Here is a 1153433-nt window from a genome sequence, read left to right as displayed (position 1 = left end):
ATTTTCCCGCCCGACCATTTCACGAGTGTACCGTGAATATCTGGAAGCCGGTAAAACATGAATCTCCGACATCACTGCGGCCGGAAAAAGATCCTGCAAGAACGGGACCAACAAAGACTCAAGAGGATCGTTCAACGTGACAGATGTGCAGCCTTTCCGGAAACTACTGCAGATTTCAGTGCTGGGCCATCAACAAATCTCAGCTTGCGAACCGTTCAACGAAACATCATCAACATGGCCTTCGAAGCCGTAGGTCCATTCTTGTGCCCTTGGTAGCTGGACGACACAAAGCTTTACGCCACACCTGGGTCCGTCAGCACCGACACTGGACTGTTGAAGGCTGAAAACATGTTGCCTGGTCGGACGAGCCTCTTTTCAAATTGTATCGAGTGGATGGACGTGTACCGGTATGGAGACAACCTCATGAATCCTTGGACTCTGCATGTCAGCAGAGGACGGCTGAAGCTAATGGAGGCTCTTTAATAGCGTGGGGCGTGTGCAGTTGGAGTGATATGGGACCCCCTATACGTCAAGATACTACTGTGACAGGTGACATGTACGTAAGCATCTTGTCTCATCACTTGCATCCATTCATGTCCATTGTGCATTCCGACACACATGGGCAATTCCAGCAGGACAATGCGGCACCCCACACGTCAAGAATTGCAACAGAGTGGCTCCAGGAACACTCTTCTGACTTTAAACACTTCCGCTGGCCACCAAACTATCCAGACATGAACATTATTGAGCACATCTGGGATGCCTTGCAACGTGTTCAGAAGAGATTTTCAACCCTCGTGCGCTTACGGATTTATGGACAGCTCTGTAGGATTTATTGTGTCAGTTCCCTACAGCACCACTGCAGACGTTAGTCGAGTCCATGTCACGTTGTGCTGCGGCATTTCTGCGTGCTCGCGGGGGCCCTACACGATATTAGGCGGGTCTGTCAGTTTCTTTCGCTCTTCAGTGTATTTGCACAAAATTACTTTCAGTAATTCTCCATTGCCGCTCTAAACTACCATTTAAAGTATTGTTTTCTCAAAAATAAATTTTTATCCAAGCACCTGGGGTACAGCCCCCTGTCATATACGGAATCTGAAATGAATGTAGAAAATGATCGGGCTGGTAGAGTAGGTCATAACAAGTATATTTCAGACTGCAACCCATGTCAGCATCCCTTAGCCTATGGCGCAAGGCGTCGTTGAACAGCGTTGAGATGTAAATAAGTGTGTATTTATTGTGGTTAAAATATTGGAGTACGGAGTGGAATATGGAGACAACATTAAGCTGACAGAGTTTTATCGTGAACAGCAAAGTTAATCAGACCCTACGAATTGGGTTGTAAAAGCAAATTGAAAGAATATGCGGTTGGAGAGAAATAAGCGAACTGTTAGAAAATAATGTGCACCACATTAAAAGTAAACTGAGTATTTATTGACATCTTTCTGCTGCATGTGCAGCTCTCCTAACAAAAGTGTCATCGTCGGAAATTTTAGGGCCTACACAAAATAGTTCAAATGGCTCTGAGCACTATGGGACTTAACACCTGAAGTCATCAGTCCCCTAGAACTTAGAACTACTTAAACCTAAGGACATTACACACATCCATGTCCGAGACAGGATTCAAACCTGTGACCGTAGCGGTCGCGCTGTTCCGGACTGAAGTGCACAGAACCGCTCGGTCACAGCGGCCGGCTACACAATTCAATAACAGCTCCAAATCTGTAGCTTTAATTGCTAAAAAATTATGAACTATCCCATATACCAGTCAGTTTACATGTCAGATATTGATTTTGTTCCACCACACTGCCCCCTACTATTTTTAAAACAGAGTTCGTCCACCTTCGTCGTTTCTTCTTTCTCTTTGCTTATGATTAGCTTCTTGCGTAAAATAAATGCTGCACATGTGACGAGCACTAAAAGCCTCTTCTTCCCTCATAATACCGGCCTGTAAAACTGTAATTAAAGCACTACTTCACAACAGTAACAAAATGGGAGCAATCTCGACAAGTTATAACAACCAATTGCGATTCCACATGGCTTAATCTCTTGGACTCAAACCTTTGATTTGGTGAATATGACAGGCCGAACGCCAATGCGTTGGCGACCAACGTTCGGCCCAGTCGTACTGTATGCCTCTTTACCATCTTGTACGGACTCCCTAACTAGACTGTGACACTTTGAATGATACCTGCTCGTGCTTCAACTACACATCCATTTCGAATGGCCATCTTGAAAGGATGCCTAATTCTCATTTTCACGAAGTAAGTCTCAGTCAATTAATTTAAGAAGTGAATAACAGTTAAATCAGTGATGTTTACACCGAAGTACTGGGATGTTGTCACCCTGACTAGTATTAGATTTACCAGTAAAATTCTCGTATGTATATCAATTAACATCCGAAAAATCAATTAATAATACCAGCGATTCTGAGGGAGCCACACTAAAAGTCGGACGGGTTGCACAGGTAACGTTACAGACACAATTTGGTATCCAGTTAACATCTGTTTGGCGAATCAAATCGTAGTTGTTGTTGTGGTCTTCAGTCCTGAGACTTGTTTCATGCAGTTCTCCATGCTACTCTATCCTGTGAAAGCTTCTTCATCTCCCAGTACCTACTGCAACCTACATCCTTCTCAATCTGCTTAGTGTATTCATTTCTTGGTCTCCTTCTACGATTTTTACCCTCCACGCTGCCCTCCAGTACTAAATTGGTGATCCCTTGATGCCTCAGAACATGTTCTACCAACCGATCCCTTCTTCTAGTCAGGTTGTGCCACAAACTCCTCTTCTCCCCAATCCTGTTCAATAATTCCTCATTAATTATGTGATCTACGCATCTAATCTTCAGCATTCTTCTGTAACACCACATTTCAAAAGCTTCTATTCTCTTCTTGTCCAAGCTATTTATAGTCCATGTTTCACTTCCATACATGGCTACACTCCATACAAATACTTTCAGAAACGACTTTCTGACACTTAAATCTATACTCGATGTTAACAAACTCCTCTTCTTCAGAAACGCTTTCCTTTCCATTGCCAGTCTACATTTTATATCCTCTCTACTTCGATCATCATCAGTTATTTTGCTCCCCAAATAACAAAACTCCTTTTCTACTTTAAGTGTCTCATTTCCTAATCTTATTCCCTCAGCATCACCAGACTTAATTCGGTTACATTCCATTATCATCGTTTTGCTTTTGTTGATGTTCATCTTATATCCTCCTTTCAAGACACTGTCCATTCCGTTCAACTGCTCTTCCATGTCCTTTGCTGTCAATGACAGAATTACAATGTCATCGGCGAACCTTAAAGTTTTATTTCTTCTCCATGGATTTTAATACCTACTCTGAATTTTTCTTTTGTTTCCTTTACTGCTTGCTCAGCATACAGATTGAATAACATCGGGGAGAGGCTACAACCCTGTCTCACTTCCTTCCCAACCACTACTTCCCTTTCATGCCCCTCGACTCTTATAACTGCCATCTGGTTTCTGTACAAATTGTAAATATCCTTTCGCTCCCTGTATTTTACCCCTGCCACCTTTAGAATTTGAAAGAGTGTATTCCAGTCAAATCGTAGGAACAGCAAATTAAAACAATAAAGCTCACTATGGAAATGCATGGAAGAGTAGCTGCCATATGACTGTTTCTGAAGACATAGGAAAGGCTTCAGTTAGGTATCAGGAAGGATTCGTGTGGCCTGCATGGGTAGGAACAGTCATCTCCCAGTACATAGAGAAAGAAAAGAACAAAAATATCAAGTCGTGTACCAAACCTGAACACGCTGCGCCAGAGAAACGTTATCTCTATTGATCAAACACGTAGGCATAGAATGCCTCCATCTCGGAGGCACAAAACATGCAGAAATCTATAGAATGAAATCAGATTCTCATTCGATTCTAACTCAATTGAAGCAGCTCGCTTGACTGAATAATAACTATGAGCTGAAGGCTTTTCACGTGGCGGAAGGTCGCATGGCCCAGTTTGTTTAGCCAACACAAAGAGAAAACCCGAACCTCACGAAATAAATTGAAAATTAAATACACAGAAAAGGGATTCTAACATGGCAAAGGGATAACACGCGCACAGTTCATTCACACTTTGAGATTCACACTAACTGAAACAAGACATGGGTTGCACAGAGCGCTCTTCCATCATTAACTAGTGGTGGCATAAGGAATTGCGTTGACTAACTGAAATATCAATATGCATCGCCGTATTAGCTAACTAAATAGTTACTCCGGTGTAATTCATCATTACTCCAAAGAAACGTATTAGGATCTCAAGTTCAACAAAATCCTTACAAATTCCAAATACCAAACTTACAACATAGGCGATGACTAGAGTAGGAACCTCATCTTCCGATGTTCCAGCGACTAGTGCTGTTCAATGCTACCATACGAGGACCCCAGGAAGTAGCGGAAATAGACAGAGACATCATGTTCTAGCTACCTGTACCAACTGTACAATAGCTGCTGATCAGTCCCCCCTAATGCTTCTTTACCCCAGTAGAAGCTACTGCGTCTCTATAAAGAAGAAGAGCGATGCGCGAAGCAATCAGCCACTACCACCGTCATACCTTAGCAAAAGATCTTGCTGAAAACCCAAGGAAATTCTGGTCTTACGTAAAATCGGTAAGCGGGTCGAAGGCTTCCATCCAGTCACTCACTGATCAGTCTGGCCTAGCAACGGTAGACAGCAAAACGAAAGCTGAAATTTTAAATTTAGCATTTGAGAAATCTTTCATGCAGGAGGATCGTACAAACATACTGCCGTTTGAGTCTCGTACAGATTCCCGTATGGAGGACATAGTGATAGACATCCCTGGGGTTGTGAAGCAGCTGAATGGGTTGAAAATAAATAAATCGCCAGGACCTGATTGGATTCCAATTCGGTTTTACAGAGAGTACTCTACTGCATTGGTTCCTCACTAAGCTTGCATTTATCGCGAATCTCTTGCCCAACGTAAAGTCCCGAGCGTCTGGAAAAAAGCGCAGGTGACGCCTGTATATAAGAAGGGTAGAAGGAAGGACCCTCAAAATTACAGACCAATATCCTTAACATAGATTTGTTGCAGGATTCTCGAACATATTCTCAGTTCGAATATAATGAATTTCCTTGAGACAGAGAAGTTGCCGTCCATGCATCGGCACGGCTTTAGAAAGCATCGCTCCTGCGAAACGCAACTCGCCCTTTTTTCACATGATATCTTACGAACCACGGATGAAGGGTATCAGACGGATGCCATATTCCTTGACTTCCGGAAAGCGTTTGACTCTGTGCCCCACTGCAGACTCCTAACTAAGGTACGAGCATATGGGACTGGTTCCCCAATATGTGAGTTGCTCGAAGACTTCTTAAGTAATAGAACCCAGTACGTTGTCCTCGATGGTGAGTGTTCATCGGAGGTGAGGGTATCATCTGGAGTGCCCCAGGGAAGTGTGGTAGGTCCGCTGTTGTTTTCTATCTACATAAATGAACTTTTGGATAGGATGGATAGCAATGTGCGGCATTTTGCTGATGATGCTGTGGTGTACGACAAGGTGTCGTCGTTGAGTGACTGTAGGAGGATACAAGATGACTTGGACAGGATTTGTGATTGGTGTAAAGTATGGCAGCTAACTCTAAATATAGATAAATGTAAATTAATGCAGATGAATAGGAAAAAGAATCCTGTAATGTTTGAATACTCCAGTAGTAGTGTAGCACTTGACACAGTCACGTCGATTAAATATTTGGGCGTAACATTGCAGAGCGATATGAAGTGGGTCAAGCATGTAATGGCAGTTGTGGGGAAGGCAGATAGTCGTCTTCGGTTCATTGGTAGAATTTTGGGAAGATGTGGTTCATCTGTAAGGGAGACCGCTTATAAATCACTAATACGACCTATTCTTGAGCACCGCTTGAGCGTTTGGGATCCCTATCAGGTCGGATTGAGGGAGGACATAGAAGCAATTCAGAGGCGGGCTGCTAGATTTGTTACTGTTAGGTTTGATCATCACGCGAGTGTTACGGAAATGCTTCAGGAACTCGGGAGGGAGTCTTTAGAGGAAAGGAGGCGTTCTTTTCGTGAATCGCTACTGAGGAAATTTAGAGAACCAGCAATTGAGGCTGACTGCAGTACAATTTTACTGCTGCCAACTTACATTTCGCAGAAAGACCACAAAGTTAAGATAAGAGAGATTAAGGCTCGTACAGAGGCATATAGGCAGTCATTTTTCCCTCGGACTGTTTGGGAGTGGAACAGGGAGAGAAGATGCTAGTTGTGGAACGAGGTACCCTCCACCACGCACCGCATGGTGGATTGCGGAGTATGTATGTTGATGTAGATGTAGATGCAGAAGTTGGCTAAACTGTCTCTGTCGTTCAGAGAATCCCCGTCCAAGAACCAAAGTACATGGAAGCAACACACACAGATATTCCCAGACATTCTCTAGCAGACGAGACGAGGAATGATAAATGTAAACACAGAAATACAACATGGAAACGTAATAGACGAAATAGAAAAGAAATCATAGGACACTTAGTATATCTATAGAGATACGAAATGCATAGCGTAAATTGCCCCCCCACGAACCATGGACCTTGCCGTTGGTGGGGAGGCTTGCGTGCCTCAGCGATACAGATAGCCGTACCGTAGGTGCAACCACAACGGAGGGGTATCTGTTGAGAGGCCAGACAAACGTGTGGTTCCTGAAGAGGGGCAGCAGCCTTTTCAGTAGTTGCAAGGGCAACAGTCTGGATGATTGACTGATCTGGCCTTGTAACAATAACCAAAACGGCCTTGCTGTGCTGGTACTGCGAACGGCTGAAAGCAAGGGGAAACTACAGCCGTAATTTTTCCCGAGGGCATGCAGCTTTACTGTATGATTACATGATGATGGCGTCCTCTTGGGTAAAATATTCCGGAGGTAAAATAGTCCCCCATTCGGATCTCCGGGCGGGGACTACTCAAGAGGATGTCGTTATCAGGAGAAAGAAAACTGGCGTTCTACGGATCGGAGCGTGGAATGTCAGATCCCTTAATCGGGCAGGTAGGTTAGAAAATTTAAAAAGGGAAATGGATAGATTGAAGTTAGATATAGTGGGAATTAGTGAAGTTCGGTGGCATGAGGAACAAGACTTCTGGTCAGGTGACTACAGGGTTATAAACACAAAATCAAATAGGGGTAATGCAGGAGTAGGTTTAATAATAAATAGGAAAATAGGAATGCGGGTAAGCTACTACAAACAGCATAGTGAACGCATTATTGTGGCCAAGATAGACACGAAGCCCACACCTACTACAGTAGTACAAGTTTATATGCCAACTAGCTCTGCAGATGACGAAGAAATCGAAGAAATGTATGATGAAATAAAAGAAATTATTCAGATTGTGAAGGGAGACGAAAATTTAATAGTCATGGGTGACTGGAATTCGAGTGTAGGAAAAGGGAGAGAAGGAAACATAGTAGGTGAATATGGATTGGGGGACAGAAATGAAAGAGGAAGCCGCCTGGTAGAATTTTGCACAGAGCACAACATAATCATAACTAACACTTGGTTTAAGAATCATGAAAGAAGGTTGTATACATGGAAGAACCCTGGAGATACTAAAAGGTATCAGATAGATTATATAATGGTAAGACAGAGATTTAGGAACCAGGTTTTAAATTGTAAGACATTTCCAGGGGCAGATGTGGACTCTGACCACAATCTATTGGTTATGACCTGTAGATTAAAACTGAAGAAGCTGCAAAAAGGTGGGAATTTAAGGAGATGGGACCTGGATAAACTAAAAGAACCAGAGGTTGTACAGAGATTCAGGGAGAGCATAAGGGAGCAATTGACAGGAATGGGGGAAATAAATACAGTAGAAGAAGAATGGGTAGCTTTGAGGGATGAAGTAGTGAAGGCAGCAGAGGATCAAGTAGGTAAAAAGACGAGGGCTAGTAGAAATCCTTGGGTAACAGAAGAGATATTGAATTTAATTGATGAAAGGAGAAAATATAAAAATGCAGTAAGTGAAACAGGCAAAAAGGAATACAAACGTCTCAAAAATGAGATCGACAGGAAGTGCAAAATGGCTAAGCAGGGATGGCTAGAGGACAAATGTAAGGATGTAGAGGCCTATCTCACTAGGGGTAAGATAGATACCGCCTACAGGAAAATTAAAGAGACCTTTGGAGATAAGAGAACGACTTGTATGAATATCAAGAGCTCAGATGGAAACCCAGTTCTAAGCAAAGAAGGGAAAGCAGAAAGGTGGAAGGAGTATATAGAGGGTCTATACAAGGGCGATGTACTTGAGGACAATATTATGGAAATGGAAGAGGATGTAGATGAAGATGAAATGGGAGATACGATACTGCGTGAAGAGTTTGACAGAGCACTGAAAGACCTGAGTCGAAACAAGGCCCCCGGAGTAGACAATATTCCATTGGAACTACTGACGGCCGTGGGAGAGCCAGTCCTGACAAAACTCTACCATCTGGTGAGCAAGATGTATGAAACAGGCGAAATACCCTCAGACTTCAAGAAGAATATAATAATTCCAATCCCAAAGAAAGCAGGTGTTGACAGATGTGAAAATTACCGAACTATCAGCTTAATAAGTCACAGCTGCAAAATACTAACACGAATTCTTTACAGACGAATGGAAAAACTAGTAGAAGCCAACCTCGGGGAAGATCAGTTCGGATTCCGTAGAAACACTGGAACACGTGAGGCAATACTGACCTTACGACTTATCTTAGAAGAAAGATTAAGGAAAGGCAAACCTACGTTTCTAGCATTTGTAGACTTAGAGAAAGCTTTTGACAATGTTGACTGGAATACTCTCTTTCAAATTCTAAAGGTGGCAGGGGTAAAATACAGGGAGCGAAAGGGTATTTACAATTTGTACAGAAAGCAGATGGCAGTTATAAGAGTCGAGGGACATGAAAGGGAAGCAGTGGTTGGGAAGGGAGTAAGACAGGGTTGTAGCCTCTCCCCGATGTTGTTCAATCTGTATATTGAGCAAGCAGTAAAGGAAACAAAAGAAAAATTCGGGGTAGGTATTAAAATTCATGGAGAAGAAATAAAAACTTTGAGGTTCGCCGATGACATTGTAATTCTGTCAGAGACAGCAAAGGACTTGGAAGAGCAGTTGAATGGAATGGACAGTGTCTTGAAAGGAGGATATAAGATGAACATCAACAAAAGCAAAACAAGGATAATGGAATGTAGTCTAATTAAGTCGGGTGATGCTGAGGGAATTAGATTAGGAAATGAGACACTTAAAGTAGTAAAGGAGTTTTGCTATTTGGGGAGCAAAATAACTGATGATGGTCGAAGTAGAGAGGATATAAAATGTAGGCTGGCAATGGCAAGGAAAGCGTTTCTGAAGAAGAGAAATCTGTTAACATCCAGTATTGATTTAAGTGTCAGGAAGTCATTTCTGAAAGTATTCGTATGGATTGTAGCCATGTATGGAAGTGAAACATGGACGATAAATAGTTTGGACAAGAAGAGAATAGAAGCTTTCGAAATGTGGTGCTACAGAAGAATGCTGAAGATTAGATGGATAGATCACATAACTAATGAGGAGGTATTGAATAGGATTGGGGAGAAGAGAAGTTTGTGGCACAACTTGACCAGAAGAAGGGATCGGTTGGTAGGACATGTTCTGAGGCATCAAGGGATCACCAATTTAGTATTGGAGGGCAGCGTGGAGGGTAAAAATCGTAGAGGGAGACCAAGAGATGAATACGCTAAGCAGATTCAGAAGGATGTAGGTTGCAGTAGGTACTGGGAGATGAAAAAGCTTGCACAGGATAGAGTAGCATGGAGAGCTGCATCAAACCAGTCTCAGGACTGAAGACCACAACAACAACAAACAACAACAGCGTAAATTGATAAATGCTAGTATTACTGCGATTACTACTGTCTAACAAAACGCTCTGCTGCTCATCCTCCTCCCCAGGTTTTACGACCAACAGAGGTACAAAGAAGTATACAAAGGCTGAAGGCAGCTCAATAGAGCCAGTGAAACTGCTCGAATTGAGATGTTTCAACTTCAGGAGGTTTAGTAAAGTGAGTGGATCTTGCAGATTTTACACTCAAATCTTGCTAAAAAGATCATTACGTTTCGTGATATTAGTTCTGGTTTCAAACAGTCTCTCTGCATTGGCCAGCAGCGACCGCAACGTACCGTGTCTGGTGACGCAGGCGTTTTTTCGGAAAGGATAGTCCGTAACTTGTGAGGGAAGCAACGAACATCCTCACACCAGGGAAGCGCCGGTGGGCGGCCTCCTCTTTGATGTGCGAACAGAAAGGCAAATTTCACACCCAAGCACCCTCACGGGAAAGCTGCGGCGACGGGCGGCATCCGTGCCTGTGGCAAGCGGATTAGAGCCGGGAAGTGGCCACAAATTCGGGAAGCAGGGAGCATTTCCGCGAAAACTGGCTGCCGCCCAGGAGGTGCTCGTCCCCTGCTATTGAGACACTCTGAAGAGCCTTCCTGCGACTGAAAAATGGCTCTGAGCACTATGGGACTTAACATCTGTGGTCATCAGTCCCCTAGAACTTGGAACTACTTAAACCTAACTAACCTAAGGACATCACACACATCCATGCCCGAGGCAGGATTCGAACCTGCGACCGTAGCAGTCGCGCGGTTCCGGACTGAGCGCCTGAACCGCTAGACCACCGCGGCCGGCCCTGCGACTGAAACCTGGTGGTACTCAAGCGAAGGTAGGATTCGGTAATGATTGTGGACGGAGCCGTGATCAGTTACTATGGTTGCCCTTTACAATTACACAAAATTTATTTTAAACCAGTAATTCCAGATTCAACAATAAATAAAAAATACCACACGTTATTAATGAAGGAATAAACAACAGTGAAAATAACAGTGTTTTTAGTGAGTTACAATTTAGCAAATCACTATTAATTACAGATACAACAGATATTATAAAAGCAAGCCACTGTGATCTGGGCAGAAGGCCTTACACGCCAGGAATGGCAATAATTTAAGAATTGTTTAAAACTCGCTGCAACTTACAAATTACAGGTATTGAAATATTCAAGGCAAGTCGCCTCAAACACAACAGACGGCATCAGACGCCAGGAATGGCAGTAAATAAGGTTTCAAAGGCTTACTGCGTAAATACAAATACCAAATAAGAATTTTAAGGCAAGCGACCACAATCACAGCTGAAGGCCTTACACGCCAAGAATGGCAATAAATTAAGAATTGTTTAAGAACTCGCTGCAATTTGCAACTTACAGGTACTCAAATATTAAGGTAAGTCGCCACAAACACAGCAGAAGTCATCGGATGAGAGGAATGGCAGTAAATAAGGTTTTAAGGTTTACTGCTAAAACACAAATACCAAATTAGAATTTTAAGGCAAATGACCGCAATCATGGCTGAAGGGCCTTACACGCCAGGAACGGCAATAATATTAATAATTTTTGAAACCTGCTGTAAAACAGCAAATAGAATAGCAGCAGTTAATTAAAAAAAAAAAAAAAAAAAAGCAACTGATCCAGACAGTGCTCCAGGAATCGACCTCTGAGAACACTTTCGCGAGCGATGAGATAGGCAGCCAAGAGCTGCATTCACTTCACAAGATGGTAACTCAGACTAGTGGCAGTCTAACGAATGACTAATGGTAATCTTGCTGAAGCTACCTGAAGTCCGATAAACCAAATGCGACGATGGAACAATACTCCAAAGCCGGAACCGGCGGTCCGCACTACGTCCCCAGAATACTGTGTTTAGAGCGCACGGAACGAGAAAGGAACCACTACCACCAGAGTAGAAAGCATTCCACTCAGTGCTCTTCGCCTCGGCGACACTACCAGCAGCAACACGAACCCAAGTCACTGGAGAATCACGAGATATCACAATGGTGGAGATTTCTCTACTTGGACTGAAATGCACTCATCTTAAGGCTTGCTGGATCCGGTTTACGACGAGGTCGTGCACCCTCGTGACCACAGCCCTTCCATCCGGCAGTCCATGCGTGCTGCCAACGGTCCCGGCGTGTTCCGGCACTGCGCGAACCTGGCTCCTCCTGAGTCCCCAACCGAACTGGCCTATTCACACGACCCGGAAAAGCAACAACGTCATCCCAAAGATAGGGATACAGTTACTACACATCGATAACCACCGCTGCTGCCACTAGCGGACAGGCAACGCTTGCGAAACCGAGTGGCGCCAGTCAATACGGGAAGAAGACAAACAACCGCAGCCATGCCATCTAAACGATACCGTCTGGTCTTCAACGGAGGGTGGAAACCTACAAACAGCACCAATGCGAGCTGCACCACGGCTCAGTGACCTTGCCGAGTACTCCGGACAACCTCCCTTCTGGAGAGAAATCTAACACTTGCCACTCCCAGCAAAAACATACTAAGCGCACACAATTAATTACGGCGAAATCGTGACTGAGCTGAAATGTTGAGTGGTACTTAAGAAAATAAATGAGTGAAATCAAAGTGAAGTAGAAATTAGAATATAAATGAAAAACTTGGTTTAGTTTAGAAAGTCACATACTGGCAAACAGCGGGCAGAACAGCAGAGCAGAAGAGACAGTGACCGTGAAGTCAGAAAGTTCCACATAAGCGGACGCTGTCGATTCAGCCGTCAGGGCATCGCCCGACCGGCTCACGTGTTTCTCAGTTGTCACATGTGAACAAAGGCCCTCGTCTGCATTCCAAGAGCCAATGACCGTCGTTAAGAAGATTCTTCGAGAAGCTTTTCAACGTGACAGAAGAGCCAATGACAGGCTCACGTGTTTCTCAGTCGTCACATGTGATCAAAGGCCCTCGCCTACATTCCAAGAGCCAATGACCATCGTTAAGAAGATTCTTCGAGAAGCTTTTCAACTTGACAGACGAGGCAATGACCGTGAAGTCGTTCACCTCCAACAAACTGAAGTGAATAAATACGCGAGACGCAGTGAGCCTGAGAGACCAGAGACGAAAGACGAAGGAAAAGAGAAGAGTAGCAGTAGTTTTCAGCCAGTTTCGGTGCTGAAGACCGTCATGCAAGAAGAGACTACATCATGCATAGACGCACCAAGTCCGCCGCCGTAATCGAATAGCAAGCAGCAGCCTCGGCGCCAGAAGACAGAAGTTAAAAGGTATTTGAAGTCTGATTTTTACGTACCCGGGTGACTCGTGAGGACGGGAAGGAGACGGCCTCACATCAGCAGTCACCTGTGAGCTGGGATGAAGATCGGACAGCCGAAGACTGGCAAGCTGGAGTCCGTTGTTCTTAAGTCCGGGACACTGGCCTTCCCCCGCCGCGCTGCACCGCTGTCCGACGCACACCACTGACACACGCGGCCGCTTAGAGAAGAGAAACACTGGGACGCCACATCCAAGGTACCACCATCCGATGCACGACTTCGCTCTCAATTATTAAACCGGCCACCGCACGAGGCACCTCTCCAGTCAACTGGGCGAGACGGCGACGCGAGATACACACCGCCAGGCGTAATCAGACGCCGCCGCTGCCGCAGCAGAGGCTTCACAAACGACACAGCTGCCGCTCTCTCAGCCAGAACAATCGAGTAAGGGAACAGTTGCCCAAATCTTCAATAAAAGTTATCTTATGTAAAAATGCTGTTTCATTCTACCTCATACCCGAGCCAAGGAAGAACCCACCCTGCCCACATGTTGTTAAGAAAGAAAAAGTAATTTATTTTGTGTTTTTCATCCTGACATAAAGCTTTAGAATCAAATGCCCTTTGCAATAATGCTCATCCTGACAATTGACTACCATCAAAAGAGAAAACCCAGTTACATTTAGGGACAGAAGTGTTACATTTGGTGTCAGAGAAAAAACCGTTGGCTCAATATGAGGTGTGAATGACAGTCACTAAAGGTCCACAGTTCGTATTGTTTAATGTGTGAAAGGATAGAGGTTTGCATAGCAGTCGTAATTTTTCTTTATTTAGAAGTGTATTTTCTCTCATAATTTTAAGAGTTTGCCGCAAATATTTAAACATCTTTTTAATTCAGTGTAGTAAGATTGTGTAACTAATAGTTTCAAAAATGATGACAAGAAACCGTACAAAGTCAGAGTCAGCACCACAAGCGGTTTCTACTGAGGAAGCTATTCAGAGCTTAGTTAATGCAAAAAAATGGCTCTGAGCACTATGGGACTCAACTGCTGAGGTCATTAGTCCCCTAGAACTTAGAACTAGTTAAACCTAACTAACCTAAGGACATCACAAACATCCATGCCCGAGGCAGGATTCGAACCTGCGACCGTAGCGGTCTTGCGGTTCCAGACTGTAGCGCCTTTAACCGCACGGCCACTTCGGCCGGCTTAGTTAATCCAATAGCATAGCTTAAAAATGCATTATTTAAACAGTTGTGTGAGGTTAGGCAAACCGGTTCAATCTTTCCCACCCTAGATTCCTCAGCAGCAGCCTTAGTAACTCCTTTTTCAGGTAAACCTGGCGAAGAAATAAGACATTTTTGATGATTTAGTAGCAGCTGCAAAGTTAGGACCATGGTCAGATGAACAGCTCTTACAAATGACAAAGTTAAGATTGATAGGAGAGGCTAAAGCACACGTATTATACCACGAAGAATTACGGAATGCTCCAACATTTGAGAAACTGAAGAAAGGATTACTTAAACGTTTTCAAAATCTGAACAGTTGTAGATTTTATAGGGAGAGGTTAAACACTATCACTCAGAGGCAAAACGAGTCGTTAGAAAGCTTTGTAGACAGGATTAGAAAAGTTAATATTAACACTTATCAGTTGACAACTAGTGATGAAGCAAATAAAGTTATTTTACAAGAGGCAGAAGATAGAACTCTGGATACATTTTTACGTGGGTTACCTCCTGAAACGTCCCGTCATGTCAGGGCAGAGTTTCCTAAAAATTTAGCAGAAGCTGTATCTGTGGCGACGGCTTTCGAAGAAATAGACATTGCCACCAGATACAAGGAGAAGCGAAAAGTATTTTCAGCAGGAGTACAATGTTTTAGGTGCGATCGACAGGGACATAAAGCAAAAAACTGCAGACAACCTCAATGCACAAATTGTCAGAGAATAGGTCACACATTCAAGGAATGCAGGTCTAAGAAAGTTTTTGGAAATAGAAATCAATTAAACTCAAACGGGAATGTCGGAGCCGCTGCCAGGCGTTCCCAATAAAATTTCATGCCATTAAGGCTAATGTCCATTATAATTATCCGGGCTGTTATGCCGTGGTCGGTTGATGAATTCTGAGGTGATTCCCAACGTTGGGAATCACCTCAGAATTCATCAACCGACCACGGCATAACAGCCCGGATAATTACACTCCTGGAAATTGAAATAAGAACACCGTGAATTCATTGTCCCAGGAAGTGGAAACTTTATTGACACATTCCTGGGGTCAGATACATCACATGATCACACTGACAGAACCACAGACACATAGACACAGGCAACAGAGCATGCACAATGTCGGCACTAGTACAGTGTATATCCACCTTTCGCAGCAATGCAGGCTGCTATTCTCCCATGGAGACGATCGTAGAGATGCTGGATGTAGTCCTGTGGAACGGCTTGCCATGCCATTTCCACCTGGCGCCTCAGTTGCACCAGCGTTCGTGCTGGACGTGCAGACCGCGTGAGACGACGCTTCATCCAGTCCCAAACATGCTCAATGGGGGACAGATCCGGAGATCTTGCTGGCCAGGGTAGTTGACTTACACCTTCTAGAGCACGTTGGGTGGCACGGGATACATGCGGACGTGCATTGTCCTGTTGGAACAGCAAGTTCCCTTGCCGGTCTAGGAATGGTAGAACGATGGGTTCGATGACGGTTTGGATGTACCGTGCACTATTCAGTGTCCCCTCGACGGTCACCAGTGGTGTACGGCCAGTGTAGGAGATCGCTCCCCACACCATGATGCCGGGTGTTGGCCCTGTGTGCCTCGGTCGTATGCAGTCCTGATTGTGGCGCTCACCTGCACGGCGCCAAACACGCATACTACCATCATTGGCACCAAGGCAGAAGCGACTCTCATCGCTGAAGACGACACGTCTCCATTCGTCCCTCCATTCACGCCTGTCGCGACACCACTGGAGGCGGGCTGCACGATGTTGGGGCGTGAGAGGAAGACGGCCCAACGGTGTGCGGGACCGTAGCCCAGCTTCATGGAGACGGTTGCGAATGGTCCTCGCCGATACCCCAGGAGCAACAGTGTCCCTAATTTGCTGGGAAGTGGCGGTGCGGTCCCCTACGGCACTGCGTAGGATCCTACGGTCTTGGCGTGCATCCGTGCGTCGCTGCGGTCCGGTCCCAGGTCGACGGGCACGTGCACCTTCCGCCGACCACTGGCGACAACATCGATGTACTGTGGAGACCTCACGCCCCACGTGTTGAGCAATTCGGCGGTACGTCCACCCGGCCTCCCGCATGCCCACTATACGCCCTCGCTCAAAGTCCGTCAACTGCACATACGGTTCACGTCCACGCTGTCGCGGCATGCTACCAGCGTTAAAGACTGCGATGGAGCTCCGTATGCCACGGCAAACTGGCTGACACTGACGGCGGCGGTGCACAAATGCTGCGCAGCTAGCGCCATTCGACGGCCAACACCGCGGTTCCTGGTGTGTCCGCTGTGCCGTGCGTGTGATCATTGCTTGTACAGCCCTCTCGCAGTGTCCGGAGCAAGTATGGTGGGTCTGACACACCGGTGTCAATGTGTTCTTTTTTCCATTTCCAGGAGTGTATAATGGACATGATATTTCCGGCCGTGAAAGTTTACATTTTAGTATTAAGGCTAATGTGAAGGCGGAATGCTGGTTATCTGGTACCATACGGGATAAAGAGGCAAGGATACTGGTGGATACAGGCGCAAACGTATCAATAGTGAGTAATGAATGCATTGGAGAAAACAAATATGACCCTCCAAGGTATAGATTGAGTGGAGTAGGAGGAGGTACAGTGAAGTCGTTAGGACGTACATCACTGATTTTCTATATTCACGGTGTACAATTTCAAGAAGATGTAGAAGTGGTAACAAAGGTAGCTGCCGGGTACGACGCGATCCTAGGACTGGATTTCCTGAATAAACATCACGCTAAAATCGACCTCAGACAGCAAACTGTAGAACTTAGCGGAATAGTGTTTCAGCTAGGTGACACCGCTGCAAAGGGCCCGCTGCCGCAAGATTTCCCCAACCGGAAGGTGAAATCAACTACACTGCGTGCAACGTCCTTGAAGGTTGATTCGCGGGACAAGATACCATTTGGCTCAGGAAAACTTTTCTGGATGACCGTTAACCCCGAGGTACCTACAGATACAGTGTGTCTCATAGAGCCATTAGAGGAAAATGAGGAATTAGATGCATCACACTTTTGTTCGTAGAAGTGTTGTACAGGTTCAAGACATTGAAGGAAAATGAAAAGTACCAGTACATATTGACAATTTCGGAGTGGACGACAAAGAGTTGCATAAGGGAATATTAGTAGCTACAGTCAGTACTTTTGAAGAAGAACATTTCATTTGGTCAGATATTAATGATGGTCAGAAACCAGACGCCTATAAAATCGCATTACGCCAGAAGATTGAGCATTTGAAAGGAAAGGAAAGGATAGAGACACGATAGAAGCAGTTTTAGTTGAGTTCCAAGATTTATTTAATGCAGAAGGTCCACTGCCAGCAACAGATATCACACAGCATAGGATCCCAACAGGAAATAGCACCCCAGTTTATAGAAAGCCTTATAGAGTTCCGCATCACTTACAGCCAGTACTGGATGAATTTTTAGAACAGCATCTAAAAGATGGAATTATAGAATATTCTGATTCGCCTTATAATTCAAATATTGTAATTATTCCAAAGAAGTCTCCCGACGGTACGAAACGATATAGATTCTGTTATGACTACAGACACCTTAACAAACAAACTATCCCAGATGTTTATCCTCTTCCAAACATTACAGATATCATTGACAGTTTGGGTGACAGTAAATACTTTTCAACAATCGATTTACGTAGCGGATATCATCAATTGGAAGTTGCACCTGAAGATAGGCATAAAACAGGATTTTCTACCCCTGGAGGCCACTGGCAATTTAAAAGAATGCCTTTCGGTTTGAAAAATGCAGCAGCAACTTTTCAGAGACTACTCGATGGAGTATTGCGAGGACTCAAAACTCAGCAATGTTGTGTATATCTAGACGATATTATTGTATTCTCCAAAGACATTAATGAACATGCTGTGCGTCTGCGTAATATTTTTTAGAGACTTAGAAAAGCTAAATTAACATTAAATATGGAAAAATGTAGTTTTGCATTGACAGAGGTTACATACCTGGGGCATGTCATTAGTGAAAAAGGAATTAAAACAAATCCTCGATTAATTTCGGCAGTTAAGGACTTCCCATCACCACGACGCGTTAAGGAGGTACAAAGTTTCATTGGTCTCGCATCGTATTACCGAAAATATGTTCAAAATTTGGTTGACATTGCCCGACCCTTAACCCAATTATTGAAAAAGGGTGCAAAATTTCATTGGTCTGAAGATTGTGAATCAGCATTTCAAACCCTTGAAGATAAGTTAACACACAGTCCAGTATTAGCCTACCCAGATTATAATAAAGAATTTATTTTATCCTGTGACGCAAGTGGTCATTCCGTAGGAGTTATTTTGAGTCAGAATATTAATGGCGCGGAACACCCCATAGCTTACACTTCGAGACAACTAACAATGGCAGAAAGAAAATATTCCACAACGGAGAAAGAATTGTTAAGTGTTATTTATGGCATCAAATACTTAAAATGCTACTTGTATGGTAGGAAATTCAAGGTTATTACAGACCACACAGCTTTAAAATGGTTGCTTGGGTTAAAGGATCCATCTAGTCTTACCCGTTGGGCCCTACATCTTTCCGAAATGGATTTCGAAGTTATCCATAAGCCAGGCAAAAAACACACGAATGCAGATTGCCTAAGTCAGAAAATAGCACTTTTGGAAGCAACAGGCCGAGATACTGAGGACTGGAGAAAGGCACAAGATGAGGATACAGAATGCAAAAAATACGCAACTCAAAAACAATTTTGCTTTGAAGATGGTGTATTGTGCCGTAAAACAAAACTTGGACCGCGAATTGTTGTTCCCCAACACCTTAGACAAGAAATAATGGCAGAGGCCTGCGATCATATCCTTGCAGGACACGGTGGACAGCGGACAACCGAAAGACGTGTAGCAGAGCGATTTTGGTGGCAAACCAGAAAGCAGGATGTTGCGCAGTACGTTCGTAATTGCATTGCGTGCGCACAACGAGCTGAACTTTCTCGTTTAAAAATACCCTTACAGAGGCTCCCCGAGGCTTCATGTCAATTTCAAATCTGTGGACTGGATCTCTACGGGCCATTTCATAAAACACCTGCTGGTAATAAGTATGTTATTACAATTATAGATCACTTTTCACGCTATCTAGCTATGGCGAGTCTCCCAGATCAGCAAGCAAATACAGTTGCCCAAGCTTTAGTTAACGACTGGATACTTAAATTTGGCGTACCTGAAGCTATTATCACAGATCAGGGATCTAATTTTATGTCTGAATTAATGAAACAGCTATGCCACTTACTAAAAATACGTAAATTACGCACAACTCCGTTACACCCTCAGTGCAACGGACGCACAGAAAGAGTTCATCGGACAATTGGCAAGGTGCTTATTTGATATATTAATGAACAACATTCTAATTGGGATACGTATTTACCAATAATCGTGTCGGTATACAACGCCAAAACGCATGAAGCAACTGGCATGTCACTTTATGAAGTGGTCTATTGGAGAAAAATGCCGTCCCCTTTTGATTTAATCAGGCAGAAAAACGGAAAAGTCGGAGAAACAGTAAGAGATTTCAGTCGAATGATGAAGGATGTATGGAAAAAGGTTCAAAAATCTAATACAAAGGCTTTGGAACGACAGGAAAGATTAGGTAATGCCCAAGCTAAATATCCAAATTACAAAATCGGTCAGTGGGTGATGCTGTCAACCCCATACATTGCGAAAGGGAAAACGAAAAATTTTGTAACAAACTACAGAGGTCCTTATCACTTTATTGAGATCACGTCACCAGTCAACGTTAAATTGCAACTGCCCACCCGAACTACTATTGTCCATGCAAGTCGTTTAAAACCGTTTAAGGGCGCTCCAGATGTAATTCCTTCAACAATAGTGTCTGCTTTTCCGAAGGGTGGAGGAAGTACCCGAAAAGGAAAAAGAGTGGCCACGCCAGCACAACATACAGACATGGCATCATACAATCTTCGACCAAGGGTGCGAATGTCGCAGTTGAATCATAATAGACTGTGGATAGTATACAAATGTAAATAATTAATAACTGATAATGGTTTATTTTTAAAAAAAGTGAACGTAGAAACATGTTGATCTTGTAGTTAACAATGTATTCCTTCTTTCCTTTGTTTTTGTTTTTACTAGGTTGGTAGGCCCATAACCATGTTGTTTGCTTTTTTCAGAAAACGCCATGCAAGCATTTCCTACACAAAACCTATCCTATCCTACCTCAATTACTCCCTTGACAGTTCCCTTCTGAAGTCATTAGATATGTTCATAAACTCGCAGCAAGGCAAAATTGATACCAATGTTATGATGCAACATGTCTTAAAATTAAAAGGTGAACACGAAACTAAAATTATAATGCTAGGAACGGGTATATCTCGAACCTTTGTGTTGGTGTTTCTGCTTTGTACAGTTTTCTTTTATTTAAGACAAAAAATAAGCCAAATCATAATATGACACTTCATCAAATCCCTGTTAACTGGATACCACACTCTTAACTAGTGTACTTCAATGGTTACTTTTGAGCATTAGTGTATCAATTTTGTTTATTGTACTTCAATCTTTATTAAACAGTCTCATGTTAAAATAAACAATACTGTAGAATAGTTATTCTTTCATTAATATAGGGTAGATTAAACAGGTGTAGCTACGTAATTTTCTAAGTGAAAAATGTATTTTTCATTTATTCATTGTCATCAAGATTTGTTACACTTATTATAACCATTTATGTGTGAAATACGTGATTCATGAGCGTACAGTGCTTTTGTAAAGTGATAAAGTATTTTCAACATACTTAATGTGAAGCGTGTGTAATCTTCTAAGTCGAGAGTTTTCATTGCTTGTGCTAGTGGTTTTGCTGTGTAAAGAGTGGAGGAATGTTGAGTGGTACTTAAGTAAATAAATTAGTGAAATCAAAGTGAAGTAAAAATTAGAATATAAATGAAAAACTTGGTTTAGTTTAGAGAGTTACATACTGGCAAACAGCGGGCAGAACAGCAGAGCAGAAGAGACAGTGACCGTGAAGTCATCAAGTCCCACATAAGTGGACGCTGTCGATTCAGCCGTCAGGGCATCGCACGACCGGCTCACGTGTTTCTCAGTTGTCACATGTGAGCAAAGGCCCTCGTCTACATTCCAAGAGCCAATGACCATCGTTAAGAAGATTCTTCGAGAAGCTTTTCAACGTGACAGACGAAGCAATGACCGTGAAGTCGTTCACCTACAGTAAACTGAAGTGAGTAAATACGCGAGACGCAGTGAGCCTGAGAGACAAGAGACGAAAGACGAAGGAAAAGAGAAGAGTAGCAGTAGTTTTCAGCCAGTTTCGGTGCTGAAGACCGTCATGCAAGAAGAGACTACATCATGCATAGACGCACCAAGTCCGCCGCCGTAATCGAATAGCAAGCAGCAGCCTCGGCGCCAGAAGACAGAAGTTAAAAGGTATTTGAAGTCTGATTTTTACGTACCCGGGTGACTCGTGAGGACGGGAAGGAGACGGCCTCACATCAGCAGTCACCTGTGAGCTGGGATGAAGATCGGACAGCCGAAGACTGGCAAGCTGGAGTCCGTTGTTCTTAAGTCCGGGACACTGGCCTTCCCCCGCCGCGCCGCACTGCTGTCCGACGCACACCACTGACACACGCGGCCGCTTAGAGAAGAGAAACACTGGGACGCCACATCCAAGGTACCACCATCCGATGCACGACTTCGCTCTCAATAATTAAACCGGCCACCGCACGAGGCACCTCTCCAGTCAACTGGGCGAGACGGCGACGCGAGATACACACCGCCAGGCGTAATCAGACGCCGCCGCTGCCGCAGCAGAGGCTTCACAAACGACACAGCTGCCGCTCTCTCAGCCAGAACAATCGAGTAAGGGAACAGTTGCCCAAATCTTCAATAAAAGTTATCTTATGTAAAAATGCTGTTTCATTCTACCTCATACCCGAGCCAAGGAAGAACCCACCCTGCCCACATGTTGTTAAGAAAGAAAAAGTAATTTATTTTGTGTTTTTCATCCTGACATAAAGCTTTAGAATCAAATGCCCTTTGCAATAATGCTCATCCTGACAATTGACTACCATCAAAAGAGAAAACCCAGTTACATTTGGGGACAGAAGTGTTACAGAAACAGAATGGTGACGGTCATGTCACAACATGCAATCGTATAAACAAAATCTGAATTACGTAGCTTTAGTTTTTTTAAATGACAATTAGAACTTCGGTTACCCCATGTATACAGTTGCAGGTACTCCTTGTCGTCAGACGTTGACGTGCATGCAGACAGGATATCCCATGTCACGAGACACAGCGCTGTCAGCACAAAAGTCGAGCTAGTTAACGTGATTTTGCACTCTCAGCGCTCTACAGCGGCATATGTCAGCTTTATTTAGTTCACAAATCATAGAGCTTGCTCACGAAAATGGACGGGCGTAAAATTTCTACTTTAGCTCTGTTAAAATGCACGTTACCTCCCTTGTCCAACAGCTACTCATATTATTCTGTCTGTGGTACACATAAACAAAGACTCCTTTATTTGTGAACATGTAACAAGACAAAAAGGACAGATATATTTGCAGACAGTCCACTGCTTAATTTCTTAAATTTTGAGTGTCGGAACGCACCTCTTCAATCAAACAACGCCGGAACACCTCCATGCACGCCCCCACTCCCCACCCACCAAGCCATAAAAATCACTTTTCGATTTTTGAAAACTTGTAATAAAACTTACAACGAGATCTCATTTTTAAAAAATATTGTTCCGAAATTCAGATTTTTTAAAAATAATTTATATAATGACAACAATTAAACCGCAAGATTTAATACTAACATGTGCTGTCACCATTGCAGTGTCATTTTGCTCCCTAGTTCGGCTCGATGCGAAATGGCACAGGCCTGTAGTTCGGTAGTCTTTGTCTATTTTCACGCTGCCAGCCGCAACATTCAAAGATTTGCACTGTAACTGCTCAGTGAACTGTACACACACAACACACACACACGCACACACACACACACACACACACACACACACACACACACACAGACACGCGCGCGCGCGCACACGCATACACAGTACCTCTCCCCATGCCCTTGCCTATCGCTTCATGTCGGTCACCCATTGTCAAAATGGTTCAAATGGCTTTGAGCACTATGGGACTTAACATCGGAGGTCATCAGTACCCTAGAACTTAGAACTACTTAAACCTAACCAACCTAAGGACATCACACACACCCATGCCCGAGGCAGGATTCGAACCTGCGACCGTAGCGGTCGCGCGGTTCCAGACTGTAGCGCCTAGAACCACTCGGCTTCCTCGGCCGGCACCCATTGCCACGTTTATTGGTACCGGCGCAGCGGCAAATTTTACTTACGTTGCCATTTAGTACACGTGCACTGTTTTAAATTCCACTGAGTTCAAAAAACATTCTCCAGTGGGTGCCGGAACGTCGTTCATCGGATTGCCGCCGAAATTAAGCCCTGAGTTACTAAGGACATCAGCTTATAAAAGTATCAATGCGCCATGTCTGTTGTTTCGGAACAGTCACCACGCATTCATACAACTGATCGATAGGTAATGGATCCACCACCTTCAGTGCGGATGCACATTTACGTCCGAACCTCCTGCGGGAATTTAAAATTAGCGAGCACGGAGGAATTGGGCAGGGACTGCATATACACTCCTGGAAATTGAAATAAGAACACCGTGAATTCATTGTCCCAGGAAGGGGTAACTTTATTGACACATTCCTGGGGTCAGATACATCACATGATCACACTGACAGAACCACAGGCACATAGACACAGGCAACAGAGCATACACAATGTCGGCACTAGTACAGTGTATATCCACCTTTCACAGCAATGCAGGCTGCTATTCTCCCATGGAGACGATCGTAGAGATGCTGGATGTAGTCCTGTGGAACGGCTTGCCATGCCATTTCCACCTGGCGCCTCAGTTGGACCAGCGTTCGTGCTGGACGTGCAGACCGCGTGATACGACGCTTCATCCAGTCCCAAACATGCTCAATGGCGGACAGATCCGGAGATCTTGCTGGCCAGGGTAGTTGACTTACACCTTCTAGAGCACGTTGGGTGGCACGGGATACATGCGGACGTGCATTGTCCTGTTGGAACAGCAAGTTCCCTTGCCGGTCTAGGAATGTTAGAACGATGGGTTCGATGACGGTTTGGATGTACCGTGCACTATTCAGTGTCCCCTCGACGATCACCAGTGGTGTACGGCCAGTGTAGGAGATCGCTCCCCACACCATGATGCCGGGTGTTGGCCCTGTGTGCCTCGGTCGTATGCAGTCCTGATTGTGGCGCTCACCTGCACGGCGCCAAACACGCATACGACCATCATTGGCACCAAGGCAGAAGCGACTCTCATCGCTGAAGACGACACGTCTCCATTCGTCCCTCCATTCACGCCTGTCGCGACACCACTCGAGGTGGGCTGCACGATGTTGGGGCGTGAGCGGAAGACGGCCCAACGGTGTGCGGGACCGTAGCCCAGCTTCATGGAGACGGTTGCGAATGGTCCTCGCCGATACCCCAGGAGCAACAGTGTCCCTAATTTGCTGGGAAGTGGCGGTGCGGTCCCCTACGGCACTGCGTAGGATCCTACGGTCTTGGCGTGCATCCGTGCGTCGCTGCGGTCCGGTCCCAGGTCAACGGGCACGTGCACCTTCCGCCGACCACTGGCGACAACATCGATGTACTGTGGAGACCTCACGCCCCACGTGTTGAGCAATTCGGCGGTACGTCCACCCGGCCTCCCGCATGCCCACTATACGCCCTCGCTCAAAGTCCGTCAACTGCACATACGGTTCACGTCCACGCTGTCGCGGCATGCTACCAGTGTTAAAGACTGCGATGGAGCTCCGTATGCCACGGCAAACTGGCTGACACTGACGGCGGCGGTGCACAAATGCTGCGCAGCTAGCGCCATTCGACGGCCAACACCGCGGTTCCTGGTGTGTCCGCTGTGCCGTGCGTGTGATCATTGCTTGTACAGCCCTCTCGCAGTGTCCGGAGCAAGTATGGTGGGTCTGACACACCGGTGTCAATGTGTTCTTTTTTCCATTTCCAGGAGTGTATGTGGTACTGGGTGCGAATGTGAGTCGGCCGGGCAGAGTACCGGGGATACACAGCGCGTTAGCGATAAACGATGTGTCCGGATGGCGTAGCGGTTAACGCAACTGCGTAGTATGTAGAAGATCCCGGTTTCGAGTACCGGTCAAGTATACATTTCCACGCGTCGCTGCTGATTCAGCATAGAGTCTCGATGTAGCTGATATCTTCAACTTCCCATTCCTTTCTCCTCCGTCGACCTTCAATTTACATCAGGTTATAATAGTTCGGCAACGACTTTGCCGCAGTGGATACACCGTTTCCCCATCAGATCACAAAAGTAAAGCGCTGTCGGGCGTGGCCGGCGCTTGGATGGGTGACCAACCGGGCCATCATGCGCTGTTGCTATTTTTCGGGATGCACTTAGCCTGTGATGCCAATTGAGGAGCTACCCGACCGAATAGTAGCGGCTCGGGTCACAGAAAACCATCATAACGACCAGGAGAGCGGTGTGCTGACCACACGCCCCTCCTATCCGCATCCTCACGGAGGATGACACGGCGGTCGGATGGTCCCGATGGGCCACTTGTGGTCTGAAGACGGGGTGCTTTATTTATAAAAGTTCCCTACATCGAACAAACTCACATGAGACAGAGCACACTTATATTTCCGTAATATCGAATATTACAGAAATGTCCTTCTAGAAGACACGAAAAAAAAAAAAAAAAAAAAAAAAAAGATACCAGGGAGAGATGTGAAACCCACGCCGTTTACCCTCAGTTCCGTAACACGTTGCATCTGCTGACTACGCTACACTGAAAAATTATAATTAGCGACCTTGTGTCTTATGTTATGTCTTCAAAAGGTACTAATCGCCGAAATGTTTTTGACGTTTAATTATAACAAATCCTAACAAGAACGACAGGTTTCCCACGAATATTCAATGTACCGTTGGTCTTAAACGGCTTAATTTCATAGCACGCTAATTCTAACGCGAAAAATAAGTAAATACGAAAATTCTTTAGCTAGCAAAAAATGGCTCTAAGCATCATGGGACTTACAAAATTGTTAAGGCTTTTGTGGCCACTTGTTGACAAACTGCCTATTGGCTTCTGTCTCGAGTTCTTCGGCCGACGTTCATCTAATGATTTTTCTGACGTTTCGCCAGCACGAGTGGCTGGCATTGTCAAAGCTTCACCCTCCACTGCCGGTGGTGAACTGGAGGCGAGCTCGCGGCCGCAGACTATATTTGTTGCCACGGTATCCTCTCACGAAATTCCAATCACCAACTTTCTACTCCAAATGCGAAAATATTTTGTTGACACCGACTTATATAGGGAGGAACGATCAGAAAGGTAAAAGAAGGGAAATCAGAGCTCGTACGGAAATATATAGGTGTTCATTCTTTCCGCGCCCTATACGAGATTGGAATAACAGAGAATTGTGAAGGTGGTTCGATGAACCCTCTGCCAGGCACTTAAGTGTGATTTGCAGAGTATCCATGTAGAGGCAGATGGCTCAGTACTTCTGCAGGAGACTTCCAGCGACTTGCATCCCTGCCACGTCGAGCTGCTGGTCCGACACGATATTAAGAGGTATCCATGACTTCTGTAACCTCATTCTATGCAATATGGCTTCTCGGTTTCCGCTTGTGACATAGGTCTGCCTCCTTGCTTCCTATCGATTCTGCTTTACTTGGCATGCTGCTGAAAGATCGTAAAGCTCATTTTGTCTTTCATGATTGCAAATATCATAAGAGAAGATGGCGCTAAAAACATATTTTGTACGTTATTTTGAAGCCGGATCCGCCATATTAGATGGCCCAAAACATTAGCTGAAAACTGTTTACCATTGCTTCTTGTTCTTAATTTCTGTGATATGCTCACAACAGTTATTTAAATTAGTAAATGTTACAGTCTTTTCGTGCATAACAGCTTCGGGAAGGAATTTTCAAACTCCCTTCTGCTCTGAAATACATGTTTGATCCAATAATACGATCCATTTGGTCTCATATATGTAACTTTGTTTTTGTTGTACGTTTATAATAGCTAAGAAGATGGGTATTTGATGTAAAAAGGCTGCTCACGTAATTCGGCAGTTTTTAATAACGACTGACGAAACTGAAGTTCGGTCTGTGTTCTCTTCGGAAAATTCTGAGAACACTTCCTTTTAAGTTTGGTGAGTTTCCAAATTTTTTTCTTCACACGCACAGAGCTTTTCAAGTTGGACTAATAGGAAATTTAAAGTCAGATGACAGAAATAAAACGACTGCAATAAAAGAAATTAGCGGAACCAAACTTCTTGTACGTAGAAAAAATATTGCTTGAACAAGTCCACCTTTTTTGAAATATGATTCCTTTAAAATTTGACTATATTCAGAATGATAAGTTCTCCCGTAAATGACGCAAGCTGGCTTTTTTTTATCGAAACACTTCCGCCAGGAGCTGACGTTTGGAGCAACTAACTTGCCAGGCGGTCGGCGCAAATCTCCATTACTTGATGTAGAAATACTTCCATGGCAGAGGCACGCCACGATTCAGATTTGACACAACTTTGAAATGTAGAAAGGACTTGATGGCACAGTTGTTTCTTAAGCGCTACGAGTTTCAAAATTTAATCATCACACTGAAGCTGTGGAATGAAGTGTACAAGAAATTAATGATGTATAAATAAGTGTCCGTCTAAGTATTCCAATACACAGAAATTTCAAATAGTGTACTTACATAAAAATCAAACTTTAGTACAAAGCTCACGAAAGTGAGAATATAAAATGAATAGAATACAAATCTCATCTCGTGTAGGTGTATTTGACAGTACCGTCGTCTGTTTAAATAGAACCAGCGCCAAATTGAGGGTGACAATTGAAGTATCAAAGAGGTAAACGAAGCCAGTAGGTGCCACTACCATTGAACATAGAGAGAAAATGAAAGTGTAACTACATACACTGCGATAAAGTACATGTCAGCACCTCGTGAACAAATTTGAGCCGGCCGCGATGGCCGAGCGGTTCTAGGCGCTTCAATCCGGAACCGCGTGGCTGCTACCGTCGTAGGTTCGAATCCTGCCTCGGGCATGGATGTGTGTGATATCCTTAGGTTAGTTAGGTTTAAGTAGTTCTAGGCGACTGATGACCTCCGATGTTAAGTCCCATAGCGCTTAGAGCCATTTGAACCATTTGAACAAATTTGGCAAAATCATTTATGCTAGTTTTATGGAAGAGAAACTCATACTAACAGCATGAAAATGCGTCATTTGGTAACATCGTAAAGAACTTTACAGAGGTAGTCTTTAGTCCATAATCAAAACAGAAAACAATTGCAACTAATAACTGGCGTGGTACAGTATAAACAAAAACCTATATGAATAATAAGTAAAATACGACCATCAGAAAATAAAACGTACTTAAGTATCAGAATACGTATCCAGATTGCAATAGGAGAGCATGTAATGACAGAACAGAGTCATTTAGATGAGCCCAGATTGGTGGTAACAACTTTAAATGAAAGAACTATTATACGATAAAACTGGCGCGGTTCCGGACTGAAGCGCCTAGAACCGCTCGGCCATCGCAGCCGGCTCAAATTTGTTCACGAGGTGCTGAATGTACTTTATCGCAGTGTATGAAGTTACACTTTCAGTTTCTCTCTATGTTCAATACATATGCCAGTTTTGTCGTATAAATATATATACTAATTGCTAGATCGTGTAACTGTGCAGCTGTAATCAACTTGCCACCCTTGTAATGTTGATGCATTAATTTGTTCTGAAAGCGGTGCTGATATTCACGACAATAAAAGCGGGTTAAAAGCTGTGAGCTATCTGGGGAAGTTAACCTTGCATTACTGAGCAACTGTTTCACCAGGTATCCAGTCCAGCTTACCAAATTCCCAACCAGACTAACATTAATTATAATCTTTTAGTAGTCATCTTACAATAACCGGTGATTATATATATATATATATATATATATATATATATATATATATATATATATATATAAAGACTGTTTAAATGAAAAGAAATAAATCAGTTTATATTTGGACATTTATTTTAACATTGATCAATGTTCCGTTAAAATTTCAGCATATTAAACTTGATTCATAACCAAACTGGTGCCTTATTTAGGATTGTGAAAATGTGAGTTTGTAATCTTACGGAACACATCAAATATGGAGCCAAGATTGGGAGACTGCATACAACACTGCATTCATAAAATAACACACGAAGAACGTTGAAATATATGCAAGAGTAAATTAACCACAACCAACCGATTCAATTTTCACCTAAAGAAGTTACGTTCGTAGCGCAATCCTGTCCGTCATGAAATTACCACACACTGGTATACTAAATTCATACTAACTCTCTGTGAAATCTTCCCGAAAAGAACAGCTGAGGGTTACTTTGATTATTACACTACATGCATCATGTGGCCAACTTGGTTTACACGAAGAGTGTAACTTCACAATAATTTTGATAATTAAAATAAATTGCATTGAAACACAAATTACAAAAGAAAAACCTTGAACTGGTTACTATCGTCTTACTATTAACCTGATGGGTCAAACAATTGTATAAGCACGTGGTACTGGTCTCACAAAGTACACCCCACGTTGGTTGAACATAAAGAAAAGTTGCTATATTGAAAAATATTGTCAAGACGAGACGTTATAATCTCACGCACATTCGCATTTAAGATTGATGATCTTAGTTAGAGTTACTGATCAACACGTGGTTCCACTTTACTCGCAAAGTAGTGACAAAGCAAGTACTGGAAGATATTCTGAACTTCACACTCGAATTACACTGCATTGCAATTTAAGATAACATTAGATATTTTAGATCTAAACCTGAAATGATGGTGAGTACATTTTCAGTTAGGCTGAACTTAAGAAATCCATTGTCCTACGGACTTAGCAGAGACGTGCTTAGCCGGAGATCTTACCACTTCAGACGCTCGCCGCGGACAGACTGCCTGGGCCCCTACTGAGCGTGCTTAACAGATAGAAACGGAAGTGACCAGAGAGGCAGCTTCCCATACCAACATGGCAAGGGACGGACAGGACCATACTAAGAATAGAAACCTCTCTGCTTTTAGAAAGCGTAGCTATCTGTTCCGACGTTGGTCCTACTGTTATCTAGCAGACAGGCTTGTCTGCTACCATCAAGCATGCAACTAGAAATATATTTGCTCATTCATCCTCTCACACAGAAGGGAAGGGGGATGACAGTATCTTATCATATACAGTATATAAAAGAAAGCGGGTGTAGGTTCCGTATGAGATTGTGTGACATGAATTACATATAAACTGTGTTTTAAAGTGTAGTAGTGTGACAGATCGTTCTTGTTTATGCGTAAAAGTAACACGTTCCACTGCTCAGTCTCCTCCCAGGTAGTCAGAAACACCACAGTAAATTTAGAAGAGGAATTTATGCCGAAAATGACAACAGATTGAAGAAATTAACATGAAAGGAATCCAACAGACACCTTTCACCCTCACAAAAAGAAATGTTAAATGAGTATGACCAACTGTAATCATTACACTAGTTGGACAAACAATGGATGAGATACAGTATAACCGTTTAGATAAGCCTAAATGAGAGTCAATAAAATAAAACATTACAATTTTTCTTAATTTGGTATTAAAAACGTAAAGGTATAAAGGACTACTTGACAGTTCTGTATATTGGAATACTTAGATGCACACTTAGGTATATTTCTATCACTAATTTCTTCTACACTTCATTCCATAGCTTCAGTCTTATGATACAATTTTGAAACACGTAACGCTTAGTAAAGGCTTCAAATCTGTGACGTTTTGACAACTCCTCTTATTATATCTCCGTGGTTTCATATAACGAAATGACTCCTAGAAGAGAGACAGCAGGAAGTGACGTCACAAAACTCGTAGAGCGCCACGTGCACGTTGGCTAACTTGTGCCGCGTGACGGCGGTTTAACTGTGCTTTCCTCATTTAAAGTTCGCATCTTCAAGTATGGGGTCGGAGTGCCTTGTGGGGTTGTGTTGTTGGTGGTGCGTGCGGCGGGGCCTCCCCGGTGCGTGGTGTGCGTGGCGTGCGGCGGGCGGCGCGGGGGCGTCGCCCGCAATGCGGCACCGCCGCACGGCTCGACCACTGCGGACCCCCGGCTGCCGCGTTACGATCAAACTTCCGCCGCTGCCGCCGCCGCCGCCGCCGCCGTTCCGCCGTTTATACGCTGCTGCCGGTGCCTCTTATTGCCGACTCGCGCAGATACGGAACCCACTTCAATCTCCAGCGGCCACCGCTCAAGCCACATCGTTTCTTGGGCTGCAGAAGTTACACTCATTGTTTCTAAAGCCTACGGCGCTGCCTCCCCCTCTTTAAACACTTTCCAGCAGTGGACGTCGGGGCAGTGTGTGTTCTCGAGCGGAAACTTTGGTCCGATCTCCGTCTTACGAGCGACCACTCACGCGTGTAGAACTTCACTGCACTGTGGAACGAATAAGTCTTACGAGCGACCACTCACACGTGTAGAATTTCACTGTATTGTGGAACAAATAACAGTTGCAAAACACTGACTGGTTTCAGTTTTCTGTATTTATACTGAATATACAGCCACGAGTTCTTAAACATCCGTAATGGTTAAGCTTCATTTAAAGTAAAATTTGGGGAACTTAACGGATATATCCGTCTGCTGTTCATATAGTATTTTTACTACTTTATAAGCTTCATCATCAGGGCTTCTGTTGTTGTATAAGGGCCTTCATGGCAGTGTCAACACGCCAGAAACGCCTATCAGTCAATTACTTTTGAATACATTATGGGAGTGGCAGTGATCAATGTGTTACAAGTATTTACTATTAAAAACAGTCTCGATGACGATTTATTTATCAAGGTGACCGGTTTCGACCACTGCTGTGGTCATCTTCAGACCATTGAGTAGGAACCTCTTTCTGTTGGAGTATCACTAGTGATTCTCCAACAGAAAGAGGATCCTGCTCAATGGTCTAAGGATGACCACAGCAGTGGTCGAAACCGGTCACCTTGATAAATAAATCGTCATCGAGACTGTTTTTAATAGTAAATGCTTATCAGTCAGTTTTGTTTACTTGTTTTGCACCAGTGCATATTGTCCCCATCACGGTTTTTTAACGCCTTGAGTCTCAAGAATACAAAAAAATAAACAGTTTTAAAATTTTTCACAAAATTAACCTTTATTACCTTTTAAGCAACGAATACAGCAACCGATTGTTCACTCTGGAACCACTGGGACATACAGTTATCAACCTCCTATCATTTCCTATAGAAACAAGCTCACATACATTTCCACGGGATATTTACAGCTTGCACCAGCATTTTGTCCAACCTCTTCAGAGAAGTCATGCATAGATGCCAATTTGTACGATATAAACAATGTGATCTGTGACTTTATCATAGCAGACTCAGTTTCACTCTCGTCATCAGCATCGTCGTGAACTGCAAGCGGGTTGAAGTTCCGGATGTCCCTGCCTGATGGAGAGTACTCGCAGAAGCGTACTGATTAGATCAGATGGCTCTAAGCACTATGGGACTTAACCTAACTAACCTAAGGACACCACACACATCCATGCCCGAGGCAGGATTCGAAGCTGCGAACGTAGCACCAGCGCGGTTCCGGATAGAAGTGCCTAGAAGCGTACTCAGGTCACTTCATGCGTCAGATGTCTCTCAGACGTTTAGATCATGGGTGACCTCTCGAAACTTCCATGACCTCATAGCGCTTAAAACAAATTCTAGACCTAAATAAAAAGCTAAAAACGAGCCCAAAATTTAATAAACTTAGGTCCAGTTACAAAATTAATTAGAAAACTACGTAAACTACGTACTGCTCTAGTAGTTTTATGTCGAAAGTAGTCATACAAGCTGTGATACAAATTCCTATTTATGTTACAGGAAACTTTAGATCTGTCAATGATCTCCTCAAAAATGGTTCAAATGGCTTTGAGCACTATGGGACTTAACTTCTGAGGTCATCAGTCCCCTACAACTTGGAACTACTTAAACCTAACTGACCTAAGGACATCACACACATCCATGCCCGAGGCAGGATTCGAACCTGCGACTGTAGCGCCTAGAACCGCTCGACCACACCGGCCGGCTTGCTAGAGTAATAAGCTATTTAGGCACTGTGGTGGCTTTAATAAGTGTTGGAAAAATACAGGCCCAATTAGCTTTTTTCCAACTTGTGGACACTTTTCTGCGCTTTACTCGAAATTATGTAAAGACGAGTTATACGGTTACTGCACCAATGCCTTCAGTTACAGGGATTGGACAAAAATATGAAAACATCACGAGAAATGTATGTTTGAACTTAAATGCAGATCCTAGCCAAGCCTGCTGTGGCGCTGTTGATTTGACCACGAACGGCAGCTGTGTAATATCCTCAAAACTTTGCGAGTGTAAGTTGTGGTCAAAACAATGTTCTGTGTAGTAGTGGTTCAAAATGGTTCAAATGGCTCTGAGCACTATGGGACTTAACTTCTGAGGTCGTCAGTCCCCTAGAACTTAGAACTACTTAACCTAACTGACTTAAGGAGAACACACACATCCATGCGCGAGGCAGGATTCGAACCTGCGACCGTAGTGGTCGCGCGGTTCCAGACTGTAGCGCCTAGAACCTCTCGGTCACCAAGGCCGGCTGTGTAGCAGTGAGTGCACTGTGTTGGAGCTGTGGACAGATTGTTTGTGCTCGTGTGGTGTGTGCTCCCATAACAGAGGTAGTCGAAGCGACTGGTGTTTCAAAGGTACCGTATCGAAAATTTATACCGCTTACAAGAAAAGCGGAAAAACATCCTGCCCTAAGTCATAAGCAGACGAAATTCTCTGTTGATTGAGGCCATATCTGATATTCGCTTACACAGTTGTTTTCAGATAATGCTGTCATTTACAGTCTAGTAAATTCATAAGAAGATCAAAACAAATTGTAAAATTATTTAGACAAGATATCTGTATGGAGAAAAAAGTGAGGTTATCAACAGAAGCATTAAAAGAAATCCGTTAAATTTCGGTTATGCTATAAGTCAAACAAATTTAATGGCTGTCAGTTCAACTAAGTGTATAGGGATTACAAATACGAACAACTTTAAAGCTAATGACTGTTCTTTCACGGACCAGGAGATTTAGGTTAGGTGTCTACTGACAGTTTTCGTCTTCGTGGTGCTTAATGGGGCTTCTGAGGCCTCCTTGTTTCCAGATTTCTCCAACGAAATATTTCACGCAGCGTTAGAGTGACTACAGTCACTTTATGCTGTAAAATTACGCGCCTCAGCCTGCACGAAAGCTGCCGTCTTTCTGGGCTGTTGCGTAAACAGTACTTCCAAAAGAGCTGGTTTTTCACTGACGAGCCTCTCAACAAAAGCGGGAAAAGCAGCGTATCCATTGTTATAATTAGCGACGACGAGTTTTGCTATACACTCGCTTATTTCACAGTGTAAGTAATCTGCAGGCAGCTGGCTTTGCGAGAGGCACCCACGATCATTATTCCCCATCCAAACCACGACAGTGTAGCCGACGGCAAATATATCTCGCATGCAGTGTGCGGCTGGGCTGTCACGAGCTTTCTACGCAGTCTGGCTGCGCCCTTGTGTATCTCGCAACACCTAGTTCCAGACGTGCAGAAGAAAGAGTTATTTTCTCCACATTCTACAACGCGCGACGATGTAACAAGAGCGTTCACAATTCAGAGCACAGGAAAATTTACAACAGTATGTAACCATTTTACAGCCCTTTGCTTGGTAGAAAGCGAGAGGATGGAAGTGTGTCCTATTCGCAGGAAATTTAATTATGATTTCAGGTCTCAGTCGCGGCCGCGTCACGTAATCAAGTTTGTCGCTGCTTGCAAGGGGTTTTTAAACTGAATAAATGAGAGACTGAGGTGGACAAGGATTACAATACGCAAAGAAAAGAGTTATCATTAAAATATTCATACATTAGGAACATCACCTCTCACAATGTCGACTACAGCCTTTACAGAAGTACAGTTACACCCAAAAATTCACTGGAGACACCATTAAGTGACATGCGCAGTCCACTAACATTAACACGACGTCCGCCTGAAACGCCCTACTAAACCCGCAGGACATGACAGGTAGTTTAAGTTGTGGAAAGGGGCCAAATTTGCGGCTGTCAGTTACACTCGAATATACAACCTTTAATTTGATCAAATATTACAAGAACTAAGAAAAAATTAAAAAAAAATACAGCTTTAGTTTTGGAAATTAATTAGCGGCTGAATGCGCCGTACAATCTCATGCCTTAAGGGCAAGATCACTTTAATTTAAAAACAACTGAAAGCCAATAGCTTAAAGCTCAACCAAAATCAGAAATTTAAAAGCCAAAGCCTTATCTTAAAACAATTCCTTAATTAGGCTGAAGGCCCAAAGAATCTGACACTTTAAGAGCAAACAACTTAAATTCAACTGAAGACCCAACTCTTAAGACCCGATAACTTAATTTTAAAAATGCCAAAAGCTTTACGTAGAACAGTTCTTAAATTAGGCTGAAAACCCAAACCATCTACAGCTACATACATCTACATATATACTCCGCTAGCCACCAAGCGGGCACAATTCGCGCCTAAGTCATATCATATTCCTCCCCCCCCCCCCCCCCCCCCCCCCTCTGTCCCACTCGTGGATCACGCGAGGAAAAAACGACTGTCTGAACGCCTCAGTACGAGCTCTTATTTCCCTTATCTTCGAATGATGATCATTACGCGACGATTTGAAAGTTGGTGGTAATGATATGTGCTCTACATCCTCGGTGAGTGAGCAGCCCCTTCTGTATAGCGCGTCGTCTATCTGCAAGTGTGACCTACTTTAAACTGTCTATGAGATTTGTAACGCTCTCGCGATGGCTAAATGTACAAGTCACGAATCTTGCCGCTGTCCTTTGGACCTTCTCAATCTCTTGAATCAGACCTAACTGGTAAGGGTCCCATACAGACGAACAATACGACTGGACGAACTAACGTATTGTAAGCTATTTCCTTTGTTGAAGGACTTCATCGCTTCAGGATTCTACCAATAAACCGCAATCTAGAGTTCGGCTTACCCGTTACTTGTGTAATCTGATCATTCCATTTGAGATCATTTCGAATAGTCACACCCAGATACTTGACGGACGTTAGCTCTTCCAAAGACTGGGCATTTATTTTGTACTGATACATTAATGGGGATTTCTGCCTTGTTATACGCAGTAGGTTACACTTACTAATATTGAGAGACAACTGCCAGTCATTACAGCACGCATTTATTTTCTGCAAATCCTCATTGATTTGTTCACAACTTTCGTGTGATACTACTTTCCTGTAGACTACAGCATCATCGGCAAACAGTCTAAGGCCGCTGTCAATGACATCAACTAGATCGTTTATGTAAATCGTAAAAAGCAGAGGACCAATTACGCTGCCCTGGGGCACACCTGAAGTTACTCTTGTTTCTGTTGAAGTTATGCCTTAAGGGCAAAACAACCTTAATCCAAAAATCGGCTAGAAGCCATACAAGTACAAACAAGAAAAGGCAGTACACCCAAGGGCGCTCAGAAGTTCCGAGGGTCGGCCTGGAATTCAAACACTAACGCTCTCTTAACTGAGACAAGCACTCGGTCCAACCATTGTCAATCCGAAGACAACCCAACCGACAGACAGTCAACGGACCTACCGACAAGATAACCTCCGCTTCACCCGACCAGCACACAACAAGGAGTTCAATGGAACAACGTAGAAGGTGTCGACGCCCACAACGAATTACAAGCGTCACAATGTGAACAGTTGGGGCTGGCTGGTAGATTAAGTAAAGACTCAACTTTCGTGTGCTGGACCGGTGAGCCACGGACCTCTTGGCAACGGGAACAGCCCCTCACACTCCGTCCGCGCGTGGACGCCACCAGGCCCCGGCCAGACATGCGCCACGGAGACTTCCTCGCTGCTCCACGCCAACCGACCAACTGCCCAGGCCCGGAAACGGTGAAAAGACCAAATATACGTCGGCCGATGAGACGACCAACAGAACGACCAACCAACGGTCGTCCCGCTCCAGTCTCCCTCCGCCGGACAGTTCATGTGTGTCGCCAGCGGTCGGTGAGCACTGGCTGTTGGCGCCTCACCGGCGCTCCGTCCCCGACTTCTGCTGCTGCGTCCCGACTGCACTGCTGGTGCGTCTCCTACTAACTGCCAGACACAGGACGACCCGGAATTACTATCGGTCGCTCCAGCGATGGTACGACAGTGCACTTATTGATACGCGCTGCTGCTGCCGCTCATGGGCAACTAAGGCAGGAAGTTAGTGACGCCAGTAAATGGAATAAGATAACGAGGCGGCAGTACCGTAATAGAAGATGACAAACAATAAATGGCATGAACACGAGCCGTGCACGGTTCACCGCCCATGTTCGACGTCAAAGTGCAACGGTCACTCACAGACAGCAGGTGTCGGCATTGGCAGTGCAAAATATGTAAAACTTATAATGGATGGGGGCAGGGTGGTGAGGGGGGAAGCGGAAAATACCAGTACAGTCGTCATGCGGAAACAAGAGTGATATGTCTTAAGTCCAAAAAGGTATGTTCATTTGCCTCGCTGCTAGGGTGGAAGCATTTCCGAAGCGCCGCCATGGTTCAAGTTTACTGAGCATGGGAAAAAGGCGCTATGCAAAATCGACGCCGAGGAAACTGTGGTGCACCACAGGCCATCGATGACAGGGGTGAACAACGGCTGTGGAGATATGTATGGGCGAAAAGACGTGCAACTGTGCAGCAGCTGACAGCCAGATGAACCAAGGGCCTACCAACAGTGTCACCTTGTAAGACGTCGTGGTCCCCTGACCTTCATTGCTTACATATTCCGCCCTCACAATCATATTCCGCACATCAAGACGCTTCATTCGAATCCAAACTCGATAAGATAAAGTCAGTGTGGTATGAATTCATGCAAACCATATACAAACAACTAGTAAATCGCCAATGCGCATCGTGGTTGAAATACTCGAGGCTGGCGTACACACATACATTCCAGACACGTCGGTCTCAGGAGCTTCGAGAGAGGCAATCGCACGCCAGGAGGCCAGTCCCAACCCCTCTATGTTGGTCGGTGGCCGCCCGTGGAGCGGACAGCGTTCGCCCGAGGGAAAAGAGGAACGACCCTGTGTTCGGCTTAAAAGCAAATTCCGCTACATGGTGTGGGAGCGGCCAGCCTAAGCATTCTTTACACATAGCACGCAATTTCAGAGATTTTCACAGGGAGACAGCAAACGCCAAATGCCGATTCTAGAGGTTTCTGGATTGGTCGCCTTAAACGAAACGTCATTCTCCCGTTTTAGAAGAGCAATGCTGATTGGCAGACGATATTTCTGACGCCTCGAGCTGAAGGAGTAATGGAAGGGACCAAAAGATATACCCCTTCATGTCTGGCGTGGAGAGATGCCGTTCCGTTGTCGCTCTTGGAGCGAGGAACAAGTCTCTCCTCAGTACTTCACTGGGAGAGCACCTCTGTCAAGAGCGACCCTCTATATTGAGTCCTTGCAATTAAGCATTGTTCACTGTGTTGGCCGACACACTTATTGTGCGGCGTCCACGGACAGAGTTATAGTTAAACGCCTGCGAGCGAACTTTTGAGTGGTATCGTGGTGGACTGGTTATCTTACCGGTGTACCACACCAATAGTTAGACTAGGGGTGAGTAGGAGTCCTTGACTTCATCAAGGCATAGGGAGAGTTTGATTGGCGAAGGTCAGTCCAGATAGAACGAGAGTTATCTTATTTGTCAGCAGCGAGCGCCGCAGACAGCAGTCATCGCAGCTTATGGTATTGTGCGCTACAGCTCTTGCGAGCCCCATATTTCCTCCACAACAGTACGCTTGACTGCATTTCACATGCGACAGGCTCGACTGTACCTAGCAACATTCTTACGGATAATTATTCAAGTTGAGTAGACGCGGCTCTCACCCATTCTGCAAAGTCAATAATAATCTTAAACTTTGTATAGAAATTTAATGAGCGAATCCTATCCTTGAGAGGTAACTTCACATTCCGAAAAGAACCAGGATATTACTTGTTCAATTCATAACTAAAAGTGCCATTGTGATTTCTCAGAATTTTTGCGAAATAAATAATAATTTTCGTTAGTTTCATGTTTTTCTTACACTAACTACCACTACTCCAGTACCCAAGTGTCCCACTAGTTACATAAGAAATTTTGTCAATTTTTGTGTCATTTCCTTACAGCTGACGACTCCAGAAGGTATTTATTGCTGAAAGTTTTTCAGGCATTTCTCTTTAAAGCGTTGGGATCGTCTGTCTGACTTCTGTAGTAGTGTCGGGGTAGAAATTGCATCTTGCAGGAGCCACAGGGTAAAGGGTACATCTCAGATTAATCAGTTGCGCAAAATAACAGAATAGCAACCCCACGCTCACAACCTTAACGACCGTCAGCGATCGTTGTTTTACATGGGCCTCTGCAGCAAGCCACTGTTTCATGCAACCATGCTGACCGCTGTCCATCGGCGTCGAAGGCTGGTTTTTGCACCCCAATACTGCACCGCAAGTAGAAGTCCATTGGGTGGCGACAAGTGGCCATTTTAGATGAATAACACTGTATGCCCCATCGGACAGATGGCTGTTGTCGTGTATGGTGCTATACTTATGAAAACAAGGACCCTTCAACAATTCTGGTCTGGGAGAAGTCTTCATGGCGTTCCCTGGGTGATCTCTTCATTCTGTAATGCACTATGGATGAACACAAGTGTGCATCTGTCCTTGGGTAGCATGTCCACCTCTACATGCAGTCTGTTTTTTCCTCAGAGTGACAGCGTCTACCAGCAGGACTGTGCAACCTGTCTCGCAGCTCGCAGTTTATGCGTGTGGTTCGAAGAGCATCAGGGTGACTTCTTTAATCTAAAGCTTTGGAAACTGATGTCTGACATGTAAAGAAGTATGTATTAGGACAGAGCTTCCCAACCTGTGGTCCGCAGACCCCTTAGGGCTCCGCTGGCTCTTTCTAGGGGGTCCGCGGCCACCTTTCATCAAATCGTGTAAAATAATGAGTAAAATTATTCAATACAAATGTGAAAATCAAATTCATCACTATTTTTTTTTTTCGTGTGAAAAACATGTGTACTTTTACTTCGGCCGGCCGGAGTGGCCGAGCGGTTCTAGGCGCTACAGTCTGGAATTGCGCGACAGCTACGGACGCATGTTCGAATCCTGCCTCGGGCATGGATGCGTGTGTTGTCCTTGGGTTAGTTAGGTTTAAGTAGTTCTAAGTTCTAGGGGACTGATGACCACAGCAGTTAAGTCCCATAGAGCTTAGAGCCATTTGAACCATTTTTTAACTTTTACTTCAGGTCGTATCCCCAAGCAGCCTTTGCGGTTCCTAAGTGACAACGCATACACAGTTTAGTGCGGGAGAATGCGGCTTCTGTGATCGACAGTTTTGCAATAATACGGGGGTCGTTTCTGTCCCGACTCACGGCGCTAGATTCGCTGAAACCTTTTACGCATGCTCTGAACGGGCTTTGTCGACCAATCACAGCGCTCGCTGGCACGTATGCGGCCCCAGGCATCATTAAATGTTAAACTTGCTTTGTCAGTGCACTACCTGTTTCATAAGTCGATTTTTGACCAGTTCATTACTTCTAACATGGATCGGTGGCTGAAGACAGGATCATTGAAGAAGGGTGCAGTTTCTCCATCGCCTTCACAACAAGGGAAGTTTCCAGTTGAAATGAATGAGGAGAGAGGAAGGCATTTGGACATTTTTCTTTGGATTTCACGAAAAATCACCACACACACACACACACACACACACACACACACACACACACACACACACACGACTGTTACGAAATATGCATGCTCCTTACACAACAGTAGCCAAATAGTAGAAGTGAACAGACCATAAGCGGCAGCTTGTCAAAACAGCGAACAGTTTGGACGTGACGTTGATTTCTCTTGGAGGAACACAGCTCCATCGTGTGAAGTTTCAATTACCAAGTAATTTTAATTAGGCTATTGTGTGTTGAACAAAGGGAGTAAATCCACTAGTAAGTGTCTGGATGTGCTCTTGTCTGACTAGGGGTCCGCCATCTGAAAAGTTTGGGAAGCCCTGTGTTAGGAGATGAAGGTTTCTATGTAAATATCACTACAAGAACTCAAAAGGGACGATTAACAAAGATTCCATCTCCCAGAACTGCTTTATGGCCAGAAGTACTTTCGGAAAATGCCATGCTTCTATGGCCTTAATTATCATGCAAAATTTAAGATGTAGCAATTTGTAACAAAAATTCCATTACAGAAAAATAAAAACACAGTCTACACGAGCGAAGCAACGGACTCTAAGATAGTCAAGGGTATATTCCTCACAAGCCCTCAGTGGCTGTATCACCTGTAATCTCGGCTTTGACCACTAACAGAGCTGGCTATCAGTCTGTCGGTGGCGTCATGTTTTCTGTTCGACTTCTTTGTGGGTGTGGGGAGGAGCTGGGAGAGGGTTCTCGGTCTCTGCACAGCCAGACAGCGGCGGCGGTGCGGGTAATCCTGCTCGGGCAAGTTTATCGCCGTCTGCGCCAATTTCCGCCGGTCAGATAATGTGAATAAGTAAACGCCGTGGCTTGGCTGCCGCACCCCACTTCCCTCCCACTACCTCCCCCTCCTCTGTCACTCCCAACCCCCACCCCCCGGCCCCACACTCCCTTATCCGATATACCGACCACCGTGTCAGGTCTGCTTCACAACTGCAGCGACAGATCTCTTCGCGAGTGGGAACTCGCCTTTCGCTATAGCCAGTCTTGTGAAAGCAGGGACTGTGCAGCACCTGCAGGCTTTGCTGCGAGCGGTAACATCTACATGCTGTAAGATTAACGCTGAAAATTGACGTTGCTGTAAATCCCCTGGCAGCAACATCTGTACTGGATTCGGGTTATTGGGGAAATCTTCGGGGAAAGAAAACTCCCAAGGAACCAGCAATGAAGTTCAGCCTTCTTCTCCTTCATTTCATGTTTTAGGTGTATTGCCTATTACAGTATTCCGTCTCTTCTAGTGTTGCGCTCGACCAAAACTACGGTACAGTAGTTTTGGCACACTGCATCAGTGACGTAGTAAGTTGAAGGATTACTAGTGACTTAAGTGGCGTTGATAGGGAAAAAACACAAATAAATTTGTAACAGAGAAACGACTTTTCTTTGTTTTTTTTTGTTTTTTTTTTACACATAATTAGAACCGCACATCATTCAGTGTTAGTTCATCAGGTATTTTATATATCATTACAGAACATAAATCACATTTTTGTCAGTAATATAATTTATTTGATGGCATAATTTCTAAATTTTCATGTAACCAAAGCAATTAATGTTGATGCAAGAACAGTTTACAAGCAAAAACATGTAATATATACATAATTATTGTTGTTATTTTATATTCAATAGAACATTCTTTACCATGACCATAGGCAAGAATTTCCTGTTATTATTGATATCTGCGACATAGTTTAAGAATAATGTAACATAACGACGAAGTATTGAAGCGATGTTTGATATATTAGTGTTTATTTATTTTACCTTTTGCTGAATAAATTGCTTTTTCTAGCGCTGTATGGTAAATCTCCATTCTTTTATTTATTTTTACTACAGCATCCCTCTGTTTCATGTTCCAAATCAACGTTTTTCGAATGAAACGTCAATTAAACGTCGAAAATTTCAGTTTCGCTATGCTGTTTACTTTTAAGTAACAAACAGGAAAATAGCTATGGAAAACAAAAATGTTCTGTTGGCTACCCCACTATGCGGTTCACTACTTCCGGTTTTTAGAGGAATTGAGCAAAACATTGATTGCATATGTAAAGGATGTGATCGTTATGAGGTAACAGCCAGTGGGTATGCAACACACCTAACTACAGGTAACACGGGTGCGGCGTTAACTGACCAAAGATACTAGGAAAACTACCGCTGTCTAATCTTACATATGATAGTCTACTATAGCTTACTGTAGTTTTACAACTTTAGTCCCTTGTATGGCTCCTGCCAGCGCATTTATAAGTGAGAGCCTTTACCGGGAATCTTTCGCCACCCACACGTACCCGGTCACCCTGCGGGCCTGATATGTCCCGTCATTGGTTTCAATGCGCCCAGCGGAAGAAATTCGTGGCAGTGAGTGCGAGGCGCTCGCTTTGTACTCCGGCCGGGACGCATTTTTCGGATATTTTCGCCGACAGCTGACTCACCTCGGGTTTGCACTCATGCCGCAACCCAGTGAAAGTTTTGCTTACTATACGCATGGGCAATGCCATTTCGCTACGGCTAGATTTGAACCACAAAGAAAGACTCGTTTTTAGTCTGAGGTCTTAATTTATCCGGTGCAAGAGAAATAACGCAAGCCTACGCAGTCCGTCATGAGAATTATTTTTGGACAAATATTTAAAAATGCTTGCTAATACTGTTTGTAGGTGAGTAAACACTAAATCTCAAACACTCGAATGATCTTGCTGTGGCCAAAGTACGCGGTTACTCCTAATGGCTTGTCTTTGCTGTATTTTGTTGTCGTATACGTTCTCTTACTAACATTAGTGCATAATTTCGCGTTCGTTGAGAACGTATTAGAACACCACAACCGTTGAAATAGAAGGTGATCTATAAGCATTACAAAATTGCTATTATCGGAACATAAAAAAGGAGAATATCTACCTGTTCATTTTAAAAACTCGGACTCAGAATGGAGAAGCTAGTACCCCACTTTTATCTCCGTCAGCACGTTTAAAAATTTCCCAATAATTTTGGAATGCAAGCACATTGACGTACATTTTTTTAAAATGTAGCTAATCTCAAACTCCCACAAGCTCCTTTAACTGTAACTCACTTACACCCGCTTGTCCATCGCTGTAAATCGTTCATACCCACTCACTACCAGTTTAGGGTGTAGAAAAATGTCCGCTCCCAGTCACAATAATTGTCACAGAGTTCAACAGCACCCACTATGGATAAAATTCGGTACCAGTTTCCCTTTCTCACTCACTCATTGAGTCCAACTCATTGTCACTACCTCTTTGTATCTCTCTGTCACTGTGTCACAAGTTCACAGCCATAGTTCCCTCTGTTCTGTCCTACTACTGCAGTCTCCTCTCATTGTCTGTCTGTCTACCCCCCCCCCCCCCCCATCCCCTTTCTCTTTCTCTCTCTCACTGCTAATATCTCATCATTCCTTCATTCATACTGCTGCCGTCTCTTCTCACTAACACTATCTCTCTCTCTCTCCCCCTCCCTCGTCGATATCGTTATATACCCTGTCTCTCATTATCAGTGGCTCTCACCCATTCCACTTTCTCTTCCTCTTTCTCTTTGTTCCTCCCCCTGGCACTGTTCCTTCACTCTTTTCCTAGCACTATTCTGTCACTGTAAACTACGTTCCACTTCCACTGTGTCCGTCTCTTATTGTCAAACTGAAGTTGTCTCCTTACCTCTTTCCGTAATACAACCACTGTCCGCTGTCCTCCAGTATATGTTACTATTCCGTCTATTTGCACTGCCACTGTAGTCTTCTCTTCCAGCATAAAAAAATACGAATATATTCTGTGCCAAAATTTTTGGGAAAGCTTTTTAAAGGCCCCAAGGAATGTAGAATGAGGCAGCTAGTACCCCCCTTTTCAGTTAGTCTTTTAAATTAGCAGGACCGATAGGAGCATTTTTCCTTCAGTTCCCAGCTGCAGAAGGCCATATAACTCATATGAAAAGAAATGTATTGGTCAGTAAAATTTAGATGAAACTGAAATAATGCACAACAAGTTTTATCTCTCAGACTGGACTTTATGTGCAAAGAAATTTGCATGAGGGCAGCACTACGACATGTGGTTCCAAGATGACAATGCAGACATTTTACTGTGTATTTCTCCGTGCTACGTCACTTTATAAACTATGGTTTCACCTCACACCGGATTTTACCTGGTATTTTACGCGTAAAAGTAGGATGACTTTGAACCACTTTATCTTTGAAACAGATAAAGGTATAAAAAAACGTTTTCAAGTTTATTCAAGATCGGAATCCTAGAAATACATCGTAAAAATCACAGCCTTTTTCAGTGAATAGGAGTCTCGGAATCTGCGGCTGGGTTTTGGTACACATAAAACAAGTTTCCAGGATATTTCTCGATAACGGCTCTTCTAGGTAAATGCTTAGAGAATACACCGTTAAAATTTGAGCAATTTCCTGTCGTTGTTTACCATTTACATTTCGCCTCATACCAGACTTTATGTGTAGAAGGATGACTTTGAATCTCTGTATCCTAGAAAGGGATAAAGATATGAAGAAAATTTTCGATGTTGCTCGTGGTCTGGGCCTCAGGAATATTTTGTAAAAATTTCAGCCTTTTGCTGTGCATAGCCGTCTTCAAATCCTCACTGGGTTTTGGTCCAAAATATAGTAAAATGGCCCCTTTTGGGGTGTTTTCCGTGGAACAGCTGTCGCGTGCATACCGACGAACTCACTGCAACCAGTTGCTTTTGTAGGCATTTTAAGAAAGTTATTTCAAAACGTCGAAAGTAAAGAAAATATGTTCAGAAAACGTAAAAATACGAACACGGGGTGAACATCAAATGAATGTACATTCAAAAACGCGTGCTTTGAGGATTAATTAGTTGGAGTGGCAAATGAGGAACGGGTTAAATTTAATATAGGTACTTCACGACAAAAATATTGACGTCACGGACGCTATAATTTGATGCGCTAGGAGCGCAACTGTCGCGTTACGTGGCGAGGCGGCCCGCAAGCTAAATAAGTATGTGAATCAGGCCCGCGGGTCACCAGTGGTTGCCCATGCCCGGTCTACATGTTCCTTCCACTTTCTCCTATTCTCTTTTTTTTTCGTTTAAATTATACGTTTGTAAATCTTTGAATACATGCTTATTTCTTTTAAGTTCCTCTCTTGTAATTCATTTCTTGGGACTGTATTCTACTTTTTTGTAGTGTTTTTGTCAGCCGTGCTTGACATCCACAAGTATGGACTTATACGGCAGTGGTTTTGTATAACTTCAGCTGGGCTTTTTCTTGGCTTTATTCTGCAAATTTTTTACTGTCGTTCCACATACTGGAAGTTAAATTATTTAATTTTTGGTACTCGTCATGGTTTTATTAACATGTGATATTAAATCATAAATATATATGATAGCCATGCTCCAAGATTTTATTATTCAAGGGCGTTTTGATCTTACTGGTAGTATGCCCAGAAAGACCATCACCTTCGTTCTATCTGGAGACGGTTGTGGGCTGTATTCTGAGGTTCCCTGCTGCGACTTACAGAGTCCCATTTGAAGATTGTCTTCATTCTTACAATTAGTATTAGGTAATCTGCGTAAAGGATTGAATTTAGTCTAATCATGATCTAAAAATTCTCATTTTATATTCACAATTCTCATTTATTGATCACTTCCTCTATGTGTATATTGAAGTGTGTCGGAGAACACAGTATACGTCCAGAATTAGATTTTCACTCTGCAGTGGATTGTGCATTGATATGAAACTTCCTGACAGATTAAAACTGTGTGCCAGATGAGACTCGAACTCGGGACCTTTGCCTTTTCGAGTTCGGTGGTTGCTCCTTCCACTCAGTTTTTTATTACAGGGGCCAACCGGCTCTCTGGCCAAACACGCTGAGCTACCGTGCCGGCGAGCCGTCCTCACAGCTTCAATTCTGCCAGTACCTCGTATCCCACATTCCAAACTTCACAGAAGCTCTTCTGCTCTTCAGATGAGGTCTTTGCTTGGTGCGATGATGGGATGGGCTGCACTCAGCCTCGTGGTGTCAATCTAGGAGCTACTTGACTGAACAGTAGCCGCTCCAGGTCACAAAAACTGACAACAGCTGGTAGAGTGGTTTCAGACGCCAAGCCCCACCGTGTCACATCCAGTGACGCCATTGTCTGAGGATGACAAGCCGGTCGGTTGGTTCCGATAAGTCACCCAGAGATAGTGGACGGAGTTTGTGTTTACATTTGGTGCTATTTACCTCCACAAATGAACTGAGCACTTGTCAAACCCAAGCCACGCAGAATTACTGCTGCATTACTTTCCGTATACGGTATTAAGCAAGTCGTCATAATCTTTTGGGTCCATTAGTGTTTATTCTTTGAAGCAGACATGCAGATTTTCGCCAAAGAGTACCTCATTTCTGACTGTTGTGAATCTGCTGGTCGTAACTGTCAGTTCCATTGTCATGGGTAGTCAATGACCAATCTTTACATTGTCCGCCTCGGGAGCTGCAGCGTCTGTGTCACTGGATGCGAACCAAAGGGGCTCAGGTCCGACTCTCGGCCAGGCCGAGGATTTTCTCTGCTCGGGGACTAGGGCTTGTGTTGTCCCCATCATCTTTTATCATCGCTAACTAACAAGTCGCCTAAGTTGAGTCAACTAAAAGAACTTACACCCGGCAGCGGCCAGCCGCCACAAGCTAGAGAGAGAATCTTTAGATCCGTTAACCTCCAAACATTGTAAAAATGGTTCAAATGGCTCTGAGCACTATGGGACTTTATATCTGAGGTCATCAGTCTCCTAGAACTTAAAACTACTTAATCCTAACCAACCTAAGGAAATCAGCCAGGCCAGCCGGAGTGCCCGAGCGGTTCTAGGCACTTCAGTCAGGAACCGCGCTACCGCTACGGTCGCAGGTTCGAATCCTGCCTCGGGCATGGATGTGTGTGATGTCCTTAGGTTGGTTAGATTTAAGTAGTTCTAAGTTCTAGGGGACTGATGACCTCAGCTGTTAAGTCCCATAGTGCTCAGAGCCATTTTTTGACATCACCCACATCCATACCCGAGGCAGGATTCGAACCTGTGACCGTAGCAGTCGCGCGGTTCCGGACTGAACCGCCTAGAACCGCTCGCCCACCGCGGTAAATGACCTGATGAGCTACAGAAAAAATATATATCCATATTTTAAGATCATTTTTATTAAATTTAAGTGGAGGAGAGGTAATGTTCACGAAAAACACACACTACAGTATTTAAGAGATGCATCAGATCCACAATTTTGATCATACGGCAATGATACCTTGCTTTATATTACACTCAGACGTTTAACCTTACGTTCCTTGGACTGTATGTATTTAACGTATTTTTATGGAATTTAAAAACTTTATTTTCAAAAAATTATATACGGACCTTTTCTCAGAAACTTTTCAAGAGATTTCTAAAAAATTTTCTCTGACCTCCTTGCATATAGTAAGCTTCTCTCGTGATTGTTTTTGAATATATTGAATAGGAAAACTTTAATAATTTTTTAATTATAGTTTTGTAAGTATATTGTAAAGTTCATACAAAATTCCAAACACTTTGTTCATATCTTAGATTACACTAAGCATTCAAAATATACTCTTGAGACAACATGTATTGGGTATATAGAAATAAGCGTGCAAAATTTGATAATTCTAGTCTTCATAGATTAGGAGGGAAAAGATGCATAAACTTTATAAAACATAATTTCCAGAAAATGCAATTTAAGGCTCAACGCTTTTTTCTAATTTGTACTTAGGGTCATCTTTGCATACAAGATCTCTTCTGGTTCCCTGTTTTCTGCCTTCTTTGCTACACCAGCTGTTGACTTTTTAACTGCAGAGAGCCGCAATAAAGCCATTTTTCTCAAGATGTCTTGAGTGAAATTTCCTACCTTGAAGCCAGTTCCCTCCAATACCTTCATCCTCCCTATGTCTCCATCATTAAATACAAAACTGCATCATAAGTTGGAATGCTGACAATTGTAGCGGATGAAAATGTGATTTTAGGGCAACGTTTCCATTAGAACGAATTTAGAAACTCATTTGGATTCTGGGTTTTGTCGTAAACAAGCATCTTTAGAACCTGTAATTTGGTTTGACAACATCCAGGATACAATTTGGAAGTCTCTCCTCGTGAATGTTGGCCTTGATCCCTCTGAACCTGTAGGTATTCAAGTTTTGCTTAGAAAAGTGGGCGTGACAGAAGGGTCGCGCTACACTTTTAGTTACTTTTTAGGCACTTCGGGCGCTATTTCATCAGTGAGGTTTTGGGAACATATTGTCCATGAGTTCCACTAATAAATAAAATGTAAATTGAGAACTGACGTTGTGGTATCGATAGTAACGATGCCACATAGTTTCTCAAGTTGGCACTACGAGAGACACAGACGACAGCGCCCTCTAACCGGTGCTGTCGAGGTCTACGAGCTCCGCGACTGCTTGAGCCCATTTCATCAGGTGCAGCCAGCCAGGACACTTCGCTTCAGCTTCGCACCTCATTCCATGTTATGTATTCTTATTGCCTGAGTAAAGGGGATTTAAATTCATACAGCAGTACCGACGTGTTTTACCTTTTCCCGATCCAACCCAAAGATATTTTCTGTCACTTCGCGAACGTCCCCCTTAAGCCTTTCAACCTGGCGGACGTGTCGGTGTTAGAGGCCTGTGTTTCACTGTGCAGCACTTCATTTCAACACCCACGAGCCTTAGAGCAACGTGTCCGCTGTTTTGCGACGGCAGCGACTGTGTCTCGCTCTTCTGAGAGGATACCCTCCAACGCAAACCAGTCCCCACTTCGCTGAATTCTGAATGCGCCAGTAAACGCGCTCAACCGGCGCCCGAAGCGTCAGGATTACGACCGAGTGCTGTCTGAATAGTTGGCGAATGGCGGAAGCAGCTCCCGCCAGGACTCGATTATACACGTGCCGATGGCCGGCCCTCATCCCTTCGCAACTTAGCGACCGCTCGAGCTGCGTAATTTTCCACTTCCGCTTAAGCGCCCACTGGCGTCCCCAATCCGGCCATTAGCTGCCCATTCCGACTAAGGGCGTGTTCATCAGAGACAAGAACTGTTCCCCTCCACGCGATGAGTTCGCGTCAGTTTCGCTCGAAGCGACTTCGATATTAACAGTCCAGCCAGGCTACAAACTACCCGCTTTGCGGTATCACGTATAATCCCTGCAGCTTGACTGTGAACGTTAAATCCCAGACTTCTCCAGCAACTGTATTTCATGAATTTCGTTACTGTTGCTACGTTACCTACAAATCCCAATATAAACTGGACGAGGACAACACCCCAAGTACTAAAATCGATTTCGCAGAAACTTCGCTCAGTGGAAGAGCAGCTAAAATAAGCGAACACGTGTCTCGGCTTATCAGTAGATACTCGGACGTTCCGGAGAAAACGATCGAATGTTTCGACATACTAGATATGCCTTTTAGAGAGCGATTATCTCTAACCAACTAGTGGTATAGTGGCTACCGTCGCGGCCGCACAGTTTTGCGTCCCGTGTTCGAAACTCGATTATTGTATTCATTTACTTTCTTTCACTTTTTTAATGTTTCTACCATTTCCGTAGAAAGTTGCTACACGAATGTTTCTTATCAAGTTAGGAGATACAAGGGCGTTATATTAATTGTCTAATAACCGCTGGATTTCACAGTAAGTGTCATACATTTATTGTATAATACACGTGTTTATAGTATTTTAAATTCTTGTACTTTTCTAGTTTATTCTTATATCAATTTTTATAATTTATTCTTATTTTTGTTCTTCAGGAAGATTCGGTGCATTCCCTTGAATGATACCGATCGTAGAAACGTTCGAAACCTAGAAATTCCTAACACCACGAGCATCGCGCGAAGGCACGTTTGCCACACAGTCATTTCTTCGTGTGAATCCCACTCGGGACACAAATGTCGTTAACATTGCTGAAGATTTCACACGTTGTCAGTAGCTTCGTGGCAAACCACGCATAACGGATCACTTTTCCGAAATTGGCGCATGCATGTGATTATGATCCAAGATACACTACAGGAATTTCAGGAATTTCATCGAAAACAATTTCAAATAAATTTTTCATTCATTTATAGCTTTTTAATTTACCAGGTGCACAATTAGTTCACGTATGACAACTTTTTTCAGTATGCACTGGAAAACATTTGAGTAATACTTTTTGGTAGATAAAGGAAAAGCAATAATAATAATAATAATCGGGTTTCGAACACGGAGTACAAAAGTCTGAAGCCGCAACGCTAGCCACTGTGCTCCGCTCCCGTAGATAAATTACTTCGAAACCTTTGATCGTCATTTTCTCGGAAACGGTTGAATATCTACGATTAAGCCGAGACATGTGTTAGATTATTTTCACCCTTCTACCGCTGAACTAAGTTTCTCGAAAGTCGGGTTATAGCACTTGCCGTTTTCTCCTCGTGAAACTTTTCCTGGATATGTTGCAACACACACAGTACAGAAACCTCAGTGAACGTTTTGTCTTGCGCTGACAAAGAAATACCGAATTAGTCAATCAAAATATAGGCCAACTACAGACTCGTATAGAACGGGGCATAATGAATCCAGTGACCGCAACCACGGGTCGATTACATCATATCGAATGAGTTGGTAACTTAAACATAAAAATTTTTCGTGTAAAATCAATTTCACTCTTGATTCTGGACTCACCGATACGTTACTGTAGCACCATTGAACGATGACATCAAGATAATGTTGATATTCGCAAAGCGTAATATTAAAAAAAAAAAAGTCGAAGTTGGCGTGGAAAGGTGCCGTTTAATTCGAATTGGCCATGCTGGTGCAGGAATTCTGGCTCTCAAATCACCGCACGGGAAGGCAGCCCGCCAGGCAGCCGAAAAGGTGAGTGCTGGTCTGTGTGTTGGAGCTCAGTTGAGAAAAACCATGCTCGTTAATCATGAGCCGAGCCATTGCCATTGGTTGAAGCTCAAATGCACAGATTTTGTTTGGAGCAGAGATGAAGTGTAGAATTTGCAGGACACTCTTGCTAAAGGTGAGGGAGGATTTTCAGTAGAGATGCAGAGGCAAAATTGCTCTCTACGTAGAGACATCTCCAAAAGAACAACCACCACTCGGAATCCGCAGCTGTGTTACATATTATGAAAATTAAAGGCGGAGGGGGGAGAAAGGAAAGGGAAGGGAGGGCATTAATGACATCAATGTTACTTATAGTCCGTCTTGATTGCAAAATGTTTATTCATATGACCGGTTTCGGTTCCTCTAGAACCATCTTCAGATCTGATAATTCGGTTACAGGAGTAACCCTTCCATACACATACTGCGTCTTAATTTATTTTTTTTATGTGACGCAGCATGTGAAAGTTGCTGTGTTTGGACTGGCTACTCATTAACCGAAATATCAGATCTGAAGATGGTCCAAGAGGAACCGAAATCGATCATATGAATAAACATTTTGCAATCAAGACGGACTATAAGTAACATGGTAAAACACTGATTGCGGCTATCCTAACAGACGTTGTCTGTTTTTGCAAAATTAAAGATATCACCTGCATCAGGACTTAACGCAGAATCAGCGACAACGTGTGAAAATGTGTGCTGGACCTGGATTTGAACCTGGGATCTCCTGCTTATAAGGCAGCTGTGTTAACCACTGTGCCACCCAGACACAGAGTTTATTGCAGATGCCCTGTTATTTCGGGACGCTGCTCATGAGGACATGAACGAGGACGGCGCATAGATGGCGCTAACTGAGAGCTTGGGTCGGTCTGAGAGCATTTCCAATAAACACTGTGCAAGCAGGAGATCCTCCCCCCCCCCCCCCCCCCCTCCCACCCGTCCGGCATACGTTTTCTCTCGTCGCCGCTGATTCTGCGTAAAGTCATGATGCAGCTGATATCATAATTTCCTTCCCTCCATTCCCTTTCCTTTCATTTCTCCCCTTTCCACCTTCAATTTACGTAATATGCATCACAGCTCCAGATTCCGAATGGTGTCTGTTCTTTCGCACATGTTCGGAAGAAGAGACACCACGCATCCATATAATTGATTTGTCTCAATGGGCAATGAATCTGAAACTAGCGAACTTGGAGGACACTGACATGGACAGGGCCTGTGGATAAATGGCGCAAACTGGGAGTGTGCATCGGGTGCAGCTGCAGTAAGCAACTCGTTCGTGTGGCGCAGTAGTTAATTCAACTCCATGGTAAGAAGGAGATCCCGGGCTCGAGTCGCAGTCGGACAAACAATTTCACTCATCCCCGCTGGATCTGCATAAAGTCGCGATACAGTTGATATCATTAATTCCTTCCGTTCCTTTCTTATTGATTGTGAAACTAGCGTGAGAAGATTAGGGTCGCCACCGACGCTAACCATATACCTAATCAAAGGTTTGGCCGAGCCGGAAAATAAATTAATTTGATCATGGACCAAAAACTCATAAAAGTGCACACGTTGTGATATCACTCATAGGGGATGCGGTGTAATTGATAGTATTGCCCGTGCACTGTTCACGAGAACCAAACGTTCAAAATAAAATAGAAAGTACATGAACACTGTGCATAAGATCAGGTTCCAGCAACACACCTGATAATGAGACTTAATGTCAAGCATTTGTTTTAAAATAAAAGGGGAAACTAATCACTGGACCTGTGCGTAAGGAAACGCGTTGGATGTGCTAACCGGAAAGCTAGGAGGTGAGTAGCTTAGGTGGAAAAAGGAAACCTCGGAATACAAGAGAAAATTTTGGATACAATCATTTATTCCTAAGACATGGATATGAAGCATGTACACAATTCCTGATAACATTAATTCTTAAAACACTAAAGAAAAGCATCGATAGATTCACCATCTACACCTAAAATCATTGGTGCAAAAGCTAGTGAAACAGTACACTTTCCGCAGTACACCCGCGTGCCCACGTGGTTTGTGGACACGCAATTCCTAGGTGTCGTGGCCAAGTTGCAACTGTATCACATCACACAATCATGAACAGTCAACATTCTTCAAAACACACATGATATCGGACAGTTAGTGATGACGGTAGCCCAACAAACTCTAATGTTCAACCACGTGATTGGCTCCCCAGGGACGAAAGATACATAAAGCAAGGAAAATTTACGAGAAGGCAAAGCTATTAATATTTAGAAAAATAAAAGCGTATACAGGCACAGCTGAAGGCAGACATTCATACAGAAGCATGAGCTCACCTCTCATAGATGCGACACCTTTGTGTGGCGCTCTTCCGGCGGATCCAAGTCTGCTATAGAAATTTACTAAAAGAAAAATCTGCGAAAGTTCTGTATTCCTTGCTACGACAAGGTAAAGCAGTCTTTCATAATTGAAAAGCGAGACCAGAAGCTAACATCTCTCCTCTCGCCAAGTAACAACGGGCCACGAGGTCTTCTTCGATTGGAGCACAGCTGTGGACGCTCCCGTACCGGCGGCAGACTGCCCCGCTTTTTCTCCTCCAGCCTCTTCCGCGCTCCGCGTGGCCCGGAAAACCCAAATATGCTATTTCCGCCACCAACCCAACGCAGGTGGATTTCTCACAAGTAGCGCAAACCTCTTTGCCTACTTGACCACTATGAGACTTGGCTATTCTGTACAACTGCTGCCGAATCTGTATTACTTTCTGCAGCGGACTACGCCACACCGTCAAGCAACGTGACAAACAACCACATTCATTCAATCAGTTATGAAAAAAGAGAGACAAGGAAATGAAAGAGAAATGCTACTGAAAGTGGGGTACCGGAGTAATGAAAGGTGGCTATAGGAACCTTTCAACGTGTCACATGAATCAGCTGAGGTCAAATGACAACTTCGCCAATACACTGCCCTTTTATACGTTGTGTACGCGGTATGACTGCAATCTGTATAAATGCATAGCGCTATGCCACGGCACATCAGTGCGCATCAGCGCTGAAAGGTGGTGGAGCCGCTGGGACCTGTTCACACCATCTGCAGCGCTCCAAAGCAAACATTGCGCTCTTTCGAGGTAGTGATTCTATTTCCGGTGACTGTATTTCCTTCCCTCTTTTCCTGACAGTTCATTTGCTCAGGAAGCTGGTGCTTAGAAAAATAAGTGAATCCGCTCTGTAGTTTTTTAACTGCCAACATAGGCCATAGGAGTTCTCACATTGGGGCGGCAGTTCGCTGGCGTCATTCTGCAGTTACGGCGGTCAATCACTGTGAGTGCTCTAAGGCGGCCGTCTTGCGAGCGCTTTAGTACGTGTTCTGCGCTATTTCAGGAGGCTAGAAGTGTACTGGCTGCTGCAGCACTGCCATAAAAGGACACTCTGGAAGCTTACAGTGGCCGTCACAACAGCTACGGACGGGCGCATCCCGAGCTGTTACTCGCCGAGCTAGGTTTTACTGTCTGGAACTTAACACTCAGTTCGTCATGCGTAAACTACTTCTGCAAGGGTTAAAGGTCTAGCTACCACCTCGGATACTTCAGCTGTGACAGTTAAACTTACCGATAGCGTCGCTTATTTACCTACACATCCTTCAATATGATTCATTTTTCCCAACGGTGGATGACTTGGCGGAGTCCAAGGTTATAGAACTCTGCATTTTGGATTTTCAGGAAACGTTCAGCCTCGAAAGTCATCTCGTCGTCAATCTCCAAACGCTTGTCACGCAATCTTCGTCGTAGAACATCTGCTTGCTACCACTACAAAATTACTGCACTGACGAAACAGAAATCACGAGAAAGCGGTAAGCACATACACAGATGGAAGTAGCATCATATATTCAAGGTATAAAAGGGCAGTGCATTGGCGAAGCTGTCGGTTGTACTCAGGTGATTCATTTGAAAAGATATCCGACACGATTGTGGCCGTACCACGAGAATTAACACACTCTGAACGTGGAATGGTAGATGGAGGTAGAAGCATGAGCCATTCCTTTTTGTAAATCTTTATGGAATTCAATATTCCAAAATAAACAGCGTCAAGAGTGTGCCGAGAATACTTAATTTCAGGCATTACCTCTCGGCACGGACAACGCAGTGGCCGCCGGCCTTCATTTAACGACCGAGAGCAGCGGCGTTTGCGTAGAGTTTGTCATTGCTATCAGACAAGCTACACTGCTTTAATTAACGGCAGCAGTCAATGTGGAACATACGACGAACATACCCTCGACGAATGGAAAACTGTGACCTGGTCAGATGAGTCTCGATCTCAGCTGGTAAGAGCTGATGGTAAGGTTCGAGTGTAGCGCAGGCGCCACGAAGCAATCGGCGCAAGTTGTCAACAAAGCACGCTGCAAGCTGGTGTTGGCTCCATAACGATTGGGCTGTGTTTACATGGAGTGACTGGGCCCTCTGGTACAACTGGACCGATCATTGACTGGAAATGGTTATGTTCGGCTACTTGGAGAACGTTTGCAGTCATTTACTGACTTCATATTATCAAACAACGATGGAATGTTTATGGATGACAATACGCATGGTCACCGGGGAATTGTTCACGATTGGGTTGAAGAACATTCTGGACAATTCCAGCGAATGATTTGGCCATTAAGATCGAGCGACATGAATTCAGTCTAATATGTATGGGATGTAATCGAGAGGTCATTTCGTGCACCAAATCCTATACTGGCAATGTTGTTGTTGTGGCCTCCAGTCCTGAGACTGGTTTGATGCAGCTCTCCATGTTACTCTATCCTGTGCAAGCTTCTTCATCTCCCAGTACCTACTGCAGCCTACATCCTTCTGAATCTGCTTAGTGTATTCATCTCTTGGTCTCCCTCTACGATTTTTACCCTCCACGCTGCCCTCCAATACTAAATTGGTGATCCCTTGATGCCTCAGAACATGTCCTACCAACCGATCCCTTCTTCTCGTCAAGTTGTGCCACTAACCCCTCTTCTCACCAATTCTGTTCAATATCTCCTCATTAGTTATGTGATCTACCCATCTAATCTTCAGCATTCTCCTGTAGCACCACATTTCGAAAGCTTCTATTCTCTTCTTGTCTAAACTATTTATCGTCCACGTTTCACTTCCATACATGGCTACACTATACAAATACTTTCAGAAACGACTTCCTGGCATTTAAATCTATACTCGATCTTAACAAATTTTTCTTTTTCAGAAACGCTTTCCTTGCCATTGCCAGTCTACATTTTATATCCTCTGTACTTCGACCATCATCAGTTATTTTGCTCCTCAAATAGCAAAACTCATTTACTACTTTAAGTGTCTCATTTCCTAATCTAATTCCCTCAGCATCACCCGACTTAATTCGACTACATTCCATTATCCTCGTTTTGCTTTTGTTGATGTTCATCTTATACCCACTTCCTCAATTATGCTGTAGAGGCAGCATGATTCAGTATTTCTGCAGGGGACTTCCAACGGCTTGTTGAGTCCGTGCCATGTCGAAATTCTGCACTACGCGTGCTAACAGGAGCTCGGATACGCTATTAGAAGCTACTCTGCGACTTTCTTCACCTCGATGTATTGGTCCCTTAACATATTGTGGATGGTGCCACCGCAGTCGCAGTTAGACGGGCGGCGCCCGAGTCTTACTCGCACTGTGTGCAAAAATTCGTAGCTAACTTCGCGCATTCTACCCTTTATTAGTAGCCATGTAGACTGCACAACAAACGGTCTCTGCAATGCGCTGCCAAGCAGTTTACGATTTCTGAACTGTGTGAACTCTGCAAAAGCACTGTGTTTTGCGGTGGCCGAGCGGTTCTAGGCGCTTCAGTCAGGAACCACGCGGCTACTACGATCGCAGATTCGAATCCTGCCTTGGGCATGGATGTATGTAATGTCCTTAGGTCAGTTAGGTTTAATTAGTTCTAAGTCTAGGGGACTGATGACCTCATATTTTAAGTCCCATAGTGCTTAGAGCCATTTGAACCATTTGATTAATAGAGTGGATAAATAGAGTGGTACCATGAGGGGATAAAGGCGCTCCCAGTAAGATGACGTAAGGTCGTCGTATTAAAAGGGGATTACGTTGAAAAAAAATTTTGTAGCCAAAAGAGTGCGAATAATGTTGGGTCTTGCCCACTCGTCTCCTATAGGCTGCCTGAGGGATGCTGCATCCACGGAATGCTATACAACAATTCAATCAAATAACATTAGTTGTTTTATTTCTATAAAGCAGATTGACAATACTTAACTTTAATGTACAGACATTGCGCAAGCGTTGGAGACATGCAAAACAGTAAACGATCTCCGCTATAGACAAAGTCTAAGTAAGCACTTGATACGCATCACTACTAACAGTTTTTGTAGCACTCTCTGCTAGGCTGCGCTATGCTCCGCGAATACGTTCCACTAATGTCCGGCCACGGCTGGCAGGAGCGGCGCTTCTGTTCACTTCTTGCAGGTGGCGCGGTCCTAATCAACGCACCATTGGCCAACGTTGTTTCACCGCCTTCTCTGGTCTTGCGTTCTTCGTTTTCGTTCCGGGGCTTGTGGTTACGCCAGAACAAATAGTATAATCTATTGTAATCCTGAAACTTCCTGGCAGATTAAAACTATGCGCCCGACCGAGACTCGAACTTGGGACCTTTTCCTTTCGCGGGCAAGTCATCTACCATCTGAGCTAACCAAGCACGACTCACGACCCCTCCTCACAGCTTCAATTCCGCCAGTATCTCGTCTCCTACCTTCCATACTTCACAGAAGTTCTTCTGCCAACCTCGCAGAACTAGCACTCCCGGAAGAAAGGACATTGCGGCGACATGGCTTAGCCACAGCGTGGGCGTGAGTCGTGCCTGGGTAGCTCATATTGTAATCCTGATTAAAACGAAACTGCTTTCAGAAAAAGATGTGATGTTATACATATTGAACGCCCTTCATATATTTTGAGACTAAAGCTGTTGGAAACGAACAAAAATTCTAATTTTCAATAGAGTTATAATTTTTAAAACATTAACGGAATTTAGTTAATTTGCAAAATCAATGGCATCATAGCAAAAGATCTCTTTTTATTTCAAGGTACAAGACGATGCAGGACCAACGAAGCGTAACTACACTGAAGCGCCAAAGAAATGTGTGAGTATTCAAATACAGAGATATGTAAAACGGTGCTGCGGTCGGCAACACCTGTATATGATAACAAGCCTCTGGCGCAGTTGTTACGTCAGTTACTGCTGCTACAATGACGGGTTATCAAAATTTACGTGAGTTTGCACGTGGTGTTATAGTTGCTTACGAGCGATGGGACACAGCATCTCCAAAGTGGCGATGAAGTGGCGATTTTCCCGTGCGACCATTTCACAAGTGTACCGTGAATATCAGGAATCCGGCAAAACATCAAATCTCTGACTTTGCTGCTGCCGGAAAAAGATCCTGCAAGAACGAGACCAACGACGACTGAAGAGAATCGTTCAACGTAACGGAGGTGCAACCCCTCCGAAAATTGTTGCATATTTCAATGCTGGACCATCAACAAGTGTCAGAGTGCGAATCATTCAACGAAACATCATCGATATTTGCTTCCAGACTCGAAGGCCCACTCGTGTTCCCTTGATGGCTGCAAGACAAAAAGCTTCACGCATCGCCTGGGTCCGTCAACACCGACAATGGACTGTTGATGACTGGAAACATGTTGTCTGGTCGGACGAGTCTCGTTTCAAATTGTATAGAGCGGATGGACGCGTATGGGTATGGAGAAAACGTCATGAATCCCTGGACCCTACATGTCAGCAGGGGACTGTTCAAGCTGGTGGAGGCTCTGAAATGGTGTGGGGCGTGTGCAGTTGTAGTGATATCAGACCCATGATACGTCTAGGCACGTCTCTGACATGTTGACACGTACGTAAGCATCCTGTCTGATCATCTGCACCCATTCATATCCAGTGTGCATTCCGACGGACTTGGGCAATTCCAGCAGGACAACACGACACCTACGCGTCCAGAATTGCTACAGAAGGGGTTCAGGAACGCTTAGTTTAGACACTTCCGCAGGCCACCAAACTCCCCAAACATGAACATTATTGAGCATATGTGGGATGCCTTGCAACGTACTGTCAAAAACAGATCTCCACCCCGTCGTACTTTTACGGATTTATGGACAGCCCTGCAGATTCATTGTGTCAGACCCGTCCAGCAATACTTCAGACATTAGTGAAGTCCATGCCACGTCATTTTGCGGTACTTCTGCGTGTTTGCCGGGGCCCTAAACGATATTAGGCTGGTATACCAGTTACCTCGGCTCTTCAGTGTTTTGACATGCTATAAAAATTGTTATAAAAATATATTATATTTTAATCTCGCTAAAATTCTGTACCTGAAGAATTGACAATGTGTTACAAACAGCCTAAAATATGCTACATTATATAAATGTACAGAACGCAAAATTTTTCAAATCCTGCGCAAAACATAACCTCACGTCTAATAGCAACCAAAGCTGTAGATGACGACGGAAGCTGCTTAAGGAGGTCTCCAGTGCTCATACCGTCGTGTGATTCTAAAGTCAGTAACTGGACTCAAGTACCGATGCGAAAACATCAAGTGTTCCTTGGTACATTATCCTTTAGGTACAACACCTACCAGAAATAAAAAGTACAATCCGTACCGGGTCGTTCACTAACCGGGACTCGCACGACTGAATTCCAATCCCGCACCGGCAGTTACGCCTCACCAGGCGGAAATGTAGACGAGGCATAATGACAAAAAAAGATGTAAAGATACCGAGAAAGTACTCATAGCGGTGCGGTAAGGGAACACCAAAGTTGTTCCATTATTTAAACTGGAACGTAGTTGCTATTTAACTCCGAAAACATTTTAACACGCCTTAATGAAGTACAGTCGTCGGGCAGAGTATCACGAACAAATTGTGTTACGAAACACTAGAGCTCATCGGGAAGTTTTCCTGGCCGGGGCGCTAGTCTTGAATTCGGTTCGGGTGAAGTTGCCCGGGAATGCGTCATTGTTCCCTGGAGAGGAGCGCTCCGCATTCAGATCTCGGGTATCAACCGCAGTTTGCTCGCAACAGGTGTATCTCAGCCATCCCCTGGCTGTGCGGGCCTGCGAGGAGCTCCTCTCAAGCTAACGAGATACTTCTTACCTATCGCAGCCAGGTAACGAAGCTCACTTACCAACTAGCAGCTTGGAACACGTCCGTCTTAACAAACTTCATTAAAATATTATATTGGTAAGAAGAGTAGCACTGTTAATCAAGAGCACGCGAAGAGCAAAGACCTCGGCTCTGAGCGGAGTTTTAATCTGCCAGGAAGTTTCATAATTAATATAAGTGTGCGTTTCGAAAGGGGCATCCCCACAGATCGTGCAATATTTCAGTTCGCGAATCAGATTATAAAAAATTTAAATGTCAAAGTATGGCGACCTGATTATTTTCTGTGCCTTATCGAAAGCATTTGATTCTTCAGTTTACAGTAATCTCTTCTGGAAGTGGAAATGTTACGGTATTTCGAGATCGTGCTGGTGGCTGGCTTCAATCATAATTAGCCAAAAGGCTGAAGACTGTCATGTTAAGTAAACCAGTAGTTTACTCAATAAAAACCAAGTTCGGAGTGAGAAACAGCCACCGCAAGGGTACCACAGGCTCGATGTTAGGTCCACTCTTATTCTTATGCCGGAAAAGAAATTAATGTGGAGTAATGAAGTTTCGGAAATACAGTTGTCTAGTTAATATATGTGATTACTATTTCAAGATCAGAGCTTAATGTAAGTGCGAAATAAGCCATAGCGAATGTGAAACGCTGGTACATTAATAACCTGTGTGCTGCAACCATGCAAATGTGCATGCATCGTGTTATGCAGGTGCCAGATGTCAGTTTGTGGGATACAGGTACAGTCGTGGACAAAACGAGCGAGACCCCTCGCCTTTTCGTTATGCTGACCCGCACAGCGTTTAAGTCTGCTACACAGCATAACAGGCAAAGTGACGAAGTGCTACCAACATACTATTCACAGGCGTGAATTTGAAAAACTATCCGAACTTTGTCAGGCTGTTTTCAATCATGTCTAAGACTATATTAATGCTGATTAGTGTGCTAAACACAACACGTAATTATAAGATATAAATGAAAGATGAAACGCTAATTAGTATGAACTGTACTAATAAAAACGAAATTCAGCTTATCGGGATAACATAACTGTTTCAGTAAGACAAAGTACCCCAGATCGTTACAAATTAGCAAAATATTATGCACTTTCAGCCGCAAAACGGTCTGTGTCAACGTTCAGGCCAGTCATACTGGATTACCGTTGCCGACCTACCTTGAAAGTGTGCAAATTTAGCAGTGTGTGAAGGTTCAAAACGAAATTCAATTAAAAATCATTCAGTGCCACACTGAATTTAATTCAATTATTGACATAAGCGGAAAAAGTAGGCAGTAACAAATATGAAATTCTACAAGAGTTTCGTATAGACATCCACGGGGCGCCAGTACAGAATAGAGGTAGCAAAAAAACGTATTGGGGGCGCGAGAATTTCTTAAAATTGCTTTATTGATAGTCTATCTGTCTCCATCGAGATTAGAACCGAAAACAAACCAGACCTCCCTTGCAGTAGCAAACACCTAGCAGACAACCCAGGCAAACAGCCCTCTATTATTACCCCAGACATGACTAAGCCGGCAATTTCTCAATGAAAATTGCAAAATGATCCGCAATTTCTGTTGCATAGAGCTTTCTGGACTCTACCTTTATGTCACCGCTTATGTGACAGTCATTCGGGATGCTTATCGAAATACCAAATACTGCTATTAGCGAGTAAATTTAGCACGATAATTATGCACCACCACAGGAAATAGACGGCGACATAGCTGCCAAACGTATTCTATAATGTTTCGAATTCTCCATTAGACTCGCCACAGCCAGGAAACATTCATTAGCCGAAGTGTTTCTTAAGCTATGGGAATGCTCGCACTTCTAAAACGCGGCGGCATTAATACCAGGATCTGAATTACCACATGTATAGGCAAATGGATTTTATTTACTTTCCTGTAAACGTGATTTGGATCGAAATGGTAGCTACGATTAATATGCTTATGTATCGACTGCTACTCGAACATTTCGAATAAAGAGTACTGGGAATTATTTATGCGGCCCTTATCTTCAGTAACTGTCGTAGCTATTTTCGTTGTTAGGATTTAGTCACCTAAATCGGTAAAAATTGAACCCTACTAGTCTCACTTTCTTGGCCGTCTTGGGTAGGCACCCAACCCTTGAAAACCCATTTACCTCGAGTACGGATAGACATAATAAGCGGACGTGTATGGCACTTCCTGCGGTATACGGTCCCTTGGTGCTGTAAAAAAGTGAGCTTCTGTGTGAACGCAATTTAAAGACATGGCTGTTAATGTAAAGAAAATTTACTCAACGGTAATCCTGTACGACAGATCTGAACATTGACACAGACCGTTTCGCGGCTGAATACGCATAATATTTTGCTAATTCGTAACGACTTGGTGTACTTTGTCTTACTAAAACAGTTTCGATTAGCTGATATTCGTTTTTATTAGTACAGTTCATACTAATTAGCGTTTCTTTTTTCATGTGTATCTTATAATTACGTGTTGTGTTTATCACACTAATCCGCATTAACATAGTCTTAGACATGATTGAAAACAGTCTGACAAAGTTCGGATAGTTCCTCAATTTCACGCCTGTGAATAGTATGTTGGTAGCATTTCGTCACCTTGCCTGTTATGCTGTGTAGCAGACTTTAAATCTGTGCGGATCAGCATAACTAAAAGGCGAGGGACTCGCCCGTTTTGTCCCCGACTGTACATGCCTTGGTCGGTCAATACAGATACGAATAACGCTGTTTGTGGATGAAGCTGGAGTTCTTGAAAATGGTTCAAATGCCTCTGAGCAGTTTGGGATTTAACATCTGAGGTCATCAGTCCCCTAGAACTTAGAACTACTTAAACCTAGCTAATCTAAGGACATCACACACATCATGCCCGATGCAGGATTCGAACCTGCGACCGTAGTGATCGCGCGGTTCCAGACTAAAGCACCTAGAACCTCTCGGCCACAGCGGCCGGCGCTGGAGCTCTCGTCCGATGATGTCCCATACGTGCTGGATTCAAGACGGATCTAGTGATTGGGCATGCCAAGGCAACATGTTGACACTTAGAGCATGTTGGGCTACAACAGCGGTATGTGGGCGAGTATTATCATGTTGGATGACACTACAAGGAATACTGTTCGTGAGTGGCAACACAATAGGTCGATTCACCTGACTGACGTACAAATTTGCAGTCAGGGTGTGTGGGATAACCACGAGAGTGCTCCCGCTGTCACACGAAATCGCATCGCAGACTACAGCTGCAGGTTTGGTGCAGCGTGTCTAGCACGCAAATACACTACTGGCCATTAAAATTACTACACCAAGAAGAAATGCAGATGATAAACGGGTATTCATTGGAAAAATATATTATACTAGAACTGACATGTGATTACATTTACATCCAATATGGGTGCATAGATCCTGAGAAATCAGTACCCAGAAAAACAACCTCTGGCCGTAATAACGGCCTTGATACGCCTGGGCATTGAGTCAAACAGTGCTTGGATGGCGTGTACAGGTATAGCTGCCCATGCAGCTTCAACACGATACCACACTTCATCAAGAGTAGTGACTGGTGTATTGTGACGAGCCAGTTGCTCGGCCACCATTGACCAGACGTTTTCAGTTGGTGAGAGATATGGAGAATGTGCTGGCCAGGGCAGCAGTCGAACATTTCCTGTATCCAGGAAGGCCCGTACGGGACCTGCAACATGCGGTCGTGCATTATCCTGCTGAAATGAAGGTTTTTCTCAGGGATCAAATGAAGGGTAGAGCCACGGGTCGTAATACACCTGAAATGTAACGTCCACTGCTCAAAGTGCCGTCAGTGCGAACAAGAGGTGACCGAGACGTGTAACCAATGGCACTCCATACCATCACGCCGGGTGATACGCCAGTATGGCGATGACGAATACACGCTTCCAATGTGCGTTCACTGCGATATCGCCAAACACGGATGCGACCATCATGATGCTGTAAACAGAACCTGGATTCATCCGAAAAAATGACGTGTTGCCATTCGTGCACCCAGATTCGTCGTTGAATACACCATCGCAGGCGCTCCTGTCTGTGATGCAGCGTCAAGGGTAACCGCAGCCACGGTCTCCGAGCTGATAGTCCATGCTGCCGCAAACGTCGTCGAACTGTTCGTGCAGATGGTTGTTGTCTTGCAAAGGTCCACATCTTTTGACTCAGGGATCGAGACGTGGCTGCACGGTCCGTTACAGCCATGCGGATAAGATGCCTGTCATCACGACTGCTAGTGATACGAGGCCGTTGGATTCCAGCACGGCGTTCCGTGTTACCCTCCTGAACCCACCGATTCCATATTCTGCTAACAGTCATTGGATCTCGACCAACGCGAGCAGTAATGTCGCGATACGATAAACCGCAATCGCGATAGGCTACAATCCGACCTTTATCAAAGTCGGAAACGTGATGGTACGCATTTCTCCTCCTTACACGAGGCATCACAACAACGTTTCACCAAGCAACGGCGGTCAACTGCTGCTTGTGTATGACAAATCGGTTGGAAACTTTCCTCATGTCAGCACGTTGTAGGTGTCGCCACTGGCGCCAACCTTGTGTGAATGCTCTGAAAAGCTAATCATTTGCATATCACAGCGTCTTCTTCCTGTCGGTCAAATTTCGCGTCTGTAGCACGTCATCTTCGTGGTGTAGCAATTTTAGTGGCCAGTAGTGTAGATTGTCTGCGGGCCCTCGACTGGCCTCCTTAGCAACACAGCACTATCACTGGCACCGAGGCAGAACGAGCTTTCGTCAGAAAACACATCAGACCTCCACACGGATCTCTAATAAACTCTCACTTGACACCACTTAAGTCGGAAACGGCGATCGATGGAAGGCACGCTACAGTGTGTCTGGCTCAGAGTTGCCCTCGAAGTAACCGATTTGTAACAGTTCTCTGTGTCACTGTGGTGCCAACTGCTGCTCAAATTGCTGCCTCAGATGCTGCACGATGCGCCAGAGCCATACGCCGAACACGATGGTCTTCCTTCTCGGTAGTGCCACGTGGCCGGTGCACTTGCGCCCGTACAATCTCGTGACCACTGGTGCCAGCAGTCATGTATAGTGGATACATTCCTGCCACATCTTTCTGAATATTGTAGAAGTAATATCCAGCTTGTCGTAGCTTTATTATACGACCTCACTGAAACTCAGTGAGGTGTTGATAACGGTGTCTTGGTCGTCTTAAAGACATTCTTGACTAACATCAACGTCCAATCTCCAAGATAATTAACGCTAACCACCATTACAGCATATATATATATATATATATATATATATATATATATATAGAGCAAACCTGATTTGCATTCTCATAGTGGCGCTACTAGCGTAACTCCTATGCCACTGGCGCAAGTTGTAATACACGTCGTCATCCAGATGTAGAAATACCCCCAAAATGGTTCAATAGTTCAAATGACTCTAAGCACTATGGGACTTAACATCGGATGTCATCAGTCCCCTAGGCTTAGAACTACTTAAACCTAACTAACCTAAGGACATTACACACATCCATGCCCGAGGCAGGATTCGAACCTGCGACCGTAGCAGCCACGTGGTTCCAGACTGAAGCGCCTAGAACTGCTCGACCACAGCGGCCGGCAAGGGATACGCCTACCAACTCTAATGTATGTCTCAAAACTACTTCTTGTCGTTGCAATTTTTTTACCGTCATCGTGTATGTGTTCTGCCAGCATTTGTCTAAGAAGCTGGAACTGTTCCCTTTGTCAAACTTAATGGTGCCACTAAAATTCTACTCAATTTTATTTACGGTTGTTAACTGTTTCTCTGCAAACAGACTGTTACAGAAATTCGATAAAATGCAATATATGCAAATCGGTACTACAACTGCGCAAGACCTGACCACGCTGTCAGAAAGAATGCTTGTCGGAAATTTGGTAAATGAAACAGAATATTCTAAATTCATGGATGTTACAGGTCTTCTGAAACGTCAAAGTTGTACAATTTTTTATTTATGTATAATAGCAGACTTAGAAGACAAAAATGTCATTATGCCGAATTATTTTTGCTATTTTCTCACAGTATTATTTAGTTGCAAACAGATTCTAGGTCATGAACCTTTCTGGCAGATTAAAACTGTGTGCCCGACCGAGACTCGAACTCGGGACCTTTCCCTTTCGCGGGCAAGTGCTCTACCATCTGAGCTACCGAAGCACGACTCACGCCCGGTACTCACAGCTTTACTTCTGCCAGTACCTCGTCTCCTACCTTCCAAACTTGGTAGAGCACTTGCCCGCGAAAGGCAAAGGTCCCGAGTTCGAGTCTCGGTCGGGCACACAGTTTTAATCTGCCAGGAAGTTTCATATCAGCGCACACTCCGCTGCAGAGTGAAAATCTCATTCTGGAGATTCTAGGTCAAGTCATAATTGAGGCAGAAACTGTTCATCACACAGAGGCTAGTGATAAGGAAAGTATGGGCTATCCAATTTACAACCCTTTGTAGAGGCTCTTTTAATAGCTGTGCATGCCGGGAACAGCCTCACATGCGTTTATTCTCTTATGGCATTTTTTTGCAACGACGAATCAAATTTAAAAAACAACAGTTCTATAACACAATATTACACAACAAGGATAAATGACTTTCACCGCACATTACTCAGACTTATAGTTGCACAGGAAGGAATTACGTGTTCAGCCATAACCATTTACCCAATGATGTCAAGAAACAAATCAATAAAATAATTACTTTGAAAGACACAATGAACACATACTTGTTCGACACCTCCTTTTACTCATTTTATGAATGTCAATGGTGATTTTCATCCATTGGGGGGGGGGGGGGGGGACATCTACATTTACATCTACGTGATTACTCTGCTATTCACAATAAAATGGCTGGCAGAGGTTTCAATGAACCACCTTCAAGCTGTGTCCCTACCGTTTCACTCTCGAACGGCACGCAGAAAAAACGAGCACTTAAATTTTTCTGTGCGAGCCCTGATTTCTCTTATTTTATCGTGATGATCATTTCCCCTTATGTAGGTAGGTGGCAACAGAATGTTTTCGCAATCATAGGATAAAACCGGTGATTGAAATTTCATGTGAAGATCCTGTCGCAACGAAAAGCGCATTTGTTTTAATGATTGCCACTCCATTTCACGTACCATGTGTGTGACACTATCTCCCCTATTTTGCGATTATACAAAACGAGCTGCCCTTATCTGTACTTTTTCGATGTCATCCGTCAGTCCCATCTAATGCGGATACCACACCGCACAGCAGTACTCCAGAATAGGGCGGACAAGCGTGGTGTAAGCAGTCTCTTCAGTAGACCTGTTGCACCTTCTAAATGTTCTGCCAATGAATGGCAGTCTTTGGTTTGCTCTACCCGCAATATTATCTGTGTGATGGTTCCAATTTAGGTTATTTGTAATTGTATTCCTTAAGTATTTAGCTGCATTTACAGCCTTCAGATTTGTGTGACTTATCGCGTAATCGAAATTTAGCTGATTTCTTTTAGTACTCATGCGAATAACTTCACACTTTACTTTATTCGGGGTCAATTGCCACTTTTCGCACCATACAGATATCATATATAAATCATTTTGCAATTCTTTTTGGTCATCTTATGACTTTACAAGACTGTAAATAACAGCATCATCTGCAAACAATCTAGGACGGCTACTCAGACTGCCTCCTATGTCGTTAATATAGATCAGGAACAACAGAGAGTCCGTAACACTTCCTTGGGGAACACCGGATATTACTTCTGTTTTACTCGATGACTTTCCGTGTATTACTACGAACTGTGACCTTTCTGACAGGAAATCACGAATCCAGTTGCATAACTGAGGTGATACTCCGTAGGCACGCAATTTGGATAGAAAACGCTTGTGAGGAACGGTGTCGAAAGCCTACTGGAAATCTAAAAATATGGAATCAATTTGACATCTCCTGACGATAGCAATTATTACTTCATGAGTCAAAGAAGAAAGAGAGAGAGAGAGAGAGAGAGCACATCTCCGTTTACGAAAGATTAGAGTTCTCGCAAACAACGTAGGAACCGTGTAGAAGCACTCTAGCTCTGAGTGCTGGGTGAGTACGTAGCATTGTAGTCCTTCCGCATCATAGGTGCAGCGAAAGTTCTTCAATATCAGGCACATGACATACAATGCCACACTACTGGCCATTAAAATTGCTACACCGCGAAGATGCGGTGCTACAGACGCGAAATTTAACCGACAGGAAGAACATGCTGTGATATACAAATGATTAGCTTTTCAGAGCATTCACACAAGGTTGGTGCCGGTGGCAACACCTACAACGTGCTGACATGAGGAAAGTTTCCAACCGATTTCTCATACACAAACAGCAGTTGACCAGCGTTGCCTGGTGAAACGTTGTTGTGATGCCTCGTGCAAAGAGGAGAAATGCGTACCATCACGTTTCTGACTTTGATAAAGGTCGGATTGTAGCCTATCGCGATTGCGGTTTATCATATCGCGACATTGCTGCTCGCGTTAGTCGAGATCCAATGACTGTTAGCATATGATGGTGCAGCCACGTCTCGATCCCTGAGTCAACAGATTGGGACGTTTGCAAGACAACAACCATCTGCACGAACAGTTCGACGACGTTTGCAGCAGCATGGACTATCAGCTCGGAGATCATGGCTGCGGTAACCCTTGACGCGCATCACAGACAGGAGCGCCCGCGATGGTGTACTCAACGACGAACCTGGGTGCACGAATGGCAAAACGTCATTTTTTCGGATGAATCCAGGTTGTGTTTACAGCATCATGATGGTCGCATCCATGTTTGGCGACGTCGCGGTGAACGCACATTGGAAGCGTGTATTCGTCATCGCCATACTGGGGTATCACCCGGCGTGATGGTATGGGGTGCCATTGGTTACACGTCTCGGTCACCTCTTGTTCGCACTGACGGCACTTTGAACAGTGGACGTTACATTTCAGATGTGTTACGACCGGTGCCTCTACCCTTCATTCGATCCCTGCGAAACCCTACATTTCAGCGGGATAATGGACGACCGCATGTTGCAGGTCCTGTATTGGCCTTTCTGGATACAGAAAATGTTCGACTGCTGACCTGGCCAGCACATTCTCCAGACTCCTCACCAATTGCAAACGTCTGGTCAATGGTGGCCGAGCAACTGGCTCGTCACAATACGCCAGTCACTACTCTTGATGAACTGTGGTATCGTGTTGAAGCTGCATGGGCAGCTGCACCTGTACACGGCATCCAAGCTCTGACTCAATGCCCAGGTGTATCAAGGTCGTTATTAGAGCCAGAGGTGGTTGTTCTGGGTACTGATTTCTCAGGATCTATGCACCCAAATTGCGTGAAAATGTAATCACGTGTCAGTTCTAGTATAATATACTTGTTCAATGAATACCCGTTTATCATCTGCATTTCGTATTAGTGTAACAATTTTAATGGCCAGTAGTGTACTAAATTCTTGTCTTTATTACAGAAATATGTGCTCGAACGGCTGAAGGAACCGTCAGCTATTCCAACAGCACAATATGTAAAATAAAGGGGGAGGGGGGCACATAGCTACAAGTACTTCCCAAAGCTTTAGTGCTGCAGAAAAGACACGGAAAAAGAAGATAGTTCCATATCTAGGTAATATTGAGGAACCCGTTTTCAGGGAACTGACGTAAAACGCATGACCTCTCCACAAAAAGCGGAATTGACAACCAGATGTTATGAGAGACGGACCCGACAGTATAAAGGATGGCGAGAAGTGTGATGTCAGCAATACAAAAGCAGCATCAGCATCATAGTTCTGTTGCGAGAGCTGAGTGACTTACAACATGCACTAGCCATTGGCTGTCAGTTGAGTAAGAAATTCATTAGGAACAGTTCAGCAGCTCTAAAGCTGCCTAAGCCGACTGATGTTGATGCGAAGTAATGCGATGTGAAAACGTTAAGGAATAACCACACCTAAACCAAGACCGATGTACTGACGAACAGAGAGTGTCGAGTATTGCAGCGTACGGTTCTAACAGTTGCATGAAATCAGCGAAAGGTAAAACTCATGAGAACTATAGGGCTGCCATGACTCCACCTAACACAATGACATAGCGTAACGAGTTAAAAAGAATGGGGTGCAGTGGCCAAATAGCTCCTCATAAGCCACACATTTCCACTGTCAATGCTAAGCGACGCTTGAGAAGCAAAGAGCGACGACACTACACAGTGGATGACTAGAAACGAGTGATTTCGAGTAATGACTCACGCTCTGTCAATCCGTTCGAAGGGTTTTAGTTTGGCGATTTATTTGTTTATTTTTTTTTTTTTTTTTTATTTGAGCCTTCTGACTGGTTTGATGAGGCCCGCCACGAATTCCTCTCCTGTGCCAACCTCTTCATCTCAGAGTAGCACTCGCAACCTACGTTCTCAATTATTTGTTGGATGTTGGGTTGGTTTGTTTGTGAGGAAGGAGACCAAACAGCGAGATTGGATGTATTCCAATCTCTGTCTTTCTCTACAGTTTTTTTCCCTCTACACCTGCCTCTAGTACTATGGAAATCATTCGCTGATGTCTTAACAGATGTCCTCCCAGTCCCTTCTCCTTGTCAGTGTTTCAGTGTTTTCCACATATTCCTTTCTGCTCCGATTCTGTGCAGAACCTCCTCATTCCGTACGTCATCAATCTAAGTAATTTTTTACACTCGTCTGTAGCGCCACATCTTAAATGCTTCGATTCCCTAATGTTCCGGTTTTCCCACAGTCCTTGTTTCACTACCACACAATGCTGTACTCCAAATCTACATTCTCAGAAATGTATTTTTCAGATTAAGGCCTATGTTTGATAGTAGTAGACTATCTTGGCTGGGAATGCCTTTTTTTGCCAGTGCTAATCTACTTTTGATGTCTTCCTTGCTCCGTCCGTTATTTCGCTGCCTAGGTAGTAAAATTATTTGACCTCATCTACTTCGTGACCATCAATCCTGATGTTAAGTTTCTATCTGTTCTCATTTCTGCTACGTCTCATTACTTTCTTTTTTCTTTGATTCACTCTCAATACGTTTTCAGTACTCATAGACTGTTCATTTCATTCAGCACATCATGTAATTCTTCTTCACTTTCACTCAGGATAGCAATTCCAATAGCGAATCGTATCATTGATATCTTTTCACCTTGAATTTTAATTCCACTCCTGAATCTTTCTTTTATTTCCAGCATTGTTTCTTCTCTGTACAGATTGAACAGTAGGGGCGAAAGACTACAAGATAAAACTTATGACTTCGGTTTTATATGTCTGATGGAACAGAATGACCATGAGGGCAGTTGTTTTTTAATTTTTATTTCTGCGACAATGATTTTATATCTGCTGGTCTGCCAAATGTATCGTTATATCCAAATGATTTACGCACGTTAAGCTACACTCAGGCACGTGGTGCTGTACAAATAGTAATGTATATAGTGTAACTCATGTAAGCCCTCCCTCAAACCTTCACATGTTATATCTTCACAGATCCTTTGTGTGTTGAAACCGGTCATCTGGTAAACAGTGTTTAAGAGTTCTTGGCTTTTGAATTATTTATACAAATGTGTAAGAGTTTATAAAGGAGGGTGGGGGGAACAGACATGTGAGTAATATAAGCTCAATGTCTCCATGTCCTGTCCCATGGTATATATATTATTTAATATTTTTACCATATGTGCTGATTTATTATAGTATTAGGTCTAATGACAATGCAAGATATATATTAAAAATAGTTAAAAACATTCCTAGATGTCAGATGGAGTGGCCGAGCGGTTCTAGACGCTACAGTTTGGAACCGCGCGACCGCTACGGTCGCAGGTTCGAATCCTGCCGCGGGCATGGATGTGTGTGATGTCCTTAGGCTCGGTAGGTTTGAGTAGTTCTAAGTTCTAGGGGACTGATGACCTCAGATGTTAAGTCCCATAGTGCTCAGAGCCATTTGAACCATTCCTACATCATGGAAATGTATAAGTTTAAAAAGAGGGGGGAGGGGGTAAAGATGTGCGTAAAATAAACTCATGATATTCAAGGCATAACTAATGGTCTATGTACTATTAAACATTTAGAACAGGACTGCAGAACCATTCTAGTATCAGATTCCTAATAACAGCACAGGTACACATTTAATGTAATGTAGTATCTCAACCTGAATAAGATACAGTAAACAAACTCTTTCATAACACATTATCTAGATACCAATGGAAGCAGTAATCTGGCTAAATGTTGATGCCAGCTTCCACCTAGATATTTTTGGACATTAAGACACGTTTTAATAATACTGAAATGGTCACATAGAATTCTATATTACTGATAAAATGAAACCCATACTGTGTTGAATAAATATCACATCATCTGAGATTCCCAAATTCTTGGTAAAGTCAGGTGCAGAAATCGTCTTTGGAAAGCAGCACAATGTAACAGATGATTTGCATAATACTAGCAATGATAATAAGACCGTGTAAAAAGAAAATTTGACTGCAGACTCGTATGGTGAATATGTGATGAAGTACAAACACCACATCACCAAACCGACCACTGCCAATTGTTTAATTAGCTGTAAACGTATAAATGGCTCACGGATAGGAGGACAGGATTACAGTAATTATGATAACGATTACCAGTTACTGCCGCGCGGTTAAAGGTGCCATGTCAACGACTCCACGGCCCCTCCCGCCGGAGGTTGGAGTCCTCCTTCGGGCATGGGTGTGTGTGTGTTGTACTTAGCATTAGTTAGTGGGTAGTGTGTAGTGTGTAAATCTAGGTACCGATGACCTCAGCAGTTTGGTCCCTTAAGAATTCACACACATTTTGAACATTTATTTACCAGTCATTAAGTATATCACAAATTAAATACAGAACCTCTTTCTCTGCACATCTATTTGAGAGAGTGAACAAGGAGCGAAAGACAGTAGTTGAAGCAAGATTCAATCATGCCTCACTGTTTTTAAACAGATGATTCAAGTATCTTACTCTGTTTTTATCATGAACACTAGTGATGTACTCTCTGGACATCATTTATGTTCTTGACTTTAAACAATGAATCATTATATAGCATGAGTGGATAGGTTTTGATTACTGGAGCAGCCAGCCTGATAGCTGTGGCAGCAGCAGCAGCCACTCAACTGCCTTCTTATTTACACACCACTCTGGCAGAGCAGTGTGTGTTGTCATGTTGGCAGGATGGTGGTAGTGTGAACAGACAAATAGTGGGCAGTGAAGTGGCCAGCATGACAGCCATGATAGCCATAGCAGCGACAGCAGCAGCAGCAGCAGCGCCGACCTAGCCGCCTTCCTACTAGCAGAGCCGTGTGCTGTCGTGTTGGCAGGATGGTGGTAGCGCGAGCGGACGGGTGGCGGGCGCCGGAGCGGCCGGCCTGATAGCCATGGCAGCAGCAGCAGCAGCAGCCGCCGCTCAGCCGCCAGCATGGTGCGCCCCGGACGATGAAGAAGCAAAACGTCCGGACACTCTCGCTGATCGTCTGCACGTTCACCTACCTCCTCGTCGGAGCTGCTGTCTTTGACGCCCTTGAATCGGAGACTGAGAAGAAGCGTTGGGAAACTCTTGAAGGTTAGTGCCCAACCACTTCTTGGCACTTCTCGCCTCATACAGTTAAAGTTCGCTCAACTACTTTATATACCTAAATACATCTTTTCACATCGCTGGTTTTTCAAGATGAAGACGTAAAAAAAATTATCCACTTCCATAGCTGTGTGGTCAGAATGTCTGACTGCCATTCGGAAGACCCAACTTCAATTCCTAATACCGCTAAGGTATCCCACGGCGATGTAATTCATTTGATCTACACTCATGCTCATAAATTATGGATAATTGCAGAATATGGTGCAACACAACGTGGCACTACACAAAACTTGCATTAATAACATAGGCACATAGGGAACACACACGACGCAGATCTGTAAGTCCACCGTATTGGTGATAAGTTGAGAAAACCGTCCCGAAGCACATGTGCTACAAAACGCCATTGTTTCCTGCGCATGTACCCCTACATCAATGTGGTATATGATCACCAAGCACACGTACACAGGCCGCACAACGGGTTGGCATACTCTGGATCAGGTCGTCGAGCAGCTGCTGGGGTATAGCCACCCATTCATGCACCAGTGCCTGTCGGAGCTCCTGAAGTGTCCTAGGCGTTTGAAGACGTGCAGCGATATGTCGACCGACAGCAACCCAGACGTGCTCGATGGGGTTTAGGTGTGGAGAACAGGCAGGCCACTCCATTCGCCTGATATCTTCTTTTTCAAGGTACTCCACCACGATGGCAGCTCGGTGGGGCCGTGCGTTATCATCCATCATGAGGAAGCTGGGACCCACTGCACCCCTGAAAAGGCGGACATACTGGTGCAAAATGACATCCCGATACACCTGACCTGTTACAGTTCTTCTGTCAAAGACATGCAGGGGTGTACGTGCACTAATCATAATCCCACCCAACACCATCAAACCACGACCTCCATACAGGTCCCTTTCAAGGACAATTAGTGGTCGGTATCTGGTACCTGGTTCACGCCAGATGAAAACCCGGCGAGAATCACTGTTCGGATTATACCAGGACTCGTCTGTGAACATAACCTGGGACCACTGTTCCAATGACCATGTACTGTGTTCTTTACACCAGGCTTTACGGGCTCTCCTGTGACCAGGGGTCAGTGGAATGCACCTTGAACGTCTCTGGGCGAATAAGCCATGTCTGTTCAGTCGTCTGTCGACTGTGTGTCTTGAGACAACTGTTCCAGTGTCTGTGGTCAGGTCCCGAGCAATGCTACTGGCAGTAATGCGTGGCCGTCTGCGGGCACTGATGATGAGATATCGGTCATCTTGTGGTGTTGTACATTGTGGATGTCCCGTACTGTAGCGCCTAGACACATTTCCTGTCTGCTGGAATCGTTGCCATAATCTTGAGATCACAGTTTGTTGCACACGGAGGACATATGCAGCGACCTGCTGTGTTTGACCAGCCTCCAGTCGCCCTAGTATTCTACCCTTCATAACATCATCAATACGTGTTCTGTGGCTCAGAGCCAGTCACCATTAGCTCGTCTGAAAACGTCTGCACACTTACTCGCTGCATCGTCCTCTTACGTGATCCAACACACCTCTGCGTATGTGGACTGCTGCCAGGGCCTCCGTGCGACCGCATGGTCATACCCCGATGTGATTTAAACCCGCAAACCGCCCACCAGAGCGTTGTTTCACCATGTATCGGCATTATCCTTCATTTATGAGCATGAGTGTAGTAATGTGCTCAATTAGTACCTGAAACTTTGCACATTTATTTCCCCTAATATCGATTACACCAATCACTGGATATTATACAATATAGGTTCGTGTCAGAAACGTGAAACTCAATTACAGCCGTCAAATATTTCACATATGTAACAGCATTTATGATGTTTTTGTTGAAAGGATGTACACTGGAGTACTGCAAGCAACAAGCACAAACTCCAACTAACAGATTGATTTATAAGGTATAAGTTTTGATAACTTGCAGCAGTTTGTACAATATAAGTAACAGTGAAAAATCAATCCTTAACTGTTGAACGGGCGCGCCTATGTATAAAATGGTCCAACCACAAATAACATTGTCTTGTACCATTCCATTGTTGTTTCACAGTTGCAAGCCGGTATCTATTACTCCATCACTGTTTCAGCTAATACAGAGATAAGCTACACTGTCATACGTCCATGAGCAGAAGTAATGTAAAATAACACAGAGCTAGGCGATGTGTGAAAGAAAAGACCCAGATTCCGAGCGAGCAGCACGGTTCAACAATGAGGCAGTTAGCTAAGAGACAATTAGTAATCGAATAAGCCTTTAGAAGGGATCTGATGCAATTACGATGTTTTTAATGCTCCGAGGGACTCATTATTGTGAGGTAACAGAGTGATACAATGAAAATTTATTATATTATTGTTTAATTAATCAGTAATTTAGCTTTGTAAATAATAGATTTCAGCTATCAGTCGTCCTTTGGAATTTTTGTTGGCAGATCTAGATTTAAGCTAGCAACTAGCCATTCTCAATTCACTATCCCTTTTTGGTCAATGCATGTAATGGCTGTTGGTCTGGCTTTGTACACAGTCCATGAACTGTGTACAAAGCCAGACCAACAGGCATTACATGCATTGACCAAAAAAGATAGTGAATTGAGAATGGCTAGTTACTAGCTTAAATCTAGATCTGCCAACAAAAATTCCAAAGGACGACTGATAGCTGAAATCTATTATTTACAAATCAAAATAACGGTCGCTGCGTGCAACAGCCTCTGAATGGAGGGTAACCTGAGTAATTTAGCTCATAAAATATAAGTTTATTTTATTGTTTATTTTAATTGAACTAAGATTAAACAGTGATTTTGGTCATAAATGTTTACCTTCGTAACATAAAGACAGCTATTCTTTATATGGGTACGAAGTACATCGCACACCCGCTCGTGTTACGAAAGCAGGCACGCGCGCACGAGTGTTAAATAAGTGTGTGTGTGTGTGAGTATGAGTGAGTGGGTGAGTGAGTGAGTGACCGTCAGTACCACATGCTCCATGCTGGGGTACGGGCAGTATTGTCACATGGGTTTACCATTTCTACGGCAGACTGTCTCTGATAAGATCAGCCTGTATCTTTGTGTCTGAAAAGTAGCAGGCTCTTCGGCTCATCTCCCTTCATTTTATGTTGCAATAAATAATTTGACTGGAGGAGAATTAAATAGGCTCTGAAAATATAAGAGTTTTGATGGATTAGTGAGATTACAGTAATTGTACACTTATGTTCATAAAAAACACATCACCTTCAATGATGAGAGATAGGACGTCCATATTCACCGGACATGTACATTAGCATTTGAACCACGTCAGCCCACAGGTTAAAGGTCAACATCGATATCGCTGCGCAACACCACTTAACGGTAAAATGTGCCTGCGGCTCTCTTTGTCGCTATAAACCGACGGTACTGTATCAGTGTGATTTGAGCAGATGTGCGGGATCCCAGGCAGACGTATGCGCGAATCGTACCGTCAGGTCAGTGAGTTTGAAAGGGGGCGTTTTTTTGGCATGAGAGAATGCGATGCATCCATTCGAGAAATTGCTGATCGTGTGGGGCGAAGTGTTTCGGCAGTGCAACGGGTGTGTGGGGAGTGGCACACGGAAGGCTGTAGAACACAACCAGATGGGTCAGGTCGCTCCACCCAGGCCACCCCCCTCCCCCGACATGATCGACACCTCATGAGAATGGCATTGCAGGACTGATCCGAGTCCTTCTCGGCTCTGGCGCAACAGTGGAATAAGTGTAACACGTCTTACACTATTAGGGGTGTCAATCCGTCGCCGTTTACTACGGCACAGGTTATGTGTACTCCGGTCACTTCACCGCCTACCTTTGACAAATGTGCAGAAACATGCTTCAGGACAATGGTGTACGAGACGAAGTCAGTGGGGACAGGAATGGGATCAGATAGTGTTTCCGGACGAATCCAGGTGCCGTTAATTTGAAAATGATGGCCACATTTTGGTTCGGTGCAACAAGGCCACGCAGAGTGGCCGCGAGGTTTGAGGCGCCATGTCACTGATTGCGCGGTCCCTCCCGCCGGAGGTTCGAGTTCTCCCTCGGGCATGGATGTGTGTGTTGTTTCTAGCATAAGTTAGTTTAAATAGTGTGTTAAGTCTAGGGACCGATGACCTCAGCAGTTTGGTCCCTTAGTAATTCGCACACATTTTTTGCAGCAGGGTGTGGGGGGGGGGGGGAGAGGAGGGGGGAGGAGGGAGCGGCATCATAGTGACTGCATTGGCACAAGACATACAGTGCCAGCCAAAAATCACTGTTGATGTGTGTCCAGGGCATTGTGACCAATGTGACGTGTGAATGACATCCTGCGACTCGTAGCCATACCGTTTCCGAACAATACCTCAGACGCCATTTTTCAGCAAGACAATGCACGACCACATGTTGCTGCACAAACACGTGCCTTCTTGGAGTCACAGGACGTCACCCTTTTTCTCTGGTCCGGCAGATCACCAGATTTGTCGGCAATCGAAAATGTGTGGGATATGGTGAAACGACTTGTGCAGCACTCTGACCCAGTGCCAACCACTACAGGCGAACTTTGGAACCAGATGAATGCAGCTTTTCCTGCCTTATACTCATCGATGGCATCACGCATGGAACAAGTATTCAGGGCCCATGGCGGACCATGTGCACACTAGGCAACAGGGCACTTGCTGAACCGGGGTGACCGAAATGCTAATCATTTCTGCAGAACATACTAGTGTAAATGTCCTGCGAATATGAATATCCTATTTCTAGTCGTTCAAGGTGCTCTGCTTTTCTGAACATGAGTGTATGTGCTGTCTTTATGTCTCTTTTAACATTCCTTAATATTCCTGGTGATGGTTATATTCATTGCTTTTCTCGGTGAGCTTTACAATCATGAAGTGCTGAGGATATGGGGTAGATGTCACAGGCATGACAAAAAACGCTTCCCAATGAGCCGAGGGAACACAGCCTTTTGCAGAAATGTGGACTGGGTAAGAGTCAGGTATAGAGGGCTTCCAAGCGAGCATCACGCCAACTTCCCGCCTGTTGTTTTGTTTATGGCTTATTTCCACACTAGACGACCAACCTGAAAGCATTCGTTCCAGAACTCTGTCTGCAGGAAGTTGGCGCAAGAAGCATGTTAACAAAAGTGCATTCAGCAGATAAACATCTCCCAGCTATCAAAAAAAAAACATGGCAAAACTGTTCTGACGTATTATAGGTTCAGAGGTTGCCGCCAAATTGTTGGTTAGCCTCGAGAACTGTTTTTAGCTTTTCCTAGGGAATGTGATACGAGGCTAGCTGCTGTGTGAGGACAAAAATTGGTGAAATTGATATGGGGGTCATAAGGTCGTAACACATAGAAAAGAGGGGAGAGAGGGGAGAAAACTGAGATCGTTTGGTTTTAACGTTTTGCCTCTTCTTGACAGGATATTTTGTTAAGGAAACAATTACGCCACGCCACCAGCGGACAGATTTAAGTTTTAAGAGGATTGTTGGTCGAGCTTTCTTTGGTAGGGAGAAAGGGGCAGGCAGTTCCTTACTGACTTAGGAGTAAGTTCATCGCAGGGCTTAGTGCTGAACACATCGACTCTCCGCAGGCTGCGTTCTTGACGACAACAGTCGAATAGTGGCCAATGTCAGAGTCCTAAGAACGAGTCGAGCATCGTACTTCATGGCAGCCAGATACGGTGACAACTCTCTGCTCGTTTTACACCGGGATTATGGTGAGCAGAGCTAACAGCTCCGGCATGTTACGACACTCCCAAGTTCATAGCGCAGATTCAGGGTACGATTTACTGTCCCGCTTTCATCAGTGCATCATCAGATGCCTGGGCTTCTTCCGTTTTCTTTTCAGTCACTGTAATCAGTGTGTATGCAGAATGAAATTTTCGCTATGCAGCGCTGTGTACGCTGATACGAAAAAATTCTTGGCAGATTAAAACTGTGTGCACGACCGAGACTCGAACTCATGGTCTTTGCCTTCTATCCAAGCAAAACTCGCGCCTCTTGAGTCGTGCTTGGATACCTCAGATGGTAGAGCACTTGCCCGCGCAAGGTAAAGGTCCCGAGTTCGAGTCTCGGTCCGGCACACAGTTTTAATCTGCCAGGAAAGTTTCAATGTTAATGATGTTTCTCAGTGACACAGCCGCAGATATGTTGATAATAATTCATGTTAGCGCATATATTAACATTACTAGCTAAAACACTTCCCACATCTTAGCGGATGCAGTACACACCTCCAAGGAAGCCAGAAAAGCAGAGACTTTTTAAAGGCATACAACATACGTGGCGGAGCCACAACGGATGTCCAGTCCAGTCATCGACACAAATGTCCGCGGCGGAATGCCACGCCATGGGACCCGGGTTCGAGTCCCGGCTGGGGCAGGAGATTTTCTCCGCTCAGGGACTGAGTGTTGTGTTATCATCATTTCATCCTCATCTCCGACGCACAAGTCGGACATGTGGCGTCAAATGCAATAAGTACTTGCACTTGGCTGCCCAACTTCCCCTAATGGGGGACACCCGGCCCACAATACCGTACGCTCATTTCACTTCCATTACCGTCACAAATAAAGAGAACCGAATAGAGTGGATTTTGTAATTTAAATCACAGATTTTTGTTGCTTCTATAATTCCGAGTTCATTGACAGTAGTCGTAGATTTGTCTGCTAATTAATTAAAGCCATTCAACTAAATCAGCGATTATGGTTCCGTTCGTCAATCGAAAAAACGGAACCCTTGTAGGATTAATATAAAACGGGACACACGCTGTGATATGGCACCCCAGTTTACAAAGGCACAGAGAGACACTCACCGAGCCAATTTTGTTACAGATCCTGGATCTCTTCTCATAGCGGACTGGGGGACTGATGACCTTAGCTGTTTAGTCCCCCTCAAACATTCCCACAACCATCACCATCATAGCGGATAGTAGTAGTGTGGAAGTTACTGCCATTTTCATACACAAACTATGTCTTCAATTACCCTGGAAGCAGCCGCGTGCAAAGTCAGTCCGGTTTCATTAACATGTTTCGTAATAAGACTCTTACAGCAACTACGTTGGTTGTTACCTGCCAATCATCGAGCATCACGACTCCACCATTAAAAATACGGTAAACTTCATCGTACTGCCCCAAGTCGAATTCATGGCTGAAAGCTTCCCTTTTCTTAATTCATCTCGGTTAAGCAATTTTCACTCTTTTTAGGCACTGAGTGCATTCTTGTTTAGTTTCCATTGTGTCTCGATGTATCTTCTACTTCATTACTTATCGTACAGCAAGTTGGCAGATTGCCAGGTCACTAAGGATTGTGAGTCGACATGGTAAAACACTGTAGCAGGAACACCTCACATTTCTGTCTTATTTATCAATATATTCAGAGTTACACTACTGGCTAGTGTAGTGGTTAATATAGTGCAAATGTCTGATCTTTCTTACTTCTGTTCAGCGTAAAGATTGGTCGATCGAAGTGAATCACATTCTTGGACGCCAAACTTCCTGAATTCGTCTCTTTTACATATTTCTTTTTTTTTCTAGAGCCAACGAGAGGAGTCCTCTTTAAGGATACACTGCACACTGTTTGTATGACAACGCGTGGATGAAGCACGACAGCATTGGTATTGCAGCAATTTACAGATGAAACAGGTGCTTAGGTGTGACTACTTAGTGATTGTTGCCGTTTAATAAACAATTCAAAAACAAGTTTCCCTCTCGGATTCTTCTTATTTACTACTACTCTTTGCAATTGTGTCATATGCGGAGCAGCCAAATGAAGTAAGTAAACTGTTTATGGCCGCCCGGTTAGCCGTGCGGTCTAATACACTGGTTCCCGGGCGGGAAGGCGTGTCGGTCCCCGGCACGAATCCCCCGGCGGATTAGTGTCGAGGTCCGGTGTGCCAGCTAGTCTGTGAATGGTTTTTTAAGCGATCTGCCTCGGCGAATGCCTGCTGGTTCCCCTTATTCAGCCTTAGTTACACTCGGTCGGCCATTGATGCGCAAACACTGCCTCCACGTACGCGTACACCGTAATCACTCTACCACGCAAACATTGAGGTTACACTCGTCTGGTGTGAGACGTTTCCTGGGCGTCCACTGAGGGACGGGACCGCACGGTAACCCTGGGTTCGGTGTGGGGCGGCGGTGGGGTGAGTGGACTGCTGTAGCCTGTTGTGGGGTTGTGAGGCACTGAGGGCTACGGCGTGCTCGAAGCCTCTGCATCGTTAATAGGTCCCCAGTTCAATATGATACAATACAATACAAACTGTTTATTATTCGAAAAGTAATCGGCATAAATGTTAATATATACTCCAGACAACCTCAGGGACACGTGGTCCGCTTTCTTCTGCTTCAGAGTAATGCCTGCCCCAATTTACTATCGTGGTCGATGTTCCCGAATGTGGGTTCCTGTCTTCGATTTATCACCAAATGGCTAATACAATTACCCAGTCCCCCAAATTCAACTGCAGGTTGCCTACCTACTGACTTCCAAGGGGAAAAGAGTCTGATTTTAATAATTTCGTTTAATTATTGACGTAATTTAAAAATTTAGAATATCATAATCTAGCCATTAAGAGGAATAATGTTACGCTCACCGTTGACATAACAAGTCAAGTATTATAGTTACACTGTGTATATGTCTTGAGGCAGTAGCTCACAGTGTGCAAATTGCCCAGACCATTAAAGGCACAAGAGAGGCAACTCGACGTTGCAGGACTAAAGAAAAATCAAGACTCGTTCTAGGATTTGTCGACCTGAAACAAACGTTCGAGAATGTAAAATGGTACAAGATGTTCGAAATTCTTAGATAAACAGGGTTAAGTTGTAGGGAGACACGTATAATATACAATATGTAGAAGAACCAAGAGGGAATAATAAGAGTGGACAACCAAGAACGAAGTGCTCGGGTTAATAAGGGCGCAAGACAGGGATGTAGTCTTTCAAACCTACTGTTCAATCTATACAGTGAAGAAGCAATGCCGGAAATGAAAGAAAGTTAAGGAGCGGAATTAAAATTCAAGGTGAAAGGATCTCAGTGATACGATTCGCTGACGACATTGCTATGTGAGTGAAAGTGAAGAAGAATTACATGTTCTGTTGAATGGAATGGTCCAATGAGAGCTGAATATGGGTTGAGAGTAAATCGAAGAAAGACGAAAATAATGTGAAGTAGCAGAAATGAGAATAGCGAGAAACTCAATATCAGGATCGATGGTCACGAAGTAGATGAAGTTAAGGAATTCTGCTACCTAGGCAGCAAACTAACCAATGCTGGACGGAGCAAGGAGGACATCAAAAGCAGATTAGCACTGGCAAAAAGGGCTTTCCTGGCCAAGAGAAGTCTGCTTTTATTAAGCGTAGGTCTTAATTTGAGGAAAAAAATTTCTGATAATGTACGTTTGGACCACATAATTGTATTGTAGTGAAACATGGACTGTGGGAAAAGAGGAACCGAAGAGAATCGAAGCATCTGAGATGTCGTGCTACAGATGAATGTTGAAAATTAGGTGGACTGATAAGGTAAGGAATGAGGAGTTTCTGCGCAGTAACGGAGAGGAAAGGAATATGTGGAAAACACTGACAAGGAGAAGGGACAGGATGGTAGGAAATCTGTTAAAACATCAGGGAATATCTTCCATGATACTAGAGGGAGCTGTAGAGGTCAAAAACTGTAGAGCAACACAGAGACTGCAGCACATCCAGCAAACAGTTGAGGGTGTAAAACTTCCGAGACTAGAACTCGGGACCTTTGCCTTTCGCGGGCAAGTGCTCTACCACCTGAGCTACCCAAGCACGTCTGACGACCCATCCTCACAGCTTCAGTTCTGCCAGTATCTCGTCTCCTACCTTCCAAACTTCACACAAGCTCTTCTGCGAACCTTGCAGAACTATCACTGCTGGAAGAAAGGATATTGCGGTGACATGGCTTAGCCACAGCCTGGGGGATGTTTGCAGAATGAGAGGATGTAGGCTACAAGTGGTACTCTAAGATGAAGAGCTTGACCCAGGATAGGAATTCGTTGCGGGCCGTATCAAACCAGTCAGAAGACCGACAACATAGAAAAAAAAAAGGAAAGCTACTATCTCTATTCGCTACCCAGTTTTCAGACAGCATCCAATGTTAATTTTTTCATATGACCATACCACACAGGCCTACGATTACCGAATTTAAAAAAAATAGACCTCTTGTAATTGACATTGGACTTCGTAAAGAAATATGAAGTACTATTTATGCATTTAGCAAAGAATTTACACAACTTATCGTTTGTAGCGGAACTGTTGTTAGTATTTCTGAATAATTCAGCGTCCATCGAATATTATTTTTTGTAAGGTATTTTCTGTTACTACTTCCGATTACTTCATCCTCCCGAATATCGATAGCGACTAATCGTAATAACTAACACCCACATCGGTTCAAAAAAATGTTCAAATGTGTGTGAAATCTTATGAGACTTAACTGCTAAGGACATCAGTCACTAAGCTTACACACCACTTAACCTAAATTATCCTACGGACAAACACACACACCCATGCCCGAGGGAGGACTCGAACCTCCGCCGGGACCAGCCGCACAGTTTGTGACTGAAGCGCCTGAGACCTCTCGGCTAATCCAGCGCGGCTCACATCGGTTCCTCACAATCATGAAAATCATATTAAAACCCATGTAATTAGAGATTTGCGTCTTCAGCCATACTTTACACAAAAAGTCGTCTGTAAAGTAATCAGACGTCTGGGGTTTGGAGCTGTTTTATGAGAGTTAGATTCGTTAAAGAATCAGGTTGGTGGGGGGAGGGGGGCTGGGGGAGGGGTAGGATGTTGCCGGTGGTCAATTATTCTTTCAAACTTGATTCACTATTTCTCTACCTGGGGTTTCCTAGATGCAAATGTTTTGAGACCCTCTACGAGATTTCTTACCTCCATACTTCCCTGCATGTAAAAAAGAGAATTATGAATCCCCCAATACATTGCTGAAATGTGTTGGAGTGTCAGTATATCGTGAGTATAACATCGATTTACGAATATTAACAGCGTTTCTACAAAATATAAACATTTCCGATAGAATGGTCCCTAATAGGCATTTCTACTGCCACCTCCGGTAGGAAGTGTCCAGTCTTTCCACGGACAGCATGTGACAGTAACTGGCTAGAGTAGCGGTACTGTGCCACTAGTTGGTTGGTAATCGCATCGGATTACGGAAGCATGGGGAAGTAAGTCGGCCATGTGCCTTCAAAGGAACCATCCCGGCATTTGCTTGAAGCTATTTCAGTAAATCACGGAAAACCTAAATTGGTATGGCCGGACACGGGTTTGAACCGTCGTCCTGCCGAATGCGAGTTCAATGTGCTAACCACTGCGCCACCGCGCTCGGTCGCCACTAGTGGGAGCAGCACAGTGCTTTTGGACCAAAGTGGAAGCACTCCAGTAGCGCCGTGAGTGTTGCGCGGGTCGCCGGCATGCAGGGCTCTGGCACGAGCAGCTTTTCCATTCGTGTAGCGTTAGCAGCCCTGCTGGCGGACAGCCGCTATCGCCCTTTACACGACAGCAAAGCGTGCGGACGTCGTCCCTTCAGAGGGCCGGCCGGCGCCTTTTCCTGATAGTGGGGGCCGGGCTACATACGCCGCTTGCCGGATACAGGCCGCCTTTCTCGGCAGCAGCGATCCGTCCAGCAACAGGTGGAGGTGCGGGTGCGGGGGAGGAACAGAGCAGCGACCGGCTGCCGGGTACATTCCCAACGCAGGCCACGTAATCGAGCAGGCCCGCTGTCGGCTGGAGTCTGCGCTACTGTACGTCTTCCTCCGGCGGTCGGCAGCTCACTCCGGGCGACAAGCCGGGCTGCTTTACTCATCTCCAACAAAACACGCAGCATAGGAATCTAAACAGTTTCAAGATGCTGCCTTCACAATAAATATCACGCAACTGTACAGTGGTTATAATGTTCTTTTATTTGTTTCACCTGGTAAGGTTCAGGCTTTCAGATCCTTATTTCTAACCAGACGTCCTTAGGGAATCAACTTTGCAGTATCCTTAGCACATAGGTAGTACATACTACTACTACTACTACTACTACTACTACTACGGCCGCCACCACTACCACCAGCACCAGCAATAATAATAATAATGACAGCCCCAGGAGAAGATGGAATTATTGCAGAACTATGGAAACTAAATGATGAAATATTAACAGGAAAAATCCACAAAATCATATTAAACATTTGGGAAACAGAACAAATATGCACTCATCCATCCACTCCACAAGAAACGGGACAAAACTGAACCAAATAATTACAGGGGTATCTCACTCGTGCCGGTCACATATAAAATCCTATCAAATGTTCTCATCAATAGATTAGAAGAACAAGCTGACCCACAAATAGGAGAATACCAGGGTGGTTTTCGCAAGGGACGATCATGCATAGAACAGATCTGGAATCTGAAAATGATTCTCCAGATGAGAAACACCCGAAACACAGTGGTCACTTTTGTAGATTTTAAAAAGGCCTAAGACTCAATAGACAGAGTAGCGCTCTGCAACACGCTGGAAGAATGCAGCATTGACAGAAAGACAAGAACAATCATTCGGCAAACATTAACTGACACAGTCTCCAAGGTTAAATTTATGGGGGATATCTCTGAACCATTTGAAATCCAAACTGGAGTGCGACAGGGTGACGGACTTTCACCATTACTCTTTAATATTATTCTTGAAAAAATTATCAGGTCACGGGAAAAAGAAGTCAAAGGAACCCAAATTGGCATTAGAAAAGATAATAGATTCAATGTGAAGTGTTTAGCTTTTGCATATGACAGAGAAGTTACACGGAATTGCACAAAGAACTAGCCTGCAAATCTCGTATGAGAAAACCCAGTACATAGAAAGAGTGCAAGAGAAATTGCCTATTGTAACAACCCGTGGGAAAATCGTACAAGTATCACATTTTAAGCACCTGGGAGAAATCATCCAGCAATCAGGGATCAACCTAAAGGCCAATGAGGAAAGAATAAAAAAACTATAGAAAGCATATAAACTCATGTGGAACTATTATAACAAAAAGTCCATACCCATTAACGCAAAATTGAGGCACTACAACACTGTCGTACTTCCGGAGGCACTGTATGCATCTGAAACAACACAAACAGGTGGGCAAACTAAAATCATAGAAATAGAGAAACAAGAAAGTAAAATTCTCAGGAAAAGTTTTGGCCCGATACAAGACCAAGGAATCTGGAAAAAGAGACCAACATCAGAATTATGTAAATACACAGACAAGATTACGGATACAATAAGGAAAAGAAGAATGCAGTTCTGCGGACATATCTACAGGATGAATGAAAACAGAATTTCAAAGCGAATTCTTAAAGTCATCAACTCAGGCAGGGGAAAAACAAAATGGATAAAAGAAGTTGAAGAGGACCTCAGACAACCATACATAACAGTAAACGACGCAGAAAATAGAATTTAATTCAGGAACATCATCAAAAAACATAAATTTGACACCACAACACAGAAGAGACCAGGATGCAAATGGACAGCGGAGCGAAAGAAACAACACAGTGAACACATGAAGAAAATTTGAGCTCAGAAAAAACATAAACAATCATCATAAAGGAATTCAAGTTCAAACGCTCTCTTTAAATGGAATAATCGAAAATAATAATAATAATAATAATAATAATAATAATAATAAAATAATAACATGACAGCCTTTTTACCCCACCTACGATAGGACATAAATAACGAACAACTCGATTATTGTTGTCCACTGTGGATGAGGGTGACCTCCTAGATCGACTGGCGTCTTGTATCCAATCGCAACCAGCACGGAGCTAGCAGCACCATTCCGCAATGGTCCTTTTTCGACAGACGTGCCGCCCTACACACGTTCTTCATTCTCAGATGGATATCTACCGATGTTTTTCCTTCGGCAACCAATAAAAGAATAACACCACGATAGTTGTGGTCAGGATGCATTTAGTAGTAACTTCGCCGTAGTTCACGTTTCCGCATAATTTTTACATACTCTTGTAGGCTCTTGAGATCGTTCCTCACGAGAGACTTCTAATCAAATTGCGTGCTTATGGAGTATTGCTTCAGTCGTGTGACTGGATCCGTTATTTCCTCTCAGAATGGTTACAATACCTACTGACCGACGGAAAATGGCTCTGAGCACTATGGGACTCAACTGCTGCGGTCATCAGTCCCCTAGAACTTAGAACTACGTAAACCTAACTAACCTAAGGACATCACACACGTCCATGCCCGAGGCAGGATTCGAACCTGCGACCGTAGCAGTCGCACGGTTCCGGACTGCGCGCCTAGAACCGCGAGACCACCGCGGCCGGCCCGACGGAAAATCATCGAATAAAATCAAAATAGTATCCGCCGTTTCCCCAAGAAATGTTATACCCCCTCTGCTGTTCCTAATCTACCTAAACGGTTTATGAGATGATATAAGCAGACCTCTTAGATTGTTTGCAAATAATTCCGTCTAATAAAGTCATCAGAAGATCAAAACCAATTACAAAATGTCTTAGACACGATATCTGAATGGTGTGAAAAGTGGCTATTGTATCTCAGTAAAGTAAAGTGTGAGGTCATTCAGACGAGTACTAACAGGAATCCGTTAAATTTCGGTTACACAATAGATCACAAAAATCTAGAGCCTGTCAGTTCAACTAAATGCCTAGGGACTAAAATTACGAGCAACTTGAATTGGAAAGATCACGTAGAAAATGTTGCAGGGAAGGCGAACCAAAGACTGTGTTTTAACGGCAGAACGCTTTTAGAAAATGAAACAGATGTACCAAAGAAGGTGCTTGTCCGTCCTCCGCTAGAGTATTTCCGTACGGTATGAGATCCTTACTATATAGGTTTTGACGGAAGACATCAGAAAAGTACAAAAAAGGGCAGCTTGTTATATAGTATCGAGTAATAGGGGAGAGAGTGTCACGGACGTGATACGCGAGATGGGATGCCAATCATTAAAACAAATGTTTTTTCTTCGCGGCGAGATCGTTTCTCTAAATTTCATTCACCAACTTTTTCTTCCGAATGCGACAACACTCCCACTTTGTCGACGCTCACCTACATAGCGAGAAGTGATCATCGCAATAAAATGGAAGAAAGCAAAGCTCATTAAGAAAGATTTCAGCGTTCGTTTTTCCACGCGCTGATCGCCAAGGGAATGTAAGATAAATAGTCTGAAGGTGGTTCTATGAACTTAAATGTGGGGAAACTTGATAATTTTATTTTTTTATTTTGTCGGTCTCAGTTGCATCAATATAAAGATTTTGTATATTCACACAAATGAGACGGACAAAATAAAAAAATCTGAAATTTCTTCATTACTATACAGTTGTGACCCCGAAGAAGCATGCCTCGAATCAGCCACTTAAGTGTGAATTGTATTGTAGTCATGTGGTTGTAGATATGCAGATAACATGAAGAGCGTTCAGTCTACGTTACCAGAACATATAGGGTGGCACAAAAGCCACTGGACATTGGGCAATGGTTTAAACAAAAGAAAAAAGTTATGTTTCATTACTATTATTTTTTATGTTCAAACTGTTTTCCTGCTTCAATAACACATCTATGAAGCGTTTCGGAACACTGTTACATACTCACGGCATAGTGTGGTACCGAGCGAGGTGGTGCAGTGGTTACCACACTGGACTCGCATTGGGGAGGACGACGATTCAAACCCGCCTCCAACCACCCTGATTTAGGTTTGCCTAAATTTCCCTAAATCGCTTCAGGCAAATGCCGGGATGGTTCCTTTGAAAAGGCGCGGCTGATTTCCTTTCCCATCCTTCCCTAATCCGATGGGTCCTATGACCTCGCTGTTTGGTCTCCTCCCTCAAATCAACCAAGAACCATTCTGTGGAATCACTGTCAAAATCATGAAATACATCGTTCATGTAGTCTCTCAATTTAGCAATGGCCTGAGAATTTTGGGAATAAACAGTCCTTGACGACACACCACAGGAAAAAATTACATGGGCGCGGTACCTGATGAACGTAGAGGCATGTTAGTATCTGCCGTTCTTCGAAAAGTTTCGTCCAAATAATAGCGGAAGGCAGTGGCATAAAGTGGTGGAGCACCATCATCTTGAAAGTAAATTTGCCGCGCGGGATTAGCCGAGCGGTCTTAGGAGCTGCAGTCATGGACTGTGCGGCTGGTCCCGGCGGAGGTTCGAGTCCTCCCTCGGGCATGGGTGTGTGTGTTTGTCCTCAGCATAATTTAGGTTAAGTAATGTGTAAGCTTAGGGACTGATGACCTTAGCAGTTAAGTCCCATAAGATTTCACATACATTTAAACAGTTTTGAAAGTAAATTTCTTGAAAGTTTTCAGCGCAGGTCATAAGTCCTGGTACTACGTAATTTTGAAGCATGTGCTGTTTCTTCTAAATATATGGTCCTCGCACACCAAATGATAGTATAGCCGCCGCCTCCCCCCCCCCCCCCCCACCCCCACCCCCAATACGTTGATTTAGTGTTATTCTAACAAAAGATTTTGATTGTCAGTATACCATAAAGTGCAGTTATGTCGGTTAATTTTCTCTGCTTGACTTAAAATTGGCCTCGTCGGACCATACAGTATTATTCAGTAGTTTAGGATCATGTTTCTGTTGGTCAAAAATCAATTTACAGAACTGTTTTGGGTCACGAGTATTCTTAATGGTTCGATGCGGCCCGTCACGAGTTCCTCTACTGTGCCAATCTCTTCAACTCAGAGTAGGACTTGCAATCTACGTCCTCATTTATTCGCTGAATGTATTCCAATCTCTGTCTTCTTCTACAGTTTTCACCCTCCAAAGCTCCCTCTCGTATCATGGAAGTTATGTCTTGACGTATTAACAGATGGCCTATCATCCTATGCCTTCTTCTTAACAGTATTTTCCATACATTCATTTCCTCGCCAATTCTGCTCTGTAGCACTACACCTGAACTGGTTCGAGTCTCTTCTGTTCCGGTTTCCCACAGACCACGATTCACTGCTACCACGATGAGCCCCAAATGTATACTCACAGAAATTTCAGTCTCAGATTAAGGCCTATGTTTGCCTGAGCCAATCTTCTTTTTTGTGATCTCCTTGCTTTATCTTCATGTGTTATTTCACTACCAAAATAGCAGAATTCTGTAACTTCTTCTACTTTGTAGACACCACTTTTATTTTACGTTCATCGCTAATTTCATTTCTGCTCCTCCTCTTTGCTTTCGCTTTTCTTCGGTTTATAGTCGCTCCATACTCCATACAAGTAAGACTGTTCATTCCATTCAACATGTGCTGCAATTCACTTTCACTGAGGATAGCAATGTCATTATCGAATCGTATCGTTGGTATCCTTTCACCCTAAATTTTAAACTTACTCTTGTATCTTTCCTTTATTCCCGTCTTTGTTTCATCGATGTATAGACTGAACAGTAGTGGCGAAAGACTACATCCCTTCTTAATCTGAACATTTCATATCCTTGGTATTTCATTATCATCGTTCTCTCTTGTTCCTTGTACGTATTGTATATTATGCGACCTTTCATATAACACTCCCATTTGTCTCAGATTTCGAACATTATGCATCATTTTATATCATCGAAGGCTTTTTACAGGTCGACAAATCGTTTGAACGTGTCTTGTTTCTATTGTAATCGCAATGTCAAAATTGCTTACCTTTTCCGAAATTCGAACTGATCTTCATCTGCCAGTTCCTCAGTTTTCTTTTTCATTATGTTTCTATATTATTCGACGTACCAGCTTTCATGTCTCCTCTGCAAATAAACTTCCGCCAGTCTGTCCCAGCCCCTAATGGCAGAGCGCAGCGGTCTCTTTCTTGCGGTGAAACGTCGTTCGCCCAATCACTTCCTCATCTCCGGGAAAGGGTGGAAGTCGCTCGGGCCCAAATTTGGCCTGTGGGAAGGTAGCAAAGTGATCGATGGCCTCCCATCTGCATCGACGTAGTTGAGTTGTTGAGCTGGTGCGGCATCGTGTTGTCTGGCACTGTCGTTCAGAAAGCAGCAACTGGCAGCAGCACGCATTTTCGTTTGCTTGCAGTTGGACCAGCTGCTGTGATGGGAGAGCTTCCTCATCAGTCACGTGTACCACATGTTCAACCAGAAAACAACGATGTTTTGAACTTTCGTATTGTAGCACAAGTTGTCTATTTTTCGTCGTGTTACTTTAGATCTCTTTCCCTAATCGTTGTATGTTCCCTTTAAAGTTTATAAATGTGATAAGATGGACTGAAATTGGAGTTAAACAAGTCCCATTTGTTCACTGCGTTATTTGCGAGAAAGACTATTTGTTTCTTTTGAAATGTTTTGGTGCGTTATTATGCAGAGTAAGCTGCCTATCGTTGCAGCTCAGACAAATTTTAGCCTGATAGGGCCAATATCAGAATAATAAATGCAGTTAAATATACAAACATAGTAGGACTCTTTTTTAGACAAATTACGTTCACCGTTGAGTTTCAAAAATTAATTATTTCACTTCACTATTGCAATTTCAGTCTTTGGGCCATTACAAGTCATACTTCAAATGCTAAAGAGTATACAGAAAATGAAGAACTGGGTGTATATACAGAGCCGCACAAACAAATCGTTAGACAGTAACATCTCACAAAAAATTATGAAAATAACATCACTTACGTCTTACCTCAGCACATATCAGACTTTTAAAATTTTCCTACATGTATACATGTCATCGTCAAAGCAGTAATATCAAACAAGTCCGAAGCTCTGTGCATCGTGAAATGACGTAAATTACGTAAGCTGTTACCAATGTTAACTAACATCCTTAACACAAGTCGCCACAAATCAATGTTCTAACACACTGCTTACATGATTTGTGTGAAGGATGTTAACATTGATAATAGTTTACGTAATTTACATCGTTTCACGATGCACAGAAATTCGTGCTCGTTTGATATTACTGTATTCCTGCAATGAAAAGGCTTAGCTTTGGCGATGGCGGTGCACACGAGTCGGAAGATTTAAAAGTGTGATGTATGTTGAATCAAAATATAAGTGGTGTTATCCAGAATGAGATTTTCACTCTGCAGCGGAGTGTGCGCTGATATGAAACTTCCTGCCAGATTAAAACTGTGTGCCCGACCGAGACTCGAACTCGGAACCTTTGCCTTTCGCGGGCAAGTGCTCTACCACTTTTTTTGTTTTTTAAATCTCATTTTGCTCTTTTTTGTTCGTTGTATCTGCTCTGGGCGGACGTCGAAAGATACCCGTTTCAGTTCGTTGTTGATCCATTAACTCCGTTTTTTTTATTACAGAGGGCACTTAGCCCTCTGACCGAACACGCTGAGCTACCGTGCCGGCTACCACTGAGCTACCGAAGCACGACTCACGGCCGGCACTCACAGCTGTACTTCTGCCAGTACCTCGTCTCCTACCTTCCAAACTTTCGAGTCTCGGTCGGGCACACAGTTTTAATCTGCCAGGAAGTTTCATAAGTGGTGTTATTTTCATAATTTTTTTTGTACAGCGCTGCTGTCTAAGGGCATGGGCCAAGCGGTTGTAGGCGCTACAGTCTGGAACTGTGCGACCTCTACGGTAGCAGGTTCGAATCCTACCTCGGGCATGGATGTGTGTGCTCTCCTTAGGTTAGTTAGGTTTAAGTAGTTCTAAGTTCTAGGGGACTGATGACCTCAGAAGTTAAGTCCCATAGTGCTCAGAACCATTTTCTAAGGGCAAGTTTATGCAGCTCTGTACCTACACCCTGTTCTTCAATTTTTGTAATTTTTTAGCTTTTTGAGCACCACTTCACAATGGCCCAAAGGTCGAAATTGCAATACTGGAGTGAAATAAATAATTTTCTACAGTCAACTCCGAGCATGATGTCTTTCAAAAAATTTTACATGACCGTAAGTCCCGGTCATGAAAAGTTAATCACAGTAGAGCCCGTTTCCGTGCAATCCCCTTCAGTTCTGCACAACTGCTGCAACGTACATCCACTGGCACATGGTTGCAGTAGTCAACACTTGGTGATTACCTTCCCCTCCCTCCCTTTTCCACAGTCACACAATTCCCTTCATCATCACAGTGACAGTTCCGTGATGTCTCAGGATGTGTCACATAAAGTTACTCCTTATTATAGTCAAACTGAGCCACAATTTTCTTTTCGCCCCTGATAGTTTCAGAATTTCTTTCCAATTCGGTTCAGAACCTCTCCGTTACGACTGTAGCCGATCGGTTGCCGGCAAGGTAGCTCAGAGCGTACGGTCAGAGTCCTGTGCCATAAAAACTGTGTGAAGGAAAAAAAAGTTTGCGTCGCTGCCTGTAGTGCAGAAGGACCCGGGTTTGAGTCCTAGTATATCCTCAGGATTGATGGTCACGAAGTCAATGAAGTTAAGGAATTCTGCTAGCTAGGCAGTAAAATAACCAATGACAGACGGAGCAAGGAGGACATCAAAAGCAGACTCGCTATGGCAAAAAAGGCATTTCTGGCCAAGAGAAGTCTACTAATATCAAATACCGGCCTTAATTTGAGGAAGAAATTTCCGAGGATGTACGTCTGGAGTACAGCATTGTATGGTAGTGAAACATGGACTGTGGGAAAACCGCAACAGAAGAGCATTTGAGATGTGGTGCTATAGACGAATGTTGAAAATTAGGTGGACTGATAAGGTAAGGAATGAGGAGGTTCTACGCAGAATCGGAGAGGAAAGGAATATGTGGAAAACACTGATAAGGAGAAGGGACAGGATGATAGGACATCTGCTAAGACATGAGGGAATGACTTCCATGGTACTAGAGGGAGCTGTAGAGGGCAAAAACTGTAGAGGAAGACAGAGATTGGAATACATCAAGCAAATAATTGAGGACGTAGGTTGCAAGTGCTACTCTGAGATGAAGAGAGATGAAGAGGTTAGCACAGGAAAGGAATTCGTGGCGGGCCGCATCAAACCAGTCAGGATTTTCTGTGCCTCGTGATGACTGGGTGTTGTGTGATGTCCTTAGGTTAGTTAGGTTTAAGTAGTTCTAAGTTCTAGGGGACTGATGACCATAGATGTTAAGTCCCATAGTGCTCAGAGCCATTTGAACCAAACCAGTCAGCAGACTGATGACAAAAAAAAAATCCTCAGATTTCTCTTGTACAGGGCCCACTGAGCCATTGTGAGGCCAAATGGTACTTAGAGCTGGAGGCATTGTCGACATGCTGACCACCCGTCCCACGATCGTAGATCGCTCCTCGTACTTCCTTGTAGGTAACAGTCGGCCAGTCCGAACAGGCCTAACCAGTGAGTGGCGAGTGGTGTTTACGCTTCACTTCTATTTTACTAACCCGATCAAGCCCTCTAATCTTTAGCACTCTTTCGTAGCAGCCCATTTCAAAAGTTTTTATTCTAGTTGTTCAAAAGTTTGATTGGCGTTATCCACATATGGCCATTGAAATGTATCAACGGTAACAGCGTAAGATTATCATGTCATTTTGATTCTTGCATGTTATCGATGTTTTCTTTATTCTTTTCTTTATACGTTTTATTTCTTTGATTATCAATGCAGTGATCCTTTCATGATATTAGCCACCAGGGACTGGCTGCACTAACAGTACCGCTTCAGATTGACATACCCAAAACAGTCATATAAGTTCAGTATGACTAGATACCCAGATGGGTATCTGAGGTGATTGCATTAGCATATGGCACTAAGGATAGTTTTACTAAGTGGGCAGAAAAATAACTGATAGAATGGATATGAGAAACAGACTACCGATAGTAACAAAAGCATTTTTGAAAAAGAGGAATTTCTCAATATTAATATAAATACATTAGTAAATCTTTGCTGAAGATATTAGCCTTGAGTATAGTCTTGTACGGAAGTGAAACGTGGACGGTAAGCAGTTGAGAAAAGATGAGAGTAGAAGTTTTAAAATGTGGTGCTACAGAAAAATTAGATGGGGAGATAAAATAATTAATGAGGAGGCACTGAGTCGAACTGAGGAGGAAGGAAATTTGTGGCACGACTAAAAGAAGGATCAGTTGATAGGACACATACCGAGGCACAAGGAATAGTCAGTTTAGTAATGCGCGGAAGTTGAGTGCTAAATATTGTAAAACTAGGCATGAATACAGTCCGCAGGTTCAGATGGATGTAGCGTGCAGTAGTTATTCAGAAATGAAGAGGCTTGCACAGGATAGGCAAGCGTAGAGATGTATCAAACCAGTCTTCAGACTGAAGACCATAACAGCTGGGTCGCTATCGGTGCCATCACCCTGTACGCAAATCAACGTCCCGTTATTTACGCCAATTGCGTGACCCGTTCGTAGACATCGAAAGCCTACCAGCAAACTGTCGGACCACTGATACGCAGAATCAGCGTTGTATTTCGTTCCAAAGACTGACAAACAAACTATTAAGCACGTGATCATCAGGTTTTGGCTTATCGGTCTAGATATGCACCATTTCTGGACTCAGTTCACAGTGAAAGGGGACTTCCCTTACCTTGATTAGCTGGTTTCATTAGACGCGGCCCGAATTAGGTATGACATATACAGAAAAAAGGCTATTACTTATCAGTCACAATGATACGAACCATCGCCATTCTTGTAAGCCGGCTACCTTCAGGTCGATTCTGCGTCGCGTTCCTTCTAGCCATGAAGCCTTCGATAGGGAATCACAAGTCATTCAGTACACTGGCCATAACAATAGTTACAAAGCCATTCTTGCAACATACTGGAAAAAAAATTTTGTGTTCTGCCTTACGGCAGGTCTTGACATGGGGGAAGTCTCGTCAGAGAGGTCCACAGCATGAGCGTCTAGGGAAGTGATTCCAGCGGTGGTTTTCCGTTGCCTTCCACTGGTGACGATGAAATAATAATGAGGACAACACAACACCCAGTCCCTGAGCGGAGAAAATCTCCGACCCAGCCGGGGATCGAACCCGGGACCCTTGGCGTAACAGACCGCTGCGCTGACCACTCAGCTATTGAGGTGGACCAACATACTGGAGAGCACTCAGATTTTTTTCAACAATGTTACATAAGTCCTTTTATCACCACAATCAGAAGCGAGGCTTGTCACTGAACACCACAGAATGTCACTGATCTGGTTCTACATCGTGCTGTTTTCTGTGGTATGGCGCCAGAGATAAATGATGTCCGGCAACAAAAAGCTCAACAAAAGTGCCGGCAATCTGTTCCCGTCTTCGTGGTGACACTCCACCTGTTACTTCCGCCGGTTTTTCAGACTTTGTCGTCAGTCTATCCGTCAGAGATAGTCGAGCAATCCTACGACATTCTCACAGCGTTTCCTTCTAGAAAGCCAATGTCTACTCCTGTTGTTAGCCTGATTCCATCACACCACCACTCATTCTGCAGTCGTTGCATTACTGTCTGTATGATCTGTTGGTATGATTATCTGAAGATCCTCATCTCAATGACTCGATCCTGAGTCCGAAAGACGGCAAAAAACTATTGACTGTCTGAGGGCGGTATTTATGGCTTGCACTCATTCTGCAGTCGTTGCATTACCGTCTGTATGATCTGTTAGTATGGTTATCTGAAGAGCCTCATCTCAATGACTCGATCCTCAGTCCGAAAGACGGCAAAAAACTATTGACTGTCTGAGGGCGGTATTTATGGCTTGCACAAGGTATTGAAAAATCTGCAGAGCTTAAAAATTATAGTCGCTCGATCAATATATTGTAAACGCCGCTTGTGTTTGAAACTGTGAACCTGGCTCAGAAATTTAATTAGGAGACGGACACATTTTTAAGATTAAATATGAAATGCTGTGCACAAACGGATTAACTAACGCAATAATGGTTAACACCCTAGCTGTGGATCATATGTGGAGAACTGCGTGATATTGAAAATGAGATTAATGGAAAGCGTCAACAGATACAACTTTTGAATGAACACATTAACTTATTCAAATAAAACATCAAGATGAAACGCGTCTGACCATTTGACAATACCAAGTTAATATTACGAAACTACTCTATATGGTCTGTACCACTCGGAGCCGCTGGCTTCCATAGTTACTTTAATGATGTGAGAACATGCCATAAAGACACAACTGATGTTCTGAAATAGAAAAGGAGTATCTATCTGAAGGAATACAGTGACTGTGTCCCTGACTGTTAGGTTGAAAAATGCACCACGCATCTATGAATGAACTGGTAGACACAGGACAGATAACAGCAGTGATGTGACTAAATTCTGACCAAGGACCATCCTAACGTGGCGGTGCTGGTAATGATCTTCATTGTAAATTATTACCAAGAGACGTGCAGTGTGTCGCCATCTCGACTCGCCCTTTGAAGTACAGGGTGAGGGTCATGCTTCCGCTGACACCAACTCTGGATCCCCAACCAGCTGCTAGAGTGGAGAGCGCAGTCCACAGACATGCCTTCAACAGCAAGACCTGCCTCAGAGTCCCAGTTATCTAATCTGAATCGTAATTCCTGCTATTTCCTTCCAAACAAGCAATACATGACTGCCAATCGTTGTTTAAGATTTCTCTGACTGCCAATGACATAACTGCAGCTTCTGCAAAAATCTCACTAAGAAAAACTTATCACGTTATAACTTCAATGACTCTCCGATTTACCCCTCTTTCCCAAAAATCTTCTCCGTATGATTCATCCTCCTGACGTCAAAGGCATTTTTACCAATAATGCCTTTAGCACCCAACAGCTAGCCTCGCATCACAGGTCCCAAGAAAATAAAAAACTGCACTCAGAGCTTGGTTTTTATTTTGCAGCACCCCATGCTTCTTTTGGAAAGCACGAGGTTATCTCCTGAAAGCACTATTCTGAAAACGGGTGAGGGCAGGTCTCGTATTGCTAAAATTCTTTCCCTCGACACTGCACGGCTGCTAGGCTGAAGACGTGTCGTAAATGAAAAATTGAAAAATAGCCCCGCCCGCGAGGACTCGCCCGGCAACGCAGCTTTCACACTGACAACACCCAACGCTACCTGCCCTGCATTCTGAGTCCAGAGTCCGCGCTGGCTACTCAGGCCATTTATTTACATCAGACATTGCTTTGCCTGTCCCAAATGCAGTGTATGCTCTGTTACCAGGCACTCTCATAAAGCAAAGGAAAAGAAGACCTACACCATGTTAAATGTGGTTAAGACACGAAGTTAGTTAGACGTCAGTACATAGAGTCACTGCAGCCCAATTTGCTTTTTTAAACCATTATTCTACCTCCTTATTTTCCTCCTAAGTGGATGTAATTGTCATATTAAATGAAAAGCGACAGAGTAGTATTGCGAAATAAACAGCAGTTCCTGTAAAGACAGAAATTCAATTCGCTCTGAAAGCATTTCCGCAAAGAACCAAACAAAGTTAATGAAAGAACATGTGACATTTTGAGAAATGAAATTTCTTTAAGGAAACGCCAGATACCTCGTTCTGTACAACAGCAGAGCATACAGAAATATCATGGTGTGATGACAGTAAACAGGAATGTTCATTTTATTTGTAGCAGTTTTAAAAATTGGCAAATAAGGTCAGCTGTCCAGCGGCATATATTTCTTTTTTGTTACTTTCAACAGTTGCCAGTAATCAATAAATATTTTTTTATTTCGTTTGGAACAATTGCTACAGTAAAGATGTACACAGAAAAGAGCAAATTTATACGATAAATTACACAGTTCACTTGTTTAATTTGTAATTAGTTGTTAAGGTCTACGAATCTGTGCTACAGTGAATGAGGCCTCAGTCCACTGAAATCCTACCTGGAAGCTTTTCAGACTTGTTCTGCGCATTCTGCATATTTCTGTTTTGTAAGGCAAGTATATCACTCACAGTACATACAGTACATTTGCTTCAGAGGCAGAGTTCTAACTGATGTGTTCAAGGCTTAATATTGCACAATAATATTGTGCCGTTCTTCACCTCACACTTTTGTGCAATATATTGATAAAATTAGCCCTTTCGTATTGGCTTCAGCGGCATATACGTTCAACACATATATTGAACACATTTCCTCCTCTGTGTTCACCTCTTCCTCCCTCTGTCTGTCCACCTCATCCTCTCACCTCTCTCTGTCTCCTCCTTGACACACTCTCTGTCTCTTCATTTCTTCTACCCCACTCTTTATTCATTTCCTCCTCCCCTTGATCTGTCCACCCCCTCCTCACTCTGTCTCAACCTTTCCCCAGCAATATTCATTGGCACTCAATAGCCCCTGCAATACAGTTGTAGGTTGATACTACCACCACAACACACATCCAAGGCAGGTTACGCAAATCAGGGACTTGAAAATCATTTATTTGCCCCTGATATATAGGCCGCCGTCTACAGCAGGTTGATAAAGCAGACTGATACTCTGCAGTGTAACATACCTGTCATGCAATGCAGCCTACATGTCAGGGTATGAAAAAACCGTTTCCTGCCCACAACATCTCAGCTGCCTTGCAAAGCAGGATGATTTGATACTGTTTCTACACAAAATGCCTCTCATGCAGGGGCTGGAAAAACACATTTTTGCCCATATCTCTGATCCTATTGGAGCTGTTATAAGCCCCAATGTGCTGATATTCATAAAGCTTGCTGTTTCTCTGCCACACACACACACATATATAATTGTGCAGTAAATATTAAGTTGAGAAAGCCTCTTGAGAAAAGAAATATGGAGGTACAGCGAGGAAAGGCGATAGGAATTGTGAAAAGATTCAGTCAGACTTGCAGCTCTTGGATGCTCAGGGCCTGGCTTGATGAACTAACCTGAGAACTACCAGAAAATGCAGCGTCCAGACACTTGTGATTGCCAGCTGTGTGACGTCAGTGCCTAATTGTTTCAGATATGGAGCAGAAGGTGATCCGCAAGTATAACATCAGTGCGGACGACTTCCGCATCATGGAGGCGGTGGTGCTCAAGTCAGAGCCCCACAAGGCCGGGAAGCAGTGGAAATTCGCTGGGGCCTTCTACTACGCCACCACCGTCCTCACCACTATTGGTCAGTGTTCTGATATTTAATCTTCTCACTTTTACCAGCGTAGTAGACTAGAGGTTATGAAATCATGGTCGTTTGTCATTAATGAGAAATAAAAACTTGTGACACATGTAGTCACATTAATGTCATTAACCATGATGTGAATCCATCTAACCCGATCTAAATCTTCGGTGAGGGTTCTGCAGGTTTATTAAGATCAGGGACTGGGTAAACCAGTTGCCACAGAGGCGAGCTCAACTGGAAAAAAAGTCCCATACTGCGACCTTAAATCCCTGTTCACTCATTACTTGCTTGCGAGCATGAGGGCGAGGAACTGATTGCACGATGATTTTCGTTAGTCTGTGCCCCATTTATCTATCGCACATCAGTGCAAAGCAGTTCCAATGCAATACATAGTTGATAAAGTTCACTACAGAATACAGACAGCATAAAAGTATGAAATTATAGATGAAGGATTTTGGACTGATAACTACGCAATAACCACAAGCAACAAAATAACTGGGTTCTACAACCAGTAAGTGAGAGCTCAGTTACCGTCTTATTATAACTCAAAATTGATGCCTATTCCTAAGCCACTATACAGTCCTATTAGCAAGGTAGCTAACTAAGACCATAACTGTGCTTCATTCCCAGAATTTCTGCGCATCGCAGATATGTACACTTGCGACTTTATGCCGCCCAGAAAAAGTAACAGTAAGTCCAACATATCTTCAACTTACCGTGACCGTCACGATGCTTCTCCGACAAGGCATCTGAAACGCAACTCCCTACACTACACCTAGCCAAACATTGTCTCAGTGCACTCGCTTCTCATCGGTTGTAACTTCCACCGCTCCCCTCCTTAGCACTAAAATCATCAGTGACGCCAGTCAATATAAATTATATGCAATTCACAACTTTAAACATTATATCACTTTAAAATAGTAAAGTGACGTTAGGTGTACGAACATTTGATGTAAAACATGACATAGTTATCTTAATTCTTATTCTTCATGATAAATTTAATATTTACAATTTTGTGCATATTGAGTCGTCTAAGATAACGTCCACAAAAACGATCCCACAAATACACACAACTTTTATTTTACATTTATTCTTCACTCTGTTTCGTTTGATGCTAGAAAAGTTGCATCATTTTAGACCATTCGCTCCTTACTCATTAAATTAAGTTATTTGTATTCCACAACCAACCAGTTGCAACAAGATTTAACTTGACCTGATTTCGACATCGACAGTGGGTGTCTTCATCATAAAATTTTCTGGTGAAGACACCCCTACTCCGTGTCTAGATCAGTTAAATTTTGTTGCAAGCAGTTGGCTGTGTTATAAAAATTATATTCTTGTGCAGTTTCTGGTTCACAGCCATGTTTAAAATTGTAAATTAAGATAATTAGATTAACTTCTAACATGGAATAATCATTGGATGTCGCCTGAGTAGCGAATACACCCGGAATATTTCAACCCTTCTAATGCTACCCAAGCCAACTGTTGGTGATGTGACTGTACAATAAAACCAAGAGCAGACAGACCTCACGTACAGACGGACAGCGACAGCCGAGCATTGCAGCGGGTGGTTGCCAAACATCGCGTGAAATCAGCGAAAGAAATCACTAGTGAGTTCAAAAGTGCCATCAGGAGTCCAGCCAGCACAATGACTACGCGTATGGATTAAAAAAAACAAAAAGCAGGTTACAAGGGTCCAACAACTCCCCATCAGTCATACATTTCTGTAGCCAGTGCTAAGCGACGCTTGATGTGGTGCAGTGAGTGACCCCACTGGACGTGGGGTGAACGTAAAGAGAGATCTCTTGTGATGACTCACGCTATACTGTGTAGCAAAGGCATGGAATCGTTTGGGTTTGCTGGAAACTCGGAAAGCATTATCTTGTATGACGTGCAGTGCCAACAATGAAGCATGGAGGAGGCGGTGTTATGGTATAGGACTGTTTTCGTGGTTACGGAATGAGATCCCCTACTATACCCGCACGACAGGACAGTTGGTTTAATTTGTGGAAAGGGGCCAAAATGAGTGGCTGTCAGTTGCACTCGAACATACTACTGCATTCATTTGACAAACATTACAAGAGTAAAGCAAGCCAAACATTAATTTTGGAACTTAATTCCCGGCTAAATGCGCCATTAAATCTCACGCCTCAAGGGCAAAACAGCTTTAATTTAAAATCGGCTGAAGGTCAATAACTTAAGACTCAAAAACAGGAATTTGAATTTAAAAGGCAGAAGGCCTTATCTTAAAACATTTCTCTAAATTAGGCTAAAGGCCCAAACAATCTCACGCCTTAAGGGCAAAACAACTTTAATTTAAAATCAGGTAGAAGCCATACATAAAGAAACAACAAGGACAAATAAGAAAAGGCAGGACATGAAACGGCGCTCAGGAGTTTCCAGGGGTCGGTCTGGAATTCAAACACTAACGCCCGCTTAGTTGAGACAGGCAGTCGGCCCAACAATTCTCAATCCGACAGCAACCCAACCGAAAGACAGTCAACGGACCAAGCGACAGGATAACTTTCGCTCCACCCGACCAGCACACGACAGGGTGTTCAATGGAGAAACACAGAAGATATCGGCGCCCACAACGAATTACACATTCAGCCGTCAAACTACATGCTGTGCTGGACATCCACAACACGACGTGGAAAATACACTGCCTGAATTTACGTCAACGGCCAGGGCAGGTAACCGGAATGTTAACGGCCACAAGCCAGAAGATTCCACTGGCGCACTTCAATTCAAAAATAATCGAGTTAAGTTAAACTCCACAGGAGGGCCTCTAGAATTTCGCCAGCTTGAAAACACACGTTGCTGCTCGCGGGAATCTGCCAACAGCCCACAACGATTTTCAAACTACACAGTGTGAACAGTTGGAGCTGGCCCCGGCCAGAAACGCGCCTTGGAGACTTACTCGCTGCTCCACACCAACCGACCAACTGCCCACGCGTGGCACAGCCGGAAACTATAAACGCAAGGCCAAAGATAATACAAGGGTGCGAATATCGATACACGCTGCTGCTGCCACTCGTGGAGAGAGAGGATAACAGCATAATCGTGATAACCGCTGGAGAATAATCACAGAATAGCAACCAAGGCTTAAACCAAAGCATAACACGTCAGCCACGGCTCACGGTGTGGTCCCTTCATTGCATTTACGAAAATGCAAAATGCGGAAGGATATAACACATTTTAAAGCACTGTGTTCTGCGTACAGTAGAATAACAGTTCGAATGGTGACTGTATCAGCATTACAGTACACCCTAACACAGAGTAGCATCTGTAAGGCAACAGTTTCAGTACAGAAATCAACTGGCCTCCCACGGTCTCAATCCAGCAAATTGGGCATGAGGTAGAACGTAGACGCTGTCGCACCTGTGGCATAGGCGCAGCGTCTCTGATTAGCTATGTAAATAGCAAGGGTCCACGTTCGAACACAGCCATTCCTTATGTGGCGGCCGAACATGTTCAGCATAAGACATATCAAACTGCAGTGCCTGTGTTAATCTGATCATGATGCGAAGTTCCTTTGGACATGTATGCATGCCCAACGGAACAGGCACTGCGGTGACTGTAGCCGTTATGAAATACATTAAATGAGTTAGCAATTGCTAATGAGGACAATCAGCAGATGTAGAATGGAATGGCGACAATGAAAATTTGTGCTGGACTTGGACTCGAACCCAGATTTCCCGCTTTCGCGAGCGGTCGCCTTACCATTTGGCTATCTGTGTACAACCCACTGCCAGAACCAAACTCCAGTCCAGTTCGTAGACATTTGGACATGCATGCCATGCATCGTAACCAGATTAACACAGGCACTGCAGTATCGGATTTCTCTGCCGACTTTCAAGTACACCGTCTGACTTGTAAGGGAATAAAAATTACCGAGCGAGGTGGCGCAGTGGTTAGCACACTGGACTCGCATTCGGGAGGACGACGGTTCAATCCTGCGTCCGGCCATTTAGGTTTTTCCGTGATTTCCCTCGATCACTCCAGGCAAATGCCAGGATGGTTCCTTTGAAAGGGCACGGCCACCTTCCTTCCCCATCCTTCGCTAATCCGAGCTTGTGCTCCGTCTATAATGACCTCGTTGTCGACGGGACGTTACACACCAATATCCTCCTCCTCCTCCTCTTTGTTGTAAGGAAACATACATAATGGATGTACAGTTCCACGTCGTAGATGCATTGTTGGCAACATATGAAAGTTTGGGTCTGGCAAAGGGTCGTGCACGGATAGCCAAATGGTAAGGTGACCGCTAGCGAAAGCGGGAAATTTGGGTTCGAGTCCAAGTCCAGCACAAATTTTCATTGTCGCCATTCCATTCTACATCTGCTGATTGTCCTTATTAGCAATTGCGAACTCATTTAATGTATTCCACCATAAGAAGTTACCCTCGCTTGGCCTACGGCCCTGACAAAGCGGAGGAGCAGACAGAGGTTCATTGCACTCTCTTGCTCTTCGGGTGTAAAACTGTTTCTCAAAGGCGGAAGAATCAGCAATTATCAACGGCATAAGTATGCAGAAGGCAATGGAAACCACTACATTAAACACACATAATGTTGTGACTTGGCAAGACAGCCAAGCCACTAGGAGAGGAAGCCGAAAGGCATGCGTTTAAGCTCACGCAGGCTGGCATGAGGTCTGGAACAGGACAAGGTAATGAATATAGCAAGTAAAGTACGTAGCTTCTTGAATACTTAACTTTAATCCATAATTGGTGAACATCTGTCTGATGGTACATGCATCACAAGATAAATAGCAAATGATAATGGCGCCTTGCTAGGTCATAGCAAATGACGTAGCTGAAGGCTATGCTAACTATCGTCTCGGTAAATGAGAGCGTAATTTGTCAGTGAACAAATCGCTAGCAAAGGCGGCGCTCGGTCTGCAATCACTGACAGTGGTGACACGCGGATCCGACATATGCCAACGGACCGCGGCCGATTTAAAGGCTACCACCTAGCAAGTGTGGTGTCTGGCGGTGACACCACATTCCTCCCCCGCAAATCGGCGGACGGTTGTGGCATAAGGCTTCCGCCCGCCGTGGAGAGGACCCCATGTTGACGTATGCGACGAGGCGGGAAGCCTAACAACGGGTGAGGCTGTGCCACCCGCACCCTGCCATTCGGTCTGAGGGGAGCTAGGAAACGCCTGAAAACCTAGTCCAGGGTGCACGCCAACATGCGGTGTATGCGCCCGTATAGAGACAGGAGGGGCCGAAGGGTCGACCTCCATCGGGTCGGGGCACCCGACGGGCGAAGACGCCATGTGGTCCAGAGCGGGCAAGAGTTCCATGGCGGAGGACAGCTGGTCACAGGAAGCGATCGGCGGCGCGTGACCCAGGAAGGCGCCCGGCAGTTGCAGCGACGTGTCCACCGCGGGCGTCGCCGGTGGGAGAACAGGCGGCGGCGGCGGCGCGTCACCATGGGGCAAAATGGAAGGCAGGGTCGGTAACACCTGGGGATGAGGCGAGCCAGTAGATGGGTCCCCAGGGCGCTGACCGGACGGCACCGTCGCTGAAAGCAGACGGGGAGCGGCAGAATCCGTGCGACGACTGAGGCGCAGCTGATTGAGATCGACACACCTCACCAGAGGCCCCCAAAACCAGATACATAGCGCGGCCGAGGCAGCGAAGAACGCGCCCTGTGAGCCAACGCCGTGAACCTCGATAGTTGCGATACAATACAACGTCGCCAGGGGCAAAAGCAGGTGTCTGCCGCTGCACAGGAACCTGATGCGGCGGATGTAGCAAAGACATCAAGGTTCTATGACGGCGACCGTGAAGCAACTCAGCCGGCGAGCGACCATCTCGAGGCTGAGAGCGATACGAGGACAAAAAGAGCAATAACGCGTCCTCCCGAGAATGCGACTCTTTCAGCTTCAACATCTGTGACTTGAAAGTCCTGACCAATCGTTCAGCGGCACCATTCGACTGTGGCGAAAACGGCGCGGACGTCAGATGTTGAATACCATTGGCCTTGCAGAATGACTGAAATTCTGCGGACATGAATTGTGGGCCATTGTCGGAAACAATAGTCTGTGGAAGACCTTCAATGCAAAAGATAGCCGATAACGCTTGGATGGTGGCAGAAGACGTCGTGGAAGACATCCGGACAACAAAAGGAAAATTACTGAATGAATCTACCACAACCAACCATCGAGCATTCCAGAATGGACCAGCAAAATCGATGTGTAAGCGTTGCCAAGGGGTAGTGGCTTTCGGCCATGCAAAGAATTTCTGCGGTGGTGCGGATTGTTGTTCAGCACATGCCATGCAAGAAGAGCACATATTCGCAATCGCAGCATCGATTCCGAACCAAGTACAGTGCTGATGAGCAAGTTGTTTCGTTCGCACTATACCACAATGTCCTTGGTGGAGAAGCCGTAAGACAGAGGACTGTAACGAACGTGGGACCACGAACCTGGACTGATCATTGTCAGAAGGCAACAGCAAAACACCACGTCGAACAAAAAGTCTTTCCTTGTGAGCAAAAAATTGGCGAACCAACGGATCCTCGATCCGTGACTTTGACAAGGGCCATTGTGTAGCAACAAAACGCAGAACGGTAGCAAGGACATGGTCTGCAGCTGTGGCTGTAGCTACGCGACGAAAATCAATCGGAAACGAGTCGACCACGTCCTCGGTTTCCGAATCAATGAACACGCAAGCAAGTTCGGAAGAATCGAATGCTCTATCCTCAGCAAGAGGCAAATGGGACAATGCATCGGCGTTTCTGTGCTTAGCAGTGGACCGATACAAGATATCGTAGCGGTATTGCGAGAGGAAAATAGACCAGCGAATGAATTTCTGTGCTCTACGTGGAGGTACAGGCTTGGTCGGATGAAAAGCGATGTCAAAGGTTTGTGGTCTGTGATGATGGTAAAGTGACGACCATACAAGAAATCATGAAACTTAGTAACATCAAATACGAGAGCCAAAGCGCTTTCTCGATCTGTGAATAATTTCTTTGCGCAGACGAGAGCAATTTGGACGCAAAGGCAATAGGGCGATCGTGCGATCCATCTTTGTGCGCAAGCACAGCACCGATCCCGAAATCCGATGCATCTACCATCAACAAAAGGGGTTTCTGGGAATCGAATGGCGTAAGGCAAGTATGGGAAAGCAACACCGATTTCAACTGGCGAAAGGCGCGTTCGCATTCCGTCGTCCAAACGAACGGAACACCTTTACGGCGTAAGCGATGAAGCGGAGCTGAAATGGAAGAGGCGTGGCGCACATAGCGATGATAATAATTGATTTTTCCCAGCACACTTTGTAGCTGCTTCAAATTCTGTGGCGAAGGCAAGTCTCGTATGGCACGGAGGTGCTCTGGACTCGGATGTATGCCTTGGGCATTGAGTACATGGCCCAGTTAGGGTAAGTCCCGAGCAAAAAACACACATTTGTCCTTCCGTAAGCGAAGACCATTTTGTCGCACGACCTGAAATAACGTTCTGAGATTGACTAAATGTTCTTCTTCCGTCTTTCTGGAGATCACAACATCATCCAGATAGTTTGCTGCAGTAGGGACCGATGCACAAACAGTTTGTAAATATTGCTGAAACAATGCAGGGGTGGATGCACACCCGAATGGCAGTCGTTTGAATCGATACAAACCAAGATGCGTGTGAACCACCAGGACGCGCTGGGAGTCTTCGTCCACCGGTATTTGCAAGTACACATCTGCTAGGTCCAACTTCGAAAAATATTTACCCAGGCACAGTTTGTCAAAAAGATCTTCCAGGCGGGGTAAAGGAAAAGCTGCAGTCACTAGTTGTGGATTCACTGTTGCCTTGAAGTCCACCCAAAGTCCCAGTTTTCTGGAAGGTTTTTGCAAAATTACTAAGGGTGATGCCCAAAGAGAAGCCTGCACACGTTCAAGTACACCTTGTGATTCCAAATCGTTTAATGTTCTTGCGACCTCATCACGCAATGCGTGGGGAACATTGCGCGCTCTGAAAAATTTCGGTTGCGCATTTACTTTCAGTTCCAACTGTGCTTTATAGTTCTTAGCGCAACCGAGGCCCAGTGCAAAAATGTCTGCAAATTCTTCACACAGACGAGAAACACTGGCTGAAGGCACAGTCTGGTTCACTGATAGGACCTGATTGACTATAGACAAGTTAAACAACTGAAATAAATCTAAGCCAAACAAGTTCACTGCAGAAGAAGAACGAAGGACGTACAATGACACAAGTTTTGTTTGTCCTTTGTACGTTGCAAGAAGGCTGCACTGTCCTAACACAGGGATTGCTTGTCCTGAATAACTACTGAGCTTAACATTTGCAGCACGCAACGGAGGTGTGCCCAGCTGTCTGTACATGTCGTGATTGATCAGTGAAACTGCAGCTCCGGTATCGAGCTGGAAAGGTATCACGTTGCCATTAATGTTCAAGTCTACAAAAAGTTTATTGTCCTGCTGACGACAAGAGCGACTGTCTCGTGCAACGTGAACTGACACTGGTACAAAATCACTTGCGACTTGACGTGATTTCCGGCGACGTCGACGCACACTATTTGTGGGACGAACACAGTCACTTTTAGAGAGAGTGGCACTGGGCGGAGTGGAATGAACTACATGAATTTCCATGGGCAAAGGTTTACGAGCCTGAGTATTCGTGGTTTGATTCCGATTCCGGCGCGAAGCAAAGGGCCTGGAATGGTTGTGAGTGTCCGTTCGGAGCTTTTTCTGGCAAACACTTTGAACATGTCCTCTTTTATTACAGAAAAAGCAAATAGGCTGGCGTGACGGGCAATTCTCACGTGAATGTCTTGTACCACACCGCGGGCATGATTTCACTGCATTTGCTTGCTGGCGCGGCACACGTGGTGGAGAGCTTGGCGGCAGCTGCGCGGACGGGCGCGAGGGCTGTTTACTGTTCCGTGCAGCTCGCCCGGCGGGCTGGTTAACCTGACACATGGGTGGCGAAGTTTCAAATGATTCCTGTCCATCACTTGTTGAAGGGAGGGATTGCCTAGTTTCAAAATCTGTTCCCGTACATGAACATCAGAAACGTTCTGTGCAATAGCATCACATATCATAGTATCTGAATAAGGGAGTCCACATTCACACTCAAAAGCGCAATCCCTAGTAAGGCCTTGCAAGGTTGCAACCCACTCCCTATTAGTCTGACTGGCCGTACGTTTTGTACGAAAGAACGTATACCGTTTGGCAACTACATTGACTGATTCTTTGAAATATGTATCTAATGCAGACAAAATTTCTTTGTAGGACAGCGTTGCCACGTCGCGTCAGGGAAATAATTTGACTATCACACGGTACGTTTGGACGCCTACGGCGGAAAGGAGAAAAGGCTGCCGCTCAATGCCTTGAATTCTGTAGGCGGCGAGATGGAATTCAACTTGGCGTGACCACTCCGTCCAGCTTTCCAGTGCCACATCAAAAGGACGAAAAGGTAGTGCAACTGCGTGTTGTGGCTGCGGGAGCGGTGGAGCGGCGGCCGCATCGTTTTGCATTGCACGTTGACCCTGGACGAGCTGTCCAAGGGCATCCAATAAGGCCTGCGTCTGCTGATTCTGCAAGCGATAAAATTCGGACAGTACATCTGGAGATTGTGGTGAAGCCATGACAAGTAAATCAATATATCAATACGAACGCAAAATCCTCGTCGTCATTTGTTGTGACTTGGCAAGACAGCCAAGCCACTAGGAGAGGAAGCCGAAAGGCACGCATTTAAGCTCACGCAGGCTGGTGTGAGGTCTGGAACAGGACAAGGTAATGAATATAGCAAGTAAAGTACATAGCTTCTTGAATACTTAACTTTAATCCATAATTGGTGAACATCTGTCTGACGGTACATGCATCACAAAATAAATAGCAAATGGTAATGGCGCCTTGCTAGGTCGTAGCAAATGACGTAGCTGAAGGCTATGCTAACTATCGTCTCGGCAAATGAGAGTGTAATTTGTCAGTGAACCATCGCTAGCAAAGTCGGCTGTACAACTGGGGCGAGTGCTAGGAAGTCTCTCTAGACCTGCCATGTGGCGGCGCTCGGTCTGCAATCACTGACAGTGGTGACACGCGGGTCCGACATATACCAACGGACCGCGGCCGATTTAAAGGCTACCACCTAGCAAGTGTAGTGTCTGGCGGTGACACCACACATAATATGTATCCATAGGACATCTGACTTGTAATTGAAAATGATCTTTCTATTAGCAAAAAATTCCTAGCTAGTTTCCCATTCGGATCTCCTGGAGGGAACTGCCAAAGGGGAGATGACCATGAGAAAAAGATTGAATGACTAAAGAAGGGATAGCAGTCTACGTCTCAGAGCGTGGAATGTCAGAAGTTTAGAAGTTTGAACGTAGTAGGAGAGCTAGAAAACCTACAATGAAAAATGCAAAGCCACAATATAGACACAGAGGAGGTCGATAAAGGGAAACAGAAAAAGGATAAGATATTTAGAGTAATATCAACAATAGCAGAAAATGGTATTACAAAAATAGGATTTGTTATGAGTAGGAAGGTATGACATAGCCTGAATTACTGTGAGCAGTTGCGTGATAGAGTTGTTCTCATTAGAGGTCATTGCTATTAGGGTTACTGCAAATTTTGGTGATAAACGTATCAGTAAATTAGCCTACTATGCCTATTTTCATTCACTGCTTACATATGGCACCATATTTTGGGGCAATTCGTCATTAAGAGAGAAAGTATTCATTTCACAGAAGCGTGTAATCAGAATAATAGCTGGAGCCCACCCATGATCACCTTGCACACATTTATTTAAGGAACTCGGGATATTCACAGTAGCTTCGTAATACATACATTCACTTATGAAATTTGTCATTAATAACCCATCCCATTTCAAAAATAACAGCGAAGTGCATAGCTACAACAGTAGAAGAAAGGATGATGTTCACTATTCTGGATTAAATCTCACTTTGGTACAGAAAGGGGTGAATTATGCTGCCACAAAAATCTTTGGTCATTTGCCAAATAGTATTAAAAGTCTGACAGATAGCCAACCAAGATTTAAAAGCAAATTAAAAGAATTTCTGAATGACAACTCCTTCTACTTAATAGATGAATTTTTAGATATGAAGTAGTAACTAAAAAAATTAATTAATTAATTTGTGTAAAGAAAACTTACGTTAAAGTGACACGTTCCACATCATTACGGAATGTCGTATTCATGATCTATGCGACAAGGATTAATGTATGTATGTATGTCAATAGTAAACCAGTGCCGATAACAATATCTCAATTATAAATGTCGACGCCGCAAGCAGAAGACGAAGAGGTAAAGTATATGGGGATACCTAATGAATAACTCAATATGTAAAAGGAGATGAAAAACTAATAATCATAAGGAACTGAAAAGCGATTGTAGGGGAATAAACAGAAGGAATAATTACGGGAGTATACGGGCTAGGCAGTGGGAATGAGATAGAAGGACTGAGTTCTGCAATAAATTTAGGATGGTAATAGCGAATATTCTGTTCAAGAAACATAAAAGGTGGAGGCATATTTGGAAAGGCATGGAAACATGGGAAGATTGCAGCTGGATACATCGTAGCCACACAGAGATCCCGAAAAGAGATATTGGATTGTATGGCATACGCAGGAGCAGACACCCTCAGGTCAATTTTTTTTGAGTCATCAGTCTTGTGACTGATGCCAACCTTTTCATTTCAGAGTAGCACTTGCAACCTACCTCCTCAATTATTTGTTGAGTGTGTCCATAATATATATCTCAGTCGTCTTCTACAGTTCTTGCCCTCTACAGCTCCCTCTAGTAACATGGAAGTCATTCCCTGGTGTCTTAACAGATGTCCTATTATCCTGTCCCATCTCCTTGTCAGTGTTTTCCACATATTTCTTTCCTCTCCGATTCTACGGAGAACCTCCTCACTCCTTATTCTATCGGTCCACTTAATTTTCAAGATTCGTCTGTAGCACTACATCACAAATGCTCCGATTCTCTTCTAGGGTGCAAAATCATGTTTTCTCGAGCATCAAACCTGCTTTCAGAGTAATATACAGATAAGAAAAGAAAACTGTAGATCTGTTACACGACAGTTTGGCTTTAGGAAACATAAAGGTAATAGAGGAAGCTATGACTTTGCGCTTGATAATGAAAGCAAGGCTGAGGAAAATTAGCATACGCTGATAGGATCTGTAGACCTAGAAAGCTCGTTCGACAGTGTGAGATGGTGGAAGAGGTTGGAAATTCTGAGAAAAATGTAAGTAAACCTTAAGGAAAGACGGGTGATATAGAATTTGTACAAGAACCAAGAGGGAACAGTAAGATTGGAAGACCAAGAACAAAGTGCTCGGTTTAAAAATGATGTAAGATAGGGATGCAGTTTTTCATCCCTACTGTTCAATCTGTACATCGAAGACGCAATGACGAAAATAAAACAATGGTTGAAGAGTGAGATTAAAATTGGAGGTGAAAGAATATCAGCGATAAGATTCGCTGATGGCATTAATATCCTGAGTGTAGGTGAAGAAGAATTACAGGAACTGTTAAACGGAATGAATAGTCTACTGAGTCCAGAATATGGATTGAGAGGGGACGAAGCAAGGAGGACATAAAAAACAGACTAGCATAGCAAAGAGGGCATTCCTGACCAGATGTAGTCTTCTGTTATCAATTTGAGAGAGAAATTTCTGAGAACGTACGTTTGGAGCACAGCACTGTATGGTAGTGAATCATGGACAGTGGAAAAACCGGAACAGAAGACAATCGAGGCGTTTAAGATGTGGTGCTACAGAAAAATTTTGATAATTAGGTGGCTGATAACTTAACGAATGCGGAGGCGAAGAGAGGGATATATGAAAAACAATGTCAAGAATAAGGGACAGGATGGTAGGACTTGTGCTAAGGCATCAGGGAATAAACGCCGTGGTGTTGGTGGGAGTTGCAGAGGGTAAAAACTGTAGAGAGGGACTGGAATACATCCAGCAAATAATTGAAGACATAGTTCCAAGTGCTACTCTGAGATGTTGACGTAGGAGAGGAAATCGAGACGGGCCGCATCAAATCGGGCAGTAGACTGATGACTGAAAGAGCCTCGATTTCGCCCCACACCACAGCTTTCCATATCACTGACTTCTCTGGTTTTTGCTATTGAGAAAGAGTGGGTTTCGATTCCTCCTGAGACAGTCACCTCATTAAAAATGTCCACAACAGAGATCAAGCCGGCATAAAGGTGAAGGGTAGACATATCCCATATTAATGTCAACTAAGAGGTGCCTGTAAACTTTTAATCATATAGTGTAGCTGTAAATGTAGTCTGTTGTATACTGTTTAAAGTAGCTACTATGAATGACGTAAGATTTCTACAGAATTAAGAGCCATATCTGCAGGTGTACATAAGGAGAATCTGAAGACGTGTTCATTGTGAAATTTCATAGTTTGGAGTATAAACCACATGTTTGATTCTCTTCCTGGCATGAGATCTGCATATTTTCCGTTCTGATGAGATATTTTATTTCTTCGTAAACATGAGTTTCCTCTACTTCCGCCAACAGAATCGATATAACACGCTGATAAAACGACGTACAGCGATCGGAAGCACCGCAAGGTCATCATTGCTGGCGCGTAGCCAGTTAGAGATAGGAATCTACTCAGCCCGGAAATAATTTCAGGTACCGCGGCTGCAAGTCAAAACAGCGTAATTATCTGCCGGATTATATATAGAACGCGGTAGTAGATGTTCCAAAGCTGAACTGACAATAAACAAGCAATTGCCATTACGATAATTGGATGTACATTCGATGCTTGCGTTTCTGTATTTTTAATTACTAATGGAACACTAAAAACGTGGATTTTCTGTTGCAAAACATGCAAGTTATTTCTTCTACCAGCATAAATACTCTTTTAAACACGATTTTTTTATATTTCTGTAAATAAATTACAGTGTAACGCCAGTTACGTGGAATTTCTAGCTGATACTGGCGTCCATCTTCATGAAAGTAGACGAATCTGTTTGTGTGTTGTCATTTTTTTGTAAATAAACTGACATGAAGCATTAACTATTAAATGGTTGAAGGTAGTTGAAATCCGTCTTAGCAACTACAAGAAAATACTTGTTTTTGTCGCCAAATGCGTTTTGTTTTATTTCAGTCAAATTATTTTGCAAAGACGGATCCAAAGTACCTTCAATAATTACACAGTCGGGAAAAAAACAACACTCTCAAGGACTGGGTTCAGTGACACCGAAATATAATATGTGCGCACTGAGGAGTTGCAGTGTTAGTGACTCAGTTGACACGGTTAACAGTCAGATAGCGCTCGGGAGGCCTGTCTCTGCACCCTCTGCTTTGACCCTGCAGGCAGTCACTGTGCCGCGTTTAGAGGTCAAGAGTGTCTGCAACATCACTGTGTGGCACAATCACACCCTTCCGACGAGTTTGTATTCCTGTTGAAAAGCCTCAGCCATTTGGATGGGCTCGCATTGTGTGTCTGCAGGAAACTGGATAGACGTATCGACGGATTGCTGAACTGGATGGGCACAATGCATGGGGTGATGCATCGCTGCTTTTAGCTGTGGTCTGTCGAACGTTTCCATACCTGTAGACCAGATACCGGACGTCTGTGTAGTAGTACACCAACACATCAAATTTTGGAAATTTGTGGTAAGGTCTTATGGGACCAAACTGCTGAGGTATCAGTCCCAGAGCTTACACACTACTTATCTAACTTAAAATAACTTACGCTAAGGACGACGAGGGGGGACTCGAACCTCGAACCTCCGGAGGGAGCCCTGCGGACCGTGACAAGACGCCTGAGACTGCGCGGCTACCCCGCGCGGCAAACATGTCAAGATCGCCGTATCGCGTTGCGCTAGCAGTGGTGCTCGGCCGAACTTCATCCGGGGACGAAATCCGGTGATATCTTGCACTTGCTATGTTCTCAGGGAATATTGGGAACCTACTGTTTGCAGCAGAATTAAGATCACATGTGCCTCTGGTTAGGGGACCACCGGCATCACGACACCACCGAGCACGGGAACTGTGCTGCCGTGCAAGAGATGAGAGTAGGTTGTCTCTGTGTGCGAGTGATGGACGTGTACTCATATGGAAAAAACCTGTGAAGTAACAAGTGCTCGCCAAATTTGGACAGATTGTTATCTCCGTGCTACTGCCATTTCTTGGACAGGAGGGCCATGTGTTTTTCAGCAGGACAATGCAACTACGCATACGACTGCTGCGACGCAACGCGATCTCAGCCGTGTACAACAACTGACCTGGCGAGCAGCGTTACCAGATATCTCGCCAATTCCATACGTATGGGACATGATAAAACGGGAACTTACTCGTTCTCCTCGAACTATAAAAACCATTGGCGAATTGCCACAGAATGCACAAGATTCTTGGGGCAATCTTCAGCTTGATGCCGTTCGACACTTTTATGATCATTTGCATTTGGGGATACAAGCCTACATTGCCACTAGAGGTGGATGCACTATGTGCTGATTTGATTGTTTGGGAACTCTTTCTCGTGACATGTATCTTTCTTTTGGTGTGTATTTGTCATAGACTCTTACAATGATGAACTATCTGTCACATCACTTGTCAATAAAATTACCTTGCCATTGAAGGTGTAAAAAGTGTAAAAAGCAATTGCGGACAATATGGCCACACGAGTGAAGAACTATTAAATTAGTTTACTTCTGCAATTTGTCGTATGGTACCTATGTCGAAGCAAAAAGTTATTTTAAGCTATCTAGATAACATTTTGACTGACAGTTTATGAAAAAGGTGACCACAACACAAATTATTTTTTGTTCTTCCTTTCCATTCTACATCAGTTTCCAATTCTTGTTTTTGCGTAGACGTAATATCGTGTACGGCGATCTTACTCTTTCGTATATTGTCGATAGTCATGTGCAAAGTATGTACGCCAGTAATACACACACATCAAAAAAAGTTTTGCAACTCCCCGGTTCCAAGGCGTCCTGAGGACAGACGTTGACTGTAGATATTCTGTCACAGGCACAGTCCCTTTGACTCTTGAAAGATGTCACTAAACCAGCCCAGATGTGTAAACAGCCATCCTTGAGCAGCGCCTATTAGACGGAGAGGGTCAAAATGGTTCAAATGGCTCTGAGCACTATGGGACTCAACTGCTGAGGTCATTAGTCCCCTAGAACTTAGAACTAGTTAAACCTAACTAACCTAAGGACATCACACACATCCATGCCCGAGGCAGGATTCGAACCTGCGACCGTAGCGGTCTTGCGGTTCCAGACTGCGGCGCCTTTAACCGCACGGCCACTTCGGCCGGCGGAGAGGGTCAGACAGCCGATCAGTTCCAGTCATTCAACCAGGAAGGAAGTACACGGCTCGTGCTGTCTGTAGCTCAACCATGCCTAGACGGTCAGGACCGCGGTTCTATCGCGTCCACATTGCTACTTTGTGCCAGGAACGACTCTCTACAAGGTAAGTGTCCAGGCGTCCCAGAGCGAACCAAAGCGATGACCTTCGGACATGTAGGAGAGACAGGAACTGTCGATCACATGCCTTGCTCAGACCGCCCAAGGGCTACTACTGCAGTGGATGACCGCTACTTACGGATCATGGGTCGGAGCTATCCTGACAGCACCGCCACCATGTTGAATCATGGTTTTCGTGCAGCCACAGGACGTCGTGTTACGACTCAAACTGTGCGCAATAGGCTGCATAATGCGCAACTTCACACCCGACGTCCATGGCGAGGTCCATTTGTGCAACCACGACACCATGCAGCGCGGTCCAGATGGGCGCAACAACATTTTGAACGGACCACTCAGTATTGGCATCACGTTCTCTTCACCGATGAGTGTCGCATATGGCTTCGACCAGACAGTCATCGGAGACTTGTTTGGAGGCAACCCGGTCAGGCTGAACGCCTTAGACACACTGTCCAGCGAGTGCTGCTGTTTTGGGGTGGTGTTATGTGGGGCCGACGTATGACGCTGGCGTTCAAGGAAGGCGCCGTAACGGCTGTACGATACTTGAATACCATCCTCCAACCGATGGTGCAACAATATCAGCAGCATATTGGCGAGGCATTCGTCTTCATGGACGACAGTTCGCGCCCCCATCGTGCACATCTTGTGAATGACTTCTTTCAGGATAACGAGATCGCTCGACTAGAGTGGCCAGCTTGTTCTCTAGACATGAACCCTATCGAACATGCCTGGGATCGATTGAAAAGGGCTGTTTATGGACGACGTGACCCACCAACCACTCTGAGATATCTATACCGAATCGTCGTTGAAGAGTGGAACAATCTGGACCAACAGTGCCCTGGTGAACTTGTACATAGCATGCCACGACGAATACAGACATGCGTCATTGCAAGAAGATGTGCTACTGGGTATTAGAGGTACCGGTGTGTAAAGCAATCTGGACCACCACCTCTGAAGGTCTCGCCGTATGGTGGTACAACATGCAATGTGTGGTTTTCATGAGCAATAAAAAGGGCGGAAATAATGTTTATGTTCATCTCTATTCCAATTTTCTGTACAGGTTCCGGAACTCTCAGAAACGAGGTGATGCAAAAACTTTTTTTATGTTTGTAAATTGTTAGATGTTCATTACCATCAAAGAGAGCCGGGAGATAAAGTTCCTCCAAAAGTAAGTCCACAGATGACTACTAAGAAAAATGATACTACACAGTTAGAATTATGATAAAGTAATCAATAACTAAAAAATTTAACTACGAGCTCATAGATGTTGTGAAACACACGAACGTGTTTAATAGATCATAATTCCAGTGACATTAATGTGACCACCACCTGTGTTCGACGTCAAAGGGGAAAGCCCACTCACAGACGGCAGGTGGTAGCACTAGCTGTGGAGAGTACGTAAGGCCGGCCGGAGTGGCCGAGCGGTTCTAGGCGTTACAGTCTGGAACCGCGCGACCGCTACGGTCGCAGGTTCGAATCCTGCCTCGGGCATGGATGTGTGTGTTGCCCTTAGGTTAGTTAGGTTTAAGCAGTTCTGAGCTCTAGGGGACTGATGATCTCAGAAGTTAAGTCCCGTAGTGCTCAGAACCATTTGAAACATTTTTTGAGTACGTTAAGCTAGTCGGAGGGGGGGGGGGACGCGGAAAACAGGAAAACAGTCCAGTTGCCGTCGTAAAACGGAAATGAGCGATTTATCTGACGTCCAAAAGGGCAAGATCATTGATTTTCGGGCCAAGGGTGGAAGTATTTACGAAATGGCTACGTTTCTAAACGGTTCATGTGCCGCCGTGGTTAAAGCATACCGTGTGTGGCAAAATGTTGTTGTTGTTGTGGTCTTCAGTCCTGAAACTGGTTTGATGCAGCTCTCCGTGCTACTCTATCCTGTGCAAGCCTCTTCATCTCCCAGTACCTACTGCAGCCTACATGCTTCTGAAGCTGCCTAGTGTATTCATCTCTCGGTTTCCCTCTACTATTTTTACCCTCCATGCTGCCCTCCAGTACTAAATTGGTGATCCCTTGATGCCTCAGAACATGTCCTACCAACCGATCCCTTCTTCTTGTCAAGTTGTGCCACAAACTCCTCTTCTCCCCAATTCTGTTCAATACCTTCTCATTAGTTATGTGATCTACCCATCTAATCTTCAGCATTCTTCTGTAGCACCACATTTCGAAAGCTTCTATTCTCTTCTTGTCTAAACTATTTATTGTCCATGGCTACACTCCACGCAAATACTTTCAGAAACGACTTCCTGACACTTAAATCTATACTCGATGTTAACAAATTTCTCTTCTTTGGAAACGCTTTCCTTGCCATTGCTAGTCTACATTTTATATCCTCTATACTTCGACCATCATCAGTTATTTTTCTCCCCAAATAGCAAATCTCCTTTACCACTTTAAGTGTCTCATTTCCTAATCTAAATTCCGCAGCATCACCCGACTTAGTTCGACTACATTCCATTATCCTCGTTTTGCTTTTGTTGATGTTCGTCTTATACCCTCCTTTCAAGACTCTGTCCATTCCGTTCAACTGCTCTTCCAAGTCCTTTGCTGTCTCTGACAGAATTACAATGTCATCGGCGAACCTCAAAATTTTTATTTCTTCTCCATGGATTTTAATACCTACTCCGAATTTTTCTTTCGTTTCCTTCACTGCTTGCTCAGTATACAGATTGAATAATATCGGGGAGAGGCTACAACCCTGTCTCACTCCCTTCCCAACCACTGCTTCCCTTTCATACCCCTCGACTCTTATAACTGCCATCTGCTTTTTGTACAATTTGTAAATAGCCTTTCGATCCCTGTATTTTATCCCTGCCATCTTTAGAATTTGAAAGAGAGTATTCCAGTCAACATTGCCAAAAGCTTTCTCTAAGTCTGCAAATGCTAGAAACGTAGGTTTGCCTTTCCTTAATCTTTCTTCTAAGATAATTTGTAGGGTCAGTATTGCCTCACGTGTTCCAACATTTCTACGGAATCCAAACTGATCTTCCCCGAGTACGGCTTCTACCAGTTTTTCCATTCGTCTGTAAAGAATACGCGTTAGTATTTTGGAGCCGTGATATTATTAAATTGGTAGTTCGGTAATTTTCACACCTTCTACACCTGCGTTTTTTGGGATTGGAATTATTATATTCTTCCTTAAGGCTGAGCGAATTTCGCCTGTCTCATAAATCTTGATCACCAGATGGTAGAGTTTTGTCAGGACTGGCTCTCCCAAGGCTGTCAGTAGTTCTAATGGAATGTTGTCTACCCCCCAGGCCTTGTTTCGACTCAGGTCTTTCAGTGCTCTGTCAAACTCTTCACGCAGTATCATATCTCCCATTTCATCTTCATCTACCTCCTCTTCCATTTCCATAATATTGTCCTCAAGAACAACGCCCCTGTATAGACCCTCTAAATACTCCTTCCACCTTTCTGCTTTCCCTTCTTTGCTTATAACTGGGTTTCCATCTGAGCTCTTGATATTCACGAAAGTGGTTCTCTTTTCTCCAAAGGTCTCTCTAATTTTCCTGTAGGCAGTAATCTCTCCTACCCCTCATGAGATAAGCCACTACATCCTTACATTTTTCCTCTAGCCATCCCTGCTTAGCCATTTTTCACTTCCTGTCGATCTCATTTTTGAGACGTTTGTATTCCTTTTTGCCTGCTTCACTTGCTGCATTTTTGTATTTTCTCCTTCCATCAATTAAATTCAGTATCTCTTCTGTTACCCAAGGAATTCTACTACCCCTCGTCCTTTTACCTACTTGATCCTCTGCTGCCTTACAATTTCATTCCTCAAAGCTACCCATTCTTCTTCTACTGTATTTCTTTCCCCCATTCCTGTCTATTGTTCCCTTATGCTCTCCCTGAAACTCTGTACAGCCTCTGGTTCTTTCAGTTTATCCAGGTCCCATCTCCTTAAATTCCCGCCTTTTTGCAGTTTCTTCAGTTTTAATCTACAGTTCATAACCAATAGATTGTGGTCAGAGTCCACATCTGCCCCTGGAAATGTCTTACAATTTAAAACCGAGTTCCTAAATCTCTGTCTTGCCATTATATGGTCAAATGGCTCTGAGCACTATGGGTCTTAACATCTCAGGTCATCAGTCCCCTAGAACTTAGAACTACTTAAACCTAACTAACCTAAGGACATCACACACATCCATGCCCGAGGCAGGATTCGAACCTGCGACCGTAGAGGTCCCGCGGTTCCAGACTGAAGCGCCTAGAACCGCTCGGCCACAGCGGCCGGCTTACCATTATATAATGTATCTGAAACCTTCTAGTATCTCCAGGGTTCTTCCATGTATACAACCTTCTTTCATGATTCTTGAACCAAGTGTTAGCTATAATTAAGTTGTGCTCTGTGCAAAATTCTACCAGGCGGCTTCCTCTTTCATTTCTTAGCCCCAATCCATATTCACCTACTACGTTTCCTTCTCTTCCTTTTCCTAATGTCGAATTCCAGTCACCCATGACTATTAAATTTTTGTCTCCCTTCACTACCTGAATAATGTTTTTATTTCATCATACATTCCATCAATTTCTCCATCATCTGCAGAGCTAGTTGGCATATAAACTTGTACTACTGTAGTAGGTGTGGGCTTCGTGTCTATCTTGGCCACAATAATGCGTTCACTATGCTGTTTGTAGTAGCTTACCCGCACTCCTATTTTTTATTCATTATTAAACCTACTCCTGCATTACCCCTATTTGTATTTTTAACCCTGTATTCACCTGACCAAAAGTCTTGTTTCTCCTACCACCAAACTTCACTAATTCCCACTATATCTAACTTTAACCTATCCATTTCCCTTTTTAAATTTTCTAACTTACCTGCCCGATTAAGGGATCTGACATTCCACTCTCCGATCCGTAGAACGCCAGTTTTCTTTCTCCTGATAGCGACGTCCTCTTGAGTAGTCCCCGCCCGGAGATCCGAAAGGGGGACTATTTTACCTCCGGAATATTTTACCCAAGAGGACGCCATCATCATTTAATAATACAGTAAAGCCGCATGCCCTCGGGAAAAATTACAGCTGTAGTTTTCCCTTGCTTTCAGCCGTTCGGAGTATCACAACAGCAAGACCGTTTTGGTTCATGTTACAGGGCCAGATCAGTCAATCATCTAGACCGTTGCCCCTGCAACTACTGAAAAGGCTGCTGCCCCTCTTCAGGAACTACACGTTTGTCTGGCCTCTCAACAGATACCCCTCCGTTGTGGTTGCACCTACGGTACGGCTATCTGTATCGTTGAGGCATGCAAGCCTCCACACCAACGGCAAGGTCCATGGTTCATGGGGGGGGATTGTGAGTTTTAGATCTGACAAAAATCGTAACCTTCGCAAGGTGTAGCTCTTTAGGTTGCATTTTAGAGCCCATGTTTACCGGACATTTTTTTTTCTTCTTTCGGTCGGTACTAAAGCCTCTGAAAGTTGCCGATCCAACAATCTTACGAGTAGCAACAACAGCTCCGGTACATGTCACTGTCAGAGGTCGCAGAACGATTTTTCAGTTATAATTTCCGTCGCGATCGTTTCCGTACCAGTTTCTCTTACATCAATTCGATACATTTATCCATCTCCATCATCTCTGAAAGTTTGTAACGTCATGGAATCAACTTGCGTAACCAATATATCAGTTTAAATCTCTATTTCAGGTTATCAATAAATAAAATAGACGCAAAAAGCACCTATGTCAGATTGGATGGATGATGAAGTCCCACAGTCCGTAACAGGGCGTAGGGGACAATGCGGGAGACCCGCACCACCGTACTAGGCAAGGTCCTAGTGGAGGTGGTTTGCCATTGCCTTCCTCCGACCGTAATGGGGATGAATTATGATAATGAAGATGACACAACAACACCCAGTCATCTCAAGGCAGGTGAATATTCCTGACCCCGCCGGGAATCGAACGCGGGACCCCGTGCTCGGGAAGTGAGAACGTTACCGCGATACCACGACCTGCTGACTGTGTCAGATTAATAAGGGCTAATTAAATAATCGAAAAAATTTACTAAATAAATAACTCCGTAATGTTACCATTAGAACCCAAATATTTAAATGATGATACGCCGTCCACAGTGTGAGACAGTGGCCAGGTTGACAAGTGTCTGACTGCAAATCCAGCGTTTCGAGACCAAAACCCGAGTCCCTCCTTTGCTATCTTCTGTCTCTAATCGTATCTTCAACCTAAGGAAATAATTTGTCTTTGTGAAAAATGCCGAGTCTTCGTTGCTCGAAATTCACGATAAGCTACTGGTCCCCCCTTAACTGCGTACTAAGTCGAATCAGAGTGTAAGTCTTCCCACTCCTTTTGTAACTATATCTGTGTGTTAGTGTAAGGTGATGAACCCGATTTATACCCTGAAACAAACCCCCAGACACTGAATCTGACGCAGAAACTGAATCTGACCAATTAATAACGGAACCTGACTACGAAAACCTAGTTCGGAGATGACAGAGCTTACTCACAGCGCAACGAATGAGGGATATTACTCGGAAGTAACACAACTAAGAACTGAACTCGAACATCAATTGTAAACCTCATTCGCTATTGCCTCAAGGTGTAGTAAATTGTGCTCTGCCGCCACGACGAATGTTTTCGCCATCTGTTGGCTACGCTATCTAATAACCTGAAAATAGTGAAATGGTGTGGCGAAAGAAGCTGTTTACGATGACGCAGTCTCCACCGCTGCTATCACGTCGACTTACCTGGAATCCTGAAATTTCTTACGAAAAATAAATGCAAACGTGACAAGTATATATGTAACGTAGACCCTGGCCAAAATGCAACGTAAAGCTGCGTTTGCATCTCAAACTTTTCTTCTGAAATATATGCCGAGTGTCCGACGGAAAATCGTTTCGACTGTTCACATACTGACATAAATCACCAGGAATTCAGGAAAAATTGACAATTGACAAAATGCTATAATCTGTGATTAATGTACGGCCCGCTTGGATACGTTTTCAGCTGACAGCTATTCCGTCACACCAGGGTTGACTGAAAAGTAATGCCTCTACCTTCGTTAATCTTGAACAGTTGACAGCATTGGTACTCGGCAGGTACTCGCTTGTTCCGTAGCCTCTTCCCTACAGCTCCAGTTGTGTTGTAACAGTGTAAAGTATGGAACCCTGCGCAGACGGTCGGTCAGTGCGATTTAAGCAACGTGTAATCATTGAATTCTTGACAGCAGAAGGTGTCACCCCAAAGAAGATTCATCAGAGAATGAATACAGCTTATGGTGATTGTGTTGATGTGAATATTGTGCGTCGTTGGGCGAGTAAGTTTAAAGATGTTGAGGCGAGACCATCAGACCTACGTGACAAACAGAGTTGGACGTCCTGTGACAGCAGCCACCGAGTTTCACAAGCAAAACGTTGACAGATTGATTCAGGACTATCGTGTTATCACTCAGGGAGAAATTGCAACCCCAATCGGCATTTTACAAGAACGTGTGGGTCACATTATTGCTTTGCTTGGTTATCGGTAGATTACACGATGGGTACCCCAGATGCTGACTCCAGAAATGAAATAAAAGGGCAGAGACTTGAATCTCACCACCGTGCGGCATTGTCCATACAGTCCAGATTTAGCACAGTCTGACTTCCATCTGGTCCCGATAATGAAATACGATCTGCAGAGACATCAGTATGCTTCTGATGAAGACGTTGAGGAAACTGTGAGACTGTGGTTGCGGAAATAGAGTGTCGACTTCTTGCGCGACGGCTTCAGAAAACTTGTTCATCATTGGCAGAAATGTATCCAGTTGGCTGGTGATTATGTGTAAAAGTGAATATTGGCAATTAAAGATCACAGATTTATTAAAATATTCCCATCCAAACCCATTTAACGAAGGTGGAGGGATTACTTTTCATTCAACCCTCGTACATACAAATTCTGCTTGCTATGACGAAACCATAGAAACGCGAAGTGGCAGTCTGTGTAATTACGTCAAGATGTTAGAGAAGAAGAAAAAACGTTCTGTGTGCGTTTGAGACTGGATTTCGAGACCTGAAAATTTCAGTGCCTACGGTCAGTTTATGTCTGAGCTCCGTATTGAGGAACCAGCGCAGATTTCGAATTTTTTAAGAAAAAAACCAGCTAAATTCGAAAAGTTTGCTTGTAAAATTTTTCCTCTTATATCAAAGCAAGAGACCATGGGAAAATTTTCTTCTGCTGGTTTGCACGCTCAGCCTCCTTACGTAAATAACAGCAAATTATACCGCGGTCATTTTGATTCACGGAAGTGCTCTGTGCCCTGGCCGGATTTGATCTTTGCGCTTTTGTTAAATTTATTTAGTCAGTACTGCCATTAGACTGTTTTTAATTAATTTATTTATTTAAAAACAGTCTAATGGAGGTACTGACTTTAAAGAAACATATTATGACTGTGGCCCCACATTATGAAAAAAATTATTTGTTAAATTTACTGTAAAATTGATTTCTTTAGTTACGAATTTTTCTTTGAACTATTTCTAAAGTTTTCTGTGGTACTTTTTAATCAATTCTTCAACTTCAGCTTTTAACCACTGTTTGTTTTCAGCCATATTCACTTGACACTTTCTGCTCAGTGCCAGAAAAATAGACGAACAGCCATCTTGGGCTATATCTGTCGGACGTGTTTTCTCTTGCAAGTAAATAGTGTTTACATCTGTTGGTATACATGTGAAACAAATATCGCTGGCGGCAGAAATATATATCTCTGATACAAATTCTTCACTGTTTACATTACACGCAATTGACATAAATATCCATGGAGGTATAGTAAGAGGAGATGGCGCTACAGCCTTACGCTGTACAGTGCATTGAAGTCGGCGCCTCCATATCAGCAGCCCCTAAGCATTAGCAGACCGCTACAATAGCTTCTTGTAGTCAATTTCTGTTGTTTCCACGTAACAGCGGGCTAGTTTTAAACAGTAAACATTACAGCACTTTCGTGAATCACATAGTGTCAAGACGGCATTTTCAGACGTTTTTCTGGCATTAAAGGCATATTTGATCCACTAATACAACGCATTTGGCTTTGTTAATGAAGCTTCCTTTTTGTGACACTTTTCGAAAAACCAAGAAGCGAAGATTGTGATGTGAAAATACTGCTTCCGTAATCCAGCAGTTTCTTTAACACTGAATGGCGAAACTAATGTTCCTTCCATGTCCCTCTCCCTACAACGCTGAGAATATATTGAGCTATATTTGGAGGGTATGTTCTATTTTCTTCTCACATCGTTCAACTAGAGCGCTCTTCGAGTTGTGTCGATAGGAAACCTAAGTCGAACTACAGAAGTAAAACCACCACAGTGGAAGTAACCAGCTCAGTAAAATTCATATAGGAAAAAATATGTTGCTTCAACGAACGACCAGTACAACTGTACATAAAGCAAGCTGGCATTATTTTATCGAACACTTCCACCAGAAACTAATGTTTGTGGTTACTAACATGGCGGACGTCGACTTCAAGTTTGTCACGTCGTGACAACTTCCCGTATTATACCTCCATCTAAATATGATGCAACAACTATCAGACGTAAACGTAACTTACGAGCCATGCGCACTGGCTCCGCGGCCAGAGTGGTGCCACTCTGGTTATCGATGGTCGTCCGTGGTTTAGTCGTCCGATCAGAAACGCTGGTCTGTGGGTCTTTGGCTGGAAGACTATTTAAGCGCGCGCAGCCTGTCGGTTGCTGACGATGATTTTTGGTTTGTGGGGCTCTCAACAGCGTGGTTATCAGCGCCCGTACAAATTCCCAATCTTTGCACTTTCCAGTTAAGCCAATTTCAGAGCGATGGTGAAGTGATCAGAACAACACAAACACCTAGTCCCAGGCCGGAAATCGAACCCGGGACCCCGTGATCCAGAGGCAGCAACACTAACCACTACACGACGAGCTGCGGACTGTCGGTTGCTCTCGAGTCCTTCAGGTTTGGTACTACGGTGATCCGAAGATACTCCTCTATGATTGTGAGGGAGCCGGCGTGGTCGCTGAGCACGAGTGCGATGAGAGTACTGTACTCGAGTCTGAGGGTCCAATTTGCAAATGGTTCAAATGGCTCTGAGCACTATGGGACTTAACATCTGAGGTCATCAGTCCCCTAGAACTTAGAACTACTTAAACCTAACTAACCTAAGGACATCACACACATCCATGCCCGAGGCAGGATTCGAACCTGCGACCGTAGCGGTAGTGCGGTTCCGGAATGAAGCGCCTAGAACCACTCGGCGCCAATTTGCGCTGCTGTTCACAAACAGTGGTAACTGTTTATTGGTTTGATGGCTAAAGGCTGTTTAAAGCAATAGTGTGTCTCACAGCCCGATTACAATAGAAGTACGAGTACAGTTACGCTATTATATACCATTCCGTGACCGGATTGCACTACCGAGCGTATATGTTATGAAAGAGCTGGTTGATCTAAGTGATTTGATATTATTTATTTGCCACATTGCACTGTTTAACTATCTTTCTCCCGTTAAGAAATGTCTGAACTTCTGTTGGCTGTAACTTAGTACGATGTTCGTATCTAAAGAGCTATCATGTGCTGCTGTTGTCTTACAGTACTTCAGATGCTTTGTGCCAGGAAGTTCCTTCTACTCGATCATTATGTTAAAGTTAGCTGGGTGGATGATCACTGAATTGTTTATAATTCTAGTGCAATTACGTGGGATGAAACTGTTTCTCGTAAACCGAGGAGGTGTTTCCGAAATAGCTGTTGATTTACTGAGTACGTGTGGAATACTAGTGACTGGCTTAAACCGTTTACACTGCTGTTGATCCGGAATTGTTTCATAAAGTCAAGTGATCTTGTTTGCATTGGTATGAGAGGGAGCAATAATCTTTTGGGTTGATCCACAGACGGCTAAATTAAAAGGCTAAAATTAAATAGGTTTGTGGTGTTTAATGCCAAGCGATAATTCTAATACTTGTAATTGCTTTTCATTGTAAATTTTGTATGTGTGTGTGTGTCGGGGGGGGGGGGGGGGGGGGGGAGGGGGGCAGGGTTACGTACGTTCTTTGCCGTTATTAAACATCTTAACTGAGCGCTGTGACTTCTTGCCTATGACTGGCGCTAATAGGTTTATTTTCCAGGTCTCATTAACTTATTCCAAGCAGAAGGACCAAGAAGCGGACTATTGTAAAGAGAAAGTCCAGCGAATTCACGGCCATAACCCCCCCCCCCCCCCCCCTTTTCCCAAGAGTTCAGTACTGTTGTTTACCCCTTGCTTGCCACTGGTTTCGCAAGTATTGTATCTGTTGTTTAATTGGCTGTCCACAATGGCTTTTCGAGCCAGCCATTTGTTAAATTATGAGTTGTAATTATTTTTTTTTTTTAAGAAGAAGAATTCATACTTGAAGATTCTTGGAATTCTTTGAACATATTGTTTATTGTCAATATTATTTCACTGTCATCAATCAGAGTTGTAAAGTAAATAATCTTCTTTAATGCTGTTTATCAGGCTTTGTTTAGAGTTTTCTGAACTCACCGCCTGTGTTCAAGTGTTTAAAGGATCTGAAGAGACTACCAATAAATTTGTTTTTAAGACGTGTTTGTAAAGTGGCATGGCACCTTGCCACTCCCCTCGCGCTCCTGCCATTTCACCTGAAGCGAATGGAGTACGTTCTGCATGAAACAAAGATTAAGTACTCAGACATGTAGGCAAGGTATAGGTGGTAGAATTCATGAACAAAGGAAGAGGGCCGAGTGGAGACACCTTTGTGTGAAGTCAGGATAGCTATTGGGAACCTGTGAAACGTCAAAGACACTAATTATACATTATTAGAGGTAGGTCAGTCATTTATTCACAAACCGTCGTTCTTTCGCACCAGCCTCGGCTGTTGCTCCTACAGCTGCGACCGTCGACTCAGCTCAGCGGTTGGACGCCCTGGAGATGGTGTCAGCGACCCTGGTGCCACGGCGGGCTGACGGAACAGAGCGGCCGTTACCTAGCGCCAAGTGATTCTCGTGCTGACTGCTAGACCGTGTTTGCTCCCACCCCGAATTCTATGATGACTTTTGATGACCCATCCCTGTGTTCCTGCTGTCGATGGTCGTGTGGTCGGTTGATCTTCCTACCCCTAATAGGTGTCCGCACCCGAAGGCGCCTGTGTGTTGGAATGTGGACTCCCAAGACGCCCTATTGCTGGCTTTCGTGTTGAAATCCACAAATAGCAACACACTGGGGTAATGTTGTCGGAAGACACTCAGTTTCTCCATCAGCAGATAGCAGGCAGCGAGCAGCACGGCGTTCATCAGGTGAACGCCATCGTCTAGAGTACATCTTCAGCTAGTTCATAAAATGTACTGGAGGATCTAGAACAAAAATTCACTACAATATGGTAGTCATTGAATCTATCGCTATTACTGTGAATCCATCAATCCCAATGATCAACTCACGACGAGAACTGAAATACACTACTGGCCATTAAAATTGCTACACCACGAAGATGACGTGCTACAGGCGCGAAATTTAACCCACAGGAAGAAGATGCTGTGATATGCAAATGATTAGCTTTTCAGAGCATTCACACAAGGTTGACGCCGGTGGCGACACCCACAACGCGCTGTCATGAGGAAAGTTTCCAACCGATTTCTCATACACAAACAGCAGTTGACCGGCGTTGCCTGGTGAAACGTTGTTGTGATGTCTCGTGTAAGGAGGAGAAATGCGTACCATTACATTTCCGGCTTTGATAAAGGTCGTGTTGTAGCCTATCGCGATTGCGGTTTACCGTATCGCGACATTGCTGCTCGCGTTGGTCGAGACTCAATGACTCTTAGCAGAATATGGAATCGGTGGGTTCAGGAGGGTAATACGGAACGCCATGCTGGATCCCTACGGCCTCGTATCACCAGCAATCGAGATGACAGGCATCTTATTCGCATGGCTGCAGCGGATCGTGCAACCAGGTCTCGAGTCAACAGATGCGGACGTTTGCAAGACAACAACCATCTGCAGGAACAGATCGACGACTTTTGCAGCAGCATGGACTACCAGCTCGGAGACCACGGCTGCGGTTACCCTTGATGCTGCACCACAGACAGGAGCGCCTGCGATGGTGTACTCAACGACGAACCTGAGTGCACGAATGGCAAAACGTCATTTTTACGGATGAATGCAAGTTTTGTTTACAGCATCATGATGGTCGCATCCGTGTATGGCGACATCGCGGTGAACGCACATTGGAAGCGTGTATTCGTCATAGCCATACTGGCGTATCAGCCGGCGTGATGGTATTGGGTGCCACTGGTCACACATCTCGATCACGGCTCTGAGCACTATGGGACTTAACAGCTGTGGTCATCAGTCCCCTAGAACTTAGAACTACTTAAACCTAACTAACCTAAGGACATCACACACATCCATGCCCGAGGCAGGATTCGAACCTGCGACCGTAGCAGTCGCGCGGTTCCGGGCTGCGCGCCTAGAACCGCGAGACCACCGCGGCCGGCACGTCTCGATCACCTCTTGTTCGCATTGACGGCACTTTGAACAGTGGACGTTACATTTCCGATGTGTTGCGACCCGTGGCTCTACCCTTCATTCGATCCCTGCGAAACCCTACATTTCAGCAGGACAATGCACGACCGCATGTTGCAGGTCCTGTACGGGCCTTTCTGGATACAGAAAATGTTCGACTGCTACCCTGGCCAGCACATTCTCCAGATCTCTCACCAATTGAAAACGTGTGTTGAATGGTGGCCGAGCAACTGGCTCGTCACAATACGCCATCACTACTTTTGATGAACTGTGGTATCGTGTTGATGCTGCATGGGCAGCTGTACCTGTACACGCCATCGAAGCTCTGTTTGACTCAATGGCCAGGCGTATCACGGCCGTTATTACGGCCAGAGGTGGTTGTTCTGGGTTTTGATTTCTTAGGATCTATGCACCCAAATTGCGTGAAAATGTAATCTCATGTCAGTTCTAGTATATTACATTTGACAATGAATACCCGTTTATCATCTGCATTTCTTCTTGTGTAGCAATTTTAATGGTCAGTAGAGTATTTAAAGGGAGCTAGCCGTGAGGCTATGACGCAAGCCTCGGTTCATAATGTCAGAACGTTTCCTCCTTATTCTGCTATATTCATTTAACAGGCTGTTAACTTCTCCTTCGGTCTCTCGCTATGTGCTCGTATGAAAGAGACAGTCTCTTGCAAGATTTCACGAGCTAACGAATGTACTTGTCTCGCTTCTTTCGGTCCTCTGCCACAGTCTACTTTCTGCTGAATGCGTATCGTTACATGGTAGACGGTGTCGTAATGAGTTGTTGACCTGACCCACTTGCGGCTTGCTGCCTCGCGTCCTGCTTCCGCCTCGCTCCCTGACATGATAATTTTTTTCTAATTTCTACCCGTTACTATTCTGTGCCGTAACAGGTGTGTGTGTGTGTGTGTGTGTGTGTGTGTGAGAGAGAGAGAGAGAGAGAGAGAGAGAGAGAGAGTTCTTAAGGGACAAAACTGCTCAGGTCATCGGTCCCTAGACTGACGCACTACTTAAACTAACTTAAACGAACCTGTGCTAAGAACAACGCATACAACCATGCTCCCATGCTCGAGGGAGGACTCGAACTTGCGGCGGGAGGGGCCAAGCAGTCAGTGAGATGGAGCCTTTAACCGCGCGGCCACTCCGCTCGGCTAGCAGCTGTAAGGTAATGAATTTTCTATGCCCAAATGTGAGCCGTTCGGGAAAGGACTGGTTGCCGACTCCTAGGAAGTGTCGCTACAGGTGCTGTTGATGCAGAGGGTTCTCTTTGGACAACGAGGAAATGGACGGCACCTTACCTGGTACTTAGTGTCGGCTGTGGGTCAGGTGGTTGACGAGAACGCCAGAGGTGCAACCGCGAAGCGAGGCGAGAAAACAGCAGGGGCAGTCAGCAAGTGGCAGCCATCCAGCGCTGCCTCCCCCCCCCCCCCACCCCCACCCACTCCTCTCTCTCTCTCTCTCTCTCTCTCTCTCTCTCTCTCTCTCTCCCCCTCTTTCGCTGCTGTGTACGGCGGACGGTGCGCTGCTGGTGCAAGCAAAACACGCCACCTTCTGGTAAGGCTGTACGTGGAAGCGACGGTTATAGCTAGCGTGAGTTTCAGTTGGGCTTGCCAACGGAATTAGCCTGCAAGGAGCTGCGCAGTGGAATTTATTTGCTAGTTGGCGGTGTTCAACAATATTTGTATTACTGGTAAAGGCCATTCGCTATGTTTGTTACTCCAGTGAGAGTACAGGAGTGCGACTGGAACGCTACGTTGTGCCTGATCGGGATTTGGGCGGTGTTTATGTTCAAGGACTTGATTGCTTCGCGGCGTTGTTTTTCTTAGTTGTGGCTGGGTGGTGTCGTTTTTCCGTCTGGTATGAGACTGCCTCTTGAAGGAAAATAGTGTATCCTCAAGCTGTACAGTTTAGTGTATTTGTTTTTATTATAAGTTGAGAGGTTTTCTCGCTTAAGTAAAACTGGAGAATCTTCCTCATCCCCCTGTGCATATCAATTAGTATTAAGCTTAGTGTTTTTGTAATAGCTACTTGTGTTGCTACTGTGTAATATTGAAATAGTGTAATATTTTCCAAAAACATCGTTTATTTGAAGTGTTTTTGAATATTCAGTGCTCTGTTGGCGCCAACATACTATTTTATAAGGCACTTCAAGTGAAAATAAGTCAGACTGGAAAAAATAAGTAAATCGTCTATTATTTCAAAACTAAATGTTCACACATTTATCCCACTGTCAGACGGGAGGCTCAATGCCTTCATGGTAAAATGCTTGCTGTTGCCTATGGAATCGTGATAATATCCAGTCATCGTCTTTTAAATGCTTCTGTTTCGAATTTTCTGGAGCAGCTATTGGAGACCAGCCCATTATCCCCTTAAATGAGTGTGGAAAAACGCCTAAAAACCAAAGACTTGTCTATGTACTAGGCCAGTGGTAGTTAATCCGCCATGTGGATTCTTTGTTTGTGGCTGACTTCCTTACATCTATATTCATTCCCTGGAAAACACCGTGAAGTTCATGGCAGAGGGTTCTTCCTAGTGTACCAGTTATCCCGGCTTCAGCTATAGAACGCGGGAATAATGATTGCTTAAACGCGTCTGTGCGCACTGTAATTATTCTAACCTGCTCTTCACAGTAGCCACATAAGTTATACACACGGAATTGTAGCGTATTCCTCGATTTATTTCTTAAGGTTGGTTCTTGAAACTTACTAATAGGCTTTCACAGGATAGGTTATGCCTCTCTTCAAGTCTTCAAGTTCAGTTCTTTCAGCAAGTCTGCGACGCTCTCCCAGACGTCAGGCAGTCCTGTGAACTGAAATACTCTATCAACTGACGATCGGTAAAATTATAAAAATGCAACAAATAAAGCAGGCAGTAGGGAATACACATGCCTAAAAATGACATACACACAAGATGTAAATGGCCTAAGCAGCTTTGGCTAGAGGACAAACGGAAGGATGTAAAATCACTCATAACTACGGAAAAGATATGTACTGCCTATAATTAAAGAGACCTTTGGAGGAAAACAGTATGTACGAACATCAGTAGCTCAGATGGGAGGTCAGTACAGTAGAACTCGAATTATTCGAACTTCTCAGGACCGGACCTGATTAATAAACAAATATCTAAACTCCGCCCGAAGAGGCCATGAAGACCCAATGGATACCGACCGACCGCCGTGTCATCCTCATACAACAGGAATTACTGGATGCGGATGGGAGAGGCATGTGGTCACCACACCGCTCTCCCGGCCGTGTGTTAGTTTACGAGACCAGAGCCGCTACTTCTCAATCAAATAGCTCCTCAGTATGCCTCACAAGGGCTGAGTGCATCCCGCTTGCCAGCAGTGTTCTGCAGACCAGATGGTCACCCATCCAAGTGCCAGGCCAGCCCGACTGCGCTTAACTTCGGTGATCTGACGGGAACCGGTGTTACCACTGCGGCAAGGCCATTGGCTACAACAATCGGAATAACTGAATAACACACGTCATTTACTTTTTTTAAAAAAAGTTAAATTTGTGGATACATACTACTGTAATATTATTTTAATGACTACTGAATTTAGAATTCGTACAGTACTGTACTTCCACACAGCGTCAGTTCTTGAACATATCGGTCACAGCCAGGTGTTTTGCTTTCTTCAATCGTTTTCGTGCTGCCAAGTCTTGCCTCCGCTTGAGGGTGAGTATCTGTATATAGTCACAGGCTGCTGCTCCATACACGTTAGCGTAGTGTCAAGGCAAGCAAACGTCTCACTGTCTGACGGTCCCACATCTGGTTCAGCGACAATCTCATCCACCTGGCCATTAGTTTCTTCTCTCATGCTGTGAATGATTTCATCGTCACTGAGAATTTGGCCTCGAGGTCCGAAGAATCAGAAGCAAGCCACTCACCTGTATCCTTAGTCTGAACTTCCATGATATTTCAGAAGGATTTTTCTTATCTCTTCAAGTGCTATTTCGTCCTCTGCTACTTCTCTTTCTTCCTCTTCCTTTTCACGCTGTTTATTTTCTTCTTCATCTTTCTGTAGTTCATCTTTAGTTGGAATGTCTTTCAGTTTATATCAAGCTCTTTTTAATATGACTGTCTTCACGAAATCTCATGCTTCAGCCACCAAGTAAGAGATGTCTTTTAAATTCAGTGTCTGCTGGTGAGCCATAGTGCCTTCTTCCTTTCCATCTTCTATCAAAAGTTCCTCAACAGTTTTTTTGGAAAGTCGCTACATAATTTTGATAACCGATTGGTCCTCCGGCTGCAGCAAACTCGTTGCGTTTAGTGCCAGGAAGAGTGTTTAGAAACGTCCATCTTCCCTATCAAGAAGACTTTCTGTGGGGTGGGTGGGTGCACAGTCCAAAATTAACATCCCCTTACTATCTTTTTACCGACGGCCTTTTGGCACTTTCTTATTTCAAGTATGAAAATTGAAACGAACCATTCACAAACCAAAGTAGCAGTCATCCAGGCCATTAGCTGATTCTTGATGGGAAGTTCTTTCACATTTTTGATAGCCTGGGTGTTTTTCGATTTTCCTATCAATAGAAGGGGTATTTTGTGGCCTCCGGTAGAATTAGCCCAGTTCAGAATGGTAACACGGTCTTTGCAAACCTTATGGCCAGGAGCACTAATTTTCATTTTTGAAGCCAAAGTTGTCTCAGACAGAGCCTTCCAAATGACGCCTGTCCCGTCTTTGTCGTATAAAAATCCAGTGTCATAAGATTCTGCTCAATTTTGAATGTTATAATAAAATTTTCTGCTGCTTTTGGGTCTGCTAATAGTTTTTGGCCACTTACGTCCTCCTCACGAATGCCATTCCTTGTCTTGAAATTCCGTAGACAGCCAATGCTCGCTTTAAATGAAGACAAACTGTCTATTTTTCTCGGCTAACAGTTCTGCTTTTCGCGAACAATCGGCCCTGAAAAAGGGTATCCTAATGCTGGCTGCTGCAAAAACCACTTGAATACAGCCTCTTCGAGGTCTTTGTTTTCTGCTGTTTTCAGCGCTTTTCTCAATGAACTCCCATCTTCATCCTCGAGGGTCTGAGATTGTTGACGTCCCCATGCTAAACATCTCAGCTCAGTACTTACCACTCACACCTTTGTCTGATTGTTAAAGGACTTTTACTTTGTCTCCCGACATATGGCAACGCAGTTCCTATTAGAAGACATAAAGCAAACACCTTCCGAAAAGGCCGCCGTGTCATCCTTAGCCCTTAAGGCGTCACTGGATGCGGATGAGCATGTAGTCAGCACATCGCACTCCCGGCCGTAGTCAGTTTTCGTGACCGGTGTCGTTGCTTCTCACTCTAGTAGCTCCTCATTTGGCCTCACGAGGGCTGAACTGAGTTCACCCCACTTGCCAACAGCACTCTGCAAACCCAGACGGTTACCCACCCAAGTGCTAGCCAAGCCCGACTTCGACGATACGACGGGAAGCGGTGTTACCGCTGCGGAGGGCCGCTGGCTTCTTACAAGACATATGCCGCATAGCAAATTAAAACAATCGCGCAAAACGAAACAAAAGACATGGAAGGCGGAACGTAGCGCGACAAATCAGTGTACGAGGTGCGGCTAGAAAAAAACCGGACTGATGCTGGAAAAAACATGTATTTACAATTATTTACAATTTCATGTCATCTCCTTCAATGTACTCTCCACCTCGGTCTCTACACCGCTCCACTGTTCATAGCAATGCTGCAGATCATTTTCGGTAGGTCCATACATTACTTCCGTCGCTTTTTCTTTTACTGCTTCAACAGTCTCAAATCTAGTTCCTTTCAAAGCTGACTTGACTTTAGGGAAAAGAAAAAAGTCACAGGGGGCCAAATCAGGTGAGTAGGGTGGATGATCTAAGATGGGAATGTTGTGTTTTGCCAAAAACGTCTTCACTGACAACGCACTGTGAGCTGGGGCATTGTCTTGGTGAAGGATCCATGACTTTTTTCGCCACAAATCGTTCCGTTTTCTCCGTACTCGCTCACGTAGGGTAGCCAGGACGCTAATGTAGTAATGCTGATTCACTGTTTGTCCCTCTGGTACCCAATCAATGTGCACAATCCCTTTGATGTCAAAAAAAAAACAATCATCATTGCCTTGAATTTCGATTTTGACATTCGTGCTTTTTTTTGTCGTGGAGAACCAGGAGTTTTCCAATGCATCGATTGGCGTTTAGTTTCGGGATCGTAAGTAAAAAACCACGATTCATCGCAAGTAATAACATTTTGTAAGAAGGTGGGATCACTTTCAATGTTTTCCAGGATGTCAGAACAAATCATTCTTCGGCGTTCCTTCTGTTCAATTGTGAGACACTTTGGAACCATTTTTGAACACACTTTGTTCATGTTGAAACTTTCATGAAGAATCTGCCTAACACTTTCCTTGTCAACTCCTGTTAACTCAGACACTGCTCTGATTGTTAAACGGCGATCTTGTCGAACAAGTTTACCGATTTTTTCAATGTTTGCATCAGTTTTTTCTGACAATGGTCTGCCAGTGCGAGTGTCATCACTGGTGTCTTCGCGGCCATCTTTAAATCGTTTAAACCACTCAAACACTTGTGTTCGCGATAAACAATCATCGCCGTACACTTGTTGTAACATTACAAACGTTTCACTTGCAGATTTTCCTAGTTTGAAACAAAATTTGATGTTAACACGCTGTTCTTTCTGTACACTCAACATTTTCCGACGCACAGACAAAACGTCAACTACTTAAAACAGACGCCACAGGCAGACTGAGTGCAGGAGGCAGATGAAACTCGAGCAGTAGGCGGAGCGAGAGTCACGTGACAGGCCACGCGACTTTCAGGCTTATTGCATTCGTTTTATTGTTTCACCAGTACTAGTCCGGTTTTTTTCTAGCCACACCTCGTATTTGTAAAGGTCACGACACAGACTGATGTAGGTTGCTCTGAATTACGGGCACCACACACAACAATGAGAGTATTGCGCATACGACAATGCGCGTACTGTATTCATTGTTCACGGGAGGATTTTGTCTTTTAATACATTCACTGCTGATTGATTTTAGAAGGCTAGAGAAACGTGTACTATAGTAACTCTCGAACAAAACCAACAATTTTAGTCATATAGTGCAAATTTCCTTGTCCTTGAATCAATCCGGATAGTTGGTGATACGTGATCAATATTACGGAAAGGGAAAAGGAAGTAGATAAAGTTGAGATAGGGGAATGACACTACGAGAAGAATTCAACAGAGAACGGAAAGACTTAGTGGAAACAAGACCCACAGAATTAGATCCTTGAGATAGCCGACTACGGACAGAGCCAATCCACCTGGTAAACAGGATGGCTCTCCTAAGAGTCTCAGGCGCATTTCCTCTAGTGTTTCAGAGATATTTGCAATTCTGATCTTGCGTTATGTAGGTGCAGTCACTCCAAACAAATAGTGCTCATCAAGCATTTCATGTGGCACCTATTGTCGATGGAAGGCATCAGTTTCTTTCCAGTTACAAACAAAATTATTTCAAGCGTAATTTTACGTGCCAATTCGATAGAGCGGTCTCAGATTAGTCAAATGGGATATTGGTTTCGTTTGTACCTCATTAACAGAAACAGTAAAACAGAAGAATAGCCAGCGCTCCAGCAGCAATACCTGTCTGCTACAGCCAAGCATGCAGAGTAGAACTGCTGAAATTTTTTATAATATATCGGGAATCCGATGTGTCGATATTTAGAGAAGTATTATTGTCAGCAATCAACATACCGAAAAACTATCGATATACCGACGGAAAAAATATCGACGTACTGACCAAAAAAGATCGGTTGCAGAATCTAAATATACTGCCAGTTTTAAAGCTGTATATTTAAGTGTTGATTTATTATTGTATATATTTTGTACATCAACGAGCTAGCAGCCAGTTTAACCCCCTTAGACCAAGAACTGATAGGAATACAATGCGCGTTCATGCTTGGTGATAACCACTTTGCTAACAATGGTAACTGCATGTAAGTAACACAATAAAAGATGTCCGACGGGTCTGTCGTTGATTTTCGTCACGTATCGATTTGTCTGGAACGCTTCGTGTCATTTTTCCTGTTTTCATTTCTGCAAACGCCAGAGAATTAGCAGTCGTAATGTCAAAACTGTAGTGAAGTTAAGCCGTTGCAGTTTCTTGTGGTAGCGCCGAGCACCGATTACGTTAGCAATTCCCCTCAAACGTCTCCGCCAACTGCAAAAACCAATCTTGTTATTCAGATTTTTGTTTATCAGTTTCAGCAACTGTTACTGAAGAATACCGATGTGAAGAAATAGCACACTCGTGTGCCATCTATATTTGTTTCACACAGTCAAAGAGAAACACTGGACACGATGTAACCTCAAGAAGTAGTAAGACTGCTTAACACAATGAAAGTAAAATTATGTTCTTCTACAATTTCAAATATTTACCAAAAATTGTGAAAAAAATATAATGTAAAATAAAAATATGCAGCAGAAACACTTAACATGAATTTCAAAGGCTAAATGGAGAAACTTGAGGTAAAGGAAAAAAAATTTTAAGAAAAATCATTGGGCCAAAATTTCAAAACAATAAGATTATATACATCAAAAATGAAACTCTCTACAAGAAAATTGAAAAACTTTCAGATTCTATGCGAAAAAGGAGAATAAATTTTTATGGTCATCTTCTCAGAATGAATTCTAACAGATTAACTAAACAAATCTTTGACTTCTTCCGTAACCGAAAAACGAAGCCCAACTGGTTTAAAGAAACTGAGAAAGACCTAGTGGAATTAAATATTTCAGAAAATTCACTTATTCATCGAACTGCTAAATTAATTACTAAAGATGAAAACATCAGGTTCCAAGACAAATCCACACAAAAGTCCAAATCCTTCATCTCGGAAGAAGAGAGGAGAAGAAGATCAGAAAGAATGAAGAAACACTGGGCCCTAAGAAAAGAACAACGCACAAAGAAATGATTGATCCAGCGTACGCTAAAGAGGGTGAAACGAAAGAAGAAGAAGAAAAATTTCGGCACTTGATATCCCCATTTTGATATCCCCATTTTGATATCGATATCTCGGTGGAATAAGTACAACCGATATACAACGATATCTTTTGGTGTATACCGATTTATCGATATTGTATAACAGCCCTAATGGAGAGCTACTGTGTTCTGCTGGATTGCTGTTTATTCTTAGCGATTTATTCTCCCTGCCATACATGTCGACAAAACAAATATCGAACTAGACTAATTTTGGCGCGCTCTATCAATTGGGCACGAAAAATTTCGATTTAAAAATAATCTTGTTTGTACTGGGAAACCAACTGACGCTTTCTTTTGTCGCTGGGCGTCGTAAGAAATACGTGAGCAGCAGTAATTGTTTGGGATGACTACAGGTAGGCAATGCAAAAACGAAATTGCAAATAGCTGCCGAAACACCAGTGAAAATGTGCCTGACAACTGTTAGGAGAGACCCCTGGTATCATAAATAGGCGAAATAAACTCAGACTTAAAGAAGATTTCAGTTGTTCCCTTTCCAAAGGAGACCGCTGCCATCAGGTGTGAAAATTAGCGAACAATCAGTTTAATAAGTCACAGCTGCAAAATATTGACATGAATTATGAATATTGGAAAAACTTGTAGTTGAGCTCAGAGAAGATCAGTTTGGATTCGGGAGGACTGTCAGAACATGCACGGAAATACTGACCCTACGAATTAGAAGATATGTTGAAGAGGGGAAACCTACATTGATAGCCTCTTTAGGTTTAGAGAAAGCTTTTCACAATATTCACTAGAATACATTCTTTGAAATGGTGACGCAAGCAGGGACGATATACAAGTTACTCACAATCAGTACGGAAAACAGACTGCGGTTATAAAAGTCTAAGGACATGAAAAGATAGCAGTGATTGAGAAGGGAATGAGACTGGGTTGCAGGCTATCCGTGATGGTTTTCAGTTTATCCATTGAGCGAACAGTAAACAGAAACCATGAAGAAATTTGGAAAGGGAATTAAAATTCAAAGAGAAGAAATAAAAATCTTTCGGTTTGCCAATGACACTGTAATTCTCTGAAACAGTAAGTGACTAGGGAGAGCAGTTGAATAGAATGCAGTGTGTCTTGAAAGACGAACATTAAAAAAAAAATTAAAGAACGACAATGGAGTGCAGCTGAGTCAAACCAAGTTATGCTGAAGGACCTACGTTAGGAGAGGCTCAAAGAAGGAATTATGTTTTGTTATTTGGGCAGAAAAATAACTAATGAGGACCATAGTAAGGAGAATACAAAGTACAACCTGGTTGCAGCAAGAGAAGCATTTTTCAGAAAAAGGAATTTGTTAACATCTGATATGAATTTAAGTGTTAGGTGGCGGTTTCTGAAGTTATATGTCTGAACTGTAGCTTTGTACTGATATGAAACGTGAATGACAAGCAGTTCAGACAAGAAGAGAAAAGATATCTGCGGATATTATTCCAATAGAAATAGGAAAATAAAGGTAGGATAGCACTCGTGAGAGAAGCATCACCAAAGCTAAAAGTTACATGACTTCATGATTCCATTAATAGATGTATAAAATTGAGAGAAAGTTATGTATCTGAAATATGATCATGTAGGAGATTATAGTATGTAATTAAAGCTTCAGTGCTAAAACCCTTACATGTAAAACGAGGTTGACCACAACGTAGTACCAGAAATCCTCAAATTCCTTGAAAACATAGTTCCAAGGCAAGAACTCAACTTAGGAAAGACTATCAATCATGGCCCAACACCACGAGTTAGACGTCCTGGAAGATGGATAGACCAAATTGAAAAGAAAACCGAATCAGCTATAGGATAACTGATTCGAGAGGAGAAATCTGTGATCGTTGGAGAGAAAAATAAAACTCCTTAATGTGGTGCGCGACTTTTAATATCGAAAGGACGGATTGAAATAAATTTCGTTAAAGTGTTTAAGTATTAGATTAATGGGCAAATCCAATTCAGTCTGTTCTTGTGTTCGTTATTGCTTCAAGTTATCACAGTTTTAGTCTCGGCTTTCAAGATTAACTATTATGTTGTATGGCAACTGCAATTTCGAGGATCATTCAACTGTTGTATCTTTTGTTAATTAAGCGCTACCGAGTTAATCTGTTTGAAGAGGCGTCGAACTTTTAATCCGCGCGGGGAATAACAGGATTTATGCAACGCGCTGTGTGGGGCTTAATTAGTTTCGGATGCAAAGCACGGCCTAGGTACCGGGTAATTACGGAACAGAGCCCCAGAAACGTTACTGAGGTAAGAGTTTCAAATGGTATCGTGCACCTAAATTAAATTTGTAGTTCTTATATGCACTAACGATTCAAAACTGTGCTTGTTGTACATAAAATCTCAGTACAATAAAGAAATCAGAAAGACTGAATTTTCAGACTGATACAACCATCAGAGCGTTAAATCAGTTTTTCAGAAGCGTCAACTAACTGTACTTATTTGTGCACAGTCATGAATCAGTCTTATTTGACATGTTCCTGCTGCATCGTTCCACATCCTTTCAATCGTTGCTTTTTATGTTTAGATAACGGTTCCGCTAGCGAGGTAGTATTAACCCACAAACTGAATTATAGTTCAGTATCTGAGGCATCTCCGTGTATTTTGAGATGTCAAAAGTTATGGGATAGCGATATGCGCATATACAGATGGCGGTAGTATCGCACACACAAGGTGTAAAAGGACAGTGCATTGGCAGAGCGGTAATTTCCAAGAATGATTGCCTATCGAAGTCACGGAGTACAAACGATACGTATCGAACGTGTGAATGTAAGTCGATCATGCGACTCTGGTGGCGGGCGTTATGAGTGTGTTACGGTAGGCACTACAGCAACAATAAAAGAAGAGCGTTACAAAACTACTTGTAATTACAAAGGAGACGACTTACCTTACTCGTCGTCGGTGTTGTCGTCATGTGAGAGTCCATGTGATGTGTACGCTTCAGGGAAATTCCCTTTTTGCCGTAGTCTGGGTAAACTCTGGCAATATCACGCAAGAATATTGGCAGTCACATGCGTTAACTTTTCCCTGAAAACGCAAGTTGTGGAAATAGAGGTACTGAAATGAGTACAGTTCGTCTCTTTGTCATGGACGTCCTTCTCTTTTAATGGAAGATTTCACAGATTTCCATAGCCGCTCGATGTTCTGCGTGTGCACACTGGGGCCACCGAAGACACGAACTCTACACAGTGGTTGACGAACTCGTGGTCGAATCCTTCAGCTTTCAGAGTCTTGTAGGACTGAAATCTGTCTGTAATGACGTTAGTACCAGGCAGTATGAAGTGCTTTATGAGACCCACCAAAATGACCTTGTCTCTGGACAATACTCTCACAATGAAACACTTCCGGGACTCTCTTTCTATTCCAACGAATACCCAAACATGATCGATTTCACTCTTTGAAGGTCGTCCTCTCTGGTTCTTCCTTCTAGCTATTGAGATTCGTCCACTTCCACAATTTTACTCGGTCCATCAATTGGTACACTGTCATTTGTCACTACCACATAACAAACTTCTGCGCTAAACCCGAAATAGTCACACACGGTATTAGCAGAGAAGTCAGTTTCCGATGCTGTTGCTTGCAAGGTCTCGAATCCAGCAAGATAGAAGAATTACGCTGGTGTGGATGGATAATTTGGAAGAGTCGAACCTCGTATTCTTCCTGATACTCGTTCCTTCACCCCACTGTCCGCAATGAAATTGTAACGGTAATTCAGCATCGAAACTCCTCTTACGAAGTTTTACACACTTCACACCACCACAATCTACATAGTCCCTCCTTTCCTTGTCCGGTAACACTCCATATTTGTGACAAAAAGTTAAACAAAAAATGGTTCAATTGGCTCTGAGCCACAGAACACATATTGATGATGTTATGAAGGGTAGAATACTAGGGCGACTGGAGGCTGGTCAAACACAGCAGGTCGTAGCACAGACCCTCCGTGTGCCACAAAGTGAAATCTCAAGGTTACAGCAACGATTCCAGCAGACAGGAAACGTGTCCAGGCGCTACAGTACTGGACGTCCACAGTGTACAACACCACAAGAAGGCCGACATCTCACGATCAGTGCCCGCAGATGGCCACGGAGTACTGCCAGTAGCCTTGCTTGGGACCTTACCACAGCCACTGGAACACTTGTCTCCAGATACAAAGTCCACAGACGACTGGAGACATGGTTTATTCGCCCGGAGACCTGCAAGGTGCGTCCAACTGACTCCCGGTCACAGGAGAGCTCGTAAAGCCTGGTGTCAAGAACACAGTACATGGTTATTGGAAGAATGGTCCCAGGTTATGTTCACGGACGAGTCCAGGTATAGTCTCAACAGTGATTCTCGCCGGGTTTTCATCTAGCGTGAACCAGGAACCAGATACCAACCCCTTAATATCCTTGAAAGAGACCTGTATGGAGGTCGTGGTTTGATGATGTGGGGTGGGATTATGATTGGCGCACGTACACCCCTGCACGTCTTTGACAGAGCTACTATAACAGGTCAGGTGCATCGGAACGACATTTCTCACCAGTATGTCCACATTTTCAGAGGTTCAGTGGGTCCCACCCTTCACGTGATGGATGATAACGCACGGCCCAACCGAGCTGCCATCGTGGAGGAGTACCTTGAAACAGAAGATATCAGGCGAATGGAGTGGCCTGCCTGTGGTGTAGACTTAAACCTCATGCAGAACGTCTGGGATGCTCTCGGTCGACGTACCGCTGCACGTCTTCAAACGCCTAGGACACTTCAGGAGCTCCTACAGGCACTGGTGCTAGATGGGAAGCTATACCCCAGCAGCTGCTCGACCACCTGATCCAGAGTATGCCACTCTGTTGTGCGGCTTGTGGCCCAGAGCCAGAATGAGATCTCAAAGTGCTCCTCCAGGGCATCTCCCTTGCTTCCATAGTATCGAGCTCCGTCTTATATGAACCACATGTAAGGATGAGGCAGACAGTAGGGGATTTTACCTTATTTTATTAACTTTCAAAAGGTAACTTTAGTTTTCTTGTCACGGACAAGCCTCTTCCGGCAGTGTCAGCTGCCTGTAAATTTTCTCGTCCCACAGTCTGGCAACAGAAAAGCCAGCACCAAGGAAGGCTACTTCGATCACGTGCCTCTCTCATGTGCTGACGAACTAACACCGTGTGTGTGACGCTGACCAGGTCACGCTCTGGAAATTTCCATGAAGCCCCCACGGGTTCGTCTCCTTCTGACCAATCAGGGCGGAGTAAGCCACGTGGCCGTATTGGATGTACCCTGCCGCCCGCCACCGGGCCTCTCTCTCTTGGACGCACGCTCTGTAGCAGTGAAGATCTCCCGCTTATCCAACTGCTGCGGCACTGTGGACTTTGTTTCGCAGCCGGCATGCCACTCGAACTTGCCCGATTGGCAGACGCAACTTTCGTTAGCTTTGCGAACTATGTTTCGCCAAACTCTACACTCTGGCTCACCCTCGCCTCCCTAGGTCTAACTACAGTCTGCTTTCGGCTGCGGTGGGGCGAGGACGTCCGCTGCGCCCCGCCGTGCGCGACCGTGAGCGCTTGCTTGTGTTTACCTTCTCGCGGGGCGAGTTATATTTGTTCCAAGTTCAGTACGACTATGGCACACACATGGCGCCACGATACGATCAAAATTACTTTCCAACCAGATCACGCGCGTGCTCGAGCCTATGAAATAGAACAGTTCACACGCGATGATCTATGTTTAGATCCGGCGACTGTCGTCGGAATACATTTTTCTATAACGGCGAGCGTGGTTTATGTTAAAATGACCAGTGCAGGGGTCTGCGCGACTGTGGTGTCTAACTACTCGAACTCACTCAGATTGAAACATTCCGACGGGCATATCGGTGCAGTGACGGTGGATCATGCAGGCATGGGCCTAAGGACTGTAAGGGTTTTTGAGCTCCGCTTCGAGGTCCCAGAGGAAGTTGTCAAGGACGCCTTCCGACCATATGGCAATGTCATCAGTCACGTTGTAGAAAAGTGGCAAACTTTCTCGACCTATAAGGTCTACAATGGTGTGCGCCAAATTAAACTTGAGCTCAAGAAACATGTGCGTCCTATTTGAACATCGGTGGCTGTCGTGCAATCATAATGTACGACGGTCAACCGCGTACCTGTTCCGGATGTGGACAGGAAGGCCATGTTCGGTCGAGCTGCTTACAACGTAGAATTACGCAGACACCAGTGGGAGACTCCATTTCCCCCACGGCGACGACAATCCTGCCCCTCACGTACGCTCAGACGACGATGCGCACCATAGTTGAGGACGACACGGGTGATCGGGCACATCCATCGACGTCAGAAGAACCAAGGGAGGAAGAGGAAGGACCCCAGATGCCAACCCATGTGTCGCCTCCTTCGCAGCAACAACAGCAGCAACAGTCCCACGGACTCCAGACGCAACATAACAATCAGAACGAGATGGACATGGACGCGAACATTGTCCCGACCGCGGATTTCCTAGCGGAAGGTGATACGACGCTGGATTGCCTCCCACATTCGGATACGGATGTCCACGTTCGAAAGCAACGTTCGCCTCGACGACGCAAGCGACGTCGGCGGACCCCTTCTGACGATTGCCTCCTACACACGGCCGGTCAAGAAGGTGAGATCTCGTCAGACGGCATGGATGCTGCGCCTACTGAGGATCTAAGTGGTGTAGACGGTTCACTTGCCCATACTACGAGTGCCCAGTTACTTCTTGCACCACAGATGCAGCAGGTCGCGTCGATGGATGGCGCTCCGTCTACCTCTAGCAAAGACGACGTGCGTGAGAGAGATTTAGGTGCCGATCAGCTACACAGCATCGTGTTGCACCCACTGTGGTCGGACGATGTTGAGGAACTTCCTGGAGAGGGCACGGGTGACAGGGGAAGGGGTGGCATTGAGGATGCCACTCCTAGCGTGAAAGACTCATAATTTGTAACGGGTTCGGTGGGTCCGACATCTCTTGCGGTTATCTTCGATCGCCATGGCGTCTACCCTAGGAGAAGAGGCTAGGCAGCGCACCTTTCGCCTTGCCACAATCAATATCAACGCGATAAGGACACCACACAAACTGACAATGCTACAACGCATGCTCGATGCGGCGGACATCGACGTGGCCCTCTTGCAGGAAGTATGTGTCGCTAGTTTCCCTGACTTCAACGGATATACCGCCCACATCTCCCACGCCTCTTCTACCGATTGTGGTGTGGCTGTCCTGCTACGGGACGGCTTGGCGGGTACGGACGTACTGTACTTACCGAGTGCAAGAGCCATGGCAGTAACCGTCAATGGTGTACGACTCATCAATGTATATGCCCCTTCAGGGTCAGGGAGACGGAGAGATCGGGCCCGCTTTTTTTCGGAAGATATTACGCCTCTATTTATGGGCCGCATAGACGATATGGTGATCGGAGGAGATTTTAACTGTACATTATCTCCGTCTGATCAGCAGCCACATCACGTCCAGTGTGTGGAATTGGAAATGCTAGTGCATGATCTCCACCTGATCGACACGTAGCGCCACATCCACGGCCCAGCTCCTGGTTACACCCATTACACAAGTCATTCATCAAGTCGGTTAGACAGGATTTACGTCACAAGCACCCTTTCTACGGCGACGAGAGGAGCAGAGCTCTGGCCCACTGCATTCACCGACCACACAGCCCATATTTGCACCATTGCCCTCCAACCTGCACGTGTGTGGCGCAGTAGGCCCCCCTGGAAACTGAACGTCGCCCATCTGGACGAACCGGCATGTAAAGGTGCTATCGAAGAGTCGTGGAACGCGTCCTTACAGCGTCGTGGTCGTTACCGATCGACCCTCAGTTGATGGATTGAATGTGCGAAGCCTGCTCTTAGGCGCACCTTCATAGCTTACGGCCGGGAAGCAGCGGCATGGAGGAGGAGCACGGAAAACTTTTATCACACCGTCCTACGGGAATGTCTTGCTATGGAGCCCTTACCTGACAGGCAGATCATAGTCAATCGCGCGAAAGCGCAGCTCGTCTCCTTAGCACGCCGTCATTTACAAGGCGCTGTTATACGGTCGCGTGCTCCAGACACGATACAATCAGAAAGGCCATCTATGCACCACGTGCTCCTAGAACGCAGGAGGCGCCGTAGGGCACTGGTAACCGACAAGATAGCGGACGACGGTCGACACGTGGTAGAACAAGCAGATATGGCAGAAGCCGTCTATGGGCGTTACACTCAACTTTATTCAGCAGTGCTCCCTGATACGGAGACGGTAGACACCGTTTCAGCACATGTCCACGGTACAGTTCCACCAGACATGGTACCGACTTTACTGGGAAAAGTCACAGAAGAGGAAGTGCTCGACGCCATTGGTAAAGGCGCTCCCCATAAATCACCAGGAATCGATGGATTACCATTACAGTTCTATCGAGCCTTTAAACAACTGTTGGTACCGTGTTTGAGTGAAATTTGTCAGGAATTGATGTCCCCGGGTATAACATTGCCTGCACCGTTCTTGGAAGGTCTGATTGTCCCCATCCATAAGCCGAAGGGACGGAATCATGTCCGCGGTTATCGCCCCTTAACGTTATTGAACAGGGACTTCAAGATCTTTTCGAGGCTGCTGTCAGAACGTATTCGCGGCACACTATTGCACGTCCTGTCCGGTGATCAGACGTCCTTGGGGGGACCCAACAACATCAGAACTGCGTTATTTCGTTACAGAGATCTCATCTCCCTTGCACGGGTGAGACGTTTGCCGGCAGCCCTGGCGTCTATCGACTTTAGCCAGGCTTTTGACCGTGTAGGCCACACTTTCCTCACGGCCGTTCTACGGCGCATGGAATACCCCGACCACTTTATCACAGTGTTGACACGCCTTCTACATGGTGCTACTTCTCGAGTTCTTGTTAATGGAAGACTGACGGCACCCATGCCGATCCGCCGATCAGTACGACAGGGATGTCCATTATCAACATTGTTATTTGCATTGGCCTTAGAACCTTTGTTGTGTGGTCTCCGAGACAGGCTCGCTGGGATACAGTTCGGCGGCTCCATCTATCGTTGCACCGCATATGCGGATGATTTGGTGATCGTCATACGTGGAGCTGACGACATGGCCGCGGCTTTGGACTGGATTGAAACCTACGGTACAGCTTCTGGTAGCCAAATCAACGTTGACAAGTCCGTCGCCTTGAGCATCGGGATTGGGCTACCGCAGGAACACATTGCCCCCTTACGCTTCAGTGATACTGTACGCTGCTTGGGCTTAGATTTCATGAACGACATGCGACGCACGACGACGCCCAATTATCGACGCCTTCTTAACCAAATTAGGTCCGGAATTGCAAATCAGCGCTTGTGATCCCTCAACATCGTACAGCGGGCGTATTATGCCAATGTATACCTTGCGTCCCGCATACCGCATGTCGCCCAAACGCTACCCATTCCGAAACCCTTGGCTCGTAGCATTATGGCAGCGCTGGGATACTTCGTCACCGCTGGTATGTTACTGAAGATCAGATACGTATCTCTTACCCTCCCCAAGGAAAAAGGTGGTCTCGGCCTAGTTAACGTCCATGATAGGGCCATTGCCCCTTATGTTAGCTCACATTTACGTCTGCTGCGCCGTTGTCCTACGAGCCTCACGAGTCTGCTTCTAACGGCTCTACGACCTGCTTCACTAAGAGCGCCAGTGCCATTACAGGACATTGCAGCGCCCCTCTTTTATATAGGACGTTTCTATTTAGAACAAAGCTATTGCAGTGTAGCGCTTACGACGCCGCAAATGGCCACAACTCGACGCCTGTATCACGACATGCTGCAACGCCGCCCCCAAAATGTGGTCGAACTAAAATATCCTGACGTACAGTGGCGCGTGGTGTGGAAGACTGTACACGATGCCATGCTTGATTCCGATGTTGTTTCCCAATGGTACGTAGTCGTTAATGGGAACCTGGTGACGCAAGAACGTCTCTACAACATCCACATGGCAGAATCTCCCAATTGTGTGGGTTGCAATACAGTAGATTCTGACGAGCACCGCCTCAGCTGTGGAGAGGCGGAACCGGTTTGGCACCTTGTGCGGCAGATGCTGGCTTATCTCTTGCGAGTTAGGCCGGAGCATATATCTGCACGCACGTTATTGTTTCCGGATGACATTTTTCCCTACGACTCGAACCAACTCTGTCACCTGGATACGTGGACATGCGGTCCATTACCTCTGTCGTGACGGACACAAGAAATTACTTGACTTCTGGCTCTATTTTTTTTAAACACTTTATTGATACAACAACATTATTATAAACAATCGAAAAGAAGGTATTGTGATACAAATTGTTCTCTTTGCAAGAAAGACATCATGCTGTTTCCGGGCATACCAGATATCGACAATGCTTCGCAAACTACCTCTGGAGTGCCTTTCACAGCCCGCCGTGTAGCTGGAATGTTCCAGGCAGTGGTAGATGAGGTCAGAACGAACTGCAAACGATCGTATATTGAACAATCCTTATCAGTGGGCGCAGTCGCTGAGAAGCCTGACTACGAAGTGGTGGCTTTATTTTCATGTTATTTATGTTTACTATCTTCGATGGTCTCTTCATTCTGTTTTAGTTTTCCAGGCTTGATTAACTATGACTGTTCGCACATTGATATCTATATAAATTAATGAAAAAAAAAACCTTCCGCACCCTACTAGAAATACCCTTCCCCCATTCCTTTCATCGTGTTTTTGTGGGTTGATGCACATTTTCGATGGGGGGGTGGTTACATATAGTTAGGAAGGCAACGCCTGAAGAGGTAAGAGTTCATTTTTGTTTGGCAGGGACACAAGTGGCGGTGCCCCGTAGGGATGGCTATGATTTTGTTTTATTTCTTTTGTTAGGAAAAACAATAATAAAAAAAATAGTTGCTGACCGAGAGGGCCTGGGTTCAAATCTTCCCTCGAGTGAAAAGTTTAGTTTCTTTATTTTCGCAAAGTTACAAAAAAATAAAAAAATAAATAAATAAAAATTAAAAAACGAAAAAAAGGCGCCGGTTTAAGGCATTTTATAAAAAAAAACTATGTGACCCTTTATAAGGTAAAAGTGGTCAATGAAAGACCTATTACTTGAACTCTTTTAATGAATGCTTCACGCCCACGGCCTTCCCATCCGACCATTTGCACACTCATCTTGTCGAAATCAGGCTCACTTTGGATAATGGGGATGCAACATCTTCCAAAACCTTCACGTACCGTTCGGTTATCACTGTGCCATCAAGGAATATCGCACCTATTAATCCGTGACTGGACATTGCATAACAGACAGTCACCCCTTGAAGGTGAAGAGACTCTCCATCGTGAAATGCGGATTCTCAGTACCCCTAAATGAGCCAGTTTTGCTTATTGACGAACCTATCCAAATGTAAGTGGGCTTTGTCGCTAAACCAAACCATACAGCGCATACTAATTCCCAGCATGCCCCGCGGCCAACCGTGCAGTTTGAACGTCGTAACACAAACCGTTCGGAAGTTATGACGATTTTATTTCATATAGCCCAGCCTGTATCATACTACATACCCTCCGCTGCTAGCGCAGTCCACTGCCGTCTGTGAATGATTATTGCACAGGCAATTTTCTTGACGTGTAACAGTTTTGTGTGGAGTCTAATGATTCGGTCTTTCTTACTCTCCACTCGTCTTTCTAATAAGCGAATATTTTTTTGCAAATGTAATTCCTTTAGCTCCAAAAGCGAATGTACTGAAGAATCTTGCCGTTTGTGGCTCAGACGTAACAACAGATGTGGAACTGGTTTCTCCTGCGTTAACAAACAGTTTTCTTGCTTCTGAGTTTTACTATTACGTCTGTGTGGCTTTCCCTTCTGCTATAGTTGTTGTGGCTTACTTGGGACATTAAATAACGTACGTACTGCGTCCACACAAGTTTCCTACGTTCCACATTCACTAATTTGACTGAAGGTGTACTGTAGTTAAGAAAACTTCATTTTTTTAGCAGATACGCAGAGTCTTTCAGCAAAAGTCAGTTCTTCTGCTGTTCACTAGCCGTCGTTTTTTTTTTATCTTAAAAGAAAATGACATTCTTCAGCAATTATCTGTATAGTACGAGAGAATCGTAAATAATTTTTCGTGTAATGTACCGCTTCGTACCTTCCAGGGTGCTTAGGAAACTACAGAAAGACACATGTAGTGTCAGTTTTTTAGTTTGTGCCAATTTTTATGGCACTACATACGCTTCCTATTGTAAAAAGAACGTCACGAATCAAAATAAGCGCTACTACTCGCGCTCATCCGATATCGTATTCAGAATAGTAGCATTCTGTCCGCTTAGAATGCTGCTGTTACACTGTAGAACAATCATGAGCAATACTGTCGTGACTGTATGAGTTAGACTGTGTTTTTTTTTTTTTTTTTTTTTTTTACATGTTGAGTTCAGCTGTTTTGCCCGTAGAGGTGGGACATTTTTTTAATGCAGGCAGATGATAAATCTAGAGCCTCAGGTATATTTTACACTGGAAACTTAAATTTTCCAGGGATTTTATTATTTTACCACCGCATTGAGGTGGTTCGCCTGAGATAAACAATAAGAACTAAATTATTACTGAACTTCAGTTTTTGGGATATGAGCCACAACTACAAAGTTTTATACGCAATTATGTTTTGCGAAGCCATAAAACGCTCATTATGGATTTTTTTAAAGAATTTGAACATGGCTGCGTTTCAGCAAGTGTGCACGCAATAGCTTCAATAGATTTGAAATAACAGCCAACCAGTTGCAAAATACAGGTTTTTTAAACCTTGACTATGGTCTCGACCGTTTTAAAACCGTCTTCTTCAGAAGATGTTGTTTATTTAATCATATTATCTATAGCCAATGTGGGAGTCGTTGACTCTGTCTAGTCATATCGTCCTCTTAATCACCATTTAAAATACCTTAATAAAAGTAGTAGCCGTCTACTGTAGGGCTTCTTGTCTTAAAACTTTTTAAAATATCGCATATTTCTCACGCTGGATGAAACAACATATAGTACGCCACTTGAAAGATTTGAATAGAAACTGACATTTAAATATGAAACGTGTAATCGGATCCTATAGAGCATAAATAAGAGGGTTGCCTAGAAAGCAATGCACCGCATTTTTTCTCAGCCCAAAACAATGCGAAACGTTACGTACGTATTACTTGAAGTCTCCTGAGTGAGCGCGCCAAGTGTCCATCACTTCCGACAGATAGTGTAGCTGCAGGACAGTTTCAGAATAGCGTCTGTAGGTGATGTAAGTTACAAGCAACGTGCCGTAATTGAATTTTTCACTGCAGAAAAAGAAACTGTGGGGAATATTCACAAACGCTCGTGCGAAGTCTGTGGAGCATCTGCTGTCGACAGAAGTACAGTTATGAAATGACAATTAAATCAAGACCCTAAGTTGTCGACAGGCGTTTATATACATCAACGGGGACAGTTGAAAATGTGTGCCCCAACCGGGACTCGAACCCGGGATCTCAAGCTTAAATGGCAGACGCCCTACCCATCTGAGCCACCGAGGGCACAAATGATAGTGCGACTGCAGGGATTTATCCCTTGCACGCTCTCCGTGACACACACACACTACATTCGTAGTGCCCCTGCCCATTACACTCATTACTCGCGGCAGACAATCTTACCGAGTTCCGTAAGAGTTCGAGCTATGCATGTGCATCCAGCACAGAAGAAGGAGGTCGATGCCCGGTTAGCCTTAACTACATGAGGATGGTATCTGTTCTTTCGGACATGTCCGAAGAACAGATACCATCTTCATATATGAAGTACAGTTAGTCGCTGGGCAAAGAGCGTGAGGCCATAAGAAGGCAGTTTGGCGGAGCTCCACGATTTGCACCGGTCGGGGAGACCAGCCACGGCTGTCACGCCTGACACACCTCACCTAGCCCCCTCGGAGTTCCACTTGTTTGGGCCATTAAAGGATGCCATTCGTGGAAGACATTTTGAGGATGATGAGGAGGTGATTCACACAGTAAAGCACTAGCTCCGCCGCCAGGACAAGGATTGGTACCGACAAGGCACACACGCCCTCGTTTCACGCTGGAGGAAGGCAGTAGAACTGGATGGATATTGCGTGGAAAAATAGGGTGTGTATATAAAACACCATTCTTTCGTGTGTATGATTCTCATTATGTTCAGTAAAGAACCGTTGATGAAAAAATGCGATGCATTACTTTCTGGGCAACCCTCGTATGTCTACATCTACATCTACATCCATACTCCGCAAGCCACCTGACGGTGTATGGCGGAGGGTACCCTGAGTACCTCTATGGTTCTCCCTTCTATTCCAGTCTCGTATTGTTCGTGGAAAGGAGGATTGTCGGTATGCTTCTGTGTGGGCTCTAATCTCTCTGATTTTATCCTCATGGTCTCTTCACGAGATATACGTAGGAGGGAGCAATATACTGCTTGACTCCTCGGTGAAGGTACGTTCTCGAGCTACGGAGCGTCTCTCCTGCAGAGACTTCCACTGGAGTTTATCATCTCCGTAACGCTTTCGCGATTACTAAATGATCCTGTAACGAAGCGCGCTGCTCTCCCTTGGATCTTCTCTATCTCTTCTATCAACCCTATCTGGTACGGATCCCACACTGCTGAGCAGTATTCAAGCAGTAGGCGAACAAGCGTACTGTAACCTACTTCCTTTGTTTTCGGATTGCATTTCCTTAGGATTCTTCCAATGAATCTCAGTCTGGCATCTGCTTTACCGACGATCAACTTTATATGATCATTCCATTTTAAATCACTCCTAATGCGTACTCCCAGATAATTTATGGAATTAACTGCTTCCAGTTCGTGACCTGCTATTTTGTAGCTAAATGATAAGGGATCTATCTTTCTATGTATTCGCAGCACATTACACTTGTCTACATTGAGATTCAATTGCCATTCCCTGCACCATGCGTCAATTCGCTGCAGATCCTCCTGCATTTCAGTACAATTTTCCACTGTTACAACCTCTCGATACACCACAGCATCATCTGCAAAAAGCCTCAGTGAACTTCCGATGTCATCCACAAGGTCATTTATGTATATTGTGAATAGCAACGGTCCTATGACACTCCCCTGCGGCACACCTGAAATCAATCTTACTTCGGAAGACTTCTCTCCATTGAGAATGACATGCTGCGTTCTGTTATCTAGGAACTCTTCAATCCAATCACACAATTGGTCTGATAGTCCATATGGTCTTACTTTGTTCATTAAACGACTGTGGGGAACTGTATCGAACGCCTTGCGGAAGTCAAGAAACACGGCATCTACCTGGGAACCCGTGTCTATGGCCCTCTGAGTCTCGTGGACGAATAGCGCGAGCTGGGTTTCACACGACCGTCTTTTTCGAAACCCATGCTGATTCCTACAGAGTAGTTTTCTAGTCTCCAGAAAAGTCATTATACTCGAACATAATACGTGTTCCAAAATTCTATATAGGTCTATAGTTCTGCACATCTGTTCGACGTCCCTTCTTGAAAGCGGGGATGACCTGTGCCCTTTTCCAATCCTTTGAAACGCTGCGCTCTTCTAGAGACCTGCGGTACACCGCTGCAAGAAGGGGGGCAAGTTCCTTCGCGTACTCTGTGAAAAATCGAACTGGTATCCCATCAGGACCAGCGGCCTTTCCTCTTTTGAGCGATTTTAATTGTTTCTCTATCCCTCTGTCGTCTATTTCGATATCCACCATTTTGTCATCTGTGCGACAATCTAGAGAAGGAACTACAGTGCAGTCTTCCTCTGTGAAACAGCTTTGGAAAAAGACATTTAGTATTTCGGCCTTTAGTCTGTCATCCTCTGTTTCAGTACCATTTTGGTCACAGAGTGTCTGGACATTTTGTTTTGATCCACCTACCGCTTTGACACAAGACCAAAATTTCTTAGGATTTTCTGCCAAGTCAGTACATAGAATTTTACTTTCGAATTCATTGAACGCCTCTCGCGTAGACTTTACATCAGCAACAATAATTATTGCTGTACCTACAGGAATTAAGGTATTCAGATGATTAGCTACACTATATAGAACTAAATTCAAATTCAATCCACCGCTCCTCCTCACACTACATGTCGCTTTAATGTAATTTTTGTTTGTCTTCAAGGCTTTGGCTATGTTTATGTTTGCTGTGAAGTTCCCTTTGTTTCCGTAGCAGTTTTCTAACTCGGTTGTTGTACCACGGTGGCTCTTTTCCATCTCTTACGATCGTGTTTGGCACATATTCATCTAATGCATATTATACGATGGTTGTAAACTTTGTCCACTGATTCTCAACACTATCTGTACTTGAGATAAAACTTTTGTTTGAGCCATCAAGTACTCTGAAATCTGCTTTTTGTCACTCTTGCTAAACAGAAAAATCTTCCTACCTTTTTAATATTTCTATTTACGGCTGAAATCACTGATGCTGTAACCGCTTTATGGTCGCTGATTCCCTGTTCTGCGTTAACTGTTTCAAATAGTTCGGGTCTGTTTGTCACCAGAAGGTCTAATATGTTATCGCCACGAATCGTTTCTCTGTTTAACTGCTCAAGGTATTTTTCAGATAAAGCACTTTAAAAAATTTCACTGGATTATTTGTCCCTGCCACCCGTTATGAACGTTTGAGTCTCCCAATCTATATCCGGCAAATTAAAATCTCCACCCAGAACTATAACATGGTGGGGAAATCTACTCGAAATATTTTCCAAATTATCACCAGCTCTGAACGTGGTATATTTACGAGCTGTAGGATCCAATGCCATGTTTTATATTTAAGTGTCAGTTTTTAAAAAATCTTTCAAGTGGCATACTATATATTGTTTCATCCAGCATTACATATGTGATATTTTAAAAAGTATTTGGACAAAGACAACAGTAGACAGCTAGTACTTTTGTAATAATGATAAAGTGGATGTCATGTACTAGACAATGTCTGCGACTTTCTTCTCAAGAAGACAGTTTTAAAAGGGTCGAAACCATTGTCTAGGTTAGTAAACCTGTATCTTGCAACTGGTTGGCTGTTATTGCCGGTCCACTGAAAAATGTTTTTCTCTCGCTGTTTTTGTGATAACTCAAACGCGGCCCTGGGAGCAAGTGGTCTGTAAGTTTCCGCGTACATCAGCTGTGCGCCACGTGGAGGCGGCTCAGGCGCCGGAGGTGAAGCAGTAGCAGTGCTAAGACATCGCCGGCGGCGAACCACTGCCAAAATCTGGGTCGCCTCGCCTGCACTCACACAGATGACGCCGCTCTGAAGATTACTCCCCCTTGCTTCTTCCTATCTACAGCCGTGGATGAAGATATTTTTGGTCTTCCAAAGAGCCCACAAAAGCAACTATGAGTTGACGTAACGCAGTTATACGTTCCTTGCACGTATGACATTTACATCTACGAGAATCGTAATAAAAATCACGACAGCTGTATTTCAATACAGTCGGCGAGTCACATTGCGGTACGTGCCAGAGAGTACGTCAGGTACAGCTGTCTTTCCACCACTCCTAACCCGCCCTCCCCACCAGTCGCAAATGGTACGAGGTAAGAACGACTCTCATTTCTGTGATTTTTCTCGTCGTGCTCATTTTTCGAGACATATCGAAGAAGCAGTGAAGGAAATGAGACGAAAGTAATGAGGAGTACCACGAAGCAGACACAGTTAAATAATTATTCTGCCATAGAAGTAAATTAAAACACGACGGATGAAGCAGGAAGAACACAAAAATCAGATTAGTACAGGCAAAAAGAGTATTTCTACCCAAGAGAAGGCTGTTAGCACGGCGTTGTATGGTACTAAATCATGGATTGTTGAACAATCGGAACTCAAGAGAATCGAAGCGTTTGAGATCTGATGCTATTGAGGGAGGCTGAAAATTACGTGGACTCATTAGGTAAGGAATGCGGTTCTCCGGAGTATCAGCGAGGAAGGAGAATTTTGAAAACAGTGACAAGAAGAAGGGAGAGGATGATAGGACTTAAGACATCAGGCAATTAAATGCATGGTACTAGAGGGAGTTATAGAGGGTTAAAACTGTAAGGGGACAGAGATTAGAGTATCATCATCATCATCATCATCATCATCAGTTATCTGCTATATTAGCAGGTCCTTTCCCTCTCCATTTTCTGCGTCCAATTTCTTTTTCTTCTCTTTATTACATCTAGTAACTGTCTTTTCTCTCCCACTCTTCTCATTACCTCTTAATTTTTTACTCTGTCCATCCAGCTTATTCTTTCCATCTTCCGCCATGTCCAGATCTCAAAAGCCTCCAGCCTTTGTCTTTTTTCCTCATAGTCCACGTTTCGGCGCCATATAGAAGAACACTCCATACAAGACATTTTATGAGTCTCTTTCTGAGTTCTCTGTCCAGACCGCTGCAGAAGATTCTCCTTTTCTTATAAAACGCCTTTTTTTGCCATTGCTATCCTTGTTTTAATTTCTGTGGTGCACTTCCAGTCGGTGTCTATCCTGCTTCCAAGATACTTAAAATTTTGCACCTGTTCTAGTATTTCTCCATTCAGCATAATTTTTATTTCCTTATTAGAGTGTATATTTCCTTATTAGATTATATCCAACAAATAACTGAGGACGAATTGTCCAAGTGCTCCTCTGAGATGAAGAGAGGAATTCGTGACGATCAGCATTAAGCCACTCAGAGTTAGATGACTCGCCCTTCCCCTCCCCATCGCAAATAAATAAATAGAATGCGACTCTTCTTGGAACATATGCTCTCATAATTTCGATTTTAACCCTCACCGTGATGCAGAACGCTTGTCTTGTAGGTGTGCCACTGGAGTACATTGAGCATCTACGTAACGATCTTGCGATTATTAAAACGTCTCGTAACAAAACGCGCTTCTCTTCGGTGGGTCTTCTCCAACCTAGTAATGATCCCAGACTGGTGACCAATACTTCAGAATCGGTGTTACACGAGTTTTGCAAAACACTTCTTTCGAGGATGAATCACATTTCCTTAAGATTCTTCCAGTGAATTTCTGTCTGGCATCTGCTTTTCGTAGACTTAGTTTATGTGGTCATCTGACTTAAGGTCGCTCAGAACGGTTACTCCGAGGCATTTTACGATTGTTACTGTTACAGTGATTTATGGCCAGTGGTGCAATCGAACAGTAATGGATCTAATAGAACAATACATTGTCCATTGTAGGCTGTATTGTGCTTTATTAAAATAGTGCTATTAGCTGATTTCGACAGTGAGCCATTATCAGGCACATTTGTTGTGTCATATATTAAATATCGTGCTTGTTAATATCTCAAGGCCGAAATTAGCATATAGCACGATTTTAATGAGCGCAATACGGGCTGCGACGGACACTGTATTCTGTTCTTTTATTGCACACTTGGATGCTGTCGATCCCCACAAAAGCAAAAAGTAATGGATCTCTTCCCTTATCTATGGTCAATGGGGTAAGTTTATTACCAACGTCCTGCCCGCCAGATCACAGAAGCGCAGTCGGGCTTGGTTAGCACTTGGATGGGTGACCGTCCAGGTCTGCCGAGTGATGTAGGGAAGATGCTGCACACAGCCCTTGGAAGGCCAATTGAGAAGCTACTTGATTGAGAAGTTGCGGCACCGATCACGAAAGCTGACAAAGTCCGCGAGAGCAGTGTGTGGACCACGTGCCCCTCTGTACCCGCATCCAGTGACACCTATCGGCTGAGGATCACACGGCGACTGGTCGGTACCGTTTTTTTCTTGTTTTTTTTTAGGTTAAGATTATTTATATTCAAAGTTAACAGACGGTTACTGCACCAGTCTTCGATGCCACACGCATATTCCCTACCTTTGCTGCTGTTTTTTTGGCGTTATTCCATTGTTGTGGGCAACAGCGAACATCCTCATGCCTTCCGGGTAGCCAAAAACTCGACACCAACCTGACAGGAGAAGGGGAAGGAGAAGGAGATTAGTGTTCAACATTCCGTCGACAACGAGGCCATTAGAGACGAAACACAAGCTCGGATTGGGGAAGGATGGGGAAGGAAATCGGGAGTGCCCTTCGAAGGAACCATCCCGACTTTTTCCTGAAGCGATTTAGGGATACCAAGGAAAACCTAAAGCAGGGTGGCCGGACGCGGGTTTGAACCGTCGTCCTCCCGAATGCGAGTCCAGAGTGCTAACCACTGCGGCACTCCGCTCGGTCAACCTGGAAGTCTTTGCCTGAGGTGCTCGAGATTTCATAAACGAACAGAGCGAGCTGAGCTCCGTACTATCTCTGTTGACGGAATCTATGCTGATTTTTCTTAGAGAAGATTTTCGTTCCCCAAAACCGGCGTAATACGTGAACATAAAACATGCAGCGTAATCCTGCAGCAGATTGACGTCAACGACGAACGACATAGGTCTATAGTTATGTACATCTGTCTGTCGACTCTTCTTGAGGATGCGAACGACCGGGTTTTTCTTCCAGCCGCTTGGCACTGTGTTGCTCCAGCGACCTCCGATACTCTGCCGCTGCAAGCTCTCTCCCATAATTTCTGTAGAATGTCACCGGTAATTCACCTGGCTCACATGCCTTTCCACTGTTGACTGACTATTTGACTGATTTTCTATTCGCGATGGCTTACCCCAGTATCTGTGCTTTCTCCGTTTGTGGAATGATGGAAAGGAGAAACCGTATTACGACCCTCTGAAAGGGAACGAAATCGGAAGATCAATTGCAAAATTTCGAATTTCACTCTGCCATCTTCAGTTTCGGTGCCAGTACGGCAAGTGAGCGAACGAATAGATGGTTTCTATCCGCTGTCTTTTCTATGGACGAAACTTCTTAGGATTTTTAGTCAGAGCGATTGGCAAAATTTTACTTCCAATTTAAATGACAGCTTCTCTCATTGACCTTATTACCGATATTCTAGTTTCTTTCCGCTTTTGTTTGTCAACAACTTCGAAGAACTTGTGAGGCTGAATACTAATTCACCCATTTTACTGATTATTGAGCTCCGTGGTTGTAGATTGTATTACTTTAAGAAATACGGCAAACATTCTGTTTTTACATAAGGTCATCCGGACGAAAAATTTTTCACCCCAGTGCTCATGCAGAAATGAATACTTAAGCCTCTACAAATGGTGCAGTTATCGAGCCATGTGCTCAGCCGCGCGCTCACTCCCTCTACATTACCACAAGTAAGTAGCGATCAGTGGGACATCAACGTCTCAAGCGGACATTGTTCGTAAACGTGGGTAAATGCAAGGACGTGACAGAGTGGCAAAAAGGGGCATCGTGTATGGCCGTGCCGATGCCCGTACAGTGTGTAAAGTTTCTAGATTTGCTGGTGGTTCGCGGCGGACTGCTCAACGTCACTACATCCATTGGTGTAACACACGTGGGCACGAAACACGTCAGAACTGTAGTCGAAGAAAGGTCGAGAAAAGCGTTTCACGGCTTGTGAATCGAAATCGCTCTAAAACACGATAGGAATTGTTGCAGGCACTGAACGGAGTGCCTTCTCAACCTATTAGCGAGAGAACACTGTGACGGGAACTGCATGTAATGAACATTTGGAGTCGGTCACCTCGCAAGAGGTCATTGATACCCCTATTTTTCAAGACGCCAACAGCAACGTTTGAAAATTGAAATTTGTGGTAAGGTCTTACGGGACCAAACTGCTGAGGTCATCGGCCCCTAAGCCTACACACTACTTAACCTAACTTAAACTAACTTACGCTATGGACAACACACACACCCATGCCCGACGGAGGATTCGAACCTCCGACGAGGGAGCCGCACGGACCGTGACAAGGCGCCCTTGACAGCGCGGCACAGTAACGTTCATCGGCCTGGGAGAATATGTAGTTCTGAACACTTCCCCACCCCATTACATCTCGACTGGCTTCGGAAATCACCTGACTTGAACCCCATACAAAATCTGTGACACATGTTGGAACAGCGGGTAGAACTCCGACATTAGTATCACCGCAGTCTGATGGAACTGCTCGATCTAACCCTCAGCGAGTGTCTAAAACTGCATGCGACGTAACCGTACAGCCATATGGACTCACTTCCTAACTGAATCAAAAAAAAAAAATGGTTCAAATGGCTCTGAGCACTATGGGACTTAACTGCTGTGGTCATCAGTCCCCTTGAACTTAGAACTACTTAAACCTAATTAACCTAAGGACATCACACACATCCATGCCCGAGGCAGGATTCGAACCTGCGACCGTAGCGGTAGCGCGGTTCCAGACTGTAGCGCCCAGAACCGCTCTGCCACTCTGGCCGGCTTCCTAACCGAATCCAGTCCGTTATCAAGTCCAGGAGCGGAATTACACGACATTAAACTATGGTCGTAATGATTTTCTATGGGTGACTAATTTTTTGTCTGGTGGGCTTATTTTTATTTATACTAATTGGAGTTTCGAGCTTTCGCCAATCTTCAAGTGACGCATTACATATGCAAATCTTCAATAGTTAGCACATCGTTAAAAATTTCGACTCCAGTTAGGATGCCGCCGCTGCCTTACGGGAAATGACAATTTTGTTTAACTACTGCACTTTACGAGTTGTATATTTACAATATATTACTCGTTATTTGCGCTTACTTTCTATTCTGCTTGTTATTGCTTCAATTTCTTGCATTTATAAGCTTTACACAGACACGTTCTCTTTTATCCGCCATGTTGCCGAATGACGTGTTTGTCTATATCGGGCTGGCCGCTGTGACAGAGCGGTTATAAGAGCTTCAGTCCAGAACCGCGCTGCTGCTACGGTCGCAGGTTCGAATCCTGCCTCGGGCATGGATGTGTGTGATGTCGTTAGGTTAGTTAGGCTTAAGTAGTTTCTAAGTCTAGGGCAGTGATGACCGCAGACACGAAGTCCCACAGTGCTTAGAGCCATTTGAACCATTTGTTTATAATCGGACAATTATATTTGCTATCAAAGTTACATCTTCCCATTTAAACAAACATGTCATTCGGCAACATTGCATATACGTCCCTGTTTTTGTGCAACGTACAAAGGAAAACTATTTGTGTCACGCTTATAAATGCGAAAAATTGGAGCAATAACAAGCAGAACAAAAAGTGCCTCTAACAGGTAATGTATTGAAATATGCAACTCGAGAAGTGTAGTAGTCAAACGAAATGGTTATGTCGCACAGCGTAGCTGCAGCATCCAAACTGTAGCCTACGTTTCTAATTTAAGTTTTAAATATGTACACTGGCGTGCTAAACTTAAAAACGAAAGTAACTTTCACACTAGTTGTCACTGCGAAGTAACGGAACTCGATGAAACTTGGACCAAACATAGAAAGAACTCCTACAGTATAGTACAGAAGGTAATGGAAAGAAACGCAATGAGACGAACAGAAATGACACTTTCATCCAAAGACAATAATTAAATTGAAATTACCACAATTTTTGATAGTCCTCTGGACTTTGTAAAGGAATGTGTGATCACCACGGACGGCAATATATGGTCCTATAGTGGCCACAAGGTTGGTAAGGAGTTCTTGTGGTAGAATGTTCCGTCACAGCAGCTTGACAACTGCTAGATGGTCACTGGCGCTTGCGGACGCGATGCAGAACGCCTCCTCAACACATGCCACATGTGCTCCATGGTACAAATCGGTGGGAATGGGCACTACACATGCCAAATATCCTCTTATTGCAAGAGCTGCTACGAAGAACGGCCACAATCCTTATCTCCTCACCACATCTCGAACGCTTCGATTCTCTTCTGTTCCGGTTTTCTCAATGTTCAGATTCACTGCCAGACTACTCTGTACTCCAAACGTACATTATCAGAAATTTGTTCTACAAATTAAGGCCTATCTATGACACGAGTAGACTTCTCTTGCTCAGGAAAGCACTCTTCGCTTGTGCTAGTCTGCTTCTTATGCCCTCCTTGCTTCGTCCATTCTTGCAAGTGAGTAGAATTCCTTAGCTTCATCTACGTCGTACAACCAATTTTGATGTTAAGTTTCTCGTTACTCCATTTCTCCTACTTCTCATTACCTTCATATTTCCTTGATTTACTCTCAGTCCATGCAATGTACTCATTAGACTCCATTCAACAGAACTTCTACTTCACCCTCGGTAAGAATAGCATTGTCATCAGCGAATCTTGCCATTGATACCCTTTCACTCTAAAATTTAATCCCATTCTTCCAACTTTCTTCTATTTCCGTCGTTACCTCTTCTACGTATAGACTGAAAGTTAAGGGCAGAGGAATGCATCACTGCCTTATACCTTTTTACGCTGATCACTTCGTTCTTTGTCTTCCAGTCTTATTGTTTCCTATTTGTACTCGTACATATTGTATGTTATTTGCCCTTCCCTATGGCTTACTCCTATTTTTCTCAGGATTTCGAACACCTCGCTCCATTATACACTACTGGCCATTAAAATTGCTACACCAAGAAGAAATGCAGATGACAAACGGGTATTCATTGGACAAATATATAATACTATAACTGACATGTGATTACATTTTCACGAAATTTGGGTGCATAGATCCTGAGAATTCAGTACCCAGAACAACCACCTCTGGCCGTAATAACGACCTTGATACGCCTGGGCATTGAGTCAAATAGAGCTTGGATGGCGTGTACAGGTACAGCTGCCTATGCAGCTTCAACACGTCGAACATTTTCTGTATCCTGAAAGGCCCGTACAGGACCTGCAACATGAGGTCGTGCATTATCCTGCTGAAATGTAGGGTTTCGCAGGGATCGAATGAAGGGTAGAGCCACGGGGTATAACACATCTGAAATGTAACGTCCGCTGTTCAAAGTACTGCCAATGCGAACAAGAGGTGACCGAGACGTGTAACCAATGGCACCCCATACCATCACGCCAGGTGATACACCAGTATTGCGATGACGAATACACGCTTCCAATGTACGTTCACAGCGATGTCGCCAAACACGCATGTGACCAACATGATGCTGTAAATAGAACCTGGATTCATCCGAAAAACTGATGGTTTCCCATTCGTGCACCCAGGTTCGTCGTTGAGTACACCATCGCCGGCGCTCCTCGCTGTGATGCAGAATCAAGTATAACCGCAGCCATGGTCTCCGAGCTGATCGGCCATGCTGCTGCAAACATCGAACTGTTCGCGCAGATGGTTGTTGTCTTGCAAACGTCCCCATCTGTTGACTCAGGGATCTAGACGTGGCTGCACGATCCGTTACAGCCATGAGGATAAGATGCCTGTCATCTCGACTGCTAGTGATACGCGGCCGTCGGGATCCAGCACGGCGTTCCGTATTACTGTCCTGAACCCACCGATTCCATATTGTGCTAACAGTCATAGGATCTCGACCAACGCGAGCTGCAATGACGCGATATTACAAACCGCAATCGCGGTAGGTTACAATCCGACCTTTATCAAAGTCGGAAACGTGATGGTAAGCATTTCTCCTCCTTACACGAGGCATCACAACAACGTTTCACCAGGCAACGCCGGCCAACTGCTGTTTGTGTATGAGAAATCGGTTGGAAACTTTCCTCATGTCAGCACGTTGTAGGTGTCGCCACCGGCGCCAACCTTGTGTGAATGCTCGAAAAAACTAATCATTTGCATGTGATAGCATCTTCTTCTTGTCGGTTACATTGCCAGTCTGTAGCACGTTATCTTCGTGGTGTAGCAATTTTAATGGCCAGTAGTGTACATTATTGAAAACTTTTTCTAGATCTACAGATCTCATGAGCCTATGCTGAGTTTTCTTCAGGGTTGCTACCATTATTGTAGCAGTTTGGATCCACGAGATATTAAACTGATTATGGGATAGTTTTCGCACCTATCTGCCATTTCTGTGGACTATGTGAACGTTATTGTGAAAGCCCTGCATGACTTAATGTTTGATGACATCCACAACGGCCTTGGGATCTTCCAGGATAACTGCAACACAAGGCTAGAGCCAGATGAATTTCTTCGCAGGACATGATAGTCCACTCGCGTTAATATTTTGGAAATTTTTTTGTGAGTTCCTAAGGGACCAAACCGCTGAGGTCATCGGTCCCTAGGCTTACACACTGCTTAATCTAACTCAAAGTTACTTACGCTAAGGACAACACACATACACACACACATACACACACACACACACACACACACACACACACACACACACATGCCCGAGGGAGGACTAGAACATCTGACGGGGGAGAGGGGGGGGGGGGGGGAGTAGCCGAGTCAACTATGGCAAGACGCCCTAGACCCCACGTCTACCCCATGTGGCTCACGTTAATATCTCTGCTTCCAGATGCACATGGTCTGAAGCTGAAGCAGCTACCTTTGCAAATCAGTCAAGGGTCTATCGAATCCGTGGCATCCAGAATAGCTAATTGCTAATCCCTAGTGGTTTTCTTTGCACTTGCAACCTACATCCTCAATTATTTGCTATGTATATTCTAATCTCTGTTTTCCCTTGCAGTTTTTACCCTCTACAGCTCCCTCTAGGACCATAGGCGATATTCTGCGATGTCTTAACTGAGGTCCTACCATCCTGTCCCTTCTTCTTAACGTTTTTTTTTTTGTTTTGTTATTCTGCAGAGAACCTCCTCATTTCTTACATTAGCAGTCCACCTAATTTTTAAAATTTTTCTGTAGCACCACATCTCAAATGCTTCAGTTCTCTTCTTTACCAGTTTTTCACAGTCCACTACCACAGAATGCTGTGCTCCAAATGTACCATATCATGAAACAAAAGTGGCGCAGTATGCTATTACGCACACATGTCGGGGCCTGGGAAATCGCTTCTAGCCCCTGACAGGTAGGCTGCTTTGCAAGACAGATTGTTCCATCACAACATGCCTGTCGCGCAGGGAAGCCTATATCCCAACGTTATAATATTTTGGACCAGAGTATATGCCAAGTTTGTGTCTTTAGCAGCTGGGCGTTCGCCAGAGTGCGGCAGCCAGGAGTTGGCAGCCCACAGTGGGCAGCGCGGTGCGGCGCAGCGCAGGTTTCATTACAGCCTTTCACAGGGTGCGGCGCTGCCAGAATGAGGCCCCGCCGGCATTAGCTGCGGGACTACAATTAGCGGCGCTTCATCGCAGCCGACCCTCCGAGGAGTGGAGCGGCCAGAAAAAGACGGCTCGTTACCGATTCTCGGCGCGACCAGACTGCGCTTCTAGCACCTGTCCTGCTGCAGAACCGCCTCCGGACCAGCCACATAGCTCTGTACTCGAAAAAACTCGCTCACTGCAGCGCTACACCTCCGTAATACCGCCCCCACACCGTGAGTGGAAAGTCAACACTCTGTTATCCCCCATGAGACCAAATGTGGTCCCCACCCTATACTGTCATGCCACATTATTAGGAGGGGACAGAGTGTGCACAAAACCGGCGCAGGCAGGAGAAGGGATAATAGTAGTTTCGGCGAATACGCCGTGAACGGCCGCCACACCGCAGAGGATGTGCAGTTCGACAGCTGAGACCTATGATACAAACGTAGGACAGGCGTTCACCTTTTTTTCTCTGCCAGCTTTGGTCTAAAAAAACGCCGAATTTGCTGAGAGACATCGTGGAACATTCCTGCTTCAGCCGTTATAGTTTTAAGGTTTTCTGATAGGTGTAGCGCTATTGTGTCTCTAACGGAGTTTCATTGCAGACAGCTGTCATTGAGTTTCTTTTGGCGGAAAACCAGCATCGCAGATATTCATAGGCGCTAGCCGAATGTCTGTGGAGACATGGCAATGAACAAAAGCACGGTGAGTCGTTGTGCTAGATGTCTGTCATTAGCACAGCCATGGTGTACAAACCTGTCTGATCACCCGTGTGCCCGTCAGCCACACACAGCTGTGACTCCTGCAATGTTGGAACGTGCGGACACTCTCATTTCAGGTGAACAATGGGTCACAATCTAACACATCGCTGTTCAAATGGACGTCTCTCTTGGTACTCCTGACATACTCCTCCACCAGTTGCGGTACTCAAAGCAGTGTGCCCACTGCATTCCTCGCCTCCTAACAGAATGCCATAAAGAGCAACTAAGGACCATCTATGCTGGACTGTTTGTGGGTTACGAGGGTGATTGTGACAATTTTTTGTCGAACATCATCACAGACAATGAAACATGGGTTCGTCACTTCGAACCAGAAACAAAACAGCAAGTCCACAGAGTGTCGCCATACCACTACTCTTAGGAAGAAAAAGTTCAAAGCTGCACTCTCAGCCAGTTAGGGCGGCGGTCTTTTGGGACCCTGAACGGGTTATTATTTTGATGGTCTCCCTCATGCGGCAACGATCAACTCTGAAGAGTATTGTGATACCCACAGGAAACTGAAGAAACGACTTCAGCAAGTTCGTCGCCACGAAAATGCAAACGAAATTCTTCTTCGTGGCAACGCAAGGCCTCTCAAGTCTGCGCATGCAAGAGGAGCTCAGAAAACATCATTGGACAGTTCTTCTCCCTCCTTCCCCCTACAGCTTGTCGGATCTCGCATCTGTCGACTCCCATCTGTTTGGCCCAGCGAAGGATGCACTCCGCAGTAAGCAGTACTTGGATGATGGGGAGGTTATTGATGCAGCAAGACATTGGCTCTGACGTCGACCAGTACAGTGGTACCGTGTGAGTAAACAAGCCCTCCCGGAAAGGTGGACTAAGGCTGTCGCATTGAACGGGTATTATGTTGAAAAATAGGATTTTGCATCCAAAACAATGGGCAATAATACGGTGCACTGGAATGCTGAATAGAACCAACTTGCTTTCAGAAAAAGTATGTGTTGCTCGCATAACTTCCAAGTCACAGCCAGCTAGTCTTCAGACTGTCGGATTAACAGGTTATGCCAGTAGGACGAATATGGTGGCATTGCTGTCAGGGTTCCTTCGAGCCATACTCCGCAGGTAGCGGTCAGACACTGCAGTAGTGGTGGCCCTTGGGTGGCCTGAGCGAGGCGTGTCATCGACAGCTCCTGTCACTCTGTCTCTCCTCCATGTCCGAACAACATTGCTTATGTGCACTCCGAGACGCCTGCAAACTTCCCTTGTTGAGAGCCCTTCCTGGCACAAAGTAACAATGCGGACGCGATCGAACCGCGGTATTGACGGTCTAGGCATGGTTTAACTACAGACAACACGAGCCATGTAGCTCCTACCTAGTGGAATGACTGGAACTGATCGACTGTCGGACCCCATCTGTCTAATAAGCGCTGCTCATGTATGGTTGTTTACATCTTTGGGTGGATATAGTGACATATCTGAACAGTTAAAGGGACGGTGTTCGTGATACAATATCCACAATCAACATCTATCTTCAGGAGTTCTGGGAACCGGGGAGATGAAAAACTTTTTTTGATGTGTATATATGTGGCGGCTTCGAACAAACTTCACACATAATTTGAAATCATTTCGGAGCTACTTCTCTCTGACGCCCCCTCAAAACAAAAGACAAGTTTATCGCTTACTACACTTTCGCTGTTTATACAGTAAAACTTCAGATATAGTTATGACGGTTTAGTTTATCATTTCTTTAGTACTATCTCTACTCAAATAATTAACACATTTAGTCATTTGTAATCAGGCATTTGAAGCTGTTTTATATAAGGGAGTTCGATTGTTTAAAGAGTTGGTGAAGGGGGATGGGAGGGGAGATTTTAGCATAACAAGAGAGCCAGTTAAAGAGATTCCTTTTTTCAACTGTTTCCTGTCAAATTTTACAGTCTTAGACAGACAGCTTTCGATCTTTGATATCAGTACCACACGTACTCTTCACGTACGTTATCTCCAAAAGATGTCCGAGGGTTTACTGAGAAAAATCTCTAGTAAAATATTTCCAAGCATTAATTACATTGGAGACGTGCACGTAAAACTTAAAAGAATACTTTTTCTTGTAGTTTCGAAAGGATATGATGTAAAGGTGAGAGTATGGAGTCCACAGAAAAAAAAAGTTAAGGAAGTTTTTGTTTCCGTCTTTGGAGGTGTATTGTAACTCTGCCGACAGTAAGCTCTTGCAGCCTGTTTCCCCTGCAGGCGAGATTTGGTTATACTGTATTCACTGAAGCCTGGCAGAAGAAAGCTGGCCCGGCGGCACAAAGGCCAGGACGACTGCAGTACAGGAGTGCGGGCCACATACGGGAACGAAATAAATTGCCGACTTCAAGGGACGGAAAATAAGCTGTATCAGGCTGCTAACACAGAACAAAGAGAAAAAGCGAGTGAATAAAACTCCAGAGCCCTATTGCCGGCTTACAGTGCAGATCCGCTGAAGCTACGGCTGTATGGCAGTCGCGTTTTTCCCACATATCGAACCGTACTACACTCACAGTATTGCCCCAAACCAATAGGGAACTACAGTGAGGTGGTCAAGCGACGTACCGCCCAGCGTTCTAAAGAAAATCACATTTTAAAGAAACATTCGAATGTGTCTCTCTGTTTGAGATTTACCTGTGTTGATTTGAATACGTGCCCCCCATTAATAATTTAGAATTCCAAATCCACAACTCCCTTGGATATGAAGTTTTTGACATTGTCGACGAGGAGAGCCTCTGTCTGTTGCAAATTTATTATTTTTGTTAGGGATTGAAAACCTATAAACTCAAGATCGCACATGAAATATTCTTTATTTGGGGTGATTACTAGTTTGGGCTAACAGACATTCTTGATTAGTGTTGGCAGCCTTACGGCTTCACACGTCGTTAAAATCTTTTTTAAAATGACACCGTCCGTACATGACGTTATTAAAAACAGCTTTTTATCGTTCATGGCCACTGTAATCAGTGGCGGATTTACGTATAGGCCCACTAGGCGCAGTCCTAGGGGAGGTACCTTAAGGAGGACGGCATTTTTTGCTCTGTACTCATTTTATCTTTTTATGTTTTAAAATAATTGCGCTTACAAACGACAAAAATTTTTAATATTGTTAAACAACTTGCTAGTTTAAATAAGCCTTAAGAACGAAATTCGACAATACAAGCTTGGAAATATACATAGTTAACTTGGTGACTGATTAGAAATTTAACATTGGGTTTCTGTCTGGTATCATCTTCATGATTAATCAAAATATTTTGATGTAAGCTGTCAGTGTGGCAATCTACAATACAATGTTTGAAACGTTATTATTCCGAGAATGTTGTCGGCTTCTACTTAACCCTACCATATTTTCCCCGTGAAAATACCGGGCCCCCTGAAAAGCTTTGATAAACTAATCAGCAGTTTTTTAAATACTGTAACATGTGTGGGCCTCAGTATGTAAAACCGGACTATACTTAAGTTTCCTGTAGAAATTACGGGTAAGTATCAGTCAACCCTCCATTACCGTGATTAACGTGGAAGCTCTGTGGTCTTCAATATCTGAGCTTTGATTTAATGAATCCGTTTAACAAAACATGTTGATACCGGGAATTTACATTTTTAAACATATGTTTATACGAAAATAACATAAGTAGAATATCTAATAATGTGTGAAATACACTTGACAACAGTTTAAAAATTTCATTTAGTTGTTTACTTATCTACGTTTTTGTCGAAAAAAGGAGAAGATAGCAAGCCGGCACGGTATCAAAGTTCCCACTCTGTGCAATCGAATAGTACTCGGCATTGCAAATTTTATAATTAAACTTCTTAACTAAGCTTTTTTTCTTCGAGGAAAGGTTATTTTTATTTTATATTGGAACAAAAGAGGCTTTTGCGTATAGACACAACAGCACTATTCGCACAAATGACAACACACCACATCAACTGCTAACAAGACTAGTTAAAGTTTGTAGTCTGTCTTCTCTACCCACAGAAATCGCTAAAATGTTATAAGAATAAGTGGGATAAGAGTCGATACAGCACACCTCACTGCAAGAAATTGCAAAAATTATTCGCTTTTAAAATTAGAAAGACAGTGTCAAGAATATTCAGAACATATTTGCATCCCAACTAAAATTCTGGCGACGTGGAAAACAGAAGCCAAAAAAGGGACTGTCCCGTTTTCTTTACGAGACGAATTCCAGCCGGCAGTTGTGCTTCTACTGTTCACTGACAACAGAGAAACCGGCGACAATGAAATTAAATTATTCTGCATTGCCGTTCTTTCAAAACTGTTACGTCCAGTAATCCGAACTGGTCAGTTTATCGATCCGTATTTAAAGGAAAAATCTTTGTGCTCGTGTGCCGAGTTTAAAGTAAAAAGCTTTGTGCCCATGTGCAGTGTAGTGCGATTGGAATTGGATACAGTCTTTCTTTATTTCCTTTTACAATTTTTTTTCTTTTGTTTTGAATGTTGGTTGACAATTTTGTAAGTGTCTTAAGATGCATAACACCGAAAAATGCAATTAAGTGGGGCGGCATTTCGGAAATTATCGAAGGAAAGGCGAGAACAAGAAGCCAATGTTCTAAAAACACTTAGCAGAGTAGATAAATTTTTCGCAAAAAAATGTTGCTGGTTCGACTTCAAGTTCAAGTAGTACAGATGATGCTTCTGGCACTGCAGCTGTTGTAAAAGAAGTAAATACAAGCGAAACAAATGTTAAAAATGAAGAAAAGCAAATTGTTCCTGATTTCGGGTTTCACGAAAAACTAAGTGTAGAGTCAGACATTACAAAAAGAAATAACCTCGTTAGTGATGATCTTGCAGAATGGTGTGTCAATGAATCAACAATCGACATTCTCTTACAACATGGCAGTAACCAAAACTGTAACGGTGATTTTTCTAATTCAAGTATCAATAGGCGACAAAACCAGATATTTGAACAAAATGTATTTTGCCGTAAACTTTTAAATGGTGAATCAACGTTGCGAGATTTTCTAGTATACTCTTGTAGCACCGGTGCATTTTTTTTTTTTTTTTTCACCTTGTAAATTGTTCGGAGATAAGGCTGCGATCGCTACTAATCGTATTGCAGATTGGAAAAATATTTTATCTCATCATGAGAATTCACTTGAACACAAAAATTCTGAGTTATCACTCTTAAAAGAAAAAAGTCACTTGGAACAATAGATAACCATTTCGAGTCATATGCTGAGGCAGAAAAAATGTACTGTCGCAGTGTGTTGAAAAGCGTGTTTGCAGTAGTGAAGAAGCTAATAAGTCATTGATTTCCCCTACGTGGCCAGGTTGAAAGCTTCCATTCATTACATAATGGTCAATTTATAGCCGAATCTGATCCTTTTCTCGCCGAGCTCATTGAACGATATGGAAATCCAGGGCAGGGACACAGAAATTATATTCGACAATCTGTGATGAAATAATAGAGCTTCTTTCTGAACAAATAAAAAGAATTATCGTAAGTGAAATAAGACAGGCCAAATATTTCTCTATAATAGTAGACTCTACTGCGGATATTTCACATATTGATCAATTATCTTTCACATTAAGATATATGAACGAGAGTGTTGAACTGCTGAACGTTTCCTTCTGTTTTTACCAAACTCAGGACACAAGTCCGAAAACTTAGCTGAGGTCTTACTAAAAGTCCTGTCTATACATTCCATCGATATTACTGACTGTAGAGGCCAGTCATATGACAACACAAGCAATATGTCAGGCCGGCCGGAGTGGCCGTGCGGTTCTAGGCGCTACAGTCTGGAGCCGAGCGACCGCTACGGTCGCAGGTTCGAAGGAAGTGTGCGTAAGTCTGTATGGAAACTGGCAGGGCATTATCAATGCCCTCACACGTATTGCCAATAATCCATTTGAAAAACCACTTGTGCGAAATGAGGCTTCAGCTTTATTGAATCAACTCAGCAGAGCATAAACAGTATTCATGATGACAGTTTGGAAGGACATACTCCAGAGATTTAACAGTGTAAATCTGAAATTGCAAAGTGTAAATATTATCAATAAAATAGTGCATGAATTAAATGAATCATTTGTTGGATTTATTGCATCTATTCGTGGCATGTTCGATTATTATGAAAATAAATCCATGGGCATTGTAGCTTAGTCTATGAATCCACCTATAAAAGATAGGAGGAAGGAAAGCTATAGAACACTGTTGGACTCCTTCACAGTTTTCAGTAACCTTAAGAGCAGTTCACCTGACGATATTGCTGAACGTGCAGCAAAACTCCAAGCGTCATATGACACAGATTTAGAGCATTCCTTCCCTATTGAATGTGTACATTTCGCGGAACTTTTGAAATCTTCTGAGATTAGTGATATACCAGCCGGAATGAGTAAGTTTTTACGAAAAGAGAGGTTATAGTCCGTGTCCTGAATGTTGACATTGCTCTTAGAATATTTCTATCTGTGAGACTTACAAATTGTTCAGCAGAACGCTTGTTTTCGGCTCTTAAAAGACTAAAATCGTACCTACGTTCTACGTTGTCTGGGGAGAGATTGAACGGCTTGTCCACTCTTCACATCGAAGCCGATCTCCTAACTGATAACCGTCTGAACTATGAAGATACGATCAACGAGTTTTCTGCCATCAAAGCCAGACGCAAACTTTGCTGACTGGTGAGTTTGTTTATTTATTCATATTAGTTTTGAAAATTTGAGATTATAATGTGATTTTTATTATAACTTGGAGCACAATCAATGGATTTACAAACTACGTATTACCTGTTTATTTTACGATTGCCGATGGCAGAACGCGGAACTAAACCTCGTTTACGTGCAGACCTGAACGAAGGCGCCCGACAACACTAAAAAATACCCGGATGACCCAGGTCGCCCGGCGCTGTACAGTCAGGTCATACTGATACTGTAGTATATGACGACTCATGCGTATTCTTGGCTTCTGTTGAAATGTATAGTTATCGAGGAATTATACGTCATCGAAAAGTACGCTCAGATGAAAAAGTGTTAATAAATAACGTAGTTCAGTTCTATCGATAAATACGTAAAAGCTTTGCTAATACCGTTAGAAAGAGCTAGAATGAGAGCAGTACCTGCAGTACAGAACCGTTCAGCCCTAATATAGATTAATGGTATTGTGTGCACTTATTATGCAGCATCTAGCTACACACTCCCTAATGCTTTACACGTTAACTATTAGATTATAAAACAAATTTGATTTTTCCACACTAGTCTGTGAAATTATGCAATAGCAAATCCAGTTCTGCGTTTGTTCGTCTGTATTTAGTTATTAGTTCGTGCACCGAAATCTCTACTTCATTTTCATTTTGTACGCTTTCCTATAGATTCACGTATTAATACCGAACGTGTTGTTTTATCTGCTACACATTCAAGTTATTAGATCGTAAAACGACAGTTTAATTTTAATTTTGAACGCATCTCTGTAAAAGTAAGTTTCAATTTCTAATGTATGACACGTTCGCTTCAATTTTTTGATAGTAACACAATTTTTTTTACTTTCATTTTCAACAGTTTCGTGTAAAAGAACAAATTAAAAGTGAATATATAACAAAAATACGTTGTCTCCTACGCGCTCTGCTGAATTTTTAAGCCATAAAAGAAAAGTTACTTTCCTTGTGATCGTTTCTGTTGTCTTTCGACAGAAGAATGTGTTAACGCAGTGCAGTTTTAAGTTTGTTTTATCCGCTGCCATACACCAAGTACAGTTCAGGAACCATATTCCACTTTGATTGAGCGCAACTAGACCGCTGACGCGTCCTTCAGTATAACGAACAGCAGAGTACCGAAACATCTCACAGCGCTCCCACCCAAAACGGCAATTGTGAAGTGATCGGGTAACAGTTATTATTTAAAATAAGTTTTTTTTGGGGGGGGCGCATATAATATGGTGCGCCTAGGGGCGCAAAATTTTTAAATCCGCCACTGAGGGTAATTGAACAATAGTCATAACACAAATGCGTTATGTCGGTACACCTTAGTAACTGATGCAATCAGTATTTATACCATTCAGTAATGTATATACATGCTGTTACAGTTGTAGGTCCACAGATCTAGAGGGTGTCCAGCGAAGGAGCCCCTGATTTCGAAATTAATATATTTTTTTACGTGTGTTAAATCTTTTATTTAATAAGGGCCGGAGAGAATGGACGGAGGCAAAGACGACAGGGGTCGTCTTCCTAGGCCTGGCCTCAATGACCTGTTCTCGCTCTCCCAGCGCCAAGGAAAAGAAAGGGGTTCGATAGGGTCTAGAGAACTTTATTGGATCAAATTCACTTTCTTATAAGTATACATCTATATATGTTTCCCATGTATTTATTTAGTTTTATATAACGGTATCTGAGGATCAAACGTGTGCCGTGAATCGTTTTTAAGTGTGCTTTCTAGCACTCGGAACGCCCCAATGGGCGGGAGAATCCTCGAATAATGCGCCTAAATAGTTTGATAGTCGCGTGCGGTATAATGCGTGGTGGCAGAACGCCTCATGAGTTGTTGTCAGGTGGACCCAGAAGTCCTGAGCGTTTCCGGCAGCGGCTTGCAAAATGTAATACAGCACCATGCCCTTCAGCCAGTTGACGGCGTTCGTTCTTGTAGTGGGAAAGTAAGTGGTATCTGGGTGTAGGAGTTCGTCTGGCGTGACAGACTCTGGCTGTCGTCGCAACAGGAGCGCGAGCATACATTGTACAACGTCCCAGCATCTGCTTGTCACAGCACATGACAGGCCGTGCGCATCCGAATAGAAGACGACACAGAGCGGACAGAAAGAGTCGTCGGTGAGATGGATGGAATGGAGGCGCTAGCATGTGACTAATATGCCGTTGACCGAAACTAAGATCGATAGACGAGTGTAACAAAAGGTATGCTTACTGTGAAAGCTGTAAGTATTTTATATAGAACTTTACAGCTAACTCAAAAAGCTGCTAACAGGTGGCCCTGTACGCTGGTCAGGTGGTACAGTATCAGCGTGCATAATCAATCTCGACCTCTGCAAGCAGACATTGCAATCACGTAACAGTCTTCTCGAAATGTCCACCACTCGCAGTGTGGAGGTGGCGTAAACCAAGAATGAACTTTTCCAACACAGCCTGTAGTGTCGCAACGGAAATGAATTCAGATGCCACACATATCGCCGATTCAAGCTCGTCCATGGTGGTGAGATAGTTCTGGGAGACAGTCTTTCAATGTGCCTCACAGAAAGTAGTCACAAGGAGTCCTATCGGGCGAATATAGATGCCAACCCATCCCTGCGCTTGTAAATCTGAAAATAATCGAACGGAAATTTGTAAATTTGTGGTAAGGTCTTATGAGAGCAAACTGCTGTGGTCATCGGACCCTAAGCCTGCACACTACTGAATCTAACTTAAACGAACTTATGCTATGGACAGTACACACATCCATGACTGAGGGAGGACGCGAACCTCCGCCGTTGGGGGGGGGGGGGGGGGGGGAGGAGGGGGGCGCACGGACCGTGACAAGGCGCCATATTCCTCAAGAAAGCGAAACACCTGTTCAGTCTGGCTCCATCTTACATGATCCACTCGGTACCTGGTCGATCATCCAAAGCTGTGTGGCGACAATTTGTTTCAAAATTGCAACGTCACGTTCAATAATGACCGTTTCTCGCATAAAAAAGGTCCAATAATGCCTCTGTCGCATACTGCAGCCCAAACAGTTAAGTTTGCAGAATACAGTGGGTTCGCCTCACACAAATGCAGATTTTCGGAACCCCAAAATCGCCAATTCTGTTTATACACGAGGCCAGCATCAAATCCGTTATCATCAATCATTGTGAGAATCTTATTCGCAAAGTCAGCTCTCTGTTGCACAACTCGTGGGCCTAGAATTCGAATCAAAACAAGCATAAGATCTGTCTCACAAGGGAAACGCCCCATCGCATTCCCCTCTGGTTTAGTAGCAATATGGCCGTCAAAAACTGAACAGAGATCAAGTATGAAAACAGGAAGAAGGTGTACTGAACTGTGAAAAAAGAAGCAAAACAGAAACAGTAAACAGTCCAAACTCAAGGTGTGCAACATCGAACGAATTTGAATAGCCATGGTGCCGTGGTCATGTGGTTACGATGTTGGTCTGCGAAGGGGGAGATCCGGATTCAAATGTCACTGAAATTATGAACTGTCTGTCGGGTCATCGACGTGTCTGTTTGTTGTATTAAAAGTTGTGTCTGTGTCGTGGTGTAACGTCCGTTTTCAACGGAAGGAACCTCCAGACGTACGTACCTCCTATTTGTTCTGCACGAGTACCACATGTTATGACTCTTGGGTTTTGTTTTGTAAGTTATGACTCTCGAATTCCTTTGTCGTAATATAGTCCACACCAATTTGTCTGTTGTTTTCATTTCCGTGAGAGCTGTATGTGGCATCTCACCTGCTCTCACTATTCATCACATTTATTTGCTCCGATAATATCTTCCTACCATATATCTCATATTCTATAACCAGTGTATGGCATGGCAATTGCCAAGACTACAGAAGACGATGACACGTCAATGACCTGACGGGCAGTTTATAAATTTGTGAAAAAAATGGAGCACAAGGAAAATTTGAACACGCTTTGCAGTCTATCACCGTGACCACACAACCACGACGTCGTGGTTCTGGCAAGTCGCTCGATGTTCCACATCTTGAGCTTAGATAGTTCACTGTTTCTATTTTGCTTCTTTTTTTGCAGTTCAGTATACCTTCCTCTTGTTTTCATGCTTAACGTACGTTCAGTTTTTGACAGGATATCTACTGCGCCATTTTCCCACTAAACATGGGGGGGGGGGGGGGGGGGCTGCAATGGAAAGTTTCCCTTGTCGACATTTTCTGCGTGCTCGAACATTTCAAATCAGTGTCTGCTGCAATTCTTCGGACGGAATTCGTTGAATTTTGGTGAGTAAGTCCAGAACCGTTGAGACATTTTCAGGATTAACTATGGTTTGCCTGTGACCAACATTCCCAGCTACGTTATCAGAAAAGTTGCCTGTCCGTTGGAAGTTGGTGACGAGCTTGCGAACAGTATTCGCATCGCGTCCTTTTAGAACATCAAGTCGTGTTTGAAAACTGCACCTTGTTGCCGTAAGACAGTGTTCTAACTTCTGGTGTTCCAGCACCATAAAAACATGTTGTTCAACCAAATACATGATTTCAACCTCTTCCTTTGGTACGCTAACCTCCTTTTACGTTTCAGCAGTGGAGATAATCGCCCTGGGCTTCGGAGTACTATCTACAGGCACTAAGTATTACGATGACCGTACCATCTGTTCACAGCTATTGCTTCGAAATTTCTGTATAAAATTCTTACTACCTTCACAATTAACGTCGCTTCCCACGCCCGGGTTCCCGGGTTCGATTCCCGGCGGGGTCAGGGATTTTCTCTGCCTCGTGATGACTGGGTGTTGTGTGATGTCCTTAGGTTAGTTAGGTTTAAGTAGTTCTGAGTTCTAGGGGACTGATGACCATAGCTGTTAAGTCCCATAGTGCTCAGAGCCATTTGAACCATTTTTCACAATTAACGTAGCCATTCGGAGCAATCGTCTATTGCTCTTAGTTTGCGAAATATTTTATTTTTAAATCAGGAACCACTTTCATGGATACCCTGTATTTGTTCTCTGACCTGATTTTATCTACACAAATAACGAACTTTCAGTAATATTTGTGTATTATTGTTCAGTACAATAAAAATACCACAAGTCAGATCCACCTTCACAAAAGGCAAAAACAGTGCGGTGCCATCTTCAAAAATGTGTATACCTGCAACCGTCAAAGCGTCTGTTTGATAATCCTGTCGATATCATGCCACCAACTACGTCACAGCGCCCACCATTAGCTGAGACCGCTTCTTTTATTCTGCTGGCCAGTGATACATTCCCACTGCGTCAAACAAGCCCTACGTCAGAATTACGAAGTATTTCATGAATGCGCTGATAGTTAATTATACGGATAATTCAGAGCATCTAAACGACATTGTCAGTCCGTCACAGATTTCGGTAATTTCTGTCAAGTTCGCATTCAAATCATACTTATATTGGGTGAAACGGGTTGAAAGGGTGTTGGAAATGCTGGGAACATACAACAACAAAAATCTCTAGATAAATTCCAAAATAAAATTCAAACAGAATATTACCACAGAGAAAATGCTGCTGTCTGAGCAACAAAAGGCCAATGTGTTCCTCTGACAGAAAAGTCGGGAACCAGCTGCCACAATCCTCATTTCGCTTTTCTCGCTAAGCATTTTGTTGTGTGAACAAATTCGCACACTTTAACACAGAACATTCTAAATCTTCTTACCCAGTCTCTCTTTGCAGCTAAGCCATCATACTCAACATCTCCCACTCACTGACACTGTCTATATTTGTCTCTCACAGTCTCCTTTCTCCCACTGATTTACAGTATGTCCCCCTTGCCACTATCTCCTCTCTCACTTACACTGCCTCCTTTTGTCTTTCTTCCCCACTATCACTGTCTCCACCGTACCTCGCCAGATCAAAAATTCTGGGTGTCCGCACTTCTTAGTCAAGTAGCTTCACAACTGGCCTCACAAGGGCTGAGTACAGCCCGCTTGCCAACAGCGCTCGGCAGATCCGGACGTCACCCGTCCAAGTGCTCGTCAAGCCAAACAGTGCTCAACTTCGGTCATCCGACGGGAACCGGTGTTGCCACTGCGGCATGTCGTCTGCACGCGTAACATAGTGTTAACACAAAATCGTTTAGTTTACATTTTTTCTGGATACTTTGCTCATCGATCGCAATTCACCGAAATCACACGGCTTATGATTGTCTAAAAGGGCAAAAATATTTTACTGAATATGCAATCTTTCAGTTTTACATGGTTTTTGGAAATCACTTTAAGTCCTTTCACGCATGTTAAGACCCTTTCCAGCCGATTTCTGGTCACTACAGTACCACTTTGGACATATTTATTTGGGCATGATGTGTCCATTATACACAGATACCGTTTTATAGATGAACACCTCAAAACACTTTCAATTACCCTAGACCCTTGACATGTGTTCAATAAGTCGATTAAAAATTGGGCATATTTTACGTGCACAAATATGATAACTTCGAACCTTTGAATCTCGGTAACGGATAATGATACTGAAGAAAGTTTCAAGGTTCCTCAAGATCATCATCTTAAATGTTTACGATTTGCCTTGATTGGAAACTATAGAAGTGATAAGTCCCACAATAAGCACTTTTCGAACCCAAAAATCATGGTTTTTAAGGGTTTTCTCAGGAATAACCCGTGAGCAAATGGTGCTTTTATAAGACACATAAGGCCCACCCTAAAGGACATCTAGTGCAAAAGCACTAACCGATTTGCTTAATTTTCCAGTGCTAGAGAAAGTGTGTAAAGTTTAAATTTTGATCCGGTATTGTAGGATACCTACAGTAACCACTTTTTTCCGATAGGTATACAAATGATCGCTAGGCCAAGGGCTATGCAGAACACGACCAGTTACCTCTGTGAGCGACAGAACCCGAAATATGACCCCATAAAAAAACCCATTTTAGCGAGCAGATTTTTGGAACGTATTGGTCGCCCACGGACTGTTTGTGATGTAACTTATATCAAACGATTCCACTTCAGCAGAGGATTACGAGCGTGTAACTGAATTCTGTCTATGCACGACATTGCGAGACTTATCGAAGTTCCTTTATGAATACTTTTATTAACTGATAGCTGTTTAACATCGACTTTTAAGTAAAACTAGTTCAAATGGCTCTGAGCACTATGGGACTTAACATCTGTGGTCATCAGTCTCCTAGAACGTAGAAATACTTAAACCTAACTAACCTAAGGACATCACACGCATCCATGCCCGAGGCAGGATTCGAACCTGCGACCGTAGCGGTCACGCGGTTCCAGACTGAAGCGCCTAGAACCGCACGGCCACACCGAAAGCTAAAATTAGTTATCAGAATCTAGATAGCGCTGGCCTTGTGCTTCGGCTGAAATACGTCAACTTCTTTACAAGACTTTTCTTTTTATAAAAAAAGTGTCAAAATTAAGATGAAAAGTGCCCTTCTGTCAGATTCTACAAGCTTAGTTCGTGGAAGCTATCACCTACAATACCGATAATGTTTATACGAAGAAGAGGTGCTTCTGACATCCAACACATGTTAGTAAATCAGGGGATAATTTCTAAAAGAAAAAAATCAAATACGAAACCTTGAACTACGCTAAGGAAGGTGGTAAAATGAAACGATCCATAAGGAAAGTGACGGTTAATTTCAAACAACTTTACGTTCGAGTAGTGGCCGAAAATGTCTGATTAAATCGGACTGGACTTTTTTTACGTAAAGTTGTAGGCTATACTTTGCAAATGAGATTTCAGCTGAAATATTCGACATGGATAGATCGAGTGGTTGCAAACGATACCAGATATATGAAAACAGAGGAGATTCAATACGGCTATTCGGTGCCGCGTATATTTAGTCTCCTAATGTGTACGTGGTGACTCAGCTGCCCCTACCACTAGGTTTATGCAACCTGCAATGCCGTCAAATACCACACGCAAGAGTTTCAACCCCCTCGCTCACTGTGTACAAACTATTAGTCCTATAGAAAAAATGAATAAGACGTTTTTGTGGGAAATTTAATGTAGCTAAATATTTTACTGGCATAAATTTTGGCTGGAGACAAACGTTTTCGAGTTACTCGAGGAAAACGCGTTTGGAGATCACTTTTGTATGTTTCTCTGGAATAATTCGAAAACTATGTCCTCTAGCGAAAACTACATTAAATTTCCTGCAGAAAGGTCCTGTTCATTTTTCTGTGTGACTGATACACTACTGACCATTAAAATTGCTACACCAAGAAGAAATGATAAACGTGTATTCATTGAACAAATATATTATACTAGAACTGACATGTGATTACATTTTCACAATTTGGGTGCATAGATCCTGAGAAATCAGTACCCAGAAACACCACCTCTGGCCGTAACAACGGCCTTGATGCGCCTGGGCATTGAGTCAGACAGAGCTTGGATGGCGTGTACAGGTACAGCTGCCCATGCAGCTTCAATGTGATACCACAGTTCGTCAAGAGTAGTGACTGACGTATTGTGACGAGCCAGTTGCTCGACCACCATTGACCAGACATTTTCAGTTGGTGAGAGATCTGGAGAATGTGCTGGCCAGCGCAGCAGTCGAACATTTTCTGTATCTAGAAAGGTCCGTACAGGACCTGCAACATGCGGTCGTGCATTATCTTGCTGAAATGTAGGGTTTCGCAGGGATCGAATGAAGGGTAGAGCCACGGGTCGTAACACATCTGAAATGTAACGTCCACTGTTCAAAGTGCCGTCAATGCGAACATGAGGTGAGCGAGACGTGTAACCAATGGCACCCCATACCATCACGCCGGGTGATACGCCAGTATGGCGATGACGAATACACGCTTCCAATGTGCGTTCACCGCGATGTCGCCAAACACGGATGCGACCATCATGATGCTGTAAACAGAACCTGGATTCATCTCAAAAAATGACGTTTTGCCATTCGTGCACCCTGGTTCGTCGTTGAGTACACCATCGCAGACGGTCCTGTGATGCAGCGTCAAGGGTAACCGCAGCCATCGTCTCCGAGCTGATAGTCCATGCTGCTGCAAATGTCGTCGAACTGTTCGTGCAGATGGTTGTTGTCTTGCAAACGAACCCATCTGTTGATCGATCTGGGATCGAGACGTGGCTGCAGGATCCGTTACAGCCATGCAGATAAGATGCCTGTCACCTCGACTGCTAGTGATACGAGGCCGTTGGAATCCAGCACGGCGTTCCGTATTACCCTCCTGGACCCACCGATTCCATATTCTGCTAACAGTCATTGGATCTCGACCAACGGGAGAAGCAATGTTGCGATACGATAAATCGCAATCGCGATAGGCTACAATCCGACCTTTATCAAAGTCGGAAACGTGATGGTACGAATTTCTCCTCCTTACACGAGGCATCACAACATCGTTTCACCAGGCAACGCCGGTCAACTGCTGTTTGTGTATGAGAGATCGGTTGGACACTTTCCTCATGTCAGCACGTTGTAGGTGTCGCCACCGGCGCCAACCTTGTGTGAATGCTCTGAAAAGCTAATCATTTGCAAATCACAGCATCTTCTTCCTGTCGGTTAAATTTCGCGTCTGTAGCACGTCATCTTCGTGGGGTAGCAATTTTAATGGCCCGTAGTGTATTTTGCACATAGCGAGTGTTGCTGGTTGCATAAAATCCAGATGTAGGGGCAGGTGAATCATCCTGTGTATCTAGCGCTATTCAATAAGTCGCAGTATGGTGGGTGAAGGAGTGTGTACGCAAAATGTGGAGAGGGAGGGAGATGGGGAAGGGGATGAGGAGGGCAACAGCGAGCATCTGTTCTCTCATGGACTATACAAACACAGACATTTCATTTATTGCAAAATTCTTATTTCTATAAACGATAGCCTGTGGGCATAAAAGATCAAACAAGTGATAAAGACGTAATTTTGATGATATTATTAACAACCACTTACACAGTTTGTTCAATATGAGCACTGGAGACGTGAACGAGATGCTGTACAGCGCCAGATTTGCAAATGGGGTCAAAATTGGAACTGATTTTGTTCCCAATTTAAATCAGTTCTGCATTAACGCATTATAATATCTACCAAGTTTCATTGCCATACCATGATTACAGCTCAACTGAACCTCTACACTAGCCGCACTTTAATTAGAACTACCTGCTATAAACGAAGGATTGTTTTTTTTCGACCTGTCTCGTAGAATAAGTCAAGGGTTCAGAACTGCCTCGTGTGTTCCTACATTTCTTCGGGCACTATTATAAAATTATCAGGTGTCATAACACTAAACGTTTTTGTTGGCTGTTCTAAGCGTCACAAATCACTGCAGGGGTAATCATTCACATATCCACTTATACTACAAAGAATGAACTCCCAAACTGCAATTATGGTTGATCATTAGCTGTAGAATATTTCAGATCAAATGAAAATTTGTGCCAGACCGAATTTCCCGCGAGTGGATGCCTTAACCACTTCGGCTGTCCGAGCACACTTCCAGTAGCGGCCCGTACCTCAACTTATGATGGGTACACTCTCTTGTGCTCGCACCATTGTATATGTACATGACATGACCGTTTGGCGTCAATGGCCGGGAGGCCCCTTGCGGGGCAGGTCCGGCCGCCTTGGTGCAGATCTCATTACTTTCGATGCCACATTGGGTGACCTGCGCGCCGAATGGGGATGAATTAATGATGAAGACAGCACAACACACACAGTCCCTGAGCGGAGAAAATCCCCGACCCAGCCGGTAACTGAAACCGGGCCCGTAGGACGGCAATCCGTCACGCTGACACTCAGCTATCTGGTATATGACACCACTTCTGGTACCAATAGTAGAAGTATAGAGGGTTTGGGAAAGGGGGGAGGCTGTTGTTACATATGCCTTGTGACGACAGGGTGCAGGAGATGAGGATTAGAGAGTGGGCATCCAGGGCTGCCGTTAAATGACGAAACAGCAATAAAGAGGATGTATTTCAATGTAAGGTGTACAAGGGGCGCTCCTAGGGTCGGAAGTTACCATGTTTAGGCCTGTCAAGGAGGTCGAACAATTAATTGAAATGGACAACAGAAGGGGAAGCGGTTCGTGTTAACTTATGTTGGTGGCCGGTCGTGAAAAGCAGAGCCAGAGGCTCTGCCTTCCAAAAAGACGTCTGTTCCGCTCAAGGTCTGGATTACAAGAGAGAGAAGCACCGGTGTTCCGCTCCGCAGAAAACTCCAGCGTCCACACACGTGATCGGTATCCCACGCATTCTATTGGCTAAACCTAATGGCGTGAATTCGCTAGCAGTTTCAGGAGAGGGCTCAGGCATCTCTTGTCAGCAGCTTTAACTGGACTGAACTGCCTCGGTTTTGAAAGACAAGCGGCTTGTGTCACGTACACACGGCGTAAGTTACTCGGGGATAACACTTGTAAAAACTAGACAGGGCCTTGGAAATAATTTTTTTAAACCAATTCCCTAAAATATTCCTTGACTGGCTGCCACCATGTACACTATATTCACGATACCTGCACAGGTTGGGACATTGTTTTCTCTCGTCGTATTCCTTGCCATGGCATGAAATACTTAAGAGCAGTGTCTGTATTCTACTGCACAGTGCGAAGCAATGTTTCTTCTGACATGCATGCATGTTCAAAAGACCAGATACCGCACTGACGATGAACAACAGGATTCCACCCAGGACGAACTCGCAAATTCTAATTATGGTTCAGCATCAGTTGTATAATAATTAAGGCAGGAAACCAGAATTCGAGTACCGGCCCTACTGTTCTGAAATATTCTAAAGCAAATTTTGATTATGTTTCAGCATCAGCTGTAGAATAATTAAAGTGGGAAACCAGAGTTCGAATACGGGTTCGGTTGTCCTGAATATTCTACAGCTGATGCTGAACCATATTCGCATTTTGCGAGTTAATCCTTGACTGAATGCAGCACTTGATGGTCGACGTGGTGTCTGGTCCTTTGGACGTACATGTATGTCCAAAGCAACAGTGCTTCGGACTACAGTGTGGTGAACAAAGTCATGGGACAGCGATACCCACATATACGAGGGTGAGTCAAATAAAAACCTTAAATAGTTCGTTAAATATTATTTATTGTGCCGAAGTGGTACAAAGCTGTATCACTTTTCAACATAATCTTCCCCACGCTAAATGCAAGTCCTCTAGCGCTTACAAAGTGCATAAATTCATTTAGAAAAAAATTCTTTTGGTAGTCTGCGCAACCACTCATGCACCGCGTGGCATACCTCTTCATCATAACAGAACTTCTTTCCTCCCATTGAGTCTCTGAACGGCCCAAACATATGGAAATCACTTGGAGCAAGGTCTGTTGAGTATGGTGGATGAGCAAGACACTCAAAATGCAGGTCTGTGATTGTTGCAACTGTTGTACGGGCAGTGTGGGACCTCGCATTGTCTTGTTGCAAGAGGACACCTGCTGACATCAGTCCACGTCGCTTTGATTTGATTGCTGGCCGCAGATCATATTTTAGGAGATCTGTGTACGATGCACTGGTGACAATGGTCCCTCTAGGCATGTATGCTCCAAAAACGACGCCTTTTTCGTCCCAAAAGAGAGTCAGCATAACCTTCCCTGCTGATGATTCTGTTCGAAACTTCTTTGGTTTCGGTGATGAGGAATGGCGCCATTCCTTGCTCTGTCTCTTCGTTTCCGGTTGGTGGAAGTGAACCTAGGTTTCGTCACCAGTAACGATTTTTGCAAGGAAGCCATCACCTTCTCGTTCAAAGCGCCGAAGAAGTTCTTCAAAAGCATCAGCATGTCGTTCTCTCATTTCAGGAGTCAGCTGCCGTGGCACCCATCTTGCAGACACTTTGTCAAACTGCAGCACATCATGCACAGTGTGGTGTGCTGACCCATGACTAATCTGTAAACATGCTGCAATGTCATTCAGTGTCACTCGGCGGTTTTCCTTCACTGTGGCTTCAACTGCTGCAATGTCGTGTGGAGTCACAACTCGTTGTGCCTGACCTGACGAGGAGCATCTTCCACTGAAGTCACACCATTTGCGACCTTCCTACTCCATTCGTAGACTTTCTGCTGTGACAAACATGCATCACAGTACTGAACCTTCATTCGTCGATGAATTTCAATAGGTTTCACACCTTCACTACGCAAAAACCGAATAACAGAACGCTGTTGTTTCCTGGTGCAAGTCGGAAGTGGGGCGGCCATCTTTATACTGATACTGCGACGGTGTGTGTGCATCTGCACTATGCTGCCACCTACAGGCCACTCTGTACGCTATTTGTAGCACGCTTACCAACTTACAGGACAATGGCGCGAAATTTCGATTTGTTATCACAAATTTAAGGTTTTCATTTGACTCATCCTCGTACATAATAATAATGTGTGTGAAATCTTGTGGGACTTAAATGCTAAGGTCATCAGTCCCTAAGCTCACACACTACTGAACCTAAATTATCCTACGGACAAACACACACACACACCCATGCCCGAGGGAGGACTCGAACCTCCGCCGGGACCAGCCGCACAGTCCATGACTGCAGCGCGTTAGACCGCTCGGCTAATCCCGCGCGGCTCACCCTCGTACAGATTGAAGCAGTATCGCGTACACAAGGTATAAAAGAGCAGTGCATTGGCGAAGCTGTCATTTCTACTTAGGTGATTCATACGAAGAGGTTCCCGCCGTGATTATGGCCGCACGACGGGAAGTAACAGACTCTAAACGCAGAATGGTGTTAGAACTAGACGCATGGGAGATTCCTTGCCGGAAATAGTTAGGGAATTTAATATTCTGAGATCAACAGTGTTAATAGTGTGCCGAGAATGCAACATTTCACTCATTATCTCTCACCACGGACAACACAGTAGCCGATAGCCATAACTTAATGACCGAGAGCAGTGGCATTTGCGTAGACTTGTCAATGCTAACAGCCAAGCAATCCTGTGTGAAATAACAGCAGAAAACAATGTGGGACGTACTACGAACACATCCATTAGGACAATGAGGCGAAATTAAGAGTTAATCAGCTATGGCAGCAGACGATCGACGAGAGTGCCTTTACTAACAGCACGATATCGCCTGCAGCGCCTCTCTTAGGCTCGTGGACATGTCGGTTGAGCCCTAGATGATTGGAAAACCGTGGTCTGGTCAGATGAGTGCCGATTTCAGTTGGTAAGAGATGATGGTAGGGTTCGAGTGTGGCGCAGACCCCACGAAGCCATGGACCCAAGTTGTCAACCAGGCACTGTGCAAGATGGTGATGGCTCCATAATGGTGTGGGTTGTGTTTACATGGATCATTGACTGGAAATGTCCGCCCCAGTAGCTGAGTGGTCAGAGTGATGAATTGCCGTCCTACGGGTCCAGGTTCGATTCCTGGCTGGGTTGGAGATTTTCTCCGCTCAGGGAATGGGTGTTGTGTTGTCTTCCCCACCATTTCATCCCCATCCGGCACGCATGTCGCCCAATGTGGCGTCGAATGTAATAAGACCTGCACCAAGGCTGCCGGACCTGCCCCGTAAGGGGCCTCCCGGCAAATTACGCCAAACGCTCATTTCCATTTTCCACTGACTAGAAATGATTATATTCGGCTTTTTGGAGACCATTTGCAGCAATTCAAAAACTTCAAGTTCCCAAACAACGGTGGAATTTTTATGCATCGCAATGTGCCATTACACCGCGCCACAATTGTTTGCGACTGATTAGAAGAACATTCTCGACAATTCGAGCAAATGATTTGGCAACCCATCTAGGATTTATAGGACGTAATTGAGAGGTCAATTCGTGCACAGAATGCTGCACCTGCAACACTTTCGCATTTATGGCAGGCTAAAGAGGCAGCGTGGCTCAATATTTCTGCAGGGGACTTCCAACGACTTCTTGAGTCCATGCCACGACGAGGTGCTGCATTGCGTCGGGAGAAAGGAGGCCCGACACAATTTTAGGAGGTATTCCATGACTTTTCTCACGTCAGTGTGTGTAGTGCAGCATAGACACTGCACTACGGCACTGATAGTATGTACAGCCACGAAGCAGTATCTACACTCACGCTCATACATTAAGGATAATGCTAATACATGGTGAAACAACGCTCTGGTGGGCGGTTTGCGGGTTTAATTCACCCGGGTGTACGACCATGCGGGGCATTTGACCTGCGGTTGACACGGTGGCGCTGGCAGCAGTCCACATACGCATAGGTGTGTTGGTGCATGGCAGAGTACAGTGCAGCGAGTAAGTGTGCAGACGTTTTCAGACGTACTAATGGTGACTGTGTGTTGAAAATGGCTCAGAGAACATATATTGATGACTCTATGAGGGGTAGAATACTAGGGCGACTGGAGGCTGGTCAAAAACAGAAGGTCGTAGCACGGGCCCTCCGTTTGCCACAAAGTGTGATCTCAAGATTAAGGCAACGATTCCAGCAGACAGGAAACGTGTCCAGGCGCTACAGTACGGGGCGTCCACAGTCTACAACACCACAAGAAGAGCGATGTTTCACCATCAGTACCCGCAGACGGCCACGGAGTACTGCTGGCAGCCTTGCTCGGGACCTTACTGCAGCCACTGGAACAGTTGTCTCCAGACACATAGTCTACAGACGACTGAACAGACATGGTTTATTCGCCCAGAGACCTGCAAGGTGCGTCCAACTGACCCCTGGTCACAGAAGTGCCCTTAAAGCCTGGTGCCAAGAACACAGTACATGGTCATTGGAACAGTGGTCCCAGGTAATGTTCACGGACGAGTCCAGGTATAGCCTGAACAGTGATTCTCGACGGGTTTTCATCTGGCGTGAACCAGGAATCAGAAACCAACCTCTTAATGGTTCAAATGGCTCTGAGCACTATGGGACTCAACTGCTGTGGTCATAAGTCCCCTTAGAACTACTTAAACCTAACTAACCTAAGGACATCACACACATCCATGCCCGAGGCAGGATTCGAACCTGCGACCGTAGCGGCCGTGCGGTTCCAGACTGTACGCCTTTAACCGCTCGGACACTCCGGCCGGCACCAACCTCTTAATGTCCTTGAAAGGGACCTCTACGGAGGTTGTGGTTTGATGGTGTGGGGTGGGATTATGATTGGTGCACGTACACCCCAGCACGTCTTTGACAGAGGAACTGTAACAGGTCAGGTGTATCGGGACGTCATTTTGCACCAGTATGTCCGCCTTTTCAGGGGTGCAGTGTGTCCCACCTTCCTCCTGAAGGGTGATTACGCACGGCCCCACAGAGCTGCCATCGTGGAGGAGTACCTTGAAACAGAAGATATGAAGCGAATGTAGTGGCCTGCCTGTTCTCCAGACCTAAACCCCATCGAGCATGTCTGGGATGCTCTCGGTCGACGTGTCGCTGCACGTCTTCAAACCCCTACGACACTTCCGGAGCTCCGACAGGCACTGGTGCTACAATGGGAGGCTATACCCCAGCAGCTGCTCGATCACCTGCTACAGTGTGTGCCAACCCGTTGTGCGGCCAGTGTATGTGTGCATGGTGATCATATCACATACTGATGTTGGGGTACATGCGCAGGAAACAGTGGCGTTTTGTAGCACATGTGTTTCGTGACGGTTTTCTCAACTTATCACCAATACCGTGGACTTACGGATCTGTGTCGTGCGTGTTCCCTATGTGCCTATGCTATTAGCGCCAGTTTTGTGTAGTGCCACGTTCTATGGCACCACATTCTGCAATTATCCTTAATTTATGAGCATGAGTGTACATCCGACGAATCAGTCCAGATACTTAGCGTTTTTTGTCAGTGAGTGCATATCAAACCACTTTCTTTCGCCTGATCTCACACACAGCCGAAATCGCGAGTAAGCCGATACGGGTAAGGCGAGAGTACCTGCAGCCGCTGGATCCGCGGGGAATTCTCATCGTCGATTGGTGGAGGGTTAGCCGCTGATGGCTGGCCGCCAACCTCCGGCTTCATTTGAATAGGCCCACAGTTTAAATTGCGGCGCTCATGAATTGTAAATGTCCCCGAAGCGCAGTCGTCTTCCATTAGTGCCTCGTTAGTGAGGAACTTCTATAATGACGTCTGTACTGCTGTAGAAGACTGTCTATGACGAGCATCGAAGGTTTTGAATAATGCGGCAAGACACTAAGGAGCCCAAACTGATGGTGCGGTGGAAAATTCGGAAAAAAATCAAACCTTATCCATGTTTTCGATGTTTTAACATCACTTCATTAGCTGTTCGTTCTCTGTGTCAGTAGCATACGATAAAGGCTTTCTAAGTTTTAACGAAAATATTAAAGAAAATCATATATTTCGTACAAATCGTTGAGTCTCCACTCATCTGCACTTTTCATTTCCACTGTCTTCTCTCCTGCTCCCACTGCTTCTGTCTCCAGACACCTTTCTTTCACCTTCACTTTTTCCCTTCCACTGTCATTGTTGCCTCTCTGTTTCTCTTCCACTTGCACTTTCTTCTCTCTCTTTCACCGTCACTGTCTCTCTCTCAGCTCAAAAAATCGTGAATGTGTTCGAATCCCAAAATTTAAAGAGGAACATATGCACCTTTTTTGTTCTTGGGTGGGAGCATTTTTCAGCAGGTCCCCTTGTTTCTCTGCTGCAGCAGGGCGTAATGCTTATACAAAACGAATTCTGTAGGTTAGTAGAGTTTTGACTGTTTGTTTATATACTTCGACACATATAAACTACAAGTAAGTACACATAATATAAGGTTAACACAAAATCGTCATTCCGTCCAACTCAAGTTCACTTTATACTATTTTACATAACTTATATAACATACATATCACAACAACGTATGCCTTATATTTTTTTGGATCCTCGTCGATCGCATACCATCGACGCCCGGCTTACAATTTGTATCTTAGAATGTCTTGTGACAGCCAGAGCGAGAGCACCAGCAGCAGCGAGTACTGTTTGTATAAAGCGTTTATTTTGCATTTTGTTTACGACCTTCCACTAAGGAAGGGATTCTATTTGTGTTTATCTGCTCTGCATAATAACTAACAGTTCTTGATAAAACTTTACGTAGTTTTCGTGTTAGATTTCTTAGTGTTTTCTTGATCGTTTAGAACAGAAAGCGCCCTAAAACCGTCTTTTGTTTGTTTCGCGGCCGTTAGCCACTAGTCACTTGAATCAGCAGTTGTCTTGTGACAGCCAGAGCGAGAGCACCAGCAGCAGCGAGTACTGTTTGTATAAAGCGTTTTTGTACTTATTTGCTGCGCTTAGTTTTAAATAGTTTTTCTGGGAAAACCTAGCGTAGTTTTCGCGTCTCGTATTTCAGTGAGTGTTTCTTGATTATCAGAGTAGCTCATCAGAAGATTATCTTGGGAATTTGTCACCGTATAGAGTAGGGTAAACATATGTGTAGGGACTGTGGTTGTTGTGAGCGGACGCAAGGAGAATTGGCCACTCTTCGGGGGCAGGTGGAGGCTTTGTCTGTTAGGCTCATCGAGCTCGAGGCGCAGGCGTCGGCTCGTAGTGGCGTTGGGGCAACTGTGGTGAGACCTATGCCTACTTCGGTGGCCTTGGAATCACATGGAACCCCTGATGTCGCTGCGTCTTCCGGCAGTGAGCATCTTACCGGTCAGCCATCACTCCAGGGTGAATGGCGGACAGTGGTGGGCTCGCGCGTGCCTGGCCGAAAGGCGAAGGTGGGATCTGGCCGCGTGGCAGCTGCCTTACCCCTTTCCAACAGGTACGGGGTGCTTCCTAGTGGTGATGACATCGTTTCCGAGCCACCACAGGATGCCTCGCCTGTTGGGCCAGTGGCCGATTCTCCGGCAAGGTCCCGACAGTCACAGAGGGCGGGCCTATTAGTTATAGGGAGCTCCAACGTTAGGCGGGTTATGGAGCCCCTTAGGAAAATAGCGGGTAGGTCGGGGAAGAATGCCAGTGTGCACTCGGTGTGCTTGCCGGGGGGTCTCGTCCGTAATGTGGAGGAGGCCCTTCCGGCAGCTATTGAACGCACTGGGTGTGACCGGCTGCAGATAGTAGCACATGTCGGAACGAATGACGCCTGCCGCTTGGGTTCTGAGGCCATCCTTGGTTCCTTCCGGCGGCTGGCTGATTTGGTGAAGACAACCAGCATCGCACGCGGAGTGCAAGCTGAGCTTAATATCTGCAGCATAGTGCCCAGAGTCGATCGCGGTCCTCTGGTTTGGAGCCGTGTGGAGGGTCTAAACCAGAGGCTCAGACGACTCTGCGACTATAATGGTTGCAAATTCATCGACCTCCGTTATTGGGTGCAGAACTGTAGGGCCCCCCTAGACAGGTCAGGCGTGCACTACACACCGGAAGCAGCTACTAGGGTAGCAGAGTACGTGTGGCGTGCACACGGGGGTTTTTTAGGTTAGAGGGACCCCCCCTTGGGCGAAATGATAAAATACCTGACGGCTTACCAGAGAGGACATTATCATCGTTGATAAAGAACGTCCGTCCTCAGAGACCAAAAACAGGAAAAGTTAACGTAATATTGGTAAACTGCAGGAGTATCCAGGGCAAGGTTCCTGAATTAGTATCTCTTATTGAAGGAAATAGTGCGCATATAGTATTAGGAACGGAAAGTTGGTTAAAACCGGAAGTGAACAGTAACGAAATCCTAGACACAGAATGGAATATATACCGCAAGGATAGGATAAACGCCAATGGTGGAGGAGTATTTATAGCAGTAAAGAATTCAATAATATCCAGTGAAGTTATTAGCGAATGCAAATGTGAAATAATCTGGGTTAAGTTAAGTATCAAAGGTGGGTCAGATATGATAGTCGGATGCTTCTATAGACCACCTGCATCAGCAACCGTAGTAGTTGAGCGCCTCAGAGAGAACCTGCAGAACGTCGTGAAGAAGTTTCGTGATCATACTATTGTAATAGGGGGAGACTTCAATCTACCAGGTATAGAATGGGATAGTCACACAATCAGAACTGGAGCCAGGGACAGAGACTCTTGTGACATTATCCTGACTGCCTTGTCCGAGAATTACTTCGAGCAGATAGTTAGAGAACCAACTCGTGAAGCTAACGTTTTAGACCTCATAGCAACAAATAGACCGGAACTTTTCGACTCCGTGAATGTAGAAGAGGGTATCAGTGATCATAAGTCAGTGGTTGCATCAATGACTACAAGTGTAATAAGAAATGCCAAGAAAGGAAGGAAAATATATTTGCTTAACAAGAGTGATAGGGCACAAATCGCAGAATATCTGAGTGACCACCATCAAACGTTCATTTCTGAGGAAGAGGATGTGGAACAAAAATGGAAAAAATTCAGAAACATCGTCCAGTACGCCTTAGATAAGTTCGTACCGACTAAGGTCCAAAGCGAGGGGAAAGATCCACCGTGGTATAACAATCATGTACGAAAGGTACTACGGAAACAAAGAAAGCTTCATCATAGGTTTAAGAGTAGTCGAATCATAGCTGATAAGGAAAAGCTGAACGAAGCGAAAAAGAGCGTAAAGAGAGCAATGAGAGAAGCATTCAACGAATTCGAACATAAAACATTGGCAAACAATCTAAACAAGAACCCTAAAAAGTTTTGGTCATATGTAAAATCGGTAAGCGGATCTAAATCCCCTATTCAGTCACTCGTTGACCACGATGGCACCGAAACAGAGGACGACCGAAGAAAGGCAGAAATACTGAATTCAGTGTTCCGAAACTGTTTCACTGCGGAAAATCGTAACACAGTCCCTGACTTCAGCCGTCGCACGGACGCCAAAATGGAAAATATTGAAATAAACGATATCGGAATTGAAAAACAACTGCTATCACTTAGTAGCGGAAAAGCATCCGGACCAGACGAGATACCCTTAAGATTCTACAGTGATTATGCTAAAGAACTTGCCCCCTTTCTATCAGCAATTTATCGTAGATCGCTGGAAGAAAGTAAAGTACCTAGCGACTGGAAGAAAGCGCAGGTCGTTCCCATTTTCAAGAAGGGTCATAAATCAGATGCGAATAATTATAGGCCTATTTCGCTTACGTCAATCTGTTGTAGAATAATGGAACATGTTTTGTGTTCTCGTATTATGACGTTCTTAGATAATACAAATCTCCTTCATCATAACCAACATGGATTCCGCAAACAGAGATCATGTGAAACTCAGCTCGCCCCATTTGCCCAAGAAATTCACAGTGCCGTAGACACTGGCGAGCAGATTGATGCCGTATTCCTGGACTTCAGGAAGGCATTTGATACGGTTCCGCACTTACGTTTAGTGAAAAAAATACGAGCTTACGGAATATCGGACCAGGTTTGTGATTGGATTCAGGATTTCCTAGAAGAAAGAACACAACATGTCATTCTTAACGGTTCAAAATCTGCAGATGTAGAGGTAATTTCGGGAGTACCGCAGGGAAGCGTGATAGGACCTTTATTGTTTACAATATACATAAATGACTTAGTTGACAACATCGGTAGCTCCGTGAGGCTATTTGCAGATGACACGGTTGTCTACAAGAAAGTAGCAACATCAGAAGACTCGTACGTACTCCAGGAGGACCTGCAGAGGATTAATGCATGGTGCGACAGCTGGCAGCTTTCCCTAAACGTAGATAAATGTAATATAATGCGCATACATAGGGGCAGAAATCCATTCCAGTACGATTATGCCATAGGTGGTAAATCATTGGAAGCGGTAACGACCGTAAAATACTTAGGAGTTACTATCCGGAGCGATCTGAAGTGGAATGATCACATAAAACAAATAGTGGGAAAAGCAGGCGCCAGGTTGAGATTCATAGGAAGAATTCTAAGAAAATGTGACTCATCGACGAAAGAAGTAGCTTACAAAACGCTTGTTCGTCCGATTCTTGAGTATTGCTCATCAGTATGGGACCCTTACCAGGTTGGATTAATAGAAGAGATAGACATGATCCAGCGAAAAGCAGCGCGATTCGTCATGGGGACATTTAGTCAGCGCGAGAGCGTTACGGAGATGCTGAACAAGCTCCAGTGGCGGACACTTCAAGAAAGGCGTTACGCAATACGGAGAGGTTTATTATCGAAATTACGAGAGAGCACATTCCGGGAAGAGATGGGCAACATATTACTACCGCCCACATATATCTCGCGTAATGATCACAACGAAAAGATCCGAGAAATTAGAGCAAATACGGAGACTTACAAGCAGTCGTTCTTCCCACGCACAATTCGTGAATGGAACAGGGAAGGGGGGATCAGATAGTGGTACAATAAGTACCCTCCGCCACACACCGTAAGGTGGCTCGCGGAGTATAGATGTAGATGTAGATGTAGATAGTTAAAATGTTATTAGAAATTTTTTACTGAATTATTGGTCTTTCCAGTATTACATAAATTTTGGTAGTCATTTTCAGTTCTTTTCAAGCATGTTAAGATCCTTTTCAGCCCATATTTTTCCACTACGGTACCACTTTGGGCATATTTGAATAGGCCTGCCCATTATAAAAAGACATGGCGTCATAAAGTTTCATTGGTGAAAAATGCTGTGTAAAGACATAGTTTGGTTGTCAGACTGAGAACTTTTGCCATATCCGTACATGCCTTGTCATGTGTTCACGACGACGGTTGAAACTACTTTTACGCCTCAGATAGCATATTACATGCAACTACTACGTCCATAGGTACGGAAACTTTAAACTTCTGAATCTCTATAACGGATAATGATTTTTCGAAAAAAGTTTCGAAGTTCCTCGAGAATATCATATTAAGAACACATGGTAAAAATCTCAGTGATCTGCCATGAACAGAAATTGTAGGAGTGGCGAATCCCACAACTGGTATTTGTCACAAATAAAAACCGTGATTTTTCGAGGTTTTATCACGAACCGCCCATGTACAAATGGTGCTTTTATAAGCCGCCTAAGGTCCACCGTAGTCCATACCTAGTGGAAAACAACCAACTGATTTCCTCAGTTGACATGTACTGGAGAATAGCTACAGTACGCCCGTTTTCCGATAGGTATACAATTTTTCGCTAGGTAAAGGGCTATCCAAAACCCTTGATCCCTTATCTCTGCGATTAACAAACCCGAGCTATGACCTCTAATGAAAATCGTATTTTCACGCACGCTCTCTAGAACATGGACATATTTGGCTTTAAACAAGTAAAATCTTTACGGTTGAAGACGGAAAACCCTAATTATTTTGGTTTGATTAATTTCGGATTATTTATCCATAACTAAAAAAAAGTGAAAACAAAAGGTTTCATTATTTTGCCGGACTTTAAGCGAGAAAACGTTCTGAAAAGATTGAATTTCAGTTTGAAGTTTGTTCAGCCACGTTAAGTCCTCTCATTATCAAAAACTGTACGTGTATAATCTGGGCAGTTTTCGCTCCGTTTAAAATAAAAGCTAGTAAACTTCGTGTCGTACAATGATATAATTTTGCAGCTACCCCCAGCAGCTTATGTCGATACAGACTGCAAAATTTGTTGTGAATAGAATTTATAGTAAATAAGTAAGAAATTGAAACGTCATGCCTGATGTAGAAGTTCTACTGCATGAACAGCGAAAATTGTGGGATGAACGAGAAGTTCCAGTACACCTAGTATCGAATACTAATTGATTTGATTTGTTTTAGCACAATTACTTACTTACGTATTAAGTGCCCAATATATTGGTATGTTCTCCATCATGCTGTACACAAATTTCCTTACGCTTCCACGTTATTCTTAACATATTTTTGGGTATGTCCAGTGTCATAATGCAAAATCCATCCTCAACTGCATCGTGCAGTTCTTCGTTTGAAGCGTATCGAAGTGCAGATACATGCGCCTTAATGACTTCCCGTAAGGAGTTGTCAGGTATGGCAATGTCAGGACGTCTTGGTTACCATTTCGATTGAGCTGGTGCTGCTGATGAGCCACGACTGAGACACCGTCCTGAAAAATGTTCATTTAGGAACTCGCGCGCTACAAGATGCTACAGGAGGCGCTCGATCTTGCTGCAACCATACGCGTTCTGTGAGGCTCCTTACCTCGAGCTGAGGTATTAACCATGTTTGTAGCATGTTCAAATAATCTGCGCCATTCAGAGTCCCTTCAAAGGAAGTATGGTTCAAGCAGGTGTGATGTTATCACTGCCCATATTATTACGTGAGACGGGTTCCTTTCTGACTCGAGTGTCCGTATTTTTCTGAGTATAATGGGCTGCAGACTAGAAAACGCACCTTAATTATTATACATTTTTAAAAACTATTTTTAGCATTTTTATTACTAAACTACAAAGCGAGTTTACCTCATAAAACTTAACTGACTAAATCCCCGAAAATCGTCACCTAAACTTCCTTCCTCTTCTTCTTCTTCTTCTTCTTCTTCTTCCTCTTCCTCTTCATTGTTGTCCTCTTCATATACAAGTTGGCCTTCACTGCCATCGAGAGCTTTTCTTACGCCGCACTTCTCGAAAGATGTAACAATAATGTCCTCTCCTACTCTAGATCACTACTGTTTTATCCACTGTCACACTTACGTGATTGTACGTCATTTTAAAGTTCCCTTCAGCGTGAATTCATGTTGGATTTCACCCGACACCCACTTATTTCCATTCCTCTCTCATACACTCTTTAAATGGTCTATTTATCGAGACATCAAAAAATGGTTCAAATGGCTCTGAGCACTATGGGACTTAACTTCTGAGGTCATCAGTCCCCTTGAACTTAGAACTACTTAAACGTAACTAACCTAAGGACATCACACACACCCATGCCCGAGGCAGGATTCGAACCTGCGACCGTAGCAGTCGCGCGGCTCCAGACTGTAGCGCTTAGAATCGCTCGGCCACTCCGGCCGGCGAGACATCAAGAGGCTGCAATTTTGAAGTAAGTCCTCCCGGATTAACAGAAAGCTGTGCATTCCCCTGTGTCAGTTTCTCTTTCACAGAATTTTTCAGATGACTACTAAACTGATCTAGCACTAGAAGAGAATTCTTCTTCAATAAAGCACCTTTCCTTCTCCCCCACACTCTGTTAATCCATAATTTCATGCCAGTCTCATCTATCCAAGCCTTGTCATGCACGTGAACAACAAAACCTGGCGGTATTTCAGGACGTTTCGACATTGTTTTGCGTTTGAAAATGATCATTGGATTACGTTTACCACCGTTAGCATGACATGAAGGGACAACAGTGTAGTGCATTTTTTCAGGTCCACTTGTTTTTGAGTTTAGAGTCTTTCATGGCAACTGTTCTGTTACTCGGCGCATCAAATGTCAAAGGAGATCCGTCCATATTCGCTATTTGGCTCAGTTCCACACTGTTTTCTTTTGACGATGAATGTTAATGCAATGGAAACATAATATATTCTCTTCATACTCTTGTGGCTTTTTTTGAGACATTTTCCGTGACGCTTCATGGCGCTTCATAAACCTGCAGCACCAATCAATTCTATCCTTAAAGTCTGTAAAGTTCCTCTGTAGCATTAGCTTACGTGCGTGTATTTGAACCATTCTTATATTAATTCCAATGCCATTTTGCCGGTCCCCTTGAATCCATTTCAACACGTCATCCTCTACTTTTGGTCAGTGCTTTATTTGCACATTTAGTCTTCCTCATTTTTTTCCGTTTTTCTTTACTAGCCCGCCAATCGCGAATGGTTTTTTTCTGTTGGTGGAGGGCCGAAATGCCGCTCAACTGTTCTTTTTCTATGTTCTTCTGTGTATGCCATTACTTTCAATTTATAGCCCGGATCATATAAACACCTCTTATTTTTCTATTACGGAAATACTGTACTATTACCGATAACACAAATCACTTTCAGTTCAAACTGATTGTCACTGTGCATTGTAATGACATGTCAATACCTCGGTATCACGTTAGACAGGACACTTTCTTTTAAGGAGCACTTGCGAATATTTGTTAAGCTCAAAAGCAGAAACGACGTTCTCCATCAGTTCGGTGGCAATACCTTGGATCCGTCAGCACACACTCCTTGAGCATCATCACTCGGTTTGGTATACTCAGCAGCGGATTACTGTTCATCTGTCGGCTTAATAGTGCATCTACATCTACATCTACATTGATACTCCGCAAGCCACCCAACGGTGTGTGGCGGAGGGCACTTTACGTGCCACTGTCATTACCTGCCTTTCCTGTTCCAGTCGCGTATGGTTCGCGGGAAGAACGACTGTCTGAAAGCCTCCGTGCGCGCTCTAATCTCTCTAATTTTATATTCGTGATCTCCTCGGGAGGTATAAGTAGGGGGAAGCAATATATTCGATACCTCATCCAGAAACGCACCCTCTCGAAACCTGGCGAGCAAGCTACACCGCGATGCAGAGCGCCTCTCTTGCAGAGTCTGCCACTTGAGTTTATTAAACATCTCCGTAACGTTATCACGGTTACCAAATAACCCTGTGACGAAACGCGCCGCTCTTCTTTGGATCTTCTCTATCTCCTCCGTCAGACCGATCTGGTACGGATCCCACACTGATGAGCAATACTCAAGTATAAGTGGAACGAGTGTTTTGTAAGCCACCTCCTTTGTTGATGGACTACATTTTCTAAGCACTCTCTCAATGAATCTCAACCTGGTACCCGCCTTACCAACAATTAATTTTATATGATCATTCCACTTCAAATCGTTCCGCACGCATACTCCCAGATATTTTACATAAGTAACTGCTACCAGTGTTTGTTCCGCTATCATATAATCATACAATAAAGGATCCTTCTTTCTATGTATTCGCAATACATTACATTTGTCTATGTTAAGGGTCAGTTGCCACTCCCTGCACCAAGTGCCTATCCGCTGCAGATCTTCCTGCATTTCGCTACAATTTTCTAATGCTGCAACTTCTCTGTATACTACAGCATCATCCGCGAAAAGCCGCATGGATCTTCCGACACTATCTACTAAGTCATTTATATATATTGTGAAAAGCAATGGTCCCATAACACTCCCCTGTGGCACGCGAGAGGTTACTTTAACGTCTGTAGACGTCTCTCCATTGATAACAACATGCTGTGTTCTGTTTGCTAAAAACTCTTCAATCCAGCCACACAGCTGGTCTGATATTCCGTAGGCTCTTACTTTGTTTATCAGGCGACAGTGCGGAACTGTATCGAACGCCTTCCGGAAGTCAAGAAAAATAGCATCTACCTGGGAGCCTGTATCTAATATTTTCTGGGTCTCATGAACAAATAAGGCGAGTTGGGTCTCACACGATCGCTGTTTCCGGAATCCATGATGATTCCTACATAGTAGATTCTGGGTTTCCAGAAATGACATGATACGCGAGCAAAAAACATGTTCTAAAATTCTACAAGAGATCGACGTAAGAGATATAGGTCTATAGTTTTGCGCATCTACTCGACGACCCTTCTTGAAGACTGGGACTATCTGTGCTCTTTTCCAATCATTTGGAACCCTCCGTTCCTCTAGAGACTTGCGGTACACGGCTGTTAGAAGGGGGGCAAGTTCTTTCGCGTACTCTGTGTAGAATCGAATTGGTATCCCGTCAGGTCCAGTGGACTTTCCTCTATTGAGTGATTCCAGTTGCTTTTCTATTCCTTGGACACTTATTTCGACGTCGGCCATTTTTTCGTTTGTGCGAGGATTTAGAGAAGGAACTGCAGTGCGGTCTTCCTCTGTGAAACAGCTTTGGAAAAAGGTGTTTAGTATTTCAGCTTTACGCGTGTCATCCTCTGTTTCAATGCCATCATCATCCCGTAGTGTCTGGATATGCTGTTTCGAGCCACTTACTGATTTAACGTAAGACCAGAACTTCCTAGGATTTTCTGTCAAGTCGGTACATAGAATTTCACTTTCGAATTCAATGAACGCTTCACGCATAGCCCTCCTTACGCTAACATTGACATCGTTTAGCTTCTGTTTGTCTGAGAGGTTTTGGCGTAAGTACAAACAAATCCATGCGCATCATTGATAGGTCAATACGATCTACTTCAACATCGTGGTCACCTGTCTTGGGTCACATTTCACCTCTTGATATCATACGGACGAGTGCGCAGTTCCGTGAATACCACAACATTGTTGATAACCGCGACCTTCAGTACTGAAAGACGTATTACCAGTGGGGCGAGAAAGATTAAGATAGTTACGTTCTGTTGGGCCTGCAGCATAGTATACGCTGGTATAAGACATAGCGAAAATGAATACTCCAAAACTAGCTGCAATAAGATAATATATACAGGTTGAGTCAGGAGGAAAGGCACATGCTTTGACAGGTGATACTACTGGTGAGTCTGAACAAAAAGCTTCTAATAAACATATCCCCTTTTCTTAACCGTCTCCGGGTAAACCAATGAAAACAGCTAGGAACGGCAAAGGTGAAGGTGACGGTAAATTAAGATACTATTATGTTATGGATTTTTAAATTGTGTACGTTTTCTCACAGATGATGTTCAAACTGTCCACCATCAACTTCAATGCATGTTGCTGCTCTTAGGTGTTGTGTCACCGATCGGAGCTCAGTTTTGCATTTCTTTACCTGGGCACAAGCATGTAAAATATGAGCAAGAACTTCCTCTCTTGTGTCCGCTATGTAGACTCTTCAGCCACCCCCACAAACAGTAATCCAATGGGGTAAGATCGGGTGACTTCAGTGACCAAGCAATGACTCCAAGGCGACCTATCCAACGACCAGGATACGTGTGTTGAGATAATGTGTCACTGGCCGCACGGAATGTGTAGGATCTCCGTCATGCTGAAAGTACATACGAGCTCATGTTCCCAAAGGGATATCCTCCACGTTGCAGGCTTTCCTATAATAAAATGATGTGATGGTGTAGTGTGGCCCCCAACTATGTACCCACTGACTCTGAGATTAAGTGCCGGCCGGGGTGGCCGAGCAGTTCTAGGCGCTACAGTCTGGAACAGCGTGATCGCCACGGTCGCAGGTTCGAATCCTACCTCGGGCATGGATGTGTGTGATGTCCTTAGGTTAGTTAGATTTAAGTAGTTCTAAGTTGTAGGGGACTGGTGACCTCAGCAGTTGAGTCCCATAGTGCTCAGAGTCATTTGAACCATTTGAGATGAAGTATTAAAAGTTTTGGCTGGTTTCGTTGTCTAGGGGCTGGGATACGTAGTTGCCGTATTACAGGCCAAATACTGCTGAGTCTACAGTATACAATATGAATGAATATACACATGAATCGAATGCTCGAAGGTTCCTATCACTCGGCAATTGCGAATGTAACGTAGAAATTTGTAAATGAAAGATTGCAATTACATGAAATCTGCAGGTACTATCTTAACGACTTTAAATGATGAGTACGATAGTAGAAGTACTTTTGAGAATGCGGTATATTTCTGCAAAACACTTATTGGTGTCTATGGTCCAGCAATGAAATAAAATATAAGTTGAATAACAGGGAAACAATAGATTCCTACTTCACGTAATTGGTTATGAACGACAACATAGCTCGCGAGATAGTCACTTCTAAACGCAAACTACGTCTTCATTGTAGAAACCACGGAAATCTCACACATTCACAAGTCAGCACTCCGAAGTATTTCTACATCCCGCGATCACGCATAAACCGCTCCACAGTCTCCAAATCTTTCCTGCAACCGTACCTCCGTCGCGCCGTCGCATCCAGCACCTCCCTGTCCTGCCCTCTCCCATACTGTTCTCAACTGCCTCCCGTGTCCTCTCCCATACTCCACGCTCCTCCCCCGCTTCCATACAGTCTCTCCATTAACGAACACTGTGATTGGCTAGGGCACTCCCGCCATGTCTTCAAGCCAACGCACACTCACAAACATATTAAAACACATTCGAAATACTGGATTTACATTTAAATAACTTGAAATCAAATAAATATTCCTACGGCTGGACCATAAACACGCTCTAACACACACTACTAAATACATAAACAAATTAAATAAACATATATCAAAGGAATAGCAACCAAAAGTAGACCAATAGCCTAATGGCTCTGTGCTTTATAAAAAAAACAGTAAATATTTGACCAATTTCTTCATGAGCAGTATATATCGGATATAAACAAAGACATAGATGAATAAATATATTTATAAGCATGCTGCTACCATTTTTTCGTGTAACTGTGGAGTACTTCAGCCTGATGCGATCGATAGTAATCGGTCTCTTTGACCTCCAATAACTCGTGTACTATTCAAGTTACATGCCTGTAATTTATACCAATTTAGGTTTACACTAATAGCTTTCTAAAGACACGTTGATCGACGAAATCGGATGAACAGTTCAGATTTTGGAAATTCGTTGTTGGGAGTTACTTGCATAATTTACTCTCAGACACTAAACTTTGAACTAATAAAGATACTGAAAATCTGATTACATCATCAGAATCGTCGTGCAAATAATGGTAAAGTACATGTTTCTTTTTAAGGTGTAATGATTCCTCTGACTACTATTAATTTCGATACGAATTGTGAAATGTCTGCCATGATGATTTCACAAAGTCCGCGATCTTTGGCACTCTCGGCATACAAGTCTCTTTCATCGGCACAGCGTCACCATGGAATTCCCAGCCACATGCTGAGCCTGAACCACGTGCTGGGGCTACCCCTCTTGTCCAGCTAACGTTCGGCACCACGTGTTTGCTGCCAGGCACCGACTTGCTGAGCGACCCGTGCGGCCATGCCGACTCCAAACTTACAAGGGAACCTCCCCATCGCACCCCCCTCAGATTTAGTTATAAGTTGGCACAGTGGATAGGCCTTGAGAAACTGAACACAGATCAATTGAGAAAAATGGAAGAAGTTGTGTGGAACTGTGTAAAAAATAAGCAAAATATACAAACTGAGTAGTTCATAGGAAGATATCTAATATCAAGGACATTAGGAACGCAGGAGCGCTGTGGTCTCGTGGTAACGTGAGCAGCTGCGGAACGAAAGGTCCTTGGTTCAAATTTCCCATCGAGTGAAAATTTTAATTTTTTATTTTCAGATTATGTGACAAACTCTTACGTTTTCATCACTTTTTTGGGAGTGATTATCACATCCACAAGAAAACCTGAATCGGGCAGGGTAGAAGAATCTTTGTACCCATTCGCCAAGTGTACAAGTTAGGTGGGTCGACAACATATTCCTGTCATGTGACGCACATGCCGTCACCAGTGTCGTATAGAATATATCAGACATGTTCTCCTGTGGAGGAATCGGTTGACCTATGACCTTGCGATTAAATGTTTTCGGTTCCCATTGGAGAGGCACGTCCTTTCGTCTACTAATCGCACGGTTTTGCGATGCGGTCGCAAAACAAAGACACTAAACTTATTACAGTGAACAGAAACGTCAGTGAACGAACGGACAGATAATAACTATGCGAAAATAAAATTTTCACTCGAGGGGAGACTTGAACCAAGGACCTCTCGTTCTGCAGCTGCTCACGTTACCACTGGACCACGCCGCTCCTTCGCTTACATTCTCATGATGTTGTCTACGTGGTCCATGGACTACTCAGTTTGTATATTTTGCTTATTTTTTCACAGTTCCACACAACTTCTTCCTGTTTTCTCAATTGATCTGTGTTCAGTTTATCAAGGCCTATCCACTGTGCCAACTTATAACTAAATCTGAGGGGGGTGCGATGGGGAGGTTCCCTTGTTAGAATATTTCCAGGGCGCCACAACTCGCCCGTCGCCTCACAACGTATTCCGGTAACACATTTGGAAGAAACTCAGGATACCGTCTCCCAGTAAGACGGTTAACTAAAACAACTGGACCGATGGGTTGGTCATCAATAATACCGCACCAGACATTGACTGAGAAACGTCGATGAAAATTCGTTTCCCCAGTAGCGTGCACATTTTTATTTGCTCATGGATGAGAGTTGCTCGTGTTGTTGATTCCATTGTCGGTAAATGTTGACTCATCAGCGGACAAAATATGTGGAATTAATCGGTCATTGGCAATGATCCATTGAGAGAATTCTTGCCGGGCGACAGCATCTCCTTCATGCAGATGTTGTACACTCTGACAATGAAAGCGATACAGACCGTGCTCGTGAACTGTGTGTATCACTCGTGTTTGTGGAATACCACGGTCGGCAGCAAATCTACTAGAGCTAGTAGTAGGGTTGCGTTCCACTACTTGAAGAATTTTCTCAATTTCATTAAGAGTTTGTTGTACGGGACGTTCAGAGACAACATTTACCCTGGGAAGCGTACCACGTTCACGCAATCCGCGAAACACCCTGCTAGATGGTACTCTGCTATTCGTAAATCGTTGTTGGTATTCTCGCACAGCAGCTCTAAGATTCCCATTGACAAACCATAGACAAACACCATGTCAGCATACTCTCCATGTGTGAAGATCCTTGGCATTTCCACTACAGAAAACTGTATTCGTTGATCGCGTAACAACACTATAGTACAGTGCACTACGACAAGCGCTGTCGGACTGAGACTTGAGGTAAGCAACTGCACCATGCGCAAGTGAACCGCGTACTAACATGGTTAGTAAGGACGACGCTATACGTTTCCCGTTCCTGGTTGGTTTCATTGGTTTACCCGGAAACGATTACGTTTATTAGGAGTTTTTTGTTCAGAATCATCACTAGTATCACCCCTCAAAGCATGTACCTTTCCTCCTGACTAATCCTGTATACATATTTTTAATATTTTACACGACAGGCCTGTTTCGGCTTGTTGCCTTCATCAAGTGACATCTAATTGGAAGTGACGACCATACTGCATCTATACTAACTTTTTTCTGTCGTGTCTTGGTAAGTACATTACTTTCTGCAGTTAAGAAACGTAAAACTACGTTTTTGTCAGATATTTTGACAGTTCAATTCTGATAAAACATTCCACTCTTGTCACAGCCTGGATTCGTACTGAAAACCGTCCTCCACAATGCCCGAAAATATCCAGGAGAAGCCTCTTGGATATGAGCAGCTTCGGGCAGTTTGGACTACCGTGGATTGCATACGAAGTGTCATGGAAGACGTGCAGACACTTTCCACAAGTTGGTCAAATTTTTATCACTATCTTCTCACTGCGGTGCGGAACGACGGACAGTTGCTCATGTTGTATCATGTCTCCCCCCGCCCCTCAGCCCCACCCTTCCATGTCGGCACAAGTCGTCGATCCGAAGATCCTTCTGATTCAAAAACTTTTAATGAATGCCATACGATAAATAAATAAAAAGGTGTTTCAGAGCGCTGGTTAATACTTGTCCCTCAGTGAGGAACGGAACGTCAGTAGTGGCAAGTTAGTAATTGCGACAGAATTTGTGGAGTCTGTGAAATTCTGTTTTAAAAAATGTAGAAATAAACTAGTCATTTTAAAAAATAAAAAAGACATATTATTCAGCATATCTTCAACTTCAGGAGGAGAAAATTGTATTATAACAAAGGAAAAAGACTTTCCGGAATAAAAAAACCAATACTCCAGTCTCCTCCTCGCACTTTCTCTCCAGTTTCTCCATCTCGCTAAAACCTGGAAACACTACGAAATGTGGTTCTCTTTGGTTTGGACCATTTAAACTCGTGGTTTGGAGGGAAGGGGAAGGACCTAGAAATTTGGGAAGGAGCGTGGTTTGGATGCGACGCTTCTGCAAAAATGGTTCAAATGGCTCTGAGCACTATGACATCTACGGTCATCAGTCCCCTAGAACTTAGAACTACTTAAACCTAACTAACCTAAGGACATCACGCAACACCCAGTCATCACGAGGCAGAGAAAATCCCTGACCCCGCCGGGAATCGAACCCGGGCACCCGGGCGCGGGAAGCGAGAACGCTACCGCACGACCACGAGCTGCGAACTGACGCTTCTGCGATGTGATTAGAGGAGCCTAATATAATTTGTTTCATTTTTTATTTCCTTTCGTTTTCATACACTACTGGCCATTAAAATTGCTACACCAAGAAGATGGCGTGCTAAAGACGCGAAATTTAACCGACAGGAAGAAGACGCTGTGATATGCAAATGATTAACTTTTCAGAACATTCACACAAGGTTGGCGCCGGTGGCGACACCTACAACGTGCTGACATGAGGAAAGTTTCTAACCGATTTCTCATACACAAACAGCAGTTGACCGACGTTGCCTGGTGAAACGTTGTTGTGATGCCTCGTGTAAGGAGGAGAAATGTGTGCCTTCACGATTCCAACTTTGATAAAGGTCGGATTGTAGACTATCGCGATTGCGGTTTAGCGTATCGTGACACTGCTTCTCGCGTTGGTCGAGATCCAATGACTGTTAGCAGAATATGGAATCCCTGGGTTCAGGAGGGTAATACGGAACGCCGTGCTGGATCCCAACGGCCTCCTATCACTAGCAGTCGAGATGCCAGGCATCTTACCCACATGGCTGTAAAGGATCGTGCAGCCACGTCTCGATCCCTGAGTCAACAGATGGGGGCGTTTTCAAGACAGCAACCACCTGCACGAACAGTTCGACGACGTTTGCAGCAGCATGGACTATCAGCTCGGAGATCATGGCCGCGGTTACCCTTGACGCTGCATCACAGACAGGAGCGCGATGGTGTACTGAACGATGAACCTGGGTGCACGAATGGCAAAACGTCATTTTTTCGGATGAATCCAGGTTCTGTTTACAGCATCATGATGGTCGCATCCGTGTTTGGCGACATCGCAGTGAACGCACATTGGAAGCGTGTGTTCGTCATCGCCGTACTGGCGTATCACCCGGTGTGATGGAATGGGGTGCCATTGGTTACACGTCTCGGTCACCTCTTGTTCGCATTGACGGCACTTTGAACAGTGGACGTTACATTTCAGATGTGTTACGACCCGTGGCTCTACCCTTCATTCGATCCCTGCGAAACCCTACATTTCAGCAGGATAATGCACGACCGCATGTTGCAGGTCCTGTACGGGCCTTTCTGGATACAGAAAATGTTCAACTGCTTCCCTGGCCAGCACATTCTCCAGATCTCTCACCAACTGAAAACGTCTGGTCAATGGTGGCCGAGCAACTGGCTCGTCACAATACCCCAGTCACTACTCTTGATGAACTGTGGTATCATGTTGAAGCTGCAAGGGGCAGCTGTACGTGTACATGCCATCCACGCTCTGTTTGACTCAATGCCCAGGCGTATCAAGGCCGTTATTACGGCCAGAGGTGGTTGTTCTGGGTGCAGATTTCTCAGGATCTATGCACCCAAATTGCGTGAAAATGTGATCACATGTCGGTTCTAGTATAATATGTTTGTCCAATGAATACCCGTTTATCATCCGCATTTCTTCTTTGTGTAGCAATTTTAATGGCCAGTAGATTATAACGTAACTGTCTTTACTTTTTTTCCACTATTTTTAAGCGTAAGCGACAAGGATATTGCTAACATATTATTACGTCATGTGACGTAATTGGAAGTAAAGTCGTTTGAAAAAGGACGAAATATTTTGGAAACTTTCTCCCATTGGATACAAAATCTGGACTCTTCAACAGAAAGTTGAAATCGGGAGTTTGCCAAATTCACGATTGATTTCGTGTTGCCTACATTAAAGAATACAGTACTTTCTAACTTATTCCAGTTTCTAGTCTATTGATGTTCCCCCCCTGTTCCTTGATACGCCCGTTTTGGCTGAAATTTCTTAATTATACAAGTACTCATTTCATAATTATTCCTCTTTAGGTGTTTATTCCTACAATGCGTTTTATTTCACATAAATTTTTTTAAACGATTGAGCAGCACTTGCGCTAAATTGCTGTAGAACTGAGAACGAACATTAAAAAAACTGAGTGAAGCGCGGAACAAACTCAAAAGAGATCCAGCAGAAGCAGTTAAGGAAATCTTAATGGCGACCTGCTAATGGTTTTACGACTTTGAGAATGACTCTGAGATCCTCTATTGAAGTAAGAACCGTTAGCACTTACATTGATAGTGGTAACTAATTTCCCGTCTCAGTGGCAGAAAAGAACACGCAGTCGAGCCCAAATCTTCCATACTAAATACCATTTTAATTCCCAAAAACTAACTATACAACAGAATAAATAAACATAAATGGTATACCTGTGTATCATATTTCTCGACCGTAATATATATCTTATGGTAATGTGAACAAAGAAAGTGAATTACCTTATTCCAGATGCCATGTTCTGTACTCCGCAAATACCTTTCGGGTTTCTAGCGATAATATTAAGCTTAACTCCCTTGCGTTGTTCCACTCCTGAATGGCACCATTCAAGCACTCGAGAAGAATTACTGTCGATATGCCTCGTACGAACTAGAATGTCTTTGATTTTTTCGACCAGATAATTTCGCGAGATATATATATGAGAGGAAGTAATAATGTGGGCCGTGATTCTTCTTGGAACGTCCGCTCTCAGAATTTTAGCAGCAAACTTCTTCATGACAGCTAACGCCTTCCTGAAGCGTCTGCCACTGGAATTTCATATCCATCTCCATAATGCTCTCTCACTTACTAAATGTAATATGGTTACAGCTCACGAACAATACTCAATAATCAATCGAACGAAGGATGAATTACATCTCCTTATGGTTCTTCCAAAGCATCTGTGTGACAGTGACGTTTCATTCTTTTAGTTTTATGTGCTCGTTCCGTTCCAGGTTGCTCTGGGCAACTACTCCCAGATGTTTTACGGTTGTTGCTCTTTGCAGAGACTTATTGCTAATCGTGTACCCGAACAATTATAGGCCTTTCCGCCAGTTATGCTCAATATGTTATACAGGCTGGTCAGAAACAGTCTCAAAAGCTTGTAAATTTGTTGCAGTGTATGGTGTGCTGGGTGAGAACTGTTAAGAAAATTTGACATGTTGCGCAGATCTGCGAAAAGAGGACCGCCAGAGACGGTGTCGCCAAATGTATACTTCGATTCATTTCCTAAAACTAAGCGATACAAAAATTGTACATTAGACGGTAACAAGAGTCGAACCCGAGCGAAAGACGCAGCAGTCTAGTGCGCTGTCATCTACGCTATGAGAACAGCTAACACTAATTGTATCACAGGCTGCTTGAATTTGCGTAAGCAACAGCCTGATTGGTTAACTTCTATGCCAATTAACTCGGAAACGGCGTGACGTATCGAATTTTTTTCTTAACAATTATTTCTCGGCACAACCTACCCTGCAACTCCCTTACAAGTTTTTCACGCTGTTCCTGACCACCTTATGTTCGTTTACACAGACGTGGCAAAAGTTATGGAATAGCGATATCTACATATACAGATGGCGGTAATATCGTGTACACGAGGTATAAGAGGGCAGTGTATCGGCGGAGCTGTCATTTGTACTCAGGTGGTTCATGTGAAAAGGCTTGCGACAAGATTATGGCCGCATGATGTGAATTAAGACTTAGACCGGGGAGTGGTAGTTGGAACTAGACGCATGGAACATTCCATTCGGAAATCATTAGGGAATTCAATATTCCGAGATCAACAGCGTTAAGAGTGTTCCGAGAATATCACATTTCAGGCATTAGCTCTTACCACGGGCTGCGCAGTGGCCGCCGGCTTTCATTCAACGAAGGAGAGCAGCGGCGTTTGCGTAGAGTTGTCGGTGTTAATGGCTCTGAGCACTATGGGGCTCAACATCTTAGGTCATAAGGCCCCTAGAACTTAGAACTACTTAAACCTAACTAACCTAAGGACATCACACACACACACCCATGCCCGAGGCAGGATTCGAACCTGCGACCGTAGCAGTCCCGCGGTTCCGGACTGCAGCGCCAGAACCGCACGGCCACCGCGGCCGGCAGTGTTACCAGATAAGCACAACTGAGTGAAATCGCCGCAGAAATCAACGTGGGGCGTGCGACGAACGCATCCGCTAGGACGGTGGGGCGAAATTGGCGTTAATGACCTATGGCAGCAGACGACCGACGCGAACACCTTTGCTGACAACATGACATCGCCTGCAGCGCCTCTCCTGAGCTCCTCATCATATTGATTGGACCCTAGACTACTGGAAAACTGTGTCCAGGTCAGATGAGTGCCGATTTCAGTTGGTAAGAGCTGATGGTAGGGTTCGAGTGTGGCGCAGACCCAACAAGCCATGGCCGGAAGCTGTCAACAAGGCGCTGTACAAGCTGGTGGCGGCTCCATAATAGTGTGGATTCTGTATATATGCAATGAACTGAGTCCTTTGCTCCAAGTGGATCGACAATTTACTGGAAATTACTTGGAGACCATTTGCAGCCATTCATACCACATCATCACACCGCAACTGTTCGCGATTGGTTTGAAGATCAATCTCGACACTTCCAGAGAATGATTTGGCCGACTAGACCGCCCGAAAAGAATTCCATTCAACAACAGGTCACTTTGTGCACAGCATCTTGCACTGGCAACACTTTCGCAATTCTGGACGGCTACAATGGCAGCTTGGCTCAGTATTTCTGCAGGGAAATTCCTATATCTACAGCTATATCTACGTAATTACTCTGCAATTCACAATAAAGTGCCTGGTAGAGGGTTCAATGAACCACCTTCAACCTGTCTCTCTACCGTTCCACTCTCGAACGGCGCGCGGGAAAAACGAACACTTAAATTCTTTTGTGCGAGCCTAGATTTCTCTTATTTTATCATGATGATCATTTCTCCTTATGTAGGTGGGTGCCAGGAGAATGTTTTCGCAACCGGAGGAGAAAACTGGTGATTCAAATTTCATGAGAAGATCCCGACGCAACGAAAAACGCCTTTGTTTTAATGATTGCAACTCCAGTTCACGTATCATGTCTGTGGCACCCTCTCACCTACTTCACGATAATACAAAACGAGCTGCCCTTCTTTGTACTTTTTCCATGTCATCCGTCAGTCCCATCTGATTTGGATCCCACACCGCACAGCAGTACTCCAGAATAGGGCGGACAAGCGTGGTGTAAGCAGTTCTTTAGTAGACCTGTTGCACCTTCTAAGTGTCCTGCCAATGAATTGCAGTCTTTAGTTGGCTCTACGATCTATGTGATCGTTCCAATATAGGGTAATTGTAATCCCTATTTAGTTGATTTTGTGTGACTTATCGCGTAATCGAAATTTAGCGGATTTCTTTTAGTGCTCATATGAATAACTTCACACTTTTCTTTGTGCAGGGTCAATTGCCACTTTTCACATCATACAATATCTTATCTAAATCAATTTGGAATTCGTTTTGGTCATCTGATGACTTTACAAGACGGTGAATGACAGCATTATCTGCAAACAATCGGCTACTGAGATTTTCTCCTTTGTCGTGAATAATGGTCAGGAACAATAGAGGGCCTGTATCACTTCCCTGGGGAACGCCGGATATTATTTCTGTTTTACTCAATGACTTTCCGTCTATTACTACGAACTGTGACCTTTCTGACAGGAAATCCGAATCCAGTCGCGCAACTGAGGCGATATTCCGTAGGCTCGCAGTTTGGTTAGAAGACGCTTCTGAGGAACGGTGTCGAAAGCCTTCTGGAAATCTAAAAATATGGAACCAGTTTGGCATCCCTTGTCGATAGCACTCATTACCTCGTGAGTATAAAGAGCTAGTTGTGTTTCGCAAGAACGGTATTTTCTGAATCTATGCTGACTACCTGTCAATAAATCGTTTTCTTCGAGGCACTTCCTACGTGTTGTGGAGTCTATGCCACGTCGAGTTGATGCCCCACGCCGGATAAAAGAAGATCCGACGCGATATCAGGAGGTATCGCATGACTTTTTTAACATCAGTGCATGTGAGGGCCAACCAGCAGTCCTTGCCTCTGAAGGTCTTCCTTAATTACGCTGTACTATTATAACCTTATATTTTTCTACATCTACATCTACATTTATACTCCGCAAGCCACCCAACGGTGTGTGGCGAAGGGCACTTGACGTGCCACTGTCATTGCCTCCCTTTCCTGTTCCAGTCGCGTATGGTTCGCGGGAAGAATGACTGCCGGAAAGCCTCCGTGCGCGCTCGAATCTCTCTAATTTTACATTCGTGATCTCCTCGGGAGGTATAAGTACGGGGAAACAATATATTCGATACCTCATCCAGACACGCACCCTCTCGAAACTTGAACAGCAAGCTACACCGCGATGCAGAGCGCCTCTCTTGCAGAGTGTGGCACTTCAGTTTGCTAAACATCTCCGTAACGCTATCACGCTTACCAAATAACCCTGTGACGAAACGCGCCGCTCTTCTTTGGATCTTCTCTATCTCCTCTGTCAACCAGACCTGGTACGGATCCCACACTGATGAGCAATGCTCAAGTATAAGTGGAACGAGTGTTTTGTAAGCCACCTCCTTGTTCATGGACTACATTTTCTAAGGACTCTCCCAATGAATCTCAACCTGGCACCCGCCTTACCAACAATTAATTTTATATGATCATTCCACTTCAAATCATTCCGTACGCATACTCACAGATATTTTACAGAGGTAACTGCTACCAGTGTTTGTTCCGCTATCATATAATCATACAATAAAGGATCCTTCTTTCTACGTATTCGCAATACATTACATTTGTCTATGTTAAGGGTCAGTTGCCACTCCCTACACCAAGTGCCTATCCGCTGCAGATCTTTCTGCATTTCGCTGCAATTTTGTAATGCTGCAACTTCTCTGTATACTACAGCATCATCCGCGAAAAGCCGCATGGAACTTCCGACACTATCAACTACGTTTTTATAACAGCACCACGCACCTACGACACTCCAAAGTGTCGAAGGTTATCCGACACATAATTTAGTTAGTAATATGTTCGATCGATCAAAATTTGCAGCTTCTCGGTATGATTTGGAACGGGACACTTAGTTCATAACCAGTAACCCCTCCACACCGATCCTTTTAAGAGCCGATCTCCCATGTATAAAACAGATTGGATAGATTAAGAAAGGCTAGTTTTTCGCGCATCTTAATATGACGCTATATCCTCTGAACTATATTCCGCAAAGTGATGATTTTGTAAGTGTAAATGGTATACGCGTATACTTTGTTTCAAATATGTTGTGAACTGAGGTAGTTGTAAAGAAGTGATACATGGTCCAGTCACATTAATGTGACCACCGCCTATGTTCGACGCCAATGAGCAATAACCACTCACAGACGATAAGCGGCAGCACTACCAATGGAGGGTACATAAAGCGTGATGGGGGGGCACGGGAAACAGTGCAGTCGTTGTTGCAATGAGGAAACGTAACCTTTTATCTGATACCCAAAATGACATGCTCGCCGGCCACGGTGGCCGAGCGGTTCTAGGCGCTACAGTCTGTAACCGCGCAACCGCTACGGCCGCAGGTTCGAATCCTGCATCGGGCATGGATGTGTGTGATGTCCTTAGGTTAGTTAGGTTTAAGTAGTTCTAAGTTCTGGGGGACTGGTGACCTCTGATGTTAACTTCCATAGCGCTCAGAGCCATTTGAACCATCATCAGTCCCTTAGACTTAGAACTACTTAAACCTAACTAACCTAAAGACATCACACACATCCATGCCCGAGGCAGCATTCGAACCTGCGATCGTAGCAGCAGCGCGGTTCCGGACTGAAGCGCCTAGAACCGCTCGGCCACAGCGGCCGCCGTACCAAAGGGTTACCGACAGTGTCTCCTCAACGACAGTTCAGCGAATGTTGCTGCTTAGAGGTCTCCACTTCAGGCGCCTGGTTCATGCACCCAAGCTATCTGCTGTTCATCGGATACAAAGGCTGGAATTTACACTCCAAAACCGCAACCGGACGTCCACTGAGTGGCGACAGCTGATATTCTCAGATGAGTCATTTTTTATGTTCTAACGACAGATGGCCATTGGCGTTTACAGCCCTGCAACAATCTTCGAAAGGGTCCAGGCCGCAGGAGGGAGGTTTATGGTCTGGGGAATGTTGTCGTTGCATTCCCTGGATGGCCTCGTCATTCTAGAAGGCACAACGGATCAAGACAATAGACGTCTATCCCCGGGGACCGTATCCACCCCTCCATGCAATTTGTTCTTTGTCTACCTCTGCATAATGGCATTTACCAGTACTATAATGCAATTTGTCACACAGCCTTAGTGAACGTCCGTCGTTGGAAGGACAGCAGAATGAGTCTACCGCACTCCATTCGCAACCAGCCTCCTCAGACTATCTTAGAGCCCGCTGTTTCGCTCGCGTGGACTGTATGCCCTGCACAGAATTTTTTTTCTTTAATTGAATTTTTATGTTATTCAAAATTTTCAACACCTTCTAAACTTTTCACGTTAATAAAGGCCGTGGAAGCATGGTCTTTTCCCAGTGTACTTCTGACCAAAAAGCGATTCTTTGTTCATCATGTCTCTTGAGTTCTTGTGGAGATATTTCCACAGAAACTGTCATCCCATAATACATATTTCTTTACATCTAACCGGAAAGTGAAATACCAATTTTGACATATTTAGATTCAAAATTTGTAGTATAAAATAATATTTTCATAAAAATTTTCATTCCCTATTTCACCCCTTCAGGCGTTGAATTTCCAAAAGTGGTCAAACAAATATTTATTTAATGCTAACAGAGAATCCAAAGAAAAATTTTCATAGATTTGGCTTTGAAAGTGCTTTCGTAATGAAATAATTTCGTAAGACTTTTCATCCGCTACTTCACACCCTTATGTGGTTGAACTTCCAAAAACACTTAAATACATGTTTTTTTTATTTCTAACCGAGAAATCAGATACTAATTTTTATAGATGTAACTTTAAAATTATTTATTTTAAATTTATTTTCAAAAAAACTTTCACTCTCTATTTTATCCCCTTACATCTACATCTATATCTACATCCATACTCCGCAACCCAGCCGACCGTGCGTGGCGGAGGGTACTTTGAGTACCACTATCGCTTCTCCCTTCTACACTCCTGGAAATGGAAAAAAGAACACATTGACACCGGTGTGTCAGACCCACCATACTTGCTCCGGACACTGCGAGAGGGCTGTACAAGCAATGATCACACGCACGGCACAGCGGACACACCAGGAACCGCGGTGTTGGCCGTCGAATGGCGCTAGCTGCGCAGCATTTGTGCACCGCCGCCGTCAGTGTCAGCCAGTTTGCCGTGGCATACGGAGCTCCATCGCAGTCTTTAACACTGGTAGCATGCCGCGACAGCGTGGACGTGAACCGTATGTGCAGTTGACGGACTTTGAGCGAGGGCGTATAGTGGGCATGCGGGAGGCCGGGTGGACGTACCGCCGAATTGCTCAACACGTGGGGCGTGAGGTCTCCACAGTACATCGATGTTGTCGCCAGTGGTCGGCGGAAGGTGCACGTGCCCGTCGACCTGGGACCGGACCGCAGCGACGCACGGATGCACGCCAAGACCGTAGGATCCTACGCAGTGCCGTACGGGACCGCACCGCCACTTCCCAGCAAATTAGGGACACTGTTGCTCCTGGGGTATTGGCGAGAACCATTCGCAACCGTCTCCATGAAGCTGGGCTACGGTCCCGCACACCGTTAGGCCGTCTTCCGCTCACGCCCCAACATCGTGCAGCCCGCCTCCAGTGGTGTCGCGACAGGCGTGAATGGAGGGACGAATGGAGGCGTGTCGTCTTCAGCGATGAGAGTCGCTTCTGCCTTGGTGCCAATGATGGTCGTATGCGTGATTGGCGCCGTGCAGGTGAGCGCCACAATCAGGACTGCGTACGACCGAGGCACACAGGGCCAACACCCGGCATTATGGTGTGGGGAGCGATCTCCTACACTGGCCGTACACCACTGGTGATCGTCGAGGGGACACTGAATAGTGCACGGTACATCCAAACCGTCATCGAACCCATCGTTCTACCATTCCTAGACCGACAAGGGAACTTGCTGTTCCAACAGGACAATGCACGTCCGCATGTATCCCGTGCCACCCAACGTGCTCTAGAAGGTGTAAGTCAACTACCCTGGCCAGCAAGATCTCCGGATCTGTCCCCCATTGAGCATGTTTGGGACTGGATGAAGCGTCGTCTCACGCGGTCTGCACGTCCAGCACGAACGCTGGTCCAACTGAGGCGCCAGGTGGAAATGGCATGGCAAGCCGTTCCACAGGACTACATCCAGCATCTCTACGATCGTCTCCATGGGAGAATAGCAGCCTGCATTGCTGCGAAAGGTGGATATACAATGTACTAGTGCCGACATTGTGCATGCTCTGTTGCCTGTGCTATGTGCCTGTGGTTCTGTCAGTGTGATCATGTGATGTATCTGACCCCAGGAATGTGTCAATAAAGTTTCCCCTTCCTGGGACAATGAATTCACGGTGTTCTTATTTCAATTTCCAGGAGTGTATTCCAGTCTAGTATTGTTCGTGGAAAGAAAGATTGTCGGTATGTCTCCTTGTGGGCTCTAATCTCTCTGATTTTATCCTCATGGTCTCTTCGCGAGATATACGTAGGAGGGAGCAATATAATGCTTGACTCCTCGGTGAAGGTACGTTCTCGAAACTTCAACGAAAGCTACTGAGCGCTTCTCCTGCAAAGTCTTCCACTGGAGTTTATCTACCATCTCCGTAACGATTTCGCGATTACTAAATGATCCTGTAACGAAGCGCGCTGCTCTCCGTTGGATCTTCTCTATCTCTTCTATCAACCCTATATGGTACGGATCCCACAATGGTGAGCAGTATTCAAGCAGTAGGCGTACTGTAAACTACTTCCTTTGTTTTCGGATTGCATTTCCTTAGGATTCGTCCAATGAATCTCAGTCTGGCATCTGCTTTACCGACGATCAACTTTATATGATCATTCCATTTTAAATCACTCCTAATGCCTACTCCCAGATAATTTATGCAATTAACTGCTTCCAGTTGCTGGCCTGTTATATTGTAACTAACCTTAGTGGTTGAATCTCCAAAAATTCTGAAACACGTGTTTTATTATTTCTGATTGAGAAACCAAATACCAGTTTTCACAGTTCTGGTTTCAAAATTGCCTTAACAACGACATATTTTCAAAAAGCTGTTCGTCCACTACTCCATTCTCATAGGAATGGAAATTCGAAGAATCCCTTCATAAACTATGTCTACAGATCCGCACCCTCTCCATATTTCAAATTTTTATCTTTAGCGGTTTGGACTGGGCTATGGTGAGTCAGTCAATCAGTATGGCCCCATTTAACCCCATTAAGGGTTTACTTTTCCCAAAACAGTGAAACTCTTTTTTTCCAGCTGAGAAACCAAACAATAACTGTCGAATATTTAGCTTTAAAAATGCTTTCACAATGAAATATTTTCATAAAACGTTTCACCTGCGTTTTTCCCTCTTAGGGACTGAATTTCCAAAAGAAGTGAAATTTGTAGTTTTTTTATTTCTAACAGAGAAGTCATATACAAACTTTCATAATTTAGCTTCAAAACTGATTGCATAATGAAACATTTCCATAAAAACTTCCATCCCCTATTTCACCAGCTTATAAGTTGAATTTCCAAAAACAGTAAAACTTTTTTTTTATTTCTGGCTGAGAAGACAACTCATATTTTCATTACCTTTAGTTTTAAAAATAGTTTCATAATGAAATTCTTTCATTAACTATTTCATCCCTATTTCACCTCTTAGGGGTCGCATTTCCAAAACCATTGCAGCATACTATTTTTATTTGTAACCGAGAAGTCAAATACTAATTTTCATATATGTAGCTTTAAAATACTTTAGTAGTTCTGTAACAATGATTTATTTTCTCAAAAAATCTTCCATTCACTATTTCACCTCCGTAAGGGCTAAATTTCTAAAAACTGCTGAAACGCGCAATTGTTTATCTCTGACCGAGAAACCAGATACCAACTTTTGTAGGTGTAGCTTCAAAATTGACATAATAGCGACATATTTTCAAAAAAACCTACCATGCTCTATTTCACTCCCTTAGCGGTGGAATTTCGAAAACTCCTTTCTTAAACGACGCCTAAGTATATGATTCACACTATATTCAAATTGCAAGTTTCTGTCCTTAGCAGTTTGGGCTGGGCCATGATGAGTCAGTGAATCAGTCAGTCGTGACGTCGCCTTTTAAATACAAAGGTTGCACCTGAAGACGCAGCTGTAAGTACTGTAAAACCGGCAGCGCCTGAGAATAAAAGAATCTTACCCCTGAAGCGCTTTTATTTCTCAACATGACTAACGTACCTCCACTTCTTCTACTGGCTATTGATGGCGGAGACTTGCCATGAGTACGTAGAAGTGATAATTTGCGCAATGGATATTTTAACGCTACTGAAGTCGCCCTGACACACGTCCCCCAGTAGGAGTACGTTATTCTCATTAATTATGTAAATTGTCATGTGATAACCTACCCGCTTCTAAATCTTATCCTGGGGATACGATACAATGTCAGGATAAGCCGACAAAATCCAGTACCCCTTTTAACGAATAAGTTATAAAATGTACACAAGAGACATGATTAATTGGTAAAATGATGATTACTAATCTCAGTTTCTCCATGTATTAATACTAGCCCTTAAACTGTCTGGTTCTGCCCTATAATGTACTCGCGATCTGTGATTAGGCGCGGAGTAACTGACATCGCCCGTTGTACTAAATGGCAAGAAGGAACTACTACCTCAATGAGTAGTGTGAAACCTCAGTGCAGAACGGAGTGGAACACGTGATTCACCAACGTAAATTCTCTTTCTTACACGCCGGTGTACAAGTAAATTCAGCGTAATGACCAGAAGCTATAACCGCAGAATGTCTCGCCTCACCGACATAATAGCAAAATTGTATTTCACCAAAACTGCAGCCGAAGACGTCCGTCGACTGCCGTGGACCTCCAAGACGACTCTCCTGCTCCACGACCCCGCAACGACTCCAGTTTTTACTTCTCTCTTTTTTTCACTGCTCAAAGTCTTTTCCCCCCTTAAATTTCGGTGGCGAATCATCTATCCGGAAGGCGCCCGTTTCTGTATGCCGACCAATCGCAGCTTACAACCCAGATCGGAGTTTCTGGAAGTTGTTTCTATGTCCGTAGGAAAGTACGCGAATATCTGCTGCCATGTGTTTTCGGCTGACCAGGCCGTTTTCTCACGCCTGCTTGCCGGTCACGTGATCCCGTTTTGCAGGTGGTCCAGCTCACGGGCGGGCTCGGGATCAGTGCCGGAAGCGGCTGTGCCGTCCTATCGTCCGAAGGAATGTGTGAGCTTCCTGTGTCCTTCCGCTCTACCACGAGTTTCACAGCTCTGCTTGTTCCCTACTCACCCAACATACAGACATTATACAATAAATTAAGTGTACTAGACGATGTCAGTAATATATACACTCCTGGAAATTGAAATAAGAACACCGTGAATTCATTGTCCCAGGAAGGGGAAACTTTATTGACACATTCCTGGGGTCAGATACAACACATGATCACACTGACAGAACCACAGGCACATAGACACAGGCAACAGAGCATGCACAATGTCGGCACTAGTACAGTGTATATCCACATTTCGCAGCAATGCAGGCTGCTATTCTCCCATGGAGACGATCGTAGAGATGCTGGATGTAGTCCTGTGGAACGGCTTGCCATGCCATTTCCACCTGGCGCCTCAGTTGGACCAGCGTTCGTGCTGGACGTGCAGACCGCGTGAGACGACGCTTCATCCAGTCCCAAACATGCTCAATGGGGGACAGATCCGGAGATCTTGCTGGCCAGGGTAGTTGACTTACACCTTCTAGAGCACGTTGGGTGGCACGGGATACATGCGGACGTGCATTGTCCTGTTGCAACAGCAAGTTCCCTTGCCGGTCTAGGAATGGTAGAACGATGGGTTCGATGACGGTTTGGATGTACCGTGCACTATTCAGTGTCCCCTCGACGATCACCAGTGGTGTACAGCCAGTGTAGGAGATCGCTCCCCACACCATGATGCCGGGTGTTGGCCCTGTGTGCCTCGGTCGTATGCAGTCCTGATTGTGGCGCTCACCTGCACGGCGCCAAACACGCATACGACCATCATTGGCACCAAGGCAGAAGCGACTATCATCGCTGAAGACGACACGTCTCCATTCGTCCCTCCATTCACGCCTGTCGCGACACCACTGGAAGCGGGCTGCACGATGTTGGGGCGTGAGCGGAAGACGGCCTAACGGTGTGCGGGACCGTAGCCCAGCTTCATGGAGACGGTTGCGAATGGTCCTCGCCAATACCCCAGGAGCAACAGTGTCCCTAATTTGCTGGGAAGTGGCGGTGCGGTCCCGTACGGCACTGCGTAGGATCCTACGGTCTTGGCGTGCATCCGTGCGTCGCTGCGGTCCGGTCCCAGGTCGACGGGCACGTGCATCCTCCGCCGACCACTGGCGACAACATCGATGTACTGTGGAGACCTCACGCCCCACGTGTTGAGCAATTCGGCGGTACGTCCACCCGGCCTCCCGCATGCCCACTATACGCCCTCGCTCAAAGTCCGTCAACTGCACATACGGTTCACGTCCACGCTGTCGCGGCATGCTACCAGTGTTAAAGACTGCGATGGAGCTCCGTATGCCACGGCAAACTGGCTGACACTGACGGCGGCGGTGCACAAATGCTGCGCAGCTAGCGCCATTCGACGGCCAACACCGCGGTTCCTGGTGTGTCCGCTGTGCCGTGCGTGTGATCATTGCTTGTACAGCCCTCTCGCAGTGTCCGGAGCAAGTATGGTGGGTCTGACACACCGGTGTCAATGTGTTCTTTTTTCCATTTCCAGGAGTGTATAATGAACGAACACAAATCTGTCTTTTTCCATCATTGAAGGGGCTTACTTATGTCGTATTGGACGTAAACGCGGTTTGTAAGTTGTAAAATAACGGCACCTTACATGATGTATCGTGGCTGTGATTGACCAGACTATAAAGCTTTTGGATTCTCTTCTTTGAGTTGAAAGCTACTTAGGTTGATTAAAAATGTTATTATATAAAAATAAAAGGAAAAGGGAAAAGAAGGCGTATCCAAAATCGTTACATACTAGAACTCAGGTAGACAGAGAAAGTTATGTTGAAGAAAGAAACAAAGCCAAACAGATAATTGAAGCATCCAAGAAGAAATCTTGGGAAGACTTTGGAAACAGGTTGGAGACTTTGGGTCAAGTTGCTGGAAAACCATTCTGGAGTGTTATTAGCAGTCTTCGAAAGAGAGGTAAGAAGGAAATGACAAGTATTTTGGACAGGTCAGGGAAACTGCTGGTGAATCCTGTTGATGCCTTGGGCAGATGGAGGGAATATTTTGAAGAGTTGCTCAATGTAGGTGAAAATATGATCAGTTATGTTTCAGATTTCGATGTACAATTGGATAGGAATGATGATGGAAATAGGATCACATTTGAGGAAGTAGAGAAAATGATCAATAGATTGCAGTGCAATAAAGCGGCTGGGGTGGATGAAATTAAGTCGGAACCCATCAAATACAGTGGAATGTCAGGTCTTAAATGGCTACACAGCATTATTGAAATGGCGTGGGAGTCGGGACAGGTTCCATCAGACTGGACGAAAGCAGTAATCACACCAATCTTTAAACATGGAAACAGAAAAGATTGTAACAACTACAGAGGTATCTCTTTAATCAGCGTTGTGGGTAAAATCTCAGGTATTGTTTAAAGGAAAGTGGGAGTATCAGTTGAGGACAAATTGGATGAAAATCAGTGTGGGTTTAGGCCTCTTAGAGGTTGTCAGGACCAGATCTTTAACTTACGGCAAATAATGGAGAAGTGTTAAAGAGTGGAACAGGGAACTGTACCTATGATTTATAGATCTAGAAAAGGCGTATGACCGGGTTCCTAGGAGGAAGTTATTGTCTGTTCCACGAGATTATGGGAGACAAACTTTTGCAAGTAATTAAAGGTCTTTACATAGATAGTCGGCAGCAGTTAGAGTTGATGATAAATTGAGTTCATGGTTCAGAGTAGCTTCAGGGGTAAGACAAGGCTGCAACCTGTCTCCACTGTTGTTCATATTATTTATGGATCATATGTTGAAAACAATAGACTGGCTGGGTGAGGTTAAGATATGTAAACACAAAATAAGCAGTCTTGCATACGCGGATGGCTTAGTTGTGATGGCAGATTCGATCGAAAGTTTGCAAAGTAATATTTCAGAGCTAGATCAGAAATGTAAGGACTATGTTATGAAGATTAGCATCTCCAAAACGGAAGTAATGTCAGTGGGAAAGAGATATAAACAGATTGAGTGGCAAATAGGAGGAACAAAGTTAGAAGAGGTGCACGGTTTCAAGTACTTAGGATGCATATTCTCACACGATGGCAACATAGCGAAAGAACTGGAAGCGAAGTGCAGCAAAGCTAATGCAGTGAGCGCTCAGCTGCGATCTACTCTCTTCTGCAAGAAGGAAGTCAGTACCAAGACTAAGTTATCTCTGCACCGTTCAATCTTTCGACCAACTTTGTTGTACGGGAGCGAAAGCTGGGTGGATTCAGGTTAACTTATCAATAAGGTTGAGGTTACGGATATGAAAGTAGCTAGGATGATTGCAAGTACTAGTAGATGGGAACAATGGCAGGAGGGTGTCCACAATGAGGAAATCAAAGAAAAGAGAATGAACTCTATGGATGTAGCAGTCAGGGCGAACAGGCTTAGATGGTGGGATCATGTTACACGCATGGGAGGTGCAAGGTTACCCAAGAGACTCATGGGTTCAGCAGTAGAGGGTAGGAGGAGTCGGGTTAGACCAAGGAGAAAGTACCTGGATTCGGTTAAGAATGATTTTGAAGTAATAGGCTTAACATCAGAAGAGGCACCAATGTTAGCACTGAATAGGGGATCATGGAGGAATTTAATAAGGGGGACTATGCTCCAGACTGAACGCTGAAAGGCATAATCAGGCTTAAATTATGATGATGACGATGATGATGATAAAAATAATCACTTTAGAGTATTCTTTGTCTATAGAGTTTCAGAGCCACCCTGCAGATGTCTCACAACTTGTTTGGTCGCGTTCTGTTGACAGGTTACGGCCACTCGACGCCCAACACGGTGGGCGGCAAACTGTTCACCATGTGCTACGCCATCGTCGGCATCCCGCTGGGACTCGTCATGTTCCAGAGCATCGGCGAGCGCCTCAACAAGTTCTCTTCGGTGGTGATCCGCAACGTGAAGCGGATGCTGCACTGCAAGAACGAGGAGGCGTCCGAGATCAACCTCATCTTCGTGGTGACGACGCTGAGCAGCCTCACGATCGCGGGCGGCGCGGCCGCCTTCAGCCGGTACGAGGGCTGGACGTACTTCGACTCGGTGTACTACTGCTTCATCACGCTCACCACCATCGGCTTCGGCGACATGGTGGCGCTGCAGAAGGACAAGGCGCTCGAGCGCAAACCCGAGTACGTCGCGTTCGCGCTCATCTTCATCCTGTTCGGGCTCGCCATTGTGGCCGCCTCGCTCAACCTGCTCGTGCTGCGGTTCGTCACGATGAACACCGAGGACGAGCGGCGCGACGAGGCGGAAGCTCTCCAGGTAAGGTCCTGTGGCGTTGGTAACGCTGCCGTCTCCACTTACTACGAGGGGCAGTCAAATGAAAACCAGGTACCCATCACAACGGGACCGTGAAACTGTTCCATTTAGAAGTAGTCACCACATTTTAAGGCATTTATTCCACTAGGAGACGGGACGATCAGCTCCTCTTTCATAGAACGTGGTCGTCCACTGACGGATCCACAACCGCACCCATTCTTGCGCTTCCTCATCCGACTGAAAGTGACGTCCAAACATGTCTTTCATGAAGCCGCCAAATGTGTGAAAGTCACATGGTGCAAGATCCGGTCTAAAAGGAGGATGTTGAAGTGTTTCCGAACCAAATCGTTCAAGCGTAGCCTTCGTCCGATTGGCAGCATAGGGGCAGGCGTTGTTGGCAACAGGATGATTCCGTCCGACAGCATTCCTGGGCGTTTCGACTTTATGTCATATCTTCACAGCATTGCACACTTATTGCGATTTCACGCTCGAGGAACTGACTCAAAACACTCGCACCAGGCGACCGGTCTGGCCGACGGGAGGCCCTAGCCACACGTCATTTTCATTGTTGCCAATATTGTTAGCATACCTTGAGAGCTAAGGGCACTTGTTCAGCGACAGGGATGTGTTTTACAATATCGAAGGTGAACAAGTGCTCATAGCTCTTAAGGTATGCACTTTACATCTCATATTCACTACACTTTTTTCTTGTTTTAATCCATAATTCAACATCTGAAAGTTTGATAGCTGAAGCTGTAGTCACCAGTATTCTGCTTTGTTTCATATGGCCGCCAAAATGCCTTCGGCTGCACCAGTCTCTTCATCTTAGCAATATTGCGAATATTCAGCCCAGTTGTCAATCGTGTAATTATTGCCAGAACATGTTTCGGGGCAACAGTATCCCATTTTCAAGTGTTAAAAACAAGGATACCAGATAACAGTCCTTCTCATTCCGACAGACATATAATGATTACAGACCTGAGTTAAAACCTAAAAGAAATGGTTCAAATGGCTCTGAGCACTATGCGACTTAACGTCCAAGGTCATCAGTCCCCTACTACTTAGAACTAGTTAAGCGTAACTAACCTAAGAACATCACACACATCCATGCCCGAGGCAGGATTCGAACCTGTGACCGTAGCGGTCGCGTGGTTCCAGACTGTAGCGCCTAGAACCGATCGGTCACCGAGGCCGGCGTTTAAACCTACCTTTAAAAAAATTTTATGCTATTAGGCTTCGTCCGAACTTAAAAACAAACTGCAAATGTGCATTGTCAACTCAAACCATAAAACATTACCGTTCCCGAGGTACAGTTGCAAATTGAAAGCCGCTGCCATCACCTACAAACGATAATGTTTACTTAAAGCCTAACGCTCAGCCCCAACGATACTACTGTCTCTGTCATAAAATCTTTGAGAAATGTCTGTCTGGTCCTAGCCAATTCCAACATAAAACTACCTCTACACTGTAATCTAAACGGAAATAAAATGGGTAAGTCCTCCTATAACGACGACTGTTACAGCTGGTTTCCTTGTTTTTAGCGCTTGAAAATGGGATTATGTTGTCTCGAAAAATGTTGTGGCAATAGTTACACGATTGACAATTGGACTGAACGCCTTCAGTATTGCTTGAATAACAGTTGTGTGATGGCTTCACATCAGTTATCTTTATCTTAGAGTAAAACCTGCGCCCACTGTCCTCAATTAGGCGTAGTTGCTGTATATTTTACAATCCTGTCTTCCTCTACAATTCTTTCACTCCAGGACACCCTGTAGTACCAAGTAAGTTACAACGTGATGTCCTAACACATCATTCCTTTCTTCTATACTTGTCTTTTACTACATTTCCTTTCCCTACTGATTCTAATGAGAACCTTCCTATCAGCCTCAGTCTTAATATTCATTATCTTTCTCTAACACCACATCATAAACCACTCGAGTCTCCTCTCTTTCCTCAAAATCCACCAGCCACTTTCAAAGAATACTATGGTCCAGATATACATCATCAGAATTTTCTCTCTCAGATTGAGGCCTATGTTTGATACTAGTAGAGTTATTCTGGCGAGAAGTACTCTCTTTGCCTGTGTTAGACAGCATCTTCTGCCCTCCTCGCTTTGCTCATCGTGCATTATTTTGCTTCCAAGGTAGCCGAGCGGTCTAAGGCGCTGCAGTCATAGACTGTGCGGCTGATCCCGGCGGAGGTTCGAGTCCTCCCTCGGGCATGGTTGTGTGTGTTTGTCCTTAGGATAAGTAGTGTGTAAGTTTAGGGGCTGATGACCTTAGCAGTTAAGTCCCATAAGACTTCACATACATTTGAACTTTTTTTTCCCCGAGGCACAGCAGAATTTCTACACTACATCTGCTACTTCGTTGCCGATTTTTCCGTTATGTGCGCCACAAATATCATTTACGCTGTCAGTCCAAAAAGACTTGTGCCTTCACAAGCATAAAGTTTCAGTGTCCTGTACCTGTAGAAGCGAGTCTGAAGAAGTTTAATAGATATAAAAGGCGTGTTTTTAGGGTTCCATACCACAGCCGCTAAAAACAGAAACCTTAAAGGATCACTTTGTTGTCTATCTTTCTGTCAGATCTCTCTTTCTCAGGAATGAGTAGAGGTATGAAATTGAAAGTTATGTCACATACTAATGCCTACGATCCCTTGGCGGTGTGAAATTTAAGCTTCTAAGTGAGTGGAATCAAAAGATACGGTCAGAAGAAGCAGAGTTTCACAATACAAGTAAGTGAAAAATTCCTGGAACTGTTAATTTGTAACTATCTCAAATAAAAATATTTTTTGCTCTTTGTTGTCCGTCTATCTCTCTGTCAAAATTCCCTTTTCTCAGGAATGGGTATAGGTATCAAGATGAAATTTATATCTGGTACTACGGTCTACAGTTCTTTGTCAGTGGAAAAATTTAAGATTATAAGTCACTGCACTCAAAAGATACGGCCATTTACGTCACATATTTTGATACTCGTAAACTCAGTCAGCAAAGCCAATGGCGGTCCAACAATGCCGGCACGGTAGCTCAGCGTATATGGTCAGAGAGCTGTCTGCCACGGGTAAAACAAAGAAAAACTGACTGTGAGTGATCAACTTTAACAGGTGTCGTGTAACGTAAGCCCCGATCAATGCAGAGAGAAATAATGATCAAAATGAAGAAATGAAAGTAGTACAGCGCGAACCTGGATACCTAGAGGTCGCGAGATCGAATCTCGATCGGACTATGGGTTTTTCAGTCTTCTTTTAACCTAGCCTTCACTTCTAAACAATGTGAGGAGTTGCCGGAAACACTACGTTGCTCGGATTCCACGCGAAACTGTAGGTCTGCTTCGCCGGTTGGATAACTGGGGGTAGGTGAAGGTCACGGAAGTCGCGTGGTGTCTAAAGCGAGTATTACATGACAATCCGCGGCGAAGAGTACTGGTCTAGCGGGACAGCCATCTAACAGTGGAATGGGTGAAACTACGAAAATTAGCAGACACATTATCCGCGCGCCAGAATAGAGAGCGGTCCTAAACTGCCGTCAATCCGCGCATGTGCAGTAGGCAGCGATAACTCGTGCATGCGCAGAACGGTGTAACATAGTGCTTTCTGCTTGTTGTTTGGTTGTTGTTAGACGGCTAGTGGCTAATTTCAGATTTTCGTGTTGAGGATTTTTCGCATTGGGAATCTTCCGCATTTTTTTCAGTAAGCAGGTTTCATAAATGAAGAAAAGAAACTTTTTTGTAGTAGATTCTTTTGAAATAACTTTGTGAAAGGATTTTTTCTGTTGATAGCTTGGTATTCTAGAAATGAAATGGAGCAAAGAGGCGTTAAGCGTCTTAATTCAGGCATACAGCGAGGAAAGGTGTACATGTGACTCGCTTTATCAAGATATGATGCATCGGCGATCGTTTCTTTCTGAGTGATAAGCATATAACGCCACACGATGATTTTCGGTTTGAATCGTAATGCCTTAGCTTACGAAAGTTCATGTTTGTTTTGACTGCACTTCTTGTTTATTTCAGCACGCCAGAAAAGAGGAACTGGCAGTGATTGGCGACAATGTCGGTGCAGTTTCGATTCAAATGGCTCTGAGCACTATGAGACTTAACATCTGAGGTCATCAGTCCCCTAGAACTTAGAACTACTTAAACCTAACTAACCTAAGGACATCACACACATCCATGCCCCAGGCAGGATTCGAACCTGCGACCGTAGCAGCAGCGCGGTTCCGGACTGACAAGCCTAGAACCGCTCAACCACAGCGGCCGGTCGTGCAGTTTCGCCAAGTGCGATAGACGAGGACTGAAAAACTCTGAGTAGCACTTATATACCGTATATTCAAAACTTGGAAAAATAGCACAAGTACACGTTTAAGTATTGGTCCTTTCAAGTGCTGCAAATTGCAGTGCATACATCCACAACAACTTTTGAAATGATGGGCTGTGCCAGACTCTTAAAAGGCCATTCGCCAGGAAACGTAATGTTACAACCAGCCTGCAACATAACAGGGCGTTTACCGGCTGGTATGATCACAAAACGTATAAACATATAACTCTTACCTTTAAGAAGGTGAGATAGCCTCCCTCATGACTGTGTCACACTTTCTGATTCCATCTTCTATCATAGACAGCAGCTTCTCGAAAAAGGCCATGTCCATCTTAACGATGTTCCGAAATTCTTGCGGCACTTCGGGTCTCAGTTCTTTCATTAACAGTGAATCTATTCCCCTGCCTTTGTCCCTTCTTTTCCGCCAGGATCGAACCCAACTTTTCGTCGCCGGTCTGCCCTAATCCGAAGATTTATGTCACTTCCAGGGCAACAGCTCCAAAAACAAGTGGATCCTCCATGTGCAATATGCTGTATAAATGTAAATTTCGATATACATATACCTGTGTAACCAAGTGTCGTAATAGTAAACTGTTGAGTCTGTGATTTAGAACAGTACTAACCTATATAAAAGAAAAACCAATTGCTTAACAAATAATGGTAAAAAGCAATTTCTTATTAAATAGGAACTTTGAGCTCACATAAATAATTTGGACGTATGACGTTCCAGTATATCGTATTGTCGCCCTTGAGTTGAGAGCTGTAGAACGAACGACTTTACAAGACATCAGACAGATCTATTTTCTTTTCTCTCGTATCGTCTGCTGCTGCGCAAGCGCGCTAGGTATATACCGCGTGGATGGTGTAAAATAGGTGGCAAGTGAAACAGTCAGTAGTTACAGGTATGCACGTGGGGGGGGGGGGGGGGGGGGCGCTGGTGCACAGGTGTACGGTTTAGGCGCATCGTGTAATACGGGCTTAATAGAACCAGGGTCCACCCCCGGTACCTGAGTTGTGCCGGCACGGTAGCTCAGCGTGTTCGGTCAGAGGGTTGCTCGCCCTTTGTAATAAAAGAAATGAGTAAAGGAATCAACGATCAACTTGAAGGGATGTCTTGTGACGTCCGCCCAGACCAAACGCAACGGAAATAAAAAAGTGGCCAGCGCGACAGAATGTCAATCCTAAGGGCCCGGGTTCGATTCCCGGCTGGGTCGAAGATTTTCTCTGCTCAGGGACTGGGTGTTGTGTTGTCCTAATCATCATCATTTCATACCCATCGACGCAAAAGTCGCCGACGTGGCGTCGGATTGAAAGACTTGCACCCGGCGAACGGTCTACCCGACTGGAGACCCTAGTCACACGACACTCGAATAGAATCAGGGCTCTGAGCCATAAGAAATTATTGTCTGGATTATGATGATGATGATGATGATGTTTGTTTTGTGGGGCGCTCAACTGCGCGGTCATCAGCGCCCGTACAAAGACTCAATTTTTACACAGTCCAATCTTTTTACACGATCCAATCTAGCCACTGTCACGAATGATGATGATGAGGATGAATTGATGAGGACAACCCATACACCCAGTCCTCAGTCAGAGAAAATCCCTAAACCCGATTGGGAATCGAACTCGGAACCCCGTGATCCAGAAGTAAAAACGCTAGCCACTAGGCCAAGAGCTGTGGACTTTACTGCCTGGAGCAGTACTTAAGTTTGTACGGAACATTCCGAGTGCGAGACCTATTCGCATCTGTCCGGCTTTTTAAGAAAGTCTCGTTTTTATAATAAACTAACGCACTCGCATTTTGACACAAATTTATAATGAAATGAAAACCTATAACTTAATGTATTTTTCAACACACTTTCCATCAATATTAAGTTTCTCGAACAAGTTCTTATCGCCGCTTTTAGGCCGCTGATATCAAAAGCCGAAAAGCGTTGAGTACGAAGCGCAGATCAAAATAACTTAAGACACATAACGATCAATCAGTGTCCGAATTCTATTCTCGCAAATATCTACTGCCCGAATTGGGCCATTTGCACGAGGTGCCGACTGTTGTGGCCGAGCGGTTCTAGGTGCTTCAGTCTGGAACCGCGCGACCGCTACGGTCGCAGGTTCGCATCCTACCTCGGGCATGGATGTGTGTGATGTCTTTAGGTTAGTTACGTTTAAGTAGTTCTAAGTTGTAGGGGACTGATGACCTCAGCAGTTAAGTCCCATAGTGCTCAGAACCGGTTTTTTTTTTGGGGGGGGGGGGGGGGGGGGTGCTGACCTCTGAAATGCTATTTCGTCTTGAGGTAACTCGTTAGATGAGAACGAAATCTTCAAATGTCTGCTTTCTTGAGGTTATGCATAGATTTCGTGCACCAAATCTTCAGTAATGGCAGATGGACGCTCACTCTACACTTCACCATAACCATTAAAAAATGGTTCGAATGGCTCTGAGCACTATAGGACTTAGCTTCTGAGATCATCAGTTCCCTAGAACTTAGAACTAGTTAAACCTAACTAACCTAAGGACATCACACACATCCATGCCCGAGGCAGGATTCGAACCTGTGACCGTAGCGGTCGTGCTGTTCCAGACTGTAGCGCCTAGAACCGCTCGCCACCCCGGCCGGCCATAACCATTAATACTGCTATCTTTAAATGTTGTAACCCATTTTCTTAGCATTCTATCAACCACAGAATTTTTTTTCCAAAAACTTCGCTAACCTACTTATTAATTTCAAACGCATTCAAGTCTTGTACACACAGCAAACGAATCACTGAGTGTATTTTGCGCTCGGAGGGATTTTCAATTAACTGAGGCGTTTTAAATAAGAAAATGTAAACTCAGACGAATGAATCCGTTATGGTATTGTATTGTATTGTATGTTAACCGGGCACCTAGAAACGACGCAGAGGCTCCGTCCCCGCCGCAGCCGCAGTGGTCCACAATCCCAAGACGACTACCGCAGTCCACTTCACCCCTCCGCCGCCCGACACCGAACCCAGGGTTATTGCGCGGTTCGGCCCCCGGTGGACCCTCCAGGGAACGTCTCACACCAGACGAGTGTAAACCCTATGGTTGCGTGGTAGAGTAACGGTGGTGTACGCCTGCGTTGAAAACATGTTTGCGCAGTAATCGCCGACATAGTGTAACTGAGGCCGACTAAGGGGAACCAGCCCGCATTCGCCGACGCAGATGGAAAACCGCCTAAAAACCATCCACAGACTGGCCGGTTCACCGGACCTCGACACGAGCCCGCCGGGCGGATTCGTGCTGGGGACCAGGCGCTCCTTCCCACTACGAAAAGCCGTGCGTTAGACAGCACGGCCAACCGCGCGGGCCATCCGTTATGGTACTTGTGGGTAACCACAGGCACGCGCATGCGAGAATAAACGCGACAGGAATGGGGCAGCGAATCGTTCGTGCATTGTGCTCCGCTCCGTAGCGGAATACTACGCACTATTCAACACATTCTTTCGTGTCTGCAATTACTTCAACATTGCAAGTGTGACTGACGCGATTAGGGGCGAACCATGTAAATTACTCCACCTTTTAGCCGTACTGATACTCCATCTACATCTGCGTTCATTTTCTGCAAGCAAATGTGAAGGCATGGCAGAAGGAACTGCTCATTGTATCATTTATTATGACTTCTTGTTCCAGTCATGAATTGAGAGTGGGAAGAATGACTGTTTTTAATTGCCTTTGTGTGCCCTGTGATTAATTTAATCTTGTCCTCACTATCTCTACTGGAGAGATACATAGGGACTTACAGTATATTCCTACATAAATCATTTAAAGCTGTTTTCTGAAACTTTGTAAATGGGCTATCTCGGGACAGTAAGCGTCTATCTTGAAGTGCCTGCCAGTTAATTTTCTTCAGCATCTCTGGAACACTCTCCCATAGATCAAACGAACCTTTGATCTTTAGTGCTACCCTTCTCTGTATATGTTCAATGTCCTCCCACACTCTTGAGTGATATTCTACGGTGGGTCGCACGAGTGTTTTGCAAGCAATGCCCTTCGTAACCGGAGTGCATTTTACCCAATACTCTACCAGCAAACCGAAGTCAGCCACCTACTTTATCTACGGCTGAGCCTATGTGATCGTTTCCTTTCATATTCCTACAAACCGACACAGCACGGTATTTATACAGCTGACAGATACCAGTTATGACTCGTTGATAATGTAGCCATAGCGTACTAAGTTGTTTTTTTTCCGAATATTTAAACCAGCTGTCGATCTTTACACCACTTTGAAAGCTTATCAAGATCCGAGTGAATGTTTATGCAGCTTCTTCAGAATGTACTTCATTATAGAGACTCTGTCGTCTGGGAGAATTGTGAGGTTAATTGTAAGTTGAAGGGGATCACTGCTGTCAGCTGCAGCGGGACATTACGCGGAATCAGCGGCGACGAGTGAAAATGTGTGCCGAACCGGGATTCGAACCCACGACCTCCTGCTTACTAGGCAGGCGCGTTAATCACTGCGCCATCCGGGACCGCGTTATCACAGCTGCGCGGACTTTCTCAACACACCTTAACATCACTCCACACCCCCACCGAGAGCCACACATACGCAGTCCCTGTCCATTGACTCCTGTATCGGATAAACTCTCTCCAGGAAGAAACTTGAATAAAGTTCTGAAAACAACAGTTATCACAAGCAGTCCAAACAAACAGAGACTGGAAGAATCGGAAAACAAAAAAGCGTAAAAACGAAACAACACTTAGGCCTCTAAGACGTATACAGAATCATGCAACCTAGAAGTCAACTACAGCTCAACTCGTGTTTCCTTTAGAAGTTTCAGAAGTGTCTAGGACTTGGTCTTGGTAGGAGTCTTGGTTCTGTGGCAGTGATATAAAAGACGACATGACTCACTGTTTGTTGTGTAAAAAGTGGGTTCATGACAAATATGCTACCGTCAGAAAATGTTCCGTTGTGAAAACTTTAATTAAAGTCCGTGTGACGAAAGTCAAAAAGTGTAGGACTGTCCAAGTTTTGCTGTGTGTAAACATAGGCTTAAGTAGGCGACTACGAATAAAATTTCAGTAATGGTTTTCATTATGTTTTCGAATACTTTGTATGTGGCCGGCCGAAGTGGCCGTGCGGTTCTAGGTGCTACAGTCTGGAACCGCGTGACCGCTACGGTCGTAGGTTCGAATCCTGCCTCGGGCATGGATGTGTGTGATGTCCTTAGGTTAGTTAGGTTTAAGTAGTTCTAAGTTGTAGGGGACTGATGACCACAGCAGTTAACTCCCATAGTGTTCAGAGCCATTTGTATGTGTCCTGATTTTTTTTATTTACCTACTGTTTCTACTTTTAGCCTGCTACAGTTTGAATACATGTCATTTAGTTTCAGCTCCGAACTGTTAAAAATAGTATGAAATGTAATTGACAGATCGAGATGTTTATTCAAATGGCTCAAATGGCTCTGAGCACTAAGGGACTCAACTGCTGTGGTCATAAGTCCCCTAGAACTTAGAACTACTTAAACCTAACTAACCTAAGGACATCACACACATCCATGCCCGAGGCAGGATTCGAACCTGCGACCGTAGCGGTCGTGCAGTTCCAGACTGTAGCGCCTTTTAACCGCACGGCCACTCCGGTCGGCGAGATGTTTATTGCAGTTTACAGCTATTGCACAGTAGCCCATTCATAGAAATTACTTGGCCCAATCAAGGAAACAATTCTGTCTACTGTAGTGACATGGAAGAGATAATAACTACTTAGGCTTCGGCGGTCAGTGTCATAATGTTTAAAATTCTTGTGGCTGTTGTACCGCGTCACTGTATAAAATACTATAACTAAAGAAATTAAAACCAACGTTTCGATCATATTACAGCGGCCTTCTTCAGGATAAGACTGGTTCTAATGGCGGAGATGTGGCTCTATTTACTGCAGATAATCGATGTCAGTACGTCATTTTTGAAACTTTATTGACCTTAGAATGTAGTGAGCTAATCATGACGGAAGCGGGAGTGTAGGGAAGAAGTTATTCGTGCGCTAGCCGGCTTGTCAGTGATTTGTGACAGTCTGCAAATCATTGTTTGGCTTTGCCTCTGGCAGACGTGTGCACATTCCGCTCTTAATCTGCCCATGCTTGCGTATTAGCCAGGCACAGTATCAGCAGAACGGGCCGGCTGCTTTTCTCGCATCCAATGCAAGCTGTGCCCAACCCCTGTAGGATACAGAAATGTTGCTTTCCTGGCCCTCTTCCCGCTGTGCTGCGATACGTAGCAGTTTATTCTGTATGCTTTCATTGTAGTGTTATAATAGGGTTCGGAAGTTGATGGTTGGTTGGTTGGTTGGTTGGGGAAGGAGACCAGACAGCGTGGTCATCGGTCTCATCGTATTAGGGATGGAAGTCGGCCGTGCCCTTTCAGAGGAACCATCCCGGCATTTGCCTGGAGTGATTTAGGGAAATCACGGAAAACCTAAATCAGGATGGCCGGACGCGGGATTGAACCGTCGTCCTCCCGAATGCGAGTCCAGTGTCTAACCACTGCGCCACCTCACTCGGTCGGAAGTTGATGTAAATACCCGAGTATCACAAGACAAGGCTCAATGAAACATACATCCATTTTGGATCGTTGTAGACCAGGAACTGGTGGGTTTTATTTGCTCTTTTTTTTCTTTTCGGCCTATTTCAGGCTTATTTTTATTTCGATACGAACAGTTTTCTCTGCAACTTCTCTCTCTTTCGAATAGTACTGGCTGTTCTCAATTCAAAGCATGATCAGGTCACCTGCAATACATGTTTTCTGTAGTAATGAGAACCATTTCTGAAGCTCGAGAATCTTGTGCCTAAGAACCTGAACGTGCCTATTATACTGAAACACCAATTAAAGTAATGTATTGGGAGTTTAATTTCTATAACTTTAGGGAGTTCCAGTCAAATATGACCCCAGTTACACCAGTTTTAATTACTTTTTCCAGAATGTGTATTGCGGGTTTGTTGAGTTCATTCTAGCAAAAACGAACGTCGTTTTTCATATTATGATAATCTAAAAAGAACATGTAACTCTTCAGGCTTTCCCGGCGATCTAATGACATCGTGGGTTGTCGGGTGTTCTGCCGGATATCAGCGCCGTACTTGCACGATATTTCGGTCACGTAGCTCGTAACCTCACCACCAGAACCAGAACGGAACTTCTTTCATTCCATTGCGTCTTTGAGTGGTCCAAACATATGGAAATCACTTGGGGCAAGGTCTGGTGAGTATGGTGGATGAGGAAGACACTCAAAATGCAGGTCTGTGATTGTTGCAACTGTTGTACGGGCAGTGTGGGGCTTTGCATTGTCTTGTTACAAAAGTACGCCTACTGACATCAATCCACGTCGCTTTGATTTGATTGCTGGCCGCACATGATTTTTTAGGTCTGTGTATGATGCACTGGTGACAGTGGTCGCTCTAGGCATGTAATGCTCCAAAATGACGCCTTTTTCGTCCCAAAAGAGAGTCAGCATAACCTTCCCTGCTGATGGTTCTGTTCGAAACTTCTTTGGTTTCGGTGGTGTAAGTGAATCCAGGTTTCGTCACCATTAACGATTCTTGCAAGGAAGCCATCACCTTCTCGTTCAAAGCACCGAAGCAGTTCTTCACAAGTATCAACACGTCGTTCTCTGATTTCAGTAGTCAGCTGCCGTGGCACCCATCTTGCAGACACTTTGCGAAACTGGAGCACATCATGCACAATGTGGAGTGCTGACCCATGACTAATCTGTAAACATACTGCAATGTCATTCAGTGTCACTTGGCGGTTTTCCTTCACTATGGCTTCAACTGTTGCAATGTTGTGTGGAGTCACAACTCGTTGTACCTGACCTGGACGAGGAGCATCTTCCACTGAAGTCACGCAATTTGGGTGCATAGATCCTGAGAAATCACTACTCACAACAACACCTCTGGCCGTAATAATGGCCTTGATACGCCTGGGCATTGAGTCAAACAGAGCTTGTAAGGCGCGTACAGGTACATCTGCCCATGCAGCTTTAGCATGATACCACAGTTCATCAAGAGTAGTGACTGGCGTATTGTGACGAGCCAGTTACTCGGCCACCATTGACCAGACGTTTTCAATTCGTGAGAGATCTGGGGAATGTGCTGATCAGGGAAGCAGTCGATCATTGTCTGTATCCAGAAAGGCCCGTACAGAACCTGCAACATGCGGTCGTGCATTATCCTGCTGAAATGTAGGGTTTCGCAGGGATCGAATGAAGGGTAGAGCCACGGGTCGTAACACATCTGAAAGGTAACGTCCACTGTTCAAAATGCGTCAATGCGAACAAGAGGTGACCGAGACGTGTAACCAATTGCAACTATACCATCACGCCAGGTGATACGCCAGTATGGCGATGACGAATACACGCTTCCAACGTGCGTTCACCGCGATGTCGCCAAACACGGATGCGACAATCATGATGCTGTAAACAGAACCTGGATTCATCCGAAAAAATGACGTTTGCCATTCGTGCACCCCGGTTCATCGTTGAGTGCACCATCGCAGGCGCTCCTGTCTGTGATGTAGCGTCAAGGGTAACCGCAGCCATGGTCTCCGAGCTGATAGTCCATGCTGCTGCAAACGTCGTCGAACCGTTCGTGCAGATGGTTGCCTTGCAAACGTCCCCATCTGTTGACTCAGGGATCGAGATGTGGCTGTACGATCCGTTATAGCCATGCGGATAAGATGCCTGTCATCTCGACTGCTGGGGATCGAGGCCATTGGGATCCAGCACGGCGTTCCGTATTACCCTCCTGAACCCACCGATTGCATATTCTGCTAACAGTCATTGGATCTCGGCCAACGCGAGCAGTAATGCCGCGATACGATAAACCGCAATCGCGATAGGCTGCAATCCGACCTTTATCTAAGTTACGCATTTCTCCTCCATACACGAGGCATCACAACATTTCACAGACAACACCGGTCAACTGCTGCTTGTGTATGAGAAATCGGTTGGAAACTTTCCTCGTGTCAGCACGTTGTAGGTGTCGCCACCGGCGCCAACCTTGCGTGAATGCTCTGAAAAGCTAATCATTTGCGTACCACAGCATCTTCTTCCTGTCGGCTAAATTTCGCGTCTGTAGCACGTCATCTTCGTGGTGTAGCAATTTTAATGGCCAGTAGTGTAAAATATTTCGTACAAAATCCGAGGATTTTGTTATATATTTTGTTCATGTGCTCCATGTACATCTACATCTACATGATTACTCTGCAATTCACATTTAAGTGCTTGGCAGAGGGTTCGTCAAACCAGTCATGCCATCTCTCTACCATTCCACTCCCGAACAGCGCGCGGGAAAAACGAACACCTAAACCTTTCTGTTCGAGCTCTGATTTCTCTTATTTTGTTTTGATGATCATTCCTACCTATGTAGGTTGGGCTCAACAAAATATTTTCGCCTTCGGAAGAGAAAGTTGGTGACTGAAATTTCGTAAATAGATCTCGCCGCGACGAAAAAATGGTTCAAATGGCTCTGAGCACTATGGGACTTAACATCTATGGTCATCAGTCCCCTAGAGCTTAGAACTACTTAAACCGAACTAACCTAAGGACAGCACATAACACCCAGTCATCACGAGGCAGAGAACGCCGCGACGAAAAACGTCTTTGCTTTAATGACTTCCATCCCAACTCGCGTATCATATCTGCCACACTCTCTCCCCTATTACGTGATAATACAAAACGAGCTGCCCTTTTTTGCATCCTTTCGATGTCTTCCGTCAATCCCAACTGGTAAGGATCCCACACCGCGCAGCAATATTCTAACAGAGGACGAACGAATCTAGTGTAAGCTGTCTCTTCAGTGGACTTGTTGCATCTTCTAAGTGTCCTGCCAATGAAACGCAATCTTTGGCTCGCCTTCCCCACAATATTATCTGTGTGGTCTTTCCAACTGAAGTTGTTCGTAATTTTAACACCCAGGTACTTAGTTGAATTCGCAGCCTTGAGAATTGTACTCTTTATCGAGTAATCGAATTCCAACGGATTTCTTTTGGAACTCAATGTGGATCACCTCACACTTTTCGTTATTTAGCGTCAACTGCCACCTGCTACACTATACAGCAATCTTTTCTGAATCGCTTTGCAACTGATACTGGTCTTCGGAGGACCTTACTAGACGGTAAATTACAGGATCATCTGCGAACAACCTAAAAGAACTGCTCAGATTGTCACCCAGGTCATTTATATAGATCAGGAACAGCAGAGGTCCCAGGACGCTTCCCTGGGGAACACCTGATATCACTTCAGTTTTACTCGATGATTTGCCGTCTATTACTACGAACTGCGACCTTCCTAACAGGAAATCACGAATCCAGTCGCACAACTGAGACGATACCGCATAGGCCCGCAGCTTGATTAGAAGTCGCTTGTGAGGAACGGTGTCAAAAGCTTTCCGGAAATCTAGAAACATGGAATCAACTTGAGATCCCCTGTCGATAGCGGCCATTACTTCGTGCGAATAAAGAGGTAGCTGCGTTGCACAAGAACGATGTTTTCTGAAACAATGCTGATTACGTATCAATAGATCGTTCCCTTCGAGGTGATTCATAATGTTTGAATACTGTATATGCTCCAAAACCCTACTGCAAACCGACGTCAATTATATAGGTCTGCAGCGCGTCATCTTCGTGGTGTAACAATTTTAATGGCCAGTAGTGTAAAATATTTCGTACAAAATCCGAGGATTTTGTCACACATTTTGTTCAGGTGCCCGATCGATAGGCACCTTCCCCTAACTTTGGTCACTTACGTCGTCAGATCAGCATTTTGACGGCAACCTCGCTCGGTGACTGTGCAGGCGGCGCAAGGCGCGGTGCGGCTGGAGGGCGACGTCATCACGGCGAACGGGTCCATCCTGAGCGGGCAGCTGGGCGGCGGCGGCGACGACTCGAGCTCGGGCGGCGGCGACGCGGCGTCCGTGTGCAGCTGCTCGTGCTACCCGCGCGCCTCCGCGGCGCAGCCCCGCTACACGGTGCGGCGCGCGCCCGGCCGCATCCAGCACCTGCTGCCGCTGCAGCCGCTCGCGCTCGCCACGGGCGCCGTGACGCGCGGCGACCTGCCGCCGCTGCACCCTCACCGCGCCTCTATCTGACGGCCGCCCGCCGACGCCGGCTCCTGGTGCTACCAGCGCGTCAAGAGCCTGTCGCGCCGACGCTGGAACTCGGTGCGCTAGCGCAGCCGGCGGCTTCCGTCGGACTCTGGACTGCGCCACTGTCGCTGCGGTTCCGAAGCGAGCGAATACGGCGAAATAGGTTACATCTGCTCTCTGTTCGATACTGACAAACCTCAGCAGTTCCGTTGACGCGGGACCGTACCCGTACGTCTCGACTGCGGAGTGGGATGACACCACTTCCGTAAATGGCAACCTCAGTTCGGCCAGAATGAAAGAACACTGTTGCCAGGCTTATACTGAATAGCTTTACACGAGAGCTTACCCACAAGATCTGAGATATTCGGGAGGATCTCTCATTAATTGCACAGGGAACGGCAAAACGGTTTCGATATTTCGTGACAATTAGTTCTGCGAACACTCGCTACTAGTCGGTAAGCGTTACACGTTCCACTTTTCTTCCAACTGATACCGAATAGTGATTCTTGAAATTTTCCCAGCATAAAGAGTATTCCGTGAAGTTTCGGGACTGTAGCTGTACGACGTCAACTTCTTGTCGCAGTATTTTCGCTGACAACCGTCCGGCCATCTTCCGGTGCATATTTTGCACTGGAGATTGCTAGTTCACATCAGTAACCTTATAACAAAATTTCGCGCAGAGACATACGTGCAGATGCAGCTGCCGCACGAGTGACCTGTCTAGTTTCGTACCCTCTTCGAATATTGCTCCATCTACGGCACGCGGGCACGTGCGTAACGGTGCTACTTTGTGCGCCCTCTCCGTCAGAATGCAGGTTTGTGGAACTGTAATTCAGATACAAAATTGCTAAGGCTTTCGTGGCCACTTGTTGACAAACTGCCTATTGGCTTCTGTCTCGGGTTCTTCGGCCGACGTTCGTCTAATGATTTTTCTGACGTTTCGCCAGCACGAGTGGCTGGCATTGTCAAAGCTTCACCTTCCATTGCCGGTGGTTCAATGGAGGGTGAAGCTTTGACAATGCCAGCCACTCGTGCTGGCGAAACGTCAGAAAAATCATTAGACGAACGTCGGCCGAAGAACCCGAGACAGAAGCCAATAGGCAGTTTGTAATTCAGATGTCGGATTAATAAATTTAAATATCACTGCATTGGTCACTAGTCATAAAATGTTTTCTTTCTGTAGATATTAAAGAAGTCACTCAGTCCTACGCCTTATCCAGCTGAAAACTGCCACCACAATTAATAACATCTTCCGCTAAACGTATTTCCACCAATTCCTTAATAGCTGAGCATTGCATTTTTGCAGGACATTCACATTATTATGCCACGGAAATCTTGGACTCGACAAGGTCCTTTCCGGATTCGGTGGAAAAATGTTTGAAGGAAGATTTTATTAATAGTGATGGCAGCTTTCAAGTGGTTAAGATATATGACCCAGTCATTTCTTTAATATCTACAGAAAGAACAGATTTTGTGACCGCTGAGCTATCTAATGACAATTAATTTCGTGAATTTGACATATAAATTTTAACTCAGCAAGCCTGCATTTCAGCAGAGAGTGTCCATGCAGTACCAGCACCATTCACGTGCCTGGCGCCATAGATGGAGCAATATCTGAAGAAGGCACAAAGCTCAACAGAGGTTGCCCGCGTAGCAGCTGCCTTCACACATGTGTCTCCGCACCAAGTTTTCGTACAAAGTAAACTAGCAATCTCCAGTGCAAAACACTCTCCTTAAGATGGCTGAATGGTTGTCAACCAAAGAATAATCACAAGAAGTCAACAACATCCAACTGCAATCCTGAAACTTCATGTTATGTCCAGCTGTATGGTGGTGGAGGATTTGAGCTTTATTTGTGAATATCATTTTTCCACAGGGGCAGGTAGGGGGAGGGGGGGGGGGGGGAGAGAAGATTCTCCATGGCTTTATGTCATCATCTGTAATCTGATCTAAATTGCTTGTTACTTCATTAGTTTACACTGTCCACAGCAGCAGCTGAGCAGTCAGCACATCTGGCTGCCATGTGGAGGTTAATTTTGGATCAGTTCCTGGTACTTCCACAGATTTTTTGCTTGTTCATTGGTGGGAGGACTGGACTCAAATGAACACAGCCTTATCAGGCCAATTAGTATACAGTAAGCTCCTGATGCCCATACATCTCTCAAACATTTTCTGAAAAAATTAAAAAAATGAAGTTTGAAATGTAATCAGAATGAATATTTTCATTTAGACTACACTAATCTCCCATGTGACTCACATTTCACTTCCAGAATATGTTGCAAGATCCAGAAACATTTTTCCATTGTTTCTCATTTCTTTTTCTGTTAAATCGGGTTACTCTGCCCTTATAACATATTTCCAGCTAATTTTCTGTCTGAATGATTGCCTAACACTTCCCATAGAAACTGAAGGTTGATAATTTCCAACCTGTTGTTTCTGGCGAGTAACACATAACCACTACAGTGTACTTTCAACTGTGACATATGGCTTGTTTTGTAAAAACATTAAACAGCAGTTTCTGATAAAAACATGTGTAAATTGGATTATCCAGGTTTCTAGGCTATCCTGCAGTCTTGGGTCCGTATTAACATGTATTAACGTGGATAATTGGTAACCTGACGTACTTGAATGATAAGTAGTGGCTCCAAGGTCTGGAGAGCTTACAGTGGATGGGGAGTAGTGTGCTGACACCATACCTCTCCACACCACAGCCAAATAATGCTTTGTAGCAAGGGATGACACAACAGCCAATCAGCATCGCATGGTCTGTTGTGCCTGACCATAGAGTCACTTTTTTTGGTTGTCACTGGTTCCTCCAATCAGAGCTCCCAGCATAACACACAACCTGTTCACCATCGCCAGTTCACCGTACCAGAGTATCAGTTCACTTGCAATGTTTAAGTAATACTATCTAAACACATAATTCACTATCTGGTATTACTGGCACACACTTTTGCTTTTTCACGCTCTGTACAATTATGTATAAGAACCTACTGCTCAATCATTACTGGTTTCCTCATATTTTATGTGTGTTGGAACTTTGGTCCACAATACGTCATAGCTGACAGACTCGGCAAAAATTGCAGAACCAGTTATACCACCTTCTAAACCATATTCACCATGACTCAACACCTGACAAACTGTTGTCTTTCAGGTAGGATGGGACCATTTCCAGATGAGTCAACTACTACAGTTTGAGAATACATTGAATGTGATGCTAGTCTCTAAATGAACACTCAATACTACCTCTGTTCTCTATACCATGTTCAACATTAGTTTATAATCAACATGTCATTACCATTCAGATGCAATGATACCATTTCCATACATGTCAATGAAGTTGCTAGAACAGAAAAGATCTTACGTTTAACTTGTCTGTCTATCTCAAAGTAACCCCAGCAAGTTGCAAATAAGATGTGGAACACCTCAGAAGTGTGATAATGTCAGCACCGTACAGTGTATTAGCTGTTATCTATATACACCGCCAAAAAAGTCTGAAATAATGCCTATGAGCTTCTGACTGCAGAACACAATTTTTGCACCTTTGTTTACTGAAAAAATATGTTTGTGAAAGATGATACCCAAAATTAATTTTAAATTGTTTCAAACTGTAAGAATTGGTATTTTCTTCTGAACTTTCACATTTTTATTTTTATTCTCTTCTTTATAATAAATTACTTACTGACAGATAAACTAAAATATTATGGCATAGGCAATAAAAGCATGCATCAGTCATATAATGGACACAGTTACTACAACACAAATATCTTGCATTCACATACACTTATTGTTTGGAAGCAGTAGTAGAATCTTAAAAGTATTTTTTCATAAGTTTTCACTTCTTCCTGTTGTGCTTCTAGCTGTTTCATATGCTATTAGCTGGTCTTTATCATTTAAGGAAGTACTTATTGAGCATTTTGCAGGTAGAGTGAGAAGTTGATTTTGTAAGTGAACATGCAGGACTGATATAAAACAAAGCTCACCATTTGTCCAAAATAAAAGTTATTAGTTTAACTTTCACACAGTCTTCTATTAATAAATCTCCAAAACTAATCTTTAATAAAGCTTTTGGTTGTTATTTCTACCTTTTTTTAAAATATTGTCTTCAAGTACTATGGTCATGTAACAGTTTGAAATCAAACCATTTTAAGAATGCCATCCATTAGGAAAAGTCCAACAACTGAAACTGTGAAGACAACATTTTACTTCCTATTCACTCACTACCAGTAATGTATTTTTTTCCAAACATAGTTTTCTTCAGTCATGAAAGACCATTAATATGCTCTGTTCATAACCATTGTAGCCACCATAAAAAGCGAAACACAAGACTATTCGTAACTAAAAACCCTTTTATGCCATTGCAGAATTTTCATTTATTCTTCTCTAAATTGAATCTATGCTCCACTGCTGATTCATTTAAAGTGTAGCTGGAACGTCTCTCCAGCAGAATACAACATCACAGTAAGTTACAATATTAAACACACTGAACCCAGAGAGTAAGCCATAAGGGGATAGCATGTAAAAGTAATTCCTTCTTCTAGATGACTCCAATGTAATGAGTACCTTGTGCTCTTGACAGTATTTATAACTACTCTTATGGTTTGAAAACCAGTACTTACAAGTGACAGATAAAAATCAAGACTTTTTACTGTCCTTAAAATTATAACACTGATTTACCTCAGACATTATAAATAACAGGAAGATAGTCAATTTAATGAAAATTTCCACTTTTGAGCACCTAATACACAAAAGTGATAAGCATCAATATCACTTTTAAGAAATGTTGAGAGTATTACAAATCGGCATTTATCTGACCCAGCAGCTTCACATCTCTTGAAATGAATATTTAAGCTTTTGATTTTGGAGAACAAATCATCTTGTCATCACATTTCACAATATTTTCAGTCTTTTGTGATGCAATATCAGTTCTTCAGTGGGCCAATGTATATTAATTTCTGAGAGAGTTTTGTCTGATGTTTCTCAGTTGCTGCATAAGTACTTTCTCACCAACAGTGAAGAAGTGTAAAAATAAATCATTCTTACCATAATGTAAACAAAACTGGTCCTTAGATACTATGAATAACACATTGTTGAAAACCAATTTATGCTGGTGCAAAAGTATGTGGACATTCTTCTGCTAATATCTATTTAGTAACTCAAAAACTCCCTGCTATTATCATTACATAGATACTGCTGTGACATGCACATCCACAGCGAACATGTTTTATCTGTTTTAAGCCCAGTATAAAACACTGAAATGATACATTCAGTCAACTACTTTCATTGTACTGTCTACATATTTTTCTTTCTTTTCTTGTATTATTTTTCCTGAGATACAGAGAAGAATGTAAAGCTTCCTGAGCAAATGTAAATTTCTTTAGCTTATTGTTTTCCCTAATACCTGGGTAGCTCACAGTAACATTTCAAACACAATCAGATTATTGGAAATTCATTTGACCTGTGTAAAAGATAAACTAGGCTTAACAGTTTATTCATTTCTTATCAGTGACAATAAACATAAAGAACATGAATGGATTTGTGGAATCAATAATACTAAATGTGTAACATAATAAGTGTTTTACTTCTGTTGTGATACATGTTTAAAGTGGAGTGATAACTTTGACCAGTGTTTAATGACTCAGAGCCAGTCTCTGTTTCTGATAGATAATGAACTCTATCATTATCAGTAACATTGAGAGTGAAGTTGATTGTGATTCTTTTTATTGTGAAACTAGGGACTAATTTCTTTATATACGCATCAAACACAACATGCAGGAAGTGTCAGTAGATGTATTTTTTGAGGCTGTGTTGTAAATGAGGTACAACTACTGGTGGCCTTTAATTTGGTGGCATCTGTGACTTTAAATAAAGTGGTGTGTGTGTGTGTGTGTGTGTGTGTGTGTGTGTGTGTGTGTGTGTGTGTGTGTGTGTGTCCTTCTTTGTAATGAAGACTTGTCTGTCTGTGGGAATTTTCAGCTATGATTACTCTTCTTTTTTTCTTTTTGAGGGGTGATGCTGCTTGCATTTGTAAATAAGAATTGTTCCACTGACTCTCTACTCTTGTAATTTTAATATAGACAATTACTTGTTTAATATTTCACATAAATCACTACCTTACTTATTTCTAAGTAAATACTCCATTTAATTTAAATTAATTTATAATGTTTTACATGGCCCTGACCAGTAACAGAATCTGTACCTGCCTAGGAATGCAAAATCTCAATACATAAATAAATCACAACTGTTGTGATAACAGAGTACAGTGATGATTAACATTCATCATCTAATACCTGAATAGATAACAGTAGCTGACAAGATTTGCAATTTTAAACATTGTGTACACAGGTACACTTTTTTAAGACCATATTTTTCAAAAACAGATACAGTTGATGCTACATGTTAGTGAATTTGTGGCAAGTTTGAGAAATCTTTTCATACAGCTCATGTTTTTGACAATATTTACAATTTCTCAATCAGGAAACACCTGCCAATATAGAGTATAAATGTAGGTGCTCTGGCTTCACATCAATCCCAAAATATCACTAGTATTTTTCAGCAATTAAAAGATGTAAAGCCATGTTTATTAATAAACACTTTTACTGGTGTTCCACCTGAAATTGTGGCACAATCTGTTAATCCTTTCTTCAGTTCTTAAAACTATCACTTTATTCTATGATTAATACAGTTACTGAAATTTATTTTAATTGTAACCAATTGTTTTTAATATAGCACTTGTAAAAAGAAAATACAACCAGCACCACTTCTGTGTGATTACTGCCTCAGATTTTTCTTTCCTAATGAACCATCAATGACAAAGTAAGTTATTTTATTGGAGATAATTGTCTTAAATTGATTTTTAAAATCATTAAAATATTAATTTAATAAACATTGTACTATAACATAAATGAATGTATAAAGACTCAGTGGTCAGCAGGTTTCTTTCAGTTTATTTTTTGACAAAAAATATAAAGTCTTGTCACTTTGGATAAGCTAAATGTGTAATTATTAATAACAGTATTTCCCCTGCTCTTTAATTTAGTTCTTTCACTTTAAAAAATTCACATTGTGTTTGTCCTCTTTGATTGTGTGCTATGTATTTACATTGATAAATGAAATGAGACTAGAAATTTTGTGATGATACATACTCCCATCCAAAATCACAAAAGTTAAAGGTAAAGATAAGATTTTTAACAATGCACTTAAGACAACAACAGCCTTCCCTTTCTGTTGGAAACATCTTGCTCCTATTCAAGCATCTATTGATGGACAACCAGTGAGAAGATGAAGCAGTGAGCTAAAAACGCAAAGAAAGTACCAGTGTTGAGCATCTGACTCCACAGCATCAGATAAAAATGTCACAGATCCACTGACTAATGAATTTGCTATTATAGGAAGAAATAGCAGAATATTTTATAACTAACTCTAACGTTCTGTTCAAATAGTCACTGCACACTGCTTCACTATCTTCTCCCTGAAGTGTTTTGAATTTTGCATTGTAGGTCAGCTATGTAATTTAAAACTGTTCTCTGTGAAGTTGTGCAGACCCATCTTCACAAAAAATTGAGTATTTCTTTCTCCTAGTCTCTCAGCATTTTTGTTCCATCTGTGGCTGGAAATTTGACTTGTGAAAAGAAAAACGTTTCATCGTAACAATAAAATACACATGTTATTCTCACAAAATATTCATTCATACAGTCACAAAAATTCAACACATTTGAGTCCTGCTTGCTCATTTAATAGTAATTTGTTACTATTTTTATTGAGGCTTTTGTAAAGTGCAAGAGATGTTAATATACTTTATCAATGGAATGGAAATTAAATTAAAATGGAAAATAATTCCAGTTTTTCATGGTTATAGAACTTTGTTACATTTTCATTACATGCAATGAATAACAGATATTTCCACAATTCTTTATTTTTCAGACATTAATTTTGTATCACTGCACATACAGTACTTAAGAATATTTTCTCAGAAATTCATTCTAAGATCTAAGGAATTTTCACAAGGCATTCTACATAATGCTTAAGTGATGCTCTACATCAAAGTGTTACTTGAAGCTAAGGAAATAAAAATCTTACAAAGTTTCATATCCTACATTTAATTTTTCTGTTATATTGTGAATTGTGTTTCCCCTTTTTCCATCAAATTCAACTTTGTTTAAACCTAACTGTTGACTGTCTTTTTGGCGTGCTTCTATGAGTCTGTCAATATATGAGCTTTAAATGATTGAATGACAACTACTTGAACATTCCAATAGCAGCAAACAAGAAATATAAAATATGCTGGCAGAACATATGCATATTGTTTCTTCACGATAATTTCCATTGTTGCTGAGGTATAACATGAAGAAAACAATTCTACAATTGTCACAAGGGAGAAGCTCAGGGACAGAGAAAATAACAATTTAACTTAAAAACAATATGCTCAACAAAGAGCTGAAAATGTAAAGCTCATATAGTTGTTAGAATGTTTCTGGCAGTGGAGTTACTTTTTATGAATTGAGAAGAGTCTCACCTCTAGCATGTTTCAACATTTGTACATCATTATGCTTTCATATTGCTGCTGCTCCAACAAAAAATAGTAGAAGCACTACCTTATGCTTCAAATTGGTGATTGTCCCTTCATTGAGCTTATTATTCTAGAGGGCAACATTTTATCATTTGCCTATGAAGGATTTTGTGGCATGTTAATGCAATAATATCTTCACAGGTTTCTTATTTGATATGACTGTAGTGAGTGGATGGTTGTATGGTGATGGCCAAATGCCAATTTTTTAAAAAAAATTACTACAGTGAGGCTACTCTCTCTCTCTTTCTCTCTCTCTCTCTCTCTCTCTCTCTCTCTCTCTGTGTGTGTGTGTGTGTGTGTGTGTGTGTGTGTGTGTGTGTGTGTCTCTTTCCATCATCTGATGAAGTGCATTTGTCACAATTTGTCAGTTTGTTTTCCTTATATATGTTACATGTCAGCAACTGGCATTTAAATCTCACAATGGCCAGTTCACAACAATGTAAGCTCTTCAAATTCTTCCATGTAAAAGTTCAATACAATTGGTGATAGAGGTGAGCCAATCAAAGCCCCACCAGGCATTAATTATGATCCTTAACAGTACACCATCCTAATGCTCTTTAGGGATGCTATGCAAATGACATGGTGAAGGTGCTTCTGTTTTCAATCACTTCATGATGATTTGTGGCAACCTCATGGCACCCAGATTTGTAGCTGTCTTCCTTGTGATGGCATATGTTTGATCCTTTCCAATTGTCCTGTAAGTTGGATCATTTGGAGGTTGAGTGATAGCAAAAATGTGGAATGTTGCCCAACAGATTTCCTCAGCTGCTTCATGTGAAAGTCATCTGATGGCCTGTTCTACTGCACTGATGTTATCTCATTTTGGCAGTGTCCTAGGTGTTCAAACAATGTTTATATCTTCGGTAAGAATCAAAGTTGTTGCTGCATTAATTTCTCTTGCATTCAAGTTGACAAGAGCTCCTGATAATTATGATCCTATGGTGCATTGCTTCATAGGGTGCAACATCTGAAACATTCCTAAATGTCAAGCCATTGCTCTCCTCCATTGCAGATGGCTTTGTGACATGGTCATTGCATCTACACTGTCCCATAAACACAGCACCAGAATGCTGTAGAAGAATGGATGGTTAGATAGGAAGTGCCTAGTTGTTTTAGCCACTTCTCTGCAAGTATCTCAGATACATCTCCTAAAGTGAGCCTCACTGGTATGGTAGAAGATGCACTGAGAAGCAGTGGTGTTTTCTGCATGGTGGATCTCAGAAAAGCATCAAATGATATCCCGTCCATGGAAACATTGAAGCAAAGCCACTGTGGAAAGCAATATGGCTTCCTTTATCTGCAGTTTCTCCAGATGACGTAACAAGTGGATGATGTCCTCCCTATGGAGGTGATTGATGTGTCTCTGAAGATTTTTGAGAGGTGTCAACGCAATAAAATCTTCTAAAGTTTCTTGCCTCACAAGATCACAGTGTGAGTGCAATGTTTAGGGAACACTAATCTCTCTTTCCATCTTCTGGCAAAGTGCCAGTGTGTCAGAGTCCATCAGCTTCCACTGAGGAGCCAAAACATTATGACCATCTGCTTAATAGCTCGTTTCTCCATCTTTGGAATGAAATACATCACTAATTCTGTGATCAGGGCTCTGACAGTTTGTTGGTAGATTTTTGGGGTATATGGCATTAGAGGTCTATGCACAGGCCATATAATTCACATAAACCATGGGCCACTGATTTACATACATGATGATGCCACCCAATAGTGACCCAGATGGGTTCCATAGGATTTACATCAGGCAAATTTGGTTGTCAAGACATGAACGTGAGTTTACTATAAGCTCCTCAAACCACTGTAGCATGGTTAGCATTGTTCTGGCTCTAAGACATGGACAATTATACTGCTGGAAGATGACATTGACGTAGGGAAAGGCATAAAGCATGAAGGGGTGCAAGTCATTTACAGCTGTAAGTGTGAGTTTGAGTTCTACCACAGGTCCTATGCAAGTGCAGGAAAATGTCTCCCACAGCATAATACTGCTCCCACCAGCCTGCACCCCTGGCAAACTGCAAGTTTTGAGCCGCTGTTCGCCTTGATGACAGCATTTGTGGAGACGACCATCAACCTTGTGTAGCAAAAATGAGATACACCTGAAGAGCCAACATATTTCCATAGATCAATGGTCAAATCCCAATGGTCTCATGTCCACTGCAACAGTTGATGATGACCCTAGGTCAACATGTGAACATATAGGTGTGGCTTGCTGTGGAGCTCTGTGTTCAACAATTTAAGATGAAAGGTATGCTTCAAAATACTTGTGGTTGCACCATTCTCTTTTAACAGAGATGCCAAATTTTATCCCAATTTGCAGAGCAGACGAGCCTCCAAGTCCTACGTTCTGTGAAGAGCCATGGGCATCCAACCAGTCAGTGCCCAGTGGTAGTTCCACTGTCCTCCTACCTCTTTCTGTAGATGCTCTTGACAGTAGCACATGAACATTCAACCAGCTTCATTATCTTCAAGATACTCACTCACAGGCACTGTGCAACAATAATCTGCCCTTTGTCAAAGTCACTTATCTCAATGGATTTCCTCATTTGCAGCACATATCTTCGTTAGGGTGACCCCTGTCCATGTTTGCTACCCTTACATACTTTTGGTACCCTGTTGAGTGTCCACAAGCAACCAGGTGACATCCAACATCATGGTGGTCAGTTATGATGTTTTGGATTATCACTGTATATGCCATAGGTTACCAGTTGCATAAACAGTTGGTCAGGCCTCACTTAAAATGTTGTACAAGGCTATTGTGTGATTCAAATGTCCACCGCTGATACCAAATGCATATAAGGAGATAAAATGTGACACATCAGCATTGCACCATAAGATGAAAGGGTGAGAGTAGTCTTTTCAAAACATCATGCTCACAGTGTGATCTTGTGTAGTTAACTACCCATGAAGATTTTAGAGATTATCATCTGATTGACATCTGTGTTAATGCATCAACACTGCTAGATATTACTTTCAGTCAAATGTAGATTTAAATATGTCTCACCTCAATGTCAATAGAGATTATAATCATCTTGGACAGTTTCCAGCCTCTGGCAGGGTCTGTTTTGAACATAAGCCTCTCCATCATCTTCTGTCTTGCCACCATCTCTCTGTCTTCACCTTGGTCTAATCTTCTCCTTTCTTTTGAATGTATTCCTCCACTTCTTTCAGCCATCTGTCTCTTTGTCTTCCTCTTGGTCTTTTTCCTTCCAGTTTCATGTCGTGTATCCTCCTGGGTATCCTCTTCTCCTCCATTTGCTTAACATGCCCGTACCATCTGAGCCTTGATTTCTCTATCTCCTCCTGCAACGGTTCCACCTTCATTAACTCTCTGATCCTCTCAGTTCTTAACCTGTCTATCTTTGTCACACCAATACTGTTCCTCAAGAATTTCATCTCACCAGCTTGTACTTTGCTTTTCTCTCTTCCTTTCATAACCCATGTTTTGGATGCATATGTCAGGATTGGGACATAGTGTGACCAGCATATAAGCTTTTTACTAATTTGGGGTACATTCTTGCTCCATATCAGGCTTCTGACACTCTTCTGAAATGCTTCTGCTTTTCTCCCCTGCACATTTATTTTTCTGTCGTTTTTCTCATCTTCCTGTATCAGGCTTCCTAGGCACTTGAAACTCCCCACCCTCCTCAATCATTCCCCACAGTTGTTCCTCTCTCCTTAGTTCTTGTTGTGATAATCATCTCACTCTTACTTATACTAAATTTCATCCCATATTCTTGTATCGTTGTTCCCATACGTCCAACTGCTCTTGTACTTCCTCCTCCTTATTCCCCCAAATCATCAGATCATCTGCAAGCACCATAGCTTTCATCTTTCCTTCACCAATTACTTGTGCTACTGCATTCATTATATCATCCATCACTACAATGAAGAGTCATGGTGAAACTGCGCTTCCCTGCCTCAAGCCATTCTTCTGTTCAATCTAAGCTGAGCTCTCTGCTCCCACTTTCACATAGCTCACACTTCCATAGCACATTTCCCTTATCTTCCAAATAATCTGTTTTGCTACTCCTCTGTTCTCCAGGGCTTTCCACACTTTGCTTCTACATACACTATCACACACTTTTTCAGTGTGCAGGAAGGTCATTAGTAGATCTATTCTATATCCATAGTGCTGTTCTTGCAGTCGTCTTACAGCAAAAATTACATCCTTCATGGACCTATCTGTTCTGAAGCCATGTTGCTCTTCTCTCATCCCTCCTTCTAATTTTGCCCATATTCTTGCTTCCAAAATTTTCTCAGAAATCTTTGCACAGTGGTTCATCAATGTTATTCACTCTTTTCTATTGCCCTTCTTAGAGATCGGGACAATTATTCCCTTCTTTCGGTCTTCTGAAATCATCTTCTCTCTCCACACAATTTTCATTACTCGATATAGCCATTGTAACCCCACCTCTACTGCTGCTCTTGCCATCTGTACACTTAGCTCATCCAGATCTGGAGACTTCTGTCCCTTCATCTTGCCCAATGCCTCTTCCACTTCTCCCTGTAAAAGGTCTTTTTCTATTTTCTGTGCCTCCTCTTTTTTCTCCGTGGCTTGTCCCTCCTCATCCAGGTCTCCATTTGGGTTCAGGGGTTCTTTAAAATTCTCCTTCCACATATTCTTCAGTTCCTCCTTATTCTCAACATCTTGGCCACTTTTGTTCACCATTCAGGCATAACCAGTCACACCATTCTTCTTCTTACTTTTAATCATCCCACATAACACCTTTTTTGAACCTTCACTATTCCCCTCCATCATTCTGGTCCGCAGTTCCATCCACTTTCTTCTCTCCTCCACCACCACTCTTTTTGCTTCTTTCTTTCTTGCTTTATACTCTTCTCTTGTCTTTACTGTTCTCTCCTGGAACCATACCCTAAAGGCTCTATTCTTCTCTACCACATGCTTTGTTTTATCATATAACTAGGGTATTTCTTTCTATCTTTTTTTGTTGCTTGTCCACCCACATACTGCTTACACTCACTTACTAAAGTCCCCTTGAATCTAGCCCATTCCTCTTCTACCATTTTTGGTTTGTCCTTTGGGATGCTTTCCTTTGCTGCTTGTGGGTACTGTAGTCTGCTTTCGTCCTGATTCAATTTCCATACCCTTATAAGTCTTTCCTGGTTTTCTGTCCCTTTATTATCCCTAGTCCCTCTCACGTTCATTACGAGCAAATGGTGGTCACTATCCAAAGCATCTGATGGTAATACCTTAATGTCAATGATGTTCCTGTTCATCTCACTATCGAATGGGAAGCAGTCAGCTACCAACTTTCTCTTTAAGTCTTGACTGTACCAGGTAATCTTGTGGCTTTCTCTTTTCCTGAACCAAGAGTTCCCAACCAGCATCCATTCCTTTGACAGAACTCCAATAGTCTTTCACCTTCCTCATTTTGGCAGCCCCAACCCTCTGGTCGAAGCACACTTTCACAGCCTTGTCTTTCTCTTCCAACGTGCACATTTAAATCCTCCATTATTATCATATTTGATGAAAAATATTATTTTAAAGGCAAGAAAACATTTTATTAACTTTATAATTACACCCTGGATACGAAAAAACACATTTACTGAAAAAAACACAGAAGTTACACAAAAGATATTGACAGCAGAGTCATGGAGCAGCACATAAACATAGACCTCAAGGAATTTTTCTTCTTTTCTTTTAACACTTCCTCCAAAAGAAAAAAATTATGAAATTATTGCTTTCTGAATACAGCCTTTTGCAACCAATCTGGCTTTAAAGCGAGTACCTCCATTGACTGCAACCTTTCGCTGTAGAACCTAATGGTTTTGCAATACTTTGGCATTCTTCAGATGGTCAAACAGCACCCATGTATTGTTTTTCTTTAGTGATTGAAGTTCTTTGCTGACAGCTTGCATCCATTCTTCCTTCTTGTTTGACTGCAATACTTCTGAAAAACAGTTTGGATCTTTGTATTCAAGTTCATCAACTTTTGTTGCCATACAAAATTCACCACTTTCTATCCGGGTTGGTTTTCTTCATTGTCTTTTATTCTTCTGTTTCTCTTCATTAGAAGATTCAGCAACTTCTGCTTTTAGAAATTCTGTTAATTCTTTATTTTCATCAGACGCACTTGACTCTTGACTTTCTCTAGAATCAAGAGTGCCAATTTTTTCTTGAGTTTGACTTCCTCCAGAAGTGTACAGCCTAGGAGATTTACATTGGTCATCTTTAGATGAATTTGGATCATTAAATTCTTCCTGAGGGACTTTGAATTCAACATGATCACTATGTAAATAACAAACAATTTCTGGTTTAAATTTCACATCGTGACTCAACACCACTTTTCTTTTAGATGGAATCCAAACTCTAAACCCATCCTTGTCATTAACATATCCAACAAGTCATCTAAAAACTGCCTTATCATCAAACCTGGAACGGAATTGTTTGTTAATGTGAACATACCAGCCTGTGATAAAAATTCTGAGATGATCAAGTCATCCTACTGGTCAATTAAACCATAATTCATAAGAGGTTTTATTTTCAACTGAAGATTTTCCAGTACGATTTATTAGGTAGACAGCTGTGTTACATGCCTCTGCCCACAACCCTTTAGGTAATTTACTCGGATTTACCATTGACCGGGCAGCTTCAACAATGGTCCTATTTTCCCATTCAGCCACATCATTTTGTTCAGGAGTGTAAGGAGGAGGAATCAGAAGCTCTATTCTCCTGTCTGCAAGCAGTTCATTGACATTCTTATTGTTAAATTCTTTGCCACCATCACATCTAAATTGTTTGACAACATGTCCATTAGTTCGTGCTTCATTTAAAAACTGTTTAAGCACAGTACGCACTTCATTTTTGTGTCTTAAAAAGAAAATTCGACGAAATTTACTAAAATTGTCTTTGAAAAATACATAATAATGCTTACCTCTAAAAGATTTTGTGCTCATTGGTCCATTGACATCTACATGGATTAATTCACCAGTACCGGTAGAGCGTATTGTTCATGTTTTGAATGGCAGCCTATGCATCTTTCCAACCGCACAGCCATCACAAAATTCTCTCTTGGCATCTTCCACATTAATGTTCATTCCTTTTAAAATATTCTTCACATGTTGTTTATTTTGATGACCAAACCTTTCATGGTACACTTGCAATGTTTCGGATGAAGTCATCAAGTTCACATGATTCATTTTTGCATTTCTAACGACATGCATGTTCAGTACATAAAGTCCATTTTTCACATAAACTGTCATAACAATATTGCCATTGACATGTTTTCAAACACAGACATTATTATAACTAAAATTAGTACTGTAGCCTCTGCAGGCAATGGCTCTCACAGAGGACAGATTAGCACTTGCATCAGGGACATACAAAACATTGTCCATTCTAGCATTCTACCATTTATTGTTTCGTTGAATTTGGATGTTAACTGTTCCTTGACCATACGCACACATTTTGACATCTTGTTTTCCCCATGAAATTACTTGAGGAGCATCAAATTCACTATATGAAACAAAATACTGTTCGTTGGGAGTGATATGATTTGTAGCACCACTGTCACAATACCATTTATTTGGGCCACTGTGATTACTGGTACACATACCCATAGCATATGAAGTAAATGCAGGGGTTCACTTTCTTGCTTCTTCTCTTTTCTTTTATTGCTGTCATGAGTGTTCTGTGGACACCGCTGCCCAGTGACCTAATTGTTTGCATATATTACTCGGAAACTTCTGTTTTAATTGTGACATCGTCATCTTTACTTGCTGATTACTTGTTTGCCATTTTCTTGTTTTAGAAACAACGAAAGCTACACTTCCATTAATGTCTTGTTCACGCAGTTCAATAGTACAGAGTTTTTCAATCAATAAATTCAAGCTTTGCTTTTCTGTCGGTATCGTATCCCAGAGATCCTTAAAATTGTCGTAGTCTTTTCCCAGTGTAGACAAAATTCGACCATTTAAGATTCTTTCAGATAGTGTATTTTCTTCATGTTTTGCTACTTCATCGTTCAGGCCCACAAATAACTTTTGTAGTTTGGCCACATGTGCACTAATATCTTCCGTTTCATCACATTTAACATGGAAAATGTTTCAATCAACATATTCAAATGCTGAGTACTGCTACGTTCAAATCGGGCGCGTAATTTGTTGCAGATTTCTTTAGCATTCTTGCATGTTAAGACGAGTTCTGCAACAGGTTTACTTAGTGCACTTGCTATAAGACTTGCTGCCTTTGCATTGTCCTTGTGCCATTCCACATACACTTCTTTTTGTGCACTTGTCGCATCTTGCAGTAACTCTACACGTTCATGCGTACCGTTAATAATATCTCCTAGTCCATATGAACGCAGCACCATAGAAATATGCCATTTCCAATTGGCCCAGTCCTCAGGTCCTTCACGCTTATCAATGCTGACCATATAATTGCCGCTAGCAATCATGTTTCTTTACAGACATAGGCTCATTTCAAATATTGTTTTAATTAAACTATGTTGTTTGCCTTTACATGTGTACTGGGCCCATAACCTGATGAAAAATATTATTTTAAAGGCAAGAAAACATTTTATTAACTTTATAATTACACCCTGGATATTAAAAAAGACACATTTACTAAAAAAAATACAGAAGTTGCACAAAAGCAAAGAATAAAGATATTGACAGCAGAGTCATGGAGCACCACATAAACATAGACCTCAAGGAATTTTTTATCTTTTCTTTTAACAATATTCTTCCTTCCCAACTGCTTTTGCATTTCCTCCTCAAACTCTTGCTTCTCCTCAGAAGTGCCACCCACTCATAGCGCATACACTTGTATTACCTGTATGGTCATCCCCTTGAGTGATATTTTTATCTTCATCATCCTATAACTTATTCACCTCACTTCCTCTTTTAACCCATCCCTTACTGCTATTTCCACTCCATTCCTCCTTCCCTCCTCATTTCCACTCCAGTACAGTTGGTAGCCTTTCCTCAGTTCTCTCCTTCCTTCTCCTTTCCATCTCGTTTCAGCTAACACCAATAGGTCTAACTTCCTTCTTTCCATCACGTCTACCATCTCCTCCACCTTTCCAGTCAATGTTTGTATATTTAATGCTCCAAATCTTAGTCCTTGTTTACAGCCAGTTTGTCATCAATTAAATCCATCCTTTCTGAGGCCTGTTCTATTTTTGAAAGCAGAAATCATAATCCACTACTGGCTTGCTGGGCCTATCACAGTTTCACCAGAACCCCACTAGCCATCACTTTTCAGGGTTCCTGTAGGAACTTCACAGCTACCGTAGTGGTCCCAGGGCACACACAATCACCACTGTACCTTATCTCAATAGAGATAAGGTGCTGCATTATTTGAGTGCACCCCCTTCAGTCACTGTACTGAATTATTTGCTGTCACCCAACACAGGTTATATCCACATACAAAGAATATTTTCAGAGAACGTGTTTTTGCAACACAGATATGGTAAAGATCATTGAAATTTTGAAGGACTTCTAAACTTTGATACTTCAGGGACAATATAACAGCTGTAGAAGTAATACCTAACTCTAATTTTAATTTTAGAGAATTTACAGCTGCAGAAGTGTCATAATGCACATTTTACCAGTAATTAAGTGTCAAATAGTTACACTGAATATTGTTATCAAAGACAAACATTTTAAGTACTATAGAGGTATGATGAAACAGCCAGCATTTTTAAAGAACAGTTACCAATTTTTCATCAATTTATAGGATACAAAATAGTCAAATATGTTCCTTTATTTTACTTCAAAATTTCTGTTCTCGTTATGTAACAAAGTGAAATATGTATGATAAACAGTTCGGCCTAGAAGAGAATAAAAGTTACAGAACAGGACAGCTATACTAGGAGAATGCTGAAAATTAGAGGGGTAGATAAGATAAGTAATAAAAAGCTACTGGTGTGAATAGGGGAGAAAAGAAATTCATAGTACAATCTGGTTAAAAGAAGGGATCAAATAACAGAACATATCCATGCTGCATTAAGGAACCATCAGTTCGGTAATGGATTGACCTGTGTTCAGTAAAAACTTGTGAGAGGAGACCAAGACATGAATACAGTAAACAGTTTCAAGTGGATGTAGGTTACAATAGTTGTGCAGAGATGATGAGGCTCACACAGGACAAACTAATGTGGAGAGCTGCAGCAAATCAGTCTTTGGACTGAAGGGCAGAACAACAAGACATGACACTTAACCTAATTTCAGTATCTATTGTAGTACCAGTTACATAGAGCACAGAGAAAAAACCTTTTATAGAAAAAATTATAGTTCTCAAGTATTTAGTTAACTAAGTAATTTTTATAACTCATATGAAGAACATACTGAAAGCTGTGACAACCCATAGTTACAAATATTAATTTTTATTTTTGACAAACTCAATCAATATACCTCTACTGTGTTGTCACTTTACATTGTAGTCTCCATTTCTTTCCATATATAGTTTTCTCTCTATTCTATAAATGTCTTGTAATGTCTCACATTGTTGACCTCATATCTTTTCTTTTACAGAAACTAAAAGACTAAAGATTAAGGGAGCCAAAATAACCTATTTTATCCCAAAGTGACACAAGAACTGGTAAGCCAAATGTTATTTTGCTATAGGATGAATTTCTTCCCAGGGTGGTGCAATACTCTACATAGCTTCAAAAGTGTCTTCAGAATTTGGAGAGGATATGTGGTTTTTCAAGGCTAAAGAAACTCAACCATAATACAAGCCTCTGCATCCCACCAAATGTGATCTTCGGTCAAAAAACATGGGCCAAATAAGCACAAACATTTTAATAACCCAAGCTTTAAATCTTTTTTATGCAGTGATGTATTTTTTATTGCAAGTTTTGTCATGATTTGATTTACAAGGACATGCCTGTATCCTCTAATGAAATCATAAGATTTTTCCTTGTTATGTACCATATTTGAGTGCAGTTACTACAAGGCATATCTTGAATGTGCACACTCCCATCTTTAATGTGTTTCGCCAACCACCTAGCACATATGGTGCCCATGCTCACATCTCTATATAACAATGAAGTCTGAAATGAATTTCAGCAGATTTTTCTTTTTTAACAAAGAATTAAAGAGGCTGCATACAGTCAAAACAAAACATCAGTGACAGCCAGTTTGTAAGGAAAGCCTGCGATCAAATAATGGAATTTAATGAAGACACAATGAGCAATGAGTCAGCACAAATTTCAAGATATGTAGATTATGATAATGCAATCATATGATCACACTGCCTGAATTTCAGTTGTTACAAAGGACTGCTCAAAACTTTCAGTGCCTCATACACATGTTTCTCCCAATTAGTATCACAAGTCAGCCATTTTTGGTTAAATAAAATGGCAAGATGTCACTTAATTACAATTCTCCATTGAATAGCTATCATTAAATAACCTATCTAGGTTTAATAGCCAGCTGCTGTGGCTGAGCAGTTCTAGGTGCTTCAGTCCGGAACCGCATGCCTGCTACGGTTGCAGGTTCGAATCCTGCCTCGGTCATGGATGTGTGTGATGTCCTTAGGTTAGTTAGGTTTAAGTAGTTCTAAGACTAGGGGGCTGATGACCTCAGATGTTAAGTCCCATAGTGCATGAGCCATTTAGGCATAATAAACATGGACATGTGTGGGAACTGCTGCAGAGCACTGAAAAATAGTCGAGAGCATATAGACAGCCAACACTTGTTCATGCAGTTTGCTGTGAAGCAACTTTCTTGCAAGGAGATGTGGTCTGTCTTTGGTACTATAGTAGTTGTGCTTACAGAAGATTCTCCTACTGGATGTAAGTTCCAGTAATGAAGACAAGACAGTTGTGAATAAAAATTACTTTATGATCTAATGATACAAAGGCATGACTTCACAGTCTTTGTTTATTGCACAACATATTCATGTTCAGCATCTCTGCTCTCTTTGCCCAGTGACACCTGTGCCTCAAAGCAGTGCCACTGATGTTGATATACCCACATGCATGTCTTATTATTAAGAAGGAACAGCGAATCTTTCAAAGTTTCTGTGTCAGTAGCACAAGCACAATTAAAATAGTTAAAAGCTGCAGTTTGAAGCAGTAAGGTAAGAAATAAAGTAATGACTGGACTGCTGACAAACTTGTCGAAGTGCCGGGCGGTGTGGCCGAGTGCTTCTAGGCGCTTCAGTCTGGAACAGCACGACCACTATGGTCGCAGGTTTGAATCCTGCCTCGGGCATGGATGTGTGTGATGTCCTTAGGTTAGTTAGGTTTAAGTAGTTCTAAGTTCTAGGGGACTGATGACCTCAGATGTTAAGTCCCATAGTGCTCAGAGTGATTTAATTTTTTCGAAACTTGTCAAATGAGGCAAGTGGTTTAAAAACTGCTGCAAATCTGCTAGCCTCATTCTATACATCTCCAACAGATTCACTGAACTAGAGACTGTGAACAGAAGTGTGCAGGCAACCCAGGTATACAAGGACATTACCACAGGTCAAGTGTAAACAGTGTACATTCAGGCAACTAGTAGTCAGAGGATTAAAGTGACCAAGAAGGTCCTTCTGCTAGGCAGCTACGGAGTAGTCGTGGGAGGGAAATGTCAAATTAGTTATAACTCCCTGGGCAGCAGGTACTTGTAACTAGTACTTTTCAGTGAAGAGTGGGGCTCAGTGAAGTCACTGATGATTTAGGTTATTCAGTTAAAGGTCTGCTTGTACATCTATACTATGATAATGAAGTGCATTACAGAGAGTACATTTTATTCTATAATGTATTACAGTTTCTCCTCATTCCATTCATAGATGAAGCATGGGAAAAATGATAGCCTGTATGCCTCTGCAAAAGTCGTTATTCATGCAATTTCATCTGCATTATCTCTATAGGGTAGACAGTATATGGCTGAAAAATACTGACAGATGGTTCTTGATGTTTTCCCAGAAGGTTATTGTATAGTATATGGCATTTTCCTTCGTGTGTTTATCAATGAAGATTTTTCAACATTCCTGTTACATTCTCTTGTCAAGCATGCCTGTGACTATTAACACCACTCTTCCTTATACATGCTCAATATCCCCCTTTAATCTGACCTAACAGGGGTCCAATACAATTGAACATGATTTAAGTATTAGCTACACAAGTGTTTTTGATACAATTTCTTTTATAGACAAATTGCAATTCCCAATGAATCATAGGCTACCAATTGCTTTAGCTATAACTGAGCTTTTGTAGCCATTCTCCTTCATATCTCTACACTGCTACTCTCAAATATTTGTCTGGACTTGGCAGCCAGAGACTGTGGTCATGTGTCTGTGAGTTTCATTTGTGTGTGTGTGTGTGTGTGTGTGTGTGTGTGTGTGTGTGTGTGTGTGTTTGGTCGAAAGCTTATTTGTTTGACAGCCTTTTTGTTGTGCATATCTGTGACAGCATCTCCACTCAATAGAGAATGCTAATCTATCAATGTCATAACATTGTCAAATGTTTGTATGACATGTCTCCCTGCAGTGAAAGGATATCATGGTTTTACATTTCATGAAGTGGACAACACTGCATTTCTCTGCATTAAGGCACAGGTTCCAGAGTTTTCAGTGGACTGATATTTTGTTGGCATCTAACTGGATATTAGTGAAATTTTTACCAGATAGAATTTCATCATAGATAACTATATCATCTTTGAAAAGCCTGGAATTACAACTAATGCTATCCATTAGGTCATTAATTTGTAATATGAACAGATGCAGTCCCATACATTTCCTTGGGGTTACCAAATACTACTTCAATGTCTGTAGATGACTCAGAATCCAGGACAATGTGATGCTTCCTGGCTGTTTGATTTAGTCCTAGTAAGACTAGTTAAATATTCTATAGGAAAGTATTTTCCTATGAGTATCTCACTATGGTATTGAATAAAATGTGTTTCAAAAATCTAGTAACACCAAAGCAGCTAGGGCATTCAGAATATACTGTGTGACAAGCCTGAGTTCACTTTCTCATAATCAATGTTTTTGAAACCCACGCTGATTTTCATGGAGATGGTTAGTATCTCCTAGATACATCAAAATGTTTGAACTCAGAATGTGTCCTAACACACTGCTACAAATAGATGCAGTGATATAGGATGGTAGTTATGTGAATAAGTTCAATTTCCCTTTTTATGAAATATATCACCTGCACTCTTTTCCTATCATAGTTAACATATCTCTGCTCAAATGATCTGCAGTAAATGACAGTCAAGATTGGAATTAACTCACTTGGGAAATTTTTACAAAACCTAACATAGTCTCCATTGGGTCCTAATGTTTCATTGGAGTTTAATAAACTTAACATGCATTTTAGCACCACCAGTACTAATCATTATGTCACACTTTTTAACAGAGATACGACTATGAAATGTAGGCAAAATTCCTTTTTTTTCTTTGTGGAGAAGCATTTGAAGACCAAATTCAACATTTTTGGTTTTGTTTTGCTGGCCTATTATAGTTGCTGCCTTATCATACATGTCTGAATATTTATTTTCATGCCACTGACAACCTAGAATTTCTTGGAGTTTTTACACAGGCCTTGTGATAATATTTTTCTGTAGTAGTTACTGAAGGCACACTTATAGCCTCCCAGGAGCCTTCACCAGACTGATGACCAGCTACATAATAGGATGCACTTTTATGGTTCAACAGGTATACAATAAAGCAGGATTAGGATTACCACAGGTATCAGTTATGGGAACCATCCCCTACAGTACATACACTGTGGACCTGTCTGCAACATCATGGATATGTCTTGCTATATACACTCCTGGAAATTGAAATAAGAACACCGTGAATTCATTGTCCCAGGAAGGAGAAACTTTATTGACACATTCCTGGGGTCAGATACATCACATGATCACACTGACAGAACCACAGGCACATAGACACAGGCAACAGAGCATGCACAATGTCGGCACTAGTACAGTGTATATCCTCCTTTCGCAGCAATGCAGGCTGCTATTCTCCCATGGAGGCGATCGTAGAGATGCTGGATGTAGTCCTGTGGAACGGCTTGCCATGCCATTTCCACCTGGTGCCTCAGTTGGACCAGCGTTCTTGCTGGACGTGCAGACCGCGTGAGACGACGCTTCATTCAGTCCCAAACATGCTCAATGGGGGACAGATCCGGAGATCTTGCTGGCCAGGGCAGTTGACTTACACCTTCTAGAGCACGTTGGGTGGCACGGGATACATGCGGACGTGCATTGTCCTGTTGGAACAGCAAGTTCCCTTGCCGGTCTAGGAATGGTAGAACGATGGGTTCGATGACGGTTTGGATGTACCGTGCACTATTCAGTGTCCCCTCGATGATCACCAGTGGTGTACGGCCAGTGTAGGAGATCGCTCCCCACACCATGATGCCGGGTGTTGGCCCTGTGTGCCTCGGTCGTATGCAGTCCTGATTGTGGCGCTCACCTGCACGGCGCCAAACACGCATACGACCATCATTGGCACCAAGGCAGAAGCGACTCTCATCGCTGAAGACGACACGTCTCCATTCGTCCCTCCATTCACGCCTGTCGCGAAACCACTGGAGGCGGGCTGCACGATGGCGGAAGACGGCCTAACGGTGTGCGGGACCGTAGCCCAGCTTCATGGAGACGGTTGCGAATGGTCCTCGCCGGTACCCCAGGAGCAACAGTGTCCCTAATTTGCTGGGAAGTGGCGGTGCGGTCCCCTACGGCACTGCGTAGGATCCTACGGTCTTGGCGTGCATCCGTGCGTCGCTGCGGTCCGGTCCCAGGTCGACGGGCACGTGCACCTTCCGCCGACCACTGGCGACAACATCGATGTACTGTGGAGACCTCACGCCCCACGTGTTGAGCAATTCGGCGGTACGTCCACCCGGCCTCCCGCATGCCCACTATACGCCCTCGCTCAAAGTCCGTCAACTGCACATACGGTTCACGTCCACGCTGTCGCGGCATGCTACCAGTGTTAAAGACTGCGATGGAGCTCCGTATGCCACGGCAAACTGGCTGACACTGACGGCGGCGGTGCACAAATGCTGCGCAGCTAGCGCCATTCGACGGCCAACACCGCGGTTCCTGGTGTGTCCGCTGTGCCGTGCGTGTGATCATTGCTTGTACAGCCCTCTCGCAGTGTCCGGAGCAAGTATGGTGGGTCTGACACACCGGTGTCAATGTGTTCCTTTTTCCATTTCCAGGAGTGTATATAGATGACACTGCACTCATCTCAAGAAGTAGATGGTGTGAAATATTACAAAGAAGACAACAAGAATTCTGCACTGAGCTGGAGAAGTAGAGAATGCCACCAAATATCAGATATACTCTTGTCCAAGAGGTAAGCTTAACATCACCGCAGTCAACTCTTCAACATAAACATAGCTAAATATTAGGAGTCAATAAATGAAAACAAGACAAATGAAAAAGAAGAAAGTAAACTTTATTATTTAAAAAGTAATCACCAAAACTCTTAATTCACTTATCCCAGTGTGAGACAAGATAGTCCATACCTTCATGGAATAATGTGTGCAGTTGCCTGTAGAACCACGATTGTATCAAGATGTACACCTCTTCATCCGAAGCAAATCAACAGCCACAAATGCCTTTCTTCAGGGATCCAAAAATATGGAAATCATGTGGGAAGAGATCAGGACTGATGTGTAGAGGCTTCCATGCGAAACTTCTGCAGCATAGTTGAAACAACCTTGGTAACATGTGGGCCCACCCAATTATCAATCTGTCTTTTGAACAGGGATGCTGTCCTTGTGTGGAAGTCAGACCAAATGAAGCTCATGATTCAGAATAAAATCTGAGCTCTATTTGGGACACATTTATGCCCTAGAGAACTGGTTCCAGTCAAACATGTTGAAACTGAACATTGGCAAAGCCCATGTGGTACATTTCAAAACTAAACATTCAAAATATGTGGAGCTTAAAGTACAACACAACAATCAATTTATGGAAGAAGTTAACATGACTAAATTACTTGAAATAAACAGGGACAATAACTTAAGGTGGAATACAAATATTGGCATCATATCAATTAAATTAAGCAGTTTTGCATTTTGAGTTCAAATACTCATTCATCCTACTGACATGACACACAAAAATAGCGTATCATAGTTAATTTGAATATTTTATTAGGTATAGTATAATTATCTGAGGGAGTTCAAATAGCATATCTTGGCTACTGAAACAGTATAAGAAGTAATCAGTTACACGAGCACTGCACAGCTAAAAGAATCTTGTTGTCCATTATTTGAGAAACTACAAGCCCTAAGTGTTCCTTCCCTATAAATTCACAAAATAATAATCTTCTTACACAGGAGACTAATATTATTTGAGAAGAATTATTTTAGACACACACACACACACACACACACACACACACACACACACACACAGGCACACACATACAATGTGTCTCACTCACCATTTGACATTATACACAAAGACACCCCTGTATATGGGGAAGAAAATAGATAATGACTTAATAGGCAAATATGTACCTAATATACTAGATACTTAAAAATACTTAAAAAATACTTAAAAATACAGATGCAGCAAATTCTGTGGGAGAAATGCTACTATTCATTAGCAGAATTGGGATAATAAAATGATAATTTAAGCAAGAGGTAATGGAGTATTATATTTATTTATTGTTTTTAATGATGCTTTACTTCAAAATTTTTGGTGTCTTCTGTAATCTGAAAAAAATCATTTACATTATGCATGTTATGAAACTAATAAATCGAAACATAAAAAACATCTTACTCTATGAAAGATTCCATATCATCAGATGCAGATCATGCATCCTCCACTGCAAGTTTCATTTACACCTCCTGAAGTCAGTGTGTCAGCTGACCAGGCACAGTTACTAACACAGACTATGCTGCCCACCAACCTGAGCTCGATGAGTAGTAGCACTCAGCAATCTGAGGTGGCATGGTACACATTTTGATGTAGGTAAAATTGATTGTTGCAAACCTAGGCTGGTTGCTTATAGTTGTTCCTAATGTAAAAGGTTTGAATGCAAAGAAAATGGAAAAAACCTCTTGAGTCAAGATTAGAAACTCTGAGAATATTGCCTGTCATTAATGTAGTTCAGTTATTTGCATGTTCCTTCATAACTGCATCACTCACTATGTTGTGGAATGACTCAGTTTACACTCATAACACATTTTCTCAGTAAAATACATGGCCACATGCTGCCAATTTAATTGGTTGTCTTTTACTTTAATGTTCAGTAACTTTTTTTCCTGTGTTATGTTGATTTATACTTAACTCTACAACCAATCTCTTCCCTTTCCCCCCTCCCCCCCTCCCCCTCCCCCCCTCTCTCTCCCCCTCTCCTCCCCCCTCTCTCTCTCTGCCCCTCTCTCCCCCCTCTCTTTCCCCCCTCTCTTCCCCTCTCTTCCCCCTCTCTCCCCCCTCTCTGCCCCCCTCTCTCTCCCCCCTCTCTCCCCCCTCTCCCCTCTCTCCCCCCCCCTCTCTCCCCCCCACCCCTCTCCCTCTCCTACTCTTCCCCCAAAGTCGAACACACACAAACAAAACATATTCAAGAATTCTGCTGTGGAGCAAGAGTTCTGAACCAGATATTATTTCAGTTTGAGTTTGAAGTCAATGGATTCCGCGAAAAACTGACTGAAAACCAACTAAATGTAATAGATGCTTTCCTTCACAAAAATTTAGATGATGGAAGATGAAGAAATTTTCTTTTTGCAAATATTCTATTGGGATCATACAGAAGAGGTAAGATAAAAAAAATATTCCAGGATGAGATTTTCACTCTGCAGCGGAGTGTGCGCTGATATGAAACTTCCTGGCAGATTAAAACTGTGTGCCCGACCGAGCCTCGAACTCGGGACCTTTGCCTTTCGCGGGCAAGTGCTCTACCAACTGAGCTACCGAAGCACGACTCACGCCCGGTACTAACAGCTTTACTTCTGCCAGTATCTCGTCTCCTACCTTCCAAACTTTACAGAAGCTCTCCTGCGAACCTTGCAGAACTAGCACTCCTGAAAGAAAGGATATAGCGGAGACATGGCTTAGCCACAGCCTGGGGGATGTTTCCAGAATGAGATTTTCACTCTGCAGCGGAGTGTGCACTGATATGAAACTTCCTGGCAGATTAAAACTGTGTGCCGGACCGAGCCTCGAACTCGGGACCTTTGCCTTTCGCGGGCAAGTGCTCTACCAACTGAGCTACCGAAGCACGACTCACGCCCGGTACTAACAGCTTTACTTCTGCCAGTATCTCGTCTCCTACCTTCCAAACTTTACAGAAGCTCTCCTGCGAACCTTGCAGAACTAGCACTCCTGAAAGAAAGGATATAGCGGAGACATGGCTTAGCCACAGCCTGGGGGATGTTTCCAGAATGAGATTTTCACTCTGCAGCGGAGTGTGCACTGATATGAAACTTCCTGGCAGATTAAATCTGTGTGCCCGACCGAGACTCGAACTCGGGACCTTTGCCTTTTGCGGGCAAGTGCTCTACCAACTGAGCTACCGAAGCACGACTCACGCCCAGTACTAACAGCTTTACTTCTGCCAGTATCTTGTCTCCTACCTTCCAAACTTTACAGAAGCTCTCCTGCAAACCTTGCAGAACTAGCACTCCTGAAAGAAAGGATATAGCGGAGACGTGGCTTAGCCAAAGCCTGGGGGATGTTTCCAGAATGAGATTTTCACTCTGCAGCGGAGTGTGCGCTGATATGAAACTTCCTGGCAGATTAAAACTGTGTGCCCGACCAAGACTCGAACTCGGGACCTTTGCCTTTTGCGGGCAAGTGCTCTACCAACTCAGCTACCCAAGCACGACTCACGCCCGGTACTAACAGCTTTACTTCTGCCAGTATCTCGTCTCCTACCTTCCAAACTTTACAGAAGCTCTCCTGCGAACTCCTCCTTCATATCAGCGCACGCTCCGCTGCAGAGTGAAAATCTCATTCTGGGAACATCCCCCATGCTGTGGCTAAGTCATGTCTCTGCTATATCCTTTCTTTCAGGAGTGCTAGTTCTGCAAGGTTCGCAGGAGAGCTTCTGTAAAGTTTGGAAGGTAGGAGACAAGATACTGGCAGAAGTAAAGCTGTTAGTACCGGGCGTGAGTCGTGCTTCGGTAGCTCAGTTGGTAGAGCACTTGCCCGCGAAAGGCAAAGGTCCCGAGTTCGAGTCTCGGTCGGGCACACAGTTTTAATCTGCCAGGAAGTTTCAAAAAAAATATTGTTTACAGAACCATCAGAAGCTAGGGATTTAATTTATGATGAGGTTGTTTACAATTTTAGCATTAAAGGGGATATAGGGGATGGTTGAATAATTTCTAAGTCAATATTTTTTACAAAACTTGTGAAAAGATTTGGTCTGAATGAATGTGAGCCAATAAGCACCCCTATGAAATTCAATTTTAAAAAAGCTGATAATGATAACAGACTGCATGGTAAAATGCCTTGCAGAGAATTAGTAGTATGCCTGTTTTATGTGACACAAACTACACACCCCAAGCCAGCAATAGATGATAATCAATAGTTGTTTATAGCTTAAATTTTGCAAGTGTGGGCCCACTGAATGAAACTATATCAAAAGCTATGCAGACTCAAGTAATACTATGCACAATACTATACTATGCACAATACCTTATAGATTTGATAACCCTGGAGAAAACCACAAGATATTTGGGAGGAACAAATATATAATGAAAGGAGTTATAGTGACAAACCACATCAAAGTAATCAATGTAAACAGGTTTCTTCAATAAAGAGATTTTTCAAGACATGGATTTCACATGGAAAAGATAGAAAAAACTAAGCTCTGTGCAAATTTATTGAAGGTGCTAACAAACAACAGACCTACTATCAAATGTCTGATCCCTTCCCATCAACATATTCTGTCTCCATGTGCCAATAAATAGAACCATAATCAAAAAAAGATGGGAGCCTCAACAGTTGCTGCAAAACCAAGAGAAGCTGCAGAAGCAGAAATACAGCTGCACTCTCCAAGAAGACATGACTACCACATGCAGAAAAGAAGGAAGTAGTCACAGTAAGTATAGAATCTACATCATCTCTTGCTTAAGTGATACCAAGTGCTTCAAAACCGTGTAGTCACATAAATCCTGCAGAATGTCATGTAAAGCACACTGCTATCTGAGTCTCCGACGGACCCAAAACATGCCACAGAGAAGTGACGGTTTTTTTTTATAGCGTGCTTCAAGGAAGCCCAATCACAAACTAACTTAGGATCCAGTGCCACACAAACAATTCTGTGTTCTTACAAATTGCCCCATAGCATACTAAATCTTCCTTCTTTTAATAAGTACTTCATTTCATTTTTACGCTTAAATATCAGGTTCCTAAAATATAAGACTGATGAACTTCGTATTCTTTTGAAAGGTAATAGAAGAATTATATTATGCTGAAATGAACATAGGCTAAAAGAAGATGACATAAAACTGTATGTTCCACCAGGTTTTCATCTAATGACAAGTTACTGTAGACACAATGAAAATTATGGGGGGTTATGTATAGAAATATACCAAATACAACATACTAATTTTTGGAAATTTAAACACTGATGTTAGAAAAAATACAATTAAAAATAATAACTCAGCAAATAAGTTAATGCTTTGATAACTTCATAACAAATGTATATAAAAGTGATTTGGAACTAGGACATTTAATATTGGTCACTTATCAGACCATACATGTGTACTAGGGAAATTAATTACTGAGAAAATAAACGTAGACCAAGAACAAATTCAGTACTGGCATGTTAGATTATTAACTGATAAGAATGTTAACACTTACAGAGAGGAAGACTTCAACAGAATCATGAACATTATCTCTAAACGTTTTAATATCTGTTGCCCAAAGATCTAAAAACGATATAGTAATAAAGTCAGAAGACTCAAGCACCTGACACAAAACAAATCATATATGTCTGACTTAACAGAAACTAAAGCTGCTTCTTCTAGTCTCTCTGAAATTGAGTGTGGTGAAAGATTACCTTCCTTTGATACTGAAGTTTATATATTTACTGGCAGGGATAAACAAACAAAATGAATGAATACTGATACACATAAAAAGGCATCACAAGTACCAGCAAAAAATATTTTCAAGATTTCTCCAGGCCCTAATATGGTACCAGAAGGTACCACAGAGGATATTGAATTGTTCCATAAAATCATCAGTACTGATGTGATAAATGAAACTGTGCATTTTACAAATGTAACATTCACAGAAAAAGCAAGAAGAAACCGCTCCTAGAGGTAAGAATGCTAAGTTGATAGAATGTAATGACATATGTACAGTATTAGGCATTCTTTATTTGGTTGGCCTCACAGATGGATACAGTATAAATGTATATGAACTTTGGTCAAATTATGGAACAGGAGTGACTGTTTCAAGATACTACCTGAGTTATAAGAGATTTTTATTCCTTTTCAGGTGTATTAGATCTGATGGTAAAGAAACTAGAATATGAGAGGTGCAACAGATAAGTTTGCTACTATTAGGAGCTTAAGGAGTGAATTTATGAAAAACTGCATGAATTGTTACAATCTTGGAAAATTTGTTACTATTAATGAGAAACTAGAAGCATTCAGAAATCTTTGCAGCTTCACACAATACATTCCCAACAAACCAGCTAAATATGGCATCAAAATACTTGTTCTGTGTGATGCTAAGTTATTCTATACTAGCTTGTTGGAAACGTATTGTGACAAACTGGCAGAAGGATTGTTTTGTGTTTCTAATAATCCATTTCATGTTGTGTGTAGAATAAATGAGCCAAGGAACAAACAGAAATTTGACAACAGATAACTAATATAATACTCATAGTTATCCAATGGCTCTCTCTCTCTCTGCTGCAAAACAAAATCACTTGTATAGGAACCCTAAGTAACGATAACAAAATTTCTACCAAAAAGGAACAGAGAAATTGGTTTGGCAGATTTTGCATACTCGAAAGACATTACCATGTTATCATATGTAAGTAAACATAACAAATCTGTCATACTCATTTTGCCAATGCACAACAAAGGAGCCATACATAAGGCCACTAAGAAACCTCACATTATACTACATTATAATAAGACAAATGACAGGGTTGATACTGTTGAGAAAATGCACAATAAATATTCAGCAACCCGAAAAACAAGAAGATGGACAGTGGCTATATGGCACACATTGTTCAGTGTGGCTATTATCAATGTGCAGGTGTTATTTCAAGCAAATGAAAAGACTGAGAAACATAAACATCATGTTTTTCTATATAACCTTTCATTTCAACTTATGAAATCATATCAAATGAAGTGTGAAACTAAGTTTACCAGCTGATGTTAGCATGTAGCTGTGTCATTACAAGGTTCAAGAGATGTATGTACAAGCAGGACTAATTAAGAAGAGAGGTGAGTTGGAGAAGGGCAAAAAATAGCTCCACAACAATAAGATGTAGCTCTTATAATAATTTTGTCTGCAACAGTCATTCTCAAACAACAGTTGTCTATGAAAAATGCAGAGTTTGTTCACCAGAGGTTGAAGGCAATTAATTTGCAAGCAATTTTTTTCCACTGTAACAAAGTAGCATCTGTAACATGTATGGAATTATTGTTAAGCATAAGTTTAAATATCACCTACAATTGCTGATGATGTAATGTAAATTACTGCATTAAATGATAAAGCAAAGGCCACTTATCGTCATTGTGTACATAATACACCACAAGCCTGTTCCTGTAATGTTATAGAATGAACCTGCTCTAGAGTTGAAAATCTCAAAATCTATAAAAAATAAGCCAGGCTGGCACTATGTGGTACTGATATTGAGTTAGAAGGAGATTTTTTTTCAGCCTGATACTGTGTTTGTGAATATCACAGTTTCTTTGTAGTCTTCTCCTTCATCAGTGTAACACGCTTTAAAGAATAGGGATGTTTCTCTGATACATTAACATGGTGAAGGAAGTACATTAAATGATTTGGAAACAGCTTTGATGATTTCCATATTTCAAGTGCTTTCATTTATTTACATGACACTGTTACATTCTAAAAATGCTGTACGAATTTGTTCAAAATTTGTTTGGTAAGCAATATAGATACTAAATAATTTGCTATATAGAAAACAGATAACTGATACCTTTACAAAAAAGGTCCCCAAACAAAAGTTTTAATTATCCTCTAAAAAGATTAGGAATGTGCAAAACTACAACAAGGTTATGATTTATGGACATGGGGCTGAGTGTTTGAAGTAATAATTCTGTATTATTCATGTTAATGATGTGAGTCAGTAACCATTATTGAGCCATGTTGCAGCTCATGTTGGTGCCGTTAGTAGGGTGGCATCGTGTAATAGGGATAGTGGCGTCTCGTTTTCTTCTTGTGTTTGCTGGCACCACTACGTTTGCTAGCATTGTCTGTTCACAAGTGGCAGCAGCAATGGTTAACGATATCTAGTATACCGCTGGCAACACACAAGCACTGCCGGATCTAGGGGCTGTATTTGTGAGGGCCACATCCTCATTGTCCACCGGACTCAGGACGTTTGACTTGAGTGAACATTAACCCAGTAGTGAAACCTCCACTATTTTGAGATCACGCCATTTGTTCGCAAGTTGCTGCTTGCAGGGTCGCTGAGATGAAGAGCAGTGAGTGGAGTGTTTGGAGTTGTGAAATTAATTAGCCATTCTCCACTTCTTATTATTAATCATTGAATTTCTTGTGTTATTTTGGTGAAGTTCAACCAGCGGTATTTTTGTGCCTGCCTCGAGATGACTGGGTGTTGTTGTGTCATCTTCCCCAGTTACCTGCCCTGGAGGTTAGCATATTTTCACAGCAGTGTACCTTTCCTCGCCTTGCCGCTGCTGTCCGGTAAGGCATGTAGTTAGACAACCTCCTTGATTGTGGTTTGGATATTTATTTCTTTTGGACTACTTTTGTCATAGTGGTCCCTTCTGCTTCTGGATTTTGTAAACACCGGATTCTGAAGATGCAGTGCTGCCCGCCTGTTCTGCCTTGCCTGGGTTATTTCATCATTGCATTGGTTATCAGATGTTAGGAAGATTCTGCAAGAGTTTTGGTCTGCATATAAATTGTCACTAGTTTGAGTTGTCATCCGGTTAAGTGAATACAGCTCTTGGCTGCTTGTCTCATCGTTTACAAAGTTGAGAAACTTTCCCAGGTCGATCCTTGGAGCACTGTCTGAGGGCCACTTCTCTCTTGATTTGGTCAGATTGTGATGTGTGTGTTTTTTTTAATTAACTTTGAATTATTACCGTTTGGGCTTTCAGCTGACAAAAAGTTTGAATTTCTTGTTAATAATGCCTTCATCCTGTGTGTAACTTGTCTTAACAAATTTTTATAAGACAAAATATCTTAATATTGAAATGTTGATGATTGTTCTTTAAGTATCTCTCTAAGAAATTTAATTGCTTCTCAAAAATTTGCTATCCAGGCCTTCTGGCATCAAACTGTTTTTTGTGTTATTGTTATTGGGGCCTTCAGCTGACAAATAATTTCAATTTCTTGTCAATGAGGCCTTCGCCTATGAATGCAATCGGTCTTAAGAATTCTTAATTGGATATTGTCTCTTAACAGGCAAATTTCAATAATTGTCTTTTTTAAGAAATATTTTAGTATCTCTTGAAGAATGTGCTATCCAGGCCTTCAGCCATCAAATTGTTTTTTGAGTTATTACTATTGGGGCCTTCAGCTGACGAATAATTTGAATTTCTGGTCAATAAGGCCTTCAGCTGTGAGTGCAATTTGATTAAGATTTTTTAGACATTGTGTCTTAACAGTCAAATTGAATAATTGTTCCTTATTGTCAACTTTATTTGCAATTGTTTCCAAACAAAGTGTACATGACTAAAAAAAGATAAAAAAGAAAAACTGAGCAACCAATGGTAACTGATTACAGCCCTGTCCACACTGAATCCTGCCTTTCTCTAAGTACCAGGTCTTATTGGTAGCAGAGCATGGTTACGATTGTAATATTGCCATTACAGTTACTGTTGGTTTGAATTGTAGCTCTGTCAGTGTTACACGATATTCGTCTTTGCTATTTTGTTGTTTCAGGTGACCAACTCTAATGGCGGTCAGGTAGTGCCCCGGGATTGGCCTGTTGAGGAAGGACCACCTCATTTATGAGCTGGCAATAAGGCGCCAGCCTATTGAGGGTAGTGTTCCGGACTTAGCTGCCCATTTGCATGCTACCATTCTTCAGCCAGTTGACGTCATGCCGGATGTTGTGGGTGAGACAGGAGCAGCCATTGAGTTTTTGTTTGAGGCTGTTAGGGGTCTTGAGGACTCCATGTGCTTTTTAGAGGGCACTCAACCTAGTGGCATTCAGATAGACAGGGTGTGGGCACAGTTAAAACATTTAACCAACCACATAGCAGATTTACGGACATTGGTCTGCAGCTCATGGTCTTGTGGTAGCGATCTCGCTTCCCGCACAGAGGGTCCCAGATTTGATTCCCGGCGGGGTTAGGGATTTTTCCTGCCTTGAGATGACTGGGTGTTGCTGTGTCATCTTCACCGTCATCATTCATTCTCATTATGGTTGGAGGAAAGCAATGACAAACCACCTCCGCTAGGACCTTGCCTAGCACGGTGGTGTGGGTCTCTTGCATCGTCCTCTATGCTCCTCGGATTATGGGACCTCATCATCATCATCATCATCAAAGTTAGAGGATCGTTATAGTTGCAAGGAATCAACCGCTGAATTGGGGTCCTTGATTAATGAATTGCAGTTTAAGATTACATGTTTAGAACTTGATGGGAAGAGGACTGGGGAGCAAGACCTGCTGTCTTCAGGGTGGTGCGCAAGCCAGCCCGGGAATAATGCACTTATATCTCCTCAGAGGTTAGATGCAGCATTTGCTAAATTGCCTAATCCTCTGGTGCATTTCTTTCAGGACATCACAGAATTAGTTATAGACCAACTGAAGCAAATTGAAAGGTTATTATGGTTGTTGGTTCACCTTGAGCAATACGCTGATTCCTTTGGCATTTCGCATCAAGTAGTTTTGTCACTATTGTATCCATTAGCTAGAGGCCAATTGAGGACCCTCGTATCCAGAGCCATGGCAGAGGGGTTTTCCTTGTAGTGGTTGAGGGAGCTTCTAATTAACGAAAGATTGACCATGAGAGTTCGCAAACAGCTTGAGTGACACTACATTTGGCAGGTGCAGCAAGGTAAAGAGGAGTTACATTAGTATGTGGATAGAGTCAAGAAGGTCTGCTTGGCCTTGTTAGTTGATTTGTGACAGTGGGAGTTAGTTTCTATTGTCCTGCAGGGAATGCAAGTGCTGGATAAGTCACACTTTGTTTTTCGTGGTCATCCCTCCATCTGAGAAGAACTTTGTGCCACCACTGTAGCGATATCTGCGTTGCCACTCACAGACGATCCATGCCATGAAGTTACGGTTCAGCCCACAGGCATTATCAAGGAGAACTCTGGATTATCTACATCGGCTGGATCTGCTAAAAGGGAACTGCAGTGCTGCTTCAGGTGCGGTTGGACAGTTCATTTAGTTTGTTCTTGCATTCAATCATGCCAATAAGTGACACAGGACTGGGCAGCGGCCTTGGGATCAAGCCTTTAAACCTTTTGTGCCTGTGTCACTGCTCAATCATCACCTCCCCTGCCTTATATTTGTTCTTGAGTAGGTGGTGAACCTATCTGTGCCCTTTTGGATTCTGGTAGCTCCTTTTCATCATTGAGCTTGGAATGGTTTCTTGAATTTGGTCATCTTATGAGACTTAGGTCGGTCCCTTCTTCAGTGCAGAGATGTCGGGATGCCAATGGGCAGGTGTTGCCTCCGCATAGTTGGATCCGAGGGAGTATCTTGGTTGGGGATTTCTCCTGGCCTTTGTGTTTGGCCTTGGTTAAGAAGCTGCCGGTCAATTTGATTTTGGGACGTGATTTTATCAGTAAAACTGGTCTTGTTTTGGATTATTCTGGGTACACCTTCTTCTTTAAGTTCGCTTCTGCTCAGAAGTTTGGGTTCTGTGACTGTGCTAAGCATAAGGAGCATCGAATTGCTGGCATGCTGGCTGTTGATACTAAGGTTAATGAGTTTGATCTCACCAATCTGTCTTCACAGCAGGCCTCTGAACTTGGGTATTTGTTGCAGAGGTTCCCCGAGCTTCTCTGTGATAGACTGGGGGTTACTAATGTTCTTGACTACGATATTCGCCTATCTGACCATATTCCCATCAGGCAGTCTCCTTATCGTCTCTCACCACCTAAGATGAAGATACTAGAGGAAAGATCTCTAAAATGCTCATGCAAGGAGTTATTAGGCCTTCTACATCTGCTTATATTTCCCCCATATTCCTTCTTCCTAAGGATCAGGGGCGGGATTTTCGGCCTGTTGTTGACTACTGGTGCCTGATAATCAAAGCTGTCCTCAAATCAGTTCCTTTACCTGATCTTCATAACTCTTTTATTTTGTTTGCTGGTGCTAATTGGTTCACTGTGCTTGATCTGAATCAAGCCTATTATCAGATTCCCTTAGCCAAAGAAAGTAAACACGTTACAGCATTTTGTACTGATTGGAATCTGGTTGAGTTTAACAGGATTCCCTTTGGTTTGGCTACTGGAGCAGCCATTCTTACTCATTTGGTGGATAATATTCTTGGAGACTTGAAATTAGTCTGTGTTTATTATTGCTTGAACAACTTGGTTATTTATAGCCGTTTGTTTCAGGAGCATTTGGAACATATCCAGCAAGTTTTTGCTAGGTTGCAGGGGACCAGTTTGACTGTTAAACCCAGTAAGATGACAGCCAGGCAGCAGGTATCCTTCTTAGGTCACCTAGTATCAGGCGAGAGCATTTGCATTGACCAGGAGTGGACGAAGGCATTGAGAGCTCTCCCACCACCTGCTGATAAATGCAGGATTGCCAGGTTCATAGGCACGGCGAATTATTTTAGGCGTTTTGTCCCTAATTTTGCTAAGTTGGCGGCTCCTTTAAATGAATTGCATCAAAAAGGGGTGCGTTCTGAATGGATACCTGCCCAGGGAGCCACGTTTGAGCACATTGAGGCAGCTATAGCCAACCCTCCGGTTCTTGGAGTGCCTGATTTTAATAAAAAATTTAGGAATGGAGCAACCAATAGTACGGCCCCATCCACACCAAATCCTACCTTTCCCTAATACCAGGCCTCAATTATATTCCAAGGAGCCAAATGTTACATCCTTGCTGCTAGCAATAAATGGGTGGAATGTGGCCAAAGGATCTGTCACTGAGTAACCTGGACAGGCAAGCAAAAGATTAGTTGCCGTCAATGTGCTTTAAATAAATATAAATTATTCAACTTGTGCAAAATAATTGCTACACTGTTGACAACTTGTGCTAGCAGAGGCCCAACATGGGCATGCATCTACACTATGTGATCAAAAGTGTCCGGACACTTGGCTGAAAATGACTTACAACTTCATGGTGCCCTCCATCGGTAATGCTGGAAATTAATATGGAGTTGGCCCATCCATAGCCTTTATGACAGCTTCCTCTCTCACAGGCATATGTTCAATCAGGTGCTGGAAGATTTCTTGGGGAATGGCAGCCCATTGTTGACAGAGTGCTGCACTGATGAGAGGTATCAATGTCAGTCAGTGAGGCCTCGTATGAAGTCGGCATTCCCCGAAACATCCCAAAGGTGTTCTGTAGGGTTCAGGTCAGGAGTATCTGCAGGCCAGTGCATTATAGGGATGTTATTGTCATGGAACCACCCTACCACAGGCCGTGCATTATGAACAGGTGCTCGATCGTGTTGAAAGATGTAAACGCCATCCCTGAATTACTCTTCAACAGTGGGAAGCAACAAGGTGCTTAAAACATCAATGTATGCCTATGCTGTGATAGTGCCATGCAAATCAACAAGGGGTGCAAGCTTCCTCCATGAAAAACACAATCACACCATAACACCACCACCTCCAAATTTTGCTGTTGGCACTACACACACTGGCAGATGATTTTCACTGGGCATTCACGCATACCCACACCTTGCCATCGGATTGCCACATTGTGTACCATGATTTGTCACTCCACACATTGTTTTTCCACTGTTCAATCATCTAATGTTTATGCTCCTTACACCAAGCAAGGCATTGTTTGGCATTTACCAGCATGATGTTTAAATTATGAGCAGCTGCTAGACCATCCAAGTTTTCTCACCTCCTGTCTAACTGTCATAGTACTTGGAGTGGATCCTGATAAAGTTTGGAATTCCTCTGTGATGGTCTGGATAGATGTCTGTCTATTATACATTACATCCTCTTCAACAGTCAGTGGTCTCTGTCAGTCAACAGATAAGGTCGGCCTGAACGCTTTTGTGCTGTACGTGTCCCTTCACATTTCCACTTCACCATCACATCAGAAACAGTGGACCTAGGGATGTAAAGGAGCGAGGAAATCTCACGTACAGATGTATGACTCTAGTGACATTCAATCACCAGACCATGTTTGAAGTCCATGAGTTCCGTAGAGCACACCATTCTGCTCTTTAACGATGTCTAATGACTACTGAGGTCACTGATATGGAGAACCTGACAGTAGGTGGCAGCACAATGCACCTGATATGAGAAACATATAATTTTGGGGTGTCCGAATACTTTTGATCAGATAGTGTATGTACAATGGATGTTTGCTGGTAGAGCTACCTATCAACAACTTGGTTTAAATTCACCAACTAGTGACACAAAAGTAATCCTGACTAGAAGACTGGTGTCCAGGTGTCTGCCACACTGGCAGGCTTCATTGGCCAGTGGTCTGGAGGCTCTTCATTGGTGACAGTGTTCACTGCCCCACTCACAGCACCCACAGGAATCTTCGAGGCACCAGCTCAAGCAGTTTAATGAACTACCACATTACTCTCCTCCCGCTGCCCCCCCCCCCCCCTCCCAAAACTCCCCACGATGATTGTATAGTGATGATTGCTGCAATGATGGTGGGAAGGATATTTGGATGCAGGAAGTGATGAAGGACAGGAGTCAAAGCTGTAGCTGGTGACAAGCCTCAGCCAAAGCTGTAGCTGGTGTCCATGCCTCGGAATTTTCATTGATACCATCCCAGGACACCAGCTCCTGTATCCAGCAATGGTGTGAAGGCTTCTCGTGATTGAACCACCACAGCATCTTAAAGTGTTGTGGTGGCCCCTGGCTGGCTGCAGAGTGCAGGGCACCAACACCTGTGGAAATCTGCTGTCTACTTGGCGATAGATGAGGTGTGTAGCGTCCAGGTCCATTGATTGAGGGCCAGGTGCTGGCAACACAGGACTCCAGTAGGCTGCATCATATGGGCAGGCAACTAATCTGGGAACAATGAATCAGTGGGAGTGTCATGCAATTTATAGATGTGAATTTGATTCAGGTGCCATCACTACAACCCACCTGGGCCTTGTATCAAAAACATGCATTTACAAAGCAACTTAATGACAATGCCACATTCCAAGCACTTCAAACCACTATACATTCTGAAAAAAAAAACAGGCTCATTAATCTGGTACATTGGCTGAGTGGGTAGAATAGGCACCAGCCACCGTGGTGGGTGCAGCTGCTGGAGTAATGTGTAGCGGTGCCGTCCGTGAAGCAACTCTACCAGACAATGTGCTGTTGCAAGACTAGGAGTGGTATGATGACAAAAGAGCAGTAAAGTTTGGGCCCGCATGTGGTGAGTGCATAGTTTATCCATCTGCAGCTAAAAAGTGCAAGTGAAGCATTCCACTTCTCTGTTAGACAGTGGATGAAAAGGCGTACTGTTGGTGTGATGAATCCTGTTGGATCTACAAAAGTACTTGAATTCTGCTGACACAAATTGAGGTTGTCACTCACAAGTAACTCTAGTAAATCCTCAAGGCAAAATATGGATTGCAAAGCTTGAAGGATGCAATGTGTCATCACTGAGGGCGTGGGAACAACAAAAGGAATCTTGCTATATGTGACAATGACAATCAGTCAACGAATGTTGCAGTAGACTCCATCAAAATTCGGATTCAAATGCTGCCAAGGCACTTCAGGCTTTGGGCAATCAAAGAACCATTGAGTAGGGACTGCCTGGTGTTCCACACAAGCATGCCACTGAGCCATCATCTACTGTATTTGCAAGTCCATGCCAAACCATGTGCAATGTCAGCAAGATGGTTGTTTAGTGAAGGCCACACCCCAATGACCCTGATGAAGCAAACTAAGATCTTGTCCCTAGAGAACCTTTGAAATCACTGCACACAATTCTTCAGATTCAGTGCATAGCAACAGGACACCTTGTAGCACAGACAAGCCAGGCCAACATGCAAAGTATTGGCAAACCACTGGGCTAACAATCTGTTTCACAGTGCATGGCCAACCAGAACAGGCATAGCACACCAGAATCTGCTAGTCTGGATCCACTGCTGTGGCCTGGGTGATCTTCTGGTGATCTAATGGAAGCTTGTCCAGTGTGTCTGAGTCCTGTGCATCAATGTGGCAACAAGATGCTTCTGATGCATCAAAGTCTGCATCCACTCCCAAGGGAAGACACGAAAGCATGTCTGCAATGGAAAGCTTGGATGTGGACCTGTACATTACCTCATATTGGTAGTGCGATACGATAAGAGCCCAATGTTGCAATTCCTGTGCAGTGCAATTTGGAATGGATTTGGCTAGATTCAAAAGTGACTCCAAGGAGCTGTTGTTTGGTGAACAATTAGAACTTTCTACCATACAAATACTGATGAAATTTAGTCAATCCATAGATGATGGTAAGAGTTTCCATCTCTATCTGTAAATAGCTAGGCTCTTTGGTGGTGAAGGTCATTGGTTTATCAACAGAACCACCCCTGTTCAAGAGTACAGCATCAATGCTGTACAGAGACGACAGGTTTGAAAGGAACAAAATGAACTATACAATGATCACTGAGCAAAGTGTCTTTGAGTCATTGAAAAGCAATGTCACATTCCTGGTGCTACAAAAAAGGTACATTCTTGTAGCAAAGGCAGTGCAACAGTGCTGCAATCTGAGCTGCATTTGGAATGAAGTAGATATAATACAGCAGCGTCTCTAGCACTGACTGTAATTCAGTATTTTTACTCATTAGAGCATTCTCTAATTAGAAGTGGAACATAGTCTCAGGTTACATGTGAAATGATAAAGACATAAATTATGTTGAGGTGGAAAAAAAAGAGCGTAATTATTATATAAGCCTCAGATGAATGAGATAAAGTTGGTACTATTAATTATGCAGTGTTTAAAGCAGCTTTTTCCCAAGAAAGAGCAGGTGGCTATATATTTTTGTGGGCCAGTTTGAAGTTGTGGTACACTGGCTGATGGCATGCATTACGTTGCAGCAAGATCCATTGTGCTGGCTGAGAACAATGATAGAAAGTACTGCAACATCTAAGCCACAATTAAAAGTTACAAATTCATCATACTGTAGCAATTCTCTTAATAGGCTGTAAGCAGTGCTCACCACCTATGAAAAGCCTAAAGCATATTTTTTATTGAAGCAGTTCTCTATAATGTAAAAGTCATGACCTCATCTCTTTGTTTGTAAGAATATATGATCTGGTGATAAATATACCATGTTCTAAATTTCTATTACTGACATCATTGAGTAAAACATTGTAGCATTATCAAAGAATTTTACAAGTTATGTTCTTATAAAGAATGCTACAAACTGGAAACAGTGTTGCAGAAGAAGACACCAAAATGCACTTACATTAAAGAGAAAATTATTGTGGTGGCATTTCAGTCTACATGATTTTATAAATTTGTTTGTATGTGACTAAAGTAACTTCCAGCTTGTTAAAGTGCAGGATACAGTGTTTCTTTGTTTAATGAAAGTGTAATCACATCATTATAGGCTTGTTTCAACATAAAGTGTAATTAAATGTAAATTGAAGGTGGAGAGGGGAAGAATAGAAAGGAAAGGAAAGGAAAGGGGAGATATCATTGTTGTCAGCTGCACTAGGACATTACGCGGAATTGGTGGCGATGAGTGAAAATGTGTACCGGACCAGGATTCGAACCCGGGACCTTCTGCTTACTAGACAGGTGCAGTAACCCCTGCGCCATCTGGGATACAGTGTTATCGCAACTGCATGGATTATCTCAGCTCACCTCACAGCTGATCCACACTCCCATCGAGCACCACCTATCCACAGCACCTGTCCATTTCCTCCATATTCACTCTTCTGAGATCCCCAAAAGATGTTGGACGTATTTGTGCATCAGCATTCAAGAAGATGGATTCATCGTCCAGCTAGGCCTGTCTACAAGTTTGTTTTGACTGCTTTTTAGCCTGAAAATGTTAAACCTGGCAGCTGGAACATGTACTTTTCCATTGTAGTATTTGTTCAAAGCACGAATTAATTGTTCATAGTTCACAAATTCTGACTGCAAAGTGGGGAACAATTTGCAGCATATCCTGTATACTGACACACCAGCTGCTGAAAAAAAAAGTTTGTTAACAGTATTTGGTACTTTGTGTGCAGATAGATGAGCTTCAAGATCAGCCGAGTACTTAACCCGGCCCTCTTTGTCCTCTTCCTATAAGCAAAACACAGGCACTAATGATGGCTGTATAAGTTGTGGCAGTGCCGTACTTAGTGATGTCTAATAGTGATTCTCACTGCCTGCCATCTACAGTTGAATGGTGCCCATCACCATCTCAGTAAGCTGCATCATTTGTTGCATCTGTAATTGAAGAATTGGTATTATATCAACTGTTGGTGCCAAGGGCAATTGCAATTGTGTTGCTGATAAGTATGAGGCACACATGTTTGGGGCTTGGGGCTGTGGGATAGACATAGAAAAGCAAATAATTCTAAAGATAAATGAATATGTAGCAGCATAATCAAGTAAACTGAACAAAAAAGGCAAACACAGATCTGAAACAGAAATATCTGCAAGCACAACTGGTAAAAGCACACACAAAAATGTTCAGAAAACAATAAAAAATAGGCAAGAAAGGAAGTAAAATGATGTGGTGGTGTAGGTGCAACAAGGTTCATCACCCGATGTTATGATGTGAGTCGGCTGCCTCTGTGTTCTAAGGAGCCAAATCTTATTTCCTTGTTGCTAAGGATAAATGGGTGGAAGGTGGCCAAAGGGATCCGTTGCTGTAGGAATCTGGACAGGCAAGCAAAAGACTAGTTGACATAAGTGCGCTTAAATAAATATGCTGTACTCAACTTGTGCAAAAGAACTGCTACACTGTTGACAACTTGTGGCAGCTATGGCTAGCTATAAGCAGAGGCCTGACAAGGGTGTACATCTACGTACAATGAATGCTTGGTAGCAGAGCTAACTATCAACAATTTCGTGTAATGTCCAGCACTAACAAGGAACTAGAAGTAATCTCAACTAGAAGCAATCTTGAACTGGAAGTCTAGTGCCTAGGTGCCCAATGCTTATAGCACCATCCTGGTGGTCTTCATTGGTCAGTGGCCTGGAGAGTCTTCATTTGTGGCAATGTTCAACATGTTGCTTGCGGGCCTGCAGAAATCCTCTATGCAACAGCTCCAGTAGTATCAACAGGATACGGTACTACAAATAGCATTGATTATCTGACAGGCCTTAGTTTCTTTTTCACATTGACTCCAATTTTCAAAATTTTAAACAGATTTTGGTGTTAAAAATGCAAATTTGTGACTTCAGATCATTTCACTTTCTCTAGTTTGATAGTAATATAATAGCATATTTACAAAGTTATCACATAGGATTTAGATTGCATTCCTAGTCTTTGTGTTTCCATAGAACATACTCATATGAAGTTTTAACTTGACTCTTCCTAACTTGCACAGAGAGAAAATATTCATTTTTAACAAACTTGTATTACGTTTTAAGAAAAAATGCAATTAGTATTCATTTTAACTTGCCCAAGATAATATAAATAAAACTTATAAGTTTACAAAATGTGCCATAAGTATTTTCCTCCAATACCTTACATCACACTTTGATCCTAAGTCCAGATGGATTCCAGAAACAAATGCTTCATAAATAATACTGTTTGTACCAAATCTTAAAATTTTTGTTATTCAATCATCCTCTTTTTTTGTCCACTTGATATATATGACACTAGTGACCTTCACTTGACTTGCATTGGTTTCCTTCATTTCTGTTCCATACTCTTAGGTGCGCTGTCTTCAACTCATCTCTGTCTGCAGTTTTATCATTTCAGTAGATTCAGACATCAGTTTCTGAAATTAGATTCATCCTAAGATTAGTTTAGTAGAAAGGTATGACATAAGAAAAGGAAAAAATGTTCATAAAAAGAGTGATTTTAAAGAAGATGTGAATTCCAGCAATTATAAAATTAATTACAAATAATTGAGGAAAAGTCTCTGCATGTAAAAAATATTTTCTTTACACAGAGCATATTATTTGTCAACTTCTCAAAGTGAAGACAATAGAATTTTCTGTTAACTATAAAACTCGTATTATGTTCAAAGGATCCAGACAATTTCATTTTTGCATTAGTGGTTCACAGGCATTGCACTGGATAAAGTTGTGAAAGTTCCACAACATTGCAACTAGACATGATGTGTTACTGTTACTGCAGTGGCTCACCGATGTACATCCTGGGTCACTAGAAAAATGCAGGTTCCTGGGTGTCAAGCTATAACATCATCATAGACAAATCATAGAGAATGATGAAAGACAGTGCCCCCTGCGGAACAGTCAGGCCATGTCTTCACACGCACAATGTGGGAAGAGTGTTGCCACAAATCACAGCCCAATGTGCACTGGGGCAGCATGTTGGCATCCAGTTTAAGTGTGCATACCCTATCTGAGTTGACTCTGATTTATTCATCTGTGGCCAACAATGCCTTAGTACCACAAACACAGGTTCCCTGTTTGCTACATTGAAATCCTAGTTCTTGATTAATCAGGTAATTAGTTATATGTATTTCAACTGCTTCTTTGGAGTTCCAGTACATGGTAACAGATGAGAGAGTCATTGTCTCTTCATAGTTCATGCTATGTTCCATGTCAAGACAGCATTCAGCAACAGCAGACTAGTGTGACATCTTATGTTCAGAGCATTAGTTTTAACTAATTGAACAAAAAATCATTGTTTTAATGTAATTTTTACAAATTCTAACCGTCCCCCCTCCCCCAGTCTGATGTACACTAGTGTACAGTGTTGCCATGGTACATAAAAATAATAAAAAGATGGATACCAAGAAATCCTAAATATGAAACATCTGTTTGTGGCAATATGCTTTGGCACTGCAAAGCAGCGAATTCAATCCTTACATCAAAAATGTTTATTACGAAACATACAAGTATATTTATATAGAATGCTCTCTCTCTCTCTCTCTCTCTCTCTCTCTCTCTCTCTCTCTCTCTCTCTCTCTCCTTTCAATATGCATTTATGCTTAAGATTCACTTAATTATCCAAGTATACTGACAAATCATACATGGAGTTTTGTTAAGACAATAAGAAAATTTCTTCAACCTTCCCAGGATAGAAATGATTTTCAGTAATGTAATTATGCACACAAATCTCAAATTCAAAGGAATTAGCTTAATCCTCTAGCCTATATCAAATGGATATACTGTACAGACTACAAAATATTCTTAAACTAAATCGAAAAAAAAGTAACCTCACTGTGTTGTACCGATATTTTACCATGCATATAGTGCCATATTAATTATCTTGTAATCATGAATAATTATTATTGGTTTTTCTTCAGTTACAATTCCTTGTTTTTGTTAGAGCTCAATGTTGTAATTAATGAGTCAGTCAGTTCCCAAGATTTATGTTCTGATATTAATTATTCATAATCTGCTACACTGTTATAATCTTCATTTCATCTGTATCATTCTAGTTGTTTTAATAATTACATCCTTATATCATTCCTGCAATATATTTAACTGCTGCATAGGATAGCTGCACAGTCTGAGATACCTTGCCATGGTGCGTGACTGATGACCTGAGCAGTTTGGTCCCATAGGATTACCACAAATTTTCAAATCTATTCAACCACAATCTACATATCACAAATATGTTAGACTATCAGCAGAGAGTAAATGCTGAAAGAAAATCCTCACCTGTGTTAGTCCTAGTAAATCAGCACCTGAGCAAATATAAATTGCTTTCAAAACTAAACCAAGCCTCGGATGGAAGAATGCATTAAACAGAAGACATGACAGATCGTCTAGTACCACTTGAAGTAATGATGGACAAATGCCTGATGCTTATCAAAAATACTAGAAGGCACAAAACCCTCCCAATAAGGAACAGCTGAAAATTGGAACACTCAATATCCTCACTTTCACCAACAAATGTGAAGAACTAGTAGAGCTTATGGACAGGCGTCAGCTCAGGATATTGGGGTTGAATGAGACAAAGTGGGAAATCTGTGGGAAGAAACCACTGAGAAATGGATATGTGCTATACTAGACTGATAACAGCACTGAATCCAAAAATGAAGTTGGCCTTATCCTCCATAAAGATAAGGACATACAGATAGACGTCAAATACGTGAGTGATGGGCTCTTCCAGATGACACTAAGGGCTGGTAATATACAGCATACTGTTTTGCAAGTATATACACCACAGACAGACTGGAGGAGAAGGAGCATTTCCTTAATGAACTTGAAGAACAAATAACAGAGGAGAACACAGTCTTTATGGATGATCTGAATGCTCAAGTTTGTAAAGAAAGACTATGGTGTGAAAACATCATTGGTCCTCATGGTTAAAGGAATAGAAACCCGGAAGGAGAGAATCTAATTGATTTCTGTGTGCAAAACAACTTAGCCATAAAGAACATGTGGCATCAGAAGAGGGAAAGTCATAAAATAACAAGATACAGCTGGGATGGTAAGCTCAAAACTATGATAGGCTTCATCATCACTGATAAAAAAGCTGGTCAGTATGTTACAGATGTTAATGTCATACACAGTGAGTGACTAGATAGCGACCACTGCCTATTAATTGCTGACCTAAAAGATGTTCGAGTGCCAAAATTTAAACAAAAGAGAATGCCAAAGATTAAGACTTGGTTGTTGAAGGACATGGAAAAGAAAAGAAAGTATAAAGCGCAAATAGCAGGCAGATTATCCAAAGCTGAGGAAGGGGGAGTAGAAGAAGAATGGTCCTTATTCAAAGAAACCCTGGTTAGAGAAACCAGAACAAGTGCGGAGATGGTGAGCACTTGTGCACCACACCTGGGAAACTGGAGTTGGAGAATGATGATGATGATGATGATGATGATGATCAGAAAATATTTCAACAGCTCATGAATAGAATCTCAGATCAAAACTGTACTACAGCAAACAAGACTAACTCAGCATAGACACTTCTCTCAGTTTACAGTCATGAACAAGACTAATATAAATTATACAACAGAGCAATAGTAAGGCCTAATCAACCTAGCTTGACCATAATCATCATGATATTTATCACAAACATATTCAAAGTGTTTCCTGTAGCCCTCATCATATTGTACTAGTGCATCAGCTCGTAGCATTTTTCCATATGTTTAATAAACACAACAGATGCACATAAAAGAGACTTTAGTCATCAACAATACACTATGTGATCAAAAGTATCCAGACACCTGGATGAATATGACTTACAACTTCGTGGCACCCTCCATCAATAATGCTGGAATTCAATACAGTGTTGGCCCACCCTTAGCCTTGATAACAGCTTCCACTCTTGCAAGCATATGTTCAGTCAGGTTCTGGAAGGTTTCTTTGGGAATAGCAGCCATTCTTCATGGAGTTCTGCACTGACGAGAGGTATCAATGTTGGTTGGTGAGGCCTGGCACAAAGTTGCCTCTCCAAAACATCCCAAATGTGTTCTATAGGATTCAGGCTAGTTCATTACAGGGATGTTATTGTCATGTAACCATTCTGCCATAGACTGTACATTATGAACAGGTACTCAATCATGTTGAAACATGCAATCGCCATCCCCAAATTACTCTTCAACAGTGGGAAGCGAGAAGGTGCCTAAAACATCAATGTAGGCCAGTGCTGTGATAGTTAGAAAACTGCTGCGGAAGCAAAGGGAACATCACAGCAATCATAAACATAGCCAAAGCCTTCTAGACAAACAAAAATTACGTGAAGCGAAATGTAGTGTGAAGAGGGCTATGCGAGAGGCATTCAGTGAATTCGAAAGTAAAGTTCTATGTGCTGACTTGGCAGAAAATCCTAAGAAATTTTGGTCTTATGTCAGAGCAGTAGGTGGATCAAAACAAAATGTCCAGACACTCTGTGACCAAAATGGTACTGAAACAGAGGATGACAGACTAAAGGCCGAAATACTAAATGTCTTTTTCCAAAGCTGTTTCACAATAGAAGACTGCACTGTAGTTCCTTCTCTAGATTGTTGCACAGATGACAAAATGGTAGATATCAAAATAGACCACAGAGGGATAGAGAAACAATTAAAATCGCTCAAAAGAGGAAAGGCCGCTGGACCTGATGAGATACCAGTTCGATTTTACACAGAGTATGCAAAGGAACTTGCCCCCGTTCTTGCAGCTGTGTACCGGAGATCTCTAGAAGAGCATAGCATTCCAAAGGATTGGAAAAGGGCACAGGTCATCCCCTTTTCAAGAAGGCTCGTCGAACAGATGTGCAGAGCTATAAACCTATATCTCTAACGTCTATCACTTGTAGAATTTTGGAACACATATTATGTTCGAGTATAATGACTTTTCTGGTGACTAGAAATCTACTCTGTAGGAATCAGCATGGGTTTCAAAAAAGACAATCGAGTGAAACCCAGCTCACGCTATTCGTCCATGAGACTCAGAGGGCCATAGACACGGGTTCCCAGGTAGATGCCGTGTTTATGACTCCCGCAAGGCATTCGATACAGTTCCCCACAGTCGTTTAATGAACAAAGTAAGAGCATATGGACTATCAGATCAATTGTGTGATTGGATTGAAGAGTTCCTAGATAACAGCATGCAGCATGTCATTCTCAATGGAGAGAAGTCTTCCGAAGTAAGAGTGATTTCAGGTGTGCCACAGGGGAGAGTCATAGGACCGTTGCTATTCACAATATACATAAATGATCTTGTGGATGACATCAGAAGTTCACTGAGGCTTTTTGTGGATAATGCTGTGGCATATCGAGAGGTTGTAACAATGGAAAATTGTACTGAAATGCAGGAGGATCTGCAGCAAATTGATGCATGGTGTAGGGAATGGCAATTGAATCTCAATGTAGACAAGTGTAATGTGCTGCGAATACATAGAAAGAAAGATCCCTTATCATTTAGCTACAATATAGCAGGTCAGCAACTGGAAGCAGTTAATTCCATAAATTATCCGGGAGTACGCATTAGGAGTGATTTAAAATGGAATGATCATATAAAGTTGATCGTCAGTAAAGCAGATGCCAGACTGAGATTCATTGGAAGAACCCTAAGGAAATGCAACCCGAAAACAAAGGAAGTATGTTACAGTATGCTTGTTCACCCACTGCTTGAATACCGCTCAGCAGAGTGGGATCTGTACCAGATAGGGTTGATAGAAGAGATAGAGAAGATCCAACGGAGAGCAGCGCGCTTCATTACAGGATCATTTAGTAATCGCGAAAGCATTATGGAGATGACAGATAAACTCCAGTGGAAGACTCTGCAGGAGAGATGCTCAGTAGCTCGGTACGGGCTTTTGTTGAAGTTTCGAGAACATACCTTCACCGACGAGTCAAGCAGTATATTGCTCCCTCCTATGTATATCTCGCGAAGAGACCATGAGGATAAAATCAGAGAGATTATAGCCCACACAGAGGCATGCCAACAATCTTTCTTTCCACAAACAATACAAGACTGGAATAGAAGGGAGAACCGATAGAGGTACTCAAGGTACCCTCCGCCACACACTGTCCGATGGCTTGCAAAGTATGGATGTAGATGTAGATGTAGTGCCATGCAAAACAACATGGGGTACAAGCCTCCTCCACGAAAAACATGACCACACCATAACATCAGCGCCTCCAGATTTTACTGTTGGCACTACACACATTGGCAGATGACGTTCACCAGGCATTCGCCATTCCCAAAACCTGCCATCGGGTTGTCTCATCGGGTACAGTGATTTGTCACTCCACTGTTCAATCATCCAATGTTTACACTCCTTACACCAAGCATGGTGTCATTTGGCATTTACCAGTGTGATGTATGGCTTATGAGCAGCCGCTTGACCATGAAATCCAAGTTTTCTCACGTCCCACCTAACTGTCATAGTACTTGCAGTGGACCTGATGCAGTTTGGAATTCCTGTGTGATGGACGGATAGATGTCTGCCTATTACACATTATAACCCTCTTCACCTATTGGTGGTCTCTGTCAGTCAACAGACGAGGCTGGCCTATACGCTTTTTAATGAACTCCTTTGTTACACACATTGGATGACCATTAATTGTAATAATTGTTCATGGATTTACAATATTGTTGGCCAGATCTAGTGGTAGTTTAAAAAAAAAATACTCATCTTATTTGTGAGGATCTCCTTAAATCCATTGCTTGAATTTCTTCTGTCTGGAAACCAAGTTCTCTTGTTGGTCTGGAAGCCCTGTAGGTTGACGTTTTTGTAGAACAATGTAGATGACAAAACTGATTCCTATGTAATTTTCATATTTAATAGTCCTACATGCCTTGCTGCCATAAATTTACAATGTTCACTCTGTGAAATTATATTTATATGCAATTTATACGCAACTCCAAAAAACTTTACATTTCTCCTTCCTTCCTTCCCACACACACAATGTACCTTCAAACCACATCCAGTTAACATTATTCCAAAGTACATCAGTAAAGATATAGTAATACTAAGATTGACAATAATTTACAAAAAATGACATTTACTCAACAGCACAACACAACAAATTACAACAACATATATTCACAAAAATAACTATATATCTTTTTGTAGTACAGTAATTTTATGAAATTTGTTTTTTTAATCACAGGGGTTAATTGTATTAGCACGGCATATACTACTATACAGTCAGTGTTTATAGCATTTCAAATAAGATCAAAAAAGGATAAGATCATAAATTTGAGAATATACATGGTTCGAACAGCTTACTGCAAGTTACACAACCCCCAAGAGTTTCGCTCACATTCCACTGCCAGTGAAAATCTCGCAGATGTGCATGATATTTACAAATTTGAAAAGTAGAACATGAAGTAAAACAGATGATCTTGAAATATTACCTTAGGTTTCCATGGTACGAATAGTTGAAAGCTGGTAAAAGGAGGCATCTGACGTACGCTGAATTGGAGGATGGTGTCCAATGTTTCTTCACACTGCTGATGATCTTGATGCTTTTATTTTAGGAGTGGACACAGCTCCCAGGGTATTTCCTACAATATTTTTCAGTGTGTCAGCTTCAGAAACCAACATTCCCTAATCATATACATGGAATATTTCATGTGAAAAATGCAAGACAAACAAGGCTCTCGGAATCTGAATTTAAAAAAATAAAAAATGTCAAATGGCTTCTTTAGTGACTTGAAGTTAAGTGGAGGAATGCTTGGCATTCCCTTAGGCAAAAGCAAACACAAAGTCACCTTTAAAAAAATGTGAAAAAGATTACTTCTTGCAAAAAATGTTTTAGATTTTGTCAGATGTAATTATGCTGTTGAATTTTGTATAAATACTATTTAACAATATTAAAGAAAAAATACTTATACTAAGACAAAATTATAAAGCAAATATTAATGCGTTATTGGTAACTAGACTAAAACTAACATTCAACAAACAGTAAATTTTAACTTGGATGCAGAAAATGATAAGACAAACGACTGTTCTCTTATACACTTGACTTTGTAAAGTTACTCAATTTTTGAGAAGTCAATACTACTTTGAAAATAGTCTTTCCTTTTTCTTTCATCATAACTGTAAAATACAAGACCACTTGCAATAATGTAGATTACGATACCAATTTCACTACCGAAAAATGTGATACCATATCTCAGAAGCAAGTTCTCAGTGCCTTTTTGGCACTATCATGGCTTACAATACCATTTTACATTTTCAATAGTTCATGAAATACTGTGTGCAGCATAGACACTACTAAAACATCAAAGCATTTTATAGTGTTATGTGTGCTACATAAGCACTACTCAGTTCCAGGATACTAGATTATGTGTATAGTAGTTTCAAATATAAGTCTGATGTGCTAACATGGCACAACTTCAGTTGGGGAAACCATGTAATGTGTTTAAACACACAGCTAACTTCATTATCAATTTGGTTCAACTCATGGCTGAGGATACTAAACAACATCAATGAAATAACTTATATTTATAAGCACTATGTTCAAAGTCCATAGAACATGTCATATAACTAACAATTAAAGCTCAAAAATGAAAATGTCCGTCCCAGATCATGGGGTTGTCTGAAATTTACATACCATATCTGGTTGAAAATTCACTTAAAACTAGATAGAACTGAAAAATGTCTCCTTAGGTAACACACAAAATTATGTGCTGTACACAGATGATATTATGTATCAAAGTTTGGGAAACAAGTGTCCACAGATTTCAATAACTCTCTTGATATTTTTTACACATTTTGGTGAAGATAGGATTTGTTTGTTTCAGAGCTCTGCATCATAGACATCCACACCAAATTGCTTGGTACCTTCTGCACTGTTTACAAGTAGTTCAAGGAACAAAGAATAGTATACACATATTACTAGTTATCAGACAGAATCACCAAGGCATTTACAGAAATGATAAAATATTATGCAGTTCTCTCTCTCTCTCTCTCTCTCTCTCTCTCTCTCTCTCTCTCTCTCTCTCTCTCTCTCCCTACCTCTCTCTTTTGCGGGGTGTGGGTATAGTATTCAATGGCAAAGTAGTCAAGAATCACTTCAATACTCATAGTTGGTTAAGTAAATAACAAAATATCAAAGAAAAAATGCAATAGCACTAAGATATTTACAAGTCTTTGTGTGGAATATGGTTGTGTTAAAACAATAACTAGAATTTCTGTACAGATAATTGTTGATCATTACAAGTTTCACTAAGTCACTATATGGTTGTAAAACTTCATGCACATCAAGCACAAGACAAATTCAGTATAGAGCCTCCCATCTGGAGTAAAATGTTTCAAAACCTTTATATATTCCTCATCATGTATTCAGAAAAGTAACAAAATAACTCTCATCTCTCATTAGACTTTCAGAAATGGTAACAAAACAGTTATATGTTTCAAGTATATAGTCTGATAAAATAAGTAGTTCAATTCATATAGCCTTTTGAGTACTGAATACATCAACCATCAATTGTTCAGAAGCGTCATCTTGACTTGAATCAAATGCAAGTATAAAAAATTTTGTATGTTAGGAAATAAACAGTTTTCACTTCTCATTACCTTTCAACAGTGTACAAGTACTCGTATGTAGTGGTGTATAGGTATAGTTGATAATTCACTAAAAATATTCTCCAGTTTACTTCTTATTTTCAAGTGTCACGCTCTTTACATTAATTGACAACACTTTTCAGTGTACAGATTACTGATCTACTTCCTAATTACAAAAGATGTCACACTCCACATAGAATCAACTTTTCTGCATGAATATAACTGAGTATTTACTTGCATCTGTTACTTCAAATCAAAAACAACTTGCATTACAAACCTTGCTGACTATGTGTGTCTTTCATAAACTTCCTCCACAGTAAGAAAAAACAGATTCCCTAACCAGTCCCTAACTAACATCATTCTCCTCATTGCATCAAGAATACATCAGTACTTCATTAAATACATCAAATATCTCCTCAGTGCATCAACATAACAACTCTATCTCACATCCTCATAAAATGACCTCATTATTCCTCTAAATACTGCACAACAATAATCGCCTACGAAAAATCACCTGCTTCATCTCACACAATATATCAACCTCACAAAATAGTATCACATAGCAGCAGACCTCACAACTGGTATACCTTTTCTTCTAATAATAGAAACAGACAATGGACTATTTACATGTTTTATTATTTAACTGTATGTAATAATCACTGCATTGCTTGCACAACTCATTATTATATATATTCATCTTACTTTAACTTAAGGGTCAGAAAGGTAACAATCTCTACAATCACTTCATTACTTTCAAATATGCATCACTAGGCAACTGTTCTTTCACTTGTTACAGTTTACAAACACTCTGAAAACTAGTGCATGACACTAAATATCTCAGGTGTACTCTTCTACTAATAGCCATATGTACCACATACTTCCTCAAAACTTAACAAAAATTGTGTATACACTGTGTTCTAATCTCATTACTCCTGCAATTATACAACCTTTTACACTTCCATATTTACTTGTTACCTAGGGTGTCCAACATAATTTGATACACTTGTACATTTTGTAAAATTCCATTACCTTACCTTTTTTGTATAATCGATAAACTTTTTTTTTTCACTACCTAACTTTTTACAAACTAATGACAGGATAGGAAGAAGAATAAGTGACATCACCACTGAAGTGTCCCAGACAGATCTTGGGACCCCCTACTTGCCTTCTGCAAATTCTGAAAATTTTGCTAACATAACAGTTTTCTAGAATTAGGGTATACCAGTCTGTATGCATTGGAGTGAGGATTTCAGGTACTTCAAAGGGCCCAATGTAAATATGGAAGAATTTCTTAAGTTTGCAAGTGAGTACTTTTGATTGTTCGTGAGTCTTAACAAGGATCAAGTCACCAAGATTTGTCTGACTGGTTTTTACTTTGTTTTTGTATCTCTTTTTTCTAGCATCACCTTGTTTTTCCATTATGTTTCTAATAATGTCATCTCTTTCCTGGGCCGAAATGGGTGTACAACTTGGGAAATCTATGGATTCATTTATGGAATTTGGTGGCTTCCCATTAAACATAACTCCGAAAGGACGAAAACCTGTACTTGAGTGTTGCAAACTATTTATAACATCTTCAAATTCTGCAATGTGCTCAAACCAGGATGTATGTTTATGGCTACAGTACATTCTACACAATCTCCCAATCTCTCTCATGCTTCCCTCTGCTGGGTTACTGGATGGATTATAGGCAGATATTAAAATGTGTTTAATTTACTGTAGGGATATATTTGTTTTCATCTATTGGTGCAGTTGCATGGCTATTGGCTTTCCTAATAGGGTAGAGTTTAATAAATTTTGAGAAAATGTCTACCATCACCATAATGTAGCTATGTCCTCCTTTTGATGTGGGAAGGGGTCCATAAAGATTGACAGCCACAACACTTAATGGTTTTTCAGGTAAAAGATTTTGCATCAAACCTCGACTAGTTTGATTACTCACCTTTACACTTTGGGATTTATCATAACTAGCAGTAATTTTCTTAACATGTTTTGACATACTATAAAAATAAACATTTTCCTGTAATTTTTGTAAACATTTTTGTGCACCAAAATGTCCATAGCTTTCATGAGTATAACTAACTAATTTTTCAATAAATGGTTCTGACCAGCATAATTTCCAAACATCTGAGTCTTCTTGGGTTCTACAAAATAGTATACCTTTGCGTACTTCATAAAATTTTGCTACTTTATCTTCACCTGGCTTTCCTAATAGGCTCCTAACTAGTCTCAAATTGTTATCATGATTTTGGTTCCTTCTGATGTCATTACAAATGGTCTCACCTTTTACTCCTTTCATATACATAAGTGTAAACTCTTTCTCTTTCTCTTGGTAATGAATTATTTGGTCATTACATACAGGTAATCAAGATAGTGCACCTGCAATTTTGTTATCTGAACCTTTAATGTACCTAATTTCATAATCAAATTCCCCATCTGGCTAACCACCTATGATACAATCTACATTCCTGCAAGTAACTCAGTGACTTATGGTGAGAAAATACTATTTCTTTGTGGTGTAGAAGGTAAGTCTTAAATTTTGTAAAAGCCCAATGTATGGCACAAAGTTCCTTTTCAGTCATTGTGTATTTACGCTCATGTTTTAATAGGATTCTACTCACAAATGCTATTGCACAACACTTCCTTACTCCATTTTCTTCATGTATTTGAAATAAATGATCTCCTAAGCCATAGTCACTTGAGTCACAATATAAACAAAATGGTAGAGAAAAGCCCGGTCTAAATAGAATTCTACCATTGCGTAGGGTTTGTTCGCTCTTTTCAGAAGCTTACTGGCAATTTTGATCCCATTTCCAAATTATGTTTTTCTTAAGAAGGTTACTGGACATTGTGCATTTAATACTTGGTTGTCTAAAAATTTTTGGTAAAATCCTACCAAACCAAAAAACGATTTCAACTGCTTCCTATTCCATGGGGCTGGTAACTTAGCAATTGCTTCTATCTTTTCAGCATCAGGCAGAATACCTTCTTCCAAAATGTAATGACCTAAAAATTTTATTCCTTTAATTGCAAAATCACACTTTTCTAGTTTTAAAGTCATACTCCCTTCCCTTAATTTTGAAAAAATTTGCTTCAACAACCAGTAATGATCATCCTAATTTGAGTTACATGCCAAAATGTCATCTACATAGATAGCTAATTTAGATCTGAGTTCTTCATCCAGTAGACTGTCCAGTGCCCTAATGAATTCAGCCAATGATACAGTTAAACCATATGGTACAATCCTGTGCTGATAACACTTACCATTGTACAAGAAGGCAGTATATTTTCTAGATTCAGGTGACACAGGTATTTGATGAAAACCTGATGTTAAATCTAGGGTACTCATTAGCTCACCGAGCGAGGTGGCGCAGTGGTTAGACACTGGACTCGCATTTGGGAGGACGTTGGTTCAATCCCACATCCGGCCCTCCTGATTTAGGTTTTCCGTGATTTCCCTAAATCACTCCAGGCAAATGCCAGGATGGTTCCTTTGAAAGGGCATGGCCGACTTCCTTCTCCATCCTTCCCTAATCCGATGAGACCGATGACCTTGCTGTTTGGTCTCCTTCCCCAAACAACCCAACCAAACTCATTAGCTTTACACTCTTGAATTAATGTAAGAGTTCATCCATGTTTTCAGGGTTGTCATTTTCTCTTTGTATGTATCTGTTCAACAGGTGAGAGTCCAGAATAATTCTAATACCCCAACATCATTTAGAAATACAGACTATTGGGTTGTTATATTCACTTTTACTCCTTTCTATAATCCCAAATCTTTCAAGTTTTTGTAACTCTTTTCCTACTGCTTCTCTCTTAGAAATTGGAATATCATATGGATTGAAAAAATGGGGTATGAGGTTTCACCCTAAGTTCACATTCAAAATTCTAATTTATGCCTGGTACATCACTAAAAATATCACAATACTCATAAAGTAAGGACTTAAGTTCACTTTTCTGCCCATCATCTAGACCGTTTGCATTTGTGACTTTTTCATTAACAGTCTGTCTGAAGTCATCATATATACCTCCTTCCTCCACACAGTCTGTTGTAAAAACTTTGTCTTCAATGTAAATTAATTTATTTGCCTTACCTTTTAATGGTGTGTCCTCTTCCTGCAAGAATGGTGCTTGTATAATTTTATCATTATGGCCTAAAATAAACATATATTTTTCTTTTCAGTTAACTACTGCATTTGTTTTATGTAGCCAATCAACCCCCAAAATTACAAGCTCATTAAAATCCTGTATGACAAGAAACCTGTGGGTAAATGTAGTGTCACTAATTTGGAAAGATATGTAAGCCTGGATTTTAATTTGTTTACTGCATCTGCCACTTGCCCCTCAAACCTTGACTCCCACAACAGGTACTTCTAAATACTTAGGATTTTGTCTGAGTTCTTCACTCAAAGTTTCTGAAACACCTGAGAGGTGACTACCACTAACCAAAAGGCATCTTCCTTCACAGTTCCAAATTTTTAGATTAATGTAAGGAATTTTGGTCTGATCATGGGTATTATGGTAAGCAGGTTCAGTAAGTAAGTCTTGTTCTATTTCATCAAAGTTATTTAGGTAACCTCCTTATTTATTAACTGTATAGCTGTCAGATTGCTAAGTTTACTTACTTTTTTACTGTTACTATCTAGTTCACATAAATCTAGGATCCCCTCTCTAGCTTCCTTGTCATAACATTCTGAGTTTTGTTCTGTACTTTTGTTGTATTTTCCCTCAACATTACTTACGCCTTGAGCACAGCATAACTTAAATGTTCTGCAAAAACCCCCTTTGTACCATTAAGTTCAATTAATTCTGAAAATTCTCCATCATTATTATCCCAACACAACTTCACTTCTTCCTTTAAACCAACAAAATATTTCACATCTCCAGCACTATCATCATTAACTTTTGACTCATTACAATCACTAATAGTACAATCAGCATCATCAACATCTGCATCATTCACATCATTGTCAATAATACTATCATTTACAGTACTATAAGTTACACTATTACCCTTGGTATTATTATTCTCTTTCAATTCAAATAGATTTTCAAGAATATTATTTTCAGTACAGCTAGAAGGATCATTCACAAGCTCCTGATTAAACAGATTTTCTAAATCTCCACTCTCTAGACAAAATTCATCGTTTACCTCCTTTGAATTACTCTGATTTATTTTGTGTCCATGCCAAAACTTGTACCAATACCTCTCATCTACTGATATTTTATGCACCTGAAAATTATTCCTATTCTGAATCAGTCTTATTTTTTGTCTGTTTTCACACTGACATATGAAAGAATGAAATTAGAATTAAATATTAATACTTTCAGCAGCTGAGGGGCGTTGATATATATCAATGAGGACAGGTGAAAATGTGTGCCCTGACTGGGACTCGAACCCAGGATCTCCTGCTTACATGGCAGATGTTCTAGCCATCTGAGCCACTGACGACAAAGAGGATAGTGCAGCTGCAGGGACTATCTCACACAGGCCTCATGCGAGACCCACATTCTCACCTTACATGTCCACACACTACATTTGCAGTGTCCCTACCCAAAACACTCATTACTCGTGGAAGACATTTTTACCAAGTCCCGTAAGAGTTCAGGTAATATGTGTACATCCGCACAGAAGAAGAAGGTCATAGCTGGTATTGCCAGAACTATATACTTATATGGATATGGTGCCTGTTCGTTTGGACATGTCCGAAAAACCAGACAGCATTGATGATCTGCAGCCATCTAGAATGAAATTAGAATTATATATTAATACCTTCAGCTGCTGACGGGCGTTGATATATATCAATGGGGACAGGTGACAATGTGTGCCCCGACTGGAACTCAAACCCGGGATCTCCTGCTTACATGGCAGATGCTCTAGCCATCTGAGCCGCCGAGGGCACAGAGGATAGTGCAACTGCAGGGACTATCTTGTGCATGCCTCATGCAAGACCCACATTCTCACCTTATATGTCCACACACTATATTCGTAGTGTCCCTACCCAACACACTCATTATTCGTGGAAGACACTCTTACCAAGTCCCATAAGAATTCGGGTAACATGTGTGCATCCGCACAGAAGAAGGAGGTCATGGACGGTATTGCCAGAACTATATACTTATATGGATATGGTGTCTGTTCTTGTGTTTGTAATACTAAACACTACCAACAACAATTGACTGATTTGAACTATTTGCTGCTAGAGTCAACGTAAAGTCATTTTGCTTCATGACAATGCTCCTCCACATATGGCAAAACCTATCCACGACACATTGGACGCACTTGGCTGGGACCTTCTGCCCCATGCAGCTCACTCAGTAGATTTTGTGCCTTCCAATTACCACTTCTTTACATCGATGGGTCACACACTTGCTGAGCAGCACATTGGTTTGTATGAAGATGTGAAAAAATGGCTCAATGAATGGTATGTAGCAAAACGGGAAAACTTTTTCTGGTATGGTACTTACAAATTACCTTAAAGGTGGGACAAATATACAACAGACAATGGAGCATACTTTGAATAAAGACTATTTATCATCCTTCTGAATTTAACTTTTTTTTTATAAAAAAAATTTGCATTTCATACTTGTATAACTGGTACATATGTTAGTCAAAATAACATTCTTGATTTTGGATGAATTATTCTCCATTATTTCAAATGGTTCAATATAAATGTCCAAAAATTTGTTAATTTCTCCATTAATTGCCCAAGATTTTTCATAGTTTTCACAATAACCAGATCTGCCACATTAAATTCTGTTATTTTCACCCTCCCATCATGTCTCTGCTTCCTAAAATTGCACTGTTCCTCCACGTTTTAGCTAACTGTCTCTCCTCCTCATTGCACAGTGAGACTTTTGCCTGCACATAATTCTATCATTTGACTTATTAAATTAGCATGTGTCCTCAAAACTATGTATATGTTCAATCCAATATTTTAATGCTCTTTACTGCAATCAGTTCAACATAGTCTATCGGATTCCCTCAAACATCTTTCAGTTGGGTTGCTTGATGGGTTATATGCTGATATTAATATATGCTTTATATATTCCTCCTTTATAAAAGTGTTTATGATTTAGAAGGAATCTGAGCTCGAAGTTTTATGTCCCAATAAATAGTTTCAAAAGTTACTAAAAGCCAACAGTACTGCCAACAGCTCCTTTTCACTCACAGTGTACTACTACTTCTGCTTTTGTAATGTTCTGCTTGCAAATGCTGTATAATGATGCTCTGTCTACCATTTACTGTTTTCTGTTGAAAACAGTAAATTCCCACTCCACTGTCACTGCTGTCTGTCATAAGGAGAAATGATAATGTCAAATCTGGTCTATGTAAAATTGTGGTATCATTTAACTGTCTCTTTATTTCATCAGAAGCTTGTTGGCATTCCTTACTCCATTCCCGTATTACATTTTTCTTTAAAAGAATATACAAACAAGATGCATTCAAAGCCTAATTCCTTACATAATTCCATAAACACCAGCTAACCCAAAGAATGATTTTCTCTGTTTTATTTCTTTTTTTGACTATGGGGGGAAGAAATTTTGATATGGCTAGAATCTTTTGGCTGTTAGGCAAACTGCCTTCCTCAGTAATGCTGTGAAAAAGAAATTTCAACTGTTTCATGGCAAATTTACATTTTTCAGCTTTAATGGCATACTACATCTTTTAATTTTCTCTCCGCTTCCTTCAGTAGTTCTAAATGAAGAAATATTTTTATAAGCCCCCAACTTTCCATCCTCTGTAATTCTTTTTCTACAGCCTCTCTTCTACAGATGGGTATTCCATAAGATTTAATAAAAATGGATCATTTGGTCTTAATTTGAGTTTACACTGGTAACTCATTACTCTTCCTCGTTTCTCAATGGAAACATCCCAAGACACCCATTACATTTCATTAACTCCTATTTGTGACTCTTGTTAAGTTTCCCTGCACTTCTATGTTGGTTTCAACTAAATTATGATAATATTCTACATTCTTCTTCAATGTATTCTCTATCATCTATACTCTTTATCCCCTTACTCGATTACTGCTATTTATGCCTTTCATAATGAACAGTTTTCTTTGAGAAAAAATTCCACTTCTTGGTTCCATAAAGTAGAGTTTCTTATTTGTCCAATGAAATCCTACTTCAGTTTTTACAGTCCAATTCATGCTCAAAATGATTTCCTCAATCAAATCAGGAATAAATGATATGTTATTAATTCTAAATGAAAACATTTGTTTATTCACTATTTTACTATGTCTTCCTGTAGCTCCTCTTATCTTAACTCATATCATACTTAATTCAACAAAATTTGGACTGTGTTTTATTCTATCCTTTTTCAGACACACTATAAACTTTATTCCCTGTATCGATTAGGCAGTTACCATCCCAATTACAGTTTCAGTCTGAATGTACAGACTTCCCTGTAGATTACTATCACCTTTCTTCTCTGGTTCATCCAAAACACCACTCTCAATTCCTCTGAACTCCAAATCTTTTATTTGTTTATTTCTGTTTTTACTATCGGTTGCATGGCACTCATAGGTGTATCAGTTTCTTTCCAAGTTCTCTACAATATTTCTTGTCTCTTCCCACAACTCTGGATACAGGCTTTCATATACCTTTTCTAGTGTATCTTTTATTCTACTATCACTGCTAAAATGATGCCAGGCTCCCTTTAAAAATTCAATATTTATACACTTTCCTTTCTCCCACAAGTCCAACCCCTTATCCAAGTCATGGGAGATGGACAATGGTGTGAAGTAGGGAATTGCCTGTAGGAGCAAGGTACAGTGGGGACTGTGTGTGCCCGGGACCGCTACAGTGGCTGTGAAGGTACTACAGGAACCCTGAAAAGTGACGGCTAACAGGACTCTGGTGAAGCTACGATAGGACCAGCAAGCCAGTAGTGGATTATGATTTCTGCTTTCAAAAATAGAATGGGCCTGAGGAAAGACAGATTTAATCAACAAAGAACTGGCTATAAACAAGGACTAAGATTTAGAGCATTAAATATACAAACATTGACTGGAAAGGTGAAGGAGATGGTAGACATGATCGAAAGAAGGAAGTTAGACTTATTGGGGTTAGCTGAAATGAGATGGAAAGGAGAAGGAAGGAGAGAACTGAGGAAAGGCTACCGACTGTACTGGAGTGGAAATGAGGAGGGAAGGAGCAATGGAGTGGGAATAGTAGTAAGAGACAGATTAAAAGAGGAAGTGAAGAGAATAAGTGATAGGATGATGAAGACCAAAATATCAGTTAAGGCAATGACCATAGAGGTAATACAAGTGTATGTGATGCAGGTGGCTTGCACTTCTGAGGAGAAGTAAGAGTTTGAGGAGGAAATGCAGAAGCAGATGGGAAGGAAAATATGATAGTAATGGGGGATTTAAACGTGCACATTGTAAGAGAAAGACGAGACTGTGAAAGTGTGCTTGGACCAGAGGGTTGGGGCTGCCAAAATGAGGAAGGTGAAAGACTATTGGAGTTCTGTCAAAGGAATGGCTTGCTGGTTGGGAGCTCTTGGTTCAGGAAAAGAGAAAGCCATAAGATTACCTGGTATAGTCAAGACTTAAAGAGAAAGTCGATAGTTGACTATTTCCTGTATGATAGTGAGATGAATAGGAACATCATTGCCATTAAGGTATTACCATCTGAGGCCATGGATAACGACCACCATTTACTGCTAATGAACCTGAAAAGGACTAAGGATAATAAAGGGACAGAAAACCAGGAAAGACGTATAAGGGCTTGGAAGCTGAAGGAGGAAGAAAGCAGGCTACAGTACCTACAAGTAGTAAAGGAAAGCATCCCAAAGAATGAACTAAAAATAGTAGAAGAGGAATGAGCTAGATTCGAGGGAACATTAGTGAGTGCAGCGGCAGCAATATGTGGGAGGACAAGCAACAAAAAGAGATGGAAAGAAACACCCTGGTGGAATGATAAAACAAAGGATATAGTACAAAAGAAGAAAAGAGTCTTTAGGGTATGGTTCCAGAAGAGAACAGTAGAGACAAGGGAAGATTATCAGGCAATAAAGAAAGAAGCAAAAAGAGTGGTGGTGGAGGAAAGAAGAAAGTGGATGGAACAGTGGACCAGAATGATGGAGGAGCATAGTGAATGTTCAAAAAAGGTGTTATATGAGATGATTAAAAGTAAGAGGAAGAACAGTATGACATATTATGCTCGAATAGTGAACAAAAGTGGGCAAGATGTAGAGAATAAGGAGAAAATCAAGAATATGTGGAAGGAGTTTTCTGAAGAACTCCTGAACCCAAATGATGACCTGGATGAGGAGGAACAAGCTGAGGAGAAAAAAGAGGAGGAACAGCAAATAGAAAAAGACCTTACACGGGGAGAAGTGGAAGACGCATTGGCAAGATGAAGGGAGGGAAGTCACCAGGTCTGGATGTGCTAAGTGTAAAGATGGTGAGAGCAGCTGGAGAGGTGGCGATACAATGGCTATATCGAGTAATGAAAATTGTGGGGAGAGAGAAAATGATCCCAGAAGACTGGAAGAAGGGAATAATTGTCCCGATCTTTAAGAAGGGAAACAGAGAAGACTGCAAGAGCTGTTGGGGGATAACATTGATGAGTCATTGTGCAAGGAATTTTGAGAAAATTTTGGAAGAACAAATTCTGTCAAAATTAAAAGGAAGAATGAGAGAAGAGCAATGCAGCTTCAGAACAGGAAGGTCCATGGTGGATCTAGCATTTGCTGTACGGCAACAGCAGGAACAGCACTATGAAAATGGAATAGATCTACTAATGACCTTCCTGGATATTGAAAAAGCATATGATAGTGTATGTAGAAGCAAAGTGTGGAAAGCCTTGGAGAACAGAGGAGTAGCAAAGCAGATTATTTGGAGGATAAGGGAAATGTACCATGGAAGTGTGAGCTGTGTGAAAGTGGGAGGAGAGAGATCAGCTAGGATTGAACAGAAGAGTGGCTTCAGGCAGGGAGGTGCACTTTCACCATTACTCTTCATTGTAGTGGTGGATGATATAATGAGTACAGCAGCACAAGTAATTGGTGAAAGGGAGATGAAAGCTATGGTGTTTGCAGAGGATCTGATGATTTTGGGGAATAAGGAGGAGGAAGTACAAGAGTATGTGGACATATGGGAATGAACAGTAAAAGAATATGGGATGAAATTTAATATAAGTAAGAGTGAGAGGATTATCATAACAAGAAAGAAGGAGAGAGGAACAACTGGAATAACAATTGGTTAGGAATGATTGAGAAGAGTGGAGAGTTTCAAGTACCTAGTAAGCCTGATACAGGAAGATGGAGAAAACGACAGAGAAATAAATGAGTGTGGGAGAGAAGCAGAAGCTTTTTGGAAGAGTGTCAGAGGCCTGATATGGAGCAAGGATGTACCCCAAATCAGTAAAAATGTTATATACTAGTCATACTATGTCCCAATCCTGACATATGCATCAGAAACCTGGGTTATGAAAGGAAGAGAGAAAAGCAAAGTACAAGCTAGTGAGATGAAATTCTTGAGAAACAGTATTGGAGTGACAAAGATAGACAGGTTAATAAATGAGAGGATCAGAGAGTTAATGAAGGTGGAACCATTACAGGAGGAGATAGAGAAATCAAGGCTGAGATGGTATGGACACGTTAATAGAATGGAGGAGAAGAGGATACCCGACATGAAACTGGAAGGAAAAAGACGAAGAGGAAGACCGAGAGACAGATGGCTGAAATGAGTAGAGGAATGCATCCAGAAGAAAGGAGAAGACTGGGCCAAGATGATGATGGAGAGATGGTGGCAAGACAGAAGATGATGGAGAGGCCTATGTTCCATACAGACCCAGCCGGAGACTGGAGACTGTCCAAGATGATGATGATATACTTTCCATATTCCCTTTCATTCTTTTCTGATTTACTGATATCAGCTGGTAAAACTTCACCCATACAACTCCCTATCACAGTTCTGGATTTCTTAAATATATTCATTACTGTCATCAGAAATACCTTCCTCTAACACTTGGTCTTTAACTTCTACACATATCATCCCATCTAAGTCCATCTCGCTTCCTATTTCTCTTCAAAATCTTCTACAACATCTTCACTATTCTCACTACAGTTAACAATTACAGCTTCCTTACTAACCTCATTATAATCATCTGCTATACCCTCTTCATTATCTTACTACTACTATGTAATATACTTTGTTCCACCCTAGGTACTTGATTGACAGGCTCACCAGCTTCAGTATTAAAAACAATAACATTCAACTTTTGTGTCTGCTACATCTTCATTCATTAAGCCAAATTCATCAAAATCATCATTCATTTGATACACTGTAAAGATTTGTTAGATATTGTGCATCTGATTCTACGTACTTCCACATTATGAGTAACCTTTCTTTTTCTTCACACATATCTAGGTTCACTGCCTCCCAAAAACTCCTATCAAAATTTAATATATTCAATCTATTCTGTCCATATTTTTGTTTTGTTGCCAATATGGTTCAAAGTTTCTCCATGTCTCATTTTTTTTTTAAATAGTTAATCTAAACTGTCCTGTTTCTCCCCACTCTAAAATGACAGGCTCACAATATGGTGATCTTTAAATTACTAGATCATTGCCTTTATTTTCATACAGACTGTACTTTAATCATCTGTGGTTTCCTTCCGATGGACTCTTTTTATTTTCATGTCTCCTAATCTCTGAACATTATCCTGTAATTTCTTCCCTCTATTCTTCCATAACTACCTGTGTTATTTTGATTTTCATTCCTTCCCCCCATGCTGCTTCCCACCATTCTCATTCTGATTAAAATTATATCTTTCACTTCTCTCTAATGTCCATCTACTTTATCAACATATTTAATAAATTGCTCAGCAGAATCATCTCACCCATAAATGAAACCCCATTGCACTTTCCCTGATAATCTTTAATTCATCTATTTGGGTAAGTTCATCAAATGGTTTATCTGAATGGGTTAACCATCTCAGTTGCTTCTCATACAAATCTTCCCTACTACTATTCCCTCCTCTACAATGTGGTCCATTTAAGAATTCAGTTTTGATTCTAGCTTGTTCAGCTTCTGGCCAAAATTTATTTAGAAAGGTTTGACTCTGTATTGATTAACCTAAGAGAGTGCTTCCCCAACCAGAAACCTTTACAAACTTTATTTCATGCAAATCAGTCATACCACCAAATTATCATGACGGTGTTGTAGAAAATCAACTGAGTGAAGTTTATCATCTCCCGGAAAACTTTTAATCGTTACATTGTCCCACATAACACTATTGTTAGTATTGAAATTTTTAGTGGCAGATCTTTCTTCCAAGTCAGCTAGTTCTTTTTCCCAAACATTACCTAAACGGCTATTACATGCAGCCACGTTGCTATTTACAACTTTTTTCTACCTCAATAATAACAAAGAGTTGGTTTTCTGTTTTGTTTCCAAATTATTAATTTTACATTCAAGATTTTGATTGTTTTGTCCCATCTCTGACCTAAATAAATGGCTTTCTTGTTTTGTTACATTGTGTGTTATTTCAAAACGTTTACCCAATTTTCTCAATTGTTTCAGTGAAATTTGTTTTATATTCAGTTGCTTCATCTTCCACAGTATCAATCAGTGCATTGTCAGCTGGAACAGGCAGAATGCGTGCTTTGTTGGTGGTGCACATTTTAGCAATGTTGTTCTTCAGCACACCAGTGTAGAAGCGTGCGCAGAATCAGCGAAGTGAAAAATCCATGTGATACACACTTTTATTTATATATAAAAGCCGGCTTAGGAATCTCCATTTGTGCAAGACCACTCATACAAGATCATGTACCAATTTACAGTTCCAGATTCCCAATTTTACTGTTCACATCGTTTCTGCATAGTCTTTCATTGGTTGTATCAATATCTGTTTGTATTGTGATATATCGTGAAATTTCAAACATTCACGAATGCTGCAATAAACTCTTTGTGTTATCATCAATTATGGCTTAAACTAAATTGAGCCCTTTTAAAATTTTTGAGAACAGGCCTCTCCTTATTCAAAAGGATCGTTCTCTAATTTCATTGCACAATTACATGAGAAATAGGTTAGTTTCAGATTTTCAGATGCTTAAAAAACTATTTTCATAGCTTACTGGTATGAGTACTTTGGATTCATAATTTACTTTCAGTGAATCAGCATTTGTGGTTCACAGTTCTCCCAAAGAATACATCACCCCTGAACTTCATTATATATCAACACGAAAAATGGGCATTTTTTGAGAATTTTTGGAATTGTTGTTTGCATAATCTACGAGTTATTTGCAGCAAATTGATATTTATGATTTGGTTACCGTAGCAGATTTTCGAACTAAAATACTGTGTTACATCTAGTTGTCTCCTGAAGAGGAGTACCCTTATGTATCGCCTGCAATAACTCTGTTTTCGAGTTTGCAAAGAACTATAGTTAATAATAAGGTGTTTCAGGAAGCTAGTAATTTTTACCACAGCTTTTTGAGTTGTGTTTACATAAATCTCATTTAGTGTATTTTCTTCTCATCTTATAGGGAGGCAGAAACTTCTTAACTCAACAAATTAAAAGATAATCTGTGGGCTTAATTTAAAGTTATTTGTTCACTGCCTTGTAATACATTAAACCAGCCAAAATGCAGCCTCACTGTGAACACTGTTCTCAAACACAGGATAAGGTGGTTGACATTCATAAGCAGCTGTAAATCACCCTGACTACTGTCAAATGATTGGCAGCTGCTGTGAATAGTTGTGTTGGAAGAGCTCCCGAGAGCCACTTACCTGTGATACCTGCACGAAGGGTACCCCAAGTACTATCCTCTCCTGTGGATCCGATTCCATCTGCAGAAAGTACAGGATCTGACCTTACCCGTCCTCCTGACTGCAAGTGGCGTGTCAGTGGTAGATCTAGGCATCATGTGCAGAGTAGCCAAGGACCAGGAAGGACTCAGGGTGCTGTACCAATCCACCCAACCAACAAGTTTGAGGTGCTATCTTTCATTGAACTGAAACTGAACCAGTGGGATTCAATTCACCTGTTTTGGTAAATTTGTTTTGTTCAGTGTCAGGAGGAGACAAATACAGAAAGAAAGTGGTCTATTTATCGTTGGCTAATGATGGTACCCCTTAGGAAAATGACAGCAAGGAACGGGAAAGGATACCAAGTGCAATCAGTGTGTGTGCCTGGGGGCCTCATTCACCATGTTGAAGAGGCTATTCCAGCAACCACTGAGGGAACAGGATGCAACCAAATGCAGATTGCGGCACATGTTGGAACAAATGATGCCTGTTGTCTGGACTCTGAGGTCATTCCAGTGACTGGCACAGAGGGTTGAGAGGACCAGCCTTGCACATGTATTCTATGAGGTTCATAATTTGCAACATTGTGCCCAGATCTGAGCAGAGTGGAATGACTGAACTAGAGACTTTGAAGGTTTTGTGACAAGTCAAGCTGTGACTTCCTGGACTTGCGCCATAGGATTGAGAGCTGTAGGGCCCCCGATATAGATCAGGTGTGCACTACACATCAGAAGCTGCTACTCAGGAAGCTGACTGTGTGCAGGGCGCACCCAAGGGTTTTTTAGATTAGGTTACTCTCCACCGAATCCAGATAACGACAGCTGTAGGAAACCCAGAAGTATCAGCATAAGATCAAAAGAAGTGCCTCCCACAGATGAGAGTATTAAAATCCTAATGGTAAACTGCCAAAGTATTTGCAACAAAGTGCTAGGGTTTGAAGTGCTCATGAAAAGCAGTGAAGTTCATATAATACTACGCACAGAAAGCTGGTTGAAACCTTAAATTGATAGCAGTGGGATTTTTTGGAGAAAATTTAAGTGTGTATCAAAAGGTTAGGCAAATGGGAAATGGAGGTGATTTATTTATCACAGTAAACAAGAAACTTAAATCCACTCAGATAGAAATTGAAGCTGTACGTAAGAGTGTTTGGACAAGACCAGTGTCATGGATTGGCATAAAATGGCAATTCAATCCTTGCATCGTCCACCAGGCTCATCTCCTGATGTAACCAAAACCGCTATAGAACACCTCACTTCACTGGGACATAAGTTCATTAATCATACTTCAAGCACTGGTGGAGACTAACAGACAGGCACTTTGAAAAAAAGCGTGTTAAATATTGTTAGCTATTGGATTAACTCCTTCATCAGACACAGACAAAACAAAAAACAGACACATTCACATACGCATAACTTACACAATCTTGGTCACTGTTGGCTTCAGGTGCTAAGGGCCACAGCAACTGGGTGATGTAGCTGTCTCCTTGGCCACAACTTGGCGGTGCTCATTTATGTGGACAGAAAGCTTGTTAGTGATCATACCCAAATAGAAAGTGGCATAGTGGCTGCAGCTCAGCTGGAAAATCACTTGGCAGCTTTCTCTGATGGGGAATGATATGCTATTGACGGGGCTGGAGTGTATGTTCGTCAAAGAATATACAAGACATGTCGTGCATCTAAGTCTACCACAGAGAAATCAGCTAAGGGTTAAAGGATTGAATGCAGAGATTGAATAGGGACAGATAGGGATATTGTGTGGGTTGGGGAGATGGCAGAATACTTCTTTAGGAGGGATGTGAAGGATATCTATCATTCCAGGGCACAGCAAGAGGTGGTCAAAACCCTAGCCCAGAATGGGATTCAGTTGCCCCATTCCTCTGTGGTACTGAGTCATGAGTGGATTGTTCCTTCAAGCCAAACAATGGGAATTTGGGGAACGGTATGTGACTAGGGAGATATGGGATGGGAGATCTGTTTCTGGCATCATATTCAAAGAGAATTTTGAGAGTTTGTTTTTCAGGTATCAATTGCTACATATTATTATTATTATATCAATTTTCTTAAAATGTTTTGTGAACTTTATTATTTGCCTGTATTATTTACTAAAGATGTAGTATTGAATATGATTATTAGATTATTGCTAGGAATTTTTATGCAACATAACTGGCTTTGTTCATAAAATCATATGTGAAGGTAATTTAAAGTTTTACTAATGAGAAAAAGAAATTATATCGAATGATTATGTTTACTCAGTTCTCTGAATTGGGAAGTGTAGAAATGTTTGAATCATTCTGTAAACTTACATTTAAGCTAAATTATTATGGATAAAAATGTAACACACATTAACAGAACTGTTAACAGAAGGGCAATGTCATTAATGCCTGCTGCAATAAAAGCTATACTCAACCCTGTAGAAATAAATCCTGACAGTAACAATTGGTAAAGAGCCACAGACAATTTGATTAAGAAAACTGAATAGTCACCATGTGGAGAACCCTCATAAAAGAAATGAAATTATGTAAATAACATTATTGTTACTGCCATTTTTACAGCTTGTCATAACTTGCAAACAGTAACAATAATTTGTCATTTGTAGAATAGGTCACCTTGTTTTACTAAATTTGCCAAAGGTTGGGGTAATCACTGAAGGAGAGATGTTGAATGGGTCATATGTCTGGAATGGACAAGTGTGTGGAGGGAGCAGAAAAGGAGTTACTTCTCAGAAGTCAGAGTATATGGTTGATGCTCTTGACCGTGGGTGCTGGGCAGCTGTTTATATGAGTTGCACGTGTTTCAGAAGTCACTGCATGGCACAAAGTGTGAGTTCTTCTGAAAGGAAGCAGTATGTCAGACACAGTGCTAAGAGTGTTTACCCTTGTGTGGAGCCTTAAGAGCCTCCATTGAGCATTAACTGATGTGTCCAGCATCATCTCATGGATGGGGATATAGGGGCATTGCTTCACTCCTTACCAACATGTTATAGTGAAGTGCACTCCACGTGACTCCACATTTTCATGGTTTAGTCTGCATATTAAACATTGGTAGTAGTTTATAGGTGTATGTAGGGTACTGAGAGTTGTGGATTCTTTCTATATTGGTGCCATATTGTTACACTAGAATAATTGACTGTTTCACAAATGTCTGCCTTTGCTCTCGCAATGGCGAGGCATTAGTGAGGTATGATATCTTGTCTGAGAGTAGGGGTTGTGAATTTGTGTTGTGAATTGGTGTTGTGAATGTGTGTAAACCAATCATATGAATTGTTCCTAAAGTACTTATGTTCTACACATGAGTAAGAAAACAATCTTGTTCATGTGTCAAAGGGAGATGGCCATGGATCTGACTTCCTGTCTGTGTGCTTAACTGGAAGTAGTAGATCCTGAGCTGTAAACCTTCCAAAGGGAATTCAGAGTAATTTCAGTAAAAGAGAGCTACTACAGATTTGATGCTGATTTGGTTGATCCTTTCAGGGGCTGGAGGGTTTGATTTATAATTAAAAGATAATTCAGAGGCATTGGTCAACATAAATAGTATCTTGATTTTATTGCTTGTATTTGGCTAGCTTATCTTGTTCACTTACAAAAAAAAAAACATTCTGGTAAATTGGTGATTATAAAGATCTCATCTGTTAATATAACAGGGTAAAATTTCAGCACATTTCTTTATCTTTTTAAAAGTAATTCTGGTAAATTTGTGATAATAAGGAGTGTCAATATTAAAAGAAAAATTAAATATATTGTAATATCTGTGCAGTCTGGGATTTTCATATCTTAGTCATGTGTGTGCAATTGAATCTTTGGACAGTAGAACAGAGGGTGCTCATTTTTGTCATCTATTTTTGTGTGTGTGTGTGTGTGTGTGTGTGTGTGTGTGTTGTAATATTAGTAATTTTCGCCTCACAAACATTGATATACGCTCAATAGTAAACGCCTGATGGCCTAAAGTTATCGAAAAATTGTAAAGTAAAAGAAATGAACCATCGCATAGCATCGACAGAAACTATTATTCTTTATCTTTACCGTTCTTGCGCGGTGCCAGTAAATCTCTATGTACATGTATCGATTAATGGTGTAAAAAAAGAATTCTGTTGTTTCAAGACAAATGAGGTTTTTGGCGCCTCACCTTTTACTGATTGTATTCCATGAGAGGCGGACGCGGACTTGCTGTGTTCCACAACTGTATATTATATTTGATGTGAAAATATTGAGTGAATATGCTAATTGTTATTTTTTCCAATCAGAAAAGATGTAGTTTCTTGTAACTGATATCGAACAGACAGCATCAAGAGGACATTTTGACTGTTATGTATAAAGTATTTAACCACAATGGTCATCTATTGTAATTTAATATGAAAAGGTACGTAGCATTAAAAAAAACGTGTGTTAAAGATAAGTGTGCTTATTTTCGTAAATTAACCTTGATGAGTCCATCTCCTTATTTACTTAACTTAATTATTTTGTGTTACTTCATCAGAAATTACGATCACGCTGATGGGCCGAACGCAGCATGAGGCAGAAGGAACATTATCGTTTTCCTATTATTTCTGAACCAACTCTCTTTAATTGTGTAGTGTTGCATTTCTTTTAAAGTCTATAAATCTTCTGGTCCCTTAGTGTTGATCCGGGTATGACTACATCGCGACTATAAAAATGCACAGAAATGATAATGTTTCTTCCGAGCGATCTCAAATATATATATATATCAATATGCTGCTCTTATTCAGGTATTTAATGGTCAACGTATGTTATTATAATAGCGTAATAAATCCCTGATTCTGTTGCCAAGTGGCCCACCAAAATATTCACTTTTTCGACATTAAAAAAAAGTAACAATTCTTTTTATTTTTGTCCCCCCAAGAGCAACGCTACACTTGGCGCCCGAACAGGGACTTGATCAAAAAATCATTTCATGTATGTGTTTAAAAAATTTTCTTTGCTTGTTCTAATAACTGTTTCATTTTTTCATGTGGATGCAATTCAACCGAGAAAGAGAAGTGGGAAAACCTTTTAATTAATTCAGAAGAACGATTGATGAAATTACCAAAAAACGCGAGTATTCATCCGTATCACCATCAAGACAGCCATAGTAAGTCAAATTTTTATACGCAGTAGCCAAGCTTTCGTAGTGACGTAGCATCTTTCGAGTTGATCAGAACGTAAACCTGTCTTTCCTTGCCTTGAAACAGCTTTATTTCAATTTGTCCATAGTCCATTTCTATGTAGTTAAATTCAGTGAAAGTGTACCATTGTTGTCAGTGCATAAAAAAAATTACGATATGGCGGATAACTACGCTCAAAACCGGTAAAACGTGTGATATTTCATTTGTTTGTAATTAGTAGGAACCATCTTGTCTTCTTGGCGTAAATGAACGTCAGCTGTTACCCAGAGTTAAAAATTTTATCTTAGGTCCCAGTAAGCCATAGCACTACGTCACAGACAAACGACTGACGGCAGTGACAAACAATATCAGTAGCATTTTGACGTTTGACAAATAATTCATGAACATGGCTGACGGTAAACAGCGGACACAAACAAAACCAGACGACAGCGGTGATGCGAATGGACCTCACTATCCATTACGATCACGCGCGATAGGTACACGAGCGGAGGCAGAAGCAGCCTCGACCGAAGTTTTAGAAGCTGGTCCTAGTGTGCAAACTATTCCCGCTTTTGAAAAAAATGACTTGGCTGCAATGATCGAAGCAATAATGGAACGCAAGTTCGAAAGTCAAAGACAGAGAGAGGCGCAAAGACAGGAACGTGAAAAGCAGGAAAAATTAGATGAAAAGGCCCGCGAAGAAAAAGAGAAGGCCGAAAGACGGCATAATAAAAATCAGGTCCTTACAAATCTGTGCAACTCAGTAAAAGAAGACATAAATTCAGTAAAAACAGAAATAAATTCGGTAAAAACAGACATAAATTCAGTAAAAACAGATCTGCAAACGGAGATAAATGACCTAAATACACGGTTAAATTCGGTAAAGGCCGAACTAAAGGCAGACATAACAGCTGATTTAAATACCCTGTTGGGTAATGTCCAAAGCCAAATCAGCAGTCAGATCACGATCATGAGGCTAGAAATTGACACACAAGTAGAGTCAAAAATAGAGGATATTTCAAAACGGTTAGATGAAAAAATCGAAGCAGCCAAGGGGGAGATAAATTCAAAAGTGATAGAATATCAAAAACAAGCTGCGACCTTAAAAGAAGATTATACTGCAATCTCTGATGAGGTCAAAGGAGTTAAAACCGCAGTAGACACGATCGAGAATGTTGTTGACGATCTTTCGAAACAGATTGAGACTCTTAATGTAGAGGACCAAATAAAGAATACTGTTAAGGCACATGCTGAAGCATTGTCTGATCACTACCAAGAGTGGATTAAAAACAAAGACGGATTCATAGAAAACAAGGTCAAGAACGAACTCAGGGAAACTGTCAAAAACATGACCTTTGAAATATTGGCAGCCCCTGGAAAAACAGGAGACACGGTGATGTCAGAATTAGGCCAGATAAGACGAGCGTTAGCTCAAGATTTACCTGAATGGCGTCAACAGATAGTTGATGAAGTTCGTACACTAAAATGTCAAGTTGAAAATTCCCCACCTCCCGTGTCAGGAAACTGGAATAATTCACCACGAAGTAATGAACAACAGCAGGTACATTACCGTTCACCATTTGATAACGCTCAAACTCATAGTTCTATAGAAGCACAAGTTAACCAGACTACCAGCCCATCCACTTTTGTCAGTTTGATGCAGGAGGAAAGCGTGATCAAACATCGTATTTTTCCGACCTTTCACCCACAGAAAAGAGAAATTCATCCTATAGTGTTCCTCCGAAATTTTTCAGGAATTTTCCCGAGTAGCTGGAGTGACCGCCAGCGAATTCAATTTGTTAGTGGATTTATCGTAGGCGATGCTGCCTTATGGGGAACCGAAATGGTCGACTCTTGTAAAAGTTACAAAGAGTTTGAACAGATGTTTTTAGCTAAATTCTGGAGTTCTGGTGTGCAGCAGCGCCTGAGAAAAGAGGTTTACAACGCCGAAGTGTTTAACAGTAAGCGCGGTAGTTTGAGAAGATATTTTGAAAAGTATTTAGCGAAAATCAAGTTCTGGGATTCGCCGATCACCGCCAAAGACGTTATTATGATTCTAAAAACTAAGCTACCGATTGCGATCAGAGAAAAGTTAGTAAACGTGTCTGAGGACGATACGGACACTTTCCTATCTGTGTTAGACTCGTTAGATCTGATTTACGAGTACGCTAGAGTTGATGTTGGCAACGCCCACTTCAGTGCAGGCGGCCAGCACAATACAGAATACGCAGGCAACAATGGTGGCCGAGCGAAAGCGCGTCACAGCGACAGCCAGTACCAACCCCACAACGGTTTCAAAAATAAACACACTACGTACTCCAACAGCAAATACAAAAATAAGTACAATAACGGCCAGAGATACAATCCAATATATAATTCGTCACCACCTCAGTACGAAAATACACATTATAGCACACAGCCCCAGCAATATGGAAACACGCAACCGATCAACGGTAATTATCAAAACGATCAGTCTTACGATTCAAATCGTCAGTGGAAAAGAAATAAATGGCATAATCAAGGTGGAGACCAATGTACACCTTTCAGTAACGGTTACAATCAACACAAGCCACAGCAAAATACCTTTCAGCCACAAAATATACACTTCACGCAACAAGCGAACGGACCTTCGGGAACTCTGAAGCCTAAACGCCCGCATAATACGCAAATTTATTATGCGCAAGCGAATACGCCAGGACAACAAGATCCGTTTCCAACCGAGTTCGTACCACAAAACCAACACCAGTTCCAGACGGAAGAAACATTAAGAAATATAAATCAGCAGGAAAGTAAGCGTCGAGCGGAAAATTAAAAGCAGCACCTTTGAGCCTCCTAGAGGATGCTGCAAGTTTGAATGGGGGCACCCTGTCCCTTAGTCCACCCGAAATTAAAGCAATTAGGTATGACAAAGAGACAAACTTACGGGATGATCTAGTAGCAGACACTGAGACGAAAGACAATGATGACGTATGGGACGAACAAGTTCAAGCTTCCATAAGGGTATCAATTGCCAACATACCTGTAACAGCTATTGTAGATACAGGAGCTAATATAAATGTCTTATCTTTATGTTTATTTAAGCAAATATCCTCTGTATGCAAAGTTTTATCACTTCCAATTCAAGGTTGCACCATATCGGGAGCAATTGGTCCACTAACACAACGTGTAAATCTTCAGACTCAGCTTCAAATCCAGATAGAGTCTATTTCAGTAACGTGCATTTTTCTTATTGTTAAAAACCTATCAGTGCCATGTATCCTGAGTATGGAATTCTTGAGGCAGAAGAAAGCTAAAATTGACATCGAGTGTGGAATCTGTACTCTAGTAGCGAGCCAGCAACAAGTAACTGTAAATTTGTTAAGAAGTAAGGTGAAGACAAACTTTGGGGTGCTTCAAACAGCTGTACGGCCATGGATTAAAAGACAACAGTACAGTCAGACAGAAGACATGACAGATCTTGAAAGTGTTAATGACGATGAGTATAAAGACCTAATTCCCGGTCAGAATGAATTATACGGTAAAGCTAGTGAGTCCATTGAATTATCCAAACAACAGAAGAATGAGCTTTACAATTTGTTAACAGATTACGTTCAAGTATTTTCTAAGAAACCTGGACTAATAAAAGGCTTTGAATATCGAATGGATGTCCTGCCCCATTCAACCTACTGTAGAACAAGCTATTCCATTCCATATGCGAGACGCGAAGCTGTCAAGTGCGAGATCAAGAAAATGTTACGCTGGAATGTGATAGAAGTATCTCATTCACCTTATTCGAGTCCTTTATTGTCTGTGCTAAAATCAGATGGTAGCGTAAGGCTAGTCCTAGATGCAAGATTAATCAATAAAATTATAGTACCCATAAGAACGAGACCAGAGGCTCTTGAAGAGCATCTGCAGAAGTTTCTTGGAGTTAGTTATTAGTCAGGACTCACTTTAAACCATCCCTGTTGTTAAAGAAGAATCGTAAGTGGCAACACATTTATGAAGGTCCCTTTGTGATTATGAGGAAACCACACATTGGTAGCTATTTGTTATCTGACCCTGCCACGAATAAAATCAAAGGGTTGTTCCACCATCAGGATTTAAGAAAATTTTATAACGCCAGGAATTAAGTTAATTTAAGCTGTAAGAAAATTCTAAGGTATTGGAGATCAGGATTAACCAATGGGTAACAAGAACGGAACTGAACTGACTACGGACGTTAGCCGGTGCTAAAAGGAAACCTTATGTATCAAAACAACGTGCCTGGAAAATAAAATACAGAATAAGTTGCAGAGAAGTATTTACATAAATAATCTTTATGTAAACAGGAGGACATGTCCTAGAGGCGATTTTCAATTTTAGTTATAAGTTAGTATGTAAGGAAAATGATGTACTCGAGAGGTATGAATTAGCCCCGAGGTACTAAAATGAGGAAAGAGGAAGGAGCGAATAATGCACTTCTCTCACTAAATAGTAATATGAAAATGATGATTATATATGCTTAGTATTAGTAAGTGAAATTTAATCGAGGACAAATTAATGCCCTGTTTTAAAAGGAAATACTTAAACGTCCAGACAAAAGAGGTGACATAAATAAGGCACCACCTGTTAGCGTAAAACAGTCGGTAGATTTAACTTGTAAATTCCAGCACAGTGCTGTGCCAGTGATAAAATAACATCTCTTTGAAGTGAACAGATACCTAGGATTAAGCAGGAACAGATTGATAACGCAGTGCAATTGTTCTAAAAAGGCCTGACGTTAACCTTAAGTAAAAGCGTGATGGAATAAAAAGGAAGTTTATTATATAACGCAAAGTAAGATGAGTCCAGACTATAAACAAGCTGAGTAAAAGAACATATGAGTAACATGGTTTATTATGCCAACTTCACGGTACTATTGAGCATTAGCGATACTGCAAATTCACAAGCTAGCAGCACATATAATAAGGATCTCGCCCAAGCTTCACAGGTAGCGACAGCAGCAAAAAACAACACTCTAGTGAGAGGCTTATATATACAAATGATAATTAATACCCAAATGCGTAATGCATAAACTTGACTTAGTCTAAGAAATGAGCAAAGAGTAGTAAGCAAGCTGCAGCAAGATACATATTAGATATACATGCTTGAAGTGATAGATTTTATTTTAAGTGTGCACTGCAATATTTATTGTTTTCTCTGTGATTATGTGATTATTGAATCCCTTTCCTAAGTGCAAATCCTTTAAGATCCTTGATCCTATCCACTCCTCAGGATCAACTTGTAAAGATGCACGTGTGCTTAGGAAGTGAGGCACTACATATAAAAATGAGTAGGTTCGCGACGCGCATATTGCTTTTGTAATGCGCAAGGTAAATTAAATTTTCGACCTGGTTGAGGAGTAATTTAGATTCTGTCGACGATCCGCGAGTAGACCCGCTTTTCCCACCTTTCTTTTTTCGACTGTTTGTATTTCTACACGAAACTCAGAGGCGGAATTGCTATTTTCAAATCTGTCCTCGAACTTTCTTTAAGTACAAGCACATACGAGAAAAACTTTTGACATAAATGAAGCTCCCCTCACAAGTCACTAAATAAGACGAGCACTAAAAAAAATGTATTGGGCCTACAAAATGAATAAGCAAGCGTGATAAAGATTACTATGAATGAAATTAATTTGTAAAGGAGATTGGAATGGATTTGGTCAAAGAAAAAGGACTCATGATAGCCTACCTGTGATCGTAGGCTTAAATAAAAAAAAAAGACTAATTGAGAAACAATTGTTTTGATTCAAAGTGGTCAATTAGATTATTTATCGATTTAAAAGAACTCTTGTAAATATTAGTATGTAAATCAACTTGTAAACACCGTGTGATGTTATGACGCGAGAATTTCTTTTAATACACCGTTCACGCAGACGCTCACCACAGTGCAAGGGAAGTTTTAAAGTTTGACGATTGTCAGTGGCAGTATTCTACTGCACCATATGTGTGAAAATTTCGTTGATGTGTGCAGTGTGTAACAATCAGTGTCATTCCACACATGCAGTTGCAGCGGTAGCTACCACTTACCTGTGAATCCGTAACTGGATAGTGGACAGGAAGTGATGTGAGGCAGTTTCGGTGGCGGAAGCTCCCTCCAGCAATCTAAAAAGCACAAAGCCACGATCCGCCGAACAAAAGCGACGCACGGCACCTCAAGCGCGAAATCAACGCTCTGCAAGAAAGCTCCGGTCACGTGCGCGCGCACAGACTGAATTTCAAGATTGCTCGCAACAGTGGAGGCGGACAGCCACCACGTGACGAAATAATGTAAACGTTCAACCGACAACACAGTTGCTGTGCGCTACATTCTGTAGCAAAAACATTCACACCCAGTACTGAAAACATTTTGTATGTATCATAAACCTTCCGAGAGACTCTAAAATAGAGAAGTTAACGTAATTATTATAATGACTGATTGTACACAGAGACAAGTCACAAGGTCACCTCTGAACACTGTTGAAATGTAAACTTTAACGAAAGGTCACGATACGAATGAAAATAAGCACACGAAAATACGTCAAAGGATCCGATCCTTCCTATATCCCATCCCACATGTATATAAAATTAGTTTTGTAAGCTATTCTAATACAAGACATTATATCTGTTTCATATGTGAAATAATTCGGAGAGCCACACTCGAACCCTGAAAGTGAAAGATATGGACTTCCTTGTCGAAGCCATCACCAGTGGCCGCTCTACAATCCAAGTCTATCATAAATAGTGTATGTGCGACGAAAATAAATGTATAATTAAGTGCGACGACGGACAAGGCAATCAATCGACAAGACGATGACAATATAATGAATACTGTCAAAACAGAAAGTTGTGTACCAGTTGTGGTAGTCAAATTACTTTTGCAACGATGAAAAATGAAATGTGACTCTATTTCCTTATAAATTTTGTAAATATGTGTACTTATAGGCTTAATTTTAAGAATCACCAAGAAAGACTGAATCCATGCAAACACTGATAGAAAACAGAACAAATTCACAATGATCCACCGTCAGTAATTACAAATTGAAACGTTAATTCTTTTATTATGGAATGAATATAAAATGAAACTTTTAATAACCTGTATGTTACACTCGAAAATTACAAATATTCCAATGGGCATGAGGATGAAAGTAATACCTTCGGTATTCCTTCCCTCCTCATGGGAGGCAGTGTAATATTAGTAATTTTCGCCTCACAAACATTGATATACGCTCAATAGTAAACGCCTGATGGCCTAAAGTTATCGAAAAATTGTAAAGTAAAAGAAATGAACCATCGCATAGCATCGACAGAAACTATTATTCTTTATCTTTACCGTTCTTGCGCGGTGCCAGTAAATCTCTATGTACATGTATCGATTAATGGTGTAAAAAAAGAATTCTGTTGTTTCAAGACAAATGAGGTTTTTGGCGCCTCACCTTTTACTGATTGTATTCCATGAGAGGCGGACGCGGACTTGCTGTGTTCCACAACTGTATATTATATTTGATGTGAAAATATTGAGTGAATATGCTAATTGTTATTTTTTCCAATCAGAAAAGATGTAGTTTCTTGTAACTGATATCGAACAGACAGCATCAAGAGGACATTTTGACTGTTATGTATAAAGTATTTAACCACAATGGTCATCTGTTGTAATTTAATATGAAAAGGTACGTAGCATTAAAAAAACGTGTGTTAAAGATAAGTGTGCTTATTTTCGTAAATTAACCTTGATGAGTCCATCTCCTTATTTACTTAACTTAATTATTTTGTGTTACTTCATCAGAAATTACGATCACGCTGATGGGCCGAACGCAGCATGAGGCAGAAGGAACATTATCGTTTTCCTATTATTTCTGAACCAACTCTCTTTAATTGTGTAGTGTTGCATTTCTTTTAAAGTCTATAAATCTTCTGGTCCCTTAGTGTTGATCCGGGTATGACTACATCGCGACTATAAAAATGCACAGAAATGATAATGTTTCTTCCGAGCGATCTCAAATATATATATATATCAATATGCTGCTCTTATTCAGGTATTTAATGGTCAACGTATGTTATTATAATAGCGTAATAAATCCCTGATTCTGTTGCCAAGTGGCCCACCAAAATATTCACTTTTTCGACATTAAAAAAAAGTAACAATTCTTTTTATTTTTGTCCCCCCAAGAGCAACGCTACAGTGTGTGTTAGAGAAAGAGAGAGAGAGAGAGAGAGAGAGAGAGAGAGAGAGAGAAAGTGCCTGTGAGGAACTTAAAACAATCTTAACAGGTTGGGCCCAGACTGCGTGTGAACAGCTGCGAAGTAATTGTCTTTGCTCATGATTAAAGCAACACGAATTTGCTGGTTGTTTGTGTGTTCGACGAAAATGGCAGCAGGTGTTGGTGATTACAAAATACAAGTGGAAAAACTCGAAGCACCTGAAGACTGGGTGAAGTGGAAATGGCAAGTATTGATGTTGCTGTGAGCATATGCATTTGAAGACGTGGTAAATGGTATGTACGAGTGTCCTGAATGGCCGCACAATTAGACCGCACAGAAAAAAGCGGCACATCAGCAATGATTGAAAGACGATGCAAAAGCAACAAGTTTATTAACAAGTGTGTGAGGAAAATCTGTTGCCGAGCTTGGGTTAACGTGTACACATGCAAGTGAAGTTTGGGATAATTTACATGCGTGATTTGAACGAAGCAGTGCACAACGTCTGAATATGTTGATAGAAGCATTTTTTTGTGTACAACATGATACCAAAGAGGACATTAACACACACTTCATGAAACTGCAGAAGCTTTTCATGGATTTGAAAGACGAATGCAGAAGCATAATCAAAATGTTTTGTTGAAAGAATTTTAAATGGCCGAATTCTCTCCACACAAGGCAAAGAATATGACTATTTCAAGGACTTGTGGGACATGATTCCATCTGAAAATCAAAAATTGAATCAAAAATTGTGTACAATTGAATTGCATGATCAAAGTATGGTTGAACCAGCTGCGTTTGTTACATGCGGTTGACCTAAAAAGAAAATTCAGCGAAACGAAAGTGACAACATCAGTACTGCAAAATCAAAAAAGAATATTGAATGGGTCAAACGAAGATTTCTTTGTTACAAATGTAGACAGGAAGGCTGGACTTAAAAACAGTGATGCTGATCCGTGTCTCTTCTACTGTTGGAGCATATTATATATCTTAAAAAAAATAATGTACCTATTTAGAGGAAACACTCTCCTAGTAAATTTGTTTGTCTTTTGATTTATCGTGATCTGTTTCTGATTTTTAGTGAAGTTAGTTTTTACGTTTAGCTTTCAAAAAAATACAAAAGAGATATAATAAGCAAAATAATGAATTTCGTAGGTTGCCAATTACGTATTATATCTGGTTTTACCGAGCGCCAGGCTCCCTACAAATTACTAAAAATGAAATAGCGTAGTATTACTCAGCTCTGAAATTATTACTATCACAGAAAAAAGACAAGTTTTAATAAAATTATTTCACTGGATTCCTTCAATTAATCTCACTGAATATTTTAACATAATTTCTTCCGCTCCGGCTATCAGACATTGTGCTGTGAAAAAATATTTTTAAATGTACCGCGTAATGGCGGCTAATTGTTAACAGTCAGAGATCACTGTCACTCGCTCCGCAGCAGCTGGAAACATGCTAAATAATTTTCATTAAATATTCTTTTCATAAGATAAGTGTGGTGTAGGTTCTTGAAATAACACACGGAGATCACTTTATACTAATATATTCTTACTAGGACACAGTTTACACCATTAAATATTTGCAATTACGTTACGACAGAAACAAATGCTAGCGCAGCACAATAGCTTGCGTACCTTATTCCAGCTAACACCAGAACGAACAGAGCAAAACAGACTAGACAGAAGAATGAGCATTGCATTGTATTTTATACTCTTACAAAGATAATCACATTATAATCTTATACAGTAAAATTTTTCTGCATTTATCGATCTATATTGTATATTTTTACAGTTAGTGTTATTACCTTTAGCAGATAAATCAATGTTTGTAATTCGTTTTGAGTCACATACAGTCATTTTTATTTATGTTTCACCTCGATAATGGTGAATATTGCAAAAGGGACACTACACGGCCCCCTGGGCTACAAGGAACACACTACTTAATGTTTGGTCCTTGTAGACCACGAATTCTTTCGTTCGTTGGTCACTTTCAGTTCACTTTACCGTGTATTAGGTCATGGATTTTTTTTTTTCATCAGTCTACTGACTGGTTTGATGTGGCCCGCCACGAATTCCTTTCCTGTGCTAACCTCTTCATCTCAGAGTAGCACTTGCAACCTACGTCCTCAAATATTTGCTTGACGTATTCCAATCTCTGTCTTCCTCTACAGTTTTTGCCCTCTACAGCTCCCTCTAGTACCATGGAAGTCATTCCCTCATGTCTTAGCAGATGTCCTATCATCCTGTCCCTTCTCCTTATCAGTGTTTTCCACATATTCCTTTCCTCTCTGATTCTGTGTAGAACTTCCTCATTCCTTACCTTATCAGTCCACCTAATTTTCAACATTCGTCTATAGCAGCTCATCTCAAATGCTCTTCTGTTGCAGTTTTCCCACAGTCCATGTTTCACTACCATACAATGCTGTACTCCAGACGTACATCCTCAAAAATTTCTTCCTCAAATTAAGGCCAGTATTTGATATTAGTAGACTTCTCTTGGACAGAAATGCCTTTTTTGCCATAGTGAGTCTGGTTTTGATGTCCTCCTTGCTCCGTCCGTCATTGGTTATTTTACTGCCTAGGTAGCAGAATTCCTTAACTTCATTGACTTCATGACCATCAATCCTGATGTTAAGTTTCTCGCTGTTCTCATTTCTACTACTTCTCATTACCTTCGTCTTTCTCCGACTTACTCTCAAACCATAATGTGTACTCATTAGACTGTTCATTCCGTTCAGCAGATCATTTAATTCTTCTTCACTGTCATCCAGGATAGCAATGTCATCAGCGAATCGTATCATTGATATCCTTTCACCTTGTATTTTAGTTCCACTCCTGAACCTTTCTTTTATTTCCATCATTGCTTCCTCGATGTACAGATTGAAGAGTAGGGGCGAAAGGCTACAGCCTTGTCTTACGCCCTTCTTAATACGAGCACTTCGTTCTTGATCGTCCACTCTTATTATTCCCTCTTGGTTGTTGTACATGTTGTATATGACCTGTCTCTCCCTATAGCTTACCCCTACTTTTTTCAGAATCTCGAACAGCTTGCACCATTTTATATTGTCGAACGCTTTTCCCAGGTCGACAAATCCTATGAAAGTGTCTTGATTTTTCTTTAGCCTTGCTTTCATTATTAGCCGTAACGTCAGAATTGCCTCTCTCGTCCCTGTACTTTTCCTAAAGCCAAACTGATCGTCACCTAGCGCATTCTCAATTTTCTTTTCCATTCGTCTGTATATAATTCTTGTAAGCAACTTCGATGCATGAGCTGTTAAGCTGATTGTGTGATAATTCTCGCACTTGTCAGCTCTTGCCGTCTTCGGAATTGTGCGGATGATGCTTTTCCGAAAGTCAGATGGTATATCGCCAGACTCATATATTCTACACACCAACGTGAATAGTCGTTTTGTTGTCACTTCCCCCAATGATTTTAGAAATTCTGATGGAGTGTTATCTATCCCTTCTGCCTTATTTGACCGTAAGTCCTCCAAAGCTCTTTTAAATTCCGATTCTAATACTGGATCCCCTATCTCTTCTAAATCGACTCCTGTTTCTTCTTCTATCACATCAGACAAATCTTCAATCTCATAAAGGCTTTCAATGTATTCTTTCCACCTATCCGCTCTCTCCTCTGCATTTAACAGTGGAATTCCCGTTGCACTCTTAATGTTACCACCGTTGCTTTTAATGTCACCAAAGGTTGTTTTGACTTTCCTGTATGCTGAGTCTATCCTTCCGACAATCATATCTTCTTCGATGTCTTCACATTTTTCCTGCAGCCATTTCGTCTTAGCTTCCCTGAACTTCCTATTTATTTCATTCCTCAGCGACTTGTATTTCTGTATTGCTGATTTTCCCGGAACATGTTTGTACTTCCTCCTTTCATCAATCAACTGAAGTATTTCTTCTGTTACCCATGGTTTCTTCGAAGCTACCTTCTTTGTACCTATGTTTTCCTTCCCAACTTCTGTGATGGCCCTTTTTAGAGATTTCCATTCCTCTTCAACTGTACTGCCTACTGCGCTATTCCTTATTGCTGTATCTATGGCGTTAGAGAACTTCAAACGTATCTCGTCATCCCTTAGTACTTCCGTATCCCACTTCTTTGCGTATTGATTCTTCCTGACTAATGTCTTGAACTTCAGCCTACTCTTCATCACTACTATATTGTGATCAGAGTCTATATCTGCTCCTAGGTACGCCTTACAATCCAGTATCTGATTTCGGAATCTCTGTCTGACCATGATGTAATCTAATTGAAATCTTCCCGTATCTCTCGGCCTTTTCCAAGTATACCTCCTCCTCTTGTGATTCTTGAACAGGGTATTCGCTATTACTAGCTGAAACTTGTTACAGAATTCAATTAGTCTTTCTCCTCTTTCATTCCTCGTCCCAAGCCCATATTCTCCTGTAACCTTTCCTTCTACTCCTTCCCCTACAACTGCATTCCAGTCGCCCATGACTATTAGATTTTCGTCCCCCTTTACATACTGAATTACCCTTTCAATATCCTCATACACTTTCTCTATCTGTTCATCTTCAGCTTGCAACGTTGGCATGTATACCTGAACTATCGTTGTCGGTGTTGGTCTGCTGTCGATTCTGATTAGAACAACCCGGTCACTGAACTGTTCACAGTAACACACCCTCTGCCCTACCTTCCTATTCATAACGAATCCTACACCTGTTATACCATTTTCTGCTGCTGTTGATATTAACCGATACTCATCTGACCAGAAATCCTTGTCTTCGTTCCACTTCACTTCACTGACCGCTACTATATCTAGATTGAGCCTTTGCATTTCCCTTTTCAGATTTTCTAGTTTCCCTACCACGTTCAAGCTTCTGACATTCCACGCCCCGACTCGTAGAACGTTATCCTTTCGTAGATTATTCAATCTTTTTCTCATGGTAACCTCCCCCTTGGCAGTCCCCTCCCGGAGATCCGAATGGAGGACTATTCAAGAATCTTTTGCCAATGGAGAGATCATCATGACACTTCTTCAATTACAGGCCACATGTCCTGTGGATACACGTTACGTGTCTTTAATGCAGTGGTTTCCATTGCCTTCTGCATCCTCATGTCGTTGATCATTGCTGATTCTTCCACCTTTAAGGGCAATTTCCCACCCCTAGGACAAGAGAGTGCCCTGAACCTCTATCCGCTCCTCCCCCCTCTTTGACAAGGCCGTTGGCAGAATGAGGCTGACTTCTTATGCCGGAACAGGACTGGGGACAGTTACAATACAACAAGCTCTTCCATTTGGACGAGGGCCGCAGGGAAACCCCAGAAAAACCTCGGCAGAGCTGATAGATTTAACCCTTTGTGTTACTTACATAAGTTGGTTCTACATGTTTTGGTATTACTAGTATTTACATCAAATATAAAATTTTCTGAAAAAGAAACAAACATACAGTTTTTATATGAAAGTGTTCATCAATTATTTTTATATTGTGTTGGCAATATTTTGAGTTTTTTTTTTATTTTTGTCGGCGCATTTCTCGTCGTGTGGTGTGGATGACGCTGTATGTCGCTACCGCGATCCCTCGTGCCCGTTGCCATTGAGCGTCGGCTGGAAACTGTTGTCTTCTTTCGTGTCCGTAGGCGGCGGTCAGGATGTGGAGTACGGAACGACGTTATTTTGTCTGCGTGGTGCGTCTGCATTGTTGCGCACTGCTCGTTAAAGTTTTCAGCACGGGAGAGGATGTTGACTCGTGCAAATCATGAAACAAATGCACATATGTTATAGAACGGATTTTGTAAGATGTTATGGCTGTGGTAAGAATTGATTAGTCAGCATTATTGCATCATCGAGGCACAGGCTCAGTTACTTGGTATTTTCGTGTTCGTTAGCACGTACTGGTTCTGAATGATGCAGGAGATATGATGCTGAAGTAAGCACTGCACATCCCTGATGTCATCACTTTGTATGGAATATTTATGTTTCACTATTTTTGTTTGACGGCGTTCCACTGTAGTTGCCGTTGCAGTAACGTCCTACTACGTGGTCCGTGACGTCATATTAATTGTTGGCGCACAGGAGGTAGCGTTCAAACTAAAAATGTTGTCTGTACTGTTTCGAACACACACTGATCACAGTTTTGTGTTTTCGGTCACTGCACACAGATATGTTTTGTTAACGTTTGTACCTCGCGTTTTTTCAGTTGTACAGCACGTAAGTGTTCACTGTCCAAGTTGATCACTAATACAGTTCTCAAAGTTCACACTTCCTCCGCGAATACCAACACACTATTATAGTTCCTGTTAGTATTGCTTACAGCATGACTTTGATACAATTGTATTACATGATTACTGTTTTTTTTATATCACATAGTGACACAGATGTCTGTTCGTTTACACAATATGTTACAATGAAATTTCACAGATCAAAAGCACTTTTGTTATGTTATTGCATACAATTAAGTGTTACATCATACATGCAACGGATTCTAGCCTGACTTGCAATACTTTAATATTTCAGCATTAATAAATTTGTCATAGGGTATATTCATTTGGGGATTAGGACCGCTGCGCATGTGCTTGCTCCATAAGCTGTTAGCGTAATCGCGTATCCTATAAAAGGTTTGCAACTGTCAAAAACAGGCTCTAAAGTAGAGCTCTTATTTAATCTCAAATATTGTGGCTAGATGCTTATACTTTCTCTTTCATGGTCAAAGCACAGCATCATAGATGTCACATGGTATGTGCACAGTCTTTTGCATACACCATTTCTATTCATTTTTCATGTGGCAGATTAGAATATTTAGTGCATTCTTTAAATAAACATTTATCACACAGCATAATAAAATTTATAGTTACCAACTCTAATAACCACTGAAAAACATCTTACACTTACTGATTGTGTTTCTAAACAAATTCTATCATTGGACTGATGGTCCTTTAGCTTCTTTTTACTCATTTTTGAAGGCTGATGTGTAAATCATTTCTTGACATAAAGACAAAACATCTTACATACTAAGCACAAACAAAACATCAAATTCTTACAACTACACAAAAATATATATTGAAGTCTGTGCAAAACCTACATATTACACAAAAGTACGGTAAACCATTCATGTCCTGTTGTCAGGTACCACAAATTCCTTTAAGTCCTTATAGGGATACAATCCTTTGATCTTCCCGCTCATCACATCAGCTATAAGGTAGCTACAACCGTGCGGTATTTGTATAATATTAAAAGGTCCATTATACAGCATTTGCCATTTCTTGTTCTTCTTTGTTATGAGTGACGACTTAGGATGGTTTCTTATCAAAACTAAGTCTTTTATCTGATATGGGACTGTCCGTTTTATTGACTTGTAATATCGACTTTTTCGTTGGGATTCAGTTAGATAACACGATTCTTGTGCTTTGTTGTTAAGGGTTTCTGTCCAGCGAAGCGTTTCGTTGTGAGCTGCGTCCGAATAATACTCTCCCTGGCCCCTTAAATTGCTGCTTAATTGAAATATGGGCATCTCTTCGCTTTTTACTTGTACGCTCGGGCAATCTTTACCGGGTGTACTTACTGTTCGTGTTAAATCCAGTGCAATCTGCTTATTTTCATTCAGTAGGGAGATCTTCCCGCTGGAGAAATCAATTTTTGCTTTCTTCTCGCTCAGGAAACCTCCCCCCAGGATGCAGGTTACTCTCAATCCTTTGACTACGAGAAAGATACATTATACGTTATCTTCCCCTAGGCATAAATCTACCAGCACCTGATACTGAACGTTTTGTGCTTGTGCTCCCATGGCTCCAATGGCACAGCAGTTTTGTACAGGAAATGTCGGTAAGTTGCGGTTTTTGCTCAAGGTTTTGAATAGATCATAGCTCATAACATTAGTAGTGGCACCTGTATCTATGTATATTTCTACTGGCAATTCATTAATTCTAGCTTTTATGATGGTTTGTACTTCAGTTATTTCTTTTTTGTTACATTGGTTTGATTCCATAAGTAAATCATGTTGTGTACTGTTTCCATCTTGGTACCTCAGTAATAATATATTATCTTGTGTATTGTTTAAAGGTGTGCCCCCTGTTTTTTCGCCGACCATCAATTGGGAGCTTATTGCGGCCGTTGTTCGTTTGACGGTCTTGCACTATGGTGGTTTCCGTCAGTGGGCATTTCTACTATCCTTACGCTGCTATTCGAGTCTGTCCATGTTTGTGGTATTGCGTTAGTATTCTGCACAGAATTCCTATTGTCACACTGGTACTGGTTACCGTTAGGAGGCGGTGGTGGTGGCATAGAAGTTTGCATCCACTGCACCGGGTAAGTGCGGTTGTTGGCACTACTGCTGTGTTGCTGCCATTGACCTTCATTTCGACGTTTGTTATTGTAATTATTATTATTGTTACTGTAGCCGGGATGTCCTCTATCTTCCCACTTACGTTTTTGATTGTAAGATGGTTGACCGTTTCCGTTCTTCCTGTTTTGTTCTGCGGATTGATCTTCCTTTCCATTTCCGTGGCTTCCAAAATTGGAATTGTTGTTGCCATTTTTAAACTTGCGTGGTAAACCATTACTGTTCTCCCGGTCTTTATTTATCCTATTTTCTTCCTGGGAGAGATCGATTTCGTCCAGCACAGACAAGTACCGTTCCAGGTCATTTTCGGGCACATTTATTAATTTGTCTTGTATATAAACGGGCAATCGTAATTTTAAGATTCTGATCACATCACGGGCTGATATAGGGTCATCCCAATATCTAGTTTTGTTGATATATTTTTCAAAATATTTACGGAGTGTACCCTGTTTGTGACTGTACATTTACGGGCTGTATACTTCAGTCCTCAGGCGTTCTTGAATAGCCTTAGACCAGTATCTGTCTAGAAATGATTTTTCAAATTGTGCCAGGCTATTGCAATTTTCTATGACTTCATTTGCCCATAAAGCAGCGTCGCCTTCTATGTGTGGGATTATGAACTGAATTTTTTGGCGTTCATTCCAGGCACAGAATCCTTTTATGAAGATTACCGGATGCACAGTCTTCCTTTCCGCGTTAAATACTTGGAATTGTCTGTGTTTTATTAAGCTTCCATCAATGTTATTGCTTGTGGAAGTGGAAGGTGCCCCCACGGGGTTATGAGTAGGAATGCTTCCCGTAAATTGTATGTTTTCTCTTTCCGAATCGCTTTTTTGTTGGTATGGACTGTACGTAATGTTCTCATTACCGTACGCGTTCCTGACAGGCGTGCCACAGTTGTTGTCAAGCATTTGCAAATGAGCACACTCAAGTTTAGCAATTCTGTGTGTCATAATATGCTGCCACAGCGGTACTGGCAATTTGCATCTCGCTCCGCTTTTTTCACCTGCGAGTGGTAGCGTGTCTACTGTGGGTTGTTTACATACAGCTGCTCCGTTAGTTACTTTGAGCAGACTGTATCTTGCTTTCTACACGTTCTGTGATCTGGCTTTCTTTTTCAGTGAGCCAGTCATGGAACTCTTTTTCTACTTTCTGGGCGCGATCATCTAAATGCGTTTCTATGGTTTCTTTTTGTGTCATTTCTAAACTGTCCATTCGGTTCGCAAGCTGTTCTACTTCGTCCCGGATGACTGTGTGTGCCGTCTGAAGCGTTTGCACATCTTGTGCTATGTTGCTTACAATGTTCGGCTTGGGCTTTCTTTATTTCTGTCATTTCTGAATGTATTTTTTCGAACATTGTACCTATACTTTCTATTAAGACCTTTTCTCTTTCTTCGTTTTGTTCCCTTATCTGATTAACTAGCTGGTGATTCCTCTCTTCCCCCAATCTCTCTCTTTCTTCGTTTTGTTCCCTTATCTGATTGACTAGCTGTTCGTTCTTTTTCTCTGATTTCCGTAAAAATTCAGCAAATGGATCCGGTATTGGTGAGCATACCGGTGTGGTAGTTGTTCTAATCATTGGAAAATTATCACTAGCCCTGCTAGTAGCACCTATCGGTTTTACTGTTTTCGTCTGCTGGCTACTTCCTGGCATATCACCGGAATCTACATTGTTTACATTTTCTCCCCCCCCCCCCCCGATCACTATTAATATTTAGTAAGTCAGTGTCACTATACATATCGCTCAATAATTGCACATTATTTGTAACATTGGACACATTATCTGGTTGCAAATCTAACACACGTCCAACTTTTCCCATAATAACGATAACTTTCACTGGGCTAACTACAAAAATTGCTTCAAACTACAAATGCGGACTAAGTTCATAAGTCAAACTGCTTATTATTGCCAAAATCACAAAATATTAATATCTACACCACTGTACACCATGTACCATCTATGATACTATACTTTGATGATACGGGCCTATGTAGCAAGCTTTTATGCATAGTGGTCCTTACCTTGATTTCTTTTTTCTATCTCGTCCTCTCAGGGTCTATACAGTTCTTCTCCGTTTTCCTCGTTCAAGTTTATACATGAAATGGAATTTGATAGACATTAGAATACATACAATACACGTTAACAATTACATACACACAAACCCTAAAAAAAAAATTTCTCTATTCGGGCCGCACGTAACAGGGCGCTATTTATTACATCTCTTAAAAAAAACTATGTAACTTGTTATTTAGAGGAAACACTCTCCTAGTAAATTTGTTTGTCCTTTGATTTATCATGATCTGTTTCTGATTTTTAGTGTAGTTAGTTTTTACGTTTAGCTTTCAAAAAAATACAAAAGAGATATAATAAGCAAAATAATGAATTTCGTGGGTTGCCAATTACGTATTATATCTGGTTTTACCGAGCGCCAGCCTCCCTACAAATTACTGTAAATGCAATAGCGTAGTATTACTCAGCTCTGAAATTATTACTATCACAGAAAATAGACAAGTTTTAATAAAATTATTTCACTGGATTCCTTCAATTAATCTCATTGAATATTTTAACATAATTTCTTCCGCTCCGGCTATCAGACATTGTGCTGTGAAAAAATATTTTTTAAAATGTACCGCGTAATGGCGGCTAATTGTTAACAGTCAGAGATTACTGTTACTCGCTCCGCAGCAGCTGGAACATGCTAAATAATTTTCATTAAATATTCTTTTCATAAGATAAGTGTGGCGTAGGTTCTTGAAATAACACACGCAGATCACTTTATACTAATATATTCTTACTAGGACACAGTTTACACCATTAAATATTTGCAATTACGTTACGACAGAAACAAGTGCTAGTGCAGCACAATAGCTTGCGTACCTTATTCCAGCTAACACCAGAACGAACAGAGCAAAACAGACAGACAGAAGAATGAGCATTGCATTGTATTTTATACTCTTACAAAGATAACCACATTATAATCTTATACAGTAAAAATAATGTCTTTTCTGCATTTATCGATCTATATTGTATATTTTTACAGTAAGTGTTATTACCTTTCGCAGATAAATCAATGTTTGTAATTCATTTTGAGTCACATACAGTCATTTTTATTTATGTTTCACCTCGATAATGGTGAATATTGCAAAAGGGACACTACAAGCAACAAGAACTGTATATACGATGAAACCTATGTCGATGACAGTTTAGTTGTGGGCAGCAACAGAGCAGACACTGCAGAGTTCATGAAAATGTTGAAGCTGGAGTTCCATACAACTAGCTGGTCTCTCAGCAACTTTTTGGATATGAAGATACAGCAAAACGAAGACGGGTCAATAGCAGTGAACCAAGAAGACTACACAAAGAAAATTCTGAAAAGATTTGCAATGGCCAAGTCTAATGGAGTTTCTGCTCCAATTGGATGCGAAGAAAATAATGTCAAAGAGAAGATCACAGCCAAAGTTCCATATCGTGATGCAGTGGGTTGTCTGATGTATTTGACTTCAGTCTCACGTCTGAACATTGCTTTCGCAGTGAACAAAACAGCTACAGCGATGGAAAATCCTATAGTTCAAGACTAGAATCAAGTAAAATAAATTTTTAGGTACTTGAAGAATACAGTGGACTACAGAATTAAGTACAACAACAAAAAGAGGTTGAAAGTCTACAGTGATGCCGATTATGCTGGTGACACGGACACGAGACATTCAACGATAGGTGTCATCACAGCTATCAGTTATGGGGTTGTATCATGGACCACTCAGTTTCAAAAGACAGTGGCAACATCTACTATGGAAGCAGAAATAATATCAGCCAGTGAAGAAGCAAAGGAGCTGATCTGGTTAAAAAAGGTTGTTGTATGAACTGATTGGAACTTCCAAACAAGTGAAACCTTCTACACTGTATGTTGACAATGCAAGTACAGTAAAACTGTCCAAAAATCCAACATATCATCGAAAATCAAATGACACAGAAGTCCATCACTTCTACATTACAGGGAAGATTCTTGAATGGCGATCCTGAATTAGAACACAATGATGGGACTAATCAGTTAGCTGATCTACTAACCAAGCCACTCGAAAGGGTTCGACTCGAGATGCTGCATGAAAGAATTGGAGTGTGGAACATTAAATCCATGTGAAATTCAGTACTCACCTTTTATTTTTCTTTGGAGGAAGTGTCAATATTAAAAGAAAAATGAAATGTGTTGTAATATCTGTGTAATGGGAGTTTTTCATATCTTTATCAGACATGTACAATTGAATCTTTGGACAGTATAACCGATGGTGCTCGTCTTTGTCACAAAACTGAACCTACTATATGTGTGTGTGTGTGTGTGTGTGTGTGTGTGTTTCTATGAGGAAACATGTTCTTTTTTTTAAATCTTTTACACTTTGTAGCCTGTTTTAAATAAGTAATCTTAACAAGAATATGTCTTATTAATTTACAGGGTGTATATACGCCCCAGGAAATCTGGGAAAAACCTGGGGATTTTTTCATCCAAGAGAAAACTGAGAAAAACCAGAGAATTTTTTAGAATTCCGGGAATTTTTCGTTGTTTTACTATCCAATTAAATTTTTGTAATTTTGACTGGTAAGAACTGATACTCTAACAAAGAATTCTACAGTATCTCACCACTGCAAAATAATACTGCAGCAATAAAATATAAACTAGAACAAAAAACCAAAGTAAAACTTAAGTTCCAAAGGAAACACGCACTTAACAACAACAAAACTTAGTGCACACCCCAGCATCTGCCAACAGTAAAATGTGTCAAAGGTTTTACAACGAAGACTGCAATACTTCTTAACAACACATAGCTTCCGATGAGTGTGACATCACAACTGTTCATATTAGGTTCATTTCAACAGCTGCCACTGGGCTCATGCGTACATGCAGTTGAGTTGTGTGGAAGCAGTACCTTCACCCTTTCAGGCTACATGTGTGACTTGTGACTGTTAACTGTATCAACAGTAGCAACAAGCAACCCAGTGCTATCTAGAAATCTTTCATGGTGCATCCAAGCTGGCAAATTCGCATATGTGCAGAGCAATTTGAGGTGTAGTGTGGACGGGAGTTATCTCCATGTGACCTGTGATTATAAAACAATTTTATTGACCCAAGAATTCAATACAAAGTTAAATTCATGACTAAATTCTATGGTCTAACATTTTGTGGCATTTTTGACCAACAAAAAATCAATAAAAAGTCTTGCTCGCCACCACATTTCACTTAATTCCTACTCTAGGCATCAGCCTTCTCGCCTTCATCCATTCGAAAATCCTGTATGATGAACAGTGTGACTGCCAGACTCTGGCACTCAATACCATGAACTCTTGGGGACTGATGCCCAGGTCAATGAGGTCGTGTGCCAACACAGGAGACCAGCCCCCACCAGTTCACTAGTTCAATGTTGCTGTGGAAACCGTTAGCTCATGGATGCCTGGACACAGGTTGGCGACAGTACGCCGGATGGATGGTGTGACATAGTAGGCTGCCTTCTCATTGTGACATCAATCGAACAAAGATCGCCGCTGACTACATGGGCATCTATCACGCAGGTGATGCCGTCTTTGACTGCCACAATGTCTGGCTTGAGCAGTCCCCCAGGTGTGTGGAGGTGGGGCCCCATGGTGACATCAAAGCCCCTTTGCACGAGTCCACGGGCGACATACTTCACGATGGCATTGTGGCTCTTCATGTGGGATCCATGCGTCTGGTAGCAAGCCTGGAAAATACGATTGGCGGTTTCGACAGCTCTTCAACCCGCGCAGCATGTGGTGTCTGCCTCCTGCCCGCGACTGCGCCACACCTTCATTGGGAAGGCATTGATGTGGGCATGGATGGCACTGAAGAAATCTCACCCAGATAGTAACCAACTGGTCTCACGACCCACTGGTGCTGTCCCTGGACAGCGCCAGACAAAGAGAGAGAGAGAAAGAGAGAGAGATGACTTCCTGTCTGTGTGGATAACTGGAAGTAGTAGATCCTGAGCTGTAAACCTTCCAAAGGAAATTCAGAGTAACTTCAGTAAAAGAGAGCTACTACAGATTTGATGCTGATTTGGTTAATCCTTTCAGGGGATGGAGGGTTTGATTTATAATTAAAAGATAATTCAGAGACATTGATCACCATAAATAGTATCTTGATTGTATTGCCTGTATGTGGCTAGCTTACCTTGTTCACGTACAAAAAAAAAAAAAAACATTCAGTTAAATTGGTTATTATAAAGATCTCATCTGTTAACATAACAGGGTAAAATTTCAGCACATTTCTTTATCTTTTTAAAAGTAATTCTGGTAAATTTGTGATAATAAGAAGTGTCAATATTAAAAGAAAAATTAAATATATTGTAATATCTGTGCAGTCTGGGCTTTTCATATCTTAGTCATGTGTGTGCAATTGAATCTTTGGACAGTAGAACAGAGGGTGCTCATTTTTGTCACCTATTTTTGTGTGAGAGAGAGTGTGTGTGTGTGTGTGTGTGTGTGTGTGTGTGTGTGTGTGTGTGTGTGTTAGAGAGAGAGAGAGAGAGAGATAGAGTGAGTGAGTGAGTGAGTGTGTGTTTGTTGGAGCTTATGGGCACTCAATGCCAAGGTTATCAGTGCCCTTGACACACAGTAAAAGAACGAATGTGAACAACATTTGTAAAATGGGAGCATACACGCAAACAAAGCAGGAAAAGACGAAAAATGTTGTACAAGAGAATAAAACTTAAATGAAACGAGAAAGGAGCTTCAAGGACACCACAGGAAATTGTCACTGGCTGGCCACTTACGTAAAATATGGGTGAGCCAGTCACCCTGCGAACAAATTAACACCCTCTCCCTGAAATCTTGGTAAAAACATTCGACAAGTCACAGAACTTGAAAATTCTAACCACATTGGTCTGATTTTTACCTATAAGAGATGGCAGATCCGGTGGCAAGTCAGCCACGGCCTGCTAGTCAGAAAATAAAACACAATGCAATAAAACTTGGTGCACAGTGACCTGGATGCCACAAGCACCACACACTGGAGGGTCCTCTCGCCGGAGCAAGAAGCCATGTGTCATAGGACTGTGGCCTACCCGAAGACAAATGAAGAGAACCTCATCCTGTGTACGTGGCTCGAAGGAAGTAGACCACAAATGCATTGTGGGCTTGACTAAACGGAGCTTATTGTCAGTCCCTTCCAGCCACTCATCCTGCCAACGACGCAAGAATCTTGAGCTCAACAGCAAAGTCAGAGCATGAAGGGGGATGGCACACTGAAATACTTGCGGATCGAGACACGCCCCCTTGGCTGCGAATCTGCCCTTTCATTCGCAGCAATACGTGCCCTGGAACCCAGCTGAAAGCCACCTCCTTTGCCTGTTGTCGTAGATGGAGGAGGGCATCCTGGATGGTCTGGACCTTTTTAACTGCTCGATACAACGTTACAACGAGTGAAGGGCACTGAGTGAGTCAGAACAGACAAGAAATTTAGGATAGAAAGAGCATCTTATCTGCTCCAGTGCCCGCAAGATCGCAGAAAATTCTGCATCAAAGACAGTAAACGCTGGAGGCAGCTGGACCTTAAGGACATGATCTGGAAAAACAACAGAGCAACCAACAGAATCGTCCTGTTTCGACCCATCCATAAAAACTGCTACGTAGTCATGGAGCTCAGATAAAATGGCAGAAAATGTTGCATTAAAAATGGGAGCAGGAGTGCAATCTATCTTGTACCACACCAAATCTAAAATCACTCTGGGCCTCTCCAGTGACCAGGGTGGCAGGTGGTGAAAATCCTGGATTTTGGGCTGTACAGTCTCCACACCGAGGCACTCCAGCACACGTTGCATGTGGATCCCAACCAGCATCATGGCTCAGGGACGGTGAGAAAAAAGACGGTCCAGAGGTGGATGAGCAAAAATATGGTGAGCGGGCGAACTTGGAGCTGCGAGAAACTTACACGCTTGGTGCACTAGGAGGAGCTGCTGGCAGATATTAAGTCGTGGTTCCCCTGCCTCAGTATAGAGGCTGGGTATGGGACTGTTCCGATAAGCACCCGTGGACAAGCGAAGACCCTCATGGTGAACAGCATCAATGATCTTCAAATAGGAAGACCCAGCTGATCCATACACTGTGCACCTGTAGTCCAGCCATGAACACACAAAAGCCCTATAAAACTGGAGGAGACGTGCCCTGTCCCCTCCCCAAGACCTGTTACTAAGGCACTCTAAGATATTCAGTGCCTGCAGGGTTCTGGGTTTAGGGTCTCGCAGGTGCAGCAACCACGACAATCGGGAGTCAAAAATAAGGCCCAGAAACCGCACTGAATCTCTAAAACTTAGGATGGTGTCCCTCATACGCAAGGCAGGTAAATGAAAAATACTACGAGAATGATTAAAATGAACACACATCACTTATCCACAGAAAATTGGAAACTCGTATTTGCAGCCCACTCCTCTAACCGCCGCACAGTAAGTTGCAACTGACGGCTTGCTGACGCAACACTGGAGGAGGAACAGAAAACAGCAAAATCATCTACAAATAAGCAGCACTCTACTGGACTCCATACTGTAGACGTGATGCTATTGATGGCTATGATAAAGAGAGTAACACTTAAAATACTGCCCTGAGGGACATCATTCTCCTGCGCAAAAAGAAATGACAACGAGTAGCCAACTCAGGTCCTAAAATAGCACTGAGACAGGAAGGACCAAATGAAGATGGGGAGATGGCCACGAAAGCCCCATTGATGCAGCTGAGTGAGAATACAGTCTCGCCAAGTACACTACTGGCCATTAAAATTGCTACACCAAGAAGAAATGCAGATGATTAACGGGTATTCATTGGACAAATATATTATACTAAAACAGACATGCAATTACATTTTCACGCAATTTGGGTGCATAGATGCTGAGAACTCAATACCCAGAACAACCACCTCTGGCCGTAATAACGGCCTTGATACGCCTGGGCATTGAGTCAAACAGAGCTTGGATGGCATGTACAGGTACAGCTACCTATGTAGCTTCAACACGATACCACAGTTCATCAAGAGTAGTGACTGGCGTATTGTGACGAGCCAGTTGCTCGGCCACTGTCCAGACGTTTTCAATTGGTGAGAGATCTGAAGAATGTGCTGGCCAGGGCAGCAGTCGAACATTTTCTGTATCCAGAAAGGCCCATACACGACCTGCAACATGCAGTCATGCATTATCCTGCTGAAATGTAGGGTTCCGCAGGGATCGAATGAAGGGTAGAGCCACGGGTCGCAACACATCTGAAATGTAGCGTCCATTGTTCAAAATGCCGTCAATGTGAAAAAGAGGTGACCGAGACGTGTAACCAATGGCACCCAATACCATCATGCCGGGTGATATGCCAGTATGGCGATGATGAATACATGCTTCCAATGTGCGTTCACCACGATGTCGCCGAACACGGATGCGACCATCTTGATGCTGTAAACAGAACCTGGATTCATCCGAAAAAATGACGTTTTGCCATTCATGCACCCAGGTTCGTCGTTGAGTACACCATCGCAGGCGCTCCTGTCTGTGACGTAGCGTCAAGGGTAACAGCAGTCATGGTCTCCGAGCTGATAGTCCATGCTGCTGTAAACGTCGTCGAACTGTTCGTGCAGATGGTTGTTGTCATGCAAACGTCCCCATCTGCTGACTCAGGGATCGAGACGTGGCTGCACGATCCATTATCACCATGAGGATAAGATGCTTGCCATCTCGACTGTTAGTGATACGAGGCCGTTGGGATCCAGCACAGTGTTCCGTATTATCCTCCTGAACCCATCGACTCCATATTCTGCTAACAGTCATTGAAACTCGACCAACTCGAGCAGCAATGTCGCGATACGATAAACCGCAATCGCGATAGGCTACAATCCGACCTTTATCAAAGTCGGAAACGTGATGGTATACATTTCTCCTCCTTACACGAGGCACCACAATAACATTTCACCAGGCAACGCCGGTCAACCGCTGTTTGTGTATGAGAAATCGGTTGGAAACTTTCCTCATGTCAGCATGTTGTAGGTGTCGCCACCGGCGCAACCTTGTGTGAATGCTCTGAAAAGCTAATCATTTGCATATCACAGCATCTTCGTCCTGTCTGTTAAATTTCGCGTCTGCAGCACGTCATCTCCGTGGTGTAGCAATTTTAATGGCCAGTAGTGTAGTATCATGTGTCTTACTGATATCAAAGAATATTCCAATGCAGTGATGTCTATGTAGGAAAGACTGCTGAATAGCTGCCTTGAGCAGAGACAGTTCGTCAACATTGGACCGAAATCTTCGGATTCCACACTGAGAGTGGCTAAGGAGTTGCCTGGTCTCTAATAGCCAGACCAGACGCCGGGTAACCATTCACTCCAGGGTCTTACTTAAACAGCTCATTAAGGCAATAGTCTGATAACTACTGGGAGACGTGTGGTCCTTTCCTGGTTTGAGAAAAGGTATCAAAACTGCCTCTCTCCACGAGTTGGGGAAGTGACCTGTCTGCCATATAAGATTAAAACATTCGAGGAGCATTTTTTTCGATGCTGCTGGCAAATGTCTAAGCATGCAGTACCGGATCTGGTGACCAGGTGCCATATCATGAGTCTCAGACAGGGCTGATTCCAGCTCCTACATGGAGAAGGGAGAGTTGTAACTTTCGGAATCGTTGGAACCAAAATCCAATTTACTCCTCTCTGCAGTCACACGGTAGCAACAAAACGCCAGATCCTGGCTGGCATTTGCAGTCGTTTGTGCGAAGGTCTCCGCCAGCATCTGAGCAATGTCTCCAGGTGCTGTTTGGAGACATTCGCGTGTCAGCACTGCAGCTATTGGTGAACAACTGCACAAACCAGAAATCCTCCTGATGGCTTCCCATACTTTCGTATGAACAAGTGGAATGGTTGATGAGCTCCAGGAACACTTGCCACGATTGTTTCTTGCTCTCCTTAATCATGCATCAGGCATTCGTTCTTGCTACTCGAAAGGCTATAAGGTGGTCTGTCATAGGGCAGCGTTTAAATCATTGAAGAGCTGCATGCCTGTTCCGAATGGCAGAACGGCACTCATCCATCCACCAAGGCACAGGTCGCCTCCAGGGATGACCTGAGGACTTTGGGGAGAGTAAGTCAGCTGCATGATAGACCACTTGTGTGATATGGTCCACCCATTCCTGGATGCTTTCGCAATGGTTCAAACACAGACAACTGGCTGAACATCTACATCTATATCTACATACATACTCCGCAATCCACCATATGGTGCGTGGCGGAGGGTATTTCGTACCACAACTACCATCTTCTCTCCCTGTTCCACTCCCAAACTGAACGAGGGAAAAATGACTGCCTATATGCCTCTGAACGAGCCCTAATCTCTCTTATCTTATCTTTGTGGTCTTCCCGCGAAATGTAAGTTGGCGGCAGTAAAATTGTACTGCAGTCAGCCTCAAATGCTGGTTCTCTAAATTTCCTCCGTAGCGATTCATGATAGGAATGCCTCCTTTCCTCTAGAGGCTCCAACCCAAGTTGCTGAAGCATTCCCGTAACAAGCGTGTGATGATCAAACCTACCAGTAACAAATCTAGCAGCCCGCCTCTGAATTGCTTCTATGTCCTCCCTCAATCCGACCTGATAGGGATCCCAAATGCTCGAGCAGTACTCAAGAATAGGTCGCACCAGCGTTCTATAAGCGGTCTCCTTTACAGATAAACCACATCTTCCCAAAATTCTACCAATGAACCGAAGACGACTATCCGCCTTCCCCACAACTGCCATTACATGCTTGCCCCACTTCATATCACTCTGCAATGTTACGCCCAAATATTTAATCGACGTTACTGTGTCAAGTGCTACACTACTAATGAAGTATTCAAACATTACAGGTTTCTTTTTCCTATTCATCTGCATTAATTTACATTTATCTATATTTAGAGTTAGCTGCCATTCTGTACACCAATCACAAATCCTGTCCAAGTCATCTTGTATTCTCCTAGTCACTCAACGACGACACCTTCCCATACACCACAGCATCATCAGCAAACAGCTGCACATTGCTATCCACCCTATCCAAAAGATCACTTATGTAGATAGAAAACAACGGCGGACCTACCACACTTCCCTGGGGCACTCCAGATTATACCCTCACCTCCAATGAACACTCATCATCGAGGACAACGTACTGGATTCTATTACTTAAGAAGTCTTCGAGCCACTCACATATCTGGGAACCAATCCCATATGCTCGTACCTTAGTTAGGAGTCTGCAGTGGGGCACCGAGTCAAACGCTTTCCGGAAGTCGAGGAATATGACATCCGTCTGATACCCTTCATCCATGGTTCGCAAGATATCATGTGAACAAAGGGCGAGTTGCGTTTTGCAGGAGCGATGCTTTCTAAAGCCGTGCTGATGTATGGACAGCAACTTCTCTGTCTAATTGAAATTCATTATATTCGAACTGAGAATATGTTCGAGAGTCCTACAACAAACCGATGTTAAGGATATTGGTATGTAATTTTGAGGATCCATCCTTCTACCCTTCTTATATACAGGCGTCACCTGCGCTTTTTTCCAGTCGCTCGGGACTTCACGTTGGGCAAGAGATTCGTGATAAATGCAAGCTAAGTAAGAAACCGAATTGGAATCCCATCAGGACCTGGCGATTTATTTATTTTCAACCCATTCAGCTGCTTTACAACCCCAGGTATGTCTATCACTATGTCCTCCATACGGGAATATGTGCAAAACTCCTGCATGAAAGATTTCTCAAATGCTAAATTTAAAATTTCAGCTTTCGTTTTGCTGTCTTCCATTGCCAGGCCAGACTGATCAGTGAGTGACTGGATGGAAGCCTTCGACCCGCTTACCGATTTTACGTAAGACCAGAATTTCCTTGGGTTTTCAGCAAGATCTTTTGCTAAGGTATGACGGTGGTAGTGGTTGAATGCTTCGTGCATCGCTCTTTTTACAGCAGCTCGAATCTCTACCAACTTTTGCCTGTCCTCATTCTCCCGATCTTTCTTGTAGCGCGACTGCAACTGTCTTTGCTTCCTGAGCATTCTCCTAATTGCGCTGTTAAACCATGGTAGGTCTTTTCCATCCGTAACCCACTTTTTCGGCACATACTTGTCCAATGCGTGATTTACAATGTGTTTAAAATTTGCCCATAATTCTTCCACGTCCATCGTACCAGACGTAAATGAAGTCGATTCGTTTACTAAGTGGGATGCTAACAACTGCTTATCTGCTCTTTCTAGTAAGAATACTCTCCTAGCCTTCTTGACCGACTTTTTAACTTTCGTAACCATAGTCGTATTGACAACATCATGATCACTAAGCCCTGTCTCAACACTGACACCGTCAATGAGGTCTGGTCTGTTTGTGGCTACCAGATCTAAAATATTTCAATTACGCATTGGCTGTCGATTTAGCTGCTCGAGACAGTTTTCGGATAATGTGTTCAAAAGTAATTCACACGACGGCTTGTATATACCACCAGTAATGAATCCATAGACATCCCAGTCTATACTAGTTATGTTGAAGTCGCCTCTAACTAATATAGAATGATCCGGGTACTTCTGCGATACAGAATGTAGACTCCCTTTGAATGTTTCTAGAACTGCCACAGTGGAACCTGGTGTTCGGTAATAGCACCCAACAATTAACTTCATTTCCCCTAGTCCTGTTAAACGTGTTCAGATAACTTCACGATCACACTCTACTTCGACCAGCGTCCAGTTAGCCCTGGTGACCAACCATTTTGGTGGCTGCTCTTCACGTATGGCTCAGTAAAATAGGTGAATGCAGAGCAGGAAGTGGTCACTGGATTGGAGGTTGGCAATGACCGGCCACTGAACAGAGTCTGCGAGGGCTGGCGAACAGAAAGAGAGGTCCATGGTGGAGAAGGACTCAGTAGCAGTACAAAAATGAGTGTGAGTACCTGTGTTTAGAATGCACAACTCGTGAGATGTCATGAGGCTCTAGCAAAACTCGACCAAGAGGGCAAGTAGAGGTCGAGCCCCACAAAACATGGTGAGCATTGAAATCTCCCAGGAGAAGAAAAGGTCGAGGGAGTTGTTCCATGAGAGCTGTAAGAGCCCCAGAGTCAATCACATCTTGTGGAGGGAGATACAGTGGGCAAACAGTGATCGTCCGACACATATACATTTCGACAGCAACTGCTCACAGGTTGGTAGCCAGGAGGAGAGCAGAGGAGTGATGCACATCATTGACAAACACAGCAACAACACCCTCTGCCCTGTCGTCGGTCAGGTCATCCTTCTGGTAAAGGGTATAGTCGTGTAGCACAGGGGAGTCAGTGGCTTTAAAATGTGCTTCTTGGAAACACAGGCACAGAGGGCGCTCCTCTTCTAGGATTTTCAGTTCCTCCACATGTGTCATGAGCCCATTAATGTTCCATTGTAATATGGAAGCCACCTATCATGGGGGTTCTCCTTTCACCCTGTCTTTGCAGAGGAGCGGGGAGCACATAATGGGTGGGGGCTCAGTCTTTGGGCAAGATGATTGCCCCTGTCCGACATCAAGCTCCATTATTTCTACCGATGAGTCAAGAGAGAAGTCAGAGAGGAAGACATCCACATCAGTGGACTGTTTACATGCAGGCTCCGGCAGTGGTGGACGCTTGTCTTTCGATTTTTTGCCCTGGGCAGGCTTTGGACCCAAAATAGTGGCGAGGGTAGTGGCAGCACTGGACGGTAGCCCAGACTGAGCCTTTGAGGCATTAGGGAGCTCGGCAGTGTCAGCAACAACAGACTTGTCCAATGTTTTGGGAGTGGGCTTTGAGGGAATTGCAGCAGCACAAGTACACTGGCAAATACAGGTGCTAGTGTTGACACTAGCAACCTCCGTTTGTTGATTGGCGACTCCATGGAGTGTTCTGTGCGCCACGACCAGATAATGGATATAATTGGAAGGAGAAACAGCATTGGTCGTATTTTTTTGTTGTTTTATTATCCGTAAAATCGATTTTTGGTCACTTAGTGACCATCCTCAGTGCTGTAATATACAATTAAAATTTGTAGGCACACATATCGCTCTAAGCTTGTTGATACCAGTGCCTACAAATTTTAATTGTATATTACAGCACTGAGGATGGTCTCTAAGTGACCAAAAATCGATTTTATGGATAATAAAACAACAAAAAAAATACGACCAATGCTGTTTCTCCTTCCAACCTCCGTTTGGGTAACAGCTTCAGTCTTGTACGGGGTCCGTGGGCCCTCACTATAAGTTTGCACTCGGCACAGGTCGAAAGGGCAAACAATCGATAGTGTGTCGTGTTGCGCGAGCAAGTGTAGGGTTGAAGTCAGTTCTCAGGTTGCGAGCCGAGCCGTGCGGAGGCCGGTGGCTGTAATACAAGGCTGACCGACAAAGGGAGTGGCCATCGCCGCGGTTTAACCCCTTTGTGTTAGAATAATGCGGGAAAGTGAAGAAGTATAATTACTAGAGTGATCAGTGATATTTCTGTGCCGATATTTTTGGTTTCGCGTCTACCGCGCCGGCATCATTTGGATTGCAGTGATTGAATTTGCGTGTGACAATAATGAATAACGAAGAGGCCTGTGCTGAGATTAGCCGTAATTAATTATGTATGACGAAGGCAGTGGCTGTCTCCTTTTTCTTGTGTTTTTGAGACGAATATAGGTCTTGATTAGTGAAGCTGTGTTGGCGTTCTTCTTGTCACAAGACATTTCATTATTACAGCATTTGAGAAGGACAAAATGGAATGTAACAACTCCGTAGTAGTCAAATCCGATTGCCAGCCCCATTAGGTACACGCTCACATTAATTAATATTTATTTGGGCTGCTATTCGGATCCCAATCGAGCGGGATACATAAATCGGAGGTGTTACAGTCTTCAGATCTGGTTGTTTCAAAGCAGACTCAAAGGAAGTAACAAATGCTGGGGGCTGCATGGCCTTCTAGATCTTTAAGGCCTCTCCATATGAAATATGCGAAGTCGTTTTGATTTCCTGTGTCTTCCTTTCTTCAAGGAAGACATAGCAGTCCCTACTCCAGACACGGTGATCACCAGAGCAGTTGACACACTTTGGAGGAGATGCACAACCAACACCATCATGGGTGGCCTTACCACATTTGCCACATGTGGCAGCCCCCTTATTACATGAGGTGGTGTACCCAAATCGTTGGCAGGTAAAACAGCGCATCGGGCTAGGGAAATAAGGCCGCACACCGAGACGGGAGAAACAAGCCGTAATGCACTCACAAAGTTTTGTTCTGCTGAAAGTTAGTATAAATGAGTCCGACTTCACAAGGTCACCATCCACCCATTTCATAATGTCCTGGACATCAACGATTCCTTCCTGAGACCAGTCAGCTTTCAGTTCTTCCCGGGGAATGTCAACCAGATCCCTGCAAGTCACAAGACCTTTGCTGTAGTTTAAGTGTTGTGCAGTTCACTTTCGACCGCATACTCCCCGAGGCACTGAGCTTTCTGGATGTTCTTGCCCCATTGAGAATTGGACATTTCGATCAACAGGGTCCCATTCCACAAGTGCTTGACAGTTTTCAGAGTGCCAGCGATTCCCTCTAACCCTTTCTGAATATAAAAATGTGGAATTTTCTGAAAGCTCCCCACTTTCCGTTTAATTATAAGAAGCACATTCTTGCCACCAGCAATAGTTCTGTTACTCATGCCTGAAAGAGTCTGCGTAACTCCAAGTCTGGAGGACTGGCTAAACAAGCCCTCTTGTTCGTTTGGATATTGGTACCTACCAGCAGCCCCTCTCTTTCCGGTGGGAAGAGGAAGAGAAGATTTCGAAGGTTCCATCTCGGTCCCACGGGCAGCTAGGGAACTACAAGTCCACCTAGACAGAGCCCTGTGTGCCTAGGTAATCCTTATACAGCTGAGTTGCGGCAGGTTCCCCAGAGGTTGCCCACTAATGACTGTTCCACCTCAACAGCAGTGCATCCCATCAGTGTGCAGCACACTTTGAGACTGAGGGATTTTTGTAGTTTATTCCATCCTCACGATCCGGGTGGTCAAGCCAAGATCCCCGTTCGCTGAGACACACAACATTCCGCCACCACGCCGCATGGTGGTCGCTGAAGCACGCCCACAGCTTATGGTGACAGAGGACTGGCAGCGCTTACCAGTCCCTAGCTCAGGAACCTCGAGATCACCAAGACTGTACCCAGCAAATCAATGCTGAGCCCCTGAGGCGTGGCAGACAAACAGAGAGCCGCACCATCGACAGCAATGTGTAGGCATACCGCCCACATCTCCCCAACCTGCGTCGATGTCCTTAGGAGGTAACCACTCCAACACCACGGTCTTGCAGTGCACCTTGTCCAGGCCTCCATCGTCAATGGCTGGCCCATCTTCCTCAGCGCCAGGAGATGAGAGTGTCGAGAGGATTGGCCCCATCCAGTGGCACAATGGAATGCCAAGTCCTCCCTGGCTTAAAGGAGCTGAAAGTAGCCCAGAGAAGTGACCGCCAGGAGGCGGAACCATCTGCTGATGGCAGTTTGGATGACGATGTCCGCCCACCTCAGAGCACCAACCCAGGTGCAGCTGAGGGCCAGCTCATGGTACAGGCTAAGCAGAAGCACATTGACAAGCACAGAGAGGCACTGTTGCGGCTTCAGTGGAGCTCAGGAGATGATGTCCAGCTACTCCTCCAGATGTCATCGAGGGTTTAACAGGCACTGACCCAACATTGATAACTGCAGCCCCAGATAGTGGAATGTCTCACCCACACGTAAGGGCGGATGGTGGTGTTGCCAGCCTTGAAGATGACGTCACCAACCACATTCACTTTCTTGTTGTGGCCCAAAGCAACCGAAACATTTGTGCAGATTGATATGCAAACCCCAGATGTGTGAAGGCTGTCACAGCTGTTGCAATGAGGGACAGCTGGCCCCTCTTGGTCGATGAAAGCAGCAGAATGTCATCTGCAAAGGCCGCTGCATTGACTCTCCAGCTCAGGATCTGAGATCCAATATGACAGAGAAGTTGTTCTACAACTGGAGGGACAAAGGGTCCCCATGACATACAACCCATGATGGCTGTACAACTACACTCAGGCCAGCACTGCCTGTTAGTCGTGCTGCCCCTGTAGCATCTCCCCAAGTAATCTGTAAATTTATCTGGCAGACCATGCGCCCGCAGCACAGGACAGAGGGAAACACGATCTACTGAATCAAACGCCTTAGAAACGTCAATCAAGGCAACAAAGACAGAGAGTACAGTGTCAAAGAGAGATTGATCAAGGATGGAAGTGTTTTCCAACATCACATCCCAAGGATGAACACCCGCTGATGTTTGTCCACCACACACCACACATCAAGCGTGAGGCAAGAACCTTGTGAAAGGTTCATGCCAGCACAAAGCAACAGTGAAGGGGGAAAAATCTGCGGGGGATGTTGGTGCCACCATCTTGGGAAGAAGAGAGGTGCATGCACGAAGGAGGTGCTCAGGAAGGGTCCTTGCCAGGAGGAGAAGATTAAGCAGTTTCACTAGAACCTCATGCGGCAGGCACCACAGCTCAATGGGAGTTAGGCCATCACGGTCCGCTGCCAAAACCCAGGGCAGCAAAACAGCTGCGACTCCTCGGCAGTGACCAGCCCCCACAAGCACTCCAGAGCAACAGGCTGCAAGTGCAGCAGGAGGCAGTCACGGAAAGCCCGTGGTGGAGATGGACTTCCTCATGGAGATATCAGCATAGAAGTTCAGCAGGCGTTGGCCGATGGCTGCAGGAAGGTGCCGTCCAGGAGGCAACACACACAATGCACGCACAACCGCTGGAAGGCTTTCTATGTCCGTGTGTACATCCATTGGTGTGTTTGTGCTGCTGCTGCGGTGGCTCTGCAGGCAGCCACTTTGGTGGCTGGCGCAGTTTCTGCTTCCTCAGTTCCTTCTCCTCTCTGGAACCAGCCAATACATACCAAAGGTGACATCGGGCTGTGTCCCTGGCCCCAGACTGATGATGTGGTCCAGGGCCGAGAACTGCTGGGTGGAAGTGAGTAGCCCCACCATGTGTTCCCAGATGTCGCCGTTGAACAGCTCTCCTGGCAGCAACTCGGTGTTGGTAGTCATGCTGCCCCTTCCACTTACTCGACCTGGGTGGCAGTGTCGCCCACATTGAGCAAGGGTCTTTTTGCGCCCCAAGTCAGACACCGGCTCTTCTCCCCGACTGTTGTTAAGTGGCTCCATGAATTCACAGGCCCTCAGTTGGCAGACAGGTTACCGTCTCTGGCACTTAATTGCTTCGAGTGTGATCAGAGATCATCCTAATTAGTTCTTGATTAACAAAAAAGAACTTGGTGTCCCTCTTGAGGAACAGTTTGGCCTCCACATGCGCAAGCGACAGAACTTCCTCTTCTGTCCACTCCATGCAATATGTATCTGCGACAATCTCTTCATTTGCGGCCACAAGGTGTTGGCGACGGCTGTGGACCCCGAGACAGTTCTTCATTGTGAAAGTGCGGTCGCACTCACTGCAGGTGGATGCTGCCCCCCCCCCCCCCAAACAGGATCCTCGACTAGGCTGGTTGGCCGAGTGGGTGTTGGGGTGGTGCCTTCAGTGGAAGGGTTGTGCTGCTCCCAACTATCTATGTCTATAATGCGGGTACTGTGACGTCATACACTCAAAGATTCTGAATGATGCGCAACATGAAGACATCACTCTGGACAAGATAATTGCGAGGTGCTACACCTTGAAGCCCAGATTCAGGAGGTCATTCGCAGACTGTGAGGACCATGTTCCACTCCAGTTCAACGTGGTCAATAAATAGCAGACACTCTGGATGCAGGTCGAGGACGGCATGCCTGATGGATGGCGTGTTTTATTTCATCACCTTCTGCTGGTGGCACCAGTCGAGCCAAAAGTGGTTACCGACTATCTGGGAATTGACTATGTGGTCTGAGCCAACTTTGACCGTAACGATGTCAGGCTTGTGGAGTCTTTCCGGTGTTCAAAGGTGGGACTCTACAGAGACAAAAAGCCCCTTTGAGTGAGTCCACATGCAAGACACTTCACATGGGACTTGTGCATTTTTCTGCAAGGCTGGTTGACATGGTTGGCAGTTTCGACAGCACTGCAGCCTGCGCAGCATCACTTTGTCGCCCATTCCTGACTGGACCGCACCTTGGAGGGCACGGCATTTACCCGGGTGCAGAGGGCATTGATGTAGTTGCGCCCAGATAGGAGTTGAATGGTGTCGGTGACCCACAGTTGCTGTCCCCAGATGGCGGTAGACTCCAAGAGGGCTGCACCATCAAAGGTGACATGTTGGCGAGCCACCCACATTTCCCCAAGCTGCTCCAACGTCGTAAGGAGGCGGCCTTCCAACGTCAACTGCCAATTAAGCACCACAACCTCATGCTGCACCTTGCACATGTCCGCATCATTCACAGCTGGCCCCATCCTATGCAGTGTCAGGAGTCGGGCCCACCATAGGGTAGAGCCCATAAAGAGGGCAGATGACTGCCGAATCATCCATGAGTGGAGGAGAGTGGATGTTGCCCAAGGGGGTGTCCACCAGGAGGCGGAACCACCTCCTGACACCTGCTTGCACCACCATATCCGCGGCATTCAGGACACCCATATGGGTGTGACTGAGGGCCAGCCCATGGAACAGACCTGGCAGCAGCACATGCACGAGGGCACAGAGGTGCCGCTGTGGCTTCAGGGGAGCCAAGTTGATGATGTCCAGCTGCTTCTGCGGATGACGGCGAGGATGGAACAGGCGCCGACCAGAAGAGTAGAACTGCAACCCCAGGTAGCGGAGGTCTCACCCATACGTCAGCATGGTGGCGTTTCCGGCTGTGAAGGTGATCGAGCCGTCCACCTTCACCTCCTCTTCGCAACCAGAGGCCACTAAGGCAAAAGTGAAACACTTCTGAGCATTGATTGCAACCCCAGATGGGCGAGGGATACCATGGCTGCATCGATGAGGAACTGCTGGCCCATCTTCATCGATGCAACAGCAGGACATCATCAGCGAAGGTTGCTCCATTGACTCTGCGACCTAGAATCCAGGCTCCTATGTGGGAAGGCAAGCTGTTCAGCACAGTGTCCATGGCCATGTTGAAAAGGAGGGGAGAGAGATGATCCTCTTGATGGACACCCCTCGATAGTTGCACGGCCACACTCATGCCGCCGCCGCCTCCCGCTATCACCATCGTGCTGCCTCTGTAGGAACTATCAACGTAATTGGAAAATTCGCTTGGGAGGTCATGTGCTTTCAGCACGGAGCATAAAGCAGCATGGTGTACTGAGTCGAATGCCTTAGACTTGTTGAGAGACACAACAAAGATAGAACGGCATGAGTAGACTGCGTCAATGAGGGCGTGGGCTAAGATGAATGCATTTTCCAGCATCTCATCCCGAGGGATGACTGCCCACTAATATTCGTCCACAGCACACAGACGCATCGGGCACAAGGCCAGAACCTTGTGGAAGGTCCTCACAAGTACCGAGCATACAGTGATGGGACGAGTCAATGGGGGATGATGATGCAGCCATTTTGGGGAGCAAAGTGGTCTGGGCACAGAGGAGGCGACCAGGGAGTGATCATGCAAGGAGGAGGAGATTCATAATCTTGACCATGACATTTCATGGCAGGCACTGCACCACAGCAGGACAGGCCGTTTGGGCCTGGAGCAGAGCTCCTGTGCAGCAGGGAAACAGTGACCTCTTTAGCTGTGACCAGCCTCCAAAAGCACTCAAAACTAGATAGGCTGCGAGTGCAGCAACAGGCAGTCACTAATGTTGCCAACGGTGGACAGCGGTTGCTGCTGCTGGAAGTGGTCAACCAAGAAGTTGTGCAGGCCAGAGATGTCAGGTGGCAGCTGTAGCAAGGTGCCATGCAGGAGACCCCACATGCAACGCACACGGGACCATGGGTTGAATCTTCCCCATCCCTGGAGCCGACAGCTATGAGGGCATCCAGGAGCATGCCTAAGATGGTGGCCGGTTGTGTCCCAGGCTCCAAACCAATGATGTGGTCCAGGGCCACGAATCGCTGTGCAGATGCAGGAAGCCCCACAAGATGCTTTCAGATGGCTGCGCCAACATCGGCATCTAGCGGCAGTGGCCCCAGCGGTGTCTTCTTCCCCATCCAGTGGCGGCAACTTCGCCAACTGTGGGCTAGACACCAGTCCCTCCTCATCCCTCTCCCACAGGATGGCCAGAAACTCCTGCACACGCTGACGGTGTGCAGGCTTACACCTCTGGCCCTCAATGTTGATGAGTGTCCTGTCGGAGGAGCTCCTGGTTGGCGAAGAAGAACTGCGCATCTGGTTATGAGCTCCCTAATAAGGAACTGGAGGAGATGGAAACGCCTCCATATACTCTTATTACAGGGTGCCAAAGTACCCCGTGTGCCAACAACAGGTGGCATAATATTTGGCGGGCAGCTCAGATTCTACTTCCGCTGCAGTATCTTGAGAACACTTGGCTGTTCATATTTCTGCCGTTTAAAAACTTCAGCACGATTGAGGCTCCCAATTTATTCATATGCTATAGTTGTCTCTAGCACTGTCCCTTCCCCAGTTCCCGACTTGCCCTGTGTCATGTATAACAAGGTCTGGGTGACAGATGGATTGTAATAACCTTGTAATAGCCACTATCCCCTATTTCCTTTCTGACAGCACTACCTACTTGATCGTGCCTATCTATTCTCGTGAAGTGAGTAAGTGGACAACACTGAAGGACATGCTGTAGACTCTCCTGCAAGAACCTCCTGCTCTGCAATTGGCAGCAGAACCCGCAAGATCCTCTCACTTCTAAACTGATACTGTTATTAATAAACTTAGCCGCGAGTCTGTAGAGGGTGGTGTGTGTTATGTACAGTATAACTGGTCAGCATTTCCACCCGGAATTTGCGAGTATAAGTCAGACATTCCTTGATCTGCCTTGGTGGGTCGTGTCGTCGGATTTCCTCCTACCTGTGTGTGGTGCAGCTCTCGTAAATGTTTTCCCGTGCAAAGTCTTCATTGGCACATTGGATATCTTTGTCGGTGGAAGCTAATTATCTGAAGTTGCTGTCGATCAACTTTGGGGTATCTATTTACTCGAAATTAACATTCAGAAAGCCGTAATATCACATTTATTCCTATTAGATCAATAATGAAACACTCATGTCACAAAGTACTCGTAAACGAGAGCATGGCTACCATCGAACAAGATAGGAAGAGCTCTTAACGCCGACTTTACTCTTCCTAGTTTCGTCACAGTTCGTGGATTTCCGATCAAGTTCGTACTTACTAAGATATGCATTTGCTAATGAAAGGGTGTGAATTTTAATGAGGCAAAATTTGGATAAATAGTTTTAAACATCCAGAGGCTCCTCCTAATATTCATGTTGTCATAAATGACTTTAATGAATAAATGTAAATAAATAAAATCGGTGACCTTGGCGCCAAGATGGCGGTACTTCCCGTCACGTATATTTCCCAGGCTGACTCTCGTAGCTACAGTCCAGCGCCGAGCCCCACCCCACTACATGCAACATATGGTCGCTTCATCTCGTAGCCAGCCAGTGTGGGAAATGCTCTCTGACTCATGGCCGGCTATTGACTACAGCACTTCTTGACTATCGTGAATACATCAATAAGAGACAATAATTTATTAAAACTGGTAAAAATGTCTTCCTCACATAGGAGGCACCTTACAAACCTCATATATTTATTACACTTGCAGGCATGCTGACAATACTCCAAGCCGTGGCCAAGTGCAGTATTGTGAAACCGTGTCCACCAATAGCTTGTAACCCAGTCAATTGCTGGGATGACCTCTCCACCTAACACCCTTAAGATTTTCTTAAGGCTGGCTGCAAGCTTGGCCACGGTTCCTGTTTTAGTTATGGCTTGCTGATGTGTATCATTAATAGAAGGCAGCTGCTGAATTCTTCTGTAGAACACTGAACCAATCAGCAGCCTTAACACAAGTACTCCCAAGCCACCATCACACTGTTTAGCATGGAGGAATGGCATTGGAGTTGTCCTAGGCAGATGGAGAGTTGCCTTGACAAACTGAATGATCAGGCGATCCAAGTAACCCAGCTTCTTGGCTGTACTATTGTTATTCTGAAGAACATGAATAATCCTATGTATTAAGTACGTGTGGAGAACAGTTATTTTATGCCATGGAGAAGGAGTCTGAATTACTTGTTGCTCAAACATGTAGCCAAGGTAGTGCAGCTGCTCCTGCACATTCAAGGCAGGTATTTTTACACCTGGTAACTTAAACAAACTCCTTGTTTCGACTGCATGTCACCTGGAGTGTGCCACTCTAATAAATTAGAAAGCCTTGCTTTTTGAAGGGTTTAATTCGTGCACCATACTCTTTGTAAATCTCTCACCACAGCACACATTTTGCTGCATACCCTCTTTAGCTGACAAGAGAAGAACAATATCATTGGCGAAGCCAAGAAATGCAAATTTTTCGCAGTTAACCTACACCCCACAGGACTAGTTGACAAGATCCCATAAGCCCATCCATCACCATATTAAAGATAACAGGGCTTAGTGGATCCCCTTGCTTGACTCCCCTATGAAATTCAACTTCACCAAAGCTGTCTTTACCCAGTTGGTAGTTTGTCCTTTATAAGACAATAATATGTAATCCAGAGTCAACTCATCCAATCCTTGCAACCACAGTGCATGAAGGACGGCACTCCAAGATACCTGGTCAAAGGCTTTTGTTAAGTCAAGGGCTACAACAAAAATCGGCTTTCTATGCTCTTTGATTATAATACTGAGAGACAGTGAGTCACGCCATCAGGACCAGCTGCTGTTCACTTTAACTAATGCATCTATCTCCTCGATTCACTCAAGGAGAAAGGCATTCTTATCTCCCTGATGGAGTTGGGATTCCTGGGCATCAGTGCTGTCTTCAGGCCATGCTCCTCCTTCGCATAGCAGCTCCTGAAATAATCTACAAGCAGGCTTATATCAGGTCTCATGGTTGCTTCATTGCCTTCAACGCTGTTGAGTATTTCTTTAATTAAATTAGTCCTGCAATTTAACCACCGATACTGGGCATCACGAGACCTATCCTGCTGCCTCACCTTCCACTGTTCATTCTTGCCACCCTTCTGTGGCATATAGGCAGCTGGCCGTCTCCACACTCTCTTAGGTCTTGAATGTGGTGATGTACTCAATCCTTGAATAATTTCCATGACCTGCACATCGATGGAGGACCAAGATGATGCACTGTCAAGAACTAAAACAACCATCCTTCGATAGGGAGGTGAGCACTTATCTTTAATTTCCTGTAAGTGGGAAAAAAATGTACTCATTGTTTATCCAGCATCATTGTTCTACTGGAGTGGCAGAAGTAGCAGATTCTATATCCACATCAGGTACCTCAGCAAGGACATCCTCCAACTTGCTTCTCAGATTTCCCTGGATCTGCTTATATTCTGGCAATGCCCTCCGTTTCTTAATACATTCAGCTGTTCTTCCTAACTGTCTACCAAGATATGAATTTAATTGTACTTGAGTAGATCACTTGCCCTCATATTCCACTTCTAACACCACCATTTCCTCCACCTCAGGGCTACTCCAATTCCCTTTCTGTTTCCCAGGGGCTTGCACTAGGTCAGCAGCATTAAACTGAACAGGATGTGCTTGTTTCTCATGCAACCGATGGTCAGTCAAGGTCGTAAATTCTTGTTCACAGAAGGCACTTTGTGCAAGCCATCCTTGTTGGGTGCATGTAGCATGCTGTTACACCTACAGATGTTCTGTTTCTGGAGGGCCCATGTTCGCCTACTAATATCCAATCCACATTTATGACATGTTACGCTATCTGAACTTGGCGAATTAACATTCCTGCCAAGTCTAGTGCGTGTGATAGCCACATTTGAAAGTTGAGCATCCTGTACATTAGGACCCTCCATACAAGACACCATTGAATTTGATGTCACAATTAAGGCTCTCCCTAGGGAAGAGGGGAGGTAGGCTATGAACCCGACTCCTGCAGCCAATAGGCTTATGAAACCAAGGACTCGTCTCGGATACTAGGACAGAGAAATCTGACCTGACACCTCAAATGACAGCCCTGGTACAGGGACTCATCTCAGATACTAGAACAGAAAGACGTGCCCTGACACCTCAAATGATGGCCCTGTGGCCCTGCCCCATTAGCTGCAAACAGGTGTCCCCTTGACTTGCCTCGGCTCCCCAGGAAGCAGCCCATTTGCACCAGACTCACGCCCCAATTAGGCTAGTGCTTGGACTTCACTGCAGAAAGGCTTAAGGCACCACACACCGATCGCAGCCACACGGACATGAGGCTACCTTATATTTTGTGTCATGCGGGCAAGAGAGTCATAGTTGTTCTCACCATTAAGAGTGTCACAGTTACTCTCGCCATCCAAGCTGTCAAATTTACACATGTGCAGAGTAGTCTGAGGTGTAGTGGGAAGAGGGTTGTCTCCACATGACCCGTGTTTATGTTTAGTGATTTTTGCAATTGCCTCTTCGTTTACAGCTCTCACGTCACATAAAACCAAAACTGATTTCTGTGGTCAGGAGTTATCAAGTGAATTAAAACTATATAATTATGAAAGGCTAAAATATGTTATTAGTTTCAGTTTTCTAATTTTACGTTATTTTCGTGTTTTTGGCAGTTCCAGTCTTTTTGTTGGTTTGCTAAAGAAATTTGGTTTTCATTAATCATTTCCGCAGAGGCAATCAATAACTTGAAACAAAGTGTTTCATTCCACACTATTGGTTGGTTTCAACTGTTTGCTGAATTTCAAGTAGACGTTTTCATCTTCTGGCACATATGGCATTATGTCATAATAAAGAACCAAACGTGAAATAATGCAGTACCGATACTTCAAGAAAATTTACATCCCAAAAACCCCACTGAAAAGCTTAATATCACGTATGGGTGTACTTCATTGTGATCCTGGACATATGAATGTGCACTTTAAGCTGAATTATACGTTTTAGTATTGTTTACGAAATTCCAATGCTCTTGGAGTATCCTCTGATGTCCTGTTTCTTTAATGAGGTAATGTAAGATCTCTTAACACCATATACATACAAACATGAATGCTTCCTACATCACAGCTGCGGACATGCAGTAACCTCTGTTCTCTGGCACTCTCGTAATTGCTGAAATGAACCTGCTTCTAATAGGTTGTGGGAAAATATTACAAATGGTAGTTTGACAAAGGTTACTTCGAAAGTAAATTTCCTTTTATGCAAGATGAACAATATTATATCTGAGAATGTGCAATGAATCACAGAGTGTTTTACTGTCATTTCTTTAAAACTTAAACTTTGAGGACCAGTCACTTAGACGAATACACCACACATTTACATCGTTATTTAAAATTTTACTGGCATATTTGTTATGTAACACAACAAAAAATGACCAATATTATATGTGAAAGCTTAGCTTTTTCTGTAGCTGAGTATGTATATTAATTTAAACCATTAACTTTTTCTATTTGTGTGTTCACACTACTGAACAGTGGTGTTGCTATTGGCTGACTACATCACATGTCCTACGCTCTGAATATCTGCTGTCATCAGCTGCCGAGATCACATGACATGAACTCTAATCAGCTTATAAAAGCACATCGTAATCTCAATTACAATGCTTCAGAAAGTAATGTGCTGTGTTTGGTGGAATTCAAATTTATACTTTTGTAATATGAAAATGTGCAGCATATATGCTGTGTATCAAAGATTTTTGCAAAATACTGTCACTTAGCAACGGAGGACAACACACACACCCATGCTTGAGGGAGGACTCGAACCTCCGGCGGTGGGAGTCGCACAAACCATGACAAGGCGCCCCACAGCGCACAGCTACCCCACGCAGCAGAGTATTTTAAATCGGGAAATCTGGGAATTCCTTTCCCTTGTCTGCATATTCACCCTGTTAATGCAAAAAATACTTGGAACTGGTCAAGTTGCCGCAATAAATTACAGCAGAAGTTAATGTATTTCAAAAGAATAAATGATTTTTTTTAACTAAGTTCAATGAGACATTAGCTGTTATGTCCATATTTTACCTTAATCAGCTACTGCCGATAAGGTTTGGTTTCATGATCTCCACACCAAACTGATCTCTTCCTGAACTGAAGTCATGATTGAGGTACTACACTATTTAACATACATGTTTGTTATTCATAATTGATGCTATGTCATAGGAACCATGACCCTTTTGTTATAATGAGCAAACAAACACTGTCTGGATCAAAATTGTGTATTTACCAACTTGTGTTGCAGATGATGTTCAAGCCTAAGTCAGGAAAAAAGGCAATAATAATAATGATTTTACAGAAGTATGATATTACAAACACTTGTCGTATGATCTGTAAAAGTAGCAACAAAATATTCAAATATACCCTTGCAGTGCAGTGCAGTGCAGTTGTCAACAGTTGTATGAAACTAACACAAAAAATGAGGATATGGTGGTGGGAAATAAATTTTGCACAACCACATAACAAGACCGCAAGTCGTAGATAAGTACATTAAAACAATGTAAAGAAATTTTGCCATACATAATTAAAAAAAAAATTGTTATTAATTCATACTGTTTAGGTCAAGGTAATTGAGACTATTACCTTCCTTTGTTTCTAAAGTAATCTGTATTTTAGGATATGTGGTACACATTTCAGTAGGTACTTGCTTCATGTCTTTCTCATTCCCATAAAAAAAATTATTGCCTCATTGACATACCTCTTATAGTAAAGAATTTGATGTTTAACCATTCATGTTTTTGGAAAAAGTTAATTTCAACGTCACTGAAAAAAAAGTGTCTGCAAATTGCCTGCCAGACTGTTGCCCACAGCCAGACCCTCAATCTCCTGGTATATTTTATCATTAAACATGAAAAAATGGAAGAAAATTCTACCATTTCGGTAATTTCACTTCAGTTGGCTTTTTTAGATTTTAATTAGTGAAATAATTTCATTAATTGATACATTTTTTACACAAATTTTTATAATCAAGTTAAGGTAGTATTGTATCTTGAGGTACATCAAGGTGTTTTAAGTTGATTAAAGAGTTCAAAGCCGTTCTTAATGCAAAATGTTTCAGGGAAAGTGTACAAAGCTCTAAGTTTTTTTGTTCAGATTTTTATTGAGGAAGTAACAGGAATATTACTGAATGTAGCGCAGATACTCTTTTCCATTTTGTGTGATGTAACTTAGAGCTTATAATTTCAGAATGGTAGGATTCATAACTTTGAAGTGCTTCTTTTCTATGTCTCAGAAGAGAAACAAAGTCGCCTATTTTCTTTCTTCTTTCAGTTTGAAATTCTTTTTGCAGGTCCTTACTTACCTCTGCAACAATATTTTCTGCAAAGAACTTCTCTCTTTTTTCTATGTAATCCCCATCACGGATCAGGACAGCTGTAGTTTCCTTATCAGCTTTGTCCGCAATAGCTTGTTGTTCTATAAGTATGTTATTTAAGGGTGTTTCTTTTTTTTTTTTTTTTTAAAAAAAAAAAAGAGCCTGATTCATTGGGTCTACATTTGTGGATGCTCTTTCAAGTTCTAAGAATTTTTAATTTCTACAGCACCAATGAATCATTCCAGCCTGCTACATTTAGCACTGCTACACGCAACTTTTACTTGAGCGATTGTTTCTTTTTCCTGCTTACTGTGCAACATAGGTTCTAATAATAAATGAGAAGCATCAGTTTGCTTTTGTTCTACAATATTACTTCTATTGTTTACTGAGTATTGTCACCAAAGAAGTTCAAATGTTTGCAAACAACACTGGAAGAGAAGTAACACGTCTAGACTGAAGGAGAAACATACAGTAACAAATATCTTTGACAGTGTGGTGGTAATGCAATGAAAAAGTAAAAAATTGAACAATAAATAAATAAAAATGGAGTAGACAGGAAAAACATTAACACAAAATAGGAACAGCATGCCTACATGACAGTTTCTAATAATAAACAAATCTAATAAAAATAAAGTAAAATCAGTTGAAACTACAGTCTATATGGAATACACAGACAACTTCAATAAAACAAAAGAACTAAATGAATACAGGAAAATGGGAATATGTGGAAACAGACAGTGTGGGAAGTAATGAACAACAGAGATGATTATATGAAGTTTAGGAGAGGGGAAGTGTTGATCTGTGTCTGGTCATTTAGGATTAGATCTGGAAAAAAGCAAACTGGTGCTTTTCATTTATTATAATGTTGTTCTACCAAGAACCAACGGAAGAGTCTGTTAATAGGTTTTAAATTATATTATGAGCAGGAAAGTTGCTACTCACCATATAGCAGAGATGCTGAGTTGCAGATTGGCACCACAAAAAGACTCTTGCAGTTAAAGCTTTTGGCCATTAAAGCCTCCATCATCAACACACACACACACACACACACACACACACACACACACACACACACATGCGCACGCACGCACACACGCACACAAATGCAACTCACAGACACGACTGCAGTCTCAGGCAACTGAACTGAAACTACACTGCAAGCAGCTGGACCAATGCACGATGGGAGTGGTGATTGGGTGGGGTAAGGATGAGGCTGGGGCGGGGAGGGGGAGGGATAGTGTGATGGGGGTGGCAGAAACTGAAGTGCTGCAGGTTAGATGGAGGGCAAACGAGAGGTGGGAAGGGGTGCAGGAAGTAGTGGAAAAAAGAGAGAAATAAAAAGACTGGGTGTGGTCATGGAATGATGGCTGTGTAGTGCTGTATATTAATACACAATGTAAAGAACATTTTAAAACAGAGTTAAGCATTTCAGCTTTTGCTTTGCTACAGTCAATTTTAGTTACTGTCTCATTCGTTAGGGACTGAACACTAACTTGGGTGCCACTGACAGCCTTTACATATGACCAGAATTTCTTTGGGTTTTGTGAAAGATCATTTGACAATGTCCTGCCTATTCTGCTAGGGTAGTCATTGAAGGTTTTATACATTGCTCTATCGATAGCCAAATGCATTTCATTCAGCAACATTCTATGTATATTTTTATCTTTGTGTTACACCTATTGTGCAATAATCTTTGTTTCCTTAGAAATTTCTTTAAAGTGACTGTATAGCACGGAGGGTCCCTCCCATTATGAACTGTTCTACTGCCCAGTGCATTGTCATCTATTCTTTTCAACTTGAGCCATAGTTCTTCTACACGCTCCTGCCATGTGCTGAAAGTTTCAAGTTCCTTACTGAGATATGACACTAGTGATTTTTGTTTTATATTTTTAATGAACATACATATCTTTGAGCTTGTTTTAGTTGCCCTTTGTAGTTTGGCAATCACTGTTGCCACAATCGCGTCATGATCACTAATACCAATTTTGATGTGGACATTCTCAAATAGGTCAGGTCTATTTGCTGCCATTAGATGTAACATATTTCCATCATTAGTGGGAGTTGAAACTATTTGTTCTAGGTAGTTTTCAGAGAAGACATTTCGTTATGTTTCACAGGATGTCTTGCCGTGCCCACCACTAACAAAACTGTAATTTCCCTAATTGATTATTGTATAATTATGGTCTCCACCAATGATTACAATATGACTGGGGAACGTATGTACAAGCAAAACGAGGTTTTCTCTAAAGTTTTCAGTTACATCAGGAGATGAGTCTGGTGGACAATAGAAGGAACCAATTACAGTTTTATGGCCATCTGTGGTACTGGAGTCTTGCCCAAGCAATTTCCCATGCAACTTCACTTTCTATATCAGCAGATTTGAGGTTCTTGTCTACTGCGACATACATACTGCCTCCAGTTCCCATTCTTTTGATATGCACTTACATGGTCTCCAAAAAGCTCACTATCAATTCCAGGTTTCAACCAGCTCCTGCACCTAGTATTATGTGAGCTTCACTGCTTTTCTGGAGCGCTTCAAACTCTGGGACTTTGTTTAAAATGCTTTGGTAGTTAATCACTAGGATTTTAATACTCTCATCTGTGGATGGCACTTCTTTTGATCTTACACTGATACTTCTGGGTTTGCTACAGATGTTGGTATCTGGATTGGATGGAGAGTTGTCTAATGTACACAGTACACTACCTGGACAGCAGCCTCTGATCTGTAGTGTACACGTGACCCAAGGAGGGGCAAACTACAGTTCTCAACCCTGTGGTGCAAGTCCAGGAAGTCACAGCCTCTCTTGTCACAGAACTTGCGAAATCTCTGGCTCAGTCCTTCCACTTGGTTTAAAACCATGAGGCCATGGCCAATTCTGGCAACAATGCTACAACTTGCGAGCTTCATTGAAACTCTAGCACAGAAGGTGGAGAAGACCAGTCTTGTGCCCAGCCCCTGGAATAATTCCAAGTATGACCTTGAAGCCCAGATAACATGCATCATTTGTTCCAATGTGCACCACAATCAGCAGTTGCTTGCACCCTGTTCCCTCAATGGCTGCCAAAATAGACTGTTCAACATGCTGACTGAGGCCCCCAGGCACACACACTGAGTGCACCTGGTGACTTTTCCTGTCTCTTGGTGCCATTTTTCTGATGGATTTCATCATTTGCTCTATGTTTGAGCTGCCAGTGATTAGTAGACTCCTACTTTTTTGCATTTGTCTCTTCCTGACACTGGAAAAAAAAAAAGGTTTCCCGAAAACAGGTGAAGTGAGTCTCACCGGCTCAGTTTTAGTTTAAGTGAAAGACCGCACTTCAAACTTGGGGCATCGGTATAATACCCTGAGGTCTTCCTGGCCCCGAACACAATGTACAGGATGCCTAGATCTACCACTGAAACGCCACTCGCCCTCAGGTGGACGAGTAATGATAGATCCTGTACTTTCTGCAGAGGAGACAGGATCCACTGGAGAGGATAGTACTTGAGGTACCTTTGGTACCGGTACTACAGGTACATAACTCTTGGAAGCTTTTCCAACTCACCAATTTCCAGCAGCTGTCAATCATTTGATAGTAATCAGGGCAAGAACAGCATTCCCTGGTTACACATTGCCGTGATGATAATAATAAACAGCGAGGTAAAAGTTCTGTATCATTCTGCTACAATAATATCTGTATTTGTAAAATACTTCATTTCAAAATATTCAATTTTAAGTGATACACAAATTACTGATTTTTACATGTACTAATGCAAAATTGATAGTAGTACAAATGCAATAAGTTGATAAGATCAAATTTTCTTATCTCATAAAGGATGTCAATTTATTTTTTACATTACGTTAAAAGATGGGCTCCACATCATAACTGATTCTCCTTGCTTCTTAATTCCCGTAACAATCTAATGGTTTAAAGTCATGAAAACTTCTGGTTCTAGGAAGTGCTTTAAGTTCTGCATGTGATTTACAGACACTCCAGAAATAAAACTTAACTTCATTGATGTTAATATTATAAAACTGAAAAAAAAAAAAAAAAAAAAAAAAAAAAAACTGATGCCGGTTACATTTGATTTCATTACTTTGTAAACTCTCCTTTCATGCTTATCCTTACTTGTTCCACCTATCTGTCATACCGAGTTTTCCCATGGTTAGTCCCAAAAAAGGAACTGTTCTGATGTGGACAAGGGATTATACAATAAAAATTATTTTGTTTTGGCCTCCACGGCTATCACTAAAATAATGAACCTCTTTTAATACTGTATGTAAATATGTTTCTTTGCTGGATGCCATTACAGTTTCTTGAATTATGTGGACCATACAAACATTATGTCTCATGTGATCAGATATATAACAAGGAATTTTATTATTATTTCACTTAAGTAAATTCATACTGAGAAAACTTTACATCAGATGTTTCTTTATGTATCTTACAACATTTTGATTGTGAGTGTGAAAGTATTTCTTTCCAATTTTGATGAAAGGTCCTCATTTAAGTAAGCAACATTTGCAATACAAGTGATCATTTTTATTTTGGCAGTTGAAATATTTATGAAAAAGAAGGTTTTATATTCATTACAGTTTTCAATTTTTTTTTTATTCTAAGAAACATTATACAGGTAGTTTCATTTTGGAGGGCATTCCTTATAGTGTCACAGCACACATGCAGAGCAACAGGTTTTCACATATTAGCATTTACGTGAGATCTTTATAGTTTTCTTCACATGGTACTGTGTCATTGGTAAAATTACGTTCTAATGAATTGTGCAATACCAAATGGATTCTATTAGCACTTACTGAAACAGTACTGAAAAGACTTTAGAAAAACCTACTTTTGCTTCTTGATATTTGCTTTTAAAAATTAAATAAATTTCATTTAAATAGACCTAATTTTTTTAGTTGAGTGACTACGAATTTAATCTAAAAATTCATCTATTGAATAGAAGGCTTTGTCATTCAGAAATACTTTTAATTAGTTTTTAACTGCTGGTTGGCTACATGTCAGTCTTTCGATGCTATTCGGCACGTGACCAAAGACTTTTATGGCAGCATAATTCACACTCTTCTGTGCCAAAGTTAGATTTAAGCCAGAACAGTGAAGATCAACTTTACTCCTAGTGTTGTGGTGAAGCACATTGCTATTACTTTTGAAGTGGGATGGGTTATTAATAACAAATTTCACAATGGAATATATGTATTGTGAAGCTACTGGGAATACTCCTGGTTCCTTAAACAGACTGTTCATCACTTTTTTAAAAAAACTTTATTACTAATGCAATTACCTCAAGTTTTAGTTCCTTCCCTCAGGTTTGGCACTGCCAAGAAACCTTGCTATGCTGAGTATGTGCGAACTTTGAAAATATTTATACTTTTTTACTCAGACCAGCTCAATGATGCACGATTAGTCAGCAACTGAATTTGTTGCTTCTTTATAGCTTGCTGTGTAAACTGCTCCTAATATTATCAATTAGCAAATCCATATCAGCAGATTTTCATTCTACTGTCTTTTCCAATGTACTTTCTACTTTCTGACACTTCAACATCTAAATCAATTTTCTTTCACAGACTTACTCCTAATATTTGAAGATAAACTTCTGTATACTCCCTTTTGAAGTTCTCACTACAACTAGGGCTGTGAAACTAGTATTGACAAACTTCTTTGCTGTTTCTTTTTATAATTCTGTTATTTCTGTGTTCACTCAGTCAGAAGTATTTATCAATAACATCTGTCATCACTGGTATTAAACCATGTTTTATGATGGAATGCACATAACTTTTCTCTTGGTTTAATTTTAATCTTTCTGAAAGACACACATAAAAAAAAAAAAGTTTTGAATCACCCCCATTCCCAGAACTCCCGAAGATTGACACTGAGTGTGGATACTGTATCACAGACACAGTCCCTCTGACTATTCAGAGATGTAAACAATCACGCATGAGCAGCGCCTATCAGGTGGAAGGGGTCGACAGCTGTTCAGTTCCACTCATTCCACCAGGTGTTGTCCGTAGTTCAGCCATGCCTAGACGGTCAATACTGCGGTTCGATCGTGTCCGCATTGTCACTTTGTGCCTGGAAGGGCTCTCAACAAGGGAAGTGTCCCGGCATCTTGGAGTGAAACAAAGTGATGTTGTTCGGATATGGAGGAAATAGAGAGAGACAGGAACTATTGATGACATGCCTCGCTCTTGCTGCCCAAGGGCTACTACAGCAGTGGATGACCGCTACCTAAGTATTATGGCTCGGAGGAAACCTGGCAGCAATGCCACCATGTTGAATAATGTTTTCGTGCAGCCACAGGACATCATGTTACAACTAAAACTGTGCGCAATATGCAGCATGATGCACAGCTTCACTCCCGACGTCCACGGTGAGGTCCATCTTTGCAACCAGGACATCATGCAGCGTGGTACAGATGGACCCAAAATATGCCGAAGGGACTGCTTAGTACTGGCATCATGTTCTCTTCACCGACAAGTGTTCCATATGCCTTCAACCAGACAATCGTTGGAGACGTGTTTTGAAGTGACCCGGTCAGGCTGAATGCCTCATACAGACTGTTCAGTGAATGCAGCAAAGTGGAGGTTTTGGGGTGGCATTATGTGGGGCTGACATATGCCGCTGGTGGTCATGGAAGGCACCATAACGGCTGTACGATATATGAATGCAACCCTCCGACTGATAGTGCAGCCATATCAGCAGCATATTGGCAAGGCATTTGTCTTCATGGACGACAATTCATGCCCCCATTGTGTACATCTTGTGAAAGACTTCCTTCAGGATAATGACATCACTCAACTAGAGTGGCCAGCATGTTCTCCAGACATGAACCCTATCGAACATGCCTGGGATAGGTTGGAAGGGCTGTTTATGGATGATGTGACCCACCAACCACTCTGAGGGATTTACGCCGAATCGCCGTTGAGAAGTGGAACAATCTGAATCAACAGTGCCTTGATGAACTTGTGGATAGTATGCCACGACAAATATAGGCATGCATCAATGCAAGGGGTCATACTACTGGGTATTAGAGGTACCAGTGTGTACAGCAATCTGGACCACGACCTCTGAAGGTCTCACTGTAGGTGGTACAATATGCAATGTGTGGTCTTCATAAGCAATTAAAAAGGCAGAAATGATGTTTATGTTGAACCCTTCTCGGGTAATGTGTCACACTCTAAGGTCAAGATGAAGACACTGGTGGCAACCTGATCATCTGTCGGACCCTGGTGAACGCACTGGATGAAACGGACATCTCGCTGCTCTAAACTGGCGCATGGCTCATTGTCAGACCACAAAAGAAGGTCCCTGTGAAATATGGTACCCTGGACCATATTTAAGCTCTTAAGGGGTGTGATGGAAACAGAAACATCCCCCAGCTTCTCACATGTGAGTAACGCTCGTGATTGGGCAGAGGATGCTGTTTTGATCAAGACCGACCCTGGACGCATTTCGGACAAGCCCTCCACCTTCCCAAACCTGTCCTGTAAATGCTCCACAAAAAACTGAGGTTTCATTGACATATGAGGTACCGGGTTGAATAAGCTTCACTGCCATCCTTAGCCTGGCGTTCCTCCCATTGTGTGGCCGAGAGGGGGGGGGGGGGGGGTTCTCGGGTCGTATTTCTTAGCATTGAGCATTGAAGTTAGACCTTAACCGCTTAGAGATGATGTACTATATACTATGCTTCATGGTGTGTCATCTGCCCTGATACCACTCACTCCAACCAGGGGCCCTCCCCACAGGCGGCACCCTGCTACGACAAAGGCTACCTGGCAAGATGGCCATTGCCGGGAGTCCCGATGCCCCAGGCTGACGGGCATTAACTCCTTGGCATACATGAGGAGTTAACAGTTCAGGCATCAGCAGAGAGATCCCTGTGTGGTTAGGGGGCTACGACCAACAGGATACATGGTGGCCCCACCATAACGGACTGGCTACCATGCTGGATATCAGGCACAAATGAGCTAAGAAGTCCATTATCGTCAACAGTGCAGAAGGTGATATTGCACAGAGGATGGATGAAAATGCACCCAGGAGTGTGACCTCGCAGAACAGCTGGAGTATGAGCGAAAGTTTCTACATCTACATCTACATTTATACTCCGCAAGCCACCCAACGGTGTGTGGCGGAGGGCACTTTACGTGCCACTGTCATTACCTCCCTTTCCTGTTCCAGTCGCGTATGGTTCGCAGGAAGAACGACTGTCTGAAAGCCTCCGTGCGCACTCTAATCTCTCTAATTTTATATTCGTGATCTCCTCGGGAGGTATAAGTAGGGGGAAGCAATATATTCTATACCTCATCCAGAAACACACCCACTCGAAACCTGGCGAGCAAGCTACACCACGATGCAGAGCGCCTCTCTTGCAGAGTCTGCCACTTGAGTTTGTTAAACATCTCTGTAACGCTATCACGGTTACCAAATAACCCTGTGACGAAACGCGCTGCTCTTCTTTGGATCTTCTCCATCTCCTCCATCAACCCGATCTGGTACGGATCCCACACTGATGAGCAATACTCAAGTATAGGTCGAACGAGTGTTTTGTAAGCCATCTCCTTTGTTGATGGACTACATTTTCTAAGGACTCTCCCAATGAATCTCAACCTGGTACCCGCCTTACCAACAATTAATTTTATATGATCATTCCACTTCAAATCGTTCCGCACGCACGCTTCCAGATATTTTACAGAAGTAACTGCTACCAGTGTTTGTTCCGCTATCATATAATCATACAATAAAGGATCCTTCTTTCTATGTATTCGCAATACATTACATTTGTCTATGTAAAGGGTCAGTTGCTACTCCCTGCACCAAGTGCCTATCCACTGCAGATCTTCCTGCATTTCGCTACAATTTTCTAATGCTGCAACTTCTCTGTATACTACAGCATCATCCGCGAAAAGCCGCATGGAATTTCCGACACTATCTACTAGGTCATTTATATATATTGTGAAAAGCAATGGTCCCATAACACTCCCCTGTGGCACGCCAGAGGTTACTATAACGTCTGTAGACGTCTCTCCATTGATAACAACCTGCTGTGTTCTGTTTGCTAAAAACTCTTCAATCCAGCCACACAGCTGGTCTGATATTCCGTAGGCTCTTACTTTGTTTATCAGGCGACAGTGCGGAACTGTATCGAACGCCTTCCGGAAGTCAAGAAAAATAGCATCTACCTGGGAGCCTGTATCTAATATTTTCTGGGTCTCATGAACAAATAAAGCGAGTTGGGTCTCACACGATCGCTGTTTCCGGAATCCATGTTGATTCCTACATAGTAGATTCTGGGTTTCCAAAAACAACATGATACTCGAGCAAAAAACATGTTCTAAAATTCTACAACAGATCGACGTCAGAGATATAGGTCTATAGTTTTGCGCATCTGCTCGACGACCCTTCTTGAAGACTGGGACTACCTGTGCTCTTTTCCAATCATTTGGAACCTTCCGTTCCTCTAGAGACTTGCGGTACACGGCTGTTAGAAGGGGGGAAAGTTCTTTCGCGTACTCTGTGTAGAATCAAATTGGTATCCCGTCAGGTCCAGTGGACTTTCCTCTGTTGAGTGATTCCAGTTGCTTTTCTATTCCTTGGACACTTATTTCGATGTCAGCCATTTTTTCGTTTCTGCGAGGATTTAGAGAAGGAACTGCAGTGCGGTCTTCCACTGTGAAACAGCTTTGGAAAAAGGTGTTTAATATTTCAGCTTTACGCGTGTCATTCTCTGTTTCAATGCCATCATCATCCCGGAGTGTCTGGATATGCTGTTTCGAGCCACTTACTGATTTAACGTAAGACCAGAACTTCCTAGGATTTTCTGTCAAGTCAGTACATAGAATTTTACTTTCGAATTCACTGAACACTTCACGCATTGCCCTCCTTACGCTAACTTTGACATCGTTTAACTTCTGTTTGTCTGAGAGGTTTTGGCTGCGTTTAAACTTGGAGTGAAGCTCTCTTTGCTTTCGGAGTAGTTTCCTAACTTTGTTGTTGTACCACGGTGGGTTTTTCCCGTCCCTCACAGTTTTACTCGGCAAGTACCTGTCTAAAACGCATTTTACGATTGCCTTGAACTTTTTCCATAAACACTCGACATCGTCAGTGTCGGAACAGAAATTTTCGTTTTGATCTGTTAGGTAGTCTGAAATCTGCCTTCTATTACTCTTGCTAAACAGATAAACCTTCCTCCCTTTTTTTATATTCCTATTAACTTCCATATTCAGGGATGCTGCAACGGCCTTATGATCACTGATTCCCTGTTCTGCACATACAGAGTCGAAAAGTTCGGGTCTGTTTGTTATCAGTAGGTCCAAGATGTTATCTCCACGAGTCGGTTCTCTGTTTAATTGCTCGAGGTAATTTTCGGATAGTGCACTCAGTATAATGTCACTCGATGCTCTGTCCCTACCACCCGTCCTAAACATCTGAGTGTCCCAGCCTATATCTGGTAAATTGAAATGTCCACCTAAGACTATAACATGCTGAGAAAATTTATGTGAAATGTATTCCAAATTTTCTCTCAGTTGTTCTGCCACTAATGCTGCTGAGTCGGGAGGTCGGTAAAAGGAGCCAATTATTAACCTATCTCGGTTGTTGAGTGTAACCTCCACCCATAATAATTCACACTTCTACTTCACTACAGGATAAACTACTACTAACAGCGACGAACACTCCACCACCGGTTGCATGCAATCTATCCTTTCTAAACACCGTCTGTACCTTTGTAAAAGTTTCGGCAGAATTTAGCTCTGGCTTCAGCCAGCTTTCTGTACCTATAACGATTTCAGCTTCGGTGCCTTCTATCAGCGCTTGAAGTTCCGGTACTTTACCAACGCAGCTTCGACAGTTTACAATTACAATACTGATTGCTGACTTTGCAGCGCACCTGTTGAGGCTGTTGCCCTTTCTGTACTTGCCCAAGGCCATCTAACCTAAAAAACCGCCCAGCCCACACCACACAACCCCTGCTACCCGTGTAGCCGCTTGTTGCGTGTAGTGGACTCCTGACCTATCCAGCGGAACCCGAAACCCCACCACCCTATGGCGCAAGTCGAGGAATCTGCAGCCCACACGGTCGCAGAACCGTCTCAGCCTCTGATTCAGACCCTCCACTCAGCTCTGTACCAAAGGTCCGCAGTCAGTCCTGTCGACGATGCTGCAGATGGTGAGCTCTGCTTTCATCCCGCTAGCGAGACTGGCAGTCTTCACCAAATCAGATAGCCGCCGGAAGCCAGAGAGGATTTCCTCCGATCCATAGTGACACACATCATTGGTGCCGACATGAGCGACCACCTGCAGATGGGTGCACCCTATACCCTTCATGGCATCCGGAAGGACCCTTTCCACATCTGGAATGACTCCCCCCGGTATGCACACGGAGTACACATTGGTTTTCTTCCCCTCTCTTGCTGCCATATCCCTAAGGGGCCCCATTAAACAACACCTCAGCAGTTTTCAATAAATGCCATTAAATTAAACTAATAATACTTCAAATTAATCATGCCCTGTCTACCAGTACCTATGGTTGGAGGTTAGCAATTCGAATAAACAGTGCTGTCAGGCTGACACGACATGAAGTCTGGGAACATTGCTGAATTGGTGACTATCAGGTCACCTTCCACTAGTCTATTGCACTCTGATTCCCAATTGTTTTAATAGTTTCTGGAGCTTTGGAATAAAAGCATTTTGCTGAAATACAGACTTGGGTTATTTAGTGCAGCAAGTACATAATGAGCTTTCTAAAAGCTCATAACATTGTGTGATGTGGACAAGTACTGTAAGTATGTGCATTCAACAGGTTACACCATCTAATTTCTCTTTTTATCCTTTTGACTAAACAATGAACGGCTGTGTCACGGCTTTATTTTAACTATGTACTAATGATATGTACTGCATGCACTTGAGAATAATTACATGGCTCAAACTATGTAGCTGTGAATGATATGAAATAAAAGGATGGTTTAATCCTAAAAATAACAACAAACGCAGCAAACTAATATAATTCAAGAAACACACCGATACATTCGTGAATGCTCAAGTGTAGGGAATGGTTTTAAGTTGACCAATACATATATCAGCTATGTAGGCATATACACAGTGAACATAAAATGACTGGCAAGAAAGCCAAGCTTCAGGCTGACCTCACTTATGTTGTATTATAAGATTATGATATGCTGATAACATTGCAGTTATTATTTTTGGTTCTGGTCATGCTGCAACTTAATTTCCAAATAAGCTAATCAAAACGGCACTAAACAGAAATGTAGAAGGCCATGGAACACTCGAGGGATCGAAGCATATCGAGAAAGGACAAGAACTGTGACTGATGCCCGAAGAACAGGGAACTAACGTGCATCAAGATTAAAAAATAATGCATTTATAGTGGTTAGGCACTAGCCGAAATCTGGGTTTGTGTAATAAAACCTGCAAAAAAGAAAGGACGACTGATTCCTGTGCTCTATAATTTATAAATCACATAACAGTTGCTGAGTGCACTCACTTTCCTAATGGAAGGTAACCTGAGAAAATGGGATATGTATCTTTTGGCAAGAACAAGTACAGATGCTGCAGTAACTGCACATTATAAAAACTACTCAAAATTATTAAGGAAGGTTATTAAAATATCAAATAACATGTCAGAAATTAGTACTTCCAATGACAGATTGAGGCCATATGCAATGTAATGAAACAAGAGACTGGACAACCAGCCACAAAACAAGATAAAATCACTAAAGAACAAACAGGAAGGACAATAAATGATGAGTCATATGGAGCAAATGCATTTTATAATCATTTCTAAAATATGATAAAAAGCATAGGGACACAAAATTGCAGTAGTATGTTGAAAAAGTAACTTTCATAAAATTCAGTCGTATGAATGTATCACCCCCTCCCAGGGGATGCCGCCTAATCGGAGGCACCTTCAGTGCCAGGCGGGAGGGTTTGCATGCTCTGATGAAGTCAAGAGCTGCATCGGCGGTAGCGTAGCCACTGGCAGGGTCACCAAGCCGGAGTGGTCTTGACAAAGGAGCCACACAAAGTGTGTCCCACAACAAAGAGCAGGGAGGGCTCTATAGGCGTAGTGAAGCCAGCTTCCCTACAGGAGTAAACTTCATACAAATCCTGCTCCCCCAAGTTGGGAGTCGGGCAAGTGGCTAACAACCCCTCCCTGTAAAAAAAAAATTCTTGTTCAGAAGCCTCAAAGTAAAGAAGCCATATGGATTTATAGATGATGACATGGCACTGACAAAGGCAAATGAAAATACGATGTGTTTATTGGAACCTGGAACGTACAATAGCTAGAGGTCACTGCTAGACCAACTCGATAAAACCAACTGCCCTACAGGAAATGCAATGGATTGGACATGGAGTGCTTGATATGGGAAGCTGTATAATTTTCTACCATGGTTCAGAGAGCCACCATGAATTTGGTACAGGGTTCATGGTAAGACAAAATTTAAGCACCTAGTGAGTGGATTCACTGGAATAACATCTAGAATCTCACATATGAGATGGAAAACCCGATTCTCAAACTACTCATTGATCAATGTACGTGCATCCTCAGAAGTATCAGATGACCAGGATAAAGACACTTTCTGTGAGAATCTCAAGAGAACTTGACAGATGCCCTGTGTATGACATTAAAATAATTACTGGAGACCTCAATGCAAAGATTGGTAAAGAAGACCATTACCTCGCAGCAATAGGAAAGCACAGCCTCCTTGAATACACAAATGACAATGGCCACAGAGTCATAACATGGCTGTAGGTAGAGCAATGTTCCCACACAAAAGGATTCATAAAGCAATATGGTGCAGCCCTGATAAGTGTACCTTCAACCAAATTGATCAGGTAATTATTGATGGCAGGCATTCCTCAAACTTACTAGATGTACGTACTTAGATAGGAGTTAATGTAGATTCAGACCACTACCGTGTAATTGTGAAACTAAGAGCTCGAATATCCAATGCAAGAAAGTCAAAGGAATACCTCAACATAAGTGTATGGTATCGAAGCTAAGAAATGAAGACATCTCCAAAATGCACTCTGAGAAGGTTGCTGAGAATCTTGCATTCTACACCCCTAGTGTAAGTGATAATCTGGATCAGGAATGGATTGCTTGCAGGGATGCAGTCATTAAGGCAGCAGAACAAGTGCTAGGTAAAGAAGGAAGACAACTGAGGAATTCCTTGTTTGATGTGAATGTAAGAGAATAAGTCAGGAGAAAAATCTGGCATACAGGAAAACGCTTGAGAAATCATATACTCCTCTAGCAGTAATAAATTATCAAGATAAAAGGAAAGAAGAGAAGAAACTACATCGGAGAAAGAGAAGGGAATGGGAAAGAAAGCAGATTGAAGAACTGGAGACAATGGGAAAAACAAATGATGTTAGAAAATTAATAGTGAAAGAAGAGCATTTAAGCCGCGTATCAACCTATGTGAAAGTAAAAATGGCACACTACTAGCCAATGATCAAGAGGTAATGGAGTGCTGGGTAGAGCATTTCAGTGAACTGTTGGATGCTTCAGAGTCCTCTACTGAAGATATCCCAGTCTCGTCAGAAGATGATGTCATAGTACCTCCCCCTTCCCAAGGGGAACGAACAAAACAATTGCCCGACTGAGGAACAATAAAGCACCAGGGACTGACAATATAACATCTGAACAATTGAAAACTGGAGGAGTTAAGCTAAAGCTTAGTATCTACAAGACTGTGTGCCTCATCAGGGAAGAGGTAGAGTAGCCAGAAAAATGGAATGTAGGGATAGTGTGTCTGGTGCATAAGAAAGGAGATCTATTTGAATACAGCAATTACAGAGGCATAACACTCTTAAATATTATGTATAAAGTACTATCAAATATCCTGTTTAGTAGACTTTCAACTATAGCAGAAGGCATTATTGGAAGCTATCAATGCGGGTTCAGACCAACTGTAAACCAGATATTTACTATCCAACAAATACTAGAAAAGTCCAATGGATTCAATGTTGGTGTGCACAATCTTTTCTCGACTTTAAATCTGCATATGACACGTTACACTGGGCCAAACTTTATGAGGCAATGCAGGAGTTTCGAGTGCCTGGAAAACGTGCATTTAATAGGTCACCTCGAAGTACCCCCAGTGTGCCATTCGAGCGAAGTCAATTTCCCACTTGAACTGGGCTAAGGCAAGGAGATGGGCTTTCCTGCCTACTTTTCAACCTGGCACTTGAAAAAGTGGTACGCAAATCGGGTATTCAGACAAGAGGTACTATCTAATATAGGTCTGTACAATTGCTGGGACATGCAGATAACTCGGATTTAATGAGCAGAACATATAGAGATCTACAAGGCACAAGTTCAGCTCTACAGAGTGCAGAGAAGATGGGCCTGAAAATTAATGAAGGAAAGATGAAGTATATGTATAATGGCACTATCCAACCTTTACAGGCCACAATAACCCTTGATGGAATGACATTTGAGAGAGTGAAATGTTTCACCTGTCTGGGCTCAAAGATAAAAGCAAATGGCACCACCTTTACTGAAATTATGGCTCGCAGAGGTGCTTCTAACAAATGCTACTTTGGAATGTTGCGACATTTTAAATCCAAGCTTCTATCACGAGGGATTCAGAGCCAACTTTACAAAACACTGATATACCCAGTACTTACTTATGGCTCAGAAACATGAACAATTACAATGCAGGGCAAAAAGAAACTGAGATCACATGAAAGTATATTGAGGAGGATTTTTGAACCTGTATATGAAAATAGGACCAGGAGAAGGCAAAGGAATCAAGAACTTTATGACTACTATAAGGAGGATGATGTGGTCAAGTTCATAAAGCTGTGTAGACTGAGATGGGCTGGATATATCCTATAATGCAACTTGATTAGACAGATCCCGCAAGGAAAGCCTGCTGCATTGAACCTAGAGGAAGAAGAGCAAGAGGATGACCTCGGTTGAGAAGGAGCGATGAGGTTGGACAGGACGCTGCCCGAGTCGGTTACCGTAACTGGAGGTCCACAGCAAAGTCCAGAAAGTAATGGCAGAAAATTATTGAGAAGGCCAAGTCCCACCCCGGGATGTAGTGCCAATGGAATAAAAGAAGAATGTATCACCAGCTTCTCCTTCTGAAATTAAGAAAATTATACATTCTCTTGAAAATAAAAGCTCACCTGGTTTTGATGGTTCTTCCAATAGAGTACTGAAAAATTGGTCTCATGTAATAAGCCCAGTCTTATCTGAATCACTCAAAGCATTTTTCCAGAGACTGAAATATGCCACTGCGAAACCCCTCTTTAAGAAAGGTGATGAAGAGGAATGTCAATAACTACTGGCCTGTTTAAGTCCGACATCATTCTCCAAAATTCGAGAATGCTATCTCATCTTAGCAACAATAGTATCCTTAGCGAATCACAGTTTGGGTTTCAGAAGGGTTGCTCTGCTGAGAATGCCGTTTACACATTCACTCACCAGTTTTAATAACAAAATAGTGTCGGCTGGTATTTTCTGTGCCTTTTCCGTGGCATTTAACTGTATGAATCACAGTATTTCCTAGATAATTTAACATTTTGTGGGATTGATGATACGGGCAACCAATGGCTAATGCCACATCTAACCAAAAGAATGCAGGGAGTTGTAGATATCCATTTAAGCCATATAGTCCAGGGACAGAATTTTGACTGGAGAGACATCATGTAGGCCTATGTTCACTCTTAGGTCCACTACTGTTACTCATATATGCCAACAATCTTCTGCCTGTTATACAACAACCAGAATTTTTTGCAGATGATACTAGTATTGTAATCAATCCAAACATATGTACAGAAACAGAAGACATGATAAATAAAGTCTTAAAAGTATCATTAACTAGTTTTCTGCAAATGGTCTTGCCCTCAATTTTAAAAAGATACAACATGGTCAGTTCTGCACTTCTGGAGGTACCATAACAATGAATGTGTAATACATGGTGAGGAAATGATAAATAGGTTGGAAACTCCAAAATTCCTAGGCATCCATACTGATAACAAATAAAAAAAACAATTAAAAAAAATTGAAACTTAGTTCAGCAACTCTTGGGGAGAGGCACATTAGTAAGCTAATATATTTTGCGTATTTTCATTCAGTAATATCGTATGGAATAATGTTCAGGGGTAACTCATCTGTAAGACAGAAAGACTTCATTGTGCAAATGTGCTTTAAGAATAATATGTGGTGCTCACCCACAGTAACCTTGTAGACATATGTTTAAGAGATTTGGCATTCTGGCTGCTGCTTCACAGTGTATTTATTCCTCAGGCAGCCTGTTGTAAATAAACCACTGCAGTTCAAAAGGAACAATGAAGTTCATAATTACAATACCAGACGAAAAAGTGACATTCATTACTCCATATTAAGGTTGTTGTCTTTGGCACAAGAAAGGCTGCACCATGCCGCTACAAAAATTTTTGATCCCTTGCATAGTGACATAAAATGTCCGACAGATGGAAAGGTAAAATTTGATAACAAACTGAGAAACTTTCTCTTTGAGAACTAGCCTATGAGTAAAAAAATATAAAAAGGCTCAGAATGTAACTGCATGTACAATTTAATTTGGAATATGACTGTACGATGACTCGTTCACATCGCTGTGATCCATGGCACTTGTAACTAACTAGTAACAGCCTATTGGAATCGGGTCAATAATAATCAAAACAATCAATGTTATCCGCTATCAGTATTTGTAATTGTTAAAATATATTTCTGCTTTATCAATAAAAGTGAAATGTGTGTGCTGAGCCTTCCAGACAGGCAAAAATCAAAGCAACACATCAACCTGAGTATGGGGTGTAGTTTTTATGCACTGCCTGTTGTCGACACAGTTTCCCTTAACATAGTTCTTGAGTGTTTCGTACTACTGACGTCTCTGAGCTATCAGAATAGTTGGCAGGAAACAGTGGTACGTTAAATTCACTTCTACCATTGACTGAAAATAGCTCGGTCGACGACATAAATTCTTATTTCATTTCATCTGCTGACGATACACAATATCAAACGCCTTGACTTCTGTTGCTGTCTTGCGCAATCCACAAAGTTAATGTGGGCTAACAGAGGAAATTCATCTTCTTGGCAGCACGTTGCTCACAATAATAATTAGACAAATAACACAATCATGGAGAGCACGACTCTTTATAAAAATCTGCTGTAAAGTGCTGTAATTATCCAGATTTTGCTCATCCTTTTGTTGTTGGCAGTAAGATTACAACCAAGACATTATTTGTGCTATTTAAAGACATGCTCAGCACTGTGTAAGTAATATTATCACATCTGTCGTGGCATCTCGCATGCCTGTTTCTGAGTATCACGTTGAGGAAGAACTACAGCTCAGACTGAATTCAAAGTTAGTTTTCCTGAATTGAAAATAATATTCGAACAACACTTCCACCGGTAACGGTTTCATTGGTGTGTTTGATGCCCCCAATGTTTCCATGATAAATGCCTTCTTGTACGTAATATATTTGGGATCGTTTTCTTTCGGTTGACATTCCTGTACACTCTTCAGCTAATTGCACTGCTACAATTAACGACATACGACTTACGTCAGTTGTCGCCATGTTGAATAAACAAACCAAACACCGGAAATTCCAGCCATGCATGCGCATTTGTTTACATTTACTGGACTCCAAAGGCGATGGTTGGTGGATGTATGTATTAACTTCTCACTGCGTGTGGAAACCCAGTTAAAAAGTTTTTTGACGTTTCTGACTTTCACCTCAATATGCCAACAGAAGGTTTCCACAGGCAAATTGGTTCACATGAGAATTTCTACACGTATGCATGTGCAGGCTTTCGGCGTATATGGGAACGCACATATTAATCGTTTCGTTTAGAAGAAATGATTTTGGAACATCGACTGTCAATATATCGATAGTCAAAATGGATTCCGTAGAATGGAGTATCTTTGACGAGTAGGTGTTTGCGCGGTTTAATGTGTTGATTGTAGATGTTTTAATGTTTTGACAGATACGCGCTGTTATTGATCATTTGGTGTCGGGTAGGCTGCGGTGAGACATGATTTCAAAAGAAAAGGTAATGTTATGCTGAGCTTGAATACTAATAGAAAATACGCTGACTTAATCATAACTATGTGTTTATTGACTGTTGTAACGAGCACAGCATCAGTATAAGCTTTAATTTTCAGTCAAAAGTGTAACTTTCAGTAAATCCTTAAGCGAAATATAACAGTTCATGAGCTGCACAGTACAACTAGACATCGAATTTTATACAAAACAATGACTGCCAATCCGGATTTGCTTACAGCTGACTATCTACGCTTCCTGTTTTGTGAAAGTTTGTGTGTTTCTAAATGACGTTGCTACATTTAGTGGATTAGTTTACGTTTATCGTCGATGCAATATAAGGTGTTTCTTATTAATGTTACTGTGCGTGTAAAATGTAGCTAATACTAAGTATGCTTGCCTTTGTTTACGTATTACGAGGGACTATGGAAGTAAACATTTGTAGCTTACTGACACACTGTAGTTCGCTCATTAAAGCGTGCTGTTATTGCTTTTGGCACATTCATCGTGTTATTGTTTTTGTTTACCCCTCATATTTAGGATTCGATGTGCTACTATCAATAGTAAAACATTGAAGGTAAAGTGCGTTGTGTTTTATCTTACTTGTTTACTATCCGAAATCGTGGTTAACTGATAGCTGGCTTCTAGCTCCTCAAACTACATTGAAGTCAGTTGGCACTAACCGTACGAAACTCGAAATGTGCCAATCATTTTACAAGTTCGTGGTAAACGCGCGTTCAATAATTTTGAATCATTGGATTATCTTTTTCCTAGAATTAGCAAACACTTTCATCAGTTTCATTTCGATAACTGCTGAAGTATCCTGTATTATGTTATATAGCTTCGATGGCATTTTTATCGGCAAAGGCATGTATCACACTGTTGCACAGTTACATACAATATAATCTGAGATACTTGCCCTATACATTAAGAAGTATTCATCGGTAATACTTCGTTCTTTTGCCCTGTTAGCGAAGGTGTTAACGCATTTGTGCTTGGAAAACTTCAGGGGTAGTGTATTATGTAAAATCCAGAGCAAAGGATGATTTTCGATCTCTAAGCAGAGTCAAAATGAACCCATACTCAGGAAGTGAGGGCTGTGGAGCAGATGCAGGAAGTCTGCATTGCTTTCCCGCAAGGTCCTAATGGATGTGGTTTTGCTATTGTCCTCCTCTGATCTGTTACGAAGTGTCATGTGGATGACTGTGGTGATTGCATGTGCAGCATAATGTTGGATTTTTTATGGATGAAACCTAGTCCCAACAGGTAGCCAATGTCTCTTGAATAGCACCAAGGCCGTCACTGAACTTATCATCCCCATCCTACAGGCCTATCATCATCAGCAGTGTCACATACCCTCAGTTCATGATATACTCTGGAGAGGTTTGGAATTTAATCTAGAATGTGCCACTACTTTTCTCCCTTTTGCTGGACAAATACTGGCAGTGAAAATTTTCCTCCATGAGGATTTGGACCAGCTTACCTCAAAGTTGAGTGCTACTGTGTATGCTTGTGTTAGTGACTTTCTCTACAGAGGCAGTTGAGCCTAGGTATAGAGGTTCATTTTATACAATGTCATCAGTTTGTTTGTTTATTGTGGTAGGAGATGTTTCATATGAACTGTGAAAACTCTATGATAATGATGATAATCTAAAAGGCTTGTGCCAATACCATGGCAAGCGACATTTAAAAAGGATTCGAAAGTTTCACTTCTTTGTCAGATTTAGTATCTATGCAGCTCAAATGACTTCACAGTATTAATTGAGCATGAAACAATTATAATAAAAAAAATAACAAGACAGTTACAACTCAAGATATCTGTTGTTACGTGTGCCTAACATACAGATAAGCCCCACAGCACCCACCATCCCCCAAAATATAATATTCACAAATAAATCAAATGACACATCAGTGATATGAATGTAAAAGAAATCCCTAATATCAACTAAACACACATTAGTACATTCACAGTAAAACCCAAAAACAGGATAAATGCATATTAACAACATGCTTACTACTCAAAAAACAAAATTGTACAAAAATAACTGCTACAGTCTGTTGGAAAACAAAACACTGTAATACTCTTCTTTATCATAGGAACCAAGAAATGAATATAACTAAATAATTTCTACCACACCCCCTGTCCTCAGTCAATCCCGTCTGCATACCCCCTATGAAATACTCCATGAGAAAAAGGCCCTTGCACCGAGCGAGGTGGCGCAGTGGTTAGACACTGGACTCGCATTCGGGAGGACGACGGTTCAATCCCGCGTCCGGCCATCCTGATTTAGGTTTTCCGTGATTTCCCTAAATCGCTCCAGGCAAATGCCGGGATGGTTCCTTTCAAAGGGCACGGCCGACTTCCTTCCCCGTCCTTCCCTAATCCGATGAGACCGATGACCTCGCTGTCTGGTCTCCTTCCCCAAACCAACCAACCAAAAAGGCCCTTGCAAACAGAAAGAAGCATATGAAAGTTAAGTAAATAAGCAAGCTTTCAGAGCCAGTGGCCCCTTCTTCTGGCAGAAGGGTTGAAGGGGAAGGAAGAGGGATGAAGGAAAAGAACGGACATGGTTTATGAAATGGGGAGAGTTTGGAAAAGTCATGTGGAACACTGGGTCACGGGAGGACAGACTGATTCTTGGGGACTGCACTTGTCCTGTAAGTCTCCCCTGACATGGGACTTTCCTGAACTCTCCCCATTTCCTAAACTTTGCCAGTCCTTTTCCTTCATTCCTTTTCCTTCTCCAACAACCCTTCTACCAGAGGACAGAGCCACTGGCTCAAAAAGCTTGCACATTTACTTAATGTTTCTGTACATTTTCTTCTGCTGCTGCTTGGTGAGTAGATTTTTTGTCTAACCAATTACATTATATTTTAAAGATTTGATTATTTTTGTTGAAGAAAATTTAAAATATACAGCTCCCCACTCTCGTTTCTGCAAACAATCAATAAATAAATAATTACTCATGGGCATAAATACATACAGCTGATTGACACCAAACATAATAAATAAAATGTATGATATTGTAGATCACCTTGCTAGATTTTATGAACCAAGTTTCCTGTTGAATCAGATTTCACTCAACAGCTCCCCATAAAAATGGGTTGAAATCATTTTGATAGGCTTTCCACAGTTATGGGATTTTATATGACCCACCAACGGGCCTGTACCAGACTCCGAAGGAAGTCTATAATGCTTGAAATATCGTACAGTTCATCTGTCAATGTATGCATGTTGAACTTCACAGTTGAATCCATCACACATATCAAACTCATCCACTTCACTGCAAGAGAATGCCATATCAAGCAGCCTACCTATTTCATAAAGCTCTCTTCTCACAGGCCGACTTTCAAATATACTGTCCATATTTGACATTGCTACGACTAAGTTCAAAAGCCAATCACCAGTCCCAAATGCTTCCGTTGACCCCTGCTCAATGTGCTTGGTGCATTTACTTTGCTTTTCATCTCCAGAAAATCTGTTTTAAAGTTTTGCAGCTCAATATTGAGCTACGTCCAGTGTTTCTTGTTGAGCCATATGTCATTAGGGGAACACCTCATGGGGCATTTGGAACATTGTAATTTTTCCATATCCTGGACTTCATCTCAGTCATGTTTGTTGTCTGCTTCAACTTTGAAGCCTCATTTAATGACATATGTTTTTACTGGTGCTACACCGTTCTGTTGTAATTCAATGTTCTCCAAATCTTCCAGCATGATGTTTTGCCTCAGGGTATCTCTTGTGAGGCAGGATTGGCTTTTGGGGGCTTATTTAGCTCATTGCTAAAGAATCTCTTGTGTGATAAAAGTCTTTCATGTCCATATGAAGCAACATGTAGAGCATTTATGTTAAAATGAATGGTCGAGATTGCAATAATATTTGTTTATTTACTGGTTTTGGCTTATGTTAAACTCATCTTCAGAATTTTTGGCTCTCTAGTGCTGGCGGCTCTGTGGTTTTCTTGTGATACCACGATTGTATACCATGCATGATCATATTATCACGAGAAAACCAAGGAGCTGCCAGTACCTGTCATAGGGGATCAAAATTTCTGAAGGTAGCTTTAACGGGAGCTCAAACTGATAAATAAACAAATATTATTGCAATCTTGACTGATAATTTTAATATAAATGTAGCATCAGGTTGCTGCTCTCCAGAGACAGTGTTGTCTAAGTTTATGATGTAGAGCATGGCACTCATCGAAAGTCTGTTGAAATATTTGTGTGTGCTCATATACAATTGTTTGGAATGCGGGTCTAAGAATCTGGCCAGTTTGTATAGCTTCCCAAGTGGTGTAGGTTTCATGCATCCTGTTCTAACCTGCTTGTGTCATGTAGGCTTGTATTGCTACAGTTGTGAAAAGATACTTGATATTAGGTGATTTAAATTAAAACAATATGATAGATTCAGTATTATTTGTCTACTTACTACCACACCTTTCATATTGTAACAGTAAGTTTTGTTAAATATTAGCATATCTTATGGTTGCAGGGGCCAGTACTATTGGTAGGTATGTGTAAACTACAAAAGATAAAAATATTCATAATCCAATTTAAACACCATAACAGCAGCTTATCTCTAAATTTCTGGATTAAATTGCAGTTGTCTAGCCTCTATAGTGATTTAAGGTGGATAATACTAGCTCAGAGAAAGGCAGAGACCAGATTAGATCATTGGAAGAATGCTGATGAAGTGTAATTCAGCCACCAATGCATTTAGAAACATTTTTATGATTTTTCCGAATGTAAACACTGAAATGAATAAAGATACCAAATCGCCGTACAAGGTATCCTAAAAACATTGCAACAATGCTTGAGGGGCTGTATAGGATGTCTTGAGGGGCAAATTTAAGTATAGGAACCCATGTCTATAAACATCGTCCAATGATGCTACCGAGCATCAAAGTTATAGATGCCAGGTCATGCCACTAGGCCACCCCTTTCGCAGCAAATATTATTTCGTACCCTGACTGACTGTAGGTAGAATGTTTCACAATGTTGTTTGTTATGCAGTGATTGCAGCTGATTGTCACGATCGCCAGTAGAGAAGATTGAGCTAGCAGCTACATAGAAAAAAAGCCTTGTCTCCTGTGAATGAGATGATCTGTTACCTCGGATGATGGTTTTGGACATGGGTTTCCATCTACAGTTTATTTTTCTTCTGAAACCCTCTAAAATCTGCAATATTTTTTGGAGTAAAGGAGGAAACTGCAGATGGAAACCTGTGTCAGAAACCATCATCCACCAAGGCAACAGAGCATCGCATTCGTAGGAGATGAGGCTTGTCTACACAGCAGCTAGCTCCATCTTCTGCACTGGCGATCATGGCAATCAGTAATGATCACTGAATAACAAACAACATTGTGGGATGTTCTGCCTCCAATCTGTCAGCATACAAAGTCACATTTCTTGCCAAAGGCTGGACTAGTAGCAGGTACCGGCATCTATAATGTCAACACTCAGTAGCATTATTGGATGCTGTTTCCAGAAACAGGTTCCTAGCCTCGATTTGTTCCTCGAGACAACCTCTACAAACCCTCAAAGTTTGTCGCAACATTTCTGGGCCACCCTGTACAGTGTCAGTCACATAACTGAGAGCTGAAATCACATAGCTGAGTGTACAAACTTGCTTTCTTATTAAGAGCCCACACAGAGCTACTGTGTCTTGGCTCTGTAGCCAGTGTGATAGTCACATGTCATCTGTCTTACGTGCTTGAAGCAAAAACAATGTCAATTTGAAGAGAGCTAGTGTTGAGAGATGGGAAAATAAAACTCTAATACAAACAGTAATTAAACATATGCAGTATGTGGTGTACTTCAGACTTCTGTAGGTAGTTATTAACAATAATTAAAAAGTTTCATACATATTATTTGCCATGGACATTCGTCTCCCTATATTTCCCAAGAACAGTTAGGCACCATTGTACTTCAGAAACAGATTAAGTGATACCATCTTGTCTCGTGTGGTTGTTTGTTGATTTGATGAGTCTAAATACTCATTCTGACATTCTTCGTTTAAGTATTTAACAGTAAACATTTTACTTCCCTTTGAAAATGATTGTTCTCTCCACTTCATGCATTGGACACAGAAGTACCATTTCTTGCATTGTCTGTACTGAGTGCCTCAATGACAATTATTTCTCAAGTGCGAAAATCTAATAACCATTGGCAGCTTTTTACATTCAGCAGAGTAATTGTTGCTCACCATTTGAGCACTAGGAGCATTGTACAAGCTGCACTAGGTGAGTCTCTGCATCATCTCAGTGAATCTACATCTATACTCTGCAAACCACCATGAGCTGCATGGCAGAGGGTACATTCCATTGTACCTCTTATTAGATTTTCTTCCTGTTCCATTCATGTATGGAGTGTGGGAAGAATGATTGATTGAATGCCTCTGTGGTTGTGCAGTAATTATCCTAATCTTATCCTCACAATCCCTGTGTTAGCGGTTGTAGGTGGTTGTAGTATTTCCCTAGAGTAATCATTTAAAGCCGGTTCTTGAATCTTTGTTAATAGACGTTCTTGGGATAGTTTACGTATGTCTTCAAGAGTCTGCCATTTCAGTTCCTTTAGTATCTCAGTGACACACCCCCATAGATTAAGCAAACCTGTGACCATTCATGCTGCTGCCCTTCTCTGCATACTTTCAATATCCCCTGTTAGTCCTGTGTGATACGGGTCCCAAATACCTGAGCAATATTCTAGAACTGGTTGCACAAGTGATTTGCAAGCAATCTCTTTTGTAGACTGATTGCACTTACCCAGTATTCTACCAGTAAACTGAAGTCTACCTATGTGGTCATTCCATTTCATGTACCTACAAAGTGCTACACCCAGGTATTTGTATGAGTTGGCAGATTCCAACAGTCACTCATTGATATTATAGTAATAAGATACTATGTTTTTTCGTTTTGTGACGTACACAATTTCACATTTCTGAGCATATGGAGCAAGTTGGCAATCTCTGCACCATGTTGAAATCTTATCAAGATCTGACTGAATATTTATGCAGCTTCCCTCAGATAGTACTTCATTATAGATAACTGTATCATCTGCAAAAAGCCTAATTTTACTATTAATACTATCTGCAAGGTCATTAATATGCAACATGAACAACAAGGGTCCCAACACATTTCTCTGGGGCACACCCAAAGTTACGTCTTCATCTGATGCTCACTCTCCATCCAAGATAACATGCTGTGTCTCTCCCTGCCAAAAAGTCCTCAATCCAGTCACAAATTTCACTTGATATCCCATACGACTGTACTTTTGAGAATAAGTGTAGGTGCAGTACTGAGTCAGATGTTTTTTTAGGAAATCAAGGAACACTGCATCTACTTGGTGGCCTTGATCCAATGCTTTCTGTATGTCATATGAGAAAAGTGCAAGTTGAGTTTCACATGGTCGATGTTTTCGGACTCCGTGTTGGTTGGCATTGAGGAGGTCATTCTGTTCAAGATACCTCATTATGTTTGAGCTCAGAATATGTTCTAAGATTCTACAACAAATCAATGTCATGGATATTGGACAGTAGTTTTATGGATCACTTTTACTACTCCTCTTGTAGATGGCTGTGACCTGTGCTTTTTCCAAGAACTGGGCACACTTTATTGTTCTAGGATCTACGATAGAATATAGCAAGAAGTAGGGCTAACTGAGCCACAAATTGAGTGTAGAATCTGACAGGGATTCTATCAGGGCCTGCAGCTTTGTTAAATTTTTTAACGATTTCAGCTGTTTCTCGATGCCACTGGTGCTAATAATTATTTCATTCCTCTTTTCAGTCATACAAGGATTAAATTGGGGCAATTCTCCTATGTTTTCCTTTGTTAAAGGAACATTTTAAAACAGAGTTAAGCATTTCAGCTTTTGCTTCATTACCCTCAATTTCAGTTCCTGGCTCATTCGCTAGGGCCCGGACACTTATTTTTGGTGTCACAAACAGCCACTACATACGACAATAATTTCACTGGATTTTGTGAAATGTCATTTGACAATATTCTGCTACAGTAGTTATTGAAGGCATCACGCATTACTCTTTTGGCAGCCAAACGTGTTTCATTCAGCGTCTCTCTATCTATAGCCATACACTTTGTTTTACGTGTATTATGCAGTCATCTCTGTTTCTTTAGAAGCTTCTTTACTGTGAATATATACCATGGAGGTTCCCTACCATTATGAACTGTTCTGTCCAGTGCATATTCGACTATTCTTTTAAACTCGAGCCAAAGTTCCTCCACACTGATTTTTTTTTTTAAATCTAGTTTACTGAATATATATCTCTTTCTGCTTGTTTTAGTTGTCCATTGTACTTTGGTAATCATTGTTGTCTCAACTGCATCATGGTTACTGATACCAGTTTCAAAGTGTACATCCTCAAAGAGGTCGGGTCTATTTGTTGCCATTAGATCCAATACATTTCCATCATCCTCTGTGCACCTGACCTATTTAGGGGGACAGTACAGTTCTCAACCCTGTTGTGCAAGTCCAGGAAGTCGCAGCCTATCTTGTCAGAGAACTTTCAATGTCTCTGGTTCAGTCCTTCCACTCAACTTAGAACCATAGGGCCATGATCAGTTCTGGTGACAATTCTGCAAATTGTGAGCTTCATTGAAACTCCACACTCAAAGCTGACCTCCTCTATCTTCTCTGCCAGTTGCTGGAATGAACAAAGAATGACCCTGGACCCCAGACGACAGGCATCATTTGTTCGAGCTTGCGCCACGATCTGCAGTTGGTTGCACCCTGTTCCCTCAATGGCTGCCGGGATAGCTCCCAGGCATACACACAGAGTGCACACTTTCCTGTCCCTTGCTTCCACTTCCCTAAGGGGTGCTATCATTCGCCATACGTTTGAACTGCCAGCAATTAATAGACCCCTACCCTTTTGCATTTGCTTCCTTCTGACACCGGACAGAACAGGTTCCCCCACAACAGGTGAAGTGAGTACCATTGGGCCAGTTTCAGTGAAAGACAGCATCTCAAACTTATTGGTTAGGTGGATCGGTACAAAATGCTGAGTCCTCCCTAATCCCCATCCACTCTGTACGGGATACCTAGGTCTACCATTGACACACCACTCACAGTCAAGTGAGCGGGTAATGACAGATCCTATCCTTTCTGCAGAGGAGACAGGATCCACAGGAGAGGATAGTACTTGAGGCACCTCTGGTACTGGTATCACAGGTTCACAACTGCAGTGAAATAGCTGTACAAGGTCTGTGAGCAAATGTTCTGTACATTCTGGATGACATTCACAATATTGTTCTAATGATCTGACATCTTACAGAAATAAAAGCACAATTAATCCTGTAATCTTCCACTCAAATTAAATGAATCAAATCAGAAACCAGCAGACTGATCTGTGATTGTGTGGTTGATTTGTGTTTGCCTCCCAAAATACCACGATTAATGAGTGGGCGATAAAAAGCCTTTCACAGCTAATTCCAGCAAATGCTAGTGATGGTGGCTTTTCATTGCTTGTCTTTTGCTGTAGTGTCAACTTAAAAACAAATTGCACTGGATACATTAGTTATCTGGATGGAGGCAAAGTTCAGTAAAAGTGAGTGCATGTGGTGTACGATTTAAATAGGCTTCACTTCTTATAACTCTTGTGTGCAGAAAAAAGTAAGAGACAGTTTAGATTCCAGACCAATTGCTGGTTGAGACAATTACGGCCCTGTATAAAGAAAAATGTGTGCCATATCTACTAGAGCAGACATTATTAAAGAAGTGTACTTGCAACCAGTGTTCCCATTGAGACCTAATTTACTGCTACTACATTCCCCCCCTCCCTTCTTCTTCTTTATTTTTCCATTTGCTCTTGTTTCTTTCCTTATTTTCTCACTGAACCAAATCAGAGCAGCTAATATAATAGTACCTCTTGCCATTGCATTTGGTACTTGCTTTAACGATGGTATTCACAGTTTCCTTATTAAACCTTGCTGCTGTGGGAATTTTTCTCGTGGGACCTGCAAAATACCAGACTAATCTCTGACAATTGTAAAGCAAAACTGGTTTATGCAAACATGATGAGGTACTGGGTAGCAGCCATTACTGAAAATATCTGCCGATATCTCTGCACCAGTTTTTAGTTGGCATTGTTAATTGTAATTTAGTTTCTGATTGTTGTTGTTGATGATGACAGTGATGATGATGATGATGATGATGATGATGATGGGCTAGAGGTAGTTTTCAAAAGTTGAAGTGCCATCTTTGGTTCCATACAACTGTTAATATTTTGCACCATGTAGGTCCCCCCCTGCGGGTCCGGGGTAAGAATAGGCCCGAGGTATTCCTGCCTGTAAGAGGCGACTAAAAGGAGTTTCAACCGTTTCGGCCTTCCATGTGATGGTCCCCCTTGGGGTTTGACCTCCATTTTTCAAAATTCTACAGAAGTACGAGCCTTTTGGGGAAGGACGCCTTACGTGGTGTACCACTGGTCCTCAGTGCACTAAGACCTTGGCACTCAGCATTGTACCGGCGTTGTTGCATACCCACTATTCCTCAAATTGGGCCTAAACGCCTGATGGGTGGTACAAGTTACGCCCATAGTGCGTCCCCATCTGCACCTACGATCATGATGGACTTTCCATGGCACCAGAAATCCAGCACGGTAGCCAGCCCGTTGTGGTGGGGTCGTCATGTACCCTCTAGGTTGTAGCCCCCTGACAACACAGGGATCGTACTGCCGATATCTGAGCTGCACCCTCCCCACGTCGGCCAAGGAGTAGATGCCCGTCTCCTTGGGGCATCAGGACTCCCGGCAACGGTCATCCTGCCAGGTGGCCCTTGCTGAGGCTGGGTGGCGCCCGTGGGGAGAGCCCCTGGTCGGAGTGGGTGGTATCGGGGCGGACGTTTTGCAGATGAAACGTCAACACGTATCAGGTCGCTCTGCGGCCGTGTCTTTCAAAAGGAAAGGTACTGTTTCTAGTTCTGGTTCTCCTGCCCTTTCCCCCTTGGCCACTCCCTGGGAGGAGGGACAGGCCCGCCGGCTTGGGGCGAAGTACTTCACCCGCTATTTGGTCTGTTCTCGAACCGATAGGGGGACGTTCGCCACCTCCAAGCCCATGTTCTTTGTTCAGCACATTGAGGACATCTTCGGGGAAATCGAGGCTCTCAGTAAGATGCGTTCGGGGTCCGTTCTTCTCAAGACCACCTCCGCCACACAGTCGGCGGCGCTCCAGGCGTGCGACTGCCTAGGGGACATCCCAGTGTCCATTGTCCCGCATCTGGCACTAAATAGGACGCAGGGGGTTATTTTTCATCGTGACCTCCTGCTGCAATCTGATGAGGAGCTCAGGGCCAACCTGGAGCGCCGAGGCGTGCATTTCGTCCGGCGAGTACAGCGCGGCCCCAAAGACCGTCGCATCGACACCGGGGCCTTTATCCTCGCCTTCGAGGGGGACGTTCTCCCGGAGAAGTTAAAGGTGATGTGCTACCGGTGCGACGTGCGACCTTACGTCCCGCCTCCTATGCGCTGTTTTCGGTGTTTGCGCTTTGGGCACATGTCGTCACGGTGTGAGGCTGAGCCCCTTTGTGGCGATTGTGGACGTCCTGTTCGTGAGGAACATACATGCACCCCACCACCTCGGTGCGTTAATTGTCCTGGCATCCACTCGCCTAGATCCTCAGACTGCCCCACATATCAGAAGGAGAAGAAGATACAAGAACTCAAAACTTTGGATCGGCTCTCTTATTCTGAGGCCAGGAAGAAGTATGACCGCCTCCATCCTGTGCCGTTGACCACTTCGTTTGCTTCAGTTGTGTCCACTCCTTCCGCAGTATCCTCACCCCTATCCTGTCCCCCCTCCGCCTCCTCCCCCCATCCGGGGTCTCTGCCTCAGCCTCCCAAATCCCTCCCTTCCAAATCCTCCTCCCCAGTGGCCCCCGCCCCCTCTGCCCCAGGGGCCACCCTTCCTCCTCCTCCTCCCCCCCCCCCCCTCGCCGCCTGAGAAGCGATCCTCTTCTCAGGCATCCATCGGGGAAATGTTCCGGACCCCAGCTTCCGAGGTCCGGCGTTCCAAAACCGACCCCGCGTGTGAGGACCTTCTTCAGGTCCAGCCCACCATCCCTGTGCCTCCTCGGACTTCCAAGAAGGCCTCCAAGAAGTAGTCTCTATCCCCCTCTCCACCCCGGCGCGTTTCGTCTGACACTCCATCCGTGAGTCGCTGCTCCCAGCCGTCCTCAGTTTCGCCGGGACGCTCTGCTGCCAGGCGCTCAGCTGGCCCCTCGTCGGCAAATGATGCTGCCCCTCCTACACAACCAGGGACAGCGGCCGCAGCTGGCGACGACTCGATGGAACAGGATCCGCCTCCCGCCGGTTGTAGCGTTGTTCCCTCGAAACCTGGACCTCCGCGGCCGTCAAGGTGACCAGCTCTTCCCCCGTCTCGTTCCCCCTCTTTTTTGACTAGCGATGGCCTTGTTACATTGGAACATAAGAGGTATTCGATCTAATCGGGAGGAATTACAACTGCCCCTCCGCCTGCACTGTCCGCTCGTCCTTGGTCTCCAGGAAACCAAGTTGCGCCCGACTGACCGTATTGCCTTTACCCACTATACCTCGGAGCGGTATGACCTCACCCCTGTGGACGGTATCCCAGCTCATGGTGGGGTCATGTTGCTCGTTTGGGACGATGTCTATTACCATCCCATCCCATTGACTACCCCACTCCAAAAAATAGCTGTCCGTATTACTCTTTCTGCTTTTACTTTTTCAGTTTGTACCATCTACTCTCCATCGTCATCTGCTCTTAGTCGGGCTGACATGATGCACCTGATCGTTCAGCTTCCCCTGCCGTTTTTATTGTTTGGCGACTTCAATGCCCATCATCCCCTTTGGGGCTCTCCTGCATCCTGTCGAAGAGGCTCACTCTTGGTGGATGTCTTCAACCATCTCAATCTTGTCTGCCTCAATACTGGCGCCCCGACTTTCCTCTCGGACTCTACTCATACCTACTCCCACTTGGACCTCTCGATCTGTTCTACCACTATTGCCCGTCGGTTCGAGTGGTATGTCCTTTCTGACACCTATTCGAGCGACCACTTCCCCTGTGTCATTCGTCTCCTGCACCACACCCCATCCCCACGTCCTTCGAGCTGGAACATACCGAAATCTGACTGGGGACTTTACTCCTCCCTGGCGACCTTTCCGGACCACGATTTTCTCAGTTGTGACAGTCAGGTCGAATACCTCACGGCTGTTATCATCAATGCTGCCGACCGTTCCATTCCTCGTACTACCTCTTCTTCACGTCGCGTTTCCATCCCCTGGTGGAACGAGGCTTGTAGAGACGCTATCCGTGCTCGATGACGTGCTTTACGCACCTTTCGCCGCCATCCTACATTGGCGAATTGTATTGGATACAAACGACTCCGAGCGCATTGCCGTAGTGTCATCAAAGACAGCAAAAAAGCTTGTTGGGCCTCTTTCACCAGCTCCTTTAACAGTTTTACTCCCTCTTCTGTCGTAAGGGGTGGCCTGCGCCGGCTGTCGGGCATTAAGGCCCACTCCTCAGTACCTGGCCTGACCTCAGGTAATGAGGTCCTCGTTGATCCTGTGGCTGTCTTCAACGCCTTCGGCCGGTTTTTCACGGAGGTTTCAAGCTCCGCCCATTACCACCCTGCCTTCCTTCCCAGGAAAGAGGCAGAAGAGGCTCGGCGACCTTCCTTCCACTCGCTGAATCTGGAAACTTATAATGCCCCCTTTACTATGCGGGAACTCGAACGTGCGCTTGCACTGTCCCGGTCCTCTGCTCCGGGGCCAGATGCCATTCACGTTCAGATGCTGGCACACCTTTCTCCGGCGGGCAAAAGCTTCCTTCTTCGTACCTACAATCGCGTCTGAACCGAAGATCAGGTCCCCATGCGTTGGCGTGACGCCGTCGTTGTTCCTATACCCAAACCCGGGAAGGATAGACACCTTCCTTCTAGTTACTGCCCCATTTCTCTTACAAGCTGTGTCTGTAAGGTGATGGAGCGCATGGTTCATGCTCGGTTAGTTTGGATTCTTGAATTTCGACGGCTGCTTACCAATGTCCAATGCGGCTTTTGTCGCCGCCGCTCCGCTGTTGACCACCTTGTGACCTTGTAGACATTCATCATGAACAACTTTTTGTGAAGGCGCCAAATGGTAGCCGTGTTCTTCGATTTGGAGAAGGCTTATGATACCTGTTGGAGAGGAGGTATCCTCCGCACTATGCACAGGTGGGGCCTACGCGGTCGCCTGCCCCTTTTTATTGATTCCTTTTTAACGGATCGAAAGTTTAGGGTACGTGTGGGTTCCGTATTGTCCGACGTCTTCCTCCAGGAGAACGGAGTGCCTCAGGGCTCCGTCTTGTGCGTCGCCCTTTTTGCCATCGCGATCAATCCAATTATTGATTGCATTCCACCTAATGTCTCAGGCTCTTTCTTTGTCGATGACTTCGCGATCTACTGCAGTGCCCAGAGAACACGCCTCCTGGAGCGCTGCCTTCAGCGTTGTCTAGACAGCCTATACTCATGGAGCGTGGCAAATGGCTTCCGGTTCTCTGAAGAGAAGACGGTTTGTATCAACTTTTGGCGATATAAAGCGTTCCTTCCGCCATCCTTACATCTCGGTCCCGTTGTTCTGCCATTCGTGGAAACAACTAAGTTTCTGGGGCTCACGTTGGACAAGAAACTGTGTTGGTCTCCGCATGTCTCTTATTTGGCGGTCCGTTGTACACGTTCCCTTAATGTCCTCAGAGTTCTTAGTGGTTCATCTTGGGGAGCGGATCGCACTGTCCTGCTTCGCTTGTATCGGTCCATAGTCCGATCAAAGCTGGATTATGGGAGCCTCGTCTGCTCGGCCATCCCTCTTACGCCGTCTCAACTCCATCCACCATCGGGGGTTACGTCTTGCGACCAGAGCCTTCTACACTAGTCCTGTGGAGAGTCTTTATGCTGAAGCTGCTGAATTACCATTGACCTACTGGCGCGACGTACTGCTGTGTCGGTATGCCTGCCGGCTGTTGTCTATGCCCGACCACTCCTCTTACCAGTCCTTCTGCGCCGATTCTCTCGACCGTCAGTACGGGTTGTATGTGTCTGCCCTACTGCCCCCCGGAGTCCGCTTCCGTCGCCTGCTTCGACAATTGGATTTTGCCCTCCCTACCACCTTCAGAGAGGGTGAGAGCCCGACACCACCTTGGCTCCAGGCTCCGGTTCATATTTATCTCGGCCTCAGCTCACTCCCGAAGGAGGGTACTCCGGCTGCAGTGTATTGCTCACGGTTTGTCGAACTCCGTGCTCGACTTGCCGGTCACACCTTTATTTACACCGATGGCTCCAAAACTGACGATGGTGTCGGCTGTGCCTTTGTCGTCGGGGCCGCCACCTTTAAATACCGGCTCCTCGACCAATGTTCGAGCTTTACGGCCGAGCTTTTTGCTCTCCATCAGGCCGTTCAGTATGCCCGCCGCCACCACCATTCATCATGTGTACTCTGCTCTGACTCACTCAGTGCTCTTCAGAGCATTGGAGCTCCCTATCTGGTCCATCCCTTGATTCAAGGGATACTGCAGTCCCTCCATTCTTTCGCTGATAATGGTTCTCCTGTCAGCTTTCTGTGGGTTCCCGGACATGTAGGAGTGCCTGGGACTGAGGCTGCGGATGCTGCAGCCAAGGCTGCAGTCCTCCTGCCTCGGCCAGCCTCCCATTGTGTCCCGTCATCTGACGTTCGTGCGGATGTTTGTAAGAGGCTTGTGTCGTTGTGGTGGGATGCTTGGTCATCCCTCCAAGGAAACAAGCTCCGGGAAGTAAAACCCCTCCCAACTGCTTGGACAACCTTCTCCCGACCATCTCGGCGAGAGGAGGTCCTTCTGACCAGGTTGCGGATTGGGCATTGCCGGTTTAGCCACCGCTACCTGCTCTCCGGTGACCCAGCCCCGCAGTGCCCTTGTGGTCAGGCATTAACAGTGCGCCATGTTTTATTGTCGTGTCCCTGCTTTAGTCAATCTCATGTTGTCCTGTCCCTGCCATCTACTTTACCGGATATTTTAGCTGATGACGCTCAAGCAGCTGCTCGTGTTCTGCGTTTTATAACTTTGACTGGCTTGTCCAAAGACATCTAACCTTTTTACTTATTTTATCTGCATCTTTGTCAGGTCTTTCTGGTGTCCCCCCCTCCCCTTGAGTTTTACTAGATTCCATGTGCTCTAACAACGGTGACTGGGCGCTAATGACCTCAGTAGTTGAGCGCCCTTAAACCCCACAAAAAAAAAAAAAAAAAAAAACCATGTAGGTCTACAACCTAGTAAATCTTCCTAACAAATCATCATTGTATAACACACATTTTAACTCCTCTATTTGCCATTGTTACACATAAATATTATCATTTATTGCTTTCAAACTTTTATTAAAAATGTCAGTTGATAATTTGTATTAATTAGTGTAGCTGTCAACTTATTATTTATTTATTTATTTATTGAACCTGTAATGTAAATGTGAAGTACTATGTTAATACAAATTGCTGTTAAAACACATCTGTCTTTGGCTAAATTAGCTTGTCACTTAATGTAGTATTTTACACCATTCATTTGTATGTCCTTGAGAATAAGAAATTTGTATTTTTTGTAGTGTACTTGTTGCAGTAATGCCAAATGATGATGTGGGTGTGTGGTGTCCTGTTTTGCATCTTGTCATATCTACTCTCCTTAACTTGTTGTTGCCTACTGTAATTGCATCTGTGAGATGTTAGAGCAGTTGGTAGGAAAATACAGGGTCAATATTAATCAGACTGACAAACTGCAGGAACGATTTCCTGACTGGAAAGGAAGGAAAAAAAGGTCCAATATACATGTGTCTGGAAATGTATCTTTGCCACATTCGATGGCAGTGATAAGTGAAAGTTCCTCTAACCATGTGCCGTGTTTTCCTTGTGTGTTCCAGGCTGTGTGATCGATGCAGCGCACTGTAAGCAGCAGAATGGTCCAGTATTAAGTCGGAAACAAGCCAAGATTGTGTTTGTGGATATCCAAGCAGATGGAAACGGTCATGAGGCAACAAAACAAATATACTCATAGACATCAACCACATCACACAACATTTCAAGGCCTTTTCTCCTGTAGGACACACATAATCGTATTTTAGTTTACGGCATGTTGGCGGGCCACTTGCCTGCATATTGTATTAAGGTTCGTCTCAGTATCCTGTAGAACCTGGTCCTCGAAATCTGGTGTATGCGCAGTCTGCCACTTCTCTTCGTATCCACCTGTCTAAAAGGACCCATAACCACAGAAATACCCAAAAATGGTTTGAAATATTGTGTGATGTGATTGGAGCCTGTAAGAGTACTTCTTTTGGTATAACTGTGCTGTCTCTTGACCATTTCCATCTGCTCGGGCACACAAAAACAACACCATTTCAGCTTGTTGCCAACATGAATACCAGCCCATTCTGCTGCTTACAGTATGCTGCATCAGTTGCACAGCTTGCAGCTCACAAGGAACACACATCATGTTGTCAGAGGAAATTTCATTCGTGAGAGCCATCTTCTGTGGCAACAGTTTATTTCCAGACATACGTTCATATGACTTTTTTTCCTCCATTTCCAGTTAGGAATCAGTCCCTGCAGTTTTTTGGTTTTGTTAATATTCACCATGTATAAGCTGGTACAACTTGATAGCATTAACTTTTCACTTGTGTTATCTATTGAAGATAGTTTTGTGGAAGAATCATTGTTAAACATTTTGACACTCTTGTCGTCAATACAGAAAATAAGAATGCTTTCATTTCCTCAAAAATAATTTCTCCAAAACCATTCTTGGCTTTAAGATAAGATGTAAGTTATATGTGGGGGGGGGGGGGGGGGAGGGGGGGTGAAAAGCTGTGAATGAATGAATCATTGACATCATATTACTACACTGTAGTAATTTGTGTTGCCTTTGCTCTTCTAAGTATTTGACATACACACCAACATATTAGATTCCAAATCTAAATTATTTGAGGTAAGTGCGTATTTGAGAAGGCACTCCATATTTTCATGTCTTTGTCAATTGGCAGGGTTGTGGTATTCAACCATTTTAGACACCAAAGAATTCATTCAGCATTTGCCTGTTTGCCCACATCCACAATTTGCATTATATCATGTGTGAAAACAAAATACCCTGTTTGACATGAGTCATGCTTCCTAAATCCCCTCTGATTTTTGGAGATACGTTTTTGTCTCTCTAGAAACGACATTGTATTCAAGACCCAAATGGGATCAGTAGTAGCAAGGCAGTATATTTTGTGAAATCAAAGGTTTTCTGTGACATATCTCCTTTGCGCATATTCAGCAATTCATACTAAGCAGTGAAACAACTGTGTCTGATTTCTTATGAACTACTTGATTAAATAGAGTATTGTGAATTTGATATTTTATTTGGCCATACACTGTGAGCCATTGGATTAGAAACCACTGCTATGTGGTGTGAGAGATGTGCTACTGCTGTGGAGGATAGAATTATGCAGCATGTCTCATGGTTAGAGTAATCTTAAACCTTATGCTGTCCATTAGTATATCAGTCAAGCACTCAGGTAGGCAATACACATGGTGTCAATGCATTTGGTCGAGGCTATGTCGTGAATGCCCAATAAATGGGTTCCTCCACCTCCAAGGTTGTGCTACAACTGGTATTTTCAAATGCCATTGTGTCAGGAGTTTACTATGAATACCTTGATTCAGGGAAAAATACCCCTGCCAGAGAAAACATTGTGTTGGGGACATGCATTTCTCTTGACTGTCTTAGATTGTTGAGGGTGTGATTCTTAAACACACTAAGCAATCTTCACCAATGAGAGACTGCTTGATGCAGTGTACTTTTATTTCCTTTCCCTGAAGCTATTAAGAACCAATATTCATATTGAAAGTTATGTAATGATGATAGCATTAATATGCTCAGTGCTTCCTCAGTTTACACTTCATTAAAAAAAAAAAAAAAAAAAAAAAAAAAAAAGTTGCTGCCATCTGGTGGATGATAAATCACTCTGATATCAAAATTTTGTACAGTTGTAAAAACAGTTACATGACAGAACTACTGGCTAGTATTCACATTCAGAATGTGAAATATTCAGTACTGCAGAGAGCCACATATAAAAATAAACTCTATGCTATCTTTCAGAAGAAAGCGAGGATGGTGTATGTCCTTTTATGTGTGTCTATTGCAGGACGTAATGTTTCACTCCATGAAGAATTAAGTACAGCAAAGAGCAAATCTATCAGAATTGATTTGTAGATCATTTTAATGTTCATCTTAAAGGCTTATAACTAATTTCTGTAAGTTAAGATTTAAACGATGATGATTCTCTTTATTTGTCTCTTTTCTGTCACAGGCTGCTTTTGTACACAAGTGTAAATGTAAGTAAGCCCATTTTACTATGGTGTTTAAAAATTAAGATCTCGGCTAGATGAAGGGTCTCTGTTGTAGTTTAGTACTTTTTCTTTTCTAAAACCTGCTGCAATGTCAGAGGCTCCACTGCTCCTTTTGCTATTACTTGGAATGCAGTCAGAGCAGTACTGGCCAATAGTCTGATGTGTGATGATAAAATAAGTTAGTTTTAACATAATATTTTGCTTTATTTTTCTTAAGTGAGTTTATCCAACTACTTCAACATAATCCATTAAATATTATATTTAATTCTATATTCTTCCTGTAATAAAATTTCTTGTATACAACATGATTTGTTAGGTCGCAGTTGTTTATGTGCCCTTATCTGCATTTCTCAGTTATATAGATTTATTTGCAACCAGGTTTGAAGACAGTTTGTGTCATCGTGAATTTTTTCTTGAAGCTCTAAAATGTGCAAGTCCGCCCCCTTCAATATTACATCAGATATTATGAGAAAAGTGCAAATTGTGACTTGGACATGGATAATGTGCCAAAGACTTTTTTTTAATATTTGCCCCATAGCAGTGTAACAAAACCAATACACAGTTTTTTTTTCTTAAAAATACAATCAGCATTAATTTTATAAGACCCTATGATGAAAGACTGTTGTAAGATCCCAATATAATATATTTGGTAGTGTCGCCCATTGGAAAGCACATCTTTATGTAACATTGATGTGTCACTTGTAATTTTTACACATGTAGGTGAACATCTTATTTTTGTATGGATGCTTTCAGTGAACATGATATCAAAATTTTGACTTATTAGTGTGAAATGTTGATAGAAATGGCACCATTAACAGTTTTATTATTGTATGCTCAGTTTTCATATTTCACACTGCTGGTTTCTGTTTGCAGATACACCAGTTTTGAAGTATTAATTGTCTTATCCAGTTTGGTTTCATTGTTAAGTTTATATTTACACACACACTTTAATTACTGTTGAGTTCATCTATCTTGTAGTAGTATAGACAAAGATTATATGGCTATCAGTCACGACACTCTGGGTATTATCCAGTTGCAAAGATATCTCACCTGTAAATATGAGTGAATTAGCAGCTCAAAACACATACAAGGCGAATGGGGTAATTTTTAATGAAGTATGTGTCCATTTCCATTAAGTTTAATGCAAGAGGCCAAAGAAATCTGTTAATACTTTCTAGATTCGTTTATGTGGCCCTAGACAGGATAGGGTACATATTTTATTGAAACTTCCTGGCAGATTAAAACTGTGTGCCCGACCGAGACTCGAACTCGGGACCTTTGCCTACTGCGGGCAAGTGCTCTACCATCTGAGCTACCGAAGCACGACTCACGACCGGTCCTCACAGCTTTACTTCTGCCAGTATCTCGTCTCCTACCTTCCAAACTTTACAGAAGCTCTCCTGCGAACCTTGCAGAACTAGCACTCCTGAAAGAAAGGATACTGTGGAGACATGGCTTAGCCACAGCCTGGGGGTGTTTCCAGAATGAGATTTTCACTCTGCAGCGGAGTGTGCGCTGATATGAAACTTCCTGGCAGATTAAAACTGTGTGTCCGACCGAGATTTCTAACTCGGGACCCTTGCCTTTCGCGAGCAAGTGCTCTACCAACTGAGCTACCCAAGCACAACCCACGACGCTTCCTCACAGCTTTACTACATATTTTATTGTTTTCCCAATTGTGTTAGTCATTCACTACCAGTATACTTATAACCCAAACTGTGTGTGTGTGTGTGTGTGTTTTTTTCTTGTATTTGGATTTAATTAAAAATGGGATTCTGATCTTTCAAAGCTTATATTATTCTCCCCTGAGCAGCAGAAATACAAAAGAATAAGGAACAAATATGACCCAAACATAAATCACAAATAATTCCAAAATGTAATACTGTCATTTCAGGAACGCTCGTTACTGATTAGGTTATGAATTACATTCTTATTTGTAGTGAGGCGCAGATACAAAATGTTTCTTACAAATTCTCTCAAGAGGAAATGAATATGGGTTTCAGCTGAATGATTTTTTTGTTACTTAAATGCCTGTGTTTAGCCGCTTATTATTTCAAGTTGACACTGATAACTAATGCACAAGTCAAGTACTTAGACCGATGCGTAAAGAAACATTGCAAGCATTTGAAACTTCCTGGCAGATCAAAACTGTGTGCCGGAATGGTACTTGAACCCAGGGCCTTTACTTTTATTACGAAGCCATCCTCATGGCCTTATTTCCGCCAGTACCCCATCACCTACCTTCAAGACTCTAATTGAAATTATATGTTTTATAAAATCTTGTGCTAGGTAAAAAACATATTTACAACTCTATACATGCACTATACTGAAAAGTTAATAATTTTAATCACATGTTAAAATTATGGACTGAATATCAGTCCTTGGTACTACCAATAAACAGTACTCATTCTCAGTTCTATTCATCCTTATTTTTATTGACCTGGCACAGTCTTTTCGCTTTTTCTCACTCTGCATCTGCATTTATTCTTTCAACTAGTTAACTTACAAATTTGTAAAATCATTGATGTACAAGTAAAATAAGTCACAGAGGAGAAACTTTTACGATGTGTGTTTGATCGAATCTATTTTCTTAGTAACTTGTAGTGCTTTCTATTTGTTTGTCAGAAGGTTGATATAGAAATCTTTAAAAACAATGTTTTACAACTTAAATCATTGTTCTGTAAACTGCATAGAGAATTTCTGAATGTAGTATTAGCAACTTAACCAACTAAAGTATGGTTAACAACATGGTAACAGTATTTTATGATGACATAATAGTTTTATTTTCATTCATTTTGAATCTGAAACCCTAATTTCTACTTTTACCAGATACACTTAACAGTTGTACATGCTGCTGTGAAATACCTTGTTGACTGAGTCAGTATTATGTTTCAAATATAAGTATGTATTCACCCAGAATGATTTTTTTTTATGAATACTGACAAAAAAGAATTTTAAAAAAAGTTAAATGTGGTGGTCATTTTTGCATTTTCCTTCTTTCAAGAGCTCATAAACTTACTATTTTAATGTCTCTCTGTTGCAAAAAAAAATTACTGTCGTAACCCAGTGACTCATTTTATCATATCTCAATCTATTTACACCAAGTGTTGGAACATTCCGGTATTTGCCCTGCTTGCAAGCCATCTGAGAAAGTTAAGCCTTGTAGTGGAATCACTGCAACTATGAGTGTAAACTCAAACAGTTTGTTATCTGTTGCTTGCCACGTATTTGCCTTGCAAACAAATTTTTTTCTTCGCTCTTTATGACAACTGTAGATATTAAGCGTTTTGCAGTATTATACACTTACCAAGAAGAAATATTTCCTGAGATCTCTAGGCTGGCAACGTTTCACATCACTTTGCTTACATACTGCATAATCAGTTTTAGTGAATGTGACTCTATTTATCACATAATTAATGTTGTAGCATTAATTTTCAGCTTGACTCTAATTAACATCTGAAAATTGCTTTTAAATTGCATTGCTAGAATTCAGAACTGAGGCCTCCCATTATGTACACATTCTGTCTTAAACTCAGTAGAAAAGCAGTATTTCTGTACTCATTACTCATTAATCTAGTGGTGATACATACTTAGATAACAAAGAGAGAAATCCCATGTAAAGCATTTTACTTTATGTAGGACTCAAAAAAAATTTACCCTTTCCTAGCTTAGTTATTTTTCACGTTTACAACAGCTAAGTACATTCAATATTTCTTTCCTTTTCAGCATGCTCTCTAACCAGAGAATAACCCATAAAACTAACAGTTCCAATGAACCTCCGATGTTTTCATTGTAAATGGTAAAAACTTACAAAACAAATTAGAGACATGCTTCATAATGTCAGGTCAGCGTTTGGGTTATTACGGTCTACTGTTATAACAAAACTAATTTTATCAGTCCTGTAAGGTATGTTATTAAGTGTTACTAGTGTGTATTGCTTTTGCATGGCAACACTCGTGTTTGTATAAAACTTCATTTTCTTATCAGCGTTGTTTATGTGACTTTGTTTGTTTCTTTTCTATGTGTATCTGCTTTCAAGACAGTTTACAAATGTCTGTGTAAGTCAGATTTTTGTTTGTATATCTTTCACACACTTCTGTTGTTTAGATTACATTTTTGATAATTTGTTATTGTGATTTTATTATGTGTTGTGTTGTGTCTTTGTGCATAAACCTGATTATGTCTTGCTTTCAGGAAGCAGCATCAAGCTCTGAGGCGTCTAGTTCAAGTAACAGCTCCTCCTCATCTTCGAGTTCATCTTCTTCTAGTGGTTCTGATTCAAGTTCTTCAGACACGGAGAATACGTCGACATCACAGGGTAGTGCGGAGAAGAGTGCAAATGGGTCGACCGATTCGGACACTAGAAAAGTGGCAAAAAAGAAAAACTCACCTGTCAAGAGTAGTAAAAGTACAACAGTTTCAAATGATACCGAGACTGCAAAACCTAAAGAGAAGTCGCAGGTTTCAAATTCAAAAACTAGGCAATCTAAAGCTAACGCCACGGCTGCATGCTCATCAGAATCTGAGGATTCACCTGTTAAGCCAACTGTGAAGCGGAAAGCTTCAACAAAACCAAAAGCAACTGCCACTGTTACTCCAATTCAGAAGCCTTCTAGAGTTAACCCAACAAAAAACAATGCTGGATCAGGACAAAGGGGAGTAAAAGAATCTGGCTCAAATGCCAATGCTAAGTCGACAGCCGAAAAACCCGCTACAAAGTCTGCTGCTGCAAGTAAACAGGCAGATTCCACAACACAGAGGAAACTAAAAACTAAAAGCATATTTAGTCCTGAGAACAGTAGTGAAAGTGATGATCAAGCAACACAGCCACCAAAGTTAAGCCCAGTGAAGAATTCTGCATCAAAAGCAATTGCCCAGACAAGAACTCGGAAAGCTGTTGCTAAACCAGAACCACTGCAGTCACCACCAAGCAAATCTGGTGCAAGCACAGAGACCTCAACAACAGCATCCTCAGCTTCCTCAGGTAAATCAGTAGCATTTTTCAAATATGTGAGCTATATAAAATTGTCTATTTTCCTGTCTTACCAGTAGGGAGTTCCTCTTTTTTTCCTTTAAAAATGGGAGGGGGAGGAGGGGAGAATGTGACTACCATAAGACAATGAGTTTCAGGCTCTGAGAAAAATTTCAATTTTGAATCTCAGTGATGTTAACATATAGATGTATAGACCCTTTGTGGTACTGTGGTGTTAACAGGCATATCTTTCCTGTTGTATATACTCATGAGGTTCTGGTATTTTCTGTGTGCAACACAGAAACATGCTTGTAGCAAAGCAAAGGGTACCATCATATCAAGGAAACATGCAACAGGAGGTTGTTCTCTAGGGTCAGCAGCAGCTGAAATTTTTAACTTTATAAGTTGCCTGAAGCAAGGGAAGTGGTGGTGTGTGCATAACGGAATATTATGTTCATTATGCACTGATTCTCTTCATACATATAATCAGACTGTTACTAGACAGAATAAAAACAAGACCTGCTATCTACAAGTGATGTGTGTGGCTTTGGGAAAAATTTGAGCGAGTTAGTGGAGTAAGTTATGTGACTTGCAGAATGCACATTTCTCTAAACATCAATAAAACACAGTGCATACAATGTCTGGCAGAGAATTGTCATTAAAGTGACATAATCAAATACACAGTAAAATCAAACATTATAAATACCTGGGACTGAAAGTAGGTAATTATCCACATTATGAATCTTGTGCAGAAACGGAGTGGTTCCAGTTTTTTTTATCAGGCCACTTTCCACTATTACTAATAAAATTACGGAATTCAGTTGATACCATTATAAGAAAAGCAGTTTGAAGTTTGATATAGTTTCATTAGTTATTTGGGCAAAAAGGTGTGTACTGCACCTAAATTTTGTTTTGATATGACGTCCATAAGAAACAGACGAATTGAGCAGTAATACTCAGATTTCTGATCTGAGCCAAAAGAATTCTTTGCAGAGCACTCCTTTTATTTTACCCAGTGTTCGCTTGCAATAGTTTAGGGTTTCACTGTAATATAGTTCTTGTATGTGTACACCATGATTTTTATATATACATTTAAAAAACATAGGAACCTTTTAATCTCTGTATGTGGAGGCTTGTTTGGTGGACCCTGTAACTTTCACACCAGATGTACCAAAAAATTATGAAGAAAAGTGAAACAGTTTTCATGTATGATAATTTGATGAGATAGCCGTGTAACAGCACATCTTAGTGCTGAGAACAATACATTCAATAAAAATGATGTTACAAATAATCCTTTTACAGGTCTGATGTGTCACAGACTTTTAGAGGACTACAGAAAACTTTCAGTCTTTATGTTGGTTTCCCTGTTGATCAGCCCTGTGTGATGAATTAATTAATATCTGTAACAGCAGTATCTCACACATGCCATTTCCTTTCCTCAGTCTTATCTTTCCATTATTATCCCCAATTAATTAATATCTGTAACATCTGCATCTCACACATGCCATTTTCTTTCCTCAGTGTTATCTTTCCATTATTATCCCCAACACCTTTTACATTCCTCTGTCTCCTTGGCCTATAACTAGTAGACTGTAGCTGTGTGGTTTAGCATTCTTGGATTTTTCTGTTCAACAATTAGCAGTTGCTTGAATAATAATAATAATAATAATAATAATAATAATAATAACAATAACAATGTTTGAGAGTTTCATATTCATAAGTGTTTGCAATTTTTAATTACTACTATAACGAAGCTTTCACCAGCCATCGGTGAGAGCAGATTGGCTATAGTGGCAGAAAACAGTATATTTTATGAAGCTGAACATAAAACATTATAGTTCTTGTAGTTCACTTAGCTCTATCTATTTCCACTGAGAGCATGGGAGTCTTCTTACGTGCCATGTGGAACTTTGGAGTAAAAGTTTATCATAAAACTCTTACATATCACTCTTCATATGCTCAAATCTCTGCCCCTCCCCCTCCCCCCAACCCACTCTTCCCTAGTAAGTTTGACTTTCTTTTCTCTGGTGTTGTTGTATTTGTGTATACATTCAGGCTCACTATTTTCAACATTTGCTCTATACAGTGACAGACAGTAGTCTTCTCATTCCATTACATATTTTTGTTGGTGTTACAATATATCACATTTTCTGTCTGACACTGATACAATGCTTAACTGAAGTCACTGAAGCCACCACAAACTACACTGGGCTTAATTTTGTTAGGGAACTAAGGTAGTAAGGTTGTTTTGGGTGTTTGTGGATGCTTGTGTGTGTCTGCAGATCTTATCCAGTATCTGCTGTTGGCCACTGATGAACCATTTAAGACAATGTCCTTGTACTAGATCATGAATGGGTAAATAATGGAAGTTGTTGAAAAGCACATTACATGAAAGTAAGTCAGTATCTTCATTCTAGTTGCATGTAAGTTGGCAGGGTGGCTAAGACCATTCTCTAGCCATTGGATGGTACCATTCTCTTTACTAGTGGCATCTTTTGGCCTTATCACATCAGTTCACTTTACATTCTTCCAAAGTACATATGGCTGCACCATTCTCTGTTTCAATCAGTAAAGATTGGTATTCTATAATCAGTTTTTGTGATCTGAAGGTGTGCCAGTGGTTCAAATCCACAGAAAGCTTTCAGCATACTACAGGGAGGGTATTTTATCATGACAGTGTTTACTGCTTGATCGGACTAGTCAAAAGTAGCTGAACAATAAAGAAGAGCAAGGAAGGAGTTGGATGTCCAGTCACACCCATTACTGATGCTAACACTGGAAAAGTCTGTGACCTGATTTTGAATAACTAAGGGGCAATTTTTGATGAAGTGGCAAACCATAAGGACATTAATCATGTGGTTCTGCATATGGTGTCATCCATAACACATCCAACTTTCGCAGTTTGTGTGAGATGGAGCTCAACAAAACACATTGAAGAGCACAAGCACAATGTGTGAGAATCTGTTAGCAGCTGCTGGACTGTCAGGCTAATGAAGAGGAAAGGTTTTCGAAATGACACGTCACCACACATGAAAAAATGTTCATGAAGTGTGATACATAAGAGGTTGTCATAAAATTTTGGAGTGAAAGTTTCCATGTGGCATGTTAGAAGACTCCCAGTCTCAGTGGAAGTAAGTAGAGCTAAGTGAATTGCAAGAACTATAATGTTTTGATGTACAGCTTCATAAAATGTACTATTGTTTTAATTAATCTGAAAAATGTAGTGCAGGCACGTTCTGACGTACAATCATCTACTCCAAGCCAAAAAGGTTATGCTCACAGGACACTGCTAATGGTTTATAACTTTTAGGAAGTGACTGTTTCTGGAGCATTTACAGTTTACAGCGGTTGAGTTTGTCACAAATGTCTCTGCTCAATCACATTCATCATTGCCTCATTCCTTCAAATCACTGATGATGCTGCAGTCTGAAATGTACTTACAGTCTTCATCTGGATTGGTAACGCATTGGTTTTGTTAGCAAGTACTCATTCATGAGGATAATAGTGATGGTGCTGGTATTATAGTACACATTTATGACCATTGATGGACAGAAAGTGTGCATAGTAGTGACAATCTCAAGTCATATGAGCTATGGACACTTACAGTAAGAACTGGTCTGGCAGGGACATGGCCATCTACAATGTCAAAACTTGTCTAGTAATAGGCTGTACTCGAATGGGAATGAGCACTTGTTTGTCTTATCACTAACAATTTGTTACAATAATAACTGCTATCCTTTTAAGAAAGCTCAGACTATCAGAAATAATACAGGGTTAATGCTGTATTATTTCTGATGTTCTGAGCTTTCTTAAAAGGATAACAGTTATTACTGTAATAAATGTTAGTGATAAGACAAACAAGTGCTGCTGATACCTTGTCTGTAGTGCTGGTGCTCACATGCACATTAGTGTAAGGTATTTCATATAGCCTTTATCATGTACACTATCAGTCATCCATTGAACGAAGCTGGACACTTTTGTTGCATACTGGCATCGAATTGTTTCACAAGTATGCATTATCTAATTGATTTGCATTTGTGTACAAACAAGGGTATACATTGTGTCACTGTAAACATAATGCTGATCGTGTGTGAGATGGTGCATTGTTTTCAGACTTCAGGAATTTATAGTGTCATTTCTGTGCAAGTACATACACACTAATGATCACTTACATGGTTTGCTGTGCATACAAAACCAGAAACAACTGAATAAATAAAAGTTATGACTGATAGTGTTTCAGTTTTAAAATATTGTTCCCTGTCTTGTTTTTATTTTATGTATTTAACAATTGTAATGGATAGTGTAGAATTTCTCCCTTCTGTTGTGTTTATTTCCCTTTCACTTCTACTCAGATGTGAGATCATATGTAATTCTGCCTGCAATCACTAGCTTGTATCTCTGTCCTTTGCTGTGTTATTGTGTTATGCTTGTATTTTTGGATGTTAAATAGGCTTGTGGTATGTATCTAATAGTATATTTATGTTGTAGATTGAAATTGGAATTTTGCACACAATTTGTAGTAATTGTTAGAATGTGACTGTGACTTATTAGTATTGTGTTCTGTGTTAAAATATAAGTTACTACAAAGTGACTGAATATGATGTAATATTACAGAATTAAGCTATCTTAGCACGAGGCTCACATTAAAGAGTCAGGTTTCACACTTAATCTCTAGGTTATATAAGGAAGTCTTTTGATGAGCTGGAAGGTATTTCAGATAAGTGGTACAATCCATATGCTCCCCCCTTGGTATTTGTGGATTTTGTGAATCTTAAATACATTATAAATGACAATAAGCACACTCATAGCATTACTATATCTTTAAATTACATATTTCACTATTACTGCGAAGGCAGGTTTAGTAACATTTTCTGAAGTCTTAGATATCAGAAATTGACTTCTGTGAGAAACTGCTGCCGCCTTACATGTTATTTCTGCTTTAAAGTGATTTTCTTCCTGATTGGTGAGCAATTCCCCATATAATTTTAACTTTTGTGTGAAGGAAGACACTTGGGCATTTAGGTGTTTTGAGTTTGGCAGAATGGTGTTCTCTTTTAATTCTTTCACTATCTCACTTAATGTTGACACAGAAGGTGCATACAAACAGTTACCATATGTATTAATGTTTTCATTTGTTATCATGGTGTTGGATAATGGGCTCAACTCTGAAGCTAGTCACATAGTTTTATTCAGAAACAAAACATCTGATTGTTTCTCAAGATTACTACATGAATCTAATATTCATAAGACTATTTGTTACAAACCCCGCAAGACTGCCAAGTGCTGTGACATGCACATGGGCGCAAGACCGAAAACTAAAACGGAGGCTGAATTGGGTAGTAATCCATAAGTAATAAATCTGGTGACAGACTCAGGAGACCTTGATGATGAACAACTGATCTGTCTCATACATACAATTTTACAGTCACAAATTAAACCACTGAAAAGAGTTCAGGGAGAAAGGAAGATTTGTGATAATGATTCCTGACATACTGAGGAAGCAAAATCTGGAAATGGAGTTAATTTATTCAAGTTGGCATCAACCACTGACAATGCTTAAAGTTTTAAACAAGAGTTCCTTGCTCATGTGGCATGTGTCAGAAAAACCCATCATTTAGACAGCTGACACTGCACTTGTTTAGGGGATGAAAAGAAAATGCTTAGTTTCTATGTCCCAGCAGGCAAACTCCAGCCACTTTCCATCCCGCAAAGGTGATAATAAAACTATATATTTTAAGTTGGAGGCTTGCCAGAATGAAGCACCAGTCAGTCCGTAAGTGGTCTGCGTGCCGTCACATCCGGCCCATCCTGAACTCTGAGACCGATCACCAGCTGCAGCCTCATCGTTCTTCACGTTTATTCTTAGGTTGTGTAACTCCGTTTTTATTACTTCAGAACCTTTTTCCTATATTACAAATTTGTGCCACCTTTTGTCCAGTATCCAAATGGATCGGGGACCCCCTCTGCTGGTGGGAACGTTATCGATGCCTCACACAGTCAGATAATGGATAGGAAACCAAATTAAAATCCCAGTGGCCAGTTTATGTTTCTCTAGCCAGAAAATTGTGGGAAGTTCTTTTCATTTATATCACCTGGGATTATGAGGTCTGTGCCATACGCCTAGGGTGTGGTAGTTCATACTATTTCCATTTATAACAGTATTATGAAAAAGATGGATTCCTACTCGCCGTATAGAGATGATGTTGAGTCGTAGACAGGCACAATGAAAAGACTGCTATATATTTAAGCTTTCATCCAAAAGGTCTTCTTCTGAAATAGAAAATGCACACACATTCGGACAGCTACAACTTTACACACTTGACAACTGTCTGAGGACATTGTGCCTGGACTGCAGATTGCAACTGGAACTGCACCTGATGGGAGCAGCAAATTGGCGTGGATAGTGGGAGTGAGGAAGAGGCATAGGGTGCGGAGGGAGAGGGATAGCGGGGTAGAGGTGGGGAAAGATGTAGTCCTGCTTGTGGAACACTAAGGAGAAAAGGTACAGCAGCTAGGTGCAGTTGGGAAGCTTGAGAAAGGGAGGGGGGGGGGGGGGGGGGAGAAATGTAGAGAAGGGGAAAAAGAATGTGTGTGTGTTGGTGGAATACAAGTGTCTAGTGGAAGGGAAGGAAATAGGTAGGCGCAGGACAGGGACTAGGGAAGTTTTTGTATGTCCATCCTTGTGATTGGAGGTCTGATGAACTTCAGCTGTTCCCTTATGTAATAAAATGGAACATCTGCAACTGTCCTTATGATGTCATTTATTATATGGCTACCAGTTTCAGTTCTTCTTTGCACCCTCTTCAGGCTTTAACTGACACTGAAGGGGGTCAATACCATTTGTATACACAATTCATCAGTGGCCAACGTTTACAACTGGTTTCTGCAGACTGTAACAGCAGTGTTGTCTCTCCAACCATCAGCTATCAACTAGGAAAGGTGGAGCCCAGAAATGTTACAGGAACATAGGATACAGTATATTGCAGGGAGAGCTCCTACCTACGCAATTCAGAAAACCTGGAGTTGCTTGAAAGAGCCCAGGTGGCACAAGCCGTGAAGCTGTCATGATTCAGCACATCATGTTGGGCAGCATTTTCAGCAGGTGGGTGATCCAGCTGTCTCTTGACCACAGTTTGGCAGTAGCCATCCAGGTGGACATCAGCTCATTTGTTGTCATGCCCACATAATATGCAGCACAGCAGTTGCAGCTTAGTTTGTAGATCACATGGCTTCTTTGAAAGTTATCCCTGCCTTTGACGGGATAAGAGATGGCTGTGACCAGACTGGAGTAGATGGTGGTAGGAGGATGCATGGGACAGGTCTTGTAGGTCTGTTGCAGAGATAATGACCATGAAGCATGGGATTGGGAGCGGGAGTGGAGTAGGAATGGACAAGGATATTGCATAAGTTCGGTGGGTGGCAGAGTATCATTGTGAGAGGTGTGGGAAGCACAGTGTGTAGGATATTCCTGATTTCAGAGCATGGTGAGAGGTAGTCAGAGCCCTGGTGGAGAATATGATTTAGTTGCTCCAGTTCTGGGTGGTACTGAGTCACACGAGGAGTGCTGTTTTGTGGCTGGACAGTGGATTTGTGGTAGGTAGTAGAGGGAAGGTGACTGGAGAGACAAAGCACGCGAGATCTGTTTCTGTACAACGTTGGTAGGGTAATTTCAGTCTGTGAAGTTCTCAGTGAGACGCTTGGTACATTGGGTGCTCATCACTACACATGTGATGACCCCAAGCATATAAGTTGTATGGAGAAGGACTTCTTAGTATGGAATGGGTGGCAGCTGTTGAAATGCAGGAATTTCTGGTGGTTGGCAGGTTTTATATGGATGGAGGTACCAATGTAACCATCCCAGAGATAGTCTAGTCTCTGTCCTCCATCTATTTGTCCCCTTCCCAGCTCCAACTCCAGCACTTCTCTTCTCTTCTCTTCTCTTCTCTTCTCTCTCTTTTCTAGCTTTTGAAACAATTATTTTCTCGGCAAGGAAAGAGGGATAGGGGGTAAATGTATAGAATGGAGCAATAGGTCATTCAGACCTTAGGGTGACAGGAACCTACAGGTTATGTAAAGGACAGGAAACAAAAATATTTGTAGTTTTATGTGTGCCTTTCATCAGTCCACAGAATCTGGCTTCCCAAATGTAAATAGTGGCCAGCTATTCTGTCTCCTTGTAATATTCTAGTTTTCTCAAGTGAGTTGTACATCGGAGGATTCTAAATACCATTTTATTTAATTAAAGACAAAAGAAATTATCATCATCTTCTTCTTCCTCTTCTTCTTCTTCTTCTTCTCCTCCTTCTTCTGTGGCTCTACAGTTCATTGTGAACCTTGACCTCTTTGGGTTTCACGAGGCATGGCCTGCACCTAAATAGATCTGGGAAGGGGAAACTGGCAAAAGCTTATGGGTAACAGTGTAGTGGGTGGTGGTGGGATCACTCATGGAAACATCCCTGTAGTAGTTGGTGTTACAGCTGCACCTTTTTTTAAGGAATCAGCATATTTCATCAAAATATAAGAGGTATTAGAGACAATGTTAGCGAACTGCTTATAGATGTTGACTCTGAAATTATTGATATATCAGAGCACCATTTAAATAATTTGACAATTCATAGGCTTCCTTTACCAGGATGCAGATTAGCTGGCTGTTTTGCAAGGAGTTCCTTGCAGGGAGGGGGAGGGGCTATGTACGTAAAAACAGTATTCCATTTGAGTCCATAGACATATCATGGCACTGCACTGAACAGATATTTGAATGTTGTGCACGGGCAGTTGAATTTAGTGAAACAAAACTTCTAATTGTTGTTGTTTATAGTTCCTGTAACTCTTGACTTCAGAGCATTTCTGCTCAAGCTAGAGAGGGTTCTTGATTCACTTTGTAGGAAGTACCAGAAATTCGTTATATGTGGTGACTTCAATATAAATTTTGTATATGATGGTTCAAGAAAAAGGATCCTGGTAGATCTCCTAAATTCATATAATCTGAAGCGGACTGTGTTTTTTCCTATCAGGGTGAAGGGGAAAGTAGCACAGCCATAGACAATATTTTTATTCATTCTTTATTATTAGATGGGCATTCTGTTAGTAAAAGGGTGAATGGCCTTTCAGACCATGATGCACAAATTTTAACACTAAAAGGCTTTTGTCCTAAAATGTCATGTATAATTACTATGTAGGAAGGTTAATCCAACAGCAATATAGAGATTTTTAAACCTTGTCAAGGAACAAGAGTGCAGGATGTTTATAGTGCTGGTAACAAAGATGACAAATACAGGGTGTTTATAAATGAAAATCAGTATTTTAACACTTTATAATTTTATTACATTAAACTTACAGTTGTAAATGATATGTCAAATGAAAGAGCAGCTCAAACAGTTTTACCAAGAACCTTATAAATGTTCAATGCGAGCACCATTTGTCACACGACACACATAAAGTCTATAGCCAAGTGCTGGATAGGCCGCAAGGGGCCTAATGACAGGGCTTGCATTGCATGGCCTCCAAGTTCAGCCGACCTAACGCCATGCGATTTTTCCTGTGGGGCTTCATCAAGGATCGTGTGTACATCTCTCCGCTACCAGCAGACCTCCCTGAATTAAGAAATTGGATTGAAGCACCTGTTGCTACAATCACTGAAGACACACTTATCAATGTTTGGGAAGAACTCGGCTATAGACTTGATGTGTGCCTTGTGACAAATGGTGCTTACATTGAACATTTATAAGGTTCTTGGTAACACGGTTTGAGTTGCTCTTTCATTTGACATTTCATTTATAAAAGTTAACATAATAAATATTTTTTTTTTTGTAACTATATATGACGGTAGTATCTGCTCCCGAAAGAACAGTTACCGTCGATGACCATGCAGCTTTGCTAGAAATGAAAGGCGTTGATGTACTTCATTGGGGACATGTTGAAAATGTGTGCCCCGACCGGGACTCGAACCCGGGATCTCCTGCTTACATGGCAGACGCTCTATCCATCTGAGCCACCGCGGGCACAGAGGATAGTGCGTCTGCATTTTCAACATGTCCCCAATGAAGTACATCAACGCCTGTTTGCAGCTAGGGTGTCAATTTAATTATCATTTCATTTCTAGCAAAGCTGCATGGTCATCGACAGTAACTGTTCTTTGACACCCTAGCTGCAAACAGGCGTTGATGTACTTCATTTAATTATCATTTCATAATAAATATTATAAAGCATTAAAACCTCAATATTCATTTATAAACACCCTGTATAATGCTTTCCTTAACACATTTCTCATGCTCTCCGATAGTTGCTTTCTATTAGAAAATTCCGAACGGGTTACTAGCAGTAATAGCCAGCCCAGATGGCTGACTACTGGGATAAGGGTATTATGTAGAATAAAGTGGGAATTATATCAAAATGTTAGAATTAGTCACAAACTGCAGTAGCCCATTACAAACAGTATTGTAAGGTGCTTAAGAATGCTATTAGGAAGGCAAAGAGTATGTGGTATGTAAATAGAATAGCTAATTCACAGAATAAAATTAAAACCATATGGTCAGTTGTGAAAGAAGTGTCTGGTCAGCAGCACAAGGTCAACGATATAAAGTCAGTTCGTAGTGAAAATATTTCTGTTACTGATACGTCAGATATATGTACTGTATTTAACAATCATTTTCTGAGCATTGCTGTTGAATTAAATAAAAATTTAGTGTCCACAGGGAATCATATAACTTTCATGGCAAATGCCTTTCCGAGATTGATGTCTGAAATACTCCTCTGTGATACAGACAAGAGGGAGATTGAGTCAATAATCAAATCACTGAAGACTAAGGACTCATGGATATGATGGAGTGCCTAGCAGAATATTAAAGTACTGTGCTGCACATGTTAGCCCTGTATTTAGCCATATTTGTAATTTTTCCTTTAGGAATGGTCAGTTTCCTGTACAATTAAAGTATTTAGTAGTAAAGCTGCTTTATAAAAAGGGAGGAAGGAATAATGTAGACAATTTTAGACCTATTTCTATACCATCAGTGTTTGCTAAAGTTATTGGAAAGGCTGTTTAGAAGTCAACAACTGAAAATGCTATATTCTCTTTTCTCTGTGAGATGCTGGATGGGTTAAATGAAAGGTTTCAAACGCTAGGCATATTTTTTTTTTATTTAGCTAAGGCATTTGATTGCGTTGATCACAAACTATTGCTCCAGAAGTTGGACCATTACGGAATACGGGAAGTAGCTCACAATTGGTTCACCTCTTACTTTAGCAACAGACAGCAAAAGGTCATTATTCACAATGTTTTCTGTTTGTTGGTGACACTAGCTTAGCAGTAAAGGATGTTGCGTGCAACATTGGCCCAGTTTCAAATAGTGCAGTTCTTGACCTACGTTTATGGCTTGTAGAAAATAGACTAGTGCTAAATCACAGTTAGACTCAGTTTTTACAGATTTTCTGCCTTGTTGTTGTCTTTAACAACAACATTGAGAAAAGAATATTGAATTTTATGTTGAGGTAGTTCAGTGAAAAGTTTTGATTTTATTTAAAATTTATATTGTACAACTGATTCACCTAGCCACAGTAACCCTTCAATGTATTTTCTTAAATAAAGATATTTATGTATAATAGTGGAGGATAGCTTGAGCCCTTGTTGCGTATGAAACCTGTTTCCACACTGAAACATTTTGCCATGTGTATCCAATTAGCAGGCCTTTATCCCAATCATTTAAAACATCTCTGTATTTCATTTTACTTGATTCTTAACTAATAAAATATACTCTTGCCTACATTTCTGATTAGTATATAGCACTTCATACTAAAGGGGAGATAGGATAGGGCGTAATTCAGAAACACACAGAAATGAAATGAACCTTCATTAGACCTCAAAATTATAAATTGCTGGCTTCTGTCAAAATTATATACAAGAAAATTGAGGAAACATGCAGTCGGTTTATTTTCTAAATTTTTAATGTGCCCTTTCATTAGTCACAATCCTAAAGTTGTTTGTACCTTTTAAACCAGTAATGTTTTCCATACAGATAGCAGTTCAGACAGTGAGTCTTCAGCTGATTCCTCAGCTGCACCAACTAAAGCTCCACAGAAACGTGGGAATGCTGCAAAGAAGAGAGTAAGACCTCGGCCTCGGGGTCCAACACCTTCTCAGACAAAACCAGCCCAGTCTGAAAGTGATGGAGAGGGGCCAAAGCCAAGTGTAGTCACTCGCAAACAGACTAGGTCGTCTAGTGCCCGGCGAAGTAAACATGTTGTTGCAAAAGCAACTGATACAGAGTCAGAAGCAGGTAAGTATTTTATTCCTGATGTTTGCTAAATACTAAATATGGTGGCTACTTACCTTAATTTTTCAGTGTAACATCTTATAATGGTCATCCACTGCTTTGACAGAGTACCCCTCCCGTTTGAGGTCAGCAGGCAATTAATATCATGCACTGATCATTCAGCTACAGATTAACCAAATTGTTCACATACAGGATTGCCACATACTACTTGTATTTCATGTGTCTGATGTTGTAGTTATTTAACTGATGTAGTACGTTAATGCCTGCATTGAGGAAAATATGAATTGGAATTGCTTTTGGGTCTGAATGTTGTCTGATTTGAGTATTCTATTGTATTGCTTCTGAGGGATTTAAAACTAGACAGAATAGTGTGAGTTGTCATCTTGATCACAGATCATGTTGCTTACACAGCAGCCATAGCAGGAGTTGCATGATGGTTATTATGTGAACTGTGTCTATCAGTGTCCTCCTTACAGCTGTGTTTATCACTTGCCTCCATATTTTGTAGTTAAATTTCATCCAATGGAGCAGTTAAATTTAAACATTGTATATCATTTTACTGAATGTATGTATTTTATTTTAGTTGTTTGTGTTTGGAATGTAATCTGTGAATGTATTCTAAGTCATTTAGCATATGCCATAATGCCATGCACTCTAATTTAGATGCAGTAGAAAGACAATTAATAATGCTTTATTAAATTCATGTTTGTGATTATTATTGATATTATGTGAACAGACTATTCTGTTTTCTGATGAGTGTGTGTATATGCTCTGTTACATTGTTTAAACTGTGTTTGGTGTTTGAAACACAGTCATCATCAGTTTCAGTAGGTATATTAAATTTTTCAATAATGGTAAACTATCCTATGATTTGTATAATTATATATTCTTTATTACTGATTAGAAGGTGGTGTTATATACTGATGAGCCCAAACATAACGACAACTGAACATTGCAATTTTAGTTGTAAATGTCAGCGACGGAATTCATGCAAACAGCACATCTCACAGAATGTGGCTGTGGAAACAGATGGGAGGATGGTACAGTTATGCCCTGAGGAATTAAACCATTAAGAAAAATCTATTCAATGATCAGGAGATGTAAAAATCAAAGATATTTACTCTGCCTGACAAAAAAAGTGAAGCGCACGGAAAGGAAGGAAGAAACAAAATGAAATTTCACAAATTCAGAGGGTATGTGATGTTATGTTAGTGATAACATGATTGAGTCAAATGTACAAAACACATTTCAATATGAACCATTGAACTCCCCTTTGGCCTGGATGCACACACTGATTCAGTTGGCAGGGGAGGTCATAAACAGGTTGCATCATCTCCTTAGGCAAGCTGGCTCACAACAGTTGTAGGTAGTCCATGATATCATGGGTGCTGGCATTAAGATGGAGCTGATGTCCTAGCTGGGCCCACACATTTTATCAGTCACAGATCTGTGGATATTGCTGGTCACAGGAGTATCTTGACATAACACAGACAGTTCATAGAGGCATGTGTCCTGTGTGAGCGATCATTCTCCTGTTGGAAAATGTCACCACAACACTGTTATAAGAGGGATAACACAGGACATGACACTGAAGTTCCCTTAGTCACCACCAGCCATGACCTGAAGTCATACCTGATAGCTCCCCACACCACGACAGCAGAAGTAACATCACTATATCTCTGCAAAACATTGGAAGAATGGGATCTTTCCCTAGATGCCACCATACTCGCCAACCGTGGTCATCCAGGGTAGTATTGTACCACAATTCATCAATGGCAGTTATCAACAAGCTATACTTCCCAATTACAGCACCACTATACATGCAGCCATTTGTGTTGCGATGTTAAGGGCAGCTCACTCATGGGACGGTAATTCCCTAGTCTGGCTGCTGCTAGTCTCTAACCAATTATGCAAAATCATATAGAATGTTGCAGGGGGTCCATTACTAGTTCTCGAATGACAGGCACAAATGTGACACCATTACAAAGCGTTTGACGTGCAATATGGCGATCCTCCCTTGTAATTGTAAGGCATGATCAACCAGAACCTTGATGATGAGTGTGCCTGCCCTGATGTTCCCATGCAATCCGACATCGAGCCACTGTCATTTCCAAATGCCACACAAGTCTGGATATTACTCAATTCAATTAGCCAGCAAAATGGAGATCCCCATTCCACCTGTCTTGATGAATTCCAGTTGTGTCAGGCAGTGTGTATTCCATAAGAAACAAAACCATTAAGAGAACTGTTTTCAGTGATCAGAGTATGTAAAAAACAAAGCTATATTCTTACGGAACCTGTTTCATTTATTCGATTGTTGCGAACTTTATACGTACAGTGTCAACAGAGTAGTTGAGAATCCCGAGTTCTGGGGAATATCACTGGTACAATTTTTGAGGTTATAGTTGTGTCATTTTGAAATAATGTTCCATCAAGTTTCCACTTGTTCAAACATTGCTTCAAAGCTCACTGCTACTTGGTTGCTAACTCAGGAGGCTTTCAGTGACAGAAAAATTACAGTGGGTGGACAAAAGTATGGAAACACCAGAAATGCCTAATATGGCAAAGGAAAATTGTTTGCATCCAAAACAGCTTCCAGTAGTCTTGCAGACGTACCGTTCATGGTCAACAGTGCCACATACTGGCTTGGCTAGAATCTGCATTTATTCGTGAGCAAACATTTCCCATGGTGTTCTCGTATTTTAATCCAACCCCTGCATTTGTCAGTTAGTCCTCTGTAATAATACCGTCTGCAACAACATAACTAGTTCTGCATTGTTTCTACATACAAAGGAACATCTGGATCTCCTTTGACAGAACATACAATACTCGCACACAGTACTAATGACCAACTTAAAAGAGTTGGTTCTTACAGCTGTGGTATTGTTTGCTGTAGCGTGCACATCTGTTTAGACAATCTAAGTAAATAATGAAACTGGTTTTTATTTGTTTAATTTCTACCTAATGTACAAAGTGTCTTTTGTATCTTGCAGAGAGTAAAATGAGCACTGCCAGTAGCAAGTCTCCTGTGAAGAAGCCAGCAGGGCCGAAAGCCCCACCAGCTCAACAGCGCAACAAGTCTAAACCGCGAGGCTCTGGAGGCAGTGGTCGTGGGGATGGGGAAACTGGCTCCTTGCAGGAGGAAGAGCGGCAGTGTCCTCTAGAGGGCTGCGACTCTGTGGGTCACCTGGGCGGTCGTCTTGAGAGACATTTTACGATTGAGGCCTGTCCGATGTATCACAATAAGACTGTGCAAGAATGCAAGGTATGTTGTTAATCACGATTTGTAAATAACTCATATATATAAAACACTATGTTGTCAAGTATTTAACAGACTATTACTGTTTGAGAACATTGTAGCACCCCAGTGAACCTGGGCCATGCATCAGACATTTTTGGTATAAAACTAAGATTTTTTTATGATACATAGCTGCAGCATTTGCTTTGTTAGTAGTATTAGTGTCACAACTTGCCTTTAGGCACCAGTACTCATACGACAACGTAGGATTATACACAAGCATCAGTGTGGACTAGAGTTGCAGACAATCAACACGGATCTAGAAAGGTGAGTAGGGTTTTACTTGCAAAGCTGTTTTATCAAACTGAGCTCAATAGTGCTGCTGTTCATTGCAAGTAATGACACACTAAAGAAATCCACACTGATGATGGACATGATTCGAAAGTTCAAATTAACTGACATTTTGGGAATTGCTCATGATAGAGGCCGACAGCCAGTTGTGCCACAAATTGCTGAAAAAGTTACTGTTGCTGTGGCTGAGGGTGCTGTATGCAGTGTGCAATTTTCGAGCTGTGCACGAGCTGTGTCACGGCACTGAACATTCCATGGTCCACGTGCCACAGGAGATGTTTAGGACTTCATTAGAGTTATCTGTTGTGTGGTTCCAGGCTGTTGTGGATGCAGATGGTCATCACGTATGTAATCTGGAATGTAAACATGGTATGCAATTAACAAATGTTACCCTCCCATGTGGAAATTAAAATATGTTGCTTCAGTGGTTTATTCAGTATTTCTCTTCTGCAAACCCTTACAAATGTTTCCACAATGTTTCATTGTGCTGTTTTTCATAGGGGCCCTCTCAAGTAATGAAAGTTTGATTATAACACCACCTGTTAAACTCCATTTAATACTATCAAAGCTGTAGACTTCACTGTGATGAACTGAATGAATTGTCAGGTTTAAAGATAGAGGATTATTTAGTTATCAGATGTATTGGCTGAATTCGCACTGTCATTGTGCAGCAGTGCAAACGTGGACAGCACAAACACACTCACAAAATTACAACTGTATGTGGAATAAGACAGATACTATTGTTGTGAAGCTATGACAAATTTTAAAGCACAGTATTCTGTATATGGCAGTGATGCTCTATAAGAAGAAGTGTTGTTGAGCAGTTATTCTGTCATGCATAGGGAATTGTGCAGCTTATTTGTTTACTGTTAGTAAAATCATTGCTTAGCCTCAAGAACAGCTGGAACAAGCTGCAGCAACTAATTTAATAAGTTTGCATTATGAATTGGTTAATATTGTCTTTTGTTTAAGGTCTGTAAGATTATCAGTATCTTTTAGTGAAGTCAAAGTAAGCACTTCCAGTTTAAAGTCATTGTATAATTAAATTTCAAAGTAATATATCACTTTGTTTTGGCGATGAAAGTTTTTCATAGTTCTCTTATTAACAACAAACATCACATGTAAGATATTTAACTCATTTTTTTATCAGGCTACCATGTCCAGGAAAAATATTGTTATGTGGTTTGATCTTAGAAGCCCCACAGTAAATAAATAATCGGCTTTAGATTCCCCTCAGAGTATCTCGGCAGTCTCTAACCCAGTGTTTGTAAACAAATTAGTGATAACTTCATCACTAGAGTTTGTGGAAAGGCATCATCTGTACTTGTGTTGGTGTTTCCTTATTAATCTCTGCAGTGCTATAAAGTATTCCCTTAATTCAGCTCTGATGTCCAGAACCAAACATTTCCTGTGTTAATAACCTCTATAGTGTCCATCACTTGTTAGTAATGGGTATAGAATAAGTTACAGTATTAAATATGGTGTCTATAGTTATTGCAGTTTTCTCATCCAAAGCTTAAGTCTTAATGTCACCGAGGTAATGTTATAGGATTTTAATCACTTCTATAACCAAATTTCTGTTTGTCACAAATGCTGCTTTAATCAAGCTAACATTTAATGTGTGTGAGTTTAGCGAATGACATCCAAAAAATGATAATACGTCTCTAGTATGTCATTCGCAAAACTCACACATTTCATCATCACATTTTATGGAAAAATCATCTAACCTGTTTCTGACATTTCATTTTGGCTGTCCAAAAATAATTATCTTCACCAGATTTTGGTACCCCTACTTTTTATTCTTAGCGACAGAATACACCCACCAGTTTGGGAGAAGCATGCATTTTATTTTGTGCATTCAGTATCTGTTTCTCTTGGGTCTCAATGCAGGAAGCATATTTGGAACACCGTAAACGGGAAGAAGAACGGCGCAAGGCACTCGCAGTTCTAGCACGTCGCCCATCGAAAGCACCACCCACGGCAGAGCAGCGACAGTATCAGATGAAAATTCGAGAAATGCGTCGCTCTGGAGAAAAGGATGATGACAAAGGACCCTCAGCCAATAGTAATGGGACTGCAGATGAAAAAGAAAGGGAACCACGTCTCACAGGGGTTCCTGAATACGACTTGCGTCTTTTCCATGAGGCCCAAGCCATTGCCAGTGAAAAAATTGTGAGTGTCAGCTTTCTGTAGCAAAAAATGTAAATTTATAACAGAAGTAGCTGTGGATGTATTAAGTAAAACTACCAAACTATAGACTGACTTAGTAAATCAATTACCGTTACATATGTAACTTAATTACATATGTCGATATTTAAAGAGTGTAATAAACACTCAAAGCTTTGCTTCTTCTACATATGCCAAAACTTACTTTATCATTCTCATACAGTGTTGAGGTTCCTGCTGATACAGATTGTTTGATGTGCACGACATGCAGACACAAAATCTTCTTTCCTCAGGTGTTTTCAGATATTACTTGTAGTTATAAACCCACATAGAATATGGACAGTTGTCATGTACATACCTTAAACATATTATTTTGTATTTTAAATTTTCATTCCATTTCTTTCAGTTTTAATGCAGAAGTTCACTACAACTAAATGAACAAATGCCTTGCTTCTAAAATAGGCAGTGTACAGAGCAGTCGAGTTTAATATGTTTCAGACAGCTGTTCTGAAAGAATGTGGCATTCTTTTATTTGATTATTTAAGCTTCTTTGTCAAATAACACCTGGTTACATCCCTTTGTGAGCAGCATTATGACATGACAGTCATAATTTTGTCAAACAGATGTACTATTTATGTAACAAATAAAAACATTTTTGGCAGGAAGAAGAACTGAGCAACCTTCCTCATGTGAAGGGTACAAAGTATGTAGAAATGGGTAAGCATGAAATGGAAGTGTGGTACCAAAGTCCGTACCCTGATGATTATGCTAGAGTACCCAAGCTATACCTTTGTGAATACTGTTTGCGTTATATGAAGACTCGAACTATACTTAAAAGGCACATGGTGAAGTGTGTGTGGAGGCATCCACCAGGTGAAGAAGTCTATAGGTATGTCAACAAATGAGCTTTTTCTGTTTGTTTGGATACACAACATTTCCATTAGGCCTACTGACATGTAAATTTCAGGTCTGAGGCTAATGAATGTAGGAGTAAAATGACTAATCTTTCCACAGCTACCTTAAATTATTTACATTAAATGAAGTAATAAACTCATTCTAGTACACTTCTGGTTTGAATGCCTAGCCTTTATGGAGATTTATTAGTAGTTTATATACACTAAGCATTGAATAATTATTCTTGTGCCATTTACCAAAAAGTCATGGCCACACATGATCTCATTGAAATAATCGACATTTGAGCTACAGTCACAGAAAAGAAATGAATGGATGGTGGAGTTAGTCTCAGTCTGGTGCACATTTTGATTAGTCACTACAAAAATAAATAACCATAATATTATCATAAGATACCATGAGTGTCCTATCACCAATTAACAAGCATCTGTATACATGCCTATGCCAGTAATATGTATTTAGTTTCCAGCAATTCTGTGTCACCCACCCCTTCTCCTCCTCCACACTGTAGGCCATGTGTGTTTTTTCATTCAGTGTATCATTACATTGAATACTTGTGTGAACTATATATTTATTGCAATTGCTTTGAAAACAAGTTCTTATGTACTCCACTTATTACTTTTTCGTGCACAGGAAGGACAGACTCTCAGTGTGGGAAGTGGATGGCAAGAGATATAAACAGTATTGTCAAAATCTCTGTCTATTGGCGAAGTTTTTTCTTGACCATAAGACACTGTACTATGATGTAGAGCCATTTCTGTTTTATGTTATGACCATCTGTGACTCTGAAGGCTGCCATACAGTTGGTTACTTCAGTAAGGTAAGTCTTTTATCACTTTATATGTTCTTTATTGCCTGTATTACAATGCTACAGGACTTTAGTAAATTTCTTATAGTTGTTAGTATATTGCATGTTTTACAAGTTTAAATAGGAAATCTCTGAATATAAAAATTAATGATGTGTTGTGTTGCACCGAACACAAAATGCAAAATTCTGTAAACATTAACTAACTACATTGGCCTTCTAACAATTTTATTGATGTGCAGTCTTTTGCTGAATACTTAGATATGTTCACACATTACTGTGAGGAAGAAGAATGCAAAATGTAGTTGCTATTTTAATTTTTTGCTTACATAAAATAAGGAAGTAAAATATGCTGCGAAATATTGTTATACAAATCATTACTAAGGTAAGCAGTAGTAGCCTTAATGTTTCATTGTTATACCTATGTAGTAATCGACAATGATGTGCCATTCATTAATAAAATTAATACAAAATCATTGCAGTTATTATCCTAGAACATCAGAGACTTAAGCAGCAATGTACTGCCAAACCTTGAAATATAAAATTGTCAGAAATGCAGCTGTATAAATAAGTGCTACATTCCATTTAAAACTGTTATAGCCAATTTAATGGAAAGGAGACCACGAGGTGTGCCTATGTAGCTTGCTTGGCATGTGCACTGCTCACAAAAGTAAAGGATTGCGAATTGAGTTGTATTTCAGTGTACACCTTCAGTCTGTCAAGAAATTTCATTGTGGCACACTCTGCTGCGGAGTAAAGATTCATTCTGGAACCATGCAGCTGATCAAATCATTTGATTGTTTGGTCAGTTTACAGCCACTTTGTTTTTCATGTAACTTTGTCCATGTAAAAATTTTTCAGGTTGTTAAAGGTTTTCCTGTAGTGCTATCCAGAAGATTGCGAGCTATGTGCACTTATCCTTCACAATTGTAAAATATTTATAGATTTTTATCTATGCTGTACTAACCACACTTCCATATATTTAGAAGCTAATCGCTTCAGATGCACTTTAACTGCATTTGCATGTTTACGGAGAGTACTGTATTTTGGCTAATGTTCCAGAAGTGATGGGGCATCTTGCCATATTTTGTAGACCCTTAACAGTTCAGTCTGTTGTTTAATGTGTAACAAGATGCTGCAGCACAGATTTCAGGATAGATTATTTGTTTGGAAGAAATTACTAGTTAGCAGCTCTATACAATATTTTAATTTGTGATTTACTGTGATTTCAACAAAGTTTGTAGTGATTAATAATACATTATGCTTCACTTTGATTACGGCAGAATGTCCTTGTAACATACTTTAGGCTTGTTCTTCGCATCTATATCACATACCCTCTGACAACCAATGAGTATTCAGAAGTGTTCTGAGCACTCTGCTGTGAATGCCACAGTTAATGCAAGCATTAAACATGATCATAGTGAGTTGTTCAGAGAATTTCTAAACCATTTGTTGGGTGTTATCACTGGTGGTAAGTGATAAATTCTACATGAGCACCCAAGAGACATGATTTGCAGAAAATATGTTTTCTTCAAGCAGAAAGCACGACCATCCGTGTACCGCCATTGTTCGTGGATCGGACTATAGTGAATCCCTTTTTTAACTTAAGCAGGTGCCTTTAAGTCTTTATGTGAATTGTTCTTGTTTCTATAACTGATTTTTTTAACTGAGCTTTTTGTTGGAAAAAGGCATACATTATTTACAACAAACTTCACTAAGCAACAAATATGCTGAGAAGCAATAGTTAGTATACCCACTTCCATAAACAGGCCTCTGTAGGAGATCTGTGAATTCACACCACAAATAATGCATATTACATGATTTTGGATTCTGAAACCATGTGTTTCACTTCAAAATATCATAGCATATGACATTATGAATGAAAGCAAGCAAAGTATGTCAGCCTTTTTATTTTTGTGTCACCTATGTCTGATAACACGCACATTGCAAGTAAACATTTGTTCAGGCATTTCAGTAGTTCCATGGTATACATTTACCAACTGAATGTATTATAAAGTTGTAACCCCAGAAATTTAATGCTCTGAACCTCTTCTATCTTCAGTTCTTCATGCTGTATGCATTTGCGGAATGGAAACATCTTACATGTTCTGAATTGTATTAGTGAGTTTTTTCAAAGTTTATTGACTGTGAGCTTGCTACGAACCATTTATTAATGTACATGAAAATGTCATTAGCAGTTTGTAAAACTGTGGCCAACTTGCTGTTATCGCAATACTTATACCATCTACAAGCAAAATAAACTCTGCATCTGACAGTGTAATTTACAAGAGGTCATTCATCTACACAAAAAAAGCATTGGCCCTAAGATGGATCCTTGTGGAACACTACACATAATTGCTTCCAAACCTGGTGATGACTGACAGCTTAATTCTCTGGTCACCACTTGTTTCTTGCTTGAGATATGACTTGAACCATATTGTTGTATTGCCAGTAACACCATAGTATTTCAAATTAACTTAAAATGATGTGGTTCACACAGTCAAATACCTTCAACAAATTACAGAAAATACCTCGTAGCTTATAAATTGGAACCTACAAAGTAAGGGATATTTGCTGTAGTTGGTTCCAGAACTGTTTTAACCCTCAAGTGAACACGCTGTTTTTTCATAAGATGAGTGGGCACGCAGTGTGTTTTGTGCAGAAGCAAATAATAGCTGCCTTTTTGTTACCGAGGTAAATATGTATGACAAAGGGCACTACATCAGTAGTGTGTGGATAAATTGAGAATTTGGGGCTGATGGGAGGCGTACTTGGGTAGTCGGTGCAGCTGTGATTACCACTGTGTCCAGATGGCACAGTGGCAGTGCATCTGCTTCATAACCAGGAGGACAGGGTTTGAATCCCAGTGCCACACAAATTTTCGATTTTCTCCATTGATTCAAATAAGTGCCTACAGCTGATGTCAGTCATTTCTTTGTTTCTTCATCACATTGTAGGTCCTCGAATACACTGACATTGATCATTGTGGATTAATTTGTTTAAACAGTCTTCATCAAACCACATCATGAATGTGATGAATCACTAATGTCAAAACGCTCCTCCTTAAAACAAGAAAACCATATTCTTGCCATGCTCCTACCAAAGGTATTATCCCCATACATGGCGCAAATCTTTGTGGCTGCCTCTGCTGCTGTTGCCCCCTCTGTTGAACTCAAACAGAAGAATATATTGGAAATGTTCTGATTTCTCCATGTGGCACTCCATTTTCTAGTGTCCACAATTCCACTTACTATATCAAAATAACAATATGTAAACTCAAATAGCAACATGAGCTACAGACAAAAAATGACAATTGATAAATAAACCCTTAGTAATCAGATTACCAATATGAAAAACAAAAACACTGTGAATGTCTGCACTAACTTAATAATTCAGTCAGCATCACATGATTTTAATTGACTGTATTGCATAAGTCTTGTTTCACTGTTTCGCTTTTGTTGATGTTAATACTACTTTAATGTCCCTGACAAAGAGTTGCATTGTCACTGGAAAAAATCAGTTTTAATTTCTTCTCCTATGATTTTCTACACAGTTTTCTCACTTTACAGATTGAAAAATTTTATAGGTAGGGTACAACTCTTTCTCACTCCCTTTTCAACTACATCTTCACTTCCATGTCCACTGTTTGTTAAAACTGCAATCGGGTTTCTGTTTAAGTTGTAGATAACCATATTTGCTCCCTACTGCTTTGAGAATTCTGAAGTGTGTGTTTCAATCAACATTCTCTAAAGCTGTCCTAAATCTATTAAGGCTATAAATTTAGGTATACCTGTCTTGAATCTGTCTTCAGAGCTAAGTCATATGGTCAGTAGCTTCTACCAGTCGTTCCATTCTTTTGTAAATAATTCATGTCGGTATGTTCATTCTAAAAATTAAAAAATCTGATGGGACAAAGGACTCGAATTGACAGTGATAGCACAGTCTAACATACAGTTGTGACAGTCGCTGCTGTGAAAGTTGTTACCGTCTCACAGTTGGTACGACAGTAGTGCTCCGAGCAGTGAGAAAGCAGCACTAATATTAATGTTAGTTTATAATTACTTTCCTAAATGATTAACAAAATTACCTGAATCTCGCAGATTTGGCGACATAAGCTACAACTTATTCATGAACAAAATATGCATAAATATGCGTATAATTAGAGCTTACTCCACTGAAAGCAAAAGAATATAAAAACATACTTCATGCTCGAGCAGCATGTATTGCTTTAGTCCATTTATATTGTGATAGCCACTATCCTTGACACACAACAGTTTAGTGTGAAGTGTAATGACTCATACATTTTACAGTTCACTCAACTTTCTAACACATGAATATTTTGTAAGTTTAATTACTTTTGCATCTAAATTGAATGTTTTGAAAATATGTGCCATTGTATTTGATGCATTGAATAATGCAGGCATCGCGTTCAGTACAAGTTTCCTGCATTCCACATTCACTGATTTGGCTGAAAGTGTAGAGAAGAAAACTTCTTGTTACTGAGTATATATTCGACGTCGTCCTGCAAAATGTCAAATCTTCCGCCATTTACTAGCAATGTTTTTGCCCTTCAGAGAACAGAACATTCTTCAGAAAATATATTTACATTACAAGAAAATCGTGAATTGTTCTGTAATGTAGCGATTTACGCCTCCCGAGGCCCGAAGAAATGTAAAAAAATGGCAAATTGGGTGTCTTCTTCTTATTGTCGTTGCAATTTATTGCACTGCCGATACTCCTGTTTGTAAATAATAATAATAATATAACAATTAACAGTCGTATTCACTTTCATAACATCACGCCGAACTCATCATAAGTACAGCTTCCTAGCCGCTTGGCGCTACGTATATACGTGACAAAACTTCCGAAAGACGATAACCAAATTTTCGAAACCCGTTTTCCGCCGTCGTGTTTACAAGTGAAGGTCTGAAGCGGATGGAGGATGCTAAGTTCACCCAACCTGGATATGATGTGACGTCATTATGGCGTATTACGCTTTAGTCGATTAACACACATATCGACGAACGTTCGAGATTCTAAACTGTCGTCAGCTAGTTGTTTGTTTTGACACGTGCGATTCTGAAAACAGCTCAGTGTGGCAGCGTATATGTATTTCGTATTTCTCCAAAATAAAAGTAAAAGAGCTGGATATTAATAGAAATATTCCCGACCGTGGCCTTGAAAACACCACGGACAACACCTTTCGTAAAAAAGTGAAGTCTTCTTATGTCCCGACCAGAATAGATTGTGTGATTGTTGTACTGAATGCTTACGCCGAAAATAATATTTATTTATCATCAACATTTTAGTATGGTTTCATACAATTGGTCTTGTCAGTACATATTAGATTGTAGCAGCATACTCTTGCTGACTTTTTTTTCTTAATTTATATAGCTGAAAGAGAACTCGTGCAAGTTCGTTAGCTAAGTAATTTATGTGTCCATCCCAAGATAGTCTTTTATCAACCATAACTCCAAGTAATTTTACACTCGGACCGCAGAGACGGGTACCTTAGTGTCCAGTAATGACTGATGTGTAGAATGATTGAATTTCGAACTTAAAAAGAAAAATATGAGGCATTGTTGAAGGAAAATCGTCGACCGGAGATGAAATAGGAGGGGAAGTGGATTTCTCATTGTAATCTTAACCAAAGGTCAGTGTCTAGTACTTATTGACGTATGAAATGATTGAATGCACTGTCAAAGCATTCCATGGTGGTATGATAAACCAGACGTACTGTATATTATGTCATGTATACAACCACAATAGTTTTAGCATGTACCTGGCCATGTCAATGTGGTTTATGTCAGCAGTATAATTTGCTAAGACAAGATTATGCAAAATACGAATTGCATCACAACATGAGCGGATACCTTAAACTATGCAAAAGTCTCGTTACTTTTGCTGGATGCAGCTTGCAGAAGATGGCACCAGTAAAGGTCTCTTACTCGGAGAACCAATGTGTTTGGTCATCATATACTCAGTTCAGCTTTGGAGTCTACTGTTCATAAGCGAATGGCGCAGAGCACAGCGCTACCCTGTCACAACCTCTCGAAAGTTCACAAAAGTCGAATAGTCGATATACGGTTTCTATCGTTTTCGATGTAGCGTGTATACGTCATAATGACGTCACATCGTATCCCAGTCCGGTGAACTTAGCATCCTCCGAAGCGGATTTGCTGCCCCAGTTAAATATGGCGCCTGGAAAACAGCTGTGCCAGTTTCGGATTTAGTCGGTCTTTATTTACTCTTAAATACCAGAGGTAGACAGTTTTATGCTGATTGTAATATTTTTGCTTCTGGTTCACTGCACAATAAGTAATCCCGCCCATATTAGGCGAATATTTTGAAACCAAGACGCAAGCTGATAATCCAGACACGTTTCAAAAACTGTTGTGCGTTTACTTGTGAGCGAAAATCGATTGGGAAGCGGAAACTAATTTTCAGAATCGATTTTGGAGAGTTTATGTGACCATCCTGAAACAGTATTGTGAAATCGATTTAGGAAACTCGGTTTTGAGAGCGGATGTAAACATAACGACTGCTACGTTAGACGTAGAGTATTGTAGTGGTTCGATCTTTTCCCGCGCAGCCGGCTGAAAGGAAATCGCGCCGCTTTGCGTGAGCGGCCCGCAGTTGACGTGTTGGGTTGTGTTGGGCTGGGGCAGGTGAGGTGGTGTAATTAGGCAGACTCGCCGCCCGGTAGATGTTTATCGCGGCAGTTGAGGGGGTCAGGAGCCGCGGGCGTGAGTCATGGCACCCGCGCAGGTCAGTTTGCCCAACTGTGCTTTCCTGGCGAATAGGGTATCGGCCGCCCTCAAACGGGTCGCGAAAGCGAGCGTGGGCGTGGTGGTGGACGAGTTGTCACCTTGGGACGCAGAAGGGTGGGAGGGGAGGGGACGCGAAGGCAACGCTGACTCCTTCCCGCAGTGTTGGTACAGTTAGCCATGTTTTGTGCTTATGCGAAAGCAGAGATGACACGCGAGGAAATACTGGGAGCGCTCGGAACCAAAAAGTGCTGCCGATTTTCACTGTTGCTGGCAGTGCCAGTACAAGGAAACATCACCAACTCTATCTCACATTTTAAAGAGGAAAAAAAAGCACACTTGCAAGATATTAACCCCAGAAATCCGTCCGCTCAAAAAACTGGGCCATAATGCTGAAAGTACGCAGTTATGGCATTTGAATGTACAGCTTTTGAATTCCGCGTCACTCGCTCCGCCCTTTGCAGCCGGGGGTATTTATTGATTTCCGAAAAGCATTTGACTCAGTACCGCACCTGTGGTTATTGACAGAAGTACGATCATATGGGGGTATCAAGTGAAATTTGTGACTGGATTGAGGACTTCTTGGTAGAGAGGGCGCAGCATGTCATCTTGCATGAAGAGTCATTGTCAGATGGTAGAAGTTACTTTGGGTGTGCTCCAGGGAAGTATATTGGGACCCTTCCTGTTCGTGTTATATACTAATGAGCATGTAGACAATATTAGTAGTAATCTCAGACTTTTTGCATATGATGCAGTTGTCTATAATGAACTACTGTCTGAAAATATGGAATAAATATTCAGTCAGATCTCGATAAGTGGTACAAAGATGGGCAACTTACTGTAAATGTTCGAAAATGTAAAACTGTGCACGTCACAAAACGAAAAAACACAGTATCCTATGACTATCACATTAGTTACTCACTGTTGGAATCGGCCAACCCATACAAATACCTGAGTGTAACTCTTTGTAGGGATATGAAAGGTAATAATCATGTAAGTTCAGTCGTGGGTAAAGCGGGAGGTAGACTTCGCTTTATTTGCAGAATAATGGGGATGTTCCGTCAGTCTACAAATGAGATTGCTTACATTCTTACACATCATTCACGTGACCGGCTGTAGAATATTACTCAAGTGTTTGGGACCCACATCAAATAGGACTAACGGGGGATATTGAACGTTTGCAGAGAAGGGCAGCACGAATGGCCACAGGTTTCTTTGATCTCTGAGAGTGTGTTACTGAGATGTTGAAAGGACTGAACTGGCAGACTTGAAGATAGGCGTAAGCTGTTCCCATAAAGTCTTCTAAAAATTTCAAGAACCGTCTTTAAATGATGACTCTAGGAACATACTGCAACTCCCTACGTATCAGTCACATGGGGATCGTGAGGATAAGATTAGAATAATTACAGAATGCACAGAGACATTCGAACAATCATTCTTCCTGCACTCCATACATGAGTAGAACAGGAAGAAACCCTAAAAAGTGGAACAGTGGGACGTACCCTCTGCCATGCACTTCACGGCGGCTTGCTGAGTATAGACGTAGATGTAATGCCCGACCGCGAAGTACTCTACAAAGGACTAAGTATGAGGTTCGTGTACATAATGTCAATGAACAAACAAGCGATAGTGCTGTGTTTATTGTGTCAAAGTGCGTGAGTTCTAACCAGGTGCCAGATATATCATTGCTTTAAACACTCTTATGTTGCGATTATGTAAATTAAGAAAATCAATGAGTGTATTATTTGGCATGGCTGTCGCGCTTGTTTTTTCTTCTTAAAGAAACGTTATTGGCATGATTAAATTGTAAAACGAAAATCGGTAACTCCATTTAATAATAATTCTTCGGTTGCTTAGAATTATTAATTTTGATGTTCAGGCCTATACAAGGTGATTCAGGAGGAATGTTACGTAATTTGTGAGGTGATTCTACATGCCGGCCGCGGTGGCCGAGCGGCTCTAGGCGCTTCAGTCTGGAACCGCGCGACTGCTACGGTCGCAGGTTCGAACCCTGCCTTGGGCATGGATGTGTGTGCTGTCCTTAGGTTAGTTAGGTTTAAGTAGTTCTAAGTTCTAGGGGACTGATGACCTCAAATGTTGAGTCCTATAGTGCTCAGAGCCATTTGATTCTACATGTGAAAATAAATAAAAATTTCCTGTATACATGTGTGCGATTTTGGATCGTACGGAACTGCAGCGGTTTGAAGTCTACGCACATCTCTGAATGGATATGAAGACAAGTGTGAATATTACTCACCGAAATGCTGTGACAAGCGCTGTAGTTGATTGAATAATGGTGGGACAGATGACTGAACCATCCACAAGAGGTGTTCAGTTAAGTCCCCCACCCATTTCAATGCACTTGCCAACGAGTTGGAGGGTGTGTTGTGTTGCACATATGCGCAAAGTTTGAAATCTATACGTTTAGAAGGTCGTAATTGCGTACTGTCACAACTATGGACTAAATTTTCGCCCAAAATCCATTGCTGGTGCTGATATCTTAAAGTGTGCCGTTTTCTCATTCAAATACGAGATCGAGGTAGTGATGTTTCATTTTAACCAAGTCTGCTAGTTGTCTGATAGTGATTCGTCTATACTGCATTACCAGTATTCTTACGCAATCAGCCTCACCTGCGAGTGCTGAGGGCCTGCCTGAACGAGCTTCGCTCTCCATTGTTGAGCCGCCATCTTTGAGGCGGTTGTGCCACTGCTTTATCTGCTTCGTCCCCAAAGATTTGTCGAATCTTGCGAGTTGTTTCAACTTGAGAATCGCCAAGCTTAAAACAAAATTCGATGCAATAACTTTTTCTGTCATTCTGCCCACAACACAAAATCCGATGACTACCACTTGTCAACTGCTAGGCGGCGACGGATTGTTACTGCAGTCGTGAAAACAATCAGGCATACGCACTGCTAGTGATCTTGTGGTGTTGCAGTTTTTCTTATGTCCGTGCTTGCTATGAAAATCGGATTCTGTGGGTTATTTTACTTTCTTACTTGCATGAAGCTATTGGGTTATCTATGTTCGTAGCTAGTCTGCTACACAATCTGCAACTTGTCATGGCTTTGATGTTGTAGTGTTTTCTCATATGTTTTGGCGAACTGATTACGCTGCTTTCTGTGACTTATGGTCTGCCCATTTTTGAAAATCCGCAGAAAGTGCGTTGTCAAACGACCGCAAGTCACAGAAATCAGCGTATTCACCTCGCCAAAACCTGTGAGAAAACACTACAACATCAAAGCCAAGACAAGCTGTAGATTGTGTAGCAGACTAACTACCAACTTAAATACCCAATAGCTTCATGTAAGTAAGAAAATAAAATAACGCACTGAAGATTAGCACAAAAAGTGCTGAAACATGTCTGGGTAAAACGAAACTGAAAATGTGTCTTGCATAAGTCGGAATTCCTCGTCCTACGTACGCACTACGTATGCCTGCAGACTATATATATATATATATATATATTGTTGTTGTTGTGGTCTTCAGTCCTGAGACTGGTTTGATGCAGCTCTCCATGCTACTCTATCCTGTGCAAGCTTTTTCATCTCCCAGTACCTACTGCAACCTACATCCTTCTGAATCTGCTTAGTGTATTCATCTCTTGGTCTCCCCCTACGATTTTTACCCTCCACGCTGCCCTCCAATACTAAATTGGTGATCCCTTGATGCCTCAGAACATGTCCTACCAACCGATCCCTTCTTCTGGTCAAGTTGTGCCACAAACTTCTCTTCTCCCCAATCCTATTCAATACTTCCTCATTAGTTATGTGATCTACCCATCTAATCTTCAGCATTCTTCTGTAGCACCACATTTCGAAAGCTTCTATTCTCTTCTTGTCCAAACTATTTATCGTCCATGTTTCACTTCCATACATGGCTACACTCCATACGAATACTTTCAGAAATGACTTCCTGACACTTAAATCAATACTGGATGTAAACAAATTTCTCTTCTTCAGAAACGCTTTCCTTGCCATTGCCAGCCTACATTTTATATCCTCTCTACTTCTACCATCATCAGTTATTTTGCTCCCCAAATAGCAAAACTCCTTTACTACTTTAAGTGCCTCATTTCCTAATATAATGCCCTCAGCATCACCCGACTTAATTAGACTACATTCCATTATCCTTGTTTTGCTTTTGTTGATGTTCATCTTATATCCTCCTTTCAACACACTGTCCATTCCATTCAACTGTTCTTCCAAGTCCTTTGCTGTCTCTGACAGAATTACAATGTCATCGGCGAACCTCAAAGTTTTTATTTCTTCTCCATGAATTTTAATACCTACTCCGAATTTTTCTTTTGTTTCCTTTACTGCTTGCTCAATATACAGATTGAACAACATCGGGGACAGGCTACAACCCTGTCTTACTCCCTTCCCAACCACCGCTTCCCTTTCATGTCCCTCGACTCTTATAACTGCCATCTGGTTTCTGTACAAATTGTAAATAGCCTTTCGCTCCCTGTATTTTACCCCTGCCACCTTTAGAATTTGAAAGAGAGTATTCCAGTCAACATTGTCAAAAGCTTTCTCTAAGTCTACAAATGCTAGAAACGTAGGTTTGCCTTTCCTTAATCTTTCTTCTAAGATAAGTCGTAAGGTCAGTATTGCCTCACGTGTTCCAGTGTTTCTACGGAATCCAAACTGATCTTCCCCGAGGTTGGCTTCTACTAGTTTTTCCATTCGTCTGTAAAGAATTCGTGTTAGTATTTTGCAGCTGTGACTTATTAAGCTGATAGTTCGGTAATTTTCACATCTGTCAACACCTGCTTTCTTTGGGATTGGAATTATTATATTCTTCTTGAAGTCTGAGGGTATTTCGCCTGTTTCATACATCTTGCTCACCAGATGGTAGAGTTTTGTCAGGACTGGCTCTCCCACGGCCGTCAGTAGTTCCAATGGAATATTGTCTACTCCGGGGGCCTTGTTTCGACTCACGTCTTTCAGTGCTCTGTCAAACTCTTCACGCAGTATCGTATCTCCCATTTCATCTTCATCTACATCCTCTTCCATTTCCATAATATTGTCCTCAAGTACATCGCCCTTGTATAGACCCTCTATATACTCCTTCCACCTTTCTGCTTTCCCTTCTTTGCTTAGAACTGGGTTTCCATCTGAGCTCTTGATATTCATACAAGTCGTTCTCTTATCTCCAAAGGTCTCTTTAATTTTCCTGTAGGCGGTATCTATCTTACCCCTAGTGAGATAGGCCTCTACATCCTTACATTTGTCCTCTAGCCATCCCTGCTTAGCCATTTTGCACTTCCTGTCGATCTCATTTTTGAGACGTTTGTATTCCATTTTGCCTGTTTCACTTACTGCATTTTTATATTTTCTCCTTTCATCAATTAAATTCAATATTTCTTCTGTTACCCAAGGGTTTCTACTAGCCCTCGTCTTTTTACCTATTTGATCCTCTGCTCCCTTCACTATTTCATCCCTCAAAGCTACCCATTCTTCTTCTACTGTATTTATTTCCCCCATTCCTGTCAATTGCTCTCTTATGCTCTCCCTGAATCTCTGTACAACCTCTGGTTCTTTTAGTTTATCCAGGTCCCATCTCCTTAAATTCCCACCTTTTTGCAGTTTCTTCAGTTTTAATCTACAGGTCATAACCAATAGATTGTGGTCAGAGTCCACATCTGCCCCTGGAAATGTCTTACAATTTAAAACCTGGTTCCTAAATCTCTGTCGTACCATTATATAATCTATCTGATACCTTTTAGTATCTCTAGGGTTCTTCCATGTATACAACCTTCTTTCATGATTCTTAAACCAAGTGTTAGTTATGATTATGTTGTGCTCTGTGCAAAATTCTACCAGGCGGCTTCCTCTTTCATTTCTGTCCCCCAATCCATATTCACCTACTATGTTTCCTTCTCTCCCTTTTCCTACACTCGAATTCCAGTCACCCATGACTATTAAATTTTCGTCTCCCTTCACAATCTGAATAATTTCTTTTATTTCATCATACATTTCTTCAATTTCTTCGTCATCTGCAGAGCTAGTTGGCATATAAACTTGTACTACTGTAGTAGGTGTGGGCTTCGTATCTATCTTGGCCACAATAATGCGTTCACTATGCTGTTTGTAGTAGCTTACCCGCATTCCTATCTTCCTATTCATTATTAAACCTACTCCTGCATTACCCCTATTTGATTTTGTGTTTATAACCCTGTAGTCACCTGACCAGAAGTCTTGTTCCTCCTGCCACCGAACTTCACTAATTCCCACTATATCTAACTTCAACCTATCCATTTCCCTTTTTAAATTTTCTAACCTACCTGCCCGATTAAGGGATCTGACATTCCACGCTCCGATCCGTAGAATGCCAGTTTTCTTTCTCCTGATAACGACATCCTCTTGAGTAGTCCCCGCCCGGAGATCCGAATGGGGGACTATTTTACCTCCGGAATATTTTACCCAAGAGGACGCCATCATCATGTAATCATACAGTAAAGCTGCATGCCCTCGGGAAAAATTACGGCCGTAGTTTCCCCTTGCTTTCAGCCGTTCGCAGTACCAGCACAGCAAGGCCGTTTTGGTTATTGTTACAAGGCCAGATCAGTCAATCATCCAGACTGTTGCCCTTGCAACTACTGAAAAGGCTGCTGCCCCTCTTCAGGAACCACACGTTTGTCTGGCCTCTCAACAGATACCCCTCCGTTGTGGTTGCACCTACGGTACGGCTATCTGTATCGCTGAGGCACGCAAGCCTCCCCACCAACGGCAAGGTCCATGGTTCATGGGGGGGGAAAAATGGTATTGGTTCTCTCTCTCTCTCTCTCTCTCTCTCTCTTATATATATATATATATATATATATATATATATATATATATATATATATATATATAAGAGAGAGAGAGAGAGAGAGAGAGAGAGAACCAATACCATTTTTGGTTTCAACAATAAAAAATAAGGGATACTTTTAGAAGAGCTACAAAGGGTAATATAAGTCGATGTAATTTGTACGAGCCATCTTATAGGGCAAAGATTAATGGGTGGCATCGGACTCGGCTGTTGAAAAGACGGAAAAAATCGCTTGCCATTGTCGACAGCCAGAATCCCAAACGTCCATATTAGAGATATGGCCTTGCATTGTAGATATGGATTTATGACACCTCAGCCTCCTTGACTATAGTTGCGGTGTTAATGAAAGACTCTTCCTAGTATCCAAGCAATTAGGCAACACGAGTACCGACTCAGATTCTTCATGCAAAACTTAGCGTGTGCCGGATCGGGACTCGCCGGGCAGAAGAGAACAGTCAAAAGCGCTTGCTTCCCCATGCGCCACGCAGTGTTGGGACGTTTACAGAGTGCGCTTTGCATAGCGTGCATTGAAAATGCATGAACAGGTTGCAGAAGCAGCTCGACCAACCATGCTTTTGAAGAACTTCGTGGAACTGACTCCGGATCCAAACGGAAAGGCAGTTAGTGAACCGTTTCCTGATAAACTCAGATATCAAAGCGAATTCACCATGAGTTTCTTTCTTGTTCGCGTATCCGCTTTTTCATTCTCATCTCTTCCATTCTGGTGTGTCATATAATTGCTTCAGCATGTCAGTTTCCTCACCAGAATGCGACTCTGAACTGAGATCCGTGAGTCCAAAAAGAAATACTGGGCGCTACAGGCTAACAGACTGTGGTCCAGTGCGCGCTCATACGTGTCAGGTAGCTTTTCTTGCGCTGTGTCTCGGAGAAAATTGCGATTCACTGCTACATGTTGCCTTTAAGATTCACAAAATCGAACAAACTCTCCCTTGGACGGAAAGTTCTTTTATTTGAACATAAAATTAAATATTCCTTTACGTTAATAAGAAACACCCAGGACCTTTTAGAAAACATGAAACTGGATAAACAAAAATCGTAGAAAGCAGCACGCGAACCAGCAACCTTTCAATTCAAAATCCCTGTCTATCCATACCAGAACAATAGACAGACGTTATGCGGTAAAGTGCCACACTTTTCATTCTTTTTTTACGTTAGTTATAATACGAGGGACGTTCAGTAAGTAATGCAACACTTGTTTTCTTGGTCGAATTCGTTGAAAAGATGCGAATTGTGTGTGGAAAATCATGGAATGCCCCTGCTTCAGCCCGTACAGTTTCATTAAGTTCCGATAGGTGGCAGAGATATGCTAGCCTTCAAACTGGCGTGTGTACCGCAAGTGCGTCCCATACAGAGAGCCGGCAATGAGTGTCTTTTGGCGGAAAACCAGAGCATCGCAGATATTCGTAGGCGCTTGCAGTATGTCTACGGAGACCTGGCAGTGAACAAAAAAACGGTGAATCGCAGGGCTGGAGGTATGTCATCATCGCAACAAGGTCGCGCAAACTTGCCCGATCTCCAGCGTGCGGACAAGCTGCATACACATGTGACTCCTGCAACATTGGAACGTGAGGACACTCTCTTTCGAGGTGATCGAGGGATCACAGACAAACATCTCGCTGCTCAACTGGGCGTCTCAGTCGGTAGTGATGACACACCATCTGCGCACCCGGGAAGAGCCCACAGAACTTCATTGGATTGTTCTTCCTCATCCACCCTACACCTCGGATCTCACACCTGCCAACTTCCATCTTTTTGGCCCAATGAAGGATGCTTCCGCAGGAAGCAGTACGTGGATGATGGGGAGGTTATTGATGCAACAACCTGGGCTCCCAAGTCGACCAATAGAGTGGTCCCGTGCAGGCAAACAGGCTATCCCAGTAAGATGACGTAAGGCTATCGTATTGTGCGGAGATTATGTTGAAAAATAGAGTTTTGTAGCCAAAACCGTGAAGAATAATATGGTGTATTGAAATCCAGAATAAAACGAATCAGCTTTCAGAAAAAAATGTTGCATTACTTATTGAACGCCTCCCGTATAAAAATCATAAAATATGGGCTTCAACTTCATACGACGTAATCCAGTATGATCTATAATCAGGAACCATTCGATCCATTAATTCCATTTTAAAGGAACATTTTGACCTCAGGAGGATCTCAGCAAAATTTGCTAGCATCTGAGCAGAAGCAACTTCGTTCGGAGATCGTAAAAGACATGGTTGGACTCTGAACAGTAATCCCAACTTTCTTAACACAGTGATCACCGATGATGAATCGTGGGTTCACGAGCACGACCCGGAATCAAAGTTCCAGTCATCGCAATGGAAGCATCCATCGTCCCCAATACCCAAAAGAGCGAGGCACGTTCGCGGAAATACGGAAGTGAAGTGGGCCGTTTTTTTTGGCTCCAGTGGCGTGGTCCATCATGAGTACGTCCCAGAATGTACTAATGTCAATAAGGAGTACTACCAACAGCTTCTGCGTCGCCTCCGTCGAGAGTGAGGCGCAAACGGCCGACTTGTGGGCAGCGTGTAGTTGGCAGATTCCTTCCGTTCACGCGCCCGCTCATCGTTCTCAATTAATTCAGTTTTTATGGCCAAACGCAATACGGCTGTGGTTTGTCAGCCTTCCTGTTCCCCTGACCTAACACCGAGTGACTTCTGGCTTTTACATAAATTGAAAAAGGCTCTGAAAGGGAACAAATTTCAAATCAGGGAAGACATAATACAGAATTTGATGGAGCAACTGTACACCGTACCGAAAGAGGCTTAGCGATGCTGCAGTAATGGCAGCAGCGTTGGGAGAGGTGTGTAGAAGTTGGTCTGCTTTGAAGGTGACTGGTGTCAAACAGTTATTGTATGTGAAAGAAGATTGATTTTATAAATAAAAGTAGGGTATTTTTTGAACAGCCTTGTATTGGCAAAGAAGTTGTTTAAAAAAATCGACGACCTGCGATTACCGTGCGCTACAACATCCGACGCATCCAGTAGTGTACAAGATGACGTCCCACATTGGTCGATGAATTGGGACAATGTGCGTAGTAAATGCTCCATGCTAATTACTGAAACTGCCTCCAAGAATGAGAAAACACGCTAGATCAACTTCTGACCAAGGCTATATTGTGAACATCCCCATCGAATCAATAGTAGGTTTCTGTACAAAAGGCAAATAATCACTTGGAATTGAACAAGTAAGAAACTGGTGCTCATGAATCTTACGGCATCACGTGCGTTCGGAATAATGCACATTTTAAAGCTGAGCTGGTGACATTTCCCAAAACGGACAGCCTTTAACTACGTGAGGCAGTTATCCTTAAAATTTGAACCGACTCCTGATTCCAATTGGTGAGATGTGATAGGGACACTCCCCATCCCCCCCCCCCCCCCCCCCCTCACGTGAGATGTAACCCGTAGTCGGATAAAGATACGTAAAAATGAAAAAATAATTTGTCTTAAACATCTATTAAAACACTTTAATAAAATCGAGATTTATTTATAAAGTGTATTAAATTGTGTTTTTTAACACGTGACTAGTGATACTTTACGTAAAACATGACAACCCTAAGTACTGTTTCGGCTGGACAGACAGAGGGAAACGGACAAAAAGGCTCGATGAAAATAATAATAACCGTTTTGACGGATCCCCAAAAATTTGAACAATTATTGGTAATTATGCACAAGACCTAAACATTGTACAGACGTCATGCATATTGCATTTTGAAGAGAAATTCTGATTTTTTTTTTCTTTTACTAACGTTCGATATGCGAATCATGAATGACCCGGCAGACGTCAGTACGATAATCGAATTCTTGCTAGCCGGCCGAAGTGGCCGTGCGGTTAAAGGCGCTGCAGTCTGGAACCGCAAGACCGCTACGGTCGCAGGTTCGAATCCTGCCTCGGGCATGGATGTTTGTGATGTCCTTAGGTTAGTTAGGTTTAACTAGTTCTAAGTTCTAGGGGACTAATGACCTCAGCAGTTGAGTCACATAGTGCTCAGAGCCATTTGAACCATTTTTTGAATTCTTGCCGTACCCGTCCCAGCATGGCATCGTCGACTGTGACAGTCAGTTCCCGTATTCTTGTCCGGAGCTCTTCTACGTCACGTGGTAGAGGCGGTGCATACACCAGATCTTTTAACGTGTCCACACAGAAAAAGGTCATGCAGAGTGAGATTCGGTGATAGGTGAGGCCATTTCATGAAACAGCTGTCCCCTTTTGTAGCACGGCCATGTTTGCAACTAGCGCTGACTATCGGCAAATTACTAAACTACGCTTGATGGTATACATGAAAAAAACGTACAGGATTTCTCTTCAAAATGACATATGCATGATGTCTCTGCAGTGTGTGGTTTTTGTGCATTAAATAGTTGAACGTGTTCCAGGACTTCATGTACGCACTGTATGTATATATTCCCCTCACCACTGCCAACCCACACATCCAAGATTTTGTTTTACACATTTCTCGATATAGCGTTGGCAAATCATGGCATTTCAGACAGATTTTAGAATTTGTGTGTTCGTTTTTCGATAGTTCGGCCACGGAAGTTCCTGAAACTGACTCTAGTGTGTTACAAAGATTGCACGTGGCTCAAAGTGCTGGAGCAGTCGTGGAAAGGAGGAGGCGCCGTAGTCAGGGCGCGGCCGTACGGCAAGATGGCGGCGGTTGCTGCAGCAGGCGGTCAATGGGGGCGCAGCGTACGGCGGGTCGACGACCTCCACGGCTGCTGGCCGCGGCGCCGGCGTCGCGTCGGCGTCGCGAGAGTAGTACGGGGGGACAGGGAAGGGGGTGGCGGCAGCGGCGCCACCGCGATCGATGTGCGGCGTCTGCGTCTGCGGCGAGCGGGCCGCCGGGCGCTGCCATTCATCTGCTGCGCGGGCACCGCACTCGCGCCGATATTGCGGCACGGCCGGCGCACGCACCTCCCCCACCCCCTGCGCTGCCCCCCTCCCCAACCCTCCACCACCACCCTGCCACCCAGCCCCATCACGCCGCAGCATCTCGGCGCTGTCTGCACCTGCCGCGGGCGCGTCAGCTGCTAAGCGCTGCGGTTCGCCGTGCCTGGCCCTCCGAGCGCAACCGCACCGCTCTACGACAGAGTGACCAGTCGTCCCGTATTTCAGTGGTCGTTCCTTATGTAGTAGCTTAGCCCTACAGCAGTCGCGTGAATTTCTGTTAGATTATTGGTCGCGTGGGTGACAGCTGTCACCAACCATTGTTTTCACTGTTATTTTAACAATGATCTCGAATTTAATTAAATACTCCACTCCGCACGCGAACACGCTATACTGGGTTCGGAGCTTAAATGTGGACAAATTTTTTTCCCGCCGTATCATAGTTCTGCCGGAGGTCGCGATTGGCGTTCTTGAAATCCCTAGGCATCTAGTAAACAGTCAGAACCTCAAAATGTTACGGACTAGTGCAGAGTACAACCGAAGAGCCACTATTATCTAAAATCTTCCCGCGGGACGTTCGCCCAATAAAATACTTCGGATAATCGAGATCAACTGTTTACGTTATTGTGACCAAGTAAAATGCTTCGGAGACGTCTGGGTAAGGTTCCGCTAACCCTGCGAGGAAACCTCATTCGAGAAAACGAGTGTCACGAACTGCAGCAGTCATCGAAAAGGCTCAGGCGCCGATTTCGGAGGACCTAGGGCAATCGCTGAGGAAATTGGCGACAGTATTGAATGTCAGCGAGCGGACAATGCGTCGGACGGAAGAAGAGGACGTCATACGAGCCATTTAGTCCAAAACTGGCTCTCGGATAACGTTGACATATTCTGGCCAATGGAGTTCTGGCCCCCGAATAGCCCGGATTTGAACCCCGTTGACTACTATGTGTATCGAAGCAGCATTCGCGAATATGGGCAGCATTGTTTTAAAGAGTGCGTGCGATCGCAGCAGGACAAGATTGGAGGCGGTCATTGCGGGTGATGGGGATACATCGAGTAATGTTACTCTTGAAAGATACCACTACTTATATGTCAAAGGATTTTCATTTGTATTTTCTTTTAATAAATTTGCTTTTAATAAAAGTTTCATTGCCCTGATGTCACCGCCACACACTGCATGTGTCATAAATCCACACATAACCTATTTTAATGAAAACAAACAAAAGTTAACTAATATTGCAGTAAAACTGAATAAGTGTAGTATGTGAACCATACGCGTACGTGTAGGGTAAGGTCGGTCAATAGTATGCGTCTGGTAAGAGTTGGCAGTAGCATTTTCTCTACATTGGCAACACTGACACACAATGGAGAACTACATTTAGTTGTTGGTTCTATAGCGACATCATCGCATGTAATGTTGAAGAGGTCCGCCAGATTTACTGGTTATAGCAGGTAAATATAATTTTTGTCGTAAATTATGTAATCTTTACGTCGTATATCGTAAGCAACAAGCAGTATCCATGTAGGCACTAGAAAAAATTGCCGTTCTGTGAGGAACAAACCACTGCGCCAAGTTTGTTTTTAACTGTGTAGCGCATCGGCTAAGAATACGCTGTTAGATAGCAGGAAAGACTACGCGCGTACCGTACTCTTAATTATCCCCGCCTCCCACCCCACTCCTTCTCCCTTTTCGTTTCTAACGTTTACTGATTCAGAAAGACCATTGAGAAAGGGAGATGTGAGTGATTCATTTCGAGCTTCATATTCTAAAGTAGCTGCAATCCAAACAGCTCAGAAATTCTTCGAGTCAGTGGAAATATTCCCGTTCTGTCTGCATGTCTTCACAGCAGCAGGCTTTGTTTTATCAGAAACCACCGAATTTCCAACAGCCGAAGAAAGCAAAGGAGTTCAAGAGGAGCCCACGGACAGATGCTGCTCCTCACTGACAGTCATCAGACAAGACAAAGAACGTGACACAAACGAAGTTAAGAGTGCTGATGTACGAGCAGGTGTAGGCCTGTCCAGTATTTACACACTGCCAAAACATGATCGACCCACGACAAAGAAGAACACGGCAAAAAAATCAGATTTTATCTAGGTCTCCGTAAAAAAAAATTCATTGTTAGAAAAAACAAGCTAAACCAGACAAACCCTAGAAGAGAAAAAATACGAGTAATGAACAACGCAGAATCTCTAGGGCTAATCTGGACTTGACAGTGCCATCGTCTTCAGGAACAACCAGGCCCAAATCCGATGTGGGATCTGATGTTTTGAATTGCCCAGGATGTGGTGATGTCTACAAGGAGCCTACCACGGAATACTGGATTAAGCGTGTTAATTGCTCCCAATGGTGGCACGAAGAATCCACAGGTTACGAAGAACATGGTGAATTTTCTTATGTTTTATGTTCGTATGTGTGTGCGTACTCTTTGATTACTGTAGTGTACTCTCTACGATGCGGCTAAGAGTGCGAACGAGCAGTGTCTTACGTATATTAACATTTAAGGCTAGTGTTAAAAGTTACGCAGCTGCAACTGATACATGTTGTTCCTAAATAGACCAGCAATATTTTATTAAAAGAGAGGTTTTTTTAACCCTGTCATCTACTAGATATTAGCGGTTAAATATTGCTCATTTTCCTTTCTTTTCTCTTGCGGCCTTTTTACAGTCTCATCCATTCCACGCAGTAGAAATCCACGCTTCCTGATCACGTTTGGTGCTTGGCATTTTCTTTCTATTTGGGGCTTTGTAAGTTCCCATGCATTATTGTTTGGGAAAGTAGTTGTTATCAGCGCTTTACCTTCATTTATTGAATTAAACCCTGAAAAATAAATAACTTATCGATCGAAGTGGAAACGTAAATGGCGACACCAATCGTCGCGTGGATGACAGTTGTCAACCAGAACACACAATGTGGATAAGCTTACTTTCTTCGCTCCCTAAAAATAGCGACGTTCAAATAACAATGATGAAATACTGACCTTTAAAGTGGACCTCGAAGCTATACAAATTCACATTTGTGGACAACCCGTACGGGCGACAACATAACAAAAAGAAAATCGCTGTGTGACATGTCCCCCGCGCGACTGCTCAAGGTTTAGCTCTTGACGCGTATCATAGGATTGTGTAACTTAACTGATATCATAGTATCTGTCATACTCTAGACGTTTTGTACAATTTGTACAATATTATCTTATTAATTGTTTATTGACCTCAACTAGCGACAACATGTGTTTTCCAACATATGACAGTGAAATAATACAAAACATATTGATAACCAAGGAGAAAATACGGAGGAAAGAGCAAGTGATGTCCCGAAAAAGAGGACTCTTCTACTTTTCTTCTCTCAAATATCTAGAAATAAAACTTCTACTTATTAATCCTATTCTATGCCAGTCTTTCTTAAACGACCAAGCATCAGAAACAGTTGATGGAAAATTTCAAGGGTAAATTCACATTTTAATGTTAACGTTCGAATTTTTTAGAGGCCATATTGCAGCGTTGTGTAAGTACAATCTTTAACCGGTTTTGTTGACAGGTACATCGGAAATCGACGTCAGCCGCGGAAACGCACAAGCATTTCATCAGCGCACATAGTGCAACCTGGAGACTGTAGCCCCGACATTCCACAATAAATCTGTAAAATATGTGTGACATAGCGACAGTTGTATCTTTTTCTCTCTTTCTCCTCTGTTCTGAAGTAGAGGAGCTGGCCGGCCGTTGTGGACGAACAGTTCTAGGCGCTTCAGTCCGGAACCGAGGTGTTTTAAACATCGAATTTCAGTCTTCTCCGACGCTAAATAAAGAAGATACATTTAACTGATCATACATTTATTTTTTCTTATTAAATTTAATCCGTATTAGCATTTTCTATAAAGAAAACTTTTTTCAATTTCAATGTCACTCACACTTCTAATGAATGTGATGGGGAACCTGCAGCTGATATCCGGCTGGGGTGGCCGAGCGGTTCTAGGCGCTACAGTCTGGAACCGCGCTGCTGCTACGGTCGCAGGTTCGAATCCTGCCTCGGGCACGGATGTGTGTGATGTCCTTAGGTTAGTTAGGGTTTAAGTAGTTGTAAGTTCTAGGGGACTGATGACCTCAGAAGTTAAGTCCCATTATGCTCAGAGCCATTTGAACCATTTTTTAGAAGAGCTGTCGTTATGAACAAAAGCTACTTCATATATTACTGCGAAAAATAACCATTGAGAAAAGATTATCTATGGATTTACGTCATGAGTTTGAAGGGGCCCTTGTTATTCGTTCAGTACATCGAAAAAAAAAGAAAAAAAAGCCCCACAGACCGGACTTTTATCTACGAGGTGTGAGAAGAGTAATGAGGATGAATTTTATCTACCAAAGCTGCCTTTTTTTTTTAACAACTATATTGTCGAAACTTCCTGGCAGATTAAAACTGTGTGCCCGACCGAGACTCGAACTCGGGACCTTTGCCTTTGGCGGGCAAGTGCCCTACCATCTGAGCTACCGAAGCACGACTCACGCCCGGTACTCACAGCTTTACTTCTGCCAATACCTCGTCTCCTGTACCTCGTTTCATACCTTCCAAACTTTACAGAAGCTCTCCTGCGAACCTAGCAGAACTAGCACTCCTGAAAGAAAGGATATTGTGGAAACATGGCTTAGCCACAGCCTGGGGAATGTTTCCAGAATGAGATTTTCACTCTGCAGTGGAGTGTGCGCTGATATGAAACTTCCTGGCAGATTAAAACTGTGTGCCCGACCGAGACTCGAACTCGGGATCTTTGCCTTTCGCGGGCAAGTGCTCTACCATCTGAGCTACCGAAGCACGACTCACGCCCGGTACTCACAGCTTTACTTCTGCCAGTACCTCGTCTCCTACCTTCCAAACTTTACAGAAGCTCTCCTGCGAACCTAGCAGAACTAGCACTCCTGAAAGAAAGGATATTGCGGAGACATGGCTTAGCCACAGCCTGGGGGATGTTTCCAGAATGAGAATTTCACTCTGCAGCGGAGTGGGCGCTGATATGATACTTCCTGGCAGATTAAAACTGTGTGCCCGACCGAGACTCGAACTCGGGACCTTTGCCTTTCGCGGGCAAGTGCTCTACCATCTGAGCCACCGAAGCACGACTCACGCCCGGTACTCACTTGCCCGCGAAAGGCAAAGGTCCCGAATTCGAGTCTCGGTCGGGCACACAGTTTTAATCTGCCAGGAAGTTTCATATCAGCGCACACTCCGCTGCAGAGTGAAAATCTCGTTCTGGAACTATATTGTCCCCTTCAAAGTATTTCCCTTCGGCAGCTGTACACCGGCGGTGTCGTCGTACCCAGTTTTGGTAGCAGCGCTGAAAGGCTACAATCTTCTCAGTGTTCTCCAGAGTCCCAAAAGATGTCCTTTTAGAATATTTTTCAATTTCGGGAAAAGAAAGAAGTCACAAGGACTCAGGTCAGATGAATAGGGGGCTGTGGAACAACAGGACTGCCTTTTTTAGGTCAAACATTCCGTGATTGAAGTGGCCGGATGCCATGGGGCGTTGTCATGATGCAACAGTCACTTGGCTGCAATGTCCGGTCTCACTCGGTCCACCATTTTCATGAGCCTTTCGAGGACGTCTTTGTAAATCGCTTGGTTGACAGTTTGTCGTGGAGAAACAATCTCACAAGAGCACGCACACGTTAGGCGATTCTGTCGGATTTTGAATTTGAAGGTCTCCGTGGACGAGATTTATCTTGAACGTGTTCTCGGCCTTCCAAAAAATAACTTTTGCCAGCGAAAAACTTATGCTCATAACAAGGAAGGCTCCCCATAAGCCTGTTTCAAGTTTTTCATAGGTCACACTCACGGATTTCTAAAGTTTAACACAAAACCTGATGGCATACCGTTGCTCTGAATACCGTTGTTCCAGTTTCGTAACACACAACAAAAAAAAAAAAAACAACTTCACTGATGGCGCTCACAAAAATCACTTGATGACTGTACGGTGCTGAAACTCGGACTGAGCACCTGGAAGAGATGAAAACACCGGTCTACACAAGCAGAACGACCCATTACTTCCAGATCGCCGGCAATGTTGTCAGTCTAATAACTTCTCTCACACACCTCATGTTTGGCCGCAAACAACCGTAAAAACTGGACACCTGCAATCCTAGCCAGACATGCAACGCCAATAAACCGCAGCTAAATTGGTGTTCCCACCATTCCCCTGCGGGCAAAACTGTGACAACCGCAAAGTGTTTGTACAACATGCTCACAAAAAAATTTGCTGAGGAATAATAAGTACAGGCTGTTACCATTTCACCTGCACTTCTGCTGGGTTTCAGCATTCGCAGACGGTGACGACGACAAGAATAGCGTACCCGCATGTGTTCGAAATCTGTTTTTTTTCCACAATTCCGAGAACAGGCCGAAAATTTCCTTTTCAACAGGACGGTGTACCTGCGTGAGCATTTCTTGACAATGAGCAGCGTCAGCGATATATGGGATGTAAGGGATGTGCGGACCTCGCATTGCACAACTGGCCTCTCAAGGTCGCACGATCCCCCGTTATTTGATTTTTTGAGGGAAGTTCGTGCAATATTCTGGTTTCTTTCTTTCTTTCTTCTTCTTTTTTTCCAACAACGTTGGCTTCCCGACACCGCATAGCAGCAGGAGTGAAAACAGTAGCTTCAGAAAATCTCGCTGGAGTGTGGAACGGTTTCGGCTACCATCTGGGTGTTTCTCGTGCGTTCGGTGAAGTTACATTGAACGCTTGTGACAGATATATGATAACTTTGGTCCTAAACGTAATTGTAAAAAGTACATCATGGCTGTAAGTGCAAATGTGTAAAAGATATAGGCTTGTAAAATTGGATGGTTCTTTCACAGATGAAAACTTCGTAGCCCTGTGCGTAAATTAAACGTACACCAAGAGGATACATGCATGTGAAATCGGATAAATCCTTTTGAAACACCCTGAGCAACTGGGGGAGGGGCGGAGGTCTTACTCGTTCCCCATAGCGTTTCGTGTAAAGTGCGTTCCTTCTATTTTCGCTTTTCACCTGTCTCTTTTTCCACGATGAAGGCTGTTTCCAGCTGCCAATGTATTTATTAACGACGACTGCAATTTCTATGGTTCGTCATTTACAAGCATACATATCGGAAGTCGTGGCAACCAAAATACACACGGTCCGGTCACATTAATACGACGACCGCGTATGTTAGACTCACGGAAGGCACTTGACAACATTAACAGTTTTGGGGGGGGGGGGGGGGGGGACGTGGACAGAAATGCAGTCGTAATGCGGATCTGGCGCGCAAAGGGGCACGATTATTGGATTTCCGGCCAAGGGTGGAAGCATTTCAGAAACGGCGAATTTTGTAAACGGTTCGCGTGCCGCCTTACAAGGGGATGCTCCATACTGTAAATCATGGATTTTGATGTGCTTCAAATGTGTTGTAGAGGCACTTACTCTGTGTACCTGGCTACCCGGTATTTTTGGCGACGGGCCTTGGTTTTTGAGAAAATCGATTTTGAATTTCATTGCGTGCTTTGTATACCGGAAACATTACACATATTCCTAGCAACTGAGCGTAGCGCAGCGATAAAGGTTCACGGCTAGCGTACTGGAGGTACCGTGTTCGAATCCTGCTGGTGTGCCTTTTTTTTCAAAATAGACCAAATTTTTCAATTTTATTTGAAAGAATATCAACAAACAATGTAAGGTGTGTGAAATTATAAAGATATTTTCAGTTATTAATTTTTTTCTGTCATACAATATTACAAAATCTTATTTTTCATCGTCCACATTGCTTGATGTGTCAGAACAATATTGTGGGTGATTCTTATAGAAACAACCGAAGCACACATTTTCGCAGCACCACGCGCATTTTATGAAAGCAACCGCCTTGCAGGCGCACGGTTTCTTAATGAGCGATACCGGCAAACACAATTCTTTTGCATTCAAAAAGATTTATCTTTCATCCGCTAATTTCGAAGCGAAGCATGCGTATCTAATCATGCTTTCAAAACTAGGTGCGCTGAATTGATGTAGGATTAGTGAATGTAATTTTATCGAATCTTCCCTAGAAGCGATCTCTCTATTGTCTTTCATCAAGTCGGCAGCATTCTGAATAATTTTCGTCACGATTTTCACCTGTCGGCAGAAATGAACATAGCAGGGCTGGAAATAAGGAGTGCACTGTGGTGTGACCGCTTTTAGGGTGCAGATGCTCGCTTTTCCTTTCATCAGTGAAGAGATGATCGTATAAAGTTTAATCGATTTGCCCTCCCCTCGAATTGATAATGTAGAAACATTTTTTTCTGTCCCACGTACGGACGGATTAACGCGAAGTTTCGTGAACTTCCCGGATTTCGTGCAGGACACGACTACATTTCTGTATTACCCAGTTAATTCGTCTACTCGTTTTTGAACGTTTGGACCAAATTTTCCTGAATGTTCTTGCATACATAAAAAAAAACCTATGGGAGCAGGATTCGAACGCGGTACCTCTAGCGCGGTAGCCGTGAACCTTCTACCACTGCGCTACGCTGACTTGCTCGGAATATATGTAATGTTACGGGTATACTAAGCGCGCAATGAACTTCAAAATCGATTTTCTCAAAAACCAAGGCCCGTCGCTAAAAAACCGGATAGCCAGGTACTCAGGGCAAGTATCTCTACAACATATTTGAAGCGCATAAAATCCGTGATTTACAGTTGGAGGGTCCCCTTGTTAGTTAAAATATACCACGAATGGCGAAAATTGCGCCATCCAAAACCGACGGCGAGGCAACTCCAGTGCACCCAGGGCTATAGATGACACGAGCGAACGACATGGCGGTTTCGGAGATACTTATGGGCGAATAGACAAGGAACTGTTGAGCAGCTGACCGCCCAGACGATCGACGGGTATGCCAACAGTGTCTCCTCAAAGGCCGTTGGTTTGTTTGGACCTCCGCAGCAGGCACTCGGTTCATGCACTCAAGGTGACTGCTGTTCATCGGCGACGAAGACCGGAACTTGCACGCCAGTACAAAAATGTTCAAATGTGTGTGAAATCTTATGGGACTTAACTGCTAAGGTCATCAGTCCCTAAGCTTACACACTACTTAATCTAAATTATCCTAAGGACAAACACACACACCCATGACCGAGGGAGGACTCGAACCTCCACCAGGACAAGCAGCACAGTCCATGACAGCAGCTCCTTTCTCGGCTAATCCAGCGCGGCGCACGCCAGTACCAAAACTGAACGTCCAGTGAGGGGTGGAACGTGACTTTTTCATTCTCTATCGGAAAGATGGCCGTTGGCGTGAATGTCCTGAAAGCAAACACCTTGCAACAATCGTCGGAAGGATCCAGGCCGCAGGATAGAGCGTTATGGTCTGGGGAATGGTTTCGTGGCATTCCATGGGTGATCACGTCATTCTGGGAGCCGCAGTGGATCAATACAAGTATGACCCTATCCTTGGGGACCGTGTCCACCCCTATGCGCAGTTTGTTTTTCCTCGGCGATGTGGCATCGACCAGCAGGACAATGTAACGTGTCGCACAGCTCACCTCGTACGTGCCTGTTCCGAAGAGCACCAGGATGAGTTTACCGTACTCCCGGGCCACCAAACTCCTCGGATTTAAACCCAGTTGAGATTCTGTGGGACCATCTCGGTCGGGGTGTTCGCGGCATCGGTCCTCAACCGAGAATCATCGCAGCTGGCCGCTGCACTGCAGTCGGCGTAGCTCCGCAGCCCTGTCTGTGCCTTCCAGAACCTCACTCACACTCTCCCTGCACGTCCCGCAGCGGTCCACACTGCAAAAGGTGATTATTAAGGGCTTTTGACAGGTTGTCACATTAATGTGAATGTGCAATGTATTACAAACTAACAAAATCTACCAGCCCCTTTCCCAACATGATAAAGATAGCGAGGGCAAGTCAAAAAGTGTATGCAAGTTTCTTTTCAAAAGAAAATATTTATTCGACAAACACCATTTCAAGTACCGTAACGTCGTTTGTCTACATAATGACCTCCTGCTTCTGTGCACTTGGTCTGTCTCGTTGACAAGATACCTAATATCGTACTGGAAGAATCTTTGCGGCGTTATGTAGATACGTTCCTGCACCGACTGCACAGCCTTGTAATCAGATAGGGTATTACACGTATTAATGAGTACATTATAACAGCATTTTTTTAAAATTTTACATTTCGTCAATAATCATCTGAAATCGTGAAAATCAAAGTTTTGTTTGCTATAGAAGCCCCATCGAGGCATCCCGCAACTGGGACTGAGTGCTCGCTAGCCATTTAGTGATATTATAGATACCCTTTCCTCCAGGAGTGCATATCCTGCAAGGACTCCTGCGATGTTCGGAAGCTGAAGATAAAGTGTAAGCTGTGAGGACGAGCCCTGTATCGTGATTGAATAAGCTACTCGGTAGAGCGCTTGCCCGCGAAAGTAAAAGGTCGCACGTTCGACTCGCTGTTCCGCACGCAGTTTTGAACTGCCAGCGAGTTTCAGGAAAACTGTGTTTGTTCAACGCAGAACTCGTGTACGATGGTCACTCCAAAAGAGATGCAAACTATTTTTTTTAAATCCATCTTTTATTCCACATGTTTGAAAGTTTTACAGTGTGTAGGTACATCCTTTAGGAACAATATTTTCATTTCTCCACATGATTTCCATCCCTCTCAACTGCCTTACCCCATCTTGGAACCAGCGCCTGTATACCCGCACGGTAAAATTCTGCACCAACATGTTGCCACTGTTTGGCAGCGCGCACAAAGGAGTCATCGTCTTCAAACCTTGTTCCACGAAGAGAGTCTTTCAGTTTCCCTAAGAGATGATAGTCACATGGAGCCAGATCAGGACTGTAAGGAGGGTGTTTCAGTGTTGTCCATCCGAGTTTTGTGATCGCCTCCATGGTTGTTTGACTGACATGTGGCCGTGCATCGCGTGCAACAGCAAAAATCCTGCTTTTACCGATGTCGTCGAACACGACTCAGTCGAGCTTGAAGTTTCTTCAGTGTCATCACATATGCATCAGAATTTATGGTGGTTCAACTTGGCATAATGTCCACAAGCAAGAGTCCTTCGGAATCGAAAAACACCGTAGCCATAACTTTTCCAGCAGAAAGTGTGGTTCTGAATTTTTTTTTTCCTTTGGTGAGTTTGCATGATGCCACTCCATTGATTGCCTCTTCGTCTCTGGTGAAAAATGTAGGAGCCATGTTTCATCACCTGTCACAATTCTTCGAAGAAATTCATCTCCACCATTCTCTTACTGTTCCAAAAGTTCGCTGCATACCGTTTTTCTTGTTTCTTTGTGAGCCACTGTCACCATCCTGGGAACCCACCTGACACAAACCTTTTTTAACGCCAAGACTTTCAGTATTCTGCAAACACTTCCTTCCCCTGTTCCAACGTAGCGTGACAATTCGTTCACCGTGATGCGCGCAGTCACCATTTCGTTAACTCTCCGCACATTGCCTGGAGTGTGTGCCGTACAAGGCCTGCCGCTGCGATGACAGTCCTCAATATTGCCGTCTCCGCTTTCATCGCGTTAACCTGCTTGCCCACCGACTAACTGTACTGCGATCGACAGCAGCATCTCCGCACACCTTTTTCAACCTCTTGTGGATGTTTCCCACTGTCTCGTATTCACAGCACAGGAATTCCATGACAGCACGTTGCTTCTGACGAACGTGAAGTGTAGCAGCCATCTTGAAGACATGCTGTGACGGCGCCACTCACGGGAACAGGTTGAACTAAGTTTGAAAACAAGCGGGAAGGATTTATCTACACATTGTAAAACTTTCACACATGGAGAATGAAATATGTATTTTTACAAAAATACTGTGCCTTTCTTTTGGAGTGACCCTCGTAGTAGAAAATCGCAGGTCCGCTGCTAGTTGCCGATTTGGCGTACTGCCGGTAAAGAACAGGTCTGGGCAAGTTAGGGTGTTGAGCAGGTAAGAGTTGGGAGTCGGCGCGAGTCGCAGCGCCGCCTGCCACTGGTTCCAGGGGAATACCCTCGCGGCCAGCGACGTCCCGACGTGGTGGCGAATTGTGCGAGACGCGCACACCTGTCCCTCGGCAGTGGCGGCAGCTGCCTGCGATTATGCGCCGCTGCGCGGGCCTCCTTGGGCCCCGGATTGAATTGTAAAGCCAGCCGACCAAAGCCGGCAGCTGCGCGCCCAGCCGCCTTGTGTAGCGGCGTTTTTATAACTTTCCTAGGCCGCGCCGCGAGTCGGGCCATTGTGCACGCCTGCTACTGGCCCCAGATAGGTAGGGGCGCAGCGCCTTCGCCGAACCAGCGGTACACCCGAAGTTGGCAGTGTAAACTACAGGGATTCGACAAAAATATGGAAGCACCGCAAGAAATGCTTGCTTGAACATAAATACAAGTGCTAGCCAAGGATGGCAGGTTGCGCTGGTGTATTTGACCACGAACGGCAGCTATGCAATATCCTCAATGCGTAGCAAGTGTCACTAGTGATCAAACAGAGTTCTGTGTAGTTGTGAGTGCATTATGTGGGAGCTAAGTGAATTCGAACGTGGGCGAATTGTTGGTGCCGGTATGGTTGCTACTTCCATAACTAAGGGAGCCGTAGAATTTGGTGTTTCAAGAGGCAACATAAAGAATTTATACCACATACAGGGAAAGCTACCGACCGAGTTGGCGAAGTGATAAGCACACAGGAGTCGTATACGGGAAGCCGGCCGCTGTGGCCGTGCGGTTCTAGGCGCTCAGTCCGGAACCGCGCGACTGCTACGGTCGCAGGTTCGAATCCTGCCTCGGGCATGGATGTGTGTGATGTCCTTAGGTTAATTAGGTTTAAGTAGTTCTAAGTTCTAGGGGACTGATCACCTTAGATATTGAGTCCCATAGTGCTCAGAGTCATTTTTTCGTATTCGGGAAGACGACGGTTCAAACCCGCGTCCGACCATTCTGATTTGGGTTCTCCGTGATTTCCCTAAATCGCTTCAGGGAAATGACGGGATGGTTCCTCTGAAAGGGCACGGCCGACTTACTTCCCCATCCTTTCCTAATCCGATGGGACCGATGACCTCGCTGTTTGCTCCCCTTCCCCGAATCAACCAACCAGGAAAAGTGGAAAAAACATTATCTGCTAAGTTACAACGCAGACAAAAGTGTGTGCCGGCCAATGTGGGCGAACGGTACTTGGCGCTTCAGTCTGGAGCCGCGCGACCGCTAGGTCGCAGGTTCGAGTCCTGCCTCGGGAATGGATGTGTGTGATGTCCTTAGGATAGTTAGGTTTAAGTAGTTCTAAGTTCTAGGGGACTGATGACCTCAGATGTTAAGTCCCATAGTGCTCAGAGCCATTTGAACCAAAGTGTTTGTTGAGTGATCGTGACAGGTTGTGACGATAAATAAGGGGACGACGGCTGCAAAAGACGTTCTAGAACTGATTGTCGCACATGCGAACTATGTCACCGCCAAAAACAAGAAGAAAGCAACAGAAGTAGGCAACTGCAGGGCAAGCTGTAATTATAAAACCGCTCATCAGTGATGCAAATGGCCGTAACAGGAAAACATGGTACCGAGTGTCATTTGCTCGGATGAGTCTTGTTGCACACTATTTCCACCTTCTGGCCGAGTTTACGTGCCAACAGCGAAACGCGGCCGGGGTTCGGTGACCATTTGGGCGGCTATATCGCGGTCCTCATGGGTATTCCGGAAGAGCCCACTACAGCCAAAAACTATGTGCCCAATTACTGGTTGATCAGGTTTATCCCATGGTACAATGTTCGTTCCCCAGTAGTATTGCTGTGTACCAAGATGACAGGGCCCTTTCTTTCACAGCTTGCATCGTCCAGGACTGGCTTTGTGAACAGGAGGATAAATTGTCATACCTCCCATGGTCACCGCACCCACTAGGTCTTTACTACTGAGCGGTTTGTTTTGGAGAGACGGTAGCGCGAGCACTGTTCGCCTCCTTCGTCGTTACGTGGACTATGCACTACTTTGCAGGAAGCGTGGTATAAGATTCCAGTCAAAACCGTACCGACCTCTGTGTACCCATTCAGAGACGGCTGGAAGCTGTTTTGAGTGCCAATGGTTTTCGTACACCGTATGGTAGTTTGTTGTGTTTTTGGTGTTCCATATTTTTGTCCACTCCCATTTTCACAGTTCTGGGCCAAAAAGTGACCTTTTCACCATTCTCCATCGGACGGATCGTAAAAGCCAAATACAATGGGAACAAAGACTGCAACGATGACAGGCACACACTTTATTGGAATGGAGCTGTTGTTCAGCGTCTTGGCAGCAAGAAAAGCTTCATCTCAACCACCGCACCCCTAGTGAAGCCAGAGGCAAAAAAGGAGACTTCAGCGCTGGCAGGGCAGTGTTAAACATTATTGGATGTAAGCAAGCGAAGAACTACGCCCCACGAAACAGCCTGCCTTGGCCGACATGGAAATATCTACACCGTCTTCGTTTCGGAATTGGCCGAAATAGAACTACCATTTTAAAATCGCGACTGAATGATAACCAAGATGTGTCATGTACGTGTGGTGCTTAGCAGACGGTGCTCCATCTTCTTCACTGTAGCATTTATGTCATCTCCTCAACATCGTGACTCATCTACATTATACTCCGCACTCCACCCAACGGTATGTAGCAGTGGCTGGTGCCACTAACTGATCACCGCTACCCAGTGTCATCCCCGTTACCCAGTGTCATTCGCGAATGACGCGTAGGAATGATAATTCCTGAATTTTCCCGTCGTGGTCATTTCAGGAGATGTATGAGAGAGGAAGTAATCAGTTGTCTGACTCTTCCCGAAAAGTACTCACTCGTAATTTCAACAGTAAACCTCTCCGTGATGTTAAACGCCTGTCTTGGAACGTCTGCCACTGGAGTTTTTTGAGCGTCTCTGTAACACTCTCGCGCTGACTAAATAATCCCGTGACGAAACACGCCGCTCTTCGCTGGATCTTCTCTGTCTATCGAACTGAGACCATGACCACATGGTTCCAGAAAAAAGTTAAAATTAGTGTAGACTTACCGGTTCTGATCAAGGTTGTCAAGGCGTTTCCCTTGGTCATGCGAATGCCGGTAGTGGCAATCCCGTTCAAAGTATCTACTATTGGAAACACTCTTGTCCCATTCGCCACTTGTTAATATTTGGTTGAAAAGAACGCTGATTCAATTGAAAATTAAAAAGGTGTGTGTGTATGTGTGTGTGTGTGTGTGTGTGTGTGTGTGTGTGTGTGTGTGTGTGTGTGTGTGTTTTATATGACTACGACTACCATATATATCAGACCGGTATTTTCGGAAAGCGAGGCATTAAAATGAGTAACGCGTATTATAGTGAGACATATCTTCTTCCTTCTAATGAGAGGTAATAATTTGGAGCGAAGGCACTTGCCATCGATATTGCGCTATTACTTGCGGTGCGTCAAACACCAGCTAAGTTGTATATTTCTTTGCTCATACTGTATTATTCTACCATTACACTGGGACACTGTTTAAATAAGTTACACTTTAATTATTTGTACATGCGCATAAGTTACTATATTTCTCGCGCCCTGTCCCAGTACACAACAAGGTTTTCAGTTAGAAGACTACGTATATATTCGTATAGTACAACATCGGCGCCTTTCCACGCTTGCTGTGTAATACTAGTCTACCTCCTAGCCCTGAGCACCGAGATTTTGCATCTGGTGAGGAGAAAGATACGACAAATGCTGTATAAGATCTTGCGGTAGCCGCCAGCATTCCACAGGAAGAAGAGTCTGCCGTTACGATTTTTTTTTGTCTGAGAATATGTTAGTCTGCCTTTAGCATTTCACACCAGGCTCCATTTGCTGTCGTAATCTGTCGCGTCGCTTGGAACGAAAACAAATATCAGAGTACTCCACAACAGTTCTTCAGTGAATGCGGATGTCATGTTGTTTGCCATGCGACGAGAAGCACCGAACTGCGTCTTTAGACTATCTTCTATTACGTGATATTGTTGCAACCTTGTTGCAAAATGTTCACTTTCGTAGTGTAAGGTAAATAACCAAAGCCACACCGTACCTCGGGCGTGGTGTGGGAAATTAAACCATTAATGAACTCCTCGATCAGTCGTAAAAATCATCAGATAATATTTCCACCATGATGATCGATAGTTGAATAATGTGCTGATCATTCCCGGACAATACTTTCTCATATTAAGTATGTGAATGAATTCAACAACAGTAAGTTCACCTAAAAAGCGTTTACGGTGTATACAAATGAGCTAGTAGGAAGCGACAAAACTCTTTAAGACTACATAAAATAAGCAGCACGAAAAGTAGGTGCCAGACAAGATATTTTTTTAAAGATGTTGTTGTTGTTGTTTTCAGTCCCGAGACTGGCCCGATGCAGTTCTCCATGCTACTCTATCCTGTGCAAGGTTCTTCAGCCACCAGTACCTACTGCAACCTACTTCCTTCCGAATCTGTTTAGTGTATTCATCTCTACGATTTTTACCCTCCACGCTGCCCTCTAATACTAAATTGGAGATCCCTTGATGCCTCAGAATATGCCCTACTAACCGATCCCTTCTTCTAGCCAAGTTGTGCCACAAATTTCTCTCCAATTCTATTCAATACCTCATTAGTTATGTGATCTACCCATCTGATCTTCAGCATTCTTCTGCAGCACCACATTTCGAAAGCTTCTATTCTCTTCTTGTCCAAACTATTTATCGTCCACGTTTCACTTCAATACATGACTACACTCCATGCAAATACTTTCAGAAACGACTTCCTGACACTTAAATCTATACTCGATGTTAACAAATTTCTCTTCTTCAGAAACGCTTTCCTTGCCATTGCCAGTCTACATTTTATATCCTCTCTACTTCGACCATGATCAGTTATTTTGCTCCCCAAATAGCAATACTTATTTACTACTTTAAGCGTCTCATTTTCCTAATCTAATTCTCGCAGCATCACCTGATTCAATTCGACTACATTGCATTATCCTCGTTTTGCTTTTGGTGATCATCTTATATCCTCCTTTCAAGACACTGTCCATTCCGTTCAGCTGCTTTTCCAGGTCCTTTGCTTGCTGTCTCTGACAGAATTGCAATGTCGTCGGCGAACCTCAAAGTTTTTATTTCTTCTGCATGCATATAATTCCAAGTCCGAAATTTTATTTTGTCTCCTTTACTGCTCGCTCAATTTACAGATTGAATAACATCGGGGAGAGGCTACAACCCTGTCTCACTCCTTTCCCAACCACTGCTTCCCTTTCGTGCCCCTCGACTCTTGTAACTGCTCTCAGGTTTCTGTACAAATTGTAAATAGCCTTTCGCTCCCTGTATTTTACCCCTGCCACCTTCAGAATTTGAAAGAGAGAAAGATCTTAAGGAAATGTAATTCATCCACTAAAAACGTGGCTTATAAGGCGCCTGTTCGTCGGGTACTTGAGTATTGTTCATCAATCTTGTATCCGTAACATGAAGCGCGTTTCGTCACTGGATCGTTTAGTCGGCGCAACAGCGTTTGAGAATCACAACAAACCCCAGTGGCAGACGTTACAAGAGAAGCGTTTTACGTCGCGGAGAGGTTTACTGTTGAAATTTCAAGAGAACTTTCCTGGAAGAGTCGGACAACGTATTACTTCCTCCCACATACATCTCTCGAAATGACCAAGACGAGAAAATAGAGCTGATACAAAGGCTTACCCATAATCATTTTTCCCACGCACTATTCGCGAATGGAGCAGGAAAAGGGGAATCAATTAGTGGCACCAGAAGTTCTCCCCGCCACACGCCCTTAGATGGCGAGCGGAGTGTGGTGTATTGGAGATGTTTACAGTCATCTGTGAGATTAGGGACAAGTCGTCGGCATTAAGATCTTGCAAGAAGTTAGTTGCCATTTCCCCGTTCTCCCCTCTGACGCGAAAAGGTGCAGATAATTGTAATCAGTTTAATACGTTGAGTGTGATGGTCCGATTTTTAGGAGTCAGGAAGTGAAATGAAAAAGATTAAACCCGGAGTAGACACACGGTCTGCTCTTGAGTATTGTCGGTTTATCTGAGACACACACAAGTTGATCTATCAGAATAGATGGATAACATTCCGGAACAGATGCTTATTTCTCAGTATTGGCATAAAATAACTGTCTGAAAGTAGAATTTCTGGCAGTAAAAAAAAGACTTGAAACGTTGAAAAATGGTCTGTATTGTGCATCAGATTTTATTTATTTATTTATTTATTTTAAGACGCATGTCAATGTAGGAATCTGTTTCGCAATTTCGTATAGAGTCTGTACGCCGTAACAGTGAATCACGTTGTATTCGTTTTCTTGAGACTCGGCATTCGAATCTCTCATATCGTACGTATTTCACCGAAGTTTAATTTATGTTAGGTGCTATGGGCATTCTTCCTGAAACACTGCAGTCAATTTCTCCCTTTCTCTATGACAACCGGCTAGAGAGATCACCCGTATGAGTTTAACTTTTAGGGAGTTTGAAGATCAAAAATCCGCCGTTTCCTTCGTGTGTAGATACTATTACAGGAAAAGTACCAAGAGGTAGCGTAGTACGTAAAATTGAAAAATGTAACCGGTGGATTCACAGCCTACCAAAATAAGTTCAGATTACAATTTCTGAACGAGGGACACTGTACGAGGTGTGGCTATAAAATAACAGGACTGATTCTGTCACAGAGTAGGTACGCATGCACGAAAGATGAACAAGCCTTCTCAGTTGAATGCGGCATCTCTAGTGTCTAGACAAATTAGTGTGGTCGCCGCCTTCGTTTGTGTTAGAGCTGCTATTTTGTCGAAAAAATGGTAAGTGTAATAACAGAGCAACGAACTGTCGTGAAGTTTCCTACGAAACTGAGAAAAACTACTACTGTAACCTATCTGTTACTAAAATAAGTGTATGACGAAGACTATTTATCATGTACGCGAGTTTTTGAGTGGTTCAAGCGTTTCCAAGATGGCCGAGAAGGCTACCTACTTTATGTAAAACGGGCGAAAATACTGAAAAGTAGGTAATCCGATTCGATCAGACAGACGGTTGAGTATTCGATCGATTGCTGAAACTGTAGGAGCTGACAAAGAATGCGTAAGGAAAATTTTACATAACCATTTTAAGGTGAGAAAAGTATGTGCGAAATTAGTGTCGAAAATTCTCACAATCGAATAGAAAGAAATTCGTTAAAATATTTGTACTCACAGGTTGAATACCATTGAAAACGATCGTAATTTCTTGGACAGAGTATTAGCATGTGACAAATCTTGCTTTTTCACTTGAGTCCTTAAACAAATTGCCAATCCTTGCATTGCAACGGCCCAACTACATCAATAGCGACAAAAAGCTCGAATGAGCAAATCAATATTCAAAGCGAATGCGCTTGTTTTTTCGATATTCATGAAATCATGTATCTTCACTGGTTCCTAAAGGTCAGACTGTTAATCAACATTACTGCTTGAAGGTGCTTGCTCAATTTCGTGAGAAAATAAGAAAAAAACTACCCGCTCATGCCGCATTGTCTGTTAAGATGTTTCTAGCGAAGTGCGGCATACCAGTGGTAGACCACCCACATTATTCGCCTGACCTATCGCCATGTGTCTTATCTATTTCCCAAGGCCAAATCTGCATTAAAAGGAACAAGATTTCAGTCCGATGAAGCGGCGAAAGGAAAAGTTGCTCGCGTCTCTAGGAGCTCTCAGAGGAAAACTTCCAGCTCTGTATCAATCATTGGAGCGTTTTAAGTATAGAGGAGGAGAGTGTATTGAGGATGACAATAAATATGTATGTTTTTGAAAGAAAATGTTTACAGTTATATTCCCGTTATCTTTTACACATACATCGTGTGCAATGCGTATTGCTGTTCTTGTTGTTACTTTAAATCTGCAGATTAGTGTGATGCAGTTGTCCATACTTGTTCATCCCGTGCAATTCTCTCCATTACCGATCTGACGATTCCTTGGTGCCTCAGGAAGTGCCCCAAGTTGTGCCACAATCCCCCCCCCCTCCCCCCCCCCCCCCCCCCCCCGTTTCGACACACTGTCGCCTCATTAGTAAACGATCTGACCATCTAAGCTTTATCATTTCTGTTCCGTACCATATTTAAAAAGCTTCTGTTGTCCGAACTGCGTATCGTCCAGCTTTCTGTTCCATACAGAGCAAAACCCCAAACATAATGCCTTCAGGATTTGAAGCGACTACATTACATTACCCTTGTTTTACTTTTGTTGAACAGATTTAACCTACATTGTCGAAAATGACAAATTTAACCGCTACATCGTTCAGTATACTTTCCTTCCCAGTAGAACGACCCTGTGCGTTACTCACATTACGTTAATCAAATCTTTCATTTGCCCTCGTATCCATGGACGTCACCGCCGTGAGAGGGGAGGGGAAGCTGTTGCTCCCCCAAATGTGTTTTGATAGGCAATGTTATCAGTGGTAGTTGGCAAACAGTGGCAACATTGAAAAAAAAAGTTCAAATGTGAGGTCATCGCCCCTAGACTTGCAATCTACTTAAACTAATTTATACTAAGAACAACAACAACAACAACACCACACACACACACACACACACACACACACACACACACACACACACACGAGGGAGAGGACTCGAGAACCTCCGGCGGGTGGGGCCGCGCAGTCCGTGACACGGCGCCTCTAACTGCGCGGCCACTCCGCGCGGCGCAACATTGAACTAATATGTTGTTGTGGTCTTCAGTCCTGAGACTGGTTTGATGCAGCTCTCCATGCTACTCCATCATGTGCAAGCTTCATCATCTCCCAGTACCTACTGCAACCTACATGCTTCTGAATCTGCTTAGTGTATTCATCTCTTGGTCTCCCTCTACGATTTTTACCCTCCACGCTGCCCTCCAATGCTAAATTTGTGATCCCTTGATGCCTCAAAACATGTCCTACCAACCGATCTCTTCTTCTAGTCAAGTTGTGCCACAAGCTCCTCTTCTCCTCAATTCTATTCAATACCTCCTCATTAGTTACGTGATCTACCCATCTAATCTTCTTCTGTAGCACCACATGTCGAAAGCTTCTACTCTCTTCTTGTCCAAACTATTTATTGTCCATGCTTCACTTCCATACATGGCTACACTCCATACAAATACTTTCAGAAACGACTTCCTGACACTTAAATCTATACTCGATGTTAACAAATTTCTCTTCTTCAGAAACGATTTCCTTGCCATTGCCAGTCTACATTTTATATCCTCTCTACTTCGACCATCATCAGTTATTTTACTCCCTAAATAGCAAAACTCCTTTACTACTTTAAGTGTCTCATTTCCTAATCTAATTCCCTCAGCATCACCCGATTTAATTTGACTACATTCCATTATCCTCGTTTTGCTTTTGTTGATGTTCATCTTATATCCTCCTTGCAAGACACTGTCCATTCCGTTCAACTGCTCTTCCAAGTCCTTTGCTGTCTCTGATAGAATTACAATGTCATCGGCAAACCTCAAAGTTTTTACTTCTTCTCCATGAATTTTAATACCTACTCCGAATTTTTCTTTTGTTTCCTTTACTGCTTGCTCAATATACAGATTGAATAAGATCGGGGAGAGGCTACAACCCTGTCTCACTCCTTTCCCAACCACTGCTTCCCTTTCATGCTCCTCGACTCTTATAACTGCCATCTGGTTTCTGTACAAATTGTAAATAGCCTTCTGCTCCTTGTATTTTACCCCTGCCACCTTCAGAATTTGAAAGAGAGTATTCCAGTTAACATTGTCAAAAGCTTTCTCTAAGTCTACAAATGCTAGAAACGTAGGTTTGCCTTTTCTTAATCTTTCTTCTAAGATAAGTCGTAGGGTCAGTATTGCCTCACGTGTCCCCACATTTCTACGGAATCCAAACTGATCTTCCCCGAGGTCCGCTTCTACCAGTTTTTCCTTTCCATTCGTCTGTAAAGAATTCGCGTTAGATTTTGCAACTGTGACTTATTAAACTGATAGTTCGGTAATTTTCACATCTGTCAACACCTGCTTTGTTTGGGATTGGAATCACACATACTAAAACTTCTTGTGCAGTAAGGATTAATGATTTGTAGGATTTACTAACGTTTCACTAATCAAATCCACATATATTATTCAGTAACAAGACAGTATGCGAAGTTTTAATTAATTGTGTTGGTACGACTAAGTGTGGCGAAGGAGCGCGGTAGATAAGCACGATTCTGTTTAGCGTTAAAAGCAATCTGCGAAATTTCAAAAACTGTCAAGTGGTCCATGGAATCAGCTCATTAGTTAAGAATACTATTTTCAAACACAAAAGTCAAAGAGAAAATTATGCATATTATTCAAAATGTAGCTGAAGCAGCTGTCAGTAATGTTGCTAAGATCCTTTGTGTCCCACTGGATAGTTGTTCCAGCAGTCCACAGATCAATGATATTTAGTAAAAATATCCTTTGGTTCTCAAGACACTGAAGTAACTAATAGAAAAGGGATATGGTGGAGCCATTGGCCTACTTAGTGTTTTTGAGACTGGCAAAACATCCTAGGTTTCACCATAGGGAAAGAAGTATAAGTAATTGAGCTTCTAGTAATCTTGAACGCGAGTTTCCAAGGAGAAAAAAAAGAACAGTCTTCGGACTTTATTCATTAGTTGAATTTATAATTGAGGGCATTGACAGACTCAGAGCGAATCACCGTTCCTTCACGATAAAAATGTAATGTTAACATATCTGAGCTTGGCGTAGAACAGCTGCAACTCGAAACAAAAAAGAAATTAAGCGGTTTTCTGAGGGCACGAATCCACACGAATTTCTATCGCTTGAAGAACTTTATAGGCAGAAATATTTTGAAATCGTTGATATGACTGTCCAAGGGCTTAGATGTCGAATGATTGATCAGCTGGCAGTAATAAAGAGATTTCCTTGGAAAAAGTGTTGTTGGAGGGGAAAAAGGTCATGATGCAATAATAGCACCATACTCGGAAATCGATGTTCAGTCTTTGAAAACAGAATTCAAACTGTCAGCAGCTCGTGGTCTAGCGGCTAGTGTTGCTACCTCTGGATCACTGGGTCCCGGGTTCGATTCCGGGCCGGGTTGGGGATTTTTCTCTGCCGCCGGGCTGGGTGTTTGTGTTTCCTCATCATTTCATCATCATCATTATTATCATTTGTGGCTGTGGTTAGATTGAACTGTGTTAGATTGAACTGTGAAAAAAATTTGACTGTGTACAAATTGGGACTTTGTACGGGCGCTGATGACTGGGCAGTTGAACGCCCTACAAACCAAACATTGAACAGAATTCGAACGCTTGTGATACAAATTGAAACACGTCAAAGACATAAATGATGTTTTGGTTTCTATGAAGAAAGAAGTTCGAGAATTATTTTCTAATGTTTAAGCATTGGTAAGTGGTATGCCTGCGGCCTCAGCTTCAAGCTGCGAAACAGAACAGTTTTACTGCTCTGCGACGACTGAAGAACTCTCTCTCTGCTCAACTGTGACGCATGACAGAACAGAGGTTCAACCACGTAGCTCTAAACAGTTCAAATGGCTGTAAGCGCTATGGGACTTAACATCTGAGGTCATCAGTCCCCAACTACTTAAACCTCACTAACCTAAGGACATCACACACATCCATGCCCGAGGCAGTATTCGAAGCTGCGACCGCAGCAGCAGCGCGGTTATGGACTGAAGCTCCTAGAATCGCTCGTCCACAGCGGTCGGCTCAACCACGTAGCAGTTTGCAGTGTGCACAAGTTACTGTTGGACCAAATAGGCTTAAGAAATGTTGGTGAAATATTTGTATTCAGTTTTGACTACAGGATAAATGTATGGGATCACTACAGGATTCTTATCTTGTGTTTTTGACACCGTATTTAATTTCCGTTTTCGTCCTTTAACTACTTACGTTTTTATTACTAGTTTTCCGTTTGTTTTTAAATGTATTTTTAACGTTTAAAAAATAAGCTAAATAAAATCGTATGTGGAATGGGCTATTTATTTACATCTCCAATAAAAACCAAGCAGATTTTATTTTGAAAAACTATTCAGTTTGAAGTATACTCCAGTGGTGTTAAGGACAAGCTGCGTAGTAGACACACACACTCGATAAATTAAAATGCTAATATCATAAAACTTTTTAATACTTGGTAATCGCAAATACGTTTTATTCCAGGCATTGAAATATATTGTGTGTGGCATCCAGAATAACTGCAATCCAGAATGCCCCAAAAAGCGGTTTTAGATCCTAGTTTTCTGTTCTAACCCGCTTGTGATCTATAACATATCTCGAATCCCCCCTTCCCTCCAATTGCCTCATACATTTCAGTTTCACCGCGTGAAAATTTGTCCCTTTTCAGATGTAAATTGACGCGAAGTAGAAAGTGCAGAATTTTCCCAGCGTCATCGCCATTCCGCAAGTTCCACGAACTGCGAGGGTCGATGTCGCACGTAGTTGCGCCGTTGCCGCTAGATGGCAGGAGCGGCTGCACCGTAGACAGCCGCCGTCCGGCCGCAGTATCCAGCCGCGGAGCCCGACAGATATAATGACGTAAAAACCAGACAAGGCGGGGAAGGACCGCGCTGCCCCAGACGCCTTGCAGCAGCCGTGAAGCTCTGTCTGTTCCATCCGCACGCTGATTATGCTTTCTCTCTCTCTCTCTCTCTCTCTCTCTCTCTCTCTCTCTCTCTCTCTGCCTGCCTATTGCGGAGTGCTTACGGGCTATATAGTCACGTATTTCATCGAAATCGTATTCGATAGAACAGCAGGACACTTTATTTCTACAATAACGGTCTATGATTTATTCCACTTCTGTGAGTGTCACCAACTTCCATCGTCGTTGCAATCTAGAATGAGTCATCTTTGAATGTTATCGCTATACGATTTCCACAGTTTTCGCGACACTCCTTTGTTTTGTCAACAGTGCGTAACTAACCACAGTATGCAAGTTGGCTGTAAAAATTTCGCAAAAGAAGCGAATTATTGAGCCCGTGAAATGTTCAGTGAAAAAAATTGGCTGTAACGAAAGGTTTCGAGATTTCGTCATACACGCTGTCGACAGTGCTGAAGCAGAAAGATAGGTTGCTGAAAAGTATCGTTCCGAGGCTGTAAGCGGACACTGCGAGGTGAGTTTTCGCTTCGAATGCGTGCTTATTCAGCGTCTAGGACAAATCATACCTGTAAGAAGCAATATCCTTTTTTATTCATTTCATCGGCCTTCTGTCTGGTTTGATGCGGCCCATCACGAATTCCTTATCTGTGCCAACCTCTGCATTTCAGAGGATCACTTAACCGAACGTCGTCTATTATTTGTTGGATATATTCCACTCTCTGCCGTACCTGCAGCTTTTTACCCTTTACAGCTGCCTCACATTCCATGAAAATGATTTCCTGCTGTATTAACACACGTCCTATCTTTTATTATTTTATCAGCCCACATAATTTTTTATATCTTCAAAAAGCACTACATTACACACGCTTCGTTTCCCGTTTTTCTCACGGTCTATGTGTCATTTCTATGCAATGCTGTGCAGCAACTGCCAGTTCTCAGAAATTTGTCCCTTGAATTAAGACCGATAGTTGATACTTGTATTCTACTTTCGGCCAGGAATAGATGCTTAAGCAAAAACCTTAATCATTCACTGTTGGTCTGCACTTTGGAGGATTCGCAGCAAGTAAAGAGTGGCTTACTGACTTTGAAACTTAGGTTATGAGGTGATTTGTGTAGGAAATGCGAGCGTCAATGACATTGTCTGTCCACCGTGGGAAAGTGAACGAAACTGAAGTGTTCTTGTGTTGCCTTTCGGTGGAAATATTAAAATAAATAATTAATGAAACTAGTAAAAAATAAATTATTTTGAGTTCTAGTTTTTGTTCTCTGTCTCCCTTTGTAAAGAAATATACGGTATTTTGTACTGAGACTACAGTACTGTTTTTTTAAACTTAAATTCTTATTTTGACAACTACCTGATATAACATTGAGGTGTCATATTTGCGTTAAATCTTCTTCTTCTTCTGCTGCTGCTGCTGCTGGTGCTTGCCACCAGGGTTTCCCCTCTCTGCGTCATTCCGTGGATGTTAGTGGTCGTCCGGGTGATCGTTTCCACTGCCTTAACTGGGATTTTATATATTTCGTTCCAGCTCTAGTTTCTGCTGGATATGCCCCAACAGGACGCATCATTTTTACATACTTTTATTTTCCCCTCAGTTGTCATAAATTTGTTTCTCCATACTTTATTTTGCAGGCATCCGGATACACTTACTGCCTTTTCACTTCGTTCTTCACTTCACAGATCGGTCTTCATAGTAGGTGATAACAGTCCCTATATAATAAAGTTCAGTTGACACCATCTACTTCTAATTTACGTCGTGCAGATGTTATTGTTATTATCGTACTCTTCGATCTTTAGACGAGATTTCCATGTTATATTGCTTAACTCTTATATTAAATTGGTGAAGTAACCTTTTGTAAATTATTCTGATTATTTGCTCTCAGTACAGAATTATCAGCATAACAAATACTATATGTTATGCTCTTTATTTCCAATTTTATATCCTGGTTGCTTTGTAATGGCATCAGTGATGTGGTCCATTATTAAGATGAACAGGGATGCACTTCGTGAGTCTAATTCCTTTACCTATTATAATTTCATCTGTGAATCCTTCGTGTGCTTTAACTCTTTTTAGTACCTGTATATATAACTTGTATGGTTTTCAATAAACCCATTAGCACTCTCTTGTCGATTAAGGATCGCGTTATATCGTTTTATCTAATCTTGTAAAAGGCTCTTGAGAAGTCAACGAAGCACAGATGGGCTGGGTTATTAAATTCTACGAACTGTCAAATAGTCACTTTTTTTTAGATCCCTTGAACTTCGAATTATCGAGAATCAAATGTAACTCGTTTTCCCCCATTTAAGCACTTGGAAAATCTGTGTAGGGGCGCCAAGAATAGTTGCGGTGAAACGGAATCTCGTTGGCCATCTCCTATATCAGTCCTTGGCCATCTCCTATTTCAGTCTTGAATTTCTAACTGGCTTGATGAAGCGTAACGGGAGATCTTTCACTGACGCATGTGATCTACAGGACGCTAACCTATGTTGTATCAGTGCTTTTTTTTCTCAGTGGCTGTAGGTAAAGCTTTAGTTTGATTGAGAAGAACGTTTCTCAAAATCTGCGGAATCCGCTTCAATCATAATTCTAGGCGTAGCTCAGTGGTCAGCGCATTTGGCTGCTGTCTGGGGCACACTGATTCAGTTCCCGACACTGCCAGGAGAGGGGGTGGGCATCTGGACCGGACTGCACTCAGCCTCGTGGTGCCAACTGAGTAGCTACTAGGTTGAGAATTAGCGGCTCCCACATCAAGAAGCTGATAACGGCCGGTAGAACAGTATGTTGACCCAATGCCACTCCATATTGGAACCGAATTACGCCAGTGGCAGAGGATGAAACGGCGGTCGGTCGGCCCCGATTGGCTCCAATGGGGCAGAACGTGGATCTATGGTTTGCTTTTGAAAATTCTTACTCATTACTTAAGTCTATAATTTTCTTCGCGATTTGCAAATGGTCTGTTGTGCTATATCCAGTTCTAGAAATCTAGCGGGATAGTGCAACGGTTAGCACACTGGATTCGCGTTAGGGAGGAAAGCAGTTCAAACACCCCCCCCCCCCCCCCTCAGGCCATTCTGATTTAGGTTTTTCGCGATTTCCGTAAATCGCTTAAGGCAAGTGTCGGAACGGTTTCTTTGAAAGGGCCGGCCGTTGTGACCGAACGGTTCTAGGCGCTTCAGTGTAGAACCGCGCTGCTGTTACGATTGCAGGTTCGACACCTGCCTCGGGCACGGATGTGTGTGCTGTCCTTAGGTTAGTTAGGTTTAAGTAGTTCTAAGTCTAGGGGACTAATGGCCTCAGATGTTAAGTCCCATAGAGCTCAGAGCCATTGAACCATTTTTCTTTGAAAGGGCACGGCCACTTCCCTTCTCCATCTTTTCCTAATCCGGGTTTGTGCTCTGTCTCTAATGACCTCGTTATCGACGGGATGTTAAACGTTAATCTCCTCGTCTCCTCCAGTTCTAGAACTAGATTGTTCTTTTGCTTTACTAAAATTCAGTCCGTCTTTCCAGGGTCCCGGACCTCGATCGGTGAAAACGGAATCATTGGATCACTTTATTGTTTGTCTGTACGACTATTAAGAAGCCATTTTCTCAGGAATGGGTCGGGTGGCCATATCTAGTTGAAATTTAAGTCAGTTGCTGAGGTTTACGGTCCCTTGGCGGAATGAAAAATTTAAGCTTCCATGTCGATGCAGTTAAAAGATACTCCCTTTTATCTAACATATTTTGATACCCACAAACACATTCATCAAAACCTGTAGAGTACTTCTTTTTGACAAAGAATCATGAAATTTGCCATGAAGGAAGGTTTCGTAGCACAAGCAAAGAAAAAAATTCCGAAAATTATGAGATTGTGATTATATCACATAAAAAAACGAAGAATGATTCACAGTTTGCTCCATATCGTCTGACTCAATAGGTAAACTGTGTAACTTGAAAATATCAGAAAATAAAATCAAAGTTATGGCCTTTAAAGGAAAATATCCAGTATGTACTAAAATAATGCTAAATGGAAAAGCAGTTGAAAAGGTGTCTCAATTTCAGCTATTAGTATATGATGTAAGTTATGACTGGGATAATGGCATCTCCAACAAGTTAAATAAGTTTCAAATGATAGGTGGCATCGTGCAACATTAACCAATTAAAAAAAAAAGAAAAAAACTCGAAGACAAAACTATAAAGCTATGGCTACAACTGGTCTCCTATACGAAAGTCGGAGCTGGACAGTAACTAAGAAAGATCACAGAAGGATACAGTCAACTGAAAAAAAAATTTTTGAGGAAAGTAAAACTATGTACGCTCAGAGATCAAATTAAGAATTCTGAAATAAGGAAAGAATTAAATACATTTTGCGTGAATAAAAGAATGGAAAAGAAGGTAACAGTTCAGGAGAAGCATGTTGAAAGAATGGGAACAGAAAGAATAGTCGGACATGAAGTAGAGTATAAACCTGTTGCAAAGACAGGTACAAGACGACACGGCAAAAGGTGGCTTTTGAGAAGACGGAACAGGCTAGATGCCTACTCTTTGATGAGAAGAGGAAGAAATTTACTGCCATTAGTAAATAAATAAAAGTATTTTATTAACTCTCTCTCTCTCTCTCTCTCTCTCTCTCTCTCTCTCTCTCTCAACTTATAGAAACTGAAGTCCCCCACTCCTTTGTGTTTGTATATCAGGGCTGGTCTCTGGAAGTGCTATAGAGATAATGATACTGTCTTAATTCTTGGGAGGTGGTTTTTTTTGTGAGGTACCTTGTACATTACGGATAGGTACGAGGAGGGTTGCTGTGTGATATTATACAGTGGGTAACAGTTTCGTGAAGTGCTACTGATTCGGCGCAGTAATTGGCATGCTGGATTGTTTTGTGGTGTGAGAAGATACCTGGGAGGGACAGAAAGGAGTTGGTCATGCTGCCAGGTATGGCGTGATGGGCAGATAGGCTGAGGAGGGGGGGGAGGGGGAGGAGTTGGACGACATCGCCATCGCCAGCGTCGGCGACGGCGGAAGGAAGCTGTGCTGAGCTGGCGAGCACATTCCTACATGCACGGGCAGCGCGCCAGCAGCTGGAGCCTGCTGCGAAAGCAGGGGAGGGCGGAGCAGGTTACCGAGTATCAGGCGGTGGCCTAGGTCTAGGCGCCGCCGGCAAGCATTAATCGAACTCCCATCTGGCAGATTTCACTATGTTTGCCAAATATCTCACTGTCTACGGTGTTGCTTGACGCGTTTGTCAAACGTAGTGTTACTGACGTGTCTGATAGAAATTTTGACAGACGGAAAATTTGACCAGATGGCGGACGTTGTTTATATTGACGTTTCGCTTCAGGTGCGTAGTAAAAAGAGTTTGAGCACAGTTTATCTCGGTGTATCGTGGGTTTCCACAACCATGGAAACTCCGATCGAGGATAGAAACGAAATAAGGAGGTCCGTCATCTTTCCCAGCTGTATATTACGCAGGAAGAAGTTAAGAAGCAAATCAATGTTCTACGAACACCACACAAGCGGAGTCCAATTAAAAAAAAATAGTTCTCCGGTTCTTCCACGGACGATTCATTAGAGGATCAACTAGAACAATAAATTTTCGCGTACCTATGTCTTCTGTCGGGTGATGCTGAGGGTATTAGACTAGGAAATGAGACACTTAAAGTAGTAAAGGAGTTTTGCTATTTGGGGAGCAAAATAACTGATGATGGACGAAGTAGAGAGGATATAAAATGTAGACTGGCAATGGCAAGGAAAGCGTTTCTGAAGAAGAGAAATTTGTTAACATCGAGTATAGATTTAAGTGTCAGGAAGTTATTTATGAAAGTATTTGTATGGAGTGTAGCCATGTATGGAAGTGAAACATGGACGGTAAATAGTTTGGACAAGAAGCGAATAGAAGCTTTTGAAATGTGGTGCTACAGAAAAATGCTGAAGATTAGATGGGTAGATCACATAACTAATGAGGAAGCATTGAATAGGATTGGGGAGAAGTTTGTGGCACAACTTGACCAGAAGAAGGGATCGGTTGGTAGGACATGTTCTGAGGCATCAAGGGATCACCAATTTAGTATTGGAGGGCAGCGTGGAGGGTAAAAATCATAGGGGGAGACCAAGAGATGAATACACTAAGCAGATTCAGAAGGATGTAGGTTGCAGTAGGTACTGGGAGATGAAGAAGCTTGCACAGGATAGAGTAGCATGGAGAGCTGCATCAAACCAGTCTCAGGACTGAAGACCACAACAACAACAACATGTCTTCTGTTTGAATTGATCAAGTAGAACAGAATAAATTTCGGCGTACCTGTGTCTTCTGTTTGAATATAAGGGCAAAGTAACTCTAAACAGGTTATTAAAAATTTTACTGTCGATTAGGAGAAATGTGATGTAATCGTCAGGTTCTCGGTGTAGCACTTCATTTAAGAGGTTTTCATATGTATACTTCTCTCGTTTCACTCATACTTTATAAGGGCCAATCAGAAACTTAGGTTTGAGAGCGTTGCTGCAGCGTATATGCAACGTAGCGCGACTTCGATGCGGGTATATAAGCTCCGACGTGTATGCAACAGATTAGTATGGCATTTGTTCCTTTCTGACACCTGTGCGGTAAATGCGGAAACATGAACTATGGGGACGTTATTAGCAAATCTATCCAAGCAGGACCAACCTGCTGTTATTCATTTCTTGGCTGCCGAAGGACAGTAGACATCCATTGGAGACTGAAGAATGTGTATTGGGTAGCATGTCTGGAAAAACCATCTGTGCGCGACAGCGGTGCTGCTACTTCATGGTGACGCACGTCCCCATGTTGCCAGTGTCGCAAAGGAGAAGTTCTGCCAACTCAAGTGGGAAAGACACTCGAGCACTCGCCCTTTACTCCTCATCTCCCCCACCCTCCCCCCTCCCCTCCCCCCCTCCCCCCCCCATCCGAATATCACGCCTTCGGTCCCTTTAAAAAAAATGAAAAAAACAAACCTTAAAGGGTCAACGATTCCTGTCGGACGAGGATGTGCATCAGACAGTTACGGACTTCGTCACGCACCAGGAAACGGCGTTTTTCAAACGAGTGTCTTCAAACTGGTGTTTCAGTGGGGTGATTGCCTCAGTGCTCACGCTGGTTTTACCTAATTGGCATACTGATACCGGAATGCACGTCCTTCGAACGGAAACTTTTTGATCGCCCCTCATAAACCGTTCCCTGAAACAGTGACTTCTTCTTCTTCACCTTCGTGAAACACATTGCTAGAGTAAGTGTTAGAAACGCTGTATCCGTATTTGTAGTCATTCTCAACAGCGTCAAATACAGCATACACGAACAGCGTGTGCTCCGAAAGTGAGGTTAAGTTGACAAATTTGTTGAGTCTTCTGCGGACTTGTTTGACAAATCCGTGTGCAAAATCGTTCAAATGGCTCTGAGCACTATGGGACTTAACTTCTAAGGTCATCAGTCCCCTAGAACTTAGAACTACTTAAATGTAACTATCCTAAGGACAACACACACATCCATGCCCGAGGCAGGATTCGAACCTGCTACCGTAGCGGTCGTGCGGTTCCAGACTGAAGCGTCTAGAACCGCTTGCCCACACCGGCCGGCTATCGTGCCAGAAACAAACTGCATGTAACTAGTATGAAAGATATTTTTAAAAAAGTCCCAAATTCTTGGAGAAGGTACTGTTGGTCAATACTAGGAAGAAAGTCCTATAAGAATTTGTCCGAAAGCAATTACTTGTTGAGATTTCGGCTGATAGCCATCTACAGTGATGAGTCAAAACATAATGGCCACCTCCTTGACGACGCATTGGTGCACCTTTTGAACGCAACACAAAGCGATTCTGCGCTACGATTCCGTGGTAGGTTTCCGGAAGTGTGTGGCACCAGATATCCACACATAGGTTACGCCCGATAGCATCCCAGATGTGTTACACCGGTTTCAGATCAGGCGAGTTTGGTGGCCAAGATATCAACGTGAGTTCACAATCATGTTCGTCAAATTACTGTAGCAAGATTCGGACCACCCAACCTGTAAGTTATTTGTTCTACTTGAACTTTAACTCATTTTCCAAATAGCACCACTTTAGTTACTTTTACTGCTTGCTCAGTGTACAGATTGCATGACATCGGAGGTACGTAACAACTCTGTCTCTCTCCCTTTTCGACCAACAACTGAGAGAATGACGACAATGAAAATTTGTGCCGGACCGGGATTCGAACACGGAGGCCCCGCTTATCGTGAGCTGTCGCCTTACTACTTTACTACTAGGCTATCCTAGCAAACTTCCATATGTCGTCAGCCATGTGTGCACCAACTGCACTCATACACATTCTGTAATTCCCGCACAGGGAGTGGGCCATTTTAATTGAATGTCGCTGCCTGGTATTATGCGTGCATGTCCAAAAGATCATTGCCTCGTACTTCTGAACAACACTGCAATTGTTTCATTAAAGGTTCGGTAATATCCACAGATGCCTATACGTTCCTGCAATATCTCTGGAGACGAAAAGATAAAAATATTAACAATATAGTACATTACTTGGCCCTTTGCGTACTGTCATTCACCAGAAATTTCGTTTCGACACTTAGAATCGTTTGCCATATATTCATTGTGTTCCAAATTACCTATTTCATTCTGCATATGTAGATGTAGAAATTTCTCAATCATTACGTTCGACTGACTACAGTGTAAAAATCTGCTTAATCTTAGAATGGCGTTTACAACAAATCAGCCACCCAATTTAAAGAGCACGCTGGTCGTTAGGCAGCGCTGTAGATGATGCAGATATTCGTGTGACCGTTCACCACTGACATAAAAAAATGGTTCAAATGGCTCTGAGCACTATGGGACTTAACATCTATGGTCATCAGTCCCCTAGAACTTAGACCTACTTAAACCTAACTAACCTAAGGGCAGCACACAACACCCAGTCATCACGAGGCCGAGAAAATCCCTGACCCCGCCGGGAATCGAACCCGGGAACCCGGGCGCGGGAAGCGAGAACGCTACCGCACGACCACGAGCTGCGGACCACTGACATAAATAATGGCAATGACGTGATGCCTATATACGGTTAAAAGCAAAGTACGCGCGCAGTCCGATTCCATCCGCGTGCTATGCCCCATGAAGTCTGTAGTTTACGTTGCAAAGAATGTAAGTGGCCTGTTACTAAACGTTAATTGTGGTTGTCTTTCTTACTACTGTAATCTATGAAGTTTGTAAACTGTGCTGTTTATTCCAAATATTTCGACGTACGACGGTGTGCCGTGGATAGACCCCGAGAGCAACGCTTAAATTGTCGATGAAGAATCTATGAGAGTAGCGATTTTTTTTACCTAACAAGTATTTGGCTTTTTCTTTCTGCATTTAGCACGATTTCAGAGGGTAAGGTTAGTCAGGAACTTAAGAGCAGAAGTTGCGACTGAAACGATTAGTGATTATAATTGACTTTATTCTTTCTTACAATTATTTGGTTGTTTTTTTGTAACTTGGCAAGTTTGTTGAGAATGAGGCTAGCCAGGAACGTAAGTGCATAATTCAAGTGGTGTGAGTGTGGAACTAGTAGTAATGTTAGTCCATGAAATTTCGGGCATTCAGTCGCGCAAATAAAATTTCTTCCACGGATATTTTGGCCACGTATCGTTCGGCCGTCCCCAGAGTTAAGTCGACTTACTCATAGTAGTAGTTTTATTTATAGTTTTGGTTTCAACAAATATTTGGCTTTTTTCCAAATGTGATGTCGTGGAGGCTCTGTGTACATGAAATCGATTGTTCTTATATGGGTCGCGTTATTATTAATGGTGGCTCACTGTTGTGGTGGATGCTTGTTTTTGCCATGTGCTTTGTAATGATAGTTCAGTTGAGTGAGATCGAGTCTTTCGTATTTATTGGTTTTCAGTTTTTGACCTGTTCATTTTCGTTTGTAGTGCAATTCCAATTTGGTAGGTGTGTTTTCTTTCGGTTTGTTCTATAGGAAATTTTGTTTCTTATTTTCCGATTAAATTGTTGTTTTGTGAGGGTATGTCTGGTATCCCTCTCATCGTTTTAGCTACATAGGTAGCGATTCTACTTGGTTCTGCTTTTTCCTGGACGAATTTGTGTTGTGTGTTGTTTTTAGAATATGTCGTTGTTTGCTGGTGTTGTGCCTGGTATCCCTGTCGTAGTTTGATCTGTATAGGTGAAGCGAAAAATTCTATCCCAATAGTGCGAATTTTGTGGTTTTGTTGTTAGGTTTATTGTAGAGCAATTCGTGTGCATGATATTTCAATTTGTTGACTCATTTGGAATGATCTTAGCTTTATTAATCCCTTCTGAGTCTCCCCCCCCCCCCCTCCCCCTCCCTAAAACCACTCATTCCCGCAGTTGTCGCGTTAATTTCATTTTAATAGCTGACTGAAAGTATTCGCGTGTTTTGTATGTTTACTTTCGATCTAAATGATCTATCTTGTGGCCGCCATATTGAAGAACGTAATCGGCTTATTATTAAATGTTATATGTGGTGGTCTTAGCAACTCGTGTCAGCTACCCTCTTTCCGCGAAATATGACTTCTGAGTCAAAGCAGACGGGTGGACCCGAACCTAACTATTCCTGTGTGTGCTAGTCGGTTGTTTCGAATCACCCCAGTAAGACAAGTAACACGGGAAAGCGAGAGCACGGTAGAAAGGAGATAACGTATGTGGACGTTCACATGACCACACCGTGAGTGAATGTAACCTTTTTGTTGGTGTGGGCAACGCGACTACCCAACGTGTCCATAAGGAACGGTTTTTCACTCGCAGCCTTGCAACACGCCATAAAACCAGTGATCGTAGAAACATCCTAACCGATAGCGACCGGAGGCGAGTGTCACTCGTCAACAGTGGCAGTCTGTTTCAAGCGCTACAGGGACCGTTGCTGTCAGTGGGTTCAGATTTGTCTCTACAGTTTCCGAGTGAAGATTACGAAAGGCACTGCTCCCAGTGGACATTTGGGGTCGAGTTCCCGGCAAAAGCCCATTGCTCGTAGCAGCAAAAGAAGCCGCACGTATCTAGTGGGCCGAAACAACATGAAAACCTGAACAGTAGCTCACCAGAGGCGTGTAATGTGGTCACATTTCGCCTCTTGCCAAATGATATAAGGTGTCCAGTTTGTCGAAGGCCCAATGGGACGTTCAACCTGCAGTCTGAGGAAGGTTTACTTCGGGCTGGACGTGGTTCTGTGGTGTTTTTGGGGGGTGTTTTTCGTGTTATTACTCGGGCTTACTAATTCAGGTTACTGTGAACTTGAACCACGCTGTCAATTTCAACATACTCTGTGTCAAATTTGTTGCCCTTTCTTCTACATCTTCATAATGAATATGCTGTGGATGCTCCCGCTGGCGCAGCGGAAACGGTACAGGCTGTTAATCCGAGGAGTGTGGGGTCCGATAGTTATGTACTCCGTCTTCCGGCCACGAGTGGCCTACTGAGACCTTCCGACCGCCGTGTCATCCTCAGGAGGATGCGGATAGGAGGAGCGTGGGGTCAGCACACTGCTCTCCCGGTCGTTATGATGGTATCCTTGACCGAAGCCGCTACTGTTCGTTCGAGTAGCTCCTCAATTGGCATCACGTGGCTGAGTGCACCCCGAAAAATGGCAACAGCGCATGGCGGCCTGGATGGTCACCCATCCAAGTGCCGACCACGCCCGACAGCGCTTAACAGATGATCTCCCGGGAACCGGTGTAGTCAGTGCGGCAAGGCCGTTGCCTGCCGATAATTATGTGCAATCCTTTTTTTAATTTTCTTATTTTCAGCTTTTAAGCTTCTTACGGTGCGAATACACCGAAATAATGCTCTCTATGCTGTGCCGTATGTATTAAAATTTTCACGGAAGACATGACAAGGAAAGACACTGGAGAATTTGGGATTACAAATAAATTTTGAAGAAAGGATTGTATTTACGGCGTACACGAGAACTCTGTAAATATATTTCCAAGAAGCGATTGCAATTGAAGCGTGCAGAATTTCGTATTCCGTTAGTTTCATTTTGACCTTCGAACAGTCCGCGGCAGCTGCACGCGAACAATACATCCTCGGTACAGGCAAATACAGCCCATCGCCTGTTGGGGACAACACTAGTTACGGCTGCAGGGCTGCTGTGGTTACTAGCTCTCGACCGAGTAACGTGAATTTTACGGAAAAATTGTGAGAACGCAGTGAGAATATTATGAACAATATAGAGTTTGCCGAAAGTGTCTGATAGTACTAGGGCTGCCAAATGTTACAGATTTATCAACCTAGTTACGGAGTTTTCGGAAGTTACTGAAAACTACGGAAATAGACATATTACAGTTTGATTTTTTTTTTTAATCCAAAAGTTACATTTCGATAATCATACGATACTAAAATGTTTTATAGATTGTAATGATTTCCTTCCTGAGTATGCAATAATCTGCCTGCTTATGATGTAGTCCCCACGGTTTACTAAAGGTGTGTTTACACTGCGTTCGCGCAGTACTGTACCACCGACGTACAGAGCAGGTTGTCAACATCTTGGCAACATAAAACCAGTGTTCCACGGCTGTGTCGGTACAGATTGAAGGAACATTGTTCCTGGCCTGCTACCACTCAGTGCCGCTACGCAGCGCTAGCGTTAGTTTTTCCTCGTCTGTAGTGTTACGTGTTGGCTTCACGTGTCTGTGAGGCAGAGTAGTGCCTCTGGAACGTTCGGTGTCATAGTTATCAAAATATTGACCCTTTCAGACCCTCTTGCTACAATTGTGGACATCAATTTTTGCTGTGTACCATTATTAGCTGCAACAGAAATACTTTTCCTCAATGGAAACCTCATGTACACATTTTTGAATGTTCAATCTTTTCACCGTACAGAAGTGCTGCTACCTGTTGACATAAATATAAAAATATCAACACCTGACTGTAGCAGAACGGAGCAGCTTGTGGCCGCCAGAATACAAGGAAATGGTTGGTTAGTTACATTCCAATGTATAAATGAAATTGTTATTTTGCAGGGTAATTGCTGACTGATCAGATTAGCTCTTACGACGGTGAATATTTCAAAATTAATTATTTTAGTCTATAGAAATAAGCCAAGTGTACGAAGTATGTTTTGAAAACGGGTACATATATGTACATAAATCTTGCATCTAAAATCATTAAAAGAAATCACCTGCGAACATTATAGCATAACGAAAAATTGTCCTGTCTCAAGAAGAAATTCAGGTCCGAAAGGGTTAATCAGAAAAGTGAGTCACTACAAGCAAATGCTGCGTTGTTAGGCGCCAGCGGCAATGACTTAAATATATATAAAAAAAGTCATTTCCCAAACGGGCAGCAACAACAGGATTATTATATGATTTTGGGAAAATTTGTGGTCAGCAAGTTATGTGAGCGGGCACCAATCCAAAGGGCGGTGAAGATGGAAAAAAAGAAAAGCGTCGCTTTTTCTTAAATAGGAGGCAGTAATAAACGTAGATGTGGCAGGGGGATTATCAGCTGCAGGTTCCCCATCACATTCATTGGAAGTGTGAGTGACATTAAAATTGAAAAAGTTTTCTTCATAGAAAATGCTGATACGGATTAATTTTAATATGAAAAAATAAATGTATATCAGTTAAATGTATCTTCTTCATTTAGCGTCGGAGAAGTCTGAAATCCAGCGTTTAAAACACCTAAATCAGGCTTCTAATTATTAAAATTATTTACAGCCTCTTCTCAAGGTTGGCAGCTATGTAGTTCAAGAACAGCAGGAACCACACGATTATAACATCAACAGCGAGGTGTCGAAGGACCGATTGAAGACGGTGATGTATTATATCGCACTTTTTTTGGCCGACAACGATCTGATCACGTGAGAAAGTTCCGCGGTAGTAATTGAAGGACACAATCAGATTTGAAGTAAAATACACAAGAAGACAATGAAACTTTATCGTTGTATACGTTTGTGTGCGACTATGAGTCGATGATCGAGGAGATAATGAAGAATTGGAAAATGACTCTTCGTGTAAAGTAATAATTGAAAAAAAATAGGTTTCCCCATGGCAGCTCGATCCCACAATACTAGGATTACCGTTCTGTACTCCTTCCGTGGCGCCAGCCGCTGTCTGGGAACTACACAACATAAAAAACTAATGCCTCGCCCTACCTGCGCCAAAAATGCTATTTTTCCTAAGCACTTGGCCGTCTGTAGCTGCCAGTTCTGTCACTTTAATTTCTGGCCAAGTCCGGCATATACCATAAATTTGGACGTAATCGATGTTGATGAGTGTACGTGGACCCTTGTAAATAAAAAAAAAAAGCTATAAAATTGATACGGGAATTTAGAAGCTGAACACCTAGCAGCCAGACTCGTATGCTAAAGATTATTCAGGTTTCCGTAGAGACGCTGGGGCGAATATAACGCCACTAACACGGATGAACCTCTCTGCATATTCTGTACCCTCCATTCGTGTTTCCACGTACTGATACTGCTTTCATTTTCCGTTAAATACAACTGAACGTAAACAGCGCTTATAAAATCTGAAACACATTCTCATTGCAGGCAGATATAATTGGGTTAATTTAGTGGCGCCTGCTATCTGTTTAATAATGAAGCTTTCTCGGAAATGAGTTGCAAGCACAAAATACGGCCCGCTGTACTTCAAAAGAGCAATCGGATCTCCGTCAGCAATATATCATGCATGACCTGTAACTTCCCTGTGGGAAATGTCTAGCAGTGGTTGTTTACACCGGATGACGCGAAACAGCTCGCCACCAAAATTGTCAAAGCCGGGCACAAAAAATGACAAGAACCATGTTGTGACCTCTAGTGATGCGCTAGGGAACAACGAAAGTGGCCGCTCAAGTGGCAAGTGTAGAAGGTATCCCCACCACCATCTTCGCTCACTAATAATAATGTGTGACGAGGGCCTCCCGTCGGGTAGACCGCTCGCCTGGTGCAAGTCTTTCGATTTGACGCCACTTCGGCGACTTGATCTGCGCTCACTACTCCCACTACTGTCTCGTAGTCGTCACGAGTCGAAAGCCTTTGGCTCGCACGGTTCGAGCCGAACCCGGCGAACTAGGGGTTGACATATTTCTGCGGAGCCACATGATACTGCTGGAAAAGCGGCTTTTTGCAGGTATCATGTAGGCACACTGACACGTGTTACAAACCGGACACAATTGGAAGGCCCAGGCCCCTTTGCTTTTTTCTTTTATCACTCGTTTATTACATCAGAGAAATACACATTTTAAGACAAAATTTAACTACATGAAATATTGCTCCCAGTAAAGGTTAACATAAGCAGTGACAAAACTTAGTTGTTTCTGCTGGCAACAAATTTTAAGGAGGCAATGTAATGTTTATATCAATTTAGCTCAAACACGTAGCTAGTGATTGAATCACGACACAGACACGTCAACAATTTCGGTAACAAATAAATAGCGTGAATTTGTACTCACAGTAACCAACTAATCAGTAGCCTTGCCATTGAATGAGTAGTAGGCCATTTGGAACGAATTAGCAACACCCCGCAACTAGGGTAGTTAATAACAGCAGTCTTTAAATGTCTTGCTCCCCATTAAATAAACAAACTTACAGTAATTAAATGAATAACAAATCAAACACACTACGCTCCACTCAAACTTTTCAGTGGAAGCCAAGCCAAAATGAAGATTCCATTAACTGACTAGCACTGAAGTCACTCTAAAGCTCATCTCTGTGTTCCCAAACACACATGGGGCAAACTTACACAAGAAAAAATTTTGAAGGGAGCACATCAGTAAATCTGGTAGTGGAGCTAACTCGTGTCACTGAAAATTAAGGTACTAGACCAGGGCACAAGGTGGTATACAATGAGGTTGGCTCTGAGCACTATGGGACTCAACTGCTGTGGTCATAAGTCATACAATGAGGTTGCCTTAGTGCTATACTGCGCTCCAAAATATTAATTCAAATGGCCAATTCAAAATTAAGTACACATAAGCCAGCATTAATTAACGAGGAGTGACACCAGGTCGCTCGAAGGGATGACAACACTTAATTGAAAAGACAAATGCCGGAAGCGGCAGTAACATCAAACACCTTCTCCGAGTTTTAACCAGGAGTCACTTCCCGCTATACAAGTAAAACATTTAACCAAGCACAGTGAAGGAACCCCAAAGAGAAAATTCAAGTTAAACCCCCAAAAGATTATAAAGGACAGGGAACCCCAACTATTTAAATTTAAAAGAATTAGCTCTCCCCAAAGGCAGTGTAAACGCAAAGGCCACACTTACGAGGCCACCAAAATTGGTTACAAAAGGTGTTATACATTTTCTCCTTTTCTTTAAAGAAACACAGGGTTGCTTAACTTCTGCTGGCTTCTTCTGGACGTCCGGTATGGCTCATATAGGATACACCAGGCAGCAACCCAAGCTAGGCGGTCGCAAGGCGCGGCGAGCAAAATCAGGAGAGCAGACAGGCAGGCAGCCAACACATATCCTCCATGCGGAACCGGCAGACCGCGTACAACCAACTCCACATACACGTGGTTGCTTCCCACCTCGCACGTCGCGGCGTCTCAGCAGGTAGCCCGAGCAAACGTCGACTGCCACTCGCCCCGCGAATGTGGAAAACAACAAGGCAAGCAACGATAAGAAACATCGAAGGATCGGTAGTGGACATCCAAGAGACTGGCGCGCCAGTAACGAGCGCCACGGCTCACACACTAAGAATTTGTTTCCTGTCCGGAAGTGTAGCTCAGTCTAGTAACACAAGTTACTAGGAATTAGTTTTAAAACCTGTTGGAAAAATATAACCAGTCACATTTTTATTATGATTTATAGGATGTGGACAATTATATGTACACACCACCAACACAATACACTACCATGCCTAATACGGTGCAGGAAAACTTCAAAACCGCTTCCTGTCATCTCGGAATGGATATATACAAGTCCTGTTTGGTTCTTAAGGGAATCTTGTACTATTCTTCGTGCAGAATGTTAATGTGTGTGAATTCCTAAGGGACCAAACTGCTGAGGTCATCGGTCCCTAGACTTACACACTACTTAAACTGACTTATGCTACGAACAACACACACATGCCCGAGGGATTGGAAGACGGGCTAGAGGTGTGCGTGCCCGCAGTCTCTCAGCTAATAACGGGTTCGCAACAGTTCATGCTGACACGTCTGGGCTCACAATCCTGCTGGCCTTACAAGCACTACGTCTGCATGTGGCACATCTTTCGAAAGACGTAAACCGAATTTCGGAAATTGTTTTTCGCAGTCGTGTTTATACCGGGTGATCAAAAAGTCAGTATAAATTTGAAAGCTTTATAAACCACGGAATAATGTAGATAGAGAGGTAAAAATTGACACGCATGCTTGGAATGATATGGGGTTTTATTAGAACAAAAAAAGTTCACAAAATGTCCGACAGATGGCGCTCGACAGCAAAACGTCAGTGAGTGCGCATGACAATCGTGTATGAAAGGAGCTGCAATGAGAGAGAGAATCAGATGCGCCAGCAGTCGCAGCATGTTGACGTTACCGGAAAAGGCGCTTTTAGTGAAGCTGTATTATCAGAGTGGGGAATGTGCTACTTCAGCGTTACGATCCTATCGCCGTAGGAAGGGAATTCGAACGGGTAAAGGTCCGTTGACAAATGCAGCTGTGGCGAGAATGATTTCGAAGTTGGAAGCCACGTGTTGTTTAGACGATAGACCCCGTAGTGGCTGACCGAGCAAAAGGCGTAATGCTGCTGAGGCAGTTCAGGAAGAAATGGAGACTGTAGCGGGTTCGTCTATGCACGGGGAAGTCAGCGCTCGTGCAGTCGCATGTCGCACCGGCATTTCATACACTACTGTTTGGTTGGCATCATGAACTGTTGCCTGGCGATTTAGTGAAGCGGAGGGCATTTGCGGTGTGGGCGTTTCAAAAGATGACGATTGATTGAGTAACGTGTTCTGGACCGACGAAGCTCATTTCACGCTGCGAGGGTCTGTCAACGCCCACAACTGCAGAATTTGGGCTACCGAAAATCCTAGAACTGTCGTGGAAACTGCATTGCACGACGAGAAAGTCACGGTATGGGTTGGATTTACCACATCTACCGTTATCGGGCCTTTTTTGTTCGAGGAAATGCGTGATTCTGGTTTTGTATCTGCTGCCGTGACGGGTGAGAGGTACGCTGATATGTTACAGAATTACATCATCCGCAGCCTGGCTGATAAACACCTTCCGGAAGGTACGATGTTTATGCAGGATGGCGCTCCACCCCATATTGCTAGACACGTGAAAGATCTCTCGCGCGCGTCCTTTGGTGGTGATCGAGTGCTCAGCCGCCACTTTCGTCATTCTTGGCCTCCCAGGTCCCCAGACCTCAGTCCGTGCGATTATTGGCTTTGGGGTTTCCTGAAGTCGCAGGTGCATCGTGATCGACCGACATCTCTAGGGATGCTGAAAGACAACATCCGACGCCAATGCGTCACCATAACTCCGGACATGCTTTACAGTGCAGTTCACAACACTATTCCTCGACTACAGCTATTGTTGAGGAATGATGGTGGACATATTGAGCATTTCCTGTAAAGAACATCATCTTTGCTTTGTCTTACTTTGTTATGCTAATTATTGCTATTCTGATCAGATGAAGCGCCATCTGTCGGACATTTTTTGAACTTTTGTGTTTTTTTGGTTCTAATAAAACCCCATGTCATTCCAAGCATGTGTGTCAATTTGTACCTCTCTATCTACATTATACCATCATTTATTCAGTTTTCTCTGGCGCTGCAGTCCGGAACCGCAGGACTGCTACGGTCGCAGGTTCGAATCCTGCCTCGGGCATGGGTGTTGTGTGATGTCCTTAGGTTAGTTAGGTTTAAGTAGTTCTAAGTTCTAGGGGACTTATGACCACAGCAGTTGAGTCCCATAGTGCTCAGAGCCATTTGAACCATTTTTTTATTCAGTTTTCAAATTTATACTGACTTTTTGATCATCCTGTACATGTAAAGGTTGTATGGATTGGCTAGCCCAGTTAAATGTGGCGTCTGGAAAACAGCTGATCCAGTTTCTCGTTTAGTCAACACAATCGTTATTTCTGTTCATTTAAATATTACAGATAGACTCCTTTATGCCAGTTCCCGCCATTCATATGGCCACAGTTTGACCCTTTTCAAACCGACTCAGCTTGCTGTAGCGAGCACGAGTGCGTTTCCGTAGCATAGTTGCCTGCTTGCTTCAGACTTTTGCACCACACTGAATCTTCTGGTCGTGAGCATTCCTTATTTAAATGGTAGACGCAGATGGCGCCCTGGCAGCTATGCCACTACATTGAAACGATTATCAGTATATCTACTATCCGCACCGAGCGAGGTGGCGCAGTGGTTAGCACACTGGAATCGCATTCGGAAGGACGACGGTTCAATCCCGCGTCCGGCCATCCTGATTTAGGTCTTCCGTGATTTCCCTAAATCGCTCCAGGCAAATGCCGGGATGGTTCCTATGAAAGGGCACGGCCGACGTCCTTCCCCATTATTCCCTAATCCTATGAGACCACTAACCTCGCTGTTTGGTCTCTTCTCCCAAACAACCAACCAATCTACTATGCGCCAGGTGGAATATGCCGTCATCGTATGAAAATCGTTTTCCTGGTACACTAGTTTGTCCTGGCAGTGTGGTCAGCTCTGTACTTTCTTTCGTTGTATCTGATAGAAACAGCGAGGAAAGTCGACGCATTCGCACCCGCTAGAATGCCCCTGCGCCTGTGGTCAGTTTTGGCGTTATCAGTATGTAGTCCCGGCGGAGAGAAGAGACCGGGGTGGCAGCAAGTAGGCGAGTAGACGGTGTGGCGCGAAGGAGTTGTGTAGTGGGAACGAGCGCGGGCTAAGTGCTTCGCCATTAGCATTTATATTGGGCCTGGCCTGCACGAGAGCGCCGGGAGGACTGCTCGCGCCCCTCGGACCCGCCGCCGCCGCCGCCGCAAACGCGTTATTGCTCTGTTGCTCTGCCGTGATATTGGCCCGGCAGCGTGCTGACGCTGCGGACAGCATACTGTACAGCGCCGCGCAGCACAGCACACATCCCGCCCACAAATCCCCGCAGAGCCGGACCGAGGACCGGCGCTGCCACACACAAACCTCTCGCGGCTCACCGGCCTACAGCGGTGGGGCAGTCATAAGAACATGCCGCAATACACACCGCCCTTCTGCAGCTTGGTCCGAACTTAGCCGTAAAGCCGTCATCACACGGAACGTGTTTCTCTCCGTGAAGCACGCAAGATGGGGTGTCCGTCGTCATTGGCTCTGAGCACTATGGGCCTTAACATCTAAGATCATCAGTCCCCTAGAACTTAGAACTACTTAAACCAAACTAACCTAAGGACATCACACACATCCATGCCCGAGGCAGGATTCGAACCTGCGACCGCAGCGGTCGCGCGATTCCAGACTGTAGCGCCTAGAACCGCTTGGCCACCAAAGCCGGCTCGTCGTGATTGCTGCGTGCTATGAAACGACCTGCTAAATCTCACGGGACGTGTTCCTCGTCGTGACTTGAGACCGCAGCGCTCTCCAGCGGCAGTTCTCGGCTGCATCCGGTCCACAAATCACACAATTTCTCTAAGAAAACAGACGTGCCTAAAATAGCTGGGTTAATTCCGTTACCGATTGTCGAAGAAGAACAGAGAAAATCGCGGAGAAGATTTTGGACTCGTCGATGGTTTGAATAGCGAATTGCTGGTACAGGAAAATTGCCGGCCGCAGTGGCGAGCGATTCTGGCGCTTCAGTCTGGAACCGCACTGCTGCTACGGTCGCCGGTTCGAATCCTGCCTCAGGCATGGATGTGTGTGATGTCCTTAGGTTTAAGTAGTTCTAAGTTCTAGGGGACTGATGACCTCAGATGTTAAGTCCCATAGTGCTCAGAGCCATTGAACAGGAACATTAGACAATGCATCTCAACTATCTCCTGGTACAGGAACGTTCATAATGCTACACAGCTATCTTTGATACCTACTAGTCGAAGTTCGCCTTCCACTCACCAAATTCTCGATGTCGTATTGACTACCATGACTCTCAAGTAATATACACTGAGGCGACAAAACTCATGAGGTACCTCTTAATATCATGTCGAACCTACTGTTGCCTGGCATAGTGCAGCTGTTCGACTTAGCATGGATTGAATAATCGTTGGAAGTCCCCTGCGGAAATACTGAGTAATGCTGTCTCTCTGGCCGCCCATGAGTTCGAAACTGTTGCCGGTGCAGAACCTTCAGCACGAACTGACCTCTCGATTATGTTTCATAGACGTTCGCTGGGTTTCATGTCGTGCGATCTGGCGGGCCAGGTCATTCGCTCGAACGGTGCTGAATGTTCTTCAAACCAATGGCGAACTATTGTGGCACGCTGACATGGCGCACCGTCGTTATTTTGGAGTGGCTACAAATAGTCTCCAGGTAGCGAAACATAACCATTTCCAGTCAATGATCGGTTCAGTTGGACCAGAGGATCCAGTCCGTTTCATGTAAACACAGCCCACACCATGATGTAGCCACCACCAGCTTGCACACTGCCTTGTTGACGACTTGGGTCGATGGCTTCATGGGCTCTGCACCACGCTCGAACTCTACCGTCAGCTCTTACCAGTTGAAATCGGGATTCATCTGACCACGTCACGATTTTCCAGTCGTCTAATGTCCAACCGATATGGTCACGGGTACAGGAGAGGCGCTGCAGGCGACGATGTGCTGTTAGCACAGGGACTCGCGTCGGTCGTCTACTGCCATAGCCCGCTAACACCTCATTTCACCACACTGTCCTAACGGAAACGCACATCCCACATTGATTTCTGCGGTTATTTCACGCAGCGTTGCTTGTCTGTTAGCGCTGACGACTCTACACAAACTCCGCTGCCCTCGGTCGTTAGTGCAGGTCGGCCACTGCGTTATCCGTTGTGGCAGATCATGCTTGCAATTTAGTATTCTCGGCGCTCTCTTGACACTGGATCGCGAAGTATTGAATTCCCTAACGATTTCCAAAATGGAATGTCCTGTGCGTCTAACTCCAGTCACCATTGCTTGTTCAAAGTCTGTTAATTCCCGTCGTGCTGCCATAATCTTTCGGCAACCTTTCCACATGAATCACCTGAGTACAAATAACAGCTCCGCCAGTGCACTGCCCTTCTATACCGTGTGTATACGATACTCCCGCCATCTGCGTATGTGCATATCCCTATCCCAAGACATTTGTCTCCTCAGCGTACTTCATCACAGAGATTTCAAGATCGACATTTGTTCCGTAATTTCATTAGAATGGAAACGAAGATACGTGTACGTATTTGTTGAGTTCCCTAATTCACTTTGCTACTCGAAGTACCATCTAGTGGCATCTTGCAAACAGGACAATTCAGAATGTCCAGTATAACCTGTTCCCTGTCGGGAAATGTATCTTTGGGTGTGCGTACCTGGACCTTTCGGGTCCTTTGTGCACACAGAGATTGGTGAGCCTCCAATGAGAGAAGATTCGCCAAATAGCGTGGTGACTTGGTAGTTAGCACACATACGTATGGACCATCGAAGGGCCGCAGCTCGGGGACACCTTGTTAGTTTCTACAGAATAAAATATTTTTGCATAATAAGTTCTGTTCCGTCTAATCATTGTGGAGCGGAAATTCGAGGCCAGTGAGTCTTCTTGCGCTATACGCTCAAAACTTAAATGTACCAGTGCAGGACCAGAGCCTGCATGTGAACTACGTACAGTATTTTACACAAAGTTTCATAATTGTAAAAACTTCTAGTGTGCTAACTTGCATTTTCTTTCTAACATAGACTGGCCCACGTCAGTATTTCTAGTCAGTGGCGAAACGTTACAATGGTTGGTTTATTCAACACCAATTGGAGCAAATACATTATAAATAATAAGTAACATGGACTGTTGCAGATAATACTTCTATTAATAAGAAAGACCCAGATTATTGTAGGAAACAAAAGGTGAAAAAATTGGATGTAGGCAGATGCGAACCTACTATCAACTGCATTGTATAATAGCTTTATCTACAAATGTCATTATTTGATATTTGTCTGTGACAAACTGAACCAAAAACGACGCGCTTCTGATAGATCATCATTGATTCGTAGCATAAAAACGGAATAGTTTCATAGCACACAAGTTACAACACTAAAAGCGTCAAATACTGGGACCATTTAACTACCAGTATTTAGTTTCCTGCCATTTTTTTATGACTAATCGTACCTAAAACGACACGTTTTCGAGATATTCTCAGTGTGCTGATGCTTTAAAATGGCTTATTTTTCTGTCACATACTGTATTGTTCAAATGTGTGTGAAATCTTATGGGACTTAACTGCTAAGGTCATCAGTCCCTAAGCTTACACACTACTTAACCTAAATTATCCTAAGGACAAACACACACCCCCATGCCCAAGGGAGGACTCGAACCTCCGCCGGGAGCAGCCGCACAGTCCATGACTGCGTACTGCATTATTATATTACCAAATGATGACTTTAACTCCATAGGATGTGGACGCCTCGTAAGTTCCGCTTGTGACGTAAAACCTGTGCCACATGTCATTGGCTATGTTCCTTCCCACCACGGAAAATTGTGATGCGCCGTGTCCCATATTCCACGCCTCGCAGTCTAGTGGAAAGTGAAATTCCACGCCTTGACGTCAACAGTTCCTCGCCCACGTACGTTTCCGCATCCCGTGAGAGGACGGTTTAACACACTTCGTCCACTGGCGCAACGCAACCGCAGTCGAAGTGCGACGAGACCGCAGCGCAACTTGGCTACAGCTCAATGAAAGGCCCGTTTCTCGTTCTTCCTCCTTTTATTCACTCTTTTTCTGACTGCCCATAAACTCTTTCTTTTTTTTCACAGTAGCAAGCCATACGGCTTTCCGAACTGGTACTCGAGGAAGCTTCGAAGAAATAGTAAATTTTCGGTTGATCCTTTCAGTCGTGATAAACAGACACTTTTAGCTTTCCTATTAGCGCGAGCACTAAAAAGAGACGAAGGTATAGTTCAAAGGAATTCATAGGATGTCGAAGAAACTACTCGGGGAGCTGGCTGGAAATCTTCTTCCTAGCATTACGAAAAGGAAACAAACTGGAGGAAAAGTATATCAATTCAAGAAAGTTTGCTACATACTTCGAGATAAGATACATTTTTTTGATAATCATAAACAACAAAATAAATGGGAAATACAGAAAAAAATACAGTGTCCCATGTAGACTCATTGAACAGTCCGCAGTGATACACCAATCAATCGGGGAAAAGTCCTGGTACACCGTAAGCTTCCCGAGGGTTATAAACATGCTGGGTGGGTTATCCTGCGCCGACAGATCAGAGTCTGACACGCAGCTAATGAGAAAAGCACGTGACTCGGAATATTTAACGACTATGTGGCCAAAGCGCACATATTTCTATTTCTCCTCGGTTTCTATCTTCTCACTGCTGCGACAACCGACAATAATTTAATCCTGTAATCGTTTGTTTAATTAGCTGCAGGTTGGAAAAGCATGCACATAATGAGGACCATAAATACATGGTAAAGACTGATGTATGACACATTAATGTGCATATATCGTTTGAATCATACAATAGACCACAGCCACAGTGGTCTATTTGCGATGCAGTACAACCGGCTGTAGGCTGTTCGGTCACATTGTTCGTTTACTAGCGTCTCGTGGCTGAGCAGTTATTTAGATCCGCTTTTTGTGGTCGGCATAGTTTCTAGTAATTAACATAAGTTGATTCCAGTGACGCTACCAGTTACTTTATCGAGCGCACGCGTGACCGTTCAGCGAGAGCGGCTGGCTCTTGATCTCACGACACAATATGCGAACGAATGTATCTACACTCCTGAATTACAATTACACACTTTGCGTTTCTCTCAAGTGGAATTTTCACAGTATTGTGATCAAATCCGTGTTCGTTGATTACTTAATTGCTGCGTCGTGGCTGATTTCTACCTCGATGCACGACACACCAATGCGGAAAACTCATTTTTCATAATAATTACAGGTACGTTTGCTGTTGAACATTGATATATACTAATAATAATAATCGTGTCTGTTTGAACACGCTAATCTCCAAAACAACTGCACGAATTTTCATGCAGTTTTCACAGGTAACTTGAGCATAAGTTGGGGCACTGTATAGGCTTTATTCCGTCGAAATCGGATCACGGACGAAAAGATACCGTAATTGAAAATTTGTCGATACTAAGGTTACAAATACGAAAGTAATTTTGCCTGTTACGTTATCACTACTAACCCGCTAAACCAATTTCGATGACATTTCATATGGAGATAGCTTGAACTCTGTGGAAGAACATAAGCTGCGTTAAAAGGATGTAGTACAAAATAATTATTGATTTGTAGAATATTAGGCAAACTAGGGGAAAATAATCTCTGTTTGAAAAAGCAATTCACTCGATGACTTTTGATCATTATTATATTTGTGAAAATGCTTTCTTTGGTTGATTTTGCTAAGCGAAACGGTTAAAAGGAATGAATTTGATGCTTATTCAATCCTCACTGTGTTTAGTCCACGCTTCCACACTATTTGTTGCGTTATGTACCCTGTGTGTAATGTCCGCAGCTCGCGGTCGCGTTCTCGCTTCCCGAGCACAGGGTCCGGGGTTCGATTCCCGGCGGGGTCAGGGATTTTCACCTGCCTCGAGATGGCTGGGTGTTTGTGTTGTCCTCATCATTTCATCATCATGAAAGTGGCGAGATTGCACGGGCAAAGAATCGGAATCATCGCGACGCGAATCGTTCGCTCGGACAGCTTGGGAGTGGGAAGAGCGGGACACACGTCACGAGCTATGCTTACCTGAACAGATAGACACTGGAGGACAGCTGATGTTGTTGCACGTATAGTAGCTTACTTACTCACCAACACACATCGTAACGAAACTACTGCTACACGAGCGCAGACGCGGATGACACCCAGTATAAAATATAAACCTATGGTGAAGGTTTTAATAGTTTTTGGCACCGCAACTGTCGGCATTCCTAGTAGGCCACACGTCCCGCCACGCAAACATCTAAGACTCCGGTTCGACTCACTACCAGACGCCGCCCCCTCTCGAGAGAAGCACCTATCGAGTTTGAGACGGTCACGTATCCTATAGAAACCTTACAACACATCCAAGTGCGACGGCTCCTTCATGCCATTCTGTCGCCTCTCCAGGCGACCCACATTGCTGGTACAAACCACACCATTTCACTGACATGACCTACACTAGATGTGCAGAGTCACATGACTGACTGCCACTAGTTCTGTACTGTGGGCGGATGTCTTTTACAGTGGAGCATAATACACTACTGGCCATTAAAATTGCTACATCACGAAGATGACGTGCTACAGACGCGAAATTTAACTGACAGGAAGAAGATGCTATGATTTGCAAATTATTAGCTTTCCAGAGCATTCACACAAGGTTGGCGCCGGTGGCGATACCTACAACGTGCTGACATGAGGAAAGTTTCCAACCGATTTGTCATACACAAACAGCAGTTGACCGGCGTTGCCTGGTGAAACGTTGTTGTGATGCCTCGTGTAAGGAGGAGAAATGCGTACCGTCACGTTTCCGACTTTGATAAAGGTCGGATTGTAGCGTGTCGCGATTGCGGTTTACCGTATCGCGTCATTGCTGCTCACGTTGGTCGAGATTCAATGACTGTTACCAGAATATGGAATCATTGGGTTCAGGAGGGTAATACAGAACGCCGTGCTGGATCCCGACGATCTCGTATCACTAGGAGTCGAGATGACAGGCATCTTATCCGCATGGCTGTAACGGATCGTGCAGCCATGTCTCGATCCCCCAGTCAACAGACGGGGAACGTTTGCAAGACAACAACCATCTGCACGAACAGTTCGACGACGTTTGCAGCAGCATGGTCTATCATCTCTGAGACCATGGCTGCGGTTACCCTTGACGCTGCATCACAGACAGGAGCGCCTGCGATGGTGTACTCAACGACGAACCTGGGTGCACGAATGGCAAAACGTCATTTTTTCGGATGAATTCAGGTTCTGTTTACAGCATCATGATGGTTGCATCCGTGTTTGGCGATATCGCGGTGAACGCACATTGGAAGCGTGTATTCGTCATCGCCACACAGGCGTATCACCCGGCGTGATGGTATGGGGTCCCATTGGTTACACGTCTCGGTCAGCTATTGTTCGCATTGACGGCACTTTGAACAGTGGACGTTACATTTCAGATGTGTTACGACTCGTGGCTCTCCCTTCATTCGATCCCTGCGAAACCCTACATTTCAGCAGGATAATGCACGAGCGCATGTTGCAGGTCCTGTACGGGCCTTTCTGGATACAGAAAATGTTAGACTGCTGCCCTGGCCAGCACATTCTCCAGATCTCTCACCAATTGAAAACGTCTGGTCAATGGTGGCCGAGCAACTGGCTAGTCACAATACGTCAGTCACTTCTCTTGATGAACTGTGGTATTGTGTTGAAGCTGCATGGGCAGCTGTACCTGTACACGCTATCCAAGCTCTGTTTGACTCACTTTCCAGGCGTATGAATGCCGTTATTACGGCCAGAGGTGGTTGTTCTGGGTACTGATTTCTCAGGATCTATGCACCCAAATTGCGTGAAAATGTAATCACATGTCAGTTCTAGTATAATATATTTGTCCAATGAATACCCGTTTATCAGCTGCATTTCTTCTTGGTGTAGCAATTTTAATGGCCAGTAGTGTATTTTGTCCGCGTAGCTTACTTGGAAGGACCTTTCAGGCCTGACATATCCCTGATGACCAAAGAAAACTTCCAGAAATCCATCGTGTGGAACTGGCGGATTGGAGTTATTGTAATTTATTTCTGGGACAATATTCCTCGCTCCCCTTGTGTTTGTTGTGTGCGAGGGGGGGGGGGGGGGGGGGGGTTGGCTGGGAATGATAGATCACAACTGGAAATGGTGCTGCGGCAAGGCAGGCAGCAGTAGCGGAGCTTCCAGCGGCAGTGGCCTGGCTGCATCGTGAGCAATTACGCCGTTGTGGCGCGGCGCCTCTTTACGGCTGTGTTAACAGCGACGCCGTGGTCTCCCTAAATAACCTTCACAGTCCGCTGCCAATGCACTGCTCTCCTGCTTTTACGTCAGCATTCTCGCGCTCTCGAACCGCAATATTACAACTCGGACGGACTACAATAGCAAAACTGATTGCTGATATTTGCAGAACTGTACGTGCCGAAGCACTGTGCATTCTAACCTGACTTACACTATTAAGCTGAAAAAACGCACGACGAAGGAAATATCCTACGAATGAGACGGAAATTGGTAGCTGTGACGTACGTTTAGAGACAAATGATTTGAGGAAAATTGGATGACATATACCGTAGGTTAGTGCAGGAAGAACACACTGTTCGAAAACAACCTTTTTTGAGTCTGTTGGCACAATAGATATAAAAACGGTTTCATTTCTTCCATTAACTTCCAAACTTATCTTAATTTGGGAAAAATTTCGGGTTGTAAGTCTTCTCGTTGTTGCTGTTGTTGTTGTTGTTGTCTTCAGTCCAGAGACTGGTTTGATGCAGCTCTCCATGCTACTCTATCCTGTGCAATCTTCTTCATCTCCCACTACGTACTGCAACCTGCATCCTTCTGAATCTGCTTAGTGTATTCATCTCTTGGTCTCCCTCTACGATTTTTACCCTCCACGCTGCCCTCCAGTGCTAAATTGGTGATCCCTTGATGCCTCAGAATATGTCCTATCAACCGATCCCTTCTTCTAGCCAAGTTGTGCCACAAATTTCTCTTCTCCCCAATTCTGTTCAACACTTCCTCATTAGTTATGTGATCTACCCATCTAATCTTAATCATTATTCTGTAGCGCCACATTTCGAAAGCTTCTATTCTCTTCTTGTCTAAACTATTTATCGTCCAGTATTAATTCATTGCCCCAGATAAATATATTCGTTAACATTTTTGTATAGGGTTTTTTCAGTGTTATTTGACCTGCAGGGTGCGTCGCTTAAATCCGGACCAACTTCTTTTCGAATTTCCCTCCATATCGTAGTCCCGCCGTAGGTCACGATTGGCGCTCTTGAAAGCCATAGGCATCTAATAAACAGTCAGAACCTCAAAATGGCCAAGATATTACGGACAAGTGTGGAGTACAACCGAAGAGCCGCGATTATCGGAAGTCTTCGCGCTGGGCGGTTGCCTAATAAAATAGTTCGATTCTTCGGGTACCCGAGATCAACTGTTTATGATACTGTGGCCAATGCTTCGGAGAAGTCAGGAGAAGGTTCCGCTAACCCGGCAGGAAACCTCATTGGAGGAAACCCAAATCACTAACTGCGGCAGCCTTCGAGAAGGCTCAGGCTCTGATTTCGAAGGACCCGGGACAACCGCTGAGGAAACTGGCGTCAGTACTGAATCTCAGCGAGCGAACAGCGCGTCGGTTGCCAGAGGAGGACCTCACAAGAACCATTTAGTCCAAAACTGGCTCTCTGATAACGATGACATGTTCTGGTCAAAGGAGTTCTGCCCCCGAATAGCACAGATTTTAACCCCCTCGACTGCTATATTTGGAGCGTAGTAGGAAGATTTACGCACCGCTATCGAAAAGGCGTTGCTTTAAAGAATGCGTTCGTTCGCCTCAGAACAACATCGGAGGCGGTCATTGTGGCTGAAGGGGATTACATCGAGAATGTTACTCTTGAAAGATACCAGTGCTTATATGTAAAAGGATTTTCATTTGTTTTTGTTTTAATGAATTTGCTTTTTAAAAAAAGTTTCATTTGTCTGGATTTAAACGCCACACCCCGTACACTTACATATTTGTTGTGCATAGTTTTTGTTTCGGACATATTTATCTGAAGACCCCCTTCTTCGCAGTCATCTGATAAATCCCTTACAGAAGATTTCAGTTGTACCGTACTGTTGGCTAGGACTGCCATAGCCTCTGCAAATCGCACGGTAGAGTGTCTTTTTTCGTTATTCTAATTTCCCTTCCTTTCCATTCAATTTCACACATGGCCAACTGAAGATCTGATGTAAATTATTAAACTCCAGGGAATACCCGAAGAACATGGTTGTTGTTGTTGTTGGTGGTGGTGGTGGTGGTGATGGTGGTGGTGGTTGTTGTTGTTGTTGTTGTTGTTGTTGTTGTTTTCAGTCCGAAGACTGTTTGCCTGATGCCTCAGTATGTGTCATACCACTCAATCCCTTCTTATATTCCTCTTACGCCACAAATCCGATTTCTTCCCAGCTCTCTTCGTTGAATCCTCACTAGTTATCCAATTTACTCAGCTAATATTAAACATTCTCCTGTATCGCCACATTCTAGAAGATAAAGTTCTCTTCTTTTCCGAACAGATTATCGTCAGCGTTTCACTTAAATACAAGACTACAGTCCATTCAAATACCTAACGCTTAAATTTATATTCGATGCCAACAACTTCTCTTTCTCAGAAACGATTTTCTTGTTTCTTCCAGTCTCCATTTTACATCCTCTCTACTTCGCCCATTGTCTGTCATTTTGATGTCCAAATAGGAAAATTCAGGTGATACTTTCAGTGCCTCATACCTGATTTAACTAGAATGCACTGCCTCGCTCTTCTTTTACCTGCGTTGATTTTCATGTTATAACGTCTTTCCAAGGCATTATCCATTCTGTTCATGTGATCTTACAAGTTCTTTTTAACATGTTTTTATTACGTTGCTTTCTTGTCTGTTTGTTCGGTACAAATTTTGTGATTGATTTTAAACTAACTTCCCGATGAGCTAGAGACTTGAAACTTTCAATGCAGCTCAGAATCCGATGACAATCCAACATTAACCCGCTTTCATGTCTGGTGTGTGGCGGAGGGTGCTTTGTGCACCGCGGTTATTTCATACTTTTCCTGATGCACTAGGAATGTTTCGTGATAAAAACCGTTTGTTGATAAGCGCGCGTGTGAGCACGATTCTCTCTCATCTTCAACTTCGAAGTGTTCGCGTGAGATACCCGGAGGAAGCAGCGTATTGGTTGACTCAGGTGAAGAGAAACTGAAATAATCCTGAAATTTACCGCGTGTCTCAGTTACAGTCTCATCTAATTGTTTGAAATCGATCGAAAAATTTAACTCGCGCAAGACTAAACGCTAGGAAGTAATTATTTAAATAAATTTTAGTCCGTTTTTAAGAACGTACAATATTAAAAAGTATAAAATAACAATCTCGTAGCTCCATATAGATAGTTTTGTAATTTTCCTTGTGAGGTTTTGATAACTGTGAATATACTTCTGGAATTTGAAACGAAGAACGTCGGGCGCATGCAATACATAATTGATGCATGAACAGTTCACCTGCTTACTGATATCTATTGCATCGGCATCACGGTTTTCTTTTTAAATTCGACTTGTATTTTCATAGCTGTTAAAAATTCACAAGCACAAATTATAGGAGTGTCTGTCTGACGTCGGGAATCTGTATGGGGCTATGAGAAGTTGTTTTATACCTTTTAATCCCTTGTAAAAAGTAACACAGGGTGTATCAAAAAGAATCATCCGATTTAAAAAAAAAACAGCAGCAGAGTGTGCCCACTGCAGTTGTAGTACAAATGGTGTCGGGACATCAGAAAGCGTTTTGTGTTCCAAATTTTGCGCATTGCGGGTCAGTAGTAACTCTTCAGTGTCACTTTCGTACTAGGTATGGTGGGGGTCCTCCTAAAGCACAGAGCATTAGACGACGACATGAACAATTCCGAGAAACCGGTTGTTTGTGTGAAGGCAAATCGACGGGCCGTCACCGAGTGTCTGACACAGACGTCGAACGCTTCCGCCATAGTTTCACAGGAAGTTCGCAGAAATGCGTTCGCCGTGCAGCTCGACAGCTGGATATGCCCACGATGTCCGCCTGACGTGTGTTGCGTCGACGTTTACACATTAAACCACACAAAATGCAGCCACTGCAGGCTCTTCGTGAAGGTGACAAACAATAACGTGTGGAGTTATGTAATTTCATTCTTGTCAAGATGGATGATAACAGTTTTCCTCCACGCTTAGTGTTTAGTGACGGGGCAACATTCTATTTAAATGAAAAGGTGAACCGTCATATTGTGAGAGTATGGGGTACGGAACAACTACATGAAGTTGTAAAACATGAAAGGGAGTGTCCAAAATATAATGTGTTTTGTGCAGGTTTACGGGAATAGGTGTATGGTCCATTTTTCTCTGCCGAAACCGCTGTTACCGGAATCACATATCTCGATAAGCTGGAGAACTTCCTTTTCCCATAGTTGGAGACTGATTCGAAAGACTTCATTATCAATAGGATGGGGCATCGCCACACTGGCATCTGGAACTGCAGCAATTTTTAAATAAAAGGATAAGTGAACGAGGGATCGGTAGCACTGGACCCAATGATTCAGCCTTACATTACTGGCCTCCAAGGTAGCCGGACCTGACTGTATGTGATTATTTCTTGCGGGGGTTTATAAAAGACTCTGTTTATGTGCGTCCGTTACCAACAATAATGAATGAACTGAGATATCGCATAATAGCAGCTATGGAAGCTGTAATTCAAGACATGCTCGTTACAGTGTGGGAACATTTTCGATACCGCATTGACATACGCCGTGCCTCTCAAGAGGGGTATATTGAACACTTATGAAAAGGCATGAAAAAATCTTTTTGAGTTTCCCGTTCATCAAAAGACAAAATTCATCGTATATGTTTATTAGTTTCAGAAATATAGACGTGCCAAATCGGATGGTTCTTTTTGATACACCCTGTATATTAAAAAGCTTTTTACTTAAATTACTTTCTAGAGTACTTGTAAATAGAAAACAGTCAGGATGGAACGTTGATTTTTGGCGTTATTGTTTTCGTGGGCTCAATTGCGAATTTCAAGTTCTTTGCTGACAAAACTTTGCAACTTCACGCACTTTGAAACTTCCTGGCACATTAAAACTGTGTGCCGGACCGGGACTCGAACTAGGGACCTTTGCCTTTCGCGGGCAAGTGTTCTACCAACTGAGCTACCCAAGCACGTCTCACTCCCCGTCCTCACAGCTTTACTTCTGCCAGTATCTCGTCTCCTACCTTCCAAACTTTACAGAAGCTCTCCTGCGAACCCTGCAGAACTAGCACTATTGGCAGAAGTAAAGCTGTGAGGAAGGGTCGTGGGTCGTGCTTGGGTAGCTCAGTTGGTAGAGCACTTGCTCGCGAAAGGCAAAGGTCCCGAGTTCGAGTCTCGGTCCGGCATACAGTTTTAATCTGCCAGGAAGTTTCATATGAGCGCACTCTCCCCTGCAGAGTGAAAATCTCGTTCTGGTTCACGCACTTTGAAAAAAAATTTTAAAAAAGAAAAGAAAAACCGTATCGACTCTTGTAGTGGAAATGGGGCGAGGTTGTGGCAGTAATCAAAAATGGTTCAAATGGCTCTGAGCACTATGGGACTCAACTGCTGTGGTCATAAGTCCCCTAGAACGTAGAACCACTTAAACCTAACTAACCTAAGGACATCACACACATCCATGTCCGAGGTAGGATTCGAACCTGCGACCGTAGCGGTCGTGCGGTTCCAGACTGTAGCGCCTTTAACCGCTCGCCGGCCGAAGTGGCCGTGCGGTTAAAGGCGCTGCAGCCTAGAACCGCAAGACCGCTACGGTCGCAGGTTCGAATCCTGCCTCGGGCATGGATGTTTGTGATGTCCTTAGGTTAGTTAGGTTTAACTAGTTCTGAGTTCTAGGGGACTAATGACCTCAGCAGTTGAGTCCCATAGTGCTCAGAGCCATTTGAACCATTTTTTTAACCGCTCGGCCACTCCGGCCGGCGTGGCAGTAATCCCGCAAGTAATGTCTGGCTGGGCCCAAAAAGAATCCAGTTCTATATTTTGTGGATGACAGTCGTAAATGACGGTGAGGAACAGGAAGGCTTGGAAATAAGTCAGAAAGGATTTGGATACCGCGAAAGCCTCGCACGCTTTATGGGGGTCAGTTTCTGGCGAAGCAGTTAACCTCGACACAAACGGCTGCGACCACCGGCGTCCTGGGAACGGGTTTCCCTGCGGCACAAAGGCGGCCCCTGCGACGTGCGTGATCTTGTCGGGGACCGGACCAGACTGGACGCGTCGGGACAGCGCCGGGCTATTTGGACAGAGGGGGCGTCAGAGCTCATTACGGGGGTGTGGGCGCGCGCGCGCATTCCGGGCTGGGGCGACGGGGCGCGGTTATGTGGGACAGAGCGTGATTTACTGGCTAGACCGGGAGGCTAGGCGCAGAGCGCGCCGTGTTCAGAGTGTTTACGGCGACCCGCCGGCCGGCGCTCATCATGCGACGTCTAATTGGAAACGCGGCGTGCCGTGTTGCTGTAAATTACGCGTTTGTTCCGCTTACGGCGCGTTAAGGCAATTGGGACAGTAAAACGGTGATTTATGCGCCCGCGCCGTCGCGGAATTGTCGGGCCATCGTTCTCACCGGCTGGTGCGCGCTTTGTCCTCGCACTCGTTCGCGCCGCCGCGACGCTCCGCTTCCAGTGTCAGCGTGCGGGCGTAAAAGAAAAAGAATAGCCTCCGGCGCGCCACCCGTCCGCCGTCGGCCGCGAGAGAGCGGATTGCGAAACCACGCGTTGCCGCTCCGAGGCGGAACAGCCCTTTCGTTGCTTTGGGCGTGGACACACGCCCTGCTGTACCGCTTTGCTGAGCTGTGGACGTGTATACGCGAGCCACTTCGGTTTGTCTACATACAGTGGTTCCCAACAGGTGGTCCGCGGACCCCCAGGGGTCCGCGAGCTATGCCAGAGGGGTCCGCAAGATGCTATTAGAATAAAAAATATATTAAATATATTTCGTATTATAACAGATTTTTTGTTTTTGCCGCTTCCTGCATGAGCAGAGCTTTAGCGAACGCTAACTTTTGCGTCTAGCGTCTTCCTAGAGCCAACTGACTCTAGCACACACTAGAGCAAAACTGGAACTAGATAGAGGCAAATGCTTAATAACAATGACAGCTAAGTTGAGAAAGTTTTAAGCTCAATATTTTGTTCGATAGTAAATATGTCAATGTTTTTTCTAAGTACCAAAAATAGAAAACGTATAAAAAGACTCTTAATTTGGCTTTTTTGGTTACTTGATACTGTGATATGACAAGGTACCAATCATGCTCGATGAGGGGGTCCACGAGAAAATTTTGTTGGGAACCCCTGGTCTACAGTGCTATGGAATTCTGTACGCGTCCTGAACCGCCCAACTCTCCTCTCCGCGAACGAGTTAATTCTTTGTCTCGGTCAGTAAAAAACTTTCGAGTATTTATCATACAACATATGTGCCTCATTGCCTGCTATCATTTGCAAAAAATCTCGTTTCGATTTCTTGAATCGTTTATGAGATATGACGATTGTTATATCCATATGATTCGCGATGCGCAAGGACGGGAATCTGCACGGCACGCGCTACCGTACGTTGGATATCAAATCCAATAAAGCGAGAACGAAGTGAGATGTCGTTCTGCTCGCAATTTTAAATAATAATTAGATATCTTTTCCACATATTATTCACTGCAGCGTATGAGCTAAAATCAACCACAAGCAAAGTCTGCGCACTGTAACGAAAAAGAAATTCGTTTCTGTGTCGAGTGAAGGTATTGGACTGTAAGATGTGCAAAGAAATCGATTTTTTCACCTAATAGTCTTCGGAAAAACGAGTGAAAATATTTCATATCGGTCGGAACGCTGTCTGGCTGGTTCAAATGGCTCTGAGCACTATGGGACTTAACTTCTAAGGTCATCAGTCCCCTAGAACTTAGAACTACTTAAACCTAACTAACCTAAGGACATCACACACATCCATGCCCGAGGCAGGATTCGAACCTGCGACCGTAGCAGTCGCGCGGTTCCAGACTGTAGCGCCTTTAACCGCTTGGCCACTCCGGCCGGCAAGGAACGCTGTCTCGGCAGACGCAACAGCATCTGACGAACAGTACAGCCATAACAATAGCCGCACTCAGCACGAAATGCGGAGAGCACGTCTGTAGCAGTGAAAAGGATAATAGTGCGGAGGTAACTCGGGCACTGTTCAGTCTCATTGCCGGCCCATGTGGCCGAGCGGTTCTAGGCGCTTCAGTCTGGAACCGCGCGACCGCTACGGTCGTAGGTTCGAATCCTGCCTCGGGCTTGGATGTGTGTGATGTCCTTAGGTTAGTTAGGTTTAAGTAATTCTAAGTTCTAGGGGACTGATGACCTCAGATGTTGTCCCATAGTGCTCAGAGCCATTTGAATCCACTTCCGTGGTTTCTCGGTTGAGCATCCATGGCGTGAACAGCGCGATCGAGGTGACCCCGTCAGGTGCTTGATTGTCTTCAAATCCGTGGAGTTTGGTGTCCAGAACAGTACGGTAAACTCACCCTGATGACGGGGATGGGAAAAACCGACCTGTATTTTAGTACCCCATAATCGACATTTTTCTGTATTTGATTTGATTTGTAACAGTTCTTTTTTTTAATTTTTTCCACTACCTTGAAAAAACCGGTCTATGAGTTTGCGGTAGCAGAAGTGCTAGTTCTTTGGCTTTTAAATAAAACATTTTTTTGTTACAAACGAGTAATGTTTATTTGAAATTCGTAAAATTTTCACTGCTCTGAATTACTGCGTTATTATAGAAAATGGAAAATGCGATCAGTGCTATTTTAATAATAGTGCCAACAGTTGGAAACTGGCAACAAACACATCACGTAAAAATCGGGACAGCATTGCTGAGACAATAATGTACCTGAAACTTCCTGGCAGATTAAAACTGTGTGCCGAACCGAGACTCGAACTCGGGACGTTTGCCTTTCGCGGGCAAGTGCTCTAGCGAATGAAGTACCCCAGCATGACTTAGAGCTTTAATTTCGCCAATACCTTACCTGCTACCTTCCAAACTTCACAAAAGCTCTCTTGGGAAACTTGGTAGACTAGCACACCTGAAAGAAAGGATATTTTCTCTCCACCGTAGTGTCCGCCGATTTGAAACTTCCTGGCAGATGAAAACTGTGTCGCAAGTTTCGCAGGAGAGCATCTGTGAAGTTCGGAAGGCAGAAGACGAGGTACTGGCGGAAGTAAAGCTGTGAGGGCGGATCGTGCGTCGCGCTTGGATAGTTCCGTCGGTAGGGCATTTCTTCGCGAAAGGCAAAGTACTCGAGTTCGTGTGTCGGTCCGGCACACAGTTTTTTAATCTTCCAGGAATCAGCGCACACGTCGCTGCAGAATGAAAATTTCATTCTGGAGAAATACACCTGGTGCCCTTTGGTATAGCCGATTAGATGGTACGCGTGGACTTGCAGTGTGCAAAACTTACCCCCACCAGTTCTATACGGCAGTTTATCGCTGTCGTCCTCGAAAATCGGTTGTATTGCAGAATGGCACTATGCAGAAGAAGATATAATAAACTTGCGGCATCGTGCAAGGATAAAACACTGTGTCCATTGGCAGAGATGGTAAATTTGATTGATTGACCTATAATTTTACTGACGTACTATAAACTTGGGAGAATATCTGAACTCGTGATTCAGGGTAAGCCAACACCATGCGACCTTTCCTTCTCACTGTAGCTGCGTCCGTCTCCTTCGCCTTCGCCACCTTTACTGGAGAAAGTGAAGCCGATGTCTGACACAGCATCAACCTTATACCGATCGAGATCTGCTACAACTTCATCTTCATTAGAATTTTTCAAGCTTTGTTCGAATTCTATGTACATTGCTAGAAATAATAGCAATAAAAAATCCGAAACTCTGTTATTTCAGATGCCGATCATTTGGAGCGGTTTTAATAATCAGATTGGCCTTCCCGGTTAGCCGAGCGGTCTAACACACGGCTTTCCGGAGTGAGAAGGAGCGCCTGGTCCCCGGCACGAATCCGCCCGGCGGACTTGTGTTGAGGTCCGGTGAGCCGGCCAGTCTGTGGATGGTTTTTATGCAGTTTTCCACCTGCCTCGGCGAATGCGGGCTGGTTCCCCTTATTCCGCCTCAGCTACACTATGTCAGCGATTGCTGCGCAAACACATTCTCCATGTACGCGTGCACCACCATTACTCTACCACGCAAACATAAGGGTTACAATCGTCTGGTGTGAGATTTTCTATGGAGGGGTCCAACGGGGGCCGAACCGCATAATAAGCCTGGGTTCGGTGTGGGGCGGCGGAGGGCTGAAGTGGACTGCGGTGGTCGTCGTGGGGTTGTGGACCACTGCGGCTGCGGCGGGGACGGAGCCTCTCCGTTGTTTCCAGGTTCCCGGTTAGCATACAACAGTCAGATTAAACAAGAGACACCAAAACTCAATGTAACCGAACAGCGGTGCTCTTCAAACGACGCACGTACTCTGCGAGCTGTGCGACGTGTTGCGTTGTCCTGCTGGAAGATGCAGTCGTGCCGAGAAGAAACGAAAGTCAGTAGGGATGGGCATGATCCACAAGGATACACGCATACTTTTGTTGATCAATTGTGCCTTGCAAAACAATCCCCAGTCCATGACGCTCCCTCCTCAGCCCTGGATTCTTCAGGTGATTGTTGCAGGATGTCGTTTTCAGACGTTTCACGCCCTACACGCCAACAGCCATCTGTCTCGTGGCGAACGTCGCGGGTGGTCACGTTAATGTTACTATACCGTGTAATTGCCAGCTGCAAAAGAATGGTGTGACAGTAAGACATCCATCTCATTCTATGGTTGAGGATAGTGTGAAAAGTCGTGACATAAAAGCATAACTCAGGTATGTTTGGAGCAATTTCGACGAAGTCTGGAATATAGATGTCTTTTACAATTAGGCCTGAACTCATGTTCTTGCGACGAAGAAAGTTAAGAAGTAACAAAGAATGCGCTTGAATGTAAAAAATGGATAAAATACTTACCTCATCTCAGATGTAAAATGTGTTTGTTTCAGCTTCACACCTAAAAAGTTTAAACATTGTCCACAACTTTTTGGGTACTCCTTATCCAGGCAGTCCGCAGCTGTCTCGCGGTAGCGTTCTCGCTTCCCGAGCACGGGGTCCCAGCTTCGATTCCCGGCGGGCTCAGGGATTTTCACCTGCTTCGATATGACTGGGCGGTGTTGTGTCGTCGTCGTCATCATCATCATCATCATCGTCGTCGTTCATCCCCATTACGAACGGAGGAAGGCAATGGCAATCCACCTCCACTAGAACCTTGCCTAGTACGGCGGTGCGGGCTACCCGCATCGTTCCCCTACGCTCTGTCAAGGAGTATGGGACTTCATCATCATCATTATCCAGGCAGAATTACTTATTACCTCAGTAATCAGATGAAACTGCAGGGCGAACTTGGCTACACATATCAAATATGTGTACTAATATGTGTGAAGGTGTCAAGATAATTCAGACATGCACAGAGCCTTTACCAACAACCAAATGTGGATTTAATTTCGAAACACGTGCTGTAGTGGTTGATTATTCTAAGCCATTAAACAAAGCGAGGCAAGTTAGGCTGTGAGAAAAGCTTGGATATAAAAATTTACCAGGACGTCCGATGCTAGTTTTGAAATGATATACAAATAGGTCTCTGTTTTCTTATCTAATTTCAAGGACTGGTTTCTAAGGTATTGAATAGCCAGTCAAGGCGCTAGAAACAGGTGTCACAAGCCACCCGCCGCATGGATGTATTCACCTTGTATTAGGCAACATGGGATGCTCTAGACGTAAGAATCGTTCAGAGTCAACAACATACAGCAGTCTTTGCGTTAACAGCATGTTATCGGCTCCTCCGAAGATAACTTACGAAAAACAGTTCTACTGTTGCGCAACGTAGAAAGAAAATTGTGAAATCGCGGAAAACGGGAACAGTAATGGTATAAAAAATTTTCCACTGTCTGCCTGCCTGAGATAAATACCATGCCATAATTTCTGGAGCTTTATTGCCATGTATAAATGTAAAATCGAGAGCAAGTTACCTAACTTCTCAAAGTCGTGTGGCACAGTCAGAATTCTGGCAGAAGGCCACCATGTGTAAGATCAGTCGCTCTTTGTTTCTACACATCCGCAGTGTTTTATGGAAGTCTTGTGTCGTATCCGGCGCATTACATAACTGTGTTCCATGTAATACAGCCTAACCCTGTCCAAGACATGACTGGTACGAGATGTATTCGCTGGTGAGTTCAGGCTTCGTGGTCACACGTACACCTATTTCAGAATAGCAGCTCCAGAGCATTCGGTGATGCTTTTACTTCCATTGGCGACGTATACAAAGGTGAGGCTCACATCCCACAGTCCTAAACCTCCGTGAGTCTGGTAAAGCAGAGGGGGTCATTTTAAACTTGAGATAATATATCGTCAAACAAATCAGACTTTTCCAGATTTCAGATTCCAACTTCTTTGGGATTGGTTTCGTTACAGGTGCTGCGTATGCCACACATCATATTTTAACAAAATGATGATTTTCTAGAAGTTCGGAAGGTAGAAGATGAGGTATTGGCGGAAGTGAAGCTGTGAGGTCAGATGGTCAAATTTGTGTGAATTCCTAAGGAACCAAACTGCTGAGGTCATCGCTCCCTAGACTTACGCACTACTTAAACTTACTTATACTAAGAACAACACACACACACACACACACACACACACACACACACACACGAGGGAGGACTCGATCCTCCGGCGGGAGGGGCCGCGCAATCCGTGACATGGCGCCCTAAACCACCTGGGCACTACGCACGGAAAGCTGTGAAGACAGGTCGTGAATCGTGCTTGGGTAGCTCATGGTAGAGCACTTGGCCGCGAAAGGCAAAGGTCCCGAGTTCGAGTCTCGGTCCAGCGCACAGTTTTAATCTGCCAGGAAGTTTCAAAATGATTATTGTTAACAACCTTAAACTTTTGCAAAGGCTTCATATTTTCTCTAATAAGTTTTAATACCTTTGTTCAGTTACGGCAGCCATTTAGAAGTTGTTGTACATGTCTATACTAGTATTTTTTCCTCCCTCTGCCTCTGGCCCCTGAAATCCATGATTGTTCGTTACCCTTATTCCTCTATGTCGTGCGTTATCATATGGTTTGTACGGCCGCGAGAAAAACGTTTGACGAAGATGAGCTCAGACTTTAAAGATCCGGCAATAATGAAGCTCCAACTTCATGTGCGTCCTTTAGCAAAGAATTATAGTTATTTTGCACAATTTCCGGTACAACCATCGTCTGTACCTGCAGCGAGCTCACTGGTTCCTTTTGCTTGCTTCGTCCTCTCGGCCTGTGAGTCTACTGCCAGTGCTTACCTTTTATTTGATCTCTCCACCTCTCTCTTGGTTTGTCTATTTGTATTTGCCGTATTCATCGAAAATTCGTTATTATTTTAGATATTCTTGTGACTTCACTTTCCATTTGTTTTTATACTTCTTGATCTGTTCAAATATGCTTTTAAGTCGTAATTCTTGCCTGATCGTTGTGTCCCTTATCACATAGTTTACATGCAGCTGCTCTTTCTGTAAAACCCTATTTCCACAGCTTGTGTTCCTCGTTCATTTCCAGCTGTTATTGCCCACCTCTCACTGTCATATGGTCATACAGCCACTGCTTCGTAGAACTTTTCCAGCGTTTCTTTTCGCGCCATTCAATTCGGCGTTACGTATATGGTCTCATTAATATAATCTAATGTTTTAATTTTTTCGGAATTTGTTTTTCGTTTGTGAAGGAGGTGGTACTTACCAAGAAGGTGAATTCATTCACTTCTGTCCGCGATGTCTGGAGCTCTGAATGGTCTGCCTTGAACACGCCCAATTAGCTCCGCATGGTAAAGTCGTCCACGGCCGTATGGAACTCATCCTTGACGAGCACGCGTAGCGACGCGGTTGTTCTCTGCCGTCTCCGAATTGGACATACGCGGTTGACCCACAGCTATCTCCTTCGCCGTGAGAACCCGCCCAAGTGTCGCTGTGATGCAGGGCTGACAGTGGTCCATCTTCTGATGGACTGCCCCCTTTTAGCCCCCTTGCGGCAGTCCTTTAATTTACCAGCTGCACTTCCTTTAATTCTAGGCGACGATGCCTCTATAGCTGACTCAGTTTTACGTTTTATCCGTGCAGCTGGGTTTTATCACTCACTCTAGTGTGGGCGCTCTCGCATAATTTCTCAGGCTACACCCACTCCAGCGACTTTTAATTGTGACCTGGATACCAAAATAGTTTCTTTTCTGGTAACAAGTTACCAGCTTTCCAGCTGGAGATTCTTCGTTTGTAGTTGAGTGGTTGACCTTTTGCCTGATCCATCAACCACTGTAGTCTGTTTTACTCTAGTCAACTATTTGCTCTGCTCCTTTTAAGTGTGCTCTATTTTGTGTTATTGCGGTGTTCATTTTAGCTCTGTACCCCTTGTTGTATTCTCCCTCTGGGTGCAGAGGTTTACTCTTTTACTGTATAGGCCTTTTACAAGTATGTCTGTTTGGAACAGGGAACTGATGACCTCGATGTTTAGTCCCCATCAAAACCCAAAACCAGCCAACCATTCATTTCTCCATTTTCTGTCGTTTATTGCAGTTTTGCCAGGGCCAGTATTGACCTTCAAAAGTCATTGTATTTCGACCAGATTGTTAAATAATAGCTCTTTACAGGGCGGGCGCTGACAACCTCGCTGTTGTGCGCCCTCAAACACTAATAATCATCAACATCATCTCTTTACAGTGTACCGAATTTCATAAATGCCTTTTTAAAGATGAAGATATAAGGAGCTGTTCATCAGCAAGGAGTGTCGTCATTGGATAATTACGTTGATTAAAGGTTGCTGTAGAATTGTTACATATGTCAACCAATGTCTGTACATTCCATCAAAATCGATGTGAAAAGTGCTGTTTTCTCAAATAAAGACATGGTTGGAGAACCTGGCTGTTATATGAAACACATTGTTAATGGTGTACATCAACCAGGCACAAATTGGTTTTAGGTTACTTTAGTCAGAAAGTACAGTTACCTGTTTCGAATGTATACGATTCGTCTAATAATTAATTACAGCAAAAAGTAAGGCATGATGTAAACTTTTCCAAGACCCATACAGTAAATCTGGAATATACAAGCTGCAATGTGATTTGTTCTCAAAATTCCGCATTGGTTAGACATGCAAATTAGTTGCAAGGACACTTTGATGCTTTAAGGCTCGGTGATGTGAACAAATCTACATTTTCAGCCCACATCGCTGAAGGAATCCATTCCGTGAGAGACATTGAGGTCAGTTTTGAAATACTTAATTTAGCAGAAAGAGGATCGACTTGAACCCTTTAGAAAAAAAGATGAATAAATACACAAAAACACTAGTATCCTTAATCAGCAGACTGAGTAAACTAACAGTCCTTTCCTGAAAAACTTACAGAAAGCATTTTCGACTCTCGAATATAAATGATGTTTATACATTTGTATGAAGATGAAGTAACTAATCGTATAATATTGCGTGTATCTACAATAGTCATTATTATTCATTGTATTAAATATGAATGGATTTTAATTTACTGTCACCACCACTGTTAGAATAGCACTTAAGGATTTAAGATACTCTCTCATCCTCATTTGTTCCACCATCGTTTTGTAAAGTAAATTTGTGACGCTGTAATTCACAAAAACCCATTTATCTGTCCTACATTTAATGTAAAATACTTTTTGAGTTTGACGCAACAGTAATTTACGCTTCCTTTCCGAATGCCATATCTTTGTATCATTGTAAATTCTGTCTTTGCGATCATATGTTGAGTCAAAATACCTGATGGGCATTAGAAATTCGTTTTGTGGACAAACAAATGAGTTTAATAATGCAAGACGACGTTTGTGATGGTGAAAATACAACAAATATTGCGGATATGACTCGCTGGAAGAAAACGAAACGAATGCTCCAGGCGGCCATTCCACTTAAGTTGCATTCTAACACAAGTCTGTAGCACAACCATCTTTATTAAACGTTTGTAACTGTGGATTGTTGTTTAGCCTAGGGCGAGTCGCCAGTAAAGCAATAAATCGTACGTTTTGACAAAATCTGTCGGTTGATCAACTGTATAAATTCAAAACCGGTAACGGTACTTCTTGAATAAAACAACCTACAGCCAAATTGTGGCTGGTTGCTGTACACCATCATCAATTTATAGATCTGAAACGTACACTGAAGCGCCAAAGAAGCTGGTATAGACATGCTTATTCAAATACAGACATACGTAAACAGGCAGAATACGACGCTGCGGTCTGCAACTTCTATATAAGTGTGGCACAGTAGTTAGATCTATTACTACTGCTACAATGGCAGGTTATTAAGATTTAAGTGAGTTTGAACGTGGTGTTGTAATCGGCGCACAAGCGATGGGACACAGCATCTCCGAGGTAGTGGGAATTTCCCGTACGACAATTTCACGAGTTTATCGTGAATATCAGGAATTCGGTAAAACATCAAATTTCCGACGTCGCCGCGGCCAGAAAAAGATCCTGCAAGAACGGGACCAACGACGACTGAAGAGAATCGTTCAACGTGACGGAAGTGCAATCCTTTCGCAAATTGTTGCAGAGTTCAATGCTGGGCCATCAACAAGTGTCAGCGTGCGAACCATTCAACGAAACATCGTGGAAAAGGGGTTTCAGAACCGAAGGCCCACTCGTGTATCCTTGATGACTGCACCACACAAAGCTTTACGCCTCGCCCGAGCCCGTCATCACCAACACTGGACTATTGATGACTGGAAACATGTTGCCTGGTCGGATAAGTCTCGTTTCGAATTGTATCGAGCAGATGGACTTGTGCGAGTATGGAGACAACCTCATGAATCCATGGACCCTGTATGTCAGCAGGGGACTGTTCAAGCTGGTGGAGGCACTGTAATGGTGTGGAATGTGTGCATTTGGTGTGGTGTGGGACCTCTGATACGTCTAGATAAGACGCTGACAGGTAATACGTACGTAAGCAGCGTGTCTGATCACCTTCATTCCATTGTGTGTTGGGCAATTCCAGCAGGGCAATGCGACATCCTACATGTCCTGAATTGCTACAGAGTTTCTCCAGGAACACTCTTCTGAGTTTGGCTCTAAGCAGTATGGGACTTAACAGCTGAGGTCATCAGACCCCTAGACTTAGAACTGCTTAAACCTAACTAACCCAAGGACATTAAACACATCAGTGCCCGAGGTAGGACTCGAACCTGCGATCGGCCCGCATCTCGTGGTCGTGCGGTAGCGTTCTCGCTTCCCACGCCCGAGTTCCCGGGTTCGATTCCCGGCGGGGTCAGGGATTTTCTCTGCCTCGTGATGGCTGGGTGTTGTGTGCTGTCCTTAGGTTAGTTAGGTTTAATTAGTTCTAAGTTCTAGGCGACTGATGACCTCAGCCGTTGAGTCGCATAGTGCTCAGAGCCAAGTCAAACCTGCGACCGTAGCAGCCGCGTGGTTTCGGACTGAAGCGCCTAGATCCGCTCGGTCACAGCGGCCGGCCTCTTCTGAGTTTAAACACTCTCGCTGCCCACCAAACTCCACAGACATGAAAATTATTGAGCATATCTGGGATGCCCTGCAACGTGCTGTTGAGAAGAGATCTCCTCCCCCCTCGTACTCTTACGGATTTATGGACAGCCCTGCAGGACTGATGGTGTCAGTTCCCTCCAGCACCACATGAGAGCCGGCCGGGGTGGCCAAGCGGTTAAAGGCGCTACAGTCTGGAACCGCGCGACCGCTACGGTCGCAGGTTCGAATCCTGCCTCGGGCATGGATGTGTGTGATGTCCTTAGGTTAGTTAGGTTTAAGTAGTTCTAAGTTCTAGGGGACTGATGACCTTAGAAGTTAAGTCCCATAGTGCTCAGAGCCATTTGAACCACATCAGACATTAATCGAGTCCATGCCACGTCGTGTTGTGGCACTTAAGCGTGCTCGTTGGGGCCCTACGCGATATTAGGCGTGTGTACCAGTGTCTTTAGCTCTTCAGTGTATCAGAGGCAAACTGCATTCTTGTCGTAAGGCTAAGTTTGTTGATGCCTTAACATTTTCTTTTGAGACGCTGGCGATGTTGTAGTCTTGATAGATTTGTGGGGTTACTGTTGGAAAGTGTTGTGATATTCTTCCCCTTTCTAGTAATTCTCGCTGTACTCTCGCAAGTTTAGCAGCGTGACAAGTTTAGCAGTGGATTACTAGTAGCTGTCGAGAGATAAGAAGCAAACACTTCAGTCGGTGGGGAGTACACGTGGTGCCAGAGCGAACGATCGCGCTGTGGAGACAGCGGTGGCTGGTGGGTGTCGGGCGGCGCGTGCGTCGCCGGTGCCGGAAGCTGCGAGCAGGCCGCTTCCGGGCCACGCCCTGCCGCCGCCGGCTTCCTGGTGAGTGGCGTGGACGCTGCGGCGACACTGGCGCCCAAGTTGGTAAGCCTGCTCCCGCGGCAATCGATAGCCGCCGCTGGCGCGCCACCCAGACACACGTGTCCTGCCCAAGGGCACCACGCAGCGCCTTGCGGCCCGCCACGTGGAGACCACCCCGGCCCCCACCCCCACCCTTTCCCCCACTGCAGATAACGGAGCAGACCTCTCGGCGCGTCCGCCGGGGCACAGCTAGCCGCGCCGCGACGCAGACCGACTGTGCAGTGGCCGCCACGGCGGCGCTTGAGGAGCCTGCACACGTACAGTATTTACTGACAAATAGTAGTCTGTCAAACCTTCAGTATATTGCAGCTGCCTCACACTATCAATAACACTGACAAAAACTGTCAGTTTGCAACGCGATTTTATAGGGTTAAGATGTCGAAAACCCAAAAGAAAGCGTGTGCTATAGCTTGCAAGCAACAGAAAACAACGAGAAAGAAAATACGGGTCAGAGATTGGTTGGAAAAAAGGAGCAACTGATCACATGTTAATTTACTGACTGAATTCAGAATCACGAGCACAAAAGATTATTTCCTATGAGTTCTGCATCGTACAAGTTATTACTATTGATACGATATCGAATGGAGAAACAAAATACTTTAGTGAGGGTGGAAATCGCATTAGATAAGAGACGAGGAGCAACTTCGAGATGTCTGGCAACAACACGGTCATTCTAGTGCTCGAAGTTTAGTTCTTATATCAGCAAGCACAATTAGTAAAATACTATGGAAACCTGTGAAGTAATCAATTTTCTTCGCAAAGACTTGTTCAGGCAATTAACGTAAAAACTTTTTTTTGCGCTTTGTGATAATTTGGTGAAGTTCACACGCGTTTGGAAACCTCTTTTTAACAATCCTTATATGACGTATTTTTCGAAATGGGGTCGTTTTTGAAAAATACGATGTAACACAACAATGTATACTATATTTTCAAATTAATAAGCAGACGGTGCCATAGAGAATCCTCCGTTAGTGATCCTGAAGTGGCACATCCAATGATTACCCTTGCATAAGACTGTTAAAATTCTTTTGAGTTAAAACACTCCTTAAAAATCGAACCTGAGATATGATTTATACAACGGCGAATTAAACAACAGTGCGCACTAAACACCGCGTGGACTGGTTCCTGTAGCTCTGTCAACATCCGAATGGAGAATATTGTCAAACCGTTAGTATATGATCTCACACGTTCAGTAGGTATTTACAATACTGAGAATATTTTGAGGTCCATCAATACTGCTCATCAATATTTCTGGAGACGGCCGGTGTGTGGCCGTGCGGTTCTAGGCGCTTCAGTCTGAAACCTTGTGACCGCTACGGTCGCAGGTTCGAATCCTGCCTCGGGCAAGGATGTGTGTGATGTTCTTAGGTTAGTTATGTTTAAGTAGTTCTAAGTTCTAGGGGACTGGTGACCACAGATGTTAAGTCCCATAGTGCTCAGAGCTATTTTTGAATATTTCTGGTATTAACTGTACGTCAATACGCGCCCTCAGATGGTCAACATATTGACAGTTTGACAGTATTACTGAACGTGCGAGGGCCCTTTTTAAGGCCTTATTACACTGTCAGCTCTTTGATCTAAGATTTCTGTCGAAGACTTCTTCAAATTTCTTTGACCAAGTACATCACTGTAGCCATTACCTGCTTGTTGGGGAATTGATGCTCCCAGTTAATCGTCCATGAGGGAACATTACCGTTCGCGTCGAGTGCATTGCAGAGGAAGAAAAAGAAACGGAAGCGATTTTGGGTGAAACGGTGGATAGCGAGAAGGGAAGCTCGAAGTGTTCTCCAGAATTTGCTTCGTCAGCTTCAGTACGAGAACATTAAGAGCCACAAAATTATTATTTGAGAACGCGCCACAGTGCAGCCCCTTCGAAAAGCTTAGGAAGTGTTGCAGTTCGTGAACAACATAAAAATTCAACCAAATAAATATGAAAAAAAATCCCTGCAGGTCGTACAGTCTACGCGTTGCATAGTTGGTAGAGGCGCCGAGTTAAGCTGCGAGGGGCTTTCAATAAGTAATGCAACGCTTTCCAGAAAGCTGGATGGCTCAGTATACGATATTACACCCCACTCTTTTGGCTGCAAAACTTTATTTTCAACATAATTTCCGTTGAATGCGACGGCGTTACGCCACCTTCTTGGGAAGGTCTTCATGACCGCATTGGTACCAGCTAGTGGTCGACGACGTCGGAGGCGGCGTTTAGCCACATCAATCTACCCATCATCCACGCACTGCTTCCCGTGGATTGCGTCCTTTATTCGGCCAAACTGATGGACGAAAGGCCGTATGGCGCCACTCCATGGACTGCTGTTATCTTTCCAGTTTGAAGTGATGAACCCATTTTTCGTCGTCCGTGACGATGTTCGATTAAAAGTTGATACGATCAGCGGGAATATTCCACGATCTCGCACAAAATATTAAGTATTTTTTAACCGAAATTGGACGAGAAAAAAGTGTTGCGTTACTTACTGAACTCCCATGGAACAATATGTAGCGAGTACGCATCTTCCTTCACGTTTTCTAAAAAGTCTGTGGTACTTCCTTATTAAATTTATAGCACTGTATTCTGTAGTTTTCGATGTTACGTAAATACAGGGCTATTACAAATGATTGAAGCGATTTCATAAATTCACTGTAGCTCCATTCATTGACATATGGTCACGACACACTACAGATACGTAGAGAAACACATAAAGTTTTGTTCGGCTGAAGCCGCACTTCAGGTTTCTGCCGCCAGAGCGCTCGAGAGCGCAGTGAGACAAAATGGCGACAGGAGCCGAGAAAGCGTATGTCGTGCTTGAAATGCACTGACATCAGTGCAACGACACTTCAGGACGAAGTTCATCAAAGATCCACCAACTGCTAACTCCATTCGGCGATGGTATGCTCAGTTTAAAGCATCTGGATGCCTCTGTAAGGGGAAATCAACGGGTCGGCCTGCAGTGAGCGAAGAAATGGTTGAACGCGTGCGGGCAAGTTTCACGCGTAGCCCGCGGAAGTCGACGAATAAAGCAAGCAGGGAGCTAAACGTACCACAGCCGACGGTTTGAAAAATCTTACGGAAAAGGCTAAAGCAGAAACCTTAATTGCTACAAGCCCTGACACCCGATGACAAAGTCAAACGCTTTGAATTTTCGGCGCGGTTGCAACAGCTCATGGAAGAGGATGCGTTCAGTGCGAAACTTGTTTTCAGTGATGAAGCAACATTTTTTCTTAATGGTGAAGTGAACAGACACAATGTGCGAATCTGGGCGGTAGAGAATCCTCACGCATTCGTGCAGCAAATTCGCAATTCACCAAAAGTTAACGTGTTTTGTGCAATCTCACGGTTTAAAGTTTACGGCCCCTTTTTCTTCTGCGAAAAAAACGTTACAGGACACGTGTATCTGGACATGCTGGAAAATTGGCTCATGCCACGACTAGAGACCGACAGCGCCGACTTCATCTTTCAACAGGATGGTGCTCCACCGCACTTCCATCATGATGTTCGGCATTTCTTAAAGAGGAGATTGGAAAACCGATGGATCGGTCGTGGTGGAGATCATGATCAACACTTCATGTCATGGCCTCCACGCTCTCCCGACTTAACCCCATGCGATTTCTTTCTGTGGGGTTATGTGAAAGATTCAGTGTTTAAACCTTCTCTACCAAGAAATGTGCCAGAACTGCGACCTCGCACCAACGATGCTTTCGAACTCACTGATGGGGACATGCTGCGCCGAGTGTGGGAGGAACTTGATTATCGGCTTGATGTCTGCCGAATCACTAAAGGGGCACATATCGAACATTTGTGAATGCCTAAAAAAACTTTTTGAGTTTTTGTATGTGTGTGCAAAGCATTGTGAAAATATCTCAAATAATAAAGTTATTGTAGAGCTGTGAAATCGCTTCAATCATTTGTAATAACCCTGTATATGTGTATTCCGTCTCTCAGGAGCTAGTTTGTCCGATTTTGGGAAGTTTTATAGGCTGATGTCCTTGCTGACTGCACATACGGCTTCGAAGTTTTGTGTGTATACTACAGACAGAACAACGTGACTAGCATATGGACAAGGAAAGAACCGTGCGTTGTAGTAGAGGTAGCATAGGAATTTCACATGCTTTCAGTTTCGTTTGACAGCCAGGTACAGGCGACAACTGCCTCTTTAGAACGCTGCGTTCCCAAATCACGTTAACTAGCACGTGCATTGTGATGAGTGTGCTGTGTCTGGTGTGGCTGGATATCGCGTCCGCGTTCACGTCAACGTTAGCTTCGTCGCTTGAGGCATCGGCTTTATAGTCTGATCCACGAAAGGTGGCGGTTCGCGCGGGTCGAGAACCGGACAGAGATGTGCTTCCAGTCGACAGTTGGGGTACGCGCATAGACTCGATTCGCGGTTGATGCGAGCTTGTATCCTGCAAATTATGGCTCTTGCTTGCTTGAATTGTCGCTTTCCACCAACATCAGCGATGACAACTCGCAAAAAGTGGAATAAAAATTCACAAAATAAGTTGTTACACTCAAGTTTAATGCTCGCATTGGGTACGACATTTGCTGCAGAGCTCTCAGAACACCATTAAACTCCGATCGGGTGTGGGAAAATGCGTTAAGTAGGTTCGCACAAGGACCGTAAATACGACCGCCATCGTTTCTGGCTCCAACTATAGTGTGGTAAGTGGGCCAATTTCGGAAGTCTGGGCTGTATCATAGGTGCGGCGGCGACTTGGCGGGGATAGTAGTTACCGTGCGGTCGCGCGGTGATGCGCCAGCGCCGCAGCTGGCCGAAGAGGCGCAGAAATGCGGGGTCGCTGGGTGGTCCGACCTTGACACGTGCAAAGGACGCCCCGCAAGTGCGGCCGCACGGCTCGATACTCGGGCCAGCTGCACCCTGCGCGGCCCCTACACCCTCCCCCACCTCCACCCCCAAAAAGGAACACTCACCCCACGCTGCAAAGCTGACCTCCAGTCCTAAGCCGACACCTGCGATCCAGAGCTGCACCCATGGCGGTTGTGTGAAAGTGCGATTGGTGGATGGAAGGTCAGCTAGGAACACAACAAGGAACAGACTTTTAAAAAATCAAGGGAGACTCATTTACAAAGAGTTGAAAACTATGAAAGGCGGACAGTATCTTCGAAGGAGCTGAGATCGTCTTGTAGCCTATCCCTACCAGGTTACCTCTAAGACAAAAGAAACGACGCACCACGAAGGAATCACCGGAATGTGACGGAAAGCGGTAGATGCGATGTACATGTACAGCAAACAAATCACCACAATTCGGGAAAAATTGGATGATTTATTCAGGAGAAAGAACTTCACAAATTGAGCAAGTCAGTAACGTGTTGGTCTACTTCTGGCTGTTATGCAAGCTGTTCGTCGGTTTTTCATTGATTAGCAGACGTGTTGGACGTCCTCATGAGGGATATTCTCTCAAATTTTATCCAGCCGGTCCGTTAAATCGTCGGAGTCCCGAGATGGTTGGAGAATCCTGTCCATAATGGCTCAAATGGCTCTGAGCACAATGGGACTTAACATCTTAGGTCATCAGTCTCCTAGAACTTAGAACTACTTAAACCTAACTAACCTAAGGACATCACACACATCCATGCCCGAGGCAGGATTCGAACCTGCGACCGTAGCAGTCCCGCGGATCCGGACTGCAGCGCCTAGAACCGCACGGCCACCGCGGCCGGCTGTCCATAATGCTCCAAACGTTCTCAGATTGGGAGAGATCCGGCGACAAAGGTATGGTTTAGCAAGCAGTATAATCTCTCGTCATATGCGATCGGGCATTATCTTGCTAAAATGTAGGCCCCGGATGGCTTGCCATGATGGACAACAAAACGGGGTGTAGAAAATCGTGTTGTAAGAGTAGCATGGATGGCAACCAAAGTGGTCCTGCGAAGAAAAGAAATGGCACCCTAGACCATGACTACTGGCTGTCGGGCCGCATGGCGGATGAAAGTCAGGTTTGTATCCCACCGCTATCCAGGGCGTCTTCTGACCTGCAGTCTCATTGAGTGGAATGGAATTATCTTCAGCGATGGGTATCGCTTCGATTTGAGACACAGTGACCAGCGAAGACGTTTCTGGAGACGACCCCGACGGTTTTGGGATACCATCTGACAGTCAACCGCTGTACAACACGACAACCAGGAGTAGTGGTCTCGGTTGCCATTTCTTCTCATAGCAGCGACCCATTGGTTGCCATTCACTTCACCCTTAAGCACAGCGGTACGTCGACGATATTCTACAGCCTGTTTTGTTCTCCTTCATGGCATGCCATCATGGGTTGACATTTTAGCAAGATAATGTCCGCCTGCACACGATGAGAGTTTCTACTGCTTGTCTTCCTGCTTGCGAAACCGTACCTTGGCCAGTAAGGTCACCGGATCTCTCTCTCTCTCCCCCTCTCTCTCTCTCTCTCTCCCTCTCCCTCTCCCTCTCCCTCTCCCCTCTCCCCGATTGAGATGGTTTGGAGTATTTCTCCAATTGAGAGCGACTGGAGCATTATGGGCAGGGTCCTCCAACCATTTCGGGATTGTGATGATCTAACGCACCAGTTGGGCAGAATTTGGGACGATATAGCTCAGCAGGACATGCATCAACTTTATCAGTCAATGCCAAATTGAATAACTCCTTGCATAAGAATCAAGTTGGACCAACGCGTTATTGGCTTGCTCAGTTTGTGATGCTCTTCCTCTTGAATAAATCATCCAATTCTACTGCAATTGTAATCATTCGTTTATGTGTACATTTACATCGCATCTACCTATTTTCGTCGGTAATTTCTTCGTGGCGTGTCTTTTAAATTTGTACTCAGCGTATACATAGAGCAAGCAATACAAGAATCCAAGACAAATGTAGAAAGGGAATTAGATTTAATGAGAATAAATAAAAACTTAGAGGTTTGAAGATGACTTTTCGTGCCACTGCCGAAATTTGTTTTATGTCTGTGCTGTCAGTGATTTGTTCATCGTGTTGTAGGTGGCCCATCGGGCGTACAGCTGCCAGCGACAGTCCAAACTTCAGATTCATCTGTTCTGTATTTGCTCTCGGTAACCATTGCATTGAAGAGATTGGTAATTAAATTACAAATTGGCACGATACGCTTGTTATGATTTTATCGCATGTTTCGACGAAACAGTGTGGCGCTCACCCAAACGACACACAGAGAACATTTTTACTTTGCGAGGACCGCCGTTAATGACATTCAGAATCGAAAATAACGGTAACGAGTAGTTGATAACGGGTATGTGCTTCTAGAAAAGCGAATAAATACTGTGTAAAATTCAGTCGTTACTGATACAGCCCCAGTCAGTAAAGTCTCCTTGTGAGGTTGAGACAGCCGGGAACGGCGACTGCACTGCTGGAACAACAGACGAGCGCGCATTGTTTTGCGTTGCGCTGCGCCTTGGCGGCGTGCAGTCGGCCCTCTCCCGTCGCTTCGGTGCGAGGCCGGCGCCGTAAATGCGGGCCGTAACTGCGCCGGCGGAGAAAAGTGTGACCCTGGCACGTGTGCGCTCGCGCCTTCTCCGGCGTCCCTGCCGACCGCAGCCTCAGCACGTGCAACCCGACCAGCTGCTGAGCGAGTGGTCCGCCGCCGTCTCTCAGTCCCGTAGTCGAGTCCCGCCTGTGGCGCAGCAGTCGTCGTCCTCAGGGCCGGCAGAGTGCACACAAAATTAACTGGACCCGGACCTACGCAGACGGCACGGCACGGCAGGGCATGGGCAACCGTGCTACTGGCGACGCCGTTGTGAGAACGGTTTTCTACTATCAAATTTCATCGAGAAAGTTGCGTCGTCAAAAAAACTCACAAAATAGAAAAAGAACCACGCATCACGAACGAATCATCCGAATTGGACGAAAATCGGTAGATATGGTATACATGTACACACAAACGAATGATTACATATTCAGAAAAATTGGATGAAGTATTCTAGAGAAAAAGCTTCAGAAATTGAGCAAATCAGTAACGCGTTGGTCCACTTCCGATCCGTATGCGAGCTTGCCATTGATTGGTAGAGTAGTTGGATGTCTCCCTGAGGGATATCGTGACAAATTCTGCCCAATTGGCGCGTTAGATCGTCAGAATCCCGAGTTAGTTGGAGGGCCCTGCCCATGATGCTTCAAACGTTCTCTGTTGGGAAGAGATCCGGCGACCTTCCTGGCCAAGGTATGGTTTGGCGAGGACGAAGACAAGCAGATGCCTTTTCATAGCGGCCAACAGAACGGAGCGTAGACTATCGTCGATGGACCGCTGTGTTGTAAGGGTGCTGCGGATGACAGCCAAAGGCGACGGTCAGGTTGGTATCCCACCACTGTCTGGCGTGTCTCCAGACACGTCTTCCGCCTGGAACCTCAACTGGAGTAGAATTCTCTTCAGTGAAGTGTTCCGATTCGAATTGACTCTCGATCGCCAGCCAAGACGTATCTGCAGACGCCGCGATCAGCGGTGGGATCCTGAACTGACTGTTTTTCACTGTACGGACGAATAACCCAGAGTGGTGATCTGGGGTGCCATTTCTTTCCATACCAAAACCCTCTTGTTTGTCAACCGGAGCACCCTTACAGCACAGCGGCGTTACGTCTACGATATTCTAAGTGCTGTTTTGTTCGGTTCTATGACAAGCCATCCTGGTCTTATATTTCAGCAAAATAACGTCCGTCCGCACACAACGAGAGATTATACTGCTTGTCTTCGTGCTTGCCAAACCATATCATGGCCAGCAAGATCGCCGTATCCCTCTCCATTTGAGAACGTATGGATCATTATGGGCAACCAGTACGGTGTTAAGACGATCTAACGCACTAGTTGGACAGAATTTGGCACCATCACACTTAGGAGGACGTCCAAAAACTCTATCAATCAGCCGGCAGAATTTGGGATTTTCCCTGCCCGGCGACTGGGTGTTTGCGTCGTCCTCATCATTCCATCATCATTTCGTGAAAGTGGCTAGATTGGACTGTCTACAAATTGGGAATTTGTACAGGCGCTGATGAGCGCCCCCACAAACCAAACATCATCGTCATCATCATCATCATCATGATCATCATCATCTATCAGCCAATGCTAAACAGACTAACTGCTTCCCGAAGTGGCAGAGGTAGACGCACACGTTGCGGTTTTGCTCAATTTCTCAGGCTCTTTCTTTAGAATAAAACAATTTCTTTGAGATTGTAATCAACTGTTTGTACATGTTCGTCACATCTATCAATTTCCTCACCATTCGTATGATTCCTGCGTGTGTGTCGTTTTCTTTGTCGTGGAGCTTATAACAATTTTGCACTATGTTCGTGAAATTTCAGTCACTTAACTCGGCCATTCAGTGATAATATTCCCACCTAAAACTTGCCAATATGCCCAAACTTTCTATGGAATTTCGTGTACGCCTCCCCTCTGCTACTATTAACTGACGGGAGCTGCCTCAATCCGGACGTATGAAAACGGAAAGTGCGTCTTCTTCCTACACGTGTCATATCTGCTATCTTTACCCTAAATGTTTCCGTCCGAGGCGGGACGGGGGTAGCAGCCCGGTATTTTCCTAGTTAAACAATATCTGTGATGGCTGGCTAACCAGGGCTGGGTCGCCCCACCGTGTCCCAGAAATCCGCACCTAAGCACTCTCGGCTATCTGGGCGAATTATTACAGTGACGCAATTATCCGACAAATATACCGTACTATTTCAGAGTCAGTAGCTTCTCAGTAGGGTACTTAGGGTACTGAAAACTAAATAGTCGCGTAAACAAAAAATCAACTAAAGCAAAACAGGACCAATAACGCGATGCCAGAAGGAAATCTCATACCACAAAAATGTCGCTTAGCAAACAACGTTGTGGCTGGAGACGACAAGGCTGCCTTCAGGGCTTGTAATTTCCCATTATGACTTACGTTTTGCATTGACCGTTGGGAAGAACCGTCAGAAATTCTCATCTGGAAGGAACACTTTATAGAAGTGCCATTATTGAGAGGAAAGTATCAGGAGCAACAGCATCGAAAAGGGCAAGATTTGTGGTGCATGTATTTGGATGAATATCGATAGAATCACCTAAAGGGTATCGGTAACAGTGGGCTGGCCAAGAGGAGAGACAGGAAGCTAGAAATCGAAATCAGTGGTGTCTTCTGCTGATTTTCTTCCTTGTAGTTGACAATGTGTGATATCACAGCCTGTATATGATGCAGATGGATTTTCATCAGTTATGTGTTACGAAAATAGTGTGAAAGGCTTTTGTATGACAGTTGATCACTTACGATATCATCATCTTGCTGCTTCACTTGCATCACTGGTGTAGTGGTGGAGCTGTTGATTGACATTACACTATTGCACATTGTATTTTGTCACTGATTGCCAACGTGATTCACTGCACAAATTGCTTCGACATACATGTAAACATTATGCACACAATACATGATGGCGGACTGTACCATGTGAGTCTGTATCGATAAGTCAGTGACAAAATACAATGTGCATTAGTATAATGTCAATCAACAGCTCCGCCATTACACCAGTGATGCAAGTGAAGCAGCAAGGCGATGAAATCGTAAGTGATCAAATGTCATATAAAATCCTTTCACACTATTTTTGTAACACGTAACTGATGCAAATACATTTGCATCCTATACAGGCTGTGATATCATACATAGTCAACCATAAGGAAGAAAACCAGCAGAAGACACCACTGATTTCGATTTCTAGCCATCCACAGCCCCTTCCTCCCCCTCCCCCCCTCCAAATGCCACACCAGCCGCTACAGTAACAAACAATGGACAAAGAGTTCTAGACTAATCTAGTTTAAGACTGTTTATTTTTTAAGTAACATTTTTCTGTATGTATTTATAAACGCCTGAAGAGAACAGAGCATGTCCGAAACGCGTTGTATTATGTTAGATTAAACATAAAATAAAGTAAGTGACTAGTAGCAGAAATTAGAAATAAATAATTATCCCACACAGTCACGGTTCACAAACATAGCCATTATGGCCGAGAATAATGTTTGATTGTGACTGAGTGGACAGCCGGATCCGAATATCGGGATGGTCCTTCTTTGAGAGAGTTCAACACACGCAACCGCGCGCGCGCACACACACACACACACACACACACACACACACACACACACACACACTTATGTTCTAATGTAGTCTGTTACGCTTTTCACCGAGATTTAATGGTGGTGGTTCGTGGTTTATCGTGAATGCAGGGTTCAGTGAAGTGGACGTGACGCGACAGATATCGTACCGCCGCCATTAGTTCCCGCGTATAATGCCGTAAGGTGGCCTGCGAGGCAGTTTTTAGCCGTAATCGAGATACGGGCCGCAGTTAGGCGCGGGGTTTTCTGTGAAGTGCTGTTCCGCCGGCAGCCATAAAGGTTCGGAATCGCCATCCCGCGCTAGGCGGCACGCCGCGGCTGTCTGCGGTTTTCCGCTCGGCTGGCTTTAATCATAAGCGCGGGCGAATATTTAATTAAACGTGAATGTATCACCGGCGGTGCTCCCTTTGACGCCGCTGTCGCCGGCTGCTCTGCCAAACTCTCTGAGCTGTCGCGCCACAGATGTGAAGTCGGGCCAGTCGCTCCACTGGTCTGCCTGTAATCTACAAAACAGTACTACGTAAAAGGACCTGTTACTAAGTAGCTGGCTGTTTTTTTTTTCTCTCATTTTAAAAGGTTTTTGGTTGGTTCGTACCGGTCTGCATCTGGACTCTGAACAACCCGTTGTCAAAAAGTGTCTGGCAGTTGGAAGTCAGATGTGGCGAAAACTATACTTAGGTCGTCATAAGAACAAACCTGATGTAAATAAACACAAACATGTTGCTTGGTCAGCAGTCGTAGCATAGACGTACACTTCCGTTATTATGCTCTTTGAAGAAGGCCGTACTTATGCATTAGGTATCGTGTTACTGTAAATGAACTTAAAGATATTCTAATGTATTAACAGCCTTCGAAGCTATCGGTAATGACACTTTAGCAATGTATTTTGTGTTTCAAAAATCGTGTACAGTCACAGTCTCTATACTATTGTACTCTGATTGTCGAGCTGTTAATAGGTGTGTAAAAACAGCTAACACTGCCTCCTGCTCCGTAGTGAAACAAGCGCGTGGAACACTGTTAAAATGGCGAAAAACAGGTTGTGCTTAATGTGTTTCACAAGTTTAGAGAGAAAAATCAGCTTTGAAGTTTTCCGAGCAACTGTGTTCACTGAAGTTAAGGAATCTTCGTTATTGAAACTCGTAGCGTTCGAAGATAATAATCAGCTGTTCTGAGGTTCAGGCCGGCCGGAGTGGCCAAGCGGTTCTAGGCGCTACAGTCTGGAACTGCGCGACCGCTACGGTCGCAGGTTCGAGTCCTGCCTCGGGCATGGATGTGTGTGATGTCCTTAGGTTAGTTAGGTTTAAGAAGTTCTAAGTTCTAGCGGACTGATGACCTCAGAAGTTAGGTCCCATAGTGATCAGAGCCATTTGAACCATTTTTTTTGTTCTGAGCTTCACGGGTTCGAATCTCTCTGTATACCATAATTTTTTATATTTTTTCGTTCAGTTACATTACGTACATCATTTAAATATTAAATCCATCAAATATAGGCCTATGCTAATTAACATATACGTAGTAATCATTTTTATCAAAAATGCTCTTCTTCTTGTGCTTGATTATATATCGCACACAAAATTGCAGATAAATTCTGAACTATCGATATTTTATAAACGATTGTTTAAATTAAGATAACATTATAAATTAAGTTTTTGATACAAAATGAAGAATCAAACACTCCTTATTTGGACTAGTCCATTATTTTATACCACATATATGGTCTCACACGAGTTAGAATGATAAGCGTCGTAGAAACGTGAATAACAGTAATTTTTGCGGCATCGAGCGCGCCGTACAACAAATGCTGCATTTTCAGATTTGCTGCCGTCCCACTGAACCCAATAGAATTTATCTGGAGCCAAATTAAGGGATTTGTCGCGAAAATTAGCAACAGATGTAAGCTGCCAGACGTACTGGAACTAACTCACGAAGCTTTGTTACACGTCACCGCCGAACGCTGGCCGGATACAGAATAGCACGTCATAAAAGAAGACGAGAAAACGTGACGCGTCGATGGCTTCGTAGAGTCACTTGTTGATCGCCCCGTTGTCAGTGTCGCAAATGCCAGTTCCAATACTGAAGTGTATTCTTCGGAATAGGATATAGAAGAAGTTCAGACATTACCAGACGACGAATTGTAAGTAATACTTCACTGGCTTCAGTATTTAACTCTGCGGTGAAATCCCTGCAATACGCTTTTATGTCACACATAGAGAAATTACGCTGTGTTTCAGTTAAGAATTTTCATCACTCTTGTTTTTAATTACAATACTTGTTAACTCGGAACGAGAGCATGGTATGTCTTACGTCTGGTCCTGTAAGAAGTTTACTATCAGAGTTTCGCCGTAGATTATTTCATTCTGATTACGGTTTAAATGCCTAGGCTATATTGTTTCTCTGCTCATCTCTTTCTTTTTACGTCTTCGCTGCGACCGTTCACGTCACAGCAGCTTATGCGGACCAAATGGTTGTCTAGTGCTGTCCAAGTTAAAAGCGCCGGTAAACCTGCTGTTACGCATTATCGCTGAGTCTATGTGCCAGTAACACGCAGCATAAAACGTATCCTTATTGTCGTGCAATACTGTACTCAAGACAGCTTGGCTTCCGTTCCACGTGTAACGAAATCCTATAAGGTTCCAGCAAACGTGGAAGAATAAGTGTTGTAATAGTTAAATTAGGTTTATTCTTATGTGGTGTGCGCTTAATGCAAGGAAGGCGCCCACTGGAATGACTTGGCAAGTGATACGGCGTGCGTCTTGTACCAGACTTGCACCGAGATTGCACTTCAGATGGAACAAACAGTCTTAACGGTTCAGCACCTACCGACTTACGTAACGCAACTGAGTCGTATGAAACGCCACGTCACTGTTAGATGAATGCGGCGTGCTCCACTTTTGCCAAATGCCACGTCTGTGGTAGTGACAGTTTACAAAAGTTTCTGCTTTGGTTGTGCTGTTTTTTGTGCTATACTCACTGTACTCAGCAAAATGATAGACGATCCTGAGTACAAGACTCATTTGGTTGTTGTGGAGAAATATCGATGTATTTACGAACGCAGCAATGCTGAATACAGCAACAGGCGCACTCAAGGTAAAGCGTCGGAAAGGATTTCATGTGAAGTGTCACAGAGAAGTGCAATAATGGAAATTCGTTTAATTAATCTGCCCTCACAAAAAGAAATCGGTAGGATGTTAGTCACGCACCAGTTTGTGAACACTCATCTCTATGCATCACTAAAGTCAAACCCTCATAAAATCCTAGCGGGGAAATGGCACAACTGTGATATTGTGTCAGGAAAAGTGTTGTTTCTTTTTATTAATCCAAACACTCCATAATTTTGTGTACATAGCTTTTTACACCCTGTATTAATTGCAAATGCAGAGTGTAAAGCTGTGAATGTATGCATATGTGAATGTCATTAAAAATAATAAGTTAGAAGCAGAGGTAAATATCATTGAAGGGGAAAAAACTTTAAAGGAAACATTAAATGCTGTAACAAGTTTGCAAGCAAGTTTTAATCGTAGAGTATCCCGTGGGGTAAGGAATATCCACTAAGGCATTAAGCGGAGAGAATAAATATCATGCAGTGGACTTCATGGACTAAACAGCGTGCTAAGAAGTTTATTGATTTTTAAAATTTTTCTAAATTATGTGCGTGAGTAAGTATTAACATTGCAAAATGACTTTCTGCATGGGGCAGATTTTAAGAATGGAAAATACAACATGGAAGAATTTTGCCTCAGTGACTTAAATAAGTCATTACATTGCGACAGACCAACCGCTTAAATAAATTAAGCTTGAAGAGGAGACTTCCAGAAGCATTGCAATGGGATCTTATCCACAGTCTTGCAGATTCTGTGTAAGAACTTCTAAATTTTATTAAGAAGAACAGGACTCTTTGTTATAGAGAAAGATTTGAAGAACGTAGAGAAAATAGAAGGAATGAGGACAGAGTAATAATAATAGCTTTAATGGGAATCAACGTAAAAGATGGAGAGATGATAAGAGTGGGAACAGTAACCAGAACTCGGGCAGGAGAAACAGGCAGCAAGTAAAAAACAGAAATTGTGGGGAAAGAAGAGATAATTTTGAACCGAGAAACGATGATGATAGGGAATGGCCGAGGCAAGAAGGTCCATAAAGCCGAAGTTTTCAAGACAAACAGTCGGGAAACTAACTGGTGTCACTTAAAGTCTGGAGGGAGGGAGAAAGCTCATTTATTGGAAGAAATTGAGTTACAGGAGTTCAGCTATTGAAAAGGTTCAGCCACTTACATTAATGTAAAAGTGGGGAACGTAGAGAACTTTATAATATTAGATTCTGTGCCTATTGTTTCAGCTGTATCTGAATCACTTTTTGACATGTGCGGCTTTTCCATTACTGTGTACAGCATGTGTAAGTACAAGATTACCTTTACTTTTTAACACGCCCCCTGCTCTACGATTGGTATTTACTCGGCCCAGTCACATTGTGTCCATCTGTCAAAAGACTGAATAACCACCATTTGCAGCGCGGTCGTGCACGAAGGGTCATTGAAGTTCTGGAAGGTGCTGGCAGGGACGTAGAGCCATGCCAAGTCTAGAACCGTGGACATCTCCTCAGTTTAGGATCCATGGCGCAAACAGTCCGATCGAGTTGGTCCCTCAAATTGTCCGTTTCGTTTAAATCTGGGGAGTTGGATGGCCAGGGTCGTAGGATATACTAACTCTGGTGGTCTTCGTACCATGCAGCTACACTGCGAGCTGTGTTGTTCTATCGGTAGATGCCTTCGTGTCGAGGGAAAACAGCTTGTAGGGATGGACAGGATACCCAAGTATAGAGGCGGACTTGTGCTGATCCATTGTGCCGTCGACAATGACGAGACACCCAGGGAAGGCCACGAAAACATTCCCCAGACCATAACACTCCCTCCTACGGCCTGGACCCTTTCGGCGATTACTGCGGGGACATACACGCCACCGATCATCTGTCCGATGGAGGAGGAAATGTGATTCATCGGCCACCTGTTTCGCATCAGTTGACTCTCACTTGTACTGGCGTGCAAATTCCAACCTTCGCCACCGATGAACAGTAATCAGCATGGGAGCATGAACCAGGCGCTTGCAGCGAACGCCCATACGCAGCGTTGTTTGCAGAAGGGTCGTCGAGGAGACTTTTGGTAGGCCCTTAGCCCATCTGGGCCGTCAGCTCCTCAACAATTGCACATCTGTTCGCCCGTACACATTTCCCCCGTGTCCCCCGTCATGTGACCCGTAGTGCATCACAGTCGGCTTCGTCGCTAGTTCCGGATAGTGTATTTCCCAAGAAAGGTATACCTTAACCACGGCGGCAGGCGAACACTTAACAAACATAGCCGTTTCGCAAATGGATCGACCTTTGTCTCCATGACCTTGTAGACCTCAGATCGTTCCGTTCCCGGATTACGTCAACAAGTGCACCCCGTTCCATGTCTCCCACACACTTTGTGCACTCCCACTGCTAGTGCTGCCACCTGCTGTCTGTGAGCGGTTGTCGCACGTTGACGTCGGAGATACGTGGTGGTCACATTAATGTGACTGGACCGTGTAGACAGTTCAGGTGGTATTTCTTGGAGTTTATATTTTATGAAATTTTCTTACGTTGAGCTTTTTTCCTTTCTTCAGATGTAATCGCGCTGGTACTGTATGAAGGTCTTCCGCGAAGGCATGGCTGAGTGAAATTCTGGCCTTTTCGAGCAGCGTCAGGTGGAATCAAATCCTGAAACTTCGGATAGGAGTCGGGACTGGGAGCGAGTCAGTGATCTGTTTTTGCGGCTGTGGTAGCCGTGTCGGGCTGCCGCTTCTGCGGTCTGCGTAATTGATGCCGGAATGTGTCGGACAGACCACACGCGCCACGTTCGCCGCCCGCCGTCCGCTTACTAGCATCCCGCGTCCCGCCCTGTATCCGCCTCGTCTCGGACGGCTTCCCCACCACCGCCGTCTGAAAGTATCCAATCGCAGTGAAAAAGCGTGTAATAAAAAAAAGAAAAATTGGTAAGGGGCGACTTGAACTCGTGCTGTGAGGATTCCGTACAAACTTAATTATGTATACATCGAGACTCTCGACAATTGTTGCTTGTTATTGACGTTGAGACTGGCAAGGTATCGGTCCTAGGATTTCCGAGACTTTGGGAAACGTTTTGATTTAAGTATGAAGTCGTATAACAAATGACAGAAGAGATATAATCGTATTTTTGTGTGATGTAATTACCAACTTTGTTTCCCTTCACTTATACGGTTGAAAAATGTTTCTGTCCAAATTTAATGATTTTAGGTCTACGGGAAGTACTCTACAGGTTATGATGATCGAGTTAGCGTGCATCAAAATATATGACATAAATGGCCGTGTCTTTTTATTGGATCGACTTACAAGCTTTTTTTAGTATGTCTCATAAATGTCAACGTCATACGTCCACCCGTTTTTGAGAAAATGGGATCTTAACAGACGGACGGTCGGACAGACAAGAGGACAGCAAAGTGATCCTACAATTGTTGCGATTTGCCAATTGAGGTACAGAACCCTAAAAACGCGAAATTTCATGTTAGGTAGCGAAGACGTATTAAGCTATACGTTTGATTACGTAAGGCATTATTGACAGCAGTCACTAATTATTGGTGGTTGCATTTTGCTAAATGAGACTTTGCTGCATGCCTGTCAGAATTACTCTCTCAATCTGGCGCATATATTTCAAGCTTATTGCTGTATGCAAATTTCAGGAAGCACTACAAATCTCTGTACGTTACGTATGTTCTCGTGCTTGTGGTCCACCTCCAAGATGAATGTTTCTTGAAGTGAAGTGTATTGTAGTTCCGTCGTTGATTGTAATGTTTCATTTTTCAGTGCTCGACAGCAATTTCGGCACTTTGGGTATTGTCATGTTCTTCTGCAACGTAGCGACAATTGTTAATTCTTTCATAATATGTTAAATTGAAAACATCCTTCGTAATGCTCCAACCAACATGTCAGTATTAACAAATCAGTGCCTTAGCGTAAGTCAAAAAATTCAGCCATTGTACACACATCGAGACATTCGAGGCCGTTTTCAAGAGAGCGTGGGTGGCATCTGCATATAAATGCCAAGATGCAGCAACCGGAAAAAAATTTATTGTTAGACAGTTACATTGGAAGTCTTTCCTTACCATAATCTGACTGTAAATGAAAATCTTACCTAACAGGTTTCTCTGCGTTTGATCACCACCATATCAGAACATAAAATACACAATCGGCGGGATCAGTTTCTCAACGATCCTTCTTTACTAGCTACAATTTTTACAGATGGCATATTGCACCGCCTGGCAAGAACAGTAAAGGAACCCAGAACACATTATTAGACGTTAATATACGTTCATACACGTATACACCATCGGCGGGTATGTAAATGATCAAGTTCCAGTTTCGTGTGACATATAGGACGACTACCAGAGGGCGTTAATGTTGCTCGTGTTCAGAGCTATTACCATGCCTGGTAGGGTATATAAAAGTCGTGAAAAGCGTCAGATGTTGAGTGATCATTGTGACGAAGACTGAGATATCGCATACTCGTGTGAGACAGCGTTATCAGTACCTGTCAGAGTTTCAAAGGAGGCTCCCTGTGGGTCTCCATTTGGCCGGTTAATCGACTCGTATGATATCCAGAACGCGCGGGGCATTCGGATGTGACAGTGGCCTGACGGTGGACTTCATGGGAATGTAAAGGCTGACATACTTGACGTCAAGGTTCTGGTCGACCACATCTGTCTACTACAAGGGAAAATCGCCTTATTGCTCACCAAGCACATCGTAAGCGCTATATGTACGCCTGCCATCCGTGAACAAGTAATGGACTCCGCCTCGCACCATTGACCAGAGACAATGAGCAGCCGGACTAGGGAATTACCGTCACATACGTAGGCTGCCGTTAGCACCAAAACACAAACGGCTGCGTTTGGAATGGTGTCATGAATGGGTATCAAGGACTGCTGATTAATGACTTCGCATTGTGTTCAGCGATGAAACGCGGTCCTGCGCTACTCCGGATGATAATCGTCGGTGGGTGTCGCGGTGACCTTGGCAGAGTTCCCATTGTTTGCAGAGCCACGGCGATGTTATTTCTGGCTTCGTTGCGTGGGGAGCCATTGGGTATTACTTCAAGTCACAGCTAGCAGTGAGTGATGAAACTGGGACGACACAACTGTTCGTTCTCATGTGTTACCCCTCATGTGACTGCATTTTGGTGTTATTATTCAATAGGACAATGCACGTCCACACATTGTGCGTCTCTCTGTGAACTGTAGGCAGGACGATGAGGTACTCGTGCGGCCAGCAAGATCCCCAGATACGTCCCCCATTGAACCTGCGTGGGATCAGTTCCGACGTCAACTCCGTCTCGCTGCCAGTATCCAGGATATCAGCGACCAGTTACGCGAGCTTGTCGCAGGGAAGGATGCAACGGTTTTATGGCACCCTTCCCACCGGAATCAGTGCATCGATCGAGGCCATAAGGGATGCTACGCCGTACTGATAATTGGGCTCATACTGACAAGCTCTTTATAAATTTGACTTGATTTTGTAATCACTAAAATACTGGTAACATAACCTAACCTCTTATCCTCTGAAGATACATATCGTTGCGTCTACCCTTCTGGGCATTTCGTTTGTTTTGTCAGGCAGTAACCACAGGTGGTACTCTTAAGGTAACTTTACACTTAGCACCGGGTAGAAGGGAAACAAGCATGCATTTTGTTCTTAATTGCCAAATTACACGTTAAAGTTACGAATAACATCGGTATACCGCGTAATCTACACGAAGTGATCAACAGTATCTGGACACCTGGTTGAAAATGACTTAAAAGTTCGTGGTGCTCTCCATCGGTAATGCTGGAATTAAATATGGTGTTGGCCCACCTTGGCCTTAATGACAGCTTCCTCTTTCGCAGCCAAACGTTCAATCAGGTGCTGGAAGGTTTCATGTGGAATGGCAGGCCATTCTTTACCGACTGCCGCACTGAAGAGAGCTATCAATGTCGGTCGGTGAGGCCTGGCACGAAGTTGGCGTTCCAAAACATCCCAAAGGTGTTCTATAGGATTCAGGTCAGGACTCTGTGCAGGCCAGTCCATTACAGGGATGTTATTGTCGTGTAACCACTCCGCCATAGGCCGTGCGTTGTGAACAGGTGCTCGATCTTGTTGAAGGATGCAATCGCCATCCCGAATTGCTCTTCAACAGTGGGAAGCAAGAAGGCGCTTAAAATATAAATGTAGGCCTGTGCTGTGATAGTGTCACGCAAAAAACAAGGAGTGCAAGCCCCCTCCATGAAAAATACCACCACACCGTAACACCACCGCCTCCGAATTTTACTGTTGGCACTAAACACGCTGACAGATGACATTCACCGGGCATTCGCCATTCCCACACCCTGCCATCGGATCGCCACATCGTGTACCGTGATTCGTCACTCCACACAACGTTTTTCCACTGTTCAGTCGTCCAGTGTTTACGCTCCTTACACCAAGCGAGGCGTCGTTTGCATTTACCGTCGTGATGTGCTGGTTATGAGCAGCCGCTCGACCACCCGCCTAACTGTCACAGTACTTGGAGCGGATCCTGTGTGGTGGTCTGGATAGATGTCTGCCTATTACACATTTCGACCCTCTTCAACTGTCAGCGGTCTCTATCAGTCAACAGACGAGGTCAGCCTGTATGCTTTTGTGCTGTACGTGTCCCTTCACGTTTCCACTTCACTATCGCATCGGAAACTGTGGACCTAGGGATGTTCAGGCGTTTGGAAATCTCGCGTACAGACGTATGACACAAGTGACACCCAATCACCTGACCACGTTCGAAGTCCGTGAGTTCCGCGGAGCGCTCCATTCTGCTCTCTCACGACGTCTACTGACTACTGAGGGCGATGATGTGGAGTACCTGACAGTAGATGGCAGCACAATGCACCTAATATGAAAAAAATTATGTTTTTGGGGATGTCCGGATACTTTTGATCACATAGTGTTATGTACAGTAGTTACCAATGTAAAACATATATTCTTCAGCTATCCACATTTGCGATAATCTACATCTACATCCATACTCCGCAAGCCACATGACGGTGTGTGGCGGAGGGTACCTTGAGTACCTCTATCGGTTCGCCCTTCTATTCCAGTCTCGTATTGTTCGTGGAAAGAAGGATTGTCGGTATGCTTCTGTGTGGGCTCTAATCTCTCTGATTTTATCATCATGGTCTCTTCGCGAGATATACGTTGGAGGGAGCAATATACTGCTTGACTCTTCAGTGAAGGTATGTTCTCGAAACTTCAACAAAAGCATATGTCGACTTCGCCATCATAGACTGACAATAATTTCTCACAGTTGTAAGGATGGTCGCACACCAACGGTACACCGTAATTTGTCTTGCAGCCTCAGTAGCACACAAAGCATTTCATCTTCAGGCCACAAGTGGCCCATCGGGACCATCCGACCGTCGTGGCATTCTCGGTTGAGGATGCGGATAGGAGGGGCGTGTGGTCAGCACACCGCTCTCCCGGTCGTTATGATGGTTTTCTTTAACCGGAGCCGCTACTATTCGGTCGAGTAGCTCATCAATTGGCATCACGAGGCTGAGTGTAACAGCGCATGGAGGCTGGATGGTCACCCATCCAAGTGCCGGCCACCCCCGTCAGCGCTTAACTTCGGTGATCTCACTGGTACCGGTGTATCCACTGCGGCAAGGCCGTTGCCCTTGCAGCTTCAGTAGCGAAACGAAATTGCCAAGAACTTTTCTGTTAACCAAGTGTGTGTGTGTGTGTGTGTGTGTGTGTGTGTGTGTGTGTGTGTGTGTGTGCTGTCCGATACATTCTTCATTCTCCCTTGGATGTCTAAGAGTGTTTGCCCTTCGTTAGCCAAGAAGAGAGTAACAGCCCTGTTTGGAGGCATTTGGTAATAACGTCGCCATAGTTCACGTTTCCGCGTTTACTGCACTCACGTCGGAAAGAGACGAATGCGACACTAATCGCTTGCCTACATGTATGTGCTTATACGTATAGCTGCATCGGAGTCGCGCTATGTTGCATATACGCTGCAGCATATCCCGCAAACGGAAACTTTTTGATCGCTCGTTACATGTTAATAAGGAATACAAATTGAAGCTTTTGGCAGTCTTTTATCAAAGTATTCGTCAGGAGTGAAGAAATATAAGTAAGTGAAACGTGGGCAGTAGTTAGTATAAGGAAGAATAGAAGCGGTTTAAATGTCGTGCTACAGAAGATTGCTTAAGGTTAGATGGGTAAATAGCCTAACTAGTGAAGATATGCTGAAGTGTGGAGGCTAAAAACTGTAAAGGGGGCCCAAGGCGACATCTATGAAAAAAAGGATTATTCCTAGGGAACACTCAACAGGACGAGGAAAGAATTTATTGGGACACATACTAAGGGCAGTCAAGATTTTTTATCTCCTAATGGAAGAAACAGTTTGGTTATTTGCATTTTACAGTGGGTAATATTGAGTGCATTGTTTCGTTTGTTGTATAGAGAGGTGAGCCAGGCGAAAAGAAATAAAAGACAGATGATACGTTTGTAGTTATTTATGTATTAGTATCGCTGTTGATCTGCGCGTAAGTCGCAGAAAAATTGGATATTGTTGTTCAAACCTTCAATACACAAGAAACATTTTATTGATACAAAACTCCCACACAATTGAGAAACATGTCCAGGTATCATCAGTATACGTTTTTTAAGAGTGACACGAAAAGTTACTTAGTGCAGGCCTTCACATTGAAGATAACGGGGGAACTAGCAAAAATGACCAACTGTGAAACAAAACAACTGCATTAAATTATATAAAATCCAGGAAATCCATAACAGATGGTAACAACAAGATAACATGTAACCCACTGATGATGCTGTAACTTCAGCGCAACTTGTCTTTGAAGGGGGGGGATGGGAGGATAAAAAGAAAAGTAAGAGATTGTGTTTTGCTCAAGGCGGACTCTCTCCAAAAACAAACATGTCCAATTCCGCTTCTTGGCTTGGAATCACCAGCAGGAAGAGTGATGCAATGTTGTTATAGCTGCAGACACCGAGAGAGATACATTTGTTTTCGGTTGGCTGCAGATAGGTGATCACAGCACAAAGCTGTGTGGAGCATCAGGTTGTATACGGACACTTTCAAAATACCAGATGGTCCACATTATCTCGCCCTGTCGCATTACAGAACCGCACACGATCAGGAGTTCTTGGAAGTGGGTCCCAGCCGATAACAAACGTGTTATTTTCAGCCGGTTGACAGATGCCACATTTAAATTTTAATACTGGGAACAGGTGACATCTCCAAGGATAAGCTGCAGTGGGTGTTACTGCGTCTCTCCTTAGAGGTGACTTCGGTTTGCCCCGGAAACTGTTCTTTCGAGAAAGTATGAGTTGGCGAGAACGTGTGTAAGTAAGAGGATTAGCGGTAAGAGGATTTGCGCTCTTAATAACGTTCTGGCTGGCGCATAATGAAATTAAATACTGTCGCTGTAAGAAAAACAATCAGTGTAAACCAAAGTTTCCGCAGAATTTGACAAACTTACACACGCATATTGCAACGACAGGTAATAACGTTAGTCATAGTCAGAGAGTAATGTTTTGACTGAAAGAGATGTGCTGTTAAAGACCTCGGACTCTTAATCTGAGGGAAAGTTGTCCGCACTATCATTTGATCATTCTCATTTATGTTTTCCGTGGTGTCTATTCATAACCTCAGTGGAATTCTAGGCTGATTCCTATACAAGTCCACGGCCTGTTTGATTGTACAATTGAACCTGCCCTCCGTGTTCGATGGTCTGTATGTCATTGGGACGCTGAACTGTAAGCACCTTCAGTAACATTGTCAGCTACCGAATATATAGGATTAAGATGAGTAATGCGCAATACTTGAGTAACAATGTCAGACAGCTGCATACATGTCAGAATAGTAGGCTCGCTGATACGCCACGCTCATGCCTGGATCGTTATTTAGAACCCAGAAGTTATGAAACTGGATCCTCTCGTATAACAGGAAAGACTGCCGTCGAATTTAACGTCTACATTTTCATGTGGTGTACTGAATGGCAAGCCTCTTTAAACAAATGCGAAATAGTCCCTATAACAAAGAAAAACAATCCGATATTGTTATACTACAAGGTTAGAGGTGAACATCTGTTGCCCCTCACAGTGTTTAAATATTACGGGATAACACTGAAACATCGTATGAAATGGGAAGAACTTGTAATATTTGTAACAGTAACACCCCGTGTTCGACTTTTGGCTACTTTCGGGCTGTACGACCACTGTAGCTACATTAGAGAGTGATACAGCATTATGTGGTCAGTTCCAGACACGCCGTTCGAACTGAAACAGAAGGAACCATTCATGGAGCGGTACGGCAGCCCGCTGTTCGCCGGTGAAATGTCGTGACGAAAGTTGACCCGGTGAATGTGGATCGAGTTCCGTCGTTGAAAAGTTGTCCCCACTGGCGACCCAGTCACCATGACGAAGGCGTCGGATTCAATAGCCAGTGAGATCAGTCGTCACCTTCTCCTCCTCCCCCCCTCGTCTCTCTCTCTCTCTCTCTCTCTCTCTCTCGGCGCTTTTCCTATTTGGCCCATCGATAATTGGGTTTCCTTAAAGAGGACTGCACAGGGTGTTAATAGATTTCCTTAATAGTGCTGAGCTGACGGGCTATTAATCTGGACAGGATAGTAATCTGTAGTTGTGGGTATAGGAGAAGAAACATAAACGATTTATGTGACCAGCACATAGGCCCTAGACTGCGTGATTTTTTAAGCGAGTACGAATACAAAAAGTATTTACGTCAGCCCTGGCTTTACAGTTTGGTACAGTCTACCGCTACATCGCGCACTGTTTGTATTCGACGCTTGCTTCGCATTAAACGTATCCAGGTTCACTTCAATCCATTTGTATTTCATTGTAACATCAGACACAGCGTGAGTCTTTGTGAATAAGCTGATTCGGAGGCTCTTCATCGAACTGAATGCGGCGCCCGCAGTGATGCTTATCTTAGAGGTCGAAACTGCCGGATTCGAATCGTTTGAACCAAATTGTGAGCCATCCTAAGAGGCAGCGCTTTTTCGCCATACACTTCACATATCTCTCGAGCAGCTTCTATCAATTTGTCACCTTGATTAAACGCAAAAACCAGAAGGTGTCGATAACGCTCTTTTTTTGTAGACTCGACACTCCACTCAGTGACCTGAAAAGAATAAAAAGTGTACCAAAATAAAAAAAAACTGGACACAATATTTTATAGAGCACATAATTCTGCGTCGAATAATATAAAACGCATTGCCAAAATATTTCACTTTTCGCGGAAAATTTTCACTTAAAAAAACCGCCAGGAGTTACGGGCCATCCTCACAGTTAGAACCTTTTCGCTCATGGTACCACGGCAGGTCGTCACGGAATCGTTTAGTGAGCGCGAGAGCTTTACAAGAGTGCTGAATAAACTCTAACGGCAGACGCTACAAGAGAGGCGGTGTGCACCACCGAGAAGTTAACAAATAAAATTCTTAAGAGTGTACGTTTCTAGAAGAGCCTGCAACGTATTACTTCCCGTCATATTCATTTCGTGAAATTGCCACGCCGAAAAACATCAGAAATTCGAGCTCGTACTGAGGCCTGACGACAGTCTTCCTTCCCACTTGCCATTCGCAAATGTTACAGGGAGGGGGCGAAATGATAGTGGATCCTGGAAGTACCTCAGCCACGCACCGTAAGGTGGTTTGCAGAGTGGAGACGTACAACAGCTGAAGTTAAGACTTCCAGCCTGCAGCTGTCGCTCGGTGTATGCTTCACAGATGGAATATGAACTGGCACTGTTCTGTTAGTCGTACGTGTTTTGATTAGTTGCAAACCTACTGGTGCCTAATTATTGTTGTGCACTGAAAACAAAGAGCGGCGCTCTCCAGGGCTGTTTGAGTGGGTGAAAGCTAGAACGGCGCCGCGAGATCACATTAATATCTGTAGAATGGGACCAACTTCGGGACGACGCAAAAATTACGACCTCATTTTGCAGTTGGTAAGCGCTACGCATGTCGCATGAAGGCTGCACGGCGCGTCGAGTGTGCTTGAAGAGGGATATGTGCTTCAGTGCTTCGGGTAACTACTATGTCAAGCACTTACGGCGACAGGAAACAGCCTGATTTTGAACTCTCATCCGCATTCGCATTCTGCAAAACGTGGGGTCCTGCTACGTAGTTTACATACAGCTTCTCTCTCTCTCTCTCTCTCTCTCTCTCTCTCACACACACACACACACACACACACACACACACACACACACACATTCCTTCGTCCTTACCAATAGCACAATGCGTTCGTTCGTTGATTCATTTTAATGAAGTATGTGAAAGGGAATTGTAACTTGTCTACACAGGCACGCCGTGCATGACTTCACTCATTGCACGGCGACGCTATTCACACACAGGCGGCAGCCACGTCACAGTACTTTTTCATCTGTCTGAAGGTTTTTACACTACCTCGTGCTTTATGTTATGCGTTTTGATGACTGCATGTGTTACAGACTTTACAATGTAGTGAAGGTTGTTCGCAGACACAAAGCCATTTGTGATAACGAAGTAAGTTGTAACTGCATTATTTCTCTGTAACGACCCATCAGGGACCAAAATATTCAGAAAGTATCGCAGAACAAGTTCTGAAATTTTCTCTGTGGAGTTCTGGTTCACTCTGTGTATGTAGTCGAAGTAACCGCCTTGTAAGAGTTCCTTGCGGTACACTGGAAATTAATTTCACTTTTTCCTTTTTGTTCCCTATTACGACTGGCTTGCTCAGTTCTGTATGGTAGGATGTGCTCAGTTCAACCACAGAATTGGGCCAGTAGTCCTCAAATTCACATTTTTAAAGTGCGTGTCAGACCCTACCTTATGCCTTCCAGTTCACAAATGGGTGCAACGGTTTGTAATTTCCCCTGACCACTAGCAACAAACCTATCTTCAGTCGCCTTTCGTAATGATTGCTTTACATATTTGTCCCATTTCCCATTTCATAACTCCTTTTAATTACTCGTTATTCCTGGATATTCAAACGATATAACAAGTCTCTGCGTGTGTCCAACTAATACGGTAGCCTGATACAATCGGTTCTTTGTCTTTCCTTTGGGCATTAATGCTTACTGGGTGTAGCAAGGAAAGCATTTATTTAAAAAAAATCGTTAACATCTAATGTAAATTTGTTTGACAGTTGGTGTGTTCAGTGGCTCAGTGGGTTAAAAAAATGTTAGTAGACTACCAATCCAAATTTCTATCACCAATCAGTCCAAGAATTTTTTCTGTTACTTAATCGCTCTTTCTCCTATGCTTATGATCCAGTTATTGTCAGAAACATCAAACGTGGTTCAGAATCCACGTTAAATAATAGGTGCCTTTATAATTGGCTGATGAGTCAGTTGAAAGCTCGGAGAAAGGCAAGCGTAGACCACATCCAATAGGAGAAGACCTAGTAAAGCACACCAAGGTATGCGATATTCAATCCAGTATTTTTGATTGTAAGTGACGATCTGCATATATGTGATATTCTGCGTAAGAGAGGAGTCACAATACCTTTTAACCGCAAAAAGACGCAAGAGAGGCGGGAAATCACACGGAAAAGCAATCACCAAACATATTCATGTAAACAAATGCACTTGAAAATAGAATAAATTCTCGAAACGCATCGTGCTAAGCATCAAAACATAAGTAACTCGTGCAGTTATCATTATTTAAATCATGAATGATGCAGTTGCAGACGTCCCTGAAACATAATATGATGAACGGAAAAAAATAAAGCTCTGTTTATCTGGCAGTTGACCACATTTATAGAGCGCTTCAATTCAGTGCAGTCTATCATCTTGAGCATCTCATCTAATTTTTGTTAACATTCATAAAACAACGAGTTGTATCAATACAGAATGAATGTTAGGGCCAGTTTAGTTCAAAGAACATCAAGTTACACGCAGTTAACCAAAACAAGAATTAGGCTAAAAGCTACAAATAAGTCTTCATAAACAAATTTCACAGATTTCTGTCAATATTATGACTTACAGACTTAGGACTACATAAGACAAATTCTGGAACATGGCATTTCTGCTCTTGTCCAGCTTTACTACAACGACAGTTGCCGCCCGACCCTGTAATCCACCTCTCCTTCCCGTTGTGTGCTTGCTACAAAAGAAGGTGCGTTTGAAAAGTTCGGTGAATGATGTCCAAACGTAAGGGAAACAAACCTTCGAAGTAATCACCATTCGTTACAACTGACTTCTGACTTAGGTTAAAAAGCTTTTGGAGACTGACAGCGCCGGCCGGTGTGGCCGTGCGGTTCTAGGCGCTTCCGTCTGGAACCGCGTGACCGCTACGGTCGCAGGTTCGAATCCTGCCTCGGGCATGGATGTGTGTGATGTCCTTAGATTAGTTAGGTTTAAGTAGTTCTAAGTTCAAGGGGGGATGGGGGACTGATGACCACAGATATTAAGTCCCATAGTGCTCAGAGCCATTTGAGACTGACAGCAAACGCTACTTGCGGAATCGCTCGAAGCACCATGGTCACACATTGTTGGATATCCGTATCATAACTGCAGATGACACCTGCTGCTATTTGTACGATCCGGTTACCAAGCGGCAGCTAGTTGCATGGTGTCATCGTCTTCCCCGCCTTCGTAAAAAAGTCGGTTGACACAATCCAAAATAAGGACGATGTTGATAGCCTTCATCAACAGCAAGTGCTCGATCCATCATGAAATTTTATTCGAGGATGTAGGGTTGACGGTAGACACCATGCCACTGACTGCCTCTTGGTCACCGGATCGTATTGATAACATAAGGTCTCATCTCCTGCAATGATGCGGATATCTCACAACGCGTTACCGTAGTGCTTCGAGCAATTACAAAAATGGTTCAACTGGCTCTGAGCACTATGGGACTTAACATCTGAGGTCATCAGTCCTCTAGAACTTAGGACTATTTAAACCTAACAAACCTAAGGACATCACACACATCCATGCCCGAGGCAGGATTCGTACCTGCGACCGTAGCGGTCGCGCGGTTCCAGACTAGCTCCTAGAACCGCTCGGCCACTCTGGCCAGCGAGCAGCTACACAAGAACCGTATGCTGACAGATCCCAGCAGCTTTACAACCGATGTCACAAATGTATTCTAGCGAATGTTGATTACTTCAAAGGCCAGTAAAAGTATTTTTGTTACAACTGTTGTTTCCTTTATTCTCTGGCACCATTCACCGAAATTTTCAGACGCACCTTGTATAGACACTCCGTCGACCACCTGGAAGAAACACGACGAGCAGTGAGCGAAAACAAAATGGCATGCTGTATACTGGACTGCCCAGACATGACCGCTCCACGAGAGATGTAAACACATAAACGTAGTGGCCTCTATCGAGTGCGGTTTATCGACTATGGAATATCGTTATCATTACAAAGAAAGACACTACCTTAACTGCGGCACGTCTTATTATTTAAAAATGGCCGGTGACGACGGAACCGCGTAATTGCTTATTGCAATCATGTGTGAATGTGCCGGAAAATAAACAGTTTTTAAAACAAACTATTATGCGCTCTTTACCTATGTGCATGCAAGGGGCGATCAAAAAGTTTCCATTCGAAGGAAGTACAGTCCAGAATCGCTATGCTAATCAAGAAAAATCGCCGTGGGCATGCAGGTAGTTATCTCAACGACAACCAGGATTAAGATAGTCGTTTGGTAAAACACCGTAACTGCCTGCTGCACATCCTCGTTCGACAGGAACCGTCGACCGTTCAAAGCCTCTTTTAAGGAACCGAAGGTGTGATCATCGCATGGGGAGAGATCGCGACCATACGATAGGTGCTCGAGTGTCTCCTAGTCGAGTAGGCGTAGCTTCTGCGTTACGACATTTGTGATATGAGGAGGTGCATTATCATGAAGCAGCAACAACCTTTGTCGCATTTGGTGGTTTTCGACAGAGATGCTGCGCCACATACATTCACTATTATCCGGTGGATATCTACCACTGTTTGTACTTCGCTAGCCAAGAAAAGAATAACTGTATGCTGGCCGTTTTTGGAGCTTTTTGGTGACCTGAATACCAAGCTAATCACTTGCGTACATGGCGGTGCTTATGTATATTCCGGCATCGGACTCGCGCTGCGCTGCATATAAGCTGTAGCAACGCCCTTAAACGGAAACATTTGATCGCTCCTTATATTTTCTCTAACAAATAAATGTCGATGTTTCGAAATGTCTGGACGACGATTAACGTATTGTGTCACTTCTTAGCAAGTTTACCACACATTTGTCAAGAACATCCTTTATGAGATCTAGGCCAAGCAACTGTGGCACCCACAGTTCTGACACTGGACGCGCGTTTCTTAGGTGCTACAATAGTTGCTTTGAAAAGGTCACCGTTGATTTCGTTTCCCTTCCGTCGTCAGACCTAGCTTGTGCACAGTCTTTAATCACATGCTTTCCGCTGATAAAATGTATCATTGACAGTTTCTACATTCCTGCTTCTTTTATCGCCGACGTTGTCCATAATCTCACTTTCACCGTACAGTACTGAGCTTAGCAAAATGAGTTCTGTTCACGTTGCGTCTAGCCGGAGCAAAGCAAAGCAATGTTCGATGCCGACGCGGTGCCGTTGCTTTGTCGCCCAGTGAGACTCGGCGTCAAGTCTTTAACCATTTCCTTACATGGTGCCCGGCGTTCTGTCGACTGCACGTGTACTTTGGCTGACGTCACCAGGTTCTGTAGCCCTGTGCGGGCAGCGGTCGTTTCGAGACGGAGGAGGCGTTACGTAAGTGTCGGCGCGCAAACAGGTCAGCCGGCGGCGGAAACCCAGATTACTGGCCGCGGCTGTTTGCATAACAGGCACTCCGAGCCGCGCAGCGAGGAATGCTTCACGGGATCGCCGCTCAAAATATGAACACAAACCGTTTACGGCAGCCGCACGGGGCTTCGCCGACGCCGCCTATGTCGACGGGTTACCTGTTGCCGACACGCCAAATCTGGGGCGCACACTGCCGACCGGGCGATCCTCTGTCGCTGCCTCGATTGCCAGAAGGTGACCTGCGTACATACTGCATGCTTTAATAGAGGCACTCGCAGATTGGTAGCTCAGACATTAGAGACTGGCCCTTTTCGAATTTCTTCATACAGAAGTTGAAGCCAAGTGCCAGGACATAAATCACCGGAAGCTGTACAATTCGAACTCGCAAAAACTCGAAAAAGTGGCCTTTGAAGATCAGATTATTTCCTAGTTAAGTAAGCCCACCGGACAAAAAACTAATCACCCCTAGAAAAGTCATTATGATCATTATTTAATACCGTGAAATTCCACCCGTGGACTTGATAACCGCTTGAATTCGGTTAGGAAGTGAGTCCAGAAGGTTGTGCAGGTACGTTCCAGGTTAAGCACTCGCTAAGAATTTGATCGTGCAATTCCACCACCGCAGATCATTCTGTGGTTTCTCCTTTCATCGTCGCACGAACGATAAAATGATAAATATCGACGTAAGTGACCGAGGGAGAGAGAAGTAACTGAAATCGTCCGACAGAAGAAAGCAAAGCGACCCGACGGGATGCCAATTCGATTCTACACAGAGTATGCGAAAGAATTTGGCCCCCTCCTGACAGCATTGTACCGCAGGTCTCTTGAGAGGTGAAGCGTTCGTAATGAATAGAAAAAAGCCGGGTCATTCCGGCGTTCAGGAACGTTCGTTGAACAGCATACAAAACTAAAGACCTATATCACTGGCGTCGATCTTTTGTAGAATTTTTGAACCTGTTTTATGCTCGCCTAATTATGTTTCTGGAGACCCAAAATCTGCTATGTAAGAACTAACATGGGTTCCGGAAACAACGATTGTGTGAACCCCAACTCTGTCTCTGTTCGTCCAAGAGACATAGAAACCCCAGGTAGATGCCGTGATACTTGACTTCCGTAAGGCATACGATACAGTTTCGCACGGCCGCCCGATGAACAAAATACGATTATATGGGATAGCAGACAAATGCGTCACTGGACTGAAGCCTTCCTAGCTAACACGACGGAGCATGTCAGTCTTCAGACGTAAAAGTAACTTCAGACGTCCACCAGGGGATTGTCATAGAACTATTATCTTCCACAGTATATTCGTATATAAATAGTCTAATAGAAATTCTATGAGGCTTTGCGCTGTAAATGCTGTTACATAAAGAGAAATTACGACGCTAGAAAATGGTAGCGAAATGGAAGAGGACCTGTAGAGGATCAATGCTTGGTGCAGGACTTGGCAATTGAACCTCAACATCAACAAATATAAAGTATTGGGATTACATAGAGCCGGCTGGGATGGCCGAGCGGTTGTAGGCGCTACAGTCTGGAACCGCGCGACCGCTACGGTCGCGGGTTCGAATCCTGCCTCGGGCATGGATGTGTGTGATATCCTTAGGTTAGTTAGGTTTACGTAGTTCTAAGTTCTAGGGGACTGATGACCTCAGATGTTAAGTCCCATAGTGCTCAGAGCCATTTGAACCATTTGATTACATAGACAGAAAAACGTTTATTGTATGATAAGCAAACTGCAGAACACTCACTGGAAGCAGTTCCTCCCATAAAATGTCTAGCAGTATGCATACGGAGCGATTTGAAGTGGAACGACCAAATAAAATTAATCGCGAGTTGAGCAGATGCCAGATTTATATTCATCGTAAGAATCCTTAGGAAAAGTAGTCCATCAACAAAGAAAGTAGCTTAAAAAAAACTCTTTCGGCCAATACTTGAACATTGCTGGTCAGTTAGGGATCCGTGCCAGATAGGACTAATGGAGCAGATACAGAAGATCCAAACAAGTGCAGCGTTTACAGGCTCGTTTAGTAACGTAACAGCAGCACGGAGGTGCTCAGCCAAGTCCAGTCGCAGACGCTCAAGAGAGGCGTTCATCATCACGTTAGGGTCGACTGTCAAAATTCCGACTGCGTACATTCCTAGAAGAGTCACCAGTACATTGCTTCCTCCTGCATATATCTCGTTAAAATACCACGAAGGTAATGTTAAAGATTCGAGCCCACACGAAGGCCTACTAGCAATCTAATGTATGAACTAGAAGCGACTGGAACAGGAAAAGGCTGAAATGACTCCGGTGCACAAAGTACCTTTCGCCACACACCGTAAGTTGGCTTGCGGAGTCGACGTTTTACCTGCTATACCAACGTGTCACACAGATCTTTTATGACCTTCAAGTCAGACGATTTTGAAGACCAGTCGACATGTAATAAGGTGGAGGAGCGTTCAGAAAACCATTGTCTTCAACCGGAAGAGCTTTGCTGTTGTCTTGAGAAATAGGGGTATCAATAGCACACTGATCATGCAGATATGACTGAAAGATAGCATCTGATCAATTAGAATGTTTAAATAGAAATGGTGATTCTTGTTAGTTGTCAACTCAGTGAGCGGGCCCAATCCAGAGTAAGAAAGACACCCCCAAAACATCACCACCCCACTTCTGGCCTCAACCTGACCCTGCACACATTCAGGATGAAATGCTTTATTTGGCCTTTGGTGCACTCGACGACGCGCTTCATTTGCATATAGGCAAAAAAACATGATTGGTCAGACCGCATTCCGTTCCGCCAGGCAGCTGCTGTCCACGTTCGATGATTTGCAGGCCATTGAAGACGGGCAGCGTGGTGTGCCTGTGTGGGTAACGGCCTCTTCCGAGGTGACGGGTTCCAAATGTTTATTACATGCAGTTCCCGTCGCAATCTTCTTTCGCTGACAGACGGGGGATGGACCTTCATTCACTGCCTGCAGCAATTCCTGTCGGGATTGGCAGCGATTTTGAGTCATAAGACGTGGAACGCATCTCTGTTCCCTCTGGGTCATGATCTTTTCGCGACCACAGATCTGATATAGTGTTAGGTGGCCACGTATATTACACCTCTACTTGTAGGCGTGTTGAACCGTCCGACATATCGTATGACCATGGGCACGGCCAAACACGATTGCCCCTTTGTGCCACTCTGTCACGTCCTTACATTTAGCCATCTTAACGTATAATGTTCGCATGAAACATAGATGTCTCACTGATTGCTACTACCTTATGCTCACGTAGAAGCAGTACGCATGCGCTCGAGCACGTGACTCTGTCGCTGCGCCATCTGCAAAGGCTTAACAATACATCTGTGCGTGTGCACTGGGATGACTGATTTTTTGTGCGGTAGGCTTAGAAAGCAGTTCCAGCTAACTAGCATAATCGCTGTTAATGGCTGCTAGTATTACATTTTAAACTGTTTAATCAGTGGTGCCGGAAACTTCTGTTAACTTTACCTCGTCACTTGCGGCATCTGTCGACTATAGTTCGTGTTGCATAAGTGTAGGATGCCCACAGACCATCGCCATTAATTCTCTATGTACCTGCATGTACAAAACATGTTGACACTCTTAATGATAGGTTATAGCTGTCAGGCATGTTATCCTTATTATGTACTCTTAGATTCTTTTTCTGTAGGCTTGAGCTTTAGCCGATAGAACCTGTTAGTGTTACATTAGAGTTGTTTCAATTTTCTTTTAACGCATCTGATGATTGCACTGAACCGGTCTTAGTATGAATTGTACAATAAAGTGGGATCGAGATGGCCAGCTAAGAATAATGTAACGTAACTCTTACAATAACGAGTTGTTAATAATTCACTGTTACCTGTATAACAAGTTATCAGAATCTGGCTGTGATTTCGGTAATGGCCAAAAGTGCGTGCAGTCTCTTTGCGGTATTCACAGTGCCACGGCAGTGAGGCGTTATATCCAATGTTCTCCGGAACAGTATAGCAGTTAACAGCAACATCAAAACATCGAAAGCTGTGCGCCATCTGTTCGACGAAGTTCGCACTTATAAGAACCTTGAGTCTTACACAATCAACGTGTAAACTATCTATAGCTGAAGAAGTGGACCGCTGCCGCCTGCATCATAGAAGACGGTGAATGAGCGCACTGTCCATACTTCATTTGGGACTCACCAGGGTATTTCAAAATGCAAGGAATGAAAGAGAGTTTGAAAAATTTTGTCCTTTCCGGTTGTCCGGCGGCTGATTTCTTGTTGCTGTCAACATGAAGCGACAGCCAACGAACGACGTGTTGTATTATTCCGCGATTCTTGATAAACACTGTGCGAAATGCAGTTTGTGCGGAAAAGAAGTTTTCGTACAGTTCAGGGTCGAAGAGCTTGAGAATTCAAAGGTCGCGCCTATCGGAGAACTTTGCGACAAATTAGATACCAAGATATATGGGTGTCCCTGCTGCCAGAGCTACTAGGGTTTATGCCACAAGTATTTATTTTTGGTTTCTACACCCACTTTTAAAACAGCGGTAGATATGCCAAAGGAACAGCATACCAAGCAGTATGATGTTTCGCGAAGTCGATATGGGAAAATTTATTATTAAGTCTGGGATTGTCGTTTTATTCATTTTCTCTCTGTCCAGTCTGCGTTCCAAATTGCAAGACTACCATTGGGCTAAACTGAACGAGGGTTTCCCATCGCCCGTGACACCTGAGTTGTGCACGCCACTGCTATGTTGGTAATTCCACGTGACAGTCAATGAGAGTCCGACGTGGACGCCGGCAGCAGCCGTTACCAACGTGCGAGCACGAACTTCGGGTGACCGACTCGTGGAAATCCTCGTTCAGTCATTCGACATGGTAACAGAGCACTTGTAGCTCGAATATTTATAAAACATTAATTGTTTCACAAGGAGATCGCGCCTACTCGTCACCACCGATTCCGTCCAGATTTATGGTATATGCAGGGCTTGGCCAGAAATGCTAGTGACAGAAGTGGAAGATTCAGATTGCCGAGCGTTTAGGAAAAAAAAAAAGAAAAACACCAATTTTGGCGCGGGTCGGGCGAGAGTTGAGCGATGTACGTTAGCATAATTTTCAGGCAGCTACTGGTGCTGCAGAAGGAATACGGAATGGTAATCCGAGGATCGTGGGTTCGAATTTCTATGCGAAGACCTTTTTATCTTCAATTTTTATGTTACTCACACAGCAAATAAACAGAAATAATGCTCAGTATATTGTATTTATTGATTTTTCGTAATAGGCATGAAAAGGAAGAGCAAAGGAAAATCTGGGATTACAAATAAACTTACAGGAAGGGATTGTAAGGCGGTCACGAGATCTTAGTGTATAAGATTAGATACTTTTATTATTTTACAGTTGATTTACACATGGTAGGGTGGTATTCATCGTAAAAACAGAGGAAGCAGTAATTTTTTCGGCGTCTAGCACAGGTTATAAATGACGCCTTCTTACAGTTGCTTGTTCGTAAAGTTTCTATATAAAAAAAATGTGGCTTTCTTTCATAAAAGTTTCTCTCTCATCGCAGTTCGGCGACTAACCACGCGTAATGAAGTCTTTTACACTTGAGTTACAATCCCTTCTTGGAAAGTTATTTGCACAGTCCTCGTGGACCTTGTAAGCACAATTCCTTCCTGGAAATTTATTTGCAATGCCAAATTTCGCTGTTTTTCCTTTTCATGCCTTTTACGAAAGTAATAATAAGTATAATATATTGAGCATTACTTCCGTCTGTATGCGGTGCAGGTAACGTAAAAACTGAACATAAAAAATTAGAAGAAAAGAAACGTTTCCACATAAAAGGACTCGAGCCCACGACCTCAGATTATAATCTGAGGGTTCTGCAATCTTTCAGCTGTGCCAACCGCTATCTGGAAACTACACTGACGTAAATGACTCAAGCCTCGCCCGACCGGCGCCAAAATGCTATTTTTTTCTGAACGCTTGGCCATCTCGCGCTTCCTCTACTGTCACTTTCATTTCTGGCCAAGCTCTGCATATTCTATTAATTAGAATGGAATCGTTGATAACGAGTAGCAGCAGTCCCCTTGTCAGTTGTCGTAGAGATCTCAGTTACTGTAGGGAGCAGTAAATGAAAGTAGCACGGACGAGTGGATACGATTGGACGTGAATGTATCCATACAACTTCACCCCAAGACACGCACCTCACGCGTACGCCGGTTCGGAGCGTAGTGCGGGTGGTATCAGTGTGAATGGTGTAATGCAAAGGGGAGAGGGTACTCACAATGGAGCAGCGGGTGTTCGTTGTGAAATGTTACGTGACAACTAAGTCGTGGAAGCGGTGTGGTCAATTGTTTGCTGAGATGTTAAATGGTGTCAAAGTGCCAGCAAAGAGTGCCATACAAAGTTTAGTCCTAAAGTGGCGTCAGACGGATCTGTTTTGAACAAGTCAAAAGACATTCCGAAACGTGCCCGCAAACCAGAAAATGTGGCTGCAGTTCACCAGAAAATCCTTCAAGCCCTACCAAATCAACCCGACGCCTGACGCGGGAGACCGGCATATCACGAATACTCCACCTGGATCTGCACATGCGTCCATACGGAGTGTCTGTTGTTCATACATTAAAACTAGCAGATGTTCCTAAGCACCTCCTGTTGTGTGAGTAGCTGTTCAGTGAAATAACAATGAATGTTTTGAACATAGATTTGTTCTTGATGTGTGATGAAGCCTGCTTCCACCTCAGTGATTATGTCAACTCACAGAATCACAGATTCTGGGCAGTGGATAATCCGCATAACTGCTACGAAACACCATTGCATGATCAGAAGGTTGAGGTTTGGTATGCAGTTTCTGCACGCCTCTTTATTGGTCCCATCTTATTCCATCAGTCCCTGACTTCGGCTCGTTACATTGCAACATTTTGAAACCATTTGTGGCAGATTAACAGAGGGGGAAAAGACCTACAGTTCGTTCCAACACGATGGAGCAATTGCCCATACACCCGGCCGAACCTTGGAGCACATTTTCAAAATCTTCACGCATGAAAGAATTATTAGCAGAGGGCAGTCTGATCGCGGCCCTCGCTGGCCACCCAGATGACCTTATCTGTCAGTGTGCAGTTAGTCTGTTTGAGGAGCCCTCAGGTCTAAGGCCTTCAAAACTGCAGCAGACCATTTCGGATGAGACTGCAGAAATTCCAGCAGTCTAGCTTCGACCCACCATCGACAGGTTGCTGACGAGGGCCCAAAAGTACCAAGAGATGAATGGTCACTTTTAGCATCTGCTATAGCCAGGTTAGTACTGTATTTCCATTGCTGTGTTTCTTTGTACCCTGGGACTGTGTTCTCCAGGCCACTTTTGTTTGCCCCGGCCTGTACTTTCATCTGCATGTATAACATTTGACGAACAGTATGTGTGTCCAATCATATTGTCACATGATAACAACAGGGACAGTAATAATATTGTTTATTACAAGTGTGGGAGAATACAGGTTGTGAATACGGAGGATACTGTAGGATTTAAAACTGTTGTAAATCACAGCCAGAACTGCCAGGTACCGAAAAGCAACTTCAACCCATACACGCCCAACACATTTTTTAACATGTAGTTCTATGACTTTCTCATACGTCATTTATTAGTGACCACAGACAACACCTGTAATAGTATTTGTAGCTGTGAGTTTTGAAAGAAGTTTTTATTTATTTATTTATTTATTTTCAGTACGGTATCAATGGCACAACGGGCACATGAGGTCGTACACTACTGTATAACAGGAATAATAAAAATAAAAACGTTTTTTGTTAATTAGTGTTTATTATCAGGAATTTGATAATCAGTCTTTATTATTACGAGTTATAAACTATTAAGTAATCATATCACATAGGTAAGAAACATAAAACATAATACCATTATGCATAATTTCTGCAAACTATTTTTCATGTTAATTTACTTCATATTTGCGGCACATTCTGATAGCCTTACTTTTACAAAGCGCACATCTGCTTCTGATCTGACCACTGACAATAATATGTTGATCTTGTCGGGTCGCTGCGGGGTCGTTATCGATCCTGTGGGCATGAATAGGCTAACCGCGATAACTATTATCGGGCAGTAACAACTGAGAGTCGCTAGCCCCAACTTAGTCGGGTACTGTTACCGAACTGCATCCATTTGCATAAAGCCGACTCGTTTCGAGCACTTTGGCCCGCGTGTACGGGAGGCGGTCGCTTCCGGTCTGGGACACGGCATTTGGGAAGAGGGGTGGAGGGGCGGAGGCGGGGGGGAGGGGGTGAGGGAGAGGGGGAGAGACGTGTGCGCCTGCGTGGAGCGCCGGAAGCGCGTGGTGGGGGCGGCCTCGTCTGGGTCACGCGCCGTCTGGGTCAGGGCGTCCCGCCGCCCCAAACTGCTGGGCCCGCAGCGCCGCCAATCATTAGCGTCGCGACGCCGACGCCTCTAGCATCGCAGTCTTCTGGCACCCCCCCCCCCCCCCTCCCCATGATGTTTGAAGTACGTGGCACCTGACGCCATCAATACTGTGCAGTGGAGACAGATCTGCGCGTGTTTTAACACAGCTTGCTTCATTCATAAACGACGTCTTAACCCACGGATAAACAGAAGTCGACAGCATCAGCATGAATGTGGCCGATATAGGTAAATAACAGAGGCCGGTGAACAGGTAGACTGCGTCTTCCTAGATTTCCGCAAGATGTCCGATTCTGTACCACATCGTCGACTGCAAACAACAGTTCGATCGTACGAGAATGTGATTGGCTGAAGGAATATTTAGCTAATAGAAACCACTGCGTCATACTGGACGGAAAATGTTCCAAAGAAACGAAAGTAACTTCGCGTCTATCTAAAGGAAACCTAATAATACGACTAGTGTTTTTAATGTTCACTGATGTGCGAAACATAACGACAAAAGTAACCTTCAGCAAGATACGCCACTACTAACTAAGGAACCTCCCCATCGCACCCCCCTCAGATTTAGTTATAAGTTGGCACAGTGGATAGGCCTTGAAAAACTGAACACAGATCAATCGAGAAGACAGGAAGAAGTTGTGTGGAACTATGAACAAATAAGCAAAATATACAAACTGAGTAGTCCATGCGCAAGATAGGCAACATCAATGATGGTGTGAGCTCAGGAGCGCCGTGGTCCCGTGGTTAGCGTGAGCAGCTGCGGAACGAGAGGTCCTTGGTTTTTCCCTCGAGTGAGAAGTTTACTTTCTTTATTTTCGTAAAGTTATAATCTGTCCGTTCGTTCATTGACGTCTTTGTTCACTGTAATAAGTTTAGTGTCTGTGTTTTGCGACCGCACCGCAAAAAATCGGAAGACATTCATTGACCTTGTTATTGAAGTCGCGAGCTGTATTTGATGGATTCATATTGCCCACGGAATACATCTCACGTATTTAATGCACTCTCGTCCAAAGTAGCGAACAGTCAACTGCAAGCCAGGGAGCCACGTTAGCAGGAATACTCTCTCTTTCGTGCGCTGTAGTAGACTGACGTGTGTTTCGATGTTTGTTTAGGTGTAGCGTCCCCATACTACGGCGCAGTTACCTCGCATCGGACGGACGGACGGACAGATAACTGTCTGAAAATAAAAAATTAAACATTTCACTCCAGGAAAGACTTGAACCAAGGACCTCTCGTTCCGCAGCTGCTCACGCTAACCACGGGACCACGGCGGTCCTTAGCTCACACTAACCTTGATGTTGCCTATCTTACGGATGGACTACTCAGTTTGTATATATTGCTTATTTTTTTCATAGTTCCACACAACTTCTTCCTGTTTTCTCGATTGATCTGTGTTCGGTTTTTCAAGGCCTATCCACTGTGCCAACTTATAACTAAATCTGAGGGGGGTGCGATGGGGAGGTTCCCTTGTAAGTAACATAGCTCGATGAAAATTTGTGTCATACATAAAAAGCACTGCTGCGGTATAGTACAAAGGAAATTTGTGGTAAGCTTCTGTGGTACGAAACTGCTGTGGCCATCGGTTCCTATACTTACTCACTACTTAATCTAAGTTAAGCTAACATACGCTAATAACGACCCGTGCCCGAGGAAGGATTCGAACCTTCGACTGGGGGAACCGTGCGATCCGTGACAAGGCGCCTAAGACCGCGTGGCTAGTATAGTACAGAAGGAAACTGAAAGAAAAATTGAATAAGACGAACATAAATGACACTTTCATTCAAAAATATTTATTATACTGAAGTCGCCGCGGTTTATGCTTCTCCGCTGACATTACAGACGGCGAGACATGGTTCTTAATAGCGTGTGTGACGACCACAGACGGCAATGCATGGTCTGCAACGTGCACCCATGCTGGCCACAAGGTTGGTAAGGCGTTCTTATGGTAGGGCGGTCCATTCCTCCATCAGCGCGGTTGACAACTGCTGGATGGTCATGGCGCAAATGGACGTGCCGCAGTACCTCTCCCCAACGTGCTCGACGGGGTTTTTAGCTCTGGAACGGGCAGGCCAGTTCATTCGCCAAATATCGTTTCGTTCCAAGAGCTCCTGCTCCTACGGAGTGCGATGATATCGCGCATTGTTGTCCATAAAAATGAAGCCACGGCCGTGTGAACGCATATGGAGGAGTGCGGTAACAATAATTTTAACTGATCAGTGTACCGTGTACAAAGATTTGCGGTCGGTACGCCCAAAAAACATTGTGCCTCCCTACAAGCCGGCCGGAGTGGCCGAGCGGTTCTAGGCGCTACAGTCTGGAACTGCTACGGTCGCAGGTTCGAATCCTGCTTCGGGCATGGATGTGTGTGATGTCCTTAGGTTAGCTACGTTTAAGTAGTGCTTAAGTTCTAGGGGACTGATGACCTCAGAAGTTAAGTCCCATAGTGCTCAGAGCCATTTGAACCATTTTGAACCTCCCTACAACATAACATAGCGACCACCTAAACGATCATGTTACTGGTTGCAGATGTTCCCACCTCACTCCATGTCAGGGCGAATCCAGCATTGTCGAACATGATCCTTCTGTTGGCCCAGGTGTTACGATGTGGAGAGGCATAATGTTGCATGGGCAACTAACACTACATCTGTGACATGGTACACTCACTGGTTAAGTTATTGTGATACTGTACTCCTTCCCCGTGCGTCTTTTCAGAGGTGTATTCGGCAATCATTTTTGTGGATGGGAATGTGCGACTGCATCGAACATCGCAGGTGGAGTATCTCTTGGAATGAGGTGATATTTGGCGAATTGACCAATTTCCTCGACTTAAATGCCATGGAGCACGTGTGGTATGCCTTGGGAAGACATACACTGCAGTACGTCAACAGGCACCATTGAGCATCCAGCAACCGCGCTGGTGGATGAATGAAAGGAAGTAGCACTCTTGTGGCCAGCATGGGAGCACGTTGAGGGACGTGCATCGCAGTCCGTGGTGGTCTCACGCCTTACTAAGAACAAAATCTCGCCTTTAATAATGTCCAGAGGACCATCATGATACCGGTGACTTCATTGCATTTACTGTCTTTGAATTAAAGCGTCATTTCTGCTCGTCTCATTGCGTAATTATAATGAAGTCTGTAAACATTTACTTAGGTTCAAAACCAACAAGACATCTGAGGAAGATGGCATCATCGCAGGATTATTGAAGCACATAGAGACACACACACTCCAAGAACGTACACAAACCATCGCAGATATTTGGCACACAGAAAAACAGTCTGAAGATTGGGCGTGAGCACTCATCCACACACTCCAGAAGATAGGTGACAGAACGGACGGAAATAACTACAGGGTGATCTGTCCGCTCCTAGCCACGTACGAGATCTTCTCATTATGTTTACTTCAGAGAACAAGAGCGCACCTTGGGCATGAAATCGACAAATACCAAGTGGAGTTTCGACCAGGGCACTGTTGCGCAGAATAAATCTTAAATCTCAAAACAATATTTACCTGTAATGCAATACGAAACAGGCCAGTACGACGACCGAACGCTCTACCTTCTCACCCACGCACGACCTACACAACAGTTGCTCAGAGATACGCCTTTCCTGTGCTCCGTAGCCCTCTTAAGACTTTTAATTACCGTTTACCTATGTTCTGTCGGATGACAGCACACAGCACGAACTAAATCGGTGTTTTGGTTCATACTCTACCGACATACAACGTTTGGTACCGATCTGAGTGTCTAACATCTGGAGGTTTGGGTGTAAGTAGTAGTTTTCATACTAATTTTTCCAACTCGATTAATACGCACGCAATCGACTCGTGATTGCGGTCATTGGATTCGTGATTGCCACTTCGAACCTGTGGCTGGATTTTATATCTGTTGAAAATTCGGTCCTCTTCCTTCGTAACAGCTGAACCAAGCATTTGCTAAGTCCGCCCTGTGTGTAATGTCTACGAAAAGTCTCGGGTTCGCGAAATACAAAGATAAATGGGAACTAAAGGGAATGGACAACAATATGGAAACACTGAAAACAACACATTGCGATGCAGGAAATTCGTTGGCTTTCAAAACAGCTTCCAATCCTTTCGGGATGGATAAATACAGGTCCAGTGTGTTTTTCAAGAGAATCTTGTACCATTCTTCCTGCAAAACAATGGCAAGTTGAGATAACGATGATGTAGGTGGACAGCAGTCATGTATCCTTCTCCCCAAAGTAGACCACAAAGCCTCAGTAATATTGAGATCTCTGGAATTTGTGGTAGCCAGGAAAGATGCAGCAATTCAAACCCGTGTCCCCAAAACCCGTACTGGACGATGCAATCCGTGTGAACAGTGAAGCTGTCGCTTTGAAACATTATTGGGGACCAAACGTTTTACCACGGAATGGACACGATCAGTCAAAACAGATACATAATTTGTGCCATTGATGCGACGTTGCAGAGTAATCATGAGGCCCTTGTAATACCGCGGTATGGCTGCCCAAATCATCCCCGAATGCCTACCATATTTCATTCTTGGGACGTAATGTCGGTGAAGTTATAAACAGTGTGCAACGAGAGTGATACGACCAGATCACATGCTTCCAATGCTCCGTAGTTCAGATTTTATGGCTGCGGATACACTCTTTCCTGATACGGGCACTTGCATCACTGACGATCGGCATTGGAATTGCATCTCGCACTGCGATCCTCAGCTTGTGGCGCTTCCTTTGTGTTGCTTCGCTGGTGACAGGGTTCGCGACTGCGCCATTCAGTTGTGAAGTGACTTTTGAAGGTGTCGTCTTCTTGATAGTCGGCGCAATCCTCTTCATTGACGGTCTGCTAAAATTACGCAAAACACACATTCGTTCGCGTTGTGAATTAGCGGATGATGTTTTTCCGCTTTCGCAGTACGCTTTATAACTCTTCTTTGTGCTGTCTCTTGAAACACCAAACCCTTTAGTTACCTTGGTTACGGAAGCACTCCCCATATGAGCCTCTACAATTTGCTCACATTTCAATGCACTGAGCTCCGATATAATGCACCCATAGCTACACAGAACGCTGTTGTGGCCACTATTGACACTTACATCGCTTTGAAGACAATACAGCGGTGCCGTTCGTAGTCAGATACAACGGCAGAACCTGCAGACGTGGCTGGCATTTGTATTTATGTTCAAACATTCTTTTCTCGCAATATTTCCATATTTTTGTCCAACTACGCATAAATCTACTCTACTGGCCATTAAAATTGCTACACCACGAAGATGACATGCTCCAGACGCGAAATTTAACCGACAGGAAGAAGATGCTGTGATATGCAAATGATTAGCTTTTCAGAGCATTCACACAAGGTTGGCGCCAGTGGCGACACCTACAACGTGCTGACATGAGGAAAGTTTCCAAACGATTTCTCATACACAAACAGCAGTTGACCGGCGTTGCCTGGTGAAACGTTGTTGTGATGCCTCGTGTAAGGAGGAGAAATGCGTACCATCACGTTTCCGACTTTGATAAAGGTCAGATTGTAGTCTATTGCGATTGCGGTTTATCGTATCGCGACATTGCTCCTCGTGTTGGTCGAGATCCAATGACTGTTAGCACAATATGGAATCGGTGGGTTCAGGAACGCCGTGCTGAATCCCAACGGCCTCGTATCCCTAGCAGTCGAGATGACGGGCATCTTATCCGCATGGCTGTAACGAATCATGCTGCCACGTCTCGACCCCTGACTCAACAGATGGGGACTTTGCAATATAACAACCATCTGCAAGAACAGTTCGACGACGCTTGCAGCAGCATGGACTATCAGCTCGTAGACCGTGGCTGCGGTTACCCTTGACGCTGCACCACAGACAGGAGTGCCTGCGATTGTGTACTCAACGACGAACCTGGGTGCACAAATGGCAAAACGTCATTTTTTCGGATGAATCCAGTTTCTGTTTACAGCATCATGATGGTCGCATCCGTGTTTGGCGACATCGCGGTGAACGTACATTGGAAGCGTGTATTCGTCAGTACACTACTGGCGTATCAGCCGGCGTGATTGTATGGGGTGCCACTGGTTACGCGTCTCTGTCACCTCTTGTTCGCATTGACGGCACATTGAACAGTGGACGTTACATTTCGGATGTCTTATACCGGTGGTTCTACCCTTCATTCGATCCCTGCGAAACCCTACATTTCAGCAGGATAATGCACGACCGCATGTTGCAGTTCCTGTACGGGCCTTTCTGGATACAGAAAATGTTGGTCTGCTGCCCTGGCCAGCACATTCTCCAGATCTGTCACCAGTTGAAAACGTCTGGTCAATGGTGGCCGAGCAACTGGCTCGTCACAATTCGCCAGTCACTACTCTTGATGAACTGTGGTATCTTGTTGAAGCTGCATGGGCAGCTGTACCTGTACACGCCATCCAAGCTCTGTTTGACTCAATGCCCAGGCGTATCAAAGCCGTTATTACGGCCAGAGGTGGTTGTTCTGGGTACTGATTTCTCAGGATCTATGCACCCAAATTGCGTGGAAATGTAATCACATGTCAGTTCTAGGATAATATATTTGTCCAATGAATACCCGTTTATCATCTGCATTTCTTCTTGGTGTAGCTATTTAATGGCCAGTAGTGTATAATGAGTCACGAGACACCCTCGTACGAAAATACTCCGCAAATATTCCAGAACAATATCGGATAGTTTTTCTGCAGCGCCAGGACTCACCTTGTACAGCGCCGGCCCGCAGGAGCAGTTCGGCCGCTGGCGCAGGCGGCGGCCTATCGACCCGGAGGCTGTACCGCGCCAGAGCCTGCTGCTGCAGCGCCGATAGCGCCTGGCCCGTCACACCACGGACCACACCTTGCTTCTTCCTGGCCGCACTGCCTGCCGGCTTCACGTAGCTGCCAAATAATACGTCACCGTGTGCGGCGCTATGACTGTTGCTTTTCTCCCAGGAAACTCTTTGAAAGAGAAGGAGTGTTACAGGGGCGCCACTGTCTAACTCTACACTGAGGTGACAAGGGTCATCGGATAACGATACGCACATAAACGATGGCGGTAGTACCGCGCACGCGAGGTATAAAGGGCAGTGAATTGGCGGGCTGTCATGTTTACTCAGGTACTCGTGACACTTCGTCTTTCTTCCAGTGCCCTGATATTCTTGTGAATAGATTCACGAGTGATTATAACAACACGACGGGAATCATCAAACATTTAATGCAGAATGGTAGCTGGAGCTAGACGCATGGGACATTCCATTTCGGAAATCGTTATGAAATTCAGTATCCCGAGATCTACAGTGTCAATTGTGTTCAGAGAATACGCAATTTCAGGCATTACCTCTCACCACGAACAACGCAGTTCACTTAACGACCGAGAGCAGCGGCGTTTGCGTAGAGTTGTCGGTGGTAATAGACAAGCAGCACTGTGTGGAGTAACCGCAGGGATCAGTGTGGGACAGTGCGGCGAAAGTTGGCATTAATGGGCAGCACACGACCGGTGCGAGTGTCTTTGCTAACAACAGATCGCATGCAGTGTCTCTTTTGAGCTGGTGACGATATCAGTTGGGCTGAAAAACCGTGGCATGGTCAGGTGAGTCCTGATTTCTGTTGGTAAGAGTTCATGGTAGGATTGCAGTGAGGTGCGAATTCCACGAAGCCATGGACCCAAGTTGTAAACAAGACACTGCGAAAGCTGTTGGTGGTTCCATAATGGTGTGGGCTTTGTTTAGATCGAATGGAGTAGGTCCTCTGGTACAACTGAATCGATCATTGACTGGAAATTGTTAAGTTCGACTACTTGGAGACCATTCGTATCCATTCGTGGACTGCCTGTTCCCAAACAGCGATGGAGCTTTTATGCATGACAATGCGCCATGTCACCGGGCCACAACTGTTCGTGATTGGTTTCGAGAACATTCTAGACAGTTCAAGCGAATAGTTTGGACGTTCTGTTGGCCCGATATGAATCGCATCGAACATTTAATGGACATCCACAAAATCCTGCACGGCCAACACTTCCGTAGTTATGGACCGCTATAGGGACAGCATGGCTCAATATTTATGCAGGTGACTTCCAACGTAGTGGTGAGTACATGCCACATCGAGTGGATGCACTACGTCGGGCATAAAGAGACCCAACACTATACTAGGAGTTATCCCATGACTTTTGTCATCTCAGGGTATAAGAGGGCTGGAACTTAAATAGTGACAACTATTTATTCGCAACCGATACAAAAGAGTTGCTTGTTTGCACCTGTCACTGTCCTTCAAAGTAGTCACCAGCGTTTTGCAGAACCCGTTGCCAGCGGTGTGGAAGGCGTAGTATACCGTTAGCAGAGCCTGTTCTGTTGATGGTGCGAATGGAGCGGTCTACTGCCTGTCCAATCTCTAGACCAGTTCTGAAGCGAACGCGACGAAGTGGTTCGTTCATCTTCGGAATCAAATCAGAGTCACAAGGACTTAAGTCGTATTACTGTTCGTTTTTGGAGCATCACCTGCGACCAGCTTCGCGAAAGAAGGGGCGACACTTTCTGCGCAATCCACCCATCATTTTTCACGACAATGCGCGGGCGCATACAGCGCAAGCTGTGGCTGCTTTGTTCGGTCGATGGAACTGGGGAGTACAGTACCATCCACCATACCTTAAGTCATTGTGATTCTGATTTAATTCCGAAGTTGAAGGAACCACTTCGTGGCATTCGCTTCAGAACTGTTCTAGAGATTCGACAGGCAGTAGACCGCTCCATTCGCACTATCAACAGTACAGACTCTGCCAACGGTATACTTCGCCTTCCACATCGCTGGCAACGTGTTCTACACAACGCTGGTGATTACTTTGAAGGACAGCAGCAGGTGCAAACATGTAGCTCTTTTGTATCGATTGTGAATAAATAGTTGCCACTATTTAAGTTCCAACCCTCATATACACTATTCCGCAAAACTTACGGACGAGACAGATAATACAACATATTTTTGAAAATGAATGAAAATGCGGAAACATGTTCCCAGAGGTGTCCCAGTTGTGCACAGAAAGCTGGACATCACGTGGCGTGACATGGGGGTGACTAGCACCAAATGGGGCTGGCACTGCAACACGAGGCAGTTGAAGGAACAGGAAAAGGAAGTGTGTGTCACTCGGCGAGCACTTACGGTGCACTGTGGTGGTGGTCTTCGTTACAGCACGGCCGGGAGACAAAATTTGGATGACTTCTCACGGGGAAGAATCATCAGGGACTGGAAGGAGGACGAAGTGTGACGAGGGTAGCCTATGAGTTTGGTAGTGCTCACAGCACTGTTTCACGTGTTGTGGGGCCTTCAGAACCACAGGCACCGCTGCCCGGAGGAAGTTGGTCGACCACGGTCAGCTACAGCAGCAGGTGGCCCTTACATTGCACAATAAGTAAATTTTCGTTATTTCCTATGAATCCTTGCGTTTCAGTGTTCGTACGAAACACTTCTTTTGTCTTAGATTGCTGTTATCATCCGTACTTCGTGTTAGTTCATTTTGCAAATCACGAGTTATGAGTTTGTTTAAAATAAAATGACGTACTTCATTGTTCACGTCATGACTGAACGGTGGCTTGTGTCCTGGCGTAAGTTCGTCGTTGCGGCACCTCCCAGGGATTTTTTGTTAACTCAGTGGATCATGTCGGCTGCGGAGATTTAAAACAGTACACGTATATTAAATCGAAAACGTAACTAAAATTTTCCGGTGTAGTGAACAGTGCAGAGGGCCACGTGTACACTCACTGCAGAGCGACACTACTATGAGGCAGGCGGTAACTGTTGTTTTTATTAAATCTTGCGTTATTATTGTTTCGATTATAAGAAATTATGTTTTAAGAACCTGTTTTTCAGAACAGTATTCCATGTAAGAGTGTAGGCTATCAGTAAATGATCTTGCGATATAGCTGAGGGCGAAGACCTCCGCATGCGACGCCACTCAAACGTGATACGGCGAAGGCTGAGTGCCTCTCTGTTTGTGTTGGACTCGGCGGAGATTTCGTCAAGTTTGTGGAAGGGACCGAAAACAAGCGGCTCTCGCTCGGAATCTCCGGGATTTTCGAAGGATTGGAACTCTAAGCCATAGCAAGGGAGGAGTTCGCAGAATGGCCAGAGGCTACTAGGGAAGCGTTCTTGTAGATGCACAACACTATTGGCTTGGGCTACTAGGGAAGCGTACTTGTAGATGCACAACATTATAAGCTTTATCATACTCGTATCTCGCTTTTGTATTGTGAGTTGAGGAGTATTATTAACGCCCCACCTCTTCAGATTAAAAATTGCTACCTATTTTCTATTTATATGTAACAGTGTCTTGTTTGATAATTTCTCGGACGATTCCTGTGTCCTTTATGATACGTCCCGTCCGGCCAAAGGTGCTGTGTAATTGGAGAATTGCGACGATTAGGAAGTTGACGTGTCTTAAAGCGCAGACGATATTCATTATCTGCAGGAGCACCGCCATTGCAGAGCTCATGAACGTACATCACATCCGGCACATTCTGTGTAATGAAAACGTATCGCACATTTAACCGCCACTTGTGCAATTATAGAGTTGCCTAATGCTTCACTTTTGTGCATTTGCAATCACTCGTCCTCATACAGTCGCAACAAACAGCCAACGCGAATTAACGATGCAGCTGCTTCACAATGAAGACATTAAGACCAAAGATGTTCTGACCAAGAACGTAGATGGCGAAGATAGAGAAAATGGCGTTGATTTACGGTGTGAACCAGAATTCCACCGACAGGCTTCCAGAAGCGGTAGTATGGACCGAAACAAGCAAAAAAGTCAAGTAATCATGGGAAGAATTACAGGATTGGTTGAATGGAATGAACAGTCTAATGAGACTACAATATGGACTGAGAGTAAACTGAAGACAGACGAAAGAAATGAGGAGTAGCAGAAATGGGAACAGCGAGAAGCTTAACTTCTGAGGTCATCAGTCCCCTAGAACTTAGAAATACTTAAACCTAACTAACCTAAGGACATCACACACATCCATGCCCGAGGCAGCATTCGAACCTGCGCCGTAGCGGTCGCGCGGTTCCAGACTGTGGCGCCTAGAACCGCTCGGCCACCCCGGCCGGCTTCAGAATTAGGGATCACAAAGTAGATGAAGTTACGGAATTCTGCTACCGAGACAGCAAAGTAACCCATGATGGACGCAGCAGGTAGAACATAAAAAGCAGAACAGCACTGGCAGAAACTGCATTCCTGACCAAGAGAAGTGTACTAGACTCAAACATACGACTCCATTTGAGAAACAAATTTCTGAGAATGTACGTTTGGAGCACAGCTTGTGTGGTAGTGAACCATGGACTGTGGGAAAAACAGGTGCGGGAGAGAATCGAAGCATTTGAGATGTGGTGATACAGAAGCATGTTGAAAGTTAGATGGCTTGGTAAAGTAAGAAATGGGGCGTTCTCTGCGGAAGCGGCGAGGAAAGGAGTGGAAAACACTGAAATGTTGCCAGGAGCAGAAATAGTGTGTCAATGTACCTGAAGATGAGCCCAAGCCCTAGGGCTCTAAATGCATCATGCATTAAAATAAAATCACGATTGTGACTAGAAGCGGTTGTTCTTTATTTTACGGAAGTAGTACAGTCACGGAAGTAACACTGCAGTAATGGATTAAATAAAAAAATATAAAAACAAAACTTTCTCTTATTTTCATTATTGCTTCTTCGGTGTATAAATTGAACAGCTGGGACGAAAGACTACAACCCTGCTTTACTCCCTTTCTAATTCCAGCACTTCGCTCTTAGTCTACCATTTTTATTTAATCCCTCTCGTTTCTTGTTTCTGTAGGACTATGACAGTGCAGTTACGAAGTATGCGCCAACCAGCATCATTTCTTTTCTTAATTTTCGTAATAATTTTTCGATGCACTGTTCTTGTTTGTTTGGCAACTGAACAGTTAAATATATATGGGTAACGATTGTGACGTGGCAGACATGAATACTTGTGTGGAATTTTTTCGACTCGCTGACATAAATTACGCAGGAAGCCTCAACGACAGCAGCCCGATTTTGAAAGCTGGTCATTGGGTTGCCTATCTGCAGGCGGGAACTAATTCGGTGCGACGATACGGAGCGGGTTATTTTTGTCCGTGCATGCTCCGACACGCCTGCCCCTTAGTCGAACTATACCACAGGGCATATTACCAATCCTAACTTTCAGAAATGCTCTGTGCACTGGTACGTATTTATTTTGCACATACCTTTAGAGTTTTCGTGCTGTAGTCTTGTGATATCTCGGGAGTACTTCGGAATAACCCCATACTGTAGAATCGTATATAGTTAGTTACTAGTTACTATATGTATTATTGAACATTTGAATGTTTTTTCTGTGGAACTGATGTATAACGAGTCAATTTGCAGAATATCTATACATGATTAGTGTAATCATTGATGAACACATTATTATTTTAATCTTACTCATGCAACCATACTTCAAAAAGCTTTTTTATTTGTCATTTATTCTTTTATTGTTTACTGGGTACCATCTTTTCAGTAGAAATTCGTCAGTGAAGTAGGAGGAGTTGTAAAAGAGAAATAATTTTGAGTTATATTTAAAACTTGCATCGTTACGTGTTAGACATTTTATATTATTTGGCAATGATCGAAGATGTTTGTTGCTGAATATTGAGCTCCCTTCTGAGCCACTGCCAGGCTTAAAAATTGATAATAAAGGGCATTTTTCCCCTCTAATGTTGGAGGTGTGGATATCACCGTTCTTCTCAAATTGTGATGCATTATTTATAACGAATTTCATTAACGAATATGTCCGTGGGTGAACACATGTTAGTCTTACTGCGCGCTTTTGTGCAGTCGGTACTTTCTTTCTAAGTGATAAGTTACTCCAACAAACAATTCCACAAGACCTTATTGAGTGGAAATATGCAAAATATGTGAGGAGATTGATTCGTTTGTTGCCAAGATTAGCAATAATCGGAAGAGCAAACGTAGCTGACCGTAATTGTTTGAGGAGCTCAGTAATATGCTTCTTCCATTCAAGTTTTCATCAGTATGTCCCCCCCCCCCCCCCCCAAAAATTTGAAGCATTGTGCCCTCTGTACTGATTCCTGCTCATGTGTTGTACCAATTGTTTGTATGACTCCATATGTTGTACGGAATTGAATATAGTGTTTTTTTTATTTTTATTTTGTTTCAAAGCAGGAAGAGTCCATTTTCTGACAACCATTTTACAATTATTTGCAAAATATCATTTATCATCTCTTCTGTTGCTTCTTCTCCACTGGGCTTTTATACAACCCTCGTATCATCTGCAAAAACTACCAATTCTGTTTGTTGAATCTCAACGTTATATATATATATATATATATATAATATTGTGTGTGTGTGTGTGTGTGTGTGTGTGTGTGTGTGTGAGTAGGAATGGACCCAAAATTGAACCCTGTGGGACTCCTCGTGTGATTCCTCCCCACTCACTAAAGTGTTCTACTCTTCCGACAAATGTTGAGGTTTTCTAAAGGAGTAACATGATCTACACAGTCAGACGCCTTGAAAAGATCACAAAAAATACTAGCTGTCGAAATTTTATTATTTAAGGCTTGTATTATGTGATGAGTGAACGTATAAATAGCATGCTAGTAAATTATTTCAACTTAAGTATGAGACTGCTCATGTGAAAAACCTCGGTTTTTAATTCCCGGAATGCACAGGCCTCGTGATGGCCATTGTGAGACATTGTCGAACGGCAGACTTCTCGGAGGGAAGTGTAATGGCGAGAGGCCAGCAAGCTGCCGCAAATTGGCCGCGTCCTGTTGCGCACATCCGCCTGCGTCCGGACGCAGCCGCTTCTGCTTCTGGCTCCGGCTCTGGTGCAGCGCCCTCCGTCTTTGCTCCAGTGAGATGTGTTGTCGCATCCGCGTGAAGTGCTCGGAAATAAGAAGAGCCACTTAGGGTCATCTGTCACCATGGAATTAGCTGGAAGTACCTACCACCATTAGCGACTTGGTGAGGAAGCTAGTGGAACCGTATGATTGGCCCCGCCAAGAAGTGCTCGAGGAAGGCGCTTGATAGCTCTCGTTATGAAGAGACCCTAAACGCCACTTTGATGGAAATAAATTTAAGATTGAGAAAGTCATACGACGTTGATGCTAAACCTCTTGCTAAATGGTGACACACGGGTAACTATTTCATGTGAGCGAGAAACAGCAACTAGGAAGGATCTTGCCAAGGAGTTCCGACTGACACGAAAAAAATTTATCCATCAGGTAAAAGACCCAGAATTGGATCTGTTCTGCGGTCGACGTCCCGAAAGAAATTTCGCCGTTGTTTCAAACAACTCTCTCAAAAGCAAATACACAGCATCACGAACTGTAGGCCTACATCTTGCAGTACTTTTTGACATAGTCGCACCAACATGGAGACATTTATCGTAGCGTGCAATCAGTTTGAAGCAACCACTGTTCTAAAACGGTGTCCTGCGATGCAAGGAATTGTCACGCATCCTGCTCCACCGCAACTTTGGTTTGCAAGTGACGTTCCGAGAGTGTGGCTTTCATGCAGGGAACAGGTGTCAGTCTGATGAGGGAAGATCGGGGCTGTAGAGTGCTCCAATCTTTCCAATCCGAAGCAACGATCTGAACCTGTGTGGATCACCCGGCCTACAGTCCCTATCTTCCCCAGTCGAACTTTCACCTGCATTGAAAGCCGCACCGTCGGGACACCACTTCCAAAGCAATGCTGACATAGCGCATTCTGTACGACACTTCCTTGCGTCGCAGAGCAATTGCAAACTGATTGCACACTACGACAGATGTCTCAATATCGGTGTCGACTACGTAGAAAAATAGTGCTAAGTGTATAGTTCATGACGCCATGTCGTAGTTGTTCCTGGCACTAGGTTCCTGTGTGAAAAACAGTGACGAAACTTACTTTTGGAACTTCCCTCGTATTTCAGCAGGACGTCAAACCACGACACTTGTGGAAGAGAGCAGTGGTGGAAGAGGCTCGGCTCGGCAAAGGCAACAGAGTAAAGCTGGGTATACACGTGACAATTTCCAACTCTCAGTGGGCTTTTGCGACTAAGTGCCGTGTAAACTGCACGGGGAGTTAACTCACAGAGTTCGCCGGCAGGGTCCTCGAGGGGAACCAAGATCTCAGTCGCGCTCTGCGAGTTTAGACCTGTCGTGCAGACGGCAACCACCGTCTGCGAGAGCTGCTCGGCTTAGCTCTCCGACAAAAAAAAACGGGCACGTCGAGAGAACTAGGTCCACTCGGAGTCTGCTGAGCGCCCATATTACATCCAGGGTCTGTACCGTAATTCGCAGTTTTTATGCTACCACGTCTCGGAAGTATATTTTGCATACACGCATTAAATGAAAGGACTGACGAATATGCGTGTTTTGAACCATTAATTCGTGGCTGTGAAGCGTTTCTGAGCAGAGAAATCGCCAGTTTTACCTCCTACACATACATTACGAGTAGTAAGCCTTTTAGAAAGTTACGGAGTTAAACAACGCAGTGCAACAAGGAATTTATAAAACCATCATGGACGTATAACACACTATAACACAAATAAACGAAAAAATTCACTCTCCAATCCTACACGAACGCGGCCGTTTACGTTTTTTCTTTCTCACTAAAAGTATTAAAAGTGCAACTGAAGTCCGACGCTCTTCCATTGCAACTTCTTCCTTCACACACGGAACTGCGAAAGAGTCAAATGAAGATGGCAGGGGTGCTATGAGTGTGTAACCGAGTAGAACAACACGGTTGTTGTGAGCCCGAGGACTGTCCGCAGAACAAGTCCATAGCGAAATTGTTGCTGTATATGGTTAGAACTTTATTTCGTGAGAATTTTTGTTCAGTAGGATACAGGAATTCCTCAAAGGACAAAAAAAAATCATTAACAAGGATCGTCCTGACATCCTCCCCCCTCTCCGCTCCCCCAAGGCACATCGGTTTTATGAGTTGCAGCAATATAAGGAACCAAATATACTTACTTTATCCCGAGAGGTCGCTCATTAAAAGCGAACGCTGCCACAAGGATTCTATGCTGCAGGCTTTTAACGCTTTTTAAAGTGATGGGATAAGTGTTTAAGTTCACAAGGTGAGTATCTTGAAAAGGTATATAAATTTAAAGCTGCTACAAGCGACTTCGACGTCTCTCTCCCAGTTTGTTACTTTTTTATTGACGACTGAAAACTCTCGCTGATAGTGATCTCTCAGCTCTCACACGCACTCTCAGCGTGCTATGTGTAAACGATTTCGGCATCTATTCTCGCAAGATTCTTACAGAAAGTAACTGTCACCAGCCTGTGGATGGTTTTTAAGGCGGTTTTCCATCTGCGTCGGCGAATGCGGGCTGGTTCCCCTTATTCCTCCTCAGTTACACTAGATCAGCGATTGCTGCGCAAACAATCTCCACTTACGCGTACACCATAATTACTCTACCACGCAAACATTTGGGGTCACACTCGTTTGGTATGAAACGTTCATCAGTCCTCTAGAACTTAGAATGCTTAAACCTAACTAACCTAAGTACATCCATGCCCGACGCAGGATTCGAACCAGCGACCGTAGCTGTCGCGCGGTTCCAGACTTCCAGACTGAAGCACCTAGAACTGCTCGTCCACAACGGTCGGCCTCGAATCTACGAAAACTAACCTGTGAAAAAAATTGTTGTTTTCACAGCCTACTGTCAGATACCTTCGCTCGATAAACGACTGAATTTGTTTTCGTTACTCGCCATAGTTACTGTGCTGCATCAAATTAAGTAAGGCACTGCACGAATTTTTAGAGTTTGCACAGGTAAAAACGCATTACGTAAACTTCGCGTGTGGTTGATTTTAACTCATACATTGCTGTGTATTAAATGTTGATAAGATATCGAAATTTTATTTAAAACTAAGAGCAGGGCGTTATCTGATTTCGTTCGGGGTTGTTTTTATGTTCGACGGATGTTCGGGCTCAGCGCGCCCAGTTCTGTGCTTATGCCTAGGGGAATTATGTGGTCGTAACAATCGACATTATGATAAACAGCTGAAGCGACATATCTGATGAACAGCTCAAGATATCGAAACGAGATTTTTTTTTTTTTTTTTTTTTTTTTTTTTGCAAATGATTGCAAGCGCATGTTAAATGATAAATACCTGAAACTTTTTTATTCACTGAGATACGGAACTTTTTCGTCTGCAACAGCGAGAGGATCGGCGGAACGGGACGCGTGACCCCGTCAGTAGAGCTTAATGTGAACCCAGAGGTCACGTTTAAACACATCCTCAGTACGTGGGGCGCGGAGGAGGATGACTGTAGTTCGATCCTCGAACGATGGCAGTTCGCGCAGGTTGAGAAACGGACGGGGATCGCATTGCTGCCTGTTCCAAGTGACAGTTGCGATACGCGCTTGATGGAAGCATGTATCGTGCAAATTATGTCTCATTTATATAGAATTTGTCGCTTACCTCCACAATTAGCCACGACAACTCGCAACAAAAGAAATACAACTGTACTAAATAACTCGTTACTATCAGTTTAATGCTCGCAGAAGAGCGCTCAGAACACTACTCAACGCTCATTGGGTGTCGGAGAACGCGTGACGTAGTTGAACAGAAAGAGCCTAAACTTGACCGCTATCATTTGTGGCTTTAACTATAGTTAGTTTGTCCACAGCAGTCACAGGGTTAATCTGACTGCACTTCAGTACCTTCCTTTCCGTACTGTTTTGCTGATGTTATGAGCCATTTTCAAGATACTATCTACTCCGCTCAGTCGCACTTCCAAGTCCTTTGCCGTCTTTGACAAAATTTCAATGTCGGCAGAAAACCTTGAAAATTTTTATTTCGATCTCTGAACTTCAGATCTGTTTCCAAGCTTCTCCTAGATTTCCTTAACCCTTTAGTGACCAGTGGGAACTATAGTTCCCACTCATTCGTTTTCGCTGTAAGTTCAGTGGTAATCCGTGTTCCCACTTCTAACTTGTGCTACCAACTCTGTTAGAGCGTGCTAACTATGTGTAGATTGTCAACGGTTAGGCGAAAGCTGTTGTATTACTAGAATGAGATTTTCACTCTGCAGCGGAGTGTGCGCTGATATGAAACTTCCTGGCAGATTAAAACTGTGTGCCCGACCGAGACTCGAACTCGGGACCTTTGCCTTTCGCGGGCAAGTGCTCTACCAACTGAGCTACCGAAGCACGACTCGCGCCCGGTACTCACAGCTTTACTTCTGCCAGTACCTCATCTCCTAACTTCCAAACTTTACAGAAGCTCTCCTGCGAACCTTGCAGAACTAGCACTCCTGAAAGAAAGGATATTGCGGAGACATGGCTTAGCCACAGTCTGGGGGATGTTTCCAGAATGAGATTTTCACTCTGCAGGAGAGCTTCTGTAAAGTTTGGAAGGTAGGAGACGAGGTACTGGCAAAAGTAAAGCTGTGAGTACCGGGCGTGAGTCGTGCTTCGGTAGCTCAGTTGGAAGAGCACTTGCCCGCGAAAGGCAAAGGTCCCGAGTTCGAGTCTCGGTCGGGCACACAGTTTTAATCTGCCAGGAAGTTTCATGTTGTATTTCTACTTTGTGAGTCAATCAATGCAGAAGCGCAGTTCGACCGCTGCAGCGTTTTTTGGATAGTGTGCTTTCCTTTTTCGTGTGAAGTGACTTGTGTTGTATTTATCTACTTTTATATTTATGAGGGAGATAGTATCCGTGTATATTTGCTGGATTTGACTGAAAATTACATAAATGTTACAAGGTAAGTTAGTGGAAGCAGAAGTGAATTATTCTGCCCATTGGCTGTGGCAGAGTATAATAAAATTATGAGAGGAGTGGATAGATTTGATCAGCTGCGTGAACGGTATGCTGTAGACCGTCGTTCATGGAAGTGGCGGCACAAACTGTTTTTCTTTCTTGCGGATTTAGCAATTGTCAATTCCTACGTTATGTGGAAGCTACAGAAGACAGAAGCAGACCAGCTAACATTTATATTACACTTGGCAAGGCAGCTCATCTCTGGCTTCTCAAAGAGAAGAGGAAGGCCTGTTCATTTTCAAACACCAAAAAGAGGTGTGTCTGGAGTACCAGATGAAGTTTGTCTGGAGAATGTTGGAACTCATTTCCCTACAAAAGGTACAACAAACAGAAGATACCGCCAATCTAGCACCAAGACCAAAGAAAAGAGAACAAAAATAATGTGTAGCAACTGTCGTGTACCTTTGTGTATAGCAATATGCTTCTCTAAGTTCCATAGTACATCACCTTAGCGAACTCAGAGAACAGTATGAACTAATACATATATAAATGTAATGTTTAACATGTTTTTGTACTAAAAAATAAAGGAAATACATTTTTTTTTAAATTAGCAAGTGACCCCAGAGTTCGGTGGGAACAATAGTTCCCACTAATTTTTTTATACTCGTAGGCTAAACTCTCACTTTCAAGATGTAAACTATGATTTTATATTTTTTCCTAGCCCAATAAAGTGTTCATAAAAAGTCTACAACTTCCGGAAATGATTTGGTGACTAAAGGGTTAACTGCGTACTGTATTACAGACCAAGTGACACAGGGAACAGACAACAGTACTGCCGCGCTCCTTTCTTAACTCTGCCCCCCTTCCACGCCCTTGGACTCGTGTAAACAACAAAACTAGCTACAACACGCGGGCTTCTGACGTATTACAGGTCGCCGGGCGAGGAGAGGTCAGGCCCCAACACGAAGGCGAACCGTTCAAGCAGCCCGGGAAACTAATGGGATCCGGGACGCGGCGTGCCTTCATATCGGTCTCGCCTGCCGAGGCATCCATTCCCCGGCAGGCGACGCTTATAAAACACGTGGGGCGGGTGACATTTAAGCGCTCGCTCGACCTCTGACTTACGCACCATAAATTTCCCGCCGAGCCGGTGACTCCAATCCTTCGGGGTCGGCCGACTGGCGACTGGCCGGCAGACAGCGAGGGCCATCCTGCGACGGCAAACAGAAAGGAGAGGAAGAAAAAGGGGCAGAGCGGGACCGGACGGAACCGAGACCGATTCAGAGGAGTGGCTTTTATTTACGGGCCCATTTATCCTTTGTCGCGCAGTAACAGTTATTGAATATGAGCGCCGGCCTTTGACGCGGCGACAAAGACTCTCGGGGGGAGCGTAAAGTGGCGGCGGTGGCGTGATGCGACGCCCGAGGTCGCGACGGGACCCGACCTGGCAACCCGTCCAGCGCTCCGAACTGCCGGCCTACGCCGCCTTGCGTCGCAGAAAGAGAGTTACGTCCATTCCAGATATGAGATTTTTGTGCTTGCGGCGTTATGGACAGTGCGCCCGAGGCGATCGCCCGAACACGTGCGTTTCGCAGATGGCGATAACGACGATCGTGAGAAGTCCAGGCTGTTTAAATTGTGAGCTGGGGCGGGACTAGAACCCGGACCCTTTGCTTTCGCGTGCAATGCTGTTACAGACTGAGCAACGCAAGTTCACCTTACTGATCTTCCTTTCCAATATCTGTCTTCCACACGACGCAAAAGAAATTCTCACGTGAGCTGCAATAGCACACTGAAGTAAATCCAATGGCGACAAATGAAAATTTGTGCCGGAACGATACTCGAAACTCGATTTCCCGCTTATCGCGAGCGATCCGGGAGAACGTTCAAGAAAAAGGCGCTATTTAAAAGATGCACCAAATCCACAATTCCGAATATAAGGCAATAAAATTTTGTATCACACTTTACATTAAATTAACTTATTTACTGATAACTTCATTGGATTACACACTATGCGATCAGAAGTATCCGGACACCCCCAGAAACATACATTTTTCATATAAGGTGCACTGTGCTGCCAGGTACTCCATATCAACGACCTCAGCAGTCAATAGACATCATGAGAGAGCATAATGAGGCGCTCCGGACTGCCAACGTGGTCAGGTGATTGGGTGTCACTTGAGTCACACGTCTGTACGCGATATTTCCGCACTCCTAAACATGCCTAGATAACATCCTCCTAAGCGATAGTGAAATGGAAACGTGAAGGGACACGTACAGCACGAAAGCGTACAGGGCGACCTCGTCTGTTGACTGACAGAGACCGCCGACAGTTGAACAGGGTGGTAGTGCGTACAGACCATCACACAGGAATTCCAAACTGCATCAGGATCCACAGCAAGTACTATGACATTTGAGCGGGAGGTGAGAAAACTTGGATTTCATAGTCGAGTGGCTGCTCAGAAGGCACACACCATGCCGGTAAATGCCAAACGACCCCTCGCTTGGATGATTGAACAGTGGAAAAACGTTGTGTGGAGTGACGAATCACGGTACACAATGTAGCGATCCGATGGCAGGGTGTGGGTATGGCGAATGCCCGGTGAACATCACCTGCCAGCGATTGTGGTGACAACAATGAAATTCGGAAGCGGTGGTGTTATCGTGTGGTCGTGTTTTTCATGGAGGGGACTTGCATCCCTTGTTGTTTTGCGTGGCACTATCACAGCACAGGGTACATTGATGTTTTAAGGGCCTTTTTGCTTCTCACTGTTGAAGAGCATTTCGGGGATGGCGATTGCATCTTTCAACACGATCGAACACCTGTTCATAATGCACGCCCTTTGGCGGAGTGGTTACACGACAGTAACATTCCTGTAATGGACTGGCCTGCACAGAGTCCAGACCTAAATCCTATAGAACACCCTTCGGATGTTTTGGAACCCTGACTTCGTGCCAGGCCTCACCGACCGACGTCGATACCTCTCGTGTCAGCGCAGCATTCCATAAAGGAAGGGGTGCCATTCCCCAAGAAACCTTCCAATACCTGAATGAGATTTTCACTCTGCAGCGGAGTGTGCGCTGATATGAAACTTCCTGGCAGATTAAAACTGTGTGCCGGACCGAGACTCGAACTCGGGACCTTTGCCTTTCGCGGGCAAGTGCTCTGCCAACTGAGCTACTCACTGGGTAGCTCACTTGGCAGAGCACTTGCCCGCGAAAGGCAAAGGTCCCGAGTTCGAGTCTCTGTCCGGCTTACAGTTTTAATCTGTCAGGAAGTTTCTTCCAATACCTGATTGAACATATACCTGCGAGAGTGGAAGCTCTCATCAAGGCTAAAGGTGGGCCAACACTATATTGAATTCCAGCATTACCGATGGATGGCGACACGAATTTGTAAGTCATTTTCAGCCAGGTGTCGGGATACTTTTGATCCCATAGTGTAAATGCCGGGAAGGTTCCTTCGAAAGGGCATGGTCGATTTCCTTCTCCAACCATTCCTAATCGGAGCTTGTGCTCCGTCTCCAATGACCTCGTTGTCGACGGGTCGTTAAACACTAATCCCCTCTCTTCCCTTTTTACGATGCAATGTTACAAACCAATGCCGAAGATTAGATGGGTAGTGCAGTTTTCTAACGAGGAGATACTGCAATGAGTCGGGGTTTATGGAACGACTTGAAGACGGTTAGTTAGTTATGTAGCATTCTAAGATATCTAGGTATATTTTATTTGCTAATGGTGAAGTGTGGGCGGGACGTTGAAAAATGTAGATAAAGGCTCGAATACAGTTAGAAGGTTCAAATGAATGTAGGTTGCAGTAGCTACGCAGAGGTGAAGAGACGAGGACAGGATAGACCAACGTGGAGAGCTCCATCACAGCAGTCGTCAGCCTGAAAACTACGGTAACAGCGAAGAGCGATCTTGGTTTCCGTAAGGCGGCTGTCTATCTTTTGTTGTTTGAGGGAAAATCGTCTTTCTGCTAATTTTTTCCCAGCTGGTTTTCTAGGAAAGTGTATCGGCTCTCCAAAAGGTACCGAGATTTTATTCCTGGCGTATAAGCGACGTTAGCGCAGTAACTACGGTGGCACCTTGAATGTAAACACCGGACGTGCATTCGACCAGTCAGTTGTTAGCAGGCAGTGTTAAGTAGTGAGCGCACGACTGTAGAGTATGAAATTGTCCAGAATATGCTGAAAAAGAGTAAAGTGTGTGCAAAGTTCGTCCCAAACACATTGGTTCTAATGGCTCTGATCACTGTGGGACTTAACATCTGAGGTCATCAGTCCCCTAGAACTTAGAACTATTTAAACCTAACCAACCTAAGGACACCACACACATCCATTCACGAGGCAGGATTCGAACCTGCGACCGTAGCGGTCGCGCGGTTCCAGACTGAAGCGCCTATAACCGCTCGGCCACAACGGCCGGCCCGAATACCTTGACTTCCGAAGAAAGACGACGACGACGGGTGGACCCCTGGAAAGGGAGAAATCATCACGGGCGATGAGACTTGGTGTTTGTTATCAATACGAACCTAGCACTAAACGGCAAAGTTCAGATTTTCCCATCCAGGGGCAACGCTCTGACGATATAACCGGCAATAATGCCACTGTGACGAACAAGTGGCACAATTGAACAACATCCCATAGGAGGATCTTTCTGACCGTTCCGCATAGTTGTATGACCTTTCTGTGCTTGGTTCTGTAGTAGGGGACAGACTATGTAGAACACCCGAAGCGTTAAAACCGCCGTCTTAACGTTTCTCTATTTTTTTCAGTCCAGTCTCGAATCTTTTTGATGTGACGGGTATATGAACGGTGTTTGCTGGTATGCAGCTTGGTTAATTTTTTTCCCCCTATTCTGCACAGACACTAAATCATTGGCGGTACATGCATTGCACGATAGACGCCCTGGGTAGAAGACCGTGCTGCAGAACTGAGATGTGCTGCCTCGCACTGCTCATGTCACCGTGGAGAACATCAGGCGATTGACGTGGAAAAGCCTTTCTCATTGTCCCTTCAGTCTTTGAGTGGCACCCTCGACCAGTCTTATCCTTGGTTCTGTGGAAAAAAAGAAAAAAAAGCAGTTGCGAGGGCATTTTTCGAGGCGCTGAAACACATCCAGAAAGAAGTGAATGAGCTGTCTGACTAAACCGAATCATCAGATTGCAATGTAGGGATGTGAGTATTTCATTGCACGCCGTCGATTTCGGCGAATGCTGCCCTATCATAGGACGTGCCTCAGCACTTGAACACATCAGTCGAAAGTACCTGCAAAGCTCTTAATCTCTTCTGCATCCTACATGTACTCGAAACTGCTCATGATATTCAAGCCGAGCTCTCCCCCTACCGCTTGCCCTTCCTTGGCGAGCCCTTGATGCCTCAGGGTCTGCCCCATCATGCGATTCTTTCTTTTGATGAAGGTTTGCCATAAATTTCTTTGTTCCTCAATTCGATTCAGTAGCAACTCATTTGTTATTCGGTCTGTTCATCTAATCTTCGGCATTTCAGACTGTTCATGTCTATTCTTGTGTCAACTGTTATTGTTCAAGTTTTCCTTGCGTGAAGGCCACACTCCACACAAACGCCTTCAGAAGACTCTTCCTCACCCTTAAATTGGTACTCATTGTTGACAAAACATTGTTTTTCAGAAATACTTTTTTCTGTTGGCAGTGTGCGTTCTATATACCCTCCGCTTTGCCCATTATCAGTTATTTTGCTGTCTAAATAGCAGAACTCAGATGCTGCTTTTACTGTTCCATTCCATCTGTTTTCAAGACAGTATCCATTACGTTCAACTGCTCTTCTACATCGTGTGCCACAGGTAACATATTTACGATGTCATCGGCAAACCAGAGTTTTTATTTTTCTTCCGCGAACTCTAATTTTCTTCCCAAATTTATGTCTGCGTTCCTTTGCTGTTTGTTTAATGCATATATTGAATAAGTTGTGGGATAGGCTGCAACCATGTCTCACTTACTTTTCATCACTGCTTCCATTATCATGTCCTCCGACTATTACACGGTCCAATCACATTAATGTGACCATCGCCTATGTTGGGCATCAACGTACAATAAGGACTGACTGACACCAGATGGCAGCACTAGTAGTGGAAGGTGTATAAAGCGCGCCTAGGGGACGCGGAAAGCAGTGCTATCGTTGTTGTAATGCGGAAACGGATCGATGTACCTGACGTCGAAAAGGGCCTGATCGTTGCCTTTCGGGAAAGGTTGGAAGCATTTCCAAAATTACAAAGTTTGTAAACTTTCACGCGCCGCCGTTCATGGCAAAATGGCGCTATCCAAAACTGGCGCAGAGACAACTGTGGTGCGCCACTGCCCGTAGATGTCGTGAGTGATGTGTACATGCGAATAGACGTGCAGTTGTTGAGTAGTGTCTGCTCAACGACCGATCAGTGAACGTTGTTTCATATGGACCTTCTCAGCAGACGCCAGGTTCATACACCCATGCAGACTGCTTTACCGGCGACAAAGGATGGGATATGCACACCGATGCCACAACTGGACGTCCACTGAGTGGCGACAGGTGGCCTTTTCATATGAATCCAGTTTTATGCTTCGTGGGGCTGATACCTTGCAGCACTCGTCGGGAGGGTCCAGGACGAAAGAGGAAGCGTTATGGTGTGGGGAATGTTTTCGTGCCATTGCCTGCGTGTTCTCGTCATTCTAGAAAGCATAATGCGTAAAGACAAGTACGCATCTATCTGCGGGGACCATGTTAACTCCTACGTGCATTTTTTTTTTTCCTCAGCACGATGACGACTACCAGCAGAACAATCGAACGTGTCACGCATCTTGCAGTGGACTCGTACGTGCGTGGTTCGAAGAGCGTCAATATGAGTTTACCGTACTGCCCTGCCCACCAAAGACCCCATCCTACGGTCGCAGGTTCGAATCCTGCCTCGGGCATGGATGTGTGTGATGTCCTTAGGTTAGTTAGGTTTAAGTAGTTCTAAGTTCTAGGGGACTGATGACCACAGCTGTTAAGTCCCATAGTGCTCAGAGCCATTTGAACCATTTTGAACCAAAGACCCCAGCTTAAAACCCAAGCCAGTATCTGTGGACAACATCGATCGGGCTGGTCGTGCCGTGGACCCTCAACCGTGAAGCGTAGGGCAGTTGGCCACGGCACTAGAGTCGGCATCGTTCCACATGCCCCTCGGTACTATCCAGAACATAATTGAATCTCTTCCTGCACGTCTCGCAGCGGTCCACACTGAGAAACATGTTTATTGAGGCTTAAGGAAGGTGGTCCCATTAATGTGACTGGACAGTAAGTATGTAACTGCAGTCTGTTTTATGTATAATACTGGCCATTAAAATTGCTACACCACGAACATGACGTGCTACAGACGCGAAATGTAACTGGCAGGAAGAAGATGCTGTGATATGCAAATTATTAGCTTTTCAGAGCATTCACACAAGGTTGGCGCGCAACGTGCTGACATGAGGAAAGTTTCCAACCGATTTCTCATACAAAAACAGCAGTTGACCGGCGTTTCCTCATGAAACGTTGTTGTGATGCCTCGTGTAAGGAGGAGAAACGCCCACCATCACGTTTCCGACTTTGAAGGTCGGATTGTAGCCTATCGCGATTGCGGTTTATCGTATCGCGACATTGCTGCTCGCGTTGGTCGAAATCCAATGTCTGTTAGCAGAATATGGAATCGCTGGGTTCAGGAGGGTAATACGGAACGCCGTGCTGGATCCCAACGGCCTCGTATCACTAGCAGTCGAGATGACAGACATCTTATCCGCGTGGCTGTAACGGATCGTGCAGCCACGTCTCGATCCCTGAGTCAACAGATGGGGCGGTTTGCAAAGCAACAACCATCTGCACGAACAGTCCCACGACGTTTGCAGCAGCACGGACTATCAGTTCGGAGACCATGGCTGCGGTTACCATTGATGCTGCAGCCCAGACAGGACCGCCTGCGATGGTGTACTCAACGACGAACCTGGGTTCACGAATGGCAAAACGTCATTTTTTTCAGATGAATCCAGGTTTGTTTACAGCATCATGATGGTCGCATCCGTGTTTGACGACATCGCGGTGAACGCACATTGGAAGCTTGTATTCGTCATCCCCATACTGGCGTATCACCTGGCGTGATGGTATGGGGTGCCATTGGTTACACGTCTCGGTCACCTCTTGTTCGCATTAACGGCACTTTCAACAGTGAACGTAACATTTCAGATGTCTTACGACCCGTGGCTCTACCCTTAATTCGATCCCTGCCAAACCCTACATTTCAGCAGAACAATGCACGACCGCATGTTGCAAGTCCTGTACGGGCCTTTCTGGATACAGAAAATGTTCGACTGCTGCCCTGGCCAGCACATTCTCCAGATGTCTCACCAACTGAAAACGTCTGGTCAATGGTGGCCGAGCAACTGGCTCGTCACAATATGCCAGTCACTATTCTTGATGAACTGTGGTATCAGTTTGAAGCTGCATGGGCAGCTGTACCTGTACACGCCCTCGAAGCTCTGTTTGACTGAATGCTCAGGAGTATCAAGGCCGTTATTACGGCCAGAGGTGGTTGTTCTGGGTACTGATTGCGTGAAAATGCAATCACATGTCAGTTCTAGTATAATATATTTCTCCAATGAATATCCGTTTATCATCTGCATTTCTTCGTGGTGTAGCAATTGTAATGGCCAGTAGTGTACGTGTTGTAGTAACCTTTCGCTCTCAATATTTTATCCCTGTTACTTTCAGGATTTCAACGAGTTTATTCTAATCAGCGTTGTCAAAAACTTTTGCTGACTCTGCAAGTGCTATTAACGTAAGGTCGCCTTTCTGTAACTTTTCTGTCTGTGGTAACTGTAGCCTCGTTTGTGCTCAGTTGCTACGAGCTGTGAATGATCTCGGGTTGATAACACCAAGATAGCCTGCCTGCCTGAACTAACGACCGAGGTCTGTATTTCCTGCTCTCCGGCAGCAGCCAGTGAAGAGCCCGAAGAGCGGCTCTGCCCCCGTGTCGTGCATTCCTCTAGCTGCCCGTGCCCAAAGAAGGCGCCTCGGCGTGACGTGGCGCGCGCTTCTGCGCTGATTCACCGCGCGGTGGAACGGAGCACAGCAGAGCGCGGCGTCGCCAGGAATGCGAGCGGCCGCGCGGTTTCCGGCCGGCAGCGGCGGCGGCACCGTGACGTCACGGCCGGCGTGGGCACCGCCGAGTGGTTGGCTACTCGGAAAGGAAACACCGGCACCTGCGTCGCCTCTCGCAGCTGCGTCCGCCCGGCAGGTGTAATCTCGCGAGTCAGCGCAGACACAGGGGAACACAATCGTGCCCAGTACGTTTTAGTAAATTCGTTGGTGTTTAAAAACAGCTTCCAATCCCCTCGGGATGGATAAATAAGGGCCCTGTTTGGATTTAAAGGGAATCTTGTGCCATTTTTTCTGCAAAAAAAGTCGAGTTCAGGTAACAGTAATAGAAGTGGATAGCGATCACTGACGCTTCTTTCCAAAGTAGATCTCAAGACCTCGATAATATTAAAGATGTGTAATTTTTCCTCCTATCTATGTAATTATGTAGTTCTCAATTCGTTCGAGCAATCGAATTATTCGTAATAGGAAACACAGTCATAAATCACTCAAAATGATTCAGAAATTTTACTTGTTACAATGAAATCAGGCGATGATTCTTCTTCTCTGCAGGCTCGTTCTTTGCGGCAGTCTGCTAATCTGTACAAATAAAATGCCTCGTATTTTTGAGAGCGTTGTATAATCAGCCGGGAAGCCTCAGATCAAGCGGATATTTGGTTTTGATGAAGTTTAACCTTCCGAAGAAGTAATGGAGCTCTTGGATTATTAAATGCAGGTTCGTATCCAGTCTTTCGGAAGTTCCCTTCTGATTAACAACTACGCAATATATCGATGAATATCATTAATTCTCAAATGTCAAATAATGTAAATTGTTACACACCTTTTGTAAGAAGGAGCAATAAATATATACATCCCTTTTAATCGTACAATTTCGTATCTGTTATCTTTTGTTATAAATCTCAATATTCAGATACAATTCTTCAAACAATGCTCAGACTAATCGGCACGAAGACAATCCCGGAAGGTTTTTTTTACAACCACCAGAGAGAGTACTACAAAGAATAATTATGCGCTCATGGTATAGCTATTGTATGAAACTACTTTGCGCATGGATTCTGCGTGTATGAAGATAGAAAATTAGTAAACGTCATTCAAGGGTAGAATTGTATCAGAATAATTCATCGAATATAAAGAGAGATTACAGATGTGGTAGCCAGGGGAGACGCGGAAATTCACTCTAGTGCTCACAGACCCAATCCCGGTGGATGCGAGTTGCGTGAACAGAGGCCCGTAGCAACTAAACACAGGCAGCATCACGATTGCGGAACAAACATTTTTCCATGCCATGGATCTGGTGAGTCAAAATAATACGAACTTGCAGAGTAACCATTGGACGCATGGAATAAGACGATATGTTGCCCAAATCACCACCAACCTCCGCCATGTCTCACTCTTTGGACGTAATGTCGGCCAGAAGTTGAAAATAGTGTGAAACAAGACTCATCCGATGATGGCTCCCTATTCCACGTGTTTGTTATCGCTTCAGCACTACGTTTCCTTGATACGAGGGGCGATTGAAAAGTCCGTGCAAAAATAAAAACTACTTACGTGTTTAGGGTAAACCTCTTTTATTTTTCGACATAGTCTCCTTTTAGACTCCTACGCTTCGTCCAACGCAATTTGTTGCTCCATTCCGAATAATAGGAATTATCCAAGTCTGCAAAATAGCTATTAGTTGCCGCAATCAACTCCTCGTGTGAATAAAATCTTTGTTCCGCCAGCCATTTCTTCAAATTGGGGAATAAATAGTAGTCCGAGGGAGCCAAGTCTGGAGAATAAGGGGGAATGTGAAACGAGTTGGAACCCTATTTCCACAATCGCCGGCGTTTTTCTTGCAGCTCGTTTTTCAAACGGTCCAATAACGATGAATAATATTCACGTGTAATAGTTTTACCCGTTTCCAGATAGTTAATGAGGATTATCCCTTGCGAATCCAAAAAGAGTGTCACCATAACCTTTCCGGCCGAAGGAATTGTCTTTGCCTTTTTTGGTGCAGATTCTCCCTTGGTAACCCATTGTTTATATTGTAGTTTGGTCTCAGGAGTATAGTAATATATCCATGTTTCATCCACAGTGACGAAACGACGCTTAAAGTCCTGCGGATTCTTCCTGGACAGCTGCAAATCATCCTTGCAACATTTCACACGATTCCGTTTTTGGTCAAGCGTGAGCAATCGCGGAACTCATCTTGCGGATAGCTTTCTCATGTCCAAATGTTTATGCAAAATATTATGTAAGCGTTCATTCGAGATGCCCACACCACTAGCAATCTCACGCACCTTAACTCTTCTGTCATCCATCACCATATCGTGGATTTTATCAGTTATTTCTGGAGTCGTAACCTCCACAGGGCGTCCAGAACTTTCAGCATCACTTGTGCCCACATGGCCACTCCGAAAATTTTGAATCCACTTATAAACTGTTCTAATCGAAGGTGCAGAGTCAAGCTTCTCTTTAGTCTCCCGAGGCGTTTTGCCTTTAATAAAGTAATGTTTAATCACCATACGAAATTCTTTTCCGTCTATTTTTTGACAATCGCTCGACTTCCTTGATTCACACGAATGCCAAACACAAAGAAATACACCAGTATGGCGGAAACTTGGTGTGCGCACTTTACAAAGATGCTACTAATTACAAATGACCTCGATACGCGCCGGTGGTGCCATCTCTCGGACTTTGCGCGGACTTTTCAAACGCCCCTCGTACGTGCGTTTGCCTCTCTGATGTGTGATTTTGATGTTATTTTGAAACTCCAGCTAGCCCGGCAATTCCCTGCTTATGGAGCTCCTTTCATTCTGAGAGTGTTAGCTAGTACGACATTCAGTTCTGCAGTGAATTTTGCAGCCGTCGAAATCCTCTTCAATGACTACCTGTCACGATCACACAACTCACACTCCCGTCCGCGTGGTGACTTAGCTGATAATTTCCGATTTCCTTCTTTGCAGTATCAATTTTCACTAAGCTGTCCCTTGGAGCACCAAACACTTTGTCTACCTTGGTTACGGAAGCACTTACCTTACGTGCGCCAACAACTTGCCCACGTTCGAAGTCACTTTACGATCACAACAGAACACTGTTCTGGCCACGGCTGATATTTGCAACGTATTGAAAACTTTGCACAGGTGCCGTTCGTGCTCAAATTGAACAGCACAACCTTCAGTCTCGGATAGGATCTGCATTTAAATTCAAGGGTAAATTTCTCTATGTTTCCATATTTTTCTATAACCCTTGTAAGTCAGTACCAGTACATTTCTCTCAGCACGTGGACACGTCTACGGCGTGGCACACGGGAAGTGTAGATTTTCATTTGCTTAATATGGAGTTTAGCGTATATTTACACTAATCTTAACTTACAGGTAACGCGTTGCTATTACTGAAGAGCCAAACACACATTTATTTCTTAAAAAGTACCTGTCACGGACGGTTTCTATCATTAGCGATGCATTGGTGAAGACGTTCACAGTAACTGGTTATCGCATTCTCAGAAAATGGCCTCCATCTCTTCTGATTCTTGCTATCAATTCTTCATTATTGTGAAACAGCTGTGAATCCCTTTGGTCTTGACGACTCCACAGACATAAATCGGGGGCTGAAACATCTGGTGATCTCGCTTACTGAGGGGTATCACCAAATCGCGGGAGTAATCGGCGTGGATACTGGTGCCTTACTTTGTCCCTGAATAACGCACTGTACGGATCATAGCCCTATCTTGCTAAAGCCATATCGTATTTAGAAGGTGTTGGTTCGTCAGTGGTAAATGTCCAGCACGAAAGTAGCAAGATCCGAGCCACCAGCTACAAAGTTCAGTGGCTGTAGGAAAGTTGTCTACTGCCCGCTTACCAAATGGTTGAAATGGCTCTGAGCCCTGTGTGGCTTAACTTCTGAGGTCATCAGTCCCCTAGAACTTAGAACTAATTAAACCTGACTAACCTAAGGACATTACACACATCCATGCCCGAGGCAGAATTCGAACCTGCGACCGTAGCGGTCGCGCGGTTCCAGACTGTAGCGCCTAGAACCGCTTGGCCACCCCGGCCGGCGCACGCTTATCACAATTACGCCAAAGAGTAAAATATCTTTAACAGAATAAGTATGGCAACACTTGAATAAGAAGAACAATCATTTATTTAAAAAATCTACATCAATAAAATCTTCAGCTTTTGCGTGCAGAGTGCACTCGGCAGATCAGACGTACTATAGGCCATTCTTCAAAGATTTTCGTAAATGGCAGTTATGTCAGCTTTGTACCTGTGACTGACTTAAAGAGAATGGAGCGATGTATACTGGCGCAGATTCGCTGGATGGACGGAGGTAGGGGTGTAGGGAGAGGGGGAGGCTTGACTCACCAGAAACATTTTAGTATAAGCAATGCCTTCAAAAACCCTGCATAAAATTTCCATATTCTCCCGTCTGCTACGAACAGACGATTAGTCCTACAGAAAAAAATAATGGGACATTTTTTCTAGAAAATTTAATGAAGTTGAATTTTGTACTGGGATACGATTTCGCTGGAGGCCACAATTTTTAAGAAATCGCGATTGAAGGTCACTTTTGTACATTTTTCGGGAATAATTCGAAAGCTACAGCTTGTAGCGAAAACGTATCCCAGTAGGGAATCTAACTACATTAAATTCCCTACAAAAAGGTCTTGTTCATTTTTTTCTGTAGGACTAACAGTTTGCGTGTCAGGAAGTCGTTTCTGAAAGTATTTGTATGGAGTGTAGCCATGTATGAAAGTGAAACGTGGACGATAAATAGCTTAGACAAGAAGAGAATAGAAGCGTTAGAAATGTGGTGCTACAGAAGAATGCTGAAGATTAGATGGGTAGATCACATAACTAATGAGGAGGTATTGAATAGAATTGGGGAGAAGAGGAGCTAGTGGCACAACTTGACTAGAAGAAGGGATCGGTTGGTAGGACATGTTTTGAGACATCGAGGGATCACCAATTTAGTATTTGAGGTCAGCGTGGAGGGTAATCGTAGAGGGAGACCAAGAGATGAATACAGTAAGCAGATTCGGAAGGATGTAGGTTGCAGTACGTACTGGGAGATGAAGCAGCTTACACAGGATAGAGTAGCATGGAGAGCTGCATCAAACCGCAACAACAACAGCAACAGTTTGCGTATAGCGAGTGAGAGAACACGAAAATTTGGACGTGGTACTTGAAGGCGTTGCGGGTTGCATAAAACCCATAGGCAGTGGCAGCTGAATCACCGTGTATATGAATATCCAAGTTTCGCCAACTGACTCTAGGAGAATAAAGCAACATGAAAACTAAGCTTTTCGAAAATGGCAAGGTATTCCACAAAATTAATAGCGACGTTAACAGAGGATACTCGACCTATGTGGTCGTCAAATGACGGCAGAAATATCGCGTCGTAGTGCAGGTGCGCTGAGGTGTAGAGTGCGTTACGGAGCAGCCGGGAGAACCGCCGCGTGCCGGTCGGTCGCGCCGGCGGCGATTGCAGGCCGGAGTCTCTGTCCGCGTGCATTATAGATGAGGCGGCGCTGCGGCCACAATGTCTGCCCCTGCAGTATTGAGCGCGCCGAATTCCGGCCCGGCCCTCGCTCCGCTCCACTCCACCAGGCGGAAAGACGAGTCAGGCCGATGTTGGCCAAGCCACGTTTGCATGTGCGGTCTGCTACTGCGGCTCACGGCATATTGATGGTTGAGGTGATGCGAGACCGGCGCACTTCTTGCCGGGCATATCCCCGCTATCTTTACGTCGACTGACCGATTTACTTGGCCGCTCCGCTCCATTAGTCTATTGTGCCCGTCATGAACCCTCGTGTGCAGGTGCATACTGCAAGGGGGCGAACGAGTGTTTCAAATAAAGCGATCGCATTACAGCGCTATGAAGCGCCCTACGCAGCCTCTGTGATATGAGACGGTGAAACAAGACAGCGTACTATCCAGCTTCTAGACAAAGTCAAATATGCCCAGAATGAATCTTTCACTCTGGCGCAGACACATTAAAACTTTGTGCCGCACTGGGACTCGAACCCAGGACCTTGTGTTACGCACGTGCAGTGGTCGTGCTGAGTGAGCTGACCAGACGTGACAGTCGACCTGCTGTTACAGTTCTATTGGAACTATCCTTTCGCCCGTGCCTCGGGGATTACACAGCGAAAAGCGAAATTACTCTCGCCGCCGCGACCAGAATCCACATTCCTCCAGTTTCTCTGAAGTAGTTAAAGTTTTCAGAGAGGCGATTCAGTTGAATTATGTGCTATCACTGGTAGGTACCACCCCACGGGCATTCTACATTTGGCAGCAGAATAGCAAGTTTCGGTCTGACGCCAATAGCGGTCACGCGGGGTCTGGTGAATCCAGTGGTGCGCACATGCTGAGCCATGCCTCCAGGGGCTATGGACTACGAGCGCCCTCTGCTGCCACGATATAGCACGGCCGGCGACAACAACTCTCCCCATTTGCACTTGGAGCCTCTTCCCTGTGACTTCGTCATTCGTGCTTAGTACGGCGAGCCTCATCTTAGTTGACATTGTAACAGTTGGACTTTGTTTCTAGCTGCATTTTTTGTAATGAGTCTTTGTACGCTTCGAGAGATATATAGGTTAAGTAAATCTTCTGTGTCGTGTGGTTAGTTCCTCGTTAATCATTTTTGCTCCTGTCCAGCTTTGCTACGACAACAGCTGCCACACCACCCCGTAACCCATCTCTCTTTGCCGTTGTGTGACAGAGTCGTACACGACAAATTAAATTAATTGGCACGTATGTAATACATGCAGACAACAATCGCCTCGAGATAACAACAGTTCATTTGATGGTGGTAAGCGATTCTGCTATCGTATGATTTTAGTGCTTCGAAAAGAAACTACGTCAGTTCAGTACAGAGTGATGTATGAGAACACTAGACCTTTTCTTACAGCCATCGTTTAAAAACAGCACATCGGGGGCTGTGTCTGACTGGTATTCAAGATCGACAATGAGACTAATGACGAAACCATTCACAGCATACTCTACACTAAAATTACTGCAAGATATTTTCAATGACAGGTAATGTATCACCTGGTCGCTATGTACAGGGTGTGTCAAAAAGAATGATCCGATTTGGCACGTCTATATTCCTGAAACTAATAAACGTATACAATGTATTTTGTTTTTTGATGAACGGAAAACTCAAAATGATTTTTCATATTTTTTCATAAGTATTTAATATACCCCCTTGAGATGCACGTGATATGTCAATGCGGTATTCAAATTGTTCCCACACTGCAGCGAGAATGTCTTGCGTTACAGCTTCCACAGCTGTTATGCGATGTCTCAGTTCATTCATCATCGTTGGTAACGGAGGCACATAAACAGAATCTTTTATAAACCCCCACAATAAATAATCACATACAGTCAGGTCCGGTGACCTTGGAGGCCAGTATGTAATGCTGAATCATTTGGTCCTCCCCTACAAAGCCCTCGTTCCGTAATCCTTTCATTTAAAAATTCCTTCACTTCCAGATACCAGTGTGGCGGTACGCCATCCTGTTGGTAAATAAGTCGTTCGAATCAGTCTCCAACTGTGGGAAAAGGAAGTTCTCAAGCATACCGATATATGTGCTTCCTGTAACTGTGTTCTCACCAAAGAAAAATGGACCATAGACCTTTAGTCCCTCTCATGTTGTACAACTTCATGTGGTTGTTCCGTACCCGATATTATCACATTATGACGTTTCACAAATTCCGTTTAAATGGAATGTTGCCTCGCACTAAATACTAAGCGTGGAGAAAAACTGTCGTGCTCCATCTTGCCAAGAATGAAATTACAGAACTCCACACGTTGTTGTTCGTCACCTTCACGAAGAGCTTGAAGTGGCAGGATTTTGTATGTTTTCATGTGTAATCATCGACGCAATACACGCCAGGCGGATATTGGGATATGTTGAGCTATCGGGCTGCACGGCGAACGGATTTCTGCGGTCTCCTTGTGAAACCATGGCGGATGGGTTCGACATCTGTGTCAGGCACTGGGGAACGGCCCGTCGATTTGCCTTTACACAAACAACCTTTTTTCTCGGAATTGTTCATGCGATCTTCTAATGCTCTGTGCTGTCGGAGGATCCACACAGTTCGAAAGTCAAGTTGAACAGTTACTACTGGCCCGCACTGCGCAAAACGTAGAACACAAAACGCTTTTTTTGTTCTGACATAATTTTTACTAGACACTGCCGCTGCCTAGCGGGAACCATGTAAAACTCGAGAGTTTGCTCTTTCCAACAGTACGTGATGTCCGCACATATCTCAAAAAAAGTAATGGTTACCATTTTTCTTAAATCGGTTGATTCATTTGGTACACCCTGTATTTTATTCGAAGAGAAATTAATGGCTAAACACCGTGCACTAAAGTATGTTATTCACAAGTTTGATCTTATTAAAACTCAGATAGAAAACCGCTCATACGTACTAGCTCTAGGCTCTACCCTTTATATTAATAAGGAAATTATGTACGTTTTACAAAGAAACATCTCAACACACTCTCGGCGGCGTCCGGTTCGCGACACAAAGAACGGTTTGCACTGCTCCGCGGATTAAATTGGATACATGTGATGCCGGACCCGCATTAGTTCTCTGGTATGCTGCACTGACATTGTAATTCTGTCAGAGACAGCAAAGGACTTGGAAGAGCAATTGAGCGGAATGGACAGTGTCTTGAAAGGAGGATATAAGTGAACATCAACAAAACCAGAACGAGGATAATGGAATGTAGTCGAATTAAATCAGGTGATTCTAAGGGAATTAAATTTGGAAATGAGACACTTAAAGTAGCAGATGAGTTTTGCTCTTTGGAGAGCAAAATAACTGATGATGGTCGAAGGACATAAAATGCCAATGGCAGGGTAAGCGTTTCTCAAGAAGAAAAATTTTTTAACATCGAGTATAGATTTGTCAGGAAGCCTTTTCTGAAAGTATTTTATTTGAGTGTATCCATGTATCGAAGTGAAACATGGACGATAAATAATTTAAACAAGAAGAGAGTAGAAGCTTTCGAAATGTGCTGCACAAGAATGCTGAAGATTATATGGGTAGATCATGTAACTAATGAAGAGGTACTAAATAGAGGAGAAGTGGAATTTGTGCCACAACTTGACTAGAAGAAGGGATCGGTTGGAAGGACATGTTCTGAGGCATCAAGGGATCACCAATTTAGTATTGGAGGGCAGCGTGGTGGGTGAAAATCGTAGAGGGAGAGCAAGAGATGTATACACTAAGCAGATTCGGAAGAAAGTAGGTTGCAGTTGGACGGTGCTTCGTGATGAAGCAGCTTTCACAGGATAGAGTAGCATGGAGAGCTGCATCAAACCAGTCTCTGGACTGAAGACCACAACAACAACGTGCTGCACTACCAGTCCTAGTACGTAAAGGCCGCCAACATCGTTTGACACACGAGCCAGGATTAATATTCTCGCAACTGTAAAGTCAATAGTTAAAAGCCTTGTAGCTGTGTAACTACTTTCAGGAAAAATTCCGAGATCCGACGACAGCACTGGAATGTTTTCGCTGCTAACTGTTCAGTGTAACCGCCTCCAGCTGTATACTAGCAACTCCCGCCGATAATTATCACAACCGCGAACGGCTAATTCAGTTGTAGGTCAACGGGGAAAAATCCGAAGCAAAAACGCCACACTCAAATTAGCACGAAACAAATGAAATGTATTGACACCTATGAACCGCATACAAGTCGGCCAATTTTATCCAATACCCCCTCCACCTAGCAGGCAGCTAATGGCGCGACACTCTGCCCTGCGGCCTCGCTTGACCGAACTATTCGGCGCTCACTAAACCCCAAACACTTGCTGTGATAAACAGGAAAGTACCTAACCCTAAATTGACTCCCGCGCGTGGAAACGCACTTCCGATTGCTGTGTAAGCTTTCCGTATCTGAAAAGTAGTGTCGATGCTCACGGAGGGTTGCTCACACCAGAAATCCGAAACGGTAACCACTTTAAAACACCAACACCGTACCCGGAGGATCCACGACGTGCCACCTTAACCCCACACGGGCTGTCGGCTGACTCCACGATTTGGTGGGTTCCAAACTGTTTGACGAAATTATTTAACAAATGGGTGTTTCGGCCAGTGAGAATCAGGAGCACAATTGTTCTGGGCATTTCTTTTTCCTGCTTAAAGCGAATCTGCAAGACGACACTTCGTTGTAGGGCATTGAGACCATTTCTGCAATGGAGGTTGTAAAGACCGGCCGTCATCGGGAAACTACTCGCCCTTAAAAACCGTGTAGTCTGCTAAGCCCACCACCCACACGATCCTGTCACACTGTGTGACCACCGCCGGCCGCGGTGGTCTCGTGGTTCTAGGCGCGCAGTCCGGAACCGTGCGACTGCTACGGTCGCAGGTTCGAATCCTGCCTCGGGCGTGGATGTGTGTGATGTCCTTAGGTTAGTTAAGTTTAAGTTGTTCTAAGTTCTAGGGGACTGATGACCACAGCCGCTGAGTCCTATAGTGCTCAGAGCCATTTGAACCATTTTTTTTTTGTGACCAGCACCTATGTTCGACGTCAACGTGCAATAATCACTCACAGACAGCAGGTGGCAGCACTAATAGTGGAAGACAACAGCGATATCCAAACACACAGGTTGCGGTAGTATCCCGTACACAAGGTATAAAAGGGCAGTGCATTGGCGGAGCCATCATTTATACTCAGGTGATTCATGTGAAAAGGTTTCCGACAAGATTACGCCTGCACGACGGGAATTAACAAACGTTAAACGCGGAATGGTAGTTGGAGCTAAACGCATGGGACATTCCATTTCGGGAGTCGTTAGGGAATTCAATATTGCGGGATGTACAGCGTACCAGGAATACCAAATTACAGGCATTAGCTCTCACAGCGGACAACGCAGTGACGGACGTCGTTCACTGAACGACTGAGGACAGCGGCGTTTGCGTAGAGTTTCCAGTCCTAACAGACAAGCAGCACTCCGTGAAATAAAAGAAATCAATGTGGGACGCAAGACGAACGTATCCATTAAGACTTGTGAGGCGAAATTTGGCGTCAGTGAGCTTGGCAGCGGACCACCGATGCGAGTGCCTTCGACAGCAGCGCGACATCGCCCGCAGCGCATCTCCTGGGCTTGTGACCACATCGGTTGGGCGCCAGGCGAGTGGAAAAACGTAGCCTGGTCTGGTGAGTCACGATTTCAGTTGGTAAGAGCTGATGGTAGGGTTCGAGTGTGGCGCAGTCCCCACTAAGCCATGTGAGCCGTGGTAAAAATTGCTGCTTTGAAGAGCGCGTCGCAGCGCGTAGTGCGAAGCAGTCGCCCTCCGTTTCTGGCGGTGGCGCCACTGTGGCAATCGCACCTTTCGTGTCTCCCTCTGGTGGTGGGCCGGCCGCGGTGGTCTCGGGGTTCTAGGCGCGCAGTCCGGAGCCGTGCGACTGCTGCGGTCGCAGGTTCGAATCCTGCCTCGGGCATGGATGTGTGTGATGTCCTTAGGTTAGTTAGGTTTAATTAGTTCTAAGTTCTATGCGACTGATGACCTCAGAAGTTAAGTCGCATAGTGCTCAGAGCTATTTTTTCTCCCTCTGGTGGGAAAGGGGAAAGGTTGCCTGTTCACGTGCATTTAAGGGGCGTTATGAGCTCGCCAGTGGGTCAGTCTGGGTCAACCTCTCGTCCCCAGCTTGCTAGTCTGTCTCTCGTCCGCATTTGTTAGGCAGTTAGTGTGTCTATCTGTCGTTCGGAGTGCTAGTATGTCTGTCGTTCGGATCAACCCTTAAAGCCGGCAAAATGAGAGTCTTTCCACTAGGCCAGTAAGAGAACTCAGCGAGTGGTCGCCCGGTCGGGGCTTAGTTCCTGCATCTGACAAGGGAACCTCCCCATCGCACCCCCCCTCAGATTTAGTTATAACTTAGCACAGTGGATAGGCCTTGATAAACTGAACACAGATCAATTGAGAAAACAGGAAGACGTTGTGTGGAACTGCGAAAAAATAGCAAAATATACAAACTGAGTAGTCCATGGGCCACATAGGCAACATCAAGGAGAACGTGAGCTCAGGAGTGCTGTGGTCCCGTGGTAGCGTGAGCAGCTGCAGAAGAGGAGGTCCTTGGTTCAAGTCTTCCCTCGAGTGAAAATTTTACTTTCTTTATTTTTGCATAGTTATTATCTGTCCGTTCGTTCATTGACGTCTCTGTTCACTGTAATAAGTTTAGTGTCTGTGTTTTGCGACCGCATCGCAAAACCGTGCGATTAGTAGACGAAAGGACGTGCCTCTCCAATCGGAACCGAAAACATTTGATCGCAAGGTCATAGGTCAACCGATTCCTCCACAGGAAAACACATCTGATATATTCTATACGACACTGGTGACGGCATGCGCTTCACATGACAGGAATATGTTGTCGACCCACCTAACTTGTACACTTGGCGAATGGGTAAAGAGATTCTTCTACCTTGCCCGATTTAGGTTTTCTTGTGGATGTGATAATCACTCCGAAAAAAGTGATGAAAACATAAGAGTTTGTCACATAAACTGAAAATAAAAAATTAAAGTTTTCGCTCGATGGAAGATTTGAACCAAAGACCTTTCGTTCCACAGCTGCTCACTTTACCACCAGACCACGGCGCTCCTGCGTTCACAGTGTCCTAGATGCTGCTTATCTTCCTACGAACTACTCAGTTTGTATATTTTGCTTATTTTTTTCCCAGTTCCACACAACTTCTTCCTGTTTTCTCAATTGATCTGTGTTCAGTTTTTCAAGGCCTATCCACTGTGCCAACTTATAACTAAATCTGAAGGGGGTGCGATGGGGAGGTTTCCTTGTGAGTCTGCGCGTTAGGCCGCCAGTCTGCTCTAGTTTGCTCAGGCAATGGTCATTGGATCGATCGATCGGTTGGTCGGTCGCGCACTGAGACACAAGACGACTTGTCCGTCTTGAGCGTCGGCGCATTTGAGGTCGCCACGCGAGTCCAGTGGGCCACGGCGTATAGCGAGGGGTAGTGACTTCGCGGTCGACACGAGAGCAACTAGAGTCAAGCAGCGACATCAGTCTGGCGGGTGCGAGCAGGTACGCCATGAGACGGGAGATCGGCGCGCCTTCCTGCGTCCGTTGAAGCGGCTGGCGGCGGACGGTTCGGAAGAGCGATTTGGTGGTGCTGCGCCAGGTCTTCTCGAGAAATCGCAGTTTATTATAAGTGATTGGTGATATGTTGTTTGATTTACTCTTGTTAAATTCTACTTGTTTTCAGGGTGAGGTCACCAGCCGTTTTGCTTCGGGGTCGTCCCACCATTCTTCTCCGTTTGCCCACCCGCTAGAAGGTGGTTGTTTATAAATTGGGTGGTCCGTTTTTCCCTTGTGGAGTAGAGGCGGGTTAGAGCAACCTGCGGTTCGGGTTGTTCGGTAATCACCCTATCAATCTACCGTACGTTAGTAGCTGCCTCTGTCATGTTTGTCGGATTTGGTGTGTTAACGAATTATTGCTTGGAGTGTAACGGCCTAATACCTGAAATATGTTTTGATCTTTGGAAACTTCGATATTATTGCCTATGATATTGCGAGGCGGTATCTGTGTACTGTAGAACATCACCGGCACTATATTAGGAGGTAGCCTATGACTTTTGTCACCTCGGTGTACATCTGATATTAAGTTACCATTTACAAAGCAGGTCCTTTCATTAAAGTTGGGAGGTTCTCATTTTCAAAGAAAGAAAAGACACGAGTATCTTGCAAGATTCAAATGAATATCTCGGTTGGAGATGTAATGAGCTGTTCCTGTAATTCAACAAGAATGGCTATCGCAGATCAGCGTGTCGAACGGTTACAAAAGTCTATATACGGTACGGCATGGTGTAAAATCGTAACGAGGCCACGCTTGACTTCATCGATGTGCAGACAGACTCGCCCAACTTGGCCCACTGTATCCTCACTACCGTCCATCAGATTAGCACAGATCCTACGGGTTTCAGAATCACATCCTGTGTTTTCCCGTCGATAACTTGCGGGAAAATCTGCGAACCTATACGCGAAATGGAGGAGAGAGGATTTGGAGAGGCTGTAGCCTTGGACGCAGGACGGGAGCTAGAGCCGAGCCGGCCGGCGAGCGGTTGCAGCTGCGGAGCGTTGCTGGGAGGCGAGACGGCGAGGCGCCGTGGGAGCGGCGACACTTGCACATCCGGCTGCCGCGGCGAGCAGGCGGCGGAGGCTGCCTGCGTCCGCGGCCGTCTGGAGGCTCACCTTGGACGCAATTGGCCAGCCGGCCCAACTCGGGGCCCCGGACCGGGGTCTACGGTTTGCGGCTGGGGCACCGGCCGGTGACGGAACCTGGCGCTCCATTCTCTCTCTCTCTCTCTCTCTCTCTCTCTCTCTCTCTCTCTCTGCAGCAGCTTCTTGGTACGAACCATACGTGTATTTAATGACAAGGCATCTCAGTGGTGGCGTGGCTAGGGTATGGCAGTCGCAGGGCATGCCCTTGGCGGCGTTTCCTTGGGGGCGCGGTTTTGTGATGGCCGAAAACAATGAGGGAGAAGGAAGAACGACCAGCAGGAGATCATCAACGACAACAACAGCAACAACAATGGAATCGCCATTAAAATTGCTACACCAAAAAGAAATGCAGATGATAAACGGTTATTCATTGGACAAATATATTATACTATAACTGACACGTGATTACATTTTCACGCAGTTTGGGGGCATAGATCCTGAGAAATCTGTACCCAGAACAACCACCTCTGGCCGTAATAACGGCCTTGATACGCCTGGGCATTAAATCAAACAGAGCTCGGATGGCGTGTACAGGTACAGATGCCCATGCGGCTTCAACACGATACCACAGTTCATCGAGAGTAGTGATTGGCGTATTGTGACGAGGCAGTTGCTCGGCCACCATTGACCAGACGTTTTTAATTGGTGAGAGATCTGGAGAATGTGCTGGCCAGCGCAGCAGTCGAACATTTTCTCTATTCAGAAAGGCCCGTACAGGACCTGCAACATGCGGCTGTGCATTATCCTGCTGAAATGTAGGGTTTCGCAGGGATCGCATGAAGGATAGAGCCACGGGTCGTAACACATCTGAAATGTAACGTCCACTGTTCAAAGTGCCGTCAATGCGAACAAGAGGTGACCGAGACGTGTAACCAATGGCACCCCATACCATCACGCCGGGTGATACAGCAGTATGGCGATGACGAATACACGCTTCCAATGTGTCGCCAAACACGCATGCGACCATCATGATGCTGTAAACAGAACGTGGATTCATCCGAAAAAATGACGATTTGCCATTCGTGCACACAGGTTCTTCGTTGAGTACACCTTCGCAGGCGCTCCTGTCTGCGATGCAGCGTCAAGGGTAACCGCAGCCATGGTCTTCGAGCTGATAGTCCATGCTGCTGCAAACGTCGTCGAACTGTTCGTACTCAGGAATCGAGACGTGGCTGCACGATCCGTTACAGCCATGCGGATAAGATGCCCGTCATTTCGACTGCTAGTGATACGAGGCCTTTGGGATCCAGCACAGCGTTCTGTATTACCCTCGTGAACCCACCGATGCCATATTCTGCTAACAGTCATTGGATCTCGACCAACGCGAGCAGCAATGTCGCGATACGATAAACCGCAATCGCGATAGGCTACAAGCCGACCTTTATCAAAGTCGGAAACGTGATGGTACACATTTCTCCTCCTTACACGAGGCATCACAACAATGTTTCACCAGGCAACGGCGGTCAACTGCTGTTTGTGTATGACAAAACGGTTGGATTCTTTCCTCATGTCAGCACGTTGTAGGTGTGGCCACCGGCGCCAACCTTGTGTGAATGCTCTGAAAAGCTAATCATTTGCATATCACAGCATCTCTTTCCTGTCGGTTAAATTTCGTGGCATGGAATCAGCCAGTCGTTGGAAGTCCCATGCAGAAATAGCCAGCCATACTACCTCTATAGCAGTCCATAATTGTGAACGGATTTTGTGCACGAGCTGACCTCTCGAGTATGTCCCATAAATGTTGATGGGATTCATGTTGGGCGATGTGGATGGCCAAATCATTCAAACTGTCCACTTCAAACCAGTTGCGAATAAGTGTAGTCTGGTGACACGATATCATTGTTTGGAAGCATGAAGTCCAGGAACGGTTGCAAATGGTCTTCCAGTAGTGGAACATAACTGTTTGCAATCAGTGATCGGTTCAGTTGGAGCAGAGACCAATCCCATTCCGAAAAATACAGACCATAGCATTATGCAGCCACCATGAGGTCACACAGTGCCTTGTTGAGAACTTGGGTCCACGGCTTCGTGAGGTCTGAGCCACACTCGAACCCTACCATCAGCTCTTACCAAGTGAAATCGGGACTCATCTCACCTGGCCATGGTTTTCCAGTCATCTAGGATCCAACCGATACGGTCACGATCGCAGGAGCGGGGCCGCATACGATGTCGCGCGTTCGCTAAGGCGCTCGTGTCCGTCGTCTGCTGCCCTAGCGCACTAACGCCAAAATGCGCCGTACTGTCGTTACGAATACGTTCGTCGTGCGTCGCATTTCTGCCGTTACTTCACGCATTGCTGCTTGTCTGTTGGCGGTGACAACTCTATGCAAACGCCGCTGCACTCGGCGGTAAGTGAAGGCCGTCGGCCACAGCGTTGTCCATTGTGAGAGGTAATCCTTGAAATTTGGTATTCTCGGCACAGTCTTGACTTTGATTATACCGTAATTTTGAATTCCGTAACGAGTTCTGAAATGGTGGTTCCTATACGTGTAGCTCCAACTACCATTTGGCGTTCAAAGACTGTTGACTCCCACCGTGCGGCCATAATCACGTCGGAAACCTTTCCACATGAATCACTTCGTCATCGAGTAAAACAGAAGTGATTGCTGCTGTTCCCCAAGGTAGTGTTGTAGGCCCTGTTCCTGATCTATATAAACGATTTGGGAGACAATCTGAGCAGCCGTCTTCGTTTGTCTGCAGATGACGCTGTCGTTTATCGACTAATAAAGTTATTAGAAGATCAAGACAAACTGCAAAACGATTTAGAAGAAATATCGGAATGGTGCGAGAAGTGGCAGTTGACCCTAAATAACGAAAAGGGTGAGGTCATCCACATGAGTGCTAAAAGGAACGCGTTAAACTTTAGTCTAATCTAAAAGCCGTAAATTCAACTAAATACCTATGTATTACAATTACGAACAGTTTAAATTGGAAGGAACACACAGAAAATGTTGTGGGGAAGGCTAACTAAAGACTGCGTTTTATTGGCAGGACACTTAGAAAATGTAACAGACCTACTAATGAGAGTGCCTACACTACACTAGTCCGTCCTATTTTAGTATACTGTCGGATCCTTACCAGATAGGACTGACGGAGTTCATCGAAAAAGTTCAAAGAAACGCAGCCCGTTTTGTATTATCGCGAAGTATGGGAGAGAGTGTCACTGAAATGATACAGGATTTGGGCTCGAAATCATTAAAAGAAAGGCAATTTTTATTGCGACGGAGTCTTCTCACGAAATTCCAATCACCAACTTGCGAAAATATTTTGTTGACACCGACCTACATAGGGAAGAACTATCACCACGGTAAAATAAGGGAAATCAGAGCTCGCACGGAAAGATATAGGTGTTCATTCTTTCCGCGCGCTATACGAGATTGGAAGAATAGAGAATTGTGAAAGTGGTTCAGTGAACCTCTGCTAAGCGCTTAAATGTGATTTGCAGAGTATACATGTAGATGTAGACCTGCGAACAAATGACAGCTCCGACAATGCATTGCCTTTTATAACCTGTGTACGCGATACTACCGCTATATGTGTATGTGCATGTAGCTATCCCGCGACCTTTGTCACCTCAGTGCGTGTGAGTGCTTCGACATGCGAGCTAACACCCAAACGCGCCACCTGACTGATTTTATTCCGTGTGAGACGGCTTCAACGCCTTTTTCCGTCGGTGTATAACGAAAGTATCGGGTAGTAAAATAATAGCTAGACCTTCTCTCATAAAACAAGCGTCCTTCGTGTAGCACCGCTCGTGGCACGGCCGCAGTGACAGCGTCCCGTTGCCCGATGTGCCCGGGATGTGGTTGCGCCGGTGGCGAGGCGCGGCGACGGCGGAGACCTCGTTCGTGGCCCGCCGGCAGCATTGAGCGGCGCGCCGCTCGCCGTGACCTAGATACCGGCGTCGAAATAGACGGCGACGCCCCGGCGCCGCCGTTCGCCACGCTCGCCAATCGCGGCGCCGCCAGGGGCGCCCGGGGTGCGCCCAAGCAGCCCGCGGACGCGTCGCTACGGTTGGTAAACACTGGGGGTGCACTGGGACTGTTGTTACTCGTCACCTGTATTCACTACCGAGTAACGGGCATTCCACAAGTCTCAAAGTACCCTTCCGTTAATACCGGATGCGTTTCGTTAATCGGATGTTTTCCCGCGCACGCTCTTTCGTTCCCGACTCTGTACTTACATGCTCTTTCATTTTAGTATTCTATCTACAAGGCGGTATCAAAAAGTTTCCGTTTCAGGGCGTTGCTGCAACGTATACACAAGCAATATAGCGCGACTCTTATGCAGGTACGTAAGCACATACACTACTGGCCATTAAAATTGCTACACCCCGAAGATGACGTACTACAGACGCGAAATTTAACCGACAGGAAGAAGATGTTATCATATGCAAATGATTAGCTTTGCAGAGCATTCACACAAGGTTGGCGCCGGTGGCGACAGCTACAACGTGCTGACATGATTAAAGTTTCCAACCTGGCCGGACGGTGTGGCCGAGCGGTTCTAGGCGCTACACTCGCTAACTGCGTGACCGCTACGGTCGCAGGTTCGAATCCTGCCTCGGAAATGGATGTGTGTGATGTCCTTAGGTTAGTTAGGTTTAAGCAGTTCTAAGTTCTAGGGGACTGATGACCTTAGAAGTTAAGTCCCATAGTCCTCAGAGCCATTTGAACCAAAGTTTCCAACCGATTTCTCATACACAAACAGCAGTTCACCGGCGTTGCCTGGTGAAACGTTGTTGTGATACCTCGTGTAAGGAGGAGAAATGCGTACCAACACGTTTCCGACTTTGATAAAGGTCGGATTGTAGCCTATCGCGATTGCGGTTTTTTCGTATCGCGACATTGCTGCTCGCGTTGGTCGAGATCCAATGACTGTTAGCAGAATATGGAATCGGTGGGATCAGAAGGGTAATACGGAACGCCGTGCTGGATCCCAACGGCCTCCTATCACTAGCAGTCGATATGACAGGCATCTTATCCGCATGGCTGTAACGGATCGTGCAGCCACGTCTCGATTCCTGAGTACGAACAGTTCGACGACGTTTGCAGCAGCATGGACTACCAGCTCGGAGACCATGGCTGCTGTTACCCGTGACGCTGAATCACAGACAGGAGCGCCTGCGATGGTGTACTCGACGCCGAACCTGACTGCACGAATGGCAAAACGTTATTTTTTCGGATGAATCCATGTTCTGTTTACAGCATCATGATGGTCGCGATGAACGCAGATTGGAAGAGTGTATTCGTCATCGCCATACTGGCGTGATGGTAGGGGGTGCCATTGGTTACACGTCTCGGTTACCTCTTGTTCGCATTGACGGCACTTTGAACAGTGGACGTTACATTTCAGATGTGTTACGACCCGTGGCTCCACCCTTCCTTCGATCCCTGCGAAACCCTACATTTCAGCAGGATAATGCACGACCGCATGTTGCAGGTCCTGTACGGGCCTTTCTGGATACAGAAAATGTTCGACTGCTGCCCTGGCCAGCACATTCTTCAGATCCCTCACCAATTGAAAACGTCTGGTCAATGGTGGCCGAGCAAGTGGCTCGTCACAAGACGCCAGTCACTACTCTTGATGAACTGTGGTATCGTGTTGAAGCTGCATGGGCAGCTGTACCTGTACACGCCCTCCAAGCTCTGTTTGACTCAATGCCCAGTAGTATCAAGGCCGTTATTACGGCCAGAGGTGGTTGTTCTGGGTACTGATTTATCTATGCCCCCAAACTGCGTGAAAATGTAATCACATGTCAGTTCTAGTATAATATATTTTTCCAATGAATACCTGTTTATCATCTGCATTTCTTCTTGGTGTAGCAATTTTAATGGCCAGTGGTGTACATGCACGTTAGGGATTAATGTGACATTCGTGTATTTGCAACCAGCGTGTGGTAAATGCGGAAACGTGAACTCCGGCGACGTTATTACCAAATGCATCCAAACAGGACCAACATGCTGTTACTCTTATCTTGGCTGCCGAAGGACACGCACCGGTAGACATCCAATGCAGAATGAAGAATATGTATGGCGGCGCGGCATGTCTGTCGAAAGCCACCGTTGTGGATTGGTGCGCCAGAGGGTGCTGATGCTTCGAGATAACGCAGTCCCCATACAACAAATGTCCTACAGCAGAAGCGACGCCAGCTAAAGTGCTTGACGCTGGTGCACCCGCTCTATAGTCCTAGTCTCTTCCCATCCGATTATCACGCCTTCGGTCCCTTAAAAAAGTCCTTGAAGGCCGACGATTCCTGTCAGACGGGGATGTGCAGCAGGCAGTTAGGGACTTCTTCATGCAGCAGGACACTCTGTCTCACCGAACGGGTATCTTCAACCGGGGTGCCTCAATGACAACGACGATTTTTCCTAATTGGCTTACCGTTTCTGGGCTTGACTGCGTTAGAACGGACATATTTTTTGATCACCAGTTATAGATAGGAAGACACACCAAATGTTGTACATTAATTGGCATAGACTACAGCACATGCTATTTTAACTTAAAATTTCAAATATGTTACTCTAACACAGCATTATGATGTCTGAGGAAAAAATTGTACATGAAACAATTGCTTAAAATAAAAAGAAAATTAAAAATCTACATACTAACCTGCAGCCTTCTCGCGCACAGGTATACACCAGTGTGCAAGGGCTGAGCTAACTTTTGCATAATGCACCACTGCCAAGTAAAATAGCTCGATGAAACATGTGCCATACCTAGAAAGAACTGCTACACTATCCTACTTAAGGTAACTGAATAATAGTGTCATTTCTATTTGCCTGACTGCGTACCTCCTTGTTCTTTCTATATATGGTCCATGTTTCATCAAGCTATGTTATTTGGCAGTGATTCATCATTCAAAAGTTACCCTGTTCCTTAACGTTGCTCACCAGATGTATTCGATGGCTGTCATAGTCGTCCAGTTCGTTATCGGCAGAGGAGCAAGACGTTACTGACACATAGTACCAAAAACATTTTGTCACTTGCCTTGTCTTCTTACCCCGCGTCCATTTCTTGGTTCACTCGTGCAGAGTCGGCAGTTATCGTAGTCCTTCAATACCTTCGTTTCACGGGCAACGGTTTCCGTCGTATGGTAGATGGCTGCCTTATCGATAACAACGCGCCGCCGTGGCATGACATTGCAGAGGCCTGTCGGCGAACGCAGAATTGCTGTGTCTTTCTGCGGAAGCGACCTATGTGAGGCAGTGGATAGGCGGTCGGATCTGCAATTGTTTCATGTGACGAGTTACTCTTGCAACTCCATCTTTTACTAATAACACTATAGCCATGGCGAATGTCTGTCAGTATGTGGAAGTAAAAAAACATGTTAGCAGAAAAGTAAGTAGTTACAACAGCGCGCGCCGCTATATATACGAGGGCAGTTCCATAAGTAATGCAACACTTTTTTTCTCGGCCAATTTTGGTTGAAAAAACCGGAAATTTCTTGTGGAATATTTTCAAACATTCCCACTTCGTCTCTTATAGTTTCATTGACTTCCGACAGGTGGTAGCGCTGTACGGAGCTGTTAAAATGGCGTCTGTAACGGATGTGCGTTGCAAACAACGGGCAGTGATCGAGTTTCTTTTGGCGGAAAACCAGGGCATCTCAGATATTCATAGGCGCTTGCAGAATGTCTACGGTGATCTGGCAGTGGACAAAAGCACGGTGAGTCGTTGGGCAAAGCGTGTGTCATCATCGCCGCAAGGTCAAGCAAGACTGTCTGATCTCCCGCGTGAGGGCCGGCCGTGCACAGCTGTGACTCCTGCAATGGCGGAGCGTGCGAACACACTCGTTCGAGATGATCGACGGATCACCATCAAACAACTCAGTGCTCAACTTGACATCTCTGTTGGTAGTGCTGTCACAATTGTTCACCAGTTGGGATATTCAAAGGTTTGTTCCCGCTGGGTCCCTCGTTGTCTAACCGAACACCATAAAGAGCAAAGGAGATCCATCTGTGCGGAATTGCTTGCTCGTCATGTGGCTGAGGGTGACAATTTCTTGTCAAAGATTGTTACAGGCGATGAAACATGGGTTCATCACTTCGAACCTGAAACAAAACGGCAATCAGTGGAGTGGCGCCACACCCACTCCCCTACCAAGAAAAAGTTTAAAGCCATACCCTCAGGCGGTAAAGTTATAGTTACAGTCTTCTGGGACGCTGAAGGGGTTATTCTGTTCGATGTCCTTCCCCATGGTCAAACGATCAACTCTGAAGTGTATTGTGCTACTCTTCAGAAACTGGAGAAACGACTTCAGCGTGTTCGTAGGCACAAAAATCTGAACGAACTTCTCCTTCTTCATGACAACGCAAGACCTCACACAAGTCTTCGCACCCGAGAGGAGCTCACAAAACTTCAGTGGACTGTTCTTCCTCATGCACCCTACAGCCCCGATCTCGCACCGTCGGATTTCCATATGTTTGGCCCAATGAAGGACGCAATCCGTGGGAGGCACTACGCGGATGATGAAGAAGTTATTGATGCAGTACGACGTTGGCTCCGACATCGACCAGTGGAATGGTACCGTGCAGGCATACAGGCCCTCATTTCAAGGTGGCGTAAGGCCGTAGCATTGAATGGAGATTACGTTGAAAAATAGTGTTGTGTAGCTGAAAGATTGGGGAATAACCTGGTGTATTTCAATGCTGAATAAAACAACCCCTGTTTCAGAAAAAAATGTGTTGCATTACTTATTGAACTGCCCTCGTATATATATATATATATATATATATGTGTGTGTGTGTGTGTGTGTGTGTGTGTTTTGACATAGCCTACTTTCTTTCCTGATAGCAGACATTCTTTGCCTTTAAGTAAGATGGGTCTTCTACACACAGTTCCAACCGTCCGTAACAAATGGCAGGAATGTCTTCACACGAGAAAGACATTATATTCAGGAATGAACGCGTTGTGCAGAACATGTAGTTTGTTGTATGGAGGGAAATACATTGTTTGGTGCGCTCACACTGAAATAAAATTACATTAAAGTAAGTGCTTCAAGTAATTAGCCAGACACCTAGGCCTATATTCAGTTGTATCAGCAGCGGAAAATACTTAGTCATCATAAGTGGCTTAAAATGTCTTATTACTGAATCGTTCGTTTGGGAAAACGACAAAAGCTCTAAATTTTTGTGCCCACTTCAAAAGCAGTGGCTCCATTTCTAAGCAAATGTGCGAAGAACGAGAAGTGAAAAATGGTTTATGTGAGTTAGAGATGACAGGTCCTATTCAACTGAACTCGTGAATAATTTCAGAAGGTTTCGGAAGAAATGTGCTAGATATACAAAACGGCTAAATATTTCTCCATTCGATGGAGTACTTTCTACGACTATATTGACCGCAATGATGGTGACAAAGACAATGTGATCATTGGCAAAATGAGTAGACCGTTTGCCATTACGAGTGAACGGGAAGTTAGTTAATTTCATTATACAAACACAGGAAATAGTGTTTGGCCTGAACATTAACCGAGTACTACTCTGAAATCTGATCCAAATATATGCTATATGTCCACACATTATACTGTTTAAACAATCCACTTGTTGGCACATCTGTTACACGAATAAGACGGAAGATGTAAACACGAGACAAAAGAAATGATGACATCTACACCACTTGTAAATGGGTTAGTAGAGCTGTGTACTGGTCTCTTATCATGTAAAATATACTATTTCTAGATTGAACATTTGTTTTGCTTTCTTCAAATGGTTCAAATGGCTCTGAGCACTATGGGACTTAAATTCTGCGGTCATCGGTCCCCTTGAACTGAGAACTTCTTAAACCTAACGAAACTAAGGACATCACACACATCCATGCCCGAGGCAGGATTCGGACCTGCGACCGTAGGGGTCGCGCGGTTCCAGACTGTAGCGCCTAGAGCCGCTCGACCACTCCGGCCGGTTTTGCTTTTTTCATCTACAGTACTTAACATCACGAAGTTAGGTAGGTTTAGCCTTTAAGTAAAGGAAAAACGGAATTTGAGGTCCAGTAGATGAAGAGCTTATCGATGCCGGGGCACAAGCTCCATTTGGTATGGATGGTGAAGAAAATCTGATGCAGATATATGTTATAATGTCGGCACTTTGCCTTACTGTTCAAACAATCCACTTGTTAGTACATCTGTTGCACCAATAAAACGGAAGATGTAAACACAATGGCAAGTTCACATTCATCCATTTCTTCATTCACATACCACGTTCCGTACACTCCATCACAAAAGAAAGCAGTGAAGCAGTGGCGGCTTGTGCAAAATTTTATCAGTGTGCTACAATATGGTGGCCCATTACCTTTTGGCTTAAAATGGTAGTTATCGTAACAAATACATTAACTTTACATACATAAATTCAACTGTTTAATTGTGCAGGGTGTATCAAAAAGAATCATCCGATCTGAAACGTCTATATTACTGAAATTAATAAATAAACATATACAATCAATTTTTTATAAACACGAAACTCAAGTTTTTTTATACCTTTTCATGTGTGTTCAGTATGCCCCCCTTGAGATGCACGGCATATGTCAATGCGGTATTGAAATTCTTCCCACAGTGCAGCGATCATGTCTTCAGTTACAGCTTCCACAGTTGCTGTTATTCCATTTAAATGGAATGTTGCCTCGTCACTAAACACTAAGAGTGGAAGAAAACTGTCATCCTCCGTCTTCCCAAAAACGAAATTACAGAACTCCACACGTTGTTGTTCGCCACCTACACGAAGAGCTTCCAGTAGCTGAATTTTGTATGGTTTCATGTGTAAACGTCGACGCAACAAACGCCACACGGACATCGGGAGCATATTGAGCTGTCGAGCTGCACGGCGAAAGGATTCCTTGTCAGGCGGATGCGTTCCACGTCTGTCAAACATCGGGGACGGTCCTGGCGATTAGCCTTTACGCAAACAACCTGTTTCTCGGAACTGTTCATACCATCGTCTAATGCTCTGTGAAGTAGGAGGTTCCACACCATACCTAGTACGAAAGTCACGCTGAACAGTCATTACTGACCTGCACTGCGCAAAACATGAAACACCAAACGCTTTCTGTTGTCCCGACACCATTTTTACTAGAACTGAAGTGAGCGCACACTGCTGCTACCTAGCGGGAACCATATAAAACTCTAGAGTTTGCTCTTTCCAACAGCACGTTGTTCACGCACATATCTCAAATAATATTATGATTTTTTTTTTATAATCGGATGATCCTTTTTGGTACACTCTGTATTTAAATTTCATAACTAGAAATTTAACATTACAAGGACTAAAATACAACTTTAAAAATTGTGGTAGCAGCAGTAATGGAACATGAGCCAATGAATTGTCATTTTGCATGCTGACGTCGGCCACGAGGCTGTTTGGTTAGCTGCTCATCAAAAATCCCTCATACTTCGCGCTTGTACAGTACATTACACGCATTTTTAGAGAAAATTACTGATCTGGTACTTGAGCAACGTAGCACCCACGGTACCGAAAGGGCTGACGTCACATCAGAGCATGCGCAATGGGAAAAACACTGTAGGGAACCAGCATACTCACGCCTTATAAAATTCACATCAGTCTTTCCATTGTGCCAGCCTAGTCCGCTGTAACTAGCTCTGACGGCATAAATATTGCGCAATACTTTAAAATGAAGTAAATAACCTGAAACGTTTCTAGCATGTCAGGAGTAATACTAAATCAATATGTGTTGAATATCAGTTCAATAACTTTAACCATTTTCGAAATTTGGATGTTTTTCTGTAAAAATCATTGGCACAACAGGAAAGTGCTAGAAACTTAAAAATTTATATTTAGATTCCTTTTGCATAATAATTTAGTAGAAACAGTATTCTGGATCTCACAAATTAAAATTTTAGTTGTATTCATGATTTTCTGGTTTTTGTCTTAGAAATTAAGGAAGCAAGATAGATTAAGCAGGCGAATAAATAAAGCTAGGACGTTTAAATTTAAGTAGAAGGGAGATCCGCTGTAATCGTAAAAATGTGAGAAGTTTCAACAGAATAACTATAAAACTATAGCTATAGCGTATCTCCAAAGAGCAAGTTCAGAGCTCGTCTACTGCGTGTAGTGTAATTAAATTAATTCTCTCGCCAAAAATATTTGACTTAGCCACGTCAGACTTTTATTATGATTACTTACTTGTGTGCTGATTGCACAGTTAAATTGAAGGCTTCATCGGCCATCAGCAAAGGAAGCAATGATTTATTCGATAACTTAAAGTGGTGCATTACTAGCCCAGTGGCTAGTCGGGAGAGCAGATTTGATCAGGCGCTCCCTTAGCCGTCCGCACCGCGGCTTTATATGTAAGAACGCTGCGCGAGAGAGGAAGGCCCCAGTTCTCTCCAGACGCTGATTAGCGCACCACCTGTGCCGGGAGTCGCGTCGCGTCGGTATCGTTGATATAAACAGCGTCGGATGCAGTAATAAGTTACTCGGGATACACGTAACCATGAAATCGTTTTCGAGTGAAGTGTTAATTTTGGGATGACGTTAATGATCTATCTTTAGTTTGCGTATGTCGTATTTTCACGTGCCGCCGCAGGACAGACTTTCTACCATTATTAGCGTGGCGTTTGATGAACATTATCATCAAATTATGGCGAGCATTCGCTTAAACATTTAATTTGAACAGTTATAGTTGCATCAGCGCATTAGACTCTGAACTGCTCTGGTAGTTTGATTGTGTGGATTCTTTTTTTGTCTGTGACTTTCAGAATATAGTGAACATTTTAGAGAGAATGGTTTTTGATTATGAATCCCAGACAATCTCCTAATTCCTCAGAGCTATAAGCTGTAGCTATAAATGTATTTCTCAGATGAAGTGGGCACTAGGAGTTCTAAGTACAGGCTTCACGTTTTGCTAATCACTTTCTGGTTGCCAGTATTGTAGTTAAAGAGCCAGTGTTGAGAACGGCAAACAACAGCATTAAATAAATAATAGGAACATTTAACAATTATTCCACCCGGCGCCCCACAACACAGTGCGTCCCTTCTCTGAGTTGATCGTAGCGCGGCTGACCATCATTACAGCATTCGACCCTGGTTTCTCGTTATCGCAGAGAGAGCTCTACAGAACATGATTTCGTCCGTTTTATTTGCATATCAGCACGCATTCGAAGAAAAGTGGCGTGATTTTAGTGCGATTTCCGGCTCTCATTCCAAGAGAAATTGCATATTTCTAGTGTGATATTTTACAGTGTGCTGTTTCAGTTTGGCACATTAGCACATTATAGCCTGCCGCCGCTGTCGTCAAGGATGGCGGTACGAGTAAAGTACCGGTCACGGCAGTCTTTTTTTGCACAGTGTAACGACAGTAAATGGTGACTGGTGCCGGTCTGTTCATACTAATAATCACAGATTGCTTCCAGACTACAATGTCGACGTGTTTTTTTTTCAAATAGTTCTCATTGCACCTTTCACATTGATTCTTTACAGAAATTCGAACTATCGGCAACAATCTCCACTGTCTTCACCTGGAAAGCAACTGGCTGTCACTTCGTCTACAACACAGTTGCTTTCCTGGCAAACACAGTGGCGATTATTGTCGAAAGATCGAGTTTCCTTAGCGATTCAACGCGACTAGTGCACCAGGAGCAGTTCATGCGTCCACATTTGTTATACGTGTGTATCAGGAGGAAAGCAACTGCCCAGGAAAAAGAAGGGAGAGCGCTGCTTCTCCTGGTAGACTACTCAGCGGCTGTTTGAACTATTAAATAAAAACTACCTGTTTATATAATTTACATGGTTAACATAGTTATTCCATACCTAGGAAATACAGGGAAGGGGGGAGGGGGGGAAGCAGGTTGCCCTGCTACGACATAATAAAAAGTGCTGTCGAATATCGATTTTCAGGTCAGACAAGAATACTTTGGATATTCCGTTTAGAAACATAAGAATGTTCGTTCGTATACAGTAAAGCCGTCCTCACTTGGAACGTGTTTCTCACCGCGAAGCACGCCAGACGTGATGTCCGATGTGGTTGTTCATTGCTCTGAAACGGCCTGCTACATCTCACAGAACGTGCTCCTGACCGTGATTTGCGACTTCAGCGCTCTCCAGCGGCAGTCTGGGACATCTGGCGCGTACATCAGACAGTTCCTTTACGAAATTGGGCACTGCGTTAACTCTGTTATTTGTTTTCCAAGAAAAGTGGAGGAAATCGCGAACAAAATTCTGGGCCCGCCGATGCGTTGAACAGTGAAATGATCTGACATACATACTAGTAGAAGTTAATCCTTAATGGAATGTTCATCCCGTGTTTCGGTATTTATTTAAATACACTCCTGGAAATTGAAATAAGAACACCGTGAATTCATTGTCCCAGGAAGGGGAAACTTTATTGACACATTCCTGGGGTCAGATACATCACATGATCGCACTGACAGAACCACAGGCACATAGACACAGGCAACAGAGCATGCGCAATGTCGGCACTAGTACAGTGTATATCCACCTTTCGCAGCAATGCAGGCTGCTATTCTCCCATGGAGACGATCGTAGAGATGCTGGATGTAGTCCTGTGGAACGGCTTGCCATGCCATTTCCACCTGGCGCCTTAGTTGGACCAGCGTTCGTGCTGGACGTGCAGACCGCGTGAGACGACGCTTCATCAAGTCCAAAACATGCTCAATGGGGGACAGATCCGGAGATCTTGCTGGCCAGGGTAGTTGACTTACACCTTCTAGAGCACGTTAGGTGGCACGGGATACATGCGGACGTGCATTGTCCTGTTGGAACAGCAAGTTCCCTTGCCGGTCTAGGAATGGTAGAACGATGGGTTCGATGACGGTTTGGATGTACCGTGCACTATTCAGTGTCCCCTCGACGATCACCAGTGGTGTACGGCCAGTGTAGGAGATCGCTCCCCACACCATGATGCCGGGTGTTGGCCCTGTGTGCCTCGGTCGTATGCAGTCCTGATTGTGGCGCTCACCTGCACGGCGCCAAACACGCATACGACCATCATTGGCACCAAGGCAGAAGCGACTCTCATCGCTGAAGACGACACGTCTCCATTCGTCCCACCATTCACGCCTGTCGCGACAGCACTGGAGGCGGGCTGCACGATGTTGGGGCGTGAGCGGAAGACGGCCTAACGGTGTGCGGGACCGTAGCCCAGCTTCATGGAGACGGTTGCGAATGGTCCTCGCCGATACCCCAGGACCAACAGTGTCCCTAATTTGCTGGGAAGTGGCGGTGCGGTCCCCTACGGCACTGCGTAGGATCCTACGGTCTTGGCGTGCATCCGTGCGTCGCTGCGGTCCGGTCCCAGGTCGACGGGCACGTGCACCTTCCGCCGACCACTGGCGACAACATCGATGTACTGTGGAGACCTCACGCCCCACGTGTTGAGCAATTCGGCGGTACGTCCACCCGGCCTCCCGCATGCCCACTATACGCCCTCGCTCAAAGTCCGTCAACTGCACATACGGTTCACGTCCACGCTGTCGCGGCATGCTACCAGTGTTAAAGACTGCGATGGAGCTCCGTATGCCACGGCAAACTGGCTGACACTGACGGGGGCGGTGCACAAATGCTGCGCAGCTAGCGCCATTCGACGGCCAACACCGCGGTTCCTGGTGTGTCCGCTGTGCCGTGCGTGTGATCATTGCTTGTACAGCCCTCTCGCAGTGTCCGGAGTAAGTATGGTGGGTCTGACACACCGGTGTCAATGTGTTCTTTTTTCCATTTCCAGGAGTGTATATAAGAAAGACACAGAAAGCAAAAGGTAAAAACAATGGAAGGAGGTGAACACAAACCTCCTATCCTTCTCTTCACACCTAATCTACTGCCTTAACACGGCAGCCAGACCTCCATCTAAGACTGTATCTACAAATGCCATTATTTGATATTTAACTATGACGAATTGCATAAGAACGACGCTCTTTTGATAGATCATGTTTTTCCATAGCATTGCACTGGTATCCTTTCATAGCACAGAAGATATAACACTAAAAATATCGAATACAGGAAGCCTTTATCCACCGATATGTGGTTTTCTGTCGCAGCTATGACGCGTTTTCAAGAGATCCTCAATTTTCTGGTGCTTTGAAAAAGCTTAGATTAATACCGCGTACTCTGTGGTAAAGGAAACCCACTATATACTTAGTTTAACCTAAGTTCTGCTTGAGATGTAAAAATGATGTCGCATCTCACTGATCACATTCCTCTCCACGAGGCAAAAATCTGACATGCCGAATTCTTCATCTCGACTTCCGCAGAGTAATGAAACGTGGAATTCCCCTCTGTGACGTCACTAGCTCCTCGTCCACTTGCGTTTTCACGTCTCGTGAGAGGACGGTCTTAATGAAGAATGCAGTAACTGCTAAGATAAGGTCGCAATAACATTCCTACACGCGGCTACTGACGTCCGCAGTCCAGCTGTTGACGGAACAGTTTCAGAAGAAGCCATTTCTGTGATTTTTCCTGAAACTGAAGAATAGATAAGGGACATTTCTGCTGACTACGCGAGAGTACTTACATTTCATTACTCCTCTTCTTCCTTGGCTGTAGACCTCATGGTGAGCCTTGGCCTCTTCTACAATTTCCTTCCATCTCTCTCGGTCCTTTGCCAATACTCTCCAGTTTCTATAGACCATCTTCGTAAGATGTTCAATTACTCCATCTTCCCATCTGGCTCTTGGTCGACCACGTCCTCTCTGCCCTCCTGGCTTTCCTTGTAATATTCTTTTTGGTACTTCTGTATCATTCATGCGGGCCACATGTCCCGCCCACCTCAGTCTGGATGATTTCACTATTCTTCTGATGGGTTGGTCTTTGTATATGATATACAATTCATGGTTGTATCTCCTCCTCCATCTTCCTCTTTCACAAATTGGACCGATAATTCGTGTAAGTATCTTTCTTTCAAATGCATCCAGTGTTTCAATATCTTTAGTTGTTAATGTCCAGGTTTCAGAGGCATATGTAAGCACTGGTCGTATAAGCGGTTTATATATACTACATTTTGTTACGGTCACGGGGAAAACATGCAGCCCATGAGCGCATGCCAAGTTCAACATGGACATAGCTTGGGGGGGGGGGGGGGGGGCGGCAAGGAGTCGTCGCAGTTTGTTACTTTCTCATCCCCTCCCCTATGTACCATTCTCTCCCCTTCACTTATAACGAGTCTCAGTTCCCTAGGATCTTAATAATTACGTCGATTTACCATACCTTGCAAGAAATTGTAACTCAGAAAAATAAATAGTGTTAAAACCGTACGTTAGTAAAATTTGAGAATCTCATGTGTCGTGTAATTGATACAAGAACTGTAATAGGCACAAACTCTCACAGTTATGACAACGACCTAATTTATGCGATTGAAAACGGAATTGTGCACTCAGCATTATCAGTATTTCCCTGAACAGTACGACTGGTCTTCACGCTGAGGGTGTGCGGGCGTGTAAATGGGGAGGATTTTGCTTTTTCAGTCCCCAATGGCCCCATACCCCTCTGCATCCTCACCTCATGCTGTGCGCAGGTAGGAATTCACAGATACTTGGCAGCAGAAAAAAAATGCAGGATATTGTACGCCAGCTTTCTGTACTATGATTGCTGTTGCCCGCATTCTGTTGCTAGTAAAGGCAGGATCCCAACTTTAGAACAATGTGAGATTTATAGGCTTTCCAGCAGTTTGTGTGGCAAATTCTACGAGCATGTAGGTCATCACCTGTGCTGAACACGCTCTGAATGAATCTCATACTGTTGACATTAAATGTGATGTTGTCCATAGAGAAAATAAAGTCAGAAAACTAACGATATTTGAACTTGTGCCTAAAACACCAATCAGAGAACGCTTATTTAATACTTAATCGCTAAATAATACCGTTTGTACCTCCTGAGTAGACATGTGCCTTGCTTTCTATAAGATAAGTGTAAGAAAGAAAACTGGCGTTCTACGGATCGGAGCGTGGAATGTCAGATCCCTTAATCGGGCAGGTAGGTTAGAAAATTTAAAAAGGGAAATGGATAGGTTGAAGTTAGATATAGTGGGAATTAGTGAAGTTCGGTGGCAGGAGGAACAAGACTTCTGGTCAGGTGACTACAGGTTTATAAACACAAAATCAAATAGGGGTAATGCAGGAGTAGGTTTAATAATGAATAGGAAAATAGGAATGCGGGTAAGCTACTACAAACAGCATAGTGATCGCATTATTGTGGCCAAGATAGATACGAAGCCCACGCCTACTACAGTAGTACAAGTTTATATGCCAACTAGCTCTGCAGATGACGAAGAAATTGAAGAAATGTATGATGAAATAAAAGAAATTATTCAGATTGTGAAGGGAGACGAAAATTTAATAGTCATGGGTGACTGGAATTCGAGTGTAGGAAAAGGGAGAGAAGGAAACGTAGTAGGTGAATATGGATTGGGGGACAGAAATGAAAGAGGAAGCCGCCTGGTCGAATTTTGCACAGAGCACAACATAATCATAACTAACACTTGGTTTAAGAATCATGAAAGAAGGTTGTATACATGGAAGAACCCTGGAGATACTAAAAGGTATCAGATAGATTATATAATGGTAAGACAGAGATTTAGGAACCAGGTTTTAAATTGTAAGACATTTCCAGGGGCAGATGTGGACTCTGACCACAATCTATTGGTTATGACCTGTAGATTAAAACTGAAGAAACTGCAAAAAGGTGGGAATTTAAGGAGATGGGACCTGGATAAACTAAAAGAACCAGAGGTTGTACAGAGATTCAGGGAGAGCATAAGGGAGCAATTGACAGGAATGGGGGAAATAAATACAGTAGAAGAAGAATGGGTAGCTTTGAGGGATGAAGTAGTGAAGGCAGCAGAGGATCAAGTAGGTAAAAAGACTAGGGCTAGTAGAAATCCTTGGGTAACAGAAGAAATATTGAATTTAATTGATGAAAGGAGAAAATATAAAAATGCAGTAAGTGAAACAGGCAAAAAGGAATACAAACGTCTGAAAAATGAGATCGACAGGAAGTGCAAAATGGCTAAGCAGGGATGGCTAGAGGACAAATGTAAGGATGTAGAGGCCTATCTCACTAGGGGTAAGATAGATACCGCCTACAGGAAAATTAAAGAGACCTTTGGAGATAAGAGAACGACTTGTATGAATATCAAGAGCTCAGATGGAAACCCAGTTCTAAACAAAGAAGGGAAAGCAGAAAGGTGGAAGGAGTATATAGAGGGTCTATACAAGGGCGATGTACTTGAGGACAATATTATGGAAATGGAAGAGGATGTAGATGAAGATGAAATGGGAGATAGGATACTGCGTGAAGAGTTTGACAGAGCACTGAAAGACCTGAGTCGAAACAAGGCCCCCGGAGTAGACAATATTCCATTGGAACTACTGACGGCCGTGGGAGAGCCAGTCCTGACAAAACTCTACCATCTGGTGAGCAAGATGTATGAAACAGGCGAAATACCCTCAGACTTCAAGAAGAATATAATAATTCCAATCCCAAAGAAAGCAGGTGTTGACAGATGTGAAAATTACCGAACTATCAGCTTAATAAGTCACAGCTGCAAAATACTAACACGAATTCTTTACAGACGAATGGAAAAACTTGTAGAAGCCAACCTCGGGGAAGATCAGTTTGGATTCCGTAGAAACACTGGAACACGTGAGGCAATACTGACCTTACGACTTATCTTAGAAGAAAGATTAAGGAAAGGCAAACCTACGTTTCTAGCATTTGTAGACTTAGAGAAAGCTTTTGACAATGTTGACTGGAATACTCTCTTTCAAATTCTAAAGGTGGCAGGGGTAAAATACAGGGAGCGAAAGGCTATTTACAATTTGTACAGAAACCAGACGGCAGTTATAAGAGTCGAGGGACATGAAAGGGAAGCAGTGGTTGGGAAGGGAGTAAGACAGGGTTGTAGCCTCTCCCCGATGTTGTTCAATCTGTATATTGAGCAAGCAGTAAAGGAAACAAAAGAAAAATTCGGAGTAGGTATTAAAATTCATGGAGAAGAAATAAAAACTTTGAGGTTCGCCGATGACATTGTAATTCTGTCAGACAGAGCAAAGGACTTGGAAGAGCAGTTGAATGGAATGGACAGTGTCTTCAAAGGAGGATATAAGATGAACATCAACAAAAGCAAAACAAGGATAATGGAATGTAGTCTAATCAAGTCGGGTGATGCTGAGGGAATTAGATTAGGAAATGAGGCACTTAAAGTAGTAAAGGAGTTTTGCTATTTGGGGAGCAAAATAACTGATGATGGTCGAAGTAGAGAGGATATAAAATGTAGGCTGGCAATGGCAAGGAAAGCGTTTCTGAAGAAGAGAAACTTGTTAACATCGAGTATAGATTTAAGTGTCATTTCTGAAAGTATTCGTATGGAGTGTAGCCATGTATGGAAGTGAAACATGGACGATAAATAGTTTGGACAAGAAGAGAATAGAAGCTTTCGAAATGTGGTGCTACAGAAGAATGCTGAAGATCAGATGGGTAGATCACATAACTAATGAGGAAGTATTGAATAGGATTGGGGAGAAGAGAAGTTTGTGGCACAACTTGACCAGAAGAAGGGATCGGTTGGTAGGACATGTTCTGAGGCATCAAGGGATCACCAATTTAGTATTGGAGGGCAGTGTGGAGGGTAAAAATCGTAGAGGGAGACCAAGAGATGAATACACTAAGCAGATTCAGAAGGATGTAGGTTGCAGTAGGTACTGGGAGATGAAAAAGCTTGCACAGGATAGAGTAGCCTGGAGAGCTGCATCAAACCAGTCTCAGGACTGAAGACCACAACAACAACAAACAAGTGTAATAGAGTAACATGAGACCAAGACTTGGACTTCCATAATTTAATCCTTAATTGTCACATATAGCTCCATTATTCACCTTTCCTAAAGTAGCAGCAGCTTGTTTGTATTTTCCTCACCATGATATAGTATGCTTGTGAGAAATAGTTTAATTATGCTCGACGCATATTCCAATAAGCCATTCATTCTCTCCTCCTTTTTCCCCCTTTATCACCTTCAACAGTTGTTTTGTCCATGTGACATAGCATTCTCAGCCAGTACTCACATGCATAGTGTTTTAGCTTTTACGTTCTTATACTTTTGATATTTGAGCATAATGTAATATAATGTTTATTTATTCTTAGCTTCTTGGTTTATTTGAATATGCTTGTACTTTTCGTGTGTAAATATATATTCTCTTGAACACTCTGATTATATGTCACCATCATATGCACAGCTGTCCTGGCTGCGTCCAGACAAGCGCAGAGAGTTCCACAACCTCTGTCTTCTCTAAAGTCTTACCAAAGTACACTGTTCCCCGTATCTTTCTTCGACCTTAACGCCTCGTGTTGACACCAAGGCAGAATCACCCGTTCCCGCAATGGCAAAGTCCTTTCTGTCCCACTCCACCATTCAGCCACTTTCGCGAAGTCCTTCCGAGTAACAATAATCCGACTCTGGAATAATCTCCCTTATTATATTAGAAAACTGATAACATCTACAGCTTCAGAAGAGAGTTAATAACATGTGTACTAAAGCAACAGTAATGATTACCATTGTCCCAGCACGCACACGTTACCCTTGAACATCCTTCTTTCCAGCCAGATCTTTTCCAACCAGGTCTTCATCATTTCCCAGTATTCTTAGCTGGTGCAGTCTCCTCAAATTTCCTTTCCCCAGAATTCGCAGTATTAGGATACATCTATTTTGTACATCTATAAATTCTTTTTTTTACCTGCCACTATAATTATTTTTCTAGCTGTCATTATCATTACTAGTATTATCATTTGTGGCAGTAGTAGTAGTAGTAGTAGTAGTAGTAGTAGTAGTGGTGGTTCTGCCAGTATTGACTTTATTAGTTCGTAGCCAGTATTATTTATTCACATTGTCACTGTAGACACTTGGATAATTTTAATACTGTTTGTCATATTAAAATTGTAATTTGTTTGGTAACTATGATGTGAAAAGGATACTGTACATGTGAAACCCCGATCTGACGCAAGAGAAGGGCTAATGGGCCTAAACAGATGAGGTTAAATAAATAAAGAAATAAAAATAAAAGGTCACATATCTTTGAAAAAACAATGTTTGTAAAGCTATAGTCTCTCGCTGATGCGTGAACTATCAATATAGTCTTAAGTTGTCTAAGAGTGGCCTAGAGGTGCGTTTCTCTACTTTTTTCTATATTTTTTTCTTTTCTTTTTTACTTTTTTCTTTAGGTCAAACTTTCGCGACACCTCTACTTACGATTTCTTTTTCCCCGCATGAAAAAAAAAAACCACACAAAGCACATAAAACACATTTTCTCACTGTTATGCGTATACTCACGTATAATGATGGACGATTTCTCGAAAATTGGGCTACTCAAAGAAACAATTTGGTGATAATTCTTTTACATTCCAGATATTTTATTGGAAAATCAGGACACATTAAAAATCTCGCGACGCACTTGACATGTACTCGCAGTAGACCAGAGTCTTGAGACACGGCGGTTTAGAAACACTGACTTAGAAAGCCGAAAGCCGCTTCACATCGAACTACAAAATAAATATTACTATGGAAAATCAGTATTGTGAATTTTAGTTCTTTTTGTGAGATGTGCGCTTATTGGTGATATGTAGGCAAATTGATGTTTCAGCGATAACGTTACTTTATGTCTGAACTACAGAGAGGAGCATTACAGCTAGGAGGTAGTTAGCTAGATACGTAGATAACAGGTAAGCACCCAGCAAGACTAGAGTGCGAAGGAGCTCGGTGTGTGTGACACTATTTGCGAGGAATGCTATAGTCCTCCCGACACGAATAGCCCGTGACTCACCGGCTGGCGCACTGCTGTACCCCGGAACAATGTCGCGCAACTATAAATGAATCCGTCGGTACACGAGTACATGGCAGGGACAGACGAGTCGCCGTAATTTAGTTCTTAGCATGGCGCGCGTAGGCGTCAGGTCCGCCTACACAGGTGTTCGCGCCAGGGCACTATTATAAAATACATTTTTCAGCAGAAGTGCAGTAGTAGTGAGTTAATATGTTAAAGAGAGAGACATAAATGCTGCGATTTCCCCGTAATAAAATTTTGTTTTCTTAATTTTGTTCTTTTTTGTTCCTTTCAGGTAAGTGTGAAGATAGGCAGTAGTTAAATGCAAGCGGCTACCTCTTCCAAACGGTAAGAATTCAACTTTCTTCTTTGCACCCTTTACCTTCTTCTCTTTCGACTTCTTAGTATGTATTGTATTATTATTTACTGGCCCACTCACTTTTTTGCGGTATTGATACAATGATCGTCCGCAGCTCGTGGTTGTGCGGTAGCGTTCTCGTTTCCCACGCCCGGGTTCCCGGGTTCGATTCCCGGCGGGGTCAGGGATTTTCTCTGCCTCGTGATGACTGGGTGTTGTGTGTTGTCCTTAGGTTAGTTATGTTTAAGTAGTTCTACGTTCTAGGGGACTGACGACCATAGATGTTAAGTCCCATAGTGCTCAGAGCCATTTGAACCAAAAACGTGAGTTATGATACGAACTCTATAAATTAAGGGATTGTACTACAAAAGACATAATACTAAATTCTGCATGTGACGAAAAGGCAACTTCGCACCTCATTGGCCACGGTCCTCTCCACGAAGCAAAGATCTGATGTGACTTATCCTACGTTTTGGGCCTGAAAATGCTCCAGAACGCGAAATTGCACGTCCTGGTGTCACGAAACTCGACGAGCTCCTCGTCCACGCTGCCTTTCACGTGGCGTGTGAGGACGGCATCGGGGCGGTGCGCTGGCTCGCCCTCGGTATATTTTTGGCCCGGGCGCCGTGGGTGGTCAGCGTTTCCCGTTTTTCGGCGCCCAGACTGCGGCGCCGTAGTTGGCGCTCGCCGCTGCAAACCGCTGCGCCCCTAATTACCACTTAGCGGGCGCCACAGGTGCTGCTCGGCCGCCTGCACGCCCAAGAACTCGCCGAGGATCCCCGCGCACCGAGACCACCATTCCGCCGGTGCTAATAGTCGCGCAAATGGCGCGTTAATCGTTAACCTGCCCCTCGTCGTCCTCAATTCTACTCTGCCTCTACAGCGTCCGTCTTTTGGTGCTTGGTGGTAATATCGAGCAAACACAACATTCAAAACAGATAGTCGCGGCGTTTCAGTGAAGAGTATTGAGTCAAGGAATCATCTTGCTAGCGTTGGAACCACCTCTCGGCATCATTGCAGGTTTCCGGATTAATTTTTCATTTTTTGTTCCTTACTCTAATGTTTTCGTCATCTGTGTCTTATATCAAATTGTTCTCATTTTATTTCTGTGAAATACTATACAAAACTCATGCACGTCATCTGCAAATAAGTCCGAAGAATACCTTGTTTTGTTCAAAGAATAGTTATTTTTGTATACTTTTACCGAGCGTAACAATGGTCAATGTCGTGGGGTTTTTTTTCGTTTTTGGCTCTGAGCACTATGAGATTTAACATCTGAGGTCATCAGTCCCCTAGAACTTAGAGCTAATGGGCAGCACTACGTTCAATACAGCGACATCCATTGTGTTATCTCTTTGAGCATAACCGATTTCGGCCCAAGTAGTTACATTATCAAACGCACAACTTTAGGTCTGAAGTACCCAAAAGAAAAATGGAGCCAAAAGACAATGTTAGTCTAGATTCAAAGGTCATCGCCGTGTCGGCATTTATTGCATCCGTGATGTAAGGTACGATATGCAACTTGCGTAACAATGTTAACAGTCCATCTTTCAGGGTGTATCAGAACGAATCATCAGATTTGGCACGTCTATATTTCTGAAACTAATTGACATATACAATGAATTTTGTTTTTCTGACGAACGGGAAACACAAAAGCTTTTTTTTCCGTTCATAGGTGTTCAGTATTCCCCCTTTGAGATGCACGGTATATGTCATTGCGGTATTGAAGTTGTCCCCAGACTTGCAGCGAGCGTATCTTGAGTTACAGCTTCCACAACTGCTGTTATGCGATGTTTCGGTTAATTCTTTGTTGTTGGTAACGGAGGCACATAAATAGTCTTTTATAAACCCCATAAGAAATAATCAAAAGCCGGCCGAAGTGGCCGTGCGGTTAAAGGCGCTGCAGTCTGGAACCGCAAGACCGCTACGGTCGCAGGTTCGAATCCTGCCTCGGGTATGGATGTTTGTGATGTCCTTAGGTTAGTTAGGTTTAACTAGTTCTAAGTTCTAGGGGACTAATGACCTCAGCAGTTGAGTCCCATAGTGCTCAGAGCCAAATAATCAAATACAGTCAGGTCCGGTGACCTTGGGGGCCTTGGCGGATGCGTTCTAAGTCCGTGTCAAACACTCGGGGACGGCCCGGCGATTTGCCTTTACACAAACAACCTATTTCTCGGCATTGTTCATTCCATCGTCTAATGCTCTGTGAAGCAGGATCCACACCACACCTAGTACGAAAGTCACGCCGAACAGTTATTACTGACCCGCACTGTGCAAAACGTAGAACACAGAACGCTTTCTGTTGTCACGACACCATTTTTACTAGAACTGAAGTCGGCGCACACTGCTGCTACCTAGCGGGAACCATGTAAAACTGGAGAGTTTGCTCTTTCCAACAGCAGATAGTTCACGCACGTATCTCAAATAATAGTTCTGATTAGTTTTTTTTTTTTTTTTAATCGGATGATTCTATTTGATACATCTTGTATAAACAGTCTCTCTAATGGTTACGTAAGCATTGTTGAGACGTTGCAGTCAGTATCGCTTTTAGCACACTGTGATTGCATAGCGTTAATAATGCGCCTCCAGAAACGCGGGAAGAAGGTATCGTGTACTAACAGGAAGTTTACTAGCGCTGGTTTCGCTCCCTCATACTGTAATACTGGGTTTTGTGCGCCTGTGATTCTTAATCCTTATTGTATTGTTCCTTTGTTCTTGTGGCAGATTGCGAAGATTGCACGAGAACTGGACATTTCTGCTGCGAGTGTTCTCCCACAAGAGAGACTAAATATCTGAAGGGAAAAATTTGTTTAGTTAATAAAATACTTGGAGAAAGAAAATGCCTACACTGTGCATAAATAAGAACGTAAACAGATTTTAAAAAGTTATTTAATGGAAACTGTTTCAAATGGTGGTGAAAAATTCAGGTCTGTTGAAGGAGGAAAGTAGTTTTTAATGTTATTTGGTACTTGGGAAAAAACTAGATATAAAGCATGAAGTAGGAAAGCGCTGCCTACTGCCTGGTGTTTTGACGTTTCTGGTGGACATTTTCTTATAGCTTCAGTCAGCTTGTAGGCAATTCACCGTAAGACCTTTTGAGGAACATCCACTGTGAATTTTGCTTTGGTCATTAATGAACTCTGGTATTGTTGCTAGTTCCTTAATGCTGTTACTGTATTGCCACTTTTTGTGAGCTTGACAGTACCTCATATCCTTACACCACTGCCGGCCGGAGTGGCCGAGTGGTTCTAGGAGCTACACTCTGGAACCGCGCGACCGCTACGGTCGCAGGTTCGAATCCTGTCTCGGGCATGGATGTGTCTGATGTCCTAAGGTTGGTTAGGTTTAAGTAGTTCTAAGTTCTAGGGGACTGATGACCTCAGAAGTTAAGTCTCATAGTGCTCAGAGCCATTTCAACCATCCTTACACCGCTGCTGATAATACACAAGTTATTTATCACTCGTGGAAAAAAAATAACGAGTCTCAGATCTTGAATAACACACCAGTGGCGCCACGAGTGGTCGAGGGTAATTAGAAAGTCGCTCAGGGTCTTAGGTCTTCTACCGTCTGTATGATGTTGCCCCTAAAGGTCTGAGACACGTTGTATAAAACATGAGAAAGCGGCGCTCTTCGCAAGGCTTTCCTCGTGAACGAGATGTGTTCCAAAACTAAAGTGAATTTTTGTGGAGAGAAAGTTATATGTTTTTATGTCTACATCAGCGTCATCCCTTCATAATACTCCCTATTAGATGCTATATACCTACCCCAGCGCTTTGCCAATCACCGAAATAGTTCTGGAACTCGATCTTAGGGATAGCTTTGAGCTCTGTCTTTGATGTGTTTTTAGTCTGACATATACTTGTAAAACGATGGCCTTTTAAGGTCTTCTTTACTTTTTGGGAATAGAAAAGTCAGATAGGCCCATGTCTGACAAATTGGAGGCTGGGCCGTAATTAAGTCATTGATTTTAGTCGAAAATTCAGGAATATGTAATGAACTGTGAGCAAGGTCATTATGGTGTTTGTGAAGCTGTGAGCAGTTTCGCTAAAATCCAGGCGGTTTCCTTCTTTTTTTTTCTTTCTTTTTTTTCTCCATATTGCTTCACTCATACTGCGTTGAAAGTGTATGTAGTACTGATTATTGATCGTTCGACCTTGTGGCTTGAACTCGTTCTCTCATTCTGTACTATTCCCTTAAAATGGAAGAACACAGTGAGCCCATCCTTGGCATTTAAACGCATTTGAGCTTTTCTCGCTCTTGGCGAACCGGGGGTTTCCACGGGGTCAACTGAACTTTAGTTTCGACGTCATATCCGTAAAGCTATGTTCTATCTCCCGTTGTGGCACGTTTCAGTAGCTATATTGCTGTTGACTTCATCTAGCGACTCCCAAGCATTTCGCGTTTGCCGCAGTTATTTTTCGAAATTTAAAAATTTTGAAACTTCGGCTGTCACACGTGTCATACGCAAAACATCCGAAACAGAATTCCTGACACGACTCAAATGATGTGCCAACATGACCAATGACCTCTCTGATTGTGATTCGAAAATGATTCGTAATCATTTCTTTCACTTTTTCTTTGATCTCATCGGTTGATGTGCAGGGCCGTCCGAGGCGGTCGACGTCACCTACGTCTTAATGGCCTCCTTCGAAATGCGTATACCATTCGTAAACCCTTGTTGCATTCATAGCAATATGTAACAATTCGAAAAATTCGCTGCCTTACAGCAAAAAATAATACAAATTCTCCATTTTTACATCACAAAACAGTCGCCAATAGTGCAAAAAAATGTAAACTTTCTGAAAGCTGACAACAGTCTGAATATCTGATATGGCTAGTACTGTGCCGATACTTTGCAAAAATCTGCACACATCAACAAAAGTTTTGCATCACTCCTTTATTTCGGATTTAATGGCACACGTATATATTCATTTGCAATCTGTGTACATCACCACACCGGAAAAACAAACATGTACGCAACGACCAAATCCTCTGTGAGGAAGGGGGGGGGGGGGGGAGGGGGGAGCAGTGTTCACAGCACTCCTGAGCAACATCAATACGTGGTGCATCGTCTCCTTGCTCTTTATGCAAGCTTGAATCCATGTTCCAAATCGTCCCATTATTCAGTGGTATTCTGCGTAAGTCGCTCAGACTACGTGGTCATTGTTGACGTCCAAAAACAGCTCGTGTCAATCGATCCCGCACAGTTCGATTGGGTTCATGTCCGGGAAACAGGCATGCCACTGCCTTCTGGTCATCCTAGCATGCTGAAGGAACGTGTTCACGAGAACAACACGATGAGCACACGATTTACCATCCATAAAAATGGACATGTCACCAAAATGTTGGCGACACCGTTCCACTATCGACTACAAAATCTCGTCCCTGTACTATAGAACATTGAGATTGTACCATCGTGTAGTGCCATCCCACAGCACCACTTCACCACCACCTTGTCGCATATGTAAAACACAGTGTTGGACGCATTCAGTATTACTGCGTTTCCTCCAAACACGTTGCCTGCGATTATCAGGGTGCAAACAGATCAAAGTTTCTTGCGTAAACAGCACCCAAGGCTAATCCTGGGGCGCCCATTCTGCACGGTTTCTTGCCCATCTGTAAAGGAGTTCATGGTGGTGGTGTGTAAGACGCAGTGCTCGCCCTGGAGACTAAAAAAAATACAGTCGCCTTCTAAGAATATGATCGATAGATCGTGCAGTACATTTTCGCTGTTCTTGTCGCAAAACTTCAGCATCAGGTTCATATATTACTTCTTTACTATCCTATTCGCAAGACAGTTTGCAGACAGTTTTTATGTGCAAAATTTTATCATTTGTACTCAGATGTTTGAAGTTGTATTATGCATGGGGGCATGATTGCATAAAATGCAGGGGAAGGGATGGTTACCAGTGTTTATTATTATTATCAATAATTCAAATGGCTCTGAGCACTATGGGACTCAACATCTTAGGTCATAAGTCCCCTAGAACTTAGAACTACTTAAACCTAACTAACCTAAGGACATCACACACACCCATGCCCGAGGCAGGATTCGAACCTGCGACCGTAGCAGTCCCGCGGTTCCGGACTGCAGCGCCAGAACGGCTAGACCACCGCGTTTTATTATCGCTATTATTATTATTTTATGGCCTTCATTGAACCACTCTAGTGAGCTACTCAAATGTTTATACAAGTTGATGTTATTAAATAATACAATTCAGTTCAGTAATAATGCACTTGGACAATTCAGTAATATAGTGGTTTTACAAGGGTTATGCAGTTTATTATTATGTGAAGGGTGTTTTTTGCTTCTGTCTGCCCAGTATTTCTTCATTCTTTCCGATGTTTCCTTTCATTCCTGGTCTGAGGCCACCCTTCCTGTAGCCGTTTTATTGATCTTTACTTGCAGTCTGGTTTGTGTGTTTTGAAGTATCCTCATTTTCTCCGTTTTGTTTCTAACATCATCTACTGCAGCTTGGAGTTCTCTTGAATCTTCCTTAATTTCTGTGGTCGGTTTAATATTGTTGTTAGTATTCCACGATTTTTGCTTTATTCTCTTACTAATTATTTTTTCTGGTGCTCTCATCAGATGTCCAAAGAAAAAGATGCGTTTCTTACTAATGGCGCTCATCATTACTGGTTCTATTTTGTTGTATACTGTTTTATGTGAACCTATTCTCCAATGCCCATTTACTTGATATTGTTCATTTATGAATGTCCTATTATTTTTCTTTCCGTCTTTGATATTTTTATCAATTTCTGCTGCATTAGTTGTTTTGAAGATGGCTTCAGCTGTTTATGTGTTTTGTTCAGTTTTTATTCTTTTTGCCATGTTGGATTCTCATTTAGAATTTATGTTACGATTTCACCTAAGAATTTAAATTTATCTATAGTTGTAATTTCCTGTCCTATTGTAATTTTTTTAAGTGCTTGGTCATTTATCGTAATCTGTGTGTTTTTTTTTTTTCAAGCCAATTTTCTGTGCTATTTCTTGCAGTGATTTAACTTGTAGTCTGGTTTCGTGAACATTGTTGGTCAGGAGAAAAATATCGACATCAAATCCCAAGACGTTTAAACTTACATCATTATGCAGACTTAAAATTCTTACGTTCCGTGTACCATTCTCTCATTGTGTATTCGAGTGCGCAGATGGACGGTCTTAACTCTGTTCTTATGAGGAATGGTTCAGAAATTTCTTCTCTAAACCTCACCTTAGGTTTGGTGTTGGTTACAGTAAGCTACATTAGTCAGTTAGTCTTGGACGCATTCCCAGATTGCTTAAAATGTTTACCGAGCGAGGTGGCGCAGTGGTTAGCACACTGGACTCGCATTCGGGAGGGCGACGGTTCAATCCCGCGTCGGGCCATCCTGATTTAGGTTTTCCGTGATTTCGCTAGATCACTTCAGGCTAATGCCGGGATGGTTCCTTCGAAAGGGCACGGCCGATTTCCTTCCCCATCCTTCCCTAATCGGAGCTTGTGCTCCGTCTCTAATGACCTCGTTGTCGACGGGACGTTAAACGCTAATCTCCTCCGACTCCTCCTTAAAATGTTTAATACGGAAGGTCTATGGAGACAGTCATATGCCATCTTAAAATCTGCAAATGTTACTGCCAGAGTGTTGTTCCGTTTCCTGTAGTATGGCATAAACAAATTTAAACTAATCATCTGCTTTGCAAATCTTCTCCATGGTTTTACACCTTACTGGTGTCCCTCTAACTCCTAGTTGTTCGATGATTCTTTCATATAGAATCTTGGCTAAAGCCTTGTTTGTGCGGTCCAGGAGAGAAATTCCGCTGCAGTTGTCAGGAATGCTCTTATCCCGCTTCTTGTGCAGTGAGAGGGTACCGGCCGTGGTCCAGTGTTCAGGGAATTGTTGTGTTATCCTAATTTTTTTTAGAGCCGTGCGTAAGGAGGGCTTGACTGTGTCCTTGAATATTTCCACATTTCAACAAAAACCTAATCTTCCCCATATGCCTTATAATTTTTATCCTTTTTGCCCTTTCACTGTTTTTTTTTTTCTACTTATTGAAAAGTTGTAGGGTCTAATTTGTTATTTTTACTAGCACAACAGCAAAGAGATCGCGTGAATCGGGTATAATAGAGTGCCGCTATTTTATGAATACACCTCGCATATCTCTGTTGCTCGGCATCAGGTGTCCGGCTCAGATGGTCTGGCACGTGTTGTCAGCGTGCAGGGGCGGTTGCCCTGTCCTCGGGGCTGCAGTGCGTCGTGGCGGGCCGCGTAGAAAGTGGACGTAGCCGCGCCGCGCCGCCACGTTGTGTAAGAACGGGTTTCTCCTCGCGCGAGAAACCCAAGCCGCGCCGCCGTCTGCTCTCCATCCGGCGGCCCAGGGAGGCCCTCTGCTGCGAATCAACAATGGCGCCGAGCGAGCTGCCGCTGCATCTCCTCTGATTACGAAAAGCTACCACTATTACCAATATTAGTCCTACGAAGCAGCGTCTACCAGAATACTGACAGTACGAAACCTGACCTGTTATTAACACTAACCTTCCACAGAACGATAATGTGGAGAAATTCACGAGTAGGGTCAGCGCTTCAATGACGTAACAGACATCCAAGCCACAATCACGCGTGAATTGAACGACATCACAAAGAAGGACGTTGCAGAGGGTTTCACATGGTTCTGTGAACGTTTTCTGCGATCACTCAAGTGGAGTTGAGGGGGGCGAGGGAGTATCGAAGTAATTATAATATTTAAAAAAACTCAGCATTATTAACGATTATGAACAAAAAAAGTCATATGAACATACGACCTATTTCGAATGGTTTGCGAGATAAACTCATTTAACGTACACTGTTATTTGTTTTCTGTATTATTCAGAACTGGTTAAACTAGTAGAAGCCGACCTCAGGGAGGATCAGTTTGGATTCCGTAGAAATGTTGGATCACGTGAGGCAATACTGACCCTACGACTTATCTTAGAAGATAGATTAAGGAAAGGCAAATCTACGTTTCCAGCATTTGCAGTCTTACAGAAAGCTTTTGACAATGTTGATTGGAATACTCTCTTTCAAATTCTGAAAGTGGCAGGGGTAAAATACAGGGAGCGAAAGGCTATTTACAATTTGTACAGAAACCAGATTGCAGTTATAAGAGTCGAGGGGTATGAAAGGGAAGCAGTGGTTGGGAAGGGAGTGAGACAGGATTGTACCCTATCCCCGACGTTATTTAGTCTGTATATTGAGCAAGAAAAAAAAATTGAAGTAGGAATTAAAATCCAGGTAGAAGAAATAAAAACTTTGCGGTTTGACGATGGCATTGTAATTCCGTCAGAGACAGCAAAGGACCTGGAAGAGCAGTTGAACGGAATGGACAGTGTCCTGAAAGGAGGGTATAAGACAGCAACAGAACCAAACGAGGATAATGGAATGTAGTCTAATAAAATCAGAAGATGCTGAGGGAAGTAGATTAGAAAACGAGACACTTAAAATAGTAGATGACTTTTGCTGTTTGGCGAGCAAAACAACTGCTGATGGTCGAGCTAGAGAGGATATAAAATGTAGACTGGCAACGGTAAGGAAAGCTGTTTTGAAGAAGAGAAATTTGTTAACATCGAGAATAGGTTTAAGTGCCAGGATGTCTTTTCTGAAAGTATTTGTATGGAGCGTAACCATGTATCGAAGTGAACATGGACGATAACTAGTTCAGACAAGAAGAGAATAGAAGCTTTCGAAATGAGGTGCTACAGAAGAATGCTGAACATTAGATCGGTAGATCACGTAACTAATGAGGAGGTACTGAATAGAATTGGGGAGAAGTGGAATTTGTGGCACAACTTGACTAGAAGAAGGGATCGGTTGGTAGGACATGTTTTGAGGCATCAAGGGATCGCCAATTTAGTACTGGAGGGCAGCGCGGAGGGTAAAAATCGTAGAGGGAGACCAAGAGATGAATACACTAAGCAGATTAAGAAGGATGTAGGCTGCAATAGTTACTTGAAGATGAAGAAGCTTGCGCAGGATAGAGTAGTATGGAGGGCAGCATCAAATAAGTCTTTGGACTGAAGACCACAACACACATTATTCAGACATTGTCATTGTTTACAGCGTACCACAGTTGTGTAGAGGAAGTTGAGAGTACCAATATGGTACAGGACAATTTTGATCCGTCACGTTGGGAAACTATCTCACATTGACCTACAAAAAGTACCTAAGGTATAGCGCATGCGTGACGCGCGAGATTTTCACTATTCTATCACTCTCTTCGCGCAAACTATTAGTCGTAGAGGAAAATGAATCAGACCTTTCTGTAGAATATTTAATTTAGTTTAATTTTGAACTGTGACATATTTCCGCTGGAGAGTCCATTTTTCGAGTTATTAAAGAAAAACGCACAAAAGTGATCGTAAACGTGTTCTATCTAAGAAAACCATTCGAAATAGGGTATATGTCCCCATGAAGTTTTTGACTTGTAATAATAAAAACAAGAAAAGTTACGGTACTGTGATCTTCCTGTTATTTTTCTTTTTAATTTAAACGATTTGAAATGTTATTTTAACGCGTTTTATTCGTCAGAAGGACGGGTACAGTGTACCGTCACAAATAAAGCTCTGGTACAGACTACAACAACTCGTCAAAGCATGTATCTTCTCTACTGAGTCACCCTGTATTTTTTGAATGTGAAAGGTAGAGAAGCCATTTGCTCCAGTGCTAGTGCAGGTACGTACGTGAGACAGAAGTGACAGTTAAGTAACAAATGAAAGAAAACAACACTTCCCCTGGAGGAAGGAAGAAAAACCGAAAAGAAAACTAGGGAAGCGCTGCGGATAATGACCAGTCATACCATTGTGGGAATACCGGCTCCGGAATGCGCAAAGGACCGGGCTGGAGGGGTGCTCCTCCATACGGCAGTCACGCTGTTGATTGATGATGCCTGGTCGGCATAGCGGAGTTAATCTTATCTTTATTCCAATTTGCCTTACCTTATCTCTTAACGGTTCAATAAACGTCTTCTAGCGAATTAACAGTTGGGCTGAAACAGTTAAATTCAGCCACTTTTGCACCTCGTGTTATTGCCACCCTTTGAAAAACAAACGAATCAATCTCGTAACAGACTTTGCATATTTGCTTTCAATATCTTACAAGAATAATTTTCTTGCAAACTTGTCACTTACTTACTATTGATTGCATAAAAGCGAGCAGTAAGAATAATATGTAGTGTTCACTCAGAGTAATCTTGTAGCTACCTCTTCAACGAGAAACGCATCTTAACAGCTCATTTGCAATACACGATACATAACACTAGAAGAAAAAATAACCTTTGTTGCTCATTATTCAAGCTTACAACAGCTCGGGAGAAGTATTCCATGTGGACCAACAAAAATTTTTGATCAGACGTCCAACAACATAACTTCGGACAGGTAGTAACGCAAGTTTTACATCGAATCTGAAATCATTCCTTATCCTAATTTTCATTTAAAAGCTGGTCACCGGTATAAAAAGGAGGACCTAGTTTTTAGTTATCTGTATGCACTGTAAATGTTCATTGCACATTTTAGACATATTTGGAAATGCCGTTTTCGACTATGTTATGATTTGAAAATGGGGCTCGACCCAAAACTAGTCATCGAATGAATAAAAAGTAAAAATTTGCAACTTCTGGTTTTTCGTTCTACTGATTAACCAAAGTTGGTGGCCCAAGGTACTCCAGCATGCTTGAAGTTCGTAGTTCTTAGGGTTCCATGACTCAGTCGGTAAAAACGGAACCCTTGCAAGAACATTTTTTGTCCGTCTGTCTCTGTTTGCCAGACTGTTAAAAATCCGTTTTCTGAGGAACGGGTAGGCGCATCAAGTTGAAATATACTGAGTTCTATGGTCGCTTCTAAGTCAGTGCAATCGAAAGATACGGCCATTTATGTCACATAGTTCAGTATTCGCAGACTCACGCATCAAAACGTGCAGGGTAGTTCCCGTTGACCTAGGATCGTTAAATTTAGCAAGAAGCAAATTTTACAGTACTGTGCAAGTAAAGAAAAAAATTCGAAAACTGTTAATTTGTAATTATATCAGAAGATAAAATATTTATTTTGTTGTTCGTTATCCGACGTCGAAGTTGATATAAAGTCAGTAGTTCTGCATGCAAGCTGAGTGGGTCGCAGTGATCAAACATCACACAAGGAATGAATTTATTGTTCCTGTGACAGCGTTTCAGAATTTTTCCATAATCAGATATACAGGATGTGGCGTTTCAAATTCGTAAACTGAACCGTTCGACACCATTCCGATAAAATAATCCTTCAAATGGTCTGTGGAACATGGAACTCACAACTATCCGATTATTTTCACATGTTAATGAAGTTAGATCTCCACTATGTTGTCGGCTAGATAGTAAAGTAGAAAACAGCAAATCGGTGTAACTACTTCTTGGTGTAACTCGGGAAGGAAAATATTTAGCGGATACTGGCGTCGTATGTAGATTTACCCCTCCTATTGAAGCTGGGGTGGTTCGGAATGTGCGTTCCATCTGTGATTTAGGATGGTAGCAGGGGTACCCAGTTGATTTTGCTGTACAGGCAATGCAGTGCGGTTCGGAGGGATGGTTTACTGAGGCGCAGTGCAGGCCGGCAAACAGGCAGTGTCGAGTGCTCCTTGCGAACAGAAGCGCGAGAGATCGATAAGGCCGGCAGGCGGCGCTCGCTGGCAGGAGATGAGTCGACTGCGACGGCGGCAGCGACCGGGCGCCGTGTAACGAGCTTTGTCGGCGAGGCGGGCCTAGCAGTTAAGCTTTTTATCCTATTAACGCGCAGGCAACCCGCGCGCGGCTAGGCGAAGGGGCCCGCGCAGCGGCGCGGCGAGCTGTACTGAGTGCGGTGGGGTGTGCTGGGTGGGGGGGGCAGTAGAAGCGGCTGCGGAACGGGGCCGCCAGACGGTGTGACCTACATCTGCCGCCGGCGTCTGGCGCGCGCCGCGCATGCGCCCGAGGCACCGCCGGCGCCGGGCAGCGACCGCTGCGCGTTAATTACGACACGGCGCCGGTGGCCAAGAAGCGCCGGCCAGTTCTTCGTCCTTCTGTGTGGTTTTGGGTGTGTTCATAAAATGTATGAGTGTGTTGGCAGGGCCGTTTTAAGACCCAGGTGCTCCTCGTGACGCCAAGCTGGGAGGGCTACCAGAGACGCCACAACTGTAAAGATTAGAACCGACCGCTTGGAGTACCAAGCCCAGAGCGGCACTCACGTTCAATATTTGTTCACAATGAGTATCACAATAGTTGCGAAAATTGACACAGGTGAAGCTGTAGAAGGGCCAAAAGGGTGGAGGGGAGTGCGGGCAAATAAGGAGTCGCTTGTGTGGAAAAATGTTCTCGAACCAACCATTTCATGCCATAGCAAGGCTATGACGAGAGAAAGAAAAAGTCTTACCCTGTGCGGGAATCACGGCAGTATGTTTCGATCATAAGGGAGAGCATATACCAGACAAATGGAGGTTTGGGCCGCTCCTGGAAACGTGCTGGGACAGCCAAATTGTAAGGCCATCGCTCGTGACAAGCGGGAAATCGGGGGTTCAAGTCGCGGTCCGGCACAAATTTTCATTTGTTCCGAAATAACCCACAACTGATACGGAACCATAATTGCAGTTTTCCAGTTCATTCTTAATCACTGCACGACACTGATAGCTGTTCTAGTTTTTCTTAAAGAACAATGTTTTGAGTGCACTAAGACTGCCAGAGAAAATTATATCCCCCAAAATTTCCTTTCCAAAGGAGAAGGAAATAGATAAAGATGAAAGAAGTACTACTAATTCTTCCATACAAACAGAAAATGGTCTGTTTCTGTTGAAACGGCATTTGTTTCTGAAACATGAAATACAATCTACCAAGAACCGACGGAAGATTCTGTTAACACAACTGGTGTTAACAAATTAATGTTAACGATATTCTCAGTAATTAGTGAGACGGATCGAAGTTCCTCGACCCTCCATTCCAATAGAATACAAGAAGCACATGGATGGAACTAATCGAATGGATCCAGTGAATGAATAAGAGATAAATGTTCATAACATCAAATGGTACTGTGTTCGTTTCAATTGATTATCGGATGTCGCTGTACACACTGCCTGGATACTCTACCGCAAAAATGGAAATATGATGGGTCATGAAAATTTTCGAAGGTAAGTTGTGTCGATATACATGAAAAGGTATGCGAAACCACCAAAAGGACCTGGATAAATCCTGCACTCCATTACTGTAGTAGCCTGTGTGATGTGGAATTTGATGGGGTGAACCAGGTGACTGTGAAAATAGAGGAACTCAAAAGAAGACGATGTCTTCGAATAAACAGCAGTCCATTAGTATGTACCCAGTGCAAGAAATGTAACGTGGGCCCGTGTGTTGAATCTTTTGCTGCTTATCATACCAAAGAATTTGTTGTTTTTGTTATTACTTTTAGTGCTTAGAGTTATATACGTGATTCGTTATATTACATTAAAGCTTATTAGGTAAAAATTACTTTTTAACTTTAAATGCTTCTTGTTTATTACGAACAAGGTGAAACTAATAAATGTATAAAAATTAACAGTGCAAAAAATTGGAGCACTAATGTGTTAACCCGAAAACAGGTATGGTGGGGTCATGCAGATGTCAGGATATTTATTTACTTTTTATTTATGTTATTTTTTTAATGTCAGTGACACTCTAGCGCTGCAAGTCTCATTACATTTCAGAAGGTGTGCTCTGAACTGTTTACTAGAGTCGTTGTGTTGACGACAGGTAAATGTGTAGATGAATACTAATTTTTCTTTCATTTGGAGACTGACCCCACCACAGCGAGTACGATATCTTTTCCGTCGAAATATTTTCTGCTATCGTAGACAGAAATGGCAGAAAGTGATCCTAAATTCGATGAGTACAAAAAATTAACGAAAAGTGAGGGATTAACGTGCCGTCGACTTCGCCGTCATTAGAGACGGAGCGCAAGCTCGGATTGTTTCAAGGAAGAGGAAACGAATTTGCCTGGTGCGATTTAGGGAAATCACGGGAAACCTAAATGTGGCTGGTCGGACAAGGATTTGAACCGTCGTCCTCCTGAATGAGAGTCCAGTGTGCTAACACTGCGCCAGCTCGCTCGGTGTGAATGAAATACTGACACTGACTACAGCTGCAACGATAATTTAGATCTGGACTCGATTTATAGGTCAGTGTAAAGTCCTGATTCGGCTTTTTTAAAGTATGTTCAGCTTGAAATATTAATGTCTATTCAGATTAAGTTGGTTGTATGAGTGTGTTTCAGTTTCATTCCTCAGTTTGTAAATAAAAAGAACCGAGATTCTAATGACGATATCATACCACTAGTGCATCAATAACTTTACCACATTAGTTATGGGCTAATGATATTGCAGTTACTATTAGTAGCAACGTCAGAAGTTTACAGCTAATGGATCAGATTTCAAAGAGGTATAAGGACTGGTAACTTGCTTGTTGCGTTCCTAAATATAAAATTGCGCACTTCACACAAGGTTCTTCTGTCTTCAGCTATGGCTGTCCTCAGCCAATTGAAAAGTAAGACGCCCAGGTGATAGTTTCATACTTTCTGCGAAATGATTAGCGCTCTCGCACCTCATTTGTGTTTATATGGACATGCTTATACAGTAGACATTCAAGATGATTAAATGTGTACGTTTATTAGATTACAAAACACAAACTGTTTCACTGTTTCGAAACAGCGTATCGAAACATTACATTGTACTGTTTCATTTGTTTCGAAACGGTTAAGTAAGACAACAAAGCACTGTCTTATGATTATAATATCAACGAATTACCTTTGGAATCGGTCAGCTCATACAGACAATTTGTAGGGATATCAGATGCAACCATCACGCAGAGTCATAGTTAAAGCAGGTGGCACACTTTTCGTAGAATAATACGGAAATGCGATCATTGTGCAAAGGAAACTGTTCACACGACACGGGTGCGACCAATCCTAGAATATTGTTCAAATGTTTGGGACCCACACACTAACACAGGATGTTGAGCGTACACAGAGAAGGGCAACATGAATAGTAACAAATTTGTTTGCCTCGTGAGACAGTGTCACGGAGATGTTGAACAAAATGACGTGGCAGACACCTGAAGACGACGCAAATTATTACGCAAAAGACAACTGAGAAAGTTTCAGGAACCAGCTTTGAAAGATGAATCTACCCTGCGTATAGCTCTCTTCGTGTTGTTTTCTGCTGGTTCGCGATTTGCGACATTCAGTCCTGCGATGATTTTTGTGGCTGTCATCTTGTTTTTCGTCACAATCGTCTTCGGTGACCGTCAGCACTATCAATCAATAACACTTTCGACCGCATTTTTATTTAATAGGTGACATTTTTTCGCTTTTCTCTATGCAGTATAAATCTTTGATACGATGCGTCTTGGAACACCAAAGACTTGTGTTACCTTGCTTACGGAAGCACTCACTATACAAGCAAGCACGAACACTTTGCACACGTTCGAATTAAATTAGCTCTGACATAATGGACTCACAACTACATAGAAAACTGTTTGACCACGACCGACTCTTGGAACGTATCGAGGACATTGCACAGGTGCCTTCTTGGTGAAATTCAACCTGCTGACCTGGCTGGCATTTATACTTATGTTTAAGCATGTATTTCTCGCTGTCTTTCCTTATTTTTCTCCATCCCTTCTATGTAGTGTATTAAGGAAGTAACTAATAATTTTTTGTTACGAGCTTATCTTTGATGTACCATACTGTGTGATTCGTTCGTGATAGTCCTCGTCCTCATTCCTCACCCACGTTTTCACCTTATCCTTGCCGTGCACATCTGATCTTACACTAAAACCTCATATATGTACAATAAATTATAATTTGCCAGACTGTAGTCACTGCAATGGGAATGTGGAATGATGGGACTAATAGCTACATTCAAGACGTGTGGTTGTTGGATAAGAGAGCCCGGGACACAGGATCGGCAGCCTGATTGGAAAGGCATTTTTTTTTCGCGGGTAATGGCATTTTTGTTTCCCAAAGTGCCAAAATTGTGCCTTAAATGAGTCTGCTGACCATGGGTGGCAAACTGCGTACGTGCGTGCATAGCTGTGTGTGTGTGTGTGTGTGTGTGTGTGTGTGTGTGTGTGTGTGTGTGTGTCGGGTGAAGAAAAACAACGTGAACAGAGAAGGGAACATTCATTCGAACAGAATGAACCAAATAGCCGTAGGCGCGCCAGTCATTTCTACGACAGTACCTAGTACATTGCGATGTTGAGCGCAAGATCGTTGAATAATTGCTATAATTAATGTAAGTTGGAAAAATTGTGTTTACAGTGAAGTTTCTGTTTAGTTCACATTTAGTCGTAGTTATCACTGTACTTTTTGGAATAAAACTTAATTCATTCTCTCAGTGGATTAGCAGAAATGATAACATGTAGGCTTCAGAATTCGTTATTAACAACGTTGCACTTTACAGTTCCACATGTGGACTATCTTACTACAGCGATGTTTCAGAACTACAGCTAATCATTTTAAGAGATTAATTTCGTTATGGTACTTTTGACGTAGTTGATTTAACTGTCCCCTTTACCCAGTAAACAACACGGAAAATTCGCGCCAAACGCATTCAATCATTGATAGGAATCTTAAAAGTTTGCTTAGTTTGACAGCTCGACTGAAACCATTATCCTCAACTAATTTATATTAGTATCTCGGTGGTTGAGCATAATAGATGTCACACGGAGCAAGTGAGTTGAAGTACACACACACACACACACACACACACACACACACAAACACAAGTAGCTGATGGGCTGTCGTGTTATGCTCTTATCTCCACAACGTCCACATATACAACGTTTGGTTGTTCCGAAACTCCTGTTTTCTTCGACTTCCACCAACCACCGCTGAACGTATTCTGTGGTAGCTTTCTTCCTCCATGTCTGAGGTTCGTGTCGTCCTCGAGCACGGGTGTGTGTGATTCCTTAGTGTAAATTGTGTGTAACCTTAGGGAGCGATGACTTCAGCAGTTTGGTCCCATAAGATCTTTACCACATATTTCCTCCACGTCGTGTGGTTCAAATGGCTCTGAGCACTATGGGACTTACCATCTGAGGTCATCAGTCCCCTAGAACTTAGAACTACTTAAACCTAACTAACCTAAGGACATCACACACATCCATGCCCGAGGCAGGATTCGAACCTGCGACCGTAGCGGTCGCGCGGTTCCAGCATGTAGCGCCTAGAACCGCTCGGCCGGCACCATTGTCGTGTGGTCTAGTCGTATGTTTGCGTTGTACGTCGAAAGAACTGACAGGGAGAAATCTGGTGCATTCACTTAGCCTACCCTATTGCTCTCGAACAGCGCGCTGAGGGGGGGGGGGGGGGGGGGCACCGAGCTTAACATTTCACCCCAAGGCCCGCTCTCCTCAGTGTCATATGCTCTCAATCCATAAGACACTGCGATGGAGTGGGATATTTAATGCATGCCACTGACGCGAAGTCTTGTGATCAGTGATTATACTACCACCTCTCTTCCAATTGCCGTCCGAATAGTGGCGATCCACCATTAGTACTCGAAGCGACTACAGCCGAGTCGTCCGCCGCCATACAAGAGCGCACCAGTAGTTCGGCAACAGAGGCAGATTCGGAATGAGAAAACGAACCAGCGGGCCTCCGCCTGGATTCGTGACGAATGGGAAGAGCCCCGCCGCCGTGTTCCATCGATCCCCGCCGACGACCTCTGTCTGTGTTGGGATCGCGTGTCTCGGCCACTGCTTGCTGCACGGCCACCTCCGCCTTCTCGTGCCGCCTTTTCCTGAGAGACCGTGTCTATCCCACAAGCGTTGACATCTGAGAAACCCAACTTCTACTTCGCCACGGAAACTTTCCATCTGCTGGTGTCAACTAATATCTGCGTGTGAGAAGTCCATGACGTGGCCATGTGCCGTTCTGATACAGAGTGTAGCTGTAAAGTTTTAATTACCACCTTTAAAAAAAATGAAGACGTCATCTTGTAACTTGGGTATCGCGACAGTACTCCTGTACATATTCAGCCTTCCGTGAGACAATATTTTACAATAGTGCATGAGTAGGCGGAGACCGTGGTTATACAAAATTGATTTTTGTCTGTCCAGGGAACTTTCCACCTCGAAAACCACGACGTCGTGCTTCTGGAGATGCTTCCCGTGCAATAGTGTCTTCATCCGTGTTAAGAGAAAGACGTCACTGTGGGCCAGATAAGGAGAATACTGGAATGAGTCAAAATTGGTTGGTTGGTGGATTTGGGGGAGGGGACCAAACAGCGAGGTTATCTACCCTTCGAATTAGGGAAGGGTGGGGAAGGAAGGCGGCTGTGCCCTTTCAATGGAATCATCCTGGCATTTGCCCGAAGCGATTTAGGGAAATGACGGAGGACCTATATCATGATGGCCGACGTCCTTCCCGTGAGTACGAGTCCAGTGAGCTAACTACTGCGCCAGCCCGCTCGGCGATGAGGGAAAATCTGATTGCCCAAACAACCAGCATGTGTGAATGCGTCACCAAGTGAACTGTTGCCAGACATTTTGCTTCAAGTGCACAGTGCAGTAACAGTGACCTCTTACAGTCAGCTGTCTGTGTATTGGCAATACGTTCATTTGTCTATGTTGATGGTGAATTGCCATTCCGTGCACAAAGTGTGGATCCTCCGCAAGTCTTCTGCACTTTTCCACAATTTTCTAGCGCTGTGGCTTCTCCGTATACAACAGCATCATCCGCGAAAAGCCTCGTTTTCTACTAGGTCATGTATATATAACGGGTGATCAAAAGCTTACATCCGAGAGCCGTATCGTCCAGATAGGGATGCCGATCAAGCAAAATCACCGCGAGCATTGAGGCAATCACACCACCGATGCACATCCTGGTTGAAGAGTCAGTGATTGGCAAAACACAGTGTCCGGTTGCGTGAAGGAGCCCGTAACTGACAGCTGCATATCCTCTTCCAACACTTCAAAGCCTTTTTTAAGGGACCCAAGACTTGACAATCCCATTTTGAGAGATCAGAGCTACAGGGCGTGTATCCGAGAGTCGCACATTTGAACCGGCATAACTTCTGCGTTTTGACATGTTCGGTATGAGGCCGTGTGTTATCGTGAATGTGGTGCACCATTCTGGTTTTCGACAGACATGCCGCCCCAGTACACGATGTTCATTCTCCAATGGACGTCTACCAGTGTTTGTTCTTCGGTAGCCAGGAAAAGAATACCTGTACGTTGGTCTCGTTTGGACGCATTTGGTAATAACGACGCGATAGTTGACGTTGCCGCATCTACCGCACGCACGTAGGAAACCCTAATCCCTTGCCTACATGTCGGTGCATATATACCCGCATTGGAGTCTCCCTACTTCGCGTATAAGCTGCAGCAACGCCCTCAAACGGTAACGTTTTGATCGCCCCATATATATAATGAAGTCATGTTTCTATAAAGCTCCCCTGGGGCACACTTAAAGTTTCTTTTACTTCTGAAGAATTCTCTCTAGAATGACATTCTGTGGCATATTTGCTGGAAACTCTTCATTTCAGTCGCACAGTTCATCTCATATTCTGTACGCTCGTATTTTTGTTCATTCGGCAGCTCTGCGGAAGTGTATCGGACGCTTCGGAAATCGAGAAAAGAGGCATCTACATGGATTTCGTGGACGAACAGAACGAGCAGGTTTCACACGGTCGTTGTTTTCGAAACGGCGGTTGATTCCTGTAGAGGAGGTTATCGGTGTCCGGAAATTTCATAGTACAACATGTTCCAAAATTCTACAACAGACCGAAGTCAGAGATACGGGACTGTAATTTCGTGCATCTGTACGACGACCCTTCTTGAAAACGAGAGTGACCTGTGCTTTTTTCAAACCTCGATAAGGATGTGAGGCTGTGGGTCACGAAGCGGCATAGCGCGGCGGTGTTCGGACACGGACGGAGCGAGCTAAACGGTAGGCGCCGCGATTCGCTGAACACGAGAATCACGCGATTTAATGCAGGCCCGCAGCGCAGCGCAGCGCCTGCAGCCGTTAATTGGCTGCCACAGCGAACAGGGCCCTAATTGGCCACAGCGGGCGACCTTACGGCGGCGAGCGGCGGCGGCCAAGCCGACTGTGAAGGGCGGAATGGGAAGAAAAGGCCTACCTGCTGCCTCTTCTCTCGCGGAGGCGCATGTGCCCCAGGAACCTGTTGCTCACCTGCCTAGCTACACCTGAAACGGGCAGACGGCTCATGGCGTCGCATTCGAGGTGTAGCTCGAAGCCGTCGTCACACGGGGCGTGGATTCTAACGTCAACGTTGAGCGTGGTGAGTTTCTAACGTCACTGCGCGGGAGAAGCACGATAGGGAATTTTCCCGAATGTTTAGAGCAATATCAAGCAGTATCAAAAAATGGCTCTAAGCACTATGAGACTTAGCATCTGCCGTCATCAGTCCCCTAGCCTTAGAACTACTTAAACCTAACGAAGGACATCACACACATCCATGCCCGAGGCAGGATTCGAATCTGCGACCGTAGCAGCAGCGCGGTTCCGGACTGAAGCACCTAGAACCGCTCGGCCACAGCGGCCGGCAAGCAGTAGTAGTAGTGCGCCGGGAAAGATTTAACCATCAATAGTAGTAGTATTTAACCGGAAATCTCTTTTACGAAGATAATGGTCATGTCTTGGTATTAAAATTTAAGAACAACAAAAGTAAATCCATTCACATATACAGGGTGGGGCGTGGGAACTTCCTTCTCTCTCTCTCTCTCTCTCTCTCTCTCTCTCTCTCTCTTTTTTTTTTTTTTTTTTTTTTTTTTTTTTAATAATACAACAGAAAGTACTGCAGATCTGAAACTAATTCTATTTTCTTTACATACGGGTAAATTTAACGATTTACTTCATTAGGTTTTGTTCAAAAATGTGTCAAATCTTATGGGACTTAGCTGCTAAGGTCATCAGTCCCTAAGCTTACACACTACTTAACCTAAATTATCCTAAGGACAAACACACACACTCATGCCCGAGGGAGGACTCGAACCTCCGCCGGGACCAGCCGCACAGTCCATGACTGCAGCGCTTTAAACCGCTCTGCTAATCCCGCGCAGCTCATTAGGTTTTGAAAATGTTATCGTGAAGGTAGCCTCCCGTCTCCTCAGTGCATTTGCAGAGTCGAAATCAGAAGCTTGGGTCCACTTTGTCCAGCACGTCTCTCCCTATATTGGCAATAGCAGCACAAATATAGTTCCGCATCTCACCGAGGGTCCATCGATGATTGGTATTCACCAAAGATTTTAGGTAGTCCCATAATAAAAAGTCACAGATGCCTAAATCTGGCGAGCGTGCTAGCCGCTGAAGATCGCCCCCTCGAAGAGATGAGTCGGCCGGGAAAGTGTTCGCGGAAGAGCGTCATTGACGTCCGTGTCGCGTGAGCCGTGGGGCGGTCTTTTTGGAACCAGAAGTCCCCCACACTTATTTCTTCGAGTTCGAGATGAAAATATCTGCTCAGTCATCTGGATATAACACTCAGAAGTGACCGTAACTGCCCTGTAGCTGTCTTCACACACAAATATGAATGTGCCTCGTCGCTGAAGAACAAAAGGTCACCATGAACCAGAGTTTCGATCAGGCTTTAACATACATTTTTTCGTGAAACACAGATGGGTACATCACTGCCAGATTGTATAGACGAAATTTCCAGCCTCGCTAAGAATTCATCTTACAGTGCGATCAGAAATTGCAGGAATAGCTCCATGTTTGCGCGCAGATCGCTTGGTAACAATCGATATTCGACCAGGAACCCGACCTGCAGGCGTTGATATTAAACTGATCCCAGGATGCACGCAGGCTTGTGACGATCGAACGGCCACTGGAAAAATAAGTCGCAATGCCGGAAGCGCGCTCCTCTCTCGTCCACTGCATGATCGTTTCTAAACTAACCATAAAAAAAACACTAGGTCCAACTCTTTCGAATGCGCTGAGCCCCACACACAACAGTGAGTGACGGCCGCACCTTGTACAAACATTTAGAGACTTATAGCCTCGCATTCGGGAGGTCGACGGTTCAATCCCGCGTCCGGCCATCCTGATTTAGGTTTTCCGTGATTTCCCTAAATCGCTCGAGGCAGACGCCGGGATGGTTCCTTTCAAAGGGCACGGCCGACTTCCTTCCCCGTCCTTCCCTAATCCGATGAGACCGATGACCTCGCTGTCTGGTCTCCTTCCCCTACACAACCAACCAACTTATAGCCATTGTACAACTATGGGGACAGGTAGTCGGCCGTAGCCTTTTAGTAGGAACCATCCCGGAATTTGGCTGAAATAATTCAGGAAAACCACGGAAATCCAAAATCAGGATGACTGGGTAAAGATAGGAGACTCCACCCTCCCAAATACAAGTCCTCACTGTTTAAAACAATGGTACATCATTCGGTTTACCTCTAGTGTATGATACTCTTTTAAAGATATGTTATTTACTAATGAAAAGGCTAGTGCCACACAGTTCATTCATCTCTCGCTCCCAGTAAAAAAACGCCGTTGATTGACGTTCTTGCCCCGGTTGCAGAGCAGATGATTGCGTTGGGAAAGAAAGATGCGACTGCGAAAAAAAAAGAGATGCTGGACGTCCAAGTGTTCCGTACAATCTATGCTGAATGTTGGGGACCTTCCAGCAACTGAAGGTGGAACGAAAATAAGGTTCGCGGGACGTGCTAATAGGAAGACGGGAAGCAGAACAAAGATCTTAATGTGTACCACGGGTCATATTGTTTTGAGCAAAAACTGTTACACACCGCGTCACAAGTAGGAGAAGCGATGGGATTGCTCCACGGGTCACGCGAATTTGTATGTAATAATAAGCTACCACTGGGATGTATAGGTCCTATATCAAAATACCAGTACGACACACGCAGTGGCTGTATTATTTCGAAAATGAGGGTATATGAACGTTTGGGTGTGCCCGTGAGTCGTGGTCGGAAACGCTAGTGGTAAGGCGTACGCTCACGATAAGCGGAAAATCCGGGTTGGAGTGCAGGTGTGGCACAAATTTTCATTGTTGTCATTCCACTATACAGCTTATGGTTGTCCATAGTCGCAACTGCGAATGCATTTCATGTGTTTATAAATATGTTTCATCCCAAAAAAATTTCTAGTGAGAGGATTAAAAAACCGTTAAGTGGAAAACTGCCGCATTGAGGACATAACAAGGTTGACAATGTAGCCCATAATAACCTCACCGGCCAAACAATTAGTTGTCCCAGTAAGCACGTCCAGATGAATCGTTAAGCCTTCACAGAAGACACAGTGATCGGGTCACCTGCTGAACCTCGCTCGTACTGCCTCTACGTGAGCGTTAAGGAAGTAGCGATCAGTGAGACATTTATGTTTCATGTGGACATTTTACGTCAACGTGGGTAAATGTGTGGACGTGACAGAATGACGCCGGGCGTGGTGGCCGTGCGGTTCTAGGCACTGCAGTCAGGAACCGCGGAACTGCTACGGTCGCAGGTTCGAATCCTGCCTCGGGCATGGATGTGTGTAATGTCCTTAGGTTAGTTAGGTTTAAGTAGTTCTAAGTTCTAGGGGACTGATGACCTAAGATGTTAAGTCCCATAGTGCTCAGAGCCATTTGAACCATTTTTTTGACAGAATGACGAAAAGGGGCACTCGTATTTGGCCGTGTTTATAGCCATACGGCGTGTGGCGTTGTTGGATTTGTTGGTGTTTCACAGCGGACTGATAAACGCGTGCGTAAGCAGTGGGGTAACACACGTGGCCACGAAACACGTTAGAATCGTGGACGGAAGAAGATACTGAGAGGAACCGGAGACGCATTTCACGGCTTGTGAATCAAAATCGCTTCCAAACACGTCAGGAATTGTAGCTGTTTCCGTGAGAACATTCGACGGGATCTGCATTCATTGAATATGTCTGCAGATCCCGACACTTCATCGCTCTGGAAGAATGTGTGTGTCTCGTTTTTTGAACGCTCCCCTACCCTATTACATCTCGATTGGCCAGCAAAACCATATGACTTGAATCTTACAGAGAACCTGTGGGACGTGTTGAATCAGCGGGTAAAACACCGACATCAGCATCCCCTCAATTTGATGAATTGTGCTGTCACATTCTTGGAGAATGGCTTAAACTAGGTACGAATTACCTCGGTTATCAAGTGCAGGAGCGGGACTACACGGTATTAAATGATGCTCGTAATAATTTCTCTAGAGATGACTAATATTTTGTCGCCTGGGGTTATTTTTCGAATGTACAATAACCGCGACCACGGAGATTTTCGGAGCGGAAGGGAGTGAAGGGAAGAGTGTTTCCCCGCTCCCCCTTCAGCCCTCACAGGCATTCTTCTGGACTGTCTAATATATTTGGAGTACGAAGATCCACAGACAAGCAAGTCGTGTTACTGACAGCTAATGGGCACCGTTGGTGGAAACGAGCGAGAGTGAAGCAAGCGAGGCGCGGCCGCGTGCGTAATCAGGACGGGGCGATGAGAGCACGCTGCTGCTCGGGGGTCGAACCCAGGACCGGCGGTTGGCCCCTATTGATTTATGGCTGCGCTACGCTAGCCGCTGCCACCGCCCCACGCAGCGTACTCTCCGTGCGCTCTCCCTGCCGCGCGTGCGCACGAGGCGGGCGATCCACCGGATACGGCACAGTGCGCACGCCGCGCCGCCCGCGTAATCTCTTACGCGCGAGTGTCGACTGCACAAGTGAGCTCGCGAGACGTTTCCCATCCTTGACGCCTCACACGCTGCAGTGTCAGACTGGGAGAAGAGCGAGGGCCGGTACTGGTAGCCCAGCACCTCCAGGCGTCGTTTCGAGCGTTGAGAGAAAATCGATCCAGGAACTAAGAGGAATAATGCTTCACAACGCATTTTGTCCATAACTGCAGCGACGAGCCAAAACATTTCGACCACCACTTTAATGTCGCATTGGTTCTTTTCAATGTCATGTTCACACCCAGGGGGTTCCAGCACCTCCGAACGTTTAGTAACTCACTGGAACATGTCAGCACCGGAGCTTTAAAATGGTACACGTGTATTAAATCGTGAGAAAATTATAATTCGCCCTTGTGGTGGCACCAGTGAAAGTGATACAATGGGCTCGGCCGTCAACTGTCTTTTGTTTACGACTGCCAGGAACCTCAGAGATCTCCAGTATAATCAAACCAAGACGACAGCTTAGTTCCGAAGTTCTGATCGGCGCCATTTGTGTCCGCCTGCCAGCAACCTCAGCGATCTAGTAGCAGATGTGTGTCCATAAGAAATAAATAACGTAAGGTTTATTTGAACATGAGCGTCGGTATAATGTGCTTTCACGAAATTTTATTTCCTCCATATTGCAATTTATGACTTACCTGCTGACAAAGTGCGCGCGCGGCGCGCATGGTTAAAAGTTGGCAGCCTTTCGTGAACCCCTTCTACGGGGACAGACGACAGCACCTGTTGGTTATATTAAATGTTTTCGTTTTATTGTTCTGATTACTAGGAGGTGGTATTTTGAATGTGTCCGAAAGAACGTGCAATATTTTGATCCTGCAGCCAGTATGAATCAAGACGCAAAAGAATTAAAGACATCAGCGCCGTAGTGGTCAGCGCATCCGCCTAGCCAGCAGGAAACCTCTGTTCGATTCCCGAACCGGCACAGATTTTCATCTTGCCCTATTGATATAAATTAGTGCCCAGTAGCAGCTAATGTCTTCAATAACTTCGCGACAAGAAATTATGTTTTAGAAACCTGAATTTCAGAACAGTATTTTGTAAGAAAATGAATTTTTGTAAGTTTTCTCACAAGTTCTAAAAAATCGAAACGTATGATTTTTAGGGTGGAGGGGGGGGGGGGGGTCGATAGAGGTGAGAGGTGCGATATGGCACCTAAAATTTTAAATTTTAAGCACTGTTCACAACTATGGTCTTTTCAGAAATGTTTTGCGACTACAGTTACCTGACAAATTGTGGTTAACCCTGTAAAAAAATATTCTGGGTTGCGATCAGTCTGTTATCGTTCATACTTAGCAATGTATACTGATAACGTGGGAGCAAGGAAAAGTACGCACGGACAAATTTCTTAATGTATGTAATATAATACCGAAAAATCCTGGTTAATTGTAAATGACAAATTGTAGTAAAATATCAGGTGTACTGCTAATTACAGATGGCTACATGAGCATCAGTATTTAATTCAAAGGTATATGTTTTGTTAATAATGTTGTGAAAATAAATATGATAAACGCAAAACCGCGTATGTTATCATGCAAATAGTTACATGTTTCGGAGAAAATAAACCCACCCACGGTGGTGAAACATATATGGATGTTAATGAAGAAAACTGCATTTGGTCAAGGCAAGAGACTGTTTCTTTCCGCTGACTGCTAAAAGTGTAAACGAAAGGGGCGGGGGAGTAGGCGACAGTGAAGCAAGCAAATAAGTCCAATAAATATAGGCCCAGAAACCAGTGAGTTACCAGATACGGCGTATGTACAAGCTAATCGAATAGTTGGGTGATGTTCCTAATGAAGAATGGATGCCTACGTGGTACACGTAGGAGGGTGCACCGGCACACTTTCACGTGGCTCTTCAGGAATACCTAGCACGAATCTAGATAACAAGTGTATTGGTCCTGGTTCGCCAATGCCATAGCTTCGCAGGTCCCCAGCTCGAACCTGCTAGACTTTTTTGTGTGAGGATATTTAAAAGCTTTTGTCTATTCGAGCCCAGCTGATAATGTCGATGAACTCCGGGAACGCGTTTTGCATGATTGCGGATGCATGTGGAAAACGCCTGGGAGTTTTGAACCTGTACGGGCTTCGATAAGGAGATGTACTGTTTTCCGTCCTTCCCTTAGTAGCTTTAAATTCGTGGAGTTATGTACTGAAGCCTGCCTTCGGGTGGCAGTGTAAAACACCTGTTGTTATGTGTTTGTTCTCAAGTGCATATCGTCGGGGAATCTGTTAATAAGGAGTTCGTGTATTCAGTCGTAATACTTGGTATAGGGAAAGTCATTGATTTCCGGGCGTACGTTTATTAGCATTACTTTCTTGTTTCATAGTCCTGTTCTTTGCCCATTTCGTTCGTTCTTTACAGCGGTAGAATACGACAGGACACGTTGTGTTTTGAAAATAATTAAATTTACAATCGGATGGCAACAAAAGTCAATAATCAGTGCAACTAACGTCACGTGTATTCCGTACTCTGTGTGTTCAGAACGTACGAGGGGCCCACTTTTCCCCCTCCGCATAAACGCAGGAGTTTTTAAGATTGTCTACCTACTTGGTGTCTTCTACAAATGACTCTGAAGCAGCATACGGACGGAGTTCATAGTTTCGTGTTTCTTAATTTGAGGCTATAAGAGACTTCCAGCGAGTAGGTGCTACTTAATGAGAAGTCATATATCAAAGAGGGACGCCAAAGGATTTTTTTTTTTCCTTTGTAAATGAACCGCGTAACAGACGAAACCGTGAACTGCTAACGAATGATATAATCAATACTCGACTACAGCGTGACACGTAATACAGTTCCAATAAGTAATAATGATAATCTTCGGTAATAAAATATTTTTACATGATTTACAGTCACACACAAGAATAAACTTCCTCTTTACACCGTCCACTCTGCATTGCTCGCAGAGACGCGATTCGTTACAATATTTAGAAACACAGCGCGCAAATGGAATGTTAAAATGTACAGCCTCCGGGCCCACACGTGCACTGTGCAGCTGCTCGATCCATTGGCTCTCCAAAGTCGAATGCTGTCGTCGCTAATGATGTAGGGCGGACATTAAACCGTGATCTTCCTTCCTTCCTTCCTTTCTTTCTTGGACTGGCCAGTACGAAATACCTCGCTCGGAGCGTACTGTTGGCGCGAGCCGAAGGCTCTCAGAAGTGCTTCATCTGCGTTTTGTAATACTAAGATTATTAAAGAAAAAATAATGACTATGAAAAGAATGTGGATATTGCGTATGACAACTTACTACTTACGCAATCACGATTGTTAGTAAAATCAGAATTAATGGAAACATTAATCAGTAAAAACGTGTGGTCGGCATTGTCATAGCTTCAACGCACATTACCAGCCATCGACGAAAGCCTTAACAATTTTGAATAACTACTTCGTCATTTGTCCACGTATTGTCCGCAGCTCGTGGTCGTGCAGTAGCGTTCTCGCTTCCCGCGCCCGGGTTCCCGGGTTCGGTTCCCGGCGGGGTCAGGGATTTTCTCTGCCTCGTGATGAGTGGGTGTTGTGTGATGTCCTTAGGTTAGTTAGGTTTAGGTAGTTCTAAGTTCTAGGGGACTGATGACCATAGATGTTAAGTCCCATAGTGCTCAGAGCCATTTGAACCATTTTTTTGTCCACGTATTGTGAGAGTACAGATCGACATTCATTTTTTTATTACGGTTTCACAAACGTTTCTTTATACACCGAAGAGCCAAAGAAGCTGGTACACCTGCTTACTATCGTGAACTCGCAGAAGTGCCGCAACACGACGTGGCATGAACTCGACTAATGTCTGAAGTAGTGCCGTAGGGAACTGACACCATGAATCCTGCAGGGCTGCCCAGAAATCCGTAAGAGTACGAGGAGGTGGAGGTATCTTTTGAACAGCGCGTTGCATTGCATCCCAGCTACGCTCAATAACGTTCATGTCTGGAGAGTTTAGGGCCAGCGGAAATGTTTAAACTCAGAGGAGTGTTCCTGGAGCTACTCTGTAGCCATTCTGGACGTGTGGGGTGCCGCATTGTCCTGCTGGAATTGGCAAAGTCCATTGAAAAGCACAAGGGACATGAATGGATGCAGGTGCTCAGAGAAGATGCTTACGTACGTGTCACATGTCAGAGTCGTACCTAAAAGTATCAGGAGTCCCATATCACTCCAGCTGCACACGCTCCACACCATTGCAGCGGCTCCACCAGTTTGAACAGTCCCCTGCTGACATGCAGGCTCCATGGATTCATAAGGTTGTCTCCATACCGGTACACGTACATTCGCTCGATACGATTTGAAACGAGACTAGTCCGACCAGGGATCATGCTCCGAGGCATGAACAGTGTCGGTGTTCATGGACCCTGGCGAGGCGTAAAGCCTTGTGTCGTGCAGTCATCAAAGGTACACGAATGGGCCTTCGGCTCCGAAAGCCCATTCGATGATGAGGTTTCGTTGCATGGTTCTTACGCTGACACTTGTTGACGGCCCAGCATCGAAATCTGCAGCAATTTGTGGAAGGGTTGCTCTTCTGTCACATTGAACGATTCTCTTCAGTCGTCCTTGGTCCCGTTTTTGCAGGATCGTTTTCCTCCCGCAGCGATGTCGGAGATTTGATGTTTTACCGGATTCGTGATATTAACGGTACACTCGTTGTTGTGGACTGGCAAGACAGCCAATCCACAGTGACGGGTAACCGAAAGGCACGCGCTTAAACTCACGCAGGCTGGCGTGAGGTCTGAAACAGGATACGTAATGAATGCTATAAAGAAAAGTACGTAGCTGCTGGAATACTTAACTTTAATCCACAATTGGTGAACATTGGTCTTGTTACTGTACATGCTTCATTAGATACATAGCAAAGGATAAATGGCGCCTTGCTAGGTCGTAGCAATTGACTTAGCTGAAGTCTATGCTAACTATCGTCTCGGCAAATGAGAGCGTAATTCTCAGTGAACCATGGCTAGCAACGTCGGCTGTACAACTGGGGCGAGTGCCAGGACGTCTCTCTAGACCTGCCGCGTGGCGGCGCTCGGTCTGCAATCACTGATAGTGGCGACACGCGGGTCCGACGTATACTAGCGGACCGCGGCCGATTTAAAGGCTACCACCTAGCAAGTGTGGTGTCTGGCGGTGACACCACACTCGTGAAATGGTCATAAGGGAAAATCCCAACTTCATCGCTACCTCGGAGGTGCTGTGTCCCATTGCTCGTGCGCCAACAATAACACCACGTTCAAACTCACTTAAATCTTGAAGTTTCATATCAGTGCACACTCCGCTGCAGAGTGAAAATCTCATTCTGGAAACATCCCCCAGGTTGTGGCTAAGCCATGTTTCCGTAGTATCCTTTCTTTCAGCAGTGCTAGTTCTGCAAGGTTCGCAGAAGAGCTTCTGTAAAGTTTGGAGGGTAGGAGACGAGGTACTGGCAGAAGTAAAGCTGTGAGGACGGGGCGTGAGTCGTGCTTGGGTAGCTCAGTTGGTAGAGCACTTGCCCGCGAAAGGCAAAGGTCCCGAGTCGAGTCTCGGCCCGGCACACAGTTTTAATCTGCCAGGAAGTTGCACTTAAATCTCGATAACCTGTCATCGTAGCAGAAGTAACCGATGTAACAATTGCGCCAGACACATGTTGTCTTATACAGGGTGTTACAAAAAGGTACGGCCAAACTTTCAGGAAACATTCCTCACACACAAAGAAAGAAAATATGTTTTGTGGACATGTGTCTGGAAACGCTTACTTTCCATGTTAGAGTTCATTCTATTACTTCTCTTCAAATCACATTAATCGTGGAATGGAAACACACAGCAACAGAACGTACCAGCGTGACTTCAAACACTTTGTTACAGGAAATGTTCAAATGTCCTCCGTTAGCGAGGATACATGCATCCACCCTCCGTCGCATGGAGTCCCTGATGCACTGATGCAGCCCTGGAGAATGGTGTATTGTATCACAGCCGTCCACAATGCGAGCACGAAGAGTCTCTACATTTGGTACCGGGGTTTCGTAGACAAGAGCTTTCAAATGCCCCCATAAATGAAAGTCAAGAGGGTTGAGGTCAGGAGTGCGTGGAGGCCATGGAATTGGTCCGCCTCTACCAATCCATCGGTCACCGAATCTGTTGTTGAGAAGCGTACGAACACTTCGACTGAAATGTACAGGAGCTCCATCGTGCATGAACCACATGTTGTGTCGTACTTGTAAAGGCACATGTTGTAGCAGCACAGGTAGAGTATCCCGTATGAAATCATGGCGGTGAATCGAGGAAGTACAGTACATACTGCCGAAACTAAAATGAGCTCTAACATGGAAATTAAGCGTTTCCGGGCACATGTCCACATAACATCTTTTCTTCATTTGTGTGTGAGGAATGTTTCCTGAAAGTTTGGCCGTACCTTTTCGTAACACCCTGTATAGGCGTTGCCGATCGCAGCACCGGATTCTGCCTATTTAGGTATATCTGTATTTGAATACGCATGCCTATACCAGTTTCTTTGGCGCTTCGGTGGTAAGAAAACAGGCAGAAGAACAGGCAGTTGCAAAGTTGTCCCAGTTTGCGGTACTTCGTGTAACGTGGCCGGCCGGGTAAGGGTAACGGGGGCTTTGGAACTCGCCGTTCCAGAGTATAACTGGCGTGGGGGGTGGCGGTGCAGGTGTGACGGGCAGGCAGTGCGGTGTGGCGTGGTGACGAGCGTGTGCCGGGCCGCTTTTAGGCGGACAGCCCGCCTGCGTGAGCGCCGTGTGGATCGGAGCGGCCGCTGGCGGAGCGGCCCCGCGGAGTCACCTTCACGGTCTGTGTGTCGGCTGGCGGCCTGGCGCTCGCCGCCGTGCCGCGGTTCGCACGCCGCGCCGCTGTTGGCAGCCGCAGACGGCGCCACCCGACGCCACACTCTCCCACGCCGTCTTTCCACGTACACGCACAAGTTTCGGCCACATCCAGAAATCATATGTTGACCGCCCCAGTACCGTATGAAAGCACCAGTTCCTTCCTCAGAAGCACCGAGAGCAGTAGCAACGTCGTCCGCTTGTAAATTCACTCCGAGGTGACAAAAGTCATGGAATAGCCATGTGCACATGTGCAGATGTCGGTAGTGTCGCGCACACAATGTATAAAAGGGCAGTGCATTAGCGGCGCTGTCGTTTGTAATGACGTGATAATGGCCGCACGACGGGATCTAGCAGACTTTGAACTTGGGATGGCAGTCGGACCTAGACGCATGGGGCATTCCATTTCGGAAATCGTTACGGAGTACAATATTCGGAGATCCACAGAAACATGAATGTGTCGAGAATTCGAAATTTCAGGCATTACACTTCACCATGGACATCGCAGTGGCCGACGGCCTTCCCTAAAGACCGAGAGCAGCGGCATTTTCGTAGAGTTGCCAGTGCTAACAGACAAGTAAAAGTGGGTGAATACCCGCAGAAATCAATATGGGACGTACCACGGACATATCCGTTACGACAGTACGGCGTGATTTGGCGTTAATGGGCTATGGCAGCAGACGACCAATACGAGTGCCTTTGCTAACAGAACGATATTGCCTGCAGCGCCTTTCCTGGGCTCGTCACCATATCGGTTGGACCGCAGACGACTGGAAAACAGTGGCCCCGGCAGATGAGCCCCAGGTTTCGAGTGTGACTCCACGAAGCCGTTGGCCCAAGTTGCCAACAAGGTACTGTGCATTCTGGTGGTGGCTCCATAATGATGTGGAATGTATTTACGTGGATTGGACCTATTTATCTGGTCCAACTAAACCAAACATTGATTGGAAATGGTCATGTTCCCGCTACTCGGAGGCCATGTACTTCATGTTTCTAAAGAACGATGGAATTTTTATGGATGACTATGCGCCATGTCACCGGGTAACAGTATTCGCGATCGCTCCAAAGTACTTTCTGGACAATTCGAGCGATTGATCTGGCCACCCAGATCGCCCGACATGAATCGTATTGAACATTTATTGGACATAATCGAGAGGTCAATTCATGACAAAATCCTGCAATTGTGGACGGCTATAGAGGCTGCGTGGCTCGGTATTCTGCATGGGACTTCAGCAACGTGAGTTCATGCCACGTCGAGTAGCTGCACCAAGCCCGGCATAAAAGGGCCCGACACGATACCGTAAGGTATCCCATGACTTTCGTCGCCTCACTGTAAATACCAGCAGCGAGCAGTCACTTTCTGAAATATTTTTTGACAGCCGGTGCTTCCAACAGCTGTTGTGAAGAAACTTCTAAAGGTCCTAGCAGGCAGCAGTACCTCACCCAAGCGCTCTCAGTCTGAGCAGCAACGCCCACTGAAAATGAAAACTTTCTGCTTCTGATTTGCTCGAGAGTTAAATCTATACGAATATACATGCTGTAACAAAAACTTAAGACCAGTCTTTCAGGAAACATCCCACACAAGTAGAAGAATAAACTCTCTTGTATGAACATGGTTCCGGAAACGCTTTGCTTCCATGTTAGACCTCGGTTTCTGCAATTTTGATCGTCTACTTTCAAACGAAGCCTCGTCCGTAAACAGCACATTTGCACTAAGGTGAGGGATGAGGCATTGTGGAATGTACTATAAACTATTCGCAGAAGTGTACCTGTGCAGGAAATTCAGATGCTGATATTAACACAGCACCGATGCAGCAAGTTCTCATGTAGCACTCTTGTGACACTCATGTGGTTAACATTACTTTTCGCTGCTAATTGCCGTGTGCTGATGTTAGGGTTGTAGTCGGCTGCATGAAGATGTTGCTCCTCTGATTGAGATGCCGTCCTGCTAAGCCGCCCCCCGTCACGAGTCGTAGGCTTCCAATACTCTCTGAAGACGACAATCAGTTGTCTGTAACGTCTTCCTGTGGGGGAGCCACTGTTCTCGAAATGTCTCCCGATACAAGCGTCGACCGCCATGGCTATTACCGTTGGCTTATCCGTACAGCAAATGGTTATCTGCCAACTCTTCGTTTGAGCACACTTCCGTTGTGGTGTACTGCAAACCAAGACCTTGACGAACATTAAACAGTTGATTACCAGATGCTACTAGATCAATGAAGTGAGTCATTTGTCAACATTACCTTCAACCAATTTGAACAACAAACACTCCCGGTGAACCTAAGAATTACAACACATTGTACACACTGTCCGTCCCCGGTAGCTGAGTGGTCAGCGCGACGGACATTGAATCCTAAGGGCCCGGGTTCGATTTCCAGCTGGGTCGGAGATTTCCTCCTCCCAGGGACTGGGTGTTGTGTTGTCCTAATCATCATCATTTCATCCCCATCGACGCGCAAGTCGCCGAAGTGGCGTCAAATCGAAAGACTTGCACCAGGCTAGCGGTCTACCCGACGGGAGGCCCTCGTCATACGCCATTCTATTCTATTGTACCCACTAACCAAACGTACCCATAAGGATACTTCAGCGTTTCATGTAAGAAAATGTTAGTAAAGCTAGTATTCCCTGTTTCTGTTTGTTTCCCATTATTGATGTGATTATCAAGGGAAATAGAAAATGAGCTCTAACATGAAAATAAAGCGTTTCATATCCACACAACACATTTTATTCCACTACGTGTGAGAATTGTTTGCTAAAAGTTTGGCAGTAAGTTTTTGTTATATCCAGTGTAACGGGGAAACGTTGTTTCCCCAAGTTTACTTCAAATGTCTACATTATACTCGCTAATACATATTCGCACGAACATACACTATGTTTTTCTTTGAACAAAAATGTCCAAGTTTTGTATTGAAACCGACTGCGACAAAGAAAATGCTGTGCTGTGCTGTCAAAATGTGCGATTTCGTTTTCTTTCTCGCAGTTTAAGTGTGATAGCAGGACATTTAACCTTTAAACAGATTGTTTTTCCCATGTATGTTGTTTGTCTGTAAATGTAATTTTAAACCAAAATTGCATACAAAACATGGAATGATAAATGAAAAGCACCAGTTTGCTTACCAAGAATCCGACGGAAGATTCTGTTAAAACAAGGAATGGTCAGTATTCAGCCACGTGATGGGAATGATCGTTCGAAGCAAAAATGGCTGCTAAACATGGGCCCTGAAATGCATACCCTAAGAGAGTGATCATCAAACTTTTTTTTGTTAAAGATCCAATACTGATTTTTTGAGGCAGCACCTCGGGCCACATATGTTAGGATCTTGTTTTTAGTTGCTAACCTACACAAGTCAGTATGTTATAAGTCTCCCGTTCACTAGCTATAGTAAGGGTGCGGTACATTGTTCGCCCGTCCCCAAGTTGTTAAACGTGTGGAGCAGTTTGAGTCGACTTTTCTCTGTTTCAGACTTTCACCGATCCCACAATTGTGACTCTGTATTGTCGTGACCATGTTTTGTTGTGTTGTCTGTGAGAACGGATGATAAATTGATTAATAACAGTAAGACTATACAATAAAACTTGATTTATATGTTTTTCTCACTTATACGTTTTTCTCACTTACACTTTTTTTTTTTTTTTTTTCGTGGCCCGGCGAAATATCTACAGTGTGCACAAGTTATGGTGCAGTGTTTCAGAGTGGGTTGCCAGGAAGTGGATTGGTAAGGCCGATATTAGAGTATAATAAAATTTGGTAGTATAATAAGGAACTTTGTCAGAGTTAGGCATTGGTCATATTTTCTTTGATCAAATCTGGCGCCTCGCCTTAGATTTGATCAAAGGAAGCGTTTGTCTTACGTTTACTGCATTGAGTAATCACTCGCTTGGAGCGCTAGCATCGCTGCAGCTGTCTGACACACAGTGTTTATCAGTATGACTCCCAAATTTACATGGCTCTGAGCACTATGGGACTCAACTTCTGTGGTCATCAGTCCCCTAGAACTTAGAACTACTTAAACCTAACTAACCTAAGAACATCACACACATCCATGCCCGAGGTAGGATTCGAACCTGCGACCGTAGCAGTCGCACGGTTCCAGACTGCGCGCCTAGAACCGCGAGACCACCGCGGCCGGCAATTTACATGGTACGTCACGTATATAACGAAATTGATAGAAATATTCTAGGCAGATGAAGCACTGTGTTGCTTAAGACATCCCGAATACAAAAATAGAATAAGAAGCATACCTTCGTGACGTTTAACAATGCAGTAAATGCGTTAGAAATAATTAAACAATTTGTGACACGCCACAATGTTTCTGACGAAACAATGACAGAGTTATCCCGTTTTGAGGGTACAGTGTACGCTATTGCCGTATCAAAGAAGAAACAAGCAAAAATTACGGACTTTTTTTACGAAATGACGATTTCTTCTATGTAGAAGTTTACATTTTTCCTTATGTGTTTGTTAAATGTGGTACCTAGTAAGCTTATATAGTGTTTTGTAGAATGTAATTTTTTATTTGCTGGATTTTTCATTTGTGTTTACCAATTAATTTGATAGTATGGTGCTATATTTCATACATACATTTTTCACACTTATACCATTTTTTTCTGTAGTCCGTTGAAAAACGTATAAACGAAGTTTTACTGTATTTAAATCCGTGAGACAAGATCACAATATTTACTAAAAGTTCTGAATGTCATTTTTCGTCAACTTACTGCATTGTGTTACAGCATCTGTAATTCAGTTTCCTGTTTCCTACTTCCTGCCACGTATGTACTGCGTTTGAAGATCGCCCTGTCTATAATACGCAGTCACGAATCCATGTTACTTCGGTGTCAAAATGTATGCCATAGGGCTACTCGATGTAAGTTGTCAGTGCGGGAAGACAAACAATAATGCCTTCCCCCTCTAACATCCAGTGACCGTGGCACTTAACCCTGTGCCCCTGAGGTAAGCGGTCAGTTGTACTTAGGTCACGGACGAATTCATCTACATTAAGTAAAATTAAGCCCAGCTTAAAATATTATTGTTTCTGTAATTGTATTTGTTTGTTACCGAGCAGGAAAACTACTGTGAAGAAGCTCTTAACGTTAGATGACGTTTCTGGATTCGGCTGTTAGTTATTAGACGCATATTACTATAAAATACCGCAGAGGCTCGCGGGCCGCAGTTTGACACGAAGCTGTTAAGCGCATGTTCACCTTCACTACTGTGAAATACACATCTTCTATTGAACAAGTGTGTAATTTTTGTGTTTATGTGAAAAATAACGCCTGTCTTCATGAAATTTCTGTAGTCTGATTATTCTTTTTTTTTTTTTTTTTCCTCCTACAAATCCAGACACTCCGGACTTTCGGTAATCCGGATGACCTATGATCACATCTAGTCCGGATAAACGCACTGCAGTGCGTCATAGGAAGAAAATAACGAGATGGCTGCTTTACAAGCTTTGCTCCGAGAAGTGGTGCGTGTCATACAACGTTGAAACCACTTCTCAGATGTATGTAATTACCCATTACCGTTTAAGCTCGATGATTTCAACGACCAGACGCCAAAACTCCTTCCTCCAGAACATTGCTAACAGCAAAACTGTTACCTCAACGCGCGTTGTGTAATGTTTCACCGTTTCAAAGAAAATTAGGTCAGCCATCCCGACTGGTATGGCGACTTCGGCAGTATTTCTGAGCCGTTAGCAGCAGTGAACAAATATTTTCCGTTTGTCAGACTCCGGAGAAGTCATCTGGCGTGGAATGCGCGGTCGTGAACGACCGGGACTGCTGTTACGAGCTTCCTTATGCTTATCGCCAACCTGTTTGTGTGCTTTCAAACTTTATGACGTTCGTATTGGGTAGGAGGCCGCGGCCTTATCTCCGGACATTGTTCTTAAGATTGAGAGAGCTGGGTAGGTGGATGGTTGGGGGGGGGGGGGGGGGGGAGGGGCGGAGTGCAGCCGACGAAGAGCCGACGGGCCGTCTGTTTGTGTTTTATCTTGCGTCTTCGAGCGCTCACATGCCGACGAGTTGAGTGTAAATATCTTTCTTCGCCCAGCACGTCGGGAACAGTGGCGTGTAAGAATGTTAGTTTCACAGAGCGAGATAAGTGGCATCTGCTGATGGACTTGTCGGGAATTCAGAGGCGGGAGACAGCCAGGTATATCTGAATGGTTGTAGAGCTCGTGGCCTTTAGTCGTTAGCGCAGGAAATTTGCCACTGGTGTGTGTGTGTGTGTGTGTGTGTGTGTGTGTGTGTGTGTAAGCCCGCAAAAGCACGTGGATACAAGCTGCATTGGTAACGTGTGGAGCGGTAGAAGCCGACCTCGGGAACCTCCAGAAAAAATGTAGGAACACGCTAGGAAATACTGACATTATCTCTTGCCTTAGAAAATAGGCTTAAAAAAGGCATGGCTACGTCTACAGTATTTGTAGATTTAGAGGAAGGTTTTGACAACGTCTCATTTAATACACTGACATTCTGGAAGTAGCAAGAGTAAAATACGGATTGCTAAAGGTTGCCAACCACTTGCACAGAAACTAGACGGCAGTTCTACGAGACGAAGGACATCTGAGGGAAGCAGTAGCTGAGGCGCGAGTGAGATCACGGAATGGATAGTGCCTTGAAACGAGGATATAAAATTAACAGCTGCCAAAATCAAAACCCGAAATAACATTCTCCAGAAACTCGAGGGCACATCGTGAGCTTCCTCTTAATTGATACTCTGTACGTCGGCTCTGGGATTGCTCTACCCTGTTGCGGAACATTGCTCCTCATTGTGGATGAATAGTACCCACACAAAACTTGGTTACGCACAGGTCAACTATGACATGCATCTTGAACTGTCACAGATTTACACCTACTTTCTGGCTACCCATAGTTACTCACTTCCGTAACTGCGACGGAAGTACGAAAAAAGCTATAGAATAATTGTCACCTCCGTATTCACGCGGTCTTTCCATCCACCAATACAGGAATGTTTTTTTTTTTACGTAAGATTCCGTGCGTTCCGACCAAACCGCCTGGCTTCGAATTTCCACCCAAGATATGGTCGGTTTTTACAGGATGAGAAGAGACACTGGCTGATGTACCGATTCTCTACGCAAGTGGAAGAAAATAACTTTTCCAAGTTGTGACTGTGGCGCTGAAAAGTAGAATGTTCACCGTGTGGTTCAAGAATGCCCTCGAAAGCTTTCCCCGGCGATCCAGCAAAGTTCCTGGTGATAACAGAAGAATCTCTGGCCAATAATCGCGGTCTAGATGGTAGTTTATAATCTAAGATAATTGTAAATAATAATTTTTACTGATTTAGTGAAATGTAATCGAATTAAATCAGATTATGCTGATAGAATTAGATTAGAAAATGAAACACTAAAAGTAGTCGACGAGTTTTTCTATTTGGGCAGCAAAATAGCTGATGAACGCGAAGTAGATAATATAAAATCCAGACTGGCAATAACGAGGAAAATGTTTCTGAAAAAGCGAAATGTTTTAACATCGAATATAAATTTAGACGGTAGGAAGTATTTTCCGAAGATATTTGTATGGAGTGTTGCCTTATATGGAAGCAAAACGTAAGCAGTAAGCACGTCAGACGAGAAGAGAATAGAATCATTAAAAAATGGTGAAGATTAGATGACTAAATCGGATAGGTAATGAAGAGGTACTGAATAGAATTGGATGCGGGTATATAAGCACCGACTTGTAAACGAGGGATTAATGTGGTGGTGTTTGTGTCTTCCCAAAGCGCTTGCGGTAAATGTGGTGACTTGAACTGGGCGACGTTACTACCAAATGTGTCCAAATAGAAGCACCGTGCCGTTATTAGCTTCCTGGCTGCCGAAAGACGAATACCGGTGGATACTCATCGGAGAGTGAAAGATGTGTATGGGTCAGCGTCTGTCGAAAATTACCGTTGTGGATTGGTGCGTAGTTCCGTGCTGTTGCTTCATGATGACGCACGTACCGATATCACAAATGTAACGCAGAAGCTACGCTTTCAAGACGCTTGAACACCCGCAGGAGGCAGTTCCGGACTTCATCACGAAGCAGAAAACAATGTTTTACCAAACGGGTATCTTCAACCTAATTGGTCGTCGGACGGTAGCATCACGGGCGATCTTACCTGACTGGCACACCGATTCTGCAGTGTACGGCCTTGGACGGAATCTTTTTATCGCTCCTTATCAGTTTATCGCTAATCTGAATATTTCTGCTTTGGATCTTGAGACTTCAGACTGGTCTGGTGTAGTCGGCCACGTCTATCTCTGCTGTTCCAAACGCTTCATCTCAGAGTAGCAGTTACACTCAACGTGCTCGAGTATTTCTTGGATATATAGTGCAGTCTCTGTATTCCCATATAGCTTCTGCGGTCTGCGACTCCCTCTAGTACTCGTACACTAGAAGCTATTCCCTGACGTTCGAACGCACATCGTATAGTATGAAGTTTAATACGAGGGTTGGAACTTTAATAGTGGCAATTATTATTTTGCAGCTCGTACAAAGTAGATACGCGTTTGAAAGTTTTACTGGCGTTCAAATTAGTCACCAGCTTTGCGTGTTGACAGTTCGAGCGGCGCGATCTATTGCCCGACGAATTTGTAGCAGTTCTGAAGCAAATGCCGTGAAGTGTTTCCTTCAGTTCGGAAATCGAGTTGAACTTAAGTCAGCCAAAAAAAAAAATCAGTAGCAGCTTGGACTGTACGTGCTTGAGCATTGTCCAGCAAAATGATGGCAAAGTCCTGCAGGAAGTCTTATCACTTCTGTCTCTAAGCTGGTCGTAGGTTGTGTTTCAGAAATGAACATCATAGGAACAGAAGTGATGACACTTTCTGCAGGACCTGACCATCATTTTGCAGGACAATGCTCAAGCACGCACAAAACAGGCTGTTAATTTGTTTGACTGATGGGGCTGCACTCCCCTGACTTAAGTTCAACTCGATTTCTGAACTGAAGGAAACACTTCACGGCATTTGCTTCAGAACTGCTACAAATTCGTCGGGCAATAGACCGCGCCGCTCGAACTGTCAACTCAACTGGCACAGCTAAGAGTATCCTACGACTTCCACATCGCTGGCAACGGGTTATACACTATGCTGGTTACTACTTCGAAGGTCAGTAAAACTTTGAAACACGTATCTGTTTTGTACAAACTGTAGATAAATAGTTGCCACTATTAAAGTTCCAACCCTCTTGGAAAAGGACGCAGCATTGAAGTGGCAGGAACTAGTAGGCATGTCAGCTCTTTCTGACGCTACTGTCTGAACTACCAAACTACCAACATTGTCCCAAGCTAACACAGAGACATTTACAGGTTGCCGCCAGGACTTGCCTAGTCGTGTTGTGCAAGCGCACGGGGCTCTTTCCTCTTACCGTGCCCGCGCGACGGCAGACATCTCACGGCGTGACCGTAGCGGGATTCGAACCGGCCAGCTCGAAGTGGGGCGGCACCGACACAGTCGTGTATTAGCGAGCTCGGCTGCAGGGAGTGGTGGCCGTCGGTGCGTGGGAGTGTCGTCGGTGGGAAAGCGGACACGGCCCGGGGGCCGAGAGCGCGTGGGCGGCCGTATCTAGGCTAGGCAGGGGCGGAGTAGGGCGGGGGCCTCGTCTAGGCGACGCGGCACACTTGGCATCGCGTGGCGCGGCGCGGCGCGAGCCCAACAGCCGCCGGTAAAACCCGTGTGGCGGAGGGCGTCGACACGTCGGTAAGAGTCTGGCTTTCAAAAACATCCGCCACGTGATACTAGACTCGAGCTTTTTCCAAATGACAGCCTTAAAACCACGTGTGTAGGCAGTATTTCTTGTCTTTCGAAAGGCATGTGACTCAGTACCACACCTGCGCTAGTTATCGAAAGTAATGGTTTCCTGTATCAAGCGGAGTTTGTGAGTAGGTTGGGAGTATGTTGGTAAGAACGTACTATGTTACCTTGGATGGAGAGTTACTGATGGATGTGGAAATAACTTAAGATGTGTCGCAGGAAACTGTGTTGGGGCCCTTCCTGTTTATGTCGTACTAGGGGGAGTCAAATGAAAACCATAAAAATGACATTAAAAATCGTAATTTCGCGCCGTTGTGCTGTTAGTTGGCGGTTTCATTGCTAGTGATGCAAAGGCAGCAGCATATTACAGACAAACCAATCGCGGTCACAGTGGCAGTTCAAAATGGCTGCCGTTGTTAGCATATTATGGAAATAATTTATTGTCCGGCACATTCACAACAATTTCAATCCAAAATTACTGGTCTCGGTCGTCACAAGTCACCGTCATAACTACAAATCAGTAAGTTTTAAAGTTAATAGAGGAGTAATACAGATAACGTCAAAATTAAAATTCAGGGGCTAGAAAAATATTATCTTAACAATCCAAAATTGAATTGTGCCCAGCTACAGAGACGTGTCAGTTCAGTATCTGTATGGAGGTAGGTGGAGGAAGTAGTGGATAGTGACTGGTAACAGGTATATCCTGAACTGTTTATTGTGAAATCAGAAAACTGTTTCGCCATTCACCATAAAACAAGTGCAAGTTGTCCCCCCTCTGCCACCCTCTATCCCCCCACCTACACACACACACACACACACACACACACACACACACACACACACACACACACACACACACACTACCATCAGAATCCAACAGCTCATGACTACCATCAGAATCCAACAGCTGAGTCCCCCTGTAAAGGACCGCTCCAGAGGCGACCAAAACGTCGGTTTTGTTTTAAAGCTGTTTATAGTGTTACAAAATGCCACGGTTTTATACCCGAAATAATTTCTCAAAAAAAGGGTTGTTACCTAGCGACTCTTAGTCGTAAATTTATAATGGAGAAAGCATCGCGCTGTGTATTTGGTGGGCCGCTGGTAAGTCGTACACGCCTTTCCTGATTAGAACTGCCCACCGGATATTAAAAATTGCCTGCCGAGCTCTCAGCTGCTCATAAATCAAACGGTGGACGCTGAAGAGGGCGACTGTTGGGTACAGTGGGGCTTTGTTCTGCGCCCGCATCGAGTTCAGCAGCCTGGCTGGCTTTGTTGCCGGTTAAGCGGCATGTATGGGACCGCCGCCAGTGGAGCGAGTCGGTGCGTGAGAAAGTGTCGCTCGGCTATTGTCCACCGGTCCAGAGTTCATTGCCTCCGGCACTGTGCCACAATCTTCCAAGGTGGTCTTTTTTCCTCATTTTATTGATATTAAGCTTAGAGTCTTGTCCGCAAAACTACGCTCTACAGATTATACGCAGCTTGCTAGAAGAAATGCGCAATTATTTTCTGCTTTTTAAATGCTTTCAGCAAGGACTGGAACCAGTCGTCAGACGTTTGGCAAAGCTTCTAGCTTCCCATAGCGTTTTCAAAGAACCGAGTGATTCATCGCCAGATGGTGCCGTTCTTAGTAATACATCATTGCACAGTCGGGGTGCTTTGGATTACCCCTGGCGCAAAGTCACTTTCAGAAACGTTATATATCCTCTCCAGTTCTGTTAATTGCACAATACCACACGCACTTTGCCACAGGTACTGGTACCGATGACCTCGCTGTTTGGTCCCCTCCCACAAATCAACCAACCACAGGTATCAACTCCAAAGTACTTTACAGGAGATAAACAAACCAGAGTATGTGTAACCAACTGTTCTATTATTATCCCAGCTACGTAGTCTATAGAAGAAATGTAACTTTGTAAATAACATTTATTCAGCCTCTTTTGAACTTAAACTGTACCTCGTGCTTCGCTACAGATCAGTATGTCACAACATCTTACACGATGTATTCGAATTCGCTGGCTTCGCCAGCTCATAACCACAAGTGCCATTTTTCAGCATAACGTAGATTTCGGACTCCGCTACAATCAAGCTGTTAACTTCCGTCCTAACCTAGAATTTGAACTCCGCTACAGATCAGTAAGCCACCTCAATCTACATTTCACAAACTAATACAGACGCGAAATAAATATTCACAGCGTTCTGTTCTCTTTCTGTTGAAGCACTTGTGGTGTCACACGGCGGTATCATCATTACGGACGAAGTCCTCCGTCGTATTGGTAGGTTCAGATCACCAGCCACACGTTTTTATAGACGAAGACCAGATGGAACAAGACATCTGGCAACACACTAATTTCGATGGCAAGACGGAGTGAGGAATGGACGTCAGCTGGAAGCGGAGGAAGACAAAGGTAGGTGGAGGAAACTGGAGAGTGGACCTATGAACCGCCTTAGATTCGAACGGCCCAGTAAGTAGATATTGTAATGTGTACGTGGAGTCAGGTCGAACAAATAATGTTCATAAACTGTTTCCGGGAATATGCCCTGGAGCAGCATTTCTTAACCTATCAATATTTGCGACCCAATTTTGATCGCATCCCTCCCCCTTCCATCTCTTACTCATACCATAATGTGAATATTTCTACGCCAAAGCTGCAAATGTTAGAAACCGTACAAATTAACAAGAATAAGTAAATTTATTGCCATTCGCTACACCAAGGAGCAAATACACATATGCTGGAAACGAGTGCTAAAGTAATGCTTTTTCTAGAAAACTGGAATTTTGAAGCAGAAATTTAAAGTAAAAAAACTAGAAATTTTCGCAAATAAAGATGATTGTGTTACAACAGTTTTGTAAGCACTGAAAACCATTTAACGATACTGCAAAAGAATTTGCAAGTATTTACTCTCTGACGAAAACTTGGTAGTGGGTTACGAGTGGGTTAGAGATCCATATCAAAATACCATACTCCCCTAGGTCTCTCAACTGCTGAAGAAGAAATCATCATAGAGTTAACGGCACGTGGTGAAATCAAACGACGACCTATTAATAGTCTGATGATGAGTTTTCTCCGCTGAACAAGATGATTTCGTATAATGTTACCATTTTCAACATTCCTACCTCCGCTAAACGGGATTTTCTGAATTGGTTGCTTTGAAGACAAAACATTGATCTCAGCTAAACACAGAAAAAGAACATGATGGGTATTTTTACAATTTTAACCTCCTTCGAAAAACTTTGCCCAGCGGTCCAGGTCACAGGGAGTCAGTAATAATTACGAAATTTGCTTTTCTGTGTGGCTGAGCGGTTCTAGGCGCTTCAGTCTGGAACCGCGCGACCACTACGGTCTCATGTTCGAATCCTGCCTGGGGCATAGATGTGTGTGATGTCCTTAAGTTTAAGTAGTTCTACTTTCTAGGGGATTGATGACCTCAGAAGTCCCATAGTGCTCAGAGCCTTTTTTTATTTTATTTTTGAAATTTGCTTTTGATGTATATTGAAAAGTTAACTACGAAATGCATTATGCAGTACCTGTGCAGTCCTAATTGTAAGTTTATCACGTTACTATAAATTTGAATTTTTATTTTTCGTGATGTCAGAACGTATTAAGCTTTGCTTTCCCTTCAGTAAGTTGATCAGTTTTTGAAGTTTTTCAATAAGCTCGCGCACCCCACTTTGTATTGTCACGGCCGCCTAGGCGGGTACGCCCCATAGCTTGAGAATCGCTTCTCTAGAGAAATGGCGCAGGGCAACTGTAACTTAATACGAGGGCCTACTAATGTTTGGCACGAAAGCAGGTTACACCAAAGTGCAGCGGTAGGAATAAAACAAAGAAATTGAGAGGAAAACTAAATAAAGCCCGTGCTAGCGGCGCAGTCGGAGTCTGCGCCGCTCGACAAGGCGCTTCATTAGTGAGCTGTAAAAGTGCGCTCCATTATGTGCTGGTGGGGCTGTGGGCGGTAGCCAGCTGCACTGTCGGGGCACAAAACCCCGGCCAGCCGCCCGCTATCTCCGGAGCCGTTATGCGCCGAGGATCCGTCTGCCACCCCCACCCCCACCCATCGAACCAACCAACCAACCTCGCACCGACAAGCAGCTCCAAAAAACCCCGCGCCAGGTAGGCTGGAAGAAACGAAAGCTAATGTCCGTTAATGAGCCTGTTTCCCTGCACCGCACCGCTTCGTAATTGGGTGCCGGGATGCGGCGACACGCCTTTTGGCTTTTAGCGCTGACAGATGTTACACACGTGGCCGCCGCAGCCGACACACAAGCAGACGCGCGCTGTGCGTGTGCGTGTGCGTGGCAGCTGGCACGTGCTAGCCACGGCAGCTGCGTGCCGCCCGGGGCCGCTGCTCTTCAGATTGTTTCTTGCACCAACCGCCCTCCGACTCTCACTGGGCTCGTGACACGATTACGTCTCATTTCACGCCTAGTGCTGTCTGTGCCACGCTCGCTTACGAAAAGTAATTTCGAAATTTTAATTACGCACTTCAGTCTTTCTCTGCGTAACACCAATTCGACGCGTTTTCCCCAACAATGAAGGTCCTGCCGGAGACCTTAATCCTTTCGTGGTTGATGGGACACAAATCTTGCACTAAAGTTGACTCAGTTTTGGGCGTTGTGACGTCTACACTGAGCTGACAAACGTTATGGGGTAGCGGTATGCACATACACAGACGGTTGTAGTATCGCGAACGCAAGGTATAAAACGGCAGTGCATTGGCGGAGCTGTCATTTGTACTTAGATGAATGGTTCAAATGACTCTAAGCACTATGGGACTTCCAACATCTGAGTTCATCGGTCCCCTAGACTTAGAACTACTTTAAATTAACCAACCTAAGGACATCACACACACTCATGCCCGAGGCAGGATTCGAACCTGCGACCGTAGCAGCCGCGTAGTTCCGGACTGAAGTGTCTAGAACCGCTCGACCACAGCAACTCAGATGATACATGTGATAAGGTTTCCGACGTGATTATAGGCGCGCGACGAGGATTATCAGACTTTGAACGCCGAATGCTAGGTGGAGCTAGACGCATGGTAAATTGCTAGGGAATTCAATATTCCGAGATCCACAGTATCAAGTGTGTGCCGCGAATACCAAACTTCAGACATTACCTCTCGCCACGGACAACGCTGTAGCTGGTGCCATTCACTTGACGACCGAGAGCAGCGCCGTTGGCCTATGGTCGTCAGTCCTAACAGACAAGCAACACTGCGAGAAATATACGCAGGCATGAATGTGGGACGTACGACGAACGAATCCGTTCGGACAGCACTGCGAAATTTGGCGTTAATGGGCTATGGCAGCAGACTATCGTTGCTAGTGCCCTTCCTAACAGGACGACGCCGCCTGCAGCGCCGCTCCTCGGCTCGTAACCATATCGGTTGGACCCTAGACAGCTAGGAAAACCTTGGTCTGGTCAGACGAACCCTGATTACAGTTTGGTACGACCTGATGGTAGGGTTCGAGTTTGACACGGACCCCACAAAGCCGTGGATCCAAGTTGCCAACAAGGCTCTGTGCAAGTTGATGGTGACTCCATAATGGTGTGGGCCGTGTTTACATGGAATGGACTGGGTCCTCTGGTCCAATTAAATCGATCATAGACTGGAATTGGTTATCGTGGGCTACTTGGATAACATTTGCAGCCATTCATGGAGTTCATGTTCCCAAACAAGATGGAATGTTTATGGAACACAGTGTGCCGTGTCACCGGGCCACAGTTGTTGGCTGTTGGGTTGAAGAACATTCTGGATAGTTCGAGCTGGCCTTTGTGACCGAGAGGTTCTAGGCGCTTAAGTCCGGAACCACGCGCCTGCTACGGTCGCAGGTTCGAATCCTGCCTCGGGCATGGATGTGTGTGATGTCCTTAGGTTAATTAGGTTTACGTAGTTGGAGGTCTAGGGGACTGATGACCTCAGATGTTAAGTCTCATAGTCGTTAGATCCATTTGAACCATTTTTTGATAGGTGAAGTGAATGATTTGGGCACCCAGATCGCACGACGTGAATGCCATCGAATATTTATGGGACGTAATCGAGAGGTCAGTTTGTGTACAAAATTCTGCAGCAGTAACTCTTTCGTAATTTTGGACAGCTGTAGAGGCGGTGTAGCGTAATATTTATGCAGGGGACTTCCAACGACTTGTTCAGGCCATGTCACGTAGAGTTGCTGTGCTATGCCGGGCAAAAGGAGGTCCAACACCATTTTACGAGGTGCCCCACTACTTATATTACCCCATTTGTATATCTCATATCCGTGTAATGCTAGCATGTAGCGAGTTTCGTGGAAAAATACTGCTGACCACAGGATGGGTGTATAGAAGGGTGTGAGCGATGTCGTGGGGCGGGACACGGTGCGTCTGTTTCACGAAAGTCAGATCAATCACCATCTTGTCCCTTTCAAGAATGTGTGATGTAACTGACTGTGTTTTCTTATACATCATAGACAATATTTTGAATCCTAACTACGTACCTTAGCAGTTGTGTTGGTTTTTAGACAATTTGTTTGTAGGAGGACCTACTTACCGTAGAAAACTTGATGCAATGTAGAAAACAGTGGTGTGAAGTATGTCAAAGCCATCTTAAAATGTTATGTTGAGAGCTTGTGTGCGATATTTCATGTTCCTCATTGTCAGGAGAATAAATGTGTTTTGGTACTGGTTTGTTACGCTTCTCTCTATAATTGCCAACCTGATAAATATTTAATTTTTGAGTAATTTTAACTCGGAAAATCCTAGTTTCACCAATTTTCAAAATAGGTCAGCTTAAATTTTTTTTGGTAGTGAAAGTGTATTATTTATCACAAAAGGATACAGTTTTCGACCTTTTATTTTTCAAATACATGCAAAATATATTTTAACGATGAATATGTTAATGGCAGAAGTCTACATCCTGTCTGATCTAGGAAACGTGTTACCCCGAAACTCACCTCTGAAAGGCCTACCACGCAGTGGTATCTTTATCTGAGGAAGCTGGAAGAAGTCATTGGGTGCTATAATAAGAGATAATCGGTAGGCGAGGCAAAAATTGCTTTGTGCTATCCATTATCGGCGACGGTGGAATTTTGACAACGCACGATATAGCCATCAGATTGCAGTATGTGCCTGTAGTGGGCAATTTAAAATTGCTCCGGAAAATAACTGGTGCGTCAGTGAAACGGGCAATTTTAAAACCTCCACCAGCGGTACAAATTTATTCCCAGTGATTTTAAAGAAATACAACATGAATTTAGCAGTTTAGAGTGCCCATCACTTGGAAATGGCATCACGTACGTGGCCGCCATTTTCCTTCACACACATTTCAAATTATTTGCGGGAGTTAGACATCACATCGTGCGAGAATGGCATTGGAGTTCGATTAACTTCCTCCCGAGTTAGGTCCGCAGTTCCTGGATGATATGTGGTGGGTCACATCGGAAGATCTGAAATTTCAAATGACATAAAGGAAGAAATCATACGCTGAAAGATCAGGGGATTTTGGAGGCCAAGAAACGTCCTCGTTTTTGGAGATGATATGACCAACAAAGATGTTCAGTTGTGCGTGACTCGAATGCCGCGAGGTATGGCATATGGCCCTGTCTTGTTGGAAGAACGTGTTCGCAGTTATAGTAAGATCAGTAAGCTAACGCAGTAGTTAATGGTTCATCCTGTTAATATGAGTTACGTATTCACAATATCAGCATTGCCGCGGTCTTCGCAGTGAGATGCTTGCCACTTCGTTTGTCTTCCAGACTTCGTTGACCACACTGGAAATGTCTGCGCCACCTTACTTGTGTTTCGTACAATGATGTATTGTTGGGGTGTACGTTCAACACCTTAGCGTGGATTGTTGCAACGAATTACCGCATGACACTCCTGTTTATGAACAGGCTGCTACCATTTTGCGTTGGTCGCCCTAGCGGCATGCTGTGGTTCTCTGGCCCGGGGATCTGAACGTGGACCAAGATCGCTGACGTGTATCTACAAACAAACAAAAAGGTAACTTTATTTTTGACGTATCATACGTATATACTACTATCCTATTGTACGAGTACAGTGCGGAAACTTTACTACTAACAGAGATACAAAAGTGGGCGGTAGGTAAAAAAGGTTGATTACCACTGTTTTAGGCTACTAATAAAATTCTGTTGTTAGAGCAACGACTTTCCTCTCTCACGCTGGGCTGACAGTTATTTTGGCCACAGAAAAGACATCCAGCCACAAAAAAAAAAAAAAAAAAAAAAAAAAAAAAAAAAAAGTACCAAATCATGAAAATGGCAGAATGTGTACGAGGGGATAAATGCTAGGGGGAGAGTGGAAGAGTGAGGGGGGCGGGGGAGGGAGAGATATCTGCGATATGAAGAAATAGAATTTTGTCGCTGCGACTTGTGTAGCACTTTACATATGCTGCTAGAGTTCGCAAATCCAGAGTTTGGTAGTTGATGTAGGAAGGTTCCTACGCTGCTGTGCAAACTAACTGCCCGTTTTTACTTATGAATGACCGACACACGCTGTGAAATTTCCACTGAGTTTATTTTTTCTTGTTAACCAGTTTTCGGCTTCAAGGCCATCATCCATCAACACCTGTTATCTGACGATGGCCTTGTAGCCGAAAACCGGTTTACGTGAAAAATAAACGACTTCCAACATTCAGAGGGTCTGTTTTCATTGGCAGGAGTGGAATTGCTCTGCCAACAAGCGACGGAAAAGTCATTAATACAAAGAAGAAACATTATAATTACTGATTAAGAACTGAAAAGGTAAGGAAGTCTAACTAGGAGATGCTGGGAGAATTTGTTTCACTGTTTAACAGAGGGCAAACTAGTTAATGTTGATACGTTGATTTACAGGGAAACGTTACGGGGATGACAGAATGAAAAACTTCAGCTTCTTCTTAAAAGCAACAGAGCGTATTATTGTCCCCGGGGCGGGTAGCTTCAAAAGAGAGTCTGCGATTGCTTGTGTTATACGGATGGACACAGCTAGCGTACTACGTCAGTGGGACCTTGTATTTCAGATACATTGCAGATTGTTAACCTCTGAAAGGAGGTAAGGGGGGGGGGGGGGTGTGCGAGTTGGATGCGCACTGAGGAGTCGATAAAGTAGACGTAGGTTATGGCAGTCACATAATTCCTGTGGTTGCAAACATTCTAACGGGATAGATGAGGAACTAACATGTTCGCATAGACGGATTTTACGGATCTAACGCTCACAAAAGCATTCACGATTACTTCTACATCCACATCAATCTTCCGCAAGCCACCATTAAGTGATCCCGCCTTCAGTGGTCCAGTCGCGAATGGGTCGTGGGAAGAATGACTTTCGGTAAGCCTCTGTATTTGCTTTAACTTCTCGAACTTTCTCGTCCTGGTCATTTCGCGAGATGTATGTGGGAGAAAGTAATGTGATATCCGACTCTTTCCGAAAAGTAATCTTCCTAAATTTCTATAGTAAACCTTTCCGTAATGCAAAACGCCTCTCTTTTGGCATCTGCCACCGCAGTTCGTCGAGATCTCTGTGACGCTCTCGCGCCGACTAAACGATCCTGTGACGAAACGCGCCTCTCTGCGTTAGATCTCTCTCCCTCTCCCTCCCTCCCTCCCTCCCTCCCTCCCACCCCTATCAGTCCTACCTGGTAAGGGTCCAATATTGATAAACAGCATTCAAGAATCGGTAGAAGAAGCGCCTTGTAAACGATTTCTTTCTGCTTTTCTTACTGTTTGTTTATGTGATCAGTCTACTTAACGTTGCTCCGGGTTTATACTTTTAGATATTTTACGGCAGTCACTGTTTCCAGCAAGTTGTCATCAATGGTGCAGTTGTAGTGTAGTGTATTTCTTTTCCTGTGTATGCGCAGTATGCTACATTTATTTACCAATCCGTGCACCATTCATCAATCCTCTATAAGTCCTCCTTCCGGCGTTGCTACCTTCTTATAGACAATTGCATCATCTGCGTATAGCGTGAAGAGGGGGGAGGACGTCAAACCGGCCGACTGGGAGCAGGTGCGGCATCACAGGACATTTCAGTTTCCACTGCCAATACTTTTCCAAATAAATCATAAAACTTTTTCGGCGCGACCAGGAAGGATTCAGGATTCACACTCGTAATAGTGGAAGCTCCACAACATAACAATAATTTTTGTGTGTGCAGAATCTCTTCACTTTTCACTTACGTTTAGAAGCACCAGTTGATGTACGTACACTATTCTTCATAAGTAAAAGAGATTCTTCGATGAATTTTGCAGAGCATACTAGCAGATGTTTGAAACTCTGGAATTTATTTAAATGACGAAAAAAAAATGAATGAGCACTTCATGTTTCGAAAAAAATCTAAATTTGTGGTTAATTATCTTATTTCTGCCACATTTTTAATAGATTTGGAATATCTATTTGCAGTAAGGAAGTTGTGTTTTATAAACATACCAAGTTTGAAAGTAATAGGACTTCTACTTTACGTATTATATGTATCTGTGTAAACGAATTTGTGTTGTGCGGAAAATGACCATTAACGTTCCAGCTTGTATTTAGAATTTCCAGCACCATAAGCAGGTTATTTTTGACGTTCTTTATCAGTTTGATTCCTTTTCACATTCCTGTGATGCACCCTTCTTGATTTTGTCACTTCCGAAAACGGTTTATCTGCTTTCACAACACGGCTTTGTCTATCGCATACAGTTCACTCCGGGCTTAGTTTCTCTAAAACATATTTCCTGCTTTTCATTCCATCATTAAAACATGAAACTGCCTCATAAACACCAATAGCTAGTGCATTTCTTCCCACAAATGTGGCTTTTCGCAATTTGTCAGATACACATTGGTTAAAACTCTCATATTGGATTTGGGTACCGCCATGAAGAGTTTTCTTCAGTACCTTCACTTGAAACGTCCCCCTAGAACAATTATACATGACTCTGTTTAAACTGACACACAATGTTTTTAGCGCAACGCAATCTGACTTTCAAAAATCCCTACAAAAGAATGAATCTGACTAACATTAACCTATACCTTTCACAAATCGCTTACCTCACCAAAAATCTTCGTTACTCGAACTACTGCAATACAGCGAGCGCCACTACTGCCAGCTAAATAAAAGTTTCAAACTACTGAAGGCACTAACTACTAATAGGCATAGTTAGCAAATGAAAGATTTTGATAGAGAACAAACAATGTATTTACCTTACTAGTGTTCAAAAGTCATAATACACTCCTGGAAATTGAAATAAGAACACCGTGAATTCATTGTCCCAGGAAGGGGAAACTTTATTGACACATTCCTGGGGTCAGATACATCACATGATCACACTGACAGAACCACAGGCACATAGACACAGGCAACAGAGCATGCACAATGTCGGCACTAGTACAGTGTATATCCACCTTTCGCAGCAATGCACGCTGCTATTCTCCCATGGAGATGATCGTAGAGATGCTGGATGTAGTCCTGTGGAACGGCTTGCCATGCCATTTCCACCTGGCGCCTCAGTTGGACCAGCGTTCGTGCTGGACGTGCAGACTGCGTGAGACGACGCTTCATCCAGTCCCAAACATGCTCAATGGGGGACAGATCCGGAGATCTTGCTGGCCAGGGTAGTTGACTTACACCTTCTAGAGAACGTTGGGTGGCACGGGATACATGCGGACGTGCATTGTCCTGTTGGAACAGCAAGTTCCCTTGCCGGTCTAGGAATGGTAGAACGATGGGTTCGATGACGGTTTGGATGTACCGTGCACTATTCAGTGTCCCCTCGACGATCACCAGTGGTGTACGGCCAGTGTAGGAGATCGCTCCCCACACCATGATGGCGGGCGTTGGCCCTGTGTGCCTCGGTCGTATGCAGTCCTGATTGTGGCGCTCACCTGCACGGCGCCAAACACGCATACGACCATCATTGGCACCAAGGCAGAAGCGACTCTCATCGCTGAAGACGACACGTCTCCATTCGTCCCTCCATTCACGCCTGCCGCGACACCACTGGAGGCGGGCTGCACGATGTTGGGGCGTGAGCGGAAGACGGCCTAACGGTGTGCGGGACCGTAGCCCAGCTTCATGGAGACGTTTGCGAATGGTCCTCGCCGATACCCCAGGAGCAACAGTGTCCCTAATTTGCTGGGAAGTGGTGGTGCGGTCCCCTACGGCACTGCGTAGGATCCTACGGTCTTGGCGTGCATCCGTGCGTCGCTGGGGTCCGGTCCCAGGTCGACGGGCACGTGCACCTTCCGCCGACCACTGGCGACAACATCGATGTACTGTGGAGACCTCACGCCCCACGTGTTGAGCAATTCGGCGGTACGTCCACCCGGCCTCCCGCATGCCCACTATACGCCCTCGCTCAAAGTCCGTCAACTGCACATACGGCTCACGTCCACGCTGTCGCGGCATGCTACCAGTGTTAAAGACTGCGATGGAGCTCCGTATGCCACGGCAAACTGGCTGACACTGACGGCGGCGGTGCACAAATGCTGCGCAGCTTGCGCCATTCGACGGCCAACACCGCGGTTCCTGGTGTGTCCGCTGTGCCGTGCGTGTGATCATTGCTTGTACAGCCCTCTCGCAGTGTCCGGAGCAAGTATGGTGGGTCTGACACACCGGTGTCAATGTGTTCTTTTTTCCATTTCCAGGAGTGTATATATAGCAGTTCATGACATCCAGTCTTACAAATTTCAAAACTCCGCCATCTCTCTCCCCACATCCACCACTGCTGGCGGCTCACCTCCAACTGCTCAACGCTACGCGCTGTTCACATCCATCTGCCCAACACTGCAATGGCAGACAACAATGCAACCTAGCTACAGGCTGCACACAGCACAGCCAGTGATTTTTCATACGGAGCGCTACGTGGCGTTACCAATAAGAAAACCTAAACAGCCTACTTACACACTAATATCCATAGCCCTTTGTCTCAGGTATGACAATCCCTGGCGAAAATATATACGTTTGAATTCCACAGAGCGAAATACAGTCTCGTACAACAGAAGAATGCCGTGCGAAGAGGCGTGGCGTTGCACTTTGGTACACTGAAGACCATACAACTTGTCTTATATTTCCTCAAACATATACATTTTATTTATCAAACAATTCATGTGGGTGCGCGCTACAGAAGGAGCATATTTTTGAAAAATCGATTTTTACTTTTGACTCCCTACCTCCATTAAAGAGCCTTCCACACATTCTACTAGGTCATTTATATACACTGCAAACAGTAACGGTCCTTTCACACTTTTTTGTGGTACTCTCGAAATGACCTGTCCATCTGTAGATCCTGTTTCGTTAAGAGCAACGTACTGAGTTCTATCTGCAAGGAAGTCTTGAATCCAGTTGTAAATGTGGTCCGGTACTCGATAAGCTCCTTTTATTTAGTTCTCTAACAGGCAGTGCGGGACGGTGTAAGATGGTTTCTTGAAGTCTAGGAACACAGCATGTACCTGAGTGCCGGTGTGTACAGCGTTGTATATCTCGTGAAGGAACAGAGCGAACTCAGTTTTGTAAAATTTCTGTTTGCGGAATCTACGTTGATTTTTTATAGGAAATTTTCGTTCTCCAAAACGTCATGATAATTCTAACCGTGCAGAGTCTTCACTACTCGCACAATGTTGGATGACGTCACAATAATTTCGGCAGGACGTGTGATATTCCTTCATAAATATGTTTCGGAACTTGTGGAGAGCATATAAGCAAGCGGAAGTCCTTCTGCATGTGGCGACAGTATTGAGAGAGAGAGAGAGAGAGACAGAGAGAGAGAGAGAGAGAGAGAGAGAGAGAGAGAGAGAGAGAGCGAGTAGTGGAACGAGAGGTAAGTTAAAGGCAGATCCCGAAGAGTTCGACTTCATCGACATAATGATGCTGTAGAAGCGTTAGGCAACATGTTAATGAATTAGTGCCTGGAAATGAACTTTTTAAAGCCATATGTGAGACAGTTATTGGTTGCGGCGTTCTTTGTGCCACTTGCGATCACGGGGGAAAAAAAACGTGTTTCAGATGTGATATTTACTGTATCTCTACGTTGCGTCATGCTGTCTCATCACGAGTCAAATAACACCGAAATGTACGCTGCAGTATTCGCTTATGCGAAGCCACATCTGATAAAATATCTGTGAACCAGTAACTGTACTGCAGTAATTGAAAGATGATATCCCAGACGCATTATGCAAATGGATATTGCTTCTCATTTGCATACAAATTTCGGCTCTGGCGCAGGTGGGAGGTTTTATGAGGGCCAGCGCCAAGTGTTCAACTCCGATACGACGTTGTACTCTGATAAAAAAAAAAGGAAAACAAGGATTTTGGTGGGGGGAGGGCTGTTTCTTTTCTTCTACAACCTCTCGACAGCTCCGCTCCACTACTGCGGGTTTATTGGTATAATGATCGTGGAGGTGCGGTAGATTCATAAGATTCCGAAACATGTTAATCGACCAAAAAGCGAAATAAAAAAGTCAGCGTTACTGTCAAGCGGCTGTAAAAGCAGACAGCTCGAATCTGATATGAACGTGCAGAATTGGGTACTTCTTACTCTTCTCTACAGCGTCGTGTACGCTTCAAAACACACGGTAGTAACTGCAAAAGGCCTCAAGGATCTCGTGTAACGACATTAGAAGACACTAAACTGGTCTGTCCGCCTCTAATCATTATTGCTTTTTCGCTAGGTTAGCTCCAATTTGATAAGGTTGCCAAATAATTTTATAGGATGGATTTTTGATTGTGAATTTAAATTAAGTCAGATCTGAAACAACCTGTTTATTTTCGATATCCCTGAGTAGGACAAACACTCACGAAACAGCAATAACTTCAGAAAGAGAATCTGTCATAGTGCAACATCACAGCACAGGACAAAGAAAACTTTGGAATGGTGTTTACTATCCAAGCTATAGGACAGTGTCCAAAAGCAGATACTGTCAGCTACTGTTTCGTGTCGAAATCTGTAATGGAATTAAATACTTGATGCATATTTGTGTCGAGCATTCTGTGTGACAACGTGTGTTCGCTCCAGCGGATAAGAGTATAGTAGTAATGGCACAACATGTTCGTCAACGGTGGTTAATCATTAATGGCAGTTACGTAAATTCGTTTTTACGTTTCATTTGCAACAAAAGTGTAAAAGGTGACAAAATGTACCTATTAATTGGCAAGGAAAACGTCTGTAGATTTGAAAACATTAAATTTGGGTGTTATGAGTTATTGCTACAGTAGTAGTAGTAGTAGTACTGCAATAATTGAGTACAATATAAAATATGGCTGTCATTAGTACATCAGTTTTTTATAGCTGCCCACCTGTAATGACAGTGAAAGAACCCAGCTACCAATACTATAAGCAGACCTTCATCTTCTTAGATTAGTGAGCGGTGGAAACAACAAAATAGGGTGCTTTTCCCAACAATTCTTTTTTCACTCCTGAACGCTAGCGTGAGGAGAGCCGATCCCCATTTCTCCATCGACTCTACCACTGTCATAGGACTCTTTTACAATTTGGTTGGCTCGATTCTCATTGCTTCCTCAGTCTGTCCCTATTCTTTGGTAGCTTAATTTCTCACACGACTATGTTTGCTCAGTCTATCCCCACACCTTCGATTGTTCTGCCTGTAGCCATCCCTTTGCCTGCCTGCTCAGTTGGTGCCTACCCCTTTTCTTATCGGTCCGTCTGTATCTATCCCGTTTACTGGCACGGCGAGGTGGCGCCGTGGTTAGGACACTGGACGGGAAGATGATGGTTCATATTCTCGTCTGGCCATCGAGATTTACGTTTTCCGCGATTTCCGTAAATCGCTAATGCTGAGATGGTGGCTTTGAAAAGGGCGCTAAAGATTGTCGTCTCCATCGCCCTTAATCGTAGCTTGTGCTCAATATCTAATGACCTCTTCGTCGAAAAGACGTTAAACTCCTTCCGTCAGCCCTTTCCCATTCATTGCTTGCTTGGTCATACCCCACTCCTTTTCTTTTATCTTGGTAAGTCCCCACCACTTTTTCTTCTGGCATGAACAACCGCCAGTCGTTTGGCTGCTTGCAAGGTGGACCTCTTCACCCATCCACTCTCCCTTATCTACGTGCCCTTAGCGCTAGGATTTCACCCGGAACAAGTCCCGCCCATTCACCCCCCTCCACGCCTATCCATAGTGTAAGGCCCTCCCCTAAACGGCCGCCAGTTCCGCAAACTGGAAGCTACAACAAAGTTGTTATCGTCACAGTCCAACACGTGTTATACTGTGATGAAATTCAGTAACGATAAGAAATTTAAGCTTTTCTGGATAGTAATGTAATATGAATCTCCATTATTAAAGAAATAAAAATATTTATAGAGAACTGAAAGCATCGCCAGCAATAGAAAACAAAAAAAAGTGATGTTATTTAAGGGCAATAAGGAGAAATTTTCATTAACTAATTCACTTACTATAATAGTTTATTCGAGGGAAACAGCAGAGCAAACATACAACGCGAAAACAATGGTCTTGAATCTGTAACGTCGGCAGTAAAGCCACGGATGCACTCGAATAACTCTGTTGTCTAAAATCACCATTATATAGAAATAAGTGAAGGTTGTTTTGTTTATGTATGCCCTCATAGTAGCTCACGAAAATTAAAGAATATAAGAATGTCATAAAGTAGAAATGCCTAATGAAAGCAGTAAGATATTTGCATGTATGACATATTTCGTTAGTATTTGCATGGGTAATGGGTGAATTTTAACTTGTAAATTCTTCCAATACCATACCTGCGCATTATAAACGATGTTATAAAGAATTGTAGCTGTTTCTGTGTGATTAGTGACCTATATGCTGTTGCATACGTCTCAGGAAAATAATGTGTCGTTATTCTTTGTCCTGTCGGTTTGAATGACATTTACGAAATTAATAAATCTTTTGGTTAAAAAACAATTTTAAAAAAATAATGATGTTATGTTTATGTTTGTCACAGAGCAGTTATGGAGGAAATATATGCTGCGGTGTTTCTTGGCTGTAAAACGTCCTTCATGCTGTGCTAGTTCTTCTTTCACCACTAAAATTTTTCAGCAAAACTATTCAGTGAATAGCACGCGAAATCAGCTTGGATCGATCTAGCAACAACAAAGTAATTTTGATGCCCTCTGGAAGTATAGTGAACATTGGTGCTTGTTTCACATATACTGTCTGAGTTCTGAAACTTAAGTGTCAAATATACTGTGGTTCCTCTGCCTCCATACAAATTATTCTTTGAGGGTAGGTTTATCCTGTTTTAGCTTTGGGTGCTTTTCCTCACATAGAAGTATGTTTCTTCATAGGCTATTCATCTGGATACTGAGTTCTCGTATTTAAAGAATTCAGTGCTGCGTTGTTTTCTGTAATGTTTGCTGTGGAAGTACCTGGCACAGCTGAGGCCAATTGTGCACGTTTCTTGTAATGTGTCTTTTAACTACCTGGGAAAATTTAAGACCTAGCAAGATATTAATGTAACATTCACTCCAAGTGCAGCCGAACGCGGTAAGCCACGTGGGTCAACTGAAACGATGCCCAGGCGCCGAACAAAGACCGGGAAAACCGGGGGTGAGTGGGCGGGACTTGTTCCGGGTGAAATCCTAGCGCTAACGATTCCTCCCTTATCTTGCTTGCTGGTCGATCCCCACCCATTAGCTTGCCTGTTCCAGCAACCTCCAACCCTGAGCTTCGTTGACCACTCTTCCTGCTCCTCCTCCTCCTCCTCCTCCACCCCCCTCCCCCCCCCCCCCCCTCCAGGAAACCAATCTTCCTTGCCCGTTCGTCCCTGGCTCTCAGCTAGGCTGCTGTGTCCATTCCCATCCCTTAGCTTTCTCGATCATTCTTCCAAATCATTGGTTGGTTCGCCCCACTCCTGTTGCGTTGCCCTATGGGATGCATCGTTTTGCTTCTCAGCGTGTTCCCCACCTGTCCGTCATATTGTTTGAGCCAATCTTAGTGAGGACGCTGCCAGAGCCGCTGAACGCTTTTGCCAGCCCGCTGAACATGTTTACTACGAGCCCAGGTCCTGTCGGCTGTGGGTGGGGGGGGGGGGGGGGGGGCACGCTAAGAGGATTTTCCGTCGCTAATGGTGTAATTAACGCCGCGGCACTGCTCGCTACCGGGTGGCAACGTACTCGCTGGCTCTCCGCCAGGACCCACTGCAGTAGCGGTCTGCGTCGCAGCTGACTGGCCCCCATCCCTTCCGTATGCGCTGCCCAGTCCATAAAGGCTGTTGTCACAATTGCATCAATAACGGTAGATTCCGCCGCCGACCGACATCGGCCGAACCTTTCAAATCCGTGTCCCAATACGTGCGCCATCACTGTGTAGCTCATCTAATCGTCCGAACTTACAGGCTTCGGACGACAATCGGCAAAATTCAGATCAGTTTGTATTCTTCGCTCAAGTCGGCCGATGTCTCACACGAAATATTGAATGTGAGAAGCTGATAAACTTAATCCAAGAAAGAATGAGTTCGTGACGTCCTGAGGATGAAAGTATCGTAAACAGGGTGTACTTCGAAATCTATGGACTGTGATTGTGATTTTTATTGTTCCCACAAAATACTTTTTTACAGGTATGTACATGTGGCGCAGAAAGCATCGTTATGCTTACAGTGTAGACAATATACATATCGAAATCGCAGGTTTATTGGGAACCACAAGTAGGCAAAATCTTTATCGGAAATTTTAAGCGTAAATTATAACCTCAGGAAAATAGTTTGTTCAAGTGAGAAGGATGGCGTATCTTATGCTTATAGTTACTGTAGTTGATCTTTTTTGGGTTGTGACAGTTTGGTATTAGCTGTCTACAAACTATTATTACTGCTTATTGGTGTTTTTACGCCAGTAATCTGGTGATTCTGTTTTATAAAGTAGCTAGAAAATTTAATTTACGGCATGTATTTCCACCTTTCAGTACTTCAGGTTTGCAGAATCCTGCCTCGGGTATGGATGTGTGTGATGTCCTTAGGTTAGTTAGGTTTAAGTAGTTCTAAGTTCTAGGGGACTGATGACCTAAGATGTTAAGTCCCATAGTGCTCAGAGCCATTTTTTTGTGACCACAGCCTAAACACAACAAAGCAACTCTCTTTGTCTCACTTCCGTCACTAGCAACCGGGGTATATTTCCGTCATCCTACATTGATTCCAGTACACACTGAGACACAATCTTTATTCCATAGCTGTTCCACCACCATGCTGATTTCTATCAAGCAGTATTTAATCTCATCTGACAAATCGACATTCTATTACTTGAATGTACGGTATCCGTTCCTTCGAAAGAACAGACACCACGGAGATCCAGCAGCTGTATAACATTATATGTAAATTGAAGAGAGATCGCTGCAATCAGCCGCAGCGGGACATTAAGCGGAATCAACGACGACGAGCGAAAATGTGTACCGGACCGGGATTCGAACCCGGGATCTCCTGCTTACTAGGCAGGGACTGTAGATACGTGGCGCTCGATGGGAGTGTGATCGGCCGTCGGGCGTACCGAGGTAGTCCATTCAGTTGCGGTAGCGCTGTGTCCCGGATGATGCAGTGGTTACAGCAACTATCCGCAGTAAGCAGGAGATCCCGGGTTCGAATCCCGGACCGGTACACATTTTCGCTCGTCGCCGCTGATTCTGCTTAATGTCCCGCTGCGGCTGATAGTAGTTCAAATGTGTGCAAATTCCTAAGGAACAAAACTGCTGAGGTCATCGGCCTCTAGACTTACACACTACATTAACTTATGCTAATAAAACACACACAGCCGGCCGCGGTGGCTGTGCGGTTCTAGGCGCTGCAGTCCGGAACCGCGGGACTGCTACGGTCGCAGGTTCGAATCCTGCCTCGGGCATGGATGTGTGTGATGGCCTTAGGTTAGTTAGGTTTAAGTAGTTCTAAGTTCTAGGGGACTGATGACCTAACATGTTAAGTTCCATAGTGCTCAGAGCCACACACACACACACACACACACACACACACACACACACACACACACACACGAGGGGGGAGGGGCCGCTCCATACGCGAAATGACACCTGAGACCGCGCGGCCACTCCGGGCGGATGATAGCAGTGATCTCCCTTCAGTTTACAAATAAAGTCGACATTTCCAGAATGAGATTTTCACTCTGCAGCGGAGTGTGCGCTGATATGAAACTTCCTGGCAGATTAAAACTGTGTGCCCGACCGAGACTCGAACTCGGGACCTTTGCCTTTCGCGGGCAAGTGCTCTACCAACTGAGCTACCGAAGCACGACTCACGCCCGGTACTCACAGCTTCACTTCTGCCAGTACCTCGCCTCCTACCTTCCAAACTTTACAGAAGCTCTCCTGCGAAAGGCAAAGGTCCCGAGTTCGAGTCTCGGTCGGGCACACAGTTTTAATCTGCCAGGAAGTTTCAAAGTCGACATTTGTTTAGCGCGGCACAGAATGCCAGTCGTCGGAGAACGCTATCCGTCGTAGCGCAGGCACGCAAGTGCAGATGCTAGGCAAGCGAACAGGTTGCAGTGTTGAATGTAACCGCTTGCAATGTCATCAGTAGGTTGCAGGTGAGAGTGCGTTATGTCGGAGCTAAGTGAATTCGAACTGGGCAAATTGTTGCTGCTCCGTAATCAGGATAGCAGAAGTGTTTAGCCATACAGTGGAAGTTTTCACGGGTGATACTGACCACTTAAAACTTCCAGGTAAATAGGCCGTGGTCGATGTGTAAAACTTTCTCCTACACGTTTCATTTCCGAATGCGGGAGACATCTTCAGAGGTAGTTTGCCACTTTACCTCTTAAGATGTGTCCCGCAGTCGGAGAGGAAACGTTTAGGAGAATGTTTTATTTATCGACTACGGCCAATTAGTCGGGAAGTTTAAAGTGATAGAAGTGTTTAGTGCCTCAAGAGGCATCGATCGAAGATTTATACCTCATATAGGGAAAGCGGACAAACGTCTTCTAGTTAGTCACTGGGTAGTCGAAAGTGTGTATTGACTGAAGGTGACAGGCGGTCATTGAAGAGGCTAATGACGAAAAATAGAGGGCTACAGCTGCATACGTTACTGCAGAAATGAATGCCGCACTGGAGAACACTGTCAGCACCAAAACAACACGAAGGGAGCTCCATAAGCAGGTAAGTGCAGGGCGAGCTGGAATTGAAAATCCACACATCAGTGATGCAAATTCCCGTAAGAGGAAAACATGGTGCGGAATCTATACAACCTGGACTTTGGAGCAGGAGAAGAATTTAATTTCGTCGAATGAGACTTGCTTCACACAATGTCCAACTTTTGGCCGAATTTACAACCCAGGAGTGTCGTGAGTTCGGATATGATGTGAGCAGTCATATCGTTGTATTCCACGGGCACCATGGCTTCTGATTGGCGACTCCATGGAGTGCTGTCTGCACAACGACCATATACGTGAAATTAGAAGGAAGGTCAACGTTGGCCGTAATATTCATGGTTTATTGATAGCAAAATCGATTTTTAGTCACATAGTGATCATCTTCAGTGCTGTGGTGTACAAATAAAACTCATAGGCACATATTGTGACCGTTTCTTAGCTTTGGTTACTGATAATAACTTGATACCAGTGCCTGTGAGTTTAATTTGTACACGACAGCACTGAAAATGATCACTACGTGATTGAAAATCGATTTTGCTATCAATAAACCATCAATATTACGGCTAACGCTGACGTTCCTTCTAATTTCACCATGGTTACTACTCTGCAAGGTTGCATTACGGCCAAGTTTTATGTTACCATTTTGGTTTATCAGATCCATCTCATGGTACAGTGTTTGTTCCTGAGGGACGATTCTGTATTTTCTGAGCTAGGATTTTGACCAGGAGGATGAATTTCCACATCTTCCTTGGCCCTCACAGTGACCATATACCATAGTGTTGAGCCTGTGTGGTGTGTTTTGGAGAGAAGGGTGCGTGTTCGTTATCTCATCTCCATCATCGTTACATGAGCTTACCAATGTTTTTCGGGAAGAATGCTAGAGTGTGCCTTAAAAACCATACTAGTATATAATGCCAGAGTGTTTCCTACGCCGTATTGTTGTTGTTGTGGTCTTCAGTCCTGAGACTGGTTTGATGCAGTTCTCCATGCTACTCTATCCTGTGCAAGCCTCTTCATCTCCCAATACCTACTGCAGTCTACGTCCTTCTGAATCTGCTTAGTGTATTCATCTCTTGGTCTCCGTCTAAGTTTTTTACCCTCCACGCTGCCCTCCAGTACTAAATTGGTGATCCCTTGATGCCTCAGAACATGTCCTACTAACCGATCCCTTCTTCTTGTCAAGTTGTGCCCAAACTCCTCCCCAATTCTATTCAATACCTCCTCATTAGTTATGAGATCTACCCATGTAATATTCAGCATTCTTCTGTAGCATCACATTTCGGAAGCTTCTATTCTCTTCTTGTCCAAACTATTTATCGTCCATGCAAATACTTTCAGAAACGACATCCGAATACTTAAATCTATACTCGATGTTAGCAAATTTCTCTTCTTCAGAAACGCTTTCCTTGCCATTGCCAGTCTACATTTTATATCCTCTCTATTTCGACCATCGTCAGTTATTTTGCTCCCAAATAGCAAAACTCCTTAAGTGTCTCATTTCCTAATCTAATTCCCTCAGCATCACCCGACTTAATTCGGCTACATTCCATTTTGCTTTTGTTGATGTTCCTCTTATATCCTCCTTTCAAGACACTGTCCATTCCGTTCAACTGCTCTTCCAAGTACTTCGCTGTCTCTGACAGAATTACCATGTCATCGGCGAACCTCAATGTTTTTATTTCTTCTCCATGGATTTTAATACCTACCCCGAATTTTTCTTTTAAAACCGTACTAGTATATAATGCCAGAGTGTTTCCTAGGCCGTATTAGACATGATAATGTGTTTTTCGTGTTTCCATGTTTTTGCCGACCCGCTGTACATCCATCTGCTTCGGAACCTAGATCGCAAAAAGGAATGTTTTCAGGGCCATCAGTACTGCTTTCTGGTAATGACAATACGTCAATGCGCGCCCTCAAACGGTCGGCATATTTACTGTTTGGCAGTACTATTGAACACGCGAGGGCCGCTTTGTATCTGTTGAACAAAAGTCACAGGAGACTGCGGAGGGTCCCACCGCCTGTGGGTACACATCTATTCAGTGCGTAGTGATTACACATGAAGAATACGAGCAGGTAGATAAACCAGTATGCGGAACGACAAGAAGTGGTGTTTGACGTCGGTGACGATGAGTTTAGCAGAAGTAGGAAAGTGGTGTGTCGCAAGGTTGCGTTGCGGACAGCCGAGATGTCGGGGGCAGCGGAGCCTGCAGGTGGTGGGACGGGACCCAGCGCTAGCGGCTAGCCGCTACCTGCAGCAGCAGAGCCGGCCCCTGCCCGGCTATTCCGAGAAACGGCGTTCGCATGCCGCGGGCACAGCCTGCCCCGCAAATGGCGCGCCAATCTCCGCTACCTGCAAGCGCGCCGCGCATAACCAACTACTCACACAGCCTGGTACCTACATGTTCATTTGGTCAGTTTTTATCGAAATGGTGTGTCACGAGTGTTTGCAGGCTGCTTGTGCGTGGCTAGTTTGTGAGTGTGACTACATGTTGTCTGTTTACAGATAAGTAAGGAGTCAACGATTTTTACTATCTCGAAAGTAGAATAGAAAAAGACATAACAAAGATGTAGTAAAGCAGCCCATAGGAAGTCAGTATTGTTGCCGTTCTCCGTAGAATGTTCCATATAAATGCGCAGGTTCGAAATTCAAGACGCTACTGCTGTGAGAATTGCTCTACATTCTCTCAACAAGAAGAAAAGATGGACGAGAAGTCGTTATTCCTAACGGCTACCACGGGGCACGATCCCACTTGCAGCTTGCCCATCAAACGGCTTCGAGTGGCGCCAAAAATTTAATTTGTAAAATTTCATACAGTGACGAGCGGAAAAATGTTGCTGTCAGAGCACAAAAGAGGCAAATATGCCCCTGTTTACAAAAGAGTCTGACTGAAAAGTGGAGTACTAGCTGCCTCATTATACCTTCCTCAGTACACTTAACAATTTTCCTAAAAATTTTGGCATACTCGTATTAACAAGAAACCCGCCTCTCACACCCAAAAGCTCCACTAAATGTAACTTGCTCACACTCAGTAGTCAATTCACTCATCCTTTCAGCTCAGCTCACTGTCGTTATCTCTTTGAGTCTCTCGAAATGTGAGTGCCCTATTACTGTCTCACTGTTATTGTCTCCCTCTTGCTCTGTCTCATTCATTCCCTTCCACTGCTGCTGTCTCTCCTCACTGGCACTCTCTCTCTCTTCCTCGCTGTCGTTGTCATAGGCTCTGCGTCCCATTATCATTGGCTCTCACCCACTTCTATTTTCTGTTTTTCTGTATTCCTCCTCCCTGTCAACTATGTACCATTGCCCTTGTCTCCCTCTCTTTCACCACACTGCCTTTGTCTCGCTCACTCTTTCTATGCCACAACCACGTCTCCTGTCTTCCAGTATGTGTTACTTTTCCATCTCTTTGCCACTGCCACTGTATCCTTGTCGTTCAGCATTAAAAAGCAGGAGCATGTTCCCATGCCAAAATTTTTAAATTTAGTGAAGACGATAGAGTGTGGAGCTGGCACCCCACTTTTTAGTCAGTCTTTTAAATTAAACAGGAGCATATTCGCATTTTCCCGCTGGTTCCCTTCTTTTCCCTGTTCCAACATGGCATGTCACTCATATGAAAATAACTTTGTCAGTAAAATTTTGTCAGTTTACGTACATGAAATTGAAATCACGCAAAAATCCAGATTCTTTCTGATGGTCATGGAGAAACTATACAGAACATTTCTCCACGCTACATCACTTCATAAACTGCGTTTTCGCTTCACGGCGGGTATTACGCGCGTATAGAAGTAGGGTAATTCTGAACATCTGCTGATGTGCATCTCGGAAACGGATGAAGATATCAAGAAAATTTTCAAGGTGTTTTGAATATCAATCTTAGGAATATATCGTAAAAATTTCAGCTGTTTGCCGTGCTTAGCCGTCTTCTAACTCGCGGCTCGATTTTGTTACCCGAAAACCATATTTTTCTGATTTTCTCAGAAAACGCCCATGAAGTAATTGGCGCCTCCATAAGCCCCTTAAGGCGCAGTGTAGACGATATCTAATGCGAAAAGAACTAATGGACTTGCTCCACTTGCCTAAGTTGGTGGAAGAATGAACATTCAGTCTTTGACTTTGTGTTGTAAGGTAGTCACAATGAGACGATCGTTCTGTTTGGTATACAAGTAGTCTGTAGCCCCAAGGCTATCTGAAAAACTTGACCGTACGTTTGTATCGGTGTAGAAATCGGGTTATGAGCTCCAGAAAAATGCGGAGTTTTGGAGCGTATTAGGTGGCGCATGCTGTCTGAAGCGTATCGATTGACCACCTTGATGCAAAACACTTCTGTTAATTTTTTATTTATTTATTTATTCCCCAACTTTTTTCACCGACAAATATCGACGTCATGAGTGCGTTCTTTGATTCTAAAACATGAAGAAATAGCATACTTATTGCATGTGTACTGCTTGGTCCCAGATATTGTTTTCTGTTAATAATTTCATAATACCATAATTAATATCCGTCACAGCATGGTTTTACGATAGTCGTCACTGTTTCCGGTATATTTTCTGTAGCAGCAGCAGCACTCTGTCTTCAGGCCACAAGTGGCCCATCGGGACCATTCGACCGCCGTGTCATCCTCACTGAGGATGCGGATAGGAGGGGCGTGTGGTCAGCACACCGCACTCCCGGTCGAGTAGCTCCTCAGTTGGCATCACGACGCTGAGTGCACGGTTTTCTTTTTTCGGTATCATCATGTCATCTGCAACCGTATGACTGACTGTTAGTAAACAAATACGAAAAGGTGAACTTACGTATATTAGCGTTATACACTTAGGATTGCGGTAGTGTTTTGGATACAGCATAGGTGTGTTGTTGGCTGTTACGCAGTTTGTCATGTACTCACGTGTTTTGGACAGCTTGCGGCCACTTTTAGGCACAGAAAAATGTGATGTTTTTCAGATCATTTCTGGGCCGCGACGTTCGGCTAGTCTCTTAACCCGGCTAGCGGGTGTTCGTCTGGTCCGACTGGGTGGTCTTCAAAGGCGAGTGGTTTTTTTTTTCTTTAATTCAAAACAATGGTAGCGTCCCCCTTGGGAACAAACTACTGAAAGCATCGGCGGGCAGCGACACTACACAGCAGTGTTGTGAGCGTTTGCGGGAAATGGCCAATCAAAGTGCAACCTTCTGCTCCGGAGCCTGTTTGGCCGAAACGTCTGCCTCTGAAGAGAATGTCGTGGGACTGTGGGTGAAATCGAGGAGTCTGTGGGTGGCCCTGATAGAGCACAGGAGGCAAGTTTGAACCCTCTGGTGTGGAGGCCTACTTCAGGAGTTTGTAGCCTGAGGCCAGTAAGGTTGGTTCCATGTACGGAAGATTCGGAAAGTGTTCGGAAGTGCGTGGGAAACGTCTTAACCTATTGCTAGGTTACGTGGGTGTTGATCTTAGTGAGCGTACACCGACTGTTTAAGTAAGAAGCCACCTAACAGTGTGTGGAGGAATTGTGTAACAAACGAAGCGTGATTGGCGAGGGCTGTTAGAAAAAGAATTAGTTGAGTTTTGCTCCGATAAAAATTTGAAGTGTGGAGTTGTTTATGTCCTTGTACCGTCTTTGACTTGAGACTGTGCACCTGTGTCGTTTACAGAAGAGATATTAGAAGCCGGTTGGTGACGTTGAGGTGATTGCGGTGATTGTCCAGTCCACTGGTCAGATTATAGAGGTCTTGAAGGTAGTCAGATGGCTTCAGAGCACTGAATAATAGTATAGTGGCAGTGTCTGTTTTAACCCTGTGTCGCAGGTCTGAGCGAGGCTACCGATCTTTACTTGGCTCTGTAGCGTAGCTATACAAACGTTTGGGAGCAATACGTGGTGTGATATGTCTTACCCAACGCGTCGCACTGCAAGGTGCTAAGAGTTCGTAGACGGTGGTCGCGCCGCAACACGACTTCACCGGAAGCTACAGGAGCTCCAAGACGACGGACGGGGATGAACACTTAAAACATCAACACTGATGTGCAGAAGAAAAATATTTACGCAACAAATAGTAATTAGAAGGCTGTGATTTTAGTGTTATTTCTTTGTCTTTTGCATCTTATTTTCCTTCTAATTATAATAACGGTAACAACAAAAAAGAAAAAATGGTTCAAATGGCTCTGAGCACTATGGGACTTAACATCTTTGGTCATCAGTCCCCTAGAACTTAGAACTACTTAAACCTAAGTAACCTAAGGACATCACACAACACCCAGCCATCACGAGGCAGAAAAAATCCCTGACCCCGCCGGGAATCGAACCCGGGAACCCGGGCGTGGGAAGCGAGAACGCTACCGCACGACCACGAGATGCGGGCAACAAAAAAGAAAAAAAAATTTTGTTCTCTGACAGTGCAGCAGACTCTTTTACTGTCAAGTTTTCATTGAAAAGAAAACCTTTTTTTCTATGTTCCTTCTTATTTATACACAGTGTAGTATTTTCCGTTGTCCAGTTACTGTAGAACTTTCATAACTTTTCGCTGTCAGATACTAGCTTTTATTTGTATAAGAACACTCGAAGGAAACAAACCATCATCCGCAAAATGTCACGACACTAAGGGAAACAGTAAAATAAAGACACACAATATTAGATGCACCTATGTATTGTGGGCGACTGTGGGTGCGGTAAGTTAACTAGCGATACTGCAGCCTAGGTAGATGTCAAAACTTTCCTCCTGAGAATCCTTGGCGGTGACGTTTCGCGCCGTTGACGATCTGTTCGAATGCCGCCATTTAAAATTCAATGCGGAACGGAACGACGATTTTACCGTAGCGGTAAAAAATGTAAGCAGGTTTCACGTACCAGTGTTTATGTTGTAGCGTCGCTCTGAGCAACGCAGTGTTACTGAGCAGCTGTAACAGTGGACGTGTTATCTGTATGGGTTTCCTCACTGTTGTCGAGGACATATGATGTTCTGTTAGTAAAGTATTTATCAGGCTTGCATCGCCGGACCAGGAAGACAGACTCATCATAATTGAAGGGATCGCCAGAAAAAAGTGCTATCCTGAATTTAATAAAGATATCTGTGATCACGCAGTGTGTCTTCGATTGCACCACATTCTGGCAACAGGTAATTCCACGTCTGCTGCTAAAAAATGCTGTCTGCTATATAAATTGTTTTGTTCTATTGCATGTATATTCTTGGCCGGTCGGTGTGGCCGAGCGGTTCTACGCGCTTCAGTTTGGAACCGCGCGACCGCTACGGTCGCAGGTTCGACTCCTGCCTCGGGCATGGATGTGTGTGATGTCCTTAGGTTAGTTAGGTTTAAGTAGTTCTAAGTTCTAGGGGACTAATGACTTGCCGGCCGAAGTGGCCGTGCGGTTAAAGGCGCTGCAGTCTGGAACCGCAGGACCGCTACGGTCGCAGGTTCGAATCCTGCCTCAGGCATGGATGTTTGTGATGTCCTTAGGTTAGTTAGGTTTAACTAGGCCTAAGTTCTAGGGGACTAATGACCTCAGCAGTTGAGTCCCATAGTGCTCAGAGCCATTTGAACCATTTTTGAACTAATGACTTCAGAAGTTGAGTCCCATAGTGCTCAGAGCCATTTTGAACCATTCTTGTATTTGAATGTAACGAAACATAGACAGTCTGACCAAAATTTCCTTGGTTTTATTCTTGGCGTATAAATGACGACAGCGCAGTAACTGCGGTGGCAAGTTAAACTAACATTTGTAAAAAACAGGTGCGCAGTCGACCAGTCAGTTGTGAGCAGGCATTGTTAAGTAGGGGACATGCCGCCGTAGTATGTCAACGTTGTTGGGTGTCAAACCACAGTGGAGCAACGAAGTGAACATCTCTAAATCAACTGTGCCAGACATGGTCCAGAATGTTTCGAAGACAGAAAAGTATGTGCGAAGTTTCTCCCACATACCTTCAATTCTGAACTAATGTTGCATCAATGTTGACGGCAGCGCTATTGGGGCCAAATATTCCCGTAAAATGTGGCCCATGTGAATGCATCTTTAGGTGATGGTGTTCTGTGCGCTTGTGTGGAGGGTGGGGGGAGAGAGGGGCGCTTGAGGCCGTTGTTGGTGCTCATTGGCAGTCAGGCGGCGCGACATAAGGCCCGCGTGCAGCGCGGCCGTGTAGCGGAGCCGCTGGTGTCTGCTCCAGGCTGCAGCTGCAGCGGCGGCGACATTCCAGTGTGTACGTCGAACCCTGGCCGCCGCCGCCGCCGCCGCCGCCGCCCCCGTTGCCCCCGCCTACCACCAGCTTAGGCCGTCAGCGGCTCCCACAGATGCACCTCTAGCGCTGGCCTCTGAGCCACGACGCACGGGAGTAGAAAATCCTCGCCACTGGCTTCGTCCCTCATTCTGGTTGCAGGGATCTAATCATTAAGGTTTCACTATAACCTGGTATAAAAATATAACTGCGACGATAAAACTGTAATGACGTTAATTCTTTCCACATGCTGTAACGCATCTGGTCGGTGACCCTATTTCTACCACGAACAGGAACACGTCATGTACACATCTAGTTCTACATACATACTCCGCAATCCACCATACGGTTCGTGGCGGAGGGTACCTCGTTCCACAACTAGCATCTTCTCTCCCTGTTCCACTCCCAAACAGAGCGAGGGAAAAATGACTGCCTATATGCCTCTGTACGAGCCCTAAACTCTCTTATCTTATCTTTGTGGTCTTTCCACGAAATGTAAGTCGGTGGCAGTAAAATTGTACTGCAGTCAGCCTCAAATACTGGTTCTCTAAATTTCCTCAGTAGCGATTCACAAAAAGAACGCCTCCTTTCCTCTAGAGACTCCCAGCCGAGTTCCTGATGCATTTCCGTAACACTCGCGTGATGATCAAACCTACCAGTAACAAAACTAGCAGCCCGCTTCTGAATTGCTTCTATGTCCTCCCTCAATCCGACCTGATAGGGATCCCAAACGCTCGAGCAGTACTCAATAATAGGTCGTAATAGTGTTTTATAAGCGGTCTCCTTTACAGATGAACCACATCTTCCCAAAATTCTACCAATGAACCGAAGACGACTATCCGCCTTCCCACAACTGCCGTTACATGCTTGTCCCACTTCATATCGCTCTGCAATGTTACGCCCAAATATTCAATCGACGTGACTGTGTCAAGCGCTGCACTACTAATGTAGTATTCAAACATTACGGGATTCTATTTCCTATTCATCTACATTAATTTACATTTATCTATATTTAGAGTTAGCTGCCATTCTTTACACTAATTACAAATCTTGTCCATCTTCTATCCTCCTACACTCACTCCACGATGACACATTCCCGTACACCACAGCATCATCAGCAAACAGCCGCACACACTCGGCGTGCCCAATACACTCTGACAACCAGATTATATGAATGTCTGGTTTTTCGGAAGTGTCTGAAAGAACAGACAGCACGCATTTATATAGATGATTCGCCTAGATGGGTAATGCATCCACCTTCTCCAGCGCGGATGCACAATTACGTCCGACACGCCGGCAATCTCAGACTAGCGAGCATGGATAGGTGGCGCTAGGTGGGAATGTAGGTCGGCCGTAAGGCGTGCCGCGATAGTCCGTGCGATGAACACTGTGTCTGGGTGGCTCAGTGTTTAACGCAACTTTCAAGTAATCAGGAAATCCCGGGTCCGAATCCCGGTCCGGCACACATTTTCGCTCGTTGGTCGTGATGCTGCACAAAGTTCTGTTGCAAAAAAATGGTTCGAATGGCTCTGAACACTATGGGACTTAACTTCTGAGGTCATCAGTCCCCTAGGACTTAGAACTACTTAAACCTAACTAACCTAAGGACATCACACACATCCATGCCCGAGGCACGATTCGAACCTACGACCGTAACGGTCGCGCGGTTTCAGACTGTAGCGCCTAGAGCGACACGGCAACGTGTACATACCGCTTTCTTATCGTCTTTGTGTAGAATCTCATACAAGTTAAACATGATACACAGTTTCCTGTACGTTGTGAAAAAGTAGAGCAAAATGTTATAAGAAATGGAGATATATTCACATTATAGAAAATATGAATAAAAAAATAAACGAAGAACTTGAAAGCGAATCTAGGAATTCTTTGATATGCTTCGACAGTATACTCAATAAAAATAGTAACACTTAGGAGTAAGCTCCATTGAAAATAGATATAGGCAATTTATGGTCCAGGTTGTTAACATAAGTACCCTCTGTACGCAAGTATATCATACTCTGTGGAAGACATTTAGCATCATCTCTGTTGACTATATCTAAAAACATCTTTGTAACGGATTGTTTACATAAGTTTGTTATTCTTGATGTGTGCTGTCGACATAAAACTGCGTGTAATGTTTAATATGTGTGAGACTGCACAGATGCACCCCATGAAAACTGAAAACTGCAAGTACAACTTCCTCAAAATTTCACCACTAAGTGTATGTAAAGCCTGATAACCAGGTAAAAATTGCGCTTTTCATATATTGCAGTAAAGTCAATAGAATAATGCAAAATCTCACACATCAAAAAGATCACGCAGAAATGGGACACTAAACAGAAAAAATGCATCTGAAAATGTGAATCACTTCCCGAAACTCGTCGTGTCAGATGCAAATAAAAGAAAATCGTGACTGGTAGTGTAACGAATTTGCATGGTAGACTGGAATTGTAGCAAAAATAATCATTGAAAGATTATTTGATTAAACAGAGCAGTTGAAAAGTTTGTTGTTATACTTTTGTTCCAGTTACATCATGAACGTGTGATCATGGGTGTTACTAATCACTGCCCTCCAGCACTCAAAGATGACTTTGAGACAAAGACGTATGTTTACTGCTAGAACAGTTTCCAAACATTACACTTTAGTAATTAGTTCTGCAGCAAGTTTAGTTCATTGCTTATGCATACCTTAGTTCGGTGTAACTCGGAGTAATTTGCTTCCTGCCGCTGCTGCTGAAGTCGTCATCTCGGTCCAGTTCATCTGCAAACTGGATCTAGTTACGTGAATTCCATGAAATAATCCAGGTACCAAGTCGTTTTATAATGGTTTATTAATGCAAGCTGCGCAAAGTCTTCTTGGTAACCAAACCATTGTAGTACAACAGTTACATTATTACGCTAACGTGCAACACACTGCTCACGTCTGTGAACTGTCTCCAACTGAGCCTCCTGCTCCCCCTATTTATATGTTCTTAACAATGGAGTTAACAAATCTATAGTGTAAATTTATAAAATAAACAATTAAAAGTTCGAAGTTATTATGAATGATTATACACAAAACCTTTCGTATTTTATGCCCAATCTGGCGTATACGACATAACAGATTTTTACATAAGATATATATCGCAGTATACAAAATAGTGAAAAACAACAATGCCAGCCTAATTTTTCTTAATTATGGCTAAATTAGTGAATGCAAAATAATGCTAGCACATATTGGACGAACATGACATACAAGTAAACAAATGAAATAATAAATTTTATGAAATTTAATGTATTATACGAAATCACTTATTTTGTGCAGGTATACTAAATACAATTGGAATTACGAAACTTTCAATAAATTGCCTCTTCGGAGAGTATTTCGTTAGGGTATCGAAAGATGAATGTAAAACAAGGGGTTGTTTTATTTCAGTAGCCGAAAAGTTATTTATAAACGTACACATCATTGAAATCTATTGTTATTGCTATTTAAATAAATATTCGATTCTAATTTGAAGAAATTCTTCAGTGTAAATATCATAAAATAATATTGAGCTATTAATTGTATCATTGTATCTGAAAAGTCGACGTGTAATTGCACTTCTTTGAATTACGATGAGACGTGAGTGTCGCTGGTCACTTTGTATTTGAATTTGCTTGAGGCGCGAAGCGACGTCGGCCAGTAGCTTGCACTGTGTCCTGTTCGGGTGTAAAAGACACCAGGTTATTGTTTCACTTACGAATGTATGGATGAAAATAAACGCATGTGGAATATCTGACTTTTAATCAAAATACTAATATCCAGCACAGAAAATAAACCTGTTTAGCCCTACTGCAACCAATACCGAAGAATTATAATTGTTTATCTTAGACCATCGAGGCAACGTGTGGAAGCGACTACATTGGATTACGACATAAAGGATAACTGGGTCTTAACAGACTTGACAGTTATTATCTGATTGGTATATAAACAATAATGTTGCCAGAATTTTGTTTTTGTGGGAACCACAACCTTCTTGTGTTTTAATAAAAAAAAAGGCCTGAAAAGGCTGTAATATAGTCATTGCTGTTAGCAGTATTTAATGCTATTAACTAGTTTCGACTATTAGTCATTTTCAAACAGTTATTACAAGTCTCAAGCCATTAATATGTTAACTTTAGAATGTTCTCAAAGACATTCCATCTGAACTCGAGAATATTTGCAACTACTGTTATTCATTACGTCTGTCTCAGATACTTTCACGTCACAAGTAGCACAATACTGCACCTAAAACATTCAGTTCATATAGCTATTATTTACAAATATATGACATATCTCGTTGTAATCTACATCAGACGAAGCGTCGTTTCCGGCAATATATTTCTGTAGAAAAATTTAGCTTTCATTCGGATAAATTATTGGGGAAAAACTTCCAACACAGTTCCATCCTTTTTCAACAACAGCTCTCCCAAATTACTTTATTGCATAGCAGTCGTACGCCATTACATATGAACACTGATATACATAGTTGTTGTATTCATGGCTGGCCTGAGTGGCCGAGCGGTTCTAGACGCTACAGTCTGGAACCGCGCGACCGCTACGCTCGCAGGTTCGAATCCTGCCTCGGGCATGGATGTGTTTGATGTCCTTGGGTTAGTTAGGTTTAAGTAGTTCTAAGTTCTAGGGGACTGATGACCTCAGAAGTCCCATAGTGCTCAGAGCCATTTGAACCATTTGTTGTATTCATGTCAAGGTACAAACATGACCTGTCATGAGCCATACATAATATTTTCTCGTTAAATGAAAACAAAATGAATGCGTATTTGGTTAATAGTCGCAGGAGACGGTCACGATGCCGACGGCTGCTTCACCCGATGCGTGTCTGTCGGTAGCGTAAGAATTACCACAAGCTTCTTAGGTCCAGGAATTTGTCGCCCTTTCGTATGTCTCCTTACCACCATGGAGCGGATAAGAGACAAACAAACAAACAAACAAACACAGTATTTCGTAACAAACGGTGTCTTAATCCAAACATCGGTTACCGTGTATCGCAATGCGCATGATTCACGGTGTGCTGATCGCATGAATAAATGCCAGCACGAGTGGATGTGTCTTCGCCACGTAACCACTTTGTCATATTATCGTGCGTTGTTGCCGTACATTTCTACCGAATCATAATTGATTGCTGTAGCGTTGTTCGCCTTCAAATGTAGAAAACTAACGGGTCAGCTGTAGAGTCCATCAGTTAGCTTGAGCCAGTGACATCCGTTGTGACGTCATGAGTTTACGATGCGAAGGATGTAAGCGGCCTTTTGTCCAGTGTTGTCTATGGTTGCCTTATTGACAAGTGTAAACTATGCTGTATATTCCAGATATGTCGTAGTGACGGAGGGTGTGATTAGAAAAACAGATAAGAGGAAAACTTGAATTGTTGTGAGTTAAACGGGTAGCGATCATACACTCCTGGAAATGGAAAAAAGAACACATTGACACCGGTGTGTCAGACCCACCATACTTGCTCCGGACACTGCGAGAGGGCTGTACAAGCAATGATCACACGCACGGCACAGCGGACACACCAGGAACCGCGGTGTTGGCCGTCGAATGGCGCTAGCTGTGCAGCATTTGTGCACCGCCGCCGTCAGTGTCTGCCAGTTTGCCGTGGCATACGGAGCTCCATCGCAGTCTTTAACACTGGTAGCATGCTGCGACAGCATGGACGTGAACCGTATGTGCAGTTGACGGACTTTGAGCGAGGGCGTACAGTGGGCATGCGGGAGGCCGGGTGGACGTACCGCCGAATTGCTCAACACGTGGGGCGTGAGGTCTCCACAGTACATCGATGTTGTCGCCAGTGGTCGGCGGAAGGTGCACGTGTCCGTCGACCTGGGACCGGACCGCAGCGACGCACGGATGCACGCCAAGACCGTAGGATCCTACGCAGTGCCGTAGGGGACCGCACCGCCACTTCCCAGCAAATTAGGGACACTGTTGCTCCTGGGGTATCGGCGAGGACCATTCGCAACCGTCTCCATGAAGCTGGGCTACGGTCCCGCACACCGTTAGGCCGTCTTCCGCTCACGCCCCAACATCGTGCAGCCCGCCTCCAGTGGTGTCGCGACAGGCGTGAATGGAGGGACGAATGGAGACGTGTCGTCTTCAGCGATGAGAGTCGCTTCTGCCTTGGTGCCAATGATGGTCGTATGCGTGTTTGGCGCCGTGCAGGTGAGCGCCACAGTCAGGACTGCATACGACCGAGGCACACAGGGCCAACACCCGGCATCATGGTGTGGGGAGCGATCTCCTACACTGGCCGTACACCACTGGTGATCGTCGAGGGGACACTGAATAGTGCACGGTACATCCAAACCGTCATCGAACCCATCGTTCTACCATTCCTAGACCGGCAAGGGAACTTGCTGTTCCAACAGGACAATGCACGTCCGCATGTATCCCGTGCCACCCAACGTGCTCTAGAAGGTGTAAGTCAACTACGCTGGCCAGCAAGATCTCCGGATCTGTCCCCTATTGAGCATGTTTGGGACTGGATGAAGCGTCGTCTCACGCGGTCTGCACGTCCAGCACGAACGCTGGTCCAACTGAGGCGCCAGGTGGAAATGGCATGGCAAGCCGTTCCACAGGACTACATCCAGCATCTCTACGATCGTCTCCATGGGAGAATAGCAGCCTGCATTGCTGCGAAAGGTGGATATACACTGTACTAGTGCCGACATTGTGCATGCTCTGTTGCCTGTGTCTATGTGCCTGTGGTTCTGTCAGTGTGATCATGTGATGTATCTGACCCCAGGAATGTGTCAATAAAGTTTCCCCTTCCTGGGACAATGAATTCACGGTGTTCTTATTTCAATTTCCAGGAGTGTATTTATAATCTTTGTTCTCACAAGTATTTGGCTGTTTCTTTTCGAATGTGGCACTATTTTCGATGAAGAGGTTAGGAAGGAACTTAAGCGGGCATGTAGATACCAAAACTGAAAATCCTAAAATAAATCGCACTGAAAATTCTAAAACAAAGCACAATACTTTCGAAACGTGAAACAAAATACGTGTTGGAATCGAGAACTAGAACTGACATATATCGTGAATTCTACTTGCGGATTCCACGCTTCATTATTTTTCGTGAATTTTCGTTACGTTTGCAGAGTGTTTTCTTTTGAAATGGGCCTTAAATGTTGTCTGTTGTGCTTTTACATACTCGCGTAATGTATGACTATACTTTATTTCACGCATGTGTGATTTCATTTTTCTCTTTATATTAACTCGTTTATTACGATATAATTCGTGGCAAATTAGATAATCACAAGAACTATGACTGCAGTTTTTGGTACATATGCGTATTAGTTTTTCTGTGCTACATTAGTTTGTTTAGGAATAAGCGTCATTATTTTAAGATAGGAGTGTATAGCTCTGCAGCATTATTGAGGTAGGCATGACGTCATTAGTCAAACTGTGCCGCGGTAGTGTGGCGCACGGATTTCAGTGTATACCAGGACTAGGATCATGTATCTGCAAACAAACAAAAAATTAAATATGTAATCTTATTTTTTCCGAAGTAGTAATTGAAACATTATGACTACCCTGCGTAAGTAGCGTCTTACGTAGATATACGCAAAATTCTGTAGTGAAAACACAGTTACGTTCTTGTGAAAATTTGGACGCATGAGGGGCATATCATTTAACGAAGAAAAAAAATTGCAATTTTCACGAGAATTACCTCCAAAAAAAGCAAAAAATTGCCAGCTTCATTCAACTACAAAGGAGTAGAAACAGACCAAATGAAACGTCGCGATCGCTTGACTATATGCAGACTTGTGCTAGTTAACAACGAAGGACTGAGGTCGTGACTAAAGGGAGAAAGGTTCCGAGGAGATCGACGGTCTATAAACATGAAAAACTGTTCTAATTCAGCAGTGATGGGGAGAGATCCACCCAAGACATTTCACCTGGAGCAGACCCATTATTCACCACGAATGATTTAGAACAACTACACAAGACCGGAATCGGCATCTGCGGACGGGAGGTGATTCCAACTGCGTTAGTCTAGAGTGTTATTGTCCTCAGCGGCAATCCTGCGGACAACCCAGAAAGGATAAAAATAACGCTCTCTAACTCGCACTCGGTAAATGTGAGAGTCTGTGGCGCTACGCCGTTCGCACTTGAATCAACGGAGGGACAGGGTCTATTTTTAATTAGGCCGGCCGCGAGAGAGAAATCGGCGGCGTGGAGTGAAGCGGTGCATTGTAACGGAGTTGCCCAGCTGAAGAATGCGGGACCCGTACACTGCTAACGGTAGCAGTGGAATGAAACGAGAAGACCGCCTGCAGCTGGCTTCGTTAGCGTGTGCAGGCTGCGTGTATGCGGGGGCCCTACGAACTATCTGAATGACCTTCGAGGGTTTACGATTACACTTATATGTGAAACGTAGCGCACCAAACCGGAAGTTACTCATCCTCAGAAGCCATTCCACTAATACCGTGTAAAACCGCCTTTAGATCATCATCTTTTCTTTCTCTTCTTCTTGTTCTCCCTGAAATGTTTCTCCTTATGCAGGTCGTTCATCTAGCCTAGATAATGGTCATAAGTTGGTGAAGAAGAGATTCAAAGTTTTCTTCAGATACGGCCGTTTTAACAAATGGCGAATGACAATACGCAACTAGGAAAGTATTTTGTCATAGAATCACTATGTGAAACTTCCCTATCTAGCCCGATGTTGAAACGACTACTGGGTTCTTTTATGTAATTTTTAAAGGCCGTTGAAAACTGGTGAAATGAGAATTGCTGTTGCAATGTGTGTGGAACAATATATGTGAAGAAATTACACTTTATTTTTATAACGAGAATGGATATGTTCATAATCTGTTGACTTGTCTTTCGCTCGTTTGCTAGTTTGGTAAAACACCGTTTCAGGATTCTGTCGCTGGAATGTTAGTGAGGTGACTATAAATTTTGCTGTCTTTTGCCAAAAGAGGCAGGTTTTAATGTGGAAACAAAGAAACTTAAGTATTACTCAAAACTCGATACTGATGACGTTTCTTTGAAGAAAGAACTCTCGGCAAAATTAATCGCTACGTTTTTAATGGCGAATGATGTGGATTGAAAGTGGCCAACGGACTTTTTCCTTCATACGTACGCAAACAGTTAAAATATGATGAACTTTTCATGATCGTGATTCACAACCATCTAGAATATTTTAAAGGAATTATATTCGCCGCTGACTGTGGAAATTATTTAATTCACAATTGCAGTCTCGGCCTTTGAGCCATTTTCAAGTGGTAATGCAAAAAGATTTTGCTTCAGCACGTGTCAGACTTCATCGTCCAACATTTATACATGTCAGTGGACTTGAAAATGGCCCAGAAGCTGAAATTGCAATTATGAATTAAATAATTTCACAGTCAGCGGCGAATATGACGTCATTTTGAAAAGAAAAAGTTAAAGCACGATCACACACGCAATAAAGTATACGCGATTTACAGACGCGGCGTGCTCGACTTTAAGGTTGTCTTGACGACTGCGGCGGCTGGAGAGGCACGGAGTTAAATAATAAAATAAAATCAGACAAATCCTGAGAAAGCGGACCCCGTACTGTACGGGGTAAACGCTTCAGGAAAGAAGAAGAAGAAGAATGAAATCCGCGCACGTCTCTCGTAGCCGCCAATAATTGGCAGTTGCCAATTATGGCCACTGGAAAGCAATGCGGTCGCAGACGGCCGCGCCGCGGTACACACGTACCGGTACCGTGTAAACAAACAGGATCGTTTGTGACCGTGTAGCAGCATGGCGAAGACAACGTGAGCGCATTGCACGATTGCCACGTTCCGTGTCAAAGCGACTTGACGGAGGGAAGCCCTGTGCACCGTCGGTTCGTGAATCCTGCATGTGTGTTCACTGCGGGACCAGCCGAGCATTTGCGTAAAGGAGCGTGGAAAACTGCCGAAAAACCACACGAAGGCTTCCCATTCGTTGTGTCCTCTCTGGCAGGCTAGTGGCAGCGCGATAAGCTAAGCGACCAAATGCCACGAATTTCACTTATGAAATTTGTCATCGTTTATAATTTTTCTCATTTTGCTACCAATTTTATGAAGTAACAGGAAAGTACTATTTTTCATTTTGTCAAAATTTGCAACCATTATTATTAATCCTTTGGTCTATAAATCCTCATATAAATAATTATTTTCAGAAAAATGGTATAAAAATTAAATCTAAAAATAGTTTCAGTTAAGCCAGTCATGTTAATGCTGGTTTGGACTGTATCCTATTTTAGAAGGAAGCTGAACTCGTAATATATGTCGTTCAACAGTTTTGGCGACCGCTACGGTCTCAGATTCGAATCCCGCCTCGGGCATGGATGTGTGTGATGTCCTTAGTTAGGTTTAAGTAGTTCTAAGTTCTAGGGGACTTGATGACCTCAGATGTGTAGTCCCATAGTGCTCAGAGCCATTTTTTAAAAATAGTTTTAGCGCCAAGTGCATCAGAGCTGCTTTAGATGCCGTCAACACAGCCTCAGAGTGCGTTTAGCATTTATTGAGTGTGGTACAATTTGTCCTCTGATCGATTACGTTCTTTGTATGGTTCAAGCAAGTTGCACAATGTATATTTGAGAAATGTCAAATATGTGATGATAAATTATGTTTTAAAAACATGTAAATAAAAGAATAAAATTGTTAAACAAAATGTTTAAGCGACATATTATTTAAATGACCCTGGACAAAATCTTTTGACTAAGTTGTACAAGAACGAACGACCCAGCCCTGACACTGAGACCACCTTTGCAATGTAATTGCCATTTATCTGCAAATTTAGTGCGTTTCCTCTTACTCTGTATACTATAACGTTGTTTAATCTATGAGAGAGTTATTACAACACAATAATTATACTTCGTAATACATGGACAATATGTAAAGGGGTGTATTAAAAAGGCAAAGGACGCTTTTAACGATTTTTCTTAAAAGCGACGGCTGTCTTGTAGTGTATTACGAGTGAAAGGGAAGATCACCTAAACTTTTCTGTACTGGATGTCGCCTTCGCTCAGAGACGTAATGACGTCATGGCGTTTGACGTCATACATTCTTAATCAGTAAGAGGACAGAACAATGACAATTTTCTTTGCGTCTGTATAGCAGAAGTGTGTGCTCTAAGAACAAAGCAGTAATCTGACTAAATAAGACAATTTCAAGATCTTTTAAACCATGTAAAGGAGTTACACATATGCGCAATCTATGACCAGCTCTATTTAGAATCTATGGAGAGTATGGTATGTGATCTGGTAGTACCCGAATTTGAATTAGAGGACGTAAAAGTAGTAATTCATGATTCCCTGATGAAACTGTGCTCTACACAGAATCACTAAAGAAAATTAAGGAACTACAAGATAGAGAAAATAGACAGAGGTGAGTCACTACCAGCTACTGATGTATGTGCTTTCAGAATATGTAGAAGTTGATTTCTTTGTGTACCTGTACCCTGTGGTTCAGAAAGAGAGGGCTCTATACGCATAATACGGCACAGAATTGTTCTGGGGTGTAATGCTGCATCGAAGCCGATACTAATTCAGAAAGACCGAACCCTAACCAGACTTGGTAAATTCAAGAGTGCTAAAATCTCTGTTGTTTCCAGTTTTGCTGTAAGTGGATGAATGTAATAACTGAAGGGGGCTACAGAAAAATAGGTTTTGAGATTCGGACAAAACAGGTAGTTGCTGAGAATAACGTGGCCGAGAAACGAACAAAAATAAGCCCTTCAAGAATTCAGAATGGAGAAGAGGTTGTTTAGTGTATGTTTCTAACGTATCCTACAGTTCTCTGGTCACGTAACTCGAAGACTGGTAATAACTTGGAAATATCATCCAACTCAAAGTGAAGGGAAAAGATTGCAGGGGCGACCATCGAGACCACAGACAAATCAGATAAAGAATAAGATTAAAAAACTTTTGGGCCAGCTACTCCAAGACGCAGGAGACTGGGTAGTTGAGATAGATTGTTCAGAGGATAAGGTGGTGAGTCACCTACTTTCAAATATGAAAGACGGATTATTGATGGTTATGGTAGTGGTGGTGATTTTTCTTACAGCAGTTGGACAATAATATGCAAAAACTGCGAAAATGCATGCCTGAACATAAATGCAGATGCTAGCCAGGTGGTACTGATGCATTTGACCGCGTACGGCACCTGTGCAGTGTTCTCAATCCGTTCCAAGTCTCAGTCGTGGTGAGTGCATAATGTCGGAGCTAAGTGAATTCGGACGTGGGCAAACTGCTGGTGCTCATATGGTGGGTGTTCCAGTAACCAAGGGAGCCGAAATGTTTGGCGTTTCAAGAGGCACCGTATCGAAGATTTATAACGCATACAGGGAAAGCGGTGAACATCATCCACTAAGTTACAAAGCGGACGAAGGTCTGTGTTGAGTGATCCTGACAGGCGTCCATTGAAAAAGGTTGTAATGGAAAACACGAAGACGAGAGCCTCAAAAGTCACTGCAAAACTGAAAGTCGCACTCGCGAACCGTGTCAGCAGAGCACGAAAGGAGGTCCATAAGCAAGTAACTGCTGGCGAGCTGGAATTTCAGAACCACCCAACAATTGATGCAAATGGCCATAACAGGAAAGCGGTGTGTCGAAGCCGTAAGGCCTGAGATATGGCGGGTGTACGGTGATGATTTGAGCAACCATTTCGTGGTATTCCATGGGCCCCATGGACACATTGCTGCCAAAGATTATGTGAACAGTTTGGCAGATAAGACCATCTCGTGGTCCAATGTTTGTTTCCCAAAGGTGATGCCGTGTTCCGAGGCGACAGGGCGCCTGTTCACTCAACTCGCGTAGTCCAGGACTGGTTTTGTGACCACAGGGATGAATTGTGGCATTTCCTCCAGGCTCCACAGTCACTAGATCTCAGTCGTTCAGACTTTGAGACAAGGGTCAGCGTCGCTGTCCATCTCCATCGTCGTTACCTGAACTTGCCACTACTTTGCTGGAAGAATAGTATGAGAGTCCCGTAAAAACCACACAGGACCAGTAATTATCCATTTGGAGACGACTAGATGCTGTTGTGAATGCCATCAGGTTTCCGACACAGTGTAAGACATGGCAAAGTGTTTTTGGTGTTTCCACAGTTTTGAGCACCCCCTCTATGTTAAACTGTGATGACAGTCTGATCCGTAGCGTAGCACGAGGTACAGTTTGGACTGAAAGGTAACAATTTGGTTGTCAGTTGAGGAAGCGAACGAATTTGAATACGAAATCTTAATTGTGTTGGCGTGCCGATTTGTAACTTAGTCCGAGGATTAGGTTAAGTTGAAAGCTGACAACGTGGTTGAGAGTTGGCGAAGCGGTATCGAGAGCTTTAGTTTTTGCGGAAAAGGACCCCGAAGAGGAGCCTGGCGCTCGGCGTCCACTAATTTCGCCGGAGCTACCGGACGGCGGCAGCGTGGGCAGGAACCCTGAGTCACGGCAGGTGGCGGCGCCGAGTTGGGCCGTGTTGGCTCTGCCGCTGCCTCTGCGGTCGCCGTGACTCACCGGCCGCGGGCTTCAGCTCCAACACGCCGCCGTTTTCCTTTTGCCCAAACAAGTAGCCGTAGCGGCCGCTGCGGAGGCGCCTCTCCACTCCGCCAACACAGTCCCTGCAAGCGAAAGTTTCTTGCTGTGAAGGAAACCACTACTCTATCGACATTCCACATGACGTACTCGGTGGCAACCGCCAGGCCCCCTGAAAAATACCTATTGTGCTAAACTCTCTTCCCGCACTAAATTACGACAACCATCGTAAGAAGTAGCCGGGCAGTTAGGACTGTGGACAAAATATCGATATAGATATTTTCGAAAAGCATCGATATACCGGGTGATCAAAAAGTCAGTTGTTGTTGTTGTTGTTGTTGTTGTGGTCTTCAGTCCTGAGACTGGTTTGATGCAGGTCTCCATGCTACTCTATCCTGTGCAAGCTTCTTCATCTCCCAGTACCTACTGCAACCTACATCCTTCTGAATCTGCTTAGTGTATTCATCTCTTGGTCTCCCTCTGCGATTTTTACCCTCCACGGTGCCCTCCAATGCTAAATTTGTGATCCCTTGATGCCTCAAAACGTGTCCTACCAACCGATCCCTTCTTCTAGTCAAGTTGTGCCACAAACTTCTCTTCTCTCCAATCCTATTCAATAAATTTGAAAACTGAATAAATCTCGAATAATGTAGATAGAGACTGTGTATCGACGATGTTCCTTCACCCTATATATATAGCGCTATGAATGTGGCAATATCGAGTGCCGAAATTTTTATTTTGTTATTTTTTTCACAATTTTCGGTACATATTTGAAGTTGTTCTTTCTAAATTGTAGTAGAACATAATTTTACTTACACCGTGTGAAGTAGTCGTAGTACTTTTTGAGTTTTTATCAAGTCCAGTCTTTCTCTTTGTGTGAAGCGAGTATATGTGGCACAAAAAAAGAACCACCTCGATGCCACGGGGGGCGATGTGAATCGAATAACAAGATTTCCGTTGTGAAGAAATAGTACACCAGTTGCCGAAAATGGTGAAAAAAGATCTAAATGACAAGATTGGTCCTTGCGGTGGGCGGACGCGTATGAGGGGAAATGCAGACGTAATGGGCTACCAACGGAAACTGCCAAGTTTAGCTTCACCGTGCAAGTCTGGCACTACAACTGCTTGATCGTTGGCGTTGGCAGAAATGAAAAAACACGGAAGTCGACATGAAGTGTTCCAGAAAAATCCTACATGTGACGAAACTGAACGGCAGACCCATGGGAAGCCACCCTTTTTTTGCCACTTACATGCCGTTGCCATTGTTAACAAAGCGGCTATTGCGAAGCGCGAACGTGCGTCATTTTCCTTTCAATTCTTGCTCCAAGGGAGATAAGCAGGCTGTCAGTCTGAAGATGTACAGAATATCTAATAATAACTCAATACTTAAACATAGCCGGCCTGTGTGGCCGAGCGGTTCTAGGCGCTTCAGTCTGGAACCGTGCGACCGCTACGGTCGCAGGTTCGAATCCTGCCTCGGGCATGGATGTTTGTGATGTCCTTAGGTTAGTTAGGTTTAAGTAGTTCTAAGTTCTAGGGGACTGATGACCTCAGATGTTAAGTCCCATAGTGCTCAGAGCTATTAAAAATGGTTCAGACGCATTTTTACTGTAGCGGGCTCATAAGCCTGGCAGCAAAAGAGGTCATGAAATAGCAATAGTTGCTTAGGTGGACCTCGATGTTCCGTGTGGGGTACGTTGGCCGAGAACGCCTCGTATCGCACACGTTTGCGGATCAGATCAGTGCCGTTGTCCCTGTGCAACTCGGTACGCATTGGGGAAGGCTACTGGATGCGCGTACGCAGAGCTTCCTAAATGCAGTGTCCTGGCGAGCAAGGCCGAGCGCGGGTATCGATCGGACTGCGTGTCTGTCTCGTTCCCTCCTCCCCCCATCCCCTCTCTCTCCTCTTCCGTCTCCTTGCCTGCCGTCCGCAGACTCCTGCCGACCCCTTCCGTTTGTAGATTCCCACCAGTCACGGCGTTTCGGGTCTACCTCCAGCAGACCAGTCTAGGGATGCTGGTTACAGTTGAAGCAATTAGTTTTCGGCTATACCGATTTTGTTTGCCTCCAGTTTAACCTGACTATTAAAAATGCTCACAATTATTGGTTTCTGAAATAACCGATATTTTTTATTTTTACTTACTTATTTTTTTGTATTATTTCCAGCAATAAACGGGACTTCTAACGAAAGATTGAAAAGTTCTAATGAAGGTGACGGAGAACAAGATCTCGACCGATATGAGGTTAAGGCTACGGCAGAAATCGGTTTCAGTGTCTCCAGTAAAGACAGCAAATATGAGGGAGACGGGCGCAGCGAGAACGAAAGTTCACAAGGTGACGACTTTCCTGCATCATCACTTTTGGATGGTACATATTATTCACCCTGAAGCAACCACAAAATTAAGGTTTCAGTAATTATCTCAAATTCATTGGGCATAAATAAAATCATAGGTACAAAATTACGTTCTCTTCTGAGGGACACTGTCTCTCCTTATACGATGCTGCAAGTTTGTTGTGCCTCCTACCGTTTTTAATCTTTTAAGGCATATGGAGTATTTCACTTTATTCGTACCGCAATTCGTAAAATGCTTCGAAACTATAGACGGCGTATTCTGCTCTGCAACCGATGCCCTAGGAGGACAACGGGAAATTACCGTATACGGCTGATTGGTGGCAATTCTTGTACTCGCTACCGTCTACTCTAAATGGGCCATGCCACATGGTTAACAGGTACATTACTGTCTCAGCCTTGCTGTACCGATTCTGATGTCATGCGTCTGTTGCTGGTTTCTAGCTGTTGGTGGTAGTATTAAAATGGCACTGGTGGGTTTTCCGTTTTCTTATAATAACGCAACATTTCAAAGCAGTGGACGTTTTACGAGTAAACAAAAATTAAAAAACTGTCATAACCATGACCAAACCAATACCGAGAAGTACCGGTTATTCGGAACTAAAATATAGGTATCGGTTTTAACCGGTCGGTTTTTCCTGTCGCTAGAATAGTAGCGAACCTGAACTTGTCGCGTACGCTACGTCTTCCAAGTACCTCTACACCCGTGTTTATTGCGAACATCTTTCCGAAAGTAATGCCTCTTCTTACTTTGTGTTGGCTTTAAGCGTCGGACCCATATTATGTTGGTGTGGTAGTAATTTTTAATCTTCCCACGAGTGTCCACTTACTTTAGTTGTCAGAGCAATCAGGAGCAACAGCAGGGGAGCATTTCATAATGGCGTCTGAGGCCGAGGAGAGTATAAAACAGGAATGTGTCATTGAACGTCTGAATGCTGAACAAATGCCGCTAGCTGAAATTCATCGATCTTACTAAATGTGTATGAAGGCAATAAAGTTGACGTGAGTAATGTGACGTTGTTGTACTCCGTTTAAATAACGGTGAAAAGAAAGTGCACGACAAGACACGTCTTTGTCCACCCTGCTCAGTTGCCATTCCTCATAATGGACCGAATTCGCATTAGCTCATCTTTGATAATCGGAAATCATAACCAAGGTATTGTATGCACACTCCAATCTTTTAAATAATCGAACAGCTTCAAATGTCTGATTACTTTAGAAACAAGTTAATGTGTTAATGGTACTAAGCGTGTAATAGAATACATCGGTAGATCGGATAACTAACGAACAGTGAACTGGACTGGGGAGAAGACCAAAAGAAGGTGTCGGTTGGTAGGACTGATACTGAAATATCAAGGAATCGTCAGTTTGGCAATAGAGGGAGTGTAAACGGGTGTAGGTTGCAAAAGTTATGCGAAATGGTAAATCTTGCACAGGATATACAAGAGTGCATCCAACCAGTCACTGGACAGAATTCTACTCTAAAAGCATGGGAACACCGTCATATATGGATTTCAATATACGTAAGATCTCATCTGGATGTTTGCTGCACAAAGTGACAAGTAGATGAAGACAGTTTGGGATGAGACTGCTGGACATTTTGGCTGATACCTGGAGTAAAGGTACATCTCTTCTGTAAACCGTCATGACAGTTGATGAATCATATTAGCACACTACGACTATGTCTGGAGAAGATTTGGCCTGTAAGCCGGCCGAGGTGGCCTAGCGCTTCTAGGCGCTACAGTCTGGAACGTCGCGAGCGCTACGGTCGCAGGTTCGAATCCTGCTTCGGGCATGGATGTGTGTGACGTCGTTAGGTTAGTTAGGTTTAAGTAGTTCTAGGGGACTGATGACCTCAGAAGTTAAGTCCCATAGTGCTGAGAGCTATTTGAACCATTTGAATCATTAGGCGTGTATGTTGGTGGCAGTGCATTGCTGTCAGCTCTACTTGTCGATGGAACTTGAAAGAGTGGTGGTGTTAATGCTTCGATCTACTTCAAAAGTCTTCGCAGGCAGTTTTCAACAGCTTTTTAAACATTGTCAAAAATGTATTGTGCCCATTGAATATTACTTTGAAAGCATATACACAAGTAGGTAATTTGTTCGTAACTTCTTTTTTTCCTCCTGGTGTATAAACACAAGCGATTTTTTAGCTGTGATTTGATCCCCATACCGTTATCATGATTTCCAACGACGTAATTGGCACCGATGCAGAAACCATGTTCAGGCGCAAAAATTATCTGTGTAAGAAAATACACTCCTGGAAATTGAAATAAGAACACCGTGAATTCATTGTCCCAGGAAGGGGAAACTTTATTGACACATTCCTGGGGTCAGATACATCACATGATCACACTGACAGAACCACAGGCACATAGACGCAGGCAACAGAGCATGCACAATGTCGGCACTTGTACAGTGTATATCCACCTTTCGCAGCAATGCAGGCTGCTATTCTCCCATGGAGACGATCGTAGAGATGCTGGATGTAGTCCTGTGGAACGGCTTGCCATGCCATTTCCACCTGGCGCCTCAGTTGGACCAGCGTTCGTGCTGGACGTGCAGAACGCGTGAGACGACGCTTCATCCAGTCCCAAACATGCTCAATGGGGGACAGATCCGGAGATCTTGCTGGCCAGGGTAGTTGACTTACACCTTCTAGAGCACGTTGGGTGGCACGGGATACACGCGGACGTGCATTGTCCTGTTGGAACAGCAAGTTCCATTGCCGGTCTAGGAATGGTAGAACGATGGGTTCGATGACGGTTTGGATGTACCGTGCACTATTCAGTGTCCCCTCGACGATCACCAGTGGTGTACAGCCAGTGTAGGAGATCGCTCCCCACACCATGATGCCGGGTGTTGGCCCTGTGTGCCTCGGTCGTATGCAGTCCTGATTGTGGCGCTCACCTGCACGGCGCCAAACACGCATACGACCATCATTGGCACCAAGGCAGAAGCGACTCTCATCGCTGAAGACGACACGTCTCCATTCGTCCCTCCATTCACGCCTGTCGCGACACCACTGGAGGCGGGCTGCACGATGTTGGGGCGTGAGCGGAAGACGGCCTAACGGTGTGCGGGACCGTAGCCCAGCTTCATGGAGACGGTTGCGAATGGTCCTCGCCGATACCCCAGGAGCAACAGTGTCCCTAATTTGCTGGGAAGTGGCGGTGCGGTCCCCTACGGCACTGTGTAGGATCCTACGGTCTTGGCGTGCATCCGTGCGTCGCTGCGGTCCGGTCCCAGGTCGACGGGCACGTGCACCTTCCGCCGACCACTGGCGACAACATCGATGTACTGTGGAGACCTCACGCCCCACGTGTTGAGCAATTCGGCGGTACGTCCACCCGGCCTCCCGCATGCCCACTATACGCCCTCGCTCAAAGTCCGTCAACTGCACATACGGTTCACGTCCACGCTGTCGCGGCATGCTACCAGTGTTAAAGACTGCGATGGAGCTCCGTATGCCACGGCAAACTGGCTGACACTGACGGCGGCGGTGCACAAATGCTGCGCAGCTAGCGCCATTCGACGGCCAACACCGCGGTTCCTGGTGTGTCCGCTGTGCCGTGCGTGTGATCATTGCTTGTACAGCCCTCTCGCAGTGTCCGGAGCAAGTATGGTGGGTCTGACACACCGGTGTCAATGTGTTCTGTTTTCCATTTCCAGGAGTGTACATAGATGCCTTCATGCTCGACTAGTGGATTCATGACAGCACTGGAATGAATCAGCGTCGATGACTTGCCATACAGTCAGTAAGGCTACTACTGCAGCCAGAGAGAAGACGTTGGAGAGGCTACTGCTTTTATTAATTGGTGTACGCATCTAATGGGCTAATTAATTCTGTCCGTAACGTGAGGCGTTCTGTAAAGATCCTGGGCGGTCTCGATAGCCACCAGCACCCAATTAGCAGCCACGATTATTGCGGGTGTCCAATTACAGAACTCGTACCACTTCCGCTTTAGCTACTTGACTCCACAACCCACTCCCAAACCCTCTTGTGATTTGCATGAAATTTTTTCTAGTGGTCTAGTCTTTGCAGATGTTGGTTCGTAGTTGCCGTTCCCCATAATTGAAGTGAATGCAGCAACGAATCCAACAGTTCGTGCCAATACTAGTTATCCTTGTTCATCTGGACCAGTTTCGCTACGTTCGTTGTTGTGTTGTTAATTTCCAGGTCACGATATCTTGTTGATCATATTATATATGGCACCAGTCACCGTAACTACTCTATGAAGGGGACATTCTTCTCTGTGGTGCTGCTCCGCTGGTTTGGTTCTTTCTGTGGGACCTTGTACGTTCCTGTAAATTCAAATAATCTCTCACAGGGAGTCCAACAAGTTTTGTAAACTCATTCCCTGTGTTTTCGAGATTATATTGTCATCACTTTCTTCACCTCTTGGGGCTCTTGTCTTTTTAAACGGATGTTCTTACTTTGTTTCCTTTCTGTATGGGCCCATTTTCTTTTATTTTCGTTCCTGTTATTGCTGTTGCTTTCATCCTCCCTGAAGTTGTTACGAAAATCCTTTACATAAGTGGGCAGTTATCTAATTGAGACTTTAATTAAATGACCTGCACTTACGTAATTAGTTAATGACTTCACCTGTGTTACATAACACTCAAAATACGTTCGGTACAGTTAATACTTTACAGTTCCAAAATTAATTTTTGCCCTTCGCACTTTAATCAGTGCTTTATCTTTAAACCCTCTTTCTAAATCTTCGTAGTTCTTAAATTTGTGAGCATGTAATACATCCCTTTCTCCACCCTCTCCTACGATATTTGATCAACTCATGTGTGGTTAACCTACTGGGTCTTGTGCCTGAGCAGTGGTGATGTACACTTACTTCTCTTACATGTTTTCATGTTTTCAACATTGTTTTCTGCTTGGTTAAGCCTGCATTGCGGCGTTACGTATCAGTTTTCTCACATTTTTAAGACAGCAATGGCGTATACCTTGCAGGTTAAATAGCATTTATACCGTGTGAAGTTGTTACAATAGATATTTTCCGTAAGTACACTTACTTTTTCCGACGAAAAATTCTCATGAAAATGTAATGTGTTTGAGATTCACGGTTTTGACCTTGTTTCCATTTTTGTGCTAGCACTGTGAAGATGGTCCATGATCGAAACCGGTAGAGAATACAAGTGCTGTAAGACATTACAGAGTGTATAATTCATTTATCTAAGTATATTGATTCTGTTGACAGTTGCCTGAAAAAAAAAAACAAAAAAACTTGTTGTGGAGCTGCTGAAGAGCGTTTCGAACAGTTTGCGATTGTAGGATGTCGCGGTCAGAAGTATAACTCCGTCCCCCTGCTGGACGAAAACAGCTAGGCTGCCGGGGCAGGTAACTTGTAGGTCTGCGTTGTGCATGCGCCGGGCTGCGAAGCTCAGCCCGGTCTTTACGTAACGGCCGGTACATTTCCAGGCGGAGCGGGTTGCTGGGGCAAAGGCCTGCGCGCCACCATTACACAAGCTGTCCTCCCAAACATATTTCAGTAGCAAGCGGTCATCCGTACGTCACGTGTCGCACCGTTTGTCTTATACGAAAACGCGCTACACGGACGTTTACCAACAAAAGCACTCTTTGTTATATCGGTATGAACCTGATATGGGACTGGCTTGAGGATTTCTTGGTAGAGAAAGTACAGTCATTTATCTTTGATTGAGAGTCAGCGACGAATGTAGAAGTGACCTGGCAGTTTGTGTAGGTATAATATGCAGCCAGTCGCGTTTTAGATTTGATACAATGTATTGTACCATGAAGGCAACGCAGACGCATCGTCATACGGAGGTGTTACATCAAAATTATTTTCTGGACGACGTATAACTGAAAGTTACGTTCGTGATGCTGGCGGAAACGTTGAGATAGTAATGTTTCGGGATTATTATCCTGTCGGACCCGAATATTTTCTAGAGTAAGGAAAATTTTTATTTACTCGTATTTGATAATTCTCTTAGATGAATTTTTAATGATTTTAGATGTAAGATTTATCCAAAAATATATACCCAATTTCAAAACTTTTGTACGCTTGGCTTCATTTTGCGAACTAAAATAATTACGAAATAATAAATAGTATAATGATCATTCAATAATTATCATGCAAAATAACAATAACAATATTCAGTTCTACAATGGAATATAGCGAGCCAACCACATACGTGCATTCTGGTGGTCATGAGTTGCTGTGCACTGCTACACTCGCTGATGTTTTCGTAGTGATGCACAACACTTGGCAGCAATTGCACATAATGAAATGATCGGACATTTACAACTGCGTACCTTAGTTTTTATTGAGAAAAAAATACTTGTATTTTTGTAGATAAGACACAGTAAAAGTTAAAGTACACAGTTGTAGTCAGAGGGACTGAAAGGGTTAATGGGGCGATCAAAAAGTTTCCTTTCGAATGCCGCACAGTCCAGAATCGCCGTGAGCAGTGAGACAACCATCCCACCGACACACCGGGTTTCAGATACTCGTTTGGCACAACGCTGTGTCATGCTGCCTGAAGAATTCCGTGACTGACTGCTGTACATCCTAATCCGAGAGGAATCGGCGGCCCTTCAAGGCCTTTTTTCACGGACTGAAGGCGTGCTAATTCCACGGGGAGAGAGCAGGGCTATAGGGCGGGTGCTTGAAAGAGTCCCACTTGAGTTGACGTAACTTCTGTGTTACGACATTTGCGATATGGGGACGTGCGTTTATCATAAACAACAGCACCCGTTGTCGCGGTTTCCGTTGCACAACAGTCGTTTTCCAAAGACATGCTGCCGTACACACATTCTTCATCCTCCCATGAATATCTACCGGTGTTTGCCCTTCGGCAACCAAGAAAAGACAGCACGTTCGTCCTGTTAGGGCACATTTGACAGTAACGTCGCTGTAGTTCATCTTCCCTTATTCACTGCACGCACATAGCTAAGACACGGATGTCGCATTAATCTCTCGTCTGCATTTTGGTCCTCATATATCCCTATCTGAGTCGCGGTACGTTGCATATACGCTGCTGCAGCGCCCTCAAAAGGGAAGGTTTTGATCGCTCTTATACACTTCCGTGCTGCGTGGTATCTGCGACGGATTCATTATGATAATGTACCTTTTAGCCATATCTCTCTCTCTCTCTCTCTCTCTCTCTCTCACACACACACACACACACACACACACACACACACACACACACAGAGAGAGAGAGAGAGAGAGAGAGAGAGAGAGAGAGAGAGAGAGAGAGAGAGAGAGAGAGAGAGAGAGAGGGAGGGAGAGAGAGCGTGTGTATCTAGCTACATTTGGATTGACGTCAAACAAACACTGACCGTAAGTCCAAAAAGTATGAAGATGCTGCGTATCACAGTTCTTCCTATTGTGATGTTTGGCTGGAGATGCGTTACAGAATAAAATATTTAGATGCGTAGATAATGCACGCAAGTGGACGCGGAAAACTCAAAAGTGTTTACATACGTGGACAGTACTCGCATAATATGGACCAAAACGTTTCGGATAAACAAATAGAGTGAGATATTTACTACATAATAAAGAGTGACTGATCATGGAAACTTGTAGACGTGCACATGAGTGGGGCTAATTTTTGTGGAACCATGACAATATAAAATAATACAGAAGAAAATATTTGTAACTGAACTACGAGAATGAAATGTCTGTTGTATATATAAATGACGGAAATAGTGACAAACATACACGACAGATACAAATGAACATACAAATGAACACTGTATATCTACATCATTCGCCACAAGCGACCACTCTGTTATGGCACATGGGCAGAGTCTCTGTAATGGCTCTAAATTCTCGAATTTCGCCTTCGCGATCATTTCGCGATGTGTATATGAGCGGAAGTAATATGTTGTCCGACTCTTCATGGAAAGGGTTGTCTCGAAATTTCAAAAGTACACGTCTCCGTGATGCACAACGCATCTCTTCCAGCATCTGCCACTGGAGATTTTGACCAGTACTCAAGAACCCGTCGAACAAGCGCCTTGTAAACTACTTCCTTCGTGGATGAGTTACTTTTCCTTAAGATTATAGCTACGAATCACAATCGGCATATACTTCCCCTATTACTTGTTTTATGTTGTCATGCCAGTTAAGATCGCTGTGAATGGCTACTCCTAGATATTTCACTGTAGTTAGTGTTTCCAGCAATTTGTCATCAACGTTGTAGTTGTACAGAATCGATTTCTTTTCCTATGTATGCGCAATATGTTACATTTATTTACGTTCAGCGTCAACTGGCAGTCTGCACCATTCATCAATCTCTTGCAGGGCATGAGTTGATTTATTGGTTGTGTACTAGTAAGAACATGGGGCGCGCCGCAGGGAGGCCTGTCGGGATACGTGTTGTCCACGTTGTATATTTATCACATGGCGGACAATATCAATAGCAAGTCCGACTGCAGGATTTGAAGACGGTTGTCAGAAAATAAAGTTTTGTAGGCTGTTAGACGGCGTCATATTGCTCTGCAGTTTTTATATTCGCAATCGACGTTTCGATCCCTTTGCTGGGATCTTCTTCAAGGTGTTCTGGTGTCCCAGGTTAGCAGTATAAACTGAAAAAAATATTCTTCAGGCTCATACGTATCGTTCCCGCGGGGATCGTGGAACCATGGTTAGACTAATTACAGCACACATACATCCGATGAAGCAGTCACTCCTGTCTCACTCAGTTTACGATTGGCAACGAACGAAACCTTGAGATGTAGTGCCGTGCTAAATACCATCTGCCACGCACTTCACAGTGCTTTGTAAAATATGTATGTAGATGTAGATAAAAAAGCATCAAATATTTCCAACTGGTACAGCCATACCGTTGTAACTTGTTACCAATTCTTCACAAACAGGAAATTCGTAGTCAGTTACTTTTGTTAGTTGTGAACGTTAGAAATATTTGGTGTTTCACACCCGTATAATAAGTCGACCAGACAAAAAATTATTCACCCTTAGAGTAATCGTTACAGGCACCACTTAACTCCGTGTAATTCCGCCCTTGGACTTGGTAAACGCGTGGATTTAGGAAGTGAGTCCGCGAGGCTGCTCTGCAGGTGCCTCACATCCAGATTAAACTACTCGCTGAGGATCTGATCGCGCAGTTCCACTAAATTTCGGGGATGCCGATGTCGGCGTTTTACGCCCGTGCCAACATGTACCACTGATTTTCTATAACGTGTAAGTCATATGATTTTGCAGGCCAGTCGAGCTGTAATATAGCGCGAGAATATTGAAGAAAACCAAATCAGCCTCATGAACCTTGCTGTTGTCGTCTGTATGTGCCTGTGGTGAGCAATGGGCTCTTGTGAGACGACCTACTCCAAATGTTCACTGTATGCAGTTCCCATCGCAGTAATCTCTCGCTAACCGATTGGGATGCACCTTCATTCACTGCCTGCAGCAGTTCCTGTCGTGTTTTAGAGCGATTTCATTCACAAGGCGCGAAATGCATCTCCGGTCCCTCTCCGTCAGGATCTTTTTCCGACAATAATGGGTTAGGCCGCTGCACGTAGACAGATTGGGCAGTCCGCCGCGAAACACCGACAAATCTCGCTAATTCACACGCTGTATGGCCATAGGCACTGTCAAACACGATTGCCTCTTTTTGCCACCCTGTCACGTCCTTACGTTTACCCATGTTTACGTACAATGTCCGCTTAAAACATAGGTGCCTCACTGATCACTACTGCCTTATTCTCACGTAGAGGCAGTACGCACGCGATTGAACGCTTGACTCGATCGCTGCGCCATCTCTAAAGGCTTACCGATTCATTGTGTGTGCACATTGGGATGACATTTTTCATACTGTGAGGTTCTGTAGTGGGTAGCGTACATAACGCTAAGAAATTCTTGTGAATCGCATTTATTAATAGTGTGTAATGAAGGGAATGGAAGGTGCAGAGTAGTTACCTATTTAATCTAGAGCACAGGGGCAGAAACTCTTGATAGGAACTATGGCTGTCGCGTCTCAATCCAGGGAGTTGATTATAGGTGTTCCTGGAGCTAACGCAACAGATACCACATTTAGGCTACCACGTCAGCTGCTGAAAATCTTGCAGTGATATTCCAGCAGCATTCTTTCACACGATGATGGCGAATAAAATGAGGATGATCTATGGAGAATTTAGTTGTACAATACCGTGACATTTGCCTCATAATTTCGAGAACAGTAGGTATAAGACATGAGAAAAAGCCACACATTGTGCGGGAAAGGAACAAACGAATGTCACCAACAGATAGGACTGCCACACTTTTAGCTAATGTTCGACGTGACGTAATTTTCTTGCCTGCTCGGCTGTAAAATTATCGACTTTTTCATTAATGCTGTCAGGTGAACAATCTCTTATCTTAAATTGTGTCTCTTATATACTCAGTGACAAAGCAATTTGAATGAAAAGTCCAACATAGACAGTGATATTGGTCCAATGTTGGACTGAATGGATACATGAGGTCAACAAGGTATAACCACACAAAGAGTGTGCATCAAACTTATTGTAACCGCCACACATCTGTGCGTGCCATCCAGACACAAGGAACGGACTAACTAGGTAACACCCCGTCTCATCACGCATAACTTTGGTTGGATAGTATCGGAAGCTGCCTACAAAAGATGAAACATTGTACTGTATTCATGTTGCTCTTCATTTAACCTGTGTTTGCCACCACTGACAAAAAGCAACACAACCTCTCAATGCATAAAGTTTCATTTTGCTTCCACGTCTCCTAGGTGTTGATATGTCTTTTTGTGAGCGCAGTATCCGCGCTGTACCAATAAATGTTTGCGATACTGCAGTGTCTGCCTGTTTTGTTCAGAAATACCACGCAGTGTACCTCCGGACACGCATGCATGTCCGAGGGATCAGGCACTGCGGCTATTACAGCCATTACGAAACATGGAATATTTTGGCAGTTATGAATAGTAACCATCAGCTGTATAATGGAATGACGACAGTGAAAACTTGTGCAGGTCCGAGAATCCAACCCGGATCTGCCGCTTAACGCGAGCGGTCGCCTTACAATTAGGCTCTCCGAGCCAAACTTCCGTATGTCGTCAACCATGTGTCCACAACTTGCACTCGAACATTCGTTACGGTTATTCCAGTACAGGGCAGGTTGTAGACACATGGTTGAAGACATGTGGAAGTTTGGGTCTAGCCGTGTACCGCGCTCATATAGCCAGATGATAAGGTGACCGCTCACGATCAGCGTTCGAGTCCCAGCCTGGCACAAATTTTCACTGTCGTCATTCCATTATACAGCAGTGGTTGTCCATATTCAAGAATGCGAAAACATTTCATCTAATAAAATTTATCCAAGAAGCAAAAATACTTACGTGTGAAATCTTATGCGCAATTGTGATTGGTACCTCTTGGTCGAACTCCATAGCACTGGAGTATGATTATTATTTTTCCCCCTTCTCCTATGGAGTCGAGTTCTTTGGATAGCTGCAACAATGTGGGTGTAGCGTACGAATATCCTGATGGAAATTTGATGCTGACTTAGAAACCGATCTGGAATTAGGTCTTCAGTACTAATTCTGTGATGTCCCTTGAACCGTCATTCCTCGGGAAACGTTTCACCACTGTTGACGAATATAAATGTGACAGGGGAAGCTGTCATAAAGGCAACACGTACTAGATGCCAGTTACAGACTAACTCTTGGGAACGTTCGATTACAGAGTGCGGAGCTGGGATAGTGTTGTGGACCGGAGGCGTGGTTGCGCCGTGGCTCCTCTGGAGACGGCCGAGGTGGCGACTGGCGGGCGGAGCGCCGCCACGCCTCGGCGGTGCTGCCCGCTCAATACCGCCCTTCTTGCCGGCGACTCTGCCGGACTCTAAATAATGCAGCGCCCTCTGCAGCTCCGCCGCACTCGCCACCGCTGCTCCTGCGGCCAGACCACCACCACCACCACCACCACCACCACCTCCTCCTCCTCCTCCTCCTCCTCCTCCTCCTCCTCCCCCTCCTCCCCCAAAGGCGTTGGTGCGCCTCTCCCTCTTGCTTTCCTCAATTCTCAAACTGTCTGCCGGTTCCAGCCTCTGATATCTAAGCTTGCAGGATAAAATACATAATTTTTGAGTCTGATTATCTTAAAAGCCTTTTCCACAATCTTTGCTCTCTAGATTGTTTTCACAGCACTTTTCACTTTTTGACCCTTTTGTGTAGCTCTTTGCCCTCTTTATTGCTCTGTTTCGGCCCCTTCCACCCTGTCTTTTCTTTGGCCCCTTTCCACCTTGTCTTTGGCCCCTTTCCACCCTGTCTTTGGCCCCTTTCCACCCTGTCTTGAATCTTTATTTTCTATCTTAGGCTGTTTCTCTCTCTACGGCTCTTTGTCCCTCTACAGCTCTTTGTCCCTCTACGGCTCTTTGTCCCTCTACAGCTCTTTGTCCCTCTACGGCTCTTTGTCCCTCTACGTCTCTTTGTCCCTCTACGGCTCTTTGTCCCTCTACGGCTCTTTGTCCCTCTACGGCTCTTTGTCCCTCTACGGCTCTTTGTCCCTCTACGGCTCTTTGTCCCTCTACGGCTCTTTGTCCCTCTACGGCTCTTTGTCCCTCTACGGCTCTTTGTCCCTCTACGGCTCTTTGTCCCTCTACGGCTCTTTGTCCCTCTACGGCTCTTTGTCCCTCTACGGCTCTTTGTCCCTCTCTACGGCTCTTTCTCTCTCTACGGCTCTTTCTCTCTCTACGGCTCTTTCTCTCTCTACGGCTCTTTCTCTCTCTACGGCTCTTTCTCTCTCTACGGCTCTTTCTCTCTCTACGGCTCTTTCTCTCTCTACGGCTCTTTCTCTCTCTACGGCTCTTTCTCTCTCTACGGCTCTTTCTCTCTCTACGGCTCTTTCTCTCTCTACGGCTCTTTCTCTCTCTACGGCTCTTTCTCTCTCTACGGCTCTTTTTTGCCCTGAATCTTTGGCCCCTTTTCCCCTCTATCTTTGGCCCTTTTTTCCCCTCTATCTATGCCCCTTTCTTCCCAAGAACTCCAACCCTTTCTTTCCTCAAACTTCTTTATTTTCAGTTGTTCTCTCTATTGTTAGCCTCTTTTTCTCTATCTTCAACCTTTTTTATCTGTCTTCAGCCTCTTTTGTGTCTGTTGTCAACTAATATAATTGCGTAGGCTTTTGTGGCCAGTGTCAATCGACATAAAAGATTTCTGGGTATGGTACTGCATCATACTGCATAAAACTACCGCTGCTGGAGAAAAAACCAATGCCTGGGACTAACCCAGAAGAAGGCTGCTGCAACCGTGTCCGAAACGTAGGTTTTTCTCCAGCAGCAGTAGTTCTATGTATTATGACTTGGTACCATGCCCAGAAAAGGATTGTCGTCAACTAGTTCTTTTTTTATCTTACCTGTTAATGTCTTCACTCTTAGCCTCCAAATTCTTCGCTGTTATCCCCCATTTCTTCGCTCCAAGTCCCCAATTTCTTTCCTTTCAGGATCTGGCTTCTGTACTCTTAGTTTCTTTCTGACTGTTTGTTTCCGTTTCTTCCTCACTGTTTGTCTCTGTTTCTTCCTCACTGTTTCTCTCCATTTATCGTCACTGTTTGTCCCTTGTTTCCTCACTGTTCCTCTTTTCTTACCGTTTCTGCCTCTTTTCTTACTGTTTGCTCTTTCTTGCACTATTTGTCCCCTTTTTCTCATGTCTTTGTGTCTATTTTTCTTTCCTTTTGGGTCTCTTTTTGGTTCATTTCAATCATCTTTGCTCTCTTTCTTTCGCTTCCATTGTCTTTTCTCGTGTTGCCACTCTCCGCCCTCTCTCTCTCTCTCTCTCTCTCTCTCTCTCTGCGCTCCCGTCCACCTGCGCCCACGACGGTGGCCGTGCGCCGCGCGGCTGAGCCGTGGAGTGCTGTATGTAGGCCAGCAGCGGCTGCGGCTGCGGCAGGCGGGGGCCGGAGCGGTGACTCACCGTCTGGCCACGCCGAGGCTGACCTCGCGGCCGCCGGCTCGCGGACAGCGGCTGGGCTGGCCCACCTCGCTTCCACACCCTGCTAATTACCCTCAGCACTCGCCATAGGTAACGCCAGCCCGCCTCTTCCCTCGCTCGTTGTCCCCTGCCGTGCCGCGTTTCATTCATTGAAACAGGAGCAACGCATGGAGCGTGCCGTCTTTGACTTGCATCGTAAGACGAGCTTATCTCATTTTCTCAGGACTGTCTGCTGCCTCAGTCTTTGCCACCGAAAAGATAGCTTGGCTGTCTCATATACGGAGGCAGCACAATTATGAGCAAAGAACTCGGTGGTCAGAATGACATTTTGACTCTGCAGCGGACTGTGCGCTGATATGAAACTTCCTGGCAGATTAAAACTGTGCCCGACTTGGGTAGCTCAGATGGTAGAGTACTTGTCCGCGAAAGGCGAAGGTCCCGGGTTCGAGTCTTGGTCCGCCACACAGTTTTAATCTGCCAGTTTCAACTCAGTGGTCAGGTGGCCACTCCACAGGCGAAAAGCGGAAGGCTGTACACGCAAATAAGCAGTCTCATGCCGATCGTGTCCTCTGTGTAATAATGCATCGGATGACTGACTAAAGCAAATTTACGAACATTTATTCGGTGTAGTGACTGACAAGTGAGGCAAGTGCTTCTGCCACCTGGATTAGCCCTTCGAGTTCCAGTGGATTCTGCCGCAACCCCCCACTTTATTCATTTTGTTTTGAAGTACGAGTGCCTTTAGCATGAAACGACCGAAAAAGCTTAATACGCTAAAATGTCGGAAAGCATCACAACGAAGCAATATCATTTGAGACAAACACGTGAGATCCAGTGAAGGAGGAAGTTATGTTCTCAATATAGATTTCCTGATTACCTCCGTCGCGGATTTGCTACTCCAAAGAGATATTCAGAACTTCGTTACACTATCGGGCCTCGAATCCGGAACCGCTTTTGGGAGTAGTTCCTATGTTGCGGCTGAGCCATTTCTTAGTTCCTGGCTGAGTAAATTTGTTCATGTGTTCTAGATTGCTTAGTCATAAACCGCATAATTTGGGTATCATCAGAGTTTAGTTTTAAGCCATTTGTATCAAACCAATTACCTAAATTACTTAGTGTGAGGATGTTGTTTGGTGGGACTAGCTCCATGCTATCTGTTTCTATCAGCAATGTGTATCACATGCAAGTGTTGGACTGGTGCGTAAGTTCGTAGCGTTTTCCCATAATTTAAACATAACAGACAGTTTGCTCGTCAATAATATATTCTCCTTCGCTATTTATAACATGCTGCTATCCCTGGGGTAACGTTTCGATTCCCGAGCTAGAAATCACATGGTTTTGAGGCGAGTCATGTTCGAAGCGCATTTTCATCCTAAAAGGAAGCTCCTTGAACGTTGTTAGGTGTTGTTGTTGTTATGGTCTTCAGTCCAGAGATTGGTTTGATGCAGCTCTCCGTGCTGCTCTATCCTGTGCAAGCCTCTTCATCTCCCGGTACCTACTGCAACCTACATCCTTATTAATCTGCTTAGTGTATTCATCTCTTGGTCTCCCTCTACAGCCGCGCGGGAGTAGCCGAGCGGTCTGCGGCGCTGCAGTCATGGACTGTGCGGCTGCTCCCGGCGGAGGTTCGAGTCCTCCCTCGGGCATGGGTGCGTGTGTTTGTCCTTCGGATAACTTAGGTTAAGTAGTGTGTAAGCTTAGGGACTGATGACCTTAGCAGTTAAGTCCCATAAGATTTCACACACATTTTCTCCCTCTACAATTTTTACTCTTCACGCTGCCCTCCATTACTAAATTGGTGATCCCTTGATGCCTCAGAACATGTCCTACCAACCGATCCCTTCTTCTAGTCTCTTCTCCCCAATTCTATTCAATACCTTCTCATTAGTTAAGTGATGTACCCATTTAATCTTCAGCATTCTTCTGTAGCACCACATTTCGAAAGCTTCTATTCTCTTCTTGTCCAAACTATTTATTGTCCATGTTTCATTTCCATACATGGCTACACTCCATACAAATACTTTTAGAAACGACTTCCTGACACTTAAATCTATACTCGATGTTAACAAATTTCTCTTCTTCAGAAACGCTTTCCTTGCCAATGCCAGTCTACATTTCATATCCTATCTGCTTCGACCATCATTAGTTATTTTTCTCCCCAAATAGCAAAACTCATTTACTACTTTAAGTGTCTCATTTTCTAATCTAATTCCCTCTGCATCACCCGAGTTAACTTGATTACATTCCATTATCCTTGTTTTGCTTGTGTTGATGTTCATCTTATATCCTCCTTTCAAGACACTGTCCATTCCATTCAAGTGCTCTTCCAGGTCCTTTGCTGTCTCTGACAGAATTACAATGTCATCGGCGAACCTCAAAGTTTTTATTTCTTCTCCATGGATTGTAATTCGTACCCCAAATTTTTTATTTGTTTCCTTGACTGCTTGCTCAATATACTGATTGAATAACACCGGGGATAGGCTACAACCATGTCTCACTCCCTTCCCATTGTTAGAGAAAGGGAAAGGTGAAAATATGCTGATCGCAAGATCATTTGAATAAGGTGAGTGCGGAATGACTTCTAAACTCAACTCCAGTATAGTGTTTTATGTCGACTTAGCAGAATGCCGACGGTTGTGATCGTGGAGTAGCATCACTTCACGCAGACTTCTTACTCGTTGTGCTTGGCTTGCGTCCGCAGAACGTCTCAGTTACTGACAGTAAATGGCAGTAGTGATTGTTACACCTCGAGGAAGCAATTAGTAGTACACCACACAGCCACTCTTCTACCAGATGCTTAACATGATGTTTTGCGGATGCGCGCAGCTATTTGTACGGGGAGTTGCTGCTTTGTTTGTGTTCAGCCATTCCTTTCCTTTCTTTCTTTTCCGATAAAGACACCATTTCTCGTCACCAGTAAAGATACAGGATAGGAATGGTCGGTGTTTTTCGTGAGTCAATTGATGAAGAGCAAGCTGAGATGCACATACGGCTACCCGGTGATTTTCGTGATTTCTGACTTAGGGCATGAGTTACCAATCTTCCCTGTTCCAAGAAAATGGCACACGATAGTGGAATGGTTACAGTTACTCACATTTGCCAGTCGCGAATACACTGACGTGGATCAATGTGGATTAATGCGTGTAAAAGATCTTCATGAAATCCCGACGGTCTTACTGAGGCTGGAGAGCCACTAATGTCGAAACGATCATCCTCAAAACCAGAAACCCATTTTCCTGCCGTTCTCTCTCCAGTGGCATTATCCCCATACACGTAGTAAATGTTTCTGGCTTCCTATGCTGCTGTCGCCCCCTCTGTCTCTATCGGAACAATATGTCTTCCGATTTCTCCACTTGATACTCCATTTTCTAGCGTTCACAGCTCTAGTCACTGTCTCCAAATGATAAAATGATAGTATGTAAACTCAGATAGCAACAGTAAACACAAGTAAAAAATAACACTCGATAAATAAACCCGTAGCAAGTGGAATACCAACATGCAAAAGAAAAACGCTACGAACTTATGCATCAACCTGATAGTATTGTATGACAATTTAAATTTCCACGTAAATTATATCCACAAACGAAAAAAAGAATGGACTCAAAACTGAACCTTGTGGAATGCTGTGTGAAGTTGTTTTCCATTGTGACAACTTATTCATGAATTCTGTAAGCTATGGCAACCCTTTGTTTTCTTTTGGAAGGATATGACCTGATTCTCCAAAGCATTTTCTCTGGTCCCATGTGTCCTAGTTTAAGGCGATTTCGTTTTTGTTTCGACGATTCTGTTGTTGGTGTTGGGAGTTTCGGGGCAAGGAGGGGTGTGCTACTTCGTCCTGTGTCGGACTGTAGCGGGAACAGATTTGGCTGCGCGCCGATGGCCCACTTGGAGAGTATAAACGACGGCGAAGGACGCCGGGTAGGTTAGCGTGAGGCCGGAAGTCCCCGGCAGCGGTTAAGGTCTTTGTTCGGTCGGAGACCCGCGCTGGCGGCTGCCCCACGGGCGACCTTCTTGCCTGTGGCTCCTCAGCCCACTCATACGTCTGCTCCCTATCGCTCTTCTTCCGTAAATCAGTATTTTTTTTTTCTTTCGGCGTGTTTTCTTTCTTTTTTTTTTTTTTTTTTTTTTTTTTTTTGGATGGGGGGTCAACGAGAAAAAGTTTTATAAAGGTTTGAAATTACATGTAAAGTTTGTTGCAAGTGACGAAGTGAACTCATTCTCAAATCGTGGATGAATAAAGTATGGGTATTTTAGCGTCGACGTGAATGCGGGGCTCAAAATCCCAGTGCTTGTATACGTTCTTTATGATACAGGTATAATACCTGTTCCACCAGTACTCTGCACACTGTATCGTTCGAACTGTGCGTTTCACGGGCAAGTTGACGGGTGATTATTGTTGGGTGGTCGGCCGCATGATCCAACTCCATCTCCTCAAACTCTGGTGTTCGGACATGTCTTTCCCGAGTACCTGGGCTGGTTAAACACCCCGTTTCTTGAAGATGGTACCCACGAAGATAAAATTCTTCCAGTTAGGACGACGCCTGTCGGGAAAGCTTTCTCTGTGCTTTTGTGTTGCTTTAAAGGCACTACACCGTGCCGCACCGTACTTTAAACGCATGTGTGCCAACGTCGTGACGAGAAACGTCCCGTGCTGGAATACGCGTCATGCACTGTACACAGTAACACTCCTCACAAGCTATCTGATACAATGGACAACTGACATCAGGAATAGTGGTGTGCACGCCGCACAGGTCAGTAAGTCGGGGCGATGCATGCGGTCGTCATGTGACAAACGTACTACATGCTAAGCTGTGTACAGTATGGTGTTCACGGGTGTACGCTGTTTATCACCCGCTGCCTGTTCCAGTGTATGGCAGACACCCATGATCTTTGCGAGAGTGCGACATAAATGCATGCCCCATTGCAATACATGCATTGAGGCTGGTGGTCGTCGATTTGAATAGTTGCTGTGACCTATGTTGTTTTAAAGCAGTGTATGCTGTATGTGCCCATAACAGAAAAAATATGCATTTTCGACTATTGATTTCATATCTCAATATAATAGTATGTGGACACGCTATCACCTGCTTCAACTTGACCCAAAAGGTTTGGGACACACTATATGTACTAACAAGGGAATCTCCCAATCGCACCCTCCTCAGATTTAGTTATAAGTTGGCACAGTGGATAGGCCTTGAAAAACTGAACACAGATCAATCGAGAAAACAGGAAGAGGTTGTGTGGAACTATGAAAAAAATAAGCAAAATAAACAAACTGAGTAGTCCATGCGCAAGATAGGCAACATCAAGGACAGTGTAAGCACAGGAGCACCGTGGTCCCGTGGTTAGCGTGAGAAGCTGCGGAACGAGAGGTCTTTGGTTCAAGTCTTCCCTCGAGTGAAGAGTTAACTTTCTTTATTTTCGCAAAGTTATGATCTGTCCGTTCGTTCATTGACGTCTCTGTTCGCTGTAATAAGTTTAGTGTCTGTGTTTTGCGACCGCACCGCAAAACCGTGCGGTTAGTAGACGAGAGGACGTACCTATCCAATGGGAACCGAAAACATTTGATCGCAAGGTCATTGGTCAACCGATTCCTCCACAGGAAAACACGTCTGATATATTCTATACGACACTGGTGACGGCATGTGCGTCACATGACAGGAATATGTTGTCGACCCACGTAACTTGTACACTTGGCGAATGGGTAAAAAAATTCTTCTACCTTGCCCGATTTAGGTTTTGTTGTGGATGTGATAATCACTCCCAAAAAAGTGATGAAAACATAAGAGTTTGTCACATAAACTGCAACAAACGAATGCAACAGTTTCACAGTCGCACAGTTTTCCCTGTGCTCTGTCAAAACATATGTTTTTAACGTTTTCAAATTTTTCCGTGTGTAGACCTTCAAATCCTGCATATGTCCAAGCAAATCTGAACATGTCCTGGAATTTTGGAGAGCGAAGTTGATTATGTGTCAGTGCCTGAACTTTGATAATTGTCTGAAAATAAAAAATTAAAATTTTCACTCGAGAGAACACTTGAACCAAGAACCTTTCGCTCCGAAGCTGCCCACGCTAACCACGAAACCACGGCGCTCCTGAGGTCGATTTCTCCTTGATGTTGCCTATGTTTCGCATGGACTACTGAGTTTGGAACTATGAAAAAAATAAGCAAAATATACACACAACTTCTTCCTGTTTTCTCGATTGATCTGTGTTCAGTTTTTCAAGGCCTATCCACTGTGCCTACTTATAACTAAATCTGAGGGGGGTGCGATGGGGAGGTTCCCTTGTAAGTTTGATTCAGATCGAGCCAGTAGTTTAGAAGGCGATGTGGAACATGAATACATATATACATACATACATACATAAAAACATCAAAAAAGGGTTTGCATCACCTCGGTTCCGATAGTTCCGGAACCTGTACAGAAAATTGGAATAGAGATCAACATAAACATCATTTCCGCCATTTTTATTGCTCATGAAAACTACGCATTGCATGTTGTACCGCCACACAGCGAGACCTTCAGAGATGGTGGTCCAGATTGCTGTACACACCGGTACCTCTAATACCCAGTAGCACGTCCTCCTGCATTGATGCATGCCTGTATTCGTCGTGGCATACTATCCACGAGTTCATCAAGCTATCTCAGGCACGATCGATAGGGTTCATGTCTGGAGAACATGCTGGCCACTCTAGTCGAGCGATGTCGTTATCCTGATAGACGTCATTCACAAGATGTCCACGACGGGGGCGCGAATTGTCGTCCATGAAGACGAATGCCTCGCCAATTTGCCTTCGATATGGTTGCACTATCTACATCTACATGGATACTCTGCAAATCACATTTAAGTGGCTGGCACTCTCTGTCGGGGGATGGCATTCAGGTATCGTACAGCCGTTGCTGCGCCTTCCGTGACCACCAGCGGCGTACGTCGACTCCACACGATGGCACCACAAAACATCAGGGAACCTCCACCTTGCTGCACTCGCTGTGCTGTGTCTCGTCTAAGGCTTTCAGCCTGGCAGAGTTGCCTCCAAACACGTCTCCGACGATTGTCTGGTTGAAGGTATATGCGACACTCATCGGTGAAGAGAACGTTTGGTCCCTTAGGAATTCACACACATTTGAACATTTGATCGGATATCCTTGTTTCAAGACACTGTACATTCCATTCAACTGCTCTTCCAAGTCCTTTGCTGTCTCTGACAGAATTTCAGTGTCGTGGTCAAACATCAACGTTTTCATTTCTTCTTCGTGAACTTTTATAATTGTATTGAAAGCTTTCTCGACAAGTAGTAAACAGCTTTTGGCTCCGTGTATTTTACTCATGCTACCTTCAGAAGTTCCAAAAAGTATTCCAGTCAACACTGTCAAAAAGTTTTTCTAAGTCCACAAGTGGTATAAAAGTAGATTTGTCTTTCCGTAAGCTGTCTTCGAAGAGAAGTCATAGGGTCGGTATTGGCTCACGTGTTCCTACATTGCTGCGGAATTCAAACTGCTCTTCCCCGAGGTCGGCTTCTGCTACTTTTTTAATTCTTCTGTAAAGAATGTATAGAATTTTACAACCATTACGTATTACATTGATATTTCGGTACGTCTACATGTACCTCTATACTCCGCAAACCACCTTACGATGTGTGAGGGTACTCTGTACCTATATCCTGACCGTTTCTCCTGTTCCAGTCGCTTACGGGGAAAAACAAATCCTGGTAAACTTCCGTTTGGGCGCGAATCTGTCTTATTTTATCTTCATGGACTTTTCGCGAGATATACGTAGAAGGAAGCAATATATTGGTTGACTTTTCTAGGAATGTACACTCTCGGAAGTTTAACTGTAGACCGTAACGTGATGCATAGCCTCTGTCTTGCAGCGTCTGCCACTGTAGTTGACTGAGCATCTCTGTTATGCTTTCGCGCTTACGAAACGTGCTGCTCTTCTTTGGATATTCTCCATTTTTCATTCCTTTCTGGTATGGATTCCATACTGACAAGAAACATTGTAATCTAGAATAAAGAGTCTTTCTGTCTATGTATTCGCAATACCGTACATTTACGTTGGGGGTCATTTGACACTTTTTGAACCAAGCGTCGATCCTTTGCAGGTGTGCCTACATTTCACTAAAATTTTCTAGCATCACGACTTCCCTGCATCATCCGCGAAACACCTCACGGATGGTTCAAATGGCTCTGAGCACTATGCGACCTAACTTCTGAGGTCATCAGTCGCCTAGAACTTAGAACTAATTAAACCTAACTAACCTAAGGACATCGCACACATCCATGCCCGAGGCAGCATTCGAACCTGCGACCGTAGCGGTCGCTCGCCTCCAGACTGTAGCGCCCAGAACCGCACGGCCACTCTGGCCGGCGCACCTCACGGAACTTGAGACTTTATCTGCTAGGTCATTTATACACTGATAAGCTAAAACATAATTACCACTGCCCACCACGACGTTATATGCCGCCTAGTGGTAGTGCGGGCACGTGAAGCGGTAGCAAAAATATGTAAGCGGAGAAAGAGCAGACACGGAAGGGTGTCACCGTAGCGAACATATTGGCTAAAATTTGGGAAATCCACAGAGATAAGTGACTTTCAACACTAGGTCGATGGTCGTCTCCACAAAAGCCGTCATTGAGTGAATGGCGGCTCGAACGCAGGCTGGTGGGAGCAGTATTATGCTATGGGAGACATTCTCTTGCTCTTGAACGGGACTTTTGATCGTAATCGAAGAGACGCTGACAGCTGCGAACCTCCTGCATCCCTTCATGCGTGATGTCTTCCCCGACGGCGATGTCATTTTTTAGCATTATAATTGCCCTTTGCTCTGAACTATAACCGTGCCACAGTGGTTTGAGGAGCATTATTGTGAACTCACGCTGATGTCTCGGCGACCAAATTCACGTGATATAAATCCTATGGAACCCATCCGGGTCGCTATCGCGCGCCATTACCGCATTCGCAAGCCTGCGGCCGGTTATTTACACGAATTCATGATGTGTGCATAGACATCTAATGCCACATACCTCCACTAACCCACTAGCAGACTGTCGGATCCCTGATACGCAGGGAATCACTGATGTATTTCGTTCCAAAGAGGACAAACAAGCTGTTAAGCAGGTGGTCATAATCTTTTGTCTCATCATTATACACAAGGTGATTCAGCTGCCCCTACAAATGGGTTTTATGCAACCTGCAACGTCTCCAGATGTTGTCTGGCTTGCAACGTCAAACTGTTAGTCCTACAGAAACAATAAACAAGACGTTTTTGTAGCAAATTTTATGTAGTTAAATTTTGTACTGGATACGTTTTCGCTGGAGGCCACGGTCTTCGATTCATTCAAGAAACACCGATTTGAACGTCAATTCTGTTCGTTTTTATTGAATAACTACAACCTCTAACGAAAACATATCCCATTACAAAATTTAAATACTTTAAATTTCCTAGAAACAGGTCCTGCTCACTTTTTTAGGACAATTAATTTTCAGGTAGCGAGCGAGAGAATATGGAAACCTCGGCCGTGGTTTTTGATGACGTGGCTTGCATAAAACCCGTCGGTAGGTGCAGCTGAGTGACCCAGTATATTGTGAAAAGTAGTGGTCTTATAACACTGCCCTGGGACACGCCCAGTGTTATTTTCATTCAAGCCAGTCAGCACCTGCCTTCTTTGTGCTGTAGATTATTACATACTTCTTCAAGCTTGGGAGTATTTTGCCTGTAGTGCTGAGTGGAATTGTTTTCGGAAGTGCACAAATACCTCATCTACGTGAATGCCTTCATCTGTCGATTAACGCGAACCGCAGTGCACCGGACGTACGAGTAAAGGCGGCGCGTTCTGCGGCGGGTGGTGGTACTGGCTGAGCCTGCGGTTTTGCGATGCAGAGGCGGCGGCATTTCCGGAGCTGGACGACCACCGGAAACGGCCGGGCTGCACGCCGCACGGGCTTCCCAGAAGGCGGCTCCACTGATACACGTCACGGCCGCGGCCCGGCTGCCGCTCTCAGCTTCCCCTTATCTGCTCTCGCCGCCTCCAGCAAAGTTTCCACAACCTGACCCGAAAGGCAGGCATATCAGTCGTGTTTCTCGTCAGTTGCTAGTGACGACTTCCGGTACACTGCGCGACGTTTTCTAAACATACACTACTGGCCATTAAAATTGCTACACCACGAAGATGACGTGCTACAGACATTAAATTTAACCGACAGGAAGAAGATGCTGTGATATGCAAATGATTAGCTTTTCAGAGCATTCACACAAGTTTGGCGCCGGTGTTGACACCTACAACGTGCTGACATGAGGAAACTTTCCAACCGATTTCTCATACACAAACAGCAGTTGACCGGCGTTGCCTGGTGAAACGTTGTTGTGATTCCTCGTGTAAGCAGGAGAAATGCGTACCATCACGTTTCCGACTTTGATAAAGGTCGGATTGTAGCCTGTCGCGATTGCGGTTTATCATATCGCGACATTGCTGCTCGCGTTGGTCGAGATCCAATGACTGTTGGCAGAATATGGAATCGGTGGGTTCAGGAGGGTAATACGGAACGTCGTGCTGGATCCCAACGGCCTCGTATTACTAGCAGTCGAGATGACAGGCATCTTATCCGCATGGCTGTAACGGATCGTGCATCCACGTCTCGATCTCTGAGTCAACAGATGGGGACGTTTACAAGACAACAACCATCTGCACGAACAGTTGGACGACGTTTGCAGCAGCACGGACTATCAGCTCGGAGACCATGGCTGCGGTTACCCTTGGCGCTGCATCACAGACAGGAGCGCCTGCGATGGAGTACTCAACGACGAACCTGGGTGCACGAATAGCAAAACGTCATTTTTCGGATGAATCCAGGTTCTGTTTACAGCATCATGATGGTCGCATCCGTGTTTGGCAACATCGCGGTGAACGCACATTGGAAGCGTGTATTCGTCTTCACCATACTGGCGTATCACCCGGCGTGTTGGTATGGGGTGCCATTGGTTACACGTCTCGGTCACCTCTTGTTCGCATTGACGGCACTTTGAACAGTGGACGTTACATTTCAGACGTGTTACGACCCGTGGCTCTACCCTTCATTCGATCCCTGCGAAACCCTACATTTCGGCAGGGTAATGCACAACCGCATGTTGCAGGTCCTGTACGGGCCTTTCTGGATACAGAAAATGTTCGACTGCTGCCCTGGCCAGCACATTTTCCAGATCTCTCACCAAGTGAAAACGTCTGGTCAATGGTGGCCGAGCAACTGGCTCGTCACAATACGCCAGTCACTACTATTGATGAACTGTGGTATCGTGTTGAAGCTGCATGGGCAGCTGTACCTGTACACGCCATCCAAGCTCTGTTTGACTCAATGCCCAGGCGTATTAAGGCCGTTATTACGGCCAGAGGTGGTTGTTCTGGGTACAGATTTCTCAGGATCTATGCACCCAAATTGCGTGAAAATGTAATCACATGTCAGTTCTAGTATAATATATTTGTCCAATGAATACCCGTTTATCATCTGCATTTCTTCTTGGTGTAGCAATTTCAATGGCCATTAGTGTATATGTTACTAACAAAGGCGACTATCTTGGGGCACAGAACCCGGATCGAGCTGCAGCTTTCCCATGCAACGACTTTCAGTATGTTTATGTATAAAAATTCACCCGCATATGTTTGTGTTTTGATTGACTTGAATTCTTCACACACAGTTGCATTGAAATACGTGAGCGTTTTATATACCTGTTTTTAATGTATGTAGTATATTAATAAATACGTATAATGTATCAAGGGAAAACGTTACTACCAAAAACCTCTAAAAGTTCTTGGCCTATTTACTTCAAGTTTTACGCGGTACTCCAATGAACATCCGGACGGACGTAGGCTATGTATTTTAATATAAATAATATGTAACTGCAGGCGCGTATTCGTGACTGGAAATGGAACATAATGTGTCCGGAAATAGGAACATAATGCAGAGCTGCATCGTATCCACGTCACGACATAAGGTAACACGGGTCTCCATGGGATTGCAGGTGTTAGAGATAGTAGCGGTTATCATGCAGGATACACATAATCATACTTTGGTTTAAGCTATGTTGACTGGCACTCGCCTGGAGCTTGTACTAGGTTCGTCTCAATATCCTGTAGAACCCGGCCTTCCAAATGTGGCGTACGCATAGTCCGCCGCTTCGCACCACTTTCGTCTGTCTGAAAGGATATGATCACACAGACGGCCAAAAAGTGCCTGAAATGTTGTGTGATGTATCTGGTGTCTGTGAACGTAGTTGTTTTCGTACAGCCGTGCTGCCTCTCGACCGTTTCCATTTGCTTGGCCATACACAAACACCATCACGGCTTATTCCCGCCATAGATACCGGGCCATTCTACTGCTTACAATACACTGCGTCGATCACACAGCCTGCAACACAAAAGCCGGCGGGGCGGTCGCAGGTTCGAATCCTGCCTCGAGCATGGATGTTTGTGATATCCTTAGGTTAGTTAGGTTTTAGTAGTTCTAGGTTCTAGGGGACTGATGACATCAGATGGTAAGTCCCATTGTGCTCAGAGCCATTTTTGTTTGCAACACACAGGAACACACGGCACGTCGTCAGATGAACTGTCATTCGTCAGCGCCATCTACCGTGGCAACGTTGCATTTCCGGACACACGTTTATAGGACGTTTTTTCCTCCTTTTCCAGTCAGCAAGCCGTCGCTGCAAAAAAATGGCTCTTGAGCACTACGGGACTTAACATCTGAGGTCATCAGTCCCCTAGAACTTAGAACTACTTAAACATAGCTAAGCTAAGGACAGCACACACATCCATGGCCGAGGCAGAAGTCGAACCTGCGACCGTAGCGGTCGCGCCGTTCCAGACTGAAGCGCCTAGAACAGCTCGGCCACTCCGGCCGGCCCGTCGCTGCAGTTTGTCAGTTGTATTAAATTCACTCTGTATATCTTTAATAGAGAGTGAATTTTAATTATATATGGTGAGTCACGAACTATTGCCACGAAGAATAACTCCGAAAGTATGACAGGAGCTGAATAGTTCGTCGGACAAAAGTTGCATGGGACAACGGGACCATAATATGACGTTGGTTTCTTGTTGCTAGGTGCGGTCGCTTCAGAGATATGAAGATCAACTTTGTTTTTAAAATGGGATGCTGTAGTTTGCTACTTATTTTCTGATAGCGGCTATCGAGACGATTCCAGTGATGTGTAACAGTAAGCTCTCTGAAGGTCAGCGAAGGTCAAAAAGGCGGCATGAACGTCCATTTACAGAAGGTGTTAGAAGTGATGACCGTTGGTATCAATTCAGTGCTGCAATCTTCTTATGATGGATTGAGTGATATTCCTTATCGCGTCGGCACTTATCGAATCACATGCTCTGACAATTCTCTAAACTTTTTTATTCACCGAGACTTGGAAGTTACTCGCCGGCAGCAGTGAGAGGTAAGCTGCACAGAACGCATACAGACGTCCAAAGGACTATGGGAAGGCACAAGCAACACACGTGGAAACGGCGGAACCGGACGTGTATACACGTCCACGGCAGGGAACCGGTTGATCGAATTACCACGTATTCTTTCTTTGTAAGGAACTGAACGTCACAGCGCTGAAGCCTCTCCACGTGTAGGTGATACATTGCGGTTAAGTCTATGGTCTTCAAGTGTAAAATAACTGCCAACAACCGAAATCCATATCGGGTAATTGTTCTTGCGAACACTGGTAGAGCCAGTACAAGTGGCGCCGCTGTGTCGCTGGCTGGCGTTGCAGTAGCTGCCGCCCCCGCCGCGGTCTATTTCTGCGAGTGCGTGAGCAGCAGTGTCCGTAGCGGCGCCACGTGGCCGGACTGCAGTAAAACTGCACGCGCCGCGCCGGCCTTGGTCGCTGCAGACAGTAATAGACGCCGCCGCCGCCGCCGCCACCGCCGCCGCCGCCGCCGCCGCCGCCTGTCGCAAGCGCCGCTCCGCTTTCCCTGGCCGCCGCTGCCGCCTCCCCCGCCCCCGCCCCCATGTCTTGCCACCGAGCCACCAGTCCCCGCCTGCGCACTGGTGCATTGCGTGCTGGGGGTCAGCTCGTCTTGCCACCGTACACCTGCAGTGGCGCGACGCTCCTCCTATTCCAACACGAGATCCCGAAAGCCGCGAGCCGGATGCAGTGCTTTCTCTCTTTTCCAGCCACTTTCCTGTATCGTTTCCCAGGCTTAGGTAAGATACACTGCTGACCACTGGAACTCCCTCAAGAACGAAAGGGACTTCCGCATGTATGTCACTGCCAAGTAACACAGCTCGATGAAACGTGACCCATACATGGAAGGAAATCCTACAGTATAATACGAAAGGTAACTCGGAAAAATATGCAACGAGGCGAACGGAAATAGCACTCTTATTCAAAGACAATAATGATACTCAAGTCTCCACGATTTGTGATGGTTTCGTGGACATTAAAAAAGGCAGGACATGGTTCTTAACACTACGCCGTCCGGCGACACCATAGTGGTGTCGTGCGCGAAATAGCGGTCAACGGCCGGCGACACCACAGTGGTGTCGTCTGCATAGTATCGCTCAGTGGTCGGCAACACCACAGTGGTGTCGTCTGCATAGTATCGCGCAGTGGCAGGCGCCAGCACGTTAGTATCTTTTGAATTCTGTTGGTCTTTTGTTTAGCTAAAAGTTACACACGTCAACAAGTGTTTTGTTTTTATAAGTACTTGTGCCCTTTCATCATGACGGACGAAAGAGACAATAGGATTATTTACGATGAATGCGCGGACGTATTGTCTGACGTTCTGGACGACTTTACCGATTGGGGAGAAGACATTGGATATGAAAAAAAAAATTAAAGTGAAGCGGAATCGTAGGAAGAAAGTGAAATACGTCCAAGAAGAATTCAGCGAACGCTAAGGTTGCCAACTGATTCGGCTGAATCAGACGAAGAAGACGGTGCACAGTGGTCAGACTTTGATTTAACGAGGGCCGGCCGTTGTGGCCAAGCGGTTCTAGGCGCGTCAGTGTGAAACCGCGAGACCGCTACGGTCGCAGGTTCGAATCCTGCCTCGGGCATGGATGTGTGTGATGTCTTCCGGTTAGTTAGGTTTAAGTAGTTCTAAGTTCTAGGGGACTGATGACCTCAAATGTTAAGTCCCATAGTGCTCAGAGCCATTTGAGCCATTTAACGAGGACCAATAATAAATTTGAAAGATCCACAGGTCCAAACATATTTCCCGAAGATACGCAGAGCGTCGAGGATATCGTACATTTATATATTGGGAACAATCTGTTTGAATATATTAGCAACGAAACCAAAAAGTAATAGAGTCAAAATTGCAATAGAAGGAAACTGGATTAAAAAATGCCAAATTTGTCGACGTTACGGGACCCGAACTTGGGCTTGCTATCCTTATAGGAATTGTAAGAAAAGCAAGGATCAATGACTATTGGTCAACGAGTCCGTTGATAGACTCACCGATATTTCGGAAAACGATGCCTCGCAACCGATTCAGACAAATATTATCATTTTTTACTTTTTTCCGACAGCAACCATAACCTGGATAATGCCGACCGCCTTGTCAAAGTGCAATTCGTAATTGATTATTTTTCCAAAAAGTTTAAAGAAACGTTTAATATAAGTCAAAACATCTAAATTGATGAAGGAATGATACCGTGGCGTGGACGGTTAAATTGTAAACATTAAAATGTTTACAATCCGTCGAAAATTAACGAAATACGGCATACTCATTCGAATGCTGTGTGATTCGAGTATGGGATACATTTTCCCATTCAAGATATATTCCGGCTCTGGACAGCCTTTAGCAAAAACATTGATGGAACTATTGACACCTTCTAATGGAAAGTGGCATCACCTCTGCATGGATAATTATTATAACAGTGTAGAACTTGCAGAGAAGTTACTTGAAAAGAAAATTCGAGTTTGTGGAACGATACGGCAAAATAGAGGATTTCCGGAAAATTAAAGCGCGCAAAAGTCAATGTGTTTGAAGCTTGTCATCAACGGAAAGGTGACAAGCGGTCGGCGACACGCCAAGTAACCCGACTTAGCGCTGCCGGCGCCAAGCGAATAAATTTGTACGAGACGTGCGGACGGCAAAGTCTTGATAGCGTGCGTGACCACTACGGACGACAGTGTATGCTCTGCGACGTGGTCCACAGGTTTGGTATGGAGTTTTCGTGGTAGCGGTCCATTCCTCAACAATCGCAGTTGACGACTTCTTGATGGTCCTTGGTGCACGTGGACGTGCTGGAGTACATCTCCCCAACGGAACCCACACGTGCTGGATGAGATTTAAGCTGAGGTGGGAGGAAAGGCAGTCCAGTCAATTCGCTGAATATCCCAGAGTTCCTACACGTGCGTTTTTCGGTGTGGTCGCACTTTGCCATCCATAAAAATGAAGTCAGAGGCGAATGCACTCCTGAAGAGACGCACGTGGGGAAGCAGTACAGTGTTACAAAAACGTTGACCGATGAGAGTATTGTTTTCAAAGATTTGGAGATCAGTACACTCGTGCAACATTATGACTCGTCAAACCATAATAGCTGGACCACCAAAACGATCATGTTCGACAACCCTGCACGTACTCTCATATGGTGAGAGGTGGAACACCTCGTACAACCAAGAACATTGTCGCACATGATCCTTTTGGTGGTCCATTTATTTGGGTGTGAAGAGGCATGGGCGTACTGACCTCCAAATCTTTGAACACGATACACTCACACGTCGATGTTGTTGTGACGATGTTCCTCTTCCATATTTCCGTGTTTTCAGGAGAGTATTCGGCTGCCTGGCCAGTACAATCACCGGACCTCAACATCGCTGAACCGTTATGGAGAGTTTCAGAGCAGAGTGTGAGGTGCGGATGTCGATCTCCAACATCGCTCAAGCAGTTAGTGGATGTTTTGGGACAAGAATGGGATCACATTCCGTTGGAAAGAGTTGAATTCTCTACGAATCTGTTCGGCGAATAACTGCAGCTGTTTTGTAAGCCCTTAGCTACCCAACTCCCTAGATATAAATATTGTGTATTTGTCAGGTATTCATATTATTTTCTCCACCCCCCCCCCCCCCACCTCTCCCCACCGAGCTGTATTTGTAGAGCAGACAAGCAAGTACAGCCTGAAAGTTGGAGTGGAGGCGGAGGTTGCCGTGAGGGTTGCACTGTCTAGAGGGCAGCGGATACGGCAGCAGCTGCAACGCAGTAGCTCCTCGCCTGGCCGGTGCAACCACAGTACGGGAAGGCACCGGAAGTGCAACAGACGCTGCGGCGCCTATCGCTCCTCCATCGCGGCCCGCGCCCTCATGAATGAACACCAGCCCGGGACGGCCGCACGTGTAGGCCAGGCCGAAATGAACCAGTCGGCGGGCTCCCACTGCACCTGCCGCGTGCGGCAACCTAAATCGCACGTCCGTTGCTCCACTGTGGTCCTGAGATACTCAGTCGAGCATCTTTTCACTGGAGCGGACACAAGCGAACGAGTATATGTTCCCTGGTCTAAACGGCAAAAGTGACGACTAAATTTTGCATGGTACGTAGTCATCACCAGCGACACACACACACACACACACACACACACACACACACACACACACACACCCGTTACATGTATTTCTTGCCATGTTTCCATATTTCCGTCCAACCCTCACCAGACAGTTAGTCCTAGGTATTTCAGAATTCTTAAGGTGTACGTTTTCCAGTGATTTATCCAGACTAGTGCCGGCGAGCAGTAATAAGGCCATTCGGTTGTTTATCAACAATACATTACGTCTATTTAAGTTTAGAGTCAGCTGGCAGTCTCTACACAAATACAGGGTGATCAAAAACTCAGTATAAATTTGAAAACTTAATAAATCACGGAATAATGTAGATAGAGAGGTAAAAATTGTCACACATGCTTGGAATGACATGAGGTTTTATTAGAACAAGAAAAAGTATTGCTAGACGCGTGAAAGATCTCTTGCGCTCGTCGCTTGGTGATGATCGTGTGCTCAGCCGCCACTTTCGTCATGCTTGGCCTCCCAGGTCCCCAGACCTCAGTCCGAGCGATTATTGGCTTTGGGGTTACCTGAAGTCGCAAATCTATCGTGATCGACCGACATCTCTCGGGATGCTGAGAGACAACATCCGACGCCAATGCCTCACCATAACTCCGGACATGCTTTACAGTGCAGTTCACAACATTATTCCTCGACTACAGCTATTGTTAACGAGTGATGGTGGACATATTGAGAATTTCCTGTAAACATAATCATCTTTGCTTTGTCTTACTTTGTTTTGCTAATTGTTGCTATTCTCATCAGATGAAGCGCCATCTGTCGGACATTTTTTGAACTTTTGTATTTTTTCGGTTCTAATAAAACCCCATGTCATTCCAAGCATGTGTGTCAATTTGTACCTCTCTATCTACATTGTTGTTGTTGTGGTCTTCAGTCCTGAGATTGGTTTGATGCAGCTCTCCATGCTACTCTATCCTGTGCAAGCTTTTTCATCTCCCAGTACCTACTGCAACCTACATCCTTCTGAATCTGCTTAGTGTATTCATCTCTTGGTCTCCCTCTACGATTTTTACCCTCCACGGTGCCCTCCAATGCTAAATTTGTCATCCCTTGATGCCTCAAAACATGTCCTACCAACCGATCCCTTCTTCTAGTCAAGTTGTGCCACAAACTTCTCTTCTCCCCAATCCTACTCAATACCTCCTCATTAGTTACGTGATCTACCCACCTTATCTTCAGCATTCTTCTGTAGCAACACATTTCGAAAGCTTCTATTCTCTTTTTGTCCAAACTAGTTATCGTCCATGTTTCACATCCATACATGGCTACACTCGATACAAATACTTTCAGAAACGACTTCCTGACATTTAAATCTATACTCGATGTTAACAAATTTCTCTTCTTCAGAAACGCTTTCCTTGCCATTGCCAGTCTACATTTTATATCCTCTATACTTCGACCATCATCAGTTATTTTACTCCCTAAATAGCAAAACTACCTTACTACTTTAAGTGTCTCATTTCCTAATCTAATTCCCTCAGCATCACCCGACTTAATTTGACTACATTCCATTATCCTCGTTTTGCTTTTGTTGATGTTCATCTTACATCCTCCTCGCAAGACACTGTCCATTCCGTTCAACTGCTCTTCCAAGGCCTTTGCTGTCTCTGACAGAATTACAATGTCATCGGCGAACCTCAAAGTTTTTACTGCTTCTCCATGAATTTTAATACTTACTCCGAATTTTTCTTTTGTTTCCTTCACTGCTTGCTCAATATACAGATTGAATAACGTCGGGGAGAGGCTACAACCCTGTCTCACTCCTTTCCCAACCACTGCTTCCCTTTCATGCCCCTCGACTCTTATAACTGCCATCTGGTTTCTGTACAAATTGTAAATAGCCTTTCGCTCCCTGTATTTTACCCCTGCCACCTTCAGAATTTGAAAGAGAGTACTCCACTTAACATTGTCAAAAGCTTTCTCTAAGTCTACAAATGCTAGAAACGTAGGTTTGCCTTTTCTTAATCTTTCTTCTAAGATAAGTCGTAAAGTTAGTATTGCCTCACGTGTTCCAACATTTCTACGGAATCCAAACTGATCTTCCCCGAGGTCCGCTTCTACCAGTTTTTCCATTCGTCTGTAAAGAATTCGCGTTAGTATTTTGCACCTGTGGCTTATTAAACTGATTGTTCGGTAATTTTCACATCTGTCAACACGTGATTTCTTTGGGATTGGAATTATTATCTTCTTCTTGAAGTCTGAGGGTATTTCGCCTGTCTCATACATCGTGCTCACCAGATGGTAGAGATTTGTCATGACTGGCTCTCCCGAGGCCATCAGTAGTTCTAATGGAATGTTGTCTACTTCCGGGGCCTTGTTTCGACTCAGGTCTTTCAGTGCTCTGTCAAACTCTTCACGCAGTATCTTATCTCCCATTTCGTCTTCATCTACATCCTCTTCCATTTCTATAATATTGTCCTCAAGTACATCGCCCTTGTATAAACCCTCTATATACTCCTTCCACCTTTCTGCCTTCCCATCTTTGCTTAGAACTGGGTTGCCATCTGAGCTCTTGATATTCATAAAAGTGGTTCTCTTCTCTCCAAAGGTCTCTATGATTTTGCTGTAGGCAGTATCTATCTTACCCCTAGTGAGACAAGCCTCTACATCCTTACATTTGTCCTCTAGCCATCCCTGCTTAGCCATTTTGCACTTCCTGTCGATATCATTTTTGAGACGTTCTACATTATTCCGTGATTTATTCAGTTTTCAAATTTATACTGACTTTTTGATCACCCGGTAGTTCGCTACAGCCTTCTGCTGTTGCAGCCCTGTTGCTTACAAGGGAACCTCCCCATCGCACCCCCCTCAGATTTAGTTATAAGTGGGCACAGTGGATAGGCCTTGAAAAACTGAACACAGATCAATCGAGAAAACAGGAAGAAGTTCTGTGGAACTGTGAAAAAATAAGCAAAATATAGAAACTGAGTAGTCCATGCAGACGATAGGCAACAACAAGGATGATGTGACTTGAGGAGCACCGTGGTCTCGTGGTTAGCGTGAGCACCTGTGGACCGAGAGGTCCTCGGTTCAACTCTACCCTTGAGTGAAAAGTTTAATTTTTTGTTTTCAGACAATTATCAAAGTTCAGGCACTCACACATCAATTTCGCTCTCCAAAATTCCAGGACATGTTCAGATTTGCTTGGAAATATGCAGGATTTGACGGTCTACACAAGGAAAAATTTGAAAACTTTAAAAACATATGTTTTGACAGAGCACAGGGAAAACTGTACGACTGTGAAACTGTTGCATTCATTTGTTGCAGTTTGTGTGACAAACTCATGTTTTCATCACTTTTTTGGGAGTGATTATCACATCCACAAGAAAAACGAAATCGGGCAAGGTAGAGGAATCTTTTTACCCATTCGCCAAGTGTGTATGTTAGGTGGGTCGACAGCATATTCCTGTCATGTGACGCACATGCCGTCACCAGTGTCGTATAGAATATATCAGACGTGTTTTCCTGTGGAGGAATCGGTTGACCTATGACCTTGCGATCAAATGTTTTCGGTTCCTATTGGAGAGGCACGTCCTTTCGTCTACTAATCGCACGGTTTTGCGGTGCGTCCGCAAAACACAGACACTAATCTTATTACAGTGAACAGAAACGTCAATGAACGAACGGACAGATCATAAATTAGCGAAAATAAAGAAATTAAAATTTTCACTCGAGGGAAGATCTGAACCACGGACCTCTTGTTCCGCAGCTGCTCACGCTGACCACTGGACCACAGCGCTCCTGAGCTAAAACTGTCCTTGATGTTACCTATCATGCGCATGGACTACTCAGTTTGTATATTTTGCTTTTCTTTCATAGTTCCACACAACTTCTTTCTGTTTTCTCGATTGATCTGTGTTCAGTTTTTCAAGGCCTATCTACTGTGCCAACTTATAACTAAATCTGAGGGGGGTGCGATGGGGAGGTTCCCTTGTTAGAAAGGGGGATCGAAAAGTTTCCGTTTGACGGTGTTCCTACAGGTTTAACATACCTCGACTCCACTACGGGTTATAAGCACCATCACAAATGCAAGGGATTAGTGTGGCATTCGTGTCGTTGCAACGTGTGTGACGTAAAGTGCGGCAACGCCAACTACGGCGGCGTTATTACCAGGCAGCATAGCTGTCGAAAACATCGTTGCGGAATGCTGCGCCAAGGGGTGCTGCTGCTTCACGATGACGCACGTCCCCATATCGCAAATGTCGTAACGTGGAAGTTGCACCAACTCAAGTGAGAGACACTCGCGCAACCGTCCTTTCGTTCAAAATGGTTCAGATGGCTCTGAGCACTATGGGACTTAACATCTGAGGTCATCAGGCCCCGTAGCGGTCGCGCGGTTCCAGACTGAAGCGCCTAGAACCACTCAGCCACACCGGCCGGCGTCCTGTAGTCCTGGTCGTCCCCCATGCGATTGTCACGCCTTCGGTCCCGCTTAAAATGCCCTTGAATGGCCGACGATGTGCAGCAGGCAGTTACCGACTCCTTCACTGAGTAGGACGCAGTGCTTTCCGAAACGGGTACCTTCAACGTTATGCGTGGATGGGATGATTTTCTCAATGCTGACGCTGATTTTGCCAGATTGGCGTACCGATTCTGGACTGTGCGGCCTTCGAACGGAAACTGTTTGATTGCCTCTCATACATAAGAAATTGAGTACGATGTATTGTATGAAAAGCCATATTGTAATGTTCTTTAAAATCATTACCTGTGTTCTGTGTGGTCCGCTCGTGTTACGGTAGTCAAATTCGACCCATACACATTCGTGCACGACCCTGACGCGCGGACTAGGGCTTCTTGTCACGGCAGACCGAGCGGGGTGGCGCAGTGGTTATCACACTGGACTCGCATTCGGGGGGACGACGGTTCAATCCCGTCTCCGGCCATCCTGATTTAGGTTTTCCGTGATTTCCCTAAATCGCTTCAGGCAAATGCCGGGATGGTTCCTTTGAAAGGGAACGGCCGATTTCCTTCCCCATCCTTCCCTCACCCGAGCTTGCGCTCCGTCTCTAATGAGCTCGTTGTCGACGGGACGTTAAGCACTAATCTCCTCCTCCTCCTCCTCTCGTCACGGTCCGCGCGGCTGCCCCCGTCGGAGGTTTGTGTCCTCCCTCGGGCATAGATGTGTTTGTCGTCCTCAGCGTAAGTTAGTTTAAGTCAAATTAAGTAGTGTGTAAGCTTAGGGACCGATGACCTCAGCAGTATGGTCCCATGAGACCGTACCACAAATTTCCAATTTGCACGACCCTATGTGGGTTCACCAGCGCAACACTGATGCGATACTGCAGTTCATGTTGTGGGCAAAGATGGTACGTGAACATTCTTTCACGTATCTCCAAAGAGAGAAGAACCACAAGCTGCATGTTCAGAAGACTTTCGGGTCGCCTAAAGAATTGCACATAATTCTGTGCGCAGCGCCCAATCCACCGATTTTGAAACTGCACGCTCTTTTCTCGACCCATTTTCTATCTTAATTTTCATCACGTCTTCCCCCATCCGCCTCCTCTCCTCCCCACTTCTTCCTCATACGATATATATATATATATATATATATATATATATATAAGTTTATGTATTACCTCAGAGGAGAATCGGGTGCAGAGGGAAAGTAACACGACCGCTGCTTTCGTGAAACTTTCCTCCGTAAGCCAGGCTATTGGGAATCAGTAATAATTACTAATGTTGTTTTTAACTTAACATTGAAAAGTTAATCAGTAAGTGCATTATATGAGTGTAAGTGTGAATTTTAATCTTTTATTACGTCAAAATGTGTTCCGCGCTTTGATTTCCTTTCAGTAAATCAGTCAATATTTGTCCTCTTTTTTTTCTGTAAGCTCGTGCACTCATTTGGTTTCTTAGCGCTCCGCAGGTTGAGAACCGCGCCTCTGTGCAAATGACACGGAACTCCGTGTTGTTGGAATAAGAAATTTGGGATATGATCTCTCACTTTAGGACGCGACCACCTCTATAAAAGTGGGTTTTGTCATGTCCCGAACAAGGATTTTGACGATTCACGTGACAGCTTATGTGGAACGTGGCCTCGTCACTCAACACGTGTCGGTGGTGGGAAAGGGGGGGGGGGGGGGGGTTAAAATTGCCATCTTCCATCGCTTCCTGGAAAAATAAACAAAATCTGCTAATGATGTTGCGGTCACTCGGCCGTAAAGCAGCAGCAGTATGCAGTGTGGTTTCTGATGTAATCGCTTGCACAGAATCTTCCACACAGTTGGCCACCCTCCAATGTTTGAACTTCAGCCGCGCGGTTTCAGGCGCCTTGTCACGGATTGCGCGGCCCCTCCCGCCGGAGGTTCGAGTCCTCCCTCAGGCATGGGTGTGTGTGTGTGTGTGTGTGTTGCTTAGCGCAAGTTAGTTTTAAGTAGTATGCCTAGGGACCCATGATTTCAGCAGTTTGGTCCCTTAGGCATTTTTTGAACTGCAACGCCTCGTCGTCTTGAGCTTTTGCCTTGTAATCACCCGGTACTTGTTACTAGTTTATCAAGGTGTGTGTGTGTGTGTGTGTGTGTGTGTGTGTGTGTGTGTGTGTGTGTGTGTGTGTACAGCTGTGCCCGTAAACGCGCCATTTGTGTGGGTTTTTCTTTCGTGAACCGATTTTCCCCTCTGTATACTGACAGTCACCATGGCTATGCTGGCGTTAATGGTAACAGCTGAAGTTTCAATGATTGAACTATTTGTGATATAAAAATAATTTCAAACTGCCTCGCGTGAACACTAATCCAGGGAGATCATTTGTGCAGTAACACTGTTTGGCATCTGCAACACTGCGACACACGATCGCTGGACGACTGTAGTGTGTACTGATCACTTGACGTAGCCCTACAAAAATCTTCGTTTAAAACGCCGTTGACTGTCGAATGGCCGGCGATGGGCACACAGTTCAAAACGAAGGATTACGACAGGCGTTCGCAAACTTTCCGTCTGACGAGGCACCTCATAATCTTGTTACTTTAATGGACCATCTTGTTTATTTTTTTGGTTAATAAAATTAATAACATTTTTAAAAATGTGAAAACTTCTTTTTTCGCTGTTTACTTCAGTTTTAAGTCATAACTAATGACACATATTTAAAAAAAAAAAAAAGGGGGAGAAGAAATGCTGGAAAAGACTACAAAGTCATTGTTTTTCGCGGAGCACTTATTCACATCCTGCGGAAACATAGTTTGTGGAAAATCCTGGATTACGAAAACTGTCGATACCGCCCATCGCAGACAAGAATTGCATGTGTGGAAAGCAAACATCGCGAGTAGCAAATGCGGCACTTCGTGTCAATAACGACTTGCTCCCCTAAGAATAAGAAATCAAAGAAATACGAAAACTACCGATTCGGGCAAGAAGTGCATGCGGGGAAGAAAACGCGAGTAACGAAAGGTGTGAGACATTAACGGAACGGTACTTCTAGTGTCTCGGAATTCTTGTTGCTCAGTAACGAATACATACATTGTGAAACAGCCGAACACGAGCAAAGAGCAGTCGACCGTGTTTTGTTCGCATTCGCGGGTGTTCGCTCGTGTTCCGCTAGTTGTCTGCAACGGAGAGTGCGCTGATAGGCAACTTTGTGGCAGATTAAAATTGTGAACCAGGCCGAGACTCAAACTTGGGACCTTTGCTTTTCGCGGGCAAATGCTCTACCGACTGAGCTATCCAAGCACAACTTACGATGCGTCCTCGTAACTTTACTTCCGCCACTTCCTTATCTCCTTCCTTCTAATCTTCACACTAGTTCTCCTGCGAAACATCCAGGACTAGCACTCATGGAAAATGGATATTGTGGAGATATGGGTTAACCATAGCCTGGGAATTTTTCCAGTTTGAAATTTTCATTCTACTGCGGACTGTGCGCTAATATGAAAGTTCCTGGCAGCCTTTAACTCGGGACTTTTGCCTTTAGCAGATTTGGAAGGAAGGAAATAAGATGCTGGTCGAAGTAAAGATGTGAGGACTGGTCGTGGGTGTGGCTTGGGTAGCTCAATTGGTAGAGCACTTGCCCGCGAAATGTAAACGTCCCGAGTTCGCGTCCCGGTCGGGCGCACAGTTTTGATCTGGGAGACCCATCGGTATCACTCGAAGTGCTGCCGATGGCAAACGACATAAGCGCTGTCTCTTGGAATTACTCCGAAATCATTACCATAGCAAAGAAAGGGACGAGGGCGAAGACTTGAAGAGTGTGGCGGAGCTGAGACGGGCATGTGCTGGGGAAGCGGCTCCGTTATCTCGCGACAAACATGTTTACTGCCGCATAGCTGCCCGCTCCCTGTCCTTCCACCCCGCCAGCTGCCGCCATGAAGCGCAGCACCGACCAGTACCATTCGCAGGGCTGCGGTACAAAAGCAAAGGGTTACGATATCACCCCTTTTACAGGTGAATATAACGGAACTCCGCTATTCACCGCGTCTCCGTATTCTTAAACTTTAGTGAGTATATTTTGTATTCAACCATTTTATAATTCATGTGTACGCTATTAGTGTTTATTACACTGTGTATTTAGATTGATATTGGCCAATAAAGAAACATCCTGAGTGTTGGGCAAAGTTGCTTGTAACGAGACTACTCCGCCTTTGGCACGGTTTCGATCCTTACTCCATATCCAATTTTTGTATCGCTCTCTTGTTCGATTTTTGGACGTATTCTTAAACTTTAGTGAGTATATTTTGTATTCAACCATTTTATAATTCATGTGTACGCTATTAGTGTTTATTACACTGTGTATTTAGATTGATATTGGCCAATAAAGAAACATCCTGAGTGTTGGGCAAAGTTGCTTGTAACGAGACTACTCCGCCTTTGGCACGGTTTCGATCCTTACTCCATATCCAATTTTTGTATCGCTCTCTTGTTCGATTTTTGGAAACCAAACGAAGAACGCATTTGGCGACACTTTCTCTTGAATCTGCGTACGGACAACGCGATTGGCTAACTTCAATGCTAATTAACACAAAAACGGTGCAACGTATCGAATTTTTTTCTTAGCATTTATTTCTTAGTACTATTCGTATCTACCCTCCAACACCGTTACAAGCTTTTCAGACTGTTCCTGACGCTGACCAAGCTATATACACGGTGGTCCATTGATCGTGATCGGATCAAATATCTCACGAAATAAGCGTCAAACGAAAAGACTACAAAGAACGAAACTTGCCTACCTTCCAGGAGGGAAACCAGATGGCGCTATGGTTGGCCCGCTAGATGGCGCTGCCATAGGACAAACGGATATAACTGTTTTTTTTATTTTTTTTTTAATAGGAAGCCCCATTTTTGATTACATATTCGTGTAGTACGGTACGCAAAGAAATATGAATGTTTTAGTTGGACCACTTTTTTTCGTTTTGTGATAGATGGCGCTGTAATAGTCACAAACATATGGCTCACAATTTTAGACAAACTGTTGGTAACAGGTAGGTCTTTTAAATTAAAATACAGAACGTAGGTAGGTTTGAACATTTTATCTCGGTTGTTCCAATGTGATACACGTACCTTTGTGAACTTATCATTTCTGAGAACGCATGCTGTTACAGCGTGATTACCTATAAATACCACATTAATGCAATAAATGCTCAAAATTATGTCCGTCAACCTCAATGCATTTGGCAATACGTGTAACGACATTCCTCTCAACAGCGAGTATTTCGCCTTCGGTAATGTTCGCACATGCATTGACAATGCGCTGACGCATGTTGTCAGGCGTTGTCGGTGGATCACGATAGCAAATATCCTTCAACTTTCCCCACAGAAAGAAATCCGGGGACGTCAGATCCGGTGAACGTGCGGATCATGGTACCGTACTTCGACGACCAATCCATCTGTCATGACATATGCTATTCAATACTGCTTCAACCGCAAGTGAGCTCTGTGCCGGACATCCATCATGTTGGAAGTACATCGTCATTCTGTCATGCAGTGAAATATCGTGTAGTAACATCGGTACATCATTACGTAGGAAATCGGCATACATTGCACCATTTAGATTGCCATCGATAAAATGGGGGCCAATTATCCTTCCTCCCATGATGCCTCACCGAGCGAGGTGGCGCAGTGGTTAGGCACTGGACTCGCGTTCGGGAGGACGACGGTTCAATCCCGCGTCCGGCCATCCTGATTTAGGTTTTCCGTGATTTCCCTAAATCACTCCAGGCAAATGCCGGGATGGTTCCTTTGAAAGGGCACGGCCGCCTTCCTTCCCCATCCTTCCCTAATACGATGAGACCGATGACCACGCTGTCTGGTCTCCTTCCCCAAACCAACCAACCCATGATGCCTCACCACACATTAACCCTCCAAGGTCGCTGATGTTCCACTTGTCGCAGCCATCGTGGATTTTCCCTTGCCCGATAGTGCGTATTATGCCGGTTTACGTTACCGCTGTTGGTGAATGACGCTTCGTCGCTAAATAGAACGCGTGCAAGTTAATGTGTCATCGTCCCGTAATTTCTCTTGTGCCCAGTGGCAGAACTGTACACGAGGTTCAAGGTCGTCGCCATGCTATTCCTGATGCATAGAAATATGGTACGGGTGCAATCGATGTTGATTTAGCATTCTCAACACCGACGTTTTTGAGATTCCCGATTCTCCCGCAATTTGTCTGCTACTGATGTGCGGATTAGCCGCGACAGCAGCTAAAACACCTACTTGGGTATCATCATTTGTTGCAGGTCGTGGTTGACGTTTCACATGTGGCCGAACACTTCCTATTTCTTTAAGCAACGTAAATATCCGGCGAACGGTCCGGACACTTGGATGATGTCGTCCAGGATACCGAGCAGCATACATAGCACACGCCCGTTGGGCATTTTGATCACAATAGCCATACATCAACACGATATCGACCTTTTCCGCAATTGGTAAACGGTCCATTTTAACACGGGTAATGTATCACGAAGCAAATACCGTCCGCACTGCCAGAGTGATATTTTTTCCCCCCTTTATTGAGTTTCGATTCCCCCTAAAGGGGGCGGGCTGGCAGCAGCTTATTACGCCGCTCTTCAGCCTACAGAATTTGTTGTAAAAAGATGAAGATAATAAAAAAACAATAACAGTTGGCGATAAAATCGGTGACTTAAAGGTAAAATGGCAGAAAATTCTGGAGCTTAAAACATAAAACTGCCAGAGTGATACGTGATACCACGTACTTATACGTTTGTGATTATTACAGTGTCATCTATCACGAAGCAAAAAAGTGGTTCAACTAAAACATTCATATTTCTTTACGTACTACACGAATAGGTAATAAACAAGTGGGGGTTCCTATTTTTAAAAAATGCATTTGATATCCGTTTGACCTATGGCAGCGCCATCCAGCGGGCCAACCATAGCGCCATCTGGTTTCCCCCTTCAGGCTAGAGGAGTTTCGTTTCTTCGTAGTTTTTTCTTTTTATGCTTATTTCGTGAGATATTTGGCCCGGTCACTATCAATGGGCCACCCTGTATATAGGAGAAAAGTACACGCCGATTGTACAAAAGTGTAATCCAGAAGATAAAGACAGTAACATTTCGGAAACTTAAATGAGAAATGTGAAAAAATAATCATATACGGGGTGATCCAGCTGCCTCTACCTGCAGTGCCTTTAGAAACCACATACGAGATCTTCGTATTCTCTCACTTGCTACGTGAAAACTATTATTCCTAAAGAAAAGATGAACAGGAGTTTTTGTAGGAAATTTAATGTAGTTAATTTTGTCCTGGAATACGTTTTCACCAGAGGCTGTCGTTTTCGAATTATTAAAGACAAACATTCAAAAGCGACCTTCAAACGCGTTTTTATTGAATAACTGGAGAACTGACTTCCAGCGAAAACCTATTTCAGTACAAAATCTAACTACATTAAATTTTCTACAAAGCGGTCCTGTGCATCTTTTTCTATAGTACTAATTGTGTTTACCGAGGGAGAGAATATGAAAAATCTTGCTGATGCTATATGTAGATGGTTTGGGTTGCATAAAACCTGAATCAGCCTGTATGTTGGTATAAAGCTACAGAAATTAAAACTATGGAGGGCATGAGTAGCAACATTACGTGATGTTACACTTGGTGTGAGTACTGCTAAGTGGAGGGGGCTAAACTGTCTCGTGAAATATAAAAATACGTGATATATATGTTACGCTAATATATAAAAAATTAAAATTGTCACGGTGTCTTATCTAAAGTGTAATATGCAGTATCTAGCACAGTTGTGGGTTGGAGCCGAGATGTACGTGCAAATACAATAGAACGGTGTTGGCAACTGTCATGTGTTAAACATGTCGAACATCAAGCCCTGTAGCAGGCTAGAGCCATGATGCAAGCAAATATAGATAGCTGTGCCTAATGTGCTACCTAAAAATGAAAAAAAAGATGAGATAGATAGTGGGAAACACGACTCCGGCAGAACTGACACATCCCCCCGCCGTTCAGGGTATAACTTAGCCGCCGCAGCTGATTCACGTACACAAATCTGAGCTCATTAGCCTTGGACCGGTAGGCACGGCTGCGGAGCAGTTTGTCTCTGGCGTGACGTGGTTGCAGGCCAACCTGTAGGGTGACGTCACGGTGACGCACAAAAGCCTGAACGACTACGTGCGAAATCATGAAAAACTGCACAATCAGTCCGCGTAACAGCTAACGTCATATCGCTTTGGCGCAGTGTAACATCCCGACTCGTTAGAACCCAGACTTTAGATAAGTGAAATGGTTTCCACGAGTCTACAACTACGTCTATACCCTGCAAACCACTGTGAGAAGTGCATGGCAGAGGGTACGTCTCACTTTACCAGTTATCAGGGCTTGGTCCCGTTCCAGTTACGTACGGGGCGCGGGAAGAATGATTGTTTATATGTCTCTGTGCGTGCTGTAATTAATCTAATCCTGCCCTCGCTATCGCTATGGGGCCGATACGTGGGGGATTGTAGTATTTTCCTAGAGTCGTAATTCAAAGCCGGTTTCTGAGACTTTGTATGTAGGCCTTCTCGGGATAGCTGTCCGCAGCTCGTGGTTTAGTGGCTAGCGTTGATGCCTCTGGATTACAGGGTCCCGGGTTCGATTCCCGGCCGCGTTGAGGATTTTCTCTGCCCGGAGACTGGGTGTTTGTGTTGTCCTCATCATTCCATCATCATCATTCGTGACATTAGCTAAGATTGGTTCGTGTAAAAAATCGACTATGTAAAACTCAGGACATCGTACGGGCACCGTGTAGTTGAGCGCCTCAGATACAGTCCGCAAGCTTTAGTCTATCATCATAAGTCTGCCAGTTCAGTTTCTTCAGAAGCAATGTGACACTCTCCTACAAGTCAAACAAAACTGTGACAATTTGTGCTGCCCTTCTCTGTATATCTCCCGTTAATCCTATTCACTACGGGCCAAACACACTCCATCAGTGTTCAAGTACGCGTCTCCTTTCCAGACTGGTTCTACTTCCCCAGTATTCTATCAACAAACCGAAACCGAAATCTGCCACCTACTTTACCCAAGACTGAGCCTTTGCGATCATTCCATTTCATATCCCTACACAGTGTTACCCCCAGGCATTTGTATGAGTTAACCGATTCCAGCTGTGACTCATTGATGAAATGGGATACCGTGTATTTTTTTTCGTTTTATGAAGTGCACAGTTTTACGTTTCTGAACATTTAAATCAAGTTGCCAATCATTGCACCACTTTGAAATCTTACCAAGATCTGCCTGAATATTTATGGAGCTTCTTTCAGGCAGTTCTTCGTTATAGATGACTGCATCAGCTCCAAAAATTTTTAGGTTACTATTAATATTGTTCGCAAGGTCACAAATATACACCATGAACTGCAAGAGTTCAACACTCTTTCCTGTGACCCACCCGAAGTTGCTTCCACACCAACAAATCGGCAATCCAGTCACAAATTTGTTTGATGCCCCCACATGATCGTACTTTTGACAATAATCGTAAATGTGCTACTTAGTCAAATGATTTTCGGAAATCAAGAAATACAAATGAAAGAAAAACATAAAAATAACAATAACTTTAAGAAGTTTTAGTATGTCCACTGCGTTTACGATCGGATAACGTATAGGGAAACTTTAATTCTTGATCAAATAAACCGTTCTTATTTTCTCCCTCACTCACTGAAGCGAGCTAAGCCCTGCAAGTTATACAAATTGCATTTTCCTTTTTTTTCTTTTTTTTCTTTTTTGTACGTTTAGTCAACGTCTCTCATGTCGTAAATATCTTAAGATAGCGATGAACAATGGTTGAGACGGCGTTACCGAGAGCAGCTGCGTCGCAGCAGCGTCCGCTGCTTTTGTTGTCGGTTATCACCGCAGTAAACATGCAACCGCGCGAGATGCATTTGCACGTGTCGGCTGTGACTCGCTCCGCCTGATAACACTCGTGCCAGCCGTCCGTTATTCTGCTTGTATATCTTCATAGGTGGCGCCCACCGAGTGCAGAAAGCTGTGGCGGTGCGTGCAGTAAGAGTGACAACGCACTTCTCATCTCGTCGTCCCCGACAGCTGCGTCGGCTGTTTTGTGCCATCAGAACTACCGCTAACGTAACTCTCGGTGAATGAGTTGTCACGATCCTCATAAATTATTTAACTCCGTCGAAAAGTTACGTTATAGAAGGTGAATCAGCAGGCTTTTGGGCACCTTAAGGGGTAACACTAGTATAACAGTCTAAAAAAACGTTTTTTGACAATTTTTTGGGCAGAAAGAAAAGTGATGGAGGAATAATACTTGCGTTATTTATTGAGCATATATTTATGTATATTACAACAAAATTTTGACGGAAAATATTACAGAACGGCGACACTGCAGCAGTTCTCCCGAGGCGTGTTGAATTTGAAGCGATCTCCAGCATTCACTGTGATCGGTAGCAATTTGAATCTGGAAAAAGAAAAAAAAGTACATACTCTACATGAGTGTAACTAGTGAAATGTTAATAAATGGTGTTCAAATTAAGTAATCGGAAAGCCCTTTCGTGGTTCACTTTGAAATATTAAAATTCCAAACAAAAAGATTAAAAATTGTTAGAGCTTTGCTACGTGCCGTTTTGAAAAATCATATTGCGAGAGAAACGCGTTTGAAGTTTCGAAATGAGTTATATATATGAAAAATTAAAAAATTCTATTTTTTTAGAACTCTTACCATTAACCTAGAGACATATTCAAATTATTAGACCAAACGATTATTTTTAATACTCTTTAAGTTTTCTTGTGTAAAAATAGGAGAGAAATGTGTAATAATTGATTTGTTTCAATGGTTTGGGGTTGGGTTGTTTTGGGGAAAGAGACTAAACAGCAAGGTCATCGGTCTCATCGGATTAGGGAACGACGGGTAAGGAAGTCGGCCGTGTCCTTTCAAAGGAACCATCCCGGCATTTGCCCGGAGCGATTTAGGGAAATGACGGAAAACCTAAATCGGGATGGCCGGACCCGGGATTGAACCGTCGTCCTTCCGAATGCGAGTCCAGTGTTTCAGTGGTTTGATTGATACCACGAAATTTCCCTTCCAAGCAACTCACAGATCACTAAATTTTTCACAGTTGGTAACATTTGTCATTTTCCCTCCAAATGGTGTTAGTTGTATGTGTACATGCTTTGAAACCGTGTTTACAGTAATGTTTTACGTTTCTGTGATGTGCTTCAGCTTATCATTTATTCTGTCAACTTGTTGCTACATTAACAAGACATTATGTAGCTTTCGAACGTCGCATGTTTTTAGGTATAGGAATAAATCGTGGAGTTTCCAAAGAAAGTGAGGTTATGGGGAAGACAAAAGATGTTTTACCTCGGAAAGTTTCGGTTGTGGTAGCACTTCCTGCTGAAAATTGTTATACACAGCAAGAAATTGCTGAGAGAATATCACAGAAAACTTTCAGCAGAATCAAACTTTCAGTGCGGTAAGGTGGGGAATACAGGCCAAACAGGAAAGGAAAATGTAGACGTAAAAGAAATGGTTCAAATGGCTCTGAGCGTTATGGGACTTAACTTCTGAGGTCATCAGTCCCCTAGAACTTAGAACTACTTAAACCTAACTAACTTAAGAACATCACACACATTCATGCCCGAGGCAGGATTCGAACATGCGGTCGTAGCAGTCGCGCGGTTCCAGACTGTAGCGCCTAGGCCCCGCTCGGCCACCCCGGCCGCCGGACGTAAAAGAAAAATCAGTCCTAGAACAATGAGAAGACTTATACACATTGCAACAATGAGCCGTGAACTTACTTCTACAGACATGAGCCATCAGCTGACGAGCTTCACCATTTCCAGGCACCCAATCTCCCTTTTGTCGTAGTCGCTTTTGTCAGTGAAGTTCCCCATTTGCGGCCCGTATCGTCGTCAATGAATGTCGTCTCTCATTACCGAGTCACGCGCTCGTAACGCCACATGTCGGCAATGATTCTCGCGATGTGCAGTTGTCATAATGTCTGTGTTTATGTTCAGATTTTGTGCAGGTAGACGTAATGGAATTGAGACGTCATTCAGTAGTTAGAATAAAGATTTAAACTATGGTCCATAGATTCTGGTGTATTATATTAACAACGAGTAACTCCGCCCTGCTGTCTCACCCTCCGTTAAACTATTATTTATTAAAAAAATGCCTGCCTATGTATTTATTCCAATTTATTATTGTCCATCTCATCTGTCCATCTCTCTGTCGATTTTCTCCACCCCCCTTTGTCCACCTCCACCAGCCCCCCCCCCTCTCCCCCACTCGCTGTCGATCTCCTCCTCTCCCATCTCCCTGCCCTTTTCATCCTCCCCTCTCCTCCCTCTGTGCATCTCCTCGTCTGTCCTTTATCCATCCACCTGCCCACCTCCCCCCTCTCCCGGCCCATCTCCCCCCCTATCCCTGTCCATCTTCTTCCCTATCTCTTTCCGTTCACATTTTCCTCCTCCTCCCACTGTCTGTGATCTCCTCCTCTGACTCCATCTCATCCTCTTCTATTTCTCAGTCCATTACCTTATCCCCTCTCTCTCTTTCCACATCCTCATCTCCCTTGTGTGCTTTGGTTCACTCCAAGACACCTGGACACTTCCCTTGTTGTGAGCCCTTCCTGTCACAAAGTAACAATGCGGACGCGATCGAACCGCGGTATTGACCGTCTGTGTACCTCCTTCCTGGTAGAATGACTGTAACTGACCGGCTGTCGGACTCCACCCGTCTAATAGGCGCTGCTCATGCATGGTTGTTAACGTCTTTTGGGCCTGTTTAAAAAAAAAAAAAAAAAAAAAAATGGTTCAAATTGCTCTGAGCACTATCGGACTTAACATCTCAGGTCATCAGTCCCCTAGAACTTAGAACTACTGAAATCTAACTAACCTAAGGACATCACACACATCCATGCCCGAGGCCGGATTAGAACCTGCGACCGTAGCAGTCGCGCGGTTCCAGACTGAAGCGCCTAGAACCGCTCGGCCACCAGCTGCCGGCTTGGGCGTGTTTAGTGACATCTCTGAACAGTCAAAGGGTCTGTGTCTGTGATAGAATATCCACAGTCAAGGTCTATCTTCAGGAGTTCTGTGAACCGGGGTGATGCAAAACTTTGTTTGATGTGTGTATTTCACATGTGTTTAACGTATTTCCGCGTATTTGTACACATATCTCACCTGCATCTTTAGCGAATTTCGTCTTGCAGATTGATTTTACGCAGTCCCATGTTTATGACATCGTGTGTGCTGAACCGTGTGTCGTGCAATGGGATAATTTTACTGGTACATTCGGCGATGTGTGTGAATACTGACTGCAAAATGTGTCGCGAATACAGTTTGTAATAAAGAAGTTCAAATGACTCTGAGCACTATGTGACCTAGCTTCTGAGGTCATTAGTCGCCTAGAACTTAGGACTAATCAAACCTGACTAACCTAAGGACATCACACACATCCATGCCTGAGGCAGGACTCGAACCTGCGACCGGAGCGGTCGCTCGGTTCCAGACTGTAGCGCCTAGAACCGCACGGCCACTCTGGCCGGCAATAAAGAAGTAATAAATTAAAAACGTCGTTCCTGATGCGGTTATTTTATTGCAGGAACGTCGAAAATACAGGAAGCACAGTATTTTTTCTTTTATTTTTTGTAGGAGTTGTTAGCGAGAAAAAAATACCATGAATGTTTGATGTTACGTGTAAAGTTTGTTGCAAGTAACTAAAGGTTGTCATTCTCAAAAACTGGATGAATGAAGTACTGGTATTCTCTCGTCATGGGCTGCACTTCTTTTTCATCGCCACCCCTTTCATAGGTAGGTGTATACAACGTAATCTGTGTGATACTTCAGGGTATGCGCTATCTCCATTCTGAATTTCATCCGAATCCGTCCAGTAGTTTCAGCGTGAATGAATAACAAACGTATTAAGTATAATATATATATATCACACACACACAAACTTTCTTATTGGTAATACGAGTATATGTAAGATATAAATAAGACACCCTGCTATCTTCTCTTCTCTCGTAGTAATTGATTTTTTAAAAAATCGTGGCAGTCTCGGCGCTTAATAAACATGCGCACTGGAAAAATCGTTGAGATTTAGCATACAACATTTTCGTGAAACTGCAGACAGGGAATCTAGAGATTAAGCATTCTTTATAAAGAACACCCGTTCTTGCCCAAATCTTGATGATGGCAGCAGGTAGCCGCCATTGGTGGACAGAAGCAGCAACAAGAAGTACAGAGAGAGTCTCAGATTTTGCGGGGAAGTGTGCGTCTGCCGCCGCTGCTGCGTAGCACGGACTGCCGCTTTCTAAATGGGTATTGGGATCCAGCCGCAGCTACCAAACTCCTGACTCAGAGCCGGCGTCGATACTTGTGCGGCGTCCAGCTGGCGCGCTGGTCGACCGATTAAAGCCGTCTGTCGCAAGTGAGTTCGCTGTCTCGCTATTGTCACATGCCCCGCAGTCCTGCAGGATGATTGCCGTTGGCTCGTCTTCCTTAGCGCCATACTCCTATGATTTCATTATCGGCATCTGTACGGGTTGCGACATATGGTCGCAAAAAATGAGATTTAATCAAAATAGCGACGTATTTAACCTATTAACTCCTTCCATACGTAACGAAAAATGAACTTCGGCTCTGTGACTCAGTAAACACTGACAAAGGAACATTTTCTGACTGGGAAGAAATCAGGAATGGGGTTCCACATGGGCACAACATTGTTATATATATATATATATATATATATATATATATATATATATATATATATATATATACGAGTTAAAATGGCAGCCAACTACAAAAAGTACTGAAATGAGTCTTCAACAATCGTCGCTGAATTCAAGTCCCACAAAAAATTCCGAACGTTGTAAGATCCTTATTAACTTTTAATAGCAGTCAGTAACTCTTTGAGACAAACTGTAGCAGAATTATTTCTTTTTCGGGTGACATAGCAGTGATGATCAATTGGGATCGACGAACTACTGCTACAGTTTGTCTCAAAGAGTTACTGACTGCTATTAAAAGTTAATAAGGATCTTACAATGTTCGGAATTTTTTGTGGGACTTGAATTCAGCGACGCTTGTTGAAGACTCATTTCAGTACTTTTTGTAGTTGGCTGCCATTTTAACTCGTAAAAAAAAAATCCTACAAGTTAACATTGGTTAGCTATAGGATTATATTCTGCCATACCGCATATCATCCTGTATACGACCGTTTAATGACTGAAATACTTTAACTACATCGTGCCAGTTCATTTATTCCCTGCCGGCCGAAGTGGCCGTGCGGTTAACGGCGCTGCAGTCTGGAACCGCAAGACCGCTACGGTCGCAGGTTCGAATCCTGCCTCGGGCATGGATGTTTGTGATGTCCTTAGGTTAGTTAGGTTTAACTAGTTCTAAGTTCTAGGGGACTAATGACCTCAGCAGTTGAGTCCCATAGTGCTCAGAGCCATTTGAACCATTTACTCCCTCATGACGTTTGTTGTAGATAATCGAAAATAGCTCAGAACGAGCAACATTTTGCGGGGTTGACTTAATAGAATAAACCTTCTTTATGTTTCCTTTTAATTGACTTTAGTTCTCAAAAAAAAATAATAAAAAATGGTCACTCGCCTAACGACATAAAATGCGCGATATATAGCGTAGCTGAATTGGAAAGCGAGCTGAAAACCTTCCTTCTGTTCAACGCTATCAATTGCAAAGATGAATTTTAATCTAGAAACATAGAAGTAAACACAGTAATACCTCTTCTCTCACGACGTCTCGTTTTATGTATATAATTTGAAACTCCTGCTTTTTTTTCTACGAGTATTTAACTATAGTATTCTGACATACTGGTTTTCAAAACTAACGTTGATATCTATTTCAACGGACATGGGAATCCCATTAATGAATAACGTGCTGCGGTTCTCAATCTAATAACTACCAAGTTGACATACGACCTGTAGTGGAATATAGAAAACTGCCTATGAATGGAATAAAACTGGTTGATTGAGGCAAATTGTTCATCTACTTATTTTGTAGTCCATTTTCAGTTACTTTTATTATCTTGGCTAATATATGTTTACTAGGTTAGCTCCCGCTGTTTCGCTCGCGTAGACTGTATGGTCTGCAGATATATTATTTAATCGAATTTTTATATTGTCCACAAATTGCAACGCCTTCTAAGCTTTTCACGCTAATTAAGGCCATATAAGCATGGTCTTTTCCGAATGTACCCCTGGCCAGAAAGCTTTGTGGTAGCTGGAGACCAAAGTTTTTATTAAACAATGTCTTTTGCGTTCTTGCGAGGATACTTCCATAGCAACTTTCATCTCCTAAAATACATCTCTTTATATCCAACGGAGAAGCGAAATACCTTTTTTTATAAATTTAGCTTTAAAATTTTTTGTGATGTAACGAAATATTTTCTTAGAAATTTTCATCCCCTATTGCACTCCCTTAGGGATTGAATTTCCAAAAAAAAATAAAAAATAAAAAAATAAAAAATAAATTTAAACAGGTACTTTTTCATCTCTTCAACAAGCCAAACATCAGTATTCAGATATCTAGCTTTAAAGATGCTTTCGCAATGATCTACTATCAGAAAACGTTTCACCCTCTATTTTATCCTCGTAAGGGCTGAATTTCCAAAAACAGTGACATGCGTATGTTCTATTTCTAACAGAGAAGCCAAATACAAATTTCCATAGATTTAGCTTACATAACAACTTTCATCCTCCGGTTCACGCCCGTAGAGGTTGAATTTTCAAACACAGTGAAACACGTAGACTGTTTTTTTATTTGTAATTGAGAAGCGAAATGTGTACGTTCATAGATTGAGCTTTAAAAATGCTTTCACAATAAAATGTTTTCATAAAAAATTTCATCCGCTATTTCACACCCTTAGGGGCTCAATTTCGAAAAACACACACATTTTTTTGTTTGTAACCGAGAAGTTAAATACCAGTGTTCATAGACGAAGCTTTAAAAATACGTTAGTAGTTCTTTAATAATGACATGTTTTCAAAAAAAGCTTTCACCCTCTGTTTCACCTATATAGGGTTACATTTCCAAAAATGCTGAAACACGAATTTCCTTATTTTTGACGAAGAATTCAAATACCAATTTTCATATGTCCAGCTTCAAAGTTGCGTTTTAGTGATTTTTTTTTTAATCCCCTTCATCCCATATTTCACCCACTTAGGGTTGGAATTTCGAAGAATCTCTTCAGAAACGTCGTCTACAGTATTAGATTCACACCTTCTCCAAATTTCAAGTTTCTATTCTTAGTAGTTTCGCGTAGGCGACGATGAGTCAGTAAGTCTGTCAGGGCATTGCTTTTTATTTAAAGAGATTACGCAAGTTTCATCTCCCAAACGGAACATGACGCGACGACATTGTAAGTGCTCCGAAAGTGCAAAGCTCGATGGCAGACGGTGGCGCTCTGTCCTTGAACTTAGGCCTGTTTGCTGGTAATGAACGCACTGTAGGTCAGACTTGCAAGATCAGGGTTGCAGGAAACCATGCACGACATTGATTACGCGAATAGCAAACAACTCGTGTCGTCGATATCTTAACTGACTTGCATAATACACAAAGGAATGTGTTTCGTAATGAATCAGGACATTGCAGTCTGGCAGCATAAAAAACACCACTAGTATTTTTTCAGCTGCTTGTAGGTGTAGAAACGAAAATTCATTTTTTTTTCTGGTGTTTTTCTGTGCGTCTAGTCGCTGGTGCGTCACGGAGCAATGCTCTAGAATGTTGTCGTACATGCATTTAAAGTACACTGAGAATAGTTTTTCTGTAGCTCCATAGCAAACCTTCCAGGTGTAAATATAGAGAATTTACTTAATCCAAGAAATTCTGGTATGAGTTAATGACTCGCATCTATGAAACGCGGGATGTCTGAATTCAGATCCTGCCCCATGTCGTCTACAGTGCTGGCTTTTCGAAGTCAGCGAGAGATTTGTTTCCCAGCACATATTTCACGAATAGCGTTGCAACAAAGTAAGCGCGTTTCCCATAGAACGCTACCGAGCGTAATGACGCCGTTGTCAATCAAATGGTTCAAGTGGCTCTGAGCACTATGGGACTTAACTACTGTGGTCATCAGTCCCCTAGAACTTAGAACTACTTAAACCTAACTAACCTAAGGACATCACACACATCCATGCGCGAGGCAGGATTCGAACCTGCGACCGTAGCAGTCGCGCGGTTCCGGACTGCGCGCCTAGAACCGCTAGACCACCGCGGCCGGCGTTGTCAATCACTAGTATTCTTTTGGAGTAGATCTGGCTACAGCCAAATGTGATGGGTTCTTTGAAAAGAACACTGCTGATTGTCTCCCCCAATCAGAACTTGTTCCCAATCGTTGTCCGCCCCGGTAGCTGAGTGGTCAGCGTGACAGACTGTCAATCCTAAGCGCCCGGGTTCGATTCCCGGCTGGGTCGGAAATTTTCTCCGCTCAGGGACTGGGTGTTGTGTTGTCCTAATCATCATCATTTCATCCCCATCGACACGCAGGTCGCCGAAGTGGCGTCAAATCGAAAGACCTGCACCAGGCGAGCGGTCTACCAGACGGGAGGCCCTAGCCACACGACATTTCCATTATTTTTCCCAATCTTTAATGAATTCCTTTTTGACGGGACGTAAAACCATTATCTTGGTTCTTTCTAAAAAGATAACAGGACCATTTCAGTATGTTGCAAATGCAAGCAACCTACATGTGTGACAAAGCGAGGAATGCCTGTAAGCCTCCAGATGTTGCAGAGTATATTGTGCTGCGAAATAATTGTTAAGAGAAAAGATCGATACTGTGCGCCGTTTCAGAGTTAGTTAGCAGTGAAATTGGCCGATCAGGCCGTCGCGAGCGCAAATCCAAGCGGCACGCCAGAGACGTTGTCCCCAAACGCATTCGCCTTTTGGTTTACCAAAACCAAACGAGAGAGCGATACAGATATTGAACATCAAATAGTGGTAAGGATCGAACCCGAGCCAAAGGCTGAGCAGTGTCGTGCGCCATTATAAACGTCGTGAGAACAACTGACGCTAATTATATCTGGCTTGAATTCGTGCGCGCGGCGATCTGATTGACTGTCAGTAATAGTCAACTCTGAAACGACGCAACGTATCGAATTTTTCTTCTTAACAATTATTTCCCAGTACAACCTACCTTTCAACACCATTACAAGCTTTTCAGGCTGTTTCCGCCTTGCACACTTCCACAACATTGTCACACGACGCAGGGACGTACGTTGTCGGAATTTGGACAGAAATATATACCGTAATGCTCAACGCCTTTCTTGTAGCGTGTGGCACAGGAATTGGATGTTAGTGACCGTCACGTTTTTGCAGTTACTACATGAAGCTGTGAAGAAACACGTCTTTGGATCTTCCCTGTTTCATCTATCATCCTTTCTGACGGTGATACCAGACTGACAAACAGTATTAAAGCACTGGTCGGAAGAGGGGTTTGTAAATTACCTTCTTCTGGCTCGCCAAATCTCCCTCCTAGTTTACTACCTTCTGCTGCTATTAATATTATTGTATACTCGTCTGAGAAGAAATCCGTGTCTTCTTTCTATTTCGCTTCACTGACCCCGAATATATCTAGATTGAGCCTTTATATTTTCGTTATGACAGTTTCTAGCTTCCCTTCCACATCCCAACTTCTGACATTACACGCTCCGTCTCGTTCAGTGTCACCCTTTTCTTTGTTATTCAATCTTTCACTCGTGGTTATTCATCCCTTGGCAGTGTCCTCCCGGAGATCTTAATTAGGGACTAGTCTGGAATCTTTTGCCAAGGGAGAGATCATCGTGACACTTTTTCAGTTAAAGGCCACATGTCCTTTAGGTACACATTGGGTGTCATTAATGCAATGGTTTCTATTGCCTTCTGCACCCTCATGCTGCTCGTCATGACTGATTTTCCGCCTTTTAGGGATTTTTTCTCGTTCCAACGGCCACAGGATGACCCGAACCCCTGTCCGCTTCACCGCCCACTTTGACGAGGCGCTGGGCAGAATGAGGCTGACTGCGTATGCCAGAAATCTTCGATCGCCACTAATGATAATTTTTATTCCACTTTAGACTGTGGCAGCCGTATGTATTGTAGACATTTATTTTATGAACTTCTTATGTGCTACCAGTTTCGGCATTACATTGATGTCATCTTCAGGCCCCACACGTCATAGTCGTAAAATCGCTATACACGGAAGGAGCCATATAACTGGATCCGTGAATCAAATCGTTATGCAACAGCTCTTGGTGGCCAGGCGACACATAAGAAGTTCATGAAATAAATTTATACAATACATACATTGGTAAATTATTTCATCAAGAAATACATGCCAGCGGTTGTCCCATGGTCCATAATGGATCAACGAAGATTGAATTTTCTAACATGTTGAGATACACTTGTTCTGTAACGTTCTTTTCGCAGAAGAGAAAGGGACCGTAAACTTTAAATCGTGAGACTGCACAAAACATTAACTTTTTGTGTACATCGAATGTGCTGTACGATAGCGTGGGGATTCTCTGTCCACCAGGTTTATACATTGTGCCTGTTCACTGTACCTTTCACAAAAAAATGTTACGAGGTTGCAACTGCGCCAGAAATTCAGTGTCTGAGTCTCTCACAGGAAGAAAAGGCTTGTAGCAGTTGCAAGCGGTAAGGCTTCAACTTCAGTCGTTTCCGTAAGATGTTCCAATCGGTCAGGTGTGTTCAGCTTTCTGCTAGCTCTGTTAGTCTCTGTGGGCAACGTGCGAAATTCGCCCGGGTTCGGTCAACCGTTTCTACACTCAGTGCAGGCCGACCACTGAAACTTTAAACTGCGAATGCCGTCGCCAAATAGAGTTGGAAGTTATTGCTGGACTTCGTTCTGAAGTGTCGTTCCCCTGTTACAGCAGACTGATAAGAACGCATTTCAAGCACAACATAACGCTTTCTCGGCACCTGTCGCCATCTTGCCTAACTGCTCACAGCTGCGCTTTCGTGGCAGAAATCTGAAATACGGCCACAACAATATAAAACTTTTTCAGTAGGAGTGCTGAGATTTGTGACAATATGACAATTAAGGTCACTACAGTGAATTTATGAAATCTCTTCACTGATTTATAATCTTTTATTTGTCGAATGAGGATTTTGTAAGCTACCTCCTTTGAATCTCAGTCCTACATCGGTCTTACCTGTTATTACTTTTATATGGTCGTTCTACCTTAATTCGCTACATACGCTTACTCCCAGATACTTGCACGTTATTGCTTCCGGAGCCTGTTTTGCAATCGTTTGATCATACAGTAATGGGTATTTCTGCGATTTTATCACAATACACGTGGAGGTGATGGTGAACGCACCCTCCGCCAAACACCGTAAAGTGACTCGCAGAGTGTAGGTATGAAGGCGCCCTTTAGTGCCCTGCGCTGTGTCGGCGGGGTGCCACCCCGGACGCGGTCGTGCCCTGTGGCAGGCGGAGTATTTCGGGCAGGAGCAGTTGCCACCCGGATGCCCCGATGCTCGCCGCCTGCTCGAGTGTTTGCACTCGTGTCGATAAGCGCCAGACTTTTAATGTCAACAGCGCGCCTGTTGGTAGATCCCAAGTTCACGGATAGTGCTCGCCTCCCGCATCTTGTGCCGCGTATCGCGTGCCTTCCTCGCTTTTCCTGCTGGCAGCCCGTGCCTTCCGTAAACTTTAGAACTCGCTACCCTGTCTAAACACTGCCGCTATACTAGGTCTGTGTCTGTATTGTACAATTAATCGTTCAGTGCTAGCGCTTGAAAGCTTCAATTGAAACTGAAATTTCCTCGTCTGCACCGAATATAGTGTGTCCTAACTCTAAAATTAAAATTTTGCAGGGTTAGTTGGATTCTAACCGAGCACCCTGAGATGGAAAAAAAGTGTGCTGTTGTTCTAGTCACCAAAAGCGAAGACTGATTTGATGCATCTTCTTACGCTTGTCTATCCTGTGCAAGCCTCATCATCTCGGAGTAACTGCTGCAACCGACATGCGTTTGAACCTGCTGGCCTTGCTTTACATTTTTCCACTACTTCATCCCCCCTCCCCCCACCTTCCGCCCATTATCAAATGAACTATTATTTCAGTATGCGCTGCACCAATAGATAGGGAAAATTTGCCTTACAGTTCTATTGTACGCAGTTATGTCCAGAACCTTTCCATTATTTACTCGTATTTATCCGTATAATTTTCAGCATACGTTTGTAATACATTTCAAAAGTATCGGCTATCTTATCGTCTGTGCTGTTCCTATGTCGTTCACGTTTCACTCCAATACAGGGTGTCCCAGGAGGATGGATGGTCAAGGATATGAGAGGGGAAACCCTCAAACCAAGAAAGTCTAGTAACACGGATTCTAAAGTGCATACTTTAAGAGATATGGCAACTCATCTTCACTGCTGTAAAACACGCCTCTTCCACTGAACACGAGCTTATACATCTTAAGGTAGGCCGGTCCATTCGCCGAACACCCTCTCGTTGCAAGTGTTCTTCCACCTGCGCTGTTATGCGGTCACTCACTGCCACCCACAAAATGAAGTCAGGACCGTCCAATGTATCCCTGAAAAGACGCAGATGAGGATGGAATCCATTGTCGAGTAACGTTGACCAGTGAGTTTACCGTGTTCAAGGATTTATAACACCTGGACCACCAAAAGCCTGGCTCACCAAAGCGATCAAGTTCGACAGTGGTGGACGTATCCTCATATAGCGAGATTTGGAACACGCAGTACATCTAGATACATAGTCTCTCTCTCTCTCTCTCTCTCTCTCTCTCTCTCTCTCTCCCTCCCTCCCTCCCTCCCTCCCTCCCTCCCTCCCTCCCTCCCTCTCCCCTCCCCCTCACTCCCCCTCTTTTTTTCTTTTTTTTACACAAAGACATACTTAGGATTGCGTGTCATGCACAGTGTCCTCCGACCGGAAGTTCACTGTGGCAACGCCTAATATGAGTTCATCACAGCTGTTTCGATGCTGTAACTGCGCTTCAGATCCCGTACATTTCACACATGTTTCAAAGCCAGCACTTGAGCCGTCACAGTTGTGACCTTCAGAACAGTACCTGTGTTTGAACTTCTGCTCCGGAAATGTGTGTGGCTTGTCTGGTGCTAAAAGGGATCCCCTCTGAGCCCGAAGTGTGCCACATACCGCGCTACTTCCGGCTTGCCGGAGGTCCATTCCCACCTTTCTTTCCAAAAATGAGGGCGTCTGGTGGTGACACTGCACGAGGCGAGCGGCAATCGTGCGTCGCTGCAGACTGCTTTCCCTGTAAATGTTGCAACCTCCATAGTGAGTAACAGCCGCATGCCGCCTCCTTAAGGTGAGTGGAGATTTATTTCATCGTGGAAGCAGCGTGCGCATAAATGGCTGATAATGACCAAGCCACGACACATACACCGTCATAATAATCGTACGATACGACTTGGGGTAAACTTAGGTCATGTGTTAAACTTGCATACTTTCGTCTATGAAGCGAAATCCATTCACTTTGAAAACATCCTGAATTATAATCGAATACCTACGTGTCCTTTTGGTTTCGTAGGCTATCGAACATTGTAACTGGCGGTTAACTTACAGAGTAAGGGTTTCCAGACTTCACCATCTTGCTCAGTGCTGACAATACATGTACGAATTTTTCGTCGTGCTGATCAACTACTATGTATGGTAGAAACGTTTCACACACAAATAATAAAGATTCGTGGAAGCACTTTTTTACAGTCACTCATATTCACAGATGGTGGGTCTACTTATTTGTAGCAAATAGTGTGAAATTAAATTAGGGCCGTTCTGATAAAAATATTTGATGTGTAAAAGAAAAATTACATTTAAAATATTTATCAAACTTTTATATCACAAATAATACAAACCACTTCTGCAAAAGCGTAATAAACTGAACATGGAGTATGGTGAGTTAGTCCAAAACGCATAAGAGAATAACTTTATTTGTATCAGTACGTGTTTTATTTACTTGTACACGTGCCACCTCAGATGTCCTTTGTAACCCCCGGTTCTCGAGGAAGGACGAATAGGATGAGAATTACTTCGCTTCGCTCGGTATTTCGTAATATGAGAAGAAGAGTCCTTTGACAAACAGGCGAAACAAATTTGAACCCATTGTAAGGCGATCCTGTACTACATCGTCTTTAACGCCCTTTCTGTAAGAAGAACCACCAAGTACATCCTATAGAATGGGTGGATGGATAGCTTCCATTGAGTTGGCAGTTGGCTTAGTAGGAAGACCGTGCTGTCAATTGAAGCAAGGAGTTGGATAGAAATTATGGTGTGTGGCATGGTCTCCCCCCCCCCCCTCTCTCTCTCTCTCTCTCTCTCTCTCTCTCTCTCTCTCTCTCTCTCTCTCCCTCTCTCTCTCATTTATGTATAAGAGAGTTCCCCTGATGAAAGCGACTTGGAAGATTATACTTGTGTGACGCCCACATAGTAAATAGGCCAAAGGATGGTTTGTGTTGCGTTGAGTACTGGGCACACATCCGATACGTTCATAGTCCACAGGTCATGGGTTGAACAGACACAGTCCACTCATTGTGCTGCTTCTACGAAGTTAAGCGCCGTGCGTACAAAGAAAACAAAGATAGGTTCAGGTTTGTCCATTCGTGTTCCTCGGATTCGCACTTACATTCCATAGTTCTCCAAGCATAAAGAAACCACAATTTTATTTTTCTTAGTGTCTCTGAATCTTATAATTGGTTATATGGGCCAATGCCCGAACCCAGTCGAAATAAAATGAATATGTAAATTTCGTAGATAGGGCAACACTACTGTTCTCTGAAGACAGCCAACGCTGATTATTTCCGTGATGCAATTCTTACTCTGTCGTCCATGTCAGTACTCAGTTAAAAAACCCTGTAAAACGTTTTGTGCGCATTTTATGACCAAAAAACCGTTACCTTCCAATATACGCCCATTTAGTCCATCTTAAGCACGGGGGAAGCCATGTCTGCACCGATATTGCAGCAGTTTCATTCTACCTTTAACATTCAGTGAATGAAAATTTATGAAACGCTGTTAGCCTTGATCAGCTTATACATGCCTATATTTGTTGTGAATGTACTTCGTAATTATTAGAATGGCGGATAGGGAAGCGTCGTCCGTCCACAGAGTATTTTTCAAAGCCAGACTCTGTATTGACAGACACCATCGCATACTCTACTCTATACAGGTCCGACACCGAGGTAAAACGAAAAAAAGTGGTCACTCAACTCATAACAAGTTCTTGGAATACGATGATTTGCATGTTTGAATACTTCCTGGAAGATTAAATCTTTGGGCTCACCAGGACTTGAGTACAGAAGCTCGCTTTTTGAATCTGGAAACTAGGGGAGATGTAGCTGTCGAAATAAAGCTTTGAGGGCGTTTCGAGAGACTTTCTGGGTAGCTCAATCTGTAGAGCATTGTCCTCCAAAGGGGAGGTTCCGGTTTTGAGTCCCGATCCGGCATCCTCATCCAGCCTGCCAAGACGTTTCAAAATAGCGCCCACTCCATGGATGAGTTTGGGATTCAGTCTGGACTGACGCGATGTTCGTGATCCGGAACTCTATAGAGTCCATCAATTGGTGTACACTGCATGGTGTCCAGCGACGGAGTCGCCTGTGTGAAAATTAAATATTTCGAAAAGACTGACAGATGACTGCGACAAAAGGTAGGTGTATTGTGAAAGCCGAAAGAATTGTGCCGAAGTTCCGAAATGGTTCGAAAATTACTAACAGTTGGCGCTGTACGCTGTGCAACTCGTACAGTGTCAGCGTGCATCATTAAACTCGTCCTATGTAAGCAGTCTTTGCAGTCTCATCACAATGTTTTCGAAATACTCAATGACTCCGTTCCCGAGGTATTCATCAAGAAAGCGAAACACCTGTTCGGTGCGATGTGGTCTGGCCCCATCTTGCATGAACCACTCGGTGCCTGGTCGATCCTCCAACGCTAGCTGTGTGGCAACGATTGGATCCAAAACTGCAACGTAACGTTCACTCGTGATCTTTTCTCGGTTGAAGAAAGGGCAATAATGTCTCTCTCATCAGGTTTCCCTCCATTCAGAAATTTTATTGGCAGATCTAGATTTCAGCTAGAAACTAGCCATTCTCAGTGCTAAGAATACAACAGGTACATAGTTAGATCATGTCATAAAAAAGTTGCAATTATATGCTTAACTCATATGGTTTGTATATGACATACCACTATCATTTTTGATCAATGCATGTAATGTCTGTTGGTCGGGCTTCATCCACAGTTAATTGAATAATAATGTTTGCGGAAGGCGGGCTGTGTGGAGAACAAATGGTTCAATTGGCTCTGAGCACTATGGGACTTAACTTCTGAGGTCGTCAGTCCCCTAGAACTTAGAACTACTTAAACCTAACTAACCTAAGGACATCACACACATCCACTCGCGAGGCAAGATTCAACACATCGGTTGGTTACATAGCGCCATCTACGTGAGCTCTGCTACATACCACAGCCCAAACAGTACCTTTGGGAGAAGGCAGTGGTCTCGCTCCACGCAGTTGGAGATTTTCGGAACCCTAAAATTGGCAATTTGTTTATTCACAACCCCATTCAGATGGAAGTGTGCTTCATCTGTGAATCAGCTGCAGCCAAAATCAAACTCTTCGTTATCAGCCATTGTGAGAATCTCGTTCGGAAAGTCAACCGTTTGTTGCACAGCTCGTATAGGTATGGTCTGGTGGCTCTGGATTTTGAACGGAAACATGTGTAGGCTTTGTCTCAGTATGCTCTGCGCGCTGGAACGCTTCTAACCTGTCTCTGCTGTAATTTTTTTGACGGATTTACCTGGATTTTGCTGAATAATTCCAGCAACCGTGGCGACATTTTCAGGAGTAACTGAAGTTTGCCTGGGGCCAACATTCCGCCCTATATCATAAGAACCTTGCCTGTCCGTTGAAATTTGGCGAAGAGCTTGCGAGTGGTTTTCGCATTGAGTACTTTTGAAACATTACATTGTGTTTGTGAACAGCGCCTTATTGCCTTGGGCCTGTAGTCTAACCTGTGGTATTCGAGTATCAGAGGAACACGTTGCTCGATGGGATACGTGATCCCAACCTTTTCCTTCGGTATGCTAACCTCTTTCGGCGTTTCAGCAGTGGAACTATTGAGCTGTGGCGCATTATTTAAAGGCACTACGTGTTGCGATTACTGCTGTTAGCAGTTTTTCGAATTATTTCGAAACTTCTGCGTAACTTCCGTATAAAATTCTTAACGGTTCACAATAAACATACTGTTTGTTGTCCTCGTCTATCGATCGCTGTTTTCGAGCTTTTTAACTTTGAAATCAGGGACTTCTTTCCTGGACACCCTGTATCTACAGCTACATCCATGCTCTGTTAAACACTATGAACTGAGCGGCAGAGAATACTTCCCATTTTACCAAGGATAAGGGCTTCATCCCATTCGAGTCACTATCTTGTGCGGGAAGAATGAGAAGGCCATAATTATCGCATTATTTGCGAAAGTCAAAAATAAGTAGATGTATGCAGCAGATTGCAGTGGTCGTGTGGATCAGTCACTATGATCCAGCAATACGCTGCATGCTTGTCTTCATTTCTGACTCTCGCAAATAATGCCATAATTATAACCTTCTGAAGAAAGCCACCAAGTGTCTGAAAGCGGTAAAGGAGTAAAAATTCTTTTCTGCAACTGGCTGCTGATATTTCAACAAATTGAAATACAAGGACATCATACATTACACTATGAGGCCAAGACCCAGATGAGTACAAATAGAAATACTGTTGCTGAAGGTGGATAAACTAAAAAGATTTCTGCAGTGACGCAGACGGATTTACTGTTCAGTAAGTTAGATAGATAAATTTCAGAGCCCAATCACACGTAACTTCCATGTAGGTTCATAAGCAACTTGTGAAGTTACCTACAGGAAGAGGGACTCTACGCTTCCGAATCTGTTTTACAAAAAATTGAATCAAGTTTACAGATTTCCTTTAACATTTCTCGTATACATTGTTGTAACGAAACTTCTTTGTTACGTTACGTGGGGAGGCAGTGAAATTTTGCTGGGGCGAAATTTTTAACATCGAAAAGAGATTATTTGATTTAACCACTAAAACCGGAAAAATTATTCCTGTGTTCCATAGACATTCAAGAAACGTGTGATCATGGGGGTGTTTCTTACTGATCACATTGGCCTCCACCACTCAAAGACTTACTTTGAGACAAATGTAAATGTTTACTGCTAGAACAGTTTCCAAAACATTACACTTTAGTAATTAGTCCTGCAGCGACATATATATAGTTCATTTGATTTCTTATTCGTATCTTAGTTCGGTGTAACTCGAAGTAATCTGCTTCCTGCCGCCGCTGCTGTTGTTATTGCTGAAATAATCGTTGCCTCGGTCCATTTCATCTGCTAACTGGATCAAGTTGTGTGAATTCTATGATAGAATCCAGGTACCAAATCGTTTTAAATTGGTTTATTTATAACAAACTGCACCACTTCTTAGTGGGAGCCCACTCCACATAACAGGCTACATAGTCACAATACTGTATTACAACAATTAGGTTATTGCACAGACGTACAATACAGTGGTTGCGTCTCAAAACTGTGTCCAACTGACCCCTCTTCAGCCTTGTGCTCCTACTATTTATGTGTTTCTTAACAATCAAGTCAACAAAGCTAGGCGCTACAGTCTGGAGCCGAGCGACCGCTACGGTCGCAGGTTCGAATCCTGCCTCGGGCATGGATGTGTGTGATGTCCTTAGGTTTAATTAGTTCTAAGTTCTAGGCGACTGGTGACCTCAGAAGTTAAGTCGCATAGTGGTCAGAGCCATTTGAACCACCCTAACAAAGCTACAGTACAAATTTATTAAATTAACAATTAAAAGTTTAACAATTTCATGAGTAACTATCCACAAAACCTTGCTTGCCGTATACAATAGAAAAAAAGACTTTTACGTAGGGTATACATCATATTATATAAAATACTGAAAGATAACAATGCTAACCCAAATTTTATTAATTATGGCTTCATTTTTAAATGCAAAATATTGCGAACATATATTGGACAAGCTTGACCTACCAGTACACAAATGGAATCATAAATTTTATGAGAGTTAATATATTACACGAAATCACTTATTAGATACCATTGGAATTACAGAACTTTCAAAACAGAAATGTAAAACAAAAATGGCTGAACCGCGCGACTGCTACGGTCGCAGGTTCGAATCCTGCCTCGGGCATGGATGTGTGTGATGTCCTTAGGTTAGTTAGGCTTAAGTAGTTCTAAGTTCTAGGGGACTGATGACCACAGATGTTAAGTCCCATAGTGCTCAGAGCCAGTTGAACCATTTGAACCAAAAATGGCTGTTTATTTCACTGTTCGTGAATTACAACAAATTTTCTTTCCATAGTCCTTGGCGTTATAGATACATTTCGTGACTGATTCGCTTACAGATTAATTATTTCACCCTAAGAATTTAAGAAAATGAAAAATAAAACTTTTTTTTACAAGGGACGTTTCATTGGTTTTCCATCCGATGCGGGAGTAGTTTCACATATTTACTGTTATTCACAAGGAAAGAAATTGAAATTGTTTTCCTGTGTGCTAATGACACATATGAGGCACTATAACAGCCCCTTTCTTTCCTCGTTGTTGCAGGAGAAGAATTCGTTCCTGAATTACAACGTGTCCTGCATCCTGACGCTGCCGCCGTACCAACGACAAGGCTATGGCCGCATGCTGATCGACTTCAGTGAGTACCTTACCGCCAGATTACTGTGCTTTCTGCCCTTTGATCGTATATTAACAGGTATTGACCCGCTGCTCAAATCCGCCCGCTGAAAAATAATGCAAGGTCTGCTTCTGAGGGGGCGGGATGGCGTGCCTCGCCGGAAACCCTGACGAGATACATTTACCTTGAGGCGAAATAAACTGTTCTCGTGGCGGTCACGTGTCAGCTCGAAAGCAGCCGATCAGTTGTGTGTATACATATCCATAGATTGTGCAGAAAGAGGACGTCGACATATTTAGACTGCGGCGGTAGCACGCTTTGGATATCCGTCTTGATCGTTCTCTGGAATACATAATTTGGAGTTTTGAAGTTACCGGGGGTAGAATGCCGGGTACGATATGGAGCGTCCCCCGCGCTGCGAGTTTCCAGTGTAGAGCGCGTGGCGTGAGACAGAGATAAGGGCGACGTTTGACGACGTCGCAATGTTCTGGGTGCTTCGAAAAGATTCTTTCTGTTTTCTAACAAACTTCTCCCGTTCGTGAAAGCTTCCGTGCCATTCCCAGTCTCCGTATTATTAGTCTCCTCTACCTCGGAAATGGTCACTTATTTGCTACTCAAACAGCAAAACTTATTTACTATTTTGCAGTGAACACATGGCGTGTCGTGGGGCGAACACTGTGTTTTTAAAATAATTGAAAAGCCACGATCGCTTCAATCGTTTATTAGATGATGGTTTCAGCACTCTGAAGGTGCCATCATCAGATCTGTGAAGGTATAACATAACAGGTTTGAGGGAGGGCTTGCATGAGTTAACTATATACATTACAATTATTACTGAACCACATACCTGAGACGTGGATTAACATTTATAAAACCATATGGACATCATGGCATATGAGGCAGACCATCTGATAAAATCATTGTCACAACCAATAAAAAATAATTAAAAACTGCTCTCATGGTCGTTCTTTCCATAAAATAGGAATAGGGCAGTGATGATGCCGACCGCTGTTAGGCGAGCAGTGGTAGTTTCATCTGGTGATTTCAGTTTTATATTTTATGGAAAGAACGACCATGAGAGCCGTTTTTTATTATTTTTTATTGGTTGTGACAATGATTTTATCTGATGGTCTGCCTCATATGCCATGACGTCCATATGGTTTTATAAATGGTAATCCACGTTTCAGGTATGTGGTTCTGTAGTAATTGTAATGTATATAGTTAACTCATGTAAGCCCTCCCTCAAATCTGTTATGTTATACCTTCACAGATCTGATGATAGCACCTTCAGAGTGCTGAAACTGGTCATCTAATAAACGATTGAAACGATCGTGGCTTTTCAATTATTTTAAAATAATTTACTATTATTACTGTCTCATTTCTTCATCTAATTTCCTGAGCATCACCTGATACCATTTGAGTGTATTCCATTTGTCGTTACCCGACATCCATCGCAACATGCTGTGTCAGAAGCTCACGCTCAGATCAAAAGTGATGCAGGATTTTACATCATCCGTTTCTTGATACACAAGCGGCTGCGTACAGGAGTGTAAAGGCGACGGGATGAAGCTGACAGTTTTCAGGTGTTTCTGGTTGGAAACAGTACAGAATGACTCGGCTGTTACGGTAAGGAGGCAAAGATGCTGATGGTAGGGAAATGCAATTCTGGATTGACTTGCTGACCTTCATTTTATTGCTTCTTCGCGTATTTGCAAGAAGAGCACAGCCACTAGTTTATAAAAATATAGATGCGCCTTACTAGAACCTCCAGTTAATTACCAGAACAAACAGTTACCCCGGCCTGTAACTTTTAAGATTCGGGTATATATAATAACTTACGGCATTACAGACCAAGAACATGGAAGTGTCAGATTTTGTTGTCTAATCGAACCCGTAGGTTCAAGTACTCGTCACAATGAAAGTGACGTACAGGTGGAGAGAGGTACGACGGAAACCAATAACCCTAGTCCAGAGGCATATACGGGCAAGCTTTGTAAGTCCTTAATAGTGTACAGGCTTAATTGAAGATTATGATCACGTACATAAGATTTGCTGTATGCTGTTGGTCATCCGAGGCTGATCGTTCTGGAATTTCGCTGTCCGGTTGAACTTTGCCTAGTTTTACGTTTGAAGGCACGTATATGTGGCATATAGGACTGCTTCGTTACAGATGGGACGTGATACGTCGTTTCTTACGACCCAATCGGTTTCTCAGTGCGTAGGACCGCTTGTTGGACGGATGAAGACGCCTTACACTCTACGTCTCTACCTAAGACTAATATTCATACTAACATGTTTCTTCTATTCTTCTGGCAACCCTTCAAGTTTCGGTTATTGCGCATTACCCTTGCATTACTTTTGTTGATATTCATGTGGTGTGTGTTCTTTTGGACATGACCGAAAAAAACAGACACAATTTTATTCCTGCACCCGCTATGAATCAAGACACAAAGAAATTGAAGTCATTAGCTGCAAGTGACCATTGATTGATATATTAATGTGTCGAGTTACAAATTTGTGCCGGATCGGGATTAGAACCCGTGTCTCCGGGTTATTAGGCTGGCGCGCTGACCACTACACCATCTGGTCACAGTAGTGACCCCAACCTCACGGACTACACTAGCATCCCTCCCATCAGACGCAACTTCTCAGCTTCAACCAAACACTACTGATGTAGTGCCCGTGCTCATCAGCCTCGTTACGCACTGCATCTCTCCGATTCCCGTACGAGATCGAGCGTAATGCACATCTGCACTGAAGGATTCAATGGCTGCCATCGCCATAATTACGAGAATCGACGAGATGTCGCGAGTAATGAGGCTAATGTGCAGGGGCACTACATCAGTAGTGTTTGGTTTAAGCTGAGAAGTTGCGTGTGATGAGAGGGATGCTAGTGTAGTCCGTGAGGGAGGGGTGACCTCTGTGCCCAGATGGTGTAGTGGTCAGCGCATCTGCCTAGTAACCAGGAGAGTGTGAAATGTGTGAAAATGAAACTTCAGGGGTAAAATTCACCAGAGATACGGCAAAATATGAGTACAGATACGTCTGAAATGTGGTTAACATGTGTGAAACATATATCCATGTGTGTAGGCAGGTAAAGCCACAGGTAAAATGCACTATCTAAACCCGGGAATCTATTTCAAGGAACATTATTTATAGTCTGGAAAGAAATACTGTGGGAGTAAGAACGACCAGCTCCTATTGGGGCATAGGTGGTAACGTGGAGAGAGAAGCAGGAAGGAGGAGATGGACACAGAGAGGGGGAATTAGGAGATGGGCACAGGTAGGAAGATAAGGAGATTGACAGGTGGAGGAAAGAGGAGGGGATGGATAGTGTCAGGGGGAAGAAGAGAGCGAAAGAAGGGGGGAGTAGGAGATGAACAGAGAGAGGAGAAGGAAATTGACAAAGAAAGGGGGAGGAAATGGTCAGAGATGGGCGTGGAGGAAATGGAAAGAGTGGGGGATGGAGGAGATGGACAGGGAGACGAGTGGAGGAGATGGACAGGGAGACGAGTGGAGGAGATGGACAGGGAGACGAGTGGAGGAGATGGACAGAGGGGGGGTAAAGGAGGAGATGAACTAATAGAAGATTAGAACATGTACACATATACATACATGGGCAAAACTGGGTAATCAGCTAGTGTGTAATAATACAGAAGACGCAGTTTTCATTAATGTAAAATTCATCTGTGTTGGTCAGTATGACCACGATTACTAACTGCAATTGTAATCATATAGATACCTGCCGGTGTTGTGTACGTGTTGTAGTTAAGTTTGTCATCCGACTGCGTCTTTTGAGTGCTTCATGTGTTTGTCAGGCAAGTGTATAGTTTCTAGTGTACGTCATAGGTCGCAGGAGCATTCCTGCCGCTCAGATTCTCCTGGGTTGCGCGCAGTAAACGTATCCTAATCAGTTTCCTTTGGAACTGGCCTTCCGGAAACTATAGGCTGGGCGTATCTGCGGCTTGCCGGAGCTGACAATGAGGAGGACGGAGGGAGGAGGCCCAGTGTGGGCTGGCTGTATTTGCGGGGCCATTAGCCGCGGCCGGGGGGGAGGCGGGCGGCAACGTCGCTTTGATCTCGGGCGGCTTCTGGCCGCGACAGGCGCTGCCCGCTGCCGAGTGCTGCGTGCGCGCGCGGCAGGGGAGGGGAGGGAACCCATTCTGGCCGCGCCGGCCGATGGTGCGTGGCGCCGCTCCTAAACAAGGTACGCCACACACGTCCAAGTGCGCGGCAGGCCACTTCCGTCGCCCCCTCGTTACCATTCACATTTGTTTATTTGGAAGAGCCCCGCGTGCGGACGCGCGCGCTTGCGTGTGTTTCTGGTCGTGTAGGAAGACCCGGAGGGGCACGGGACTGGAATCTCTAACCCTGCCCCTTACCCCCCCCTCCACCACACCCCCACCCACACACACACGCACGGACTGGCGCCCTTACTCAGGCAGTCCCCTCCCTTTTTCCGTCTCCTCCCTCCCGCTATCGTCCCCCCTCCCGCCCCTATCACTCACCCGTCTTCATCGCGCTTTCTCTCTCTCTCTCTCTCTCTCTCTCTCTCTCTCTCTCGTGTGTGTGTGTGTGTGTGTGTGTGTGTGTGTGTGTGTGTGTGGCTCTTTCTTTCACACGACACGATATAAACATGCACCACGTTTTTGTAGCCTTTGGACCCGTTTGACCCACCTTCCGTTTCCTGATCTTCCGTGGCTGTCAGTGCAATTCCTTCTTTTAATATATTATTATAATTATTGGCCTTTGTCTTTCAGAGGACTTCAAGATTAAAATCGGAATGAGACAGGAAACGTACTCTACCCCCTTCGCTCTTCAACTCTGTACCTGATACGGTGATCGGGGACTGGTGACGAGAAATGAAAGGCATGAAATTATTTCCAGTTGCAAATATGAGCTTCCATCAGCTGCATAATTGAATGACGGCAGTGAAAATTTGTGCCGGACCGACACTCGGTCACCTTACCGTTACGTCATCCATCTGTCTACTCCTGCATCCATTATGTACCGGATGACGACAAAGTCAGTATAGATTTGAAAACTGAATAAATCACGGAATAATGTAGATAGAGAGGTACAAATTGACACACACGCTTGGAATTACATGGGGTTTTATTAGAACCGAAAAAATACAAACGTTCAAAAAATGTCCGACATATGGCGCTTCATCTAATCAGAATAGCAATAATTAGCATAAAAAAGTAAGAGAGAGCAAAGATGATGTTCATTACAGGAAATGCTCAATATGTCCACAATCATTCCTCAACAATAGTTGTAGTCCAGGAATAATATTCTGAACAGCACTGTAAAGCATGTCCGGAGTTATGGTGAGGCATTGTCGTCGGGTGTTGTCTTTCAGCATCCCTAGAGATGTCGGTCGATCACGATACACTTGCGACTTCAGGTAACCCCAAAGCCAATAATCGCGCGGACTGAGGTCTGGGGACCTGGGAGGCCAAGCATGACGAAAGTGGCGGCTGAGCACACGATCACCACCAAACGACGGGCGCAAGAGATCTTTCACGCGTCTAGCAATACTTTTTTTTCTAATATAACCCCATGTCATTCCAAGCATGTGTGTCAATTTTTACCTCTCTATCTACATTATTCAGTGGTTTATTAAGTTTAAAAATGTATACTGACTTTTTGATCACCCGGTATATTGCCGTACAGGGGAGACAATTTTAAATAATTGAAAGTCATTTGCCCGGTGTCGCGCGGATAAATGCGATATTGCAGTGTTCCCCGCCGACACGGGCAATCAAATTCCAAGTAAGATGTCTCCCGTATACGGGAATACACATAACCGATCTACGACTACACGTTGTAGACACATGGCTGACACATTCGTGCAAGGAAAGCCGAAGCGATTAAGTCGACGGCGCGCATAAAGCGGTTCGAATCCCGTCCGGCACAGTCTTCAATGTCGCCATTCCAAATAGGGCCGATGGTGGCTCATGTCGTAACTGTGAATACATGTCGTGTTTTTCTTGAAGGCGGCAGTCGCTGCGTTGCCACGGACGAATGTCCGAAGGAACATTCCACCGTACTTCTTACTAACGCGAGCACTGGTATTTCGTATTCCTTCCTTCATTTTTTGTGCAGTTACGGAAATGTGGCCCGTACAAGTGTTGTATGTAGTTTGTTCAGTTTCCCAGTATCGCACCAGTGAATGCCTTTTTCTCGACGTGCACGACTGGGCCAGTGCGGCCGTTCCGCTGTCCGCTCAGGATGAGGAGCCCGCCGCCTGGAGAGGCGGCTAGGCGGCTAGTGCGGCGGCGCATGGTAACTAGCCTCTAGCCTGGCTGTCCCTGCGAGCGTGGCCGCATTCCGCAGCACTCCCAGCTTCCGGGGCCGTGACTCATGCCCTGCTCGCCCGTAGCTGGTACCGCCACCCACACGCCTAGGCAGCGCGGCCGCGCGCACCAGCATCCGTACCATCTCAATACTCCTTTTCACCAGCTATGTACGAGGTGCATTCAAGTTCTTAGGCCTCCGTTTTTTTTTTTCTATTTAACTGCTCACCCGAAATCGATGAAACGCGTTACTTCTCGACGTAATCGCCCTGCAGACGTACACATTTTTCACAACGCTGACGCCATGATTCCATGGCAGCGGCGAAGGCTTCTTTAGGAGTCTGTTTTGACCACTGGAAAATCGCTGAGGCAATAGCAGCACGGCTGGTGAATGTGCGGCCACGGAGAGTGTCTTTCATTGTTGGAAAAAGTCACTAGGAGCCAGGTCAGGTGAGTAGGGAGCATGAGGAATCACTTCAAAGTTGTTATCACTAAGAAACTGTTGCGTAACGTTAGCTCGACGCGCGGGTGCGTTGTCTTGGTGAAACAGCACACGCGCAGCCCTTCCCGGACGTTTTTGTTGCAGTGCAGGAAGGAATTTGTTCTTCAAATTACCATCATTTTTTCAGCACTGGCGGTTACCCGAAATTTTTTTGGTGGCGGAGAATCTGTGTGCTTCCATTGAGCTGACTGGCGCTTTGTTTCTGGATTGAAAAATGGCATCCACGTCTCATCCATTGTCACAACCGACGAAAAGAAAGTCCCATTCATGCTGTCGTTGCGCGTCAACATTGCCTGGCAACATGCCACACGGCCAGCCCTTTAGTCGTCCGTCAGCATTCGTGGCACCCACCTGGATGACACTTTTCGCATTTTCAGGTCGTCATACAGGATTGTGTGCACAGAACCCACAGAAATGCCAACTCTGGAGGCGATCTGTTCAACAGTCATTCGGCGATCCCCCAAAACAATTCTCTCCACTTTCTCGATCGTGTCGTCAGACCGGCTTGTGCGAGCCCGAGGTTGTTTCGGTTTGTTGTCACACGATGTTCTGCCTTCATTAAACTGTCGCACCCACGAGCGCACTTTCGACACATCCATAACTCCATCACCACATGTCTCCTTCAACTGTCGATGAATTTCAATTGGTTTCACACCATGCAAATTCAGAAAACGAATGATTGCACGCTGTTCAAGTAAGGAAAACGTCGCCATTTTAAGTATTTAAAACAGTTCTCATTCTCGCCGCTGGCGGTAAAATTCCATCTGCCGTACGGTGCTGCCATCTCTGTGACGTATTGACAATGAATGCGGCCTCATTTTAAAACAATGCGCATGTTACTATCTCTTTCCAGTCCGGAGAAAAAAAATCGGAGGCCTCAGAACTTGAATGCACCTCGTACACGTGAGGCGTTTATTACCAGCCAGATCCAATTCCATGTTGACCTCTTCCAAAGAAGACTGTTTCTGTTATTTATTCTCACATCAGAAACATACATATTATATACAGTTGTGAATGTACCGGGTGATCAAACATTCAGTATAAATTTGAAAACTTAATAAATCACGGAATAATGTAGATAGAAAAGTAAATATTGACACACATGCTTGGAATGACATGGGGTCTTATTAGAACCAAGAAAAAAGTATTGCTAGAAGCGTGAAAGATCTCTTGCGCGCTTCGTTTGGTAATGATCGTGTGCTCAGCCGCCACTTTCGTCATGCTTGGCCTCCCAGGTTCCCAGACCTCAGTCCGTGCGATTATTGTCTTTGCGGTTATCTGAAGTCGCAATTGTATCGTGATCGACTGACATCTCTAGGCATGCTGAAAGACAACATCCGAAGCCAATGCCTCACTATAACTCCGGACATGCTTTACAGTGCTGTTCACAACATTATTCCTCGATTATAGCTATTATTGAGCAAAGATTGTGGACATATTGAGCATTTCCTGTAAAGAACATCATCTTTGCTTTGTCTTACTTTGTTATGCTAATTATTGCTATTCTGATCAGATGAAGCGCCATCTGTCGGACATTTTTTTGAACTTTTGTATTTTTTAGGTTCTAATAAAACCCCATGTCATTCCAAGCATGTGTGTCAGTTTGTACCTCTCTATCTACATTATTCCGTGATTTATTAAGTTTTCAAATTTATACTGACTTTGTGAACACCCGGTATTATCCTTGCCCAAAACTTGGCGACTTCCAGTGCATTTTCTGTTCCTTGATGTTCATCTTTTGTGCAAGAGGCTGGATGCCGTCGACATTGAAACATATGATGCCCCGCAGTCACACTTAATATCTTCTTCATCACTGTAGCCTTCCCCACCTCGGAGACGCTACTTCTGACTGAAATAGCACCGCATCTGGCATCACAAGGCTAGTGCAACCCGTTCCAGACCTCCCACAGGGGAAATATTCCTGGCAGAGTCGGGAACTGAACCTGAGTCCTTTGTGTGGCAGTCAGACAGTGGCCACTCACCAACGCATCTGGAGTTTTGTCGATTAGCTAATATGAAATTATTTACTTATATATGTAAGTTGGGAGTGTTGTCACTAAAAATAACATTTGCAGCAGGGTTGTCAGGTTTCTCTGAACAAAATCGGGATTTGTAAACATAGGCTTCCGCGATCGTTGGCACAGTCAATAAAATTCTTCTGGGTTTGAGGCTGTATTGTCATCTGTAAAATTCCGACGTTTCGGCAACTGTTTCAAGGCTCCTTCCTCAGGGTGTATTGCGAACTGAAAATCGTGATTTTTTTACGAAACTTACACCAACACACACAAGGCTAAAATTCAAAATACAGTATAACAAAGTACTGCATTTTACCATATTGATATTTCTGATCGCCTTTGAATCTGCTTAGTAAGACCTTCCCTTCTTCCCCGTTGTTTTCGACGAAACTGCACGTAAATGATTCATTCATCTTTACCGTTAATTCAGCTTCTAAAGTAGCCATTGTTAAACAGTTTGTCTCAGCTCACCAAGTTTTTCTCAGGAGGCTAAAAACCCCTTCTGCAGCAGCGTTGAAATGAGTTATATAAAACACGAAACAGACAACTTTGAACAGCGTGTTAACTGTCACTATGACGATTCACGCAAGGTGGAAGCGTAGTTGCACCACTTTGTCGACCGAAGTTGCACGGCATCACGTCATCCGTACCAGTGCGGATCGCAGCGTGCTAGATTTTAGAGTTAAAAGGCTACCACGCCTATCCGTCATCACCAGTTTCGTCCAGATTTATACAGGGTGTTACGAAAAGGTACGGCCAAACTTTCAGGAAACATTCCTCACACACAAATAAAGAAAAGATGTTATGTGGACATGTGTCCGGAAACGCTTAATTTCCATGTTAGAGCTCATTTTAGTTTCGTCAGTATGTACTGTACTTCCTCGATTCACCGCCATGATTTCATATGGGATACTCTACCCGTGCTGCTAGAACATGTGCCTTTACAAGTACGACACAACGTGTGGTTCATGCACGATGGAGCTCCTGCACATTTCAGTCGAAGTGTTCGTACGCTTCTCAACAACAGATTCGGTGACCGATGGATTGGTAGAGGCGGACCAATTCCATGGCCTCCACGCTCTCATGACCTCAACCCTCTTGACTTTCATTTATGGGGGCATTTGAAAGCTCTTGTCTACGCAACCCCGGTACCAAATGTAGAGACTCTTCGTGCTCGTATTGTGGACGGCTATGATACAATACGCCATTCTCCAGGGCTGCATCAGCGCATCAGGGATTCCATGCGACGGAGGGTGGATGCATGTATCCTCGCTAACGGAGGACATTTGAACATTTCCTGTAACAAAGTGTTTGAAGTCACGCTGGTACGTTCTGTTGCTGTGTGTTTCCATTCCATGATTAATGCGATTTGAAGAGAAGTAATAAAATGAGCTCTAACATGGAATGTAAGCGTTTCCGGACACATGTCCACTAACATATTTTCTTTCTTTGTGTGTGAGGAATGTTTCCTGAAAGTTTGGCCGTACCTTTTTGTAACAACCTGTATAACGTGCAAGGCTTGGGCAGATATAAAAATGACAGAAGTGGTAATTCCACGTGGAAAAGCGTTTAGGGAAAAAAGCCTTTTTGGCACGGGTCAGGCGAGGTGTGAGCCACTTATGATATCGTAGTTTCCAGGCAGCGGTTGGCGCAGCGGAAAGAGTACAGAACGGTAATGCGAGGATGGCGTAATACATTCCCAGTGTTCCTTTTCACAACTAGCGCTACGCATCGATCCTCTTGCCGTGTGATGGACCAGTCTGCGACCACCGACATTCTTTGACATAGAATTTACACCTTCAGCGGCCATTTTGAATCGTGAGATGACACTTTTGGTCACATGCATTGCTGTGGCCACAGTAGTGACACTTTGACCGGTTTCGAGCGGTCGAACTGCTCGTGAAGGAGGAGCAGGAAGAGGAAATGATTAGTGTTTAAAGATCCGTCGACAACGAGGTAATTAGAGACGGAGCACAAGCTCGGATTAGGGAAGGATGGAGGAGGAAAGCGATCGTGTCCTTTCGAAGGAACCATCCCGCATTTGGCTTAAGCGATTTAGGGAAGTCACCGACAAATCTCGATAGCTGCTTTCAAGTTTATTTGATGGCCGGCCGCGGTTTCGAACCATCGTCCTCACGGATGCGAGTCCAGTGTGCTAACCACTCGGTTCGAAATGCTCGTCCACTATCGTAAGCACTCAAATAATGTGTTGAAGACATGTTGCCGTACCACAGGGAACGTCGCACTAATAAATTCCTTAACAACCTTAGTCAGATACCGTATTGGACGAACTGTCGAACGCAAGTAGAGCCTTCGAGGACAGGCTTCGCTGCAGTTTACACGTCCCGCCCTCTACATTTTCTTGTGTTATCATTGATCGGTTGTTCCTTAGCAATAGGCAGTTGTTAAGTAACGACTGTCAGTGGTGGTTCCTTAGCAGTTGTCGAGCAGTGTACTTCACATCTACCCATTTCTTGCCGGCCAGTGTGGCCGAGCGGTTCTAGGCGCTTCAGTCTGGAACCGCGCAATCGCTAAGGTAGCAGGTTCGAATCCTGCCTCGGGCATGGACGTGTGTGATGTCCTTAGGTTAGTTAGGTTTAAGTAGTTCTAAGTTCTAGGGGACTGATGACCTCAGATGTTAAGTCCCATAGTGGTCAGAGCCATTTTGAGCCATTTCTTCCTCCGTTTGCGCTGCCTTTGTCTTCGCCTCAGGAAAAGAAAATTGACACAAAGGTAGAAATTCACAACGTCAAGTGCTAAGAATGCAGCAGTCTGACGAATACGTGAGTAGCGTGCTGGCTCAGGTCGTACGAAGTCGTGCGATGGTTTAGTGATGATACTTCGCTTCGAGTGTGTTCGCACCGTAAAGTTTCTGCTTCACTTTATGAATAAAGCAAACAAAACACTGGTATAATATTCTGTAATTTTGATTCGCAATATATAAAATATTCCACCAAGAACTGACGGAACAGCCAATGAACGCAGTTTCTGCTCTAGTTACAGTTTTGGTACTGCGGGCCTAATGGGAGATTATGTGTCAAGTAACTCTAATTTGGGAGCGTCTGTTGCGAAATTATTTCTTCTCTCTCTTACGTCGTGCTTCAGTTTTACTTACAACTGGAGTGAAATGTGTGGGGCAGTGGAGAGCGCGATGGCGGCGGGCGGGTTATTGGATGGCGGGGCGAGCGCTGACCGCGAGGAATTCGCGAGAGAGCGACGTCCGCCGAAGTGCTGACGGCGCGGCGCAAAGGCGGTCGCATTACTTGCTGCACTTGCATTCCCGGCGCTGTTGCCGGACCGGCGAGTGCCAGAAGGGCCGCTCCAGCGATACAGGGCTACCCAACACGGAGTGCACAGCGTGGCGGGCTTCTCATCCACAGGCAGTGGGCGGCTGGTACCAGGTAGAGGACTCGCCTCCCGCCTCAAATACATTGATAAGCCGAAACACTACGATCACCTGATAAAAAGCATGTTCTGTGTCTACGTTTGTTATTCGCAAGCCATCTTGCGGTGTGTACCATTGTCTTGTCCCCCTTTTCCAGTTCCAGGAGACACTGTCGGTAGCCCCCTTGGTTCCCGTGAACGGTCAGCTGCGCAACAGTAGCACGTCTATTCGCCCGTACACATCTTCAGAGCCGTCATTCACCCCTGTCATATGTGGCCCGTAGTGCACCACAGTTGCTTCGGCGCCGGTTTGCACCGTGCCGATACACACTAAAGAGTCAAAGGAAACTGTTACAACTGCCTAACATCGTGTAGGGCCCCCGCGAGCAACACGTCGTTGCATGGACTCGACTAATGTTTGAAGTACTGCTGGAGGCAATCAACATCATGAATCCTGCAGTGCTGTCCATAAATCGGTAAGATATACGACGGGGTGGAGATCTCTTCTTGCAGGATCTTTTTCCGGCCGCAGCCTGCCGGGTATTTGATGTTTTACAGGATTCCTGATATTCACAGTACACTCGTGAAATGGTCGTACGGGAAAACCCCCATTTCATCGCTATCTCGGAGATTGTGTGTGCCATCGCTCGTGCGCCGACTAGAACACCACGTTCAGACTCACTTAAATCTTGATACCCTGCCATTGTAGCATTAGTAACCGATCGAACAACTGCGACAGCCATTGTTGTCTTATATAGGCGTTGCCGACCGCAGCGCCACATTCTGCCGGTTTACATATCTCTGTGTTTGAATACACATGTCTATACCAGTTTCTGTGGCACTTCAGTGTATTATCAGTGCTAGATTCTTTGCTGAGGGAGAGTAATTCATACTTGTGACATTTGTATTTAAACATGTTAGGCATTCCCGATTTTCGAGCTAACCTGTTTAGGACCGCATGGGTTTTGGTTGGATTGAGCTTTAACCCTGTATTCTGTCCCTATTGTGATGGTACACACATGCCATTATTGAAATTCTGGATAGCTGTTTTGAAGTTTATTGGTTTTGCACGTGGGCACAACTGAAGGTCGGCAGTAGACATATATTATGTACAATAGGACGACATTGATGAAACATATCCTGACAAAACGACCAGCACCATGATGCACTTTAACAATAGAGATAGAAATAGGAAACTACAACTCTTTATGAACGCCAAACGCTTCAGGCACTAGGAGCAGAGAACATACTTCGCAGTGAAATTAGATCGCACTCTAACGCACAAGTCACAGCTAGAAGTTGCAAAATAGAAACTAAAATGTCGTAATGCTGTCCTGCCGAAACTATCTGGAACGACATTGGACTGTGGACAGAGCACACTGAGGTCTTCAGCACTAGCCCTTGTCTACAGCTTGGTTGTACACTGTTCGTCAGTCTGGATGAGAACTGCACACGTAGCTAAAGTGGACGTTCAAGTGAAGGATACAATGCGGATACTCTTTGGAACACCCGGGTCCACCCCACGTGTCAGGCTACCCATCCTAACAAACATAGAGCACCCTGAAGTTCGGCGATCACGGGTAGCCAGAAGATCATGCAGAAAAATCCTAGACAACTCAAAACTCGGTATACCCTAAGACCTAGCACCTGCAAACAGTCTTAAAACCGGGTAATCTTTATGGAAAATGTGAGCAGAACTGCTAGGACTCGAATGGCAGATAGCTTGGATAGAGAGATGGGCTGTAAGTGGACATAAGAACCGGAACTTGGTGAACGACACCAGCAGGAAGCTCGATGGATTCAACTTCTTCAGGAAAGTTTGAACAATTCTGAACCGTGAGATGTAAACAACTTATCAATAAATGAGGCATATTGGACGATCCTGAAAGTGACTACGGAAAAATCCAGTCAGTGGACCATTTATTTATGTGTGAAATGAAAGGCTATGAGGGTGACCTGAAGGACCTAGAATGGCTGAAGAATATTTGTAATTTTGTGAAGTATTAGAAGAGCTTGTAATATGACCTCCAGTTTAAAGACTGGTTTAATACAGCTCTTCTTGCTACTCTATCTTGTGCAAGCCTCATCATCTCCGAATAACTACGGCAACCTACATCCTTCGAAATCTGGATACTGTACCCCCCCCCCTCCCCTCTCTCTCTCTTTCTCTCTCTCCTCTCCTCTCCAGTACTAAACTCGTGATCCCTAGATGTCTCAAAATGTGTTCTGTCAACCGAAATTTTCTTTTAGTTAGGTAGTGGCACAAATTTCTTTTCTCCCCAATTCTATTCAGTACCACCTCATTAGTGACGTGATCTACCCATATAATCTTCAGCATTCTTCTGTAACACCACATTTGAAAAGCTTCTTTTCGCTTGTTGTCTAAACTGTTTGTCGCCCATGTTTCACTCCCATACATGGCTACACCACAGAAAAATACATTCAAAAAAGACTTCCCAACACTTAAGTCTATATTCGATGTTAACAAATTTCTTTTCTTCGGAAACGGTTTTCTTGCCACTGCCGATCTACATTTTATATCCTCTCTACTTCAGCCATCATCAGTTGCTGTGCTGCCCAAATATCAAAACTCATCTGCTATTTTTAGTGTCTCGTTTCCTAATCTAATTCCCTCATCATCACCTGATTTAATTCTACTACATTCCATTATCGATGATTTGCTTCCGTTGATGTTCATATCATACCCTCCTTTCAAGACGCTGTCAATTCCGTTCAAACTGCTCTTCCAAGTCCTTTCACGTCTCTGACAGATTTACAATGTCATCGGTAAATTTCAAAGTTTTTACTTCTTTCCTTGAACATTAATTCCCAGTCCAAATTTTGTTTTTGTTTCCTTTACTACTTGCTCAGTGCACAAATTGAATAACATCGGGGATCGGCTACAATCCTGCCTCACTTCCTTCTCAACTACTGTTTTCATTTCATGCCCATCGACTCTTATAAGTGCTGTCTGCTTTCTGTACAAATTGTAAACAGCCTTTCACTCCTTGTATTTTACTCCTGCTATCTTAAGAAGTTCAAAGAAAGCATTCCAGTCAACACTGTCGAAAGCTTCCCCTAAGTCTGCAAATGCTATATACGTAGGTTTGTCTTTCCTTATGCTCTCTTCTAAGATAGTTCGTAGGGTCGGGGGGATTGCTTCGCCTATTCCCACATTTCTCCGAAATCCATTCTGCTTGACGTCTGAGAGTATTTCGCCCGTCTCATACATCTTTCACACGAGATGGAGGGTTTTGTCATGGCTGGCTCTCCCAAAGCTATCAATAATTCTGATACAATGTCGTCTACTCCCTGGGCCTTGTTTCGACTTAGGTCTTTCAGTGCTGTCAAACTCTTCATGCAGTATCATATCTCCCATTTCATTTACATGCTCTTCCATTCCCATAATATGGTCCTCAAGTACATCGCCCTTGTATAGACCCTCTACATACTCCTTCGACCTTTCAGCTTTCTCTTCTTTGTTTAGTGCTGGTTCCATACGTGAAAAATATTGTTACCGAGTATAACGCTGTCAGAATATATTAGCTAATACATTACTGTTATGAATGCCCTTGCAAATGCCGAACCAGTAAGTAAATAAATGATTGACGAGCTATGAAACGTATATAGGATCTATATCGTGCCACTACTGATACTGAGGAGGCTATGACGGAGGGACCGCCGGCGAGGGTCGTAATTTTAAGGGCTGCGGATGATTCCGGGTGTGGCGTTCCGGTCAAGGTTGGAGCCCTCTGAATTCCAGGCGGTTGCATCACGGCTATAAAGCCGGCCGGCATGAATGGCGCGGCGCGTGTCGGGTCTTTACTGCGCCTGCGTGTGAGTCGCCGCCCGAAGCGGCTGTGACTTCATTGCGTGTGCCTCTACTGGACCCATCCCCCCACCTCAGCCAGCTTCCGTATCCGCCCGCACCTGCGTCCACTGGCCGCGAGTGGGCTGTCCCATCCTCTCGAGGTTCGTTCGAGTAACCATCACACCAGTCATGATCACGCGAATGTGTGTGGTCCAAACACTCTCCCGGTTACAGTCAGTTATGACTGGCCGAAAGGTGTTCGAGCACTGGCCAATAGATGGTCGTTACTAGTCTGGACTCGCCACAAGAATTTCTTCTGGCGATTCAACCTTCCTTCAAAGAGAGAATCCTGCGCATGCGCATAGACTTACTCGTTAACTGCCGTAGCCTTCCTGATATAACTCACTAAAAAGCACCTGAAGATGAGCCTCCAGGGCTCGAAATGCATAGTGCAGTAAATAAACGCAACTTGTGACTGAAGGCGGTTTGTTCTTCATTTTACGAAAGTAAAACAGTCGCGGACGAAACACTGAAAAACCATGGATAAAATTAAGTTATAATATTAATAATAATACGGTGTAGGCCTTACAGCTGCGTAGTAGCCATTACACGGTTACTGTTCTGTGTTGCTGTGGTATCAGTTAGTTAGTTTAATGTTACAAAATGAGTAACGAAGCTGTTTATGGTCTATTGTTTGAAGTAGCTATAACTCTTTTAAGGCATTTTCATAAGGTATTTCGACATGTGTGATGCGTAAGTCTCAGTTCTATTGTTTCAGCTGCCTGATACAAAGTACGCGTATTGTGGGTACAAAAATGGTTCAAATGGCTCTGAGCATTATGGGACTTAACATCTGAGGTCATCAGTCCCCTAGAACTTAGAACTACTTAAACCTAACTAAACTAAGCACATCGCACACATCCACGCCCGAGGCAGGATTCAAACCTACGACCGTAGCGGTCGCGCAGTTCCAGTCTGAAGCGCTTAGAACCACTCGGCCATATCGGCCGGCTTGTGGGTACACCATGTAAGGTAGATGATTATCATAATTTATTTTCCCAAGCTGTATCCGCCACCAAGTTATAACATAATGACGCTAGTATCTGAAATAAAAATAATTTTGTAATTATTGGTAATTTATGTAATCAGTGTTACAGTCTTACGAATTCTCATAAGACTACTGCTCTTTTAAGAATATACAGGAGAGTGGGAAAGAAAATTGAGGACCAGTGTGGCTTTGGGAAGGGTAAAGGCCCCAGAGAGGCAATTCTGACGTTGTGGTTGATAACGGAAGAAAGACAAATTCATAGGATTAATTGACCAGGAAAAAGCGTTCGACAGTGTAAAGGTGTTCGAAATTCTGTGAAAAATAGGGGTAAGCTGTAGGGAAAGACTGGTATTATACAAGATGTGAAAGAATCAAGAGGGAACATAAGACTAGAAGACCAAGAAAGAAGTGATCGGTTTAAAAAGGGTGTAAGACAGGGATGTAGTCTTTCGCTCTTGCTGTCCAATTTACACGTCGAAGAAGCAATGAGGCAAATAAAAGCAAAGTTCAAGAGTGGAATTAAAATTCAAGGTTAACTGACATCAATGCTAAGTTTCCCTGATTACATTGCTATATTCTGTGAAAATGAAGAAGAATTACAGCATCTGTTGAATGGAATGAACAATCTGATTGACTACAAAATATGGATTGAGAGTAAATCGAGGAAAGATGAAAGTAATTAGGAGTGGCAGAAATGAGAACACCAAGCAAGTTAACATCAGGATTAGTGATCATGAAGTAGATGAAATTAAGAAATTAGAATTATATTAATGCCTTCAGCTACTAAGGGGCGTTGACATATATATCAACGGGGACAGGTGAAAATGTGTGTCCCGGTATTCGAACCCGGGATCTCCTGGTTACGTGGCAGACGCTCTATCCATGTGAGCCACTGAGGGCACGGAAGATAGCCCGACTGCAGGGACTATCTCGCGCACGCCTCCGGCGAGACCCACATTCTCACCCTGTATGTCCACACACTACATTCGTAGTGTCCCACCCCAAGACACTCATTACCCGTGGAAGACATTCTTACCAAGTCCCGCAAGAGTTCGGGGAATTTGTGTGCATCCGGACAGAAGAAGAAGAAGAAGGTCATGGCCGGTGTTGCCAGAACTATATACTTACATGGATATGGTGTCTGTTCTTTCGGACATGTCCGTCCGAAAGAGCAGACACCATATCCATATAAGTATATGAAATTAAGAAATTCTGCTAACTAGGCAGCAAAGTGACCCAAGACGGGCGGGGCAAGGATGGCATAAAAAGCAGACTAACGCTGGGAAAAAAGTATCAAACATAGACCTTAATTTGAGGAAGAAATTTCTGAGAATGTCCGTTTTGAGCTCAGCATTATATGGTACTGGCAGTGAAAGTGGGAAAACGGGAACAGATGAGAATCGAAGCACTTGAGATGTGGTGCGACAGAAGAATGTTGAAAATTAGGTGGACTGACAGGGTAAGGAATGAGGAGGTACTTCACAGAATCGGAGAGGAAGAAGGGACTCGGTGATAGGACATCTGTTAAGACATCTGGGAATGACCTCCATGGTAGTAGAGGAAGACTGAGATTTGGAATACATACAGCATATAATTGAGGATGTAGGTTGCAGATGCAGTTGAAAAGTTTGATACAGGAGAGGAATTCGTAGCCGGCCACATCAAAACACTGGGAAGACTGAGGACTCGAGGTAAGATGATTGATAGCAGGTATTGCCTTTCAGAACAAGCAGGATAGAAAATGGGGACGACCCTTCTGCAGCGATACTTGTTCACTCACCTGTTAGCCCGCCCTCCGCCGCGTGCTGGAGATAGACGGGAGCGCTCCCTGGAGCGGTAGCGCCAGTGCTGGCGCCATTGTGGGTCTGGGAGGCCATTAATGGCATTTCCGCCCGGCCGCCCGTGGCGCTGTCTGCGCGACCTTTCTTAACCCCAGGTCTGGCTGGCTGCGGCCACGAGTCTGCCCTGTTACCGGGCGGGGGAGGAAGCGGCACGCCGCTTCCAGCTTGGCTTTCTTCACAAAGCCCGCGGTACACGCCGCCTTGCAAACCGCAGTCTCAATCGAGATGCTAGCTGCCAACTTCCTAGATCTCCAGAACACGTTCCAGAATTACCATAGCGTCGGCTAACAACTAAGAGACGATCATACGGACCATCTTCACACACATGTTTGTGGCTCGGTGAATATTTGACGACTGAATGTTCAGCAGAAAGTAACTTCGCGTGTGCGTGAAGGAAGCATAGCAGGACCTCTTATCCTTTTACTGCTGTGGACTAATTAACTCGTCGTGATCCGCCGGTCCGCAGATGCTGAGGACTTAACCCTTAACTACTATGGATGTTGACAGGAACATGATTACTATTGGAGGTGTCTCTCAGACAGCATTTTAATTTTTTATGTACACTACTGGCCATTAAAATTGCTACACCGAGAAGAAATGCAGATGATAAACGGCTATTCATTGCACAAATATATTATACTAGAACTGAGATGTAAGTACATTTTCACGCAATTTGGGTGCATAGATCCTGAGAAATCAGTACCCAGAACAACCACCTCTGGCTGTAATAACGGCCTTGCTACGCCTGGGCATTGAGTCAAACAGAGCTTGGATGGCATGTACAGGTACAGCTGCCCATGCAGCTTCAACACGATACCACAGCTCATCAAGAGTAGTGACGCGTATTGTGACGAGCCAATTGCTCGGCCACCATTGACCAGACGTTTTCAACTGGTGAGAGATCTGGAGAATGTGCTGGCCAGGGCAGCAGTCGAACATTTTCTGTATCCAGAAAGGCCCGTACAGGACCTGCAACATGCGGTCGTACATTATCCTGCTGAAATGTAGTGTTTCGCACGGATCGAATGAAGGGTAGAGCCACGGGTCGTAACACATCTGAAATGTAACGTCCACTGTTCAAAGTGCCGTCAATGCGAACAAGAGGTGACCGACACGTGTATCTGATGGCACCCCATACCATCACGCCGAGTGACATCCCAGTATGGCGATGACGAATACAAGCTTCCAATGTGCGTTCACCGCGATGTCGCCAAACACGGATGCGACCATCATGATGCTGTAAACAGAACCTGGATTCATCCGAAAAAATGACGTTTTCCCATTCGTGCACCCAGGTTCGTCGTCGAGTACACTGTCGCAGGCGCTCTTGTCTGTGATGCAGCGTCAAGGGTAACCGCAACTATGGTCTCCGAGCTAATAGTCCGTGCTGCTGCAAACGTCGTCGAACTGTTCGTGCAGATGGTTGTTGTCTTGCAAACGTCCCCATCTGTTGACTCAGGGATCGAGACGTGGCTGCACGATCCATTACAGCCATGCGGATAAGATGCCTGTCCTCTCGACACCTAGTGATACGAGGCCGTTGGGATCCAGCACGGCGTTCCGTATTACTCTCTTGAACCCACCGATTCCATATTCTGCTAACAGTCATTGGATCTCGACCAACGCGAGCAGCAATGTCGCGACACGATATCAAAGTCGGGAACGTGATGGTACGCATTCCTCCTCCTTACACGAGGCATCACAACAACGTTTCACCAGGCTACGCCGGTCAACTGCTGTTTGTGTATTTGAAATCGGTTGGAAAGTTTCCTCACGTCAGCACGTTGTAAGTGTCGCCACCGGCGCCAACACTGTGTGAATGCTCTGAAAAGCTAATCATTCACATATCACAGCATCTTCTGCCTGTCGGTTAAATTTCGCGTCTGTAGCACGTCATCTTCGTGGTGTAGCAATTTTAATGGCCAGTAGTGTATAAAAGCACTGTTTTGGTGAATATATATTTCCATGCATTCCTGTTATTAGTTACACTTCTCGGGAAGAGTGTAATGGAAATGTGCTTTTTTAAAAAAATCATGAATTTAAAACAGTTTGGAAACTTAAACGCAGCAAAATTTGCTGTTTATTTTTATTATGTATTACTAAAGTAACAGGACATAGTTACCCCTCTCTCGCAGATTATCATCATGGAGATGGTATTACAGATTCGTAACATAACTGTATGGAAATACACATTTCAGACATGACAAACTGTATTTGGAGTCAGATTTCAGTTTACTACTCGTCGTTTCAGCCTTAGAGCTGTTGTTTCACCCCATGATTCTGTCAAGGGAGAAATTTCGCCAAATTTTTATTTTAAAAATTAAGAAGAAAGTAATTACCTTACGCATCCTTCTGAGTCCTGAAAAATTTTTTAATTGCTGCCAGCCTGCGTGCGTTTCACACATAGCCACCAAATCGGAATACCACACTGTTGACACAGATCTTGTTTTCCGCTTCAAACAAGGACAAGAAAGCCTGATTTTATTCGTTTTTCAAAAAACTGTTTCTGTAGTTGAGGCTCTTGCCTCCAAAACAGCAAGTTTTCTCCGAAACTTTTCGGAATCTGTTGCAGTCCAGGCAGCTGGAAGACAATGTTGAGTTGCCTTGTTCTCACGTTAGTTAGCAGCTTCTGTTTCCTCCACCGCAAACATCTATTCGTTCTTGCCGAAGAAATACGCTTCACCATCGTCATTACCTGTCACATCTTCTTCACTTTCAGTTTCCATCTCCGAATTAGTATAGTGATCACTAAATACTCGAAATCCGGGTCATTATCACTGTCATGAAAGTCTTCATCTGAGAATCCACTGAGGCGTTCTTGAACACCCACATCAGTCACGCATAGAAAACGTTGCATAGAAGATCAAGCCTTCCCCACTAGGAGAAACGCAACGTTAAACCAAAACGTCACACGCAAACACTATGGTACAGCTGTGAGACCTCTCAAAGCCGAAATGTAAGGAACAAATTGCAGCAACAGCAACGCCAGATTTTTGGCACGTGTAGCTTGCCGTCCGGTAGAAAGGTGCACAGAAGAGCCACTTCACCTAACAGGGGTAGACCATCCATAGTAGTTCAGGGTTAAAAACGCGGCCTCTGGATTTTCCTTAAGCGCTGTTGAAGTGTTTTTGCGCCCTGTTCTGCCGATCCTCCCGGTGCTGCAGGCGAGTTACTTCCATATCTCGCTGTATAAAAAAGTTTCGAGTATTTATCATAGAACATTCGTGACTCTTTCATTGCCTGTGACCATTTGCAAGAAACCTCGTTTCGATATCTTGAAATCTTTTATGAAATACAACGAATGCTATAACCACACGATTCACGATGCGCGATGCGCATTGATGTAATTAGGCTGCGGTCACAGTGGCTCCGATATCTGTGGATTCCGCCGATAACAGCTGCAGAGTGAAAATTTAATTCTGGAAACATCCCCCAGGCTGTGGCAAAGCCATGTCTCCGCAATATCGCCGGCCGGAGTGGCCGTGCGGTTCTAGGCGCTACAGTCTGGAGCCGAGCGACCACTACGGTCGCAGGTTCGAATCCTGCCTTGGGCATGGATGTGTGTGATGTCCTTAGGTTAGTTAGGTTTAATTAGTTCTAAGTGACTGATGACCTCAGAAGTTAAGTCGCATTAGTGCTCAGAGCCATTTGAATCCGTTTCTCCGCAATATCCTTTTTCCAGGAATGCTAGTCCTGCAAGTTTCGCAGGGGAGCTTCTGCGAGGTTTGGAAAGTAGGGAACAAGGTCCTGCGGAAGTAAAGCTGTGGGGACGGGACGTGAGTCGTGCTTGGGTAGGTCATTTGGTAGAATACCTTCCTGCGAAAGGCAAAGCTCCCGAGTTCGAGTCTCGGCCCGGCACACAGTTTTAATCTGCCAGGAAGTTTCATATCAGCGCACACTCCGCTGCAGAGTGAAAATTTCATTCAGGAATGCGTCTTTACCTGTGCAAACTCTATAAAATTTCGTGCAGTGTCTTACGTAATTTTGTGTAGTACAGTAACAATGACAAGTAAGGAAAAGAATTTCAGTACTTTATTGAGCGAAGATATCGGACGGTAAGTTGTGCAAAAACAATTTTTTTTCATCAAACAGCTTCCTTAAAATAGGATGGTAAGTATGTCGTAGCGGCCGGAGCAGTGTGTGTCAGCGCAGGTAGCAGTACAGAGGCGACAAAGCCGCGCTCAGCATGAGACGCAGAACGCATGTCTGTTCCAGTCAGAGGACTAATGTTCTCAGTACGCATGTAAACAATTTTCTGCGAAACTCACAGTAAAGCTAAAATTCAGACAGTAAGATGGATCTGTGCTCAAAAAGAAGGCGTCAAGGAAGCAGAAATAACACAATTCGATAAACGAGATGCAAAAGTTTTAGACAGAAAATTAACTACTTGCCACCTGGTTGGCAGAAAAACCCAAGAAGACACGAACAGTTGCATCTGACAGACAAAAAGCACCCCATTCTGATAGACCCGCCTCCCTTCGATGCGCCACTGTCGACACTTTAAAAGGGAGGAACTCTCTAGTATGAAACAGCTTCAAACCTTTTCTGAATTGGGAAACATTATTTATAAAGTTTTTTAGGAGTCACTAAGGACTCCCATTATCAAACACGGGATGGGTACAGTCTAGATAATTTTCGCACCATTTGAAGAAGGGTTAGATTTATTCTCGCATCTCAATGTTTATGACATATCTTCTGAACTGTGTGTCGTACGGATATATGTGCACATTGTCTGCAATATGAGTGCAAATACATTGATTAGTGAAGAAGTAAGAAATTAAACCGTTATGCCTGATGCTAAAATGTAGTAAGCCATGAACTTTTTTTATTTCATTGTTTTGTCTATGTTGCGGAGAAGGCAGTCAGCGAGAAACAGTTTCAGTAAGGTTTCAAATTACGTGTAAAGTTTGTTGGAAGTCGCTAAGTGGTGTCATTCTCAAACACTGGATGAATATACTCTGGGTAATTTGCCCGCCGTGTGTGACGCTGACGCGAGATATATAGTGTGTTCCTAACTTTAGTGCTTGATTCATTGTGTGAAACCTTCAACACTGTATTATTACTTTGGTTAAGTAAAATATGGTAAGATTTTAAATGTTTAAATCCCGACAATAATTATATTATGAAATGTGGAAAATGAAAATTTTATTGGCCCAGTAAGCCGGTAGATAGGCAACTTGTAATTGGGACCAGATGACCGTTTTACTTATTTAGTGATATAAGATTTCTTCAACGTTTGCATTCCTTACGAAATAGTGAAGACAGGAGATACCGAATGGATTCACTGACAGACTGCTAGGTTTGTAGCATGTCGGATTTACCTCTTCCGAAAGCGTAACGGAGGTGTTCGGGTAACTTACGGGGAAATAACGTATTTCGACGACAGGTGTCCTTGCGAAATCGAGCTGGCGAAATTTATTGAATCGGTATGCAAGGAATACTGTGCGACAGTGATGTTAGCACCGTCATATATTTCTTGAAAGAATCACGAGAATAAGAAAAGAAGAGAGCTCAGGGTGCATGCAGACGCATATAGTTCGTCATTTTCTGTCGCTGAGAAACGCTAATGGGGAGTGACAGAAAATCAGTAGTATTGGTACGGAATATCTCCACAAAATGGATGTACGATGGCTTGCTGAGTATACAGGTTGGTCAGAAACAGTCTGAAAAGCTTCTAAGGGTGTTGCAGGGGAGGATGTGCTGAGGAATTACTCTTAAGGAAAAAAAAATACAATACGTTCTGCCTATTCAGTGTTAATTACCACTGAAAATCAGGCCGTAGCGTGCGGATATTCAAGCAGCCCCCCAGAGGTGGAGTCGCCAAAGGTGTTCTTCCTTTGTTTCCGTAAAGCCGAACAAGAATCGATGCAAAAACTGGACTTGGGACAGTAATCCGAGTAAGGCTCGAACCCAGCGAAAGACCGAGCAGTCGCGTGCGCTATCATCTGCGCTATGAGAACGGTTGACATTAGTTTTATCTGTCGAGCCGTTTGAGTTTTCTCGCGCAAAGGCCTGATTGGCCAACTTTTGCGGGATCAGGGATTTTCTCTCCCTCGTGATGACTGGTGTGCTGTCGTTAGGTTTAAGTAGTTCTAAGTTCTAGGGGACTTATGACCATAGATGTTAAGTCCCATAGTGCTCAGAGCCATTTGAACCATTTAAAGCCAACTTCTGTGCTAATTAACAGGGAAACGGCGCAACACTTCGTGCTTTTTTCTTAACAATTATTTTTTGGCACAACCTACCCTACAACACCCTTGCAAGCTTTTCGGACTGCTTCAGACCGCCCTGTAGATGTCGACAACGTTGTCACACGTTGCAGGAACGTACGCTCTTGGAATGTTAACAGTAAAATACACCGTAATGCCCAACGTCTGACTTGTAGCGTGTGCCACTCGTGTTGGATGTTCGTCTATGTGACGTTTTTGCACTTACCAAATGAAGTTGTAATGAAACACACTGCTCCTCTTTGGACCTTCTCTGTTTCGTCCTTTCTGGCACTGATCCCTCACTGACAAGCAGTATTCAAATATTGGCCGAAGCAGGGATCTGTAAACTACCTCCTTGGTGGAGGCACTAAACCTACTTCCTTGACACTCTCTTCTGCTGTTATTGAGAAATCGTTCTTTCGATTTCGCTTCGCTGACTCCGACTGTATCGAGATTGAGCTTTGCATTGCCCTTATCAGATTTCCTACCTTCCCTACAACATCCAAACTTTCGACATTACACATTCCGACATTCGTAGAATTCACCCTTTCCTTCGTTATTCAATCTTTCACTCGTGGTTACTGACCTCCTGGCAGTGTCTCTCCCGAGATCTGACTGGGGTGCTAGTCCGGAATATTTTGTCACTGGAGAGATCATCATAACATTCTCCAGGTCACATGTATGGGAATACATTGTGTGTCTTTAATGGTCTGGTTTCGATTGCCTTCTGCATCCTCGTGCTGTCGATCATATTTGATTATATATATAAAGATGGTATCTGTTCTTTCGGACATGTCGGAAAGAACAGATACCGTGCAGCTCGTTAGAATCAAATTGCAATGAAATGAATACCCCTAGTTGCTTACGGGCGTTGATATGAGTCAACGGGGACAGTTGAAAATGTGTGCCCCGACCGGGACTCGAACCCGGGATCTCCTGCTTACATGGCAAACGCTCTATCCATCTTTTTTATTAAACAAAAAAATTGAACGGAAAAAGTGATAATGGGGAGATTTGAACCAACGCACGAATAGCATCTGAGCCACCGAGTACACAGAGGAGTAGTGCGACTGCAGGGACTTATCTCTGGCACGCCTCTCGTGAGACCCACATTCGCAACTTATTGTCCCGCACTATATTCATAGTGCCCCTGCCCATTATACTCATTACTCGCGGCTTTACTGCCGATTCCCGAAAGACATGTCCGAAAGAACAGATACCATCTTCATATATATAAGGCTCACCGGCCATTTCACCATCTTCTTCTGTGCGGATGCGCAAGCAGTGTCCGAACTCTTACGGGAATTGGCAGTAAAACCGCGAGTAATGAGTATAATGGGCAGGGGCACTATGAATATAGTGCGGGACAATAAGTTGCGAAATTGGGTCTCCCGAGAGGCGTGCCAGAGATGGACGCCGGCTCGGTAGCTCAGCGTGTTCGGTCAGAGGGGTGCTTGCTCTTTGTAATAAAAGGAACTGAGTCAAGGAATCAACGATCAACTTGAACGGATGTCTCGCGACGTCCGCGCAGACCAAACGCAACGAACTGTATCGAGGGAGAAAAGAGATGGATAGAGCGTCTGCCATGTAAGCAGGAGATCCCGGGTTCGAGTCCCGGTCGGGGCACACATTTTCAGCTGCCCCCGTTGACTTATATCAACGCCTGTAAGCAGGTAGTAGTATTCATTTCATTGTAATATTTGATCATTCCGGTTTTTAGGAGCTGTTCACTGCACCAAGGTCAATAGGACGCCCTGGATGTACTCGTATTTTACGTCCACGTGTTCCTGCTTGCAGCTATCAACAAGAGAGAGACATGTGTGCTAGGCTGACAATGGTACACAGAGCAACTCACTTTGTCGCGTCGTGAGCTCAAGAGCGCAGTCTAGAGGCAGATCCTTTCGAGTTATCTTCGTAAAGAACAGTGCTCTTCTGCGAGGCGATTTCCAGTGTTAAATTTCAAGGACAACGATGAAAATGGAGTTTAAATTTTGTTTTTCACATCTCAAACAACGCAGTGATTTAAATGCACCTCATAGTACCTGAAGTAAATCCCACCACAAGCCGTAAAATGCCTTTCATTGTGTACATGTTGACGTCATGTAAGCTGTTGTTGTTGTGGTCTTCAGTCCTGAGACTGGTTTGATGCAGCTCTCCATGCTACTCTATCCTGTGAAAGCCTCTTCATCTCCCAGTACCTACTGCAGCCTACATCCTTCTGAATCTGCTTAGTGTATTCATCTCTTGCTCTCCCTCTACGATTTTTACCCTCCTCGCTGCCCTCCAATACTAAATTGGTGATCCCTCGATGTCTCAAAACATGTCCTACCAACCGATCCCTTCTTCTAGTCAAGTTGTGCCACTAGCTCCTCCTCTCCCCAATTCTGTTCAATACCTCCTCATTAGTTATGTGATCTACCCATCTAATCTTCAGCATTCTTCTGTAGCACCACATTTCTAAAGCTTCTATTCTCTTCTTGTCTAAGCTATTTATCGTCACGTTTCACTTCCATACATGGCTACTCTCCATACAAATACTTTCAGAAACGACTTCCTGACAAATTTATACTCTATGTTAACAAATCTCTCTTCTTCAGAAACGCTTTCCTTGCCATTGCCATCCTACATTTTATATCATCTCTACTTCGACCATCATCAGTTATTGTGCTCCCGAAATAGCAAAACTCCTTTACTACTTTAAGCGTATCATTTCCTAATCTAATACCCTCAGCATGACCCGACTTAATTCGACTACATTCCATTATCCTCGTTTTGCTTTTGTGGATGTTCATCTTATACCCTCCTTTCAAGACACTGTCCATTCCGTTCAACTGCTCTTCCAAGTCCTTTGCTGTCTCTGACAGAATTACAATGTCATCGGCGAACCTCAAAGTTTTTATTTCTTCTCCATGGATTTTAATGCCTACTCCGAACTTTTCTTTTGTTTCCTTTATTGCTTGCTCAATATACAGATTGAATAACATCGGGGATAGGCTACAACCCTGTCTCACTCCCTTCCCAACCACTGCTTCCCTTTCATGTCCCTCGACTCTAACTGCCATCTGGTTTCTGAACAAATTGTAAATAGCCTTTCGCTCCCTGTATTTTACCCCTACCACCTTTAGAATTGGAAAGAGTATTCCAGTCAACATTGTCAAAAGCTTTCTCTAGGTCTACAAATGCTAGAAATGTAGGTTTGCCTTTCCTTAATCTAGCTTCTAAGATAAGTCGTAAGGTCAGTATTGCCTCACGTGTTCCAATATTTCTACGGTATCCAAACTGATCTTCTCCGAGGTCGGCTTCTACCAGTTTTTCCATTCGTCTGTAAAGAATTCGCGTTAGTATTTTGCAGCTGTGACTTATTAAACTGATAGTTCGGTAAATTTCACATGTGTCAATGCATGCTTTCTTTGGGATTGGAATTATTATATTCTTCTTGAAGTCTGAGGGTATTTCGCCTGTCTCATACATCTTATTCACCAGATGGTAGAGTTTTGTCAGGACTGGCTCTCCTGAGGCTGTCAGTAGTTCTAATGGAATGTTGTCTACTCCCGGGGCCTTGTTTCGACTTAGGTCTTTCAGTGATCTATCAAACTCTTCACTCAGTATGATATCTCACATTTCATCTTCATCTACATCCTCTTCCTTTTCTATAACATTGCCCTCAAGTACATCGCCCTTGTATAGACCCTCTATATACTCCTTCCACCTTTCTGCTTTCCCTTCTTTGCTTAGAACTGTGTAAGTAGGTGCGCAATTTGGCGAGATTTTTCACATCTGCGGCGTGGTCCGGGGCAGGAGGTTGCAGTTTTTCGAGGTTGGCAGCAGCGCGGCGTCGGGTACCTGTTCCGCTAGCCATTGTTCGCAGCGCGCTGGGATTTCCGTTAGTGCGGTGGCGGCGCTGGCGGCCGCGGAGCTATAGGCGAGGAGGAGCAGGTTGGCCCCGACCCTCGGCCGGCGGCGGCGGCGCGCAGGTGGTGTGGTGTAGGGCGGACGCCGCCGCCGCTTGCGCACTGCCCACGAGCGACAGATGGCAGGCACCACGCCGCGCTGTATCCACCACGTCGCACCTCGCACTTCTCACACTCCCCCTACCTCGGCGTTTTATGCCTCGTCTGCTCTTGGAATGGGTCATCGGGTACGAGGATAGACGGCAACTGTAGTCCGGTTACAACTGCTTGTTGCTCCGCACATTGGACCTGGTTTCCTCCAATCGCTGCGCTCAGCTTCGCGGCCGAACTGTTTCGTCGTTGCCAATATGCACGACAACTGGTCACTGGTCTATCCACTTCCAGTTATTCGCCCGGCTTTCTTTCTCGACGACTTTCTTATTTTCGATCCCGATTCCTGGGCCTTCCACTTTTATTCCGCATTCCATCAGACACGATCACACACACACACACACACACACACACACACACACATAGCAGTGCTAACGAAATACGTTGCTTTCATACACAACACTAACCCGGTCGCGTTCTCGCTTCCCGAGCACGGGGTCCCTGGTTCGATTCCCGGTGGGGTCAGGGATTTTCACCTGCGTCGAGATGACTGGGTGTTTGTGATGTCATCATTTCATCATCATTCCTGAAAGTGGCCTGATTGGGCTGAGCAAGGGTTGGGAATTTGTACGGGCGCTGATAACCGCGCAGTTGAGCGCCCCACAAATCAAACATCATCATCATCAACAACAACACTAACCAAGCACTACTGAATCTTTTCGCACAAGAATGGTTCACAGGGGAGCGCTACAGAAGCGATGTGCGACGATTTGGGTTGGAAGGCAAGCGCGTTCGGATAGCTAAACGGAAGCGATTACGGCCACTGCTCGTCTAAAACGGGAAAGCTTAGTTCTAATTCCGGTGCCGGGACAAATTTTCTCTTGCCACTATTGAACTACTATCAGTACCCACATGCGACTGACATCGGTACTATATACGGCCGTGGAATCATGAATATGTGGTGTCTGTTCTTTCGGACATGACCGGAACAGGCACTATACATATAATACTAGGGTTGACTGAAAAGTAATGCCTCTGCTTTCGTAACTCTTCAACAGTTGGTAGCGTTCGTATGCGGCAGGTACTGGCTTGTTCCGTAGCCTCTTCTCTACAGCTCCAGCTGACGGGAAGTCTTAGCCATGAACGGTTGTGTTGTTACAGTGTAAAGTATGGAACCCTGCGCAGAGGGTCGGTCAATGCGATTTAAGAAACGTATAGTCAGATACTGGATGACATGATGGACGGTACAACATACAGCAGCCTTAAGAAGGAAGCAATGGCTCACAGAAAACGGAGAGGCAAAGGACCTGCTAATATAGCAGATAACTGATGATGATGATGATGATGATGATGATGATGATAGTCATTGAATTCTTGACAGCAGGAGATGAATCAGAGAATAAAAGCAGTTTATGGTGACTATATTGTTGTGAGAACTGTGCGTCGTTCGGCGAGTAAGTTTAAAGATGTTGAGGCGGAACATCTGACCTGTGTGAAAAACAGAGTTGGACGTCCTGTGACAGCAACCACCGAGTTTCACAAGCAAAATTTTGACAGATTGATTCAGAGAAAAACTGCAAGCACAATCGGCATTTCACAAGAGCGTGTGGCTCACAATATTGCTTTGCTTGGCTATCGGAAGATCTGTGCACGATGGATACCCCGGATGCTGACTCCTGAAATGAAAGCGCACAGACGAAATTTACCAGGAACTCCTCTCGCATTACGAGAATAAAGGTGACGCCTTTCTCCATTCAATTATGACAGGAGACGAAACGTGGGTACACCATTACGACCCAGAGACGTTGAGAGAACTGTGAGACTGTGGTTGCGGAAACAGTGTCGACTTCTTCCGTGACGGCTTCAGAAAAGTTGCTCATCGTTTGCCGAAATGTATCCAGTTGGCTGGTGATTACGTGAAAAAAGTGAATATCGGTAATTAAAGATCAGATTCTAAGGATTATTTCCGCGTTTGATTTATTAAAATATTCCCATCCTAACCCAATTAACGAAGGTGGAGGCATTACTTTTCATTCAACCCTCGTGGTAATATATGCACTGACGAGCCAAAACGTTATGGCTACCAACTTAAAAGCGCGTTGGTCCAATTCTGGAACGCAATTTAGCAGTGATTCTGCGCGCTGTAGATTCGACAAGTACTGATAGGTTACCTTCCATTCGGAAAGTGAGTATTCAAAGAACTTCGACTGACGCCCGAACAACAGGGACTTACATGCATTGAGAATAGAAAATAGTGCATTGAGAATGGCTAGCTACTAGCCGAAATCTGGATTTGGGTAATAAAATCTAAAAAAAGGACGACTGATTGCTGCACTCTATAATTTATAAGTACTTTATAGGTTTCCAGAGGTTTGTGGCACCAGATGCTACGCGCAAGTCACACACTTCGCGAAATTTATTGATGGTTGGTTTGTTGGCGCGGAGCTGGGGCCTGTACCTTCACAGTTGGGTTCCATTGGATTCAGAGAAGCCGAAATTGACGGTTGAGACACGTGAGTTCACTATCACTCCACTCATGTATTTCTCCTACTGCGTCACGTGCCTTCAGCGCCACCGGGCAGCGTACAACTTCGCAGTGGGAAGGTGGGCAGTGGTCATGTTTTGACCATCAGTGTACTCCTGAAAAGCATAAAGCATTTCATGAAATCTTCAGTGTGGATTCACCCTAGGTCCGATCTCTTGCGGGAACCATGGCTGCGATAATAAGGATGGCGGACAGTGGCGGGGGGTGTCGCTACGGATGTAGCGTGCGGCAAGTTTGGGTTGGACGGTAAGCGTGCTCGGATAATCGAAACGAAAAGGGTTAAAGTCAGTGCTCGTGTAAAGCGGAAAAGTAGAGTTCCAATCCCGATCCAGCACTCATTTTTTGCCATTGAACTATTAAAATGCCCTCATCCGGCTGACGTCGGTATTTTCCTTTCATCACACACGTCATTTTTATCATCACAGAGATCGCCTTACATTAGATAAGCCTCATACGCGAAGCCTGACTTTTTTAAGGCAGCAAATCATCTTTGCGACTGGCACTGGAAAGTCAAATATAACGTCTAGCTCGGGGCGGTGGTGTAGCTTTGTGGTTAATATACATTCCTGGCGTGTAGAAGGTCGTGGGGCCGAATCTCGACACATGCTCCGAATTTTTTTATTTCCAAGAGTTATCAGTCGGACTTTAATATTTTTATTTAGCAAGTTTGTTTAAATGTAGTTTTTTTTATTTCTAACAGTTTCCCGAGTCACTTTTATCATCGTTTATTTCTTCCCGTCATTCTTTTTTTCGTTTGGATTCTACGTGTGTTGTCTATAACCTGTAACCAGGACTGCTCATCGATTGATAACGTGGAACCTCATGTGCCCAGTGTGAGGATAATTTCAGGTAACCCATGAATACGAGAAATTACAGTTTGTTTTTACAGCTACAACTAAAATTTTTTCGTCTTGAGTTTGCTCGTAGAGGTTACCTTTAAGCAAGCTTGTTTAATACACTGTGTTACAAAATAAAAGGATCAGTTTTCCGAAAACCCACAGTTGTCTCCCATTCCTATCCATAAGTTTGAAATTTGACTCAGGGTTCCTACAGCCCTCCTCTGTAACGGTGAAAAAGCGTGACACCCTGAAATGTCACCCTCGGGTTCGGCGACGCTTCAGACAGCTAGATGTCGACACATGAAAAGAAAGAAAGGAAAAAAAAGAAGAAAAAGTTCACAGTTCAGAAGTTCGTGTGAGGTGTAAGGCGGGTTAATGATGTTACATTGCGCCAAATTTTACTACAGTTGTCCCCAAATTCACCGCAGAGATATTGCATGATGGGAAGGTCGTCAGAACCCCCGTTACCCACATTTCAATCCTTCTTTTGAAGCTTCTGAAATGGGGGTCAGAATCATGACACGGAGCGTTGTAATCACGCGGTTTCTCTTAATGGTTGCCCGAGGAAAACATTTCGGGCACTTCGCCGCTCAGAATAGACACGCAAATGACTTAAGGATGGCATACAGGGTGTTACTGAAACTACTCCTTCTCTTGAGACTTTGATTCCCACAAATTTCGCGCTCGAAAACGACATTTCACAGCAACAAGACGACGTTCTTGAAAACTTTGGGCCGGCCGCGGTGGCCATGCGGTTCTAGGCGCTTCAGTCCGGAACCGCGAGACTGCTACGGTCGCAGGTCCGAATCCTGCCTCGGGCATGGATGTGTGTGATGTCCTTAGGTTAGTTAGGTTTAAGTAGTTCTACGTTCTAGGGGACTGATGACCTCAGATGTTAAGTCCGATAGTGCTCAGAGCCATTTGAACCATTTGAAAACTTTCGAGACACCCGCCGGGCGTTTCCGTCCGAGGACTTAGTGGAGCTGCAACGCCATTGAATATGGTTGACAGCTTTGGAATGCAGGGCGATCCCTATTTTTGCTCTAGTATACACCGTGGAACCTCCAGTGATCGGTCGGACCCCCCCTCCAGTTCGCCAACACCCCTCGATGCCACTTTTGTTGAGCACGTTATAGATGTACTAGTCAGAAATTTTAACGCATGTTCAGCCTCGCGGCTGCTCTAGCGGTAAAGGGTTAGGCAACCCCTTCGACACCCCTTAGGTGGTGTTTGCCTTACTTTTGTTGCGGGAATCACACTACTGTTCGTCCGTCAGTCCGATTGTCAAGTCCTCTCTCTCTCAGGAACCAGTAAGCGTATCAGTTTGAAATTTATGTGAAATATCATAGGCTGCGGTCTCTCGGCTCCTAATTTTTCTTATCCATTCACGAATACAAACACGTCTCTTATTCAAGCCCTTATGCGGCATTTTCATGCTGGCCCTCGTTAACCGTGTCACCACTCGCGGAGCTGCCGAAACAAAACGGTGAAACTGAAGTGTGCACTTGTGTCGCTGTGTCTACAGTCACATGCGAAAAGATTTTCTCGAAAGCGGTTTCACGAGAGTCTTTCGCAACCTAATGTCGTCGTACGGACAAGCTATAACCTGCAGTATCAAACACGGCAGCTGGTGGGCGTCGTGGAGTGGTGGCTGGCGCATGGGATGCAGCGACTGTCGTGGGCGACGCATTTAAAAATACGGGCCTCGCGGCACGGCGCCTGCGCGCACATAATCGCCCCGCGGAGGCAGAATTCCCAGAATAGCGCCACATCCGGCCGGGCGCCGCGCGCGCCACCATCTTGCCGGAAGCGGCCGTCTGGCGCGGCGTGACGTCACGCGGCCCCAGCCGCCAAAATGGCCGCGGCGCGCCGCTCAAAGCATTTCCGTTTCTTTGTAGCCTGCGTCTCCGGCGGGGCGGCGAGTCCAAAGGGGCGCGCGGCAAGTGGCTGTCAGATTATCTGGTGGCCCTGGCAGTGGCCGGTGCGCCCGATTTCTGCCGTGTCATTCGAGCACTATTTCGAACGATTAGTAAAGCCATCTATATTACTAAGTGACTATCCCGGAACCCGATACAGTTGCAGGTTGCCTATCTAACGGTCCTCAGTGACAACAAAAATCTGAGCTCCGATATTTCGCCTAAAAATTATTGATCGAATTAAAAAATTAAATATGCTGTCATGATCTACTCATTAAGAGGTATAATCTTACGTTCAAAGATGGACACAATAAGACAAATACTATAGCGGAAAACTGTTCATTAGCCTTACACTCCGTAACTGACGACGTTCAAATTCCCTGACTTTATTCATCCAATATTTGAGAATGAGAGCACTTAGCCACTTCCAACAAACTATGCACCTACTTTCAAATATTTTCTCGGTAACATCTGCAGAAAATCTTGAAAGGAAAAAAGTTGATAGCTTATTTTATTTTTCGCAGTTCGTACAGTAAAACATCAGCATCAGACGTTACGTTTTAATTTATTACTTATTTACTAGCGATTGTATTCGTAATACAGTTTCCATACGAGTATAATACCCATGTATACCTCTGATGCACGTGCATAATTATGTTACTGTACGAAACTTAATTCACGCGATATGACGTCATTAACATTCAGATACGTGAAAAACTTGCTTTTGATTTAATGGAGCACAATTTACCGGGACTATATTTATCCAGTGTTTCGTAATGAAAATACTTAGCGATTTCCAACGAAGTTTACGTGTATTTTCAAACCTTTTCTAAACTTTTTATCACGTTTTAGTTTCCTCAAACTCTACTTTGATACAGCAAGCTCCAGATTATCTAGGTTAAAGCAGACCCGAGACTGCACGTATAAGCGAAACGCATGGATGATGCAAAATACACGTATTTTTACCGGAAGCTCCTATTCGCTATGTTGACAAAGCATGGTGCAAGTCACATTTGAAAGCCCACACCATTACTTACGCATTACTCTACGTCTGTACTCCTCAAGCCAATTTGCGGTGTGTGGCGGAGGGTACCTCTTTTGCCACTACTTGTTCCCCTGCACTGGTCCCTTCGCGAATGGTGCATGAAAGCAACGATTGTCGGAAATTTGCGTATTAGGTGTAATTTCTCGGAATTTCTTGTTGTGCCCATTTCATGAGACGTTCGTGGGAGGTCTGTAGATATTCTTCCAATCCATATCTGGCATACTGCAAACCAGTGCTTAACAGTATTGGTTAAAGCAATCTTGGTTGCAATTTTATTTTTTTTATTTTTCAACGAAGCGTTTCGCCTTATTTAGACATCTTCAGGTCATCTTTTCTAGATGGACGCGAGAGGCACCAAGATCTGCATAACGCGTTCCCGTTCACAGAAAAGATAACCTGAAGGTACCTAAATAAGGCGAAACGCGTCGTTGAAAAATAAAAAAAACAAAAATTGCAACCAAGACTGTTTTCAACCAATACTTTAGTGTGTGTTCTTTCGGAAAGAATAGACATCATCCGTGATCCCACAGCGGTACATACAGCATACATGATAAAATGAAATAAATTCTAAAAAATGGTTCAAATGGCTCTGAGCACTATGGGAGTTAACATCTGAGGTCATCAGTCCCCTAGACTTAGAACTACTTAAACCTAACTAACCTAAGGACGTCACACACATCCATGCCCGAGGCAGGATTCGAACCCGCGACCGTAGCAGCAGCGCGTTTCCGGACTGAAGCGCCTAGAACCGCTCGGCCACACGGCCGGCGTTCTATTTATAAGCATCGATAAAACAAATATCGCGCTAGACTAGTTAGGGACCGCTCTGTTGAGTGGGCACGTAAAATTCCCCTTTAAAAGTCATTTTTCCTGTAACAAGAGACAAGCCGTCGCTTTCTGTCGATACTGTGTGTCGCATGTAAGACTTGATGAGCAGACTTCAACTCCATATTCCAAAGACAACATTGCAAAAATCTGGTGAAACACCAGAGAAAATGCGCCTGAGAGGTACACCCTGTATATCGTACTTGAATGTCAGTGGCGCAGCTGCCCCGGATTACCATTTTGGTCTAACCGCATGACGAAACCGAGAGGTCACGGGATCGAATCCCAGTCGAGCCAATATATTTTGCGTTCTTCGTTTGACCTAGCCTCCATCTCTCAAAAACGTGAAGATTGATCATGAACGACACGTTCTCATTTAAACTTTAGATCCCCTTGCTCCGCAAGGGTTACTGGGGCGGGACGTGGCTATTGAAACATATGCATTAGTCCGTTGACACATGTGAACACACTCGGGGCATTGCGTTGCGGCCGCTAGAGAACACTGTGAGACGCGGGAAGGGCTCCGCACGCCTGCGTGTGGTACCTCGTCAGCTGGCGGACGTAATGAGTCTCCTGTGTAATGACGCCAACAGTTTAGGGGCCCTAAAAGTTTAACCGCCGCGCCGCGCCGCGCTGTAACAGCCGCCGGAACAAAGGGCGGTCATTGATACCTGTCGAAGATAGCAAGTGCGGAAGCAGATTCCTGCCACGCTCGTTAGCCCTGCATTTTTCAGGCGGCTGTCGTTTCAAACTAAACTGGGGGAGGCGTCGGCCGACCGTGACCACGCGACCTACGCCCAGGGCGGCATAGGCTGTGTTGTGCTGGCTGGCAATTGTGCACAGTACGAGCCAGGTCAGTAGAAACTCATTGCAACCTGCTCCCTCGATGAAAAGTAGCTTGGCAGTGTTGTGTGCCACTGACACGTCGCTAAACCTGCTTTTCCTGTCCGCTTCCTGCTATTAGGAATTACGTGAGGTTTTTATTATTATTATTATTTTAAATTTATATGACTTCTCCGCCCCCCTCCGCTCCGTGGTATTTCCTGAAATGTGATGGGAACACTCTCCGCCGGCCGAAGTGGCCGTGCGGTTAAAGGCGCTGCAGTCTGGAACCGCAAGACCGCTACGGTCGCAGGTTCGAATCCTGCCTCGGGCATGGATGTTTGTGATGTCCTTAGGTTAGTTAGGTTTAACTAGTTCTAAGTTCTAGGGGACTAATGACCTCAGCAGTTGAGTCCCATAGTGCTCAGAGCCATTTGAACCATTTGAACACTCTCCCCCTCACGTGACATTTATACTGTAGTTTTTAAATAATTAATTTTATTTGTTATGTTTATGTTTTTGCTTTATACCATTAAAATGTCTAAACCATATCTTCTATGTATTAACGTAAGTCCGGGAGAGTTGTACCACTTTTTTTCCTTCACCATAAAATTTCTGAGTTTTCAACTTCCTTTGACTTCTGGCAGAGAGTATATTATAAACTTAAATATGCTATATTACTGAGGCACTACCACTTAAAATACAAGATAGATGTTAAAATGAAAATATGCGTGAGTGATCCACCTCACCCGTAGGTGTATGGGTGAGATGGATCAGTGTACTGGGAGAGAGGGACCGTATAAAAATGATTATACATGTTGAAAAGAGTAAATTAAAATTACATCCTTTTATTTGGAATCAGGTGTAATGATTGGAAAGTTAAGCTATTAAATATTTTAGTCCAAAACAAATTTATTAGTTTATTATAAATCTTGATTCAACATTGGCTTTTCTAAGGAGTTGTAGATTTTGTTCAAGCCTCAGCCTATCTTTCCCTAACCGCAGGAGTTACCCTTATTACCAAATGTTGAACGACCTTCGTGTGACCATCACGAGCAGGAAACACATGAATCTAATTGTCTTTTTTATTATTTTCGTGGTAGATTTGATAGATTTCACCACACCCAACACATTCATCTTCATCCCAATCATGAAAGTTACTTCAGTGTTGTAGCTTTCTTATATTTTATATTTTTTGTGCGTTTTGTATATTTCATTTCCTTTCGTGTACCTATTTTCGTTCACAGTTTCACTAATTTCAGCAGTGTTTAGCACTTCGGATACAGTTGATGCTTTCCTCTTACAATTCATGTTTTCATCAATAGAAGCAACAGGTAATATTCTTCCAAAATTTTTGTCTGTTGGCTAGGGAGCAGTCAGTTTTGAAGTGGCTATCTTGGAACTCTTAGGTCTAGTAGCGGTGAAATCCGAAGTTGTGTCACTGAAAGAACTCGACATGTGCAGATAATTCTGCTCAATTGATGTGCTTGGGATCAGTGGGTCTTTCTATGAGCTTTGATGTGGTTGGTTGGCATGTTGTGAGATTCTGTTCTTCCATTTGTTGGCAGAGACGTATCTTCCAACAAATAAGCATAGTCTGGGGCTGTGGCCTTGTTGAGTGGGATTATTCTAATTTCCTTGAAGCTAAATTTAGTTGTGGTCCCTGTCTCCCACATTAAAACATGTGGTCCATCTCTTCCAAATAACACTGATCCATCTCTCCCGATTGGCAGCGAGAGATGGACTACCCCGACTTATACTTGCAGGTAGCGAACTCGGAGGCCGTTTTAGGTTTGTTTCACATCTACAAATTTATCAATATTGTGCAAACTAAGCCTTAATACTAAGTTTATGTAACTACACGATAAAATCTTTCGGCTTACGAGAACAGAGAATGCGGTTTTGCCTAGAACTGAGACGAAAACAGCAGCAGCACGTTTGCAACATATTTGTTCATCAAAGAGCTTCCTCGCAAGTAGTGGGAGCTGATCTATAGCGGCTCATTTGTGAAATACGCCACTCACACAGTGCTGCAATTCTCCCGAAGTTACCATGAAACTCGAGGTGTAAATGGTGACTACGTTTAAGGGGCACTGTAATGATTTTAATTGGATTAACTGTCGTGAATGCTGCCAAACGGCTCTCTACATATCGTGGTTTTTACAGATAATTTTCGCAAATAAGCAAATATAAAATAGGCTGCGACGCCACCTTCCCAAATTCTTCACTCACTCATGAGTGTCCGCAGCTCGTGGTCTAGCGGCTAGCTTTGCTGCCTCTGGATCACAGGATCCCGAGTTCGATTCCTGGCCGGGTTGGGGATTTTCTCTGCCCGGGGACTGGGTGTTTTCTCATCATTTCCTCATCATTATCATTTATGGCAATGACTAGATTGGATTGTGAAAACAAAATGGACGGTGTACAAATTGGGACTTTGTACGGGCGCTGATGACCGCGCAGTTGAGCGCCCCGCAAATCCAACATCATCATCATCATCATCATCACCACTCATGGGCCTCACGTGTTTCCTCTATTGTATTGTACAAGGAAGACAGCCACCAGATGTATTTCACGCTCTCCGTGCAGCCATCCTAGTCTAGGCGCACAGCAGCTGCTCAGTCCGAGGGGGTGACCGAAAGCTCCGGTCAAACCACGACGATGTTCCATGCAGCGCCTACCTGTGTTTCTCCGCCTTCAAACACTAAGCAAAGCAGATACTTCATGACTTGCAGTGTCTGTCATAGATCATTGGTTATTCACCAAAAGAGATGGGCAGTTATAATCACACGGCATTTGGGAATAGCCTACAGAGTCAGACGGACAAAATTGTTTCGCAAAAATAATATTAAATGTTTTATATGAATGAGAACAGATGCCTCGCATGCATATAACCTAAAATTAGCAAGCATGGGAGCATAGACGGGGACGCTGGGTGGCTGGGTGGCGCTAGGTGGGAATGTGGGTCGGCCTAGAGGCGGACCGAAGGAGTCTGCGCGTTTGCGATCAACATTGTGTTCGGATGGCGCAATGGTTAACGCAGTTGGCTAGTAAGCAGAAGATCGCAGGTTCAAGTAGCGTTCTGTCACACGTTTTCGCTCGTTGCATTTGATTTCACATAAAGTCCTGATGCAGCGGACGTCAATAGTTCCTTCCGTTTCCTTTCCTTTCTCCCCCCTCCACCGCCAATTTATATAATATTAACGTTTTGACAGATCCCTGAAAAAACTGACCTTTTGTTGATATATTATTTACATTAACTGCAAGTGAACCTTGACATGCTTTGTAGATGAAAGAAAACATTGTTTGTGCCCTTCTTTGAACGGTATGATTATGTAGCTTTCAGTCTCTTGATTTATACTCGTATGACCACTGTTGTTGTTGTGGTCTTCAGTCCTGAGACTGGTTTGACGCAGCTCTCCATGCTACTCTATCTTGTGCAAGCTTCATCATCTCCCAGTACCTACTGCAGCCTACATCCTTCTGAATCTGCTTAGTGTATCCATCTCTTGGTCTCCGTCTACGATTTTTACCCTCCACGCTGACCTCCAGTACTAAATTTGTGATCCCTTGATGCCTCAGAACATGTCCAACCAACCGATCCCTTCTTCTAGTCAAGTTGTGCCACAAACTCCTCTTCTCCCCAATTCTATTCAATACCTCCTCATTTGTTATGTGATCTACCCATCTAATCTTCAGCATTCTTCTGTAGCACCACATTTCGAAAGCTTCTATTCTCTTCTTGTCCAAACTATTTGTCGTCCACGTTTCACTTCCACACATGGCTACACTCCATACAAATACTTTCAGAAACGACTTCCTGACACTTAAATCAATACTCGATGTTAACAAATTTCTCTTCTTCAGAAACGCTTTCCTTGCCATTGCCAGTCTACATTTTATATCCTCTCTACTTCGACCATCATCAGTTATTTTGCTCCCCAAATAGCAAAACTCCTTTACTACTTTAAGTGTCTCATTTCCTAATCTAATTCCCTGAGCATCACCCGATTTAATTCGACTACATTCTACTAAGAGAACACTTATCGCCGAGTGTCGGCACGTTTGTTTCGACTTGTCCGCATGCTGCTTAACACACGAAGTATAAAAGTTTTGATGCAAACCATATTGAACACCATAATATCGGCTTTAAATGTATTCGAGAATACCACGACTGAATCACTGCCTGTCAGGCAGTGGTTTCGACCGAAAGGGCAGGGAACTCCCCAAATTAAATCTGTCACTTCTACGGCACGTTTCAAATCAGGGAATCGCGGGCATGCACAGGTGTAAACGATTCACTCCAGTTCAGAGTGGCGATAATGATTGATGGGCACTCAAATATTGTCTGCATATCAGAACCAATTTGCACGAGGTGCAGCCTGCCACTGATGGCGTTCCTCGCTGCAAGCTGTTCCTTAGTCGTTCCTATGTTTACATATCTAATAGTGTATGAATACTTTTTTTCCCTACTGTGTGAGGCCAGCTGGCACACAATTTTTATTTACTTTTTGCAGAAGGCTAATTGAGTTAATTTTTTTTACATGTACGCATTAGGGAGGAAAGCCCGTACTGTTAATTTACTAAATAACATCTTTGGTTGTGCTCCTTAGTTCTAATAAATATTCTGCATGAACCGTGGCATATGAATACTTCTTTGCATGACTATACATGGTGTTATAAAAAGGTACGCCCAAACTTTCAGAAAACATTCCTCACACACAAATAAAGAAAAGATGTTATGTGGACATGTGTCCGGAAACGTTTAATTTTCATGTTAGAGCTCATTTTAGTTTCGTCAGTATGTACTGTACTACTTCATCGATTCACCGCCAGTTGGCCCAATTGAAGGAAGGTAATGTTGACTTCGGTGCTTGTGTTAACATGCGACTCATTGCTCTACAGTACTAGCATCAAGCACATCAGTACGTAGCATCAACAGGTTAGTGTTAATCACGAGCGTGGTTTTGCAGTCAGTGCAATGTTTACAAATGCGGAGTTGGCAGATGCCCATTTGCTGTATGGATTAGCACGGGGCAATAACCGTGGCGCGGTACGTTTGTATCGAGACAGATTTCCAGAATGAAGGTGTCCCGACAGGAAGACGTTCGAAGCAATTGATCGGCGACTTAGGGAGCACGGAACATTCCAGCCTATGACTCGCGACTGGGGAAGACCTAGAACGACGAGGGCACCTGCAATGGACGAGGCAGTTCTTCGTGCAGTTGGCGATAACCCTAATGTCAGCGTCAGAGAAGTTGCTGCTGTACAAGGTAACTCTGACCACGTCACTGTATGGAGAGTGCTACGGGAGAACCAGTTGTTTCCGTACCATGTACAGCGTGTGCAGGCACTATCAGCAGCTGGTTGGCCTCCACGGGTACACTTCTGCGAATGGTTCATCCAACAATGTGTCAATCCTCATTTCAGTGCAAATGTTCTCTTTACGGATGAGGCGTCCGCTCCAGGTAGCTGAGTGGTCAGCGCGACAGAATGTCAATCCTAAGGGCCCGGGTTCGATTCCCGGATGGGTCGGAGATTTTCTCCGCTCAGGGACTGGGTGTTGTGTTGTCCTAATCATCATCATTTCATCCCTATGGACGCGCAAGTCGCCGAAGTGGCGTCAACTTGAAAGACTTGTACCAGGCGAACGGTCTACCCGACGGGAGGCCCTAGCCACACGGCATTTCCATTTTTACGGATGAGGCTTCATTCCAGCATGATCAAATTGTAAATTTTCGCAATCAACTTGTGTGGGCTGACGAGAATCCGCACGCAATTGTGCAATCACGTCGTCAACACAGATTTTCTGTAAACGTTTGGACAGGCATTGTTGGTGATGTCTTGATTGGGCCCCATGTTCTTCCACCTACGCTCAATGGAGCACGTTATCATGATTTCATACTCTACCTGTGCTGCTAGAACATGTGCCTTTACAAGTACGACACAACGTGTGGTTCATGCACGATGGAGCTCCTGCACATTTCAGTCGAAGTGTTCGTACGCTTCTCAACAACAGATTCGGTGACCGATGGATTGGTAGAAGCGGACCAATTCCATGGCCTCCACGCTCTCATGACCTCAACCCTCTTGACTTTCATTTATAGGGGCATTTGAAAGCTCTTGTCTACGCAGCCCCGGTACCAAATGTAGAGACTCTTCGTGCTCGTATTGTGGACGGCTGTGATACAATACGCCATTCTCCAGGGCTGCATCAGCGCATCAGGGATTCCATGCCACGGAGGGTGGATGAATGTATCCTCGCTAACGGAGGACATTTTGAACATTTCCTGTAACAAAGTGTTTTAAGTCACGCTGGTACGTTCTGTTGCTGTGTGTTTCCATTCCATGACTAATGTGATTTGAAGAGAAGTAATAAAATGAGCTCTAACATGGAAAGTAAGCGTTTCCGGATACATGTCCACATAACATATTTTCTTTCTTTGTGTGTGAGGAATGTTTCCTGAAAGTTTGGATGTACCCTGTATATAAGCTAGCTCCGCAGATGATGAGACTGAAACAACGCATGCCATGATAATTTTCAGAAAGGTACTGAATGAAACTGACTGAAGATAGCGTAGAAATAGCTCACATGTGTTTTGGCATAACAGAACTAGTGAAACAGTGTCTTGTGTGAAGGAGAAATTGTCTCAATTTAGTTTGTGATATTTGGCGCGTGGGATGTAGCTGGTTCCCGCGCGTGAGCTTTCGCGAAAGTAGACGGAGGGGGTGCGCATTGTGCGAAACGGGCGGTTGACCGGGTTGGCGCCGCCGGCTTCCGGCCGGCTTCCAGGAAACAATTAGAGGGCATTATTCGCGGAGCCAGCTGGCGTTTTGGCACACGCTGCGCGTCGCGCGGCCGCTGCCGTCCCGGTACTCCGGAGGCGAGTTTCGCCGGCGCCGCCGCTCGGGACGTAACGTCGCCACGTCACCGAACTGCCGCGAAACGGTTCACTCGCGTCTGGAAACTTGCTGCCGTCGTAGAGTAATGGCTTTCAAAGTTGCAACACCCGCATGGACACTTGCAACTCAAAAAGTACAGAACAATAGACACAAGATCGGTTTGTCAAAACTGCACACGACCTCTTCCGACTCTGATATTTCAGTACGCTGGCTTATTTTTCGTATGGCAAATTAAGATCTACATGAATATTTTGGGGGCGAAAGGAATCTAAGTGAAACGAGATGGGAAAGAGAGAGGAAGGAAATAATGACTTCCAGTCGCACGGGGCATTGCGGCAAAGCAACGGCGAGAGTTGACAATTTGTGCCGTGTCGGGACTCTAACCAGGATTCTCTGCTTCTCTAGAATGGTTGCCTTGACCGCCTCGGCCATCCGGACACGCTTTGCGTCGCACCCAAATCCCCAACTTCTCGTTCGCCGCTCAGCAGCGGCCTCTGCCCATTAACCTCGTACTGACAGATACCTGCTATCCGCAGGAGTTTGGACTTTGGTTGTGCGTCCGCACTCAAACTTTTTCACCAAACGGCCATCACGCCCGTAGAATTTTAGAAATAAGTGATATCTCTGATGTCGGACGTGTCCGACAGAACTGACTCCACTCATATCTGTAGATTAAGATCTGCTGTTGTGGTGTTGTTGTCTTCAGATTGGTTTCATACAACTGTCCAAACTAGTCTACCATGTAGAAGTCGGTTCACCTCAGCATTAACCGCTGCAGCCTGCATCCATTCGAGCCTGCTTAATGCATTGAATCATTGGTCCCGTCTACAATTTTTACCCCCCCCCCCTCCCCCCCATACTTTCTTCCGTTACTAGATTCGCGATTGCTTCATCCTCCGACTGTATTCTATCAATCGATTCCTTCATGTACTCGAATCACGCCATAAATTTTTACCCCATTGGATTCACTATCTCTTCATTCTCCTCCGAATGGGAAAATATAAGGGGCGATCGAAAAGTATCCGTTCGGAGGCCGTGCAGTCCAGAAACGTTATGCCAGTCAGGCAACATCGATGTGAGCATTGAGGCAGGCGTCCCACCGAAGCACCACGTTTATCATAACTGTTTCGTAAAATACCGTGTCCTGTTGCGCGAAGAAGTCCGGAACTGCCTGCTGCACATCCTCGTTCTACGTGAAAAGTCAACTCTTCACTGCCTTTTTTAAGGGACTGAAGGCGTGATAATCGCATGGGGAGAGATCAGGACTATAGGTCGGATGCCCAAATGTCTCCAATTTGGGGCGGCGCGACTTCTGTTTTTAGGATATTTGCCATATGGGAACGTGCATGGTCATGAAGGAGCAGCAGCCCTTGTTGCAGTTTTCCCAGACGTTTCACCTTAACTGCACTCCGTAATTTCTTCAGCGTTGCACGCTACCCTTCCCCAGTGAAGGAAGCACTGGGTCCCTAGAAATCAGTGAGCAGTGGATGACGGTGGCCTCCCAGATCAACCGGCGTCTTGTGTCGAATAGCGACCAGCACGGATCGCCGCATACCATTCCACAGACATGTTGCCGATACACATTCTTCATTCTCCGATGTATGACTACCTGTGTGTCTTTCGGCAACCAAGAAAAGAATAACTGCGCGTTGGTCCTCTTTGGACGTAACTTGGTAATAACGTCGTCATAGTTGACTTCTTCGCATTTAACTCACACACGTCGGAATGACGCGAATCCCACACAAATCGCTTACGTGCATCTGAGTCCTCATTAACCCGCCTCATAGTCGTGCGCATTTGTATATATGCTGCAGCAACGATCTCAAACGGACAATTTTTGACTGCTCATCATATTTTGTTAATTCCCACCTGTATAGAGAGACACGAATGTCGTAATAAAAGAAGAAAAATCACAGCTGTCACAGGAAGATTTCATTTTTTGGTGATTGAGAGTGAAACGGTCGAAAAACGGACTGAATCTGGGACTGTCAACCCTCTGGCAGCAACCTAATTGTCAATTCCACAGCAGTAATGTGGATGTAGATTAGTTGTTCCATGTAACTAGTTACTCTCCAGCGTTCTTCTGCAGCATCACATTTCAAATGGTTCTATTTTCCTCTTATTTCAACTGTTCACAATCCGTGTTTCACTTCTGTGCAAGTTTTCCCTCCAGACTAATAATTCTAGAAAAGGCGTCCTAACACGTTAGATTTTAGTAAATTACTAAAATTTCTATTTTGGAATTACGCTTTTCGTTTGCATATTTTCTTCTCTCTGCTTCGGCCGCCGTCCTTTTTTGCTGTCCAAATAGGACATCTATTACGCACTTTTAGTGCCTCATTTCCAAACCTAATACCCTCAGCATCGCCTGATTATTTCGACTACATTCCGTCTCTATTGTTTTACTCCTGCTGATGTTCATTTTATAACGTCTTTGAGACATTGTCCATTGCGTTTAACTGCTTTTACAAATCCTGCCGTCTCTGACAGAACTATAATGTTATCGGCAGACCTCAGACTTTTAATTTCCTTTCGCTTATTACCCTTCCGATATATCTGCGTGGTTTCCTTCACAGTTTTATTAATGTACACACTGAATAATATCGGGAAGAATTTACAACCCGTACTCCATTCCCAGTTATTGGTTCCCTTTCACTTACTTCCGACTCCCTGCAACCGCACACTGCTTTCTGTCCAAGTTGTAAATCACATGTCGATACCATACGTCATATCCACTTCCTTCAGAATTACGAAAAGTGTGTATCAGTCAAAGTTGTAAAAGCTTCTTCTAACTCCATAAATGCTATAAACGTAGCTTTGTCTTTCGTCAACCTATCTTGTAAGGTAAGCAGGCGCCGATCAAGAGTTCGTTTGGGGTTGGTGAAAGTGTTACTGTTCACCCCCAACCCCTCCACCCGAATATATCTTGCTGTTAGGTCCGTTTTTAATGTGCCACAGATGCCTATTATTGTTATTGTTATTATTATTATTATTGGTTTACGTTAGTGTCTAGTACACCGATTAAACATAACTGAAATTGCAATTAAGAGAAAAACAAATATTCTTTGTGGGGTTGGGAAGTCGTCATGACCTTCATGAACCCGCTCCTCCTCCGCCTCCTCCTCCTCCTCCTCCTCCCCCCCTCCCCCTCCCCCTCCCCCCACTCCTGGCAACAAGTTGCTAAAAAAAATTTTGCAAAACCAAACTACGAAAACAAATGTATGAAAAATTTGTGGCGCACAGGGTTCGTGTTCCGATCTGGTACGACTTCGGAGTTGTCACTACATACTCGGAATGTCTAGTGTCTGGTATGATTCCATACAATTGCCTGTTAGTTGTTACATCCCCAACGATCTTTTCATTTCATTTCAGTTGAGTGGATTCGGTGCACTTATGTAGCTGATTTCCTTCCTGTATCCTTTGCTGCGTCTCCTATCCTGGCGCTGTGTTAGGCGTTAAACCAAAACCTTCTTTCGTAACTGGTCCGTTCTTTAGAAATCCGTATTATATAATTGTAGACTTGCCACAACATTTACGATGGTTACTGTTAAATTATATACTGGTTATAACATATATGAAAAATTTCGATAGTTATTTCTTAAGCGAATAGAACCATAAAATACGCCAGCAGCCTCTTATATAGGTTTGGAACTAAAATCTAAGCAGGAAGAAAGTGGACCGTTTTCCCCATGCGTGACACGAGGTGTCTGATAACCATGGAAGCACGAGACATGTCCGGAGAGTAAGTACCATTTCGTTCTGCTGCCACAGTAGCGCCTAGTGTCGCAGTTCCACACATTCGCACTCGTCTCTCTGGTTCATTGTCTTTCCACTGACGCCATTACAGCCGAATTGCGAAGTGTTTACATTTGTTAGTGGTCATTAAAATGTTTAAGACAATAATTGGACTCGCCGACTGTGAAGTGCGTTCTAATACGGTTTTTGAACGCAAGGATGTTAAGCCAGTTGAAACTGATAGTCAACTTGTGGAGGTTTATGGTGAAAATGTAATGACTGACGAAATGGTGAGAGAGCGGGTCAGACAATTCAATGATAGACGAACCAGTGTTCATGATGAAGCGTGCAGTGCACAGCCCTCTTTTGTCAATGATGGTTTGGTTGAGATAGTGAATGAGAAAATTCGTAAACACAGGTGGTTCAGAGTAAGAATGGTTTGCGATGACTTTCCACAAACTTCAAACACTTCAGTGCCTGAGATTGTCAAACATCGCTTAAATTTTCGCAAACTGTGTTTCCATTTGGTTCGGAAAGTACTTACGGATGTCCACAAAACTGAGCGACTTGGCAGTGCTTTGACTTTTCTTGCGCGTACAGTGATGGGTGATGAAACTTCGTCCCAACAGGCTTGCCACAGTGGTAACACCGGTTCCCTTCAGATGACGGAAGTTACGCGCTGTCGGGCTTGGCTAGCACTTGGGTGGGTCACCGTCCGGCTTTGCCGAGTGCTGTTGGTAAGTGGGGTGCATTCAGCAATTCTGAGGGCAATTGATTGAGAAGTAGCGGGACTAGTCATGAAAACTGACAACGATTGGGAGAACGGTGTGCTGACCACATGTCCCTCCGAATCGGCATCTGGGGATGCCTACTGTCTGAGGATGACACGGCGGTCGGTCGGTACCTTTGGGCTTTCAAGGCATGTTCGGACAGTGGAGTCGATGGAGTGGAGGCACTCACAACCCCCAGAAAAATGGAAATTGAACGTTCTCAGCATTAAAAAAACCATGTGCATTGCGTTCTGTGACAGACAGGGCGTTTCGCTTATTGAGATCCGACCCAGAGGTGAAACCGTCAGTGCGGTACGATACTGTGAAACATTTAGAAAACTTCGGCGCGCTATTCAAAACAAAAGTCGTGGAATGCTCAAAGAGAGTATTGTGTTGCTTCAACGCATGTCCCCATCCATCTGGTGTCACACAAAACCTTACTCTGCAGTTCGGTTGGGAGCAACTCGACCAGCCGCGTAAAGCCTTGATGTCGCACCTTGTAACTATCACTTGTTCTTGAACAAGAAGCGTGATTTTGGAGAAAGGCTCTTTGACAGCGATGACGACGCGAAAAGAACATCGTTCAGCCGTGGCTGTCTTCAATGACGGCATCCTTCAGTGAAGAGGGTGTAGAAAAATTGGTTTCCTTTAGTGACAAATATCTGAACAATGATGACAACTATGTAGAAAAATGGTTCAACAGGTGCTCCGTGTTGTAAAAGTAAGCCCGCATCTCGTGGTCGTGCGGTAGCGTTCTCGCTTCCCACGCCCGGGTTCCCGGGTTCGATTCCCGGCGGGGTCAGGGATTTTCTCTGCCTCGTGATGGCTGGGTGTTGTGTGCTGTCCTTAGGTTAGTTAGGTTTAAGTAGTTGTAAGTTCTAGGGGACTGATGACCATAGATGTTAAGTCCCATAGTGCTCAGAGCCATTTGAACCATTTTTTTTTGTAAAAGTAAACATGGGTTTGAAAATAATAATAAGTCCCATAGTGCTCAGAGCCATTTGAACCATTTTTTTTTTTGTAAAAGTAAACATGAGTTTGAAAATAATAATTTTATAATTTTCTTTTTTTTCAAAACGGTATTTAGTTTCCGAACATGTCTTTTACATCTGTCAGATCATTAATTACACCACCTATCCGACGAAATATAATTGTGAAATTTTTTCGACAGTTGCCGAAATGTCACGCGGCATTGGACGAACGCAGTAGCTACCGGCTCGCTTACTCTCTCTTACAAAGGTTTTTTATTCAATAGCGTGAACCGATACCTGTAATTTTAAAATGTTAAGCTACAAATTAGTCTACCGCAAACTGGCTTTTCGTGCGGTGTCATGTTGAGTGACAAGCTATTCGCTCCAACATATGTGAAAGCCTTCTGGGAAACGCCAGGTGGTCAGAGAGGAGGCCGTTTCCACGAATTTGACACACACTGATCGCCTGTACGCATTCTAGTGGTCACGAAGGCCCACCACGACAGACCTTGTAGCTCTTGTGTGTGTGTGTGTGTGTGTGTGTGTGTGTGTGTGTGTGTGTGTGTTTGTACGGATTTAGAGCATTCAACGACGAAGTTCTTAGCACGCTCTGTAGCCATATACATCTATATTCCGTAAGCCACGTCACAGTGTGTGGCGGAGGGTACTTCTGGCACCACCGTCTGATCCCCCCTTCCACGTTGCATTTGCAACTGGCGTGTGAGAACAATAGTTATCGGCGAACCTACGTACTAGCTCTAATTTCTCGAATTTCACGAGATGTATGTTGGATGAAGTAATTTGTTTTCTCGTCTCTACCCGCAACGTAATCTCACGGAGATTCGACAATAAGCTTTGCCGCTCTTGTTGCGTTCGTTGAACATCGCCGTAATTCACTCGCACCGACTAAACGAACCCGGGAAAAAACTTGCCATTCATCCCATCCATCATCTCTTCTAGTAATCCAAACCGGTAAATCTGTTCTCTCACGGGACGTGCAGACGTACGTGGACGAGAAAATGGTGACTTTACCGCGTGGAATTCCACGTTCCACTACACTGCGGAGCGTCAAACGAAGAATCTGGCTTGTTAGATTTTTGTGTCGTGGAGAGGAACGTGTTCGTGGCCTCACGCAGGCGTACATCGATCATAGATACATGTGAGCTGTTTTCCCATGCAGGGGATCAGTATTTAACAGCTGAATACACAACTGAAAATACGGCATTACATAGCGCATCTGCGCTTGCTCCCCAGCTGTTTCCGATTATGTTGTGTAGATTTTCTCTTGCGCCAACCTTCTTTGACAAGTCTGTACTATGCTGCAAGAAAGGGACCGTGTGGACCTAACCAGGACACAGAATGGCAGCAGTGACGATAGAGAAATTAAAACGTTATACATTGATACAGGATCAGAAGATGCGACAAAAACACAAAAGTAGCTACAAAACTACATAAATATACATAAAAATTTTGAGATAGAAATAAATACAAATACAGCTACATCGAAACTTTCAAATAAAGAAAATAATACTTAACTCGATGACCCCATTCCGACATCTGAGTTCCTGACAGGCGCCATAAGACATTGACAGTAATAACTGCTAAAATATTTTTTCCTTGAAGTTTCTTTCGTAATAGTCTGTGAACATTGACTGGCTGTTGTTGCGTAAGGGCGCTTAATAAATATAATCAATTCAGGAGACTAACTGTTAATATACAGTCAAATTATAATTAAAACGTGTAATATCTAATCTGTACGAAAAGGCTGGATGCAGTTTCGAGGCTTTCCCTCCCGGTCGTTGACGGTAGCGGGCAAACGTCTTATATACTCTTTCCTCATTCTCTTTTTGTCTTGAAACTTGCTAATATTTTTCTTCCTTGCATTTCCTATTTTGCTGAATTTTCTTTGTAACTCATTATTATTACCGCGATTCTTCCTTACCAGTATTAAAAACAGTATTTTCTTGTAATATGGAAAAGTTTATGTTATTACATGATGAAAATTCTAAAATCTTCAAACTGTTTTAAAATACTAGGTAGAAGGTATTTAGATAAGCAATAAACAGACTGAAACAAAAGGTGCTACTGAAATAATAGTGCCCAATCCAGGGTGACACCTAGATATTTAGGGATGTAGTTACAGGAAGCTTCGATCCTATCAAATAACACATCCAACATTATCTGTGAGTTTTTATTATGAAGATGGGACGCTGTGCCCTCTATTTTATTTGGGTTTGGTTAGAGTCCCCATGGTCAAAAGTGCTCTATTAGTTTGGTGAGGTCGCCGGAATGTGTAGTTTCAACAATGCTTGATGTGTTTGTCCTCACACGTTACTGCCGTATAATCGGCATACTGGATTTTCTTGGAATTAGTTGCTGGAATGTCATCAACATATGTTTAAATAGAATAGGAGCCGCGACTGATCCTTGAAGCAATCTCTATCTGCAGACTTTTCCGTTTAGAAAAACTGAAGACCTTCGGTCAATCGAGCAGGTTGTCGAGTAAACGTGATAACTCTGACATGGAAATGCGGCGACCACATCAACCCGTACTCTCGATTATCGTAAACTGCCGTCAGGTCGACGGAAACTGCTGCCGATTTGAGGCCTTTCAGCAAGATCTTTGAAAGAGTCGTATTGAAACGCATACAACAGCCGGCGACGGAGAAAGGTACTATTCGCCACCAAGTAGTTTGGATTCAACCGGAAACTGTCGGGGGAAATACAGTTGCAGAGCACATCACCAGGCACTTGTGTCTAACGGCACCTCTACGGCCTTCCTGACCTCGAACTGGACATATGTGACCGAGTATGGCATGCGATAATGGTTCATAAGCTGTCAACTGCTATGTACGGCAGATTGATGACTATTTAACAGATCGCCGAATCATGGTCATACTCGGAGGACAGGTGTGCAGCCTAAATGCCACTGCCACCGGAATCCCACAGGGGTCGATTCTGTCTCCGACGTTATTTAACATATTCCTAAACGATCTCCCCAGAGCAGACGATGTCCACCTGACACAGTTCGCCGCCGACACGGCGCTATTCACGTGCTGCCGTCAGCACTTCGGCAGTTCAGGCGCCTGCAACGACAGGTGGACAGGATGGTTGGTGTCTTGGTGTCGTGTTAATAGATTTTCCCTGAACGCTGACAAGACAAAGATGGTCTCCTTCTGCGAGCCGACGGTGGAACCCGTGCGAGTACCAGGGCGCAGGCTTCTTCCGTGGGCTCCCAACATCCGGTATTTCGGAGTAGAACTGAACATCAGCCACACCTCCGCACAAACATCCAGGGGAAGAAGCGGAAATGTCTTCAGATGGCCAAAGCACTGACACTGTTCTTCTGTGACGGGTCGTAGCCTATATTTATACACTGGCGGAAAAAAAATCGCAACACCAAGAAGGTCTGAAATAAACGAATGTTGGTAGTCGAATTTCTACAGCTGAAAGATGTCTCTTCATATTTCGCGCTGATAGCGCCAGTTTGAGGATGCAAATCAGGTTTGCTTTAAGTATACGGTTTAACGGTCGTGAGCGTTAATTACATTTGTGGTTGGACGTGGTGAGTTGATGATAGTCAAGAATGCCATTAAGGCGACACAGACGCCATTATTAGCACCTCACTGAGTTTGAACGAGGTCCTGTAGTAGGGCTACGGGAAGCCGGATGTATCTTCTGCGATACTGCAGAAACATTTGGCTGGAATGTAGCCACTGTACGTGATCGCTGGCTGCTGTGGTCACGAGAACGTACGGACGCAAGAAGACCGGGCTGCAGACGGCCACATGAGGGGAAAACTATCGTGTTCGGCGTATGGCTCTGGCGCATCGTACTGATTATACGAGGGTCAAAGGGTCTAAAAGAAATGCACACTATTTTTGTAAAAATACAGTTTTCATTGTGCATGTGTGAAAGTTTTACAGTGGGTAGATACATCCTTCCCGCTCGTTTTCAAACAGTTCAACCTGTTCCCGTGAGTGGCACCGTCACAGCATGTCTTCAAGATAGCTGCTACACTTGACGTTCGTCAGAAGCAACGTGCTGTCATAGAATTCCTGCGCTGTGAAAACGAGACAGTGGGAAACATCCACAAGTGTTTGAAAAAGGTGTATGGAGATGCTGCTGTCGATCGCAGTACAGTTGGTGGGCAAGCAGGTTACGTGATGAAAGCGGGCACGGCAATATTGAGGATTGTCCTCGCAGCGGCAGGCCTCGTACTGCACACACTCCAGTTAACGAATTGGTGACTGCTGACAGACGCATCACAGTGAACGAATTGTCACGCTACGTTGGGATAGGGGAATGAAGTGTTTGCAGAATACTGAAAGTGTTGGCGTTAAAAAAGGTTCGTGCCAGGTGGGTTCCCAGGATGTTGACAGCGGCTCACAAAGAAACAAGAAAAACTGTATGCAGCGAACTTTTGGGAAACTGAAAGACTCTCTTCGTGGAACAAGGTTTGAAGATGAAACTCCCTGGTGCACGCTGCCAAAGAGCGGCTCCAACAGGTTGGTCCAGAATTTTACCGTGCGGGTATACAGGCCGTAAGGCAGTTGGATGGAAATTATGTGGAGAAATGAAAATATTGTTGCTAAAGGATGTATCTACACACTGTAAAACTTTCAAACATGTTGAATAAAAGATGGATTTTTAAAAAAATATTGTGCATTTCTTTTGGAGTGACCCTCTTACAACAGCAATGCGAGCAGCAGTTGGCACCACTGTGACACAACGAAGTGTTACAAATCGGTTACTTCAGGGACAGCTCCGAGCCAGACGGCCGGTAGCGTGCATTCCACTGAGGGCAGGGTGAGGCATGCTGTGTTTTCTGATGGCAGATGGTTCTGCCTCGCTGCCAGGGATGGCCCTGTGTTGGTTAGGAGGAGACCAGGTGAAACTGGAAATTTGTGGTAAGGTGTTACGGGACCAAACTGCTGATGCCATCGGTCCTTAAGGTTACACACTATTTTAATCTAATTTAAACTAACTTACGCTAAGGACGACACACGCGCACACACACTCATGCGCGAGGGAGGACTCAAACCTTAGTCGGGGGGGAGCCGCGCGGACCGTGACAACATGTCCGAGACCCTGCGGCTGCCCCGCGCGACACGAGGCCAGGTGAGGGCCTACAACCAACCTCTGTGCGTGCTAGACACACTGGACCAACTCTTGTGGTTATCCACACAGTCTGACTGCAAATTTGTACGTCAGGCTGGTGATTACAACTGTTGTGCTGCCTTTCATGAACAGAGTTCCGGTAAGTGTTTTCCAGCAGCAAACACTCGCCTACATACTGCTGCTGTAACCCAATATGTTCCACAGTATGTCGAGATGTCGCCCATGCCTGCTCCATCACCAAATCTGTATCCACTCGAGCACTGTGGAACACCATCGGACGCCAACTCCAGCGTCGTCCTTCCTGTATTGACCGACCAGGAGGAAGATGCATGGAATTCCATCCCATAAACTGACATCCGGCTTCTGTACAATATAATGCTTTCAGGGTTACGTGCCTGCATTTAACAGTCTGATGATACCAACATTTTCACATTTGCAGTGGCTTATCTTGCGCTTACATTAATCAGTGATCGTCCGATATTTATCGCTAATATGTTACTTAGGCAAATGCATTCGAAAAATTTTATTACGTTAATCATTTTTTCGTGTTGCAATTTGCCGGCCGCTGTGGCCGAGCGGTTCTAGGCGATTCAGTCCGGAACAGCGCTGCTGCTACGGTCGCAGCTTCGAATCCTGCCTCGGACATGGATGTGTGTGCTGTCCTTAAGTTAGTTAGGTGTAAGTATTTCGAAGTCTAGGGGACTGATGACCTCAGATGTTAAGTCCCATAGCGCTTACAGCCATTCATAAAGAGGACGAGTGCACTGATGAGCCAAAACATTATGACCACCTACTTAGTGCTTAGTGCTTAGGCCGGTATTGCACTGCCAAATTTCTATGTCAAAGATTTGATCAAAGATGTGATCAAATATTCCGTCAAATATATTTGACAAAGATCTTTGACGTAGCGCTAGAAGGAGTATTACACTGTCATCATATTTTTCGTCAAAGTTCAAGATGGCTGACAACAGCAACTTGTTATTAACCGCAGCAGTTGCATGTACCACAATTGCACTGTGTGCACATTCGGAAGAGAAGCGGGGGAAAAAAAGTAAACATACCTGGGTGAAGCCGTTGGTTTTACGACGACACGATAAAACCATTCAACAAAACTTGTTACGTTAGCTTATAGTGGAGGACGTCAAGTCGTAGATCAATTACTTAAGAATGGATGAGCATACATTTCTGTATGTGCTCAATGAAGTGTCTCCTCATATCACAAAGCACAATATTCACTAAAGAACTGCTGCATCTGCAGAAGACAGGCTCACTGTAACGTTCCGGTTCCTTGCTACCGGAGAGAGGGTTAGGTTAGGTTAGGTCAGGTCAGGTCAGGTCAGGTCAGGTCTCCAATCTTCTTAATCTGTTTTTGCATTCACCGTGCCTCACGTTGTAGAGAGCCTCATCAGCTTCATACATCTATATTAATTTTGTAGTTGTCGGCACACACCAATTGTATTTACCGGCAACGTTTATTAAAACACTACAGGCGACAGAATGCTGCACGATGCTAGCGCTCCATGTGGTAACATGTCACATTGCAGTGAACAGAAGATAAGCGACTTCTTTGATCAAATCTACAGCGAGGCCCTAGATTTGATCAAATATTGGACGACATTTCACAAAGTTCCCTATTACACCATCAGATATCTTTGACAAAGTTATTGGAGAAAGATATTTGACAAAGAAATTTGATAGTGTAATACCGGCCTTAAAGCTATTTGAACAATTTTTTGTTGCGATTTTTTTCCGTCATTGTAGATTCAGGTCGGTGATTTTGGGCTGCAGTTGGTCGATTACTGCAGACCGGGCGGCAACTCGGCGGTTGCGGCGGCGAAGGAGGTGAGAGATGGAATGTGACGGTGTAGGCAGGAGGAGCCTCAGAGCGCACGCCCACGGTGACGCGTCCCGCGGATGCCGGGCGCCTGCGCGCTGATTGCAGACACGGAAATAGCCGCGGCCGGTCGCCGTCCCTGGAAGACCTACTTCCAAGAGCCTTGCTCAACCCGCCCTTCGCGTTTCACTTATTTGTCGCCTGTTCCGCCGACAGTTACGCGCCGCATTCCCAGAGGCGGCCGTTCGCCGAACGGGACTTCACTGTGACACCCCCGCTGGCGTATCCCGAGGGACGACACTGTCGTTTCGGACGCGTCAAATTCCATCCCCGGTAAATGCTGTATGCAGAGAGAAAGCAGTTCGTTTCCCTTCTTCTCTCTTTACCCATACATGTTACTATGATGATTGCTGCGAAACAAGAGCTAATGTTGGATGAGAACACGTACAAGCTGGCATTGTAGTCGTGTTATCCACACAAACTGATTTGATATTAATGTGTAGAGCACAATAACACTTTCAGTGCGTCCTCAAAAATGGCTCTGAGCACTATGGGACTTAACATCTTAGGTCATCAGTCCCCTAGAACTTAGAACTACTTAAACCTAACTAACCTAAGGACATCACACACATCCATGCCCGAGGCAGGATTCTAACCTGCGACCGTAGCAGTCCCGCGGTTCCGGACTGCAGCGCCTACAACCGCACGGTCACCGCGGCCGGCAGTGCGTCCTCATTCAGTTACAGGTACACTGCTTCAGTCACATTTATTTTAGGAACACTACGCGTTCTGAAGGTGGCAGCGGTAAAATACTGGGAGCGAAAGGCCATTTACAATTTGTACAGAAACCAGATGGCAGTTATAAGAGTCGAGGGGCATGAAAGGGAAGCGGTGGTTGGGAAGGGAGTGAAACAGGGATGTAGCCTATCCCCGATGTTATTCAATATGTATATTGAGCAAGCAGTAAAGGAAACAAAAGGAAAATTCGGAGTAGGAATTAAAATCCATGGAGAAGAAATTAAAACTTTGAGGTTGCCGACGACATTGTAATTCTGTCAGAGACACCAAAGGACCTGGAAGAGCAGCTGAACGGAATGGACAGTGTCTTGAAAGGAGGATATAAGATGAACATCAACAAAAGCAAAACGAGGAATGGAATGTAGTCGAATTAAATCGGGTGATGCTGAGGGTATTAGAATAGGAAATGAGACGCTTAAAGTAGTAAATGAGTTTTGCTATTGGGAGAGCAAAATAACTAATGATGGTCGAAGTAGAGAGGATATAAAATGTACAGGAAAGCGTTTCTGAAGAAGAGAAATTTGTTAACATCGAGTATAAATTTGTCAGGAAGTCGTTTCTGGAAGTATTTGTATGGAGTGTAGCCATGTGTGGAAGTGAAACGTGGACGATAAATAGTTTAGACAAAAAGAGAATAGAAGCTTTCGAGATGTGGTGCTACAAAAGGATGCTGAAAATTAGATGGGTAGATCACATAACTAATGAGGAGGTATTGAATAGAATTGGGGAGAAGAGAAGTTTCTGACACAACTTGACTAGAACGAGGAATAGGTTGGTATGACATATTCTGAGGCATCAAGGGATCACCAATTTAGTACTAGAGGGCAGCGTGGAGGGTAAAAATCTTAGAGGGAGACCAAGAAATGAATACACTAAGCAGATTCAGAAGGATGTAAATTGCAGTAGGTACTGGGAGATGAAGAAGCTTGCACAGGATAGAGTAGCATGGAGAGCTGCATCAAACCACTCTCAGGACTGAAGAGCACAAGAAGAGAACTCATTGTGATTAGCGAAACTGTCCCTGAACACCACATAACCTAAAACTACCTGCAACTGTAGTTCCGAACCGTAGAAGGTAGAACGCTCCGAAACTGAATTACACTCCTGGAAATTGAAATAAGAACACCGTGAATTCATTGTCCCAGGAAGGGGAAACTTTATTGACACATTCCTGGGGTCAGATACATCACATGATCACACTGACAGAACCACAGGCACATTGACACAGGCAACAGAGCATGCACAATGTCGGCACTAGTACAGTGTATAGCCACCTTTCGCAGCAATGCAGGCTGCTATTCTCCCATGGAGACGATCGTAGAGATGCTGGATGTAGTCCTGTGGAACGGCTTGCCATCCCATTTCCACCTGGCGCCTCAGTTGGACCAGCGTTCGTGCTGGACGTGCAGACCGCGTGAGACGACGCTTCATCCAGTCCCAAACATGCTCAATGGGGGACAGATCCGGAGATCTTGCTGGCCAGGGTAGTTGACTTAAACCTTCTAGAGCACGTTGGGTGGCACAGGATACATGCGGACGTGCATTGTCCTGTTGGCGCAGCAAGTTCCCTTGCCGGTCTAGGAATGGTAGAACGATGGGTTCGATGACGGTTTGGATGTACCGTGCACTATTCAGTGTCCCCTCGACGATCACCAGTGGTGTACGGCCAGTGTAGGAGATCGCTCCCCGCACCATGATGCCGGGTGTTGGCCCTGTGTGCCTCGGTCGTATGCAGTCCTGATTGTGGCGCTCACCTGCACGGCGCCAAACACGCATACGACCATCATTGGCACCAAGGCAGAAGCGACTCTCATCGCTGAAGACGACACGTCTCCATTCGTCCCTCCATTCACGCCTGTCGCGACACCACTGGAGGCGGGCTGCACGATGTTGGGGCGTGAGCGGAAGACGGCCTAACGGTGTGCGGGACCGTAGCCCAGCTTCATGGAGACGGTTGCGAATGGTCCTCGCCGATACCCCAGGAGCAACAGTGTCCCTAATTTGCTGGGAAGTGGCGGTGCGGTCCCCTACGGCACTGCGTAGGATCCTACGGTCTTGGCGTGCATCCGTGCGTCGCTGCGGTCCGGTCCCAGGTCGACGGGCACGTGCACCTTCCGCCGACCACTGGCGACAACATCGATGTACTGTGGAGACCTCACGCCCCACGTGTTGAGCAATTCGGCGGTACGTCCACCCGGCCTCCCGCATGCCCACTATACGCCCTCGCTCAAAGTCCGTCAACTGCACATACGGTTCACGTCCATGCTGTCGCGGCATGCTACCAGTGTTAAAGACTGCGATGGAGCTCCGTATGCCACGGCAAACTGGCTGACACTGACGGCAGCGGTGCACAAATGCTGCGCAGCTAGCGCCATTCGACGGCCAACACCGCGGTTCCTGGTGTGTCCGCTGTGCCGTGCGTGTGATCATTGTTTGTACAGCCCTCTCGCAGTGTCCGGAGCAAGTATGGTGGGTCTGACACACCGGTGTCAATGTGTTCTTTTTTCCATTTCCAGGAGTGTATTTTGTCAACTACTTTCGTCGCTGCTGTCCGGCATTGCGCAGTGGCTAGCAGCACGCTTTCGAAACGTAGAATTACTTTCATAACGTGTCCTCGTGTAAACTAGGTTTTACAGACTGATTTGTAATTTCATTTTCAGTGGCCACATCATCGCAACCGCAGTAACGAGGTCCCGATTTGCTTGCCACTGTGTTCTGAATGTTGCAGCGTGCTGCGAGGTTGCCGATGTCCAGCGAAACAGGTGTAGTGCGCCCGCCGCGGCCGCCGTCACTGGCTGGTGGCGTATGCGCACTCGTAAACGTCGCGTTTAATTGCGACCGTAAAGAACGGGCCGCACGTGTCGGCGCTGTCGTCCGCGTGTCAGAGCCGCGCACAACACATGTACGCTCTCATAAAAATTCATGGCCACTCTGACGCGGCGCAGCGCCGCGCGGACCTAAAAAGCGCGCCTCGTGCGGAACCGAGCAGTGTGTGTACGGAAGTCACGCACCGCGCATGCGCCAGCACTGGCCGACAGGGCGCCGTCACGTGTGTGATGGCTCAGGGAAGGGGTACACAAGAGCGAGGACATGCCACGTCCACATGGGATACGCAGTAGCGTCACCAAAGGACCACTCACTTCGCGGCGTCTGTTAGCACATAGTTCACCTTCAGTTCATTCTCATCTGGCAAAGAAAATCGCAGTTTAGTGTCACCTCGGCGACGAGGTTGTTACAGAAGTTGGAAGAGGATGGAAAAATAAATCAGTAGTGTGGTATTCAAAAATATTGCCCATTCACATCAATGCGACCAACTGTAAAAGCCTGCATAACCACCTTTTTCTGCGAGACGTGCCGGAAGAATGTCACTGAGCTTCTGTCAGGTACCGACAGGGATGAGGAGCTATGCTGACTCCAATGTCGTGACCAGCTGCGCTAGGTTTCTCAGTGGAGGATCCATGGCGAACGGCTGGGTCGAGGTGGTCACAATTCTCGATTGGGTGTTTGGTGGCCAGGAGAGTACGGTAAACTCATCCTGGTGCTCTTCGAACCAGGCGCACACAGTGCTAACTGCGTGGAACGTTGAATTGAGCTGCCATAGATGCTTTTGTACCAAAAGAAACAAACAGCATGTAGGGGTGGACATGGTCCCCAACGATAGATGCATACTTGTGTTGATAAATTGTACCTTCCAGAGTGACGACATCATCCAGGGAATGCCACGAAAACACCTTCCCAGACCAAAATACTCCCTCCTCCGACCTGGCCCCTTCCGGCGATTGTTGTAGGGTGTTTGCTTTGAGATGTTTCACGCTTACGCGCCAACTGCCATCCGTCCGATGGAATATGAAACGTGATTCATCTGGAAAGACTACCTGTCGGCACTCATTGGACGTCCACTTGCGGTACTGGAGTGCAAATTCCAGACTTCGTCGCGGATGAACAGCGTGGCTGCGTGAATTAGGCACCTGCTGCGGAGGCCCTTATTGCAGCAGCATTCGCTGAACGGTCGTTGAGAAGACAATGTTGGTCGCCCCTCGGTTCATCTGGGCGTTCAGTTACTCAACAATTGCACGTCTGTTCGGGTACACACCTCCGCAGCTGTCGTTCACCCCTGCTACCTATGTCCCGTGTTGAACCACAGTTGCCATGGCGCCGGTTTTTGAAAGCTCTCACCGAGCAAGGTGGCGCAGTGGTTAGCACACTGGACTCGCATTCGGGAGGACGACGGTTCAGACCCGCCTCCGGCCATCCTGATTTAGGTTTTCTGTCATTTCCCTAAATCGTTTGAGGCAAATGCCGGAATGGTTCCTTTGAAAGGGCACTGCCGATTTCCTTCCCTAATCCGAGCCTGTGCCCCGTCTCTAATGCCCTCGTTGTCGACGGGACGTTAAATACTAATCTCCTCCTCCTCCTCCTTGACAGCTCTGTTTTGCAATACACTGCATTTTCAGCACGGTGGGACACGAGGTTTACCAACTTGGCTGTTTTAGAAATGCTTCCGGCCTTGACTCGAAAGCCACTGATCATGTCCTTTCGCACGTGAGATAAAACGTTCCGTTTCCGCAGCACGACTGCACTGTTTTCCTCTCCCCCCCCCCCCCCCCCCCCGCGACACATCGTATATTCTCTACACTCCTAGAGGGGTGTTTCCCTTTGCAGTTATTACTTCCACCAGTCGTCCGGGCATAGAGATACGTTTACTGTCACAGAGGACGGAATTTTGTCCCATTCTTCTCAAGAACGTGTTTTAAATCATTCTTGTTCGAAATTTGCCTTCTTCTGATGTAATCTTCCACCACTTTCCGAAGATGTCCAATGGGATTGATATCTGGGTTCTGAGGAGGGCACTGAGCTTTTTTTTTTTTTTAACTGAATCCTTCGCGTCCTTCCCCAGCTGAGAGATGTAATTTCCTTGGAGATCTAATTTTTCAGCATTAGCATTTAAATTTTCCCTGAAGATGTTGATACTCATTGTTTGATCTGTCGTACTCTCTGTTAAATATAGTTTTCCAACACCAACAGCACTCACGCACCGCCACACTATCGGGAGACACAAGTCGTGTTTCTCCGTGTGCGGAAGGTTCCGCAGCACGCTTTTCGCCTGCCATCCGACCCGAATATGTTACATGTACTTTCATCAGAAAATAGAATTCTATTCCAGAAGTGTTCCGTCTTGAATCTACGTTCTTTGGCAGAATCAAAACGTGTCTTCCAATGACCCCAGATTTCTTGCGAGGCATCCGGCCATTGCATCCATACTTCTTATACGTATTTCTGTGTTGGCACATATCTTCTCTCCCCTCGACTCGTCTACACCACCCAACTTAGATAGCGCTGATTTTAGTATTTTTCTTGATTTCCTTCACGAAAACCAGCATGTCTGAATCATCAATGAACGGACGGAGGGCATCTGGTTTTTCAATGCTTTGGTTACGCAATCGACTGAATTGTCGATGTAGCTGTGCCGACCACTTTAGTAATAGGATCTCGACTGACTATGGAAGCGTAGAATAAGGTGTCTCAGAAAGCGTCCTCTCATTGCCGTTACGGCCCATCATGCAGAGTGCGCCCATCAAAAGAACAGATGGTTGACTGGTTGCGAACGGTTGACGCTACAATGTGGGTGGGTCAGCATTAAAGTTTCGTCCCTTGAAGCGAATTTTAGGCATATTTAGGTGGTGGACCACGTATACCTTATGAAGTCGTTTTTTACGAAAGTTTCGATTTTGTTAATCCTGTTATCGCTGTGAATGTTTTTTCTTGTTTTTCAATAAAAATGATTTACTGAAGTATTTTTCACAGGATTGGCTCTTCACATGTTGTATAGGCTTCTTTTAACATGCCACAGACTTCGTTTTTTTTGAAAATATACGGCTCCACGAATACGTTTTGGACTCAGTGTACATGCATATGAAGTTGTGCTCTTAGCACCCGCTACGTCTTGTGTTCGCTGAGGGCTAGGCAGCGACGCGTCGGTGCCGAAGAAGGGGATGTGCGGCTGGCTGGAGCAGCAGCGGGAGCAGGTGTGTGCAGCTGCAGCTGTCGCCGTAGCAGGCGCAAGGCGCACAGCACAGCACAGCGCGGCGCGGCGGCGGCTGGCCAAGGTGAGGCGCCGGCGGCGGGCGGCCGCTTCTGGGAAGTGCGCGGACGTCAGCCCCTGCCCTGCCCCCTGGCTGCCCTGCGCGGCCTTGTTGGGCGTTTCGCGAAGCCCGACAGCGGCTGCTAGCGCTGCAGTTCGCCGCCGTCTCCTGCTCCTCACCCACAACTACCTAACTGATAATTCTTAAACGTGGCTCTGAATTCCCTAGCTGTAAGACTGTAAACTGGCAGAGGTTGAAAGAATCAGCGAACCAGCTACATACGTGGTCTGTTGGGAGGAGGGGGGGCGGGGGGTGAGAGAGAGAGATAGAGAGAGATTGATACGGGTGTAAAATACCACGTATTTATAGTTTTCAAAACCAACAGAAGTAGTTTATTATGCGCTTCCTGTTGCAAGAAAATGGTATCGTTGCATCAGTTGGAAAATAATGCTTTCTGAACCTAGTGACATATTATACACTACTGGCCATTAAAATTGCAACACCAAGAAGGAACGCAGATTGATAAACGGGTATTCATTGGACAAATATATTATACTAGAAATGACATGTGATTACATTTTCACGCAATTTGGGTGCATAGATCCTGGGAAATCAGTACCCAGAACAACCAGCTCCGGCCGTAATAACGGCCTTGATACGCTGGGCATTGAGTCAAACAGAGCTTGGATGGCGTGTACAGGTACAGCTTACAGCTGCCCATGCAGCTTCAACACGATACCACAATTCATCAAGAGTAGTGACTGGCGTATTGTGACGAGCCAGTTCCTCGGCCACCATTTACCAGATGTGTTCAATTGGTGAGAGATGTGGAGAGTGTGCTGGCCAGGGCAGCAGTCTAACATTTTCTGTATCCTGAAAGGCCCGTACAGGACCTGAAACATGCGTTCGTGCATTATCCTGTTGAAATGTAGGGTTTCGCAGGGATCGAATGAAGGATAGAGCCACGGGTCGTAACACATCTGAAATGTAACGTCCACTGTTTAAAGTGCCGTCAATGCGAACAAGAGGTGCCGGAGACGTGTAACTAATGGCAACCCATACCATCACGCCGGGTGATACGCCAGTATGGGGATGACGAATACACGCTTCCAATGTGCGTTCACCGCAATGTCGCCAAACACGGATGCGACCATCATGATGCTGTAAACAGAACCTGGATTCATCCGAAAAAATGACGTTTTGCCATTCGTGCACCCAGGTTCGTCGTCGAGTACACCGTCGCAGGCGCTCTTGTCTGTGATGCAGCGTCAAGGGTAACCGCAACTTTGGTCTCCGAGCTCATAGTCCGTGCTGCTGCAAACGTCATCGAACTGTTCGTGCAGATGGTTGTTGTCTTGCAAACGTCCCCATCTGTTGACTCAGGGATCGAGACGTGGCTGCACGACCCGTTAGAGCTATTTGGATAAGATGCCTGTCATCTCGACTGCTAGTGATACGACGCCGTTGGGATCCAGCACGGCGTTCCGCATTACCCTCCTGAACCCATCGATTCCATATTCTGCTAACAGTCATTGGATCACGACCAACGGGAGCATCAATGTCTCGATACGATAAACCGCAATCGCGATAGGCTACAATCCGACCTTTATAAAAGTCGGAAACGTGATGGTTCGCATTTCTCCTCATTACACGAGGGATCACAACAACGTTTCACCAGGCAATGCCGGTCAACTGCTGTTTGTGTATGAGAAATCGGTTGGAAACTTTCCTCATGTCAACACATTGTAGGTGTCGCCACCGGTGGCAACCCTGTGTGAATGCTCTGAAAAGTTAATCATTTGCATATGACAGCATCTTCTTGCTGTCGGTTAAATTTCGCGTCTGTAGCACGTCATCTTCGTGCTGTAGCTATTTTTGTGGCCAGTAGTGTATATACACTTACACACACACTCTGTAGAAGTGTATGGCAGATGGTATTCAGTGCGTACCGTATTTTAGGGTTTCTTGCTGCACCAAACGTGGTTGGAACTAAGGAAGAATGACTGCTTAATTCCTTTGTGCGTGTTGTAATTAAGCTAATCGTAATTGCGTAGGCTTCCGCGACCAGTCAGTCGACATAAAAGTTCTGTTGGTAGGGTAACGCGTCATATTGTATAAAACTACTACTGGAGAAAACCAACGTTTCGCCCACGGTTGCAGCGGCCTTTTTCCTGGTCTGCTGGTAAATTTTTATACAGTATGACGCGGTACCGTACCCAGAAAACTTTTACGTAGTCTAATCGTGTCCTCACTGTCCCTGCGGCAGCTGTCGCCATTACCGTCGCGCTTCGAAAGTATAAACGCGGTCATAAGTCGAAGATCTAAGACACTTTGGCAATGTTGGTGCAACTTAGCGTTGTGGAGTTTGGAGGTACATCATCGCATAGCGGATTTGTAACGGTATTGCTCCCGTTGTACACGTTTGGTGACGTCTTCGGCCTACCCGTTAGTCGACGTGGTGTGTGCGACAACAATCTTACACAATGTTAATTAGAGTATCTTCCGGGCTGTAGACCCGTATTTCGCTACTCAGAGATAATATAAGTAGTGAAGAAATGTTCGTAGATTCTCGAAGTGCAGCTGCCTGAACAGTGGTAGACTCTTTACGCCATGTATACTCGCGAACAAAATCACATTACATGTCTTGAGCGCAACAGTCATGCAAGTCTGTCCACCTGGAAAAAATGACTGTTTCACCTCCAGCACTAAGAGGACGATGTCTGATAATTGCGTCGTTTACCTGACATTTTTGAACCTAAAGCCATTTCGCAGTATGTTGTCACTTTGGTATTCGTTAACTTCAAGCACCCAGTTGATTTCTGAGGTTCTCTGAACGCTCTCATTTCAGTCAGTAGTGTGAATTAATCGTGGGAATTACTTGACGCCTAACTAGTACTGATTCTATGCTGCCTATAGTGCTCATCACGTCTTTCCTGCGACGCCCTCTATCGACGGAAAGCGTCGGTTTGTTTCCCATTACAAACGAAATGATCTTTTAAGCGGAATTGTACGTGTACATTGGCTAGAGCGGTCCCAAATTAGTCTAGTGTGACATTTGTTTTATCAATATGTATTAACAGAGACAGTAAAACACGAAGAATAACCTGTACTACAGCAGCGACTGAGCGGCGCCGCTGTTCGGCGGTAGCAGTCAGCGCGAGCTGCACTGGTTATTCTTCTTCTTTTGCTGTCCCTGCTTATAGATATCTGTAAAACGAATGTTGCACTTAACTAATCCGGGAGCACTCTTTCGAGTGGGCGCGTAAAATCTCGCTTTAAAAATCAGTTTGTCCGTAACGGGAAACAAATGGAGCTTTCCGTCTACACCCTGCGTTCGATAGAACAGACACCATATTGATACTACAGCCATAATCAATCAAGACACCAAGGAATTACGATGAACAGGGGCACTACCTCAGTAGTGTGCGGGTAAGTTGAGAACCTGCGTGTGACGGTGGGCTTGCTCGGGTATTTCATGCAGTTACAATGAGCACTTTGTCCGTATGGTTCAGTGGTCAGAATATCTGCCTCGTGAGCAGGAGACCCGGGTTCGGATCCTGGCCCGGCACAGATTTTTCAACTTTCCCCGTTGATGTAAATCAGTTCCCACTAGCAGCGATGTGTCGTAATTCCTTTGTGTCCAGATTATAAATTCCTGCCGAAACACCTGAGAAAATGCGCCTTACAACTGTTAGGAGCGACTCTCTGTCTGTGCAGACGATTAGGTGCTAGCATCGCGGAGGCTCAGCTGTAATTCGATGTACTGGACGAGTTGGTCATGTTGTCTCTGGGTATTGCTACGAGTAGGGAGATTAGGATAACAGAGTGTAGGAGAAACATACAGACCGTCATTTTCTTCTCACTCAGGATGCGAGTGTAGGAAGACAGAAAATCGTTAATATTGTTACGATGAACCCTCCGCCATGTACAGTACAGTGGCTAACATAGTTTACAGGAGAGCGAGTCAAATGAAGAACTTAATTTTTTTTACAAATGGCTTATTCAGTAAAAAAATGAATACAAGTGTATCATTTTTCGACATAACCTTGACGTTCAACATGCTTCCTGCCATACACAATAATTGCACGGATTCCTTTGGGGAAAAATAAGCTAGTGTGGCAGCGTGTGCAGCCACTCACAAACCGTCTGGCGCACCTCTTCATCGGAACGAAATTTGTTTTTCTCGTTGCCTCATTGAGTGGTCCAAACGCGTGATAATCCCTTGGGAACGATGTCTGGACACTACGGCGGACGTGGAAGAGTACCTATAAAAGTGAAGGTCAGTGATGGCTGCAAGTGTTGCACTAGCAGTATGAGGTCGAACATTGTCACATTGGTAATAACCGCGCACAGGCAGAGTGACGACTCCAGCGAGCTACCAAATGGTGTAAAAATGACCCCATCATAGGTTGAAACCGGTTGGCGGCTAAATAAATAATGCGATTGTGACTGTCATTTTGAATTATTGAACACAGTATTTAATTGAACTAAGAAGGAACAGTAAGAATGTAAGACCCAGGACGATTAGTGGCCACATTAAAAGAGAGTGTAAAGCAGGGATGGAATCCTTATCTCCTGCTGTTCGGTCTGTACATAGAAGAAGCAATAACGGACATAAAAGCTAGGTGTAGGGATCGGATTAAGGTTCAGGGTGAAAGAATATGAATGAGAAGATTCGCTGACGACATTGCTATCCTCAGTAGAAGCGACAAAGAACTACAGGCCTTACTGCACGGAATGAGCTATCTTCTGAGCACAGAATGTGGACTGGGAGTAAACCGAAGAAAATAGCAGAAATTAATATCGAAGTTGGGGACCATGAAGTGAAGGAATTCCGCTCCCTTGGAATCAAATAAAGTACAACGTACGTAGGAAGGAGGACATAAAAACAGGCTAGGGAATAGGGAGCGTTCCTGGCCGTAAATAGTCTTAGTAGTATGAAACATTGGCATCGATTTTAGCAAAATATTTCTGGGAATGTTCCTGTGGAGCACAGCGTTGTATGGAGCTGAAATGAATCGGAAGGGGGAGGGCGGGGGAGGGGGGGGGGGGGATGAGAGGAGAAGAAGCGAAGCGTTTGGGACGTGGCGGTACAGAATGATGTTGAAACTTAGGTGGACTGATCGGAAACTGAGCAGGTTCTCCGCAGAAGTTCCGAGGATGAAATACGTGGAAGGCTCTGACAGGGATTAGGGACAAGATCAGAGAGCAGGGTTGAGAAAAACACGGGTATTATGGGGAGATACCGGTGATATTTCATCCCCATTGCAAAAAAAAAAAAAAAAAATCGCGGGGTGCTGAAAATTTATTTCATCACTATTGAATTTTTTAGTTAAAAAAAATCATTATTTTTTTCAAATCCACATGTGGAATAGTTGGTTTCATGAAATGTATTCACAAAAATGTTTTGAGCGAAAAATGTTTTAAATTGACAGACGAGTAGCATTTTTTCTTTTCGACCATTTTGATTTTTTCAGAGGAATTGAAGTATAGTTACCTTTTGAACATTAGACACATTTATACGAAAAGTGTAAATCAATTAAAAAAAATTGTATTCATAATATTTGACAAGAATTTAGCGTGGAATAGGATTACTACGACATTGTACAATGTTTGACCTAGTATGAAGAAAGAATAAATAAAAGACCGCTCGATAAGTTTCAGAATTGTATTCTTTACTTTCAGTTTACATCTTACATTACGCATTCCCGCCTCCGCTGCTTCCGCATGGGCGCGACGTCGGTCGGCCCCGGATATAGCTGGCCACGTAGAATGAAAATGGGTCGTTTCTGGCCGCCACGCGTCGTGCTGTCATCAATCAGATGGTTCAAATGGCTCTCAGCACTATGGGACTTAACATCTGAGGCCATCAGTCCCCTAGAACTTAGAACTACTTAAACCTAATTAACCTAAGGACATCACACACATCCATGCCCAAGGCAGGATTCGCAACTGCGACCGTAGCGGTCGCGCGGTTCCAGACTGGAGCGCCTAGAACCGCTCGGCCACACCGGCAGGCCCACTGTCATTAATCCCCGTGCGTCCGTGTCGCGTTAGAGTCTGTAGACTGCAGGGGCATTACGGCTAGAGTGTGTGCATGTATCGTGGTATGAATGAAATTATATAAACTAACTAGACTGTGTTCGAACGTTGATCTGCTCCTCAACCTCGGAACATCACCATCGTCGTGGACCAGAAACCTTTATATATAATTGCTTTGCAGTTCACAACTGACTCCGGCGCGAACGTAAATCCGCATGTCTGGAAACTGATAAAAAAATTAACTATAGTTACTTATTTATTTACGTTTATTTCGGATGTACATATAACTTAGCCGCATATACACACACGATTACTGATATTATACACATATACAGACATACTTATGTAAAATTAGTGTTTCAATTAAATTTCTGCACTAGTGATGGAAGACTAACTATACTTCACCATTTTTTAAAAAAGTCCAAATGGCCACAATAAAAAATTCCAACCCCTCCCTCAGTTTTAAACATTTTTGGTTCAAATTTTTTTGTCAATACATTGCTTGATAAGCAACAACTCCACTTACGGGTTTGAATAAATAATTATTTTTTCCAAAATTCAAAAACTCAAAAATGATAACAGACAATTTATGTAGCAACTTGAATTTGTCCACTGAATTCAACATGCCAAGACAAGCTACAAAACAAATTTTCAGCCACCTGCGATTTTTTTATGATCATGATTAAATCTCATCGACACCTCCCCTTAAAAAGAAAAGTTGGTAAAATTGGGTTTTGTGAGTTTTATTGTTGTCAAATTTTTTGTATTGACTGTTCAATAGTTCAGTTTAAACTCCTATGATTAATTTATTCGAAACACTAATCCTTTCTTACACTCTTTTATTACTACCTCTTTTCTTGGGTTGCCAGCACTGTATCCATTGAGAGAATCTTCTCCACCGACGGGCTTGTTTGGTCAAAATTGAGAAATACTTTAGGAGAGACAAGTCCCGAGAAATTATTGAAGATCTGTAAGCTTTTGCATGCTTCCAAAAAGTAGTAAATTGTGCTTTACAGTCATTACTGTTGTACATCAAATTAGTTTCTTTTCTGGAAGTGCAGATGTTATTTAACTGCTCTCTTCGGCACCTCCCCTTAAAAAGAAAAGTCGGTAAAATTGGGTTTTATGAGTTTTATTGTTTTCTAATTTTTTCGTATTGACTGTTAAATAGTTGAATTTAAACTCCAATGATTAATTTATTTGGTCCCGGCGGAGGTTCGAGTCCTCCGTCGGGCATGGGTGTGTGTGTTTGTCCTTAGGATAATTTACGTTAAGTAGTGTGTAAGCTTAGGGACTGATGACATTAGCAGTTAAAGTCCCATAAGATTTCACACACATTTGAACATTTGATTAATTTATTCAAAACACTAACCCATTCTTACAACTGTTTTATTACTGCCTCTTTTCTTGCGTTGTCAGCACTGCATCGCTTGAGAGAATCTTCTCCACGGACGGGATTGTTTGGTCAAAATTAATTATACTGCAAGAAATGTTAAAAGCATAATAATAACAAAATAAATTCTTGTAAGAATAAATAGTACCCTTCAATAAATATGATGGCTCCGTTTAATTTGTGAAAGGCCAAGTAGTCATAATTAAATATAGTTTTATTTCATTGGATATTTTGGCGGTTTTAAAAAAATAACGCATGTTTTTCTGGATCGGGTTAAATTACAACCATGCACAGGATGGTAAGATATTCTTTAGGACATAAGGCAATAACTTCCCTGATTTTGAGTTGCGGGCAACCGCAGCCAAAGGTTCACAATTTTCGGAGAACGAAGCATACATAGATTTCAGGTATCGGGTAAACACATCTCATGTCAGTACTGTTACGCCAAATATACAGGCCACACAAGCAGACGTTTTTCGACTAGATTTAAAGAGCATACCAATTGAGCGAATTCGGGATCAGCACTGAATGCGCGTTTACGCGACGCAGGACATGAGATCACGAGCGTACGCCATAAAATGGAGATCATATATTTGGAGAATAGTGGTAAGAACGTTAACATTTCAGAAGAGAGAGCGATTTTCCGAGCAGTACGGATGTCTCCTGAGCTCACCTTAATCACCCAGAAGACAGAACTAAGACGAACAAATATTTTAGAAAATTGTGACTGCCTAACTTTAGAGCCCATTCTTATTTTCCAACAACGTATTTTGCTGCTTGTAAAAACTTGTAACTATGCACAAATTCTCCATTGGTTTTCAGACTGACTTGAAAATATCCATTATAAATCTTAGTAGCCTGCAACATTCAGGGTTCACCGTGTTTGTTTTCTGCCTACTTGCTTGGTCGTCCGGTGCTCTAGCCCCATCTTCTCTGGCACCATCTCGCTGGGTTTTCGGATACCACGGCCAACGCAGTTTTCCTCATGGCTGCTTGCATAGGGCTCCGCCTAGTTCAGTGTTCCTTATGGCTGTGCCCGTATCGCCTCCAGCAGACAATATCTTTTTTTTTTCGTAATTGGTGGCTATACACATTTTCACGCGCCCCGCAGGGCCAACTTTATTCACTATGTACCAAATACGCTATTCATTTTGTTTTAGGGAGGTTCCTTTTTATCAATCTGACAAACGCGTCTTGCAGATTTTAACTGACCGGTGGCTTGAAAGACGGGGAAAGGCTTCAGGACAGCGTGAAATAATCTTGTAGGCGTAGACAATTTATGTAAGTACCTAATGTACAGCACTATTCTACTGCATATAATAATATGTACTAGGCTAGTGTAAAAGGGAAAAATCGTAATATACTTCTTTTATAATCTATATTTAGATCAGGTGAGGATGTGAAACCGATCGTAGTTTTAATAGAAAGCTGTCTACCGGCAGAGCGGTGGTTTTTCGCCGTCTTGTAAAAACTTCCGTGGTGCTAGAGCATTCCCTCTGGTATGTACAGGGTGTTTAAAAAATGACCGGTATATTTGAAACGGCAATAAAAACTAAACGAGCAGCGATAGAAATACACTGTTTGATGCAATATGCTTGGGACAACAGTACATTTTCAGGCAGACAAACTTTCGAAATTACAGTAGTTACACTTTCCAACAACAGATGGCGCTGCAAGTGATGTGAAAGAGATAGAAGACAACGCAGTCTGTGGGTGCGCCATTCTGTACGTCGTCTTTCTGCTGTAAGCGTGTGCTGTTCACAACGTGCAAGTGTGCTGTAGACAACATGGTTTATTCCTTAGAACAGAGGATTTTTCTGGTGTTGGAATTCCACCGCCTAGAACACAGTGTTGTTGCAACAAGACGAAGTTTTCAACAGAGGTTTAATGTAACCAAAGGACCTAAAAGCGATACAATAAAGGATCTGTTTGAAAAATTTCAACGGACTGGGATCGTGACGGATGAACGTGCTGGAAAGGTAGGGCGACCGCGTACGGCAACCACAGAGGGCAACGCGCAGCTAGTGCAGCAGGTGATCCAACAGCGGCCTCGGGTTTCCGTTCGCCGTGTTGCAGCTGCGGTCCAAATGACGCCAACGTCCACGTATCGTCTCATGCGCCAGAGTTTACACCTCTATCCATACAAAATTCAAACGCGGCAACCCCTCAGCGCCGCTACCATTGCTGCACGAGAGGCATTCGCTAACGATATAGTGCACAGGATTGATGACGGCGATAAGCATGTGGGCAGCATTTGGTTTACTGACGAAGCTTATTTTTACCTGGACGGCTTCGTCAATAAACAGAACTGGCGCATATGGGGAACCGAAAAGCCCCATGTTGCAGTCCCATCGTCCCTGCATCCTCAAAAAGTACTGGTCTGGGCCGCCATTTCTTCCAAAGGAATCATTGGCCCATTTTTCAGATCCGAAACGATTACTGCATCACGCTATCTGGACATTCTTCGTGAATTTGTGGCGGTACAAACTGCCTTAGACGACACTGCGAACACCTCGTGGTTTATGCAAGATGGTGCCCAGCCACATCGCACGGCCGACGTCTTTAATTTCCTGAATGAATATTTCGATGATCGTGTGATTGGTTTGGGCTATCCGAAACATACAGGAGGCGGCGTGGATTGGCCCCCCTATTCGCCAGACATGAACCCCTGTGACTTCTTTCTGTGGGGACACTTGAAAGACCAGGTGTACCGCCAGAATCCAGAAACAATTGAACAGCTGAAGCAGTACATCTCATCTGCATGTGAAGCCATTCCGCCAGACACGTTGTCAAAGGTTTCGGGTAATTTCATTCAGAGACTACGCCATATTATTGCTACGCATGGTGGATATGTGGAAAATATCGTACTATAGAGTTTCCCAGACCGCAGCGCCATCTGTTGTTGAAAATTGTAACTACTGTAATTTCGAAAGTTTGTCTGCCTGAAAATGTACTGTTGTCCCAAGCATATTGCAACAAACGGTGTATTTCTATCGCTGCTCGTTTAGTTTTTATTGCCGTTTCAAATATACCGGTCATTTTTGAGACACCCTGTAGTAGATGCAGTTGCGGTATGTTAAAAGAGCGGCTAACAGCCATATTGCAAGGGGCGAGGAAAGTGCTTGGGGCGCTGGCTGTAGCACACGTGGGCGGCTGTGCCGGCCTGTAGCTGCAGCGAGGCTGCGACAAGAAGTGCAAGGCGGGCGGAGGAGTCGCGGCGAAGGCCGCGCAGACGGTGCGCGCCGCGGGAACTGACCTTCGACAAGTAGCGGCTACGTCACCGGCGCTGGCCGAGGGCACTCCCTTTTTCTTCTTTTCTGGGAGCTTGCTCTGACTAAATATAGACGGCAGCAGCAGCAGCAGCGGCGGCGGCGGCAGCGGCGGGCCACCGCGCCGCCCTCCGGGGTCCGGGACGCTCAGCTGAAACTCTCTGTATCTGCTCCCCGCTGGCTGTTGTGCAACGTCCATCTGCCGACTGGCGCCGCCACAGATAAAACCCGGCGCCCGACGCCACTCCACAATCGCCAGAAGATACGAATACGGAGAAAACTCGAGGACGCTCATTCCCAGAACGACAGATCCTACCTAGGCGACGGAATTGCTGTTCCTCGAAAATGCTGCTCACCTCCGCTTCGTCGATAGAGCCCGACGGATGACATCGGTGCCTTGGCACGGCCATGTGCGACACACGCCGTTCCACGACACCAGTGAAAGCCGACTCACACCGAACGTCAGCGGAACCGGGCGGCAGACGACGTTACCGTCAAAGGGCGCAATGCAACTAGAGTTTCTGCCGCCGAGTAACATGTGTGAATGCAGCCGTGTGACGTCTTCTGCGAGGGTCATACAATAATTAGAGAGACGAATTGGCCTGGGGAAAAAAATGTTAGTAGGGCAAGTTTGGTATTTTTATGGCTTTAAGTTGGCATCACTGGGATGAGCCCTGATCAGTTCATGTATGAACATTGCTTTTTTTTTTTAAAATAACAGTTGAACAACGTTCTGTTATTCGTTTTTTACTTGCCGAAGGCGATAAACCAATGAATATATACTGCAAAAAATCTAAAGCTTATGGTGAAGGCTGTATGAATCGTGCAAATTTCTACAAGTGGATAGAGCAGTTAAAAAATGGTCGCGACTCAGTGACGCGAACACCATTCTGGCCGACCAGTTGCAATTTCAACTCCCCCACTTAGAAGTCGAATTGATGACATTATTCGTGCCGTGAATGTGCAAATGATAGTTGATAAGCTTCGAGTTAGTACTGGTACAGTTCATAATATTATCTGTAACAAGCTGAAGTACCGCAAAACATGTGCAACATGTGTCCCAAAGGAGTTGACGCGGCTACACAAGGGAAGAAGGCTTAGTGTGTGCACAGAGCTAAAGGAACGTTATGAAAGAGAAGGTGAGCACTTCCTCAACAAAATTTTAACTTGTGATGAAATTTGAATTCACTATTATGAGCCAGAATCAAACAGACAAAGCATGGAGTGGAAGCACACCAACTCCCCAGTCAAGAAAAAATTCGAAACCCAAGCATCACCAGTAAAAGCCATATTGACGATGTTTTGGAATGCTGAAGCTCCAGTTTTTTGTGATTATCTCGAAGAGCAGGGTACACTGAACAGCCAACACTACTCAGATTTGCTTTTAAACAAGGTGAAGCCAGCCATGAGAGAGAGAGGTCTCGTGGATCTCAGGGGTGAAGTGTGATTCTCCAGCAAGACAACGCAAGCCCTCATATTGCTCGACTAACCCGTGAAACCATCGACAAAATGGGCTGGGAAGTACTGCCTCATCCCCTTAAAGTCCTGATTTAGCACCTAGCGATTTCCATTTGTTTGGTACACTGAATGAGGCATTACGTGGGAAGACGTACCAGGACAACGAGGACATGAAAAAGGTTGTGGGAAATTGGTTCAAACATCAAGATAAAGAGTCCTTTGCAGCAGGAATAGAAAAGCTTGCAGCCCCTTGGAACAAGTGCAAAAATGTTCAAGTGGGTTATTTGGAAAAGTAGAAAATGTATTGTTTAAAAACAAATAACGCTTTTGTCTCCAGACCAATTTGTCTCCTCAATTATTGAGTGACCCTCGTACATCCGTTGATATTCCGACAGGTGCGCAGTCTGTCATTTTCAGGGCTTATATTCGACGCGATAGCGCTGGGCAAGGAAATTTAAAACCTTTTAGGACCTCGTGGTACTTTTTTTGTTTTGTCTGAGTCCTTACCCTTCTGACTGGTTTCATGCGGCTCACGTCCTCAATTATTTGCTGGATTTATTCCAATTTCTGTCCTCTACAGTTGTTACCCTCTACAGCTCCCTGTAGTACCATAGGAGTTATTCCCTGATATCTTAAGAGATATCCTGTTATCTTGTTCTTTGTTCTTCTTAGTGTTTTCCACATATTCCTTCCTTCGCCGATTCTGCGGAGAACTTCGACATTCCTTATCTTAGCAGTCCATCTGATTTTCAGCATCTTTCTGTAGCACCATGTCTCAAACGCTTCGATTCTCTTCTGTCCCGTATTTATCACTGTCCCTAATTCACAAGCATAGTGCTGTGCTCCAAACGTACATTCTCAGAAATTCATTCCTCAAACTAAGGCCAATGTTCGATACCATTAGATTTCTCGTGGACAGGAAAGCCTTCTTTGCCTATGATAGTACGCTTTTTATTACATTCTTGTTTCATCAGTCATGAGTAATTTTGCTTCCAAGGTGGTAGAATTTCTTATCTTCGTCTTCTTTGTGATCACCAACTTTGATGTTAAATTTCTCGCTGTTCTTATTTATGCCACTTCTCATTTCTTTCGTCGTCGTTTCATTCACTCTCAATCCATATTCTGCAGCTCACTCGTTAGCGTGTCCACTTCATTCTACAGGTCCTGTAATTCTTCTTTACTTTCACTGAAGATAGCAATGTCATCAGCGAATCTTATTGTTGTTATCATTTCACCTTGAATTTTAACGCTACTCTTGAACCATTCTTTTATTTCCGTCACTGCTGCTTCGATGAATAGATTGAACAGCAGGGGCGAAAGACTGCAGCCCTGCCTCACACCTTTTTCATCCGAGCTCCTTGCTCTTTATATTCCAATCCTACTGTTACCTGTTGGTTCTTGCACAAGTTGTATATTACCCGTCTATAGCTTACTCCTATTTTTCTCAGAATTTCGAACATCTTGCACTGTTTTACAATGTCGAATGCCATTTATAGGACGTTGAATGCTATGAGCGTGTCTCGGTTGCTCATCAACCTTGCTTATCAAGCTCAACGTGAGAACTGCCTCCCTGGTGCCTTTACGTTTCCTAAAGCAAACTGATCGTCATCTAACAGATCCTCGATTTTCTTTTCCAGCCTTTTGTATATTATTCTTGTCAGCAGCTCGGATGCACATGATGTTATGGTTTGTGTGCGATAGTTTTCGCACTTATTTTACACCGTAAAACCATAGAAACACAAATTCATTTGCCAACTACTGTTACAAGAAACCTTCCGATAACCGAGACCTGAAAGTAGTGTAAATGTTTTCATATTCCAGAGGACTTGACATTAGAAATGACAGCTACGCACTGGAACCTGTCAAGATTTCAACTAATTATAATGCGCATTGCGTGAGAAGCGGCTGTGGAAAGGATCCGAAATAACGGGTACTACAGGCAGAGGATTTTAAGACGTATTGCCTGTTGGATTTTTTGTTGGGACCTTCGGCCGATGTTCGTTTAGTGATTTTTCTTACGTTTCGCTAGCACGAGTGGTTCGCGTTGTTAAGATTTCCCTCCATTGTAGATGGAGAACAGCGTGGAGGGTAAACGTTTGACAATGCTAGCTGACGAAAAATCACTAAACGAACATCTGCCGAAGATACCGAGATGTCAAAAGGTGCCCACGATGGCCTTTTGTAGACAATTTTATGATTCTGATAAAATTTTGTAGTAAGTGTCTGCTGTGAGACTTCCGATGGACGTATTGTTCATTAGTCAGCGATGAACCGTGCGCAGTAAGAGCAGCTTCCCGTTTGCACTGTCATGATGCGCAAGGAATTTCATTGCATTTCAGGAAGTACTCTTATGTGAGTGGCGAAAAGCCAGTATTTTTTTAAATTTTTTGTGTTGGTGATGCAAAACAGATGAGGTCAACTTTATGCTGCATGTAACATTCTCAGTCAGCTGCTGGCGCTTTTACGCGCGCTCTACTCGCAGCTTATTAATTAAAGTAATGGATTCTCTCCAAACATTCACATATAGTATGTACGCGATCCTTTTTTAGCAGTGTGTTGAAGCTACTGCTGTGGCGCCGGCGATTAAAAATTGAGTGGAAAAGAGGTGGGCCATTTTTTGCGGGTGAGAGTTTTTTTAATTTGTTGGAGCACTCACAAGGGACGCAGCACGCTACCAAATCCACTCGATGGCGTAGCTCATTGCGGCTCGTCGCAGAAAATAGTACTGGCAACTGATATTGCCGCCGTACGCAGTTATTTGGCGCTCAAACGAAGTGCTTAGTTAATTACTTATTGTAGTGGAAAAGATTAGCTTAACGGTTCGTTGAAATCGTATGTAGACGCGTGGATGAAAGAGCCGTATTCATACGAAAAATCCTTAGCGTGCAGTTTACTGAGCCTCAGTGAATAACGCGTTTCATAAACTTGCAACACAATGGTTCGAACTGCTTGCTTTGTGCGGTGTACGCGGAATTCAGACTGCGGTGTTTGAAAGCTATTACTTCCTCCAACCACGTGTACGAGTATTCTTACGTGCGACGCGTTACGAGGTACTAGTTAGTTGATTTGCGCACAGACCTATTCGACGTTCATAGCATACGTAGGTTTGTGGATTTGTTTACAGAGGAACAGAAATGGGACAAACGATAACTGAGAAGACAGCAGGGGAAAGGAAAATTATGTTGCTGTTGAGTGAGAGCAGGAAATGTATTTAGAAAAATGCGAAAGTAGTCGGTAGGTTCGTTTCATTGTTGCAGACAACTTAAATAGCCAACAGTTAGTGGTTACATGAGTGTTGTATAGTTGTTACTCTACAGTATTGCAGAACAGACACGCATACATTATACTTACACTGTCTGTTTACAGGCTTATGTTGACGTTATACATCCAGTCTATTTACAGATTAATATTTAGATTCGACAATCATATCGCAGCACAGTTGGGTATTCGTGCAGATCTTTTGAGTCGGCTTTTAAAAGAGTGGAGCGGGCACTTCACAAGTTGTTCCGCCGTTCCACAGTCACTCGCAGGACTTGCACAACCACCCCACGTCTTCAGTGTGTGACCACTTGTCCCTTGTTGAATTCGGATGCGGTGGAGTCCCGACTGTTCACGAAGGGGGGCGTTCTGGTGTGGATGTTTATTCCAGCGTTCTTTTCACTTTTTGATGACATCGAAAACGTCTGTGATGCAAGGTGGCTTGCTTGACTTCAGTCGTAGACGTAGTGAATTCTGAAAAGTACTCTTGAGTTCTTGTGAGAATATAGCTTTTTCAGAATTTGCACTTTGCCAGTTTTTCTTCTAAGATTTGGAGTCGCAGTGTAGGAGAGAACAGATTGCCACTGAATCGCAGTTGATCTGACTGTGCCACCAGACATAGATCTATCTTATTTGTATCTGTACTGTTTTCCTACGCAGGGGAAAGACAGGTGTGAAAACATCAAACAGAAAACACCAACGAAGCTCATCACGTAAAACATGACATGCTGTAACATTACATGACGTCATGCTATGAAGATTATACCAAAAATATTAAGAGATTCTCCGAAGATAGCACGTAGTTATCGAAAATGTACGGGTAAAGAAAAGGAAAAAAAAAAAAAAACACATTTCGCGCTTCCCAGAAGGCGAAGTTACAAAAACCATAACCAGGCTCTTCAGTGCTGAGTCTACGTTATTAATCTGTAACATAATCGTATTATCATTTTTGAGTTGATAAAACGATATTCAGACTGTGTAAATAAAAAAAAGTAAATGAAAAACTACAAAAAGATAATGGCGCATGCTGTCCAACATGCATAGTGTCAGTTTTCATTATTTAACACTAATGGAAGAATGTGAGTGTAATCTGTACACTAGCATCGATATTTTAAACAGACCGTACATAGCTCTTGCAGCTGCTGAACATTCGTATCGGGTGCAACAGGCTTCATCTCAGAAAACTACGGGTCAGTTGCACTGCGCTAATGTAATCATTGCCCCAACACGGCGCGAGGTCCGAAATCAACAAGTATTAAAGCTTGCACTTTCTGCAAATATTGGGAGCGTTTCGCTGTTACTTCGTAGACGGGACTGCGCGCGAAACATTTTACGTGAAGTTGTGTTGTACGCAGGCAAGCGCTGCTTCTTCCACGTAGTCAGTCAGTACAGGTCCTTGTATTGTGGTACCAGTTGACCCATTTGAGCAGACTCACAAACAGGTACATGGTGTGCGTCGGGAGTGTCCCATGTGGATACCTGTTCCCATGAGGTTTGTCAGCTTCCTTTATTTTGATTGCACATGACACAAAATTCTTTTTCATTCTTAAGTTTAGTTATGCTCGAACGCTGATGATGGAGGAGGGGTTTCTCAGAAACTTTGGGAACCACTGGTGCCGCGCGGAATTAGCCGAGCTTTCTAAGGCGCTAAAGTCTTGGACTGTGAGGCTGGTCCCGGCGGAGGTTCGAGTCCTCCCTCGGGCGTGGGCGTGGATGTGGATGTTTGTCCTTAGGATAATTTAGGTTAAGTAGTGTGCTTAGGGATTGATGACATTAGCAGTTAAGTCACATAAGATTTCACACACATTTGAACATTTTTTTTTAACCACTGGTCAACAGTGATAACGCCCAACTATTCCACGCAACCAACGAAGAGACAGCGGAACTGCGGGCACTTCGTCTCTGCTTATACAGACCCACGAATATCTAGCACAACACGACATAACGTGGAAGTTTGTATCTCCGCGTAGCGGCGTAGTAGGAGAGAAGTATGGTAACCCATAAGATGTCTCCAAAAAGTACCCGAACGTTCGAGCACGGACGAGCAAGGGCTAAATATTGAGCTCGTGAATACTGAAAACGTGCCCAACTCGAGAGCAGGAGCCCGAAGTGAAGGCGAAATGCTATCCCTCGCGCACCTCCTCGTGGGGGAGAGGAGAGATTCGTGACATTACCAACAAAAGCAGAGCCATCAATTGTACGTACTGGCAGTACGTCTACTACTGTTCCTGCCACTAACAAAAAGTCAATAAATTTTGTTTATGTACTTACACGTCAAGTTCCGTAGGACCAAATTGAGAAGCAAATCTCCCAGGTCATGGAAGTGTCAGTGCATGAAATTACGACATAAAAGTGATAAAAATAAAATGTTTATGAATCTGAAAAGAGTCAGGCCATAAGTTTAAGTAAACGCAATCAACAATACAACAAGAATCAGCTTAATTTCTCAGGGAACTCCTTGACAGAATAAGTTTCGATTTGAAAGCGCGTGGACTATTGCTAAGATCTTTGAATGCTTTAGTAGCTTATTGAAAATGGATGCAGCCGTATAATGCAGACCTTTCTGTGCAAGAGTTACGGATGTCCGATCCAAATGCAGGTTGGATTTCTGCCGAGTATTAACCAGTGAAAAAATGTTCAAATGTGTGTGAAATCTTATGGGACTTAACTGCTAAGGTCATCAGTCCGTAAGCTTACACACTACTTAACCTAAATTATCCTAAGGACATACACACACACCCATGCCCGAGGGAGGACTCGAACCTCCGCCGGGACCACCCGCACAGTCCATGACTGCAGCGCCCCTAGACCGCTCGGCTAATCCCGCGCGGCTTAACTGAGTGAAAGCTGCTTATTCTTATGAATAACCTGATACTGTTGACAGGGAACGACAGTAAAGAATATATATATATTGACAGGCTAATGTCGAAATACCCAGACTAGTGAACAGGTGTCGACAAGAGGTTCGCGAACTTACTCCACTTATTGCCCGAACCACCCGTTTCCGAGTCAAAAATATCCTTTTAGAGTGGGAAGAGTTACCTCAAAATATAATACCATACGTATTCATCGGTCGATCACTTACTTCAGATACCGTTCGAATAGTAAAAAGCGCAGCATTAAGTTTCTGAACAAGATCCTGAACTTGGGCTTTCCACGACGATCTGAATATGTAGAAATTTGAACTGTTCAGTTTCACTAATCATATGCCCATTCTGTGAAATTAAGGCGTCGGGGTTTCGTTGAATTGTGTGTTAAATCCGCAAAAACTGACTCTTACTGTGATTTAGCGTTAGTTTATTTTCTACAAGCCATGACTTATATCATGAACTGGACTATTTGAAACCGAGCCAATGTTGCACACAACATCCTTTACTACCAAGCTAGTGTTATCAGCAAACATAAATATTTTAGAGCTACCCGTAATACTAGAGGGCATATCATTTATATACATAAGGAACAGGAGTGGCCCCACCACTGAACCCTGGGGCACCCCCCATTCGACCGTACCCCCCTTAGACCCCACATCACAGACGTTCTCAACCCTGTGAATAGTGACCTTTTGCTGTCTGTTGTTGAAATAAAAGGTGAACCAATTGTGAGCTACTCCCCGTATTCCGTAATGTCCAACTTCTGGAGCAATATTTTGTGATCAACACGCTCAAACACCTTAGTTAAATAAAACAATATGCCTAGCGTTCGAAACATTTTGTTTAACCGATCCAGTACCTCACAGAGAAAAGAGAATAAAAATAATGATAGTGGCAGAAATAAAAAGAATTTATAGGTGTATAAAATATATGTTTGTGGGGGAAAGGAAATGTAAGGAGATTGCACCAGCTAAGTATACCTGGAAATGAAGATTTGGTTGGAAAGGAGGATGTACAAGGATAACGTGGTAGTCGTCATTGTTGATCAGTAGATATGTCACTAACACCTATAGCTGTAGATGTTTCAGTTCTCTAATATAATACGGGAGGTTATTCCAGAGTCGCGTTACTGCTACTGGGAAGGACATCGTGAAAGTGGCTGAACAACGGAGTGGAAAAGAAAGGATTTATGCAAATCTCTGCACTTGTCTGCACGCAGGAAGGATAGCAGTTTCAGCGACTGATGTCAACTGGCTGTTATGCCCATCGTCAGCTTCAGCTGATGGTGCTGTCTAAAGATGGCCTAAGACTAGGCCGAAACGGGTCATTTTAATAAAAACAAACTGTCACAGATTTTATAAGGATAGCTTTGCGTATGATGCTGAAATATGATCAAAGAGACGAACATCACAGATGTAACGAACACAGCCATTCATAACCAGTTCAGGCGCCGTAAGCTTTCGTGAGAAAGACCTTGCAGGATAACATCGCTGTAATCAATATTGGAAATATATGTGTGTATACTAGTGTCTATTTCGCAATAAGGAGAAATAGCTTTTTTATTTTTTGTGTGGGATGGAGACATCCTGATGCCGTCTTGCACGCTGCAGTTACGCGCTCAGTCCAATTCATATTGCCATCCATTACTACGCCCAATACTCTTTGCTGAGGAAGAGAAGTTGATATCGCCCGAGTTAAGATTAAAGGTGGTAGGGATTCCCTATATTTCAGGCTAATGACCAACCAGCACTGTTTGCGTTTTGTGGGAGGTTCATCTACATCTACATTTATACTCCGCAAGCCACCCAACGGTGTTTGGCGGAGGGCACTTTACGTGCCACTGTCATTACCTCCCTTTCCTGTTCCAGTCGCGTATGGTTCGCGGGAAGAACGACTGCCGGAAAGCCTCCGTGCACCCTCGAATCTCTGTAATTTTACATTCGTGATCTCCTCGGGAGGTATAGGTATGTGGAAGCAAATTATTCAATACCTCATCCAGAAACGCAGCCTCTCGAAATCTGGACAGCATGCTACATCGCGATGCAGAGCGCCTCTCTTGCAGAGTCTGCCATTTGAGTGTGCTAAACATCTCCGTAACGCGATCACGCTTACCAAATAACCCTGTGACGAAACGCGCCGCTCTTCTTTGGATCTTCTCTATCTCCTCTGTCAATCCGACCTCGTACAGATCCCACACTGATGAGCAATACTCAGGTATAGGTCGAACGAGTGTTTTGTAAGCCACCTCCTTTGTTGATGGACTACATTTTCTAAGGACTCTCCCAATGAATCTCAACCTGGCACCCGCCTTACCAACAATTAATTTTATATGATCATTCCACTTCAAATCGTTCCGTACGCATACTCCCAGATATTTTACAGAAGTAACTGCTACCAGTGTTTGTTCCGCTATCATATAATCATACAATAAAGGATCCTTCTTTCTATGTATTCGCTATACATTACATTTGTCTATGTTAAGGGTCAGTTGCCACTCCCTGCACCAAGTGCCTATCGGCTGCAGATCTTCCTGCATTTCGCTGAAATTTTCTAATGCTGCAACTTCTCTGTATACTACAGCATCATCCGCGAAAAGCCACATGGAACTTCCGACACTATCTACCAGGTCATTTATATATATTGTGAAAAGCAATGGTCCCATAACACTCCTTGTGGCACGCCAGAGGTTACTTTAATGTCTGTAGACGTCTCTGCATTGATAACAACATGCTGTGCTCTGTTTGCTAAAAACTCTTCAGTCCAGCAACACAGCTGGTCTGATATTCCGTAGGCTCTTACTTTGTTTATCAGGCGACAGTGCGGAACTGTATCGAACGCCTTCCGGAAGTCTACGCGGGAGCCTGTATCTAATATTTTCTGGGCCTCAGGAACAAATAAAGCGAGTTGGGTCTCACACGATCGCTGTTTCCGGAATCCATGTTGATTCGTACAGAGTAGATTCTGGGTTTCCAGAAATGACATGATACGCGAGCAAAAAACACGTTCTAAAATTTTACAACAGATCGATGTCAGAGATATAGCCCTATAGTTTTGCGCATCTGCTCGACGATCCTTCTTGAAAACTGGAACAACGTGTGCTCTTTTCCAATCATTTGGAACCTTCCGTTCCTCTAGAGACTTGCGGTACACGGCTGTTAGAAAGGGGCAAGTTCTTTCGCGTACTCTGTGTAGAATCAAATTGGTATTCCGTCAGGAACTGGTATTCCGTCGGGTGCAGTGGACGTTCCTCTGTTGAGTGATTTCAGTTGCTTTTCTATTCCTTGGACACTTATTTCGATGTTACCCATTTTTTCGTTCGTGCGAGGATTTAGAGAAGGAACTGCAGTGCGATCTTCCTCTGCGAAACAGCTTTGGAAAGGGGTGTTTAGTATTTCAGCTTTAGGCGTGTCATCCTCTGTTTCAATGCCATTATCATCCCAGAGTGTCTGGATATGCTGTTTCGATCCACTTACTGATTTAACGTAAGACCAGAACTTCCTAGGATTTTCTGTCGAGTCGGTACATAGAATTTTACTTTCGAATTCACTGAACGCTTCACGCATAGCCCTCCTTACGCTAACTTTGACATCATTTAGCTTCTGTTTGTCTGAGAGGTTTTGGCTGAGTTTAAATTTGCAGTGAAGCTCTCTTTCCTTTCGCAGTAGTTTCCTAACTTTGTTGTTGAACCACGGTAGGTTTTTCCCGTCCCTCACAGTTTTACTCAGCACGTACCTGTCTAAAACGCATTTTACGATTGCCTTGAACTTTTTCCATAAACACTCAACATTGTCAGTGTTGGAACAAAAATTTTCGTTTTGATCTGTTAGGTAGTCTGAATCTGCCTACTGTTACTCTTGCTAAACAGATAGACTTACCTCCCTTTTTTTATATTTCTATTTACTTCCATATTCAGGGATGCTGCAACGGTCTTACATACGACGTTCTGTGCCCATTTTGATAGTGCACACAGGTCAGACTGAGATTCTCGAAAGCTGCCTTCAGGTTTCTTAGTTTTGCACTTAGATAATACTGGAGGTTATCAGCGTATGTGTGGTATATGCAGCGGGACAAAACTGATGACACACCATTGCCATACAGTCAAAAGAGTGTAAGACGTAATACCGAGCCCTGGGGGACGCCTGATCCTACCTGCCCCGTCTTTGACTTTATGGCGCCCGGACTTGCGCATTGGCTAGGAAGATGGAGATGTTCCCTTCTCCGTCGTTGCCCCTTAGGAAGGCGTGACGGCGGCTGGCGGTGAGAAGTGAGGATGTCTGGCAGGGCGCTTGCAGCGGCTGGCAACCGCGCATCCCGCCGCCTCCGGCCGCGTCAGCGGATTCCAGCGCAGCGCAGCGTCCGCCGTGTGCGGCCGGGGCGGCGGCGGCGGCCACGGTTCAGCGACCCAGGCCGGCGGTTCGGGACGGCGCTGGCTGGAATGTCGCCGCCGCCGCCGCCGCCTCCACTGCGCCTGCGCCGGAAGGTCGCGGCGCGTCCCTCCTACCAACCAGGCTGTCTCAGCTGCTGCCGCCGGTCACTGCAGCTGCGTCTCGCTGGCGGGACTCAACTGCAGTGCTTTGCTCGTCACCGGCAGACTCGAGCGTGTCCGGTACACAGCCTGTTTCATGAGGAATATCGAATACACTGCGCAACACGTTTGAAACCCAATGATTGTCGTTACGACGTATAAGTCTAATGTTTGGCTCAAAGGTACCTACAACCTTCCTCTCTACGTGCAAAATCATGGCGCCCTGCGACGTTACCTTTGGGTTTGGCAACGCTTCAAACAGCAAAGAGTTGCTAGATAACAGAACGAAGCATGTCATTCTCAATGGAAAGAAGTCTTCCGAAGTAAGAGTGATTTCGCCGGCCGGTGTGGCCGTGCGGTTCTAGACGCTTCAGTATGGAACCGCGCGACCGCTACGGTCGCAGGTTCGAATCCTGCCTCGGGCATGGATGTGTGTGATGTCCTTAGGTTAGTTAGGTAGTTCTAAGTTCTAGGGGACTGATGACCACAGATGTTAAGTCTCATAGTGCTCAGAGCCATTTGAACCATTTTTTACGAGTGATTTCAGGTGTGCCACAGGGGAGTGTCGCAGGACCGTTGCTATACACAATATAAATGAATGACTTTGTGGATAACATCGGAAGTTCACTGATGCTTTTTTCAGATGATGCTTTAGTACATAGAAAGGTTGTAACAATGGAAAATTGTACTGAAATGCGGGAGGATCTGCAACGAGTTGATATATGGTGGAGGGAATGGCAATTGAATCTCAATGGAGACAAGTGTAATGTGCTGCGAATACATAGAAAGAAAGGTCCTTTATCATTTAGCTACAATATAGCAGGTCAGCAACTGGAAGCAGTTAATTCCATAAATTACCTAGGAGTAGGCATTAGGAGTAGGCATTAATCGTCGGTAAAGCAGATGCCAGACTGAGATTAATTGGAAGAATCCTTAGGAAATGCAGTCCGAAAACAAAGGAAGTAGGTTACAGTACTCTTGTTCGCCCATTGCTTGAATACTGCTCACCGGCGTGGGATCCATACTAGATAGGGTTGATAGAAGAGATAGGGAAGATCCAACGGAGAGCAGCGCGCTTCGTTGTAGGATCATTTAGTAATCGCGAAAGCATTACGGAGATGATAGATAAACTCCAGTGGAAGACTCTGCAGGAGAGACGCTCAGTAGCTCGGTACGGACTTTTGTTGAAGTTTCCAGAACATACCTACACCGAGGAGTCAAGCAGTATATTTCTCCCTCCTACGTATATCTCGCGAAGAGGCCATTGGATAAAATCAGAGAGATTAGAGCCCACACATAGGCATACCGACAATCTTTCCTTCCACGAACAATATAAGACTGGAATAGAAGGGAGAACCGATAGAGGTATTCAAGGTACCCTTCGCCACACACCGTCAGGTGGCTTGCGGAGTATGGATGTAGAAAGTGTCGGGACGTGCATAAAAGAGGCCAGCCAGAACAAGTTCATGTGAGCTGTAAGGTGAGTTGGTGTCACATTGGCGCCAAATTTCACCACATTTCTGCCTAACGCCACAATGGACGTGTCACACGATGGAAAGGTCCTCACACCCACTCTTACCCACATTCAGCTCTTCTTTTGATACCTCTGAGATGGAGGACATAACCGCGACGCCCAGCGTTGAAATAAAGCGGTTTTCTTATGGTTGGAACCCCACGGACGATTTAACACTACTCTAAGGACATTGTGTTCCTGCAACCCCACTGAAACGGATTACTACAGTTTTTGCTGTGGTATACAATCTGGGTCCACTAGGAATCGTTCAAAACCATGGTCGGAAGGAGAAACGCGTTTTTATGCTTTTCAGTCCCCCTTTTTCGCACCATGCATTGGCCTGACAGTGGCGATTTGCGACATTGGCAGATGCAGAAATAAAACAGCAAAGGGTCCATGTAATACCACCCACTGCAACACCCTAAGTGCAACCTTTTCATCTTTGTTGAGCACTTTATCAGTGTGCCTGTGCAGAGATAACTTGTGATGAAGTCCTAAGCGCCTGTAGGCTGGCAACCCCGTGACACCAGAGCAATAGCATATCCTGCCTGCAGGTGGTTAGGACTCCGTTACAAGTTATCTCCGTACAGGCACACTGATAAAGTGCTCAACAAAGATGAGCAGGTCGCACTGAGGGTGTTGCCGAATTGGGTGTAATTACAGGAACCATTTGCCATTTTATTCCCATATCTGCCAACGTCGCAACCCATGATGATCACACCACAGGAGGACGTGAAAATCAAGGAATGAAAAAGCAGAAAACCTCTTTTCTCCTTCCGATCACGTTCAAATTTTGTCGAATGGTTTTGAACGGTCTATAATGGTCCCACCTGCAGGCCACAGTAAAAAATGCCTGTTACGATATACACCAAAATGGGAGAGACCATGTTTAATGGGGTTGCAGCCTCACGATGTCCTTAGAGTAGGTCTGAAACGCATGGGGTATCAGCGGTATCGAAGGTTGTCAAAAACATCGTGTTGTAGCTCACTGCACTGCAAATTTTCATTTTCGACAGCGAAATATGTGGGATTTCTCGCCTCCAGGGAGAGGGGTGGTTTCATTGACACCCTTTATGCGGAGCACAGTGGTCTTTCTGTCTGCAAGTTAAGTGGTAGTGTATCTTAAATATTTTGCTCGGCCACCCACAAGAAAATGTTGGGTATCGCGGTTCCGACCTCCATCCAAAGACGTCAAAAGAAGAGGCGAAATATGGGTGAGAGAGGGTGTGGCGACCTTCCCATCGTATAACACGTCTATTTGGTGCTAATGTCACATCGTTAACCCACCGTACACCTCACCTGAATTTCTGAGCCATGGCGCTTTTTCGCACGTGTCGACATCTTGCTGTTCGAAGCGTCGCCGACCCCGAGGGTGACGACGCATGGCGCCAAGATTTTGCACCAGCACAGAGGAAGGTTGTAGGCGCCTTTGAGCCAAACAGCAGACTTAAATGTCGCAATAGGAGACAATTGCGGCGTTTCCAAAAAGTTATCCTTTAATTTTGTTGCGCAGTGTATTTTAGCAGATGACAGTATGGACTAATTCGAATAAAACATCCCATTCGACGTGTGCCCAAGGCGACTGCCCCCGGGGGGGGGGGGGGGGGGGGGGGGGGAGGGGACCAGGAAGTTTCAAAGTTGATTTTCATAGATTCCACCCTCAACTTCAGTAAATAATTCTCTTCATAACACTACATGTTGGCGTTCTTTCATCACCAGTCATAGTCCAAACTGTCTATTCTATTCGCCTCCTCAGTTTCCTTTTTTCCTTTTTTAGATATCGTCTTTCAGTCATCATCACAAGTACACAAAGTTACAGTTCCTACTAAGTAACCAGAAGTCTCGCGTGAAATAGTAGTCATATCTGGTGTTCCCCAAGGCAGTGTTACAGACTCTCCACTGTTCCTAATCAACGATTTAGGAGAAAATCTGAGCAGCCCTATTAGATTGCTTGCAGATGATGATGCCGTTTAAATACTAGTAAAGTCATCAAAAGATCGCAACCACTTGTAATATGATGATCAAAAAAAATATCCACGGGTGTGCTGCCGGTCTATAGTGTCCAACGGGCATTATTAAATACGCCGGGAGAAACTCAAGAATCACACTTGTAATATGATTCAGAAAAGATATCTGTATGGTGCGAAGAGAGACAGTTGACTCTAAACATGGCATAATTCCACCAGGTTGTGTTTTAAATTACTTTATGTGCACTACTAGTTCGATACAGTGTCCATTTCCTAGGGCATCATTTTAATCTTGGTGCGCTGATATTTCAGGCTTTGCCCAGTGCCAGGCAGCGGACAAAGTACTGACATCTCTGCGCACCAAGATTAAAATGATACACTTGAAAATGGACAGTGTCTGAAACTAGTACCGCAAATGAAGTAATTTGAAACGCAGTCTGGTGGAATCATCAAATTTTTCAAATTTAATGTGGCTGTGGGACCTACCCAGAAGAAAATAATGATTCTCAACAATAAAAAGTCCGTCGTCCGCAACATGAGTATTGAGAATCTTTAAATGTCGGTTACACAATAAACTGCAGAAATTTAAGTGTTATCGATTCAACTAAATACCGATGGATTACAGTAACGAACAACAAGAATTGGAACGTTAACATAGAAAATGTGTGTGGAAGAAGAACCAAAGACTATATTTTATGGCAGAACACTTATAAAATACAACAAGTCTAAAGAGACTGACACCACGCGTGTCCGTCCTCTTTTGGAATATTGCTGTGCAGTATGAGATCCTTACCAGATCGGATTGATGACGACGTGGAAAAAGTTCAAAGAAGGGCAGCTCGTTTTGTGTTATGACGAAAGAGGGGAAGTAGTATCATGACTATAACATGCGAACTCGGGTGGCAGTCGAACAAAAGCGTTTCTCGTTGCAGCGAGTTGTTCTGAAGAAATTTCGAACACAGACTTTCTCCTAAGAATGCGCCAATGCTTTGTCTCTCACTTACGTAGGGATAAATGACCATCTTAGTAAAATAATAGATATAGGAAATCACACGGAAAGATATAAGTGTTCATTGCTTCCGGAGTGCTATTCGAGAGAACAGTGATGGAGAAATAGCGTGAAAATGATTCGATGAACGTTTTGCCAAGTACTTATGTGTAAACAGCAGAGTAGTGCTGTAGATATAGACGAAAGATCTAAACAGGGACGTTGGTGGCCAAGAAACGTGCCCGATTCTGCCGATCCATCTGCGGGGAATGTTAGGTTTATATGACGTGTCACCTGACAACTGGAACGTGTTGTAGCCTGTCATGCTAGAAGAGCATACCCATTCTTGTAGCCAGTAACGCTGGTAGGTCTCCATAACGTGGAAAGGGGTGAATGGGGGGGGGGGGGGGTCGTATAAGACGGCGCGGTAACACAACACGCCCAGTCAACAGGTTATCTATCACATCACGCCACGCCACAGTTGCGAAAGAAACTTTCCTGAAAATCTTTCTCCACTAAGGCATGTGGGTTTCCTGGGAGCCACCGACTTCTAGTTACGACTTTCATTGACACCGTCACGAGTGTAAAGGGCTTCACGTGAAACACTAATCTGCTCCTCCTCCCCCTCCCCCCCCCCCCCCTCCCTCTAAGACGTTGAATTCGCAATAAATTATATGGATAGAGGCTGTGTGCACGTAATGTCTGCCATACTCTTGTATGTGTAACATCGATACGAGTAGCAACTGCACTTGTGCTTGTGGAAGGACTACGTTATGACTGATGTGTTATGCTTCATCCACAATCTTTATTTGCACGTTTATATGTGAGACGAGTGCTGGGCACTCCACCAGTCTCTCCCAGCTTTGTCAGAACACGAGAAAACACTCTTCGATCTGACACCGTGCTGTTAGAAATTCTTTTTACCGTATTCTCGACAACCACCAACAGCGTTTCCATTACAGAACCGTGTGCACAAATACCGTTTTGGCATACTCAGTATTTGTAAAAATGTGCGTCATGCCTAAACGATACATTGCGATTGGCCACCAAATGACAATGTTACGCAAACTTGAATACAACATCTCAACCTGAACTTAAAAGCGAGAATGACAATTGATAAATAATCACGTGGCAACTGGAGGACCAACACGCGAATTGAAAACTTATCTCTGTTATGAGCTGTATCTTCTTGTCCAGTAAAATCTGGATACACGTTATGTGGAATCTTGTACTCTAATTAGTCTATAGCCTATATAATCACTTCCAAAAATATTTACTGTTCCTCCTCAAACGCCTTGCTTAGTTAATATTCAGAGGCACGGATACATCCGCAAGAAGATACAGTCAAAGAATCAGCTCGGATTCGGTTTACACCAGCTTCTCTATTCCCACACCACACGTTGCAAACAGTGGCAGCAGCTGAAGGGGTATGTTCCGTACTTGTACACTGAATTGGCAAGACCTGGGCAGAATTGAGGCAAATGGCCAAAGACAGAGACGGATGGCGCGTTCTCCTGGATGCCCTATACCCCCATAGGGCCAAAGGAATTAAGTCATGTTTATGATGTAAACTGCAGTGTGGGATCTTGCGTTACCGTGCTCGAATATCCAATTTGGTAAATTGTTTATGAAAGTTATAACAGCGGGGATTACAATTCTTGCCACATACTGCCGAGCATTCAGCATCCTTTCAACAATTACTGAATCAGTCGTGTTGCCCTATCCAGTAGCCTCTATCACCATAATTTCCATTAATGATATGGGTCTCAAGAATGACTGCAGCGCCCGATGACATTTCATCAGATTGCCCATGTACAATTAGACGTTGATCGGACTTCTGGAAACAGAAGAGTGTCATGTCCTTGGAACACCAGAAATGCCATGTCCCAGTCGACTCTGGTAAGTCTGTGTTTTCTGTGGTTTGGTGTCAGTGGTAAGTGACGTTTGGCAACTCGATATCTGAATCCATCTTCCAGTAATCTGTTCCTGGCAGTTTGAGGGTGAATCCGTGCATGTAACCTCATCAAAATATCTGCTTTGTCAGAACCAGTCGAACAATCCTATGAGCTTCTCATGGTGCAGTTCTTCTGGAAGGACGCGTCCGTGCCCACTCTTGGTGGTACACTGTTCCCCTGAGGCCTCCTCGTCACCACTCTCTCTGCAGTCATTACACTAAAGTCAGCTGTCTGTCTGATCTGTCAAATGATGTTCCAACCTTTTGCCAATTGTTTTGATCTTTCTCAAATTCCAAGAGATGTTGATAACCTGCAAGTGCACGTCATTTGAGAATGCTGTGCTACCATGACCATCTGTAAAGTTCCAGCAATGTTAGAAACACCCACCAGGCATGGTGTACGCACACCATTCTTCATGTATAGCAGCTTTTGGTCGAGATGTTTATGTATACTGAATGTGATGTGTTGGCAAATGTGCCAACACCTTGTAGATAGAGGAGGCCGAAATGCACGCTATCTAACGCAGACGGGCGTGAATTCTGGAACAGGATAAGTAGTGAATTCTAATAAGAAAAGTATGCAGCTCCTTGAATAGTTATCTTTTAATTCCTCCATGTGAGTACAGCATTCTGGATGAGACATTTCATACGATAACTATCAAACTATGTAAGGCTAATGGCGCCTTGCTGGGTCGTAGCCATGGACTTAGCTGAAGGCTATTCTAACTGTCTCTCGGCAAATGAGAGAAAGGCTTCGTCAGTGTAGTCGCTAGCAAAGTCGTCGTACAACTGGGCGAGTGCTCTATCGTATCTCGAGACCTGCCTTGTGGTGGCGCTCGGTCTGCGATCACACAGTGGCGACACGCGGGTCCGACATGTACTAAATGGACCGCGGCCGATTTAAGCTACCACCTAGCAAGTGTGGTGTCTGGCGGTGACACCACAGAATGTCTCTGTTCTTCTATGATTCACTCAGTGAATATTTGACTAATGAACACAGTATCAGTATTTGTATGTCCAGTATGTTCTCCCATACTCATGGATCAATTACAGCCAAATTAGGCACCAAAACAGCAGACCTAACGGTGATTCGCTCTGCGGGACTTACAACACCCTAGTGTGTGGAAAGTGTAGAGGGCCGGTGGGTAGGTGGAAAAGAAAGAGTGGGAGGCCGAGATGGAAAGAGAGAGGGGAAGGAAGATATGGTCAGAAGGAGGGGGAGGAAGTTATGGTGGGAGAGGGGTGGAGAAAACGGACAAAGAGAGAGGAAGGAGGAGGTGAAGTGATAGAAAGTGGAGAGGAGGAGATAGATTGAGGTTTGAAGATGAGATGACGGACAGAGGGACGAAGAGGCGGACGCAGATTTGGGGGGCAATGTTCAGTATAATATGTGTCGAATGCATAGTGGACGTAGCTGTAGGGAAAAGGCTAGTAACATAAATATGCGTAATTGCATCATTTCGGTGAGTGAGATTGTGCAGAAGTTTCTTCAGGTGTGCCATATTCTGCTAAATCCACTGCTTGATGATTAGATACCACTTTCCCCCTTTTATTTCCAATAGTCCCAGACTGTCTATTTGATATTACAATCTGGTGATATAGCGGGACAATCGAGCAGTTATTTGACTCTTTGAACAAAGAAAAATATTATTTGGACTGCTTTGCAGATGAGACGTTGCCAACCTGTGCAATGCCATGTTTAAAGTGATTGCAGTTTCAGGTGGACAGTCACAACAATATCAATATGCATATGCCGTAGTTTTTAGGCCTAAAACAGGAAACCTATCAAACGAATGGTTCGAATGGCTCTGAACACTATGAGACTTAACATCTGAGGTCATCAGTCCCCTAGAACTTAGAACTAGTTAAAGCTAACTAACCTAACGACATCACACACATCCATGCCTGAGGCAGGATTCGAACCTGCGACCGTAGCGGTCGCGCAGTTCCAGACTGAAGCGCTTAGAACCGCGCGGCCACACCAGCCGGCCACCAATCAAACGTTTTGTACAATGTTTGACATATATACAATGTGATATACTGAAAATGCCTGGTGCCAAAACAGGTGTGGGTAACTTATAAAAGACGGTAAACGCGTTTTGTAAAAGGCGCAATTTCAAATGGAGTTTTGAAACTTAAGTGTTTTAAATTAAATCAGATACGCGTGAGTTTCCCAACTTACAACTAATATGAGGGACTAAAATCACCAAGCACACTTCAGGACCGGTCGGATGGAAGATTAAATAACATGTTAGAACAGATACATTACAACAGCACATCTTATTCGTTGCTTTACATTTTGGAGTCATAACTTCATATTGAAGACTTCAACAGATTTTTTCCCTAGTAACCGATACAAATTAAAAGACGTAGTCTGTATTTATATATGTACATCTACATTTATACTCCGCAAGCCACCCAACAGTGTGTGGCGGAGGGCACTTTACTTGCCACTGTCATTACCTCCCTTTCCTGTTCCAGTTGCGTATGGTTCGCGGGAAGAACGACTGCCGGAAACCCTCCGCGCGCGCTCGAATCTCTCTAATTTTACATTCGTGATCTCCTCGGGAGGTATAAGTAGGGGGAAGCAATATGTTCGATACCTCATCCAGAAACGCACCCTCTCGAAACCTGGACAGCAAGCTACACCGCGATGCAGAGCGCCTCTCTTGCAGAGTCTGCCACTTGAGTTTGCTAAACATCTCCGTAACGCTATCACGATTACCAAAAAACCCTGTGACGAAACGCGCCGCACGCCGGCCGAGGTGGTCGTGCGGTTCTAGCCGCTCCAGTCCAGAGCCGTGCTGCTGCTACGGTCGCAGGTTCGAATCCTGCCTCGGGCATGGATGTGTGTGATGTCCTTAGGTTAGTTAGGTTTCATTAGTTCTAAGTTCTAGGGGACTGATGACCACGGCAGTTGAGTCCCATAGTGCTCAGAGCCATTTTTTTTAAACGCGCCGCTCTTCTTTGGATCTTCTCTATCTCCTCCGACAACCCGACCTGGTACGGATCTCACACTGATGAGCAATACTCAAGTATAAGTCGAACGAGTATTTTGTAAGCCACCTCCTTTGTTGATGAACTGCATTTTCTGAGGACTCTCCCAATGAATCTCAACCTGGCGCCCGCCTTACAAACATTCAATTTTATACGATCATTCCACTTCAAATCGTTCCGTACGCACACTCCCAGATATTTTACAGAAGTAACTGCTACCAGTGTTTGTTCCGCTATCATATAATCATACAATAAAGGACCCTTCTTTCTATGTATTCGCAATACATTACATTTGTCTATGTTAAGGGTCAGTTGCCACTCCCTGCACCAAGTGCCTATCGGCTGCAGATCTTCCTACATTTCGCTGAAATTTAAAAGCCGCATGGAACTTCCGACACTATCTACTTGGTCATTATATATATATATATATATATATATATATATATATATATATATATATATACGTCTCTCCATTGAGAACAACATGCTGTGTTCTGGTTGCTAAAAACTCTTCAATCCAGCAACACAGCTGGTCTGATATTCCGTAGGCTCTTACTTTGTTGCGGAACTGTATCGACCGCCTTCCGGAAGTCAAAGAAAATGGCATCTACCTGCGAGTCTATATCTAATATTTTCTGGGTCTCATGAACAAATAAAGCGAGTTGGGTCTCACACGATCGCTGTTTCCGGAATCCATGTTGATTCCTACTGAGTAGATTGTGGGTTCCCAGAAATGTCATAATACGCGAGCAAAAAAACATGTTCTAAAATTATACAGGCAAGCAGAAGATGAGACCACATTGTAATTTGCAATGGTCTGCAAAGAAGTCAGCCTGTATCATGAGCCTGTGCGAGTTTTTGGTTTCTCCCGCTGTACCCGTAGCTCGGTTATCTCGCAGCCAGTTAACTGCGCCGCCACGCCGGAAAAGTGTGCAGCGCGGCGTTGGTACGCTGGCGGGGTTTGGGGTGTCGCTGGCGGCCCTGCCAGTTGTGGTAGGGGGGGGGGGGGGGGGGGGGGGAAGGGGGAGGTGCGCTTCCGGCCGTACCTCAGGGCGCTATCTGTGCGCCCGTTATCTGCCAGGAAGCGACCCGCCCCCTCCCCTCCGCCCTTCCCCTCCTTCACCCAACCAGCACAGCAAGCCACTCTATTGTCAATGGCTGCAGCCGCGCCGGTACTTCCCCGCAATGACGTCAATAGCGCTCCAGCTATAATAGTTGCTACCGAGAATGAGCCCCAGTAAAAAAAGGCTACGTCAATGCCTACCTGGAGTAAACTTTGCCGTTACTGCTCAGTAGAGAAATTTATTGACAGTGAAAACTGACTAAACATTCCACGGTGGCAGACTTTTCCGCTGAGTTTTCGTCACTCAGTTCCGTGCGACTGCCAGTGCTACCTAAAGCCGTCGGCACAAGGACCGTGCTGTCGAACGTTAACGTTGAGCGTGCCAAGTTCAACGTGCTGCTGAACTCTCAGGAACGATGCGACTTGTGCATACGGTACGTAGGCCCCAACGTGGTATACGCGATCGCAACGCACTCCAGCGACAATTGAGGGATGTTTCTAGTACGTAAATCACACTGTTTACTCAACGGGCGCGCGTAAAATTCCTACGTTTGCTCTATTAAAACGCACATTTCTTCCATCGTCCACGAAAAGGAAAGTACCATGTCCAATCAACAAGGACACAGGCTTATAAAAGTTCCATTACAAGTAGTGCGTTACAAATTTGGAATACTTCTCCGCATAAGATAAACATTATTTCATCATTCCCACATTTTAGTAAAACCCCCAAGGTCGGTCTTACTTGATCACTGTTCCTACTCAGTAGCAGATTCTTTGCGACATGTAAATTACGAAGCGTAAAAGAAGAAGGAGCAAAATATCTTTATACAAGTAGCGCAAGCTGTCCTTTACATGAAGCCAATCGGACAAAGCCACCCCTCAAAGAAAGGTGAACTTGTATTTACATAACATCAAATATTATAGTCTATACTTATATTAAATTAATAATAAAGTATCAGAACCTAATAAAAACGCGAATGTTAGGAGAAAAAAACATTGGTTGTGTCAGGACGCGAACCACAGCCCCAACAAAAAAACTCGGCATACGACAGTAACGCTATTCATTACGCTAAACCAACATCAAGCGTTTCGTATATAATCATAGTATCTTACCGCTTACTAAAAACCTTAATCGTAGATATGTTGCTAACTGAAATTTAATTATAACAAATTGTACCAAGAACAATGCGTTTTGTGTGAATCTTCAGTGTGTCGCTGCCTTCAAATAGGCTACTCTCGTTATACGCAAGATACAATAATTCTTTTGCCGCGAATATGTTGTTTCTCATTATTTTATTGGAAAGAATCACACAATTAACAATTCTCAATTTTCTGGTGCTCGGAACGGCATATATACATGTAGGCTTGAAATGAATGCCAATATGGCGCCTCACAACTCTGTACTGAAGAGAGACAACGTGCTTGTGACGTAGGTGGCGTTGTGCCATCTCATTGGTCAACGCTCAGATGCACGCTCAGAATATCTGACATGCCAGATATTGCTCTGCACGTTCGGAAAGACTCCCGAGCATGCTATTCCATGCTGTGACGTCAGAAACTCGGCACGCTCAACGTTCGGATGCACGGTCCGTGTGCCGACGGCTTAAGACTTTCGTTTTTCTTAGCTTGAAACAAATTTTGCGGGTTCCACATTAACCTCCTCCATTACTATCATATTCTTCATTACCCGTTTTCCTGTACATAGACAAATTTTTTGGTATTGTCCAGCACGCTCCTGCAGCCCATCCTCCCAGAATTGTGTGTGTGTGTGTGTGTGTGTGTGTGTGTGTGTGTGTCAGTATATGAATCAATCCCACACTTATAATTTCGTAATTTGTTACATTTCCAGCCGACTGTATTTCATTAAACACACACACCTGCATGATAATATTGTCGCCGCTTCTTTCGCAAAGCCGGTCGCAGGTGATGCTCCAAAAACGAACAGTAATACTGTGCATTGAGGGTCTGCCGTGCAGGAACGTAATGCATTAGGATAACACCATCACAGTTGTGCACAAGAATCACCATAACTTTCACCGTACTGGGGCACTGACGCACTTTCGACTTTCGCGGCGACCCATACTGCTTTGCGAAAGAAGCGGCGACACTTCCTGCGCAATCCACCCATCATTTTGCACGACAATGCGCGGACGCGTACAGCGCAAGCTATGGCTGCTCTGTTCGATCGTTGGGACTGGGAAGTACTGTACTATCCACCATACTCAACGGACTTAAGTCCTCGTGACTTTGATTTGATTCCGAAGATGAAAGAACCATTTCGTGGCATTCACTTCAGAACTAATCCAGAGATTCGACAGGCAGTAGACGGCCCCATTCGCACCATCAGCAGAACAGGCTCTGCTAACGGTATACTACGCCTTCCACATCGCTAGCACCGGGTTCTACACAACGCTGGTGACTACTTTGAAGGACAGTAACAGGTGCAAACGTGTAACTCTTTTGTATCGGTTGTGAATAGATACACTACTGGCCATTAAAATTGGTACACCAAGAAGAAATGCAGATTATAAACGGGTATTCATTGGACAAATATATTATACTACAACTGACATATGATTACATTTTCACGCAATTTGGGTGCACAGATCCTGAGAAATCAGTACCCAGAACAACCACCTCTGGCCGTAATAACGGCCTTGATGCGCCTGGGCATTGGGTCAAACAGTGCTTGGATGGCGTGTACAGGTACAGCTGCCCATGCAGCTTCAACACGATACCAGAGTTCATCAATAGTAGTGACGCGTATTGTGACGAGCCATTTGCTCGGCCACCATTGACCAGACGTTTTCAACTGGTGAGAGATCTGGAGAATGTTCTGGCCAGGGCAGCAGTAGAACATTTTCTGTATCCAGAAAGGCCCGTACAGGGCCTGCAACATGCGGTCGTGCATTATCCTGCTGAAATGTAGGGTTTCGCAGGGATCGAATGAAGGGTAGAGCCACGGGTCGTAACACATCTAAAATGTAACGTCCACTGTTCAAAGTGCCGTCAATAGGAACAAGAGGTGACCGAGACGTGTGATACGCCGGTATGGCGATGACGAATAAACGCTTCCAATGTGCGTTCACCGCGATGTCGCTAAACACGGATGCGACCATCATGATGCTGTAAACAGTACCTGGATTCGTCCGAAAAAATGACGTTTTTCCATTCGTGCACCCAGGTTCGTCGTTGAGTACACCATCGCAGGCGCTCCTGTCTGTGATGCAGCACCAAGGGTAACCGCAGCCACGGTCTCTGAGCTGATAGTCCATGCTGCTGCAAACGTCGTCGAACTGTTCGTGCAGATGGTTGTTGTCTTGCAAACGTCCCCATCTGTTGACTCAGGGCTCGAGACGTGGCTGCACGATCCGTTACATCCATGCGGATAAGATGCCTGTCATCTCGACTGCTAGTGGTACGAGACCTTTGGGATCCAGCACGGCGTTCTGTATTACCCTCCTGAAGCCACCGATTCCATATTCTGCTAACAATCATTGGATCTCGACGAACGCGAGCAGCAATGTGGCGATACGATAAACCGTAATCGGGATAGGCTAGAATCCGACCGCTACGGTTGCAGGTTCGAATCCTGTCTCGGGCATAGATGTGTGTGCTGTGCTTAGGTTGGTTAGGTTTAAGTAGTTCTAAGTTCTAGGGGACTGATGACCTCAGAAGTTAAGTCCCATAGTGCTCAGAGCCATTTTTTGCTACCATCCGAAATTTATCAAAGTCGGAAACGTTATGGTACGCATTTCTCCTCCTTACACGAGGCATCACAACAACGTTTTCCCAGGCAACGCCGGTCAACTGCTGTTTGTGTACGAGAAATCGGTTGGAAACTTTCCTCATGTCAGCACGTTGTAGGTTTCGCCACCGACGCCAACCTTATGTGAATGTTCTGAAAAGCTAATCATATGCATATCACAGCATCTTCTTCCTGTCGGTTAAATTTTGCGCCTGCAGCAAGTCATCTTCATGGTGTAGCAATGTTAATGGCCAGTAGTGTAATTGCCACTATTTAAGTTCCAACACTTGTGATATGTCGCGAGACTCTTCTTGGAACGCACAGAGTTATTGTAGAAAGAAACAAAATCTGTATTGTAGACCACTCGGGATGCTCGACGAAGGGAAAGGCGTCCGGCAATCAAACTCATTTTATTGCCGTGCGGGGATTTATAGCCCAACAAGACATCTTCATCAGCATCATTATATATTTGAAACTTGCTGTGCCACGATGCAGAGCCCTGTGGAGCAGTTGGCTAGCGTGGTGGAGTACAGCGAGAATCGGCCAGCAGATGGCCGGGAGGAGGGCCAGTGATTTCTCGGCGGTCGGCTTTCGGGGAAAATCCTGGAGCAGTGGCCGTGACAGCAGGCGCTTACTCACCCCGTCCCTACACCTCCTGAGTCATGCCAGGCCGCCGCCTGTTGCTCACCCAGGTCGCCTCCCTGTGGGGCCCTACCTCGTCCGTGGCTCGACTACTAGGCCACTGCAAACACTAATCTGTAATACCGGTCCTCCTTATCCGACGTTTCCCCCTCCTCCTCCTCGTATTTCTCTGTAGTAACGTCCTCTTCCTATTTTTTCTCTACCTAGTATTGTTGAAGAGTGACAACTCCATCCTGCCACCTCGATTAACGGAGCCAGTCGCTACCCTGAATAATGCATAAATAGGAAACTCCAAATCTAAATATTTACATGAATACGTTTACGTGCCACAGTGACCACATTAATACACATTTGAAGTGACGTAGGCTATCCAAGCACGACTGATGTTTGATGCACTAGGATGGGAAAAAACGAGAAATTGTAGAGCGTGTTTTGAAGAACAACTTGCGTCCGGCCATCCTGATTTCGTTTTTCCGTGATTTTTCTAAATCGATTAGAAAGGAGACGGCCGATTTCCCCCCCTCCCCCCCTCCTTCCTTATTCCGAGTGTCTGCTCCGTCTCTCATGACCTCTTTGCCTACTGGACGTTAAACACTAATCTCCTCCTCCTCCTCCTCTTGCAAGAACAAATTGAGGGCAGTAACCGACGCCTGGAAACGTCATTCAAGGATGCTACCAACCAGTTTAATTATATGGTATCATGTACGAACGGTTTCGTGCGTCGGGGCTCAGTTCGAAGCGGGGCTCATCACTGGAGACAATTCTGCTCCAGTCAGTGGGATTCCAGGCCAAATACGTGTTTGGAGGCGCCCCGGACAGCGGTGGGATACCAACCTATCGCCAGCCATAAGGCCTAACAAGCAGGAGTAAGTTCTCGGGTGCGATTTCTTTTCATCCCAAGACTCTTTGGTTGTCATCCGCGGCACCCTTACATCACCGCGGTACGTCGTCGATATTCCACTTCCAGTTTTGTTGCCCTTCATTTCAAGACATCATCAGCTTACATTTCAGCAAGGTAACGGCCGCCCGCACGCGGCGAGAATTGCTTCTGCTTGTCTTTATGCTTGGCAAACCCTACCTTGGCCAGCAAGGTCGCCGGTTCCCCCCCCCAATCGAGAACGTTTGGAGCATTATGGCAGGGCCCTCCAACCAGATGGGGACTTTGACTATCCAACTTGTCATTTGGATAGAATTTGGCACGATATCCCTCAGGATTATGTCCAACAACGATATCAGTCAATGCAAAGCCGAATAACTGCTTGCCTAAGGGCCAGAAATGGACCAACACGTTATTCACTTGCTCAATTTGTGAAGCTCTTTCTCTTGAATAAATCATCAAATTTTAATCATTTGTTTGTCTGTGCAGGTACATCTAGCTACCGATTTCCATTCCCTTCGGATAATTCCCGCGAGGATCATCCAGATAGACTTACCGTTTTTGAGCTCGTGGAACGATTTAGAGGTGTTCCCTCTGTGCTGTCTTTGAGCGCCGCAACCTAGCAACGAGTGCAACTGCGTTCCGCTAGGTGCAGCAGGCTTCTCCTGCCGGAGTTACGAGCGCTCTGTCCAGTCTTGGGCGCTCAGTGTTTTCCTGGGAATTGCTCGGACTCTTTATCTGACAGCCGGGATTCTTGCGGTGCCATCGCATATAGTAGCGTTTGGATACGAATATTGTTATATTGTTTCTACCATTAAAGAAGACGCACATGTGATATTGCGAATTATGCGTCGGTAGCCCGATCATCTTGTTGGTCGCACGCTGACGGCAGGTTTAAAAGCGATCCTGGCGACCGTTAGGGCATATGGCCACGTTGTTTGCGGTAGAGTTCTAATTGCTTCTCTCCAGTACCACCCGCACTCTAGTATTCAAAAGTTGCCTGATTCAGTTAGCACTATTTATGATACCGTGTAGTACAGATTTTGGTGAGATATCTTGTATTCATTATTTTCACATTCTAGAATCTGATTATTTTAGTCTGTCTGGGCCCTTTATAACAGTTACTATGGAAAAGAAGGTTCGATCTAGACATTTCTTGCCGGCCGGTGTGTCCGTGCGGTTCTAGGAGCTTCAGTCTGGAACCGAGTGACCGCTACGGTTGCAGGTTCGAATCCTGCCTCGGGCATGGATGTGTGTGATGTCCTTAGGTTAGTTAGGTTTAAGTAGTTCTAAGCTCTAGGGGACTGATGACCACAGATGTTAAGTCCCATAGTGCTCAGAGCCATTTGAACCATTTTAGACATTTCTTATGTGATGTATAAGCGCCCCTTTTCAATGTTATTATATATGGATATAATCAAGTTGCCTGTCATATCACAATTTTTTTAGCAATTTTGTTTGAGCCAGTTCCTTATGTTGTTACTTATAGATGTACGAGGGTTGTTCGACAGTAGTGCAGCACTTTTCACATTTTTGAGTTACCTAGTATGGCTTTAAACTAAATTATCCAACATGTTATCTAAGGCGTATCAACAGATAAGTGCATGTGAGAAATTCGTTACCACAGAGAATACAACGCTAATTACAGAATACAGCTGACGTCAGAGAGTAGGACACATTTTAATATTATTTATTTGTCGCATGGATATACATATACAATTCACACAAAATAAAATACAAAAGGAATATGCAAGAGCTCTGCTCTCAATGATATCGGGAGAGTCTATCCATTGCAGAGTTTTTGGAGAAGCATTGATGATATCCTTCCAGTCTTCGCTGAAACATATCTTGGGACATTCCTCTACAATGTGGTCAATGGTCTGCTCTGCAGCTTCACAGTCTCACAAGGGGGAGTCTGAGAGATCCCATTTGTTCATGAAGGAGTTGGTTCTTCCGTGACAACACCGAATTCTGTTCAGTTAACATAAGGTTATTCTAAGCCGTTGCAAACCTGGTATACGTGTGGGATCTTTGTGGCCATGACGACGAATGATCGTGGTGTTTTTTCATGTCTCCTTCCACACATCTTCAGCTCTCAGGAGCTGCCCAGAATGGTTTCCTTGACTTGAGACGCATGCTGGGGGGACTGGTCATAATTCTTGGGCAGGTAGCCTTCGGGAAAACTGTAAGTTACTAATCCTTTTCCCATTGAGAGGTCACTGCTTCTTGTCGTGTGAAGTGTGCTGGTTTCAAGGTGCCCGTTGTCATCCTCACGGTATTGTTCAAACGACCATCGACCTTAATGACATGTACACTCTTGTACCATACTGGTGCGCAATATTCAGTCACAGAAAATACAAAAGACAGTGCCGCTGTACCGAGAATGTCAGCTTGTGCCCCCCCCCCCCCCCCCCCCCCCCCCCCCCCACGAAGTTCCACATAATGTTCCCAGCCTTTAACTTTTCTACGAGTGACATGAGGTGAGTCCTGAATGATAATGAACTATCCAGTGTGTTTCCGAAATACTTTGCGTGATGGTTGTCCTTAATCGTTTTGTTACAGAAGGTGACTTTTAGCGGCTGTTGAGACGAAAAGCTGTTACTTTGTTTTGGCTGGGTTAGGGAACAATATCGAATTTCTGCAATATTCACCGAGCACTCTCAGGTCTTGTGGCAGCACTTATCCTTCAACCTCTAGGTGTTTTCTTTGAAATACAGTGGCAGTATCATCTGCATAACAGGACTTCCTGGATACAGTTTCTGGCATGTCACTTACGTATAACGACTTGCAACAACTTTCCAGTGGCACTTTTAACAGCCAAACATCCACAAAAGAACACACATTTTCTCTCGAAAAAATTTTAGTTTTGGTTTAGACATCCTTAAATATCATCGGGTCATTTCACACATTCCCAGTAGCTCACTGTAGACGGCAGCGCTACAACCTGTCTTCAAAGTGGCGTCTGCAAATGACGTGCCTTCAAAGCAAGGAGCAGTTACTGAATTTCTTTTAGAGGAAAACCAGACCATCACAAATATTCACAGGCGTTTACAGAATGTCTACGGACTCCGCGCAGAGAATAAACGCGCGCTCTAAGTCGTTGAGAAAAGTGTCTGACGTCAACAGAACAAGGAAAAGGAAATCTGTTTGATCAACGCGCATGGCTGGCGCACACAGCTCTGACGCCTGCTATGTTTCACTGTGCGAGCTTTCTTAATCGAGGTGATCGACGAATAACAATTAAGCAATAATTTGCATTGTGAAAAAGTTATTCAGAGATCGCTACCAGCCACAAAATGTGTTGCCATACTTGAATTATTTAAGGAAACAACATGTTTCAAAGTATGAACATTTTCGGGCCATAACGACGATATTAAAAGATTTAACAAAAGTACACATAGATATTAACGTTGTTCGGAACAATCTTGGCAAGCACTGTACTAAAAGCGAATCAGAAGGAAATTCAATATGAAGGAACGTTCGCTTCGTTATTGGCCTGCCGTTCTCATCAAGAAAAACACACTTTCTTCACATGAAATTGCTGTCTTTTGTGGTGTGGCTGGTTCAGATGGCTCTGAGCACTATGGGACTTAATATCTGAGGTCATCAGTCCCCTAGACTTAGAACTACATAAACCTAACTATCCTAAGGTTGTCACACACATCCATGCCCGAGGCAGGATTCGAACCTGCGACCGTAGCAGCAGCGTGGTTCCGGACTGAAGCACCTAGAACCGCTCGGCCACAGTGATCGGATCTTGTGGTGTGTTCAGTAGTGTCTGTGCTATTGTTTCTTGTAACTTATTAACCAATGTTCGTGAAGTTCCAAAGGGCATTTAAAACGCGACATCACAATCAACTCTGCTGTGCAGTAGGTACAAGGTGGGGTCAAAAACAAAATGGCTTCTTTTTAAATTAAAATTTTAAGTTAAAGACTTAACGTATACCGAAACGTGGTTTGTTCTGATCGTCATCTTGTTTCTGCTGAACATTGTAGATGGTTGTGATGTTTTATGTGTACCTCGCAAGTTTACGAATACTAACTAAGAGCCGGCCGCGGTGGTCTCGCGGTTCTAGGCGCGCAGTCAGGAACTGTGCGACTGCTACGGTCGCAGGTTCGAATCCTGCTTCGGGCATGGGTGTGTGTGATGTCCTTAGGTTAGTTAGGTTTAAGTAGTTCTAAGTTCTAGGGGACTGATGACCACAGCAGTTGAGTCCCATAGTGCTCAGAGCCATTTGAACCATTTGAACTAACTAAGAAGATCCAAGAAGCCATAGCAGTGGAGGCAACAGAACACACCCCAAGGAGACAGTCATGTTAAATGAACAAAGTGAGATGCTGTTCGCACCTTCCAGTCATATTAATGTGGCCACCATTTGCGGTGTGGACCGTTGAGAGACGTGCAGGAAGTTAGTCAGGATGTGGGAGGTGCCGACAGAAATGTGGAGCCATGTCGACTCCAGTGCCGCCGGCAGATGCACCAGGTTCCTCAGTTTGAGGACACATGGCGGCAGCAGCGCAATCGAGATAGTCCCACAGAGTCTCGATTGGGTTTAAATCTGGGGAGTTTGATGGCCAGGGGAGTACGGTAAACTCATCCTGGTGCTCTGAACCACGCACGTACACTCCGAATTGTGTGACTCGTTGCATTGTGCTGCTGGTAGATACCATCGTGCCGAGGGAATACTAACAGCATGGAGGAGTGGACATGGTTCTAAAGGCGAGATGCAGCTTGTGTTGCCTTCCGGAAAGACAAGATCACGTAGGGAATGGCACGAAAACATTCCCAGACCATAACTCTCTCTTCTTCGGCGTACCTTGATTGTTGCAGGGTGTTTGCTTTGAGACGTATCGTGCCGTACTTCCAAAATCCATTGTCCGATGGATTGTAAAGCGTGACTAAGGCCACCTGTCGCAACCCAGTGGACGTTCAGCTGCGGTTCTGTCGTGCAAATACGAGCCTCCGTCGCTGGTGAATAGCCGTCACCATGGGAGCGTGGTCCAGGCGCCTACTCAACAGTTGCGCGTCTGTTCGCCCATACTCATTGAGCCGTGGTAAAAATTTGCTGTTTCGAAGCGCGTAGTGTGAAGCAGTCGCCCTCCGTTCTGGCGGTGGCGCCGCTGTGGCAATCGCAGCTTTGGTGTCTCCCTCTGGTGGGAAAGGGGAAAGGTTGCCCGTTCACGTGCATTTAAGTGGCGCTATGAGCTCGCCAGTCGGTCAGTGTGGGTCAGTCTCTCGTCCACAGCTTGCTAGTCTGTCTGTCGTTCGGAGCTGCCTATGTCATGTTTGTCGGATTCGGTATGTTAACGAATTTATTGCTTGGAGTGTAATGGCCTAATTCCTGAAATATGTTTGATCTTGCCTATCATCTTGAGAGGCGGTATCTGTGTACTGTAGAGCATCTTAACTTGTTTGGCCAACTTTGTAGAATTTTATATACGATTGCATTTCATGCGCTTTTATTTAAATGGTCATTTTAGTACATAAAGTTGCCACCCTTCCACCGTAAGACATTTCTTAGAAATTAAAATCAAGCTGCACCTTCGGTGGCAAGGTTAATTTTTTAATATTAGTGTTTTGTACCATTTCCATCCCTCCTACGGGGTGCATAGTTTGTGTGCTTGTGTGAATTGTTAAAACTTTTAGTTTAAGGTAATCTGGTGTGTTGCAGATTTGCACCAGTGTAGTCTTTCAGAGGTTGTTGTGAGCGGTCGTAACTACGGCCGTGTCAAAAGGGAGCGACAAGGTTCTCAGCCCGAAAGCTCATACACTCAAAAGTTTGTTTCTTTCTGCCTCTGAATAAATTGTAACTTGATATTTAGAGGGTGCTTTCTGCTTATAATTTTGAATCTGTTTCTTTTAAAAAATGTTTTAGTCACCATTAAAGTGAATAAATTACATTTGTTTATGATTTCATCAGTTACTTCCACGCTCACATAGTGTGATTAAATGTGTTAATGTTCTTGAGGAATCGCTAGTAAGTAGAATAAATTCTCAAGAAAATTCTTTGAAAATAAATTCACGGTTCACTCATCTCCGCAGCCGTCATTCACCCCGTCATTTATGACCCGTGGTGAATCACAGTTGCCTCGGCGCCGGTTTTGGATAGCGCGTTTCGCTATGCGAGGCGTACTTCAACCACAACAGCACGCGAACAGTTTATAGTCTTGGTCATTTCATGAATGCTTCCACACTTGGCCCGATAGCCAGTGATCATACCCTATTTGTCGTCAGATAAATTGCTTCGGATCTCCGTTCTCTCTTCCCTACTCCTCCCCCCCTCCCCCCAACCGACAAGTTTTCTATACCCTCCACTGTTAGTGTTGCCACCCGTCGTCGGTATGTGTGTGTGATTTTTACACGTCATCATCGGACGTAGGCGGTGGTCACGTTAATGTGACTGGACCGTGTAAAATCCCTTATGTGAACAGCAAACTAACGAATGAAGTTTCCTTCACATCTCTTGGGGATGGCTACAGCACATGCCTCGCACCGCAAAACTTTATTATCTCTGGGTCCCTTTGCTAAATATTGTTGTAGTGCCATTATAGCCTGAAGGTTGGGTTTAAACTCGATACAACTTGCTTCATTAAATAATTTACGTAAGTCAACACAGTTTCTGACTGGCAGCGGTCTGTGAAACACTTTTACAGAGTTACAGGATAGCTCAAATCTAGACGAAATAGTATTTGCTAAGCGATTAATGTGTTACATGTACGAGGTCTCAAATCTAGACGAAATAGTAAATCCTAAGCGATTGATGTGTTACATGTACGAGGTCTGATCAAAAAGAACGGGAAACTTTTTCATGAAGAATATTTATTTAGTCGCCAACATCAAATTTGTACCATTCAGAGTAATCCCCCTCAGATATAGGACACACGTGCCAGAGGTTTTTGCAATCTTTGAAGCACTTCTGGAACTCCCTTTTCGTTCAGTGCATTCAGCGATTTTTTTTTTGCCTCGTCAGTTGTAGCGAAACTATGTCCTTTGATGGTGCTCTTCATCCTCAGGGGCCATGTCCGGCTCGTACGGTGACGGAGGCAACGTAACTTTTTTACGTCCCAGCATTGAGGTGAAAGTAGGAGCATTATGGTGATGCACTTTCCACGAGCGGTTTTGCCACAGTTGTGGCCATTTTCTTCCAATTGCTTCAGGCAAACGGCGTATAACTTTCAAGTAGTACTCCTTATTGATTGTACAATCGTAAGGCTGGAACTCATAGGCGCAATTCCATTGTAATAGAAGAAAACAGGGGAACCTTCACAAATGACCGAACTTGTCGTCTTGTTTTCGGCCTTGGCCCTTCAGGCAGTTTCCATTGGGACGACTGGGCCGTGGTTGCAAAGCCATACCCGTATACCAATGTTCCGTCACCTGTTGTAAAATTTGTCTAAAAGTTCTGGATCGTTGTCGAATCCATTGAGCAATTCCTGAACGATGTCTACACGTCGTCATTTTTGATTGAAATTCAACGATTTCGAAACAAACTGTGCTATTACACGTGTCATGCCCAAAACATCCAGAAAAAATTGTTTGGCATAAGCCAAAGGATATACCAACGTTATCATCAACCAGCAACCTCTGTGACGGTGATTCGGCGATTTTCCGCAATCATTTTCTTTACTTGATACCATTTTCTCAAACATCCTGTTGAAAGTAAAAATTAGCCGAGCAGCCGAAAAGAAGTGTAACATTTTCGGCTGTCAACAATAAATTAAATATTGGTTCAAATGGTTCTGAGCACTACGGGACTTAACATCTGAGGTCATCAGTCCCCTAGAACTTAGAACTACTTAAACCTAACTAACCTAAGCACATCACACACATCCATGCCCTAGGCAGGATTCGAACCTGCAACCGTAGCGGTCACGCGGTTCCAGACTGAAGCGCCTACAACCGCACGGCCACAATTAAATATTCAAAACAGCTGTAAATGCAAACATACATCATAAATATTTGCACCAACAAGATAAAAAAAATTTGAAAATCGGATGTATAAAGTCCATGCAATTAAAGAGTTCCCGTTACTTTTTTGATCACACCTCGTGTAGCTACAGTAATGCCCCCGATATATTTCTCTGGGGTACAGATTATCGGTATTGGGAGATAACACGCTCCCCGTTTCCTTCAGATAATGTAAAGTTAGCGGGCGACGGACGACAGGTTTCCGTGTACGTAAGGTTCCTCGAATCAGACGTCAGCACAGTACCCAGCAGATATCGCCGTCATATCGCGTAAGAAATGCGAGGCACACCGCAACGCCGTTGTCGCAGAGAGACTGTAAAGGCCTTTTGTGTGCGCCGGATGGCAGCGCGGCCCGTTACTGGAGAGAGCGTTCGGCGTAGCCGCGGCAGGCGTGTGCGCTAGCGGAAACGGCTTCGATAACTGTGCACAGGCAGGCGGGCTCTCTGGCTCATTCATCCGGGCTGCGAGCGACGCCGCGCCCCGTGGACGCGTGCCAAGCACGTAGCGAACCGGAATTAGCTGCCACAGCGGCGAACACGCGACAGTGTTGCTGGCACATCTGACGCCCAGTAGCACGCTGTGTGTCGCTGTAAAGTGCGCCCTCAGCACCGATTTACGGAGCTGATGGGTCCTTTCGTACGGAGCGGGCGAGGTGTGTGTGTGTGTGGGGGGGGGATTTTGGGCGCTTACTAGCGGGCGCCCTTGCTAAAATAGTTCGCGACTAATGTGGTTGAAGCAAAAGCTGGTGCGTAAGTTCAAAGCGTTTTTGTTTCACAAGTTGGTATTCCGGTTCCTGTGGGTTTATTTATCGATGGTCATCTTTTATTTGTAGCTCTCTGTTGCTATTTGAGTTTAGATAGTCTTATTTTTGCTAGAAACCCGCCAGGGTAGCCGAGAGCGCTAACGTGCTGCTTCCTGGACTCGGGTAGGCGCGCCGGCCCCGGATCGAATCCGCCCGGCGGATTAACGACGAGGGCAGGTGTGCCGGTCAGCCTGAATGTGGTTTTTAGGCGGTTTTCCACATCCCGCTAGGTGAATACCGGGCTCGTACCCACGTTCCGCCTCAGTTACACGCGTCGCAGACATTTGAAACACGTCCACACTATTTCAAGATTTACACTAGACGCAGACAGTTGGGGTGCACTGATTCCGTCCTGGGGGGTACGGGGTGGAGGCAGGAAGAGCATCCGGCCATCCCTAACACTAACATCGCCAAATCCGTTGTAAGCAGGCCGACCCTGCGATCGCCGCAGGACTATGGCGTAAGCGAAAGAAGAAGAAGTATTATTTTTGCTAGAAACTTTCTAAAGCCAAGATCACGTAAATATTTATTTTAAACAACCGGTTTCGACGGACTTTGCTGTCATCTTCAGGTCTTAAAAAATCTCTTTCTTACGAAAGGGGCTCATTTTAAGTTGCACCCCACGCTAAGTTGTCATGTACATAAATGAACACGTTTCGGGATTAGCCGAGCGGTCTTTGGCGCTGCAGTCATGGCCTGTGCGGCTGGTCCCAGCGGAGGTTCGAGTCCTCCCTCGGGCATGGGTGTGTGTGTTTGTCCTTAGGATAATTTAGGTTAAGTAGTGCGTAAGCTTAGGGACTGATGACCTTAGCAGTTAAGTCCTATAAGATTTCACACACATCTGAACATTTTTTTAATAAATTTCGTAAAAAAAATACTTTTTAAAACCAGGAGATGACAGCAAAGTCTGTCGAAACAGGCCGTTTTAAATGAAGAAATATTTATGCGATCTTGGCTTTAGAAAGTTTTTAACAAAATTCACACTGTAATTTTGTCAGCTGGGGATAGAGGAGCTGTGAACGCTAGAGACGGAGTACCAAGTGCAGAAATAGGAACATTTCCGACATATTGTTGTGTTTGAGTTAAATAGAGGGGTGACGGCATTCGCGTCTTGTTTGGTTATAATGTCAGTTGACAGAACACGGCAAGAAAATGGTTTTCTCGTTTTAAGTAGAATTGCTTTGACATTAGTAACTGTTCACTTTTGATGAAGATCGTTTAAAAGCATCAGTCCACAGTCATCCACGTCAATGTAACTCGAGAACTGGCAAATGTGATGAAATGTGGTCATTCCGCTATCGTGTAAAATTTACATGCTATGGAGAAGATTCAAAAATCGGGTGGTCATATGTGTATTTCTGCTTGTTGTCATCAGTTGGCTTGTGAAGAACACCGACCATTCCCAACCTATATCGTTACTGGTGACGAGAAATTATATATTTATGCTAATACAAGGAAAAGAAAGGAATGGTTCAATCCAAACAACGCAGCAACTCCTCGCAGAAAGACCTGCGCCCATCCTCAAAAGACAATGTTATGCATCTGTTGGGACAGCGACTGTTTGGGTACTATGAATTTCTTCCCCGATGTGTAACTATCAATGCTGACATTTACGACTAACTTGTGAGACGTCTTGCAGACTCGGACCGAGAACATCGATCAGGAATACAGCATAAAGAGGTGCTACCTCACGATAACGCCCGCTCGCTTTCTCCTGTACTGACAAACACTGTACTGGGGTTGGATTGGGATGTCCCTCCGCACCCGCCTTATTCACCTGATCTTGCGCCTTCGGATTTTCACAATTTGCGCTGTCTATCGAACAACCTTCAAGGAACTTCCTTTATGGATGAAACAGATCCGAACATGGCTAGATGAATTCTTCCCCTCAAAACCTCATGATTTCTGCGGTCGCGGAATCGAAAAGTTAACCCAGATTTGGCAGACTGTTGTAAATAGTGAAGCAAAATATATAATTGATGACTAAAGTCTCTGTTATGAGTGATTACTAAATTTACAGAACAAAGGTACGAACTTGTGCACCAACTCATAAAAATGCTTTCACTTACATTCGCCTACCCACATACCCACTCAAAAGGGAACCTCCCCATCGCACCCCCCTCAGATTTAGTTATATGTTGGCACAGTGGATAGGCCTTGAAAAACTGAACACAGATCAATCGAGAAAACAGGAAGAAGTTGTGTGGAACTACGAAAAAAATAAGCAAAATATACAAACAAGTAGTTCATGCGCAAGATAGGCAACATCAAGGAAAATATGGGCTCAGGAGTGTCGTGGTCCCGTGGTTAGCGTCAGCAGCTGTAGAGCGAGAGGTCCTTGGTTCAAGCCTTCCCTCCAGTGAAAAGTTTAACTTTTTTATTTTCAGTTTATGTGACAAACTCTTAGGTTTTCATCACTTTTTTGGGAGTGATTATCACATCCACAAGAAAACCTAGATCGGGCAAGGTAGAAGAATCTTTTTACCCATTCGCTAAGTGTACAAGTGAGGTGGGTCGACAACATATTCCTGTCATGTGACGCAGATGCCGTCACCAGTGTCGTATAGAATATATCAGACGTGGAGGAATTGGTTGACCTATGACCTTGCGATCAAATGTTTTCGGTTCCCATTGAGGAGGCACGTCCTTTCGTCTACTAATCACACGGCTTTGCGGTGCGGTCGCAAAACACAGACACTAAACTTACTACAGTGAACAGTGACGTCAATGAACGACCGGACAGATCATAACTTTGCGAAAATAAAGACAATAAATGTTTTACTCGAAGGGAGACATGAACCGAGGACCTCTCGTTCCGCAGTTGCTGACGCTAGCCACGGGACCACGGCGTTCCGGAGTTTACACTATCCTTGATATTGCCTATCTTGCACATGGACTACTCAGTTTGTATATTTTGCTTATTTTTTTCATAGTTCCACACAACTTCTTCCTGTTTTCTCGATTGATCTGTGTTCAGTTTTCCGAGGCCTATCCACTGTGCCAACTTATAACTAAATCGGAGGGGGGGTGCGATGGGGAGGTTCTCTTGTTAGGAACAATGAAAAATGTTGTCAGTGTCAAATATAATTAAACTTCTGCTGCTTGAGAGGCCCGATAAAAAACGAGAGATGGCAGGACAGTGAAACTTTGCGGAAACATTTCTAAGGACATGCGGAAGAGAAAGACCGAATAAACACGGAAATGAACACATTTTAATTTTCGCGTGAGAGGGTTGTTGTTGTTGTTGTTGTGGTCTTCAGTCCTGAGACTGGTTTGATGCAGCTCTCCATGCTACCCTATCCTGTGCAAGCTTCATCATCTCCCAGTACTTACTGCAACCTACATCCTTCTGAATCTGCTTAGTGTATTGACATTTGGTCTCCCTCCACGATTTTTACCCTCCACGCTGCCCTCCAATGCTAGATTTGTGATACCTTGATGCCTCAGAACATGTCCTACTAACCGGTCCCTTCTTTTCGTCAATTTGTGCCACAAACTCCTCCACAATTCTATTCAATACTTCACCATTAGTTACGTGATCTATCCATCTAATCTTCAGCATTCTTCTGTAGCACCACATTTCGAAAGCTTCTATTCTCTTCTTGTCCGTACTATTTATCGTCCACGGTTCACTGCCATACAAGGCTACACTCCATACAAATACTTTCAGAAACGACTTCCTGACACTTAAATCTATACTCGAGGGTAACATTTATTAAATTCCAGGTTACAGTCGTTGCTCAGTGTCAAGACTGTCTGCATCGACAACGTCGTGGAACCGCACTAGAGATGCCGGTACTGCTGCCCGAAACAACGGTGGACCATGGAATGTTCAACTGTCCTGTGACATGTGTAATGTAAACGTAGGCTTCCGCGGGCCGTTGACACAGTCATTAAAATTCTTCTGGTTTGGGACCGCACTGTCAACTATAATATTCCGACGTTTCTGCGACTATTGCAAGACGCCTTCCTCAGGGTGTATTGCTAATACTGTCCGTTAATTCGAACTTCCGAATCACAGTCTTCAACGCCGGTTCGAAAAGAGGTCCTCTCTGTACCCGCTTAATGCGTCGATATTCGCGAAGAGCTGTTGTTTTGATAAAATAGCTTCATGAGTAAAGCCCTGCTCACATTGTCCAGACGCATGCTGACTGCCTGCAACTGTAATGCAAGTTGCCTCGGACGAAGCAGTGAAAGAAGCGATGCGTTCCTGGCTCGCACCTAAATCGACAGCCAACGCGTAGTTGAAATATTTTAGATCTGGTAGCCACGTACAGACCAGACCTCATCGACGGTGTCATTGTTGAGACAGGGATTAGTGATCATGATGTTGTCATTACGACTATGGTTTACGAAGTTAAAAAGTTGGTCAAGAAGGCTAGGAGAGTATTCTTACTAGATAGAGCAGATAAGCAGTTGTTAGCATCCCACTTAATAAATAGATCGACTTCATTTACTTCCGGTACGATGGACGTGGAAGAACTATGGGCAAATTTTGAACACATTGTAAATCACGCATTGGACAAGTATGAGCCGAAAAAGTGGGTTACGGACGGAAAAGACCCATCGTGGCTTAACAGCGTAATTCGGAGAATGCTCAGGAAGCAAAGGCAGTTGCACTCGCGGTACAAAAAAAGATCGGGAGAATGAGGACAGGCAAAAGTTCGTAGAGATTCGTGCTGCTGTAAAAAAAGCGATGCGCGAAGCATTCAACCACTACCACCGTCATACCTTAGCAAAAGATCTTGCTGAAAACCCAAGGAAATTCTGTTCTTACGTAAAATCGGTAAGCGGGTCGAAGGCTTCCATCCAGTCACTCACTGATCAGTCTGGCCTGGCAACGGAAGACAGCAAAACGAAAGCTGAAATTTTAAATTTAGCATTTGAGAAATCTTTCACGCAGGAGGATCGTACAAACATACCGCCGTTTGAGTCTCGTACAGATTCCCGTATGGACGACATAGTGATTGACATCCCTGGGGTTGTGAAGCAGCTGAATGGGTTGAAAATAAATAAATCGCCTTGTCCTGATGGGATTCCAATTCGGTTTTACAGAGAGTACTCTACTGCATTGGCTTCTTACTTAGCTTTCATTTATCGCGAATCTCTTGCACAACGTAAAATCCCGAGCGACTGGAAAAAAGCGCAGGTGACGCCTGTATATAAGAAGGATAGGACGGATCCTCAAAATTACAGACAAATATCCTTAACATCACTTTGTTGCGGGATTCTCGAACATATTCTCAGTTCGAATACAATGAATTCCCTTGAGACAGAGAGGTTGCTGCCCATGCATCACTACGGATTTAGAAAGCATCGGTCCTGCGAAACGCAACTCGACCTTTTTTCACATGATATCTTGCGAACATGGATGAAGGGTATCAGGCGGATGCCATATTCCTTGACTTCCGGAAAGCGTTTGACTCGGTGCCCCACTGCAGACTCCTAACTAAGGTACAAGCATATGGGATTGGTTCCCAAGTATGTGAGTGGCTCGAAGACTTCTAAAGTAACAGAACCCAGTACGTTGTCCTCGATGGTGAGTGCTCATCGGAGGTGAGGATATCATCTGAAGTGCCCCAGGGAAGTGTGGTAGGTCCGCTGTTGTTTTCTATCTACATAAATGATCTTTTGGATAGGGTGAATAGCAATGTGGGGCTCTTTGCTGATGATGCTGTGGTGTACGGGAAGGTGTCGTCGTTGAGTGACTGTAGGAGGATACAAGATTACTTGGACAGGATTTGTGATTGGTGTAAAGAATGGCAGCTAACTCTAAATATAGATAAATGTAAATTAATGCAGATGAATAGGAAAAAGAATCCTGTAATGTTTGAATACTCCATTAGTAGTGTAGCGCTTGACACAGTCACGTCGATTGAATATTTGAGCGTAACATTGCAGAGCGATATGAAGTGGGACAAGCATGTAATGGCAGTTGTGGGGAAGGCGGATAGTCGTCTTCGGTTCATTGGTAGAATCTTGGGAAGATGTGGTTCTTCTGTAAAGGAGACCGCTTATAAAACACTAATACGACCTATTATTGAGTACTGCTCGAGCGTTTGGGATCCCTATCAGGTCGGATTGAGGGAGGACATCGAAGCAATTCAGAGGCGGGCTGCTAGATTTGTTAGTGGTAGGTTTGATCATCACGCGAGTGTTACGGAAATGCTTCAGGAACTCGGGTGGGAGTCTGTAGAGAAAAGGAGGCGTTATTTTCGTGAATCGCTACTGAGGAAATATAGAGAACCAGCATTTGAGGCTGACTGCAGTACAATTTTATTGCCGCCAACTTACATTTCGCTGAAAGATCACAAAGATAAGAGAGATTAGGGCTCGTACAGAGGGATATAGGCAGTCATTATTCCCTAGTTCTGTTTGGGAGTGGAACAGGGAGAGAAGATGCTAGTTGTGGTATGAGGTACCCTCCTCCACGCACCGTATGGTGGATTGCGGAGTATGTATGTAGATGTAGATGTAGATGAACCGAGAACCTTCTTTTATGAGGGCATCAGAAAGCTTGTACAACGATGGAACCAAGTGCGTTGAAACGCAAGGAGACTGTGTCGAAAAATGATGTTCTTGTATGTTTCATTTTTCATTACAATAAAATTATATAACTACTTCGCGGACAATAAGACAAGGGGCCTGCCCTACGATCAGTCGCTTTTCATGGGACGCTTCTCAAGTAGCGAAATTCTAATTACAACCACCCTGTAAGTTTTAACAATAACAAAATTACAGATTTTTCGTTCGTCCTGAGTGGATGAGGTATTGCGAGAGGAAACGGGAGAGTGTGACTGTAAATTTAAGTTACGTTATTGTCTTGGCATTTTTTAGTTTGATGGTAATGATAGTGATTTAACCGTTACATGAGAAAAATAAATTTAAGTAATTATTTTTTCGTTTGTTAGCAAGTTTATGTCTGGTACACTCTAAATTCCCCGCACCAACAGTACAGCAGCATGCCTGCAGAGAGGGGGGGAAAAGTGCTGGCTGTTCATGAGTTGGAGTGTCGTGCTGTAATTAGCTTTCCCCTGCAGCGGGAATGCGACAGCTGTGTCAGGTGGTAAAGAAGTCATCTAGATTGGCTTGACACAGCTGTTACATTCCCGCTGCTGGCGAAAACTAGTTATAGCACGACAGTCCAACTCATCGATGCGCTGCGCTGTTTTGTTTTGGCAGTACTGTGGGTCTGCGACGCGGGAAATTCAGTGTGTGCCAGACATGTACCTGCAAACAAACAGACAAGTATTAATTACTTAACTTTTTTTCAGTGTGATAGTTGACTCTTTATGGCTACCGCCATACGCATAACTCGGGACCTTTGCCTTTCGCGGGCAAGTGCTCTACCATCTGAGCTACCGAAGCACGACTCACGCCCGGTTCTCACAGCTTTACTCCTGCCAGTATCTCGTCTCCTACCTTCCAAACTTTACAGAAGCTCTCGTACAGAGTGAAAATATCATTCTGGAAACATCCCCCAGGCTGTGGCTAAGCCATTTCTCCGCAGTATCCTTTCTCTCGGGAGAGCTAGTTCTGCAAGGTTCGCAGGAGCGCTCCTGTAAAGTTTGGAAGGTAGGAGACGAGATGCTGGCAGAAGGAAAGCTGTGAGGACCGGGCGTGAGTCGTGCTTCGGTAGCTCAGATGGTAGAGCACTTGCCCGCGAAAGGCAAAGGTCCCGAGTTCGAGTCTAGGTCGGGCACACAGTTTTAATCTGCCAGGAAGTTTCATATCAGTGCACACTCCGCTGCAGAGTGAAAATCTCATTCTGGATACGTATAATCTTTGCCTGAGGTGATTATTCTGGTGACGCTTTTGCCAACACGGCGTAAACTGTTGGCTTTGCCGACAGCCGTTTACGTGCGAGCTCGCTCGCTCACTCACAAGTTTTCTCTACGCCCTTTCATAAAGTTGTCACATGAGGCGAGTTAGCTAACGTTGACGTGAGCTCTACAAGTTTTGTGACGTCACTTGCTGCTATTCGAGGCCTACGAGAAAGGCAGGCCGCGGCGCGAACGTCACGAAGTGTAGGCCTGAGCTCGATCGCTCGCTTAACTCAGCAGACAAAATTCGTTTCTAAACCTGTTAATTGCAACTGGGTGAGCACATACCTACGAGAACTGCATCTTCTACTGGAATCTGGTATTATAAGATCTCGCTGATTACCGCTCGTACAACAAAATTTAAAATCAGTTCTCGACATAAATGATATAATGGCTTATTTGTAGCATTTAGTCTCTTCTGCGCAGCAGTTCTCATTTCATACAAGATGTGGTGCCTTATGCAAATGATAATCATTTTGAGATGATTTTAATTTTATTGTACTCCAGTACATCCGTAACAAATTATTACTAGACCTGTGCACTTTCTATCATTGGAAGACTAATAACAGTAAGATTCCATAATAGTGGATTCCAGTAAAAGATGCAATCCTCGCATGTACATACACACCCAGTTGCGAATTAACAGGTCTGGAAACGCAGCATTTCTGCTGAGTTGAGCGAGCGAGCGAGTTAGCTCGGCCTATCTTCGTGACTTGCGCGTCGCGGCCTATTTATCTCGTAGGCCTCGCTTTTATTCGAGGGCCGCTAGAAAGACACGTCACAGCACGTGGCACTGTAGGTCTTACGAGTGCCAAAAGCCGTCTCCGATGGGAAGCGAGCACGTATTTCAGTCGAGTTTAATAATTCTTAATTGCACTTTTAATGGCATGCAAGCTCCTTTATTAGATACGTTTTCATTGACGTACTGATTTCCCGTAGATCTTGCACAGAGCCAAGCGTACACGAAGTGTGGCGCATAAGCCTCCAAGTGTGACGTCACAAGTTCGTTGCGGGGCCCGTATTTCTCGTGGGCCCCACTGCTATTTCAAATGAAGGAGCAATTTCATCACGTGAAACACAAAATAAGTTCTGCGAGATTTCGACAACGTGCCACGTATAGTAGGAAACAGGAAGCTAGAACACTCACTGCGTCACTAGCAGGAAACGAGACGCCATATCGTAATTGCCATGTTCAGTAAAGTACATGTTCGGTGGGCTTTATGTTACACCTTACGCCCTATGAATATATGCTGTTTGTAAGGAACACAACAGTGCATGTGTCAAAACGAATCGTTACTAGTACAATTTGTTGTAACAAAATGACGGGAAACGTCATTTTGGTAGTTAAAGAATTTTCCAGTTTAGTTATTTTCGCGTTATAACTTGCTTATTACGAAAAGTAAGCCGTTTTAAGGCAATGACACATTGAAGAGTCATGAAAAACTTGTCGTTCTCATTAGGATTTGCTATAATTAAATCTCATTTAATATTTCGGCGATTAAAGCGCTTGGAAGAGCTAACAAATCATACAGTGTCAGCCATTGTTGAGTTTCGGGATAGCGTAGCTAGTAGAGATGCCACGTTACAGAATAAGAGGTAGAGGGTTCGCATTTTTGTATTTTATTTTTTTCACTTCCGCGTTTTCTAAAAGGCTATGTGCCATACTTATGGAATTATACTTATGGAATTAACAGAAGTAATATCTGTAAGATTCTATTTTATGTAAATATAAGTGCACTGTCAGGAGTGAGTGTGTTCGATGTGGTGAACTTTTACAAGCTGATGTCCTTAATGAGTGGACATGTATCTGTCCTTTATGTCTTATTACGTGTTCAGCAAATATTGCAGCTTTTATTTGTGGGTACCACAGATAAAACAACATAACTAGCATGTGACTGAGCGAGGTGGCGCACTGGTTAGCACACTGGACTCGCATTCGGGAGGACGACGGTTCAATCCCGCGCCCGGCCATCCGGCTTTAGTTTTCCCGTAATTTCCCTAAATCGCTTCAGGCAAATGCTGGGATGGTTCCTTTGAAAGGGCACGGCCGACTTCCCTCCCTAATCCGATGGGACCCATGACGTCGCAGTTTAGTCTCCTCCCCCCACATCAACCCCAGCCGCACTAGCATGTGGACAAGGGAGGAAACATACATTTTAATAAAGCTAATATAGGAATTTTGCGCACGTATACTTTCGTGAACATACCTTATGGTTTGTGAGCCAAATAAAGCCGACAACTGCCGCTGGAGAGCGCTGAGAGCGCAAACCCACGTCAACCAGGCCATCCCTAGTGCCGCCGGCGCTGTCTCTCTTGGCCTATATGCAGTCTGCGTGCACGTTAACATTACCTCCCTCGTCCTGAGCGCCGACAGCTTGACCCTCGCTTTACCAAGGAGAGACGCGGGCCTCTCTATGCCGACCTTTTGCAAAATGTTGTCATCATATTTTAAAATAAAAAGTGTATTTATTTCTTTTTAGTCATTTCTTATACCATATTCCGTAATTGTTTCAAATTTTTCAGTTGAACTTAACCTAAGAATTTAAATATTTGACTTTTCGCAACAAATGTTGTACTCGTATTTTTAGTTTCAGGATCCTTATTGCACACATACGTGTATTTTTAAAAAATAATTGTGAGTGCAAGTCAACGACGCCTAACGAAATTCATATTTTCTAAAATGTACACAGCGCGGAAAATGCGTTGGCAATGCTACGATTGTGCTAAAAATAATTTCAGGTTTTGCACCTTATGTATACATCAGTACCTGTTTAAAAAGTATGTTGTTAATAAAATTTAATAACAGTTAACGAAATTGCTTTTTTTTTTTAGTTTTCTTTTGGTGGATATGAAGTGCTTCTCCCCCCCCCCTCCCCTTACCGGTATCAGACGCGTTCGTTTTGCTAGGGTTAAGGCTCAGTGAGCCCCGTGACGTGGTGGCGTCAAAAGGTGGTGCGTACGCGCGCCGCGGCGTGACCTGTTAGCTAGCCGATCTGCGTTAACTCGACGCGGGGGGCCGTCCCGGGCCTTGGCGCACGAATATTTACTCGCCACCCAACCAAGGTGACGCACCCACGCGCAACGCACCGAGCAAACAGAACCTCTTTTTGCCTGGCTGACAGTGAGTGTCACGGAAAGACATCGTAAATTGAGCTCGGCGCACACGCGCAACCGCTTTGGTGCCCTATTTCAATGAGAAAAAGTCTTGTTTACCAGCTATAAAAATATGAGTTGTCCTGCCGCGGGCGGAGGACTGTTTTATTAAAGGCAAGTATCGATATCGATGTAGTGGCTTCCATTTCTAGCGCATTAACCAGTTAGCTAAATTGAGCACAGTTGCAGGGTACACGCTTCTTAGTCGTTTATTAATAAACAACATTTTGAAGTCATCGATTTCGATGCTCCGATACCAATAATCAGGCGGAAGAAGGACGTAATGCACACGCAGGACAGCGACGAACAATAAGAGAATAGGATCCTTTGAAATGTAGCGTTGCCGAACAATGTTGAACTAGCAGTTGCGAATAAGGACAACCATCAGCTGTAGAATGGATTGACGACAATGATAGTTTGTGCCGGACCGGTACGCGAACCCGTATTTCCCGCCTATCGCGTGCGGTCGCCTTACCATTTGCCTATTCGTGCACGACTCACGATCGGACCCAAACTTTCATATGTCGTCAACTATGCCTCTACGAACTGTACTCGTACATACATTATGTATATTCCCGTACATGTCAGACATTGTACTTGAAGGTCGATTGCCCGGTATCGGCAGGTAAATACGATTTTGCAGTGCGTGTGTTATTCTGATTACCATGCAAAGTTCCTTCGAACGTGCATACATGCAAGCATTCATGTCCAAAGGAACTTTGCGTCGTGATCAGAATAGCACACGCACTGCAATATCGTAGTATAGAAGCGTTGCTTAGAAAAGTGGACGTCACACATTTATTTTTCAGGTACTATGGACGCTGCTTCATGATTGAAATTTTGGAAAGTTATTGCCCATGAGTTCTTCTAATACGAGGGCTGTTCACTGAAGAATGATCTCACTATTTAATGGTCGTAATTTCTCGCGCTATTACACTCCTGGAAATGGAAAAAAGAACACATTGACACCGGTGTGTCAGACCCACCATACTTGCTCCGGACACTGCGAGAAGGCTGTACAAGCAATGATCACACGCACGGCACAGCGGACACACCAGGAACCGCAGTGTTGGCCGTCGAATGGCGCTAGCTGCGCAGCATTTGTGCACCGCCGCCGTCAGTGTCAGCCAGTTTGCCGTGGCATACGGAGCTCCATCGCAGTCTTTAACACTGGTAGCATGCCGCGACAGCGTGGACGTGAACCGTATGTGCAGTTGACGGACTTTGAGCGAGGGCGTATTGTGGGCATGCGGGAGGCCGGGTGGACGTACCGCCGAATTGCTCAACACGTGGGGCGTGAGGCCTCCACAGTACATCGATGTTGTCGCCAGTGGTCGGCGGAAGGTGCACGTGCCCGTCGACCTGGGACCGGACCGCAGCGACGCACGGATGCACGCCAAAACCGTAGGATCCTACGCAGTGCAGTAGGGGACCGCATCGCCACTTCCCAGCAAATTAGGGACACTGTTGCTCCTGGGGTATCGGCGAGGACCATTCGCAACCGTCTCCATGAAGCTGGGCTACGGTCCCGCACACCGTTAGGCCGTCTTCCACTCACGTCCCAACATCGTGCAGCCCGCCTCCAGTGGTGTCGCGACAGGCGTGAATGGAGGGACGAATGGAGACGTGTCGTCTTCAGCGATGAGAGTCGCTTCTGCCTTGGTGCCAATGATGGTCGTATACGTGTTTGGCGCCGTGCAGGTGAGCGCCACAATCAGGACTGCATACGACCGAGGCACACAGGGCCAACACCCGGCATCATGGTGTGGGGAGCGATCTCCTACACTGGCCGTACACCACTGGTGATCGTCGAGGGGACACTGAATAGTGCACGGTACATCCAAACCGTCATCGAACCCATCGTTCTACCATTCCTAGACCGGCAAGGGAACTTGCTGTTCCAACAGGACAATGCACGTCCGCGTGTATCCCGTGCCACAAAACGTGCTCTAGAAGGTGTAAGTCAACTATTCTGGCCAGCAAGATCTCCGAATCTGTCCCCCATTGAGCATGTTTGGGACTGGATGAAGCGTCGTCTCACGCGGTCTGCACGTCCAGCACGAACGCTGGTCCAACTGAGGCGCCAGGTGGAAATGGCATGGCAAGTCGTTCCACAGGACTACATCCAGCATCTCTACGATCGTCTCCATGGGAGAATAGCAGCCTGCATTGCTGCGAAAGGTGGATATACACTGAACTAGTGCCGACATTGTGCATGCTCTGTTGCCTGTGTCTATGTGCCTGTGGTTCTGTCAGTGTGATCATGTGATGTATCTGACCCCAGGATTGTGTCAATAAAGTTTCCCCTTCCTGGGACAACGAATTCACGGTGTTCTTATTTCAATTTCCAGGAGTGTATTTAATCTTATTCTGTTAACTTAATGTTAACAAACACGTCGTAGTAGTTTCATTGTTGAGACTCCTGGTTCCCGCCTGTGAGGGGCAGGCAAGGTCGGACATGTTCAGTATCGCCTACCGCTGCAATGTAGGTAACACGCGAGAAACAATATGCGGCTTTCAAATTCAGCTTTCGTCTCAACCAATCGTCAGCTGAGACCTATAGAATGTTACAGGAGGCCTATGGAGCACAGCTCGAAGGTGGTTTAAAACGTTTAAAGAGGGGAGACAATCAATTTCAAAGGAAGGCGGACCCGGCGCTCCAATTACTGCTTTACTGCTGCTGCCATTGTGAGAGAGAGTCGACGAATTACCTTAAGATCACTTTCTGAAACTGAACATTTCATTGGGTGCCACCCTCACGTTGATGACAGAAAAATTACACATGACACGTGTTTGTGCGCGATGGGTTCCAAGACTGTTGATTCCCCAACAGAAGGACATTCACGTGCAGGTCTGCATGCAGTTAAAGTTGATGTCAGAGGAAAATCCGGAGTTTCTTTCAAATGTAATCACTGCTGATGAAACTTGGCTACATCATTTTGATCCTGAGAGCAAACAGCAAAGCTGAGTGTGGAAATCTCCTTCATCACCAACCCCCCAAGAAGCAAAAGTGGTTGCTTCTGCTGGGAAAGTTATGGTCATCTCATTCTGTGATATTCATGGAATGGTTTATCAGCATGTTGTACCTGCACAAGCATCAGTAACTGGACAATACTACAGGGATGTTCTGAAAACATAGCGAGTCCATATCAGGCTCAGAAGACCACACTTCCGTGAAGCAGGCTGGATGCTGCAGCACGATAATGCACGGCCGCGTATTTCCAATGTTGTTGCTGAATATCTTGCAAAACTCAACGTGAAACGCATCCCTCACCTTCCCTATAGTCCGGATTTAGTCCCGTGTGACTTTTTTCTATTCCCTAACATGAAGAAACGCCTTCGTGGAAGGCATTACCAGTCATCACAAGCAGTGGTGAAGGCTGCGCAGGCGATTTTGAAGGACCTCTCAAAAAATGGTTTCCAGCATGTATGTGAAGACTGGCAGAAACGCTGGGACAAGTGCATCACGTTCATGGGAGACTACTTTTGGAAGGACAATGAAAATTATTCTATCGCTTGCGCCTTGTCCCGCGGTTACGCAGGGTCGGCCATGGTTAATCGGATTTGGCATGTTAATTGTAAGGGGTGGCCGGATGCCCTTCCTGCTTTCACCCCGTACTCCCTAGAACGGAATTAGTGTACCCCAACTGTCTGTGTCTAGTGGAATCCATGAAATAGTGTGAATGTGTTCAGATGTCTGCGAGCTGTGTAACTGAGGCGGACGTGGGGACCAGCCCGGTATTCACCTAGCGGGATATGGAAAACCAGGACCATCAAAATTATGAGGATGAATAAAGGTATGTTGTCAAAAAAAATTATGATCATTCTTTGCTGAACAGCCCTCGTAAATAAAAAAATAGATTGAAAGTTAACATTTTCAGTCAATTTCACGAACGTCCTCCCTTAAAATACGAGATCAGATTGGGGATGTTTCCTTGAAAATAAGTGTAGCACGATCAAAAGGAACTTATTGCAAGCTACACAGGAAAGAGCGCCAGATTATTCGGAAGGCGCCAGAGATTTCGCGAACGGAGAATTGGAAGCATCCGTCACCGGGAAGACGACGGTCGTGAAGCAGCTGGGGGCCAGCAATGGCGCCTGTTCCGGGTGTGCGCAGACCTGGCCGTGTGTAATTGTCGCGCCGCGGCGCGGGTGGCGGCGGCGGCGGCGGCGGCGGCTGCGCGCCTGGGCGTGGGCGTCGCGTGACGTCACGCCATTGACGTGGCGGCCGGCGCGCCGTATCGACCGGGCGGCGGGCAACGCCCTCTGCGCCGCTGCTCGCCCGTCCCGCGCCGCGCCGTACCGTAGCGTCTCGTCTGGGCGGCCCAGACCTCCGCGCCGCCTCGCCGTCCTAAAAATACGCCGCCCGCCGTGAAGGCTGTCGCTCTCGCTCCGCCGCCGCCGCTGGCACCTCAGTCCCCACACCTACACCCACCCAACACCGACTCAAAGGAAGGCCTAGCGCTTGTTCGTGACGTCACGTCAGCTAGACACGGCGAACGCCAGGTCTGTTGCAGGCATACTCATAATGGTGGTGTCTCCCTCTCTGACACAGGAAAATGTGAACTCTTGGCGGTAGTTTACCAACACACATTGTTCTGAGAGATTTCTGCAATCAGTTAATTGTGCAATTCATTACACTTCTTAACAAATAGTGTACTCCTGAACTTAAACTGCCACCTGTTTTAAGGATTGACATGGAAAAACAACTTCATCGTCCAGCAGCAATAGAATTCGTGCTTCTTTACCTTATTTGTAAATCTGAGGAAGTTTGTACCGGGTTACTTTTACAAGAAACTGAACATATTGGTACTCTTCTTTAGGTATCTTGGTTGACTATGGGGTGAGGAGCACTGAATGTCAATGAAATATCTTGCAATTTTACACGTTGGGGGAGGGGATGGGGGACAGAAGAAGAGGCAAAAGAGAGATACTTGTTTTATCAAGTAAAATTTTTTATATTATACAGTTTCTCCTTTCAGTTGCAAGAGGGGAATGTTTATCTATTCTAATGCGCATGTTTAAAAATGTTTAAGCTCAGCAGTATTTTCGATGTATGAAGCTATTTTGTTTCCTGTTTAGAATTCCTTTCGTTGAAAACGACTGTAATCTAATGACTGGCAACAGTTGAACATTAACACATGTAAATTAGTTCACATTTCCTGTGACGATGTCAAACGAAAATAAATAAATAAAAGAAACGAGTTCATTGTAAGGGGGTTGGGGTAAGTTTCGATAACAAAATGGATCAAGTAAATATAGTTTCTTGAATGTAAAATTTCCGAAGCTTGCAATGGGGCAAAGCATCTTCTCATATTGATCTACGTTTGTTTCGACAGGATTCAGTAATACAGAACTATGATCTTCATTTGTAGCTTTACGATAGTAAGAAAATCTTTCATCTAAATAAAATTGCAGAATCCAAAACAATACGAAACATTTTGTCCAAAAATAAGAGATTTATCGTGATAAGCACACCCAGGCGTTTCTGCCTGCAACAGACCTGGCGTTCGCCGAGGCCTTCCTTTGAGTCGGTGTTGGTCCCACCCCGTGCCCACGAGTCGGGAAGCGCGGACCCCAAGTCCAGCCCCGGAGGAATCTCCTAGTGCAACACAGAGTTACTTCACGTGTGCCCCAAGGAAGTTTCTCGACACCCTTTCTGTTCATTTTGCATAGGGGCATTCAACAATTAAAGAGACAAATTGACTCGACTAATCTCTGAAATAGTACTGGAGGGAACTGACACCATGAATCCTGTGGGGTGAAGATCTCTTTTGAACAGAACGTTGCAGGGCATCCCACATATGCTCAGTAATGTCCATGTCTGGCGAGAGTGGTGGCCAGCGGAAGTGTCTAAACTCAGCTCCTGTAGCAATTCTGGACGTATGGGGTGTTTCCTTGTCCTGCTGCAATTCCCCGAGTCTGTCGAATGCACAGTGGCCACGAATGGATGCAGGTGATCAGACATGATGCTTACGTACGTGTCACCTGTCAGTCATATCTAGACGTACGAGGGGTTACTCCTACTGCACACGCCCCACCTCATTACAGAGCCCCCACCAGCTTGAACAGTCCCCTGCGGACGTGCAGGGTCCATGGATTCATGAGGTTGTCTCCATGCTCGCACAACTCCATCCGCTCGATACAATTTAATAAAACGATCCTCGTCCGACTAGGCAATATGTTTCCAGTCATCAACAGCCCAGTGTCAGTGTTGACGGTCCCAGGCGAGACGCAAAGCGTGTCGTGCAGTCATCGAGTGTACACGAGTGGGCCTTCCGCTTCGAAAGCCGATATCGATGATGTTTGGTCGAATGGTTCGCACGCTGGCACTTGCTGATCTCCCAGCATTGAAATCTTCAGCAATTTGCGGAAGTGTACTGTGAATATCGGGAATCCGGTAAAACATGAAATCACCGACGTCGGTGCGGCCGGAAGAAGATCCTTCACGAAACGGACCAACGGACGACTGAAGAGATGACTGAAGAGAATCGTTCAACGTGACAGAAGTGCGTACTTTCTACTGTCAACTCATTATGATTTGTTCCTCCATAAATGGAATTTTCCAATAAAACAAGTTTATCGTCAGGTCTCTTGGGAGAGCGAGAGGAGAAAAAAAAAAAAAATGTTGGGGACATACCACAACTCGCAGATACACTAAATTGATGTCAACGACTAACATTTGATAATCCGAAATAATTGGTCTGTTGTTTTCAATAACTGTTTTATCGCTGTACTCCTCTCAACATTCCTTTATTTACTCAGAATATCACTGTTTTCTTCGCAAAACCATAATAAGCCGCTACGGTCGCAGGTTCGAATCCTGTCTTGGGCATGTATGTGTGTGATGTCCTTAGGTTGGTTAGGTTTAAATAGTTCTAAATTCTAGGGGACTGATGACCTCAGATGTTAAGTCCCATAGTGCTCAGAGCTATAATTTGAACCCAGTAAACTTTTGGGCGAATGACGTTGATCGTCGGCAGCTGACTAAAGTAATTTACGCTTCATTGACTCTTTTATTCGAATTTGCGTGCCTGATATAAAGAAGAGTACGCTGAAAGCAGATTGGGACGAGGTGACAGGGCCGAGTAAAGTTATGTAGGCCAACATCCTTGGAGCTCTTCTCGGAAGAGAGTGCTGAGAGGCGCGCAGGTCAGTGGCTCGCAGGCCACCGGGCTGTCTTCTGTAGTGCCGCCGTTGGCAAACACAGATGAGCAACCCAGCCGCTACCGCTTTTACAACACAGAATTGCTATCAACTAAGTTTTTAACTAAGTGTAAGAAGGCAGTATTGTGCACAAAACGTAGAATGCTGTGTTTTCTCCGGAGGCGCCGAACGCTATTGATTCTATCTCGAAACTGGAGTGCGAACCCATTGTTTTGGTACACTTTGAAGGCGTGAGACGCTGCTGGACGTTGACGAGACAAAAACCAAATGTTTGCGCAACATAAGAACCGCCAGGATTGGCTAACGTGATTGAATTATAGGTTAGACAGAGAATCTCAGCTATGCCGACAGAGACTCACTGCAGTGATCACAGAGAGAGCGATAGAAAGATGCTGAGATGCCATTTTTCAAATGGTAGGGAAAATGTTGCACGTTAACCGCCGACAGAATAGCCCAGGGAAGGGGAGCAGGAACATTTTTGTTGGTTGGTACTCGGAAGATCCGAAGCCGAGCTAATTCGGATAAGGCAAATAGCGAAAACGCAGAAATGCTAGTTTCCTTCTTGTGAACGCCCAACTTTACTACTTCTTACATCTTCTTAGGCTTACTTGCACTTAGCCGTTGGCGAGGCGCGATGGTGTACTATCATGCAGCCACTTGTCTCCATCTGTAATTTACTACGGTGAAATCGACCTGCAACCGCAACACGGTGTGTAGGGACATTAAAGCTTTTTTATAGGATTTCATAACTTCAAGCTTCACTTTGAGGACGTGCATACATGTTCAATGACGAGCTTGCGTTCAACTGTCTACAGGTACAATGCATTCCCTCCCGAAGTACTAAGTGTCTTTCCTGTTAACATCAGGACAATCGCAGTACAACTTTGTTGTTGCAGTTGTTTCATTTAAGGGATTATTAGAATCTTACCCCAGACCCTTTATCAGATGTGCCAAGAATTTACTGAAAAAGATTATTATTGATCCTCAAATGAGGTCTTTAACGGAATAAATCTAATTAAGTGTGATTTTTTTTCAAGTACTAGTCATTTAATTTCTAATTATTTTGAAAGGCGATTAATTAACATCAGTTAGGTACTGGTCTCAGTTACCACAACTCCATTTTGAATCACGGTCCTAGTATTCCATCTGTGAATTCGTGCAATATATGTTGCCATGCTTATTTCATAAGTTTTAACTACCTGTATATACTGTTCAATATACTTGTACTCTTAACATCAGTGGCTTTTTTATGAAGGGCAGCTACTCAAGAGTTTATGGAAATCGAGTCAACAGCTTTCTCAGTATATGGGACTCATGCTCCTTGCTCCAGTCTTGTAAAGGATCCCTTGTGTTATGAATCCAGCTTGCTCTTTGCCTGATTGAAAGATTAAAATGCATTGTTCTCCTATAGTATTGGGGCTAGCTGTGGTCAGTATTTTTTACATTACGAAGAGGAGGTTAGTAGAGCGATAGTTTATGTATTATGGATCTGTATCACTGACATGGATATACTGTGTTCCTAAATTATGAAATATCTCAAAGAAATCGATCTGTCGACACATAACAAGCATCTAGCTGTGAAACACAACTGGATCTTTATTAACACGAAATAATGAATACTATCGACAGGGGATTTCAAGTTGATTCCATATTTCTACATTTACAGAAGGCTTTTCACTCCGAATCTCATAAATGAGTTCTGATCATATTGCATGCCAGTGCAGTAACGTCTGAGTTGTGCAACTGGATTCGTGATATCTGGCACTCCCCAAAAAGCGTTAATAAGCCGTCAGCTGTTCGTAATCTATATAAACGATATAAGACACAATATGAGCAGACTTCTTAAATCGTTGCATTGATGCTGTTGTTCAACATCTAGGAAACTCATCAGAACATCAAAACCAATTGCAAAATGATTTAGCGTGGTACGAAAAGTGGCAGTGGACAGAAAACAATAAAAAAACATGACGTCGGCCACATGAGTGCTAAGAAAATCTGTTAAATTTCCGCCACGCGACAAGAAACACATATTTAAAACTATATTTACCTATTTCGAGTATAAACAACTTACGCTGGACCCATCACATAGGAAGCGTTGTGGGGAAAGGAAACTTAGTCTGCGTTTGTTGGGAGAATCATCAGAAGACTCAATAGATCTACTAAAAAGACTGCCTACACCACGCTTGTCCTCACTTTTCTGGACATTGTTCCATGGTATGGGATCCTTACCAGATAGGATTGATGGAGGACACAAAAAGGTTAGAAGAAGGTTGGCTGATTTTGTATTGTCGCGTAATAGGTGAGAGGGTGTCACTGGTATGATACGTGAGTTGGGGCAGCAATCAGGAAAGTAAAGGCATTTTTCGTTGCGACGAGCAGCCTCATAGGGAGAAATGACCATGGTAATGAAATAAGAGAAATAAGAGCTCGCAGGAAAGTTTTTGGTTGTTCTTTTTCCGACGCGCTATTCGAGAGTTGGACGGTCATGAAATAGCCTGAAAGTGGTTGTTTACTTATTTACACGTCAAGTTCCGTGGGACGAAATTGAGGAGCAAATCTCCAAGGTCATGGAACGTGTCAGTACATGAAATTACAACATAAAAGTGATAAAAATAAAATGTTAATGAGTCCGAAAAAAGTCAAGCCATAAGTTTGACTAAACGCAATCAACAATAGTACAAGAATCAGCTTAATTTTTCAGGGAACTCCTCGACAGAAGAGAAGGAGTGACCAATGAGGAAACTCTTCAGTTTTTATTTGAAAGCGCTTCGGTTAGTGCTAAGATTTTGAATTCTTGGGATAGCTTATTGAAAATTAATGCAGCAGTATACTGCACACCTTTCTGCACAAGAATTAAGGAAGTCCGATCCAAAAGCAGGTTTGATTTCTGCCGAGTATTAACTGAGTGAAAGCTGCTTATTCTTTGGGATAAGTGAATATTGTTAACAAGAAATGTCGGTAAGGAATATCAGAACCGCTCGTTTCTGAGCCATAAATAACCTTTTGGAATGAGAAGAGGACCCTTTGGCAAATATTTAGTGTGAATTGTAGAGGAATCATGCAGATATAGACTTATCTCTTTTCTTGAGAATTAGCATCTTGCAGCATTTTTCAAGTTCGCTTTGCTCTACACTCTTTCTCCAATTAGTTTTACTTGTTCCTGTAATATTACTTTTCCACCTCCATTAAACATTTCTGTTGGTACACAGCCATCTCCAGACGGCCCAATAGCATAGCACGAGACCGAGGTAACGAGATGTTCGCATCATAATCTAGCTGCGGATGCTTCGTTCAACCTACGATCCGTACAGCCAAGATGTGCGTTCGAGTCGTATCGATGCAGCTTTACGCACCCATGCCTCTGGCCTTGAGTGAAATTCGCGTAATCACAATCACAATTCTGGACTGAATTATGTGGGCGTGCTTAAAAGTAATACCTCAAAATTTTTTGTGTGAAAACTCTGAAAGATTTTTAAACAAAACAGACGTTATTAACAATGTACGTGTTTTTTCGACATGTCTACATATTTGCAGCCCTCCGTCGCTAGAGGGCTCCGGATTTTAGAGTATAATAAAAAATGGCTCTGAGCACTATGGGACTTAATAGCTGAGCTCATCAGTCCCCTAGAACTTAGAACTACATAAACCTAACTAACCTAAGGACATCACATCAGGATTCGAACCTGCGACCGTAGCAGTCGCGCGTGTGTAACGTAACTATGTCGATGCCTGAAAAGCAGCGTGCTGTAATTGAGTTTCGAATTCGAGCACTTCGTCCACACATGGAGCACTCTCTCCTTCAGCATGACAATACCGGACCACACACGAGCGCTGCGACATCTGAAACAATCCGACGTCTCGGATTCTCTGTCGTCCATCATCCTGCGTACGTCTCGACTTGGCGCCATCCGGTTTCTCTATTTGCACAGCTCAGAGAAAACCTTCAAAGATTTCGCTTTGATAATATGAAGTGGTGAAAGCACGGGCGAGGTTGTGGCTCCGTCAACAAAGTCAAACATTCTAGAGTGACGTTATCAACAAACTCGTCTCTCGTTGGGAAAAACGTATTCGTTCCCAATGTGACTATGTCGAGAAGTAAATATGTAGACATGAAGAATAAAAATATAGAATGTTAATAACGTTTGTTTTATTTAAAAAGCTTTGAGAGTTTTAAGAAAACTTCGGGGGCATTACTTTTCTGCTAGTCATTTTACTTGCCTCGCAGATAAAAATCCTGCAGCACTAAACACGAAAGGTAGTCGGCGTGAAATTACTTGTACGCACTAAGTCAGCCTTGAAACCTGTCTGGGTCTAGTCGGCGTACATTCCACCGGTGGTCGAGGTCAGCTGCTGCTACTGCTATGAACTAGTTTCATTACGCAGTTCAATTCTGAACGAGGTTTCGGTTTTCACGGTGTAGGTAGAAAGCCAATTACTGACAAGGAAAGTACGTCGTATTTATTTGTACCGGGGTCCTGGTGGTACCTTGCGAGCATACAACGGAAGTTCCGCAGCTCGAGCGGCTAAAAGTGAATAAATATGATTTTAAAGTACAGAGACGTATCTGTACTACCACCAGTCGAAATCGTTTGTCTGTACATCGCAGTATTTGTGTGCAATCTGTGTTTGAAGGTTAACACACCCAAGGTTCTACAGAAGCTCAAGTCGCTAAGAAACAATTCCGTGTAACTGACAGTTGTACGGCCACCGTCTCTTGTATTAAATGTTGGTTCTGGATATTGCTTCTTTAGTTTGCTGTTGTATTAGTTAGGCATCGGACTCTTGTGACAGCATTGATGGATAGCTTTACTCCCAAGGTAAATATATCACAGTAATAAATTTCTTAACCGCCAGCCCAAGTGACGCAAGCCGTGTCAAACTTTTACTCTCACTGCTTCACGTAAATAGTTCAAATTATGAGAAATGACCCTTCAAATCGAAACCAGTTTATGCCAGACGTTGATGTCTGAAGTTCATTTGCAACACACTGACGAATGTTGAAGGTAACGTGTGTAGATGTCCTCCTTCTCAAATATACGTACTGTACCATTCCGCTGTGTTTTAATCGCTTCATTGAAACTCCACATTTGGACTTGAATGACGAATGAGGGAAGAACAGACGACAACTTCTATTCTCGGAAACGACCGTGTAAGTACTGCATGTATTACAATACGTACTATTTCAAGAAAATGTGTAGCCTTTAGCCATATTATACCTCATTTACTAATCTTGACAAATCAGTTTGTTATGATTAGGAATTATATGGTATTGTTTTTTCGGAGACTTTTGGTTACATTGGTTTATTTTCAAACATCGACTGGACTTAGCTGTCAAGTTTTAGAAATGATTTTAATCGATGACATACCAGAAACATCTTCGTTTTTTGAAATAATTTTATTCGGTTTTAGCAGTTAGAGCTGCTAACGGGTCCGTGTATCAGTCTACTTCAACTTGCTCAAATACTTTCCTCAAGCCCAAATATTTTTCTCAAAAGTCTCCTACTGCCCTACGGCTGTCGGCCCATGAAAAGCTCTTTAACTGAATATACGAAGCACGTCATCGGCTTCTGCTTTCTCTGCATCTGACAGTTCTCGATGTCTGCTGTGTGCAGTTACGACGTGGACAGGTCGACTGGACGGTTCCCATTCATTTGTGACATCAGGGTGCAGTATAAAGCTTCGTAAGATGCGCGACGTCCTCCTTCCCTCTCTGCCTTCGTTCAACGTCAGTTATAAAGATGCGGCTGATTCGGAATGATATTACCACAGTCGTAACATGGAAAAGACTACCATAGCCTCGATAGTAGAAATGTATTGTGCATCAAAGATTTACATTTACTTAAACTGTCAAGCAAATGACAGGTGTTTCATATACGACGCAAGCACAGTGTCCGGCGGTTTGCAGCATCATACACCGTATGAACAAAAGCATCCAGACACCCCTATGTAATGCGGATTTGACCACCGGATGTCACGAGTGATGGATCCGGCTCTAGAGAACGAGGCGAGAGCATAGTGCTGTCAGTAGACAAGCAGTAGCAGCGGAATGAGAGCTCCGTGACTTGGAACGTGGCCGGCCGTTGTGGCCGAGCGGTTCTAGGGGCTTCAGTCCGGGACCGCGCTGCTGCTACAGTCACAGGTTAGAATTCTGCCTCGGGCACGGATCTGTGTGCTGTCCTTAGGTTAGTTAGGTTTAAGTAGTTCTATGTCTAGGGGACTGATGGCCTCAGATGTTAATTCCCATAGTGCTCAGAGCCATTTGAACCATTTTTGAACTTGAAACGTGGGGCAGCCATTGGAGGTCACCTGAGTAACAAATCCATCACGGACATTTCAACCCAATTAAAACTGCCAAAGTCGACTGTTAGTAGTGTGTTTGTGATGTGGAAACGCGAATTAACACAACTACAGCTGCACAAAGAGCAGAGAGAACACACGCACAGACTGACAGGGACCGTCCTGTATTGCGGACGGTGGCTACAAAAAATCACATGGAATCAGCGGAAAGAATTACTCATGAATTCAAAAGTACTGCCAACAGTCCAAGTAGTACAATGACTGTGTGGAAGGAGTCAAAAGGAATGGTATAAAATGGCCGAGCAGCTCGTCACAAGCTCAGTGGATGACTGGAAATGAGTCTTTTGGAGTGACGAATCACGCTGTCTCCTGTGGCAGTCCTAATCAAATTGACGGTGGTGAATTCGGCCGTGATCTTACAGAAATTTAGCCGCGTACCTCAGGGGCAGAGTGGTAAGTAGCACGGTCACTGTGATTTTATAGGATGTGTTTCTTGTTTGTCTCCCTGTACTGACATCTGACGGGCGCGCCCTACTAATGTCTGTCAGCTCCTATGGTATTAATTTTGACACGGGAGTAACGTGGACTGGTGAATGCGCGTTATGGAAATCTTCAAATGCGGTACTTGTTTGTCGGCAAGAATATTGAATTAATTAAAGTCTGTTGTAATGCAATGCAGTGAGCAATCGGCATTTAGTACATTTATCAAACTTTTGTGATGGTGTCGCATATTCAGTAGTACATTTAAATATAAGTTCAAGCCGGCCGCGGTGGTCTAGCGGTTCTAGGCGCCCAGTCCGGAACCGCGCGACTGCTACGGTCGCAGGTTCGAATCCTGCCTCGGGCATGGATGTGTGTGATGTCCTTAGGTTAGTTCGGTTCAAGTAGTTCTAAGTTCTAGGGGGCTGATGACCACAGATGTTAAGTCCCATAGTGCTCAGAGCCATTTGAACCATTTTTATAAGTTCAAATACTATTGTAAACAAAATTATTTTGGCACACACTTGAACAGATAACACTTCACCACGCAACTGTAGTGTCACGATTGTTAGGTCGCTGAGGTTGGCAGCAATCTGATACAGACCTCAGTCGACTCTGTGTGTTCCCAATGGTGCCGGCTTTTAACGATCAGTAGGCTACTTACGAGCTGGCCGCCAGCTTACCACGCCTTTACTGTAGCTAATTTCCCTACATCCATCTTCTAATGGATAGCAGCTGTTTTATTTATTTACAACCCTTGTCGGAGTTACGGTCCACCGTCTTCAGGCACCTCTGCAGCATGGAGTGACGAAGCTTTCAGCGGGGCATGAGAACTATATCACTAATAAAAGGGGGAGAAGCCACTGGCGTCCGCGGAAATTCCCGTTTATACAACCAGACGAACCATAAACAAAAGTGACGCCGTTGGTTTCTGCTTCTTTTATCTGAGACGCAGCGATGATGCCCGCTGAAAGCTTGACCAGCCTATGTTGCAGAGGGGTCTGGAGATGATGCACTGTATCCTCGAAACCGGTTCCAATGAAATAAAACTGATATATACAAGTGATAATGTTGTTGATACACACTCATTGGCGCCTCATAACATACTAGTTTATGTAAGTTACCAAGCGGTACGAGGTGCTTCCGCGCAATGCCAGTATTGGCTATTGAGGAAAAAAGTTTGATGACCAGGGGGTAAGGTTTTGACGAATGCCTGGAGAACCTTATCTGCCATGATCTGTATTGCGCTTAAGAAAGCGCTAAATATGGAAGGATATGAATACATTTTACATAATGGTATATTGCGTAGTGTAGAGAAACTGTTGGGAGACTGATTATTTTGTCTTTCCTTTTTTTTTCTTTATTTAGCATGACACCTAAATTCACCCTGTCGTGAAACAGCATATATGAGGCAATGGTTTGTGAACAATAACATTGCAGGAATGGGCTGGCGCGTCCAGAGCCACAGTGACGTCGATTTCGCTACACACCCCAGCGTCGACCATCAAAGCCTTGCCTGGTGACGGTTCTTCAGTAAGAATGGGGCGCCATACCTCCACAGACATTCGGATACCTCACTGAAAGTGTCCCCAGCAGAGTTAAAGTCATTATAAACGCGAAGAGTAGGCGCACTCCACATTTGTGTCCACTAATTGATGTCCGGACACGTTTCATCAGATCGTGTATAACCACCACATCTAATTGTGTGACAGTACACGACGTCGGTGTGAGTATAGATCAGACGATTTGTACGAGGAGCGTTCAGTAAGTAACGCGACTCATGGTTTTTTTTTTCTGAAAGCAAGCTGGTTTTATCCAGGATACCAATACATCATAATAATCTCCACTCTTTTGGTTACAAACCCCTATTTTTCAACATAATCTCCGTTCAGTGAGGCACTCTTACGCTACCGTAATGCAAAGGCCTGTATGCCCGCTTGGTAACAGTCCACGTCGGAGCCAACGTCTTGCTGCATCAGCAACCTCCCAGTCATCCACGTACTGGTTCCCGCGTCTGGCCAGACACATGGAAGACGGGAAGTTCGAGAGCCTGGCTGCAGGGTGGATGAGGAAGAACAGTCCAATGAAGTTTTGCGAGCTCCCCTCGGGTGCGCAGACTTGCGCGATACCTTGCGTTGTCATGGAGAAAGACAAGTTCGATGGAAATTTTGGCGACTAACACGCTGAAGCCGTTCTTCAATTTCCTGATGGTAACACAATACACTACAGAGTTGATAGTTGCACGAGGAGGGAAGGCAACAAACAGATTGTCGCCTACAGAGTCCCAAAAGACCGTCGCCATGATTTCAGCGGCTAAGGAGGCATATTTGAACTTTTTCTTTGTAGGAGAGGTGGTGTGGCGCCACTCCATGTACATCTACATCTACGTGATTACTCTGCTATTCACAATAAACTGCCTTGCAGAGGGTTCAATGAACCACCTTCAAGCTGTCTCTCTATCGCTCCAGTCTCGAACGGCACGCAGGAAAAACGAGCACTTAAATTTTTCTGTGCGAGCCCTGATTTTTCTTATTTTATCGTAATGATCATTTCTCCCTATGTAGCTGGGTGCCAACAGAATGTTTTAGCAATTGGAGGAGAAAACTGATGAATGAAATTTCGTGAGAAGATCCCGTCGCAACAAAAGACGCCTTTGTTTTAATGATTGCCACTCCAATTCACGTATCATGTCTGTGACACTATGTCCCCTATTTCGCGATAATACAAAAGGAGCTGCCCTTCTTTGTACTCTTTCGATGTCATCCGTCAGTCCCACCTGATGCGGATCCCACACGGCACAGTATTACTCCAGAATAGGGCGGACAAGCGTGGTGTAAGCAGTCTCTTCAGTAGACCTGTTGCACCTTCTAAGTGTTCTGCCAATGAATCGCAGTCGTTGGTTTGCTCTACCCAATTTAGGTTATTTGTAATTGTAATCCCTAAGTATTTAGTTGAATTTACAGCCTTCAGATTTGTGGGACTTATCGCGTAATCGAAATTTAGCTGATTTCTTTTAGTACTTATGTGAATAACTTCACACTTTTCTTTATTCAGTGTCAATTGCCACTTTTCGCACCATACAGATATCTTATCTACATCATTTTGCAAGTCGGTTTGGTCATCTGATTACTGTTGTTTTGTTTTCGGTTTTATATGATGAACCCATGTTTCATCGTCTGTGACGTTATTCTGCAAAAAATTGCCACGATCAGCCTCGTAAAGCGCAAGGAGTTCCGCACAAATGGACCTTCGTTGGTCTTTATGGTCTTCCGTTCGGCGGCGACTTACCGAGCCATGACACACCTTTGAGTAGGCCAACTGGTGGACTAGTGTATCAACACTACCAACAGAGACGTCCAGCTGTGCAGCAAGGCGTTTGTGATCCATCGATCACCTGGAATGAGAGTGTCCGCACGGTCCAACATTGAAGTAATCACAACTGTGTGCGGCCGGCCGGCACGTTGAAAATCGGACAAGTTTGCGCGATCTTGTTGCGATGATGATAGACGCCTTGCCCGACGACTCTTCGTGCTTTTGTTCACTGCAAGGTGAATATCTGCGAAGCTCTAGATTTCCGCCGTAAGCTCTCTGGAACGCACCTCCGTGACAGACATCATTTTGAAGGTGCTGCAACCCATCGGAACTTCATGAAGCTATAGGGGCTGAAGAGGGAATATCGCACGATGTGCCACAACAAGTTCCGCATTTTTTAACCGAAATTGTTGCATTACTTATTGAACGCGCGTCGTACTGGGGTACTGTAGTCTCTTCCTCTAGCAGGAACAACCGAAGCTGGAGCCGCGACGTCGCCCACAGAGTCTGGTGGCGGTACTAATAGAGCAGCAATTAAGGGGTTTCGCGGCGGCGGCTCTCGGCTGCCGACGGGCCCGTTCGGCGGACGCAGCCGCGGCCCCTTAGCGGAGTCTCATTCTCTGGTCTCTGGACCAGACGCGACTCTGCTCTCTGGTCGCTGCCATCACGTCCCGTCACGCACTCGAGCCTCGAGAACGGCGCGAGTAACGAGCGAGCGGGCGAGAGAGAAAGAGCGATCGATGTGTGGCGTCGGAGAGGAGAGGAGAAGAGAGGTTCATCTTGCATGTAGCCGGAGCGCGCACACCCACCGCCCGCCGCCCGTGTGTGGCCAGGCGGGCTAGACGCCTCCAGATCAATACTCCCTGCGGAACACTGCCGCTGGCGGTGCCATTCTTGCCGAGCCGACGCAGCCGCTGCCTCCCAGACACCGCTCTCTCTCTCTCTCTCTCTCTCTCTCTCTAGCTCTTTATTCGCTCGAAGTAATGGCCGCTATCGACAGGGGATCTCAAGTTGATTCCGTATTTCTAGATTTCCGGAAAGCTTTTGACACCGTTCCTCACAAGCGACTTCTAACCAAGCTGCGGGCCTATGAGGTATCGTCTCAGTTGTGCGACTGGATTCGTGATTTTCTGTTAGTAAGGCCGTAGTTCGTAGTAATAGACGGCAAATCATCGAGTAAAACTGAAGTGAGGAATGATCATCAAAATAAAATAAGAGAAATCAGAGCTCGAACAGAAAGGTTTAGGTGTTCGTTTTTCCCGCGCGCCATTCGGGAGTGGAATGGTAGAGAGATAGTATGATTGTGGTTCGATGAACCCTCTGCCAAGCACTTAAATGTGAATTGCAAAGTAATGATGTAGATGTAGATCGATCTATCTATCTATCTACCCGTCTGCTGGCCTACACCAGTTGCGACGAGTAGTTAACGACGCAAATTGTCGCGTCTTGGGCTCGGCACCAGCAGACGCAGATCCACGGTTGGGGTTTGGGGGAAAGGGGGTGAGGAGGTAGGCAGATATGCTACTTCTGGTAGGGACATGTGATAATCAACTAGCTTTTGCGCACTTTTAACTCCAGGTAGTTGACTTCGAAATTCATGTGACATCGACCCTTGTTTCTGGTGTCTTCTTCATTCCATGGTGTGACGAAAGTTAATGCCTCACCCTCAGGTTGTGACGGATCACCGGTACTGACCGTGATGATTTATTTCTAGTATTTCAGTACGCTATCCTTAAGGGACGATCAAAAAGGTTTCATTCTAAGTCCAGAGTCGGCAGGATAGTCGGGCAAAATCGCCTTAAGCACTGAGGAGGCATCCCACCGACGCACCTGGTTGTAGATACCGATGATGTAAAGTAACGTATACTGCTGCGTGAAGGATTCCGTAACTGCCTGTTGCGCGTCTCCATCCGACAGGTGCAAATGGTTCAAATGGCTCTGAGCACTATGGGACTTAACATCTGAGGTCATCAGTCCCCTAGACTTAGAACTGCTTAAACCTAACTAACCTAAGGACACCACACACATCCATGCCCGAGGCAGCATTCGAACCTGCGACCGTAGCAGCAGCGCGGTTTCGGACTGAAGTGCCTAGAACGGCCGGCTCACCATTGGGATCAACGAACTTCAAACAGCAACGTGTGGCTAGAGCTCACAAGTTCATGTGAGTTGTAATGTAGTTTAAGGACGTCGCATTCAAAGTTCACCTCAATTCTGCCGAACGCCACCATGGACCTGCCACGCGATGGTAAGGTCGTCACAGTCGCCGTTACGACATTTCACCCCATTCATCCATTTCGCTGTCGGGAACGACAACTCGCAGTGCGATGAATAACACGAAGATGTTCTTGACAACTTTTGACACTATTGACACCCTCGGACGTTTCAACCATTCTCCTAGGATATTGTGGGGCTGCTTCGTCTAAGGATATTGTGCGACTGCTTCCCATTCAACGTGATCGCATCCCTTTGGACTGCGTCGCGGTCGTAGTTTTTGCTCTCGTGTACAGGTGTACAGCCTGGAACCACAAGGACCGTTCAAAACCATTCGACGAAATGCGAACGTAATCCGAAGCATCAAAGGGTACTAATCCCTTTTCAACCCTTCTGTTTCCCGCTCCTGTGGCGTGACTGCAACGTTAACATGTGCGAGAATAAAACTGAAAAGGGTTCTGCAACATCTTCGGTGCCACCGACGCAACTTCGTTGAGCACGTTAGAAATGTACCTTCAGAAATTTCGACAGCAAATCAGCGTGACGGCTGCTCTGACGCCTGAGAGTTAAGCGACCCCTTCGACACCAGTTTGGTGCGGTTTGCCTACTTTCAGCGGTGACCTTAGAGAAGGGATGAAACGTCCAATTGTGTGTGTCAGCACTGTCAAAGATTGCCAAGAACATCTTTCTGCTGCTCATCGCACTGCGAACTGTCGTTATTGACCGCAAAATGTGTGGGAACCAACGCACCAAGGGATGGGGTGGTTTCATTAACGCTCTTCGTTTCTCGCCCTGAGGCTTTTTCGTGTCGATTATGAGCGTCGGTGTGTCTGAAGTCTTCCTCGGCCACCCTTAAGAAAACCGTATGATTTCAACGCTGGGTATCGCGGTTCTGATCTACACCGCAGAGATGTCAAAAAAAGGGATGAAATGTCGATAAGAGGAGTTGTGACACGTCGAAGGTGGCGCTGGGCAGAATTGTGGTGAAATTTGGTACCAATGAGATGTCATTAAGCCAACTTATACGTTACACGAACTTCCGCAGTGCCCTTTCTTCACTTGTGTCGACGCCTTGCGGCTCCAAGCGTCGCCTAACCCGATCATGATGTCGCAGAGCGCCACGCTTTTGCACCACTGCAGACGAAGGTTGTAGCCTTTAGCAACAAATTTCGATCTTATGCGCTGCAAAGGTAGACATTTATGGGGCTTCTGAAAGGTGATCCTTTGATTTTGCTGCGCAAAGTACTTTCAAAGTCGGATTTCCTGGTTGGAAAAGAATGAAAAAAATTCGTTGCAACACATTTCCAGATATGGATGGTGAGTCTGCAGTAATGTGATTCAGTCTTAATTGACATTAGTTAGTTCAGTTTAATTCTGGAGAGTGATACAATGGCGATTATAGACCATTTGCGTGCGCTTCTCTGCAAAGGCAGAATAATCGATACCTATCATCATCTTCTACGGAAGAAAAAAATAATAAAAAGGCACGCATACACGTGCATTTGCTCCTTATGTATGACTTTACGTAAAGTCAGATCGAGGTTACTAATTGAATCATTATTTAACATTTTATCATAATTTCCAACCTCGGTGCAAGGTGGAAAACCCACCTGTGCAGAAAAATAATGAACTGTTGAGTCAGTGGTTACTTCGATGACGTGCCGAGCTAGTCAGAGGAGTGTGATATACACTGCTTGGACACCGCCCGCTGACTTCAGAGTACGGCAAACGGGGACAGCCAGAGATTAAGGTCGTGCGGTCGAGGAAGCGGAGTCACGTCATGTAATCTCAGAGGTGTGTGGTGTGTCAGCGCCGCGCTGACTGCAGACCGTGTGATAGTGCACAGCGAGATCCATTGCTCTTCACAGAGGAAGCAGCGCGTCATAATATTCGAGAAAGTCGTCCTTACGAAGACCTCGCGCACTGCTGGCGCATTTCGAGGTAACTGAGTGACACCTCACCATCTGCATATTGATGTTCGCCTCTTTTGGCGTCGTTCTGCGCTGCTAGGTGGTGACACCACTTCTCGGACTGGCTGCGAGACAGATTACGCCTTCGTAGAACAAATTAAATCGTGTTCCGTATGACTACCTGAAACCCCTCCACCCTACTCTTGGTAATTCTTGTATGTCCTCGTCACGTCGATTCCTTGAAGCTATTTACGGACTGCACGGTAAAATTGCCGTTACTGAGTTCTATTAACAAAGGAGAATTCGAACTTCAAAGAAAATCATAGCCGCTGTGGGTCTTGTTGAATCAACGACATCGTATTTTTGTTGTGAACAAAGAACACTCTGGAGCAAATACCTTTATTGCAGTGGCTTGTTTCGACCGAACTAAGCAGCATTCAGATGTGAAATATGGAGAGGGTGGTATGGTTATCACGGGGATCAGCTCCTACGCGTCGTTAAAACTTGAAGATGGGCAATTCGGTCGAAACAGGTCACTACAGTAAAAAAAAAAGCTGCTTTGTTCATGAAATTAAAGTCTTTATCGGTGTATTATCCTGCCAGACCCACACGAATAGCCGCGCACGTTAGCACGCTACTTCCTGGATTCGGGAAGTCACGGCAGCCCGGGATCGAATCCTCCCGGCTGATAACCGATGAGGGCCGATGTGCCGGCAAGACTGGGCATGGAGTGGCTTTTAGGCTCTTTTACTCATCTGACTAGGTGAATCCGAGTCTGGTACCCACACCCCGCCTCAGTTACACGATTCGTAAACGTCTAGAATAGGTGAACTCCGTCCACAGGCCCTGGCGTGCCCAACTGCACCGACCGACCGCCATGTCATCCTATTTCTGTGGCATCGTTCGATGCGGTATGGAGGAGCATAGGGTCAACACACCACTCTCCCGGCCATTGTCAGTTTTCGTGACCTGTAGTCGCTACTGCTCGGTCACGTAGCTCTTGAGTTCGCTTCAAGAGGGTGAGTTCACCCTGGTTCAGTCCTCTCAACAAAGAAAAGCTTTGGCAGTACAGAGAATCGAACCTGGGTCCTCCGCACGCCAGTCAGCCGCGCAAACGATTCAGCTACGGACGCGAACAGCCATTTTCTAGCGTTTACCTAAAATATAGGGAAATACCTCGTAAATGACAAGTTTAAAATCCACTGTGTTACTGGAATATCATAAGTTCAAATTGGAGGCGTATTTACGTATTCTTGTGTCAATGGACAGCATTGTATGGTAGTGGAACATGGACTGTGGGAAAATCGAAACAGAAGAGAATCGAAGCATTTGAGATGTGGTGCTAGAGACGAATGTTGAAAATTAGGTGGACTGACAAGGCAAGGAATGAGGAGAGTCTGTGCGGAATCCTAGAGGAAAGGAATATGTGGAAAACACTAACAAGAAGACGGGACAGAATGAAAGGACATCGGTTAAGCCATGACTTCCATGCTACTAGGGGGAGCTGTAGAGGGCAAAACTGTAGAGGAGATTTGAATACATCCGGCAACTATTTGGAGACGTAGGTTGTTACTGCTACTGTGAGATGAAGAGGTTGGCGCAGGAGAGGAATTCGCGGCGGGTCGCATCAAACCAGTCGGAAGACTGATGGCTCAAAAACATTGTGTCAATGTGGATCTCAAGTAGAGAACATCGTAACTCATGTCGTGTTAACCCAGTGTCTTCACGAAGAAGTACGAATGTAAAAAAAAATATATTGAGAATCGTTCTGTGTATTGCTAATACAGTATCAAAATCGTCTGGGAAAGTCTGAAGACGGTTATCGATGAAGAAAGGAAATGTGACAACGCTTTGAATTTCGTAAAATTTCAGTGCCGTTGCCTCTGCTGACGCAGCATTCGATGCTACAGGACGAAAGCACTGCTTGAATATTGCGCACTGACAGTATTCTGCTTAAAAAAGTAATCGTGTTGTGTATAACCACTTCACACACTAACATACCGACAGCGATGATGATAGTACCTGCCTCCCATTTTTGTAAGATCTTTGCAAAGAGGAAAAAATGTTACTTTCACAGTCCTAGTTGCATCTGTTATAAAACATTATTATCTTCAGTCATTCAGTCCTCATATTCAGATGCCATTCACAAATCAAGACCATTAAAATGTCCTTCAAAGAAAAGAATTCAGCTGGAAGCTTTCACTCCTGCGCAATTCGTGTCTGTTTTTAACATTTTTGCCTGTTCATAATTTGACCACAATTAAGATCTGAAACTTACTATTGAATAATCGAAACCATTTATAACAACTGTAACCAAGATTGTGTAATTAATATGTTACAGTCTGTAGCGATCACGACGAAATCTCGTAATGTCATCCATTCATTAAAAAAGGCTGAATTTTTAAAATTTTTGTCATATAATTTCTCAGAAACATATGTTGATCATTCAGTTTGTAATGGTGAGTCTAAAAGTTACTTGCAGCTCGTTCCATCATACCCGAATTTTAGCAAAATACCTGACATTTTAAAGACATAAGTGACTGACGCGCAAGTTTTAAAATGAAGTTTCGATCAAAGCCTATATATTTGTAACTACTGTTTTATTTTTTAGTCATATACTAAAAATACTATAAGGAGTTCTCTTAGCGGTATTTAATTTTCAAAGTTGCTCTTTCTTGATTTCTCGCAGAACTGTCATCCTTACTTCTCTCTTCAAAGTGCGACAATAATCGGCCATTATAATCTCCCTCGAATCATCTTCCTTGATACCGCTTCTCTATAGCTTTACTGTCCCAAATTTTCAAGGAAATAGTCAACATATGAGGGTAGGAACTGTACATTTAAACTCGTGTTACAAACGAACTTCGTGAATTTTTCCAACTTAGTTTTGACAATGTTCACATAAACTGGAAGTTTTTATTCCCTAAAAACTTTTCAGTGGCGTACCTGAAGGCATTCCATGCGCGTCTTTTTCTCTGGCATTCATTGTATTGTCAAATTCGCGATTCTTCTTCACTTTATATCAATTTGAGGACCAACAAAAATTTCGTTTTATTGTGTTTGTTGACGAATGAAAACATATAAAAATACTAAACTCATGATGCATCTTTTGCTAGAGCTCTTACAAACTCCTTTAGCCAGCGCAATTTAGTGTGTAGTGGTGGAAACAGCTTATTTTGTGGTCTACAAGCTATCGATGCAAGATTTTTTAGTCTCAGGCATAGAATGTCTCCGATTTGACCAAACTTTTACACTACCCCTTTGCTCTAAAAATGGCTCCAAGCACTATGGGACTTAAAATCTGAGGTCATCAGTCCACTAGACTTAGAGCTACTTAAACCTAACTAACCTAAGGACATCACACACATCCATGCCCGAGGCAGGATTCGAACCTGCGACCGTAGCAGCCGCGTGGTTCCGGACTGAAGCGCCTAGAACCACTCTACCACAGCGGCCGGCGCACCCCCTTTACTGTCCTAATAAAATGGATATAACTAGAAGTAGAATAAATTTCATTGCGTTATTAAAATTTTTATGTGATAGAAGAACACTGACAAATCTTGAAATCAGTCAGCATAAAAAAGTCATTTATGAAGAGAGATTTATTTTTAGTCATCCGATATCATCCAGACTGGTGTCACAACTATTCAGAAGAATGTTATATATATGCTGCCTGTAGCGATGAATGAAAATTTGTTCCAAGACCGGAGCTCCTCAGTAGGCCGATGTGCTAGCCACTACGCCGCTCTTGCGCAGTGGATTTACACAACTACACGGAATAGCCCAGCACGCCTCGCTTCTCAGTCCAAATTCCTATTCACACCTCAACCCACTTATTGTTCCCACTAAACTCGAACTGCATTGCAGAGGCTCCCTGATTGTATTGGAATAGTCCCTGAGCATCCTAGGGACCCTGCTTGAAACCCAGGCATAGGTGCCTTCATCATTCATCGCCTCATTCTGCGTATGTACATCATAGATGTTTGACAGTCGAGAAGGTGTCTGGAACCATACAGTTTCATTTGATTAAAGCCCCTTTGCACGAGTTCCAGGCAGGATCCCTCATTTCGTCCGATGCTGAGGTGCTGCACCAGTAAAGTTGGAGAACTTCTGTTAGAGTTTGTGAGGAATTGTAAGGGGCCCGAGGCGTGAATGGAAATTTGGGTTGAGGTGGTCGGTGTGCTTGGATTGTCCGTGTAGTTGTGCAAATCCACTGTTTCAGGCTGGCGTAGTAGTTAGTGCATCTGCCCACTGAGCAGGAGACCTGGGTTCGAATCTTCGTTTTGATACAAATTTCAATTCATCACTTCAGCCAGCATATAAACATCATAAATGTTTTGAAAATGGTTCAGATGGCTCTGAGTATTATGGGACTTAACATCCGAGGTCATCAGTTCCCTAGGCTTAGAGCTAATTAAACCTAACTAACCTAAGGACATCACACACATCCATGCCCGAGGCAGGATTCGAACCTGCGACCGTAGCTGCAGCGCGGTTCCGGACTGAAGTGCCTATAACCGCTCGGTCGCAGCGGCCGGCATACATGTTTGAGACTCGAAAACTCTGTAGAACTATATAGTTTCATCTGTTCAGAATGTATTGCTGAGGGAACGCATAGTTCTGAAATAGGCATAACGTGGTTTACTTTGTACGTACACGACACACACACACACACACACACACACACGTCCATGCCGTTAAACCCGGGAAGACACCTGAATAGCTGAGCCATGAAGATCATTGCCTTTTGCAATGTATTGCTCATTCGAAAACATGGATATCGTATTACCCGCCCCGTGTTATAGTTTCGGGTCCACACACACATAGTAGGACTCTTAAATGAAGCCGCAGAGTGTAGGCTGGCGGGTGCTGGTGGAAGGAACGTGTTGCCTCTCCGTGCGGCGGCCCGGAGCAGTGCCCGTGACTCCGGTGCGGTGACGCTGCATCTGCTGACGTGTGAGTGAGTCAGTGCAGCGTGCCTCTAACTCAAACGTCGTGATTCACGAGGCCGGCCCCTGACTTCATCAGTAGCTGGCCTCAGCCGGATCGCACCAGGATCACGTTCCGTGTCTTGTCCTCACCTCGTTCCTTGTCGGGTCTCCTAGTCTAGCGGTAAAGCGCGTGCCTCGAAACCGAACGTCGCGGGATCGAATCCTGGTCGGTACTTGGAAATTTTCAGTCTGCCCGTACTCGTCTGCCTCATCTCTCAACAGTATGAGAAGTCACCAGGAACGACACGTAGTTCTGATTCTACGTTTAACTGTAGGTACTCTTTCCTCGGTTGGATAACCGGCAGGGACACACAAGTTTTCGTAGCGACGTCCAATTGAAAGTATTTCACCCGGTTGTTGAACCACATGAATTTGTTATACCTTGTTCACTATAAGTCATTGTCGTTGAACGATCGTAAGGAAATGCAGCAGCAGCTTATAGCTTCTCTACTGAAACGTGGTAAAGTGCACAACCTAATAGTGTAGCCAACAGTCAGCGGAAAGGAAACAGTGTTAAAAGAACCCGGCGACATTCGTCGCTAGACGTATAAACCATGGCATCACAGTCCCTATTATCGCGTGTCATGTGTATATTGGTCTGCTGTAGTGATAAATGTGAAAAGAAAAGCCCTCGAAACAGACGTTCCGTGAGATGATAGCCTGCTGTGACTCAGTTGTCAACACTGTAATACTTAAGCTGAATGTTACAGTTCAAGCACTGCAGGCCCATCAATAATTAAAAGCATGGTTTTAACATAGTAGATCTTGATAATGAGGTTGTTATATTTACTGTAACATTTCTTCGTACTTTCGATCACAAACATGCAGTGTAATCGAGCACGTGAAATATTCTTCACAGCCAAAACTTTACTGCGTTAAATTTGCGAGAGAAATAGTAACCAACATTCTTATATATTTGTCGTAATTAATAACTATGATCCCTTTCTTTTTTATCAGGGACGATTAAAATTTTTCCGATCCAAGGCCGTGCAGTGCAGAATCGGTATGCCAACCAGATAAATTCAGGCAACCATCCCACCAACGCACCAGGTTGGAGATACCAGCCTGATAAAGTACCGTGTCCAGCTGTGAGAAGTATTCCGGAACTGCCTGCTGCTCAGCCTCGCCCAACAAGCATTGTCGACCCTTCACGTTTTTTTTCTTTTTTTTTATAAAAAAGGGACCGAAGGCATGATAATCGAATGAGGAGGGATCAGGACTATAGGGCGGGCGCTTGAGTGTGTCGCACCTGAGCTGACGCAACTTCTGCGTTACGACATTCGCGATATGGGGACGTGCGTGTTATCATGAAGCAGTAGCACGGAACTTGGCGCACCATTCCTCAGCGGTGGTTTTTGACAGACATGCCGCCCCCATACGCATTCTTCATTCTCCGATGTGTGTCTGCCGGTGTTTATCCTTCTGCAGCCAAGAAAAGAATAACAGCACGTTGGTCCTGTTTGGACGCATTTCGTAATAATGTCGTCGTAGTTCACGCATTTGCCGCACGCACGTCGCAAAGACACGAACGCTACACTTATCGCTTTCGTAAATGCCTGTGCTTATATACCCTCATCGTAGTCGCGCTATGTTGCATATACGCTGCAGCAACGCCCTCAGACGGGAACTGTTTGATCGCCCTTTATATTTTTATTTCCTTTCCACTTTAGAATCATTTTTATTACTCTCGAAGACATCCATTCCTAACTCGTTCTCATTCGTGACGAAATACATTGCAGGACAGAAGCAAACAAAAATTACGTTCCATCTAATTATAAAACTTGGTCAGCACCAAGTACGCACTGACAGGCTGGACAGGTTTTACACTTTGTATAATGAGTGACATCTCCTGTCATTGTGGATAAATATAAGAGAATGCCAAATCTAACCTGTTTCACATTTTCTTATTACTCTTCTGACTAGTTTGACTGCGGTTGTCACGAATTCGTCTCTTGTACCAATGTCTTCATCTCAAGCTACCACTCGCACTCAACGTACTCCATTATTTGTTGAATGTATTCCAGTCTCCATCTTCCCCTGCAGTTTCTACCCTCTCAGTTCTCTCAAGTACCTTGGAAGCTCTTGATGTCTTAACACATGCCCTATCATCCTTCTCATTCTTCTTGTAGGTGTTTTCCCTGTGATCCTAACTGATTCTGCAAAGAGCCTCTTCATTCCTTAGCTTTTCACTCCAACTAATTTTCGGTATCCTTCTGTAGCACCAGACTTCAAACGCTTCAATTCTCTTCTTCCCCGGTTTTCCCACAGTTCATGATTAACTACCATAAAATGCTGTACTCCAAATGTATTTTGCACAAAGGCCATAGTTCTTGTTTTTTTCGGTGTTGATGTCAATGCTGTATTTATCAGACATAATCTGTAAATTGTGTACAGAACGCTGTAGGTCATCCTCTGAAGATGGTACAAGAGCTAAATCATCTACTGAATGTGAAGCACCCCGCTTTGTGTTTCTGTTGATTTGAATGAACCCGTTTGACATTTGTCTCCATTTTTGGATGATTTTATTCATATAAATAATAAACATGAGTGGTGAAAGGCCACATCCTTGTCGTACTCCTGCCTATATTCTGCACCACTCGGATGAGTTGACCTCTCTCTTGACGATGTTTAAATTCGTTCTGTAAATTTTGTATATACGGGGTGCCCCAGGAGGAGTCTTTAGTATTCGGAGGTTCTGACAGAAACGATCATTTGAAGCAAAAGTCTAGTAAATATGGGTTCTAAAATACATACCTTCTGTCAGCACTTATTCATCTTGGTAGTGTGAAACGCATCTCGTCTACTGAAGAAGTGTTCATATCTCTTAAGGTTAGCATTTCAGAGCGCATATTTACTAGACTTCTCCTGCTTCGAACTATCGTTCCTGAATATTGTCCATTCCTCCTGGCACTCCGCGTATTATCGATGCAGGAAAACATGATTTAATGACGTTTGTATTGTAACTACTGTTGATGAGAACTTTGTCTCGTGATATACGTAGCTCTATTGCGTGAAGTGGCATTAAAGTTATTGAATGTAAATAATTATTTCTTAAAAGTGTAATAACCATTACCTCACATCATGAAAGTGACCGAGCGGGGTGGCGCAGTGATCAGCACACTGGACTCGCGGGACGACGGTTCAAACCGGCGTCCAGTCACCCTGATTTTGGTTTTCCGTGATTTCCCTATATCGCTTCAGGCAAATACCGGGATGGTTCCTTTGAAAGGGCACGGCCGGCTTCCTTCCCTAATCCGATGGGACCGATGACCTCGCTCTTTGTTGCCCTCCTACTCCAAAATCAATCACTCAGTCAGTCATAAAAATGGATAACACACTGCTTGACATCTGCTGAGGTACAACTGACACTTGCTAAGGAACAACTGCTAATTGCTACGGAACAACCTACAATTACTACAGAACACCCGACCAGTGATGGTAAAACGAAATGTGGAAGGCGCGACGAATTAACTGCAGCGAAGACTGTGCACGAACGCTGTGTATGCCTTCGACAGTTCGTGCATTACGGTGTTTGACGAAGGTTGTTGTGGAACCGATTAGTGTGACATTGTGCGTGGTATGCCAGCACATCCGCAGGACACATTTGAGTGCTTACTGTCGTGGACTAGCAATCTGACAGCTCGAAGCCGATCAAAGTGTCACTGCTGTGGCCACAGTAACGTGTGTGACTGAAGGTGTCGTATCGCAATGAAAGAAGTCCGCTGGAGGTGGAAATGCTGTGCGGAATCATGCCGTTGGTCGTAGATGAACCACAGCACCGCAAGAGAATCGATACGTAGCCGTAGTGGCGACAAGGGGCAGACACTTCACTACTAGGCAGGTCGCTGCCAACCTTGCAACCGCTACCGGTACACTTGAGTCTGCCAGTACCACTTTGAGGTACGTAAATTAGGCTGATTTATATGCTCAGAAGCCTAACAAATGCATCCCATTTCACACCAGCGTCAAGAGAGAGACTTCGTTGGGTCAGGCCAGCAGCGGTGGTCCAGAGTGAAGTTCGACGAATCCCGCTTCACTGTAGCGAGTGATTCTGGCCACGAGTTAGTGCGTAGAGAGAGGGAAACATGTTACACACCACAGAATGTTCGTGAACGTCATCAGTATGACCTAAGCGTTATGGTTTGGGTGTTCATGGTCGAACACCGCTGCATATCTGTGCCCGAGGTACCGTTACAGCACAACATAGGGCAGAGAGATTGTTCTGGGTCACGCACGTGCGTTTTAGCTGTGCAGTAGGTCTCGAATGTTTACTTCTGGTTGACAATGCTCGCCTACGCAGGACCGCTGAGGTCTCGCTGGAGAGTGGAGGTATTGAAAGTATGGAATGTGCTGCGCACTGCCGGACCTAAACGTTATAGATTACACCTGTGATACTCTTCGCAGACGTTTTTCTCAACGAACATCACCTCTCCGAACTGTGCGAGAACTGGAAACGGTCTCTAGAGTGGAGTAGGACACTGTACCCCAACGACACCTCAACAGTTTGGTAGGCAGCGTGAATAACTGGTGAAAAAATGTACATTAATGCCGGAGGAAGGCATTACTGGGAGCCCAATATCGACCTTTATGTTTGGAGTCTGACCTTTGTCAAACATGAACGTTGCTTATGTCTGTTGTCCTGCTTTCCCAAATGATGAAACCTCTACCAGTTCTCGATATAAACATAATTTCCACCGCTATTACATATGAACTGTGTTTCATGTCATTCATCATTGCCTGTGATTGTTCCTATCCAGCTAATGTCCCTGTTCCTTAGCCGGAGTGTACGTGTTGTGGCATGCGGCACGGACGGCCAGAAGACAGCAGTTAGTCACGGACGCCGTGGCAGGTGCCACACGGCGCTCAAGTCCGAGTGGTGTCGTCACAGAACCCGGAACCGCGAGCGCCTCCCGCTGGCTGCGGTCGTTCGTAACAGTCCACTCGCCACCTCGCATGCGTCACCAGTGATGCGCCGCTGACTGGAAGGTTTCACATTCTGTCCCGATGACGTGGCTGTAAAGACCTATACTGCTTACCGAGGACCCACGACGAATATAGGATATTCCAGGAGAAATAATAAGAGGTGGTAGTATACAGGGTTATTACAAATGATTGAAGCGATTTCACAGCTCTACAATAACTTTATTATTTGAGATATTTTCACAATGCTTTGCACACACATACAAAAACTCAAAAAGTTTTTTTAGGCATTCACAAATGTTCGATATGTGCCCCTTTAGTGATTCGGCAGACATCAAGCCGATAATCAAGTTCCTCCCACACTCGGCGCAGCATGTCCCCATTAATGAGTTCGAAAGCATCGTTGGTGCGAGGTCGCAGTTCTGACACGTTTCTTGGTAGAGGAGGTTTAAACACTGAATCTTTCACATAACCCCACAGAAAGAAATCTAATGGGGTTAAGTCGGGAGAGCGTGGAGGCCATGACATGAATTGCTGATCATGATCTCCACCACGACCGATCCATCGGTTTTCCAATCTCCTGTTCAAGAAATGCCGAACATCTTGATGGATGTGCGGTGGACCGGCCGCGGTGGTCTAGCGGTTCTAGGCGCGCAGTCCGGAACCGCGCGATTGCTATGGTCGCAGGTTCGAATCCTGCCTCGGGCATGGATGTGTGTGATGTCCTTAGGTTAGTTAGGTTTAAGTAGTTCTAAGTTCTAGGGGACTGATGACCACAGTCGTTAAGTCCCATAGTGCTCAGAGCCTTTTGAACCATTTTTGAAGTGCGGTGGAGCACCATCCTGTTGAAAGATGAAGTCGGCGCTGTCGGTCTCCAGTTGTGGCATGAGCCAGTTTTCCAGCATGTCCAGATACACGTGTCCTGTAACGTTTTTTTCGCAGAAGAAAAAGGGGCCGTAAACTTTAAACCGTGAGATTGCACAAAACACGTTAACTTTTGGTGAATTGCGAATTTGCTGCACGAATGCGTGAGGATTCTCTACCGCCCAGATTCGCACATTGTGTCTGTTCACTTCACCATTAAGAAAAAATGTTGCTTCATCACTGAAAACAAGTTTCGCACTGAACGCACCCTCTTCCATGAGCTGTTGCAACCGCGCCGAAAATGCAAAGCGATTGACTTTGTCATCGGGTGTCAGGGCTTGTAGCAATTGTAAACGGTAAGGCTTCTGCTTTAGCCTTTTCCGTAAGATTTTCCAAACCGTGGGCTGTGGTACGTTTAGCTCCCTGCTTGCTTTATTCGTCGACTTCCGCGGGCTACGCGTGAAACTTGCCCGCACGCGTTCAACCGTTTCTTCGCTCACTGCAGGCCGACCGTTGATTTCCCCTTACAGAGGCATCCAGAAGCTTTAAACTGCGCATCCATCGCCGAATGGAGTTAGCAGTTGGTGGATCTTTGTTGAACTTCGTCCTGAAGTGTCGTTGCACTGTTACGACTGACTGATGTGAGTGCATTTCAAGCACGACATACGCTTTCGCGGCTCCTGTCGCCATTTTGTCTCACTGCGCTCTCGAGCGCTCTGGCGGCAGAAACCTGAAGTGCGGCTTCAGCCGAACAAAACTTTATGAGTTTTTCTACATATCTGTAGTGTGTCGTGGCCATATGTCAATGAATGGAGCTACAGTGAATCTATGAAATCGCTTCAATCATTTGTAATAGCCCTGTATAGGAACTCGAATAAAACATTTCATGCCGGCCATGGTGGCCGAGCGGTTCTAGGCGCTACAGTCGAACCGCGCGACCGCTACGGTCGCAGGTTCGAATCCTGCTTCTTGCATGGATGTGTGTGATGTCCTTAGGTTAGTTACGTTTAAGTAGTTCTGTTCTAGGGGACTGATGACCTCAGAAGTTAAATCCCATAGTGCTTAGAGCCATTTAAACCAAAACATTTCATACACGGTCCAGTCACATACGTTTGTCCACCACCAGTGTTGGACGTCAACGTGCAATAACCACTCACAGGCGGCAGGTAACTAGCAGATGGTGCATTAAGCGCGTTGGGGGGACGCAGTAAACAGTGCAAGTAAAAATTGTAGATTGAGACCCAAACTCGGCTGCAGTAAGTTGTTCAAATGGATGGAGCCTGTAGTAGCTATTCACACACGAATAGACTTATAACGGGATAGACTGACGTGCAGAGAACTACATCAAACCAGTAACAGGCAACAAGAAAAACAGATTTTCTCTTGTATGTACAGTGAATAACCTTAATATTTCGACACTAAGAGATATTTACTTTGCTGCATCATAACTGTATTCTGAATAATAGAAAAATGTAATATATCCACGTATTATATGAAAGTAGATGTCTAGTAAATAATAGTATGAATGATGTTTACACAACGTATACCACTTGTTAAATAATACGACTGAAATAAAGCACTCTTCGATGGCCACATTACTTTAATATCCGGACAGACGGCAGTGCTGCACTTGTTTCCACCGTTCACACCGGGGTAAATACTTCAAGTATAAAGGCAAGCATCTGTTTACAAGTGCGTTCGACTGTCCAGACGGTAAGATGCCACGCGAAGCTAATACTAGTTTTGAGATACGACAGCTTGTGATTATTCACAAAGCGAATGGTAAATGATATAGACAAATTGCTGCTACGCTCAGCGTAAGTAAGAGTAGTGTGGCAGATATCGTCAGATGATTCAAAAATTAGGACCTTATCGACTCTATACCGCAAAAGGGACAGCTAATACGGAAAATACAGAAGGATCCTACACTCACTGCACCCAGATTAGCACGTGAGCTGCTAAATGAGGCTGGAAAGAATCTACATCCTCAAACGATTCGCAGAGCGTTGAATGAAAAGTGGCTACAATGGAAGAGTGTCCAGGAAGAAACCGTATGTGAATGAACAGAATCGAGAGAAGAGATTGTACTTTGCCAGGGGGTTTATTACGTAGGGTGAAATATGGTGGAACGACGTCATTTTCGCCGACGAAAGGAAATTCAACGTTTTTGGGTCAGATGGGCGAAATACGGTGTGGCGGAAGAAGAACGAAGAAATTACAGTCACAAATATTAAATTTACTGTAAAGCATGGAGGTGGCAGCGTTCTTGTCAGGGGCTGTATATCGATATTTGGACCGCGCGAATTAGTGTTTATCGATAGTATCTATTTGAACATATTAAAGAACAATTTACGGAAAAGTGCTGAAACCATGGGGATATCAAACATGTTCACGTTTTATCAGGACAATGACCCGAAACATAAGGCTCGCATTGTGCAGGAATATTTGTTGTGCAGTTGCCATTTCAATCATGAGATCCCAACCCCATTGAAAATGTGTGGGGAGAACTGAAGCGACGTATTAGAAAAACACTATTATCGCCCAAGGAAACTCTGAAGCGTCGATTAAAAGAAAAATGGGACAGTCTACATGCGGAATATTTAAAAACGATCATTTGCAGTATGCCGCAGCGTTTGAAAGAAGTGATTAAACAGAATGGCTACCCGACAAGATATCGAAACAGTTAATGTACCACAAAATCTTGTCTTGAAATGATTAATTCTGCAAAGTGTCCGAATATTAAAGTAACGTGAATATAGGACCGAGTTGTATTTCAACATTATTATGAAAGAACTTACGTACGTTATCGTAATAAAGTTTATGCTATTATTTACGACACACATCATGGAATGTAATACTTGATTATATGCTTTGTTTGTTTTGTTACGAATAAAGTTATTATGCTACAAGGTTAACATATCATAGTGTCCGAATAGTAAAGTGATTCACTGTACATACTGTTGATTGATAATCTATACACGTATATTATTGTTTTGTGGGAAAACATCTGTTTTTAATTATTTTTTTGTAGTGCATTAATTTATCCATGTATATAATGCGAAAAAAGGAGCTGCAAGCTACAGAAGGCCATCAAGTGTGCCAACCATTAACTAGTAGTAAATATGTGGTAACAAAAGGAATTATGATTTTGCACAGGACAACTGCAGCGTTCAGAATTCAACCGAGACAAACTTTGTATTAATGAAGACATAAATGTGTTACGTTAATCCAATATAGGCGATAGCCATCTTGACGTAAGTAAAGATAAATCTTGGACAAATTGTTCGGTGTCGCCCATCATTTCATTTATTTCGTTACACGAATGCAATTTTAAATAGCTGAACAAACTTACCCCGAAGGAGTTTCAGCATCTTTATTGTAGTGTGAACGGGATCTTCAAAGTTGATATCATTGTTAATTTCCGTGTTCCGTGCTGTATGAAATCTCACATTACTTTGTCGGAACCGCAGTATTAAAAGCATTGCAATATTTTCAGCCCTGAACGATCGCCTACACGTCTCTGCCTCTCGTAACGATTATCGCTATCACCGTCACCGTCGACTGCAACAAGTTCATCCCGTGATGATGTAGGGCAGACTAATGATGTCTTTCCAATTTATCTGCCATTGCTCATACAAAAATAAAGTTAGTCTCCCTACCGTATAAAATTACATAATAGTCGCTAATTTAGACGAGCATTTCTCGGCTTCGACATATTCATCACGAATTGCGAAACTAACTGAACTGTTTCGACAATGACAGTACTCAAAGACAAGCGGTAATATATCAGCAATAGCACCACTATTTACTTCGTTTGGTATGACGAGAAAAAAAGAGGTCTGAGAGACGTGGCGACTGCAGAAAGCGGGTTTATTTGCTGGTGCGACAAGCAAAAACTTTTGGTTTAAGCCATTTTTATTTCATATTAAAAAACGTATAAAATCAGACAGAACTGTGCCGGGACCGCAGTACTATTCCGTGTTAACCGATTATTCATGCTAACCGTTCTCGTGTCAGATATTTTTTCAAATTTTTTATCATATTCATGTAAATAGTTGGTTAAAGCCTGCGCCTGTAAAAACAAAACTTTTGCTTGTTATTAAATAGTTTTTCACGCTGTCAGTCACAATTCTCTTTTATTTATTTTTGCCTGTCGCGCTTCGGGAAATGATTCCCAGTTGTAGCTGCGGGTTTTTCGTGTCTTACGGCATTTACGCGTGATGATGATAAGAGCTGGATGGATGGATGACCTGCTGTATTTCTTTGTTGCCTTTCGAAAGAAATCTGTTATATTAGTCTGTTTTCTTTACGACTAAAAGACACCTAAAGGCAACAGAATAACGCAGGATCTTATACAATGCAAATACCCAAAAATGCAGTTGCACACGAAAAAAATCCCTTGAGTTGGGAATGATTTTTCGGAAAGCGTCGTGCAAGAAATAAGTAGGAGAAATTTTTGAGTGGCGGCAGTAAATAATTTTAAAAAAATACTATGTTTCACAGTGTATAATGAAGTTTAGATGCTAGTTTGTTATTCCATTGCTCCCTGGGAGCGCACGCTTCAGTTAGCGTATAGCAGCCGGCGGCTACCGCGTGAGGTAGTCTCGCCTCCCCCTCCCCCTCTTCCCACTCCTTGCTGGGAATGCGGGAAATGCCGCCGCCATTTGGTGGGCTGCGCGCGCGGCCGCGCCGCCATTTTGCCCTCCAGAAATACCGCGCGGGCTGCTAAGTCGCAAGAATTCCAATTTTAGCCAGGCGCTCGCTCTCTCTTCCCCCTCCGACTGGGAGACAGCACAGCACAGCGCAGCAGATCGCGTCACCTTCGCAAGGCACGGCGCGGCCGGGAGCACGTGGAGAACACGTGACGCGCGCCTGGCCGGCGGCAGCGCGAGCGCTGTTGGCCAACTTCCGCGGCTCTTTCCCCCTCCCCGCCGGCCGGCGCTGGGCGTTCGGGTAGCGTTCGGCCGGCGTCGGCCGCTTCCGGCGCGGCAGCGGCTTCCGCGACCTGCCCCGCGCGCCGGCGCCGCGGCGGGTCCCGTCCTGTCCAGACGGGCAAGGTTAGCCTGGTGCGCAGTGGCCGCTCTGCGCGCCGCCGCCGACCGCCCGCACGGCGCATGGCCGAATTTTCCCATCACGGAAGCTTCGCAAGGCACACACCCCTCACTGAATACTAATCATGCGCGCCACTATAACGACCATTACGTAGTCCCACTCTGTTTGCCTACCGGACGAAACGTCTAAAGTCCCATTTACACGAACTACTTTCTAGTTTCAATCAACGAACGTGGCAAGTGAGTCTACTGCAGCGTCCGTGACGTGTTGGTGTTCTACCGATGCTCACCTGTCACAAGTGGTCTTCGTCTGCTGTACAGTTAAACAATTGAAGGAAGGAAGTGTGTTTACGAAAACTACCCTTTTTACGAAAAAAATCAGAATAAATCACATGAAAGTAAAAACAAGTAATAATAAACAAATACGTCATGGAAAAAAATTAATCACACACCGTTGTTAGCGTAGAATAACTGTATGTGTATTAGAACCTAAGATCAGAACCAGAGAAGTTATTTGGCAAACTAACAGTTCGGGGTTTCGTTCCTAATCTGTATGTATAAAAGGATTAACTAAATGAGTCTTCTGCAAAAAGTAGTAGGAGAAAAAAGTATTCATACGTTCAAAGAAAATTACAGCCTACATGAATAAAATTATAATGTTAGTACGGGAATGCAGTTCATATTCCATGAAGAAGCCAGAAAATCAGTCCATTAATGACCAAAGAAAATCGCGAAAGTGGTAAATTTGTTCAATGTTGCCTAGACTTATAACACAAATATATGCAGATTTTGCACATAAATCAAAGTGGGGAGAAACATGCTGGGTAGAAACCTGGAAGTTTAATTACCGTATAACTGCGAAACTTGTTAGATTTCCAATGCGTTAGCGGGAAAACGATTGACGCTGGAAAAAAATTGTTCCTGTTATGGCCACCAGGTGCATATCTGGCGCTGTGAATGCGAGAAAGACGTATAGAAATGTTTCCGTATGTAATAGATGAGGAAGAGGTTGTGGCCTAGGTCAGACAAGTGAGAAACGCATAATGTTGGTTTTATTATTAACTGCAGTACACACAAAATGTTCAATATGAGCATCGGAGACGTCAACGGAAGCTGTACAGTGCGAGATTTGAACGTGGTGGTCAAAACTGGAACTATTTTTTTTCCACCATAAATCGGTTCCATGTTAACTCATTAGCGTATGTACCATTTTTCGCTGCCTTACGATAATTACAGCCCACACTGGACCTCTGTCAGTATCTGCACTTGAATTATAACCATCCAGTATTCCTGCACACCCGGAATTTGTGATAAAGGCATTCGAGAGATATTTGTCGTCTCTCGTAAAGAGTGTCAACCTGTCGAGACTTTTACGTGTTTCTGTTACACTCTGCCGAAAGACAGATAGGCTCTTATTTTTATACGCTCCATATCCCCTATTATTCCATCCTCTATGGACTGTACAAGTAATTATAATTGGCAGATTGTAGTTCCCCAATATCAAAGTAACGAATCGAAGACTTGCCATGCGCTGTTCCTAAAATTGAGCTGCGTGATGGTTGCACTAGAAAACCACACGTTCATGGCCACGTGCTTGTCTGACAATACTGACTCATCAATCTCCCAGCCAAATGCTGCTTAGTTACATTCTTCGAAAGTGCGCAGCATTTTATGTTACTCTGCGTTAAGAGACAATTCGCTGTAGTTGCACCATGTCGATACTTTACCAAGATCTGCAAACTTTATTTAATAACTCCGCCTCAGAGATACCATCTTCGTGATCGAAAAGTCGAGAGGGAGCCTTCTTGATAAATCGCACACGTTGATCTATCTCACAGTGACATTGAAATTTTTTATCGCAAATCACTAAGTGGATAGCGGTGTATAATGTCCATTCCATTCAAGTTCAGGGCGTGATAAAATGAATTACATCATAGCAGAAATCGAAACGCAAGGAGAAATGATGTCAATGCCGAGGTTCGAGTGTTGCGGTTGCTAACAGTGATCGGCGCGAAATAGGATCTGTTCTGTGGAATGCGTCGCGGGCGTGTTTATCGAGAGAGTTCAGATAAAGGTTGAACAAAATGAAACTTTGATAAGGAGCAGTAGAAAAGAGATCAAACACAAGTCAAGCTTCAAACCAGGATTAATTATATGTTCAGGAAGCGATATTACGCTAGATAACGAAGAATAAAATTCGTAGAAAGAAGCGTATTATCTTTTGCACGTATTAGAATTTGTCTGTTACACCCACTTATAGAGATTAATCCAAGTCCTCATACTGGTTTTGGGTCGTCTTATGTTTTTCGTCCTTTTAGTTTCCTGTATAGTATTTTTGGCAGTCTGTCATCTTCAATCCTGCTGACACGCCATTCCATTTTATTCTGTATTTAAAATTTATTATCTGTTTTGCCGTCTGAGTTGGACATAAATTTCTATGGTAGTCTTCAGATCCACGTAGTTGGGTAGGTAGTCTGACTTATCCATGTGGAACTACAAATCAGAATGGAAACGACAGGCAACTTTAACGCAGTTCGACACATCTGAAGATGATCAGCTGTGGCTGTAACTAGTTATACCTTAAAAATAAATTTGTAATTAAGACGGCACAGTGAACAATAAATATTAAATTTCAACATGTTTGTGAAGTATCTGGTGACGAATATGGCGGTACTATTCCTACATTGTTTCTTGTTTTCTTTCCGGTTACAGACATTAAAACTAATTCTGCTGTTAATTACGTTTTTCTCTTTTGATCTTGTCCTGAATATTCCGGTACCTGTCTGAGAATTCTCACATCCGCATCTAGTGCTTTATGCGTCATATTTTTCCTGGTTTCACTTCCATACTTCAGAACTGGGAGTAACAGTGTTTTTGTAAAATTTCAGATGTGTCTCTTTCCTTATTTGCCTTTGTATGGTTCGCCATTAAGTTAAATTTCTGTACTGTGTACTGAAAATGAGTATCTTCTTCATGTGATATATTACGTCGTAAATATTTAAAATTTATTAGTTGCTTTACTGTTTTCCTATTTATTACAATTGGACTAATTTGGTCTTTCGCATTCGATGCCGTCACTTTCGTTTTGTTGCCAAATACAGAGAAGTCGTTTGCAGCACAGATTATTTGTACATATTTCATACGGCGCCCTTTGTAGATTGTTTACTCCGTTCGCAACAATAAACATGGTCATCTGCAAATAACATCGTCAGTGTATAATCGGAGTTTTTAAGACTGAAAAAATAAAATTGTTAATTTATCCGTTCCAAAAGAATTTCGTTTGTAAACGTATGTTGTGTGCCCTCTGTTTTATTTACGTTTGCCTGCGTTTGTATCACGTATCTAGTACTGCGGAATTCTGTAAAATTATACGTTCGGAGCATAACACGGCATTAAAATTAAAAATGGTCGTTAATAAAGTCTGAAAGTAGGAAGGTGTTAGTTTTTCAAAAGTGTTATTGCAGAAGAACTGTTAAGCATTAACGCCAATATTAAACACAAAGCAACAGAGACTGTGAGGGAAACGGGTGGTTGATGCCTGTGACAAGAAGGAACATGTTCGAGGACCAGGTTCTGAAGCATCTGGTTTAGTGAATGCAAAATGCGGGCTCGTGTGGGGGGGGGGGGGGGGTAATAATTGAAGACATGCGCGGAAAAACTGGCTCTCAAATATAAAAGCATAGCGATAAGTGTTGCCATCTGTTGCCGGATACAGGAACTATCAAAATTGACATTGGTGTCACCCCAAGTGATATTTAGGGCTGAAACCAATGTCAATTTTGATATATCCCGCATCCAGCAACAGATGGCAACACTTACTTCTGATTTTTTTCATTTGAGGTTTAGCTCGTTTTTCCGCGCATATCTTCAATTCTAGCTGAAGGCAGTACGTAGATTGAGTTCTGCATAGTGGGTAATCAGAGATGAAGAACTCAAGGCAGGATCGATCATACGAAATGGGGAATTGATTCAGGCTTGTCACACGGAGGCATTTACTGGAAATATATTTAGCATTATCCATCCACCTTCTATTAGGTCGACGCCTACGTCCCTTTTAATCTCATGGATTCCAGCAAAGAACCTGACTGGTCCATCTACCATTCAGTCTTGTATTTGTATGTCCCGTCCATATCTGTTTCATTTTCATTTCCGTCATATTTCTTTCACTTCAGTTTGTTCCCCGATCCATTTATTTATTTTCCTGTCTATACCAGTAACTCGCAACACACAGCTCTCTTGCTCTATGAACAACTCTCAAGTTCCGAATAGTTTTCGCATGAAAAGTTGGTTCACTTTCGCAAGTCCAAAAACCGGCAATAATCACCGATTGGGAGTTTCCTTTTCAAACTCATCGGAAGCTTTGTTTCGAAAACCCAAATTAGTTTACCGAAAACTAATTTACAGGACCGATGGCCTCAGCGGTTTGGACCCTTAGGAATTCACACCACACACACAGACACAGACACACACACACACACACACACACACACACACACACACACACACACACACTAATTTACATCTTCTTATGTCCATCCAGTAGGCTTCTTCGACGACGTACTTAATTTGTACTATTTTCATTTCGATACACTAATTTTTGTTTTAGAATAATTGGTGTTCAACCTAATATCATGCTTGTCCTGTTAATTTCTTCCATTACTTGTTGAAATTTATGTGCACAGAAGGCAAATTGCGCATTGTAATAAGCAAAATTGTGATTTTTGTATCTGACACTCCTCGATGCAGACTGGCTGTTTAAATCTTTTGCTTATCTGCGTGAAATTAAAGTCTTTTTTACCGGTAAATAATAATAATACAGAATAAATAACCGGTTGAACGCTTTCGTAATAGAACCAAGTAGTTGCACAACGTAGAGAACATCGCGCTAAAGTGGTGTCACACGTAGCCCATTGTGCAGACAATTGTACTCCATAATGTGTGTCTGGGTTTTTTTTTTTTTTTGTACATCAGCGCTCAGATTCGCATTATTCTATTTTATATTGTTTTGTACGCTCTGAATGCTGTTGTATAATACGCAGAGGCTTCACATACTGTTTAAAAAAGTTTGTGTTGGAAAAAAGAAATTTCGCAACTTTTCGAATGAAATTTGTGTTAAGTACAGAACGAAATGGGTAGGTGTACTTAAAGAGATCCTCAGAGAGCAAATAAACGGCAAAGCTACGTACCAGTCATCCGAAGTAAAAAAGAGGAGAAGAAGAATATATCATCCATTAAGCCTCAGGTGACGGGCTTGAGTCGTGCTTCGGTAGCTCAGTTGGTAGAGCACTTGCCCGCGAAAAGGCAGAGTTTTAATCTGCCAGGAAATTTCATATCAGCGCACACTCCGCTGCAGATTAAAAATCTCATTCTGGAAACATCCCCCAGGCTGTGGCTAAGCCATGTCTCCGCAATATCATTTCTTTCAGGAGTGCTAGTTCTGCAAGGTCCGCAGGAGTTTGGAAGGTAGGAGACGAGGTACTGGCAGAAGTAAAGCTGTGAGTGCCGGGCGTGAGTCGTGCTTCGGTAGCTCAGTTGGTAGAGCACTTGGCCGCGAAAGGCAAAGGTCCCGAGTTCGAGTCTCGGTCGGGCACACAGTTTTAATCTGCCAGGAAGTTTCATATCAGCGCACACTCCGCTGCAGAGTGAAAATCTCATTCTGGAAGAATAATGAAGGCAGGAGCAAATATCAAGCATAAAACAAGTTTTTTCGTCCTGTTCACTCGATGAGCCGCAATCGCTAAACTGATGCGTCCGCACTAGTGAGTCAGTTATTAATCATTCCAAGAGCGATTGGAACTAGTTATTCAAAAATGGCTCTGAGCACAATGGGACTTAACATCTTAGGTCATCAGTCCCCTAGAACTTAGAACTACTTAAACCTAACTAACCTAAGGACATCACACACATCCATGCCCGAGGCAGGATTCGAACCTGCGACCGTAGCAGTCCCGCGGCTCCGGATTGCAGCGCCTAGAACCGCGGAACTAGTTATTTCTCGGCACTTTCAGAGGATAAATGGCATCTTAATCCATGCGGCTGAGAGTCTCATCTAGCAGCTTCGAAAAATAGTCTAAAACTTTAACAGGTGGCTTTTAAGCCCGAAAAATAGAGAAAATAATATCTGAATAGGATTTCGACGTTCGCTAATTTCTTGTATGTACTCTTGAAGCACTCCCCTTAGGGATGTCGTATCTCTCACGATATACTTTAACGAAGTGAAGTAGCTGCTTGAAACTGCGTTAGTAGTTAACTGTCGTTGTATTGTTGTAAACCTTATATATGTATGTAGCTGATTCAACCACAAAAATGAACAGGAAAGTCGCTCCTTTGGGGAAAAAAATGGGCTGCTGCTTCCTGTGTTGTACTAAATACGTATCTGACTGGGACATCACATACTGTTTGAGCGGAAATAGCCAAGCAGCAAACTGCGTTTCTTTTTGTCGAAAGCGGTCAAACAGGAAACACAGCTACGTTCACCGGAAAGTCGTAGCAGCGTTTTATCGTATGATTGCTCTTGGGAATTGCCGGAAATGACGAGATTAGTATTTCTGGATGTTGGAAAATTGCCTCTGTGAATGTTGCACTTGATCCGATTAAACAACTCTTTTCCTTCTGTGCTTAATGCCTTAGCGTGGGAGGCTATAATTATTCTAGTTTTCCGTCCGTAAATATTAACGGAGTTATTGTGTTTTAAGTGCGATGTTTTTGTGCCAAGGGTTGGAATGACTTTCTATTTATCATCCTTTGTGGTGTATTTACGGGTGCAAGTTTTTCTATATAATAGTGACCTCGTAGACAGATTTTTGTTATTTAATTATTATATGAGTTTTAAAAGCCTCCACATCATGTAAAGAGTTGGCACGAAATTGTTTCTAATTTGTTTGTAGTTGTTCACAGAGATTGCTTGTGAGTAGTTTCGTTTCCTCGAAACGAGGATCAGACGTTAAAATTGACTGGAGAAGAACATAATCGAGTAACGACATGCGTAACTGCTACAATGAAAATGTTACTCCTCGAGAACCTGTACGAATAAAGGATGCTAAGATTCAGTTACGTTTGACTGCTTTCCGCACGCTGCCAACTTCAACTCACAGACGACGCTGTATTGAATGCGTCTTACGCGGTGATAAGCGAGATGATTTCAAACTCTGTTGCATAAAACATTTCAGCGATGTGTAACTCTGCATGTACGTAAACTATTTGTAGCTGTAGATGCAGTGTTAGCTAAGGTTGGCAACGATCAGATATTGATCAGTATAGGTCTATGTTTACATGTACATCTAAAACGTCATCTGCTATCTTACGGTGTAAGGCTGAGGGTACTTTCGGACTTCGCTGTTTCGTTCGCGAATTTTGGGAGGCCTTAGAGTGAGCTCTAATTATTCTGATTCTCTCGTCATGCACATTTCGTGAGACTTACAGGCTAAGACTTCTCTTGGAACGTACGCTGTCAGTATTCTAACTGTAAACGTCTGTTAGATGCACTTTGCCTCTCTTGTAGCGTCAGCACAGCAGTTTACAGAGAATCTGCATAACGCTCTCGTGCTTTTTAAATGAACGCCGCTGCTCGCTGGATCTCTATCTCACCTTTTAATCCAAGCTGGTAAGGGACCCAGACCGGAGCAATACTTAAGAACTATCGAGCGAATATTTCGGAAGGTGCTTCTGTCGTGGATGAACTGCATATCCTTGACATGCTCCCAATGTATTTCATCCCGCTATCCTTTTCCTACAACCAGTTTTATGTGGTCATCCTACAGGGGTCGACAAAAATATGGAAACACAAAAAGAAACAACATATTTCCTTGACCAGTACGGTGGAGAAATTACGTTGGATTTTAAACAGTCGTCTCGAAATGGGTAAACACGGGTTCTGTGAGGCTTTCAAGGGACTCTTATACCATTTTTCTGTAAAATAGAGACCAGGTCAGGTAACGATGATAATAATAATGTCGTGTGACTAGGGCCTCCCGTCGGGTAGACCGTTCGCCTGGTGCAAGTCTTTCGATTTGGCGCCACTTCGGTGACTTGCGCGTTGATGGGGATGAAATGATGATGATTAGGACAACACAACACCCAGTCCCGGAGCGAAGAAAATCTCCGACCCAGCCGGGAATCGAACCCGGGCCTTTAGGATTGTCATTCCGTCACGCTGACCACTCAGCTACCAGGGGCGGACCAGGTAACGATGATATAGGTAGATAGTGTTCACTCATCCTGTGGTATCAATAGCTACGTGCCACATCGTAGGTGCGTTCTACTAGGTTGGCACTACGACAGACACCGACGACAGCGAGCTCTAGCCGGAGCGGGAGAGCTCTACGACCTCCGCTCCAGATTTTGCCCATTTGATCAAGAGCAGACGGCCGGGAGACTTCGCGTGCCATTGAGACTATGTACTACTTACGACGGGTCTCAGGCTTCGCACCTCAGTGCAAATTTATGTATTCATTTAATATTGCGAGATAGTAAAAGCATTTCTGAGAGCAGTACCGAGAATCTTACCTCACCTGCTCCTACTCACTTCCTACATTCGGCCTACCCGTTCAGTTTACAGGAGCAGACCCACGCGCCGCCTTCCAGGCGGGACACAAAACATCCTTCCCTAAAAAGAACCCCCAAGTTTCACATCTGGCCAGTGTGGTGGTCGCGGGAGACGCGACACGTCATCCTTGTGCTCCCAGAACCAATTCTCAACAATGGAGTCTGCGTGAACGGGGGTCCTTTCGTCACACTGGGGAACAAACACTGTACCGTGGGATGGACCTGACCAGCCAGAGTGGTCACATAATACTTGGCAGTAATGCCACATTGCAGAGTAACCTTGGGGCCCGTGGAATACCACTGTACGGTTGCCCAAATCATCGTCGAACGCACGACACGTTTCACTATTGGACGTTAACTCGGCCAGAAGTTGAAAACGGTATGATGCAGGACTCACCCGACGGAGTGGATTTCTTCTATTGCTCTATAGTCTAGTTTTTATGGCTTTGACGCCCATGTTAGGGACATTTGAATAAAAAATTTGTGGTTTTGGAGTTCCATTTCGCCCTGCAGTTCCCCGGTTTTGGAGCTCCCTTTCGCGATTGCGACATTCAGTGACTTTTGCAGCTGTCGTCCTCTTATTTTTCGTCACAATCCTCTCAAATGACCGTCTATGAAGAATACTCAACATAATCTTTCACCGCGGTGTGACTTATCGAATGACGTTTTTCCGCATTCCCTGTATGCGGTATAAACGTTTAAATTTTCTATACGGTGCCTCTTGAAGCACCGAACACTTTGGCTACCTTGGTTAGGGAAACACCCACCATACGAACACGAATTTGCCCATGTTCTAATTCACTTAGCCGGGCACTGTGGCCAAGCGGTTCTAGACGCTTCAGTACGGACCCGCGCTGATGCTACGGTCGCAAGTTCGAATCCTGCCTCGGGCATGGATGCGTGTGATGTCCTTAGGTGTTGGTTAGGTTTAAGTAGGTCTAAATCCAGGGGACTTATGAACTCAGGTGTTAAGTCCCATTTAAAGCCAATTGAGCCATTTAATTCACTTAGCTCCGACATAAAGCATTGACAACTGCGCAGAACACCGTTGTGACCACGACTGACACTTGGGATCTATTGAAGATATAGCACAGGTGCCGTTTGTGGTCAAATACAACAGCGCAACCTGCAGGCGTGGACAGCATCTGCATCTGTGTTCAAAGATGCAGTTTTTTGCGATGTTTCTATATTTTTGTACAACCTGTATAGTTTATGTCGAACCTGACGGTTAGTCCTAGTGTTTTACAATTCTTAGGGCAACTGTTTCCAGTGATTTATCATGAATAGTGCAATCGAGAAGTAATAGGATCCTTCGCCTGTTTATCAAGATACACTATATTTATTTGAGTTTAGAGTCAACTTCCAGTCTTTACACTAATCGTGCGCAACTGTCTTCCGGCGTTGTAACTCTCCGGTATACACCAGCATCGTTCGTGAAGCGCCTCACAGAGTTTCCGACATTACTCACTGGACTATTTATACACTACTGGCAATTAAAATTGCTACACCACGAAGAAGACGTGCTACAGACGCGAAACTTAACCGACAGGAAGAAGATGCTGTGATAGGGAAATGATTAGCTTTTCAGAGCATTCACACAAGGTTGGCGCCGGTGGCGACACCTACAACGTGCTGACAAGAGGAAAGTTTCCAACCGATTTCTCATACACAAACAGCAGTTGACCGGCGTTGCCTGGTGAAACGTTCTTGTGATGCCTCGTGTAAGGAGGAGAAATGCGTACCATCACGTTTCCGACTTTGATAAAGGTTGGATTGTAGCCTATCGCGATTGCGGTTTATCGTATCGCGACATTGCTGCTCGCGTTGGTCGAGATCCAATGACTGTTAGCTGAATATGGAATCGGTGGGTTCAGGAGGGGAATAAGGAACGCCGTGCTGGATCCCAACGGCCTCGTATCACTAGTAGCCGAGATGACAGGCATCTTATCCGCATGGCTGTAACGGATCGTGTAGCCACGTCTCGATCCCTGAGTCAACAGATGGGGACGTTTGCAAGACAACACCCATCTGCACGAACAGTTCGACGACGTTTGCAGCACATTGGACTATCAGCTCGGACACCATGGCTGCGGTTACCCTTGACGCTGCATCACAGGAGCACCTGCGATGGCGTACTCGACGACGAACCTGGGTGCACGAATGGCAAAACGTCATTTTTTCGGATGAATCCAAGTTCTGTTTACAGCATCATGATGGTCGCATCCGTGTTTGGCAAAATCGCGGTGAACGCACATTGGAAACATGTATTCGTCATGATGGTATGGAGTGGCACTGTACACGTCTCGGTCACCTTTTGTTCGCATTGGCGGCACTTTGAACAGTGAACGTTACATTTCAGATGTGTTACGACCCGTGGCTCTACCCTTCATCCGATCCCTGCGAAACCCTACATTTCGGCAGGATAATGCACAACCGCATGTTGCAGGTCCTATAGGGACCTTTCTGGATACAGAAAATGTTCGACTGCTGCCCTGCCCAGCACATTCTCCAGATCTCTCACGAACTGAAAACGTCTGGTCAATGGTGGCCGAGCAACTGGCTCGTCATAGTACGCCAGTCACTACTCTTGATGAACTGTGGTATCGGGTTTGAAGCTGCATGGGCAGCTGTACCTGTACACGCCATCCAAGCTCTGTTTGACTCAATGCACAGGCGTATCAAGGCCGTTATTAGGGCCAGAGGTGGTTGTTCTGGGTATTGATTTCTCAGGATCTATGCACCCAAATTGCGTGGTAATGTAGTCACATGTCAGTTCTAGTATACATTTGTTCAATGAATACCCGTCTATCATCTGCATTTCTTCTTGGTGTAGCAATTTTAATGGCCGGTAGTGTATATAAAGTAATGGTCGTAGAATACACTCTTTGTAGTGCTTCTGAACGACTTTTATGCATGTCGATTTCGTCACGCAAGGAATTATCTGTTGAGTTATAGTGTAACGGGTGTTTATTTATCGTGACGAGACGTTAATGGGTTTGCTCATTGGTTGTTTGCGCAGGCTACCTGCTGACGCGCGTCGAGGGCAAGATCGGCTCCCCAGAGAAGCCGCTGTCCGACCTGGGCCTGATCTCGTACCGCAGCTACTGGAAGGACGTCCTGCTGCAGTACCTCTGCAACTTCGGCGGCAAGGAGCTCTCCATCAAAGGTACGGCGTTTCCCGCAACCAGTCCCAGCTATCGCGGCCTGTCTTGCCGCGCTGGCGCCGAGTCGTCGTCTTTGGTGCCACTACTGTAGTGTCAGTCGTTTATTTTATAGACAACTACAAGAGTGATTCGAATGGAAACCTTAAAAGTGCAATAAAATTTTTGTAAGTTTTACTGGCAGTTTGGCACTTGGCAGGAGCTGTCATTGTACGTTAACAAATTATTAAAAGTTCAACGAAGAACTAGCCAAAGTTGGAAATTTCACTATTTTTATTGACTCCATCACTAGTTTCGGGTCAGAACCCATGTTCAGATCATCGTAACATAGTTAAAAATGTTATTTCTAAAATTGCAAAACCCATGACAAAAATGTGCGAACACACAGTTCCAGCGCATACATACATTTTTGACATGGTTTTTCCATTTTCAGAAATACCATTTTTGACTGTGTTAAGATGATTTGAAAATGGGTCCTGGTCCAAAACTCGTCATCGAGTCAATAGAAACAGTGAAATTTCCAACTTTGGCTGGTTCTTCGTTGTACTAGTTATAAGAAGCTGCTGACCTACAATTATTCCAGTATGCTGGAAGTTCGTAAATCTTTGAACAGTTTGTGATACATTTTTTCATAACGGAATTAAGCTGTAAATTAAAATAATCTGCTTACCGCTGGGACGAGAGAGAGACAGAAATTGCTTACCATTATTCCCTCTGTGCAGGAGTAACTTAGGGCCACGTTAATTTTAAGACAACACCTTTGTCTTTTTCCTGTGGTTTTTCTACAGCTGCCGTCGCATTCCACATACGCCATCCGTCGCCATCGGGTTATATCTTCTCAAGCGTCTTCATCCTCCTCCATTTCTCTTTTGCTCATGGCCTCCTTTACCCCATGGAGCCAGACAACTTTCGGTCATCCTGTTCTCCTTCTTCTTTGAGGGCGGTACGTCGAAATCTGTTGTTCGCATTGAATGCCCATACCAGAGGCGGTGCCGTTCTTCTATCCTATCTGTTTCTTCCGTGGTCTTGCCGGGATATTCTACATGATCTGAAATAGTCCATTTCTACAACTCTCGATTTGTTTTCAGTCACATCCCTACGCTGTTATAGACTCTACAGTAGATATATAGAACATCTTCCTCACTTTCCAACTTATCCTGGAAGACCATAACATAGGATTTAGCTTCTGGATTGCTGTTTTCACGTGGGCCACTCTTTGATGTACTCGGAATTGAATCTTGCAATATGATGCTACTCAAATATTTAAATTCGTTACATACCATGATGTATTGGCAATCTGCTCTTACTTTTCCTACACTTTCTCCACTTGCCTTGTGAAAATTTACTTTCAGTCCCCACTTATCGTATTGTTCTAATAATTTTCTTGGCATAAAGCAGGTATCGTCCTCTTCACAAGTACCGTTAACTTACAATATGGAAAGAACAGTGGGCACATACATTGATCCTTTGTTATCTGAATACCCAATCCTTCGCATTTTGTTCTCCGCATGTCTAAGGCTTTCTGGGTGTGTATTCTAAACAACGTAAGAGACAAGCGGTATCCCTACTTCAGTCCTGTTGTACCTTCGAAAGGCTGTGGCAAAATTTTATTCCCCACTGAGATTACACATCCTGCAGACATATAGGTTGCACATATAAGTGGTAGTCAAATGAGAACCGAGCATCGGCCACAATAGGACGATGGAATGGTTCCATTCAAAAGTAGTCACCACACGCGTTCAGATATTCATCCCAGTGGGAGACGAGACGATCAGTCGCTGTTTCGTAGAACGTGGTCGGCCTCTGACAAGTCTACAACCGAACCCACTGTTGCACTTCCTCGTCAGACTGAAATTGATATCCATGCATGTCTTTTTTCAGCTCTCCAAAGATGTGAAAATCACACGGTGAGCGATCAGGGCTGTGCGGAAGATGTCACAGCGTTTCCCAACTAAATCGTTGAAGCGTAGCCTCCATCCAATTGGCAGTATGGCGACGGGCGTTATCGTCAACAAGATTTTTCCGGCAGACATCATTCGTGGGCGTTTTGAGTTTATGGTACGCCACAGTTGCTACACAGTGTCTCAATAGCGCTGCTCACTGATTGTTATTTCATACTGGAGGAACTCGACGAATAGAGGGTCCTTGCAGTCGAAGGAGGAACTCTTCTTGACCCTAGGTAGTGCCGCCATTTCGACCCCGAGGACAAACGGCAAACCCAACAGTGGGAACATGCTACATCTCCCTGCCAAAGAAATACAAAGCTGTTTACACAATAACCAGCAAGTTCATGATGACCTCCTCCTTCAACGGCAGAGGCCCTCCGTTCATAGAGTTCCTCGAGTGTGGAACCAAAATCAGTGCGCAACAATATGAAGACATTTCACAGAAACTGCGACGCGTCGTAAAGTCAAAACGCCCATGAATGCTGTCTGACGGAATCATTCTGTTGCACGATAACGCCCTCTCACACACTGCCGACCGTTTTCTGCGAAACAGAAAATTTGTCGCCTCGTTTCCCAGAGGGATAAGTGTCTTAAGGGGGTAGGACGTCAAACGGGCCGACTTGGAGCAGGAGAGGCATCACACGACATTTTAATTTCCAGTGTCTATACTTCTACAAATAAGTTCATAACACTTTGTCATCATGATCAGGAAGGATTCAGGATTCACACTCATTGCAGTGGAAGTTCGAAAACATAACGAAATAATTTTTTTTACATGCGAAATTCCATTATTTTTTTCACTTACTAATGGCTGCGTTTGTCGCTGTAGGTACACTTTTCTTCGTAAGTTAGAGAGATTCTTCGATGAATTTTGCACAGCATACATACCATACTTACAGGTGTATTAAACTCTAGAATTTATTTAATTTATGAAAAAAGGAATGAGCTGTTATATTTTAAACTTCATGTTTAGGAAAACACAAATTTTATAGTTAATTACCTCAATTTTTACCACAGTTTTTAATAGATTTGGAAAATTCTAGAGTTTCATACACCTGTAAGTATGGTTTGTATGCTGTGCAAAATTCATCGAAGAATCTCTCTTACTTATGAAGAAAAGTGTACCTATAGCAACAAATGCTGCCATTAGTAATTGAAAAAATTATGAAATTTCACATGTAAAAAAATTACTTTGTTATGTTTTCGAACTTCCACTGCTATGAGTGTGAATTCTGAATCCTTCCTGGTCATGCTGACAAAGTTTTTTGAGTTTATTTGTACAAGTATAGACAGTGCAAATGAAAATGTCCTGTGGTGCCTCTCTTGCTCCAAGTCGGCCCGTTTGACGTCCTACCCCCCTTAACACGTGTAGTCATTACGTTTGACTGGAACCATTCTACACTCTCGCTGTGGCGGTTGTGCGGTTTTCATTTGACTGCTTCTTATAAATGCAGAGTCAATATTGCTGATCCTATAGCGAAGAGACATGACGCAACATTAATATTTCTAGGATACACGAAGGGAGCTTCCCTGCGTAAGACGTTCTGGGTGCTGTACGCCTCTTCTGCGCGGTGTTCATGGACCACTAAATGAGGACTGTGCAACGTCTAGCGCCAGTGCGAGACACGAAGGGCGTGGGGAGGGCGTGAGGGCGTAACCGGCGGCCTCAGCGGATACTTTTACAGGCCGCGAGCCCGGCAGGGCGAACCGGTTCCCGCGAGCCAGTGCGTTGCCCGGAAGACGGGGTCGCGGAGGACGCGACACCTCGCCGGCTTTGGCTCTGCAGCGGAAATTCGCCTTCCACAGAACGGACGCTCTTAGCGGAATGGCCGCTCCCGTCTGGGAAGACAGGCGCTCCACTCACGCGATTCTTCGCTTCCCAGTACAGCGCGGCGCCATTTACCGCCTGCTGCCGGGAAGTTCTACATCTACATACATACTCCGCAATCAACCATACGGTGCGTGGCGGAGGGTACCTCGTACCACAACTAGCATCTTCTCTCCCTGTTCCACTCCCAAACAGAACGAGGTAATAATGACTGCCTATATGCCTCTGTACGAGCCCTAATCTCTCTTTTCTTATCTTTGTGGTCTTTCCGCGAAATGTAAGTTGGCGGCAGTAAAATTGTACTGCTGTCAGCCTCAAATGCTGGTTCTTAAATTTCCTCAGTAGCGATTCACGAAAATAACGCCACCTTTCCTCTGCAGACTCCCACCCGAGTTCCTGAAGCATTTCCGTAATACTCGCGTGATGATCAAACCTACCAGTAACAAATCTAGCAGCCCGCCTCTGAATTGCTTCTAAGTCCTCCCTCAATCCGACCTGGTAGGGATCCTAAGCGCTTGAGCAGTACTCAAGAATAGGTCGTATTAGTGTTTTATAAGCGGTCTCCTTTACAGATGAACCACATCTTCCCAAAATTCTACCAATGAACCGAAGACGACTATCCGCCTTCCCCACAACTGCCATTACATGCGGGCCCCACTTCATATCGCTCTGCAATGTTACGCCCAAATATTTAATCGACGTGACTGTGTCAAGCGCTACACTACTAATGGAGTATTCATATATTACAGGATTCTTTTTCCTATTCATCTGCATTAATTTACATTTATCTATATTTAGAGTTAGCTGCCATTCTTTACACCAATCACAAATCCTGTCCAAGTAATCTTGTATCCTCCTACAGTCACTCAACGACGACACCTTCCCGTACACCACAGCATCATCAGCAAAGAGCCCCACATTGCTATTCACCCTATCCAAAAGATCATTTATGTAGATAGAAAACAACAGCGGACCTACCAGACGTCCGTGGGGCACTCCAGATGATACCCTCACCTCCGATGAACACTCACCATCGAGTACAACGTTCTGGGTTCTATTACTTAAGAAGTCTTCGAGCCACTCACATATTTGGGAACCAATCCCATATGCTCGTACCTTAGTTAGGAGTCTGCAGTGGGGTACCGAGTCAAACGCTTTCCGGAAGTCAAGGAATATGGCATCCGTCAGATACCCTTCATCCATGGTTAGCAAGGAGGCGAGTTGCGTTTCGCAGCAGCGATGCTTTCTAAAGCCGTGCTGATGCATCGACATAAACTTTTCTGTCTCAAGGAAATTCATTATATTCGAACTGAGAATATGTTCGAGAATCCTGCAACAAACCGATGTTGAGGATATTGGTCTGTAATTTTGAGGATCCGTCCTTGTACCCTTCTTATGTACTGGCGTCACCTGCGCTTTTTTCCAGTCGCTCGGGACTTTACGTCTCTGTGCGCTATCCTGTGATGATCGACATTAAAGGGCAGCCGCTGTGCAGTCCAGTTTGTAGAAAAAAAGACGACTGGGTCAGCCGGCCAAGGTTCTCTTAAAGGTATCAAAAAGATTACGTGTGTAAACTTGTTACCGCACATTTGCGTCATGATCAGTAGGTTCTTATTGCAATGAAATCTTGAAACATAACAAATTAGTATAAGGGGAAATCAAAAAGTTTCCTTTCGAAGGCCGTGGAGTCCAGAATCTGTATTCCAAGCAGTCAAAATCGCCATGAGCATTGAGACAATCATCCCAGGTTGATGATACCCTATTGGTAAAACAGTGTCCTGCTGCCTGAAGAAGTTCATAGCTGCCTCCTGCACACCCTTCCAGGCTTTTTTTAAGGGACCGAAGGCGTGACAGTCGCATGGGGAGAGAACGGGACTGTAGAGCGAGTGCTCGAGAGTCTCCCACTTGAGTTGCTGTAACTTCTGCTTTACGATATTTCCCATGTGAGCACGTGCGTTATCATGAAGTAGCAGCACCGATCTTGGCGTACCGTTCCACAACGGTAGTTCTCTACAGACATATTCTCCATTCTCCGATGGATGTATACCGGTGTTTGGCCTTCGGCAGCCAAGAAGAGAGTAACAGCACGTCGGTCCTGTTTGGACGCATTTGGTAATGACATCGACATATTTCACGTTTCAGCATTTACCGCACTTACGTCGGAAAGACACAAATGCCACACTAATCCCTTGCCTACATCGGAGTTACGCTACGTTGCATATACGCCGCAGCAACGCCCTCAAACGGAAACTTTTTGATCGCTCCTTACAATTAAGAGGTCAACACAGTAAGAACCCATTGATGATGGTATAAATGTGCTGAAAAATGCGTGGGCAAGAAAAGAAAAAGAAAAATTCACATTTTTTTTTCCTTGGACAGCCCTGTATATCGCTTAGTATGTTTTCATGCGTTACGACGTTTGGGCTACTGCCATTATCAGAATAAAACTTAGTAACCGTACGACAAAACTGACCATCCTCTTATGTGTAGATTTTATTACGACTGCCTCAAAGTTTTGATCTGATGGTGGTAATAATCGAAATTTCTCGATAAAGGAAACTACATACACCAACCTAGCTGACTTTAATGAAAAAGAAAATATATAATGATCACAGTTTCATTTAAGGAATTTATTTCCTTCATTAATACAACTGTTACTGGAGCATAGGAAAGGCAAAGGATGATTAAACAAAAAAGAACCTACATCAAGAAAACTGGCTGGGCTTTTGAATTCAGTGTGTTTCAAAAAGGTGGCAGGGATAAAATAGAGGAAGCGAAAGATTAGTTGCTTCTTCCACAGAAATCAGATATTAAAGAGAAGCCGAATATATATATATATATATATTTTTAACGTGCCCTGACAGTCGTCTCAACACTAGAAATGATTGCATTTTATCAGTAAACTCTTCCGGGCTAAGTTGCCGTGGTCGATCTGTAGAACTTCTTCTCCCTGACGTTTCGTTCTCAACTGCGGAGAACATCTTCCGAGGTGAGTCGACGACTGGCTGCTAGGAGCTGGGGCCGCCGCTTATATAGAGATCGTAGGGGGCGCCACCACACGTCACATGGCGTCGATGTGCAGCTATCTCTGGCTATCGTCTGTTCTCTCGATTGCAGGCAATCGATTGTCACGTGATTGATGCAACGTCGACCGCCATATCTTATCCAATTTTAATCCTTCTTCTTTACGATTAAAATTGTATTGATGTTTGTGGATTTCAATTGCCTCTCTATACATACGTGTATAATAGTGCGACGTCCTCGCTAGCACGCTTGTTTCACCAAATTTTATGTCGTGATCTCCATCCTTAAAAACATGTTCCGCTACTGCCGATTTGTCGATATGTCCCAAGCGACAGTTTCTTTTGTGCTCCGTCAACCGTGTATTGATGCTTCTTTTGGTAGTTCCTATGTAAACACTGCCGCAACTACACGGAATTTTATATACCCCTGGGGTGGCTAGGGGGTGACGAGCATCTTTTGTTGATCTTAGGCATTCACTAATTTTCTTAGTAGGCCTAAAAATGGTCTCTACCTGAAACTTGGCTAGTACTTTTCCAATGCGATCCGTGATATTATGGATGAACGGAAGAAATACTTTTCCAGCTGATGGTTGTTGCTGTCTCCCATTTTTAGGCATTTTTCTATTTGGGTGAAGTGCTCGATTAATCTCGTTTTTTGTATAACCATTTTTCGCAAAGGCCATTCGTAAATGATTTAGTTCTTCTTGTAAGTAGCCTGGTTCACAAATATTATTGGCCCTATCCACTAGTGTTTTTATGACCCCCCTCTTTTGCCTAGGGTGGTGGTTTGAGTTCTTATGGAGGTAGCGATCGGTATGTGTACCTTTCCTGTAGACCTTATGGCCTAAGGTCCCATCCGCCCGTTTGATAACTGATACATCCAAGAAGTTAAGTTGTCCATTCTTCTCCTTCTCCACAGTAAATTTAATCTTTGGGTTGATGCTATTTAAGTGTACCAGAAAATCATTCAAGTCTTCTTCCTCATGATTCCATATTACAAAGGTATCATCCACATACCGATACCACTTCGAGGGGCTTTTTTTGGCCGACTGCAATGCTTGATGTTCAAAATATTCCATGAATAAATTCGCAATTGCGGGACTTAGGGGGCTTCCCATGGCTACCCCATCGATCTGTTCATAAAATTCACCATTATACTGAAAATAGGTTGAGGATAGACAGTGTTGGAACAAGGCTACTATATCAGTAGGGAACATATTGGCTATATGGGAGAGAGCTTCATCAACTGGAACCATCGTGAACAAAGACACTATATCAAAACTGACAAGTATGTCATTAGGACCGACAGTAATTTCCCTCAATTTCTCAATGAAGTGTAGAGAGTTTTTAATATGACTCTCAGTTTTGCCTATGTGAGGTTGTAACAAAGAGGCAAGGTGTCTGGCTAGTTCTTGGGTAGGAGCTCCAATTGCGCTGACTATTGGTCTCAAAGGAACATCAGGTTTATGTATCTTTGGTAATCCATATAATCTCGGAGGATAAGCCTCCGTTTCACAAAGATACTTTTTAACTTCTGTAGGAATTGAAGACTGTTTTATCAGACGCTTGGTGGCATTCAGCACATTCGTTGTGGGATCCTTTTTCAACTTCTTGTATGTGCTGGGTTCCAGGAGATCACTGATCTTCTTGTGATAATCCTCAGTATTCATTAAAACAGTAACATTTCCCTTGTCAGCGGCAACTATAATAACATTCTTGTCTGCATTGATCTCCCGCAATGCCTTCCTTTCCCCTTGAGACAGATTGCTGCTGGGTGGCTTAGCTTTGCGTAATATCCTGGAGGTTTCCATTCTAATTTCATCAGCAGAATATGATGGTAACTGACGAATTCCTGCCTCTATATTAGCAATAATGTCCTCCACAGGAATCTTGGATGGAGTTATTGCAAAATTCCCTCCTTTAGACAGAACAGAAAGTTCTTCCTTAGACAATTCTTTTTCCGATAAATTAATAACCGTTTGGGAATTGTTTGGAATCGCTGTTTCCTGTCGACCCTCTTGTAGACGATCAAACTTGTCCTTCTGCCTATTGGAAGACACTTCTGCACTAATCTCCATAGATCTAAATGTTAAACTGTCCACTTTGTTCCAATGACAAAACTGCATAGTATTGCTAATAAGTAAATGAAGATTTAGCAGTTGGCCATCACATACCGCCAGTCCTCGTCGTGTCTGATGTATCCGCTCACGTAGTAATGCCAGTTCCATACGAGAATAAATACGGTTAGCTTGTGGCGAATGAAACATTCTTCTCACTTTTAATAACTCCATCCAAGATTCCTGTGGAGGACATTATTGCTAATATAGAGGCAGGAATTCGTCAGTTACCATCATATTCTGCTGATGAAATTAGAATGGAAACCTCCAGGATATTACGCAAAGCTAAGCCACCCAGCAGCAATCTGTCTCAAGGGGAAAGGAAGGCATTGCGGGAGATCAATGCAGACAAGAATGTTATTATAGTTGCCGCTGACAAGGGAAATGTTACTGTTTTAATGAATACTGAGGATTATCACAAGAAGATCAGTGATCTCCTGGAACCCAGCACATACAAGAAGTTGAAAAAGGATCCCACAACGAATGTGCTGAATGCCACCAAGCGTCTGATAAAACAGTCTTCAATTCCTACAGAAGTTAAAAAGTATCTTTGTGAAACGGAGGCTTATCCTCCGAGATTATATGGATTACCAAAGATACATAAACCTGATGTTCCTTTGAGACCAATAGTCAGCGCAATTGGAGCTCCTACCCAAGAACTAGCCAGACACCTTGCCTCTTTGTTACAACCTCACATAGGCAAAACTGAGAGTCATATTAAAAACTCTCTACACTTCATTGAGAAATTGAGGGAAATTACTGTCGGTCCTAATGACATACTTGTCAGTTTTGATATAGTGTCTTTGTTCACGATGGTTCCAGTTGATGAAGCTCTCTCCCATATAGCCAATATGTTCCCTACTGATATAGTAGCCTTGTTCCAACACTGTCTATCCTCAACCTATTTTCAGTATAATGGTGAATTTTATGAACAGATCGATGGGGTAGCCATGGGAAGCCCCCTAAGTCCCGCAATTGCGAATTTATTCATGGAATATTTTGAACATCAAGCATTGCAGTCGGCCAAAAAAAGCCCCTCGAAGTGGTATCGGTATGTGGATGATACCTTTGTAATATGGAATCATGAGGAAGAAGACTTGAATGATTTTCTGGTACACTTAAATAGCATCAACCCAAAGATTAAATTTACTGTGGAGAAGGAGAAGAATGGACAACTTAACTTCTTGGATGTATCAGTTATCAAACGGGCGGATGGGACCTTAGGCCATAAGGTCTACAGGAAAGGTACACATACCGATCGCTACCTCCATAAGAACTCAAACCACCACCCTAGGCAAAAGAGGGGGGTCATAAAAACACTAGTGGATAGGGCCAATAATATTTGTGAACCAGGCTACTTACAAGAAGAACTAAATCATTTACGAATGGCCTTTGCGAAAAATGGTTATACAAAAAACGAGATTAATCGAGCACTTCACCCAAATAGAAAAATGCCTAAAAATGGGAGACAGCAACAACCATCAGCTGGAAAAGTATTTCTTCCGTTCATCCATAATATCACGGATCGCATTGGAAAAGTACTAGCCAAGTTTCAGGTAGAGACCATTTTTAGGCCTACTAAGAAAATTAGTGAATGCCTAAGATCAACAAAAGATGCTCGTCACCCCCTAGCCACCCCAGGGGTATATAAAATTCCGTGTAGTTGCGGCAGTGTTTACATAGGAACTACCAAAAGAAGCATCAATACACGGTTGACGGAGCACAAAAGAAACTGTCGCTTGGGACATATCGACAAATCGGCAGTAGCGGAACATGTTTTTAAGGATGGAGATCACGACATAAAATTTGGTGAAACAAGCGTGCTAGCGAGGACGTCGCACTATTATACACGTATGTATAGAGAGGCAATTGAAATCCACAAACATCAATACAATTTTAATCGTAAAGAAGAAGGATTAAAATTGGATAAGATATGGCGGTCGACGTTGCATCAATCACGTGACAATCGATTGCCTGCAATCGAGAGAACAGACGATAGCCAGAGATAGCTGCACATCGACGCCATGTGACGTGTGGTGGCGCCCCCTACGATCTCTATATAAGCGGCGGCCACAGCTCCTAGCAGCCAGTCGTCGACTCACCTCGGAAGATGTTCTCCGCAGTTGAGAACGAAACGTCAGGGAGAAGAAGTTCTACAGATCGACCACGGCAACTTAGCCCGGAAGAGTTTACTGATAAAGACGCCGGCCGTGAAAGCCTACATGGAATGATTGCATTTTAGTTTGTTGCGACGATTCAGGTAGACATTACTTTCAGTCGTACCCTGCTACGAAGTTACATAGGCTTAACAAAGGGCTGATGCGAACATAAAAGAAATCTTACAACCACAGTGTACTGAGACGTGAAAACAAGACGAAAATGTAACACAGAACACACAGAGATGGTATACTATAAAAATCCTACTGATAACACTATATGAAATGATGAATCGCCGTTGTAACACATTTGGGATATTTCTATTACAATCCATATTAATGACTATGTATTTAAATTTACAATAAAGTGTTCTTCTTTATGTCCGGTAAGAATTGTTTTTAAAGCTGTTGGTAGGGAACAGCATAGTTGTGCAGATCTATAATGCTGTCTAGACCGATCACGAGCCGCCGCGCGGAGTGGCCGCGTGGTTTACGGCGCCATGTGACGGATTGCGCGGCCTCTCCCGCCGGAGGGTCGAATCCTCCCTCCAGCATATGTGTGTGTGTGTGTGTGTGTGTGTTGTGTGTGTATGGTTGTTGTTGTTGTTAGCATAAGTTAGTTCAAGTAGTGTGTAAGTCTAGGGGCCGATGACCTCAGCAGTTTGATCCTGTAGGAATACACACACACACACACACACACACACACACACACACACATACAGAGAGAGAGAGAGAGAGAGAGAGAGAGAGAGAGATCACAACAGTACAGTGAGGAGACAAAAGTCATGGGTTAGCGATATTAACATGTACAAATGGAGGTAGTATCGCGAACACAAGGTATATAAGGTCAGTGCACTGTCAGATCTGTCATTTGAACTCCGGTCATTGACGTGTATGGCCGCGCGACGGATTTAACAGAGTTTGAACGCGGCGTGGTAGTATGAGCTAGAAGCATGAAGCATTCCATTTCAGAAATCGTTATGGAGTTCAAAATTCCGAGATCCACACTGTGAAGAGTGTGCCGAGAATGCCAAATTTCAGGCATTATCTCTCACCACGGATTACGCAGTGGCCGATGGCTTTCACTTAACAACCGAGATAAGCAGCGTTCGCGTAGGATTGTCAATGCTAACAGACAAGCAACACTGCATAAAATAACAACAGAAATCAATGTTGGGATGTACGACGAACGTCCATTTGAACAGCGCGGCGGAATTTGGCGGAAATGGGCTATGGCGGCAGAAGACCAACGCGAGTGCCTTTGGTAACAGCGTTCCTCCTTGCCCTGTGACTATCGCTTCGACCCTAGACTACTGGAAAATAGTGGTCTGTTCGAATGAGTCCCGATTTCACTTAGTAAGAGCTGATGGTAGGTTTCAAGTGTGGCACAGACCCTACAAAGTCGTGGACACAAGTTGTCAACAAGGCACTGTGCAAGCTGGTGGGGGCTCCATTGTGGTGTGGGCTGTGTTTATGTGGAACGGAATGGATCATTTGGTCCAAGTGAACCGCTCACTGACTGTAAGTGGTTATGTTCGATTACTCGAGGACCACTTGCAGCAACCAACGATGGAATTTTAATGGATGACAATTCGAGGAAATGATTTGCCCAGCCACATCGCAGCAAAATAACTACTGATGAACGAACCGGAAAGGATATAAAATGCAGAGTGGCAGCAGCAAATAAACTGTTCTCAATAAGAGCAATTTATTAACATCGAATATGAGTGTAAATGTTACCAACTACTTTCTGAGGATATTTGTGTGTAGGATAACCTAATGCAGGATGGACCGTGGGCGATTAGGAGTTCAGGCAAGAAGAGAATAGAAGCTTTTGAAATCCGGTGCTATAGAAGAATGTTGTTGATTTGAAGAGTAGATCGAATAATTAACCAACCAATGCCGTGCGACTAGGGCCTCCCGTCGGGTAGACCGTTCGCCGGGTCCAAGTCTTTCGATTTGACGCCACTTTGGCGACTTGCGCGTGGATAGGGATGAAATGATGATGATTAGGACAACACAACACCCAGTCCCTGAGCGGAGAAAATCTCTGACCCAGCTGGGAATCGAACCCGGGCCCTTATGATTAACATTCTGTCGCACTGAGCACTCAGCTGCCGGGGGCGGACATCGAATAACTAATAAGGAGGTAATGAATGTAAATGGGGAAAGAACTTATCTAAAAAAAGGGATCGTTTGAAACGGACGTTCTTAGGCGCCAAGGAATTGTCACGCTTGTAGCTGAGGGAAGTATAGGGGCTAAATGTTGTAGAGTGAGACCAAGGTGTGGTTGCAGAAACAGGTTCGCGTGGGTAGAGGTTGCAGCAGTTATTCAGAGATGGTGTTTCTTGCGCAGGGCAGACTTGCATGAAGAGCTTTGTCCACCGGTCTTTGAACTGAAGACCGTAACACAAACATCCGTCACAAATGAATGCTCACTCGGTCAGTAGGCACTAAATTCTGAAACAAAGATGATTTGATAAATTAATTCCAGAAATTTGGGGTTAATAAAGCGGTTTTTTTTACGCTTCAGTACTATTTGCTCTTCTATATTAATGCCAGTTTTACGCGGCAAGTGTCAAAATGTCCCTAGATTTTTTTTTTTTTTTTTTTTTTTTTTTTTTTTTTTTTTTTTTTTTTTTTTTTTTTTTTTTTTTCTCCGTACCTCAGTCAGTAAGAAACGAAACCCTTATAGAATCACGTTGCTGTTCCTCTTTCTGTGTGTCCACTCTTCCGCTTATAGAGATCACTTTTTTTCCCTGGGAACGGGTAGAGGAATCAAGGTGAAATTTATGTCAAGTAGTGAGGTCTACGGTCCCTTGGCGGTGGAAATAGATTAAGCTCGTAAGTCAAAGCAGTCAAAAATATTACCATATATGTCACATATTTTGATATTCGCAATTTACCCATCAGAACCTGTATATATGTTTGGCCTGGCATAGTGGTAAAGCGTGTGCGTGGAAACAGAGAGATCGGGGTCGCGAATCTCGAACGGACCATGGCTTTTTCACTCTTCGTTTTAACCTAGCCATAACGTCTCAGTGATGTGAGGGGTTACCAGAAAGAACATGTCGTTTGGATTCCGCGTTAAACTTTAGGTTCCCTTTCCCCAGTTAAATAAGTGGAGTTGTAAGTGGTCTAGGTTAGGCACGTGCAAATTGCTGAAGTGGCCTGCAATACAAAGGCTTCCATCAGGCCACTGAGCCACACAAAATTGCTATCTATATACACAATTACGTTTGTACGGAGCAATTAGAACGCAACTCTCACTCGAAATATTTTTTTTTTTTTTATGTTGGTCGCTGCCACTACTTACTGATACCGGGAGCTTGTTAATCAACTTTTTATCTCTAGTTTTCAAAATGACTTAGAGTTTCCCGATATGCGACTTGGCTGTTTTACTTTTCTATGTCTTATCTGAAAAAAACTATTCTAATCATAAGTTGCAGTATTCCTCTCAACTATGGAATTAGGCTTGTAGGAAATCAGAAGGCAAGTAGGGGAGTCCCACATCTCAAGTTACGGCGTTTTTCTCGTGTTGCAGACATCAGCCAGGAGATGGCCATCAACTCGTACGACATCGTCAGCACGCTGCAGGCCCTCGGCATGATGAAGTACTGGAAGGGCAAGCACATCATCCTCAAGAAACAGGTGAGCTCCGCGTCTAATACTAGCATACTTTCACTTCACCGTAATTTTCTTACTGTCAATACGTTTTGTATATTTTCTTTCTTGTTTCATGTATCTCTTTCTCAGAAGAACGTAAAGAAGAAACGTCATTTCAAAACTTGTAACACAGTGACAGGAGGAAAAAAAAAAAACCTGCGTTTGCAGAGCAGGAAAGAGGTACCGAGAGACTGAAGTTCTTAGTTGGGTCGTGATGTGTGCCATATAGCTGATCCACTAAGAACATTATCCGTGAAATTCCAGGTTTCGGCACACAGCGTCAATCTTTAACGAAGTTACATTTCATAACATTTCGTTGCAGAGTGAAAAATTCATTTCGGAACCATCGGTCTACAGTTTTGATAGGTTTTCTTCAGAAAAAATTTCCACTATCCGTGAGCATGCAACAGTTGAAAGAGACGTATTTGATATTCCAAAAATCGACATGCGTTGCTTAATCAACGTTACACTGTGAGGAAAATTGTTACTGCATCCCTTATCGTAGTTTTCAGTCGTGTGTCCTGTTATAATTTTTTGAAAGCGACAGTGCCTTTTATAGTTTGAGCTTCGAATAGCTTGTAACTGTTAGGTGGCTCAGTAGAATACAAATGATTCGAAATCTATGGTGGTTTATACTAAAAGGTGCCTACAAACGCGTGAGCCGAGCGCTTCATGAGCTGCTCTTGAGCACATTGCTCTCGATCAGTTCGGCGCGCGTCACCATCTGTCGGATTTACCAGTTAGGACAACAACTCACTGGCGAGCAACGTCTCGTACAGAATACTCGGGTGAGACTCGCCGCTTCAGTTTTCCCCTAGAACGTTTCTAGTCGCTCGTAAGGGCAAAGGACCTCCACGTCTAGTATTCTCACGCTTTTCACTTCAACCGCAAGGTATTTTCTTTATAGTTTCATGCATCATCTCTATCTCAGATGCACGTGTTACTCGCAAGTCTGTACGTAACTTAATTTCTTTACAGTATCTCTCCCATCTGTCCACCCTACGTCTCTCTCTCTCTCTCTCTCTCTCTCTCTCTCTCTTTCTCTTTTCTTTCTCATCTCACCTCCCTCCCCCTATAAATACATTTCTCTCCCTCCTCCTATTATTCGTCCAGCCACCAAATTTCACTCTTCTTCCGCTCTCCCTTTCCCCTCTCATTTCCCATTTCCCACTTCTCATCTCCCCATTGCCCTCTCATCTCCCCATTCGGCTCTCATCTCCCCATTGCCGTTATCCGTATCACTGCCCTCTCACTTCACTGTCCCCCCTCTCACTTCACTGTCTAGGGTTTTCAAGTTTTGTGATGTGTCTGGACTCTGGCCTAAACTTTTAGGCTGGAGGTTTGAGTGTATTGCAGAGTGACTGGCTCCTCCCCTTTTTCCTTGTGGTGAGCCAACCACTTCCATCTGCTATATTGTTTTAGCTCCCTCTACCACTTTCTTCCTGTGTTGTCCATGTTTTACTTCGGGCATGGATGTGTGTGATGTCCTTAGGTTAGGTAGGTTTAAGTAGTTCTAAGCTCTAGGGGACTGAAGACCACAGACGTTAAGTCCCATAGTGCTCAGAGGCATGTTTTACTGCTGACGACATGCTTCGTCCCACGCTTCGGTGTGGGTAGGCACATATTTTTCAAACCTTGTTATCTGTGAAACTTCTTGGCATATTAAAACTGTGTGCTGGACCGAGACTCGAACTCAGGACCTTTGCCTTTCGTGGGCAATTGCTCTACCAACTGAGCTACCCAAGCACGACTCACGCCCCGTCCTCACAGCTTTAATTCCGCCGGTACCTCGTGTCCTACCTTCCAAACTTCACAGAAGGTCTCCTTGGTAGAGCACTTGCCCGAAAAAGGCATAGGTCCCGAGTTCGAGTCTCGGTCCGGCACACAGTTTTAATCTTGCAGGAAGTTTCATATCAGCGCACACTCCGCTGCAGGGTGAAAATCTCATACTTTTTACCTGTGTTTTACGTTCTGTTTTGTCTTACTGTTCTGAGTATTTTCTTGACACCCGCCTCAATCTGTTACTGAGCGGGCGCTGAAGACCTCGCTGTCGTGCGCCCAAAATACCCTCTACTACTACTACTACTACTACTACTTAACTGTCCCCCTCTCACTCTTGCTCCCTTTTGCCCTCTCGCTTCTTCTCCCCCTGTCGTCCCACTCCCCTCTCTCCTTCCCTCTGTCCCTTCCTCCTCCTCCCTCTCCACATCTCCCTCCCACACACACACATGTGCACAGGCGGCAGTAACCAGGCCGGTTCTCGTTGCAGGACGTGATCGACGAGTACGTGGAGCGCACGAAGCGCCGCGGCGGCGCGCACCGCCAGCTGGACCGCGAGTGCCTGAAGTGGACGCCGTTCGCGGCCGGCCCCGCGCAGCCGGCCGGCGCCACCTGATACTCCGCCGCTGCGGGGGCCGCCGCCGCCTCCGCCCCCGACGCCGCCCCCACCAGCGAGCTGTGCAAGTAGCTCCGGCCACACACTGCGACGTCGGCTGCTCTCCCAGTGAATGCTTACTCTTTCACCGCGGCAACCCGTCTTCCCATCTTAACCTCCTTCGTTCGGAGACACCGTCTCTGAGAAGAAGACTATATTAGTTGCTTCAAAATCACCAAAAAATGAATCTAATATAATGTGGCCTTTCCTGAACTACCCCAACAAGAAGGCCATGTAAAAAATAATAATTTTATTTCGAGTGACACCGAAATGGTGATGTTTGAAAGCACAGACGACTGGGCTTCAGACTTCGTGAAGCCTAACTACACAACTCGGAAACAGATCGTACTGAAGCTAAAATTTTAAAATATGCGTCTTCGCAGTAAATACTCAAAATTTGTATGTGGAGACGTCTGACTGGTGGCCTGAAACGCATGAAAGGTCTCTTCTTCCCCCGATGCTTCGTCGAAAATTAGTTACAAAATATGTGTAGCTACTTCTGCACAGTACAAACAAAATATTTATTTCTAGATTAGTTTTCTTAACAGAAGTGGCTACCACAGATTCTTTTTTCACGATTCCCTTCAAAGTGTTTCATATCATTTTTTAATGTAAAATGCTCTCTATCCGTTAACGTGATTGGTAGTTTTGTACAGGTATTAAATTTAGTTATGACAAACCCCCGTCTTCAGCGCAAAACACAGTATGCGAGCATGAAAAGGTTGTATCCCACAGACAAGTTACTGTACTTTTGTAACGAGACGTAGTTCCATCTCTCATACTTCGCGGGTCGAGGTGTTCTGTTTTTCACGTCATTTCCGTACATATATTACGCATTATATGTACAATCTCCAACAAATTTATCGTAAATTATGCATTACAAAAAATAATCTTGTCACGCAACTCACTGACGATCATACAACTGTAATCAATAATTCATGTAAGCTATATAAAGTATTGAAGGACACAAAAATTTATGTCTCTGTGGACCCGTAAGAACTTCATTGACAAAATATCACAAAATGATACATAAACCGTGAAATATTATGTAGGCATAAGGCACAATTTGATTGCTGATTCAGTTTGACCTTAGCAATAAAAAGAAGTAGACTTGGTTTTTCACAACTTTTTATTATCGGCAACAACTTGCTTTGCATTAATATTTTCAATCCTCAAAATTCATGTACGGCGTTGCAAAGACAACATATTCGCATCCTCTCTTTAGTTAATCTCGTTTTCGAACATGTCTCAGATTAAAAAAGAACGAAATGCCTGTAGAAGTTTATGTGCAAGTAATCTTTTCCTATTTCCTGTTGGTCGTTGTGAAATTTGGTGCTGTATCCTCAGTCCTTACGAAAATTTCCGCTGTGTTTCAGATCTTTCTGTTCTTAAAATAGTTGAGTTTTGCAGTTGGTTACAAGTGAGGGAACTGTTGTTGGTGTTAACAGAAATGGAAATAGCTCACACCTCATAGGAATTATTTTGGATGTGAATCTAATGGTAAAATATTATATAGAAATTATATATTATTAAATGACAATCAGATCAAGTGAGAGCTGAGTCAGTGACCTTGCCCTGTGTTCCAAATATTCTCCTCTTATACTTTCAGCAAACAACGTATATTTCATTCAGTGTTGCCTTGATACCAAGGCATCGTTACACCTCTTGGTGGTGATTGTTCACCTAGCGATTTCAAATTTGCTTTGTCGTCGAATAATTCACGTACTTTTATTTTACATAGGTGTGCTGAATACTGAACAATACGAAGTGCTTTTGGCGAAAAAAAAAGCTCACAGCGGAGAGCGAAATATACAGCATATGTTATTTTTCGGATTAGTATAGCCACTTTTAAATATCGGACTAGCTGAATGTCTTTTTAGTATATTATTGTTTAATTACTTCCCAAACCGAAAGCAGCACTAACTACAAATGACAATTCATCAGTTTTTGGTGAGGGGTTAGGAAGGGAATAATTGGAATTCCCAAACCATTTAAAATTAATTTGGAGAAGTAAATAATGGAGGACCTCGTATTCTTTTCTTCAAAAAAGTCCCATCAACTGTTTTCTCATAACCACTGCTTTTGTACACGAGATGTTAAATACAGACATACATTTAAAGATTTCTCGATCGTGATTTTTCGACATATCTATATTTAAACCTGTACAAACTTTAAACAGATATTCAATGTGAATTTTGGAACGTGAAGCATTCACTGGGAGTGTGGTTTTCTTTGCGGATAGCGACCTCCAGAAATGGATTGGGAGCTATGCGTTCTTCTGTTTGTTTCAAATCATCTGTGACCAAAATAAATGTAATTGAAGGAAGAACGACTGAGAAAAAGAGTAAATTTTATCTCCCATTAAGGAAAATGTGAATGTCTGAAACATTAAGTTCTGTGATAAAATTGTTATTCATGTAACTGTTGTTAAACATACTGTTTCAGACATGTGGAATCTCTATTGAAATGTTATTGGAAACTGTTTATTATTAACTTCCTTGCAAAATTATGTTCTTCAAATTCTAGAGTAAACTTACTTACACAAGGTTTAAGAAGTGTGATTTTAAAAGAAAAATCTGTTGTGATACTTTTGTACTTTCGAATCCTCATGTACCATTCTAGCCATAATAAAGTGTCCAGTGTGTTGGCGAAATGTTTGTATGCTCAATGTTAATAAAGATACAGTCTTGTACAACCTTCATATTTATGAATTGTCTAGCCACAAATCGGCTTACACAATTACCCTAACCCATTACAAGAACACAAAATTAATTCCAGAATGTAGCAAAATGTAAAATATTTAAGGCAATAAGGATTTGAATGCTGAAGGTAATCAAGACCTCAGAGAGAAATAAAAAAATCACCATTGGAGACTGCGTGAAACTAGGATTATTACATGTTGTTTGGCATTCATCTGTGACTTGGAAATCTTTTCTAACGTGACACAGCAAGAAATATACTACTTTGGAAGAACTTTATCCAATTCTACCAATCACTCAACTTCAAATCTCACATGTAGAAACCCAGTGCATGGAATATTCTTGACTATACCTAGATTACCAGTTTTTGGTAAACACAGTTGGACAAGATAACTGAAGCACTTAAAGTCAAACAGGTTGGTTGAGAAAACAAGCCTCAGAATTAAAATGTGAAGTAGGTAGAGAGAGATCGTCTAAATGATAAAAACTGCAATGAACCGTTCAAGTGACTACAATAATAAAGGCAATGACCTGAAATGCAAAATCGAGACGTCACAAGCCATAAATGAAAAAGAAGCAAAATAAAGTAGGTAATCTTCATTACATGAGACAGGAAGAGGTGAATGAAGATGTGCTGCCACTTTCTCTTAATGACGAATCCCAAACTGACAAAAAGAATTCCGAGATGTTCAACTTCCATGAGAACAACTACTGTCTGCTTGAAATCAAAAGAGGAGGCATCAGAAGGAATGTTATATTAGATGAAAATAAGTTCAGACTCTTAATTGATGATTATCAGTAAATATAAACTGACAAAACAAATGAATTATTTTCGTGTGTGTAGGTTTCACATGAAATTTCGCCCAGTATGTTGAGTTTTACGTTCTGATCCAAGTGGAAGCATGAACATTACTGGCCAACATTTTGAGTGAAACAGGGAGAAGTGAATATCTACACCCATTCTTTGAAATTGTGTCTAATAATGTAATATCATTGGGTACTCTATATCTCAGTCATCAAACCTAATCAAGAACTACTAGCAAAACAGGTCATTGAATTAGTTGACAGCCTGTCAACATAGACTCCGATCATTTGGGTCAACTACAGCAAGTCTCGCAAACAGCATTGCAGCATAAGATAATCTCATACTGTCTTCATTAACACACCTTGATTGTTCATTGGCCAGTGAGATATTTCCTGTCTTCGGCACAATACATCAGTGTCCAAAGGCGTTGAGTGGCGTAACAATCTGGATGAAGCCACACCAAATAAATCCCTACTCTAATCTGACCAGTTGCGATTAAGTGATGAAACTGGAAACAAAAGCATTTGTTTCTGACTTCAGAGAGTGAGAAACTTCAGCCAGTAGATGTATACATGCAATATCTCAATACTCCAGCGATGGGACTGATGCTGCGGACAGCAGTGACCTTGCGTGAGTGCACATGCATCCATATTATTTGCTGGAAATGCTCTCGCTCGAGATTACTCGTGAACACGTTGTCATTTATCCACTGTCTATGCAATTCCATGAAACGACTACACATGGAGTCATATTACAAAGAGAGAAAAATAATGCATGATAAATATGTTTCCAACGGTTTCTTTTGAATATTTAAATTACTGCAAGGGCTTTTAAAAGCACCATACCACAGTCCAGTTGAAATTAAGAAAACATTTTATAAGTTACTAAATATAATGAGACGAATTCTATCAAAGACATGGGAATTTCACAGAGATGTTCATTGTGTTGTTGTGGACATGCAAAAGCATGCGATAGCATGAACAGGCAACCAATATCGTAAGCACTTGAAAGGGCGTAGGTTCCCAGAAAACTAGTGAAACTAACACAAGCATGTATACAAGAATCAACATGCACAGTGAAAGTGAATGGAAAAATGTGAGAGAGATTCAAGGTGAAGATGGAGTGCTACAGGGAGACTGTATATCTCCCCCTTTTATTTAATCTGGTTCTGGAAAGAGCACTGGGAAAAGTAACAAGCCTAGAGACAGGAATATCACTGTGTAGAATGATCAGCACTCTGTCCGAGTCAGATGTAGTTTTAATGGCACAGAAAGAGCAAGATCAAGTTCAGGTGGCAAGAGTGTTACTGGAAGAGAAAATGAGAGCAGACTTGAAGATAATGTGGATAAGACCAAATACCTCATTGTGAAAAGAAAGAATGGTGACAGAACTTTGGATGTAGATGGTAAAACATTTGAGAGAGTAAAAGAGTTCAAATGTCTTGGGGTAGTACTCAGTGAAAGGAATAAGACGGATTAGGAAATAAAGGCACTCTGAAAGCTGCTGAAGCCCGGCTTCTGTTGAGGTCCACACAGATCAGGATCTACAGGACAGTAATAAAACCTGTAGTCCTATACAGAGCAGAAACCTGGACTGTGATGCAAAACATAGAAAGAAAAATCCTGACAATTCAGAATGCTACTCTGAGACAGATTTTTGGGTCAGTGAAGGATAGAGATGACTGGAGGAAGAGGAAAAACTGAATTGCATGAGTTGTACAAGTCGCTGGACATTGTGGCTGTGACTACAGAGAGGAGAATGATGCCTCAAGAAGGCCAGACCACTAGGCAGGTGGTGAAAGAAGACACCAGAGCCAACAGACCGAGGGGAAAATCATGGCTGAGGTGGACTAACGGGATTAGAGAGGATATCTGTATGATGGGAGTAACTGGAGAAGACTACATAGACTGAAGAAAATGGAGGAGCCTGATTGTCAAGGCCAAAAACTGACTGCAGTTTGTGTGGCAAACCTAGTAAATAAGCAAGTTACTGAGCATTTCAAAATTATTTTGTCATGTGACTGCAATAAAAATCAGACTGTTTCGTTTGCAGCTCTGAATTTTCGAAGTCTGGCGTGTAAGACCATGATAATCGACATTAGTGCTGGATCGAATTTTTACTGCTGCTGACTGCTTCTTTCTGAATTGGGAAACGACAGTTATAGTAAATTGCTCCACGAAGTTTACCCTGTTTTCTATTTATTGATGGTGATCCTTCATTGCTCACTACAACGTGTGAAATGAAGTGTCAGATAATGTTCTTAATATTTTCTGGATCACTGAAGAAGTCATCACTGGAGACAAGCAATATCTCCATATTCAGTGAAATATTGCCAATTCCACAACTTTTCTTTTGTGTGTCTATGTGGTGTGGCGTTCGCTGTGTTATTCAGTGGTTTGGTATTTAACTAATTTGTAAATGGAAATGATGATCTTATTTTATTATATTGAGTAACTACTAAATAATTTTTCTCCCGGCTAAAGATTTGATCAAGTTGCTAAAGAACTCCAAGTTAACGTCGTGCTAAAGTGTTGTCTGTAAGTTGTGTAAGTGTCACTAAATCACAGTTCATACAACAGAGTCTATACAACTATGGATTACGATGGAAACAGTTATCTTCAGCAAAATGGTCATTAAAACCACCGAATATCAGCCGCGCACAACACTAACATATGTTACCTGAAACAATATTCTTCGCAACTCGTGCGTAATTAATTTCGGCTCCATATATCAGCTAGAAAAGTTTTGTTATATCGATCGTGCTATGAGCACTGTTTCTAAAGAACCAATCTGATTCGAATTATTTTCATTAAAATGAGTTCGGGACCACCGGTGCACATTTATTTTTACACATTTGTATTACGTTCGGCATTTATGTCTGCAGAGTTGCGTAATTTGAATTTGCCGCTGTGATCGAACTACTACAGGTCATCAGTTCAAGATAATTATTAATTCAGTCAACAGTACTCAACGTTCATAGTGTTGCTGCTAACTTTGACACTCCAAGAGCGTTCATAAGGTTGTGTGATCGCAGTGTTTATCACTGTTCATCATTATTCACAATATAAATCACAGTTCTTCAAGCGTCCACAAGTTCCTGCGAAACACGTTTCGCTGTTCTGATTGCTGTCAGTAGTTTTCCACAGTACTTAACAGACAATCTATATGCATATGACACTTTTCAAGTAATGAGGTCTGGTACACTTGCACATAAGTTCATATTACCATGACTGAATAACAAAATTTAAAATTTTACACTGTCACATAAACATGAGACAATATAAAACTTTCAGAATGTGCTACATTATCTTGACCATGAGATCATTACTGAACTGTCCAGATAACAGTACATTTCCATTTTTATTACAGATACATACATAAACACCCAAGTGTTTATCAAGTTATTTATCCCCTTTAGAGTAAAAATACATTTATTATGGAGATTCTCTACTCCTTGTTCAAATAAATCAACAACATTACAGTGTAATACTTGACATAAAATCTTATAAACTAATACATACATAATATTATCACATTATTACTGCTAATTATTTTACCATAAACATTATATTTACAGTTATGGGGTATTGCACTTGCACTTCTGATTGGTCCTTTGTATATTCACTTCGTTTTTCTTAGTCCAGGAGACCGAGTAAGATGCTGTGCAACAGGTCTTGTGCGGATATACTTTCATATTATACTGGTAATCTTTTATGATTCCAGGGCGTTCAAAGAATACTTCAAGGTACCCGGATAATAATTCTCTTAATTGTCTAGCCTCTGAAGCATTAATGCAAGTTGCCTACTGTACTTTCTCTTCTATTGTTGTGACAATGTCACTCATGTTGCTGGGTGCATCGTTATTTCGATTTTTGTGATACATCTGTGGGTGCTTATGATCCAACACTAACAACTTCTGTTTGCTGACAGAAAGATTCACTTTTCTCATCAGCAGAAGGTTCGCACCGAACTCCCGATTCAGCATTAATGTTATGGGTCGCTGTTGGTACTTAAGTGCACATGTCCCACGGGCGAGATCAATTACAGCTTCTCTTTCCCGAAGGAAGCCAAGACACAGAAGCACCGGTACTGACAAGTTATCCAGTAGTACGAACGTGCATAATAAGCGATCATTTCCCAAGGAAACTTCCACCTGTGTCTGGTATTTTATACTCTGTGCCTTTTTTCCCAATGCCCCTATAACCTTACAATTTGCAACCGGCAAAATCGGCAATCTCCTTATCTCCGATACCTTCTTGAAAAACTGCGTGTTCATAACTGATACATTCGCACCTGTGTCAAGCAGAATAGTAGTTGTTACACCATTTACAGCTCTGGTGACACTTGCTTGGATATTTTCCCTTTGAGGCTTATCAGAGACAGCAGGTTCCTGATATAGCTCATCTTCGATCTTGTTGCCATCCTGATACCGTATCATGTTTATTTTTTGTTCTGTCGACCTACTGCCTTCATTGTTGGCCTCGGTCACCTGGCGAAGGCCTACAGGGACCGAAATTAGTTTGTTGGCTTCTGAATGTTTTGTTTTGCTTCCGAAGGTACCTCCACTATTGTAACATTTTGTGAGTTTTCAGTCGGAGGAGGCCTGCTTGGTTCCCACCACGGTGGATATTGATTGCTTGGTATAGGTATAGCCTGTACATAATTTATTGGCTGACCTGAATTGATAGAATTTTGCTGCGGCTGCCAATTACTTGTCCCTGGCGGTCGCCAATATTCACTGTCACCCCGCATATTTTTAGGCTTGTCTTTATATGGACTGTCTGACCTGTTGTCATTTTGTCTCTTTCGGTTGCTATTGCTATTGTTTGGGTTTTCATTGTGGTACGGCATCTGATTACCATTCGGTTGTTGGTGTTCTTCGGCCTTTTGATAATTAGTTATTATTATTATAATAACAAAAATTCTGGTTGTAGGGATTCCTACTACTATTATTATTATTGTATTTGCCGTTACTATAAGCTTTACTTTTATTTTTCTTTGGACTACCTTCTCCTCTATTTCCATTCCATGAATTTTTTCTATTAGGACTATTATTATTGCTGATCACGTCAGAATTTTTTCTGGCGTCTTCTTGCACTAGATCCAGAGAATCAATTACAGACAGAAATTCTTTCAGATCGGTGTCTGTAACATTAAATAATTTTTCTCTAATGTTGTTGTTGTGGTCTTCAGTCCTGAGACTGGTTTGATGCAGCTCTCCATGCTACTCTATCCTGTGCAAGCTTCTTCATCTCCCAATACGTACTGCAGCCTACATCCTTCTGAATCTGTTTAGTGCATTCATCTCTTGGTCTCCCTCTACAATTTTTACCCTCCATGCTGCCCTCCAATGTTAAATTTGTGATCCCTTGATGCCTCAGAACATGTCCTACCAACCGATCCCTTCTTCTTGTCAAGTTGTGCCACAAACTCCTCTTCTCCACAATCCTATTCAATACTTCCTCATTAGTTACGTGATCTACCCATCTAATCTTCAGCATTCTTCTGTAGCACCACATTTCAAAGGCTTCTATTCTCTTCTTGTCCAAACTATTTATCGTCCATATTTCACATCCATACATGGCTACACTCCATACAAATTCTCTAATATGTATGGGTAATCTAGCTTTTAACACTCGCAATAAGTCTCTGGTGGTTACTGGCTCATCCCGGTACCAGATCATGTTAATATACACTCCTGGAAATGGAAAAAAGAACACATTGACACCGGTGTGTCAGACCCACCATACTTGCTCCGGACACTGCGAGAGGGCTGTACAAGCAATGATCACACCCACGGCACAGCGGACACACCAGGAACCGCGGTGTTGGCCGTCGAATGGCGCTAGCTGCGCAGCATTTGTGCACCGCCGCCGTCAGTGTCAGCCAGTTTGCCGTGGCATACGGAGCTCCATCGCAGTCTTTAACACTGGTAGCATGCCGCGACAGCGTGGACGTGAACCGTATGTGCAGTTGACGGACTTTGAGCGAGGGCGTATAGTGGGCATGCGGGAGGCCGGGTGGACGTACCGCCGAATTGCTCAACACGTGGGGCGTGAGGTCTCCACAGTACATCGATGTTGTCGCCAGTGGTCGGCGGAAGGTGCACGTGCCCGTCGACCTGGGACCGGACCGCAGCGACGCACGGATGCACGCCAAGACCGTAGGATCCTACGCAGTGCCGTAGGGGACCGCACCGCCACTTCCCAGCAAATTAGGGACACTGTTGCTCATGGGGTATCGGCGAGGACCATTCGCAACCGTCTCCATGAAGCTGGGCTACGGTCCCGCACACCGTTAGGCCGTCTTCCGCTCACGCCCCAACATCGTGCAGCCCGCCTCCAGTGGTGTCGCGACAGGCGTGAATGGAGGGACGAATGGAGACGTGTCGTCTTCAGCGATGAGAGTCGCTTCTGCCTTGGTGCCAATGATGGTCGTATGCGTGTTTGGCGCCGTGCAGGTGAGCGCCACAATCTGGACTGCATACGACCGAGGCACACAGGGCCAACACCCGGCATCATGGTGTGGGGAGCGATCTCCTACACTGGCCGTACACCACTGGTGATCGTCGAGGGGACACTGAATAGTGCACGGTACATCCAAACCGTCATCGAACCCATCGTTCTACCATTCCTAGACCGGCAAGGGAACTTGCTGTTCCAACAGGACAATGCACGTCCGCATGTATCCCGTGCCACCCAACGTGCTCTAGAAGGTGTACGTCAACTACCCTGGCCAGCAAGATCTCCGGATCTGTCCCCCATTGAGCATGTTTGGGACTGGATGAAGCGTCGTCTCACGCGGTCTGCACGTCCAGCACGAACGCTGGTCCAACTGAGGCGCCAGGTGGAAATGGCATGGCAAGCCGTTCCACAGGACTACATCCAGCATCTCTACGATCGTCTCCATGGGAGAATAGCAGCCTGCACTGCTGCGAAAGGTGGATATACACTGTACTAGTGCCGACATTGTGCATGCTCTGTTGCCTGTGTCTATGTGGCTGTGGTTCTGTCAATGTGATCATGTGATGTATCTGACCCCAGGAATGTGTCAATAAAGTTTCCCCTTCCTGGGACAATGAATTCACGGTGTTCTTATTTCAATTTCCAGGAGTGTATTTTTCAAACTACTTTCTTAAGGAACCTGACTTCGGATTGTACATTTCTGCATTGTAAACAATTTTACGGAGTCGCTATTGAGTAGACGATGACCAGAATTGATGAAGGAACGCCTTCTCAAAGTCGTGGAAAGTCTTGCAAGTTTCTGCTGCATTTAATGCCCAGAGCGACGCAACACCAGAAATATGTGAAACCACGAACTGTATTTTCTGTTCTTCCGACCATGATTTTGGAAGAACACTTTTGAAGTTTCGAATGAAAATTACTGGATGTATGTTTTTCTTGCTTTCTTCGTTAAACATTTGAAACTCTCTATGCTTAATCAGGCTTTCTTCATGCATCAAAGTAGTTAAGTGCATGGAATTGCTATCATTCGCAGGTGGTGTGGTTACTTTATTACAAGTACATTCTATTCCACTATTATTGTACCTTTGTGTCACATATTGCTCTGGTAATATCGGTTGATTACCAAAATTTGGTCTTCCTTTTGGTGCATTAAAATTCGCCGTCAGATTATCTGCGATCATTTCCCTGTCAGTACCAGTGTTGTCATTACTGCATACTATCAGATTTTCAAAGTTTTGATTTTCAGAGCTCAGCACCCTGGCTATTTCTGTTCGGACTTGCTTTCGGATTTCCGAGTGAATGTCCTCCTGCATTGTTTCCACAACGGTAGCCAAGGCTTTGAATTGGTTCTCTAGTCTATCTACTTCAGTTTGAAGACTATTGACCTGAACTGGAATGTTTGTTAACGGTTCAATAGTGGTTTTTACTGCATCGATCTCCTGCTTAAAATGGGTAGTAATAGCATTATCACGATCGACCAACACTTGATTTAACCTATGGACAATTTCCTTATCTCTTTCCAGAAAAATATTATTTATATTTTCCATAAATTTCTTTTCCTTTTCTTGGTCCCTGAGCTCCTGTTGCTGTTTTTCTATAAGCTTCTCCTGTCTACGTTTTTCCTTTTCCTGCTGACGTTGTCTTTCACGCTCCTGCTCTTTAAGCTCGCGTTAGTTTTCACGCTCCTGCTCTTTAATAGTAAACTTTTCAAATAATGCTGTTAGCATATCCTGTATGGACATAGCTTGAGCATTGCTAACTTCTGCCCCTTGCCCAGAAGAAATATTGTCATTAATTCCTAACTGGTTGAACGCAGGAGTGTCAGTTGGTTTTGCCAACTCCTCGGTTTTACTATCACTCGGGACATCAGTTTGTAAATTATCATTCATAATTAAATGTTCTAATAATTCGACAGAAATATGGGTAGATTGTTCTACCTGAGGCTCTGATGTCATCTCTGCATCAGTATGCTCATTCGGTTTATTTTTCTTTTGTTTAACCATTCTATCACTAATATAGCACAACAAATATATAAATCACTGACAAGCACCAGTTGACACAAAATGATCTTATAACTAACACATATACACAAATAACACTCAAAAATATTATTCTCGCACATAAGAATATTCAATTATTACTACTTATGGCTGCAGGTACTGATTTTAATTTTAAATTGCACACGCAGTGAATGTTGTATGTGTGCTGCTGCTAAATTTGTGAACATGCACATCTGTTCCAACCTGTGCGAGGGTGGTGAACTGCACTGCTTATATGAAGTTACTCTGTGACTCACATCAGCGCAGATACAGATCCGTACAGCAATTTGGTAGGAAGATGTCAATGCTCATGAAACAAGTAAATATAAAATGATTAATAGTTTGTTTTGGTACTCCGTACCTGTAATAGATCACAATTTCAATTATTAAAATGAATAAATGTACATTGGTGGCCCCACGTTGGGCGCCAGTGTGGCGTTCGCTGTGTTATTCAGTGGTTTTGGTATTTAACTAATTTGTAAATGGAAATGATGATCTTGTTTTATTACATTGAGTAACTACTAAATAATTTTTCTCCCGGCTAAAAATTTGATCAAGTTGCTAAAGAACTGAAAGTTAACGTCGTGTTGTCTGTAAGTTGTGTAAGTGTCACTAAATCGCAGTTCATACAACAGAGTCTATACAACTATGGATTATGATGGTAACAGTTATCTTCAGCAAAATGATTATTAAAACCACCGAATATCAGCAGCGCACAACACTGACGTATGTTACCTGAAACAATATTCTTCGCAACTCGTGCGTAATTAATTTCGGCTCCATACATCAGCTAGAAAAGTTTTGTTATATCGATCGTGCTATGGGCGCTGTTTTTAAAGAACCAATCTGATTCGAATTATTTTCATTAAAATGAGTTCGGGACCACCGGTGCACATTTATTTTTACACATTTGTATTACGTTCGGCATTTATGTCTGCAGAGTTGCGTAATTTGAATTTGCCGCTGTGATAATTGTGAAGATGGCGGCAGACAATTGATAGAGACTTTCCATTATTAGAGCAAATAAGAATTTTAAATGCTTATTGAACTTTACAGAAACTCTACTTTCGTATTGTGCACTATTTATACTTCATCAAGCAAACATTTGATTTGTTTCTAAGGAAAACACAGACAAAAACGCGATACAAATCGCTGTCATCAATGGCTGCGCTCCTTGCAGCGGAAAGAAACAATTAACACAGATAATGCTTACTGAGAGAGGAATTACAGTTACTCATGTTTATAATAATAATGAACTCTATTTTCAAGTAATAATTAACAAATAATTACAATTTCTTAACAGACCTCAGTTTGATATGCGTCTTGCGTGCTGAACCTGCAAAGGCCACCCAACCAAAAGGTAAAAACAAAGGAAGACAAACGCAGATCATAAAAGGAATTTACAATTATCATTGTCTATGTGTGATACACATCGATATGTCTAATTACATCATAGAATATTATGTAAATAATTAATTCACTATTTTTTCATATGCCGAATAGATAATGTTTATAACTGTTACAGGCATAATTTCCTCTCGTCGCACTGTAGCCAAAAATTTATCACGTGGATGTTACAGTGGGTTTGACAATAATATGTAAACAGCAAAACGTCAACGTATTACCATGCCTGATACTGTATAGGAATCCCTTTGGCATTCAAAACAGCTTCCAGTCATCTCAGAATGGATACATAAAGGTTCTGTATGGTTTTCAAGGAAATATTATACCCTATTTCATCCAAAATAGTTGCAAGTTAAGGTAATGACAGTGGAGCTGTATAGCAATCACGCATCCTTCTCTCAAAACTAGACAACAAGCGCTCAATAACATTGAGCTCTGGTGATTGTAGTGGCCAGGAGAGAGACAGCAATTCATCCTCTTGCTCACAAAATCACTCCTTGACTGTTTGTGCAGGGGCCATGTCATCTTGGAACACAGCATCATATTGGAGAACAAATATTGCAGCATGAGACAGAAATCATCAGCCAAAATGGTCACATAATCCTTGGCAATGATGCAAAGTTGCAGAGTAGCCATGGGGCTCTAGAACACTGCAAATAACTGCCAAAATCATCATCGAACCTGCGCCTTATTTTAGTCTTGGGATGTGAACTTGGCCAGAAGGTGGGACCAGTGTGAAACAAGACTCAACTGACGAAATGACTTTATTCTGCTGCTCCATAGTCCAGGTTGTATGGCTTTGGCACCATATTTTCCTGTTACCAGCATTTGCATCACTCAACGTGTGATTTTGGAGTTCCAGCTCGCCCTTCAAATCACAGCTTACAGAGCTCCCTTCATGTTATTTTGGTGGTTACAGGGTTTGCATGAAAGTGCGACATTCAGTTCTGCAGTGACGTTTGCATCTGATGTCCTCTTATTTTTCGTCCCAATCGTCTTCAATGACCGTCCATCATGATCACTCCTCACACTCTTCCGTCGGCATTGTTACCTAACGGATGATGTATTTCTGCTTTCTCTGTATGTGGTATCAGTCATCAGTATGGTGCCTCACGAGGCACCAAACACTTTGGCTCCCTTGGTTACGGAAATTGCCACCATACGAGCACCAACAATTGGCCGAAGTTACAATTCACTTAGCTCCGATATAATGCACTGACAACTAAACGGAAGAGTTCTGACCAGGACTGATACTTGCAACGTATTGAGAACATGACACAGGCGCCGTTGATAGTGAAATACAAAGTGCAACCTGCAGGCTTGGCCAGCATAGTTGTTTATGTTCAAGCATTCGTTTCTCGCGCTGTACCCATATTTTTATCCAACCCCCCATACAGTGTCATTATCATTATGGAATTTAAGTGGAGTCTGAGAATTTTTATGTGTGTTCGTCAACAGATGAAATAATCGAAATAGATGCAAATAATATCAGTCTGCAATAATTCAAAAAAGGCCGAAGCCACAGACTTCTATGTTGCCAATGAGTCCAATATAGCAGCAAAAACTGTTTATCGCTTGTAGCTCTGTCTGGACCAGTGGTCGTAAAACTGCAGCTTGCGGGTTGCATGCAACCCTAATCACGTACACGTGTGGCCCACGTTTCTCAGCCATATTTGTATTATTTCATGACATCGCATCTAGCAGCTTTTCTTTTTCTTCAGTCTTCTGACTGGTTTGATGTGGCCCGCCATGAATTACTCTCCTGTGCTAACCTCTTCATCTCAGAGTAGCACTTGCAACCTATGTCTTCAATTATTTGCTGGATGTATTCCAATCTCTGTCTTCCTCTGCATTTTTGCCCCCTACAGGTTCCTCTAGTACCATGGAAGTCATTCCCTCATGTCTTAACAGATGCCCTATCTTCCCGCCCCTCCTTATCAGTGTTTTCCACATGTTTCTTTCCTCTCCAATTCTGTGCAGAACGTCCTCATTCCTTACCTTATCAGTCCACCTAATTTTCAACATCCGTATGTAGCACCAGATCTCAAATGCTCCAATTCTCTTCTGTTCTGGTTTTTCCACAGTCCATGTTTCACTACCATAGAATGCTGTACTCCAGACATCTCAAATGCTCCAATTCTCTTCTGTTCTGGTTTTTCCACAGTCCATGTTTCAGTACCATAGAATGCTGTACTCCAGACATACATTCTCAGACATTTCTTCCTCAATTTAAGGCCAATATTTGATATTAGTAGACTTATCTTGGCCAGGAATGCTCTTTTTGCCATTGATAGTCTGCTTTCGATGTCCTCCTTGCTCCATCTGCCATTGCTTATTTTACTGCCTAGGTAGAAGAATTCCTTAACTTCATCTACTTTGTGGCCATCAATCCTGATGTTAGTTTTCTCACTGTTCTCATTTCTACTACTTCTCATTACCTTTGTCACCTTTGTCTTTCTTCTATTTACTCTCAATCCATACTCTGTACTCATTAGACTGTTCATTCTGTTCAGCAGATCATGTAATTCCTCTTCACTTTCACTCAAGATAGCAATGTGATCAGCGAATCGTATCATTGACATCCTTTCACTTTAAATTTTAATTCCACTCCTGAACTTTTCTTTTACTTCAATCAGTGCTTCCTCGATGTACAGATTGAATAGTAGGGGTGAAAGGCCACATCCTTGTCTTACACCCTTTTTAACACAAGCATTTCGCTCTTGGTCGTCCACTCTTATTACTCCCTCTTGGCTCTTGTACATATTGTATGTGACCCGTCTCTCCCTATAGCTTACCCCAACTTTTTTCAGAAGTACGAACATCTTACACAATTTTACATTGTCGAATGCTTTTCCCCAGAATCAAATCCTATGAACGTGTCTTGATTTTCTTTAGTTTTGCTTCCATTATTAACCACAACATCAGAATTGCCTCTTTCGTGCCTTTACCTTTCCTAAAGCCAAACTGATCGTCATCTAGCGCATCCTCAATTTTATTTTCCATTCTTCTGTGTACTATTCTTGTGAGGAACTTGGATTCATGAGTTGTTAAGCTGGCTGCGCAATAATTCTCGCACTTGTCAGCTCTTTCCGTCTTCGGAATTGTGTGGATGATGCTTTTCCGAAAGTCATATGGTATGTCGCCAGATTCATACATTCTACACACCAACGTGAACTGTCGTTTTGTTGCAACTTCCCCCAATGATTTTAGAAATCCTGATGGAATGTTATCTATCCCTTCTGCCTTATTTGATATTAAGTCCTCCAAAGCTCTTTTAAATTCTGATTCTAATACAGGATCCCCTCTCTCTCTTCTAAATCGACTCCTGCTTCTTTTTCTATCGCATCAGACAAATCTTCCCCCTCATAGAGGCTTTCAATATATTCTTTCTACCTATCTGCCCTCTCCTCTGCATTTAACAGTGGAATTCCCGTTGCACTCTTAATGTGATCATCTATGCTTTTAATGGCACCGAAGGTTGTTTTGACTTTCCTGTATGTTGAGTCTGTTCTTCCGACAATTATTTCATTTACTATGTCTTCACATTTTTCCTGCACTTTCTATTTATTTATTTCCTCAGCGACTTGTATTTCTGTATTCCTGAGGTTCCTGGAACATTTTTGTACTTCCTCCTTTCATCAATCAATTCAAGCATTTCTTTTGTTAGCCGGCCACGGTGGCCGAGCGCTTCTAGGTGCTTCAGTCCGGATCGCGCTGCTGTCACGGTCGCAGGTTCGATTCCTGTCTCAGGCATGGATGTGTGTGATGTCCTTAGGTTAGTTAGGTTTAAGTAGTTCTAAGTCTACGGGACTGATGACCTCAGATATTAAGTCCCATAGTGCTTAGAGCCATGTGAACCATTTGGATTTCTTTTGTTACCCTTGGTTTCTTCGCAATTACCTTGTTGTACCTATGTTTTCCATCCCTACTTCTGTGATCGACCTTTTTAGAGATGTACATTCTTCTTCAACTATACTGCCTGCTGAGCTATTCCATATTGTTGTATCTATAGCCTTAGAGAACTTCAGCCATATCTCGTCATTCCTTAGTACTTCCGTATCCCACTTCTTTGCGTATTGATTCTTCCTGAGTAATGTCTTAAACTTCAGTCTAGTCTTCATCACTACCATATTGTGATCTGAGTCTATATCTGCTCCTGGGTACGCCTTACGATCCAGTATCTGATTTCGGAGCCTCTTTCTGACCATGACATTATCTAGCACCCAGCCTTTTCCAAGTATACCTCCTCCTATTGTGATTCTTGAACTGAGTATTCGCTATTACTAGCTGAAACTTGTTACAGAACTCAATTAGTCTTTCTCTTCTATGATTCCTTGTCCCAAGACCATATTCTCCTGTAACTTTTTCTTCTACTCCTTTCCTTACAACTACATTCCAGTCCCCCATGACTATTGGATTTTCATCCCCCTTTACACACTGTATTACCTGTTCAGTATCCCCATACACTTTCTCTCTTCATCTTCAGCTTGTGACATCGACATGTATACTTGAACTATCGTTGTCAGTGTTGGTTTGCTGTCGATTCTGATAAGAACAACCCTGTCACTGAAGTATTCACAGTAACACACTCTCTGCCCTACCTTCCTATTCATAACGAATCCTACTCCCATTATACCATTTTCTGCTGCTGTTGATATTACTCTATACTCTTCTGACCAGAACTCCTTGTATTCTTTTCACTTCACTTCACTGACCCCTGCTATATCTAGATTGGGCCTTTGCATTTCCCTTTTCAGATTTTCTAGTTTCCCTATCACGTTCAAGCTTCTGACATTCCACACCCCAATTCGTATAATGTTATCCTTTCATTGGTTATTCAATCTTTTTCTCATGGTAACCTCTCCTCCCCCTTGGCAGTCCCCCCCCCCCCCTCCCAGTAGTTCCAAATGGAGGACAATTCTGGAATCTTTTGCCAATGTAGAGATAATCATGACACCAATTACTGGCCACATGTCCTGTGGATGTATCTCATGTGTCTTAAATACAGTGGTTTCCATTGCCTCCTGCATCCTCATGCCGCTGATCATTGCTGGTTCTTCCACCTTCAGAGGCAGTTTCCCATCCATAGGACAAGAGAGCGCCCTGAACAAGGCTGTCGGTAGAATGAGGGTGACTTCTTAGGCCAGAAGTCTTTGGCCGCCATTGATGATTAGTCAAAATGTAAGCAGTGGCAGGATTCGAACCCAGTACCGAAGACGTTTTGATTATGTATAAAAGACGCTACCCCTAGACCGTGGTTGTGCAGCTAACAGGCAACTCCAAAAATGTCAACTAAGATTGTAGTTTTCCTTTTCAGGAGAAAATATAAAAAATTGCTTGCTGAGATAATAATATTTCAATGTGTGCTTAACCTTTAAAGTCCTGAAGGTTGGTCTGAAGTCTGATTTTATTGAAACTGATATTCACAAGCAATAAGGACACAAATAAGTCAAAAATACAGGGAAAAATTTTATTTTCATTTTTACATACATTTTACATATATGGTATCATATGTGATACCTGTGGCCCATGTTAATACAAAGTAATATATATGAGTTTTACAACAAACTTATTCTTAACATATAAAATAATCCTGTTTTTGTGTGAGAAATGTAACATATGTTGAAATTCACTTTGTGTGAAAAAGAGCAAAACAATTTCTTTCAGATATAAAGCACAGGAAAACTTGACATGTGCTACATCGTGCAAGCATTAGACCTCTACAACCCTCTAACCTGCATTTTGATGTATTTTTCTGTATGTTGTTAATCATCTGAGGCATGTGCTTAGCATTTGATACCCTGATTGCCAAAGATGGTAAAGCTTTTGGTGCTCTTGCCCATTTTGCTGGTGGACCTTCATCATCATCATCATCATCATCATCATCATCCTTGCTCGAGTCTGATCTTTGCTCATTTTCTGGCACACCATAGAAAATAAGATTTTGTGCAACATCAATCTTGAAGGCTTGATATTGCATGATGTCTTTTGTCATAAAGTTATTACTTTGCATTGCTTGCCTATATTCTAGCCCAGCGGCTACAACAGCAAATTCTATGAAGTGGTGGATCACGCTTACTGTCCGTCTGTTAGTTCTGCTTGTCATTGGGTATTTTCCCACTACCCTATCCAGGAGATCCACACCATCCATATATTTTTTATATTTGGTAACTGCATTTGGCCTAGGAATTTGGACGTAAACTGTATCTTTCTTTGACCAATGTTGAATTTGGACAGTGGAATGAACACCAAAAGCAGAAAATGCAACATAAGTAGATTTATTGTCAAACCATTTCATTGCAAGTATTTTTTCATCACTCCTTATAACCTGATCAAAAGAACCTCTGCCCTCACTTTTCAAATTTAAAACTCTCTTGAAATATATAGGTTTTGGACGACGATTAGCCATGATAGTCCCAGTTGCTAAGATTGGCCCATGAGTTAGGAGACAATCTAGTAAGGGGACAGATGTGAAGTATCTGTCAACGTATATTAGTGACCCATGTGGCAAGGAATCTGAAAGCTTCAGAACAACACGCCCTCCAATATCAAGGTTGTCGGGTACTGCAATTTTTCCAGACGTAATATCTTTATCCTTTCCTTGGTATAGCAAAACGTCAGGTGGTACACCATTGGATGTAGCTAGCACAAAGTTCTTCAAGCCAACTGGGTGAGGTTTACCCCTAACATACTGTCTTGTTCTTACTTGACCTGTAAACAGTGTCATCTGCTCATCTATAAATGTATGAGTTTGTTGGGGATGATTTCGAAATGCATTTCTTAATCTGTCAAGAAGTGGTGATATGTTCCAATAACTATCACTTCGTTTAGTTTCCTCTAATACAGCATTGTCATTAACCAGTTTCAGATTAGTTCTTATCAGGTAAAATCTGTCCCTGCTAATTGTATCTGCAATCAGTGGATAACGTGTTCATCTTTCCCAACACATTCTCAATTCTAGGGAACCCCAGCAATGCAATCAGCATACTGACCACCCAAAACTTTCGTATTTCTACTTCTCTACAGTCCATTGAGTCTCCTGTTAGTGTAACATGATGTAAATTTATATAATAAGCCATATCATCAAACAACGTTTGGTCAATATATTGTGTGAAATATTCAAATGGTGATTTCAATGTTGGAATTTCAGGTGTTGCAAATTCTGGTACTTCAGGATTAAACCTAGAAATTCAAGAAAAATAACATAAATCTTTGCAAACTGTACGTTAAATGTGCCATACAAATTTGTATCTAGCAACTACTTACTCCGTCATTTAGCTCCATTTTGCACCTCTGTGTTGGACCTCACTCAAAGGTACCCCATCGTCATCTGATTCAGATGATGACTCATCAGCTGCTGTAGTTTGTGATCTAGTAGCTGTATCAACCTCATCTTCTTCTTCAGATAGCTCAAATTCAGAAATATTTGGATCTTCCACTGCCAAAAGTTTCGCTATTTCTTCATCAGTTAGACCTACAGCACGGGAAAATGGGATTACTGGTTCATTATTTTCATTAAAGTAATACAACAAATACCCAATATATTTACATGCAAGGGAAACACGTAATTTAATACAGGATAACGACAGCAAACAGAAGAACATATAGCAAGAAGTGAAGAGGCAAACACACGCGCCACTATAACCAAGTAAACAATGACAGGAGATTTGTAGTAATAGAGTCCCGAGGTATCAGGGATGACACCTGCAATTAAGTAGAACATTTCGTTCATGAAGAGTAGTTTCTCGGTAGAGATATTTATTTGCAGGATAAATGAATCATTTGCGAATATAAATACGCTTCTAAATATGTGAAATTGCAAAAGATAAGACTATTTACCTTTTTTAATTCCCGACATGGTGCATGCCGTCGTAACACTCACATTCCAGCTGCTGCTGCCACCTATTGATGGCGTGAAGACGTTTAAACAAATGACGAACAGAATGCACTGAATCTATACTCTGTGATACCTGCTGCTTCATGTGTTACGCATTTGTGGGGACAACCACTCTGTAGCATGAAGTCTTCTAACAATATTCATAAAGTACAGCAGGTCAGATGACGTCTATTGAGGTACTGTTGGGCATGCACCTCTGCCGAACATGTGCCATTTTGTTGACATTCTCCATACACTAATATCATGTCAACCATTCTATCATTTGTGAATACTGATGTTGGATGCCTAAAATGTATGGACAGCTGAATTAATATCACGATTACAATAGTGACACCAATTACAGTGTCAAGTACACTGGTGCTATGTACCTGTACGTACTTCCACACAAAACAACCTACTTTGTAGAGAGCTGTTCCCACACACAGCACCGACTGCGTCCCATTCCTCCACACAACTGCAGAGGTGAATGGTTGATGCAGGTGGTGTAATGGGGCAGCATACAGTTACTGGTACTGTTCCACAGTCTGTACATAGATAAATACAATACACACGAAGGACACCATTATGTACGTATTAATTTTTCTGCCAGGAATCCCTATTGTTGCATTTCGGCCCTCGTGATAACAGTGCAAGTAAGAATATGTATGTCAATCACATCGCGATTACGAGTAACATGGGGGTCATGCTTACATTGCAGGAAGCGAAAAATTGTTGTGTTTCGCTCATTTCACGGATCAGCTTCATGCTCCAATTTCTCGATATGTAATTGGCGTATTGCGATGCAACCAACGCCATTATTAATGTGATTCTCTTTTATTAGTGATTATGTATCTTATAATACGGGATGCCCATTTAAAAAAAGGTATACTTGTGTTGAAACCAATATTTTCACATGGTTTACAATGTCTCATAGTATTTACTTTCGTGAGCCCCTGACGTACATTGAAAGTTTGGAAATCTGTAGTAAGTTCTCATAGTACCAAACTGCTAGATCATCAGTCCGTAACTTTAACACTATTTAATCTAACTTAAACTAACTAACGCTAAGAAGAACACACACACCCTGCCTGGGGAAGGACTCGAACCTCCGACAGGGGTAGCTGCGTGAACCATGGCAAGGTCCTCAGACTGTGCGGTTACCACATGCAGCTTGCCATACATTCATACGCATGGTAGCCTTTTGTCAATATCTATTGTGGCTCCAGAGATAATGGCAGTGAAAAGTTTAGGTGGGACACCCTATTCAAGTGCTGAATAAGAAAGTGGTCATTACATTCACTCAAGTTGAAAAAGAAGACAGGTATGAACTGTGGCACCTGGTACCTGTAGCATTTTGAGCTGCACTAGTGAACTTATCCTTTAGGTGAGAATGATCCCTAATTGGAGTTTCAGTTCCTGACGGTTTTTTGAAAATATCTGCTGTGTATGAGAGATTGTGAACAAAATAATTTGATGAACTGATTGTTATAGTTGTGTTTGTATGTGAGTTTGCATACCTGACTGCATACTACATATGTTTATACTGTATATTTATATATTGTGTACCATGTACATAGTGTGTAGTCATGTATATGGTATACAATATATAAGTATACCATATACACACACATGTAATATGCAATCTTGCATTCGTACTCACACAGAAACACAACTATGATGATTGTTTCATCAACCTATTTTGTACATACTCATAGATATACATCAGTTACTTGCAAAAAAAAAGTAGCTAAACAGTAATCATTTCAGTGAATAGTATGCTATGGTATGGTGCCAAATCCATCCACCCTGATGAACCTCAGGACCGCCCTACTTTCAACTGCAGTGCAGTATGTACCTTACGGCCTAAGTATGATGATTACTTGGCGCATCATATGTGGAGCAGTGCCAACACCCTCCAGAAGGCACCTTTAGTATTCATGTGTCATGCAAGCCTTTGAGCCTACACAATGCACACCCTTTGCCCGCCCCTGGCTGGCACTTGCATCTATGTGGTATGCATCCATCTTTTGCTGTGTGCCTGTCTAGTTTGGAGTTCGTATCTAAGGTTAATGTTTCTTTTAAACGAATGTGTTTTTTATTTTCTATGAAAAAGGTATTACTTTTCTCATTTGACATGTTGTTATACATTCATTGGTAATTAAAGCCAACTGATTGGCTTCATTTATAAATGTTCTCTCACTGTGAGTTTATTATTATAAATGTTATTTTTTCACTATTTGTTAATACAAAACATAGTTATTCACACTTCATGTGTAAGCTTACCCTTTTTTTTAAACCGAATATATTTGGGCAAGATTTTAAAACTATCTGTAAGTGAACTTACTGTAGCCCTTTAGGTGTACAGTGTACTCTATTTTTTATAAAAAGGCAATATCTTTCTCATTTGAAAAGTTGTTATACTTTCTTTGGTATTTAAAGCCAACTGATGGGCTTCATGCACAAATGATCTCTTACTTGAAGTTTATGACAATTGTTACTTTTATTGACTGACTTCAATAAATATATTGTGAACAATAAAGGGTGAATGCTCCCCTGCCCTAAGGTCCAGTCCTTCCACTTAATCCTTTGGGCGTTTTATGATACGCCGCGGTAATACCGGTATCAACTATGATAAGAGGGAGCTCAAATTTTATTAGTAAAATTTTATTAGTAAAACGTCTGCCCTGTATGGCAATGTACATAATAGAGGTCCGAAACAGGTTGTAGACACATGGTTGATGATTTATGGTAGTTTGGGTCTGGTCGTGAGTCATACTCAGGTAGCCAACTATAAGGCGTCTGTCTGCGGTAAGTGGGAATTCCATGTCCAAGTCCTGGTCCAGCACAAATTTTTACTGTCGTCATTCCATCATACAGCTGATGGTTGTCGATATTCTCAACTGTGAATACATTTCGTGTTGTTGTTGTTGTGGTCTTCAGTCCTGAGACTGGTTTGATGCAGTTCTCCATGCTACTCTATCCTGTGCAAGCTTTTTCATCTCCCAGTACCTACTGCAACCTACATCCTTCTGAATCTGCTTAGTGTATTCATCTCTTGGTCTCCCTCTACGATTTTTACCCTCCACGCTGCCCTCCTATACTCAATTGGTGATCCCTTGATGCCTCAGAACATGTCCTAACAACCGATCCCTTCTTCTGGTCAAGTTGTGCCACAAACTTCTCTTCTCCCCAATCCTATTCAATACTTCCTCATTAGTTACGTGATCTACCCATCTAATCTTCAGCATTCTTCTGTAGCACCACATTTCGAAAGCTTCTATTCTCTTCTTGTCCAAACTATTTATCGTCCATGTTTCACTTCCATACATGGCTACACTCCATACAAATACTTTCAGAAATGACTTCCTGACACTTAAATCTATACTCGATGTTAACAAATTTCTCTTCTTCAGAAACGCTTTCCTTGCCATTGCCAGTCTACATTTTATATCCTCTCTACTTCGACCATCATCAGTTATTTTGCTCCCCAAATAGCAAAACTCCTTTACTACTTTAAGTGTCTCATTTCCTAATCTAATTCCCTCAACATCACCCGACTTAATTAGACTACATTCCATTATCCTTGTTTTGCTTTTGTTGATGTTCATCTTATATCCTCCTTTCAAGACACTGTCCATTCCATTCAACTGCTCTTCCAAGTCCTTTGCTGTCTCTGACAGAATTACAATGTCATCGGCGAACCTCAAAGTTTTTATTTCTTCTACACGAATTTTAATACCTACTCCGAATTTTTCTTTTGTTTCCTTTACTGCTTGCTCAATATACAGATTGAACAACATCGGGGAGAGGCTACAACCCTGTCTTACTCCCTTCCCAACCACTGCTTCCCTTTCATGCCCCTCGACTCTTATAACTGCCATCTGGTTTCTGTACAAATTGTAAAACACATTTCGTGTATTGAATATAATTATATTGCCTAAAGCTGCGAGGGGGTTCCACTGCATGACCTTGATCAGTTTCACATAATCTACATTGAACAGAGAAGTGGGGTCTGAACGCAAATATAGGTCACCCAAGTGCGCAGCCTGACAGTAGAATTCCTGATCATTAATCTTGAGATAAGATCAATATCTCGCCTGAAACACTCACTGATAACCTACTCCATATCAGTTATGGCATTATATCACCATAAGTGATGCGTCGCCTAGTGTTTACCTGTGCTGTACTATGATGTGCCTGATTTAAAATGATTTTTATTCTAAAAATGAAAGAGTGGATTATCAACAATATAGTCGTGGGGAGGGCATATTTGTACAGTGTTGAAATTCAGAGCGAAAGTATAGTTGGCTACTTGTAATAAATAACAATCAAATGACAGCACTCTATTATTTTAAAACCAAGGCTCCAGGTACCAAATTCAGAAGTAACGATCTACTTAGAAACTTTTATTGCGGTGGATGAGTGTTTCATCTGCAACAGATAACAAGAAGAATACTAAGAGTTGTGTCTGCCGCAATGAACATAACGTCGCTAGCTGAGAAACCAAAAGCAGTATGTACTTTACCCAAACTGCAGTATCCTGTATGGTGGGATCACCATAGCAATTCTAGCGTGGTGTTAGCACAGACTTTGCGTAAAGTAGTGGGAGAAATTCTTGACCAACCATGGAGTAGTGTGTTGTCCCAAGTAGTTCACGCGTAACTTCAAAGTCTGGTTTACTGTGTAGCGAACAAACGCGAACGAGCAATCAGCCAGCGAGAATCCACTCTGGTTTAAACGGAAAGCGAGTGCGGTTGAACAGCATTTGGTCATGTTCGGTTCACATTCGCCGTTATTGTTTCAGCGAAATATCAGAGAAAGTTCCTGTCCTCTCTGTTTCCACACTACCAGCAGAGAGGTGGCATTCGTTTACTGTTTTGCATGGGCACTACTTTCGCTACTGACACGATTTGCATGTGCGATGGAGTGTTGTGGTGAGAAGGTAATGCTGATGAGGTCATAATGCTTATGAGATCCAATAAGTCTGTAGAACTCCCGAAGAAAAAATAAATCTGAGTGGGAGAAAACTGTCAAAATATGTAAGTAACGTTCTTAAATTATATGTTGACTTTTTTTACTCATATTGTGTATTGCACTGTATGATCTGTAGGTTTTATTAATCACATCAGAATGGCTATATGCTTGTACGGCTAAGCTTGTATGAAATAAATGGCCGGCCGGGGTGGCCGAACGGTTCTAGGCGCTACAGACTGGAACCGCGCGACCGCTATGGTCGCAGGTTCGAATCCTGTTTCGGGCATGGATGTGTGTGATGTCCTTAGGTTAGTTAGGTTTAAGTAGTTCTAAGTTCTAGGGGACTGAAACTTCCTGGCAGATTAAAACTGTGTGCCCGACCGAGACTCGAAGTCGGAACCTTTGCCTTTCGCGGGCAAGTGCTCTACCATCTGAGCTACCGAAGCACGACTCACGCCCGGTACTCACAGCTTTACTTCTGCTAGTATCTCGTCTCCTACTGGGGGACTGATGACCTCCGAGTTTAAGTCCCATAGTGCTCAGAGCCATTTGAACCATTTGAAATAAAGGAATAATAATTTACAGTGAAATGAAGCAAATTTCTTTCAAAAAGTTTTGAAATGAGGCTAAGGAAGATTGGAACAGCAGTTCAGTTTCACGCTTATGTTCAAATTCAGCCACAATGGCTGACAAAAGAACGTGGAGCACCCAGAAAACATGGTCGGATGCATAAATGATTAGAGTTATACAATTCCTGTGACAGTCACCAACTTCCTCTTTAGAGTGTGAAAATATTTTGTTGGCGTCCGCCTTCATAGGGAGGCTTCAAATGGCTCTGAGCACTATGGGACTTAACATCTGAGGTCATCAGTCCCCTAGAACTTAGAACCACTTAAACCTAACTAACCTCAGGACAATCCGGCCGCTGTGGCCGAGAGGTTCTAGGCGCTTCAGTCCGGAACCGCGCTGCTGCTACGGTCGCAGGTTCGAATCCTGCCTCGGGCATGGATGTGTGTGATGTCCTTAGGTTAGTTAGGTTTAAGTAGTTCTAAGTTCTAGGGGACTGATGACCTCAGATCTTAAGTCCCATAGTACTTAAAGCCATTTGAACCATTTTGAACCTAAGGACATCCCACACATCCATGCCCGAGGCAGGATTCGAGCCTGCGACCGTAGTGGTCGCGCGGTTCCAGACTGAAGCGCCTAGAACCGCTCGGCCACAGAGGCCGGCTCATAGGGAGGAATGATCATCGTAATAAAATAAGAGAACTCAGAGTTCACATGCAAAGACGCATGTGTTCGTTTCTCCCGTCCGCTTTTTGAGAGTGGAACAGTACGGAAATAGCTTGAAGGTGGTTCGATGAGCGCTCTGCCAGGAACTTAATTGTGAACTGGAGAGTAATCAAAAATGTTCAAATGTGTGCGAATTCCTAAGGGACCAAAATGCTTAGGTCAATGGTCCCTAGACTTACACACTACTTAAACTAACTTATGCTAAGAACAACACACACGCCCATGCCCGAGGCAGGACTCGAACCTCCGGCGGGAGGGGCCGAGCAGTCCGTGCAGACGCCTCAAAACGCACGGCCACTCTGCCTGGCGGTAGTGTAGATATGGATGTAGATGCAGAACGGCTACCAGTGTGCATTAGTGTTGTTCGTGTTTAGTGTTGTTACCAGATGTGGTGAGTAGCTTCAGATGTCGAATGGCACGTGTTATGGACCGGGGGGGGGGGGGGGGGGGGGAGTACCATGTGAGATATTGTTAGCAACCCCTGACAGAGTATGAAAGTGGTCTTATTGTGGGATGGCTGTTCCAAACATGCAGTATCCAGATATGTTGGGAATTCAGATGTGACCGCGGCCCGATTTTGGGCAGCATGGGATCACTGAGGGCAGGCACACTCGTGGTTGGCGTCCTGGTAGACAGCTCTGGCCACCACGAGGAGTACTGCCGTATTGTGCACGAAGCACTTCATAACCTCCTCACATCTGCGCGCCGGCCGGTGTGGCCACGCAGTTCTAGGCGCTACGGTCGCAGGTTTGAATCCTGCCTCGGGAATGGATGACCACAGATGTTAAGTCCCATAGTGCTCAGAGCCATTTGAACCATTTGCACCACATCTGCGCCTGCCAGAAGAGAAGAACTAATGAACTTCCTGAAACATTCTGTGCCATCCCACATCATTGATCGTGTTCTAGCTACAGCCAGACGAGAAAATTATTGGATTGCTGATCGGCGTCGCATTGTGTTCAGCGAAGGGTCACAGTTCTGCACTACACTGGATGGCTGTCATAGGCCAGTACCGCGGCAACCTATGGAGAGGCCCAATTCTTTAAATGTTTCGGAGAGCTACAGGAGTGTTAGTCCAGATGTCATGATGTGGAGAGCTGCCAGGAATGACTTCAGGCCATGGTTGGCACTGCTTGAGGGATATCTGACGGGACAACATGGTACGTTAGGAACTCATGTGTTACGTTCCTAGCACTGTATCACGGTGTCTTTTTTCGACAGGAGCATGCTAGTCCACATACGCCACATGTCTCTATGAACTCCCTTGACCGGCAACATCCCCAGACCTGCCTCCAACATAATGTGAGTGGGAGCAGCTCAGACGTCAGCCACATTCCTGTGCCAGTATCCGGAATACCAAGGAGCAGTTGCAACTGTTGCGGATCAACCAGCCTCAGGAGAGAATGCAGCAATTTTATGACACCCTTCTCAGTCAAATCAGTCCGTATATCCAGGCCATAGATGCGGTAACATCACGGTGACAAGTGGGCTCATACGGCCAAGTTCTTTGTAACGTTGCCGCGATTGTTTAATCACTGAAATGACCCATGCTGTTTCATTTCGTTACCTGCTACTCTTCTGGGTCTTCAATGTTTTGGTAAGCAGTGAGTGTACAGGGTGGTCTATTGATAGTGACCGGGCCAAATATCTCACGAAATAAGCATCAAACAAAAAAACTACAAAGAACGAAACTCGCATAGCTTGAAGGGGGAAACCAGATGGCGCTATGCTTGGCCCGCTAGATGGTGCTGCCATAGGTCAAACGGATATCAACTGCGTTTTTTTAAAAAATAGGAACCCAAATTTTTTGTTTCATATTCGTGTAGTACGTAAAGATATATGAATGTTTTAGTTGGACCACTTTTTCACTTTGTGATAGATGCCGCTGTATAAGTCACAAGCGTATAAGTACGTGGTATCACATAACATTCCGCCAGTGCGGACGGTATTTGCTTCGTGATACATTACCCGTGTTAAAATGGACCGTTTACCAATTGCGGAAAAGGTCGATACCCTGTTGACGTATGGCTATTGTGATCAAAATGTCCAACGGCCGTATGCTGTGTATATTGCTCTGTATCCTGGACGACATCATCCAAGTGTCCGGACCGCTCGCCGGATAGTTACGTTATTAAAGGAAACAGGAAGAGTTCAGCCACATGTGAAACGTCAACCACGACCTGCAACAAATGATGATGCCCAAGTAGGTGTTTTAGCTACTGTCGCGGCTAATCCGCACAACAGTAGCAGACAAATTGCGCGAGAATCGCGAATCTCAAAAACGACGGTGTTGATTGCACCCGTACCATATTTCTATGCACCAGGAACTGCATGGCGACGAGTTTGAACGCGGAACATCAGCAACCTTGGCGGGTTAATGTATGGTGCGGCATTATGGGAGGAAGGATAATTGGCCCTCATTTTATCGATGGCAATCTAAATGGTGCAATGCATGCTGATTTCCTACGGAATGTTCTACCGATTTTACTACAAGATGTTTCACTGCATGACAGAATGGCGATGTAGTTCCAACATGATGGATGTCCGGCACATAGCTCGCGTGCGGTTGAAGCGGTGTTGAATAGCATATTTCATGACAGGTGGATTGGTCGTCGAAGCACCATACCATGGCCCGCACGTTCACCGGATCTGACGTCCCCGGATTTCTTTCTGTGGGGAAAGTTGCAGGATGTTTGCAATCGTGATCCACCGACGACGCCTGACAACATGCGTCAGCACATTGTCAATGCATGTGCGAACATTACGGAAAGCGAACTACTCGCTGTTGAGAGGAATGTCGTTGCACGTATTGCCAAATGCATTGAGGTTGGAAGACATCATTTTGAGCATTTATTGCATTAATGTGTTATTTACAGGTAATCACGCTGTAACAGCATGCGTTCTCAGAAATGATAAATTCACAAAGGTACATGTATCACATTGGAACAACCGAAATAAAATGTTCAAACGTACCTACGTTCTGTATTTTAATTTAAAAAACCTACCTGTTACCAACTGTTCGTCTAAAATTGTGAGCCATATGTTTCTATTACAGCGCCATTTATCACAAAGCGAAAAAATTGGTCTAATTAAAACATCCATATTTTACGTACTACACGAATGTGCAATAAAAAATGTGGATTCCTATTTTTAAAAACGCAGTTAATATCCCTTTGATCTATGGCAGCGCCATCTAGCGGGTCATCTGGTTTCCCCCTTCAAGCTAGACAAGTTTCGTTCTTTGTAGTTTTTTCGTTTGACGCTTATTTCGTGAGATATTTGGCCCGGTCACGATCGATAGACCACCCTGTATATCCCAGAAGGTATTGTCAATATTCAGGAATATGACAGCAACGATCAGTCGAAACAAGTAGGTCTAGTAAACACATGCTCTGAAACGTATACCTTAAAAGCTATGGGCACTTGTTGATTTTCGCTATTGTGAAACACGTCTCTTCTACTGACTAAGTGAGTTTATAGACCTTTTTACTTTGAATGACCACTCCTGTCATATTCCTGAATATCGACAATTCCACCTGGGACACACTGTACGTCAGTGCACAACTCTAAGGCTAATGGAACAATGAAGAAAAATGTAAGCAAATTTAAAGCCTGAATATAAATGGCTAACAATACTAAACTGTTACACAACGTAAAAACATTTATCTCTACTGCCAAAGTCTCATTCGTTAATGTAAGATGATCCCGTATCTTTCGAATGACGAATTTTTATTTGCGAATTGCGAATTCTGAACGTATAACTCTTTTCCTCAAAATTCGGAAAATATGGCATCAGGTTACATTAACTTTGCCAGTGTAGCTGAATGTTTTTATGTTCTGTAATATTTTAAAACTGACGTTTCGACTTTAAATTTACTTCGACTTTACATCAGTGTCGCGCTAACGTTAGAATAGTACAATAATTGATTTCTTTTTTGCATTTTCCTGCAGCATTCAATACGGTTTTTCAAGAAACATGAAGTATGCAGATCTTGCAAGCCTGTAAGGCCGTAAATTGTAACGATTCTTCAGGGAAGCAAATCATAGCAGTGCCTTCGTTGAGATGCACGGATCTACGAGCTAGCCGTGCTCAAATGACTCACGGAGACATGGGACACTGTCGTATTAACTATTTTTATGGTATCTCTGTTCGTGTGCCACTGGAAAAAGTACAAATTTCTTTTTGCCCGATGCGTTCGTGTTAATTTATTGAAGCATCCTCAGTAGCAATTCGTACTGGTGTCTTTCACATGTGTGCTTGCATCAGCAGATACCGCCACAGAAATTCTTTCAGTAAACTAATGCTAACGCATCTGGTAAAACGAAAATTTCTATCATGAAGCTGCAAATACACAGACAACAGTCAAAATCGTTAGTACAATATTACTAGCTGTTGAGATAGACAGACTAAAAACATTGGCTTTTATGACACTAGCATAACCGTAATTGATTAAGCAGAGGATACATTCAAAGATTCAAAACTTTTACATGAGCTAAATAGGGAACGTTTTATGAATTGAAGCAGGGGGTGTACAGCAAGAGAAATGCGATAAAGGTCTCCTCATTACTTGAGAAGTTATCAGAATGAAGGCACTAGAGATGAGAAGAATTTGCTAAGAGCATTTGGTGTGGAATTAATGGCGAGCATGTATGAGCCGGTGCGTTTGGCGTTCGACGAAAAAATAATTGCGTTCTACTGACCCGTAATAAGACCGAGTTGCAAATACACAGACGTATCTATAAAAGACCTTAATACAAGATTACTAGCAGCTGAGATAGGCAGACTAAAAAGATTAAGTATGTTAATATAACACTTATATAACCGTAATTGATTAAGCAGAAGTTACATTCAAGAATTCTAGTTCTACTTACAAAAGTTCTGCGGGAGCTAAGAAGGAAACTTTCTATGAATTGAAGCAGCCGGTTATACAGCAAGAGAAACGCAATAAAGATCCTCTCATTACTCGAGGAGTTATCAGAATGGAGGCGCTGGTGATGAGAAGGGATCTTCCAAGAACAGGCGGTGTGGAATTCATAGCGAGTATGTATGAGCCGGTGCGTGAGAATGATGAAGGAAGCGGGATTGCGTTATAAGGAAAAACAAGCCTAGCTCATTAACTTTCTGTGGAGTTTGATGAAAAACTAATTGCATTCACCGCCACGAAATCAGACCGAGAGATCAACGTGAGGCTGTTACCAAGGGCGCTGTTAACGCCTTTTCCATAACATTCAACGTGGAGTCAAAATAAACAACTAGTGAAATGTTCGTAAACTGTTTGTTTTTATTCATTTCATTGTTCATATGCTACCACACTTTAGGCATCTAATGAGTGCCATATATTTACAGTGCGTACAGGTTTCTAACCTGACTATCTCTCGTGAAGAAAAGCATTCAGTCAGTATGAATGCTTATGGCTCCAAGCAGGTGCATAAGCGGAAGAAGGCTACAGGCCGGCCGAGGTGACCGAGCGGTTCTAGGCGCTACAGTCTGGAACCGCACGACCGCTACGGTGGCAGGTTCGAATCCTGCCTCGGGCATGGATGTGTGTGATGTCCTTATGTCAGTTAGGTTTAAGTAGTTCTAAATTCTAGGGGACTGATGACCTCAGCAGTTAAGTCCCATAGTGCTCAGAGCCATTTGACTTGAAGGCTACAGAACGTCCCCCCCCCCCCCCCCCCCCCCCCCGCGCCACCACACACACGCATTAGCTGTAGACACTGTTACCAAAAATCTCGGTTAGTTCTTGACCGATTCACATCAAATTTTTTCACAATACTGTAATAATCGTTCGGACAACCACAGACCACATATTTTTAACACACAATAGGACACAGTTTCAGTACATTTCAATGTGACGACCTTGCATGTCTAGGCACCCCTCCTCCCCCCCCCCCTCCCCCAGCACTCCACTGTGCACCGAAAAAGCTATCCAAGCATGTTGTTGTTGTGGTCTTTAGTCCAGACAGTCCAGAGATTGATTTGATGCAGCTCTCCATGTTACCCTATCCTGTGCAAGCTTCTTCATCTCCCAGTACCTACTGCAGCCTACATCCTCCTGAATCTGCTTAGTGTATTCATCTCTTGGCCTCCCTCTACGATTTTTACCCTGCGCACTGCCCTCCAGTACTAAATTGGTGATCCCTTGATGCCTCAGAACATGTCCTACCAACCGATCCCTTCTTCTAGTCAAGTTGTGTCACAAACTCCTCATCTCCACAATTCTGCTCAATACCTCCTCATTAGTTATGTGATCTACCCATCTAATCTTCAGCTTTCTTCTGTAGCACCACATTTCCAAAGCTTCTATTCTCTTCTTGTCTAAACTATTTATCGCCCATGTTTCACTTCCATACATGGGTACATTCCATACAAATACTTTCAGAAACGACTTCCTGACACTTAAATCTATAATCGATGTTAACAAATTTCTCTTCTTCAGAAACGCTTTCCTTGCCATTGCCGGTCTACATTTTATATTCTCTCTACTTCGACCATTGTCAGTTATTTTGCTCCCCAAATAGCAAAACTCCTTTACTACTTTAAGTGTATCATTTCCTAATCTAATTCCTTCAGCATCACCTGACTTAATTCGACTACATTCCATTATCGTCGTTTTGCTTTTGTTGATGTTCATCTTATACCCTCCTTTCAAGACACTGTCCATTCCGTTCAACTGCTCTTCCAAGTCCTTTGCTGTCTCTGACAGAATTACAATGTCATCGGCGAACCTCAAAGTTTTTATTTCTTCTCCATGGATCTTAAATCCTACTCCGAATTTTTCTTTTGTTTTCTTTGTTGCTTGCTCAATATACAGATTGAATAACATTGGGGAGAGGCTAAAACCCTGTCTCACTCCCTTCCCAACCACTGCTTCCCTTTCATGTCCCTCGACTCTTATAACTGCCATCTGCTTTCTGTACAAATTGTAAATAGCCTTTCGCTCCCTGTATTTTACCCCTGCCACCTTTAGAATTTGAAAGAGAGTATTCCAGTCAACATTGTCAAAAGCTTTCTCTAAGTCTGCAAATGGTAGAAACGTAGGTTTGCCTTTCCTTAATGTTTCTTCTAAGATAAGTCGTAGGGTCAGTATTGCCTCACGTGTTCCAACATTTCTATGGAATCCAAACTGATCTTCCCCGAGGTCGGCTTCTACCAGTTTTTCCATTCGTCTGTAAAGAATTCGCGTTAGTATTTTGCAGCTGTGACTTATTAAACTGATAGTTCGGTAATTTTCACATCTGTCAACACGTACTTTCTTTGGGATTGGAATTATTATATTCTTCTTGAAGTCTGAGGGAATTTCGCCTGTCTCATACATCTTGCTCACCAGATGGTAGAGTTTTGTCAGGACTGGCATTCCCAAGGACGTCAGTAGTTCCAATGGAATGTTATCTACTCCAGGGGCCTAGTTTCGACTCAGGTCTTTCAGAGCTCTGTCAAACTCTTCACGTAGTATCATATCTCCCATTTCATCTTCATCTACGAGGTACATTCAAGTTCTAAGGCCTCCGATTTTTTGACTCCGGACTGGAAAGAGATAGAAACATGCGCATTGTTTTAAAATGAGGCCGCGTTCATTGTCAATACGTCCCAGAGATGGCAGCACCGTACGTGGGATGGAATTTTACCGCCAGTGGCGAGAATGAGAACTGTTTTAAATCCTTAAAATGGCGACGTTTTCCTTACTTGAACAGCGTGCAATCATTCGTTTTCTGAATTTGCGTGGTGTGAAACCAATTGAAATTCATCGACAGTTGAAGGAGACATGTGGTGATGGAGTTATGGATGTGTCAAAAGTGCGTTCATGGGTGAGACAGTTTAATGAAGGCAGAACATCGTGTGACAACAAACCGAAACAACCTCTGGCTCGCACAAGCCGGTCTGACGACACGATCGAGAAAGTGGAGAGAATTGTTTTGGGGGATCGCCGAATGACTGTTGAACAGATCGTCTCCAGAGTTGGCATTTCTGTGGATTCTGTGAACACAATCCTGCATGACGACCTGAAAATGCGAAAAGTGTCATCCAGGTGGGTGCCACGAATGCTGACGGACGACCACATGGCTGCCCGTGTGGCATGTTGCCAAGTAATGTTGACGTGCAACGACAGCATGAATGGGGCTTTCTTTTCGTCGGTTGTGACTTTGGATGAGACGTGGATGCCATTTTTCAATCCAGAAACAAAGCGCCAGTCAGCTCAATGGAAGCACACAGATTCACCGGCACCAAAAAAATTTCGGGTAACCGCCAGTGCTGAAAAAATGATGGTGTCCATGTTCTGGGACAGCGAGGGCGTAGTCCTTACCCATTGCGTTCCAAGGGGCACTACGGTAACAGGTGCATCCTACGAAAATGTTTTGAAGAACAAATTCCTTCCTGCACTGCAACAAAAACGTCTGGGAAGGGCTGCGCGCGTGCTGTTTCACCAAGACAACGCACCCGTACATCGAGCTAACGTTACGCAACAGTTTCTTCGTGATAACAACTTTGAAGTGATTCCTCATGCTCCCTACTCACCTGACCTGGCTCCTAGTGACTTTTGGCTTTTTCCAACAATGAAAGACACTCTCTGTGGCCGCACATTCACCAGCCGTGTGCCTGCCGCGAGGGATTAGCCAAGCGGTCTAAGGCGCTGCAGTCCTGGATTGCGCGACAGGTCTCGGCGGAGGTTCGAGTCCTCCCTCGGGCATGGGTGTGTGTGTTTGTCCTTAGGATAATTTAGGTTAAGTAGTGTGTAAGCTTAGGGACTGATGACCTTAGCAGTTAAGTCCCATAAGATTTCACACACATTTGAACATTTTCACCAGCCGTGCTGCTATTGCCTCAGCGATTTTCCAGTGGTCAAAACAGACTCCTAAAGAAGCCTTCGCCGCTGCCATGGAATCATGGCGTCAGTGTTGTGAAAAATGTGTACGTCTGCAGGGCGATTACGTCCAGAAGTAACGCCAGTATCGTCGATTTCGGGTGAGTAGTTAATTAGAAAAAAAATCGGAGGCTTTAGAACTTGAATGCACCCCGTACATCCTCTTCCATTTCCAAAATATTGTCCTCAAGAACATCGCCCCTGTATAGACCCTCTATATAATCCTTCCACCTTTCTGCTTTCCCTTCTTTGCTTAGAACTGGGTTTCCATCTGGTGTAATATCAGCAGCTGTTGCTCGAATCCGCTGTGTTAAGTGTTTACCGCTGCGGATCTTCACGTGGTATACCTTAGACTTGATAAACATCCATGCAAAGAAGTCTAAGGGTGTCAAGTCAGTAGAGTGGGGTGCCCACATCCGTGGAGAGGCACGACCAATCCATCTGCCGGGAAGTGCTTGATTCAGATAATCCCGAACAACGAGGGCAAAATGGGGTGGTGCACCATCCTGTTGAAAAACAACAGTGTCCATAATACCATCAGATATCAACCGCGAAGAAGAAGAGCCCGTACACTGTTGACCTCGTTATCCCTAACCACACGTTCTCTTTTGCTGTGTCCCGTTCCCACTCCTGCAGCACACTTGGTTGATCGCCTGCCCAGACCCTGCAGTTGTGTCTGTTCACCTGTCCACAGGTATGAAACGTAGCTTCATCACTGAGCAAGACATTTTGCATCAAATTATCATTTTCTACAGCTTGTAGCAGGTCATGACACATAGCTTGTATGGCTGCGTAGTCCTCCGCTTCAAGCTTATATACGACCTGGATATGGTACGCACGTTTGTGCTGCTTGTAACGAAGAACTCTCCGTACAGTGGTTTGAGTAATACCGAGCTCCCTACTAAGTCTCCTGGTAGATGCGGAAGGGCTACGTGCGACCGCACCCTGCACACTTTGCACGGTGTCTGGCGTTATGACCGGCCTCCCTGGAAATTCTTCATCTGCCACACTTCCAGTACGCTGGAATTTATTGACGAGGGTCTTGATAGCAAGCCTCTTGGGGTCTGTTTTCCGGAATCGACAGGCAAAGTCTGTCCGCACCAGTTCGTACGTCATTCCACGAAGACGAGCAGAAACAACAGCGATTCGTTCTTCTTTGGTTAGCATTCTGTCGTAGTACCTGCAAAAAACAAATATTCCGTTACTATATCACTGAAATGTATAGTGACTTACTATATCACTGAAATGTACAGTGACTTTAGAATCACTCTGTACTTCTCATAACAGCATTCGACAGCTATTCAGAAGACAGTTACAGTGATATAGCGTTTGTTAAAGTTTACGTTGGAACCTGTCGTAAAAGAAAATCGAGAAATGTCCTAGAATGTGAGAGCACGGTGGTCGGACTCGGCATTATCGATGGAAACACCGTCAAGCAGAGCTCTCGTGCTTCGCTGCGTCTAAATGTCAACACATTTCCCTGTTTACTTGTTTGCTCCGCAGCCCGCTCATTTCCGCTTCAACATTCGTTGCGTGCAGACATGTACACCAACGAGGACAAGTTGGACATGGTGAATGTAAAAGAAATGGCGTAAAAGCAGTACAGCGGCATTGGGCTGTCTATCTGGATAGCCAATGTCCGACGCGCAAGGCAATTGCACGAATTATTAAGACACTAGTGCGGACAAGCTGCCTCAACGTCAAAAAGAGGACAACGCAGAAGACTGCAGCTGACTGAGAACACGAAGAAGCTGTTCTGACTACGACGCTAATGAATCCGCTCAGTGGTACAAGACACACTGCCAAGGAATTTGGAATCAGCCAGACGAGTGTAATTTGCATCCTGCATCTATAGAATTTCCACCCCTGTCATCTGTCACTACATCAGACACTCGACGACCGTCATTTCGAACATTGTACAGAATGTTGTTGGTTTACCATTCAGCAACTGAGAGACGACCTAACGTATTTCCAGCGTGTGCTCTTTATCGATGAAGCAACATTTGCTACTCACGCCAATGTAGATTTGCATAACGTGCACTTCTGAGCAGCCGAAAATCCACACTGGCTTCGTCAGGTACAACATCAGCGGCCGTAGAGCGTAAACGTATGCTACAGCATCGTTGCAGATTACAATGTGTGGCCTTACTCCATCTCAGGCGTTCTAAATGGACATTGGTACGCTTTCTGACGACATTCTTCAAGTTCTTCTACACTAAATGTCGTGTGTCTAGGGCCTCTCGTCGTATAGACCGTTCGCTGGGTGCAAGTCTTTCGATATGACGCCACTTCGGCGACTTGCGCGTCGATGGGGATGAAATGATGATGATTAGGACAACACAATACCCAGTCCCTGGGAGAAAATGTCCGACACAGCCGGGAATCGAACCTGGGCCCTTAGGCAGTCGTTCTTCCCGCGAACCATACGCGACTGGAACAGGAAAGGGAGGTAATGACAGTGGCACGTAAAGTACCCTCCGCCACACACCGTTGGGTGGCTTGCGGAGTATCAATGTAGATGTAGATGTAGATTGACATTCTGTCGCGCTGACCACTCAGCTACCGGGGCGGACTCTTCTAGACTGAAGCACCAAAGAAAGTGCTATGGGCATGAGTATTCGGATACAGAGATATGTAAACAGGTAGAATGCAGCGCTGCGGTCGGCAACACCTATATAAGACAACAAGTGTCTGGCGCAGTTGTTAGATCGGTTACTGCTGCTACAGTGGCAGGTTAGCAAGATTTAGGGGAGTTTGAACGTGGTGTTATAGTCGGCATACAAGCGATGGGACACAGCATCTCCGAGGTAGCGGTGAATTGAGTATCCCGTACGACCATTTCACGGGTGTACCGTAAATATCTGGAATCCGCTGAAACATCAAATCTCTGACATCTCTGCGGAAAAAGATTCTGCAAGAACGAGGCCAACGACGACTGAAGGGAATCGTTCAACGCCACAGAAATTGCTGCAGATTTTAATGCTGGGACATCAACAACGAAGCATCATCGATATTGGCTTTCGGAGCCGAAGGCCCACTCGTGTACCCTTGATGACAGCGCGACACAAAGCTTTACGCCTCGCCTGGGCCCATCAACACCGACATTGGACTGTTGATGACTGGAAACATCTTGCCTGGTCGGACGAGTCTCGTTTCAAATTGCATCGAGTGGATGGACGTGTACTGGTATGGAGACAAGGTCATGAATCCATGGAACCTGCATGTCAGCAGGGGACTGTTCAAGCTGGTGGGGGCTCTGTAATGGTTTGGGGCGTGTGCAGTTGGAGTGATATAGGACCCCTCATACGTGTAGATAGGACTCTGACAGGTGACACATACGTAAGTATCATGTCTGATCACCTGCATCTATTCATGTCCATTGTCCATTCCAACGGACTTGGGCAATTCCAGCAAGACAATGCGACGCTCCACACTTCTGCAATTGCTACAGAGTGGATCCAGGAACACTGAGTTTAAACACTTCCACTGGCCACCAACTTCCCAGACTTGAAAATTATTGAGCATATCTGGGATGCCTTGCAACGTGTTGTTCAGAACAGACCTGCATCCCCTCGTACTCTTACGGATTTATGGACAGCCCTGCAGGATTCATTGAGTTAATTCTCTCCAGCACTACTTCAGACATAAATCTAGTCCATGTCACGTCGTGTTGTGCACTTCTGCGTGCTCGCCATAGTATTTTTAATAAAATGTTTAGTTCAACAAAGGTATCCCCTGTGATATAATTACAGCAATGTAGATAGAGGCAGTTGTCCGATAGCATGTATTTTACCTCTAAGAAGCACATAGACAGTAGTTGGTTTTTGCAACGCATAAGACCTCTTTATTTTTGAAGAACGAACAGTTGATTTCTCTGTTTCAGCTCACGTAAATCTGAGAGGATGCGCAAATGTGAAACAGTTTTCCTAAGCCATTTGTGATACGCTAGATTCTAGCCTATGTCGTATTTCCATATACAGAATTCGTAGGTGAATCTGCATCTAGGTCGTAAGTTGGTTTAAGGGGAAGTAAAGCTTTATTCTCGTAGAACAGGCCTATCTTAAGGGATACAACCACGCAGCTTGGGTCCAAGACGCCTGCTTGGCAGTGTTTGCACAGCAAATGCCGTTACCGGCCAGTCTGATCTCACATTCTAGAACATTTCTCGATTTTTTTAAAGACAAGCTTCAACGTCAACATTAACAAACGCTCTATCATGTAATTGTCTTCTCAAGAGATATCGAATGCAGTTATAAAAAGTATACAGTTCTGTTTAAAAAACGTACTTACTTCAATATCTCCGTTTATCCCAGCGCTAAAATCATTAGCCAAACAAAAACATATGTGCCCGTTGACGTTCTAACATTTGCAGAAAACCGCGTTTCGATATGTGTAACCGTTCACGAAATAAAAGGGGTGTTACATCTGACATGACTCACCCTAAGGCAAGTGGTATTTCAACGTTATTACCAAATATCTCGAGAAGTTCTTGACTAATTTACTTCAGATTTTTCACGACACTATAATAATACACCTACAGATGGACATATGCTACTTTTAAAAAATGTATATCGTATATAAATACATACACTATGTAATAAAAGTATCTGGACACCCCAAAAACATAAGTTTTTCATATTAGGTGCATTGCGCTGCCACCTACTGCCAGATACTCCGTATCAGCAAACTCTGTAGTCCTTAGACATCGTGAGAGAGCAGAATGGGGCGCTCCGCGAAACTCACGGACTTCGAACGTTGTCAGGTGATTGGGTGTCACTTGTGTCACACGTCTACACGCGAGATTTCAACACTCCTAAACATCCCTAGGTCCACGGTTTCCGATGTGATAGTGAAGTGGAAATGTGAAGGGATACGTACAGCACAAAAGCGTACAGGCCGACCTCGTCTGTTCACTGACAAGAGACCGCCGACAGTTGAAAAGGGTCGTAATGTGTAATGGGCAGACATATATTCAGACCATCACACAGGAATTTCAAACTGCATCAGGATCCACTGCAAGTACTCTGACAGTTAGGTGGGAGGTGAGAAAACTTGGATTTCATGGTTGAGCGGCTGCTCATAAGCCACACATCACGCCGGTAAATGCCAAACGACGACTCGCTTGGTGTAAGGAGTGTAAACATTGGACGATTGAACAGTGGAAATAAGTTGTGTGGAGTGACGAATCATGGTACTCAATGTGGAGATCCGAAGGCAGGATGTGGGTATGGCGAATGTCCGGTGAACGTCATCTGCCAGCGTGTGTAGTGCCAACAGTAAAATTCGGAGGCGCTAGTGTTTTGGTGTGGTCGTGTTTTTCATGGAGGGGGCTTGCACCCCTTGTGGTTTTGCGTGGCACTATCACAGCACAGGCCTACCTTGATGTTTTAAGCACCTTCTTGCCTCCCACTGTTGAAGAGCAGATTCGGGGATAGCGACTGCATCTTTCAACACAACAGTACCTGTTCATAATGCACGGCCTGTGGCGGAGTGGTTACACAACAATAACATCCCTGTAATGGACTGGCCTGCTCAGAGTTCTGACCTGAATCCTATAGAACACGTTTGGGATGTTTTGGAACGCCAATTTTGTGACAGGCCTCACCGACCGACATCGATACCTCTCCTTAGTACAGCACTCCGTGAAGAATGGGGTGCTATTCCCCAAGAAATCTTCCAGCACCTGATTGAACGTATGCCTGCGAGAATGGAAGCTGTCATCAAGGCTAAGGGTGGGACAACACCATATGGACGATATTAGTATTGTATATTAATACCTTCAGCTGCTGAGGGCGTTGATATATGTCACCAGGGACAGGTGAAAATGTGTGCTCCGACCGGGACTTGAACCCGGGATCTCCTGCTTACATGACAGACGCTCTATCCATAGGAGCCACCGAGGGAACAGATGATAGTGCGACTGCAGGGACTATCCCGCGCACGCCTCCCGCGAGACCCACATTTTCACCTTATATGTCCACACACTACATTCGTACTGTCCCTACGCAACACACTCATCACTCGTGGAAGACATTCTTACCAAGTCCCGTAAGAGTTCGGGTAATATGTGTGCATCCGCACAGGAGAAGAAGGTCTTGGCCGGTATTGCTAGAACTATATACTTATATGGATATGATGTCTGTTCCTGGACCCTCTATTCATCTCCAACTTTCCTCTCTTTCTGTCCACTTCTCCCCCTCCTCTTTGTATATATCCTCTCTTTCCCTGTATCTCTTATCTCGACCCTTTTTGTTGTTATTACAAACGAAACCTAGACTGGGGAAAGAAGTCACTTTAGATAAATAGGTAACTCAGTTGGGGTCATTAATATCAGGGATAGAGGAAAGATGTTTCCAGCCTCTCTTTCCTCTTAAAATCGACAGCGATGACGAAAACAAATCAGCACACAGCTGTGTATATAGTTTTTGTTTACAATTATGCATAAGGAGAAAGTTTATATGTAGGAGAAAGAAATTGTCTATTGGTTTGAAAGACCTGATATATACACTAAAACCGCCTGTGAGAAAGAAAACGAAATCACACAGCGCAGCACAGAACGTTCTTTCATGCAGTTGGTTTTCAAAAAAACGTTTGTACGCAGTTGTTTAAAAAAATGTATAGTTTTCACCTATCTGAACGTTTACTAGAGCACTGAGTAATAATGTGAAATACTGCGGTCAAGAAATTTTCCGAGATTTTTGCTAATAGCATTTCCCTTTTAGGTATTATGTTTATATTTATTTACTACACATATTTACAAATATATATCCTTTGTCAATCCAAAAGTTTGTTAGAGTATTGTGTAAAAATAGGAAATAAATCGTGAAGAACTTTTCGAAATTTTAGCTAACAATTTTTCCATTTCCTGTATAATATACATATTTTTGTACCACATATATTTAAAAATATGTAGCCTGTATCCATCTGAACCTATATTAGAGATCATGTAAGCATCTGAATTAATTTAGTCGAGAACTTTTCCAGATTTTGCAAACCCAAATTTTGTCTTTATGTATTATATCTATTTTTGTATATTATATATGTTTCAAAAGTATGCTTCCTAAGATGGTCCATTTTTATTAGAGCATTGTGTAAAAATAACAAATAAACTAGTCATGAAGTTCTCGAGATTTTTTTCTACCAACATTGCAGATTTATTCGTTACATATATATTTACGTACCATACATATTTAAAAAGTATGTAGCCAGTGTCCATACAAATGTTTACTAGAGCGTAGTGTAAAAACAAGAAAAAATCGATCAAGAACTTTTCGAGATACTTATTAACATTTCCGCTTTGTATATTACGTTCAAATTTATTTACAAAATATGACAGTATACATGTGATGTGTTACGACAGTGAAAGTAACCTGTGACCACTGGAGACAGTACCACAAGTTCCTCCAAAACATCGTAACACAACACACACACAAATGTCATATTAACAAATGTAAATCCACCTGATGATGGAGGTTTAAACCTTTGAAACGCGTCATGGAGGTAAATAAAGTGAGTGGTAACAGTAAACGTGTTGCTTCTTTTAATGTCAATAACAATCACGGTAAAGGCTAACCTAAAATGTTCGCATTTAAAGTGTTTTACAATGTTTATTCGCGTAAGAAAGACTGTAATTTCATTTACTGCCAACAAAATGTATTTTGAAAAGTTTAGTGGTGTGTTTTGTTTACTCATTAAAGTGTTCTATGATATGCATAAATATGCATCCATAGGTGCATAAACCTGACCCATACCTGGGGCTCATTTATGCACTTGACTTGAACCTACATAACACTATTTTGCACTTTTAAATGTAATTTTTACTTCGATGCATAGAGGGTGAGTCACCCAAATCTTGCATCTCAAATATAGCGGAAATGGAAAGTGCTTTTGATGTGTGCTTTTCGCCGAATGGTTTGGTAGCCAACGGCTCGTAGTGTCAGGCAATAGACAGTTGTAATAATATTTAAAAAGAGTGTTTTTTGACCAAAACTACACTATTTTAAAGGGAACAATGCCTATCGACATTTTCAATGTAGAAGTATGGTACATTAGAATGTGATGGTGTTTGTTGCAGGAGTGTAGTGCGAGTCGTATGCGAGATATCGTATTGTGCAAAGTTTCCAAGCCGACACCCCTTTGTGCCATTCAGCTATTTACTGTATACGATATTGTTGTGTTTGCTTACAGTGTGCTTGTGTGTTCGTTGAGTGCATTGTGACTTGCTAGTCAGTTAGTGTGTGACAGTCCTAGCAGAGGGTTGTTAGTGCACGATGGGATTTACCGATGCAGAAAAAGTAGACATGTTTATCGTGTATGGAGAGTGTAGGAAGAATGTAGTTCGTTCTCGTACGGTGTATGCGACAAGATATTCCAATAGACGTCAACCATCTCGCCAGTTATTTATCAACCTCTTCAACCAGTTACGTGAAAGTGACAGTGTAACGTCTAGACAACGTAACGAAAGGAAACAAGTGACGACAGAACAGGGGGAAATTAATGTTCTTGCTGCTGTTCTAGTTGATCCTCAAGTTAGCTCCCGCACAATCGCCCGAGGAAGTGGCACGAATAAGACAAGTGTGACACGCACTCTCTGTCGACATAGGATCCATCCCCACCACATCTCTCTCCATCAAGAGTTGTATGGAAACATTACGAGAATTGTCTTAACTTCTTCACTTGGGAATTAAGACAGGGTTCTCCTGATGCATCATGCATCTTGTTTAGTGATGAAGCAACATTAATCAAGTAAATTACCGAAATATGCGCTAATGGTCTGTTGACAATCCACATTGGCTTCCTCAGAATGGAACATCACCGTCCAGTAAGCGTAAATATGTGTTGTGGGATAGTAAACTATTATATTATAGGCCTGTTTTTCATAGACAGAACACAGAACACGCACAAATAACGCAGCCTCCTAACAAACCATCTTCCACGAATGCTAGAAGACGTTCCTCTGTAGATTATAAGGAACCTATCATATCAACATAATGGCTGTCCAGCCCACAGGGCACGAACTACTATAGCATGTCTTCGCGAATAGTTTCCAAACCGTTGGATAGGACACAGAAGACCTGTACCTTGGCCGGCCCGTTCCCCAGATTTGACGGCTGTAGACTTTTTTCTGTGGGAAAGCTGAAAGACGCTGTCTACAAGGATATATCAACTATTTCTGATGACATGCAGCGACGTATTTGTGCAGCCTGCTCGGACTTTTCCGCTGAAATGCTAGCACGTGTGCAACAGTCGCTTCATACCAGACTGGAAGCGTGTATTGGCGTTGCCGATGGTCATTTGGAACACAAACTGTGATGGTTAGTTGGTTGGTTTGTTGGGGGAAGGAGACCAGACAGCGAGGTCATCGGTCTCATCAGATTAGGGAAGGATGGGGAAGGAAGTCGGCCGTGCCCTTTGAAAGGAACCATCCCGGCATTTGCCTGGAGCGAGTTAGGGAAATCACGGGAAACCTAAATCAGGATGGCCGGACGCGGGATTGAACCGTCGTCCTCCCGAATGCGAGTCCAGTGTCTAACCACTGCGCCACCTCGCTCGGTGATGGTTAGTTGTCTCGTTTTTGGTCAGAACGCACATAACGACTGTATGAGCTTTTGTTGTTCTTTAGTGTGGTCTACCACAGGTATTGCACAAGTGTCGGAGTGGGAACTTTTCAAAATACATCTCGTAAACAACTCGAATAGATTCCTGCGATAAACAGCACTCACATTTGTCCTATCTTTAGTTTGTTAATGTCAATAATCGTAGTTCCATTTTGAAGAAAGTATACGTTTGCACAAAAAACACAGTTTCTAAGTATTATTACATTCTTTTTATTGGCTAACAACACGAGTGCCCGACTACTTATGCGGACAGTATATCGTGGCAGTCAGCCGCAACCGTAAACAAATGATAACTTAAGACTGCCCGAGGGGAGAGTAGCGGTGTGGGGGGAAATAAGCCCCGCCTCCCTCTCGCAGGGCTGCCATCCTACGTCCACGTTCTGTGCTTCCACGAAAGCAGAACTGACATAACGGTCACAGGGGTCATCGATTCCTTTTGTTGTGGTGAGTGTAACATTCAAACCCCTTTATGCTCCAGGATTCTTCATTCATTTCAAAATAAGAGGAAAAAAAAGCAATGCACAGTAGAAAGCAAATTGGAGTACACAAAGCGTTTGGTAGTGACTACAGCGCAATTGTTTGTTACGGTTGGCAGTAGTAGTTCGGGCACGAACTCTACCGGTATCTTACGTGACTACAGTTCAAACCACTCCCCACCTAAAAACACCACGATATGGTGTCCGCATAATACCAATCCATTCTCTGAAAACCGCACATCAATAGCATTTCCAATTTCTGCAATACTTGCAGTGCAAATTTTATGATATTCACCTTGTATATACCAAGTCATAATTTAATAACCATGTTATAACACTTCACAATGTTACACATAGTTAAGCTAACCAAAAAAAATGTTTTTAAAAATTCCGAAAATAAATCCGCGTATATGTGCCCCTGTCTCTCCTAATGTAAATGAAAGTTTAATATCTATGAAAGTGACACAATGGAACAAGTAAAATTCCATGTCCAGTCAGCAAGGATATCAGATTTTAAGACTTCCGTTGCAAATAGTACAATATAAATTTACAATAGTTTTCCACAGAAGATAAAAATCATCGTTCTCATTTTTAGTAAATTTAGTAATTCTCATTAGCCCGCTCCTTTGATATTATGATGTCCTGGAGACTGTAACAGCCGATTTATCATTATGTGACATTTAATCATAACAAATCGCACCAGGAACGCGTTTTTTAAAAATCTTTAATGGGCCGTTGGCTTGTAAAAGCACAGGCTCATAAGATGCGAGGTGAAAAAAAAAAAAATACACGGAAAACCTTTAACCACACTTACGACGTTTACCATAATTTTATTACGAAACTATTCCAAGAAAACGACAATGTCCTGGTGCTTTGAATCAGCATGTATCCATACAGCGTCAGTAATAATATAAAAACCACCCAATAGAGGCATCAACTTCAAATCACATAATCCAGTACGACGTCTCCTGTGACTGCTTGTTCAAATGGGTCTGAGCGCTATGGGACTTAACATCTGAGGTCTTCAGTCTTCTAAGTTCTTAGAGCTACTTAAACCTAACTAAGTTAAGGACATCACACAAACCCATGCCCCAGGCAGGATTCGAACCTGCGACCGTAGCGGTCTCGCGGTTCCAGACTAAAGCGCGTATAACCGCTCGGTCACACCGGCCGGCGTTCTGCTTGTGCCGTAAAAGTGATCTCGCATCTTGTCGGCCACATTCCTCTCCATAAATAAAAAATCGGACATGTCTGATTCCGTCTTTCTCGTTTCGGAATGCTGTGGAACGGAAAATTACACTTTGTTACCTCGCAAATCCAGAGCAGCTCCTCATCAATGGACGCTTTCACGCCCCATGTGAGGTCGGTTTTAGTTACGTTGGCATAACCAGAAGTAACAGAGCAGACGTGGGTGTAATGATGACGGTGATGATGATGATGATATCGTACTTCGTGCCATTGTGGTCTGTGAAGTTTCAGTTAAGGGCGCTAAACACGTGACATCGACAAATTTGATGTGTATAGGCGTTTTCTTGTTGGGCTGCCGGTTGGGTATCACCACCCAACAGCCGAACCTCACCCCCCCCCTTCCCCCCCCCCCCCCCCTCACCTCCTTTCGCCATTTCTTTCGGTAACTTGTGCCGTGTGTAGCGCTATCGTGGCAACCGACCGAGACAAAAGTTCATCTTTGTCCAGTGCGCGCGAGATGCGATGCTGTTCCGATTTACATGACACAGTGTGAGGTGGACAAGACTTTTAATTACAGTTCCTGGAGGAATTTAAAGACTGCAGACGTTTGTGGAACACGTCATGCGAGGAGTATACAAATAGAGATACTAGAAATGAAGCACTTCTTTCATTTTTTAACGAATTCATAATGGTGTCATGTAACACATAGAAAGAGTAAAAAGTAACTATTTTACGAATAAAAGTCCGTCGACCTTCTGTATTTCGATTTTTAAGTTTTATTTCTGATACTTAACGGAAATGAAATCTAAAATCAGGAATGTAGGTACATTAGATCAAATTTCATTTTCGGTTCTTGACGGAAATAAAATTTAAAGACCAAAATATAGAAAGTTGATGGACTTTTATTCGTGAAATATAGCTCTAACATGTTAGAAGAGTTTAAAAAAACCAGCCTATATCCAAGACTTCTGCTATGAAGAGAAAAGTGCAGGACTTTTCTACAATTTTGACACTTGCTAAATGCTTCATTTCTTATTTATCTACTGTTTTAATTAGATGATGTGCGCCACCACCATTTGTAGAGTTTCTTCTTCTAATTTTAAATGGCCGGCCACTGTGGCCGAGCGGTTCTAGGCGCTCCAGTCCGGAACCGCGCTGCTACTACGGTCGAAGGTTCGAATCCTGCCTCGGGCATGGATGTGTGTGATGTCCTTAGGTTAGTTAGGTTTAAGTAGTTCTAAGTTCTAGGGGACTGATGACCTCAGATGTTAAGGTCCCATAGTGCTTAGAGCCATTTGAAACATTTTTTAATTTGAAAATAATTTGTTAAAGTTACAGGAAACATCTTTCATTCTACATTCATAAATTAATTAACGTTTACACGATGATCTTTTATTATATTTATTTTGATTTACCGTACTGTATTTCCAGAAGCAACTATAAATCATGATGCAGGTTTCAGGTATTAAAAAAATGGTCCAAATGGCTCTGAGCACTATGGGACTCAACTGCTGTGGTCATAAGTCCCCTAGAACTTAGAACTACTTAAACCTAACTAACCTAAGGACATCACACACACCCATGCCCGAGGTAGGATTCGAACCTGCGACCGTAGCGCCTTTAACCGCTCGGCCACTCCGGCCTGCTTTCAGGTATTATTTCAGGTAATAGTTGTGGGGCTACTGTGGTCCTCAACTTCTGCCAGTGGCTAGAGACGTAATGCAGCCTTTCCTCGCAGCTTATAGCCTCCCTCATGTTTTACGCTTTTCCGTTATGAGTGATTTGATGATGTTTAATAGCTCCAAAAAGCATGTTCCGTCCTTTCTTAAATAATTACGGAAATAATCGATTCTCATCTCCTTAAGTAACAGAGCGTTGGTGAATTTCTTTATCTGCATTTGCCAGTTCATTGCCTACAGCTTTCTTTCGGCTTTTTTTGGCAATATTACGTCTAAAACGGCCAGTTTTTGTTTCAAATTACAATTAAATCAATACCATTAGATGCTGACGGGCGTTGATATAAGTCAACGAGCACAGTTGAGAATGTGTGCCCCGACCGGGACTCGAACCCGGGATCTCATGCTTACATGGCAGACGCTCTGTCCATCTGAGCCACCGAGGGCACAGAGGATAGTGCGACTGCAGTGATTTATCGCCGGCACGCTCCCCGTGAGACCCACATTCTCAACCTATAGTCCACACACTGCGTTCGTAGTGCCCCTGCCATTATACCCATCACTCGCGGCCGACAATCCACCGAGTCCCGTAAGACTTCAGATAAATCGTGTGCATCCGCACTGAAGGAGGTCATCAGCCGGTTATCCTTAAACGATATGAAGATGGCATCTGTTCTTTCGGGAGCTCCTGACGCCCACCCCACGGCGTCCATGGAGACGAGGCGCACGCCAAAGCTTAAGTTAAGTCTTGGTGTTGACTTAGTACTTACGTATCCCATTTTTAAAATATGACTACGCCTATTGAGACTATTTTAGTTTTATTTCTAGACCATGCCCTTTTAGACATTACAGATGCAGGTATATCTTCTGAAGAAGTCTCAAGAAATGGATCAAATGGCTCTGAGAACTATGGGACTTACCTTCTGAGGTCATCAGTCCCCTAGAACTTAGAGCTACTTAAACCTAACTAACCTAAGGACATCACACACATCCATGCCCGTGGCAGGATTCGAAACTGCGACCGTAGCTGTCACGCGGTTCCAGAATGTAGCACCTAGAGCCGCTCGACCACCCCGGCCGGCCCTAAATTATCCTAAGGACAAACACACACAACCATGCGCGAGGGAGGACTCGAACCTCCGCCGCTACCAGCCGCAGAGTCCAGTGACGGTACCCAGACCTCAGTCCGTGCGATTATTGGCTTTGGGGTTACCTGAAGTCGCAAGTGTATCGTGATCGACCGACATCTCTAGGGATGCTGAAAGACAACATCCGACGCCAATGCCTCACCATAACTCCGGACATGCTTTACAATGCTGTTCATAACATTATTCCTTGACTACAGCTATTATTGAGCAATGATGGTGGACATATTAAGCATTTCCTGTAAAGAACATCATCTTTGCTTTGTCTTACTTTGTTATGCTAATTATTGCTATTCTGATCAGATGAAGAGCCATCTGTCGGACATTTTTTTGAACTTTTGTATTTTTTAGGTTCTAATAAAACCCTATGTCATTCCAAGCATGTGTGTCAGTTTGTACCTCTCTATCTACATTATTCCGTGATTTATTCAGCTTTCAAATTTGTACTGACTTTCTGATCACCCGGTATTTTCGAGGGCTGTTCTCATAAGAAGCTGGTAGCCGCCACGTGTAATATATCGGGAAGCCAGCCCTTCCGTTGGACAGGCGCTAGGAGGACACACTTCCCACGGCTGTTAGAGAATAAAGTGAAGCTCTCAGCGGGAGGGGGTGCATCTGCTTACGGCCGCGGAGCAACCCTGTCCCGCCCCGGCGGAGCAACGACCGCGCCACGTGGCACTTCAGCTCGCCGGACTGGTCCTCAGCTGCTATGCAGATCGCGAAGCAAGTAGCGTGCAGCCCAGCAGCAGCACGAAGCGCGCACTGCTCTCTCCTCTGTACCGTCACTGGAGGTCCTGCCGCGATCGTGACTGCCTGTTTACCGGCTGGGCTACTTATTCTGCAGTCTGGCTATCAGAACCGCAGTGTTGAGGTCCTGCAACCCTCGTAGAACTTCCAAAGCTGCGACACTCACATCGTATTTTTTCCCCTGTAAATACAATTCTACAATTCTTTTTACACAAATTTTATGATTTTGAAAGTTATTTAAAAGAAATGAAGCATTACTAAAATATTATTCAAGTAAACTACAATGATGGAGAACAATACGAACTGCCGCGCGGGATTAGCCGAGCGGTCTGGGGCGCTGCAGTCATGGACTCTGCGGCTGGTAGCGGCGGAGGTTCGAGTCCTCCCTCGCGCATGGGTGTGTGTGTTTGTCCTTAGGATAATTTAGGGCCGGCCGGGGTGGCCGAGCGGTTCTAGGTGCTACATTCTGGAACCACGCGACCGCTACGGTCGCATCTTCGAATCCTGCCACGGGCATGGATGTGTGTGATGTCCTTAGGTTAGTTAGGTTTAAGTAGTTGTAAGTTCTAGGGGACTGATGACCTCAGAAGTTAAGTCCCATAGTGCTCAGAGCCATTTTTGGTAATTTAGGTTAACTAGTCTGTAAGCTTAGGGACTGATGACCTTAGCAGTTAATTCCCATAAGATTTCACACACATTTCAACATTTGAACAATACGAACAACAAATTAAGTGTATACTCTACGAAACATACACTGAAGAGCTAAAGGAACTAGCACAACTGCCTTATATCGTGTAGGGCCCCCGCGAGCACGCAGATGTGGCATGGACTGAAATAATGTTTAAAGTACTGCTTGAGGGAACTAACACCAAGAATCCTGCAGGGTTGTCCATATTTCCGTAAGAGTACAAGGGATTGGAGATCTCTTCTGAACAGCATGTTGCAAGGCATCCCAGATACGCTTAACAATGTTCATTTCTAGGGAGTTTGGTGGCCAGCGGAAGTGTTTTAACTCAGAAGAGTGTTCCTGGAGCCACTCTGTAACAATTCTTGACGTATGTGGTGTCGCATTGTCCTGCTGGAATTGCCCAAGTTCTTCGGAATGGGCAACGGACATGTATGGATGCAGCTAATCAGACAGGATGCTTACGTACGTGTCACCTGTCAGAGTCGTAACTGGACGTATGAGGGATCCCATATCACTTTTGCAATCAGAATGATCGCCAATTTTGAGGATATAGAAATTAGTAAGCCAACATACTTTGCATACTTTCACTCTCTGATGTAAAAGGAAAAATATTTTGGGGTAATTCAACATTTAGACAAAAAATATTCACTGTTCAAAAGAAAGTGGTTAGAATAATGTGTGGGGTTCATAGTCGCACATCTTGTAGGCATCTTTTTAAAAGATTGGGAATTCTTACAACAGGCTCACAGTACATATACTCACTAATGAAATTAGTTCTCAACAACATGGACCAGTTTAAAAACAGCAGTGACATTCATGATTATAATACCAGTAAAAAGAAAGACTTAAACTACTCAACCTACCTTTGGCACAGAAAGGGGTAAAATATGTTCTATAAAAATTTTCGACAAATTACCAGATGAAATAAAATGTCTGACAGACGGCAATAATAGCTTCAAAAATAAATTGAAATCATCTCCTTGACAACTTCTTCTATACCATAGATGAATTCTTCAATAGGAACAAATAAATCTTTAAATATTCTATATGCATTTTCTGCCATCTAAGGCAATGGGGTAAATAATAGAAATGTTAATCTTTAACTCTGTATTGCAATATATATTCCGTACCGTGGAACACGCAACCAACTTAACTCCAACTGCACACGCCTCACACCATTACAGCGCCTCCACCAGCTTGAACAGTCCCCTATTGACATCCAGGATCCATGGATTCAGGTGATTGTCTCCATACCTGTTCACATCCATCCGCTCTATACAATTTGAAACGAGACTCGTCCGACCAGGCAACATTTTTCCTTTCATCAACAGTCCAGTGTTGGTGTTGACGGGCTCAGGATAGGCGTAAAGCTTTGTGTCTTGCAGTTATCAAGGGTACACGAGGGGGCCTTCAGCTCCGAAAGCCCATATCGATGATGTTTCGTTGAATGGTTCGCACACTGACACTTGCTGAGGGCCCAGCATTGAAATCCGCAGCAATTTGAGGAAGGGTTACACTTCTGTCACGTTGAACGATTCTCTTCAGTCGTCGTCGGCCCTGTTCTTGCAAGATATTTTTCCGGCCGCAGTGATGTCGGAGATCTGGTGTTTTACCGGATTCCTGATATTCACGGTTCACTCATGAAATGGTCGTACGGGAAAATCCCTGCTTCATCGCTGCCTCGGATATACTGTGACCCGTCGCTCGTGCGCCTACTGTGACACACGTTGAAACTCACTTAAATCTTGAATGAGATTTTCACTCTGCAGCGGCGTGTGCGCTGATATGAAACTTCCTGGCAGATTAAAACTGTGTGCCCGACCGAGACTCGAACTCGGGACCTTTGCCTTTCGCGGGCAAGTGCTCTACCACCGAGCTACCGAAGCACGACTCACGCCCGGTACTCACAGCTTTACTTCTGCCAGTACCTCGTCTCCTACCTTCCAAGCTTTACAGAAGCTCTCCTGCGAACCGAGTTCGAGTCTCGGTCGGGCACACAGTTTTAATCTGCCAGGAAGTTTCACTTAAATCTTGCTGACCTGCCATTGCAGCAGCAGTAACCGAGCCAACAACTGCGCCAGAGATTTGTTGTCTTATACAGGGTGGAGAAAAATTGTGTCACGAATATTTAACAATGTATAGCTGATGCCAGTAAGAACCAAAATTACTAATGTTGTGTAGGTCGACAACGCACAATTTTTAAACTATGGGAACCTGACGCCACGCGCTCCGACATTGTAACGCTGACCGTCAACCGACGAACAGCAACAGGGCAATCCCACGGCTAATCGGAGCGCATGGCGCCATTTTACCTAGTTTAAAAATTAGTTATTTTTCTTCCCACTGGCATTAGCTATCCAGGGTTAAAATTACTAACACAATTTTTCTCCACCCTGTATAGGCGTTGCCGACCGCAGCGGCATATTCTGCCTGTTTGCATATCTGTATTTCAATACGCTTGCCTATACCAGTTTCTTTCGCGCTTCAGTGTATTAAAAATTTTATAAATGTCCGAAACCTTTTAAAGTGAAACAAAATTCGTAGCTTATTGTGTATTGCAGCTACTGTACATTGCTTTTAGAGTGATGTATAACAATGAACAAATTTTAGTTGCTCCTCATAAATAGTGTATAGATAGTTAATCTCTTTTGAGGATGCTCAGAAACACTCTGAAAAGCTTGTAAGGGTGTTGTAAGGTAGACTGTACTGACAAATAGATGTTAACAAAAAAATTCTATTCTCTGCGCCGTTTCTGAGTTAATTGGCATTGAAGTTAGCCAATCAGCCCATGGCGCGCGCAAATTCCAGCGGCCCACGAGAGACGGTCTCGCCTGACCTCTCCTTCGTTTCAGTTTCTAAAACAAAAAAATGAGGGCCACAAAAACTGGACATGGGACGGTAGTAGGTATCGAACCCGAGCCAAAGGCTTCGCAGTCTCATGCTGTGATATCTATGCTTTGAAAACAGCTGGCACTAGCTGAGGACCGTATTAAAAAAACTCAACACATGCAATAATTTTTCAGATTTTTTTAACGGATTCTGGAACTTTAATATGAGCCGCACACAACTGATACAGGAAAACGCGACAAAAAAATGAATATTTGCTGTTGTAAAATGCGCCTGAATGTAGCAAATTTTCACAAAACTCAACATCTCCATTTTTCAAGATTCCAATAAACTAAAAAATAAAATTGTTCAAATGGCTCTGAGCACTATGGGGCTTAATATCTGAGGTAATCAGTCCCCCAGAACTTAGAACTACTTAAACCTAACTAACCTAAGGACATCACACACATCAATGCCCGCAGCAAGATTCGAACCTGCGACCGTAGCGGTCACGCGGTTCCAGACTGAAGCGCCTAGAACCGCTCGGCCACAACGGCCGGCCCAATAAACTCAAGTAATCCTTCTTTTATAATCCCTGGTTGAAACTTAGAACATAAATTTAAATGTTAAATTTAATAGTCTTTACACTCGCTTGTGTTTGTTGTCAGCCAGTCGCTTAACATTATACAAGATAAACCCGTTGTTAACTAGCTGTAAGAATTTAAAAAGTTTTCGAAGATGCTGAGCCACAGTGATACAGTTCTCTTATGAAAGAATACACCGACATTTGACTGTATATTGTATTGTATTGTATGTTAACTGGGGGCCTAGAAACGACGGAGAGGCTCCGTCTCCGCCGCAACCGTAGTGGTCCACAACCCCACGACAACTAGCGCAGTCCACTTCATCGCTCCGCCGCCCCACACCGAACCGCTCTTTCAATGTTACTGTGCGGTTCAGCCCCCGATGGACCCCCCCCCCCCCAGGGAATGTCTCACACCAGACGAGTGTAACCCCTATGTTCGCGTGGTAGAGTAATGGTGGTGGTGGTGGTGTATGCGTATGTGGAGAACTTGTTTGCGCAGAAATCGCCGACATAGTGTTGCTGAGTCGGAATAATGGGAACCAGCCCGCATTCGCCGAGGCAGATGGAAAACCGCCTAAAAACCATCCACTGACTGGCCGGCTCACTGGACCTCGACACAAGTCCGCCGGGCGGATTCGTGGCTGGGACCAGGTGCTCCTTCCCACTCCAGAAAGCCGTGCGTTAGATAGCACGGCTAACTGGGCGAGCTTGACTGAATATTACTTTAATTTTTACCAATATACAGTCAAATGGCGGTGTATTCGTAAAAAAAACCGCTACGCGTTTGTTGGACAACAAGACATATTGTCCTGCTTAATTCTTTCTCATGATCAGTCAGTTTTTACTACAAGATTAATGGCTTTTGTAGTAAGCTCTTGTTGGAACGTCATAATTAAGATGTTATAACATTCAGAATATTCCAGAATGTGATTTTCACTCTGCAGCGCAGTGTGCGCTGATATGAAACTTCCTGGCCGATTAAAACTGTGTGCCAGACCGATACTCGAACTCGGGACCTTCGCATTTCGCAGGCAAGTGCTCCACCATCTGAGGTACCCAAGCACGACTCACGCCCCGTCCATACAGTTTTACTTCTGCCAGTACCTTGTCTCCTACCTTCCAAACTTTACAAAAGCTCTCCTGCGAACCTTGCAGAACTAGCAGTCCTGAAAGAAAGGATATTGCAGAGACATGGGTTAGCTACAGCCTGGAGGTAGCTCAGTCGGTAGAGCACTTGCCCTCGAAAGGCAAAAGTCCCGAGTTCGAGTCTCGGTCTGGCACACAGTCTTAATCTGCCAGAAAGTTTCATTCAGAATATTGTTAAAGAGTTCTCCAGGTGAAACATGCAAGATGAAGCAATAGCGAATGTATTATTTTGGTTATTCCAAATTAATTTATCTCGGTTCGGTTAATTTATATATATATATATATATATATATATATATATATATATATATATAAATAATTTATATTAATATATTACATTTAATTAAATTTAAATACCTATAAGTTTATTTTATTATTATTAAGTGATTATTTCAATAAATTTATTTACCTAGGATTATAGCTACTTATGTTTTTAGCTTAAATAGGTTATTATATTATAAAATATATAATAATATGTAATTTAATATTAAATATTATTATAATTGGATATAATAAATAAAATTATTAGCTTTAAATATAAAATATTATATTAATATAAATAATTATATTAATTATAATAATATAAGTGCGAAGAGTGCGAAGTGCACGACTGCACCATCAAATGAAGATCTTAACATCGACTGTAACCATACTGAACAAATAAGAAAACAACATGTAAAACACGATGTTTTTGTTCCAATCTTTTTATTCGTTTTTCATACAGCCTGTATAGGAATAAACCAAAAGTTGAACAGTATGATCACTTACTACGCTTACTGTAGGCCCATTACGCTTTTCTCGGCCAATAAATACGCACAAACCGGAAATAATTTTAATCGACGTTGGGGATCCCAAATAAAAGTTAAATGAATTTGTGACGATTTCTGACTTGTGTTAAGCTTTTGAGGACTGAAAAACCACAGCTTTTTTTTTTTTACTTTTTTTCAATTTTCTGACTTGTGTTAAGCTTTTGAGGACTGAAAAACCACAGCTTTTTTTTTTTTAATTTTTCAATTTTTCGGTTATAGATCGAAAGCGATACATCTGACAAAAAAATTCCAAAACACCAGAACGAAATAACAATAATACGAGTGAAAATCAGGTCAACCGTTTGCCACAATCAGTCATCAAATATCGGCAATTTTCACCAATTTGAAATAACGCATTTCAAACCACCAGCTGAACCAACACAACTTCATTCTTCTACCGGTGTGGGTTCATAAAATTATTATCACTAAAGGGAAACTGGACACTGGTCATTTAACCATACATATCGGTACAACGGCACTTCAGTATAAACTTGCCTCTGTTGTAGCTCACACAGTATTTGCTAATTATTACAGGAACTTGATCTCAATAACAAACTTGAAATATTTCAAATAGATTCGAGAAAGGCAAAGTTGTGTTTATAGCATTTGAAGATGTAGAGAAAGTTTTTGGTAGTGATGGCTAGAATACAGCCTTTGAAGTTTTGAACGTCGCAGGGATAAAACACAGGTACAAACATCGGACCGCAGTTACAAGAGTCCAAAGATATGGAAGGAGAGCAGCAGATTAGAAGAGACTGAGACAGCATTTCACTCTTTCCCTGATGCTATTCAATCTATATAGCGAGCTCTAAAAGAAACAAAAGAAAAATTATGAAAGGAAATTAAGGTTATGAGAAAAGAAATAAAAACGTTTCGCTTTGTCAGCGACACCGTAATTCTGTCAGAGGAGAACTTGGAAGATCAGTAATGGTAGAATTTTACTAAAGGATGGGGTTAACAGACCTCATCCTGACGCTTTAAGGAATCGTCAATCTGGTAGTGGTAGGCAGCGTGGGGCGTAAAAATTGTAGAGGCAGAAAGAGGCTTGACTGCAGTAAGCGGCTTCCAGTGGCTATAGGTTGCAGTAGTTACGCAGAGATGAAGAAGCTTTTGCAGGATAAGCTAGCGTGGGGAACGAACCAGTTTTCGGACAGAAGACCACAACAACGTTAGTGATCCAATAAAATATTGGTCATGAAACTTGTTAAAGGCTAAATTCGTGGTCCGTAGAATCTGTAACATTTTGTCATAAATGAAAATGCTTCACGAGTGGATAGGTTTTTCTTTTTTTTTTCTTTCTCTTTTTTTGGCGAGTTTTGATGTACGAGTAAGTTTTAATTTCTGACAAAACATTACATTGGGAAAATGTTTTTATCCATTAGCAAGATCGTAGCGGCTTTGGCGCAGAAAGAAAAAAAAACACAGGAAAAATACTCCTGCCGGTGCACTAAAAAAACGAATATGGCGGATATACCCCTGTTTAAAAGAGTCTGACTGCAAAGTGGGGTACCAGCTGCTTCATTCTACGTTCCTTGGCACCTTCAAAACCTTTTGCACCGAGCGAGGTGGCGCAGCGGTTAGCACACTGGACTCACATTCGGGAAGACGACGGTTCAGTCCGCGTCCCGCCATCCTGATTCAGGTTTTCCATGTTTTCCCTACATCGCTTCAGGAAAATGCCCGGTCGGTTCCTTTGAAAGGTCACGGCCGACTTCCTTCCTTAATCCGATGAGACCGATGACCTCGCAGTTTGGTCTCCTCCTTCAAATCAACTCCAACTCAAAAATTTTCCCAAAAATTTTGACGTTCAAATACATTCTCGCTCTCTCTTTTTAACTCACCTCACTCCTAAAAGCTCTCACATCCACTAGACTATCCATTCATAGCTGCCCATTCTCGCTTATTCATTCAGCTCAACTAATTGTCATCATCTCATTGTATCTCTCTGCCACTGTCTCCTGCCTCACAGCCAAAGCCCGCTTTGTTCTGTCTTACTACTACTGCCTCCTCTCACTGTCATTATTCTGTATGATCAAAGCACCTGGACACCTGGCTGACAGTGACTTACAAGTTTGTGGCGCCCTCCATCGTTAATGGCAGAATTCAATATGGTGTTGGCCCACCTAGCCTTGAGGACAGCTTCCACTCTCGCAGGCATACGTTCAATCAGGTGCTGGAAGGTTTCTTGGGGAATGGCAGCCCATTCTTCACGGAGTGCTGTACTGAGGAGAGGTATCGATGTCGGTCGGTGAGGCCCGGCACGAAGTCGGCGTTCCAAAACAAACCAAAGGTGTTCTACAGGATTCGGGTCAGGACTTTGTGGAGGCTAGTCCATTAAGGGGATGTTATTGTCGGGAAGGTAACGGCCTTGCCGCAGTTGTAACACCAGTTCCCGTCAGATCACCGAAGTTAAGCGCTGCCGGACTGGGGTAGCACTTGGATGGGTGACCATCCGGTCTGCTGAGAAGTGTTGGCAAGCGGAGTGCACTCAGCCCTTGTAAGGCAAATTGAGGAGTTACTTGATTGAGACGCATCGGTTCCGGTCTCGGAAACTGACATATGGCCGGGAGAGTGGTGTGCTGACCACATGCCCCTCCATATCCACATGCAGTGACGCCTGTGGGCTGAGGATGACACGGCGGCCGGTCAGTACCTTTGGGCCTTCATAGCCTGTTCGGGAGGAGTTAAGTTATTGTCGTGTAACCACTCGGCCAAGCGTCGAGCATCATGAACAGGTGCTCGATAGTGCTGAAAGATGCATTCGCTACCCCCAAATTCAACAGTAGGAAGCAAGAAGGAGCTTAAAACATCAATGTAGGCCTGTGCTGTGATAGCGCCACGCAAAACAATAAGGGCTGCAAGACCCCTCCATGTAAAACACGACTACACCATAAAACCACCGCATCCGAATTTTCCTGTTGGCACTACACAAGCTGGCAGATGACGTCATACCCACACCCTGCCATCGGGTCGCCACATCGTGTACCGTGATTCGTCACTCCACACGACGTTCTTCCATTGTTCAATCGTCCAATGGTCACGCTCCTCATACCAAGTGAAGCGTCGTTTGGCATTTACCGGCGTGATGAGTGGCTTATGACCAGCCGCTCGAATATGAAATCCAAGTTTTCCCACCTCCCGACTAACTGTCATAGTACTTGCAGTGGATCCTGATGAAGTTTGGAATTCCTGTGTCAAGGGCTGGATAGATTACACATTACGACCCTCTTCAGCTGTCAGCGGTCTCTGTCAGTGAACAGACAGGTCGTTCAGTACTCTTTTGTGCTGTACGTGTCCCTTCACACTTCCACTTCACTATCACATCAGAGACAGTGGACCTAGGGATGTTTAGGAGTGTGGAAATCTCGCGTACAGACGTATGACACAAGTGACATCCAGTCACCTGACCACGTTCGAAGTCCGTGAGTACCGCGGGGCGCCCTATTCTGCTCTCTAACGATGTTTAATGACTACTGAGGTCGCTGATATGGAGTATCTGTCAGTAGGTGGCAGCATAATGCACCTAATATGAAAAAAGTATGTATCTCCGTCTTGCTCCCTCATACTGCTACTACTTCATTCATCCTTTCCCACTGCTGTTGCCTGTTCTCACTGTCACTACCTGTCTCTTCTTCACTGTCATTGCCATGGACACCAGCTCTCACCCACTTCCCAATGGCATTGTCTCCTTCACTGTTTTCCTAGCACTGTTCTGTCACTGTCAATTACGTTTCACTGCCACTGTGTCCCTCTCTTTCGCAATGCCATTGTCACCTTCACTCTCTCTATACCACAACCAGTGTCTACTATCTTCCAGGATTTATAACTTTTCCATCTCTGCCGGCCGGAGTGGCCGTGCGGTTCCAGGCGCTACAGTCTGGAACCGAGCGACCGCTACGGTCGCAGGTTCGAATCCTGCCTCGGGCATGGATGTGTGTGATGTCCTTAGGTTAGTTAGGTTTAATTAACTCTAAGTTCTAGGCGACTGATGACAGAAGTTAAGTCGCATAGTGCTCAGAGCCTTTTGAACCATTTTCCATCTCTTTCCCACTGCCAATGCCTCCTTCTCACTCAGTTTAAAAAGAGCAAATCTATTCACATGTCAACGTTTTTGGGAAAAATTTTAAACTTGCCAAGGAAGGTAGAGTGGAGTAACTGGTACCCTATTTTTCAGTCAGAGTCTTTTAAACAAGGCCGTTTGGAGTAACTGCGCTGTCTTGTCACCGTCTGGGCAGCTTCCCCCGTCGGAGGTTCGAGTCTTCCCTCGGGCATGGGTGTGTGTGTTGTCCATAGCGTAAGTTAGTTTAGGTTAGGTTAAGTAGAGTGTAGGCTTATGGACTCATGACCTCAGTTGTTTCGTCCCATAAGATCTTACCACAAATTTCTAAATTTCCTTTAACCAGAAGCACATTCGCCTTCTTTGTGTTCCGATAGGGGCATATTTCCGCTGGTTGCCTTCTCTACCCTACTGCGGCAGTGCATGTCACTCATGTGAAACGAACCTTATGAATCAGTTCTGACACTCCACTCCTTTTCTCTCTCGTCAGACATCCGCATAAACGCCCTATAGAATAAATGACTGGAGTAAGGAATGGACCCTAATTCTATGACAGAGAATAATGGTGTTTAAGCTGTACAAAAATTGTTTTTAATGCAGAATTATTATCGAAGAAATACACGAATTTACATAGGTTGCAATGTGACAATGTTAGGACAGTTGTCAAGATAACGCATTTCGTCCTGATTAATCGGAATAACTCTAAACACAACAATATCAAATTTTAACCAGAAGGTTCTCTACAAAATTATTCTTATTACATGTCCGAAAGAACAGATACCATCGGTGACCATGCAGTTCGTTAGAATGAAATTACAATGAAATGAACACCCTGAGCTGCTTACAGGCGTTGACATACGTCATCGGGGACAGATGAAAATGTGTGCCCCGACCGGGACTCGTACCCGGGATCTCCTGCTTACATGGCAGACGCTCTATCCATCTTTTTTTTTTCGTTTTGTTGGTTGTTGATCGTTGTGTTTGGTCGTTGCGGACGTCACATGACATCCGTTCAAGTTCGTTGTTCATCGTTTCACTCAGTTTTTTTTTTAATTACAGAGGCCAACCAGCTCTCTGACCGAACACGCTGAGCTACCGTGCCGGCATCCATCTGAGCCACCGAGTACACAGAGGATAGCGCGACTGCAGGGATTTATCTCTGGCACGCCTCCCGCGAAACCCACATTCTCAACGTATAGTCCCGCACTACATTCGTAGTGCCCCCGCACATTATACTCATTACTCGAGGCGCGTTGCCGATTCCCGTAAGAGTTCGGGCACTGTTTGTGCATTCGCACAGAAGAAGAAGATGGTCAAGTTGCCGGTGAGCCGTAACTATATACATACTAAGATGGCATCTGTTCTTTCGGACATGTCCGAAAACCACAAGCAAACCATTCCCAAGGATATGTGTGGAGAGGTGAAAATGATGCCCAAAGAAGTAGACTGCAAATGGTAAACGAGGAAGAGACGGTGCCAATGGCAGTGAAAAACAATGGGGCAAAGACTATGGCAAAGGGTCAGAGAGACAATGAAAGTGACAGAGAAGGACACAGCAGCAATGAAGGGCGAGAGAAAGGAAAGAAGACAGTGATAGTGGGAGACAAAGAGAAAATATCAATAGTCAAAGTGAGAAAGAGGTGTTGAGTATGAAGGCTTCACTACAGAGAGAGACTTGGTAAAAGGATTTGGAATGTTCTGTGTCAAAAGAGCGTGAATGTGTTTCTATACTAAAATTTTTGGTAAGGAAGGCAGAATGAGGATTGAGGCAGATGGTCCTCCACTCTTCCGTCACTGTCTTTCAAAGAGAATCATATTCGTCTTTTCGTGCTCTGACAGGAGCATTTTTCAGCTGTTTCATGATGTTTATTTTCATTAAGTTATGGCGCATTGGGTCGTTGTATTTTGTGAATTAAAGATAGGGATGCTGAATGTATTCCAGTACATTAAACTTTCTTACACAGTGATTCATTTAAATGAATTCGTACTGTGATTCTCTTCCATACATGTAAATTTGTAATGTGCTCCACTATTTTCATTTCTCGTATTTATTGAGTAAACAGTAGATGTTGGTCCAGATGCGGATTTCCTTTCATTCGATAACGTTACCAAATTTTAATTATAAGCAGTCATTAAATTATGCAACCCGTCTCTGAGAAATCATCTGATATAAATAAATATAAAAGGTTTAATGTAAGACTGAGTCCTCCGTCCATTGCACATACAGTACAAACCAGCTTAGCAAGCTGGCAAGGAATCTACTGAATCCGGTGGCTGTCTCAGGCTGCAGTATCTCTCTGCATCAGCCCTGTGCTCAGCGGGTCGCCACCCACGGTGTGCCCCGTCAGGAGTTCTGCCCGAAGATGGCGGTGACCACGATGTGCACTGATAAGGCAAAACTTTATGACCACTGCCCTCTGCAGTGGTGGATACCGCCCAGTGGCGCTGCGGGTACGTGACGCGGTAACAACAGTATGTAGATGAAGCAGACACGGTCGGAGAACACCCTAGCGAAGAGATGGTCTGAAAATGGGTAAATCCACTGAGATAAGCGACTTTGACCAAGGCTACATTATTATTACGCAGAGCCCGTGAACGAGTATCTCGAAAACGGTGAAGCTGGTCCAATGTTCACACGCTTCTGTCGTGAGCATCCATGGAAGGAGGTAGAGGGACAGTGAATCCACCACTAGATGCTAAATGGTTAGACGTCCACGACCCTTTGCAGAACGTGGGGTTTGGAGGCTTGTCTGCTCCTTGAAGTAGGATATACCAAAGAGCAGAGAAGCCGAAAGAGCACAATGCTGGTGCACACACAAGTGTTTCAGAGCACGCCATTCATCGTGTATTGTTGAACATGGAGCTCCACAGCAGACAACCGCTACGTGTTCATAAGTTGACCCAATGATATTGTCAATTACGATTGCAGTGGGAACGAGACCGTCGGGATTCGACAGTCGATCAATGGAAACGTGCCAGTTCCTTGGATGAATCACATTTTTGCTGCACTAGGTCGATGGGCTCCGCAAACACTACCGTCGAGGTGAACAGCGGCTCGAAACGCGTAGCGCACGGACGCAGGTTGGTGGGAGCAGTATTACGGTATGGTAGAAATTCTCCTCCACTTGCATGGGCCCTGTGGTAGTAATCGAAGTCATACTGACAGCTGCGAATCACCTGCATCCCTTCATGCTTGATAGCAATGCCGAGCGAGGTAGCACAGTGGTTAGCACACTGGACACACATTCGGGAGGACGACGGTTCACACCTGCGACCCGCCATTCAGGTTTAGGTTTTCTGTGATTTCCCTAAATCGCTGCAGGCAAATGACGGGATGGTTCCTTTGGAAGGCTATGTCCGATTTCCTTCCCCATCCTTGACACAATCCAGGCTTGATCTATCTCTAATGACCTCAATATTGGTGGGACGTTAAACCCAATGTTCCTTCCTTCCTTCAGTCATCTTTCAGCAGTATAACTGTCGGTGTCTCGGAGCCAAAACTGTGCTACAGTCTTTTGAGGAGAATTTGTAACACCTCACCCGTCACTTATCTGGTTTTGGTCTGTGTTCATCCCAGTTAATTGACTAACAGATCAACAGTGCAAAACTGCCGCAATATCGGATACTGCAAAGAAAGTAATAAGGCCCTGTGACTCCTGATTCAACTGCAGTGGCAGTGTTGACATTAATTGATTCAGAATTGATCCCTTTTAATTAAAAAGGGGTGCACGTTGATGTTATATCCAGCTATTGAACACCAGATGCAAATGTTGAACATAAAATTAATTAAGAAAGTGACTTGGGATTTCAACTACTTGATTGAAAACAGATGCAGTCGATTAGCACAAATTTATTTTAACTCACGACGTTCAGTCATCACATTACATGACTCTCCCAACAGGCAGTGGGAATAAATTGCGTTTACGTGGAGTAAAGTGCGATAAATCAAAATTAATTCATACTGACTGACCCAGGCGTAATGCGAAGTGCGAGAAGAATTCTACAATACACTGCCCATCAGAGCCTGATGGAAACTTTGCCGACGTGATCCAACAAATTAATCAGTGGCCTAACTCAAGCCGAAGCGGGCACAATATCACAGAATTCAGCGTGGCAGGGCGTCGTCGTTGTGCGGACGTCAGCCGGCCTTGTGGTGCTGCAAGTCTGCGCTCGTCTATTCACTCCTAGCTATCTTGCTCAGTATATAGCTGAACGAAAACTTTGTATCTCCAAGCTCAATCGTTCCGTTTGCTAAGTCCTAAACTGCATAGATGCTTACTCTCTCTCAGGCAAGCTGAGTAAAGAACGCCACGTCCACACTCTAGGCAAGCTGGGAACAGAAGACCTCTACTGAGACTTCTGCCAGTCCGCTCTTTGCCTTGGTTTCCCCTCCAGCAAAATCACTTACGCCAATTGCAGCACAAGTCGCGTTAATTACGCGTCGCTTCCCAGTGCTGACCAATGCCTGCTCTGGAAGTGAACAAATTCCCACAAAATTTCCCTTCCTCTCAACTTCTGCTATTTAGCTCCTCCCAGGCCACCCATCAAGGTTAGCATTTTCATAAAACACCAATTTTTCCGAAATTCTGACTCCCAGGAGAGTACTTCAAATTCCTTGGTCCTACATTCCCATTGGAGGCTGGTGTATTTCATTCTGTCGCTCTTCACCTGATTTACTTCAGACTCTGCGGACTGTGAATTCACTGTGAAGTTGCTATAGTCACGAACACGCGTATTTTGGCGTCTGTTGACCGCTCCACCGTAGCTTTGCGCGGCTTTCTTGTATGTTTCACTGAAAACGGGACGACGGACATTTATCAACAAGCGTATAAGTTCTCCGTCTGCTTCCCGGTACACCAGCATGGTGTCAACCACCCCCTCACTGTCACTCATATTAAGGCAGCTGGAGGATGCGCCCCATTACCACTTTCTCAGAGTTTGAGCCGCCCTAACCTGCCTGTTGTTGCTTCCCTTCGCTGCTCCCCAGCTGGCACCTGGCCGCGGTCAACTCTGAATACTTCCCTGGGATAAACTATCCTCCAGTAAATCGACGCATTTCCACAAATTTTTCATTTTGCATGAATTACTTTAAAGCCATCACACAACATTAATTATTCCAATACGTTCATACTGTACCCTCTACAAGATGTATTGTGCCTTGTCAGTCATTTTTGTTTAGTCCAACTGTTCGCTCAACGTGAGTTCGGTGATTTTTAATGACTTCATCTAAGGGGCTTAGTTCTTGCCAACTTACAATTTATAATGAACTCACGTTGATGTCTCGACAACCAAATTCGCCTGATGTAATCCTATGGAACCCATTTACATGACCTGTGGGTGGGCATCTAATGATACATACTTCCATAAACCTAGCAACAAACTGTCAGATCGCTGAAACGCAGAATCAGTGGTGTATTTCGTCCCAGACATGGACAAACAAGCTATTAAGCAGGTGGTCACAATGTTTTGACTCGTCCATGTACGTGTGTTGTGTCTCACATGTCGTTCTTAGAGTACTCTGTCTCCCCCGTGTCACTGTCCGTATTGTCACGTCAGCTGGACTGTTGCTATGTCGGGTGCCGCAAGGTCGTGTTGAATGCTGATCCTGGCCTGCCAGTTCTGTAGTCTGTCTGACCCAAGCAATGCTTAAGTTTGTGCCCCAGGCTGGGACGGTGTTGGTAGGCTCCTGCACTACTCATCTGCGGCGGCTGGTACTGGAGGCTGCCTTCTGTCATCTGTGACTAAAGTCTGGTTATCTCGTCAGGCATCAGGAGTACGATCAGTTCTGGAACAGTTTCATACACGAGATGTGAAAATTCAATAATCGGAGCACTGAGTGAAAAAAAGATGAATGCCATCTAGACTACTGATCGACTGACTCCAGCCAAGAGAGGTGAAGTGTTTATGGCGTCGAGGTGAGGCTTTGCTTCTTGACATCATTCATCGTGACCGAATCGGTTCTTCTCTTTACAAGTTTTCAGTGGTTTTCTGTTCCCCTACATTTGCTGTACCAATTTATTTCAGTGCCTGAACTGCTTTTTCAAATCCGTGGTGGGTGTTGTTGCAGCACCTTAGCGTTCTGCATATAACGTCATGAGAGTAATGGAGGCAGGTTGGTCTGCACTTGTCTAACCCTTTTTCTCTGAGATCGCTCACACTCACACATGTTGACGTCGCACTCTTGGTGAACGAATAACCGTGTCGTAATGTTTACGTTCAGCGGCTGGCTCGTGTTGACCGTTCTGTTCGCTTAGAAAATTCACTCTCTTGTCCCATCACTTTCTTGATACACAACACTACGCTGATACGATACAGACGACTGGCACGTACACACCACTTCATTGCCTTGGCTTACGTCAGCGGTGTGGGGTCACTTGAGTGCGTAATACTAATTCTACCCCACTTAAACTGCTCCAAAGCATGACTGTACTCTTTGAAAAGGGAAGATCAATATCTTATCCGGTCAGCAAACGGTTATGTAAATTTCTGCACACTTCACGTGAGAATGAGCCTAAAATGGCTAGAGAACTATTGAACGAAAACAAACTGATATAACTTATCATATATATTTAATTAAAATAAAATAATGCATGGTAAACACTGTCTTGACTTACAACATATTTATTCACAGCATAGCTCAGTACTTACCACGCATTTCTCGAAGTATGTCAATACTGCTTACAGTCACCTGAAAACATTTTTTAAAATGAAGCCATATACCTTAAGTGACTAATCATAATTATCAATAGTTATAATTCAAGACAAATTTGCGTTTTTGCTTACTGGCACAATGGAGAGGTTGAGACACTAGAGTTGTTGGTAATGTACGCCGATGAGCGAAACCATTATGGCCAATTGCTCAGTAGCAAACTGGTCCATGTTTGGGACCTGATACAACAACAGTTCTTTGTAGGTCTCCAGAAACATAGTTAGTGTACTGGGAGGAATTTTGCATTAGAGTATTCGAGTTATAGAGTTCAGTATCGGGTCTTTAATGTTATTTTCTAGCGCTGATCTATCTAATTATTGTGTAGCATAAACTATTTCTTGAACTATACATATCTTAGAAGTACAGTTGTTTATAACACAAGTTATTTATCAGATATGTAGGAAAATTAATGAAGAATATTAATCGCTAAAGAATAAATTACCTGCGATAGGGCAAAAATACGAGATAAACTAATCAATGTGGACATGGCAAACGTAACCTACATACACTGCCTGACGGTTGCTAAATAACAGAGACCACTGCTGGAAAGGAATAATCACACGCATTGATGGACGAAATGAAACGTCGTACCTGTGTAACAGAGTTGGGCTAGTATGTTTTTAACGAAAAGAGGTACACATTTCACGACTTCGGAAAGCAGTATGAAAGACATACTAAATCTGTTTTACACAGGTCATATTTGCAATACAAAGGTTGATATCGGACTCTGTGGAAGGATATGCCTTCCTCCGGGACGGACGCCCATTTTGCGCGTGTTGAGGAGTCCTTGGGGATATTGTCCCAATACTCCGTCAAGGTGGTTTTCAGATCAGATGTCAGTTAACCTTAGTAATGCTGTGCCGGCTTCAGAGTCTTTGTCAACCATGCAGCTACGGTGAGACACCCGGCAAGCATTGCGTAAGTCGAAAAACATGCTATTAGAGTGAAGCCGTCCGCATTCCGAGTCGTGAGGCTAACAACACGCTCCCAGGATACAGAGGGGAAGTACCCACGCCTTGCTCCCTTCTGCATACACTAGGCTGGAGGCACTCACTTGTTTTCGCTTGTTGTTGTATGTTCTTACGTTACAAATATTTCTCGTATTTTTCTCGGGCTTTATGACATGTCAGTGTCTGCAATCACCGTTCAAACTGTGGTTCGTTGGCAAACGCCGTAAGTATCGATAAATATTCTTCATCTTCAACAGTGAGAATTTCCAAACTTATTCGACCACTCTACAAATATAATGCGTCGTATCATCTTCGCTATATACGGGGAAAGGCTCCAAAAAGTAAGTCATACATCATTATGGAAGACCAATAAACTTTTATTGAATGCTACTTTGTTGTTGTTGTTGTGGTCTTCAGTCCAAAGACTGGTTTGATGCAGCTCTCCACGCTACTCTATCCTGCACAAGCCTCTTTGTCTCAGAGAAACTACTGTACCCTACATCTTTCTGTATCTGCTTAGCTTTTTCAACTCTTGGTCTCCCTCTATGATTTTAACCCTCCGCGCTTACCTCAAATATTAAATTGGACATCCCTTGATGCCTGAGAACGTGTCCTACCAATCGATCCCTTCTCCTAATCAAGTTGTGTCACAAAATCCTCTTCTGCCCAGTTCTGTTTAGTACCTCGCCATTAGTTACGTGATCTACCCATCTAATCTTCAGCATTCTTCTGTAGCACCACATTTCGAAAGCTTCTACTCTCTTCTTGTCTAAACTATTTATAGTCCATGTTTCACTTCCATACAAATACTTTCAGAAACAACGTCCTGACACTTAAATCTATACTCGATGTTAACAAATTTTTCTTCTTCAGAAACGCTTTCCTTGCCATTGCCAGTCTACATTTTATATCCTCTCTACTTCGAACATCATCGCTATTTTGCTGCCCAAATATCAAAACTCATCTATTACTTTAAATGTATTATTTCCTAATCTAATTCCCCCATCATCAGCTGATTTGGTTCGACTACAGTCCATTATCCTCGTTTTGCTTTTATTGATATTCATCTTATATCCTCCTTTCAAACTACTGTCTATTCCATTTAACTGCCCTTCCAAGTCTTTTACTGTCTGCGACAGAATTGCAATATCATTGGCAAACCTCAAGGTTTTTATTTCTTCTCCCTGGAATTTAATTCCTATTCCAAATCTTCCGCTGGTTTCCTTTACTGCTTGCTCAATGTACAGATTAAATAACGATGGGGATGGGCTACAACCCTGTCTCATCCCCTTCTCAGTCACTGGTTCCCAATCGTGCTCCTCAACTCTTATAACTGCTATTTACTTTCTGCACAATTTGTAAATAGCCTTTCGCTCCCTGTATTTTACCCCTGCCACCTTGAGAATTTAAAAGAGAGTATTCCAGTCAACATTGTCAAAAGCTCACTCTCAGTCTACAAATGCTAGAAACGTAAGTTTGCCTTTTGTTAACCTACCTCCTAAGGTAAGTCCTATGGTCAGTACTGCCTCGCGTCTTCCAACATTTTTACGGAATCCGAACTGATCTTCCCCGATGTCGGCTTTTACCAGTTTTTCCATTCGTCTGTAAAGAATTCGTGTTAGTGTTTTGCAACCTTGACTTATTAAACTGATAGTTCGATAATTTTCACGCCTGTCAACATCTGCTTCCTTTGGGATTGGAATTATTATATTCTTCTTGAAGTCTGAGGGCATTTCGCCCGTCTCATACATCTACCTCACCAAATGGAAGAGTTTTGCCATGGCTGGCTCTCCCAAAGCTGTCAGTAGTTGTAACAGAATACTGCCTACTCGCGGGGTCTTGTTTCGACTTAGGTCTCTCAGTGCTCTGTCAAATTCTTCAAGCAGTATTATATCTTCAATCTACGTCCTCTTCCATTTCCGTAATGTTGCCCTCGAGTACATTTCCCTTTTATAGACCCTCTACATACTCCTTCCATCTTTCTGCTTTCCCTTCTTTGCTTAGGACTGGTTTCTCATCAGAGCTCTTGATATTCATACAGTGCGCTCTCTTTTCTCCAAAGGCCTCTTTAATTTTCCTCTAGGCGCCATCTGTCTTACCCCTTTTGACATATGCTTCTACATCCTTATGTTTGTCACCTGGCCATTCCTGCTTAGCCATTTTGCACTTCCTGTCGATCTAATTTTTGAGACGTTTGTATTCCTTTTCGCCTGCTTCATTTACTGCATTTTTATATTTTCATGAATTAAGTTGAATATCTCTTGTGCTACACAAGGATATCTACTGGCCCTCGTCTTTTTACCTACTTGAGCCTCTACTGCTGCTGAGGCTCTGAAAGCTACCCACGCTTCTTCTACTGTATTCCTTTCCCCCATTCTTGTCAATCGTTCCCTAATGCTGTCTGTGAAACTGTCTACAACCTCTTGTTCTTTCAGTTTATCCAGGTCCCATCTCCTTAAATTCCTACCTTTTCATGGTTTCTTCAGTATTAATCTACAGTTTGTGGTCAGATTCCACATCTGCCACTAGAAATGTCTCACAGTTTAATAGTTGCTTCCTAAATCTCCTTCTTACCAATACATTATCTATCCGAAACCTTCTGGGATCTCCAGGCCTCTTGCACGTATACAACCTTCTTTCATGATTCTTACAGCAGGTGTTAGCTTTGATTAAGTTATGTTGTGTGCAAAATTTTACCAGGTGGCTTCCTCTTTCATCCCTTACCCCCAGTCCATATTCTCCGACTATTTGTCCTTCTCTTCCTTTTTCTACTACCGAATTCCAGTTCCCCATGTCCGTTAAATTTTCGTCTCGCTTTACTATCCGAATAATTTCTTTTACCTCATCATACATTTCTTTAACCTCTTCATCATCTGCGGAATTAGTTGCCATGTAAAATTCTACTACCGTGGTAGGCGTGGGCCCCGTGTTTATCTTGGCTCAAATAATGCGTTCACTATGCTGTTCATAGTAGCTAATCTGCGCTCCTATTTTTTTTCATTATTAAACCTCCTGCATTACCCCGATTTGATTTTGTATTTATAAACGTGTATTCAGCTGACCACAAGTCTTGTTTCTCCTGCTACCGAACTTCACTAATTCCCAGTATAACTCTAACCTATCCATTTCCCTATTTAAATTTTCTAACCTACCTGCCCTATTAAGGGATCTGACATTCCACGCTCCGACCCGCAGAAAGCCAGTTTTGTTTCTTCTTATAACGACATCCTCCTGAGTAATCCCCGCCCGGATATCCGATGGGGGATTATTTTACCTCCGGAATCATCATTTAACAATACAGTAAAGGTGGTTGTAATTTCCCATTGCTTTCAGCCGTTCGCGGTACCAGCATAGCAATGCTGTTCTGGTTGATGTTGCAAAGCCAGTTCAATCAATCATCCAGACTGTTGCCCCTGAAACTACTGAAAAGGCAGCTGTCCCTCTTCAGGAACCACACGTTTATCCGGCCTCTCAACAGATACCCCTTCGTTGTGGTTGCAACTACGGTACAGCTATCTCTACCACTGAGGCACGCAAGCCTGCCCACCAATGGCGAGGTCCATGGTTCGTGGGGGGGATGCTACATTACACTTCAAAACACAGATGTTGTTTCAGCTTGCCGAAACAATGGAAATCTCATGGTGTAAGATCTGCATTTCCCGAACAGCATCGCCCACGTCTGTGAGGCCTTGGTGAAACTGTTGGGACCATTTCACAACAGCTGGACCCACCACTGCATTCGGTCCATGCACCGCTAGAATTTCAAGATGAATCTTTCTGCAATTTAGACGTTTTGTCCACAAGAATCGTATCGTCCGGTATACTTGGAGCTTTGAAGCACGTTTTCAGTTTCTGCATCGTTTCAGTCTCACTGAGTCACTGTCATACACCTGTTGTTGTTGTGTGGTCTTTACTCCGTGACGCATAGTGTCCACTACAGTGGGTATCTGTGAATGGTAGCTTCTTTGGCGTTTTCAGTTAGTCCTGAGGTTACGCATGCACAGAATCTCCTGCATGCATTTGCAGTATCATGACTGATTGAAAACGCCCGAGAAGTGACCATTAGAAGCTGTCCACTGCAGTGAAAATCATGCTCCACAGGGTTAAAGTGAGACGACATACACTAAGAGAGACAAAGAAACTGGTACACCTGCCTAATATCGTGCAGGGCCCCCGCAATCATTCATAAGTGCCGCAACACGACGTGGCATGGACCCGAATAATGTCTGAAGTAGTACTGGAGGGAACTGACACCATGAATCCTGCAGGTTTGTCCATAAGTCCGTAAGAGTACGAGGGGGGTAGAGGTTTCTTCTGAAGAGGGCGTTGCAAGGCATCTCAGATTTGCTCAACAGTGTTCGTGTCTGGGGAGTTTGGTGGCCAGCGGAGGTGTTTCAACTCAGAAGAGTGTTCCTAGAGTCACCCTGTAGCAATTCTCGACGTATAGAGAATCGTTTTATCCTGGAGGAATTGCCCAAGTCCGTCGGAATGCACAATGGACCTGAATGGATGCAGGCGATCAGACAGGGTACTTACGTACGTGACACATGTAAGAGTCGTATATAGACGTATCAAGGTCTCGTATCAATCCAACTACGCACGCCTCACACCACTGCGGAGCCTCCATTAGCTTGAACAGTCCCTGCTGACATGAAGAGTCCATGGATTCATGAGGTTTTCTCCTACCCGTACACGTCATCCGCTCGTTGCAATTTGAAACGAAACTCGTCCGACCAGGCAACATGTTTCCAGTCATCAACAGGCCAATGTCAATGTTGACGGGCCGAGGGGAGGCGTTAAACTTTGTGTCGTGCAGTCATCAAGGGTAGACGAGTGGGCCTTCAGCTCCGAAAGCCCATATCGAAGATGTTTCGCGGAATGGGTCGCACGCTGCCACTTGTTGATGGCCCATCACTGAAATCTGCAGCAGTCTGCGGAAGGGTTGCACTTCTGTCGTTTTGAACGATTATCTTCAGTCGTCGTTGGTCCAGTACTTGCAGGATTTGTTCCGGCCGCAGCAATGTCGGAGAGTTGATTCCTGATGTTCACGGTACACTCGTGAAACGGTCGTAAGGGAAAATCCCCACTTCGTCGCTACCTCGGAGATTCTGCGTCCCGTAGCTCGTGCGCCAACTATAACATCATGTTCAAACTCAATTAAATCTTGATAACCTGCTATTTTAGCAGCAGTAACCGATCTAACAATTGCGCCTGATACTTTTTGTGCCATATAAGAGTTGGCGACCGCAGCGTCGTATTCTGCCTGTTTACATATCTGTGTATTTGAATATGCATGCCTATACCAGTTTCTTTGGAGCGACAGTGAATGTAACTTTCATCACTTTATGGTGAAATTCTTCTGTGTTTGAGGAAAGCGACCATTCAGATTTTGCACAGGGTGAAATCCTGGAAATGTCTCGGTCGCTAATTAATTTATTCACTTTTGCGCATTCAAGTACACTATTAGCAGAATACAGAATAAAATACAGAGCAAAGCTCATGAAAACGAGTACAAAAGTCATTGAAAATCATATTCCTACTTGTGGAGTGAAGTGTAAAACTGTCTATTGCTTTGTGTTTTATTTTGTGTACTGATGATGACGTATCGAAACGCGCAACGGTGAATAAACTAATTTGCAATCAAAACTTTTCAAATTTATATCTTGTATCATATGTAACTTATATTCTGCAGACCTTACGTGTTTTTTCCAAGACGATAGCCAGACATTTATTACCACTGCGAAACAGTTTTTTTCAGTACGACTCTGTTCCTTTCAGTACGACTCTGTCTTACAAGCTAATACGTTGACTTTTTCACAGCTTCGAATGACAAGCATCAGCGAATTATGCTAGGGCGCGACGGTCTGGTTCAAGTCTTCGTAATTGGACGCAACTTTGGCGACTTGTGTATCCCTAACCTACCCCAGTAATCCAATCGGGAAAAGGGAACCTACAGTTTAACGTGGAGTTCGAGCAATGTGTCATTTCTCGCAACTCCTCAAATCGTTGAGAGATAAAGGCTAGTTTAAAACAAAGAATGGAAAATCCGTGATTCGATCGAGATTCTATCCCGCAACCTCTCGGTTTCCAACCACGCACTTTACCGCTGTTGTCATTACTCCACATTAGCACGAAAAGGGGGTACACAGTGCTACAACTAAATTTTTGATCACTTACCTAGTGACATATCTGACAGACAGCAAAGTAAAATTTGAAAACAAACTGAAAAGTTTCTACTTGACAACACCTCCTGTTCCGTAGAAGAATTTCTGTCACTCTAAGGTGTAAAAGGTGGTGGGCAGGAATTACTGACTCACTTTTGCGCCTGACGATCGTTCACCATGTAGTCATATTTACAAACAAATTTGCGATAAGAATTTAAAATGACTCGTTCTACATCGTTACGATTCACTATGCAAAATGAACCATGTGAATGCAACTGACTAAGTACTAGGGCCGACATGTCGATAAACAGTTCATTTATTGGTTTCGATGACTGAGTTAGCGAGTATCAAAATACACTGATCAGCCAGAACATTATGACGACCTATCTAATAGCCGGTACGTGCACGTTTGGCATGGATAACGGCGGCGACACGTCATGGCATGGGAGCAGTAAGGCCTTGGTAGGTCGCTGGATGGAGCTGGAACCACATTTGTATACACAAGTCACCTGATTCCTGTTAGTTCCAGGGAGGGAGGCGATGAGCCCTGACGCCATGTTCAACCACATCTCAGATGTGCTCGATCTGATTCATATTTGGCGAGTTGGGGGTCAGAGCATCAATTGGAAATCGCCGATGTGTTCCTTGAACTACTCCATCACTCTCCTGGTCTTGTGACACGGCGCATTATCTTGTTGAAAAATATCACTGCCATTAGAAAACATGATCGCCACAAAGGGAGTAGGTGGTCTGCAACCAGTGTACAATACTCCTTGGCCGTGATGGTGTCTTGCATGACTTCTGCTTGACCCATGGATGCCCATGTGAATGTTTCCCAGCACATAATGGAGCTGCTGCGAGCTTTTTCCCATCCCACAGTACAGGTGTCAAGGAATTGTCCACCTGGAAGGCGACGGATTCGCGCCCTCCCATCGAAATGATGAAAAAGTATCGGGATTCATTGGACCGTGCAACATTCTACCGCTGCGCCATTGTCCAGTGCGGAAAGTCACGTGCCCATTACAGTCATAGTTACCGATGTCATACAAATAACATTAGCACATGCATGGGTCATTGGCAGCGAAAGCCCCTCATTAAGATCTCCATCATCATTTAACATTAGTCTTAAAGGTAAAACCAGATAAGTCTCAAATTTAAAAATTTAGAAATGGTTCAAATTTATAGAGAAGCTCTGAGTTACTTGAACTAAAATTAAAACATAGACAGCCATAAAATAGAAAGAAAAGACTTCCGATTAGTTAAATAATTGTATTAAATCAGAAAATTTGAAAGAACATGTTAAATTTTGGAAAAACGTTACTTTAGTGCTCAAATCAGTAATATACATGAGATAAATTGCGCTGTAAAATAATGATAAGGAAACTAGAATGAACCATGGTTTAATTATGCCATATATTAAAATATAAAGTTGGTCAATAAACATGTCAGTTGCTACAGTAAGCAGTTGAAAACAATTTTGCACAGTTTTGCACTGACTTCAGTCAATTTCTCAACCACTGATTGACCCAGAGTAAAATTGAACACAGAAGGAAGAGGATATGCAACGCGACAGATTAAATGAATGTCAGTTTAGCACCTTACATGAGAGTTTTTATACATTGTAACAGGAAGGTGAACATGTCAATATTCATATCAATACAACTGCACATGCCTCTCACCATTGCACAGCCTCCATCAAATTGAACAGTCACTGCTGACGTGCAGAGTCCATGGATTCTTGAGGTTGTCTCCATATCCGTACATGTCATCCACTTGATAGAATTTGAAATGAGACTCGTCCGATGAGGCAACATGTTTCCAGTCATCAACAGTCCAATATCGGTGTTGATGGGCCCAGGTGAGGTGTAAAGCGCTGTGTCGTGCAGTCATCAAGGGTACATGAGAATAGTGGGGCTAGGAGAGTGTCAGCACATTTCGTTAGTCGGGGTTGCCTACATCAGGGGCAGGTATGCACTCGGAGGCAAACCTATTGTTCTCCTTTGATTGACAGGTTCTTAACCTAATGTTCTTCTTTGACTGAGAGGAACTTAACTTATTGTTCTGTAAGTGGTTTTCCATGTCACCCCCATTTCCTTTTGATTGACAAGCACTTATCCTATTGTCCCACCACCTCCTCCCCTCCCCCAACCCGCCTCCCCCATGACTACTACAGGTACACATTCACGTCAGAGTTATTAGAATAGCTCCTTTCACCCTAATCAATTTGATTGACTACTTAATCAAATTGATCAATTAATTAACCTCCCACCCACTGATAAATCCCCTCCTCTGCCCCTCCCCTCTTCTCCCCGAGAAAATGGTGGGAAGTTCAAGTTCCAATGCATCACACCACAGCTACCTATGGCAGGAGAAATGGGCACTTGGGCTACCTCCACTAACCTAAGTTATCCAACTGCCACCTCAACCTAGGAACTGGCTGGAAAGGACTCAGCCTGTGCTGGATAGGATGGACATAAGTATGTTAACTGGTTTCCCATGTCACCCCCATTTTCTTAAACTATAGTACTGACTTTGATGCAAAATTAAGTAATTAGTTATGTCCCCCCACCAGCCGTTGTGGCCAAGCGGTTCTAGGCACTTCAGTCTGGAACCGCGCGACCGCTACGGTCGCAGGTTCGAATCCTCCCTCGGGCATGGATGTGTGTGATGTGATATCCTTAGGTTAGTTATGTAGTTCTAAGTTCTAGGGGACTGATGACCTCAGATGTTAAGTCCCATAGTGCCATTTGAACCATTTTTATATCCTCCCACTATTTTCTGGTACACTTTTCGAATTTCACATGCCTCTGAATGACATTTATGGCGCATTTTTCTTTGTCACTCACCCCCTTAAACTATTGTACTGCGTTTTACATAAAAATTATGCAAATTAACCAGTGCTCTGCACTTAACCTGCTGTTCTGCTCCATGCCACCCACTCACTTGCAGCCTCCCCTTACCTATTGTACTGCTAACACTACGTTGATATAAAAACATTAACCAAATTAATTAAATCGACATTCTTCAAATGCATGAGCTAGTTTTTTTAATTTGCAGCATCCTATTGGTCGGTGAAATCGATGGAATATAGTTTAAAGAAAATATCGCTAGTAAAAGAACACATCCCACCCCTCGACACCCGATGCTGACGCCAGAGTCCAGGTGCATCGGTAGGCCCTGCAAAGTGGCGATGCGGCCGTCAGCTGGCCAGCGACACACAGGTGTCCGTTCCGGACCTGCAAGCATGAGATGGCGACATCCCTTTCATACTTGACACCAGAGAAATTCCTGTCAAAATACGTGTTCATGTAGGCACCATTGCTGGTGCGATGATGCATAGCTGTGGGTCGAGCGCTGAGAGATGTTGCAATGCTTCCCAGAATAGCACCGGGTGCATTCTTCCTAGTGATCATCACTGAATTTACCTGTCAAACTGCTGCTGCTCCTGCCAATGTGGGAGCACCGTCTCAAATGACATGAGTTTTTGCTGAAGATGAGTGCTATAAAGGAGGTGAAGATTAAGATGGGAGATAACAAAATATATATAATGGTTGTTTGAATTGCGCCTATCATGCAGCACGAATTGGGTTATGGGAGCAGGAGGCAAGTGACCGTCTCCACTTCCAAAGATGTATAGCAGACATGTCTAAAATTATATCTCCTGTAGTTGAAGAAAACCACAGACATAGCATGTGGTTAAAAAACTGTACACTGTTACAGTGGGAGCGGGGTTGAGAAAAAAGAACACAGAGGTTGTGAGGTACAAAATTCATTTATTTCTGATCCAACTTAAAAGTAATTTTACATTTTCATAAGCAGACACCACAACAGTTTTTTCATACATGTTCTTGAGTCGATGGAGAGAAGGACACCTGTGGAAGAATTCCAGGTCTTGAATAGCAGCAAACTTAAAGATTTGATGCATCCATGAGATCTTCTCCTTCCCTTTCACGTAGACGATGGTATCTGTCTGATCGAATAATTTAAGTGCCATCAGCATATCTTTATAGGGTATACCAGGATCATCCCAGTGATTTTCATGGTAGAAATGTGTTAACCAATTTGCGCTCTTCCATGTCTTAGCACACTTCGTGTACCAGAAAGACCTCGGTGATGCAATATTTGCTGGAATGTCTCTATTATTCCAGCATCTTGTGTGTATGCCACAAATGCAACATCTTTAAATATGAACTGTCTACTCTCTCCATCATAGAAACCCTCAGTGTCTGCAAAGATGTTCACACCTTGAGATGCCATTGTGAAATGCTCTAGGTATGGGCAGCACCTACTCATTTACACAGCTCGTTGCACAACACCGGTGAGCGGGCAGTAGTTGATCACATGGTCATGTAGGACTGGAGCATACGCAGCAGTGTGTTCTGGGAAATTTGTTGAAGATTCAAATTCAATTCGCACATCTATAGGTCCAGACTTAATTATCTCGTTCTGTTTCGAGCAGTCTATTATGATGATCGGTGAAAGTTCCTTGAACTTACATGGACTGAGTAGACACCCACCTCCTTCTCCTTCAGCAATTTCATAGTAAGAAGCACGAAACGTTGCATACATGTCATAAGCCAGACTGCATACATTTTGATTCCACTGCAGATGGAAACTGTCATATGGGTAGAATTCTGAATTGAGGTAGACTTTGGCATTAGTTAACTTGCAGTGGTCGAACACGGTGGAATCATTTGCTATATTACCTCTTCTGTCAGTCTGAAACGCAAGTATGATGACTCTAGGTGTCTCTAGCTGCGAAGAGGTTTTAAACCCATGTTTGTCTGTTCACAGTAGGTAACACTGGGTACTCGAAAACCTCCCACGAGCGAAATATCAGTGATAGAATTGTACCGGAATTCAGGACCTTTAAAAGCTTCAAATGCTCCTCGCCGTATGCACAGATGTGAGGCATTTTCTATATTATCTTGCTGATTGTGATCATATTCTCCTCTTGAGTTCCTTGAATGCATGAGCAATATAATTAATCGACCTCTTCTACGAAACTCCGTAAGTGTTTCCCATTGCAACGCAGGAGTTTCAAAAATGGTTCAAATGGCTCTGAGCACTATGGGACTTAACATCTATGGTCATCAGTCCCCTAGAACTTAGAACTACTTAAACCTAACTAACCTAAGGACAGCTCACAACACCCAGCCATCACGAGGCAGAGAAAATCCCTGACCCCGCCGGGAATCGAACCCGGGAACCCGGGCGTGGGAAGTGAGAACGCCAGGAGTTTCCAATTTGGATCAAACGTGCCTACAACCTTTCTCTGTAACAGTGCAAAACCGTGGCGCCCTGCGACGTCACCCTAGCGCTCAACGACGCTTCAAATAGCGCAGTGTCGACCCTTGCGAAAACATGCCAGAGCTCAGAGGTTCATGTGATGTATAAGGTGCGTTAATGGTGTCACAATGACACCACATTTCACCACAATTCTGCCCAGTGCCACACAGAACCTGTCGCACGATTGGAAAGTCGTCACATCCCCTCTTACCCACATTTCATCCCATCTTTTGACGCTTCTCCGATGGAAGTCACAACCTCGACGCCCATCGTTGAAATCATGCGTTTTTCTTATGGGTGGCAAAGTTAAACATTTCAGACATACTGCCGCTCAGAATCGACACAAGGCCTCAGGGGGTGACATAAAGAGCGCCAATGAAACCACTGCTTTCTTTTGGGCATTGGTTTCCATACATTTCGCAGTAGGAAACGGCAGTTCGCAATGTGATGAAGGATAGGGTGACATTCATGACAACCTTGGACATTGCTCACGTCCCCAAACGTTTCAACCGTTCTCTAAGGACATTCTGGGACTGCATTCCCCTTGAATGTGATCGCTACCCTTTGATATCCAGTGCAACACGCTGTAACCACTAGGGACTGTTCAAAACCATTTGACAAAATTTGAACATGATCCGAAGCAGCAGAGGATCCTTATACATTTTCAGTCTTCCTGTTTCCCGCTTCGCGCCCTCTTGTATTGTAATAATGGGAGCTTGGGGGAGGGGGGAGGGAGGGAGAGTTGGAGGGGGGGATGCGACACTGACACTCGCGTGAATGAAGTGGCAAAGAGTGTCTGCAAGACCTCGCTGATCTGCAAGCCCCTCATTGGTGCCCAATAACTACGAGGGTGGTTTGAAAAGTTCTTGGAATCACCACGAGAGGTCAGCGCTATTGCAACGAGTTGTTCACGTGATGTGTTGCCTGTAAACACATGCCACGTCAGAGCTGTGGCGGTGACGTGGCTCTCTTGTTGTTCCCTCGTAGTGATTTGCGAAGATGGGAAAAATAGAGATTCGAGTAGTGATTAAGTACTTCGTGAAGGAAGGTATGAGAGCAAAGGACACTCGTACCGATTTCCGTAATACACTGGGGGACTCTGCTCCTTCGTATTCAAATGTTGCCAAATGTTCAAATGAATTTAAATTTGGTCGGGAGAGCATAGAGATGATCCGCGCAGTGGTCCGCCAAGATGAGTCACTACTCCAGAACTCATTACAAAAGTACACAAAATGGTCATGAAGGATCGCCGATTGAACGTCAGTGAAATTGCTCACGCTTGCCAGATGTCATATGAAAGGGTATATCACATTTTAACTCAAGAATTAGAAATGAAAAAAATTATCTGCAAGATGGGTGCCGCGAGTCTTGACGCAGGATCAAAAACGCACGAGAATGGACATTTCGGAACAATTTCCGGCCCGTTTTAGGAGAAACGAACAAGATTTTTTGCGCCGGTTTGTGACGACAGATGAAACTTGGGTGTACTAGTATACCCCAGAGACAAAGCAACAGTCGAAGCAATGGAAACATGAAGATTCTCCGCCACCAAAGGGAGCAAAGACAATTCCTTCGGCGGGGAAGGTCATGGATCAGTGTTCTGGGATGCGAATGGGATTCTCTTTGTAGGTTATCTCCCCACTCGGCAAACAATTACTGGAGAATACTATGCTAACCTCCTGGATAAATTGCAACAAAAGATACGCGAAATAAGGCCAGGTTTACCATGGTAGAAAGTCATCTTCCATCAAGACAATTCGCGCCCGCACACAAATGCCATAGCCATGGCAAAATTACACGAACTATGGTATGAATTGTTGCCACACCAGCCTTATTCACCGATACGGCGCCATCAGACTTCCATCTCTTCCCAAAAACGGAAATTTTTTTGGGGTTACGAAGATTCACTTCAAACGAAGAATTGATAGCCAGTGTTCACAACTATTTTGCAGCCCTGGAGGAAACTCATTTTCGAGATGGGATCAAGGCATTGGAACATCCTTGGACCAAGTGCATTAATCTACAATGAGACTACATTGAAAAATAAGAAAAAGTTTCAGTGATGTAAGTACTTTTTTTCTATTCCGTTCCGAGAACTTTTCAAACGACTCTCGTGTTATCGACAATTTTAAAAATGTGCCTTTACAGAGGCACCATGCGAAGTAATCCTAGGCACATGCATGTAGGCATCTGGAATTGGAGGTGTGTCAAGGGGTTGCAGGCTTGCAGGTGCCTAGGAATGGCAGATTGCCTTTGTAAAAGCACATTTTTAAAATTCTCGGTAAACGTGGGTGGGTGCTACCGAGAATATTGCTGAACTGGGATGTCTTAGAGGGGACCGTGTACCATTTTACTGACGCATGTGTCAACGTCACACCCCCCCCCCCAATCCCCCTCCCCACCGATTACTTCACAGGATAGCTGAACATGCATAATCAATATTTGTTGCTTTGGATCACATTCAAATTATGTCGAATGGTTTTGAACGGTCCATAGCGGTGCATCACGCAAGAGCAAAAATTGTGGTCATGTTGCACTCGATGGGGGTGCAATCACGTTCAATTGCGGTGCAGCCCCGTAATGTCCTTAGAGAACGGAAGAAACGTCTTGGGGTGTCAGCAGTGTCAAAGGTTCTCAAGAACATCATTCTGTTGGTCATCGCACTGCGAACTGTGACTTTCGACCACAAAATGTGTGGGGATCAATCCCCAAAGAAAAGATGTGCTTTCATTTCTGCCCAATATGCTACATGCTGAGGCTTTCCCTATCGATCCCGCGTGGCGGTGTGCTTGAAACGTTTTCCTCGGTCACCCATAAGAAAAACGCGTCGTATTTCGGACCTCCACCAGAGAGGCTTCAAAAGAAGGAGATATATGTCGGTAAGAGAGGCTGTGACGACATACCCATGGTATGACATATACACGGTGGCTCTGGGCAGAATTGTGCCAACGTGACAGCGTTAACCTACCTTGCAACTCACATGAACTTTTCATCTCTGGTCTTTCTTTCGCATGTGTCGACAGCTTGCTGTTTGCAGCGTCGTCGAGTCCGAGGCTCACGTCGCACGGCTCACACTTTCGCACCGTTACAGAGAAACGTTGTAGGCACCTTTTAGCCAAATTTGAAACTTCATTGGGACACAATTACGGGCCTTCGAAAAAATGGTCCTTTGATTGAGTACATACTACAAAACATTCATCGTTAGAAGCTGGTCCCTCACCAACATTTCAAATCTATATACTGTACGTCAAATTTACAAGCTTAAAAAGTCTAAATCTCACGAAGGACACAAAAATACAAATAGCATATCAGATAAAATTATTACCACATAAATAGCCACGAATTTATGTGCCCCAGTGCGCCGCACCCGCTCACGCCATCATTACTATTCTAAGTGGCACCAGATTCGAATAACATACAGTTTTGGATACGGGTGGGAGTGGGTGGGGACGGTGGAAATTAGACAGAGGTCGTTGCAGATCTTCTTCTAATATGTATTGATCATTGTACCGGATGGTTATAAATAAACTTTCCCTTTTTATCACGTTATAACACGGAAACTAATTACCGTACGAGGCCCAAATTTGGTAGCATTGATGTTAAGGACATGTAGAAGAGAAATAATGCAGAATCATTTCAATTGAAATACTTTTAATGTGCTTCTACGGTACATCATACCATTACATACCGGTACCATTACTGCCACAAAAGGAGTTCATTATGGTGCCCATCAGTGTCCAGAAGAGTCTGAAAGCGCAGGCTTGCATTCTGCAGAGCAGAAAGAAGCATGTCCGTTGGTATACTGGCTACCTCTCTTGATATGCTGCGCTTCAGATCAGCACATGTGTGAATGTTCGCTGGTAAACCCTGTCCTTCAGGTAGCCCCACAACTAGAAACACAGGGAGTGAGGTCAGGGGATTTTGCCAGCCAAGCATTTGGAAACGATAGACTGATAGTTCGACCGTTTCCAAACGTGTTTCGGAGAAGCAGATGAACTTCACGAGCTATGTGCGGTGGGACCCCATCTTGCATGAAAACTGTTGAGTTCAATGCATGTCTCTCCTGTAGGGCGGGTATGACAAGCTGGCAGTAATGCTGGCCAGTCACACTGCATGTCTTTGGTCCTTGAGCGCCAACCTGTTCAAAAAAAGAATAAGCCAATGATGAACGTAGCCGTGAAGCCACACCATATGGTGACACGTTCACCATACAGAGGAACTTCATGCACAGCGACTGAAGGTGAAAATCCCCACACTCGGTAATTCTGTGTGTTCACCTCACCTCTCAGAGAAAAATGAGCTTCGTATGTCTATAGAATGGTCCATTGCCAGCCCTCGTCAACTTCAATCCTTGCGAGAAAGTGGAGATTGGTTCCAAACACCTTCCGCACGCAGGACCACGGGATGTTCAACTGTCCTGACACAGCACGAGCACTGCCTCACGATCAGGAATTTCGCGCAGCGTTGTCTGTCATAGCAACAGCGATTTCATCAACCACCTGAGGTGCAATCAGTCGTCGGCCTGTTCCCGGAGCGACGCCCAGTTCTACAGTTCATTCGAACTACTTCATCATGCTCCGCATAGCAGGTGGAGGAAGAGGACCCTTCCGTAATCCCTTCAGACGGCGATATTCTCGAAGTGCAGTTGCACCATTACTGTTGTTTTGATAACAGAGCTTCACCAATAATGCCCTGCTCCTTTTGTCCAAGCTCATGTTGACACGTCAACAAGTGCACTGTCGGTGTGTGAGACTATGACTCACGATGACTGATAACAGCACCTGGTGGCCATAGTTGGAACTGGACGGTGGCACTGTGACGTATGGAAATCATGCACCCCATACTCTGACAATAATGCCACGAAGTCTGGAACTCGTGCGGTAATTATTTTCTGTTTTATAACATGTTTAACAGGGGAGGTTTAATTGAAACCACCCGGTATATGTGTCCTCATATTTGACAGATTGCTACCGTGGTAGTTAAAATGGTTTCTAAGCGGGATACAAATATGTAACTTATATCAGGACTGATCGAATTGTCTGCTACCACTCGCCGTTCGAATGCTGTTTATTGCTATACGCCTTTGCACACAGCAATACTTCAGATGTTTTTACGTAATTTCAGGAACTGACAATTTTGCTCGCAAAGGCGAACTTGAAGGTGCGATGAATTCGTATCGTCACTGCACAGATTCTGCGATACTTAGTTTTAATGTAAGTCGTCGGGAACATGTAGGCTAACTTCGTAATCGTTATTCTGCAGTTCGCGCACAACTGGTGGAAGGTGTTCGCGTGCTGGGTGGACGCTCCCCCAACCCGCTGATAACGGCTAAGCTTTCCAAGGTCCCGTTTGAATACGTGTCCCGTAAACTGCGCGCAGAAAAATTTGCAGTCAGTGAAATTTGAGGCGAGAAAAAGTCGAGGGAAGGTCCACTAATTACCCTGTTCGAACTCCAAAACTCTCCTGTCAGGCATGAGAGCCGAGGCTCTTACGTGATGTTTCAGCTTGTAATAACCATTGAAGAAGAAGACAGGGGATGCTTGAAGAAGAACTACGATGCCAGAGCAGCACACATGTTAATTTGCAGCCATATTTCTTCTCTTTCTCTGTATTTGCGGGTTAAGTCCCAAATCTCGCATATCTACATCTACGTCTACATCCATACTCCGCAAGCCACCTGACGGTGTGTGGCGGAGGGTACTTTGAGTACCTCTATCGGTTCTCCCTTCTATTCCAGTCTCGTATTGTTCGTGGAAAGAAAGATTGTCGGTATGCTTCTGTGTGAGCTCTAATCTCTCTGATTTTATCCTCATGGTCTCTTCGCGAGATATACGTAGGAGGGAGCAATATACTGCTTGACTCCTCGGTGAAGGTATGTTCTGGAAACTTCAACAAAAGCCCGTACCGAGCTATTGAGCGTCTCTCCTGCAGAGTCTTCCACTGGAGTTTATCTATCATCTCCGTAACGCTTTCGCGATTACTAAATGATCCTGTAACGAAGCGCGCTGCTCTCCGTTGGTTCTTCTCTATCTCTTCTATCAACCCTATCTGGTACGGATCCCACACTGGTGAGCAATATTCAAGCAGTGGGCGACACGTGTACTGTAACCTACTTCCTTCGTTTTCGGATTGCATTTCCTTAGGATTGTTCCAATGTATCTCAGTCTGGCATCTGCTTTACCGACAATCAACTTTATATGATCATTCCATTTTAAATCACTCCTAATGCCTACTCCCAGATAATTTATGGAATTAACTGCTTCCAGTTGCTGACCTGCTATATTGTTGCTAAATGATAAAGGATCTTTTTTTCTATGTATTCTCAGCACATTACACTTGTCTACATTGAGATTCAATTGCCATTCCCTGCACCATGCGTCAATTCGTTGCAGATCCTCCTGCATTTCAGTAGAGTTTTCCATTGTTACAATCTCTCGATATACTACAGCATCATCCGCATATTCCGCCAGAGAGATTTCTTCATATACACTTCAACCGGTGGGAGCAAAACTTTTAGCGCAGAAACTGCTGCTGATTCAATATCAGCTGTGACACTTATAGGATTGTCTTCTGGTATGTTACCGGGAACACTGTCGAAAAGATCAAAGTATCTGTTTTTGGTCATTTGATAAGAATACGAAGACAACTGGACAAAAGTTTGTTTCGTTCTCTGAACTTTCAAATTCTGCATGGATTGTAGGATAAGGTAAGATAGGATAAGGGTAAATGAATAATTTCAACTTTTTGGGCCACAGATGACTAGAAAATACTTTATTACTCGTGTTTGATTGTAATGGTGAATAGATCAAAGTTACAAGTTTTGTATGATAATAGTACATTCCTTCAAGATCTATTCTTCTTCATTGTAAACAGCAAAATTTAAAATGTTGTAATAACGGAAAAATTATATCTATGGCATGGCAAAATGCTGCTAATTTCAAAAACGCTTTATTAAGATAGTATTTTCTGGTGCTATAGGCTTACGTCAGCTGCATGGCCATTATCAAGCTATCTGCAAACATTTATTCAGAATATGGAAATTACACTTTTTAACTGCTTCAGTAGTTGTTACACGCATTTTCCACAGCGAAATTGGTTGTGACCAACAGCTCCCACTGCACACCTTGCGCGTATCACACTCTATTGATTCCCCTTCCTACGTAATATTTAATGTTGGAGATACCACAAGGTATGTTTCATTCCTGCGACTCATTTTCAGGTGATGGTGATGGTGAAGATGAATCCTCTTCTGGATTTGAAAGTTCCTCTTGAACCTTCATCTTTGAGAGTTTTCAAAATGCAATTTTCTCTTCTTTCATGTAAGATTAGATGAACTTGTGAAGTCAGATGGCAAGCTGAATTTTTCTCCCTCCTCGGACATATGGTACTGGTGGTGGAGTTAGCAAAACAGATGAAAATGATGATGCTGAGCTCTGACTTTCCGCATTTCTTGGAGGACTGAGGTTACTTGTAATTCTGTGGGAACACAGCGTGACTCATCATTCAGGAATGACGAAGGAAGGAGTTTCTACGACGGTATTTTGTTGGGGCAGAAGGGTAAATTCCTGTGGACTCTATAATTCCTTCACAGCATTTCCTGTATTAGCTCCACCTCTACAGGCGACGTCGACAGTGTTACGAAAAAGAAATTTTCTACTGGACGCTGAGTGGTTATTGTGTATAATTAGGCTACATAAATTCTTTACTAAAGAAGAAATAATATATATTCAGGAAGCCCCACGAAAAGTGATTAGCCGGCCGCTGTGGCCGAGCGGTTGTAGGCGCTTCAGTTCGAAACCGCGCTGCTGCTATGGTCGCAGGTTCGAATCCTGCCTCGGGCATGCGCGTGTGTGATGTCCTTAGGTTAGTTAGGTTCAAGTAGATCAAGTCTAGGGGACTGATGACCTCAGATGTTAAGTCCCATAGTGCTTAGAGCCATTTGAACCATTTGAAGAGTGATTCACATTGCCTCATTCCCCTATTGTTATTTCCATGTAATCAGTTGTTCGCCAACGGCCTTGCCGCAGTGGTAACGCCGGTTCCCGCCAGATCACCGCATGATCCTCCATATCCGCATCCAGTGACGCCTGTGGGCTGAGAGTGACACGGCGGCCGGTCGGTACTGTGGGCCTTCATGGCCTGTTCGGGAGGAGTTCAGCTTTTTTTTTTTTTTTTTTTTAATCAGTTGTTCAGATTTATAACAGATGTCACTAGTTGTTTTATTGACGGATGTGGTTGATGGTATACAACTGGTATCAGAAAGATTTATAACTAGCTTACATGTATTTCAACAATAGACCTTATTTTAAATAGATTCAATGTTGCATGGGGGTTGTTATAAGCAATACTGTCTTACCTCTTCTATCTCCTGCTGGATGGTTGCCGTCTGGATTAAATATACGAGGGGCGTTCAGGAAGCAATGCAACACGTTTTTTTCTCGGCCAGTTTCGACTGAAAATATGTGGAGTTTTTTTGTGGGACATTCTGGAACATTTCCACTTCAGCCCCCACAGTTTCATGAAGCTCGAATACGTAGCGTCGCTATAACTAGCGTACAAAATGGCGTCTTTAACGAAAGTGCATTCCCAGCAGAGAGCTTTCGGCGGAAATCTAGAGCATCGCGGATACTCATAGGCACTTGCAGAATGTCTACGGATGTTGCAGTGAACAAAAGCATGGTGAGTCGTTGGCCGAGCAATCTGTCATCATAGCAAGAAGATCAAGCAATGCAAACCTGTCCGATCTCCTGCATCCCTGCCAGCCATACACAGCTGTCACTCCTGCAGTGGCGGAACGTACAGACACTCTCATTCGAGGTCATCTACATCTACGTGATTACTCTGCTATTCACAATAAAGTGCCTGACAGAGGGTTCAATGAACCACCTTCAAGCTGTCTCTCTACCGTTCCACTCTCGAACGGCACGCAGGAAAAACGAGCACTTAAATTTTTCTGTGCGAGCCCTGATCATTTCTCCCTGTGTAGGTGGGTGCCAACAGAATGTTTTCGCAATCGGAGGAGAAAACTGATGACTGAAATTTCATGAGAAGATCCCGTCGCAACGAAAAACGCCTTTGTTTTAATGATTGCCACCCAATTCACGTATCATGTCTGTGACACTATCTCCCCTATTTCGCGATAATACAAAACGAGCTGCCCTTCTTTGTACTTTTTCGATGTCATCCGTCAGTCCCACCTGATGCGGATCCCACACCGCACAGCAGTACTCCAGAATAGGGCGGACAAGCGTGGTGTAAGCAGTCTCTTCGGTAGACCTGTTGCACCTTCTAAGTGTTCTGCCAATGAATCGCAGTCTTTGGTTTGCTCTACCCACAATATTATCTATGTGACCGTTCCAGTTTAGGTTATTTGTAATTGTAATCCCTCAGAATTTAGTTGAATTTACAGCCCTCAGATTTGTGTGACTTATCGCGTAATCAAAATTTAGCTGATTTCTTTTAGAACTCAAGTGAATAACTTCACATTTTTCCTTATTTAGGGCCAATTACCACTTTTCGCACCATAAAGATATCTTATCTAAATCATTTTACAAGTCGTTTTGATCATCTGATAACTTTACAAGACGGTAAATGACAGCCTCATCTGCAAACAATCTAAGACGGCTACTCAGGTTGTCTCCTATGTCGTTATTATAGATCAGGAACAACGGATCACAGTCGAACACCTCCACGACAATGCAAGACCCCACACAACTTTCCTCACCCAAGAAGAGCTCACAAAACTTCCTTGGAGTATTCTTCCACATCCATTCTACAGCCCAGGCCTCCAACTTCCAACTTCAATCTATTTAGCCCAAGGAAGGATGCACTCCATGGGAAGCAATAGTTGGATGATTGGGCGGTTACTGAAGCAGCAGGACTTTGGTTCTGCCGTCAACCAGTAGAGTCGTACCAAGTTGGCATACAGGCCCCACAGTAACCAGGCGAATGGCAGTCACAATGAACGAAGGTTGTGTTGAAAATAGGGTTTTATAGCTAAAACAGTGTGGATTAATATGGCATATTGGAATCCTGAACAAAACCAAGTTGCTTGCAGAAAAATTTGTTGCATTAGTTACTGAACGCCCCTTGTATTGGGAAAAAGCTTCTTGCTGCTTGTGCACCACTTTCCTGTCAACGGTTCTGTAACATAATGGCGTCCCAGCTGCGACACGGGCTGAGCAGTAGAGTATTTTCTTACTTCCATCCAGGTACACCATGATTCAGAAAGTCCTACCCTACCCTATATTTGAGAAAACTTCTCGCTACGGCATCTGAATGTCTCATCCATAAAAGTGTCTTATTTACTCTTTAGAGCGTCTCTTCCTACTATTCCTGTTCCCCAAATTTCCAAAATTGCCGTCACTCATAATTTGTACACCTGCATGAAGATCAACTTCTTGCTACGATTCTGTCTGATTTCCTCTCGATTTGACCTGGTAACTGTATAAGCTCCTCTTCGTTACTTGCTTTTCTGACATTTCAGTAACGAAATGGAACCCTTGACTGTGCAGGTCACCTTGAGAAATCGAATTTTCTTCTGCTCGTGTCATCTTTTCCGCCTGATCCCGCCTGCTTCAGAGTAATTCTCGGCAATAGTCTGATTTAGAACAGCGTCAAATCACAGTCCTGCATACTTTGGTTCTCTTTATGATGTACACTACTGGCCATTAAAATTGGTACACCAAGAAGAAATGCAGATGATAAACGGGTATTCATTGAACAAATATATTATACTAGAACTGACATGTGATTACATTTTCACGCAATTTGGGTGCACAGATCGTGAGAAATCAGTACCAAGAACAACCACCTCTGGCCGTAATAACGGCCTTGATGCACCTGGGCATTGACTCAAACAGAGCTTGGATGGCGTGTACAGGTACAGCTGCCCATGCAGATTCAACACGATACCATAGTTCATCAAGAGTAGTGACTGGCGTATTGTGACGAGCCAGTTGCTAGGCCACCATTGACCAGACATTTTCAATTGGTGAGAGATCTGGAGAATGTGCTTGCCAGGGCAGCAGTCGAACATTTTCTGTATCCAGAAAGGCCCGTACAGGACCTGCAAACTGCGGTCTTGCATTATCTTGCTGAAATGTAGGGTTTCGCAGGGATCGAATGAAGGGTAGAGTCACGGGTCGTAACACATCTCAAATGTTACGTCCACTGTTCAAAGTGCTGTCAATGGGTACAAGAGGTGACCGAGAAGTGTAACCAATGACACCCCATACCATCACGCCGGATGATACGCCAGTATGGCGATGACGAATACGCGGTTCCAATGTGCCTTCACTGCGATGTCGCCAAACATGGATGTGACCATCATAATGCTGTAAACAGAACCTGGATTCATCCGAAAAAATGAGGATTTGCTATTCGTGCACCCAGGTTCGTCGTTGAGTAGACCATCGCAGGCGCTCCTGTGTGTGATGCAGCGTCAAGGGTAACCGCAGCCATGGTCTCCGAGCTGATAGTCCATGCTGCTGCAACTTTGTCGAACTGTTCGTGCAGATGGCTATTGTCTTGCAAACGTCCCCATCTGTTGACTCAGGAATCGAGACGTGGCTGCACGATCCGTTATAGCCATGCGGCAAAGATGTCTGTCATCTCGACTGTTAGTGATACGAGGCCGTTGGGATCCAGCACGGCGTTCCGTATTACCCTCCTGAACCCATCGATTCCATATTCTGCTAACAGTCATTGGATCTCAAACAACGCGAGCAGCAATGTCGCGATACGATAAGCCGCAATCGTGATAGGCTACAATCCGACCTTTATCAAAGTCGGAAACGTGATGGTACGCATTTCTCCTCCTTACACGAGGCATCACAACAACGTTTCACCAGGCAACGCCGGTCAACTGCTGTTTGTGTATGAGAAATCGTTTGGAAACTTTCCTCATGTCAGCACCTTGTAGATGTCGTCACCGGCGCCAACCTTGTGTGAATGCTCTGAAAAGCTAATTATTTGCATCTCACAGCACATTCTTCCTGTCGGTTAAATTTAGCGTCTGTAGCACGTCATCTTCGTGGTGTAGCAATTTTAATGGTCAGAAGTGTACGAGCAAACCTCATAGTGGCCACATGGCTTACCATTGACGGTTTATGACGCCTCAAATATCGAAACTACAAGCACACAAACGCATAAATCATTTAAAAAGGAACACTATGGAAGTTAGAGCCGAACTGACAGTGACTGTCCAAGTTGTCATCCTCTGCGGGAACGGAAGGCTACTTTCGAAGTAAAGGTAGACTGTGATTCATAGAGAGTGTGGACACAGAGTCAAAGTGTGCGGGTAGACTGCGTATATGTAAGCAGGTAGTTTCCATGAATACTATACGCAGTTTAACTGACCTCTGTATCAATGAAAATTTCACTCGCCGCAGTTTTCATCAGGCCGTTCCTGCTCACGGCTTAATGGGCTCTGTCCTGTCAAGAGCACATCAACCAGCCACTGACAAGCTAACATATGGGCAGTAAACTTACAAGATGAGTGTCGGATCTTATCAGTGACGCTTGGTTTCAAAGGCCGAAAGTCAGTGAATGCAGCTCCAGAACCTGTTTCCGAGCGAATATTCCGAAGACAGCTGCACGTAATGGACGTTTGCAGTCTGGTGCCTCACAAAAGGCCATTACTAATTTTTTGTCATCAGTTTTCTGAATAGTTTGATGCACCCTGCCACAAATTCCTCCCACATGTGCCAGTCTATTCATCTCAGAGCAGCATATTCACCCTACATCCTGAATTATGTGTTGGATGTATTCCAGTCTCTATCTTTCCCTACAGTTCTTACCATATATAAGCTCCGTCTAGTACCACGGAGGTTACTTACTTCCTGACATCTTAAACAGTGTCCAGTCATCCTGTCCCTTCCTCATGTCAATGCTTTCTATATGTTTCTTCCTTCGCCGATTCTGCAGAGAACCTCCTCATTCTTTATGCTATCAGCCCACTTAATTTTCAACATTTTTCCATGCTACCACATCTCAAACGCTTTGCTTTGGCTTTCCCACAGTCCGTGAGTCATTACCATACAATGGTGTCCTCCAGACATACATTCTCAGAAATTTCTTCCTGAAATTAAGGCCAATGTTTGATACCAGTAAACGTCTCTTGGCCAGAAATGCGCTCTTCGGCTAGTCCGCTTTTTATGTCCTCCTTGCTTCATCTGGGATCAATTATTTTGCTTCCAAGAAGCAGAGGTTCTTAACTTCGTGATCATCAATTTTGATGTCAAGTTTCTTGCTATTCTCGTTTCTGCCACTTATTACTTTATCTTTCTTCGATTTACTGTCGACCTCTATTCTGTACTCATTAGACTGTTCATTTCAGTCGACAGATCCTGCAATTCTTCTTCACTTTCGCTGAAGATAATAATGTCATAAGCGGATCTTATCACTTATACCCTTCCACTGTGAATTTTAATTCCAGTCTTGAACTCCTCTGTTATTTCCGTCATTTCTTCTTCGATGCTTGAACAGTAGGGACAAAAGGTAGCATCCCTGTCTTAAAGCCTTTTTAATCTGAGCACTTCATTCTTAGTCTTCCAGTCTTACTGTTCTCTGTTGCATCTTGTACATATTGTATATTAACTGTCTTTCCCTCTAGCTTACTCCTAGTGTTCTCAGAGTGCTGAACATGCTGCATCATTTTACATTGTCGAACGCATTTTCTAGGTCGACAATACTATGAGCGTGTATTGACTTTTCTTCAATCTTGCTTTCATTGTCAATTGCAACGTGAGAACCGCGTCTTGATGCCTCCATCTTTCCTAAAGCCAAACTGATCGCCATCTGTGAAGCTGATGTGCGATAGTTCTCACGCTTTTAGTCTGGTGGTACGACACCAGTCTCATAGATCCTAAACACCGACTTGAATAGTCGTTTGGTTGCCACTTCTCCCAATGATTTTGGAAATTTCGACAGAATGTTATCTGTCCCTTCTGCCTAATTTTATCTCAAGTGTTCCAGAGCTCTTTGAAATTCTGACTCTAATACTGGATTGCCTATGTCCTTCACATCGACTCCATTTTTTTCTCTCACATCATCAGACAAGTCTTGCTCCTCACAGAGGCCTTCGTTGTACTCTTCCTGCCTATTCACTCTCTGCTCTGCTTTTAACAGTGAAAGTCCCAGTGAATTCTTGATGTTACCACGCTTGCTTTTAATTTTATCGAAGTTCGTTTTGACTTTTCTTTATGCTTGCAAGGTGACAGACTGAATGAATGTCAATTTTTCACCTTACATGAGAGTTTTTACACAACTTAACAAGGAGATGAATATGTCACCTTACATACTTCAGCGATAGTGAGCAGATTTGCCTATCAAAATGTACAGTATGTAATTCAAAGAGATGACACTCAATTCGACGGTATTAGCTTACTGAACCCAAATCCTGCATGTCAATGAGCAAAAGGTGAAAAAAGCTGCTGCAGGAAACGTTTTAGTTTGGGGGCAGACGCGAGTTGCGCCGTCGCAGCCCGAGTACGATGGACGCTTCTAAAAAGGGGTTGGTGACCCGTGGCGAGAGGGACAATGAACGCGCTGGGCGATACATTGAGGAGAGCTGGTAGTGGGCCAGAACTGCTTGGGATGGAAAAATTCTTTAGAAAACTGTGTCGGGGAATTTTCAGATGTGTACAAACAGACCAGTGACGCAGTTGAAATGCTCGTGGTACGTTCGTGACGTGTACATGTAACTTTTATTCGTCAGGGGAGGGCACAAAATGCCCGATTGGCTGAAATAAACTTGGAATGAGCAAAAGTGGCGATATTTCGACGCAGTTTAAAGGTAGGCCTTTGCGACTGGTACGGGTAGTTTCCACAAAATGAAAGGAATGCTCTCATTGGTCTGAAAGCACTGTGACGTGAAGCATGAGAAGACACAGGTGAGGGACAGTTTGCTACGAAAGACACAATACTGAAAACTTCGTGGAACCTCCTCTGAACCAGTGTCAAGTGTAGAACAGAGCGCATCACGCTCCGTATGACGCTAAAAGAGGAATTTTGCGTGAACACTGCGTTCACTTTAGCTGAAGAATCGTTGGGCTCCAATAACGGGGAAACAAAACAGATATGTAGATAATTGTTCTTGCAAGAACTGAGAGAGCATTGAAATATATATACACTGCACCATCTGTGCACGTGTATATCGCCATAATTTCCAGACTAGGGATGAGTGCATGTTTTTTCGCTTAACGAGTAACATTGGACAGTTTCACGTGATAATATCAGTAAAGATTTTGATTAGCTTTTTATAGGATATTCAGAGGGCGGGAGCAGCCATGCAGCTGACAGCACATCGCAGCTAAAAGGTTGCCACTGGCAGAGGCGTAAGCTTGTTGGTTCACCAGCTTGCGTCCACTGTGAGCTCGAACAACCTTGAGTAATCTTTTGCTCAGCTTGTCACAAAAACTAACCATCCACCGTAGACTTGATTGTCATCCGAAATAGTACCGAAATTAGAACCAGAATCGGATGATTCGTCGTAATATTGGCCAACTTCACGGTGCAGTGACAAGAATAATCTTGTAGAGAACCTTCTATATAAATTTGATATTGTCGTGTTCAGGGTTATTTCTACTAAACAAGAAGTAATCCGTTATATTGACAGCTGACCTGTAAGTGTCATGTCACAATCTATGTAAATTCGTGTACTTCTTTGACACTAATTCTGAAATCAAATAAATTGTGTACAGCTAAACACCGACGTGCTCTGTCACAGAATAAGGGTCCACTCTTAAGCACATTCATCTATTCTGTAGACGCTAACGCTCTCACAGGGTGTTTTTGCTGATGTGTGACGAATGTAAAAGGGAGTGGAGTGTCAGATGCTGAGTCTGTCCTCCTGACAATAATTTCTTTTTCGATTTGTTCACATCTTTCCTTCACCCAGTTCGCCTTGGCTGCGCTGCACTTCCTGTTTACTTCATTCTTAAGTGATTTATAAAAATGGCTCTGAGCACTATGGGACTTAACATCTGAGGTCATCAGTCCCCTAGACTTAGAACTACTTAAACCTAACTAACCTAAGGACATCACACACATCCATGCCCGAGGCAGGATTCGAACCTGCGACCGTAGCAGTCGCGTAGTTCCGGACTGAGCGCCTAGAACTGCTAGACCACCGCGGCCGGCTAGCTGCAGTAGGCGCGTCGTGATTGAGACACAAATAAATATATCGACGTGCTGTAGAACTCAGTCTTGTCAAGGCGTAGTGAGGTCGGGAAGATTAAGTGGTATGGGACCACCTGCAACCGGTTGGGCGCGTCGGTGGGGCGCGGACTTGGCTTCTCTTTCGGACGCTGCCCCTGCTCCATCAACCAGGCAGATTTCACGCAAGTCCCACAACAAAAAAAAGGGAAAGATAGCCTAACTAACAGAGAAATATAGTATGTTGTGCAGGAATGGGGCCTGCCGTCTACTATAGACCGAACGCCGCCACACGATATTCAAATTCACAGCAAAAACAGTAACAAGTAAACAGCTTTTCAGTCAGTTAAGGCGACCAAAATCTAAATACAGTTACTGAGCATAAAATTCGACTGCCAACCACAGATTGTACCAAGCTTGCGCCACGTGGGCAAGGAGTAAACAGGTAACTGCCAAGCGGAGCGGAGCATTAAAACCCAACCTAACACGTTCGGTTGGCTAATGAAGCCCTGACTAACAACATATAGAACATAATATTTTGAATAACATTACAGTCACGTATGAGATAGTAGTAACAAACCCAAAATAAAGTCCTCACAGACAGGGGCCTAAGAATTGATATTAAGAGGCTCCACCCTTACAAACAATAAAAAGACACAGTCTGACTTGGTAGTATAAACACCCAATGGAATAACAGATAAAACTGTGCGCTACAGTAATAGTGCATGTAGGGCGTGACACATGAAATAAATTCACTTCACATACACTGAAGCGCCAAAGAAACTGGTATAGGCTGTGCGTATTCAAGTACGGAGATATGTAAATAGGCAGAATACGGCGCTGTGGTCGGCAACGCCTAAATAAGACAAGTGTCTGGCGTAGTTGTTAGATCGGTCACTGCTGCCATAATGACAGGTTATCAAGATTTAAGTCAGTTTGAACGTGGTGTTATAGACGGCGCGCGAGCGATGGGATACAGCATCTCCGAGGTAGCGATGAAGTGAGGTTTTGCTGTACGACCATTACATGAGTGTACTGTGAATATCAAGAATCCGTCAAAACATCATATCTCCGTCATCGCTGCCGCCGGAAAAAGTCCTGCAAGAAGGGACCAACCACGACTGAAGACAAACGTTTAATGTCATAGAAGTGCAATCCTTGCAAATTGTTGCAGATTTCAGTGCTGGGCCGTCAGCAAATGTCACAGTGTGAACCGTTTAATGAAACATCATCGATGTGGGCATCCAGAGCCCAAGGCCCACTCGTGGACCGCTTTACTCCCCTCCTGGATCCGTCAACACTGACGTTGGACTGTTGATAACTGGAAACACGTCGCCTGGTCGGACGAGTCTCGTTTCGGATTGTATTGAACGGATGGACGTGTACGGGTATGGAGACAACCTCATGAATCCATTGACTCTGCATGTCAGCAGGGGGCTGTTCAAGATGGTGGAGGCTCTGTAATGGCGTGGGGCGTGTGCTGTTGGGCCCCTGACACGTCTAGATGCGACTCTGGCACGTCACACGTACATAAGCATCCTGTCTGATCACTTACATCCATTGATGTCCATTGCGGAATTGGGCATTTCTAGGAGGACAAAGCGACACCCCTCACGTTCAGAATTGTTACAGAATGGCTCCAGGAACAATCTTCTGAGTTTAAACACTTACGCTGGCCGCCGAACACCCAGATATGAACGTTACTGAGCATATCTGGGATATTTTGCGACGTGCTGTTCATAAGAGATCTCCATGCACTTGCACTCTTACACGTTTATGGACAACCCTGCAGGATTCATGGTGTCAGTTTTGTCCAGCACTACTTCAGATATTAGTCGAGTCCATGCCACGTCGTGTTACGGCAGTTCTGCGTGCTCGGTGAGGTCCTACACGATATTAGGGAGGTTTAGCAGTTACTTTGGGTCTTCAGTGTAAATGCCCCCCCCCTCCCACACCCCTCCCCCCCCCCCCCTACACACACACAAATTCGACTCCTTACAGCAAATAACAATCAGACTGGAGCGTTAAATAAAGGAACAAATTCAGTAGTTTTATAGGAGTGTACAAACAACTTTGCTGCCTAGACACAGAAGCGGGGTCAATAACCAGAAGTCTGAAATGGAAACGGCCTGAACCTCGGACAAAAAACCAGAAAACCTATGAACTACTCGCACAAAGCAAACCGTTAGCTAACCAGACATATCCATACAACGATCCAGGAATGACAGCGCGGAGCCGACATACAATTTCAGCACATCGGCGGTCTTCCGTCCGTCTTCAGGTCCGACCGGTCGCTGAAGCACACAACACACTTCTTACCCCGGAACATGCCCCGCATGTCCAAATGTTTGCAGCCAGCAGCAACCGAGGTAATAAAGGTTCGCAATCCAGGAAGCCGCCAGAATGTCTCTTCCTGGTACGGCTGCCACGCTCAGAGCCTGTAACTGTTAACTGTCGAACTTGTACTAGCCATCAACTGCCGGCACACACTTCGCCTCTTCACCAGGTTCCACTTGGGCCGCCTCAATCCGAACCAATTGTTTTCACCTTCCCAGTCTCACCGTCACGGCCCTCGCGCCTCCGATTTGCGCGCAAACCACGCCCTCCCACGACAAAGATGTTCTACTGGAGAGAAGCCGACTGCGCGACCGTTCCGATTCTTAAACCGAGTATTCGTTACACTAGCTAAAATTTCTCTTCTCTCATTCCTACTGCCAAACCCGTAACCCCCCCCCCCCCCCCGTGACTCTTTATTCATTACGCTACAACGGCGTTTCAAACCGCCATAATTATTAAATTTTGATCTGAATTGCCTGTTCAGTGTCTTCATACTTTTCTCTATCGCTTCGTCTTCAGCTTGCAACGCCGCCATGTACACCTGAATTATTATTGTGGGTATCGGTTTGTTGTCGATTCTGACGAGGACAACCGTGTCACTGAACTGTCCACAGTAACTCACTCTCCGCTCTACTGAGCTGTGTCGGCTCGTTTTCCAAGCTGTTACATCGTTGCTTACTGGCGCAATCCATTTTCCTGTAACGCCACCGGGAGGCGCTTCGCTCGTCTCGTGGTTGGCTCTTTGGTTGGAGGAAGTTGGAGGCACGTTGTTGACGGACGGTGGGGCACTGAGAGAGAGGAACTGGTGACGTACGGAGAGCGTGCGATTACGGGGCCTTATCGGCGGACGCTCGTCCAAGTGGGTGGCTACTTGTACTCGGCTGTGTTGATGTGGAGTGTTGGGCGCTACGCTGTTGCGCCCGATTGACTAGCCGGGTTTGCGAGTGACCGTCTGCTGATGTGTGCGTCGTGATCACGTTTGTATTCCCTGGCAACCCACCCGTCCTACCTTGTTTTTGGGTAAGGTACTTCTGTTTGTGGATTCTGGCGCCTGTGCTCCGATGATGGAGTTGCTCATGTTATATGGATATGGTGTCTGTTCTTTCGGACAGACACCATATTCGAACAGACACCATATTCATGTAAGTATATAGTTCTGGCAATACCGGCCATCACCTTCTTGTTCTGTGCGGATGCACACATATTCCCCGAACTCTTACGGGACTTGGAAAGAATGTCTTCCACGAATAATGAGTGTGGTGAGGTGGGATACTACGGATGTAGGGTGTGAACATACAAGGTGGGAATGTGGGTCTCACGGCAGGCGTGCGCGAGATAGTCCCTGCAGTCGCACTATCCTCTGTGCCATCGGTGGCTCAGATGGATGCCGGCACGGTAGCTCAGCGTGTTCGGTCAGAGGGTTAGCTGCCCTTTGTGATAAAAAAAACTAAGTTAATCGATCAACAACGATCTTAAACGGATGTCTTACGACGTCCGTTCCGAGCAGATGCAACGAACAAAAGCGAACAAAATGAGATTAAAAAAAAAAAAAAAAAGATGGATAGAGCGTCCTCGAGGCAAGCAGGAGATCCCAGGTTCGAGTCCCGGTCGGGGCACACATTTTCACCTGTCCCCGTTGATATGTATCAACGCCCGTCAACAGCTGAAAGTATTAATATAATTCTAATTTGCTCATGTTAGGCTCGTTTGCCCTCTGTTCTCCATCACTCCGTACTCAAGCTACTAAATTCTCCCTCCCCCCTTTGTGTGAACGCCCCCGCCCCCCCCCCCCCCCCGTCCTATGCATCATATACTTGAAAGTATTTACACTGTATGCCCGACCGAGATTCGAACTCGAGACCTTTGCCTTTTGCGGGCAAGTGCTCTACCATCTGAGCTATCGAAGCACGACTCACGTCCGGTACTCACAGCTTTACTTCTGCCAGTATCTCGTCTCCTACCTTCCAAACTTTACAGAAGCTCTTCTGCGAACCTTGCACAACTAGCACTCCTGAAAGAAAGGATACTGCGGAGACATGGCTTAGCCACAGCCTGGGGGATGTTTCCAGAATGAGATTTTCACTCTGCAGCGGAGTGTGTGCTGATATGAAACTTCCTCAGCGCACACTCCGCTGCAGAGTGAAAATCTCATTCTGGAAACATCCCCCAGGCTGTGGCTAAGCCATGTCTCCGCAGTATCCTTTCTTTCAGGAGTGCTAGTTGTGCAAGGTTCGCAGGAGAGCTTCTGCAGGTTCGCCACACTGAGCATCAACATGATCGGCACTGCACCCAAGCTGCAACTCCTATGTGACATGCTTCAGGCCTCTGACGCTGACGTCGCCCTTCTCCAGGAAGTACGCGTTGCCACACTACCACCAATTTACGGCTACGACTGATACACGTCCGCATGTGATCAATCAGGGCGTGGAGTGGGTTTCTACATACGCGAAGGGATCCCACTCAAGGACACGACAATCCTTCCCTGTGGAAGGGGCATGGCTGTTACCATCTTCGACACGCGCGTCATCAATATCTACGCTCCGTCTGGCTCCACGAACCGTCGGCAGCGGTCCACTTTCTTCGGACATGACGTGGCGCCCCTGTTTTCTGGACGCTATGATCGCCTTATCATGGGAGGTGATTTCAACTGCGTCCTCCATCCGCAGGACCAAATGCCTGGCTATTCGCCATGCCCGGCACTGCTCAACTTAATCGAAGATTTTCATCTAGTGGACGTTTGGGAGACAATTCATGGCAATACCCCCGGTTTTACCCTTTCAAATGGTTCAAATAGCTCTGAGCACTATGGGACTGAACTTCTGTGGTCATCAGTCCCCTAGAACTGAGAACTACTTAAACCTAACTAACCTAAGGACATCACACACATCCATGCCCGAGGCAGGATTCGAACCTGCGACCGTAGCAGTCCCGCGGTTCCGGACTGCGCGCCTAGAACCACTAGACTACCGCCGCCGGCGATTTACTCATTACACAGCACATTCTGCGAGCAGACTGGACCGGTTTTATGTCTCTGCCCACCTTGGCAATGAAGTCGCCCAAGCTGAACGATGGCTCCTTGCATTTTCGGACTACTGCGCCGTCATTTGCTCCCTGGCTCTGCCTCCTCAGTCAGTGTGGCGCAGCAGAGGTTACTGGAAGCTTAATACCTTCCTCCTTAATGATCCACACTGCCGACAATGTATTGCCGCTACATGGGCGTCTTGTGAAAGACACCTCCCGCAGTACACATCCACGTTCCATTGGTGGCTCAAACGTGCCAAACCTGCGATCAGAGAGGTCTTCATGCAGTGTGGCAAGGAAGCAGCAGCATGGCATCGAGACACCACAAATTTTCACTACACCGTCCTCCGTGAGCTCGATGCGCTTCCTCCATCACCTGACACCCATAGGGAACGACAGCGTACTAAAGCTCGTCTCCTCTCTCTCCAACGTGCACGACTGCATGGTGTCGTGGTGCGTTCCCGACGACAGGACCTCATCCACGACGAAACCCCATCCACAATCCATGCCGCATCCGACCATAGTCGTCGACGTCGACTTTTCGTCCCCAACATCACGACCTCCGATGGTGTTCACCACACAACACAGGCGGCAGTGGTGTCGGCCTTTGCTGAACATTATCGCCAATTTTATGATGATGAACCGATAGCAACGCCAATTCCTGACGATCCCCGTCCTTCCCCTGATCGGACGCTCTCCGTAGCGGAGTCAACGTCCATTGTGTCTGCAATCACCGGAGAAGAGGTGGTAGATGCGATCAACAAAGGGGCCAAGAACAAATCACCAGGACCAGATGGTCTCCCAGTGGAGTTTTACCGGGCGTTCTTCGATGGACAGAAATGCTTCAGGAACTCTTTACTCCGAGCTTCCCAATTCCACCTGAATTCGTCACTGGCATTCTTCTACTTGTGCCAAAGTCGAAGGGAGGGTCTCATGTCTCTGCATATCGCCCCCTTACACCACTGAATGCAGACTATAAAATCTATGCACGCCTCTTAGCAGCGCGCATACGCACCGTCTTACCTACGGTCCTTTCACCGGAGCAGACTGCACGTGGTTGTGGGGCCACCTTACAAACAGCCCTAGGAGAATGCCGTGACCTCATCGCACTGGCGTCGGTTTGTCGCCTTCGTGCAGCACTGGTATCCGTCGATTTCACGAGTGCCTTTGATCGCCACCCATTCCTCCTCATGGTGGCGACACGTACGGGGTTCCCATTACTTTTTGTCGATGCCATTCGCCGGTTACTACTTCCCGCGGTCTCGATGGTACAAGTCAATGGGAGGCTTGTAGGACCGATTCCTATACGCCGCTCTGTGCGTCAAGGATGCCCTATGTCTACTTTATTATATGCCATTGCCCTTGAGCCCCTTATCACTGGTCTTACCTCTAGACTGCAGGGTCTCACTCTGCATGAGTACACCTTTCACTGCAGGGCTTATGTGGACGACCTCCTCTTTGGTTCAAATGGTTCAAATGGCTCTGAGCACTATGGAACTTAACTTCTGTGGTCATCAGTCCCCTAGAACTTAGAACTACTTAAACCTAACTAACCTAAGGACATCACACACATCCATGCCCGAGGCAGGATTCGAACCTGCGACCGGAGCGGTCACACGGTTCCAGACTGAAGCGCCCAGACCGCACGGCTACACCGGCCGGCGACCTCCTCTTTCTCACCTGCTCCTCCACGGAACTCAGTGACGCCATCCAATGGATCCACCAGTATGGACATCTTTCTGGTAGCATTCTTAATGTCCGTAAATCGACTATGATGCACACTGGGCGCGGCCTCCCGGCTATGGTGCCAACCCCACTCCCAGTCAATACCACCCTTCGTTACTTGGGTATCGAATTTACGAGCTCCACACACCGCACAGTGGCCCTGGCTTACCGGCGGCTTTTGCAGTCGATTCGGCACCAGGTCCGCGGTCAAGTGCACCGTAACTTAAACCAACTCCAACGTGTGTCCTATGTCAACATGTATGTCGCCCCTAAACTGGTACACGTCGCTCAGATCCTCCCAATGCCGTTACTCCTTGGCCGCCGCATCCAATCAGCCTTTGGATATTTCGTGTCAGTAGGGACACTTTTCAAAGTCCGCTACATCACTCTAACACTGCCTCCTGCAAAAGGTGGCCTCGGACTCGTCAACGTGCGGGCACGATCTTCTGCACTCTTTGTCCACACTCTGTTGCGGCACTGGCAGGGGCCGGTCCCGTCCTTAACACGCAGTCTCTTAGATATCCTCCGACCAGCTTCTCTCGATCCACCGATCAATGTGGCACCTATTTCTCCATTATTGTACCACGTCGCCAATTGTTTCATAGAACTCAGCTACGTTCGGGCCGATCTTCCAGTCACCCGTCCTCCCAGTACTAAAGATTATTATCGTTTGTTTATGCTGTCCAACCCCTGCGACCCCACGGTGCTGCAGCATCCTGACATTAACTGGCGAACGGTTTGGGGGTGTGTGCATGCACCCTTTTTACCGTCGTCTGTGTCTGCACTCTGGTACGATTTAGTCTATGGCAAATTCCCGACTAATAGTCGACTTTATCGCATAGGACTGGCTACCTCCCCACTCTGCCCTGACTGTCAGCTCGAAGACACCGACGAGCACCGTCTTACATGCCCCCTGAAACAAAACGTATGGCTCCTCATCCAACGAATCGTGGGCTTTTACCTCCGTGCCCCGCCAACGACGGTAACCCCGGATTTCCTGTTGTTGCCCCAGACATTTCACTACCCTCTTGCTAAGCACCATACCCTAATCTGGTTTCGAGGACATGCTTTAGAATACCTCTTTCAGGGTGTTCCGCATACAGTCCTCGACTTCTGGTACAAAGTTGTGACCGCGCATAGCACCCTCACCCGAAAACCATCTTACCGACAAACTTTTACCGGTTATCTCCGCAGCGTCTTCCTTGACCCCCCTGAAAGTTGGGGTGTGCCATGCCTACCTGTCGCATGATGCAACACCCTTATCCCCGTTCTCATGCACCCGACCAAGAAAACAAATTAAAAAAATTTAAAAAAAGGAAGAAGACAGAATATGTTATATTTTGTTGTATTTAACATTTTTTTAAATATTATTTTGTTTCACTAAGTCATTTGTGTATGTTTAAATGGTACCTTAAAGAATTGTTGCATAGTGAATATATATGTACTTTTAGTTTGTTCAATATAGATTATTAAAAAAAAAGATGGTAGAGCACTCGCCCGCGAAAGGCAAAGGTATCGAGTTCGAATTTCGGTCGGGCACACAGTTTTAATCTGCCAGGAAGTTTCATATCAGCGCACACTCCGCTACAGAGCGAAAATCTCATTCTATTTACATTTTGTTTTTTTCAGCATTTCAGTGATCTTGTCATTATTGCTTGTGCGTGAAATTAATTTGGTTGTGATATCTTCTAGGGCATATATTAGTGACCACTGAGGTCGAATATCGAGTCTGACCTTTAAGGTGGCAAGATGTTGCTTGCTGGACTTGCGTATGAGTTGTAACATCGACGGTGGCTGTGACAACCAAACGCCAGCGGCTCAATGCCTGTTGGCTCATTTCCTGTGCTCAGTTTGCAAGGTCTTGATGAGAGCCAGCACATCTCTTAAAAGAAGGATTTCATTGAAACTTCCTGGGAGATTAAAACTGTGTGCCGGACCGAGACTCGAACTCGGGACCTTTGCCTTTTGCGGGCAAGTGCTCTGCCAACTGAGCTACCCAAGCACGACTCACGCCCCGTCCTCACAGCTTTACTTCTGCCAGTACCTCGTCTTCTACCTTCCAAACTTTACAGAAACTCTCCTGCGAACCTTGCAGAACTAGCACTCCTGAAAGAAAGGATATTACGGAGACATGGCTTAGCCACAGCCTGGGGGAGGTTTCCAGAATGAGATTTTCACTCTGCAGCGGAGTGTGCGTGAGTCGTGCTTGGGTAGCTCAGTTGGTAGAGCACTTGCCCGCGAAAGGCGAAGGTCCCGAGTTCGCGTATCGGTCCGGCACACAGTTTTAATCTGCCAGGATGTTTCATATCAGCGCACACTCCGCTGCAGAGTGAAAATCTCATTCTGGAACGATTTTATTGTTTTACTGTTGTATAATTTACTACTACTGTGATTTAGTGCTGCGGTATTAGGGCTTAGCTGGCCGGTGTGGCCAAGCGGTTCTAGGCGCTTCAGTCTTGAACCGCGCGACTGTTCCGGTCGCAGGTTCGATTCCTGCCTCGGGCATGGATGTGTGTGATGTCTTTAGGTTAGTTAGGTTTAAGTAGTTCTAAGTTCTAGGGGACTGATGACCATAGATGGTAAGTCCCATAGTGCTCAGAGCCATTTTTTTGACAGTTACTACTCAATTATATGTTATTGACGTTTTTAGGTATATCTTATTAAATAAAGGATTACCAACTATTGCGAAGCAACAAATGGCCTTCCCTAAACAGTCTACTTGGGGGTCCATTGAGTCTGTCTACCTTTCTATTCATAACTAATCCTCTTCCTTTTACACCATTTGCTGCTGATGTATTACCCCATACTCTTCTGACCAGATATTCTTGCCTTCTTTCCATTTCACTTCACTGCCTCCCCACTATATCTAGATTGGGCTTTAGCATTTCCCTTTTCAGATCTTCTAGCTTCCCTTCCATGTTCAAACTCCTTACATTTCACCTCTGAACTCGTAAAACGTTATCCTATCGTTGGTTATCGAATCTTTTTCTCATCGTCACCTCCCTCTTGGCAGTCCCCTCCCGGATTTCCGAATTGGGGACTATTCCGGAATCTTTTACCAATGGAGAGACCATCACGACACTTTTTCAATTACAGGCCACATGTGCTGTGGATACACGTTACGTGTCTATAATGCAGTGGTTTCCATTGGCTTTTGCATCCTCGTGCCTTTGATCACTGCTGATTCTTCCGCCTTTAGGGGCAGTTTCGCACCCCGAGGGTAAGACAGTGCGCTGAACCCCTGTCTGCTCCTCCACCCTCACATTACACATAACATCCCGTAAAGCTTCTCTCTCCTACGAGTCCAACAACACATAAGCTGGCCAATAGCTGACTGGAGGCGAACAATATCGTCCAACGAGTCAAGATTTTCTCTCTTTTCAAATGATGCAAAGTGTGGCTTATATTAAAGACAAGGTGTATAGCAATAACCCCAAAACCATTGCTGAACTGAAAACAGCCATTCAGTAGGTCATCGACAGCATCGATGTTCCGACACTTTAAAGGGTCCAGAATTTCTCTATTCGTCTGCGCTAAATTATCGCCAATGATGGCAGACATGCAGAACATTTCGTATCCTAAATCCGAATATCTGTAGTGGCGCTCACAAGCTGAATAAAGTGTGTGCACGCCGTAGTTGGTAACTAATTTACGTTTGCTCCATACACGTCAATAATTGCCACCCTGTATTTTAAGCATGGAGGCACGCGAAGAATTTACAAACTTAGCCGTTTCGGAAATGCTTCCATCCTGTGTCTAAAAGCCAATGATCATGCGCTTTTGAACGTAAGATAAATCACTCCGTTTCCGTATTACGGCAATGACTACACTGTTTTCAGCGTCCACCCCGACACGCTTTGTACCCTCCACTGCTAGTGTTGCCACCTGCCGTCTGTGAGTAGTTATTGCACTTTGACATCGAATATAGGTCGTATAGATGATGATGATGATGATGATGATAATGATGATGATGATAAGGTCCCATACGCTGAGGAGCGTAGGGGACGATGCGGGAGACCCGCACCGCCGTACTAGACAAGGTCTTAGCGGAAGTAGTTTGCCATTCCCTTCCTCCGACCGTAATGAGGATGAATGATAATGATGAAGACGACACAAAAAAACTCAGTCATCTCGAGGCAGGAAAAATCCCTGACCCCGCCGGAAATCGAACCCGGGACCCCGTGCGCCGGAAGCGAGAACGCTACCACAAGACCATGAGCTGCGGACAACCGTATAGAAACACCGGTAATTTTTGCAAGTTATGTCGAAACTTGTATTTACTTGTTCAACTCCATGAATGTGTAGTAAATGGTATAAAAACTCCGCTGTATATTGCGTCAATATACACTTAGTGTTTAAAAGAAATTATAAAATAATAGAAAAAATATTCTATTATAGAGCATAATGTTTAACTCTGTACTTAAAACCAAATGAAAATGGGAGCTGTCAGTAGGCTCTTTCTGGAAATCTCACTTATCTGTCACATTTTCGAGCATTTGAGAAGATACATATTTTTTATATGTAAATTTATTCTGTTGAGGAAAATATTTTTAAAAAATCAAGAAAAGCGCCGGGATGGCTACTTTTTAGCCGACCTGTGACGCTTGAGGTGTGTCAAGAGTTTGCATAGATCCAATATTCACATCAAGTGAAATTCCTTTCAATTGTGCTGATCAAGAATCGTAGAATCACAATGTCAAGAGTACTTCGGACCTCTCCGATCTACTCAGTAAAAATGTTACTGCATTTGCTAAATCTTTTCTTCATTAAGAAAAGATTGTGCGACAGTACCGGCATTTTTGTGAAAACTGGCTTCATGGTAGTGCCAATATTGTTCTAAACATTGAATTTACAGTTTCCATATGACTTCTGGATGTCCTGCTGCATCTGTTACCGACTCTTCTGCGTTCACAGACGTTCAGATGTAAAATCATGGTATTGTATCTCAGTCGTCTTTGTGTTTAGTCTCTCTGAAGGCAGGAGGAGGGAAGCTTCGATCGGCACCGCTCTGCCATGAATAGCGCTCACAAAATCAAGACATTAGGAGGGCGGCTGCAGCGTAATTTGTCACCGGAATTGCTTACATGGTGCGCCCAGGGGAAATCAGCCGTATTGTTGGCCCAAGCAAAAGGAGGCGACTTACCTGGCCAAGGAAACGGTTTCCCAAGGTGCACACGTGGCTGCAGATGAATTTTCGTCCTCACCAATGAGACAAGTAACTGGCTGGAAGGGACTACCTCGATAAACTGTATCGTTCCCCAATACTTCAGTGCTCAATGTAATGTACTGATGCTCAACATAAATTACAATTCGGTACTTGCATCCTCACAAAGCGTTACCGATAGAATACATTTGCTGCGGTTGTGAGCTATATCTTTGGTACAGCGTCCATCGACCTAGTCGAACTGAGAGGTTCCTGAACCCACACATACAGTGTGTAAATATCAATTACAGAGGGCGAAGGGCTCAACTTTCCACCTGAAGTACATTTTGACATGTGCAAAGAAATGGCCATGTGGTTTCAACGATGCCAGAGTTTCTTATACCTGTTCCACGAAAGCCTGGCGTTCCGCGTAAGTCATTGAAGGCTTCAGCAAACCTTATGTGCCTTTTTTCATAACATTCAAGACAGCAACTGAAAAAAGCAATACACAATAGATACCAAATAAAACCTGAAAGGTTAGAATGAAGTTATTATATTTTCCAAATTAAATGAAAATTAAATATCCAAATGTATTATGGATTAGAACTCTACAACCGTTTGCAGCTGTATAGGGTGGTCAGAAAGTCTGAAAAGCTTGTAAGGGTAGCTTGTGCTGAGATACAATTGTTAAGAAAAAATTCGGATGAGTTCGGCTGTTCCCGAATAAATTATCATTGAAGTTAGCCAATCAAGCCGTTGCACGCACAAATTCAAGCGGCCCACCAGATACAGTTAGTGTCAGCTGTTCTCAGAATAGATGATAGCACACATAACTGCTCAGCCTTTGGCTCGGGTTCGATCCTTACTGCTATCCCATGTCCAAGTTTTGTATCGCTCTGTTGTTCGGTTTTAGGAAATCAAACGAAGACCATATTTGGAGACACTGGCTCAGGCGGGTCGCTTGAAGCTGGGCGCGCAACGCCATGATTGTCCAACTTCAATGGTAAATAACTTGCACACACAGCAAAGTTATTGAATTCCTTTCTTAACGATAATTTCTCAACGTAACCTATCATTTAGCGCCCTTGCAAGCTTTTTAGACTACTTCTGACCACCCTGCACTTCTGTGCGAAACAGGTTTCTCAACTTGTTGTTCGCAAAAAACTAAGTGCCACAACAAACTCGATATCCAACCTGTTGCGAGGACTCATCTTTCATCCATGTAGCCTAATATCAAACACATCTGTGAAAACAAGAACCATATCATTAAAACTTAACTACAAAAGTCATCAATGATTACGATATTTTATATTTCCGTTACTTTAAGAACTTTCTGGTTAATATTGAAATTAATTTTAGAAGAATATAAATATTATTTAACATAATTGTGATTCTTGTTGCAAATAATCTATTTACAGGAAGTTCCACTAAAATAAAATATAAAAATAAACCAGAGAAATGAAGAATGACACATCCCTTGGCAATTGAAACCACTATAAAATGTATCATGTTCCACTGACAGGTGAGGTATCCTGACAGATGTGTTCTGATACAGTTCTATTGTAGCTACCACTGTTTTCATAAGTATGAGGTTTTATTTCGCTCACTCACTATTTTCCAAACGTATCCCTTGGAAACCAAGCCACTGTAAAATGTTTCATTGATAGGGGAGACATTCCTGACAGGCTAGATATACATCAGACTTGTTCTGACACACTTATATTGTAGATGCTTTCGGACACTACATAAAGCTGCTTGATATTTTGCAGCCTTTTCCATATCGATATTTTTGCCTGTGTTTACTTTATCAACTTTATGTGTGTGCTTCAAGCTTTTGTATTTGGTTTCCTTTGTCGCCAGCTTTAGTAAAATGTACTGAAAGTCAGAACCACCTCTCATTCAAAGCGACATAACAGATTTTGTGGGGTAAGGCTTAGAAATATCCTCAGACTTCAAGAAAGCAGGTGGTGACAGATGTGAAAATTACCGAACTATCAGTTTAGTAAGTCACGGCTGCAAAATAATAACGCGAATTCTTTACAGACGAATGGAAAAACTGGTAGAAGCCGACCTCGGGGAAGATCAGTTTGGATTCCGTAGAAATGTTGGAACACGGGAGGCAATACTGACCTTACGCCTTATCTTAGAAGAAAGAGTAAAGAAAGGCAAACCTACGTTTCTAGCTTTTCTAGACTTAGAGAAAGCTTTTGACAATGTTGACTGGAATACTCTCTTTCAAATTCTGAAGGTGGCAGGGGTAAAATACAGGGAGCGAAAGGCTATTTACAATTTGTACAGAAACCAGGTGGCAGTTATAATAGTCGAGGGGCATGAAAGGGAAGCAGTAGTTGGGAAGGGAGTGAGACAGGGTTGTAGCCTATCCCCGATGTTATTCAATCTGTATATTGAGCAAGCAGTAAAGGAAACAAAAGTAAAATTCGGAGTAGCTGTTACAATCCATGGAGAAGAAATGAAAACTTTAATTCCATCAGAGACAGCAAAGGACTTGGAAGGGCAGTTGAACGGAATGGACAGTGTCTTGAAACGAAGATATAAGATGAAAATCAACAAAAGCAAAACGAGGATAATGGAATGTAGTCGAGTTAACTCGGGTGATGCTGAGGGAATTAGATTAGGAAATGAAACACTTAAAGTAGTAAAGGAGTTTTGCTATTTGGGGAGCAAAATAACTGATGATGGTCAAAGTAGAAAGGATATAAAATGTAGACTGGCAATGGCAAAGAAAGCGTTTCTGAAGAAGAGGAATTTGTTAACATTGATTATAGATTTAAGTGTCAGAAAGTCGTTTCTGAAAGCATTTGTATGGAGTGTAGCCATGTATGGAAGTGAAACATGGACGATGAATAGTTTGGACAATAAGAGAATAGAAGCTTTTGAAATGTGGTGCTACAGAAGAATGCTGAAGATTAGATGGGTAGATCACATAACTACTGAGGAGGTATTGAATAGAAGTGCGGAGAAGAGGAGTTTGTGGCACAATTTGACTAGAAGAAGGGATCGGTTGGTAGGATATGTTCTGAGGCATCAAGGGATCACCAATTTAGTATTGGAGGGCAGCGTGGAGGGTAAAAATCGCACAGGGAGACCAAGAGATGAATACACTAAGCAGATTCAGAATGATGTAAGCTGCAGTACGTACTGGGAGATGAAGCAGCTTGCACAGGATAGAGTAGCATGGAGAGCTGCAACAAATCAGTTTCAGGACTGAAGACCACAACAACAACAACAACAAGGCTTAGATGGACTAATGATGCATGGCGTAATATGAGAGCAACCCTCATCTTAATTTTGATACCTTTCTAAAAACGTTTTGTAGCAATTAAGTTGTTTCAGTTGAATCATAAAGTCAATCTACCTCGTTTCTTGTAACTAGGTTTACTTAAGAGTTGATGCTTTAATTACTATTTATTAATTAAAACATTAATAAAGATATATCCATAGCAGTTTCGAAATCCTCTGATCAAACGGAATCATTTGATATACATCACAATAACATTCTGTTTGGTACTGATTTGGCAGATTTCTAATGAGCTTTGTTTTTGTATATTTTTGAACCTCTCAGCCCGTTTCAAGTAACATATTACAAATACAATTTGCGTGAGATTAGAACTAACAATTTGGAACTCTCAATGTCATTTGGATGCACTGAATTACCTGTGTAATTAGCCATGAACATAAATTTATAGAATACTTAATTTTATTCATAATACATGGGTGTTGTGAGGTAGGGCTTGCCTGATGGCATGGGAGTGTTGTAATTAGCTGATAGAATAAAATAAGCACCCCGAGCTTGAAACAGATATCTTTTTACTAACGTTTATACGACTATCTAAATGTATTATCATTTGATCACCCTTTAGTTTTACTATGTAAAATACCTCTTTCGTTCTTAATGTATGTCCTGTTACAAACTATGGAATTGTATTCTGTTTTTCACATGTACAAATATTGTCTAGCCATATTATAAAATGGTGTGAAAATATTATGCTGTAGGTAAGGTAACGCGGTGGCCCAGTTAGAGATACATTTTGTGTACGTAAAATGTTGTCGAGACCGAGAAGATTTTGCGTCTGAAACAAGAGAACGGAGTTGCCAGGTCGAGTGAGATGCACATGAGTACTGCAGAAGCGCTATGTGCAAATTTTAATTTGATAACGGATTTGATTCCAGCCTGTCTATTTTCAGAAGTGGTTCCTTTTAGTTGCACTTGGCTACGTCAAGACGACATGGACGCTGTGGAATAGCTCAAATGGTTCAAATGTCTCTGAGCACTATGAGACACAACATCTGAGGTCATCAGTCCCCTAAAACTTAGAACTACTTAAACCTAACTAACCTAAGAACATCACACACATCCATGCCCGAAGTAGGATTCGAGCCTGCGACCGTAGCGGTCGCGCGGTTCCAGACTGAGGCACTAGAACCGCTCGGCTATGTGGAATAGCAATTTACAGTATTATCCACATGTATATTACTGCTGTGTTAAACCTGAAGATTATTAAAATGTTACACTTGTGGATCTGAACTGCGTGCATTCCTGCTAAGAAGTGTGAACTGTGTTAACTAGATGCTGAAATGTGTCGAATTGTGATTTGTTATTCAGGCTGTGTTAAGGAGAGACAAAGTTTTAAACAATCGACTTGCTATGGACCAGCAACGATATTTCAAACCGACAGCTGTTACCAACTGTATGAGCCATTGCGAATTTTACGTGCGGTGCGTGTATGTACCATAATAAATATGCGCGCTCTCGTAAAGACTTGGAAAGCGTGTGTACTGCTAGTTGTATTAACCGTGTTTTGCCTTACTGAACATTAACCTCCTGTCATAGGATCTGTCTGCGATTGTTGAGATTTCCAGCACGTTGCAAACTGTCGAACGGTGGGCTCTGATAACCTAAATTTCCATCCTAAACTTTGATATGCTATTTACTGAAATTTAATATTGGAGGTACGTTATTACCAAGACGTCCATTTGATGGCATTTCCAGCAGAATAATAAAAGCTTGTTCCCAAGAGATAAGTGAGATTCTTAGCCACGTATGTAATAGTTCTCTGAAGCAGGGTGTTTTCCCAGATAGACTGAAGTATGCCATTGTTAAACCACAGCATAAAAAAGGGGATACGTCTGATGTCAACAACTATCGCCCAATCTCTCTTCTGACTGCCTTATCCAAAATTCTTGAAGAAGTAATGTATTGTAGAGTAGCTTCACACCTCTGTAAAAATAAATTTTTAACAAAATGTCAGTTTGGTTTCCAGAAAGGTTTTTCAACGGAAAATGCTATATATACTTTCACTAATGAAATATTAAATGCTCTGAGTAGCAAAAAGTCACCCGTTGGGATTTTTTGTGATCTCTCAAAGGCTTTTGATTGTGTAAATTATGGAATACTTCTAGATAAGCTCAAGTACTGTGGTATGAATAGGACAGCGCTCAAATGGTTTAAATCATACCTAACTGGAAGAGTGCAGAAACTTGAAATAAGCAGTTCACATAATATGCAAAAAACTGGTGATTTCTCAAACTGGGGAACAATCAAGAATGGGGTGCCGCAAGGTTCGGTCTTGGGTCCTCTGCTGTTCTTAATATATATTAGTGACTTGCTATTCTATATTCACGAATATGCAAAGCACGTACTTTTTTTCCAATGATACAAGTATAGCTATCACACCCAACAGACCAGAACTGACTGGTGAAATTGTAAACGATGTTTTTCAGGAAATCATTAAGTGGTTCTCTGCAAATCGGCTCTCATTAAACTTTAACAAAACACAGTACATACAGTTCCACACAGTAAATGGAATGACACCATTAATAAATATAGACTTTAACAAAACACAGTACATACAGTTCCACACAGTAAATGGAATGACACCATTAATAAATATAGACTTCGATCAGTAATCAGTAGCTAAGGTAGAATATTCAAAATTTCTAGGTGTATGCGTTGATGAGGGGTTGAACTGGAAAAAACACACTGAAGATCTGCTGAAAAGTTTGAGTTTAGCTACTTATGCTACTAGGATCATTGCAATTTTTGGCGATATACATCACAGTAAATTAGCTTACCACGCCTATTTTCATTCTCTGATTTCGTATCGCATCATATTCTGAGGTAACTCATCATTGAGTAAAAGAGTGTTCATTGCACAAAAGCGTGTAATCAGAATAATTGCTGGAGCTCATCCAAGATCATCCTGCAGACACTTATTTGAAGAGCTAGAGATCTTCACTGTAGCCTTACAATATATAATTATAATCACTTATGAAATTTGGTATCAACAATCCGAACGAATTCAAAAGTAACAGCAGTGTACATGGCTACAACACTAGGAGAAAGGATGATCTTCACTACTCAAGGTTAAATCTAACTTTGGCTCAGAAGGGGGTAAATTATGCTGCCACAAAAGTCTTTGGTCACTTAGCTAATAGCATCAAAAGTCTGACAGATAGCCATATAGCATTTAAAAGGAAATTAAAATAATTTCTTAATGGCAACTCCTTCTACTCATTAGATGAATTTTTGGATATAGTAAGTGGGTAATTTCCCCAACCCCCACAAAAAATTAAGTGTCATGCAATATTTTGTGTAATGTAATATCTTGTATGGACACCTTTTATTAACCTGACGTGTTCCATATCATTTCGAAGTGAGTCAATAGTTTTGAAGTGTGTTGACTGGAGCGATGTTCGCCAAGTCACACTTCAGCTTTAAGCATAGTTCCGCTGTCATTCCCTAAGTTCAGTGGCAGTGGTCTCCAGGCCAGAATTGTGATGGCAGTGGTCCACACACACATTTTTTACAGTATGTGTGTAGATAACCTCCATGAAGGCAAATTTAGTACCCCACTGCCGCCACATTATCCCCTTCTATAGTGTTTTCTGCTACTCATAACCATAACTTCGCCAAGAAGCTCAATCATGCACGTGCATTAGTTTTTGACTTGATTCTAGACTACTTCAGGTCAAATATACTAATGTTGAATGATGACCATCTAATTTATATGGCCCATATTGCCGAATGTTACAGATTAGATATAGACTTGTTCATACGACCAATCATGACCATTTGTGTGCTAAGTCAATAGGATGTTCATCCGTTGTAACCATAGCTAAGCAAGTGCTTAACAATTACGACTTAAAAATTTCCAAGACCTAGTCGTAATAATGACGATATTGGCTTTATATTAACCTTCCCACTCCTAAGTTCTTTTTAGGTGATTAAACTTGATCCTTATGCAAACAAATTTCCTAGACAGGCCATACCTTGTAAGCACATGATGTCTTCCTCATATCATGACCAATGAATACTTCATAAATGTTAAGACAGTCGATCTAAGTACGTTCTGTACGCGTTCTCGCTTCCCACGCCCGGTTTCCCGGGTTCGATTCCCGGTGGGGTCAGGGATTTTCTCTGCCTCGTGATGGCTGGGTGTTGTGTGCTGTCCTTAGGTTAGTTAGGTTTACGTAGTTCTAAGTTCTAGGGGACTGATGACCATAGCTGTTAAGTCCCATAGTGCTCAGAGCCATTTGAACCATTTGAACGTTCTGTACAGGTTAACATATATGCCCTTTTCCTCAGCTATACCTTTTATTACACTTGACTAGGAAATTCAACGCCAGGAGTTAAGTTCACGTCTTGTCCCAACAAGTAACTATCATACCGTTTATGCGCAGGCGCAAAGTATTGTGTCCGCCTAAGCGGGCCTCACGACGCTACGGTCAGTTCCAGTACAGCACTCGTGGCTGCCGCATCGCGGTCGCGAAGTGGGGCCGAGGCAGTGCCAGATACGTTTTACAGTCTGACGATAATTTATGGATTTGTAGTTTTAGCTCGACGATGTCCACTATGGACAAACGATAGATACAGTTATTCTGAAGAAGGTTGGGTTATCCCGACTGAAACCTAGGTAAATTTCTGGGTAAACGGTGCAACTGAGACTGTTCATTATTAAAATTAATATTTATACAGTTCTTGACAGGGCCACGAAATGTTGAAGATATTTTAATCATAACTTGTTTAATTATCATAAAATGTATAACATATTTTAATGTAATAATAGTAATTTGCTTACATTAACAAATACCACACTGTTTTAGCATAACATCCAAGAAATTGCAGTTTGAAAAAATATAGCCTTTGAAAAGTGTACGTCCAAAAATTTTAGCGCATGTGTGCGATAACTGATTTAAGAGTTACACTGTCCAGTCATAATAATGTGGCCACCTGACAAAAGCATAAATAACTACGTTTTGCAGTACAGACCGCTGGGATATGCACAAGAAGATAGTCCCTGGTACCCCTGGGAGGTTCTGAGAGAAGTGTGGAGCCATGTCTACTCCAGTGCTGAGCCAACAGCGCTAGGTTCCTCGGTCTGTGGATCCATGATGGTCACACTGATTCTCGATTGGTTTTAAATCCAGGAAGTCTGGTGGCCAGCACAGTACGGTAAACCCATCCTGGTGCTCTTCGAACCAGGCGCATACACTGAAAACTGCGTCAGACGTTGCATTTTCCTGCTGGTACACTATGTGATCAAAAGTATCCGAACACCCCCAAAAACATATGTTTTCATATTAGGTGCATTGTGCTGCCACCTACTGCCAGGTACTCCATATCAGCGACCTCAGAAGTCATTAGACATCGCGAGAGAGCAGAATGGGGCGCTCCGCGGAACTCACGGACTTCGAACGTGGTCAGGTGATTGGGTGTCACTTGTGTCATACATCTGTACGTGAGATTTCCACACTCCTAAACATCCCTAGGTCCGCTGTTTCCGATGTGATAGTGAAGTGGAAACGTGAAGGGACACGCACAGCACAAAAGCGTACAGGCCGACCTCGTCTGTTGACTGACAGATACCGCCGAGAGTTGAAGAGGGTCGTAATGTGTAATAGGCAGACATCTATCCAGACCATCGCACAGGAATTCCCAACTGCATCAAGATCCACTGCAAGTACTATGAGATCTAGGGGGAAGGTGAGATAACTTGGATTTCATGGTCAGGCGGATGCTCATAAGCTACAGGTTACGCCGGTAAATGCCAAACGACGACTCGCTTGGTTTAACGAGCGTAAACATTGGTCGATTGAAGTGGAAAAACATTGTGTGGGGTGACGAATCACGGTGCACAGTGTACTGATACGATGGCAGGATGTGGGCATGTCGAATGCCCGGTGGACGTCATCTGCCAGCGTGTGTAGTGCCATCAGTAAAATTCGAGGGCGGTGGTCTTAAGGTGTGGTCGTGTTTTTTATGGAGTTGTTTTGCGTGGAACTATCACAACACAGGCCTAAATTCATGTTTTAAGCACCTTCTTGTTTCCCACTATTGAAGAGCAATTCGGGGATGGGAATTGCATCTTTCAACACGATCGAGCACTTGTTCATAATGCACGGCCTGTGGCGTAGTGGTTACACGACAATAATATCCCTGTACTGGACTGGCCTGCACAGTGTCCTGACCTGGCTCCTACAGCACACCTTTGGGATGTTTTGGAACGCCGACTTCGTGCCAGGCCTCACCGAGCGACATCGGTACCTCTCCTCAGCGCAGCACTCCGTGAAGAACGGGCTGCCTTTCCCCAAGAAACCTTGCGGCACCCGATTGAACGTATGCCTGGGAGAGTGGAAGCTGTTATTAAGGCTAAGGGTGGGCCAACACCATATTGAATTCCAGCATTACCGTTGGAGGGCGCCACGACCTTGTAAATCATTTTCAGCCGGGTGTCCGGATATTTTTGATCACATAGTGTAGATGCCACTGAGCCGAGAAAGGAAACCAACTTCATGTAGAGGTGGACGTGGACGCCAAGGATATGTGCATGCTCGTGTTGGTGCACTGTGCCTTCCAGAATGACGACATAAACCAGGGAATGCCATAAAAGCGTTCCCCAGACCATAATGCTGCTCGTCCGCCCTCGTCCCTTCCGACGGTTAAGCAGATGTTCACGCCAAATATAAAACGTGTATTATCTGAAAAGCATACCTGCCGCCACACATTGGACGTCCGGTTGTGGTACTAACGCTCAAAATCCAGCCTTCGTCGCCGAAGAACAGCACTCACCATGGATGGAGGAACCAGACGCCTGCTGCGGAGCCCCATAACCAACAACGTTCGCTGAACAGTAATTGAGAAGACACTTTTGGTAGCCCCATGGTTCATCTGGACGCCGTTGCTCAACAGCTGCACGTCTAATTCGCCCGTACACATCTATGCAGCCCTCGTTCACCCCTGTCACCAATAGCCCATAATGCAGCACAGTCGTCACGGCGCCAGTTTTGGATAGTGTCAGTTTGCCATACTTTAACCACAGCGGCCTATAACAGATTACAAACTTATCACTTTAAGAAATTCTTTCAGCCTTGGCTTGAAAGCCAAGTCAAAAGTAGCTTGTAGGTTCTAGAAAATGGCTCTGAGCACTATGGGACTTAACGTCTACGATCATCAGTCCCCTAGAACTTAGAACTACTTAAACCTAACTAACCTAAGGACATCACACACATCCATGCCCGAGGCAGGATTCGAACCTGCGACCGTAGCGGTCACGCGGTTCCAGACTGAAGCGCCTAGAATCGCACGGCCACACCGGCCGGCTGTAGGTTCTAGAATTCTGTGCCATTTTCGACGTGTTGATAATTTTCTAACTACTTCATTCTCCAAATATTTGCTGTGAAATCTGGAAACTGATACAGGGTGTTTCAAAAATGACCAGTATATTTGAAATGGCAATAAAAACTAAACGAGCAGCGATAGAAATACACCGTTTGTTGCAATATGCTTGGGACAACAGTACATTTTCAGGCGGACAAACTTTCGAATTTACAGTAGTTACAATTTTCAACAACAGATGGCGCTGCAAGTGATGTGAAAGATATAGAAGACAACGCAGTCTGTGGGTGCGCCATTCTGTACGTCGTCTTTCTGCTGTAAGCGTGTGCTGTTCACAACGTGCAAGTGTGCTGTAGACAACATGGTTTATTCCTTAGAACAGAGGATTTTTCTGGTGTTGGAATTCCACCGCCTAGAACACAGTGTTGTTGCAACAAGACGAAGTTTTCAACGGAGGTTTAATGTAACCAAAGGACCGAAAAGCGATACACTAAAGGATCTGTTTGAAAAATTTCAATGGACAGGGAATGTGACGGATGAACGTGCTGGAAAGGTAGGGCGACCACGTACGGCAGCCACAGAGGGCAACGCGCAGGTAGTGCAGCAGGTGATCCAACAGCGGCCTCGGGTTTCCGTTCGCCGTGTTGCAGCTGTGGTCCAAATGACGCCAACGTCCACGTATCGTCTCATCCGCCAGAGTTTACACCTCTATCCATACAAAACTCAAACACGGCAACCCCTCAGCGCCGCTACCATTGCTGCACGAGAGACATTCGCTAATGATATAGTGCACAGGATTGATGACAGCGATATGCATGTGGGCAGCATTTGGTTTACTGACGAAGCTTATTTTTACATGGACGGCTTCGTCAATAAACAGAACTGGCGCATATGGGGAACCGAAAAGCCCCATGTTGCAGTCCCATCGTCCCTGCATCTTCAAAAAGTACTGGTCTGGGCCGCCATTTCTTCCAAAGGAATCATTGGCCCATGTTGCAGTCCCATCGTCCCTGCATCTTCAAAAAGTACTGGTCTGGGCCGCCATTTCTTCCAAAGGAATCATTGGCCCATTTTTCAGATCCGAAACGATTACTGCATCACGCTATCTGGACATTCTTCGTGAATTTGTGGCGGTACAAACTGCCTTAGACGACACTGCGAACACCTCGTGGTTTATGCAAGATGGTGCCCGGCCACATCGCACGGCCGACGTCTTTAATTTCCTGAATGAATATTTCGATGATCGTGTGATTGCTTTGGGCTATCCGAAACATACAGGAGGCGGCGTGGATTGGCCTCCCTATTCGCCAGACATGAACCCCTGTGACTTCTTTCTGTGGGGACACTTGAAAGACCAGGTGTACCGCCAGAATCCAGAAACAATTGAACAGCTGAAGCAGTACATCTCATCTGCATGTGAAGCCATTCCGCCAGACACGTTGTCAAAGGTTTCGGGTAATTTCATTCAGAGACTACGCCATATTATTGCTACGCATGGTGGATATGTGGAAAATATCGTACTATAGAGTTTCCCAGACCGCAGCGCCATCTGTTGTTGAAAATTGTAACTACTGTAATTTCGAAAGTTTGTCTGCCTGAAAATGTACTGTTGTCCCATGCATATTGCAACAAACGGTGTATTTCTATCGCTGCTCGTTTAGTTTTTATTGCCGTTTCAAATATACCGGTCATTTTTGAAACACCCTGTATATGTAATAACCTTAACACTTCAACAAAAGCATCTTTTTTGCAGGGGGGGGGGGCTATGTCACGGAGACTCCCTCCATCCACCATCCTTGCATCCATGCCTGTGTGGGTACACATGGATTTGCAAGGAAGTGTGGCACAGTCTTGATAAAGTAACCATCTGGCATTCTGCTGAAATGATTTACAGAAACCAAGCAAGTCCCAAATCCTGATCAGGTTAGTAGAACAGAAATTTAGACCTCACCACCCCAAAACAGAAAAGCACTATCTTACCATTGCGAATCGTTCACTGTCTCTTCCAAACGACGACAAGTTCAGCTGCAACTCCATATCTGGTTCTTCGCAGATAGATTATCGATTGCATGTTCAGATAGATACGACTGTGGTAAACGAACGTAGTTAGAGACAACGACGACAATGGCTAAATGATAAAAATCTGCCTGGCTTACTGGTGTAGAAAGTACAAGTACACTATGATGCTATATGCAAACTTACCTACCGTTGCTCAATGGCATCCAGATTCCATTGTGTCTGGTATAACGCCCCCAATTTGATTGTGATTCAAAGTCCAAAATAACAAACAAATAGATACTTCATTCGCACATGTAGCTCTACAGTTGGTATTTCATAGTAAACATGCACATCTTTGGTTGCACAAATATGCTCAATATATTATTAGTTTTTACCCCATATTTCTAAAGATCATGCACTTTACTGGCGAAAATATGACTTTTAATGTCTCCCCAGAAGGAGTTATCTGAAGGTATTGGAAAATTTTCATCAGTGACATCCCACTACTTCACCAACGTGCTGAAATGAACCATATATGCCAAGAATGTAACGGCACATTCGGCTGGCACAGTTTAAGCACATTGATGCTGCTCCATCATTCGCCTATACTGAAGGTTTAAAGGCAGCTGCTGCATGGCACACAGTGCACCATGGTGGTGGCTTTCATTTCATTTCAGAAGCTATGAACGTCTCAGTATTCTGTTCCATATGAATGATAGTGCTGGCAAAAAGTAATCTTGTCGAACGAGACCTTCAATTTGTCTTACACAGATACCTGCATACATCTTAGGCACTGTTGTTGTTACCACAGTCTTACTTTGTTGCACGGTATAGCAGGCAAACGCCAGGTGTCATGTTTTCGGGCACCTTTGGATACAGCACAGAACTTCCATGCTATGAACTGAAAGCAATCTGCATAGTATTCTTTACGTCCGTATGGTTTTCGCACCGCAGATACTGCCCCATTTGCAGGTATTTTAACTAGCCATGTTTCAACAGCACAATGTGCAGTTCCTAGTGTTATGGTACATGCAAGGCTTAATCGAAGACTGATGTGTACTCCAGGTTCCCTAGACAGCATGTTTATCTCATACGTTGTTCATCAAACATGTCTTGATTGAAAACATTTTCGTTATGATCATTTAGCACTCACGAATTATGTTAATGGACTAATTTGTTCAGAAGTTTTCCAAAACAAACTCAGGCTCTCTTTGGTGAGATGCATCACTTTTAAAAGCTGCGATTGCGGCACATGAGGACGTCAAAACCATAGAGCATGTACATTTGTATAATCTCATTCACTTGCGTATTATAATGTGCCTAATCTGTTGCATAAATCACCCTGATATTGCAGTTACCAAAAAGTTTAGTGTATTTATGAACCACATTGTTTTGTACATGTTACAAAATTCATATACAAAAAAGTAACTGTTAATAAAGTCAGGGTTTTGTGGACACTGTTTGCCACTCAGACTGATTTGCACTTACTAATTACTTAGTTTATACATACTATATGTAGTATACTTTCTTCCATCTGAATTCCTGCATTTCTAAAACCTTCGCTAAGAAACACTATCTGATGAATTACAATGTGCGCACTCACCATTGGGCTGCAGCAGATCAATTACGCCAAGATCTGTCATCACTGGTATGTGGTACCACAATTCACCAATTCACACCAATTTGAAATTTACGATGATTTATTCATCACACATTTTGATATACACATAAAAATGAGAATGTAAACTTATTACTACTATTATTTTACTGTTCATTAGCCCTAATTCCTATTAATACTGCGCAGCTGCGAGCCATTAGCGTGATAATACACGAATCTGTTGTATACGCCACACTGAAGTCTGTAGCCTTATGTAACGTGTATTTCAAACTATGGCACATTAATAATTAACAATAACTATACTTAAATTAAAAGTCTCCATGTATTATTTTGCAGTTACCATCAGCAATGGGGATTGCAGCTGCGAACTGTTTCGTATATCAACAAATCCTGTTTAAGGTTTATTAAATTAGGGTGTGGCATTAGGTTTAAATGGTTCAAATGGTTCTGAGCACTATGGGACTTAACTTCTGAGGTCATCAGTCCCCTATAACTTAGAACTACTTAAACCTAACTAACCTAAGGACATCACACACATCCATGCCCGAGGCAGGATTCGAACCTCCGACCGTAGCGCCCGCGCGGCCCAGAGTGTAGCGCCTACAACCGCTCGGCCACTCCGGCCGTCTGTGGCATTAGCTATCATATGATACACATCACCCATTTATGATTTCTTTAATTACTAGTGAACATGGCAAATCTTCGCAATAGCTAAATACGCAAGGGAATCGGCTGTAAGTCCTAATCAGCTCTCTCTCTCTCTCTCTCTCTCTCTCTCTCTCTCTCTCTCTCTCTCTCTCTCTCTCTCTCTCCATCCTCTCTCCTCCTCCTCCCCCCTCCCCCCCCCCCCCCCCCTCCTCTCTCTCTCTCTCTCTCTCTCTCTCTCTCTCTCTCTCTCTCTCTCTCTCTCTCTCACTCTGACCTACATTCTTTTTTACTGTTATTGTCAACGAAATCTTGATTAGGAATTGAAGTTGCTTAAAGTAAATGCTACTGTATCTGTAAGGTCAACAGCTTCAGTAAAGTGTTTTGCATGGTTTTAATCTGCAAACCCGTAGGATTACAACGTTTCAGACGATTCAGATTCTGTAGTAGTATTTTAATCAAAAGCCAATAAGCTATAAACCGACAGTGAGGAAGAAAACAGAACAGCATAGTTGTGTATACAATTTTATATGTATACCTATGTCTGAACAAATGTTTATTAATTTTGTAAGAACTTAAAGTAAATCTGTCAAGAACTTTTCAAGATTTTTGCTAACAACCTTAAAGAACAACTTGTCTTAAATAGTAGCGCAGTAATATAAGTAAAGATAAACTTACAGATCAGAAACTGAGCGAGGTGGCGCAGTGGTTAGCACATTGCACTCGCATTCTGGAGGAAAACGGTTGAAACCCACGTCTGGCCATCCATATTTAGATTTTCTGTGATTTCCATAAATCGCTTCAGGCAGATGCCAGGTTGGTTCCTTTAAAGGGCCAACTTCCTTCATTAATCCGATGGGACTGTTGACATGGCAGATAAAAATATTCTCTACAAATAAATAGAAATAAAATTTGGAATTAATACGCTTCATGCCAGATATCTGTGTCTCAGAAACTCCAAAAGCAATAAAACACAAAACCCCAGTTCATTTCAAAAACATTTACATAAATGCCCGCATCTCGTGGTCGTGCGGTAGCGTTCTCGCTTCCCACGCCCGGGTTCCCGGGTTCGATTCCCGGCGGGGTCAGGGATTTTCTCTGCCTCGTGATGGCTGGGTGTTGTGTGCTGTCCTTAGGTTAGTTAGGTTTAAGTAGTTCTAAGTTCTAGGGGACTTATGACCACAGCAGTTGAGTCCCATAGTGCTCAGAGCCATTTGAACCATTTTTTTTTACATAAATTTTTAATTTCTAGTTATTGAATAATGATTTCATTTGTGTAGCGATTTTAAATGCCACAGTATTCTTACATCCCATTACATTAGTCAGATTCTATAGATTCTGCTGAGAGGGGTCTCTGGTTTGCGGAAAGAAAACAAAGAATGTACATTTAATTTAAGTGTAATATAATAAACTGTATTAACATTATGAAATAATATAGAAAACACTAATATGAACTACAAATAATGTAAACATTAATTTTTCTGTTAAGTTATCTTTCAATGAAGAAATGGTAACCCAACAAAGATTTTTCTTTTTTTTTAAATTTAGTCTTAAGGTTCATCACATTATCCAAAAGACATGTTGTTGACAAAGTTGTAAACATGTATCTGAATCCTCTCTGTACCTTTCTTCAAGATTTTCATGTAAGTTTTTGTAGAGGCTGATTTTGATTGGAGTATTGTAGTCATGCTTTGCATGATAAAGTCAAAATACATTATTATATACTAACGTAACAGATGGCAAAGATGTTCTAGAATTTGCACCATACATCATTTGTATAACATACTGCTGTAATATACAAGTACTTTGTTGGTAAGTAGGTTTACACAAAAATTAATTCTTAAGATCGTTGAAGAATGGAACACCAAGAATAAAATAGTTTCCCCATTTTCAAATTACAAGTTACCATGCCATAATTATGTGTCAAATGGAGCTGAACTAACTTGGAGAAGTCTCCAGTGGTGCAATTTTCGAAACCAAATACCCAGTTATGTAGGTTAAGATCTCAGTTATCACGCCATGCAACCATTCACCCTGGTGGCCTATCGTTTGCGAGTAATTGACGAAAAAAAATTTCGTTATTTTGCGTGACAATAGCATTAAAAAAGATATCTCAAATAGTTTGGTTGTGAGGTATAATCAGTATGATAACAGCTCCGCAACGCTTGGTTGTGTGTTTAAATCTTGTCAGCTTCATTAACTTTATTTTTAAATCTTTATCGAAATGGCTTTGGTCATTATTTTTATTCTGTTAACTGATTTGAATGTTATTTTTATTTCTATTCCTTTGTCACATTATTTTAGTCAACATATGAACTTTTTTCACCTCTTGATTTTTTCCTTTCTATCATTCTTCTACCAATCAGAATTTTTGTGAATCTGAATCTAACATGTTTATCTATTCAAATATTCAATTATTTGAAATTCTGATCTATTAGTGAAAAACAAAAGACCAAAGGATCTACATATATTGACTGTGCAGTGGTGTGAAAAATCTATTTTTCGTTACCAAATCTGCAATTTTTTGCGCCGTAATCGTCATACAAACATTTAAAACATAACCTAAATACTTATTACACTGTGGACAAAATAATGCAGATGAAGATTTAAACGAGAGAAGGGTTTATAAGGATAAATAAATTCAAACAAAACGATAGATATAATGAAAGCAATAATGTGGACGAAAAAACAGGGTGATAAAACAAAAGTTATTAAATCAAAATTAATACATAAAATTAATTAAAAACACATGAACAATGTCTTCAAGTGGGAAAATAATGATTGAAGAAAAATGAGAGCAAATGATGTAGTTGATATTATGATTTAAGTGATGTGACAAAGGAATGGAAATAAAGAAATACATTTAAATCAAGTAATTGAATAAAAATGTTGATCAAGTAATTTCCATGAAGATTTTTAAAAAAGAAACTTCACTGGACCTGGCGAGATTCAAACCCACAACCTCTTGCATATGAAGGTGTTATATTCCAGATTACACCACACAACCAGAGTAATTGGACCAGCTTTTTTAATGCTATTGAGTGTCAGACAAAATTCTGAAATTGTTTTCCGTCGGTTACTCGCAAATGAGGGCTCACCAGGGTGAATGGCTGTAGTGTGTGGTACCTGGGGTGTTAGCCTACATAACTGTATAGATGGTTTCAAAAAGCCTATCACGCCACTGGGGACCACTCATTGTAAGGCACTTCATATTGTTTAAGGGTCGTGGCAATCTTCTGTCAGGTACTGTAGCATCATCTGATAATTAACTGTCATCACTAATCCTACGCACCCTATGAGTTGTGGTTTGTGGGCATGGTGTGTAGTAGCATTAGCTACACTGTTGGCGAAATGGGCTGAGGGCGCCTGAGTAAAGTGTGCAAATGCCTCATTGTTGAGGATAATGCACAGAAATGTCACACTACACAAGAATGGTCACAGAATAGTAAATGCTGACTTCTCTGATGAGGACGCCTCAATATTAGATGTCACGTAACACGAGAAACAGAAACAGTGATGGTAGTACACCGCCCAGGGGACACCTGAAGACACTGTGTACTCTGTGCCTCTCTTGTCAAATACTGCAAAACTTTGAATGTGAACAAATTATTTGTGCCAGCCTGCTCTCTCTGTATTTTGTATGGAACATCACAAAGGCATTACACACCTCTGGAATTCACAAAAAGAAAAGTGCTGTATATAACACTGCTAAAACATAATCAATAGTCAGTGAAATTACTAACAATCATCATTTATACCTATGCAACACTAATTAACTGTACACATGCTCATATAAAAGTTTCTAGGGCGTTCTTTGTAATTAGAAAAGATTATTACCATGTATCAGTTATGGTCAATATGCCATTTATACATTTCTGTAATAGTTTTTCCCATAGCAGCCCACCTAATCGCACATAAATACTGGCATGGAACATTCATTCGTATAGGTAACAACTGATAATATTGATCAATGTATAAAAACTCATATTTCCTGCTTTCTTTTCTCAAACTCAGCTACTGTACCAATAACTACTTGTTAGGCTTAGTTATGCCTTTATATTTCTGGATCACCTCTGTTACCTTTTCTGGTCTTTTTCTCTGTGACATTATAATACAGTTGATCTGAATTACATTTATGGTGAATACTGGGAAGATTCCTTTGGAAGGGCATAGCCAGTTTCCCTCCCCAGTCTGACTTTGGACTCCATCTCTAATGACCTCATCCTTGATGACAACCACTGATCCTTTGATCGACGTAGCATCAGTGACTTAAGTAACATACACATCCCTTTTCCTCTTGACATGTGAAAGATTTTACTGTTGTATCCAAACAGTTCGGAGATTCTGGAATGGAAGAAGTATCAACACTTGGTTCACAGGAGTGGCATTCCTGGGCACTCTAGGCCAGAACTATAGTGCAGCTCCCAAGTCCACACCACCTGCTCTCTTCAGTCATTAGACTCATAAAACCACCCCCTCCCCCCTCCACAATATCTGCTAGCAAGACCTATGCTGAAGTTCTTATATTTTCAGTAGATGTCCGGAGTTCATAGCATGCTGTCTGCAACCACTACCCACGACTCATTTATATACTCCACTTTATGACTAGACTATGAACATGTTGTTGTTAGATCTAATGTTCTTGCACCAGTAGATAGTAGACTTATTAACAGGCTGTTTAGTGGAACTGTATTACTGTTCTCATGTCTGATTCATAGATTGTGCCAGTACAGCAAACACCAACAATGGAGACTAGGACTGTTAGATCAGCATATTATTTATGATGGACAGATCACTTAAGCTGCTCCGATGGCAGGTCGAAGAACAGTAAAAGGACCAACGGAGAAAGAGAGAAAATCCAGAGTTCTCACTAACTGATTCAGCTGCTACTATGACATCTTGCTTGATCAACAGCCCTAACGAGATCTGTTGTTTGGAGTGCTTGAGAAAACTGCGGCATCTTAGAAGTTCATTTTTATACTTGCATTATTACTTTTTCGCTTTCGTGATGTCACAAGAGGAGAGCGCTCATTTTTTTTATCTCATTGGTGCCCCTGAGAGAGAGAGTATTCTATAAATTACTTTCACTGTTGGAACCTAGCGAGTTGTCATTTAAAGAAATGTAGGACTTATCTGCAAACAATGCGAAGTTTTGCATTTAGTTCTTACAAGGTTAGAATTCAGGGTTTCGCAAGATCCAGCAAAAATCGTGAGGCGATTGCGCAGCAGATATGAAAGCGATGGGGTGGCTTTCTCAGTATAAATATCCCACTTCTGCTTGCTAGCAGTCCTATACGTATTATTTAATGAAAATACAGTAAAACAAAATGACTTCTGATTTGATAAAATGTTAAAAACACTTGTACACTGATATAAATCACTTATAAATGGGACTGTGTCAGTGCTGCACAACGCATTTCAATGAAGACAACTCCTGACTAGACGTTTTGACTTGGTTTCAATGAAAAATTATATTTCCTTCGGAAGTAATACTTGTGAATGTGTATTACAATATAGTGGAAGCAGGCAGCATGCAAATACAGCTGTTTATTTTAACGATAATACCCAGCCTGTAAACAAATAAAAGAAGGTCTTGACGCTCGATAGGTTGCGGAATCGTGTTCTTTCTCATTATCAATTTTGAGGAAATCGGTTCGGCCTCGAGTCAACAAGGTCCGCCGTTCGTACACAGCGCAGGCATCCGACGTACGCACGAGATCTATGGTTATATAAAAGCAAAAGTGATCAGAGAAGTTAGGATGGCGTCGAAGTTTGTATCTACTACGTCTGTTGCACAAACGGTTACATGTCAGTGCCACATTTGAGGCAGGTTGCCTAAATAATATGCACTCACGTTACTCGTGTGTGTAATTTTCGCGATTGCAGCAGATCGGTACAAGGCACGGACGCCAGCCGTTGTCAACACTGAAAGACAATCAAAAAAACATTCCTTCTCTCAAGTTCTCGCACCCCAAGACGGCTGTGCTACTTTCCGTCTGTATCCCGCACTCCCCTGAGGCAATGCGTCTACCTTTCGCGCGCTGCCTGTTAGGCAGATAGCGATAGAGGGCCATCGATTCTGGTTTTATCAATGTAGCCCATCAGTGTTGTGAAATTGCAATAAACTTACTTATTCTTGCTAGTTACGAAGGTTCGTAACTTTACAGTTTTAGCGTCAAAGTGCTCATATATACACTATTGGCCATTAAAATTGCTACACCACGATGATAACGTGTTACAGACGCGATATTTAACTGACAGGAAGATGCTGTGATATGCAAATGATTAGCTTTTCGGAGCACTCACACAAGGTTGGCGCCGGTGGTGACACCTACAACGTGTTGACACGAGGAAAGCTTCCAACCAATTTCTCATACACAGCAGTTCACCGGCGTTGCCTGGTGAAACGTTTTTGTGATACCTCCTGTAAGGAGAGAAATGCATACCATCACGTTTCCGACTTTGATAAAAGTCGGATTGTAGCCTATCGCGATTGCGGTTTATCGTATCGCGACATTGCTGCTCGCGTTGTTTGAGATCCAATGACTGTTAGCAGAATATGGAATCGACGGGTTCAGGAGGGTAACACGGAACGCCGTGCTGGATTCCAACGGCCTCGTATCACTAGCAGTCGAGATGACAGGCATCTTATCTGTATGGCTGTAACGGATCGTGCAGCCACGACTTGATTCCTGAGTCAACAGATGGGGACGTTTGCAAGACAACAACCATCTGCACGAACAGTTCGACGAAGTTTGCAGCAGCATGGACTATCAGCTCGGAGACCATGGTTGCGGTTACCCTTGACGCTGCATCACAGACAGGAGCGCCTGCTATGGTGTACTCAACGACGAACCTGGTTGCACGAATGGGAAAACGTCATTTTTTCGGATGAATCCAGGTTCTGTTTACAGCATCATGATGGTCGCATCCGTGTTTGGCAACATCGCGGTGAACGCACAATGGTAGCGCGTATTTGTCATCGCCATACTGGCGTATCACCCGGCGTGTTGGTATGGGGTGCCATTGGTTACACGTCTCGGTCACCTCTTGTTCGCATTGACGGCACTTTGAACAGTGGACGTTACATTTCAGAAGTGTTACGACCCGTAGCTGTACCCTTCATTCGATCCCTGCGAAACCCTATATTTCGGCAGGTAATGCACGACCGCATGTTGCTGGTCCTTTACGGGCCTTTCTGGATACAGAAAATGTTCGACTGCTGCCCTGGCCAGCACATTCTCCAGATCTCTCACCAATTGATTGCGTCTGGTCAGTGGTGGCCGAGCAACTGGCTCGTCACAATACGCCAGTCACTACTCTTGATGAACTGTGGTATCGTGTTGAAGCTGCATGGGCAGCTGTACCTGTACACGCCATGCAAGCTCTGTTTGACTAAATGCCCAGGCGTATCAGGGCCGTTATTACGGCCAGAGGTGGTTGTTGTGGGTACTGATTTCTCAGGATCTATGCACCCAAATTGCGTGAAAATGTAATCACATGCCATTTCTAGTATAATATATTTGTCCAATTAATACCCGTTTATTATCTGCACTTCTTCTTGCTGTAGCAATTTTAATGGCCAGTTGTGTACATACAGGGTGAGTCACGCAAGCTGCAGGACCTCGTATTTCGTGGCCGCTTACACATATTGTAAAGCGGTTTTCGGCAAATGTTATAGTGTGAGTGGCACGTATGTTTTTGCTTGATTAATGGTTTTAGCGCTGATATCAACTGAGGTATTGAAGTAATTAGGTTTTCTTTTATTTAGCCGTATATTCTTTGCAACTGCATTTGATAGCTCTTAAGAAGACAATTACAGTGATATAGCGCTCGTTAATGTTGACGTTGAAAACAGTCGCAAAAAAAAAATTCGAGAAATGTCCTAGGATGTGAGAGCACGGTGGCCGGAAACGGCATGAGCGGTGCAAACACTGCCAAGCAGGCGTCACGGACCAAGCTGCGTAATTGTAAACCTTAAGATAGGCCTGCGCTATGACAATAAAGCTTTATTTCCCTTCAACGGACTTACGACCTAGATACAGGCTCACCAACGAATGTTGTGTATGGAAATTCGACGTAGGCTAGAATCTAGCGTATCACAAAGGGTTTAGGAAAAATATTTCACATTTGTGTATCCTCCCAGATTTAAGTGAGCTGAAACAGAGAAATCAACTATTCATTCTTCAAAAATAGCGACGTCTTATACGCTGCAAAAAGCAACTATTGTATTAAATATCTAAATGTGAGGAGGAAGATTTGACCTACCTTTTCCTGTACGTAGCTCTGTACTTCTTAGAGGTAAAACAGATGCTGCTAAACAGCTGTTTCAATCTACACTGTTTTAACTTATATCATATGGGATACATTCGTTGAAATAAGCATTTAATTAAAAATACTCTGATGGCCATCTGAACACCGCAAAATAAGTATTGTTAACGAAACGTCGTTTCATGCTGCAAGTGCGTAATCGTAGCCAGAACAGCTTCTTCGTATTCTCTGTCAGCTTCAGTCTTCTTTCTTGTCCTCTTTTTCACGCACAAGCATCCTGCCCGCTCTAGCGTCTTAATCCGTGTAATTGCCTGGTGCGTCGAACATTGGCTATCCGGACAGATAGCCCTATACCGCTGCACTGTTCTTACGTCATGTCTTTCACATTCACCATACAGAAGTGGTAAATCCAACTTCTCCTCGTTGGTGTACATGTCTGCACGCAACAAATGTTGAAGCAGAAATGAGCGGCCTGCAGTACAGACAAGTAAACAGGCAAATGTGTTGACATTCTGAAACAGCGTAACACGAGAGCTCTGCTTGGCGGTGTTTGCACCGCTAATGCTGATTCCCGCTGCTATGCTCTCACATTCTAGAACAGTTTTTCGAATTGTTTTATGACAGCTTTCAACGTCTGCATTAACAAACGGTATATCGCTGTGTCTCCTCAAGAGCTATCAAATGCAGTTATAAAAAGTATACAGCTCCATTTAATAAAGATGCTTGCTTTATTATCTCTGTTGATACCAGGGCTAAAAACATTAACCAAACAAAAAAATACGTGCCCCTCGACGCTCTAATACTTGCCGAAACTCTCGCTTCGATATGTGTAACAGCTCACGAAATAAAAGGGGTGTTTTATATTGTATGATGAATAAACGGGGAGCGATGAAACTTATGGCTGAAACAATCAGAAGTCATATTGACTATTAAACGACTGTACTGTTTCAAAAACATGAAAAAGTTTTCAAATGCCGCTACCAGGCACAAAATGTGTTGACAAGTAAAATATTTATTTAGCGACATGTCTCGAGGTGATACGTCATCAGGCTGTAGTGGCCTTACATAAACATTTAACGTAAGTGTATACACGCATTAAAGTTCCTTTGCATGACTGCTGTGATCATCTTTGTTCTTGTGGCGTGGCCGTTTTTCTTGTGATGTGTTAAGGTATCGCTATTTCCATGGCTCTCTTGAACTTATTCACCATTATTCACAAACTTTACAAGGTTGTCTTTAAAACACAAGACTGAAAACAGATCAGCGGTTCTGAAAATAAGACGGTCATCTTGTTTTCTGCAATGCTAATTTGTTTTCAGTCTCGTGTTGTGAGGACAACCTTGTGAACTTTGTGAACAATGGTGAAGAAGTTCAAGAGAGCCATGGAAATAGTGATACCCCAAGCACATCACAAGAAAACTACCACGGCACAAGAAAGAAGAACAAAGATGGTCACGGCAGTCATGTAAAGAAACTATAATATCTGTAAACATTTATGTTAAACGTATCAGCAACGCCACTACAACCTGATGATGAGTTATCACCTCGAAATATGCAGCTAAATAAGCGATTTAGTTGTCAACAAATTTTGTGTCTGGTAAGCGTTATTTGAAAACCTTTTCATATTACGGTTGAAAGTTGGGTCGCGAATACTGAAAGGCTGTGAAACGCTGATGTAGGGTATCAGTAGCCACTGAGTGTAATTTGCAGGACAGGCAGTACAGTTCAACTCATCTCTGAATTTGTTCACACGGTTTTGAACCACATTTTGGCCTCATATCCCGCAGGATGTTAATAGTCACAGAACATTATAGTAAGAAAATTCTTCTCCCGCACTTCCACTGGTCGAGAGCTGTACGTGGCTTTCGCAAGGTGTCCCTCGTCAGTAGTCCTCAATCGTGAGAACTATGCTTGGCCTGTAGCATGGGCAGGTTACGGATTGTAAGCCATGGAAGCGGTCCCTCGGTTATGCAACAACTCTTGGCTGGAGAGAAGGAAAATTTTCCAGCCCAAAGCTCGTAATAAAATATTTGCAAATGCCTTCAAGCAGGTGACCACGTACACAGGGAACATGTAAATGTTGGTCTTTTGTTTGAACCGGCTGAGTGGTGCCGTATGGTGTTATGCCAAAGCCTTTCCATCTCAGACAGGACGTTATACCCAGCTGCAGATATGCGGTCCCTAAACCATAACGGTATTTCGTCCCCCAATGGATGGCTTCATTTAATAACAAAGGGGCAGTTGGAAAGTTACGCAACATGATGGGCAGCATATATGATTAAAGCTGGCATATACATACCGCAGCGACACACACGAATGTAACGTATTCCAGTCACAAGTTTTGTAGGATGTGTTCATAAATCTGAGTGTCGTAGCAGGAAGTTACCTTGCTGTAGGGCAAGGAATTAAACCAAGAAAATATACCGAAATACAGGGTGTAAATTTTAAGTTGACAAACTAGAATAACTCGAAAAATAAGCTTCACAAGGAAAAAATGTGTAGAATCCAAACTTGATTATTTTCGAGGGGAACAACTGCTCGTGCGAAAATTAAGCCGTCACCTCAGCCCCCTGGGGGTGGGGCTGGAGGTAAATTTAAAATTTCAAAAGGGAACCCCCATTTTTGGCTGCAGAATCAGATTCTACATAAAAAAACTACGTACATTTTGCCTTAAATGTTTGTTTTGATTCTTGCTAGTTGGCGCTGTAATACAAGAAAATCCATGTTCTCATTTTTGCATGGAAAATGGTTACGGATAAATAAAAAATACTTAAGTTAGTAAGTAGAATGTGGTTAGTTAGCTAGTCAGATGATTTGTTTGATAATTAAAAGATGTGTGGCCTCATGACCACGAAACAAACAAAACTTCTCCGAATCTGCGGAAATAATTAATATTTGGGTCAACATTTCTAAAACTCTAATTCCTCTCTGCCAAACGCCACCCTATGAGGAGAGAGGGAGAGTTTTAGTTTTAGCGAATCAAAATTTACGAAGCAAATCAGTATTTTTTATACATCCGTAACCATTTTCCACGAAAAAATGAGAACATGGATTTTCTTGAATTTACAACTGCCAAGAATCAAGACAAAATATAAGTAATTTTTTATGTACACGGCTATTACAAATGATTGAAGCGACTTCATAAATTCACTGTAGCTCCATTCATTGACATATGGTCACGACACACTACAGATATGTAGAAAAACTCATAAAGTTTTGTTCGGCTGAAGCCGCACTTCAGGTTTCTGCGGCCAGAGCGCTCGAGAGCGCAGTGAGACAAAATGGCGACAGGAACCGAGAAAGCGTATGTCGTGCTTGAAATGCACTCACATCAGTCAGTCATAACAGTGCAACGACACTTCAGGACGAAGTTCAACAAACATCCACCAACTGCTAACTCCATTCGGCGATGGTATGCGCAGTTCAAAGCTTCTGGATGCCTCTGTAAGGGGAAATCAATGAGTCGGCCTGCAGTGAGCGAAGAAACGGTTGATCGCGTGCGGGCAAGTTTCACGCGTAGCCAGCGGAAGTCGACGAATAAAGCAAGCAGGGAGCTAAACGTACCACAGCCGACGGTTTGGAAAATCTTACGGAAAAGGCTAAAGCAGAAGCCTTACCGTTTACAATTGCTACAAGCCCTGACACCCGATGACAAAGTCAAACGCTTTGAATTTCCGGCGCGGTTGCAACAGCTCGTGGAAGAGGATGCGTTCAGTGCGAAACTTGTTTTCAGTGATGAAGCAACCTTTTTTCTTAATGGTGAAGTGAACAGACACAATGTGCGAATCTGGGCGGTAGAGAATCCTCACGCATTCGTGCAGCAAATTCGCAATTCACCAAAAGTTGACGTGTTTTGTGCAATCTCACGGTTTAAATTTTACGGCCCCTTTTTCTTCTGCGAAAAAAACGTTACAGGACACGTGTATCTGGACACGCTGGAAAATTGGCTCATGCCACAACTGGAGACCGACAGCGCCGACTTCATCTTTCAACAGGATGGTGCTCCACCGCACTTCCAACATGATGTTCGGCATTTCTTAAACAGGAGATTGGAAAACCGATGGATCGGTCGTGGTGGAGAGCATGATCAGCAATTCATGTCATGGCCTCCACGCTCTCCTGACTTAACCCCACACGATTTCTTTCTGTGGAGTTATGTGAAAGATTCCGTGTTTAAACTTCCTCTACAAAGAAACATGCCAGACCTGCGAGCTCGCATCAACGATGCTTTCGAACTCATTGATGGGGACATGCTGCGCCGAGTGTGGGAGGAACTTAATTATCGGCTTGATGTCTGCCGAATCACTAAAGGGGCACATATCGAACATTTGTGAATGCCTAAAAAAACTTTTTGAGTTTTTGTATGTGTGTGCAAAGCACTGTGAAAATATCTCAAATAATAAAGTTATTGTAGAGCTGTGAAATTGCTTCAATCATTTGTAATAACCCTGTAGAATGATTCTGCAATTTGAAATCTTAAAGCTGTCATCCGCCCCACCCCTGGTGGGTGGCGGGCTAGCCTAATTTTAGCACCAGCAGATTTCCCCCTCGAACCTAATCAGCTTTGCATTCTACACATTTTTTCGTGTGAAGCTTATTTTTCGAGCTATTCTGGTTTGTCAACTTAAAATTTACACCCTGTGAAGTTAAACGAGATTCCTGTCCTCCGCACAAATTCATAGCCTTGACGCTGAACCTACTGACAGTATTCTAGGCGAATTTGAAAGTCATTGCCACGAAGACCTTGATGCAATGGGCATGTGGTAGAGGTGATATTTACGCCTATTAAGAACGCGCACCACGATTGAGGGATTCCCACCAATCTCTCCATTTCACGAGAACTGGCATCAGGGTTTTTTGCAGCGGCCGGCAGACCAGCTTCTCTGCTGCTTCACGTGTTAAATTCTTTTGGTCCGGTCACGCTTTCATGGAGACATGCATCCCATCGCTCGAAGACTTCTAACAATATTCGTGAAGGTAGGGCGGGCCGGGTGATTTCTGTTGGGGTAACGCTGAGCACACAATTGTGAAGCTCGTGCGCCATTTTGGTGACATCCTCCGTAAGGTAATAACATGCCAACCACTTCCTCGTTTGTGAAAATGCCTACCTAGAACGGATGGACAGGTAAATTAATATCACGTTTACATCATTGATACCATTTACAGCGTATGGAATACCAGTGCCGTTTACCTGTACGTACCTCCACACTATCAACCTGCTTCGCAGTGAGCTGTTCCCACACACAGCACCGATTGTGGTCCGTTCCAGTAATCAGCTGCAGAGGTGATGGGTTGAACTGGGTAGTGTAACGGGTGGGTGTACATTGACAGGTACTGTTACGTAGTGTGTAAGTTGATAAACAAAACACGCAAGAGGAAAACCGTTGTGTACAAGTCAATGGTCATGGCAGCAGAGGGAGGACTGGTTGAGCGAGAGAATGATAACATGCTAGCCATAAGATCGGGGTAAGGAAAATAGGAGCAGGGGCCGGGGCCGAACGACAAAGCATATCTCATTGCGATTTGTGAGATCGCGGCGCAAGTTACTCGCCATGCAAGCTGTGTAGTTGCTCAGTAGCAACCAACTTGACTGGTGCAAGCTTCCGAAAGCAAATCATGCTGATCTACACGGACGGCCCTTGACACATGGACGTTGCCGAGGTGATGAACGGGAAAAATTGAACAACAAAATGACCGTAACTGCGCCTCCGAAAGCAGCAACCGAATGGGATCGAGTGTGGCTCTCGATGCTGTTTGTAAACTCAGGCATCGCACCGCAGCGCGCGTCCGCAGTTGACAAGTAGGTCCCGCCAGCCAACATGATAGCAGGAGGGAAGGACCTGTTGGTTCAGACTCGTCCCAGAGGTCGGATCTGCCTCTTTGCTTCTTATGTTGTGATACCTATTTGTGCGCGAATTCTTCGGACGAGGGAAAACTGGTATGCCTACGCCACCACGAGGTTCCACCTTACATCCAAACGTTATGGCCAGGAACTGTTAAGAAAATGCCCCATTTCGAACATTTTCTACGTTAATCACATGGAGAATGTGAAAATCACTCTGCCCTGTTCATCTGATGGTCCACATAAGCAATCATTCAGTGATAATCGTTGGGTGGGGAAAATGACAAAATCCACAAAATTGTTAATTAACGATCCGTCCGCTCTCAGATTATCAATAAGTTCGAAATTTTGTAGGCAACTTAGATCTATGGGTTTTTATTTAGCTTTCTTTCTTTGTGATGGGAAATGGCTAGTACAACCGTTGTGGCCGCGCCCTGGTCGTTGTGTCCCCTCAAAAAGTATCTGCGTTATAAGCAGAAAAGAAGAGCACTAAGATGCACACAACTGAAATAGATCGAGCTTCTTACAAAGGCAGGTAACCAGAATCAATTGACTGCACTGCTACTCTTTCTAAATAGTCTTAAAACGACACTGACGAAGCTTATAATCCATGTGAAAGTAAATTTAATACGTTCTGTCTGTCTAATTGCAACTAGAGATCCCAAGATTCGACCAATGGGTCGGATAACTTACACTGGTCCAGAAACAACTGAAAGTTTTTTTAACATTCAGGTCTTTTAGCCAACCAGTATCAGGAACAGAAATGCAAGCATTTTCAGTTGCCTTTTATGATCCCGCTAATAGCTTTCTTCCGGAAATTGCTGCTTCCTGCCAGGTCTTTCAGCAACTTTATTTCCTAGGCTGGAGCACTGAACTGCCTGGCGCCAACGCAGCAAAACGACATTACACGGAGTGGGGTGTCTCCATCGCGCAGTGTGAAGTAACAAGACATTCAGAGTGCAGTAGTACTTATTCAGCAAGCCAACGCTGCAAAATAACCTCGCCAACGCTTCTGGAAGGCAAAGCTGAGACACCTTTCGGCTACGACAGTGTGTCCAGAGAAGCTGACGCGACGAGAAAAACAGGCCAGGCGAAGTCACTATTGCTTCATGGACCAACAAGCGAACCAACTTGTTTGGTTTCCGGGATAAAGCGTTGTCGAGAGGAAACAGTAGCTGAGTTGGTTCACATAAGCGGTAATTGTCTCGACCCCCCCCCCCCCTCTCTCTCTCTCTCTCTCTCTCTCTCTCTCTCTCTCTCTCTCTCTCTCTCTCCCCTCTTGTGCTCTCGTATGTTCTCAGACGGTATCAACGTGCAATGACCAGCCTTTAACTTATTGACGGAGGCCGTTCGCAGTACACGATGTTGAAACCAGTCACCTACTCTAAAGTTAGGCTCCAGACGCTACAGGCATCCGCCTCCTCAGGAGACCGTGTGCAGGCTACCAGGTGTCTTCACACTGCCGGGACACCTTTTGGGCCACTATCTGCTGAGGGCATTATCTTGCTCTTGGGACGTGTGTTCGAGCCTTTAGTTCCCTATCACTGCACTCCAGTCCTTGTGGACCACCTTGTCACTCACCACGGGGTCCTAACGTTAGAGTATCGCCTTTCTCTGTGCTGTATTCCGCGGCTGCAGGTGGTCAAACAGCCTGGCTGTAGCTGCCATTCATCGGTCTGTGTCGGCTGCAGACGTCATGCTGGCGCTGGCCATCCACGCCACTGACGGTTCTCCTGCTGGCGGCGGCTCGCCCAGCTCCTAATGCCCACTACGTCATCCGAAGTAAGAGTGATTTCAGGTGTGCCGCAGGGGAGTGTCATAGCACCGTTGCTATTCACAATATACATAAATGACCTGGTGGATGACATCGGAAGTTCACTGAGGCTTTTTGCAGATGATGCTGTGGTGTATCGAGAGGTTGTAACAATGGAAAATTGTACTGAAATGCAGGAGGATCTGCAGCGAATTGACGCATGGTGCAGGGAATGGCAATTGAATCTCAATGTAGACAAGTGTAATGTGCTGCGAATACACAGAAAGATAGATCCTTTATCATTTAGCTACAAAATAGCAGGTCAGCAACTGGAAGCAGTTAATACCATAAATTATTTGGGAGTACGCATTAGGAGTGATTTAAAATGGAATGATCATATAATGTTGATCGTCGGTAAAGCAGATGCCAGACAGATTCATTGGATGAATCCTAAGGAAATGCAATCCGAAAACAAAGGAAGTAGGTTACAGTACGCTTGTTCGCCCACTGTTTGAATACTGCTCAGCAGTGTGGGATCCGTACCAGATAGGGTTGATAGAAGATATAGAGAAGATCCAATGGAGAGCGGCGCGCTTCGTTACAGGATCATTTAGTAATCGCGAAAGCGTTACGGAGATGATAAACTCCAGTGAAAGACTCTGCAGGAGAGACGGAGAGACGCTCAGTAGCTCGGTACGGGCTTTTGTCAAAGTTTCGAGAACGTACCTTCACCGAAGAGTCAAGCAGTATATTGCTCCCTCCTACGTATATCTCGCGAAGAGACCATGAGGATAAAATCAGAGAGATTAGAGCCCACACAGAGGCATACCGACAATCCTCCTTTCCACGAACAATACGGGACTGGAATAGAAGGGAGAACCGATAGACGTACTCAAGGTACCCTCCGCCACACACCGTCAGGTGGCTTGCGGAGTATGGATGTAGACGTAGATGTCATCCCGGAGCCAACGGCCTCTACTGCAGCGCTAAGCACATCGCTGTTCCGAACATGAATAGAAGTCTAATTGATTCAGCGATAGCGATCCGCCGCTCGATTCCATTCATCACCACCGCCACTGTGCTTTATCCTGACTTTCGTACAGCCGCTGCCTTCATCACTGTTGCATCACCTCCCGGTTCCAACGACAGTGAAGTCACTGGTCGATAAGCCAATCCAGTACTCACTCTCCAAGTTCCACTTTAGAAAGATTACGGCATCCTCTCAAGGGACGTAAAAACGCACGCGGATGTGGAGCTGGTGGAATTCCACGTTCCACTACAACGCAGAGCGTGAAATTGGGATCCGGTACGTCATTTTTTGCCTCTTGGAAGGGAACGTGGCCAGTGGGATCCGACATCGTTTTTACCTCACAAGCAGAACTGAGTATTTGATGAGTTTTCTTTATGCCAGAGTATGTGGTATGAATAAAAAACTGTTTCACTTAAAATACAGAACCTTTCGAAAACGCGTCCTTTAGCTACGATTAGCTACAATAAAGTGACACATAATTTCACATCGGTAGATAAACGCTTCTTGTATTTGATGTTGCATCTATCAAAAGCGCGTCGATCTGATACAATTTGCCACAGTTAAATATGAAATGACTACTGTTGTATATATAGTCCTTAGTGTGTACCATATACGGAGGCCTGGCTGCCATGTTGAAGTCGTAGCGAAGTTGATGGCGTCGTGAGAAGTGAAGTGAAAGGTAACAAATACGCGTCCATGCTTTTTTTTCACCTTTTGTTTCCTAAAAGATTCTGGGTCTTTCTTATTAATTTAATAGAAGCATTACCTGAAGCACCCAATGTTATTTATTATAAATGATGTATTTGCTCCAATTCTTGTTGCAAAGACGAACGACTGTCCGGAAATCTAAACGTAATTGTTAGTCTGTGTCAGAAAGTCAATCCAATTTTTGCTATAATAAAATTTGTGTAAAATATATATATAGGTTTAATGGACTGCCTCGTGTTTCGTATCTTATCAGAAAATATCATTTTCTATTACGGTGAGCAGATTTGAAAAATCTCGTCTTCCATTCAAATGAAATCACGGAACAAATCTTTATCTTGAGATCTAGACATGAAGCAGGTTACTTCAGAGTGAAGCTCGAGAATATGAATATCATGCATACGCAAACTGACAGACTCTGTGCTTCAACTGCATTCAATTTAAAACCGAAAATGGGATGAAGTTTAAATTGAGTTCGAATAGCTTCTACTAATATCTATCGTTGTACAGCATTATGCGTTGTTCAAGTCATCTAAGAGTCCAGAATCTTATTCGCGATTTCCTCCGCTTTTCTTCGACAATCGCTAACAGAGACAATGCAACTATTTTACGCGCGTCCACTTTCGTAAAGAAACGGTGTGATCTACGCGCCAGATACAGCAGACTGCAGTTGGAGAGCGCTGAGGTCGCAAATCACGATGAGGAGCATGTTCCGTCAGATGAAGCAGGTCGTTTCAGAGCGAAGAGCAATCACGACGGACAACACGTCTGGCGTGCTTCGCGAGGAGAAACACGTCCCGTCTAACGGCAGCTTTAGAGAATCACAATCTGCCAACTGCAGGCTAAAAAAGCTCCTTTCCACCAGATGAGGTGCTACCCAACATTTCCGAGAACTTGACTACTGCATCCAAACAATCAGCAGTACAATTTTCAATCACTGGGCGCCACTAGTTGTGTTTTTCATCAGTCAGTTATTTCTCAACAGTCGGTTATTTTTCAACAGTCGGTTATTTTTAGAGTCAGTTATTTTTCAACAATCAGTCTGCCATGTGGCAACACTGGGTGCATCGGTGCGAACACTGTTGCTCATTTCTTGACGCCGTTTTCGACTGTGTCGGGAATTTCGAAATGGGCAACTTTGAGGAACAAAGAATCTACACTAATATCCATCTTTTGGTTTGCAGCTCCTTGTATTGGCCGTGTTTGCGGTTAAAAGTTTTGGGATTTGAGGTCCGCCAGTTACGCAAAACACCGTTTTTCTCGGTACCCAAACGTGTTTCGGCACCACTGTGCCATTATCAGTGGGTTTTAGTTTTTATTTATTCTGCAATGTGAACATTTTTGTTACATGATTATAAAGTTATGTGCATTTTTAGTTCAAACAACAGATCGTTTCTTTTGTAAATACCTTTACATTTGGTGAGCATGAATTATCTAGACTACTTTTGTGTTGAAACTTCCTGGCAGATTAAAACTGTGTGCCCGACCGAGACTCGAACTCGGGACCTTTGCCTTTCGCGGGCAAGTGCTCTACCAACTGAGCTACCGAAGCACGACTCACGTCCGGTATTCACAGCTTTACTTCTGCCAGGACCTCGTCTCCTACCTACCAGGAGAGCTTCTGTAAAGTTTGGAAGGTAGGAGACGAGGTCCTGTCGTGCTTCCGTAGCTCAGTTGGTAGAGCACTTGCCCGCGAAAGGCAAAGGTCCCGAGTTCGAGTCTCGTTCGGGCACACAGTTTTAATCTGCCAGGAAGTTTCATATCAGCGCACACTCCGCTGCAGAGTGAAAATCTCATTCTACTTTTGTGTTAATTATTACAGGTAGCTTGTCATCTGCAACCAAACGATGTTGATGAGAAAGTTTTTTTGCTGAGAGTTAATCTGTCTTCTAGAGTGTAATTTAGTTTTTCGCAATGTTTTCGCGCCTATTTTCGTATTTACTTGCGTTTTCGTGTGGCAAGCACTTCCATTCTCCGCATCATTGCTGAGATGTTGTGATGCATACGTAGCTATAACAAGTTTTTTCACATATAACGCAGTAAAACGCTTTTCACTACACCAGAACACAGTGTGATTGTGGTTTGTTATGTGTCCCAGCCCAGTCAGTGTTCATTTGTTCACCAGAGAGTTCGGGCCCAAATTTGAATTTTATTTGCATTTTATCTTTGTGTGTGTGTGTGTGTGTGTGTGTGTGTGTGTGTGTGTGTGTGTGTGTGTTTCTTAGCTGTGTGTGCTGTCTTTTATATGGTATTCCTATTTGTGTTTAAATGGTGCGTCTTTGCAGATTTTAGTGTGCGGACCTCAAATCCCAAAAATCTACACTAAGTTTCGTTTTAAATTCCGCGAAATTGCAGCTGAAACCCACTGCAAGCTAAGGGACGCTCTTGGTGAGCGTGAATTGTGTCAAGCAAGACCATTTGAATAGTTTAAACAATTTAAAGATGACAAGGAGTCTGCAATATGACAACCAATCGGACCGACCGCCGTCAGGTACAACGATCGCGATCCGAAAGGACGAGAGGCAAACAATTGAACATATTTGTAAAATCGTTGGTATTTTACAAGAAAGGACACTGCATCGTAATTCTAAACAACACAATCTCAGCAATATTATATTTATTCGCTGACACCGAGCATGCGGTATTCAGTTAAAATGTCTCCCCTGTGCGGGAATATACACTCCTGGAAATTGAAATAAGAACACCGTGAATTCATTGTCCCAGGAAGGGGAAACTTTATTGACACATTCCTGGGGTCAGATACATCACATGATCACACTGACAGAACCACAGGCATATAGACACAGGCAACAGAGCATGCACAATGTCGGCACTAGTACAGTGTATATCCACCTTTCACAGCAATGCAGGCTGCTATTCTCCCATGGAGACGATCGTAGAGATGCTGGATGTAGTCCTGTGGAACGGCTTGCCATGCCATTTCCACCTGGCGCCTCAGTTGGACCAGCGTTCGTGCTGGACGTGCAGACCGCGTGAGACGACGCTTCATCCAGTCCCAAACATGCTCAATGGGGGACAGATCCGGAGATCTTGCTGGCCAGGGTAGTTGACTTACACCTTCTAGAGCACGTTGGGTGGCACGGGATACATGCGGACGTGCATTGTCCTGTTGGAACAGCAAGTTCCCTTGCCGGTCTAGGAATGGTAGAACGATGGGTTCGATGACGGTTTGGATGTACCGTGCACTATTCAGTGTCCCCTCGACGATCACCAGTGGTGTACGGCCAGTGTAGGAGATCGCTCCCCACACCATGATGCCGGGTGTTGGCCCTGTGTGCCTCGGTCGTATGCAGTCCTGATTGTGGCGCTCACCTGCACGGCGCCAAACACGCATACGACCATCATTGGCACCAAGGCAGAAGCGACTCTCATCGCTGAAGACGACACGTCTCCATTTGTCCCTCCATTCACGCCTGTCGCGACACCACTGGAGGCGGGCTGCACGATGTTGGGGCGTGAGCGGAAGACAGCCTAACGGTGTGCGGGACCGTAGCCCAGCTTCATGGAGACGGTTGCGAATGGTCCTCGCCGATACCCCAGGAGCAACAGTGTCCCTAATTTGCTGCGAAGTGGCGGTGCGGTCCCCTACGGCACTGCATAGGATCCTACGGTCTTGGCGTGCATCCGTGCGTCGCTGCGGTCCGGTCCCAGGTCGACGGGCACGTGCACCTTCCGCCGACCACTGGCGACAACATCGATGTACTGTGGAGACCTCACGCCCCACGTGTTGAGCAATTCGGCGGTACGTCCACCCGGCCTCCCGCATGCCCACTATACGCCCTCGCTCAAAGTCCGTCAACTGCACATACGGTTCACGTCCACGCTGTCGCGGCATGCTACCAGTGTTAAAGACTGCGATGGAGCTCCGTATGCCACGGCAAACTGGCTGACACTGACGGCGGCGGTGCACAAATGCTGCGCAGCTAGCGCCATTCGACGGCCAACACCGCGGTTCCTGGTGTGTCCGCTGTGCCGTGCGTGTAATCATTGCTTGTACAGCCCTCTCGCAGTGTCAGGAGCAAGTATGGTGCGTCTGACACACCGGTGTCAATGTGTCCTTTTTTCCATTTCCAGGAGTGTATATTGGATGTACGAGCGCAGGTTGTAGACACATGTCTGACTAAATATGGAAGTTTGGGTGTGGTCGTGGAGCGCGCTCAGATAGCCCGATGGTAAGGTGACAGCTCACGGTAAGTCCCGGTCCGGCAAAAACATTCATTGTCATTCCGTTATACAGCTGTTGGTTGTTCGTATTCGCAACTAGGAATATATTTCAGGGAATTCATTTTTGTCCTTTGTTATCCTGCGAATGCAGTTTTTGCACACAGGGCATTTTTCATCTTCACCAACGTTACAAACATCTACGTCATCAGAATTTGAATCCAAATCCTCGGCAGACTCTTCAGAAGAAGAACCTTTTCTTTCCCTCTCCGGTTTTTACAGCCTGTCTTCTTCCTTGTAGCTGATTCCTCCTTGTCTTGCTTCATCTGATGCGACTCAACAGTATTATTTTTGTGAGGTGAGCCCTTTGATCTCAATCTCGTCGAGTGGAAGTGCTTGGTTCTATAGCAAGCGGAGATCGAATTTCCTGAGGTGACATGCATTGATTATTAACCTCAGGAGCGAGTTCAGGTTGCATAAAATTTGTATCGAACGTTTTTCATCCAAGAGGAAAATTCACGTGGATCTAAACCCATTGACGGCTGTTGACATATTTGCAGCTCTTGTGCAAGCGCTTATCTGATGGTGAGTAATAACTCTATTGTCATGCGCAGCCAACCATTTTCCAATTTCTTGGGCGTAATATCATTTAGTGGGAACGTAAAAGATACGTCCAATGGTTGATTTTATCAGTGCAGCGAGGAGGCAGGCGAACTATAGAAACACTATTATCTCGGCCAAACTCAATAATATCGATGTTGCGGGTGTCATGTGGCCATCTAAAATCAGGATTGTGGTTGGATGGTTTGGCAATGTTGAAGTGCTGGAACCAGTTCACGCCAAGTCCAGCTGTATCCATCCAGAAGGATGAGGTACTGTGGTTATACCTGGAGGGGTTACGTCGTGTAATTCAGCCTTGAGGTTGTTGCGTGGATAAATAAACTGTCCGAATGCGCACGTTACAAGGGTCGGAAGAGAATCACGTTCACGCAGAAGACAACCTGATGTTTGCTTTTTACAGCAACAACTTTTCTGCATTTATGCTTAACTATTGTGAAGCCAGTTTCATCAAACTTTAACGTGTTCATACGGTTGGATTTAATTTTCTCCATTTCCGCTTGTGAAATCGCAAAAAAATTGTCCACGTTCTCCTTTGCGAATTCTTACATTCTAGATTGAGAGAGCAGCTTGCGGTGTTCCCTAAGAATGGCGTCTTCGGAACAGGTGCAGAGGTTCTTACTTGCGAGTCCTTGTTGAGATTTAAAATGATGTTCATAATCATCTCTAGCTGAAAGACTATACTTTTAACGTAATCGGCATCTAAAACTTAATAATTTTTCTCTGTTGCTTTACAGAACTCTACGAGCTTCCCTCTCTCTCTGGAGGTAAAATAGTTCTACGGCTCAGTGCAACAATCAAAAACCTCTGCAGATTCGGCGTTTTCCGACTTCAGTCTTCACATATGTCCTCAGTGTTGTTTTCGCTATCCTAAATTCACGTATCGCTAGTTTAAAGGGTATATGTTCCTCTTAGGCAGCTTTAATCGCACGAAACGTAGCATTTTTATCTAAGTTTCGTCTTTGTGTCATCTGAAAATAGGAAGAACAACTACGAGGGCTGTTTTTTTTTCTCCAACCTCCGATCGTCCAAGTAACAGGTAGGGAGGGGTCGGGCCTGCACGTCATGCGATTGCGCAGCTCTCCCACCACAACCTCTGCCGTTTTCAGCTGCAGTGTGTCAGTCGTAGCCGAGCTACGTCCGTGTAAACACGGCCGTTACGCTCGATGCTCCAGCCACATGTGAGTTACGAAGTGTAGTCCGTTCTCTGCAAGCAGAAGGATGTAGTGCTGCGGAAATCCGTCGCAGAATGAGCAACGTCTATGGTAACAACGTTATGAGTGATGGTAGTGTTCGGGAATGGTGTCGAAAATTTAAAGAAGGACGAATAGACGTCCATGATGAAGGTGGACAAGGTCGCAAGTCTGTCGCCACTGTAGGCCTCATTGAGAGTGTTGATCAGGCGGTGAGATGCAAACGAAGGTTTACAATTAGCGAACTGTCTGATGAATTTCCAGACATTTCAAGGTCTGCTTTGTACACAATTGTGACTCAAGACCTAGGCTACCGGAAATTGTGTGCACGTTGGATCCCAAAAATGCTGAGTACCGACCACAAAACGCAAAGGATGGCGTCAGCATTATCGTTACTCACACGTTATGCCAACGAGGGAAACGTTTTTTTGAAGTCGATTGTTGCTGGCGATGAAACGTGAGTCCTCTATCACAATCCTGAAACGAAGGAACAATCAAACCAGTGGAGGCACACAGCTTCCCCAAGCAAGCCAAAAATGTTTAAACATTCACTGACGAAAAGAAAAACCACGGCCACTGTGTTTTGAGACCATAAAGGAGTGCTGCTGGTGGACTTCATGGAGCAAGCTACGACGATAACCAAGGAAGTTTATTGTGAAACTTTACGTCGCCTCTGCAGAGCCATTCAAAACAAACGCAGAGGAATGCTTCCGTTTGGCGTTGTTTTGATCCGTGACAACGCCGGACCACACAGTGCCAACATGACAAAAGACCTCCTCAAAAAGTTTAAATGGGAAGTTTTTGAACATCCACCGTACAGCCCGGACCTAGCACCAAGTGATTATCACCTGTTCCGAGAACTGAAGTCATGGTTAGGTGGGCAGGGCTTCGCTACTAACCAAGAACTTCAAGGACGCCGTCAAGACTTACCTGTCCTCACTGGCGGCGACATTCTTCGAGGAAGGCATCGAAAAGCTTGTGTCACAGTATGACAAGTGCCTCAATCGTTTTGGCGATTATGTAGAAAAATACGACTTTACTGTACTTTTGGTAATAAAATTATTATTTTCTGTACATTTTTTTTTATTTACAGCCAATCGGAGGTTGAAAAAAAAACAGCCCTCCTATTTAAAGGTATTTACCCAAACCTGGCCCAAGAGTCATCATTAGATCCGGCGTGGGGGCCGTATTAGGAGAACGGCTTGCACTGCAACTGGCGTGTGATTTCCATATGTAACATATATTTAACAAGCCCAAGACATAGCAAAGAATGCGGACTTCTTTTTGTTAGAAACTGGTTTTCTAGTGCTCTCAAAAGAAAACAAGATTCAGGTCTCTGACAGAAAAAGCCGCTTTCACGCACTCTACGTGACTACCAGAGCCCTCTGAAGAAGTTCATGCGAGTACCGAAAGAGTGGGCCACTTACTGGACAGGGTGGAGGATGGTCATGTTTAGATAATGAACTATATTTGGGTACTTTACCTTGACGTATGCATGTATGTATGATTGTTTCACATCTACTTCACTAGACAGATTTGAACCATACTTGGCGCACACGTCACTTGGGGCTAACAACCGCCTACCTCTCAAAGGGGTTGGAGTGAAAACGAAGCATAGCTCATGACGCGTAAATAGCCAGCCTACATTCATCCATTATTTGAGAATGAGAGCAGTTTGTGACCTGCAACAGTTTACACGTAACTGCAAAACTTCACGAGACTTTTTCTCGCAGACACGTCCAACGAAATGCTGCAATGGAGAAAGTTTATCACATACTACATTTTCACTGTTCAGGCAGTAACACTGCCACATCAGGCATGACCTTTTAATTTATTACTTCTTTAGTACTAATTCTATTCGCAACACACAACGCAGACAATACCTACATACACCTCTGTATGCACTTGCAAAGTTATATCACTGTACGACACAATTTACGAGATATGACGTCATAAATATTGACCTGCGTACAAACGAAACTCCAGAGTATATCCATTATTATGTTTGTGCATATTGTTGTACGTATGTGCGGATATATTGTACTGAAGGTGCAATAAATCTTGAAAACAAACTCGAAGTAATTATAGCTTGTAGCTAATAGAGATGCTCCAATGTCTGAATCTACGTCTACTGCTCTAAGCTGAGAAAGTTTGGGTTGTGAATACGCAAAAACTCTCTTGTTAATCCTTGGAAGTCTCAAATACTAGAGCACGAATTACTGTTCTCATTGTACCACCACAGTCTTACAGAGCGTGAGTAACTATCATGCAGTCTTTGTTAAAAAATGTCCGGCGATAAAATTTTAACGTAGAAAGAGTATTAAATCTGTAGTGGAGAAATCTCGTTGGTCTCTTACAGCAGAAGCAACTGTCGATATCCTCCGGTCGCCTGTAAAACTTTTAGCGATAGAACTTCTATAGGATCCTCGGATACTAATTCTGTGCGACGCAGTCCACATTTGGTTATACGATGCGTTGCCGTTCTCATATTGACATTAATAAAAGGAAACTTCCAAATTCTTTTGACCGTGCTTGCAAATCCACCAGCAAACATCATCAGCCAAACGTCCAAAGTGCCTATAGAAGCTTAGAACAATTTACTTACACAAAATTCACTTCTTAAAATAACTGAGATAGACTTAAGTATCTTTCATAGAATTTCCATAATTCTCGCATAGGTTTACAATGACAAAATCACAGACCTTTACAGCGCTCTCTCTCTCTCTCTCTCTCTCTCTCTCTCTCTCTCTCTCTCCCTCTCCCCCCCTCGCTCCCTTCTTTACACAACTCTCTACCAGTTTATTTTCTACAAAATGGTGTTCAGCAATCGACAATCATGCGCATTTGAGTCCCATAGGTCCATAAATTAAAACTTCTCTATAGCGAGTCGTTTTTCCGACTGTTATAACAGCGAAAGTGATACATGTGAAATGTGTGCACAAACATATGAGTAAAATGTGACGTGGATTTACCCGCTAGTCGACCGGACTAACAGCACAAAAATTCAATGAATGATTATCCCCACATTAGGTCGGGAAGTTATAACAGCGAAAGTGATACATGTGAAATGTGTGTACAAACATATGAGTAAAATGTGACGTGACTACGCAGGTAAACGTATTGGTGAAACCTCAAGACTGATTTCAACAAACCTACTAATTATTATCTGGAAATAAATAATGTGGGGTAAGAACCAATATCCAATTGGGTTGGGAGTGCTAACGTGGAAAATGAGGAGGAGGAGATGCTGGAGTAATAGAAAATTGAAATAAATGCAGACCCTGGCAACGCTACGTGCTCTTCTAGTAATCAATAAAAAGTAGCCTAGTGGCAGCGAAAATTTGTTTGTAACAAAAACTGTTCCCCATGACGTGATCTATCACCCCTGCACGTCTGATGCAAAGACTCTTACACCTATATGTAGGAACTACCGCTCAAAGTATGCACTACAATCGAAGATACCCAAACTGGGAAAACTCATCCATGCCTGGTCAAGCTGCGCAAGGTATAACCAGGGAGTTTACAATAAAGGGGAGATGGTTTTATCAATGGAGAGCACAGACATCAGTTGAAACCTGTCCCCCATCTTGGTGAGTCTTAGAAGTGTTTCTACATTAAAGCCCAATGTAAATTTAGTTCTTTGGAACAATATAGTTTCGTGGATGAACGTTCAGCATCAAAAAGTTGAAAAGTGAATTTTTTAACCACAATTCTCACTCGCCGAGCATGGAGTAGATCCTACATCGGGGTAAAACATCTGAACGTTTTATTCCCGTTTTACGTAAAATCGAAGAGCAGTACTGCAATCTGAACACTGCACTAAGACTCACCAATATGGCGGCGGCTGGATTCACTTTTCAGAGTAAGGGTGTCTCCCTATATTCTAACCTCCTTTGGCGCAACAAACAGTAAGTGCCTGTTATTGTTGTTGTTCTTGTTCTTGTGGTCTTCAGTCGTGAGACTGGTTTGATGCAGCTCTCCATGCTACTCTATCCTGTGCAAGCTTCTTCATCTCCCAGTACCTACTGCAGCCTACATCCTTCTAAATCTGCTTAGTGTATTCATCTCTTGGTCTCCCTCTACGATTTTTACCCTATACGCTGCCCTCCAATACTAAATTGGTGATCCCTCGATGTCTCAGAACATGTCCTACCAACCGATCCCTTCTTCTAGTCAAGTTGTGCCACAAGCTCCCCTTCTCCCCAATTCTATTCAATACCTCCTCATTAGTTACGTGATCAACCCATCTAATCTTCAGCATTCTTCTGTAGCACCACATTTCGAAAGCTTCTATTCTCTTCTTGTCCAAACTATTTATAGCCCATGTTTCACTTCCATACATGGCTACACTCCATACAAATACTTTCAGAAATGACTTCCTGACACTTAAATCTATACTCGATGTTAACAAATTTCTCTTCTTCAGAAACGCTTTCCTTGCCATTGCCAGTCTACATTTTATAACCTCTCTACTTCGACCATCATCAGTTATTTTGCTGCCCAAATAGCAAAACTACTTTACTACTTTAAATGTCTCATTTCTTAATCTAATTCCCTCAGCATGACCCGACTTAATTCGACTACATTCCATTATCCTCGTTCTGCTTTTGTTGATGTTCATCTTATACCCTCCTTTCAAGACACTGTCCATTCCATTCAACTGCTCTTCCAAGTCCTTTGCTGTCTGACAGAATTACAATGTCATCGGCGAACCTTAAAGTTTTATTTCTTCTCCATGGATTTTAATACCTAATCCGAAGTTTTCTTTTGTTTCCTTTACTGCTTGCTCAATATACAGATTGCATAACATCGGGGATAGGCTACAACCCTGTCTCACTCCCTTCCCAACCAGTGCTTCCCTTTCATACCCTTCGACTCTTGTAATTGCTGTCTGGTTTCTGTACAAATTGTAAATAGCTTTTCGCTCCCTGTATTTTACCCCTGCCACCTTCAGAATTTGAAAGAGAGTATTCCTGTCAACATTGTCAAAAGCTTTCTCTAAGTCAACAAATGCTAGAAACGTAGATTTGCCTTCCTTAATCTTTCTTCTAAGATAAGTCGTATGGTCTGTATTGCCTCACGTGTTCCAACATTTCTACGGAATCCAAACTGATCTTCCCGACGTCGGCTGCTACCAGTTTTTCCATTCGTCTGTAAAGAATTCGCGTTAGTATTTTGCAGCTGTGACTTATTAAACTGATAGTTCGGTCATTTTCACATCTGTCAACACCTGCTTTCTTTGGGATTGGAATTATTATATTCTTCTTGAAGTCTGAGGGAATTTCGCCTGTTTCATACATTTTGCTCACTAGATGGTAGAGTTTTGTCAGGACTGGCTCTCCCAAGGCTGTCAGTAGTTCTAATGGAATGTTGTCTACACCGGGGGCCTTGTTTCGACTCAGGTCTTTCAGTGCTCTGTCTAACTCTTCACGCAGTATCATATCTCCCATTTCATCTTCATCTACATACTCTTCCATTTCCATAATATTGTCTTCAAGTACATCGCCCTTGTATAGACCCTCCATATACTCCTTCCACCATTCTGCTTTGCCTCTTTGCTTAAAACTGGGTTTCCATCAATGGTCTTGATATTCATGCAAGTGGTTCTCCTTTCTCGAAAGGTCTTTTTAATTTTCCTGTAGGCAGTATCTATATTAACCCTAGTGAGACAGGCCTCTACATCCTTACATTTGTCCTCTAGCCATCCATGCTTAGCCATTTTGCACTTCCTGTCGATCTCATTTTTGAGACGTTTGTATTCCTTTTTGCCTGCTTCATTTACTGCATTTTTGTATTTCCTCCTTCCATCAATTAAATTCAATATTTCTTCTGTTACCCAAGGGTTTCTACTAGCCCTCGTCTTTTTACCTACTTGATACTCTGCTGCCTTCACTATTTCATCCCTTAAAGCTACCCATTCTTCTTCTACTACTGTATTTCTTTCCCCCATTCCTGTCAATTGTTCCCTTATGCTCTCCCTGAAACCCTGTACAACCTCTGGTCCTTTCAGTTTATCCAGGTCCCATCTCCTTAAATTCCCACCATTTTGCAGTTTCTTCAGTTTTAATCTACAGTTCATAACCAATAGATTGCGGTCAGAGTCCACATCTGCCCCTGGAAATGTCTTACAATTTAAATCCTGGTTCCTAAATCTCTGTCTTACCATTATAGAATCTATCTGATATCTTCTACTATCTCCAGGGTTCTTCCATGTATACAACCTTCTTTCACGATTCTTGAACCAAGTGTTAGCTATGATTAAGTTATGCTCTGCGCAAAATTCTACCAGACAGCTTCCTCTTTCATTTCTTAGCCCCAATCCATATTCACCTACTATCTTTCCTTCCCTCCCTTTTCCTACCCTCGAATTCCAGTCACCCATGACTTAAATTTTCGTCTCCCTACACTACCTGAATAATTTCTTTTATCTCATCACACATTTCATCAATTTCTTCGTCATCTGCAGAGATAGTTGGCATATAAAGTTGTACTACTGTAGTAGGCGTGGGCTTCGTATCTATCTTGGCCAAAGTAATGAGTTCACTATGCTATTTATAGTAGCTTACCCGTACTCCTATTTTTTATTCATTATTAAACCTACTCCTGCATTACCCCTATTCGATTTTGTATTTGTAACTCTGTATTCACCTGACCAAAAGTCTTGTTCCTCCTGCCACCGAACTTCGCTAATTCCCACTATATCTAACTTTAACCTATCCATTTCCCTTTTTAAATTTTCTAACCTACCTGCCCGATTAAGGGATCTGACATTCCAAGCTCCGATCCGTAGAACGCCAGTTTTCTTTCTCCTGATAACGACGTCGTCCTGAGTAGTCCCCGCCCGGAGATCCGAATGGGGGACTATTTTACCTCCGGAATATTTTACCCAAGAGGACGCCATCATCATTTAATCATACAGTAAAGCTGCATGCCCTCGGGAAAAATTACAGCTGTAGTTTCCCCTTGCTTTCAGCCGTTCGCAGTACCAGAACAGCAAGGCCATTTTGGTTAGTGTTACAAGGCCAGATCAGTAAATCATCCAGACTGTTGCCCCTGCAACTACTGAAAAGGCTGCTGCCCCTCTTCAGGAACCACACGTTTGTCTGGCCTTTCAACGGATACCCTCCGTTGTGGTTGCACCTACGGTACGGCTATCTGTATCGTTGAGGCACGCAAGCCTCCCCACCAACGGCAAGGTCCATGGTTCATGGACCCTTAAAAAAACAGTAGGCGCTCAGTAGGTGCTACTGTTGACGAGGAAAGATGTGCGAGGGCAGCCACGCCGGGAGACGACGAGATGGCGCATCCGCCGCACTCCGTAGGTCCCACAGGTCAACACCCGTGGCCAAGAAGGCTGAATGATTATAAATAATAAACACTAAAGTGCATTAGCATCGGTGGACTGCCTTCTGATGCACCCACATCCATCTAAGGTGAGAAGTCACTTAAAGTCATCCACCAACCCCGTCACATAAATATCAGTATCATGTCTCACTGAATTGTTAACACTGATTTTGAGGATTACGTGCTGTGGGCGTACTTGGTAATGGCGTTGTTTGAATCTTATGAACTCTCGCTCTTGATGCGGTACCGCATAAACGCCATTGTCAATTTACATAGTTTGTGTGATAGGTGCCTCCTCCCATAGTCAAAACATTTTTCCGCCGCAGAGAGCAATAGGGCCGGTATCGATTGGTAAGTGGAAAGAAGATACAGACAGTTCTGGCACGTTTCTTGGTAGAGGTGGTTTAAACACTGAATCTTTCACATAACCCCACAGAAAGAAATCGCATGGGGTTAAGTCGGGAGAGCGTGGAGGCCATGACATGAATTGCTGATCATGATCTCCACCACGACCGAACCATCGGTTTTCCAATCTCCTGTTTAAGAAATGCCGAACATCATGATGGAAGTGCGGTGGAGCACCATCCTGTTGAAAGATGAAGTCGGCGCTTTCGGTCTCCAGTTGTGGCATGAGCCAATTTTGCAGCATGTCCAGATACACGTGTCCTGTAACGTTTTTTTCGCAGAAGAAAAAGGGGCCGTGAACTTTAAACCGTGAGATTGCACAAAACACGTTAACTTTTGGTGAATTGCGAATGTGCTGCACGAATGCGTGAGGATTCTCTACCGCCCAGATCCGAACATTGTGTCTGTTCACTTCACCATTAAGAAAAAATGTTGCTTCATCACTGAAAACAAGTTTCGCACTGAACGCATCCTCTTCCATGAGCTGTTGCAACCGCGCCGAAAATTCAAAGCGTTTGTCTTTGTCATCGGGTGTCAGGGCTTGTAGCAATTGTAAACGGTAAGGCTTCTGCTTTAGCCTTTTCCGTAAGATTTTTCAAACCGTCGGCTGTGGTACGTTTAGCTCCCTGCTTGCTTTATTCGTCGACTTCCGCGGGCTACGCGTGAAACTTGTCCGCACGCGTTCAACCGTTTCTTCGCTCACTGCAGGCCGACCCGTTGATTTCCCCTTACAGAGGCATCCAGAAGCTTTGAACTGCGCATACCATCGCCGAATGGAGTTAGCAGTTGGTGGATGTTTGTTGAACTTCGTCCTGAAGTGTCGTTGCACTGTTATGACTGACTGATATGAATGCATTTCAAGCACGACATACGCTTTCTCGGTTCCTGTCTCCATTTTGTCTCACTGCGCTCTCGAGCGCTCTGGCGGCAGAAACCTGAAGTGCGGCTTCACCCGAACAAAACTGAGTTTTTCTACGTATCTGTAGTGTGTCGTGACCATATGTCAATGAATGGAGCTACATTGAATTTATGAAATCGCTTCAATCATTTGTAATAGCCCTGTAGGTCGTACAGTCCAATGCGTACAGATTAAACTTACGAAGGAGGTTGCAAACCTTCACAGACAGCTGTATAACATGCTACACATAATAACCCTCTTAGTTTTCCTCAGCATGTTGAAGTCAACTCTAAAAGGCGAATTTTGCCTCCTATGGATTTGTTTAACATTATTTGCCCCGCACTCTGCTGCGACTTCTGCTGTCGTTCCGTGTCCATGCGGCACCAAGTCTCCAGCTAGGGTCTGCTCTTTGAGGCCTCACCAGGCTGGCCAGACGTGACCTTTGCCACCAGAAGAACATTTAGGTCAGTTGAGAGCCACAGGCACAGAAAAATATATGGGTTCCCTAACAAAAAATGGAGACGAATACTTCATGTAAAGCACATTTTCAAATAAATAAAAATCGAGGGGTGGGTCAAGTGTTTGCCGATGCAAACTCTGTAAATGCCTGCCAAAGTTAAATGGCTACTTACAAATTATGTGAGTTCCTTTCGAGACATTAGACCTTTTTCCTAACGGTCACTTAGTCCGTGATGTCGGTAGGTATGGTTAGAGACTGCAGTGCTTGTGCATTATTTTTTGTAATGTACTAAAAATACTTTTACTCCTTGCATCATGAAACATTCGAAAGTAAAACGGGTAGAAGTGCAAAAATATTCCCTTTGTTGTGTTTTATTCTGAAGTTTTTTTTTTTTTTTTTGTACAATACACATGATACTCAGAGTACAAGACATGTTCGTTATGAAACAATGTGTGTGGTTAAAGCAAAATTAATATAATAAGATGCAAAACAACATGTAAATAGAAAATTAAAAAGAATGGCGAAACGAAAATATACTGGTGTGGTTCCAACACTACGAGAGAACTCATTGTCAATTTCTATAATCCTGTCGCAGTCTTTAATATAGAATCAGAACCATTACCTTCCGTGGTATTTCTTGAAGAATGTCCTTCCTGGGCAACACTCGTGATGATGTACCATAGCGTTATGCAGTTTTCAGCCTTCCTTGTCACCTCCTTTGACCATGTCCTCTTCTCTCTTCACTCCCTCCTCTTACAACCATGATAACTGCTATCTGAAAATGTGATGTACTATTAAAGAATTCATGATGAAGTGGAGGGGTGTAGTTCTTGGTTTCCTAAAGATTTTTCCTCTTCTCAATTTTTATTTCATACTCTCTTGATGCAAAGGCTGCAGAAGAGGTACTGATGGGCGACCAATATTATGCGTCCTAAAATGAAATTAAGATCAAGTATCAGTTAATAATTTAACTACACTGTTACAGTGTTTTCTTTGTTGATTCTGATCTCTCTAATATTCCTCAACTATACTTTGTTACCTTGGATGTCTTTAGCAACTTTGTCCTTCGCTGTCGCATGCATGGCTTTAAGTGGAATAAAGTTTCCTCCTTCCATTTCCACTGTGGAAAATGTAAGGCTGACCTTCACTTCTCCCGTATGAGAAAAAAATACATATTTCAAGTGTTTCTTTCCCTTTCACATTCCATGTACGTATGGTTAGCTTCAAGGAAGGTTGGCCTATTGTGTGAATAAACTTAGGTCTACAACTTTGCATCCGCCGTTTTGCAATACCCGGCAGTAGTGGCAACTGGGGTTTTGGTGGTTGGTCATAGGTGTAATACAATAAGCTTAGGTATCTGTAAGCATAATGGCATAAAAATATTAGTCGAGTTATGATTGCATCATAAGGTTATTCTCGATTGTGTACGTTAACGAACCCATTTCTCGCCATACGCGGGAAGTTTTGATTTTCTGCTTTTACATGAAGAAATCTGCAGCTGTGGCTCTTAAAATGCTGGGTAAGACAAATGGTGAGGGAGCTATTAGTGGAAGAACGTGCAGAGAATGTTTGTGGTGTCTAAGACCGGCATGGCGGTGGAAGACAGAACGTTGTCGTAGCTGCTGAAACAGACGAAGACAGTCACAGGACATCATTATCGAAAGTAATAGATGCGTTCGAGCCGACCCACAATACACAAGCGGCCGCAATACAGCGACAGACACGTAAAGGTAATTCTGCAGCTGGTCAGTGCTCGACCCCATGTGGCAAAACACGTCAAAATATACAAGGAAACGTTGAAATGGGAAGTCTTACATTCCTGCCGTATTCTCCATACGTAGCTCTCACTGACTACCACCTTTTTCGATCAGTGGCATACAGTCCGGCTGACCAGCACTTCCGATCATATAAACAAGTGCAAAATTGAATCGATTCATGGATCCCCACAAAAGACGCCCAGTTGTTCCACCACGAGATTCGTATGCGCTCCGAAAGATGGGAGAATGTTGTGGCCAGCGATGCGCAATACTATGAATCATAATTTTTTTGTAAGTTTTTCTCAATAAAGCCCGAACTTCGAGAAAAAACGGCGGAAGCGAAGTTGTAGACCTAGTAGTTTTGTGTCAAGTTCGCATTCTCCGTTTCAAAAAGAGCCTGTTCAAACATACATTAAATCTACATCTACATCCATACTCCACAAGCGGAGTGTGGCGGAGGGTACCTTGAGTACCTCTTTCGGTTCTCCCTTCTATTGCAGTCTCGTATTGTTCGTGGAAAGAAAGACTGTCGGTATGCCTCTGAGTGGGCTTTAATCTCTCTGATTTTATCCTCATGGTCTCTTCGCGAGATATACGTAGGAGGGAGCAATATACTGCTTGACTCCTCGGTAGCCGGCCGATGTGACCGTGCGGTTCTAGGCGCTTCAGTCTGGAACTGCAAGACCGCTACGGTCGCAGGTTCGAATCCTGCCTCGGGCATGGATGAGTGTGATGTCCTTAGGTTAGTTAGGTTTAAGTAGTTCTAAGTTCTAGGGGACTGATGACCACGGATGTTAAGTCCTATAGCGCTCAGAGCCATTTGAACCATTTGACTCCCCGGTGAAAGTATGTTCTCGAAACTTCAACAAAAGCCCGTACCGATCTACTGAGCGTCTCTCCTGCAGAGTCTTCCACTGGAGTTTATCTATCATCTCCGTAACGCTTTCACGATTACTAAATGATCCTGTAACGAAGCGCGCTGCTCTCCGTTGGATCTTCTCTATCTCTTCTATCAACCCTATCTGGTACGGACCCCACACTGCTGAGCAGTATTCAAGCAGTGGGTGAACAAGTGTACTGTAACCTACTTCCTTTGTTTTCGGATTGTATTTCCTTAGGATTCTTCCAATGAATCTCAGTCTGGCATCTGCTTTATCGACGATCAACTTTATATGATCATTCCATTTTAAATCACTCCTAATGCCTACTCCCAGATAATTTATGGAATTAACTGCTTCCAGTTGCTGACCTGCTATATTGTAGCTAAATGATAAGGGATCTTTCTTTCTGTGTATTCGCAGCACATTACACTTGTCTACATTGAGATTCAATTGCCATTCCCTGCACCATGCGTCAATTCGTTGCAGATCCTCCTGCATTTCAGTACAATTTTCCATTGTTACAAACTCTCGATATACTACAGCATCATCAGCAAAAAGCCTCAGTGAACTTCCGATGTTATCCACAAGGTCATTTATGTATATTATGAATTGCAACGGTCCTACCACACTCCCCTGAGGCACACCTGAAATCACTCTTACTTCGGAAGACTTCTCTCCATTGAGAATGACATGCTGCGTTCTGTTATATAGGAACTCTTCAATCCAATCACACAATTGGTCTGATAGTCCATATGCTCTTACTTTGTTAATTAAACGACTGTGGGGAACGTATCGAACGCCTTGCGGAAGTCAAGAAACACGGCATCTACCTGGGAATCCGTGTCTATGGCCCTCTGAGTCTGGTGGACGAATAGCGTGAGCTGGGTTTCACACGATCGTCTTTTTCGAAACCCATGCTGATTCCTACAGAGTAGATTTTTAGTCTCCAGAAAAGTCATTATACTCGAACATAATACGTGTTCCAAAATTCTACAACTGATCGACGTTAGAGGTATAGGTCTATAGTTCTGCACATCTGTTCGACGTCCCTTCTTGAAAAGAAGGGAAGACCTGTGCCCTTTTCCAATCCTTTGGAACGCTACGCTCTTCTAGAGACATACTGTACACCGCTGGAAGAAGGGGGGCAAGTTCCTTCGATTATTCTGTGTAAAATCAAACTGGTATCCCATCAGGTCCAGCGGCCTTTCCTCTTTTGAGCGATTTTAATTGTTTCTATATCCCTCTGTCGTCTATTTCGATATCTACGATTTTGTCACCTGTGCGACACTAGAGAAGGAACTACAGTGCAGTCTTCCTCTGTGAAACAGCTTTGGAAAAAGACCTTTAGTATTTCGGCCTTTAGTCTGTCATCCTCTGTTTCAGTACCATTTTGGTCACAGAGTGTCTGGACATTTTGTTTTGATCCATCTACCGCTTTGACATAGGACCAAAATTTCTTATGATTTTCTGCCAAGTCAGTACACAGAACTTTACTTTCGAATTCATTGAACGCCTCTCGCATAGCCCTCCTCACACTACATTTCGCTTCGCTTAATTTTTGTTTGTCTGCAAGGCTTTGGCTAATTTTATGTTTGCTGTGAAGTTCCCTTTGCTTCCGTAGCAGTTTTCTAACTCGGTTATTGTACCACGGTGGCTCTTTTCCACCTCTTACAATCTTGCTTGGCACATACTCATCCAATGCATATTGCACGATGGTTTTGAACTTTGTCCACTGATCCTCAGCACTATCTGTACTTGAGACAAAACTTGTATTGAGCCGGGAAGTACTCTGAAATCTGCTTTTTGTCACTGTTGCTAAACAGAAAAAAGTCTTCCTACCTTTTTTAATATTTCTATTTACGGCTGAAATCATCGATGCAGTAACCGCTTTATGATCGCCGATTCCCTGTTCTGCGTTAACTGTTTCAAATAGTTCGGGTCTGTTTGTCACCAGAAGGTCTGATATGTTATCGTCACGAGTCGGTTCTCTGTTTAACTGCTCAAGGTAGTTTTAAGATAATGCACTTAGAAAAATTTCGCTGGATTCTTTGTCCCTGCCACCCGTTATAAACATTTTAGTCTCCCAGTCTAAATCCGGCAAATTAAAATCTCCACCCAGAACTATAACATGGTCGGGAAATCTACTAGAAATATTTTCCTTCAGGTGCTCTGCCACAACAGCTGTTGAGCCAGGGGGCCTATAGAGACATCAAATTACCATGTTTGAGCCTGCTTTAATCGTGACCTTCACCCAAATTTTTTCACATTTCGGATCTCCGTCAATTTCCTTCGATACTATTGCACTTTTTATAGCTGTAAACACGCCTCCCCCCTTCACTGTCCAGCCTCTCTCTGCGGTATACATTCCAATCTGAGTTTAGAATCTCATTACTGTTTACATCTGGTTTACTGTAAGTAATCTTAAAAGCATTACTTTTAAAAAATGCATACCTGAAGCTTCATTAACGATTCCCCTTTCGTTCGCCATATCACTTGTACTATGAGGTTCATTCAAGTGAAACTTGGTCAGTGCGCCTACCTTTGCCTTACACGCAAGGTGGCACCATGTAACTGCCGGTATGGTGGCGCCGTCTATTGGTTGAGCGACTAACGACTGCGCACCATTTGATGTTGCATAACGCCACTGTGGTTTCACGCCGAAGAGAAGGTGGTCAGCCAAGTTATCGTCTACTACTAAACATGCAGGCGACTAAGCAGAAACAACGAAGAGTGATTCTATTTTTGGCGGCGGAGGGAGTTGAGAGGCCGTGAAATGTATCGACAGATGAAGGCTGTGTACGGTGAGTACAGTCTGAGTCGTTCAAGTGTTGTGGAATGTCGTTTTTGGAAACCCAGAATCTACTATGTAGGAATCAACATGGATTCCGGAAACAGCGATCGTGTGATACCCAACTCGCTTTATTTGTTCATGAGACCCAGAAAATATTAGATACAGGCTCCCAGGTAGATGCTATTTTTCTTGACTTCCGGAAGGCGTTCGATACAGTTCCGCACTGTCGCCTGATAAAGTAAGAGCCTACGGAATATCAGACCAGCTGTGTGGCTGGATTGAAGAGTTTTTGGCAAACAGAACACAGCATGTTGTTCTCAATGGAGAGACGTCTACAGACAAAGTAACCTCTGGCGTGCCACAGGGGAGTGTTATGGGACCATTTCTTTTCACAATATATATAAATGACCTAGTAGATAGTGTCGGAAGTCCCATGCGACTTTTCGCGGATGATGCTGTAGTATACAGAGAAGTTGCAGCATTAGAAAATTGTAGCGAAATCCAGGAAGATCTGCAGCGGATAGGCACTTGGTGCAGGGAGTGGCAACTGTCCCTTAACATAGGCAAATGTAATGTATTGCGAATACATAGAAAGAACGATCTTTTATTGTATGATTATATGATAGCGGAACAAACACTGGTAGCAGTTACTTCTGTAAAATATCTGGGAGTATGCGTGCGGAACGATTTGAAGTGGAATGATCATATAAAATTAATTGTTGGTAAGGCGGGTAACAGGTTGAGATTCATTGGGAGAGTCCTTAGAAAATGTAGTCCATCAACAAAGGAGGTAGCTTACAAAACACTCGTTCGACCTATACTTGAGTGTTGCTCATCAGTGTGGGATCCGTACCAGATCGGGTTGACGGAGGAGGTAGAGAAGATCCAAAGAAGAGCGGCGCGTTTCGTCACAGGGTTATTTGGTAACCGTGATAGCGTTACGGAGATGTTTAACAAACTCAAGTGGCAGACTCTGCAAGAGAGGCGCTCTGCATCGCGGTGTAGCTTGCTCGCCAGGTTTCGAGAGGGTGCGTTTCTGGATGAGGTATCGAATATATTGCTTCCCCCTACTTATACCTCCCGAGGAGATCTCGAATGTAAAATTAGAGAGATTAGAGCGCGCACGGAGGCTTTCAGACAGTCGTTCTTCCCGCGAACCATACGCGACTGGAACAGGAAAGGGAGGTAATCACAGTGGCGCGTAAAGTGCCCTCCGCCACACACCTTTGGGTGGCTTGCGGAGTATAAATGTAGATGTAGAAACGATTCCTTGAGGGGCGAGACTCACTGGAAGACGATGCTCGTCCTGGACATGCTCATCGTGTCATCACACCGGAAATGGTTGCGGAAGTGAATGCTTTAGTCTTGGACAACCGCATAATCACCGTGGACGAGATCGATCGGTTACTGGGTATTAGCGTGAACACAGCCCACTCCATAATACATCAACAATTGAACTTTCGAAAACTCTGTGCGCAGTGGGTTACCCACCAACTGACCACCGAACAGCGCAATAGTCGAATCGCGCTGTCTGGGTCATCTGCGGCGTTATCACGAGGAGTAATACTGCTTTCTGTTGCGTATTGTCACAGGTGACGAAACACGGTGTCACCATTTTGAACCGGAAAGCAAGCGTCAGAGCAAGCAGTGGAAATATGCGACATCACCACCTCCAAAGAAATCAAAGGCCGTGACACCAGTTCAGGTAAGGTCTTGATGTCATCGGTTTATGACCACAAGAGCCCACTGCTTGCCGAGTTCCTGGAACGGGGAACCACCATCAATGCCCAGCATTATCAGGCCTCTTTATAGAACCGTAGACGAGCCATCAAGTCGAAAGCCGTGGCATGTTGTTCAATGGTGTTATCCTCCTGTTTGATAATGCCCGCCCACACATGCCCAAAGCGGTGAAGACGACATTGCAGCAGTTTCGGTGGGAAACGCTGGAACATCGACGGTACACTCCCAACCTTTCACCGTGTGAATTTCTTGTGTTTGGACCTCTAAACCAAGCTATTTGCGGACATCGATTCGCAACGGACGACGAAGTGTGTGACTGGGTCCACGCCTGGAACCGACAGCAGCCTACTAGCTGCTTCAAGAATGGAATGGACCGGCTAGTGTCGCAATGGGATAAATGTGCCAACAGTTTTGGCGACTATTTTTGAGCATGTGTACTGTGTATAACTACTTTTTTGAGTTAATAAAATCGTTGCTTTTACTTTTCACCAGTGACCGGGTTTCATTTTAATGCCCCTTATAGTTTTATTCTAAACGCAGTCTAGGCATGGACTTAGAGGGTAAACTATCATCACAGAGTTTACAACTATGCAGGAAATCGCTTCGAGTTCTTTTACTCTGAAGAGATCCACACTATAGCGCAACAAATGTGTGCTTAGATCATCTTCTTGTGAAATGTCGCTTATACCATCTGTACTCTCACTCTCATAGTTATTATATGGTACTTACGTTTTATGACCAATAAAATGTGCATAAGCTATGAGTATAATTTTCTTTTCCTTCTGAGTGTCTGTCACACTTCATGGCAAGATCATTCTCACAAATTAGCATCCGTTCTGCACGATCTTTGTTTCTTGAGCGCACGTCCCATTGAGCACACATCATTCCAGTCCGTAGTGTGTGGGAGCCAGCACTTCCTTAATCTAACTACTGGTATTCACACAGAGAGAGTAATAGTTGATCATATATGCAGTGGGTTCCAAAATCCATCAGTTACCCCTGTCCTGAAACTTGATGTCTCAATTTGTGTGTGTGTGTGTGTGTGTGTGTGTGTGTGTGTGTGTGGCACTGCACTGTTTGTAACAAAATAAGTTACCGAACCCATTTATTCCCGTCAAGATGTAGAACGATGTCTGGTGAAGTACCAGAGCACAGCCAATCCTAAGGTAACGTTCCTACACGCTTGACATCTACATGCTTGTATTGCTAAACTGGAATGTTTGTCAAACTGTACGTTGTGACAAGAATATTCGCATAATGTTTATGAAGTTCGGAGCTCGCTGTGTCCGCAATACTATTCCTGATCATTTTGCGCCAATTTCTCACGCGCATCTTTCCGTAAGGCGTATCAGCGTGGTTCTGAAGTACTGTAAAAGATCGCACATTCTTCTAGTACGTAAAAAGCAAGAGTGCTGGAAAAAGCCACGGCGGTGGCAGATAAGATTTTTTCCCTCCAAAGCTGCATTTAGACTTCTAGGGCCCGACATCTCTTACATTCTGTGTAGACCACTCAGTCAGCATTCACGATCCCCAAAGCGCAGCGAAATTTGACTTCACAGCTGAGGCCGCGGGTAACGTTGCCTCTGCACCCACGTGGAGATCTTTGTCTTGTTTTATATAAGTTATAGCCGTTCGTCTCAAAAATGAGATCGACAGGAAGTGCAAAATGGCTAAGCAGGCATGGCTAAGAGGACAAATGTAAGGATGTAGAGGCTTATCTCGCGAGGGGTAAGATAGATACTGCCTACAGGAAAATTAGAGAGACCTTTCGAGAAAAGAGAACCACGTGTATGAATATTAAGAGCTCAGATGGAAACCCAGTTCTAAGCAAAGAAGGGAAAGCAGAAAGGTGGAAGGAGTATATAGAGGGTCTACACAAAGCGAGGTACTTGAGGGCAATATTATGGAAATGGAAAAGGATGAAGATGAAGATGAAATGGGAGATATGAAACTGCGTGAAGAGTTTGACAGAGAACTGAAAGACCTAAGTCGAAACAAGGCCCCGGGAGTAGATAACATTCCATTACAACTACTGACAGCTTTGGGAGAGCCACTCCAGACAGAACTCCACTATCTGGTGAGCAAAATGAGACAGGAGAAAAAACCACCGACTTCAAGAGGAATATAATAATTCCAATCCCAAAGAAAGCAGGTGTTGACAGATGTGAAAGTGACCGAACTATCAGTTTAATAAGTCACGGCTGCAAAATACTAACGCAAATTCTTTACAGACGAATGGAAACACTGGTAGAAGGCGAGCTCGGGCAAGATCAGTTTGGATTCCGTAGAAATATTGGAACACGTGAGGCAATGCTGAACCTTACGACTTATCTTAGAAGCTAGATTAAGGACAGGCAAACCTACGTTTGTAGCATTTGCAGACTTAGAGAAAGCTGTTGACAATGTTGACTGGAATACTCTCTCTCAAATTCTGAAGGTGGCAGGGGTAAAATACAGGAAGCGAAAGGCTATTTACAATTTGTACAGAAACCTGATGGCAGTTATAAGAGTTGAGGGGCACGAAAGGTGAGCAGTGGTGGGGAAGGGAGTGAGACAGGGTTTTAGCCTCTCCCTAATGTTATTCAATCTGTATATTGAGCAAGCTACAAAGAAAACAAAAGAAAAATTCGGAGTAGGATTTAAAATCAATGGGGAAGAAATAAAAACTTTGAGGTTCGCCGATGACATTGTAATTCTGTCAGAGACAGCAAAGGACCTGGAAGAGCAGTTGAAAGGAATGGATAGTGTCTTGAAAGGAGGATATAAGATGAACATCAACAAAAGCAAAACGAGGATAATGGAATGTAGTCGAAATGAATCGGGTGATGCTGCGGGAATCAGATTAGGAAATGAGACGCTTAAAGCAGTAAATGAATTTTGCAATTTGGGGAGCAAAATAACTCACGATGGACGAAGTAGAGAGGTTATAAAATGTAGACTGGCAATGGCAAGGAAAGCGTTTCTGAAGAAGAGAAATTTGTTAACATCGAGTATAGATTTAAGTGTCAGGAAGTCGTTTCTGAAAGTATTTGTATGGAGCGTAACCATGTACGGAAGTGAAACGTGGACGATAAGTAGTTTAGAGAAGAAGAGTATAGAAGCTTTCGAAATGTGGTGCTACAGAAGAATGCTGAAGATTAGATGGGTAGAACACACAACTAATGAGGAGGTATTGAATAGAATTGGGGAGAAGAGAAGTTTGTGGCACAACTTGACAAGAACATGTGATCGGTTGGTAGGACATGTTCTGAGGCATCAAGGAATCCCCAATTTAGTATTGGAGGGCAGCGTGGAGGGTAAAAATCGTAGAGGGAGACCGAGAGATGAATACACTAAACAGATTCAGAAGTATATAGGTTGCAGTAAGTACTGGGAGATTAAGCAGCTTGGACAGGATAGAGTAGCACGGAGAGCTGCATCAAATCAGTCTCTGGACTGAAGGCCACAACAACAGCCGTTAATACTTCTTGAAATATAATACGTGAAATTCCAAAATGACTAATTTTTTTAGAAGAGGAAAAAGATAAAGGTCACCGTTGGAGATTTTCCCCTCCGCGAGGTGATCTCGGATGTGTTTCCTCGAGCGCGTCCTCCCTCTTAAGTGCATCTCATTGTTAGTTTATCACACGAGACACTTCAAGTCTCTGATGTCACGAGTGGATCCATCTCTCGCACAACTGTTCTAATACAGTTCGTTAGTGGTTTTATACTGTATGTGTGTTAAGCAACTAGATTACTCCTATTACAGTTATTCTATGTTAATGTAGTCTAATTGCAGGTTTAACGTAGCGCCTGGTATAATTAGGGGACACGAACTATCCTACTAAATAGGCCATTCCAATTTGTCTGTGTTGCTACTTCACTAATGTCATGTACGTGTTTTGTACATGTCATTCTGTCTCGTCTGCAACACAGCAGCAGTTACGACGCCACCGCCGCTAACCTTGGAATCATTGCCCAACCGGCTGAGGTGCCACTTAAAAAATGGGCATTCCCGATCCCGATCTTCAAATCTCAACATAGTTGGTCTAGGATTTGTACCACGTGTGTAATTTTGACCCAAAAAGATTGGGACACAATTCGTATATACACTCCTGGAAATTGAAATACGAACACCGTGAATTCATTGTCCCAGGAAGGGGAAACTTTATTGACACATTCCTGGGGTCAGATACATCACATGATCACACTGACAGAACCACAGGCACATAGACACAGGCAACAGAGCATGCACAATGTCGGCACTAGTACAGTGTATATCCACCTTTCGCAGCAATGCAGGCTGCTATTCTCCCATGGAGACGATCGTAGAGACGCTGGATGTAGTCCTGTGGAACGGCTTGCCATGCCATTTCCACCTGGCGCCTCAGTTGGACCAGCGTTCGTGCTGGACGTGCAGACCGCGTGAGACGACGCTTCATCCAGTCCTAAACATGCTCAATGGGGGACAGATCCGGAGATCTTGCTGGCCAGGGTAGTTGACTTACACCTTCTAGAGCACGTTGGGTGGCACGGGATACACGCGGACGTGCATTGTCCTGTTGGAACAGCAAGTTCCCTTGCCGGTCTAGGAATGGTAGAACGATGGGTTCGATGACGGTTTGGATGTACCGTGAACTATTCAGTGTCCCCTCGACGATCACCAGTGGTGTACGGCCAGTGTAGGAGATCGCTCCCCACACCATGATGCCGGGTGTTGGCCCTGTGTGCCTCGGTCGTATGCAGTCCTGATTGTGGCGCTCACCTGCACGGCGCCAAACACGCATACGACCCATCATTGGCACCAAGGCAGAAGCGACTCTCATCGCTGAAGACGACACGTCTCCATTCGTCCCTCCATTCACGCCTGTCGCGACACCGCTGGAGGCGGGCTGCACGATGTTGGGGCGTGAGCGGAAGACGGCCTAACGGTGTGCGGGACCGTAGCCCAGCTTCATGGAGACGGTTGCGAATGGTCCTCGCCGATACCCCAGGAGCAACAGTGTCCCTAATTTGCTGGGAAGTGGTGGTGCGGTCCCCTACGGCACTGCGTAGGATCCTACGGTCTTGGCGTGCATCCGTGCGTCGCTGCGGTCCGGCCCGGTCCCAGGTCGACGGGCAAGTGCACCTTCCGCCGACCACTGGCGACAACATCGATGTACTGTGGAGACCTCACGCCCCACGTGTTGAGCAATTCGGCGGTACGTCCACCCGGTCTCCCGCATGCCCACTATACGCCCTCGCTCAAAGTCCGTCAACTGCACATACGGTTCACGTCCACGCTGTCGCGGCATGCTACCAGTGTTCAAGACTGCGATGGAGCTCCGTATGCCACGGCAAACTGGCTGACACTGACGGCGGCGGTGCACAAATGCTGCGCAGCTAGCGCCATTCGACGGCCAACACCGCGGTTCCTGGTGTGTCCGCTGTGCCGTGCGTGTGATCATTGCTTGTATAGCCCTCTCGCAGTGTCCGGAGAAAGTATGGTGGGTCTGACACACCGGTGTCAATGTGTTCTTTTATCCATTTCCAGGAGTGTATTTCTAAACGGCAATGCACAGAAACATCACAGACGGAAAAAAAAATTGAAGATATTGCTGAATGACCCACATTACTATGGTCACTGACATTTCAGACAATTCCGTGGCAGCCGCCTCCAATTACACACCGTGATTTGTTCTTCCTTCAGTACCGTCCTCAGTCGAAGGGGAAACATCTGATCCCACCGTTTACTGAGTTGTCAACGGCATGAAGCAGGCTGAAGATGAGTTAACTGGTGCTGTCTCAGAATGATCAGTTTATTTCTATTGATTTCACTGTATGGGTAAGGCAACTGTGCATACCACGATGATTCTCAGAATGATCATTTTATTTCTATTGATTTCACTGTATGGGTAAGGCAACTGTGCATACCACGATGGTTTTTGTACTTCGGATTAGCATCTCAAACAATGTGTACTATTTATTTCTGATTGATTTAATTTTCTGGGAAAATCAATTTTTGTCATGATACCCGCTACAAGCTCACGGCCACAGCTGCTACAGAAGGCAGGAGTCATTTAAAAATTGATGTTTTGTTTGCAATGTGTGCAAGTCTATGCATCGTAACTTATTTCCTATCAAATTTGTACTCCTTGGCTTTTAGCTCAAGAGTAAGTTTCTGTACACTCCGTGAGAAAGTTTTTTTTTAATCTTTCGCGCTGAATTTAAGTGACTGAGTTCCGATGTCACATTGCAGCTCAGAGCGTCTACAATTTCTAAGCACTAGTATCACCACATACAACTGTTCAGACGCCCATAGGGAAATGGCTTTTCAACAGACAAATCAGCAGTTTTTTTTAATCAAGGTAGACAAAGCTGACGTAGAATGAACAAAATAATAATAATAATAATAATAATAATAATGATGAAACACGCATGGCAGATTTGGTGGCTCAAACATTTGCAGATGGTAATTTGTACTTCAGGATAGCGTGGGCACTGGAAACGTTCCACGTGTACCAAATCAAAGAACAAAGGATGTTATAGGGAAATTGAGTGATACCCTTGCCTCACAGTGGCAGTTTCTGAAAGACTTATCAAGGAGCATTTTGGAACACCAAAAACTATCGAGTATGTGTTTCCGATGTAGCATTTGAATAAACTGAATGACTGCACAGTTTACACTGCATGTGCCGTCATGTGTCGAAAATCTTGTGACAGGACATTTCAAAATACACATTGCAGTCCACCTAGAATGCAGATTTAAACAAAATCCATTGCAAAATTACTTGCGGTGTGAAAACTAGGCTCTATGAGTTCTAAATTACACACTTTAAAGAACTGACAGCATTCCACATTCACATAAATATACTAGCATTAGCTATCCATTTAACAGCTTCAGATGTAGCTTCCAGGGCGTCCCTACTTCCCAGATTATCTTCTCTTACTGCGCTGTTGGACGACGTGCTCTGCTGCTCCAGTCACATCTAGGACTACTGACGATGCACCCATTTGTGGAGAGTATTCCTACTTCTGTCGTGGTCTGTGTCCATAATGTTTAGGCAGCACCGAGTCGTGTGTAGTAGTAGTTCGGACGATGCCTCTTATATTGTAGTCTTCGTAGCAGTAACTATGCATACCATTGTTGGACTTACATCTTTTCCTGGATCCTCTAGAGGAAAGGAATGACGCTGCAGAGCTCTAAGGGATTCTGAGAGTTTTATGCAGTACATTGTGAATTGAAAAGAATCTAGGGAGTACGGGAACAGGACATTCTTCTATTCACTGACAGTGGTCTTGTGTCGCTTCCCGCCTATTCGAATTACGTCTGCAAGGTCATGGATCCAGTGTGCGTCGATTTAAACGTTCCAGTCACGAAGTCCATTTGGTGGGTCTACCACTACGTCTGATGAGTGCGTTATGGTCAACAGTCGCGTACGGTAGGGCCTGTGCAGCTATTTATAGTTCATCTGCTTGCATCAAGTGTGTTCCTCCCAACTTCACGTTTTCTCTGCCGTTTAGTTTTTGTCCACTTGTGAGTCCAGAGTATTTTAGGTAATGCTTATGCTTATTAGTTTCTTGCTAATCAAAGATTTGAGCAGAAAAAAATCTAGGCCTTAATGAGAAGCCTTGGACCCAACTTCCCCATACGACAACAAACCAAAAATACACCCATCACAAACAGCATACCTTATTAAACGACATTTAGAGAAAGTTCCATTCGATCAAGAATGTACGAAAATTGTTAGGTATAAAATGTAACACAGATAGTATCCTCGCTGGAAATACTATTTTATTTTCACCCTTTACTAAGAAAGAAATCAACAAGGCAATAGATCCACCGATAACGAGACAGTCAGCCGGGCTGGATGACGTATTTCGTGAATTTATACATCTGGGAAAACAACCTTGAAACAGGCTTAAATGTTTCTACGGTGACATTCTAAGATCGGAACAAATGCCAGTCCAGTATAAAATACAAATTATTGCTATGCTAAATCCAGAGAACCCGCTGTTACAGTGTCCGTTAAGATGGAAATCTTTGTTGAACTTCCATCTTTCCATGCACTCTCCAGGAACAACAGCTGAGCTCTCAGTCTACGTGGGCAAGATTTGTAGAATTCTATTGGACATCGACGGTGAAGTCCTTTTCAAGGTGTAGATAGTTATGGGTTTGTGTTACGGCAGCCATTTGCATTTAGCAGTTAAATATTAACAACAACCTTACTACCAGTCAGGGAGCTTCTTTCGTCCGATGGAATCCAGTTGCAAAGTATTTCTTAGTATGCTTAATTCCGAACTAAATTGTAGGTAATTCACCTGGTTGCTCTTGGTAGGTCTAATCAATTATGATTAATAAACTTCGAACAAATTTTTTCTAAGATGATAGTTTTAAGTTTCTACGTCCCTGTTTTGCAAAAAATCACCTTAAACACCGCCTTCGATCTTCCAGGTTTAAAACAGCAATCTTGTTTCGGAACGTCTCTCAATAAATTTCACTGTAAATGTCATGAGATCACTACTGGCTGTGTTCGCGATGCCTCTAAGGTTCTCAAAACACGAAAAGACTTTTTTACACTTTTCCAGCAATCTAGATGGTTAATAGTTTTATGGAGCCTGAAGTTAACTGAAAATAGTCATACGCCTGTTTAATACTAGAAACGTGCATAAAATAGTAATTAACGAAAGAACCGCACGAACAGTGCAGATCTTGCACAACATATTTAGTGCGGTGCAGTATGAGAAAAACATGTGGTAGTTTGGAATCCAGGCAATTATCACCGTCAGTACTCAGACCTGTGCAGTAAACTGTTAGCAATCGTGGTTGCAAAGTATAAAAATAAGGAATTAGCGAAATCCTGAAAGTTTAGAGAAATGAAATGGGTACAGAATGTGTGCTGGGGGTTGACCACTATCAGTCGTGGGAGGGGGGGGGGGGGGGAATGGAGAGATGCATGGTGCCCTGCGCTATTTTAACCTATGACTAGTGGCTGAAGTCTCGACATTCCTCCAAAACCAGTAATCAAACCACTTTGGCGTAGCACATCTACAGATCGAAAATGTAACGTCGGTGGCCCTCATTGAGTTGTTCTAGACTCAAAACGAGAGCGGCAGCATTTCTGTTGCCCGTAGACATTTCTTCCCAGCACTTCTTTTGACGATGTACGTGGACCAATCTAATTTACGTTTAATCTCTTGAGCCAGTACGCTCATGCCTTTTCTAACTTTTTCTCGTAATGAGTAAATGGCATGCGAGTTTCATGCATTTTGGTATCACATATGAACTGAAGAGCCAAAGAAACTGGTACACGTGTTTAACATCGTTTAGGGCTCTCGTGAGCGCGCGGAAGTGCGCAACACGACGTGGCATGGACTAGTTACGTCTCAAGTAGTACTGGAGGAAACTTACACCATGAATCCTGCAGCACTGTCCAAAAATCCGCAAGAGTACGAGGGGGTGGAGATCTCTTCCGAACAACAAGTTGCAAGGCATCCCAGATATGCTCAATAATGTTCATGCCTGGGGAGTTTGACGGCCAGCGGAAGTTTTTAAACTCAAAAGAGTTTTCCTGGAGCCACTCTGTGCGTGTGCGTGTGTCACATTGTACTGCTGGAATTGCCCAAGTTCGTCGGAATGCATAGTGGACATGAATGGATGCAGGTGATCACACAGGATGCTTATGCACGTGTCAACTGTCAGGGTCTTATCTAGACGTATCAGGAGTCCCATATTATCCCAACTGCACACTCAGCACACCATTACAGAGCCTCCACCAGATTGAACAGTCCCCTGCTGACATGCAGAATTCAGGAATTTATGAGGCTGTTTCCATACCCGTACACGTCCAGCCGCTCGATACAATTTGAAATGAGATTCGTCCGACCAGGCAACATGTATCCAGTCAACAGTCCAATCTCAGTGTTGACAGGCCCAGGCGAGGTGTAAAACTGTCGTGCAGTCATCAAGGGTACACGATGGACCTTCGGCTCGGAAAGCCCATGCCGATGTTTCGTTGAATGGTTTGCACGCTGACACTTGATAGCCTAGCACTGAAATCAGCAGCAATTTGCGGAAAGGTTGCACTTCTCTCACGTTGAACGATGCTTTTCAGTCGTCGTTGGCTCCGTTCTTGCAGGATTTTTTCCGGCCGCAGCGATGTCGCAGATTTGGTGATTTGCCATATTCCTGACATTCACGATAAACTGGTGAAATGGTCGTACTGGAAAATCCGCACTTCATCGCTGCCTCGGAGACGGTATGTCTCATAGCTCGTGCGCCGAGCATAACACCACGTTCAAACTCAAATCTTGATAATCTGTCATTGTAGCAGCAGTAACCGATCTAACAACTGCGCCAGAGACACACTGTCTTGTACAGTTGTTGCCGACAGGAGCGCCGTATTCTGCCTGTTTACATATGTATCTGAACACACATGGCTATACCAGTTTCTTTGGCGCCTCACTGTGTAACAGATTCAATACAGCTGGTTCTAGTATAGGGCAATTAGGTGGCCACAAGGAGACACTTGGCCCTCGGATCTAGCTTGGTTGGTTGGTTGATTTATTTTGGGAAGGGGGCCAAACAGCTATGTCATCGATCCCGTGACCTAGGATGGCAGAAATCAAGGAAGGAACGACACAAACAGCACAGCACAGTCCAGTCCAGTCCAGTCCAGTCCAGTCCAGTCCAGAGAAACGGATAACGTGCAAAGAGGGAAAAGGGATGTCAGGGCAGCAGGAAGAGGGCAAAAAAGAGGGGGGGGGGAGGGAACGGAGAGAGCAGGTGTACCGCATAAACGCTACACCTGGTGGTGCACCAGCACCGCCACCGACATCCCGACAACCACATCATACCATACCATAATCGTGATAAAAAGGGGACACCATGAGGGGAAGAAGACAAGGGGAAAGACAGCACAACAGACCATACAGAATGCAGGGAAAAGGGAAGGAGAAGCTGTCCAAAATGGAGGCAAGGTCAAGGCACCCATAACGAACGCCTATGTTACCTGAGACATTCCCACCTCCCACTGGAAAATTCACGGACTTTAGAGTACAAACCACTTTTACGAAGGTCATCGGTCTCTAGGCTTACACACTAACTTAAACTACCCTATGCTAAGGGCAACACACACACACCCATGCCCTAGGGAGGACTCTAACCTCCGACGGGGGAAGCCGCTCAAACCGTGCCAATGCGCCCGAGACCGCACGGCTAAGGAAATCGAGGACAGACTTAACTATGCGAGGGTCGTCACCCAACACCAGAGACAAGGAAGGTGGGAGGGCATATTTAGTGCGAAGGGCCAAGGAGGAAGGGGGGGAGGGGGTGTCCAGGAAAATATGGATCACCGTGAGCGGATCCACGCAACTACAAAGGGGTAGTGTGTCACTGGAGTAGAAACCCATGGGTCAGTCGAATATGGCCAATACGACTGCAGAGTATGGTAGACTCCCGCCGGGAGAGGCAGAGAGAAGAACGCCACATGGTGGGAGTATCTGAGTCATTTATTAAACCCAGGAGATGGGGGGTTAGCCCCCACGATTGAGCAAAAAGGGAGTGGATATGAAGTCGCAAAGCCGCCCGTTCGTGGCATACATGTACCATACGAGGGGGTCCCAAAAGAAACCCGACTCTGAGGGCGCTGCCACTCTTAGACGTAGTGCAGGGTTCTCACGCTAGATGGTGTTTGTAGAGACCTTCATGAAACAGCTGTGCAGACGGCGTGTAGAGCTGAACGAGCAAGTGTAGTATTGTGTTTCTCTGGCTGTTGGCGGGTTACCTCTGCGAATTCGTTTTGGCAACTTTAAAAGAACAAAGTGTGTGCGAAATTTTGTTTCCTGTTTAAAAAAAAACTGCAACGGAGACACCAAATGCTTCAGGAAGCTTTCCAGGAGGACGCTACGAGCCGCACACAGGTTTTCGAGTGCTTTGGGCCCTTTACACGTGGTGAGATGTGTGTTGAAGACCATGCTCGTTCTGGACGCCCTTCAACATCGCGAAATGAGGAGAACATTGAAAAGGTCCGCCAAAAGATCAACTAGGATCGTCGCCAAACGATCGACCAAATTTCAGCAGAGACAGGAATCAGTTGGAGCTCGTGCCAGCGGATTTTGAGTGAGGATTTGCACATGAGACGTGTTGCTGCTAAATTTGTTCCGCGCCTTCTCACACAGTAGCAAAAAACCATCGGCATGAATGTGTGTCAAGACTTGAAAACGGAGATTGCACGTGATCCAAACTTCTTGAACAAAATCATTACAGGGGATGAGAGTTGGTGTTACGGGTATGACCCAGAAACCAAGCAAGCGTCAAGCCAGTGGAGGACTCAACTCTCCCAGACCAAAAAAAGCAAGGCATGTGGTCAAATATGAAGACGATCATTGTCTTTTTTGATGTTCGTGGAATTGTGCATCGTGAATTCGTACCCCCTGGCCAGACTTGACCAGCACTTGGATGTTTTAAGGCGTCTGCGAGAGGATGTGAGGAGGAAACGCCCGGAACTTTGGCGATCTGGTGACTGGTTTCTGCATCACGACAACGCTCCAGCACACACGGCCTTAAGAGTGGCCCAATATTTGGCATCACAGAGGTGGTCTATCGCTCCCCACGCTCCGTATTCGCCGGACCTAGCCCCGTGAGACTTTTTCCTATTTCCACGAATGAAAAAAACGCTAAATGGGAGCGTTATGACGATGTGGAGGCGGTAAAAACAGCTTCGCAAAGGGCACTGGACAATATCAAACTTGAAGAGTTCCAAACATACTTCAAAACGTAGGAAAAGACACTTGACGCATCGCATGTAATGGAGAGTATTTTGAAGGTGACTTAAGTAATTTTGTAGAAAGGTTCATCAATAAAATATTTATGACAATTCCCCCCGTATACAAAAACATTTCACTGAGTTCACAAGGATATGGAAGTCTCACATCTGTTTGGTGCTGCGATATAGCGTATTCAACGCTGTGTCAACTGTTTGTAGCCAACAGGCTCATTGTTTGACGCCTGACGTGCAAAATATCGCGTAATTGTTTCAGTTATGCATTGTGTGACTTATGCTTTAGCGGGATGTGTAACTTTTCCTGTCTGCAATAAGCAGCTCAGTAAAGGTGTTTGTCTTTTTTACAGTGTTTGCTGGAAAAATACAGATTTGTGCACTTGTGTCGGTAAAACAAATTCAATTAGTGGTTGTGCCTTGTGTGTAGTAAAGTGTATGTGCCTGTATTTCATATTTGTGTTTCAATTTTCACATTCATATGTTTTGTTCGATCCTTTAATGTTATTTTATCATTCTTTTATATGAAACGGAACACACCACAAACTCTGTTTCTTTTGTGACGAATGCTTGCCTTCCCTTTCTCTTTGTATTCTCTTATCTTACATAAGCTCGGTTACAGGTGAGAGACAAACACGGTGGGTAACGCCACAAATACTGTTAATGTGCAACGCAGAGCTATGTTGGAAGCGGCGGCCGCAAGGTATGAGGGACGAAAATGGGATATGCTGTGTCGACAGGTGATTTTAAGTGACTTTTCTGCACTGTTACACCGCCAAATGATGAATCTGTTTACTATTGCTATTTACAGAAGGAAATAAGACGATGCGACTATTTGAGTGGCCTACTGTCACAAGTATATCTTTACCTCCTCTAGTCAAACCAGTCTACAGCTCCCATTGCAGCAAGCTGACGTACCGTCTCAATTTTTTTTCTTGTGACGAATCTTCTACCTTTTGGTGGTGAGCAGTTGAGGAAACTTTAACTGGGTTATTAGGCTAGACTCTTGCTAAACCGGACATTCCTCGCACATACCTGTACCGGATTATTGAGAGAGTAAAATGTAGTACAAACACAAAGGGATTGTACTTTATCAAACCGAAAGATACATTCATTTTTGCAGAAAATTAAGTCTTTTAGAGTACATGCATTTTAGCATCATTCAACATTCATTATTAAACATGTCCCAAAGTTTTGTCACCAATAATGATACGCGACGGTGGTATGCTTCATCACACAACGGCTTTACAAGCTTTTCATAGGTCCTGCCATGTTTCTGATTGTTGCATAATGTACTCCAGGAAGAAGTCTCCACCTTCAGCACCAGCGGTCTGAGATATCATGTTCTCCCCTCCTATGTCCTCTTCATCAGTTTCATTTAACTTTCCTATTTAGTTATGGTTACCTCTTTTCTGCTGAAGTTTGGTCACAAATAGTTGCTCGTCCAACACCGTTGCCAGCAACAATGATTTTCTGCGAAGAACTTCAGTTTATATCTAATTTCGAGTTTCTGCTTGAGATCTAGCATTACGCGTTTCCCTTCAGAAGTCACGATAATCATCCGTCAGGAAACTCAAATTTCAAAGCGTACGGGAATATTGACCATTATAATTAACACCATTGTTTCTGACGAAATTTCATTACTGTAGGCGTCATTTCAGGTTGAACGACTAGAAGCTCGAAGTGTGCCGGATTACTAAGAGATCGGACGACAGAGGGCCGTATTAGCGAGAGTTTAGTGCACCTCTGAATTGTTTGACGTAATGTTATTTACTTTATTCTCTTTACAGATCCTAATACCTGGTAAAAAACTATTTTAAATGGGACATACGACTCGCTGGATTCAAGGAGGAATAGACTTAGGGACCCATTTATTCCTTTCCGAGTCCAGTGCGACGTGCACGTCCTACTTAATTATAGAACAGTAAGAATAGAAATTTAGAAACAAGGCTTTAGTCTTAATTCCTAAATCATAAAAATTTTTACAATAATTTTTATAGTAATTTGCGAAATTTTTATTCTGTCATGAAAGGGTTAATACACTACTGGCCATTAAAATCACTACACCACGACGATGACGCGCTACAGACGCGAACAACAGGGGAAGATGCTGTGATATGCAATTCATTACCTTTTCAGAGCATTCACACAAGGTTGGCGCCGGTGGCGACACCTACAACGTGCTGAAATGAGGAAAGTTTCCAATCGATGTCTCATACACAAACAGCAGTTGACCGGCGTTGCCTGGTGAAACGTCGTTGTGATGCCTCGTGTAAGTAGGAGAAACGCATACCATCACGTTTCCGACTTTGATAAAGGTCGGATTTTAGGCTATCACGATTGCGGTTTATCGTATCGCGACATTGCTGCTCGCGTTGAGATCCAGTGGCTGTTAGAATATGGAATCGGTGGGTTCAGGAGGGTAATACGGAACGCCGTGCTGGATCCCAACGGCCTCGTATCACTAGCAGTAGAGGTGACAGGCATCTTATCGGCATGGCTGTAACGGATCGTGCAGCCACGTCTCCATCCCTGAGTCAACACATGGGGACGTTTGCCAAACAACCATCTGCACGAACAGTTCGAGGACGTTTGCAGCAGCATGGACTATCAAGCTCCGAGACCATGGCTGCGGTTACCCTTGACGCTGCATCACAGACAGGAGCGCCTGCGATGATGTACTCAACGACGAACCTGGATGCACGAATGGCAAAACATTTTTTCGGATGAATCCGGGTTCTGTTTACAGCATCATGATGGTCGAATCCGTTTTTGGCGACATCGCGGTAAACGCACATTGGAAGCGTGTATTCGTCATCGCCATACTGGCGTATCACCCGGCGTGATGGTATGGGGTGCCATTGGTTACATGTCTCTGTCACCCCTTGTTCGCACTTTGAACAGTGGACGTTACATTTTAGATGTGTTATGACCCGTGGCTCTACCCTTCATTCGGTCCCTGCGAAACCCTACATTTCAGCAGGATAATGCACGACCGCGTGTTGCAGGTGCTTTCTGCATACAGAAAATGTTCGACCGCTGCCCTGGCCAGCACATTCTCCAGATCTCTCACGAACTGGAAACATCTGGCCAATGGTGGCCGAGCAACTGGCTCGTCACAATACGCCAGTCACTACTCTTGATGATCTGTGGTATCTTGTTGAAGCTGCACGGGCAGCTGTACCTGTACACGCCATCCAAGCTCTGTTTGACTCAATGCCCAGGCGTATCAAGGCCGTTATGGCCCGATGTGGTTGTTCTGGGTACCGATTTCTCAGGATCTATGCACCCAAATTGCGTGAAAATGTAATCTCATGACAGTTCTAGTATAATATATTTGTCCAATGAGTACCCGTTTATCATCTGCATTTATTCTTGGTGTAGCAATTTTAATGTCCAGTAGTGTAATAGCAAGAAGTAACGCTTACTGCTGAATAAATCAGATGTGATTTGAGTATTCATGCAGATCACGGGTTTCTTAGCTTCACTGTTATTCGAAGGCATATTTTTACTTATAGTAAATTAGTACATAAGGATAATTCTAAAACAAAACAGTAATGGGACTGGTTTCACACGCTCATGTATTACATTTGGTTGCACCGTATGTAACCAGCTTATCAGAGTAAGGATATGAGGGACACGAATAAGCGAAAACACTGTTACCTCCACTCACCGCCAGACTGAACTGCGCCTAGTGCGATGCGGGCACGGACGACTAGTACGTAAGCGGAGCAGAGACGAATGGGAAATCATTCTAGCGACGATGTCAACCATACATGAGGAAAGCCACTGACGTAAGCGACTTACACGACAGATTATAGCCCGCCGCGTGGGAAATTTTATCTCAAACTTTGAACCTGGTCGGTTGTCCGCGTTCTACTGTTGAGCACGGAAAATTGTTGAGACCGTAAAACCATGGGTACGCGACAAGGTAGTTGGACGTCCACGCTCGTCACAGAACTTAGAAGTCTGAGACTTGGGCGCTCTGTAAATAACGAGAGGCGGCCATCTGTGACTGATCTGAGAACAAAACACAGCGCTGGCGCAGACTTAAGTGTTCTGAAGCACACCACTCAGCACACATTACTGGACACGGGGCTCCGTCGAAGAATATCTTACGTGTTCCCATGTTGACCCACCGACGTAAATTACAGCTACGGTGTGCACAGCATCAAGATTGGATCATTGATCAATGGAAATGTGCCGCCTGGCCCGGTTAATCAGGTGTCTTGTAATTTCAGAGCGACGGTCTTAGCCAGATAACACTCTGGATGGTGGGCTCCATGTGGCTCCCACGTTGTGCAGCGACCGTGAACCATAAAATTACCAAATAAGCAACCAGTCGCAAAATCATCCTTTTCTTTATTTACTTTTGCAAATAGATTTCAACTGATTAACAACCCACTGTCATCCAGGCGAAATGCTACTCGGGACATGTACCTCAGGTCGATTGCGTTGGTATTATGCTGTGGTGGTCCTCACCTGAGCGTCAATGGGACTTGCAGAAGTGGTGGCCCGTTATGCGCGAATGTGGTACAGCACACAAAATATCGCACTTCTCTACGAATGCAAGCACGGCTCTTGATTCTCTCGATATTTGCCATTTTGCTTACACTACAGTATACAACGCATCCTAGCAGCAAAACTAACGAAACTGGAGCCGCGAAATTTGACTTATACCCACACAGAGTCACCATGGAAGTAAGGAACTATCTGACTAGAAACTTTTCGACTACCCTCTTAATAGGCTTGTCCACCTTTCGTTAGGACAAGAAAAGACACGAAAAATTTAGCACACAAGCGTACTCTCTTCAGTAAAAGACTTTCACAGCATCACTGAATATCAGGAATTGATTTGAAGGATTTCGACTGCCGCTATTGCACTGTTAGTTAAATCTCACTTCAGAATGTGATGTTCCTTTTGATACATGTGTGATATTTCAGTGGAATGATAAAAGAACGCAAAATAGTGCAAATTGATTATTAGTCCAACTGGTTTGTTTTGTGACCAAAAACCACGTTCGAATTTACGGACTGGGGTACAGAAAACTGCGCACCGTGACTGACCTCGACAGACTTGCGAAGCTGGCGCATTGAACCTACTCTAACAGCTCGATCTCTTGCTCTACTAGCTACAAACTTCACGTTTTGAAGACCCCATCGATCCACTGAAAGATACGTTGCCGGTATTGTGTTGGGTCTATACCAAATGAGCGATCTAATCAGACGGAAGTATCTGTCGCCACAGCACCTGCCGGGAACAATCCTCGGCCAGACCTGGATGGAATGTTCCCTGCGACGTGCTTGCCATGGGGATGGCAGCGCGCTGGCGGGGTGGCCTTGGCACGACCTTGAGCGCCGACCTCGCGCCGACCGCCTCCGCCAATCAGAATGGAGCTCGGCCGCCGCCCAAGGACGGAGCGCGGCACGAGCTTGTACCGTAACCGCCGCGGGGTCGCCGCACTGCCCTGCCCCAGCCATTCATTCGCTCAGCTTCCGATAAAGTTCGTGCATAAACTAACAATGAATTTGGGAACCTGTAACTATTCGTCGAATACCTTCACGACCTTCCTGAAGACACTTGCGAGTTCAGTATGCCTAGGTGGCTCAGTGGTAGTATTTCAGACTAAGCATCTGAAAGTACCTGGTTTGCGCTTGGTCAGTCTTAGGGTTTTTATCCGTCAATGATAACTTCATATGTGGTAATGTTTGTCAAGGAGAAAAATAGGGCTTTGCACCTTGCTTCAAGCGAGTCCACCTTACGCCTGCCTATAACTGGGTTCGTAAATCAGTTCAAGGATTGGAAGGAGACGGCATACAAATGCCAATTCAACCATGCCTAGTGAAACACTAGTGTTCACCCCAACCTTATGGGTAGATGAGCTGTTTATTATACCAAAGGTTTAAGTAAAGCAGTCGTAAATCCGAAGATTGTTTTGAACATCACAGTGCTTCACTAGCAATGGTCCTATTGAAGGTATGCCTTGCCTTCGTCCGACCTTTGAACTGACAGCCAGTTAGAAAGGACACAGTTAAATCACGGTGAAACTCGGCATTTTTCACAAGAAACATTGTCAGAGGTGCAAAAAGTGGTGACAATCAGGATTGACCGCGGATCGAACCAGAGCTCTTTGGATTTGTAGTCTGATACTAACATTGAGCCACCGAGCTTAAAAATTTCAAAATCTGTCACTACATTGGTTTCCAGTAGTCAGAAATGATCTGTACAAAGTGCTCAAGTATTGTGTGAGAAAGGAATACCGTTAGAAATCAAGCTCGTCTACATCAGAAGCGTTAAAAGGGAGTAACAGTCAACCCCAGCTCCTATGTAAAAGAAAAACTCAGCAGAAATTGTGTCTTCACGTGATAACGACAAACATCTTCCCCAGCATATGCCGGACAGGCGTTTGCCCATTTCAGTCTTGGTAGAGGTTACGTAACTACAAATAAATACCAGAGTAGCTCCAAGAGGATGTACGAAGTGTAGTCAAGAAGCATCTCAAAAAATAACTTCTGGTCAATCTCTTACTTGTTTGTAGGCACATGCAGAGTCCTGTTAAATCCGCACGGAAAATATAGAACCTGTAGTTTTGGTTCCTCTAGCAGTGAGCTAAGGTACTTTGGCGTGGGGATTTAAATTTGTACCAAGACCCCAGATTTGTACCTTCTGAGGAACATAAAATTACGGAATTAGTTTGTCCGGTGTCAAAATAGTCTACCCATTGTGCGCCATTACCCACAGACGTTTTAAATGCACCAAATGCACTTTGGAGAAGGCACACACGTGATTGCATTTCCTCCGAGCACTGACGGAAGTATCAGGTTCCGTACGCTAATTCCACCAAGAGAGCTTCCAGCCAAGACTCTTCAGTGGTGACATCGGTCTCTTGACTGCTTTGGGGTGCCTGCGATGACTTCCACTCTTCTCAACCTCTCCATCTCAATACCATTTACACTTAACATCCTTTACTACTTCTTGGCTACATTCCAATCTGTCTTACCGCGTTTGCCTTCTATAGCTGTTAGTACTACGGTAATCGACCTTTTGTCTTAAAATGTCCCCTCCTCTTATCAGGGTTTTTCACACATTTCTTTCCCTACCAGCTCTATACACATGACCTAATTTATTAACAGGGCAGTTTTCATTATTCTCTTGTGACACCGTATCTCAGATGTTTCGCACCGTTTATGATTCACTTGCATACAGTTCTGTGCTCCATACAAACGTTAACAGAAATTTTCATCTCAAAAACCCACAATCAGAACGTCTATCCACAACGTCTCCAATGGTATCGGTTTCGATCTTCTTCCAGACGAACGTAAAACGACAGTTTTCATTACCGAATCGGGATTTGTCAGCGAAAATCTCAAGTCCGCCTTCCACGGTCCAGTCTCCATACTAGTGTTAAAAAATGGTCCTCTCTGCAACAAGCAACATTGCTAACATCGGCATTCAAATTATGTGGTAATTCGACGTCGCTGAGGCTGCATCTACCGTGATTCAAGGCGTCCGTAGATCCTGTCCTGTGAAACTTGGTCCATTTAGAGGCAGTAAGTGATAAGCATGAACGAGAGTCTCGTTCAATGAAACTTGGATCGTAGTCTAATGTACTACTTCAGTTGTTTTGTATCACGTACGTTAGAAACAATGTACATTATGAATACAATGATCGCCCACCTTCCTTTGCATGTTAGCTACTGTTTCCCGATTAAGCTCTACTTCTCTACAGCTCAGCTACCGCCGCTAGAAGATATACAGTAGCGTTTCTGTCAATGACTCTTCCCTCGTACTATCAGTTCTACGCACTTTACAGTTCTCTCTCACTTTACGCAACAAGATTTTTTATCTTCATCATCTTTCAACAGTCAAAATAAATCCGCCTTCTCAAATGTTTCTGGGCGGACTTCTTTTCTGTACCTACTGTCAGAAACCTTACGTTGTTTTTCATATGGCTACCTGCAATTTTGTTTCTCACCTGTGATTTCAGAAGCCTCCAGCAGTAGTGACTCACCAATTCCAGTCTTTAAATGCTAGTTAATTTAAGCTTACAAATATTTCCAAACTTGTCAATGTTTACTATATTTAACCAACCAGTAAGCATCTATTTCTTTCAAGTTATCAATTCTCAATTCTTGTGTGTTCTTAATTTCTTTGTCTTATGTTTCACTTTACTCGCCATCATGTGTTAGAGACTACGTCAAGACCTTTAACTTAAATCAGTGAAGCAACGGTGAATCATAGAGGTGGTTGGCGTTCATTGATTACCGAAGAGTTACTAGATATGTACTGCATTTTCTACCAAAGTCCTAAGGTTCAATATGAAGCGCCTATATTCCTCTTTCGCTGTAGCAATAAAAATGTGAAATTAAAATTAGTTACATGTCCCACAGACTTTGGTCGAAATTTGGAAAGAGCTAGTCTGCAGTCATACGTTACTGTCATGTAACAACAAGGTAAGAATAATTCCAATAAGGATCTAATTTTAACAAACAGTTGCCACATAATGCCTCAAAACGCATTTTCTCTATTAATTCAACTTATTGCAATGGATGCCTTTTAGAAAACTTCCAATTAATGTGTGTTTGCCCATTACAGTAGCAGCCAAACCTATTGTCTGTCCATGAATATTTTCTGTCACAGTCTACGATGTGTAAACTTCCGAATACTCACTACATTGGCAGTCAGTTTACAAATCAATCTTCAAGTGCAGTTTCATCGGTCAACTCTTTTCCCATCATTCAACGAAGTCTTGGGAGCAACCACTCGCTAACATTGAGGATGAAAATTTTAGTTACGGGAAATGGCTTCCAAAGTTTAATACATTCCTGCCCCCATACGATGGATTATCAGCATCCTCTTTTTCCAGTGTTAAGTTTGGTTTTCACTGGTCTTTTCTTCCCTTTTGCTGCATGTTGCAGGCTTTTGTCTCTTCTTCTGGCACCTCTTAGTTTTTCTTCATCAATTAGGCCCATTGTGGAAATGGTGTGACCTGGTTGCAAACCTACACATTTCAGCACATCACATTTGATAATGTTTCCTTCGTTTTATGTTGCCACTATCATACACTCCAAAATGCAATGTTTTATCTGAACAAACACACTTTTGGAATCCTAATGCAAATTAAATTATTTACACTTTCATTTGGATTTTGTGTTTTCCCATGTAAACACTTTTCCAATAAACTTGGCTGTGATAAATCTCTGAATATGGGCTTAATTACAACAATTAAAGCATTTGGCAAACTTTTTATGGGCATATTCCTTTCCTGATTGGTACTTACAATATGAGTCATGACATGTGGGGCACAGTGCATGTTATGGGTGCTCATTTGTTGATGCAGTATGAAAAAAGTAATGTCTGTATTGCTCTCCTCGTATGCTCAATGCTCCTTGTATTTTGCCTAATTGCACACCCATAATACCTCTGCAATCTATCAACTGCTTCATCTGTCAATCTTCCTCTTCCTCCAAGGGTGTTACCATCACAAAGTTTCTGGGATCCTAATGTCTGCTTTAGTTTGCAGAAGCGAGCCCCCACACACTTCTCCGGATGTCTACGCACCTCTTTTTTAATGTGAATTTCATTGCCATAAGGTTTGAGTTCCTCTACAGCTTTACATGCCTTAGAATCACCATCTCCTAGATAGTGTATCTTACATTATACCACTCCTGTGATCTGGAAAAAATTGCTTTCACTCCCTCTACTTCCATCACTCCACTCATGCCGTGAAAATTTGCTTCTCAAACTTTCACTATGTTCGTCCTTGGTATTGCCCTTACATCTACAATGTTTTGAGAGAATAGCAATATCAATTACTTTGCAACTGTCTCCACTGGTAGCTGTCAACTCCATTTAGAGATTTATGACCTCTACATTGCCATGATCCATCTAAAGCAACAGTTAAATCTCTACAATTCCCATTAGGTGCCACAGATTCTTTCTTCATTGTTGCTTGAACAACATCATCTGCAGAAGATCCACCAATTCACTACAAAATTCAAACTTGGTTGGTAGTTTTGGCAAGTTCATAATTCCACATTACATGGTTCCTGCAGCACTGCCCTTGCAAATGCAAGGCATACACCAGCCCAACGTTTATAACATACGCTTTCTTTCCCGTATTACCACTACAAGGAATACTGTTACAATTAGAAAAAACTTCTGCAGCACATTTGTTACACTTCAATAACATTTTACATGCAAACCAATGTGTGAAGTTATTTACAATTCCAGTCCTCTTTCTTTGCAAACTTCGCTTAATATGTTATGTTTCAAAATATTGGAGAGAAAGGAAATGTTAATTATTTCATTCACATCATTACTATCACCTTCACTGTGTTCAAATTTTTTTTTGCTGTCACAGTTTCTTGCTGAAAGAAGTTCTATCACATTCATTTGGAGTAGTTTGTGAAGCAGTCTGAGCAGCATCTCCCTTCGTAACAACAAAACTGATTTCTTCTTCCAGTCACTGTGCCTTTTCTTAAACACTCGATTGCTGAAACGGGACATACTGATATCCACAAACCAAATACGTAAAACAGGTACGAGCAAATTCGTCAAATAAGCAAAATTGACCAGCTAAACACAAAGCAAACTCCACGAGTCAAAACACACGGTATAGCGTTTATGTTTACCGATACGAATAGTCACTTGTCACAGAAATAAAGCCATACAACGTTGGAAAACAAAACACTAATTCCGCAAAGATGCCCTGCTTGCAGCAAGCGAGCGGCGCCGTTAGAGGTGACACACCAAGTCGCTACAACCGTTTACGCGGCGCGTCAACTTTGCAGCAATAAAAACCGCACTTAGAATTCACTTCAAAAAACTAATTTTATAATGAAAGAAACCAAAAAACGTTAATTTTGTCATTTTCACCGTTCCGGCTCCCCTTAATACTGTGTAGGCCCCCGGGAGGACGCAGAAGTACCGTAACACCACGTGGCATGGACTACTGTCTGAAGTAGTGCTGGAGGGAATTGATACGTTGAATGCTGGAGGGCTGTCCATAAATCCGGAAGAGTACCAGGGTATGGAGATCTCTTCTCAACAGCACGCTGCAAGGCATCCCAGATATGCTCACTGTTCATGTCTGGGTAGGCTGGTGCCCAGTGGACGTGTGAAACTGGGAATTGGATTCACTCCCTAGCAATTCTGTACCTGTGGGGTGTCACATTGTCCTGTTGGAATTGCCCAAGTCCGTCGGAATGCATAATGGGCATGAATGGATGCAGGTGATCAGACAGGATACACACGGGAAGTTTTATCTAGACGTATCAGGGGTCCCATATCACTCCAACCGCACACGCCCCACACCATTACAGAGCCTTCAGCTTTAACACTCCCCTGCTGACATGCACGGTCCATGGACTCATGAGGTCGTGTCTGCCGCACCCCAGCAGCTCGATACAATTTGAAAGAGTCGTCCGAGGAGGCAACACTTTTCAAATCAACAGACCAGTGTGTGTTGAAGGGCACAAGCGAGGTGTAAAGCTTTGTCTTCTGCATTCATCAAGGGTACACGAGTGTTCCTTCGGTTCCGAAAGCCCATATCTATGTTTCGTTGAATAGTTCGCACGCTGACTCCTTTTGCCCCAGCATTGAAATCTGCAGCAATTTCCGGAAAGTTTGCGCTTCCGTCGCGTAGAAAGAGTCTCTTCAGTCGTCGCTGGTCCCCTTCTTGCAGGATCTTTTTCTGATCGCAGCGACGTCTGAGATTTGACGTGTTACCGGATTCCTGAAATGGTCGTACGGGAAAATCCCCACTTCATCGCTACCTCGGAAATGCTGTGTCACATCGCTCGTGCGCCGACTATAACACCACGTTAAAATGAACTTACTTACATGCCTATACCGGTTATTTTGGCGCGTTCCTTACCGTATAACGTTCCTCCAACACCACTGGGCGACTTTCAACCTCGCGATGGGTACTGGCCATAATGTTCGGAGTTGTACAGGCAAGACTGAGCGATCTACGTTAAAACTCAAGCATTGGTTTAATCTGTTCGACACTGAAGAAGCTACAGGAAACCCTTATGACATACGGACTTCAAATATTTTCGCCTTTCAACGCTGATACTCTAACTTCAGAACTTTGCTGCCTCTGAAGAAAAAAAAAAACCACTAACAATTATCAGCATGTAACTAACGCTATCTTTTCTTGGGGTTGGAAATATAGCGATAACCACGGAACACGAGCTTCGCCTTAAAATATTTCCATCGCCTTCTTAACTACGTTCAAATTGTTATAATCTGAACAGCTAAGCACATGCAGGGAACTGTCTTGACCCATCTAAGACGAAAAACCTACTGATGCCTAAGGACGTCCGAGTATCTCATTCGACAACCAATAGCTACCTCCATTCGGAACAGTTTGGAAGCAGAAATAAATCACTAATGGTCTGAACACTGTCAAATACCGTGCAGTCGAGTTCGAATGAAAATTTACAGGCAGCAAAGTATTTTACCTATCTGTGCAGCGTTTTCTGCATTAACCGAATTCAACAGCTCGCAGAGGTGAAATACAGCAGAGGAAAGATTAACAAAATTTATTGAAAGATGCCAGTTTTAAGAGGAGCAGGAAAGTAAGTTCTATTAGATTATTCCCGTATTTGATCTAGATTCATTTAACAAGCAGTAATGGAAATGTATTTCCTCTCGTTTTACATTATTTCCATTTCCAAATTTCTCCTTTGAAGATATGCTCATCGCATTTTAATTCTGGCAAGAACGACAGAGGAGTCTGAAAACCAGTCGACGAAACGACGTGACGTATGTTACAATATGAACAATAGTTTAACAGGGGTAACCGATTGTAGACTAATTAGGTAAGGCCATTCCGAGGAACTAGGGTAGGAAATGAGAAGCTGAAAGTACACGAGGTTTCCTGTTTGGACTGCAAAATAAAGGACTTCACGATTGAAGAGGATACAAAAGACAGGTAGCAGCAAGGAAAGCACTTCTTAAAAGAATACTTCACAGAAGATAATAAGCCTTTTCTTGATGTATGTATGTGACCAATTAAAACGTGGGCGTTAACAGTACGTTTCAGTATGTGATACTGCAGGAGACAGCTCAATGTTAGACGCATAGATCGGGTAATTAAGATGTGCTGAATCGACGAGAGTAAAAACCTTGATACCGTCCTATCCTGAGGCTCCAATACTGAGAGAATTTGGTACGGGGGGGAGGGGCTGCTAGGCTCCGTAACTCACTTGTCACTCGAAGTGCCATCAAGCGGTATTTTGCAAACCGGACAGGTCTGTGTTCTGTAATCCGCTCCTTGTCGGGAAATAACCGCGCGCATGCGCGTGCAAAGTGGACTCTCCGGGTCCTCTGTTCACGCAGGTACCCGCAAGCATCCGTTGAGAATGTGTGCTTCGTAGCCTGGAGACACTGCAGCAAGCAGACGTACGTGTCGACTGGCCGATGGCAGCAGTTCGCGGGCACCTTGGAAAGTCTTACCGAGTATCGCCTTGTGCCCTTTAAAAGTAATACTAAATGAAGTATTTTCACGTAAGGATTATGTTCCGTTTCATTATGGAGTGGAAATATGGGAAGGGCATTGAGTCATCTCTTACTGCACACTTCGAACTTAAATGCACCAGTGCAGTACGTGCAAGTGAACTACGTACAGGGTTGTGTCAAAATTGTCGAGGTTTGAACAGGGCAGTACACATTGGAATACATGTAAGGTGCAGAGTTATGTACCTATTTTAAGACGTACTGTTTGCGTAGGCAGAAAGCACTCTAAGGAATACACGTAAATCATTAAACAGAGAGCCCATTCATCAGCACATACGGCTACGACCCGAAGCCCAACCTGGCTTCATTCACATCAGCTCAATGATTGCAGCTTTACACTCAATGGCAAATATTTAGAATTTTGGAATGAACTCTTTGGTACACCGTGGTTTAATACACCAGAAATTACTAGTGGTTTTGAGCTCAGTCACATGACAGGGGTGGTGCAGTGGTTAGCACACTGGGCTCATTTCGGAAGTAGACATTCAAATACGCGTTCGACAATCCATATTTAATTTTTCCCGAGTTTTCCTAAATCGTTCCACGCAAATGCCAGTAGATTACTTTGAAAGGAGCACGGTCCATTTCCTTCCCCATCCTTTTGCTATAGGAATTTATAAAGTAAAAGTAAACTCCGAATATGCCTTTGAACCCCCAACGGGACCGACCGGCCGCCGTGTCGTCCTCAATCCACATGCTTCACTGGATGAGGATATGGAGGGGCGTGTGGCCAGCACACCGCTCTCCCGACCGTATGTCACTTTCCGAGAATGGAGCCGCTACTTCTCAACCGAGTAGCTCCTCTGTTTGCCTCACAAGGGCTGAGTGCAACCCGCTTGCCAACAGCGCTCGGCAGATCGGATGGTCACTCCAAGTGCTATCCCAGTCCGGCAGCGCTTAACTTTTCTGATCTGATGGGGACCGGTGTTACCACTGCGGCAAGGCCGCTGGCAATCCGAACTTACGCTCCGACAAATGACCGCGCTATCATTGGAACACTAAACTCTAAATCTTCCGTCACATACGAAACAGTTTAAACAAATTATCATGCGTTGCGATATATGGAAGTGTGTGAAACCCAACACCAAACTTAACTGAAGCTCGAAGGCAAATGCATCCGTCGTCGCCCTGTGTACGAATCTGGGCTAGGAGCATCCCCTGGTGGTCCAACGAAGCTCCTGCGACAGTGGATAGCTGTAGTTAATATTGGATTAGAAATTTTACAGTATGTGTTTTTTCTTCAAGTATCTTGCAACAATTTATGCCATAAGCTAAATAAATTACGGATACTACTACTATTCCGAGCTAAGGTAGGTAACAACACATCACGTCGCTGGTAACAACGTCACCTCGCTGGGCTCTGTCGCGAAATCTGTAACAGAAGCTGCGCTGTTAGCAAGTGTCGATGGGCGCCTTCCTATCAATTGCACTCCAACAGGTGCCGGGTTACCTCACACCAGAGCACCTGATGAAGTACAATGAACATGAGGCGCGGCACTGTTAGACATGGCTGGTCCAGCAGAGCGGCCCACGCTGCAATCCCTCGCCTCTCCGCGCGCTACTTCAGGTACCTGACTGACCATTACATCACAGTCACTAGCACCTGATGCAGCACGTGCGAATGACGAGGACAAACAAGAAGCCGGCCGGTGCAACTCCGTACTCCATCCGAGATCACCTGTCTTCGGGCAGCAGTTCCAATCCATCCTCTGACGCCCAGGATTAACTCCGGCTATAATGGTGTGCAGGCAAGGAGGCAGGTACGACGTGATGCACAGCGACGAGCACCGGCCAATTTATGTCGTGTTGTCAGCGAGTGCTCTGGAGTGCGTGGAAGGCATTTAGCGGGTACCTTCGTTGTCGGTTTCGATACGAAGATGACACTTCGCCACTGCAGTGTTGACTGTGGGTGGCTTAAGTATTCAGTTACGTGAAAGCGATCACTTCTTTCAGAGCATCTAAATTTTCCTAGGCAGAGCTAAAAACAGTGGATTAGCTTGGTGCTTAGGCAACTGGTTGAAGCGTGTGGCGTGGGACAACGCACACTGGCGATGTTACGTAAAGTATTCGCCATTTATCTGCGCAGGACTCCTCACGCAACTGCCTTCCTCTATGCACACCACTATAGGATCGTAAGTACGAATTTAACAGTATAAGGTCGAATTAGAAGTAATACTCACCTGATCTAGTGGTTGATTCATCGCGTGCAAACCTCAGGTACTCTTCCAGGCAACTGCTCTAATCATAATGGACTCTTTAGGGAACGTATTTAACAAAGTAAACAGGATTGAACAGAAATGACGAGTAACAAAACTAGAAATAAAATTGAATTTATTTACATCATGACAACCCAGCATGAGGAAGGCGCAGCCGCACGTCCCTATGGGTAGCAATGCTACAGTGGAGGTCTGATCACAGATTATACTGAAGCAGTCACGATTTGATGAAAAGAGAAGAAACGCCGAGGGCGTTCAGCCGAGCCATCGACATCACTGGATACTGCAATACATGAAGGTAACATGCGAGAGCATTCAAAAAGCTATCGAAACTGCAGTAAACAAATCAAGTTATCAGAACTCTACAGTAAGAGAAAATGGGTCAACAGATACAGGGAGAGCAGTTTCCAACAAACTTATAATTTCCTCCAAGAAATGCTGTAATTTTGAACAAAAATTCACTGTCAGGAAGATCAGACGTGCCACTGTCCATTTTAATATCGAGAAAAGTGGCAATGCATCTTAGCAGCATTTGTTCATTGTGCTACGAAAATTGAAAGCTCACACAGAGTGTGTAGTAGTTTATGAATAGAGCGAGGTGTGGAACACGTCAATTACGGCGAGAGCGTTAGGTGCGCGTTTTTAAGCGACAGCGGGCGCGGTCGATGCAATGACGTCACACAAGCCAACAGCTGACTGCAACGCGAACACGCTTGCGGGTCAGCGACCTGCGGCAAGGTCTTTCAGTAAATCTGACAATGACCTAGAAACATTTCAGCTAACAGTGGCAAACCTTGACGCTGTATTCAACAATGAGAGTTTTGACGACAAAGGTACTGCTCATCTATCCTTAGAGGATAGGCCTGCTAGAGAGAAGGCGTTGAAAACTTATTCTCTTGGTAGTTCTCATCCTCTACTGAAGTATTTACTTAGATCCTTCCAGAAAACGTCTACTTTTACGATTTCTTCTTGAGAGTTTCTCGAGTTAAGTTACGACAGTAAACTATCACGTAACCGGACTTTTACAGCAAATGTGTTATCGGATGTACACACGTTACATTACAGATACACGCTACTTTTGATGTTACTTTATTCCCCTCTTTTCCAAAATGTGGAAACAAATTAACCCAGCCGCCCAAAAGAATTAACAACGTGACAAGACCAAGCCAGCAGAGTAATTTTGCAGTCGATATACATTTTAAGTTAGAATCTCAAACTTACCTTCGACAAATGTCTGTACTGCATATGCATCAAGATTTCTACGTGACCGATTTAGCTCAATGATCAGTCCAACTACCCGAATTTTCCATTTCAGTAATAACAACACGTTTCAATGGAGTTAACACGCTAATACTAAAAAAGTCACAGTATTTCTTGAACCATGAAGTTGCAGTAACGTAGGCGTAATTAAAACTCTTCTTCCGGTATTTCGGCGGAGAAACGCTTGTGCTCTGATCGAGTGTAATGCTGACGGCACAGGTCTACACTGCAGGTGCTCCACCACGGACATAACTGGCGACAAACTGATTCCGCCATAATCGGACGGTTTTGAAATACATTATGATGGAATCACAAAACGATGTTGTGATTGCCAGGATTTCGAGGATGTCGCTTAGGTGGGTGAACGTCAACGCAACTGTAATATCGAAAGAACTGATTTTTCCGGAACTCATCGATTACGAATGGAGATTTAGTACAGCTGATTTCGTGCTACTAAAAAGTCAAAATCCGGAGGTACTCGTCTTTCAGAAGATCAATTCTGCTCCTACACTATTTCTGTACAGGGATATGAAACGGCCCATTGCGTGAACTTACACCGTTGCTTAGTTTGTACACTTTCACGTATCGCAGTCAAACACTTTCCTTTCCGCCATCTATTGTGAAACCTTTTATTGTATGTTGTCTACAAACCACTTTAATGGCTCTTCGTGCACTACTGTCGCTCCTAAATTTCTTCCAGTACCTGTCGCGAATGGTGCGCGGGATGGACGACTGTCGGTCATGTCTAATTTTACCTTCACGGTCTCTTCTTGATGTGCATGTAGGTGGCAGTATTCTGGCCGGTTCCGCGGAATTTTAACATTAATCCACACAGATACACGACGTCTCTAGCGGCCGAGTCGGGTGAGAACCGCTGTTACGCCTACTGAAAGAAGGCATGTCTAAAGTCTGTTCTTTCGACGTCCGTTTCCTGTATCAGTTCTACCAGCTAAGGTTTCCAGACTGCTGCACTTCCTAAGGCTTCTTCCAATTGACCTCAAGTCTGGCAAACGCCGTACCTACAACTAGTTTTACGTGGTCGTTCCAAATGGTTCCCCACACATACTTCCAGATAATAGATGCGCATTTCTGGTCACTGTCATACAATCGTAAATTATGTCTGAGTAGAAGTTTACAACGAAGGTTCACGGCGAACGGTCCTATTTCCGAAGTCAGGCAACTACGTTGCGGCGTCGTGCGAGCTATACAGCGACCACCTACACGCCAAGAGACTGTCCGTCCGGTGCAGTTGCAGCGAGCACCCGGCCGGCGGAGAAGGTCAGAGCCAAGGGCGAGCCTCGTGGGCGGGGGAGGGGGGAGAGAGGGCGAGCGAAGGCGGCGGTCAACGAACCCGGACACGCCTGGAATGTTGCTGCGCCGCTCCTCCCATTCAGCCGCACTGCTCGGCGGACCAGCTCCGCGCAAGCGCTTCGCCAACTTCCACTATCGAGGTCGTCTCTTAGTGCTATGCAACAGCACGAATTCGAGCAGGTGACGTCACAGTTCGAGAACTCTCAGGTTTGGCTCGAGCTTTCGATCGCCCCGCGATCTAGTGGCTTGTGTTGGTACTTTCTCCACGTCGCGTTTTAGCGCTGTTGATGCACGTTAATACTAAAGTAATTGTGGAACACAGACTGCATGCCCTGGTTTTCGAGTTATATGTAAAATCACCAACTAGTAAATGATCGTAATTTAACTTTCACTCGTCCTACGATCTAGTGACGTCTGTTGGTACTACCTCCACATCAGGTCATGCCGCTGCAACAGTCTTGCGATGACATTTAGTCAAATCAATTCATTTTGTTCATGAGGTATTTGATTTATAATATCTCTTCAAATGAATGTTATCGTCTTGT

At 43.8% G+C, this 1153433-nt stretch overlaps 2 protein-coding genes and 4 non-coding genes across 6 annotated transcripts; 2 read left to right on the top strand and 4 right to left on the bottom strand.

Annotated features, from left to right (window-relative positions):
* The first annotated feature begins 74579 nt into the window (after positions 1-74579).
* On the top strand, positions 74580-241296 carry LOC124620110 (two pore potassium channel protein sup-9). The gene is made up of 4 exons (XM_047146780.1): positions 74580-74706; positions 101447-101602; positions 225383-225888; positions 241003-241296. Exons 1-4 carry the CDS (start codon positions 74580-74582, stop codon positions 241294-241296), a joined length of 1083 nt encoding a protein of 360 aa, XP_047002736.1.
* On the bottom strand, positions 234620-234694 carry Trnat-agu. Its single transcript has one exon. It is a non-coding gene; the product is annotated as a tRNA-Thr (tRNA).
* Positions 241297-269245: 27949 nt separating the features above from the next.
* Positions 269246-269320, bottom strand: Trnal-caa. The gene has a single exon. It is a non-coding gene; the product is annotated as a tRNA-Leu (tRNA).
* Positions 269321-379684: 110364 nt separating this feature from the next.
* LOC124619281 (histone acetyltransferase KAT7) lies at positions 379685-960896 on the top strand. Its single transcript, XM_047145550.1, has 11 exons — positions 379685-379813; positions 403373-404162; positions 416162-416422; positions 419413-419684; positions 421899-422180; positions 422837-423063; positions 423720-423906; positions 770419-770512; positions 940886-941032; positions 955642-955748; positions 958033-960896. Exons 1-11 carry the CDS (start codon positions 379796-379798, stop codon positions 958156-958158), a joined length of 2511 nt encoding a protein of 836 aa, XP_047001506.1. The 5' UTR covers positions 379685-379795; the 3' UTR covers positions 958159-960896.
* On the bottom strand, positions 414078-414152 carry Trnat-ugu. The gene has a single exon. It is a non-coding gene; the product is annotated as a tRNA-Thr (tRNA).
* Positions 960897-1007944: 47048 nt separating the features above from the next.
* On the bottom strand, positions 1007945-1008019 carry Trnat-ugu. The gene has a single exon. It is a non-coding gene; the product is annotated as a tRNA-Thr (tRNA).
* Positions 1008020-1153433: the final 145414 nt, after the last annotated feature.

Source organism: Schistocerca americana, chromosome 6 (genome assembly GCF_021461395.2).
Source record: "Schistocerca americana isolate TAMUIC-IGC-003095 chromosome 6, iqSchAmer2.1, whole genome shotgun sequence".
In the NCBI taxonomy this organism is placed as follows: domain Eukaryota; kingdom Metazoa; phylum Arthropoda; class Insecta; order Orthoptera; family Acrididae; genus Schistocerca; species Schistocerca americana.
The sequence above is the reverse complement of the archived record's forward strand: the minus strand, read 5'-3'. Positions and strand labels throughout refer to the sequence as shown.

Bases quoted from the DNA above. Each gene is read 5' to 3' on its own strand.
- LOC124620110 (XM_047146780.1), top strand. From the start codon at position 74,580: ATGAAGAAGCAAAACGTCCGGACACTCTCGCTGATCGTCTGCACGTTC. The intron at 101,603-225,382 runs GTCAGTGTTCTG...TTCTGTTGACAG, and splicing joins CACCGTCCTCACCACTATTG to GTTACGGCCACTCGACGCCC. The intron at 225,889-241,002 runs GTAAGGTCCTGT...GTGACTGTGCAG, and splicing joins ACGAGGCGGAAGCTCTCCAG to GCGGCGCAAGGCGCGGTGCG.
- LOC124619281 (XM_047145550.1), top strand. The intron at 423,064-423,719 runs GTATGTCAACAA...TTTCGTGCACAG, and splicing joins CCAGGTGAAGAAGTCTATAG to GAAGGACAGACTCTCAGTGT. The intron at 423,907-770,418 runs GTAAGTCTTTTA...TCGTTGTTGCAG, and splicing joins CAGTTGGTTACTTCAGTAAG to GAGAAGAATTCGTTCCTGAA.